This window comes from Malaclemys terrapin, chromosome 15 (assembly GCF_027887155.1).
Source record: "Malaclemys terrapin pileata isolate rMalTer1 chromosome 15, rMalTer1.hap1, whole genome shotgun sequence".
NCBI lineage: Eukaryota > Metazoa > Chordata > Testudines > Emydidae > Malaclemys > Malaclemys terrapin.
The window spans coordinates 21,279,234-22,371,790 of NC_071519.1; the positions used below are offsets into that span (position 1 = coordinate 21,279,234).

The 1,092,557-nt window shown below is 44.0% G+C and overlaps 8 protein-coding genes across 26 annotated transcripts; 5 read left to right on the top strand and 3 right to left on the bottom strand.

Annotated features, from left to right (window-relative positions):
• The first annotated feature begins 8,549 nt into the window (after nucleotides 1-8,549).
• On the top strand, nucleotides 8,550-123,127 carry FLI1 (Fli-1 proto-oncogene, ETS transcription factor). 4 transcript variants are annotated; one of them, XM_054005435.1, is made up of 10 exons: nucleotides 8,550-8,734; nucleotides 10,844-10,952; nucleotides 68,972-69,183; nucleotides 80,373-80,527; nucleotides 84,427-84,630; nucleotides 95,186-95,254; nucleotides 116,325-116,390; nucleotides 117,680-117,742; nucleotides 119,050-119,097; nucleotides 120,497-123,127. In XM_054005435.1, exons 2-10 carry the CDS (start codon nucleotides 10,887-10,889, stop codon nucleotides 121,024-121,026), a joined length of 1,413 nt encoding a protein of 470 aa, XP_053861410.1. In that variant the 5' UTR covers nucleotides 8,550-8,734; nucleotides 10,844-10,886; the 3' UTR covers nucleotides 121,027-123,127. The 4 variants fall into 4 exon arrangements, with proteins under 4 accessions (XP_053861410.1, XP_053861411.1, XP_053861413.1 ...); XM_054005436.1 differs by having other exon boundaries at nucleotides 10,844-10,925; XM_054005438.1 differs by lacking the exons at nucleotides 8,550-8,734; nucleotides 10,844-10,952 and adding an exon at nucleotides 20,883-21,189.
• KCNJ1 (potassium inwardly rectifying channel subfamily J member 1) lies at nucleotides 117,790-163,307 on the bottom strand. 6 transcript variants are annotated; one of them, XR_008441711.1, is made up of 4 exons: nucleotides 163,195-163,307; nucleotides 119,903-120,053; nucleotides 119,285-119,389; nucleotides 117,790-118,609 (listed from the first exon to the last, which is right to left on the bottom strand). XR_008441711.1 is itself a non-coding variant. In XM_054005439.1 (3 exons), exon 2 carries the CDS (start codon nucleotides 137,930-137,932, stop codon nucleotides 136,814-136,816), a length of 1,119 nt encoding a protein of 372 aa, XP_053861414.1. In that variant the 5' UTR covers nucleotides 137,933-137,953; nucleotides 163,195-163,307; the 3' UTR covers nucleotides 117,790-118,609; nucleotides 136,401-136,813. The 6 variants fall into 6 exon arrangements, 3 of the variants coding, with proteins under 3 accessions (XP_053861414.1, XP_053861415.1, XP_053861416.1); XR_008441709.1 differs by lacking the exon at nucleotides 163,195-163,307 and adding an exon at nucleotides 122,684-122,772; XR_008441710.1 differs by lacking the exons at nucleotides 119,285-119,389; nucleotides 163,195-163,307 and adding an exon at nucleotides 122,684-122,772.
• A 24,065-nt stretch (nucleotides 163,308-187,372) lies between these two features.
• KCNJ5 (potassium inwardly rectifying channel subfamily J member 5) lies at nucleotides 187,373-266,287 on the top strand. 2 transcript variants are annotated; one of them, XM_054049500.1, is made up of 3 exons: nucleotides 187,373-187,796; nucleotides 197,568-198,514; nucleotides 266,210-266,287. In XM_054049500.1, the coding sequence occupies exons 2-3, from the start codon at nucleotides 197,575-197,577 to the stop codon at nucleotides 266,212-266,214; spliced, it is 945 nt and encodes a 314-aa protein (XP_053905475.1). In that variant the 5' UTR covers nucleotides 187,373-187,796; nucleotides 197,568-197,574; the 3' UTR covers nucleotides 266,215-266,287. The 2 variants fall into 2 exon arrangements, with proteins under 2 accessions (XP_053905475.1, XP_053905474.1); XM_054049499.1 differs by lacking the exon at nucleotides 266,210-266,287 and adding an exon at nucleotides 217,344-218,579.
• Nucleotides 266,288-304,004: 37,717 nt separating this feature from the next.
• ARHGAP32 (Rho GTPase activating protein 32) lies at nucleotides 304,005-779,364 on the bottom strand. 5 transcript variants are annotated; one of them, XM_054049530.1, is made up of 23 exons: nucleotides 779,298-779,364; nucleotides 525,080-525,188; nucleotides 496,291-496,382; nucleotides 495,148-495,189; nucleotides 494,681-494,765; nucleotides 439,118-439,204; nucleotides 409,856-409,993; nucleotides 407,086-407,178; nucleotides 399,104-399,226; nucleotides 397,027-397,104; nucleotides 385,395-385,476; nucleotides 346,287-346,436; nucleotides 331,125-331,227; nucleotides 329,373-329,517; nucleotides 328,499-328,581; nucleotides 325,297-325,404; nucleotides 323,743-323,888; nucleotides 319,602-319,803; nucleotides 318,753-318,898; nucleotides 316,941-317,015; nucleotides 314,875-315,714; nucleotides 313,237-314,213; nucleotides 304,005-311,943 (listed from the first exon to the last, which is right to left on the bottom strand). In XM_054049530.1, the coding sequence occupies exons 2-23, from the start codon at nucleotides 525,185-525,187 to the stop codon at nucleotides 309,685-309,687; spliced, it is 6,162 nt and encodes a 2,053-aa protein (XP_053905505.1). In that variant the 5' UTR covers nucleotide 525,188; nucleotides 779,298-779,364; the 3' UTR covers nucleotides 304,005-309,684. The 5 variants fall into 5 exon arrangements, with proteins under 5 accessions (XP_053905505.1, XP_053905504.1, XP_053905506.1 ...); XM_054049529.1 differs by lacking the exon at nucleotides 779,298-779,364 and adding an exon at nucleotides 610,002-610,108; XM_054049531.1 differs by lacking the exons at nucleotides 495,148-495,189; nucleotides 779,298-779,364 and adding an exon at nucleotides 610,002-610,108.
• BARX2 (BARX homeobox 2) lies at nucleotides 775,662-825,216 on the top strand. Its single transcript, XM_054049535.1, has 4 exons — nucleotides 775,662-776,160; nucleotides 817,935-818,232; nucleotides 822,523-822,607; nucleotides 823,957-825,216. The coding sequence occupies exons 1-4, from the start codon at nucleotides 775,974-775,976 to the stop codon at nucleotides 824,206-824,208; spliced, it is 822 nt and encodes a 273-aa protein (XP_053905510.1). The 5' UTR covers nucleotides 775,662-775,973; the 3' UTR covers nucleotides 824,209-825,216.
• Nucleotides 825,217-938,271: 113,055 nt separating this feature from the next.
• On the top strand, nucleotides 938,272-965,537 carry LOC128823259 (transmembrane protein 45B-like). 3 transcript variants are annotated; one of them, XM_054005457.1, is made up of 6 exons: nucleotides 938,272-938,319; nucleotides 956,818-957,020; nucleotides 957,872-958,084; nucleotides 960,546-960,730; nucleotides 961,958-962,103; nucleotides 964,680-965,537. In XM_054005457.1, exons 2-6 carry the CDS (start codon nucleotides 956,837-956,839, stop codon nucleotides 964,795-964,797), a joined length of 846 nt encoding a protein of 281 aa, XP_053861432.1. In that variant the 5' UTR covers nucleotides 938,272-938,319; nucleotides 956,818-956,836; the 3' UTR covers nucleotides 964,798-965,537. The 3 variants fall into 3 exon arrangements, with proteins under 3 accessions (XP_053861432.1, XP_053861434.1, XP_053861435.1); XM_054005459.1 differs by having other exon boundaries at nucleotides 938,297-938,304; XM_054005460.1 differs by lacking the exon at nucleotides 938,272-938,319 and adding an exon at nucleotides 953,693-953,742.
• Nucleotides 965,538-974,756: 9,219 nt separating this feature from the next.
• Nucleotides 974,757-985,228, top strand: LOC128823410 (transmembrane protein 45B-like). Its single transcript, XM_054005663.1, has 6 exons — nucleotides 974,757-974,828; nucleotides 980,256-980,468; nucleotides 980,851-981,063; nucleotides 982,423-982,607; nucleotides 984,133-984,278; nucleotides 984,939-985,228. Exons 2-6 carry the CDS (start codon nucleotides 980,285-980,287, stop codon nucleotides 985,066-985,068), a joined length of 858 nt encoding a protein of 285 aa, XP_053861638.1. The 5' UTR covers nucleotides 974,757-974,828; nucleotides 980,256-980,284; the 3' UTR covers nucleotides 985,069-985,228.
• A 22,297-nt stretch (nucleotides 985,229-1,007,525) lies between these two features.
• Nucleotides 1,007,526-1,078,343, bottom strand: APLP2 (amyloid beta precursor like protein 2). 4 transcript variants are annotated; one of them, XM_054005755.1, is made up of 18 exons: nucleotides 1,078,219-1,078,343; nucleotides 1,037,215-1,037,388; nucleotides 1,035,993-1,036,122; nucleotides 1,031,404-1,031,516; nucleotides 1,028,386-1,028,567; nucleotides 1,027,475-1,027,686; nucleotides 1,025,494-1,025,661; nucleotides 1,023,248-1,023,378; nucleotides 1,022,732-1,022,806; nucleotides 1,021,295-1,021,453; nucleotides 1,020,759-1,020,887; nucleotides 1,017,830-1,017,929; nucleotides 1,014,968-1,015,141; nucleotides 1,014,272-1,014,307; nucleotides 1,011,480-1,011,562; nucleotides 1,010,472-1,010,546; nucleotides 1,009,872-1,010,027; nucleotides 1,007,526-1,009,070 (listed from the first exon to the last, which is right to left on the bottom strand). In XM_054005755.1, the coding sequence occupies exons 1-18, from the start codon at nucleotides 1,078,306-1,078,308 to the stop codon at nucleotides 1,008,969-1,008,971; spliced, it is 2,289 nt and encodes a 762-aa protein (XP_053861730.1). In that variant the 5' UTR covers nucleotides 1,078,309-1,078,343; the 3' UTR covers nucleotides 1,007,526-1,008,968. The 4 variants fall into 4 exon arrangements, with proteins under 4 accessions (XP_053861730.1, XP_053861732.1, XP_053861731.1 ...); XM_054005757.1 differs by lacking the exon at nucleotides 1,025,494-1,025,661; XM_054005756.1 differs by lacking the exon at nucleotides 1,014,272-1,014,307.
• Nucleotides 1,078,344-1,092,557: the final 14,214 nt, after the last annotated feature.

Consider the following 1,092,557-nt stretch of genomic DNA (forward strand, 5'->3'; position numbering starts at 1 on the left):
TGGGGACCGCTTGGTTAGCAACCCAGCCACAGGTCGATCCTGCCTCTATCTTGTCAGCTAGAACCAGAAGTTCTTTTGATGTTGATGTATGAGGCAACGCCTCCCAGAACAAGGCACTGCTTGTACATTATGATAAGAGAAGTGTTCCCCATGCTCAACTCCTCGTTCCCACATAGATGCATGCTGTTTCTCCTCCCATAGCTCTCCACCCCAATGACTCTCCTTTCTTCCTGGCTTCTGCCTCTAAGTTTCTCCCAGTCTGCTATTTTTGATTAATTCACTCTCTAAAAGCACTGCTTGCAGCTTGCATGAAAGACGCTATACAAAATATGGGCATTTCTGTACATTCCCATTAAAGCCAGTTGGAGTTTTGAAGGTACATGGAAAGAAAGATTGGACCGTAAAGTTTTACCATGTTGATTATGTTACATGGTATCCAACTTCCACCAAGGGACATGCTCCAGACGTTGCATTTCTGTAATATCAACTTGATTGCGCAAACTGGGGACTAGCTCTTGTTCACAACAAAGTCAATAGCAAAAGTTCTATTGACTTCAATAGCATCAGGAGGTTAATTGATAAAAATGCATAGTACTTTTCATCCACAGATCTCCAATTGCTTTAGACCACAGTTGCCTCATGCCCTGGGTCGTTATCAGATCCATAGTAGTCTGTATATCTCCAAAATATCTTGGTTCATCAAAGATCAAAGGAAATTTGCGAGGTCCAGAGAGAAGCATTCTGGGGGTTGTTCTTGTATGTCTTTGCTTTGGGTGTGATCCTGCTCCTGTGAAAATCAATGGGAACTTTGCCATTGACTTCAGTAGGAGCAGAATTGTGCTCTTAGAGTTAGGCTTTGTCTACATTAAAAAGTTTTGCTGCTTTAGCTGCACTAGTATAGTTAGAGTGGCAACAACCTCCCACCACCTCCTATCCCCAGTGTGGACACAGTTATACTGGTATAAAAGGTGTAGATCTTCAAATGTATTTAGGCGCCTAACTCCCAGATCCACCGGGGTAGCTTAGGCTGGGTCTACACTACCCGCCTGAATCGGCGGGTAGAAATCGACCTCTCGGGGATCGATTTATCGCGTCCCAATCGATCCCCTAATCGACGCTCTTACTCCACCAGCGGAGGTGGGAGTAAGCGCCATCGACGGGAAGCCGCAGAGGTCGATTTTGCCGCCGTCCCTACAGCGGGGTAAGTCGGCTGCGATACGTCGAATTCAGCTACGCTAGTCGCGTAGCTGAATTTGCGTACCTTAAATCGACCCCCCCCCCCCTGTAGTGTAGATGTAGCCTTATTCTTGTTCAGGAAGTGAAATCAGCTTTATACTGGTATAACTGTCTCCACTCTAAGGCTTATGCCAGTATAACTATATCGGTAAAAAAATCACACCATTGACTGGCATAGCATACTAGTAAAACATTTCTAGTGTAAATCAGGCCTGAGATCCTGCCTTGACTTACGCCTCCTTGACTTCAGTGGGGTACCTTGGAGTGTGATTCAGGGCAGAAATCATCTCCTAATTTCTTAGAAAGAGGTTCACACTGAGGTTTAGCTATGAAAACACCACCTCCTCTTTCAAACTGATCAGCTGTGTAGGGACATAACAAGATAACAGAAGCACATAGTTTACAAGGGCTTGTTGCAGTGGGACCTTCATCAAACTTCCTCCATCAATCTCCATTAATTCTTCTTTTCATATATCCCAGTTTGGTCTCTGAAACAACCTTCTTCCTCTTTTCTCCTCCCCCTCCAGATCCCCCCAGCACACGTTTCCTTTTCCTTGCGCAAACAATTTCAGATTGAAAAGTGAATTCTCAGGACAGGCTGAAAAAAGACAATGTACCTCCTACTCCTTATCTCCTGCTATCTGCTGCAGCCTGCATTCACAGCAAGCTGCCAGCCTAGATTGGGTTTACAGGAGATTTCAAGTGTTTATGGGTTGCAGGAGAGAGAGAGGATGGGAAATCTGCTAAGCAAGATAAGTCCAGGAAATAGAGCTAGTGACTGGAGCAGAGTCAACAAGTTGAGTTAGCAACCGGACCCCCCCTTGATACCCAAGGATGTGTGACTCAGTGTCACGACTTCAGTTCCCACAACACACAGGAGCACTTAACAGGGATTAACTTGTAATTCCACAACAAGGTTTCGTGCGTGTGGCGGGGACGGCAGCTGGTCAGTTTACATATTTCTATCTGTACAGTTTAGGACCAAGATTTTCAAAATTAGGAGCCCCGACGTAGTCGCCTAAATCCATATTTAGGCTCTTAAATGAGCAGCCGGATTTTCAAAAAGTGCTGAGCACTCACTGCCTTCAGCACAAGCTGCGGAGTCTGTCTACCGTCTGCGCCAGCATTTTACATTGCGTTGATTAAGATTGTAAGCTCATTCGGGCTGGGGCAGTCTCCTACTCTTCGTTTGTACAGCCCCAGGCCTAGCTGATCCCAGGATGATGATAAAAAAATGTGTTTACTAAAACACTAAAAAACCCCACCTTTTATTCTGGTCTAAAGAGAGCCCCTTATTCTAACTACTAATTCCACTACAACCCCTAGTGTGTGTGCAATTATAACAGTATAAAGATATATACTGATGTCGCTTTTTCTCCTTCCCATATGGGAATAGCTATCCCAGCATAAATCACCTTTATATTGATGTAACTGCAGCCACATTAGAGGGATTTGTACCAGTTAAAGCCATTCAGCATTTGTGCGTAGAGAAGGCCTGGGTTATAATAACTCTTAAAGGAAAAGCCCTACATTGGACTCTTTTACAATATTGCTCTGAATTTCCTTTTATTTCATGGCTCATTTAATTTGAAAAGAAATCTTCTCCATGGAGATGCGGGATGGAAAACAAATGTCCATCTCAAACCTCTTGGAGGCAAGTCAGACTCCTGCCTTTGCCAGGTGTTTGTTTGTTTTTTTTTTTTAATTCACCTCATTTTTCATTCATTCATCTATTTATGTTGCTCTTCAGTGGAGCTGGCTTAGTTCTATCTATGTTAGGATTTTATACTGCCACGCATCGCTGTAGTACCCTGAGCGCCTGCCATGCAAAATCAATAAACAAAAAGCAATAGCCAGTGTTCCTAGTGGGCTTCATGGCCCTTCTCCAATCTCAAAGTAAAAACTCTGCTTGCAGGAGGGTTTTGATTTTTAGGTTGTATTAATTTCCTCTTTCTTTATTGACTGTGGCTGGTTGGCCTTTATTGGGTAGAATGGGTGTCATTCTAATGATGGAAAGATTTTTTGAAGGTTTTGCAGCATTTCCTGAAGATGCTCAGACTCTAGTTTCACCTTACTACTTCTAGAGTTTTGTTCCCCTCGACCAAGGACGCTTTACCCCAGCTCTGACACCCTTTGTCCTGGGCTTAGTGATCTGCCTTGTCCCAGAGGAGCACAGCTTTGATGGGGGTTCATAGATCCAAACTAGGTCTTTCGTGGAGCTGGGGCTCAAACCATGAATTGCCTTGAAAATTAGGACACAAGCCTTAAACTGGCATTGGAAGCTGACTGGGAGCCAGTGAAGGGATTTGAACACAAGCCTGATGTGCTCAAGGCAGCCCAAACCATAGAGAAGGTGGTTCGCTGCATTCTGTGCCAGCTGGAACCTATGCATCAGCTCCACATTGAACTTCAGACACCAGGAACTACAATAATCTAGCCTGGCGGTGACGAATGCATGGATCACGTCCTCGTCCAAAAAGAAGGGATAAGCAAGCTGGAATCCCAAAAGTTTCCAAGTGATTATAGAGCTGAAAAATAAATACCAGCAACTGTATTATCAGCTGTTTCTTCATTTTTCTACTCTAGTTTAAAAGATTCAACCATTCAAGTGTTGGGGCTCATCCAAAAATAATTGTAGGTGGCTTAAGTATTAGGAATCACTTATGTCTGGGGTACTGGACAGTGAGCCATGAGACCTGGGTTTTGCTCCTGCTTTTGCTGCTGACCTAGTGTATGAGCTTGGTTAAGTCTGAGTGGTGTGACTCAGTTTCCCCATCTACAAATCAGGAGTGTTGACATTGACCTTCCATTGTAAAATACTTCAAGGCCCATTGATTAAAATCACTATAAATTAGTGTTTGGGGGGCAAAGACTGTCTTTTTGTTCTGGATTTGCATAGCACAATGGAGTCTTGGTCCATAATTACAGCTCCTAAGTGCTACCGGAAATAAATAATAAAATGACAGTAACAAGAAGCAGAGCTGGTCAAAACTCACAATTTCCAACAGTAATCTACTGTTACTCAGTAGACCGCACAATGGACTGGAAGTCAAGTAACGTGGATTGTATTCCCTTCTCTGCCACTGACCTGCTATGTGACCTTGGGGAAAATCACTTGACCTTACTGTGCTTATGTTTTCCTTTCATCCACTTGTCTATTTAGATGATAAACTATTCAGGGCATTTATACAATGCCTAGCCCTCATCTTGACTGTGACCTCTAGGAGGTACTGTTATATACATAATTAATAATACAAAAGAACTAAATAGTATTATTTATTATTTATTTTTAAGTGACAAGTCCCATGCCATGCTTGATGACTGGCCTTCATAAACAGAAAGACAATATTCTACCACCTATAAATCATTCCTGCAAACTATTCTGCAAATAATGAAGACAAAGGAAGGAAATCAGGATGGTTTTATGAATGATTCATGAATAGATAAAAGAGAGACTAGCTTCACAACAAATATTATTCAGGAAGAATAATCTGAGAAGCTCTGCTCTTCAGTTAAATACCTTAAACCCAAGAAACAGGCAAGGATTCCTGTTTGCTTCCTTCCCCCACCCCCACCCCTCTTTCCCCCTCCAACAGATCCATTCTGCATCTGGGGGATGTAGGAAATTTCAACTGCATAACTAATTATTTTTTTCTTAAATAATAATATAAAATACAAATAATTAATATTGTGAGGGAAATATTTTTTCAGCCACCTATCTTGGGAGACCAGTTGAAACAAGAAAAAAAAATGAAATTTCCGCATAATGGAAATCGTGAGTTTTGACCAGCTCTGCTTCTTGTTACTGTCATTTTATTATTTATTGCAGGTAGCACTTAGGAGCTGTAATTATGGACCAAGACTCCATTGTGCTATGCAAATCCAGAACAAAAAGACAGTCTTTGCCCCCCAAATCTCCCCATTATAGTATCCAAGAATCTTCCAGAAGTGACATTGAGCAACCAGTCCCAACATCTGTCCCATGAGGTTCATCCTTTCTCCCTTGCTCCCCCTAGGGGGAAATTGTGTGAGATTTTTTTTTAATATATCAGTGATAGTTACATTGTGCTCTGCTTGTACTAGGAAAACAAGGTCTCAGGAGTATACTTTGCAGTGGAAGGTGGGATTGTGCTTAGTTCCTGGAGGAGTTCACTTTAGTCTTGGACTGGCCCCCAAGAAAGCTCTCTCTCCTGATCAGACAAACTTTACCCTTGTGGTGGACAATTCTATTTTGCCACTGGAAAGGAGCTGTCAGTCATCCTGGAGCTTTTGGATGATCTTTTAGGTATCCTGACCCTAGGCTGTTCATTAAGTGCCTTGAAGATTAGAACTCAGACCTTGAAAATCATGAGAATTGGTTTTCTTCTTAGGTGTAGAAAGGATGATGTCCTGTTAAAAGTGATCGTGTTTTCCTCTTAGGAAAAGAAACCAAAGAACTGAAGGGGTGTGGGAGGGAGGGGGGTTACTTGGCCAGTACTGGGCACCTTTTCACTTTCCATATTTCCCCCTTATTTTTAATTAACATGTTGGGGAATTTTAAAACCCAATAAACGGTTACTTCTAAAATCCAGAACGCAGGGCTTGCTTATTTCAGGTTTGATGTAACCTTTTATAGCACCAGCTCCATCCTTAAACAGTTAATCTTATAGTGACCTATTAAAATAAAATGAATTGTGTTATAATTCATCCTAAAGCAACCCCAGGGTTGGTGTATCAGGTAACTCCTGCCTTTGCAGCCCTCATGACGTTTTTAATCAAGTTCAGCTGTAATTGCTGGACTATACACATGCCTCTTTTAATACTCTTCCTACATTTGGGACTAGCGAGTCTGTTTTCTCTTAACGTAGCTAATAAATAGAAAACATGAAAAGAGCCCATTTTGCAGGACTCTGAGCTTTTCTACCGTTCGGTCTAGCAACTGTCCAGCAGGGTTATCAGAATCAAACATTTGTCCGGTTTTTTGGTTTTTGTTTTGTTTTAATAAAATGTATTTGTGAATTTTCAGTTGTTGCTTGTGTTGCTAGGACCTTGTTTTTAATACGTTGGACACAGTCAGCAACAACCTCCACCAAGGCAGTCTGAAAGAGAGAGAGAGAGAGAGAGTGTGTGTGTGTGTGTGTGTGTGTGTGTGTAAAATAGAGATGGAGATTTCATAGGCATCTTTAAGAGCTCGCTGCCTGTGATGAATGTTGAAATGTTGTTTACGTACAAGTCACCTACAGTTTGTGGATGAGAAGTTGAAATGACATGCCTGTGTTGAAGCTATTTGTGTAAACAAAACTTCTGTAACTTTCTCTGCTTAGGGGTGAATTTTCTTTTTGTTTCTGAGGCTGCAGCTGTTTCCCATTTCCCAGCAATTTTCATCTGGACTAGTAAAGCTCCCAAGACGACTTCAACTAGCCACATGGGTATCTGGACTCACTGTGGGGTTTGATTACAGGGACTAACGAACAGCTCTCTATATTAGGGAATCTCTCCCCAATCCCCCAATTCCTTTGCAGCCTGACCCTTTGTTAGCTCTAGCCATTAAAATTATTTCACTGCTCCTTATTGGGTGTATGTTAGACAGGTTCGAGTCTGCATTCGGATAGGGGTGAGGATTTGGACACATTTGCTGAAAAGAAAAACCTGGGAAAGGAAAATCGAAGGTTCAGCTATATTTAGATAATTTCTTAGCCAAAAAAATAATAATCCTAGGAAGAGAAATATTAGCCCCGTGGGTTTTCTCTTCAGTATGTGTGTTTTGTGTCAAACATGTGTTGAAAACGCAGTAACAACATTTGTGTAAAAAAATGGCTTTGAAATGCGGTCTGAATGAATCACTACTTTTCTTGTTTCTTTATTTATTAGTGTATGTGTGTGTGTGAGAGAGAAAGATGTCTGCACACACAATCATCAGGACATTGAATAACATCTTCATCTTAAATTCTGTTGCCCATGATTTTATAAATCCGTTTAACAGAATTGAAATACCGATGCCTTTCTTTTTAAATCCGAGCACTGGAGTTTAAAACCAGAAAGAGGTTCTTTTCTCCTGAACAGTTTGGGAAGGAGCTTCTGTCACCTCTTTCAGATTCCTCCCAGCACAGTTATCTTTTGAGATCTTCCTCTTGAAACCCACGACATTTACCTTGCATAGGAAACTGGCTCTTAATAACAAATCCAAAGAATTTCTATATTAAAAAGTGACTCTTGCTAGGTGCCCCGTCCCTTGATACAAGTCTGCGGGGTTGTTTTCCTTAGGAATTGTCAGGAATGCTAAACGCCTTGTCTGCCAAAGTAAATTGTACTCGGAGCTACGGGCACAACTCCTCGGGCTGCCCTTTCACCCCTTCACTTTATATGTTCCTCTTATTAAGGAGAAAAATGTTTCAATATGTTGGAATTTGGGGTAAAGCTGGGAAAGGGAGAAACGGAGCCGAGTGGGGAAGGACATTTTCCAAATACTTTTGGTAACCCCGAGAAGGGTTACATTAAAAAGCGTGTCTGTCTCACTGAACTTCATATGTGTTCCTACCTCAGATCAGAGCAAATGATCTACTGGTGCAACTCCACTGATTTCATACCATTACAGCAGCCGATACATTTGGCTCTGTAGAGTTCAGAGAAGATCTATTTTTTCCTCCCTGTTTGTTTGTTTGTTTGTTTGTTTTGCTGGTTGAGAGACTGTTTTTAGTAAATAGCTAGCTAAGAAAATCGTGGAGGTTTTGACTGGCAAAGAGAATCAAAGTGTTCACATTCTTGATCCTGTGCGGGGAACAGCTCTTTCAAGTCCCCTTTCCGTGTGTGTGTGTGTGTGTGTGAGAAAGAGAGAGAGAGAGAGAGAGAGAGAATTTGTTTTGTCATATTTTCAGACCCGTGTCAGTGGGAAATAGGTGACCTGCTTTGCAAGGTAGGCTCCGTTTGTTTGTTTATTTATTTAAAACCAAGGCACGATTATTTAAAAACGGATATTTGAAACTTCCTTGGTTAAAAAGGGGGCTTAATGTAGTCCTTGAGCTCCACTCAGCGTTCCTTTTTGGCTTGACTCCTCAGCAATATTTTCCTTTTAAAAACGAGGATTTTTTTTTTAAAGTTCCTTAAAGTTGCTGGCAGGACAAGGGAGAGTCTTTGGGGGATGGGGGGGGGCTGTGACAGAGGCGAGGATGTCACATTAGGATGATTAACCAGAGGCAGCAGCTGAAATATTGATAAGGGGAAAACGGAAATCAAATGTCAAGTTGCGGCGGGGAGGGGGCTGGGGATAGGAGAGAGAAGAAGAAAAGCGCTGGCTCGAGCGCAGCGCATTACAGAAGCCCCCTGAGGATATGCAGACTGTCTGGATGTACTAGGGAAATTTAACTTCAGTGCTGCTTGGGATCCCAGCAGGTTTAATCTCTCCTTTGCCACACAGCCGCAGCGGGGTTACAGTACAGACCTGGTGGGGATTTTATTTTTGGTCTCAACCTGGATCTTTACAAACTGCTCTCCCACGGGTTGAGGGGAAAGGGTATAAAAGGTGAGTCCTTTGGAAACAAACAAGAGCAGTTAACACAAAAGACCCTTTTAGACTGTGGATGCTGCTGGCAGGGTGAATCATAGAATATCAGGGTTGGAAGGGACCTCAAGAGGTCATCTAGACCTCTACTGGGGAATAATCTATTGGGGAATAATCCAGAGTTGCCTTTTAAGGTTGAACCTGAATATGCAGATGTGTTTATTGATTTGAAACATGCCTAATTATGCACGGGGAGCAAATGAGGGGGCTGATTCAGCGGGAGGGATAAAAGGGGGGGAGGGAAATTGAGTATGATGAATCCCTGACCCCAGCAAATTTAATGCCCAAGGAACATTACCTTGTCCCCTCAACTCATAAGAGGGTTGGAGGATCTCCCTCTCCCGCCCCCCTTGTTGCAAGTTCAGAAGCAAAAGAAACTGGAGCGTGTTAGGGAGGAAGGAGAGAAAAATAAATTGTGCTTATCAGAAACACATTGTCGATTCTATAATCAGTTGCCCTTCTCTGCCAGCTGGCCACGCAACAAATGCTTTAAAAATCAATAAAAAGGGGGGGGGGGTCACGTGCAGATACAGGACAATTTATTTGCCAGGTTGGGATTTTTTTTTTTTTTTAATCAACAGATGTTTTCGAGCAGTTCAACCGCGGAGGCTGTGCGGGTATAGAGGTGTTCTCCCGGAATTGCAAACGCGGATCGGTGAATGAAACGCTGGGTGCTGCGTGACTAGCTCATTACCGTGGGGTGCTAACTGTGGGCTGGAGGTGCATTTAGAGGGGCATTCCCTGGCGGGTAGCATTGTAGCTAAACAGATCGTGGAGCAAAAACCCAGTTACGTTTCAGTTGGGTGGCATAATTTCTTGTATGCGTTCTGCACAGCGCAGTTGGGCGTGTAAACACACCTACAATAAACTACGAAGTTATAACCCTCCAGCTCAACAGCCCCACAAAGGGATTTATTAGCTATTTGTAGCAAAACTACTCTTGCATACTTTGAACGTTGCCATGTAACCTTGATCTTGATGTTTTTTTAATCCAAATTCTGAAGAAAAATCTGCCTCTGATAAATTTTCCTCGGGAAAATCCGAGCGTCATAATAGCAACAATGCGAGTGGGAAGTAAAGGGTTTTTTAGAGTTTTTTTTTCTTCTTTTAACGATGGATTTATTACAGTTGGTGGGCATTTTATAGCACTGCTCGGGGGGAATAAAGAGTTTCCTCTAATCTAGGGAAAGCGTGTATGGATGTGTGGAGAGAGATTTTAATTTGATTGCAAATTTCATTTGATCACTGAAGTTTGTTGTTGTTCTCTTGAATGGAAACTCGACTTTCTCCAGCCATCACATTTCACGATCCTTCCATTGTTAATCTCTGAATTGTGCAGTCCTGACCTTAGAAAAACTGTTCGTGATGAGATCATTGTGTTACAAACCTGAGACTTCAGAGAGAGAGAGAGAGAGAGACATAGTCTGCTTTGGTACAAGTTCTGAAGTACAGCTAAATTTGACAATGTTACAGCACCATCCCAAATGGGAGAATTGCAACTGACAATCCTGTACAGTTTTGTTGCCATTTAGGATTATATTTTCGTTCGCTATTTTTAAAATTATCATTATTGTTTTGCAATAAAACTTTTGGCAAAACTATGATTTGTGGGAAAGGTTTCTTTACATTGGCGCGTTAATGACCCACAGTGGTTCTAATGAGTAAAGAAATACAACTGCATTCACTCATGTAACCAAGAGAAACCCCTAGGTTCAAGTCAATAGGGTTAACTAGTCTCAACATGAAAACATGGGTATTTCTGCTAGCTTTTAATTGCTGATTAAGAAATTCACTTAATCAAACGTCAAACTCTCCCTCCCCCAAGTCAAAACTGGACAGGGTTCTTTTCTGTAAAGCCTGCAGTTAAAAGGCAGATATTCAATCTTGGTTATTAGTTTACACTTCCTTGTTTTGGTAGCAGTTTTCCTATTTACCTTCTTTTAAAAAAAGAAACATTCAAATACTTGATCATAACATTTGAAATGTTTATTACTGGTTTTAATTTTCAAAACAAAACTATTGTTTGTTTGCTGGTCTTCATTTTTACTTTTTTTTCCCCCTTATTTTCAGGTCAATTTTAGGACCTTTTAAAATAGCTATTAAACATATAAGGATGTTTCAGACAGTACCAGACACTTCGTCTTACGTCAAGGTAAGACATGACAGCATCTTTAAACAGGTAATGTCAAAAATTACAGTCCTCGAACATTCAAGATCATTTATATCTGTTTAAGAGCCTGATCCAGCACTCATTGAAGTTAATGGAAAAACTGCCATGGACTTTAGTCGGAGTTAGTTTAATCCTAAATGATCACACTTACACTTAGATTCGTCTTTTGAGCTCTGTATATCTATCAGTGACCAATAACATATTATGGTGGCCTCTTCTTTTTATATTATAACCAATATTATCCTGAGGTGTCCTGAATTACAGTATAGATGCTAGATGTTAAGCGATGTGATAGTGATGATGTTCTAGCAATAGTTTACCATAATGGTTTCTTATATTGGTTTCCAATTTTCTGCATTCCTGGCTACTATCTAATCTTCAACCAAAACTAAATTTCATTTTAAAATGCCTTTACCTCTCTGCTGTGCAAACCACTGAACTCCATGTACAAAAAATGATTGCCTAGATCTGGAAAGTGCTACGTTTCGTCAAAATGAGTTTAAAGACAAAGCAAAATGGAATTAACTGAATAATAAGCGTCTCTTTCAATTGTTGAGGTAAATAGATTGCTGGACCAGATAGTGGTGTATAATATTAGAGCTTGCTTCACATTGTTCCTGATGGTTTTCCTATACAACCTACCCAGATTATTTAGCAGGTACATAGATTCACCTGGTAACACCAGACAGTGGCTAATGCCACATATTACCAATTCTTGCCCTCCAAATATGTGTCTGATTGTTAAATTGGAGAAAGCAAAGTGTGGGTCTTAGCTTGTATTGTGATGAGTTGTTATTGCCTCTATTTCTATTTCTACCAATCCCAAAGCAAATTCCAAGGAAAAGGTGGCAGATTCTTGTCCCTTTATAGTGCCATTGAGCACTATATTATATTTGACATCATATACTTTTTTTTTTCCACAACAGTTCCCAAGAATGTAAATAAACCAAGCCCAAGACATCTGGGTTACACGTTTAAGGCAAACCCTGCATGCCACAGCACTTAAGGAAAATCTAAAACACAAGACTCTTGTCTCCCAGACTCATGGAATACAAGAGGGTGTTAACTAGAGCTGGGTGAATTGTTTGTAATGAAAAATGTATTATATTAATTTTGCCTCCTTTTCTCTTTGTTAAAAGTCCACGAGCAGATTGTGATTTTCATGTGCATAAGCCATTATTTTAAATGATTCTCTGAATAATTTCTGCATGTAATCCCTAGCTTGTAGCTTGTTTTGCGAACGCTTGGTTGGGAGTATTCAAAACTCCCATTTTGTGGTGTGACGTGTGGCATTGTTTCTGTTTCCTAGTGGGATGAGTGTAAATCTCAGGGTCAGGTTTTTAAGCAAAAACTTGTGCTGGAAATATTCAGAATTCCATGTTCAGTGAATATTCTACAAAGCACACTTAAAATTCAGTGTTTTCATGAGCACTGCTACTGGTACATGTTGTTCATTATATTCAGTGGGGTCTGGATCAGAGCTTAGAATGCTAGAAACTTAGTTGGAAGTGACCTTAAAAGAGACGCAAATACCATCAGAGCAAAAACTCAAATGACTACTCCTGTAAATGTGCGTGCAGTCTATACCCGGCAGTCGAGTCAACTAACTTAATCTTTAGCACGCCAGTAGGCAGGAAGAGGTGAACCCACTTTGTCATCCCATAGAAAGGTATTCTGGCAAGTTTGCCTTTCATTGTAAGAAGTGATCCTGCTGCCACAGCCTATGGAATAGCTGAAGCCTACTGAATTAGGTTTGAGGCCTAAACTGTTAGTATTCGTATGGAATGGAATTGGTCAACACAGAACTGCATCAAATTAGCTGTAATGGTGGGTAAGCTTTACTCAGGCAAAGCTCCCATTGACCTGAGAGGGTGTTTTTCCTGGGGGGGAGCTTTCCAACCAGGCCTATGTTCCTAGTTTCAATTGAACAGAGATAAACAGTTCATAGGATGTTAAACTCACGCTGCAACATTTCATCATCATCTGCCATTTATTTTGGGGCAGGGACCCTGTCTGCTGGTATTTGTCTCTAAAGCTTCGTGCGCACTGATGTCGTTGGGGAAATAACTTGTTTTCGGACATAAAAAACCAACAGGGGTTTGAGTAAAGTCTCTTAAGAGCCTGATCCAAAACCAGCTGAAGTCAGTGGGAAGATTTCTGATTGCTTTGGATCAGGCAATTCGATGTCAGTGGTGCAATCACATACGCAGAGGTTTGATTTTATTCACGAGTAGTTGCACTGTGGTCAATGGGGCTGCTCACGTGCTTAAAGTTAAGAACACGCTTAAGTGTTTGGAAGATCAGGGCCTTAATCATTAAATATAAAACAGATAGGGTGAAATCCTGGCCCTGCTGAAGTCAATGGTAAAACTCCCATTGACTTCAATGGGGCCAGGATGACACCCATAGAATAGGTGCCTTGTAGAAAACATTCACCTGAAGTGTAGGCACCATGGCCTAGTGGCTAGAGCACTGGCCTAGGCTTTAGGAGACTTGGGTTCTGTCTCTGGCTCACTCACTGATCTCCTGGGTAGGCTTGAGCAAGTCACTTCACCTCTGTTTGCTTTGGTGTTCTCGGCTGTAAAATGGGCATAATGGTATGGGGCATTTTGAGATCTACCGATGAAAAGTCCCATATAAGAGCCAGGTATTACTATTCGATAGTGATCTATTGTGTCCTGCTCCCCCAAACAGCCTTTTGACGCTGGCCTGGGGGCATGAGGAGGTTCTGAGTTTTAATTCCTTCTTCTGGGAAGCCACTGGGCATTTTTTGCCTCTCGTTTAATCTCTCTGGAAAATGGAGACTATATTTATTTGCCTACCTCTCAGAAAAGGTTGGGAGACTTATTTTAATAAATGGGCCAAACCCCAATTGCCCATTGGTCGCTGGGGCTACTTGTGTGGAGGAGAAAAGTAGGACTGGATTTTTTATAAAGCTCCTTGACTAACAGTGTCATATCTATAAGCATTATGTCAAGACTTTATCCCTTAACTCATGAAGATAAATGTCTTGTCTTTAAATGTCTCCACTGGTATAAATGAGAAGGGGCTGCTGGCAGGGTGTTCTCTGAAAGGGTCCCATGGTAATGGAATTTGCTTTCCTCACCCAAATTATTTTAAATATGATGAGCTTTCCTGGGCTACATTGCAAAGCTCATCTTTTCCCTCAAGCATTTGAAATGGGGAAGGGGGAGTATTGTAAGGGTGGGGAATTGTTGGAGGGGGAAGGGCATCTGAGTTTTTAAATTGCCTGGTTCACTGATAGTGGGTTATATTGAATCATACTGCTGAATTTCGGATAGTTCTGTGATGTATTTTTAAGTTGCATCAACAACACCTAGACCACATGGATGGGTTCCTTTTTTTCTGCATTTACATAAACCTAGTACATAATTATAACAATTTTAGATAGTTATTTATGTAATCTGAATACATGACTAATTATTTATATCTGAGCATGTGAACAAACCATCCTGATGTGCCTTCACATGACAAAGTAGTAGGCAAACATAATTATTATAAACTAATTATAGGTCCCTATTGTTTTCTTCAATATAATGATATGAATGTATATATGTCCCTTATGCCATTACTGTACTTGCTGATCTACAAGGGCTGAATAATCTGCAGAGTACATCAGTGTGCGCTAATCTCATCTAAACATAAGTACTTGACTTTAGAGAATGAAACGTGTAATGTAAATTGGAAAATTAAATTTAAAAAGAGAGCACAGGAATGAGAACTGAGTCTTAACTGTCTGGGTATGGAAAGTATTAAGGCTATAAGCAAAGCAATATGACCTCTGAATACTGATTTTCCCAGTTCTTACCATTGCACTCTAGCTTTGCTGAATTATAGTAGCATTTACTCCCTTTCTGCACTGTCTGCGCTAGAGGCAGTGCACCGATGGTTTTTGATTGCCATATTCTGTCGTGCCTCTCCTCCTCTCTTTCAATAAGGATCCAAACCACAATTTCCCCTCTCTCTAAGGCAAGGCCTAAACTTGGTCGGGTCATGCAGAATCACACAGGTGGCCAACAGACCCTGCAAAATTGGAGATAAGTGAGGTTGGGGGGACGAGTGACGGGGCCTTGTCGGAAGTTCCCACTCACAGGTGCTGCCTAGATGGGCCTGATGCAGGAATCATAGGGTGAAGTGCTATGTTAGGAGGTCAGACCAGATGATTACAATGGTCCCTTCTGGGGACCATTAATGTATAAGTCATTATGAGGGAGTGGGGTGATAGGTACAGTTTTCTCCTTCTTCTCACCCTTCAAATTCTGATGTTTCAGAATGGCAGAAGAAATGATGCAGCTCCACTCTAGGTCCCCCTCCAATATTTTGTAGGGGTTGTGTTCCCGCATTTAAATGATGAGCTCCACATTTTGGGGGTATTTTCTTGCTCGTTTCAGGGCACAGAGGAGAAATCCACATGCCCACGATTAATAAAAGTGCCTATTTCACATTTAGCACTTTTCCTCAGTAGATCTCAAAGCAGTTCACAATCTTTTAATGTATTTATCCTCACAATATCCATGGAAGGAAGGAAGCATTGTTATCCCCATTTTACAGATAGGAAACTGAGGCACAGCGAGACTAAGTGACTTGCCCAAGGTCACACAGGAAGTCGGTGGCAGAGCAGGGAACTGAACCTAGGTCTTCCACAGCCTAAGCCAGTGCTCTAACCATATCCATTTCAGCTTATTGTAAGCAAAACCCTTTGGTCTTCTGATATTTGAACTCCTGGACTTGGTAATACTTTTGTGTTTCAACTGGGCATAGCAAACTGCTCTGTCACCCACCACTAATAGTACCTGATGCAGTCACATAGCACAGTCAAATTTCAGACCAGTCCACATCTTGCTGCCCAAGAAGTAGCTTCCACAATCTATTTGAAAGCCTTTTGTTACAAAACAATCAAGTTGCATTCTCAAGCAATGATAGCTCTGGCGCTTCCTTGGCGAGCACTTTAAACCTTCTCCAGCTCTGGACTGTGCGGCCACACACTTACGAAATTTGAACAAAGCCACCATGCATATTCCACTGTAGACATTTGCACACGAAAAGGGGCTCAGATTTTAAGTAAGCCAGAAAAGGGAATTCACTCCAGTCTGAATGAGATGGGGAGGAAAGAACCATAGTTTAAGTGCAGGAGTTCTTGCCTTTTAAAAAAAAAAAATTAATGATTTTTATACTGACATAATGTTTGTGGTGTTATACAAAGAAGCATATTCATAGAAGCAAAATAGTCTGGGTGGATGGAAACAATATTTGGTTTGTTCTTGGTTTCACCCTGCCTGGAGGGTTTACAAGAAACCCAAAGAGAGAATTTTGATGGCCAAAACACTGACATTTTAATTGGAGAGGAAAATATTAAGGCTATTGACAAACACTGACATTGACATGTTATCATTTCCTGCTCCACAGTAGTAGCCAAAGACTATTGCTGGAACAGACTGCGAGACAAATAATCATTTAAAAACGTTTGGGAAAGGAAACTTTCTGGGGAAATCATGCCAAACTAACCTGGTGAGGAAAAATATTGTAGTTAGTGAATTCATTGTAAAAAAAAAAAAAAAAAATCTGGGTGGCTTGACAGACAATAGAATGTTTCGTACAGGTGTTCAGTGAGAAGAATGCTGGAAATATAATTGTGTAGAGCAAAGAGAAATTGCAGCATCTTGCATCTTAAGAACTGATATCGAACCTTAGTAGCATGGAGAGGAGGCATGCAAAGACTTCGTAGACTGAAGTATTTCAATCCATGCAGCACTGTTCCCACTCAGTCCACTTTCTAGTACTTTATCCATTGCTGCATCGTTTTGGTTTTTCTTTTTTCTTTTAAACTACTGGTTTCCAACAGAAGTTGTCAATTTCCACCAACTACACTCAGGAGGACTGGAGCAGGTATCCTCTAGGAAAGCTGCGAATTGCAAAAGATTTGTAGCCATGAATATGTTTGAACTTTGTTTAAAACATTCCAGTCGAGTGCATGAACATGGGAGCTGGAAAGGAACTCCTATGTCATCCACATACTTACTATTGATTAATACAAGAGCATACCAAATCTTTCTTTTTTTTTATGCTCATATCTTGAGGCAGCAACATGGCTAAGTGTTATACTCCAGCGGGGTCTTGATTAATGTGTTATGACAACTTAGTGCTGAAGGATTTAATTCTTGTTTGCACCTACCTTTTATTTTGGAACATTTAGACTTTAAAAATACGCCCCTCTCACCCCTACCCTATTCATGTGAATCTTGGCTTGTTCTTCAACCCGACAAAATGCAGACGTTGGGTGAAAAAGAATTTACATTGTTTCTTTCATGTTTTACCTTAAAGGTGTAATTTGAATTTAAACAGGGGAGGGGAGAAATATTGTTTATCCTGGAAGCGTAGTATACTGAGCCCCTTTTTAAAATAAAACAGGCTTTAGGGCTCAGGGGACAAGCTTTTATATTCAAAGACTCTTGCTTTTCCAGACACCAGAATCCAAGTAACCAAGCCCCCCTCTGTAAGTCACCACCTCTTCTGACCTTCTAAAGACTGGGGGGGGGGGAAACCCACCCCTCTCTCTTTCTCTGAATATGCATTTTGTATTCTAGCCCCCTCTGCATCCTCCCAACCACTGTGTCAAAAAAAGTGGATGTTAAAGGGGGCGGGGGAATGCTTTAAATCTTTTCTTCAAATCTCCAAATATCTGAAGTCTGAGGAACAAATTCAAAGCAGGCACGGACGCCCGAAGAGAAGTTAGAGAGAAATATTCTGTTCCATTCAAGCGCATCAAGGGTCTAGCTGAAGTCTGTTTGGCTAAGGTCAGACGAGACTGAGTTCTCCAATAAAAATAAATCTCAAATTAATTATGGCCTCAAGCGAGGGGCCAGACTTTTGAGCTGGTGCGCTGCAGTCTGTGTTTTTGGCCTTCAGTATTTTTGTTTTTTTCGTGCTTAACTTTTCAATAATTGTGGGGTGGTTTGGTTGGCGGGGAGAGGAGGCAAGGGAAGGGGACTGGATTATTGGGACATGGATCTCAAATAAAACCATCCAGGACAGTTTAACCACCTTTCTGCACAATTGTGTGCTAGCTTCAAAGCTACCCTGTATCTTCTCCACACAACTTCCAAGACACTAGATTTTAGTTAAGGGTTTATTAGCATCACACACTTTTTTTTTTTTTTTTTTTTTTTTTAGGACTTGTGTTTCCAAATATTCGTTCCTATTCAGCAAGAGCTATGGGTCCTGGGACCCGATCCTGAACTCCACTGCTCTGTTACATGGGTGGAAATCTGGAGGGATTCCAAAGTAGTCAGATTTTACCCTTGTAGCTGAGAGCAGAATTTTGGCCCCTGGGTTCGAATGGGAGTCTTGCCTGGGGATCGGGCCCTAGGCTTGGCTTTCCTTCTTTGCTTTGTAAGAAAGTGGATGTTAAAAACACTTCGCCTTTTAATTCTGCAGTGAAGTTAGTGTCACATCGCAACCCAACCCTAAAACTCCCATTGAAGTCGACGGGACCTTTTTCTCTAGGTAGGATTGCAGCAGGATCAAGCCCCACTCTCCCTCCCCTCCCCCTCTTCTGCTGATTCAGATCTAGGACTTATTTTTAAGAGGAACTTTTAACACAATCTGTGGGAAATGGGCCGCTTTCTAGGTACAGAGTCAAAGGGGGCTGACTGACCAGTTGCTAACCGATTTCTTTCATTTGCTACAAAATGACGAAAGAGCTCAAAATCTTGCATTCTTAACCAGAACACAAGGTGATACTGTCTGATTACAACAGGCAACAAGATAGATTCATGCAAGTTAATACCCTACACGCTTTCAAACCCGCCGCTCAGGCCCAAATATGCTGCAATCGTTAGTTCACCTTTGAAGAAAAAGTAGATGTAAAAAAAATATACAAAGTTTGAAGTTGTGGCCAAAATATTTCTGCATAAATCAAAGACAAAAACACAAATACACATTTGCGGGTATCTCCCCATGCGAAAGACTGGCATTGGACTATAACGTGCCGTTAACTCCTTTGATGTTGGATATTTTAGGCTAAATATCATGGGCCAAATTCCAGCCTGGTGTATACCCCCATTGATTTCAGTAGGGTTACACTCAGGGATGAGTATCCACCTCCTATGTGTGTGAGGCCGAACGCTGTGTGATTCAATTAAAGGATAAAGGGGGGAAAATGCCAGGAGATTATGAGCAACATTTAACTCAATACTTTAGACTAGAATTTCGTTTCTTTCATAAGTGTATTGAGAGAGAGGAGAGAGTGCGAGCAAATCGTTTAACCTGCCTGAATGCAAACATTTGAAATCTGTTAAAGTAAAAACTATTGTAGGTGCCAAGATCAAATAATTTCCCAGTTGTCAGTAACTTGAGTTAAAAAATCAGAATTGTTTTCTCTCTATAATTATGCACCAAAAAGTCGAGCATCAGATTAAACGTTACACACATTTGCCAGAATTGTACACAAGCATTTCACTTTGAAATAACTTTTGCCTTTCTCTGGGCATTCAACTATTAAACGTTAAGGATATCACATCCTTTATTATTATTATTTTATTCATTATTTGGGATTTCTTTCCCCTTGCACCGATTCTATCAAACTGTTAAATCCGAGTCGGTGCACATCAATTGGGATGATCCAGAATTTGGCAAACCACGTTTATGAATATCCCAGCCTTTTTCAAAAGTTTGAGATAAGTTCAGGAGGTGGGGGTTAGAGAAAGTCAGGAAGCAAAACGTCTTTTGTTGCATTATTATGGGAAAATAATAGTGTGTTCAACTTGTCTGGTTTAATGTTTTACAGGTTCGCTTATTTAGTCTCTTGGGACTTTTCACCAAACTTTTTTTTTTTAAGACCAAACAGAAGGGAAATGGGGGGTGGGGGGTAGGAGGGGGAGTGGATGACAAAACAGTGTATATAAATTATAGATCCAATCTATCAGGCAGCCCTAATATGCTTCAATTTGACTCATTTTCTTTAAGTCACTTCTAAGGAAATAGCTGTGGTATCATATTTCAGTTTTTTTGCAGTTAAATGCTGAGGTATTGAGAACCAAAACACATCTCTAAAGTGTGTGTGTGTGTGTGTGTGAGAGAGAGAGAGAGAGAGAGAGAGAGAGAGTACTGTCTATATTCTTACAGAAATTGGGATCCAAAATGATTTTTAAAGTGTGCATGAGTTTATTTACTATATCTTGTCACATTGGAAATGGCGCTATCACCAGGACTCTGTGTTCGTAAATTTCCGATTGTTTTTAATATATTTTGTACATTTCAGATGATTTTTTTCACTGCAGTTCCGAAGAATCATCCTCTCTCTCCAGCCTTTAGCCCATCAAAGAGAGGAGTCCATAGTTCAGTTTAAAGACCCAAGCGCCTTTTCCTTGGTCGTTGGGTGACATAGACTCTTTCTAGCGCCCTTTAGGGGATATAAATCCTCTGTCAGACCGTACCCCCACCGTTACTGTTTGGAGGTTGGTATTAATGTTGCCCAGAAAGGAAATAATTTGGGCTTTGGGAGGATGCGTTTCATTCTTCTCCTTAACCTCTTGCTTTTCTGGAGCTAGCGGCTCCCATGTGGTGATACTGAAGGGGAAGTGGAGGAAAGAGGTTTTGGTGTTTAATTTGAGGGCGGTGGGGGGGGGGGGAATGAAATGGGGAATGAGGGAAGCAAAGGGTTAACCGTGATTTCTTTTAATTGAACTCCAGTTCTTGTGGCCCTAGGCACAGGGGGACCTGACCTCGCTAGCTGTATCCAGATGTGCTGCTCTCAGGGGACACCACTGCAGACCCCTGGATTGTAAAGCAGACGGGAGGGGGGGTAGGAGGGGAGAGGGAAGGCGGTCGGTCGGTCCCCTCTCCTGCCGACCCCCCCCCCTTTCCCCTCCTGGCTGGAGACGGCCACAGTCGCTAGCAAACAGCAAGCCAAAAAGCTCCAGGTCTGATCACGTTCAGTCCCCCTGTCTCTGCCTCTGCACTGAAAATTGTAGCTGAATTGATGAGGCTAATTTCGCGGGGGGTTAGAGGGAGGGGCAAGAGGGGTCTGCCGTGCTGCCAGCTTTGCACTTGGAGAAATAAAGTATTAATAAGGCGCCTCGGCTGCAGCCGACTAGAAACACGAGGGTCATTTTGTTATTTTGGGGGGTGCACATTAATGTGGATAGAGGTGTGACTTTTTTCCCCCTGTGGTTGGATTAAAAATCAGGGGGGAAGCAAAAGACTGGACGCAACTGCACTGGATAAGGTAACCAACTCCATAAAGGGAAAATTATGTTGAAAGGACTCACAGGAGTGTCCTACCTTGAAATGGATTTCTTGGTTCCATCTCCCTGAATTACTGTCTTTATCTTTCGGATTCTCCTGGGGCTACAGCAGCTTGCATTGCAGAAGTGGGGAATAAAAAGATGCCAGACATGTTGCATGATCCTGTTGCTAGATGGTTTTGCTTGGTTTTTTTTGGAGGGGAGAGGGGCTAGAAAGGAGTGTGTGTCTCTTTTACCTTGATTGTTTAGAGAGCTTTTCAAAAGCTTGGTTTGTTTGTTTGGATGTACTATTTAGAAGAGGAAATAAATGGCCTTTTCTTTGGGATCAATGCTCTCTCTCTAGTTGGATGAAATGTTGCATCTGTTGTCATCTACTTTTTAGTTCCCGAAGAAGGATTGAGGAGTGTGTCCCCCCCCCCCCCCAAATTTGCCACAGCCGGGAGGTAGAGGGGGACTTGGGACAGGTCTGGAATTTTATTTGTTGTTATTATTTTTGTCACTTTCCGGTTAGTAAACTAGTGACCCGTGGCTTTTTCGCCGGAGATAGCGGGGCAAATTGACTGGGGCCCTGATCCGAAGCCTATTGCAATGAAATGGGCAGTCTCCCTTTGACTCCACGAGGCTTTGGGCCAGACCCTGAGGGTCAATAAATATTTCAAATGTTAATACTGATGGGGAAAAATTAAATGGCTTTAAATATAGATATAGTCGAATAATTGAATCCATCTTACCGTAATGCACTATTTTAAATGCCCCCCCCCCCTTTTAAAGCTCAGTATACTTACTTCGACGTAGTGGAAGCATTCACGGGACTTTTTCTTTTAAAGGGGTGAGAAAGCAATGCAAAAAAAAGTTTTCTAAAAATAATGTTCCTTTCAAAACTACAGGGAACTCCTAGTTCCTTTGCTTGGAAAGGCACCAAAATTGTATCTGAATGGAAGAAGGCACTTGACATGCTTAAATTGAATGGAGTTGCCTGCCCTGAATTATGCTCACCGCTATTTTCTGGTTATAGCTAGCATCTAATCTAGCCTCCCTCCCTCGGGCCAAACTCACTGGGATCCTTGCCTGAGTAAGGACTGCAGGAGGGGGATAGCAGCGTGTTCTAAATAGACCATTTTAATCGGTAATCTTTTCCTGTGTGCCCCAGTCTGAATTATATTTATGGTCGTCCCTCCCTTCCCCCCCCCCTTAATTTTGCCTTTGACTGGAAAAAGCATTAATAAAAAAATCTGTGGGAAGAGATGGAAATTCAGTGACTCAGGCTACTTGGCTTCAGCCACACACACACACACACACACACACACACACACGCACACAAACAAAAGTACATGTTAAACTAAACTTTATGATGACACTCAGTGCGTGGTAATGCAGCCTGTGCTGCGAAGCGGAGCTCAACTGGGCTAGCAAACAGGAGCTACCCCCAAAGAAACCGCTATTGTTCTGCCCCGCTCTTATCTGAATGGAGCAAATATCCTGGATGTAAAATACAGATATATTTTAATCGAGAAGGCAGGACCAGCGGGGAGACAGAATGTTTCCTCCTCAAGTGACTTCACTTCCCAAAATTAGCAGAAAAAAAAGTTTCATCCGGTTAACTGTCTCTTTTTCGCTCCACTGCACCAACCAAAAGTAAAAAAGAGCGAGCGAGCGAAGGAAAGGAAAGTAAAATCATTGGAAGGGGGGAAGAAAAGCCAGCGCGAAAGGAAGGAAGATAAGAACTTCAGGGGGTTTCGGTTCCAGGCTAAACCGGGTCAATGTGTGGAATATTGGTGGAATCGGCTGGAGATTATTCTCGATGGACGGAACTATTAAAGTAAGAGGAATATCGGGGGTCGAGGGGGGAGATCAGAGGGGGCGGTTGTGTGGGGAGGAGACAGCCCCCACTCCAGGATGGTGTGGGGGAGGGCTGCGTTTTGGAGCAGTGTGCGTTTGGGGGAGGGACGGGGGAAGGAGGGGGGAGTTTGATCTTGTTCAAGCATTGATCCCAGGAAGAGTGGCCCGTTTCTCCTCTTTCAGCCAGCCTCCCCCTTTCACGCTTTCCTTGTCTATCCCCTTCCTAGGGCTGCGGGAGGTCGCGGTTGGGAGGGTATTGGTCGGCCAGCGCGCAGCGGGTGTCCCCCGGCCACAATGCGCACGGCTGGGGCAAGGCGTGGAGGCGGCGGGGTGTGTGTACGTGGGTGGGTGTGGGTGTATCTGACTTGCGATCCGTTTATTTCGGGGCATTTGCTCCGGCTGGGAAAGGCGGGCTCCCCCCTGGGCGCGGAGGGGGCTGTCAGATCGCTGCAGGAAAAAGCCCACGCCTGCAGGAAGGGGCTGGGTGTGCGTGGCCCCCGGGTAGCTGGCGATGTGGCTGAGCGATGCGGAGCCAGCCCCGCGCTCTCGGGAGGAGGTCTCAGTCCCTGCTTGGCCTGCCTGCTGGTTTGAGAAGCGAGCCACCCTTGCGCCGCCAGAAGCAATGACAGTTTTCTCCCCAGCGCCACTTGCGCACCAATGGAAGAGACGCACCCGGTTTTTGCGCTCAGTTGGGTTGAATTTTGGATTGAGAAGCGCCGGGGGCAGGAGGACAGAAAAGCGCGTCTTATTTTTAGCACAAACTAAAAGTACCAGGGGCTGGCGCAGGGGATCGGCTCCCAGGCTCGCCCCAGATGTGCTCCCCCCCATGGTTAGATGTCAACAGGTTCTGATTTCCTCACTTTTTGCCAGGTCTGGTTGAAACGCCGCGCTCCGAAGGTGGCCGGCGGTCTATTTCCCTAGCCGTTCTAGTCGAGGGTGGGTGTAACAGAAACCGTTCTCTCTCGTGGCAAAAAGACCACCACCAAAATCTTCCTGTGCTTTCCTAAGCCATGGGCATTGCAATATGCGGTGGAAGGTCAGTCCTTACTCCCTTGTGAGACAGGATCAGGCCCACACATAGCAGCTATTATTGCAAGCAGAGTTGCATCCTGCCCCCCAGCTCTGCTGCAAAGGGACTTGTGCAAATTTGTGATCCTCTGTCGGACCGTTTTTTTTTAATTTCGCTCTGCAGCGCAGAAGCAGTTGCAGCAGACTCGACTTGAAGCGAGAGACGCTGTGGGTGTGTTTGGGTTGGAGGATTTCGAAAGATGCCTATCGCATGGGTGGGGTGTTGATCTCTGAGGTCTGAATTTTTTGCTGACCTGGGCGAAAAGAAGCTGCAAACTGGCAGGAACTGAAACTTCTCCAGTAGGTTGCAGATTGGAACAAGTGCAAAGTTTGGAAGAGTCCCCCTACAACCGGGGTTCTCAATCTTTTTCTTTCTGAGCCTATCACATGCTATAAAAACTCCACGCCCGTCCGTGCCCAAACAACTGTTTTTCTGTATATAAAAGCCAGGGCCGGCGTTAGGGGGTAGCAAGCAGGACACGTGCCTGGGCCCCACACCATAGGGGGCCCCACAAACCTGAGTTGCTCTGGCTTTGGCATCAGCCCCTGGTGGCAGGGCTCGGGGCCAGGGCTTCAGCCCCATACTTTGTCTTTCTGCCCTGGGCCCCAGCAAGTCTAATGCTTGCCCTGCTTGGCAGACCCCCTGAAACCAGCTCAGAGCACCCCCCTGGGCCCTAGACACCTGGTTGAGAACCACTGCCTGAAAGGAAGGGGTGGGGGAAGGACAGAGATGAAAGGGAGTAGGGAGGAAAAGAGGAATGATGGGTGGAGGCGGAGGACTGAAAGTCAAAATACTGGAGATATGACCGGAGTAGTCCAACTCTTTTCTCCTCAATCCTACAGAGAGGACAGCCGCAGTCAGTGTCTCTCTATGGAAGATATGTACGTGGTTCCCATCGCCTCACTACCTTTGCATCTCATAGCATCCCTGTGAGGCAGAGAGGCGTTATTTTTATTCCCAGGTTACAGCTGTGGTACTGACATTCACTGACTTGCTCAAGTCACCCTGGGAATCTGCATGAGAACAGGCACCTGGATGAAGGTCTCCTAAGTCCTAGGCTCTGTTCTAACCACTGGACCGGTCTCAGGGTCTTCTATTATAACCGATGGCCTATTTCCTTCCAATCTGAAACCAGCAATACCCTGTTTAAAGAAGCCCTATTGTTTGAACTAAGATATTAGGATTCAAGAGTTCTGCCCCCAGTCATTGCCTGGCCTGCCTTCCTGTGCCTCACTTACCCTGTCAGGGCAATGGGAGAGGGAGGATGTGGTTTGCTTAGGTTGCTGTAACATAGCATGCCTGGAATGTCATGCACAGAACAACCCCAGGATCAGTTGAGTGCAGGAGAGCTTTAAACACCACCTACTGTCCTGCCTTGTGTATTATTCCTGTACCCCAGCATCTGGCCCAATGGCTTTAATAATGTGTGTATGGGGTGTAGGTGGGTCTTTATAAATGTTTATCTCTTCAAAAACCCAATCCATTATTAGGCGGGCAAACCCAAACATATACCACATTCTCCAGCGAATCATATTAGTGTCTAACTCTGGAAAGGATTTTGGAGAGGCTGGTATGAAAGATGATATCCAGAATAACACTATGTCTTGTACTGAGTGGGCAGTCAAACACGCCAGAGGATGAAGCCGTGTAAATCTTTTATCTTAATTGACTTCAGTTGTGTTCGCATTCTGTAAATGGCAACGGCAGAAGATGGCTGGGAGAAAATGAATCGGGTGTACTCTCTCCAGCTTGTTCCAACTAAGTAAACCAGTTTTAATTCACGCCTTTAGTTATTTCAATGCAAATTTGCATGCACACAGTCTTATTTTGGATTAAGAGTGTCCTATTTTGGTTTAGCTGAAGTTGATTTTTTTTATCACCTTACATTAAATTAAAATAGGAACGTTTTTCTTCTGAAATGCGTCCCACACAAACTTCCACCAAAATAACTAAAGATGAGAATTAAAACCAAATTAGCTGTTTCTCTTCTAGTTAGTGTGTAGACAAGACATGAGTGTGTTCTTCTGTCATGCACAGGGGTGTACGTTCACCTGGCAAAGGCCTGTTGTTACTAAAAAGCACGTTTGGGTGACTGTCACTCCCCTGCTGCAAAAAACTCAGTTTGCCGCAATTTAGCAAACATAGGAAAGACTTAGACCATTTAAAGGGAATACGGTAAAAAGCCCATATCACTCAAAAGGGCAATGACAACTGTCTGCCTCTTTTTCTCCCCTATACAAATGTGTGTGGCTCGTGTGTTGGTGCTGCTGTAGCCAAGGGTGTGGTGGGATTTCTATTGCAATCACTGGTTCACACTCGCTCTGAAACCTGGCCCACAGGGCCTCAGACCAGGAACGTGTTTCCTTTTGAAAAACTTGGTTTAAAAGTCTGTCTGGCTATTTTAAAACTCCCTGGCTCTAACCTTTTCTGGCAAGAAGACTTTTGACTCCAAGTGCAAAAGCGTTAATTTGCAGGTGGAGAAAATAGCTGACACACACACCCGCATTCATCACTCAGGGTGTCTTTCTGTGTGATCATTAAAAAACAGCTTGGACTTCAAACACATGACATTTGCAAGACATATGTTCTTAGACCCCTGATCCTGCAGTCCTTATTCAGGTGAAACATCTGCTTGAACTGCATTGTAGACTTTCAATGGATGATCAAAAAAGTTATTAAAGAAAGTTATTAAAAGTTATTTAAAAAGTTAAACGTTATTACAGAATATTATTAGTAGCCCCTTCCTACACAGGGATATTTTAGCACTATGATTTATTTTACTGGGTCATGACTTGATCAATGGAATTTCAATTGAAAAATGAAAAAAAAAATTCTACCTGAGTAAGGACTGCAGGATCATGCCTCAAACCGGTGCACTCTCCACTCCAGGTATTTAAACAAAGGTTTTGATTCTGCTCCCATGGAAGCCAAAGGAAATTTTTATCAATGACTTCAGTGGGTTGGGTGCCAGAGCAGGCCCCAGATAATTAGCACCTAAAATATTCAGATTAGAAAAGTTGAGCATGTCTATTAATAAACCCTGGGGAGGGATGGTGAAGGTTACTGCAGTAAGGATAATATTCCCCTTGGCGTGTTGGCCACTCTGCACTCCCTGGGCACCAGGGAGGAGGGTCTCCATGACAGCCATGCTGCTCTGAAGAGGAGGCAGTGAAGAGGCTGGCAGGGGAAGGGTAGAATCAGGGTTCACAGGAAGTCAGTGGCTCAGGCCCCCTGCACTAGCAGCTCTAGGATTGTGCTCATTGTTGCAGCCTGTAGGCTGGCTTGTCTGGAGTGGGAGGCTGGGCTGTGGCACATTTCCCTTCCTCATTCCCAGCTTTTAACCGCTATGCAACCCAACCGCTTAGGCTTTAGGCCGGCGGGGTTTCACCCTGAGGTGCTGCACTGCTGTGGCGTTCACGCTAAGAGGAAGTGGCCACTTTGCTTGGTAACTGGCACTTCTTGAGGGTTCCTCCTTTTATTTATTTATTTAAAATGTTCCGATACTCTTGCTAGGAAGGGGGAAGAGACAGACAAGGGCTCCTAATCCTCCTGTGCAACATGCGCGTTTAAGGAGCAACCCAGAGGCGAGTCAGCAAATCAGAGTAGTATTGATTCATTATAATGTGACAGGGACCAAAAGCAACAAGAAAAGAGCCAGGGGGAAGGTTACATTTCCGGGAGAGATTTGAAATGGCATGACAAGCTGATGAGATACTGACCCTTGTGGCAGTTAGACAGAAGCCATAATTTAATGCATTATCGTCTCCTCTTGCGATCCTTATGCCAGGCCTCCCCTTGATTTGAATTCATGTCTTCTCTTCAGGATCAGGCCTTGAGTGTATACAATACAACTTTATGTCATGGAGCATCTTGATACAAATCTCCACTTATAATGTTAGTGGGTAAAGTAAAGTACTTCTATAAGTCCACAAGGTTGACTCGCAGTTGTAAAATAAATGTATGTCATTTTGCTCAGGCTTATGTGACCAGGTAATGAAAGACCCTATGTCCAATCTCACGTGAGCAGGAGCTGGAGAGTTAAAGTACCCACGGGAGACTTAACCTTAGATTTCCAGACATTTGTGGTTTTGTTCGACACCTAACATTGCAGTAGCATAGTGCTAGTATTTGTGTGTGTGAGCATGTGAATGTGAGTCTGTGCCTGCTTCTATGACATGGGCCTGATTTATAAATTTAGTTCCACAAACCAGATCTGAATCCAAATGTCCCAAAAATGTGGAGGGCTGTTGTGATCCATTATTCTGGCTATACCTTGTGTCTCTGTTTGTATGTGTGTGTGTGTATATATATAGGGGGTGAGGATAGGGATATAGAACATTGGCATGAACAAAGACCTAAATTTGGGTGTGCATACTGGGTCCTGATGTGTGTGCATGGATGCTGTTTGAGGGAATTGGGTGGTAGGGATTTCCTAGTGTGCAAATATTGACTGACCCAAAACTGTGGGTACAAATGTACATGCTGTTTTTTGAAAATACGGCTTAGAATAGCAACATGCAAATGAACCGTTTCCAGAACTGGCAGAAAGTGACATTAGATTGCGGGCCTGGTTCTCTGCTACCCTGCACCTTGTGTCATTATTGACACAGGTGCAATGGGAGTGCAAAGTCAACGTGAATTTTTACCATTCTGATTTAAGAGTGTTTCACGCTCATTTGTGCACTAGTATAAATGACAACATGAGGTAGAGAGCAATGAAGAGTCTGGCATGCAATGTTCAAAATATCAATGCCTTTAAAATGGTGATGCAACAACAGCCTATTTTCTCTCTTCCCCTCTTTACCCGTGGCCACATAATTACTGATGTGCATCTGCCCAGCCAGTAACAGCAGTTGAAAAACCTGCCTCTTGCATGGAAGCAACAAGGACTTAACCCCAAGAGGATTTTCCTTCAGCTCGGGCACAAGGGCTTAAACAGACAGAATATCCCCGTCATAGGTTATTGGAGAGGCGTCCTGATTGTCTTCTTGTTCCGTAAGTGGCCACTAGCCTTGTAATCAGTGGGGATGTTGATACAGTCATGAGATCAGGCCCATAAAATATCCAGTTAAATGAAACACTGTATTTGAATATACAGAGTTCAACTAAGCCAAAACATTTAAATGCAAGGGTCCAAAGTTAGGCACCTAAGTGCATCTAAATAAGCAGTCTGGTTTGCAAAGGTACTGACTGAATGTCTACTGCTCCCACTGATCTCAGTGAATGCCCAGCTCCTCTGAAAATCAGGACCTTACTTAGGTGCCTGAATATGGTTTTACATGCCTAACTTCAGACCCTCACATAGGAACAGTCTGGTTGGGATTTGCAAAGCCAGCTAGGGGACTTAGCTGCACAACTCCCAGTGAAATGAATAGGAGTGGCACGGCTAAATCCACCTCATCCTCTTTTAAAATCGCAGCCTCTGCCTTTATCTCAGTAATGGTATCGAACACACTTCCAATCACCTGTCACATGGGAAGAGGGAAGGAGTTTTATTTACAGCGCGGTAAGGAAATAGCGCTTGCCCCCCCCCCTGGATACCAAGCTTTCTGTCCTTTCCTGCTTCATTCTTCCTAAACTTCAGCTCAGCAATCCAGCAGAACACACCGTTCTGTGAAAAACATAATGCACAACATTAGGCCAACTGGTTTACATACACAGGCCTTGATCATGCACTGAGATCTACCATGTGGGGAAGTGGGGCCAATTAGAGGGGGCTAAGAGGGAGGGTGTTCTTTGACCTTTGAGCAAGGTTTTCACACTTTCTCAAAGCTCAGTAGGCCATGGAGCCGAGGGGGAAGAGGGGACAGTAGTCCTGAGTAGTAGTAGTTTTTAAGTTGTAGTCCTGGGCTGCCAGAGCCATGTGGAGTATCACTCTGGCTGCGTGATCACAGTGCCTCTGAAATTTGACGTGGCTGTCCCCCCGTCCATATGGAGGGGCAGCTGGGCCAAATGCAGTTGTGACATGGCACATGGGAAGTCTGTTCCTGTATAACAGAGCACAGAGGAGTGCATCAAAAACTTGACTGTTGACGGCACCATTCATGCACTCAGTGGGTAAGAGAGAAGGGAGACCCCCCCCCTGGCTGAGCGAGACCTGGGGTTCCTGCGGGGGAGAAAGGACACAAGACGAGCAGGGCTGGAACGGGGTCTCTGCCACAGGAGGGGGACTGGAATTAGCCCCCCAAGAAATATCTGACTTGGTGCCAAGGATGTGGAGTCCAACTGACATCATGATCAGGACCATAAAGAATGGCTAGATCCCCAATCAAATTTGAAGCTGGATCTCCAGGAATCAGATCTAAATACAATGATCCCCAGCCTGTCAATCACGCAGATGCAGTAAGAATAATGGAACGGACAGGAGATCCTTTTGTTAGTCATTTGCTGTTTTCTCACCCAGCAAAAACGGCCCTTCTTCGCCAACGCTGGTTTTGATTTGCAAAGGGAAGGAGGGAAATTAGCAAAAGTACAGTATTCTAAGCTAACTGATGAGCAAAAATAGGATACCCAAGTGGGGGATGTGGGTCTCGGTGTAAGGTGTGGTGAGAAGTGGAAACTGATTTCATTTGCATTGAAAAGAGGATTAATTCTTATTGAAGCCAGTTTGTAGTAGATTTTTTTATATATGTATAAAAAGAAGCAAAGCAAGGGGTTAACAAAAAGTGAACTGGTCAGTTTTTACAGCAAGAAACACAGTTTGGCTCTCTGGTTTCTTCTGAATAGCTCTTCTTGTTGTTCCAAGCTTGATTGACTTATAACTGCATCTGAACCTACTTCACATCAGTTCCTTTTATCAGCCCAAGTGAGACTTCCTGTGCTCCACAGTCTGGTTTCCTGATGTATTTCCTTTTTCCTTTTAACAGAACAAAGGAAACTATAACTCCTCAGCTGCTCCTGTTCCAAATCTCCTCGGGATTTCACATAACATTAACACTGAACATTCATCTTTTTCTCCGCCTGCACTCTGAGCCATCTTGCCCAGTGTGCTAGAGCCCTCTTCATATTTAATAGTGTTTTGCATCACTGACAATTATCAGTTTGCGATTGAAATGCAGCCACCTCTGGGCAGCAGCGAGGCAGACAAACCACTATAACATCAGGATGGAGAAGGGATATTTTGGCCAAGGATTCCTTATTCTATCGAATAGAGAGATGGGGTCTGTCCAGGGAAAGCAGGCAGGCAATCAGTTGTGAAGGTGTCATAAAAAAACATACACAAAGTAGATGGCATGTAACTCAGTTTATCAACCTTGGAAGCATGAAGATATCTGTTGGTATTTGAACCTGTAGCTAGATATTTTAGCCATGGTACCAATTTCCAGCTGCTGGCAGAAATGTCCCCTGAATGGCCATACACATGCTGGGTAAAGCAGCGTAACTGTGTGCACATGCTCTGACTGGCAATGCCTCTATTCCTAGCAGGAATGAGCTGATGCTAAAAAGTACTTTGCAAACTCAGATTTTCTCCCTTGCCTCTTATTTTCCATTCTTCTAACTTGCTGCTATTTAACTCTGTGATAATATTCCAATCCTGCAAAGGACTTAAGGATACAGTGTGTGCGTGACAGGTGCTATGCAAAGGCAAGGTCATTTTGTACTGCACGTAGCCTGCCCCTCTGTCATCTATGGGTAAGAACTACTTTTCCCAAGATGCTGCAACCCCTTACTGCAATATGTATTGTTCTGCTGAGCTATGCTGGGTATTTTGTGTTTGTGAACCTCACAAATGGGCTCTAGCAGGCTTGTCCTTATAATAATCCTACGTTCATGGCGATTTGAGCCTGACATGCCATTATAAAGAGACACAACATGAGACACTGCTCATCCGCAATTCTCACTGGGGTCGATATGATTTTGTGTGTGCTCTGAGTCCAGCAAGATCAGGCCCTTTAGCGCTCAGACATTTAGAAGAGATGTGAGAGGAAACCGTGCTGGAATGGCAGCTTTCTGTTGCAGAACCAGAAAGCTCTGTGTGTGTAAGAAAGAGAAATAGAAGCAGTCAAGCAGAGACCGGCCTTTTCAAAAGCAAGGATAGTTGTGGTCCAGCTCCATTTATTCCAAACCACTAAAGTTCAGCAGGGCTTAGAAAAAAGGTCCCACTTTCATCCTATCTCTGTCACAGAGCAAACTAGGGTGATTTTGCTTTGGGTCTTGCGAAAGCAATCAAGCCTTCAAAAAGGGGTGATTCAGATCCCGGGGTCATGTTATCCAAACCACCAAAATTTAGAGGACAGGAGAATGTGGAACTGGATAAAAAGGTCCTTGGTCTTGCCTTGTTTCTAATGTGTGGGTTTTTAATGTATGTGGTGCGTGATTTTTACATGGGAGGGCGGCGATGAGCAATGGTAAAAATAGATTGAAACAGAAGGGAGTACTCTCACCACACCAGCTAAGGAGAAGAGAGCAGTGAGGGATAGGGTAATCAGACATCCCAATATTAGGGGCTTTGTCTTATACAGGCAACAGCCCCCCAAAAAACACTTGTCCCAGTTTTTCTCAATTGCCATCTGGTGATCCTAGTGAAAGACCATTGCTTCCCCAGTCAGAGAGAGGAGGGGGAGCTGTGGTACTTTAACCCCTGGGGAGGGGTGAATAACATTGCCTCCCCCCAACCCTGAACCCCAGATCAAACCTACTCAACCCCTGCTCATTGCTAGAACCAAATATGAACCAAACCTGTTGCAGGTTCCAGAGTGTTTGGTTGAGTTTTTCTCCCATTATGTGTTATTTCATAGAAAATGAGCATTTTCTGTCTTTAAAAAAAAAAAAAAATTTGGACCAGCCAAGATAATTTCATAAAGGTAGGTTAGCATTTCTATTACATCCTGCATATTTTTAATATAGTCACTGTAGAGCTGTATTCACTTCTGTGAAACCGTATTGGTTGCGTTGCAGTTTAGTTTCTAGGATCTGCTTAGAATTGAAACCCGAAGTTATTAGTCATACCAATAATTGATAAGACTATCGTTGCCCCTAGAGGCCTCAACCAAGATCAGGGCCCCATTGTGCTACTCGTACACACAGCAAAAAAAAGTGTCCTGGAGACTTAACAATTTAAATAGACAAGGAAGACAAAGGGTGGGAGAGAAAACAGGGTCAGGAGGTGATTTGTCCCAGGTCACTGTCAAAGCTGGGAATAGAACTCAGGTGTCTTGAAACCCACACCAGTACCCCACTCATTAAAATATCGCAGTAAGGTATCACCCTGTAGATTTTAAGCCAATCTTCCACTGTAGGATTAATGGTCGAAGGTCCCATTGAGGCTCCCCCAGTCTTGAAGCACCCCGTAGCACAGTTGTGAAAGGATGGCTTACCACTAGCCCTTTGACTAGGCTTACCACTAGCCCAGTGAAAAATCGCTCGGTCAGAAATTAGAGTGAAATATGCACAGCACCGGAAAGCACCTTGATTTCTGTCTGTAAATTGCTCCTGAAAGACTGAGACTCCTCGTGAGTAGTAAAACTTTAAACGGGTGCATGTGCCTTTGAGGCGTGCTAAGAATCTAGCATGAGCTCTGTGTATTGTTGTGAGTCACGGTGCTACAGATTCGGAGCACTGCAGGGAGAAGTGCTCAGATAAGTTGGGACGACATTGGGGGCCTGAACTTTTGCTCCCACTGGCAAAATTCATGCATGTGATCCTATCCTCGCTGGGCTCACTCAAGCTTCAAGTTAAGCAGGGGTTTAAGTGCTTTGCTGGATCAGGGCCAGAGTGCTCAGCATTTTATAGGAATGTGGCTCAAGTACCACGGGGAAGGATCCACGAAGGTGCTAAATCCTGTTTTTAGGAACCACGCTGAGTCACAAAATTCTCACTTGGCTGCTGCCGAACCCTGTAGGGCCCTAAACTCACTTGGCTCCTAATTTTTTTCCTCACTGTTGGTGCCCGGGTGCCTGTCTGAGCACGTGCACTACTGCCTCATGATCGGCGTCTGGGCGTCTGTCTCCTGCCTAAGCCCCTGAGCGATTCACAAACAGGGAAAGACAGGTGTTTGGCTGCCTAGGTCGCGTACGGGCCCTGATCCGGTAGGTGACCTCTGAGCATGCCTACTAGATTGGGCCCCTCAGACAAGTTCACACAAAACAGCCAGGGAGAACCTTCTTTATACTATTTAGCATTGTGGATCGGATACTAATCCAGCATTTCAAGGCCTACACCCCTTTGTAGATCCCAGCCCATGTATCTGAGTGCCGGGCACGTGACTGAATTTACCCTCATAACACCTCCCTGAAGAGAAGAACCATCCTCCCTGTTTTACAGATGGGGAGCCGAGGCACCGAGAAATTACGTCTCTTGTCAGTATCACACAAGAAGTCTGTGTCAGAGCCAGAAATGGAACCCAGGTCTCCTGAATCCCAGTCCAGTGCCTTAACTACCAGACAACCATGTGTGTGAATTTGTTCTCAATGTTTTAGCTCAGTGATTGTTAAATCCTCATGGTACCAAGATCAAAGCTGAACTCTGAGACATCTATTGCAAATTACCTGCAATGGTATATGGCCCAAGCTTCAGTTCGCAACAGTCTAGCAGGAGATCAAGTCTGTGTGTTTGTTCTGACTTTCTATATTGTATACACTATTTCGCCTGTACCTTTGTGCTTCCCTGATTATTACACAGAGATAAATTAACATAGGGAGCTATGGGCAGAAATAAACTGGATGGTCTGAAGATCTGACTGTTATAACGGTTGCATCATAATCAAAACATTTTCCGCTGAGTGCTCTATGTGCCGATTCCTAGAAATGCTACAGGGTTAATTACCCACACTTGTTCTTTTCATTCCTTTGATACTTTTTATTTCTGCTAAATGACATGGTGTAATTTAAAAACCAACACTGGGGCACATTGAAATCACAATAGCACGTGGCTCGTCTTAAGTATCAAACAGGGGACGAATGGGAGTCTTTCAGTTGACTTCAGTTGGCTTTGAAACAGGCCATAAATGTGGCAGTTGGAACTGAGGTCTGCATGCAGTGATGCTGCATGTTAGTTGCACAATAAGAACAGAATACCACGGGCTAATTTGATTGAAACCATGTGGCTGCATCACAGGGTTTCCTTCAGAAACAATATAATTTCTGGCTCATAAAATGGCCAACATGAAAATGGTATAATAACGAAAATGAAATATTGAAAATGGATTTTTTTAAACCAGATTTTGTGTGTGTGTGTGTGTGTGCGCGCGTGCCTGTGACCTTCACCTGGTTCTGTTAGTGACTCAAAGTTGTGGTTGTCTAACATCTAGTGGGTGTCTGTGTTATATTTTATTTATTCTGTATTATTATTAATTATTATTATTTGTGATTATTTATTTATATATTACTGGATCAGGGCCCAGTTGTGCTAGGCACTTAGCAAAGGAGCAATAAAGAATTGGTGATCTTGGTTCCTAGGAGCCAGATATCCACCTTATAAACCCACCACCTCAGTTGTTACTAGATGCTGTCTCAGCCAAGGACTGACCATCTGATCTTGCACGACTGAACTCAATGGGAACTTTTCCATTGGGTCCATTGAGCGCAAGGTCTGACTCTAAAAGTGCAATGGGGACTGGACTCTCCTCCCTAGAGATGAACCCCTTAAGACTGTACAGGGTTTCTCTGTATAGGGTCTCTCTCTTGGGATATAAAACATAACACCAACATAAAAATGGCAGCTCCAGGCCTATACTCGTCTGCCGGGAAGGAGCTAGCGAGTTCTCTGGATTAAATCTCAGGGGACAGGTCGTTTCTCTATGCCGTGCGTCTGTATTAAAGATGAGGTTGGTCTCTGCCTGCTTTGCAGAGCTCTGCAGGACACTCTCAGTCCAGCCTAGATGTAATGGGAAATCTGTGTGTACGTCCCTAGCATTTGTATAGGAATGGGGCAAGGTCATTAGTCACTGGGTGGAATTCTACCCTCTTACGGGTACAGAGTAAATCCAGTGAAGTCCATAAGCCTAATCTTGCTCCCACTGAAACCAATGGAGTTGCTCTGGATTTAGGCCAGGGCATCTGAGAGAAGAATTTACCTCTCTTTAATGGAGGTGACGAGAGGTTACAAAACTGCTCTTCTGAGTGCTTGTGTGTGATCTTTACTTCAGGAAGGAGTTCTTGTGGTCATTTATTATTATTGTTCTGTATTATTTGTGTTACGCTGGTATCTTGAGGCCTCAACCTAGACCAGGGCCTGCCTGTGCCAGACACTGTACATGCACACAGTAAAAGACAGTCCCTGCCCCAAATTGCTTACAGGCTAAATAGACAAGTTAAGGCACTAGACTGGGAGTCGGGAGATTCATTTCTCTGTGCCGCAGTTGCTGTCTGCAAAATTAGGCTAACAACACTCCCTTTGTTCAGCTTTAGTCTTGTCTATTGCAATTGGATGCTCAGTGGGGGCAGGGACTGTCTCTCGTTATGTGTATTTACAGCACCTAGCACAAAGGGGCCCTGCTCTCTACACGCGTAGCTAGATTTTTCAGATTCATTATGTTCCGGATCTTGTGCTGCCCTGTGCATAGTCCTGCTGAGTGCGTCTGTGCTGCTGCTCAACAGATTCGTGTGCAGAGCGCACCCATCGCTACAATTTCAGCTAAACCTAAATATCAGCTGGGGTTTTTTACACGTTTTTTATACATGTAGTGGCTGCTGTTAGTTTAAAACAGTATCTCTTCTGCAGTCACACCCCTGCACCAATCCTCCTCTCTCTCTCTCCCACTGATTTCTTTACCTCTCCTCTCTTGCTTCAGTTGTGAGTTTTCTTGCTTTCTTTCTTGCTTTCTTTTAATGAGCTGCTCCAGGGCTGGTAGTTTCAGAACTAGCAGCTGCAGACATACAAAAAAAGTAAAATAAACCCAAACCACAGAAACCCTATCTTGTGCAACACACTTTGCTCACCGAACCCTACTCCATGCCAGTCTAAGAGTAATGGGTGGGGGAAAGAGGCTGGCTGACATGCCAAGCAAAGGTGCCCAGAGATTTGTGACTGGGGCTGGCTGTTTATGGCAGCAAAGCATTGTAACACATGTGTCACAGGGATCAGCACAACGAGACACAGAGGGAGTGGGAGGAGACCAGGCAGGAAACCCCTCCACCTCCTACAGGAACAGGATGGGTCCTGTGGGGAGCAGTTCATTGCACCAGCTGAGTGCTCTCCCAGCACCTCACATGCTGTCCAGACCGTTCTCTACGAGCGTACTACCATGTGCTCTATCCAGGAACAGGTTAGATTTATCTTCTGCTGTCAAGCTCTGAGGCTAGCCCCCACCCTGCCTCCAACCCTCCCAGCCCCTCATTTGAGATTTCATTCTCCCTTCTCCCTCATTCACATGCTATCTGAGGTGCTTATATGACTCCCATCCCCACAGCAGCTAAGCGTCTCCCAGTCTTTAAAGTATGTGTCCTCACAACCCCTCTGTGAGGCAGGGCAGTGCTATTATCCCCATTTTATAGATGGGCAACTGAACAGGGATGCTAAGTGGCTTGCTCAAAGGCACATGGGAGGTATGTGGCAGAGCAGGAAATTCAATCTGGGTTTCCCAAGTCCTGCGAGTGCCCTAACCAGGACTCTTTCTCTAGCTCCCTCTTTCGCCCGTCCATCTTCCCCTTAACGCCCTTCTCTATACCACAGGCCAGAAATTCAGAGGGTATAAATCAGCACTGCTTCATCCAAGGGCCACATCCTCAGCCACACCACTTTACACCAACCGAGGATCTGGCCCTATCAGCTAATCCAAGAGACACGCACTCCGTAATGAAAGACCCACTCATACTCACCCCCTGCTCCCCTTTGCCCCATACGGGTCCCCAGAGTACCACAACCCATTCCAGTGCACACCTCGCACCCCCCATAAACACACACATTCCTACTTCTAAACATGGACATCTCCAAACACTGTACCACCAACATCAAAGCACAGTCAGCCGCATGCCCCTTCTTCGCCTGTTGAAGAGCCAATGCAGCGCAGATGAATCTAACTGGTTCAAGAACACTCAGGAGACTCAGGTGGGTTATTTCCCCCTCACTACCTCCACATGTGGATCATCCCTGAACAGCAGAATGACCCAGCAGGGAGAGACAGCTGATTGGGCCTCTGATGCCCTTTCTGACAGTAGACACTTGTTCAGGGTGTCCCTCGTGGAATGACATTGCTGGGAGGGGATACGGCCCTGACTGAGTGAAGCACTTAACCACATGCTTAAGCCCCATTGATTTGTGATGGGACTTACGCACATGCATTAACATCTTGCTGAACTGGGATGGACTTAAGCAAGTGGTTATATTGGTGCACCTGGTTAAGTGCTTTGCTGAATTAAGGCCATTCAGAGTACCCAAGGCTGCATGGAGTACTTGAGACAACATAGAACATGGAGGCACAGGGTATATAAAATACCTGATGATTTATGCTCTAGCATGTGGTTACAGACAGCATCTGAGTGTTAGGGAGTACCTGTGACTGTGTTGTGTACCCGAGATAATACTGGGCACAATACCTGGGAGTACCTATCGTGCTTATCTATATAAAGATCAATGGATATATACCTTGTGAATAGATACAAAGTGTCTGTGAATGGACAAAGCTACCGTGGATTCCAGGAGCATGGTTCTTCTCTCATTTATTCCGGTGTAAATCAGGGTTGGAATCAATGGGGCCACACAGATGCAGGTGACAGGTAGATCAGTCCCAAGCAGTATTTGTAGGTAAAAAGCCTTGTCTGACTTACACTGTTATTACACCTCCTCTGTCACTCCATTGACTTCATCAGAGTTACTCCTGAGTCACACGAGTGTCAGAGCAGAATCAGGCTCATGCCATGGCTAGACTGACTATTGCCGTTGATTTCTAGAGTGCCACAGGTGTGGGTAGTGATTCAAAAGCAATTTTAGAAGCTGGGTCTTTGTTCCAAGTCACTTACGTCCAAGTCCGCCTCCCTTAACAATAGCATTGCTCTCCCAATGTGCAACATCCTGTGATTATAGGTAGAGCATGTGGCTATGCAGATGATGCAGTTTAGGGTGGTTGCTTGCTGGCCAGCTCACTCCTAGAATAGGGTCATTGTTCCAGAATAGGAACCCTGAGCCAGAGCTGCCATAAAGAAGATGTCAAGGAGTTAGAGCCAACTGTTGGTTCTACTTTGGAGAAGACAACTGGTCTTGTGGTGAAGGAACTAGACTGGGACTCAGGAGATTCATAGAGTTTAAAGCTAGAAGGGAACATTAGATCATCTAGTCTGACCTCCTGTATAACACAGACCCTTACATTTCATCCAGTTACTCCTGTAAGTTGTGTTTGACTAAAGTGTGTCAGGTTAGAAGAATATTGAGTGATCTGGCTTCGATTCTTGACTCACTTCCTGTGTGACCTGGGTCAACACCCTTAATCTCTCTCTATCTCCATTTCCCATCTGTCAAATGGGGGTAATAATTCTTCCTTTGCCTTGTCTATTTAGATTGTAAGCTCTCTGGGAGTAGGGACTGTCTTTTACAATGTGTTTGTACACGCCTAGCACAATGGGGACTCTAGGCAACAGTGGAATATGAAAAGTAAAAGTAATAACTTTAGTCAATGGGAGTTTTGCCTTTGACTTCAAGGGGTCCAGGAATTTGGCCCTGAATTCTGACCTCTTGGCCACAGTTTTTGCGATTTGGCCAATTGCTTGGGGTTATCACAATTAGAGCTGGTAAACATAGATAGATAGATAGATAGATATGAATTTCAGAATTTTAACACGAAACTGGACAAAACGTTCTGCCACATTTTTAGCAGAAAATATTTTCCATGCTTTTGAGCAGCTCAAACCATCAAATGCTATCATATAAATAAAGTGAAGATATAAAGGGGTGGGTAGTTTAGAAGATATTGAATACTGATATTGATATTGATACTGAATCAAGCGCATGTGTCCCTGCGTTTTGATTGGTGGAATGTGCAGCCGGTGACTGTAGATTTGAAGGGAAGAGAATGTGGGTTAATGGCCAGAACAGGACCCTGGGAGTCGCATCTACTGGGCTCTATTCCTGGCTCTGTCATTGACTTGCTGTGTGACCTTGGGCGAATCACTTCATCACTCTAACCTACCTCACAGGGAGTGTTGTGAGAACTGACAAATGTTTGCAAAGAGCTTGGATTAAAATGCTATCCATGTTTAAAGTGTTAATATAGGAAATCCCTCTGAATCTAAGATCAAACCAGCTGGATGTAAGAGGAGGAGAACATGGAAGGAAGCGTGCAAAGGAAGGAAATACATTTATTCTAATACCCAAAATTTGCTTGACACTTTCAAATTACAGAGGACACGTTTCCTGCTGTGAAGGAAATTTAGAATCTAGAATTTTGTTCATTCTAAAGTAATAGAATGAACAAAAAATCGCATGGAGTATTGTCTTGAATTAGTGTCATTCTTATTTGTTTAGCATGTAGCTGGGAACTATTATGATTTCTAGGGCACTGCTGGAGGGAAGTTGCCATTGTGTGTTCAGTGGTGTAGGCGTATGTTATAGAGGAGACACACACTGCATGCTCTCTCATGGAGATTTGACTTTTGTTCTCTCTTTCTTTTTTTCTTTCTTGTTCTCTTAATCCACCATTGAGAGGTCATGCCAGCCAAGGGCTGCTGTATGGAAAAAAATAGCACTGTACAATGCTTTGTAAGACACAACCAAGCCCCTGCTCTGATGATCTCATGAAAAGAATCTGATGTGTTTTCAATGCAGGATATGTGCAGTGCTTTGGTGGAGAGGTACCAAGGGCACATGCACCCATTCTGCCTGACTCTCACTGCTTGCTAACTGACTTGCCCTCTGAACACCATCATTGTGTTATCCCAGTCTGCGGAGACAGGTGCAAATCTGCTCCCGGATCACATTTATATACGTGGCAAGTGAATTTTCATTACAGGCTGGAACAACAGGGAAAGGCTCTTGTCTCTCAACCCTCTATAGAACTGGGAGCCTCTTTGGCATGCTCCTGACAGGCTCTGTAAGCAGGGGCAGAGAGCCCATTTTGCCAACGACAAGTGGTTTCCAGTGAGGGGGGGTTGCATCACCAGTTTGTCTCATTAGACTGTCATTTAGGCAGTGCCGTTTGCTGCAAACTCATTGTTAGTGCACCTTTTGACTGTGTTTTCTCCCACTCCTTGTTTTCTGTTTCCTGAGCAACCTTGGGGCCTTGCCCTGATTCATTGAACTCCAAGCGGGTCGTGTCAGTCACTGCAGCATGGACACTGGAGGATCTGATCCGGCTAGGAAATGCAGGGCCCTATCACTAGTGCTAATCAGCTGCACTTCTACGGTTCCTTTTGCCCAAAGACGTCAGAACTTTCCTGATATTAATTCAGACGCACAGCACCCCTGGGAGGTAGGTGGGATGGGCAAATGGAGGCACTGAGAGGGAAAGGCCTGATCTTCAGACATGTTGAGTACCCACAGCTCTTAACAAAGTCAATGGGGCACTGGTGCTGAGCACTTCTGTAAAACGGGCCTTTAAGTGACTTGGCCAAGGTCACACAGTAAATTAGTGCTAGAGCTGAGAAATGAACCCAGGAATCCCATTTTCTGGCTATAACCACATGGCAGGAAAGAGAAAGGTTCCAACAGCCAGGGAGGAATTTGGAATGGGTTTTCAGAAGCAATAAAAAATCCAAGGATTGCCATAGTGAGTGACTGAAAATAAGAGCTAGAACCTAAGCTGGTGTAATCTAACTTCAGTGCAGTTGTGCCAGTGAAGGAACCTGGATTTACCCCAACAAAGGATCTGGCCCAAGGATTCTTCCTAGGGATCTTAGCTGGATAATTCTTTGTGCAGGCTGGTTGAACCGCTGAGAGTGAAGCCCCGATGTCGATAAGGAGGTGTTGGAGCAAGTGAAAGTGCATAAAGGGCTGTGACTTGAGGAAGACAGAGCAGCAAACTGGATATTGAGGAGGAAGAGGGAGACTGAAGGCCCAAAAGCATTATGTGCACTAAGTACAAGCTTGTTTCTTCTCTATAGGAAAAGGCACAATGGACATGAGTGAAGATAAGTCAGTGGGAAAAACCAAGCAGGGGAAATCTGCAAAAAGTACTGGTGCAGTTTTGAACTGCATCTGCATTTATGCTCTCAGGTCAGAGGGCGGTGCTCATCATACCCTCTACGGGACTCTGATGTGAAGGCGCATGGCATATTGCATTCAGTTCCGGACACCACATGGTTCAGAGAAGAGCAGTGAAAAGGACAAGGAGGGCTGGATAAATTGACCTCTGTGGAAGGATTGAAAGTGGAAGAAGTGCTGAATGGGGAGGCAGCCATGTTGCAATATTGGTGTTTTTCTGAACCCCCTGATTTAATTCTAACCACTGAAGAATCTCAGGATTCATTTTTAGAAAGGAAGTTTCTAGTCCTCATGCTTGCCGAGGGAAGCTGGAAAATGTGGCCCCTAAAGGCTAAAAAGCCACAAGTTAAATAAAATAAAATTTTAAATGAAAAGCATGTTAAGTACAAAGACCCCAAGATTATTATTATAAAAATCTCATGATTATTAAACTGTTCTCCTGCCATCTGGGGGGTCTGATTTGTCATCTTTCAATGCTTTAGGCAGTCAGGACTGAATTAGTGACTACGGGGGCATATAAACATTGAAAGATGTTACAAGGGTATAAACACCAAGGATGGAGAGCAAGTGTTTCCAGGGGTAGAACTAGGCCTGAGAGGCTAAAAGGAAATAAAGGGTATCCTGACATTTAGGTAGTGCAATAGTCTTCTAAAGGTAGTGGAGGGTGTCCCATCACTTGCAAACTAAACCTGACATAACCCAAGAAAGATTTTTGTAGAGGGCAATCCTTCATTGCCTGGGGAGATTCAGTCAAATTGGTCTTTCTTCTATCTCTAAATTTCTATTCTTCGTTCCCCCACACAAATGATAATCAGTGGAGGTTGGGCTGCTTTATTAATTCATGCTTCAGAACGACAATAGGACACCTGGACTAGCACCTGTCAGAATATGATGCAAATAAGCCCAGTGAATCTAGACTTGATCAATGCTACCATAATGAAGCCCTAATAGAACTGCTAAGGATTTGAATGGCATTCATACAAATGGGCCATGCTCAGATATTGACTCAATTGCATTAATTAATGCAGCACAGAAAGAAAGAAAGAAAGAAAGAAAGAAAGAAAGAAACATTGCTCACATACATAAAGATCTCCTAATGCTTTGTTGTTGCTGTTTTGTTTTTTAAATGGACAAAAAGGGAGCTTATTATATTTGCAAACAAAGAAATGATGGGATGCTCTGATTTATAGATAGGAGGGAAATTCAGGACCATTGTTGAACGCTTAAGTTACAGCAGGATTTCCTTCTGTGTGTTCAGAGAAAAGGTTAAAATTTGTTAATAACAGTCACAAGTTGTAAGCAGCTCCAGCATCATGTGATTGATTTTCTGATTGCTTTAAAATGAGGTTTACAGAAACTGCGTCGCGTACATAATGATATGAACTGTCGAACAGTTTTGTAAAGACAAGGCAAAGATGACTGAAGATAACATAAACTGGTCTGACAATGAAGTAATATCTGCTTCTTTGCTTCCTGAGTCACAATAGGTTTCTTTTTAAACAATTATTTTATCTTTACTTCTGTATTGCTGGCTGAATTTGAACTGGCCTACGTAGGTGAGGTTTATCTGCCAGCGAGTTTGGGATTTTTTTATGCTGCCTGGATATTAACTTGTTATATTATGTACCTCACCTCTCCTGTGTTGTTTCTATAATACTTTTATGCCAAGTTGGGAGATGTGTGTGGATTAGCAAAAGTCTATTTCACTTTCCCATTCAGTGTAGAGATGGCAAGGATGAGAGAGCAGTAGGCAGACAGTTGTATTAAACACCTCACCTTGTTAACAGGTTCTGGTCTTGGTGAGAAAGGGTGTAAGTATATTCTGCTGACTCACCAAAGCAGCAGATATAAGAGAGATGGGAGTGGCTCTTTGAGCAGAGAGGATCCAAGACGTGGGCTGAGCAGTCCAGAGGGAGGAACTGTAGGATTTGCCATAGCTAGACAGATGGCTTGAGTTGAGCTTTGTTATCTTACTGATTTCTTTGTTGGCAGTGCTGAAATCCAGGAAGGGGGTGAGTTTTTGACTCTGTGCAGTGTGTGGTTTTTAGAGCAGACAGGGAATGACGTAGAGACCCATTGGATTTTTTTTTAATTTTTTTTTTGAGTGACCATTTGTAACAGATATGGGGCAGACTCTCCTTTCTCACTCAGTTCCACACCCGTAAATCTGGTGTTACTTCAGACTTACACTGGTAGGGCTGAAGGGAGACTGGCTCATCACATCTGTCTTTGGAAAGCATCAAATAAACCCTTCTAAAAGGGGGAGGGGGAAGATGGACAGGAATGTACAAGCCAGCCGGGAGTACCAGGGGTAAAACACATGCAAATCTCCAGCTGACACAAGCTGTGTCCTCTCCCATGAAAAAGTTCATAATAATCTCTGCAGAACATCACTTCAGGATAAACACAATAATGCTATAAATACTTGTACCCATTTCCTGTTGTTTGTATTGCAGCTTGCGCAGGGCTTTGAGTCTGGGTGAGGGTGTGACCGTGAGCCACATAATGACACACATACTAACCATCCACTCTGCTCCTCCTGCTATTTGCAGCATGGGCTGGAATAATGGCATGTTAAAAAAAAAATGGATTCTTTGCCATTTGGATTGAGGTTCATTCAACAAAACAGGAAATAAATCTTTAATGAACGGAGAGGTATTTATTTACTTATTTCTAATGTAACAGGTTTAGGGCAGCAATCCTGCCGGTGCTTACACAGGTGAGTAGTTCCATTGACTTCAGTGGGATGACTCATGTGAGTAAAGTCACTCATCATAGATTATTTAGCCTCCAAATTTAGTTTTACTTTTGACTTTAATATACACCTCTACCTCGATATAACGCGACTCGATAGAACATGAATTCAGATATAACGCGGTAAAGCAGCGCTCCGGGGGGAGGAGGAGCTGCGCACTCCAGCGGATCAAAGCAAGTTTGATATAACGCGGTTTCACCTATAACGCGGTAAGATTTTTTGGCTCCCAAGGACAGCGTTATATCGGGGTAGAGGTGTATAATGAAGATTGAACAAAACTTAATAGTGGGAGGCTGATTTGTTTGTTCCGTTTTTTTAAAATACTGCTCTGGGAGAAAAAAGGGACTCATTTTCCTGAGCTGTTTGCAACTGAAATTCAATTCATTTTTGTTGAGTGGATTTCCTTCCTTTGAGCCAGAAGTGAAAGTGACCAGAAATAATAGTGATATTGAGCAATCTAGTTTTTATCATCCAAGTTCCAGTGGAATGCAAAGAAAACAGATAACTCTATTGCCAGAATCACAAGATTATTTTAATAATCTCATGATTTTTAAGACAATCAGTTGGGGGTTCTTTTTATTTGCCTTCTGTTTTTTTTTTTTAACTTTAGGGTGTACTTAGATCATGTTTTCAAGCTTTTTTCCACAACCATGAGGTCTAGAAATTTACTTTTATTATTATTTTTAAATGAAATCTACACTCACATTATCACATGATTCCAGGAACTGAGGCTTCACGAGAAACACCAAATACCACAAAACTCATGATAAAATCATGAGAGTTAGCAGCACTCAGGTTAATCTCAAACTCTTTGATGTTAAAGATCTAAGATGTTGTTAGTAACAAAGGGTCGCTTTGCAAACATGTAAGATAGCAAGGTCACAGTTTGCAATTTAAGACTTGATCCTGCAAAGATTTACCCCTCGACTTCAGTGCGGCTACTTGCATGCCTGAAGTTAAACACATGTGTTAAGTGTTTGCAGGGTTGGACCAAAAACAGTGTTTTGTGCTGAACAGGAGAAAATTAGAGGCTGGATAATGAATATTTGCCTACTTGAAGAATGGCAGAGATTTGTAGGTCCCTGTTCGGCAAAGAATTGAAGGGTGTGCTCAGTTTTAAATGTGGAACCAATCCCATCTCTATTCAGCAAAACAGTTAAGCACAATGCTTACATGCTTTGCTGAATCAGGGCCTTGAAAAACAGCTATTTCACTCTATGGGAAAAACTCTTAAATAACAGAACGTTGCCAAGATAGCATGAAGCAGCTGTGTTCTGTAATCTAATTCCTATCCTATCAGTAATTATTATTGCTTCCAAATTGTGTGTGAATAGAAACTGTCCCTTCTATGAAATTAACCAGCTCCTTTTAGCCAATCCATTCACTGATGTAATCTGACTATGCCTAACAGGAGTGGGTTTGGTATGTTAGTTTTGTGTGAAACTAACAAGGAGGGAGATGAGAATCAAGGAGGGAGATGAGAATAACAGGCACAGACCAAAAAACCCCCGATGGATGAAAAAGAAAAGCTTCAGCTAGGGATCTGTGTTTCTGTTCCTAAGTATTCAATATTCAGTAGCATGCGATATTTATACTAACCAAGTTAATCCAGAGAGGGATTTTCAAAGGCATAAAAGGCAGTTCAGGCAGGAGTGCCTAATTCCCATTTATGCCTCCTCCAAATGCAATGCATTTGCTACAGTGTGGTCCAGTAGTTAAGACCTTCAGTTGGGATTGGAGAGACATGGGCTCTAACCCCTGCCTTGCTGAATGATATTAGGCAAGCCATGTGAATGCTGTGCACTTTACTTTCCTTATCTGTAAAAACTGGGATAATGATACTGACCTCCTTTGTAAAGGGCTTTGAGAGCTATGAGTAGAGAGCCCTATATAAATGCTAAGTATTAATATGTGAAATCAAGGAAGTGAAGCCTTTTGATGTGCCCAGTCCAGAGGAACAGTCACAATTCCTTTAATTGCATCAGAATTGCTTTCTTGGCTATGAATTCTGATGTCCCAGGTACTACATTATGGCAGCTGTGAATGACTCACATGGAAGGAGGGGCTGGGTATTGAGGGCAAAGAGTCTGATAGCGTGAAGATATCATGATATGCAACCATGATGGGAGTGGGTACTCCACAAATGCATAGGGGCTGATCCTGCTACGCTGGAAACTAATAGGAGATCTGCCCCTTCTGGCAAGAGAGAGTGATTTAAAGGTTGATGGCGTGTGGCAGAGGAGCGAAGGGCTTAAAGGATATATTTATGGGCTTATTGCGTTAGGACTGTGAGAATCCTTGGATCTTGTAGATTCAGATTTGGGCTTATTACTGTTTATTTGTGCTGCAGCAGCTCCTAAACGCACCGGTCAAGGACTGAGGGCCCCTTGTGCTAGGCGCTGTACAAACACAGCACAAAAAGAGAGTCCCTACCCCGAAGAGCTGACAATCTAAGCCCGAGAGTGGAGACAAGAGGTGAATACAACAACCGCATACGGGGAGGGTGGAGCACAAGGAAACAGCGCGATGAGTATCTGAGGAATGCGATGAGCAGTGCACACATTTTAAACTGCTCTCGAGTTCTAGCCTTTTTAATGACATTTATGTAGAGAAAAGAACATGAGGCCCAGCTCATTTATATAGAGAGTGTTGGGGCAGAGGGGAAGGAGGGAGCACTTCCTTCCTCCACCCTTTGACTGTCTTGTCTAGGTAGGTTGCGGAAGGGACTGTCTCTTAGGCCTTGTCTATACTATAAAATTGTCAACCTGACTTACATCAGCATACAGCTGCCACAGTAATTACATTGCTGTGTGTGTCTACACCTTCTTCCTTGTGTCAGCGATGCACGTCCTTACCAGGAGCACTTGTACTGATTGTACTATCAGTGTGGGGCATTGTGGGATGGCTCCTGAAAGCCAGGAACAGTCGACATAAGCAACGCAATGTCTACACTGACACTGCGTCGACCTAACTACATCGACCTTCACTCTACACTGCTCATGGAGATGGTGTTATTAAGTCTGCGGAGCAGGGCAGTTACGTCAGTGGGAATGAAATTTCAGTGTAGATACTTCCATAGTTAGGTTGAAGTAAGCTGCCTTGCACTGATCTAACTCTGTAGTGTAGACAGGCCTTACTATGTGTTTGCACAGGGCCTAACAAAATGGGGCCCTGAACTCAGTAGAATCTCTAGGTGCTGCAGTAATATAGAATTAGCCTTCCCTATCTTCTTGGGCGGATCTACAGCAAAGTTCATTTTCCAGTATCTTCTCTGACTCCTGGCTGTATTCTGGGAACTGCAGCGGCTGCTGCTATAACACCTGCTGTGAGTTCTTTGCCTCCTGTGCTGTCTTGAATAATAATAATCCCTAGCTCTTATCTAGCACTTTTCATTCATAGATCTCAAAGCACTTTACAAAGGAGATCAGTACCATTATCCCCATTTTACAGATGGGGCAACTGAGGCACTGGGCAATGCACATTGGAAAAACATAATCCCAACTATACATATAAAATGATGGGGTCTAAATTAGCTGTTCCACTCAAGAAAGAGATCTTGGAGCCTTTGTGGATAGTTCTCTGACAACAGCCACTCAGTGTGCAGTGGCAGTCAAAAAAGCTAGCAGAATGTTAGAAACTATTAGGAAAGGGATAGATAATAAGACTGAAGATATTATAATACAACTATATGAATCCAGGGTACGCCCACACCTTGAGTAATACATGGAGTTCTGGTCATCCCATCTCAAAAAAGATATATTAGAAATGGAAAAGATACAGAGAAGGGAAACAAAAAATAATTAAGTGTATGGAACAGCTTCTGTATGAGAAGAAATTAAAAAGACTGGGACTTTTCAGCCTGGAAAAGAGATGACTAAGAGGTGATATAATAGAGGTCTATAAAATCGTGACTGGTAGGGAGAAAGTGAATAAGTAAGAGTTGTTTATTCCTTCTCATAACACAAGAACCCAGGGTCACCCAATTAAATTAATAGGCAGCAGGTTTAAAACAAACAAAAGAAAGTACTTCTTCACACAGTGCACGGTCAACCTGTGGAACTCCTTGCCAGGGGATGTTGTGAAGGCCAAAACTATAACAGGGTTAAAAAAAAAACTAGATAAGTCTATGGAGGATAGGTTCATCAATGGCTATTAGCCAGGATGGGCAGGGATGCAAAATCATGCTATGGGTGTCCCTAGCCTCTCTTTGCCAGAAGCTGGGAATGGCCAACAGGGGAGGATCACTTACTAATTGCCCTGTTCTGTTCATTCCCTCTGAAGTACCTGGCACTTGCCACTGTCAGCACACAGGATACTGGGCTAGATAGATCACTGGTGTGACCCGGTATGACTGTTCTTATGTGCTTAGGAAGTGACTGACCCAAGGTCACCCTGCAGCAGGCTGGGATTAGAACCCAGGTCTCCTGAGTCCCAGCCCAGTGGTCTAGCCAGCCTCGATAGTAACAATAATAATTATTATAATACTCACATTCCTTACTCAGTTTCAGCAGCATTCTTGGTGCCTTGCAAACCCACAAGGAATTTTCAGATGCAGACAAAACACTTGAGACACCCAGAGGCTGTTTTGAGCCGGTTCCAAAGTACTGTGGGGTTGGCCATGGCAAGGTCCATTTCACGGGGATTTGGAGGACAAGGGTGGAGTGTAGGGGCTGCTGTTATTCAGGTTGGCAGGCGCATTGACGCTGAACTGTATTGTTGGCCAGCTGGCTAGACACTGATCAGTGGAATCATTTTCCTCTAATTCAGACTAGTCTCTGACTGGTACCCAATGGAGCAGATTGCAGCCAGCTTTCTCCTCTCGAGGTTTCTTTTTGTTCTCTTGGGGGACCTGGGCAAATGCTTTGAACAGCCACTGAACTGCTGCTGTGTTTAAGAGCCGGTCTGCTGACTCTTCCCAGTAATCCGGCAGCATAGCTGCTCAGACAGCCTACTATAGACCAGCTGTGCTCGCTAGGTTGCCCGGAGACTGGCTCTGCTGTAGGCCTCGATTCCTGACACTCCGGTCCCTACCTGGGATAATAGCACTGTCCTATTACCCCGGGGGTATTGAAAGGATAAATCCATTAAAGCTGGTGAGGCACTGCAACACTATGGCAATGGGGTAGATTATTACTAAGCGCCTAATGCAGAGCACATGACAGCCAAAAGAAAGTCTCCCCTTGACTTTGTTGGGCCTGGAATCAACCTTAACTGCAACTAGTTGAAAACTGCAATTTGCTACCATTATAATGTTCACACGCAAAACCCGATATTTCGGCAAAGAATTGGAACACAGGTAAAATGTCACCATTTCCAGGAGCACCGTGCATAGTTATGCAGTGACGTTCCATCTAGGGAGGAGGAAAAGGGGGGAGTTCAGCCATTTAAAAAAAATGTGTATAATCCGGAGAGGAATCCAAGCATTTTCACAGAAAAAACATTTCCTGGTGGCACAATTCTAGCGTTCTGATGATGGCCAAACTGCCTTTCATTATCTCCCGAAACTCTTGACAAGACGCTGTTGCTGGTTTGCGACCATGAAAATGGTGACACTGTGTTTCCTAGAGGTGAAAGATGCTCCTAATCTCACTGGCAAATTAGAGCCCGATACTTGTAGTCCTTGCATGGGTGACGCTCCCGCTTTCTTCAAGGTCCAGCTGAAACAGAAGTTCTGAGCTTAATGAAAAAATTATTGGGTGATGTTCTCTGGCCTGTTCTATGTGGGGGATCAGACAAGATGATCACAATGGTCCCTTCTGGCCTTGGAATCTACGAATGGGAGTCAGGCAGGCACAAGGAGTGCCGGATCAGAGCCATCTTCCTCTCTTATGACCCGACCCTGCTACTATTAAAGTCAATAGGGATTGAGGCTGAGATTTTCAAAGGTGCCTAAGAGAGTTAGGCACCCAAGTCCAATGGGATTTAGACACCTGGTTATTTTCTGCTGCTTTAAAATCCCAGCCAAACCAATACACATTTTCTCTAGCCTCAAATGTGACTTAATAGTTACTTACCAGGAATTCCCACTTTAGCAAAGGCAAGGTGAATATAGCTGCTTCTCTTTAAGGGTGGCTTGGCTCAGTCAGAATTAGGAGGGGGCCTGTTTTATTGGCCGGTAAAGCTGATTGATTTATTAGAGCAGAAATCTCTTGCTAGCTCCCAACACAGGTTATTCTCCAAGTGCAAACTCTATTTCACTGCACGCACACACAACACGGCCACAGTGCCCATGTTATGAATAGGCCCCTTTGTTAGCCTGCGAATCGACAAGACAGACTGTTTAGTTCATGTCTGCGCATTAGCGAAGGAGGACGGGGGTCTGTGAGACAGATGTGGCCTTTAATTGCATGGAACTATTAGAAGATCGTTAAGCTGTTTTTGACAGCTTTCCCTCTTGCTGAGGGAGCAGAGCGCTGTTCCAGAAGAGGTGTGGGGAGCAGTCCTGTCCTGCCTGCCCTGTAAAAAGGACCCCATATTAGACTATCATCCCGCTATGGAATAAAACAAAGGGTTTAGCTAACAGCCCTGCTTTCCTACCACAGCCGCAGAGCTGATGCTGCATCTGAGAAAGAAACCTCCTCAAATTGCATCTGAGAAAGGGCTTTTCAACACTGCTTGGGGGACTAGCCATGTCACAGATAAGATGGGGCATATCAGCTCTGCTGAGAACATGGAGCTGCACCAACTGGCCTGCTTCTTATTTGTATTAGCATGGTCTGAGTCCATGAACCTCTTCAGCAAATACTTGAGGAGAGGAAAACTGAGGTGCAATAGCCCTCAGAAAACTTCACAAGCCGCTGCCATCAGAGACAGCCCTCCTTTCTAGAGGCAGACCAGACATTGGTCGGAACAGGACTCCTGGGTTCTATTTTCAGTTTTGCTACAGACCTACTTGGTGACCTTTGACAAGACACTTTGCCAATGTGCCTCAGTCCCCCGCTCTGTGAAATAGGGATAACAATGCTTAGCCACATTTGTAAGGTGCTTTGAGATCCTCAGATGAAAGACGCTATAAAAGAGCAAAGTATTGCTGACATATTTTCTTTGCTCCTCTGGATCTTAGAGACTGTTCCTCTGGATCTTAGAGACATCCTCATGAAAACAAGGATCCTGGCTGCTTACACCTTAGCAGTTATCAAATTGATCAAACAACACATCCCTGGAGTTAAGTACCACACATGGGATCTTCAGTAGTTCTCAGTGTTGGCCACCTGAGTCAACAGGAGTTTTGCTACTGACTTCACTGAGAGCAGTTAGGCCAACGTTGAGTCCACCATCATCATCTTCATTTCATAGTTTTGTAGAGTTCAAGGGCGCAAGGAACCATCCAGTCTGACCTCCTCTATATCACAGTCCATTAAACATTACCCAGATACCCCTGTATTGAGCCAAAAGGCTTCAGTTAGACCAAAGCATTTCACTCCTCCTCCTCTTCTTCTCCAGATGCCAGTCCTGAGACACGGCGGTTAAGTGCCTTACCGTAGGTCTTGACTGCAAGATGCAATTGTAGCAAGCTAGCTCTGCTAGCTCACATCTAGCTAGCATGGGTAACGACAGCCACAAAGACATGGCAGCACAGGCTAGCAACCCAAGTATGTACTCAGGGTCCCTGGTAGGCTTGTACTCTGGTTGCTAGCCCAAGCACAAGCCTTTACTGCTGGGTTTTCACGGCGGTCATTAGCTAGATTCAAGCTAGCACAGGTGTGCCCGTCTATCTTACGTTCACACCTTCATCTCGCGATCCAGACATACCTTAAAGCCATAAATGTGAGTCAGTGTCAGCACGGGGATTTGAGCCCAGATGCTCCTGGCTCCTTGTCCTTACTTGTGCTCAGCTCTCTCGTGCTTTGCCCATAGTGAAAGGTTTGGAAGTGCTTGCCATGAGCTCATTTAAGATCTCTGGTACTCAGGCCTGCATCACTGTAGATTGGAGGGGTGGAAAAATCCATTGACTATTGCTTGTGTGGAAAACTAGCCATGAGAGAGGATTTTTTTTTGTTTTTGAGATGTGCAATGCAGCAATGAGATGCCATCTATCTGAGCCTCAAATCGGGGCTTTTCTCGGTACAGGGCCGATAAAGCCAACAGGCTCACACATATCACTGTCAACGGTAGCTGATAAGAGGTTTTTTGCAAGTCCGTTGCCCAGCATCCAACCAAAATAGAATTTGGTTTTATCAAGCAGCCATGCTTGAGGATAACGCTTTGCATTTCTGTGACCTGTTTCTGCCAAGGATCTCAGAGTGCCTCACAATTGTTAAGGATCAGAGCACCCTTGGGAGGAGTGCATAGCACGTACAGGGAAACTGACTCATGGAGACATTAAATGACTTGGCTAGGGTGATGCAGTTGGAAATAGAACCCAGGTCTGCTGATTCCCAACCCCCCTGCTCTAACAGTTGGACAGTGGGTGATAGTGGATAGCGGGGGAGAAGCAGATGTGCTATATCTTGATTTTAGTGAGGCATTTAACAGTCGCACAGAACATTCTCATAGCCAAACTAGGGAAATGTGGTCTAGATGGGGTAATTACTAGAAAGCGGGTGCAAAACTGGTTGAAAGATCATACTCAAACAGTAGTTATCAATGGTTCGTTGTCAGACTGGGAGGACGTATCTAGTGGTGTCTCATAGGGGTCAAGCTTTGGTCCGGTGCTATTCAATATTTTCCTTTATGACTTGGCTAATGGAGTGGAGAGTATGCTTAGAAAATTTACAGAGGACGCCAAGCTAGGAGGGGTTACAACCCGTTTGGAGAACAGGATTAGAATTCAAAATGACCTTGACAAATCGGAGAATTGATCTGAAATCAAGAGGATGAAATTCAATAAAGACAAGTGCAAAGTACTTCACTTAGGAAGGAAAAATCAAATGCACAGCTACAAAATGGGGAATAACTGGCTAGGTGGTCATACTGCTGAAAAGGATCTGGGGATTATAGTGGATGACAATTTGAACATGAGTCAACAATGTGATGCAGCTGAGAAAAATGCTAATATTATTCTGGAGTGTATTAACAGCAGTGTGGCATGTAAGATATAACAGGTAATTGTCCTGCTCTACTTGGGCCTGGTGAGGCCTCAGCTGGAGTACTGTGTCCAGTTCTGGGTGCCACGCTTTAAGGAAGATGTGGACAAATTGGAGAAAGTGCAGAGGAGAACAACAAACATGATAAACGGTTTAGCAAACCTGATCTATGAGGAAAGGTTAAAAACTGGGCGTGTTTAGTCTTGAGAAAATTAGACTGAGGAGGGACCGTCACTGGAGGTTTTTAAGAACAGTCTGGACCAGGGGTGGCCAACTGAGAAGGAGCCTGAGAAGGAGCCAGAATTTCCCAATGTACATTGCCAAAGAGCCACAGTAATATGTCAGCAGCCCCCCATCAGCTCCCCACCCCGCTCCCAGCGCCTCCCACCCACCGGCAGCCCTGCCAGTCAGTGCCTCTCCCTCCCTCCCCGCACCTCCCAATCAGCTGTTTCGTGGTGTGCAGGAAGCTCTGGGGGGAGGAGCGAGGGCACGGCAGGCTCAGGGGAGGGGGAAGGATGACGTGGAGTGGGGAGAGGGCCTGTGGCAGAGCCAGGGGTTGAGCAGTGAGCACCCCCTGGCCCATGGGAAAGTTAGCACCTGTAGCTCCAGCCCCAGAGTTGGTGCCTATACAAGGAGCCGCATATTAACTTCTGAAGAGCCACATGTGGCTCTGAAGCCACAGGTTGGCCACCCCTGGTCTGGACAGACATTTGTCAGGGATGGTCTAGGTTTACTTGATCTTGTCTCAGTGCAGGAGTCTGGACTAGATGACTTCTCGTGATCCCTTCCAGCCCTACATGTCTAGGATATTCTTCAACTGACTTCAGAAGATTTACAGCAGAGGTGGATTTGGCCCTATATTCCCAGTCAGTGAGGTCTTGCCTACACGACAAACGTTTTGCCAGTATAACCTCCACTAGTCTATAGATGGTGCTTATGCCGACAGGAGGAGTTTTTCTGTCATCCCACTAACATCACCTCCCTGCATGACGCTAAGGGCTTGTCCACACTGGTGCAACTTAAGTCACGCAGGGAGATGGAAAAGCCACCCCCTAAGTGATGTAAGTTACACCGATCTAAGCGCCAGTGTGGACAGCACTCTGTCAGTGGGAGATGCTCTCCTGCCAAGATAGCTACTGCTGCTAGGGGAACTCTCTCTTGTCGGCCTAGAGCATCTGCACTAGCAGTACTACAGCTGTCATGACTCTACTCTACTCTAGCATAGACTAGCCCTGGTTCTGCCAACAGGAGCACTCTTCTGTCAGCATAGCTGCAGCTACAGGGGAAGTTTTGACGCAGAGCTAGAGTGTGTTTTTTTCACACCACTGGCCGACGTGTAAACCTGGCCACAGTTAAGGGCTCTAACAACACTTATGTATTTACCAGGTGCTCATAGACAGCTCTGGATGTTAGAAGCTGTTTTATTGACACAGTGTTTGTCAGGATATGAGGTTTTGTCCTTCCTGGAGGTGCCATGGGAATCTCTGGGCACTCACTAGGAAGTAAGTTAGTCACTTCTATCAATCCCCTTTTGTATTGCAGTGTTGGCTTTGGGTCATAACCCAAGTCTTAGTGTGGGATTTGAACCCCCTAACCTTCTGTCCCACAGAAACCATGCAGCACACTAAGCCATGTTGGTACCTGCCTGTGGCTTGCAGATTAGAACAGTAATGGCTCTTTGTAGAGAAATTAGATCCATCAAAAATCCCTGGGAACTTTCAGTGGTTTAAGCTAGGTTTTCCTGTTCAAATCTCTCAATTGAGATTGACAAAAAAAATATCTTGGTATAATCCTGCCGAGCTGTTTTGCTTGGAATGCCCTGAGCAAGCTTGCTCACAAAATCGCTGCTTTTCCTATAGGCGTATGCAGAGACAAGCTCATCAGTGGAGCCACAGGGGCTGAGGCAAGCGTGCAAGGAAAACACAGGTGAATGCCATCCCAGTTGGGCAGTCACTTTCAGTTGCGCTGCCAAGCTGAGGAGACCAGTTGCGAACTAGACAAGGAGCCAGCCGAGGCCGGGCACACGGCAGAGGGCATCAATGCAAGGCTTTCATAAACTCCCCTGATGGGCAGCGCTGACATCAGCCCTTGCCTTCCCTCCTGGAGGAAGGAATGTCCAGCTTTGGCTGCCACGATCAGTGGGTGAGGGCTAGAAAAGGAGAGGCTGGTGAGAACGCAGAGGAGCCTGAAGTGTGGAAAACAGGCCATGTTAGCTCACCGGTTTTATTGTTTGTGTCATTGTGGCACCTAGAAAATGTTCCATTGTCAACTGCGCTGCTGGTGGCAGCGACCGTTTTGGATCCTCTGTTGACTCCATGAATGGAGAGCACTGGTTCAAGTCGGAGAGGATCATTTGCCAATTGTTAAAGGACATTAGAATTAGACACAGCAATGCAGTTCTACGGGTGTTGAGCAAGAGACAGCCCTGGCGCTGTGGAACTCACAGTCTAAACAGACAAGACCAACAAAGGGTGGAGGGAGGAAGGAAGGATTGTTATCCCCATTTTACAGATGGGCAAGTGTGTCACAAAGAGATTGAGTAACTCACCCAAGGTCATACAGGAAGTCAGTGGCAGAGCTGGGAAGGGAATGCAGAGCCCGGCCCAGTGCCATCAGTACAAGACCATCCTTTCTCTGAGTCTGTGCAGGAAGCCCACATTCACATGTGCAGATGGGCTCTAGGGGGTGTGAAAACTAGTAGTTGTGCATCTAAGTGCCCTTTGGCACATCCAGTTTTAGACATCCACCTATCTATCTGAGATACTTACCTGACCTCACCACCGTGGTATCTGAGCACTTCACAGTACTTAACAGATTTATCCACACAGCATCCCTGCGAGGCAGGGCAGTGCTATTGTCCTATTTTACAGACGGGGAACTGAGGCACAGAGAGGCTAAGGGCAGGTCTACACTAACCCCCCAATTCGAACTAAGGTACGCAACTTCAGCTACGTGAATAACGTAGCTGAAGTTCGAAGTACCTTCGTTTGAACTTACCTCGGTCCAGACGCAGCAGGCAGGCTCCCCCGTCGACTTCGCGTACTCCTCTCGCCGAACTGGAGTACCGCAGTCAACGGCGAGCACTTCCGGGTTCGACTTATCTCGTCCAGACAAGACACGATAAGTCGAACCCAGAAGTTCGATTTGCTTGCCGCCGAACTACCGGGTAGTGTAGACCTACTCTAAGTGACATACTCAAGGTCACACAGGATGTCTGTGGAAGAGCAGGGACTTTTGCAAATTACTGTCCATGTGTAAATATCAGAGAGGAGCAAAAATGATCATGAACCAGAGACTAAGCACGAAAGAGAAATGAGAGAAAAGAATGAAAGCACGAATAAGAGCCGAAGAATGAGGGAGAATGAAGAAGAGCAGATAAAGGGCAACAAATAAAGAAAGCAGCAAGATCATAATGAAAGCAGGGAATGTAGAATGATGGAGTGATTGAGGAAGAGCAAGTGAGAGACAGAGAAAGCAGGAGCAAAATGTTACACAATCCAGAAAACAGTCTTCATCTACGGGATCAATGTGACAGACCATGGGGGTCAGGTGATGTTATCGGGTCATGGGTCAGTGAGCTCACCATTCACATGCTAGCATATACATCTGATATTTTGCTTTTGTGAGCCCTTTCCATGCTGATCTAGTATCTGAGCTCTTTTCTACACACACACTTGCACCTAGTTTAGTTAAATCGGATTAGTTTCCCTGGTGCAAACTCCGGTGTCGATATCCCTACATTGGTTTAGAAGTGACTTGCAGTGATTGAGCTCAAGTTGTAAAGGAATTGCCCCATGCACGTTTGTGTGTGGATAAACCCTTGCACAGGGTGCATGGGTGTGCGAACAGATATAGTGGTTGCTGCCCAGCCCTTCCCAGGCACACTAGTTCTGCACGTTTCCAGCAGGAATAGGAAGGTAGGGCTGTGGAAGTCAGCACATTGTGTTGCTAACTGGGCCCATTGGCTGGCTGGTCCCTTTGCCAGCTGAGATACTTTGTCAAGGTTAGGGCTGGAATTTTAAAGTGGTCCAAGGGAGTGAGGCACCCAATTCCCATCAAACATGAATGGGCACCTAACTCCTTTAAGCTCTGTTGAAATCCCAGCCTTAGGGGTTTTCTATCCCATTGAGGAAGTGTTCCTGGTTAGAAGGCAGGTGAGGCCTGTGTAGCAGACATCATTTGAACTTGCACTTGCAGGCCTTAAGATTGCATTTCAGTTTACTGCAGCTGATGAATATACCAAGCTGAATAATGTGCAGCATGGATCTACGGGACAGCACATACCCACAAGCCTTGAACAAGCCCCATTTTCCCCTATTTCCATGCTTTGCATTACGTAACTTGAGAATAAGCACTAGCAACCATCGTGCCAGGTCCTCGTGGTTCTTCTTCCATTGCTGGGTCTAATGCTAACAGCTGTTAACGATGGGCAACTGATCCTTTCTGACTTAAACCACCGCTCTCCATGCATGGAGTCAACAGATGATCCCAAGCGACTGCTATCACCAGCAATGCAACACTGGCAGGTGTAGCCTTTGCTGCTTGGGTGTCCCTTGACTTCCCATCTCATCCAAAGAGAGACGCTGGCTAGGGATGGGTCTGGATTGAAAGGCTGGATCCAAACACACGCTGAATGTCATAGGTACTCAAAATCTGAACGTTGATCTGCATCCAAATGTCACACATGGGCCAAGCCATAACTTTAAAGGCAAAAAGCCCAAACTCTTAGATGTGTGAAATCCCAAACCAGTTCTGGCCTTGGAGCGATCTGTTGAACCTACCTTGACCTGAATAGGTCCTGGGTTTAACAGCTGTCTTCTCTAAGACACCTTCTGTTTGCCATAAAGGGATAGGATCTGAAAATCTGACTAGTGACTTGTGCTGTATATGGCTGATTGCATGCCTTTTCTTTCCTTTACATTTCTAATCACTCCTCACGTAGGTAGAGTTCAGCAATTCTCAGAGTTGCTGCCACCTGTTTCTGGAGGAGACACACACTGTGCTCTCTCCTGGAGACTTTACTTTGATTCTTTCATGCCATTGTTTTTCCTTAGTCTGGAATAAGTCATCTGGGGTTGAACGTGCACATTTTGTTTTTTGTGGATGGAAACATAACAGCACCCGGAGAACATTTCCTAATGGGCTTCCTGCAATTGTGATGGGAACGGTGTCAGAGAACAAAACAGGATACAATCACAGTGTTTGTGAATGTAACTGGGACAATGGTATCACAGCGAAATGATGAATGGATGTGATGGGTCAGAGCTTCAGTTTGGAGAAGCCCCCCTCATTTTAATGCTTCTCTGAACTACACAAACCTCTTGGGTCTGAAAAACTGTGCTTGAAATCTTATGAGAACAGACATATATGCCAGATTTCTGAAACTTTGGCTCTTAGCAACTAAGGTGAGAGTTGTGATGTTCAGAGCTATCCAATGGCTATGATTTTGTTTTTTAACCATTGTGCCTTTAAACTTCCGCTAAAGTGGCCTGCTACAATCAGGTCGTTCGTGTCCTTTTCTGATGCAGCATGTTATAGAGGACACACACACACACACACATTGCCACTGTGCTCTCTCACGACAACTTTCCTTTCCCTCTGCCCCCGTCTAAAAAAAATAATTTAGACTGGAAGTATCACAGAAAACAAAATGAGCGCATGCTAGGAAATACGATAGATCGATCGATAGCCTCTGTTTCTAGTCTGGCTGAAAATATCACCAGAGATGCTTTATACTTCCAGTCCAGATAAAAATGTGGAAGCTGCCACAAAAGAATGAAATGATGAATTTGAAAGTTAACTGAATTTATATGAACCAAAGTTTCAGTTTGCATTGAGAGTAGGGTGACCAGATGTCCCGATTTTATAGGGACAATCCCGATTTTGGGGGCTTTTTCTTATATAGGCTCCTATTACCCCCCACCCCCAATTTTTTACACTTGCTATCTGGTCACCCTAATTGAGAGGGATAGTTTGAGTTGCTTCTTAGCTTCTCCAGATGGAGTTTTCCTTTCCTAGGCTTGGTCTACACTACCCCCCCTAATTCGAACTAAGGTACGCAACTTCAGCTACGTGAATAACGTAGCTGAAGTCGAAGTACCTTAGTTCGAACTTACCTTGGTCCACACGCGGCAGGCAGGCTCCCCCGTCGACTCCGCGGTACTCCTCTCGCCGAGCTGGAGTACCGCAGTCGACGGCAAGCACTTCCGGGTTCGACTTATCGTGTCCAGACTAGACGCGATAAGTCGAACCCAGAACTTCGATTTCCAGCCGTCGAACTAGCTGGTAAGTGTAGCCAAGGCCCTAGTCACTGAACAAACAGAAGTTTTAGAACTGGGAATGGATGATAATTCTGTGCTGAACGTTGGTTCATGGTGCAGGCCGCTGATCTGAATTTTGGAATGGAAAGCAAGCTCTGCTTCTAAAGAGGGCATAAGAGTAGACAGAGGGTGTTTCAGGGCAAAGCAGAGGTCGCTTCAAGTTTTGTGTGGAGGAACATCTTACTTCAGGAGAGACCTTTAGGTCTGCTAGGAAACCATCAGGCAGTCCTCTAAGAGTCTTCAGCAGAACAGCCCGTAAAAATGCTAAAATAATATTTACCGAAGTGTGTGTGTGCATATTCATATCCATGAGCCTCTGTTGACTAATACAGATGCTTAAAGGAAATCATACAATTATTTCACAAGAGTATGAAAAAAATAACCCAAAAGGAAGGTCCATGTACACCTCTAGGGTAGAGGGTGAGTGAGTTCCCAGGGACAGAGGGCCAATTCAGTGGTGTAAATTAAGTAATGTAAATTGGTCAGTGAAATGTGTGTGTAGGTAGAGTAACTTGCACTAATTTGGCAGCACAGGACAGTTCCATTTGGATTAGCCTTCAAGGGTGAATCCTGGCACTGTTCCAGTCAATGGCAAAACTACTAATGACTTCAACGGGGCCAGGGTTTCACCCCAAATGTTCAGCATACAATGGTTAACCCACAACATTTTACGTCAGAGCAACCATGGATCATGGATTTAAAAGAGCCCAGGCGTATAGTAACAGCACAGATGGATTCTGTGTAGCAACTGATAATGGTTATTCAATGGTTAATAGCATATCTAGACAGCTCAGAAGTTTAAGTTCTCTTAGAATTTAGAACAGCTGTTGTAGGAGAGGTCAGCTTCCAAGTTATCAGTGTGCAGTATGGAGCCCTGATTTGAGAATTCAGGATAGTATTTAAGCACGTGCCTAACTTAAGTCCCCTAAGCATGTGTTTAAATTAAACATGTGCGTAAGTGGTGTCCTGAACTGGGAGGGGCTAAGTGCATCTTTGAGGGTTTGTTTGCATCAGGGCCTTAGTGGATGTGGAGCTATGATGAATTCAGACCTCTCTTCCAACGTGTCTCATCTTAGAGCTGGGGTGGAGTGTGAAATGATGAACTTCAAAAACTATCCAATCTAAAAAAAGGAACACTTTTTTTTTTTTTTTTTGGGTGCAAAACTGATTGTGAAAAAATGTCCCCATTATCTTATCAGCTCTAGTGTGAGCCTTAATTTCAGGATATTCTTGCTGTTAAGAATCCTCTGGGTTTTGTATCAATCTTTTGCCCTCTTTGCTTTTCATCCTTGCACAAATTACCAGGTTCACCTTTCTTTGGGCTGTAAAGAAATGAGTCTTGTTTTGGGATTATCGCAGGGTAAGCACTGTCATTTCAAGAGTACCTCTCATAATGGAAAGTAAAACTAAAGGCAGTGTGATCTAGTGGCTTGAGCATGAGCCTGGTGCTGGGAATTCCTGAGCTGTATTCCTGGCTGTGTCCTTGCCTAGCTATGTGACTTGGAGCAAGTCACTGAATCTCCCTGTTCCTGCTTTTCTCCATCTCTATAGCGGAGAATAATGGACCTGATCTTCAGAGGGGCTCAACACCGACAAGTCTCGCCTACAAGAAATCAATGGCAGGTGGGAGCTTCAGGTGTCCTGCACCTTTGAAAGTTGGGCCAAAAAATACTTGCCCACCTCCCGAGCATTTTAAAAATATCTTCTATTTTGGATGCTGTTTAATTTAAAATGACAATTGAGCTAATCTAATTTCAGTGGGCCAGGAAATCAGTTACTGCTTATCTGTTGTATAAGCATCTTAAAAAGATCACTCTACAAAGCCAAAGCAAATGAGCCAAGGGAAATATCCATAAAAATAGAAACCTTCAGCTGTCGATCCCAAAGTGTTGTATAAAGGGGAGAAAGCATTATTAGCTCCCATGTGTAGATGAAGAAACTAAGGCACAGAGCCCCTGAGACACTTGAGCCAGATTGCAAACTCCTCACTCTACCAGTGAGCAGTTCCTCCCTGGAGAAGTGCCAGGCTTCATTGTGACTGCTCGAGTGAGTAACTTCTCCCCAGGGCAAGTATGGGGCTCACAGTCAGGCACTTGGTAAATAGACAGTGGGCAGCAAGTCAATGGTAGAGCCCAGAATAGACCCTGTGTGCCTGATTCTCCATTGCCCTGCACTTTGTGCAGTGTGAGTGTAAAGCGGGGACAGATGATGGCCTAGATACATAGGGTAGGGCCTGAGCTACTGAAGTCATGTAATAATATCACAATGTCAGCTTTCATTTAAAAACAATGTTCCTAGCCCTCATGCATGCAAAGAAAAGCTTGGAAGAATGAACCAAGCTGCCTGAGTCTGCAGAGGGCCTGAAACAATAGCTCCAAGAGGCGTGAACTGCCCCATTTGTCTCACTTCTGAAACCTGCTGCCATCCCCAAGGAGGGCCAGGGCCAGATAACGCAGGGCCAGATCAATGGGATCGGGGGTGGGGACTCGGAGGTATCAAATGATGTGCTTAGGGCTGTGGATTGTCTTAATTCTGCCCTGGTGTAAAGTGCTACCAAATCAGACCTGCTTCACACCCACTTTACATGCACGGTGCAGAGCAACGGAGAATCGAACCTCCAATGACTCCCAGATTGGGGCTCTCATTACTGCATCACTATGACTGTTTTCTTCTAGCTCCAGTCAAGCAAAGTCTCCACTAAATAGACATGCCTTAAAGGGGGCTCTGAAGGTCCAAAAGTTAGGAGTGTGGTTGTACCAATAAAACACCCAGGATTGCCATTTTCCAGGAGGGGTTATGTGGGTTCCCTGCATAGCGCATGCAGAGGTGGAGTAGTGTGGACAAAGCCAAAGAAAGCCCATCATCTGGTTTTGGTTCCAAAAAGCTTCCAGCCCTTCAGTGAATCGCCCAAACCTCCTGCTTCTGCCCACCTGGGCAGAAAATACTTTGTAACCTTAGGTTTGGTTTTAAAAATAGATAAGACTTTTTGGGGGCGGGGGAGTGGGGAGGCTGGTATGATTTTGGACCCCATTAAGGCTCAGAAGTATTTGGACCTTTGGTTTTGGTTTGGTGCGTTATAAAGATCGGGGCATTTGAGATCTGAAACTAAGCTTTGATCTGAGACACTGTCAACATTCAGAGGTGTCCAGATCCTGGAGATTGCTATTTGTATTGAAGGGATCCCATTGTGCTAGGCACATACATACACTGTGAGCGACAGCCTCTGCCCCAAAGATATCATCATCTGACTAGACCAGACAAACAGTGGGCGGGAAGACAGAGGCATGGAGGGGAAAAGTGACTGGCCAAAGGTCACACAGCAGGTCAATGGCAGAGTTGAGAATAGCATACAGCTTTCCTGACTCCCAGCTCAGTGTCCTGTCCACTAGCCCCCACTTCCTCAAGTTTCACTAAGGGGTTATCTCTACTGCATTTTAAACCAACCTTGGTCTCCATCCCTCATAAGCCTGATGCTATTTCACTTTCACCAGCATAAGTATTGGCAGCAAAAATGCTGATTCATAAAACTGCAATTCCAGAAACCGTTATTTATATTTAAGGAATAGATTTTTTGTGTCATTTGCTGTGGGCACCTCATTTTTGGCTCCTTTGCATCCCACATTTGGGCCCGGGCAGGTGGAGGGGGACGGGTCTGTAATATGCCCTTTGCAAAGAAGTTCAGGAGTGATCCCTAATACCGCAAAGAAAGAGAAAGGAAAACATTTGATTGCAATTCCCCTGCTCTGGAGAGCGAAGAAATCTTTCTGTGCATTGCGCGGTGGTTTGTGTGCAGCATTTTTCTCTCTGATGAAGTCAGCCTTTGTGGCAGGAGGATGAACCTTTGATCGTTCACAACGCCCTTTAAATGTGGTTATGGTCAGAAAAGTGACTGTACAGAGCACAGAGTCAATATTCAGTGCAGGTGCATCACTGAGGCCTGGAGAGAGCCTTCATTGTAGACATATACAGGGGGTGAGACCACTGATTACTGTCACATCACGATCTCTGGTTCTCATGGCAGTCAGAGCTCAGCCAAAACCAGGAAACCCTGACCATCTTGTGAACTTTCCTTGCCCTCGAGCTCTGGGTCACGCTGGGAGACGAAGCTGCTGAATTTGGGGGAGGGGGTTTTGTCCAAGCTGAACCTCTTAAGGTTTGAGCTGATTCTGCCAAGAGCCTGTCCCAACGTGAGCTCTTTCAGTGCAAATGGCTTATTGCTAGCCAGGCACCATCACTGCTTTGGGGGCCTCAAATGCAAGGATGTGTAGTTGGACAGGTCGATCTTAGAACTTTCGGATGACCGCCCAGCTGAGCCCTGGGCAGTTGGGGCCTGTCTTCACTGAAAACTTAACTCACATCCTGCCTTTAGCCCCTGCCCCTCTCTTGTCTACACACACAACCCTCTCTCTGAATTTGGTGGTGCTTCAAACCAGGCTAGCTGGCCTGGCTGGGGGCTGACCTCAGGTGCTTTCACTCAGGCTGGAACCTGGCCACTTTGCAGGGAAGACACAGGCTAAATCATTCGAGTGCTGATAGCCCTCCAATGCCTTCCCACAGTTCTCCCCATGTACCCCAAAAGACAGACAAGTTCTCCCACGATTCACTGGGAAAGAATAATACTAATTCTTGTAGCACAAAGAACTACGGGTGGTACCCACCTAACAAAGCACATCTCCCTTTCAATGGGAGAAGCTCTCCTTTACTTTCTCTCTGACTTAGTGTCATGGGTGCACAATTGCTGCTGTGGTTCACCCCAGAAGCAGCTGCGTTTCAGCAGCTGAAGAATGGTTACTATCACAACAATGCTCTGTATTAATCAGCCACCCAAGACACCAACATAAATGTCTTGTCAAGGAGAGGTACATTCAAGGTGGAGAATACAGCATGGGTGAATTTGGGGGTATTTGAAAGAGATGGCTTAAAACAGGTTGCTGCGTATTGGAGCCATCCTGTTCTCTCTGTAATCCATAAAACAGACATAGGCATGCAGCCAACTTTTCAAAAGTGGCCATTCCAAATTTTTGGAAGCCCAACCTGAGACGATTTTCAGAGATGCTGAACACCAGCAGCTCCACTGACTCCAGCTGAAGTTCTGTGTGCTCTGCAATTCGTAAAACCAAGCCCAGCATGTCTCCCACTGGAGACCCCCAAAATGGAAGCACCTACATTTTTGAAAACCTTGGCCTTCATCCATAATGTACTGTTGGATCCACAGGATCAAAGTCACAGGTCAAATCCTGATATTTTCACTCAGTCTCAGGCAAAACTCTCATATAAAGTCACTAGACATTTTGTCTGAGAAAGGACTGTTGGATTTTGCCTCCTAGGAACGCAAGGTAATAATCATCTGACATTTCTGCAACTCCATTCATTCTTCAGGATCCAAAGGTGTTTTGCCAACTCTATGAAGGATCACTTCAGTAGAAGGAGCAGCAATAGACTTTCCTCTGGGGCTGCTGTATGGTTCATGGGATACCTTGAGAAGGCAGGGACTGGTTTTTGCAGGGAACTGAGCATGTCTGTGGTGTGCCCCGAGCTGCTGTAGATGGGACTGGCTGCATTATGCCAGGAATGTGATAAAAAACTGGAAAAGCTGAAGCCAGCGTATTCCCAGAGGCACTATAATGTAATATATATGCCCAAGTAATAAACACAAGACCCCTGTCTCGGACTCAGTCTGGCCATTCAAGGACAAAGCTCAGGAGGCGACAGCATAGGGCGGAACTCTGATCAGCGGCGGCTTCTTTAGTAAGGTTGTGTTAGCACCCTTAACACCCCACAAGGGTTTCCCAATTACCCAGCTACCCCAGACTCCATGTAACTCTAGATTCCAATAGGATGCAACATTTACCTGCTGGTGTCCTTCCTTAGAGGTTTTTAAGGCCCGGCTTGACAAAGCCCTGGCTGGGATGATTTAGTTGGGAATTGGTCCTGCTTTGAGCAGGGGGTTGGACTAGATGACCTCCTGAGGTCCTTTCCAACCCTGATAATCTATGATTCTATAATTCTATGATCAGAGCTGTTGATCTCTTCATTAACCAGAGCTGAAGCCAGACTCTTCTCAATCAGGTTAGGCCCCTAGGAATGGAATGTAGCCACAGGTTTATAGCTAGAGGAGTCATTTAGGGACTGATCCAGAGGGAATGAGCTAAACATCAGCCTTCCCTGACCTTGGACTATAGGTTTAGATCCAGCAGGGCCAGCTGTATTCTTCCAAGGAAGTGGAACTGAGTTCCAGGTATTGGGTTTGTCTGATGCGACTTTTAAAAGAGGAGTTACTGCAGTCTGTCCATGGAAGTTAAAGATCCCCTGGCATTGGCCACCCCTCTGTATTTATGCGGAGTCTTAGATGCATGGAAATGCCACAGCAAGGTCTGGCCGGGGGATGGGGGGAGACATGCCTCTTAGCTCTCCTCCTACACATCTAGCCATATTTGTTTGGTGTTTGCATGTATTACAGGTCCCCAGCTGTGTCTGAGCAGAGGCTGGAGCTGTATCTGTGGAAGCTTGCATATTAGCAGCTTGTAATTTTAGCTCTGGAGGTCTCTGGTTCAGTGCCCAGTCTGGCAGCCAAAATGGCAGCTGTCACATATACCTTTGTTCTCCTCTGTGCCGTGCAAGTAACTGAGGGGAAAGTAGGGTCCTTAGGCTACGTGCATTTAATCAGTAAAGTGTCTAACATCTGGAGGAAGCTACTGTATGAGTGCAAGAGCATCGTTATGGATATCTGTGGTAATGAACTCTGATCAGTCCTGTGCACAGCTCCCTGTACAGGAGAGTCGTTTCTTCATTCACAGAATGTGCTGCACTTAGGAAACAAATCTCCCCAGCTGGTATTATCTACGATGGCGGGAAATGTGTACTTGCCCCATTATTTAGTCCTACCCAAATCAACGCATCAGTCCATGCCCGAGCTGAGCTCAACGGGACCTTTCCTTAGCCGGATAAATAGGGCTGGGCACAAATTTTGCATCACAATGTTTTTTTCAACAGAAAATTGAGTTTCCAACCAAATGGAAATTTTCACGGGACGTGTCTGCTTTCCTCAAATTTACAATTTTTTTGCCAGAAAACGGAACCCCTCCTTCCAAACTGAATATTTGGGGGAGGGGGTGTTGGCCAAAAACCAGAGTCAGGTTTTTTTATGAAAAATCAAAAATTTCTGCTGAAAATTGCCAAAAAAAATTTCCCTGATTGTGTCCACAAGGGGAAAATAATTAATTTTCCAACCAGCTCCATTGCCAAGTGTACTTGGTACAGGGCGCAGAATCCCACCAACAGAGATCCCCTTTGACTGATCTGTTTAAGGTTCACCTACAGCCTCCTGCCATAAAGGGAAACCCCCAGAGTTTTGTGTTGAGATGCGCCTAGGAGGCCAATGAAGGCTACTTCCTGCCTTTGTCATTTCAGAATCCCTGTCTGACACACCCTGGCTTCAGCAAAGCAGATACTAGACCTGTAACCACATCCTTGCTGCCGATGAAAAGGCCTACTCTTTGCTTTAAGAAGAAGACATTGGCAGTGTCACTGGTTTTATTAAGCCTTTGCAAGATCTCGAGGGGATGGGAATGGGGATTTCCAGTGTTCGTAATGGACTAGCAACGTCCACAGATGCATCTGCCTGAATCCCTCACACTAATCAGGGTTTGAGGTTGGCCAGGGCTGAATTCCCAAATCTTGCTGGGGAGATTTCTGGCAAAAATCTGACCAGTCCTGATGAGAGTATTTTCTAGGGGTATCTTCAATCCCCCAAGGGATTTGTACGATCAGTGGGCGAAGGAGGACTGTATGAAGATACAATCCTGGTTTGAAGTGGTTTCCATCATATACTGGGTTTACAGTTTGGGTCGATGACTCTCAGCATCCCAGCTGATCATGCTGGCGGTATTACCTCATTGTTTTCTTGTATTCCCCCACTCATATATATAACTCTTTGTTGTCTCTTGTCTTATACTTCGATAGTAAGCCACTTGGGGCAGGGACTGTCTTTTTGTTCTGTGTTTGTACAGTGTCTGGCGTAATGGATTCCTTGTCCAGGCTGGGGCTCTTATGTGCTACAGAAACACCAATTATAAACAGTAATAAGGACAACAACAGTAGAAGCCACTTGCAAAATTATTAGGGCAAATACTTCTTGATTTCAAGGGGACTTTAAGCACATGCTTAAAGTAAAGCACATGCTTAAGGGCCAAAAAGGCTTATCCATCTTTGCTAAGTGCTTTGAGATCTGCAGCTGGAAAAGTATTGGCTCATTAGCTTGTGCTATAGCAGCTTATGCTTTTAGCTCTGAATGTCCCCATTTCAACTGTCAGCCAAGCTAGCAGCCTTCACACATGCGCAGCTAACTTAGCTACATGAAGAGCATGCAGACCTTGTCAGATGCGCTTTGGATGAGGCAGGCAGTGAAGAGAGTACTGTACCCAGCTCCCTCAGTTAACTGTACCCAGTTAACCTCAGCTCCTGCCCTCCTCAGACACAGAGTAACCAGAAAAAGAACCCACCGGTTTTGCATAAGGGTTAATGGACCCCAAAGAATTGGATTCAATCTGCGATGCTGGCAGATGTCATTTTCAGGCAGGGCTTGGCAGCTGTGGGGCTCTCGCAGCTGCAGGCCAACTCAAAGGGAGAATGTGAGCGGAGTCGCTGGTTTAGTCATGACGCCAGGCTCTTGTTTCTTCTCTTCAGGAGGCCCTTTCGGTGGTGAGTGACGACCAGTCCCTCTTCGACTCCACGTACAGCGCTGCCGCTCACCTCCCCAAGGCGGACATGACGGCCTCAGGGAACCCCGACTACGGCCAGCCTCACAAAATCAACCCTTTACCTCCCCAGCAGGAGTGGATCAATCAGACGGTCCGGGTCAATGTCAAGAGGGAATATGATCATATGAATGGATCCAGGTAAGGAAGGGCGTGCATCTGCCCATCTGATATGTTCCTATATCAGGGAAACCTTGCTCACAAAAGTGATCTGCTATACGTTACCCATATACCTGTGTACATACAAACCCATCCCTTCACTTAGGGGCAGATCCTGGTCCCACTGGAATCAAAGGGAGTTTTGTCCTGGCCTTGAATGGGGTCAGGATATGGATGTTGCAATTTTGAAACTTGCATCGCCATAGCTATTGTCAGGGCTGGGATTTGAGTCCTCCAAGGACAGACCTTGTGCTGCAGGCACTGATGTAGACGGCACACTCCAGTGGCCTCCCAAGGGGCTCAGAGGCATTGAACAGTTGGTCATGCAATAGTAGGCCAGTACTGAATCCAGCTGTGCTGCTGGAGATAGTGTTGGCCAGGACCGGCTCCAGGCACCAGTGGAGGAGGCACATGCCTGGGGTGGCACGTGCTAAGGGGCAGCATTCCGTCCATTCTTGGGGCAGCACAGTCCTGACGGCTTTTTTTTTTTTTTGGCTTCGGCAGTTCGGGCGGTTGTCCGAGTAGCTTTTTTTGTTGTTGGTTTTTTTTTTGTTTGGGGTGGCAAAAATGGTAAAGACGGCCCAGGTGTTGGCAATACAGTAGGTAGCGCTCTCCCCTCTGTCTACACTCAATGTCTCAAGGGGCCATGCTGCGACTGGAGGTGCCGTCCTTCAGATAAGATTTAATACTGAGGTTCTGGTCGTAGGTGACTTTCCACCAGGTACAATGGAACAAAAGCCATAAATCCCGTGTCTTGCGGAATATCACAACATTGAAATCCCACCATTGAAAAAGAGAGCCTGGGCATTCGCCGTGCCCCATGATGATAATGATCAAGAAGTCACAGGAATGAAGTGCTGGCCGGGATGGTTATAGAGCTGTGTGGGCTAGCAACCATAAGTGCCCCTCCACCTTGCCCACACTCCAGCCAGTCCAGTCAGAGCTGGGTGGGAAGTGGTTTTCCCATCCCAGGAGAATTTTAGAGATATTTTGAAAAAATTTCCTGTCCCAAATTGGGACAAAACATTGAAATCTCGCAAAATGTTTACAAACTGAAAATCTGGGAGGGAAAAACCAATCAAATTGTGTCAATCAAAATGTTTCCTTTTGCTCATTTCAATTTAAAACCTTGGTTTCTAAGAAGAGCCTTACAATGAACTGCATTTGAAACAGGAAGCCCTGCAGCCTACCACTTTAAATCTCTGGGGAGAAGCAACGTAGTTAAAGATCTGGTACTGCAGTATATGTGGGGTTTGCCCTGTAAGTGTACAGAAGAGATATGTTTGCAGCGTTGTTGTAGCCATGTTGGTCCCAGGATATGAGAGAGACAAGATAGGTGAAATAATATCTTGTATTGGACCAACTTCTGTTGGTGGAAAGGACAAGGTTTCAAGATTCAGAGAGTTTTTCACCAGTCCTGAGGAAGAGCTCTGTGAAGCTCAAAATCTTGTCCCTTCCGCCAACAGAAGTTGGTCTAATACAAGATATTATTTCACCTGCCTTGCCTTTAGAGAAGATGGAGAATGGATATAAAAAATAATAGCTGTGTGTCATCGCTAATCTTTGTCCACGATCTGCTGAGGTTTGAGTTTGATCCCATGCTGGTTTGACCCTGGTATAATTCCATTGATATTGATGGCGGGGGGGGGAGAGGGGAAGGGAGGGTCATCCCACCAGTTTTGCACCAATGTTTATGAATACAGAATGGGGGCCCCAAGTGCAGAGTAGAAATAGAATAGCAGGTGTGTTCTGGGGAATCTCATCCTCCCAGAGAAATGAAAGCAATAGAATGGATCCGGCAAATGCAAGCAGGTTAGCATTATCTTACCACTGTAGCCTAAAATATAATTTATAATATACTGTTCCTCCTTTTGACTGGCCAAAAAATTTGGGGTCTAGTAGGTTGTCCCAGTTAGGAGGAGGAATTGGTAATAGTCAGGTATTTCTTTGATGCAGTGTACACCTATCAATCTCAATGAGGTTTTATCTCAACACATAACAAGATTCACACAGCTCATAACAAAACAGTGGCAGTGTGGAGAATGCAACTGGCATAAAAACATGTCTTCATGTGGGATGAAGATTTGTGCACTACGCTGGACAGAAGGTTTGACTGTTTTAGTTCACTGATTGATTCTGAGATGGCTTAGATGGTGACTTGGACTACATGACACACAGGGGCATAAGGAGGGGTGAGAACCCCTTTATACCTCTCCATGGGGTACCCAAATCTTAGGCATGGTGTCCCTCTTTACCACTGTATTTTTCTATGTGGCGCTTAGCAAAATTTTGGAGGCCCACTGAACAAATAAAAATATACTGCTACTGGGCTACATATAAGCTTAATATATGCACAACATTCACATATGTCTTATATCTGCTGCAAGCGTATGTGCTGTGTGGGTACACTATGCACAGATATACTCAGATAACATGTTTTGTGCATTTATATTGCATTTATCTGGGAATCAAACATTCTGGGTTTTATTTCTGACTCCTCCTTGCTTTGGGATCCCGCGATATGCTCCAATTTCCTTATCTGTAAAATAGGGACAATCCTACAGCCTTATTACGCCAGCTTGATTCATTAGTGACTATAAAGTGTTTTGATACGTGCAGAAAAGGCAACCAGAAGTGAAAAGTGTGGTTATTCACACAATAGGAGAAACAAGAGAAACTATTTTATACACGGGATTTGCTTCACTAGTTTCCCAGAAGCAGAAGCTCCTCGGGCTTCTCGAAAATTGGCCAACTACATCCCAATCTGAAGAAACAGAAAGGATTGTTTTGGGCGTCCCTAACTAAACCAATGCAAGAAGCACTGAGATCGAGGCTGAAACGGCTCCAAGCCTTGCCCTGATGATAACCTGTTAGCCTGAGAGCTCACATGCACCCAGGAGATTGGAGGCCCAATCCTCTACTAGATGGAAGATCCACATACCTCCTACTCACAGCTGAGATTTGCCCTGTCCCCCAGTCTCCATCACAGCTCATTGTCATGGCTTGCCATTCCAGTCGCCCCATTCCTCCGCCCATAAGCCGCCTGCCAAAACTGACACACCATCTGAGCAGTGAACGCCAGCCTCAATACAGATGAACTCGAACTGTGGACTGAATAATAAAACCTTCCTCCCACCCCTCTGTCGCTGTCTTTTTCTCTCTTGTTTTTCAAGTGCACCCTCTTACCAGGCTCCAGCTGCCTTGTTAAAGAGAGCAGCCTTTATTCTGTGCTTCACCTGTGCTTGACGCAATAGCATTTGCTGCTTGATGGGAGAATGGCTTGTATTCTCTAGGGAGTTATTAAGCTATATGATTCCTGACAGTGGAGGAAGCTGGATGGGGGTAAGTGACCATGTCCAGCTTTTCTTTTCTTTTCTTTTCTTTTCTTTTCTTTTCTTTTCTTTTCTTGTCTTTTCTTTTCTTTTCTTGTCTTTTCTTGTCTTTTCTTTTCTTAGCAGACTTTTCTTTTCTAACTAGAGACAGGCCCGACTGCTGAGGTTTAAGGAAATGAGTTGCAGGTTGGATGGGAACAGGGGTCTCTGAAGATCAGGGATCTATGGGAAGGGTGTCTGCATGTCTGTCTTCCTGATCTGTTCTCCCATCAGATATAATACAACCTCAGCCTGCAAACACCATTGCAAGTTGAACCAGCTTTTCAGTGCAAGTCATATCTTTCCAGTTCATTCCCAGTCAGGGGCTGGAGATGCTTCCTATACATTTGGCATCCATGTAATCGCATATATTGCACATTCAATCAGTGGCAGCTCAAGACCTATATTCTTGGCGAGACACTGGGCACTGCAGGATTTGGGAAATGGATTCTTTGGGAAAGTTTCAAGCTAAATTTTCAAATCTGGGTGCAATTTATGTAGCCACAAAATATGTGCTTGCCGTCGGAGATAGCTGGCAAGTCTCCACTGGCATAGTCATATTCTGCAGTGGTTAATATGTCTGAATGTGGAGCAGTTAAAGCCCAACATGGAAAATGTAACATTCTTCAGCCTCTTAGACCACCTTACACATCAGGGAGGGAGGATGAACTTGTGGTTAAAGCGTTGACTTGTCACTCAAGAAATGTGGGTTCCAGCTCTAGTTCTTCCACAGATTTAATACGTAAATCATTTAATTAGAACCGGTCAGAATTTTTTTGGTGAAACTAAAATGTTTCTCAGGTCCAGCACAGAATCTCACTGCGGTGGAGAGGAAGAAAGAGACCCAACCCCAAATAGTCATTAGCTAAGTGTTTAGGGTACTGGCATGGGAAATCCATATTCAAGTGCCTTCTCTGCCTGCTTCAGAGCTGGGATTTCAATCTGGGTCTCCCACACCCCATGCAAGTGCCCTACCTCTGGCTAGCCTGGAAAAAAATGTCTAAAGGTCTCTGTTTCATTCTGCTGCAGAATGAAAACAAGTTTGAAACCTTGATATTATTTTGCAAAACAGAATTCTTGTTCTCCAGCCAACCCTCCATTAAATCCCTCTGTGCATTGTTCTAACATGCCTTGTTCTAGAATCAGTTCCCCCCACCTGTAACTAGGGGAGACAATCTTTCTTTTCTCCCCCTCTTTGTCTCTTTGGTCTGTTTTGATTGTAAGCAAGTTGGGAAAGAGGTGATCTCTTCCTATGTATTTGTACAGCACAAAGGACCCCGATTTCAGTTGGGGCCTGTGGAAACTGCCAGAATACAAAAATACCCGGTTAATTTTTTTCCAAAATGTTGGAGTTTTTTTGACAAACGTATTCATTGAAATGTTGAATTTCAATGAAGGAAAACCAGGATGAGTGTTTTGCAGAAATTTTGCATGAAACATGCATCCTGTTTTTCAATCAGCTGCTCCAAATTTCAATGAAGAAGTTTGAAGTTCATTGAGAAAAAAAATGGGAGGATTTGATCACAAAAATTATCACCAAAAAATCCCAGTTTTTTAAACCAGCTCTAAATATAAATAATAACCCATAACACAAAAATCCCAAACCTCTGCTGTCTTTAGTGATTTATCATGAATTATATCACTGTAACCAAGATCAGAGGGTGGCCTTTCAAACATGTGAGTTCTGAATTTCATGACAATAGTATAAATTTAATCACATAAATAAAGTGGGGTAAAATGTCCAAGTGCTTGGTATGTGCATGTGTGTGGAGGAATTTAGCTGTGTAATTCCCACTGATGTTAATGAGTTTTGCTTGGCTAACAATCAAATCAATGCTTTGAAAACATCCCCTGAAATATTAAAATATCATTAAGGTTCAGGCAGCTCATTTTATGGCATAATAAATGTTGCCACAAAATTGTCTCTAAGTAAAACAAAAGGACTCCCTGAACTTATTACACTTTTCCTGTTTTCTCTTTGCTGAAGTGTATATGAATAGCATCGTTTCCCTTTAACTAGAATGTGAGCCATCTAGGGGAGCTCACTGTGTTCTGTTTTAGAAGCCTAGCAGAGCAGCTCTGTGTATATGTAACTCGTCCTTGCATGTTGGGTATGGTCAGTAAACACTGTTATTGGGACCCCATTGTGCCCATGTGGTTTCTTCATACTACTTTATTGTTGCTGTGTAAAAACGCGAAAGACACAACCCTGCACCATTTCTTTTCTATTGCCCATTTTCTATCTATCCTGATGCACCTTTTCCGCTGTTCCTCACACAATGTAGGCCATTTTCCAAAAGTGAGTCTCTTCTTAGGGTATTTCAGTCCATCATATAAACCAGAGATTGGCCTGAATTCTATCACTAGATCCAAATCACAAGGAACTTTGGATCTGAACTTGATAGGTTTGACCCATCAACCATCTGATCTGATGGATCAGAACCAGAGTATTGCTGGTATCTGCTCCCACTTCCCTTCTTCAACTATAGGGAAATTCAAATCTAATTCTAACTGTAAATGTTAGTGCTCAGACCAGCTCTAGTTTAAATGAGGATTTAAACACATAAGTTGCCTGTTTACAGAGTATGTTTGGGAGGGAGGGATAGCTCAGTGGTTTGAGCATTGGTTTGCTAAACCCAGGGTTGTGAGCTCAATCCTTGAGAGGGCCATTTAGGGATCTGGGGCAAAAATCTGTCTGGGGATTGGTCCTGCTTTGAGCAGGGGGTTGGACTAGATTACCTCCTGAGGTCCCTTCCAATCCTGATATTTTATGATTCTCTGGGGCTTTAGAGATTTGGATTTGATTCCCACCTGTGCCACAGACTCATTGCGGTGACTTTGGCCAAGTCACTTAATCATGGTATGACTCAGTTTTTGATCCTAGAAGGAGGATAATTCTTCTGTCCTGCTCAGGAGTGCTATGAGAATAAATATTCTTGAGGCTCTTGGATTTGGAGATTATATAACGAGATGTGCTCATTTGACTCGCTACATTCAGGATTAATACAATCTAAATGAGGGGCCTGTGTTTGAGAATTGGTTTGTGCTTTTCCTATCATTCTGTTTCTCGATAAGAATTGGGGGTTTGTCAATATTCATGCCCTTGTGTCTAACATCACTCTTCTTTCATCTCTGTACTCTCCCTCTCTCTCTGGTCCCTTCTTGTTCATCCTTTGCCCCTTCTCTATACATCTTCGTATTCTGATTATTGTATTTGCATTATTGTAGTGGCCAGATGCACCAATTATGATCCAGGCACTTTACAAACATAAAGAGGGTCTACAAGTCCAAGAGAGAATGAGAAGGGGGCAAGGAGAGTGTAATGTAGTGGGAAGATCCCCTTCAGATTCCAGACAGAACTTCTGAACAATTGGAGAAGAGACCATAATCCCAAACATTCCCTCCAGGGCAGGACTTGGGGAGCCCCAGTCAGTGATGTTTAAGAACATAAGAATGGCCATACTGGGTCAGACCAAAGGTCCATCAAGCCCAGTATCCTGTCTTCTGACAGTGGCCAAAGCCAGGTGCATCAGAGGGAATGAACAGAACAGGTAATCATCAAGTGATCCAAAGTGATATTTAGATGCCCATTCAGTGTGAAGGTGTTAGTTACATTAATACCAAGTCAGCACATCCATTTAAGGATGTCCCAGTAATCTGTGCCACTACAGGAGGGGAAGGAGAAGGAAAGATGAGTAACAGGGAGGAGAGGGGAGAAGAGACAAAAGGACATAGTGTGGGGAGAGGAATAAAAAAGAAGATGAAAGAAGTAGGAACAGGAGAGAAGGGAGAAGAGATAAGAGGGGAGAGGAAAGGAAGAGAAAAAAGTGGAAATCTCCTGCTGAGTGAGTTTCCAAAATCACTGGAATCCCTTATGTTGCTAATTCAAACTCAAGCTCAGGGTGATTCCTAGACAGAGGCCCTGGTACAGTGGTTGCTTTGTTTCCACATATCTGGAGCTCTGGGTGAGGTTGCACAGAGTAGTTCTTTGTCAATGCCAGGCTAGCTGCTTGTCTGCTTTGGCGAGGCCAACCTAACCCTTCCCAAAACACTGAGCTCCCGATGTCCTCTTGGAAGGAGCAGAAATCGAACATTGCTGTCGGGATGAAGGGTGTTGGGATCCGCACAGCCCCATGCTCTTTGGGTTCCCTCCTTCCATAGTGAGTGTCCATAAAAGAAATCCGACAAATGGGCCTCGCTCCACTGACCTCAGCAGACCGATGCTGAGCTACACCTGTTCATTCCGGATTGTGTAGCCACTGGAAAACTTGAAGCCCCGCACTCCGGGAATAACCAAGGAGCAACCCAGCGTCTGAAATAGAATCGCATAAACAATTCTGAATTATGAACACATTGATAAAAAAAATCTAAGTCTGCTCATGGGTAATTAATGAACGAAGGATGGGGCTGTGGTCGGTGAATAAACTATTCACTGTGAACGGCTCTCCCGCTTCTCTCCTGCACTGTAGTTGTTATTTTACTGCATTCCTCTTTGTATAGCCTGCAGCTACACCACCTTCTGCTGGGATCCTTTCAAATTCCCTGTCCTAGAAAAGGCCAGGCTGGGACTATACTTGGAGGGAGACCTTCACGGGAAATCCAGGTGTTGCAAATGCGATTTGGTTGGGGAGCGCTGGGGTCAATCATTGAGCTAATGTCCAGCCTGGTGTTCGGGGGTACTGTGCAGCAAGTGGTGATTAAAGTAAGGTCCTGCCCACTTATAATCATTAAAGCATTCATGGCATTTTTCTCAAAAGATGGGTTGTTTATATTCTCCTGCCAAATACCAGTTTGGGAAAATGCATAGCTTCTACCAACAATGCCCCCCAGTGCTGGACTTTTGGCTGGGGAAGAAGTCTGTGCTTGCCAGGTGCAAAATCATAATGAAAATGCTTTGGAGCCATCTTACAACATTGTCATCATTATTAATGGGTACACTGGTATACACACCATTGCCATGCATGGTATGTTGCAGAGAGACTAAAGAAACCCTCCCTTCTCTATGGAGCTTATAGCATAAGTAGGAGTGTTGGTTTACTCTATTAAAAAGCATCTGGGTGTGTTTATATCTAATGCGGATTGGATTCTGAGAGAGATATTCACAGGAGCAAATCTGGGAGAGAGAGATATGAACACACACATATGTATATGTTATTGCCCTATTATCTGCAAGAGAAAAGCTCAAGTCAGAGTAATGTTTTCCAAGGGAAATGCAGTACAGAACAGTGGGGTTTGGGTCAGTCCATAGGGATACTGGCCAACCAGACTGCACTGTGATGGATGCAGTGTAAGAAGTAAGGTAGATCCCAGGGGTGAAATCCTGACTCTGCTGAAATCAATGAGAGTCAGGATTTCACCTCCTCAAATCGGGGAGTGCAAAGATCTGGGGGTTTGGATCAGACCCATCAAATGGGCCATTAAAGTCTGAGCTGAAAGGTCCAGTTGCTGAGAGAAGTGGAACCCTCTCAACAACCATTGAAGCCGATGGGAGTGGAGGCTTCCAGGCAGCTCCTAGAGACCATCAGCGCTGTACAGGATTGAGTCCTAAAGCTCAAGCATGGATGCTGTTATTTCCCCTAGTCTCCTCCAAACAGGACCGTTCTTGCTCCCAGTACATGGAGCATTTAACACCTGACACCGAGCATTTCTGCAGCGAGTGGGAAGTGCTTGGACCCTCTGAAAAGCCTGACATCCCAGCAGTTGCTCAAACTCTGCTCCGGCTGCCATGGGACATTAAACCTTCAGCAGTTTGCTTCTCCGAAGGTGGATTTTGGTTCTCTGCCTGGAAAAACAGTAGGCGAAATAGTAAAACCTTAAACTCAAACATGTGTAAGTTATACATCTTATTTCCATTTTCAAGCCACATTCCCCCAGCAAGACATGAGGAAAAAATTACCATCTGCCTTAGACTCTCTCAGTGGAGTATTTATCTCCCAGCCACGATCACTGAACTTCAGTAATTCCCCCACCGTCTGTTAGATTCAGAAACAAACTCATTTACTGTTCTATATTGGAAAATCTTCCCAACTAGCTCCCAGGATGGGATGAATGCACTGGCATGTTCTTTACCCTGCAGTGAGTAGCTTTCTCCCAAAGCACTTCTTTGCTTGTTTCTTTGCACTATTGGCAAAGAGGCAGGGTGGTCATGTAGCTAAGGGCTGGTCTACACTGGGGCAGGGATCGATCTAAGATACACAACTTCAGCTACGTGAATAGCATAGCCGAAGTTGAAGTATCTTAGATCGATTTACCTCGGATTCTCACGGCACGGGATCGACGGCCGCAGCTCCCCCGTCGACTCCGTTACCGCCTCTCGCTCTGGTGGAGTTCCGGAGTCAATGGGGAGCACGTTCGGGGATCGATTTATCGCATCTAGACCAGACATGATAACTGGACGGGGATCCAGGTTCAACCCTTGCTTCAGCCACACACTGAAGCCCAGATTTCTAAAGGTATTTAAGCATTGCTGTGCTCAGCATTTCAAACCCTTGCTGATTTAGGAGCCTCCGTCTCATTCTCAATAGTGATTTAGGCAACCCTAAAAGTCATTGACGGTCAGAGGGATTTTGGCTCCAAAGTGCCTAAATTCTTTTTGAAAATGAGACTTATGTTCATAAATCAGGTAGGCACTGCAACCCTGAGCACCACAGAGCCTTAAATACCTTTAAAAATGTGGGCCTTAATCTCACTGTGCCTCAGTTCCCCATCTGTAAACTGATGGCAACTCCCTCTTCTCTATTTACATGGTGAACTTGTCAGCCAGGGACTGCCTTTTACTGCAGATATGTGGTGGCTGCTATCCCTGACACACCAAGAATTAAACTGGGGAATCTACAGTATGAGCTACTGCAGCGCTGTAATGGACAGATATCCTCTGCGGATCAGCACAGAAGGGGACCTGCAGCACCCATTCCCCAGTGGGTTACATGGACAGCACCTAGCACAATGAGGCCCGACACTGCAATAATATAAATGATCATTATCACATTTTTATTATCTTCCTGGGAGCATTCTGTAGCTCCATATTTCCAGTGTGGACATTCTGTGGCCTTTAATAACGAAATGGGGAGGGAGTGCTGTATTTCTTATTGTTTATATTGCAGTAGTGCTTACAGGTACTAGTCAAAGGTTAAAGCCTTGCGCTAGGTGCTGGACCGACACACAGTAAAAAAAACAGCCCCAAACCAACCAAACCAACAACAGTCAGTTCTTGTCTCCCACGAGTTGACCATCTAGGTTATGACACCGCACAACTGGTGGGTGAGACGAACCAATTGGAGGCTTCTAACACCAGGTCACATCTGGTCTATTGCAGAGGCTAATGCGATATCAAGCAATGCAGGCTGTCTCCAGTAGGGGTAATGCAATATGGCATTGGCTGGAGATCACTGATTCACATGAAGGGAGGAGGGGAAGACTTTCATAGGGAGGCAGCGTGGCCAGTGGCTAGAGGACTGGGAGTCCGGGCTATTGGGATCGCAACTTTGCCACTGACTTATTATGCGATCTTGAGCAAGGCACTTGGAGCTTGATTTTTCAAAGGTGCTAAGCATCTGCAGTTGCCACTGACGTCAGCTGGAATTTGGGGTGCTCACCTGTGTGCATGAGTTTATCCTTCTGTTTAATAGATTAATAGAGTAATAATTAACATGCTCCTCCTGTGAGGTTTCTGGTGTGTAGATTACCTGGGACTGTCACATGACAGGCGATACAGAAGTACCCTCTAGACACTCCCCCTGTTTCTGACCTACAACTGGCTCTCCTTCTACTCCACCCTAACCCTAACCTTTCCCGTTTCAGGGAGTCGCCGGTAGACTGCAGCGTTAACAAATGCAGCAAACTGGTGGGTGCGGGGACGGAGTCCAACCCGATGAGTTACAGCACCTACATGGATGAAAAGAATGGCCCTCCCCCAAACATGACCACCAATGAGAGGAGAGTCATCGTCCCAGCAGGTACCATCAGCATCACAATATTTGTGTTCTAAATTCTTTCTGCCACTGTCCATCTTTGATTTGACAGGGAGGGTGGGGGAGAGTTATCTGTTCTCTGCTGAGTTCTCTGTATTAATAGCCATATAAAGCTAAGCAAAAATCAGGCTTTCCATCCTGTGAGGAACTCCAGTATTTTGTTTCTGTGTCTTTAACCAATGTGATTCCCACGATGCACCACACAGCTTAGTCAGAGGGGAAACTATGGTGCATCATGGGTGATGTAGTCTGGCCAGGGTGCCCAGCTCATAAAATTGAATGGGGACCTGAAATACTGATCTAAATGTCCCATGAGGCTCCATAGCACCATAGGCAGATACACTTTATTGTAGAGCTGAATAAAAATGAAATCGTTTGCTTTGATATTTCCAATGAAAAATCAGAAAATTTCAGTATTTTTCTATCAAAAAACTATTTTGTTGGAAAATTCCCAAGCAGCTGTATGGCCTTATACAATATCTAACCGTACCTATCCAAATGTAACAGGGCACATGAAATCCATTCAGATGATCAGGGATTTGGGAATCACTGCTGTGGGGAACGTGCAGAATTTACGCTTGGAAGGTGAGGGCGTCTTTCCCCTATAAAGTTTGGAAACTCTCTGTGTATAAGCACTTTAGCATAGGAACTTCCCTATGAAGGAAACTGTATGAGCGAAGTTCTCACCCCATTGACGTCACTGGCAAAACTTCCATTGACTTCAGTGGGACCAGGATTCCCCCTATGTTCTGAAGGATGCAGCTAATGAACTATTCATAGATTCCAAGGCGAAAAAGGACCATTGTGATCATCTAGTCTGACCTCCTGTGTAACACAAGCCACAGGACTTCTCTGAGTTAGTTGCTGTTTGAACCAGAGAAAATCCAATCTTAATTTTAAAATGGCCTGTGATGGAGAATCCATCACAATCTTTAGTCAATTGTTCCAATGGTTAATTATCCTCACTGATAAAAAAAATTGCATCTTGTTTCTAGTCTGAATTTGTCTAGCTTCAATTTCCAGCCTCTGGATCTTGTTATACCTTTTCCTGCTAGTCTGAAGAGCCTATTATCAATTTTTTGTTCCCCATGCATGTACTGATAAACAGTGATCAAGTCATCCCTTAACCTTCTCTTTGTTAAGCTAAACAGATTGAGCTACTGGAGTCTATCACTGTAAGGCATGTTCCCCAATTCTTTACGCATTCTCGTGGCTCTTCTCGGAACTCTCTCCAATTTATCGGCAGAAAGAGGTGTATTTGTCGAATTTAGCTCTGGTTTCAGTTCATGAACTGATCGTGAACAGATGACAATTCCAATGCATTTGTTTACCATTTGGAATAAGGACAAGATGTTTGAACTGAATGCAGTAAGAGAGGGGAAGCCAATAAAAGATTGACCCCTGTACTCAAGGTCCCGTTTAAGCCCAGTTAAGGCCCCTGCATGGGGTGAATTTTACCCTCAGAAAGGCGAATGACCTAAGTAGAATGATGGAAAGGGACATGTTTTCAGCATCAACATTGACTGGAGGGCAGAGAAGGCTGTAGTAGCTGAGAAGGGAGAATTATAGAGCCCATCACCATGCTATTTGTGCATTACATAAAGGTGAACAAAGGCCTTAGCAGTGAGGATGAAATGGAAAGGAAGGATTTTAGAAGCATTAGAGGAAGAGGTAGTTTAATGTCGTCTCCTCCTTTGGGAAGGACAGTGAAAGTGGGGATTTGTCACTTTCAGGCCTCCACAAATCAAAACCAAGAGACCCTTGGGAAAACAGCAGGCCTTTGTCAATCAGGAATAAACTAGATGGCTAGTTAATCATTGGCTCAGATCTCCATTTGGAAAAGACTTGGCCCAATTCATCCAAGAAGTGCATTTGGAAGCGCTTAGTACAATCCGGAGTTAATATTTATAGCGCACTGTAGTGGAGAGAGGCAAGAATACTATTACCTAAGAGCTGACACAGCAATGATAGTAAACTCTAGCTAATGTGCTATGAAGGCAGTTTTTCAGGGACTTTTTGACATTAAAGTTTGATGTGTTTAATAGGGACAGAAAGACCAGAATGGGTGATGTATGACCCAAAGGAACTCTCCAGAATCTTCTCCCAACATTGTTAATGAACATGCCTGAGATTTAGAAAAATGTTTCAGGGATTCTGTCAGGTCAACCTGGGCCCTAAATGTTGGGATCTTACAAAACTAACTAACTAAACATTCCCCTTCAATATTTACAACCGAAAGGCCAACTTTCTCCAGAACTTGAAAGTGAAATGGCAAGAAACTGGATGGAAACAGAAGTGCAGCTGATCAGGGTATTTTCATTGCCTAAACTCAGAGGAAATGCAAAAAGTAAATTAACAGTGAAGGATAGTAACTTATATGGTTAAAATTCAATTTTAAAAAGCTCAGGTGCTATTAGGAAGTAGGTAAGTAAATCTCACTATGTATTTTTAGTATTTTCTGGAGTGATTTTCCATTGCCATTTCACTCTGGTATGAAGCAGCCCTGAAACCCAGCAGATGCAGCCACTAGATGATGCCCTCTGTATACAGAGATGCTTGGGTGGCATGGGCTGCCAGCCAATCCCATCCCCCAAGCTATGCTAAACACCCAGTCATGATTTGTGCCCCACATCTCTGGATATTCTAGTGTGAAGGGACCAGAAATTGAAGTAGCAGGAAACTGTGATGCTGGATACTTCCAGTCTCATCAAAAACAGGAATTGCCAGCTGAGACATGGTCATGCAATCAAGTTCTAGTCTATAGCCTAACTCTGCCAAAGTTCTTGAGTATTTGAATAGAGTCCCTCATAGAGAGAGGTGCCAGATGTAAAGACAGGCCCAGATCCAAAATTCCAGGGTGATAGGACCCAGAGTCTGGGCACAGACCACTCCCTAAATTCAAGTAATTTTGCAAGAGAACCTAATTTGTGGCTCAAATTTCCAGATGAGGGAACATGAGAAAAACAGCACAGGAAGGATCTGACAGTGGAGATAGGCTCTGAAAATGATTCTGTATAAACGGTATCAAGACTTGGCATACTTAATTCTCTCTGGGACTTTCTGATCCAACCCATCATCTTAAAACTCAAAGGATGATTTCCATTTGTAACTGCCGGTGCAGCGAACTCTCAACATGGGTGCTGACACCTCCAGCTGAATGCCATCCATCTCTTCCATCGTTGCCGTTAATAACAATTCTGCAACTGGACCTTCGTTGACAATTGACAACGATGCACGAGACAGTATAGAATCCAGCTCACCCTCCAATAGCTATGTCGCTTTTGCAAGGCTAATGGGGTTGAAAACTTGTGTTTGTCAGCTGAGTCAGCAAACGTGACTCAGAGATACATGGTTAACAGAGCTGTTAAGGCCAAGAATTTTTTAGACTCCCTTTGCTGACCATAATAACCACCCTTCTCAAAGTTTAAAAGGCCATCTGTTAGGAGTTTGTAATGCACTCAGGACAGGCTGGGTGACTTCCATATCCCTGCTATAGCGGTGCAGCTTAAAGGCACCTAACAGTGTGACAAGTACATCTCTTCAAAGGGATGAGCTTTTTATTCAAAGAGGTGAGTCATACATCAGCTATTACAAAGGTGGCCGGGGAGATAGTGCATCTGAGTGCAAACCAAGTGAGTTGGATGCTACTCCTGGCTCTGCTATTGATTCATTATCTCACTAGGGGTGAGTCCCTTGCTGCCCTGTACCTCAATTTCCCCATGTGTAAACCAGAGTTAATTATACTTTCCCACCTTTGAGATGTGTAGATGAAATGTGCTCTATTACTAATATTATTAATGGGCTAACTGACTGATAGCATGACATTCCTGTGACAGGCTGTCCCTTTGGGCCTGGTATTTACCAGCTGTCTCTTCTTCTGCCAGATCCCACCTTGTGGACCCAGGAACACGTGCGCCAGTGGCTGGAGTGGGCTATAAAGGAGTATGGATTAATGGAGATTGACACATCCCTCTTCCAGAACATGGACGGAAAGGAACTGTGCAAAATGAACAAAGAAGATTTCCTCCGAGCCACCTCCCTTTACAACACAGAAGTTCTGTTGTCTCACCTCAGTTACCTCAGGGAAAGTAAGTACCACTCTGATGCTGGTGCAATGTTTACTTGCAGGGGGGTGAGGGGGAGGGAAACAGGCTGTGGTGAGTTTTGAACATCTCACGCTGCACTTGGATGATAAACAGAGGGGAAGAGGAAGAGAGAGGAGAAAGGGAAAGAGAGAGAGAGAGGAAGAGGAGGAACAAAAGGGAGTGAAAGGCAAATCAAAACTCACCTCATGAAATATTGTTTGACGCCAACCAAAATTAGCCTGTGAAATCCTCTGCCTCAAGGTATCATTGAGGGGAAGAACTTAGTAGGAGTCAACAAAGACCTGCATATTTATATAGATAATAGGAACATCCATGGCTATATGGTTAAAAAAAATACAGACTCTCTTCAGTGACTAAGCCAACTACTAAGTGATGGAGTTATGGGGAGATTATTCCATAATTTTCCATTTTGGAGTTCTTGCACTTTCCTCCAAAGAAACTGGGGTGCACCACCATCAGAGCCAGGATATTGAACGGCTCTGAGCCAGGATGGCAAGTCCTGTGTTCCTCTGGATCCGGCGGGGAATTTGTTGAAGGAGGAGAAAATATGAGAGAGACATTCACTGACTATGGATGCTCAAAAGCCAGCATGGTGTGAATAACCTTGTGTTCAAAGGTAGCAGGATTTTGTTAAACCTCTTTGGTCCTGTCCCCCACAGCACCGCCCTACCCTGGGAGGGCCTGCTCTTCTTTTAATAGCCCATTTTGCTTTAGTAAGCTCCTGCAGTGGGCTTCCAAACAGGGATATTGAATAGCCTCATGGACTACTCTTTGAAAGGAGCTATAGCATTACCCCGTGAGGGAGGGTGATCCAGTGTTGAGCCCAGTAGTTTGGGACTTGGGAGACCTTGGTTCAAGTCCCTCCTCTGCCACAGATTTCTCATAGGATCCTAGGCAAATCCCTTAGCACTCTCTGCTTGTAAAATAGGGATAATAACACTTCCCTTTGTAAGGCTGTTAGACCCCAGTTGTTGGCGGGTGGGATCAAACCTGGGACCTCTGAAGCTAAATGCATGAGCTAAAAGCCATGTGGCTGTTAGCTAAGGCAGTAGAGCAGACTCACTAATCTGTTTCTAAGGGTACATCTACACTACAGGGGGGAGTCGATTTAAGATACGCAAATTCAGCTACGTGAATAGCGTAGCTGAATTCAACGTATCGCAGCCGACTTACCCCGCTGTGAGGACGGCGGCAAAATCAACTTCTGCAGCTTCCTGTCGACGGCGCTTACTCCCACCTCCGCTGGTGGAGTAAGAGCGTCGATTCGGGGATCGATTGTCGCGTCCCCACGGGACGCGATAAATCGATCCCCGAGAGGTCGATTTCTACCCGCCGATTCAGGCGGGTAGTGTAGACCTAGCCTAAGTGGCCTTAGGGCCACTTGATGGGACAGAGCACCAAACCTAGGAGATGTGTGGGTTACACCTGCATCCTGGAAGTGTCGTGAGGATAAATACACTGTGAGGAGCTCAGATGTGATGATAAGAGAAGCTTTATAAGTAGATAGATCCTACATGACTCCAGCTCATCCATTTTCTTTTCTATCCACTGCATTTGCATTCCTTTTTTCTGCCCCTGACTTCATCCTTCCGGGGCTCAGAGGGTTATGACTTCAAGTGGAACAGTTTTCATGGGGTTGTAAAAACTGAGGTGGAAAACTGATCAGGAACAGTGTGCTGCACAGCAAGGTGTGGGAGACCAACAAGTGTGTATTTTCTTACAAACTGATGGTGTATAACTCTTATAATCTACAAAGAGCTGGAGATGTCTCCCGTCTGGCCAGTGCAGCAACACAGTTAGGCAATGCAGTCAGATATGTAGGATGGAATTTTCAAAAGCATTTGGCATTGGTCTAACTCTGCTCCCATAACAATGGGAGTTTTACCGCTGACGGGAGAGGAGCACAGTTAAACCAGTGCAAACCCCACCCATATTTTGTAAGAGGAGCTAAGATGAGCTGAATGAATAATTTACAACAAATAACTGAACTGATGGATTTGAACTCGCCAGCACCCCCACCGCCCGTAGCTGGATGATCACAAAATAATCAGATTTATCCCAAATTGTTTGCAAATTTTTTCAGGATATGGTTGTTGGTCCACATAACATTCCAAGGGTGAATGTCACAAATGAATATACAAATCACTCTGACACTTACATAACAAATTTGCACCTATTTAACTAAAGGGAGTGATTTTTCCATGTGCTCCCCCATCTGTCTGTATCCATCTGTTGTCTCATGTTTTATACTTCGATTGTAATCTCCTGGGGGCAGGGACTGTCTTTTTGTTCTGTGTTTGTACAGCGCCTAGCACAATGGTGTGCTGGTCCATGGCTAGGGCTCCTTGCCGCTAGGAAAATAGAAAAATGATGATTTAAAACCGATTTGACTGAAATTGGCCCCACTTCTGGATGTAGACAAGGCCTGACTCAAGGGAGCAGTGCGAATTGCACATTTTGCAAGCAGATAAATGATTTTCAATTCTGGTCGGGTGACTATTTGCATGAAACGTTCCCTTTTTTTTGAGCATTGGGAAAGCTTGAGCCTTCGCAGGAAGTGACCGTGAAAAAGTCATGCATGCTTCTAAATCACCAATTGTTGCTGAGTTTGAGCAGATAAATAGGAAAAAATCTTTCCTCTATTTCCCCAGCTCCAATCAGGAACCCTCTCCCACCTCTATCCATAGGTAAAGGGCACGCATAGGAGATGGGCCAGTGGAAAGCTGTGGACATCTTTTCCATGCTCTTTTGCTGTTTACAGGCTATGTTGGGCCAAGTTAAGCCCTGTATAAATAGGTGCAACTCTCAATTATTTTAGCAGGAGTTGCAGTCTTTTTACACCAAAGCTATAGTGTAAAACAATAGTTGTGTGTATAGAACTGCAGTACCAGAAGTGTGTGCATCTAACAGACCTTCCTTAGTTTGGGGTTTGAACCCAAAATTTGGGCCAAATTCTGAGAGGTTTCCAAGCTTTCTGGAGAGACTGGCTGAATCAGGGCTTGTGGGTTGAAAGCACACGTTTCATTACTGCCACCTGCTCTGTGGATAAATAGAAGATTCCATTCCCCAGAGATAGCAGCCTGGCACCTTGCAAGGGCATGAAGTTAACTTTATAATAAATATACTTGTCCCATCCTTGGTACATAGCGGCTCTTTGGGTCTAAGAAGATTGCAGGTGATAGATAGATAGTTAGGTGTGTGTGCACACACACACCCTTACAGTTGTGTGTACCCTTTACATATATATATATATGCAATCTCCGTAGACCCAAAGAGCCACTATGCAGCAAGGATGGGACAGGTATTAGACTGCAGAACAGTGTCTTTGACATTCTGTCAAAGTGTCTTGCTGTCTCATTACAACCGAAACAGAAGACACTTTTATCAAGAGAAGCTGCTTCAATCAGTACTAAGAAGCAGCTGCCCTTAATGATTTTGAAAATAAAATAAAAAGAATAGGCTATTCTAACTATTCTATTATGACATGATAGCCGTAGTGATGTGTATTATGAAATCCCCAGACCCAAACACCCCAAACTAGGGAAGAGTTGGATCCATCTCTGAGCTGCACAGTTAGCACCTATTTCTGTAATGGACTGAGCCATGTGATGCCCTCCTATTACAGGCATGCTACGCGAGAGAGTGAAAATAATATAAACGGGGGGATCCCACATACACTAAAATTCCAGACAACATTTTGGAATTCCAAAACAAACATTTTTTGAGACTGACGTTTTTAGGAAATCCTGCTTCAAAGGCAATTTAAAAAATATTTGTTTTCGTTCCAGTTGGGGACAAAACCAAATGGTCAATTCCAACCTCTACGACTAAATTTCCCATTTAGCATTGGGCAAATCACTTCATCGCTCTGGGCCTCAGTTTTCCCAACTGTAAAATGGAGATAAGACCTTTCTGCCTCCTTTGGTCTGTCTTGTCTATTTAAATGGCAGTCACGTTGGGGCTGTCTGTCTCTCATTAGGTGTTTTTATAGTGCCTACCACAATGGGGCCATGACCTCTGCTGCAGCCTTTAAGGCACTAACCATAATACAAATGAATAACAATCATAAAATATAATGTCCCAGCAGAAGAATAGACTAGATGAGCTCATCCCAATTAAACCAGTGCAAAGCTGAGTGACTCCATTGGAGACAGAGTAGTCAGTAACTCCAGATTTACACAGGTATAACTCAGAGTAGACTCTAGCCCCAAGACTCCAGTCCATCTCTGGCTTTTGCACTCATACATTTTACCCAGTTCAGACCCATTGGCTTCTTTAGCCTTAGTTGGGCGGCTCTGCCAAACCCATGCAAGCATTGACCTTAAAGCAAGCTCCTGTGTGAGCGTAGGTCAGGCAGCCTTCTGAAGAGAATTCCTTTCCACGCAGCAGTTCCTCTGTCTGTCTAATGACAGTCTGGTTTCTGGATTGCTGGGTAACTCCCTGGTGGAGTAATGCCTTCGAAGGGAGTTTATTGTTTTTCCAGACTGATTTCCAGCGGATGTTTAGTGCTGAGCCTCTGAGCTCAGTGCCATGGGGAGATGGTCTTTTATTTTCCTTTTGTGGCCTTGTTTGTTTCGAAGACATCCAGCTGCATTACTGGGGGGGAGGGCAGAGGATACATGGTGGCAACAAAGTACAGGAGACTCCTGAGGAGTTGGAAGTCTATAGGCTAAAATATATCCCCCATTTGTGGGTGAAGGGGGTTATCTATTTATCACATTTACATGGCTCCCATCACCGTAGTATCTGACCCCTCACAATCTTTACTGCATTTATCCTCAGAACACTCTTGTGAGGCAGGGCAGTTTTATTATCCCCATTTTACAGATAGGACACTGAGGCACAGAGAAACTAAGTGACTTGCCCAAGGTCACACAGGAAGTCTTTGGTGAAGCAGGAAATTGAACCCAGGCCTAGGTTGTGCCCTAACCACTGGACCATCCTGCCTCTCTACAGAGTTTCATAGTTATCTCCCTCTTCCCCTCTCCCCCCACTCCTCCCCCAGTGATCCCGGCAGAAATGAGCCACTGCTCCTAAGCCAAGTCCAACAGGCGAGTTTTGTCCAATCTGTCTCATCTACGGTGTCCCTCCTCGGAGGGCACTGAAGTTGGTTTGTAGTGACGGGGGACCCCAAGGTTTAGGTGTTCTGTTCAGAGAGGCAGTCAAAGCTAATCCGAAATCTCTGAACATCTTTGGCAGAAATGGGCTGAGCCCTTTGTCATAAGCTTCCTGGCAAGGTTTCCATTGGTTCCTGTTCCCCTCTGGCTTGATGCAGCGTGGTATGTTGGCACTGCTGCTCCCAGTCCTGGACCGAACCAGAAAGCACCAAGGGGAGCAAAAAAAAGAAGGAAAAATCAATCGGTAACATTCATCAGACTTCAACGAAGGCTCCGTTTGGGCCTGGCATGAAGGTTCCAATCAACTCTTAAGACAAGCTGGCCTGAACTAACCCAGATCCCAACACCCCCAAACTTGGGGAGAGTTTGGATCCTAAAATGGACGGAACCAAACCCTTGTATCCAAACACCCCCAGATCTCTAGGAACTAACATACCCAGTTCCCAGCTTTGCAGCATAGGCCCATCTCCAGTTATTATGACGGAACTGGCTCGTCTTTTCCTATTTGTCTGAGCCTACCCAAACTTTCACTGCTTTTCCCAGGGCATACACCATTCGTTCCCCCGTAGAGATACTCTTTCCTTAAGCTTGCCTTGCAGCCTCTTGACTGGAAAGATAAAGTTTAGGCCAAACCTATCACCATCCCCAACCCTTTCCCACTCCCCATTCCCCCCCCTTCAGTCTCCAGCCTGGACTGACCACTGTGCTGGTATCTTTCTCAAACACAGTCTGCTTGGTGAAGCCTCAATACTCAGCCAGCCAGCTGTGGGAAGCAAGATTTGGATGTCTTTGTGATATGTTTGGGATGAACTTCAAACGAACGGTCGCCTCCCATCCTTTCCTTCTGCAGTCACTGGGGCAGGTCATGTGTGGTGTGTGCAAAAGAAAAGAGGCTGGAAAAAACAACAACAATCAGACTGGATTTAGGGGTAGTAGCAGAGGAGAAGTTTGTGGTTTTGACCCCATATTGAGGCCAAACAAAACTCCTGCTCCAAAGACAGTAGAACCCTGATCCTCCCGAGCGATCTGGAGACACCCAGAACCTTCGTAAAATCAGGGGGTTGCATCATTAGGGGAATGGGTACAACCCACTCTTGGGTGGGGGGATGCAAAGGCATTTCAGGTTCAGTCGTGTTTGAGCCAGGCTGCTCCAGCGGCTGCGACTCAGCAGAATTTTCTGCCCTTTAAGCAGGGATGGATTTGTGGATAAAAATCTCTCTCTCATACTCTCTCCATCTCCTCTTATGAAAAGAATACAGCTGTAAACCCACCCCTCCCACACACACCAAACGCTATGCAGTTCCTCCTGCACGACGGAGCATTTGAGGACAACCGCTGTAATACCCTACGCCTTCATTGCTAAGGCTCTGTCTTGGGGGCAAACCCTGATGTCTTTACACAGTAGCAATTCTGCCCAAACTCCCGTTGACTTGGGTAGGTGCTGACAAGGGTGAAAACGGAGCTCTCAGTCACAGTGTGAGTTTTGCTCAAGGATGAATGAAGTCAGGGCTGCGGGGGCTGGCCCTTTCTCTCTCCATCTGCCTCTCTCTGTCCAGGTCTCTGTGTCACTGGCTTGCTCTCTCTTTCTTCCTCCTTCATCTAAACCCCTAATAGGAACCACATTTCCTTTTCTGTGGCATTCCCACCAGAAACCTCAGACCGTTGGGCAAAGGTGAGAACTTTTAGCAATTAAACTGAGGGAGGTTCCTTCCCTTCCAGCAGTTCAGCCTGCATTTTTGAGCATCAAGTAACTGTAGGTTGCTCTTACAAGCTCACTCAGTTCTATTCCCTCCCCGCCCACCTCCTCTGCTCCGCCAGTCTGCTCGACCAGGCATTTGCAGCCTGTTTAGTCATAGAAAGCTGTGTTTCTGAATCGGCCAGCACTTCCCCGTCTGGCTGAGGCAAGCCGTGTGGTGTTTTGCAGTCAGGATCTAGTTTAAATAAGCCTGCAAATGAAAGAGGGGTGGAGATGTCGGGCCGGTCCCTCCTGAGTGTTATGAAACAAATACTTGAACCACAAACCAACTCATATGAATATGAACAAAGTGGCCAAAGCAATTGCATGCCTTCAACAGTAGCAAGAGGACATCGGTCTAATTTCTCTTGGTATATATACTACACCCTCCATTGTGGCATCTGGACACCACATAGGAGACGCCCGGTACCAAGCTGCTTCCTTCCCCTTCCCCCACTTGTCCCAACTTGCCAAATTGTCCATCCACCACTCTTTAAAAGTTCCACTGTGCTATGCTTCATCCATCAGCTCAGGGTGGAGGGGACTACGTTTTACAGCTACCCCAAGGCTGCCTTTCAACACCTCCACACTGCATTCAGACGCTGGCTTGCACAAGGCTATAGTTTGGTTTGTGTTTGAGGTGCCGGGAATGCAGTGCTCATCTGGGCCAGCGTCGCTGGTGCTGCTGGTGTTTGGAGCCTACATCCTACCTAGCAGGAAGGCAAGACTCGCGACAAATGCCAGGGGGTAATGCTGGCAAGGGTCTGGCCAGGAGCGCCGCCAGCTTTTTTGCCGCCCTAGACGGCGGAAGGTTCCGCCCCCAAAATACTGACGACGACCGGGGCGGCCAAAGATCCGGCCGCCGCAGTCGCCGCCCCCCAAATGTTAGCGCCCTAGGTGACCGCCTAGGTCACCTAATGGGTTGTGCCGGCCCTGGGTCTGGCTGGTGTGAGTAGGAGGGAGGGAGGTGCTGCTTATACAGGGCTCAGTATTTAGACCCTGCTCAATCAGTGATAGAGAGGTGCACACCGATCCCAGACCCCTGCCAGAGTGTTTGCCACTCTCCAGGTACAGCCAAGTTCTAAATACATAGGACCAGGTCTCCCAGAATAAGGGGGTTCAAATCATTCATGAGCAGTGGAGAGGGTCGCCGTGGTCACAGCTGGTCCATCCACAGCAGGGCAGGATTGCTCCCTGCACTAGGTCACGTCATCAGCCCTCAGTGAGAGAGGTCCCAGTCCCATTAAGAATGTGGCCCCCCCCACACGCATACCCTCCTGAGTGGAGGCTCCTTCAGAGAGTTGCATTGAAAAGTCACCCCAGAAGCACATGATGGGTAAATACCTGTAACAAGACGACCGTGAAATGCATATTACACGCCTGCCTTCAAGCGCTCCCACTGTGTCCATAGGAGTTCACGGGGGAGGGATCAGTGCTTAATTTGTGCCAGAACTAGCCAGGGCTGAGCGCTGGCACCTCTAGGTGTGGCAGTTCATAGCCCTGGTACCTCTGGGCTTGCCACATCAGTATGAATGTAAAAAACTTGCTTTAGTTTCGGCACCTCTTTCATTACAAATGAAGCACTGGATGGGAAAGAGGGCCAATCCCCACCGGGGAGCCCCACATGTAGCCAACTTAAAGCATAAATCCTTCCCTCTGTGACGTGTTCTTTACCGTGGTACTTAATGCACTTCTATCTCAAATACATTTGCTTAGAGAAGGGACTGAGCAAAAAACCTGGGATCTGCACCAAAAACCCAGATCCAAACCCCTTGGAACACTGGGACCCAGATGTGCACCCTGGAAACGTTCAGATCCCACCTTCACAGCTCATGTCCATCTCCAATCTCGATGTGTGAAACAAGAAATGTTTCACAGCCAGAGATGGGGGCAATCTGGTTTGGATAAAATAAGAGCTCCCTCCCCCTCCTTTATGACTATAGTAGCTTCTAGAGGCGTTGTTGGCCTAAGTGCTGTACAACCACATCTCTAATAATACCTAACTCTTAGATAGCACTTTTTAATCGATGGATGAGGAAACTGAGGCATAGAGCAATGAAGCAAAGTGACTTAGCCAAGCTCATCCTGCATGCCTCTGGCAAAGCTGGGGCTAGAACCCCAGTATTTTGCAACACCACCTCCCGCACAGTAAGCCAATGTGACATTTGCAGGGGCATCAGTTTCAGGGCTGTTTTTCGTGTTTCTGCTGGAGGGAAGTGGGAGTCAAGAGCAGGACACGGAACAGGCATTCAGGACACCACCTGACACTGACTTGCTTTGTGACCTTGGGCAGATCACTTAGGGTATGTCTTAGGGTATGTCATCGGCGGGTAGCAATCGATCCAGCGGGGATTGATTTATCGCATCTAGTCTAGACGCAATAAATCGACTCCCGAGCGCTCTCCCGTCAACTCCTGTACTCCAACTCGGCGAGAGGCACAGGCGGAGTTGACGGGGGAGCAGCAGCAGTTGACTCACCGCGGTGAAGACACCATGGTAAGTCAATCTAAGTACGTCGACTTCAGGTACGTTATTCACGTAGCTGAAGTTGCGTAACTTAGATCGATCCCCCCCTCCCTCCCCGCCCCAGTGTAGACCAGGGCTTAGACTCTCCATGCCTTCGTTTTGCCATCCGCAGAATGCCTAGAATACCGCTGCCGTGCACAGCGGCACTGAGAGGGTTAACTGACTGATGCATGCGAACTACTTAGAGATCCAGGCATAGCAGGTGCTGTAGGAAGTGCAAAGCAGGGATGGGTGGAACAGTCCAGATAAATGAAGAAGTGGCTGAACCTTCAGCTGAGTCGGAAGGAACTGAAATCCTGACCCGTTAGTGAGGTTACCAAACTGCCTATTCACTTTTCCACCCGTTATTGTTGCCTGCCGGCTCCAGCCAGGCCCGGTAACAGCAACACCAGAGAGATGCTGCTACCGAGCCATCCCTAGACACTCTCTCTAACTTACAGAGGGGGGCGACTTATCCCAGGTCACATGTTAGGGCCTGGTCTACACTTCAGGTCAAGTCGACATAGCCACGTTGCTCAGGACTGTAAAAAGACCACCCCCCGGGAAGCCAGAGCTATGTGGAGGGAAGAATGCTTCTGTCTGTCACGCCTGTCGCTCGGGGAGGTGGGATTCTTATACCCATGGAACCCCACCCCCTCTGTCTACACGAAGGGGTCATGCCGACAGAACTACAGCAACGTCCTCAGTGTAGACATACCCCAGCGTCAGGAAGCCCTGCCTAGCAGCCTCCTACTCCACCCACTAGATACAGTCCCAAACCAGAGCTGATAAGGGACCAGACAATTCGCTGTGGATGGTGATTCAGGCGCTTTCTTAGGAATAGATTTTGCACAAGCGTTCAGGGCCAGATTTTCAAGGCTCAATGCCCTCAGCCCAGGCCAGATTTCCCAGAGAACTCACCTCCCATTGAGACACCTCACTAATGGGTCAGATCCTCAGCCAAGTTCAGCATGCAGCAGCCCCTACTGTGACGTTTCCAGCCAGGGGTTCAGGAGAGCTCAGCACCCCTCGTGCAACCAACATACTGAGCTCTTGGAAAATCTGGCCCCTAGTTCCGGGTGATGACATCTTCCCATCCCTCCCACCCCTTGGCTCTCCTCTGCCCTCCTGAAAATACACTGAATTCACATCACTGTAACCCCCTCTGTTTGCCTTCCAGGTAGCTCATTGCTGGTCTACAACACTCCAACCCACACAGAGCCCTCCTCACGACTCGCAGCCAAAGAAGGTCAGTCTGCTTTTTTTCTCTCCCGCCCCCTTTCTTTTCTCTCTCTCCCACACTCTTCCCCTTCCTCTTTCTCCAGCTCACCATCTCTTCCCTCCTCTCCCTCTTTTAAATCCCAAAAGGGATTCAGCTCAGAGCAGAGAGGATCTAAACAAACTGGTTGCTTATGTGCATTTCCCGGCATAGGGACTGAGAGGCTCTGGGCCCAGATTCCCCTATGAATCCTTCCAGGGCACCGAGGTTTGCCTCCTTGCAGTTAGACGATTCAGGCTTTCATCCTCCATGACTCACAGATATCCCAAGATGTACCCTCAAGAGATATATTGCCACACAGCCTCCCCCAGTGGCTGCATGTTAACCCTCTATGGAGGCATGCAGCCACCCGGGGGAGATTGCTGCTGGTTGAATAACCGTCTAGACCTATGGGAAGCCTGCAGCAGGGGGCGGCTGCGTTTGCAGTTCTGATCCCAGATCCTGTGTTGAGTTCGCTATAGCTGTAGGGGAAACTTACCAGCTGCTTTTCCCCCAGCATGGCTTAGTGGGACTTTGCGTTACTCTACTCTCTATTCTGTAGTGGTTCAGTGTAAGCTTCACAATTTGCTGTAAATCCACTCCACAGAGGTGTGACACCCACCCCCCAACTCACAATCCCTCCCTCATAGAGCTTCCACAACCTACATTATGCCATTCTATTTCCCCTAGAAAACACTCAATCTAAATCCCAGCTTCACCCAGCGTTTACAGGCCTAACCCCCTCCACCTACACAAAAACAAGCACAACATGTTTCAAAACCCTGGAGCATGCACCAAGAACGGCGAGTTTGGCTTCAGAAGAATCCTGTGGTTTGAGTAATAAATAATCTGTCTTCCTCTGTTCCTGGAATATTTCTGATTGTGTTAAAAACAGAGTCCACTGTTTTATGCCCATTGCATGAAAAGATGAGTTTCCATGCACACAGATTGCTGGTAACATCCCAGTTTGCAGACACACCTATGCTGAAATGCAAACCACCGCTTCGCCAGCCAGCCCCATTGCATAAGACTGCGTGATTGTCATTTTCACATGTGTTTGTTAGTGAGTCAATGAACTGATTACACAGTTGCTGTTCTTTGCATGAACAGGTTTTAAACCTTGCTTTTTGCATGTTGCAGGCATTAGGTCAGTAGTTCTCACTCTGCCCTCTGGTGAACTGAACTCTGGTCCCAGTGTGATGCTCAAGGTGCTGTGTTGCAATAAGCCCTAGAACCAGAATCCTAAGCACCTATGATCACAGTGTTTTTCACATGAACCCTGATCAAACGCCAATTCTGGGGTCAGGAAGAAACTTGTTTGCACCTTTCTCTGAAGCAGCCGATCTTGGCTACTAGCAGGATACTGGGCTAGATAGGCCTCGAGTCTGATGCATGAATTCCCTCTGCAGTATTTCAGTTGCATACTGTAGCTGGGACTTAGCCAGCCTAGCATCACATCCATCCTTTGCCTTGGTTTCTCCTTCTTGGGTTCCCAAATAACTTCACATAGGCTTTCACATGTCAAGTGTGGGGCCTGGTTTATTAACCTTAATTTCAATAGGATACACAAAATCTTCCACCCAGCTTTCTAGCTGGCTCACAACCCCAGGTGCCATGTTCTAAGCCTTGTCCCAGCTCAGGCTTTTCTCCAGCAACCTTGCTCCCCACACAGCCTTCCACACTGCCCATTTGCACGTCTCTGCCTGAAGCTAAAGAGATTGTCTTACCAACTGATCTCAGGTTGCCCTTATATTCCCCAGTCAGCCTGGGTCTCAGTCACATGCTCCCATCATATGACTCCTGGCCTTAGAGTGACCAGACAGCAAATGTGAAAAATCGGGACGAGTTGGGGGGTAATAGGAATCTATACAAGAAAAAGACCCAAAAATCAGGACATCTGGTCACCCTACCTGGACTCCTTCCCTTCACATGAAGAAATAGGGTATTCCCAGTACAGGAAAGTTTGAAACCCAACCCTCTTTGGGCTCTCATTTAAATGCCTAAATGGGAGTTGAGCTTTTCTGAAAACCTGGCCCCAATTGTGGGTGCTGAGACCTTCTGAAAATTCAGGTCTGACTGTATATCTTCCATGCAAGTGACCAGGTATTAGTTAAATCTTGGTATTTAACCGAAGGGTTGGAATCTGCTTATCATTTCTTTCCTTAACAGTCTTATTTCTCTGCATTGTATGTAGGGCCCTCTTTGAAACATGCAAGTAATGTTTGTCCTTTAAAGATTTCAGCCTGTGCTCACACACACAGAGGCACAGTTTTCAGTGAAGCCAAAGGAATTTTTTGGTTTAACAGTGTTGTACTTCCCATCCTATCAGAAGCCATTTGTATTTGTAGCCATGAGCCTGGCATGCAGGATAGCCAATGAACCAGAAGGGGGTGCTCACAGCACGGGACTCTGTTATTTACAAGCCCTCTTCTGTGGAGACATTGATGCAGAAAAGAAAAAGAGGGGGGAAAAATCCACCTCACCAATTAGAAACCGGAGAATCCAGGTGATAAGAGTTTGGAGAGGATTTACATTTCAGGCCCGGAAACGTCCACATTGCATCTCAAGAAGTAAAATTTTCAAAGATTGAAAAATGTTTGCAGTGTGTAAATAGACATGTTTGGACAAAAGAGCATCTGGGGGAGACTGGAGGACTCAGGGTAGTCACGTTATTAATTATTTGTGCTATGGTAGCTTGTCGAGGCCCCAGCCAGGTTTGGGGCCGCATTGTGCGGTACAGACATATAGTCCCTGCCTCAAGGAGCTTACGATTAAAATAGACAGGAGAAAGGGGGAAAGTCCAAGCTCATGCAGCAGGACAGGATTAGAATCCAGGGCAAGTGCCCTTCTTTGACAGGTACTTATCTGTCCCCTATTACTGGGGTATCCACATACCTCTCTGTCTTCAATGTATTTATAGCTTCATGTCCCTGTGAGCTAGGGCAGTGCTGTTATCTCCATGGTACAGAGGGGAAGCTCAGGCTAATATATTTGCTCCTGGGCATAGTAGGAGACAGGACCAAGCACAGAGGGTTTCCTCTATCCCAATCAAATGGCCTGATTACTGGTCCATCCTACTTCTCTAGCTAGTACCCATGCTGCTAGACCATGCTGCAGACTATTGTAGTATTGCCAAGCCTAAGCATGCAAAGATCTTGAGATGGGGCTTAAAAACCATGAGAGTTAACAAATAATATATTTTGGGTTCTTTTTATTTGCCGTCTAGTTTTTGAGGCTTTAGGATACAACCTAATCATGTTTTCAAGCTGTTCTCTGCAACTCTGAGGGCTAGAAACGTACGTTTTTTTTTAAAAAAAATGAAAGCAGAGATTCTCATTGTGTCACTTGACTCCAAGATCTGGGGCCTGAATAAAAATAAACAAATATTGGACAACTCACAAGAGGTGACACCACTGGTATTGGCAATCCATATTTAATTATGTAAATTACCCATATCCACATGGGGAACTGAGGCACAGAGAGGTCAAGTGACTTTCTCAAGGTCTCACAGTGAGCTACTGTCTGAACTGGAAGTAGAACCCAGGAATCCTAGCTCCCTGTCCCATACTTGGTAACCATGTGACACTTCTTCCCAGGGCCCAGAAATAGAACCCAGGAGTCCTGTCTCCTTTTCTCCTACTGTAAGTGCTAGTAACGGTGTCCTGACTTCCAGTCCTCTGCCCTGCCCACTAGGGGTGTGCCGCTACCCATGCTACCGTGGCTACATGGCTATTTATACTTGCATGAACTCGCTGAGAGCTAGCACACGTGTACGCAAGCAGGGGAATCACACCCCTAGCTCATCAGGCGGACGTAGCCCAAGATCACAAATTTAAAGAGCGGCTGCGTGTGATGTCTGAAGATGCTCCATTTGACTAGATACGCTCTCTGAGTCAGTACTTCAGCACAGGCCTCTTTCCGAGTGCACCACCGTGCATTTAACCTCAAACATCTGCCCTGGTCCCTAGTTTCAGAGAGAGATGGATTAATGTTGCTGGTTACAGGTGCTGCTTTTGTCCCAAATATAGCCATCCACTTGAGCTGCCTATCCCCTGGTGCCCCCTCCTCTTTGCTGTCTCTGTATGAGCCAGTCGTCAGTTGATAAAACATGGCACATTACAGAGACAAAGCCAACCAGGCCTTTCTCCCACTCTCTTTCTACTCTAATAGTCATCTATTTAAAAATAATAAAAGCGTGGCTCGGTCCTGTTTGAATAAGAAAACACATAAGCACCCACTTGCCCACTATCCCCCCATAAACACAAACAGACACACACACATCCAGGGCGGTGCTCTTTCTGTCTGAGGCCAGGTGGTGTTGCTAAAAATAAAAGCAAGAGAGCGGGGATTCGGGCGTGTTTGTTAAAGGGAGACCCTCCATGTAAAAATCACACTTCTCGCTGACTTCTTTTTTTGCCTACTATCATTGCAAGTCACACTTAAGATCACAGAAAAGGAAGGAGATTAGAGGGAAAAATGAAGGGTGGGAGTTTCCATTTTCCCCACCCCCAGTTTGTTCCTTGAGTGCATTTGACGGAGCTTCTAGTATTGTCAGTTTCACCGTAGTCCGTTTCCCCTGTTATTTGTGTGGCTCTTTCAGCGAGTACCAAGGAAGGTAAAAACATTCTTGTTTAGTAGGAAAATGTGGCAGCAAAGCCATAGATATTAGCAGTTTTAGTACCTGACACTACTTTTATTACGTACTACAGCTGTACCAAGAGGCCTCAGCTGAGCTTTGGGCCCCATTGCATTGGTGCTGTGCTGTCGCATAATATGAAACAGTCGCAGTCCCAAAGAGTTTGCAATCTAAACAGAGAAGTCAAGACTCTGGGAATTATGATGTCTGCATTTTACAGATGGGGACCTGAAGCACCAAGAGGTTAAGTAATTGGCCCAAGGTCACACAAGAAATCTGTGGCAGAGATCAGAATTGAGCCCAAGTTGCCTATGCTTCAGGCTGTTTCTCAAATACAAGGCCTTTCTTTCTTCCTTTTAGCTCACTTTTTAAAATACCGGTATACTAGATTTCAAGTTGGCACTTCCTTTGGCTGGGAAATGCTCAGGTTAAAAATCATCCATTATTTTTCATGAAAATGTGTTTTTCCTTCCATGTTTAACATCTCAAACGATTAAACATGAAAGAATTGATTTAAAATCTAATTTATGCTCTACCATTTAAGCTGTTCATTTATTTTCTGTCTTTCTCTTCTCTTTGAAAATGAAACAGACTTAGTCAGTTTCTTCTAGTCACTTTCACTTTGCAGCACAAGGCCCCAATGATTTGGATAGAGACCTTGCAGGGGAATGATTGTTTGGCTTTGTTCCTACTGAATTTAAGTAATAAATAATCATCATCACAGAAGAATTTTGACTGGCCTTAGTTCTTTGTAAATCTTGTTTTTACGAAATCTGAACCAGGGTCCAGTTGTGGGCTTTACTGTTGTTTCTTTGTGATTATTAAATTAAGAATGTATTTATTTGTTCAAAAGCTAGGATGGAATGATAAATCCTGAAGGCTGCATTGGTTTTCATTGGGTAACGTCCTCATGTTGTCGAATGAGCAATCAGTGGACACATCTGCCTCCCCTTTGTCTGTCTGTCCTTGCTTCCTTTCTTTCAATCATTATTATAGCTGTTTGTATTCCATAGTGCCTAGAGACCCCCACCTAATATCAGGGCCCCATTGTGCTAGGTGCAGTTCAGACACACAATAAGAGACCCCAATAGACAAGACAGACAAAGGGCAGTAGCTAGAAGGGGAAACAGAAGTACAGAGAGAGATGAAGCAACACACACACAACAGGGTGGTGCAGAGAACTTGGTATGGAACCAAGATTACCTGTGTCCCAGCCCATTACTTGCTTCACTGGACCACACTGCTTCTGTGTCTGTCATAGCATCATAGAAGTGGGCTGTAGTCCACGAAAGCTTATGCTCTAATAAATTTGTTAGTCTCTAAGGTGCCACAAGTACTCCTGTTCTTCTTTTTGCGGATACAGACTAACACGGCTGCTACTCAGAAAAGACCCTGTTAGCTTCTCTGATCAACTCACTATATATTTCTTTGTGTGCTCTCTAGGAACGCACATGGATAATGCAAAGGATCTATTTATTCAAGGTCAAATGCAAACCACATATCTGATGCATATTCTTACACAATATAATACAAAATATATTCAATCCTTGTATCACGTGTCTGGGACCATTGCCCTATTGACGGTCTGGGCATCCTTTTTAAGGGCTACCTATCACTAAAGCAAACCCTTTGAAGAAGGGCTTTAGTCATTAACTAGCAAACAAAAATAGTCAATTTTCCATCAGGCGAAATGGACTAGTTGCAGATTTCCTCTGCCTTAGATCCCTCTCCTAGAAAGCACTTAAGCCTCTGTTTAAGCACATGCTTAAAGTTAAGTACATGCATAAGTGCCTTTCAGAATCGGAGTTTCACATCGCTCAACTTTGTACTGTACTGCAAACGTGGAAGGCAGGTGCTCATGGCATATTCATTTTCTACTCTGATTATTTAGGCTCTGCTTGCACGCAGCTGCGGGTAGACAGACCCTGCTAGCTCTGCTCAGGCTAGCATGCTAAAAATAACAGTGTGGCCACACTGGCATGGGCAACGACCCAGGCTAGCCACCTGAGCACAAACCTGCCTAACCCCCTGGGTACACACTTGTGCGGCTAGCCTCAGCCACTGCTATTTATAGCTCACTAGCTCAAGCAGAGCTAACACGTGTCTGTCTGCCCAGCTGCTGCGTAGACATACCCTTAGGGTCTTAAAGGACTCTGAACATTGAGTTTCTTTGCTCCTGAACCTCGTAAACTCTCAGATGTGCAGTATTTAGCATCATCGGTACAAATTGTCTTCAGCTGCCTTTGAGAAAGAAATTGCTCTAATGAGAATCATCAGGCTTTTTTGGCTGCAGAACAATTTTCTGGTAAATGAAATGAGGTTACTCTCCTGGCTAAATGGAGTGGTTTGGGCCCATCTAGTGCTTTTCAGTGGAGGGAAAGTCTGTTTCTTTTTCCATGACTTGGCTGTCTGGAGTGCTGGGTAGGATCGTGTAGATATCTGAGACACAAGAGAAGAATCTGGGCGCGCATTAATCCATGGAGAATCGAAACGACTTGGTAGCTCAGAAACTCACACCTTACAATACGGTACCATTCAAATAGGGGTCTGCAGGGAAATGCAAAGCTTATGCATATATAAGTATGATTTAATCCCTAAGGGCTTAGCCCTGCAAAGTGCCCAACATCTGGCCCTGATCCAGCAAAGCACTTTAAATGGGTGCTTAATTTTAAGCATATACATATTCGCCCCCGAGGCCAATGGGACTGTGCTTAAATATACGGGGGAGCCTAAGAACAGTGCTGCAGTGGGACAGAGTGCTCAGCCCCTGGCAGGATTGAGCCCTTTCTTACCAAACATGCAGAAGCACTTTGTGTGGACGTGCGAGATTCCGTGTGTGTGCGCGTGAGTAGTGTGTGTCTCGTGCGTGCTAGTGCACATGTGTGTTAAGATTTGCTCGTAGGAACTAGGGTGGGTGTTTGTGGAGTACAGAGGTGATGCATGGGGGGACGTGGGGGGAACGTGCCCCCCAGATTTCTGCCAGGGTTTATATGTCCTATCCTGAACCCCATTGCATATCACCAGAACCTTTAAACTGTGCCCACTCCTCCATCAACAATTATGTGTTGGTTTGCTTGTAGAGAGCTGTGGATGTGAAGGTTTGGGTGGAAGCGGCCTGTTTGTGTATTTGCAGGGTGTGGCGGATTTTGACGCGGATTGTGTGTGTGTTTTCAAAATCTGGAGGTCTTTCCCCTTCTCCCTCACTGTCTGCCCCAGGCCAGCTTCATTCTCTTTCCTTCCACGCTTCTCCCCAACCTACTGCAATATAATTGAGTCCTAATGATGGCCAACATTTTCAAATCTGGGTGCCTAAAGTAAGGCTCCTAAATCCATCCATCCAAGTAACCATTACCCTTCCTTTTCTCCCAGCAAAAAGAGCTATTATTGTTTGCCCCGTGTGCAATCTTATCATCTAGCTGCTACTGAAGAAGGTTAGAGGGAAAGCAGATAAGACATGAACTGGAATTTCAAAGGATTAAATACCTTCTAGTCAGGTGCCTGAATATGGATTTAGGAACCAAGCTTTAGGCACCCAGCCTAGAAAATTAGAGCTAATGTGTGTCTGCTTGAGTTATGTACATCTTTGTGTGTGTATGCAGAGTAGGGTTGTGCGTTTGTGTGAGCATGGTTTGCTTGCATGGCGTTCATGGTTGCATGGATGGGGTTATGAGGTAGGCATGGCTGCACATGTGCAGCAAAAGGCCATTTCATTCCATCAGGTAAGAGCTAGGGCTTGACGGAAATCGGGAGACTGAAAATCCCCGAAATGTGCAGACATTTTGAAAACATTTTCATTTTTCAATTTTCTAAAAAAACTTGATTTCGAAAAATGTAGGGACTTCATTAACTGAGCATTTTTGGTGTGAAGATTTTCAAAATTTCAGGTTTTTTTCTTTTTTTTCAGTTTTGCAGCCAGAAAGCGGGGTGGAGAGGAATAAAAGAAAAAAATGGGAGACTGGAAAAATAGCTTTTTTATTTTCAGTTTTCATTAAAAAATTGCTAAATTAAAAAAAACCCTGAAAATTCTCTGCTAATGTTTGTGTTCATAAACAAAGCCATTTTTTGACTAAGAAAAAGTTTTCATGTGAAAAGTATTAGCCAGCTCAAGCGACCAGAGGTTCTTTTTTTTTATGTTGGTAACACTCCTTGTTTGTGTGGAAGGTTTTTGGACCACTTCAACTTTTATCCATATCAGAGAATGTGCAGTGATAGCTCTGCGCCCTTTTAATTGTCTCTGAGTGTGACGATTTTTGTTGATGCTGTTTGTTCTCCTGCTGATGAAATACTCCTAATCCATTTTTAGTTCCATTGCACAGGAAAAGAGGAAGGTTGGTGGTTGGGTTTTGTTTTGGGGTTGTTGTTGTTGTTGTTTGTGTATGTGTGTGTGTGTGTGTGTGTGGGCGTGCTTATTATGATGATGATTCTGTGGCCAAATGGGGATTTAGGATTCCAGGAGAGACGGTAGCTAGCTCTCTTGGTTTCTTTTCTTTTTTTTTTAATTGTTTTCCTTTGAAATTCCAGAGTTAGTGTTTTGTCTCCTTTCTCCCTGACCCTCTTCGGAGGCAGCCGTGTGTTTTTTCACCAAAAATACTTGAAACAAAGAATCGTTGTCTGTAAACCGTAGCAGGCAGGAAACCCAACTCACAGGGGATCGCTCTGAGCCAGCGCTGTCCCAGAGCTAGACTCCAGTTCTCTGAATTCAACCTGACAGCTTGTCTGGAGCACTTTCTAAGTAACCATTATCCTTCCTTTTCTCCCAGCAAAAAGAGCTATTATTTTTTTTGCCTTGGGTGCGCTGTGTGCTATGTTATCGCACATGTGTGTGTGGGTTACACATTTGCTGGGATGTGGTCACTCCCCCCAAAAGCTCTTGGAATCACTCAGGCTGTTTCCCAAGACAAGAGTAAATTTGTTTCTTGATAATGAGGCGAATGGGCAAATACTGTAAAAACAGCAGTGTGTGTGTGTGTGTGTGTGTGTGTGTGTGTGTGTCCTCCTTCCTTTTCTCTTATGTGAGTGTCTGTCTGCTTTCTCTGTGGAGGTGTTTGTGCATGTCTTTGCAGAATAAATATTTGTGGGTGTCTCTGTTTCTCTGTGTATTTCTTTGTATTTGTGACTGTGTATGTTTGGGGGAGTGTGTCTGTTTACTACTGTGTGTGTCTGTGCCTACACCTGTACGAGTGTGTGCACGTGAGTGCTGGTCTGTGTGTCTGTGCTAGATGTGTATATGGGTGTGTGAGTGTGGGTGTGTTTGTGTGCATACACACATCAATATGTCTTGTGTGTACATACAAACTTACAAAGGCAGTTTTTCTTACAAACCTGAGTTTGGGAGAGATTGTCTTGATAGATATTTTGGCTTCCACTTCCACTCTGCTCGGTTCTTTGGCCGAGGTCCAAGCAACAAGCAAAACATTTCTCGGTGCTTGCTCCTTTTCTTTGTAATGTGTCATAAGCTGTGTGTAGGGTGGTGGCAAATCCAGACAGGAATCAAGAAGTTCCACTGCTCTAAGGCTCTGGGATGTTTTTCTAGGCAAGCTCTCACAATGGGGGCTGTCGCCTATGGCCCCCAAAAATCACAGAGCAATTTTGATTCCTGCAGGCAGGGCCATTGCTCTGAAGAAGAGAGCGAAACCAAGGCTCAAGGTTTTCTAGCTGAGAGAGGTTTTAGTTACATGTCACCTCCAGCGGAATCAGCTTCTGCAAGGGAGGAGATCAGAGAGGAATACAAAGGAGTGACCCACTTCAGAAGAAATCAGAAGAAATCAGAACTGCCCCCCAAGCATTTGCCCATTGCCAGAACCTGAACAGAACCTTGCTGAAGGTGTTGAACCATGAGAACCAGGGCCTGTGATCTGGAAACTTCTCTTAGTTGTCCAAAGAAAGCCTCGTCTACCTAATCCTCCTGATCTGGTGGTCTATAGCAGACGCCCACCTTCACCCTTGTTGCTCTTACCTCTAAACTTAACCCAAAGGCTCTCAACAGGCTTTTCTCCAGTTTCATATTGGAGCTCTGAGCAATCATACCGCTCTCTTACATACAGTGCAACTCCTCCACCTTTTCTACCCCACCTGTCCTTCCTGAACGGTTTATATCCATCTATGACAGTGCTCTAGTCAAGTGAATTACCCCACCAAATCTCTGTTATTCCAATCACATCATATTCCTTGACTGTGCCAGGACTTCCATTTCTTCCTGCTTGTTTCCAAGGTTTCTTGCGTTCGTGTACAAGCACCTAAGATAACTAGCCAATTGCCCTACTTTCTCAGTATGAATCAGGAGGCCTCCCCTGTTGAACCCTCCTCATTGTGTTTCCTCCTCATTGTGTTTCCTCCTGGTATCCCACTTCCCCACTTACCTCTGGGCTTAGGTCACCATCCCCAAGCAAACCTAGTTTAAAGCCCTCCTCACTAGGTTAGCAAGCCTGCCTACGAAGATGCTCTTCCCTCTCTTCATTAAGTGGATCTCATCTCTTCCTAGCAATCCTTCTTCCTGGAACAACGTCCCATGGTCGAAGAATCCAAAGCCCAGTCTCCAACACCACCTGCGTAACCATGCATTTACCTCCACAATTCGATGGTCCCTACCTGGGCCTCTTCCTTCAACAGGGAGGATGGCGAGAACACAACTTGCGCCTCAAACTCCTTTATCCTTCTTCCCAGAGCCATGTAGTCTGCAGTGACCCATTCAAGGTCATTCTTGGCAGTATCATTGGTGCCCACGTGGAGAAGTAAAAAGGGGTAGTGGTTGATGGCTTGATCAGTCTCCCCTAGTTGTACTGAGATGCTAAGGAGAGAGGCAGGATGGCCCAGTGGTTAGGGTGGTAGCCTTGGACTCAGCAGATCTGAGTCCTGTGTGTCCTTGGGCAAGCTGCTCTGTGCCTCAATGCCTCAATTCCTCATCTGTACAATGGGAATACTAGCACTTATGGGGTGCTGTGGGGATAAATATGTTAAAAGATAGTCAGTTGCTCAGAAACTATGATAACGGGTCAAGCAAGTACCTAAAATAGACAGGTTATAGAATTATTTTTTAGTGAACTAGCTGCTGCCCCTACTGGATAGAATCAGAACTACTCAACTGTGTGCCTGAGCCCCTATACTACTTGGTGATTCACCTTTAGAACAAGTGGTACGGGGCTGTGCTTTTGAAGCAGGGAACTCTGAGTTCTGTCCCTGTTGCCACAGTGAAGAGTTTTGAGTAGCCTGGGCAGGATAGTGACAGAGGATGTGGGTTTGGTATAGCATAAGCGCTAAGTATTTATTATTACTGTTGTTGATGATGATGATAATGCCATTATAAGGTACTGTTAATTTAAATGTAAGGTGTGCAGGTGTTTAGAGACAGGCAGTACTATAAATAAAATGTTTCACAGAAAGTCATAGTGCAGTGATTAGTTATTGAAAAATATAACACCATTAAATAATACAGAATAATACAAAGGGTTACAGATACTAAGTGCCAGATTTTTAAAGTTTCAGCACCCACAATTGGGATGCCCATGTGGCTCCCATCTAGGCACCTAAATAAAGGCCAGATTTGCAAATGAGCCCACCAGTCAATGTGCACTCAGCATGCTGAACTCTTTTGAATACACAGCTCTCTTTAATTCAGCTGCAGCGTAGCAAAGGAGAGGAATAAAGGGGGGTAGGTGGGGACCAACGGCATGTTTCAGCAGAGATTGTAAATGAGCTGGAGCGACACGAGGAGGGTGTTCAAGACACAGGGCACTGCGGAGGAGAAGGCTCTTGCACCAGTACTGCAGTGGCGAGGAAGTGAGGAGGCAGGAATGCATACCTCTCTGCTAAGGGCTGGATAGCTCCCAAGTATTGGTAGAGTGGATCCAAGGGAATGATGGGATTCCATGGGGAAAACCTCACCTGTAGACTAGAAGCTCTTCACTTCCTCCCCCACAAGCATGATCTAAGCATGTGAGTCTAAGGGGAGCTCAGCATGGTGCTACTTTAACAGTTGGCAGCATAGGTTTCATGTGGCATGGGTTGAGAGCATGTGGCACGCAGCCTTAGGGACATGCAGTGCTTGGGCAGAGTCCACAACCAGTTACATTTACTGCCATCATTTAAAATGGTGCATCTGACATTTCAGAGTGGGGGTTGAGGTGCCTTTGGTTTCCCTCGCCGCTCCAGAAACCTACTGTCTACGATTCCTCATTCAAAAGGGTTGCAAAAATACACACACATGCCCCGGGCGTAAACACCAGGGGATTACATGCCACAGAGTGTCGGGACTGGGAACTCCAGGACTTGGCCTGCAGTTCCCTGCAACTCTAGTTTTAACTTGCTCCCATGTGCACCCTCTGCTCCCAGGTACCAGAATCATGCCAGCCCCAGCCGCCCTTCTCTCATTAGGAGTGAAGCAGTGAGGTTTCGTGCTCTCTGCTCTCTCTTTCAGCTTCTTTTCTGTGGTCATTCAGATGAATCACACAAGCCTGCATCCCACAAAGGATGCCTGACCCTGCTTTTCCATTTAGAGCCAATCATCTAAATTCCAGCCACCCAGCCAGGAGCTGTCTCCCTACTGAGGCCGAAGGACCCACTGCAAAAAACAATGCGTGTTCCACTCAAAGAATCCCACAGGCCGTTTCAAGTTCTCAGCCCTCTTCTCCTTCCATTGATTTGCATCTGAGGGGTTTGTGAGGCTGGGTACAGGCCGGGCCTGGGTGTTCCAGGACCCTATTGGAAATCAGATGTGCAAGATCCACCCCATTGTGGCCTGCTCTGTAGGCAGGTTGGGTGAGAGTGTGGGGGAATGCTGGATTCCTAGTGCCTTAGATGCCTCAGTTTCTCCATCTGTAAAATGGGGATAATTTCACTGGCCTGCTTTGTAAAGCTCCACAGATGAAAAGTGCTGTGTAAGAGTGAGGTGTTGTTATGCTGTAGCTGTATAAATAGGATAGACTAAGCCAAAAGCCACCAATAGACAGGGCTGGTAATGGAGGCAGTGTGGTCTAGTGGCTAGGCCAATGGGCTAGGACTCAGGAGACTTGTACTCTAGTCTTGGTTCTGACCCTGCCCAAGTGGCTTTTATCTCTGTTTCTGCTCCTAGCCTTTGTCTAGCTGGTCTGTTTAAAGTGCAAGTTCTTTGGGGCCGGGATTGTCTGTTACTAGGTGTTTGTACAGAACCTGGTACATTGGGGCCGTTTGGTGCTACTGTGATTACATGCTAAGCAGGTGCTCCTTGGGAACACGCTGAGTGGGAAGGAGCCCTGTCTCAGAAGCTAGCTGCTGCCAGTGATAAATGGGGTGTGGTTCTGCTGTTTAACAGGGCTCATGCATGTGCCATGATTCCAGGGACTTAGCCTGGCTGTGCTAACCCACCAAGAAGCAGACTGCAAGGTTGTGCAAAGCAGCTTGATCCTGCAAGGTGCTGAGTGCCTTCTGGGAGCACCCTCAACCCTCACGGCAAGGCCCACACGTGCAGGACGGTGAGAAACGTTCCGGTGCCTCCTGGGGCTGTTTCTCTAATCTCCTCCAAATGCTCCGTGCACAGCAAGGGAAGGTTAGCAAGGGAGGCATGTTGGGAATGGGATTAGCTGTTTGGACGCCGCAGCATTAAACAATACTATGAAATTCCAGGACCCCGAACCACTTGGGCACCCGAGGCAGAGCCCCATTGACCCGTACGTTAATCCAGTCCTGACGCTGCCAACCTGTTTGGCATCAGAGGGCCACAGTTCAGACCCATCATTTCACAATGGGGCTTCTTGCCTAGCATCCCAGGTCCAGAATAGAGCGGTTGGGCTGTGCTTGGCTGGGAGACCTCTGGTCCTGCCACAGGTGGAGTCATGGACTGGTAGGTGCTGCTCTCCTCTGCTGAGTCAGTATGGCCCCAGAGTGCTGTGCTGCTGCATTCCCAAGAAGACACACAGACAGATATTTTCTAGAGTGTCTTGGCGCCTCTCACCTGTGGATTTCACTGGGAGTTAGGCACCTAGGCGCCCTTGGAAAAAAACTGGCACCTATCTGCATCTTAGGCACCTAAATCCCTTTAAAAACCTGACCTCGAGCCCCCTGGGATCCAGCTGGCAGGAAGGTGCCCTAGAAAGATGAGATCGTTATCACAAGCCACTGCACATGTGACCCAACCAGCGCTGCGTCCGGCAAAATCAAAAGGCCTTGCAGAAAGAGGCCCGCTGCCCGTGCTTCCCCCCGAGTGTTTGTGAGAGCGACGCTGACGAGCAAGTCTGCTCCCCTGACTCTGGTTCGATGGAGTAAGCTCCTAAGAAGGCAGTGGGATACAGGAGCTGTCAGCACTCACTGAGCAGCTGGGGAAGCCAAGGGACTGTGAGCTCCATTGTTCAGTGGGAACGCTGGCCCGCCACGGCACCCTCAGCCTTTCCGATTTGAAAAACATCACTTTTTCCTTTTTAAAGCTTGCTTTTTTTTTTCTGGGGGATTTATTGTCCAATCTCTAATATCCTGAACAGGGACTTCCTGATACCATGTTCTCTCAGTTGGCAGGCAGACTTCAGGGGCTGATGGGAGTACAGCAGGGGATCCTGAGCTGTTAACATTTGATCAGGGATTTTTTTTTCCTCTGGGGAGGGAAAGGAGCATCTGTGAACCCCACCCCTGTGCCAGAAGCTCTGCACAGGATAACTCTGTTGGGCACTAAGGGCATGACCTTGCATCAGTTAAGCCAGTTGGAAGTTTGTTGTTGACTTCGGAGTGCGCAGGATCTGAAGCTCTGAGATCTGGGAGGGGAGAAGGGTCAGAGGAGGTGGGCACTAGGTCCTGCTTCAACTGTGCTCTCATCCTAGAAACCACTACCAGAGCTCACCTCCCTGGCACAGCAGGGCAGCAGACTTAGGGCCTGAGCCTGGCCTCCTTGACTTCAACCGGAGGATGAGCCAGGCCTTCCCACTGCTTATTGTGGGCCTTAAGGGCTTGATTCACCACTCTGTTATTTCACTTTTACATCAGCGTAGCTCCATGGAAATCATTGGTCTTCACACTTGGAGTAACCTAGCAAGGAATCAGGAATTCCATCGGGGCCCTATCCTACCAAGTCCTGTGTGCTATTGGCTTCCTCTTCAGTCAGGAAGGAGGTTCATGGGGAGGCAGTTAGGGTGAAAGGTTGGAACAGAGGGCTGAGAACCAACTTCAGGATTCTGATTCTACCACTGTGTGACTTTGGGTAAGTCATGTCACCCAGTTCCTCAGTTTACCCTCACATATAATAGCACCTGGGGAGGTGCATTTACAAATGTGAATAAATAAAATGACACTAATGATGCCTCACCTCCTTCCAAGGCATGTTGCGAGCATGAAGGTTTGCAAAGCTGTTAGATCCTCAGTTGAAAGGTGCTATGAAAGTGCAAAGTGTTATTAATATCCTGTACCTTGCCTCTAATAGAGTCTGCATTCATTCTGGGGAATTTCTGGATATAAACCAGACAGCTGCAGAATGACATTTCTTGAAAACATCTATGATTTATTTTGTGCTCTTTAATTCCATTTTGTATTGAATACACGTTTGTCACAGGGCTGCTGTTCAAATGGGCCTTTTAAGTCTAAAACAGACCTAGGGCAGGCGTAATTTACTTCAGCAGGCGTAAACTGGCCTAGGTTAGCTGAAGTCAATTGCTGATTTACACCAGAAGAGGACCTGGCCTCATATTTTTAAATTGAAACTCTGTAGCTTGGAGCATTTGAGTGTGAAAATTGAGCCACTTTACGACAGATAACGACTCTTTGCATAACTAACCGTCTGGCCAGAGTTCTGTAGAATCTCTTCGAGCCACTGGGCGTCAGATCCTGGGAACAATATTGTTTTTGCAGAAACCCGAGTCTCTGGATGGGTTCCCTGGCTCTGCCTTTTCCATTTTGTTTTAAACACGTTCAGCTTTAGAGTCTGGGACTAGAAGCTGGCCGGGCTGCTGTGGTTCGTTCACATTGCAAAACTTTTTGAGAAGGAAAAAAAAAACGTTGGCAGATTTGATTGTTTTGTTTTTTGAGAGAGGTGGAAACTTGCACTGCTTGAGAGAGAGCACAAGTGAGCTGTTTTCCACAGCAAAACCTGCATGACTGGCTGTTGTGCTGAAACTCTCTCACCCCTTGTGCCACACAATGGAGGAACTATTTATTAACCTTATTCAACCCCCTTCCCAATAGCATTGAAGGGGCTTATGGAGTATTAATCCTCACAACCCACCCCGAGAGGCAGAGAAGTATCTTATCCCCATTTTGTAGATGGGGAACCGAGACAAAGGGAGATTAAGTAATTTGCCCAAGATCACACAGGAGGAGAAAGGGGGGAATTGAACTGGGTTTTCTGACCACTACTGTAATCATAACACCACCCTTGCACTCCCAAAATCAGCTGCCTTGAAAAAAGGGTGCAAAGAAACCAGCACAGGGAGCTTTAAAATGATTAATGACTTTAACGTCATTCTGGGCAATCTCCGCCCAAGAGCAGATCCTGAGCAGGTGTAAATCAACCTCATTCGGTAGAAGTCAATGCAGCTACGCCAATTTACACCTGCTGAGAATCTGGCCCTCTGTGTCTTGATCCAGTATTTTTGATCGCAAGAGTGAGCACGGATTTGCAGTTAAAGTGTTGGAATGGTAAGCAGGAGATGTGGTCTACACTCTGGATCTACGTGACCATGGGCAGGTCACATTCATAGAATCATGGAATATTAGGGTTGGAAGAGACCTCCGGAGGTCATCTAATCCAACCCCCTGCTCAAAGCAGGACCAAGTCCCAACTAAATCATCCATTGCTGCTCCATACCTCAGTTTCCCCATCTGTAGAATGTGGCTAATCATCCAGGCCACCGCTATGGAGTGCCTGGGATCTTTAGATGCAAAATGTTCTACTGTTATCTTTTCTTTTTTGTTGTGTTGATTCACTGTGGATCAGCCAGTCATGTCTGTGCATTGGCAAGGTTCCGCTTTCGGCCCCTAACCCAATCTAGAAATGATGCTGTAGCTCATGGGATCTGAAGGTGGCAAGTTGCGAGCTGAACCAGAAAAGTTGAAAGAAACTTAAAACTTCTCTGGACGCATCTCATAAACACCCCCCTTCCTTCTTTAACTGGAGCTGGGCCCACCCACTGCAATGCCACTCTGCCGTCTTCCTGTCGCAGTTTTAGTGGGGCTCCCGGGCCTTAGCTTGTTGGCAAATGAGGCCAAAAGCTTAGAGTTAATATGCAGTTTTATATACCTGCCAAGGATTATCAAAGGGGAGGAATGAAAGTCACTGGCTGGCTGCCAAGGATGGGGAAGAAGAAGCCATTTGGTTACAAGGGGAATGGGCTACAATTTAAGCCTTATCTATTGTGCTCTGATTTCAACCACTACCATACTGACACTGGTGCAAGCCCCTAGTGTAGACAGCACAAGGTGCAATTTCCACCAATGGTTTCAAGCAGGGGAAAACTCCACTGGTACATATATAGCAGCTTTGCTTGTTTACCCCAATGGCTCTTAGCCGGGTAGAAAGGTTCACTTGGCAAAATGCAGCTGGGAACCAGTCCCCAGCACTGCCGCTGGCAGAACAAGAAACCCAGACTGGCCTCTGTCCTTGAGAGATGTCTTGTCGGATTCTTAATGCACAGTGGGTTGTTTTTAAGTCTGACCTATTTGCAGCAGGGATTGTGGTTTCTATTACAAACAACAGTAAAATAAAAATAAAAACGGACAAATTAAATGAGCTCCTTTCCCCCCTTTTCTCTCTCTTCCCTTTGCTCTCCTCCACGCTCCCTCTTTCTGTTTTTCTTTTCATGCCAATAACTAATTTAAAAAACTGAAGAGGCTTTTGCAGAGCCAGATGGACTGGCGAGTGCACGTGGATTTTTCCACAAGGAGATTCGCTCCGGTCTCCTTGCTCTTCTCCAGCCCCAAACGATGAGACTGGACAAGGGCATGAGCAGCGCCACCTCCTGGCTCTTATTCACTCGAGGGGTTGCGGAAGCAGTTGGGGGGCAGCAGTTCCTCTGTTGAAGTGCTTTCTGATGAGGATGATGGTTATTTTTAATGTTGCGGGTTAGCGTGGTTTTTATGGTTTCTTTGTTGTCCACAAGGAGACTTTGGAATCCTTTTTGGTTTAAAGCCCTGGCTTGATTCATGTTGAATAACCTAATGGCTCGTCCCTTCACTACCTCTAAGTCTGGTCCTTGAGTGGTTTTTCTGTCCAGCCACTCCAGGACAAGAGTGAGAAGATGGGCTGGGGAAAACGTGGATTGTGAACTGTTCAGCAATAACAATAAAAAAAACTAGAGATTAAAATGCAGGATTCCGATGACACATCTTTGCCCCAAGCCAATCCTCACCCACCAGTGTTGCTTGTTGTGAAATCAGAGCCCATTGTTTTTCCCCCTTTCTCTAACACAGTGCTTTGCCGCACCCTTCCAGGGCCCCTTCAATGTCCTTGGAAGGTTTCCTGCAGCTTCCGAATCAGTCATGGGCCAGATCCTCACTTGATGTCAATCGGCATGGAGCTTCGCTGATTGACACCTTCTGTGGATCTGGACCCATAACTCAAGGCTGCCCATGATCCACAGTGGTCAGAGACAGAAAAAACTTGCTGTGGTCACCATTCAGTGTTAGCAAGGTTCTTTCTTCTAAGTGTGAGGAAATAACTGTGGCATCTCAGATACTCCATGCAATCATAAGTGCTGGGAAATGTTGACATTTTAATGGCAGCTACTCTACCAAGTCATCTTGTACATCTCCCTGCAGAAACCTAGATTTTCCAGGGCTTTACCCAGGTCAGCTGTTAAAGTGCATGGGCTTCCACCCTTCCCCTTAGGAGCCCAGTACAGCTCCCCATCAGGATGTTTTTCATGATCTCCATTGTGAACTTTCCTTTCCGTCCAACCTCTCCTAAACCATGAACAGTTCCTCTGTTTCCTGGATATTTACCAGTTCTTAAGGCAGGCTCCTTGGGATCCATGTACAGTAACCAGATGTCCGATTTCATAGGGACAGTCCCTATATTTGGGGCTTTTTCTTATATAGGTGCCAATTACCCCCCACCCTCAGTCCTGATTTTTCATGCTTGCTTTCTGGTCACCCTAGATTAGGGTTACCATATCTAATAAATAAAAAAAGAGGACCCTCCACGGGCCCTGGCCCCGCCCATTTCCCCGCCCCAACTCCACCCCTTCCGCACCCTAACTCTGCCCCCTCCTCCCTCCCACTCCCAGCCACGGGGAAAGGGCTGCCCGAGCGCTACTGGCTTCATGGTTTGCTGGGCAGCCCCCAGACCCTGCACCCCCGGCCGGCGCTTCCCCAGCACAGCTGGAGCCCGGGAGGGGAAGCGCCCAGCCAGGGGCGCAGGGTCTGGAGGCTGCCCGGCAAACCGTGAAGCCGGTAGCGCTTGGGCTTCAGGCAGCCCCCTTGCCTCCGGACCCTGCGCCCCCAGCCAGGCACTTCCCCTCCCGGGCTCTGGCGGCGCAGGGCCCGGAGGCATGGGGGCTGCCCGAAGCCGGTAGCGCTCGGGCAGCCCGGCTCTTAAACAGAGCCAAAGAGTCAGGAGAGGAGCAAAACCGCCATTTTCCCGGACATGTTCGGCTTTTTGGCAATTCCCCCCGGACAGGGGTTTGAGTGCCGAAAAGCCGGACATGTCCGGGAAAAAGAGGACGTATGGTAACCCTAGCCCCCTAGAGCCATACCACACAATCACAGGGCAGGCAGAAGAAGCAGCGAGGCAGAAGTACAGGCGGCTGTGCAAGGCACACCTGATTGCCCTCGCGATGGGCCAGGAGGATGAGCAAGGGCTCTGGAGTGGAAAGAAAGCACAGATATTTGGGAGTATTGGGGGCAGCTGAGAGGCAGATTCTGACTAGACAGAAATTCAAATTTTGTTGGGTTCAGTTTACATTTAGCCTCAGTCCACCCCATCTATTCCCATGGGACCAGATGGTGCCTGACACTAGCACGGGTGTACAAAACGGGATGGAGGGCACTAAGCGCTTTTGTTTTCCTCTCTGCCCTCCATTGCCAACTTGTGCCCCCCGCAGGAGTCAAGCACAGGCCCGGTCCATACTACCACCACCTGTGCAGGGAGGAGATGGAGGCCCAGGCCTCACCCCTGCTCCCACCCTCTGCCAGCCACCCCTTGCACAATGTCTTTCGAAGCTCCACCTGTCCCATGCCATGTCTTATTATTTAACATTCATATTGTGGCAGTGCCTACAGGTCAGAGAGGTCAGAGTCCCATTGTGCCAGGCACTGTGCAGACAGATCAAAAATGACAGGCCCTGCCCCAAGGCCCTTGCACTATAATGGACAATACATAACAGGTGGCTGAAACACATATGTAGGCCAGGGCATGGAGACAAAGAAACTAAAGCGTGTGTGAAATTTCCTAAGCAATAATCACAACTAGCCACCTGTCTAGCCTTCCTGGCGCAGTCTGAACTCAACTCCTCCTTCCCTCTTGTCGTTTGTCATTAGATCCTTCCTATGATGCGGTCAGGAGAGCCGGATGGGGCAATAACATGAACTCCAGCCTCACCAAAAGTAAGTAGCCATCATGGGGTGGCAAATTCTGATGCAGAGGATCGAAACATGGTCATGAGTTGGGCAAGGTTTGGTTTGCTTGTTGTACAGGCATCAGAATGAGTGAGGATCCAGGCCCTATTAACTTCCAGTCTCTTGTGAGACTTAATTCATTGGAGCCATCCTTACGTTGGGCCAGATTCGGATACAAATAATCATGATGAATAACGCCGTACTCCAATACCTTACTACCGCTCAAAGGAGAAAGGTGCCACTCACCATGAGAAAGAATAGCAAATACTGGCCCTTAATATTTGTAAAGCACATTGAAGTCATCATATGGATGATCCTATAGACATGCACATTATTCTAGTTGTTAATTATTTTCATAATTCATATAATTTTGCAATACTACAGGGTGGGGCCGGATTTCCTGCTGCCCCCAAATGGTAAGTTTATGCCCTGAAGGAGGTGGATTGCTAGCCCATGCGATTTTTATCTTAGCTAGTATAACTGGCTGTCACTGGGGCATATTCTGCTCTTCTTTCACTGGTGTCACATGTCCTGGGGCCACAAGTTGTCCCTGAGCAAGATCCCTCAGCTGGGGTAAGGCTGGCAGAATTTGGCCCTAAATCAGTACTTTCTGTTTAGGAGCTTTATGGAAAATGCTCACTCAGAATGGTAAGACCATCCTTTGTTTTATAGCCTTATCTCTGTTATCAGTGAGGATCTGAATGTGTGGAACAGATGCTAGGGCTAAGGTTGAACTGATTTGTAGTGCTGGTCGGGAATTATTTGACCAAACTTTTTTTTTCTTCTTCAGAAAATGTTGATTTTCCAAAACCAAAATTGTTCATGGGAAAGGCTCATTTGGCGAATTTCCCGTTTCAAAAAAAATTCCAGAAAAAAGTTGAGAAATCGTTGACATCCCATTTTGCCCTTTTCGAAACAAAAAATTCCATTTTTCAATTTGAAGCAACCGTTGGTTTCAAAATCTAGGTTAACTGAGAGTAAAAAAGAATTTCAAAAGGTCAAAATGATCAAAATGAAGCATTTAATTCGACCTGATTCAAAATTATTTAAAATGTTTCCATTGATGAAAATTGTGATTTTGACTTTTCATCCCTGTTCATCAGGGTAATAAATATGTATGAAAATTCAACAATTCCCATATGACCACAAAACTGTTTCCTGCCGATCTCCACTGGCTTGGTCATGTTCATGTATACACTGTATCCATCTTGTTCCCTATTTGTTCCCTCTCCTCTGCTTGCAGTACATCTAAGATCTCACTTTTCCTGTTATTACAGGTCCCCCGGTTGCAGGGACTCAAACTGTGAATAAGAATACAGAACAGCAACGGCCCCAACCAGGTAAATGTGTCCAGTGTGTGCTCGGCTGTATCCCATAAACTTCATTTCCCAACCTGGTATTGTACTGTTTCAAGCAAGGACAGTCTTAGGCACAAGTTAAGAGGGCTCAAACACTTATAATACTCAGTCAACTCTGTTCATCCACCAACAAGGCTTATCCAAAACCCTTTTCTTTTGGCTGCTTATTGATGCCCCTCCCCCCATTTAAAAGAGATGTCCCTGTATCAGCTTTGTCATGTGCAGTGTCCAAAATCCTTAGTGTCAGCTGCTTTGGTATCTCCTTTGACATCCCACAGCAGGCAGTGTAAAGGATTCTGAAACAGCTAGTCAACGGAGCTGCTTCTGCCACTGTGGTGAAGGGTCTACGGGCTGGATTCTAACCTCCCTTACACCAATATAAATTGGGAGCATCTCCAACAAAGTCGACAGAGGTACACCACTATCAAAGCACCGTAAATAAGAGAATCAAGTCCAATCAGGCTTCAAGCAGTGATACGTCTTGCTTGGGTTTCCCAACGGGTTGGGTTTCCCAACTAAATGACGCCCTCTCAGTGTTCTGCACAGCTTCTTTGTAGCTTTCTTTGTTAGGGTGTAAAGTCAGCCATGAGCCAATACCAAAGTCCAAGGGACAATGAAGGGAAGTAAAGAGATTACAGCAGTGGGGCCCCAGGAAAAGGGGGGAGATTCATTCCTAATAAACACATGATGGAATTTCTAAAAAGCATTCAGCAGGAGCCTCATTCTGCTTCCGTTAGCATCTGCGGTAAAACACCCATTGACTTTAGTCAGAGCTGAGTTGGACCAATCTTCCATTGACTTCATTGGGAGCAGAGCTGAGCCAATATGGAGTGTTTTTGAAAATCCCACCTGCACACAAGAAGAGGAAATAATCAGCTCAACTAGAAAATGAAGCACATTTAAGCAAGTGGCCCAACTGCTCACATTAAAACAAATTTATTTGCTCTGATCCAGTCGTGTTGTGCCAGCCTGATGCTATGTTTTCATGCAGCCAACTGCTGTAGCTGGTGCTGTGGCATGTGTCCAGTGGGGATTTTGATCTTAAAAAGTGGGATACTCTATGAAAACAGTGCAGCAGCCACTAGGTTATTAAATCCTCCCTAAGTAATGTGCATCTGTTCATTAAACAACATAAGAGGCCAATGGGACTGATTTGTGGGAGGGGAGTGGCAATGTAAAAAAGGAAGGAAAATGGATATCTGGATTATTCTGGTTAAGAAAAATAGAGAAATGCTTTGTTTCTTTTTGTGCAGCAGAGTAAAGAAAAGATTTCTTGTCTCTTTGTTTAGATCCCTATCAAATTCTGGGACCCACCAGCAGCCGCTTAGCCAACCCAGGTGAGTTCAGTTTGGGACACCAGACCACTATCTTAAAAGCAAATTCCAACTCCTGTTTAAAGGGCCAACTCTCTCATGAGCCACTATTCCAGACTCGGCTGGAATCATAGCTTTTGTCCCTCTGCTGCTTGTGTAGAGTATATGGGCCATTGGATTGAATAGGAGTGGATCCCACATCTGTCCTTACCACTGTCCTCTGTGCTGGTCATGGCAGCTGGTGTGGAGAATTTCTTCATGATCCCCTACATGGCTGTACTATTGGTAGCTTCCATGTGCAGTCCCCACCATGGGCCTTAAATACAGTAGTAAGAAGGATCTTGAGTGACTGTCTTCCCCAGGAGTGACATTTCACTATTATAAGGCCAGGGTGGACAAATGATATAGTAAAAGGACTATGCAAGAGTAAAACTGGGTGGATAGGGCCAAATAGTCTTTGTTTGAATACAAACAATTAAGTAACTTCTTCGGTATTGGACACCGCATGAAGTTGCTCAACACAAGCATTCTACCCTTCTCCCTCAAAGCAGCTAACCAGATTTGAACCCAGGAACTTTAATACTACGCCACAGAGTAGAAGTCCTAAATTGCTTAAGCTCTTAGCTAGCTTCTGTGGACACCATTTGCAGGCTTGCTATGTTTACACAATGACTCCCTAATCAAGTCATCTACAGACCTCTGGTAATAGGAGCAAGATCATGAGCATCTCTTGCTTGAGCTAACAGACAAGGTCGATTAGCATCAAGGCTGTTGCAATCTCGTAAACCTCTTTACATGGCCCAGCCACAAGAGGGGGACAAAGACCCACCTTGGCATTAATGTGGGTTACATTTGCACAAGCACGTGTTCTGTTCGCAGAGGGAGAAGGTGTTGAATGCTCATGCGAAAACGGATTCTCATGAGCCTCCTTACAGGAAGTGTTAGTACGGCCATCTTGAAATAGTCAGGAGTCATCCAGTCTGAGAGAAGAAATAATACTGTGATTTAGGTGATCAGCCACAAGGCTGCACATGGCAAATTATGAACTGCAGGTATTTGCAGCAATAGTTATGAAAATAGTGAGCAAAGCAAGGTCGAAATACGCTAATGTCAGCTATTCAGTGAATAATTCTGAATAATGACCATGTTCATAAAAAGCCCATTTATGAATGCTTTGTAGATTTGTCGATTTTAATGCCAGAGGGGACCATTCTGATCAGCTAGTCTGACCTCAAACAGAAGAAGAGGCTGAGTGACTTGTTTTCTGGGAATAGGTGGGCTGGCCCTCCACAAGAGTTTGTAAGGCTTGAAGGAAACTTTCCCATCAAAGATTGAGATAGTCCCTCTGTTTCCTGTCTTTGTCTTTTCGTTTAAGCAGGAAATGGAATGTCATTTCCTTTTCTCTTTGGCTCGCTTCATGCAGGGAGTGGGCAGATCCAGCTGTGGCAGTTCCTCCTTGAGTTGCTGTCGGACAGTTCCAATGCCAACTGCATCACGTGGGAGGGGACCAATGGGGAGTTCAAGATGACAGACCCTGACGAGGTGGCCAGGCGCTGGGGAGAGCGCAAGAGCAAGCCCAACATGAATTACGACAAGCTGAGCCGAGCCCTTCGATACTACTACGATAAGAACATTATGACCAAAGTGCACGGCAAAAGGTATGCCTACAAATTTGACTTTCACGGCATTGCCCAGGCTCTCCAGCCTCATCCAACTGAGTCTTCAATGTACAAGTATCCATCAGATCTTTCCTATATGCCTTCTTACCATGCCCACCAACAGAAGGTGAACTTTGTGCCCCCCCATGCTTCCTCCATGCCTGTCACATCATCCAGTTTCTTCGGAGCAGCAGCATCCTATTGGACCTCCCCTACGGGCAGCATCTACCCAAACCCCAATGTCCCGCGTCATCCCAACACTCATGTACCATCGCACTTGGGCAGCTACTACTAGATGTTTTTACCTTCAGTGGTCTTTATCAATCTGGTTGGATGCTCTCTTTACTTCTGGGATTTTTTGGACCTTTTTTGGATATTTTGTGGGCCATTGTTGCGGGGGGAATTAAAAACTGGATATTAGTTATTCTTGGATCAAACCTTCTCTCTTTTTTTTTTTTTTTTTTTTTGTAATTTTGCCTCTTCTATCTTGAAATGAGAGATGGATACCTCTGCAGGCCAGTACTCTGTGTTTTTATTTTGGTTCTAAGTCTTATGTCCTCTGTAGGAATTGTCCATGAAGATTGCTCACCACAACCTGGAATGATTATCAGCATTTGAATTTTTACGAGACAAAAGAAAAAAAATTAGCAGTCCGAAGGCTCTTAACAAGACATATATCCAGCCGTGGGTCTTAGAAGAATGCTATGTTTGTTTAACAGAGACTTAGGACTGCATGTGTGTTTTTGGCAGGAGGGTTTCTGATTTCGGGGAGGGGATGGAAGAGTCAGATATTATGTTGTGAGGATCTGGGGCAGCAGAGGATGGCAACTGGAATCTTAGCTTTAATTAAGGCCAATGAGATTTTTCACCCAACTGGAAATTTTATATATATAAAGAAGTAAAGGGCATTGAAGGAACCTTTCTAGAGTGTGCAACTTGTGTTGGACTGTATATTAACTCCAGAAACATCTGAGACCAGAACAAAAGAAAGTAACCTAACATCAAGCACAGACATTCCTTGAGAGCAAAAATGAAATAAACGACAGCAGATCCTAGAGAGCTCTGCCAAAGCTTTCGGGATCGCTAAGCGCTACCGATTCGCGAACGCTGTGCGTTTGTCAGACTGTCATTCTAAGGGTCAGCTAATCAGAAGGCTACTTACTGTATAAGTTATGCAGAGTTATTTTTTCCCTATATCTCACAATATTAAAAGAAAGATGAAATAAAACGAGTTGACCTCAGTCACAAATGCAGGTTATTTTTACTACCAGATCAGTTGTTTGTGGGTTTTTATGTTGTTGTTTGTCTTGTTTGGTTTTTTTTAAATGTAATTTGTACATCTTTTCAATCTGTACATTTGGGCTGTAGCTTTGTACTTTTTGCGAAAAAAATTAAAATGAAAAAAAGATACACATAAAGTATCTGGTGGGAATAGAGCCCTGATTCCACAACCGGATCCAGGCAGATTTCTTTCCTATACTAGTGTGCAACACATCTGAGCTCATTGGGAGTGTCTAAAGCACATTTTTTGTGCTCCTGTTTTAGCTTGAGTTCGTTGACGCTAATTAACTCAAGTCAGCCAACATGTTTGTATTCAAGCTAGTTGAAAAAAAGGATCAACATTTTCCAAATTTTTCACGACAATTTTCCATCAAAACTGAGTTTTTCAAACATTTTGATAATTCTATAAAGCTGGATGAAAATCAGCAAACATTCCTCCCCCCCCCACAAAAAAATTTGAAAAGGTTTTGCAGAACATTTTTATCAAACATTTGAAAAATTTCAACTACCTCTAATTTGTGAAGCTAGTCTTGATGATCCAGGAATGTTTATTTCAGGACAGAAATATGAAGGTCTTGGAACAAATGTTTATAGAGGTCTTAGATTGGTACTTACAAGCTTATTAGCTAATTTGGAATTAATTGACAATCATTTAACAGGAGCAAAAATACCTTGTGTAGACATAACCTCTGAATGTCTGTGTCAGTGCAAGGTTTAGTCCACGTGTATTTGCTTGCAGAATTGGGACCTTAAAACAGAACATTATAGTTTGGTCATAACTTTAAACAGAAGCACTGATGCCATTATTTAACAAAAGAGGAAAACAAGATCAAGCTAATCAGTTTAGGTCTTAGTGCTTTTGGAATGTTTATAGGTAACATTACTGCAATAATCGCAAAAAAAAAAAAAAAATATTAAAAAAATTTCCCCATGGAAATGGGCTTTTGCTACTATATATATGCAATGTATTTTTGGATATTAAAATATATATAATTTTGCAAGTAATCTTTGTGGGTTTTTTTAAAAAAATGTATTAAATGTTACGCTGACAACTGTTGTATGAGGATTATGATGTAAAAAAATGTGAGAAAATAAATGGCTGTTTTCTTCTCTAAGACATCATATTGTTACACTTTTTTCCCCAACCTCACAGCAAAACCATGAACTTCCAGGCTAAACGATATTTATTTTAGATGCAGAGAAAGAAACTAAGAGCAAAGTAAATAATACTTTGCCTTTGTATTCCACTATTCATCAATAGATTTCAAAGCGCTTGACAAAGGAGGCAAGTATCATTCATTATCCCCATTTTACAAATAGGGAAACTGAGGTACAGGGAAGTGCAGTGACTTGCCCAATGTTACCCAGCAGGCAAGCAGAAGAACCCAGGTGTCCTGAGTTCTAGACCAGTGCTTCCATCACTAGAACACACTTCTCTAATGGCTACCCTATTGGTTTAGACTATGCCTACTCCTTGTGTTACAGTCATTATTGAGGGTATAGACTTACCTCTGATTGTCCAACCTTTGGGGTTTTTTAACAAATTATTAATGGAGACTCTCCATGTATTTTCCCCCCTCCACACACAAATCATCACAAACAAGTTTCCAGTCCAATAATCTTCATGTGCTTGATTAATGAAGATTCACTCTGAACAGTGACTCTAAAAATGGCATCTTCTTACCCAACAGATCTGTTCCCTGGGTGTATTCTACTGGACCTTCTGATTTTAGTTTCAAACATAAGTGTTTCCTTGTTTAACTGTTTGTTAAACACAGCTATGATAGAGCGAGCTGTGTTCTATTCCAACTGTGCCCCACCAATAGAACTGCTGAGTAGTTTCCAGAGGCAGGCATGTGCTTTCACAGGTGTCAGTGATGGCAAAATGTGAAGACCATGAGTTTGCACACATGTCGTTTGGAGCAGAATCGCAGAGCAGTAAGGGTATACGGGTGTCACCGAGAGCAAAATTTGCCCTGCAGAATCCTTGGCCAAAATGTTCAAAAGTGAGTCGTGACTTGGGGAACACCAGTTTTTATCTTAAACCTTCTGAAATGGAGGTGTCTCAAGTTGGCCACTGCAAAATGGAACCACTTCAGATCATTGGTCAGTTCCAAACTCTTGGAATTGATAACTAGAGATGCCATACAAGCCACTAGTGGCTCACCTTGACTCCCAGGCTGAATTTGCAGGATTGAAGTTCTGAGGGAAAACCCATTTTTTTAACGTGGAAACAGAGCATGTTTGCACTGGGAGTGATTGAGAGAATATAAACATGGAGCCTAATGGTACTAATTCTACAGTTGCTTTTCTGAGGAGAACAGAGCAGATGGGAGCTGAGGTACAGCAGGATTATGTCAGAAAGTTTTATAAAAAGAATGGTTTACAACTCGTGAATATGAGTTTTTTGTGTGGACAGGGCAGCAGGGAAATGATTTGCTCTGTATTAATGTTCAGAATTCAAAGCTAATTGGTGAAATCACATCTACACCGAGTCCCATGGGAGTTTTGCCATTGACTGCAACAGAGCCAGGATTTTTATCCACTGGGTCTATTTGGCTACCGAAAGTAGCTAGGCTCAAGTAGTGTTAAGAGTCTGACTTCAGTGGACATATAAAGCCCTGTGGCTCTCTGCTGACAGCTGTTGGTGAGCAAGGGACCAAGTGGGCCAGGCCTCATTTGCATTTCAGTTACATGACTGTTTGGGACATTCTGGCATGTAGAGTTTGGAGGCAATAAAATACTATTGTCCCAGTTGGGAAATGAAGGAGAAAAGGTCTGTACCATATAGGCTGGGGGTGAAGGGTCACCTAGTAATGAGGCACAGTTGGGTAAGGAAGCTTAGGCAGCAATGGGGAGAGATGGATGACATTCTAATTTTTGTGAGGAGTTTATTTCTGCCGGGAAGGACTTTGCAAAGGGTCCCATATCCTGCTGATGACTCATTAAACGGCTGCATTAGGACAGTTTCAAGGCAGTGAACTGAAGCAATTTTGTGGCAGGCGGAGGTGGGTAGGGCAGAACACCCAGAGAGCTGCCGTTTACCTCAGGGACTCTGATGGGGGCCTCCCTACTCAGCAATCAGAGCCCAAATCATTTCAGCTGGGTCAGAAGGTCTGGAGCAGCCCAGAGCACCAAACTGCCAGGGTCCTTGGACTCCAGCAACCCCCCGGACAACAGACGGTGAGTGGGGAGGTGGGGCAGAGGGAAGTGGCCGGAGCGTGGTCGGTCGCCACTCACAATGGCAAGAGGAGGGCTAGGTTGGGATTATCGTTAAGACACCCTAGGGGAGAGGGAGTTTTACCTCATAGAAAATGTTAATTAATTAATTGCTGGCTTTCCCAAGTGCATTCTGTCATCCCTTCTAATAAGTTCTCTTTGTTGTAAACCCCAGGAGTCAGTGCTTATGAGTGGGGAAGTATTGCCTATCAAGGGTGCCCAGGGTGGTTTATATAGTTACCCAGGTTTCTGGGCAGGGGATCGAGCTGGTATTATTTACATTTTCCAAAGGAACCCCTAGAAAATTGAACCTGGGCTCTTTTGCTGCTGACAGCACCTGGCAGAAGGGTTCCATACAAGACCTGGAAACTGACTTTTTACCTCCCCCTTTTTGCCTAGGTATTAAGACATATAAGACAGTGGTTCTCAACCAGGCGTACCCCTGGGAGTATGCAGGGGTCTTCCAGGGGGTACATCAGCTCATCTAGATATTTGCCTAGTTTTACAACAGGCAACATAAAAAGCACTAGCAAAGTCAGCACAAACTAAAATTTTGCATAGACAATGACTTGTTTATACTTCTCTATATACTCTACACTGAAATGTAAGTACAATATTTATATTCCAATTGATTTATTTTATAATTATGTGGTAAAATTGAGAAAGGAAGCAATTTGTCAGTAACAGTGCGCTGTGACACTTTTATATTTTTATGTCTGATTTTGTAAGCAAGTAGATTTTAAGTGAGGTGGAACTTGGGGGTACGCAAGATAAATCAGACTCCTGAAAGGGGTACAGTAGTCTGGAAAGATGGAGAACTACTGATATAAGATATGCAGGATCAGACATTGTTACATGGGACTGGGGTCATTACAAGAGCTGCCTTACTTTTCATTTGAGATGTGCCTGAGTATTTTGGAACCAAATCTTGAGGTGAAAGACATTAAATTTCAGGTGTCTAGGAGTACACCAGTCTCTGATCCTCATGCTTCAAAACATAAACAGATTAACAGATGTGGAAAGGAAGAAACCTGCTTTGGTAGCATGTTCTCTGTGTAGGTCTGTGAACGGCACACATTCCTCTGCAGTCTACAACATTGACCACCAGTGGAGATTGGATACTAGACCTAGTGTCAAATCTTTATGGGCTTAAGAGATCCATTTCAGCCGTGACATTGAATTTCCTGACAGCTGTGACAGACTTTTAATCTTATTTAAATGCAGAGGAATTTTCCTGTCTTAACACCTTTTTGTTTTTACATTAGTAAGTAATAGAAGGGAAAGGAAATAATAAATGTCTATCATACCCTTGACCAGCAAAGGGCTCTGAGACCCCTTCAGGCTTGCGGCCTCTCAATGGAACATTGACTGCATGGGAAATATGCAGTTCTGGAGTTCCTTTTTTGCAAACTTTTACCCTGAAGCTGGACCATTATCTGATGAACCTTCCCATCAATTTTTATATTCAAGTGGGGCTGTTGCTGTGACCATACCAAGGTTTGCACCAAAACCACGGATGCAGCCTTCTGCTGTTGACCAGAAGACGAGAGTTGGTCAATCCAAGAAGATCAACTAAAGGAGCTGGTTTTGTGGCATTATTATCGTAGGATTGCTTATGAGCACAGGGTTGTGTGTGACAATTTGTTGCACTGAAAAAGCATTTTTAATAGCGTTGGTTGGGAATTTTTCAACCGAATGTTTTTCTATTTGAAAATGTTTCGTCAAAGCAGAAACTTTTTGTGGAAATAAATCGGCCTTGATGGCACAGGATGCACTTTCCAGTCAAAAATGGAGTAAAACCTGGCCTAGTGGTTTGGACCATTCATCTGGTAAGTGCTCTGGCCACTGGCTCTGCTGGTCTCTTTCTCTGCTTTTTCACAAATTTTTTTGAAAGGTCTCTGCTTTGAAACCTTTGTCATAATTTTTCCCCAAATGAAATTCTGGTTTCCAGCCAGCCCTAATTGTGAATGGCCTACATGGAATGAATTTGGTAGGCCTCAGCCCAGTTACCAGCAGGTGAGCTCCTACATCACCTGAGGCATTGCCACATTTGACATTAATTGGAACCATCGCTGCTGTTTGGATAAATCCAGGGCTGTCAAGCTGGCACCTTTAGCTAGCACTAAACCCACTAGAGAAAAATCAAATAGAAATGACCTTCTCTTCACTGATTTCCTCTTGTTACTTCACCTCCCTCTCTCTGTTCATGCTGTGCTGTTCCATGCCTTCCTACCAGCTGTTTGTCACAGCCTCAAGCCTAGTGAATTGGCTGCATTTAAACATCCTTGACAAGGCGCTACATGGCTGGCCTGAAGAACAGTAGATTATAGGTGGTGTTGATGCCAACCAGGTGTGTTTGAGACAGGGCGTCCGCTTGAAAGCAATGTAAATATTTGCCAGCAGAAAAGATGAGCCGAGTCTCTTATTGGATGGGGTTGGTGGGAGTGGGGGCAGGTTTCTAAGACCTGCTTTATGCCTCTGCCCATTATGTACATGGGAAGAAAACAGGAGGTTAGGAGACAGGCATGTGGCATAACCGAGACAGCTAAGCTGATGGGGAGGCAGAGCGCAATGGATGGAGCCCCATGTTTCTTAAATTAAAATGCAGATGCAGGGAGAGGAGGAGGACACTCTCAGGCAGTTGTGGTGCAAAGCCATATCACCCCAGGGGGCCACGACTGCTTCTCCAGGAGCTGCTGCAGATTTGTTATTTTCTTTGGCTTTTCATTAACTTTCTTCCCCTACCACTCCCCGCAGAGCTGCAGGGCCCTGCGCTGGCTCCCCTTTCCGTCTTCCTGCGGCTGCAGAGAACGGCATGCAGGACAGCAGAGCCTCTTCTGCTGCAGTAAGTGTCTAGCCTTCTGGCTGTGGAGGAAAAACTAGAAGAGGCAAACCCTGAAGGCTCAAACCCCACCAGACCCACCCTCTCCCCCCTCCCCCCCCCCCACACACATTTGTTATTTGGTAGAATATCATGATGGGGCGGGGGGGGCTGAACTTGATGTTTAAATGCTTAAGGTTGGCAATACTAGAGCTGGCTGTGTGCACGGGGCCACATTCTGATCTGAGCAGTGTTGGTGTAAAGCTGGAATAATGCTCTCAAAGCCAGCAGTGCAACACCTGAGAAAATGGCACTGCCTTTGGCCCTAAGAGTCTGCCCTGCATCCACAATGGGTTTACAGCTACCTGTCGACTTATCTGGTCCCCATCACTCTGGTACCTGAAGTGGCTACAGCAGAGATCGCCATAACAACCTCTGGTGAGCTTTAAATGCCATATCTAGATTAATCATCCTCTACTGGGATAGGGTGTCATGCTTCACAGGGCCGGGGGGGGGGGGGTCAGACTGGAAGCAGCATCTCCTCGGCTAGCACGCCAGGTAAATGCAGGACTTGGTTTCCTGGTGCCCTATGTATGCAGCCCAGCTGTGCTACAGGGTTTTGAGTTGCCTGGCCTCTCAAGTGACGCATGTGTTCAGTCACTCTCTGGTACCCATGTCCACTTCTTGCCCGGGCTGTGGGGCCAAGTCTGGAGCTGCTTCTCTCTCCTCTCAGCCATGGGGGATGATGCGGCACCTTTTCTGCCAGACACCAGGTAGCTTGTCCGCCACGCTGGATCCTGGCTGGGGAAGAGCAGAGACAGCAGCAGCGCTGGGGACAAAAAATGAGAGAGGCCCACCCCTCCTCGCCCCTCCCACAGCAATACCCCAGCTACCTGGCAGCTCCTGCCCAGACACCCCCAGCTTCTTCCCACCCTCAGCTCCCCCGTACACAGCCCCCAGTGAGCTACCTCCCAATGAGCACCCTGTAGTACCCATCCACCCCTCCTATCCCAGCACCCTCTAGCACCCACCCCTCCTATCCCAGCACCCTCCCATCTCCCCTGATACCCCAGCACCCTCTAGCATCCACCCACCTACCCCAGGTATCCCAGATACCCTAGCACTCTCTAGCACTGGCTCACTCACTTCTATGCTGACCATAAGCTGAAGTGTATGATTATATGCAAATTCTCTGCAAACAAGCTCCTTATCTAATGCACATAGCATGTCACGCAAGGCACTGCACTTCTTGGCAGCTGCAATGCTGAGCCGCAAGGAGTCAGTTTGTGATGCCAGGTTATCTACTATATATTCTCTTTCTTCTGTAGAAATATGGGGAAACTGTGGGCTTGAGTCTGCTTTCACTTGCACTGGTGTAATTCAGGAGTAAACCCAGGGAGGGGGGATGAGATTACAATGGCGCACGAGTGTTTGTATCTTTTTGTGTCAGTTTCCGCAGCTAGTCAGCACACCAGAGTCAGGCTCGGACGGTGCATCAAATCCATGCTAGCACTATGGGGGCCTCAATTTGGCTTGAGCGTTTGGGCACTACTGCAATATTGATACATGGCAATAATCACACCTAGCTGGTGTTTGGTGCTTTTCTTCAATCGCTCTCTGAGTGCTTTACAAAGGTGGTTCGTATCAGCTGGGGAAACTGAGGTACCAAGCGGTCATAGATATCAATGCTCTTCATAAGGTGAGTAAGCAGCTTTATTGCTCTTCTACAGCTAGGGAAACTGAGGCATGGATGGTATCACCTAGTATCACCTGGGGAAACTGAGGCACCACACAGGGTTGGGACTTGCCCAAGGCCAAAAAACAATTTATCGTAGGAGCTGGGAACAGATCAGAGGCTTCCCCACACCCACTTCACTCCCCTGCTCTAGCCATTTCACTCCCCTGCCAGTTTGAAACTCCCTGAAGGCTGCTTAGAGGCAGTTGCAGCTATGTGTTTAGCAGCGCCCCACTTACACGGCACCTCTGCATTTGCCTCAATGATTTAAGCCGCAACGCCTCTGTGACGGAGCTAAATATATCCAGCCTGCCTGGCTCATGCCAGAAAAGAGTCACTAAATGCATTCAACTTTATGTAGTAAAATAAGGAGCAGTCCCAATAAATTCTTGCTTAGCGCTTTACGCACTGCTGTGTCCATGCTGCTAGGTTTGTCTGAGTTTAGGGCTACTGTCCACTTAGGAACTGGCTTTGTTATGTGAAGGTGACGGGTGCCACCTCCTGGCCACTGGGAATATAACACAATTGAACAGCTCCCTTCATTCCGCTAGCATCGCTTTGCGGCCTCACAGGCCCCCTGCCTGTCTCAGAGACTCATAGGGTCATAGACCTAAAGGTCAGAAGAGACCATTATGATCATCTAGTCTGACCTCCTGCACATTGCAGGCCACAGAACCTCCCCCGCCCACTGTAATAGGCCCCTAATCTCTGGCTGAGTTACTGAAGTCCTCAAATCATGGTTTAAAGACTTCAAGTTACAGAGAATCCACCATTTACACTAGTTTAAACCTGCAAGTAACCCAGGCTCCACACTGCAGAGGAAGGAGAAAAGCCCCCAGGGTATCTGCCAATCTGACCCAGATGAAAATTCCTTCCCGACCCCAAATATGGTGATCAGTTAGACCCTGAGCATGTGGGCAAGACCCGTCAGGCAGATACTTGGGAAAGAATTCTCTGTAGTAACTCAGAGCCCTCCCCACTTAGTGTCCAGTCTCCAGCACTGGGGATTTTTGCTACTGGCAGTGGCCAATTGAACTGCAAGTGGTCATAAAGATATCCGGTACTTTCCGTAAGATATGGGGTGCTAATGCAGTCGGATGTAATAACAGAATAATGCAGTCAATTTGCCTGTGAAATGCAGAGCATGTGTGGGATGTATGGACGCAGAGAAGCAGAGGCTTGAGTGGGCTGTTGAACTTTGTGAGGGGAGGTTTGAGACAGGAAGTAAAGTTGTTTAATTTCCAGCCTCTCCTGATTTGCCCTGCTTGGATCCATTGAGCGGGGAGGGTTCGCTGCTCTCTCCCGTGCAGCAGAGAATTTATTCCAAATTCAAACTTCCCCAGGCCAGATGCCTCCACCTCAGCAGCGATAGCTTGGCCCCTGGGAATGTTTCGCAGAGTCTTGCTGCAACATTCTCGCTCTTGGCACAGCATTGTCCAGTGAAATCTCTGCATTGTTAGGAGCAACTCAGTGCCAGCAGTTGTCCTGGCATTGAGGGTCCCTAGAGTGAAGTAGCAGGGGGCATAAGGTGGAGACTTGTCACCTCAGGACTGAGGAGGAACATTTGCAGAAGAGGCGAGGGGTGTATAGAGGAGGAAAACCATCAGGGCACCTGGTCAGAAGTAGCCAGCCTAGGCCTGCTAGTGTGTGTGGGGGGAGAGGGGGTGCTGGGGGAAGGGAGGAGGAGACGGCAAGTGGTCAGAGACCATCACAACTGGACAGTGGAGCTGAACCAGTGCTAGCAACAGTGAGAAAATGTTGGCAAAGTAGTAAGTCCGATAGCCTCGCTGTGCCTCAGTTTTCTCCTCTGTGGGATGGGGATAATGCTTTTTCCCTACCTCACTGGTCAGGAGAAGTGGCGTTGTGAAGATCCATTTATGTCTGTAAAGGGCTTTAGAGAAGTGTAAGGACCACGGCAATGAAAGCACTGACTGAAAAGAGACAGAGCTTTGTTTTCCAACACTGGGTCAGGGGGCTCCATCTGCTCTGCGAGATTACATTTATTTTTGTCCTCTTAACTGAACTTTCTTTTAATGGCAATGGAATGACAGGCCCTGAAATGGATTTCCTATGGACTCCATCCCAAGTGGCATTGTACCCAGCGTGTCTCCCGATAACCTTTCTTCCCTGCCCTGGGACTTTATCTGCCGCGTGACAAACACCCTCACTGGACAGAAAGAGGAAATTCCACTCATTGTTCTGCCGCTGCTGGGGTCTGACTAACACACTCTATCTTCTGCCTGCTGCACCACTGTCAGGCCGGGATTGGCAGGCGTTTCCTGTGGTGACAATCAGCGGGGGCTTCGTGGAAGGAATGTGTTTCATTCCAAGACTCTTGGTTAGCTCCCAGCATGAGCCAGCTCAAAGGAACAAATACAGGCTTGCCATTGCATTTTGGCCATGTTGCCATTGACCTGAGAATTATCCCTCTCTGATTCTCCTCTCTGTTGTCCCAGCTCATGGGTTCTAGGGTTCATGGGGTGGGGTGGGGTGGGGGGAGAAGGGTTCAAGAGACCCTTTCCCATGTTATCAAGTGGGAGAGGAATTCTCACTAGATGGGAAGGGCTCCTGATGATGGAAAAGGTTGAGAACTATTGTCCTAGCTAATTAATGTATACTAGCATTATTACTTCTCATGGTATAGCAGGGCCATCTTGGAGCCATATAGGTAAGAGCTCATGAGCTAATAAAAATATTCTTATGGACACCCATACCACCCAGACAGTGAGGTGTAGGGAATCAGGCATCAGACTGGGAGTCAGAAGACCTGGGTACTATTCTTGGCTCTGCCCATGACCCTGGCCAAGTGGCTTTGCCCCAGTTTCCCCATCTGTAAAATTGGGGTTGAGCCTTCTTTTGTGAAGTACTTTGAGATTTGCAGCTGCAAGGCGCTGGGTAGCATTTCTTCCGCCCGAGGCTCTCGAAGCACTCTGCAAATTGCAGAGCCTCATGTGCCGTGTGAGTTAGGGCATGTGAGCCCCATTGCTCAGAAGAGAAAAGTGAGGCACAGAAAGGTAAAGTGCCTCGCCCTATGTCAAGGCCAGGAACAAGCCCACATCTCTTGCCTGCCAATCCAGTGCTCCAACCACTGCACAAGCCTTCCTCTCATGCATCTCTAAGCAGGTTAAGGATGGTTAAGTAGGAAAGTGGTAAAAAGAAAAGGTAAAATACCTCACAATGGGCTAAATTCTGATTTATCCTTCATGAATGCTCTGGTGGATTGGAAGGGGCAGGGACATGGTCTCACACCCAGTGCATCTGTGCTGGACTCAGGAAGAACTCCGAGCCCAAGAGGAGGTGGCTAGTGAGCCTTTAACTTGTCTTCTCTTGTCCATTTCAATCCCTTTTTCTTTCGGTTTCTTTTCTCTCTAGTCTGTTGTTTTTTTTTAACCCAACTTTTATTTCCTTCCTTTGGCTGATCAACAACTATAGGGGGGAGTCATAACCACCCAAAGATAGCTGAAGGGTACCAAGGCCAAGGGTGGTCCTTTGTCCTGCGGGAAACTATCCTGACACTGAGATCTGTTCCCTTTTTACAATTATGATGATTCAGAGGAGCCCCAGTCGTGGCCAGGACCCCATTGTGCTAGGCACTGTACAAACATAGAGCAAAAAGACGGTCCCTGCCCCCAAAGAGCTTGTGGGATAGACTTCTAAGGGCAGTGAGGGGAGCCCCATCCCTCCAGAGATCTTTCAAAGGGATCTGAAGAACATGCAGTAAGGAGCCAGCCAGACTTGGTGTTGGAGTGGAACTAGATGGGACCTACTGGACTGTTTCCATTCCTAAGGCCCCAAACCAGCAATGGGATTCTCTCTATTTACATTACTGGGAGTTGTCTTAGGCTCGGGAGTTTCAGTGGCTCTGTGTCAGCCTTTGTAGAATTCTTACCTTTGTTCAAGGGGAAACAGAATCTTCTTAGTTTTAATTCTGAAGGCAGCCTGGTGCTTGTCTACTGCTGGGACAGCAGTAGAGCTCCTCCCTCCTTGGGCCTAGGCTGTATTCCTCTCAGGGGATCCCATGCAAGTGGTAGCAGTATGGGAAGCTTGTAGATGCTAGACTAGGCTACATCTAGGGAAAGGACATGAGTGACAGGATGGGCCAGTGTTTAGGGGCTGAGAGACCTGGGTTCAAGTTCTTGCTCTGCCAAAGATTTCCTGTGTGAGCTTGAGTATATCACTTAGCATCTCTGGGCTTCAGTTCCTCATGTGTAAAAAGGGGATAACAATACTTTCCTACCTCCCAGAGATGTGGAGAGGCTGAAGGTTGCGAGGTACTCAGATACAGGGTGGTGGGTGTCATATGAGTACCTAAGACAGATAGAGGAAGCTTCACCATTACAACACTGACACGAAGCTAGACCATCCCAACAGTGACATTTATGAGGTTGAAAAACTGAACCAACACCAAGCTATTGGGCAATTAGTACTATGCAGGTGCTAAAGGAGGCTGACTCAGGAAGCAGGCTAGACAGACTCAGGCAGGGGACAAACTCAGCATGCCGTCTTCTATGACATTTTATTTTAATAACTTACAATGTGCTCATCACTGTTGCATCTGGATGCACAACATTAAAACAAACATCTCTTTGTATCCACCTGCACTAAGAAGCAATGCTAACCCTTCTGCCCACAAGAAAAGAAATACTGTACATAGCAGGGGTGGGTGGAGGTGAGGAGAATGTACAATGAAGGGTTGGTCACTCTTCATACTTAGGACTGACTAATCTTCAAATGCTTTACAGGCATTAACTAATTGTTCCTCACAACACCCCTGGGAGATAGGTGAGTGCTGTCATCCCATATTATTGGTGGAGACCCCAAAGTGTGCGTTAAAGTGATTTGCTCAAAGCCAAAGAAAGGGTTGCTATGAGAAATGGGATTGGGACATGAGAGTTCCTGGCTCCCTGTCCTATACCCAGATCTCTACACTACACCCCATCCCACTCATTCTCAAAATAACTCTCAGTATGATTCTTGTAATTTTGCCTGCTTAATTCTCCTTTTCAGTTCGAACTGTTCAGATCTGTCAGCATTTAGAAGGGGGTGAAGTAATACCTTTCATTGGACCAACTTCTGTTGGTGAAAGAGACAAGAAGTTGGTCCAGTAAAAAATATTACCTCGCCCATCTTGTCTCTCTAATATCTTGGGACCAATGCAGCTACAACAACACTTCAAACAGCATTTAGAATGTCATTTGCATCATAACCATGTTCAACATGGACTTGTGTTGATTAAACTGATGGGGAAAAGCCCCAGGATCACCCACTTCTCTTTGGTCCATCATTTGGACACTCAACAGTAGAACTCAGTTGAAAAAATGGGAAGAGCATGGTGAAAAATTCACAAAATGTTGGCTGAAACTTCCCATTGGTGTTTCAAACTTCACTGAAAAATCAAAATTAGAAAAATATTGACCAGCTATGCTCAATATACTTTGCACGCCTGATTGTTACTGATTGAAAGCTCAGTGTCTCATGCATGTGAATGTTTTGCTTGCATAAATAAGATGTATGATTTATGGCTTAATCCAAAGCCCATTGAAGTCAATGGGAATCTTTCAGTTGACTTTATTTATTTATTTATTTATTAATTATTCAATTGGTTTCGGCCTTTAGAAAATTCAATTTTGAGTGTCTCTACATCCTCATTGCTAGTGTTGTAGGCAAAGACCTATCGCGCTTCAGATAATTATATATTTTATTTTTTGTTTTGTATTTTTAAAGTACCTTTTTTCTTGAAAGGATACATCTAAAGCTGGTCAAAAAATGTACAATGGGACACTTTTCCATGAGAAAATGCTGATTCCAAGGAATCAACATGTTATCCATGAACATGTCAATTCCATCAAACCATTTTTCCTGCCAGCCCTGTCTCCCCCAGCTCCCAGATTGCCTGGACAGAGCCTCATGGGGCCACCTGACCTGCCACGCAGTCAGCTTTCTGGGAAGTCCTATGAGAGTGAATCCGTCAGCTGGGAGCAAGGCAAATAATTCTGTTTTGGTTCTCCCAAAATGGAATTTTTCAGACTTTTTCCTCCTACAAAAAAAATTAAATTTTTTGACATTTTGTTCTGATTTGGGACAAAAAATATTCTTCCACAAAATCAGAATATTTCATGGGAAGGAAATTCAATTTTCTCGCCAGCTCTAAATACATCATCATGACCCAAACTTTGCCTTTGCTTCTAGCTTTCCAAGAAGATAGAATGTACTAAGGCTTCACTACAATAGATTAACAAGAGTTGAACAGAGAAAGAAAGAAGAGATCCTGGGGTCAAATTTTCAAAAGAACTTAAGTGACTTAGGAACCTGTGTCCCATTTTCAAAAGTGACTTAGGCTACTAGGAGAAAATCAGTGAGATGTAGGCTCTATGGCCCAGATCTTCAGAAGTATTTAGGCACCTAACTCTCATTTATTTCAATTATGAAAATGGAGTTTAGGCTCCTATGTCACTTAGGATATGTCTACACAGCAGCTGGTGTAATTACCAGGTTGGGTAGATAGATGTACATGCATTAGTTCTGCTTGAATAATCCCACCTGCCGTAGTACGTAACTAGGGAGTCAGGTGGGATTGTAGATGTACCTTTAGGCGCTTTTGACGATTTTTTACCTGTTATCTCTTCTTTTCACATTTCATCCAAGAACCACTCCTCTTCAGCATATCTGGAGCCCTCCCCATGTCTCTTCTTTTAAGGCATGTTGTCAGACTTGCTTATGGCTCAAATGCATCTGGGAACTTCATTGAGTGAGTCGGACATTCCAATTTAGCAGCTTAAATGAACATCCCATAGGTATAAAAAATATACATTCTATGAAAATATATATATATAGTGCAGTTAAATAGCCTCCCAGAGATCACTAGTGTGGTAGTCTGATTTGATTTAATTCTTTTGAGAAATCAGGAGCTATTTTCATGTCAAAACAGCCCTATTTGTTTTTCTTCTGCGCTACTAGGTTATTGGGCATCTCCGTATTGAGTTTGTGTTACGACAAAAAATGCCCCAGTCCCATGAGCATACAGAGCTACATTTTTGTGTCGCTGGTTTCATTGACTTCTGATAGGATGAAGCCAGGGTTGTCGTAACCTCTCTTTGCCTTGGCTTTAGCATCCTTCTCATTGTAGAGGCAAAAGGCACAGTGAGGAGTCTCTACTTCCACAGTCTTGCTGAAGTTGTGGAAGTCTACTCTATACTTCCCTTCCTTGGTCTTGGACACGATGGGAGCAAAGCGGTAGCCCCAGAGTACCTCCTCTGGGATATAGGATGTCCTGACCTGACAGGTAGCACTAGTGGCTTCCACTGTGCCATCTAAAAATACCACTAGCTCAAAATCCTGCTGGAGGATGGTTTCCACTGACATGCGGAAGAACGGGCTGGTCCGATCAATGACGTGGTAAATAGTTAAGGGGGAGATGAAGAAGAGGTTCTCATTGCCAGCATCCACCACAAAGTCTATGTTGACCTGGTCCAAGATGATAGTCTCTCCTTCTGGAGTGATGGTCGTCTTCAGAAGCTTCCCATAGATGTGGCTCCCAATCAGTAGACTCTTCCTAAGGTTGGCCACCCGGATAAGGAGGCACAGCTTGCCGCCTCGTTTGCTAATGACAGCATTCTTGCTGAAGGTAATGGTCTTGGCCCGTTTCTTGGACCTCGAAATCTTGGCCAAGATAGCACCGCACATGAAAGAGTTGATGATGACCCCAAGAATAGACTGGAAGATCAGCAGAAAAATGGCAGTGGCACACTGCTCTGTGACACACCGGAAGCCATAGCCAATGGTAACCTGGGTTTCCAGGGAGAACAGGAAAGCAGAGGTCAAGCCGTTTATGTTCTCCACACATGGGGTGTGGTTTATCGAAGGACTGAATTCAGGAAGATCTTTATGTATATATGCCACAACGTACCAAAGGAGACCAAATAGGAACCAACTGCCTAAAAATGCTGAGATGAAGATGGTCATCTTGTATCTCCATCTTAGGTCCAGGATGGTGGTCCATATATCAACCAAGAAGACAAACCGTGACTGTTCTTCCACGTTCCCAAACTCTATGTTACACCTTCCATCTTTAGATACCAGCCTTGCTCTTCGGCGACTGCGTTCCGTCAGATGGCTGGCAAAGCGCTTCCGGAAGTATTTGAACATTCCCTCTATCGACAAAGTAGTCTGGACAAAGAACAACATTTTATAAACATTATGGCAGGTGATGGTTTTATTTACAGTTGGAGAGAGAGAGGAATGACTCCTGTACAAGACTTAAGATGCTGACTTGCTTATGAAAAGTTATGACATTAGCACATTGGCCTTTGGCCATTTGGGAAGGATTCCAATTCATATATAAGGAAACAAATGTGTTCTTGCCCCAAGGAGCATTCCAGTGAAAAATAATAATAGCAGTTTGCTCAATAAGCTTTGCAAACATGAACGAATTCAATCTCACAACCCCCTATGAAGCAGCTGAGTATTAGTATTCCCACTCTCAGATGAAAAAACGTGAGGCACAGAGAAGTTAGATGATTTTTCCAAGGTCATACAATGGTCATAATTTTCAAAAGTGACTAGTGAGTTTAGGTGCACAATTCAAGACACCTTAAAGGGGCCTGGTTTTTAGAAACTGCAAAGTTTAGATATGGGGATTTTCATTCAGCTGCTAAAAAGATAGAGGGGCCAATCTTAGGAATTTATATCTTTATGTATCAGCATTAGAAGAAGAGGGAATGCGAAATAGATAATGAACATTGTGAGGGTAGGGGGAAAGATGGAGAAGGACCTATACTAGCAATGTGAGATCTGAATGTCCATTTAGTCACTGTTAATATGCCCATTGCTCTGCTACCTGAGTTCAAATCTCAGATCCAGCTTCAGGTTTTAAACTCTCCCACAGTCCAATTTGTGTTTTGGTTCAGGCCCATTAATAAGAAATGACAAAACTGGAAGGGAAGGGGAGTTTTCTGCCTTCCCAAGAGGTACTGCTAAAAATAAAAAGCCAGATTCTGGCCTCCTTCCTCTGTCTTCTTGCTCATTTGGTTCCCTGTGACTGGCAAACACTAATAAGAGGGACATGAAATATGAGAGTCACTGATGGGAAAATAGTAGAGATGGCTTCAAACTGCAAAATTTGGGTCTGGGTTTGGAACCTCTCCAGAACTAGATGTGGAGTTTTGATTCAGCCCATTACAGAGCTAGGGACTAGCTGCAAAATCCATATGCAGATCTGGGTTCAGATTTTGAATCGCCCCAAAATTCAAGGATGTTCTGATTCAGGGAGTTGATTTGGCTTGTGACAAAAAGACTTATTTGATCCACTAGCCAGTCTCCCTGCAAATGTGAGATGTAGTTCCCCAGAGAGGACATATTAGACTAACAGGCCACACTAACCCATCATGGGAGTGTACAGTATGTACATGTACTCGGCCTTTGTTGGACCACATTCTTCTCACATGGCCAAGTTTCATTTCATGCTCTAATCATGTAACCTGAGGCCAAAGAGTTTCAGCCTAAAAACAACTAAAATAAATTAAAATAAAAAGTGAGGCCCTGAGGGAAATGCTCTCGCTGGTGATTCACTGGCTGTTCCGAGTTTAACTTTACTGCATCTTTTGAGGACATTGGGTCCCCAACTGTGTAGAGATGTGTGTATTTCAGAGGGCTGGAGCTTGCATGACTGACCGTCTGTTTTAGAGATACCCAGCCCTGGAATAGTAGGAATGGTGCAGATCAGACTCTGGACTGAGGGGCATTTGGCAGAGCCCAGGGCTGGAACCACTGCATGGTGAAGCAAGTCAGGATGGGTGTGCTTAGGTAGAGCTTGTGTTCCATATTGTTCTACAGCCCTCACCATCACTGGCATCAAATCAGACCCCCAACAGAAAATGACATTAAACCCTCCCCCCAAAAAACCACTGGAGTCTGAGATGTTGTGATGGGGGGAGATACCCACACTAGCCCTGCAAGAGCCAAATTGGGCCAGGTGGGCCCAATCAGCTAATTAGGCTGCAAATTAGGGAGCTTTTGGCTGGACGCAGCTATTAGAGAAGAGGCTCACCTGTGCAGAAACAGGCAGGGCCTGTAACGTGGGCTACAGACTAGACAGCTGCTGCTGAGTGAGGGCAGTTGCTTCCTGGGACGAGGGAGGAGTGCTTCGGAAGACTGCAGGAAGGCAGGCAGCAGTCAGTCCCTGGGAAAAAGGTTCTTGGAGCTGGGACACCCAGAGAGAGAAGGGGAGCTGGGTGTGGTAGGCAGCAGTCCAGGGAAGGAGCAGTGAGGGCTGGGAGAGGAAAGCCCAGAACTGCTGAGTTGAGCATCCCTGGACTAGAACGCGGAGCAGAGGGCAGGCCCAGGTTCCCCTACCAGCCACTGAGGGCAGCAAATGGACTGACTGCCTAGGACTGCTGATGGACTGAACCCTGGACGGTGGAATGCTGAGTGACCTGGCTGGCAGGCTGAGTCACAAAGGAAACACTGAAGGTCCTGGAGCAAGAGGAGCTACAGACCTGAGTTGGAGTGATGGCGTCCAAATTGTGGACAGAAGCATTGACCTCAGGAACTAATCCCCAGAGTGACCAGGAGGAGGCACCAGACTAGAGGTGAGTGGAGCACCCCGTGACAGATGTCTGCACCTCTGATCTCTGTCTGGGGACAAAACAGCTAAGGTCACATTTCGGCTCCTTAGCACTCAGTCTTGTTCTTTTTGAACTCAGAGGGAATTTCATCATTGGCTGGATTGTGGTCTGCAAGTCTGGCTCTGTAATGTCACCTACATGTACACACACCTACACCCATGTTATTTGTGCTCCTATTAGGAATAATCAGGGTGGGGTCATGCAGACCTGCCAACAGGGGAGGCATAGGGGGCAATTGCCCAGGCACCTGGGTGATTTAAAAGGGCCTGGGGCCTCCACCACCATCAGTGCAGTGGGACTAAGGCAAGCTTCCTGCCCGCCCTTGTTCCGCACCGCTCCTGGAAGTGGCCAGCCAGTTCCTGCAGATCCTGGGGATGGGGCCTCCACATGCTGCCCCTGCTCCGAGTGCTGACTCTGCAGCATCTATTGGCTGGGAACTGTGGCCAATGGGAGCTGCGGGGGTGGTGCCTGCAGGCAGCAGTGCGTGGAGACCCCCGGGCCTCCCACCTAGGAGCTGCTGCCAGAGGGGTGTGCCGGTCACTTTCGGGAGCTGCCCGAGGTAAGTGCTGCCCCCTCTTCCCATTCCTGCACCCCCAACCCCCAGCCTAGAGCCTGCATCCCACACCCAAACTCCCTCCCAGAGCCTGACCCCACACTCTCTCCCGCATCCCATCCCCCTGCCCCAGCCTAGAGCCTGCACCCTGCACCCAAACTCTCTTCCAGAGCCTGCACCCTGCACCTCCTCCAGCACCCCAACCCCCTCCCCCAGCCTAGATCCTGCACCCCCTCCCACACCCAAACTCCCTCCCAGAGCCTGCACCCCACACTCCCTCCCGCACCCCAACCCCCTGTTGCAGCCTGGTGAAAGTGAGTGAGGGTGGAGGAGAGCAAGCAATGTAGGGAGGGGGGATAGAGTGAGCAGGGGGCGGGGCCCGGAAAGAGGCGAGACAGAGGTGTGGTCTCAGGGAAGGGGCACGGCAGGGGCGGGGCAAAGGTCATTGAGTTTGTACGATTAGACAGTTGGCAACCCTACCGGGTGGGCATGTGAAAGCCCTGGCCATGCCACAAGAGCGCGCCCAGCAGTGCAGCCGGCAGCTCGCTGGGCACCAGCCAGTGCAGGCACAGCACCGCCCAAATGTCAGGCGGACCGCATCCGCGTGGGCATGGCTTGTGCGTGCGTGGGGGCCCATTGACTGTTCTGCCCTGGGGCCCGGAATTGCTGGGGGGCAGACCTGAGGTCATGAGTGGCTTTTCCTGGGCCTTCTGCCAGCTAGAATATGGGTGCACTTAACACTGCTTTGGCAGCGTATTTTGGGGCATTTCCTCCAGGAGCCATAATTTGGCCTTTTTATATATACCTGGGTTTGCAAACTCCCATAAAATGGGCTACATGTTAATAAATTGTCTCATGGACACTGCCCCTCCCATTTCACATCATCACTCAACAACCCTGGGACAACTAAAGCAATTGATTCTGTAGGAAAGAAAGTTGTTAATGTATTTTTAGTTTATTTTAATGAGAGCTAGCAGCTGGAAACACCCTAAATTATGGCTCTTGGGGGAAATACCCCAAAATATGCTGCCAAAGATGATGAATTATAATTCTGTGACCTAGCATTGGTATGCATGATGTAGCTGCCGCTACCAATACATAGTGATAAAGAAAGGCTGCAGAAAGGAGAAGGGTGGACTAGTGGTTAGCGAACTAGTGGTTAGGGAACCAAGTAGACCCAGGTTCAATTCACTGTTCTGCCATAGACTTCCTATGTGTCCTTAGGCAAGTCACTTAGTGTGTGACTGGAGCTCAGGGAGACATATCCAAACTGGCTTTAATCTAGCTAGCTCAGGAACTGGAGTACTGTGCCTATCAGTATGGGTTAAACAAGCCTACCTGGAACCCTGGGTAATTACTCAAATTAAAGCTAGCTGGGATATGTCTACATGAGATGCAATAACTAGCCCTGCCCCCCAACCCCCGATTGCAATTTAGCAACCCTTAGTCGCTTTGTGCCTCAGTTCCCCATCTGTGAAATGGGGATGCTAGCACTTCCCTATCTCACAGAAGTGTGAGGGAGGTTAAATACATCAGAGTGTGAGGTGCTCAGATAGTACGGTGAGGAGGGTAAAGAAAGTGCCTTAGACTAAACAACAGTAAATGGAAAAATACATTAAAGAAAATCAAAAATGGAAAAAATGCAAATCAATTCCATCTTGCAAAGCTGTCAGCAAAAGGCATCCTCTGCAGCCGAGTTCATATCCCTAGCCCCTGAAGATGGACGTGCCGCTGTGTCTCACATGGCTGCATTCTTTCTATGGATGCCCCCCTATTCCTGTTAAAACAGGAACAGAACTAAAGTAGCTTTTTTACTGTTTGAAACTTCTGCTGCTGAATTAATTGGCCGGGGAAGGTACCAAAGCAGGTTAAATTTTAAACAGACTTCAACTGGGGAAGAGGAAACAAGGTCACTTTCCAAGCTGTCCTCCAGTTTTATTTCCCTTGGATGCTTTTAATGCGTTCATGTTAAAATACAGCTTGAACAAAAAGAAAAGGTTCCTGTGCAATGGGCCATTCCTGGTAGTTTCCCAATAAATAAGTCTTTTTTTTTTTTGCTGCTCTTCTTCTGCCCAGAAACATGTGCCTTGAAATCTCATTACTATCCCCCATCTCTGGCTCTTGTTTGTGAGAACACTGCGCCGTGGCATTGTGATTGCAGGTGTCCACTAATCAGCACTTACTGGGTTTGCAAAATGGCCTGGTATTACTCACTGTTCAAGGTCTGTTTTACACACACACACACATACTTTATATGGGTGAGCCATAGCAGATACCCACCTGCTACCACTCCTAGCTAAAGGATGTAGTCCTTTAACTGAGGTGATAGAAGTCTGTATTGAAGGTCCTGAATTTAGATCCTACAGTCAGACCACACGGGGGGATGTTACATAAATAGCCACCAAAGAACATATAAAGGGCAAGATCCTGCTTCTATTGAAACCAGTGGGAATTTGACCAGTGAACAGGATCTGGCCCTCAATTCAACAGAATGAGCATGTAAGAAGTAATGAGTAACCTCATCAGACTATATTCTCTGTTTTAGAATCAAAGCCTGGAAAATAAATCCCAAAATTCCTTTGCCTGAATCCGTTATGGGAATGTGTACGATTTTAGGACTGTTTTACAAATCTAGCTCAAGCAATCCCAAGTAGCTCAAACAGCCTGAAGAATTACACCCTTGTCTAAGAAAGGTCACAAAGGAATTCACCCTTCAACAAACCTTTTCACTCCCACACACAATTTGCGTGCACTGATTTGCTTCAGCAAGAGCTAATGTTCCCTTCTCTATAAGTACATTGCAAGTATATGTCATAGTTCATCTAGAGAAGCTTATGTAAAGCATGTTGTATAATATACAGGGTTCTCAAGGTCCCTTTGGTTTAAATCAGCAACTAGTAACCCAAGTCTGTCTTAGCTAATATTTACCAGGGTATATTTACTGCTTGGGCAGATCATGTGGAAATATTGCCGTCTTTCTATTCATTGCATGGGAAGTCCTTGTTGCTCTAATCAGTGAAGTTTCTGTCTGTTCCCAGAACATAAAATGCCTGTAGAAGGTGCACTGCATCACCTGGCCTCTTAAACAATGGGGTATTTAAAAAATATAAACCCCATCACCCTATGTAGACCTCTCAGATAGTTAGCGCCCAAGGAATCAGAAAGCTCCACAGTGTTGCTCTGGTTTCATGTTACACTTGATCAGTGTAATAAGCAGAAACCTTTATATTTCTATGAATTAAGGTTCCTGATCTCGGGATTAATTGCCAATCTCTTCCCCCATCCCTCCCTCCCTCCCTCCATCTAGGATCTCTGACAAATGCCCGGAATGGTATGGCTTTCTTCCAACCCTCTGTTGCTATTACAGATACTTCTTCCACCCCCCCCTTCTTTTCCCTGAAGTCCTGCCCACTCACAAGCAGGTAACTGTCTACATACCAGCTGGAGTTCTTCAGTGCGCCCAGAAATGTTACTGAATGTTCCTCCCCTTGTTTGTTTGTTTTTTTAATTGTTGTTGTTGATTTCAGGGTGGCTGGCACTTTAATTGTTTTCTGGGTAAGTCCTTCGTACAGCGTTGCGTGCAGAGCATGCTAATCCAAGGAAACGGCTTTAATCTGACCCACGTGCAGCAATTTAGCAGAATCATGACTGAAGACAAGGGAAAAGATTTGGGGGCTGGTAAGTTTAGTTCAGATCTTAGAAGGAAAACATGTAGCCCTTTAAACACCTTTGGATGGGTCCTACTACCACCCAGTCTCGCATTGGGTAGTACCATACCCCCTGGTTTCAACTTCATCCAGAGAAATGTATTATTCCATGTGAGAAAGGGTGGCAAAATCTAGCCATTGGGGTGGGGGGAGAATCTAAAATGGACAACAAAACTTACTAAAGTATCAGAAGGGTAGCCGTGTTAGTCTGAATCTGTAAAAAGCAACAGAGGGACCTGTGGCGCCTTTAAGACTAACAGAAGTATTGGGAGCATAAGCTTTCGTGGGTAAGAACCTCACTTCTTCAGATGCAAGAAGGGGGTAAGAACCTCACTTCTTGCATCTGAAGAAGTGAGGTTCTTACCCACGAAAGCTTATGCTCCCAATACTTCTGTTAGTCTTAAAGGTGCTACAGGACTCTCTATTGCTTTTTACAAAACTCGCTGAGGTTCTTGGCAAAACATACCTTTGTGAGGGGCTCCAATGAAGTTCTAGGAAGCTTAGGGAGAATAAGGGGGATACAGAGTTAAGGGATTATTCTTTGCAGCCTTGGTCTTATCTTTCCAAAAACATTTTTTTTCGCCCCCTTCTGTCTATTTTTCCTTTGCTGAACATGCTCTGAAGAAACTATGCCAAATACCCATGTCCTAATTCCTTCCAAAATCCTTTTTATTAAAAAATGCTTATGAGATTCAGAAGCAGAGCAGGTTGTGCATTGTCCCCCAGTTGCCATTGCCAGGGAGTAAATGCTAGATGGCTGTGAGACCCTTGGAAGGTGCGACATGTTTTCTCTTGGCTCGCTGTCCAGGGAAGCCTAGGAATTTGCCTGTTGCAGCAGGTTAACTGTTAAAACATCTTCCCCACTCCACCTGCCGCTTAGATCACAAGTTTTACAAGCATGTCAGGGCTGCCAGAGTGAGGTGGCCCTGTGCTGAAACAAATACAAGTACAGTAAGAATATAAATCATGCCTAAAATAGCCTGTTGGGCTACATCCATAGTGGTAACTTCAAACAAAAACCTGCAACCTGGACCTTCTACGCCCCCAGCCCCAAACTTTGTTGGGGTGTGATACCATCCCAGCTCCGGATATGAATTCTCCAACTGACTCTTAGCTCTGTGCTGGACTTAAATCCCAGATTCAAAGTCCTCTGCTGTACTTTTGGGTGCATCTGAATTTCAGATCAGGATTTGAGTTTTCAGGCTTGGGAACCTAGTTAGCATTAGTGTCGCAGCTTAATCAAGGGTTGAAATGGAGCAGGAAGTGGGGGGATTATAGCTTAAAATACAGTATTACAGAGGGGCTCCTCTTGCTAAATCTTTCCTGTCTGACTTGTGTGCCCCGGGGTTGGCTGAGGTGCCACCAATCAGGTCCTGGAAGTCCCATAGATAGCTGGTGTCTGGCCCCCGCAGCAGGGCTTGAATGGACCTTGGGATGGTTCGTGTGTGTGGCCCTGTAGTTGAATGGCACAGGCTGGACTGCAGTGCCACTGCAGATGGATTAGGGATGACCTTGGCAGTGTGGGCTGGAAAGTCCTGTGGATGGTATGTGTCCACACAGAGGCACTTGAGTGACCCTCTGGATGGATGATGTATGTGCCAGGTAGGGACACTGAGAATGGTGTATGTGCAGAGGAACCCGAGAGACTCCATGGACGAATGGTCTAGGCCAGCACCAAAGAGGACCACATGGCCGCCAGAAAGGATAGTGCATGCCCATAGCATTGGGGCCCAATTGAGCCTGTGAGAGGAAGCTGAACACTCATGGCAGGGAGCTCATGTCGCACTCAGGAATTGGGGTGTGAGGAGCTCCCTGTCCATATGAGACTCAGTTGAGCCCTACATGGATAGATGGAGCATGTCTTGAAAACTTGCAAATGTTGGAAAAGCTGCTGTCTCCTGTTCCAGCCATGCTCCCCGCCATGCCCGAAGGACCCAGCAGAAAGCTTGCTGGAGTGCCAGCTCAGCAGCAGCATCACCATTAAGCATTTGTTCATGACCGTGACTCCCAACGCCATCGGTGCAGTGGCATTACCTCCTTAATGTTGAGAGAGATGCTAGTTCTCAATGGGATCCATCAGCTCAGCCTGCTAAGCCAGGAGTCCTGGCCCAATTCCAGTTTGGGTGATTACATTCTGCCAGCCTAAATTCCCTTGTGGTTTCAGCTGGACGCAGCAATGCTCTTTATTCCCTGCCTTGCCCTCGCTCTGTCATGGAGTGTTGCTGTGAGCTGTTAAAGAGCTGCCCCTTTCCATTCCAGTGATGCTGCACTTCTGTGGTGGGTGAAGTGATTCCTACACATAGCTTTCATATTGGTTTGTAAAGCATCCTCCTGGATGAAATATCCACTAAAAATATAAACCATTTTCTTTATCGCAGGCATCTTCCATCTCTAACTACTAGAAATCCATGATCCCATCATCTGTGGGAGTTCAATGGTAAGAACAGAGGACCGGAAGCCAGGGCACCTGGTTTCTAGTCTCAGTTTTGCCACTGACTTATTGTGTGCCCTGAGGCAAGCCACTTAAACTATCTGTGCCTCAGTTTCTTCTTCTGTAAAACAGGGATTAAAATACTTTCACAACACCCCATGTGAAGTAGGAGGCTGGGCTGACTGATATTTGTAAAGTACTTTGAGAGCCAGGGATGAAAGTCTATATTAAAATACAATGCCTTCATCCTCATTCAAGCAGACATTACTGTAAATTCATGCATGTACCTTTTTGGGAAAGGGTTTTTAAAAAGAAGCACAGTTTTTGAGGTTCCAAGCTTTCTTCTTACATTATTTTTATTACTACACTGACACCTACACGCCTCATTGTACTTGGCCCTGAACAAACATATGGTAAGAGACAGTCAGTGCCCCACAGATCTCACAATCTAAATAGATGAAACAACGGATGGGAGAAATATATTATCTTTATTTTATGGAGAGGGAACTGAAGCTCACAGAGGTGAAATGATTTGCCCAAGGTCATACAGAGAGTGTGTGGCAAAGCTTGGAACCTAGGTGTCCTGCGTCCCAGCCTAGTACTTACTAGACCATCATTCCTTGCTATTTACATACATAACTTTAAAAACATCATGCTGGTTTGCTTCCCTGATTTCTCTCCTGCTGAGTAACATGAGGATATGAGCAATATGAGGATTTGCAATTCATAATATGCCCAGTGTGTATTGGTTGAGGAGACAGGCTTTGGCAGGGAAAATTTGCAGCCTAATTAAAGGAATAATTCATTCACAAGAAAGCTGCCAAATGGATACATGCAAACAAATGCCCTAGTAATGGAGATTCCAGCTAGGAATGCTTATGCAGAGCCTCAGATTAAAATGCATAGATGCAGATGTATGTATAAATGGTCTACGGCAGTAAGACTATCACAGTTATTAGTAATGAATATTCTTGCTGTGAATCCTGCAGCACAAAGTAAATGCAATCACTGCCTTCATTAGAAGTGGCAGCTTAATGACTGGAACCAAATGGACAGAATTTGACACTTCTCATAGCTGCAGACAACTCCCGAGCTGGAGGCAATTTATAGATGGTGGCATTCCTTTCTCCTCTGTGTCCCACAGGGAAAAGAGAGATCTGTGTGGGCTCCTAGAGATGGCTGGTCCTTTATCATCTCCTTATGGCTCTGTCTAGACAATCATTTGCTAGTATTCTTCAGTAAGGATGGTGTCATTGCCGATAAAGGGGTTTCTATTGTTTGTTATTACACATGAGGCTAAATTAATTCCCTGGCCACACTGAAGCCCATCTGAGTTGCTGTGTCCCTTATCAGTTTAGAAACATAAAGGAACCAATAAAAGAGGCTACACTGAAACAAATGTTCTCAAAGTGTGAGATACAATGAACAGAGTGCTTCAGTTTAATTGACTAGATTTTATTTTTTCTAGTGGTGCTGCAGCCTGAGGTGATTGATTATGCACTCCCCTACTGTACTGAAGTGTCTCCTCTGGGGTTGGCTGAAAATTTTCCATCTAAACTTTCTTAACATAATTTTTTTTAACCAAACACTTTTTTCACAAAGTACCTGCTTTATATGGGAAATTTCAAATCTTCATTAAAAAAAACAAATGCCTGAAAACAAAATATTTTAGCCAAAAAAATTTTTGATTCCGCTATCCTACCATGATGCCTCCTGGGAGTTGTAGTTTGATTTCTTCACGTCCCCATTCTCCTCTATGATCTGGGTTCCCCAGCCAGATTACACCTCCCCATGATGAACCTGGCCAGAGACTCCCATAGTGGGAGACTGTGGTGCATCATGGGTGATGTAGTCCGGCAAGGAGCCTAGCTTATAGAGAATGTGAATGTGAGGCACCTGAACTACAACTCCCAGGAGGCACCATGGCAGCATTTCCAAATCAAAATATTTCAGTTTTTGACTTTTTGCTGAAAAGTCACTTTTCCATGGAAAACATCAATATTTTTTTCCTTTTCATAGACCTCGTCTGTGTGTGTGTGGGGGGGGGGGACACACCTTTTCTAACCATCTCTAGTCTCTTCATCTCCATGGTGCTAGGAAAAGGCACCACAGCCAAGATGAAGAGATGGGGGGGAAAGACTCTGAAATTGGAGGACTCTCCCCTGTGTAACTGAGCGCAGAAGTCACAAATAACCCAAGAACTCAGTGAGAATTGGGGATGGAGGGGGATGGGCTGGCACAGCCCACATAAAATGCTAATGATTAAAGTCAGGAGGGAAATGCACAAAGTGCAGGTCACATGAGTCTGGTGCGTCTCCCTTTTTATTTATTTTTACTTCTCTGAAGTATTAAGAGTGAATCATTAATCCAAAATTTGGTACTGCAGAACTGACCAAAGTCACGTCTCAGTGGCTGGCTCAGTGCACTGAGGGTATATCTACACAGCAATTAAACACCCTGGCTGGCCTATGTCAGCTGACTTGGGCTGGTGGGACTTAGGCTACAGAGCTGTAAATTGCAACATAGACATTCGAGACCCCACGAGGCAGGAGGGTTCCAGTCAGAGCCCAAGTTCCAGAGCCCGGGGTCCAGCCCGAACTTCTACAGGGCAATTTTACAGCCCCGCAGCCTGAGTCCGCCAAGTCTGAGTCAGCTGACACAGACCAGCCACGGCTGTTTAATTGCTCCATACACATACCCTGAGAGGGCTTCCTACAGAAACTGTTTCCTACAGAAACAGGGCTGAGAGGCAGCTGGCCTGACACAGCTAGAAAACAGCCACTGCCGGAGACCATTGCTTCTTTGAGTATAGTGACATGGTTGAGGTTGTTTCAGCATCAAATCTCAAGGTACCCCCATGTTCAGGGCTACTGTGCATAGAAAAGCTTAGAGTCGCGTAGAACCTCTCATCCCAAAGTGTGTTTTGAACCTAAACTGGTACAGTTACTCCATCCAATGCTGAGAAGCACCCAGCTCTGGGGTGGGGGTACAGAGCATTGGTTTAAAAGTGTGGCTCTGTTATCGCTGCTCTGTAGGGGTGTGCAAGACAGTGCAGGAAGTCCCTAGCATACCATATACTCAAAGCAACCATAACATTGCTCTCTGCACTGCCAGGTTGCAAAGAGGATGGTAGTGGAGAGGCTACTATTGCCATAGATAGGCAGACTTCTCCAGGAACCACCAGGACAGCTCTTTGAGCCTAGCCAATTCTACACCCAATACAGAGGTGTAAGAAGTGTCACTGCTCAGCACTCGCTTGCTAGTCTAGTGCCTCCCTTCGCACGACTTTGGAACTGCAGGTATCTTCCCCCTTCTTCCCTGGCCACACAAGCATACACCATGTGCTTCAGCAAATCACACAGGCATGATCTGGCTCCCGACACTCTTTAAATCCCTGAGTTCTGTCATAGTCCATCTGTCTGAGACTGAGGAAGCAGAGAGAGCCCAGCTTGCATTCTGCTGCATTGCAAATAGCTCTTCTGAAAGCTGCTGCAATATTCTAGCTGTGCAGGTCTGTGCTTGGGCTGTATTGCTACGACAACTGAATATTTACAACGGTAGCTCTTTCTGACATGAATTAGCCACTGTGCTACTGGCCCCCTCTTGGGGATCCTTTCCATGCTCGCATGAGGGGTAGCCCTGGGTTGGAAACTCAACAGATGACATTCTCCAGTCGGAATCAGTATTAAGGAAGTACCTTCATGGGGTTTTAAGGGCCATATCCTGCTGCAGTCACCCTCTTTTTGTTAAATTGTAAATCCACCGTCCTGATCTTCTGTGGTTAGCAAAGATCATGTGGCACTGTCCTCAAGTGTAGAGGAATTAGCACTGCAGTCCTAGCTAGTGTGATGAAGGGGAAATTGTTCTGTGGATAGCGCTCTAGCCTAAGACTTGAATGATAGGGGGTCTGTTCTCTGCTGTGCTATTGACTTCCTCTGTGACCTTGAGCAGGAGTCTCTGCCTCAGTTCCCCACCTGTAAAATGGGTGATACCAGCACTGCCTACCTCATAGGAGTGTTGTGAGGAAAAGCACATTAAAGATGGTGACTACGTGCTCAGACACTGGCATATAAGTACCTTAGTAGTTGTATTCAGCTTTCTATAATTTACCCTGCAGTTTCAACTGGATATATCTTTCTTCTTCACTTCCTGTCCTAAACTGCTACCAGAAGCAATGGCCTGGGAGGCGGTAACTATTGTGTTATAATCCCGACCCTACCATTCACTTGCTCCGTGGCCTTGGGATAATCCCATCACTTTTCTGTCTCAAGTTCCCCCTCTCTCGAATGGGAATAATAATAATTTAGCTGTCTCACAGTGATACTGCAAGGGGTACTGATGTCTGTATAGTGCTTTTGATGCAACATATTGTTTTATTACTAAGTGGTATGTGTACTGTTGTTCATTGTTAACCAGTCGCCATGTTTCACCTCCATGGCATGAGCTCTATACCCAGCTATTTAGAGTGGGTTGGGATCCTTCAGAGCAAAGATGCTCTATAAATATAAGCAATTCTTATTTTTCCATACACAAAGGGCAGTCATTTATACCTTTATTTTGTATTAAGAGAGCAAAAAAACTCTGACCTTGAGGGCACTATGTGAATGTATGTCTCCAGAGCCAGTCTATGCCACTGAGCTAGGCATAAAATGGCTGCCTGTCTCTGACTCTTTGGGTCAGGTCTGTCTTTTTGTTCTGGGTTCGTACAACACCTTGCACAAGGGAGTCATGGCCAATGACTGTGGCTCCTAGGTATGATGTTAATACAATTTAATAATAATAGTCCTTAGAGTTTTAAAGGCACAGTACACAGAAACCCACATTAATTACATAGCTAAATACAGCACAATTTCTGATCTTCAGCTGTAATATTTCAATTGTTTCTGAGTCCCCTTTGTGTTGATTTCTGATATCCTCATCAGAGTTCCCACAAAATGAATCGGCAGAGTTCTTTTCTTAATAGCTCTTCCTATTAGCTACTTCACTTTTTGTATCTTCCCCTCCCCTCCCCCCCATCCACTGACTCTCTACTGATGCTTTTGAACATACAATGGGTTGCCATCAAGTTCTTCCTTTGGTTCTTGAAACTGCGTTAGCCCAGGAACATGGCTTCCCATGGGGCAGAAACCTCAGCAGCTGGGCCGGATTTACACTTTACGCACCCTTAAACACAGCATCTTCAGCGTCCCTCCCCTCGTCTACAGCTGACCTTCGTGTTGCACACAGTTTTAGAGAAGTAAGGTGCCCCTAGAACGCTGGCGCCCCTAGACACGTACCTACTGTGCCTAATTGAAAATCCAGCCCTGCTCACAGACTATCCCTCTCATGATCTCCTTCTGAAGAACTTGGTCTTTCCCATTTGATGTACATTTAGAATTGTGCTGGCCAATTTCCAGCACGTCTCCATTGCTGACATTTCCATCCAGTACCACTCTCAGAGAGCTGATTTTTTTTTTAATTGACCTTTCCCCATCCCTTCCCCACTCCCCCCAAAAAAATCCCACAAGCACCAAAGTAGTTTTCATTTTTAACTTAATTCTATTCTTTTCAATTCCTTGGTCACATGATTTGTAAGTCACTGACCATGATCAAGTCAGAGTAGGTTAAAGCTGGTACCCGAATGAGTGTGAGTATCTAGGGAAAGAGTTATGGCCTCTAGTTATTTCTTGCTGAAAGTTTAAAGGTGACTAGGTCAGTGGTTCAAGCATCAACTGCTCTTGTAAATAACAGTAACTTAATCCACCTCATTCTTGAAAGGTGGTTATACAAAAACATACAGATGCTCATATATACACACACATACACACTTTTCATTTGCAGATACTCTAGGTCCTTTCTCTTCTATACAAATTCTTCCTCTTTAGGTCTCACTTTAGCATATGTCTGGGGCTTGAGAGATTATGTACTATCTCATAGCCTCTGTGGAATGTTCCCTGGTTTTGCTAAGGTCCCAAAGACTGACCATCCCTTTTGGCAAGAGAAGCTCAGGTTGTAACAGTGCAAAGCTTATTTCACCTTTAAATTCGGTAATTTTCCATCCCTCAAACATGCACATTCGTAAGCCCACAATATGCCATGCAAAGATAAAGCCTGTCAGCTGCCTGTCAACAAATCTCTGTGCTTCTTTCCTCTGCTAAATTGGCCTGCAACCGCGCCTCTACACGACCTGCAGCTTAGGCTTGTATTTGTACAATTCCACCTTGACCACTTAGTCAACTGAGATGCAACAGTAAGAGCATCGCGGGCCAGAAGGTTGGAAGATTTCTTTTCATGTTCCAGCCAGGGGTGGCTCCAGGCACCAGCGCAGCAAGCGCGTGCCTGGGGCAGCAAGCCGCGGGGGGCGGCCTGCCAGTCGCTGAGAGGGCGGCAGTCAGGCGGCCTTTGGCAGCATGCCTGTGGGAGGCCCGCCAGTCCCGTGGTTTTGGCAGTAATTTGGCGGTGGGTACGCCAAAGCCGTGGGACCGGCAGATCACCCGCAGCAACGCTGCCAAATCCGTGTGACCGCGGGCCGCCCACAGGCGTGCCGCCGAAGGCCGCCTGAATGCCATGCTTGGGGCGGCAAAAAACGTAGAGCCGCCCCTGGTTCCAGCGCCCCACCTGCAAGTGTATGTAGGGAGTCTTGGAGCAACCCACTCAGCTGTTGGCATTACAATCCAAAGCAGAGCAGTCTTTATCCTTGTCCTGCTTCCAGGACCCCTGATTTGTCATACTCAGTTATTGCCTGTACGCTCTATACTTGTCTTCCCTTATTCTTTGTCTTCTGAATTCTGCTTCACCACCAATTGTGGGAATCACTGTTTTAATCCACATCATGCCAAGGAGAATAGTGGCTGGCACTGCTATAGTACCTTTCATAAGGGGCAGGTAGCATGGTTAGCCGTGCTTCCCAGGACTGCTAAGTCCAGGCCAGAACATGTGGAGACCCTGTGTTGTGACAGTAGAGCCTGATTTCCAAAGTGTAGACTTCTGACTTCAACTGGGGTGATAAGTACTCCGCACTTCTGCAAACGCCATCCTCTTCTGCGGCCCAGGCTGGTATAGTCAGGCTGTGAGCCAAAGGGTCCATCTATATCCTGCAGCCTCATTAAAGAATCCCCTTGCTATTTGTTACAACAAAATCCTGTTTCTCCTCTACAATAAAGGACAGGATGGGGTACTAAACTATTAATGAATTAAGCCTCACAATAGGCCCATGTCTGTCTAATCTGTCGTCCTGGCCTTCTATAATTTGACCCCTCCTCCAGGAAGCAAATGTCTTTATTACAGGAAATCAATATTTATTCACTGGAATTCACCCCTCTTGGAATCCAGGGTGTCCCTGCTTATATGTCTGGTGTCTGTTTCTTAAGGGCTTTCAGGTACACCTGCCCAACTCCCTTTGAAGACTAGTGGAGTGCTATGTGCAGATCTAAATGCAGAACTTGGCCCTCTGTTCTTGAAATGCGTGTTAAATTTTCACCAGCAGAGCCACTTCCATTCCAGTCCTTCAGACACCTTTTGTATTACTAATTATTTGTCTCAGGGTAATTGACTTGCAAGACATTCCTGGCTTTCAATTTGCATTGAGTGAATTATTGACCTGTCACCTGGGTCAGCGATGTGAAGAGGCATATGAACAAGCTGAATGCAAAAAAGATGCTTTGCATTCCCCATAGCAGATGTAGCTATTAGTGCATTGTGCAGCAACGTTAAGTGCTTGCTCAATTTTAATTTAAAAATATATGGCCAAATTCATCCTTGGTGTAACCTTGCTGTAGACCACTGAGTTTTACCAGGCATGGATTTGCCCCTGTAGGCTGCTTTAAAATCTCTCCCATGCTAAGTCCTGATATGCTCATTTCCAGAATTTTTACAGCTGACTTGAAATCAAACCCATTAGAAAATCAAACCTAAATAACTGGACCTATTATCAAGGTGAGCAAGCAATACCCAGCACAGCTTTTTTCTTTGCTATTCCATAACAAACAAAAAACTTACTGAGCATGGTCTGTCTCAACACATACACAAAAACATCTTCCTCTAGCAAGAAGGCATCTTCCTGTAGGCCTTGGGGAACAACAAAGTCTAACAATAAAGCATTGCCTTGGGAGTCACATGATCTGAAGTCAATTGCTGACTCTGCCACAGACTTTCTGTGTGACCTTGAGCAAGTCACTTCTCTTTTCTGTGCCTCAGTTTCCCAATCTGTAATATGGCAATAATTACATCAGGGGAGTTAGGAGGATATGTTCATTACTGCTTATAAAAGGCTCAGAGATCCTCACATGGAAGGTTGCTGTGGAGAGGCAAAATACTATTGGTCTGGGAACTGCCATAGTTCTAGTGGCGCTCAGACACTATGAAAATACCTAGACAGAAAGACCCTTGTCTAAAATCTCAACACAAACTTGTACAGTCCCCAGAGGGAAGAAAATCTGCTGTGTCCCTAACTAATATCTTAACACCCAGCAAAACAAATACAGATGAGAATACACAATGGTTTGGGGGGAAAGGGATTGTAGAGCTGCACTAATAGTAAGTTGAGTTGCAGATAGTTTCACAAATAAAAGGGTTGAATTAGATTCAGTATGATCACATTATATTTATCATTCATATTACTGAGATCAGGGCCTAGCTGCATATTTAGGCACCTAAATCCCTTTTAAAAAGTGGCCTGTAGAGATCAAGCCCCTAAGTCCCAGTTTCAAATGAAACTTCGGCATTTAAGAGTCTAAATCAGTGGGACTTAGGCATCTAAGTCTCTTACTTGCTTTTGAACATATTACCGTAAAAGACTTGTCCAAGTTCACACACAATTCAAGTCTGTGGCAGAACCAGGAAATGAATCCAGATTTTCTGGGTCCCAGTCAAATATCTTAAGCACAAGATCCTCTATCTCCCATATTTGTTCTTTGCAAGCATTTGAATGACCACCCAGTAGCTTTGAAAATGTCCATGAATCTCAAAAGTTGCACAAATGATAATTTATCTGAAAATTCATATTGTTCTTCTGTTTGGGGGTGGGGGGGACCCTTCAGTCATCTGATCAGGGAGCAGAAACAATAGCATGTGAGCAATCAATTCTATAACATACAAATAGCAAATCCAAGAGCCACTCAGGGTCTGAACATTCACTGTCCAGATTCAACAAGGAGTCTGGTGGCACCTTAAAGACTAACAGATCTGTTAGTCTTTAAGGTGCCACCAGACTCCTTGTTGTTTTTGTAGATACAGACTAACACGGCTACCCCCTGATACTTGACTGTCCAGATTGTTTGTTCTGAATAACAAATTACTTTTGAAGACCAGGATGGGCTCATGGGCAGCTGTGCTAACCAGAAAAGGGGCTATATTTTGAAATGAATAATATTTATACTGGTGAGCACAGGCTGTTTTGTGGACAGCATGGAGCCACAATACAGAAATCATTAGGGACATGCTTGTTCCACACCTTCCCTGAGACAGGGGGTGGCACACACAATGTTCTCTCATGGGGGGAGTGGGGGAGGGGGGGCTTTGCTTTGTTGTTCCTTTGTTTCTCATCACATAAGGAAACCTAAAACTAAGCACCTTCTACAAGCTGCCGAGTTCCCTCCACTCCTATTGGAGTCAAGAGTCCTGAAGCTGCACACAGCATTCTGCAGGGGGCACTCAACATCTTGCAGGTTCAGGTGCAAGGTGCTGTTCAGTTAGGGAGTTCTTTTACGACCTCAAAAGGTGATCAGCTCGCAGACAGATCCATAGGCTCCATCACACTTAGTCTTGTGGGCTGCCCTGTTGCCCCAGAATATCAGGACTTACCAGCGTATTTGTGGGAGTGACTACCTGGTTTACACAGAGGGCAGCTCCATCAGGCGTCTTGGTTTTCAAGAAATATGAGCATGAACTCCCAGGGCTATGGTAAATTGCATCTCTCCTCAAACGGTCAAGGACAAACGACAGATCTGGATGGAGCTGGAAACTGGCAAGTAACTTAATCAGGGGAAATGAAGCATGAGAGCCTCTTTCCTCCCGCCTACCTCGTTCTCCCCCCCTCAGCGGGGTCTGAAGGCCAGGGACGGTCATCTGGTTAGTCCATGCAAGTCAAAGCTCAATAAGCACCTTGCAAGTTTCTGAAAACAAGGTTAGCCTGTTGCTGGTAGGAATGCAGGGTTTGCACTTAAATACTAGAGGCTGGACTAAGTGAATTGATGCCAAGATAAATACTGCTGAGATGTAGAACACCAGGGAGTGAGGGGGAGGAGGCAGTGGTCCAGATAAATTGTAGTATCTAGGGATGATTTCCATGGTAGTTAGATGATAAGTGCCTTGGGGTAGGGCTGTCTGTAAAGCTCTGTGCACTATCAATAATAATTCTAATGGGGCAGGAGCTGCATCTTTCTGCAAGTGCAGAAGGCCCCATTAGCAGTGTAAGAAGCATGGTAAAGGGCAGGATCTGGGAGCCCATGAACAGAGATTTCAAACGCCTTGCATCCCTGGAGCACCTGCACATGCATCACAATGAGAGGATGCTTTGGGAGGCCGGAGCAGAACATGTGGTCAACCACCTGCTTGGAGAGAGGACAAACCCCAAAGGAGCTATTTGACACGTCCATCTCTCTCACCATCACAGAACTTCTCTGCTTCCTGCTGAATTTGTTGAGCGTGCTGTGCATGAAGTGGCTGCAGACTTGATCACAATGGTAAAAACTAGTAGATATTCACTTGAACTAGAATCCCCGCATCTGAGCCAGCTTGAAAATTTTGTAATTCAGGTCTTGTCTAGGCTGAAAGACTCTATGGTGAATGAAGAACCAGTGAAATAACATTAACAAAAAACCCAAGAGTGAAAATTTGAGCTACTGAGAAAGGAAGTGATCTTTAGACTCGCGCTGGGGCTGATTCACAACCGTTACCCCAATTTTAACCAGTATATCTCTTGAAACCAGCGGAGTGACACCTGTATTAAACTGGGATAATGAAGCAGTGAACCAGCTCTTTGCTGACATCTCATTAACTTCAGTCACTAATTCATATTTTTGGAGAAAAGAAGCCTTTGTTAAAGAATCCAGGCTCCAACCCATTCAATTAAGGTGTGGGAGCTCACAATAAACTTCCCCGATACCCCCAGAAAGTCCTCCAGAGAGACCAATCTTGATATGCCTGATAATTCTAAGGTACAAACCAAGCAGGAAACAGAAACATTTAGGTAAATAAAAACATCTTTGGCTAGAAAAGAGCACACATTCAGAGTAAAAAAAAAAAAAAAAAAACTTTGTAGCTCACCCTACAAGCTGTCATGTAATCAGTCAGACCTGTCCCTGACCCAATACATGTTAGTTACCTTGTCTGTTTCTTTTCTATGGATGTTTACATGCAGGATAACAATAGCTGATAAACATCCAGGTGCTACAAAGATAATAATCAATCAAAGCTTGTGGATAGCATCAACCACAAAACAGAAAAGCTTTGCTCTTGGGTGCCTATTATTTTTATTGTTTACATTTCATAAGCACACGAGATGCTTCTGTCAATGAGGAATTCTCCCCTGCCACTCTTACCTCTATATCAGTGATACTCAGACCTCAGTGGGTCAGGAGCCAAATTAGCGATCAACATTACCCAAAAGAGCCACCGTAGTGTGAACTCATTGTTTCATTTATTATTTTATATGTATGTATAGCTTTGTTCTCCCCTCTTTAAAGCCAACGCCATTATCTAGATGAGGGGTCGGCAACGTTTGGCACGCAGCTCGCCAGGATAAGCACCCTGGTGGGCTGGGCCAGTTTATTTACCTGCTGACGCGGCAGGTTCGGCCGATCGCGGCCCCCACTGGCCGCGGTGCGCCGTCCCGAGCCAACGGGGGCGGTGGGAAGCGGCGCAGGCGAGGGATGTGCTGGCTGTGGCTTCCCGCCACCCCCATTGGCCCGGGACGGCGAACCGCGGCCAGTGGGGGCCACGATCAGCCGAACCTGCCGCGTCAGCAGGTAAATAAACTGGCCTGGCCCGCCAGGGTGCTTACCCTGGTGAGCCGCGTGCCAAACGTTGCTGACCCCTGATCTAGATCCTGCAGAAGGCAGGCTTCTATCTCATCTGTGTTAGGGAATTCTATAGGACTCATTATCGAAGTATTAAAAGAAAGGAGGTAAATTAGAGCTGCACAGTGAGGCCCATCATGGACTTAATGGAGTTTCCAGCCTCCCTGGCTGCAAGAGATTCTTCTCTGAGGTATTTACTATGTTTCATATCTAAGACCCTTCAGCTGCAGTGGAAAATGCTTCCATTTTAGGTTCATCTAACTCAATGGTTCTCAACCTTTTCCATAGTGTGACCCTCTTTCCCATACCTAGACCCCCTTCCCATCTAGCCAGGATCTAGTTCCTCCCAAAATAAATACAGTCAAAGCAGGGTGGTCATGACCCTAATACCTGTTCATGACCCCTCTAGAGTTCATGACTCCTAAGCTGAAAGCCCCTGATGTGGTCTCCTCAATAGCACATTCAAAACCCTCTTATCTGTGATGCTTTGTCTTCTGCTCCATGCCATTTGTCTTGGGTTTTGTTCATGGCATAGTCTAGGAGGAGAAATGAAGCCATCTTGATGGGTCACAGGTGGAGATGTGGTTGCTGATGTAGCTAGGTCCTGACCCATTGACGGCTCTGAAGATCAGGACCAGGGCCTTGAATCGGCAAAGTAAGAAGGGTAGAATCCATTAGAGGATGCAAGGCACACGTACTATAAGCTGCAGCAATACAGTCTGGAAGTGGCAAATATATGGATTGTTGTAGCTAGGTCTTCGTTCAGGAGGAAGGGGCAAAACCTCATAGGCAGCTGCAGGCTTTGCTCACCACTATCACATCTTGATCATCCAGGGTTAGTTACAGCTCTGGAAGGATCCTGACACTCTGCCCTTGTTTGCCTAAAGTCTCGTCTAGTCCTTCAAAACTGTTGCCAGAGCGAGGAATCAAACCTAGATCTCCTGAGTTTCAATCCAGTGCTTCATCACAAGGTTTGACTGCTCCATTTATCTTCTTTGCCCAGCCCCATCACTGGGAATTCTTTCATATTTCTCCTTATGCTTGGAACAGACTCTCATCACACGTGCTCCGTCTCCTCTGGAAAAATATTCCTAAAGACTTACCTATTCCCCAAAGAACATGAGCTCCAAAGACCACACTGCACTCTGGGGCTGATCTTGTCACCGCTGAAGTCAGCTCGTCTGTAATAATGTTGTTACAGGTGCAACAAACAAACTTCAGCCATTTAGATTTGTTGGGGACTCAGGTGTTGCCCTCTGCGGTGGAGGTAGATAATTGATCCAATGGGATATGGAAGGTTCTCACCCAGACTAGCAGCAAAATTCTTGGATGTCCAGAGAAGGAAGGGAATTTTGGAAGTAGGCTGGAATCCAACACAAGAAAATTCTTGGCTGTCCAGAGAAGGAAGAGAATTTTGGAAGTAGGCTGGACTCCAACACAAGTAAATCCTTGGAATGGGATTGTTGCCTGCTGGTATCTTACCGCACTCTACACTAGTGTTGAAATATTTTATACTGTGAAGCTCTCTGTCCAGTGCCTGGGACAGAAACTGGAAAAATGGGATCACCGCACCAGCAACAGCCCAGATGGTGTCTCTTTCTGGGAATTCCGGAGGGGTGTTGCAGGGGCCAGATTTTCAGCTGATATAAATCAACATCGTTCCAATGTCCACATACATATACACCAGCTGGGGACCTGGATGAAGAGCTTTACAAATCACTCAGCCATTCCAAAGCTGTGATCTGTCCGATCTTGCACAAGAGCAGGAAAAACTCTTTGTTAAGAACAAAAGAGGGACATGCACGCCCAGTCCAAAGCAAACCCCTTCTGGCAGTTCTGAGCTTCTTATCAGAAATAAAAGACACCCCCATGAGCAACGATTATGAAATCCATTCAAAGAGTATCCACTAGCCCCCATCCTCTCCCTTTTCTCATTCAAATTCTGAGCCAGGCTTAGGTTAAAAATGTATATTTGTTTTTACAAGGCAACGTTCCAGGGACTTTCAAGATTCTTTCAAAGCATTTCAGAACAAGATTTTTATCTGGCTACTGTTGCTTTCTGACTTCTTTTAATCAAAATTGGTTTTAGATAAAATCTTATCAGACGCAACAGTAATAATTGGCTCTTGTACAGAGCATTTCATTCATCTGCCTCAATGCAATGTACAAAGCAAAATCAGTGTCATCAGCCCCTTTTTAAAGATGGGGAAACCAAGGCATGGAGCAGCAAAATGGCTTAATCAGAGCCACACAGCAGGTCAGTGTTAGAGAAAGGAATGATATCCAGGTCTCCCAGTCCAATACTCTGCGAAGGCATCATTCTCATTTAAAACAAGGTTCCTTTGCATCACTCTAGACTAAATGTGACAGGTTTCAGAGTGGTAACTGTGTTATAATTTACCTTCCCTTCAAGACCCTCTTTACACTGCAGAGTGGTGTAAAGGGACCTTTGTGGAAATGAGAATCAGGCCCTAAGTGGTTTTTTTTTTTTTTTTTATAATAAACTGAACCTTGTCTCTCACTCTTTTATGGTTTTGTGATATTTAGGCACAACCAAACACTGTGTGTGATGACCACAAACTATGTCACTTGGATTTCATGGGTCATTTTGTATTTGTTCAGGATAGAAATTAAAAAGAAAACAGTTGTGTTCATTAGCAAGTAAGTGCTTTGAGAGAAGGTTTGGTCATTGGGAATAGAAGAGGTTTCATAAGAGAGACGTGGTACAGAGGATAAAGCAACATGGTATTAGCAAACACAAGCTTTCCGAACTGGTTTTTTTTGTAAGTCTGTATAAAAATATTATACAAGATCTTTAACATGGCTAGAAATTGGTAGCTTGACAATTAGTGTCTCTTGGGATTCTGGTGATATTGCAAATTAGGAGTCAGTTAGGAGTTTCAAAGGACGCCTATTACCTTTGCAGAGTTTTCAAGTTGTCACTTGGTTATTTTCTAACAGAACTTTTAGTAGAAGGGATGTTTTATTCTTTCTCTGGTGGAATGTCACCATACAAAGAAAGATCCTTTGGTTTCTTTCCATCTTCCAGTAAGAACTCTGCCCTTTTATGTTGCTTTTCATCAAAGGCTCTCAAGGAATGTTACAAATATTTCATTAAAGGGTCACCTTAAACTGGAATTTTAAAAAAATATTTTTTTTAAATTACCAGCTTCTGACAAAGCACTCTTTAAACAGGATGTCCTGCTTTCTAAATTCATTTTTAACATGTATAGATATTTTTCTGCCTCCCTGCTGATATTTATAAAGCTCCTTTCAGCTGTGGAAAAGTAACTGACTCTATCCAGGGATCAAAGAAACTGACTATACACAAGGTGCTGTCATAGGCACAAAATGGAACAAGTAGAGAATTAAAGGGTTTTCTTCAATTTCTTTCAGTTTTAGTAATTCATCTATATTACATACCCAACCACTCTAGTATCTGAGCACCTCAGTCTCTAATGTATTTATCCTCACTGCACCCTGTCAGGTAAAGCAGTGTCATTATTCCCATTGTACAGATGGAGAACTAAGGCATGGAGAGCCTAAGTGACTTGCCCAAAATCACACCGGAAGTCTGTGGCAGAACAGGAAATTGTAGCCAGGTCTCCCAAATCTCAGGCTAGTGCCCTGACTAGTGGATCATCCTGCCTCTCTAATCTTAGTAATTTTAGATGTTTACATGTAACTAAAATAGGTGCAAAATGTTCGTGTTGATAGCACCTTGTTAAGCCCTGCAGCACCACTGTGTTTTATACCTATTTCACAGATGTGTAAACTGAGGCAGAGGGAGCTTTAGTGAATTGCTAAAGTCCCAGAGCAAGTCAGCAGGCAAACCAAGACTGGAACCCAGATGTTCTGACTCCAGGTCTCCTGTTTCAGTCATTAGGCTGCACTTTGACCTTAAGGAGGTGGGAGGACATAAGGCACAAAGGATGCAGTCCGCACGTTGCACTTAGGGTGCATCTGGATGGTACACTATGGCTAATTGTACCCATACATGAACCTAGAAATGGCTGGGCAAGCCCCTCTGGAACTGAGGTGGGTAAAGATTCATCTCCATCAGCTTTCAAGAAGACAACCTGGAATTTCACCCCTTACCTTGTTTGCTAAGCAGTAAGAATGGCCACAGAAGAGCGAAAAGGCTGCCCTGCTTCTTGCACAGTGTGTAACTCGCAATATCCCTGGAGCTGTAGGTTTCTTCAGTGCTTTGGTCCTGCAGGTCCTGTATCAGATGGAAGAGAGCTCAAGGTCTCCTTTGGTATTTATGTGTCACTGTGTCAGCTCAAACTGGTTGACAGCTCATCTATATGCAGTGGCACATTAAGGCTGTGCTTTACTTTATAAACTCTGCTAGAAAGGCACAGCAGTGGTGGCTAAATGGTTTAGATATAGCAGAGGTGTCGAGCTGGCAAAGCTAACTAAAGGAACCTGTGCAGAAGGACCTCTGAGGGCTGAAAGAAGGTGCAAGCCACCCCCTGCAAGCCTCCCTCCCCTGCACCCTCAGGATAATCACAGTGGAAATTGCTCCGCACTTGTTAGAATCAAGTGACCTATGTTACTTATGGGCTCAGCACGTTAAGGAATAGCCAGGGATCTCCTGACACCTGCCTCTTTTCTGGGCAGGGCTGCTCGCACTCTGCATGGTTCATATCATCTGCTCTATGGGGTAATGGGGACATCTCTGTCCTCCCCTCCTGATCCCTGACTAGGACTTGGGGACAAACAAAGGAGATGCCATCCCCAGCACATCCTTACATTGAGCCCAGTGCATCCTGGGAGAGGACTCTGGGAGTTTGATTATTGCTGGGCGATTGCTGTCATTGCCATGCGGGGCAGACATAGTCACTGGAGCTCATAGTAATGTACCTCTCCAGTGTTCGTTGCTTTGGTTTAAGGAGCTCCCAATCCCCTTGGTCCTAACATGGATTAAAGGAACTGAAATACTCTCAGGGGTTGGCAGCTGACCAAGCCTTGCAGACTCAGTTGTAATTTCTGGTTAGACAGCAATCTGATCTCCAAGAAGAAGCTTCCCATCTGAACACCCAGGTTACCCATCATTCATGGGTCTATGGAACTCAGAGCTTCAAGCAAACTGAGAGAGACAGTCAAGCATCGCCTCCTGCAAGGTCTGGATAGTCATGCTGGAGAAGATATTTCCCCTCTTGTTAGGACTCTTTGATGGAGTGGCAGTGCGGCATCCGTGGTTGGTGGCTATTTCCCAGCGGCTGGTGTACAACAGCATAATGGAACTACAGATTTGAAGGGCCAAATCCTACTCCTGTTGAAGCCAATGGGAGTTCTGCCACTCGCTTTAGTGAAAGAAGCATCTGCCCCAAACTGTTCTGAAGAGGGAAGAGCACCAATATAAAGGCTTACCCATTCTTATTGGTCATCCCCTTGTCTTACTGGCTCAGTCATTAATAATCGATCTAATAACACTTTTATGCAGCACTTTTCAACTTCAACACATGCTAATCCATCAGCTACTCCTCCCAACACCCCTCTGAGGCAGGTAAATAAATTCTCAGGCAGGGGTCCAAGTAGGGCTCTCTCTGCTCCCCGGTTTCTTTCAATAGGTGGGTCTCCTTGAGTGCTAGTGCTCCAGAAAGGTGCTGCCACCATGGCCCTGTAAAGAGGCATCTGGATGGATTTCTCAAGGAAAGCCCAGTCTACCCAATGCAAAAGGAAAGCCAAATACTCTGGGATATTGTTCAGAGTAGTTAGCCCAATAGAAAATACATGTGGAGGAAGCTGCCATTACCTCTGTGTGGAAGGCTTCCAGGAATCAGAGGGTTGTGTAAGATAAAGCTGCAACGTACCTTGCATGTTCAGTCTCCCATGGTGTTGAATGTCTCTCAGAGAACAAACCACAGTGAGTACCCTTCTTTCAGTTGGTCATCTCCCCTCTCCGTGCTGTTCCTGGCACAAGCTTTGCAGCTGAGCTCCAAAATAAAAGATGCTCCCCATAAACACAGAAACTAAAAAAAGAGCAAAAGAGGCCTCCTGAGTGGTCTTTTCAGCAACCCTATCAACTACCAGCTGTCTCATGGTCCCATCTAGCTCACAGTAGCTGTGGTGAAAGCTCCTTTCTCATGGGCCCATAAGCTTAATACCCTCAGTCAATAGCCTGTTCGGTTGGCCCAATTGTTTCTTCTGCCCCATTGACTGGCATTCCAGCACCATCAAGCAAGGTGGTGGAGTCATCTGCAGTTTGTCATGTGCTTTCCCACAGGCTAGATAGCCAATAGGTGCACATGACACATTTCAAGCCATGTGATTTCACTGCTGGGGCCACCTGATTAATTCTTAAAGGAAGAAAATTGCAAGTGAAGTGTAATACCAACAAAAGGTGCCTGGTTGACAGCCCCTGAGACCAGAGCCCTCTGTTTCTCCATAGAATAGCGTGGAAAGCCTCAACTCCAAACTTGCTTCCTTTCAACAAAGAATCTGAGGACTGACCATGTCTGGCCACTAAACTCTTCTCTCATCCTAAAATCCCTCAGTGCCTGACTCATCCCGATATCGCTCTCCAAGTCGGAGGTTGAGGCATAGTAGGATAAGAGGACAGTGTAGAGGCTGTATCTGATCAGTCCTTGGCCTCTCTTCAGATGAGGAGCCAATTAATGCCAGTTATAGTGGCGTTAACTTTTCAATGTGGACGCCTGTCAACTGGGAACTAGACTAAGATCCACCAGTAGATTTCATATGTGCCACCCACTCAACCATAAGTAGCAGAGGCTGGAAGGATAATTGATAGGGTGTTGGTGGCTCATCAATCAGGGACAATCCCATGAAGGGGAATTTGGAAGTCCCAAAATGAGAAGAACATAGTCATGCATAGACCATCCTTCTCTGGTGTCTAGCTGTCTTTAGGGTATGCATTCATGTAGTGCTCTGCAAATTCTTCCTGATACCTCTCAGGGCAGAGACTTGCAGACAAGAAGAACATTGCTGTGTGGGGGAGGTTTCCTGTAACCGGATAGCCCAATACTTCCCCCATGGCAAGCCCTCAGGGTAATATACCTGCAGTGAAAATGCCACATTGAGAAGAAGTTGTCTGTTGTGTGACTCAGACAGCAGGGGAAACAAAGCCGAATTCTCACTGGAAGGAGTAAAGCTCATTACTTTAGTCGATTTTAGCAGCTTTGGCCAGATCAGTGACCAAGGATTGTTACAAAGTGAGAGGGGCAGGAAAGGTGACTGCCAGAGTTGCTTGGTTCACCAGAAAATGTAGGGCACTGGTGGGCCATGCCAAGAGCAGTTCCTCCTTCCACTCACTGTAAGCTGGGTGGATTAATGAATAATACTTGGCTACCCGTGATCCAGCCCCTACAGGGTGATGGAGCAATGAATCTGAATTAGAGCAGTGAGCAGCACAGCTGATTGCGACCTGTGGTAGGACCTGGGAGCGGAGTGAATTGGCAAAGAGTCTGTGGCAGAACAGGGAAATGGAACCCAGGAGTCCTGAATCCCCTTCTCCTGTTCTAATTATCAGACAACACAGCCCTCATTCTGTGGGTTAATATAAGCATACAATAGAAGGCAAGAGGAAGGGGAAAGTACGATACTTCCTCTGTAGCCTTTCATTGGCAGCAAGTGGGATTTTCTTGTATTGACAGCTGTGGACACATCAGCCGCACAGCCCTGCTACTTTCCCAGTTCAGTCCTAAGCAAAGCAGTACAGACTCTGGGTTGCAGGTGTTCCATTTGTCCAAGGCTGCCACGCCTAGGGCTGATATTACAAACCCACAGAGTTTAGATCTGACTCCAGCCTTCTCCAAGGTAGGTGTTTGGATCCGTGGTTTTGGTTTGATAGCTGAAGAAATGAGCCAACCATGACATTTGGGGATGTTTAGACTGTACAGTCCAAATCTCCAGCTAGTGTAACTCGACACAGCTCCACTTTACCCCAACTGAAGTTCTGGCATTAGGTTTTGATATGGGTTCATCTCTGGTCAAGTCAGGCTTCCGTAAGAGACATAGGAGTTCACATCCTTCATTTCTTTTTGAAGGGCTTAAAGTCAGCAATGAGTTACAGCCCAGTGACTATGCATATTAATTGGGTACAAGTACAAAGCATCTGTTCCTTACAGTACATACCATCCCATAACAAACCTCCGGAGCTGAGACAGATTAAAATGACACCAAGCCCCCAAAGAAGGGCGTGTTTCATCTCAGACGCTGCATTTTCCTCCTTCCCCTCTGCTGCCTTCCCATATACCCACACACAGACAAAGAGGAATCGATTTTGACAGCTAGCAGAAGTTTAAGTCATAGTAGATGGTATAAGAATGATCTAAACTTGGTAATATTCAGCAGTAAGTGTCAGTAAGTTCTATGGCCTGTGTTATGCAGGAGATCAGACCAGATGATCACAATGGTCCCCATCTGGCTTTATAAAGCTACAGATGAATCTGTTCCTGGCTCTATCACTGAACTTGATCAAGTCACGTTAACGCTCTGTGCCTCAGTTTCCCCATCTGTAAACTTGAGATCATAACCCACTTTTTCAAAGTCCTTGCAGAGCTGGGGATGAAAAACTCCACCTAAGTTCAGTGCAAAGTATTATTCGTCTCACTGCAGCCATCTGTCATTTTACAATTCTTTCAAAGCAGCTGACAATAGGCTGGATTGTCATGGTTGTCCATCTGAAAGTTCTGAATGGATCAAATTCGGGACGGGGCCTTTTGAATCAGGGGTTCACCTCCCTGCGAATGCCCCCAAGTGTGTCTGTTTTTGTCTTCAAGGCCTCTCTTTTCAGCTGAGCCCACTGTTGACCATTTTGACCTTCCCTTTTCACCAGCTCTTACTTTGGGGATTCATTCCATTCTCTGCCTATTGTCCTGCTAGCTTTCGTAGAGCGGCTGCATCTTCTGTGCTATTAGACCCAGAGTTTGGAGAGGTGGAGAGTTATTAGCAGTATTATTAGCATTTCCTATTAGCAGTATTATTTTTACTTTGGACAACATCCCAGTTGCCTAGAAACAGCATTAATAAAGCAGAATCCTTCCCCAGGGTAGATTGCTAAATTATGCTTCTCACAGGGCCTTTCATCTGAGGATCTCAAAGTACTTTCTCACCATTAATAAATGAAACTCCTTCGTGCCCCAAGGAGGTGGGGGAATGTCATTATCCTTGTTTTGCAGGGAGATGCAGAAGGCCAAAGAAAGGTGAAAGGCTTGGGTTGAAATCCCACCCCTGCTCTCCCATGCGATTTGTGGGGGAGCTGAAAACCATGTTATCAGTGTCTTGCCCAGTATCACTTGGGGCCCTATCCAACTCCCACTGAAGCCAATGGAAAGCCCCCCCTCACCCCCCACCCCGGCTTGTCATGGGCTTGATTGAGCCCAAGGTGAGCTGCAGGTTGAGCAAATCTAATTATTTCTCGGTGGTGAGAATGTGGTACCAGAGTAGGGTGACCATGTAGCAAGTGTGAAAAATTGGGATGGGATGGGGTGGGGGATAATAGGCACCTATATAAGACACAGCTCCTGAATATCGGGAGTGTCCCTATAAAATTGGGACATCTGGTCACCCTATACCAGAGGTAGCACAGCCAGCCTACAATTAGGGGTGCACTGCTGCTGAATGGCTAAGAATTCCATATCTCCTATTCTGTTACCTTCTCTACCCTGCTCCTCAGCCCACCTATGTGTGCCCATCCAGATGTTCTGCTTTGCCTTTTAGATTGTAAGCTCTCTCAGAAAGCAGCTGTCATTGATTATACATTGGTATAGCACACAGAACAATGGGGCCTGACCTTCTTGTGGCATTTAGGCAGTATTTTAATATAAATGTTAAATCATAATAATATTAATAATAAGTAATTCATTGAATAATAGACTTTAAGTGGTAGCTTTGCCATAAATTCCAAGGGCAGCAGGACTCATTGAAAATTAGTCTTGTTAATTAATAAATGGAATTAGTTACACTTTAAAAAGACGTCATATTTTTGTGTGATGTTACTGGCATCAAATAAAGCCTTGATTTGAAATATCCCATTATTTTCCTAGCTGAGAGTTGCAGCTATTTCTGATACATGCTGCATAGTAACTTGTGTGTTTAACAGAGGGTTCTGCAAAAATCACGGGAAGTGGCCAGTTTGGTATCTTTTGTATCAGCCTTATTTCTGAAGGTCACAGACATTAGAAATGACCACTCAAAGAATTATTGTGTTACAGCTGAGTGAGCATGTGAAAAAGAGCTGGTAGGGAAGGCAGTAAGAACAGGTTGGATGGCTGGTACGACCACATTTGGTAATAAAAAATCAGCCAGAGAGAAATACCAGCTTTTGTACAACAACCTTTCATCAGCACTGGAGAAAAAATGGAAGACTTGATGTGGCTTCATGGACATTAGACCCTGTAAATTTGTTATAAAAAGAGAGTGGTTAATGAATAGAACTGGCTGGAAAAGGGAAATCCCTTTCTACAAAAAAAAAAAAAAAAAGAGAGAGCATGTTTTTGAGGGGAAAAAATTCCCTCCAAACTGGGATGAAAAGTCACAAGTGTGAACTTTTAGCAGGAAGGGGTTTCAAGGAAAATCCCATCTTGGGAGAACTGAAATGGAATTTTTCAGCTTCCCAGCTGCCTGCAGGCTGAAAGTGAACTTGACAAGAGCCTTCAACCCCATCTGCCAGAGATGCTCTCAGCCTCCCTGCCTCACCTCCAGCTGCAGAAACCAGAGAGGCAGAGCGGCTCCCTGCCTGGGAGCTGGAGAGGCAGGAGGGTGCTCAGCCTCTCTGGCCCCGGAGCTGTGGGGAGGTGGAGAGACTGGGCACCTGGGATCTCTGTCTGTCGGGCACTGGAGCTGTAGGGGAGGCTGAGAGCCAGGGAGGCAGAGAATATGGGCCCTTAGCCTTGGTAGCCCTCCTGGCAGGTTTTTGTCAATTTCCCTTTCTGTCTGAAGGACAAGAGCTGAGACCTTTTACCCACCTGCTATGTGACCTGGGACAAGTCAATATGCCTCTGTCACCCCTCTCATCCCTTGTCTACTTAAATTGTAATCTTTGGGCCAGGAGGTGTCCCTTACTATATGTTTGTGCTGTGCCTAATACAAAGGGCCCTGACTTCACTGGGGCTTCAGCATGCATAACTACCATGCTGAATTGGGGCCTGAGTGCTGACTGCCATGAGACAGATGGCCATTCTCATCTCATGTGGCAGGGAGTTCCACAGTCCACATCAGACTCCTGTGAAAGTTCTGTTTCACATACTCACAGGTGTCTTTCCATGGCACCAGCAGAATGGAACTGCCACCGTGAGGAAGGAGTGATCATCCTCAAAAACAGACAATCTTGTGGACAATATATGCCAGAATATACTTACTCATTGCAGCAGTACATGCTATTGTAGAATGAGGTAAATGCACAGCATCAGATCCTGCATCAGATTTGTTTCTACATACATCCAAAGTCTGCTCCATGCACAGAACTATGTAAAATATCCATATGTGATACATGGGCAAATATCCTTTTTCAATAAGGCTTCTAGCTAGTGCTTCATCTCCCGCCCCCCCCCCTTTTTTTTTTTAAGCCTCCCCTCTAAAACACTGGAATAAGATGTGTGTCTTTGTTTTGGGAGGTGGTCAGGATAGCATGAAATCAGCATGGCACCCACGCCCCCTCTGCTGGTTAAAGCAGGGACCACTCGAGGTAATTGTTTGCCAGCACTATAGGGGTGGGGGGAAATTAAAAACAAAAAGTTGAAATCCTCCACCTAAGAGATTTGCATTTTCACAACTTGTCCTGTCTTATGACCAGAAAACACCCCCAAACTTCCTGGTTTTGGTTTGAAATTAGGAAGAGTTTCTCAAGTCAAAAATGTGAAATTCAAAATTTCCTTTTGTGCCCAAATCCTTTACCCCTGCCAACATGCAGAATTGGATAGGCTGAGTGCTTTTAATAGGAGGGAAGACATTTTGGGGTAATTAAATGGCCCAAAACAAAGAAATGCAACAAAAAAGTGTCCTTTTTGCAATAGACTGTTACATACATTAGCTATTAATGCATAACTGTTCCTGATACTGTATCCCTGATAATGTCACAGCTAACCTGGTGGCTGAACTTTGTGATTTTGTCCTCACCCACAACTATTTCACATTTGGGGACAATATATACCTTCAAGTCAGCGGCACTGCTATGGGTACCCGCATGGCCCCACAATATGCCAACATTTTTATGGCTGACTTAGAACAACGCTTCCTTAGCTCTCGTCCCCTAACGCCCCTACTCTACTTGCGCTACATTGATGACATCTTCATCATCTGGACCCATGGAAAAGAAGCCCTTGAGGAATTTCACCATGATTTCAATAATTTCCATCCCACCATCAACCTCAGCCTAGATCAATCCACACAAGCGGTCCATTTCCTGGACACTACTGTGCTAATAAGCGATGGTCACATCAATACCACCCTATACCGGAAACCTACTGACCGCTACACTTACCTACATGCCTCCAGCTTCCATCCAGGACACACCACACGATCCATTGTCTACAGCCAAGCTCTAAGATATAACTGCATTTGCTCCAATCCCTCGGATAGAGACAAGCACCTACAAGATCTCTATCAAGCGTTCTTAAAACTACAATACCCACCTGCTGAAGTGAAAAAACAGATTGACAGAGCCAGACGAGTACCCAGAAGTCACCTCCTACAAGACAGGCCCAACAAAGAAAATAACAGAACACCACTAGCTGTCACCTTCAGCCCCCAACTAAAACCTCTCCAGCGCATCATCAGAGATCTACAACCTATCCTGAAAGATGATCCTTTACTCTCACAGATCTTGGGAGACAGACCTGTCCTCGCTTACAGACAACCCCCCAACCTAAAGCAAATACTCACCAGCAACCACACATCACTGAACAAAACCACTAACCCAGGAACCTATCCTTGTAACAAACCCCGATGCCAACTCTGTCCACATATCTATTCAAGTGACATCATCATAGGACCTAATCACATCAGCCATACCATCAGGGGCTCGTTCACCTGCACATCTACCAATGTGATCTATGCCATCATGTGCCAGCAATGCCCCTCTGCCATGTACATTGGCCAAACCGGACAGTCTCTACGCAAAAGAATTAATGGACACAAATCTGACATCAGGAATCAAAATACTCAAAAACCAGTGGGAGAACACTTTAACCTGTCTGGTCATTCAGTGACAGACCTGCGGGTGGCTATATTACAACAGAAAAACTTCAAAAACAGACTCCAAAGAGAGACTGCAGAGCTAGAATTGATATGCAAACTAGACACAATCAACTCCGGTTTGAATAAGGACTGGGAATGGCTGAGCCATTACAAACGTTGACTATCTCCCCTTGTAAGTACTCTCACACTTCTTATCACACTGTCTGTACTCGGCTAGCTTGATTATCACTTCAAAAGTTTTTTTTTTTTTTTCTCTTAATTAATTGGCCTCTCAGAGTTGGTAAGACAACTCCCACCTGTTTATGCTCTCTGTATGTGTGTATATATATCTCCTCATTATATGTTCCATTCTATATGCATCCGAAGAAGTGGGCTGTAGTCCACGAAAGCTTATGCTCTAATAAATTTGTTAGTCTCTAAGGTGCCACAAGTACTCCTGTTCTTCTTTTTGCAGATACAGACTAACACGGCTGTTACTCTGAAAATTGAGAAGATAGTAAGACATGGCCAAAAGTTAAAGCACACGTAATGAAAGCTTGTGTGACGCCCACCATCTTTGGCTGACATGCTGGGGAGTGAACCAGGGACCTCCCTATCTAAAAGTGTGAACTGCAACAGCTTGACCTGAAGAGTCAGTTTCTATAGCACTGTCAGACTTATTGGCTCTAGTTTGGGATCCATGTGGCACTTGTCCCACACACTTACCAGTGGGTTACATTTGCTCCTTGGGCTCTGATTTAAAGCTTTAAGAATGGGAGGTGGATGCGGTTCAAACACTGATCTCTGTTACACCAGTGTAAATCTGGGGTGACTCCACTGGGTTCAGTAGAGTAATCCCTGATTGAAAATGGTTTAAATGAGATGGGAATCTGGCCCAAGTATACAAAGGAATTTTCTTGGCTCAGATGGGTGAGTCACTGATATATAATCATACATCATAGCCATTCTGGTAGTACAACAATTCAGTTTCAATAGCTGTATTGGCGTGACAAGGTATATGAGAGGTGTCAGAGTGAATGCATCAGTTTCCTGTGTGTAGGCCTGTGTTCATTCTGCAAGGTTTCAATGGTATTTTTAGTGTGGAAAGATCGTACCCTGGGGCAGTTTAAGTGCTGAGACGACACAGCTCAACCGTCTCTCTAGATGTGGTGACATACAGAATCTTGGGGACTAGGGGGGGACACATCAGCAAAGACATATTGTCTCTTGGCCAATTTTTTGCCCATTCTGCTTCTTTTAAACTTCCATGTTCAGAACAGGTGAGAGTTATGCTAGCCCCCAAAAGGATAGAGGTGGGCTAAGCCAAGAGCAGAACAGCTTTGAACTAAGCAAGTGCTGGACAAGCTTCCCCAGTGACTCCTTGCCTATAACACCATCTAGGGGATTTATTGCTCCAAGCTCCATGCTCCTTCCGTTAGATGCTGCTGCACATCCAAATAAGTGCTTATTGGCACCATTGCACGGCACATCGCACATGCAAAGCTGGTTTTTCTGAACATAGCAAGTGCCTGCCCAAATTTTGCAGTGATCACTTAGGTGCTGACCTATTTAAAAAAATGCTCCCAAAAGGCAAATCTTTCTCCTGCCACTTCCCCACAATTGATTCCTCCTCAGCCATTTTGAAAGCTTCAGGATTCCCTGGGGAAGCTTGTACACTACCCAGCTGGTATATTAATAGGATGTCACCATTAAGCATCCTCCTGGTTATTGGCTCCTGGAGACAGTCCCTCCAGCCAGCTGCCCACAATCCAAATGACCTCTGCTCAAACAGTTATGTTAAAGGAATTGTCTGGACTGAGTTTCTGAGGCTGCAGAGTTCTCTACTGCACGGGGATGTTCTGAAGATAGATACATTAAAGATTGTGCAGTGTTCTGATACTACAGTGATGGAGGTTGTATACAGAACTGGATGCATTTTGGGGGACGGGGGGGCAAATAGAAATTTAGCTGAACATTTATTTTTGGGAGTTCCAAAACTATTCATGAATTTCGATCAAATGTGACAAATAGTTTTAAACAGAAAAACCTGAACCATCAAGAAGTCTCAACGTTTCATTTTTGCTTTTCATTTCAAAACAGCATTTTGTTTTCAAATTTGGCCAATTTAAACACACTCACGGCCCCCAAAAGGGGGTGAAAACAGGGCCGGCTCCAGGATTTTTGCCGCCCCAAGCAGCAAAAAGAAAAAAAGTGGTGGGGGGGAAAGCCGCGATCGCAATCTGCTCTACCGCTGCCGCTTCAGTCTTCGGCAGCAATTGGGCGGCGGGTCCTTCGCTCCCAGAGGGAGTGAGGGACCTGCCGCCGAATTGCCGCAGAAGAGCCGGACATGCAGCCCCTCCCCGTTGGCCGCCCCAAGCACCTGCTTGCTGGGCTGGTGCCTGGAGCCAGCCCTGGGTGAAAAACACCTGAAAATTTTTCAAATCAAAATGAAACACTCAGGGGGAAAAAACCATGATGACTTGACTGAAACATTTTGGTTCACTAGAAACGTATCGAAAACCCCCAACATTTGTTTTGAGTTGACCTGAAACATTTCAGCTGATTCGAAACCCCCTTTTTTTTTGTTTGTTTTTTGATTCAATGAAAAAAAATTGTTTGGGTTTGAATCAAAATGGATTTTTTCCCCAGATTTTTCGATTCAGCTGCCGAATTCAAAGTCAGTTATTCACTCAGCTCTAGCCAGATAAATCACTTAGATACACTGAAAGAACTTGAGCTCTTTGGTCCCAAAGCACAGAACTTGACCATTTGAGCAAAAAGGAGTTACTCCCTTAGCAGGCAGTAACAGTAGGAGGCTGTCATCCTCTGTGTACCAGTAGAGGCAGATGCAAAGCACGACTTTACAAACATATTACACAAGCAATACACTATTGGCAGCTCAGCCCCATAGCAAATGTCTGACTAATTCCATCCTGTGCAGATAGGCAATGAAAATAAGTGGTGGGGAAAGCCCCTTTGCTCCCAGAGTATTGGGAATGTGGAGGAGGTAGAAATGGGAAGGCTAGAACCCACAGGTTGTTTTGTCCTTATTGCCTGAGCCAGACAATGACTGTAATTTTACATTTATGAATTCATATTGGGGGATTGCTGGATAGGTCTGTAACTGCCTTCAGGATTACTCTGTATGAGGGACAGGGAGAACATTCCCAGTGTTATTGGATGGCATCTCACTGCAGACTGAACAGAGGGAAAACATTCCGAGTGCAGCTATGACATATCTATGTGTGGGAGGAGAGGCTTTCAAGCTGCAGTCTTCCTCTGCCGAGACTGTTACAAGGTCAGCTGGTGCTGCAGATGCAAATATGCCGAGAACAAGATGTACAGATGTGCTGGGAGGCAGGGACCCAGGCATGCTGGCATCATCAACAGACCTGGATCCTGGCCAAGGTAGACAGCAATGAAGACACAGCGAGGTTCATAGATCTGTGCAGCAAAGCACATTTTTATCAGAATTCACACTACGTGCATCATTTGACATTTTGGAGTCCTGGCTTCAGCAGACTGAATTTTATTTGGAGGGAGGGAAGACTCTTCTTATTAACGTGCTACGTCTTCCCACAGCAATGATCAGAGGCTATTGTAGGCCTAGTGAATCGACTACTGGCCTAGACATCAGGAAACCTAAATTGTATTCCTGTCTCTGTCACTGATCTTCTGTGTGACCTTGGGCAAATCATTTCATGTCTCTGTGCCTGTTTGCCACACACACCCTTTATCTGCCTAGAGCAATATGAATATGCTACTATTAATAAATAATACATCTTACAATGGTTATTTGCATCATATGCCAACATGAATGGGAGCGTTATATATAGTTAGATTAAGTTTAGAGTTGGTTTTACTGTTGTTACAGAATATCATAGTATTTTTCTCCTTTTAATAAAAGCTAAATTATGTTGGAGCCATGAAAATTCCTAATATTTCATTGCCTCTAATTCCCTCCGTCATGCCTATATCAGCCCACTTATCCTTCCAGCAGAGGAGTTTTGGATGCCTTTCTTTCCATATAGAAGGTGTCTGTATTAAATTTATCTTTAGAATGGATTACCATCTCCAAGGGCTAGATCCAGGTATAGGCACTAGAGACCTGTGATTAGGGGCCCAGCTCTTGGTGTCACGTGATGAGGGCAGGATTTCAGAAGTGAGTTTCTTCCATGTGGGTGCAGAGAAAAGCTTGAAAGTATGATCCAAATCCCTGACCAGCTCTACTAAGTGTCTTGTGCTAGAATATAAAGGAAGTGGGCCCAATTCTGGGTTCCCATCTGTTTACTTTACACTGCTATGGTGGTACAAAAGATGGCTTAGCTGCCCACCTGGGAACCTGGATGCAGCCATATCAAATTCTTGAGCAGTTATACCCGATTTCTTCAGGACGGCACTGGGTCTGGAACAGGGTGGCTTGCCCCATGGACTGGAGAGCCTGGGGCTAAGCCAACCCTGATTACAAAATGAGCCCAACCTGAGATTAATCAGGTGATTCCAATATAGAAAGAGCAGAAAGCCCCAGAAGGAGGGGGGGGGGGAGTAATGTTGGTAGGTGCTGCAGGGGATAAGAAGGTGTTGGAATTAGCTGAGGAAAAGCCAAGAAGCAGGACAGAGTGAAGAATGCTCTCCAGGCAGGGAAACCAGGGGTGAGAACCTATCCAAACAGGGAGAGACTGGAAAGACTTATGGAGAAGAACAAATTCTGGTGAAGGAAATCCTAGGAAGCAGAAAGACAGTCCCTCAGGGAGGTGGGGCTGTGCCAGGAAGAAACTGGGTTGAAGGCTGTGTGAGTTTGTAGTCTATGTTTGAAAGATTGTGTTATTTTGGATCACTGGGGGGAGGGAGAGATAGAGACTGAACTAGGGTTGGCATCTGGAGGGCCAGTATGAACCTGAGATGTAAATAAATGGGTCCCCTTGTGGGGGTGGTTTGAGTTACCTTTGAAGTGTGAGATCTTAAAGGAGCCCTGAAAAGGGGGGAAATGAGTGGGGGTGCTGTAGAGTGATCTCTGGCCATGAGAGGGGGCTCAGGAGTGGGCTGCCCATGTTACAGGGTCTTACGGTCTATGGTCTGGCTCCTCTATAGACTGCTCGGCTCTCCTGAGTGAGATGGGCAGTCTCCCTGGTGTAGTGTGTTCACTGCTGAGCACTAAAGAGGTTGACCTAGGGCTTTGCCAGGGATGGGAACACTGATTTCAGGAGTAGGGGAGTAACTCCCTCCTACTCCTTAAATGCCTGCTCATTTCTGGAGCTGAGCTTTTTCTATGTTTCTAAGCGGTTTGCTATCCTTTCATTGTTACTGACAGTTTCAGCAGCATCTGCTTCTAGCCAGGACCAGAAATGACTGTGCTGGAAAAGTCTGTTCTCAAGTCATCAATAAGTCACCCACAAGCAGCAACATAACCAAAATCTCAGATGAGAATCTGCTAACCTGGGAGGTTTGGAGAGAAGAGAGTTGTGCTCCTTTTGAGGTTGCTCTGGTACTTGATTATATTGAGGTGAGAATGCTCAGTGATGGGTACCTTCCATCCTAAGGATTCCAGCCATCCGAACCTTTTGGGAACTGAGCAAACCCTATCTCAAACCTCTTGAGGTTCTCGGATCAGTAGTTCCAGCTGCCTGTTTTTTGGAGTCCCATGCTCTATTCAGTCTACCATCCTGCAGTTAGGATGGTCAGTTCCCAGATCTTTTTGTGGGGTCTGAGAAGGAACTCCACAAAGGCTTACCCTTTAGGAGATGGGAGCCCCTATTAGAAGTCAGCTGGTGCTTCTAATTTCATAAATGAACGTGCTTAAGGTCCTCCCTAGTCCTCCATGTGCAGTTGGTGTGATCTTTCAGGTGCTTTTTCACTGTAGGATGTCTGTAGGGATGTGGTGTGATTTTTGGGGGTGGATCTGAACTACACTGCTGCTGGTAAATAGAAGGCGACTGAACCACGGTTGCAAAATGAAACCTATCCTTGACAGCTAGCATTAGCCTGCCCAGTGATTCAAGGAGCCAAGCTAACATTTGAATGCTCTGCTATCTTTATCTCCAGGGATGTATTAGGAGATGGATAAGTTCCACTCGCAAGCAACAGTTTCTGAGTCGTAGCAGAGGCTGTCATGTGCCAAAGGCCAGGTACATGGTAATGTTAATGTCTGTTGCATTTGGTAACCTCCCATCTATAAAGAACTGGCTTAGAGTCAATCTCTTCCTGAGGTGCATTCACAGCTCCTGTCAACTTTGGTACGGGGAGGGAGGGAGACACACAGGCACACACACACGTGCTAAGGGCAGAAATCATCCCTGACTCTTCAGAAACCTCAAGTGCCCTAGGAGATCACCGGTTCCTGTAGTAAAAGACAGAACTTCACTATGGGAATACATTGCATTTTGTTCCCGGGTAGCATTCCTCTTTTCCAGTTGTACATGGCTGTCACTGAGGCAGAAATTTGCCCTATGCTAGTGCAAGCTGTATGCACCACGTAAATCCCATAAACGTGGAAGGGTGCATAGGCTTGTGCATGGGGTGGAAGTCACACAGACTGATCTAGCCCATATGGTGTTCAAAATGGTGTCCTCTACCTCTTCCACTCACACTCTGTCTCTGGGACTCCAGAGAGCAGCACGATGTAGCATTCAATACACAGACCTATCAGCCAGCACTTCTGAGTCCCAATCCCAACCCTGCAATGGTCTTTCCTCTTTAGCCCTGGTCACATCACTTAGTCTGTCTGACTCTATTTCCCCATCTGCAGAAAGGGAAGGCTAAGCACCTTGCATAAATACTACAGTATTAATCAAAATTGAGTGAGTGTAGATTGTAGTTATACCACTACTTCACAAGTGTTGCAAAAATTAATGCTTGTATACTGGTAAGTACTGTTAATCTTTTAAGGTGAAATTCACCTGTGTGCAGAGGACCATCACAAGGTCTATATGCCACTTGAACCCTCATGTTAGGGACCTGGTGCCTTTCTGGAAAATATGCTTTAGTCAAACATAAGTTATAGGGCTATTAGGAATAACTGGATGAAATTCTCTGGCCTGTATTACACAGAAGGTCACACTAAGTGATCTATTGGTGCCTTCTGGCCTTAAAACCAGGGACTTCAGTGGTGCTTAATCTTTGTGCTGGGTGAATTTCACCCCAAATCAATATGTATTCAGTGGGCACTACTGCCTCATTGGTGAGGGAAACATAGTTTCCTCAACGTCCCCCTCCCTCCACCCCCCAAATGCAATTCCTTTTGACAGTTATTTATTTGAACTATGTATGAATGTCTTAGCTGGAAACATTCATCAGTCTATGGTACTTTTGAAATATTAATGTATTTTTATTGTGTATTTTATTTCTTCTTTACAGTCATTTATGTGCTGCTGCTGGGCCAGGGGATTCTTTCATGCATTTATAAATGTTAAATTTTGCTGCATGGCCTGGAAATACATTCTTGAAATGGTTCCCTTAAGTCCGAAGTTGCTTGAAAAAACTGCTGGGAATGTTCCCAATCAGGGCCAGCTCTGGCTTTTTGGCCGCCCCAAGCGCACGCCAAAAAAAAAAAAAAAAAACCTTTGGCGCGGCCGGAGCGCGGGTGCAGGGGACCGGCTGAGGGGGAGGGAGCGGGCGGGAGAGAGAGATAAACCTTGAACAGCAACAAAGTCTGTGGCACCTTATAGACTAACAGACGTATTGGAGCATAAGCTTTTGTGGGTGAATACCCACTTCGTCAGACGCATGTCTGACATCAGATGTGCATCTGACAAAGTGGGTATTCACCCATGAAAGCTTACGCTCCAATACGTCTGTTAGTCTATAAGGTGCCACAGGACTTTGTCGCTTTTTACAGCTCTAGCCTAACATGGCTACCCCTCTGATACTTGAAACCATAAACAGTGTAAAATGGGGCTTACTAATGTACATTGTATGTAGCACCTGATGGCCTAAGGAAGGATGGTCCTGTGGCTAGGGCAGTAACTGGGCTTTAAGACGGCTGGGTTCAGTTCCCCGCTCTACTACAAACTCTGTGACCTTGGTTAGGCCCAGATCTTCAAAAATATTTAGGTGCCCAACTCCCACTGAAAACATCTACATCCCTTTGATCTGGGCCTTAGTCTGTCTGTACCGGAATTTTCCATCTGTAAAATGGCAGTAAGAGCACTGTCTATCTCACAAGGGCATTGTGAGGATAACTACATTACAGACTGGAAGGCACTCTACATGCTACAAGAATTAGGTCCATATATATACCTTCATATAGACAGGACAGAGAGGTGGAACCCATCTTATAGGAAGTGGCTAAAGAGCTGGAATTGGTTGGATCCGAGGAGCAAGTCAAGGAGGAGAACCCAGGGTGAGCTGGAAGGTGAAAGTTTATGCAAATAAAGTACCCAGATGAAAGAACCAACAAACTTACTCTTGTCAGTGATTGCTTTGAATCCTGGCAACCTAGGGAGGAAATTCAATCTATTTTCATAAAGTTGTTCACATTATTGCACTGCTGCTAATGCGTTTTTGTCTTTGTGCTCATAAACATTGATAGCTAGACAGCCCTAGAGACCAAAGTCATGGCTTATCCATAGAACGTGTTCTACGCAAACAGTGCAAGCGTACACACCCACACAATGTGCCTCAGCCCTGGGCCATAGGGACACCACTACGGCTGCGAGGGGAGCTCACGCTCCATTCGCTTCTCTGCTGAGTCAGCAAAACGAGGGTCTAAGAGGTGTTGAGCATGAGGGGGGTTGAGTTAGGAATTGGACTGAAACTAACACACTTGTGAGTGACCAAACCATTAAAAAATATCAAGTTTAGATCATTGTTGTTTGGCCTGGATTCATACCAGACAACGGTCCTGTATATCTTTAGGAAGAACTGTCTATTTCCCTAGGTTAACATTAGCTTCTCATTACCATATCAAAGGCAGTGCAGGCAGACTCCTCCACTTGTTCCTTAGCAGAGGTGGGTGGAACACTGGGAGTTCTGATTCTCAGGGATTGCTACAGAAACTTTTTTCTTTCCCTGGTCTGCTCACGTTCCTGTCTTCCGAGTTTCACTTGGAGTTTGAGGATGGAAGGAGTCCCAAAGCACGGAGCAACCTTGAGCCAAAGAAGTTGACTGCTACTTAGTTTTCAGTCACTTAGCTGAGATTCCTGTGAGCTTCATTGAAACCTCAGTCTCATTCAAGTGCATTGAGGGAGATGGGAGTTGGAAATGATGCTTTAAGAGTCCAGTGCTGATTCTTCTGACCCTTTTCTACCCCCCCCCACCCAATATGATGCCAGGTTAATGGCTGACAAATGGGGAGTGACATCCATAGTTCCTGGAGACCAAATTACATAACAAATTAAAATGCCCCCTGAAGGCACCAGTACTCTCCTATCCCTGTGCTAGATGTGAAGCCGCAGACAGATGCAGCTGACTCAGAGCAAGCTATAGATCCTGTCATTGGTGCCCATGAAAGAGACAGATTTGAACAATATCCCTTATGGGTAATAAGACAGTCTATCCTCATCAAGGGGGATGTGTGATTGAGCCTTGGGAGAGGGGGGGTATATTGCCCATCTCCACGAAGGCTCATAAAAATTTGGCCACAGCATTTGAATTCTACAGGAATCAGAATAAACCAAAACTGGTGTTTGTGATTGATTTTTGGAGACTTTTATTTTTTATTTTTATTTCCTCAGAGCTATTTACTTTTACCAAAACAATGCTAAGGGTTGTTCTGTAATGCTATTTTCACCTTCCAGCAACTAAAAGTTCCATGATCTTCCACAATTTCAGCCCTATAAATGGCTCCCTGAGGCCTTTACAAAATGAAACACACACATTGGCATTGGGGTGCACACCTAATAAAGCTGAGAGATGAGATCGATCCCGTATTTGGCACAACCCCATTGCTATCACTTATTTAATAGAATGTAGCCTCGGGCAGCCAAAATACCCAGAGAAAGGGTCAGATTCTGGTCTCTTGCTGGTGTAAATTGGGAGTGACTCCATTGAAATCAGTGGAAAACTCCCCGAATTTACACCAATGTAAGTGAGCAGAGAATCAAGCCCAAAGAATCCAAACTTTGTTCATATGTTCCCACATCCAGTGGTTAAAGTAGAGAAATGGACTCTGAAAGGCCATTAATGTGGATTGAAACAGGACACCTAGCTCTGATTGTATAAGACAATGGGGTGGGTGGAATTGTGGGGCAATGTGACTTCCCCAAGCCAGGGATTAAAGCAGGAGCTGTGCTAGTCCATGCTCCCATTCATTTTAACTTCTATCTCCTCCCCCCGCCCCCCATGCCCCGCAACCCACCCCATCACTATTTGTGGGCAAAGATGAGTATCAACACCACATAGCACCAGCAGATGGCGCTGCCTGTTAATCACTAGAGCTTCAGTCTCTGGACAGGGAAAAGGTGGGAACCAGCTCGAAAGATGGAAGGTTTTTATTTTAACTGTCTGAAAAGCAGTCACACGTCGCTCATGCAAAACAGTGTGAATTAGGCTGGCTGGTCGGAGTCCAGTTGTAGGTGGGAAGGGACCCTCGTCCCAGAAAGAGCTCTATCATTGGTCCGCTTGTCGGCATTTTCAGTAGAGAGCCCGAGGACTGGATGGGCCATCGAGCCTGCATCCCACTCTCACCCTTAAAGGGGGTCCCTTCAGTTCGGAGTTGAGGTGTGTTGGTGGGGGATGTAATGGGGCAAGCACGTCTTCATGCTGCACATGCCCTCTTGGCTCTGTGGATATAAAGGACCCCGCGCTCCACAGCAGTCAGTCTGGCAGCTTTCCCTAGCACGAAAAGTCATTTCAAATTTTATTGAAAGGTTTTTTAGAAAGAAGCAGAGCTGATGCCTGTGTGAAGGTGACACCATCCTCAGTGCTGTGCTGGAAACAGCTCCCGGAGCCATGTCCTGGTCCCAAAAGAGGCAGAGCCAGCGCTCCATCCCCGCTAGGAACTTGCTCTCCGAGAACATAAACAACTCCTGCCACAGAACAAAAGGGGAGGCACTGCAAAGGTAAGTGATTTTATTTTACATAAAATCTCATAGGATTAAGAATGTGGGGTCAGCTGGATACAGACATATCCTGTCTGTGAGATTTCTGGTGTGAGATCTTGCTTCACCTGTATCAAGACTTCAGGAGGTTCCCGCTCCTTTGATATGCTGTCTGTGACATTCCGCCTACCGCAGAGGAGTTGCCTCTTTCTGCAGCATATCTAGCCAGGGTGGGCTGGCCTCTATCATCAAAAGTCAAGGGTCACACATGCATAATGCAAACTATTCAGTGTTAATGCAAGGAATGTGCAAAGGTTGTCTTTAATGAACATTGATCCCTGCATATACAACACTTGCATTCTTCCTGATATGTGGGGGAGGGGTTGCTCTACTCGGGGCCTGTTGGTGGGAAAGCTCTGTCTTCTGCACCCATGGCTTTCTTACTCCCAGGGCTGATGGTTCCAATTCAATGTAGCTGCCATGGAGAGGGTGGGGAGGTTATGATCATGCAGGACAATGCTCAGGTACTAGAACTTGAACCGGTCTGATGGAGGGATTTTGAAGGTAAAGGTTGATACCTTGAATTCAGCCATGTATTGAATGGTAAGTCAGTGCGGAGAGCGGAGCGCTGGGCAGATGGGTTCTCCATGGCCTGTGTTGCTGCATGGATGGGTTACTGCGTTCTGCACTAATTGTAATAAAAGTGGGCAGCCTTTACAGAGCATTTCGGCAACGAGCCATGGCAATTCGCACACTTGCCACCTCCAGGCGGCAGTCTGAATCAGACAGGAGGGGGCAGTGTCCTCTTGCTAGCTGTAGATGGGAAAAAGACATTTCATAGCTGTGGTATTTTATATATCCAGAAGCTGTGGACCATGTTAATAATCTGAAGGCAGATGCCCTCAAAGGAGGCCGACATTTACAGAGGTGAATGCCCAAAAGTATCCGCTCCACCCTAACTCATCCAATTCCCATTTGCTTTAAGCCTCTCCTAAACTGAACTGTGTGATTAGGTCTCCCCACGAATCATTTCCCAGTTGTTCCTCAAATACCTGGACCCACTTCTTCTTATCCAGTTTTTGATGTCTCCCAAACATGTCTAATTAATAGGTATCATTAGATACCATCTAATGTAGGTATCATTGCTCAGCATTTTTTCCAATAGGCTAAGTTTGACTTTAAATGCGATAATCAGATCATTTAGGCCCCAAACAAAGGTTTCTGTAAGCTAATAACCTCATACTTCATGCATCCCGTTTTTGATGGCATCATAAGGAAAGACATGGACCTAGATGGTAAAAGGAGGTCTTGCTGTGAAGAACATGCCCAGCAGATGTTAAATCTCAGAAGGGACAACACTGATCTCTTGTTTTCTGACAGGTGGGATTTCTAACTTCTAGCCTAATAATAACCGGAGATTTTTCATTAACAGTGCTTTTAAAAACTCTCTGGAAACAGCTTTGTTATTGGTGGTGCATGGATTTAAAGAGTCCTCCGCAAGTGTTTGCATCCCAGACATCACAGCACTGGCCTAGTGCATGAATGCCAAGAAGTGCAACTGACTAGTCTCATTGTCTAAGCAGTGTGAAATGCAAAAAGTAACATTCTTTCACTTTTACTGGTCCTAAAACATTGGTAATGAGGCTGGTAAGGAAGTGAGTTTAAGTACATGATTTTGAAACCCGAGTGACCCTCTGATCCTCGTTTACTGAGTTTTATTTAAAGCTGCAAGTATTTCCTATTGATTAGTGTGGCCAACACTTTTTGAAGTTTCAAAACTGATACTATTCCAGACTGGCTGTGGGTTGAATAAGAAGGGGTTTATGCATTGCACACTAGAGTGGGATTTTCCATTTTGCAAGAAATTCCAAAACTTCCCCCCAAAAAATCGGTCTGAAACAGAACACAAACAAATATTGAAATTTCCCACAAACTGAAATTCTGGGGGGGAAATCATTTTGGATCAATCAAACTGTTCCATTTTGGTAAAACTGAAATGTTTCATTTCAACTTTGACTTTTTATGTTATTTTATATAAAATACAAAATTTTAAGCAATTGAAACCAAAGGTTGTTTCAAAACAGAAAATGGGAACATTACATTCCAGGATTTTTCCAAATGAAATGTTGTCAAAATCAACATACTTCTGCAAAATGTTCTGCTTTTAATGAATTGGCATTTTCTAAAGGAAAAATGTTTGTTGGAAAATGTCCGACCAAGGCCAAATTCAGGATTGATTTATAAATAAAGGCACCCGCCCTTCCACTGTTTGTTTCTCTTAGACCACTTACCAGCTGCTACCAATGTGTAACGGAGTTTCAACTGGTATAACTTACATACAAGATATAAGAAGGTGTAAATGAAAGTAGGGTGGGGGTTCTTACCTTGACCATCTTATACGTTCCCTGGGCCTTTAGCACGTGCCTCATGCCAGCTTAGACTTCTATGCAACTCCCTTTGACTCATACCCACTTGCTAATGTGTAGCTTACAACTCAGTACATGTCTGAACTTGGCCGACTGCATCTGAGTGTCAGGGAAAGTCTATCTAGCTCCATCCTGAGCTCCCTGTAGACTGACTTATACTCACTTGTGAATTTGGCCCTTAGTCCCTGCAGGTCCCTGCTAGAAAACCAGAGATCAGGATTTCCTTTCAGAGGTAATATCTCCTGGGCATGTTCTTCACATCAAGACCACCTAGGCCCACATCTTTCCTTATGATGCCATTGAACCTGGGATTAATGCACATGACATTTACACTTTGGATGAGGGAGCACTTTTTTCTGGTGCCCGCTAACGTTTGGCAGCAACAAAGAGGAGTTAAATAGCACAAGGGAAATGTATCCATGTGGACTGGGAGACTGAGAGCCAGTTGCCCGGCAGCTAAGCTCTGACAAGCAGCAGTAGCACACGCCCACACAAAATTCTCACTGCTGGCCAAACCAACAAACAATGGCCAAGGTTTGGGAGGTTTGCAAACAGAGCAAAATGCTTTTCCATCCTGCCTCAACAATTTTGCAAGGAAAAAAAAGGGAAGTTGGGCATGGGGCGGAAGGGAGCAGCGCAACTTTTATTCATTGCTGCAAACGTGATGACATGATCTGACTTTCCACTGGAGAAAATTCCTGGTTTTGCTCAGGGGAGTTTGCAAGTTTGGTGCGAAAGCAGCAGGAGGGATGCTGCCAGGCACGGCAGAGGTGTGTCAGCAGGGCTATGTGGGGATAGAATGACTGGAATAACAGTGAGTGCAGACGCTCAGGCGCGAGATGCATTGAGAGAGACGCATGTGAGCCCAGGACTAAAAAACGAAGTGGGGTTCTGGGGCTAGGATTGAGGAGCACAATGGGGAAGCTTGTGCTGGCGTGACTTGTTCTGTGGCTAACCTTCAGTCTCCAGGCCTCAGTCAAACACCTGCAACTGGCATGACATTTGCTTGCCAGAAGATAAAATCTCCTATTAAACCTAGTGGGACTGCTCGTGATATTCTCAGATGAAGGCTATACAAATCAAAGCCAAGAAAGCAAGCAGGCCAGGGGGAGCATGGGGAACGTGCCTCTTGATCCAGCTGGACCAGAGGGAACCCCCGCTGCAGGGCGAGTCTTTGCGCAACAATCTGATAGTTGACGTGCAAAAGCCAAGCTCCAGATAAATCACTCTCTCCCTGTCTCCTCCCTCTTTCCACTCCTTGATCCATCCCAGAAGAGAAACCCACTGTGCTTTTCACAGCACTGATGAACACACACGAGTTCTCTGAAAGCTCTGCAGCGCTCCAGCTACTGCATTTCCCCTTCCCTTCCCTTTTAAGATCTGCCTTTGTTTGCATGATTTAAAAAAAAAATACCAGCACAACAGAGGAGGGCACAGGAAACGGGGGAGCTCAGAACCTTGCAGACAGACAGGGGTGCTGCATATGCATTGGGTCGCAGACACGCACAGAATTAGCAGGGCGAGCAAAGACCATGCAGTTGATAGGGGAGCACAATATCCTTTGCATTTTGCCAAGGAAATGAAGGAGCCTCTTATTTCCCCCAACCCCTCCCCAGACTGGCCTATTGTGTGCAAAGACGTGGCCCAAACCCCTCCCTCGCCTCGCTGCTTTCACTCTCAGCCACCTTTCCCTTTCCTGTTCATTCAGAACAGATGATGCTCCTGATCACATGTGCACAGCTCTTCTCCCTCCTCCCTTCCCCGGCCCTTTAAGTAGCTTTATTACTCGGAGAATTCATTTGTACTACACACAGCCAGAGAGAGAGAGCAGGCAAAGGGAGGGAGATTTAACAGGCAAAAGTAGCACCATGGTCTGGGGAACCATGGCATCTCTGTCAGAGCCAGCAAAGGCCTGGGATGGCTAGGGGCAGAGGATGTGTGCACTTAAATCCACAGCACAACATAAATGTTCTGTAATACCAGGCAGGAGGCGGTAGGGTGGGAAGAGCCTGGGATAAGAAGACCCCAATGCTTTGGTGATGGCATGGACCGGACGCCCTTCCAGCGACTGTTTTTACCTTCCTCCCAGTTCTGTCTCCACTGGATCCCCCAAAAGCATAAGGGAGCAAGACTGATGCAGAGCCATTGTTAGCAAGTAAGTTACCCTATTGTTTATTTGCTTCCCATCTCTCTCTCTCTCTCTCTCTCTCTCTCTCTTCTCTGGCTGCTGCCCAGAAGGCAGGAGGACTTCAGTGGACCGGTTCCTCGGTCAGCCAAGCATAAGGATGCTCTACCCAGCCGCGTGAGGGAGACAGTGGGTAAATAGGTGCTGTCTAACTGCCAGGGGACTATTGGGAAAGATGGGAGCCGGATTCTGATCTGGGACACGCCATTGTCACTTTGAGAAGAGTGTTGTGAGGGTAAATTGTGAGGCACCCCCATACTATGTTAATCGGCATTGTATAAGGACCAGAGAGAGAGGAGCTGCCCAGCCCTGGAGCCAATGGAGCGACTCTGGGTTTGCACCTGGGGTTAAAGGTTAAACTGTAAATTTAGGGCATTTACTGTTTCATTTGGGGTTCAAAGAGCAGCTGGAGTTTAGCTTCTGCTTTGTTGTTGTTGTTATTAATGCGAATCTTTGAAGTGCATGAGGCTGCTTAGTGCCTGGGGAATCCCAGTTGGTTCTGTGGACATATGTGGCCATGCCGCATATCAGGGTGGCCTATTTGTCAGCTGTCTGAGGTGATTGCCCAAGGCACTCTGACTCCCCCGGCTTGGCAGTTTTCCAGCATGCTGGACTGACTTAATGTCCTAACTTTTATTCAATCTATTTTTCACTCCTTGGTGAACTGTGTGTCATGAGCCTCCTGGGAACCGGCAAAGCTCTAACACTTCTGAGCCAGTTCCCAGCAGAATCATGTCTTAGGGCTAATCACAGGACTGACTGATCAGCAGTCGGAGCCAGCTTGATTTGTTTGGGGTTGACCCAGGGTGGAACGTCAGGGACCAGGGTCTGAGCTGGCCTTTACTGGGTTGGTTAATTAGTATTATTATTCAATATTTGTATTACTGGAGCTCCTAGGGGCCCTGGTTATAAACCAGGACCCCACTGTGCTAGGTGCTGTACATACACAGAACAAAAGGGTGGTCCTTCCCCTAAAGAGCTGACAATCTGGCTTCCCAGCTCTGAAATCCTGCTAGCAAACAGAGCCTGCGCCCTAGATAAGGAAATTATTTTGTGCTAGGACTGTAGTGGAACAAGCTTGAGGGTGGGGAGAAGTGAAATTGGACCTTCGCACTAGCTCTCCACCGTGAATTGGCCAGTCCAGACAGCTAGAGAGGATCTAAGTAAGTTTTGTGTCATTCAGATAAGCGTGTCTAGAAGTGGGGCAGGCTGTCTAACTTCTTGGGCTCAATTCTCCTCCCCCTCGCTCTGAATTCCATCAGTGATCCCAGGCTCAGAAGTCTTCCAGCCCAGTTGCGCAGCCCCGGGATCTTTGAAGAGTCCAGAGAAGCAGGCAGGATTCTAAGTGCTGATCCAAGCCAAATCTCTGAACCTTTTAACGTTAGAGATAGCCCTTTCCTGTTGGTCTAAAGAGCCGCCCAGACGTTTGCAGTAAAATCTGGGTTCCATCTGCACCTTGACACTTAACCAGTTATGTAACCTTGGGCAGGTCACTTCACCTGTCTGTACCTCAGTTTCCCCCTCTGTGAAATGGGGTTAACAGTACCATCCTATCTCACTGGGTGGCGGGGGGGGGGTTGCTTAGCCAGTTCATCTTTGAAATCCTCAGAAGGAAGATGCTGTAGAAGTGCTAAGCAGTGGTCATATTATCGTCCGTTTTCCAAGCAGGAACAGGATTATACAGTGACTCTTGATTACTGTTGGGGATGGGAGAATTGAATAATATATGTGCTCAACAGCAGAAGTATTTGTGCCTGGGTTTCCCCATAGCCTGGGTAGGGGAACGCCTTAACCCGGTTCTCTCTTGGGGCATCCAGAGAACATGAACTGCCAGTAACCGGATGATGGTCAGTAAGTCACGATGAGCTGGGAGATGGGGCATTGGCAGCCCCCCAAAGACATCAGAAGGGCAACAGGCATTCCCAGAAGTAGATAGTGGGACAAGTGTATGGGAAGCGGAGCTGCTTCAGGGAGAGCCCAGTCCTGGGGAGAGCCGCTTCCTTGGAATAACGCTGGATCAAATAGGCTTATTTTCAGGTTTGGTTTCAGGTTTGGTTTATATCATCAACTGAATATTAGCGAGTCAGTTAAGGATCTCTGAACATCAGCGTATGCCTGCATCCCTCATCATACTATGTTTTATTCACACTCCCCACTTAGTTATTTTGTACTAATTACATTCCCCCATCCACCCCTTCCAATATTTACACTCCCACTAAGCCAGTCATTATACCAGGCAATATATGCTCCCTGGTCTTTATATTATGGTAACTACATGCTCGCCGGTCATTATTTTATATAAAACAGCACTTGCTCTGTTAATTCACAGGCTGCTTGCAGGGTCATTAGAACAGCTCATAAAGCATTTCCCAGTCTCTATCTTTTGTGAAAAATACAATTGTTTTGTTTTTCATTAAAATGTTAGCTCCTTTGCTGTATTTTTATTAGACTAACCTCAGTATATTTGTAATACACCCACAAGTTTGTATTTTACATATGATTTTTCATGCTTTAATTCCTGCTGGAAAAATGCATTCACAGCCCCCTCCTACTCTCCACAAAGCTGGCATAAATAGAAATAAAATAACAGGTTTTATTTTTTTAGTTTATTCCATTTTTCAAAAAGCTAGCAGTAAAAACAGAATTTTTAACCCCTAGCAATCAAAATAAGATGTCAATTTGTTCTGTCTCATAGAAGGACAACGGTCAGAGTCTCTGCTGGTGTGAATGGGCTTGACTCCATTAAATCTGATGGAGCTGCAATTGTTTACACCAGCTGTGGATTTGGCCCCTAGTCTAATTAGGCAGAGGCCATTATTGGTGTAAAATTTTCTGAAGCAGTTCTGGTGAAAAAGCCCTATCTAATTTAGTGGGTATGAGATGCTGTAGAAAGCTCTGTAGAAATTACTCTAAAAATCTATAGGATTTCATAGAGAATGATTACAAGTTTCGCTGAGCAACTGAAGTTGTCTATAGTAGGAGTATCACTCAATTAAATTGTATATAGGATAGTTCAGAAAACCTTTCTGCCATTGAATCACTGTTTGGTCTTGGGCCAGGTATTCTGTGCCTCCGTTTTAGCCATCTGGGACGTTGGTTCAGTACTGACTTAAAAGTAAGCGTCACCTATTCAACAATCAACACCACTTCCCATGGCAACGTGGGCAACTTTCCATGACCACATGCACTTGGAATTCCCTTGCTCTCCCCTACCGATACCAATCAGTCCTGACCCTGCTTGCAGGTGAGAGCTAAGGGGCTCTTTGCAGAAGATGGTGTGAATACAGATCATTAGCTAGAGCTGTATTTATACAACTCTGAAATCCATTGGGCATTCTGTATGAAGATAATATATGATCAGCTGAAGTTATGTGATCAATTGTTCTTCATGTTCACTGAAGGTAGGACAAAGAGTTATGGGCTTAATCTGCAGCAAAGGAGATTTAGGTTAGATATTAGAGAAAACTTTCTAACTCTCAGGGTAGTTAAGCTCTGGAATAGGCTTCCAAGGGAGGTTGTAGAATCCGCATCACTGGAGGTTTCTAAGAACAGGTTGGACAAACACCCGTCAAGGATGGTCTAGGTTTACGTGGTCCTGACTCAGCGCAGGAGGGAGGTCCCTTCTCCATGGGGTACAGGAGATGTTGCCTTTCTTTTTCAAAACAATTTTCAGCCATACAAGAAACCGTGAGGCTTTTATTCAGTGGAAGGAAAGGAGAGAGGGCCAGTGTTCAAGACACTATCCTCAAATTTGGGAGTTCTGGGTTCAAGTCCTTGCTCTGACACAGGCCTCCTGTGTGACTTTGGGCAAGTCCTTTAGCCTCTCTGTGCCTCAGTTCCCCCTCTGTCAAATGGGATGTATAGCATTTCCCAGCCTCACAGGGGTATTGGGAGGATAAATGCATTGAAATGGCGAGGTGCTCAAACACTATGGCAACGGGGCCATATTGGAACCTGACTGAGGACAAAAGAGTTCTGGAATATTAACATGCTGATCATCCAGGGTTTGGCGGAGGGCTAGACAGGCAGGAAGCATACTGACAAAGAAGTGTAACTACCCATAAACCTCGTCTCTCCCCTTATTCTGCCAACTTTCTGCCCAGAGAAATTTTCTTACTACCCATTTTCTGAAAGACCGAACAGCCTGTGTTACAATATTCCTAAGCATAACAAACTCTGAGCAGACAAGCAGTCATCAACCTGGCTCTGTAACAAGCAGCAAAGCCATCTCACTTCCTTTGGTAGCTGCCCAACTAATCATCAATCAGCCCCCTTTTGTTTCCGTGGGTAGGTATCTCCTGCAGCCCCAGAGGGATTTTATTGTAAGTTGGCACTCAGTTTTGTCAATGTGTTAGAAAAGTGATCCTTCCAAGCTAATGAAAACTCAGAGGAAATGAAAGGAACCTTGATACTTTGGTGCTGAGTGAGATTACACTTTAAAAAGGAATTATTGGGCGGGAGAAGAGAGAGAGACAAGGTAATTCAGCGTCTATGCTTTGAACCGCATGTTTATCGCTGAAGTGCTGTCAGTTTCCCTCCTATATAGTTTTTCTTACATGTTTTGCCTTGTCTATTAATAACAACAGAGTAGCTCTTACACAGTATTTTTCATCCATAGATCTCAAAGCACTTTACAAAGGAAGCAGGTCTCATTAGCTCCATTTTACAGATAGGGAAATGGAAGCATAGGGAAAAGAATTGATTTACTCAAAGTCGGTTGGGTTGGTCTGTTTCTCCCATGTACTTTCACTTAGGTTCTACAGACAGATTCACCCTCATGAAGAACAGGCAATAAATGAAATAAGTGAATGGAAAGCTACCTTCTTTCAGGGAAATAAAGATCCATTTGGCAATAATCATCTCTCTAGCATGCATCCACTACCCAATAGATTTGCAAGGGCCAGCCCTCCCTAATGGCATTCCTCCATTCCACCCTGGCTTCTGCTCAGTTTGCCTTCTCTGAACTCTTCTGTTTCAATTCATTTGCCTGCAAATCTATCTGTTATCTGTTCCTGGTGATAGGGATCCACCTCTATGGGCCTCCTTCAGTCAGGTACTTTACTTTGATTGCTGTGATGTAACAAGAAGGGACTCTGCATCTCAGATTGAGGGCTATGGCTGCATTCGATGTGGCAGAGGGACAGCAAAAGAACAGCTCTTTCAGCAATAATCATTCCATCAGAGTGTTTATCCAGCAGTCTATTACTGTACCTGACTGACTGCCTGTCCCTCTGCCCTGGCCTCTCTCTCAGACTCCATTCCTGTATTGTTATTGTGCAGCCTGGCTTCTACGGCTTTGAAGTGATCGAATTTAGAATGAGGCATAGTGCAGACAGGTGCAGCATCCACACAGCTCTGCTGGTGCACCACAGTCCTGACCTGCAGAACCCCTTGATATTCCAGTCCGGGGCTCCACGCAGCTCTGCTAATGCACGTCAATCCAAACTTGCAGAACCAGCCCTCTGCTCCCATGCAACTACCAGTGCGTCTCAGTCCTGATCTACATTGCAGCTCCCCAGCCCACTATTCCAAACCCCTCTGGAACAGAGATTGGCAGTTCTGCTCCCTAAGGGGTGGTAGTTTTATAAATATAAACGTCTTATGGTTAGTGCACAGACGGTTCACATGGCTGTGGAAGGTTTTGAACGATATGTTTCTGTTAAGGAAAAACCAATTTGACTTACCATTGTAATAAGGTGACAAAAAGGGATTTGTTTAGATTTTCTTTCTGTTTTTATGATTCTCTGGATTCTCACACAATACATTGCCAGATTATTATTATTATTATTTATTATATTATACAAACAATTCCCACAGTGCCTAAAGGCATCAGCCATGATTAAGATCCCACCATGCTAGCACTGTACAAACACCTGTTAAGGAACAGTCCCAAAGGGTTATGAGTCCGACTGCCAAGACAGAAGAAAGGGTGGAAGAAAGGAAGAGGTATAATCCCCACTTTATAAAGAGGGAACTAAGGCACAAAGAGATTAAGTGATTTAACCAAGGTCACGTATGAAGCCTCTAGCAGAGGTAAAAATTGAACCTAGCTCTCCTGAGTCCTGTCTCTTTTTGCCTTAACCATAAGGCCATCCTTCCCCTCCAAGAAAAATGTTAAACCTGTCCCTATTGAAGTTAATGATGAAATCCCCATTGCCATTAATGAAATCTGGATTTGACATAAATTCTTCACAAGAAAAAAAAATTAACCCTGCTAAGAAAACAGAAGTCCGCTCTTGACTTTTTGGGGGTGTTTGTTTCGGGGGGAGGAGGTACAAGAGGTACATCGACTCTGTATGGAAGCAGCCATGGGAAAATGATGCCCTCTGAAGTTCATCTAAAAGCCATCTCGTTCTATTTCAGCAAACCTAAGATCCTTTCCCTTAGTGCCCCCTCCTCTCCTCAAGTCTGGCATCTGCACAAAAGCTGAGCGATACCGAGAAGCCTGATAAAAGGCCTCTTTGCCGAACTGATAATGCACCGACTCTCATCTCCTTTTGCAGCAGCTCCGGCAGCCTGTCTAAAAGGAGTATGTGGCTTTGTACAAAAGTGACATTTTTATTACCCTGGCCTTGTTTAACCAAGGACAGTAAATGCCAGTGAAACATAGTGGTACCTGTGACTGACCATCAGAGGCAGTTCCAATCTCTGAATCTACTGCTAGAGAGAGAGCAGTGCTTCACAAACTGAAGGCTAATTCTCCCTTGCCTGCTTGCACTCAATTACCATTAACCAGGGGGGATGTGTGTGCATGGGGAGGGTAGTTATGTCTGTGGAATAAAGGAGGAATTCAAACTTATATCTGTACTGTTCTCCCTTTTTACTATATGTTATGTTGACAAATGGGCGATTTCAAACCTCTGTGGTCAGGGGAGGTTCCCTACAAGACTTACAATGATATTTGCCTAGTTTTATAAATAGAAGTAGTGTTAATCCCCCATTTTACAGATGGGAACTGAGCCTCTGAGAGGGGAAGCAATTTGCTCAAGGTTACAAGTCGGTCATGGACAGAGCCAGGAATAGAACCCAGGTTGGTCTCTTGATTCCTAACCCTGTGCTCTAACTGCTAGATCATGCTTCCTCCTTTAAGAAGAGGAATTAATCTCCTACATGAAGAGGACTGTGATCGATTACTTGTATCACTCAGCTAGAAGAGACTTAAACTGCACCAGAGGAAATGAAGGTTAAATATTAGGACAAATTCTAATTACAGTGAAATGGGCAGTACAGTTCACCTGCAACAGGCAACACTTCTGCTTTGAGGGCTCTCTTTTAAGTATCCCCAAGATTTCCCGAACAATTTCACTTGACCTGTAGTTAAAGACCAGCTGTCCTAGCAACCAATTTTTGCCAGTCCCCTGAGTGCTTTTGCTTATGGCAGGTTTCAATGTCCTTTCATTAACAGCTAGTCTCTCCAGGCTGTTTTGCACGAGACAGGGTTGCAGGGATTTTTGATTTCTGGCCAGATTTTGATCTTTTCCTGTCTTGCATTGTATAGAATCTGATCGCTCATATCTGTGTCTTGGGCTATGCCGTGCTCTTTTTCAGTGTCACTGACAGCAGAATTTCACTTCCCATACCCTTAACAACTAAAACTATTGTCTTTAGTACAGTTTCTTTTTTGACTGAAATCATGCACAAATTTGCCTACAAAGTGGATACTTTTTTTTTCCTTTCCACACCCCTCAAGCAACCAGAACCTGTTTTGGTTTTTAGGTTTCAATAATTAGGGTTTTAGATTAATAAAAAAAAGGGGGGCAAGCAAAGAAAGAATAAAGGGAAAGTCTCTATCCAGTGTGTTTTTTCTGCACCTATCTCCACTGCACTGAACCACTGTTTCTATGCAGATTCTCCACTGACGTGCACCTGCCACTGGCATTTACAAAGGGTGGGTAAACGGACCCTGCCATTCTGACACCCACACTGGGCACAGATGTCAATGGACACGCATTATGCAAGGCGGCAGAGAATCAGACCTGACATTGCAAGAGAGTTAAAGGGGCAGTACACAGAAAACATTAGGCTAATAGCTACATAGCTCACTCTGCCACCAGTCATCACCAGGCAGGCTCTGCAATGCTGGGTATTCTGATGCTTCAGTGCTGGGAGGGGCAGGAGAGTTTGGTAAATGATGGCAGAGGAGAAGTTAGGTCCAGCAGCCCACTGGCTATAGCTGCAGTAACGGTATTTTTCTTCTCCCCCTTTGCAGAGGGGGACACCTGGTGGCAGTAACATCTCCCTTTCATGTGCTTCCTTCTCCCGTATAGGAAAAACTCTGCTGAGGGAGCCAACTTGCCATCACTGGGACTAGAACCCAGGTCTTCTAGACTCTCAATCTCTTACTCCAACTACAAAGGCAGGTTGTTATCTTGGCTCAGGTAACTGGTCAATCACTGGCACCCATGCTGTAGTGAACCAGTAGACGTGGCTCCATCAATAAACTCTGGCTGCTTTTTGGAAATGCTGCTTTTGGTTGATTTATGTAGCTTTGATACAAGGGGTAAGAGAAATTCCCTGCTGGGAATTGCAGAACTGGCTGCAATACAGTGGAAGCAGAAATTCGCTGCCTCGTTTATTTGTCTTTCGGCTTCCTTCCCACCCACCCTTAATACTTTTTTATATTGAAAAACTGAAACCACTTTGCTCAGCCTTAAGCTTTGTCTTTCCCAAGACACTCTTAATTGTATCTCTGTACCTCTTCCCATTCGCAGATGCATAAGAAGATTAAAGATAGAACTGTAATAGATTTGGTTAGGTTTTAATAAGATTTGCTAAGGACACTGCAGAGAGCGCATATCATGGAGAATGTTGCTACTCTTTCTCTTTGATATACTGAAGGCTTCTTAGGCAGCTCTGCACAGGAAACTCTTTCTCTTCCCTGAGTTTGAAGATGGAATTCTTGATTTTCAGTAGAAGAAATAGTTTCCATTAAAGAAAGCAATATCTACTTTATCATTTTAATGTTCGGTGAAGATGATTTTACATTGTTACCTGACAGGAGTGTCGGGCGCTCATATCATCATCTGTTTATAATTAGTCAAGAAAAGATTTTGACAAAGACCATGGGCCTTTTAGAAGAGATCTAAGAAACTAAATTTTCAAAAGTGACTAGTGATTTTGGGTACCTAACTTGAGTTGCCTTCAAGGGCGTCTGATTTGCCGAAGGTTGGTGTTCGGCACTTTCTGTAAACCAACCCCTTCAAGGTCTCTTAAGTTGAGCCCCAAAAATTGAGGCACCAGAAATCATGAGTCCCTTTGGAAAATGTCCAAATTGTCTTCACTTCTCATCCCTCCCTGCCTTGTATAAAAGAAGCCTAAAGAGCTTTCATTTAAAAAAAAAAAAAAAAGTATTGACCCAAATCCGTAACAAGGTAAGTGCAAACTTACTACCAAGGGAAAGGGGCCATTCAAAGCAAGTAGTTCACCACTCCTGCTTCACTCCATTAGCATTCTCTATAAATGAGGTAATGATAAAGGTGTTAAATAATTACTTCTCATTATTTAACCTTAAAAGAGGCATCAAAAATAATACCAGAAGAAGGGAATGGCCCTACCAAAAAGCTCTTCTCATGCAGGATGCACTTGTGCCCAGCATTCTATGATTAGGAGACAAAGCTTTTCAATATGGTGTCGATGTTGCACAGTGTGCTATCACCCCTTTGTGTAATCTGACAGCAGCACTGGTTTGGCAAAGCTATTTTCCCGATGTCTTAAATGTTGTTTCCTTTTACCCTGCCCTAGCCCAACTATGGCTGGAGATTCTAGGATCTTCATGAACCAGGACATGGAAATTGGAGTCACACCCATGGATCCCAAGAAGTTTCCCAGACAGCCGCGGGACTATGTCCCTATCGCCACTGACCGAACCCGTCTCCTGGCAGCAGAAATCAAGAAGCCGCGCCAGCGTTACATGGAGAAGAGTGGCAAATGCAATGTGCACCATGGAAATGTCCATGAAACCTACCGGTACCTTAGCGACCTCTTCACTACTCTGGTGGACCTCAAGTGGCGCTTTAACCTCCTTGTCTTTACCATGGTTTATACGGTCACATGGTTGTTTTTTGGGTTCATTTGGTGGCTTATTGCCTACATCCGGGGAGATCTGGACCATCTCGAAGATGAGAACTGGATCCCCTGTGTTGAAAATCTCAGTGGATTTGTCTCCGCGTTTCTGTTTTCCATTGAGACCGAGACCACAATTGGGTACGGCTACAGGGTTATCACTGAAAAGTGCCCCGAGGGCATCATACTGCTCCTGATTCAGGCTATTCTAGGCTCCATTGTCAATGCGTTCATGGTAGGGTGCATGTTTGTCAAAATCAGCCAACCAAAGAAAAGGGCCGAGACCCTCATGTTTTCCAACAATGCAGTGATTTCTATCAGGGATGAGAAGCTCTGTCTAATGTTCCGGGTCGGGGACCTGCGGAATTCCCACATTGTTGAGGCTTCCATTAGAGCCAAGTTGATCAAGTCCAAACAGACCAAAGAAGGGGAGTTTATTCCCTTGAACCAAACGGACATCAACGTGGGCTTTGATACGGGGGACGACAGGCTATTCCTGGTTTCACCACTCATCATCTCACATGAAATCAACGAGAAGAGCCCCTTCTGGGAGATGTCCCGTGCCCAGCTGGAGAAGGAGGAGTTTGAAATCGTGGTCATCTTGGAAGGAATGGTCGAAGCAACAGGTAAGCTTTGCCAAAAATAACCAGCACAGAGCAAAAAGACAATGCAGCTGGCATTAAAATGTCAACATTTGCCAATGACACCTTGGCTAAGAATATGGTCTTTGTCCCCCGCTCCTCCTAGGGGCTGGTCCATATAAGTGAGATGAGTCTTATACAGCTTCTAAATACAAGAGGGGGTTCTGTGTGACATCACACTAAGCATGGGAGGGGGACCCAGTTTGGGGAGAAGTAAGAATGCCCATGTACTTTGTCCACAACTCAAAGCAAACCTGGACTTTCAATGTTCCAAAGTGTTTGGCTAAAAGGCCATCTCTGGCTCCCACCCAGAGGGAGCTAAAGGGGAGCTTCTGTGGCCCTCTACCAACACTCTCTTCTTAACTGTGTAGTACGTATGGTGGTCTAGTAGTTAGGGTGATGGGCTGGTTTTTAAGAGACCTGAGTTTGATTCCTGATATTCTTTTGCTGGAAGCCATTAGCCAGAAGCTGGAGATGGATCACTTGATGATTACCTTTTCTGTTCATTCCCTCTGGGGCACCTGACATTGGCCAGTGTTGGAAGACAGGATCCTGGGCTGCGTGGACCTTTGATCTAACCAGTATGGCTGTTTTTATGTTTTAGCTCCAATAGTTGTGACTGAGGCATTTAGTTCTGTAAGTCCTGGGTTCAACCCCAACTGTTGTCATAGTTCTATCCTGTATTTAAAATAGGCTATGATTGAGCTATTTTAGATCTCTATTGTTACTGTTCAGTGATGATCCCTCTGCCGTCAGTCACCACTCTGATGGAGGATGAGAAGGGCAGATATTTGTTACACTTTACATTTTCACCAGCTGGGTTAAACTAAACGTTTCAGAAGCATAGCAGCTTTCTTGTGTGTGTCAAGCATAATCATTAGGTGTGTTGGAACAACAGGTGCAGAGCTGGAGTTAAATGGGGATTATTATGTTCTAGTCTGGAATAGTCTCCCAAGGGAACTGGTGGGAGGTTTGTTGCCTAGGTCATTTTAAACCGGACTGAGCAAAGCACAGGGGTATACGCTGTAGGAAACTATCAACTCTCCACTAGCTAGAAGTGACCTAATTAGAGAGGGGGCCCAACAGTCACAGGGTCCTGATTTTGAATACTCCCATGTTCAGCCTGTTTTGGATCTGAGGGTTTGGTTGGGGACCTCATCTTTTGACTATGGGTCTTTTTCCATCTCTTGTGTCTAATAATCTATTTAAAACCAAGAATTCTGGTAGAATCTCTATATACCAAGTACTGGTTGCGATATAGGACAGAACTGGCCAAAAACTGGATTGAGGGTCAGTAGTCTAAAATGGCACTCGTAATGAATATTAATTTGTATTTACTTTATTTGCATGTATGTAGTATATCCCATGATACATTATAGGTACATGATAAAAGACACTTGATTTCTTCACAAACCTCTTTACAATTATACGGAAAATACATCTCAATGAGGATCAGAGAGAGAATATGTACAGATCATTTCCCCCCTATGACAGTACAACCACCTCTAGGTGGAATGTAGCAGCCATTAAACAGCACAGAACAGCACCATGTAACAGATAGGATGGGAGAGATATGGCTGGCTGAGCTTTCTTTCCACGCCAAAGCCTCATTGCACATGGATGTGTGGTGCCAAATCTGCAGCTAAAAGCAGTGCTGACTTTCTCAAGGTGAGTTTGAAGAGGGTGCAGAGAGACAGAAAACAGACAAGGGTTATGCATTGTCATCGGGTGTCACCCAGTGTCAATCAATTGAGTGCCAGTGTCCTCCCAGGGATAGGTGTTCCCGGACAGTTCTTCCCAAAACTGGAATGCAAAAGTATTTGTAGCACAACATGAAATTATTCGGTGTCTTTAAATCCCTGTCTCACTTTCCAGCAAGTATGAGAAGGCAGATGCATAAGGGAGTCCTTTTAGATCAGAGGGGCTGGAAACAGTCTGAACTCCCTGGAACACAAGAAGTGACTACTTTTTGGCTACTGTAACATCTGTTCCTGATGATTCCCTATGCAACACTAAATATACATGCACCCATTTTCTAGGGCAAATTGTTTGTGGAGTGCTCTGTGTAAGGTGGAAAGAGTGTCTCTCTCACCAACAGAAGTGGGTCCGGTAAAAGATGTCATTTCACCCACCTTGTCTCTCTAACATCCTGGGGCCGACACAGCTACAATACTGCATACAAGTTGTCTCCATGTCATTTTCTTCCTACCTCACCTTAATAGCTGGCATCACGCTAAGCATGGAAGGGGGACCCAGTATGGGGAGAAGAACTCCCGTGTGCTTTGTCAAAGCAAACTTGGACTTTCAACATTCTGAAGTGTTTGGCTAAAGGCCCATCTTCATCTCCCACCCAGAGGGAGCTGGAGGAGAGCATCTGGGGCCCTCTACCCAACACTCTCTTCTTAACGGTGTGTTTGGCACCGTGACCTAGTAGTTAGGGTAGTGAACTGGGTTTTAAGAGACCTGGGTTTGATTCTTGGCATACTTCTGCTGGAGGCCCCTGGGTCTCTATTTCTGGCTAGTCTGCTGACTCTCGGTGTAACCTTTGGTCCATAAAGTAACCTTTCTGAGACCCAGTATCAGATGGGGAAAATGCCTGCCTACCCCACCCCAGGGGTGCTCTGAGTATTAAAGTGCTGGGTGAGTTGTGAAGGGCAGGGCAGGTCTTTCAATGCTCCCTGGAATAGGGTAGGGGTATCTGCAGCCATGTCTGTCCTCAGGGTAGCCTGTAAGGGGCACTACCCAGCCAGCAGCATGGGGCGTTAGGAATTAAGTCCCAACTGGGGAATTCAGAGTTGGCTCAGTGAGGCTGGGAAGCAGAGATGCACCTGAGCCTTGGTAAGTTCAGGGCCTTAGAGTGTGGTTGGGCTAATATCAGGAGAGATGAAGGCATTGTTATCTAGAAGCAAGGACCAAGCCTTCTGGAGGCAGAAGAGCCACCGTTAGTATTGTGCATTTATAGGAAGATCAGCCTTTTGGTGTTTAAGGGGTTAAGCCACAGGAGAGGACTGAGGCTGGTGACTGGGATGAGTTTGGGGGGAAGGGTTAGCCCTGTACAGATGGACTCTGAAATGCCAGAGAGGGCTTTTTAACTTAATCTGAGTCCCCTGCAAAGTTTCTCTCCCTGCCCCAGTGTTACTATCATGCCTTACTGGTGGTGCTTGAATGGGCTGCAGTTATTCCTGATTCTTAAAACAACCTTCACCATACCACTTGGTGCTTTAGCTTCCAAGTTTAAGGGGGCTAGGGCTGGAAAACCTAACTTCTATGAAATTCGCCCCTCCCTCCCTGGTGGCATTCAAGAGCCACTTCTGCGGCCCCCAGAGATACCTGTTAGCATAATTGTGTCAGGAATACGCAAATGGACAAATAAGCAGGTTTTTAACCAATCAAACGCTAATTAAATATGACTACATTGTGCCTTGACCCTGCCAAATCTCTGAGCACAGACAGTCCCAGAGATGGGAGAGCACTGGCTGCCTATTTCAGAGTGTGCTTTAGCACAGATGCAAGCAACCCGCTGGTGAAAATTGGCAGAGCTACGTGGGGTTCACTGGAGCTGGTCCAAGAGTTCCAACCGTCCCACTCAATCAGCTGCAAACGGGTTTGATTACTTCCCGTTTATGGCTATCATGCCGTTCGCCTCCAGGGGGCTCCATAATTCCCTAGAACCGGGGTTCTCAACCCTTGGGTCAGGACCCAACATTGGGTCACCAGAATGTTTCAAGGGGGCATGTGGCAGCTTCTATCCCATGGGGCTGGCTGGGTTCGCCTCCCTGCTCCACGCACTGCAATCTCTTGGGTCCCAGCACCACTCAAGTTTGGCCCAGCCGTCAAAATGATGGGAGCCCGGGTAGGCCAAATTTGAGTGAGTGGCTCTGCAACATCATCAGCCAGGTCACAGCTCCACTCACACAAATTTGGTCCAATCAGGCTGCCGGGGACAAACCTGAGCAGTGGTGCAGCCACGGAGATTGCACCGCATGGATCGGAGAGCCTAGTCCGCCCCGCAGCATAGGAGCTGCAGGAGCCCCTTTGTGGGGTGAGTGCCGGGCAGGATGCAAGCCCCCGCTCTCCCCACACACACACAGGGGACAGGACCTGACCAAAACCACACCAGGGTTTCCAACCTCAGACTATTTGCTGGGTCGCGCTATAAACATTTACAAATGGGTCCTGAGCCCCAAAAAGGTTGAGAATCACTGGCCTAGAAGGTTTTACTCCAAGAACTCACAGCAAGAGTCACCTACCGGGGCAGACTTTGCTGCAACAGGGCCTAGAGGAAGACGATCCCTCAAACCGCTGGATCCCAGACCATCCCTGGCTTTCAAATTATCAGCCACACCTCAAAAGCAAACAGGACACCAGGACAAAGACAAGCACAGGTGGTGCCCCCAGCTTCTTTCCTTGGTCTTCGGGTGGGTAGCGGCCCTCAGCAATAGCTGCAGCTTCCAAGCAGAGTTTGAGGGTAGTCCTGAATCGATTACATGGCAGCAGTGTAACCTATTTGCAATGCATGCAAGGGCTAATGTAGCATTACTAGGGTGTATTCTTTTACCCGCGGTATATTGTAGAGATAAGCCAATATGCAGATCTGGATGCGAATATTACCAAAGCTCATGAGAATTGGAATGGCAGATTCTGCTTAGAGACCATATCTAGTGTATTGGGCTGTAGTGTCATGTGTTGGTCGTGTGTCTCATTGGTGTAAGAGTGCCGTAGAATAACACTATGTTATAGCTACTTGCAATCCGGGCCCAATTTTCCACTCATTTACAGCAGTGTAAAACAAAAGTCAAATCAAGTGCCTTGCCTAGGCACTCTTGCACATTATAAAAAATAACAGCATTTCAGGGTGTTATAGAGGACAGCGATTGATAATGGAATTTTATTTGGTAGTCCTGGGTTGGCTGATATCAAAGAGAGCCCTGCATTGCAGTTGGAGGTTAATACCTAGAAGTACCTCAGTGGCCCAAGGCCCATTTCACCATCACAAATTAGCACCATCAAGTCCTGGTTGAATAGATACCCTGTGGCTTTAGTCTGTACTTCCTCTGACAAAAAGCTCAGCCACTGCTAATGATGTGCAAAAGGAAGTCATTACCAGTAACAACCTCAAAATGAAAAGCATGGCAGAGGAATTGGATTGCTTTACAAATGGACTCCTCTCCCAGTGGGATTGCCCAGACCTGGGTGTAATGACATTAAGGAGCTTGGAGCTATGGAAATTAATTACTCCTATCTCAGGAGACAGTGGCGTATCTGCTGTTAAACCCAAAAGATGGAGCTGGAAGAGCCCTTCCCGCTGGGTCTAGGGCTGGGCGGACGTCAGAGTGCGCCAAGGTTTGACTAAAGCATTCAGAATCCAGGTGGCTTTCTGTATGGCTCATGCATAGCGTGGTGGGGAGACATCTCACCAGAACAGGGTGTCCTGAAATAATGCAGTGTGTATCTCTAGTTTGGAGCTTTTGCTAAGACTGCCCAGAAATGAGCATATGCTCAAATAAATTTGTTAGTCTCTAAGGTGCCACAAGTACTCCTGTTCTTTTTGCCCAGGAATGGTCATCCTTGTGATTTTTGTGAGATGAACTCCTGTTATTAGGAACTGAATGAAGGTCCTCAATTTAGAATATTGCATAGACAAATGAACAATACTTGGTCCCTGTTAATGTAACTGGATACCTTTTTTTTTTTTTTTTTTTTGCTGGCTATGTGTATTATTCCCTGATTTACTGCTTTTGCTTGACATGGGTGGCATTCTAAGCTAGTGCAGTGACAAAGTTAGTCCTGTTACAGCTGACTGCTAGGTACAATATTTATACAGGTGGCCTGATATTTGGAGATGAGGCTAGAACCTGTCAGTGGTAGATAGGTTGATGTTGTAGAGACCAGACCTAATGAAATGAACGCTGCAGACAGGCATATTAATAATTGGTTTACTTTTGGTTTACATGGAAGCTTATTGAATACAAAATTGCTCCAGTTAGACTAGATGGGAAGAGCTGCTAGTCCTCATTTCTACGGTCACATTTCAGAGACCTATAAAAATGGCACCCCGGTGGCGCTCAATGGTTATTGTTTCTCAATCACTGCAGAGCAATTCGCTCCGTTTACAAGGAGCAAAAAACATGGGTTGGGATTTTTAAAAAACTAAGGAATTTAGAGACACGGCTCCTACTGAAAGTCACTGGGAGTAGAGGATCAAATTTTAAAGGTATTTAGATGCCTGAAGAAGCAGGTAAAGACCCAGTAGGATTTTCAAAAGCACCTAGGCACCTAACTCCTATTGATTTCAGTGGGAGATAGGCACTTTTGAAAATCCCACTGGGCACCTATCTGCATTTTCAAAAAAAGAACGGGAGTACTTGTGGCACCTTAAAGACTAACAAATTTATTGTAGCATAAGCTTTCATGGGCTACAGCCCACTTCATTAGATGCAAGCCCACAAAAGCTTATGCTCAAATAAATGTATTAGTCTCTAAGGTGTCACAAGTACTCCTGTTCTTTTTGCGGATACAGACTAACACGGCTGCTACTCTGAAACCTATCTGCATCTTCAGCACCTAAATACTTCTGAGGATCTGGGCCTGAGTATGTACCACCCTGAGCCCGCTTTTAAAATCCCACCCCATTATTTCTAACTGTCAGTGCTACCAATTCAATCTGGGATCCGAGAGCAATGCTGGGTTCTTTCCTTCTCACACATGGCTGTCCGCACTAGAAGTGCAGCAGGCCAAATTGTGCCCTTGTTATGACCTGTGTTATCCTATTAGCCTGCAGGAAGAGGGCACAGATGTAGCTAATTAGAACTAAACCATTGTATTGATGATGCAGAAGAAGGAATAGACTGCAGCTCACTCTCCCAGAACTGGGTTGGTTCTGCATTGGCTGGCATGGGTACAAATTAGTGGAAACTCACGTTAGTCCCTGCAAGAGAGACATAGTGGTTGAGGTAATATCTTTTATTGGACCAACGTCTCTTGGTGAAAGAGACAAGCTTTCCAGCTGCAACGAGCTCTTCTTCAGATCATTGCAGTCACCAACATATGTGAATATACACCTACCGGGTGAGGAAGAAGGTAATATTGGTTTAGTCATTTTTTCAAAGCACGTCAGGACTGATTTTCAAAGATATTAGGTGCCTAAGATGCCCATTGGCACTTAATGGGGTTTTCAAAAACCCGAAGCAGGTTAGGCACTGAAAGCCATTGAAAGTCAATGAAACTTAGGTGCCTATATTTATGAGATAATTTTGAAAATCCCAGTAGGTGCCTAGCTGAATTTTTAAGATCCTAAATACCTTTGACAATCAGGCCCTTCAAGCCTGACCACTGTACCATATAAATGGCTAGAGGCATAAGCACATAACTAGAACTGGTCAAAAAATAGTGAATATTTGTTCATTAACATTTTGTGGGGAAAATGTTTATTGCAATTTCCAAAAGTTTCAACCAGCTGTAGGGGAAAAAATTAACCACTAATTCCCGCTCACACTCCAGTTTTCATCCCTGCCCCATTTCCATCAGACACACTCCCTTGCTGTAGCATTAGTATCTAAAGCAGCATCATGTAGAAACAATAGATCAGTTTGTGTGCCTTGGCACTACGCTTTGAAAACACTAGAGAAAGGCTCAGTTCCTGGGCAGACCTGTGCTGATTATTCCCTGAGTGAAATGACTATAGCAGGGGCTAAATCAATACAGGTGACAAGCATTCCGGCATCCAGTGCTGCTTTTATGGGCATCTTGAAAGCCACAGAATCACTTACAGTACCAGCTTAATGAATTGGGCACAGCAATGACTTTAGGGAATTAATTCTCCCTTGCCTTATCTTAAAGGTATACTCGTAAAGATTGGTTGGTCCAAATTTGACTTGCAAGAGAAGAAAATGGGAAGGAATCTGTAAAGTTCATGCAATTTTACTTTCAATGCTCTTTCTTTCTTTCTTTCTCTCTTCCCCACCCCATGGCAACAAAAATCCAAAGCTGGTAGCCCCAGTCCACTGACCGAATTAGGCTGGCCTGTTGTGAGCCATAAACATGGATGTGCCACTGACCTCTTCATTGCTTAATAGAAGAGAGAGAGTATGAAGCAATGCTGCCAGAGACTAAAAAGCAGTCGAAAGCCAATCCCCCACGTGCACTCAGATTCATCTGAGTTGTGAGATGAACGACTTGGCTGATTCAATTAGAGAACATTAGAGAGCCCAGCTTTTTCCCCTTAAGCCATCATTCCCTATGATGAAGGAGTCTGCGTATCTTATAAGTCTTTCTGGATGTGTCTTGCTTCCCTCACATCTTTTATCCTCCTCTCCTCCTTCGCTGACAATTAACCAAAGATTGGTTTATCAATATAGCTACCTTGCAAACCTCATTCTGTGCCTACCGTCTTCTTCTTCTTAGCGTATGCGCAATGTGCCTCAGGTGACTCGTGACCAGGATTCATCTCCGAATTTGGTCCACTGGTTGGATCATTAGCTTCCGCAGTCCAGGTACTGACGGGGAACGCTGATCCATGCCCCCTTGCCTACCAGTGCTGTTGCCTTAATGTGATGCTAGGTGATCACTGGGCATTCAGGAGCCATCAAGTCATCTTATTTCACCACTGGTGTTCACTGGTTTTCTTTGACTCCCACCCCCTCACATTAAATAGACAGTTGGAGATAATAGAGCTGACTTGTTAATCCAGTGACCCAATACAGTATTAGCACACGGTTTCAAAAGGACAGAACTTTACTTAAACATAGTTGGAAGGAAGATGGTCTAATGGTTAGAGCATTTGGCTGTGAGTCGGGACTCCTGGGTTTTATTCCTCATGCTGTCACTGTATGTCCTTGGGCAAATCACACCCTTTCTGCATCCCAGTTCATCCATTTTCAAAAAGGATAGAATAATATTCCCCTCCTGCCAAGGTAGAACAGTGTGAAATAATCACAATGAAGCTTGAAAGTTGAGGGATTTGCATTTCAGTCTGATGTCCTGAAAGTAATCAAACTTTGCATGCAAAACACAGTAAAATTAGCGCTAGCTTGTTGGTTGGTTTTGCTTATCCAAAGGATCGTTTTCATTCTTAAAAATGTACATCAGTAAAAAGGGCATTATAGTACCTTCCTCTCACAAAGGGGGTATTGTGATGTAAACTGATTCATATTTGTAAATGTCTTTGCTATCCCTGGCTTCGAGGTGCGGAAATGAAGTAGAACTAGATTACCACCGATCTGCCCTGAAAAGAGTGCTCTTGCTCAACTATTTTAGGTGCTTGTTAAGGGCTTTCCCTTCGCCCTTCCCCTGGTCCTTGTAACACAGGCAGAAAGCAGAAGACTGGAAGTCCTAAGTGCAGGCAATGCGATGTTTATTCGGGTTAGTTTCAAGCAAGCATATCCATAGCTCTGACACCGCAGAGCCTTTCTTCCCAGTGTCCCAGGTTCCCCCTCCTTAGCAGGCATAATTATACCTGTAGTGTCTGCTCTTGGTCCCACCCCTTACAATTTATGGCCATGTTCCGTTTTGGAAGGTCATGAGTCAGGGGGCTTCAGTACCACCTCTTTTGTATCCCATGGGAGGGGTAAGGAGTGAGGTTGTGCTTCAGTCAGGGACAGGCATTTCTTTGGCTTTTAGTGTTTTGTATACCTCCCCCATCCCCTCGCCCCTGCTGACTGGTTGCTTGACCTTAGCTCGAGATAGGAGTCAAGGCAGTCGTATATTATTAAACTTCCACCAAACCCAGCAAAACTTTAGCTCTATCTCTTATCTTTTCTCACTAACAAACCCATCTGGCTGGGCAGAAGCAACACACAGTGTCTTTGTTCTTTGTTCACACATATTAGTAAGAATATAAAAATATTAAACGTTAAATGGGCAAACAAGACCCAAAATTCTCTCAGGCAAATATACAGGCCTGACTACTACATTATAATCACTAACGTGCCTAACGGTTCTTATATGGCTCCCTTTACCATAGAATCTGAGCATCTCCCCATCTTTAAAATACATCCAATACCACTGGGAGGTTGGACAGTAAGGTACCTAAATAAATTTTGACAATCTGGGCCTATGTGATTTACAAGGTCACAGAAGTGACATCTGTGACAGAGCAGAGGATTAAACCCAGGTCTCTCACCTAACCCCTGACCCATCCTTGCTCTCTCACAGAGCAACACATTTCAGTGCAATTGAAATTTCAGTCCATTTGTTCCTCTGACAAATCCAAGGATCTGATCTTTGAGGCGATATGTCAACCTTGTACCACCGCTTCCTGAAACATAACAAGGCAAGAAATGATTGATTAAATGATATAGTAGAGCATCAGTAATTTAATAAAGTGAAGTCATAATATAAAGAAGTGAATGTGATCTCTCTCTCTGTCTCTCTCTCTCTTTTTAGTTTGCCAAGTTTGCTATCTCTGTAAACTTTTTTGCATATTCAATTTCAGGTATCTAAAAGGGTGTCATAAGAAGGAGGGAGAAAACTTGTTCACCTTAGCCTCTAAGGATAGAACAAGAAGCAATGGGCTTAAACTGCAACAAGGGAGGTCTAGGTTGGACATTAGGAAAAAGTTCCTAACTGTCAGGGTGGTTAAACACTGGAATAAATTGCCTAGGGAGGTTGTGGAATCTCCATCTCTGGAGATATTTAAGAGTAGGTTAGATAAATGTTTATCAGGGATGGTCTAGACAGTATTTGGTCCTGCCATGCGGGCAGGGGACTGGACTCTATGACCTCTCGAGGTCCCTTCCAGTCCTAGAATCTATGAATCTATGAATTTCATTGCCTACATTAGACCCTTACCTCTTTTGACTTTCCAACACCCAAGAGCATTCCCATGCCTGGAGAGCATTCAGAAAAATTAAAATTTCAGTCTTCCCCTCTGGCATGAAAATCAAAGCAAATCAAGTACAGATGTGTCCTCCTCCAAAGAAGATGTGCAGAAATAATTGGGGGACCATGCTCCCACCTTCTAATATTCCTTTTGAAGTCAGAGGAACAATATTGGTTTTGTCATAGGCCAGGGTGTTCCTTGGACTAATTAGTGTCAATGGCCCAGCACTTTCTACAACCATTTGAGCGATACTTCAGCCTCTTTGATGCTAATTTAAGGACGTGTATTGCTTAATTAGAATAATAGGATTTTAAATATTGAGAACTATTCTCTGTCACACTAGCTAGTCATCAGAGTCCATTTCCACATCATCTTCTCTCTCTCCATGCTTTGTCCATTCCCACTGTAGGTGAAATTCACCCCTGAGGACTTAAATGGCTCATTGGCCTTGGGCTAGTCCTCTGAACAGGGGTGAATTTCACTGTCCATATGTGTAAAAAGACTTTGTCATTAATTTGCTGTACAGGAAAAAGAGAGTAATGGACAGAGCTGGGAAATTTATTCAGTATGTGTGTGGGGGGAGGAGGGGGTTACCAGTAACACCTGGGTCTTCATTGTGAAAAGAGCCCATCTAGCATCACAAGCATAGAATTAGCATCCACATAATGTCAGATAACAGCTTAGAGCTCAGTGTGATGCTCTGTACCTCGGGGGAGCACCCAGCACCCCCATGTTCATCCTTGTAGAATGATTGTGTGGTTTCCAATGCAAAGTTTGTCATGTTGGGTGTCTTTGGAAGGCTCATGATCTACTGAGCATTGTGGTTACAGTAAGGTTATAGCTTATAATTTCATGTATGTAGTTATGAGGCTGAAAATTTATCCTCGTGGCTTAAAATAAGCCCAGACAAAAACTCTCCAAGAGCTGAGAGGAAGTTCACACCTCATCAGGGCATGTATGGGACAAACCCAGTCCAGCCTCACAGGAACAAAGGACGCTGGCCTAGGCAGCAACAAAAGAATCTGTTGGACTCTCGAAGGAGTCACCCCCCTTCCTTTGGTCAGATGAGGTAATGCTCACCTGACTCTGAAGTGGGGGGGCAAAGCCAAGAGGGAAGAAAGAACATGATAAAAGGGAGAGACGTTTGCCATGCTCTTCCTCTCTCTTCCACCTACATCTACAGACACCACATCAAGCGATTGAAGCACTGATCAAAGGGGAAAGCCTGGCTGAAGAGCAACCAGCCAGCCTGTGGTGAGAAGCATCTAAGTTTGTAAGGGCATTGAAAGTGTTAAGATCAGCTTAGAATGCATTTTGCTTTTATTTCATTTGACCAAATCCAACTTGTTATGCTTTGACTTATAATCACTTAAAATCTATTTTTATAGTTAATAAATCTGTTTGTTTATTCTATCTGAAGCAGTGCGTTTGGTTTGAAGTGTGTCAGAGGCTCCCCTTGGGATAACAAGCCTGATACATATCAATTTCTTTGTTAAATTGACAAACTCAGATAAGCTTGCAGTGTCCAGCAGGCATAACTGGGCACTGCAAGATGGACGTTTCGAGGGTTGTATCTGGGACCGGAGATATTGGCTAGTGTCATTCGGTTGCACAATCCAAGGAGCAGCTGACATGCCAGAGGCTGTGCGTGAACAGCCCAGGAGTGGGGGTTCTCACAGCAGAGCAGGGTAAGGCTGGCTCCCAGAGTCAAGGATTGGAGTGACCTAGCAGATCACCGGTCCAGATAACACCAGAGGGGAACATCACATTCAGCTCTATGGCATTTAAATAAAAAAAGTTAATTTTATGCTGGTGAAAAATTTTGGCTTGACAGCCCTAGAGGCTGGATGTTTATATCCACCGAGCAGGTCTAGCCAGGTGGCAGTAGTGAAATCTTTCCCTACCACCATCCTGTTGATGTGCTTCAAATTAAACTTCTTAATCTAGGGTACTACTAGTTAATTCTCCATGATCCGTTCAATACTTGTCCTCTGTAATGAAATAGCCAACAAGGTTGCTATCTGCGATGGTATGTTTGATACAGGCATCTATGTCCTCCAACAACTAGACTAAGACCATCAACTAATCTGTAGCCAACCTAATGCCCATGAGATAGCAGCAACATTGGCTGTTGCTGAATGGAGCTGGATTTGAACTGTGACCTAATAATTATATAAAAACCTGTCACTCATGAGCAATCTCCTGCAGAATTTTTCTTTTCTTAGCAATGTAACAGAGCCAGAGGCTTCTATTTTAGCTGCATAATCAGTGACATTGCAATCAGTGAAAGGTTCTGAAATCTGCAGCCCCCATTGAGTACCTAGTGGGAAAAAACAGACTTCTTTCTGAGGGGGCCATCAAGATTCCCTTTCTTCTCTGAATATTAACATTCTCCCTTCTTTGAAATAGTGTGAGCAGCTTGATTCTGACTGATTTTGATGTCAAGAAAGTGTCTTCTTGGTGCAGTTCCCTGACACCTATTTTACACACCAATTGCTTCTCCGTGACTTTCCCTGCTTTTGAATGTAATGAAAGAAACCTGTCTTTATTCATTTATTGGAAACCAGAAATCCAGCAGTTTATAAAACAAAGCATGTATGGCTGCCCCATGTAGGAACATTCTCGACCTCTGACATTAATACTCTGAAGTCGGACTCTAGCCCAATTGACTAAAACTTCACCTCTGAAGATTGCGGGACAGTGCACTTAAAAATTTAAACCTCTATGAAAGTTTTATTACAGAACTTGAAACTGAGGAATACTCTTCTGGCTTCTAGCTTTGCTAAAAGCCTGAGATAGAGCACAACCTCTTTGTAAAGATGATGCATCTGGGCCTCATTTTATGCAAAATTTATTCAGGTTTCAACTTAGTTTCAATTTTATTTGCACTGAACCTCAAGCTGGTGACTGCAGAGAGGCGAAAGGTAGCTTACATCTGAGAAGCCTGAAATTTGAGGTTTTCCCATTTCGTTTCAAATTGTCTAAAATTGATTGATTTTGCGGTTAAAATTAAGCATACATTTTTTCATTTTAAAATAGGACAATTTGTGAACCATTTCCATGGAAAATATGGTCATATGTTCCAGAAAGATAAATAAAATTAGAAAGTATTTTTTTCTGAAACTTATTCAAGATGAAAATGGATTTTCCCACATTTTGAATCTTTCATGCATTTGATCAAAGCATTTTTTTCATTAAAGTTTTCTCATTGAAATTAAATTTCTGGGTCACAAAATGCCCAAAAACAAAATAAAAAAGGGCAAAAAAAATTACTCTCTCAAAGCTTTACTAGAAATGTCTTAAATCCAAATGTTCATAATTACCCTCCATTTTGAGAACAAGGGCTAGGAAACTATGTCAGCACCAATGGCCTTCTGGGATTTCCCACCCAAGGAATTCTGGAAGTTTGACACCTCCCACAATTCCTCTGCATGCTCAAAAGGCCTTTTGAAATCTCCCAAGAGGCAGTGCTTCAAGCAACTGTACTGGGGGCTATGGCGTATCTACTTAGAAAGCAGTGATACTTTAGAGGTGACGTACAACAATGGCAAAACGGCTGTGGTCCTTGTCTAAGCTGAACACAGTGCATTGTGGGTAATCATGCCAGTGAAGGTTTAGGTCTTTATTACAGATAAGGCCCATGAAGTGAAACTGTTGATTTCTGTTAATAACCACTGCCGAATTGGAAAGAGACTGGTCCAGCGAGGTACACTGCCCATTGCAGAGTTGGATTCTGAATGTTCAGCACGCACAGGGCCGAGGACGCATTGTGTGAGAGCGGAAAGCAGCTGCACCCCATTCTCTTAATGAAAATAAGGCTTATTGTTTTCAGCACCTTCACTGTCATCTTCTTTTAGCTAGAGGCAATAATTAGCTAGGGCCATTACAGACACATTAATTAGCCAGGCTGGAGAGCAGCACTTAAGGGAACATGCAGCCCTGACAATGCTATTGTTTGCTGTGTGGTGTAGAGGTTGCCAGGCAGTCTGTCCCCATGAAATTAAATTCCGATGCACATGTGCGAAAAAAAAAGAATATCTGGTTAAGATTATGGAGTGATTGCAAGTTGTCTTATTGTGCTGGCTCTGTGCACCCCTAGGGTTACAAAAAGCAGATTCTGCAGGAAGCCAGCAGTATGCAGTCCTTGGTGGATGAAACGTTTCCATTGTTCCTGTCTTAACTGAATACTTATAGCAGGAGATAACTGTGATTGTTTCTGTGGAACTCGGGATCAGGGTGAGGTATTCCCCAGGTAAAGGAGCTATTCCAAGGCAGAAGTTTCTTTTACATGTCTGAGGCTGACACTTTCTGGTAGTAAGAGGGGACTCCCTTCTGATCTGATCATAAGCAAACTAGGGAAATGTGGTCTAGATGAAATTACTATAAGGTGGGTGCACAACTGGTTAAAAGATCATATTCAAAGAGTAGTTATCAATGGTCAAACTGGGAAGACGTATCAAGTGGTGTCCCACAGAGGTCAGTCCTGGGTCTGGTACTATTCAATATTTTCATTAATGACTTGGATAATGGAATGGAGAGTATGCTTATAAAATCTGTAGATGACACCAAGGGACAAGCACTTTGGAGGACAGGATTAGAATTTAAAACAACCTTGAAAAATCATAGATTTGGTCTGAATTCAACAAGATGAAATTCAGTAAAGACAAGTACAAAGTACTACACTTAGGAAGGAAAAAGCAAATGCACAACAAAATGGGGAATAATTGGCTAGGTGGTCGTACTGCTAAAAAGGATCTGGGGGTTATAGTGGATCACAAATTGCATATAAATCAACAATGTGATGCAGTTGCAAAAAAGGCTAATATTCTGGGTTCTAATAAGGGGGGAGGGATAGCTCAGTGGTTTGAGCATTGGCCTGCTAAACCCAGGGTTGTGAGTTCAATCAGTGAGGGGGCCATTTAGGGAACTGGGGCAAAAATCTGTTGGATGATTTAATTGGGGATTCGTCCTGTTTTAAGCAGGGGGTTAGACTAGATGATCTCCTGAGGTCCCTTCCAACCCTGATGTTCTATGATTCTAACAGAGTGTTGAATGTAAGACACAGGAGGTAATTGTCCTACTTTACTTGGCACTGGTGAGGACTCAGCTGGAGTACTGTGTCCAATTCTGGGCACCACACTTTAGGAAAGATGGGGACAAATTGGAGAGAGTCCACAGAAGAGCAACAAAAATGATCAAAGGTTTAGAAAACCTGACTTATGAGGCAAGGTTAAAAAATCTGGGCATGGTTAGCCTTGAGAAAAGAACATTGTGGGGGATCTAAGAACAGTCTTTAAATACAGTGAGGGCTGTTATGGAGAACAGTTGATCATTGTCCTCCCTATGTCCATTGAAGATAGGACAAGAAGTAATGGGCTTAATCTGCAGCACAGGTGATTTAGGTTAGATATTAGCAAAATCTTTTGAACTATAAGGGTAGCTAAGGTCTGGAATAGGCTTCCAAGGAAGGCTATGGCATCCCCATCCTTGGAAGATTTTAAGAACAGGTTGGACAAACACCTGCCAGGGATAGTCTAGGCTTACTTTGTCCAAGCTTAGCACAGGGGGCTGGCCTAGATGACCTCTTGAGATCCTTTGAGCCCTACATTTCTATGATTCAAAGAGCTCTGAGATTTTATTATAGCACACAGTGCTCAGCAGTGGGAAAGCCATGCTAGGAGATGGCTCATCCACTAATAGTGCCTAATCCTGCGAGGGACAAAATGCCCTTTTCTCCCAGTACCATTTCCGGGCATTTGGAGCCCAGCGGAAGCATTTAAGTACTTTAGCAGATTCTAGTTATGTCCGAGGAGGAGCATTGTTCATTTTAGATCCAATTTCAGCCCTCTAAGGCCCAGATTCTCAAGGGTATTTAGGTACCTAACTCCCATTGGAATCAAAATCCAGCATAAGGTGCTAGATATGCAAAAGGTACCTTTGAGCCAGTCCTGACATCTCAAATATGTACCACCAGGTTTTAAAATGGCTCTCAACAAAACCACTCACCAAGGGATAAGGAGGGTAGGTAGAAGCTAGTGTTATTTGATGGTGGGTGGGGACGGGGGAGCGACCCACATCTCTTGGAGAAAAGCATGTGAGTATTCAGCAGCATGACAGGACCTGAGAGCTACATAAGTCTTCTGCTGTTGAAAGCCAACCTGGCATAAGGGAATGAATGTCAAGCACTGTCTATCCTTGATGGCGCAGTGCGGTAGCATCTATGTCTTGGCACTCGCTGGCTTGCCCATAAGAAGCTTGTTACTAGAGATCTGCTGACTGTTTTGTATAAAGCAAGGGTGGCCCTGTTCCTGAATGGTTGCCCAGATCTCAAACAGACCCTCTCCTCAAAGCTCAGAACAGTTGGGATAACTTTCCTCCTCCCTTATTTTATTTTTCACAGCAGCCTCTGCACTTCCTGGTTCCTGCCAGTCCAGGAAGCAGAAGTGCCAGAATACTGTGACTAACACTGTACTTGTTGTTCCTGCCTGGAAGCAAGTAATTCTGGAAATCTCCTTGCAAAGAATTGTGTGAGAAATTTCCAGCCCTATTTTGCAGCCCAATCCATGGATGAAGGGAAAGAAAACCAACGGAGAATACCCACAAATAATACACTACGGATGGGGTCCTGATGGACAGGCACAGCTCAGTCATGTTAATGTGAATTCCACAGGCGCCTCCAAAGGAGAAGGACCCTTGAGGCTGTGAGAGGAGAGAATGATAGCCAAGGCTGTTCTCAGCTCTGGGAGAAGAGGTACCTTATGTCTTCCCACACCTGAGCTCGACAGGATGGGGACATTTCCTAACCCAATTTGTTTGTCCCCTGTTGTGCCCAGGTGTTAGAGGACATATGGTATATTTCTCCCTGAACCATAAATGCCCCGGCACTAACATTTTCCCCCATCACAGCTTTCATCTTATGGTAATGTCCTTTGGGTTGTGAGAATGAGATCGGGGAGCGTGGGCTTGGAATTGAATTGAATAGATGTTTTGATCTCATTCCAGGCAGGCACTAATGAGAGTGTCGGGAAGTCAAACTTTCCACATCTCCCTGGAATGAATTCCAGAAGCATGACCCGGGTAATCCAAACAAAAAGCAAATATTTGGGACAGAATTCAGCCTTGCAATAGGCAGGTGATTTCATTTATTCCAAGACTGAATTTTTGCCCTTGAAAGGGTTTTCTTCAGACTTCCTCAAAATATACAAATATGTAAAATAAGCACTCGTCCTTGGGCTGAGAACAAGCTTGACAAATTGCAGTCTCATTCAGTGGAAATCCTCCCATTGTCTTCGGTGGGCTTTGGTTCAGGCTCCTATAGCTAGCTCTGGGCACCCAGTGCCTAGCACACGCAGGTGCCATAGTGGAATGGCAGAGCAGGTGTTGCTGCAGGTGAGCTGAGTTTGATCAGGGAGAACTAGAATTGCTGGGGAGGGTGTAGGTCTCTGAGGGACTTCAACAGAGCAGTCGGGGGAACCAAAGTTAGATTAACAAGGTGCTGCATAAGCCAGGTCTGATGTGTTTTGGCAGAGCCGGGGGGAGTTCAGGGCTGGAATAGCGGGAACACTGCAGGTCAGGTATGAGGTGTATTTGCGGGGATGGCGCAATCCTAGCACTGGACTAGCCAGAAGGTCAAGACTGACCTGCATCAGCAGAGCAGTGAGGGGAGACAGGAATCTAGCACCGGGCCATGCCGGAACCACTCTGACCTATACTTAGTGCCATCAAACCTCATCCCCCTGTAAGACCCAGGTTCAGGATTGCAAACATCCCAGCTGTCTGCAGAAGCTGCAATGGGGCCGTTCAGTTCCCTATGTTTGAATACTCAACTTTTTGTGCTACAGCCTGTTCTGAGGCTCATTAAGAGAAGACCTTTTCCATGACCCAGAACCAGCAGGTATGGAAATCCACCAAGGCACTTGTAAATAGTAGCAGGATAGCGTGGGCACGCAATAGAGCTTTGCATTTAATATGCCTTTGTCTCCTCTCCTGACGCAGGGATGACTTGCCAGGCCCGGAGCTCCTACATGGACACGGAGGTGCTATGGGGACACCGCTTCACTCCCGTCCTCACCCTTGAGAAAGACTTTTACGAAGTCGACTACAACAGCTTCCACTGCACCTACGAAACCAACACCCCCACGTGCTGTGCCAAGGAGCTGGCCCAGTCTTTCCAAGAGGGCCGGCTCCTCCGCCACCTCTCCAGCGCCACCCTCCTGAGCGGGGGTGGGGAAGCAGAGACAGCAAAAGAGGAACAGGAGGTGGAAGAGGAAGGAAGGGAGGTGGCTGGGCTGAATGGAGCCAATGGAACAGCAGGAGAGGTGAAGGCAGATATGTCTGTATAACACGTGGATCTGTACTGGACAATAGACAATACATATGCTCCTACTGGAGAAACAGTGGGATCCAGTGGTTAGGGTACTAGCCTGGCAGTCAAGAGACATGGGTTTTATTCCCAGGTCTGCTACCCACCTTTGGGTGGCCTTGGACAAGTCACTCCGTAGCCCTGTGCCTCAGTTTCTCCCATCTGTAAAACCAGGGTAATGGTACTTTATCCACATTTGCAAAGCATTTTGAGGTCTATGGACAAGACATGCTAGATAAGAGGTGTTATTACTGTTGAAGTTCCCTCACAGATTGCTCTGGAAGAGACTCCTTGGTTGGTCAAAATTATTTCCCTTTCAGGGGATATTTAAAAAGAGAAAACATAAAACAACCTAACAATCTCCCATCTCAGTAAGAAGAATGTAGTTTCGTACCTTCACTTAATTTACAAGTCAATGCATTGTAGACATTATTACTGCTAAATTAAAAGAGAGGAAAGAAAAATCCCCTCCTGTTTCCAGCTTCCTAGTGATTGCACATGGTGTTTTAGAATTTTCCTCTTGAACTGTGTCCACCATGATTCATTTCCGACAGGCTGAAACACCTAACAGTTGGATGGCGGGTCTCTCTTCTGAGATAAATCAGGCATTTCCCACTCTGGCTTTGTGTTGTGGCCTCTTTATCACATGCATCCTACTGGTCAGGCTTTCCTCCCAGACTGGTACAATGCCATCTCAGGTGTAATTGTTTTGGACAGCCATGCTGCTCAGTGCATTGCTTGTCATCATGGGATGTTTAGATCTTGCCCATGATAATGGTGTTTGGACCTGTGTCTCCCAGGTTCAAACCCCAATTTCCTCCATGGCAATGAGTTCCAGGTCCCTCTGTAATGTCTGGTCTATTTAGAGGATAAAAGTGTACTACTGCTACCAGTTAAGATGTATTCCTTTTGCTTATCGATTTCAATGGAGATATTCCAGATGTACACAACTGTAACAGAATAGAATCTGGCCACATGTTGCTTCTGCGAGTAAATGGGGTGGGGAGGAGGAAACTCAGGGCTATCTACACAGCTCCATGGTTTAAACAAAAGGGGTGTGAATTGTAGCATACATTCTCATGCTATGCTGTAACTCCCCTGCATGGATGCTGTGGGCACAGACTAACAGGTAGCTCGTTCCCAGTAACTTAGTCCTGTTTAAAGATGGCGACATTAAGGCAAATTAGGTATCTTTTAGTTCACACCCGCAGTGTCCACACAGGGGAGTTACAGCATGCGATTGCATGCACAAGTCACACACACACACACACACCCATAGTCCAAACTGCTGGGTCATGTAGGCATAACCTTAATCTGTATTTCTGTGCCCACCTGGCATTGATTCTGGGTTTATATGTAATCACTGGGTGAAATTCAGCTCTTGCAGAAGCAGCTTCGATAGAACTGAAATCATTGGGATTGCATCCACTTACAACAGCTCTGAATTTGGTCCCCGAGGCTTTAGAAATTAAACACATGCACACACACAAATCTGTGTTACATAATCTCTGGGGTGATTACCAGAAAGTTGAACATCAAGTGGATCCAGTTAGGGGCGGAGAGGTGCCAAAGGTGACCTTGTTATTCTGCTTCACTGTATGCAACGTTCTCTGCTTTTCTTTAAAACAAATGTTTCAATGCTGTTTTTCCTTATGGTTTCTTTAGACGATGGAAATTTGCTGTCACGTAAGTACAGCCATGTAGTGAAGCCAGTGTAAACACGTGGGCCCTGATTCTCAATGGTATTTAAGGCTTACAATGGAAATTAGGAGCCTAAACACCTTTGAGAATCTGGGTCATGAGTTGAAATCCTGGCTTCACCTAAGTCAATGGCAAAACCCCTGTTGACTTCAAGGGGGTCAGGACATCTCCCTTAGTGTAGACACACTGCACTGGTTCAGAATGGGGCTCACATGAGTGTGATTTACCCCAGTAAGCTGCATAGTTTATCACAGGTTCAATGTGTCCACATTAGGTGGCTTCACCAGTTTAACTACATTCAGGTATTTCCACTGATACAAAGAGGTACTTCCCTCAGATAAAGATCCCTAACTGGACAATCGGAGCCAGTGTCCTAGCACTCGTAGGCCATACTACCCCAGGGTGTTCACGAAGGACTCTTTGGTAACATCTCAGTGGGCTCACCATTGACCTACCAGTTACATCTCCCAGTATATTGGGAATGCTTTGTCTTGGAGATCACTTATTCCCCAGTTAAAGAGCTCCTGAAGACCCTGGGAGTTCTTGGTCATGACTACTGTAGGAGCAGGGTTGGGCTCTAGTTCCACGAAGCAGGACAGAAAAAGACTAAACCCAGGAGGGGACGGGAAAGCTGCCTACATCTAAGAAATAATTATCTATGAAAATTGTTTTCCAGGAGCCTTCAGTCCATGGCTCAAGTGCGCTCCTGATGTCAGGGAGAATAATGGAAAGTGAAACCAGAGCTGATCTTTGCAAGGCAGAGGTAATTTCAGACCTTCGCAGAGGAGCAGTTAAGCTCTGCATGATGAACTGACCTGTCCAGTTTAATTCAGCATTCAAGTCCTGGGAAGCTGGGGCTTCCCGTGTGATTATAGGGACAGGGAGCTGTAAAGATTGTACTGGGGTTTGATCCTGAGGCCTCAGCTCAAGCCAATTGCTGTTCTATACCCTCCTGAGATAAACTGGCCAATTCATAAGGGGCCCGTCCCAGGCAACATGGAGCTTATTCTTCTACACTGGGATGAGGACCATCACTTGGTCCCCTGTGCCATATACGAGACCTTCTGTTTCCCTGGGGCCCGGGTTTGGTTCTCCCTGCCCAAACTCATGAGCTCAGTGAGCTTTTCCCAGATAGTACAATGGTCTACCACTGATTCCCCTCCCATTTGTCCCTCGTCAAGTCCAGGGGTCCCCTCATTCTCCTCCCATACAGCAGCTCGTAAGGAGAGAGCCCGGTGGATTCCTGGGGCTCAGTGCCCTGGAAAACTGCTTTTGAAAATAGTGTCAAACCTGCAAATCGTGCATCGTATGCTGTTAGGATTCTTCCTAAAATCAAGCACTCCACACCGTCGACCACAAAGGGCTGGTCTGCGCTTAAAATGTAGATTAACAAAGCTATGTCTGTGCCAGCCTAACCCTGGTGTAGAATAAGCTACGGCAGCAGAAGAATACTTCCATCAACCTAGCTACTGTCACCTGGAGAAGTGGATTCCTACAGTGATGGGAAAACCGCTTCTGGCGGTGTAGGAAGTGTCTATACTATGGCTCTACAGCAGCATGCTGTGGCACCATAGCCTTGCCCTTGTAGCGTCCATAGTGTAGACAAGCCCTGAAGCTGGTTAAATGTAGCATTGTGCCCAATGATGGCATAACTCTACCTCAGAATGCATTGGCCTTTCGGCATGTCTGATGACACAAGCATCTTAATTTCCCCGCTATTCAGCAGGGTCCTTAGATGATTGATTTGCATAGTCCTACTCATGGGTTTCAAATTAAGCACATGTTTAAGTACCTTGCTGAACTGGTGCCCCAAGCCTCATCAGTGTGATTTCTGCTATTAGAGCGCTTCATTGATTCCTATACTGGAAAAAAATACCATTCTGTGGTTTTCTGTGTACTTTTAATATGTTCCGTTAAGCTGATGAGATATTTAAGAACTACTAAGACAATAGATTTATAATAGACCTATCTAAAGCAGGCCAAACTTTCACACTTGAACACAAGAGAAATAACTACATCTATCTATCTAACCCCATGCACCCCATCTATCAATCTATCTATCCCCATACACTCCATCCATCTATCTAATCTATTTATCTGTCTAGGAACTAAAGTAGCCCTTGTCAATGTAGTATCTGCGAAGCACTCCCTTATGATAGTGTAATTCCATTGACTTGAAAGGAGTTATTCCAGAATTGCAGTCATTGCAGAGAGAGCAGAATATGAACTGGGTTTGTTTAGTTTGGAAAAGAGAAGACTGAGAGGGGACATGATAGCAGTTTTCAGGTATCTAAAAGGGTGTCATAAGGAGGAGGGAGAGAACTTGTTCACCTTAGCCTCTAAGGATAGAACCAGAAACAATGGGTTTAAACTGCAGCAAGGGAGGTCTAGGTTGGACATTAGGAAAAAGTTCCTAACTGTCAGGGTGGTTAAACACTGGAACAAATTGCCTAGGGAGGTTGTGGAATCTCCGTCTCTGGAGATATTTAAGAGTAGGTTAGATAAATGTCTATCAGGGATGGTCTAGACAGTATTTGGTCCTGCCATGCGGGCAGGGGACTGGACTCGATGACCTCTCGAGGTCCCTTCCAGCCCTATAATCTATGAATCTATGAATCTATTGACATCACTGAGACTTTACACTGAACTCTTTGGAGCGGGGACTGTCTCTCACTATGTGTTTGTACAGCACCTAGCGCAACAGGGTCCTGGTCTCATTTGAGACCTCTAGGTGCTGCCTTAATTCAAACAATGAATGATAATAATAATACTAATTTGAGCAAGAATTGTAAGATCAGGTCCTAATTGTAGTAGAAGAAATATTATCAACACCCTCTTGTTGGCCTCAAACCAGCTTTGTGTATATTTTGGCATGTTCAATAATGTGCGCAAATGAAACCATCCTCTTCCGAATGCTCTCCCATCCTTTGCTATTTAAGAGTCAAGTTCTGCTCTGTTACACTAGTACAAATCTGGAGTGACCCACTGTGCTTCATTGGAGCCACTCCAGATTTACCTGGGCCTGGCATAACCTAGAGCAGAACTCGGCCTTGACTTTATATAACAAAATACCAGTGGCCAATTCTCCTCTAGCTTACATCAGTCGAAGTGTACTGGAGTTATTCCTGATTTTGTCATCATGCACGAGATCAGACTCAGGGTCCTCTATATTTGTCAGCCTTTCACTGGCCTTGAAATGGGAACTGCAACCACTTTTATAAATGGATTGAAAGCTCGTCTAGTTTCTCTGTAACTTAATTAAATATCCTCTCCATCATCTGCCAAACTGCTGCTTAATACGTTCTGGCAACAATCCTCCCTCCCATGAATTGTAGCAGATATGGCTGGCAATGCAGGAAGGCTTATCATGTGATATTAATTACTTGAGCATAAATAACATTCTCCCTTATCTCAGCTTCATAATTCAGTGTTTCTGATGGAAATAAATTCATAATAATAAATGAGAGATAACAGCAAGGGGGTAGATCTGGGTCTAAAATGAATGACAGCTCTTGCAATGGCTGGAAACTGAAGCTAGACAAATTCAAATTAGAAATTACAAGATTTACAAAGGGATCTCACAAAACTGGGTGATTGGGCAACAAAATGGCAGATGAAATTCAACCTTGATAAATGCAAAGTAACACAAATTGGAAAACATAATCCCAGCTATACATATAAAATGATGGGTCTAAATTAGCTGTTGCCACTCAAGAAAGAGATCTTGGAGTCATTGGGGATAGTTCTCTGAAAACTTCCATTCAATGTACAGAGACAGTCAAAAACGCTAACAGAATGTTGCAAATCATTAAGAAAGGGATAGATAATAAGACAGAAAACATCACATTGCCTCTATATAAATCCATGATATGCCCACATCTTGAATACTGCGTGCAGACTTGGTCTCCCCACCTCAAAAAAGATATATTGGAATTGGAAAAGGTACAAGAAAAATTATTAGGGATATGGAACGGCTTCCATGTGAGAAGAGATAAGTAAGACTGGGACTTCTCAGCTTGGAAAAGAGATGACTATAGAGGTCTATAAAATCATGACTGGCGTGGAGAAAGTAAATAAGGAAGTGTCATTTATTCTTTCTCATAACTCAAGAACTAGGAGTCACCAAATTAAATTAACAGCAGGGTGTTGTGAAGCCTATAACAGGGTTCAATAAAGAACGAGATAAGTTCATGGAGGATAGGTCCATCAATGGCTATTAGCTAGGATGGGCAGGGATGCAAAGCCATGCTCTGAAGTGTCCCGAGCCTCTGTTGGCCAGAAGCTGGGAATGGACAACAAGGGATGGATCACTTGATGATTACCTGTTCTGTTTATTCCCTCTGAAGCACATGTCATTGGCCACTGTTGGAAGACAGGATACTGGGCTAGATGGACCTTTGGTCTGACCCAGTATGACCATTCTTATGTTAAATAAGGTGTAAATTTTAACAGTGCGGACGATTAACCACTGGACCAAACTACCAAAGGAAGTGATGGATTCTCCAACTCTTGAAGTCTTCAAATCACGACTGGATGCCTTTCTAGATGATATCCTTTAGTCAAACACAAGTAACTAGGCTCAATACTGGGGTAACTGGATGAAGGTCTCTGGCCTGTGTTATATAGGACAGAATAGATGAGCTATTATCTCTTCTGGCTATACAATCTATGAGTCTGAAAGAGGAACAGATGGGGGAGGGGGACAATGGCCAGGTCTACTTTTTTCTAAGTATATCTTAGCAGCAGAGGCATTAGAGAAAAATAGAAGGGTTTAAAAAATCCTGCACTGGGGAAAAAACAGTGGACAAAGGATTTTAAAATGACTTTGCTTGAGAAAAACAAGAGAAACCCCCCTCCACAAACCAAACCAAGCTGAACAAGGAAGACTTCACAGTAAGCAATTCTCTCTTTGTATCTCCTCTCACAGCTCATTAATTCCCCAGCATTAGCAAGGTGTTTCCTGAATATCCAGCCACAACAAGAAAAATGCAGGCGGACTAAAAAATGAAGCAAAAGCACACATTAAAAATGCCTTTGTCTGATCCAAAACTATTGTAATGATCACATAATGGAAACAAACAATTGAAATTAAATTTGTTTAGAATGGGGGGCCTGTGCTGGTGCATGCTATGTGTATGTGGGGCTTGGGCTGTTTGTGTGAATGAGTATTGAGTAAGTCCTTGATTGTGGAGATTTGTGTATTGGGGTGGGAATTGATACGTACCATGTGGTGTATTTAGGTGAATAGGTTTCCATGTTGGTATGGATGTGGTTGTGTACGCCTTGTGTTTGTGTGTGTGTGGTTACTGGTGTGTATTGGTGTGTGCATAGGGCTCATGTAAGTAGTGTATGTGGCTATTTTTCAGCAAGGGGTGTAAATACAGCATTTTTGTGGGGGATATTCAGGATATGTGTGTTAGTGTGAGTGCATTCAGTTATGTAATTTTGTTTGTGTGTTGGTATGTTTCCAAGGTAGCAATAATTGCAGTGTTTGTTGTGTGTTTTTGCAGTGTGTGTAGGGTGTACGCAATTAGGAGTGCATATAGGAGTGAGGTGTTTGTGTTTATTGTAGTGTGTTATGTGATATTTTTGAGTGCATGTGGTACGTGATGCGTGTGTATGTGTGTGTATTGATGAATATGGGTTTGCAAGACAGAAGTAGATCCATATTTAAAAGTTAATTACAACAAAGCTTGGGTCCATTATTCTTTGTTTCCATGATTTATTAACAAGTCCATTTTTTTGTTTGTTTTTTTTTGTTTTTTATTTTTTGGAAGCACCAGGGAAATTGGTGATATGTGCAGAAACCGTGCTTCTGGGGAGAAGGTCCTCATTTATCTTCACAATCTTTTAAAATGCTCAATAAACCAAGGGTCTCCTTGGGGTGAACTACAGGGAAAGAAGAGAACAGAAGTAGCCAATGGCAGGGGTCCCTTTAAAGTCCTTTGGAATGGGGATGTTTTACCCTATGTTACAAAATAATTTAGTTTAGTTCATGCCTCTGTCTTCACTAGGTGAAATCAATCATCCAAAGTTTGGATCCTACCCGGCAACCTTTCCCTGTGTGATCCCTGGGAGTAGATCCAAGGAAATCTTCAGAGCAAGGGCTGTGAGATCAGCTCCTGTAGTTATACTTGATAAGCAATTTTCCGTTATCACATGACAACTGTATACGCGAAGGGAATGGTGATGAAGGGGCCTGTCTTGCCCTCAATCACAGGAGCCTGTTGTTGCAGAAGTGGCATGGTTCTACGCACCAGTGATGAGAACACAGGGTTGAATTTGGGGCTTCCTGCCTAGAACTGGGGGCAAAGGATGTCGGCTGAAGGGTCTTTGCGCCTGTGGAGGAAGGGTAGTGGGCTCTCAGAGGCTACTCCAGCCTCTAAGATAGTTTTCACAGAACATCTCAGGGACTTGTCCCTAAATAGCTTAATTCCTGCATTTTAAATGACACTGAAGATAATACATTACATTTTCACCTCTGTAAACCTGGATTCCAAAGTGGACTAAAGGTGTAAATAAAATCAGCTCCTAAACCTCGCCCTACAAAACCCAAACCCATTTGGCATCATTATTAGTTCCACACAGACAATTCTTCTTTGGAGATGAGCAGGGTTGGAACATCAAGAGGATGCTAAAGAGTGGGAGCTGAGAATGACCCGCAGAGCTGTGTGGAGAGCACCCAGGACTGGACTGCAGAGTCCTGCAGATCAAAACGGAGGTGCACTGCTACAGACTAGGGACCAAGTAGTTAGGTAGGAATTCTGCAGAAAAGGACCTAGGAGTTACAGTGGACAAGAAGTTGGATATGAGTCAACAATGTGCCCTTGTTGCCAAGAAGGCTAATGGCATTTTGGGCTGTATAAGTAGGGGCATTACCAGCAGATCGAGGGACATGATCATTCCCCTTTATTCAGCATTGGTGAGGCCTCATCTTGAGTACTGTGTCCAGTTTTGGGCCCCACACTACAAGAGGGATGTGGAAAAATTGGAAAGAGTCCAGCGGAGGGCAACAAAATTGATTAGGGGGCTGGAGCACATGACTTATGAGGAGAGGCTGAGGGAACTGGGATTGTTTAGTCTGCAAAAGAGAAGAGTGAAGGGGGATTTGATAGCTGCTTTCAACTACCTGAAAGGGGGTTCCAAAGAGGATGGAGCTAGACCAGTGGTTCCCAAACTTGTTCCACTGCTTGTGCAGGGAAAGCCCCTGGCGGGCCGGGTTGTTTACCTGCCGCGTCCACAGGTTCGGCCGATTACGGCTCCCAGTGACCGCGGTTCGCTGCTCCACGCCAATGGGAGCTGCTGGAAGCGGCAGCCAGTACATCCCTTGGCTCGCGCCGCTTCCAGCAGCTCCCATTGGCCTGCAGCAGCAAACCACAGCCACTGGGAGCCGCGATCTGCTGAACCTGCGGACGCGGCAGGTAAACAACCCGGTCCGGCCCACCAGGGGCTTTCCCTGCACAAGCGGCGGAACAAGTTTGGGAACCACTAATCTAGACTGTTCTCAGTGGTACCAGATGACAGTACAAGGAGTAATGGTCTCAAGTTGCAGTGGGGGAGGTTTAGGTTGGATATTAGGAAAAACTTTTTCACAAGGAGGGTGGTGAAGCACTGGAATGGGTTACCTAGGGAGGTGGTGGAATCTCCTTCCTTGGAGGTTTTTAAGGCCAGGCTTGACAAAGCCCTGGCTGGGATGATTTAGTTGGGGATTGGTCCTGCTTTGAGCAGGGGGTTGGACTAGATGACCTCCAGAGGTCCCTTCCAACCCTGATATTTTATGAAGAGTGGAGCAGGAGGAGATGCTACAGGGCCGGGGAAAGGTGCATGGATGGAGCTCTGTGAGTACGTGTGTTACGAGAGTAGAAGACAAGAGGGGCATGAATCTTGAGGGAGATTAATATTCAATATCTTGGATCAAATTTTAATACACACCTATGTTGAAAACAGGGACATGCACCTTAGATACTTCCCTAAAAGGCACCTACAACCCAGAAATGCTTGCACACCCCAAAGCTCTGCATTGGCATTTGCCAAGCAGCTAATTATTCATGGACATACCAAGCTACCCGCATTGTAGGTGCAACTACCACGTTTTTGCACACAAATGACTCAAATTACAAAGTGTATTTATGTATGCAGTGGTGGTGTAGCCCTGGTGGTCCCGGAAGAGCTCTGTGTAAGCCTGAAAGCTTGTCTCTCTCACCAACAAAAATTGGTCGTCTCTCTAAAGTTTATTTAGAAGTGTAAAAGTTTGGCCTGCTTTAGATAGGTCTATTATAAATCTGTTGTTTCAGTAGTTCTTATATATCTCATCAGCTTAATGGAACCTATTAAAAGTAAACAGAAAACCACAGAATGGTATTTTTTATACCATTCGATAGATTGGATAGATATAGATGGTGTGTTTGGGGGTAGATTAGAATAGATAATGATGGTAATCAGGGCAAATAAGGTTACTCCAAATGAATATACACTGATGTAACTGAGTGCAGAATTTGGCCCAATGGGACGACTCGTGTGAGTAAAAACTATGGACCAAATCCTGAGCTCTTTTACACCAGTATAAACCAGTAAGAATGAGGCCTTATTCATGTGAGGAGAGGAGTGTACAATTATGCTGTTCTATTCACATGCTATTTGAATGTCAGCCCACCTTTGGGCCCTGGCAAAAGGGAATGTCAGGGCCATCTCTGCACATAAAGGTACACATGAGATGGTCATTTGCTAATGCCCAGGTTACTCGTCAGTCTAACTAACCCCTGGAACGACAGGACTAGCTCAGTAGACACAGCAGATGGATAGCCACATTAGCGCTTCTGACAGTGATTGGGGGCAGGTGCAGCCACTCAGCAGAAAGCTGAGCCTTTACATTAGCGCTACGCAAACACGCAGAGAAATAGCAGGGAAGAAACAGCCTCGCCTGAGCCACTGGTAAAGTAGCACAGAACTAAATAAACAAGTTTCCATTTGCCAAGAGAAATGGCAAAGTTCAGAAGCTCCTGAATGAAGCTGTATAGAGTGCATCCAAAACAGTGGCCCAAGGAGCAAGGATGGGGTCATGAGCAAGAGACAGCACAATTGCTAGCGGTTCATGGAGTATCTATTGAATGTAATTGAATCTCATTTAACGTTGAAAAGGAAGAATTGTAACACAGGGCGAATCCAAACCTAAACTGCTCCATTCTTCGGCTCCCTAATTTTTTATTGAAATACATATAAAGCGCCTACCCATTGTGAAACCCACACTGGAATATTAAATGGCCTGATGCTTTTTTTCGGTCATGCTGGTCCCAGTGCAATTCCGTTGATTTCATTGACATTAGTCCAGATTCACCCCTGGAGTGCAGTGGTGCTAAATCAGATCCTCTGGGAGAAATCCTGGCCTCATTGAGCTCAATGGGAGTTTTGCCATGGACATCAATTGCGGCCAAGATTCCATCTTGTATTGGCCAAGGAGCACCTTCCTCTGTTAAAAACATTGTTCCTTTCAGATGTTTGTAGGGTTTGTTTTTATGTCGTCTGTCAGCTTACCCAGCTCTGTCGATTCACCTCAATCCTGAGCTGCAACATGCTCTGTTCTTCCAGTCTTGGCTCCACACACACAGCTCTACCAGTGCTCCTCAATCCTGACCTACTGCACCCACTGCTATGCTGGTCCTGCTCCCCTTGCACCCGTAATAACTCTGCCAATGCTCCTCATGATTGACCTGCCGCATCGTCTGATATTCCAGTCTTGGGTCCCCAGACAGCTCTGCCAACACACCTCGCTCTGACCTGTAGCATCTCCAGCAGTTTCTCCCCAGGAGAATATTAACCAGCTCAAATGATGTGGTGTTTTAGTAACATGCGCAAATAGGCCCAAATCCTCAAAAGTATTCAGACTCCTAACTTCCAGTGATTTCAACGAGAGAAGGCGGGTGAGGTGATATCTTTCGTTGGACCAAGAGACAAGCTTTCGAGCTTACACAGAGCTCTTCAGAAGTTAGGAGCCTAAATACCTTTGAGGCTCTGGACCATAGCCATTAGGCTAAGAAACCACCAAACTCATTGTGTTTGTGGCCTAAGGCATTTTGAGGTTCTGGTCACAAATGAGAGGCACTAATAACTTATTCAAAAATTTGCTCACATTTGCTTGTCTTAGTCCACAAGTTGCCACTTTGATTTAGATTTTGCATACTTAAACTGTTACAGAACCCTGGGCTAATGAAACATTCCACAAATTTCTGTTCTTACTCCAGTGGAAACCGTTCGAAACCAAATACTTTAGTCCTGCTGCTTTTGCAACCCAAACATCGCAGCATGGATGGAGCTAGTACATGAGAAATGACTGGAGAGCAAAACTGATTGGTCATTTTCATTGCCTCAAGGCAAGAGAAATGCACCATGGGAAAGCACTTCACTGGAACTGCTCATTGAGTAAGGTACTATTTAGCATGTGTCAAGATGGCAAAATGAGACTAAATATTGAGGTAATAGTGGCAGTTGAATGACAGTGAAAATCACAAGAATAGAAACAAATATGAGAAATATTAAATAACAATAGCCCCTCCCTGTGCTCATCTCTCACTGTTCTTCATCATTTGTCCATCATTTTTATGCAAACAAGTGAGCAATGCAATCACTACTGAATTCACGCCCCATCTGCCTCCCTCACGCACAGCATCTGAGCTCAGCTGTTTCTGTTCCTCCCAGAATAGAAAGAGGAGAGATAGATGCCAGGCACAGACAGGGAGATTCTTTTCCTGATGGAAGGAAGCAAATAGAACCTCATTTGGGTTCTGTTCTCCCCAGAATGTGACATCTTTTCATTACCAGACAGGCCACATAGTTCAAGCAGTGATTAGCACAGGAAGGAAGTGGGAACTCAGAGATCATGATTCAGGCAGGAGCAATTCCCCAAATGCCGCATGAAACAGTAGCAGAAAGAAGTGCATGTGATTGTATTGTGGCATATTTAATTTCACAATCTTTAATTTTATTGATTCATAATTGTCTCTTTGTTACCCTGTGCTCTTCCTGTCTGTCTGCCTTACCGACCTGTGATCTGCCATCTTACAGTTAGGTTGTAAGCTCTTTGGGGCAGGGACTGTCTCTTTGTTATGCCTTTGTACAGCACTCAGCACAGTGGGGCTCAGGTGTCCAGGTGCTACTGCAATATAAATAATAAACATTTAGACTAATGATGAATTTGATGTGGTGGTTTGACTGAATAGCTAGCTTAGCACAGGGTGCTACAGCTGATTACATGTAGTGGCAAGGGTTGCTGTGTGGCTCAGTGGCTAGGCCAGCAGCTGGAGAGCTGGGTTCTGTTCCTGGCTCTGCCACTGACCTATTGTGTGACCTTGGGCAAGTTACTTTCTCTCTGTGTGCCTCTATTTCTCTTCCTTTCTGTTCACTATCATGTCTACTTAGGCTCTGAGTCAGGAGAATACATGAGCATATGTTTAACTTTAAGTCTTCCTGGCCATTGACTGTAAGCTCTTTGAGGTAGGATGTGTCCCTTATTAGGTGTTTGTACAGCACCTAGCAAAATGGGACACTGTCCCAGACTGTAAGCTAGCCCTTTAAGGGCATCTGGGCTGAGCCTCACCTGTGACTGGTTTACCTCTCCAAGCAGGACTGTCCTGTGATAAGGGAGCCTGTGGTTAAGAACCTTGCCTGCTGGGAGATAGAAGGGCAGCCTGGAGGCAGTCAGGAGAGAGATGCAAAGGAGAACAGGCCTGGGTGTGAGTGTTTTAGTAGAGAGCGGGTGCTCAGCCAGGAAGAGGCCCCTGGAAGGAAAGGTTATGAGGTGCACAGGCTGACTGTTTAGAGTTGCAGGGCTGGTGACCTGTAGTGCAGGGTAGATGTAGATTCCCCTATGCTAGGACTGTAGGGGGTAGGGGAGCCATGGCTGTGAACAAGGAAAGAAGGGGTTAAGTCAGTGCTAGTAAAACATTGAAGCTCCTTCATAAGAGCACCACAGCAACCCACAAATGACTGCTGAGAGGAGAAACTGAGGCTGGGAAGAGGCTTGAGGCCAGACTGGGTAAGTCTCTGCTACAGGCACCGATTTCAAGTGCGACTTCTAGAAGTGACAAGAGTGCAGATACTTAATAGGGGAGGTGCAAAGCCACATGGGTGGATATTAATGCAGGGCACAGAAAACATTCTGCTAGCACCACAGCTGTGTGCACCGTGCACACCTTGTATATTGCTGTACTCGACAGCTTCAACACTTCAGATGCAGGCTAGTTGGCAGACTAGTGAAGTGAGACAATAACAACAGTCCACCTGTTCTGATGAGACTACCCACAAATATCTGAAAAGGAGAAACAAAAAATTGAGACCAGAGATGTGTATGTAACAATAGATGCATAAAAATGGTGAGCAAACAATGGTGCAGAACTAGGGATGAAAACGGACCAGGGCAGTAACTCATTAACATTTATCAATTTCATATTGCTGTAATATTTCTTGTAACTTACAGTGCTAATGGAAGCATGGAAAACTACTTCAGAAATCTCCATATGGAGAAAGAGGCACTTGAGGTTAAGACCCTGGACTAGGACTTGGGGATAATTTGGGTTCAATTTCCAGTTCTGCTACAATTCTATGTGACCTTGGGCAAGTCATTTAATCTTTGGGCTTCAAGTCACCTCTAAACGAGAGTACAGGCTTGTTACACAATGTGTTAGTCTGCACCAATGGGGGTGTAAGTTTTAGTCCACACTAAATAGTCTATGTGGACCCTGCTGGTATGTACTGAAAGTTCCCTATTGTGTATTACACTAATTACAGTATTATATTAATATGCACACAAGCAGGGTCCACATGGCCCAGTTAGCGGGAACCACACTGGTGCAGACTTAAACTTAAACCCTGCCGATGTGGACTAGTGCACTGTGCAGAGAAGCCCCAATATTTCAAGTCTCCCCCACTTTCTTTGTCATGTCTGTTTGACTGTAAATTTTGGGGGGAAGGGACTGTCTCTTACAATGTGTTTGTCCAGGGCCTAATGCAATGGGCTCCTGATCTCAGCTGTAGCTGCTAGGTGCTACAGTAATTCTAATAATATTCAGATTACTTGAGAACCAAGCAAGCGCTTCTGGCTAAATATCTTGAATATGAACCAAAACTCTGACCCAAACATTCTTATACTGGGGAAATCCAGATCTAGATTAGAACTTTATGGAGTAAGCCCCTCTCTCTTTAATTAGGCTTCCTCTGCCCTTGTCTCTCAGTTCACTTTCTCCAGAGACAATTTGTACTAGCATGACTCAGCAGCAATTCTGCATCTTCATGCAGGGTTCAAGCCCACAACAAGCTGACTCAGAAGAACCTTATATGGGATCCTAGAGTTTGCCAGCATTGCTTTTATTGTTGATGCACAGTAATGTGGGTGATCATAAGCCTCCTCCCTCCCTCCTATTTAACTTTTGAAAGGGCAAGTGTGGGTCAAGGTGGAAGTGGGTTCTTCTTCGAGTGATTGCTCATGTGTATTCCACAGTAGGTGTGTGTGCTTGCCACATGCAACGGTACCGGAAGTTTTTCCCATATTTGGTAACAATGGAAAACCAGCAAAACGGGGGTGGGGGGGAATCGTTCCCATTTCAATCCTCTGCTCCATTTTGGAGGTAGGAAGTACCCATGTGAACCATAAACAGAGCTCCATCAGAAAATACCCTATCATCCCTTAGCCTCATTGAGCCCTAACATATACGCACAGAGCAAACAATGACTACTTAAATCATTGGCTAGTGACTATCATGTGTCTGAATGGTTCAGCTCCTCTTTAGTTTGTTGTTATGCTAATAAAACGAACACACCTAAAAAGGCTAATTGTGTCATGGAACAAAATGTCTCTAGGCTGTTTGTGGTCACTGAAGGGACTGTTATTGCATCCATGGTCACTTTGGCAATATTAGCATAATTTGCATTTCCTATTAAATCAAAATAGAGAAGATTCCATCATTTCCAGGAAAGTCTTGTAAAAAGGAATTCAAGGCAACGCCTTCTTTATATCCTTGGGACCCTTGAGTTGATATATGATCATGTCTACCTGTTCTGACCAGTGCACATTGTTCAACATGCCTGTAGATAAATGTGGTGGACAACTAAGCCAGTTGCAAAGACCAAAGTGTAGTGCCTTGACTAAGGTCACATATCAAGTCAGTTGAACTGAAACACAGAGTTCTGACTCAGTCCAACATGACTTCCACAGACACACCCCAGCCATGGTGCTGCCCTGTATTTATATCAGCCTAAATCAACCCCTCTTTTCAATTTTTGCACCGTCATAGGATTCAGAGGAGCTGAGGCATGCCTCAACTCAAGATTCTGAAATAGGCCGGGGCACCAACTTCTTGTCAGGGAAAGATTTATCTGTTTTAGATCTTTCAGGACCACGGACAGTAATTTTCACAACTCAAGCCATCCTTCTGCCCCCTTACTTTACAGCAGGGGTATCAAACCTTTCCAACCGGAGAGATTAGTATATTATTTCAAAAAGGTCAAGGAGCCACAAACCAAACTAGTAATCCAACCAGGGAGCACAAAGGAGGTAGAAATCACCTGCAAATGATTCCCTCAGGGTAAGGACATCCCCAGTAGATCTGTAACTGGCTCCTGCCCCTTATGCTCTGTAGTGTTAGCTCCTTCCATAAGGCTTGCAATCTGTTCCCACCTACGTGGTGAATGATCTCTGGTCCTATGGACATTTTCCTCATCAGCAACAGGATAGCCCAGGGGATGTTCCTCTTCCTCGTACAACCTGTCTCCCTTGACAGAAAGAAGGAAATTGTATCTCCTCTCACTTACAACAGTTCCACAGCAACACAACTCCATTAACTTCAACAGAGTCACTCCTGGCTTATACCACTACATGTGAGAGAAGTATTGAGTTTTTGCTGTGTAATTAACGCTGCCATCTGTCACTGACTAATGTGCCAAGAGACTTCAGTGAGAGTTCCATTTGCTTAAGCTAGGCTGAATTTGGCCCTAAGTCAGCTCAAACCAATTTTTATCCTCATAGGTGTGTGTAAACCAAGGTTATATGGAGTGACTCACGCTCTTGGGTGGTTAGTGTAAGACCCCCTTACAGCAGGGCCTGGATTTTCAGAGGCTAGTTGCTAAGCTCTTTGTGAAAATCAAGCCCTTTCCAGATGTATCGGGGTAGGCACCCAAAAATGGAGGCACATGAAGTAACTAGTCACTCTTGGAAATCTCAGGTGTAGAAAGCTAATAAATGGTGTGCATCCTAATAAGGAATCCTCAGGGGTGATGATCAATTCAATTCCCACTGACTTTATAGGGAGTAATTAGCCATACCACAAAAGCACCCAAAATGTACTAGGTGCGCTACAGACATATAGAAAGGCATGGTCCCTACCCTGAAGAGCTTATGGTCTAAAAAAGGGAACTTCACACCGCTCTGGATTTGGCTGTTTAATATAGGTCAAGAGCCTCCGCTAGTGTAAACTGGCATATAATGGAGCTACACTGATTTAATCAACTGAGGTTCTAGTCATCAATTATATCTGCCTTTTCCAAATACCCCCAGTTAAAATTTCTCTGTCACCAGTAAGTGGGTGAATATTTGAAACACTGGAATTTTGCAAGGACAGAAATTCCAATTTTCGATCCACTCCAGTCACTGCTAGTTTACATTGGATGGAACATCAGATCTGCTCCACATTTGAGAGCATTAAAATGTTTTTAAGGAATACTACCATACAAATGACGATTTTGGTCTAACAGCTACTTTTGGCCATGCAAAATTAAAAGCACTCGCTACGCATTTTTCATAACTTAAAAAAACCACACAATCAAGCTGCACTTTTATAAAGTGGTTTTGAAATGGAAAGGTTTAGGTGTCATCTGTGATGTATTTTCACCCTTATTTTTGTTGGGGCAAAGTGGGTAGACAGTAGTTCTGCATATATTTAATATGCAAATGTAAGACTGGGTTAGAGAGAGAGCATTTACGGATTCTTATCTGTTCATAATATCTTCATTGTGTTTGTGGCTTTCTAAGACAGACACCACATTAATTCTTTGAGGCAGATGCTACAGTATATTTGTGTAATATAATATCTCATGCATGTACTAAAGCAAACTTTTCCCTTTTTCAAATGAGGCGAGCCCCCAATCTTAATAAATATTTTATTATAAAAAACCTGTGTAGGGAATGAGTTAATTGTCTTTCCCTTTCACCAGCTGCAAACTGCCACATGCAATGTGTGGGACAAACTCTCCAGGAAAGAGGAACAAAATGAAAATGTTTCCCCTGTGGGTTTCCCTTTTTAGACTTGACGGGACTGTGAAATTCACAGGACACAGCTCATTAAAACCAAGCTGCCAATCTGTGACCTCTTGACTAGGAAGATAAGATCAATGCAAAAACTCAGCAGTTTTGATTGTTAGATAATTCAACTACAGATCAGAAGAATTTGCAGATCAGGCTGTTAACCCAATAGATACCCAGGCATATTGCTCTCTATAAAATGGGTCTTGAGGAAAAAGAAAGCGAACTGCCCATGCAAGTGTCTAGTGCTACCTCCTCTTGGCTGGTATTCAGCCAATGGTTAATAAAAAATACATAACAGAAGTCAAAGACACACTCCTCTTGTTATACTGGAGACCCAGCATTGCTGAGTGGGTGGGAGAATGAGAGAAATTGGCCCTCAGCTCTGAGCCTTCCAACACACCTGAGTGGAATGGATACTCAACAAGGATGAAATTCACCCACATGACCAGTGCAGGCCTGGACATCATTTGAATTCCACAGCAATTCTGAAACTAGGACTTTAGAGGGACTGAAGTGGAGCACAGGTCTTGTGCTAGCTGCTCTGCCTGGAGTAAATGTCGCTCTACAATTACCTACCTTGGGCCAGATCCTTAACTGGTGTAAATCAGTGTAGCTCTACTAACTTTGGTGTAAATCAACATAGCTCCACCAGCCATGGGTCTGGTTTCTACAGAAAACAATGCTATATCAATACTGAATACAGACATACTTTCCAAAGCTGGTAGCCCTATTTGTCCTTGATGTACCTCCATGGAAAGTCACTGTGGGCTTCACCAAGGATGAGTTTTGGCCTTTGGATTTTAATATAAGACTATTTAGAATCTGTTTCAATGGAAAATTGGGGTTTGGGCAAAATAAATAATATTTTTTTTGCAGAGTTTGGCTTCTGCAAAAAAATTGGACTTTTTGTTGTTAAAGCTGAACAACCAAAATGCTTTCAGGTTTCAGCTGAACCCCCCCCCACAAAAATCATTCATAAATGCTGCCAAAATGCCTCCTGGAAGTTGTAGTTCAGATGTCTTATGCTCCATCCTCTTTTTATGGGCCAGGTTCTTGAGTCAGACTACATCTCCCATGGTGCATTACAGCCAGAGATACCCCTGATACCTCACAGTGGCTCACCAAAGGAGATCGCATGTAGTCCACCCAAGGAACCCAGTTGATTGAGAAGAGCAAGGGCATGAGGCACCTGAACTGCAATTCCCATGAAGCATCCTGATAGCACTTCAGAATCCAAATATTTCCTTTTGACTTTTTCCACCAAAATAAAAAATTTTCCAAGCAGCTTTAATCTTTTGTTTACTGAGTTCAATGAAGGGTCTAATTCACTCAGACTGAAATCCACCCCTGTACAGGGCCATCAAAAAAGTGATTTCTTCGGATTTATAAATTATATTTGAGGTCTTACGTGGTGCAAAGGACCATCTAACAATGGCTGAATTTCACCCTTTATGCACAAAAGACAGAAAGTTTCATTCCCATTCTCAGCTCTCCCATTGTTCTCACTTTGGATATGCACTTTGTAACCATTCCCTCTCCTGCAAGGAAAGACGAGCTTTAAGGAAGACTGCAATCTGGAATTCCATCCATCTGCTGACCGTGTCCATTGAGAGCTCCCTGCTTTGAAGGAGTGAATTAAGCCTTGCTCGTGGAAAATTAGCTGCAGAGCGAGATTTCTCAGCTGGTGTAAATCAGCCATAGTGCTCTTGAAGTCAATTGCCAGCTAAGAATCAAGCCCACAATGTGATAGGGAGCAACATCAGGATCTGCGCTTGCACCCATCAAATTTGCAAAACTCATGTTGACTTAAGTGGGAGTTATGGCCTGTTTGCAGATTCAGTCTCTGATGTGTAGAAGCCAGAGGTGTTGTAGCCCCGTTCTGGGTTGAATAAGGTAGAAGAAGGGCTGAATAGCATTAGCTTCTCTGCAATATTCGCCTTCTCCAGATGATTTTCCAGGGACTCTCTCCAGGGTGCAATTCCCATGCTCCCAGAACCCAGAGAAGAAAGAGTGTGGCAAAGATTCATGTTACTGCTTGAAACAGAAGCTTCCTTGGTAAATATGTTCAGTCCCTAATGTGAGCCTCCAATCCCAATCTCGGATGGTCTTTTTAAATTAACGAACCTGCATCTTAATTCTAAGCCCGCCGAAGATTAAATTATTCAGTGTCAGTTCTTTAAGGTGGATGTCCTGAAGAAATACCATGAAAATTGTAGCCCAGTTGGAAATGTGCAACAAAATAACCTCTTTGAATTGAGCGTTCTGTAGCTCCACCCAGTTCCACACGTTTGTGACATCAGTTAAAAAAAGAAAAGGAAAGATGGCCATAGCGCTTAGACCAATGTCATTCTGCACCAGGCAGAACAGAATCCAAATACAAAATAAAGAGCAAGAAATAAGCACCATACTGCTAGCCTATCAATGCTTTGGCTTTACTGTGCGTAAACCAAATAGAGCCAGATACTGGGGACGGAACCCAGGGGTGATGATTTTCAGAAACGACCAGTGATTTTGTGTGTCTCCATTTTGGGGTGCCCCATACGAGGCCTGAGTTTCAGAGAGTGCAGAGGCAGCTGCTGAAATCCAGGGTCCTTTAAGATATCCCAAGTTGGGCCTTGAAAATCACGGCCCAAGTCTCTCAGCTCCCAGGTCTAGGAACAGGCTTCACCTGACACACTAGAGTAGAGCTGTGCAGACACATCTACAGAAATTCCCACATCAGCCGTGGCATTGGTTGCCAGGCAGACGTTCTGAGATTGTGAATAGGAGGGCAGGTGCCCATGTGGAAAAGTGACACTTGTCACACACACAGGGTACAGGCACAGGGGCGCTGGAACAATTTGTATAGGGTGGGGGGTGCTGAGCGCCACTGAACCAAACTGTAAACTCTGTATATGATGCCAATCCCTTCAAGGTGTCTCCCCGTTTTAGCTCCAGCACCTAAGAACAGACAGAGGATCTTCAAAAATCAAATGACAGACCAAAAAAATGCAACATAATCTTTAAAAATCTCAGGATTTGGGAGCCAATCTTGTGATGATGGTGTCTAACTCATGGTTTTTGCTTTTAACTTTTGGGGTTGGCAACACTGTCAGGAAAATATTTGTCACTACTCTAATAAGATGGACAGCTGCAAACCAATAGGAGGAGGCAGTGCCATGCGTCCAGCCACTCGTCCATGGGCCACCAGCGAGCATCCGGTAGTGAATGGTCAGTTTGGAAACCACTACATTTGCCCGTCCACCCAGGCAAGTTGCTTAAATCTCTTTATATATCTCATCCCCTATGGCCTGGTCAACACTTAGAAGTTTTGCCATCATAGTTTCAGGACTATGTCAGTTAGGAGACTGGGAAAAAATCACACCCCTAATAGACATAGCTGTGTTATCAAAAGCCGTGGAATAGACATAGTTATCCTTTTGTCAGCATACCTCATATTTTTGGGGTGGGGACATCTGGTATAAGCTGTACCAGCAAAGGCACTCTTTTGCTTATACAAGCTGCGTCTCCACTCTAGGCTTGTTTGCTGGTATAGCTACACCAGCAAATCTTTTCTATTGTAGACAAGGCCTGTCTGTCAAACCGGAGCAATGATGTTTGAAAATATATGGGATTCAAGCTGTCTGCAGCACAAGTTGGAAGGTCAGTATTTTCCCCAGTGTGTAGTTTGGTAACTGAGGCAGAGAGAAATTGAACAGTTTACATGAAGAGATTTGTGGTCTGGAGCTAGGTCTGATCTATACTAGGTCTGATCTAGTAAGGCATTTGATACGGTCTCGCATGATATTCTTATCGATAAACTAGGCAAATACAAATTAGATGGGGCTACTATAAGGTGGGTGCATAACTGGCTGGATAACCGTACTCAGAGAGTTGTTATTAATGGTTCCCAATCCTGCTGGAAAGGCGTAACGAGTGGGGTACCGCAGGGGTCTGTTCTGGGACCGGCTCTGTTCAATATCTTCATCAACGACTTAGATATTGGCATAGAAAGTACGCTTATTAAGTTTGCGGATGATACCAAACTGGGAGGGATTGCAACTACTTTGGAGGACAGGGTCATAATTCAAAATGATCTGCACAAATTGGAGAAATGGTCTGAGTTAAACAGGATGAAGTTTAACAAAGACAAATGCAAAGTGCTCCACTTAGGAAGGAAAAATCAATTTCACACATACAGAATGGGAAAAGACTGTCTAGGAAGGAGTACGGCAGAAAGGGATCTAGGGGTTATAGTGGACCACAAGCTAAATATGAGTCAACAGTGTGATGCTGTTGCAAAAAAAGCAAACATGATTCTGGGATGCATTAACAGGTGTGTTGTGAGCAAGACACGAGAAGTCATTCTTCCGCTCTACTCTGCTCTGGTTAGGCCTCAGCTGGAGTATTGTGTCCAGTTCTGGGCGCCGCATTTTAAAAAAGATGTGGAGAAATTGGAAAGGGTCCAGAGGAGAGCAACAAGAATGATTAAAGGTCTTGAGAACATGACCTATGAAGGAAGGCTGAAAGAACTGGGTTTGTTTAGTTTGGAAAAGAGAAGACTGAGAGGGGACATGATAGCAGTTTTCAGGTATCTAAAAGGGTGTCATAAGGAGGAGGGAGAGAACTTGTTCACCTTAGCCTCTAAGGATAGAACCAGAAACAATGGGTTTAAACTGCAGCAAGGGAGGTCTAGGTTGGACATTAGGAAAAAGTTCCTAACTGTCAGGGTGGTTAAACACTGGAACAAATTGCCTAGGGAGGTTGTGGAATCTCCGTCTCTGGAGATATTTAAGAGTAGGTTAGATAAATGTCTATCAGGGATGGTCTAGACAGTATTTGGTCCTGCCATGCGGGCAGGGGACTGGACTCGATGACCTCTCGAGGTCCCTTCCAGTCCTATAATCTATGAATCTATGAATCTATACAACCAGAATGAGAATCTGACCCTGACTTGCCATATGAGCTTGGGCAAGTCATGTTGTCTATACCTCAGTCTCCCCATCTGTAGAATGGAGACACTGATACTAACTCATGTTTGTAACATTCTGTAGAATCATACAGGCAGGGGGCGCTCTGAGGACAGAACACAGCAATTCCTGGTTCCCAGCTCTGCACGCCTCTGTGCCATGTGGTTTTTGAGGGAAATGAGCTGTGACTTCCATCTTTCACAGGCTTTTCAAAATTCACAAGTGTGAATCTTCAGGCCAAAAAAGTGACATTGATTTTCCTTTCTTCCCATCCTTGCTCCCCCCAGGCTTCACTGAATAACATTCAGTTCTTTGGAAGTTCACAAAAATTTGCCATTTGAAAACAGATTTCAAGGCCATAAAAAGCACACGAAACAAATTGTCAAAAAAGTCGCATTCACTTTTTGGGGGGAACGGGGGCAATTAAACTGGTGATTTGTTTTGTTTATTAAAAACATTGGTCTGAATTCACTCCTTGTCTAAACCTTATTGATTTTAGGGGGGGGGAGATTTTCCCTGATCCAAACCCACTGAATTCAGTGCAGTGGCTGCTCCCGATGTAATCCTACTGACTTCAATTGTTACACCAAAGGTTTATTTCTCTTCTCCTTATGCTGTCTGACCCCTGTTTATCCAGAATAGTGTGGTGTTTGAGATTGGAAAAGGGTTTCTTTAGGGGGCACAGGTTCCGATTACAACAGGCGTAGTGAATCAAGGGATTTATCTAAATCATTGTCACCTCACATCAATTAATTTAATATCTGCTAATCTATGTGAGAACAGAGAACTGGCTCTTATACATTTTTTTAGTCTTTTTATCAGTAATTTGGGTAAGTGAGCTTCACGCTATCATAAGTAATGCTATCTGACAGGAGGCTTCCAGTCGCACTCTGCCTCCTAGGAAAGAACTTTTTTTGACTATGAGGTCCAAATGAAGTGCAAAATTCCAGAAGATGGAGCGAGTGAGGGCTGGGAAAGGAGATGTTTATTCTCAGGAAGTGCTAAATCCCATCCGAAATGGCCCCAGCAAAGCATTTGTACATGTTGTTCCAAAATGCAAGCATCCAAATGCCTTTCAAGATCACAGTATCTAGGATATAGATTGGCCAACTTCTTCTTGGCATGTTTCATCGCAGGAACAGTGTCTGGGGTTTATTTTCCATGTGGGACTATTAATAACCAGTGTGAAGCGGGAGAGGAAAGCGAACTGTTGACGTTCATTGTAACTGTCCGTAAACACTAGGATCTGGGTAAAGTCAGCACCTAGGTTTCCATGTCAAATGTCTCCATTGGAGCTAGAGGCTTCCAAGGTCGGCTGGAGATGTGACCCACCTCCTGCCCATGTGGGTTCTGGTGTAAATGCTGGTGGTTCCAAGAATGACCTGGGCCTGATCCAAAGCCTATTGAAACCATAAGATCAGCCATACTGGGTCAGACCAATGGTCCATCTAGCCCAGTATCCTGTCCTCTGGCAATGGCCAATGCCACATGCCTCAGAGGGAATGAACAGAACAGGCAATCATCAAGCAATCAATGGGCTTTGTGTTTCAGACCAAAGGCCACTGAGATGGGTTCCTGGGGAAATACTTTCAGGTCTGCTGTCAGGTCCAGTAACCTCACGTTGGTCATCTGTATTCAAAGCCTTAGCAATTATTGCTGGGGGGCGGTAACACAAACTCATTGTTCCCTGCAACAATCCTAACTAACTCTGTTCTCAGGATAGTTTAGCACAGTTTGGTGCTTCCTGATGCACAGACAACAGGAAAGGTGTGTCCCTCAGCCGCCTGTCTTCAGCTGATCCGATAGTGCAAGGGGAAGGCTCTTGTGGTTCAGGAACTGAATTAGGATTGCATTCCCATAGGTGCTCTGAGTGTAAAGATAGATCGCTTTATATAAGTAGGTAGAGCAGAGGCTCACATTGGCAATGTTCTGGAAGCAGGAAGTATCCACCGGTAGTTGAATGAAAGAGAGCACTTTGCAGGAAACAAGCAGCATGCTCTAAATCAAAAGAACGGGGCCTTGTGCTTACACAGTTCTCTTCTCAACTGGCTTTACCCCCACACGTTTGGGGCTGGGGAGAGACAAAGCAGAAACCAAACAGCAATTGTGAAGAATTGGGGAACTGGACTGTATTCCTCTGCCTGTCAATGGCAGAATGGATGGGGGCCATCTGGTTTCCCCTCCATAGGCCCAAGTGCTGACAGCATCCCTGTTTTCCCCTCTTCCTATCAGAGCATGTGGTTGTCTAAATTAGGAATCCTTTCACACCTATCTTAGAAGCCATTGAGAGGTGTTAAGAGTAAATTACGTGTGAACAATATATGAAGTGGGCACGCAAACCAGGCCCGAGGTGTTAATCACGTGCTTAGTAAAAATAGAAGGCACCAGGAGGTGATTGCAGGGCTGGCAGGGAGAGGTGCCTTCTATTGGTGTCTGACATGGGTTGGGTTTGCTTTACATTAACACATCTCTTTGGTGTTCTGACCTTTCAGGGAAGTCTCCTGGCTAAATTACATGGCTCCTGTCAATCATAAGGGACACCGTCAAGCACCCATTCCCATTGGAATGGGCTCTAGTACCTTTGAAAGGATTGCTTGCTACTTCCCCTCACCCCAGCCGGATTTCCCCTTCTGCACCTGAAACAAAACATGAATTCAACCACTTCCAATCTTTGGGGAAGTCTAGATCCCCCTCCAAACCTCAGGTAGTCTTAAGTTCAATAAAGGATGGAACAGGAGGGAGTCGTCGTGCCATATTTGCCGTAGCTGTGGGGAGGAGTGTCCATTGCTGTGCAGCGACTGTGCGTGTCGCCGGTGTTGCACGACAGCCAGCTTCATTTGCGCAATGTTAGTACCGCACTGTTCTGGACAGCATAATGGATCCAAATAAGAAGAGCAAATCCAAACACCCTCAGCCTCTGGGGAAATTCAGATCTCAGGCTGGGCTCTGCGGAGTAGGCGTATCCCTCCACTGAAGTACAGAGGCTGTGGATCTTAGTCTGTATTAAGATATGAAACTTCTCAGACAACTCTGAGGGAAGAGTCTCTTCTAGTGCTTTCAGCAGCCGGTCACTGGGATCAGCACTCCTGGGGCCTGAAGGGAGTGTTACGTAAGCCAAGGGGGGCAGAGTCAGCTGCCAGGACAGTTCGAATGAATCCCAAGCACTCAAATCAGCAGCAGAGATTCTCCCACTCTTCATAAGCTGGGAGGGGAAGGATAATTCCCCACCCAACCCTTAATAGCACTGTCTAGCTACTCTGGAGAGCCCCATCCTTGACCCTCTATCTCTCTGACCTACCCTTATATCTGCCTTCTTGTTAGTCACCTGCTCACTCCCAGTTTTAAGGGGCCCAAGGGCTGTAACAAGCACATTGGGCCACACATACCTGCTTCAAGACTCAATGCTGTGTTACAGCTGTCTAGTAGCTACAGCAGAGGACTGAGACTTGGGGTTCCAGGGTCCATTCCCAGCTGGGGGAGGGTGTTGTAGAGACATTAGAACTGCAATAGGGACTTTCACATTTTATAGCTGGCTCTGCCACTGCTTGTGTGACCTTGGTCATGTCACTGAACCTCATGGTGCCTGCTATCTCAGGTGTGAAATGAGGCTGATTCGTACCTATGACCTCCATCACCACAGTGTTTGAGCCGCTCCTATGCACTAAGGCATTTCCCCTCCGAATATCCCTATGAGGCAGGGCAGTGCTGTCATCCCAGTTTTACAGATGCGGGATGGAGGTACAAAGAGATCAAACCATTTACCCTTGAGCACATGGGATATCTGTGATTTAGTGGCAGAGCAAGGAATTGCCTCTATCACAAGGCCATTCAGCCTTCCACGGGGTGCTGTGAGGCTTCATTAATGTTTACGAAAAGCTTTGAGACCCTCAGCTGGATCCGTGAAGTGTTGTTATGCTATAAAGTGAAGCTGGCACATTTGGATTTCCAGACCGATCCGGGAAATTGCCATATTTCGTTGGCACGGCTTAACGGGGATGAGTAACAAAAACTGGCTTCAAACTGGATGTGTTTCTTATAGTGCTCCCGGTGGGATCTGAGAGGACAGGCCGTCTCTTGCATTTTTTTCCAGCCTCAGAGCATGTACAGACTGAGAACAATGGACCCAAATAGCCTCCGCTGCTCATAGAAAGGGTCTGCGGGAGCTGGGGCAGTGGGATTGTGTTTTAATACAGTGTTATCACAAATTAAGATCTCTTGATTCTATACAAGACAACAAAGAGAGTGCTGCCCCCAGTCTGTCACCTCCTGTGCTTAATGGAATTAGAATGTCCTGTAAGAGTGCATGAAAAATCCCCAAATTCTGCTTATCCCATAAACATGTTACTAGCACGATACAGCTCCACTCCTCTTGCCTTTGATGTGAGGTAGATTTTATTAGGGCCCAAGTGACTGATAGGAGCAACTGTTAGCTGTTGAGTACCTAGCAACAATACAAGGCATTATCCATCCTCCCTTGGCAACGCTGGGATTGTATTGCGAGCATTTGTGTTCCATGTGGTTGGAAAGTGGAAGGGATTTTGTAGGTGGATTATTTACAATTCAAGCATTTTGTTGGGTAAGAAATAAATTGCTGCATGGGTTTAGTCTGAGCATTCTTATTACATAACCACAATACATTGTGTTTCTATAGCACCTTCAGTCCAAAGATCTCAAAGCATTCACAATCCATGGTGATCACCACAGCACGAACAGGTAATGGTTTACAAGGCATGTTGCAGTTCTTTGCTGTGTCCCTGCATGATGTCTCACTGAATTGGATGGCAGTTCAGATGTGGGCACTCTAGTTGGAGAGCATAGTAGAGATGTCTGCGCTGCACTGGCTGTGTTGCAATAGAAGAGCGTTAGAATTACCGAGACAGATACTCAACTGATGTATATCAGTGTAGCTACATTGAGTTCAATCTGAGGACCTGGCCCACATCTCAGTCAATCAGATATTGTGCAAGCCCTAACCTTTCCTCTTTGCACCTGCAGAGGGTCAGGGAGGAAAGTGAATTGCCAGCATCAACAAATCAAATGCACACGGTATATCTCATTTATGCGTATGTAACATTCTACTGAATGGGCAACAGAAGGGGGAGTTAAAAAAGACAGTGAGTCAAACATGGTTCCCATTGCAATTCAATGGCAGTTTTGCCATGGGCTTCAATGGGCTCCGGATTTGGCCCACTGGGAACAAACACTGAGAGTGAAACATCAGACACCCTGTGGCTATAGATGCACTTAAATTTTTTAAAAGCATTAGTAGTGCTTCTAAATTTAGAATGCTGCACTTCTGTTTCGTTAAAAATTTGATTTTTATTCCAGCTAGACTCCACAGAATCTGTCCCCACAAAAAGAACCATGCTCTGTTCTGTGGGCTGCACAATGCAGCCAAATCTCTTTTTTTTTAAATTTGACCTTATCTAACCTGGAGGTGCTCCAGACAATGTCTCTGGCATCTGTTCAAGCATAGAAACTTGAACCTCCAAAGACTCCCAGATGCAAACAGACATGCTTTAGTTCAAACGTGAATTAAATCAGGGAAGTCTTATATGGCCTGTGTTATACAGGAAATCAGACTGGATGCTCACAGAAGTCACTTCTGGCCTTATAATGTATGAATTATTATCGTACATGTTTTACAGATGGGGAAACTGAGGCACAGAAGTTGAATGACTAGATCGAGGCCACACAGCAAATCATTAGCAGAGCTAGGAATGAAAACCAGGAGTCCTGATTTTTGGTGGTGCTCACCCCTTTCTCTAACCATGAAACAGTGTTGCCTCCATGACCCCAAACTCTCTGGAGCCTCTTTCTAATGGATCATATGCTGAATGAGACCCAGCAGAGCTTCCTAGCTTTGTATTGTACTTGCCATTCAGCTGTTATGGGAGAATGCTTTAAAAAATGACTCCATCTAGAAATTTTTAAGTAGTTTAAGTTTCAAGTAGTATAGTTTAAGCAAGCTGTACAACCACTTTGACATAGTCATCTTTTAAAGGCTCTGAGTGTATCCTTCCTGTTGCTTATTGTGCTTAGAAGGGGATGAATATTGTTAGATGATGGGCGCATTTGTAGATTTCCAGGACCGTGGGCAGTAACTCTTACAAATGATTGCAATATGATGGACCATGCATGCACACATACAGACATAGCTGGCTCCAGGCACCAGCGTAGCAAGCAGGTGCCTGGGGCTGCCAATGAAGAGGGGGGTGGCACATCTGGCCGTTCAGCGGCAATTCAGCGGAGGGGCTATCACTCCCTCTCGGAGCAAAGGACCTGCCGCTGATCACGATCGCGGCTTTTTTTTTTTTGCTGCTTGGGGCGGCAAAAACGCTAGAGTTGGCCCTGCATACAAACACCGCAGTCTTTAGTGGGAATCAATGACCTTCAGCACCAAATACACAAGCCCCTTGACCTTCAGCTGAAGGAGTAACTCCTTTAGTGGTAAGTAGCTGGCTGCATTAGTAAAGGAGCCAGACACTAGGGGGAAATTTGATCCAACATTTTATGCCACTATATAGTATACGCGGGGATATGATTTTGTCCTGGAGAAATTGTGAATTTGAATAAACTCTGTGAAATGTTGGAAGTGGTTGTAAAAATGCATTTGGTTAGGCCCCCATACCGAGTGGGATTGCTACCTGGTGCATAGAGATGCAGAACCATTCAGGTTTAGCTGTCTGTCCCTTTATAGACGAAGACGGAGGGGGAGACATAGCAAACCTGAGTGGTGCTGCAACCACATGTGCCGGGTTGTAATGCCTGGAGCTGGGAGACAGGCTCATGGTCAGTAGGACACCCCAGTCTCCAACCCTCACAACCCACTCTGACCCTCATTTTTCAGCATCCCCACTTTACTCCTGTGTATGTTGCGGTAGTGAGAACTATATTATTTGGTGCAGGAGCACCGCCAGCTTTTCTGCCGCCCTAGGCGGTGGAAGGTCCCACCCCGAAATGCCACTCCCCACAGAGGTGGCGAAAGGTCCTACCGCCAAAATACCGCCACAGTCGCCGCCTCCCAAATTGTAGTGCCCTAGGCGACCGCCTAGGTCGCCTAATGGGTTGCACCGGCCCTGATTTGGTGACTTTCCTTGACTTCTCTTTTTTTTCCCCACACCTCTGTGGTGAAATTTACTAAAAATGTTCATGACAAAATGGTCTTAATTATTCTCCCAAAAAAATCTGTAAAATTTTTTTACAATCTTAGGGCAAATGTATGCCCTTTTGTGCAGGAACTTGGCTCCGGGGGAAACTACATGGACCTCTAAGGGAAGAGTTTAGCCCTTTCAGACTTCTAAGAGCCCAACAGGTCTTTCTCTAAAACACTTTCTAAAAATCCATTCCTCAGTTAAAACTTTGTTGAGTTTCAGTTCAGAGCACACTCAAGCAGGCAGTGGTATTGTCCACATTAATAGGCCCAGGTGCAGTATATTTTATATTGCTTTGTTTTCCCTTATTTTTCCTTTAAGCATCAACAGCGTTGTCAGAACCACAGGAACTCATGGGATCATGAGAACGGCCAGACTGGGTCAGACCAATGGTCCATCTACCCCAGGATCCTGTCTTCTGACAGTGGCCTGTGCCAGGCGCTCCAGAGGGAATGAACAGAACAGGTAATCGTCAAGTGATCCATCTGCTGTCATCTAATCCCAGATTTTGGCAGTCAGAGTTTAGGGACACCCGGAGCATGGGGTTTCATCCCTAACCATCTTGGCTAATAGTCATTGATGGACCTATCCTCCATGAACTTACCTAATTCTTTTTTGAACCCCGTTATACTTTTGGCCTTCGTGGCCTGCCCTGGCAAGTTCCCCAGGTTGACCGTGTGTTCTATGAAGAAATGCTTCCTCTTGTTTGTTTTAAACCTGCTGCCTATTAATTTCATTGTGTGACCCCTGCTTCTTGTGTTATGTGAAGAGGTAAACAACACTTCCTTATTCACTTTCTCCACACCAGTCATGATTTTATGGACCTCTATGATATCCCCCCTTAGTCATCTCTTTTCCAAGTTGAACAGTCCCGATCTTTTAATCTCTCCTCATATGGAAGCTGTTCCATCCCTCTAATAATTTGTGTTGCCCTTCTTTATACTTTCTCCAATTCTAATACATCGTTTTGAGATGGGGTGATCAGAACTGCACACAGTATTAAAGGTGTGGGCATACCATTGATTTATATTGGCATTATAATATTTTCTGTCTTATTAGCTATCCCTTTCCTAATGGTCCCTAACATTCTCTTGGTTTTTTTGACTGCTGCTGCACACTGAGCGGATGTTTTTAGAGACCTATCAACAGTGACTCCAAGATCTCTTTCTTGAGTGATAACAGCTAATTTAGACCCCATCATTTTGTATGTATAGTTGGAATTACGTAGTTTTCCAATGTGCATTACTTTGCACTTATCAACATTGAATTTCATCTGCCATTTTGTTGCCCAGTCACCCAGTTTTGTGAGATCCCTCTGTAACTCTTTGCAGTCAGCTTTGGACTTAACCAGCTTGAGTAATTTTGTAGCGTCTGCAAACTTTGCCATTTCACGAGTTATCCTCTTTCCCCGATCATTTATGAATATGTTGAACAGCAGTGGTCCCAGTTCAGATCCTTGGGGGACTCCACTATTTACCTCTCTCCATTCTGAAAACTGACCATTTATTCCTACCTTTTGTTTCCTATCTTTTAACCTGTTACTAATCCATGAGGGAACCTTCTCGCTTATCCCATGACGGCTTACTTTGCTGAAGAGCCTTTGGTGTGGGACATTGTCAAAGGCTTTCTGAAAATCCAAGTACACGATACCCACTGGATCACCCTTGTCCACATGTTCGTGAATCCCGTCAATGAATTCTAATAGATTGGTAAGGCATGATTTCCCTTTACAAAAAGATCTGTGCATCTGACTTCATATTTTCCATGAAAATGAAAGTCGGAGATAGCTAACAAAAGGCACTACCAGGTCCCCAGTGTGAGAGCCTAGAGATGGGCTGAGATGCTCTGAAAAACCAGAATAACAACAGCCTTCTCTCTAATATACAGCAGCAGCATTCCAGCAGTCCTTTAACAGAGCACTCCTGGGTTAGCCAGTCCTGTTCTCTCCAAGGACTCTCTCAAGTTCCTCAAACTCGTTGCATTGGACTTCATAGAGCTTTCTTCTGGCTCTTTACTTCAGTGGTAACTGCAGCGGCTGGAGAGATGTCTGGAATGTATCTGCCATAGGGAGAGCTGACTAGTGGTGAGAGCCTAGAAATCATGATTCCTGGGACCTAATACCTGCTCAGAGTGATCTTGAGCAAGTCACTTTGGCTGAGACTTTCAAATGTGCCCGCTCATTTCGAGTGCTCAACGTGAGACATCTCAGGACTCTGCAGAGATGCTTAGCACCTGCAGATGCTCCCACTGAGTGGACACTTTGATGTTGTGCCTCTCTGTGCCTCAACTGAGCCGTCTGTACAACAGGGACAAGGATACTTCCCTCCCAGGATGGGGCTTCATTAACGCTTATGAACTGCCCTGAGCCCCTCCGCAGAGACAGCAGTGGAACGCTGTTACTAGTTAGATCTTTCCCTGTACAGAGAGAAATCTCCCTGCCAGCGCATGACTCTCTCCTTTGACATTTTTTTCACCGCCAGTCATGTCCCCCTCAGCTCCGCAGCTTTTCCCAAGCGGACTGGCCTCGCCCGCCTCTTCCCTCACAGTCCAAGCAGGGAGGTAGAGCTGGTATTTAGATGTCAAGCTGAGCAATCCAAAGCCGCGCCACCACCCAGAGATTGACCATCTCCCCTGTGGATTCTCTAGTCAAGTCTCAGCATGCTGCAGTGCTCGGAAAGAACCTCTCTGGATATTATACTGTACTGTGTGTATGGCTTTGAGGTGCTTTTCTGTCCTTCCAAAATCTTTCTCCCTTTGATTTATGGATCATTGAGACCATCTTTAATTATCTTCCTTGTACAGATGCCTGAAGCTAAATTCACTAGAAGGAGCTATGCTGATACAGCATGTGCCCTTCCTAAGCTTTGCATGGCAATCTGGAGTATGGAGTGACCATTAATACACAGTGTGAATGGCTTGGCTACTCAGGCAATGGGTTCAGATCTGCACGCACCCAGGTGTCTATAGGCTTTCTCTTTTGCACCTAAATGTAAAGGCAGAAGAGATCTATTTTGCAAGGGTGTGGTTAGACTCAAAAAATTTCCACTCAAGGTAACAGCTGTGGAAGTGGTGCCCAAAGGCATTTTCAGTGCCAGGAAATAATGGTTGCTCTGTTGTTATCTTTAATACTAATTTTCAAAGATTAATAGCACTGACCAAAACCAGACAGAGTTCAGACAGGGCCTTCCACCCCCTCCACTGTGCCCATGTGCAGTAATGAACCTGCAACCCCTCTTTGCTGTTTGGAGCTTAGTGAGCACACAACTCTCCAAATGCACTGCAGCCCTTAGCTATTGCATCTTAGAGTCTCCACTCCATCATGGCCAACACACTTCAGAGTCCACACCAGCACCTTGGAGAGTTTGTCCCCTGGATACTGAGTTATGCAGAGATTTATGGGGCTTCATGGGATTCCTAAACGTATTCACTTGTTATGCACATAATGCTGAAAGCTAATCTCTGTGCCCCAGGCTGCTCCGCAGATGGCATAAAGTTCCTTGGGTCTGAAGGGCCGTCTGCAGAATCCTAGCCAGTCTGAGGAGTTGAAAATCAGACTGCACGGGCTGATCATGGATCCAGAAGTGAGAGGGTCATATCTAGCTTGTTCCCCTGGAACCACTCCCTATTGTACATTGCACCATCACTGAGTAAATCCCCTTGTAACTCAGTTAGCACAAGGGAGCTCCTAGTGGCTTGTGCATGGGCCACAGGTAGATAGAGGTCAGAGCTGCAGGACACACCTTTAATGTGGGAGAGATAGCTGAGAGATATAGTAATGAGCCTCTAGGCTAGGGGAACTTAAACACTAGAGAGGGAGATCAGCACTTCCCAAACTGACAGAGCAGCACATTGCAAGGACAATTGTACAGTCAGCATCCAGCTGACAAAACAAAAGGCTCCAGGAAAGTGCTGATGAAAACTTAAATGCTAGGAGACGCAGCTCTTAAGAAATTTCTAAACATGCAAGTTTGTTGTTAAAGAAGACATACAGTAGCTCAGTGGTGAACCAGGAATTTACATTGTGTTACACCAGTTAAATAATTGCAGGGAAATCTTGGTCAGACTGCTGACTGTGATACACCAGTACCTGCAAATGCCCCAGGAATGGGGTTCCTAGGAGTCTTTGTTCATTAGCAATTATGTTGTCGGTGTCCAGAAATGAGCACAGCCAGCACTGCAGAGTTAAACCACCGGCAATCACTCAGAAGATGGTCATGTTCACAATATTCAAAGTAGGAAGGGCCTAAACTGGAAATCTGATACCAAAGGGCTTTAGATCTGGATCCACATCTGATGTTTGCAACTTGGCCCTTTTTCCATTACTGCATGAACTAGAGCACCAGGTCCCAATTCCCACTAACTTGGGGAAGTTTGGATTTTGATCAGACCAGTTGCTGAGTACCCTCAACACCCATGTGGCTGCTCTGACTTGGACTAAGACTCAGGAGACCTGGGTTCTAATCCCAGCTTTGTCCCTGGATTTTTGCACAACTTTGGCCAGGTCACTTCATCGCTGTGCCTCAGGTTCCCTATCTGTAAAATGGAGCTAATGATATTGACCTCCTGTGTAAAGCACTTTGAGCTCTATGCATAACAAGTGTTCTGTAAGACCAAGTGTTATTACAGTGATGGGTGTATTAGGAATATCCACAATGGATCATTTGGAAGAATAGATTAGATCCAATTTGAGGTCATCAGCCATCATTAAAAATGAAAATTCTGTGTAATGCATTCAGTGAACCTGCTCATAGAAATGCCACATTCTGTCATAAGCGACAGATCCAGACTAACACGGTTACCCCTCTGATACTTGACATTCTGTCATGTTGCCCATTTCGTCTGGGGCCCTATCTGACACTGACCAACAGCAGGGGCTTCAGAGAGAATTGTAGAAACCCAATACTGGACAATTATGGAATAACCTGTACATAGGCAAAGCTTCTTCCTAATTCCAGGCACTTAACTGTTGGCTCATCTCCTCCAGGAGGAGGATTTAAGCCTCATATATATATATATAATTTTCTAATGTGAATATGGTTGTTCATATTCATATAAATATATAAATATCAAATCCTTTTTTAAAATTCTTCACTTCATTAATATCATGCGGCAGTGAGTTACGTAGATTAACACTTTCTGCCTTTGCCATCAGGCTTGCGTTTGCTAGTTCAGCTCTGATTGGGTAGACATGATGGCCACCATCTTGGCTGACAGGCCAGGGATGGACCCGGGAATGTCCAGAGCTAAAAGCATGACCTGTTACACCTCAATCTAACAAGCCAAGGCTAGCTGTGGTAGACTCATATCTTCTGTGGATTGGCACAGAGTGGGCTGTGTAATACATGTTCACAGGACAAGAAAACCATCTAGCCCTAAATATAACATACCAGCTACATCTCAGAAGTGCCAATGTTCCAGAGACCACAGGCATCTCCAAGAATCTTACCTATTGTAAGGAGTTATGGGAAACAGAACAGAAGGCTATTTAATGAAGTAAGTGGTTGTGAATGGGGGATGGGGATTCTGGCCCACTGGGATTCAGGGGAGAAGCCACCCTGCCCAAGACTGTCACAGGCAATAGCCCTAATACCCCTCTATAGAACTGCTTGAATTTTTTGTTAATGAATAATTTTTCCCTTTTCCAAAATAGATTCAAATTTTTCAATGTTTTTCAACCAAAGCCAAACATGAAAAAAATTGGCAAAAACCTCCCTTTTCTTTTCAAAGGGGAAAATCTGAGGGGCGGGGGGGAATGGAAGATTTTCAAGACCACAAATTCTCAATACAAGTTTTTGTGAGGAAAAAAAATCAAGTAAACAAAAGCTCCCTTTTGAGAGCCACAGACCAGAAATGAATTTGTAGCATTGTTGTTGCCCTGTTGGTCCCAGAATATTAGAGAGACAAAGTGGGTGAGGTAATACCTTTTATTAGACCAACTTCTGTAGGTGAAAGAACTCTGTGTAAGCTCAAAAGCTTGTCTCTTTTACCAATAGAAGTTGGTAAAAAATATTACCTTACCCACCTACTTTCTCTAGAAATTAATTTGAAATTTTCTCACAAAACCACCACACTAATTCTCAACTAGCTTCCACCCAACCCCCAGGAATGTACTCAGGGCCAATAAGGGGTTAAGAAGTAGTGAGGGCTGGCTGGTGGCCCTCATCCCCCTCTGCCAAGTAACCCAGCTGGAGAGAATTAACCCTTGATTGCTGCTGAGGGAACAGAGTTACTCAGAGCTCACCAGTGAGCCTCTAGAAGCCAGGTGGAAGTTATAGCCCTGGTTGGGTGATTTCTAATGTCCATTTGCAATGAAGGGAGCAGCTAGTCAGGGACTAAAGGACTTTGAGGTGAGTTTCTTGCTTGTTGAGTTGAAAACTGAGTGAGTTTGAAGTTACCCTGTGCAGAAAAGGACCATTCTTTCAGGCTTAGCTGAAGTCTTGTGTACTGTGTTTACACAGCAGTGGTAGTCACTTTTTTGCCAGGGTGCTTGGTTTACCACACCCTGGGCTCTCTCTGCCCCTTGTCTAGTCTGCCTGTCATACTGAGTTCCCCATAGCTGTATGCCCCCCCCCCCCTTTTTTTTTACAGAGATGATTGGCTTCCCTTTGGAAAGGACAGAGCAAGAGGAAAAGCCTCTGTGTTTCTAGAAAGCAAAGATGGCCTCAAGGAAGACCGTGACCTTCTCTTGGAGGTAAGGGGGATGGAAAGGGCTGAAATGTTGCCTTTGCAGGCTGTCTGCAAAGAGAGAGACCCCTCCTAAGCGGGAGGCCAAAACCAGACTTTGGAGCACCAAATAGCAGCCCCCTACCCTAGTTGTACTGTAGGAAGTGGTTGTATCCCCTAGCCTGATGCATACAACCACTAGGTGTTGGTTACATTGTCATGGTGCATTTCTAGAACTGTTGATTGTTCTAGAGCCAAACATGTCCTTTCCAGCTAGGGGGCTCTTGTTCTTCACCTTAATCTAAAGCAAATGCATGCTCTACTCTGGCTCATAAGTCCCTCTGAGATCCCTTCCTAAACCCCCTCACCATGCTATTCCCCCAGCAGAGGAACCTTACATTTAAAGGTGCAGTACACAGAAAACAAAATATTTGTATATCCACAAGCTATGGTTCTTGTTAATAATATTAACTCATCAGGAGTGTGGTACCACCTAAAGGCACCCCTCTCTAGTAGACTGTTAAGCTCTATGGGGCAAGGAATGTGTGTGTGTGTGTGTGTGTGTGTGTGTGTACGCGTGCAGACCCTAGCCCAGCAGTGCCCCCCTACCCTCCAAGTCCCTGACTAGGCCCACTGTCACACAAGAAATAGCACTTAGAATCAGGGCCTCATTGTGCTAGGTGCTGTACAGATAAATGGTACAAGACAATCCCTGCCTCCTAATGGGCTGAGAGACCTAACTGCAGTGAGATTCATTCGTACAGACTCTTGCACTTGTGACCTCTACACAGGCCCAGCTCATTGCAGTAGCTGGTCTGATTGCAGGATGGGGGTTCACATGGACAAGGCAAACAAACAATAAGAGGATGGCAGTGCTGTTGTACCCATTTTGCAGATGGGGAAATTGAGGCACTGAGAGATTGAATGACTTGCCCAAATCCCTATGTAATCCCAGGTCTTGCAAATTTCAGCATAGCTGTGCAACATGAATTGGGTACTGGAGCAGCAAAGTTTTGGTGTGATGTGCTGGGTGGTAAAAGGGGTCCTTGATCATATGCCAGTGCAATTGAGAAGAGCCCCACCCCCTTCATACTGAGGCTACAGAACTTAAAGGGGGCTGATGTGGGAGGTGGGGTGGTGCAGCGAGAGGCAGGTGATGGTAAGAGTGAGGCAGAGAGGGGTGTGTTCTTGTCTCTTTCCTTCTGTGCACCTCAGTGCCTGGCAGGGTGGGAGCTGGATGTTTCTGTGGGTATGTCTACACTGCATTGTAGACATACATGGGCTTGTGGACTTGGTGTTTCCAAGGCTGTGCTTGAGCATCTATGCTGCGTTGTAAGCCTGGGTTTGCAATTGCCGGACCCAGGTCTCACAGCTGTGCTAATCCATCCATATTGCACTTTGCAGGCCTGACTAGGGCTGCATCCACACTGCAAAATGCCAAGGCTTGGACCTGAGTCACAGCAGGACTAAGGCTCAGATCCACCCTCCTGGGCAGGTCCTAGGGCCCGGGTCCTGAGTTGCTTGCAGACCTGAATCAGACAAATTGCGTTTAGACAGTAGGGGTTTGGGGCTCAAACCTGAGTCTGGGCCCAGGTTTACAATGCAGTGTAGATTATTGAGGGGAGCCCCAACTCCTTCGTACTCAGGTTACAGAACTTAGAGGGGGCTGGTGGGGAGATTGTGACAGGGCAGCGAGAGGCAGGTGACGGACCGAGTATGGAAGGGTCTGTCTACACTGTGATCAGAGATGCCTCTGCAACACATGTAGACATACCTGAGCTAGTTTTGATCTAGCTCAAATAACAATAGCAGTGAGGCCAGGCAGCACAGGCTAGCCACTTGAGTACAAACCCAGGGTCCCAGGAAGTGATGTACAATCCGTGCTGCCATGGCTTCACTGATATTGTTATTTGAGCTAGCTAGCCCGGATACACTTCCTGCAGTCACACCTCTGACCGCAGTGTAAACAGACCCTTTGTCTGCAGCAGAGCCAGGCTTGTGATCACTGGCACTGCCATCCCAATGCCCCTGAGTCCCATCTCCCTGAAGAGCAGGATTCTTATGTTTTTCTTGCAGCACCTTCTGCAGGTGAGAATTCAGCAGTGAGTCTTGCCCATCCAACTGCCTCCTCCTCACCTAGATGCTGACCACAGTCACTTTCTCCACTTCTCTTGCCTGCTGATAGCATTGAATGCTAATACTGCCTTTCATATGGCTAAAAGCCCTCACATGGTGAATTTCCAGCCTGGCTAGATCATTAATCTTCTCACTTTCTTGGTATTTGCAGAATCGGGAGGGGGATGTGTATCTTTAAACCACATGTAGCATTAGCAAAACACAAACGCCTCTGGTTCATTGCACACGCTCCACTCACCAAATCCAGGCAGTGAGAACAAATACTTCTCCTTGCACTCAAGGAAATGACTTTAGACACCGCTGCAAATTACTATTTGTTTAATGCTGGAGGAAAATGGACTAAAGCCATAGTAATTCCAGGTGCAGAGTCAGCACCCTGGGATTAGCTCTTTCCGAAGGTTAAATCAATAGTGATGTGTGTTTCCTTTCAGCACAGAAAAGGAAAGGTAGGGGACGGTCAACATGGGGAGGGAAGGACAGCTGTGGTAGGGGGAGGAGGGGAAAGGTTGAGTGGGATGTACAGGTGGGTTTAGGCAGCTGGGGGGAAGGGGCTCATAGGGAGAAGTCTCATTGGGAGGACTTGTGGGGAAAGGTATGGTGGCAATGTGATTCGGAGGAAGACGTAGTCTCTAGTGGCAACACATGATTGGAAGAAGCAGATGGATGGTCCTGGGGACACACGCATTACTTTCGTGGATTCAGTTGGCCAGATTCTGCTGCAGTAAAAATCAACAGGGACAAGAGACAGGCCCTGAGAGTGAGGAAATCCCTGCTTATTGAGGACATGTGGCCTGGCCCGAGGAAGATGACATGCCATCCGAAATGCAGTTGATCTGGAGGCTGTTGCTATTCCTGTTGATTTCAATGGTAACAGAAGCTAGAGTGACCAGACAGCAAATGTGAAAATCGTGACGGGGGTGGGGAGTAATAAGAACCTGTGTAAGAAAAAGACCCAAAAATTGGGACTGTCCCTATAAAATCAGGACATCTGGTCACCCTAGCGGAAGCAGTGCCCCAGTTATGCAGTGATGATCTTAATGGCCTGAGTCATGACAGCAGCTATCAATGCTGTTTGCTAACAGCTAGTGTGCGGTTAAAACGTTGCTAAGGGTAGTTGAGAACTGGGGAAGGCAAATTCTTCTATCTGACTTAGGGAACGGGGGGGAACATCAGATTGCAGCTCTCTTCGTTCTGGCATGCAGGGATGTTTTAGTGGAGGTGATTGTTAGCAGAGCTGACCCAAACTGGGTCACCAACCAGTGATTTGTGCTGTACCACAAAGTGGCTTCTAACTAGGTCAAACACAGACTTTTTGAAAGTGCCAGAAATACATCTTCACCAGACGGAGAGGAATAGCTGTTTTGATGGGTCAGTAACTCTGCTACATATGAGGGCCAAGGCTTTCAAAACCCAATGATGATTTTTGGATGCCTCTGTTCTTGAAGGCCCAACCTGAGACACCTAAGAGGGGCCAGATTTTGGGGAAGTGCTGAGCACCTGGCCTCTGAAAATCAGGCTCCTTAAAAATGTCTCAAACCCAGGCACCCAAAATCACTAGTCACTGTCAAAAACCCTGGTCTTGATCCTCCCCAACCTGAATTCTTTGAAACTTTCAGCATCTCCCCCACATATCAGCAAAGAGTTAACAGCAGAGCCAGGTCTGTTACAAGGATTAGTATTACTCCATCTGAAATAGCCTTACAAAATAGATTACAGTACATTATAAAGGACCTTGTGGTCATTAATGTGAATTGAGTTCCTACTGTATGAAGATTGATTTCCTGCGTCAGCCGTCTATTGGGTGAATAATGCATGTGAAGATGCATATGCTCTAGGCATCAGCCTGTTTATCAGAATAAACTGTAAAAATGCTCAAAAAGAGACTTAAAGATCCTTTAACAGGAATTTGTAGGAGTAACCTCAATTTTTTTTGCAGATGGTGAGATACACACAAGCAGAGATTAATTAAAATGGGGTCCCTGGCCATGGCCATGTTAAAGTACAGGCACAATAAGCTCAAGTGTAGGGCTCCTGGAGTCATATGACAATCTCAGCTCTCATCTTAAATATGTTACGTGTGCACAAACTGAGTTAAAAGATCATTATTCAAGTTGCAAAGGTCAGTCATTCAAAAGAGAGTAAATGCCAACATTAAAGTTGTGTGCGCAACCTTATTTTGCTCCCTTTGTGGGCAAGCGGTCTAGAATCAGAGAAATGTAGGGCTGGAGGGGATCTTGAGAAGACTGAAGTAAAATAGGCATTAAATACTTCAGTCTTCCTGATGTCATGTGCTGTGAGTTCTAGACTTTTGTTAATCTTTCTCTTGGTCTGAATGTATGTAAGGAATCTCTCCTTATTGCCTTTTCTGTCCCTTGCGAGGTGTAACTCATTTTGTGCCTTAGCCTTTTTCATTTTGTCCCTACGTGTTTCTGCTATTCTTTTGTTCGCATCCTTAGCAATTTGTCCATGTTTCCACTTTTTATAGGATTCCTTTTTGATCTTCAGGTCATCAGAAAGCTCCTAGTACAGCCACATTGGACTCTTCCTATTCTTCCTGTCTTCCCTTTGCATCGGGATAGTTTGCTGTTGCAACTTTTAATATTGTCTTTCTGAGAATCTGCCAGCTGTCCTGAATTCTTTTCCCTTAGATTTTCTTCCCATGGGACCTTTCCTACCAGTTCTCTGAGCTCTGTTAGTCTGCTTTTTTGAAGTCCATTGTCTTTATTTTGCTGTTCTCACTCCTTCCTTTCCTTAGAATCCCAAAATCTATTATTCCATGATCACTTTCACCCAGATTGATGCAAATCTGAAGGTTGAAGGCAAATTCCTCCTTGTTAGAACCAGAACTGAAACAAAACATTGTCCCTGATACATTCCAAGAACTTATTGGACATTTTTGTGGTTTTTGCCATGTTACAGCTATGCTTTGTCTTGAGATGATTTTTAATTACAGGGTCTCGTATAATCTTTACCACAGGCCTCCTGCCTTATTCAGTGTGCAGGATGGACAGTGCTGACTTAATGAGCAGCCATTCAATATTTTGTTTTCTTCTCGTTGTTCAAGGTATGGCCACACGTTTTATTGACTGTGCACTAAATTCAAACCGTGCCCTAAAAACAGTTCTTAATTTCCTCACTAACTTTTCTACAATGCCCAGCACTGTAGTATTCGAGTACTTCTCAAATCTTAATGAATTTATTTTCACAAAATCCCTGTGGAGTGAGCAGAAATTCGATCATGTCACATCATTTGGTCCCCCCCGACTACAGAAAGGAGGTGGACAAATTGGAGAGAGTCCAGCAGAGGGCAATGAAAATGATTAAGGGGCTGGGGCACATGACTTACGAGGAGAGGCTGGGAACTGGGGTTATTTAGCAGCCTTCAACTACCTGAAGGGGGGTTCCAAAGAGGATGGAGCTCGGCTGTTCTCAGTGGTGGCAGATGACAGAACAAGGAGAATGATCTCAAGTTGCAGTGGGGGAGATCTGGGTTGGATATTAGGAAACATTGTTTCACTAGGAGGGTGGTGAAGCACTGGAATGTGTTACCTAGGGAAGTGGTGGAATCTCCATCCTTAGAGGTTTTTAGGGCCCAGCTTGACAAAGCCCTGGCTGGGATGATTTAGTTGGTGTTGCTCCTGCTTTGAGCAGGGGGTTGGACTAGATGACCTCCTCAGGTCTCTTCCAACCCTGATCTTCTATGATTCTATGATTATCTTGATACCTACATGGATCATCAGCTGGGCTGGAACCTTCTAGCGCTACTGCTCCTTGAGCTGTTGGAGTAATTGATAACAATAGCAACTTGTCATCCTCGATGTGGACCAGGACTCAAGGGGGTTGGGACAAATTGCCCATTGGTTTCCCAGATATTTGCTGGGGAAATCCTCAGAACACACCACCTGTAATAAACAAGGAATGTTGCTGACGACAGAGGAAGGTGAGACTGAAGAAACATGGGTGCCATTACAGGCTCGAAAGGACAAAGTGGTCCCCAACACTTCTGCCTGTTCCCTGCCGCATCCTCTCCAACCTAGTTCTGTATCTTCCCCACTCCAAGTTCCTCATCCCAATACCATGGTCAGGGCCGGCTCCAGGCACCAGCTGAGCAAGCTGGTGCTTGGGGCGGCAGCTTGTAGGAGACGGCATTCCGCCCAATCCTAGGGCAGCACGGCTGCTTTTTGGGGGGGGGGGGATTGTTGTTGTTCCGCTCCGGCTGCCCTGCAGGGGGTGGAGGACGGGAGCGCCCTGCAGCAAGCCCGGCAGGGCAGCCCGCATCCTTCCCTCCCAGCCGACCGGAGTGGTGCGGAGCCCTCCCGGCAGGGGGCATGGTGGGAGGGGCTGCGTGGCAGCGTCCTGCTGAAGCCCTGGCCGCCCCCTTCTTTCTCTCCCCTCACTCCCTCTTCCTTCCCCTCCCCCCGCTAGCCGGGGCACATCTGCAGGGCAGGGAGTCCCCCTGCACCCTGGCTCCGGCCGCGCCGCAGGTTGGTTTTTTTGCTTTGCTGTTCTGGCCGCCGCAGGGTTTTTTTAATTTTAATTTTTATTTTTATTTTTTTGCTTGGGGTAGCCAGAAAGCCAGAGCTGGCCCTGACCATGGTCCTCATCTAGCTAGCCCCTGTCTCCATGCCTCCAGCTTCTCATACCAGTTTTAGGGCTTGTCCACAGGGGGAGTTATTCCAGAATAGTGATTCCTGATTAACTCCATCTATGGACATACTTATTCTAGAATAAGTATGCCTTATTCCAAAATTAGTCTAATCCACTTTGGGAGTGGATTAAGATAATTCAAAATAAGGCACTCTTATTTCAGAATAAAAGTGTCTACATGTGGAGTTAATCAGGGATAGTTAAGGCTATGATTTTTGTCACGGAGGTCATGAATCCGTGCATTTCAGAGACTGCCGTGACTTCAGCCCTGGGGCAGCGGGGCTGGAGCTGTCAGCTGGAGACCCACAGATCCTGGCCCCTGCAGGTGGCAGGGGGCCCTCTGGCGCAACTCAGCTGCCATGGGGGGCATGGGGCCCCAGAGCCGCAGCAGTGATAGGTGCTGGAGCCTTCTCCCTCCTCATTTTGTCACAGATATTTTTAGTAAAAGTCACCGATACATCACAGGCGTCTGTGAATTTTTCTTTATTACCCATCACCTGTCCATGACGTCTACTAAAAATATCTGTTACAAAATCTTAGCTTTAGAGATAGTTAATTCACTTTAAATTCACATACTACCTTATTCCAGATTGATTTTGCATGTGTAGACAAGCCCCTAGCCTTCATTTCAGATCTTCCTGTCTCAGTCCAAAGCTCCTTATCCAGTTAGTCACAGCTTCCCCCTTCCAGGCCACTCCTCTGATCTCTCTCTCTCTCTCCTTCCCATCCAGCCTATAGTTGCACCCCCTGCCCCCATTGCTCCATCTCACAGGCTTCTAGTTTCCCTCCCTGAGCTCCTCAGCCAATCTCAATACCCCACCCTAGCTCCTTGTCCCAGTGTCCTTGTCCAGACAGTCCCAGCACCCTTACTGGCACTCTGGTTTCTCAGCTGATCTCACTGTCTCTGTCTCTCCTATCCATGCACACAGCATTGTTTTCCCGGGGTCCTTGCCCAGCCAATCCCTCTCCCCCTCAACCCCCACCAGCCTTTAGTTCTGCTTCCCCCAAAACTCCTCGCAGTCTTCTACTCTGCTTTACTTCCCCCCCACACACACACACTTAAATCAGGCACCTCTGTGCCACCTCAGCAGAGTGGGGAGGAGACAACCATAATAATATATATATACCCCTACCCGCCCTGCCTATAATATGTGTCTCTTCCACCATGGGGAGGTGAAGAAATAAAAGTGCAATTGGTGCAGCAGTGTCTGCCTGAACCAGTATCTCCAGAAGTATGAACAACCCCATTGATTCCTGAAATCTGCTTCTCTGGGATGCCCACACTAACAGCACCCCAACAGAGCCCTGTAGTGGGCATGGGGGGAGGGGCAGCCCACACACACACACTCACTCCTATGCTCAGGTGGGTGGAGGTTGAATCTTCTGTCCTCTGAGACAGCGCTGTACACAGGGAGCAGAGCTCCAGGAAGGCCCAGCCTGCCCCGTCAAGGAGTGGTGCCACGTCCCTCACCAACACCGCTGATGGTTCTTTTGTAGCTGGTCACTGCCAAGCTGAGGAAGGTTGGAGCCCCACGGTGCAGGAGTGGAGCCGTAGGGGAGAATGTCGAGCGAGCCTGGGGCCCAGAATGCTTTGCTCCAGCTCTGGCTGGTGGCCTTCCCAAAGGACTGTACTCCTGCTCCCCAAGCCGCAGGGTCCAGCAAGTCTCATTTGGCTTTCTGAGCTGCCTGTAAAAGGGCTAGGCTAGTCAGAGCAAAGGCCTTTAAAGAAGCCTGGGTGTACAGCATATTGGTGCTGTCTTCGCCATGCTCGGAGAGCAGAAGATGACAGTGGTTTGGAAGCTATTCAAATTTATGCCCTAATCCTGTGTTGGGATCAGCAGCTGCAAAATCCCACTGGCTCTTTGCACAGGTGCAGAGGCCCACACAAGCCAATCCTGATGCAGGATTCAGGCCTAAAGGAGCCGGCTGATAGTGCCACCTCTTCGTTGCCCAGCCCTAGGGGAGAGAGTACATCTTCAGCCAATTGAGGAGTCTGGTACCAGAGTTCAGGGTCAGGGTTGAACTGTAGGGGTGGGGCGGGGGGTTCCCGAGGAGCCTTCCAGAGCATCTCCACTGTTAACCAAACAAGGCTCCCATAAAAGTTCATTAGCTGTAGCTATAAATTAATAATCCCTGCTGCGACTGTTGTGTAACAAGATGGCAATCCTGACTGTATGTGTAAATAATTCATGCTATTAAATTCGTTACATCCAGCACTCGTTTACCCGCTGTGACTACAAATATTCCTCTCTCTCTCCATAGACAGCATATGTTATCCACCAGGCACAGAAACTTAGTGGTCATCATGAAGAGCCTGTACCACTCGATGTGGGGGTGGGTGGGTGGGTTTGGGGAAAACAATGTGGAGCTGACTCGAGTGTTTCTATTAATCAAATGTCCAGAAATGAAATGGCGTCTACATTCCTTCATGTACACATAGGTTTGGCAGAATTCAGCATTTATCTTTTAGGATGTCAATGGATAATACTGATTAAAAATAAACTTCCGTTTTTATCCACTTTTAATTTTTTTACAGTTGTGGGAAATTATGGGCGAGTCAGACAATTATTGTCTAATGACAGTAGACATTGATTCCAGAAAGTTAACGGTTTATAACAATTAAAGCACAAACTGTCAGCATCACATGGCAAAATATACAAAGTAAATATCCTTAAATCAGACTCTACATTCTCAAGCAGCACATTTTTTGCCTCTCTGTAAATTTTAATTATGATGATGGTGTGATAAATGAAGGGAGGGGGGTAGCTCCCTTTTATGGACACCCAGCCAGCTAGCTATAAAATCCCTTTTAGTAGCTGTTCTCTAATCGCTCTGCCTGTAAAGCGTAGATAGGTAAAAGAAAGTGAGTGGGCACCTGGCCAAAAGAGCCAATGGGAAGGCTAGAACTTTTAAAAATTGAAACAAAGACCCCTTTGTCGGTCTGTCTGGTGGTTCTCCCGGGGAGAGGCTGACAAGGCAGAGCTATGCTGTAAGAAGCTTGGGGCCAGGTATGAAAAATCCTCGGTATCACAGCTAGAAACTACTCATTTGAAACCCCAGATATGTAAGTAGATCAGGAAATGTCTAGGAAGACGCAATTAGGTTTATTTCTTTATGGCTTGTGGACTCCTCTGTGCTAACCCCGGGTGCTTTGTTTTGCTTATAACCTTTAAGCTGAACCTCAAGAAAGCTATTCTTGGTGCTTAATCCTTGTAGGTGCTCTTTTAAAATATAACAATAGCCTGAGTTCCCAGATGTATTTTTTTCTTTTTTATTAATAAAATTTACCTTTTTAAAAAACAGAATTGGATTTTTTTGTGTCAAGAGGTTTGTGTACATTGTTTAATTAGCTGGTGGCAACAGCTTATTTCCCTTTTCTTTTTTTTTCTTTCTCCACTCTTCCCCGGATGGGGGTTGAAAGGGCTTGAGGGAACCCCACAGGAAGGAATTCCCAAGTGCACCTTCCTGGGCTCTCAAAAGAGTTCTGCATTTGGGTGGTGGCAGCATCTACCAATCCAAGGTCAGAGAAAAGCTTGGGAATTTAATACCAGCTTGGAGTGGCCAGTATTAATTTTTAGAATCCTTGCGGGCCCGCACCTTCTGCACTCGAAGTGCCAGAGTGAGGAATTACCCTTGACAGATGGAAATATTTTTTCATCAGTTTGAGGACACAGTGAAAATGATACTTACCAATTTAAAATCTCGAATCCTTCCAAGCCTGTGTAGACAGAGGCACAATCCAAAAAGTCTGAATCTGACTTCAGAGTCTGACTTCCTCAGTGTATCTTACAAGGTGCTCAGCCATGTGAGTTTGTTTTGGACTCACCTCTGACATGAATTGAACTATGCTTTTAAAAATGTAGCCCCCACATTGATCTTCTCACCAGCCATCTGCTAGCCAGAGGGCTTTGGAGGAGAATGCTGAACCATAGGTATGAGACCAACCCATTTATCTGATAGCTAGCAGTGCAGGGCTATGCCTCTGGAAACTGGTTCTGCTGACTGTTCACCCACGCAATAGGGTTGTAGTAAACTCCAGGGCCCACTGCAAGATCTGTGTGGTTCTTCCCCCCTCCCCCCCCAAAAAGGAGAGAATAGCAAGGGAGAGTCACTACTTGGAAATAAATTACCAGTAGGGAGGCCTGGACAGTGGGTGAGAGTGGGTTTAAAAGTGGGATGGCCTTTGTTTGGAAAGCGAAAGTTCTGGGTTCTTTCCAAGCTTTGCTGCAGACTCACTATAAGATCTTGGGCAAATCATTTCACCTCTCAGTGCCTCAGTTTCCTTGTCTGTAATATGGGGCTAGTACTTCTCTACCTCATTGAGGGATAGAGAGTTTTAATAAACGCCTGTAAAGTGCTCAGATATTTGGAGAGCAGGGACTATGATTTTGTGCTTCTAATTACTTGCCAATAACTGAGCTTGAAACAGGGAATCTAGGTATTTAAGCCAGCACAAAAGAGAAACGCTACTAATTCAGAGATGGACCAAAATTCTCTCTTGAAATACATGTACACAGGTAGCATATTTAACTATGTAAATGGTCGAGCAACATCTTGTCTACTGCACCTTTAAATCTCAAAAGATTTTGCTATCTGTGGAATAGGGAGCCATTTTGTGTTCAGTTGAATGCAGAATGCTGGAGGCGCACACACTGTGCTCCCACCTAGACACTTTGCTCCTGTTCTATTTTGTTGTTGTTGGACTAAAATAAAGGTAACTGTTACTGAGAGCATTTTATACTTTGTGCATAGAAAAAAAACAACATTTGGATGCAACTTCTGAAGTGTTTAAGTATATTGTGGAATGCAGATGGCTTGATTACTGCACTCCCAATGTTTCTAACATTTCTATATTGCTGTATTAATAAGGCATAAGATGATTGCAAGGTTCACAAATGTGCTTGTCACTCATTGGGACTCGTAATCTTGTAATTAACTGAAGTTTTAAATTAATTTTACAGCGTGATCTCTATCAGCTTTGTCATCTGGACTGCCCAGGCATGATCATCCAGAACAAGACTCAAACAGAACCATTTGGGGACCCTATTGAGTCATCTTACATCCCTTTCCTACACGCTAATAACTTCTTTGGTGTCCTGCCAGTAAGTACTGTATACACTTGCACATATTCCCACATAACCTATAAAAAAAATTAGTCAGTTAAAGTTAGTAAGTTATTTATTTGCACATGGAAGTATTAATTGATTGGAAGTTGGTGGCGCATTTTCATTTAGGAAATACATGGGGATTTTTGTCCATGACAAACTTCTAAGGAAGTGATGCAATTCCTTAAGCTCTTTCATTTCAAGCCATATTAAACAAAACCCAACACTCTGTCACTTTAATGTATGAATAACTTGTATGATAAGTTTTAGACTAAGTTCTTCAAAGGTTTGCCTAGTAAACAACTGTCTCTTTTAGTACATTGGGGATCATTGGTGGGGAGGAAAGGCCTGTTGCTGATGGGTTTATAGGGGTGTTTTTAATGTGCTTGCATGCAAAGGAACTGTGTAAGAAGAGGTGGCTTATTGATCATCTGAGCTGGAAGAAGGGATGAGATGTGCATGTTAATTTGATGAGCTAATGAGTATTGGGACCCCCTCGATCAGGCAGGTTGGGGAGAAAAATGGCTCTCGGCTTTCCTATAAACCAGAAAGAGCTACTGTGGTATGCAGGCTTCCTTAGTCAGAGATTTGCCTTTTTGGGATGCTGAAAGAGAGAGGCTCCGGCCAGCCTGAGAGAGTGAATGTTGTTTTAATCTATCAGGTGTCTTCATCTTGTTTAATCAAACTGACTCTAAGCCTGGATCCTATCCAGCTATGTCTGTCTATTCTGGTTAACCTTGATGTTGGGACGTGCACCTGACCTATGCCCAACACAGCTGGCTTTTGTTTAAGATAACTGGAAACAGAGAGGTCTGACTGTTGTGGTGTTCACGGGAGGAGGGGTGCCTTGGCAAACAGCTGCCTGAACTCTGACCTCAGAGGAGGGAGGCCAAGCCAGGAGGGGAGTAGCAGTTGGAGGAGGTCAGCCAAAGGCAAAAAATAAGTTGCTATCTCCCCAAAGATGCACATGGCTCATTCCTGGGTTTAGTTACACTGAGCATGGTTTGCTGAGACAGATCACCAACAGGTAATTGGTAATTAAATCTTGTACATGGCCAGTCTCTCTGGCTCCCTCCTTGTTTGGAGTGTCAAAGATTTTTGTTTGTTTTTAATGTGGCCTGCTATCTTACTCTAGCTTTTCCACATAATACACAGTCTAATGAAACATGAAGTATTATGCTCTCTCCAAACCTATGTAAATGGTTCAATTAACATCAGATTTTTACCGAGCATGTCAAGATTGGAGACCTCTCATAAGAAAGAGAAATGCAATCTAATCCAAGGGTATAGGTCTCTCAGATATGGCCAAGCCAAGAGATGAGGAATGAGCTTAAAATGACCAAATCAGCTGATACAGATGGAAAAAATATTACTACCCTCCCGCCCCCTGCCTCCCAAAAACCCTTCACAATTAAAATTCCTCCCACAACTTGAAATTCTATGGCAACATTACAATGTCATAACCAGCTGTGTATCTTTTGAAAGATTAAAAGACATAAAGTGAAAAGTAAGGAAAAAAAACAGTGATGCAGAATCATATGGGGGTGGGAGTACACTTAATTGAGGTTGACGGGGGGGAGGAGGGGAAACATCCCCTAAATCAAAACTCCAAATACATCTGTGGCCTCTTGCCATGGGAGTTTCATAGACTGGTTGCATCACATTCCAAGAAATGTGATCTTTTAAAAATAATAATAAAGAAACTGTAAATGAGGACTTCTGGCAGAATGACAATACAGTCCCAGCAGTAAACAAGCTAGTTAAGATGACAAAATAGGTCATTAAAGTAAATAGTATAAACTGAGTCTCAGCCATGGCTAGGAATCCTTATTATGATAGAGGATATTAAGATGACAAAGGAGGTTGTGGGGAACTCACTAGTGACAAGTTTATCTGTGGCACAGGAGTGGTACATCTCTGTTTACAAGGAAAATAAATTACTGGAACTGCTAAAGTGCTAAATCCATTCTATTTAGCTGAGAATTAACAGAAGGTGTTTTATAAGCATATTAAAGATTATAAACTGCCACCTCGCTAAGCAGCGTGCACAGTGCCTCTTCGCTTAGTGTGAGGTCTTCTGTGGTTTGATTCAACTGGGTTTTGTGACTTTGGATTTATAGGAAATGGTTCTCTCACTCTTCCACATCTACAGACTGTTGCTTGAGAGCACCCCTCCACTTTCCAGCCCTGAACTTTTGCTTTCCTCTGAGCAATTACACTGTTTGGCTACAGGAAACATCAATATTAGGGTAAGAACAGAGCATGTGCAACAAAACTAAGCTTAAAAGTTTGAACAAATATTTGTGGAAAGATAACTTGACTACCAGAGGTGCTCTAACTACAGCTGGTTAGAAAGCAGGACTTAGTTGTGATTAAAAACTTCATGGAATTTTCATCCTTATATTGTTGCTGTTTTGAAGTTGCAAATTGCTCATCAACTCCGGTTGAGTTTATGGATGAGAATGCTCCCGTACGACTCCATCCTCCAATGTTCTGAGCTCCTCCCCTTCCATTTATCTTAACAGGAGATGAGTAGCTCAGTGCATCAAAGGATATCCAGACTGGGAACAGCACATTGTCAGTAAATGATGGAGAATCTCCATGGGCAGTGAACTTTGAAATCTCACGTTAAACCTGATTTCAAAGTGATGTTTGTCCAATTGGGAAACACAAACGCCATGTGAGCTGTGTCTCCAATCAAAACTAGCCAGTGCACCTTAGATGTTTGTTTACTTACAACCAACTGCTTGTGAACAGTCTACGGAGCGAGAACGTGTTCAGCAAGTAACTGCATAATGAACACATTCAGGGGATTTGGAAGCTGTTCATGGATGACTCCTGAATGGAAAAAGAGGCACAATTGTCATCCGAGTTATTCGCTTGACTCTAACAGGGACAGTATTAAAGAGACAAAATGAGGCCGTTCCCTATTTGTAGCATGTTACATTTATTAGGACTGACTTTCCTGTGACAACTTGCTGTCCCTGATGCTCTAATCTCATCTGCCCAGTTTGCTTTTTCCAGTTTGGGTCTATCCCTTTATGTTTGTTCCCTTCTCTAATTTTGGTGTCATCCACAAATCTGATTGTGGTTGAATTTATACACAAGAAACCTTACACAGTGAAGGTGTAAAGCAGCTCCATGAGGTGCAGTAGGGCGTTGGTCTACTAATGACCTTAGGTGGCTAAACAACCTGCAAGAAACCCTATGAGTTGTGGACAAAGATACAAATAGCAGAAAATATCAGTGGTGGAAGATGTGCCGATGCTGCATCATAATGCCAAGCAACTCTGCACACCCCCTGCAAGCTGTCACTATGAGACAGTTTTAGAACCTGATACAAAGCCCATTGATATCAATGGGAGGTCCCCCACCACCACTCATCAACTTCAATGGGCTTTTCATTGTACATTACTACTCAGTGTGATGGAGTCCAGCAATGGGAGTTGTCCAAGGTGCTGAAGGACAATGTTGACTCCTTAAGCCTCATTGGCTTTGCTGTGCTCTCATCAGAATTACTAATTCATACCCTTGTATCACAGTGCACTTGAGGAATCTTGTACTCTTTAGATTCCTGTAGGGGATGCTGGCTTTTTGTCTGATATAAAACAAGGCTTTGGTAAGAGAAGCAGTGTTCTCTAGTGGATAGGGCATTGGACTGGGAATCTACAGCCCTGGGTTCTATCCCCAGCTCTGCCACTGGCCTGTGGGGGACCTTGGGCAAATCACTACCCCACTTTGTGCCTCAGTTTCCCCAGCTGTACAGTGGAGATATTTGCTTACCTTGTGTAAAGTTATCATTATCTTACAGAACCTTACTAGTGGTATATACGAATTAAGTTCAGTGTCTGGGTTCACCCCATTATAAAAGAGCCACTTCCAAAATTTAGATCCAGGTTTGGATTTCATCTCACCCCCTAGTTTTAGGGTGTTTTGGAGCCAGGATTTTAGTTTGAGCCCACCTCTAATAAAGCTAAAATAACTATTAAAGTAGCGTCCAAAGACTCCGACCAAGGTCAGGCCCTTTTGTGCTGGGCACTGTACAAACACATAGTAAGAGGTACTCCATTCCCCAAGGAGCTTAAAATCTGTCTAGACAAGACAGACAACAAGTGAGGAGGGAAATGGAGGTATGAAGAGGTGAGATGACTCACCCAAGGTTGCATACCAAGTCACCGGTAGTGCACAAGAGAGCATAACAACTTGCTATAGCTGCCAGCTAGTGGACGTACAAAACAGGTCAGTGTTATGGTGTGAAAGATCCTTGTTTCAAATCCTGCTGATGACCCATGATAAGAATCATGACACAAAGGGATCCTCATATGTTAGTATCACAAAAAGAGACCAGTATTTGAGGGCCAAATGCTGTGGTGTAAATCTGGATAAATGCCAATGGAAACCACTGACTTAACAGAGAGCACAGTTTGCCTCTGTCTGTTATGCAGTGATGCATATTTTTTCCATTTGACTTGCAAAGGAGATGTTCCCTTAAAAGCATTTTTATCTCCCTTCTCTCCAACACTGGCTCATTCCGTTCCTCACTGCACGCCCTTTAAAGATGGAGCAGAAAGGGAAACCATGTAATTATTTCCTCTGCACAGCAAATGCAGACTTCGTTCTAACTTATCATGGCAGGGAAATATTGATTTGCATGAATTGTTAAACAGAAGGTGTATTGAAGTCTCTCTTGAGGCTGAGAGTGGTGATACAGCTGTGTGAAGGAGAGCAAGCTGGGAGCGCTAAGAACTATTCAAGGCTTTTTTTTTTCCCCTTACAAACGTGACTTTTATTAGACACACAATGTGAAGTGTATTTTTGGAGATTACTTTGTTTCTTTCAATCATGGACTCCATGGACTAAAATTTTTCAAGGCTTTTGTTACATTTGGAGAAATACTGTGGGTTGGATTGAGGAATCTGTATATATTTTTAAAAAGGCACAAAAATCATGAAGGGCAGGAGATCTGTAACCAGGGTGAGGGGTGGTTAATAAGGTCTCTAAGAATGATGTTCACCCATGGAAAGCCCCTAATGCATTGATTCTGCTGCATAGGGAGGAGGGAAGATGCAGGGGCTATTTGCCATCCTATATGTAGCAGGAAGGTGGAATCCATGCCAGCAGCATATGGGCTACACCTTTGCATTGAGAAACAGTGGGGTAGCCACTGAATCTGTGTTGCACAGCTCAGGCCTACTAAAACCCATGCAGTGAGTTGCATGAGAGTTGCAATTACTGTTCTAGCTCAGGAACTATAGTAGAGGCAGCAGAGCTGTCCTGTGCCCTGTGTGTAGCATCTTCCCTTATGGGGGAGCTGGGATGGGGATGTCATTTACAAGTGAAATTCACACAATTCTCCCCATAGAAATTCTTTCACTAAACTTCATTCAGGGCAGATGTGCCTGCATTTACCTACCTTAAAACTGAAGATTTGCCATAGATCAGCACAGCAGTGCAACTGGTTCAGCCTACTGTCTGATGCGTCAGAGCAGGATCAAAAAATAATCTCTCTAATGCATCTAGCTGACTGGCCCACGCACATGGGGTCTGCTCCTGCTCTATTGAAGTCACTAGGACCTGCAAGTGCTCAGTTCTTCTGAAAATCAGGCTCCAAGCCCAGATGCTCAAAAGTAGCGAAGTGAAATCAATGGGAGTTAGCCACCAAAATACCTTTTGAGAAGCTGGGCCCAAAAACTTAAGTGGAGCTTCAGTGGCGGGAGAGTCCAGTGAGAGGGGCAGGCTAACAGGGAGCAGAACACGCCAGTTCTCGGGCTTCTAATCCTGTTTGGCAGATCTCTGCCGTTTGGGTGAAGTCTGAAGTGACTGATGTGAAGCCGTCTTGAGGTTTGTCTCTTATTAAGTAGCGTCACCTGGAGCTCCAGAACAAGTACTGTCACATTAGAGTCACAATTAAAAGGCACTAATTCCTGTTTCTGACAAAAGCCCTACTTCCTCCTTCCACTTTTTTAATAATCCTATGGGGCTATAATGAACAACCCAAAAGGTATGCAGCCCTGCACTGGGGCAGTCACCTTCCTGGGTTAGATAGGTGCATTATTGGCCCAATGAGAAAATGTTTCAGAGCAGAGTCATTCTCTATATTGAGCCAAAGTTTTTCCCGTTAGAATCCGCACACTGGGGCAGCTATCACTAAAACGTGTTCTGATCTTACTCCCAACCCGGGTAAATCCGGTGGCCCTTGTTGATGCAACAGGGTTTCTCCAGCATTATGCATGTGTCACCAAACTCAGAATCTGGCAGGGTATAATTCAACGCACAGCAGAGAACTCAAACTGAATTAACTGTGCCAATCTGAGTGCCGACGTTAAACAAGCCAGGACGTGTCTGTTGCAGTGCATGACCCCACACACTGCTAAACACTGGCTGAGCTTAGTGAATAGAGAGGGATGGTTTTTATGTCTGTGAACTGGAGTCCTTCAGTGGGTTCAACACTGAAGTCATGATCCCTCTGAGCCACGGTCTGCTCCCTCTTGTCCTGGCGTAAAGCAAGAGTGACTCCTTTACGGTCCGTGAACCTCCTCTGGATTCTCACTGGTGTAGCTGAGCTGGAATCTGGCTCCCCAGTATTCCAGCCTGCAGCTGGACTGGTCATTCTTTTATTCCCCTGCCACACTGGGGGATGCAGGGAACAGCATCTCCTCTTCACAGGCTATTCTAGCATTGGTGATGGAGGCACAATACACTTCCCGTCAGCTCCAATTAGTTTCCTTGGTTACTGATTTCCAGTAACTCACCTGTGCGCTCCTGGCCTCTGTGAGAACATTCTCTCGGTCTCTCTACGCACACACACACACACACACACACACACACACGCAACAGCCTTGTAGCGTCAGCTTATCCGCAAGCTACTTTAAAAAAAAAAAAAGCTTTTAACTAAGTGTCAGCATCTGATGCTAGACAAAGCCCGTGGAGGTTGGGGAAGCTTGAAGCGTATCAAACTTCAGAGGCTGCATAATTTGCTTAATTATTAAAAAGAAGCAGGGAGTGAAGACTAAAGGCTCAATTTTTATTCTCTCCACGCCCTGAGTTGCTAAATGCCCACAATCCAAACTGAAGTCAGGGAGCGTTGAACGCCTCTGAAAATCAGGCTAAGTGGACAGAGCTGGTTTTTGAGTCTCTCTATTTTGAGCAGGGCGGAGGGGTTATAGGTCCTAGTAGAATGGTGATGAGTCGCATAGCGTACGGCCAGCAAAACTGGTGAAATTATACGTTTTGAGAGGAGCTGAGTTTGGATTTGGTTTTTCTTTCCTTTTAATTAAATTTTCCTGGTAATGAGACTTCTGCAAAAGTGGAATCAAGTTTTCATCTAAGGGCTAGATACTTTGTCCTCCCTTCCTCTGGATGTTTCACTTCTTTTTTTAAAAAAATAGCTTCACTAGAGAATTCACATCAGAAGAGTCCATTGAGGCCCCCTGGCTGCGATGAATGGGCACAGGGCCAGGTGCCCAAGGTCTTGAATTCTATTCTTAGTTCTTAGTTCTGCTCCTGATTGGCCCTAATAATACTTTGCACTAAAGCCTGGCTTTTGAAAGGAGCCCCAAAGGAGTTAGACATAGAATAGCCAATGGGAACTGGGTACCAAACTCCCTTTGATTTCTTTGATCCTTAAACATCATATTATATTGGAATTGGAAAAGGTTCAGAAAAGTGCAACAAAAATTATTAGGGCTATGGAATGGCTTCCGTATGAGGAGAGATTAATAAGACTGGGACTTTTCAGCTTGGAAAAGAGACAACTAAGGGGGGGATATGATAGAGGTCTATAAAACCATGACTGGTGTGGAGAAAGTAAATAATGAAGTCTTATTCACTCCTCCTCATAACACACAAACTAGGGGTCACCAAATGAAATTAATAGGCAGCAGGTTTAAAACAAACAAAAGGAAGTATTTCTTCATGCAACACACAGTCAACCTGTGGAACTCCTTGCCAGAGGATGTTGTGAAGGCCAAGACTATAACAGGGTTCAAAAAAGAGCTAGATAAATTCATGGAGGAGAGGTCCATCAATGGCTATTAGCCAAGATGGGCAGGAATGGTATCCCTGGTCTCTATTTGCCAAAAGCTGGGAGTGGGTGACAGGAAATGGATCTCTATGGAACATAGACCAATGTTCACTATGGACTAATTCCTACCAGCGTTTTCTGGGAGTTGCCACGTGTGGATTGGCAGGCTTCTGAAAGTGGAAGCCTGACATCTGCTGAGAGGACTATTATACCCTTAGAACAATGCAGTACAGAATAGCTGACAGCTCCCTGTTCAGATCCCAGACCTCCCCCTGCCTTTTACTATGGTCTTGTCCTTGGAGGTACCTATGCTGGGAAATGCTTTGCTTTCTGCAGGAAGAAGCATGTACTCAGTTGCGCCACTGTCTAACTCCATCTTTCTTTGCTGCCCCCTTTCTGCTCTGTCACGCTCTTGTTTTTGTTTTTCATTCCTTTACATCTGCTTAGATTAGCAATGCATAAAACTAGGCCAGAGTTGTATGTAAGTGGGTGGCGAGAACAATCTTTCTGCTGTTGAAGGACAGATCCCCTTTGTTACCAGATCTCTGCCTGAAATGGAAATGGGTGGGAAGCAGGCAAGATGGGAGTTAACTGACCCCTTGGCACCAGACTTCTAGATCTGGTGATCTAGATTTAAAATGGGCTGCAGGCAGCATGAGTTCTCAACCTATTGGCTACTTGTCCACCTTGCCGAACTGCAACATAGTCCTGTGTCTGCCCATTCAGGAGGAAGTGGCAATGTATTTTGCTACCACAATACTAGACTGAACTGAATGAATACTTAAGACACATTTTCCATGAATGTTAATTCATAAAATTGTTGAATTTACTGCTAGGAATGTTCAATGCATTTTAAGCAAACATTGGAGAAAACTCACTGGAAAACAACGTTTGGGGGAAACTTTGGATCGTCTAACAGGGTGTATTTCCTCCCCCGAAACCTGATTCTAAGTTATGCTCCTTCAGTAATAGCCCAAAAATACAATTCAAGTAATATAAATCCCACATTAACCAGTGCAGCTTGAATAATTGATTTTACTCAGGAGCAATTTGTCATGAGTAAACTTGGAGATCAATAACTAATTATCTGTAGAAAATATTCTGCAAATTTTTCATTATGAATAAACTCAAGAATAGTATAAATTGCTCCAGACCATCAGTGAGCTGGAAAAGGTTAAATTAATTAATCCACTAACTCTGATACTAATAGACACAACTCTCTCTTTACTGCGTGAAGTTCCTGATGCAACTATTCTTAGACTAAGATCATGTCTGCATTAGAAAATGCTGGTTTAATTAAATCAATTCAAAAATCGATCTAGTTCATCCAGTACAAATTCCTGATATAGATGCATTTACACTGGTTTCATGCTTGCTTATAAACTGGTTGCAGTGTATCTACATTAGGGGTTCGCACAAGTTGAGCTAGATCAATTAAAAAAATAATCCGCTCTAGTTAAACTGATGCATTCTTCTGGTAAAAACACAAGTTTCTATCTAAAAATGTCTCTATCAGTGAGGTTAAGGTCTAATCAGATTCTTTATTTTTAATCTTAAACTATTGTTAGTATTTGTGGTGCCATTAAAAAGAGCGGAGGGGGGAACACATTTGTCCCAGGTGTAAATCTATTGGCTTCACCGGGGATAAATTTTACTCAAGGGGAGAACAAAATCATGCATCCTGATCAAATTGCAATACTTCAGCCAACTTCCTGCTAATTAGACTAAATTCATCTTGTTTAAACCGGCTCCAAAAAAAGGATCTTTCCAAATAACATGTTTCCTAGTATGTTATACGTTTGCTATAGTCCCCACAAGGGACTCTCATTGACAACAGCCCTGGTGAAATAAGCACATGCATGTGATGTGAATGCAGGCTTGTGGGGAGAGGATGTTTAATGGATGAACCAGGATCCTTTTATTTTGGAGTCACTCTCCCGTCAGTCCGGTTGCAGGTGATAATCTATCACAGTGCAAGCCGTCTGTCTAGTCATGTATGAAACCTTCCCTTTTTCATTCATTGCCTTGCTAACAAGGCCGTGTCCTATTCAGCTTGTTCCCTTTCAAATGTCAGCCAGTAACTCAATCCAGGCAGCTCACACCTGTGATGCTGATAAAACGGTTCTCTTGTTAGGCACTCTCCAGTATTTTGGCCTTGTCAGCGGCCTCTGTGGAGGAAATTAAAGCCCCCTGATCCCCTCTCCTCTGCTCCTAACTACTTTGCCCGTGTAGCCGAGCCTAGCCAAAATGGCTCTGGAAGAGAGAGAGCCGAGAGCCCAAATGCGGCATCACTGCTGGCTCTGAGCAGCAAATCTGGGGCAATTGTTTTGTCAGCTGGATGCTTCTGCTGCTTCAGTTCACCTCAAAGAACTGAAAGCGAATCATCACCACCTGATCACGGGGGGAGCTAAAATCAGCCCTGAACTAGCCTGATCCTGCTACTCTCTGGCTGTGTCAAGGCAAAGTGGCTTTCTCTGTGCTTCTGTCAGAGGCTGCTCCGAGGGCTAATCCAATAAACAGGCGGTTCTGGCACAATGTCTCCACCTGGGGAGCACGTTAGTCCAGGAGAATGAGGAAGGGCAATCCGGGGTGATCCAGTGATCACACTCGGAACTCGTGCTGTACTAAACTCGGTGACCTTGGGCAACTCCTTTAACCTTTCCATAGTCAGCTGCAAGATGGGGATATGTAGCCAGCTCCCTGGGAAATGCTCGTTTGCCTGAGATCTGCTGATAATGTGCCTTCCTCCCATAGCATGTCAATGTGATTGTAAATGAGTTTCTTTACCATCTCTAGCCTGATTGTTTCCTCGTGCGCATCGGAGGGTTTGTGGCTGTGGGACAGTCCCTGTTCCTTGGACATCCAAATGAACGTGCCAAGTAGTGTGCCATGTTGCCCCTTACTGGTGGTTAGCTTGGAACTGAACAGGTGGAGATACCCATCGGGAAATGTGATGCTGCGGGGGCCCCCTATCTCCTCTCCCTCGCCATATCACTATCTAGATGTGGCAGCAGAGGTGATAACTGGGGGTGGGAAGTGCACCCTCTCTCTGGGAGGTCACTGGTTCTGTTCCCAGGCTATGTCAGAGAGCAGAAGTTGCTGTTCAGTAGGCCTATGACAAACACATTCTGGAGATCTCTGTACTGTGCCCATGTCATAAAAATTGCCACCATCACTGGCACTAGCTCTGCTCTTGTTACCAGTCTTGACAAAGAGGCCCAAGGACTGAAAAGCTATTGAGAGTGAGCCATGGTCTAACCCCATTAGTTGGTCACGCCAGATCAGGGCTGCACTATGTTTGCAGAGCACAATGTGGGGGAAGCTCACACTGATGGGGCCCAGGCTGATCTGTGGGTCTGGAGCCTCTTATCAGCAGGGAATCAACACACCCCTTCAATAGCGAGAGACTGGAAGCAGCAAACTGAGTCCAATGGCTCCTTTTTGAATGGACTTTAATTATATGGCAGGGTAGTGATAGGCCTCATCTTGTGGGTTTCCCTCAATATCACACTGGCAACGAAGGCTGAAGATGCCTGTGAGTCTAAATAAGAAAGGAGAATGTAAAACCACTTTTCCCTGGCTGTTGGAATTGATCTGCAAAGGGATTTATTAAATGCAGCATTTGTGAGAGCTGTTTTTTAAAAGAAGATATTTAGCCCACTTGCTTTACTCAAAGGGAATATTTGTGTTTAGGCTTGTGCATCCAGTGTGCCTTCTCTGGTGGCTAGTAAGAGGTAATAAGATCACAATTATTCTTTTGAGGTCATGGTTTAGTCCAGGAAAGGAGAGACGAATTAGGTGTCCCATGCTAGGAGATTCCCTATGCATCTACCAGACGGGGGAAGAGAAGAGATGGAGGACAGGAAATAAGTCAGTTCAGCCTGCTTATGGAGCTAGAGCAATAACTGCAGTTGTGTATCCCCACTCTATCACTGAATTGTTTTCTTCCTAACTAGGAGTCAGATTCTATTCTATTCATGTTCTTAAAACAATGCCCATCCCTGACTTATGTGAGCCCTGGGGCCTTGACAATTTGTCCCTTATATGGACTGCTGTTCTGGGCTCCTTTTTGTAGAACATCCCCACTCCACCTGAAATGACCAGTGGCTTAATGCTAGAGCTGGCCAAAAGTGGTGGAGTTTTATTTTTTTAACCTTAACTGCAGGAAATTAATGCACCTGTTATGAAAGGAGAGAGGAAAGTGGAGGGTTGGGCTGGAAGTATGCTTTAATGCTCCTTCCCTGGACTACTGTGGCCATGACTCCAGAATCTGCTGATTTAGAGTCAAATACTCCCTTTTAAGCACCATAAGTGGCCAGAAATGTGCAGAGTCCTTTTAAAAAACATCTGCTGAGAAGCATCACAACGGCAGTTTCTGGGAACTGGACAATCTCTGAAATCTGCACCTTATTCAGTGTCTAAATGGGAACAAAGCTGTTGAGAATTTGGTCCCAGTTGTGGGTGCCGAGCACTCCTTCGCCACCGCCCCAAAACATCTAGCTCTGAGCTCTTGTGAAGATTTGGCTCCTCAGCGTGCAGGGACCAATGCATTCAGCAAGGTCACCCATTGGATTGGCAAGAACATACTGGAAAGGACCCACCTATTCAGTAACCACTCCTCAACTGGAAAGCACTGGGGGGGCCCACAATATTGGGTATCTTTACACTAGACTCTTCTGATTTCCAATTACCTGAGTCCTAGGATAAGCCACAAAACTTTGTAGCCTGCAATAGACATTAGGGTGTGTCCAGACTAGCCTTTACTAAAGCATTAATTACTTTGAATTAATTGGCAATCCTTTAACTATAGCCAGCTCCCCCCACACACATTTTTTTGCCAGTCTAGCAATGTTGGTTAGGGGTTTGGGGGGGTGTGTGTGACATTTTTATATGGACAAAAATCGCTAGTGTAGACAAAGTTATACTGGCATGAAAGTGCTTTTGCCAGGATAGCTTATTTTGTTTGGAGAATCAGTATAAACTATATTGGCTTTTTGCAAGTATGAGCTATGCCTGTATCAGAAGGGTTTGCTGGTATAGCTATAGTGAGAAATCTCTCTCTAGTTTAGACCTGGGGTAGGGGTAAAAAGACTTGTGTGTAGACATACCCTTTGGGGGAAGGGCAAGTAACTGCTCCCATCCTCCCCCATTAAACACCTGATGTCCACCCTTGGGGAAAGGGAACTGTGGAATGTTGTAACCCATAGGCGTGCAGGAGGGAGAGAGAGTTCAGTGGTTTGAGCATTGGCCTGCTAAACCCAGGGTTGTGAGTTCAATCCTTGTGGGGGCCACTTGGGGATCTGGGGCAAAATCAGTAGTTGGTCCTGCTAGTGAAGGCAGGGGGCTGGACTCGATGACCTTTCAAGGTCCCTTCCAGTTCTAGGAGATGGGATATCGCCATTAATTATAGGGTTTTTGGTTTTTACAGGTCCTGCTCTGTGCCAATCCACAGAGGATATGAGTCATTACAGACCTCATCCACAGAGCTGTGGTGGCTTAGTTCACGTTTTTAGCTCTGGACATCCCTGATTCAGTCCCTGGTGTATTGGCCAAGCTGTTTCCCATCACATTACATCCCCCTGAGAATACTTGGTGTTCTAACCACAGAGCCCAGTTGCCTAGGGCTGGCTAGGGCCTGGCTGATCTGGCAGGGTCCCTTGTCAATGGGGAGGAACTCTGCTGAAGTCGAAGGAGCAATGCTAGTATGATATCCGAACTGGGATCCAGCTCTAAAGCGTGCACCTACGCTGCAGCTGGGAGCCAGCCTCCCAGCCCGGGTAGACCGACTAGCACTATCAGGCTAAAAACAGCAGTGTGGATGTTGTGACTCAGGCTGGAGCTTGGGCTCTCACGCCTGTAGGGGTCAGGTGGGATTGGGAGCCTGAATTCCAGCCAGAGCAGAGCCATCCACACTGCTGTTTTTAGCACACTAGCTCGAGACCCGCTAGCATGTGGCTTGCTCCCAGCTGTGGTGCAGATGTGCCCAAAGGGACCCGCAGAGCCTGTGTTCTGCCTTTCCTTTCTCCTCCGCTGCGCCTCTGGCAGGTCTTCTCTTCACTCCCCTTACCCCTGCTCGGAGACCGGCTCCCGCTGCTCAGCTCACTATTTCAAAGGGAGGAAGGATCCCGTATTGTTGTTCTTTCCCTGGGGACTGAATGTCTGTTTCCATCAACACTGGGTAGTCTGGCTTGACTTTCCTAACACCTCTCCAGGAGCCTGATTGGCATGCGCTAGACAGCGAGGGCGGCAGAGACAAGTTTTGTAACGAGTTTCATTTCTATTCCTAATTCCGCTGCACTACCCCCCCTCCCCCAAGAGGCAGAAACAAGGGCTGCCTCTGAATGTTCCCAGGTAGGCGAGTTTCATGCACAGCCTTTGCTTCCACTGGTACCTGCTGCCAGTGGCTTTGATTTCTCAGCGCTCCTTGTCCGATGAAAGGAAGATGCAGCGATTGATGGCTGCTGTCAGCTTTGGAGCCAGCAGGAAAGAACACCCAGAGGTTCTGAGTGTTCGTTGGAGTCCCTGGGGGCAAAAAAAAAAATAATTTTTCTCTCTGCTCCTTTGAACCCCCTCCCCCATCTCTTTTGTTTCGCTTATGTAATCCAAGCTGCGGTAAAGTGATACCCAGTCCCAGGGTGCTTTCTCCCCATCCCTGCTGGGGGTAACAATGAAACCTGTTTCTCCAGGTTTAATCTGCTCACTTCAACTGTTTAACCCTCCCAGAAGAAAACCACAACTCAACCAGGCAGGCAGCCTGTTGCCTTTCTTAGGCCTTGGGATTGGTATAGAGGTAACCCCAGACTGCAGCAAACACGCTGCCACGCACAGACCTGGCTGAAGGGGGTCACTTAGCCATGCCAGTTTGTTACATTGACAGGGAGACTGCCAGTGAAGGGCTACGGAGATTGAGACAGGGACGTGTCCCAGCCACACAGTCTACTTGTGTTCAGTCCCTGTGATGCTAGACCAGGCTTGCTGTGGGGGATCAGAGGAAGGACGTGGGAGCCTTTTGTCTCTGTGGTGCTAGGAGGAGAGGTAATGCAGTCCTACCCTGCTGTCTCTTAAGTGGCTTCATAATTCGGAGTTTGCAAGGACTGGTGTTGACTCACAATGAGCTGGTCAAGAGCGTGCCAGGCAGGAAGCTCACAGAAGGCCCAAGGAAAAACAGCTGCAAAGCTGCCTGCCCTAGCAACCTGCGTCATTAACATTCGGTGGTAGGTGGGGGAGGGATTGGAGTGGATTTGGCCACAGCGGCCAGGCAAAGAGAGGCCTGAAAGGCTGCAGAAAGACACGGCAGGCTTGTTCCTTGTTTCTCCTCCTCCTACCTCTCCATGAGGAACCAGAGCGACGTTGCACTGGTACTCTGGGAAGGATCCGTAATTGATTTCATTGTACAGAAAACATTTGCTGCCGATTTCATCCTTGAAAGACCAGAGTAGATAATGTAATTGGATCCAGCCAAAATCATGGATAGTACAGTGTAGTGGTGAGAGCAGGAGGTCTGGGAGTCAGGACACCTGGGTTCTGTTCCTAGTGTGGTCCCTGACTCACTGTGTGGCTATGGGCCAGATTTCTTCATGTTCGTTTGCTTGCTCACCTGGGCCGAGCTGCTCAACACTTGGGCTTTCAATCGCCTATTTAAGTCACACACGTTTAATGCTCTGCTGTCCATATACGTGGCACAATTTCTCGGCACCTCATATAAGTCTGTTTGTAAAGGGAAGTGGGGCTGCCTCGTTCTTTGGTTATCGCTAGAAGAGAACATTTTAATGAGGCTTATTCTATGTGGATGTATATGGGAGAAGACAAAAGCAGCATGTGACCAACTTTAGTTACATCACTTCATAATAACAACTGTCTTCTATCAAGTGCTTTTCATCAGTAGATATCAAAGTGCTTTACAAAGGAGGGCAGTATCATTATCCCTATTTTACAAGTGGGGAAACTGAGGCACAGGGAGGGAGCGTGACTTGCTCAAGATTCCCCCAGCAGGCCTGTTGCACGGCCTGGAACAGAACCCACATCTTTGGAGTCACAGTCCAGGGCTCTGTCCACTGCATCGATGCACAACCCTCTCACAGATGAGGGGGAAACTCCGAGACCTCCTTGCTGAAATAACGGCAGAACATCCTTGCAAGGAATGGAGCGCCTCATGACTGTGCTACTTGTGAGGGCTGCTCAGAAATAGCATTTTCCCTTCGGAATTTTTCACAAACTATTTTTTTTTTCCTTTGAAAGCTTTTGCTGATACTTTTTAATGAACATTTTCCATTTCAAATGAAGAATTGGGAAGTTTTGGGAGCCGTGTGGGGAGAGGGAGACAATAAGGGGTTGGGAAACAATCACAGCACTTTCTGTATTGAATCAAAATGCAATCGTTTTTGTTTTGATGCAAAATTTCCAATAGGAAAACGTTCTGCTAAAATGTTCATATTGTTCCATTTAAAAAAAAATAAATCTTGCAGACCAAAAGTCTTAAACTGACAATTTCTCAGGTGCAGCGCAGTTCAGCTAGATCTGTTTAACTGTCTCAATGCGTTTTAGCATAAATATTGTATGTCTGGAGCAAAATGAAACTCCAGGGCATGCATGGTATGAGTGAGTATGTGTTCTTGGTAACTGTATGCAAATTTAGCTCTCTGTTCCCCTCTAGTGGTTGCTAAACGTAAGAGGTTTAAGTCTTCTAAGGTTTCCAGTTAAAGGAGTTAGTCCTTTCTGCCATTTGAGGTATGCTAATGTAGCTCTGAAGGTCCCAGGTTCAAATCCCAGAGTCCGTTCCATAGTCAGGTTTTGTCTGTTAAATACTGTGGAACTACAGAGTAACTGGAGGTTCTTGTAGACTTGAGCATTTCACATCCACGTCCAAGAGTAAATTACCATAGCAGCTGGGGGTCTGTAATGCAGAATTACCCAACTCTGGCATATGGCTTACTCTAGGCACTGTACTGTCAAGACTTGGCTCTGAAATCCAGGTCCTAAGCACATTTTATCTCTGTGGTTTGCAGTGTGAACTTGGGGAAACTGAGGCACAAACATGAACTGATTTGTCCATCTGTAAAATGGGTATAATACCTACTCTTGGGGCTGTTACGAGGTTTCATCAATAAGATGTTGGTGTAGTGCTTTGAAATTTGATGCTGTAGGCGTGCTCTTATAAAGTATAAAGGCAAGCATTATTGTGAGAGATGCACATCCGGCATCAGCAACTCATAAGAGGAGCTGCTTCTAGTGACTTGCATGGAAACCAGGCCCACTGAGAGAAATTTGGGGCTCTGGTACATCATGTTTGCTGGGTCCCCACCTCCTCCAAATTTATTTACACAGACGTTGTAAGTCCCCATTCTCCCACAAGCTCTGGGCCCCTAGTACAATTGTCCACCCCCCTTTTCCTCCTCTTGGTCCTGGACACAATACAGAGAGAGTTTAACATTGTGTAAAAGAAAAGTTGCATTAACTGAGCAGGCTTTCATGCGCATCTCCTCTCTCTGGTTGGCAGTTGTGAGTTTTTTTCAAGGGCTTTGGGCTCCAAATGAATGCAGGGAGCTCTAATTATGTGCCCTCATTATTCTCACTGTAGCTGTAAATAAATAGGGACCATTTACGCTTGGTCAGGGGACTCTCACATTTGAGCCAAAGGTTACCCAGCACAGTCTCTGGACTTTTGAACATAAAAATCAAATAGTTGTTTCCAAAACTGCCTGGCTGCTTCGGTACAAACTGTGCCTTAAAGGAGCTTTCTTATGCAGTGTCTGCTTAATCTTGACAGGAACTCTTCTATCTGTGATAGACTTTGGGGTACACAGCAGCTAACAGGGAAGGCCTTGGAGAGGGGCGAAGTGGAAGAGGTGTCAGTGGAAATGCAAGGAGTAGATTGGAAGGATGATTCAGTGGTGAAGACAGTTGTCTAGGACTTGGGGGACATGAGTTTGAGTCCCTGCTCCACCACAGACTCCCTGTGTGACCATGGCCAAGTTGCTTGATGGCTCTGTGCCTCAGTTTCCCATCTGTACAATGGGATAATAGCACTGCCGTATCTTACAGGGGGGTTGCGAGGGTAAATCTGCTAAAGATCAATATGCTCAGGTACTCTGCTAATGGGGGGGCCATAAAAGTGTCTAAGCTAGATCTCAGTGCTACTCTAATAAAAATAACAGCTCCTAGAACAACCAGTCTCTGCGACTGAGATACAATAGAGGTGGAGAAACATCACTCTTGTTCTGACCTTCAGCTCTTATGCAGGAGCAGTAAATCCTCCCCCCACCCCAGGGCCAAACTCTCTTCAGCTTGGTGAGACTCTTCAAACCTGCCAGTTGAGTTTTAGCTGCATGGTTCCAATTACTTTCCACACACCCTAGCTACCAGGACATGCTCATCTTTCCTGCGGTGCCCTGACGAGTCAGTCTAGGGGACATGTAAGCAGGCTGGCTGCGTTGTCAGCTCCAGCTCTATGAAGCTGGATTCCCCCGGGATGATGGTGCGACTCCATGCTTGCGGCTGACAATGGCAGAAAGTTGATCACCCCAGCGATGGGGCACGTTACAGAAGCGCTGGCATGGAGACGATTTTTGGAACTTTAATTACACTTACCAGTTTGGGAGTGCAGCTCTTGTAACTGCATATGATTAAAAAGAGAAGGGCCAGGGGAAAGTGAAGTAGAGAATGGAGAGCTGAGCGAGAGCGAGAAAAAACGGTTACTTACCTTCTGTAACTGTTGTTCTTCGAGATGTGTTGTTCACGTTCATTACACATTAGGTGTGCGTGCGTTGCGTGCACAGACGTCGGAAACTTTTCCCCTCAGCAGCTCCCGTCGGGCCGGCAGGGTCCCCCCTCCCGCCAGAGTGGCGCCCCGCTCTAGAGTATATATATCCCTGCAGGCCCGACCCTCCCTCGGTTCCTTCTCGCCGGTGACTCCGACAGAGGGGAAGGAGGGTAGGAAGTGTAATGGACGTGAACAACACATCTCGAAGAACAACAGTTACAGAAGGTAGGTAACCGTTTTTTCTTCTTCGAGTGATTGTTAAGGTATATTACACATTAGGTGAATCACAAGCTTACCATTGGAGGAGGGTAGGAGTCAAGGAACAATTGACTGAAGCACGGCCCTGCTGACCACCGCGTCCTCTCTGGTCTGATGATGGATTGCGTAGTGGGCTGTGAACATATGCACCGACCACCAGGTCGCCGCTTTACAGATTTCCTGGAGTGGAACCTGCGCCAAGAAAGCCGCCGAGAATGCTTGGGCCCTAGTTGAGTGAGCCCTGATCTCCGGGGCTGGTACGTTGGCGAGCTCATAGCATGTGCGTATGCAAAGCACAATCCATGCTGACAAGCGTTACGTCGAGATAGGCTGGCCTCTCATTCTCTCCGCAATGGCAATGAACAGTTGCGTCAACTTGCGGAATGTCCTGGTCCATTCGAGATAGAATGCCAAGGCCCTACGGACATTGAGGGTATGCAGGCTGTGGTGGCTTGGGTCCGTATGGGGCTTAGGGAAAAACACCGGTAAACAAATGTCCTGCCCCATATGAAATTGCGTGACCGCGTTAGGAAGGAATTTGGGGTGCGGCCTCAGTTGCACCTTATCCTTATAAAAAAAACTGTATAAGGGGGTTCCAAAGTGAGGGCTCTCAATTCCGATACCCTCCTAGCCGATGTGATGGCCACTAGAAACGCTACCTTCAATGAGAGGTGCATGAGGGAGCAAGAGGCTAGGGGTTCAAAGGGTGGCCCCATGAGTTTAGTTAGGACCAGGTTAAGATTCCATGCAGGGACCGGCGGGCGTGAGTAGGGAAACCCCCTCTCCAGCCCCTTGAGGAATCTGACTACTGTGGGGTTGGAGAACACCGAAACCCCCAACTCTCCGGGGTGGAACGCCGAAATGGCGGCCAGATGCACTTTAATTGAGGCAGGGGCGAGCCCTTGATGCTTGAGGTGCAGCAAGTAGTCCAGTACTGATGGGACGGAGGCCTGCAGAGGCTGTATGTGATGAGGCTCACATCAGTGGGAGAACCTCTTCCATTTGGCAAGGTAGGTCACTCTTGTGGAGGGCTTCCTACTACCAAGAAGAATTTGCTGGACCTGGTGGGAGCACCTGTGTTCCGTATCGTTTAGCCAGAGAGATACCACGCCGTGAGATGTAGCGACGGTAGGTTTGGGTGGAGTAGGCGACCCCAGTCCTGCATGATGAGGTCGCGATGGAGGGGGAGGGCGATCGGGGTGGTCACGGACAGTTCCAGCAGGGTCGTGAACCAATGCTGGCATGGCCACGCCGGGGCAATGAGGATGACTGTCGCCTTGTCCCTGGGGTTGCAGGGTGGCGAAAGGGACCCCTTCGCAAACCTGCTGCTGATTGAGCCAGTGGGAGAGGTCTCTCCAGTCCTAAGAGGGAAAGGGTTTTACTCCAGATATTTCCCCATTCCCAAAGCAAAAGGGGGCCAGACACCTAAAACAAAGGAGCTTAACTATTACTAAAGAACTGATAACTGCTAAGAAGAACACTAACTATTAATGCTAAGGGACACTCTCAAGCGAGAGACAGAGTTGTTCCAACGCCGTCACGGAGGGTAAGAAGGAACTGAGGGAGGCTCGGGCCTGCAGGGATATATATATATATATGCTAGAGCGGGGTGCTGCTCTGGCGGGAGGGGGGGACCCTGCCGGCCCGACAGGAGCCGCTGAGGGAAAAAGTTTCAGACGTTCATGCACGCGACGCGCGCACACCTAATGTGTAATGGACGTGAACAATCACTCGAAGAAGAATGTAAAGAACTCAGCTGCCCTGGAGACTTAGGAAATTTATTTGCTAGTCCTCGTGACTCCCAGCCAGATTCGTCACTTCTCGTGCATCAGTGACATTTCCTGGACTTTGTGTTCAGGGTGGCTCAGAGCTAACCGCTTCCTAACCTTGATTTAAATTGCAAATAGATGCTATGTTCTGGAGAATCATTTCACCAAGGTGCAGTATTAACCTGAGGAATTTCCACCATTCTTCCATGTCATTAACATGCAGGCAGGAGGCACTCACAGAGCTGTGCATTCTGCTTTGCTCTGTTACAGAGGCATTGCAAATGGCTTCTTGCCAGCTATTTTACGTCAGCTCTTACCAGCAGTGGATTGGCTGGGTGGCCACCACACTGGAGGCTTTCGGAGCTTTTGTTTTCCTGAAGCCTTAGATGATTGAAACGCTCCCTTCTAGTTCTGAGCTCCCATATATCACAGCCCATAGAATCTCACCCCGTGACCCCTGCATCACACCTGTAACTTGTAGTTGAGTTAGAGTGTATCTTTTAGGAAGACCTCGATCTTGATTTAAAGATTTTAAGTGACGAAGAATTCCCTGCATCTCTAGGTAAATTGTTCCACTGGCTAATTACCCTCACTGTCTTGGGGAAAAAAATGTGCCTTTATTTCTAGTCTGAATTTGTCTAACTTCAACTTCCAGCCATTGGATTCCATTCTGCCTTTGTCTGTGACATTACAGAAACCTCCGCCTGTGTGGATAACTGTCGAACGTGATCCGATCACCTCCTGACCTTCTCTAGAACAAACTCAAACGATTGAACTTCTTTAGCCTCATGCTGTAAGGCAGGTGTTCCAGACTGATTCTTGTCACGGTCTTCTGATCCCTTTCCATATTTTCAGCATCCTTTTTATTAAAGGGTGCCCACTGGAAGGGGACAGGGTATTCCAGAAATGGTCTCGCTAATGACGTATACGGAGATGATACCTACTTTCCCAGTGTCTTGCAAGCCAGTCCTTGTGCTTCAATGTTATTTCTGTGCAGGGAAGATGCTGTGTGTCACTGCTAGAAAAGGATAAACACATTGTAAACAAGTACTGCACACCTTACCCCATGGAAAGTGGTTGTTTATTACTAAATATATCTGATGGGGGGACACCCACTTTAGTTTCTTCCTGGCACCAGTTTGGACGTGCCCCCTTCCATCCCCACCCCCAAACCCTCATTCGTCCTACTGGAATCAGAACACCTGTAAGGACTGATGGTCGAATTTGTGCAGTGACTGCACTGAGGATGGAGTAATGCCGAAATAACCTCCGAATCTGTCACCTATGCATTGAACTGGGATTTATCATATGAGTAAGTGCTACTCAGCATGAGGACCGGTGCCAAAATCAGGCCCCTAAATAACTCCCTGTGGTATAGCCTCAGCAAGCAGACCAGTGACTGGTTGACACTTATTCTGGGTCCACCAGGCTGTTGTTCCTGCTTGGCAGGTGAACATTTATGCCATGCTGCCAATCCAGACTAGCACATCTGTGATGGCTGCCATCTTGCCCCCCATCCCGGAGATTGAATCAGGGACCTCCAGAGCTAAAAGCACAATCACCAACAGCTTAAGCTAAAGAGCTAAGCCGCTGGAGTTGTATGTCTCATCTCTTCTGTGGCTTGGCCCAGAGGGGGACCTGTAACAGACACTGCCCAATGGGTGGCACGTTGCATGGGGAACCGTTAGCCCGCATGGAGTTGGGTCCAAGTACTTGGGGAAGCACATGTTATGGGGAAGGCTGGCTAAGCATGGGGATGTGTATGTACCAGGGAGAGAGAAGTATCTAATAGGTGAGAGCAGGAAAGAAGTGAAGAGCAAAAGAAGCTGGTGTGCAAGTGTTTCCCTAAAGCACAAGTGCCTGCTGCGTTCTATAGTTAGGAAAGGCCTTTCTTTATTTACAGCATCCATTTCCATACAGGGAACTGTTGGAATCGTTCTAGGGATGCTGCCCACTTGTGCATGGGAGACATCTGAAGATGCAGCATCAGTCTGAATCGTGGGCCACATCTTCAGCTGGCAGGAGATGGTGCAGCTGCATTGTGTTCAGTGGAGCTATGTAGATTTACAGCCAGCAGAGAATCTGGCCCTGGGTTTTGGCGGATGGCTGTGTTTTAAAGCCAAACTGCCAGATCATTGACACACATTCCTGCCTGGCTGATTTCCACTTATACCTCAGGAAAGCTAATAGCAGCTCCTTCTAGCAGCACTCCCCCATGGCGTCTATCAGTCAGGCATACAGCTGCTGCTGGCATCTGGGTGCCCGGAGCTCTCCTCCCAGAAGCATTTAATGGCCCAGAACACGAACACTAGTCTCAACTGTGCCAGGGGCCGAGCACCCTCTTCCCCCGCCTGGAGCCAACTGGAATGCCAAGGGCTAGAGTCACAATGAACCTTAGCAGTGATGCCGAGGGTGGCCAGGCCTAACTTTTAGGTGCCTAGAAATTCACAGAGCCTGAGTTCAGTGCTTGGGCTCCCTGTATAGCGATGGGGAGAGGCAGGTGCCTGAGGCTGCAATTCACAAAAGCCAGCATGCAAGGCAGCTCCTCGCCTCAAGTAGCTAATGGCAGATTCCCAGCTCAGGGCTGTCCTCCTCTCTGGGAGATAGGAACCTAAATCCAGGCTGCAGAGAGGTGCCTTCCTCTGCTTGGGATTCTTTGCTGCAAACCCTCTCTGGGCATTAGGTGTGTCTGCCATTTGTGGCAGGGGAGGGGCTGTCACCCACCTTGTAACTTTTAGCCCAGTGGTCATAACACTTGCCTGGGATATGGGGAAACACACCCCAGTTCAAGCCCCTCCTCCACGTGATGGGGAGAAGGAATCTCAACTGGGCTCTGCCATCTCTCAAATGAGTGCCCTAAACACCAGGCTATGAGACAGTCTGATGTGGGGATCCCTCCATCTTTCCTGTTGAAGCTGCTCCACTGTGGATTGTTTTTTAAAGCCATTGGCACAGGGTGACTGGAGCCTAGATCTCCCACCTGCCAGGCAAGTGCTCTAACCACTGGGCAGCACCCCCTCCTCTGGCCATTTTGGGTAATCTGGTCTATAGGGGCCGATCCGGTAGGCGAGGTCTGAACATGCTTACCGGATTGGGCCCTGCAAGTGAGTTAGGCAGAAAAGCATCTCTCTTACGCCAGTTCATGCATCGCTCTGGGACTTAAGAATCCAGATGCCTGGTGTGGGGGTGCAGCACAGGTGCAAAGAGGCAGGACCATAGGCACCTGAGCAAAAACGTAGGCACTGAGTGATTTTAAGTACCCATTGGTTCAGCAGAAGCTGATGGGGGTTTTATGAATCTACATGCCAACTGATTCTGGGATTTAGATTCTGAAGTCTTTGTCGATCCTGCCCAGAGAGCCTCCTAGAAGATGCTGAGTGCCCCCCAGCTAAAAGCGTCAATCGTGCAGCAAACTTAAGCTTTTCATGGCTTCCGGTAAACAAAACCCCAACCAGATTTAGACAGACCGATGCAGCACGATGGTTGAGGAAGGAAGGATGTTCTCGTGACTACGGCATAGGCCTGGGAGTTGGGAGATCTGAATCGGACACAGTTTTAACAGTGGGGGTTGTTTATCTTTTGGTAATTGGTTCCAATAGGTAAGATAAATTCTCAGTCCCTTGACTTCAGTGGGACTAGTTGCAAGCTTAAAGTTAGGCCCATGTGAATCAGGGCCTGAATCAGGATTGCACATCTTTCCAAAAAAGATGCGCTAGTTCAGACACAAGTTGTTGGGCTCAGCCTGGGGGACATGGGGAAAGTCAGCCTAGACTACAGGTAGAAGTTTCCAAAAGTGTTGAAGTCCCCTTGAAAATGGGATTTAGGCTCTTAAATTGCTTAGAACCAAATTTACAAAGGGATTTAGGTGCCTAAAGATGCAGATCAGTGACTAGTGGAACTTTCAAAAGAGCCTAAGCATGTTAGGCATGTTGGAAAAACGAATAGGTGCCTCTCTGCATCTTTGAGCACTCAAGTCCCTTTGCACACCTGCCCCGAGGCATTTCTGAAAATTCTTCCCCTCCGTGATCACAACAGTCCCTTCTGATCTTAAAATCTACAAGATGGGGGTCCAATTCCTAGCCTTCTCACAGATTTCCTGCGGGGACCTTTGGCAAGTCACTTAATTTCCCTTTTGTTTCTTCATCTGTGAAATGGGGCCAAGGATGCTTCCTTACCTCTCAGGAGTGTTGAGAGAATAAATTCTTTAGTGTTTGTGAGGGACCTGGATACTACAGTGATGAGGGCTTTGTAAATAACTAGATCTAGCAAGGCAGCATGATACCAGGGGGAGGAATAGCTCAGTGGTTTGAGCATTGCCCTGCTAAACCCAGGGTTGTGAGTTCAATCCTTGAGGTGGCCACTTAGGGATCTGGGGCAAAATCAGTACTTGGTCCTGCTAGTGAAGGCAGGGGGCTGGACTTCTATGACCTTTCAGGGTCCCTTCCAGTTCTAGGAGATAGGTATATCTCCATATATTATACTTGCACAGATGCCACTGTTTTATAGATAATATAAAATCTGTATTTATCTTTAATTACCGGTATATCTCTGAAAATTTGTCGTAACAGAGCAAATGACTTTATAATGGTGGCCACTGTGTGTTTAAATGGTAGTTTTGTTATTTTAAATCTCTTCTAATGGTGTAACAGCAAGGAGAGCTCTGTCTCACACTTTATTAATCCTTAATCATGCTCTTTAATATTCAGCTGATGCACTACTGCCTCTTATTTAAGAGCTAGATTTAACAGAAATGCTAGTGGGTGTGTTAGCATGGAAGTGAAAAGCTAATCGTAGTCTCCTGATGAAGACCAGGGTTTAATTTAAACAGATGCATGGCTGACGCAGGAGGGCACTAAAAGATCTAGCAGACCCATGCTTTGCAGATTGGTTCCTTTCTTCTCAAGCTGGGTTCTTGTACTGAATTTCATTGCTGTAGGTTAGATCACCTTCCAGTCAAGCAGTAAGTGACACAATTAGCACTTTCACTTTCTCATTCGTTTGGTTCACACAAACACACCCCGCCAAATGGACAATTATATGAGGCAGTGGGTTTTGTTAATTTTAGGTTTGCTGTGCTGTGTATTCGTTACTGAAATTGAAGATACGAACCTTACACTTGCAATGCAAAGTGGTGATGCTGGAGGTGGTTCTTAGTTCCTGGGGAAATTGGTTCCACAGCCTTGGACCAGCCCTGAGAGAAAAGCCTGTCTCTTGAACAGGCCAGTTTTATCCTTGTGGCAGGCAATTCCGCTGTGCCTAAGGAGCGGAGTTCTCAATCAGAGGGCTCGTCCTGGAACGTAAGGCAGCCGTTGAGGTATCCAGATCCCAGAATATTGAGGAGCTTAAATAAGGATGGAGATCTTGGAGCCAGCAGAGGACAGCGTTAATGTGCTCATGGTAGTCTCTGTTCCTGAATAAAGGCACTATTTCAGAGATCAGCTAAAATGTTGGTACTTTGCTGCTACAGAGAAATGGGGGGGGGGAGGAGGGAGGGTTGTGTGTGAAATAATTTTCATTGTACAGCTTTCAGAAAGTGGAGAGGCTTTTGTTTATAGACTTCAAGGTCAGAAGGATCATGTCCGACCTCCTGCACATCACACACCCTCACCCATGTGCTTGAAAATCTTAGTGAAATCGCCAATTATTTTTTCATTTTCAGTTTCCCTTTTTGCATTTTGCCACTGAAACGGGAGAGAGGGAAAAGGAGATGAAAGTAAAAATCAAACCATGGAACATAAGAATGGCCATAAATGGGTCAGACCAATGGTCCATCTAGCCCAGTATCCAGTCTTCTGAGTGGCTGGTGCCAAGTGCTTCAGAGGGAAGGAACCAAACAGGGCAATCACAGAGTGATCCATCCCGTCGTCCACTCCCAGCTTCTGGAAGTTTGTTTCAGGGGTTTGTTGATAATAGGGAAATTAGTATAGAAAAGAAGAACTTGATAAGTTTCTGGAGGATAGGTTCATCAATGGCTATTAGCCAAGATGGTCAGGGATGCAAACCCATGGTCTGGGTGGCCTTAAGCCTCCAGCAAAGCCCAGGGTGGGATGATTTAGTTGGGGATTGGTCCTGCTTTGAGCAGGGGATTGAACTAGATGACCTCCTGAGGTCTCTTCCAACCCTAATATTCTATGATTCTAACTGCCAGAAGCCGAGAGTGGACAATAGGGGATGGATCACTCAGTGATTGCCCTGTTCGGTTCATTCCCCCTGAAGCACCTGGCACCAGCCAGTCAGAAGGCCAGGTACTGGGCTAGATGGACCATTGATCTGACCCAGTTATTACCATTCTTATGTTCCTAATTTCCCTCAAAATGAATTTTCCTCAAGATTTTTCATTTTCTAAAAAAGACCATTTTGTGCTGGGGGGGGGGGGGGGGAAACTTCTCTTTTGAGAGAAGCTCAAATCAGCCCCTTCCTTCCAGGGCCGGCTCTGGCTTTTTTGCTGACCGGGCACTCCGCCCTCCTCCCAGCACCATGGGCTGGAATGGTGATGTGGAGGGTCTGGCTGGAGTCAGGGGACAGAGAGACTTGGCTGGGGCGGCGCATGACTACCATGATGGGGTGAGAGGCTGAAGAACCTCACTGGAGTGAGAGAAGATAGGAGCCCAAATGATTGGAAAACAGAGTATACGATTCACATAAAGTAGAATAAAAAATAGAAAAAATAATACATTTATAAAAAGTGCAAAATAATTTTAAAATTTAGTAATGAATAAAATACAAAAATATTAACAGACTTAAAAGTAAAATAATAAAAACTGAAAAATAAAAATTGTAAAATACATAAAAACCATAAAAGGAAATAAAATTAAATGAAACTTGTGTATATATAAAAACAACAATAAAATCAAAAAGGAAATACAAGTAAAATATATTAAAAAGGTAAAAATATAACTATTAAGAAAAAACACACACACAAGAAAGAAAAAAGAAGTACAATTGTAAAACCGAGGGCGAGAGTCCATGGGGCTTGTGCTCCTATATCATAGGTGAGGAGCTCTGGTGTGTGCCCCCGTATCCCGCTTTCTGCCCCCCACGTGGACAGGGCTAGACAGCAGTCTCACTCCGGCTATGCGGCCACCCCAGCCTGGGAGTGAGGGGTGGCGCCCTCCCGGGCTTCCGGACCCACAGACAAAGCCCGGGGGGAACCACTCCCATTTATACTTGCTGGACACAAGTGTGTTGTACAGGAGGCTAAAGCGACCCCCCTGTTATACACTGAGCAATGAGGGCTCCCTCCGTGTGGGGCAGAGGCGAGACCCTGTGCTCCAGGGACGAGGTAGCTGGTGGACAGACCCCGCCGGAGCGGGGAATGTCGGCAGGCGCCACTCTGCCTTGGACGGAGTCATCTCCACTTGAGCAAGCGAGACTCCCCGCAACCGCCAGGCACCTCTTCCGTCAGTGGACGGTGACCCTGACTCCGAGAGAGACCCCCGGGAGAGCGAGAGAGAGACGGGGTGTCCCTCGGCTGGGCCCCCTGGGGCGAGATTCAGCCCAGCAGCAGCGGGGTACACAAGGTATTAGGTGGAGAGGGGAAGGAGAGAGAGAGACAGGCTGGAGGCCTCCGGGCTCTGCTCCCCTCTCTGCACCAGCCTGAGTGGGGGGCCTCAGGGCTTTTCCCAGCGTGTACCCAGCTCACACAACCTTGTGACACAGGTCTGGGCCAAGCCTTCAGAATGAGGGGAGAGAAAAGGGCAACGCTGCCTCTGCCCAGGCTGTGCAGGGAATCACCCCGCCCTTCTGGAACTACCTCTGGGGACCCAGCTGGGATTGTAGTGCATTGAGACTTCCAGAGCCTGGCCCAGTTGCGGTCACACCATGAGGGAGAACAGAAACACCTGCCTTTAAAATTCAACTGTATCTGGGGTGACTCCACCGTTATTTCAAGTTCCCACATAGAGGACACTGCTGCGGGGGGGTGAGCTCGAGGGGGTATTTCGGGGTGCTGGAGGGGTGGGTGTGTGTGTGTGTGTGTGTGTGTGTGTACTGGGAGATGGTATTTGGGAGGTGCTGGACAGAGTATTTGGGGTATCAGAGCAGGGGCGCCTCTTGGGACCGGGGGACCTCCCGCAGGCATGCCGCCGAAGGCAGCCTGACTGCCACCCTCAGGGCGACCGGCAGGCCGCACCTCGAGGCTTGCCGCCCCAGGCAGGCGCTTGCTGCGCTGGTGCCTGGAGCTGCCCGTGTCTAAAACAACCTAGTTGTGCTAATAACTGAAAATGCAATGCTGCTACTGGGGGGTGTCCTGGAACAAAGGTGTGAAGCGGATCTGTAGAGAAAGGCGCACAGCAGTGGCTGATATAAGCTGTTTAGGACACGGGACAGGTGCTGCATCCATTCTGAAAAGCCTGGCCGAAGCTAGCACTGGGCAAGATGAAGTGAGAGGGTCTCTGGAGAGACTGATAGCCAGATGCTATGAAATAATGCTTGGCAGTAGAGAGGGGCTCAAGGTGCAGTGCTCAAGTCCAGGGCTGTCTGTCTCTGGAGTATGGCTCAGTCCAGGGTGGAGATGAGGGACCAGCGGTGGACATCTGGACTTGGATCTGAACTTTGCTTGAGTCGAGCTGCTCCCGCCAGGTGTAGGCTGGGGCTACTCTGCAGCTAGCAGATGGATGGGTGAAGAGATGTATGTAACTCAATTGCTGCTCTGCATAGCAGAGAAAAAAGTACCTTGGCTAAGGGATACAGCTCCCAGAAAAACACCTGAATTGTGCTCCGAGGCCTGATTCAGTTCACAGTGTGCGCTTGACTTGGCTACATCAGCAGCTGCCTCTCTGCTCCCGTGATACTGTGGCAGTTGCAATCAGCTGAGGCACGGGCACTAGCAGCCTGCTAGGTTTGAGCAAACGGGTCTGGGGGGCTAGTTGGCAGGATAGTCAGTGAATGGATCCTTTGTCTCCGGAACTCACTCCACCCTTCGGCTGGATTGAGTCAGAGTTTGCTGAATTTCAGACTGTTGCTTTTCTAACTACCCAGCCTTCTGGAGAGAGGGGACAGTTTAGCCCCGCTTGGGTGGAAGGAGGAGTGACCAATTTTTGGCGTGTATCACTTTAAATGCCTCATACATGTTTCCCAGCATCTGTGATGGCCACATTGTATGGATCTAAATAAATAACTACTGTGGGTAGATAAGGAATAATAGAGAGCTTCTCTGAAATAATGAATCCCTTACTAAATGCTGCGGGACAATAGCCAGATAAGCAGACTGCGGATGAATGGGGAGATAAGGCTGGTTGGTGAAAGAATGAATCGCTAGATTGTTAGAGTAACACTCTTTGGCTATAGATTGAGGTGCAGAGAAGCTAAAACTAGACGAGAATCCCTTAATTTCATCCCTCTGTGGTAACCATGCACCTGAATTGACCCTAGGAGGTGTGATACACACCGGCTTGAGTGAATGCCTCACTGACTGGCTAGGAGGAAAAGTCATAGAATATCAGCGTTGGAAGGGACCTCAGGAGGTCATCTAGTCCAACCCCCTGCTCAAAGCAGGACCAATCCCCAACCAAATCATCCCAAGCAGGGCTTTGTCAAGCCTGACCTTAAAAACATCTAACTCCATTAGGCAGAAGCCAACAACAAGCAGGATGAGGGAACGTGGAGAATCAATCACATGGTGTTGCCTGTGGAGGGGCAGGTGAAATGTTCCCCTACCAGGCAACGGCTATATCTTGTTGCTTACGGAAGAACTCTAGAATAGGACCTCCTGGGTCATCAACTCTAGCCCCTGCTATCACAGGCAACCCCGTCATATAATCCTATTCCTAAATGCCCTGGGCTAAGAGAGCGCATGGAATAAATGCTGCCCCATCGGTGCCACTTCATGCCACTTTGCCAAACTGTACATCCACCTGCTCTGATGGATGCATTCTTCTCTGCACATCCTTTCTCTAGGGACAGAGAGAAAATGCTGGTTGGGAAGTTTTGGACAAAGTATTTTTTCTTTTTTGTCAAAAGTGTGTTTGTCAAAGCCAAAACGGAACGGTAAAGGGTCAGTTCTGATGAGCTTCCTGTTTTAAAAGGAGTTTGGATTTTTTTTCCCCTCCAAATGGGGCATTTCAACATTTTTCAAATTGAAAGTTCCATTTCTCATTTTGAAACAAGTTTTTGGTCTGAAATGTAAGTTAATTTATAGCAAAATACATAAACAAATACACACACAGGTCAAAATTGAAATGAAAAATTTCAATTAACCCAATCTGCATTTTTTGGTTCATGAAAATGTTTTGAGATTGTTTATACAATTTATCAAGAACAGGATGAATAATCTGTTGCTTGACCATGCTTTGGTTTGTTATGAAATATACTCAAGAGACCACGTAACCAAAGTCAGACAGGTTTGTTGCTATGAGTATAGGAAAAAGGTTCGATCTGATACCAGTCTCCGCAAAGCGTGGTTACGTTCATCTTATGCAGAAGGTGTGCCCCCAAAGTTACACCTCTAAAGCTCTCTTTTTATACCTTACTTGTTTACAAGTACAATGTACTGTATATCTCATATGAAACTACATTTAACCAATCAGCTTTCTATCTTGTTTTTCTGGTGTCTTTGTTCTGAACACATGCAATCCAAATACCAAGGAGCATGAAGGCATCTTCTGGGTTTGTACTAGGGTAAAACAATCATATTGTTTGTCCTTTTCCTTTGGGACACTCCAGTCCTGGCCTGTGAGAATAACTCTCTGCCTGTTGCCATGGTAAAATACTCATATGTCCTGATCCTGACAGCTTTCCTTTCTACCTAAGCCGAAATTTACTTCAGCTTATGCAAGGTATTCTGGGATACTTAGCATAAGGGCATGAGACTATAGTAAAGGAATAGGCCAAGTTGGGCAATATAACTGCTATAATATATGTGCTTAATGCATGCCAATATTTATGGTGAGGATAATACATATTATTAATATGATCTATAATAATATCAACGCTAGCCAGCATATATGATCAACGCTGTTTTGTGATCAGAAAATTTTTTGAAATCTCTCTGATTTTATATATAATCGGATAGCTCTGTCCTCCTCGGGAGGCTGGCAGAGGGCCTGGCTCAGGATTAAGGTGAAGGAGGGAAGCGGATTCAGGTAGCGAGTTTTCTAGGCTTGTTGCTCAGAGACACCTGGGATGATATGCTTTGAGAGCCTGTTGCATTCGCATACATTTGACCCACCTGGGACCTCTCTGCTGCAAACCTAAGGTGCTCAGCTTGGTAATGAGTAATAACGGGACATTCAATCCAATCCCAGTAATGAGAGGGGGAAAACACTAGCGAGGCTCCGTGTCTCCCTGTCTCTTCCAGTGCAGGACCATTCTCTGCAGTATATTATCTAGCGCTAACATCCAGTGCAGATTCCTTCTGCATTCCCAAATGCTCTTGCATTTTTTTTTTTTGCCTTCCTCTCACCACCACAGCTTTCTCCAGTGCCCGTGCTGACATGCACGTGTATTAGTGACCCAGTGGCAACTGGGTCTTTTTAAAGCCGAAGGAAACAAGCTGGCACCGTGGCTTCCTTGGTTTAGCTTTTGGGGGATGACTCTAGTAACTATCTCTGTTTTAAGGATACGGGTCAAAAAGTTTGAAGTGGACCCTTTTTTTAATCGGCTCTGTTTCTGGGTGCCCTGCTTGGCCTCTGGGGGCTGCTTTTATTTTAAAGAGATGCTGAGCGCTCACAATTCCTGTTGGAGTCAGTGGGAGTTGCAGGAGCTCAACGCTTTTGAAAATCAGGCGCCTCGCGCTGAACCCTTAGATAACAGAGCAATCGGAATCAAAGGCTACTTCTGAGGATCTTTTGGCCTAGACGCTCAATCTCTTGCTGCAGGAGAAATCCGGTTTCAACTGAACAAATATGATTCAACAGCGCTACCTGGTGGATAGGAGTTCCCGGTCTCCAAGTATCACCCTTGTTTAAATGACTTGCCAGATTCTCAGTCATTTCTAAAATCCTCATGTGTCCCCTTTTCTGCCTGGATTTCCATTGTCCTGAAAGGTGGGCACCAGCTGAGGAGGGGCTGTCACAAAGAAGGTTTTGTTTTGTAATAGGGCAAGTAAAACATACTTATTTCTCCAAAACGAGGTACAAAGCTCAGACCTGCCCAAGGCATGGCCTGTTCTAACGTGCAATAAATCAGCACAATTGCCAAGCTACATGTTATCGCTGGGCGGGAATGGACTATCTTGTTAAAGAAACATCGCTGTCTAAAGGGAAAGTGGGGCATTGTGGAAGCAGCTTTAAATGCACCTGGTGCCAGAGCTATAGAGCCGGGGTGTGTGTGCGGGGGGGGACGGCACTTGGAAAAGAGAGCATCTCTGGGAGGATGCACCGTGGAGCAATGCTGACAGATCTCCATGCCTTCCCTTGCCACTGAAACAGAGCCTATTGGGATGTATTTAAATTATGGGGCCTGACTCCCTGGCAATAAATCTGCCATGCAGAAAGCTGGTGCCAGGCTCCCCCTACTACCTAGTAAAATGGTGGGGGGTGAGGGGTGGCTAGCAAAAGCTCCAAAGGTGGGTGGCTGCGGACTGGAAAGGAAGCACAAGGAGGTGCTAATCTAGGTCCTATGCAGTGATTATACCCCTGTCCCCCACCAGTAGGAACTCCATCGCCTTGGGGGGCATCAAGGCCCTTGCCCGCGGAGGGATGGAAAATGTACAACTCTGGTGCTTGCTGTAGAGAATCCAGTCCATTATGGCCCCAAGCCAGACACCTCCAAATTTTTCTGCTTGTGGATTTAGGTGTCCAGTGCAACTAAGTGGGAGAAACCCAATCCAGGTCTCCTCTGAGGGATCTTGCTGGTCCGTCTTAGCAGCTGCTCCGTGTTTCCTTTCACTCGGAGAGCTTCATTCTGCAGAGACTGCCGCTCAGTCATTTCTAAACTGTTGGCGTCAGGAAAGGCTGAACTAACATTGCAAGTGCCTGTAGCAGGGAATCCTGTTAAACCTTCCTCCTCTGTCTCCTCCCTTACGGCACCCTTAGGGCTTGATGGGTTGAGGGCTCATATGGGGTGTCCCGTGTCATGTACAACAAAAGCCCAGTGATGTGTACAGGGATCACGTGACTTGGAGGTCTTTTCTATTTTTCTGCCATGAGTCTTTGCTATCCTCAGTCCATATAGAAACGGAGTGAACGGTTGTCATCACCCACACGTGGCTCCAGTCATCCAAAGCTAGAGCTCCCTCCACAGTGCTGACCACTGCCAAAGGAAAACACAAGGGCCTTGTACTAGGTGGGCATAAAGGCCCGGCTGAGTTAGCCCTCCCCTTTGTAGTTGTGTTGACCCAGTTGAACAGCTTTCAGATCATTTGTGCTGGTTGGGATCACTTGTACTCTCCCACCCTGGTTACAAAATGACCAGACCAAATGTTAGTTGTGTCCATTGGTACTGAAGGGGTTTGGGGGGGGGGGGGTGTCAGTCAAGTTAAGAAGACTTGATTGAGCTAACTTGATTGAGACACGTTTTTCATCTCTATAGATAGACCTGCAGAGTTTGCAGCCTTTGATGGCGAGGCCTGGAGTTAAGGGGCCAAAACCCTGCCGGGTGGTATCCGTTTTTAATAATGCCTAGAAGATCCTTACTCATATTTTATTGAAGCTTTGGTTTCCTTGCCTTGTGGCCTGAAATGCCCTTGGTGCCATCTTGTACAATGGCACCTTACTGGGCTGGGATGATGAAGGGCTCATTAATATTTGGATGCAGCCCATGTGTTTGTGTGACTGACTGCGACTGACCGTTTTTCAGGATGAAATTGTAACCACCTTTTTGTAGAAGTAGCTTTGGGGCGTTTGGAATCCGAAATTAAAATTTCATTGATGAGTAGCCCCTCCTGCCAGCTGTGCTGGTGCCCTCCCAATGCTATTTTTAACATGCTAGCTTGCTCAAAGCTGGCATGTAACCAGTCACCCTGGCTGCTAGGTTGTTTTCCTCTTCCCAGTCTTCCACTCCATCTTTGCCAGTGTTTTTTACTAACCCATCTAGTATGATGTCCATTATATGCACAAGATAGCAGTGTTTCTAACCACTAGACACTGTTTTCATGCAGCTCCCCTAACATAAATAATTAGTTTGACTCCCCTTTTTGCTGCATTCAGGGTGGAATAACGCTGGCGTTCAGGAAATGGGGCTGTAGAAGATGTGAGCCATGGAAGCCCAGAATCTCTTAGTGCAGTAAAGGCTCCATTCACACAGGGGACGTCAGTGGGTTGGAACGCTAAGCCCTGCCACCCAGTTGAATTCACAGCCTTGATGGCCACTCCGGCTCCCCAAGCCGTGGAGAGTTGGACACCTTGGGAAGGGATTCACAGAAGCCAGCAAGCTGACTGGGGAGCTGCCTAGGCTAGCCAATACGATGTGCCTAACTCTGGAGGCGCCTACCTCTGCTTGGGATTATCAACCGTGATCCCTCTTCTGGTGTTAGGCAGACAGCCTATTACAGCCAGTAGCCCAGGGGTTGGGGCACTCATCTGGGATGCGGGAGACCTGGCTTCAAGTCCCTGCTCCAAATCTGGCAGAGCAGGGATTCAAACTTGGGTCTCCCCCATCCCAGGGGAGCGCTGAGACACAGGCCAGATCGGTTGTGTGTGCGGGTTAGGCGTGCTCAGAGCACGCCTACTGTGTTGGGCTCTGCAGGCGAGAGACCTAGGGGAGTGTTGAGTTTGAGAATCCGGCTGGAGCTTAGGCGGCCAGCAGTTGGGCCGTGTCAGGACTTGGGTGACTTTGCACATGCCCACTGGCGGAATCCTCGCTCTCCAGAGCTAGGTGGGAGCGGAGCAGTTTTGTGAACGTCAGTGGCAACTAGATATGGGACCTGGGCACCTCCGTCCCTTTGTGGCTCTAAACCCTTCCAGACGACCCTTTCCGTGTCTGATTTGTCTTGTACCCCAAGTTTCACCTCACTTAAAAACTACTTGCTTACAAAATCAGACACAAAAATACAAGTGTCCTAGCGCACTATTACTGACTTTCTCATTTTGAGTGTTGCATTATTGAACATGTAGCTACGTGCATTCTGGCAGGGAGCGAGCTGTCTTCTGGCCCCTTACCAATTCTCGCTCGTCCATTCAGTACATGCTCCACGCCCAGCAAGACACTGTATGTAGGTGTAATTCATAGATTTAATGCCATTCAGGACCATTGTCTGTAGCCTGACCTGCACAATGCAGGCATTATGGAAGTTATTTGCTGAGTGAGTGCTTCCTTTTGTCTGATTCCAGTTGTGGCAATGTCAGGGGGTGAGCAGAGATAAACGCGATGTGCTCCCTCACACAAAATACATAGCTGTGTAAGGGGACAGGGTGGTGATCTCAATTTTCTAGACTGAAATGAATTATGGTATTTTAAATGGCAACTTTCCTGCTGATCCTCCACCCCCTTCCAACATCATGGATGGATTGTAGTCCTCAGAATGTGTATGCTAAGCATCGTGTTCTCGCTATATCCTCAATGAGAAAGGAAGGTGCTGAGATTGCAAGGCCCCTTGCAGAATTGGGCCCAGAAGACAAAAATCTTCCTATGCAAGTGACTCCAATAGTGAGATATAGAGAAACAGCATGTGGCTGAAGGATGAGTTGACAAACAGACTTGGCTAATGTAAACTCTTCCAGGGGTAGGGTTTCTGTGTGTTTGCCCAGTGCCTAGGTGCTTGGTCCTGATCCAGATTTGAGGCCTCTGGGCTCTACCAAAATTCAAATAATAAACAGGGTAAGTTTTCCAATGAGCCTCTTTTAAAAAGTTGTACAATAAGAATCATCTTGCAAAATTTTAATGTGCACATTCATGCGGCGGGTGGGGGGAATCTCTCACTCACCAATCACCATGGCTGAGTAGATGGTGCCTAGGCTAGTAGTAAGTTTGCAAAGCTGCTTAGACTCCAGGCTGGAACATCCAGTGTTGGCTGAATGGCAGTGGGATAGAAGGATACATGATACTGGGAGAGTCTGCTCTTTCCACAGCTAAAACCCCAAAGTAACTCCACTCACACACACCAGGGCTTCCTCTGAAGTCACTGGGTTTATGATGGATTTACACCACAATACTAACCCATTGATGTTCACTAGCCTGTGAGATTATTAGGCGATATAATTATTATTAGTGTTAGTGCACAATGACTCATGGGATTGTGGGAGACTGAAGCCAGAGGCAGGTATGGGCAGGCTCACAAAGGTTGTCTCCGGCTTAACAGTTTGTCTGTTAGATCTTTGTGCTGTTTAATCACCGTTCTTGGGCTGCGTGCAATGAGATCTTTGTCTACACTGCATGCTAAACCCAAGCTCTGACTCAGGTTTGAGCCTAAGCCCCTCCCCCCTTCCGTCCACACACAAATATCGGTCTGATGCGGATCAGCAAGCACTCAGGACCCAAGTCCTAGGACCATCCGAGGGCTTGGGTCGGAGCCTGAGTACTGCTGTGACAGGTCCAAACCCTGTCATTTTGCAGTGTGGAACAGGTCCAACAGTGGACCTGAGTCAGGTGGTCTGTGTAGTGTAGAATGCATACTAAGCCCATGTCCCACAGACCCAGGTTTACAATGCAGTGTAGACATACCCTAAACACTGTGACTTATGAGAGAGGAGCAGCAGCATTAAAACCTCTCAAACAGATGGGAAATGGTCATAAAGCAGCCCTTTGAAATTCCTTATCTTGCAAGGAGGGAGAGCGTCTCTGCATAAAGAGGCTGTGTTATCCAATGGCATTCAGTCTGTAGGGCAGCTTTAATACATCAACCCTGTGTGGTTACTTTGAAGAGCGGGAGATGTGACTTCTCAGCGGGTGGGTGGGCGGATAGGCTGGTGGTACCAGTTCAAATAGTTAAACTATGTTAATGGCAGAAAAAGATGACTGAAGGGGAAAAATCTGATGCTGTTTAATGCATTTTGTTAATACCTGTAAATACAGTAGTACTCCGAATCCCTAGTCATAGGGTACAGCTAGTTCCTGTACAAACACAGAACAAAAAGACAGTTCCTGCCCACAAGAGTTCACTTGTGTCCCCCCCCCCCCACACACACACACACCTGTTTTAATGGCCAAACCCAACTTTGGAATCCCACTGTTGTTAGCAAACTGCCACCTGCCTTTTGTGCTATTCCTCCAGCATTGCTCCTTGCCTAGTGATTCTGGATGAGAAGAAAAGGAGACTAGGAAAGCCAAGGTTGGTTTATTTTTTCTTTTCAGAACAGTTATGCCACAGGTGTAACTGAACAGATAAGCGCTGGGACAGACTGACAGGCAGCAATTTGCAATAGGCTTGGCACATAAATACAGCACTCAGCACCTCTCTCGTCTTTCGAGGTACCTGGCCCCAAAACCTCATGGCTCTAAATGAGTTTTTCCATGGCCTAGTTCTTTTCAGTATATTATTAATTAACCTGGCCGAGGCACAAACACACACGAATGCAAAGGAGGCGGCTTTAACCAGGCTCGATTAATGCTGTTGAGTTGTACATTTGAATGTGAGCTCAGTGGGACTGCTGACTTTGTTTTTTAAATACCACAAGACACCTCAGTCTGGATCATTGCATTACAGTACAAATAAAAACAGAAAACAAAACCACATCCGCATCATACAAAGTGGGAAGAAAATGAGAATCTAAGTATTTACAGAGCAGGGCAGGGAAAACCACAAAAATATTTACATAAAAATACATGAGCTTGTCAGCATATACATTTTACACCAGTTCACAAAAAAAAAAAAAAAAAAAAAACCAAAACAAAAAATCCAAACATGAAAATAAGACACTCTATAAATTAAAGTGAAGGGAACGCTGAAGGTAATCCTAAGGCTTTCTGGGATTTCTCTCTCGTGTGGCTTAGAGCAAAAAGGGTCACATTTTTACAGCAGGAAAATGAACTGCAAAAATCACTGTTTGTGTTGGTTTTTGCAAGAATGGTTGCACACACTGGGGTTACTGTGTACACCTCTTTAAACTACACCATGTCTGTGGCATCAGACTTCTGTAGCACATGGTTCTGGAAGAGTGTCACAGGCCCTTCAAAAAATAAATGGTCAATGCAATTTTTCATTCAGATTTTCTAGCACATTACACACTGTTTCAGTCGATGCTTTGTCTACATACCAATGAGATGAATGGCAGACTACACACAAGGGTCTGTCCCTTTTATAGCTAAAGGGAACAATACATTTTTCAAGTTTATTTTGGTTTTGTGTAGCAATTTGCTACACCTGTGCAATCCTCACTGATATCCCCTCCCCCCCAAGTGATAAGCACAAGCCTATTACCTCTGTAAAGACCTGTAGGCACAAAGTTTTTACTGTCATATGCATATAAGTTTAAACCTGATCAGACGTTTTAAAATCAGAACCGAAGTAGATGTGACAAGGCCCACGCCTTGGTTGCGATCTCAACATCTGTAGTCATTGAGAGCTTTCTTTACGGGCCACATTCTGCTCTGAGTTGCAGGTGCAAATCCAGAGCAGATCTCTGCACCACTCCCAGAGCAGAATTGGGCCCAAACTCTCTCACATGGTAATGAGAAATTAAGCTGAAAACTCAGCAAGTGGCAATAAAGAGGCAGGCAGGCAGTGATACGGGTATAGGAAACTTGCCAAGTCTGCTATTGCTCATGTATTCTTACTGAGGTTATACTTAGGGTACATCTACACTACAGGGGGGAGTCGATTTAAGATACGCAAATTCAGCTACGTGAATAGCATAGCTGAATTCGACGTATCGCAGCTGACTTACCCTGCTGTGAGGACGGTGGCAAAATCGACTTCTGCGGCTTTCTGTCGGCGGCGCTTACTCCCACCTCCGCTGGTGGAGTAAGAGCCCTGATTTGGGGATTGATTGTCGTGTCCCGACGGGACGCGATAAATCGATCCCGGAGAGGTCGATTTCTACCCGCCGATTCAGGCGGGTAGTGTAGACCTAGCCTTAGACAATAAGTTACTACAGATGAGCAGAACCTGGCACATAGTTGGTACATTATCATCCTAATTTTTTTCCCCAGCAGGGGTCTCCCCTTGCTATCCCATTCACTGATGGGACTACATGCCATGTTGTGCATCATACCCAACTACTACTTGGCCCAGGGCCACCTGAGACTCTAGAACTCATCTCTATTGTTCTTGAATGACCTGGGGCAATTCCCACCCCCTCTGCAGTGGTCCCCATTCCTGAAGAATGGACACTGTTGGGTGTATAATCTAATGAATGGTGTGGGACTATTTCTCTAAGGGCCATCAAGTTCCAAAATTTAACCACAGTATAAGAGCAGAACTGCATAGTTCACTATATGGCTTTGTTAAGGGAAAAAGAAGGTTCAAAATATTAGCAGTGGAGTGCCTGTGAAGGGTTCATGTTCCTTGCTTGCTGCTCTAGTCTCACCCCTTCATTAGGGCACTTGCCCTAACCCTGGAGTAGAGTTATCAGTTGGGCTCTTACAGGGCTGCTGGCCCTCCAATCAAATGTTGTAAGGCTGGGAATGGGAGGAAACTACGGATAAACTTGTTCCCAAGTACATTAAAGGGAAGAGGCTGAATGAATGTCTCATGCTGGAACAAAACAGAAAGATCCCTGATCTTTAAGAGGGCTGTTATCAGAGAGATGTGAAGCCATTAATCCGTTTGTCTACACAGGGAGTTACTCTGAATTGACTATTTCCTGACTAACTCCATGCGTGGATGCTCTTATTCCAGGATAAGAACACCTGAGTTAGTTTAATCCAGGGATTAATCTGATTTGGAATAAAGCACTCTTATTCTGGTATATGAGCATCCATCCATGGAGGTGAATCAGGAATAGCTGGTCTGCTCTAAAGTCACACCCTACCTTATTCCAGACTAATTTTCATGTTTAGACAAGGCCCTAATGATGGGGTCGGTTGTTCACTTATGGGGCCATTCCTGTATGGTGCTGAGGGACCTTGACTTCCACGGAAACCAATGATGGTAGGGTGCTGTGCAGACTGTCATGCGTGAACAATGGAGCAGGCTGAGATCCCAGGCTCTGTCTCTTGCTGCTACTGCTCGTAAGGAGTGGAAATAGTTGGGAGATGGTGCTTACGCCCTATAGGAGCAGGCCAGTTTCAAGGTAGGCAACAAGTGCAGGCAAAGGAGCAGAGATGTTCAGTGTTTGAGGGAGCTCAGTTCAGCTGTCTCATAGGGAGGATTCTTTGGGTAACTTAAGGCCAATACAGAGAGGTTGGAAGGAGAATTAAGGCGTTAATGGAGGGGGAGAGAGAGAGGTTTGACAGGCTGTCCTGGTCACCTCAATCTTGAATAGCCTGAACCAATGAGTTTGTTCCTGCCCCAAATCCAGAACAAGGGAGGCTGACACTCTGGAGCAGCAGAGGGGAGATGAAGTGCTAAGTTATGTTTAGAAACTAGTATTGGGACTTGACTGAGTACTGCAGCTAGACACCCCTGGACAGATTGTATCAGGAAAGCCAGATTTACTAGCAGAATTGGCTAGTAGCCCAGAGAGAATGGCTGGTCCACTAAGTGGCTCTGTGTTTTCAGCTAACAGCCCTTTCATGCTTTATCCTTTCACATACCCCCCCCTCCCCCCAAAAAAGAAAAACACCCTCTAGTTAGTCACAAGGTGAATGATATTGAGGTAACCTAGATCACAGTGCTTTTTTCCTGACTGCTAAATTTATTTCCATAACATTTAGGAAAAACTCTCTATATTAAACATTCTTCTTAAAACAATACATTGCACAATAAAATCAGACCATAGGCTATCCTAGTTAAAACAGACCCAGAAAAGGCTATGAGATTAAAAGAACCAAACTGCTAATGACTAGGTACCTATTAGAAGTGTGTTGTTCCCTTGTGAGCACTGACAGGTTTTTATTATTACTTTAAAAGCCAAAAATAGCAATGAATAAAACACTTGTTCTAGGAGGCTCTGACATAAGTTACTTTAATAATCTTAGCTATACTAGCTCCAGGACTTTCAGCTAAGAGAACTTCTCAGATGCTTTCTTTAAATAAACCCTCTGAATTTCAAAACAGGTAGAGAAGTTGTGTGATCCAACAGTACAGGAAAGGTCCCCGTAGCATGGGTGAATTCTGAATATTTTAAATGCTAAATGACAAGTATTTTCTAGGAAGCCCTGTCTCATAAAATGTATGTGCTTTAAGGTGGGGTTAAAATGGCTGTGAATCCAGAGAGGCTGCAGATGAAACGCTGTCTTGTTTCTATGAAGTAGGGAAAGCATTTTAAATAGGCAGGGCAACACCAGGAGTGTGTTATAAAGAGGTGCATTGTCCCATCCCTTCACCCTGCCCCAATGCCTGAATCCTGGTGTGAACGACACTTGCAATAAGGGAGGCAATGCTATTTCATAGCGCCCACAACACGTAACTGCTCTGTACTTACAGCAACTCACTGTGGGTGAGGCAGTACTAAAAAGAGGGCCTCATCCTGTAGGCTGAATATGAAAGTCAACAGGAGTTTTCCTGAAGTAAGGACTGAGTTATTTAGCCCAGAGCAACTCCATGGTCATGCAGCTAAGTTGGTGATTATGCAAGTTGCTCCCAGCAGGGAACCTGTGCTCTAGTTTATAAGCTGGACACAATCATCTAGTGACATTGTAAATAGATGGTAGTGTCAGGCCAGCTAGGACGTGCAATTAAATAGCTGGTTCTGTGGGTAGCCTGTAAGTAAAGAGGAATTAGCATGAAATATGTATGCTGCTCAATCACCTGTGCCCAAGAGTGTGCGTGGCAGGGGGGAGGGTGGGTTTTTTACTTTCAAAGGTAGAAGTGCTGCCCTGGCTCGCTTTGCTTTCAAAACTCGTCTCCATTTATAGTATCAGAATGAGGGTGAATGGTGGAGTTTCAGTAAATATCCCTTCTCTAGCTAGAAGCTGCTTGTTCAATGAGCCTTTAAAAACCAGACTCTGTTCTGTAACAGCTCTGTGACCTGGCTTGGGGCCAATCTCACTCCCACTCCTACTTCAGTGGGAACTGGATTAGGCCCAGTTACCCCTCCACAATTTTCAAGGGGATGCAGAGCACCAATGATCTAGGAGGAAACAAACACTTTGAAGCTGTCCTTTCCCCCCAGCTTGCAGTGTGCTACTGATTCAATCTGAAAGGGTCAGGACAGAGATTTCCCCACAGCATCTCATTCAAAGGGTAAAACCTATCCATGCAACTCCTCTGATGTTGGGAGTGACTGGATATGCTTGGGAGACACCAAGAGAAGAGCTGCATGCAACCACCAACCTATGTCAAATCAGGGGAAGGAAACCCCCTTTTCCCTTCCCCTCCCCACCATGCCTCTTTCAGATCTGCTCTGGGTCCTGGCTCATCTTTCCACATGCCAACACAGCCTGCGTGCTCATTCCAACCTCTCAAACGACATGAAAGAAAACTATACACCTAGGACAAACATTGAGTGGTGAGCTGGTGGCAGGGTTGAGAGTGGGTTTGCTTTGCTCATGGGGGTGGGGTTTTTTTGTTTGTTTTTTTTTGTTTTAAATTTTGTCATTGAAAAAATAAAACAGTCCACTGTCCAGCAGAGGCTGATTAGGCTCTATCCCTCCTTCCCCCAGCTCACTCGGCATGGATCTCTGTTTCCGGCCTCTGCAAACACAGCTCTGAAGGGAGGAAGGCCCCTTGGCCTAATGCTGTGGCATATGTCCTACTGTGTGAATGGGGAAAGCCAGGGGGCATGAACGCCCCTCCTCCAAGGTAGCCCCCTCTTTGGTGCTGAGGCATGGTATGGTAATCCTCCAAATTATCGTACTGGGACACCACTGTCAGACTGCTTTGGCGTTTGCCAAGGGTTTGGTATGGGTACAGGAGGCCGGGGTCCCTGTCCATGCTCTCCGGATGCCGGAGTCTGAGGCTGTGGCTCCGTTCTGGCTTGGGAGGCGGCGCCATGGGTTGGACGTGGTGCTCCTCCTCTTTATTATAGCAGTCTCTGGTGTGTTTCTCGGCAGGGGCTATTTGCCTGGCTCGAGGCCTTTCCAAGTCCGGCCGGTCCTCTGCCAGCTTCACCTCCTTGTGGTTAGGTCGCAGGGCCTCCTGTCCGGCTGTGACGTACTTCCCACCCGAGTGCTGGAAACCAACGGGCTCCATGGGTTCCTGGCCACCCTTGGGCCTGTAGTCTGGGTAAGGGGGCCCATTTTTGGATTCCGAAGGCTGCCGATGGCTTGCTTCCTGCTGCAGGTGTCCCCTGTGCTCTGTAGCGTTGCAGCCCGGCTCATGCAGCTTTCGACTCCTGATGCTGCTCTGCTTCTGGGGGAGGGAAGGCTTCTCTGACTGCCCGTTCCCATAGGCCCCATGGTAATGGGTCCTGTCCGGCTCCGGCTCGGAGCGCTGCAGATAGTAACGCTCGTCCCCTTCGGGGGTGGCTGCCTTGGTTGGATACCTCCCTTCTTTCCCTTCGGCTACAGTCAGGAGACCAGTTTTCCCAGGATCCGATTTGCTGCGGAGGTGGATGATGTCCAGCCCCCCCAGCTCCTCCTGCAGCAGAGGACTCACGTTGTCGTACTGGGACATCACGGGCCCTTTCACTTTCTGGCGTGAGCGGCTCTCCCGGCGGATGGACTGCAGGCGGTATTTCTCCATGTCCTCCAGGTCCCATGACATGTATGTGTGCTTGATGTCCGGGGCTGGGGGCACATCTCTGCTGATAAAGCTGTGCTCTTTTCCCGCCAGGTGGCTCATCAGGCCTCCCCGAGGATAGGCAGGCAGGCCGGGATAGCGGTACAGATTCTTATTTTGCAGCCTGGAGGTGTAAGATGCAAAGTCTCGGCTAGGAAGGGGGTGGAAATGCTTAAGCCGCATCGTGCTGTAGGGGTCCAGGTCATAAAACCCCCCGTCTGCTGCTGTGGGGTAATAAGAGGAGCCAGATGAGCTGGAATAAGGGCTATACCTGTAATGCACGCGCCCATTCTCGAAGTAAGGCTGCAGCTGAGTGACGTGATAATCTGAGTGGGGCTGGCATGGCTTATACTGATAAAGGGGCCGCGGGCAGTACACGGGCTCGTCATCGGGAGGCACCTCTGTCCGCGAAATGGGGACGGAGCGGATGGTGGAAGGGGTGGAAACGTGCAGTGACTGCACCCGGCGGATGGTGGGGTAGGGCGGAGGCTCCTCCGCATACCCTGTGCTCCGCAGGGTGGTAGGGCTCATGGAGGACGCGTACTCCACGCGGTTGCGAGGCTTGGAATGATGGGCTGACGTGTTCTTCCCTTGGCTGGCATAGGCGGTGTAGCGGGGGCCCATGGAAGTGGGCGTTTCCGACCTGGAGGCATAAGCTTGGTGCTGGTCGGATTTGCCGTGGTAGGAGAGATGCGGCGGGACGCTCTCTGGCCTGTACTGATGGACGGACGCTGGCTTGTGGTGCAGATAGTTCTCTGACATGGGCGGCTCAGGGATGCTCTCTGGCTTGGGATGGGGCAGATATGCAGACTGCAGAGAGGCGTGCTTGGGCGGTGGCGGTGGGGGCAAAGCCTCCTCCACAGATGATGGCAGAATGGAGGAAGCCAGGAAGGAATGGTAAGTGGAGGTATTCACTGCATCCATACTGTTGGAGTGCATGGCTGCAGCTATCTTACTCTCCAGCGTTCTCACGGGCGGGATGGGGGGCGCAAAGCCATAGGAGGAGTGTGTGGGGACCGATTCCGAACGCAGGTGCAAAGAGGGAGCCCTGACGTTCTCTCGGGACTTTTCCAAATGGCCCTGGTGGGACGCAGAGGTGGACGAGGTACATCGGATAGCGGAGCTACTTTCAGTGACAAAAACTGGAGCAGGCTCCGCTAGTCGAGGCTCAGGCGGCTTCTCTGGAGGCGGTGCTCCTCGTACCTAGTATGGAGAAACCACATAGAGGTTAGTGTGTGAGCATCCCTCACCCTCCACTGCAGAGTCTCTATACTGGCTACCCATATAATTAGCTCTACAGAATGTATCCCGCTCCCCTACAATATAGACTGGGCTGCTGTTCAGTCTGTGCAGAGCTGTTTGTTTGTTTGAACACGGGGGCAATGTTGTCTTTTGAGAGAGATTTTAGTGATCTTTGGGACATGCTACAATTTGCACCTGTTTTCCCCAGGCTTAATGGGGACTAGTGGATGGGCTGGGAAGTACTGAGATTGTTCATTTATTTCTGTGACCATAAACTGTGGGGAGAAGACCGTCGTCAGTCTGTGGTCTCTAAAGACCAAGTGGCCAAAACGTTTTGTACAGATGGCTTTTATAAAGGTATGTATTTTAGCACAGACAAACCTTGTTTTGAATATATATACACCTGAGTTAACGCATAACAGTACTGTACAAATAAATATTTAACTTCCTCTGAATTAACAATGCTATTCCTTAGTCTGTCTCTGACAATTATTAGATTCCAGGTGTGTGTGAATGCAGTTGCTCTGTTGGCAAGGCTCAAGTTGGTAGCATGTAAGGTTGTGATGTCTAAAGCCATTTGAGCCTACATCCAAATCCCAGGATTCAGGGCTGTTACTGAACTGTGCCAATAACTGGCGAAGGGGAGAGCCCAGCACTGTTAAAAATACCATCCTTAAGAAGAGACATGAAATTAAAAGTTTTTTTCGGGTCGCTTCTGCTGGAGTTTCAGAGCACGTCTGAAATAGAGTAAGGGATGGCTTAGGGAATGCCAGTTAAGACACTAATCTCAAAGGCGTGGTCTTGTATTCAAAGCTATGTCTAAATTACTCATTGCACACAGTCCAGTATCTAGCCCACTTTTCTAAATCACTATGCTACCAGGACCCAAGTCATTGTTTGCAAAACAATGTGGGAAGATAAGAATAATGGTATGTTGGCATCACTGATTCCCTTAAAACTAGTGTAGGAGGGAGTGTACTGGGGTAGGTATTCCCCGGAAAGTATCAATGAACATACTGGAAAGCACTATCAGAGTGGGTGTATTTATTATACATACACTAATAATTCCTGGGAATCTGTCCCACTCCTTTGTATTTAGGTCATCTGGAGCTGAAAGTATGTCTCACTTGCTCCTCCGTGGATACAGCCCATAATTTCTGTCTCTCAAAATTCCATCCCTACTATTATTACACATAGATGCTGCATGTACAAATATAGATACAAGGGGCAGGGGTATACGCGCGCATCACTTACCTGGTTGGAACTACTTGATCCTTTGGTGGCTACGGCTGGAACCTGTCCCATGGCTGGCTGATGGTCTGCTTGTCTCTGAGATGGTGCTAGGGAATTGGTCATAAGAATGCGCTGAGCAGCCGTGACAATAACATCTGCCTGAGCGGTGGGTTCAGAGGCCGTGTGCTGACCTGCTGTTCCATGACTCATCTCAGTTGCTGGTGTCTGGGTAGTTGTCATGTATGTCATTGTAGCCATGGCGGTTTTCTCCCTGGCAGCTACAGGAGGAGGCTGGAGTTTGTCATCAGCTGTGCTGGCAGGGACATGAAGCTTCTCCACAGGGATGTGATACTTATCCATAGATATGCAAGTATGGAGGTGTGGCTTGTCTATAGGCACATCTGTTGTGGATGGTTCCCGGCTAAGCAAAGCACCTGTAAGGAGAGGGGTGTGCTCCCAATCCCCAGGGCCACCTGAATGGGAGGGGAAGTGGTCCTCGTCCCCCACTGTTCCAGTATGGAAGTTGGAGTGGTTCCAGTCCACCTTTGTGCCACTATGCAGGTCCCCAGGCATGCCAGTATGCAGATGGGGCTGGTCCCTGTTTCCAGGTGTACTACGGTGTAGATGACTGCGGTCCCCAGGTGTCCTAGTGAGGTCCTGGTCTACAGGTGCCCCACTCTGGAGTTGATCCCCAGGTGCCCCACTCTGGAAGTGGATTTGGTTCTCAGGAACATCCGTATACAGATGGAGCTTGTCTGGAGCAGCCCCAGCAGAGAGGTGGACCTTTTCTATAGCTATACCAATGTCAGTCTCTCTGTAATTTGTACAGTCAGAATGAGCATCTCCTGGCTTCTTCTGGGACTGAGTAGATGCTTGCTGTGCGGACTCAGCTAATGCTAAGGCCAGCATGCGTGCTGCGTTTTTCGGAGGAGGAGGAGGGATAAGAGACACAGAACTGACAGGAACAGGATCCTGGGGGGAGTCGAGGGCAACTGCTCCTAATGGGGGGAAAATTGAGAGAGAGAGATTTGTTACTCTAAGGATAGTGACCTAATCCTATAGACCATTATAAAAATAGATGCTTTTCACAGTAGCATTTCCTTGATGTGAAATACTTTATCTTCTGTCCCACATGCAAATGTTGCTGAATTGTACAGCTGTTCAGCAGGAAAACCACACCAAGAGATTGTCTAAAGGTTCCTCTTGCATTTCTAGAGAGGTAGGAAGTAGGTAAGGCAGAGAACGAGACCCCCTTATAACCAATTTAGACCACATGCTTTGGGGCTGAAAAAAAGACCCTTCTTCAAGTGTTGGCAGGTGGTTTTTTTTTCATTGAGTGTCTTAGGTGGTCAATTCACTTGTTAACTGATACGTAAGGGTACGCTATAGAGTTTCATTTTATGATAGGATGAAAAAAAAAAAAAAGACAAGGGGGGCACATAAGGTATTGTGGAAAGTATCCAAGAATTCTGTGATGGAGGGAAAAGACAGAGAGGTTTCTACTGAGACCTTAGCAACCTGCATCCCCCTGCAAGATACTCCCTCTGATTTAGGATCGGAATCGAGGCGTATTCCCCTCTCCTAAAAGGCACGAAGAGAAGTTTCTGGGAGCAGGTCCCTTTAGAACTTAAAGAAAGAATGGAGGAAAACGCACTGTACCTGGCTGAGTGTGTCCAGAAGGTACAGTCTTATTCTGGCTGCTTGGCATGGGTTGCTCCCCTTCTTCTTGCAACTCTGGCTTGGCAGCAGTCACCTGGGTCTGGGCCTCTTGGTGGCATCCCTCACCTGCTGCCATCTCGCTGGCTTTCAGGGGCAAAGACATCCTCTGGGTTGGGGACCTGTTTGTGGCTTCGTTGACGCTTTTGCTCCAGTTTGGAGAAGCCGCATTCCCCGCAGCACTAGGCATCCCTTCGCATGCTTGTCTGGGCAGCGTCAAAGAGACTGGCTCTGATATAGTCACCAGCGGAGACTTGATTGGCTTTCGGCCCGTCTTAGGTGAGAAGGAGTGGGTTTTGGATTCTTTCTCCTCAGTTGGGCTCAGGTCCAGAGTAAAGAAGGGACTCATTTTCTCTTGGAAGGGGGACACTGGTTCAGAGCTTGTGGCACTGCCAGGGGTCTGACTCTGGCTACCAGACTCCAAATCCTTCTTAGCTACGCTTGGCTTGTCCCTGTTAAAACCCATAGACTCCAACAGAGAGATGCTGCTAGCCAGGCACTCGGACTCTGCCTTGGGTGGACTGCACTGAAAAGACATAGGGTCAAAATCCAGGCTAGCTACTCCAATATCCGGTGGGCTCAGGTCAACATCTTCTGCTGACCTAGGAGAGATGAGGGCAGGAACATGAATCAGCCCCTCGTCCCCATCGCTCTCATTGTCATGGGGCAGGTTATCATAAGAATTGCAGCGGTTCATGGTCCCCAGGAGCTCCCCATTGAAGGAAGCAGACAGTGCATCGCTACTGGACCTGGGTCTTCTAGGCCGGAACAGTTTAGATTCACCTAGCAACAAGGACATGGATAAGCATTAATAGGGCACTAGATAAATGTTCATTAAAAACTGCATGAGGCCATGACTTACGAGCTGTTTTTGTTGATTTAGTTTAAAACTCTGCACAATAGGACACTGATCTCAGCTGTGGTCTCTTGGCACTAAAGTAATACAAATAATAATAAACCAGTGTAGGCTAACTTGGGTTAAAGGGAGTGTGGGAAACTAATGTAGATGTACTTGAAACCATTTACTAGGCTAAAACAGTTGATAAAACTATTTAAGTTTAGTTTGCCTGGATGATGTAGGCTCAATCAAATGGTTTTTAGACCAAAACAGGGTTTTAGAAAACCGTTCCAAAACTAGTTAATAAATGCAGTCGAAGTCCCAATATGGTCTAGTCACGAAAGTGAAATGTTAAACGTAAGCAGATCTGATACAAACACGGTCTTAATAAAAGCAGGTTTTACTTTTTGATCCTAGAAGGAAAACAACATGTAGTAAAGATCTCTGAAGTGCACTGCATCGGCCCATGGTACCACATGAATGCACAAGTAAATGTAGTCCATTAAGCATTTCTGCATACCTTTATTTAGTCATCTAATCAAGAAAGCTATATGGTCTATAGCTATGAAGGAGCCGAGGCACCGCCACAATTAAGCTTACATTGAGCACTGCACGTCAGTAACTTTAGCAAAAATCTCTGAAGCATATGAATACATTTGGCAATAGAAAAGTTAACCTGACTGACTTTGACACCATGTGTCAACTAGGTTCCATGAAACATCACAGAGTCATGTAAAAATCTGCTTTGTAACATTTAGTTCTAAAGCAAGAACAACTCCTATTGACCTCAGTCACACTGGATTGACACTATTACTTTGTTGGTACTTGACTGCTTATGAGTTACATGCACTAACAAAGGTAGACACACTGAAATATGAACACAGGGTGACCCTGTTTGGCAACAGATGCACGGATTCCAAGGCCAGAAGGGACCATTGTGATCATCTCATCTAACCTCCTGTCTAGCACAGGCCACAGAGATTCTCCAAAATAATACGATGTTTCGTGGAAGACTGGGCAGTTGCTCGCTAAAACTGATTTTACAAGAGAAGTCATAGGACTTAGTCATGGACACCACCATCTACTTTATGAAGTGCTGTAACATTCACAGGTCTATAGAAATGTCACACTCCCTTTTACACTTTGTGAGCCAGTTGTTTTTCTATCTTACCATCAACAGCATGCAGGGAAGTGAGAGACTCTTCACTTTTAGCTGAGCGCAGGGTCCCACTATCTCCTCTCCCACCTACAGAACCAAACATAAAAGAAGCATTTTTATAATCTGCCACGTGCTCATGGCGTGAAGATAGAGGGGTTTCTGCCAGCCGTACCACTCGCTCCAATCTAAGCAGCTTTTCTACTCTCCTACGTGCTCGCACAAAAGCTGCAGTCACAACTGTATGCTCTTTGTATCCCATACCACAATTTATACTATTGAGCATTTCTACAGTGTCTTCCATCAAAAAGGAGCTTTACACACACAAGTGAATTAACAGAGGTGCCAAAGGTTAGGTGGTGGTAATATTCTCCCCTAGAAAGGGAGAAACTGACAACGAACTGTTAATCTCTGCAGAGGGATGGGTTGGGAAGCAAACTGGCCATAGGTCCCCAGCCCTGATGCCTTTTGGGGGAGAGGGTGCAGGCTCATTTGAATCTGAAGAATGGGTAAGGAGCCCCATAAGATGATGCCCCTTGATTGGGCAATGGCAATGTATCCCACTGATCCATCGGTGTAATTCAGAGTAGTCTGAAGACTGCTCTAACTTTCACCATCTACCAGTGGCTCCAAGGGCCATTACAGTAGCTGAGGATCACTGGAAGCTCTCAGCCCCTGTACTCTAGCAGCTGGAGAGAGGCATGGTAACCTCTATGTAGGCAAAGGATGCTCCTCTACCTGCTGTATCAGTTTGTGGTGATAGCATAATGCAAAGCAGCCAAAGACTGGGAAGAACGCGGGCTGCATATTTTGTGGGCACAGAATAAGCATTATCTTTGAAGTACTGGGGAAGTCTGTGGATACTTCTGAAACCACTGCCATGAAATATACAAGGTTTCCCTAATATGGCCAAGTTGGGACTTTCATCCCCTCTCTCTAATTTCATTTTATACTAAGGAAAATTTGCAAATCATTCAAAGTTACTGAAAACTATAAGGTGGTATTTTAAGAGAAGCTGGAGAGAGATACTAGACGGATATACATAAAAGGGGGTTGTGGGTAAGGGAGAGGCACATCTCTATCTACATCATATTACACACAGTCTGAGTCTAAATGCTTGTCTATATGTGGAAGTTTATGGGCATTACTATAGTAGTATAAACTCCCTTTTTTACTATGGAATGAGGGCCCTTTTCCAGGTTAGTTTATACTGCTCCCCAAGAGAGACAAGCTAAACCAGAAAAACACACTTAGGCTACGTCTACACTACCCGCTAGAAATTGATCTCTCGGGGATCGAATTATCGCTTCTCGTCGGGATGTGACATTTGATCCCCGAATCGATGCTTGTACTCCACCAGGGGAGGTAGGAGTAAGCGCTGTCGACGGGGGAGCCGTGGAGGTCGATTTGTCGCCGACCTCACAGCGGGGTAAGTCGGCTCCGATACGTCGAATTCAGCTACGCTCTTCGCGTAGCTGAATTTGCGTATCTTAAATCTACCTCCTCCCCCCTGTAGTGAGGACGTAGCCTTATTGTGGAATAAGAGTTATACCTGTTTAGTAATGTCAGTAAACTTTCCCAAGAACACTGAGTTGTCAGTCCTGAATCCGTTGGGTTGCTTTTGTAACAATGACACCCCTGGATAAGGTCTGGATCTAAAAGCATGAACCTCTACTGCCTCAGTTAAAGAACTCAGGCTGTAGCGGGCCATAATCCATGAATAGAGGTTTGAATCTAAGCACTGGAGGGGAACAGAGAAGCATACTAAGTGTGGGTTACTTTCCCAGCAGCAGCCTGTTTGCTAGGAACAAAGGGAACCCTACTCACCTGCCAGCGCTATGGCTTTCATTTCAGAGGGCTCACTTGGATTGCGCTGCAGTTTCCGCTTGGAGACAGAAGAGGATTTTCCCAGGTTGAAGAAGGAGCGCCAACTGCCAACAGGGGATTTCTTCATCTTGTTGGGCGGTCTTTTTCTGGAGCAAGAAAGCAGAAGGGGGTTTGCATTCAGGATGCGTTGCCAGTCACGAAGTCTTACCAACCAGACCTGATTCTTTCTGCTCCTGGCCTGCTGGCTTTGGCAGAGAACCTGGTGCTGAAACAAGGCTGAGAAAACTAGACATGTATATTTCAGCAGCAGAGAATATTTGTGCTTCTCTACCTGGAAAGGTCCAGTCCCAGAACTTGTGGGGTCAATTCTATTTAACAAAACTGAGCTCCTGTATAAAGGACATTGGTTTCCTTTCTGTAGCAGGGCAGTTGGAATGCTGTTCAGGTCTGGCGCCTTAAAAATTCCAAGTCTGAACCAAGAATGCCTCTTATTTTATACGCAAATGTACCTGTTCCCTTAAGGGATTTGAGAGAATTTGATTTGCATTATAAAAACTACTTGACCCCCACACCGCATCTCCTAAGTCTCCAAGCACACGTGCATGAATCTGTGGTGGGACAGAGGGAGTCATATGGCCAGCTCAAGGCATACAACAAACATATGGCTCAATTTACACCTCAGATGTCTCTGCATGTGTCCTGCTGCACCCTCATGGATACAGAACAACCCCATCCCCACTGGGGGTGGGAGGCGGACTATGTATTGCAAGCAAGGCTTGCTGAGGTCAAATGGCTGTAATCGTTAAAAGCCTGCTGAAACACACAGTGATGGAAAGTAAAAGACTCTACCTTTCAGATGGAAAGTCTATGACGGTGTGGAATTTCCCCTGTAATGCAGCAGGGCCTTCTCCCACTTCAATGTATTTACTGTCTGCCACTATAGGGGAGTTGATCTGGGCTTGTGTCCTTGCTTGTGCCTCCTCCAGGGTGAGCAGCTTAGTTGAGGGCGAGGACACGAGCAGTGATTTGGGGCGTGATAAGGAAGTGTGACCTGCAAATGAAAACCAGAGTCAAGGAAGAGAATCAGAGAGGAGCAGTAGGAAAAATAAGGCCCATGGATAGATTATAGCATTTCCTGAGCCCTTGGAAACCCAAGAAAAGGCCAACATAGCTTCTATTAGTTCTGCCATAATGGGTGTGTGTGTGTGTAACAGTGGAATTAATAATTGGCAAAGTCTTATAGGATGTCATTGGGAGGGAGAAAACCATGAGGATTCTGTATCAATTACTCTAGAAGCCTACAGGACTTGATCTCCATTCTAGAGGTGTTTGCTTTTAACCATCTCTGAATTCTAGGGCTAGAATATTTTCAGTTCTCCTATAGGCTGGTACAAAACCCTGTACAGAAAGGGGTCTGTTTTCTTTCTAATTGCTGGTTTTACTTGCACTCACCAACCTTGGTTCTAGCTCAGAGTATGGGGGGTAATGGTTAGTTCTAAACATTTTAAATAGGAGTGATTTAAGTCATACATACTAGTTGCAAGCATATTTGTAACATTTTAAATAGCTCCCAACAAATACTAGGACAGAGCGTAATAAACTAGGAGCTGGACTGTTTTATGGCTGTAGTTGTTTTTCCCCTTTTTCTTTATTGCTACTTAAATAAAGTTTTGGGTTTTGTTTCTTTAAAGTGAGTTAAACACTTTTTTTTTTTTAAATAAGATAAAATTACTTCCCAGGACTACAACCCTGTATGTCAACTTTCCTTGCAGAGGAACCTGTTACAACAGAGCTAGTTGATAGAGTGGTTTAGTAAATCATATGCAACCCTGTTACGATAGCCCTCCTGCGCTTATGAGTATGAATTTTGCCAATGTTAACACGATTAGCCCTTGCCAGCTTACTGAACACCACAACCCTGCATAAAATGTGCATGGAGGCCCTTGTCTGCACTGCTCTTTGAGACATGTTTAAAAGTTATTCTGTGCTGAACAGTGGCCCAATCCCCACACTGGCTTGGAAAAATGGTATAGAAAACATGTCCTAGCTCAGGCTGATCAGCAGTGGTCACTCAAATCATGTTAGAAACAGTCTTCAGTATCACCTAAAGAGATTCTTGCCTGCATATTTATACCTGCCTGGAAATTTCTACCACAAGCTTATGCTCCAATACTTCTGTGGCACCTTATAGACTAGGGGTAGGCAACCTATGGCACGTGTGCCAAAGGCGGCACGCGCGCTGATTTTCAGTGGCACTCACACTCCCCGGGTGCTGGCCACCAGTCCAGGGGACTCTGCATTTTAATTTAATTTTAAATGAAGCTTCTTAAACATTTTAAAAACCTTATTTCCTTTACACACAACAATAGTTTAGTTATATATTATAGACTTCTAGAAAGAGACCTTCTAAAAACGTTAAAATGTATTATTGGCACGCGAAACCTTAAATTAGAGTGAGTAAATGAAGACTCGGCACACTGCTTCTGAAAGTCTATAACAGGGGTCGGCAACCTAACAGGACTCAGTCTGGATCTATAAAAAGCGACAAACACGGCTACCCCTCTGATACTTGACACCTAAAGAGATGCACACTCGAAGCACTAGTAATGTGTACACTTCCATCAGGAGGTGTGACTGCAGCTTGTGTATACACACTCAAGCTAGATCCTGGGTACATACTGGAGCTGGCTTGAGTAACGGTACTAGTGATGCCTCAGCAGCATAGCCGGCAACACAGACTGTACAACCCCACCCAGGACACAGTGTATGTCCTCAAGCTGCCATCTTGTATGGCTGCACTGGTACCATTGTTCAAGCTAGCTAGATCAAACCTAGCTCAGATATGTCTACATGTGCTGTAATCATACCTGCCGAGTGCAGTGCAGACAGCCCCTTACAGGATGCTACATGCTGTCTCACTCCTGTAAAATGTTCCCTGAGCTTTGCTACTACCATATGACAAGCCCCAGCATCTTGCTCACCATTGAGACACATCGCTGAGAGCAACCAACAAATCAAAACAGAGACTGGTTTGCTAATTGGTAAATTAAACACAGACCATTTTGAACTCAGGTAAACATGCTGAGAACTTGAGCCAAATAATTGTCTCCCCCTGGAAGAAAACAGCCTGGACCAGGTATAATTAACACTGAAAGATCAGCTAGAATCATGGTGGAAATATGCATGTATCGCTCAACTAGGGCTCTTATCGTAACAGCTGAGCAAACCCCTCACTCCTACTGCTTTATACTTGCCTCTTGGGTGGAAAGCTGGACTGACAGCAAATCTACTATGCCGAAGACAAGGAGGCCCTAACACGGAAATGGAAAGCATCAAATACACTGGCAAACAGCTTAACTCTGCCCATAGTTAGTGACAACTGCATTGAAAAAGCCCATTTTGTACTAAGGATGAGCTACATTAAATCAGCTACTTGATATTTTAATATCTATTAGATACATGTATGTTCAACCCCCATGATGAATTACTAACAAATGGAGTCAAATTCCTCCCTGGTGTAACTCTACTGACTTCATTGGGGAGATAGCAGGCATTTGCAAGAAATGAGAATTTTAGTTTTGAACTGTGACCATTTTCTGCACCAAGAAAAGCCTTCACAGACTGGACTCATTGTGTTTTGGTGTATCACACAGAGTGAATGCAGAACTCATCTGTCCAAGTGGAGCTATACCTTTAAGGAATCAATACTGGATTATCATCTCTGCTGAACTGTAACTTTGTCTAAAATCTGTGTGGAGCGGTTAGCAGTTATGATACATTTTACAGGCTAAACAAATTAGTAATGCTTTAATCATTCCAATGCCCTGTACAATATGGTTCAGTTCATTGCTAGGCCCTCCAACCTCATTGGGTTCCTCGTAGCCTCACCCCATAGGTCAGTGGTTCTCAACCTTTCCAGGCAACTTACTGTGCTCCTTTCAGGAGTCTGATTTGAGCCCCGAGTGGGTAGGGCTTGGGCTTCCACATGTGTCTTAAGCTTCAGGAGGGGCCCTGCCTGCCACCCTCTAAGGCCAGCCCTGCACTTGAGACCCTCCTAAACCCATCCCACAACCCCCCATGTTGAGAAACATTGATAGTATATAGAGCAGTATAAACAAGTCATTGTATGAAATAATAGTTTGTACTGACTTCACTAGCGCTTTTTAGGTAGCCTGTTGTAAAACCAGGCAAATATCTGGATGAGTTGATGTACCCCTGTTTGAGAACCACTGCCAAAGGTGGGAACTGGCCACTAGTTACAAGAATATGGGTAGAGTTGTGTGGCTAACACGTCAGAGCCACGCTAATGAATGCCTGCAGGCTCCATGGAAAATGGACCCTTTAATGTCTAAGATTTAAAATGTTTCTTATCAAAAGTGGGGCCCAAAATTTCACATGTGGGTGTCTAAAGTTAGGCACCTACTAAAGTGGCCCCATTATTAGAGGTGCTGAGCATCACCTCTTCCCACTAGGGTCAGCGGGAGCGGTGGCTACTCCGTATGTCAGCGTGCCACACTTTCAGCACGTAAGCTTGAAAATGCTGGCCTTGATGGCAGGAGTATGTACCATACTGCACAAGCCTGTGTTGCAAAGACAACTTGAAGGGAGGAGCATGCAGGAGTGAAAACTTGGTAATAAAGCCCCTGAAAGATTATCACAGACCTTCCACCAGGGAAAAGCTACAACTGTGCCAAGACAGAGAAACATGCGTGAATCACAGGAATAAAGAGCAGTAATTGTTGATGTCAAATTATTAGGCTCAATTCTACAGAGCACCGTTGATTCCTATTGATGTCAATGGGAGAGGAAGGTTGTCAAGACCCCCAAAACTCAGGCCACATCTATCAACTTTAGGCACCCATCCCTGAAAATGTTGGCCTTTTGTTTTTACTGTAAACACTATTCCAAATTTCTACTGGAGAGGCTAGAGTTTTTCCTAAAATCTTCCCCTAATTTTGCTACAATTAAACCCCTCAAAGAATGTACATACCTGCCCCGTCTCGTATGACTGAGCTGAGTTTGGAGCTGAAGAGGACATCAACGTGATTCAGGATAAATTCCACCACCACGGACTGGATTCGGACCTCCATGAAGGCAGCTGTTCCACTGAAACAGGCAGACTCTATCTGTTTGGATCTAAGGAAATGCATGGTGGATTAAACTTCAATGTAAATTCACCATTTACCATGGGTACGGGCTCATTGAGCATACCGACTTGCACTGCTGCGACCAGGTATATACCACCACTTAGGGCAGGTTCCATAAGGGATCCAGATAGCGCTTTAAGGACCAGATTCTCTGCTGGTGTAACTCCCTTTGTTTTCAAAGAGCTGGAGAAATCATCACGCTGAATTTGGTGCTGTGATGACTTCAGTCTAGATCTGACTCGATGTCAATGGCAACAGTGTCCCCCTAGCGGAGGGAGGAGCAGCTGTTGCAGGCCCAGACTGAGGTGAGTGATAGAGCTGCATGTCGAAGGCTTGCCTGTTTTGTCCCTTTCCCTCCATGTGCACTTGAAGTTGACAATGCAATTACATGAACAAGCTCACTGTAGCCTTTTAAATAAACTTTTCCCCATGAGCTAAGAAAATCTCCAACTAGCCCACCAACATTCAAAAGTAGCCTTAACCAAGAGAAAATCGCCAGGCAGAAGAAACTGGCTCACACACGTTAACTGCCCATGAGGGACTCTCTGACTCAGATATCTCAGGATGGTAATTGGATAGTCCAGAAACTAGCACAATAAAACAAGGGGGGGGGGGGGAGTTGGTTGTTTCGTGTTTTAAGTAAGGTTTTGAAATTAGTGATGGCATTGTAAGATTGTCCCTCTGGAATCTCCCATGTCAAAGTTTATCCAAGGGTCTGGCAAGATCATTTACATATGTCTGAAACCTACTAGAGGTGCTGGGGGCGCTGCTTCACCTCCTGGCTTGAAGTGGTTTCCATCATATATAGGGTTTACAGTTTGGCTCAATGGCTCTCAGCACCCCTGAAACCTACTAGTATATATATCACATCCCAGTGCAGCAGTCTGTCTAGTTTAATGTCAGTGGTGCCACAGAATGGAACCAGTTTTCCTGCATGACCAAAGGAGACAGTATCCACGTCTAACCGAGGGAGAGGAAAAAAATGACATTGGAGGGAAAAAGTAGGCCTGATTCTCCATTCATTTACACTACTGCAAATAAGGAGTAATTCTGTCAAAATCAGTGGAGTTACAATGGTGAAACAGGCCCAGTGGGCCCACAAGGCCAGCTGCTGTAGTTCCACCGACGTCAATGAGAATGATGCTAGTAGAAGACCTGGCCCAACATGTCCAGTCTCAAAGCACTTTCTCCGGAAAATCTCCCACTGAAAAACCCATAGCAGTTGTGCCTGAATAAGAATTGAAGAATCAAAACCATAGGGGTTTTTCTGGGTGTTGACATTTAGCATCCTCTTGGGAACATAGCATGAAATAACCTCAGCATGCAGTGTTTACTTGGCAGAACAGGTTTGAAGCGTGTTTCAGATGTAAAGGTGAGAGAAAATCCAAGAGAAGTACCTTAGTAGGTTTGGCGCCCAGACAATTGCTAAGTTCTTGGTATGCATGTTTGTGATGGAGCAGTAATCTGCTAGATGAGCCAAGTGCCTCATTAGGAACTCCAGTGTCCTGAAAAATGAGAACGAGATGCAAAAATCTGTTAACCGATAGGCAAACATTCAACCCCCATTAGCAAGCCTTGCTGCAATTGGCCGCACAGAAAAACACAATGAATTAATTGGTATTTGCTTGGAAGCAAAAGGAGGAATGATGTGCCCTAAGCAAGACAAAAACGTTGCCTCAGGCAGATAATTACAGCAGGGTCTCCTGACTGTCAAATTGAAGAAACATATGCACTTCTTAGATTTAACAGAACACAAGGGCGGGCAAAAACTTGATGTAGGCAAAAATACCTGCAACTTCACTAGCTTAACAGGCTAGAGAACCAGCTAGTCACGCTGGAGTTCGTTACTTGGCTGCTCTACCACAATGTTGTGCAACAGAAATAAAACATTTGCTCAGGCAGAGCCTGGGTCTGATAACTTCTTGGGCATGCTGCAAAACCTATCTCAGGCTTTTGGGAAGGGGTTTATTTTATTCTCTCTGTGTAAGGTAGACGATGCTTTTATTTAGGAACCCGAGTAGCATTTAGTGGGAGGCTGCTTTGAAAATCCCAGCTTTAAGCACCAAGATAGGATGATCTCTGTTAAATTTTGTACTGTGTATTTCAGTTTATGGGATGGACACCTGCAGATATATATTTATACATCTAAATAAGATACAAGCTTGGAAAGTTTCACCCTGTATTTACACACTCAGAGACCATTACTTTTCAGCAGCACAGATGGCAAGCACCCTTGGGAATTTTCAGGAACTAAGTGTTTTTATTACAGCCAGCAGTGGGGGTCAGTGCTCCATGGTGCTGGTGTGGAGCACTAAGGGTACAAGAGAACCTGCTCTCACACTAACACAAGTGCTGATGTGCAGCCCCCAAGTCAAGTCTGCTCAATCACTTAGTAATAGCACAATAAACTTTAAGAGGTGAGTTGAGTGCAGGATCTCAAGTCTCCCCAGACCTGTCCTGTCTTCATTTCTTCCCTGCCTGGTTTCTCTTTGCACACGTGCCCTGTGCAAAGACATGTAGGGATAAAGCCTTATGCTAAAATATCTGCATTTACTGGCGATGAAATGGACAAAACCCCACGAGACTTGCACTGCCCTTCCATAGCCTGTGCTGCCAAGCCCTACCATCAGCAGCCTGGAAACTCTTGCTTGGCCGACGATTATTAGAAGAATAAAAATGCTCTTTTCTTCCAAAAAGGCTGCACAGCCAAGCCTCAGGAATGTTTAGGAGGAAACCTCAAGTGAACCACCATCTCTGCCAGTCACCACTAGGGGGAACACTTGCAGCAGAGTTATCTCCTGTGAAATGTGACTGCTCTCACTCCCTCCTTATCTCTCACCTGGGTTTTTATCCTTTCCTAGCCCCCTCTCTGTTCTGAGAACAAGGCTGATACATCAGAATCAGACATTAGGGCAGAGAGTGATTACAGAAGCATCACCGGTCACAGCTTAAATAAGTGAGGCGGGGCTGGGAAAGACAACAACATGCTTTAGATTGATGGGGATTTCCTAAATGGGGCTTTTCATGGGAGATTTTAACTACAGAGCTACTCTGTCCTCCCAGTGCAGATGGGATCGGGTGGCGATACGAAAGCCCAGGCACTGAGATGGATCAAAGGAAGAACCTCACATCCAACCCACTCTGAATTTCAGTGTGAGAGCAGGGAGAGGAAAGCTCAGAGTTGAATCTAGCCAAATTTGCCCTTAAGGCTCCGATCCAGAGTCAGACCCAGAAGAAGAGGGGCTGCTTCCTGGTTCAGCTGCCCACGATATTTTGGTGCCATCAAATCTGAACCTTCCACTTTGGCCATTCCTAGACCTAACTGGCCAGGGTAAATGGGCACAGAACAGGAGCAAGACTGGAAGCTGAGGTATCCCCAGCCCCCTGCCATGAATGACAGGAGGCGGCTGGGGCACATGAAGGTAAACGGGAAACAGGCACAGAATAGGAAAAAACCCTGTGAATTAAGGCCTAAAGGGGTACAAGGTTGTCCCACAATGGTGTAAGTAGTTAGGGTCACCCTTGAGACCGCTTTATGGCACACTGACATCACAGCAACCATCAGAAAGGCCATGCTGCCCACCCTGCCAACAGGACAGAACAACTTGCCCCTGTAAAACAGGCATGGTCCAGCCAGTTACTGCACACTCCAGTGTGGGGATAGTCTACGGTATAACTGAGGGCATTTGAGGCCACACTGGGGAGAGTCCCAGGGGGAAAGGAGAGGGGTTGGGGGGGCTGCAGCATGGCATGGCAGTTCACTAGGACAAAAAAAAAGAGGTTCAGATTCTTATGCTGCTTTTCCGACTGCCAAATTCCCAAATGCTCCCTCCCTTTCCGTCATGCACGTGGGAGAGCAGTTCCTCTCTGCTGTCAGCAGAACGACTTCCCTGTCAACCCTGCTAGTTAAACACATGTACTGCCACAGCTGAACTCCGTGCAACTTAGATTAGTGTCTCTGCCGTGCTTCCTTTTTCACATTATTTCAGATGCTGCATCTTCATCTGTGTCACCAGATGAACTGGGCAAACCCCTGACAAAGTTCTGATTCTCCTGCTACTTGCTTCATTCCTCTCCCTCTTACTTCAACCTACGGTTTTTGTCCTCATTAAAAATATCCTGGGCAAAGTCTCACCGCCCACCTCCTCTCTCCATAATGAAATCGGACTACTTGGCTGTGATGGGCTCTGTATTCATCCCCTCCTGGCATGCTGTATAGAGTAAGGCAGATAAGATGTATGTACAGTATGTGTCGTTACTGATCTAATTAAAATATAAGTCAATGTTATGCAGTCAGCAATCCTTCCAAGTGTGCTCAACTATGCAGGAAGAATGCGGCCATCTTAGGTGGGGAAAATCAGAAAGCACACAATAATATCAGCCTTCCCTTCATAAGTGATGATTGTATAACGGCCAAACAAGTGACACCATCGTGCTGCAGCGTAAGTCCCAATATTTAGCATAATGTGATTTCAGTTTAGTCTGCATTGGTGACCTTCGTCCTGGACAGGCTGAGGATGGAAAGCTAGGGCCCTGGTGCACTGTCAGAGCAGAAAAAAGAATGAAAGCGTGAGGTGGGGTAAAGCTACACACACTAACCTGTAGTGCGGTGGGGGTAGTTGCTGGATGACATCATGAATTTTAACCAATCGCTCTTCATCTGTAGCAGCAGACACAGCATCCTGGAACAAAACAACAAATTAAGGTGCGAACATTGGGCGTTTGATAATGCAAATGAAACAGTTTGGATGGCGCGCAGTTTGCTGGCATTTAGATTTGTAGGATTTACCTTCCCACCGAAGCCTTTAGGCTGCCCCCTTCACCATGGTATCTGTGTGCTGAGGAGGTGGGCCTGTGTACAACTAACATTAAAGGCAAAATTCAATGAAGCTGGCCCGGGAGCTGTAAGTTGCACCTTGATGGCACAGAGTGACTTTGTGCTGCAGCGAGGGTGACATTCATCCCAAAGGAGGACAGCAACAGATGTTACCAGTGCCCTCCCTTGTTGGCTGCGCCATCTGTAGTTTCTGCTGGGTACTCCTCAAATGCTATGGGGATTCACACAATCATTCATGCCTCCCTCCTGGTGCTGCAAGTCTAGAGCAAAGTATTGTGCCCTGCCACAACTGCACGCGGATCCCAGTAAGGGAACAGCACAGGGCACTGTGAGCCTGGAGTGCAGGACGCAAGCACAGCAGTGTGTGGCTGCTAGTTTGGGTTCAGCAGCAGGGTTGTTAGAATAGCATGCCCAAACGGTATCTGCCCTAAGCTAATGCTTTTGAGAGCCCGGTTTTCACAGGTAACCCTTTTTAAACATAAAGGGAAAGAAAGATCTTCAGCAGGATCCATTTGAGAATCTTATATGGCCCCCGTTACCAGGCTTTACAAAACAGGTGGCTCTGTCATTCCTGTTGATCAAACCCACAATGACGTTGCCCAATCCGTGGAAACCAAGGTATCGGCTTGTACTTACTGAGAACTTCTCGTACAGCTGATATGTGAGCAGGGGGTTGGGGAGCTCGCGGAAGTAGAGCTTACAGAGGGAGCCCACACAGTGGATATCTTGAATGTAAACATCTTTAGTCAAGTCGGGGATCTGCTCCGAGTCAAACTCGTGGCTAGAGATGAGAAAGGCAGATGTGGGGGAGGGGTGGCAGTGGAGGAAAACCAAAAACAAATCAGAGTCAAAGGAACACAAGAGCATGCTTCACAGAAGAAATAAATGACTTAGAGCCAAAGCCACAAGAGTCACGCTTGTGCTGTTGCAAACTCACGTTTTTCCAAAATGGGATGGTTTCTTACGAGGCATCATCGGTTGCGTTTACATCTGACTGGCTAGCCCAGAAATCAGATTTCCCGTAACAAGGCAGACGCCCTTGTATTGTAAAGTGTCTATTCTCAACACTGTTGCAGGCCATTTACATCTCTAACCCCAGTGATTGTGACTGAGAGCTGCCTAGGTAAAATTCGCCGTGGGCCAAAATGAAAACTTTACCCCCTTTAAATTTCAAAGGCCTGGAAACTGAAATTATAAGCAACATTGAACATCAGGGCCTATCAACAGCTGCTGTACATCAAAACTACTGTGTGCAGAAATTCCTTGGAGGCAAGCTACAGAGCCCAGCAAGAATGAACAGAGCCAGGAACCACATGAAGAAAACCCGTGTGCATTCCCTTGGTTTTCACAGAGAGAGGAAAAGAGAGAGAGAAACCCAAAGCACAAATGTTTATGAAATAAAAGCTGCACTTAGAGGGCCAGGGCTGGCAAGCCTTGCTTCCCACTAGAATATGTGCATGGAAATTCCTGTTTCCAATTAGCCAGGGACTAGCCGTAGTGAATCAGGCCACTGGGAGGGGTGAGTGGAGGATGGCTGTTGCTGATGCTCACTTCTCCATGAGATGTAAATTGAACTGCTGATCCCCTACGCAGAACAAGACACTCCGAACACGGAGGTATTCAGGAATAGTTATTTCAGAATAGCTGTTGCTGAATAACTCCAGGTGTAGATAAGCTCTTTGGGGAAGGAGCAGGGAGAATTTTAAGAGATTATTTAAAAATGAAGTGGGATGGAGTGAGGTGAAGGCAAAGGAGAATGAGTTCCTCCAGCTAGCAACCTCCACTGCAAGGGTGCGGGGTTCCTTGCCCATCTGAGATGTGCTGATGATATTCTAGAAAGACAGGCAATGTCTAAGCATTGCCAAGGCCTTGTCTATTGGGAAACCTGCCCTGGTATAAACTAAGGTGGGAGTTTAAACTGATATAGTTACAATTAATGCAAACCCATGAGGACCCACTTATTTCAGACTAAGAGTGGCCTTTTTTTAAAGTTTAATTTAAGTCAACTGGAAACAGGTTTAAGCTAAATCAAAATATTCTGCCCTTAAACCGAAGTAAGGACCTACACACAGGGTGTTTGCACCAGTTTAATAAACTGGTTTAAAAAGGTGATTTAAGTTAAACCAGTCACACTTTGTCACATAGACAAAGTTTGTCATTTCACTTCAGAACCTCTGTGAAAAAGAGAGAGGTGGGATTTTAAATGTTCCAGAGCTTCAGCATGCTGTTCATGAAGCAGGCGCGAGCACTGGGGAGCTGCTGTGATGGTACCTCCCCATCTGTTCTCCGAGACACCCACGGGCCTGTCATCACTGAACTCTAGGATTCTGAAACCAGAGCATTTAAATGAGCATGTGCTGGGATTCATCGAATATAATGCAATCATACCGTAGCTTCTGGATATTTGACGCAATTCCTGACAGGCGGTATATTCCATCCACAATGCCGTGTTTCTCAATGAATTCGGTGCAGCTCTTGAGGACCTGGGGGACTAAAAAGAAAAAAGGGCTAGTGTTTAGTTGACCATGTTACTGAGGGCCTGTGATCATGTCAGATCTCATAAGCTAAGCACAGATGGGCTGCTTCCCTAGTTGCTACTTGGATGGGAAACCAAGGAGGTGTAGGAAATAACTGCTGGTAACTGGTAGCAGGCATGCTTTCCTTAAAGTGAGTATTGAAGCATGGTGTTAGGGGGAACTGTGTTGCAGGAGATGCCATTTCTCAGCTGAGATACAAAACAGGTTCTCACCAACTGTGGTTATGGAAGATCTACACTTACAAACAAGCCATGGTGTTAACGCCACTATCCTGGCCAATCTGAAATTGAGCAATTTCATTCTGTCCAGCCAAATTTCTTCCTGCAGCTTCAATTCAGTATGAAATTCTCCTCACCTACGTGGTTTAAACTGTTATGCTGTTAAAGAAATTAAAGAAATACCATGTTCTACCCCAGGGTTACCTGCATTTTTATGATTAGTAATTTGATCTCTGTACGTGCAGGGCACTGATGCATTTGAGCATCCCAGGATTTAGAAAGCTACATGACACAATGAACCCACTGAAACCGCAGTGCAAAACTGGGTACAAAGGAAGACACAGATAAGGCTGGACTGAAAGTAAGACCCAGTGATCAGGGTTACAGTAACATTCAGGGCACTTCACCAACCAGTTCTCTCCAGATGGCTTCCCAATACAACTGAACTTCCACCGTGTGATCTAGCTATCCATCCCGCTGGATTTAAGGGAGGAGCAATTTCCCCTTTAACAGGGAAATGAGACTTGATATGATCCCAGACAGGAAATTAGGATCAGACCCATCTAAGCATCATCAAATCCTCATGGGAAAACTCAGATTTTTGTGGATTCCTCAGCAGGAGACGTTCTTGCCACAGCTCCTACAATGATCTAGATTTATTCTTACACAAGATGCCAACTCTTATCAATTTGCCATGTGACACAGATTGTGAATAGGTCATGTGGCAAATTCCCTTATATTAAGTAATATATACCAACTGCCAGGAACACCTGAACTTAGATGCCCTATTCCTCCTCCCCACCCCCCATCCACTCTACTGCTGTTCTGCTTCACATCAGGCACAGAAGCAGATGAACAACCTGGGCAAGGAAAGGAGCAGACATTTTCGGTGGCTCCCTAGAAATAAACAGATGCATCTCAGACTAATGTACCATGAAACATAGGACAGTCTGCAATTTGGTGTTTTACCTTCTATATTCACAGTATCTCAAGCTGCTTTCCAGAGACTGTTGGGCAAATGGAGCCCCTTCTACCCCATAGAGCCTTGGAAATAAAATCCTTCTTTACAGAGCAAGGCATTGACCAGAACTGGTTACCTCCTGCTCAAACCTGTAAGTGCCTTGGGATCTTCACCTTCCGCTGAAGGGCAACCTAGAGGAGTGGTTCTCAACCTTTCCAGTCTCCCTTTCAGGAAGCTCATTTGTCTTGTGTACCCTCAAGTTTCACCTCATTTAAAAACTATTTGCTTACAAAATCAGACAAAAATACTAAAGAGTCCCAGCTCGCTGTTACTGAACAATTGCTTCCTTTCTCATTTTTACCATATAACTATAAAATAAATCAATTGGAATATAAATATTGTTCTTACATATCAGTATATAGAGCAGTATAAACAAGTCATGGTCTGTATGAAATTTTAGTTTGTGCTGACTTTGCTAGTGCTTTTCATGTAGCCTGTTGTAAAGCTAGGCAAATCTCTAGATGAGTTGATATAACCCCTGGAAGAGCTCCACGTACCCCTAGGGATACACGTACCCCTGGCTGAAAACCCTGACCTAGAATACCGGCCCGAGCTGCCTAACCAAAATCCGGTGTCACAGAGAACAAACTTGGCATGTTTCCATGGCTTTGCGCTCCTGGGGTTCCTCTAGCTGTATAAACAGACAGCATGGGGAGTACGGTATGTAAGTCATAATTAGACTGCAGGAGCAGCCTGTTCTGACACTTTGGGTTGTTGTTTTTTTTTCCTTCCTTGACTTGATGCAAAGAGTGGGATATAATCCTAGCAATACATTTACTGTACTGGCTTATTCACCATACCAAGAGATTGGATCGTGCTATTAGAGTCAGCATGGGGCAAAAACACAAAATCAAAGTACCATGGGCCCAGCCACATCAGAAATTCCACTGGATCAGGCTAGGTGTTCGTCTCCTGACCTGGCTACCGCATTGATCCATCCTGTAGCAGAGATGGGACACTGAACATCTACTGAACTGTGCTAAAGCTCTGGATGCAGCATGGCTTGGAGATGTGGTTAAAAACACGTGGTTAATTAGGTCCCCTGACATAACTGTAGTTAAAAAGAGTCTTTTGCTGGCAGGATAGGGTGACCAGATGTCCCGATTTTATAGGGACAGTCCTGATATTTGGGGCTTTTTCTTATATAGGCGCTTATTAGCCCCCACCCTCTGTCCCGGTTTTTCACACTTGCTATCTGGTCACCCTATGGCAGGATGACCTTAGTTTGGTATTAAAAAAAAAAAAAGGGGGGGGGGCGCCCCACAGGAAGATTACATGAGCGTTTTTAATTTTTCCCCTCCAACCCCCATCTTTCCTCAGTCCCTGGTAGCTGCATGTTTCTGGTACCAACAAGAAATATGAAATTGCAGTAAAAACAGCCAAAGCTAATACTAAAGCTGCCTACCAAAAATCTGACAATAGAGTGGCAGTTGGTGTCCTGAGACTACTCCCTATCACGATGACTAGTACTGTCTCATTGAGTGCTTGGGCTCCTGTTGTCTGCATCTGTCTCTTGCCTTATACTTATTGTGAGCACTTTGGGGCAGGGACCATCTGTTTGTACAGCACCTAGTACACCATGAGGCCCTGATCCATGACAGGAGCTCCCAGGCGTCACCATAATTCAAATAAATAATAACAAAAGCTTAACAACGTGCACTGTTTTTATTCCCTTTCTGGGCAATATCATGTCCAACCTCCGGACACCAGATAATCCCCCTTCAGGGAAACAACTCAAAGAAACAACCACCTCACCTGCACTTCAGGATGATAGAGTTAATTGATAATTGCTGCATTTAAACATCCACATCCTGTGAGGCCCTGAGCAACTTGTGGATCGCCTGCTCCCGGATCAGGCATCCCATTCCCACCTCTCCCTCCCTTTGCCGGCCCCAAGTGACTGACATTCCAGGCACTGAACCGGAGAAGCCTGGGAATGTGGAAGCATTACCAAAGGAGACCCCAGTATGTTTTATCACTGGGGTGACTCAAGGAATTTTTCAGCTCATTCTTCAGCATCTCCCAGTGGGTTTGAGAGTTTTACAGCATCTCTCCTTGGGCTTTTATTTTCTTTACTCATGGACTAAAAGGGTTAATTCTTCCCCTCAGGATGAAGTGAAAGTTTTATAGCTCTCATTTTCAAGGGTGTTTTAATTCATCTTGAAATCAGACTCTTTACAGTCCTCTAACCTCGCTTTGTTTTCCCCTTTTAATCTTTCATAACCTTAGCCGCTGTCTTTTTGGTTGTTGTTGGATGTTGTTTTTTGTGTGCGTTACTGGAATCTGAATTATTTGTTCAACCTGGGGAATGAGACCTCCCACCGAGTTCCCCTGCAGCAATGTCATTTTTACAGTATTTCAGCAATCAGGTCAACTACTGCACAAGCCAGGGCCTTTTGGCTGGTTAACGGACCATATCGCCTAGAACTGCAGCTGCTCAGCTGAATTCCCCTAGAGCGAATGACTGTAAAAAGTTAAATGATCATTCGAACAGGAACAATGAATATAAATTGAACTGTTGTACATACTGTAGCTAACCTTCTAAACAAACGCTGTCAAACTATGGCTGTCATTAAGTTCCAATATTGTCGAAGAAGCTTAGCAAAAAGCAATTAAATGAAGGAGCAAGACGGTAAGGCAGTGAGATGGGAAGATAACAACTAATAATTGTTCTCCGTTAGGAACCCACATACCATTGGTAGACACATCCCCAACAGCTGATGAAATACTACAGCTATTTTTACTCCCACTTCCCTCTCCATCTTATTTTGGATGTCATAGGGTAAGTCTACACTGCAATTAAGACACCCAAAGGTAGCCCGTGCCAGCTGACTCACCTCTAACTACAGCTTACTGAAGGTACTTTGTGTGCTTTTCATTGAAGCTGACTGAAATTTTTGGAAGATACGGAATTTTTAAAAATCGTCAAAAAACACAAACTCACTCTCACAAAATTGTTACCATTTTGCAACCAGCTCTGCTTTTCAGCTGTTTATCCATTTTAGTTTCAGTAGCCTATTTTTCCTTCTTTAAACCTGCCCTCCCAGCTGTCCTGCCCACATAAAGGCACAATTGCATGGGGATGCACTTCTATATAAAGGTGAGATTTGAAAGTGTGAATTACTCCCTTTTTATTACCCCATCCATGCCAAGCCAGAAAGTGGCCTGCAGGTGACGTTTTATAAGCATGCAGTCCCATTCCACCCTCTACTCTTACATACTCAGATAACTTTACTCATCTCCTCCCGCAGTTCACTCCTAAATCCTGAGCCTAACATCCTCCCTTGAGCTACCAAACTTTAAAAATAAAAGATCAAGCCACAAACATGGACTTCCTTCAAGATGCTGTAGGGTTTGCATGAAATGACCCACGTTAAAAATACACATATTACTAAAGAACGAAGATAAAGTCTAAGTCAACTAGACTACTTCCTGGCAATATATCTCTCTTATCTGACAGAGTGACTTTTGTACTGTAGGTCTTAAGGTAATGGCAAAGAGGGTTATAAAATAGAAATGAGACAGCTACAAGAGCAGAGAGAGACCTTGTGGTGCCTAGGAATGGAATCCGCTTTCTACAACGAAATCTGCTTAAGGCTGGATGGTCTTGTTGCTCCACTAAGGAAAGCACTTAACCACACATGCTTAAGCCCCACTGACATTTATGGGACTTAAGCATGTGCTGTATGTGCTTACCTGAAGCCTCAGGCTCTGTCTACACTAGACAGTCGTACCACTAACTGTACAGTAATCAGTGCACCCTTCCCCAGCCTTGAGTATGGATGCCGTTATAAAGTCGTTTTGTACAGGAAGGGGAATAACTGTACTAGTATAAGGCACCTTTATACTGGTGTAAATGTGTCCACACTAGGGCTTTTATCGGTACAACTATTTTAATTTTTTTTTTTTTTAAACACCCCTTTAACAGCAATAGTTATACCAGTAAAACTTTCAAGTGCAGACCAGGTCTTAGTGTTCCATGGACAGGTCCCTAAAACTTACTGCACGAAAAAAAATTAATTAAAGAGAACTAAAATACCATTCTTGACATCTAAACAGAGGAGAAGACATACGAGCTGTTGCTGTACAGCATGAAATATTTCTTCCCATGTTTTATTCTCCTCGTGGCACTGGTATTTCAAAATGCAAATTAATTACCAAGCCCCTTGTGTCCTCTGCGTAGGTGAGGCATAAGGAATTTCTCTTATCAAGGTTGTTACTTTCAGCCGCTCCAAAGGAGGCAGGCTGGAAAGGAGTGGAGGGAGTTTTCCTTTTAGTAATTTTAATAGCTTATGTGTCCTTCTCAATTCCCTCTTCATACAGCTCAGAAGATCCCCTCTCAAAGAGCAGTAAAGCCACAGCGGGGCCTCGTCACAATGCTAAGCTGAGCCAAAAGGAGCATGGGATTCATTGGTTTGAAAGAGGGCAAGGACACAAGTGCCCATTGACTATGGAAACTGGACCGAAATAACTCAAAACCGTTGACCTTCAAAGATACCAACGCTCACCTTTTTAGTGGTGCCCTTGGAGAGATGAGTGCGCCTGTGCAAGGTGGGGTCCCCACCAATCTTCTGCTGTATGGGTTAGCTGGTTATTGCTATCATAGGGTGGAGTTTGCTGCTGGATTCAGCTTCTAGGTTATGATTTCTGTGTCAAGGGCACATAGGGACAGATTTCCAAAGTGATACAGGTGCCCAGAGATGCAGCTAGGCACCTAGTGGGATTTACAAAGGTGCTTAAGTGAATCAGGTGCCTAACTCACATTGACTTTCCATGGGAGTTAGGCTCCTAACTTGCTAAAATGCGCTTTCACAGTCCTATCAATCTAAGGAAGCAAATATATATATAAATACATAAAAATAGGCCACACAAAATATGTATTATTATTCCCTTTTTGAAGATTGGGAAAGCGAAGCAGAGATGTTAAGTAACCTGCCCAAAGGTCACAGAGGAAGTATAAGAGATGGGATTAGAGCTCAGGTGTGCATTGTTCCCAGTCCTTTGTTCAGACCACAAGATCACACCTATGTTTCACTAAACTCTGTCTCTCTCTCTGATCTCCCTTTATAATATCATTACAGATCATCCCCAAATGACTGCAAGCTGCAACAAATGTGATTTTAGATTTGCATATATCTGATGTCAACCAGCAGGTTCCAGGATATAAAATACCAGGCCACACATTGAAATCAGCAGTAAAATCTAGCCAAACAGAACAGCAATATAAACAAAGGGGCTGGAAGGCATTAGAACCCACAAGAGAAAAAAGCTGAAGTGGGCTGTAAAACTATTCCAAACAGCCTCACCAAATGACTGCCCCATAATGCACCTTTTACAAGTCACTTCCTCCAGTTTACAAAGTGTATGTGGAATTGTGATAAATACCATTTCAAACAGATTTACACAAAACTGTATAAGACGACAACATTTCTGTAGTGTGCCAGATAATACTGACAGGAAATGAGTATTAAGGGTCATAAGAGACAGATGGAATAAGTCTGGTCTGATAAATGCATGGTGCAAGTCACAGAGAATAAATGTGTCAGTCGCCCTGTGTCCTGGTTAATGACTTCTCAGTCTCAGAAAACCCACTTGAAAGCATCCAGGGCAAAACTTTTCTTTGTGTTAAAAAAAAAAATAAATAAAATAAAATAAAAAAAAAAATTGCTGCTTAAACAAATCCATTGATATTGGTTGCTAAGAGTCAAACCTGAAGTGTTTTGGAACTAAACTCCAGGATTTTTACACTTTCACATGATTAGTGTTATTTACTATTTGTATTACAGTGGCACCCAATGTGCTGGATGCTCTGCAAGCATAACAAAGACAGTTTCTGTAGCGAAGACCTTGCAATCTAAATGCATTCATCTTTAAAATGGCAGTTTCATAGAAAAATCTCCAGACTGAAAACAATTAGCCATAAAGGTCAGTTTGTGAGTAAAGATTACACTTGGGCCTCTGTAACATTTCAAAGATACACTGGGCAGGTGAATTTCACAGACTGTTCATATTTTTAACATATTTATGCAATTTTTAAAAAGAGAAAGAAAACAGAAGCAAGACACATTTGTGGTTTTACATAGCTTTCTATTTTTTGAATTAATTTTTGCCTTATTGCTTATTTGCAGTTTTCCGCATTGTTTTCTTATTCTCTAATAAAAGCAAGAAGAGGCAGCGTAAACAGGGCCAATGCAGGTCGTAAATGTTAGGACCTCAAGAAAGGACTAAACCAGACTTAAAGTAGGATTAGATTATTCTAACCCCTAAAAGCAAGGCCCCGAATTGTGGTTATCCTCAAGTTGGCCAAGATTCAAGGGCAGCCAGCCAGACATCTATTGTAATTAAAAATTAACAACAAAATCAAGGGACTAATGAAATGAATGTGAAGAACCGAAGAGATGACATATAGGTTGCAAGGTCTGAGCTAAAGGAAAAATGAGACTGGAGCTCGTTTTACTCTGCCCACACAGAGCATCCCAGCTGAAATGTTGCCTCAGATGATCCTTTCTTGTTCTAACCTGTTTTAAAATAATTATAATAATTAATGGCGATATCCCATCTCCTAGAACTGGAAGGAACCTTGAAAGGTCATCGAGTCCAGCCCCCTGCCTTCACCTGCAGGACCAAGTACTGATTTTGCCCTAGATCCCTAAGTGGCCCTATCAAGGATTGAACTCTCAACCCTGGGTTTAGCAGGGCAATGCTCAAACCACTGAGCTATCCCTCCCCTTTTACTAACCATATTCTTCCCGTTTGGAAGCCTGCAACAATTTATCACTGAAAATATTATATAAACAATGGGGATCTGGCGAATCATAAGGAAGCTGGGATCCCTGGTGATGATAAACCACCAACGGCACTAGAACAGGCGGTGATGTCATCAGAAACTCCAAGGAGGCAGGATTGTCTTGGTTTAAAAGCCTTCCCTTGGAAGTGAGTGGAGTTGAGAAGGCTTAGAACATGGCAGGCTAAGGACCCTGTCTCCTACAGAGGTTCAGGCTGAAACTTTCAAGACCATATAGGGGATTTGGATATCCAGTTCCTGCTAAAATTAAATCCCCCTACGTGATTTTGAAAACTGCAGTCTCAATTTTTAAACCCTATACATTTCCCTCTCAAAAACGGTTTCAAATAGAAGGAAGACAAAAAAAATAAATAAAAAAATCAACTGCATCAATATATATTCTCCCTGTTTCAGGGATGGTACATTTTGCAGCAGTAAGGTCGAGGAGAGGTTACTCACCTTGTGCAGTGACTGGAGTTCTTTGATGTGTGTGCTCCACTTCAGGTGCGCATGCGCCTTGCACCATTGATTGCAGATTTTTGGTAGCTGCGTCCGTTCAGCCCATGCCCTACACATCCTCCTGCCCCGCACTGAAGCTATATAGGGCTGTGTGAGCAAACCATCCTCAGTTCCTTCTCTGCCGCAAAGTCCCACAGAGAAACTCTGAAGCAGTGGGGAAGGAAGGTGGGTAGTGCGGCACCATCTTGAAGAACTCCAGTTACTGCACAAGGTGAGAAACCGCTCCGCCTTCTTCTTCGAGTCGTGTCCCTGTTGGTGCTCCACTTCCAGTGACTCCCTAGCAGTATCCCCTTAACAAAGTGGGCGGTTCAGAACAGAGTCCAGCATTGAAGAGAGGGCTGTGTTGCCTATTGCAGCATCTGATTTAGCCGCGTGAACCAAAGTGTAATGGCTAGAAAACGTATGTACCATGTACCAAGGTTCATGTTGCAGCTCTGCAGATTTCTGCAACTGGAATGTCCTTGACTGGGCTTCAGACGTAGACTGTGACCTAGTAAAACGTGCAGCCACTCGTAGGGGAGGTTAAGAACTTACCTGGGAGGTAAGAACCCAAAATGATTATCTGGTTGGATATGCACCAATTCCAAAGCTTCATTTTTGCAGTGCAGTGCAAGGGGGAACACACTCCTCCCTGATGACTGATATAATACGTACAAGCTATGTTGTCCCTCATGAACTTGATTTACTTGTTTTTGATTAGGGGAAGAAAGTGGAGGTCAGCATTTATGACTGCCCTCAGTTCTAGCAGACTGATATGCAAGCGTTGTTCTTGTTGTGACCATTTGCCTTGGGCTGCATGAGAGCCCAAATGTGCTCTCCATCCCAAGAGAGAAGTGTCCACTGTTATCATGACTTATAGGGGTATTCTGGATGAACAGGATTCCTGCACAAACCCAGGAAGTCCTTTCACTAAATGAGTGACTGACAGTAGGACCCAGCTGAGTACAGAAACCTGTTTGTTGGGCACATAAACTATCCTTGGCCATACCTGGAGACATCGATAACCTGACCTTCTGTGTTACAAAAATGCAAGTTGTCATCTTTGGTGCAGACATGGCCTTTCTGGGACTTGAGGACTGAGCAGCATTCTTTGGGAAATGTTCTTTAGAGCGAGAAACCCGGCAGAAGGGAGATAAGCCTTGACCGTCATTGAATTCAGAAACTCACCCTGACTACTGGTTGGCTGAGACTCTTGACCATACCATCAAAACTGGTGTTTGGAAGATACTGGCGGCTGGGATAAAGCAGTCAAGGTAGTCGTCTTCTTTTTCTAAAAATCCCAACCACTTAGCTGGCAGTTCAGATGGTCTACAGAAGGTAGAAAATTGAGTAGGACGGAATCTTTGTGAAGATGAAGAACTGCTGAATTTCCTTTTATTTGCAGGCATATATATATATCCCCAAGGATCTAAGTGTAGCCCAAAAGTCCTTTAAGGCATGAAGTGAGTCGTCTGCACAGAGCTTGTGGCCATTAAATGGTAAGGCCTCAATGGTTGATTGAACCTCCTGGGGGAAACTAGACAGCTGAAGCCAGGAAGCTCATCTCATTGCCATTGTGGCAGAAATAGACCTGGCTGCAGGGTCAGCCACATCAAGTGAAGCCTGCAAAGATGCCTTCGTCAAGAGCTGACCTCCTGTATTATGACACTAAACTGATCTCGATGTTCCTGTGGTAAATGGCCAATAAAAGCATTATTAAACTTCTCATAATTCAGGTAGTCATATTTTGACATCAGTGCCCAATGATTCGTAATCCTGAACTGTAACTGTTGCTGAAGAGTAACCAAAAAGGTCCAGTTACTTCTGGTCCTTGTTATATGGGGTAGCTTTATGAATATGCCATCTCTGCCTTTTATTAACTGCATCCACAACCAGAGAATTTGGTGCCAGGTGTGAAAACAAAAACTCAATCTCTGTCTGGTACATAGTATTTTTTTTATTGGAACACTGGCATGTAGGGGGTCCCGCTGCTGGAGTTTGCCACATGGTCTTGGCTGGCTCAACAAGCGCATCATTAATTGGCAGTGCTAACTGTGCTGAAGCAGAAGCATGCAATATGTCCACGATGGGAAGCCCAGACTTCCTTCAGAGGAATCTGAAGCATGTCCACGACCTACTTCTCCAGAGTCTAGAACTGCCAAAGGTCATCACCTAATGATGGCAATACTGCCTTATCAGGCTATGAAGAAGCAATATTCTCTATTACAAAGATTATATTTTTATTTCTCTCCCTCCCCCTGCAATTTGCCCAAATAGTGTGCAATGTAACCTGCTGGCCCAAACCCAATTATACAAGAACAACAAATTGCAGCCATATACCAAATGGATAAAGTCAACAACAACCAACTACTGACCCCACCCAACTGCAACAGACGCTCACTACACAGACACCTCCCTTAAAAAGAAGTCAGAGTAAATAGATGGATTATGCCCTGAAGGGTGACAGACACAGGTTCTGTCATGCCAACAAGAAAAACTGGCAGACTCAAGAGCTCTCTTTTGAGAACTCTGTGCCCTAAATCTAGGGATATCTGCTAAAGCATCGTTGCTGGTCTCAAATGTAGAGATGGTGGACAGACAGGTATTCTTCCAGTGTACATGGAAGTGTACATTCTTCCTGTGCACATGGGACCACAAGTTTGTGAGTAGATAACTCTGGTCATTCCACAGCTGGTCTGTTGTCCTACGACTTGTCTAATAATAAGATGTTTAACTCTTCTTACACAGCACTTCTTCGTTCTAGATCTCAAACCAATTTACTAAAGAAGGTAAATATAATTGGAGATAGAGGAAACTGAGGCAGAGAAATGAAAAGACTTGCCAAAGGTTATAGCAGACCTGGGAATAGAACCCAGGTCTTCTGACCCCCAGTCCAGTCCAGTGCCCTATCCACTGAACCACATTTCCACCCTTTTCTTTGCCTCATTTAGATTGTAAACTCTTTGTGGCAGGTAATGGGTTTCACCTGTTTGCAAACTCCTTTATAAACTGATGCTGCTATATAAATGTTTTATACCACCACTACCCTATACCAGTTGTATTCTAGACTTTCATTAATAAAAACACAGCCATCTGCACTGGCTATGGTCAATATATACCAAGGTTTACCGTTTAATATTAAAGCTTAAAACACTAAGTACACACACCATCAAGATGTGACCTTCCCTAAATCAAGTAATCTATTGCAACCTTCATCTTCCTTACCCTTTGCTCCTCTTTGTCTGTCTGTTACTCTCACTCATCATTCCATGTCAAAAAACGAAGGCCCAGTGCTGCAAATACTTACACTTAATCATGTAAGCAGTCTCACTGGATTCAAAGGAACTACTTACATGAGGAAAGTAACTCAAGTGTTTGCAGGATCGGGACAGCAGATTGCCAATTTAACTTTTCCTTCTACTACAAAGCATTTAGCACATTTCTGGGTGTTGTAAAGAAAATAGGACCCACCTATACAAAGGGCAGCCTGCAGCATCTCAGAGGCATGGGATTGGAACTGCTCAGATTGTTCCAAGATAAATTCTTGAAAGGCAAGACCTCGTCAGCTGAGCAGCAGGGACTCTACAATTCTCAACATGCAGAGCACAACAGCAGCTCAGTTCTGCACTCCTGGAGAGCATGTGAATGTGCTGTAGCCTGTTTTGAAGATATTTTGTCCTAAAACTTTTTGCTTAAGCCATGCAGACACTTTTGGGTAACGAAAATGATATTTTTTTGTGTGTGAATTGAGACATTATCAAATGCTTTCTGGATGTAAACAAGTCCCTTGCCATCTCATCAGCTAAAACCCACACACGTATGAAGTACTGCAGGGTAGCAGCTACTCTGAAAACATTTTTGAGCTATTGTCTGATCTCACAGATGAAAGGATATTACTGTGTCCACGCTCTTACCCATCTAGGTTCTCATCACAATTCCCCTTTAAGCAGATCAACCAGTTCTGCTTAGCAATTTGCTCTGAGACCGAGCTATCTAGCGCTTCAGAACGAGGGGTACTTAAAATGCTGTCTGTGCGTATGCATAGTTTGATTCACCAGAACACAAAAATGTCTCTGCAAAACTAATCCCTAGAATTACCTCATTTGGAATACGGGTCAGGGAGCTGAATCACACAGAAAAAAACCCCAACCCTGCTGTGAGAAATGGAGATGTGCCCCTGTTAGCAACATCCCGATTGGATCTGCTTTGCTCCAGGGAGTTGTGAAAGAGTTACTAAGTCCAGGCTGAAAAGAACTGGAAACTGCATAGATGAAGAGACCTCCCGAACGCAGCACAGCCATAATCATGGAGGATTGTGCCGTGGGTTTTTTTTTTTTTTTTTTTTTTTCCAAAAACCTGGGGGCAGGTCTTGAGATGGTGTCAATTCTCACAGATGAGCCATCACTGGAGCTCTTACAATTTACTCCAGCTGAGGATCTGCCCCTTGTCTCTTATGAATCTTAATAAATCATCTTCAGTCTTGCCCAACTCAAGTGAACAAGAGGGGACTTCGGGGATTAAACAGAATTCCTGCTTTGCCCAGTCGCGACTCACGCTCTCTGCACGCCTTTTGATCGCCTTGATTTCTCCCACTTGGAGATAAAATAAAGTATTCTACAGCAACAAGGTGGCGTAAACTAGCTATCCTGGATCCATTTCTTAAATGGGACATTAGTACAGTTTCTGCTTCCAAACCATCCAGTTTCTGGCTCTCTCAGACTTTTCCAGACCCAGTTATAACGACCTTCACTGGCTCCAATTAACAAACCAATGAGCTTTGGCACAGTCCTGATTTCACAAGTACAATTTGATGCTGTCCACCAAAACTGGCAGTAAAAACTGACAGAGACAAGATTAAACTCTGCTGTTCCCCAAATGGAATCATTTAAGGCAACACATAGCTTGCCCTCCACCAGCCTCTACCCTTCAAGCCATCTGTACGAGCAAAGAGTCTAAAGTACAACTGGAGTAAATTCAGCAGAGAAACCCCCCTTCACTGCCCCCTTGTCCTTCAGCCTCAAGGCAAAAGCCATAAGACATGGCAGTATGGACTTTGACATACGAGGTCAACCACTTGCCCAGATTCACAATCTATTTGGTTAGGCAAGAGGAAAAATATGAAGGAAACAAAAACAGAGAGCTGGAAATGATGCTGTATCCCTTGCTACCTTCCTGATGCCCTCAACTGCTTTGGGTACTCTGGCTGCTCCGCTACATACTGGTCTGCTGCTTTCCTAAACAGCCATCACCAGAAGGGACTGTGTATGTGAACGACTTCTGACTAGTGCTGAACTGTGAAAGAATCCGTTTGAGTAGCTCCCCCTCTCTGGCTTGGTCATCAGCAGTTCTGGTGCCTCCCTGATTCACCAGCCTCTGATCAGAGGTGTCACTGTGAGATGAGAGAGCAGATCATATCAAACAAACCTATCCTAAGAAGAGAAATAGTAGGTGGGGCTTTTTCCTGGACTGGACACCCCTTCCCTGACACTTTGATTTAGTAGCTGTTGGGGAGACAAGGGAAGGGGAGGAGCAATGGGCTTGTTATGGACTTGAGAGAAGCAAAATTCTAAAGTCAAAAGTAAAATCCAACTAGATCCTGTACACTGTGTATTTTATGGGACTGGGGGAAAGGCAGATGGAAAGACCCCCAGTTGCAGACTGAGCTGGAATCATGTAAAGATAATGGATAGGAATAGGAAATTAGAACACCACAGGCATTAGAAATCAGATACACTGTAATGCCACTTATTCTTTCCAAGTCTGTTTCCTAATCCTCTCTACCATTTGCCTACAGGGATTCTGACTTGTATAAAAAACAATCTGTTTGTGGTTACCCTTCCCCATCCTCTGTTTACTTGTCTGTCTCTCCGTAGGCTGCAAGCTTCTTGTGGCAAGGACTGTCCTTGCTGGAAAGTGTCTAGCACATCAGGGACATTGCCATGAACAAATACATTGCAATAACTGGGAGCCTAGTTTTAGCTTGTTCATAACAATGTAACTCCACTGACTCCAGGTTCACCTCATGTTCACAGGCACGAAAAGAGAATCAGGTCCCATGGATTCAGAGGCTGTAAGGTCAGAACTGATTGTTACATCATCAAGTCTGACCTCCTGTAACACAGGCCATGGATCTTCATCCCCCTACTCCTGTGTTGAGCCCAATACTTTACGTTCAACTAAAGTGTATTTTCCATAAAGGCTTAATGTGAAGACTTCAAGAGTAGAAGAATCTATCGCTCCCCTCGCCAGTGTGTCCCAATGGCTATTTATCCTCAGTTAAAAAAGGGCACCTTATTTCTAATTTGATTTTGTCAGACTTCAACTTCCAGCCATTGGCTCTTGTTCTGCCATTAGCTGCTATATTTAACAGTCCTTGGGAACTGAACAGGTATTTTCTCCCCGTGAAGATACTAAACCACCATGATAAAAATCACCCTTTAAACAAGGCCCAAGCATCAGTATGAATGAGGAACTCAGGAGTTTCTCTCTTACCATCATGGCCGGAGTTGAGGAGATGCTCTCCCAGGTCGCAGCCGAACACCCTCTCTTTCAGGATCCCGCGTTGCTTCAGTTTCTGTTTCGTTGGGCGCGACTTCATGAATGTTCGTAGGAAAGTGATGAGCTTGCCGTGTTTTTTTGACACTGCACAATAAAACAAACCAATCCCCTCGTTTAGGTTCGGGTAACCAGGCAAGACAACACATAATACATCCTACTGAGAGCATGACGCTCAGAGTAACATCAATACAGATTATTCACACAAGCATATGCACTCAATTCCAAAGTTTAAAAAAAAGGGCTCTGATTTTATTTTTGGCCAGTACAGGAATAAAAGGCTGACTTTGAGCACTCCAGTTACAGTTGAAGATTGGACCCTAAGTATTATCTGTAAACTAAATTTCTTCCAGCTCCTTGGGAGGTAGGTGAATTTCATGGAAAAGAAAACTGAAGAACCAGAGTTCGAGTGATTTGCCCCCCAAGGCCACAAAGTTGAGTCTGTGGCAGAGACAAGAACAGAACCCAAGAGTGCTGACTCTCAACCTCCTGCTCAATTCCTCTAAATTATGCTGCTTCTCTTGAGCTCTGTATCAAGTTGGGAAAATAAGTCAGTTTATTAAGACCCTCCAATTCCACTAAGAAGTGAAATCTGCAATCAGTGCCATGGAGGTTTATATGGGTTACTGCCTTTCTAAGGGTGGACACAAAATAGCCTGCATGTCAATGGGAGGGCAGATCTGGCATACATTTGAGTCAGGAAGCAAGACAATGCTCTGCAATGACAGCCTCCCTTCCCGCGGCTCCCTCCGAAAGCAATGAGGTAGCACAAAAGAGCCTTCCTGGCTTTCCTGACAAAAGTACCTTTATAGACATGATTTAAAAGCAATTTAGCTTGAACAGAGGAGTTCCATTAAAAAAAACCAAAAGGCATAAAAGGACTTGCTTTGTCATTGAGCCTTTACAGCTTCAGGAAGTTGTAAAGGTCCCTACAGCACTGCGCTGCAATGTTAGCAATTAGCCTCCTAGTGTTCCTGTGACTCAATGAGGCAGCCAAACCTATATTTTATTGGCATTAAAACAGTTACTACAGCCATGAAAATTCAGCAGAGTAACGTCATCTTGAACAAAGCGAGGCAACACGAGCCTCGGTTTCTGCTTGCTCAGAATGACAAAGGTACATTTCTTCGCAGTGCCATTACTGCTGGGTGATATCGCACTCAAGCTTGAAATTTCTTGCACCGCTTTGGGCTCAGGACTTCCCAGAACGGCAGGATGTGCTTCACCTGGACAGGTGGGTTCTTTTACAGTCACTTCCAACTAGCTGCCTTGAAAAAATTCTCATCCCAGAACAAAAGAACCCCTGGCACAGGACATTACATTTTAACCCCTTTAAATAGCTGCATATTTTCCCTTTTTTTCACTGAATTCTGAAGTATTCCCTCTACTTTTCAATGCAAATCTTTATTTTTAAGGGTTGGGCTTAGGGCTTTGCATCAGGCCTCTTCCTCTAAGCTAGACTCATTCAATGGCAAAATTCAGCCTTTTTATTATCAAGCATCAACTTTAAAAAAAAAAAAAAAAAAAATCACATTTCTGTCTGAAATTCTTTTCGGCCTTGCGCTGGTTAAAATTACACCCATGATTAAGGATATATAAAAAATATTAGGGAAAATACATTTTTCTCTGTGTCTTTTTCCCAGTTTAATTACTTAGGTTCCGATTTTTGAAGATATTTCGGCACTGCTGCACTCAGCATTGCAACATCAGCTGATTTGGGAGCCTAAATGTCATTTTCTAAAAGGATGTAGGTACTTAGGAGACCAAATCGTATGGAAAGTTGACGGGATTTAGGCTCCTAAGTACCTAAATCGTTTTTGAAAACAATATTTACTGTCCTAAATCAGTCACTGTAACGCTGAACATAACACCTGAACACCTTTCAAAATCTGGGCCCAAATGCATACGACAACATTTCACGTCAGTTTCACTGTTTCATAGGTATAGTGAATGAGGCTCAGCATAGGTGCAAGAATCTCTGCTAGCGATCGCATAACAGACTCCGCGCCTGGTCAGTCATTTTCCTTTCGTTTATGTCGGTTTCTCCACCCACCAACAAGGGAGAAAAACCAGTTGTAAAATGTGATTGTAAAACCACAAAAACCGGTTAGGGGACTCAGGGGCAGGAATAAAACCTGAAGCTACTTTAACTTAATTTTAAAAACTCGTCAGACTTAAAGCTGGGCCTGCGTGTGGGAGCAGCTCTTTCAACACTCTGCAGCATTGTATCCAAATGATCTAACTTTTTACAGCGGGATTTATAAAAACCAAAGTCACAGCGGGTCCCAAAGTACATCAAGCTTTTGTCACTACTAGGCCGGCAGGCTGCTGATGCAATGTTGTTTGCTGGCTGGGAGACAGTAAACACTGCCTTTAGCCTTGGGTGTCTACTATACTGGCAAAGCAGCAACAGAAGTAAAGGAGGCAAGGGAGTTTTCCTTCCTGTCTCTCTCTCTAAAACCTTGCAAGCCTTTTTAAGACGGATGAACCCAGTTACCTGTGAGAGTAGTTTATACAGCTCCCGTGTCACACTTAGCATTACACAATAATAAAGGTAATTAAGGCAGGTGTTATGAGGGATACCACGTTATCAATAAAATTCTACCTATGGCATAAGGGATCCAATAGAGGTAACTCTACTCTCCAGAGAATGCCCACTCAGCCTCATCACACCCTGATCCTTCCTGTGTTCTCAGATCTTTGGACCAGGAAAAAGGGGGAAGAGCAGAATTTAGGGTGCCCTTGACGCTCTGGCTCCTTGGTGAGAGCGCTGCATTCTGTGAAACACTGGTGCTCACATGCAAAGATCAGCAAGGGGTTAGGGAAGGAATGCTGGTCTACCGTGCTTCACTCCCTCTCTAGCTGGAGACTTGGGGGGTATTGTCTACACTGCAGCTGGAAAGGTGCAATAGTGCAATAAAAACAGCAACATGGTTGTGACGGCATAGGGGGCAGGTTGGGCTAGTCACCCAAGGACAAACCTGCCTGACCCCAGGGTACATACTCACGTGGTCAGCCCAAGCCACCACCTGCGCCCCCGTGGCCACACTGCTATTTTAAGCACACTAGCTTGAGCAGAGCTAGTGCGTGTCTGTCTACCTGCACTGGGAAGCACGTGCTTTTGGATGTTATGCCAGCTACAAGCAGAAACTCTCAAAGATGCACTATACACATGCAAGGTGCATTAAGTTTAGTTTCCTGGGGGACTTTAAAGGCACGGCAGCAAAACACTAGTAGAGCTGAATATGCCGTTTCTTAAATCTCCAACAAAACCAGCAGCTTCACCTTCCACAGTTAAAAATGAATGATTTAATAGCGACCTGAAGCACCAAGAGGGCCTTAAACTGTGATTTTGGTTCCATGCCAGTTTATTTTTTAATTTAAGGAATAAATTAACATACCCTGCTAACACAGAAGCCCAGGATTAGGATAGATTTGTATTCAGTCCTTCTCGGTTACCAACCACAGAGTATTTGAGCCTCTCTATGACTTTACGGAGCACCATCAGTATGCTAGGCATTGTGCAGCAGAGAGACAGACATGGTCCCAACCCTCACGGGAGCAGGTGATAAAACTTTTGGGCCATACGTCTATTTCTCACTCAGCTGCACAGATGGTGAAACCTGCAGGGTGAGCGTTCGAAAAGTTCTGGCCTAACTCTGCTCCCACTGCAGTTAGCCCCACCGACTGCAATTGGAGCTGACATAGGACAATGCTGAGTGCTTCAGAAAGTCCCACATGCAAATTGCAGCCACCAAAGAGCTATATTTCTTGGTCTTGTAGCAGCTGGTTGAATCACAGCTGTGTAAATTGAGATGTAGGCAAAGGCGTGGTCTACATCTCTAAACTGATCGATTGAGCTAGATCGATTTTCTCTGAGCTGAGAAATATGTCACACCCTGAGTACTGTAGCTAGGTCAGCCTAGTTCCCTGTGTAGACAGGGCTAGGTCAATGGAAAAATTTTTCCATCGACCTAGCTACCAACTCTCAGAAAGCTAGATTCCGCCAGCGTAGGAACAGTTTACACTACAGAGGCAAAACTGCAGTGCCGTAGCTTTAGTATAGACGTACCCCTTAGAATCACAGGCACCTAACACCCATTGACTGTCAACAGAACTCGGGTGCCTAATTCCCTGAGGCCCCTTTGAAAATCCTAGCTATAAGTAACAAATATAGGAAACTCTTCTAAAAACTTTTGCTACAGTTTGGCAAATAATGTAAAAAAATACCGTAAATATTTTTATTTGAATCGTTTTACAAACTGGGTATATAATTGTGAATGAGTAGCCCATCCTGGTGTTCTGGGTGAATAACAAAACCATCAAATAATGTATTAAAAATATTGAGAAATTATATACAACTGCATCATCTCTACAGATTACCCTGGTCACTGGGAAAGGTGACAGCACTTGGCAGGTGTCTGCTAGCACAGGTTTCGCCACAATCATTAAAATGTTCTAAATGTACTGTATATATTTACATGGTTTAAGGAAATATGTCATCTTGGGTATTTAAAGTGTTACAGGCTTAACCCACAAGCAAAAAAGCAGATTGGGTTTCTTTATCAAAATAAATGTCAGGTGTTTTTAAGCCACTCGGTCAGCATAGGCTAAAATAATTGCTTGTTTTCTGCCCCATTAAATAGACATAAATATGTTCCCATGTTACGCCTGTTTGGCAATCCAAGGAGCTACCAACACCTGAACAAGTTAGATACTAGATATTCAATTATCAACAGCCTGTTATAATGTTTACATGGTTCTTTTCTATCCTTCAGTTAAACACAATTTCCTCTGCTGATCTCATTTGAATCGCCACTAGACAAGAATGTTTCTTGGATTAAAATGACTTGATACTTTTTACATATACAAGGATGACTCACTGCTCAGAGAAATCAGACTTCCTCTGGACAAAAATTATGAAAAAAAAAACCCCAACCAGTCATGTGATTAGAACACAGGGTTTATACCAAATATAATCCCAGCCTTCCCTCAAACCTCCGGTGTGGCCTTGGGTCAGTAACTTAGCCTTTCTATACCTCAGTTTCCCCATTTTAAAATGAGGATATTAATACTTTTTGTACCTCTCACAGAGGTTAGGAGAAATAAATTACTATATGTAAGGTGCTCAGACAGCACACTGAGGAGTGCCACAGAAATAAACATATTGCATAAAACTAGTATCGCTTGTCCAAATTATATGCAGCTTGTACAGCTGCTTACACCTGGTCACAAGCTGACAAGCAGAGATAAGGAACATTCTAGATATTTCTTCATATCACTTCAACTTAAGAGCTAATAACCATTAAAGAAATCATCTGCCAGCATATTAGTGCTTTCCTGGAAGGGGTAGGCCAGGCCTTTCCTCTGACTGGCAGGTCCAGTTCTGCCTCCCGGCCAGCAGAAACAGAAGTAAATCCACTGCTTGATATGGGAAAACTGAGAGAAGAAGAAACTTAACACCTGGCCAACGTTTAAAAGTTTTGCTGGCATAGCTATGTCAGTTACGAGTAGATCTGGGCAAAATTTTTAGGACAAATAGTTTATGCTACAAAAAACGCAGTTTCAGTTGACCTAAAACTATTTGTGAATTTGACATCAATATGAACATAAAAATGGCCATGCTGAGCCACACCAATGGTCCATCTAGCCCAGTATCCTGTCTTCAGACACTGGCCTGTGCCAGATGCTTCAGAGGGAATGAACAGAACAGGGCAATTATCGAATCATCCATCCTGTCGTCCAGTCCAAGCTTCTAGCAGTCAGAGGCTCAGGGACACCTAGAGCATGAGACTGCGTCCCTGACCATCCTGGCTACTAGCCATTGATGGACCTAGTCTCCATGAACTTACATAATACTTTTTTGAACCCACTTATACTTTTGGCCTTCACAACATCCTCTGGCAAGGAGTTCCACAGGTTGACTGTGCATTGTGTGAAGAAGTACTTCCTTTTGTTTGTTTTAAACCTGCTGCCTATTCATTTCATTGGGTGATCTGATTTCTGGTTCATGTGTTATATAAAGGAGTAAATGAAAGAACTCTCCACAGTAACTCCAAGATCTGTTTCTTGAATGGCACCAGCTAATTTACACCTCTATCGTTTTCTATGTATAGTTGGGATTATGTGTTCCAGTGTTCATTGCCATGCAGTTATCAACACTGAATTTGCCATTTTGTTGCCCAGTCACCCAGTTTTGTGAGATCCCTCTGTAACTCTTCGCAGTCAGCTGTGGATTCAACGGTCTTGAATAATTTTGTATTGTCTGCAAACTTTGCCACCTCACTGTGTACCCCCTTTTCCAGATCATTTATTAATATGTTCAACAGAACTGATCCCAGTACAGATCCTTGGGAGACTCCGCTATTTATCTCTCTCCACTCTGAAAACTGGTCATTTATTCCTACCCTTTTTTTCCTATCTTTTATCCAGTTACTGATCCACAAGGGGGTTCTTGCCTCTTATCTCATGACTGCTTACTTTGCTTAAGAGCCTTTGGTGCGGGACCTTGTCAAAGATTTCAGGAAAAGTCCAAGTACACTATATCCACTGAATCACCCTTGCCACATGCTTGTTGACATCTTCAAAGAATCTCAATGGATTGGTGAGGCATGATTATATCAACAGTACATTAAACCCATTTGAGGTATGGGTACATTAAAAATGGTGGTGATATTGGGGCTATAGCTCCCATTGGATACCTTACGTTCTTATGTTAATTAAATATTTACAAAACGGCCAGAGGGGGAAGGGGAAGAGGAGAGAGAGGAGACAATGGAGGCAGTAGTGCCGCTGCTGCTGTTGGCGGTCCCCTACCACCATTTTAGCCAAGTGGTTAGGACACTCACCTGGGATATGGGAGACCCAGATTCAAATCTCTGCTCTGAAACGGACATGAAATGGACTTTTTCTACTCACCAAAAATTATGAAAAATGTTGTATTTTGTTCAACCCTAACTGATTTTTTTCTTCAAATTTTCAGAACTGCAAATGATTCAAAAAACCAATTATTTGCTCATGGAGCATGAAAAAAAGAAAGTCACACCCCTAACAGACTTAGCAATGCTAGCAAAGGCCCTAGACTAGATGCAATTATACAGGCTAAAAACTGCTTTTGATGATATAGCTTATTTCATTCAGCGAACTGGTATAAGCTACACAGGCTTTGCCAGCATAAACTATGCAAGGAGGGTTTGTTGGTATATACAGCACCCAATTCACCAGCCACACAAATTGACGGTACCCAAATGTGGTGATGGTAAGATTATAAAGCCAGTGCTCACATGTTCACGGTTTGTCTAACTGCAATCCAATTACATTTAGCAAGAATAAGTTCAAGAATGCAAATATCTGTCTTAATATTTATCACTAATAAGTATGTGTATAATTAGGGATAGATTTAAAACAAAATAGACAGACTGTTCTTCCCAAGACTCCTGACGGCAGCATGATCTCTAATGCAGGATTAGTAAACTTTGACTCTGCAAGAGAAAATCTGACACCATATATGCTGACCCACATTTTCAGCACTTGGCAGTGCGTTCGCTTCTCCTATTAACAGTGATTTTACACACTACGGAACACAGCTGTCCCCTGCTGCGAGGAGAATGTTGTGTTAAGGTCAAAAACTAGAACATGCATAGCATGCATAGAACATGGTTTAAAATATCTATCAAACTACAAACTCCAGTAGCAAAAAATCAAAAAAAGGAGGGAGTGCGGAAGATGCCTTAAAAAAGCACATTCAGGTCCAGCTAGATATCACATACCAGGGAGAAAATCCATTCTCTGAAAGAAGATAGTTTACACCAGGTCAGGCTAAAGGGATATTTGTCAGGGCTATTGGCCCTCAAAATAAGACTGATTCTACTCTCAAACTAGACTTTACTGTGGAGGGAGGAGAAGTAGCACCACGCTCTTGTGGCTAAAGAACAGGAAGTCAGGAGCTGTGAGGTCTATTCCTAGCTCGTCTATTCCAAGACTCACTGTGTTCCTGCAAACACTTATGGTTGTGCTTAACCTTACGTGCCGAGTCCCATTTACTTCAATTGACGCCAAAGACTCCCACCGACTTCAATGGTCTTTAGTTAGGCTCCTTGAGACACTGGGTAAATTACTCAACCCTGCTTTGTGCATCAGTTTCCCCATCTGTAAAATGGATGTAAGACCTCTTTTCCTTAAGAACCAAACATTTCCACTTACCACTGAGCACAGTGCTTACTACTCTGAGTAGTGCCACGGACTTCAAGTGGAAGTGAATACAATACAAATAAATCCAATGGCTCTACTCACATTAGTGAGCACTGCTCGGTCTGAAGCATTTGCAGGATCACTTCCCTATATATTCTTCAAATGCCATAGATACAGGAGCCTACAAAAATACTCCTCCATCTCCAATTACAAAATCTTCACCAGTTTTACTTATTGCTCAGTAAAAACACATTGTGCATTGCTTGCTGCTCCAGCACTTCTCCAGGGCTGGGCCGACACCTGCTAAGGCAGGACCTTGTGGTTGGAGAAGTTGCTACATATCTTAACGATTGTTCATTGTAGTGTCATTAAATAAAATAAATAAAAATCATTCATCGTGGTGAAAGAAAGATGAAAAAAATCAGTAGGGAATAAATATTTTCCACGCTGTTAAGTGGGCACTGTCCACAGGAAGAGTAAATGAGGTCATTACAAATGATAAATGGCATGACTGCTCTTATTTATAAGTCGCTGTTAGACTTCTTCGGATGCCGAGTCTATGTGCAATTACCTCAGCAAAACTACAGCTCTCCTTGGCCATATCCTTATCGCCTCAGCCTTTGGCTGGGATGTAAGTGTCAGGGTATTATTTGGGGGTGAAGCTCCAGCATGAGCACAGAAAATCCTCTCCATGGCCATCAACTCCTCACTTAGTCAACACCAGACTTTTCAGAGAACATGAGCAACTTCCCCGATATTAAGGTCGCATTGTTCCCCTATCAGAGTCAAAATTGTGAATCAGCAAACTAATGTTTTATCTGTCCAGCAGCAGTTACCTCTCTCCACATCTTTCTTTTGCTATATGCTAACATACACACACCGATACATATAGACATACACGCACGCTTCATTTTCATAAGGACTGAGCATCCATAATTCCCACTGACTTCTGCACCAGCTCAGCAGCACCTCTGGAAATCAGGCCCATATTCTATTATTAACTTAACCCAAGAGTGCTGTTGAAAACTGACAGATCTATTTATACTGGGCAAAGATGCTGGTTTAGATGCTTCCTATTTACTTTGTATATTGAGATGCTGCAGAACTGGTTGAGGATTTGTAACAGGATGGGAAGAGTGTCCTCAAGGTTAGTGAGTCAGAAAAGTGGGTCACCTGCATAGAAGGGCAATCTGTACTTGGAAAAGGAAGCTGCGATATCTCACGTGCCAGAGACACATCTGATCTTCACGGCTAGGGGTTCTAAACTAAGGTTCAAAGGAAGGGAAGAAGGTGGGTGTAGGGGTAGCTTAAAATGTGCCCCTTCCAACAGAAGTGTGGGCAAAAAGGATTAGGTCATTAAATCCTACTCTACTTTTATATATCTGTGAATATAAACTGGTGCTGACAAACAGGACCCTGTTTACTTATATGGCAGCATCACAGGGTTTTACCTAGCTAGGACAAAGTCCCTACCTTGAAGGACTTGCAATCCAAATAAACAGGGCAGCAGTTCAAATGCAAGAAGGCATCAGTGGGGAGATCAGCACAGGGAAGCTTTGCCAGAGGAGAGGGATTTAAAGAGAGGTTATGGAGGGCAATTAGCACACAGTGGCTGCTAAGGATGATTTGGAAGAGGGCAAAAGACAAAGGAGGGATGGAGACAAAAGGACTAGAGCAGTGGTCCCCAACCTTTTCCGGGTGGCGGGCACCGGATGACGAGCCACCGAGGATCGTGGCCAGTGGACAAGCATCCACCGAAATGCTGCCGAGAAGAGGCAACATCAAGAGGCGTCACCACTGAAATGCCGCTGCATTTTCGGCGGCATTTCGACGGATGCTTGTCCACCGGCCAGTACGCGGGTGCACGTAGATGCTCCGCGGGCACCACATTGGGGACCACTGGACTAGAGAAAGACGACAGCAGAGCAGGTGATTTCTGCAGATGTCTAATTTTTGCCTCTCCCAGCCCTGCTGCACTTTGTTAAATCCCTTCTCATTGTAGTGGAGTTTAATTCAGTCCTTTTGCTTTTATCTGTTAGCTTGGAGACTAATGATCCATCTGAAGCGTTCTGAGCCTCTGATAAACGTATGATTAGCACAGCTGAATGCCCGATCCATCCATCAGGGAGACAGTGTTGGTCTATCCCCAGTGTTCACCTTGGGAGGGCATCAGTGTTTGATTTAATATGCCCTGGCATGCACTATATCAATACACAAAGTTATTTGCACTGAAGAGGCACAGCACAGTAAACAGTGCTTAATCGATACACAGATCACAAACTATTTGGGGAGATATTATGAAGGCATATATTGGGACAACACCAAATGTGCTCCACTGAGCCTTGTCACCACTACTATTGTTCTGCAAATCTCCCACCAAAACACCTCCATGGTGAGAGAGCCAATGTCAACCAGGTACTGCGGTTTTAAACATTGTGTCATCTATACCTGTTCATAGATATTAAGGCCAGAGGGGACAATTAGATTATCTAGTCTAGAGATTCTCAAACTGGGGGGTGGGCCACCTGGGGGGGGGGAGGAGATATATTCTGGGAGGGGGCAAGAGAAGCTTTGGGGGAGGGGGAACTGTGCACATTTTACCCACAGCAACGAATAACTAGCAAAGCTGATTCCTCTAGACATATCAGGTCCTCAGATAACACTGAATTTTGACAGATTTCTGTTAAGCGTGGATAGCATTACACAAAATCATTGCCATCTGTACATTAATGCGTTTGCTACGACGTGTTGTGCACGTTTCACTGTAAGCATCGACAACAATCGCAGTTTGGCTTTTGCTCTTATTACAATGGATCACTGGCTCTGTTTGAATCAATTCTTGTTTTTAATATTTAGTGAGAGTTGCAGGTTGATTTTTTTTTTAAATGGTATATGTACTTGTGTGGCGGGAGGGAAGGGAGAGCCCTTAAATTACTACAGAAACAAAGAAGGGGTGTGATCAAATAAGTGTGAGAACCGCTGATCTAGTCTGATCTCCTGTATAACATAGGCCACAGCATTTAATCCACTCACCCCGTATTGAGTCAAACAACATGTATCTGACTAAAGCACATTTTGTCTTGATTTGAAGACTTCAAGAGCAGGTCTACACGATACGGTAGTATAAACGGCTGAGCCATGTCTACCACTGTTGCATCCATTGTGGCTACTACCAGTGGAATTGCACAAATGGTAATGTAACAGCAGGAGATTTGCCAAAAAACCCACTAGTGTAGACACAGACATCCTGGACTGGCACAGAAGCACTGCTCAGGACCGCCAGGTGCGAGATTCACATTCAATTCCCAGTCTAGAGCTTTCACTAGCCAGTCCAATGAGGACGGTAGGTCTGATTCTGATTTCAGTTAAATGAGCATAAATCTGGAGTGACTCCAGTCAAGGTGCTCTTGCTTTACACTGTAACCCATTCAGATCTTGGTGGTGGGAAGAGAGGAGGAGAACAGTTAGCTGGATCAATGGCAAAGCTGATTAAAGAGGTGTTTGACAGGCTTTGGTGGGAGCCCAATCCTGAACTGGAAAGATGACTGCGGAGGGACCCTGACTACTCTGGCAGGATGGACTACATGCGACCCACCTGGAAGGGGGAGAAGTCTGATGTCAGAACCCAGTACGTGTGCTCTCAAAAGACACAGCATAGCTGTTACAACAGACTTTTCGGTGACTCTGTGGAATGGTGCGATACTGTTCATGAGACTGTGCCTTCCCTCAGAGCAAGCGGAGTTAACACTCGTCTCCTGCCCTCTTCACCAGGCATCATGCCTCCATTATTACCAGCCAGAGAGCTGCTATTTCCCTGCTCGGAGGTCCACGGTAACCAGCCTTGGAACTCGAGACACTGCAGTCAAGGGCCTGTTGTTTTTTCCATTCTCTACCAGCATGCTTCGAGGTGACTATAAATAAGCCATAATCACTTTACTCAAGTCGGGCATATCTGACCTAAGAGACACTGAGCTCCCATTGACTTCAACAGGGAGGGCTTGAGCTTGCATGGCTAGACTGAGCCTCCGACAGTGTTGCTGTCTACACCACTATTTTTAGTGAGCTAATGCAAACCCTGCTAGCAGGAGGCTGTCTACCTAGGCTGGGAGGCTGGCTCCCAGCTACAGTGTAGACACAAAGGCACCTGAAGTGGTCTTAAAGCTGATGCAAATTACTTCTATGCTCACTTTACAGTGCCAGAGTGGAATAAAAGGCCCCGAGAGTACCTGAGAATCAGGCCCAGTATGTTTGTGACTAGCAACAGGTTCAATTTGGTTTATAAATCCTAGGAATGCATTACATGGTATAGTTGTTTCACATGGTTTCTGCTTTCCTTTATCTTACCAATACACAGGTTTAATTTCAAAAGGGACTGTTCTTACTATGTTTGTCTTGTGTCTATAACAGTGGAGCCCTGACTTAACTGGGGGCATCAGGGCACTGCAGTCAGAAATCACAACCTCCTGCAGGCCATTTAGTCCTTAAAATGCACTAGAGCCGGGGTGCCCAAACTACAGCCCAGGAGAGCATTTCATAAGGCCTGGGGCCTGCTTCAGCACAATATACTAACAGCCAACTCATTAGCGTTTTGTTGTCATGTTGACATCATTTTAGTTTAGTTATGTATTCTGTACTGTTTTTTCCCCTGTTTTCTGTCATTCTGATACACATTCTATGCACTGATCTCCTCTTTGTTCGTTTTTAAATAGACAATGCTGTACATCACAACCTATCTAAATACATACGGAACAGAATCGGTTTGGCCCTCACATGGTTGTGCTTAGGGTTATGTGGCCGTCCTGTATAATAAGGTTGGGCACACTGGACTAGAACCTCATTGAGATATTGTGAATAAATAAAAACAGACAAGCGATTGCCTGCTATGCACACGCTAACTGCTTTCAATGAGGATTTTCTTTTTAGAGAGTACATTCACTGCCCATGAGCTTCAGCACACACTGGACTAGTATTTTTGAATATGCAGTCAGTGATCTGTAGCAGTGGCTCTCAACCTTTCCAGTCTACTGTACCCCTTTCAGGAGTCTGATTTGTCTTCTGTCTTTAAGTCTCACCTCACTTAAAAAGTACTTGCTGACAAAACCAGACATAAATGTACAAGTGTCCCAGCGCGCTATTACTGAAAAATTGCTGACTCTCTCATTTTTACCATATAACTATAAAATAAATCAATTGGAATATAAATATTATACTTACATTTCAGTGTATAGTATATACATCAGTATAAACAATTCACTATCTGTGTGAAATTTTAGTTTGTACTGACTTCACTAGTGCTTTTTATATAGCCTGATGTAAAACTAGGCAAATACCAAAAGGCAAGTTGATGTACCCCATGGAAGACCTCTGTGTATCCCCAAAGGTACGTGAACCCCTGGTTGAGAACCACTGATCTGTAGGCTGAAGGATAGGCGATCCCTAAAACGATTTGCCTGTCTCAAGTTGAAGTTAAAAGGAAAAGAGGAATAAAAGGTGAAACTGATATGCAGAACCTATAGAAATTCAAATTTTAGACACTCCCATCTGTCTTATGGCTTTTTTGCATTCAGGTGTAGCTGCACATTTGGTAGGAGCTGCAATCTAAACAATACGCACAAGGAGGAAAATTGAGGATGGCATGGGAGTTTACGTGTCCTGAAATTTCTTCTCTCCTAGGGTTTTAGTGAGAGCTTTCATGAGTGTAGGAAATGTGATTCCTGTATCCAGGACTGCTCTAGTGCTTTGCAATGCCCTACGTCTGTGTATAATAAAATTCTGTTGACCATTAGAGAGCCAGTAAGGGTAAATGCTTAAAAAGGACCCAGGAACAGATATGCGCAGAAGAGAAAACAGAGTTACAACAATGAACAGAAGCGGTGCGTGTATGTGTGCATGCGTACGCATGTGTGCTTTAATAAAATATTTTGTTGGCATGACAAGTGAGCTCCAGAGCCAAGCAATCTGCCCCAGGGCACGGATCCCAGGGGAGCCTATTTCTCTTACAATAAAAACAAGTTTGTCGAGATACAGCAGGTACAGCACAGACAACCAAGTGTCACTACCTATTCCTGAGTAACAGGTATTTTTCATCTAGCAGAGGAGAGTAAAGAGATAGTCAGGAAAGATACGGCTGCTGCAGCTGAAATAAGGCACCTGGGCGCTCTCTAGTTCCTGAATCCTGGCTGGCCAGTTCCTGCCACAATACTGTACATCCCAGTGCCTTGAAAACATTACAAAGCAAACTGGTATTTACAGAGTAAAATGACTCAAATGCCCGGAGTATTTTTAACTCACACCTATGCCAATCAGACTCTCATTCCTGATGCTCCATTGTTAAAAAGCTTCTTTCAAACACTGTGCTGCTAGATGGTAAATACTAATACTACCAATATAACAACAACAAGCAAGCAACTAAGCAACAAGTAGTGAAGGTAACCAAAAAAAACCCTGCAAGTCTTAGACAAGAGAGACACCAGAGCAAGGCAAAAAGCACCTCTTACCTTGTACTTGCTGCAGGCCAGAAAATCAGTATCTCAGCAGTGGCAGGCTAACTCCACAAAACTCATTAACAAAGCAATGGAGTTTCTTAATCAGCTCAGCTCTCTAGTCCAGCCACCGAGGATTAGATCCAGACAGAGTGAAAGGTCATTTTCCAGTGCACCGTGCCTCCAGTTCAAATATCCGCCACACTTGTATCCCCTCGAAGCTCAATTTTCCCACCTCTCTTCTCCCAGGCTCCCAGTCCAGCTTCTCAAGTTGTGGCTTTTGTCTCCTGATCAGCAAAACCTCTGATTCTGAGGCTCACACACACACTGTCTCAGACAGTACAGCTGTGCTTTGTGATTGAAACTCCACAAGAGGCCCCTCCCAAAGCTCCCACTTGTGAAACAAGCTACACTAGTCTAGCTCCTCCCTTTTACTCAGGTGACTGCTTATTACTCAGACAACAGCCCCAAATGGTTGAATTTCTAGTTTACCTCCTCCTGGATCTGGTTTCCCTTCACTTGCTGCTTTTCATTTATTCCAACAGGCCCAGGTTTGTAAGGCACAAGGAGTGGCCTGTTGACAGGACAATATGTTTGGCTCCAGAGATAAGAAAAGTGATTGAATCAACAGAAAGGGAGGGCAATAAAAAGCTGACTCATGCATTCACACAGAGGAATTCTAGTCCTGCAGGGTGTAATAGTGTAGTAAGACTCTCACTCCACGTGGTCTTGGGTGGAAAATCTAATCTAAATAAACTAATCCCCTTTCCTCCCTAAACTGTAAACGGCACAGGGCAGGGATTTCATCCTCTATTCGTCTCTAAAGTGTTAGGCATACCTCGGGTGCTTATTTATAAATAAATAATAACAATATGAGTCAGGAAAATAATCTCCCCGTTCCTTTCTCATTTGTGGGCGCACACATACACACTTTGGGTATGTCAGTGTCTCACACACCCTGGATGTCAGTGTCTCTCTCTCACACATACTTACACACACTTGCTTCCTGAATGTCAGTGTCATGTCCTATGTTACTCTAGCAATGGAGAAAGTCCACTGGAACATAAAAATTGCTGCACTGTATCAGAATCCTGCTTTCAACAGGGGCCAGTACCAGCTCCCTCAGAGGATGGGGCAAGGCTCTTTACAGCCATGGAGGCAGCTATAGAATAACCTGCCCAGAGGGGAAGTTTCTTTCTAATCCTAGGTACTTCCTACATGGATGAAGCTCATAAAGCAAGATGGCTTGTGAGTTGGGAAAGGGGTAGGTTTTTTTTTTTTTAATTAAACTTTCCCTTTACAAAGAAACCCTGCAAGTTGTCTGAAAAAGCAACAGAGAACAGCCGTTCACAAAAGGTTGCAAACACCAAGTAAAAACACACCTCTGTCTACTTTAACCAGTTAATTAATCAAATTAAACAGAGAGAAGCAAGGTTTAAACTAGTTTAAGTGGGTCTACATTCGGTGTTTGCACAAGTGTAACTAGACCGATTTTAAATCAATTTAGTTACTGGTGCAACTTTTCTAATATAGACAAGCCCTATGGATGATCTGGTTTTGTTAATCCAATTAGCAGGGAACCCAAGGTTTCTGCTCTGCAGTTAGTCAGCTGTTTGGATCTACTGGGCAGAAGAGGAAACAGATAAGGCCAACTCTTTGACATCAATACCACAATTTTTTAACCCACTGAACAGCATTTAGGTAGCAGGTTAAAACCCGAGCTGGTTGAAAAATTTACCTGTCGGTGTAGGTAGTGTCTACACTGAAGCTACGGAGGCATTGCTGCAACGGTATAGCTGTGCCACTGTATGTAGACCAGGGATCAGCAACCTTTAGCACATGGTTCACCAGGGTAAGCCTCCAGGCAGGCCGGGCTGTTTTGTTTACCTGCCGCATACGCAGGTTCGGCTGATCGTGGCTCTCACTGACCACGGTTCGCTGCTCCAGGCCAATGGGCGGCGAGGTTATTACTTGGGGGGTCGTGAGCTGTCAGCCTCCATCCCCAAACCCCGCTTCGCCTCCAGCATTTATAATAGTGTTAAATATAAAGAAGTGTTCTTAATTTATAAAGGAGAGTCACCCTCTGAGGCTTGCTGTGTGAAAGGGGTCACCAGTACAAAAGTTTGAGAACCACTGCCCTAGCCCATCTGAAGATCAGAGAATGGTGGTCTAGGGAGTAGGCTGCCCAAAAAGGAGTCATGGTTGGCCCTTGCCACTCCCAACCCAAGGAGGGGCCGTGCCACAGGCAGCCCCATTTGAGATGTGCCCAGATCCCTGGATTTCCTTAATATGGTCCTGGCCACATCCACCAATCTCAGTTATCGAGTCAGATCCAAGAACTCTAAATTCTTCACACCGCTGCTCTGGATGATTTATAGCAGGGGTTCTCAAACTGGGGGTCGCGACCCCTCAGGGGGCTGTGAGGTTATTACATGGGTGGGTCGCGAGCTGTCAACCTCCACCCCAAACCCCGCTTTGCCTCCACCATTTATAATGGTGTTATAAATTAAAAACACTTTTTATATATTTAAGGCGGGGGGGGAGGGGTTGCACTCAAAGACTTGCTATGTGAAAGGGGTCACCAGTACAAAAAGTTTGAGAGCCACTGATTTATAGTAACTCACACCTCTGGAAAATTCAATCAAATTAGCTGAAGGTGTGAATTTAAAGTGGATTAGTTAAACTTCATTAAATGTCTGTGGACACTCTCATTCAGAGCTTGTCTATACAGGCCTGGTCTACACTTAAGAATTTATACCAGCATAGTTATATTGGTCAGGGATGGGAAAAAACAAACAAACACCCAACCACCCCACATCTCCTAGTGATACAGCTATGTCAAACCCCCCACCCCTCCAAAAACAACCCAAACCCCCAGTGTAGACACTGCTACATGGACAGAAAAGTGCGTCTGCTGATGTAGCTAATGTCATTCAGGGAGGTGGTATTCCTACAATGGCAGAAAAATTCCTGCTGGGGTATTAAAAAGTGGTCTTAATTCAGTTCCGAATTTTACTTCTGAATAAGAATATCCACATAGGGATTTAATGTAGTTTAACTAATCCACTTTAAATTTGCAACTTTAGTTAATTGGAATTAATTTTCCTGAGAGTCCCCATGTAGACAAAGTAGGCAGCTTCCCTGAAGTGGGAGCCACAAAATCTGTGTTTTATTTCCAATTCCAGTTTCCCCATCTGTAAAATGGGGGCTAATATAAACCTTTGTGCTTTGAGATCTACAGATGAAAACTGATCTATAAGTGCCAAGGCCATTATGTATTACAAGAATTCCAATGAAGTCAATGGGACGACTCATAGTGGGTCACCTTTAGTCTTCGCACTCTATTATTTTAAGAGTAACACACTACAGTAAAAAATTTGATTTGATTACTATTATTGTGTATAATCAGTCTGTTCCTGAACGTACCCAACTTATGCAGGGATGTCACACAATGCAATGTCTAACATCACAGTAAGTGAGGTCACAAACTGACAGGTAGAATCTGTGGATAAATTAAGCAAACTGGAGGCCAGAGGGATTAAAGAGGAATCTGCTTCAGTTTACACAGGCATCTTGGCAAACAGTAGGGCTGGGTGAGCAACTCACAATGAATAATTTGTTCAACACATTTTGTTTCTTTTACTGTTCACAGATGGTCCTCAAGCAACTCACAATTTTCTTGAATGTATTTGTTCAAAATCATTCACCAAGTCAAGCCTACTGATAATGCTTGTTCTCAGTTTGATATTCATAATTTGAGCGGTTTTGGTTGGAAGCAGATTACAATATCACATTTCTTTTCCCTGCCTGGATGTGTTTAACTCGCAGAATGAGGCTTCCTGTGTGTATATTTATGATGCTGACTTTAAAATTCTCTTTCTGCAAATACTGTCTAATATTCACTTATAATTAACATGTACGTTCCTGCTACCAAATTAATTTGCTAAAACATTCGTAGAAACCGCATACAAAATAAATTCAGTTAAAAATTCAGATCAGCAAGGCTAAGACAGGATATACAGAAACACAGAGCAGTTATATCAGTCACACAAGTATTCAGGAAAACATACTTGGCTGGGCCTCAACTCCACTCATCCCCTTTAACTATGATGCACTGAAACAAAACATTACTCACAGCTTGCCTTAGGCAAGAATTCTGCAAGGCTGAATTAATTAAACATTCCATGTTGCACAGTTTGATTTAAAAGCAAAGCTGCTGGTTACAAGTACTCCTACCTTCCCGATAATTGGAATGAGAATGCAAGGGTCCTGTCACAAACAACATTAACTCCTTTCCTAATTTACAATGGTGGTCTTATTAGCTGGAGATTATCACTCTGATGATGATCGCGGTGCTTGAGGAAAGATTTTACTATGTGTTTTACAATGTGTGCTTTAAAGGAGGAGCCATCAGCCCTGAGGAAACATGGACTACATGACAAAAACAGGGTTCCATGCCACAGGCAATGCTGCACAAAATGTTCACACTGCAAGGAAGTCTAAATTCTCGCACCTCTGAAATGAGCACCGCATGGCATAGGCTTTTTATTACGTTTAACGTGGGCACAATTGGGTTGATTTCATCTTCCACAATTTTTCCAAGGCTTATATTTTTCCTCTGACAATTTATTGTGCATAAATCAAAATACCTGATGGTGGTACAAATGAACTACTTGCATGAAATGAAACCATAAGAATAAAATTCATATTCTGCTATATCTACAAAAGGCAAGGGATATCCATCACAAATGTAAAATATGTATAAATGAGAGGTAAATCAGACCCTATTATCTTCTTACTTCAGATAGAGGGTGACGTATCAGGAAGGCAGTGTAGTCTAGTGGCTAGGACAGGGGACTGGAAGCTAGGAGACCCAGGTTGGAATTCTGACCTCGCTGAAGCCAGTGACAAAACTAATATCAACTTCAATGGTGCCCGGATTTCATCGCACGAGTTCATCATGACCAAGGTGCTGCATGGCCTTAGACAAGTAACTTTGCCTCTTTCCCATGCTATAACTTTTGTCCATCTTGTCTATTTAGATTATAAACGCTTCAGGACGGGGACGGTCTCCCCTTAGTTATGTCTACACAGCAACTGGCATAGTGCTGCCCAGCGCAGGCAGGCAGACGTGTGCTAGCTCTGCTTGAGCTAGTGTTTTTAAAACAGGAGTATAGTGTGACAGCACGGGAGTAGCTGTCCGAATACGGTCCTGGGTACATACTCCGGCAGCAAGCCCCAGCCACCCGCCACTTGTGCTGCCAAGGCCACACCACTATCTTCAGTATGTTCACTCAAGCAGAGCTAGCGTGTCTGTCTACATGCATTGGAAAGTGCCCTCCCAGCTGCTGTGTAGACATAACCATATATAGTGCCTAGCACAATGGGCCCCGATATTGCAAGACTAATATGCAAATACAAAACAACAAATTAAAGAAGATAAGACCTAATCCAAACCTTGCCGACGTTACAACTGACTTGAACAGGTTTCTGATCAGGCCCATACATTGTACAGTTTAGTCTGAACTCTGTCCTTTGTTTTCCTGAGGCTACTTCTGAGCTATCTGCAGAGGTGCCTTGATTAATCTGTCAGGGGTTCATTCTCATATGACTGGGCTAATGTTAACAGTACTCATGTGGCTAAAAAAATCCTATCCATTCACCTTGTAACTTTCTCCATCTTCCAAACTGGCAAATTCAACCATGGAAGGAAGGCACCTTATTTTGCGGTGTCATTTCACGTTCAGCCACACTTATCCTGTAATCAAGTCCTCTGAAAAAGCCTGTTTATAAGCTAATTTGGGAGACATTAACATTACAGTTGAAAGCTGGCTGGGAGGCAGAGAAGCAAAACATCACACTACTAAGGAAAAGGCAGGCTTGGGAACAAAAATCAGGATTCCCACTCTCAGGGCCCCTGCAGCAGATCTGCCATAAAGATGTCTGGGTGCCGTATAGTATCTTGGGATTGATGGGAGCGCCTCACTCTTATGTTCTCCCTCTGTGGTCGGAGCCATAAAGTGGAATAGCCTGCCTTGCATGCCCAGGGTTATAAGAAATGAATCAGTGCATGTGTGTTTCACTGACCAAGGTAAAAGTAGTTTGGAAAGATATATGGCCAAGGTGGATCAAGCAGACAGCTGAAGACTTTTATCTGCCTTTTCCTGAACACAGCAAGTTCCTGAGAGACTGATTCAAAGAATTAAATGAAAAGATTCACACTGTAGTTATAGGATTAAATCCTGAAAAAGAATGAGCGTGAGGTTGACACAGGCCTTAAATAAAACCCTGCAAATGAAGCTTCAAATCAGCAGAGCCTTCTGAATTAATCACAAGCGCAAGTTGATTCACAAGCTAATGAAGCAGGCCCTGAAAGCCAGAGCAATGTCCAAACTATATCTTGCAGCAAGTTTAAACTCATTGGAAAAGAGAGGAAAACCCTGCCTCAGCAGTAACTGAGCCTTCTATAGAAACAATTAGATCGGTCATTGACTAGGAGACCTTGTGAAGTATTCTAAACTATGCCTTCCTCTGTGATAATTTACGGATTTTCCCCAAATGTATGCAATGGCACATACAAACCAAGAAACAATTAACTGCTCTAAGAACGCCTCAAAGATTATTAACTACCACGTGGTTTAGCTGACACGATGTCCCCTTTTTGACCCTGCTGTTTAAGTCTCTTTTCACTTTCCCTGGAGATGTAGCAACATTAATGTTAAACCAACAGAGCACAAGAGCTGCAGGCATGTACATTTAGAGCCCAAGTGCCACCCCCTGCTGACAGATAGGCTAAGCAGATATTCTGCTGCCTGTGTGAATTTTCATGGGGCCATGAAATTCAAGGTATGCACCAGCACGACCCTTGATAAATCCACATGCAAAAGCATGAACAGATTGGAGGTATGTGCCACGCATCTGTGGTTAAATCTGCCTGAAAGTATTTCTGCTCCACAGACTGACTCCCATGGTAATTTACAGGTGCACAATGCTATAATGAAAGAATAGGAAAAGCAGAGAAGGGCAATCTGCCCTTTGCCTAATGTAATACTTGGGGATTGAAAGCTCAAACTGACTGCTATACGGTTCAGGTCTTACTTTGACACAAATGGTGAGAAAAACAAATCCAGTTTAAAAGACCATCTTGAAAACTGGAACAGAGAGCAGGCAGAGTGAAAAAGAAAATAGTGTGTGAAAAGAAGGCACGTTTTATTATTACTACTTTGGTGCTTGCAAAGAGCACTGCTTATGGCCCAGTTCTACCACCTTGCTCATGTTACCTTACTCCGCAAGTAATTGGAAGAGATACATGTCCAGGACCTAATCACTGGAGCTTTCAAAAATGGAGGCCTGGTTAATGCAGCGTATACCAAAATGTACACTTCCAAAGAGAAAAACCCATTTACACACAAGAACCTGGTAATAATTTTCCATAACACCTTGGAAACCCTACAAAAATATGATGTTGTTTAGATTACAAATAATATTTATTTGACCGCAAATATTACCCATGACTCCATGGAGTTTGTGTCTAAGAAACACTACCATGAATGCCTAAGAGCCTTTTCAGCACTGCCAACATTTATACTTGCTTCTTTTTACTCCTGCAGGAAAATAGCTACACTATTAAAGGATTAGAAAGGAGGAAAAAATGCACCGACATTCTAACGCTATGTATTCTTAGGAATTTATTTGAAATGCTTTAAATTATTGCTTGTCGCTCACTTGCTAAACCAGTCAGTGATTTACAGACTTTATTTGTGTGCACGTACAGAGTATTTTTAGATCTACCAGCAAAAACTAAATTCAAAACTGAGTTAAATTCAGAAATATATGCTCAGAGCCCCAGACTCTTAGCTGTATGTGGAGGGAGTATTCAGCACATACAGTTTTACAGCTTTCTAAACTTCTTTTCATGCTCCCTGAAAATCCACTGCTCTTCCTCGTTTGCTAGAGACCTCCTCTAAACCATTATCAATAGACACCAAAAGCCTCTTAACTGCTGACACTCTTGGTATCTATGCTTAAATAATTGCCCTTTTCAGCAGGAGATGAACAGGGGCATTCAGGGCAAATTTCACAACTTCATGTCGAGTTCAGCTGTGCAGTTTTAATCCTGGGTCTGCCACTGACTCACTGCCTGTCTCTGGGAAAGTCCTATGCTCTTGTCTGCTTCCTCGCATGGAGCAGAGCAGAGATGGGCCTGGGTGCTGGTGAGGTGGGAGGAAACTACTCCATGGCATGCTCCTATGTCGCTGCAGGGTGCAGGCACTGCAGAATTGGGCTGAGGCTGGATGACTGATATCCTGCTGGACTCTCCTCTCAAAGGAGGACAGTAGGGAGTAAGGCAGGTGACTGCTGGAAGAGAAAGGGTGGTCTCATGGTTAAGACAGTTGAGTTCTGCCCTGGAGAACTGGATTCTATCCCACAGAGTTCCTGCGTGATACTAGTCAAGTCACTTAAACCAAACTTTTCACAGGCTGTCACTAATTGCGTGTTCCTCATTTGCTGAGTGCCCAACTTGAGATCCTTGGCATCTGTCTGACACGCAGAAGTGCTGAGCACTCACAGCTGAATCTGAAGTCAATGGGAGCGGTGCTTTAAACATATCAAGTGCTCTCCAATGTTAGAGTGCACTGAAATGTCAGGGCCTAGACGTCTCAAATTGGGCACCCAAAATGAGTGGGTATTTTTGACCATAATCTCTTTGTGCCTTGGTTTCCCATTTGTGAAAGAGGGATAATAATACCCCCTTCACCTCATGGGGCGGGGCTGAGCTGCAGTAATTTAGGAATACTGTATGCTGACCTAGCTATTGGGATGTTTATTGTATGGTGTAGGATGTTTACTGTAGGAATGTGTTGGTTTAGGTCAACAGCAAGCTGTTGGGAAAACAAACAGGAAGCATAACAGCTTGAGACAGTCACTCCTCTGCCAACACTTGGTGAGAATGTCTCCTGCATTGTCCCTGGAGATGTTCTACCTCTGTCCCCTGCTGAGCTCACTGGACTCGTCTGTCAAGGGTGTTGAGGGTCCAAACTTGTGAACAAGGACCATGATTAGATTTAACCAGACAAGCAGGGGAAAGCCAGTAAAGTGAGACAGACTCCCAGAACTAGGTTGCAGGGTGACTGGGAAAGTCAGGCCTGACTAGGATCTTTACCAAGGATAGGCAAAATATTAATTGATAGACCTTTGGTTGTTTTAAAACCCTTTTTCTTCTACTATGCTTTTTTCCTGCCGTTAAGATTAAACAGTACCTTGGGTTTTAGAAGGCTGTCTGAAAACTGTATTCACCATGTGTCACAGAACCCCAAAGGGAAGAACTGCAGATGCCAAACCCAGTAAGATCTGCTTTGAAAACCATGGTCAATCCCATGTGCCTGGTCTAAGAGTGAAAGAATCATGTGCTTTCACCCCAGGAGAGGTATACGGTCCAAGGCCTAACACCGAAGGGGGTGCACTCAGAGAGACCAAAGAGGGAACAGAAGGGCAGCTAGCCCTGGAGCCAGGATATAGCAGCGTTGTGAAAATAAATTCATTAGTGCTTGTGATGAATGCCATGGACATGCCCGTGACAAAATTATTAACTCTGGCCTGGTCTACACGGCTGGTGGGGGGAGGGGGGAACTGATCTAAGTTACGCAACTTCAGCTATGTGAATAGCGTAGCTGAAGTTGACGTACTTAGATCGACTTACCGTGGTGTCTTCACCGCGGTCAGTTGACTGCTGCCGCTCCCCCGTCGACTCCGCCTGTGCCTCTCACGGAGGTGGAGTACAGGAGTCGACAGGAGAGCGCTCAGGGGTCAATTTATCGCGTCTAGACTAGACGCGATAAATCGACCCCCACTGGATCGATCGCTGCCCGCCAATCTGGTGGGTAGTGTAGACATACCCTCTGTCTTCAGAGGAGGGTTTGAGTAATATGCAGTAAATAAGGCCTGGGGTAACACACTGAACAATCAAGAGGAAAAAAATATATTGAATAACTGCTCATTAAATGAGCATCATCCATTCTGTGCACTGAATTTGGCAGGGGTCATGTGGAAAAAACAGCATGTGATCACGTCATTAAAGACTGTATCATAATATAAAAAGAGGGGGAGAATCTTAATGCGGGGGGTTGGGGGGCGGTGTTCGTGTTCAAGACTTTTACTCACATATTAAGAATTTGAGCCAGATCATCTGCCTGGAAACTGTGCACAGAGACTTCTGCCCTTTTTGGGTGGGGCTGAGCCATCCATGTGGCGCTGTCTCTCTGTAGGCAAAGGGCAGGCAGGCTTCGGCTAAAAGGTGGGACCGGGAGGGAGGCTAAATGTCTCTCCCGCAAAGCCTGAAGAAAGCGAGTCAACCTCTGTGCTAGGAGTGCCCCTTTCTGGGTTCCAACAGAACTGTGCCATCAGGAAGCCAGAGGGAGGCCAGAAGCCAGAGGGATGGGTGCATAGAGGGTCTCTATGCAGAACCCTCCCCGACCCAGCTGATAACCTGTCACCCTCATCTCTGGGTATCTGTGTTTTCTGGTAACAGAACTGTATTTTCCTCACCCACCCTCAACCCTGCTCATTCCATGAAGGTGAACGGGCAAACCTCACAGTGCCTGATGGAACTAACTGGACATAACTCCATGAAGAAATGGTGATGTCTGTTCCTGGCATTGACGCACTCCTTCCAGTGGAAAATCCCACAGGAGGATGAGGAAATATGGCCTTTTGATTGCACACATTGCTTGACTTCCTATGTTCTGAAGCTGATTTGGGTGGTTGGGTGGAGGGTGGAGCTCAACAGCAGCTATAGACATATTATGACAGATCATCCTGGATCCCAGCTTCCTGATGAAACACACACACTTCATTTGTTGCATTAAATGTCCTACCAGGTCACCTCAAACTCTGAGATACTTGTCCTTTAAAACAGCACTTTTCACTGGCTCCATGTCTGCAAAGAGCTTGAGATTTCCATCTAGACTGTGGCTGATATATAGATGGAGGACATGCACTGAGGGGATTTATCGCTCCTGTAAATCCTCTGAGAAGCTCTTTGAATTGCATATAAAGCACAGTGAGTAATTTCATGGCAGGCGGTTTCTAGAGATTTGTGGGGAGGGGTGCGAAAATGTCCTTTTGACAGTGTTTTCAAGGAACAGACATTGGATGTTTCCCACACCCAATTTATAACACTTCTTATACATTGTTACAGCACACAGACTAGTTTGCAGAGGATACTTCAGATCTTCTACAATAAACATTTATGAGAGCGTCTAATGTCCACAGTTTATTAATATTTGTTCCTAGAATATTAAAAATTGAAGTTCTGGGAAACCACCCTTCCAAGTTCACACAGTCTGCTACAGGTTTTAGGGTTTAGAATTCAATGCAGAGCAGGTGAATCTTGCATATAGCAGCACCCCATTATTTCAGCACACTGCTCTGGTCTCCCCACTTTTTTATTTATTTATTTACTGCAGCATGAAAGGGGGAAATGGAACTGGACAAGAGGCATAGAGTGAAAGAGAAACATGGGTGCTGTTAAATGATGTCTGAGAGGAAAATGTTACTGCTATTTTTGTAACCCTGAACATGAATTTAAAGAGCAAAAAAGGCAGTCCGTGTTTTCAATGAGATACCATATCCCACTCCTCTGTTATGGTCCTGGGCAGCCACTTAAAGACATTATTACTATCCCCCAAGAAATCCCAATCGTCTAATGATAGGAAGTCATTGGAACTCCTCTTGGGAAGCATTATGCCTGGAGTCCACAATAAACGTCCTGAAACTTCCCAAACAGTAAAACTAAGGAAGACTTGCCTTAGTTCTGCTGATATTTCTCAGGTACAAAATAGCAGCAAAATAATACTGAGAAAGAACTGGAGGGAGGAAAAAAAAAAAAAAACATCCAGCCCTTCTTTATGCATTATAAGGAAGCAAAAGAGGGCAAAAGCCCAATGAAAAAAAATTCCTTTGCTGCTGACCTTTGAAGTGAGAAGATAAAAGTACCCAGGAGGATTTCAGCGGAGGTAGGTAGCGTCGAGGCAGGGGCATACACGGGCAATGCTGAGGAGGTGGCAATAGGGAGACGTGCAGTTATGAGAGACAATGAAAATAATACTCGGCCCTTCTGAAGCACTTTCCATCAAAGCACTGTACAAACTTTAAGCTCATTAATTAGCCCTCATATGTGGGAAAGAAAGAAGCAGGATGCTAATATTGTGGACAGTGCAGGCAAAAGGAAGATCTGAAGAGTATTTGGAAGTATTGGTGACTCACTTATTAGAGTAACATCAATGGCAATATCCATTAACATTAATGACACCCATGGAAACACAATCAGCATACTAAACAGGGACTGCGTGTGAATAACGTATAGTGCGGACAGGAGTACACTTCAGTTCCAATTCAAGGGGGTAGAGTAAAGTGCTTCAAAGAAATATATGGTGACAAGACGTGATCCACAGCCCTGAGTTCTGTGGGACCAGGACTCATTGCACAAGATATTAAATTAATCCATTGTCACCGCACAGCATCGACCCAGCATGCCGCTAACTGTACTTCATGGCTCTTGGTCACTTCATTTCTTTATTAAGTTCAGCTTACAAAGATTTTTTTTTTTTTAAGTGCATCCAAGGAATTCAGGAGCACAAAATCCCACGATTTCCAAGAACACCAGTGTTCCTAAATCCTTTAGGCAATTTGGGAAAATCCCACTTGTAATATCCCCCCCTCCTTTTTTTTAAAACTATTTAAGATGAATTTAGTGCTGGTGGAAAGACGCTGTGCTGACAGCTCTGAAGAATGAAATCCTCTGTTCACCAGCAGAATGGGCACAGGAGAAGTGCAAGCTTCCCTGTGCACTGACCCTTGATAACGTCTGAGCCCTCCCTCGGAGGGACAACTTCTGCTGCCCTCATGGTTGCTTTGTGCACGCATTCCATCCTCGATCTCTCTCTGCTGAGAACGCCAACAAGGGCGACATTACCACACACCTCCCTTCGGCTGTAGCTTTGTATAAAATTATGTTAAAGACAGATCTCCAGATATTCATTCATAAAAACAAGAAATTAAAATGTGTGTTAGTGAGTCATTCGCAGTAACTGCCGAATGAATAGCTAGAGCACGCTGGGTCTATCCATGGCACACTATAGTCCCTCAGCTCCCTTAGAGTGCTTTTATTTTATCTACTGTTTCTCCTGAGAGGCTGTTGCAATGTAGTCATGACAACGACAACACAGCGGTTCTGAGCGATCACTATAACGGTGCACTCACCATGGCCCTTTAAGCTGCTGCAAAACTACAGCATTTAAACCACATTTCTTCTCTTTCTTATCTGAGCACGCTCTCCTCTGTGGTGCACGAACAAGACGGTTTTGGTACCATGTATTTTTACACGCGCCATAAAAGGAACCGTGTTTTAGATTCAGAGTTTATGCAGATGAGGAGATTTCTGAGCTCACCCCTGATGCAAATGAATAACGTCAATGTTGCCATGTTAAAAGAATCCAATCCTACTGTTCCACTGACTTCAATGAGAAAACTTGCATGAAGAAGGATTTTCAGGCTCAGGCTCTTTGCTTTTCCAGACTTCAGACAGAAATAAAAATCAACATAATCTATTTCAACTATACCTAGCTTCTGTAACCAAACCTAAGGTGTTAGTACATAGCCACTGCTATCACGTACAGTGTTAGACTTTGGGTTAGGACACTGAGAAGCTAATTGTCCATAACGGCTCTACCTGAGCTCAGCTGGGACTGGTTCAGAGCCTCTGTAACACATGCAGAACCTGGCTTTACATTAGCCATCTCCAAATCTGCATGCAATTGGGAGGAAAAGGGGTGCAGAGAGGGACAAGGCAAGAGAAAGGATAAACATGGTTAATTTCAAAAAAGCTAACGGAACAAACTCTAGGAGACTAACAATTTCATTGGCAGAGAGAGTATTAATAGAATGAACACGTCAAAAGCCTGGGTTCTGATCTGATGTGCTCTGAGGCATAGATTCTGTAGGTCACATCATACATTCTACACATTTATGAGGGCAAAACTAGATATAGGCAGACTACCCACAAGCCTATCCTTTGATAAGAACTGGGGTAGCTGCAACCACATGGAAATACGATTGTTGTCAGCAGGTTTCTAACACTGGTGTATAAGGATTCTTCTCCTCCCTACCCCGGAGAAAACTGCTGCAGATAGCTCAGTAGGGAGTTTACAGCATGGTTTGATAATGGCAGTGCTAGAACCTTGCTAGCACCAGTGGTGTTTAAACGTGGCTGTAGCTTGCACAGTCCCGGTGTCAGGTGTAGTCAGGACCCTAAAGATATAGGCCTCATTTTCAGAGGTGCTCAGCTCCCGCTGAAGTCAACGGGAGCCATGGGAGCTCAGCAAATCTTAAAATTAGGCTCATGCTCTATAAACCTTTCCTCCTAGCTGAGCATGCATCTCCTTCTAACTCTAAAGAAAGCTACATGAGCAGAAAAACAAAGAAGAGAGATACCCACCCCCTAACACTGGCAAAGTCTGGGGGGAGGAGGGAAACTTCTCTTAAAAAATAAAACACACACAAAGTCTTCCTAAATTAGTAGAAACAGGAGATGTATAACTGGGGCCCTTTGATGTAGGGAAATATTACAAACAAGAACCACCAGTGTAGAGCACAGACGAACACTTAAGCATGTCAATGAAGTCTCACGTGGGATGTACTGGTGTTCCATGCACTATGGCAGCCAAATTTCTAATCTATTTGCTTCAATCGTATTACTCAGAAAGGGACATGGCTGCCAAAAGAAATTAATTTCACATGAAAAACAAGCAAAACCACTAATAAGCTTTATACCTTTGAGCAGAAATATTATACTTGATTGAGTGTTTGAACTCTTCCCTCTAACAAAATGGTTTTAAAGCAGAGTGAGTCTGAGTGTTGACCTTTCAGATTGCATTAAGTAACCAGAGATGTAGCCATTCTTTTTTTCATGTTACAAAGGGGGAAAAAAACACGTCAGCTGAGGTTAACTGCTGCTGAACCCTAGAAAGAATGGCATTTCTGGAGGGATCAAGGTTTACTTCTTTCCCACAAAGTTTTTCTGTACAAGAAGAAACAAAGAAGATTCTTCCTCTCTCTGTTTTTTCCACACATCCAAAAAACTCAAAACCAAAACCCCTCTTGGCTCTCACTAGTACTCACTATCCTCACTGCAAAATGTATTTACACTGTATGTCAATAATATGGCCTCTTATGTCAATCAACTTTACCCTCATTCTTGGAGTCTCTGCCCCGATATCAATACCCTGGGGCTCTTTGCTGAAAGTTGGGATGACAAAGAAAACAGCTCCTTTATGATTACTGACATTGCTGGCAATATTGAAAGAAGGAAAGCCTTCCCCTATTGCATGGCCCTATCAGAGACAACCATATACTACTCTGTTACTCTCCTTTGCGGCCTCACAAGTGGCCAGTATCCTTCTGCCAAGTCTGTAACCCCCACTGCTTCACTGGGGGCATTCAGCAAAGCAGCTCCTCATAACAGACAGAACGAGTGCTGTCAAATGACACCCTTCCTTCCATCCAGAGATGTCTCTGCTATGGTTCCCAAATCCCTGCTGATCCACATAGGAGGATACTGGAAATAGGAACCACATTCCCATTCCCCACCATGCAGTGCAAAGCGCCATCTTTAGACCAATTTGCTGGGGAAGGGTGGGGCAGGGAGATGGGGACTTTTTAAATAACCAATATGTTTAAAAGTTTATTATTTGAATCATGGAAACCCAAGAATAAAAAAGCATCTTATGGTGGGGGATGTACAAGGGAGGCTCAACACATATCAGGCTTCCACCTTTAAGAACTTAAATCTCTGACAAGGGGGTATAATTTTACTGATATTGGACTAATTATTATTTGTGTTGCACCAGCGTCTAGAGGCCCCAACCAAAATCAGGGCCCCGCTGTACTAGGCACCAAAAGAATGCTGCCACCAGGTCCTCTCACAGAGTCATTCTGGGGCTGGGGAGTGCCCGGTACTAATAAAATTATCTACCCACTTTTAAGAAAATCAGCTTAATTATTTTTCTCCTGCAGATTGTTTTAAAATATATAATGCGCTGTCCAAGCTATATTTAGTTTTCTTCCATCTCCCAACTCTTTAGCCCATCTTTCTTCCAGTTGACACCCTCATTTTGTCTGCATGGGGGTTACAAAGGTGTTTTCTTCATCTTTGATCATGGTTTTAATGCCATTTAGTGACCCTAGCATCTTTGGCAGAAGAGGGTTAGAATTATCATTGTCTTGGTTTCCCAGTTGCATTTGTTTTATGTTTAAAGATCTTAAAGGAACATAAGAACGGCCGTACTGGGTCAGACCAAAGGTCCATCCAGCCCAGTGTCCTGTCTGCCGACAGTGGCTAATGTCAGGTACCCCAGAGGGAGTGAACCTAACAGGTTGTGATCAAGTGATCTCTCTCCTGCCATCCATCTCCATCCTCTGACAAACAGAGGCTAGAGACACCATTCCTTTCCCATCCTGGCTAATAGCCATTAGTGGACTTAACCTCCATGAATCTATCTAGTTCTCTGTTATAGTCCTAGCCTTCACAACCTCGTCAGGCAACAGGCTGACCGTGCGCTGTGTGAAGAACTTCCTTTTATTTGTTTTAAACCTGCTGCCCATTAATTTCATTTGGTGGCCCCTAGTTCTTATATTATGGAACAAGTAAATAACTTTTCCTTATTCACTTTCTCCACACCCCTCATGATTTTATATTCCTCTATCATATTCCCTCCCTTCATCTCCACATTGCAATACAGTCTGTCTTTGGCTTCCTTGAACATCCCTCAAAGCATCGCAGCTACTGACTGGCATGTATGCAAAAAGAAGAGAGAAAGAGAAAAAAAGAGGAATAAATGAAAACGTACAAGGGGGGAAGTAGCTCCAAGACGCTGGACGGGCTCCGTGGGCAGGGGATACTGGGAAGGTACAATTGAAAAAAGAAAGAAAGAAATGGTTAAAACATGCACCCATTCAAAACGGGTCAATTTCAATTCAAGCGTGGCTAGACTGCATGTAGTGCCATTTCCTCGCAAACCCACATATGGATGTACATTAATATGGACCTAATCAATCCTGCAAGGTGCTGGAAACCTTCCGAGAGGTGCCGAGTGCCCTAAACCCCACTAAAGTCAACAGGAGTTCAAGGGCCTCAGCACCTAATATGGGGCCTGATTTGAGCCTATTTTTTAACTTTTATCCCATCCCTGCTGAGCAACACACTTGGACACATGATTTAGTCTCATTATTTCAATGGGATGTAAGCATGTGTTTAAGGTCATACATGTGCTCATGTGCTTTGTTGAATCAGAGCCATGTATGGGAGCTGTATCATCTCTATAAAGATGGACAATTCCAACCAGGAAAGAAATCATCTTCGGAGTTTGCAATATGACATTTACAAAAATAATATACTTCTCTACCTGACTGGGTCCCCTTTTACATTTTATTTTGCTTCATTTCCAATGGCGCTAAAGCAAAAAGCTGCTTTAACTTACTTCTCAGTCTGTGCATTATGGCCCGCAAAGACGTGAAGGAAAATGCAGGGCTTTGACAACAGGGTTACTCTATTAACTCACTGCAGAATAGCGAGAGGAGCCTATTTGATGTGTCAGCCCCAAGGGCTGGTTTGTTTTTATAATTAATTTTAAAAACCAAATGCCAGTAAGAATCCAGGAGTAATTTCGCACCAGATTAGATCACTTTAAATCTGGGTCTTAAACAAGTTGACTATGTCCTTTAAAGTCTTATTATGAGCACACAGCCTGAAGGGCTGACTGACAGGTGGTGCCCATAACAACTGAGACATGCACATGGAAGATGCTTTGGGGGAAAAAAAATCAATTTATTTAACAAGAAGATGCACATGTAGAAGCGGGTCCCCCCAGTCCTGCAAGGTGTTGACCACCTGCAGCACCTATTAAATTCAAGGGGAGCTGAGACTACACAACATCTTGTAGAACTGGTCTCTAAGTTGGTCGATATTACGAGAACATTTTCAGGCTACTACACAGAGAACTACATGTATCAGCCCCAGGCACATTAGTGCATTTGGGTCCTTGCCAGCAGCACACTGAAAGTTTAGCCTCAAGCTGGCTCACTGAAATTCCAATTCAATTTCGATTTAACAGGAAAGTTATACATTAAAAACTCAATAATTCATTATTTTTAAATCATGGTTGAGGATTAACCAAAATGGTTCTACATTTAATTATACACGTTTTAACAATCCATTTGTATTGTCTGGAGTAACTGCCAGCTAGAATCTATTTCCAATGAGCATTAACCAATGTTAACTGGTCTGCTTGAATACAGGACCTGCATTACTGAACCTGTGCTGTTTGCTCCCTTCACCGGCATATTCCAGTACATCTTAAACAAAACACTTTGTCCTTGTCTCCAAAGTTTACACCAATCTTATTTTAATGCAGGTTCAACTTCTTCAGCATTTGTTTTGTTAGCAACCATCTCTTAAACAAGTGGTGCAACTCAGTTTTACATCTTTGCATTTAACATGACAGATTCATTTCCAATACCGCAGACCTGGATTTTAAACACCTCTGAAGTTCAGGGGGTTATTTGAATCTGGAGTTTTGATTCATCTTCATTATGATGTTAAAAATATTTATTTGTCATTAACAACTTGTAACACATGCATTACAATATTAGCTAATCCACATTAAGGCGTAACACCATATAAATATATTATAAATAATTATAATACATTTTTTATATATGGTGTTAAGCCTTAATGAGGATTTGCTAGTATATATGTGCATATAGATAGCAGATAAGTAAATGTACCCATTAAATCTAAACAAAATGAATTCCTTGGTCATAAACAAGGCTGCTATTTGGGTTAGTGGTGGCACAGCCCCAGGTGGAGTTTTCACAAGTTCAGAGTTTTGAAAGAGTAATGAGTGAGAGGGAGATGTTCTGCACCAACCCACCCCTTCTCCATTACACTCAGAACTTCATGCCGTCAACTGCTTATGTTTATGCTTTGCTTTCATATTGGCACTAATCTCTCCCCATTTAAGAGGTGACAATGTTCAAACACCTTCCAACAAACTGTCAAGCTAAAGTACTTCTGAGACAAGATTTGGTAAGCAAGGCTTGATGCAGGATGAGACACGCAGTAACAAGTTAGATGTTAACAAGCAAGACATACAGTGAGTTTATGCATGAGGATAAGCATGATACCCTTTTTAAAATGACATTTAACTACCATAGCTGATATCCAAAGGTTAATGACCAAAGACGACACATAAGAGATGATGCCTAAAATCATTCTAATGAAAAACTGACGAACTGAGATGATATGAACAAATGCACATCCTGTTCCCAGACAACACCTACCAGAGACGAACAGTACTGGATGAGAGGAGGAAGTAACACTTGAAAGGCACTTCCAAACATTCCACTTAGAGGAAAAACACTGATTGTTTTCCCTCAGCTAAGCAGCAGGCTGAAAGTTCAAAAGGCTCACATCTCACCAGGAAGAATAATAATATCTAAAATTTGTGTCTCATCTGTCATCTCCAAGTGTCCCAAAACTATTTAAAAACCATACAGACATGAACTACTTCCATCTACAGTATCATTCAAGTTCAGTCACTTCTGGGGTGGGACATACTAGCTGTCAAACAGTGCACACCAATACTACATAATCATTTGGGGCAGGAAGTGAAGATTAGAATTCCACTACCAAATGAAATGGAATTGAAGAAGGTGGATTGGTGTTTCAAACAAATCGGAATTTGGCCAGTGCTAACACTCTTTCTATGTTCTATGAAGTTTTTAATAAACAGAGACACGTCATCGGTTGTGGGCCTCAACTGAAAGAGGAAGGTGCCTTGCACGGAGCTAGGCAAAATATTTTGGCAAATAGTTTAGTCGCTGAAAAATGAAGTTTCAGTCGACCCAAAATTATTCGTAAATTTGTGTCGAGTTTAATCCTACTTGAAATATTTTCTGACTTTTGGCTCGCTGAAATTTTCAAAAAATTCCATTATTAGTTTGCCCATAAAGGAATGTTTTTGATTTTTCAGAATTGCCAATGAACCAAAAAATCCATTATTTTCCCAGCTCTACTTTTGTGGTATTGGGCTCACTAGAAATAATCTGGGGCACAGGTCAATGCAAATTCAAAAGGGAAAAATCTACTCAAAGAATAGCTCTCACTGATTCCTGAAGCACCTAGCTTTTCTATGTACTGCCCCATGGAGATACTGATTGAGTCTTCTCCAGATAAGCTTGTGAGGTCTCACTGGATCATGACTCGAGACACTATGTTTGCAGAATAAATACTGAAATACACTTGAAATTAAAGCTTGGTATTTATAAGCCTGATGTAGGTGATAAAGATCATGGTTATAAAGAGCCAATTCATTCCAAGCAATATAGGAATCCAGTTTAACTATCATAAATTGGGCTGTTTATTTTGAATTAATAAGATATAGGTCTACACATACAGCTACACACAACTACGAATTCTGTATTAAAGCAGAATTGAAAAGGATTTAAAGTGTTACACTGGGCTTTCATTTCACAAATGATGCCATCAGTAAGTTCAGAAATGCTAGTTTTAATTACAAGCTTTACTGTCAAATATATCTTAAAGCAAACTCATGGCAAGAAGCATTTTTTCTTTTCTTAGGCCTTTGAATATCAGGATAACTGGATAAAATGGATACAATTTTCACTTAAATCCAGGTTTCCTGTTATTCTTTAGACAGTTATTCAGCTCACATCTCTGGTGTTAGCAAACACCTCTATAATTAAAGAAACATTATTCCTCAATGCAACCTGTACCTAGTCCCACCTCTCCTCTTTAGCCTCCTACATCTCATTTTCATTTGAATCTCACTCATTAATTGTACTTCATTTAAGCCCAACCTAGTATTTTATGGGTCTATTAAAGTGTTACTCCCAACACTTCTGCAAATCAAGGTCTCAGTCATTATGAATGATAATAAATAGCAGGGCAGGAAATTCTTTGCTTTACATCTGCTTTTCATTAGATTACTTAATTCAGCAAAATCTATGAGAAATTAAACAACACAATCAGTTCTATGTTTGTAAATTCCTTCATGGCAAACAACTCAATGCTGCAGATACAAAACATCCTGAATGTTTCACACACAACATTCTGATTAAGGAAACAAAGGTCACATTTTGCTAAATATGCCTTACTGAGTCCAAATCTAAAACCTTAGGTTGATTCTGGTTGGAATACACTGCTGCGGTAAAGTAAGGAAAATGGCTCCAACCAATTCCGGTTGGAAAAACATCTCGCTGTTCCCTGGTAACACTAAAATATAGATAATTAAAAAGATATCTGATGTGAATTTTAATGTGTTCAGAGACTGCTCTGGAAGCCTGAGTCACGCATTATATTCACAGAACACACACAACACAGGTAGGGGAAATACAGATTTCTCCACACTGTCCCACCAACACAACTTTAACCATGTTGTGGAGGGACCGCTTCTAAAACTGAATGAATAGTTCAGTCTCCAGGCCTTGTCTTTTCAGCTGAGATTTCCAGGAGGTGCTGAGCAGATGTTAATTTGGGGACCACTTTAGCAAAGCACCTAAGCACATTCTTAAATCAATCCCTTTTCAACAAGGCAGTTAAGCATGTGCAGAAGTGCTGACTGAACTGGGACTCTGATGTATTGCTTTGTGATGCTGGATATAAGGCTATAGAGTAAATTTTCAAAAGCATTTAAGTGATTTAGGAAGGAGCCTAAATCCAATTTTCAAAAGGGACTTGGCTACTTAGGAGCCTAAGGCCCAGATTTTTTAAGGTATTTAGGAGTTGCTGCACTCAGTATTGCAAAACCTAACTGATTTAGAAGCCTAAATCTCATTTTCAAAAGGGACTTAGACACATAGGAGCCAAAATACCAGCGATTGTCAATGGGATTTTGGCTCCTAGGTGCCTATTGAAAATGAGGCTTAGCTTCCTAAATCAGTTAGGCGTCCCAACGCTGAGCACAGCAATGCCTCAATATCTTTAAAAATCTGGGCCTACATCTCACTGAAAGTCAATGGCACTTAGGCTCTTTTGAAAATGTTACTCATAGGCACTAGTTTGGCCTGTCCTATCTAAGCAGCTTTTCTATATTAGGACATTTCTTAGAAGAACCTAAAAAACTGACCACGGTTAAAAATATGTTTGAATTCTCCAGATATGTAGGCCGCTGTGCCGCCTACTATACATGTAAATACCTCTCTCCATTCCCAAACCAGGTTGCTTACAATGGGACAGATGGTAAATCAAGATTCTATTTTTAATGTGCAGGTTCTGTTGAATGTAGGATTAAGATACGGCTTTGGTTTTTTTCTTGATAGCCTTAAGTAAATGCTGAATCCTTGGGGCCTACTGTATTTATGGGGCAACTATTAAGGAAGGTTAACACTGAGACCTAATAATCCTTTCATGTACTAACTGCAACAGAGCTCGCGCTTTTTATACTGAATCTAAAACAAATGTTTTCTTTGATTGTGAAAAAAACCACACCTCTCTAGTGTGCTGTTAAAGCCAAATAGGATATATTAATCTATGCTGCTTCATTCTCTCTCATTAAGGCTTAGTAAGAAACTACTCAACAGCGATTCATGACATTTAATTTAATTGCCTGAGCCATATTTAATGATAAACACTAGTGACTGTGATTGTTTTCCTCGGCCCAGCTTATATTAGGGTCTAAAGTTACCTTTGTCTACATGTTCGGACTGATAAAAACACGGTTGGAGAAGTGAATGACTGCAGTACTTACAGATCAAGTTCAAGCTTTGAGAAAGCATACTGGATTTACTAAGTGCACACCTGCTGCAATGACTTGACTTGCTAATGAGCTGTGCAACAGAGAAGCTAACACAAGTGCATTCCCACGTTCCTGGAGAGGATGAAGGCAGGGCAGGGGGACTGGGGCAACAGTGGAAAATATTCTTTTCGAATGTTCAGCCATTCAAAGCATGCAGATTGATGCACTGCATAGATACCTTAGCATTCATGACTCTATTGGTGAGCCACAAGCCCTGAGCACTAAAACAGAAGTTGCCAAAAGGAATTTCACTCAATCCCTGGAACCACAATTTTTTAAAAAAGTGTCGTCAGATTGGCACTCTTGGCAGATAAAACGCATCATTAAGGTGGGTGTTCTCCCAGGCATTCCCCAGAAAAGGGGGAAACCCTTCATTCCCTATCGCTCAATTATCCTAGAGGGATTTCTTGCTGCTGTGCTGCATCATTTTAACGCAGTCAAAGCAGTGATTTCAAGAGGTTTCCCCCTTGACACAGAGACAGCAGTTAGGGTGACCTTTTAAAACAGGATTTTTAAAGAAAACAGAGCAAAGAACAATCTCAGTATCATTAGGATGTGCAGAAATACATGGGGTCTGATTGTGCATGTACAAGCACCAGTCAGTGGAGTTAGCCCTGAACTAGACCAGTGGAACTGAGAGCAGAATCAGGTCTAACATCTTTTTCTCCATTTAATTTTTCCTTGATCAATGCATTCCCGCAATAATGGTTCTGCACTTTATACAACACCTGGTTATCCAGAAAAGATGTGGGATGAGAAAGGTGGGTTTGGGTTTTGGATTTGCAGATCCAGAATCAGGAGTGATTAGGATCTGAGACCTATTGTATCTAAGGGCTTGTCTATATAGGGGCTATCAGGAAAATGAATCCAAATTAACTAACAGTGTGAATTTAAAGTGGATTAGTTAAACTGCATTAAATTGCTGTGTAGATGATTTTATTCAGAATGTGAAAGTGGCCTCAATTCTGTTTAATTTAAGTGAATTAAGCTAAACCAAATTAAGGGCACTTTAATTCTAAATAAGAGTACCCATACATGGATTTAATGAGGTTTAACTAATCCACTTAAAAAGTCAAGTTTTGCTGAGTGTCCCTGTGTAGACAAGATCTTACTCCACCCCCAGGTCCCACTGTATCTATCACCCCCATTGTATCAAAGTGGACATAATAGTTTTTGGCTCATCCCTACATTCCATAGCAAAAAAAAAAAAAATGTACTACACTCTGACAAAGGCATCAAAAGCAGGATTGATGAAGGGAGCGTACTCAGAGGTTGTGGAAGGGACCCCAAAACCTTGGAAGTCTAAATATTTCAAAACACACATGCATTGCACATTGATATTAGCTAACGAAACAAAGAGAATGCAAGACGCCCAACACAGTGTAACATATGGGTGATGCAATGAAACACAGATCATGAGAAGTGTAAAAGAAGCGATAAAATGTGGAGCATGGAGGAGAGGACTTCCATAAAACGTTTTGAATAACTGCACACACACATACCTGGTTTTGGCACAGAGTTGGTCATAGATTGAGGAACTTTGTCGTTAATTAACTCAACACACTCGCTCGGAAAGAATCCCACCTGTATGACAAGAAAAACAGAAACAGGGTATGAACGCAAAATATTTAAGATAGTATAGTTAAAGCTGTGTATACTGCCAATTACTGTGTGTGAGAAGCCATGTGCTAGTTACCTTTTCTTTTTTAAGCCTGTTTGTATACTACTTCACAACTGTATGAAACATACACATGGATTAGTATAACTATGATTTTTCAAAAATGATGTAACCAGAAAGTCTATGAGCCAAGTAATTAGTGTTGTGCAATACACTAAACTTTGTTATAAATATGAAAGCTTTTTCCACAGAACATAAATATTTCAGCTTGCAACAAACTATGCATTTGGGCATACAGATGAGATGGCTTGCAGGCTCAAGTGAAATTTGAGGGGTGCAAAGCCGTTTTCTAGTCTACACCGGGGTTAATTTCAAACACTGTGCGTACTATGAAAGATATATCACTCAGCTGAATTCAAAATGTTAGCAATACTGATGTCTTTTCCACTGCCAATATATTACACTCACATATATCTTCTATTTTTATTGCTTTTCTTAAAATGAATTTAAATGCAGACTAATATATTTGTGCATTTTTCTCTCGCAGTTGCTTTCACAATGCCCTGTTACAGAAACAATGCAGCTTCCAGCTCAGGGAGCACATTAGGGAATGAACAATGCAGCACTGTTTACTTTCAGAGTCTCTACAGCAAACACCAAGATAGTTATATCACTGCTTCTAGACATCTCAGAACACACTCCACACAGCTGTTTCTTTCCAGAGAAAACACGGCACATGCTCAGGACATCTCCATCTTGCCAGGTTAACAACAAACGTTACTAACTGCCATTTAAAGGAGAGAATTTTTAGCTGCACTTGTATTGACAAGTTCCTGAATTCATTTTGCTGGTACCAGTTCTAAAGACTTATATTCTGTAACTGAGTCACCTTTTCTTCCCAGCTTCTCAAGAGATCATTCTTCCAGGGTCACAATCAACCCCTTATGCCTTGCTCTGACCCACTTTAAATCTGCTTCCTTGCCTTCCATACAAAGTTTTCATGATTTTGTATAAATAAGTGAGTTCAGTCCAAGAGTTAATCTCAACAGATGCAGCAGGGCACTGTTAGAGCATGATCCAGGATTAAAGGATTTGGCAATGTACTAAAATTAATAGCGGGGATGATATATACTTAGATAAATGCAAGGTCATCTAAAGGTAAAGATTGCTGCACATCTTAAATCAAGCAGGGAGAGGTTGGGTTATCCTGACACAATCATAAATAATGTTTCTATTACCCCTGTAATTATACTTCAGCCTTAGTTTCTATGCCAGACCCATGGTATCTCATGATGCCAACACGGGAAGACACATGAGGCTCTTAAGCATCTTTATGGGGAAACTGTTCACACCTTAGTGAATCTAAGCAAACAGGAGGCATTACTGCTCTAACAGCAGCTATCAAACAAAATGAAAACTTTTCTTTTTCATGGGCTAAGGATAGGTTCAATCTCATCCGATGAATGCGCGTCCCTTTAAAATTTACACAATGATGGGCCAGCAAGCTGCAATTTTAAAACAGCATTGCTAATTTGGGTTTCGTTATAATGATTTACTGGCTTATTGACAAGTTAATGTCTTTGGTTTCACATATGCTGTTTGCCAGATAATTACATTAGTGACTGAGGTGGAGTGGAGAGAAAAGCCCTTCACTAATATAACATCAGGAAGTCCAGGAAGAGTTTAATGTACTTACTCTGTTCCCATTGCCATCTCTAGTTAGTATTGCATTTGCTTCTTGACAGACAGAAGAGTGTACATTTCCTTCTCTCTCCCTCTCTGGGCTTCCCAACACTTCTTTTAAAAAACTGTATTTAAGCCAAGATAAACTATATAAAACACCTTTCCAGGTAATAGAATTCAAGAGGATGATGTTACTTTGCACAGTGTCAAACAGGGACTTCAAGTCTGACAACCTAATAAACCCCACCCTCTATTTTCTATTCGCATCAAAAGCATCATCACCCATTATCTAATGCAGAGAGTCATCGTCCCCCACTAGCATATGCCAAACACCACATCACAACAGTAGACTCTTAAGCAGGATGCAGAGAAGCACCACTTATTGCACAGATTCCTACCGTGGCTTAAAGGCAATCTTCGATTTTATTTTCTATCACATTTCAAGGCCATAACGCAAGCTGAATTTAGGAGCCTTCACACCACGCATGAAATTTGCTTGAAAAAACAATGCTGGGATAAGCCCTTAGACTAATGACCTGCTGCAGGTTTTGCTGTACTTCAACACCTACATGAAAAAAATATACACTTATCTTGCTTCTCAGAGTCTCAGTTTACTCCTCTGTAAGACCCTGATTCAGGAAATCAAGGCAGGTACGTAAGTGCATGCTTATAGTTAAGCGTGTGCCTAAGCGATTTCCTCAAATGGGTGTAATGATTCTTTGCAGCCAAGGTCTGACATTTAATTAATGCTTGCAAAGCATTCAGTGAAAGGGTCTACAAAAGGATAAAGAAATTATTATTAAGACATTCCAGAGTGTTGCCATATTTCCTTGTATCACAGGAGACTTTGGGAGACATAAGACTGTGTCTTCAGCCACTCTACCATACAGATATAGGGCAGTATTACATTGCCTGGATGTATCTTATTGCTATTATAAAAATGAACCATTACAAAAAAAATTGAGTAACAAAAACTCACAAAGAGTTTGTTGGCTACAATATTTATCACCACCACCACCAACGCCCAAGTCGAATCAGCCTTTTGGAAATGTTGCTTTATAATGTATAATCATCCTACTTTACCTTGTCACAGTGCCATGGCTGGAACATAATCTGCCCCTTAAGGGAAGTACTGCCTGCAGGTCAGTCCAGCTTGCCTCCTGGTCTGGCTTTTTAAGTGTTGTAAGGTCTGATTATAGATACAAGGACCTGGTAAATACTGGGAGAGAGGAAACAGTCCCGGGAGCAAGCAGGGTTTGAAAGGAAACCCTGGTATTGCTTCTTTAAAGGCCTGGGGCAAGGTTCCCCTCTCTCCCAACTGGCCATGAGTTGGGACAAGGGGACGAGTGTAAATGCTGCCTCCTCCTTCACGCAGGGCAGATGCCTGCAGACACTGAAGGGAGTGAGAGAAGGCTTCTGCAGTGTCATAGAATCATAGAATATCAGGGTTGGAAGAGACCTCAAGAGGTCATCTAGTCCAACCCCCAGCTCAAAGCAGGACCAACCCCAACTCAGGTGTCCTGAGTCACCAGCCTGAGGACTAAGTGGAGCCAGCTGAGGGATAACAACTGCTTCAATTACCCAGCTGCAGGAGGTGGGCAGGAGCTCCTGCTGTAAGGAGAAGACACAGGAATAGAGGTAAATTGCAACCCAGCTCCAGGAGGAGAGTTGGGGACTCCTGGTAAGGGAGAGGGACAAGAACTGCTTGAACTACCCAAGTTCCAAGAGGAGGGCTGGGCTCCTGCCATAAAGACAGCCATAACGACTGCGAAGATAACCCTGAAGTGATTGGGAATAGAGGTTACAGGGCAGGCTCCAGAAAGCCTTTATTTGGGACTTTTGGCTATGGAACCTTTTGTATGAGGTTTCGTAATAAACAAGCCCCAAGGAGAATATTATTAAGTCAAGCATCAAGAGTGCCTGAAGCAGAGTTACGCACTTCCTGAGAAGGGAAACTGAGACATGGAGTACATGCAGCACCACACTAATTCAGCAGGGGGCACTACAGGGCAGGCACAACCTACAACAGATATACAACAGACAATATGGACCAATTTTCTAACAGAATTACGGACATAAATCTGCGTAGTAAATACTCCAGACACTGACTACTGGCATAAGTCAGAGTTAGCAGCACGAGGACTCAGATTTTTCCCCTCTAGAGTTTTCTTTGTGCTTCATGGTGCTCAGCCCTGCATGGCTGCAAGACAGACAGAAGAGGATACAAAGAATCTCCTCACTGACAGAAGGGCAAGGCACAGTCCCACCCTTGATACTACTGGCATGCAAGGATCAAGGGACTCTAATGCCAACAGCATTGCAAGAAAACGCAGAGCTACGTGAGGGAATGGCCAACACACACACACACACACACACACTTTTGTCACATACTTACAGGTAAAGTACAGCCCTTCCACTCAGCAAAGCAGCAGAACTGCTCATAGTGTAGGAAACTTGTTGTTTCCAGGAATAAACTCAGATACAATTTTGTCTAAGATGTTATTGCAATTGGCACCTCAGATCCTGCAGATGGAGGTGGCCGTCTGGCTGAGAAATGTCGTCACTAGAGATGCATCCAGCGGGCTCTTTCACACAGCCTGTGTCACGAGTGACGTCTCTCTCCCGCCAGATGGTTGCCTCCAGCACTGGGTTCCCAAAGCAACAAACGGAAGCTAGAATTCAATTTTTCCTTTAAAGACTTGAGCACAGGTTTGCAAACTCAGTTCACATAAACGTGCTTTGCTCTCTCGCATTCAAACATTTTATTTTACTCGGAAAACTTCTACATTGCAAAATTATGCACAAAGAAAAACACTCTCAACTAATAGTCTGTTTCACTATCCTGACCAATCTAAGGCAGATCTATGGGTCTTTGGGGAGAATGCTATACATTCTTGAAATCCCAAACAGGATTAGGATTTAAATCAGCAAATTTTAACTGTGCTCCGTACAGAATACAGGTTAGAGGGGACATTTGAAAGGCCAAGGGTTCATGGGTCTGTCTTTCAACAGAGATCTTATCAAGAATGGCAAAATGTGCCATTGCATCTCAAAAGCGGCAAAGAGAAATGATTGTTTCCAGGGTTTGAGGACTGTGGGGAGGGAGTAGAAGACTGAAAGAACAGAGGATGAAGGGAAGGAAGGAAAACACCACACTGAAGAGATTGAGGAGGGTGACACTTAATGAGGAGAAGATTGTGTTTGGGGAATAATCTTATAGTGAATGTCGTGGGATTCATTAAGGACACGTGAACATAAAGATCAGTGAAAATGTCATTAAAAACTCCACTTTACATAATTTTCTGTCTTAAAAGCAAACACTACGTGATCGCCTTGTTCCACGGGTGGAGGTGGGTTGCATCACAGACACTACAGCATCTTTGCCATCTAATCAGGAAAGATGTTGCTACAATGGAAGTGCAGACATTTGGAGACTTTTTTTTTTAAAGTCATGTGTTCCTTATGGATCCATTTCACTGGAGTGGAGTGAAAACCAGAAAGATGAGTTCCCAAACATGTTCCTAAATCTGACCCGTGATTCAATCCAACCACGTTTGTATTCTTTCATATTTGCTTTTACATAAACATCTGTGCGACTAGTTTTCTTCACATGAATGACAAGGGGGAAAGGTTTATTATGTGGAAGGGACTTGGATGTTTGTGTGCGAATGAGTATATACCGTCTGGAAGGCTCCCCTTGGACAAATATATGCAGTTACTCAGTGGGAATGTAAAAATTCACTGTGAAATCTGACAGTTTGCAATGAATAATCCAGTCAGCCTGGTCTTTGGCTACTCTGCTCTTCTTACCCTGTCTTGTTACACCCAGGCCTGGAAAGTGGTTCTAACAAGAGTCCATTTGCTAGATGGGGGCTTCTAAGCTCTAAGACAATCTTCTCCACAACTGCCCCATGGCAGCTCAGTCTGGGATTGATGTGACACTGTATTTAGGTATAATTCTGGCACTAATGAAACATGACATCCCTTGTCAAACATGAAAATTCATCGACAGTATAAGCTTTCAGGATGGGGACTAGGGAGTGGAAGGAATTAGCCACCTCAAGTGAAGTAATAAAAACTTGACACTTGCCTTCTGATATTCAGGGGGAGCATGTGGAATCAGCTCCCTCACTCCTGAAATTACTCCTAACTGCCTGTGATCTTATTTCTGATCTTATCTTCATCCTGTGACTGTTGACTCTTCCGCCAGACATGACGTAACTTTGCAGACGTTATCAGCACGCAAATGCACACACTGTCAATCTGGACTTTCCCTTTAAAAATTTCCAGACATGGTGCAACGTAGCTGATCTTTCTGTGCACGTGAATCGTGAGCTAGTTTCTTCCAGATTCCTTAATGTGTGAGCGGAATGTTTAACACAGAAGTAGTGGTACAAGACATGCAGGAGCGATGCAATGCTCAGATGGAGGAAAGAGAAATTTAACACATCAGATGACTCTGCCTGTTATTGATCATCATTCAAGTGCAACTGACTCATGCTACCCTTGAAATTTCATCTTAGTCTGCTTCGCTTCCTCATCATCTCTGTCTCGTCCAGGTTCTCTTATCCTCAAGACAACTAAATTTTAGAGTCTTTCCCATTTTATAATTATTCTTCTTCCTTCCCCTTCCTGATGTGTTCACAGGTCATTTCTGCAGCTTCTTAGTTCCATAATCCCTTTCCTTACCTACACAACACCTTCCTTTTCCCCAGAATCTTTAAACCAACTCCTCTGTATTCACTTTAGATTTCTCATTTTGTCCTGGTACAAATGACTAGCAGAAGGACAAGAAAAACTATTGTAATAAGAAAAACCCTTATAGCCTAGAGAGAGAGAGAACAATCAAGGGAAACAAGATTAATTCAGTAAAGATAGACAACATGTTTATGCAACTAAACAAGAGTGCAACCTTACATACAGCCACAGTAATAAAGAAAACCCCAGAAAGGAGTCAGAGCTTGATCTGCCAGGGGCTAAACAACAGGGCCTGATCCAATAAAGCATTTAAGCACATGCTTAACTTAGCCGGATCGGCGGGTAGTAATCCATCTATCGGGGATCGATATATCGTGTCTCATCTAGACACGATATATCGATCTCCAAACGCGCTCCCGTCGACTCCGGAACTCCACCAGGGCAAGCGGCGGTAGTGGAGTCGACAGGGGAGCTGCGGCCGTCAATCCCGTGCCATGAGGACCCGAGGTAAGTCAAAATAAGATATGTCAACTTCAGCTACGCTATTCCCGTAGCTGAAGTTGCGCATCTTACATTGCCCCCTCCCCACCCAGTGTAGACCAGCCCTTAAAGTACATGAGTAGTCTCATTGGGCTGGACTAGGTTCTTGTTACTTACTACTCTATAGAAACAAGCCCAATGTTTAGTCCCTATCCAGTGTGCGTTCACTGCAATAGGATCAGCCAGGAAGACCACCCTCTTTAGAGTCAGCGTAAAGACTCCTTCAAAAAAAACTGCCCGTCTCTGGAACATGTAATGGGTTTAGCTATTTTGAAAATCAAAGCCATCGAGTATATCGCAGGAGAAGACTGAAGGTGGCTGGCTCCTTAGTTTAGTCACCATCCACCATCATGTGGATGAGGGGAAAGCGGTGGACGTGTTATTCCTTGACTTTAGCAAAGCTTTTGATACGGTCTTCCACAGTATTCTTGCCGGCAAGTTAAAGAAGTATGGGCTGGATGAATGGGCTATAAGGTGGATAGAAAGCTGGCTAGATCATTGGGCTCAACGGGTAGTGATCAATGGCTCCGTGTCTAGTTGGCAGCCGGTATCAAGCGGAGTGCCCCAAGGGTCGGTCCTGGGCCGGTTTTGTTCAATATCTTCATTAATGATCTGGAGGATGGCATGGACTGCACCCGCAGCAAATTTGCAGATGACACTAAACTGGGAGGAGTGGTAGATACGCTGGAGGGTAGGGATAGGATACAGAGGGACGTAGACAAATTAGAGGATTGGGCCAAATGAAATCTGACGAGGTTCAATAAGGACAAGTGCAGAGTCCTGCACTTAGGACGGCAGAATCCCATGCACTGCTACAGACTAGGGACCGAATGGCTAGGAAGCAATTCTGCAGAAAAGGACCTAGGGGTTACAGTGGACGAGAAGCTGGATATGAGTCGACAGCATGCCCTTGTTGCCAAGAAGGCTAACGACATTTTGGGCTGTATAAGTAAGGGCATTGCCAGCAGATCGAGGGAAGTGATCATTCCCCTCTAGTCGACATTGGTGAGGCCTCATCTGGAGTACTGTGTCCAGTTTTGGGCCCCACACTACAAGAAGGATGTGGAAAAATTGGAAAGAGTCCAATGGAGGGCAACAAACATGATTAGAGGGCTGGAGCACATGACTTCTGAGGAGAGACTGAGGGAACTGGGATTGTTTAGTCTGCAGAAGAGAAGAATGAGAGTGAATTTGATAGCTGCTTTCAACTACCTGAAAGGGGGTTCCAAAGAGGATGGATCTAGACTGTTCTCAGTGGTAGCAGATGACAGAACAAGGAGTAATGGTCTCAAGTTGCAGTGGGGGAGGTCTAGGTTGGATATTAGGAAAAACTTTTTCACTAGGAGGGTGGTGAAACACTGGAATGGGTTACCTAGGGAGGTGGTGGAATCTCCTTCCTTAGAGGTTTTTAAGGTCAGGCTAGACAAAGCCCTGGCTGGGACGATTTAGTTGGGGATTGGTCCTGCTTTGAGCAGGGGTTGGACTAGATGACCTCCTGAGGTCCCTTCCAACCCTGATATTCTATGATTCTATGATCCTTTTGACTCTGGGATCAAAGACAGCTACCACCAGTTCTAATGGTAATTTGCTTAAAAATATTTCTGAAAAAACAAAGAAAAGAGATTTAAAGTGAAACCCAGTTTGCAAATCTTAGTTTGAAATAAACAATCAATCACGATGTATTTCATACAGTTTGTAAAATTAGAGAGACATCTCTGAAAAAGTGTGATTACCCTACAGGGAACAGAATCATAATGAACTGGCAAGAGCCAACGGATCTCCGTTGATTTATTTGCATAATTAAAATGACTTGGACACAGATTAGCATTATTTTCACCAGAGTTTTTAATTTGAAACGGGAAACTGAAAGTGTTTGCTTATCTGTAAATATGGGAAAGGTTACATGGTTTAAACATAGCTTCTACAAGTGCCAGTTTTGCTTTGCTACACTCTTTTGTAGCATGTTACAACAATACTCTTCACCGATCATAACACACCTCTAGGCCTACAATATCAACAGCAGGATAAGATTTTTTTCCCCTCTGTTTTCCCTGTAGTGGGCAGCAGTGTCAAAAAGCTGTGCTAATTCAATAAACTATTTTTTCCTACACTCATACCAATAGGTCTTACACACTTAAAAAGAAATATCCTTTTCTTTGTACAGCGATAGGATTTGTGACCATTTATTTCAGATGGTGTTTGATGGAAATGAAAGATCTCTATCAGCACATTGCAAAGAGATTAGACTAAAGCCTGCTTGGTCCTACAGAAAACTGCATCCTTCAGTAAACCGGTTTCACGGCTGTGAGCAAGCTACTGAGCATGTGTAACAGCTGCTGCATTTGCCTGCCTAATAATTCCACTGTCCGTGTCTAATTCACTGCGTCGTGAAGAGCTCTGGGATATGTTGAGGACAGAAGGTGCAATTAAAATCCTAATTCTATCAACCTTAACTATAATGCTATATTTCTGCAGCTGTTGGGATCTGCTATTCGTGTCTGTGAACTGACTGCATGTGCGCACAGATGAAGCCATTCTCATGGGTTTACTCCGCAGTATATCTTTTTACCTGTGTGCTACATAAGAATCCATATGATTTATTCCGATTTTGGCAGGGATGGGGGTAGAGAGGAGTGGAAGGGAGCCCTGAGCTGCAAACAGATGTCTCTGACTCATGACTCATTTAAGCCTTTCATAACCAATACTGTTTGCATATGGTCACAATTGTAACTGGCTTGGGGGGGGGGGGGGGGGGGGAGAGAGAGAGAGAGAGAAGGTGGTAGATTCCAGGACCTTTCATGGGGATACAGTGCTTATCTCCTGAGTCAGCTTGATGTCAGATGTTTGAACTCTTGGGTACAGCTAATGGGAACTTTTGCTGATTCTCCCTGAGATTACATGAGGTGTGTCCTGTTCATTCCTATGAGAGGGTTTACACTAGAGTCTCTCTCTCTGGGACAGTGTGAACTAGAAAGGCCTTGCAGGGAAAACCCAATGAAGTGCCCAGCTTGGGGAGAAATCTTATGCTGGTGTTTACATTTTGTTGTTATTTAAGTTAACAATAAATGCAAACCTCAGGAAGGGGGTAAGTTTTGACCCTATTCAGTGTGTGTGCCTTCTGTTCAGAGCAAAGGGGGAACTGCACCAGTTTACAATGTGAAACAACTGCAAGATGGAGGACTCACCTTTTTAAAATGAAGCTTTCAGGATGAAACTCAAAGGAAGGCGGCACAAAAAGATGGAAAGTAAGTTCTCTTCCCCTTCGAAGTCTCTCCTTTTTCATACACTATAGTCTTAATTTCATATTGTGCAAGTCCACACTGGAGTGTTGTGCCAGCATTTGGAAAGCAAGGGCTGGAGTTCTGCTGTAAGGTTGGAATTTTCAAGGGAGTCTAAGGCCTGGTCTACACCTAAATGGTAGATCAACCTAGCGATGTCACTCAGGAGTGTGAAAAACTCACAGCCCTGAGAGATGTGGTTAAGCCAACCTAAGCCCTGGTATAGACAGTGCTAGGTCAGTGGAAGTATTATTCTATTGACCTAGCTACTGCCTCTTGGAGAGCTGGATTTATGATAGTGATGGAAGAACCCCTTCCATCTCGGTAGTGAGCATCTACACTACAGCACTGCAGCTGTGCCGCTGTAGTGTTTCTCATGTAGACATACCCTAAGAGTGTTAGTCACCCAACTCCCATTCAGTTTCAAGAGGGTTTGGATGCCTGACTCCCGGGGAGTTTGAAAATTCAACCTAAATCTCTTCTACAAACCAAGAGGCTCTACCGTCAACAAAGAGAGTAACTATGCACACAATTCTCAGCGTCACATAGATCAGAAAAATCAGCCATCTGGCCCCATCCACTTGCTTGGAAACAATTCATCCTCAAAGTAACAAAACAATAAGCATCACTTCTGTAGCATGTTTCATCAACTTTACAAAGGCAGACAAGATTAAATCATTACCTCCGTTACAGACACAGAAACCGGGGCACTGATTGGTTGAGTGACTTGCCCACTGTTACACAGAGCTAGGGCAAGGACCCACGTCTCCTGACTCCCAGTCCCATGCTTTATCCACTGGATCACTCTGAATCCTGTAGGACACCCTGCATTGCTTTTCCGAGTCTAGATTTAATTGGTCCAAATGATGGGAAAATACAAGGCAACATGTGAGGACTCAATCAGGATTCCCCCGGCGCTGGCGGAGTAGTTCCAATTGTCTTTGAAAGGCTGCAATGTAGACTCCCCACCAATGACAGACCAGCTCTGCCAGACAGTGTGGAGAGACTATGGGGTCATGGTTCCATCCTTATCTTGGACCCTTTCGAGAAACTGGCACCACTACTCCTATGGAACAATCCCTCCGTTCCCAGCTGGACTGTTCTTAGCCCCTGCTCACTATGGGGAAGTCACCTTTCACCTTACCTTCCCCACTCAGGGAGCCAACACAGGGACACACTGTGTAGCCCTGTCAAAAGTCATGGGCATTAGCAATACCAGCAGCATTGGCAGTTCCGTGTAAATCCTACAGGCACCAAAGAATAGATTCTCAAACCTCCATTCATGTTGCTCTCTCAGAACTAATACCTGGTGCATACCTGAAATCCATGTTTGCCCCTCCACCATGTGGTCAGCTCCTTTGGCGGCATGTCAATAACGGACACAATGTCTCCCACCTGGAAAAGAATTGCAACATTAATACCACCCCCAATGTAGCTGGAGACAGACAGGGCACTGCTAAAATAACTGCACATTCTTCTGCACTGCATGAAATCCTAAAGCCATTATCTGCCTAGAGGTATCTACACTTGTATAATCTACCGCTGAAGTATGAGACTTAATGCATTATAAATCCTACAAGATGCACCCTTTTAATGTATTCATAAGAAGCTGTTTAAAAGTAGCCAATGGGTGCAGGCGTGTTCTGATTAAACAGTGCAGTGTGCACTGGGGTAAATAAGCCCCGAAACACGAAATCCCTTGGGAAATGTTCTCACACAGCTGAACTTATTTTCCCCCTTGTACTCTATGTGCTTGCATCTCTCACTGCTGCCGTCCCCTCATGCCCAAAGTCAAAAACTGCACTCAGTTCTCCTGACCTGACAAAGACATTCTCCTCTGAATCAGGAAGCTAACAAAGTAATAAGGCAATGTGATGTTACTGCAGCAGGATGGGAAGAGACCAAAGGGGACAAGGTGGCCGAGGAGGCTTTCTGAAGCTTTTCTCATTCCTTTGGGACCCGTTCTCGAAAAGAACGAACACAAAACCAGAGAAAGGGTTGGCACTGATGCTTCAGTGGCTGCAAATGACACTGGCAGAACTCATTCTAGATGCTTATACTAGTGTGGTGGGAGGGTGACTTGTGTCCCGCAGCATGTGATACTTTTTTCTGAAACTGAGTAAATTCTGCACTGGATATTATAATAAATGATAACGTAGCTCCCATATAGTGTTTTTCATCACTAGATCTCAAAATGCTTCACAAAGAGATAAGCATCATTACTCCTATTTTACAGGTGGGGAAACTGAAGCGCAGAGCGGTGAAGTGACTTGCCCAAGGTCACCCAGTAAGTTAATGGCAGAGCTGGGAACAGAATTTGGGTCTCCTGAGTCCCTACCCAGTGCTCTATCCACGAGGCAACACTACCTCCCCAGAAACTAGAGAAGCCAGAAATTAGCCAGATTTCTTTACTATTCAGAAACAAACAAACAAAAAAAAAAAAGGCTGGCTCGGGAATTAGCTTTTTTAAAATGTTTATTAGACAATAAAAATCTTTTTAATATCACAAGGGAGCATGATCTCCTGGTTTAGGGGTCAGAACACAACACTGGGAGACTGGAGATCTGTAGTCTAATCCCAGCTCTACATTGCTCACTGTGTGAACTTGGCCAAGCTGCAAGTGTGCTGTGCCTCAGTTTCCCATCTGCAAAAGGAGACTAGTAACAAAAACTTACCTTCCTCAATAGCTGTTGCCAAGCTAAATTATTGGCTTGTACAGGGCTTTGAGACTGATAAACAGAATGTGCCATGTTAGGGAAAACCATTTTACAGCTATTATTAATATTGAAACACTGCCAAATAGTCTATGCCCTAAATTGTATATACTGTAACTTAAGAGGGATACAGTCTATTTAACTTACATCTTCTTCACTCTATGTTTGTTTATAGCAGTGAGTGCTGAGTAGTGAATCTGAATACATCCCCCAACACCCCTTAAATATCCGTATTACCTGCAAAGTGGCACAACTAAAGCTGTAATCAGAGAAACACCTTGGGGGAGGGACTGTGTTGCCCTTTATATTTGTGTGCAATGCTCCAAACATCACAATAGTGCATACAAGCAAACTGTCACAGCATACTTGCACAGCTCAACGGGCAGCAGAGCCAATGGAGAGAGAGATTTTCAAGCAATCAACACCTACAATCAGGGCTCAATTTTCAGAAAGGCTCAGCACCCAGCAGCCCCACTGGGACACGTCTGGCTGGATTTTCAAAGAGTGCAGAGCCCAACATACACCCAACATGCCAAGCTCTTTTGAAACCCTGTCCCCTTATTTTGCGTTCACTCCCTCTGTCTCTCACACACACACACGCACACACACACAGAGCGTACCAGATGCATTTCCTCTTCTACATTTGACAATGAGGAATGTATGTTCCTCTAATTATTTACCTCAAAGGACAGTTCATCTGCTGCCTGAGCAATGTATCTCTTAATAACGTGGGCAGCCGCAATGGCAGGCACGTTAATGGATGATTCTTCGTGGACTAGCAGGTGATTCCCCTTGTTATCAATCTGCAACAAAGAGCATGGTAGATTGTGAGGCAGCTGAGGACATGTGGCTCTGCGAATACATTTGACTGGTGCTCATGCGTGGCAGGGATTTCAAGCTGATTCACAAAGACAGCACAGCTTAGGGGCCCCCTGAAGAGAACAGCATGGATGGACAATGTAGGGCACAGAATACATAGAAATGAAGAGGAAGGACAGTTAATAAATTAAGTTTCAGAAGGTCACATCGCCCCTTCTCATCCATTCATTGTTGAGGATGCAGTCTTTGTGCATTTTCGTATAGAACACTAACATGGCAATGAATGTGTATGCCTCCCCCCACTCTGTCATGGCATTGTATTCGTTTTCTTCGAGTACTTAAAAAAATAACGGAATGATGATAAAAATGCTTTACAAGCAGGGAATTTAATGACAGCAGGGACAATGAGGATGACAAAGCTACAGAGAAAATATAAAATCTAGTCTACTCCTCTGCCAGTTTCTATAATGTCTGAACTTCCAGTAAGAAATCATGGTTCCACTGGATTTTTTCCCCTCTGCTACATTTCCCAGTCAGTTTTTAAAACTCAGATTATTGTCCCCATCTGGAAAGCCAGCTGAAAGGCAATTTGGAAAGGTCGTTCAGGAGAAAAAACGGTTACTTACCTTCTGTAACGGTTGTTCTTCGAGATGTGTTGTTCACGTCCATTACACATTAGGTGTGCGCGCGTTGCGTGCACGGACGTCGGAAACTTTTTCCCTCAGCAGCTCCCGTCGGGCCGGCAGGGTCCCTCCTCCCGCCGGAGTGGCGCCCCGCTCTAGAGTATATATATCCCTGCAGGCCCGACCCTCCCTCGGTTCCTTCTTGCCGGTAACTCCGACAGAAGGGAAGGAGAGTGGGAAGTGTAATGGACGTGAACAACACATCTCGAAGAACAACAGTTACAGAAGGTAAGTAACTGTTTTTTCTTCTTCGAGTGATTGTTCAGGTCCATTACACATTAGGTGACTCACAAGCTTACCATTGGAGGAGGGTAGGAGTCAAGGAACAATTGATTGAAGCACAGTCCTGCCGACCACCACGTCCTGTCTGGTCTGATGATGGATCGCGTAGTGGGCTGTGAACGTATGCACCGACGACCAGGTGGCCGCTTTACAGATTTCCTGGAGTGGAACCTGTGCCAAGAAAGCCGCTGAGGACGCTTGGGCCCTAGTCGAGTGAGCCCGGATCTCAGGGGCTGGTATGTTGGCGAGCTCATAGCACGTGCGTATGCAAAGCACAAGCCATGCTGACAAGCGCTGCGTCGAGATAGGCTGGCCTCTCATTCGCTCCGCAATGGCAATAAACAGTTGAGTTGATTTGCGGAATGGCCTGGTCCATTCTAGATAAAATGCCAAGGCCCTACGGACATTGAGGGTATGCAGGCTGCGGTGGCTTGGGTCTGTAAGGGGCTTAGGGAAGAACAACGGTAAATAAATGTCCTGGCCCATATGAAAATGTGTGACCACCTTTGGAAGGAATTTAGGGTGAGGCCTCAGTTGCACCTTATCCTTATAAAAAACTGTATAAGGAGGTTCCGAAGCGAGGGCTCTCAATTCTGATACCCTCCTGGCCGATGTGATGGCCACGAGAAACGCTACCTTCCATGAGAGGTGCATGAGGGAGCAAGAGGCTAGGGGTTCAAAGGGTGGCCCCATGAGTTTAGTTAGGACCAGGTTGAGATTCCACGCAGGGACCGGCGGGTGCGAACAGGGAAACACCCTCTCCAGTCCCTTGAGGAATCGGGCCACTATGGGGTTGGAGAACACCGAAACTCCCAACTCCGCAGGATGGAATGCCGATATGGCAGCCAGATGCACTTTAATTGAGGCAGGGACGAGCCCTTGATGCCTGAGGTGCAGCAAGTAGTCCAGAATTGATGGGACTGAGGCCCGCAGAGGCTGTATGTGATGAGGCTCACACCAGTGGGAGAACCTCTTTCATTTGGCAAGGTAGGTCGCTCTTGTGGAGGACTTCCTACTACCAAGGAGAATTTGCTGGACCTGGTGGGAGCACCTGTGCTCCGTATCATTTAGCCAGAGAGATACCACGCCATGAGATGTAGCGACGGTAGGTTCAGGTGGAGTAGGTGACCCTGGTCCTGTGTGATGAGGTTGCGATGGAGGGGGAGGGCAATCGGGGCAGTTATGGACAGTTCCAGCAGGGTCGTGAACCAATGCTGGTGTGGCCACGTCGGGGCGATGAGGATGACTGCCGCCTTGTCCCTGCGAGTCTTGAGGAGGACCTTGTGGATGAGCGGGAATGGTGGGAAGGCATACCTCAGGCTCCCGCCCCACGGAATCGCGAAGGCATCTGCCAACAAGCCCGGGCTGAGGTTCTGGAATGAACAAAACTGAGGGCATTGGCTGTTGCCCTTGGTGACGAAGAGATCTACCAGGGGAAACCCCCACCTCTGGAAGACTGAATGCAGGACGTCCTGTCTCAATGTCCATTTGTGCATGTGGTAGGACCGGCTGAGGCGGTGTGCTAACCCGTTTTGGACCCCTGGGAGATATGTTGCGATTAGGTGGACTGAATGGGCTATACAGAAGTCCCATAGGAGGAGCGCCTCATCACAGAGGGGAGAGGATCGGGATCCGCCCTGCTTGTTTATGTAGAACATGGCGGTAGTGTTGTCCATCAGAACTGACACGCTGTGGCCTTCTATGGTAGCGTGAAAGGTCTGGCAGGCGAGGCGAACTGCCCTTAACTCCTTCAGATTGATGTGAAGCAACTTTTCTTCCCTGGACCATAAGCCCTGGGTCCGCAGGTCCCCTAGGTGTGCCCCCCAGCCCAGGTCCAAGGGATCTGTTACTAACATCAGAGTGGGTTGCGGGGCAGCGAAGGGGACCCCCTCGCAAACCTGCTGCTGATCGAGCCACCAGTGGAGGGAGTTCGACACCTGAGCTGGGATGGTTACTACCAGGTCTAAGGGGTCTCTGTTGGGGCGATACGTTTGGGCCAGCCACAACTGTAATGGCCTGAATCTTAGGCGGGCATGTCTGACTACATGTGTGCAGGCCGCCATGTGCCCCAAGAGTTGCATACAGCACCTGGCCATGGTCGTGGGGAATTGTTGGATGGAGCTTACGACCCTTTGACTGGCCAAGAACCGTGACACTGGAAGACTTGCCCGTGCCGCCACCGAGTCCAGGACTGCTCCTATGAAGTCCAGTCTCTGCATGGGATCAGTGAGGACTTGGGCACATTGACCAGTAGACCGAGCTTGCAGAACACCTGTAGTGCCAGCGTCACGTGGGAGCGGACCTCGGCCTCCGACCTGCCCGCGAGGAGCCAGTCGTCCAAGTACAGGTACATGCGCATCTTTCTCTTCCAAAGAAAAGCTGCCACCACGGACATGCATTTTGTGAATACTCGCGGGGCCGTTGCCAGGCTGAAGGGCAGGACCGTAAATTGAAAATGGCGTTGGTTGATGGTGAAGCGCAGGAACCGCCGGTGGGCCGGGCGGATGGTGATGTGAAAATACGCATCTTTCATATCGAGGGCAGTGTACCAATCCCCCGGATCCAGGGATGGGATAATAGCTCCAAGGGAGACCATACGGAAACATGTTTTGACCAAAAATTTGTTTAGTCCGCGTAGGTCCAAAATGAGACGGAGGCCCCCTTTTGCTTTGGGAATCAGGAAATATCTGGAGTAGAATCCTTTCCCCGTTAGGTCCGGAGGAACCTCTTCCACTGCTCCTACTGTGAGGAGGGTCCGCACCTCCTGCATGAGGAGTTGCTTGTGAGAGGGGTCCCTGAAGAGGGACGGGGAAGGGGGGTGGGAGGGAGGGGGCGAGGAGAACTGAAGGGTGTAGCCCGCCTCCACCGTGGGCAGGACCCAGTGGTCCGATGTTATATGTGACCAAGCACAGTAAAAACAGGACAGGCAGTCCCTGAAACATAGAGGTGGATCCGGAATAGAGCTTGGTACGCTGCCCTCGATCGCAGCTTCAAAACCCTGGCTTATTTCCCGGCTGCGGCTTGCCTTGGCCATGATTTTGGCCCTGGTTAGGCATATTGTTAGGTCTACGCCTGTTATCCCTGCCGCGTCTGCAGTACGGTTCCTGTCGAGGACAAGGGTGGTACTGTCTCTGCGGTGGTTGGGGCTTGAAGGGTTTCCTCTGTGTCACCGGGGTATGCATTCCCAACGACTTGAGGGTTGCTCAAGAGTCTTTGAGGCTATGTAGTCTGGCATCCGTCTGGTCCGAAAACAAGCCTGACCCCTCGAACGGAAGGTCTTGGAGGGTGTTTTGCACCTCTGGGGGAAGGCCGGAAGCCTGTAACCATGCCGAGCGTCTCATTACTACCCCTGACGCGACTGTCCTAGCAGCTGCGTCCGCAGAGTCAAGGGAGGCCTGTAGGGAGGTTTTGGCTACTGCCTTCCCTTCATCCACTATAGCCGTAAACTCGGGTTCTGAGCCCTAAGGCAGGGATTCCTTAAACTTGGAGACTGATGCCCAAGAAATTAAAGTTGTGTCTGTTCAGAATCGCTTGCTGGTTAGCGATCCTCAACTGGAGGCCCCCCGACGAGTAGACCTTTCTCCCAAATAAGTCCAAGTGTTTTGTCTCCTTGGCTTTGGGGGCCGGGGCATGTTGGCCATGTCGCTCTCGTTTGTTGACCGCAGAGACGACCAGCGAACAGGGTGTTGGGTGAGAGAAGAGGAAGTCAAACCCTTTAGATGGGGTGAAATATTTCCTCTCCATGCCTTTCGCAGTTGGTGCACTGGAGGCCGGTGTTTGCCATACTGTTTTGTAGTTGGACTGGACCATTTTTATGAGTGGGAGCGCAATCCTGGAGGGGCCCTCTGGGCTTAGGATGTCGACCATGGGGTCCTCCTGCTCCACCGTCTCCTCCGCCTGCAACCCCAGATTCAGGGCTACTCGGCGGAGCAGTTCCTGGTGTGCCCAATGGTCAATCGGGGGAGGGCCAGACACTTGTGCCCGCCACGGCTTCGTCTGGTGAGGAGGAAGAGGTCAGGGCCTTTTGCGCGTCTTCATCTTCCTGCAACTCCTCACCGACTGGGCGCTCCTCTGGGGCCCGTTCTATGATGTGGGTCTGAGATGGTACCGGGCTCGGTGCCAAGTCCGCTCTTTCTCGCTCCGGTGGTCTGGAGACCGTGGCCTCCTTGCGAGAGGGTGGGCGCCACTGTGGAGAGTGGGACCAGTGTCCCGAGGGCCCAGATCTCGAGGTCCTGGACGAGGGGCCTTGTTGGTGGTAGGCCCAAGGGGTCCAGAATGGCCATTGTCCTGGCTGGCCCCATTGTGGATGCCAAGCGGCTTCGCGGTCCCTACTGGCCTGTGCCCTGTGGGCATATCCGCTGTACCGGCCCGAGTCTGCCTCCGAAACCACGGACGGCGATCTGGAAGGCCACGGCGGTGCCGTGGGACGGTGCCACTCCGAGTTCGGAGAGTAGTGCCTTCGTGACCGGGAGTAGCGTCTTGCCGACCTGGACCTGGATCAGTACCGGTGACCACGGGACCGGGAACGACTACGGGTGGTCGGTCTCGGGGATCGTGTAACTGACACGTCCCGGTGCCTACTCGAGTAGGGCTGCTGGGTCGGTTCCAGGTGCTTATTGGGGCCCGACGGCTGTGCGGCTCTCTGCGCGGAGGGAAGCCGGGAGTCCACCGAGGTGGAGCTCGACTGGGACCGGCGCCGTGAACGGTGCCGAGATGGCGATCGTGATGGGTGCACCATTGCCGGCTTGCCTCTGGATGGCAGTCTTGGTGGATCGTCTTTAGTTTGGAGGGGGCCCTCAGCGGACAATTCAATGAGGTCCTTTGCTGCCTCAAATGTGTCCAGGGTGGAGGGCTGTTCCAAAAGCTCCTCCATCCCTTTCTCCTCACTCGACGCGCCTATCCCGGGGCTCGACGGGCCTTTCGGCACCGGAGCCACTGTCACCGGGATCTGTGCCGGGGCCGCAACGGCCTTAGGCGCACTCGAGGTCTTCACGGATGCTACCCTCTTATGCGGGGAGCGTCCTTGGGCCTTGGGTTGGCCCTTCAATTTTGCCGGCGAAGACGACCGATGCCGGAGGTCTTCTCGTTGATTCGGTGCCGTGGGCTTAGGGTGCTCCGCCGGCGCCGGATCACGGACCGATGCCGGGGCACTCCGCACCGAGGTTGACGGTGCCGTCGAAGTGGAGGGCTGTAATGCCGTCTCCATGAGCAGCTGCTTAAGGCGAAAGTCTCTCTCTTTCTTAGTCCTGGGCTTGAAAGCCTTACAGATCTTGCAGCACTCTTTTTGGTGTGCTTCCCCCAGGCAACGGAGACACGAGTCGTGTGGATCGCTTAATGGCATAGGCTTGCGGCATGTGGCACAAGCCTTGAAGCCTTGGGCGTGCGGCATGCCCCGCCGCCCAGGGCCGGTGCCGACCAAACATCTTATACAAAGAAGTTTGAGTATTTCTAAAGAACTGATAACTGCTAAGCTTAACACTAGCTACTAAAGAACTGATAACTGTAAAGATAACACTAACTACTATGCTAAGGGACACTCTCAGAGGAGAGACAAAGTTGTTCCAATGTCGCCACGACGGTAAGAAGGAACTGAGGGAGGGTCGGGCCTGCAGGGATATATATACTCTAGAACGGGGCGCCGCTCTGGCGGGAGGGGGGACCCTGACGGCCTGACGGGAGCCACTGAGGGAAAAAGTTTCCGACGTCCGTGCACGCGGCGCGCGCACACCTAATGTGTAATGGACGTGAACAATCACTCGAAGAAGAACTTAAGTTTTATTAGAGCACTTTCACTAGTGCACATAATTGCTGACTTGTAACCTTAATTTCCAGTAAATTCTCCAGTTTCATTCACCTCTAAAAGTCGCTGACCATTTCTCCTTTTGGGCTGAAAATCTGCCACACCTCATCTTAACCTAAAAGATTTTCTTTTCTTTTCTTTTTTTTGACGAATTTGAGAAGAGTCCACGCACCCAAATTACAAACATTTAAAATTTAGCTACATGAACATGCTAGCTGGTACATTTCTCAAGATTTGTGATGTCTAACAACAGTTCTTCCTGTGTCCTGTGTGACACAGTAATGTCACCAGGGAAGATCGACATACACCCCTACTCAGCCTGACTGTTGACAAAAGGGAGCAGGGGTCTTGATCGCTTAATCCCATTCCTTCTTCCTCCCTCCACCCACTAAGGCTGGTGGTTTAAGTACTAGTGCTTGAGGTGGCACAAAACAATTAACAGAGAAAGCAGTGCTACAGTTGTAATTCATAGTATATAAACAGGACCGCTGAGAGCACACAACATAAGCTCTGTTGAGCCATTTAACAGCAAAGATGGCAAAACGGAGTAGATAATGTTGGCTGTTTCGATGCAGTGGTCTTTAAAAAATAGAGAGCCAAAAATAGCAAAGAAGGTATCAACATCCGCAGCTTTTAAAGAGCAATACATACCCACTGAAATGAGTGCAGGAAGAGGTGTGTGCCATCTAGTGCAGCCTATGACCTGCAGTCTCAGTCCACTGCTGACCTTGGCTTATCTAGGTAGCACATTGACCCAATTGCTGTATCATCTGAGTTGCTACCTTCTATTACTTTGTAATCAAACAATGTAAGACTTTCATGTCTTTCAGCTGACAAAATCCAAATAGGAGGGAAAAAATCCCGGATCCTTAACATGGGGTCTGATTCTCCCCTGCCTTGTGTAGTCCTCACCACTTGTGCAAAGTGGGTGTCAAATGTTACAGGGATGTGATTCCACAAAGTTGGACTACACAGCTTCTCTCCACTCACTTTGCACAGGTATAAGGACTACGCAAGAGGCAGGCTGCGGAGAACAGGGCGGTTGACATGAAAAGCAGTGCTGTGCACTGCACCCTACCTCCATCCATGTGAGGGCAGGCCCACAGTTGATCTTGTTGCCTGCGATGGCTGAGAGCCGGGACAGGTAAGCCATCAGCATCTGGGTGACAAGCTGCAGAGGAAAAGAAAGAACAAGTATAATTATTTGGCTGATATACAAAAGCGGAGCCCCTTTCTCCAAGCTGGCATAGTTGTTGGCAAATTAACTGGAGAGGGAGGTATGAGCAGTTTGCACTGATACTGATTTAGTTCCTAATACAATGGGATTCTAAGGTTTGGAGAAGGAGAGAAATCAGTGCAAATATTGTTCCAGGGATTACACATTTCTATATATGTAAGATGAGAAAGTTTTCTCAGTGAAGGCTAATTGCCAACACCAAAATATTTTAAGCCCTGAAGTCCTCTGTTTGCTATGCATTTCACATCCAAACAGATTATTTCAATTATGACAATCCAACACATCTGAGAACCATTGAGTAAAACAAAACAGAGGCTGCCATTTCCCCACAGATGTAAAGTGCTTTGGAACGTGGCAAGCCAGAGTGGTGAAACATTCATTTTTCAAATAATAAATGAGGGCTTAAAAAACATCCTTAGTACTGGCCCTTACGACGATGTAAAACGACTTTCACCAAAGACGACCTAGTTGGGTCACTTTGATCTAAGCTATGGAGATAGTATTAAGAAATTCCATGACAGCCTGGAGTCTCCAAGACCAAATAAAACACTGTTGACCCAAAACATCTGTTTTAGCTGTTTAATTTGAAATAAAAATAAACCAGAAAGAGTGAGAGACATCACACACTTGCAAAACCACATTCCAAGGTGTGGCAGTATGTTAGATGTCACAGCATCTCCTGTGCACATAGATACTTTGTATCCAACATCATGCTATACAACCTACAACAGGTATGTTGGAAAGACAATGGTCCAAACAAATCTCAAAACCTGGATCCCACTTAAGCTAATGTCAACACTCCATCAGTGTCAATGGGTCCACAATTTGGCTTCGTATCGCCACGCTGTCAGATAACAGTCCTGGATCTTGCTGGCTGCACCCAATGGACCTTTCTAAGCCTTCATGGAGCCCCAACAAAGTCAAAAGGGCTCTATGGGGGAGCAGGGGTCTAACCCCTATGGAGCATTTTGCAGGACTATTAATCACAAATAGTAGATCCTCAAATCCTTCCTCAGGCCAGGCTCTTACTGACTCCAAATTGCTGCCAAGAGTATTTTTATAGACTGGTCTTTAAATATGTAGTTTCTGAGCCCTTTTTAAAGTAATTTCCACAATATTTTACATGAGGCAAGCTTGCAACAGGCAGAGTGTAATTCCCACCTCCTCTCCCCAATGGCTACATTAACCTCCCAATGCTGGGAATTACTTTAAAAAAATGTACAAATTCCACTGCCAGCAACTGATGCAGAAAATAATGAGTCTTGAAAGGTCAGCGGAGCCAATGCCTACATGATGAGAATGCCACAAAATTAACCTTGGAGCATATTATTCTACTTATTTATTGTTTAATTGCTCCATTCCCATGTCACATTTAGGAGATTATTATTTTTACGCTGTCTTCAGCAATATCTTGCATCCAAGACAAAACCAACCAACCAGTGTAGGTTCCCTGATGAGATATTGGGTGAAATCCTAGACTCACTGAACGCAGTGTCAAAAACTCACCACTGACTCCAATGGAGCAATGATTTCACCCATTGTCCCTCCTTTCTCCACACTCTTCCCATTTGGTTTTAAAGGAGTATAGATCCAGATTTAGAGATAAAATAGATTTTGCTATGTATGCCTGAAATGGCTTTAAGCTTTCTTATTTCCCCCTTTTTCAGTCACAGGGCTTATGGGCAGGCAATATTGGCCTCTTGACACTGATAGTCAGGATTTTTCAGCACTCATGTCTTTGCAATGGGACATGTGCTTGCAGCCATCAGGCCTAAGGGAAAAGTGACCTGTGAAATGAAGCAATAGGCATTGTCCATCACTGTAATGCATACTCTTCACACAGACACTGAGGTTTAACAGAGATGTTTGGTTATGCTTGTTTGATTTAAATAACCTCCTGCAAACGACACATATTATTTTCCCCTCCCAATCTTCCAAAGTGATGCATTGCTTCCTCCAAGCAGATGATTTTGGACACAAACAAACACTTGAAATGATAAACAAAGATTGAGTATGAGGTTGGAAATGATCTGCTTTGACAAAAGGCCAGGGTAAAAGTATTCTAACCAACCAGATTTTAGTTCCAAGGAGTTTTTACAGGTAACTAGCACATTTTTTTTATATATATAAAACCCAAAGCAATTTGTGGTTTATAGATATAAATTTACTATCCCAAATACTATTTCCTCCTTTAAAACGTTACAGCGCTTTAACCACTCAATATTCCTAGCAAATCATCACTGTTGAAGTTAAGTCAGCAAATATTCATGTCATTGAAAATGTTTTCAAACATACAGTAAAATTCTGATCTAAGTAATTGACAGTACAGCATAGATTAAAAGTCCGATTTTCCTTTCTTTGCATTCTCCATAACCATTCTGCATTTAGCAATGCAGTCATTTATACTAATTTGCAAAGCACTTTCCTTTGTTAAGGTGAGGAGGAATGTGCTGTTCCAATTACTTTTCTAATCAACTCCCAAAATCTAATTCAGAATCCAAAAACTTCTGCTTTTTAAAAGCTGTGAAGAAAACCCAAACCATCCTCTGTTCATTTGTAGTAGTTCTGAGTCTGATCAGAGCTTTCTCTGCTAACGGGGTTCACATTTTACCTCTGGACTGTCCTTCAGGGCATCGGAGCGGGGTAGCTCTGAGAGCTGAGAGAAACGCCGATCATAGATACACAGGTGGAGATGTTTATCGAGGACTCTGAAATCTTCATAACTCCGTTTCACAATCCAGCTCTTGCCCTGCATAGAGAGAGAAAAGCACCACATCAGACCACTTTGATCAGGGGCATAAAATGACACTCCTAGCAGAAGCAAAGGGAGGCACTGCTTTCTTTGCTGCTAGTCTTCCCTTATGTAATACGTGGGTGTAAATAAAGGGTGCCCAGTTATTTTTATTTTAAGCTTTAGCATGGAACAGTTTAAAACCAGAGTGAAACAAGTTCACCCCTGGTATTATGCCTCCAACTTCAGTGTACACAAAATCTACGCCAATGGGAGGGGTTCTCTCATTGGTGTAGGTAATCCACCTCCCCGAGAGGCAGTAGCTAGGTCGACAGAAGAATTCTTATGTCGACCTAGCCTAGGGGTTCTCAAACTGGGGGTCAGGACCCCTCAGGGGGTCACAAGGTTATTACATGGGGGGGTCGCGAGCTGTCAGCCTCCACCCCAAACCCCGCTTTGCCTCCAGCATTTTCAATGGTGTTAAATATATAAACAAGTGTTTTTCATTTATAAGGGGGGAGGGGTCACACTCAGAGGCTTGCTATTTGAAAGGGGTCACCAGTAAAAAAGTTTGAGAATCACTGACCTAGCCTGTCTACACAGGGTCTTAGGGTCAGTTTAATTATGCTGGTCAAGGGTGTGGATTTTTCACTCTCCTGACTGACGTAGTTAAACCAACCTAATTTTCTAGTGTAGATCAGGCCAGTAATGTTATACCAGAGCTAAATTTGCTTTATTAACTCTAAAAGACCTACATAAAACCCGTTTGTTCCCTCTGCCTACCTAACAAGGTTTTCATACTGTGCCCACCTGCCAGGGGATGTGACTATGTGCCAGTGAAAATGTAAATTACAAGAAGCTGTTAAAAGTGTTAGAGCTTAGTGGTTGCAGTGGGGCTCTGCAGAGACCCAAAAGTCCACCAGCACAGGTCTGATGGCAGGATTGGGGCCTGTACTATTTGTGGCAGAGTTTACGGGACAAAGCCTCAGCTGAAATCAGTGCAGCTAAGATAATTTACGTGAGCTGCGCATCTGTCCCTAAGTATATCATTTTCCCAGTTAAAAACATTGACAAAATGCATTTCATAACCATGCAATAAATTGCGTAACTACAGTTCCAAGGGTTAAGTTTTCATTCTGCTGCATCCAGAGACAAGGAAGCAAAATGCTACCATAGCAACAAGGTGTAATTTACTTTTGTGAAACCTTTAATACACAAGTCCCATATTCCAAGTGCTTCATGGGCTATTACAATCAATAACAACTGCTGCACTAATACAGAAGTTTACAGCTTCAAAGCACTTTATGAACCATAATTAATCCGCTCAACACTCTTCTGAGGGAGGTAAGGTGATGTTACCTCCAGTTTACAGACTGGAAAACTGAAGCGGGAACTAAGGACCAACCGAACCCTCACGATGTCCCGTTCCATGTGCAAGGCACACTTCTTTGACCTGCCTTTTCCAATACAAACAAAAAGCAGCATGGAGATGTTTTTTAAAAAAATCCCTACAAAACAAAAACTACACTGAGCACGTAATTCTCCCCCTGGGGAGATGAGGAGAAAAAACAACTAACATATGGCAGATGTTATTCCCATCACTTAATGCATGACTGGAAAGTACTCACATACTACAGTGATGAAGGCAGTATAAAAATTCCAGAAGAATAGAATCACAGAGTGGATAAGTGAATTACTCAGGGTCACCACCAGGCTCTTATATAGTGCTTTTCATCAGCAGATCTCAAAGCGCTTTATTTCACATAATGAGGTAGTGCAGTGCTATTATCCCCATTGCGCAGATGGGGGATAGAGGTACAGAGAGGTTAAGTAACTTAGCCAAGGTCATACTGGAAGCTTGTGACAGAGCAGGGAATCAAACCCAGGTCTCCCAAGACCTAGACTAGTATCCTAAACACTGAACCAGCAAGCCCATGGGAAAGAGCCAGGGATTAAAATTGGAGAAAGATGCATAAGAACAGTCAATACACACAATGACAGGATATATGGTACAGTGGGTGAAGTGGGATTTGAGACTCAACCACCACCAAAGAAAATCAGAACTTGTCACCTTATTTATTTATGTTTTAAAATCAAAGAGGTACATTTATAGATCTGCTGGAATTAAGTGTCCAAAATATTGCCAATGGGCCAAAGACTGCCCATGGAGATCTAGATTCCAGACTGTGGCTTCCTTCCCCTGTAGCCCAAAAGGGGCCGCCAACGCAGAATACAGACAACTTCATACGAGCAGCCTTTTGCTGAGACCAAGACAGAGGACCGCCTGCAAGGATCTGCAGTCTTCACAGATCCAGGAGCTCTCTATTAAAGATTAAGCTGGGTAAAACAAAATGAAAAATCAATAAAAGAAACCGAATACTTACTAGTATCATGCCCACCACTTCAAAGTTTCTTTCTCAAATAAGACAAACATTTTTACATTTATGGCTGTGTTTTATCTCAGCCAAAGTAAGTGACCTAAGGAAACCTTATTGCCTCAAAACAGCCCATCCTATCCTGACTATTCTTAAGATGGTCTCACATGCTAGCTGAGGATAAATGTCCACTCTGAAACCCGGGATTTGCCTAATTTTTTCAGTATCATAATTTGCTATTTTTAGCTGTTACATCCAAATTTTATTTGCCAAATTTTATTTGCAGGTATCACTTTTATGGCAGTTAATACAGAGAGGTTCTACAGAAGCCATAAATCCAGCCCCTTAATCTCATCCATAGCACTAGCTATTTTCTGTCTAAATCATTTATGACATTCAAAGCTCCAGACAACCAGTATCGTACTAAAACTCCACTTCCATACCACAAGCATCACTCAGTATTTCAGAAGCCCAAAGAGGTGGCTCTTTATCTCTCAAAGCAAGTTAACAACATGACCCTCAGTGAGCAATGTCTGGTCAACCCGTACCAAAAAAATCAAGAAATTGTTGCACTGTTGTAGTTTGTTTCTGCCAGCTGCATTTTAACAGGACATGCCCATAAAGTCCTGAAGGCTACTTGTTCAAAGGACAAGAAGTCATCCCAACATGCCTCACCCCTTGATTATTACTGTGTCATTAATGACAATGCAGGAATTGGGTTTGTTTAGTTTGGAAAAGAGAAGACTGAGAGGGGACATGATAGCAGTTTTCAGGTATCTAAAAGGGTGTCATAAGGAGGAGAGAGAAAACTTGTTCACCTTAGCCTCTAAGGATAGAACAAGAAGCAATGGGCTTAAACTGCAGCAAGGGAGGTCTAGGTTGGACATTAGGAAAAAGTTCCTAACTGTCAGGGTGGTTAAACACTGGAATAAATTGCCTAGGGAGGTTGTGGAATCTCCATCTCTGGAGATATTTAAGAGTAGGTTAGATAAATGTCTATCAGGGATGGTCTAGACAGTATTTGGTCCTGCCATGCGGGCAGGGGACTGGACTCGATGACCTCTCGAGGTCCCTTCCAGTCCTAGAATCTATGAATCTATATGCCTCCCTGATATCTTATCCTTAAATACTGGCCTGCTGCAGGTATGCAGTGTCTCTCAGTCGTAATTAAGATTAAAAGACATGAATTTACAAGACAGGAATTGCTGGGGTCAGCAAACACTACTGTACTGAGCAGTAGTGTGCGCTGAATTGGAAGAGAACAAATGAAGAGAACAATTTTTTTTTTTTAAATGGAACAGATTCTACATCCTGAGAGCAACTAGGCTACTGATAGTTACTAAATTTAACAGATTAATGTATGGATGGATTCTACACTCACTGGACTCTCTCTAACCTCAACCTCCATCAGAACAATGGGCACCCCCCTTTGACAGAACAAGGGTGACTCGGATGTGTAAATACAGAAAGGTTTGTCAGGGTAGTGCTTCACAAACCGTTGCCTCGAAAACCCTGTTCCAATGCAGTAAGAGCAAATATATCCTTAAACTCTAAGGCTTTGAGCCTGCAAAAACTTACACATGTTAATTTTACATATGTGAGTAGCTGCAATGAATAATTCTTTGCAGGATTGAGGCCTAAATAGTTAATGTTTAAGAAAAAAAAAGTACAGAGGCATGTTTCTTTAGGATGCAGTTTAATTTCACAGGCAGGAAATCTTTGCAGCTGGCTAGCAAGGAACTGGACACCATTTAGGGAGGCTGTGTGCCATTACCGCATCTGATCACATCTCCAGTGGGTGGTCAATTCAAATTAAATCAGCTTCCTGGACCATTTTCCCAGGATAAAACAAGTAGTAAGGTATCTGACTTAAGCTCCCAGGCAGACTTCTAGAGTTACAGGACAATTGTGAACCAGTGATACATTCATCACATCAAAAATAGCATCATACTCTTCGATACTGACAACAACAACAAAAGAAGTTGTATGTTTTATTCCACTTTGCTTCCAAAGTGCCAGAAGGGTGTGCAGAAGTAAATTGTTTTATTCAGCGATTTATTGAAACCATAGAAACGAGAAACAGAAAATAACTATTAACGCAGCCTGACGGTGCCGACTTCATGTTTGCCAGTGCAGGTTTTATAGCAAAGCTAAGCAACGTGCTGCTAAAACACATTGAAAAGTAAGAGTGACATCTTTTCATTGTAGCTGGTCTCCCTAAATGGCTCCTCAATGTCCATTCCTACTCACCTGCTAGTTTCCCCATCGTCTGCTTTTGTTTGTTTCTCGTTTTTCACTTTGATGTCTGGCTGACCCGGATTCAGAAAAGCTGCTTTGGTCAGAACATTTAGGCATACGGTTAACTTTAAACACATGCTTGAATCCTACTGAAGTTAAGGGGACATAGGCATGTGCTTAAGTATTTTCCTGGATCAGGGCCTGTGTCTGCGAATCCAGGAACTGTTCACTTCCAAGGAGTCATGCCTGTTCAGAAATCACAACCTCGCCCTTCCCCACTCACTGCTGTGTGAGATTTATAATACTCTCTGCTCCGAGGGCAGGGTAAAATTTCAGGGCATTGCAATGAAGCTTATTTCTCACACTTTAGCTCAGTGAGAAAAAACGTCATGCTAAACATGATTATAGATTACTGAACGGACTCTTTAATATCCACTGTGCCAGAGACTTGAACCTTCCATTAGTGAGACCACTATGCTGTATGAAGTTCATAAGGTGCTATTCGTGCTGTACATTTAGAGGGACAGATTCATAGCCATCGCCCCTCAAACCAATACTTTTAGCTCCTCGTCTCAATGGCATAAGAGGGATGACAGGTGGCCACAGCCAGAAAGGGTTGTGCATATTCTCATAACCCCGATTCATTTGGTGATATTTCCTCTAAGATGTCAACACACAGTAACAACTTTCTTTTTTATTTTCAAGTTAAGAGCACACAATGCTTGAGGGGGCCTTACATTAGTGATGGAACTACACTGCTGTGCCTTCCTGTTATTGTTTGTCTGGGGAAAAAAGCAAATGAGCTTTTTCTCTCTCATATTTGTAAGCCATTTCACTTCCACCCCACAGTAAAGCAGCACTTCAAACCATATGGCTGGTCTCCTCTCCATTGAGGGTCTGATCACTTCTGAGAGCAGCTCTCAGAAGCCTGAGGACAGCTAAATACAGGAAGAGTTTTAGTGCTGGCTTAGCTGTCTTCACTTAGACTCTGGCAAGCAGCAGCACTCCCCCATTTACAGTCTGAATGGTCTATAATCAGTTGTGCTTTTGGTGAAGTGAACCACCAAGAAAAAACAGGTTGCCCCATTCTCCAGATATGTGAAATATACTGCCAAAAACAAAAGCACCGCCTTTCCACCAGGATTGTTATTTGGGGAAAGGTCCCGTTCGCAACAAACAATAACACTAATTACACTTGGAACTTTTATAATTTCTTCAAACTTATAAACACAAAACACGGAGATGCCCAACCATTAAAACAGAGACTGGGACCCACCTCCCCCCTATTTATGACCACATGTCAAATCATGTGCTTCCAGGTATGGCAGTCGGGATGGGACTCTCTAGTCCCACCAATAAAACGCCAAACTAACCAGACAGGTTGCTACTGAGCCCCAGGATATGTTGTCCCAGAGATTGGACATGCGCTCTTCATAGCGTCTCCGTGAATTTTTTTTGTTTTGTTTTTATAGATGGGGAGATTGTTCTTTTCAGGTTCAGATTCTCAGGCATCCAGAATTCCTGATAGAAATCATGAAATTACATGGGCACCCTATATATAATGTCCGTCAACATGGAGACAGAGATAGGAAAACGAGAAAAAAGTAACTGCTAAAAGACAGTTGGCTCTGACCCTAGAGTAAGAAAACTGAATAGTAAGGAGCTGGAAAGATGCCAGAATTCAACTGGAGGGTTTTACTCTGCCACAGGGATGATTGACAGCTGTCTGGGTTTTAGGGTCTGGATGTTAATCCACCACGACCCTTCCTCCCTTTATTGCAAATCACAGTGGAAAATGGCTTAGAAAATTAGTCAAAACACAGAACAAACCCGATAAAATCCACTACTTATAGTTTATTCAGGAAGTGTTTCCATCTGGTGCTATAGGTGGCTTTATCAAGGTTTAAGTCTGTGTACTGAAATCTCTCAGATGATTTCACACTTTCTAATCTAATACTACAACTTTCCGGAAATTGAACGTAACTGTAAAACTAACACAAAGTGAGTGGAGTTTGACTGAGGCAGATGAAGTAGCTTATCAGTAAAGTCTATCCTCTGCTCAGAATGGAATATGAAGAGGAGCTTGCTCTCAATTTTGTGTGTGTTAAATTATGTGGCAAGCCATCCCATGAATTCAGAAAACAGGTAGACTATTGCTTAATCTAGCATGATTGGCTGGGCATGTTTCCAATGTGCTGCAAAGATGGAGGAGTAAAGTTCCACTATCAATCTCTGTTTCCCATGTAGGACTTGCCTACACAGGAATTCCAAAGTGAGTTACGCTAAAGCGAACGAAGGCCATTTTACTTCTGAATGAGACCGTCTACACAGGGGCGGGGGCGCGCTGATGTGCTTTATCTGATGTATTTTAAATTCACACCTTTAATTAATGTAGCTTAACTTTCCTGAGGGCCGGTCTATACTACAAAGTTAGGTCGGCTTAACTACATTGCTCAGGACTACGAAAAATGTCATGCCTTGTGTGATGTCATTAAGCTGGCCTAAGCCCCAGTGTACAGAATGCTAGGTTGATGGAAGAATTCTCGGAGAGGTGGACTTAGTACAGTGACAGAAGAACCCCTCCCATCGCTGTACGAAGTGTCTACACTACAGCAACAGCTGTGTTTCTAGTCTAGACATACCCTCAGTGTTCCCATGTAGACATGCCCTTAGTATCTGCAGCAGCCCCTGAAGGACAGTTTAGAAATAACATGAATGGCCTCTAGAGATTCCCATGCGGATACTGGGAGACTGTGGATGAATGATGGGGAGAGAAACCAATGGGCTTTAAAAAGGATTGAATGATGACAAACCTCAGGACTCCATTTGGAGTAGCGCAGGATGGACCAGGGAAGGAAGCTATGGCAAGTCAGAGAAGGGGAATGCTCACATTACCCAGGCTGTCAGACATGGAAGGGACATAAGAAAGACCAACATATTTGTTTGGTGCATCCTGAGCGGCCTTATTACATTATTAAATCTTTAACATATGAACAACACAGCAAAGTTAATTAATTATAAACAGGCAAATGTGAAGATTTTCATACGAACCACTAACTTCACTTGGACTCGCTCTCCCAAAACACCTCCTCTATTTCTCCTCCGGCCCCTCACAAACCCACTTCCATGCACCACTTGATTCCAAATGGGATCAGAAGCAGATACATTGAGAAGATACTTGGATGACTAGGCTCCCACTCTTTCTGGCCCAAATTAAAGCAACAGAAATCTACTGAGGACTGTTCTCTTCTGAGTTCCAACCCATTCTGGAGAAAAACAGGGTCAGACAAGCAGATAGGATGAGTATGCAGAGTTAGGTGTGCTAATCTGAAATGAGCAACTGAACCTTTTGAATGTTCCCTCATCACTCAAAGGAATAAGCTTTACAAGAAATATCCAGCCACCAGGCAAATGTTCTGTCTAGTGTTTTCTGGGGGCAATTATTTTGCGGAGCTGCAAAGGAACAGGAGCATATAAACAGTGGAACATACAAACAATGCATAGCATCTGAAGCTCTGATGCTCAAATGTCTTCTGAATAAGCCTGTTTCGGGAAAGGCAGAGACCTAAAGCTCTTGCAATTTGAAATGAGATTTACATCTCTCAATGCTTTAATAAAACTCCCTTCCCTCCTTATGACTTGTAATTTAAACACTCCAATACCAATAATCTCCTTAGTGAAATTATATGGTAAGAGCAATGGGTCAGAGAGACATGGGGGAGAAAGGGAAGAGAGAAAGCTGTGGCAGGAGACTGCATTTCTACACATCAGAAAATAAATTCAGAACCCCATGTGAGCTTGAACCGCACAGAAAATGCTTCAAAGCCACCAACAAGACTGACTGCTAAGTAATGGGAATGAAAACCCTACCCATCTAAAGGTATCAAGGCAGTGAATAAATGGATATCTACTTCTAGATTACTACACACACATTTTTATTACATATATTTAAACAGAATAATGCATTTACCCTGTCTTTTCTCCTGGACGTGTAAGATACTACAGGAGTAAAGCACTTTTCATAACGTGCTTTACAAAGGTGAAGTAAGCACCATTACCAGCTATTTGACAAATGGGTAACTTTGAAAGTGACTTGCCCAAGGTGACCCACAGAGACAGCGGCAGAGCTGGAAATGGTACTCAGGTTTCTTGATTCTCACTTCCATGTCTCATCCACTAAACCAAGCTGTCTCCCTTTTAAAAAAAACAAACAAACAACCCACAAGACTGAAGCACATTATTTACTAAAACTAATTTCCAGGGAGAAAATCTACTAAAAATCGTTTTTTGAAAGCTCAACTTTTGTTTCAAAAAATCAGTTACAGTTGCTAGCTTTATGCGCTGCGATCACTTATCACATCATTTACAAAAAACAGTCACTTAAATGCATGGAAATGATTAGACATGATATATTTGGACACTGCTCACATCACAAACACAACTTATTCCTGTCAAATACAAATAAGTGCACATTTCATTATAAGAGAATGGGAAACAAGGATTTTTAAAATGTTTGCCAGACATTACCACCATTATCCCTCTAGCTTGATTTCCCAAAGATATTTCACAAGTTAAGGGTATAAATAAAAAATAAATTAGGCTGAAATAAACACCATGTGCTGTCATCACAGTCTGAAGTCAGTGAGCACCTGCCTCTATCTGCATTTGGGAAGCATGAACAGCAAGAATAAGCATTTGTGCAGCTACTGTCCTCCCCTTCCTCAAAATCCACTCATTTTCCTTGTTGTTGTCTTTCTGTTTTGGCCACTCAGAGACCCCTAATCCCGCATATTCTGCCTGAGTGAATCCTAATGGGTCAATGGGGTACGAGGAAGATTCAGGGGTTCACCTGTGCAGCACACCTTGCAGAAACAGAGCTCTAGGACTGGATGGTAAACTTGTCACACAGCAGTGGGCGTGTCCTCTAAAGAAAGGCCCTGTGTAGCTTGAAAGCGGTCTCTCTCACCAGCAAACATTGGTCCAATAAAAGATACTTCTCCCATCTTGTCTGCCATTTTTTGACCACATACAAATAAATAAATCTGCCGAAGCACCCATATTAATTTATGAGAGATGCTGCAGAGAATGGACACTTCCTAGGGCATTTTAAAGGCCAGAAAGCATCACCAACAGCCCTTTCCAAGCTGTACATGATAAGAAGTCAAGAAAAGAGGCAGTGGGGTAGGACATTAAATACAGCGCACATATCAGAAGAAATCCAGGAAGGTTTGCAGAAGTTTTGTAACCAGGGCAGTAGCCAAGTTGGAAAAATAGCTGCTTTTTTGGCAACCGCACACATTGGTTTTTAAGAAGAAACAGATTGAGTAGTGGCACCAAGACCTAAAAGATGGAACATTTAAGGTATGATATTTTTAACGACTAACTCCACAAATGGGGACTTTTTAAAGGTGAGCCACAAAGCTTAAATAAAATAAATAAAAATAAAATGTCTTAAGACCACAAATCAACACAAAATGTCTGTTTAAAAAACAAACATAAGAAAAACAATTTATTTTCCCCTTATCTATGACTGGGCTCTCTCACTTGTACTTTTCAGATTTGTGATCCTGTTTTTACCCCTCTATGTTCTGTTAATTGGATCTTTCAGGGGGGCAGGGGAGTCAAAGGAAAGGGAGAGAACATATTTCAAGACCCAAGTGGTTTGTCCTTGCACAAGTTCTTTGAGGTTTAAGATGCCATTATATTTGTGCTAGCTGATTCCCTATTTAGATTTTTATGTTTTCATTAAATGTTTCTTAGGTCCCTATCGACAGGCACCGGTACTGAATGAGGAGACCAGGGTTCTATCCCTGGCTTTGCTACTGACAAGCTATAGAGTTCTCTGTGCTCCAGCTATCTCACCTTAACATGGGAGTAGAACACTACACTTCCTCCCCATGGTGAGGTAAGAATTAATTCATTTCCTTTCAGAGGGCTTATTCTGAAACCAGCTAGCTTCTTTACCACTGCGAACATCCCAGCAGCCCTGCAGCAGCCCATTTGAGGGACATTCTTCCTCCAATGCTTCTCGGTGGCCAGATTCATGCTACTTTTCTCCTCCTCTCTTTCTCAGCTGACGCCAAGTTACATCTAAACACCCTGTGACTGCCCCACAACTTCCCTGTGCTTTTCTAAAACAGGTAAGTTCCTATCCAATAAGTTATGGGGAATGGATGGAATGCAATAATGACAATCACACCAGTATTCTTCCCTTTCCTCATTCAAGGACAAGCATGTTCTTCTCAAGGTCCGACTGCATTAATAAAGTCACTACTTCCATAATAATTGTCTTTGTGGATTTGATTCAGATTAGCCAAATTGTGATGTCCAAGGGGGATTTCTTGGTTATATAGTATAAATAGACACTTTAGAGTAACCCCCACGCTAGGTTGCTGCAAGACTATCTGGAAGGCTGTTTCCCAAAGTACAAATGTTGACATCTCCCTGAAAGAAAACTGGTTACACTGTTTAAGGCTCTCGTTGACCTGCCAGCCAGGGTAGAAGAAAGTGAAAGCTGCCAAGAGTAACATGTCCTCTGTACAATGGTGAAACACTCCTAGGTCAGCACAGTTGCTAGGATATACAACTCTTCCTGATTTCCATGGAACAGTCCCAGCTCGGATGGTTCTATCCTGCAACCTTGTCCTGGAAGCTGTTGGCCACCAATCCACTTTGGGGCCAGCACATCTTCATTTCATCAACTGCACTTTGGTGCACATCATGATGCAAGAACTCCCTCGAGAAGTCAAAAGGAAGAAGGTAGAGACCCCACTGCACGCAATCCAAGAATACAGCGTTACCTGCTACTCGCAGTAACATTTCAGTCTGCGTGGTTCTTCAATACTAATCGCAACACAATAGTGGCCACCTGTTTTATCAGCCAAAAAAAAATTACAGCTCCATTTATTGCAACTCTCAGGCTATCTGGTGTTTTTCTTAAAGCCCCAGCTCCTGGAATCAGGCAGTTACATGAAAATCTCAGCTTTCATTAAAAAAAAAATGAAATTTAAGGTCTTAGCCCTCATGGTTATGGATAAAAAGCTAAAAAACATGACCCCTAACAGTTCAAAGAACAGAAGACATATAAAAAGAATGAATTTTTAATTATATACATATTTTACCTGCAATCTCATGCATATCAACACACTTTAAATATCTTAAGGACCACTATGGCTTTGTCTACATGGGAAAAATTGAACAGTATCAGCTGTTCTGGTATATTTTAGCTATTCTGGAATAACTATCCTGTGTGGACACTTTATTCCAGAATAAAAGTGATTTTATTCCAGATTAGGTACTCAGCTACATAACCGCAGTAAATATTCTTGAATAACGTCACTTCCTTCAGAATAGAATGTCCATATGGAAAACTAGTAATTCAGGATTAGCTATTGCAGAATAGGTATTCAAGAACAGCTATGTGGGTCAATTTCCCCATGTAGACATGCCCTATAATGCTGTTCTTTCAGATACATTCTTGTTAAAGCCATCCATAGATGATAAACAGCAAGACAGCTAAGAAAAGCAGGAACACCCACCAGAAACCTCTTCTCATTTTGGATTTCCACCAAAACCAAGTCTTGGAACAGCTGTACTACAAGAAAAATTGTAGAGAAGCTGTTGTGCCGTGATCCATTTACACTTGTTTAATTATGGGGCAGAAATCGATGTCTCTTTAGAACACTTAAAACCAACTGTTCTTTTCAATTTGTGGTTGAGACCAGCCTTGCCCTACAAGTACCACACTACAATCAGAAGCCTTGCCAAAAGGCATCACTCACAGAAAGAAATCATAATCACTAGCCCGTCCTTTCACTTTTGCTCCAGATATAAATGGAAGACATTTGGATACAAGAAGATTGATCTCTCTAATTCAAAGTTTTCTCTGCTGGCACAATGTCCAAGGAACATGACATTGACAAGCTACCATATAACTGTCAAAGCCTTTATTGCTTCAACAAAAAAAAACACTTCCAAGATTTTGCATTTTATTCTGAGAAATTTATTCTTTATTTATTCTTGCTCATCTTCCCTTCTTGACCAGCACTGTGTCTGGGTATTCCTTCAGCCCTTCTGGCAGGTTTCCATCCACAGAACGATGCACACAGTGCACATTAATCAGAAGGGGTCGTGTGCGCCTCATTGATCTCCATCCTTGGACACTTGGACAGCAGCTTAGACCAATGCAAATCTTATGAACTGGTCAGCTTCTATCTTGGGTATCATCCCTTCCGAGATACAAATGCCACCATCCTCACTAATCCATTGGATAACTTCTACACTAGGATTGAAAGCTAAAACTGTATGAGCTCACAGCATTGCTGGCCTGTATCTTTGTTTGGTAAGCCAAAATGACAGCTTTAAAAGTGTACCTAATTTTGTATCTACTGAAAATATTTGCTGTAGTACAGGCAGTTCCATGAAACTGTATTTATTGCTGCAGTTTGAATCAATAAATACTCAAGCACTCATTTATACGCCATTCAAACCAAAACCAAGTGGAACTACGATCCTGTCATTATATATGAGCTGTGCAAAAGCCAAGAATAGCAGGAGGCAACATTGTCCCCTTTGCTTCACCAATGTATATTTAAATGGGAAATGATCAAAGGAAGCCATGAACGGAAAAGTTAACTGCAAGAGATTGGGAACCAAAAAAATGAAAGAGGGGAAAGTTCTGCAAGTGGACAAGTTTACAAACAGGAGGACAACGGTTGCTCAGTGGCTGGGATGGAAGCAAGGGACAACAGACACTAGCAATTGGGCACTGAGCCCTAAGAAGCCCAGATAACACTAACACAAACACATACACACCAGTATATTGTTCTAATAATTGATGTGGAGGAGAGTGGGTACAGGAAACCATTAGTACATCTCCAATAACACAGGCCAGTACAACATTGCCAGTGGATTCAATGCATCCTATCGTAGGAGATATGAGAGGAGCAATAATTTCAGGACTCCTGCTTCACAGGATGTCAGTTTCTAAAAATGTATTTGCGTTGTAACCGGTGAAAGAGCGTCATCGGTGTCACTACCTGATCTCTTCATACCAGCCAATTTCATATGTAGCGCGTAGGCACTGTGCAAAACCATCAGCTGACATATCAGGGTAGGCTTCAGAATAAATGGTAGCTCAGAACCATAAGAGAAAATCCTCTGTACTCCCTTGAACTGTTACTTCTACTACTCTAAATTCATAGATTGCAAGGCCATAAAGGACCACTGGGATCATCCAGTCTGACCTCCTGCATAGCACAAGCCAGAGAACTTCCCCCAAAACAATTCCTAGATCAGATTTTTTAGAAAAACATCCTATCTTGATTTAAAATTGGTCAGTGATGGAGAATCCCTTACAATCCTTGGTAAATTGTTCCAATAGTTAATTACTTTCTCAGTTAAAAATGTAGGCCTTCTTTTCAGCCTGAATTTGTCTAGCTTCAACTTCCAGCCACTGGATCATAAAACTTTCTCTGCTACTACGAAATATTTGTTCCCCATGTAGATACTTATAAACTGTAATCAAGTCACCCCTTAACTTCTCTTCGTTAAGTTAAACAGATGGAGTTCTTTGAGTCTATCATGATAAGGCTGTTTTCCAATCCTTTAATCATTCTCATGGCTCTTCTCTAAACCCTCTACAATTTATCAATATCCTTCTTGAACTGTGGGCACCAGAACTGGACATGGTATTCCAGCAGCAGTCGCACAAGTGTCAAATATAACATTAAAATAATCTCTCTACTCCTACTTGAGATTCCCCTATTTATGCATCCCAGGATCTCATTGGCTCTTTTGGCCGCAGTGTCATATTGGGAGCTCATGTTCAGCTGATTATCCACCAACAAGCCCAAATCTTTTTCAGAATCACTACTTCCCAGGATAGAGTCCCCCATCCTGCAAGTATGATCTACATTCTTAGCTCCTTGATGTATACATTTGCCTGCATTAAAATGCATTGTTTGCTTGTGCCTAGTTTACAAAGCAATCCAGATCACACTGAATCAGTGACCTCTCCTCTGCTTTATTTACTACTCTCTCAATTTTTGTGCCATTTGCAAATTTTACCAGTGACGATTTTATGTCTTCTTCCAGGTCATTGATAAAAATGTTAAATAGCACAGGACCAAGAATCGATCAATGCGGGAATCCATTGGAAAAACACCCACTTAATGACAATTCCCCTTTCACAACTACATTTTGAGACCTTAGCCAGTTTGTAATCTATTTAATGTGTGTCATGTTAATTTTACATTGTTCTAGTTTTTTTTTAAATCAAAATGTTGTGCAGTACCAAATCAAACACCTTAGAGCAGTGGTCCCCAATCTTTTCCATCTGGCGGGCGCCGGACGACAAGCCACCGAGGACCGCGGACGAGCATCCGCCGAAATGCCGCCGACAAGCGGCAACGTCAATAGACGTCACCGCCAAAATGCCGCCGACAAGCAGCGTCATCCAGAGGCGTCACCGCTGAAATGCCGCCGAAAATCAGCGGCATTTCAGCAGCGACCCCTCTGGATGACGCTGCTTCTTGGTGACATTTCGGTGGATGTTTGTTCGCTGGCCAGTACGCAGGCACACACAGATGCCCCGGCAGGCGCCATGGCGCCCAAGGGCACCGCGTTGGGGACCCCTGACTTAGAGACATCTTAAGTCTATTACATCAACACTATTATCTTTTTATCAACAAAACTTGTAAACTTATCAAAAAAAGATCTCAAGTCAGTTTGACAGGATTTGTTTTCTATAAAAACATGTTTATTTACAATTACAATGTTACCTTTCTTTAATTCTTTATTAATCAAATTCATATCAGCCATTACCTTGCCAGGGATCCATGTCAAGCTAACAGACTTATAACTGCCTGAGTGATCCTGTTTACCCTTTTTTTAAAATTGGCACAACATTAGCTTTCTTCCAGTCTTCTGGATCTTCCCCAGTGCTCCAAGCCTTATGGAAAATCAACATTAATGGTCCAGCCTGCTCATCAGCCAGTTCTTTTAAAACTCTTGGATGCAAGTTATCTGGATCTGCTCATTTAAAGATGTCTAACTTTAGTAGCTGCTGTTTAACATCACCTAGAGTGTTATTATGTCCATATGAGGAGACAATATAATCTGTTCCCCCCTCCCCAATACAGACCATAAACATTTATTGAACATTTTGCTTTCTCTGTATTAATATTAATAATTCTACCATTTCCATCTAGTAATGGACCAACACTATTGTCCGGATTCTTTTTGTTCCTAATGTATTTTAAAAACTCATTCTTATTATCCTTAACTCTGCTGCCCACAGATTACTCCTTGTGTCCCTTTGCTTCCTTTATCAATTTTCTACATTTCCTAGCTGCTGATTTATATTCATTATTATCAACTTTTGCTTCCTCCCATTTTTATATGTATTATATAGTTGCCTTCACATTCCTACTAAACCAGTTTTTTTTAAAACCAGTGCAGCTTTCTTCCTTGAGTGTGGCTTTTTGGGCATCTAGTAAGGTGTTCTTAAATAATTCCCAATCACATTTTTCTGATTAAGTTCTTCCTGCCAGCTGATCTGGCTCATAACTGTTTTCAACTTTGTGAAATTGGCCCTACTACAGCACTCTGTGTCTGTGTGTGTGTGTATGTATTTTACTGGTCTGGACTTAATTCTACTTGCACATTATAAATGTGATCAAGTCATGATCACTTGCATCTAAGCTACCATTAACTTTTAGTTCTGTGATTATTCCCTCTTCATGTGTTAAGACAAAGTCTAATAAAGAATTCCCCCGTGTTGGCTGCAACACTTTTTGAGTTAGGAAATTGTCATCTATAAAATTTAGTAATTCCAGAGATATTTTGTACTGGCAGCAGGAGACCTCCACCATATGTCACTCACATTATCTCACAGCTTTTTTCCTAGACATTATGATCTAGATAATACTGAGTCCTACCTCAGTGCACATTTCTATGATTCTAGATAGGTGCATAGGGATGAGGTTGGTTGTCTTGTTCCCTAGTGTGTTATGGTGGTCGTTAGCAGGCACCAATACTCCATCATGTGCTTTATCTGTTAGGACATTGATCCATTAGCCTAGGATACTATTGGTGAACTTATACCTGAGTCCCCTGGTTAAATGGGAAGGTTGGGAGCAGGGTCTCTATCTAAAAGCAAAAGGGTGTGACACCCCACTGTTAATCCTGTTTAATGTGGCTGTTACTGCAATGAAATCACAGGCATTACACCCATATGAAACTGAAGTGAAGATATGTTAATTCCATTGTCTCTAGTGATCATTATTTAGAGATTAATGAATGTACTTAACCTGTCCTAAACAACATCAGCACAGCTACAGAGTAATAGACATTACAGATGATTAGATATGCCACTTGCCTTCTCTGTGGGCAAGAATCTGCGGTTCTTGGAAGTGTCTTAGCAAACCTCTGTTCTCTATTAATATCTCATCCCTTTCCCTTAACAGGTGAGATTTTATATTTAAAAAGCATGGAACAACCACTAACTTTGCAAAGACATCAACTCATAGTGCTTTGGCATCATCTTAACTTCCAGTAAACCCCAAAAAAGCGGTTTTCAATATACTTGCCAGCTTCGTAAGTTCTGTATTAAGCTCAATTACTACTGTCACTTTGGTTTTATTTATTGTGTATTGGGAGCTGAAAGCGTGGAGTACACCAGGGACCTACCTTATAGAGTTCATGAGCTAAGACCAACAACAGACAACCATTCAGACACAGTACTTTAGGTGATGGATCAGTACAGTGCGGGGAAGGATTTTATTTGCTTTACATTAATGGAATAGAGACAGTGGATAGGGAATGAGTGCTGGGGCAGCAAACCTGGAAAAGACCGATCCAGCAACCCAACCCCATCGAGCTGGGGAAGGGGGAAGAAGCATTAATGAAAAAAAGCACTTCGCCTTTAAGAGGTGCGTTAAAACTGAGAGACTTCAGCAGCAATAAATGCATTTGATGAGGAACTGGAAGGAGAGGTTGGATATATCCTCAACCTATGAGGACCAAGGGCTAGGTTTTCAAAGGTCTTTAGGCACCTGAAGGATGTAGATAGGTGACCAATGGGATTTTTAAAAACACCTAACCAGCTTAGGCACTTCTGAAAATCTCACTAGGCACCTATCTACATGTTTAGGTGCCTAAAAAACATTACAAATCTGGCCCCCATATTCCTGATGATTACAGAGGGGGAAAGATGCAAAGGGGATGGTTTTTGACCAGCACAATGGAACCGCCCCACTCCTGAGGCCTTTTGGGCACTGCCGTCATCAGCATTTACTAGGCATAACTACAGGTCTGAATGAAGCAAAGGGGAAGGGGACATGAGGAAGAGATGACTAGAGTGGGGTGAAATTTTTCAGACAAACAGTTCAGTGATAAAAAAATGCAGTTTCGGTAGACACAAAAACATTAGCAAATTTGAGACAAATACTTTCAGCCACTCACAACATGGCCAGAGGAGGAGACGGTGTTGTTGTCATCACCCCCATAAGAGTTGGCGGTAGATCATTGACCTGGGTTGTCGGAAGCCGGTTACTGAATCCCTGTCCTGGAACAGGCCTGAAACAGCCTGTTTGGAAGCACTGAAAAGTTTCAGGTTCAATTCAACCCAAATCAATTTTCATTTTTCAGAATTGCCACCTAAACAAAAAAAAAAACAAAAAAAACCCAACCAGCGGGTATTTTCCCACCTCTAGAGATGACAATGGGGATCTAGCCCAAAGCAGAGCACTGCGAAGAACTGAAGGTGAAAGCTGTGTCCACTCTGGACTTTCTTCCTTAAAATCCCATGCCTTTGTTACTCCCCATGCAACTCCTGCTGTGGACAACAGGACTAGATGACACGAAGGGTAAAACACCTGTGGTACATTGTCTACATTAATGCTCCTACCCTTGCTACCACCAAAGTAACTGGACCAACTGGGAACTAGGGGAAGAGACCAGCACAGACAAGGCTGAAATGGAATGCAAGAGGCATCCAGCCAAAGTATCAAATTCCTCATCAATTCCATGGAGGAATCACTTTCAGCCTATATACTGCTCTTCAAATTTATCTCCTCCAACAGCAGCCATATTTCCATTCACAAAGCCCTCAACCTCAGCTCACATGCAATGTTCACATGCTTCCCACTTCTCTTTCACTTAGCGCACTTCCAGTCAACAAACTACACATCTAATCCACTCCACATGCCACAGTGAAGGCACAGAAGGATTTGCACTGTGCAGTAGCTGAACTGTGATTCCTAGAAAACACTCGAAGTCCATGTCTATGCCACTGCAGCTGTGACGCTGTAGTGTAGACACTTCCTACATCAATGGAGGGGGGTTTTCAATCCAGGTATGTAATCCACCTTTCTGAGAGTAGAAGCTAGGTTGATGGAAGAATTCTTCGGTCAACCTAGCTGCATCTACATTGGGGGTTAAGCCAGCCTAGCTAAATTGCAGGGGTGCAATTTTTTTCACAGCTCTGAACGATGTACATAGGTTAATCTAATTTTTAGGTATAGACTAGACCTAAGACTAAAACAGAAAAATGAGATACTAGAACAATTCAAGGAGTGCTTTGCTATGAGAACAAAATGCGGTCTGCCTTTCAGATGATTGTTGAAGGCAGTGATACTCAGATTGCAGCTCGAGAGTCACAAGTGGCTCTTTAATGCGTCTACATGCAGCACATGATTTTAAAACACTGTGCGATTTAATTATTAACCAATCTGCACTGTAAAACCACTTCCTTATACAAAAGAACAGAACAGAGCACATGTCTCAGTGTCTCTAACAATTGTGGATTCTTATGAACAATCCCTTAGTGAACCTGTAAGAACAAAGCAAGGTTCATTCAGTATAAACCTGCAATACTTGTGAAAATTAATAATGGTTGGTAGTTCAGGTCCAAAATTTATCCCTCTTCTAAAATTGCTGTGATCTCATAAAGGATATTCTGTAAATTCTATCTTTAAAGGCATGCACCCCAACCAAAAACAACTGCCTACAAAACCCAACTGTGATTGATTTTATGGGCCTGGTCTAAAAACAGTGAGTAATTATATCAAACACATTCTTGGAGCTGGGCTTATCCCTAATGACACTGTTGATAATGTCAATTCACCAAAGAGGTAACAAAACCAGAGTAATTATAAGATTCTTCTGCACTGGCCACAGGCTGAGGAGGAGTTTGGTGGGTAGAGGACAGTGTTGGCCAAATGCAAAAGGTCAAAAGCTATAATAATAAAAGAAACTGCATTGTCTAGTTTCTAAGTGGAGTTTACTACAACACAAGAAAAAATAAGTAACAATAGATTCTGACAGCACTTAACCAAGCAGGGTTATCACAATCAAATATATGCTGATCACGATGACAGACTCTTGGTATTCTTCTTTCACATCTGCTACAAGTATCACCTGGTTCACAATGTTTTTTTTATCCACTGATCATTAATCTAAAATAAACAGTCTTACAGATAGGAACAACTGCAAGTTTTTAAAAAAAATAAAAATAAAGGGGGTGGGGGAGAGAGAGGAGCATCTTTATAAATCAGAGTTGCTTGGGAATTGTCACCACAAATTGGATATGCTGACATTTTAAGACAGTGAATGGTTTATTAAAATGATCTTAAAAAGTTAGCAGCAGAAAATCCTTTGCAAAGAATAAGAGAGAGAGATGACAAATGCACCCAGTAGCAGATTCAGTGCTTGGTTGTTATCACTAACAAATGGAACCAGCAAAGCATGGCTCATGACATTTCTAGCGTGAGTAAGATGTTCCCTTCTGTAAATATATATTCCAACTCCCTCTTCCCACAAGGCACCTTGGATAGGGAGTCCAGGCGGTTCATCACACTCAGATCCCATTTTTTCTGTCTCTCTCTTTACACTCTCCTTAAAGCAAGCTATTGCCCCCACTCTGCTGCCTCTGGGATTCGGGATGGAATTCCCTTTGGAATCAAATCCACTCTATAAGGACATATTGAATCTGGATTGAATCTGACAACACAGAGAGCCACCACTGGCATAAACGTGCATAACTGCCTTTCTCTACCATATCAGGAGTCTTATTCATTCAAATAAAACTCACACTGAAGTGCATCGGTTGCCTTGCACAATGCAAAGGAACGGGACTAAATACCACTACAGCACTACAGCTTCCAGCACACTACAGAACACAGCATGCAGCTCACTCACTGCCAATGTGAAGTCTACAGCCTGGTCTACACTAGAAAATTAAGTCATCTTAACTATATCGCTCAAGGGTGAGAAAAATCCACACACCTGAGTGGTGTAGTTAAGCCAACCCAACCCCCAGTGTAGACAATACTAGGTCAATGGAAAAATTCTTCTGTCGACCTACCTATTGCTTCTCAGGAAGGTGGACTACCTATATGGATGGGAGAACTCCTGTTGGTGGAGGTATGGAGCCTTCTCACTTTGGTGTTAGTCTTGAAATTTTACCTGCTCTGCAAAAAGGAGAGACTCTTTTCTCAGGAACTGTGTTATTCACTGGAACCCACCCTGCAGGGCAGGTGGAATGTGAATGCTCCAGAACTGCATAGGTAAAGGGCTATTATAGTGAATCTGCAATTAAAGGGACACCATCAATTTGAGCGCTAGTCATTTAAAAAAAAAGATCAATAGGTGCTTCTCCTGCCTCTGATTTCTCCTGCGATTTTCTGTGCTGTCACAACCCCATTTTCATATTCTAAAAGATTTTTCCCTCTACGGTTGCTATGTAAGGCCCCAGTTCAGTAAAGCACTTAAGTATGCACGTAAGCACATCCCAATTCAGCGAAGCATCTAAGCAAAGGCTTAGATATGAGCCTTTCACAGCAGGGCCTGAAAGACGCACCCGAAACAAAGAAAAGCAACTGACAGGGGAAAACCATGAAAACGACTATACACAAAGTGATGTCAAATGCACAAAATAAACAAACTAAAAAAAATGGACATAAATCTGTTTTCTTGCCCATTTCAATTATAATAATCATAGCTGCTTCTTGTAACGATCGTAGGAAATAATTTCAGACACTAGAGCAGTGGTTTTCAAACTGGGGTTCACATACTCCTAGGGGCCGGCCAGCTCTCATCAGGGGGCATGCAAAAAAACCCCTGTAATGGCAGACAACACATTTTATTTAGTAAGACTTAGTCATAAAATACTTATGATTAGATTGCCATCTCAGATGGGCTTAGATTACATTATTTGGAGAGGGATATGCACTCTAAAAAGCTTGAAAACCACTGCACTAGAGTGATGTTTGGAGTTGAAAGTGTCCCTTCAAAGTTATGACAATTTCTATTTCACAACCTGACTATTTTTTCACCAGCTTTTATAAAACGGGCTACTTTAAATCTGAAATGCTGTTTGTTTAACCTTAAACTAGAATAGGTTTGGTTTTGTATCTGAATAATCAGCTGGGCCATTTTTGAGGTAGAAGATTTTAAATTATATCGATCGCTTGGAAATTATTCTAACTCATAAGTCAAATAGATTTTGGCCTACAGATTTCAAATCTGCTTTACAGCCCAACAAAAAACAACAGATAGGATTCGTTCAGCCCCCTAATTTTTGTTTATTTCTCAGGGTACATTATAATCCGCATTAAAAGTTTTGCACAACTTGTACATTCTCTGCTTACCCCCTATGGAGCTTAAAAAGTTTTCAAGTACACTTCTACCCCGATATAACACAAATTTGGATATAACATGGTAAAGCAGTGCTCCAGGGAGGCGGGGCTGCGCACTCCGGCGAATCAAAGCAAGTTCGATATAAGTTCACCTATAACGCGATAAGATTTTTTGGCTCCCGAGGACAGCGTTATATCGAGGTAGAGGTGTATAGTCCATAGACTTTGAAGGCACACAGGTACAGCCTGTCCATTCCAGAAGCCTCAGCCACTTCCTGTGGTCATTTAAAACTCTGTGCTTATCACTACGGTTTGCCACTCCAGTACTGTCTACAGAGTTTGCAAGGTTCACAGGCACATCATCCCTTTGAGGATTTTATACAAGTCTGTTTCCTAAAAGAAAGTCACCACTGTTATCTTTAGAGAGAGACTCTCCTTCTCTAGTAAAATGCATGTTAAATATTGTCAGTATTTTTAAAAGGTGGAAACCTAAATTAGCTTTGGTGGAAGGAAAACTAGACTTTACTTGCTTTTGATGCAGCATCCACTCTTCCCCAAGAAGGCTTCCTCAGATCTCAAGCATTTGTATGTTGCTCTAAGGGCTTCTATCTACCCCCTTCCTTTCTCAAAGAGAGAGAGAGAGAATGTGTATGTGTGTTTAACAACAGTGATCCTGTTACCACAGTAACTGGATGCCCTGAAAATACCAACCATTTATCTAGCAACATTTTTAAATGGTGCAATCTTACCCAAAATCACCTTTCTTGGGCTGAACTTTTTAAATAAAATTGTAATAAGTATCTCTACATTCAACTCTTTTGCTTCAGAGCTATTAATCTGGCTTAATTTGTATAGCCCCTAAGATGGAAACAAAAATAAAGAGATATTCTGAACATCAGCGAAAGAGAGTATTTTGTATACTGACAAACAGAAACCTTTCCCCAAAAAATCATTTAGAAAAACCCTTATTTTATCTGGGAAATAATTCTCTTACACTCATAAAATGATATTTTCGGATGGGAAAGGGGGGAATAGAATTTCCTAAGTGCAACTGGTGGGTGAGAGTCTGCCAAGCACAGCTGAGTTTGAGCCAGCCACTTTAAAGCTCTTGTGTTCAAAAGCTTTTGTTTGGTAATCAGTTGGAGAGTGAAATGACAAAATAAATGTCTTTTCAACAAGCCATACAAAAAACACAAACTGTATCCGTGTACTGTGCCCATCTTGGACTGCACAAGTGCTACAATACAAACCAGAGTGAGCTTTTGCTGCCCATTTATCTGAGAGCTTTAATCTGTAGTTGCTGAGATAGCAGATTTCTCTCTCACTTTCTACCACATTATTCACATTTGCAACAAAATACTTATAAACATTTCAGAGCTCTTATATTTATGTGGATTCAGACCAAACTAAACAATTGTGTTTCAGGACCTGACTTTTAAACATTATGACTGGTTCTTGTTTAGTGGGCATTTTAAAAGATTTTTGTAAGCTGCTGTAACTAGCTCAACATCAATGCTAGTAGCAAATCCAAGGTACGACCAAGAGAAATCTGTTTCATAATTTTTTTCCCCTTTCAATGTTTTGGCCTGACATGGACATATCCTGCCACAATATCTCCCCACAGTACTACCATTCTGTACACTATTTTATACGTCTCGTTAAACTACACCAACATTAACACAGGGTCAAATTCTTTCTGACCCCTAGTATCCCAGGTGACTGAATGGAACCCTACCTTAGACATCAGGAGAGTACGTGAAAAGTTAGGGTGTTCAGTATCTCCCCAGCAGGAATAATACTCAGCTCTGCTGATCTTTCCATCTCTTTCACTGAATCCAGATGCTGTAAGTTTCTCTGCTGTCTAAGGGCTTGCGTACACTGCCCCACAATTCGGACTATGGGGCCCTGAATAGGAGCACGCACCAAAGTACTAAGCTGTAATTCCCCCGCAAGGATACCATGGGAGCAAACTAAAAGGGTCCTAGTGCGCATTAATGTAATGCTTTTCGAACAGAACTATGTTAATGCGAACTTTTAGATTGCACCTGCAGCATCCACATGGGGGAGTTACAGCGCAGCCCCAAACAGTGGGGCCGTATAGACAGAGTCTAACTGTTTGAAAGATGGGAGCGTGGACTAAAGCAAGAGAACTGAAATTGAGTCTGCATAAGGAGAAAGTCAGGTGGGTTGGGAGGAATTATTTGGAGGAACGGGTGAGTGGTTATATCTCATCACTTAGTGCCATGGTCCCGGTGATGTCAGTTTAGTTCGCAGAAACACTTTAGTGGGAGATTCAGGGGCACAGAACTTCTCAGCAGGTGGCCCATGGTTCACAGCCTTGGGGTTCGCTGCAGCTTCTGGATTCATCAGGAGGCTCAGGGATGGCTGGCTGAGAGGTGGTGACTCCTTCTGTCCAATGTGCAACTGCCCACAGTGATCCACCTCCTCGTCATTTAGGTGCCAAATTTCGGAAATGCGCTCTCCTTAGGCTACCCTTGAAAAGCACCCGGGAGCTTCAGCAGAAACAGCAGCCTTCCTCCTTGGCGTGTCATTATGGGCATAGAGCAACAGAGGCATTATGGGCATATAACATCAGCGTCATGCACGCTGTACTAGATTCATAGATTCATAGATTCATAGATTCTAGGACTGGAAGGGACCTCGAGAGGTCATCGAGTCCAGTCCCCTGCCCGCATGGCAGGACCAAATACTGCCTAGACCATCCCTAGTAGACATTTATCTAACCTACCCTTAAATATCTCCAGAGACGGAGATTCCACAACCTCCCTAGGCAATTTGTTCCAGTGTTTAACCACCCTGACAGTTAGGAACTTTTTCCTAATGTCCAATCTAGACCTCCCTTGCTGCAGTTTAAACCCATTGTTTCTGGTTCTATCCTTAGAGGCTAAGGTGAACAAGTTCTCTCCCTCCTCCTTATGACACCCTTTTATATACCTGAAAACTGCTATCATGTCCCCTCTCAGTCTTCTCTTTTCCAAACTAAACAAACCCAATTCTTTCAGCCTTCCTTCATAGGTCATGTTCTCAAGACCTTTAATCATTCTTGTTGCTCTTCTTTGGACCCTTTCCAGTTTCTCCACATCTTTTTTAAAATGCGGCGCCCAGAACTGGACACAATACTCCAGCTGAGGCCTAACCAGAGCAGAGTAGAGCGGAAGAATGACTTCTCGTGTCTTGCTCACAACACACCTGTTAATGCATCCCAGAATCATGTTTGCTTTTTTTGCAACAGCATCACACTGTTGACTCATATTTAGCTTGTGGTCCACTATAACCCCTAGATCCCTTTCTGCCGTACTCCTTCCTAGACAGTCTTTTCCCATTCTGTATGTGTGAAATTGATTTTTCCTTCCTAAGTGGAGCACTTTGCATTTGTCTTTGTTAAACTTCATCCTGTTTAACTCAGACCATTTCTCCAATTTGTCCAGATCATTTTGAATTATGACCCTGTCCTCCAAAGTAGTTGCAATCCCTCCCAGTTTGGTATCATCCGCAAACTTAATAAGCGTACTTTCTATGCCAATATCTAAGTCGTTGATGAAGATATTGAACAGAGCCGGTCCCAAAACAGACCCCTGCGGTACCCCACTCGTTACGCCTTTCCAGCAGGATTGGGAACCATTAATAACAACTCTCTGAGTACGATTATCCAGCCAGTTATGCACCCACCTTATAGTAGCCCCATCTAATTTGTATTTGCCTAGTTTATCGATAAGAATATCATGCGAGACCGTATCAAATGCCTTACTAAAGTCTAGGTATACCACATCCACCGCTTCACCCTTATCCACAAGGCTCGTTATCCTATCAAAGAAAGCTATCAGATTGGTTTGACATGATTTGTTCTTCACAAATCCATGCTGGCTATTCCCTATCACCTTACCACCTTCCAAGTGTTGGCAGACGATTTCCTTAATTACTTGCTCCATTATCTTCCCTGGCACAGAAGTTAAACTAACTGGTCTGTAGTTACCTGGGTTGTTTTTAGTTCCCTTTTTATAGATGGGCACTATATTTGCCCTTTTCCAGTCTTCTGGAATCTCTCCCGTCTCCCATGACTTTCCAAAGATAATAGCTAGAGGCTCAGATACCTCCTCTATTAGCTCCTTGAGTATTCTAGGATGCATTTCATCAGGCCCGGGTGACTTGCAGGCATCTAACTTTTCTAAGTGATTTTTAACTTGTTATTTTTTTATTTTATCCGCTAAACCTACCCCCTTCCCATTAGCATTCACTATGTTAGGCATTCCTTCAGACTTCTCGGTGAAGACCGAAACAAAGAAGTCATTAAGCATCTCTGCCATTTCCAAGTTTCCTGTTACTGTTTCTCCCTCTTCACTAAGCAGTGGGCCTACCCTGTCTTTGGTCTTCCTCTTGCTTCTAATGTATTGATAAAAAGTCTTCTTGTTTCCTTTTATTCCCGTAGCTAGTTTGAGCTCATTTTGTGCCTTTGCCTTTCTAATCTTGCCCCTGCATTCCTGTGTTGTTTGCCTATATTCATCCTTTGTAATCTGTCCTAGTTTCCATTTTTTATATGACTCCTTTTTATTTTTTAGATCGTGCAAGATCTCGTGGTTAAGCCAAGGTGGTCTTTTGCCACATTTTCTATCTTTCCTAACCAGCGGAATAGCTTGCTTTTGGGCCCTTAATAGTGTCCCTTTGAAAAACTGCCAACTCTCCTCAGTTGTTTTTCCCCTCAGTCTTGATTCCCATGGGACCTTACCTATCAGCTCTCTGAGCTTCCCAAAATCTGCCTTCCTGAAATCCATTGTCTCTATTTTGCTGTTCTCCCTTCTACCCTTCCTTAGAATTGCAAAGTCTATGATTTCATGATCACTTTCACCCAGGCTGCCTTCTACTTTCACATTCTCAACGAGTTCCTCCCTATTTGTTAAAATCAAGTCTAGAACAGCTTCCCCCCTAGTAGCTTTTTCAACCTTCTGAAATAAAAAGTTGTCTCCAATGCAGTCCAAGAATTTGTTGGATAGTCTGTTCCCCGCTGTGTTATTTTCCCAACATATATCCGGATAGTTGAAGTCCCCCATCACCACCAAATCTTGAGCTTTGGATGATTTTGTTAGTTGCTTGAAAAAAGCCTCATCCACCTCTTCCACCTGGTTAGGTGGCCTGTAGTAGACGCCTAGCATGACATCTCCCTTGTTTTTTGCCCCTTTAAGCCTAACCCAGAGACTCTCAACACTTCCGTCTCCTATGTCCATCTCTACCTCTGTCCAAGTGTGTACATTTTTAATATATAAGGCAACACCTCCTCCCTTTTTCCCCTGTCTATCCTTCCTGAGCTAGCTACTGGTCCATTTCTTGGTATGATCTCAGGTGTTGGCTATCACCTAGCAGGGCCCAAAGCTGTACTCTTCAGGACCACAGGCAGCACATTCACAGACGAAAACCTCTGTATACTGAAGTGGAACGTTCTGGTGGCCCACTTGAGAGGGTGAGCTTTAGGGAAGGATATCAGGCTTATCTGCTGAATCAGGCTCCTTAACTGAGTTAGCTACTGGGCTAATAATGCTTGATGTCTTCAAACACTTTCGAGGTGCATATGTGCTATGGCCCGAGGTGCAAGGTAATAGAAATGCCCTATATTTTAAATTAAGGCTAGGTTTTTCAAAGAGACCTATGGGAGTTAGGCACCCAAAACTTACTGAAGTTCAACTCCTCTAGGCCCTTTGGAAAACCTCAGCCTAAGTCCTTAGATTGTTAAACACAATCCAGTTGGCTGAGACCTGGGCGTGTAACATCAAGTAGATTTGTAGTCTTGCCTTGTTAGCAATTTCATTGCTCTTTTAATCTATCATCTAGTCTCCAGCTGGCAACAACAGGGTGATATGGTATCTGTGAGATGCCCACAAAGTAAAAGCAGTTTTAAAAGCTACTCATCTGTGAAATTTCAGCCCCTTCCCTCACTCCCAAAGGCATTCGTACTATTTTGTGCAAAGATAATTTGAAAAATGGACTTCCAACTTTGTGGGAAAACATCCCCCTCCCACATAACACAATTAAGATAAGCTGTGACCTACTGTCAATAGGCCTACAACTTACACTTACCCCTAGTCTTCAGGAACCTGACAGTAGAGATTATAGAGATTCAAAATGAGAGGGAGAAACTGCAGCTATCCCGATGCCCACTACTGAGTCAACAAACTGTGTGCTTAAAAAGGGCCAACTTGGGTGATGTTAGGGGGAAATGCTAGACACAAGGTAGAAAAATAACCAGTACCTTCCGGCACTACATCCACTGTAATTTACTTCCACCCAAAGTGCAATAGGTCTCCCCATAAGTATCAATTCCAGTCAATATAATAAAATCGTTTGCACTATTTGCACCTGAGGATATACAAGAATGGGGAAGAGCCCCTAACCCTATGGTCACAGAAGGGGAACCCGGGGTACAAAGAGATGAATTTACCTGTCTCAGGCACGTAAGATACCGCAGCAATAGGTGCCGTATAAGAACTAGAACCTCAATCTCCTGATTCGCAGTTACAAGTTTTTATCAACGGAATATACTGTCCTCCGTGTTCACACTCATACGCTTCTTCTATTTATTCATATTTTGTGTGTACACCTAACGTATGCACACGTCCCTAATACGTATGCACATATATGCATATACTCTAAGCGTGCATGCAGATACAAGCCCATCTCTCTGTTTCAAGCTCAGTATTTCTTTTCTTAAAAATTATCCACCTGCTGCACAACACAAAGCATCCGTTTGGGGCCTACGTCAATGAAGAGGTAAAAAAAATGCACACCAAAGTAGCACATCAAAAATATTATGAGGCCATGTTATTTAACATAATGCAATAGTTATGCAATGTAAGGGGGGGGGAAAAAAACATGACATTTACCTGACAAGAGATTTGCACAAGGTAGACCAGTTCCTTGGATTCACAGCCGTTCCTTGTTACTTCATTCTGTTCCTCCGGGAGTGAAAGCTACACCAAGGAGCAGGGAAGGGGGAGGGTAGGAGAGAAAGAGAGACAGAGACCAGGTCAGTGAGCAGGGATAAGCCAGGCATGTAATAATGCCTGAAGCACCACATTCACGTCAACTTGCTCCGAGACATGCTGGGTATCAGGAACCAGGATTGTGCTTGTCTGACTGGAGTTGCAAGACTGAAAATATTCAGTATTCACCAGATATACAGACCTTGCAAAACACAATTTGATTTTGTATCTCAGCTGACAGGTTTTTAAATATACGGTGCACCAGTCAAACAATTGTCAGCAAGCACAGAGTGAGAGCCCAGGATTAAATCTCTAGAAGTCTGTAAAACTAAATGTCCGCTGGAAATATCCCCATAAATATTCATGCATCAGATACCAGTGATCTTTTTTCTAACTAACCACTTTATTCTATTTTTATTTTATATGCTGGGGCAGGCATTAGATAATAAAATATGTCTCCAGATTTCAACATTATCAAGTAATTTACCACAACAGAGTGCTTTACAGCATCATTCATCAAATACAAAGATCCATTAAGCACAATATTACCAGGAGCTTTTTCAAAGCAGTGTGCAGAAATTTAACCATATCATTCCTGTTCATGTAACAGAAGGTGGAATATCTAAATCTCAGGCCTTGTCCGCGCTTAAAAGCTTTGCTGGTATAGCTCTACAAGTAAACCCTCCAAGTATTGATGCAGTTTATATGGGCAAAAAAGTCCTTCCTATACCAGTTCCCCAAGAAAAATAAGCTATATTGGTACAAAAACGTTATTTGCAGGTATAATGGGGTCTACACTAGAGCTTTTATCACCATAATTATATTGTCCCCTCCCCTGTAAAAATCACAACATAGCTATGCCAGCAAAATTCTTTTCCACTCTGAAAATTACCCCAAGGTTCTGACTTAACACCATGAAAGGAACTAGATTTGCATGGCACCGCACTACATTCCATCTAATTTAACTCACCCAATCTTAAGTATGGCAAGGACTGTGGTCCCCCATCTGGGATCCTCAGACACACTAGCCAAGGCCAATGTCTCCTGAGTGATTAGGTGGAGGAGATGCAATACTTCGGCTCCACACAGGAGCAAGCTATGGAGCAGCCACCTTACCCGCCTGAATTCCCCATCCAGTAGTTTTAAGTCAAAATCTTAGTGTTCTGGATTTTTGGTTTGGGTGAGGGTTTTTTTAGCCCTTATGAATCTCAGAAGGGACATTTGCATGGACAAAGCTGGGAAGTGAGGTGCTGAAGTTCTCTCCACTATTGGCTTCGCTGGCAGTTCCCAATCCACTGCTCTCTAAAACGTAAGCAGGAGGCTCCAATAGAAATAGCGTGTAGTAGTGCCTTGCAGTATGAAAATGCCGTCAGCTGATCTGAGATGCTCTATCAGCTTCCCATGGCAAACGGACGGTCTCTCAGCTTCCTCATTATGGGCTGAATTCTGTTGCGACATGAGCTACCATACAATTCCGAGTACAATCTGACTGTACAGCACGGAATATGGCCTTATAATCTGATCTTCACTTAACATTCTCGCACTTCCAATCAACACTGCAATAAGCCCCTCTCTGCAGACATCTCTACTCAACCCTCTCCTCTTGACTCCATCAGTTCCCTTTGTGCTCATCTCCAAAGCCTGCTAGCCTGGGAGTTGGAAAATAACAAAAACCCTTTGGTATTTAAACTCCTGATGAAATCAATAAGAGCTTGTGATTGAAAATCAAAGACTTCTCACTGGAGACTCTTAATAGGAATAATGAAAAAGAAAGAAAATCATAAGATGCATGTTTGGTAATTAATTTTTACGTATAATCATTCTGCCTGAAAACACTATGCACTTACACCAAGATACACCTCTACCCCGATATAACGCGACCCGATGTAACACGAATTCGGATGTAACGTGGTAAAGCAGTGCTCCAGGGGGGCGGGGCTACGTGCTCCGGCGGATCAAAGCAAGTTCGATATAATGCAGTTTCACCTATAACGCAGTAAGATTTTTTGGCTCCCGAGGACAACGTTATATCGGGGTAGAGGTGTACAGTGAACATTTTCCTTCAAGAATGTTATAAGGTGGGCAAGCATTTTACCCTATTTGCCTATTTTACAGATGGGAACACTGAGGCAAGGAATGTACCCAGTGTCATGCAGTGAGTCATCAGCAGACCCAGGAATAGAACCTTAGGAGGTTTACATTGACCAATAGACCAGCTTGCTCCAAATATCTCCTGCGCATTTGTCCAAATTAGTCACTGCCAATAAAAGGTCATTTTTAAATCTTAATGAAAGTGAGGGGAGAGGAGAAATAGCAGTATATTTTACTGGTTTTGATATCCCATAATAAAGATGGCTTAAATATTTGTTGAGAAACTAAAAGTTTAAAATTGTACCCAAACAATTTAAGACTATCCACAGTTGCCGGCCAATTACTTGAGACATCCAAAATATACCCCTTGAAAAATATGGTTTATAAAAGAATCACAGAGCTTCAGAAAAACCAATATTACCGCCTCTGAAAGGGGCATTGAACCTAATGAAATAGCTCATCCTCTCACACACACATGCACACGCTTTCCAGGAAGAGAGGCCCATCCTCATAATCTTGCTGGCTCATAGGGTGGTAATTAAGTTGAACAGTGGAGGCATTAGTTATACTTGCCAGAAGAATTATTTGCTTCCTCTTTCAAGCAAAAATAAATTCAGCTTTAAAAAAAATTTAATGAATGGCTTGAAGAGAAAAATCTTTAAAATGAACTTTGCTTGCTGGGAAATTTGCACATAATTGATCCATCTATAATATTTCAAAATTAGTCAGGAGCAAAACTAATCCAGGCAAAAACTGAAAGAGACAAAAGTGAAAAAGAGAAGATCAAGCAAACGAGTGGCCTATCAGTTCACAGCAGCAGATGAAGTCTTGGTTCTCCCCATAACCAAGCTCCCTTTGCATCTTTAGATAAGGCAGCCGCAGAACATATTAAACAAAATCCACAAAATGGGCCAAGAAATTAAACAAATTCTACATCTTCCTTGACTAGACATAACGTCCTGAATTTTTACTACTCTTCTGTTGGCTACGTACATTATAGTAGGCAACAAAAAGGTGTCTTGGGCCAAGAAACACCTTAGGCTTTGGACCATTTATTTTATACTCAAGGTATTAAATACAGAGTTCATCTCACACGTGTTCCTTGCACAGGGCAAATTTTCTGCTGCTCTTAAGCAGTCTAGCCTGTTTAGCAAATGAAAAGTTTCCATTAAGGGATTATTTGTATCAGAAACAAAGAGGGCCCCCCCCCAGTATTTGTGCCTGACCGATGGGGTGAATAGACAATTTAGGAAAACAACCTGCCTAAAATGAGGGACATGTAAAAGATCTCGCATTGCAGCTGCTCTTCCTGTTGCTGGAAAGTCACATCAAGGCAAAGAATCTTCAGAGAGTTCCTGAAGGTGAAGACAATTCTGCTCTTGGTGTCAACTCCATCCTCATTTATTGTCTCACTTCCTTTGCTCTCCAACCCTAGCTCCTAAAAAACGCTTTGAGTTTCTCCCCCTCTCTCAGCCTCACACCCTCTTCCCTGCTACTGCTTAATACTTGGACTAATCTCCCTCCTGTCCTCTAGACAACCTCCAGCTATAAATCCTCCTGCAAAGCACACTTTTCCTTCCAGCAGGATAGATGGAACTATAAAACTTCAAGAGTATTCAAACGGTTCTGTCCCTGTCTGAAAGAGGTTGTTCAGCACTGGATATGCCCAGCTGCCTGTTAATATGATTGAATATCACGATGAAGTTATTTAGTTCTGCATTTGTGCCCAGGTTTTTTCCCCACTAACATTTTATTTTGCAGCCAAAATTTAACATTTGAAGTACTGCAACATACAGAGTACACCTGAATGGTAACAGCAAAAACAAAAACACACAATTAAGGGAAAACTAAAGAGTTTGAAATACTTTCCACATTTGTAAAATACTTGGGTTCTCCAGTCCGGTTAAAAAAGAGGGTTTCTTTTTCTTGGAGAAATTCCCCCCCTCCCCCATTCTTTGGTCCACATTTAAGTGTGATGAGAAAGGAGGTGCAAATTAGTCTTGCTTAGACACACATACACTCATTCTGCCAAAGTAGAAGGGAAGCTCATGCCTTCCCTACATCAAGAAAGTAGATACTAAGCTATATCAGTATAAGCTCCACTTTGAGGGGTTTGCGCCAGTGTAACTATTGGTGCAGTTACATCACTGTCCATATTCTGAATGTAGATAAGACCTCACTTGGCACGTCTTCCTGCCCCCTGGTAGTCAAATTAAGTTGGGGATTACTTAAGGATACCTTTTCTTTCTGCTCCTTAGAGTGTAAGTTACAACCATTTAGACTGTCATACACTGGCACCTGCAGAATAAGGTGGGTGGGAGTCACAGGGGAAAATGTATCTAACTCACAGCTTCCTTTCACGTCACCTCTGAATTTGGCCCTTTATCTACTGAACTTCTCTTCCGGTCTATTAATTAAGGGCTTGCTGAATTGCTGATGCCCCTGTAGTAAACAGGCAAGGGATTATCTAAGAACACTTTGTTTAGCAATAGTATCCAGCCTCCAAGGAGAGCAAGCATGTCATCTAGATACCATTCCTAGTGCCATTAGAACAATGAGCCAGTGTTGAGGTTTCTGAAAACAAGCTACCCAGCTGTTTTTATATGTTCTGTGGTAATAGAGCAAAGTATGCTCAGAATATTGCATTAGGCTGCATACTGTTAGCAACTAGCAGATTATTTCTGCTCTTTAATACCTGATATGACATGATGTGACATGACGGGTCATTCCCTAGTAATTTTCTTTCTAATTGTGTCTCTAATGAGAAGTGAAAATTTAAATGTACCATATTCCCTTGCATATAGGCGAACTCCCTAATTTTGGTTTATAAAAACTCACAAAATGAATGCCTGGCATAGGAACTAGCCATGCTCCTCTCTGTGCAGCCAATCCCGCATCCCTAGGTAAAAGAAAAGGAGTTGGAGTTGCAGAAGAACCTGTTGATAAGAGGTAAGGAAAATAAGTTGCTTCTGAAACAGCTTCTTCATGTAAAACCCTACCCCACACCTCATTGCCAAAAAAAATCTGGAAATTATGGCAGAAATGTCTCAGTCCATATAGATGATTGAACAGGAAGTTGTTACAGTGTGTTTCATTATGTTTACATGTTACTATACCTTTCTCTGCAGCAAAACATTCCAGTAGTATGAACAATATTTTGTATACTCCCTTTTCCTAGGCTGGACAATTTCCCCCCCCCTCTATAAATAGTGTTACTAAATGTTATATTAGCTTTAACTCTGTCCTATTTAGGAGCTTTTCACTCCAAGTGTCTCTTGGAGACACACCAGTCTAAAGAGAACATGTTCATAAAGAACATAACATAAGAATGGCCATTCTGGGTAAGACCAATGGTCCATCCAGTCCAGTATGCTGTCTTCCGACAGTGACCAGAGCCAGATGCTTCAGAGGGAATGAACAGAACAGGGCAATTTATCGAATAATCATCCCTGTCACCCAATCCCTCCTTCTGGCAGTCAGAAGTTTAGGGTCACCAGAGCATGGGGTTGTGTCCCTGACCATCTTGACAAATAGCCATTGATGGACCTATCTTCCATGAACCTTATCTAATTCTTTCTTTTGAACCCAGTTATATTTGTGGCTTTGACAACATCCACTGGCAATGAGTTCCACAGGTTGACTATGTGTAGTGTGAAGAAATACTGCCTTATGTTGTATTAAACCTGCTGCCTATTAATTCCACTGGCTCATCTGCTATGTCAAGGGGGCAAATAACACTTCCTTATTCACTTTCTCTATACCATTTATGGTTTTATAGACCTGTCATATCCCCCTTAGTTGTCTCTTTTCCAAGCTGAACAGTCCCAGTGTTTTTCCTCTCTCCGCCTATGGAAGCTATTCCATACCCTTTATCATATTTGTTGCTCTTCTCTGTATTTTTTTCCAATTCCAATATACCTTTTTTGAGATGGGGCGATCAGAATTGCACGCAATATTCTTATGGGCCTGATCCAAAGCCCACTGAACTCAAAGGAAAGCCTCCCACTGACCTTGGTGGATTTTGGACCAGGTCCTATGGGCTGAACTGACTGACCCCAACCTGGGCAAATTGTTTTATTTTTCTTAGAAAAGAAGCCAGAGACAGACAGTGCTACAAGAAAAGGGTACTCTCCTCCCCACCCAGGCCCCAGACTTCAGCTCAATCATCTGAGCAGGCATTGAACGGAAACAGCAGTCTCCAACAATTTACAGGTAGTTTAACATTTTTCGTATCACTTGAAGTGCTCACTTTTCACCTTCAAAACCACAGTCTGGAGCTTCCTGAAAATAACAATTATGTAGTGGTATATTTATGTTGGGGAGATGTGTGCTCAGCTAACATAAGTAGATATGATTGACTTCATTAATCTTTTTGATTAGACAGCATAATCTTTTCAATGGCAGCATTTTATAATGAGACATGCTAAGATTATGAGGTCATGAGAGAAAAAAGTTAAGAGCTGCAGATAAAAGGGGCAAAATGTTTAAATAGATGCCAAAACTGTAAAGAAAACACTTGAGAAGACTGAACTGCAGAACATGGTACTCACTTAATTACAGACAGTGAAATGGATAACAATAGCAATGGAATTCTAAGAGAATGCTACAAGAACACATTTTTTCATTTTAAAGATGGCCTTAGGAATAAATTATGCACTGACAAGTTTCTGAGCACCCATTCTGCATTATGGGACATGCCAATGAAGGATGGAAGAGTGCAAACATCCTATAGACCGGTGTTAGGTTTCTGTTTGCTTCAGCTGTAGTTTGTCAGAGAGCTGGCATTCATTTTTCCTCTGCCTTCAAATCCACACGTCACCCTGTACAGCTGACTGTAGTAAGTATCACAGTTCCTAATAGAACAATCCACTGAACAATAGCTAACTATAATAAACTGAATAGCAGCAAAGAGTTCCAAAACTAGAAGACCAGCCAAAGCAACAAGCGTGATCTCACTGCATCAATCCACTTAATAGGAATAGTTCCACCCTTGGTATCTTGAAAGGCAACACTAAATTATATATCCCGATTACATATATTTTGCAGAAAAAAAAACAATGGTTGCCAGCCAAGACTTTATTGATCATTCATACAGACAAGGCTAGAAGGGGAAAAATTAAAAAAAAAAAAAAACGTTCTACTTCAATGGCCCCTTCATTGTCTGGGATAAAACAGCTCATCTCTAGTAAGCTAGCAGCTAAACAGAGTGATTACATGAGTCTCCTGAAGAGAAGAATTTATTGGCTTTCTGGATTTCTCTTCTAGAAATAGATTAAAAAAAAACAGGAGTTCATACCTAACAACACGGTCTAGAAGTGTGATTTTAAATTATGTATTTTAACACTATAAACAATTTACAACAGAGAGAGAGAGAGAGAGAGAGAGAGAGAGAGAGATTCTAAATTATGTTAAGTATCAGGGGGTAGCCATGTTAGTCTGCATCTACAAAAACAACAAGGAGTCTGGTGGCACCTTAAAGACTAACAGATTTATTTGGGCATAAGCTTTCGTGAGTAAAAACCTCACTTCTTCAGCTGCATAGCCATGCATCTAAATTATGTTGCTTTTCTTGCAATGGGACAAAAAAGAAGTCATTTGCCCCCTCTGAAGAGACCTGGAAAGTTTCATCCTGGTAGCTCTTCATGAGTAAGTTGTTGTACCGATCTGTGGCACATCAGCATTTGGACTAAATCGGATGGCATTTTAAAGCCTCATTCATTTATCTGGAACTCTGCAATCACAAACCCTGGCTGAGAAGCTGGCTGTATGCAAGGCACACAGGACCTGCCACATTTCACAGTGCTGACCACACCATCTAACTGTCATGATTAAATAATATTTTGTGCCAAAATTAGGAAACAAGGGTTGGTTCATCTGTGTGTTAAATTTGTTCATTCCAACTTCTTTATAAAGCCAGGAATATTCTTTGCTCATCTTGGTCGGAAGCGCGCGCGCACACACACACACACACACACTCTATACCAGCAAGCATATAATACATGACCATTGGCATAGCGTCTTCATGGAAAACAGAGCTTATTAAGGAAAAGATTTCAAGAGCTTTGCCAAAGAAACCATATGTAATTTGTAAACGATTGCCTTCATTTCCATGACATAAATCCTTCTGCATGCAGCGGTCAACGAAGCTTTGCCTAGTGAGCAAGGTTTACCTGCATTTTACTCAAAAACACGTCCAGGTTACCTTTAAGTAATCATAATTAGGCTGGAAAGAGAACGATTCGAGGTACAATAAGCTGTTGAAAGGACGCTTGACCCCAAAAGCCTACCCCAGACCCAAATCCACTTCCATCGAAATTAACCGAAGCAAGATCAAACCTCCAGAACCCCACATTCACCTGTCCCATCACAGAAAGGTGTTTTGAATACATCGAACTACTTGCCAAGCCCCATCATGTAGTGGGGGCAACACAACTACACTGACTCAGGACTAGCCCTGGGAAGATCTGACCCTCAGCACAGTCACTGTGTGAGCTCTCACAAGACCTTAGAATATCTTTATGACCATGTGCAATGGAGTTTATGGAACATTTCACGGTAAATCTCTCAAGCCAATGTCTGTTGTAACTGTGCAATGATTGTGAAGCAGAGAAGCCTGTATCTTAGAGATACTATTGTATTTGGGGCCTGGTGAATGGCTCCTTTACTCCTTTACTGTGAGATCCACTCACAGAACCTTTGCAGGGAAAAGTTCTGGTGCTGATGACCTGGGCCACAGGGGGTTGACTTTTGTATCATTCAGTAGAATATGTACTCAAGATCACAGATCTGCTACCAACCCATGCTGTCAAATCCATTTTCTGCATTTCAGGACAAGATATTGACAGAACATGCCCTTGTCCCTGACCCTCCACATTAAGTGCATCAAATTGACACATTGCTGAATATACTGTTCTGTTTCTCATAATACTGGGTTTGATCTACATACTATACAATATTCTGGGCACCCACCCTCACAAAATGTGCCAGGAACATTTAGCAGGCAAGGAACAAATTACACTCACCCACCCAGATCGTAATTGTCCAAAGAAGTTGCTCTCGGCAAAAGAGGGGACAAGCCTAAAAGCAATGTAGCACTGGCTTTCATCTAACTTTAACTACCTGTATTACTAGACGACCAATGGATGTACACAAGGGGATAGGCATTGATATTTCCTGGCAACGTGAGATAATGGTTTCTTTTGAGATGGCCCTTCCAAAAGGCAAAGGCAAGTGGCCCATGAGAGAGCTCCCAATTGGTGACCTCTCACCTGTGCTAGGACAATGGGAAGGGTACAGGGAAATTGGGGAAGGCATCATTAGGGAATGGCTGAGCCACACAGAAGAACAAAAGCAAAGGAAAGTGGAGGATGTAGAAGTTCATATTACAAAGGGGCAGCCTACCTCCAATCTATGCAGACACATACCCAGGGTGTCTTCACTGCAGAGTTAGGCTGGGCTCTTTCCAGGGGTTTGTTCCTAAAGTCCCTCTCTTGTCCATACGCAAAACCCTTTGACCCGAGTGAAGTGATGCTTTCAATCAGGGCCAGTTTCCAAAGAGGACTTCGGGCTAAATCGCTTGAGAACTGATAGTCCCCTCCAATGCCTTCCCACCATTCTTCCTTCCATGCACCCCATGTGCCCAGAGAACAGACAAATTCTACCACAAGTCACTGAGAAAGAATACAGCAGCTCAGCTTGCTGAAGCACAAGGAACTACGGGATGTCCCAGTGACACACATGGGGGAGTGCAGCACCAGTGAGGACACGGTGATTAGGATATGACTTTGCAGTGAGGCTGCTCACGCCAGGGCTATTCCAACCCCAGAAACGATCACCCAAGTTAACTGCAAGGCAGACATACCCCTAAGGAGGTCTAATATATGTCTGGTCAAGTACTGCAATGCATTTATCACGAATAATACATCAATTCCCCCTCTCAACAACAGCAATCAATCCAAATACAATCACGCTGCATCTCAGAAACTTGGCCGTTAGTCACTGCTGTGCAAAACGTAGAATTATCAAGTCAGAAGAGATGGGGAGAATGCTTAAGAACCATGAGCTGTCTCTTGCCAGGAGTTATAAGTCAGTGGAAAGGTTGATACTTTTCCTGGCTAAGAGTGTGTCATTGTTCCAAGGAAATCTGGTAACCTTTTTATATTTTTCCAAAATGGAATTTAAGGTTACTCCCTGGCAAAGGCGGCCAGACACACGCAGCTGAAATTGCAGCTGCTCGTGCTCAGCTATACAAAAAGCTCATTAAACGTCTAAACCACGATTACATTTGATAATTGTTCTGACAATATTTGGCACTCGTTTTTTTCTTTTTAAACCACCACACTTTTAATGCCTCCTTGAAGTCAGTCCTCTCATTAATTTATGATGTTTGTGCAACTTAGCGAATCAGACGAGCGAAACCACAGTACAAATGCCACCTTTATCCACTGCTGTGGAATGTACGTATTGGGTGAAAATTACATCTGATGGCCAAAAGCAAGAAATATGAAGCTAATTTTTCTTGCAAACTATTTCTATCCCTAGTTAAATAAGTATCCAGGGCCAAATCCTGTCACCCAGAGCGTATTTACTCAGACAAAACTCAAGGGGAGTCTGGCTAGAGTTGGCCTGAGAAAGCACTACAAGATATAACCTCTTCTCATGTATTTCCACTGTTGAAGAATAAGAATCACTCTCACTTTAGATTATGTTGCTTAGTTATACACCATGTCCTAAAAGCTTCTTTACAGTTAAAAGGGAAACTAATTATTTATGTAATATTGCAAAACCTTGTAGGGTGCGGAGTGCCCTCAACTTCCATTCACATCAATTGGAGTGAGGGCATTTGGCGCTAGGGCTGGCCAAAACCAAGAATTTCATTCAGCGAAAACTGAAACTCTGTTTTCATTCTGAGAGAGAGAAAGAGACAGACAGATACCCAGGCACCCACCTGATTAGGACATTCACCTGGGGTGTGGAAATCCCAGATGCAAATCCCTACTCTGTGTGATTCATTCAAGGCAAGTGCCCTACCCATGAAGCTATATAGTCAGACTCTCTCAATTCCATCGTGGACTTGAGAATTATTCCCCCAAAAAGTTATGTTGAAACCAATATATTTCTGCAAAAAGATTTGGTTTCAACAAATCAGCATTTTCCAGTGAAATGACATTTAGCTGAAGGACTCCCAACCAGAACTACCTGGCACTTCTCAATATCAAGCCCTTAAAAATTAATTGAAACAAAGCTTTAATGCTACACAGACATGAAGGCAAATGTACTCTTTCAATTTATTAGAAACGTTATATTCAGCAGGTGACACTAGAAACAGGAGCTATTCCCTCCTTTTTCAAATTCCAAGTTACTCAAGGACAACAGACAGTAATTTCACTATCTCCTAAATTACTCCAGTGACTCGGACACTATTTAATCTCAAATGAGTGCATTGAGTTGATTACTTGCATCTATTTTTCTTATAAATGATGCTCATCCTAAAAGTGGGTTTTGGTAGATTTGCCATTGCTATTTTATTATATGCACAGTTTTGGCTGGGAAAGCCTTTTTTGTACTGGGGAAATCTTTCCAAGAAATGACACAAACTTATTTATTTTTCAGAATTTCATCTTTCTAATTTTGTTATTTTCACTCCCACACAGCCCTTTATGTCCTGGCATGGGAACACAGGGTGGCACAGTTATTAAAAAAAATCCAATCTCATGTGCATGAGGCTAATGTGCATCTACGACAGGATACACACTGGCACATACTGGAAGAAGAAAATGGAATTATACAGATGAGGACAGAATGTTTTAACTTTAAGAACCCTTCATTGCTGGTGATGATGCATGAGTTGGAAATAACTCATCTTGACTCGCAGTTCCCAGGTTGAGTTATCGGTGCTGGCAGCTTTATAACATTACTTGTAAACTGAGCGTGTTTGATCTCAAAGTTATTAAGAGACAAACACAGAGCCCCACAAAGTGATTTTATAGCTTCCCTTCTCAAAACAGACCTGTACTAAGTTGCAGACTCTTTGCATGGTTTAGTGGTTCGTTCATTTTAAATGTGTGAGAGGAATGAATTTCAGACACAGGCACTTATATATGCACGTTTCTAATTATATAGCTGCAGTCAATCAGGATCTGGTCTATATTAAACATCAAAACCTTTTTAAAGTTTGAAAGCAGAATGTTTTCATGAAGTTAATACAGCTGACATTTCAAAACAAGCCTTCCACGGGGCTGTGCCCAGACCATTGCATTGGGCATTTGCTGATTGGCTGAGAGTACATAACACCATGCAGTGCTCCATGAGCTGCATTTGCCACTTGTGGGTTTTCTGGGTGGAATATATTGGTATTACTTTTCTTTAAAACCCTAAATGGTTTGGCTACTGGAGAAGCCAACTCCCTCTCCCCAGGCCAGGCTACAGCACTTGTGATCAGCAAAGATGCTGGAGCTGAAGCCTACTCGGTATCAGAGAGAAGGTGGATGTCAGTAGGGCATTCTCTATAAGGGGCACTGGCTGTATTTTGCTTCTTACCTTGGGATGCTAAAACTTGGATTTGTTAGCATTCCAGGTTTGCAGAATTCCTTTTCTCTAGGGAATTTGGGAAGAGGTGGAGAAGAAGAGGCTGTCATTATTTGCTTTTGGTGGGGGTGCTTTTTATGAATGTATTTTTGGTGTTTTTCTGGAAACGGACCTCCTGGAGTCTTATGATTACATGAAAATCTGAGTTCGCTGCCTTTTTTAAGAAAGTTAGTTTCCACTCCCAATGTTTCAGAGAAAAGCCTGGAAATATGACATGAGTGTTAAAGGTTCAAATAACAAACCATGGGATGCATGATTCATCATTGTTTCATGTGTGAGGTCGGCAATATCATGACCACTTTTCCATGGGAGAGCTATTCACTATGATTTGGGTGATCGTCAGGCAAATCAAGCAAGAGTGCCCAGATCTTAAGATGGGCCCACCTTTGGGGATATTCATAAATCATAAACAAATAAAAACAGAGATATAGAGAGAATAAGTATTTTTGGAGGGGTGAGGTAGAATTTTAAAATAAATGCACACAAATTCCTGGGCATCTTTATATTTAATCATATTCCCATTTAATAATATAAGTGCCATATAAGACATGTGGTGATACAGGAAACACCCCTCAATTTGCTGAATATACATCAGCCGGGGGGAGGGATAACTCAGTGGGTTTGAGCATTGGCCTGCTAAACCCAGGGTTGTGAGTTCAATCCTTGAGGGGGCTATTTAGGGAACTGAGGTAAAAATCTGTCTGGGGATTGGTCCTGCTTTGAGCAGGGGGTTGGACTAGATGACCTGCTGAGGTCCCTTCCAACCCTGATATTCTATGATGCTATGATTTCTCAACACTAAGGCTCAATCTACACTTGGAAAGCTTTGCTGGTACAACTGTGCTGGCATAGTTTACAAGCCAAACGCTCGTAGCATGGACATTGCTTATACCAGCAAAACTGCTTTTGCCAGCATACCTTATTCCACCATCCCCAAATGAAATAAACACTGGTTTTGCTGGTATAATCTAACGTTTGCCAATACAGCTCTGTCGGTGACAAATCAGACCTCATCACGCCCCTGACTGACACAGCCATGCTGGCAAGTTTGTGACCTGACCTTTAGATGTCAGGTAGGCATCTGACATCCAAACACACTGTCACTACTACGGCATGCTGTTAATTACATAAGCATTTTATTCTGCCAAGAAAACGGAACATTCCAATTTCACGAACAAGGGAGGGGTGTGTGATGTCTTATTTTGCAGCCACAGTATTTTCATGAGAGGGTGTCTGAGCGCTGACACCCCTTGAAAGACCACAGGTCATTTCTCCTGGATGAAAGCAGTGCTCCCGGCTTACCCATGAAGCAAAGAAAGCAATAAGAGTAAAGCAGCCAAAAGGAAATTAAAATGATCTTGAGGAACAAGGGTAATCTATTTCAAATCATTTCCCATAAAACAATCATCACATAAATGAAATATTTCCTTAATAAAAGCACTTGCAAGGACACGTTAAACTTTCAGGGATATATGATCTCATTACTTTTATAGGAGTGACAAAGATTTAGATACATGCACTGCCACACTTCCTGAAAAAGATACCTCAGGGTAGGTTAGGCCCCAAAGATGGGGGCACATTGTTTTGTTTTTAAATAAGAGTTTCAAAACCATACATTGGAGCACTTTTAATGGAAAGTGCCCTTTAAATGAAATGAGTAAACTATTGGTACATTTCTTAAAGGCCAAGGCTCACTGAGTCAAGTGATGATGTGAGAATTTCAGCTTTCAAAATGTGAAAACATGACACAAGTGCACCCTCTGGAACCAGAAGCAGAATAAAAAAGAACCCAAAACTATTATTAATTAATAAAAACCCTCATGATTTTTAAGCCAAGTTCACGATTTTTTTGCAGACTTACCTCATGATTTTGGAACTTTTGGGGTTAGCAACACTGCAGACAATGCAACCTTGCATGAGAACTAAGTGAGAGTAAAAGCAGCTAGATCAGCCAAGTCTATTGGCACTATTCCCACTGCTGAGCAAAGTGCAAACACACCCCAGAAAGGATTACAAGGAGCTTCAGTGTTTAAAGTTCTATCAGTTTCTCTGATCTGAAGGCAGGTGTTTTTTTCCTTATTGTGTGATTTGCACCATAGTGTCCCTTTAACACAAAGATAACTGGGGATTTTTTCATTTGTGGTGCTACAAGTGGAAGCCTCAGTTGTCACTCAGCCCTATGTGGACAGGCAGAGAAGTAAAGGGCCTTTCCCCACCCTTGCGTGATCCGGCTGGATCACAAATCCAGGTGGAATGGAGAAGGGGAAGAGCAGGCTTCAGGGAAAGCCGGTGCAAAGTGTGTGCACTGGGGGAGGATGATGGGGGATGGACAGTAAGCTGCATTCTGGAAAAGTTGCAGTAACTTACTATTCCTCCCTGCCCCAGGGCAACGGGTAATTCTCAGAGAGCCACAATTCCTTCCGGGGCACCTTCTGGGCCAGTGCACGTATCTGTGCCCTCTTACTCAGAGTTCTACCTAGCACCGAATTAGCTGTATAGAGCATGATTTTTAAAAGCCTCATTCTTGAGAAGCCCAGGAAGCAAAAACTGATCCTGTTGAACTACTTATTTATTGGCTATGAAATGAAAAATTGCTCTTAACCCTCTGGAAAGCTTAATGTCCATCGTAGGTTTCTCTATGGGTCCTGTAGCATAGCATCTAAGCCCTGAATTAGATGCCCTGGCATTACTCAGTATCACCTGTATCTTGAGAACCTTAAGATGTTAATTAATGAGTATTAAAGTTTGGAGTGTATATGCACTCCCTCTCACTCTACTCCAAGGATTGTTTCTAGGGGGAGAAAGGGGAAGGAAAGGATTAGTGTAGGGAGGGGGAAAAAAGACTGCTAACATTTAAATCAATTAAAAAACGCAAACGCTCTAATAAATCCAGTTTTATCAATAAAAACACCTTCTGTGTGTTATTAGCAACAACTAAGAGCAGAAGTACATCAATATAAAATGCAGCAAATGTAGTTCCTGTAATTAATACTAGTGAATGTACTACAATGTAAAAACAAAATAATAATAATTAAAAAAATCATTCAGATTTATTGGACAGGGTGGGAAATTAAAAAAAAACACAAAGCTGTTTTTAAAGATAAACCCTTTATACAGCAGTAACTTTGTTATTCACATTGACTTTCTCAGTGTATAAACCCTGCCAACAGGCCAAAGGTTAATATGGGGGAGGAAGAAAAAGGGAGAGGGAAATCTGATCATTTTTCTTCATCCTTGGATTTAATGCTATAAAGAGATTTTCTCAAAAGCTCTTTCAGCTAGATCTGAAAATTCAACATAGAGAACGCTGCCTGTTAAGCTGTAGTCTCTTTCATTCGCTTTATTTTCCTGTTAACATTTGGTGCCAAGCTAAATGCATTTCCCCACTAGTTGTAGATCTAGATTTTAAGATTTTGCAACAGTGAAAGAAAAATAAACAATAAAGATCCTTTGTACAATGTGTAAGATTGCTGAAAGTCCGCATTCTACTTACCCCTGCTACAATGATCTATTCTTTCCATGGATGGGATCCCTAGCCAAGGCCTAGCAGTTCCAGGTCTCTCCTTAGTTTCCCAGCAGCTAACTGAAAAAACCTTCCAGGCATCAGCTCCAAAATACAAGAACTCCAGCCTAGCAAAAATCAAATTAAACTCCCCACATTCAGCTCACTTGCTCTCCCCTTTTCCTGCCGCTGCTCCTTCAGATGATCGTGCCTATGAATAGCGTTTAAGATCTCCCTCTGTAGCCCTGTTAGCTGTTTCCACACTGCCCATTTCATGCTCAATTTGCACTGCAGAAAAATCAGTGGTGTTCCTTTCCCTCTCTCCCGCTCTCTCATTGGAAAGGTCCCACAAGACAAGCGGTGGAGCTTAACAAGAGCCAAGAGAAACAGAGAGGGAGGGAATGCGTGCGGGGATTGTGTTCGGAGTAGGCATAAAGTCTGCTGCTACAGCTCAAAAGGCAAAAAAAGTGACAGCAAACTGCCGTCACATGAGCACTGTTTAACTCCAGCTGATTTCTGATCCTTCTTTCATTTCTACTGATATCTAACAGCCCGGACTTACAACCCCATGAAATTTCACTAAAGTCAATGGTGCTGCACAGAGTACAAGTCAGAACAGAATCTACCCTCTAATGTTTACAATATTACAGCTCTGTTCACTACACAGATTATTAAAGAAAATGAACAGCATTCAAGTGATAGAACATCTGCTTTCGAAAACCAAGGAGCAGCCAGAACTGCCCCATTCAAATAATTACCCAAATGTGTTTATATTAAGATGTCAGTTCGTTCAAAGGGTCTGTATTATGACCATGGGGGGGAGGAGAGGGAGAGAGATACCTAAGTGCTTGGAAATCAAATTATACAGAGTTTTATTCACGACTGGGACTGTATCATTCAGAACCTGCTGGCAGATAAAATTATTATAAGGGAATCATTTCCTTCCGCTGGCCCACAGTTTTGGTCTCCGTTTTAAAGTGTACATTATAAGTTAATTGTTTAAAGAACCACTAGCTCTACACAGCTATTGCTGCAATCTCATGGCATTGCTGGTGGTCCAGGATATCAGGAGAGAGTAAATGAGCTCTTTGATACTCTCTTATCAGCATTTCCATTCAGCGAGCGGCAGCACGGCATTACCTATTTATTACCCCATGAAAGGGACGGAAATGCAGCTAGCTCTTCCAACACCTGCTACTGTGGCAATTATAAATTCCCAGGTTAAAATACAATCACCTGATCACCTTTCCTGACACAACTTCGTTCCTTTATTTCAACACTCTAATCAAGCAGCATCCCGGACAAATTAGATTTTGACTCTTCCACTTCAATCCAAAATAATCTCTGGTGTTCTGTGATATCTATAAAAGGGTGAAATCAGCACTCAGATTACAGTGTCTTCCTTCATTATCATCCATGAGTAGGGCCCTACCAAATTCACGGTCCATTTTGGTCAATTTCACAGTCATAGGATTTTAAAAATAGTAAATTTCATGATTTCAGCTATTTAAATCTCAAATGTCACGGTGTTGTAATTGTAGGGATCCTGACTCAAAAGGGAGTTGGGGGGGGGGGGCAGCAATAGGGTGGGGGTGTTGCAGTACTGCTACCCTTACTTCTGCACTGCTGCTGGTGGCAGTGCTGCCTTCAGAGCTGGACTGCTGGAGAGCAGTGGCTGCTGGTTGGGAGCCCAGCTCTGAAGACAGAGCCCCTGCCAGCAGCAGCGCAGAAGTAAGGATGCCATGGTATGGTATTGCCACTCTTACTTCTGCACTGCTGCCTGCAGAACTGAGCCCTCAGTCAACAGCTGCCACTCTCCAACCACCCAGCTCTGCAGGCAGGAGCGCAGAAGTAATGGTGGCAAGGTATGGTATTGCCACCCGTGCTTCTGTGCTGCTGCTGGCGGGGTGCTGCCTTTAGAGCTGAGCGTGCCCCTGGCCAACAGCCGCTGCTCTCCGGCCACCCAACTCTGAAGGCAGCACAGAACTAAGGGTGGCAGTACCGTGACCCCCCCTAAAATAACTTTATGATCCTCCCTGCAACTCCCTTTTGAGTCAGGACCCCCAGTTTGAGAAACGCTGGTCTCCCCCATGAAATCTGTAAAGCATAGGGTAAAAGCACGCAAAAGACCAGATTTCACGGACCACGACATATTTTTCCTGGCCGTGAATTTGGTAGGGCCCTATACATGAGCTACTGCAAGGTTCTTCTGATGGTGTAATTCTTCTGTCTTGTGTCTGATTAGCTGAGTTTGTTGTTTTTTTTAATATGTCGTGGCAGAGTTGAGTTCTGGAATAAAGCTGAGTTGGCCTCTTCCCAATTTGCTTACATAGTTAAATTTAACTCTTAATAAAATGCCACCTCACTGTTTACCCCCTTTTCCAGATCATTTCTGAACACGTTGAACAGCACGGGTCCCAGCACAGATCCTTGGGGGACCCTGCTACTTACTTCTTTCCATTGTGAAAACTGACCATTTATTCCCACCCTTTGCTTCCTATTTTTTAACCAATTAGTGATCCATGAGAGGACATTCCCTCTTATCCCATGACTGCTTACTTTCCCAAAGAGCCTTTGGTGCGGGACCTTGTTAAAGGCTTTCTGAAAGTCCAAGGACCCTACATCAACTAGATAATCCTTGTCCACATGCTTACTGACTCCGTCCGAGAATTGTAATAGATTGGCGAGACATGATTTTCCCTTTACAAAAGCCGTGTTGACTCTCCCCCAACATACTGTATTGATCTGTGTCTCTGATAATTCTGTTCTTTACTGTAGTTACTGAAGTTAGGCTTAGTGACCTATAATTGCCAGAATCAACTCTGGAACCTTTTTTAAACATCAGTATCACATTAGCTATCTGCCAATCATCTGATACGGAGGCTGATTTAAGCGATAGATTACATACAAAAGTTAGTTCTGAAATTTCATATTTTAGTTCCTTCAGAATTCTTTGAATACCATCTGGTCCTAGTGACTTATTACTGTTTAATTTATCAATTTGTTCCAAAACCTCCTCTGTTGACACCTCAGTTTGGGACATTCCTCAGATTTGTCACCTAAACAGAATGTTTCAGGTGTAGGAATGTCCCCCACACCCTCTGCAGTGAAGACCGATGCAAAGAATTAATTTAGTTCTCCACAATGGCCTTGTCTTCCTTAGCACCTTGATCGTCCAATGGCCTAACTGTTTGGCAGGCTTCCTGTTTGTGATGTACTTTTAAAAAAATGCTATTAGTTTTTAATGTCTTTTGCTAGTTAGACTTCAAATTCTTTTTTGACCTGCCTAATTATATTTTTTACACTTGACTTGCCAGAGTTTATGCTCCTTTCTATTTCTGACTTCAAATTTTGAAAGTAACCTTTTTGCCTCTAACTGCCTCTTTTAGCTGTTTAGCCATTGTGGCAATTTTTTTGTCCTCTTGCTGTTTATTAATTATTATTAATTATTATTATTATTATTATTATGTAGGGTATACACTTAGTTTGAGCCTCTATTATGGTGTTTTTAATAGTCACCACACAGCTTGCAAGCATCTGACTCTTGTGATTGTTCCTTTAATTTCCATTTAACTAGATTTCTCATTCTTATGTAGTTCCCCTTTTTTGAAGTTATATGCTACTGTGGTGGGTTTCTTAGGTATCACACACAGAGAGATGTAAAATTTAATTACATTATACTATATTCACCTCTTGGACCAATTCCCATGATTCACTTAGGACTAAATCAAGAAATATGCATCTTTGCTGTATCACAAAAAAGTCAGGCCTTAGGGCTCTTAACGCTATGGACTATGAATTTCAAATAAACTCTCTCCTTTCACACAATTTGTATCCATTTCCTAGCTACGTTGAGCGTGCGCCAATAATCCAAACTGAACCTATAAGCAGCACCTTCACCCAATCCTTGGCCACCTGATTTTCCTGCCCCTGTGGTACATGTACTTTTGCATCCACTACAGTCACATGAGCAGCCTATTCAATCTATTTCACTTCCTTTGTGCTGTTTTTCGGAGTTCACATTCCTTTACTTCCCGCTGAACTCCTCGGTCTAATACCGTGTGACTCAGAGCTGCCATTTCAGCACAAACCCCCTCCCCATCAAAGCATTGCAGAATATCCCTCTAAAATGCTACCATTTTCAGACCTGAAATTACAAGTCAGAACAGCCACTATTGCCTTAACCATTTCTACACCTATAATGTGAATTCATTTTTCTTTTGTTCCCTCTGTCCACACTAATTAACTCAATTTATATTTGAACGGTAACTTGCTTTTTTAAAGCAATTTTACAACTGTTTAATCATATACATTTTCCCTACCCCCTTGCTCTAAGAGAGTGTCCAACTCCCATGGGAATCCTGCCTCCCACACACAGAGATGCGGTTGTGTCCTACATGGAACATTAAAACTGACCTTGCGGTCAAAGTCATCGTTATATTTTCCAACCCCAGCTTACCAGCAGTGTCCGTGAGCATTTCCTGCACTCTCTGAAGTTACTGGATAAAAAAAACAAAAAAACTTCCATACTAACCTGATCAATTTTCTATAATCAAGAAATGCAAACTAATTGTTGTGATTACGGCTAATTCTGGGGTGGAAAACAAAGCTGAAATGCTTCATTGCAAAGACAATCCATCAGAGACCTCACTGTTCTCAAGCACGTATAGTATGTTACTCTCTTACTGTACCTCTTCTCCAAAGACCATCTGTTTCTTTACAAAAACATAATAAAAAGCAACACTTTCTTCACTAGCTAAGCTTTTTTTTTCCTTTAGAAGTTTCTCTTTGTTTTACCAGACACCAAAATACTCCAGTGAATTCCTGTCTATACAAATGCTCGATGTGAGCTAGGAACCAGTGAAATTTATCGCGTCTGTAGACTGAAAAACAAAAAGGCAAACAGTACATGAAGCTGAGTAACAAATAACTCAGGGTTGTTGTTTTACTACAAGGAGAAATTAGGAAGGGAAGAATCTTTCCCACCAAAAATGTGTCTTTCAGGCCATTATTTTATACCGGGGAACTTCTCAGAAGTTACTATTCGAAATAAACTAACAAGCAATGACAGCATGCCAAGTTGGCACACGCTACAGGACAGTTCCCCCACATACTCAACGAAACAGTCTGACTAGTGGGTGCTGTCACCATGCCAAGCAAATATACATGAGAGAATAAAGCTGTTGCCTTGAAATTTTAAGTGATTACAGCATGAGCCATCTTGCTAGCAGTCTTATTTTTGTGCAAGAAATGGTATTATTCAATAAGCACTGGACTTCTAATTCCTGGTCTCTCTCCATCCTCTTCCTCCATCATGAAGCGGATTCTCAATTCCCCTATGTGGCTCACTCCAGTGCATCTGGTCCTCCCTGATAAAATTTAAAAGTAATTCCTCATGCAGAACTGATGTCTCTTATAATGATTTGTAGACCGGACTCTCAACTGCAAGGGGAGATTGTGGCAGAAAGTAGTGAAGAGAAATCTCTCTGGTCAGAGTGGAAATATGAATGCTATGACAACCAGTGCTCTGAGTTAATCAGTAAAACTGAAAAAAGAAAAGAATAAATACCTGACCATATCACCCATTCACCTCTATTCCTATAACTAATGCCACACATTTTTCCCTCTAGCTGGGGGGGAGGGGGCGGCGCCATGGAACCTTTTCCCAATTAGGCAAACAACATGACTCTCATATACTAGTCTGATTATACCCTGCAGGTACAAGCAGCCATCAGTAAACAGTTACTGTACACACCCATGCACACAGTAAGATCTGATTCTCATTTGCACTTAGGCCCCTTTACACTGCCAGAGTGGTATAAAGAGGCCTTAGGGCAAATGAGAACCAGGCCCCAAGGGATCTCAGACTCTAAAGTAGTTTCTTACGTAAAGAATAGAAAATAACTACAGGATCTCAAGTACCGTAGTGTGGTAGATGCTGGGTATTTAATGGTGAGCACTGTAACAAACTGTATCTCGGGTTTTTATACATCCCTTTAGGAGTCGGAGGCTCTCCTCCCTTCAACACCTCCCACCCTCTTTCTCTCTTACACACACATTTATCCTGGTTTGAACACACACAGAAAGCCCCATGTCACAGCCATGACTAGGAGGATCTCTTTTTTCCATCAATCACAACCCACACCTTAACAGATTAGCACGCAAAACCCTTCTGCTCCCAACCATGCACTAAGCACATGGTCTCTGCAGCCAGAATTACCACATACTGGAGCTCGACAGGAATGTGATGCAGTGATGACAGTGTAGCAAAATATGATCACCAAGTGATGTGATGACATTTTGCAGCTCTAAACCTGAATCAGGAGACTATTAAAAACACACGATGCAGGATGCAGCAAGACTAGCGCAATCTCAGCATTATGTTGACAGGGGCACTACCCCCAGCACTCCTACCCTTGACTAAGGCCTATCAATTCTGTAAGAACTCACTGCCTCTACACAGAAAGTAGTGTTGATAGCAATGGAATCTTCAGGTGGTTGTTTAATATTCTGTAGCACAGTTGATTTGTATTACCATACACATATTAACATATAAATATAGATTAATGTCAGTGCACGTTTCAGGAATCTCTAGGCACCCCTTCTTTTCTAAGTACCTATATGACACTCATCATCACAGTACCTGAGTTGCTCACATTCATAGAATCATAGAAGATTAGGGTTGGAAGAGACCTCAGGAGGTCATCTAGTCCAACCCCCTGCTCAAAGCAGGACCAACACCAACTAAATCATCCCAGCAGGGCTTTGTCAAGCTGGGCCCTAAAAACCTCTAAGGATCGAGATTCCACCACCTCCCTAGGTAACCCATTTCAGAGCTTCACCACCCTCCTAGTGAAAAAATGTTTCCTAATATCCAAACTAGACCTCCCGCACTGCAACTTGAGACCATTGCTCCTTGTTCTGTCATCTGCCACCACTGAGAACAGCCGAGATCCATCCTCTTTGGAACCCCCCTTTAGGTAGCTGAAGGCTGCTATCAAATCCCCCCTCACTCTTCTCTTCTGCAGTCTAAACAAGCCCAGTTCCCTCAGCCTCTCCTCATAAATCATGTGTCTCAGCCCCCTGATCATTTTCGTTGCCCTCTGCTGGACTCTCTCCGATTTGTCCACATCCTTTCTGTAGTGGGGGGCCCAAAACTGGACACAATACTCCAGATGTGGCCTCACCATGCCCAATAGAGGGGAATAATCACTTGCCTCGATCTGCTGGCAATGCAGCCCAATATGCCATTAGCCTTCTTGGCAACAAGGGCACACTGCAGAGTCATATCCAGCTTCTCATCCACTGTAATCCCCAGGTCCTTTTCTGCAGAACTGCTGCTTAGCCAGTCGGTCCCCAGCCTGTAGTGGTGCATGGAATTCTTTCATCCTAAGTGCAGGACTCAGCACTTGTCCTTGTTGAACCTCATTAGATTTCTTTTAGCCCAATCCGTCTAGGGTCACTCTGGACCCTATCCCTACCTTCCAGCGTATCTACCTCTCCCCCCAGCTTGGTGTCATCTGCAAACTTGCTGAGGGTGCAATCCATACCATCATCCAGACCATTAATAAAGGTGTTGAACAAAACCGGCCCCAGGACCGACCCCATGGGCACTCCTCTTGATACTGGCTGCTAACTAGACATCAAGCCGTTGATCACTACCTGTTGAGCCCGACGATCTAGCCAGCTTTCTATCCTCCTTATAGGCCATTCATCCAATCCATACTTTTTAACTTGCGGGCAAGAATACTGTGGGAGACTGTATCAAAAGCTTCGCTAAAGTCAAATTATATCACGTCCACTGCTTTCCCCATATCCACAGAGCCAGTTATCTCATCATAGAAAGCAATCAGGTTGGTGAGGCATGACTTGCCCTTGGTGAATCCATGTTGACTGTTCCTGATCACCTTCCTCTCCTCCAAGTGCTTCAAAATGGATTCCTTGAGGACCTGCTCCATGATTTTTCCAGGGACTGAGGTGAGGCTGACTAGTCTGTAGTTCCTCAGGTTGTCCATCTTTGCTTTTTTGAAGATGGGCACTATATTTCATTATTGGATTTTATCCTCACAATGCCACAGGATGGCAGGGAGGTACTATCTCCATTTTACAGATGAGAAACTGAGGTACGGGGTAGATTAAGTGTCCAAGGTCACATAGGAAGTTTGTGGCTGAGTCAAGAATTGAACCCAAAGCTTCTGAATCCAAATCCAGCATGTAATACTACATATGCTGTGACAAAACTGTAGCCACCTAGGACAGTGGTTTTCAACCTGTAGTGGGTGAGACTCTCCATTAGCTCTTTGGAGTACAGAGCTTTCAACACACATTTGGGCATTCCTGATTACACCCAGGGGAGGCCAGTGGTACACAAACACATTAGATAGTTCAACCCAGTACATATAGCCAAGCAGGTCTATTATCTTACTAACACCATCTCCCATTTGTTAGACTTTAGCTGACCATTTAATTTAATCAACTAAAACTAAACCAACATTCTTAATGTGCTTTTCATCTTGGCATCTACTGACAAGACCGTTTAATTAAAAATAATAGCAAGCTGATTGATTTCCCTCCCCTACACACACGCAAAAAGAAAAATTGAATTATATCAGATGCTTGTTAATGCAGGGCTGGAACAGACACTCATATTCTGGATTGCTGTGATGGAAAGCCTTACTAACACATAGCATGGTGGAGGATTCTGGCATTCTGATACCACGTGTCAACCAAGCTCATAGGTGGCCCCAGGACACTTTTTGCTAAGATGGATGGCTAATGCTCACGTTCTGAAGAGAAAACCACCAGCTGTGTGCTACACAAACTCCACTGACTGCAGATTTGGAAGAGGATGAATGTCTTGACTGCAGAGGAAAGAGACCAGATGCGCGCGCGTGCGCACACACACACGCATGCACGCACACACTTTTTTGGCAAACCAACAGTCTTAAGAGAACTGTATGTTTTCATAATCCTGGCAGCACTCAGAGTCGGTGATGGGTATGATATAGATTAGAAACTAGATTGAATAGGTGGAAGTCCTTTGGGTATTTCATAAAGAGTTTTGACAGGTTAAATAAACCAATGTTCCTCAAAACATGGTTCTTGGACCACTGGTGATATGTCGAGAGTGGGCTGGTCACGTGATGCTAGTTCCTTCTCTTTGTTGTCAGCTGCTACACTGCATTAAAGACCGCTGAAAATGTATTCACTGCTTTCCTAATGATACTCTTCCACGTAAGTAAATTGCCATAGGCACGGTAGGTGATCACAAAGAAGGAGGCTTGCAGGGGCGTGGTATTCTTTGAAGTCAATAATGTCAACTTATATGTCTCTCTCTAGGAAATTATGAAACTTCTGAAAGAGAGAAATCCAATGGGGAGAGGGAGGGGAAAGTATTCTATCACAGAGAGATTAGACAAGGGATTGAATTGATGGATCTATGGTTCTACTACAGAGAGAGAACAAATGCTAGACCGTGAAGGAAGTTGTTGAACTTCAAAGTTAGGGTTACACTTAAAAGAAATCCAAATATGTTAAGGTAAGAAATGCATTAGTCACTCATTCAACCTTAACTCTGCCCTGCACTGATGTCAATCAATAACCACAGGATTAAGATTAAGGGATTGTAAGTGTCTGAGGTCTGAAAAAATAAATCAAAAATAAATTTAAATTGATTTATAAAAACATATTGGATTTTTTCCGCTGTATTTTGCTCCCTACATAGCATCCCTACAGGGCAGAGATAAGGTTGTTTGGGTGCCTTAACTGTGCATTTCTTACCTTAAGCTGTTCAGTTTTATTTTAAGTGTACCTGTGATGGTCCCCAGGAGTATTCAGGGTTGTTGAGGCACCTCGCCTACCATCTGCCCTTAGTGTGAGAAAGTCTTGTCTGTGCCTGCTGTCGATCAGCTCCCTGACTCCACCAGCCTCTGGCAACATAAAAGCTGCCTTCCAGGCGTCCGCAGACCTCGTTCTCTCTGTACAGGTTAGCGATAGGCACACACCAAGCCCCAAGAGTGCCTCTGCACTGGCCAGCCCATTTCACTGAACGCTCACAGAACTCACAGACTCAGTATGCCCAAAGGAACAGCACACACCAGTTTACCAATTTTAACTCAAGATTACCACTCTACTTAACACACAGCACTTAGATAGAGTGATAGTGAAAACAAGAACAAGTTCATTTTCAAAGAAGAGAGATTCAAATGGTAGAAAGTAAGAATACTGGAAGCAAATGGTTACATGTAAAAAACAAACTCATAACACACTTGTTAGAGCCTAAACTTAACTCACAAGACATTCCTTGTCTCCTACAGGATAGTTTACCCCAAGTCCTTTCCCCAGCATTTTCAGACAGGTTGGCTGAGATCCCCCTTTCATAAGATCAAGCCCACTAGCGGCTTGTCCTCACAGACTGGGAGGGTGGTTCATCTGCACCCCAGCTGTACCAGATTAGATCTTTTGATCTTCGCCTGAAAAGCAGGATTCCCTCCTCTGCTGTTTGTCTCTTCTTGTTAATTTTCTTCTGAAGGCTCCACAAACTCTTCATTAGCATTTGACTCAGAATGCTAACAGACGCCTATAGTGAGACACACACTACACAATGGTTTACCATGATGACAAGTGTCTCCCACCTCCGTCTCGAGACACGTTACCTTTGAGCGTCCTACATTTAACTATACAGCCTAGAGAACACAATTTTCAGCTTTTAGACATAACTCCTTACATATTTTCTGTAAATACATCTCACAATGATGATGATGACCAGTGTGACACGTTTGCAGTAGAGACCTTACATGACATGACCCTTTTTGGTGAACTCAGGGCACCCCTGTTATCCTGTGTATCCCTGGTTCCTCTGACAGTTGGCATCAAGAAGTCCTTGGGTCACACTAACCTTAACTCTTGGGGCAGGGACAGTGTTTTCTGTGTCTTGCATTTCGTGGGCATCACTGCGACAAAATGAATAAATGAACAACAGGTCACGTGGCTAGACCTGTTTTGGGGCCAGGGAAAGCTGTCCATGGGCTTAATGGATAGATCCACCCAATAGACCTGCTTCTACACCAAAAAGCAAACAGTTTCCCATGATTTTACTAGAGGGTGCTATTTTCACAGGCAGCGTTCCAGATGATTGGCTTACTCTGATGCAGGGAGTTGTCTGTAAGTCTAAAGAGACACTTTGGAGAAACATTTTTATTGCTTATATTACACACCTATAATCACTGAAATATATTTCCCATTGTCATATGACTGATAGAAGCCTACCTCTAATAAACTATAAGCTTTTGTTTTTTATGAACCTGGCACAGAAGATGCTTTTGACACTTCCAGCCTGCATCTTTCCATTGTGAGGGTCTTACAGGACTGATGCAAAAAGCTTCCTCCCCTACCCTTCCCCCAACTAAGAGCCTTTCCTAGGTCAATCACCTTCCTCATCACTATGGAGACCAATTTTCAAGCAGCACCAACAGAATCCATAAATCTCCCACTTGAGTCCACAGGCTACTAACATTTGCACTGAAGTCTTCAGGAACACAAACTACATCAGCTTTGTGAGCTACCACGAAAACTCGCCAGAAATTGATATAAATGCACTTCTGCAAGGAATCTTCCATTACTTATATAATATCAGCAACATAACAAGGGGACTTCTTTTTTAAATGGTTTAATGGGCTGAGGCAGTTAATTGGAAACTTTTCCAGCTATATAACAAACAGTGTTTCCGACACATATTTCCATAAAATTCTGATGCCTACCATTGAAGAAAAACTAGCAGCCAAAAATCCCAGTCTGCCTCCAAAGGAAACAACCTTTAGTCACTAGTTAATTGACCCTGGTGAATGTAATACCAGACATGTGGAAATAGGCACTTTGATATATGAAGTACACATGCCTGCTCTTGAGTGTTATTTGTTTCACCACAGACTATGCTCAAAAAGGGAAAAGAAAATATTTTCCATGTTACTGTTCAAAGGGAAACTAAATGTAATGATGGGTTTCCATAGCATCATTTGGTGTCTTCAGTGTTCTGATAGGATTCTGGGATCTTTGCTTCAGGGTTTTATCCTGCTCTTGGCTACATTTTAGAAGAAGAGCTATTGCCCTTGAACACTTCTGCACAATAGCAGATTTTTCAAGATTCGCAACAATGCCTGAATCACCTTAAAGACCAAAACTGCACCCTAAGTTTGTATCCTGTATTTTTGGTAGGGGCTGCAAATGATTAATGCAGATGTCAATAAAGGCCTCTGGTGTTATAACTCGCTAGCTCCATTTCACATACTATTAAGTCTGATTTACCAATTAACAGAAAATAAAATGAGATTATTCAGAAATTAATCTTCTCTTGCAGTGATTCTCAGACTTTGGTCCAAGTTCTAGTTAGGGAGCTGTGGTGCCCCTTCTGCTGATGTGCAGAATCAAAAAAATCAGATTGAAATACCTCCAAATTCTGGGAGGTTTGGGATCCGAACCCAGATATGGATTACAGGTAGGTTTTATCTTTATGATGAACCCAATCAGATACAAGCATCCTCAAGGTAGAGGGTGGAGAGTTTGGAAATCCAGATACTAATTTTGTAGATTACGCCAATATAAATATATTCCCAATCTCAGCATTGGCTGTCTTGCTGGAATAATAATTTCAGGCGTATCTATTTATACAGTTCTAGGAAAGGGCACCAAACGGCATTGCTGCCTAAAATCATCTTGATTGGATAAAAATCATTTTACGTATCAAATTTTATCTAACGTAGGCAATGAACAACCATATAAGGATGCAAAATCCTCCAATGAGCAGGAGAAAAAGCTTACCCACGTTGAGTAAGTTGCCACTTCACCCACAAAAGAGCACAACATATTCTTAAATCTAGTTCAGAGAGGGAGTTTTGGAAACTGGGAGATCAGGACCCAAATTAGAGACTCCTTAACACAGCCTACCAAAGAGATATGTAAGACACTAAATTGAAAACAGCTACCAACCAGACGCTAAGGAGAAATACATGATGGCAGTTCAGCTTCTAGTCTCTTCATAGATTTGAACACTAGATGGTGCTGTGCTACAGAGCACAGCCCCGGAATATTAGATGACTTGTTTTCTATGCAAACTCATCTAACATTTTGCACCAGAAGTTTATCTCCTTGCTCGTGTATGCTTATTTCTTAGCAAAAGGGGTGCGGAGTACAATTGAGCAAATATTTACAGTGTCATGACAATGGAGACAGAGCTATGAAAGGAACCAGTCACTTGGTGGTTTGGGGGCAAAAACAAAGACACAAATTAAGAGCTAGATTCCCCACCCCCACCCCAAGTGGTTTCACCACAAAGAAAGCATCCTTTTTTTCAGCCTCTGTCTTTCTCTGGACAAGACAGGGTACTTATTTTAGTTGTTGCCAATTTATTTGTATGAATGCAATAGTCTAGCCATCACACAAAAGTGATCATTTTTAAAGTTACTCCAGCATTACAAACTATTTGCATATAACAGCCACTTAAGTGGGCCAAGAATGAGACGGCTTTATTTTTTCTGGCAATCTCTTTAAAAAAAGGGGCATATTTTATATGCCAAAAAAATACAATCAGTAATTGTTTACCCTCATTGAGAAACTCCACATTCAAAAAAAGAAAGCCAGTAAATACTAACTATTTACAGCACCATAAGATATATACATTCTCCTTGGGCATACAGCATGTTATAAAACGGCTGACTTTCCAGGAAAGTGGATTAAAATCACTGAGTTCAAGTATGACTGCCTTTTCTTTTAAACTCCAGGAGCCATTATTCTGTGGCAGGCCAAGGACATTTTTAGTCTCAGCCCAGTTTTCCATTTGCTGGAAACAAGCATATAATCACTATGAGAAAACTGACCCGTCTTGTCATTCTAGGTTATGAGTCTCTCTTCTTCCCCATTTTCTTAAATCAATATTAACTTTTCTCACACTGACAAGACTTGAAGTCATTGGAAAATACCTATTTCCATTTGGCATTATAGATCTGAAATCTCAGGCAAAGCACATTGGTGGGTGGGCAACATACATACAACCGTTTTGGTGAGAAGAAGAAAACCTATAGACCTGGTCTACACTATAGACCTATATCTCAGGGAGGTGGATTAACTACGCCAACGGGAGAACTCTCTCCTATCGGAATAGGAGCATGTTCACTTAAGAGCTGCGTTGGTACAGCGTTTTAAGTGTAGACCTGCCCTGAGAGATCTTAATCTGTCAAATGTATTCACTCATCCTAGGCTCATTACCAGGATCCCCTATGCACCATCTTCCTCCTTGCCCATGGTTTACACAAGACTTTCTGATCTACACTAGGAAGAAATTCATTGTTATTAAGGCCTTGTCTACTCTGGCAAGTTTATGTGCAGTAAACCAGCTTTCTGCGTTGTAACTTCTGAGGTGTACACACTGCCAAGCCACATAAAGCGTAGAAACTGCACAGTTGCAACGCTGTAAAAAACCCACCCCGACGAGAGGCGTGCAGCGCCACGGTGCCAGTGTAGACACCCTGGTCGATTACAGGGCTGTGACTGGCCTCCAGGAGGTGTCCCACAATGCCTGTTCTCACCTCTCTGGTCATCGGTCTGAACTCCACTGCCCTGCCCCCAGGTGACCATCATCCCCACCCCGTAAATTCCTTGGGAATTTTGAAAGTCCCCTTCCTGTTTGCTCGGTGACGCATGCAGTAGTCTCAGCGCATCTTTCCAGGTGACCATGCCAGCTCCACGCACCAGGCAATCCCCCGCTTGGAGCAATGCCGAGCTGCTGGACCTCATCAGCATTTGGGGAGAGGAGAATGTCCAGCCCCAGCTGTGCTCCAGCCATAGGAATTATGATACCTACGGACAGATTTCATGATGCATGACAGAAAGGGGCCATGACTGGGACACATTGCAGTGCAGGGTCAAAGTGAAGGAGCTGCACAACACCTACCACAAGGCGCAGGAGGTAAACCGCCACTCCGATGTTGCGCCCGTGAGCTACCGGTTCTACAAAGAGCTGGACGCGATACTTGATGGCAACTCTATCTCCACTGCAAAGTCCACTGTGGATACTTCGGTGGCTCGTGTGCCAGTCGAGAGTGGACCGAGCCAGGAGGAGGAAATCTTGGATGAGGATGTGGAAGGACCCAGAGGCAGAGGATGACTTGGAGGTCAGAGATGCATGCAGCCAAGAGCTCTTCTCTACCCCGGAGGAGGCTAGCCAATCACAGCTGTCAGTTCTTGGCGAAGCGCAAACAGGAGAGGAAGCCCCCGGTAAGTGGCTTTGATTTTGGGAATCGCTGAAGTGAGTTGTTGGGGGCAGGAGGGTTGCAGAAAGCAGGCTTGTGTCTGTGTGATGCACGTGCCACCACATGCCTAGTCTGAGTGGCGGAACAGGGTGTTGATTGACTCCCTCACTTCATGGGAATCTGCCTCAGAGATCTCCAGGAAACTCTCATGGAGATACTGGGCAATCCGCTGTCGCAGGCTCTTTGGTAGAGCTGCTTTGTTTCTTGCCCCGTTAAGGGTAACTTTCCCACGCCACTCTACCATCACTGGGGCGGGGGGTGGAGGGAGGGAGAGAGAAAAGAGAACCATTGCTGCACACAGGGGAGCCACATAAGGGCCAGGGCGGAAGTCGCAGTCTTGGAGAAGACCCTCCCTTGATTCCCTGCTCACCCTCAGCAGTGAGATATTTTCCATAATGAACACAGCCTGTGGAAAATGTGGGGACAGGAATGATTATAAGCCCACACACACACACACACACACACACACACACAGTGCTGGCTCTCCCCAGTACGGTCCTGGAACATTTATTTCCCCTGCCCCTGCGGCTACTCATCATTTTGGGGGGCTTGTGGCTCATGTGTACTTGCCTGGGGTCAGCCAGTTAGTGATAGATATGTGAATAGTGGCTGTGTTTTAAATCACTGAATCAGTGATCTGTGTGTTGCAAACAATACTGCTTCTGTAAAATGTTGCATTTTGGCTTCACAGAGGTGACCTTGGGAGCCCAGCCTCCCTCTTCGTTATCGGTGGCTGAACGGCTGCGCAGAATTAGAAAGCGGCCACAAAGATCTAAGGAGGACTTTCTGAGTGAGGTCATGATGCGCTCCGCGGCCGAAAAACAAGAATTGAAGGCGTGGCGGGACAGCGTGAAGAGGGACCAAAAGGAGAACGAAGCCACGGAGAGGCTCTTAAACGTTATGGAGCGCCAAGCCTAGAAAGTGGGCCTGTGTTGTCCCTTCCTTCTCCCTACTCCCTGGCCGTTGTGCCACTTACACCTGCCAGGGTAGGGCTGAATTGCAATTCTACCCTAAAATGTGACTATGTGAAAATGGCATAAGAGCCCATATTTCCTGTGTCTCCCCCCCCCCACACACACACACACTTCTAGCACTACATATTTGCCCTGTGGTCTGAATGTCCAGCTAGGCTATCACGATCAAAGAATCTGCAGGGCAAACTGTGCCCTGTTCTGCTCCCCATCGCCACCAAGACCTGTTTGCTTACAGGTAGAGGTGTGACTGAAAGAATCCGACAACAGTGGGATTGCACAAGTGGAATGAAATATCAAAATACTCACACTTCATCGGTATACAGGACTTGACATGCTGACAGCACTGCACCATCATTATTACCTAATGAATCCTCATATCACCCCTGTGAGCTGGGCACCAATTTTAAAGTTGGGAATACTGAGACAGAAGTCAAGTGACTTGCCCAAGGCCATTCAGTGAGTCAGTGGGAGAACTGAGAGCCTCCTCAATTCTAGCTCTGTGTTCCTCCTGCCATGCCACATGCCTTCAGGGCCTCATCAAAACCAATGAAATCAATGGAAAGATTCCCAATGAGTTTAATGGGCTTTGGATGAGAGCCCTAATGGACAATGTTACCAAAAACTTGTCCCTGAACTTTGCATCCCACTGACCCTTATCCAGTGCCACCTCTTGTTGATATCACTACCAGCCCAGACAGATTGTGAGAACCTTTCTTCCTGTTTTTGTTTTTTTTTTTTTAAACACACCCCTGTAATAGAGATGTGTGTGTCAGGCACCAAGAGACCTTGAAAACTATTAATATGGCTCTAGTCTTCTTCACAACCAGAAAGAAATTAGGTCAAGTAAAAGACTGAAAGCAATCTCAGGGCTCTCTCTGCCAGGGGTCTCTGGAGAGCACAACTAGCTCTATCTCATTGCTTTTATGAGAAGAGAGAACACACGTGAAAATGTTCAGAGAAGAGCAGAGCACAAAGCCCCCGCTCAAACTCCAAGCTTAGAGACAATACAACATGCACCTGGAGAAATTCTGTCTCCCCTACCCCTTTCTTTTTAAACCATTAAACAAGATTTCCAACAGCTTACCCAAATGTTTCCTGCACTGGTTATCTCAGCCATTAATACCAGAGTTATAACATTTACATAGGAAACACAAAGATGATTCATCATCCTTAATCGGTAGATTTGGGACACAGACAATCCATCCATCAGCACAGTGCATCGCTAGACAAAATAAAGCCATAAGGAAACTCAGCCTCATGTCCAAGCAAGACACTCTCTTCTCGTTTGTAACGTATGCTGGGGACACACAACAGGAAGCAGAAAATAGCAGGGTTTGTGCTGAACAAACTTCTTGCTATAGCTGTGGTATTTCATAAGAGCCTCTTACTGATAATACTTACACACATGAGTAACCCGACTTAAGTCAACGGGCAAAGTCACTTACATGTGTAAATGTCAGATCAGACCCTAATGGTGTGGCATTTATGGTTTTTTAGGTAGCTCATTATTCACGGGCTACAAAGGGTTTGGTTTAAAAAATATCTTGTATTAATGCTGACAGATAAAAATGAATGAAATGAAATGAAATTCACAGATAAAAATGTCACTTATTTTCAAGTACTTTTCCTTTTTTGTGTGTGTCAACTTATGTTTTTCAACTAAACATACTGAGGTATTAATGGACTGTTTATGAATTTTGATTGCTACAGCACTTAAATTATAAACAGAAGATGGAATATATTATACCACCAAGAAGTAACCATGTTATGTCTGGCTACAACCCACTTCCCTCATCATCCAATTTGCTACCTACCACTTGTCACCCTCACTCATTGTGCCATGCCTAATATTAGGCCCTGAACATGTATTTAGATTGGCTAGCTCAGACCCACTGCATCCATATGAAGCCCCACTGAAGCTTTTAAAATGGAACTGATTTTCAAATGTGCTTATATAGGGCTGATTGAAAGTTTTCCAACAAAACCATTCCCCCCCCCCCCCCATAAAGTGTGTCTGCTTTCTATGGGAAATGTTTGTTTAATTTTGAAAAACAGAATGCCCCAAACCAAATTATTTCGGTATTTGAATTTCCACTGAAGAATTAAAATTTCCTGCAGAAAGTCCCTCTCATTTTTATGAGCTCCAGTCCCATCCGCGTATGACTATAACCGGAATTGGGGTATTTAGTACCTCTGAAGATGAAGCCCTCACTCTTTAAAAATCAAGTATTCGTTTACAATGCAAGTTAGACATTTATGCTAGTTTTAGGATGAAGACAAATCAGCTGACATGGCACTTAAAAAGTCTCCCAGTTGCAGCACACTTTTCCCCCCCCTCCACTATATTTCTATAAGAGATTTTACATTATGTCATAATTACATCGTTACACAACGCAATTAGATGTTCTAGTGAGGCCTTTGTGTATTTATGATAAACACATCCGATGACATTTACAGCACTTCTATCATTTGAAGAAATTAGCCTCAAGTTATTACAGAACACATTGTGTGGTTATAGTTATGCCTATTAGCACATTTACAGTAATTATGGTAATGCTGCACCGTAATTGTTTATTAAAAAGGAATAAGAGAGAGAAAGAGAGAAAGGAAGAAAGTAAAGGCTAAGTTCTGTTCGTATCAATTTGGAGTAACTATCAATTTTAATAGGGTCACTCTGGACTTATACTGCTGCAGCTGGCGCTAGAATTTATCTTGGAAATTACAAAAGATAGAGATGCTGAAAGTCCTGGTACCAGGACGCCTCCTGAGTTCTATTCCAGCCAAGCCACTACTGGACACTGAGTTGAGTGATTTGCTTGTCTTGCTTAGCCAACCCAGGGAGGAAACTCAGTTAAAAAAAATAAAAAGGACTTTGCTGAAAACTATATGTTCTATTTGAGCCTAACTATCTTGTGTTCTTAAATTGTGAATGTCTGATACTTTGGTCCAGACTGGAAACAAACAGATTGGAAACAACAGAGGGAGTATGGGTGGCATAATATGGAATGGCCCTTACGATACAGTGTGGCCAATCCTGATGGTTTTATCACAAGTCTCACAGCATGTGATAGTTTGTTTGTTTTTTTTAGAGCCCCAGCTCTACATGTCATGTGATTGCACAAGAATCTCAGCTTTCGTTAAAAAATTATAATCTAGCTCTCATGGTTGCAAAGAAAAGCTTGAAAACATAACACAAGATATCCTAAGGCAGTGCTTTTCAAACTTTTTTTCTGGGGACCCAGTTGGAGAAAACTTTTGATGCCTATGACCCAAAGGAGCTGGGAATGAGGGGTTTGCGGTATGGGAAGGGCTATGGGCTGGGGCTGAGGGTTGGAGTGCAGGGGTGAGGGCTGTGGGGTGGGTCCAGGAATGAGGGGTGCAGGAGGGGGTCAGGGCTCTGGGATGGGGCCGGGGATGCGGGGTTTGGAGTGCAGGAAGGGGTTGCAGGTTTGGGGGGGCTCAGGGCTGGGGCAGGGGGTTGGGGAAAGGACTTACCTCTGGCAACTCCCGGTCAGCGGCACAGCCGAGGTGCAGAGGCAGGCTTCCCACCTGTCCTGGCACCGCGGACCGCGCTGCGCCCCGGAAGCAGCCAGCAGCAGGTCCAGCTCCTAGGCAGAGGTGTGCAAGCAGCTTCGCGCCACTCTCACCCACAGGCACCACCCACCCCCCGAGTTCCCATTGGCCGGGAACTAGTGTGCGGAGCTGGTGCTCAGGGCAGGGGCAGCGCGCGGAGCCCCGTGGCACCCCTGCCTAGAAGCCAGACTGCTGCTGGCCGCTTCCAGGACGCTTCTGCGACCCACAGTTTGAAAAACACTGCCCTAAGGCAGGGGTTCTCAAACTTCATTGCACCGCAACCCACTTCTGACAACAAAAATTACTACAGGACCCCAGGAGTGGGGACCAAAGCCTGAGCCTGCCCAAGCCGCACCACCCCGGGTGAAGGGGGCCAAAGCCCCATAGCCCCAGGCCAGAGGGCCAAAGCCAAAGCCCAAGGGCTTCAGCCCCAGGCAGGGGGCCTGTAACCTGAGCCCCGCCACCCAGGACTGAAGCCCTCTGGCTTGGGCTTTGGTCCCGGGCCCCAAGTCTAAACCAGTCCTGGCAACCCAATTAAAACAGGGTCGCGCCCTACTTTGGGGTTCCGACCCACAGTTTGAGAACTGCTGCCCTAAAGGAAACCAGTAGGCAATTAAAAATAAAAAATATGAATGTATCTTTTTTTAAAAATCCCATGATTTTTAAGCTAGTCTCATGATTTATTTACTTATTTTGAGGCCTGACTCAGGATTCTTGAACATATGGGATTGTCAATACTGGAACTAGGCTCTCTATATCTGGGAACTCCAAAGCATTCTCTTAAATATTAACTAACTGCATTGCCTTGTGTCTAGGCATGGACACTGAATTTTGAGAAAAAGCTCCTCTGTAAAGGATAAAGAGGTTAAAAGAAGGGCTCCTGTTGGCTTTGGACCAGAATGTGAAGCCTTCACTCATCCTGGGGAACTCTGATTATGCAAACAGCCCCACTGACTTCAGTTGGATTATCTGTGTGGGTAAATGCTTGCTAGAACATAAGAACGACCATACTGGGTCACACCAAAGGTCCATCCAGCCCAGTATCTTCCGACAATGGCCAATGCCAAGTGCTTCACAGGGAATGCATGGAATAGGTAATCATCAAGTGATGCATGCTCTGTTGCCCATTCCCAGCTTCTAGCAAACGGAGACTAGGGACACCATCCCTGCCCATACTGGGTAATAGCCTCCATGAACTTCATCCTCCATGAACTTATCTAGTTCCTTTTTTAACCCTGTTATAATCTTGGCCTTGGGTGAATGAGGACTCCACAATATGGCACTTTGTTAGGTGCACACAGGGCTGAGAAGCTCTGCTAGGTCCCTGTAGACAGCTGCAGACCTGCTAACACACACAAGGGATCCAAAGGGCAGTAGAGAAAACTGCCCGATACTGCATTATTTGAGAAATAGCATGTGATCATGTAAATATTGTATCATGATGCACGAGGGGGGCATGCGACCTAAACTTTGACATTTCCTGTCACTGGAGAGCATAAACTCTTGGTTAACATGGGTGTTTTTCTATGGGTTTATGTAAATACACATTACATACTCAGACACAAATGCCAACAAGAAATCATGACATTGTAATCCCTAGGAAACAAGGGCACGCACACGTCACCCCATTACTTGCCTTGCCACAGACTATTTATCTCACATGGCAAAAGCGCTATATATATATAGCTCTGAAATTCAAGAAGGGGGAAAAAATAAACAGTTTTGCAGATATAAACAGCAAAAAGGAAAAGGATAAATTCTGTATGAGACACAGTGAAGGACATGCTGGAAAAAGGAAAACCCTAAGAAACCACAGTATTGAGGAAATCTTTGCCAAGGAAAAAGCATAATATATTGGATTATGTGTGGAAATAGTCAACTGATAAACTGTCTTTGAAAAGCAAGCATCCCTTTGACCCATTCTCTTTAATCTAAGTGTCAAACCCATAAATGGCTGGCTTCAAAGCAAGAATTTAAATAGCTACAAAAAGGACGATCTGTGGTTATAAAAGGTTATGCTCTGATCAGAAGCTCCATTTTGATTTTTGCTCTTGGAAATTCCACTAAGACACGCAAAGGCAGAAGAATAAAATATTCAGTTCCAATCTTTTCTACTTCATGTTTAATGTTCAGAGATGTCACTTCATTAAGGTACCAGGCAGTGCAGGGAAAGAGGACTTTGTATTACAACACACAGGTCAGGGTGAATATGTAGGTCTCGGTCCTACAGGCTTTACACGAGCAGTGTCAATGTATTGCAGAATTGAGCTTTCTACAAAAAAGGTTTTTGGTATATTCCTGCCTCTATGTAGCATGATCTCCAGAAACTTATAAGAATCTTTGTAATATGTCACACTTGCTCTTCCAGAAGTCAGTGGGAGTATGTCTTGAGTAAAAACTGAATGTCCTACATGATATCTCCAAAGTGATTAAACTGTTACATATGTAAAAGGTTTGTGTGTGGATGGATGGATGGATGGATGGATATCTTGTAAGGCACACAGAGGACCAGACTCTGCTCTCAGTGATAGCAGTGTAAAACTCAAGTTATATCACTGAAGTCAATGGAATTACTCTAAATTTACACTGGTTTCACAGTGCTGAATTTGGCCCAATTCCTCTCCATGCAGGTAAAAGGAAGCTCAGAAACAAACCACATCTAAACCATGATCACATTCTCTTATACTTCTCTCCCTTGCATGTGACATGCATCTTAACTAAACTGCAAGCTCTTTGAGGCAGGGACTACCTTTTACTTATAAATATGTGCAGATCCTAGCACAAAGGCGGCCTGAGCTTGACTGGGGCCTCAGATGTTACCATAATAACGAATAAATAATAGTACTGCCGTGGAGAAAAATGCTGCTTGAGAACTTCTTGGAGTCTGATTTAAGGCTGCTTACACAGCACATGATCTTGACGATTTGTGTTTTAACAGTCATAAAGCTTACCTTTTTTAATCTCAATGTCTACTGTCATTGAATAACTATTGTCTGATCCCCTCCCATAATTTCCCACGACTGTGACAATTTAAAATAAAAATAAATAAATAAATGTTTAAAACTGATAATTTTGCACAACCATGAAAAATTAGCTCATAAAAATAGGAAAAAAATGCTTAAAATTAAACATCTATGTTATCCATCAAAATTATAAAAAAAAAAAATATCAAATTCTGCCAAGCCTATTTATGTACCATTTTTATAGGCTGAGATTTTCAAAGCCATCTAGGGGACATGGATGGCCAGTTCCCATTAATTTCAGGTACTTAATAAATCTCAGCCAGAAAGTATACACAAACGCACATCCATCTGTGTGGCAGACATAAAAAAACTACACTCCTATGTGTAGGCCAGACTATATTCAGCCACTGACCTGTGTGTATTCAAATATTATAGAAATCTCTTAAGCCAATTTATGACTGTTGTACATCAGAGAGTGAGCATATCAGGAGACACCGTGTAAGCATTCTATGAAGTCTACTGCTACAGCCCTAATGCGTTGAATTCAAAGTCATGTTATGTTGACATTGGAGTTTAAAATACTATTACTACTATAACTTATGCTGACAGAAACTGTTCCATCTTGAACATGCTCCAAGCAATTCACAAGCTACACACAGTGTGAATCCTACATTGAGGACCACCTACAACAGCCCTTCCCCCAGCACATCTTAAGCAGCCACTTTGAAGTCTCCCCAGCTTTCCAGGAGAATTTTGTTCAATTTTTTTAGTTAAAACGCAACAAGCCAACAAGATCTGGCTCATCCCTTTAGATGGTTGTTTAAAAGTAAGCTATAAGAAAAAATAAAAATTTGCCTGGATTGATCCCTTTTTAGTACTTTATGGTGTATAAAGAAGCCTGTTAAAGATAGGGTGTGTGTGTGTGTGTGTGTGTGTGTGTGCGCTCAGTTTTTTAAAAAAAATATATTTTCCTTATCTCTCTATTTTAAATCACCATAGAAATTCAGATCTTTGGATGACTGAAGAAATAGCATCTTTATGACAAACGCCACAGAAGTGAAACCTGATTGAGAGAGGAAAGTGATATTTATTCGACTGTTTAAAACATTTTTGGAGGGAGGGGGTTAACTAACACAGCTGAGAATAACTTGGGTGAAAGAATGTCGTTATTAAAGATTCAGCAGTACTGCCCCTTCAAGTAAGGGATGAGAAGGCTCGCAATCCACATCTGAGACCTCCAATGAGTCCTTCCGCAAAACCCGGTAGAAAAACCAGACTTGACATTTCACATAAGAACTAAAACACTCCAAAACACCACCTTTCATATACATCAGAGAGAAGCAAGAAAGGGCACAAACACCACTTCATATACCTTTGAGATAACTAATTTCACTGTAGGCAGGAATCACTTCACCTACCCTCAAATGGCAGCCACCTCTGTGACATTTCACAAAAGCTGTCTAACTACTCACAGCAACACTAACCAGTTTAGGATGGGTAACCGAGCAGAATACGGTATCAGTTGAATTTAAAAAAAGAGAATTTAGCTACCCAAATCGGAACTGGAGCAGCAGATCTTAACACCTGCAGGAAGAGATATGAGAGAATATCTAAGACAATACACTAAGGCTCCTGGCACACCACTCTGGGTAAAGAAGCCTTAAAGTGGGTGAAAACGTAATTTACTGTAAAGGAGCCAGAATGTAAATTAGAGTCAGGTCCAGGATCTTCAACGAACACATTGATTGGGGTCTCTGATTTATATCATCTGTCCAAAAGAAACTGGCCAAGATTTCCAAAAGTGACCTGTGATTTTGAGGGCCCAACTTGAGATACCTTACAGTGGCCTGATCTTCAGAGGGTTGTGCTCCGCACATTCTGAAAATCAGACCTCTTTAAGGGTGTCACAAGTTGGCAATCCAATATCACTAGACACTTTTGAAAACCTTGGCCATTACGTCCAGCTGCAACATGCTCGGGCATCGGTTGAGCATTAACTCAGAGGGAAGATCATCACCTATGGAAATTAACAGCATCAGACCCTGTGGTACCCAATTCAAGTAATGACCAAGTCCAACCCTGCTTCGCCTGTGACATTTGACAAGATCACACCCACAGGTGGTAAGGCTTTGGATGCAGTGTAGGTAGACTACTAATTAGCAGGCTTCAAAACCAGCCTTAATTAGAGGCCGCTATCATTTTTTGGCCTCTCTGGGCTAGAACTGGAATTATGGATAATTAATCTTAAAAATATCACAGTTCTCATGATGAGTTTCCAGCAGCACAGCAGGCAGTGAAGGACATGGCATCATTTTGGAGAAGAAAGGACTTTTTTTTCCCCCCGTTATAAAAAGAATGAAGCACTAAGGGACCTGATTTTAATTTAACAATTCCTGTTAATAAAAGAGTTTCTATAGGACTTACTCATGAGTAAGGCTACGATTTTCTCATGGATATTTTTAGTACAAATCAGGGACAGGTCATGGGCAATAAACAAAAAGTCACGGAAGCCGTGACCTGTCCCTGACTTTTACTAAAAACATCCCTGACAAAATGGGGAGGGAGGACCTGGCAAACTGCTGCCCCTCTCTCCCCCCCCCCCCCGCCCCGCAGTGGCTGGGAGCTGCAGGGACCCCATTGCCCAGTGGCTGGGAGGGGTCCCCCACCACCCTGCCAGGCTGGGAGCTGCAGGAGGACGGGGGGATGTCCCTGCCAGCATCCGAGTCTGGGGAGCTGCGAGGGCCCCCTTGCCCCCCGCTGCTGAGCAGCTCTGGGGTCCCTCTGCTGTTGCCGGCAGCTGAGAGCTGTGGGGGGGAGCTGACTGCTCACAACGGTAGGGGAGCTGCAGGGGGGCCCCTCAACCCGCAGCCACTGAGCTGCTCCGATGTGCCTCTGAAGCCGCTGGCAGCAACGGCTGGGAGCTGTGGGTGCCCCAGCTGCTCGCAGCGCCTGCCAGCACCAGCAGCTGGGCAACTCAGGGGTCGCCGGCGGCAGCAAGTCAGTTGCAGGGATCCCGCTGCTCACAGAGAATGGGCTGCCGTGGGGTCCCCAATGTCACGGAGGTCTCTGGAAGTCATGGATTCCGTGACTTCCACGACCTCCGAGACATAATTTTGCCTTACTCATGAGTTTGCAAGCCTGACTTAACTTCCAATCATGTAGCTCTAGAAAAAAGCCTAGAAATCAGGTGAAAAAAATTTTGCTTGGGACACATACTTTAAAGTTACCAGACTGGGTCTTTCCCACAGATGCCAAGTTGAGACTCAAGTCTTCTATTTTTTTCTAGTCAATACAGGTTCTTATACCGTGCTCATTACCATGATATCTGAGCACATTAAGCAATCTGATTAACATCTGTCAGGGACTAAGATTATGGAACAATAGGGGGGGGGGGAGATATTTTATTCTTTAAAGATGATCTGCACAATATTTTTCTGTCCTTTTTTGCTTCTTTTTGATTCACTAAGAAGGATCCACCGCTCTTTTTGTTGTTGTTTTTAAGAAGTTAGGTTTTATTTTTCTCCCCCCCCCCCTTTTTTTTTTTTTTTTGGAAGCTTCAAAATATCAGGAACATCAAGCCTGACCCTTCCAGGGTTTTACTGGAGGAGTTGGGGGCCTCAGATCTGGTGGAAGAGCTCGTTCACCACTTAACTGAAGGGGTTGGGGTGCTGAGTCTTTAACAAAGATGTCCTTTCTGCCAAACGTTTCTTAGATGTTTCAGTTAAAAGGGCGCGAAGAAAAAGAAAAGAGTTCAAAATAGCCTGATCAAAAATCCCCTCATCTCTCAAGTGCTCAGTATTCAGCCTGTTGCCTCCTGCGATATGGAGTTCCACGCTGAACAAGACCTGAATTTCTTACATAAAAACAAGCAGAAAGAGCAAAACAGGACAACTCCTTTTTTTTTCCCTACTTTCCAGGTCACCTTTAAACATGGAAGGCACTCAAATCACAGTGACAGATGCAGTGTAAATACCTAGAGAAAAACAAACACATTCCTTCCAGTGCCGCTACATTGTACGTGCCTCGGTGGAGAAGAGGGTGGCAGCATATCACTCATTCAGTCGGAAAAAAGAAAAAAAGAACTAGCCTACTGGCTTAAGAACTTTTATTTTGATTTCCAGTCCTGGTTTCTAAACTCCCCGAGTTCGGAGATGCAGAAGCAACGCGCTCAGGGAAGAGGGAATGCTTTGCCCTGACCAGCAGAAACCATCTGTGTCTGATTAAAGAACTGCACCCAACGGGCACTAAAGGAAGCTCCATTCAGTCCCGCTTAGCTGGAATTAACAGGAAAGCAGCCACATGGCTGCTGACTCAGGGTATACAGGGGAAGGGGTTTTGCAAGAGCTCAAAACGGGATGCAAAGACTCCACAGCAGGAGAAGTAAAAACCAAGGGGCAGACAAAAACTAGTATGGGGTGTATTCAAAGCATTAGTTACAGCTCTAATAATATGGTGAAAATGCATATGCATTAATAATTCGAAGTGAGTGCAGTAGCACCAGGGGTCACTATAAACTGGTCAAAAATCTGTGACATTAAATCCAATTTCAAACCACAAAACAAGACAGACAGCTGGCAGCTCATGAAGCAGATGCTGCTGCTACCTGCACTCCTCTTCCTTGCCCGCATCCTATGGTCCCCATGGCTCCTTTATCAGAGCGCCCCATCCTGATAAAACACTCAGCTCTTTTACCTAAACCTTTCTGACCCCCAGGTTTCAGCTCCCTAATGCTCACTCCTCAAGCTGTCCCGGTAATTAGTTATTACTGGGCTCACCACATACAAAAGTCATATACTGTCGGCCAGCAAGTCCAATATAAAGTCCTATTTTCAGGGTAATCAGATCCTCAAACTGTAAAACTAATTTTGTTGTTGTTTTTTTAAACCCACTCCAAGCTGAAATTTGATAAATAAGAACTTAGCCCACAATCATTTTTAAGTCAGCTTGTAAAAGTTTGACCCTTTTGAAGTTTCATATTTGCAATAAAAAAGGCAGTATTAAAGCCCTACACTCAACAGCTATGCAGATGTGGTGAATGTAACAGCAAGTTGGGAGGATTTTTATTAATATCTAAACACAAACTGGCATGACAGGACCATAAAGACTGCCTGAAAATGAGGTTTTCTGATAGATCATCTGCTTTATAACCACATTAATGAGCTTTATCATTCACCCAATAAAGTTAATTTTAAGGCAGGCACATGGATATGAACATATATATTTTGAAGCATATGCCATTTTGTATTTTTATTTCAATAGCTCATTACTCATGGGGTTGGTTGGTGATTCATTAGGTAACATTCTTCCTTCTGAATTATTACTGGCATCACTCCTCAGTATGGTGATGCAGAAGTTTACTCTATTGCTGAAGTCTTTGAATGAGGCTTAAAAAAAACCCCTATGTCCTGACCACTGAGAATCAACAGAAACCTTTTGGTGCTTTTCAGAAGGATATGCACGTTAGCCTGAATTTGATGTGGTCAGGCACCAAGGTTCTTACTCAGCCTATCAAATCAGGTTCTGTAAAAGTCATCTGGGAAACTGAAGAACTTTCAAGGGAACTGTCAGTCTGTCAGCGTGGTAAGATGGTAGATCTTGTGTGTTGAAAACATATATACCACATTGATAGGTCATTAGCTGTTTATTAAAGTTCTGTTAATTGGGTGGAGGGGCAGAGAAAAAAACCCCAAGAAGCTTGCTTATCAGGAGCAAGGGATGTGTTATGTGGGCTTTAGTGGAGTTAGAAATTAGAGAGGAGTAATGCTTTAGTAGAGGATAGCCTGAAGATGGAGAGTCCTGCAGAGGTAGCATTACACATTTCAGTTTAAATATTACATCAAAATGAGCCACAGAGCCAAGTCCTGAGTGCGTTGATAAACTGTACTTCTAGCCAGTGTGTAATGGGAGCATTCAGCTTCAAATGTCTTTAGCGCCATGAATGCAACCTGAATTAAGTAGTTGATGGTATAATGGCCAGGAGTAAAGGGAGAAGTAAGAGTGAGCAAGGGAGAGCGATAATTGATACTTGTGGAATCTATAACAGAGATCAAAGCTGCCTCTCAATACTTAAGTCCCTCAGGCTTTTATGGTCACAGCCTTCACGCAGGAACAACCCGGAAACAGGAGACTTCGCATCCTATGCACACTGCCACATCGGGGAACAAAGCAGATCATATTTAAAACAAAGAAAACATCAAAGTCTGCAGACTTGCAAGAATGCCTCTGGCATATAGCTCCATGGTCATGTGTGTGTCATTTTAAATCTAGAAAAGGGCCCAAATCAAAAACCCATATATCAACACCCAGGAACCCTGAGAAGTTCTGTACAGTTCCTTATCTCTAAGAGCTAAAACAAAACCCTGGAGCTCAACTCTGAAGATCTTACAACAACCTCTCTGACATGTGAAGCTGTCAAGACGGCAATTCATAGCTGCGCCATTGAGAGAGATTCCCCCATGGCTATAGCCCTACCAAACTCACAATCCATTTTGGTCAATTTCACGGTCATAGGATTTAAAAAATCATAAATTTCATGATTTCAGCTATTTAAATCTGAAATTTAATGGTGTTACAATTGTAGGGGTCCTGACTCAAAAAGGAGTTGGGGGTGGGGGGGTCGCAAGGTTATTGTAGAGGGGGTTGCAGTACTGCTATCCTGACTTGTGCGCTGCTGCTGGCGGGTCGTTACCTTCGGAGCTGGGTGGCTGGAGAGTGGTGGCTACTGGCCAGAAGCCCAGCTCTGAAGGCAGAGCCACCGCCTGCAGCAGTGCAGATGTAAGGATGCCATGGTATGGTATTGCCACCCTTACTTCTGCGCTGCTGACAGCAGAGCTGAGCCCTCAGTCAGCAGTCGCCGCTTTCTGGCCACCCAGCTCTGAAGGCAGCAGTGCAGAAGTAAAGGGTGGCATGGTATGGTATTGTATAATACTGTATATCTGTATAGTATAGGGTAAAAGCACACAAAAGACGAGATTTCACAGGGGGAAAACTAGATTTCATGGTCCGTGAAGTGTTTTTCATGGCCGTGTATTTGGTAGGGCCCTACCCATGGCATACATGCAAACATTTTAATGTACAATATATAAATACAGCCTTTTAGTCTCATGTGCCTCTTTCTCCATATTTCCTTGCTGTATGGTGCAGATTATCAATATGTGTGCACAAAGAGCAGCTCTCTTCTTGGTATTCAAAAGGCCCTCCGATCCACAATCCAATGTTTGATTGACACATCAAAGAAAATGGATTATGACATTATTGAGTGGGGGGGGAAACTGCTGACTTTTAAAAGTGAAAACAACCTAGAAAGTAGATCACACTGCTATAGCTAGTCAATAATTTCCCCAGAGTTCCATCTATGGAATCTGGCCATCCTTATTTACATGAATAACCCTTAACCAGCAAGTAGTCCCAATGAAGTGAATGCAGTTACTCATATTAACAAAATTGGCAGGATTAGGCCATTTGTTATCTAGATGTCTTGAGCAAGAAGTGCACTATAAGGTACCTACATACCACTGAAAATCTAAAGCTAATTAAAAGGAGCATTAACTGGCTGGCCCCTAAGCTGCCAACTGTGTCGTTAAAACCAGAATTTCTGGCACATAAGCAAAACTAAATAAACTGTCTTTTATGCAAGCAGGTAAAGTAAACACACAATGCAAATGTTCCAAATGATGTTTGAGTTAACAGCTAATACGTCCACCAGCATGTCAAACCTCCACTGGCGAATAAAAATATTACCTGCTACTATAAAAGCCAGGGATCACATCTATAGAAAGTTTGTTAGACATTAAAAACATATCAGCTTGGCATATTTTTAAAACAGCATAAAGTGTCACTCAATGTATTTTTAATGTTCTTCTTAAAAGAGTGACTTATTGTTTATAAAAATGTAAAAGTTTAATTGCCTCTCAAACTATGTAACATTATGAAATAAGGATTACTTTTCTGGAGTATGTGAGTTCTTTATAAATATTTTTAAATATATTTTAATTATACATTTTTCTGTTTTTCCAGGTCATTAACCTTTAGCAAAGAACAATTTTCCAACACTTCTATACTCCAGTTGCTAATTAAAACTTTTTATTATATATATATATATATATATATATATATATATATATATATATATATATATATATATATATATATATATTTCTGTGACATGCCGCTAACGATGATTTATGATGATGGTAAATATTGTAGGTCATTGCCAAAGTTAATCGCTGGGCTAGTTCCAGCATTAGTTGTTCTTAAGATTTACTCAGGTCATTGAATAGCCACTGCATGCTGAAAAAAACCAGAACTGCTCAAGTGAGTTCCACACACCTTTGGTGGTCAAAGAAAAGAAGTCATACACATCTTGCAGGCCAAAATTTTCAAACTTGGCTGCCAAAAGTTAGGCACCTAAATAAAAATTACCTCATTTGCAAAGAATCATAGGGTTGGAAGGGACCGCAGGAGGTCATCTAGTCCAACCCCCTGCTCAAAGAAGGACCAATCCCCAGACAGATTTTTCCCCCAGATCCCTAAATGGCCCCCTCAAGGATTGAACTCACAACGCTGGGTTTAGCAGGCCAATGCTCAAACCACTGAGCTATCTGGGTTATACTGCATCATGATTCAATTTAAACTTAAAGACAATTTGAGCTGAAGTGAAGGGGATATTTGGGATCAGATATAGGCATTTAATCCCAAGTGAAGGTAACAGAGAGAACCTCTCCTGTGAGAGATAATTCAGTAGCCACATACAACATTCGATTTAGTATTGGTAGAAAACTGAATTCCTCTTTTATAAAGAGAAAGATAAACAGGTTTGGCATCACTTTGGTTCCAGGACCTGTCAGTCTGGGAGGAGGTGCTGTATACAGTACATTTAAAAAGAGAAGGCTAGGCAGCTGGAAACACACTCAGGTTTCAAAAGAAAACCCAGAACAGAATAAAATTGGTCATTCACATACACTTCAGTACTATATCTTCAACTGCAGAACAGAAACACCCTTTACTTCTTTTAAAGATGGCCACATTCTGCTCTGAATTACTCTAGTGCAACACCGTGAGATCAGCTCCACCCCACTGGAGAATCTGACCCACATATTCCATTTAACCCTATTTCTAGCAATAGGATTTACACATGCACAACAACAGAAGGGACTTGATTGTCTCCTGCAGTTGGAAAGATATCATTGTAAAAGGCTATATAAAAAATGTTAATTTATCCAGCTCCACTTGGGCCTTCAGCAGGATTTGAACCTAACAGCTTCAGAGTTAAAAGTATGAGCCACTATGGCTTGACCTAAAGGACTAACTCTTCCAGAAGCTAGAGATTCTGTGAACCTCTTATGTGGACAAACCACTAGAGAGGGACAAAGATCCTAACATGTCAATTTGCTTTGCTTCCCAGAAGAATAAGTACAGGTACTAGCAACAATTTTATTGTATTATGGAGAGACGTCAATCATTGCACAGTTACGATTTAAATTACCCTTCTTTCATAAATAAGTTTCAGTTTGATTTTTCCCCAATTTGCTGGAAGAAAACCAATCTGGCCGAAATTTCACAGGTGTGCTCTTACTCCAGCGTAGACTTTTTCTGAGGTGTTTGTGGCAAATTGCATAAGTCATGTGGGAAATACAAGGATCCAAAACCTGAGGTGAACTTACTACTTGAATATTTTCCTAACTTTTTTGGCATCAGAAGCTTGGCCTAGAAATCCATTTAAAAAAAATAATCTGTTGATGTTGGCAAGAGCTGGTGCCAATTTTGGGAGAGTCACTGGCAGAATTATTTAGTTATTAGAAGCACTTCCATATTCACTCTGAGCTCTGCTGTTCTTCATTTCCTAGGCTGTCAAAGAAGACCTTGCAAAGTCTCCAATGGCCTCCACTGAGAAGGGAAGAACAACAGAGAAGAAAACATATGGAAGGGACAGGAGACTCTGGTCTGGAAGAACCAGAATAGAGCACCCACAGAGAGGATGGGAGGCAAGGTGAGGGGGGAAGGTGGTGTCTAGTCTGGGGAGAGGAAATCCCTTTTTGCAGTTGGAAGGCAGGCCGGCAAGTAGCAGGGCTCATCCACGCACAGCCTGCAAACTCTACGGGGATTCTTGCTGCTCAGCCTCTGAAACATTTTTTTAAAAACCTAAAGCAAATTCCTGGGCTTACTGTCTCCTGTGGGCAATGATATAGGACAGAATTATGGTTGTTTGAGTGATTTCTACTGTGCATGTCCCCTTTTCTTTTTATGGAAGGGAAGGAAGAGAGAGGCTGTTTTGTGCTTGTGAGGTTAACAGTGAATTTCAAGCCTAACATTTGTGCTTCCTTTTGAATCTTTCACACGCTCTTTGGAGATTTCCCCCCCCCCTTAGATAACAAATATATAGTTAGAAGCTTTTTTTCCCCCTTGAACATTATTTAAAAACAAAAAACAAAGAAAACCCCTTAACAACAGGCTTTGCTCACGAAAGGCACAAAGAGAACCAAGCTGATCTCTACAAGGGTCTGCTTCCTAAGAAACACACCAGGAAAAGACGCTTACAGGCTCCAACTACAGCCACAACAGAAACGTGGCGTGTCTTCTTGACTGCAAAGTCTCAGCTTGCCGAAGGCATTTTGCAGCAAAACTGCTCAATTTATAATGGGGATTCCTAGCAGCTGCTGCCTAGACTGGAGGAAGTGATTCTGAGTTCAAGTACTTCCTCTACCACTGATCATACACTTATAATACACTTATACCACTTGCAATGCCAGGGGTTGATGGATGAGAGAGAGTGGGCCTTCCATGAGCAGCAATCCCCAGACAGCTATCCCTTTTGGGGTTTTAGTCAGTCAGTCATTGTGCTGGTACATAAATATTCACACAGAACATATGGCCTGAAGGGGTAATCTGTCAAATGATAGGGCGCCTGAGGAAAGAGAATGATCATAACCCTTTATTCCATCCCACTAGACTCCGGAAAGAACAAAAAATGTGACCAACTAACCATTATGCTGCTCAGCTGTTCATATTGCAGTTCTAATGCACACTCAACCAAAGAGCATGAAAAATCAAGAATAAAATTGAATTTTATTTCTAACAAGAATTAAAGCTACCTCCAGTGCCCATTATCTCTCCCTCTCTCTGTTTTATGAAAATATACTATATTGATAGACTTACCTTTCTTAGTATTACTGTATCCACCCTAGGAGGACTGTGTCGCACTATGCTATTAATTGTTTAAAACTATACAGTTGTGTGTGTAGTCAAGCTTTAGGTTTTACTCGGGGTCAATGAGTCCTAAGTCGCTTTTAGAAATGGATTTTGGATGCTCTTTTGGAGGAGTGGAGTTGGTACAGTTTTAGATAAAGTGATGCAGGAATGTGGAGTGGTTGTGAACAGAACAAGTGACAGGATAATTTTGGTTAAGTCAGCTCTTGTAAATGGCCACCCCCTAAATGTTCTACTACTCGTGTACCTTTAAAATTGAATGTGTACTAAAGTGTTTTAGTACACACACAATGATTTCTAAATGATTTGCCCAAGGTCACACAGTCAGTCAGTGGAAGGACTAAGAACAATACCCAGGTCTTCTGACTCCCAGCTCAGTGCTTTCCACTACTGCCTAATACTATAAACAATGTTGGCTAGGAGACCTGCTAGTCTTTTCACCATGTGCCATCAATTGAATTTTGAGGGGCTGTGGACATGTGCAAGGGACCATATCACAATTAACAGATAGGGAGCAAGAAGGATGGAAAGGGAAGAGGAGCTAAGCAGGGGAGGGGGAAGATTACAGACCAGTCTAATGACACTGAGTCAGCACATTCCAACTGCCACATAATTATGGTTTAAAAAAAAAACGTTTGGTGTAGAAGGTATGTTCTGCAGATAGGGCTGCATTACATACGTCGTCCCTCCTCCCCCTACCAAAACCAGTCAGACTTCTGAAAGCTCACCCGTTGTTAGATTTTAAAAAATTGATCATGCAGAGCCTGACCTTTCAGCATATAATTAAAAATTCAATGATGCAGACCTGAAGTATAAATGAAATACTAAATATAATTTATTTCCTCAATATACCAGTAAATTCTTTACAATGTTGAGATCAACAAAGCGCATCCTATTACTAAAGTTTTGATTCCAACTGGGTGTGTCAATAAATTCCATTAGTTGCCTGGTGAGCTAACATTTTGCCTTACAGAAAGATTTGTGGGCTGTTGTTTTTTATGATAGCACTAGTCTTTGTGAAAGGATTTTTCCACCGCTCATTTCAGTGCCTCAAATCAAGACAGAATATGCATTTGCTGCATGGCTTCAATGCGAAAAAAAATATAAATGTTAGTAAGCAAGGTAATGCTTCAGAGGCTCTTTATTCATTTACTGCTGACTAATGGACCCTCCTGTTCTTCAGTGGATTGGTTGGATGACAATAGTTAACATTCATATAGTACTTCATGTTTTCAAAGCTCTGTACAAACCTTAACAAATTAAGCTTCAGTACATCCACATGAGGTATGGAAGTGTTATCCCTATTTATACATGGGGAAACTGAGGCACAGAGAGGTTAAATTAACTTTCTCGAGGCCAGAGTAAGCAAGTAGTCGAATCAGGATTAGAACTCAGAAGTTTCTTGGACCCAGGGCTGTGCTCAGTCCATTAATCCATGCAGTCTTTGGGACACAACATGCTAATCCAGCCACAGAGGAACATGCATAAATAAACCATGTGTAAAAGCTATCAGGCCACCTCTTGCAATGACAGAACAGAGCTGGTGTGTTTGTACAGTGTCAGCACAATGGGACCTGGTCTATGAGTACCATGGTAAGGCAACTCATCCAACAACAAGATCCCCCTGTATCTTTGGGTCTTGGTGTCATAGAACTCTCTGAGCTGGGGCACGGGCTGGACATATAAATAATAAATGGGTTTATGGATTGTATAACACTTTATAATAAACTAAAGTAGCTTGTTCTCCAGTAACAATGAGCTGTAGCACCTTGTTTGGATTTAGTGACTACATGAATGATCAGCTCTACTGCCCTCTGGTGACTCAGTCCTCAGAAGAATTCATCGTCGTTTGTATAATAAATTTCACTTGGTTTGTGTTCTATGGAAAGTAGCAAGAAAAGTTTTTTAAAACCCTTTTCCGGCTATGATTTAGAGAACTTCCTTAGGTACTGTGGCATCCAACACCCATTAATTTCATTGGGGGGCTGAACATTTAAATCCCTAAAACCCAGTGGATATATCCAGTGCCACATGAATGCTGACCAGCACCACCCAGGCAATCAATGTTTAACACTATTGCCAGATACAGCTCTGCCAAAGCACCTCATCACTGAGATGCAACAGCCCAGATATATCACTCCTGGGTCTCTCTTAACAGGAAAATCATGCTGAAATTAGCATGGTTTTGTTAATCCAGCACTATGGTAAGAAGAGAGCAAATCCATTTTCACTCATCTCATGAGACTGATAGAGGAGCGTCTCTCTAGAAGTGAATCGCCAAGCTGTCAAGTCCCATTGCTCCACCAAACCCCATCACAGATGACATAAACATTAAAAATCAATTTGAAAGCTGGCCAAACTGTTATTGGACACCTTTATATAATTACTGATGTCGCCATAAAAATACTGCCTGTCTACTATGCAAATTTTTAAGAGTGAATAGTTCTTCAAAGGAAATTACACCCACTAGCCCTTCAGATTAAAGTTAGTAATTCGCTATTAGGTGTCAAACTATCATTTAAAAGTATGTCATTCCAGCCTACTCCTATTGTCTAGTCTACTTCAATTTATTAGCACAAATGCACCACTTAAGATGTGTGAGCTCTATCCAACGCTATTCTCTATAGCAGGGAACTATATACATGCTGTACCAACGGTTTTAATTTGTTTTTCTTCTTTGGCTTTTTAATACTCAGCCTTCTGCTACCAAGGAAGCATCATAATGCCCCTAATCTTTCATAGCTAGAGACCCGGGCTCAAATGTGGTTTAGTTCACAAGAGCAATGAATCTCAACCTGTGCCTGAATGTGTTTTTGCTCACATTACAAAAATCACTGCACAACTTGACTCCACTAGTAGTCACTGTTCAGCAGAAACGAGGAATTAAGAGGAATAGGGCAGGTAATTAGGGCCCCCATTCAGCGAAGCATTGAACCACATACTTAACATTAAGCATACGAGTAGTCCCATTGTTAAGTTAAGCATGTACTTAACTGTTTCCTGAATAAGAACCTAGGGGGAAAATGTTCACAAGTTCCTACGTTATGGGAGCCAAAGTCCCATTTTCAAAAATAACGTAGGCACTTAGGAGCCTACGGTCTACACAGGGATACAAAAATTCATCCAAATCAACTAAAGGTATGAATTTAAAGTGGATTAATTAAACTGCATTTAGTCCCTTTGTGGACATTCTGATTCATAATTAAAGTGACCTCAAATCAGTTTACTTCAATTCACTTCCAAAGTGAATTAAAATAAACAAAATTAAGGCCACTTTAATTCTAAATCAAAACATCCACACAGGTATTTAATTCCGTTTATCTAATCCACTTTAAATTCACACCTTTAGTGAATTCAGATTAACATTTCTAAACTCCACATGTAGACAAGCCCTAAGTCTCGTTTTTGAAAATTTTATACCAGATCAGGATTCGGGTTCATTGGAAGAACAACGTGAAGAAAATTTGTACTGAACACATCTATCTCACTTCACACTGTGATAGCATCTCCCTGTCATCAGTCTTGTAACAGTGCCTGCAGCATTAGGAAAAGTCAACATATACTTAAACCACAAATGCAATTCAATCATTTGTCTTCAAAATATTTTAAGCAAAAATAACATGCAATAAGATGCAATTTCACTCGAGTACATGCATTATGCATTGTGAAGACTGAGTACTCATTATCTTTGAATGACAAAAGAGAAAAGAAAATTCTCAGAGGAATGCACAATGCGCTAAAATATAGATCTGTAGATGGAGAGAGATGTACTCAGCACCTACTCCATTATAAAACCTTTTTTTTTATAATAATTAAAAGATTAATAGTGTCACTTCTGAAAAAATAAAAGGAGACATAGGTAGGACTGCAGAGATAGCCACACTTTTCCAGAAGTACAATGCAGTACAAGGACTGGATCCTGCTCCTGCTGGCATATTTCCCACTGATCAATGAGAATAGAGATGGAGTACCCATATAGCATGGAGAGTGGGTATGGTCGAGGGGAGAGGGCACTGGTATGGAATTCAGAAGTTATGGGTTCTATCCTTGATTCACCACTGTCCCCATGTAACCATGGGCAAGTCACTTCACCTCTCTGCCTGTTTCCTCTCACACTCTTCGCCTGTTTTTTCTGTTAGCTCTAATGTGTGCGTATACAGTGTGTAGCACAATGGGGCTCTGAACTCAGCTGGGGCCTCAAGGTGCTAATAACAACAATAAATCCTGAACATTGTTGACTTATTTTTATACAAGTCATCTCCTGCAAGACTGTTTCACTTTGTCCCGCCAACCAATGATACTGGGACAATCCTGTGACCTGACTGCCTTTGAGAAATCAAATCCCACATGGGACTCGACTGCTGTCACACTCCTTAGCAGTCAGAACATTCCACAGCGGTGGCTCAGAAGATGCACGTAAGCAGAACCACAACTCTCAACGTAAGTCGTTAAATTACTCTAAATGAAAGAAAATAACATCAAAGGGATGTGGCCTGGGGATTCTACCCTCCCTCCAACTATAAGGCTGCTTCTCTGGCTGGCACATGCTGAAGGCATTAATGATGTTTTCTGTCTCTGAAGGCAGAGGAGAAGGCTTGTACCATTTATGAGCCTCTGATAGTGCTTCTTGGTCCAGGACAAGTCTCGGGTACAGTTCAATAGAGGGAGGTTCTGCCTGGAGGGAACTACAGATTCACACAGGAAGGTAAACGGGCATCGCAAACGGACTGCAACTCAACCTGACTGGCAGCCCCTTGTTGTATTCTGCCTTAAGGAGGGCAGAGCTGCTGGAATATAATACCCGGGCCTAGGGTCATGTGAACAGAATAGGGAAACCTGAACTCAAATCTGTTCTTACAACATATACTAGATCTACATTAATATGCACACACAAGCTTATTCTCATACATACATATGTACACACACACACAAAGAAAAACACCCTCATTATTAAATCAGTTGTCTGTAAACACTCAAGTTCTGTGCCAATTGCAGTCTTTACAGACACTGCCATGAACTCACCCAGGTGCAATATATACTATCGTTTACTTCAAGGGAGTGCACAAATGTAACTGAGGGCATAAACTGGCCCGGTTTATCAAACCAGTTCCCAAAAAGGGACCCTTTCTGCTCCAACTTCTTATTGCCAGACACTCTAACAAACAAAGCAAACCTATCTGGAGCTCTATGAAGTGCTTTGCTCAGCTTAGTTAGCTAGTCAGACAAGCACAACCCAATTTTGTACGTAAAAGAAATCTGAAACTTACCTGTATGTTGCCAAAGTCCACATTCTCATAATGGAAATGTGCACACTCTGCCATCTTCGGGAAGTGGCCCTTGGTAAAGGATAACCTGAAGTACATCAAGAGCAACCCATAAGTTGCACATCACTGAAACAACTGTCAGAATCGCGTGTCATGATGAAATGCAGCTAGACCATCTACATTTAAGCGCCTGACCGAGACAATCCATCATCCTGAAGCTAAGGGAACATACAGTGCTGCTTATTTTGATGCACAAAAGCGGTGAGGAAAGGGATTTGGTGAGGGAGGTAATCTAAACTGCGAAGTGACATTTATCATTGTCTTTTTAGGGAAACACGTGCATTCCATCACCACCAAGGCCAGTGTTTATAGGGAAGGATGCAGGGACAAGCTGTTCCACCTGTACTTGCATTGGGGAAATTAATCTGTAAACAGCCTGACACAAGAGACATATGAAAGTCAAACTTTACCTGTGAAAGGCATCACAGCCCATCAGTTCCGGGTTGATGGATCTGAGGGTGCAGAACAAATGCTATTTATCCTTTGGCTTTTTAAAATTCAGCGGTGAGGCATAATCATCTCCAAACATCCCCAACTACAGCAATGGCTGACAGGGAGATGCTCTGGTTCGGCAACAGGATCTTCCTTCTGCTGAAGCTGCTGCAGACTCCTATAGATACTTCTGGTCGTGAGCCAATGAGATTGTCTTTATCTGGCTCACTCTTCCCACGGGAATATAAGTGGGAAGTGAGATACAGCATCTAGCCGCTCAGCAATAGAACAAAGCCATTTTCCCTAACAGCATCAGAGCATGATCGCTCTGAACGCACAGACCAATGCTGGTAGCTCTGGACCTTCTGCCTGCACGCTAAATAGGGATGGGCCGAGTCATTTTTGCCTAATTTGGACCCCATTCACAGATCATTGGTTTGAATTCTGCTGAGGGAAGGCAAATGAGCATAAAGAGGGAACAGAACAAGGGCAGAGAGAAAAAAACAGTTCAATGGAAAAAGTAGCGTGAAAACAGCAGTGGGCAGGTACAGTGGAAAAAAAGAAACTGAAAAACAGAGCAGGGACACAGAGAAAAATTCTAATGAAAAAAATAAAGGTCATCCACTTGTCCCAGTTTAGCTTTTCTTCTGTGTCAGGAGTATAGGGGAAGTATTACACTTATACCTTGTACAGGCTTTCCTTTAGCTTTTTTTTTTTTTTTTTTTTTTTTTTATAATGAATCATCTTTGGGGGGGAACCCCTCAGTTTAAATTACAGCAAGAGTGAGATTCAAAATTCAAACTAGCTTTGCAACCCTTCTCCCCAAAAGTAAGTGTGAAAGGTTTACAAAACCTCCACCTCTATAAGCTTCATCCATCCCAAGCTTTAATATTTAGAGCATGCTGACCGGCAGTTTTGCTTTTCACAGGCAGCAGGTCCACGCTGCTCTGATAAGGAGACTACCAGAAATCCTTTAGTGCTTACAGCCTGACTTCTGGATGCATTGGGGCTCTACTGCACTGTGACAGTGTTGAGCACAGCTAGAATCACAGAAGTTAGAGCACAGAGGACAGAAAAGCTACAGAATTAACTCACAAACAAAATAAACCCATTGCTCTTACTTTTTCACATTCTTCACTTTCATGCTCGCTGTGCTGCCGCACGTCCGAAGAGGCAGCTCCCCTGGAATCTCAGGGATATCTGCACCTCTCGCCTACCAAAAAAGAAGAAAAAAGGAGGAAAGAGAAACGTTAGATTTGATCGAACACTACACTTTGGTGCCTCCAACACTAGATAAATACATGCACTGTCTGTGCAATTCTCACATATGTATACAAGATATACTTTAGTAACTTGCCGCACAGAAATACTGAATCCAGGGATTCCAACCTAAAATATGGTTAGCTGCTTACATACAATAAAACCTTGCTAATTCTCACTAATTACTGGGAGAGCCAATGCATTATAGACCCAAAGAATAAGAGGCAAAAAAACAAGATTTTCAAAACTAGCAGCCTAACTTTAGGCTTCCAAGCCCACATTTAGGCTCCTAATTAAGCATCTTGACTTCCAACACCGCTGAAGCTGCTGGGTACCCAGCACTGTTGAAAATCAGGATAGCTACTTATGTGCCTAAATATGGAAGAATTTTTTGAAATATTTAAAAAATCTGGGCCTAAGCAAACAAACATAATTTAAAAACAACAACCCGTGAATCAATAATAAAAGACACAATGAAAAGGCATCACAAAATTTACATCTGTGTTATTTTGTGGGTGGCAGAAGCTTTCAATTTGTGTGGTGGTTTAACATTCATAGTCTTCTATCCATACCCATTCCAGACCCTTAATTTTCCTACTCTGTCATCTAATGGCGTTTCAGTCCTGAAAAGAAAGAGTGAAATGTTCATGTAATATTTTGCTCCACTCATGCGGATAAATGTGAGTTGTATCTGTGCCATTCAGTTCTCATCTTAGCCTCCCTCAAAAAATGTTTATGTTATTTAAGACCTAAGTTACCTTGTAAGTTCTCGATATATCATATAGCTTACACTGGAATAATTAAGAGCTTCCTGAGTATATACATATAGGAATTAAAATCATTTTGTTTTAACTGAGCTGTTTTCCATAATGGTTGGCCAATTTTACATGATTTCTAATACCATTAAATGATCTTTTATACCCCAGACAGATCAAAAGGTATGTTTGTGGGTGGGATTTCTATTTAATTTATATTTCAGTAAGATACAAATGTACAGCACTGAGGCACAAAGTTGTTCACCTGGGGAAGAATTTCACCTTTATGTGCTGTGGCTTTGATTATTTGAAATATCTCAGGATCAAAAACATTTAACCCACAGACCTGGTGCTCAGAAAGTCCTCCATAAGGATGTTCATTGGTCCAGAAATTTACATAGGAAACAGGGCTGTGACATTCATTTTGCTATTTGCAATAACTGTCCATACATTTTTAAATAGATTTTCTTCATATTTTAGTGCTAGATGCTAGACAGACATTAAGGAGTTCCAATGAGGTCAGGAAAAACTGGAATTATTTTTAGTGTTACCTGAGAACCAAATTCTCTTTCAACCTTACATTCCAGTTTTCTTCTCTTGTTCTTTTTACATTTAACAGATAAAAATAAAATTAAAACATGTATCTGTCTATATCATTCTGTGTATTACTGTTTCATATTAACCTTTTTATTCTCACTATAGGGAAGCCTGTTTATGTACCAAGCCATGGGCAAATGGGTTACTGCAGCTTTAATTATACCTGTGTGTATATTTTTGTCCCCCTGTGATAGTTCTTGTATGCATTGCAATCTATCAAGAAGATAAATTCCCATCTTGGCTATTTAATAGAGATGGGTCCCTTTCTCAAAATCCAGATTGACTGGAAATATGCCATAATTCAGGAGGTTTGGCATCCACGGCTTTGGTGTAGCCCTAAGCCCTATCACTAGCTTTTAAAGCTTTAAAAATTATTTTTACTGCAGAAAAATCAATGAAGTGGCATAGACATACCCAGCACCTTACAGCCCATTTAACATGTCCCTGCCCTGAGCAGCTTCCCATATAAATAAGGATGTAACAGCATGATGGATGGCAATATACAATGCTAGGACTGGGGTTACAACAGCAAAAGGTCATAAGAAGCCCAATTTTCCTCCTCACTTGCAGCAGGCTAAATTGGGAGTATCTCCACTGAAGGCCATGAAAAAAATATATGTTTAAGTGTGAGGAGAATCAGGCCTGAGTGGTGCTCATTGTTACATACAGAATTTGCTATATAAGAGAGGTACAATGGTCCACAGGTTAGGGCTCTGCTAGAGACTTCCTGTGTGACCTTGGACAAATCACTTAGCCTCTCTGTGCCTCAGCTTTCCATCTGTAAAATGGAGATAATAGCAATGCCTTACTTCAGAGGTGTTATGAAGATAAACGCATTAAATACTGTGAGGCACTACAGTGATGAGGTCTATATAAGTACAAGCCAGTGAGAGTGTTTCAATTTATTTACATGGGTTTTAGGTTGGGCCCATAATGGGAGGGGGAGGGAACCAATTATGTCCAAGTCAGCAGAGAGGGCAAGGACAAAGCAATGATCCTTGGTCTTGGCTGGGAGCAGCTCATTAGTCACCATGGCAAGAGCAGTGGAGAAAGCACAGTGCAGAATGCAGAGGTCAGATACAGTATTTCCTGCTTCACATACAAAACTATACAACGGGAGTGGTGTCCAAAACAATGGATGGCATAGAGATGGTAATGCGGGCACTTCAATTTACCTTCTCTCATAAGGCAAGAATAATGGGGACGCTGAGTGAAACCCATTCACCAATGTTGGGAGTAGATGGACCAGTGCTCTGCTCCGGAATGCCATTCTTATGTTCCTAAACAAGTCCGCAGAGAGGTCTCTGACCAGAGCAGAACAGCTGCCAGAAGTTTAATAGAGAGTGTACACTGTGATTTACAAACATGGAAAAAGACATGGCCTTTGCCCCAAAAAGACCATTATAATTCAAGGTAACAGCACACTATATGGTATACGAAACTTGCAATGATCATACATGCATTTCAGAGGTACTCACCACTGAAACATATAGATGCCAAGACTCAGTTTCAGACAAATCTACACAATAATATTGGTGTTGCCATTACAGATCAGGTTAGGGGCCTACCCTTGCACAGTACCCTGCAGCTACCATTCACCAACACCGGAAGCTTCAGAGAAAAGCAAGCAACCTCCATGAAGCACCTTGTTAAATTGTGCAGTACCATAAATGGGATGTGGGATAGGGGATCCTTCTTGTCTCCTTCAAGCAACCAATCTTTTCTGACCGGGGGGATAAAATCTGATCGCCTCTGCAAACAGCTGAAAAATGATTACTCAGAAGTATCCACCATCCATTACTTGGTTCCTTTTTTAAATAAGAGGTCTATGCAAAAAAGGATAAGGACTTTAAGCAACAGGGGTGAAATCCCTGAGGGCTTATGTAGGATTTAAGTAGTGTACAGGTTCTCTGCACAGAGTCAAATTCCACTCTAGTTGCATTAAGCACTGCCCTGAAAAGCGAAGAGTTACTGCAATTAAGAATGACGCCTCCTCCACCTTTGGGCACTATTGATTTAAACTGGAGCTGAGAACATTCAGCCCTTCTCATAATTGGGCTTTTGATAGCCTAAGCAATATTTTAACACCATTGTCTCACACAGAGTCTATGTGTAAAACATCCAGTACATGTCGCCGAAAAACAAGTACAATATTTAATTCCTTAAATAAAGTGATCCCTGACCTATCTGCATTGATAGACAATTAATTTGGTCAATAGCATTAATAAAACACTTGAGGGTCTCATTGTGAATTCCAGTGTTAAGAAGACAGCCAATGCAATATATGTTATACCGCTTTTACATAATACACTAACTACAGCAATAAATGTGCCACTCCTGTGAGCATTTTTTAGGCAGAGCCTGGAATATATTGCCTGCCTTGATTTCCATGAAAAAGAACTTTTGTGGGACGAAAAATAATTTTCCATCTCCCATTTGCAGTAGAAGCTGGTGCCATGAGAAACCAGGTAAGTGAAACTGACAGGAAAAGATGTGCTCAGAGCCAAATAACAGCAGTAGATAAAGATCACCCTATGTCGGACTCAAAGCAGAGTAGGCAAAGCGCACAGCACAGAACACTTCAGAGCCAGCATTTATCTTTGGAAAACTCATCTTGCTCTCTCCCTTCCCAACTGAATTATGTCCAAATCATACTGGAAAAAGATCCATGCCTCTCTCTAGCCCATCGGTGTTTATTCATTTAGATGGTCCACAATGAGATACAATATTTTTTTTTTCAGTGTTAAAAATCAAGGGTTTGCTGCAGAAAAGCAATCCAGTGGGCTCACAGAGAAATCTTAAATCAGGAAGCATTAGTGGGATGATGGTTCTCATCCATGTCAGAAGTCACTACTGGAAGTACTGCCAGAAAAAAGAAAGTTTGGTTGATGGAAGAAGAAAAATGGAGATAAATAATAACACATACTTACTGCAATTATATAACTGTGTGCCTCACAAATAAATGCAATTACTTGCCATCCCAAACATGCACACATTGAAGTTCCCATTATCAGTTTACACTTGTTTTGCTCTGAAACCTTTCATGAATATCGTCATCCTAAATTATTTTTCTCTCCAAATATAAACAAAATCCACTACAAAGGAATTTGTCATCTTTTGTGCTCCTTGTCACAGTAATTTGTTTTTAAATATCATTTTGAAACAGCTGAATTCTTTACATTTGAAAATTAGCTAGCGACCCGCTGCAGCTGCTACTTTTCATTTCTTATTTTTTATGCATCGGTGTCCTGTGGAAAACTAGTAACTGCATAATAAATCTGCTTATGCAAATTATTTACTGCAATTCTCATGGCTAAACGTCAGTGCTGTTTCAATCTGCATTGGTCCAAAACAAGGTAAACAAGTTAGGGCCTGAGCCAAAGCCCACTCTATTGACTTCTATGGGTTCTGAAGCAAGCCTTTCCATGGAAAGAGAGTGGTTTTAACTAGAGGCAATCAGGAATTTTCCAACAAACATTTTTCCATTAGGTCGAGGATGGAATTTCTGGTCAAAACCAGAGAGACCCTGCCTTACTGCCAATAGCCCAAGCAGTTGGAGCGCTTGGCTACTATGTGGACAGGCCAGGTGCAAGCCCCTGCTCTGCCTGCCTCTCTCTCTGGCCCACTGAATAGTTAATTATTTATATACAACGGGAGAGATTGAGGGAGCAACTACAACTTGGGGGTTAGGGAACTTCCCTCACATGGGATAAAGCAGGCAAAGGAAGGATTTGAACCTGAGGTCCGCCTATTCCAAGCAAGTGCCCTAACCCCTTAGTTGTTGGGCAGTTGGGAGGGAGAATGGAACGTGCATCTCTCCCCTGCCCCACTCCCCCAACAATTTTTGAGGTCTGTTTCATCCTGATGCAGAACAAAAGCTAACACTGAAATTTTTCACAAAATGGAATTCTCGTTTTAACCAATAACATTTTCTAAGTTAAACCCAGAACTAAAATATTCACGTGGCATAAGACATTGTTCATACACTCAAAACCCATGCATTCACCATAAACAACTAGGCCAATATTTTCAAACTTTGGGTGCCTTAAGTTAGGCACTTAAGGCCATATTTAGGCACAGAGATGCTTCTGAAAAGGCTAACCTATGTGATTTAGATGCCTAAGTCCCACTAGAAGTCAATGAGACTTAAACACTTAGGTGAACTGGAAAATGTTACTGCTAAATTCAGTGGGCACCGTGGGGTCACAGCACCTGTAATATTCACTTCCTGAGTTGCCTCATTTTCAGCACCCAGGTTTGAAATGTCTGGCCTTGATATCTGCAGTCGTTATTTAGTGTAGCTGAAGTCAAATTTAAATGACACAAAACCTTTCAGGCATAAATAATTTAAATCCAACAAGTTCACAGCATACCAGAGCATGAAAGGGTTCTCGCTCGAAATAAACCCGACTAGGTTTATCAGAAAACGTTCCTTTCAAGCACAGAAGACAAGACGCCCGATTTGCTAATGCAAGTAAAATTAGAGAACAGTCCGATAAAAGCATTGCAGTATTTGTAACAGTTAACAAGGTGGCACAAAGGGAGTCAAAGCCTCCCCAGCATATGGGAGTGCCCAGCATGGACAGAAGCGGCTCCTCCATCTCCCTCCCTGCAGACCCTGGCACAGGCGCATGTTGCAGGTGTGGAAGGGCAGGGCAAGCGGAAAGGTTGGAGCGCAAAGCACTCCAGGAATCCTCAGCTGCTGTATTGGTGCCTAGGGCAGATTGTCTCCAGGCCACTCTGGGGCTTAGCAGAGAATCAGGGAGCCGTAACGGGTTTCCTGAGATTTGCTCAGCAGAGAATCAGGGAGCCGTAACCAGTTTCCTGAGATTTGCTCCTCCCACACGCCGCGTTCTGCCATGCACGGTGTAAATAAATAAATTATAAATAAAATAAATTAATAGAGATATCCCATCTCCTAGAACTAGAAGGGACCTTGAAAGGTCATCGAGTTCAGCCCCCTGCCTTCACTAGCAGGACCAAGTACTGATTTTGCCCCAGATCCCTAAGTGGCCCCCTCAAGTATTGAACTCACAACCGTGGGTTTAGCAAGCCAATGCTCAAACCACTGAACTATCCCTCCCACAACCTCAAGGTGGAATTGTGACGTGGGTTCTTCAAAGAGAATTGTAAATATTACCTTTCAATGTTAGTCTACGTTGACAACCAAGTAACCGTGCCATCTTGTTATCAGAATATTTGTCCCCACTTTCCCTTTTACAGTCTGAACTTGCAGTGTCAAGTCTGAATCCTGCAAACTACACATATTCTTAGTCCCACTGAGTTCCATGGAGCTACTCCTACCTGTGCAGAGCTCACTGCAAGCCCTATGTACCACTCTGAGCTGATCCTCTGCGCAGGAATGAAGGTTACCCCTACAGAATGGATACTAGGCAGCCACGTACAAGCTTCATAGAATCATAGAATATCAGGGTTGGAAGGGACCTCAGGAGGTCATCTAGTCCAACCCCCTGCTCAAAGCAGGACCAACCCCAACTAAATCATCCCAGCCAGGGCTTTGTCAAGCCAGGCCTTAAAAACCTCTAAGGAAGGAGATTCCACCACCTCCCTAGGTAACCCATTCCAGTGCTTCACCACCCTCCTAGTGAAAAAGTTTTTCCTAATATCCAACCTAAACCTCCCCAACTGCAACTTGAGACCATTACTCCTTGTTCTGTCATAAGCTACCACTGAGAACATCCTCTGTGGAACCCCCTTTCAGGTAGTTGAAAGCAGCTATCAAATCCCCCCTCATTCTTCTCTTCTGCAGACTAAACAATCCCAATTCCCTCAGCCTCTCCTCAGAAGTCATGTGCTCCAGCCCCCTAATCATTTTTGTTGCCCTCCGCTGGACTCTTTCCAATTTTTCCACATCCTTCTTGTAGTGTGGGTCCCAAAACTGGACACAGTACTCCAGATGAGGCCTCACCAATGCCGAATAGAGGGGAACGATCACGTCCCTCGATCTGCTGGCAATGCCTCTACTTATACAGCCCAAAATGCCGTTAGCCTTCTTGGCAACAAGGGCATGGTGTTGACTCATATCCAGCTTATCGTCCACTGTAACCCCTAGGTCCTTTTCTTCCTCCCTCCCCAGTCAATATGTATCAAATCTGGTTTGGAGGGAGCTGACTGCCTCTATGGGTGTGAAGGGTGGTCCAGCTGCTGGGTTCTTTCAATCCTTGGCATCTTTGCTAAAAGTTAGAGCTAGTCAAAAATATCAATTGCTTTTGGTGGGGATTTTTGAAAGAATTTTCCCACTTAATTTCCTGCAAAATATGTGCGTTTTTTTTTTTTTTTTAATAAATTTTTTTGCTTTTACCTTTTCATTAAAAACACGGATGAAGATGAAAAATTTCATTTTGGTCAAAAAGCCATTTTTCATCAAAAAAAGGATTTTGATGAGAAAATTCTGCCCGGCTCTACTGAAAGGACTAAAAAGGGGGCCTGTCACTGTGGACCATGATGGGGTTTCTTTCTGAAGCAGACACTTGTCCACATAGAACTCAATGGCAACTCAGCATCCTTTAGAAGGTAATAAATACAAACCAAAGCTGGCTTGGTACCAGTGCCATACGGAGCATTTACAGTGATTGCCACTTTTCATCTTCAAAAAATGTTCTACAAATATCCACCGATCCCTCAGAGGTAAAAGACTAGTACCTACTCCCTAGGAAAAGATTCTAACCTATTCCCTAGCCTTGAAACCACACAGCCTCCTTGAAAACAAAGTTCTTGTTACCCCTCCTTCAAATGATACCAAAAACATCCTGATCACAATACATGAAATAAAATAAAAGCACCCCGTTAAAAATCCAACGTTAGCAATAACAAACTTGTTATGTATTTAGTAAAAAAAGGGGGTTAACTCCAACAGAAATTGCTGGCCCAATCTTGCAGCTTTTACTTGCAAGCGCAACACCCTTGAAGGTAAATGAGGGCTGCAGAATTGGGCCCTTTGTTTAAACTGGAAAGAGTATAGAAACTGGACAAAATTATTGCATATGTTACTGAAGTGTCTTGCATACAATAGCACCATTTGATGTGAATACAAGTATTTGGGAGTTCTCAGCTGACACTGTTTAAATTGCTGTATGTATGTGGTTTTAGGAGCAATTTTTGCATATGCAGTTAAATATCATAGTAGGCTCATTTTAATACTTTCAGAGTGACGTTTTCAAGATTGCCTATGAGATTTGTACACCCAATTAAAATTAATAGGCAATTCAAATCCTTTAGGCAGGTTGAAATTCTCAGCTTGAAAACAAAATCTAATTTGTACATTATTCGATTAACAGCTTCCAAAAGGGGGGAACACATGGATTTCCAACTTGAGTTTGTTTGCAAAACTTTATCGGATTTAGATGCTATTCATGGCCTGATCAGCAGAGTGCAGCAGTTGCACACTGAAGAATCACCTACGGCTATGCAGAACTGCTAACCAAGGGCTCTCTTCTGGTACAAGAGCATAATTGTGTAATCTTGTGCACCCTCACACAGAAAAGAATGGGGCCCCACACTGCAGTTAGAAAGGATTAAATACATTTCACATTCCAGATACAGCAAGTAGGGATTGAAGGTCCTGATATACACTTTAATTACAGCAACTCATGCCACTCTGTGCAGAGAAATAGCTGTGAGAACTTAGTGCAGGTCACAAAGGCGTTTTCAGGAATGAATAAAGGATTGTGAACTCTGTCAAATTGTTACCAAAAAAGGAGTTACTATACAAAAAAAAAAAAAAATCAGTATTATTAAATCTTCTCCTTGTTCCTCACCCAATGCAGAGTTCTTTGATCCCCACTGCACAAAGGCATGAAAAGGTCTAGTTATGTCACTCTGGGAAGCCGTATGTTTCTTGTGTTTTTTAAAGCAAAGCAAGAAATTCTTGTCAGTTTAATTGGAGGATGTGTAGTCTCGCTGATTAAGACACAAGACTGGCAATTTTGGGAGACATGTGATCTGTTCTCAGCTCTGTCACAGAATTATTACATCATCTTGGGCAAGCCACGAAAATAGCGTAGCTGAAGTCGACATACTAAGAGCTACTTACCGCAGTGTCTTCGCTGCGGTAGGTTAACTGCTGCCACTCCCCCGTCGACTCCACCTACGCTTCTTGCTCCAGTAGAGTACTGGAGTCGACGGAAGAGCGCTCGGCGGTCGATTTAAATCGACCCCCGCTGGATCGATCGCTCCTGAGGTAAGTGTAGACATGCCCTTAGAGACCCCACAAGGATGTTATAGGGTCACAGTCACTGAAGTCTCTTGAAGTACTTTTGAGATTCTTGGATAGGATGACCAGAGAGAGAGAGAGAGAGAGAGAGTGAGAGAGAGAGAGAGAGAGTGTGTGTGTGTGTGTGTAAAAAATAGACACCTATGTATGACAAAGCCCCAAATACCAGGACTGTCTCTATAAAATCGGGACATCTGGTCACTCTATTCTTGGATGAAAGGCACTGGAGAAATGCAAATATTACTACACCTCTACCTCGATATAACACTGTCCTCGGGAGCCAAAAAAATCTTACTGCGTTATATCAAACTTGCTTTGATCCACCGGAGTGTGCAGCTGCGCCCGCCTGGAGCACTGCTTTACCGCGTTATATCCGAAGTCATGTTATATCGGGTCACGTTATATCGAGATAAACCCACCTCTATTTGTGGACAGCTATCCCTACAATGGGACAACCCTTTTGTTCAAGAGAATAAAGAGAGCAATTCAGCTGCCTGTGCCTCTTCTAAAGCTCGTAATGGATGAGAGAAATATGATAGAAAAGAGCTAGTGAAAGAAGGGGCGGTGCCTGCTGTCAGTACAGTGCATCAACTCTGAACGTTGTCAATTCCAGCACTCAGAAACCAAGATTAAAAAAAAAAAGATTTTGATTTGTATTATTTTTGGAGTTTAGAATGTTCAACTGCATTTTTCACATTCTTTGTCACTGTGGTTGAATTTTTTTAGGCAATAATCATTGCATGGTATAATTTACAGTGAATTATTCTCTTTCAAGGACTACACAGGATGCATTTTCCCATTCCTGGCATCTCCTCTCCAAAGATAGACTTTTAAATACTAGCAGGAAAATTTTAAGGGATGCTTCTATCTTCAGAGTAGCAGTGGTATCTTGGAGGAGGAGCTGGGTCATCCATTTATCGGCCTCATGTACCTCTACAGGTTATGAAAAACGTAGCTCATCCTCACTCAGGGTTATTCATCTCTCACTCTTCAGTTGGAGTTTGCAGTGTATATTGATCTGCCCTGCATATATGTCATTAAAAGCAAGGATCCAGCACTCTGGGCCTAAGGATAGTATGTAATCCAAGTCCTGGAAACGGAGCCTGTCGTGCAGAGTGACACGTGCTGCAGCACCTCCGAACACACCCTGCACGGTATGTGAAATTCATCCTTGTACAGAGGGCCAACATAAGACTTACACAACATTTAAGTCCCACTTAGTGGGACTCAAATGGTGCATAGGCTTTCTGCTGGCCTTCTGCATGGGGGTAAATTTCATCTGTACTGTGGGGGTTCTTCCCAGCAAGAAGTCCCACACTTGCATTTCCGGTTTGTTTTTTTAAAGAGACACAACAGATGCACCAAGCCAAATGACTGGTTAGCTCCTAAGGACATGAGCATGATAATACCTGGGAGCCTTAAGGTTGGATTTGACACTGCTCTGGAGAGGCTACAGTGAGAACCCCTTATTACCATTCACGAAGAGCTCAACACAAGGAGCTGCATACAGTACACTGCCCTACTTAACAGTATATTAGCTAAGGAATGTACTTTAAGGAACAAAAACCTCACATACAATATGCGTGGGAAAGGCAGCCAGGGTTAAAGTCTTCTGTACAGCTTACAGAATGTATCTGAGAACAAACCACAGGGAACAGAACATCCAATGAACATCACGCCTTGATTTCAGTTACTTGCTTAAAAAAACAAAACAAAAAACAATCAACGCTGTTAAGAGGCACAATTTCTATAGTCTATTGATTTACTTCAGTTTAAATACAAAAGAACAAGGGAGGCTTTGGGTTGTTGTGCTGAAATACAATTTCTTTTACATGGAAAAAGAATCAAAATTACTGGGCTGAAGTCAGCTCGGAACAAGTAGGTGCAACTTTAGTGGATGTCCCTTTTGGCCATATTCAATGATGATGTAAATGACAATGAGTAAGATGGTCATAAATGGTGTGTCTCCAAACATTGTGATTTGGATACGGAGTAGGGGGAGAGAAGGGGCAGAAGTGGGGAAGGCAGAAGGAAAAGCAATTAATTTATACTCGACCCGGTCATATGCTTCTGCCACTGAGAGCAAAACTGGGCCCAGATTTTGACTTCCATGGGAGTTGCAGGCACTAAGTAGATTCTGAATGCACAACTGTGTAAGATCCACTTCTTTTGCACACCTGAATGTCACAGCAATGTAAGTTATATACACACACCAATAACATGCCATTAACCATCCACAAGGTTCTGAACAGCAGAAGTTAAACTGACCAGAGTTTAATTAACTTAGCTTTCCCAACGGCAGTAAAAATAAGAGCAGCAACAGAGGCTGTAGTGGTGTCAGCAGAATCAGGAAGGCAACTAGCAACATTTTGTTCATTTGTTTGTTTAAATGAAAACTGGGATTCTCCAGAAACTGATGGCTTAGCCTTTTAATCCTCCAAGGAAATTCTCCTTCTCTCCTGCAGCTACTAGATGGGAAGAGTTTTATATCATGTACCTTTTTGACCATGCATCTCCCGCATGTTTAGACTACAGCACCAAGAGGCTGAGATAAAACCAGGCTAGCCCTAAAATGTACATACCTGTAATACAGTATATCATATCCAGTTTCAGTAACCAATAGTACTCAGCTGACCTCATATAAACAAAAGGAAAAATGCTGTATGACAAACTAGAATTAATAGTTACAATTGTTCTCTAACTATGCCAAATAGTCCCTTTAGATGCTTTCAAGCAGAGCAGTAATTTCTTGTTTGCAGTTTAGGCCACATACCAGAACAAGAGGAAACACAGAACCAAAAGTTCCCCTTCTCTCTAGCTCTCAGCTTGTTGGAAGCAGAATGATCAAGATAATTGTAAAAAGAACAGGAGTACTTGTGGCACCTTAGAGACTAACAAATTTATTAGAGCATAAGCTTTCGTGGGCTACTGCAGTAGCCCACGAAAGCTTATGCTCTAATAAATTTGTTAGTCTCTAAGGTGCCACAAGTACTCCTGTTCTTTTTGCGGATACAGACTAACACGGCTGCTACTCTGAAACCTGTCAAGATAATTGTGAGGATGCATGGCCAGTTTGTAGTATGAGTGTCTGAGAGAGATGACTGTATTGGGATAGGACAAAATCTTAGGACCAAATCTGTTCTGAGGTATACTGATATAACATTAGAGTAACTCCATTTAAACCACTGGAATTACTCCAGATTTGCCCTGGCATAATTTTAAGTAAAATTTGACTCATACGCCCTAACTCTGATCTCACTTATACCAGTGTAAACCAGATTTAACTCTTCTCCTGATACACCAATACAAGATCAGAATGAGGTCTTCAGGCTGAGATTTTCAGAAGTGCTCAGCACTTTGAAATTAGTGGGATTTTTACCATTGAGTCCAACAGCAGCAGCATTAGGCAAACATCAAGCCCTTTCGAAAATCCCACACTTTATATATGAAGGCAACTGGTTTGATTTCCACTTGGGAAGTGACCAAGTGGAAAGCCAAAAGTAAAGGTAAAGGGGCAGGGCTGGAATTTTAAGGGAATCCTGAGCATACCATGAGATGGTCCCCCTGCGGCCACACACACACACACACACACACACACACACACAGTCCTCTGGTGGGAGATATTGCTAGGCTCCCCTAGAGCATGGGTTCTTGAGAGTTAGCACTCCACTCAGATGCAAGGGGCAGTTCACACCTCACCAAGCTATTATTTCAGAACACCTCCAGACATGTCTTAATCCAGACCTGGGTAAAGGAACTAAATGAGACACATTTTGGTCTGCAGGGTGACTCTGATCAAGCAGCTTAAAAACCCCGATGAATGGAAAAGCCTGGCAGCAAGGTCCATGCCAACTGTGTTACTAAAACTCTATGACCAACACAAAGAAATTAGGGCTATTACATGAAAGTTATCTCCGGGATTGTGCTCAAAATCCTCCACAACTACATTATCTGTACAAACACCTACCAAGACAGCTTACCCACTTTACAATATGTACCACTATGCAAAATTACACCACCACCACAATGACTGGCAAAAACCTAGCAAGGGAGTGTTAAACTGAATGTACTGGACAACAGTTCAATCTAAAGATCTCCATAACTTTCAGTGGCTAATTAATTGCTTTACAATTGACCGTTGTTGAATCATGCCAGAGAATGAATTCTTCCCACTAAGAGTGGTTTATTGATTTTTTTTTTTGTTTGTTTTTTTTTGGGGTAAATGCTGCAAACCTATTAACAGTGATTCAGAAACTGCTCTCAGCCTCTCTCTGCACTCTCTGGATGTATTTCAAGTGCTAAATAGAATATTCAAGCTTGAAGCCATTACAAAATACTGAACTTCCCCACCACAGTTGAATTGCAATTAAGATCCATCCCTAGGTTTGGAAAATAAAGAAGAGAAAGTTAAACATCAGCTTTTCATGATTTGTCAAAGGACGTTGATTTTTAAAAAGGTTCCTTATAAAGAAGTCAATTTCTTCAACTCCCACATAGATTTTTTTTTTCCTTCTAAGCAATCTAGTGCTGGTGAAAACTGATTGACACCCCTAGAAATCTAGAGTCTCACCTAGCAAGGAAGCACAGCTTCTTAGAAATTGCAACATTACCCACACTGCAGCATTACAAGGTGCCTAAAGAGGGACCATTTCCAAAGGTGAAAAGATAGTTCATTCTCCAATGTTAATTCCCTCCTTTGCACCTTGAATCATGACAGATGTGTCCCAACTCAGGTGATATTATCTGTTGCTGTTGTTGTCACCAGTAAGAAACTGGGCTGAGACACAGAGAGAAACCATGAGATGCTCAATATACAACAGAGACCTATGAAAGGCTCTGTATTTTAATGCAAAGATTCTAACACACAAACATCATAAAGACAAGGCGGTTGAGGTAGTATCTTTTACTGGACCAACTTTTGTTGGTGAGAGTTGGTCCAATAAAAGATATTATGTCACCCATCTTGTCTCTCTAATACTCTGGACTGACAAGGCTACAACTACACTGCATACACAACCATCATGAAATTCAGAGCTGCAGTTCCCACACTACTCACAACTTGGCCCTCCTTGCCAAATTACAGTTAATATGGAAATTATGCATGCCGTTTAGTACAGCAGTATATGTACAGTACCATATGCATAGGCACATTTTGCATAATGCACATTAAAACACTTTTATGCCTTTGTACACAACGTGGCAGAGGATTATCGGTGCTGTGGCAACCTTAGCTTTGAATTATAAGAGTGCATTCAAAATTTCAGCTGCAGTACCATCATTTGTTTATTTATTTGCCTCTTTAAAACTAAAAGGGAAGAGTTGCTGGTGCTGTTATGCAAACACATGACCCAACTATCTCACACAGCAAGAGACTGCATTTACTGCAGTGCACGGTTGTTCATTCCATTCCAAGACAGACGCTGGTGCACCATGGGCTTACGTAGCACATGCCCATGAGGGCAAAAGACCTTGAATGGCCAGCCTAAACCCAGCTTTGCTTATTTCTAGGTGCAAAGATCCACACAATTGACAAAAGATAGGTGATCAGCACATTAGTAATAAACAGATGAGAAAGAAAAAGACATCTGAAAAAGAAAAACATTTCTGGCAGAACTTTGATACTGTTACCTTTAAACCTTTAAATGTAACTGCTACATTCCCTAATCACAGAAGCCTTCCTTTATGCCCTCCCTTTCAAAGCATTTCACATTAACAGCCATCTCCAAGACAAATTCTTCTTAACAACAATCCTGCCAGTGTCAGCAGGACAAACCTTAAATTAACAAATTACTTCCAGGCTGAATGGAAATTCCTTATTAATTGCTGAGCTCTGGGCTTGAAAGCAATCTGAGGGCATGTGTGAAGGTAGGCAGCTCCTCTGGGTACACAAGTTGGAAAAGTCGGAGTGCTTTCAAACAATATGATGTGTAGGGTAAATCCAGAACTCTTCACTACCTTGCATACCACTACATACTAAGGATGCAAGGGAATCCTGGATGACTGGTAAGTTTTCCTCTTGGTGTCAAATTGCACTGCAAGATGGGTTTGCTCTCTTTTCAGTGTGTATAAAGAACAAACAATATTAGTTCTCCAGCTCTGCAAATTAAAATAAAATGATTGTTATAAATTAATGCCTACTGCCCAAGATACAGTTTCCATTCTTGGATAATTGAATCCTTTTAATTGGCAAACTCCAGTGGAAGCCAATGTGCCAATTAAGTGATTGTCCCAATTATCAGAGACTCCCAGGGATGCTCCATGCTGGGCGAAAGTCATTTTTATTTCATGGACTGTTTTAAAACTAAGCAAAGTACTATGCACAGAGAAATAAAGCCTTTTCAAACGCGCAGAGAAGGGAAAGTACATATTTTCAAACCTGTGGGGCAGCGCACACCCCCCCCTCTGCGGTACTAATGCCCCAAGACCCCCCCCTCCCTGCAGCTGAAGCCCAGAGTCCTGCCTCCTCACAGGGCAAAAGCCCCTAGCTCAACTACCCCATCACCCTGCCGCAAGCAGAAGCCCCAAGCTCCCCCTCCCAGCCCAGCAGCTGAAGCCTGTAGCCCCAAGTACACCCTCGCAACCCTGCTGGGCCCTGGAGCTTTTTCACATATTTGGGGAGTGGGGGGGATGAGAGATGTGGGAGGCTCTGGAAAATTCTCTATGAGAATTTTTGCCCTGCTGACACCTATTGCAAATGAAGCTAGATGAGGCTGATTGAAGCTCCTTACCCCTTTTCCGGCCAGTGCAGAGTTTATATACCCCACCGCACCAGTATATTACATACACATGTGCTTTCTCTATTCTAGATGAAAGTCTTATTGGACAAAAGCGCCGGAGTGATCTCCTTTTAGTGGCTAGCCCCCGGGATAGCACTACAGAGACCCTAACCTCAACCTGCATGTGAAATATCCACAAAGAAATGGGTTATCTTTATTTTGAGAACAAGGCTCTCAGAGTTTACTTACATCATTTGCTTTCAAAAACATCTGATAATACTTAATACTAACAAATTGTTCTAATGCTCTAAACACATAGCCAAAACAAACAACATCCCCACTGACAAAATCCAACACAGAAACTCTTTCATCCTCGTAGGGTTGCCAACTTTCTAATCCCACAAAACCAAACACCCTAGCCCTGCGCCTTCTCTGGGGCCCCACCCCCTTCCCCAAGGCCCTGCCCCCCCCGCTCACTACATTCCCCCTCCCTCAGTGGCTCACTCTCCCCCACCCTCACCCATTTTCACTGGGCTGGGGCAAGGGGTTGGGGTACGGGAGTGGGTGAGGGCTCTAACTGGGGGTGTGGGCTCTGGCATGGGGCCAGAAATGAGGGGTTATGGGTGCAGAAGGGGGCTCCAGGCCAGGGCAGGGGACTGGGGTGCAGGAGGGGGTGAGGGCTCCGGCTGGGGGTGCGGGCTCTGGGGTGGAGCTAGGGAAGAGGGATTTGTAGTGTAGGAGGGGGCTCCAGGCTGGGGGCTGCGGCACGGGTTTGGGGTGCAGGAGGAGGTGAGGGCTTCATCTGGGGGTGCAGGCTCTGGGGATGAGGGGTTTGCGGTGCAGGAAGGGGCTCTGGGTTTGAGGTGCTCAGGGTTGGGGCAGGGGGTTGGGGCGCGGGGTTACCTCCGGCGGCTCCCGAACAGCAGTGCAGCAGGGGGCTAAGGCAGGCTTCCTGCCTGTCCTGGCACCGCGGACCGCGCTGCGCCTCAGAAGCAGCCATCAGGTCCAGCTCCTAGGCAGAGGTGCGGCTGGCGGCTCAGAGTGCTGCACTCGTCTGCAGGCACTTCCTCTCCCCCCCAGCTCCCAGCCAATGGGAGTGTGGAGCCGGTGCTCGGGCAGTGCACAGAGCCTCGTGGTCCCCCTGCCTAGGAGCTGGACCTGATGGCCACTTCCAGGGCACAGCGCAGTGCCAGCCAGGACAGGTAGGGACTAGCCTGCCTGAGCACTGCAGCAACGCCGACGGGACTTTTAAGAGCCGGTCGGCGGTGCTGACAGGAGCCACTAAGGTCCCTTTTCGACTGGGTGTTCTGGTCGAAAACCAGACACCTGGTCACCCTATTGCTACGTTTCATTCAGCTGGGCTCTCATATTTACCCGGCAGGACTTCAAACTCATTGTGGAGTGACCATGAAAGGCTGCAAACCAGCCAAACCTGCAACCCAAAACATTTACCTTTCTATTCAAACATGAAGATTGACAACTGCTTTTTGAGATCTATAGTAGAACCTCAGAGTTAAGAACACCTCCAGAATGGAGGTTGTTTGCAACCCTAAATTATTCGTATCTCTGAACAAAACATTCTGGTTGGTTTTTTTTTCAAAAGTTTGCTACTGAGGGAAGGGAAGGCTACTGGGAAGGGAGGGATAGCTCAGTGGTTTGAGCATTAGCCTGCTAAACCCAGGGTTGAGAGTTCAATCCTTGAGGGGGCCACTTAGGGATCTGGGGCAAAAACAGTACTTGGTCCTGCTAGTGAAGGCAGGGGGCTGGACTCAATGACCTTTCAAGGTCCCTTCCAGTTCTAGGAGATAGGATATCTCCATTAATTTATTTTATTTTTATAACTGACTTAAAACAGCTTTGAAACTTTACTATGAAGAAGCATACTGCTGCTTTCCCTTTTTATTAATAGTTTACGTTTGACACAGTACTGTACTGTATTAGATTTTTTTTTCTTTCTTTCTTTTTTTGCTGCTGCCTGATTGCATACTTCAGGTTCCAAATAAGGTGTGTGATTGACTGGTCAGTTTGTAACTCTTATGTTTGTAACTCAGATTCTACTGTATTTTGAAAGATAGAGGAAACAATTTCCAATGAAAGATGGTGCAAGTATCTGGGGTGCTCCAAATTAACTTATATTTATGGTGAAAGGTGCCTTAAAAATAGACAGTTCCTGCTCTTTTTGGTGTTCACAGCATCTCAAGCCACCACCTCTTCGCAATCTACAAACACTTACAGAGACCATTCGTTATTTATTATGCATTAGTCCAGCGCTTTGAAAACATAAAGCTCTCTATAAGTGGTTATTATTACTTTCTAGCAGGGAAGGGGGGGATGGGAAACCACTGTGGTCATCTTAGTGTAAAGAAATACATGAATTATTCCAAGAGAAAAGAATGCATGCACAAACGCAAACAGCACAGTCCGACACACTAATAGGTGAGCACTGCAGACCCATTTTGACAGCACCTTCCAAGCCCTTGGTATTGCTGCCAGGGTCAGCATTTGCTTACCTGGGCAAAATGCATAATTTGCTTACAATGACAAAGTCCTGTATCTGTCATGGGGATCTGTGCCAGCTATTTACCTCTGAGAATCAGTACTTCTCCCAAGGAACAGCCATCCATTAGCACCTCCATTATCTGTGGGCTAAACCAAGAAACAGCAAAACCTGTTTGTGACCTCTGAGGATACTAACCAAAAATAAATCTTAATTTATGAAAGTATGAGCTTCTCATGCATAAAATAAGGAACCAGCTATTGGAGGAGTCAGCAAACCGAATGGCTGATAGAAATGCAGTGAAAGAACCATAGAAACGAAGAGTTGGAAGCAACCCCAAGAGGTCATATATTCCACCCCCTGCCCCCGCCCCCATGCCGAGTAAACCTAGAAGTAAACCTAGTAAACCAAGTAAACCTAGAAGACCATCCCTGATAGGTGTTTGTCTAACCTGTTCTTAAAACCTTCTAATGATAGGGATTCCAAAACCTCCCTTAGTAATCTGATCCAGTGCTTACCTATCCTTATAGGTAGAGCGTTTTTCTTAATATCAAACCTAAATGTCCCTTGTTGCAAAGGAAGCTGATTACTTCTTGTCCTACCCTCAGTGTCACAGAGAGCAATCAATCACTGTCCTTTTTAGCATATTTGAAGACATACCAGGTCTCCCCCCAGCATCACTTTTCTAGACTAAACATGCCCAATTCTTTCAACCTTTCCTCCTAAGACATGTTTTCTAAAAAAAGAAAGAGCAAATGGGAAAATCCCAGGCTTAATATTACCTGAACGCTAAAGTCTAAACAGATGACAAATCTACAGTTCAGGACATCTAAATCAAACACTAACCCCTCTCTCTCTTTACTTCTACCATTAAGATGAAATTGGGGAGGATCGTTGGAAAAGGGAATTTATACACCGAACAGAGTAAATATGAGTAATTGAAACTGCTTCTACCTGTCTACAATTTATTCAGGTGATCATCAGATTGAAATTACATCATGAATACAAATCAAAGACTTCACACTTCAGCTTCAGTTGCCTCCTATGTCTGTTCCAGGTTGCATCACACCTGGCAGTGCAATAAAGCGGGAAATGTTAGAGCCAAATTTTCATCTTCATCCTTTTCAAACACTATTTGTTACAGACACTTGAATCTGTGGCTGTCCAGGAGGACAGGTTCTAACGAGTGAATCGGTGGTGAATGCAGTAAGGGTCGTAATGGTTTTAAGAGAAAATGCTTGAGGCTCTGATCCTGCAAGTTGTTCCAGGTGGGTGGACTCCTGTTCCCCTATGTGGAGCCTACGTGGTGTGCTCAAGGGAACGATGAAACCCAACCCACTGATGTAATTAGTAAAGTTAACTTTTAATTTTCTAATTGAGCCAACTCCACCTCTGGAAAAACACGACAACGAAAACTTCAACCACATCCATTTCCTTAGGCTCAGGCCTTGTGACTTGGGCCCCTGGAAACGTCCTGCGAGCAGCTGAAAGCATACAGTGCCTTTTTTGAATTTCACCCCTGGAGGCCCAACATTTTCGACCCAATTCTCCTGAGTGTTTAGCTGCAGGACACACATTGTGACAAGATTATTGGCTGCCTGGCCTGAAGTCACTCTGTTTCTCCACCTTCCCACAATTGACATCCGTATGCTCCTTCCCTTCCTGCAAGGTATGTGCTCTTGAAGCTCTCCTGCAGGGATAAGAAGTAGAGGAAATGGAGAGCATCTGGGGTGTTTGTCAGGGGAAGGTGCTTACTCAAGAATCAGTGCGGGGGAGAGACTGGGGAGGGGAGGGTGTTCTTGGTGACATTAGGCAGACAATCCCTACAGAATTTACAGGCTATTTCTACAGGATTTTTAATCATTTCTTGTAGCATCACAGTGGCCTGAACTCACAACTACTTGCTAATTCATATTTCCATTCAAATGGCTAATCATTCAGTTTCATCATTAGAAAATGATAGTTATTCCCTATCTCAGAGAGCTGTACATACAAAAGAGACACTAAAACAACAAAAGAGTCAGAATCAACATTTTCTGGAAATTCACCATTCTCAGATGGAGCACAAGTTAAACAGGCTATATATTTAAAAAAAAAGTCTTCACCTGTCTTATTACCTCGAGCGCTGACGTCAACTGACAAGCTTTTATTGACTTTAATCGATAGAATCATGTCCCTAGGCTGCTAAAAATAATTGTATATAAACTCTTCACTGTTTATGGTTCCCATTTATACTTTTTTTTAAAAACGATTCCCTTCATCTCTTTCCTTACAAACACAATTCTTAAATAGAAAATAAAACAAAACAAAAAAAAAATTCCAACACCTAGATAGCACCTCAAAGAAGTTATAAACTGGGAAACAGATTGGATTTAAAAATAGATCTACTGATAGAAGAAACAGTGAATTAACAACATGCCAGATAAATTTCACTACTCAATCATTTGCCAGCTGTTGGATCCCCTCCATTGCCTAGTTAGGCCCCAATCCAAAGCACTTAAGCCCATGTATAACTAAGCACACGAATAGTCCCATGGAAGTCAATAGGACTACCTGATGTGAGTACATTTATTCATGTGCATAAGAGTTTACAGAATTAGTTCCTTAGATTGTAGGTTTTCAGTGCAAGGGCTTATCTGCACCTTTGTCTGAAGAGCCCACTGTGCTTTTAGTCTCTGTATAAAACCAGAATAATTTTTACTTTCACTCAGCTTGTACAACGGAAAAAAAAAAAGCTGGGCTTTTCATCAGTTTCATGTTTTGATTCTCATGCCCAATGCTGCAATGTTTGCAAAGGTTGGAGGGAGGTGTTTAAGTGCAAAGGCAACTTTTTTATTTTTATTTATTTTTAATTTTGAGAAATCAGGCTTTACGACACTTTTCTTTTTAAAACAGGTCAGTCTGCCTCCACCATATCCAGGAAGCAATCGCCGTTTCTAAAACCTAATGCAAACACATTCTGCAATCTTACTGAACCACATGCTGATCTTCTTGACACTCTGTGCAACCCTGCTGAAATCAATGATGTTACAGACATGTGACGGAGGGAAGAATTTAATCCATTTTGTTTTCTTAAATGTGAATTTTATTTAAAAAAAGTACAAATCTGCAGCTTACCCACGAAGACAAGACTTGGTTTTAGTTTTGGGGAGTAGTCATAATCAGATGCTGGATTTTTTGTGACGAGTCTAAGAAAGGCCTCAGTTTTAATGCTTAGAAAATCGGTTCTTCTGCGTCTTCACTCCTAGCAAGAAATAACTCATGTTTGGGTTGGGGGAGAGACAAGGAGGACTCCAACAATGTCACATGGCCACTCAGGGAGTTCACCCATGTTGTGCAAGGTTGGACGAAGAGCATTTCATGAGAGTATTCCACTAACAGATATTGGACGTACAGATAATCTGTCATCTGTCACTTCCACACACTGAGAAAAACACAACTGGAGGCTGACCTATGTGATATGAACAGTCACCATCACTCACAGTGCAACAAAATTTGTCATGCCAGTTTTGCCATCACGCCAAACAAGACTGACGTGGCTCACTGCATCGCACTGGCGGCTGGGGACCCATTAGTGACAAATAGGCCTTTCAGAGAGATAAAGTCAAACCCTATAAAAATGTTTCTATGACCACTGCTATACTGGAAGAAATGCCATTGAAATACAAAACAATGATTTCAAGTGAAACTTCCCAGCAAACGCCAGGAAATGAGCACTGACATCTTTATTAGTAGGAAAATATGTAGTTCTTTCAGAAAGGCTGAATGAATCAAACACAGCTTAAAATGGGGAAAATAACTTTGCACCTATGCAAAACTGAGGAACACACACTAAAATTCAGTTCACATTAATACAGTTGTGACATAACATGCATCTTTTATACATTACTCTCTTTACTAATGTACATTAATCCTAAACCTTTCCTGTGTTAAAAAACAAAACAAAACACAAAACAGCAGTTACAAACATAGAACAGCAGACCCATATATTTGCAGTCTGCAATGATGGTTGTATTCTCTCACCCAGAAGGAATCCTCTAGTCTGGGGACTGACTGTTAGACCAGCCATGTCCCACAAAAGCTACAGCAGCAGATGAAAATTTCAGGGGTTTGGTGCACAAAATGCTTTCCCTAAGCCCTTCCCACGCTCTTTATGTTTCTGTGTCACATTAAAATTGCTCTTTGCAGGAGCTTTGCTATGAGCTGAAGGACCTGGACTGCTGACGTAGGTTTTTGTTAGCAGGCCTCACTTGCTCTTCTGTCCTGCTCCCTCCTTCCCATCCTCACTAGTGCAACTGGAACACCGGGCCTATTTAACTCAACAAAGAGCATTTCTATTGACTTCAATGGGCCCTGGCTGGGACCCATGGAGACCGCCTGATCTTATAACCTGCTTTGACTGGGAAATGGGGGTGTCCAGCACCTTTGAAGAGCCGCCTCAGTATGTCAAACGATCTGGCCTCAGATGCTATGACATGGTCTATACTCTCCCTAATAGCTGATGCTTGTGGAAGTATTAAGACAGCCACTTGACAGATTTCACCAGTTTCTAATCACTGCTTCAGTAAAGGGCCTGACAGGATTTTCATTCCAGCTCAGATGTCTAATTCAAGACCATATTGTAATCTGAATGGTAAGTAGGGGCCTGATTTTTATTTCACACCTGAAGTAAGTCATGTGTAATTCCACTGAAGGTATCAAAGTGATGCGAGATCAGAATCAGGCTGGTGTCTTATCAAGGCAGCTCAGAACAGTATGTGGAAGATGCAAGTTAATATGCACTCAATATTTATGTTAACAGATCTAGCATAGGTAGGAATCCCAGGTGTATTAAGAATGACCAAACTATTGCAACATCAAGCATATAAATTAGATGAGAGATGCTATCGCGAATCTAGGGAAAATTCACCTGTCCCAATAAGGAATTAGTGTCTGAACTTTCATACAGATATCCAGAATTTCTACATTATATGGTAAGGCTAAAAGCTCCATGCTAAAGACTGCTGCAATATGATGGCCAGCCATTATGGTCTAATGAGTAGGTAATGCACTCTGAGCTGGAAGGATTCAGTTGCTAGACAAAGAGAGGATGTGATCACCTCAATCAGATTCATTGAGCTGGCAGTGAGGGAATCGTCAGGTAGTGAATAATGGTACATTCCAGGCAGGCAGCAGCGTGCCATTAAAAATCAGCTCGTGTGCCATCTTTGGCACGCGTGCCATAGGTTGCCGACCCCTGGTCTAGTGCTATTGGTTCATGAAAATCTACCTCTCCTGCTTATCATAAAGCCACCTCAGGACAAATAATCCCTACTGGTTTCTATTTCCAGACCGTATGGGTAGTTGAGTGCACTGCAAATTTAGGCAAAATGCAGCCTGCCGGATGGAGAAATAAATGGGTTTTGCAGAGCATGGTTTCCAAGAATACAAGAGTGATATCATCATCTGGATGCTAGACATTAATGCAGCCTTGCAAAATGGAAATGAAAGTTTACCAACTCAGGTGCAAAAATCTTTTCAACAATCCTGTCACAGGATGAGGATAATGAAAAACAAAATCCTAATGATATTTTACTCACCTAGCAAATAAAAATTAACTGCTTAAGGCGAAGTCCTTTGCAAAGGAAGTCAGTATCGTTATCCTCGTTTTATAAGTGGGGAAACTAAGGCACAGAGAGGTGACATAAAAGACCGGCTTTGTCCGTTCCATATTAAAATTAAATGTGTCTAGTCTTCAAGCCTTTGCAACATGTATCAAGAGGACAGAACACCCACTGCATGCTGAGGAAAAAATCACCCCAACATTTAAAATGCATAGATGCTACCAAAACACAGATTACTAGACAGTCAAGCTGTAAGGACTATCCATGAGTAAAATTGAGGCCAAGACAACAACCATGATGCAAATAACAGGGTATCAAGCTTGAAAAAGTGAATCTTTTAGTCCACTGTAAATCAGTGATAGGAAAAAAAACCGTCACAAAAGTATGCCAGCAAGCTTGCTTTGCTTCCTACACGTGGATATTTTCTGCCCAAATCTCCCCTCCCCCCCCCCCCCCCCCCGAAAAAACAACCTTTCCATCTCAGTGAATGGAACATTATACAACTCTTTGGCGTTATTAATCTTACCATACAGATAACTTGGCCTCAAGCAAGTCCTCCAGAAGTCACCCTGTTATGGCATCCCAGGAATATCATAAACATTCAAGATGACAAGTATGCTACAGTACCAAAGGCACGGATTGAACACAGTAATGGTAATGGGTCAACGTAAACTCTGGTTGAAACTCAACTGAAGTCAACAGAATTCAACAGCCATCAATTTAGCCCAAATAAATACATGCATATTTAAAGCTTCTATAGCACCTTCTACATCACAAAGCACTTTACAAATACCTAAGGGTGGACATACTCTGAAAAGTAACTAAATGCATGAGGTTGCATTTATCACCCATCAATGATTTAGAGAATAAATCTGCTCAATTTACTAGTAAAAGTAACTGAAGAAAAGGCAGTGTGTTTTTCTAGGATTCTGAAATTCAAAGTGTGTGTGTGCATGTGCATACATGTGTGTTTTCTGGCTTGTGATTCATTCAGCAGGAGTAAAAGCTTTGTAGGCCAAACACCTGTGCATCGCAAGTAAAGACCCACCAATGCTGAATGAACTGGAGATCTGCAGTCCTGAGACACATCTAGAGGTTACAAGCAATGGGTCGTCCAACCTGTGATATACACAAGACTACCAAGCTCTCGGGTCTTAGGAAGCACTCAGAAGCAGGGTGCTAGCTAAGGACACAAGCATGTACTGCTTGCTGAACAAGATGGATTGGGAGCAGACCTTGTTCTCATGCCTGCAGTATCAAAGGTGTACCTATGCAGCTATCTGCTAAGTTACAGTGAAGAAGCAGTATGAGGTACAGACAAGAAAAAGAGACACACACAGGAAGAACAATCCAGGAGGGAATGACTGGAGACAGGTAGAATTAAAGGATGGATGAGAGGTAAAGAGTCACAAACAGACAAAACGATATAGGAAAACAGGGGGCACAAACACTGGTGAACCCAAAACATTTTTGTTTTTGCTTGAAAATAAACTTTGGAACAAAATATCATCATATTAAGTGTGCATGGTGCTCTCTTTGTTTGTTTCCCCATCTGTAAAATGAAGATACAACCCCACTATGAGGCAGATGGTAACTCATTATCTACATACACTTGCTTTCTGCACATTTTCTGAACGTTATATAAAAGAACAGTCAACGCAAAAATTTACCACCACCAGATATCAAATCACCTTTCATGCTTTAGTGATCCATGTAGGTATACCTTCTTCCAATTCTTCTAGCAAATATGATTTTGAATTCAAAATGTCCTGCTTGATTATTCTGTCTGTCTGATTCTTATATGGCTTCATAAAGCAGCACTGTGTTTCACCTGAATGGAGTCTCAACAAGGCTTGTTGGCTCTGAAACTAAGTGATGTTGAAAAGAATGCTTTCTCACTGTCGGGCACAGAATGAATCCGGGGTATCCAGTGTCCTTGCTTTAAAGGTCATTTGGAAAGGTGTTGTGGTATAAATACTGTTGCCTATGTGACAGGGTTATAACTTATGGATTGGACAATTCTATTGTTATTCAGATCTTCTGTAGGGAGTCTGATGACTTTACCTTGCCACAAAGACAGACCAAGAAAACCTCAAGAAATCTTTTCAGGTGACAAAAGGTCCTAGTTTTTAAGAAGAGCCAACTGGATTTAGAGTCCTGACCTTCGTTGGGTTGTTGGCCTGGAACATATAATGGATATATCTGCAAGACCTCCACAGAAGTAACTGAAAGCATGTTTCCAATGCAGTGTTACCAGTCAAAGTATTCACCCCTCCCTGTCAGTGCATTAAGATTCCTTACGTGGAAAAATACCCTGAAAGGTCATTGTTTGAATGTCCTGGTCACTGAAATACTGGAAAAGCCAAGGACACCCACCCCAGTATGGCGGGGGAGGAGTTAATACAGTTCTAAGCCCACTCTTCCTTTCAAAGTGTGGGATTTAGATACACACTCCCTCTGCAATAATGCAAATTCCCCCCAGCCCCTAGACAGCATGGCATGCTATCTCAGCAGGGACAACTAGAAGCTCTAATAGCATTAGATATGTACTGCTGGTAGAGCTTATTGGATGTCAGAACTGCTGCTATCATCTAATGCAGGGGTAGGCAACCTATGGCACACGTGCCGAAGGCAGCACGCAAGCTGATTTTCAGTGGCACTCACACTGCCCGGGTCCTGGCCACCAGCCCGGGGGGCTCTGCATTTTAATTTAATTTTAAATGAAGCTTCTTAAACATTTTAAAAACCTTATTTACTTTACATACAACAATAGTTTAGTTATATATTATAGACTTATAGAAAGAGACCTTTTAAAAACGTTAAAATGTATTACTGGCATGCGAAACCTTAAATCAGAGTGAATAAATGAAGACTCGGCACGCTACTTCTGAAAGGTTGCCGACCCCTGATCTAATGCTGGAAGTGTGCTGAGGGGGGAGGAGCATGCAGAGGGAGGGCAAGGAGAGAGAATGAGGTCAGACACAGTAGGAAGAGAAGAGAAAAATTAGAAGACAAAGAATATTTATCCTGCCAGCAATAGCATCTCCTATCGGTTCCAGACAAAAAGCACTGACTCCTCCAGAAAAGCCAATTCAGGCATCAGGAAGGTACATAAGTGACACGGTTGAGTCAGAATCATCTGACCAAAAGGTAAGAAAGTGATTGGGGCACGATGCTTACTTTTAAAATATTGACCCGCCTATCTTTGCCATTGTTGGTAAAGAGTCCCACCTTGACACTCATGCAAAATGAGCCCTGCAAATCCAAAGGGGACACAACAAAAGCACAAAATATTTATTGATCACAAGTGAAGATGGTGAATTTTTTACTACCAGGTGTTTACTTGGAAGGGCGTTGCACCCAGCTCTTCTAAAGCAGGGGATTAAAAACCCATCCCACACACAGAGAATCAATATCCCACTCACTGGAATAGAATTTTTCCACCAGACTAGTCGGTTAATAAGGCAATTTGGTTCAGATTACAAATTATAAAATGAACACACACTACAAGCTTCAGCTAGCCCTACGCTAACAGAAGTCAGGCCATGGTGCTGTGATGTAAGATCACTTAACGAGGTCACCAAGTAAGGAAGCCCGCTGAAGTTGCTAATAGAGTAACAGCCTGATTCCCAAAGCTGAGCAACCCCAGCTCCCACTAGAGTCAACCTGAGCTCAAGGTTCTCAGCTCATTTGAAAAATCAGGCCACAACTGTCTAATGGCCCGACTCGGTGCTCGCTTTCCTTTGGCTTCACTGAGCATGGAAACATGCACGAGCTGGTTACTTTTCTACTCTTCTATTCACTGTGGGGGTTTAGTTTTCAAGCCAATGTTTTATTTACGTAGACACAGCCAACATATTGCTAATTTTCTCTGTACAACGCTGTGGGCTTTAAAGAGCAAGTTTTTACTAGATGTTCCCCTCAGACTGGAGATAGATGCTGAAAAAGAGGTTAATGCAGATTGAAAATCATTGTGACATTATGGACCATTTAATTGATTATTAGGCCTGCTTAGGGGCATGTATTAATAGGACAGAACCTCCGTGCGTGCGTTTCTCTCCCATCAGTGAATTGCAAGCGGAAGGAATGCATCCCAGTATTCTTCAGACTACTGTGTAATCAGCATAATGATTTGAAATAGAAGAACATAACGTCAAAATCTATAACTATAAAAGAACCAATGGGCAGCTCATTGTAACACTGATCAGGACAGAAAGCAAGGCATATATAAAATATAACAATGCTTTACCATAGCACTGAGAGTCTCTTCCCAATCCGGCCTCTCTCGGGGATGAATGCTTCTCTGAAGCTCTGGAACAAAGTCATCCTCTTCTGTATGTACAGAGGACTTCATCATTCTAGAGAGAAAGACAGACATGCTTGTTTCTTGCTTACAAATTCCTAGCAAAGCTTACTTATGGCTTCACATCAGTGCTGCATGTATGAAATACTCTCACACATCAAAATGCAAAGGGTTTTAAATATCTGGTATTCATGGGTTTTTGTGTTTCTTCCTGAGAATACCAGCAGCTCAAGAACATAATCTAGTTTGGAAATTTGCATTCCTAAACCAACTTTAAATTATTGGTTTATTGTGATTATTTGTAAGCCTTCATCCTAATCACTGGACACTTGAAAAAACTTTTAAAAAAAATCAAACAAAAAATTAAAATTTTCTAACACATTCAGCAGATTCAGTGAATTCAACAGACTGGCCAGACAACCAAAATGAACCACATGAATAACAATATCTGTCAATCACTTCTATTACTATCTCCTGCCCCACTTTCCCCCCAAATGCTTGAGGGGAAAAACGAGGCCCTTGAAGCATGCCAGCAAGGTCAGTACATCAAGACTCTGATAGAATTCAGCAACTCCACAGTTGGGAAAAGGTCTTTAATCAGCTATTGTAGCTTTGGGATTTGAGCAGACCCACCACAAAGAACTACCTTGTTAATGTCATCTGCTGTAAATCAACTTGTTGCAAGAGATTTTTAATTGCTTCTAAACATTTATTAAAAAGTGGAGAACAAATCAGTTCAAATCTGGCCCTGGACACATAGCGCAAGGTCTGGGTCATCAGTTGTTGCAGTGTTTGTCCTTACCCTGTGTGGTGCAGAGTACCCTTGACTCACACTCATTTCAGTAGTATTTGACGGGTGCTCAGCACCTAACTCTCTCAGGCCAAACATTTCTGCAGATAAAGAGGATCTCATTTTCAATCACCTTACACAGTTTATTTGTATTCCAACACAGAGACTATTATGGACTTGGCTGGGAGCTCAAATCTTCTAAAAAAAAGTATTTACCAAAGCTTCCCAGTTCACCTTTAAGGCATCTCTATCGTTATGAACTGAGTCAAGCAGGCCATATAAACGACACTTTGCAGGGGACAGCGGCAAAGATCTAAAGAATCCTGCTGAGTCTAGTGTGATCCATCCCAGTTTCATTAGCAACATGCACAATTCCAAGCTAATCTTTATTAATAGGGTGCCATATATTTATTTATTTAGGCAAACCATTTCATTAATCAGCACTGCATATACATGAACCCAAAGGAAGGAAAGGTGAGCCAAATGTTAGCTACGATGAATCATCCAGTTTGACTAAAGGAATAAATATATTGGAAGTCTTTACATAGCATTGCTATGCACTTTGCAATTCTTTAAAATGTTGCTAAGCAAGCATTAAGCAAGATTTGCTAGTGATATTCCACCTTTTTTCCTGAACTGATCACCAATCTTAATTGCTAGCTTCCTACAGTAAAAACGTAAACTATAAAGCTGTAAAAGGCATATATATATGTATGTAGTTGAAAACGTGAAGCACTCCATAAGTAGTGATTTTGCAATGCAGATCAATTAAACAGAGAATGCAAATAAGTAAAACATTTTAGTTACACTTCCATTAAAAAGATAAAAATAGTCAAATAAATGTATGGTTTCAGAGCAGCAGCTGTGTTAGTCTGTATCCACAAAAAGAACAGGAGTACTTGTGGCACCTTAGAGACTAACAAATTTATTAGAGCATAAGCTTTCATGGGCTACTGCCCACTTCTTCGCTATGCATCCGAAGAAGTGGGCAGTAGCCCACGAAAGCTTATGCTCTAATAAATTTGTTAGTCTCTAAGGTGCCACAAGTACTCCTGTTCTTTTTGCAAATAAATGTATGATATCAATAGCCAGATTCAATAATTGCAATCTACTTTTATAATCTAATTCTATAGTTGCTATGGCCCAGGCACTTGGGCAAACCAGTTTTTGATTCATCTAACAAAGGAAACCCATTGTATAGGAGCTTTGCATAAATACACAGCACTGTGCCATGTACATGGACATATTCCATTGCCCTGCACCTTAGGTACCCATTACAGACAGTTGACAAGAAGGTGTGAGTAACACACCTTACCACTCTCTTACCACTTCCAAAGTTATTTTTTCCTCCCTTGGTATCCTACTGTTAATTGATTTATCTCGTTAGACTGACCTCACACTTGGTAAAGCAACCCCCATCCTTTCATGTATTTATACCTGCTCCTGTATTTTTCAAGTTTCAGAGTAACAGCCGTGTTAGTCTGTATCCGCAAAAAGAAGAACAGGAGTACTTGTGGCACCTTAGAGACTAACAAATTTATTAGAGCATAAGCTTTCGTGGACTACAGCCCACTTCTTCGGATGCACTGCATGCATCCGATGAATTGGGTTGTAGCCCACAAAAGCTAATGCCCAAATAAATTTGTTAGTCTCTAAGGTGCCACAAGGACTCCTCATTGTTTTTGCCCCATACAGTGTTATTCTAAAAATAAGCCTGCAAATCGGCAATCACACTTTCCTGCAAGTTTCCCAGGAGCTCTCCCACAACCTTCATTATGTCCCATGACAAACTGGAACAGCTCCACAGGAGCCATTCCTGTTTATTAGGCAGCCAGTATCATTTTTTAAAACTGCCTGATTGTGCATACAAACCAGAGACTCCCTGCCCAGCGATAAATCCTTCCCAGCCCCTTCCCACTAAGAATTTGAAATACATCTAATGTATTTACCAAAAAAGCTGTTCTGGCCTCTCATAGCTCATGAAGGGGTAAGAGTGGTTATGGCTTCCCAATTATACATTTTAAACAAACAACTGATTTTGGTATTTGTCAGAGTTGTCCTCCAGGACACCTCAAGATTCAAGCAAGTAAGTAGCAGGCAATTAGGCCAAACACAATTACCCCTGGAAATCAAAAGAGTTAGTTTCTCAGAAAACTATACACATTTTATATCTTCCCATAAACCACTTTCCTTATATTCAGTATTTTAACAAAAACTGCTTTGAAGTCACATCTCTGAGGCAGAGGCTGACTGAAGATCGAAAATGCTATGTGTAAGGGATGATAGGTCTGACTCCTACTTTCTCATGCCGCATGGCTTTTTCCTCCCCCCCAAATCTGGCCTGGATTAAGCAGAATAGTTCCTATATCTCTTCCCTCCCCCATCCCACTAAGCAGCACAAAGGAGAGAAAAAGCCGTGGTCAGAGGAGGAGGGCACTACTCCAGATACTCTCCCTGCATAGCTACCTCCGGAGTCTGCGTAAAACCCTCACATATCCACATGGAGAAAGGGAAGATGGCATGCGAGTTGGGAGGAGCAGGGGAAAATTACCCTAAACATGTCTATGGACTGAAGTCTGCATAGAGAAGAATTAATTTTTCCTCATCCTGCCTCAGCTCATCCTCCACACTTTCAAATGGCGTTTTGCCATTGACTTCCAGAGTAGCAGACTGTGGCCTCTCCAAGAGTCCTCCCACGGGGGTTATAGAGCACACGCAATAGTCACATGCCAATTTCGATTCAGCTGGGAGCCTGTCACGCTACTATTGAAGGAGATAAAGGGAGCATAAGGGAAAAATGTATCATGGCATATATGTAAGCCCCTTCATTTTTAGTTTAAAGCAATTTTTACCCCAAAATTCCCAGGTTATACAAAAAGTATTATTCATTTTTTTCTGATTTTCACCCTACTTTTGTATCATTCAAATATATTAAAAATAACTTGCTTTATTAGGAAAACACAATGCATTGCAGGAGATGCATGTATTACGATAATACATTAGTCTGTGTGTATATGCAAAGCTGCCTGTTGAAATAAGGCTATGTATTAGTCTAGAAGACACACACAATAAACAAACAGACACATCTGAACGTATTGATGAATCTCACACCCATCACGTACACATTTCAAGCTGTTAGCAGATAACGGTTTAAAGATTTGACACACTATACTGGGAAGAAAATTAAAATCTGTATCGGAATACATTTCAGAACACAAGGAAGTATTCGAAAGTTTAAAAAAACAAAAACAGGAGAAAAGGATGAAGTGCAAATAGTGCGGCCCAATTATTAAACATAAATATTTATAGGCTAATAGTTCGAAGTCTAGAACAGTAAACATTCTATTCAAATGAAAAGTTTTTTTGGGGGGACTAGAGATGTACTGTTTTCTTAAACTCAGAGGTGGCATTGTGTTTTGAGTTCTGTTTTAATACTGCAGCAAGCCACACTGATGAGCGGAATTCAAAGCATTAATTTACTGAACACTTTTTTCCCCCCGTCTTTCCATCCACCAAAATAACCCCCGATATTTACCCAGAAAAACTATTAATAGTTTTTTGCACTGATTTTCACCTGTTTTTGTTGCTGTGGTAAAAAACACTGATAATTCTGGGAAAAATTAAATAAAATAAAAACTGAAAACAAAGGGCCCTGCATATATGACAGGGGGGCTACATAGCTGGGGAAGGTTTCCTAGTGGTCCACAGACCCCATAACATTTTCTGGCCCCATCCCACTTGCACTGGTCCCATGAAACAAGGATTTTTTTTTTTTTAAGGGCATGTTTACACATTGGCATAATAAAATCACCTCCACGAACGGCAGAAGCTATGTCGGCAAGAGAGCTTCTCCTACAGACATAGTGCTGTGCACATAGAATAACAGAAGATTAGGGTTGGAAGAGACCTCAGGTGGTCATCTAGTCCAATCCCCTGCTCAAAGCAGGACCAACACCAACTAAATCATCCCAGCCAGGGCTTTGTCAAGCCGGGCCTTAAAAACCTCTAAGGCCTGGTCCACACTAACCCCCCACTTTGGACTAAGGTACGCAAATTCAGCTACGTTAATAACGTAGCTGAATTCGAAGTACCTTAGTCCGAACTTACCGCAGGTCCAGACGCGGCAGGCAGGCTCCCCCATCGATGCCGCGTACTCCTCTCGCTGAGCTGGAGTACAGGCGTCGACGGCAAGCACTTCTGGGATCGATCCGGGATCGATTTATCGCGTCTAGACAAGACGCGATAAATCCATCCCAGAAGATCGATCGATTACAACCGGACCAGGTAGTAAGTAGAGACGTACCCTAAGGATGGAGATTCGACCACCTCCCTGGGTAACCCATTCCAGTGCTTCATCACCCTCCTAGTGAAATAATGTTTCCTAATGTCCAACCTAGACCTCCCCCACTGAAACTTGAGATCATTGCTGCTTGGTTCTGTCATCTGCCACCACTGAGAACAGCCAAGATCCATCCTCTTTGGAACCCCCCTTCAGGTAGTTGGAAGGCTGCTATCAAATCCTGCCTCACTCTTCTCTTCCGCAGACCAAATAAGCCCAGTACCCTCAATCTCGCCTCATAAGTCATGCACCCCAGCCCCCAATCATTTTCGTTGCCCTCCACTGGACTCCCTCCAATTTGTCCACATCCTTTCTGTAGTGGGGGGCCCAAAACTGGACGCAGTACTCCAGATGTGGCCTCACCATGCCCAATAGAGGGGAATAATCACTTGCCTCGATCTGCTGGCAATGCAGCCCAATATGCCATTAGCCTTCTTGGCAACAAGGGCCCACTGCTGACTCATATCCAGCTTCTCGTCCACTCTAATCCCCAGGTCCTTTTCTGCAGAACTGTCGCTTAGCCTGTCGGTCCCCAGCCTGTAGCAGTACATGGGATTCTTCTGTCCTAAGTCCAGGACTCTGCACTTGTCCTTGTTGAACCTCATCAGATTTCTTTTGGCCCAATCCTCTAATTTGTCTAGGTTACTCTTGACCCCATCCTACCCTCCAGCGTATCTACCTCTCCCCCCAGCTTAGAGTCATCCACAAACTTGCTGAGGGTGCAATCCATTCCATCATCCAAATCATTAATGAAGATGTTGAACAAAACTGGCCCCAGGACTGACCCCTGGGGCACTCCGCTTGATACCGGCTGCCAACTAAACATCGAGACGTTGATCGCTACCAGTTGAGCTTGATGATCTAGTCAGCTTTCTATCCACCTTATAGTCCATTCATCCATGGCATTTACCCATAATGAAAACAAATACCTTTTCTATTTAAAATGGCATTTCTTAGTCTCTTTAGTATCTCTGAATGCCCTTCAAATGCAATCTGGCATCATTACATTAATAAAAAAAGTTCTGTCTGTGTAGGAGGCTATTAAGAAATCTCTTCAGATGAATGAACCCTTCTTCATTGTAAATTGAGAATCAAATGTACTGGAACAAATATTTACAGGACATTTTTCTAAATTCACAGCTTGCATTTGCACCTATTTCTGGTAACCTTCAAGATTTCTGGTAGCATGAGTTTATCAATTTCAAATTACAGCTGGATACATTTCATGTCACATTAACACCAGTATGAGGAAAACATCGTGATGCCCTTTTCGGGATCCTCAAATCTAATTTGCTTGTCCCGTCAAGTACTGCATTTCCATTTCTCCCAATGAGGAATTAAACACTCCAATTTAACAGCTGAAATATTCTCCTGGCAGGGTTCACTTACTATGCTGCATGACCAAGGGTTAGATGGTACTGCAGCACACACATCTACGCAGCAACATGTTATCGTCATGGGATCTTCTTTACATTGACCAAGTTTTCTGTTTAAGTATTCTCCTTTTCATGATTGCATCTGAAGGTCTTGGGCTCCCCCAGTGGCGTAGCCTGGTGGAGGGAACAGGGGGAGAAATTAAAAAAAAAAAAAAAAAAAAGACGCCACCCACTATGGCGCTTTTACTCACCTGGCGGCGCTCCGGGTCTTCGGCGGCGGGCCCTTCACTCGCTGCCGGTGTCGGCAGCACTGAAGGTCTCGCCGCCAAAATCCCGCCGAAGACCTGGAGCGAGTGAAGGTCCCGCCGCCGAAGTGCCACTGAAGATCCAGAGCGCTGCCGGGTGAATAAAATAAAAGCACTGCAGCGGGTGGCGCTTTTTTTTTAAAAAAATTGCTCCCCCGGGTGAGTACAAAGGTGCCAGGAAATTGACAAGGCGCCACTTGTGCTCAGTGGGGGAGCGGCCGCTCCCCTCCTAGCTACGCTACTGGGCTCCCCTACAGATGTTGCCTGGATCAAAACATGAACTGAAACAGTACTGGTGAGAGTCTTGTCACTCCGTTACTCTAAGGCCTGGTCTAGACACAATTTTTCTACCAATGTAACTATATCATCAGTTTGGGGTGCGATTGTTTACAGACACAGTTATGTCAGTACAAGCCCTACCGGAGATGCAGTTATACCAGTATAAAGATGTCTTACACCAAAACAGCTATACTATATAAAGCATCTTTATACTGATATAACTGCATCCACACTAGCTGGTATTGTACTACATTAAGTACACCAGCATAGTTAGAGACCTACAACCTTCTAATGTAGACAAGGCCTTACTTTTCTGAAAATGGGTAACAATCACCATGTTTCACTGGCTCCTGCTCTTGCTCAGAATGCACATGAGAATTTAAAGGGATTTGCCTTAGTAAGTGTAAGGCCTTGTCTACACTTGTCGACAAAACAGTGGATGCGTATATACTGCGATGCAACTTTGACGGCAAAAATGCCCTGTTTTGGCAACAAAATATAACCACCCCGACGAAAGACAAGACTATTTGCGCAAAATTTTAGTTGACAAATTGCCAGTGTAGACACCATACTTGATTTTATCACTTTAATTGGCCTCCACAAGGTGTCCCACAATGCCCATCATGACCACTCTGGCCAGCAGTTTGAACTCCACTGCCCTGCAGCCAGATGAACAATCTGTTCCTCCCACTTAAAAGCCAGGGGAATTTTTGAAATTCCATTTCTTGTTTGCTTGGCCGGTAGAGGTCTCATCACATCTTCCCAGGTGAACCATGGCAGGTTATCGCAGCAAACGCTCTCCCGCTTGGACCACTGTGGATCTGCTCAGTATATGGGGAAAGGAGGTTGTGCAGTCACAGCTGCACTTGAGCCGTAGGAATTGGGATACCTACAGGGAGATTTCTCGAAGTTTGTGTGAAAAGGGCTATGATTGGGACATGCTGCAGTGCAGAGCGAAGATAAAGGAGCTGAGGCAGGCATACCATAAGGCAAGGGAGGCAAATAGGCGCTCTGGTGCTGCAACTAAGACCTGCCAGTTCTATCTGGATGCTATCCTCGGTGGCAACCCCACCTCCACCGTCAAGAGCCCCGTGGATACTTTGGCGGGCCTGGAGGCAGCGGAAAGAGGACCTAACCCGGAGGATGAAGTCATTGATGAAGAGGTGGAGTTAGACGACGAAGTGAAGCTCCCGGTGGGGTCGCCCAGTGGGGCAGGCAGCCAGGAACTGTTCACCACTCCAGAGATGTTTAGCCAGTCTCAACAGTTGCTCTCTGGTGAGCAAGAAGCAGGAGAGGAGATGCCTGGCAAGTGGCTGTGGTTTGTGTAATATGGAGGTGGGTTCAGGGAACAGAAATGTACAGGGCTGGCTATGTTTCTGTGTGCTGAGCATTTCTCTGTGTAGCTAATCGGTACGGCAGAACAGGGTGTTGACGCACGCCGAGATCTCACGGGAATCCTCCAGAGAGATCTGGAGGAAAGACGGAGCAAAGACGACTTGCTCTGGGAGATACTGCAATTCCCCTATGCAGAGAAAAGGCAACGCCAGGAGTGGAGGGAAGCTGAAAGGCAGGACAGAAAAGAAAATCAGGAGTTTGTTAAGGATGCTACTGAGCAAATGATTAAAGTCATGGAGGAGCAAAATACAGATGCTGGAAGTCCTTAATAATGCTGCAGACTGAGCAGATGTGTGCTCACCCTCTCCTGCAGAACATTCAGAACTCTTTTCCATGCCCCCACTTCCCCCAACTCTGCCTACACAGTGCTTTCTCCTTTCCGGGACTTCTCGGTTTCCCCTTCACTCCACCTCCTCGGACAACTTTCAAAATGATAGCTGGGCGGGCATGCGTGCACACACACACACACACACACACACCACACACAGAGATGGAGAGAGAGTGTGTGTGTGTGTGCTTTCTTGTGCAATAAAAGCGAAGTTTTGGAATGGTAACACATTTCTGTTTCCAAGAAATTGAGATAGCAGACACTACCAATCCATATACAGGCAATTTAATCATTTGCTCACTGGAATGTAAGGCCCCAAATGTCACCACTGCTTCCTAGGAAAACTACATGTAATGTAACATTGCAGCACCAATCAGAGATATAAATTACTGCTTCTCATTTTCAAAGTGTCGCTTCAAAGCCTCCCTGCTTCGAATTGCCCCCTCTGGGGCCCTCTGATAGCCCTAATATCTGGCTGCTCAAAATCAGCAACCAAGCAGCCTACCTCAACACTCCACCCCGAGCAAACCTTTCACTCTTAGCTTCACAAAGATTATGCAACATACAGCACGTGGCTATGACCACGGGAATATTATCCTCATTGAGGTTTAACCTGCCATAAAGACATCGCCAATGAGCCTTTAAGTTGCCAAAGGCACATTCCACTGTCATCCAGCACCCACTCAACCTGTTGTTAAACCGCTCCTTACTGCTTTCCAGGTTTCCTGTACAAGGTTTCATGAGCCACGACTGTAAGGAGTACGCCAGAACTCCCAGGATCACTATGGGCATTTCAATATCCCCCACTGTAATTTTCTGGTCTGGAAAGGAAGTCCCCGCTTGTAGCTTTCTATACAGGCTGGTGTTCCTGAAGATGCGTGCGTCATGTACCTTCCCGGACCACCCTGTGTTGATGTCAGTGAAACGCCTAGACTGATCCACAAGCGCCTGCAACACCATGGAGAAGTACCCCTTCCTACTGATGTACTCCGTCACAAGGTGGTCTGGTGCCAAAATTGGAATGTGTGTGTCATCTATCGCCCCTCCACAGTTAGGGAAACCCATTTCTGCAAAGCCATCCACTTTTTCATGCACATTTCCCAGAGTCATGGTCCTTCGTAGCAGGATGTGATAAATAGCCTTGCACACGTGCATTAACGCAGCCCCAACTGTCAACTTCCCAACTCGAAACTGATTCAGTCTGTAGTCACCAGCTTCCACACAGTGATTGCCACACACTTGTCTACTGATAGAGCAGCTCTCATTCTGGTATCCTTGCACTGCAGTGCTGGGGCGAGCTCTGCACACAGTTCCAGGAAGGTGGCTTTCCACAGCTGAAAGTTCTGTAGCCACTGCTCGTCATCCCACACCTGCATGACAATATGATCCCACCATTCAGTGCTTGTTTCCTGAGCCCAAAAGTGATGGTCCACCCTCTGAAGCTGTTCTGCGAATGCCAAAAGCAATCTAAAGTTTCTCATATCCGTATCACATTGCATGTCAGGCAATTGGAAGTCTTCTTCAGTTAGGAACTTTGCAATTAACTGCACTGCCATCCGCGATGTCTTCATGACAGTTCAGAGCATAGGAGAGCAGTGCCGGATCCATCCCTTCTCACAAAGATGCTGGGGTGCGCAGCAAAGAAGGGCCACTGAAAAATGCCACAAAGGAAAGCCGGAAGCCCATGGAATGCTGGGACAGAAAGCAATGCATCACGGGACATTGAGCCTGGTCCCAAGATGCGCCACGATCCGCTCCACCTTCCCACAAGACCTAGCGGCAGAAGGTGTCAAGCTGGACTGTCGGATGAGTACCCACAGTGCACTGCTCACACGGTCGATGCTAGTGCCCCAAGTGTGGACGCGCTCTGCTGACAGAGGGAGTGACTGTGAACATGTAATACCAATTTTTATAATAGCGCTTTTTGAGTGTCGACAAAACACTAGTGTAGACAAGGCCTTATTTACTTAATACTTGAGGCCAGATCCTCAGCCAGTAAACATCAGCTTAGTTCCACTGATTTCAACAGAGCTATGACAATTTACACCCGCCGAGGATCTAACTCTTAGAATTTTACAAGCCAATAAGCACTTACATACCATGAGAACAGATGCTCTAACGAACAGATAGGCAAGACAGAAACTGCATCAGGGTTTGCTGTATTCCTTTTACTTCCTACAGGAAATACTGCAAACATTACTTCCACTGGGTGGCAAATCATCATGCATCTTAAATGCCCCCCATTTTGAGGGGGTCCTAGGCCCTACCTACATTGCACACAAATAAGGTGTCTCTTCACTCCTGTTGTTGAAAATTATTTACATCAGAAACAAAGATTCATGAAACTGGGGTTACAGAGTCATTTAAACTAGTGGTAGAAATCCCACAGCATTTTAAGTCTCCTAATAGAATAGCTACACACTGGTCTTTGTCACACATGTGGGTTGAGACGTATCATAATCGTGGGCATGGACTACTGCATGCTGACAACATTCAGATTGATGGCACTCCTTTCCCAGGGAGATGACATATTGCCTCCTAGGTGTTTGATGGTTTGGAAGCTCTGTGCTACCATAGAAGCATTATGCATTTGGAAAGTTAGGCTCCTCACATCAGACAGTTAATTGTCTGTTTGACAGATACTCATTCTTTGGTGGCTATATTTTTTTTTTAATTAAATGCCATGCCTGAACTTTGGGTTATGCTCCCCCAAGGAGAGGCATTTCAGCCATCCATGCTGTTTTCCCCTCCGGTGACTTTTCTCTCTGACCTCAATCTAGGGGGTGAGGATTGCTGATAACTGATTTATCATTGTATTTAGTATTTATAGAGCACCATTGTTGTGCCTGGGACTTCTCGTCCTAATGAGAAAGCATGGCCCCCAGCACTGGGAAATTTATGATCCAAGTGGATTTACAGCTCTACTGATAGTGATGTTTCTTGAGATGTTATTACTACCCAAGGAATCCTCCTTTAATAAGGTCTCTGCCAATACAAATTGATGTTGAAGACCAGTAGCCTTCAAATGTTACTCAATAGGAATTGGAACTGGCATTGTTCAAGTGCAACAAGGAGTCTGGTGGCACCTTAAAGACTAACAGGTTTATTTGGGCATAATCTTTCGTGGGTAAAAACCTCACTTCTTCGGATGCATTGTTCAAGTGGACAGTATAGTAGGCCTAGACAGTATATTCTTGATCAGGGTGCTAAGAAGCATGGTGTGTTAAGGAATTTGCTTTGCACTGCTTGCTGGAAACATATTTTCACTTCCTTCTGATTGCTCTCCCTTGCTCACTGGAGATTGTCCATCCACATAATAAATGCAGAATGTAATTTAGTACAGTTGACTGACGCTGTTAAAGAGAGGCCTAAAACAGAATAGCACAGGTGTTGCAGATTAGGAGGAAGGTAAACTGGCAGAGCAGGGATCCAGGGCTAAAATAGCAGTGGGTCCTGCAAGACAGGAGTGAGGTGCATTGGCAGAGTTGTGAGGCATCCCAGAACTGGCATTAACAGGGCATTGTGCGGGTCACAGCTGAGGGGTGAGTTTATTTCAGCAATCAGGACTGCACTACAGGTGAGCCATCGGCCTACGGCTTTGCAGCAATCCAAACCTGAAGGTTAGTTCAGTTCAGGAGGCCAAATGTGCCAGTTTAAAAATAACTGGGCAGTTGGCCAAATTCTCCCCAAAAAGCCATCAGGCTTTTTCCCCTATCTTAAGGACCCCAGTTGGCTCTGATTTGCACTGGAGCGTCATCCCTCTTCAACTTGTGCCTGATCCAACTCACGTTGAAGCCAGGAGTTCTCCAAATCCTTGAGCACACCAGACAGCACAAGAGTGGGATTTGCAATACCACCATACGCTGAGTGCACAATTCAGCAGGGGAGGTGCTACAAGAGCTTACTGGATGAGCTGTTGGGGTTTACAATCCTTTAAGATAGGGATCAAGGAAGACCATGGTGACTGTTGAGAGAAGGAGGCTGCAAAGCCACTGCCAAGGAAGGAAGGTATGAGTGGACATCTACCACCACAACCAGCCAGAAACACCAGGTGCCGTTCTCAGCTCCCAAACCTTCCAATAATCTTCAACACCAGAGGATAGTAGTAATTAAGGCATCTTGGTTTCCCCAACTTAAAAGCTTTAAAATCTGGTCACCCTAACCTAGAGGGGCTGTCTGATCTTGTACTACAGCTACAGAAGTCATTAAGATGAGGGTAACATAACAATGCTTTGTTAACACACTACCACTGTGGGTCACTGCAAACAGGCAGCACAAGAATCTCACACAGCACATTCTTTCTAATGACTGGTACTCCCTTTCCATAGCCAAACCTATCAGGGCAAAATAAAAGAACTGTGGAGTCTCTACAAACACCATCGCCTCCTACAAGTTCAGGACCAAGAACAGAACTGTATGGAGGGGATTAACAAGCAGACTGACAGCACAAAAATTAAAAGCAATGAAACCAGATGAATTTAGCACTTCCCAGTGCTTTGCAAATGTTAACTGATTAATCCTTCTATCACTTATGCGGGGAAAGTAAGTATTATTTCCATTGTACAGATGGAAAAATTAAGGCACTCACAGATACAGTGACCTACGCAAGGCTACACAGGGAGTTAGTGCCAGAGACACAATCACAACTCAAGAGCTCCTGGCTTCCAGACCTTTGCTCAGACCATACCTTTCATTCTCCTGATCACAAGAGTCAAACTATAACATGGGCAGCAAACAAAACATATTTGGAGTATTGGGTAAATGAGCAATGATACAGTAACATCAGGGTCCTGGGCTGGCTGACCAACATGGCGGGTGAAACTAAAAATTATGGAGATGTTAATGCAAAGTACACTGGAACCCCGCTATAACGCGCCCCGCGATAACACGAATTCGTTTATAACACGGGGCGAGACTGGCCCCGGCGGCTGCAGCAGGAGCAGGGCGTTTGGGGTTCACGCCCCAGCGGCTGCAGCAGGCGCGACTCTCCCTGCAGCCCCGGCGTGCCTCTGTCCCCGGCAGGGCCGGCTCCAGCCCGCGTCCTTCCCTCCCCGCCGACCAATGTAGGGGGTGGCAGCGCACAGGAGGGGAGTGCCCTGCTGGGAGCAGGCTGCAGAGTGGCGCAGAGCCCTCCTGGCAGTCGGCGCAGCAGGCCAGCGGCGGTCGTCTTCAGGGGCCCTGCTCCCCTGGCCAGAGCGCCAGCCGGAGCGCAGCAGCCCGCGGCCCCCCAACCCCGGCTGCAGCGCGGCAGCCCCGCAGCCCCGCTCTCCCGGCCAGAGAGCGGCCAGCCCCGCAGCCCCCCATGTCCCAGCCGGCAATCCCAAGTGCCGCCCCAGGAATCGGGCCCCGCCGGCAAGAGGGGCCGAGTGGCCAGCGCCCCAGCTGAAGGAAGCCCTGGTCGCCCCCCTTCTCTCTCTCTCTCCCCCGGCTCCCTCCCTCCCCCTAGCCAGGGCACGGAAGCTGGACACAAGCACAGTGGAACCCCACTATAACGTGACCCCGCATTTACCACGATTGAATTTTTTGGACCCCAATGATCGCGTTATAGCGGGGTTCCACTGTATACAGTATACAGTGAAAAGAAATCTCTTTATGTCAAATGCTTATAACTTATCTCCAAGAAGAGGAAAATTGGAAAAGAGGAAACTGGAAAACTAGAACTACAGCATGATTTGTGTGACGCTGGTGCAATTCTCAAAGCAGCTAAACAGAAAACTAGAAAGTACTCAACCTATCTTTATTCCAGACCCAAGACCCCAGGGGAAAAACAGGCACTAATTGGGGAAAGACACATGTTTCTTCAAGCAAACACACCTGAGTCGCCTCTGCCCCAAAAAACTAAGACTAGTACAGTGAGTCTACTGGGAATAATCATGCATTTTGGAAAGCAGAACCAACACAATAGCTCCTGAAAAAGTGAAACAAGAGATGGGAATTGAAGGCTCAGACTACTGACCTGGGAGACTAATTCGTTTCAAGTGTTTTAAATCAGCATTGTCAACACCTTACTGATTACATTATGTCTGTCTGCATTATGTGAAATAGAATGTTGAAGTCTGTCTCGAGGAATCGTGCAAGCTGGAGATGGAAAAGACCTAGTAGGTCAGCTAATCCATCTCCCTGCCAATGCAGAATTGTTCTAATGCGTCCCCCAGTCTAGATAGAACAAAGAAACAGATGTATTGTATTTCATCTTCAAAATATAAATGGAGAAACTGGCATACCAAATTGTTTCAGTTGTATTTTTGTTTTATTTAATTTGGTTGTTTTTATGCTCTACTTGCAAACTATAACCCCAGCTCTTGTACACAAATTCATTTCTTTAGAAAGCCACTTTTTGTTATAAAGTAATGAAAGCTAACCAAAAAAAGGTACTGCCATGAGCCAAATATCAGGGATCAGAAATCAAAACATAATGGTACAAACCACCGTGTGCATCATTTTTGCCCTCTGTCAAATAGGGATATTGATACTTCCACACTTTTGTAGCCTTAGGGTACGTCTATACTTACCTCTGGGTCCGGCGGTAAGCAATCGATCTTCTGGGTTCGATTTATCGCGTCTTGTCTAGATGCGATAAATCGATCCTGGATCGATCCCGGAAGTGCTCGCCGTCGACGCCGGTACTCCTGCTCCGCGAGAGGAGTACGCGGAGTCGACGGGGGAGCCTGCCTGCCGCATCTGGACCCGCGGTAAGTTCGAACTAAGGTACTTCGACTTCAGCTACATTATTTACGTAGTTGAAATTGCGCATCTTAGTTCGAAGTGGGGGGTTAGTGTGGACCAGGCCTTAGATGAACACAAGGGGGAGGGATAGCTCAGTGGTTTGAGCATTGGCCTGCTAAACCCAGGGTTGGGAGTTCAATCCTTGAGGGGGCCATTTAGGGATCTGGGGCAAAAATCTGTCTGGGGATTGGTCCTGCTTTGAGCAGCGGTTGGACTAGATGACCTCCTGAGATTCTATGATTATTTCTATCATAACCGTCTTGCGTCTGATGAAGTGGGCATTCACCCGCAAAAAACTTATGCTCCAATACTTCTGTTAGTCTTAAAGGTGCCACAGGACCCTATGTTGCTTCTATCATTACTACTACCACCATGTACTGGAAAACAGAAATTTGTTGTACTTCTAGAATTTTTTCACAAATAAATATTTTAAGATAAGAGCCATAGTAATATCATGAAAAAAAAACTTCTGAAATTTCCAGCACTCAGATCTTCCATATACGCCAATTCTAAAATTCAAAACAGTAAACTGTGTATACTCAGGAAATCAACAATGAGTTGGAGATCACCCATTTGTGGGGATATTATGAATGAAAGGGCAAGGCTTCTTTTTATTTAGTTAGTTTTAACGATTGTATATCTAAGGCTATGGCTACACTATGAGCTCTCCTGCTGACAAAAAACTTCCACCCCCCACGAACGGCAGCAGCTTTTCTCCTGCCGACAAAGCGCTGTTCACACCGCACTTTTCATCAGTAAAACTTGTGTTGTTGGGGGGGGGGGGGGGGGGAGACAACAGTTTTGCGGACAAAGTACCAGTGTAGACAAACCCTAAGTGAAAGTTTCAAGGACAAGGCTTTAAGCACATTTTTATTTTTTGGTTGTGTAATCAAAAACAATCAATCATTCTCACTTCATATGCATCACCACCTGTTAAAGGGAAGAGATTCCCTACAAACAGATTGTCATAAGAAAACATCTCTTTCCTGTAGAAGGAAAAGTGTGCCTTATTTTTCCAGGATTCGCTTTTCATTTGGGACGTTAAAACCTTAGAAAAGAGCAGCTGTTAAAAAGAAAAACGAGAAGCTTTAAATAAACCCTTTTAAAGACTAGTAATGGCACTCTAATTAATTTTAGAAAATGCCACGGTGAATAGGTCATTCCTACCATTGTTAATATACCCCTTACTGACTGCACTTAGTAAGCTAGCAGTACTGCAGCATTTAATCAACATATTGTTTTCTTGCCCTCTGAAACCATGATCATTCTCTCTTTAGTCCCTGGACAAGCTTTCAATACAGGCTGTGATGCGACCAACCTAGTTAAATGTTCTGCCGAGTTTCAGTTGAACTTTGAGACTCAAAAGTATCAATCAATTTGCCTAAAGTGTTTATTAATTTGCATGAATATTTAAAAGGCCGTTTCTATGCTTCCATTAAAGAAAAACTGCACTGGAAGTCTAGCTCACTCAGAGTTCAGTAGCTATGGGCAACGTCTATCGTTCAATGGATTGTATTTTAGCAAAAAGCACTGCTAAGGTTGTACAGCAGCAAAATGTCATCGTTGTAATGGTCTTACATATTTTCCCAGGTATACGTGCACTCCCTCGCCACACACACACACACACACACACACTTACTTATTCCACTGAATCCCTTGTGACCCCTACTTGACAAAAAACGAAAAACGAAACACACATTCCAATGCTGGATGGCACGTCATACGTTTTCAGTTGTAAATACACTTGGACTGGCTGTCAAGGTGATTCACTTTGTTCAGTCAGCTAAAACAGCTCTGCCAGAAGAACCTTGATACCACTGATCAGGTTGCAAGTGCCTTCAAGGTGTCAAACGGCCAATTTTCAAGAGATGCCTTTCTAGTCCACGAGGCAAAAAAACCCAACAGACAATAAAAATAAAAACAAAGCCACCACTCCTAATTTTATAGTTGAATGTAATCTTGTAATCTTAATCCCAAAACAACAGATTCACTTCACCATCTAAAATAGGCTATGACTACACCAGCACTTTTGTCGGTCAGGCATGTGGAAAAACACACCTCTGAGCGACATCCGTTTCGCCAACAAAAGCACCAGTGTGGACAGTGCTATGTTGGCGGGAGACGCTCTCCCACCGACATAGCTACCGCTGCTCGTTAGGAGTGGTTTAACTGTGTCAGTGGGAGAGCCCTCTCCCGTCGGCATAGAGCGGCTACATGGGAGACCTTACAGCAGGTGTAGCTGCAGCAGTACAGCTGTGCCCCAGTAAGGTCTGTACTGCAGACATAGCTATAATCAATTCATCATCATGCTATGAAAGAGCCAGGGTGGCCGAGATTCAATAGAGCTATCCATTGTGGATTCTACTCTTCACCACTCCTAGCTTTGACAGCTTTGTTTACTGTTTTTAATCTCTCACGCTGTTGGTTCTGTTAGGCCTTAATTCAACAGTACTTCCCTCTTCAGCAAAGCACTGACATTTGCACGTAAATGCTTTGCTGAACTCTGATTAGTTTAAGTCAGAGAGAAAATGAATGTACCAAGTGACGCTCGCTAGTGCATTTCACGGTGCGTGTTGAAAGTAGTGCAAAAGGTACAACTGCACTAATGGTGAAAAATAAAATAGATATTTACAATTCAGTTTTAATGATCTAAGGTCTTATGGAGTAATAAAGGTCAAGATTTTTTTTTTTAATATAAGTTGTCACCGCACAATGTTCCCTTAGAACGTCCAAAGCACAAATCATCATTCTGGCCCCAATCCACTTACATACTTGCTTAACTTTACTACCATGAGTAGACCCACTGAAATCATCCATGTTTGCAGGACGGGAGCCCAACATAATAAAAGGTCAATTTTTTGTGTGAGGCGCCTCTAAATTTGGGATGGGCTCACACTAAAACCGCACAACTGAGCGCAGCATCTGAGCATTGGGATTCGGAACAAGGAAAGAGTGTCTGTTTGTTAAGGCACTAGGCTGGGACTCAGGAAATCTGAGGTAAGTATTGAGCTATGGTAATTTGCACCAGCTGAAGAGCTGCCTCTTGGTTTTAATTCTTGCCTCTGGCACAGACTTTCCGAACGGCTTTGGACAAGTCAATTAATCTATCCTGTGCCTTAGTTCCCCTTCTATAAAATGAGGTTATTATTACTCTCTTCCCTACCCCTTGTCTTGTTTATTGACACTGTAAACTCTGAAGGGGAGGGACTCTCTCTTACTATGTGTCCACAACATTTAGCACAAAGGTGTTCTGATCTCTGTTGGGGCCTTCAGGTGCTACCTTCATCACAATAAAAAGAATCTGAATCCAAACTGCCTTAAATTTGGGGAAATTCAGCTTTGGACCAAAGTGTGTTCAAATGGCAAACTCTGACCTGAACTGGGCTACAGGAAATTAATTCAGGCCCATCTCTACTTTGAAATGTTTACAAAACATTTGATGGCAACGCAAAGCTATGACAACAGATTTCGTCTTCCCAAAAGTGAACTGGGAAAAGATGCTTTCAACACACTGAATAACCAAATACAATCCGTTACAATTAGCCTTGCGTGCCGTACAGTGACAATTACTGTTCCTAACATGAGACAACACATGTTCAGTCAGCTAGCCAGTTTAGCAGAAAAAGCCTCTCTCCAGCTGAATCAAATCATAGAATATCAGGGTTGGAAGGGACCTCAGGAGGTCATCTAGTCCAACCCCCTGCTCAAAGCAGGACCAATCCCCAACTAAATCATGTAAAAAAATGTTATTGTTACTTTCATTCATTCATTCATACAGGGTCAATTGTTTAACTGAGCATATCTTTATGCAGATAAGCTCCCATCTACACTACAAAAATAGCCATGTGTAGACTAGTCTGTGTATCATGGTTATAAGCCATGTTGTAGCCATGTCAGTCCCAGAATAGAGAGAGACAATGTGGGCGAGGTAATATCTTTTACTGGACCAACTTCTATTGTTGAGAGAGACAAGCTTTCGAGCTACACAGAGTTCTTCTTCAGGTTTGGGAAAGGTATTCCTAGAGTCACAGCTAAATACAAAGTCGAACAGATATTTTAGCTTAAGTAGTTAGCACATATTCTAAGGGACCATTCGAGGTGAAGTGGCCTGTTAATACCCCCGCAGTCATAGGACAAAAAAGTGTGTTAGTGAATGAACTTACACAGGAAAATGATAAAAGTCAAAATCACCATATCACCTGTGGGTGAATGCTTTTCACAAAGAGATCACTCCATATCTTACCTCTCTGTCCTCATCCTCAAAAGAAATATGCACAACACTTTCAAATGATGAGTCTGGGAGCTTAAATGCATAACTTTGCTAGACACTAAAAATCATGTCTTAATAAAGAAACTGGACTTATTGCTTATTATAACAATCTGTAACCCACTAACCACCCTTTTTGTCCTAGGACTACAGGGGTGTTAATGGACCATTTCACCTTGAATGGCCCCTTAGACTGTGTGTTAATTACTTATGCTAAACTATCTGTTTGACCTTCTATTTAACTGTGAGTACCTCTCTCAGACCTGAGGAACAGCACTGTGTAGCTCGAAAGTTTGTCTCTCTCACCAACAGAAGTTAGTTCAATAAAAGATATTACCTCACCCACCTTGTCTCTCTATCAGGGTTATGGCTAACAATGCCATTTTTTTGTGCCTGGAGATGGTGAGGGAAAAAAACAAACGTGACAATCATGCTAGGCTGCCTATTCACTAGCAAATTTACAGCCCGTCATCAACCCATTGCAACAACTGGTGGAACCAACGTTGAAGGCTATAGCACAGAAAGACCTCCGGCATTTTTACCACCATGTGGTCTGTCTATGCAGTAGCATCCTGGACGGCATGGTGGTTTAAAATTCGGTTGTTCACGGGCATCCTATTTACACCTGCACTCCCACCCTTGCCACCATTATTGCAGCACAGCATGTTGTTATAGAGCAGTGGTTCTCAAACTTTTGTACTCGTGACCCCTTTCTCATAGCAAGCCTATGAGTGTGACCCCCCTTATAAATTAAAAACTCATTTTTATATATTTAACACCATTATAAATGCTGGAAGAAAAGCAGGGTTTGGGGTGGAGGCTGACAGCTCACGACCCCCCATGTAATAACCTCACAACCCCGAGGGGTCCCGACCCCCAGTTTGAGAACCCCAATTATAGAGCATAAAAGGCTAGCAAAGGTGCCACCTTAGAGAACCACGTTTTAGCCCTGGTACATACCCAGGTTAAACCATGATTATGACATTCTCCCCTCGCTGCCCCACTCCCATCCACAAAAGGTCCAAGAAAACTGCATTAGCGCCCTCAACATGGTGTCTCAATCTCTGCTTTAAAAGAATACATTAAAGGAAGCAGAGTCTGGAAGACGCTGGCGAAACAGAAGGTGGTATCTTTGGGATTTTCTCACACTGTATGGTGCTCATTCCTGGATGGGATATGTGCCAGTTCAGTGGTGGTAGAAATCACTTTCACGAACACTGAAATAAAACTGCTGTCAGCTTGGGCTTAATGCACAAAGCTAGAAGAAGGTGGCATATCGAACAATCACAGCTTCCGTGACAGCCGCCATAATTCCTCTAGGCTGTCTCTTAAAGCAAGAGGTCACTGATACCAGTGCACACTAGGCAATCTGCAAAAGAGACCTCTCTCGAAGATCACTTTGCACAGGGAAGGAAGCTAGCTCAGACATTCTTTTTTAAAGCTTTCATTTAAATGTAGGGCAGCTTCGACTGAAATAATGCCCATAAGAAGTTAGTTAATATTCTAATATATAAAGTTAAAAAAAAACACTAGTAATTCTCTCCAGGTTTCCTTGTTCTATATGGATTGACTTTAAAGTAAGGGCCTTGAGAGTTTGTGTGTAGGTGCCTTTTTGTACTTAAAATCCAGGGGAAGGCTTAGCATCCATACGTGGACCTAAATTTTCAAAGAACTCAACTTCCATTTAGGCCCCTCAGCTACTGTGGCCAGATTTTTTAAAAATCTCAGCTCTTATTGAGAGCAACAGCAGCTGCCATGTGCTGAGCCCTTGGAAATACCCCTGCTTAGTTAAGGTGCCTAACCAGGCACTGTTAAGCACTCGGTTGTTTTGAAAATTTGCCACTACATAATTAAGCAAAAAAAAAAAAAGAAAGAGCTCTGTCTGTGTCTAAGGGTCTGGCGGTAAGCAATCGATCTTCTGGGATCGATTTATCGCGTCTTGTCTAGACACGATAAATCGATCCCGGAAGTGCTCGCCATCGACGCCGGTACTCCAGCTCGGCGAGAGGAGTACGCGGCATCGACAGGGGAGCCTGCCTGCCGCGTCTGGACCCACGGTAAGTTCGAACTAAGGTACTTCGAATTCAGCTACGTTATTAACATAGCTGAATTTGCGTACCTTAGTTCGAAGTGGGGGGTTAGTGTGGACCAGGCCTTACTTAGAATGCTTTGGGGGGGGCAGGAACTGTCTGTATTTGGGGACTTTTGTGCGATGCTGGACGTTGCTGAGGTTTAAACCATTTGAGGACATCAGTAGCTCAGCCAGAGGTGAGGGGTCTATTACAGGCATGGGTAGGTGAGGTGCTGTGGCCTGCAACGTGCAGGAGATGATGATAATGGTCCCTTCTGGCCTTAAAGTCTATACGAGTCTAGAGAAGCTTAAAGCAGCAGAATTTTGCGACTCTGCTGCTGGATAAGGAAAACACTATCTGGCCCGCTCCACATCTGGAAATTATTACTAAAGCTCCGCACTGTTCAAGTATCATGCACACACATTGACCTTGACCAACTAAATGAAGAAAAAGTGTTAACTTGTGTCTACCCCAGGTAAAATGGCGTGGAAATGTTGGAGTCAGCGAAAACGTGTTAGCTAATTCCAACCGAACCTCAATATTTTAACCGAACAAGGACAAAGCCATAGTGTAAGGACTGGCGTACTTCAGGAAAATTTGTACCAATGCAGCTGCACTGGTGAAATCCCCTAACAAAACCATGCTGACCCAGTTCAAAACATGCCGCCCCAGTGTGATTACTGGTGCTACTCCTATGTTACATCAATACAAAATAATAGCTATACCACTACAAATATTCCAGTATCAACAGCCCCTCAGAGAATCAAAGAGCAATTACTTTGTCCTGCTGGAATCATTTTTGATTGTTAAATCTATTTGAAAAGAAAAACACACAAAAGAAACTCTGATCCTCTTGTCTAATATTCTCAAGGGTACAGCTGCAACCACTACTATCCAATCATTTCACCTTCAACACCCACACACGCATTTGTATTACAAAGCATTCAAGCTGGCATGCATGTCTGCTATGAATGGATCCCTGCTGCTATGTTTCCGGAGACAAATAGGAGAAGAACAATTAGCAAAGGCTCCAATCTAATGTAGATTTTGGGGGGTGGGGGGTCCTGGGGAGACAAAGGGATAGTTACATCATAAAATAAAATTTTACTTTAAAGACCATTTGGAGGATTTTGGGGGACTTGGTTTGTTGCACTCTAAGCCAGAGCATTGGTAGTGGCGGTGGCAGCTTTGCTTTTTGTTTGGAGGTGGAGGGAGGAAAAGCAAAATCACTTTTTCCCCCATGAAATTAACTTAGCTTCAACATGAAGTTGTTGCCTTTTTGTCTGAGCATTCTAGGTCTTCCAAAATGGATAAGGGTGCTACCTTGTCATAAGTCTTTTACTATTACTATCATTTACTACTATTACTACATTTGTATAGTATTCATTTTGTGATAGGAATTTTATTAACAGGTATAAACATAAAAGTCCTGCCAAAGGGCTCGCAATCTAAAGCACGCTTTGAAATTCAAAAATCCTTTCTTGACCCATATTCCTTTTACTGTTATGTCTTGTACACATTAATGTGGCATTGAGAGGCCCAAACTGAGATTGGATCCCAACTGTGCTAAGCACTGCCCTTACACGTGGTAGGAGATTGTAAGCTCTTTAAGGCAAGGACTAGCTAAATAGACAAGACATACAAAAGATGAGAGGAGGAAATATTTATCCTCCGTTTTACTGATAGGGAACTGAAGTAGAGAAAGATCAAGTGACTTGTCCAAGATCAGAAAGGACGTCTGTAGCAGAGGCAGGAATTGAACCCAGATCTCCTTAGTCTCTGTCAGAGCCTTATCCACAAAGAGCATTCTTGATTTTCAAGAAGCATTTGCCAAATAATCAATATTATATATATATTTTATATAGCAAGTAGCTGAGAACCAGATTTTCGCCTTTGCCTTACCAAGGCCCCAAACAAACTGCGCTACAGACTTGCCTTTTTTCAGTTAACCACGTCCATGGCTGTTTCATGAAGAAATCTATGTGAACATCGTGAAATATCTTCCATACATCCCAAGGACACTCATCTAGCTCTGTGGCCATCTGATGCCTGCTAACCGCCAAAGACCATGAAGCATCTCTATATTGTTTGATTCGCTCCAAGAAAAAAAGCTACACATTTGAGATGAAGGTGTGTGGGATTTGAGGGATTTTTTTTTTTTTAAGTGTACTGGGAATAGTTCGGACATTCCAGAAAAGTGTGACCAAAACCAAAAGCTTTTTAAATCACACCATGAAAAAAATTAATCAGGAATTTTCACCCATCATTAAACAAAAGTGTTAAACAGAGTGCTTTAAACCATTAAAAAGCAACAGAGGGTCCTGTGGCACCTTTAAGACTAACAGAAGTATTGGGAGCATAAGCTTTCGTGGGTAAGAACCTCACTTCTTCAGATGCAAAATACTTAAACCATTAAGTTCTTCTGCAAGCCCTATAATTTTAAATCACAGGCAGGCAAAGAAAGTGTCCCTGAATTACTTGCCAAACCCCAACTTGGTTTTAAGAAAAAAAGGTGAACTGCATATTCACAAACTATGCAAGAGTGACGGTAAGAACAATAGGATGCTCACCTTGACAAGCATTCATGGGGAAAAAGGTATAAAAGATGTTTAATTACCTATGTAGGTGGCAGTGGTGGAATGTATGAAAAAGCTCCAGCAAAATGGTTTTGCATTTCCTTCTCCCCCAAGAGAATACATTTGCATTAATAAGCTACTTCTGCATGGGGAATGCCAGAAAAAATAATTTTAAAATGATTACAGGAATAATAACTTACTGAGAACAGGCCACAGTCTGCCACCATTGCATGCCCCACTCAACCCAAATAAATACAGATACCAGAGATCATCCAAGGGGATTGGCTATGCAGAGACATTTGCAACCAGTGCAATTATATTACACGTATAAGGGAACAGAAAAGGTGCATGATGCAAACTGATTAAAGATTCCAGGAAACCAACCGTAGAAATAAGTGAAGGGTGGTGGAATGACTCAGCAGGAAGAAAGCCAGCTGCAGACAGCGTGGTCTTTTCCCCAACCAACAGTATTTATCACAAGAAAGTAAAATAAATTAAGATAAACAGAAATAGTTCCCAGCTTGGGATTCAACCCAGCCCTATGGACTCCTGCGTGAGCAGCTGGACTTTCTGGCTCCCAAGCAGCCATTCTTACTGACCTTCTCTGAATACCTGAGCAAATAAACAGAGGAAACGGAGCTGGAGTTAAGCTCTTGTTCACCAGTGCTTCTGCACTGCGTTTACAAGGCATTTTTCTACACAGAGAAAGCTTTGACTGAGGAATAACGGGCTAGGAAGATACAGCAGCTGAAGCTGCAACCACGAAAGCTATTTGAGAGCAGTTAGATGAGTGCACAGAGGAGACATGCACTAGTGCAGAGGAGCTGGCACAAATCAGGGCACAGGCCAGCAACTGGGTGGGGTTGGAGCAGAACAAGGATGCAGTAGTCTCCGTTCTCCAAGGGCATCAAGCCAGAGAGGGGGTGTTGTCAGGGAAGCAAAATAACCAGCCAATTCCTCGTATTCCTGCTGAAGCCTTCTCCAATGGGGGTCCTCTGTTGAGAAACAGGCCCAAACTAAAGCTTCCCTTCCTTCTGCATTTTCCCAATGGACAGAATTGGTGGAAATGCTCCCTGCACTCCCCCGGTGGTGTAATCCTCGAGGCTCAGCAATCCTGGCCGGTAGACCCCACGGTAACTTGACCTAAGGTATGCCGAACCCAGCTACGTTATTCACCTGGCTGGAGTTGCGTAATGTAGGTTGATTTACCGCGGTAGTGTAGACAGGGGGAGCAAAGGGGGGGAATGCTGCACAAGAAGAGATTAAATGACTTAACCCTCCCCTTCCCCCCGCCGAGTCAGAGTCTGGAATAGAAGGAACCCAGGAGTCCTTTCCTTATTACCATTAAAGAACACTCCTTTCTCTCACATAGAGCAGTCTCCTTTTCATAAGATTTGACCAATAACTCCTCTCTTTCAACTTCATGCTGATAATCTGATTGCACACAAGAGCAGCACTGACGTAATGCAGAGGTGCAAATTTTCCCTTAGGTGGCAGCCTGCAAAAAATAATGAAAGGCGAGAGGGAAAGGTTGTTGCAAACAGAGAGCTGTCTGAAGAGTAGCATATAGCAATTCAACTGTTTTCCCACAATGACTAAGTGAAGCTAATATTTCTGTCCAATCCAGAGGCTGGAATATTTCACTGCAAACTGTTAATTGTCCCATGTCACATTGTCGGTCATAAAATGCCTTTATGAACAAAGTATAAAAACAGCTGAGTGATCTGGCAAAGGGCATAAAATAAGAATTTTACGGCACAAATCTGTTTTTTTTATTTTATTTTGTTTTTTAAAACCTAAAAAGGGTCAGAGGAGCTGTAATGGCTTAACCTGAAAAGGTTAAAAAAAAAATAAAAAGCTGTGCTTATTCAACTCCACCAAAAATAAGAGCTTAAAAAAGAAAAGTTAAAAAGATAGTGAAATGAAGTGATAGAAAGTGGAAATATAACGCACGATAGACAGCACTTGCAAAAGATTTCTGCTAAGAATAATGCTTACAAAGCAGCCAAACAGCCAACAAAATCTCCTGGAAAGTGAGTCAACTGCCACTCATTCCCTGAATTGTTCGCCCCATTACCATAATGCTATGAAAAGAAAGCTCATCCTGTCAGCAGATCTCAAGCCAGTCAAAGGAAAAACTCTAGTGTAATAGAAAAGAGATTCTAAACACTAAATCTGATTACAAAAGAGAGGAAAACCGCTCTAGAGAAAAATGAAGAGCCTGAAATAGAACCAAAAAAAAATTAATAACCAAAGGGGAGGGCATCAGGCTGACAGAGGAAATTCAAGACCCATTAGAAATCAATGTAATTATTTCAAGCCCTGTTTACACTAAGGCACTAGGAACCTTTGAAAATTTTACCCAAGTGACTGAGGGGTGGTCTACACTGGGGGGGGTCGATGTAAGATACGCAAACTTCAGCTACGCTATGTCAAAGTATCCTATTCAACTTACCCTGCTGTGAGGACAGCGGCAAATCGACCGCTGCGGCTTCCCCATCGACGCGCTTACTCCTCCTGACGAGGTGGAGTACATGCATCGATTCAGGGATCGATTTATCACGTTTAGATGAGACACGATAAATCGATCCCCGAGAGATCGATTTCTACCCACCGATCCAGGCAGGTGGTGAAGACGTGCCCTTAGAAGACTAAGTTGCCAAGAGATGTTGTGAAGTCCTAAGCTATAACAGGGTACAAAAAAGAACTAGATAAGCTAATGGAGTATAGATCCATCAATGGCTATTAGCCAAGATGGTCAGGGATGCATCCCTATGCTCTGGGTGTCCCTAGCCTCTGGCTCCCAGAAGCTGGAGTAGACGAGGGGATGGATCACTCAATGATTGCCTGTTCTGGGGCACCTGGCATTGGCCACTGTTGGACATGATACTGGACTAGATGGGACTATTGGTCTGACCAGGTATGGCCATTCTTATGTTAAGTCCCCATTTTCAAAAAGAATTGAGGCATTTAAGACCTAGCTTTCACTGAAAGTCAATGGAACTTACATTTCTATATGTCTGAGTCCCTTTTGAAAGTTATACCCATAGTCTAAACATTTCTCATAGTGAAGATTGTTATTCTACTCCTCTGTGTTAGCATTATTGGGACCTCCTACGTACCTGTGAATCAGTATTTTTTAACACTGAGCAGCGTTAAAGGCACAGAGTATATCAAGTGACTTTGTGCTTAAAACGGTGCAGGTAACCAGTGACTTATCTAAACTCGTGCTAGCAAGATGTTAGCAAGGGTGGGAAACATTTAGAAAATTTCCCTAATGTAGACATGGTCTCAAAGTTGTAGTTTTTAAGGTAAATTTTAACTCACTGGTTGTTTTATTTGTTTGGTTTGGGGTGTGTTTTTTTGTTTGGTTGGTTTTTTAACGGTTATCGTAATATCTTGTTTGAAAGTTATCTTTGAAAAAGAAACCACTCTGAAATGGCTGATTTCCAAAGGATTCTAATGAGTCTTGAATATTCTCACTTTCCCCATGCATCAGGAAACAGGGTCTCTTGCAGGGAAATACAAAGCTGGACCACTCAGGTGACATCTCCCCCACTGCAAACTGCCACCCTGAGATACTGCAAACACCACTGAATGGAGCTACTGGTACCGTAGACCAGATTGTTTCATTGGGGACCTTCCTGTGCAGCTCTGTCCCAGCATGCAAAGAAGAGGAACATACCACCATTCCCAAATCATCCCCCATACAGAACACTCAGGGGGAAGGGCGTGCTAGGGTTCACATGGGCAAGTGGCTGTATCTATTTATGCACACCCTCTTTCTATGTTATGGACTCTCCTTCCCTTTAGAGGGCCTGGGGACAGCTATGCACAGAGAAAGCTCAGGCTGCGTGGCCCAGTTAAGCAGATAGCCTAGGCCTCCAGCAAATTGGATCTCCCCAAAAGGCACTTCAGCCTGGTGAAAAATTATTGGGTGAGATTCTTCAGGCTGTGTTATTGCAGGAGGTCAGACCAGACAACCATAATGCCTCCCTTTGGCCTTAAAATCTAGCAACCTATCATCCGGGACTGTATCTCTGACTGTCTGACAGAGATCTCCCCCTCCCCACCCTGTTCACTCCTATGCACATACACACACAGAATAACCTGTTAGAAAGTCAGTGACAGAATCCCATTGAGAGAGGATGAGTCTGTCATCCTCAACTCTTTCTGAATAGTACTTACCTGCATGAATATTTCCCGTGATTTTAATTCACAGAATAAGGTGCTCTCAGCCTAAGCAGAGGTGACAGAATTTAAACATGAGTTTCCTATCTCCTATCTGGGTCTTTCCACCCAAAAGAACAATCTGTCCCCATGACAAGTATGTAAAAAAAAAAAAAAAAAACCTGTTTTGAAAACTCAAGTTTAACAGTTCAGTTCTTATTTAAAAAATATTGAGCCATCTACTGCAGCTTTCCTTTAAGGCCAAATGGAACATGAATGAAGATGCTATTACTCTGTTCTTATCTAATCTCTGCAATTTATCATGTTAATCAGATAATTATCCACAGATTCTTACATTAAATGCAAGCTTTAGTGACAAGTTTTGCAAGAGAACTCTCAGCGTTAATTAGCGTGAATTTCCTAGGATTCTCAAGGCTAATTTTAAAAGCTTTTCGAGCAAAATTTAAAAAGGCCTCCAACTTCATTAACAACACCCTGTTCCGCTTTACTTTTCTCTTTAAGGAATAAGTGAACAACACCATCCTGCACTTTTATGTCATCTGCAGCCGTCTCATTACCAAATTATGAAAACCCTATAGGGGAGAGCAAGTTTAGTCAAGAAGCACATTTTCTTTTCTTGGCATAATATCTTGCCTCCTAGTTGGACAAAGATTGATACTGCCTTCCATTACCATTACAGTGTATAATTAGTACTTTCTACCCGGTCTTGTTTTATAATAAATATAGAAGCCTCTGGATATGCTAATTAAAATGATATCATTTTATTTTTCTACTGAGCACAGTAAGTTCTACTGTAAGGAAATACAAAGTATTACTAAGAAAGAAGCAAGATCAACCGAACAAAGCATGGGAGTGGTGCTCAAAATTATCAGCTCTGCAACGAACTCACCATGTTACTTTGGTCAAGTGACTCAGGCCAAGTCACTTGGCCAAAGTTTTCACAAGTGTCTTCCATTTTGACTGCTTCAGATTTGGGCCACAGGTGTCTAAAAATAGACATTTAAAAACTAGGGCACCCAAAATGAGTGGACAATTGTGAAAATACTGGCCTAAACCAATATGTACCTCAGTACCCTCATCGGTAAAGTAAGGATATTGCTACTTGCCTACTGGTGCACAGGGATCTTGGGAAGTTCAATTTATTACTATTTGTAAGCCACTTTTAGGATGGAAGGTGCTAATGTATTATTTTTATTACAGACTCAGACTTTAAGGCCAGAAGGGACCACCATGATGATCTAGTCTACACTATGCATCTAGTCAAGCCACATTACCTCGCTCACCCACTGCGCTCTTACAGGGACAGAGTCCTAATTGAATATAAAAAATAGGTCTGTTAGGTTCCGAGGCTCATTACAATTCCATCAAGGGCCCTTTGCCACACTAATTTTTCTACTCTATGCAATTTAGGTTTATATACGGCATCCAGCATTGTACAATCTGAGCCACAACCCTGAACTAGGGTTCCTTTGAAATAGCCATAGAGCAGAGAGTCTCTGTGTTCCAAAAAAGCTTGGTCCCAAGACCAGTAGGTGCTCGGATACGATAATAATAGTGAGCATGGAAGTAGATACATTTGATTGATAGGACAGTTAGAGCTGTATATGTTCTGGTGCAGGGTATATACCAGATTAAAAAAATAAATGTCCTAAACAACGTTTACCTGCTTCCTTCAGGATTAGTACCATAAATGAATGTTCCAAGTAAGCATTATGTTTAGATCTTTATGGAATATATATTGTATATTAAACCCACTATTGCCAAGTGACTCTTCTACGTGTACAATAAATAACTGGCAGATAATTCTGGTGGCCATCTAATTAACCCCCTATTACAACAGCACTGAGGAGGACACAGAAAATGATTTATAAAACCCATATTTCCTGTTCTGTTCTACACATTTACACTACACACATCACCATGGCATCTACATATCAGCACCTTCGCAACAGCGCTGAGAGACAGAGGAAAAAATAAAATAGATTAAACAGACATTTCCCCAAGGGTGCACTTGTCACACATCCCAACTCTTGCATTCAAGCTCCTTGTATGTGATCTGGGGGCACATTATTACAGCTCAAGGGCTTTCTGACCCTCAGCGAATCGCGAAGCAGCACATTCCTGCACCTGCCCATAATATTGGTTCCCCCTAGTGCTGACCGTTAATGAGGCACGCACTTCAGGAGTATTTATATGCTATTTCAACAGTTCTCGTATCGGGACCCTGCCGCTACTTTGCTCCCATCTATCTGAAACTCCCCACCCTCATTTAGCAGTATGGGACGGGCAGGATGTTTGCAACCCCTTCAACTTCTGTTCATAGTGATACCAGGGTGCCTAAATTAATCCAATCTCTCTGCAAATGAAAGTCTAGCGCATGCACCTGGGTTGTTGCTCAACATGGTTGAGCAGTCTCCTCATTGGTTTTCTTCAACTTTGCATTTCAACATTACTTATTTTATACAAGTGTGTATTGGGTCAATAAAAATCCTGCGACTTTAAACACACCTTGGTGCAGCGTGCACTACTGTTTAACTCAGGCTCCAAAGAATGAATAGGTGAATGAACAAACCCATAATTTCCAAAGGATTTTGTTTTAACCAGCCAGGTCCAGCCAGCAACATCTGTTCATTATTTGCAATATTCCTAGTCTTTCTTGTCAGGAAGGTGGCTGGTCTGGTTGTTGTGTGGATTCCATCAGTAATTCAGCATCAGGGTAAACTGCCAAAGAAGTTCTTTCCATAAACCCCAAATATGCAATGCCATTTTGTGAAATTCTGCCTGTAGATGCATAAACATTTTCTTCCATTAACTAGGAGTTTGCAGTTTCCTACGGCTTGTCTACACAGGGAAGTTATGTGAAATAGGCAAAGGTGTGACTTTAAAGTGCAATAGGTATTCTGCACTAGCTCTTCATATGGACACGCTTACTTCACACTAAGAGAGACTTTTTGCACTTAATCTCCTTCCAAAAGTGGCATAAGAGTGTCCACACAGGGAGCTCCTGAGGGATAACTAGAGACATGGCGGGTGAAGTAATATCTTTTGTTGGGCCAACTTCTGTTGGTGAGAGATACACGTTTCAAGCTTACACACAGCTCTTCTTTGGATCGGCACTAGCTATTTCGGGCTATTTCCATATGTAGACAACCCCTCAGTATGACTTTCAGCTTCTGGAGATTTCAGTCTATGGTAACGCATTTTCTAGCGCAATGCCAGAACAACATGTGTATGTGTGAGAAAGAAAAGAAAAATGGGATGATCTTGTATTCCCTTGTGGGCCATAGGAGACTCTTCAGAAACTTCATTTTATAAAGAAAAACAACTTGATTAAAAAAACAAACCATATTTTAATTTCAAAGTTTGTGTAAACATCTGCTGGTGTTCAACAAAATATTTTTAATCACAATTGGTATTTGTAATCGATCCCATATCCAATGTCAATATTTTGTTAGCTGTAATCTGATATGTAATCTAATTTGCACAGCCTAGAGCACTAGCCCAAGAAACATCTTGTCTTCCACTGGCTACTATAGAGAAAAAGAATATTTTAGATATATATAAATAAAAACTGGAACAAGCTTGTTAATCTTATTTGTTGTGTCCCAAGGGGTGGATTTCATTATTTTATTGTGAGTCCCACAATATTTGGCATTCTTCTAAAAGCCTCAGCTCCTGGAAAAGAGAGAGAGAGTCCCAAATGCACCCTAAAGACTCAAAAACCAGAAGACAAATAAAAAATAATAATATAATGATTTTTGGATCCTAACTTTTTTTTTTTTTAAATGCCTGAGATCATCAATATTATAGACGAAAAGTGACCTTGGGAGACCCTCATTTACTTCAGATGAGACTGCTGGTCTTTTGGGGCATTGTGCACAGACAAAGTCCTTAGTCTCAGTTGGGAAGCCCCAAGAGGATATTTGCCTTCCCAGTCAACGTGTACATGCTACAGATGGGATTTTTCAAAAGCATTCACCACTGACCTAATTGCTCCCATTGGAGTTGATGGAAAAACCCCACATAGCCACCAAATCAGCTGCCTTCCTAAAAGGAATGTTTAGGCAACTACAGAATGGGGAAACTCTCACTGACTTCCATGGGAGCTAAAGTAGGCTAATACTGAGTGCCAACACTTCTGCATACCCAGGTTGGGAATTACAACTGGAGAGAAATATGGAGAGTCCAGAATTAAAGAGCTGGACTGTATCCCTTTAAAATCGTCCGTTGAATAGTCTCTGACTCATGAGAATTAGTCTAGCCATGTTAATAACATTTAATGATGCCATTTTTTGGCCTTACCCAGACCCTTCTACTGAGGATCCCAAAGCATTTTACACAGCTATCTGACAGGCTCTGTAAGTATTATCCTCATTTTACTCACAGCATGGGATTGTGAATCAGCATAAAATCATGAATTATCTCCTCCCTCCCCCCAAATGAAGGGAAGCTGGTATCACATTTAATTTAATCATTTTAGCACGTGCCGGGATCAGTGTCAGCACATACAGGAAGGAAACTAAGACCTCCAGGAAGTCAAAAACAAACACACAAAATTCAAGGAAAATTAAATGAAAAGCACCTAAGCTTTGAGTGTATACCACAATTTAGATGTAAATCTCAAATCAATATCAACCTTTTAAAATTATTCCCCTGCACAGGCATGCCAAGACAAATACATTATCTGAAGTACTTGTACTATTTTAACTGAACAAAACTCAAAATTCCACTTCCCCTTCCACAAAAGTGAGAGAGAAAACAAGTCAATCGCGTGGGTATTGTCTCTTTCAATTCACTCATATTTTGTGTGTATATATATATGCCCTTAAAAAGGTATTGTATGTATGCATGCGTCTGACATCTTTTCATCAGTTTTAAGAGAGGCCTGTTTCCCTTTCACGAGGCTGCATCTCATTCATCTGTGCAACACTTGTACATGAAAAGAGGGCCAAGGTCTGGGCAACAGCCACGAAAGCAGATGTCAGGAAAATAAAAACTGTAAAACACATCATTATTTACCACCATTATATTACAGTTCTTTCCCCCCTCCAATCTGATCCCTGATGGCAGTTTGGTAGTATTACTTTTCAGGACACCCTACTCATTAACCCCAATTTATGGAGAACCAAAGCTGCTAAGATAAACAGTAGAAAGACAAATAAGCAGATCGTTCAACTAGGCTTAGCAACAGCCTCCATTGACACAAAAAGTAACAGCTAATTGAAAATGAATGGAAGCAGTTTGTTGTAAATATGTACCACGGTATCTTTCAAGACATGCTAAGCATGAAGAATCAAACCACAGGAAAACAAAATATTGATTTATCAGGCCAATTTCGATCTCAGGCTTTTATGAAACACCTGGCAATTTAGCATCACGGATAAAAATCATTTTAGAACCTAAGCGTATTTGTGACCTAGTTAGTACCGACTGAAGGAAGCAAAAAATATTTAAGATGCATGCAAGTGGAATTTCCCAACGTAACCTCATGTCCTGTCTTAAAAAGCGGTTGCTAACGAAATTAATTAAGATTGCGATTATATAGTACCTTTCATCTGCAATCATTGAACAGAAAAATCACTAAGACATGACAAACCCTTCATAGCAGTGCTAGTCAACTTCTGCCTGCTGGATGGTAGGAATCAACTTAGGGTAACTGATCAATAGTGGGCCACAGACTTTGGTGGAATTGGAATCACCATTAATGTCTAAAAACAGATTCTCCCACTGCTGGATTCAAATAATCTCCATCTGTTTCAACTTCAGAGATTCAGGGTATGTTTTCCCACTTAGGTGCTTTTTGGACCCACATGTTGCTTCACAGAAAAATTCAATTTTGCACAAAACAAGCCCAGAACTGACCAAAAAAAGGACAAACTGGAGTCATGCCAGTTTCTACCTGTGTAAAACCTCCACTGAAAACTGCCTTGCAGTGCACCAGATGATCAGAGTGGACTGCAGCGACAACACGTACTTTGACGTGACCCAGAACGTGGTGCCAGATTTGAAGGGCAGCTGCCTTCCAGCTGGCATGGCTATATATATTTTCTTTCATGCAGAACAGGCAGCCAAAAGGTTCTCAAGCTACTCCATTGCCACTGTTTTGGGGGGGATTATAATTATTATTATTTTCCATCATTTAGTTATTTGTTTTTGTTTGTTTGTTCTAAGTGTGGTTAGCGATACATTCCCAAACTAAACCCTATGGCATGTTGACTCATCTGAAAATAATTCAGATAATAATTATCTTTGCACCAAAACCCCCTTGCCAAAAAATAAGCCCACAATGGAACACTCACACTCAAGAAACTGAGTTTTATATCCCTTGAAGGGAATTTTAAAAACCATCATGGTAGCTGACGGGCCTGGCGTTTTAGAATTCCACCTGTCCTGCCAGGTCAAAATTTCAGATATTGAAACCTAAAGATGATCTGGTTTTTAAGAGGCGCCCAGCACACAGAATACCTATTGAAGTTAGTGGAGTGACACTGGATTAAGTGTATATGGGGTGTAATGGAGATCCAAATCTGGTCAAATATATAGGAAGGATGGTTTTGCAATTAAGGCACAGGACTGGGGCTCAGGATATCTGGGTACAGTTCCCAGTTCTGCCACAAACTTCCTCTATGATCCTGGGCAAGTTACAATCTCTCTGTGCTTCAGTTACTCCTCTGCAAAATGGAGATATTGATACTTCCTTTCTCTCACTCAGTGACTTGTCTATTTGGACTGTAAGTTCTTCAGGGCAGGAACTATATCTCACTACACATATCTAACCCAATGACATCAGTCGGTGCCTTTAGGTGTGACCATAAGACAAATAACAATTTGTAACAGAAAACAGCCATTTTGCTTAACTTGCAGAGTTCTGAGTATGTATTTCATACTGAAATAAAATCCATATACAAGAAAAAAATTATTAATGTTTTAATTGTAAAAAATATTTTAGTATACAATTACTAAGTGCAGTTCCAAATAATGGATTAAAACTTGGCAACAAAGCTAAGTTGCCTGCAAACAGAACTTTTCATCTATGTAAGTTTAAAATCAGTGACCACGAGAGATGAGAGAGTCCGTCAAATTTGGGGTGCGGGAGAGTAAAGAGGGATTTCATTCTGTATTGAAAAATGGAACACTGAAGAAATTAAACTTCAGATTTTTAAATTCTAGTCCTATGCAGAAATAACTTGATTCTATCTTTAAAATGACTTGAGTGAAATTTCTAGGTAGCAAGGCCAACAGAAAAGATTGTTAAAGGGATAACAACCAAGGTCAGTCTGTGGATGTCTGATGCAGTAAACTCAGCTGCAGTCGGGGCTTGTCTAGAGCTCTTCAGGAACAAGCTATTCCTGAATAAATCCATGTGTAGACACTCTTATTCCAAAATAACAGCGCCTTGTTCCTGTTAAGCTTAACCACTAATTTAACTTTCAAAGGGGTTACACTTAACAAGAACAAGGCACCTTCACTGCAGAATAATAGTGTCCATACATGGAGTTATTTGAAATGATTCCCACTAAGGTCTGGTCTACATTAGCAAATTAGCCTGGTATAACTACTTCACTCTCACGGGTGTGAAAAATCCACACCATTGAACGATGTGGTTAAACCAACCTAATCCTCCCATTGACCTACCTACCACCTCTTGGGGAGGTGGATTACCTACACCAACGGCAGAAACTCTCCTGTCAGCGTAGATAGCGTCTACGCTGAAGCGCTACAGCGTTTTAAGTGTAGACAAGCCCTAAGTACAAGTCTCCCTATCCACTATCCATGAAGCATGAGCTTCACCCAGCTACCAGGTGCCACTTAAGACATGGCTAACTGCCATTTTCCCAAAAGGAAATACCCCACTGGGGAATTGAGGGAAACTAATTAAAAAGCAGAACATCAGCACCTTAAATAAAGCAGGCTGGGAGCTAATGACAGGCATACAAATAGGTCTGACAAAGAAATGTTCAGAATTTCTCCAAATATGTACCGTAGTAATGTCTCAAAGAAGCTACCAGGAACTGGTTCAAGAAACCATGGGAACACACAACATTGCCTCACCGTGACCACTGAACAGGGTACAGCATTCATTTCAAAAATTACATACGGCTTTTTTTTTTTTTAAATACAGCCTCCAGTTTGCACCCACAATCCATCGATCATGGATGTATTTTATAAGCAAAGGAAAATATAATTTAGACATCTACCTATACTCACTAATCAGGCTGATAGCTCTGGTACTTGAGACATTTTGCAGACACACTCAATTTAGCAGGCCAGGTCTACACTATGGGCAGCACAGTTATGCCACTGTAACCCAGTAGACACAGACTACAGCGACTGAAGGGGTTTCTCCATTGCTGTGGGAACTCCACTTCCCCAAGCCATAGTAGTTTGGCCCACGGAAGCCTTCTTCCCTCTGCCTAACTGCATCTACATTGGGGACTATGTCGGCACAGCTACAACACGCAGGGGGGTGGATTTTTCAATTCCCCAAGCACTGTAACTACGTTGAACTAACTTAAGTGTAGACCAACCTCACTACTCAGAAGACACAAAAGAGAAGGGCGGGGAGGCAGCCACCAAGCAGCCCAGGGATAACACCAGCTGTCCTCTACCACATCTATCTGCTAGAAAAGGAAAAGTGCTGGTATTTCTACCAAGATGCTAACCCCGGACCCTGCTTGGGGGGCTCCAATCTATTGTGTCTGGCTATTCTACACTAAAACTTAGATTGATCTAGCTACACCCCTCAGGGCTGTGAAATATTTCATAGAATCATAGAAAATTAGGGTTAGAAAAGACCTCAGGAGGTCATCGATTCCAGTCCAACCTACTGCTCAAAGCAGGACCAAAACCAACTAAATCATCCCAGCCAGGGCTTTGTCAAGCCAGGCCTTAAAAACCTCTAAGGATGGAGATTCCACCACCTCCCTAGGTAACCCATTCCAGTGCTTCACCACCCTCCTAGTGAAATAGTGTTTCCTAATATCCAACCTAGACCTCCCCCACTGCAACTTGAGACCATTGCTGCTTGGTTCTGTCATCTGTCACCACTGAGAACAGCCGAGATCCATCTCTTTGGAACCCCCCTTCAGGTAGTTCGAAGGCTGCTATCAAATCCCCCCTCTCTCTTCTCTTCCGCAGACTAAATAAGCCCAGGTCCCTCAGCCTCTCCTCATAAGTCATGTGCCCCAGCCCCCTGATTGCGTTGCCCTCTGCTGGACTCTCTCCAATTTGTCCACATTCTTTCCGTAGTGGGGGCCCAAAACTGGAAGCAGTATTCCAGATGTGGCCTCACCAATGCCGAATAATAGAGGGGAATAATCACTTCCCTCGATCTGCTGGCAATGCTCCTACTAATGCAGCCCAATATGCCGTTAGCTTTTTTGGCAACAAGGGCACACTGCTGACTCATATCCAGATTCTCATCCACTGTAATCCCCAGGTCCTTTTCTGCAGAACTGCTGCTTAGCCAGTCGGTCCCCAGACTGTAACGGTGCATGGAATTCTTCTGTCCTAAGTGCAGGACTCTGCACTTGTCCTTGTTGAATCTCATCAGATTTCTTTTGGTCCAATCCTCCAATTTGTCTAGGTCACTCTGGACCCTATCCCCCACCCTCCAGCGTATCTACCTCTCCCCCAAGTTTAGTGTCATCTGTGAACTTGCTGAGGATGCAATCCATCCCATCATTCAGTTTAATAAAGATTTTGAATAAAACCAGCCCCAGGACCGACCCCTGGGGTACTCCACTTGATACCAGCTACCAACTAGACATCAAGCCGTTGATCACTACCCATTGAGCCTGACAATCTAGCCAGCTTTCTATCCACCTTATAGTCCATTCATCCAATCCATACTTTTTTAACTTGCTGGCAAGAATACTGTGGAAGACCATATCATATCTTGACTTTAGCAAAGCTTTTATCACTTTCCCCATATCTATAGAGCCAGTTATGTCATCATAGAAGGCAACCAGGTTGGTCAGGCATGACTTGCCCTTGGTGAATCCATGTTGACTGTTCCTCATCACCTTCCTCGCCTCCAAGTGCTTCAAAATGGTTTCCTTGAGGACCTGCTCCATGATTTTTCCAGGGACTGAGGTGAGGATGACCGGTTTGTAGTTCCCCAGGTGGTTCTTCTTCCCTTTTTTAAAGATGGGCACTATATTTGCCTTTTTCCAATCGTCCGGGACCTCCCCCCAATCGCCACGAGTTTTCAAAGATAATGGCCAATGGCTCTGCAATCACATAAGCTCATGACTCCCTTCATTTATCAGGTAAAGTTTTCCCACTCATTACTGATGAATGAAGTTTTTTAAGCCAAGAAAATATAAAAGTTAGATGCTGGGGTAAGCCCCTTTAAAAAAAAAAAAAAAAAAGGCGCCCACAGTATGTAGTAAATAAACTTCTACACAAAGTTGTGAACACCAGTAATTCCCCTCCTTATTTTTTACCTTCGATACCATATGCATTTCCTCCTTTGAAAAACCACTTCTTCAATTCTTCACAATTGAAGAAATGCCACCAGAAATTGAAACAATTTTGTGTGTTAGTGGTTTTTTTTAATTGCTTCAGGGCTCAAATCTCATCCGCTACATTCCAGTCCTGAGCAAGGTTTTTAGCACTAATTTATAAGCCCTTGGGAGGGGAGGGGGTTGAAAAATCACTGACTGTTCAGCAGCATTGTGAGTAGGAAAATTACTGTATAATAAATAATGAAAAAAAGGAAACATGTTGCTGGAGTCCATTAGTATGTCACATTCAGTTTACGAAAACAAGCTGCACCCAGAGATTCAGATCAAATGGACAATCACGAAACAGAGCTGGCTCCATCACAGAGCGGTATATTCCAGCGCGGTTAGACACTGCACTGAATTCACTTGCTAAGAGAAACTAAACCGCTAATGTTTTATGTGTGAGAACGCGAGCGAGAGCGCTCAGAGTCCATCTAAGCCATCATCTTATCTCAGCAAAAGCAAAGGAAGATTTGAGATCACCCAGGTAAAATTGCCTCCAGCTTGAATTGTCTTAATTAAAAAACAAAATGCGATGTGAAACAATCAGCATGCTGCCGTAAAGAGGGCTTTTTCGTTTTTTAATGTTATGACAAGTGTCATGTTAAAAGGTTTAATTTCCTTCTCTAAATTTGATTAGCCAGAGATTTTAATCCTCCAGGGAGTATTCAACTGAACCTACAGTACTTGTAAATGCATATAATCCAACAAGCAGTAATGCACACTCATCTTCAGAATGCTTCACGAGTTTACCCAACCATGCTGCTTAATAAAAGGGAATTCTTCAGAACAAGAGTGCTCTCTATCAGCAGAGCAGGACTACGCAATTCTCTATCCTGGTATGTCAAAGTGGAAACCAAGATGATAATACAACACAGATCATGCAACTACATGCTATTCTGGGCCCAACTGGCTGAATGGAGATCTTACTCTGCTGGAAGTTCTGCTGCCAACCAGGACAACCACCTCCCTCTATTTAGTGCCTTCTGCCCTCAGCCTTCTGAAAGGACACAGTATTACAGATCAAATACAGGGCAAGTGTCTGCTTAAAAGAAAAGCTGCAGTGGTGTCTCTGAGCAATGCCATTTTACTGCTCCTTCCCAACAAGAAAGGCAAATGACACAGACTGGACGGGAAAGAGGATGAGGAAAGAAAGCAGTACACAGAAAGATACGTCTTCGATCGGTTCTCAGCTACCTTTCAGGATAGCCAGCCCCATTATATAATTTTAAAACCAGTGCTCCTGTCCTAAAAAAAAAAAAAAAGAAGTGTTGGAACACACTTCCGGTAAGTGACTATACCAGAACACTGTTGTGGATCCCAAAAAAGTGCCGAAACAGCATCCCAGCACAACTCGAGGCCTGTTTAAAAGGCACAAAGAAAAGTAATGAACTGGACTTAACTGCAACCAAACTCTAAACTGTGATGTTCACTGGAGAAGCCGAGTTTAGACTTTTTACCCTTCTCCCACATCCCAGCTCTTGCCATGCTCTGTTACTTCTGCCTATATCTATTACCAGTAAGATGTGTCCTTTCCGCTCTGTCCCAGCAGCTCAATCCTCTGCACGGGCCTTGGTAATTTCTCACCTTCATTATTGTGACGTCCTCCTTTTCTAGCTCACCCTTGCCTACTTCTTCCTGCTTCTCACTAACCTGCTCGACACCCCAGTCACCTTACTTTCCAATAGCTCCTTCACCACCTCCTTGCACCTCTGATCTTGCTGCCTCCTATTTACCCTTCTGCTCCTTACATTCCTCCTAGTCCTCTCTCCTTACATCTCTCTTCCACTCTCAGTTCTGAACCTTCCCTGCGCACTACATTTGAGGCAGCCTCTCACTTCCTGTAAGCCAAGTGGTCTCCCTCTCTCCTTCAACTATTAAAGTTGGTTGACAATTTTCTTTGGAAAAGTTTTTGCAACAGAAAATTTCTATTTTCTTAACATGGTATTATCAGCAGGAAACAACCACTTGAGATTATTTTGGCAGGTACTTGTTGAAAACTGAAACATTGTCAAAGTTTTGGGGTTTTGGCACCCAAAAAATGATGTTTTAACCAGTAAGGTGAAAATTTTCAGGAAAACCAAAATTTTAGCTTGATTGGCCAAAACAAAATGTTTGTTGCCAAAAATTAGGGGAATAGTTATTATTTTTTTTATTTTCAACAACTGAAGAATTCTGTTTTTAGCTTCCCAACCAAAACAATGTAAAAACATCATTTTCACTGGAATTCTTGTTTTTGTCAAATTTTTCATGGAGGAAAAGTTAATGTCCCAAACAGCTCTATTATATATATATACATTTTTAAACTCCACCTCTATTAGGAATCCATCCTGTCCTGCTCTCCTTCACAATAGTTTACACACACACACACACACACACACACACACACACACCACATTACCTGAATTTCTTTCCCACATCAGGTTTTGTCTGTATCAGATTATAAACCATTCAGGGTAGAGTTCTAATCTGTGTTTGTAATGCACTGTATACTACATAAATCAATAATAATAATAGTTATAGATACCAAAATTAATGGATAGTAGACAAGGCTCGCCAGGCAGCCACTCCTATTTACAATGCAGGAACAAGAGGGCCTTTGATATTTGAACAATCAATTTAAAACAGCTGAAGGGCAATAGTTTAGTACAAACCTATAATTAACCCATGGAACTCACTACTGCAGGATATTGAAGCAAATGGTTTAGTAAGATTTAAAACAAGGATTACGGACCTATGAATAAGAATAGCATCTGCTCTCACTAGCATGTGGCGCTCTGCGGCTGCGGCTCTGACGCCCAGGGCGTGAACCCCCTGAGCCCAGGCCTGCTGCGGGGACCCAGTTGGTGCAATCCTGTGGGCAGCCCCGGAATGGGGGCAGCAGGCCGCAGCCCCCCCGTCCCGCTCAGGTCCCGCAGGGGAACAAACGGGGCTGGGCTGCCGATGCCTCCGCCCCGGGGCTGCTGCGGGATTGCAGCACCAGCTGGGCAGCCAGCCCAGACGCGACTGGCCAGGGGCTGGGCGCAGCGTGCATGCTCCTGGGTCCCCGCAACAGGCCTGGGCTCGGGGGGTTCAGGCCCGGGCGCCAGAGCCGCAGCCACCAAACGCCATGGCCGCTTCCTCCCCCCGCAGCAGTAGGAGCTGCAGCAGCGGCTGCTCCCGAGTCTAGCTGCCCAGGTGGGGAGAACGAACAGCCGCCGCCTGGCCCCGCAGGCCGCCCCCCTACTCTCCCTCCAGGTACCGCCCGAGTCCTGCCTGCTCGAGGCCAGGCCGGACTCACACTCACCCGGGCCCTGCGCTCCCCCTGTGTCTCCCGGGCCTCCCTCCAGCGCTTGCGGAGGGAGGAGGAATGGTGGGGGGGGTTAGCTTTTTGTTTTTTTGTTTTGCTCTGCCGCCTTCCCCCCCCCCTCTGGTCACCCTGGGGGCGGAGTTGGGGCGGGGCCGGGGGCCCGTGGAGTGTCCTCTTTTCGCAGGATTGAAATATGGTAACCCTACACATATATAACATGAAATGCCAAAGACTGGCATTAGTGTGAGGTGTTGCAAGTCAGAAATAAAGCATACTGCTTTGTTGCAAGAGAGTAACTTGGGCAATCACTGCCTGCACTACGTCTGGCCTGTCTTTTAATAGCTGTTCCACTCTCACCAGCACCAAGTTTACACCCAAAAGAAAGAAAATATTCAAAACGATTTCTAGGTCTGGACCCAATCCTGCAGGTCTGACTCGTGCAAGGAGGAGGGTTTTGGGTTTTTTTGGCCAAGTAAGGCCAGGGAGGATTAGGCCTTGAGTTTGCACTATTTAGCATCGCATCTCTGTACCAATGATCAGAATTCCCTGACAAACACTACAGCAAAACAAGATGTCAGTGTCGGGAGCACAGGATGGGCAGAGCAAAAAGTTAAAAATATTCCCATAAATCCTTTCAAATTGAATCCTGACCAAAAATCAATGCAGATTTTTACCTATGCTCTGAAAAGCAGGATACTGAGGGGCCAAGAACGCTAATTCCATCATATCTTGGACTATTTGCACAACAGAGGGGAAAAAAGGCTAGCACTCCTGGAATTAAAACAGATTTGACCTATAGACAACCCTGAAATTTGGAATCCATTTAGATGAATGCTGCACATTCTCTAGAAGGAAAAACAGTTCTCCAGCAAATAACCACATTCTTAAGCAATGGAAACAGTATATTGTAACATAACACTGTTATCTGCTTGCAAACAATGGCCGCCTCATTTAGTACACAAACCTATGCACCCAACATGTGCATTTCCTAAGGAATTCACACCAAACAAGAAAATCCCATGACATTCCTATTCACAAAGCCCTGCACATTGGCGTGGGCACAGCAACCTGGAATATGTAAAGTACTGCATATTTATTATTGCATGGCCAGTGGAAATTAGGAAGTGTGTGGGTTCTAGTATTTTTATCTCAGGTATTTGTGTTTAGGTTTTTGCCAGGCTTTTCTATTTAAGTGAATAAGGGAGCCTATAAGGGGGCCAATGTTATACAACATCCAATCATCTCATGGTATTTCAGTTCCTGGATGGTTCAAATACTGTATGGAGACCACATTAACAGTTCCCTTAGGGCAAAAACAAAAACAAACAAACAAAAAAAAACCTTTGAGAAAACAAATTCAAAGAAATCTGGGTTTATTTGCGTTCCTTTGCAACACTAGTAGGAATTATCCACCGCACCCCTACGGCTGTGTAAACAAAAGTGGGTGGAGTCAGCATAAAATAGCTAGAAACTTAATTTATATGCATCAGACATTGAAATAGGAGAGTCAGTCTTCTGCTTCCTGGAGCTATGTTCGTAAATAACTTTTGGTTTTGCAAAACAATCTGCAAACCAGGTAGGAGGTGACAGCCGTGCCAGAGAAGGCAAGTTTTAAATTAAACTGCCTTTCCACCCCTCTTTCTCCGCAAGAAAATATTTTTGTGCTCTTAGCCCAGAAGTACAAAAGCCCAATTGGACTGGAACAGCTATAGGCTTATTTCATATCAGCCACTGTATAAAGCCAAGGGTGAAGGAGAAGATTTGCCCTGAAGATAATCAGCACTGCCTCATTCCACAAGAATTTTAACTACATGATAACCTGGACCTCCAAAGCTGGTTTCCATACAGTGGCAATGGCAGTTAGTTAACCACGAAAAGCATTAAAAGTACACGGAGAACACCAACGACTTATTGCTCTTTTAATGCAGCCATGGTAAGGATTATGTATTTTATCCTATTTAAGATAGCATCACACAAAACATTTCATTTTTAGATTAAATAAATGCAAGTTTCAATGACACTAATACTTACATTTGATACCAATTTTACTGGAAAAAGCTTCACAAGAGACTATCATATAAAGGGTGAGGTATGAAGAAATACCAAATTATTATACCCGACTACTTTTTATATGCTAGTATAATCTATAATAAAATCTGACTGCAGGACATAATTTACCCTTCTTCCATACCAATATCCTATAACTTAAAATCTGTATAGTCTTAAATTTAGGCTCTCCCTCTATATTTTTAAAGGAACTTGCATTATTTAAGTGATAATGACATGCTTGATTTTTTTAAAACACACTGTCATGCTCTAATTTTTTATTAGACATTCATTGCTGGCTAAGACAGCGTGAAACGATTCTGTTCCTTGCAGCAGCTAAGGTATCAGCTTAATATTCTTTTTATGAGATGACGGTTAAAAAAAAAAAAAAAAAAAAAAAGCTTCTTTCAGGAGCATATCTCTTTCGGTGATTTATTGATAGTACTGACCTTTTGGATTCATCAAGATTGCTTCCAGTTCCTAGCGTCCCTGCAATGGAAGCAGCTGTCTAGATAGTGGTAAAAGCAGCAGCAGCTCTAGTCCCTCCCTCCATGTTGCGCGCACGCACACACACACACACACACACACCACACACACACACTCACTCTGCAGGAGCAGCTGGCTGGCTAAAGGCAGTGAGAGGAGAACGTGGAGGAGGCAGAAAGAAAGGGCTAAAAACTGAGGTTGTTTCCCCACCTGACCCCCCCCTCCCCTTCGTTAATGATACAGCACACACAGACTGCTCTCCACCTCAGAAAGGCTCAGAAATGTCAGCTGGGTGCAAGCACCTCCCAAAACATCAGAGGGAAAAATCAGCAATGAGAAATACGAAGCAGCTTGCAAGCCCGGATTCCCATTCTTTCTTCGCTCACTAATACCAATTCATGTTTTCCTGAGGCTAATACAGACATTTCCAGCTGTAACCCTTTCCAAGCTGAAGCAGGAAGGCGAACAGGCAGTTTCTGTGCCATGTAGCACCCAGGCAGGGATATGCTTACCTGGGTTGGACATTCTGATTCCCAAATAATTTTAATAACTTTGCAGAAAATGGCCAACTAGGACTAAAAGTTATAAAATTTGGGTTTTATTCCCAGCTCTGCCACACACTGACATAACTTCTCTGCCATTCTGTTTTGGGGATATTTACTTGCTTCCCAGGGGCGACTCTGAAACTTCATTCATTGACACTGGTAAAGCACTTTGATGTCCTAAATTTAAGTAACTCTGGACAAGTACAGTTTTGTTACATTTATTAATTTAACACTGAACCACGAAGTAGGAAGCAAGCATGAGTTTAATTTAGAGCTTAACTTGCAAATCCACTCAAAAGAGTGGGGACAGACCATTGTCTACGGGAAAGTGATCTTCTAAAAGGTGATTAAATATACATGAGAGGCAGCATGGTCTATTTATTGACTAGGACTGAGGACAGATCTATTTATTGAATAGGACTGAGGATAGCTCTTCAGTACAAACTTATATTGGTATAACTATGTCTCTCAAGGGTGTGAAAACTCCACACCCCTGAGTGAAGCAGTTATAGCCCCCCGGGTAGACAGCGCTATGTTGACGGGAGAGCTTCTCCTGTCAACAAAGCTTCCACCTCTCGCAGGGGTGGATTAACTACGCGGACAGGAGAAGCTCTCCCATCAGCATAGTAGCGTCTTCACTAAAGCACTAAGCAGTGCGGCTTTTTCAGTGTACCCCTGCCCTGAGACTTTGGAGATTTGGGATGTAATCCTGGCTTTGTCATTAACTTCCTGTGTGATCTTGGTCAAGTTGTTTAATCTTTCCCCAGTGGTACAAAGTGCAGATTGATTCCTATCTTTGTAAAATGCTGTGAATTCCTTGTATTATTACTATCATCGTCTGAGACCCTGGGTCAAAACTGCAAGCTATTACTCTAACGAATATTCAGTGTTTACACTGGACCATCTGGTTGCTGTTGCAATGAGGAGCAAACGTTGATTGTGCCAGGGGCTGTACACACCACATACAAAGATGTGTCCTCTTCCAAGCAAAGTTTACAATCTAAGGGCTACATTCTGCCTCTCTTACTCATGCCAATTAACACTTGGTGAATAGCCCCATTGAGTTCAATGGGATTACTCACAGTGTACAGTGTTACTCAATGTGAACAGTGGTGACAGAAACTGGCCTTAAGGAAGGCGTTTACAACATACGTCAGGTGAGCAAAGCCACCAGAGTACTCAGAGGGCATAATCTCCCATGATATCTGAATTATAACACCTGCATGCACCAGAATATTGCATTTGCATAGAGAATGAGATCCAATCATATAGCACCCAGCTCTTTCCATGTTGCAAAACACTTGATTAAGCCTAAAAATTGCTCTCCACGATGGTCCAACAGAATAAAAATCAGGCAACTTTTCTAAATCCTACTGTTGCTTTGAAAACTCTACCAGAATATGCCCCAGAGTCTTCTTGACCTTCATCTAGAGGAGGTAACGTGATTTTACTTGGCAATATTTTATCACAGAGGTGCCCCAAAGGTCACTGGACTCCATGACAGTCCTAGGAAGTTTAGAAAGATGAGGGATTTACAGACCAAACAAACAAAAAAACAGCTATCCCCTCCATGGGTTAAAAGCCCTCCAAACATCCCTGTGGGAGCCTACCCATTCCTGGGCTATGCAATTTAGAAAATGTGAAAAATGTATTTCTACTATGCCATTTTTTAAAGAAATGCCTGAGAAGGTACTCCAGATAAAACGGGAGTTTGACCATTGCCTTCAATGGAGCCAGGATTTCACCCTCTATATTTTTTTCATCCTTTCATAGACAGCTACAATTCATAAAAAGACAAGAAGATAACCTAACACTACAGGTGTCTCTTAAATTATTAGCCTGAAACCAAAGAAACTACAGCATCCCCAGTATGTTTCAAAGGCTTCTTGGAATCTCACCGATTTAAATACAGGTAAATCTTCAAAGTCAACTACAGGGCGACATGGAAGGAGATCACATCTTGCAATGAAGAGCCTGCACGTAGTGTGAGCCAAATAATGAATATGGCTAGAACACTCATAAGCAGGCACCTCTGAATCCTTATGCTGCTAGCAGCTACTTCCTTGGACACTTCTGAGCCCTTTCTTGTAAGTTGTATTACCTTTTTGTTGCCACATCACACCAAAATGTAGAGAACCTCAAAAGGTCTTTAACCAGAGTTAAATAAATAGCAGTCAGTCATAAGAAAGTATTAATGATTCCCCCCTCCATTACAAGCTAGTCAAAGTCACCCTCACCAGATCCAGTGTCAGAAAAAATAAATTCAGGGTTGCTTCCATGTACTGGGGGTGGCACTGGTGCTCATCATCCATCTAGGCATTTTGATACACCTGCCATCATGGAACTTGGGAGCCAAGTGAAACTACTGTGTAAGAAGAGTAATTATTTAGCATCTAAGAACCCTAACCCCACAAAGACAAGTAACTATACTCACATGAGCAGTCCTCACAATTTTTTATTTTTTTTTATTGGGGGGGGGGGGGGGGGCAGGTCCGAGTCCTTCCATTCTAGGCTCTTGGGGGAAGGAAATAAGTCTTATTTATGAATCTGATGGCTTGAAAATTCTTATTACTGATCATAGATCTGATCACAGAGTATAGTCCCACTGCAACCATTGCAACAGGACTATTAGTGGAAATAAACATTACACTCAGTTGTAAGAATTAGCAAGATTGACTGATGTTTGCTAAGTGTTGTGTAAATGAATAGCAATATATTTATTTAATAATCCCAATACCTAAGCATGATCTCCTTAAGTATTAGTTCAGTAGGTTGCAGGAAGAATGGAGGCTAGTACATTGGCAAGGTTTGGCAGAGGTGAACAGCCACAGGGGAAAACAATGAAACAGGTTAGACCTGTTCAGTGCTTAGAGAGCCTGATTATTGTTCTTAGGGCCCTTTGTTCCAGAGTCTGACCAATACGAATGTATTTTTGCTCACCAAAGCAAGTATGCACAAGTGGGATAGGCTAATCAGAGATGTGATGTAAATGAAAATAAAGAGTCCTAGATTAGGGGGCTACACACTTTGTTACTTCATTGCACACACCAGGGGCTCCTTGTATACCCCACATGCTCCCTCTGTGTGCCCCCTACCATCCCCTTCTATTTCAGGGACTCTCTGCAAACCCCCGCCCCCAACAACACCCTCAAGCTAGGGGTGCTGTGTGCCCCACCGTCCTTCACCATTATTATTTATCTTCATTCTGTCCGGGAGATAAGTCATTCAGTGTGTCAACATGTTAAAGTCCATTGGGAGGATGGGCAGAGATGAAATGGGGGTATTGTTACACTGGAAAGTATTACTGTACTTGGTGCCATCAGCCAGTTCTTTGATCTACAGACAATTGCAGAGGTGCTTGAAGGGGGTTCTGTCCGTGTGGCCCCACTTGCCCCTTTCTAGTATTCCAATTTCCCCCCAAATGAATAGGATTCTTCCCACTGAGTCCTAGAGCATTCCCTGAAATTTTGAAATGGATGTGATGTAGTGTTTAGAAGTTATTGCATTACATCCAAGCAGAGAAATGCCTCACCAAGCTCAGCTGAAGATGTAAGATAAATGGTTTCCTAGACTGTATGGGATGAGAGAAGGTGATGAGTGATCTCCTTTGGGGTGTGGCGGAGGAGGCAGATTTCAAGTTTTCAAAAATGGATTCTTTTAGAAATGATTAAATATTCTAATGCACTTCAGAACGTTCACACAAATCCCATCTGTTGCTTAGCTACCTCTTAGGTCCTTAATATACACTCCTCACCTACTTATCAGTATTCACAAAGCTAGGATCCTCGGGCAGCTTGTAGTTATTGTAATGTACATGTCGGTACTGCAAAAAGAGGGGGAAAGTTCTTTGTTTCTATGATGGTTTCACCTACAGACCTCTGATGAGATCAGGACTCCATTGTGCTAAGCACTGTGCAAACCCTTAAGAAGAGTTTTTGCCCCAAAGTACTTGCAACCTAATTAGACAAGATGGACAAAGACTGGGAGGGGGAAAAGGCATACAACAAAGGTGAAGAGATTTGCCCAGAGTCATACAGCAAGTCGTGATAGAGCCAGAAATGGAATCCAAGTCTCTAGGTCAGCGTTTCCCAAACAGTGGGTCCTGGGAAGGTTGTAGATGGGTCACAGGCCCAGTGCAGAGTGGGGGATGGTTGGAGAGCAAGCCCACACAGGACTCATTCCACAGTGGCAGTTCCTGTCCCACAGGGCTGGGCCCAGCTCCCCTTTCTGGCCACTGCAATCAACTGCACAGGGTCACAGTGCCATGGAGGTTTAGCCTGGCCACCCCTCCATCATAGAGGGAGCAAGCCAAGCCAGGCCAAACCTGGGTGGCACTGTGATCCCACACACTAGGTCGCAACATCACTCCCTCACACTTGGCCCAGCCATTCCCCTGAGAGGGGTATCTGAGACAAACCCAAATGGCACTGCAATCCCACGTGCCAGGTTTCAATGCCCAGATTGGGGAGTCAGACTCAGCGCCACAGGACAGAAGCCACCACTGCAGGATTAGTGTGGGATGGGGTCGCTCTCCAACACCCCATCTTCTGGGGCCTCCCCTCCACCCTGGGTTCCAGTGCCAGATTGGAGGATGCTGCTGGGAGTGGCCGGTGCCCCTTCACTGGGGCAAGGAGAAGGGCTCTTGCCTATGATTTTTACAACACCCCCCACCTCCAAAAAAAATTTGGACCCTGTGTGGATTGCAAAAAAAAGGTAAAATGCAGTTTCAGTATCCTTACTGAAAAGTTTGGGATCCACTGTCCTAGGTCACAGTCTAGCCCCCTATCAGTCAGAGTACAATGAGAAGAAGGTGAAAATATCTGTTGAGATTCAGTAAACAAGTACACTGGAAGCTAGAAGAATCATAGAATCATAGAATATCAGAGTTGGAAGGGACCTCAAGAGGTCATCTAGTCAAACCCCCTGCTCAAAGCAGGACCAATTCCCAGAGAACTCTTCTGCACCTCAAAGTAGCTGCAGAACAGGGTTTTTTGGTAAAGGATTACAGAAGAACTCATATCAGTGAAACTAAACCCACCTTGTCAAACCAGCTACAATTTCCAATTCAAAGCTGATGAATAACAATACCACCAAGCAAAGAAAACTAATGTGTATTTTATTAAGTGATAAGTTATAACAGCCAGCAAGTGCTCAGATACACCTCTACCTCGATATACCGCTGTCCTCGGGAGCCAAAAAATCTTACCGCGTTATAGGTGAAACCACGTTATATCGAACTTGCTTTGATCCGCCAGAGTGCACAGCCCCGTCCCCCCGGAGCACTGCTTTACCGCGTTATATCAGAATTCATGTTATATCAGGGTAGAGGTGTAACTTTGTCCACACTACATTGTTATTAGAATTCCCCACTGTTGCTACCATAGGTTAAAGTCCCCGATGACAGTGTTGCTACTACAGACAAGATGTCAGTGACTGCTAGTGTTTTAGGCACCATATTGTTAACGCCTGCTCTTCACAAGGTTAGAGGCCATTGCTTAAAATGTCAGCCAAAGCCAATCTATACCAGCATTTGCATCATTACATTTTAAAATCAGCAGGTCCAGATAACCTGAATTTTAGAGTTTTAAAAGAGCTGTTCAAGGAACATTCTGGACCATTCATGTTGATTTTCAATAACACTGGGAAGACTGGGGAAGTTCCAGAAGACTGGAAGAAAGCTAATTTGTGCCAATATTTTAAGAGGGGAAATGGGTTGATCTGGTAATTATAGGCCTGTGACCCTGACATCGATCCCAGGCAAAACAACAGAATGGCCAGTATGGGACTGACTCATTAATAAAGAATTCAAGAAGGGGAATAACAATAAATACAGATTTATGGAAAATAAATTCTGTCAAACTAACTTCATATATTTTTCTGATAAGATTACAAATTTGGTCGTTACAGGCAATAGTGTTGATGTAATATATTTAGACTTCTATAAGGCATTTGACGTAATACCATGCAACACTTTGATTGGGAAAACAGAAACAAATTAACATGGGAGACATTAAATAACTTGAAAACAAGCTAGCTGACAGGTCTCAAAACAGAACTGTAAAGGGGAATCATCATCAAACGGGTGTGATTTTATTGAGGTTCCACAGAGATCGGTTCCTGGTCTATAACATGCAGCACTTTTATCGATGTCCTAGAGTAGAAAACAAAATCATCATTGATAAAGTTTGCAGATGACACAAAGCGTAGGGGTCTGGCCAATAATGAAGAGGACAGGTCATTGATAGAGCATTCTACTGGTAACTGGGCACAAGCAAACAATACGTGTTTTAATATGGCCAAATATAAAGTTATACATCTAGGAACAAACAATGCAAGCCATAGTTACAGGGTGAAGGGGACTCTATCCTGAAAAGTGGTGAACCAGAAAAAGACTTGGGAGTCATAGTGGCTAATCAGCTGAACATGAGCTCCCAGTGTGATTCTGTGGCCAAAAGAGCTAATGTGATCCTTGGATGTATGAACAAGGAATATCAAGTTGGAACAGGGAGATTATATTATTTTTGCATCTGGCACTGGTACAACCACTATAAGAATTCTGTGCCCAGTTCCGCTGTCCACAGTTCAAGAAGGATATTGATAAGTTGGAAATGATTCAGAGAAGAGCCACAAATAATTAAAGGATTGGAAAACATGCCTCATAATGATAGACTCCAGGATCTCAAGCTGTTTAACTTAACCAAGAGAAGAGTAAGAGGTGATGTGACCATGGTCTACAACTACCTACTTGAGGAAAAAACATTTGACGATAAACGGCTTTTCAATCTACCAAATAAAGGTATAACAAAATCTAATGGCTGGAAGTTGACACTAGACAAATTCAGACTAGAAATATTATTATATTATTTTTAATTGAGGGTAAGTAACTATTGGAACAATTTACCAAGACTTGCAGTGGATTCTCCATCACTGGCAATTTTTAAATCAAGACCGGATGTTCTTCTAAAATTTAGGCTCTAGTTCCAACAGGAGTTAATTCAGGGAAATCCTATGGCCTATGTTATGCAGGATGCCAGACTAGATTATCACAATGGTCTCTTCTGGCTTTATAATCTCTGAATCTCTCACTAGTAGAGTTGAAACTGTGGTGGCAGCAGCCACAGAACTTTTAGCAAACATATCCTTGCAAAGACACCGCCAGGGGCTCTTGCCAACTAATTTGAGCACACACATTGAAAGAGATTCCAATTACATGTTAGTCTGAAATACCTTAATGGTAGCATCTGGCCACTGAACATACAAGATTATACCTTAACATACCTTTTCATGCTAGGAGGACATCAGAGTATGACAACTATTTGTTTTCACATATCTGTCTTTTTGGCTCCATCTGAACTGCTCACACAACAAGCCACCAATTATGAAGAGACATTATTGGTTATACTCATCAATACAATGCCTAAGACTGGTCTGCAAAACATCTGTGGGAAAGCCAGGTGCAAATTCCAATTCCAAGATGGTCCTGAATTCTGTCTGCCTTTATATATTCGTGAAGCTAAACTACATTCTGCACTGGTGCAACTATCCCCATTGCAATGGGTAATTTTTCCAGTGCAGACAAAACCTTGGCTGCAGGCCAACTGTGTTTCACCTACATTTGTGCTGAAATAATTACCATGGTGGCAAAACAATGCTAAGCTTTTTGCCTATGGAGGCTTCAAGGAAGTATCCCAAATTGTGATTTGTTGAGAGGCAGCAGGAAGCAGTGGCTACAGCACTGGAGGGTGACTCAGGACACTTGGCTTTTATTTTTAACTGCCACAAATCTGCTGGGTGACTCTGGGAGAGTCACTTGACACTTTATGTACCACAGTTTCCCCATCCCTAAAACAAATATTGACTTCCTTTGTCACGCACTTTAAGATCTATGGATGGAAAGCACCATAAGACTAAGTATTAGTATTAACTCTAACCACACCACTGTGGAGAGATAGCTCAGTGGTTTGAGCATTGGCCTGCTTAAACCCAGGGTTGTGAGTTCAATCCTTGAGGGGCCCACTTAGGGATCTGGGGCAAAATCAAAATTGGTCCTGCTAGTGAAGGCAGGGGGCTGGACTCGATGACCTTTCAAGGTCCCTTCCGGTTCTAGGAGATGGGATATCGCTACATTCAAAAGGCATATTTGGACTGTATTATGTGAAACTCAAGAAAGGATCAGAATTATGTAATTAACTGCAGGCTGTGACTTGCTGTTAAAATTAGCAACGGATTGGGAAACCATTCATCTTTTAATCCTGAGGGGGAGAAAGCATCAAATTTAAGAACTCATCTCCAACCCAGAAAGCGATTTGCTGACACAGTCACACTCATACCCAACTTCTGGGTTTGTATCTCCCAAGAATGATAGCTCCCCGAGTTCCATATTGATTCATCTTTCTACCACTTCAATAACTGTTGAGGGGAGGACTGCACCTGTGCTCCTATTACACACAGAATTCATTCTTAAAAACAGCACCTGTCATCTTCATGATTATCAACCCTGAATAGCATTTGTCATCTTTGCCAATACAGCCACTCTCCTTCGATAACTTCCATAAGTTTAAATCTTGCTACATTTAAAAAGATACAAACCCAGAGCTAGTCTGCCAGATTTTAAATTTAACCTCAAGCAATCACTGAGGTTATCTAGGCAACAAATGAGCAGAATGCTGAAAGACAAGCTTCCTGCTTTGCTCTTTGCATAATTTTTCATGAAATTAAAAATGGATTGTAATTAATAATTTATGCCTGGCAAGATAATGTCAGACTGCTTTTGATACCAAACGCAAACCAAAGTTAATGGGAAAATATATCAATTTTCAGAGTAGAATTTTAAAAAATGTTTTAAGTAGAGCTTTCTCTGATTCCACATTCCAACTTCGATTTTAGCTTTGCCATAACTTAGATAATTTTTTCACATCTTAGCTCATAGAGCCGAGAAGCAGTTTCAGGAAACATGACAATAAATTGGCCAGCTAAAATAGATGTAAGCTAAATATTTCAAAGAAAATCTACTTAGTCGTCTAGAACATCAAAGGAAATTTCACTGCCAACTGGTGACAGAGGTACAAAATACCTCTCTTATGAGAGTACATAACAGCACATTTTACCTATTTTGAACCATGCTAAAAGCACATAGTCATTCATGGTCTGTTCAGTCTCGCATGCCCCTAACACATGACAATGGAAGGATTTCAGCTACTCGCATTACAGGGAGAGAAAAAAGTTATCCTCTGACAAGCTACGCTGAAATTCTGATTGACACAGACTGAGTCCAATCACCTCACTTCGTTAGGATGCCAGCCACTCCTTTGGATGATTACATTTTAGCCCCACCCTTCAACAATTCACCTAAGCCACACCCCCAGCCCAAAGACAATGGAAATGCTGAGCAAGTAGCAGCATAAAGCTTTCAGCCCCCTTCAAAAGAGGGTTTCTGGATCTTCTCCCATCTTGGCATATAAGAAGAACGTTGCCCAGAACATCCAGCTTTTGCCATCATCACTGACCTCAGCAATTAATCACCTTCAAAAGCCATTTCCACTCTCTATTTTTACTCCACCAAGACAAGTATCCCCTCGGTAGATCTCTTGGTATAGTCTCCATCACCTCTATGATACAATAAACATACTTACTGGCGCCTACTATTGTCTCACAGATTTGTTAAAAAAAAACAAAAGAAACAGTTAATAAATCTAAATAAAAGAGTAGGAAAATAAACCCACCAACCCTTCTCAACACTTAGGACCAGAATATGCTTAACCCTGCTTGGGTGCAGGATGGAGCAATGAATGTGTAACCCAGGATAGCAGGAGGCTCCCCATCACCTTTGCGCTCGTTGGTGACTGAAAAGAAGTCAGTGGTAATTGAGGACACTCAGCCCCTTTGTGAGGATGAGGCCCAGAAAGGACAACAGAGTTCACAAATCTAGCTGGTGCTAGCGGGTTCTCACAACAACATTTTTAGTGGCCTCACAGTGCGGCCGCCAACTCTTGCTGGTGGCTGCTCTGACATTTTTCCTAAAATGCTTAATTAACTTTAGGAAAATAAATAAATATGCACATACACACGTCCAAATCGTTGTAATTTATTTATGTAGTTTTTTTGTCTGGTTGGTTGGTTGGTTTTGTTGTTTTTTTTCCCAGACTCAATATAAAAATAATATACAGTTGCTCTCTATTCTCTACTGGACCTAAACAGAACAGAAACACCAATAAGGTGTTTTGCACAGTCTTGTCTTTTTTCTTGTAGTTTCTTTTGCTTTTTTTGGTTGCGTTTTTAAAAAAAAAAAAACTTGCTAGCTGCTAAGTCTGCTGTGAAAAGTGGTATTAACAAACATACAAATATCACTTTTCACAGCAGACTTACTCAGCACCGGCAAGCCAGAGGACAAATTAAGCCCTGGATGGGGAGGTAGGTATGGAGGCAGCCAGGGGCAATAGGGCACTGGGGGAGGCAGCGGAGGCCAGGAGTGATGGAGGAATGGAGGGGGTGGGGTGGAGCCTGAAACCCCGTGGCTGGAGCCTGCCAACCGCCACCCCGAAGTCCAACCATACCATCCCTGGGAAGGATGGGAACTCACACCTGCTGCCTGCTCCTCCAGAGGGAGGCAGGGCCCAACCAATGCTGGTGGCCCTACGGAAGGGTCTGCGCTTTGTGCCTCCCCCCCACAATCACCGCCCAGGAGGCTGTGGCCACAAGAAAAGCCCCTAGTGGCCACATGCGGCCGCATTTGAGAAAGGCTGTGCTAGACACACAAATGCCTCTCCCGCAGGTGGGCAGAGTAAGTGTTGGGTCACACATCTCACTTCTAACTCCCCTGGAGGTTGGATCCCTCTCAGCCAGACAGCACATGCTTAACCCCTTACAAAGGGTTGTAGCAACAGCTGCAGTCCTGGAGGCATCATGCTTGCCTGAGGCATATAGCCTGTGGGAGCTTCCACTGGCACGCCTGGCCTCTGCAGCACCACAAAGTTGAAAGCAGCTGTGCAGCCACAATCTAGCCGCAAGTGAAAGTGTTTTAAAAGAAAAAAAAAAAAAAACATGTTAAAAATCGTACTTCCCAAAAATATCACAAGCTAAAACAACAAACATCCAGTTTAGCTGGACTAAAACCAGCACATGGAAATAGCGTTAGCAGGTAGCCAGTTCGGTTACCAATCCCGCACCAGGCATTTGACTTGAATCGTTAAAGGAAAAGTACAATCTTTCCTGCCACAAGCACCACTGGGGCCTTGGAGAAACAGCTACTGTTAACATTTTGCTGCTGAAACATTATTCCAGGGCAAAGAGACCAAGCCTTGTAAAGCAGACACTAACTAGATGACTAATTTCATTATTTCCACACTACTTTTCTCTCCCAGCAACGCAGTCTGAATGAGCGGCCGTTTGGTGCAGGTCTATACTTGTGTGTTTTGTAATGCTGTGTTCAAGGAGCGTCTATGGTATCCACCTGCTTAGGACTATAAAATGTCTCAGCCACCTGCCCTCTAGGGAACTGAAGACTAGGATTCATGTTTCTTTATCCTCCATAACAGGGAGCAAAAACAGGGTGTATGTTTGAAACACATTTGCCTCATACAAGTCTCTCTAATTAGCACAATGAGAATTCTGTGTTATCATGGTAAAAATGCAGCTTTACTTCAGATCTAAACACCAAGGAATCTGATTACCAGAAACGGATCTTCAGCTTTAAAAATGTGGAGTATTTTGTTCCTTACACTGGCTTTTCTTCAAGATCCAGGCTTGAGAATCCCACTCACTGTGAGCAAGAAAAAGAATTAAGATCCACTAGAGGGCTGAGAGAAGCAGACAACCCTTTCCTAGAAAGGACAGTGAGATATGGAAGCAGAGACCCCAAAGTGCTGCTAGTTTTCTCTCTCTCTTTCTCTCTCTCTAGAAAGAAGGGAGAGCCAGGGTTGGGCAGCAGCCACCTCCCCCCAGCCCTGGGGAGCAGGTGGTGAAGAAGAGAGGTGGGAGGAGGGGAAGGCTGTCTGGCAGCTGCTGTGGCAGGAAAGAGCTGTCCTCCAAAGAATGAAGTCCAAGGGGAAGGGAGAGCAGAACTGGTTTCTCTGTGTGCCAATGTAAATTAAATGTGTGGCTTTCAGGGCGGGAGGGAAACATGGCAGTGTTGGTATTGTGCAGGTAACTTTTCTAATCTCCATTTTATACCATTAATGGCCAAAAAAGGGCACCAATGGCCTAATTCAATCTTCGACCAATATTTGTGCGTAGAGGTTGGGGAACGGATGGGGGTGGGGAGAAAGCTGGAAGGAGGTGGCAGAGGGAAGTCTAGAACTTGGGCCAACGTTAGCACTGGGGTGGGGTGGGGTGGAGTTGAGTTGAGTCTGGAACCAGAGAGGGAGCTGAGCAGTAGGAAGTGGTATAGGAAGGTAACTGAGACCAGGGGAAAGGAGGGCTGGACTCAGCAGGCCCTCTGCTCTGTCTCACAACTCTGCATGCCCTCCTAGAGAGAGCTCTTCTGCCACTATGGTTTCAGAAGCATTGTGCATTCTGGCATGTAAATAGAAGGGAACTGCACACTGTAATTTCAGTGGCACTGAAGAACACCTAATAGAGCCCATGCTGTGCCATTCTATTCTATACAGGCTCTCATATTAGTTCTCACCAGTAGTACATTAAGTAACATGACTAACATCTGTCATGTATGGTTTAATCTCTCGCATCCTCTCCCCAGAAGGAGAATTCTATGTGCGCTGTAAGGGGGTTGTTTGGGTAGGGTTTTTCAGGGAAAGTTTTTTGTTTTGTTTTTGTTAATGTACACGCTGCTTTGTGTTTATACCAGCGAAGGAAGGTTGGAGAAGTGCCCCTTGGAGTGGAAGATGGTCATGTTTCTGATGATCCTTAGTTCTTGTGGGAGTTTATTCCAGAATCTTGCACCAGCTCCCAAGAAGGTTCTGTCTCCTGCACGGACGAGCTTTACCCTTAGATTACCAAGTTCCATTGTGCCAGAGGTGTGGAGCTGTCAACCAGGGTTCTCACCCTGGAGGTGAGATCATTTATATGTGCTTGGTCCAGATCATTGAGCGCTCTGAAGAAAAGGACTGAAACCTTCAATTTGACTTGATAGTCTACAGGAAGCCTGTGTAGAGTGGAGGACAAGTGTGATTCATTTGCTGCAGCTCGTGTTGCTGAGGAGACACTACAGCGTTCTGTACCAAGTGGAGTTTCCTAAGGACAAAGAGCTGTATTGCTGTAGTCCAGATGGGAGATGACAAAGGCATATATAACTGAGGCCAGATCAGCATCCGCCAGGATGAGATTGAGTTTTCTGGCCACCTGAAGATAGTAGAAAGCATTACTCATAGACAGACACTGCTGTGAGAGAGCTTCATGTTAGCGAGGAATCCAGGGACATTCTTAAAATTACAGACTCAACTAACGTACGTGAGTATGTAACCTTCAGCCAAAAGGAGAGTGCACCATGGATGCAAACTCTTCAATGTGATTTTCTCGGCCCATCAGAATTACCTCTGTCCTGCACAGGTCCAGCTTCACCCAGTTGTTCTTCATCCGTGAGCTGATCTTGTCCAAGCACTGGGGAATCTTGGCAGTAGTGGTACGTGGTGAAGAATAGGTAGAGCTGTGTGTCATCTGCAGACTGCTGGCACTGGAGTCCATGTTGTCTAACCAATTCACCTAGTGGCTGCATTTAGATGTTGAATAGGATCAGAGAAATAATTGCTTCTGGTGGGACATCACCAGTGAGGGATTTAGTGGCAATGGAGCAGTTCCCTATCACTCTTTGGGAGCCTCCCTCCAGGGTAGGGCTCAAACCATTTTTAGTGCATTCCCCTGGACTTCTCCCATCTCTCGCATTTGGGACAGCAATATCCCATGATAAGGCAGCTCCCATGTGGTTATAATGCAACATTCACCCAGATATTCAGGTGTTTGAGGGTTGGTTGGTTGGTTTTTTAGTTTTAGTTTTTTCTAGCACACAAACACCAGAAAAATGCAGTTATTCTTCAAACATTAACCAACTATGACTCCAATATTTGACCCACTGAAATAAATTTTAGCCATTAAAGAGATCCCAGAGATTAAACATCAATTTAAAAAGAAAAAAAAAGGACAAAAGACCCTGCCCTGAAGAACTTATACAAACTAAGGCCCTGAGCCTGCAATCGGATCTGTGACGGTGGACCCTTGTGCCTGCGTGATGCATCACTTATTTCAGTGGGATTCTGTATGGATCCAATTGCAAGATGAGCACCTAAATCTTCACCTACAAAAGAAAACAAAACCCCACCCTGCTGCAGTATCTACCTATGTGGAGTTCAAAAATCTCATCTTCAGCCACTTCAATTGACACAAACCGGGCAGCCCATTTGATCTTCATTTTGCCTTTCTGTTCACATCTTCCTTCTCTTTGCTATACCTCACTGGATTCCTACCCAACTGCACTTCCTTTTTAAAATTCTCACTCTTTCATTTCATGCCATAATTCTTACTACTCTCTACTTTCCTGTTTATACCTTTCATCATCTCACTATTATTTTACTGTTCCTTCCCATTCCTAAATATCTACTTCTCTCTGTCTCTCCCCGAGCCTCAAATTCTTCTTTCCATCTCTACGATGTACTTCATCATTTCAAAACTTCTGTTTTCCTCTCCCAAACACTGCTACTCCTAGTGAAGCAAATCTCTCGTCTTTTTTGTTGCAAAATTGGTATCTTGTTCTCAGTTGGGAGCACCAGTTTGCCAACTTGTTGGCTGTATCTTTGCTTTTAGACTGTATCTTTCTGTTCCCCTTAGCTAGTGCTTTGAATCAAAGGCACTTTATAGACAAATAAAATGTAAATCTACTCCCATTGAAAGTTAAGTCAAGTAGCCAAAGTCCTTATTAATGCAAAACTGTCTTCCTTACCATCACACACTCTTGCCCAGAATGCTTCAGATAAAGCACAAACAGCTATTACAAAAGATTTAACAGATGGTTCCCTGAGATTTTTTTAAAAGATTCTGGGGATTCTGTTCTATAAGCAAAGCACATCACTGTGAATCCTGCAAAGTCACTTGTGCACCAGCACAGTAGTTCATTTTATGAGATACTGCATGTGCCAATGCACCATGGGCACAACCAAGACCTAGAAAAGCAATTGCAACATGAAACATATTCTTTAAATGCTGGTTTAAATACAGAGATGACAACCAGGGCTCAAGCAGGTATCAAATATAACCAGGGGCCTTCCCCAAAAAGGACTAGACTCTCTCCAATTTGTCCACATCCCTTTTGTAGTGGGGGGACCAAAACTGGACACAATACTCCAGGTGTCACCAGTGCCAAAGCATTGATAATCCCTCTCAAAAATACCACACACACACCCCTCTGGGTTTAAGTAAACAGGACAGACAAGGGGACAAACTCACAGGTGTTTTGGTACCCAGGAAACCAGAAAAATATTAACACAAAGGGTGGTGAAATCTGAGTGAGCATATTTCAATGAGTGTATATATGTATTACCCACACACTCCCCAGATAGTGTACAGATACATGGATTTATAAAAATAGAATGCATAATTTCAGTTGTGAGTCTTATGACAATATAAATAAGGTTTTATTGAGACTCATAAATCCTATTTTCCAGAGTTTATGAAAAACGCATTAAACATTTGCTCAGGGCTGTAATTCCATATACAAAATCTTATTTCAGGAGCATTATTTTTAGACATTTTTCAGTTTGTGCAAGAAAGGCTCATTAAAAATCCAGTTTTTCCAAGAAAAAAATGTACTGGCTTTGCATTGCTTTTCGCACTCTCTTCCAAAACATCTTTAAGAAATGTGATTTAGTAATTAAATAATCCATAGTATGGCTTAGTCACTGTATTTTTGAAAGTAAAATTAAAGTTAGCTACAATATTGTTTCCCACAAATTTGCATACAGAGATCAGGACTCCCAACAGGTGGTGAATGGGCTCTGAACCCATTCAACCACATCTTCTACCTTTAGTCCCAGCCTCCCTCACCTATGGCCCACCGTCCTTTGTTCTGACAGAGGGTAGCAGCAGTATCCACAGCTTATCAAAGCTACTCATGAGCTGGAAGAAGTGGGTCACTAGAAAGTAACACGTGATCCCCTACTCCCAATGGTAAGAGCACTGCTACTACAGAACTCCTATGTGGGGAGCATGGAACATTACTGAGTCCTGTGTAGATCCCCCTGCCGATTAGGGACATGCTCTCCCCATAAAACCCTGTGTTGACTTGTGGGGATTTTCATGATGGAAAACTTCGCCAGTTAGATCATTGGATAATTAAATGGAACTCAGGGAATTGTTCCTACTGACTGCAAATTCTAGATTTAAAACCATACCAACTCCTGTATTTGATTATAGACACACGAATTCTATTAACACCCTCAAACACAAAAAGGTACTGATCCCAATCCAAATATAGCACAGACCCTCACTAGTTCACACTTCACAAACCCCTACCCAAAATGGATTTTAGGGCTTCCTGAAGGCCATTCAGATTCTGCTCGCGTGTCAGGAGAAGCGCCACGGTGGATTCTTCGTGTACTGGCATTTTTATGGGGAAGAGACAGTCAGTATCTGAGCTCATAGACTCATAGAATACCAGGGTTGGAAGGGACCTCAGGAGGTCATCTAGTCCAAGCCCCTGCTCAAAGCAGGGCCAATCCCCAGACATATGATTCTATGGCTTGTGAGATATGATTCTATCTCACAAGCCATGAGATAGGCCTCCCAACACACATCTGAACTGAACATTATCCCTATTTTGTAGATGGGGAAACAGTCTCAGAGAAGTAAAATGTCTTGTTCAAGATCACGCAGTGAGTCTGTGGCAGAGCTGGGAACAGAACCCAGCAGTTCTGACTCCTAAGCCCCACACCTTAACCACAAGCCCATCCTTCCTCCCAAACCAATACAGCAACGTATGACCTTACACGAAAGAGATATGAAGCGAAAACACAATTACATGTAATAGGGCACTGAGCACAAGGTGAAACACTCCCAACCAGAAAGGGGGGGGGGGGGGGGAGAGAAAACACACCCACTCCAAAAAAAAACGAACATCGGTGACTTTCTAAAGTAAGGCTGACAGTCTTACTGATATATTCCAAGACCACAAGGGACCACTGTGATCATCTAGTCTCACCTCCTGTATAAGCCAAACCAAAGAACTTACCAGAAATGATTCCTAGAGCAGATCTTTGTGAAACACATCTAATTGTGATCTAAAAATTGTCAGTGCTGGAGAATCCACCATGACCCTTGGTAAGTTGTTCCAATGGTTAGTTACTCCAGCTGTTAAAAATATACATCATTTCCACTAGTGGTGCCAATGCCTTGTGCCTCCCTCTATTAAGATTTCTTTATCAGCCTTAATTCTGTATTTGTGACTTTTCCCACTGGCGTGCAAGTTTTAATTTTAATATGTACGTACACCAATTTCATATGCATTTGTTTTAAAAAACCTCTTCTGTAACTGTAATCGCCATCACTCAGTAAACATGTCTTCCCAGATGATGAATCCATGTAGCCGATAGCAGACATCAGCTGATGATATCTCAATATTCCTTTATGTTGGAGTGGGTGGTTAAAAAAGGAAATTTACCTTATTCACATACAGTACATAACAGCCATGAAGCAGCAGACGATGATCAACTCACTTTTACCTGGGAATGTGCCTGAAATTTAAATCCTAGCTAATGGCTTCAATTTCAAAGCTGAAGAGTAATCCCCGCTCCCACTGAAAATCTAGACCATAAGCATGTAAATACCTGTATGTTTGTGATTATATATTTCTAGCAACTGAGAGAAGTGGAGAAATGTATAACCATGTACCTAGCTCCCCAGTCTGAACTCTGAGAAGCCTATGTTAATATGCATTGTGGATTGGAAGGGATTTCCAGCAAGGCTCCAGATGGTAGCACTGACCAAGACAAATTCCCAGATGTGTAGAGTAAGGCTGGCTCAAACAACAACAATTATTTTCTCTGAAAAATATTGGAATGAAACAAACAAACACAAAAAAAATCAGATGTTTTGACAAAACTTTTCAAAGCAAAACATTTTCATCTGGAGTAGAATCAAATAGAATCAGAAGCATCTACCTCCCCCAAATGAAGTGTTTCTCTTTTTTCTAGGGGGAAAAATGGGGAAGAGAGGAGAAAGGGAGGAAAAAACAAAAACTTAAAATTTTTCATTTCAATTCCATGGGACTGAAATAGAAATTAATTTTTCGTTTTGTCAAAAATCTGAACATCTCACACCAAAAAATTATTTAAAAAGGCAAAAAAAAAGCTATTTGATGAAAAACTTCCATCAGCCCTAGTGTGGAGAGAGGACAAGAGTACCCCCAACAAGAACAGGTGCATATTATATCAGACAATTTAAAAGGAAGTCAGCAGTGAGGTCTGGAAGTTAAATGTCAAGCATTTTTTTCAAGGCCCAAGGTCTAGAATACACAACACACAATGGGTGCTGAGGGGGGTAAAAAATATTACAAGTATTTAAGAAATCAAAGAACTGACACTAGAAAAATTAACTCAGCATGCCATGAAATCTGTTAATAGGCTGCCTCCAAAATAGTTCAGTTAATGGCCACAGAAACTCAACATCTCGTAGCACTGGGTCTTTAGATTTCAAGGCCCTACTGATCCTTCAACTCCTGAACCTTCATCACTGAAAAGACAGCAAAGATCTAACAGATAAAGTCGAAACAGCCCCCACAAGACCAATAGGTTGTTTCCTGATTAAATTTAATCAGTTTAATGGGCATGAAAGATGTAAAATCAGCAATTAAGAAGCAAATCTATCCACCCTCTTTCATCCCTACAAGGTACTATTTACAAACATGCAGAAATCCATAGGTAACATTAAACACAAACTTGGAAAATGTATTTACCACATTTCACTAGTAATTGGAACTAATTGAGGATTTCACAGCTACTGAAAGAACGAGCCTTTGCTTCATGCCCTGATTTCTGCTACACATTTTTTTTTTTTTTTTTTATTAGCACAACTCTTTAGAATACAAATTGCTAACCCAATCTAATTGCGGATATTGAGTTAAAGATAAAATGGGATATTTTTCATTTTTGACCTTTTTGTTGTTCCCAGAGCAAGCAAGAGACAATGTTAAGAAGAGACCTTTGTAGGGTAAGGATTACACATATAACAGAGAGGTTCTATTGCTGTCTAACACATTGTAGCATTCTTTACTCCATCATGAAAGAAAATGGGACAGCAGTATGAAACACGTCTTTGAAATCAAAGACTTGAGAACACTGCAGGAATGTGTGTTACCATTGGAAAAAAAAGTTATATTAGACTGTAGACAAATGCCATAAAAAAAATAAAAATAAAAAAAAAATGGACCAGCACTATTTGTTTATACCCCTGTAATATGCTGGGGGGGGGGGTCTCCCTAAAGCCAACTCCCTGGTTAAACTGACCTCTCTCTTGGCCAGGGCCGGCTCTAGGCACCAGCAAAACAAGCTGGTGCTTGGGGCGGTACATTTTTAGGGGCGGCATGGCCGGCGCCAGAATGCTGCCCCTAAAAATGTGCCCCGGCCGCCCTAGCTCACCTCCACTGCTGCTGCCGCTCGCGCTTGAGAGCCTGGGAGGGAGGGGGAGATCCTGAGCGGCCGCAGCGCGCGAAACAGCTGATTCGCGCGCCGCTGCTCACCCTCCCTCCCAGGCTTGAGAGCCTGGGGGGAGGAGGCAGGGCTGGGGATTTGGGGAAGGGGCAGAGTTGAGGTAGGGCCGGGGGGTGGGGTAAGAAAAAAACAGGGGGGGGGGAGGAGCGGCCAAAATTGATTTTGCTTAGGGCGGCAAAAATCCTAGAGCCGGCCCTGCTCTTGGCTTAGGCTACCTTTCATTATCGGCCTGAATTCTACTGTTGGCATGATTCAAGCCATTTCCAAATGCATCATGAATCAAAGAGAAGTGGTACAACCTGATGCAATGTTGCGGTGTCTTGGCAAGAACTATGCCTGCCTAAATTCAAGCTTTTAGCTTAAGACCCCAGCTATTTGGGGTGTAGGGAAAGGGATTTCTCAGGCTCTTCTGACTGCCTAAAAATATCAGGTCTTTCATCTATTCCATGGCCATGAGTTGAGTCCTACCTTCAACTAGATTAACTTAAACCCGGATATATGTATTTTCCTAATTACAAACATTATTTGCATCATGGTAGTGCCTAGCAATCCAAACCAGTATCAAAGCCCCCCTGTGCGAGGCACTGGAGAAACACATTAAGTAGGGTGACCACATGTCCTGATTTTATAGGGGCAGTCCCAATATTCGGGGCTTTTTCTTATATAGGTGCCTATTACCCCTCACCCGCCCCCCCCAACCCTGTCCCGATTTTTCACGCTTGCTATCTAGTCACCCTAAAATTAAGTGACAAACCCTGCCCAAACAAATTTACAAACTGCCTAGACAACACAAGACAAAGGGACACAAGATACAGAGGGATGGAGAATGAATTGACTTGTCCAAGGTCATACATCAAGTTATTGTTAAAGTTGGGAATAGTACCCAGCTCTCCTGATACCCACCCCAGTCCTCTATACACCGGATTACGTTGCTGCAAAACCATTTCTTTTTTTTCTTTTTTTTAATGGCAGAAAAACTCATTGGTGGCAGAGAGAAATACAGACTTTCCAGTCTCTCCCACTGTAAGTAGATATGTACAGTAACAAAAAGATTCTCTCTTTTTGGCCTTACGAAGTAAAATAATTGAGCCCTATAGAAAACTCACTCTGTTTTCTGAAAATTAATACAAAACAAATCAGAAACACGCAGATATTTTTCACCACCAATGGAAGAATGTTTGCATCCAACTTGAACTAAGAATCACTTAACATTATGTAAATGTAATAGGACAGAATCATTAGCATCATCAGAGACACACTCAGCTGAGAAATAGGTGATCTTTGAAGTCCAAGTCGTGGTTGAAGACAAAGCAACCCTGTCCAAGAGTTCCATACATAATTAATGCAAATATTAACTGGAGCATAGGTAAACTATATGAAAATGAGAATCAAAAGGGCCCTAGAATACAGACCTCCAAAAACAGATACACTATTCACATCAACCACAAGGACACAGAACTAATACCCAGCTGTCTCTGCAAATGCATTTCAAATCATGATCTCTGTTAAAGGAGAAGGATTTGACATTAAGTTAACTACACTAAGGGCTCAATTATGACTCAGAGCTGGAGTCATGCTTGAGAGGTGAGGCGGTTGAACTGCAAAGTATCTGAAAGTGGATCCCATGGGGATCCAAGCAGGCATGTCTCCAGGGGGCCTGGGCTGAGTATGCACAACAGCAGCAGTTAATACAAATTTTCAGCAGGTGGCACACATTTCCACCCCCACCCCCAGTCCAGCCCGCCTGCTACTTGCCAACATGCAGCGGGGTAAGACCATGACCAAACCACCACCCTAAGCCAGACATGTGCCCTCTCGAGTCTGGTGGCAGGTGTAACTTACTCACAGAAAGTGATAAGCAATTTCTATCTACCTGGGTGCGTGCAATCCATCCCCATTTCATCTGCCCATCTCTGCGACTGCCTTTCAGAGAGTGACAAGCTTGTAGTGCTGCCCACCGCATCTCCCATTGGTGTGGAATATTACTGGTTTTCCTTCCTCAGCAGCACATCAAATAATTTCAGGATTCTCTTTATCCAACCAGCAGCTGATGGGATCGTCAACAGAGTTGAGAAACAGCATCACTAGGAAGGCAGTGAAAACCTACAATTGTTCAGGATGTTACCAGTCAGAGAAGGGGCTGTTGCCCCAAGTCCTGGGCAGAGAAGATAGTGGAATGGGCACACAATCCAGAAGAGAACATTTTCTTTTCCCCTGATTTATGAATATAGGGATTCTGTTTTTGCATTATCCCTACTTCCTGCAAAAAACAAACACTTTGATGATTGGGAACAACTTTTATCACTTCCACACATACTATGCAGCAGGGCAAGTACAATTACACCTCTACCCCGATATAACGCGATCCGATAGAACACGAATTCGGATATAACGCAGTAAAGCAGCACTCCGGGGGGGGGGGGGGGGGGGCGGCTGCGCACTCCGGCGGATCAATGCAAGTTCGATATAACATGGTTTCACCTATAATGCGGTAAGATTTTTTGGCTCCCGAGGACAGCGTTATATCGGGGTAGAGGTGTATTTATTTGTATGACAGAAGCCTTGAGAAGCCTCAATTGAGAGTGGGGCCCCTCTGCTAGGTACTCTACAAACACACAGGGTGTGTCTATGAGCTAGGGTTTGGACATAACTTAGCCTTACATTATACCATACCTTTTTAAAGTCTAGAATGGTATTTAGTTTTCTACTGTACTTGCCAAGCATTTATGGCTGCACAAAAGAGATACATCCCTGTGTATGCACTTAGCCTGATGCAGCTATCCTGCGCACGTGCCCTGGACACAAACAAGCATTTACTTCACAGAAGTGCTGTTTCTCATTGACAGAGGTGAATATTGCTCCTGTCCACAGCAGGATGATTTTTTCCAAGGAGAAGAATGTGACAGGTTTTATTTTTAAGAGGTCTGAAGACTTGCATTTTTAATGTCTAGCTGTAAAAATATGATTCACCATGTTCCCAAGTCTAATTCTATAAAAAGAAATAAGAGCATCAGACTACTAGGTGACAATTGCTACGTACTAGGTAGGTGAATCATGCCCCTGGCACACAGAAAGTTGTAATTTTATGGAAAGACGTGATCGTAATAATATTTACCAAATGTACATTATTTTTCAAAAGAGAACTTACACTTGTCAACACGAAAACATGAAAAGAATTTAGAAGTTCCTCTTGGATTATATATGCATCAACAGCTCAAAGTAAAAACAAAACCCTAAATCCTAAGACCTGAATTTATGGACTGACATTTGCTGCCTTAAACCAATGAAAAAATACTTTTTGGGCAATAAGAACTTAAGAGACGGAGAAGCCACATTTCTCCTTTCATACGTGGTCTAAGGAACTGAGCACAATCATTATTTATTTGTATTACAAAAGCCTTCACAGGTCCCAACTGAGACTGAGGTTTCACTGCGTTGGGTACTGTACAAACACATGGGTAGAGCCCCGAAAATCTGCGGATATCCGTGGACCATGTTTGCGGACCACAGATAGATGCGGATCCAAATTTTATATCTAGAGGCCTGCAAATCTGCGGAGATCCACAGATCATGTTTATGGATCATGGATCGGATGCGGGGGAAATTTTTTGTATCTGCGCAGGGCTCTATACACAGGCTACGTCTACGAGGTACGGGAGTGACTCCTAGCTTGCACAGATATACTTGCACTAGCTCGATGAGAGCTAGCAGAAGTATAACTGGTAGCACAGCACAGGCAGAGGCAGTGCCAGCACAGACACACGCGTCTGACGAAGTGGGCATTCACCCATGAAAGCTTATGCGCCAATACATCTGTTAGTCTTAAAGGTGCCACAGGACTCGCTGTTGCATAATTCTTGATGTCAGATTTGTGTCCATTTATTTTTTTGCTTAGAGACTGTCCTGTTTGGCCAATGTACATGGCAGAGGGGCATTGCTGGCACATGATGGTATATATCACATTGGTAGATGTGCTGGTGAACGAGCCCCTGATGGTGTGGCTGATGTGGTTAGGTTCTATGATGGTGTCCCTTGAATAGATATGCGGACAGAGTTGGCACCGGGGTTTGTTGCAAGGTTTGGTTCCTGAGTTAGTGTTTTTGTTGTGTGGTGTGTAGCTGCTGGTGAGTATTTGCTTCAGGTTGGGGGGCTGTCTGTAAGCAAGGACTGGCCTGTCTCCCAAGGTCTGTGAGAGTGAGGGATCGTCCTTCAGGATAGGTTGTAGATCCTTGATGATGTGCTGGAGAGGTTTTAGTTGGGGGCTGTAGGTGACGGCTAGTGGCGTTCTGTTACTTTCTTTGTTGGGCCTATCCTGTAGTAGGTGACTTCTGGGTACCCTTCTGGCTCTATCTGTTTCTTCGCTTCACCAGGTGGGTATTGTAGTTTTAAGAACGCTTGATAGAGATCCTGTAGGTGTTTGTCTGAGGGATTGGAGCAAATGTGGTTGTATCTTAGAGCTTGGCTATAGACAATCGATTGTATGATGTGGTCTGGATGAAAGTTGGAGGCATGTAGGTAAGTAAAGCAGTCAGTAGGTTTCTGGTATAGGGTGGTGTTTATGTGACCATTATTATGTTTATGTAACCATAGTTATCCTCTTACTTTAAACAGTACAATAGGCAGATAACTGTGTGTTCAAGATACAAAGACTTGGTCACTGCTAGCAAATGGTTTAACAATTTATCAATCAGAGGAGTGTTATGAAGCTTGTTTTTACAGTGCTTTGAACACAACCCTGTAGTATACAATTACTAAATAGATTCATACGCCAATCAGAGAACAAACAATGAACAACTCCCTGGTGATGAGTCCTTTGGAAATATTAGGTGGGGTTAAACACACTAGTTAGCTGGAGTTTCCTGATAATTTCACCCTGCTGAGCACTGCATACTTTTTATTAAGAGTACACAAACACGCACACAGTGTCAGACACGAAACATCAGTAATTGTCAGACTGTCTGTCATAGGAGCATGTGCACTTTTGAAGTTAATGTTTAACAAAGTTAGATCTGGATGGGCATCCTACTGACCGCAGGTTGTGCAGGAACATGCCAGACACATTTTAGTGCATTTCATATTATTCATCACTTGTGGAAGACCATCAATTTATAAAACACAATGACACTACCTTGCAAGCCAACTCTTACGGAGGGAGAGAGGGTTTACCATCTATTGCCCTGGATTATTTCAAAAACCAAGGTAGTCAAAAGTAAAGAAAGTTCAAGCACTGCTTTTTACAGTGCATTCTTCACTTATTTCACCAGTCAGACCCACACCCAACTCCAGTTAACAGGACTCTGAATTTCACTCTGAGCCCTGTTAGAAGAACAGCTTCTGCTCAAGAATTTGTTTTAAATGTCTAACCAAAGCTTTGCACAAGGAAGCCTGGGGTTGGTTGGTTTGTTTTTTAATTAAATCAAGATCAAGAGACCATTCCACAATCTTAAATTGACAGAGAAACGCTTAATTAAAAACATGTTTTTTACAGTTCAAAAAGGAAAATTCATGGCTAATTTAATTCAAATTCTGTTAGTGCTAAATATCCAGTGTTTGAGTGCTAGTAAACTGTGTATCCAATTACCAACTGTATTGTTCAAGGGAATGCATCTAAATGTCCATTTCATTTTTATCTTCATTTAACTCCTTTGTGAATGGAGAAATGACAATGTTCAAAGTAACCATTACTTACAAAAAATACATTTTAAAACAACGTAAAAAGCTATTACTACCATGTAGTTTTAACCAAGATTTAAAGAAAATATTCACTGTTCACACTACTTGTCTTCATTATTCTAGTCTCTTTTTCTTCCAACACTGTGACTAGAGTACCCTATCATATGAGAACAAGGAAAAACCCAAACCTGGACTTAACAGGAAGTAGGCTTTAGAAAAATCTGTGTCTGGACATAGCACTGCCCTTTCCCAGATGATTTTCTGCTACTGATGGAGAGGAGTCCAAGCTATTAGTATCCTTTTAGCAAAGCACGCTGGGAGTGGGAGGAGTCTGGGATCATATAAATACAGGCTCTTATTCAATCAGTGTGAGGCAAGGCAGTGCCAGGAAAAGGTATGCTAGAAGAGGCAACATCAGAGGAAGAAGGTACTAGAACTTGTGGACTTTAGACACACAGGCCAGCGTTTTGCCTACTTAAAGAGAATTTAGGAACCTCAGAAGGAACAGATTCCAAGCATGCTGAGCACAATAACTTGGGGCATGGGGAAATGCCAGGTGAGTCTATCCAAGTAATAAATACCTATCACATTTTTGCCCGCCCGCCCCCCCCCGGTCACTCCCCCACCAGGTCCATGGCTTACCTGATGACAAGCCCCTTATCATTTGCTAAGGATACCAAACTACTATTTTTAAATAGTACGTCTATTTCACTTAAAATCTAGGTTTCATGTAAGCAAAGTTTCCATTATTTTCAACAAGTTGTCTACCCCAGTAAGGGTTAAATACAAACTTCAGGATCTGGTGCAATAGGAGAGTCACTATAGTAGTCCTGGGAAGAACAGGATTAGAGTCGGGATACTGACTGAACAGTGGTCTGTTGCAGTATGCTTATTTCTCAACAAATAACACAAACACAGCTTTGATGAATTATGGAGTGATGGCAGTCATAGTTAAGACTGCAACAGTTTCCATTCTAAAGCCAATTTTATTTTCTCTTTCCCAGCCCTCAAAGAAAACTATAAAACAGATCAGTTTCAAAACTGGTAGGTTAGGCCTGGGGCCAAAGTAGAATTTTTCTGCAAAATTTAATATGCAGTAGCTTAAGGCTTTGAACAGATACGTTTTGAAGAACACGGATTCCATTGTCTGATGTGAAATGGAGGAACCAATGCAGGTAAAGTTAGAGCGAGAAAATTCTTAATTAGAAGATGTTGCATGTTCTGAAGGTCAAGTGGAAATCTTTTGAGGCGGAATCTTCTTCTTCCGTTCTGAACTGCCACATGAGGAACGAAGTAAACTAGTTCCAAATATTCTTAGCAAGATATACACCTATGTTGCCTAATTTGGTAGATGTTTCTGACCTCTCTAACAGTAGAACTTGTCTACAATGATGTCAACCTCAAGCAGCTTCCCACGGTCAATAAAATGAATGCCCTCCACTTCAGAGATTGAAAGATGGTTCCCTTACTTCTGGGCCAGTACAGGTTTTTGTTCAGGTTTTGGAATCGCCGTGCAAAACCTAATATAAGGTTCAATAAGTCTAGACCAAATTACTTTTACAAGCTATCCTTTCTTCCCAGATTGTGGTGACAGGGTGGGTTTCAAGCTTGGGGGGAAATGAACTACACATACATGTTAGACCAGCACGTAAGGGCACTTTCAGACCTACAATGAGAAGTGCCACATAATTACTAGGTATTAGAGCTAGTCAGAAAACCTTATTCCCCTATCAAATTTTCCAGGTAATTTTAATAATCAGATAGGAAATTCATGATGAAACCTACAAAAACTGTGCTGGTTAGCATGTATATGTGCACCTCTTACTTCTATGGGATGGAATCAAAATTGTTCAACTTGTGTCACAGACCCTATACAGCTAACAGTTCAGAGATTCTCCTTTAGCTCAAGTGGCCTGAATCTGAGCTCTAGTCCTGATGTCAGTATGAAGTTATGAATAGTCATGGTATGGGTCTTCATGACAACTGAAGTGCAAGGTAGCCACAGATTTGTTACAATATTAAAATCTTTGAAGACTCACCTACTAATTGATTCAGTACCTAATTTGTCAATTTTAAAAGATAGTACTTTAAGTGTCCTGTTAGAGGAGCTATTGGAAAAACAACTGGAACACAGTCCTAAAGCCATGAAGGAGAAATTGTCTCAAGACTTACTGCTGGCTTTGCCACCTGCTGTGTTCAAAGCAAACAAGAAAAAAATGCTCAGTGAAATTTGCCTCTGTGCAGAGGGCCAACACAAGTACAAAGCACCACTAATACTGCCAAACGGGGCTTAACTGGGATGAAAATGGTGCATGTGCCTTGTGCTGGCCCTCCGCCCATGAGTTAATTTCATTCGTGAATAAGATACAGTATACTGGGAGGAAATACCCTGAGTCTGTCACATTTTCACCCAAAAAAGAGTTAACCTACTCAGTATTGCCACCCCCAGCATTTAAAAATCCCGAGAAAAGCCTCAAACAATCATTAGATTACCTTAAATCATTTTTTTAAATAATAAATTTTCTCATGGTCCAAGAATATTAGAGAGACAAGGTGGGTGAGGTAATATCTTTTGTTGGACCAACTTAAGTTTTTGTAAATTGGTCCAATAAAAATACTACCTTATCCACATGGGCTAATACATTGACTTTTTTCTTTTTGGTCTTCTGGTTGTGAGCCATTAGGATGCAAATATGTAATGTTTTCAAGCCTGGAACTAAGGGCTAGATTTTTTAAAAATATAAACTGAGCTTGTCACCTAATCACATGAATCCAGCAGCTGGGGCTTAGAGAGGGGAAAAATCAAATATCATGAGGCTTGTGCTAAAATCGCGAGATTCAGCAGAAAAGACAACAAGCTGGACAATTTTTTAAGTCACTGCGTTTGGTTTCTATTCCTTTGTAAGGTTTGTTTTTTCTCCCTTTAAAAAAAAAAAAGAAGAAGAAGAAGCAGCTACCATTGAAATAGAGGTGCCCTGTAATATTTAAAAACAAACCGCAGTCAGCAAGGGTGTCAACCCAAATTCTGTCATCACTGACTCAATAAAAAGTTGAATTGCTCTAGTGGCTTCATAACTGAAACATCCACTGTCTGCAAGATTGGCCAAGTCTACTTTCATTTTCACACAATCCAGAAGCGCAGGTTTGACATATCAAACAATGTCAGATTTGTTTAGTAACAACTCGGCACATATTAATAAAAAAAAGTTGGAGGAGATTCGGACTAAAGTGGTTGCTGTGGAGAACGGCTTAAAAAGCTTGTGTTTTTGACAGCAGGGGGCTGGGAGAAAACAGACAGAAAGCTGCCTTAATATGGTTGTATTCTAATTAAGGCCATTAAAGAACTGCTAATATAGGGACATCCAGTTTAAAAGCCAGAAAATAAGTTAAGATTTTGATATGGGTTAAAGGAAATATTCCTGAAAATGTGCAGCAAGTTAATAATTTTGACGCTCCTCAGAAATTCGAGGGAGAGCTCTCCTTCAGCAACACCCCACAGTTTGTGTGCAGTGTGCAACTAGCACACGCAACTCTTGACATAACAATCACTTTTTTTTAAATGAGCAAAATGAGTCAAGTTTTCATTTCACCTAGATTGCAACCATGTTGTTTGGCACTGGAAATTATGAATGGCTATTAAAAATAGGATGACGAATACAGACTTGAAATACGTGTTTTATCCTGTCAAACTGAAAGTCTGCTGAAGACAATAGACGCCTTCGTTCTTCCACAAATGCTATTAGTAGAGCATCTTATGATGGAGGACTGAAATAACTTCAGAAGGCTGACAAGGTGGGAGAGGTAATATCTTTTGTTGGACCAACTTCTATTGGTGCGAGAGACAAGCGTTCGAGCTTACAAGGAGCTCTTCTTCAGGTCTGGGAAGAAGAGTTCTGTCTGAGCTGGAAAGCTTGTCTCACTCACCAACAAGAAGTTGGTCCAATATAAGAGATTACCTCATCCACCTTGTCTCTCTAATATCCTGGGACTAACATGGCTATAACACTGCATACATTCAGAAGACTGACACACACTAGAGTTTTTGTTTTAACCTCACCCTCCCCAATCAACTCTGATTAGCTCTAACCTCTTCTCTTCCCTCTGTATTACTGCCACTGAACTTTCTAAATTGATCCTTTGCACAATCCGAGTGACTATTGTCTAAGAATTGCAAAGTATTTTGCAAACATTATTTAAGGCTCACACATTCCCCAGTAAGGTAAGTATTGCAATAAACTAGCTATTATGTATGTGCACCATCATCTCCTACTGGATGGCATGAAAATTGCTCAACGATAGCAGAGGCCCTGGAGTCTCAAAGGAGGAAAATCTGAGTGCTATCACCACTACAACCACAAGTGGCCAAAACGTGCAACATGGTGACAGCTGTGAAACCTTGGGTGTCTGCAGGATTATTATAGAATCATTACCCCCATTTTACAGATGGGGGAAGAGAGAAGTAACTTGCAGAAGGTCATAGAAGCAAGTCAATACAAAGGGCTTGGCTACACTTGCAGCTGTACAGCGCTGTGAGGTAAACCTGTCTTCGTACAGCTGAGTAGGGAAAGCGCTGCAGTCTGTCCACACTGACAGCTGACAGCGCAGTGGCGTGGCCACACTTGCAACATTTGCAGCTGTGTTGGGAGCGGTGCATTATGGGCAGCTATCCCAGCATTCATGTGTCTGCAACATGCTTTTCAAAACGGGGGGGATGGAGTGTGACAAGGAGTGTGGGGGGGAGAGAGTGAGTGTTTTTTGGAGCGTGTCAGCACTCTATTTTGCAAGTTCCGAACTCCCGGCCCCCTGCTCATTCATTCACTCAAAGCAAACAGCAAACTGTTTGCTTTTTCTCTGTGGTACGAGCTTTGAAACCGGCACTTCCGCATTCCTGCAGCCGGTCACAACAATGGAGAGGATTGGCCACTTGACAAGGTGATCAGTACAGCGCTGCAGGTTGATTCCTGCTACACACTCACAGGGGAGAGTCGTAGCCACTCCACTCTATCTCTTATGCTTCTCAGGGAGGTGGAGTAACTGCAGCGCTGTACCCAGGGAGATACAGCGCTGTACGTGCCTTGCCAGTGTAGCCGGTCAGTGAGTTACAGCGCTGTAACTCACAAGTGTAGCCAAGGCCAAAGAGATGAAGTAAGTTGCCTAAGGTCACACAGCAAGTCAGGGATGGGATCTCCTGACTCCCTGTCCCCAACACTAGCCAGTAGGCTCCATCCCTTCATGCTGGATATTACTGCTATTCCTCTCCTATTTATATAATTGCTGTTACACACATCTTTCCATTGTGATTGGGATTATTTTATTGGAAGGCAGGTACATCTTCATATTTCTGGGCTATTCATGTAATGCAAGTTGACAAGTCATAACAGAAAAAATGAGGAAGGGGGCTTAATTATGCACCTGGGTGTTTTCCTTGGTCATCCACGGAGAGCTTAGTGTTGGTCTTAAGAAGGATAAATAAAAAAAAATGTAATGATTATTCCCCTTTGCTCATAATAATCTTCATGAGAATTAGGGAAGCATCTATGATAAGCAAAGTTAGGTGATTGAGAACCAGACTGAAATGTGCAATATGCTACCAATCAGAGAAGCGACTAATATATCCTGCAACTGCACAACAAGAAACATCAAGTTCAAGGACACTCACTGATGCCCAATCATCCCCATTGCTTCCATGTCAGGGACCCAGATGAGGCATATTTCTTCCGGAAGATGTTGAGAAGGATGATGAACTGACTCTGCTATTCCCTTCTCCCTGGAACCTCATGGAATCTCTAAGAGCAATGCAGAAGCTCCACACCACACACCACCATCTCCACACCACACACCACCATCTCCACACCACACACCACCATCTCCAGAGCAGGCGGCTCTCTGCATCTACATTAGTTTATCCTGAGTTACACGTACAGAGCCATTTAGAGGCACTGTGTATACAGGCACAACATTGGTGGCCATTGACAGGACTGCTCCGTCAGGAAACCAAAAGAAATCTGATGAGGTTCAACCAGGACAAGTGCAGAGTCCTGCATTCAGGATGAAAGAATGCCATGCACTGCTACAGGCTGGGGACTCACTGGCTAAACGGCAGTTCTGCAGAAAAGGACCTGGGGATTACAGTGGATGAGAAGCTGGATATGAGTCAACAGTGTGTCCTTGTTGCCAAGAAGGCTAATAGCATATTTGGCTGCATTACTAGGAGCACTGCCAGCAGATCCAGGGAAGTGATTATTCCCCTCTATTCGGCACTCGTGAGGCCACACCTGGAGTATTGCGTCCAGTTTTGGGGCCTCCACAACAGAAAGGATGTGGACAGATTGGAGAGAGTCCAGCAGAGGGCAACGAAAATGATCAGGGGGCTGGGGCACATGACGAGGAGAGGCTGAGGGAACAGGGCTTGTTTAGTCTGCAGAAGAGAAGAGTGAGGGGGGGATTTGACAACAGCCTTCAACTACCTGAAGGGGGGTTCCAAAGAGGATGGAGCTCGGCTGCTCTCAGTGGTGGCAGATGACAGAACAAGGAGCAATGGTCTCAAGTTGCAGTGGGGGAGGTCTAGATATTAGGAAAAACTATTTCACTAGGAGGGTAGAGAAGCACTAGAATAGGTTATCTACGGAGGTGGTGGAATCTCCATCCTTAGAGGTTTTTAAGGCCCGGCTTGACAAATCCCTGGCTGGGATGATTTAGTTGATGTTGGTCCTGTTTTGAGCATGGGGTTGGACTAGATGACCTCCTAAAGTCTCTTCCAATCCTAATGTATGATTATATGATTTTTTATTGTTTAAAATAGAAATATTATTTGTGACAGGTGAGCCTGAACAGCTTATAATTCTTGAGACATCAATTTTCTGCCTAACCTTGAGTTTTAAATTTGGGATAAAACTTCACTGAAGAAAGTTTATGGAAGAGGTTTTCTATTTTTGAACAATATTTTTCATTTCATCCAATGATCTCATAAAAATGGAAGTTTTTAATTATCCCTAGCAATTAATCTTACTTCTGCTAATTTTAGAAAGTGCCTTAAGCACTAAGTTTCAACATACTGAGGAGGCAGCTTGATATGTCACAGAGAAATCATAGATGCAGTTATTGATCTAATACTTACGAAGACAGAATCTGGTTTTCTGAATACACAGGAAAAAAGGCTTCTATGGTTAAAAAAATTACATGAACAAAAAGACAATGTGGTGAAAACTTTCCTGGCAAACTAAGCAGAAGGGAACTTATAAGTTATTGCTACCACGAAAGCACTGCTATTCATGTGCTAGAGTTCCTCATTTTTATGTTGACCTTGAAAGCATAAGAACAGAAGAACTGCTACACTGGGTCAGACCAATGGTCCATCTAGCCTAGTATCCTATCTTCCAACAGTGGCCAATAACAGATGCTTCAGAGGGAATGAACAGAGCAGAGCAATTATCAAGTGATCCATCCCCTGTCATCCAGTCCCAGCATCTCACAGTCAGAGGCTTAGGGACACCCAGAGCATGGCAAAAACTCTATTTGATGTAGGAAAAGTCTACGCTTTCCTGGGCCTGTGTCTGTTAAGCATAAGTGTAAAATACTGGAAAACTGAAAAGCAGGCCCTTATGAAAAAGTCCTATAGAATTTAATAGAATAGGATCACCTTTCTAAATATTTTCCCAACTACTCTAAGGTTATACACACACACTCAGCACATGCTTGTTGCTGACTGTGACCATCCCAGATAGGGAGTTACAGTAGCAAAACTTTTAAAGCACATAAAGGTTATAGGGTAAGAGATGACAACCCCTCGCTGGTCCGGATTGCACCCCTGAACTCGACAGAAACCCCAGGCCTGAATTGCAGAGGTGTTCAGCACCCATACCTATCATTGATGTCACTGCAAGATGCAGGAGCTCAGCACCTTTCCAGAGGCACTTGCCATGCCAAAGAATCAAGCCTCCAAACTTTAAGGCAGAAATGGACTAATGGCAGCAGCACCAGATACTCTCAAGGTATTTGCTATCTTGGCAATACTCCAGGTACTAAATTATCCATCACTGTCATGTTCTACATATACAAGCAAATGCTTCAAAACAGGAGGGAACCAGGAGAGGGTCCCTCAGACATTATCCCACAATCCCCCATCCACTGACACTCTTGTGGGTTAACAACTGTATTACTTATAATTTTGAATGAATCTTCGCTACCGGGATAAATGGGGACATGGCAGGGACCCTTGGCAGCATCTTTAAAGGACAGACATTTACAACAAGGAACCTTTTTCCCCTTCCAAAGCATTTTTTCCTCTTCTCTGCAACAGCACAACTCAGATTATCCTATGTTCTCAGAAATACTATTTATACATAGGTGTGTGACTCACCTCACGACTGCTTATAAATTTCTGCTCTTCTGCCTTCGTTATGGAGAACGAGGGAGCTACATGTATTTTTTGTAATGATCACATGCACCTCAGCTTGTGCGGTATTATCCTGTCTGGAATGCAGAGTTAATTCAAAAGGAAGCTGTAAGGGGGAAACACACAGGAAACGAAACAATAGCAAAGATAAGACACCTGGGGTCAACAGTTTCAAGGGAGTTGACATTACAGTAACTAAGCTATCAATTGGGAAGACGTTTCCTTCCAGGCTAATGGTTTACTCTTCCCAAAGCTAAGCCTAGGATCAAAGGAGGATACTAAACCATTACAGGGCCCTGGGGCCTAGAAAAGGAAAGGGACTAAGTTGCCAGGAAGTGTCAATGGGAACTGACAAGGAGAGAGAGTCTGCAGAAGGACACTTTCCTTCTCCAGATCCAGAGTTGGAGACAGCTGGCTTAGATGAAAATTATTATTACTGTAGCGCTTAGGAGCCCTAGACTATGAACCAGGACCTCACTGGACCAGACACCAAACACAGAATAAAAAGTTGGTCGCTGCCCCAAAGAGCTTACAATCTCAGTATCTGACAAGAGACAACAGCTGGACGCAGACAATATTATTGCTCAGCATCACAGGCTGTGGTCCACACACACCAGCAGTCTAACCGCTGTCCAGTTTTTTGTAGGCATCATAGCAAAGGAGTATTGAGGAAGGATCTGGAGGAGTAGAAAGAGGCAATTTTGCAGCCGTTTACAGGGAGCCCCTCCCAAGTGTGAGAGGCAGCATGAGAAACCGCACGAAAGTGCTTGTTTGAAAACTTAAGAAGTGGACAATGGAGGTTGGCCTCATGGGCCAATCAGAGGTGAGGGCTGAGAGCTCAAAAGCAAATAAGAAATGATAGATATAGTGGGGATTGACGGTGAAGGGCCTTGAAAGCGAATATAAGCAGTTTATGTTTGATGCAACAGAGAAGGGGGAGCCAGTGGAGGGACGCAAAGAGAGGGTTGACACAGTCAAGGCAACAGGCTAGGAAATTGATCTTTGCAGCAGCATTCTGAATGGATTTGAGTGGAGTAAGATTGCATTTGTCAAGGCAGGAAAGAAGAATGTTGCAGTAATCAAGATGTGAGATATCAAAGCTTTCAAGGAAAGATTACGAATTAGATAAAGGGAAATATGCATACTGACTTCATGGTTTTTACCCCTCTGTTCTATAGGCTTTGTATCTTTGGATGAGTGAATAAATAATGCTTTGTTCTGAAGAGGTTGTTGCGTCACTTTAATCAGCTCACTGGTCACAGGTCCCCCAAATGAAAGGGCTCTTTGCATGTCTGATGAAGATGCACAGCAACTTTACATTCAGGTGGTTAAGCCAGAGAATTGCATCTGGAGTAGCGGAGTGTATTGCTGTGGTGCCTCCTTCGTATTTCTGAATCGGGCACTGAGTTGTTATATGATGCATGGTCCATTCTGGGTGACCACAGTCGCACACTGGAGACTCTCTAATTTTCCATTTGTGCAGCAAGTATCTGCATCTGCCATGGTTTGTGTGGATGCGGCTTAGGGTTGCCCAAGAGCTTCGCAGAAGATTGAAGCCTTGGATCTTCTGTGTCGGGTCTTTCACAAGGTGTTTGTTTGTGACTTCTTGCCATTGGAAATAGCGCATTGTAAGACTCCCAGCTATCTAAGAAGGATGTTCAATTAGCACTTCAGGATCATTGGGGGAGGGAGAGAAACCACTGGATCTGCTAACCTCTCATCCTGACTCATCTTTTTACTGACACATGCATAGTCCGGGTGCAGTGTATGGAAATAAGAAAATCCAAGTCCTGATCTGCAGTGCAGCAATTTCAGAGGAATCACCCACAGTCAGACAAGCAGAATAGTTACTTTTTTTTTTAAACTGTAGTCACACTGTTTTTTAAGTGATGCTGTTTTTGTACTGAAGACATTCTTTTAAAAGAAAAATATGCCAGAGAGGCAGTGCAGTTTGGCTTGAGACTTGGGTAGACACATCCCGAGAGACCTCCCTTCTAAAGTCTGGAAAACATAGCGGCTAATCTACTTTGGTACTCCGTGGACTGTGAAAGATACAAGTATTTTGCAGATGGTGATCCTGACAGGAACAATGATTAAGAAACACCTCCAGATTCAGTCTTCCTGGCGTACTTAAAGGTAAAAGCCAAGAACTAAGCTCCCCTGCCTCCCCACTTTGCTTCTTTCATAGATCCCTTCCAGCAGCCCTCTCGCTTGTGCACCTGGAATCCCAGTCTCTCCACCTCTCAACACAGCTTAGCATGGGAAAAGGTTTCTCCGTGTCCCCATCCAAGGGCTGCAGTGAACCCAGGCCAGCACTGCCTTTGCGTCTCATCAACTCCTTCACCACAACAGGCGCCCATAAGCTCTGCAGCAAGACGTGGATTTTATTTCCGCTCCCCTCAATGCAGCAAATGGATACCAAGAAGCTTCCCTTAGTGGAAGTGGAATTGCAGTCAGGGCTCGAGGGACGTATGCTTGTGTCAGTGGAGTTCCCAACATGAATAAGAACTTGGGCTGAAGCTGGGAACCTAAGAAGGGTTGGGCAATCTAACTTGGTTTGCAGTGGCTGAAGGTAAATATACTTAATTGTTTTCTCTTTATCCTACTGAGAATTTCCCCATAACTATTTATCATCTCGGGAAGGAAATGGGGAGAAATAACTAACCTAGTGAACTAATAATCAGTTTCACTGCACACACAAGACGATACTTTTCTTATGTGTTCAGTGAGGCCTTAACCATTCCATTTAATTACTAATTATAACAGAGGTCAAGTCATGCCAAGTTTTGCTAAGCAAACATTATTTTATTCAAGTCACATTTTTCTTTTGGGTTCAATTAATGATCTGTCTCTGTGTGGGCATCTTATTCATTCTTACGCCCCCTCAAACGGCAAATAAATGCAGTTCTTAATCTGTACTTTATCTGAATCTCTACATCATTCACTGTGAGAACTATAATAAATGTGTGCAGAGCGGTAACTAGGGTCAAGATTTCTCTTCATTCTCATAATACACCTCTACCCTGATATAACGCGACCCGATATAACATGAATTCGGATATAAGGTGGTAAATCAGCGCTGGGGGGGGTGGGGGGAGACTGCGCACTCCGGTGGATCAAAGCAAGTTCAATATAACGCTGCTTCACCTATAACGCAGTAAGATGTTTTGGTTCCCCGAGGACAGCGTTATATTGGGGTAGAGGTATATCATATTCTGTCATTTACAGACTTGAAAGTTGTTTAAGCAACTGAGTTTCTTCTCTCTTTATCCAACCTTTCCATTTGCCATTTCCTGAACTTTGCAAGCAGTTACACCTAGGGAAAAGTTTTTAATCACTTAAGATTCTTAAGCAAAAAAGAGGCTTGGGTGAATCACCGGGGATGAAATAAGAACCAATCTAATCCTACACCTAAAACATGAACCCAATGTCAAAACTCCTCCCTGAGGTCCTGATTCAGAAAAGTTTCCCTGTTCAGGAAGAACATGTAACTTGAGTATTTTCTAAACGTGCTTTCATGAATGGGTGCCTGACACTGGAAACCCAAGTAAAAACTGCTGCTCCACACACTTTCTTCCTCCTCACCAGAAGACTATGCCCAATACTGACACAAATAGAGCTTCTCACAGCGATCCACACTCTGACCTCCAACTTGCATTACTGCCATGTCCTATAACTGGGAACACACACACACACACACACACACCCCTCTGAAGTGTGTCCTTGTTCAGAATGCAGTAGTCTGCTTGCTCAGCAACACTGCCTGGCAAGCAGATCTTCCCTGTAGTCCTCAAACAGCTAGCTACTTTGACATCAAATGATGTAGTACACAGCCATAAAGACAACTGGATATGGAAACAAGAATAAGCACTGTACACAGAACAGAATAGAAGCAAAGTCACCACATATCCCTTGCTGATGACATTCCTCTGTGGGAAACACTGGTGAGAGGAGGAAGAGGAACAATTGTTTCCAATTCACCAGGATAGGCAGTGCCCAAGGCCCAGGGGTGCACTTTCTTTCTCAGAGACCCAAACAAAACACAAGGAGGACTGATCCAGCCCAGTGATTTCACATAAGCTGCCTGCAATGCTTCTATAAGCATCACTTTGGACTCCCTTTATCTGCTGCAAAATTCATTTAACTAAAGCTTGCCCTGTACTTGTTCGGATGGCTCACATACCGCCCTGGTCAAAATGCCCTTGTTGCACTTGGTTTCAACAGTCAAACCCCGTGAAAGAAAACTGACTCTGCCTTTCTTCCCTTAAACAATCATTTTATTTTGCTGCTGCCTAATTAGATGATGCTGACTAATCCTCTCCATTACTCACAGTGAAAGGAGCCCGGCAGGGGTGTTAAGATTTGGCTTTAAAAGTCATGAATTATTTCTTTTTTACAAGCAACACTTCTCTTGAACCAGTTGTCTCATCAGGTGCTCACTTCCAGAATTGTGTTCTCAATAAAACATGGGGTCAGTTCTCTGTGACCTACAAACAGCTGGAAGAATGGCAGAAGAAATTCAAAGCACAAAAAGGGGGCTCAAATCTTATCACAAAGGCAGTCCCATTGACATCTCTGGGATTGCTCATAACAGAAATGACTTGTAGGATTAGAACCTTGATTTATTTATTTGAAACCAAACATGGAATACTTAAAGCCCCCAATCCTGCAAAGAAATTTAAGCATGTGAGTATTCACATATCAAGCGCAGTGGGACTATTCATGATATTAAAGTTAAGCACATGCCTAAGTCTTTGCAGGTTTGGGACTTCAATTTGTGTAATCTCAGACCTAGGAGGATTCTTATTAGTTACAGTCCTCAGCATCATTAGGAATTCTAATTTAAAATGCAGTACCTTGCACCATATAGTTTCCCCAAGGGTCTCCTGAAATCATGGCTGACAGATATGGAGGTAAAAAGGACACTTTAAGCAAACCAAATTTAGGAAGCCCCTCTCTCCACTGATCTCCACTCAGGCTTTAAGAGAACCACATCGTAATATAAACTAGCTGATAATGTAAATTGTTTCCAGCAAGGAAAGGAATACAACTGCCCGATCCCTCCCTTCTCTCCAAGTCTAGTACTTGAAGAGCTGAGCAATTTGATGGCAAAATCTCCCCACTGGAAGCAGAAGAAGACACCAAATGTAATAAATGCCAGATTTTCTGTGGTTTTGAAACTGTATGAACTGAATCTGGGAGGAACAAAGCAAGTAAGTGCGCAAGTACAATCATTTTATTTTAATTTTTGTTATGCAAGTAAAATATTCTTTCATTATTTTCATTCGTCACTGCAAAGGGTGGATGGCACATTTTCCTAACAGCTTTGCTAGGCTTGACTAGAAGAGACACCTGTAACCTTTCGCTGTGCAGGACGCTGGTGGACAATGTTTCCTAAAATTATTGAAAGAAAAGCTGAGTTGTTTGTTTTTAATTTTAAAACTAGAGTATCCTTAGAGACTTCCTATACAAATCAGAAAGCGTATGATCCAATTAATCCTCTGTTCTTACCATTCTCTAAGACTCAGGTACATTTTCAATGAGCACAACTGAATGAAATTCAACTTAGTACAGACAGAACGCACAAACCCCTATGTTTTATTTAAACCCCACATGAAGGCATAAATTAGGCTTACTTGGTATGCAGGGCCTTATGCAGCAGCAGGATGAATTTCACCACTTGTGAACAGTTTCCTTCAGGGTTATAGAGTGTTACACCGTGAGTTCTGCAGCTACAGGATTGGAACAGACTTCTTAGGAAAGGAGGGCTTTCTTAAACTGCGGCTTTACTCTAAAAAAAAAAAAACAACTGTGTACAAATGGCACCTTCTGACTCAGAGCTGTTCCCTAGGGTCAGATCTGCACACTTTAGTGACAAAAACAAGCCTGTGCGGCTTTATTAGTGCTGCATCTTGGGCATCATCAACAGAACTGTTTATGACGTTTCAATCAATTACAAATGGACAAAATCCACCAAGAGCCACAGGGGCTGCACTAGAGTCACTGAAGACCGATTTTGAGGAGAGCCGGGTTCCCTGAAACCGGCCTGCAGAATCTTTATTGCTGTTGATGTTGTACCAATCGGAAAGAACACATCTTGGCTCTCAAGGCCCTCGCTGAATCTGCAGGGCTGCCAACTGTGGAGGGGAAGGTGTGGGGAAGAAACCAAACTTGGTTTTACTTGGAGCATATTTACGCTGAGCACATTTGATGTGGAAATCAACAAGATACATTCAACACAGAAACCCACCAGGCCATTTTCAGAGTCATTTCCAGATGTCCTGACTCTTTTTTTTTTTTTTTTTTTTTGGGGGGGGGGGGCAAAAGTGGGCATTTGTCCCATTTGCTCTTGCCAACTGATTGGCAAGAGCAAATGGAACAAATGCCCAGTTTTGCCAAAAAAGGGGTGTGACAGCCCTAGCGGGGCGCAAAGGAACTCGGGGGTGGGGGGGAGAGCCCAAGCACAGGAGGGAGAGCTCGGGACTGTGGCTCGGGCTGGGCCAGCCCCAGATGGGCAGGCCGCAGGGAGGTCTTGGGCCCGGGGGGAGATAGGGGCCTCAGGCCAGTCCTGTGTGAGTGGGCAACTGGGGGGCTCAGGCCGGTCCCACATGTGGGGGAGAGAGGGGGGCCTCTGGATGGCCCTGTGTGAACAGGGGGCACTTGGGCTGGACCCACGCGTCGGGGGAGGAAGGGGGACCTTGGGCCAGCCCCATGTGGGCAGGAGGCAGGAAGGGCTTGGGCCACGTGCGGGGGGAAAGGGGGATCTCGGGCCAGCCCTGTGCGGTGTCCCGTTTTCCCTTTGAGAAAATATGGTCATCCTATACCTACTGCAGTATTATTCCAAAAAATGCAGAGAGGTACATATGCATACTTCTGTATAACACTAAATCCCCAAGTAGTTTGCATATGGGGATTTATATATAGGTAGGTACACGGTACGTGATGCAGAATTGCCTGGGGAAGCAGGCAGGCATTATTTACTCCGCATATACATACAAGCGATATGTGGCTAGATATAGAACTAGATTTAGCTCAAGCTCATAAGCGTTTGCCTTTGTTTCTTGTGCAACAGAAGTGGTTCGTTGGCCACAGATGAATGTTCCCAAAAATAGCATCTGGAATCATATTTTTCAGAAAATACAAAGATTACTCTGGTGTAATGAATACTATGAAATACAACAAAAGTACATAACTGACTGTCCATCTGCCTGAAGAACCCTATGCCCCACTAGAAGATGTGAATCCTGCTGAGAGAGGATCACCAGGGTTCTGCTGACTCAATCTCTGTCTAAATTCTGGAAAAGGGGGTTCCCCCCATGGTATGCTGTCTGAACTCCAAGAGGGAGACAGCGCAAATCACTATCAAAAACCTCAGTTTGCTTGAGGAGCTTAAGTCTCAAATATACAGAGATCATTCAGTCTAGAACATTTAAACATGGCTCTTGGTTTCGATATGGAAATTAGCCAATGTGCCATCCACTGAGACTCGGCCCACCACAACACACAAGAACAATATGCATAAAGAAAAGCATCAGCGCCTGGCTTGGAAGAACAGCACCCTAGGGAGGCTGAAACACCGCAGAATATCTTGCAAACCCATCCAAGCAAATCAAATAATTTTCTGTGTGTTTTATTTGATAAGACGTGACCTATTTTAGGTTTCACTCCAGTATGATTATAATTAATAGTAATTTGTACAGATTTCAATTTAATACATGAATTAACTCATCCAGAACGGAAAGCTGGGTGATTTCTTGAGCTTTTTTCCCATTCAACTAAGAAGCTTTTTTATCGTTATTGATGTTTTTAAGTTGAAATACTAAAGAAAAAAAAACCCCTACAAAAGCTCCCCTCCTCTCTCTGAGCTCCAAATCGTGGATCACAGCTTTAAAGGGACTTTCATGCTGGGGCAAATCTTAAACAAAAATAAGATTTTTCAGCCTTGAGACATATTTCCATTAAGGGAAATACAGATATGTGTTTTAATAATTGTTTTCTTTGACACGACCTAGCTTTTCCCTTAGCTTAATGCTACAGCAAAGTGATCGTTCAGAATTTATTTTGCTTTTTAATTTGTAATTAACTCTTCAGTTGACAGCATTATATTAAAAATGCAAAATTATATAGCCACTGCATTAAAAATTAAAAGAAAAAATATTTTATTTTCTTCAGTTACTATATATGAACACCAGCGATGGGCTAGCAGATTACACAACGAACCAGGAGACAGACTTGGGCTGTGTTCCTGGCTCTGCCACTGATTCGCCTATGTGAACTCGGCCAAGTCACTTAGGCTTGGATGCACAAAAGGCGTTAAGGACGGTGATGCTCTGTGTCACCAGGCCTAACTTTTAGGTACTTAGAAAATCACTGCAACCCACAAAGCCTGAGTTTGCCACCCAAGCTCCTATATAAAGAATGGGGAGAGACAGGCACCTTAGACCATGACCCACAAAAGCCAGCATGGTAAACAGGAAGCTATCTAAACTAGCCAATGGGAGACGCCAACAACTGGGGTGTGTACTAAGCCCCACCTGTCTCTCGAAGATAGTGAAATGCAGACTGCAGGGAGGTTACGCACCAATGCCATTTTAGCCACAAACCTTGGGGCGAGGGGGTCCCTCATAACTTTTAGCCCATAGAACAGGGTACTCATCTGGGATGTGGGAGATCCCCAATTCAAGTCCCTCTTCCACCCGAGGGGGAGAAACTATTTGAACTGGGATCTGCCAACAATCAGAGGAGTACATGAACCACTGGGATAGGGAATATTCCAATGTTGGGGTGCCCTCAATTTCTCGTTGAAGCTACTGCTCTGTGGATAAATAATTGAGTGATTGGGGGAGGTGGACTGGATCTGCTTCAGAAGCCACATAAGTAATGACAGACTTTTGCCATGTGTGTCCCATGAACAATACTGTAAAGTCTGGATGCGACTGGAGCAAAAACGACTTCAACAGATAGCAAGTCTGAAAAGGTTTAGTTCGCAGACTGGAGAGGCAAAAATAAATAAAAGACTGGAGAAAAAGAGAGAGCACAAGCAATAGCTGTGACACTACACTAAAAGAAGAGAGATAGCAGAAGCAACAAGAAACCATCCTGACCTGACAACCTCAGACAAAAGAAATTCCAAGTTGTTAGCAGTATTAGTAGCAGTTCCTGATGTCCAGGAAACAAAAGATAGGACTCAGGAAGGTCCTGAAGAGGACTAACAACCACCAACACACTCTCAAACAGCGCTTCCCAACTCTGGGGTTGGGTTCAGGGTTGAAGGACATGACTAGTTTAAGAGAGGCTTCAGGTGAGAAACCGCGTAGAGCAAAAACAGCTGCATGACCCCTTACCCCACGTCTCACCCATCTTCCTCCTACTACCTCTCCCCAGACAGGGCCGGCTCCAGGCAGCAGCACAGCAAGCAGGTGCTTGGGGCAGCCAACGCAAAGGGGCAGCATGTCTGGGTCTTTGGCGGAAAGTCCCTCGGTCCCTCTCGGAGGGAAGGACCTGCCGCCGAATTGCCGGTGATAAAAGTCAGATCTCTCCCTCTCCTGGAAGAAGCCACTGTGTTGTTCCAAAATGGAATTTCCAATACACATTCTGATCTGCAATTTTTGTTGTTGTTCTGGTAGGGACTATTTTAGATTCTGTCTGATTTACAACTTGAGATTATAAATCCTAAGGGTTAATCTTGCCCCTACTGGAAAGTGGGATTTGTGTTTCTGCTAATTCCCACCCCCGCCCTTCACCCCAAAACCAAAAGGCTAGTTTTAAGATTTTGTTAGAAATGTAGATTGCCACTTGACAAGAATCACTGGTAAAACAGAGGACGGTTTTGGCATACTAGTAGCTTCTCCTTTAGAATAAAAGCACAGAATAAAGATAGTAATGATTAAAAAGCAGCCATGACATTGAATCCTACAGTGTCATGCACAGTGTTGACTTTCAGACGATTGAACAGGATTCTGTGGTTTTTACTGAAGTGTAGCTACCCACTTCTTATCTGGATTGAGGAAAACCAAAACAATTTTATCTTGCTAGCCCTTTATACATTCGCAACTCTTAAAAATAAGAACAACCAAATTGCCCCTTCATTGAAACCAGATCTTCTTCATCAGTGCATTTTTCTATATTATGTACTTCTGCATGTCATACGGCTGCTGAGATAATTCAGATTTTAGACAGCAACCATGTGAAAAATAGAAGTGCCACTAATGTTTAAACATGAAGTAGATCACCAGAAAGGCTCCCTTCCTAGACACCACAGAAAAATGATATGTTCTTATAAAATGAAGCAGATATTTGGTTTTTAACTATTCTCATTTTTCAGATTTTGCCTAAGCCACACTAACCACGTCGCTGAGTTTGCGGCTAAACGATGCAAAACAAATTCACCTTCACAAACATCCTTTTAGGAAATAATGAAAGTAAGGTACACAGTTCCTCTTAAAAGTAACAATGACAGTATATTTGCAGAATCATTTCTTCTCTTTAACTCCTCCATATGAAAGCTTAAAACTGAAATCTATTTTATTCATCAAACATATTCACCAGGCCCTCAAGTATAAGCACACACTGGTTTGTTATTAAAGAATGTTCTGAATGCTGGCCTGCTATCTTTTTGAGAAATCAAAATACTGAAGCATTTAGCTTTATAGGAAGGAATAAAAAACAGATGGACTTTGCAAACTGATACAAAACGTTAGGACTTAAATTTTATTAGAGAATATTTAAAAATAAACACGGTACAAACGATTCAAGGAGTCAGTTGTCAGTTATTGGGGGGATCATACAGAGTATGGGGGGATGTTTGGTATATTGGGGTTGACAGCACACATAGTAAATACGAACTGTAGAGTCCCCAATTGGGGGGGGAGGGCGGTGGGCGAAATAAAGACAGTTAATAATCAGTGAGGGTCAATCATTCACACATGGGGCACAAATAGTCATGGGCACAAGTAGGTGGGTTGGATGGTGGAGATGGGGCGACCCTCACGGGGTGGGATCCAGGGGAAAGAAGCCCTGCAGGGTGGGGGGGGTTGATAGGTCCCATCCCCCTTGCGGGCGGGTGAGGTCTCCCCGGCTCACTCCTTGGTATTGACGGTGGCCGGTGAGGTTGGGTGGGTTCAGGGCTCAAGAGATGAGGCCCATTGGGGGGTGGGGGGTAGATAGGCCACTTCCCTCTTGCCGGTGGGCAGGGTCCCCTTGGCACACACTCGTTATCGGCGGTGGTCGATGGGGTTGGGTGGGTTCAGGGCTGGGGCGAGGGGGAAGTATGGGTCCCCTCCCCCTTCCAAGTGGGCAAGGTCTCCCTGGAAGCGGTCGGTGGGGCTGGGTGGGAAGGGGCCCAGGGGGTAGGGTCTCCGACCCCTTGTCGGTGGGCGAGGACTCGCTGGCTCGCCCTTGGCATTGGCGGCGGCCAGTGAGGTTGGTGGGCGGATTCGGGGTTCAGGCCCAGTGGGGGGCGGGGGGGTGGTAGGTCCCTTGTGGGTGGGCGAGGTCTCCCTGGCTCGCTCCCGGAGTTGGTGGTGGCTGGTAAGTTTGGGTGGGTCCGGGACTCGGGGGATAGGGCCCAGCGGGGGGAGGAGGGGAGTTAGTGAGTCTCTTCTCCCTTGCAGGTGGGTGAGGTCTAAACGGCTCGCTCTTGGTATTGGCGGTGGCCGGTGATGTGTTCCGTGTAAATGTCCCGGGACCAACGGATAGTGTCTGAGACCATCAGGCGTCTCATGAGCCGTGCATAGTGACGGCCCACTCCACAGATCCTCAGCACTCTCTCATTGCATGGGTCCCAGGCGCCCAGGGCCCCGACAAGCAGGGCATCGGTGTGTACCTCATATCCCTTTGACCGCAGGGTGTCAGCCAGGGGGGCATATTTTTCAAGCTTGCGGGCTCGGGCTTCACGGAAAGCTGGGGTCCTGTTCTCGAAGGGGATCGTGATATCGACCATGATGACCTTTTTCCGGACCTCGTCCGTGATGACGATGTCTGGGCGCAGCAGGCTGTCGGTACCAGGGACGGTGCGATTAACGGCGACTTCCCCCAGGCGTGGGTCGATGGCCTTCACCAGGCGATCCTGGACGGCGTTGTGCCGCAGCTGCCAGGCTCTGGCATGGGGCTTGCAGCTGCATAGGACGTGGGGTAGGGTTTCGGTCACGTACCCGCACTTCCTGCAGCGCTTGTCCCGGTTCCCGTGGCGGACGGCTCCGTTGAGGGGGACGCAGTTCAGCCGGGCTCGGTGTATGAAGCGCCAATCGGCGAACCGGGTGAAGCTGCCCGTGGGGAGGAAGTGGTTGCTCGAGTCCCACTTGCTGGTCACCTCGAAGGCCTTACCCTGGTCAGGTTTTTTCTTCAGGGTGTCTATGTAGAGCGCGTGGACGGCGGCCTTTAGGGATCTCTCGAGCATGCCTCTGGCTCCGGGGGTGATGACAGTGCTGTCCTCCGACTCGGTCCGCGGTATCAGTATTCCCAGTTCCCGGCGTTCCTCGTTCCACACCCAGCGACAGCCCAGGCGTTTACCCAGTCGGCGAGTGGCATTGCGGGCACGGGACCACAGCGAGGCGATATCACCTCCTACTAAATCTGGACGAGATACTGCAAATGCTACTGAGCACAGTGCCTCCTACCATGACTGGTCCCATTGAAGTAACAGCATCACTTTCAATCAGCATGAAGATTTCAGCCATTTTAGCTTAAAACATGCAGTATACTATGCAATTCAAGAAGAAAAGGTTCTGAAAATTTCCCAACTTGTGTGAATAAGCGAGATTTTAAAACATGAAATGCACCTATACTGAAAATTTACAATGACATGTAAGTTTTGAATTGCTAGGAGTCTTTCACTTTAACTAAACTTTGTATTACAATTTTACCTAGGGTTTTAAAAAAAGAGATCTTTTTAGTTTAAGAATATCTTTCTCCAAACTAAAATGTTTATATCTTATTGTTATTTTTATATTATATAAAAATAAACCATGCATGTAACGTCTCATACGTTGTTCATGCTACACTAATTGTTTCTGTCTGAGATATGGGGCTGCTGGCTGTGGGATACGCTGATTTTCCCTACCTTCTCTTTCCCTTCTCCTCTCCACCCTCCTAAAGTAGCATTGCCAAATATGGAGCAGGAGCAGGTAAGCACCCTGGCGGGCCGGGCCAGGCCAGTTTATTTACCTGCTGACGCGGCAGGTTCGGCCGATCGCGGCCCCCACTGGTCGCGGTTCGCCGTCCCGGGCCAATCGGGGTGGTGGGAAGCCGCGGCCAGCACATCCTTCGCCTGCGCCGTTTCCCGCCACCCCCATTGGCCGGGACAGTGAACCGCGGCCAGCGGGGGCCGCTATCGGCCGAACCTGCCACGTCAGCAGGTAAATAAACTGGCCCGGCCTGCCAGAGTCCTTACCCTGACGAGCCGTGTTCCAAACCTTGCCGAACCCTGATCTGTAATGAATGTTAAATCATCTCTAAAAGGCATCCCATGATGAAAACCTGGCCCCACTGAAGTCACTGGAACCAGGATTTTACTCCAGTTCCTAGAAATTGAGCAGCTTTTTCAAAGCTTCACAGCAAAGAAGATTCCTTGTGCCATTTCCTCTTGGCCCAAAGATTTCACTCAAAACCAGGACAAAAACCCACATGAAAACCTTGGGCCTAGAAAGTTAAAATAAAATTTTGCCCCAGATTTAGTCATTTGTTAAATTTGCCCAGTATCAAACAGAGCAATTATTGGTATTTATGTAACAGCCTGCAGTCACCCAGGGTTCCTCATAATTTAGTGTAATGATTCAAGAAATGCTTTTAGCAACTCACATGCTAGCCAAGTAGCAGTTAATCTTGGGATCAGATTTCGAGGTACAGTAGAGTAACCCCACCAATTCTCACCCCCACTGGTCCCTGGCTCAAATCCGGCTAAAGGAAACTTCATTGTATTTACCCATGAATATGTTCTCTTTAGCAATATTTAGGACGATCACAATAAAATTCCAAGAACCATTACTGAAAAATTAAAAACAACCAGAGGCTAACACCCACTTAAAAAAGCCTTTTATTGTTAGTAATCCACAGAGTCATCTCTGCCAAGCTGTCTTGGGTTCTCCAATACCTGACTCAGGACCTGCTGTTGCTCCTGAACAAGGGGCTCCAAATAGGGTGACCAGATGTCCCAATTTTATAGGGACAGTCCTGATATTTGGGGCTTTGTCTTATATACATGCCTATTACTCCCCACACCCGTCCTGATTTTTCACACTTGCTGTCCGGTCACCTAGCTCCAAACTCACTTATACATTCCACCTCCACTTCTTCAGGGTATCCTTTACTGTATGCTTTGGGAGGACAAAGGACCACCGGATGCACTCTACTGACCAGTTACATAGTTCAAGAAAGTGGGAGGGGGAAACAAAACCATGTCCTTACTTGCGGATTTGTTTTCTTCAGCATAATTCACCTGCATAAGTTGTGACTTGAAAAGATGTTCTCTTTTTACATGGAGACTCACGCAGCAGCACTAATCCAAGTCCAGTGCATCCCAGCCCTTGTACTCCCATTTAATCCCCTCACATTTGACTACAAGGAAAAAGCTTTCACAGTTCAGCAAAAGGAAAAAGCTAGAGAGGAGGAAAATTAGGGTTGATTTCTTAGCAAATTACTTATCTCCTTGCAACTTAATTTTCCTATCTGTAAAATAGGGATACCTATCCACCTTTAAAGGGTTTGGAGAGCTATGTATGAAACACTTTTAAAGTGGTAAGTACTATTAACATTAACCAGTCTTAGCCACCAGGAGCCTATTGCACCAATTCCACAAAGGCTACATTGTCTTGTTTGCTTGTGACTTCAATTCAAGTTGTTAGTATTAATTGTGAAAGCCCTGTATTCTCTGGGTCTTAAGAGATCACCTTTCTCCCCCTATAAGCCATCATAACAGACCTAAAGGGGAAGCATTGTCCCGTAGTTAGCATGCTAGCCTGGAACTTTGGAGAACTTGGTTCAATTCCCTCATCCACCAGATTTCCTCTGGGACCTTAAATGCTCACTGTGTGCTTCTGCTCCTCATCTGTACAATGGGGACAATGGCAGTTCTCTATTGCACAGGGGTGTTGTGAGGATAAGCATATTAAAACTTGTGAGATTCTCTTTTACTCCAGTAACAGGGACCAAATCAGAGGTGGGCAAACTTTTTGGTCCGAGGACCACATTGGGGTTGCAAAACGGTATGGAGGGCCGGGTATGGAAGACTGTGCCTCCCCAAACAGCCTGGCCCCTGCCCCCTATCTGACCTCTCCCCCACTTCCCACCCCCTGACTACCCCACTGAGAACCCCCGACCCATCCAACCCCCCTGCTTCTTGTCCCCTAATCGCCCCCTCCCGGGACCCCACCCCCTATCCAACCTCCCCTGCTCCCTATCCCCTGACTGCCCTGGCCCCTATCCACACCCCTGCCCCGACAGGCCCCCGGGACTCCCACACTTATCCAACCCCCCTTCCCCCCGTTCCCCATCCCCTGACACACACACACACACACACACACCCCGAACCGCCGCCCCATCCAACTGCCCCCTGCTCTCCGTGTCCCAGGAACCCCTGCCCCTTATCCAACACCCCAGCCCCCTTACCATGCCACTCAGAGCATGTCTGGCCGCTGTGCTGCCTAGCCGGAACCAGACACGCTGCCGCACTGCCCTGCAGGAGCACGCAGCCCCGCTGCTCAGAGCGCTGCCAGCGCAGCTGCGGGGGAGGGGGAACAGCAGGGGAGGGGCCGGGGGCTAGCATCCCCAGCCGGGAGCTCAAGGACCAGGCAGGATGGTCCTGTGGGCCGGATGTGGCCCGCGGGCCATAGTTTGCCCACCTCTGGACCAGATAAATACCTTAGACAGATGTAGCCAGAGTGACTCTGCTGATCTGTGTCTGGGTTTGAAAGGCTGGGGACTGGAGGCAACTCATCCTCACTTCTGGAATTTTCTACCCCAATGTTCATCTTTCTACCCAACTGAGAAGTTCACCTCTGTGCAGAGGACCAACAAAAGGCATGGGCATCACTCAAGTCCTTCAATACGTACCAGATGGAGCTGAAGGTGAGAATCTAAGCTTCAGGCTAATAAAAAAAGCCCAACAATGTTCAACTTAATCACCAGAGCCTAAACCCATAAAGCAATGCTTTCCCACTGAAGAATAGATGTGTTCTCTTTAAGCTGTGAACAGCTGAATCAAGAGGACTCCGAGTCCAGCAGCCGAGGCACAAAAACAACTTCCCAGAAATTCTCCGCATACAAGTTCTTTCCAGAACATCTGTTATGTTCTCTCAGATGGTTAACAAGGAACAAACCAATTCAACCTATGCCTCATGATACTGTCCTTCAGCCTAATTGTAAAATCTACCAAGTGTTCTCATCAGCCCATCTCTGTCCCCTACCCTATAATGTTTTATGCAGTTAAACTGATTTGCTTACTTTTTGCAAGACATGTTAATCAGATATCTCTAAGGTTTGCAGGAAAGAAGTAGAATCACCCCAATTGTATCTTTTGTTTACTTATCTTTACACTTACTTTCAGAGTAAAAATGATGATTAGTTTTGCTCTCATCTGCAGTGTTTAAAGCCAGCATTAACAAGCCCAAGTAGAAACATGCAAAAACACTCATTGTGCGGCCCCTTCTCTCCAAGTCAAAATAGTGTTCAGCTCAGACCTTATCCCTTAGAAATGTCCCCTTTGGCAAGTACAAATCCATTTCATGAGTAGGCTTGTTAAATATTCTCACACCCCCTCGAGGACACAAGTAAAATCCACTATATCAACTCTGTGCTTCTATTATGGTGCCCGAGTCAATAACTAACCCACAGCAATCCATGTCTAGAATACGTCTTCAATAGGAGCTGACCACTGCAGCTATGATGGACAGGATTTTCAACTGGGTAGTAGATGCACAGTAGCAAACTTACTTTAAGTGCAGTCAAAATTCCTAAATAGACCAATTCCCTCTTTTCTATGCTTACTCCCAAACTGAAGCAGGCAGTTAAAATCCACCATTCACAAAATACAACAACCAAAAAAAGCTGAGCTTCAGTTCATTTGCAAATTTGACACCATCAGCTCAGGATTAAACAAAGACTGTGAATGGCTAGCCAACTACAAAAGCAGTTCCTCCTCCCCTGGTGTTCACACCGGAACTGCTAGAAGAGGGCCTCATCCTCCCTGATTGAACGAACCTTGTTATCTCTAGACTGATTCTTGCCTGCATATTTATACCTGCCTCTGGAAATTTCCACACGTATCTGACGAAGTGGGTATTCACCCACTAAAGCTTATGCTCCAATACGTCTGTTAGTCTATAAGGTGCCACAGGACTCTCTGTGCTGCCCATAGGCTAATGAGCTGCCCATATGAATCATGGAAATTATATTCATTTACCTCCGCTAATAAATACCAAAAAACCTCCCAAACGTCCAGAACCCCCACACTGAAATGTTTGCTTAGAAATATACGAATAAGTTGCCCTTCCATGGCTCCCTCAATCCAAGGACCTGGAAGCATTTTGCAATACTGCTGTGAAGTTGGAATAGGTTATTGTCCCCACTTTACAGATGGGGAAACTAAGGCAGAAAGAAAGCTGCAAGACAGTGGACAATGCCAGATGCTTCAGAGGGAATGAACAAACGATCATCAAGGGATCCATCCTCTGTCGTCCACTCGCAGCTTCTGGAAATCAGAGGCTAGGGACACCCGGAGCAAAAGGTTGCATCCCTGACCATCTTGGCTAATACCCATTGATAGATAAATTCATGGAGGACAGGCCTAATTCTTTTTTGAACCCAGTTTTATTTTTGGCCATCACGACATCCCCTGGGAACGAGTTGCACAGGTTGACTGTGAGTTGTGTGAAGTACTTCCTTTTGTTTTAAACCTTCTGCCTATTAATCTCATTGGGTGACCCCTGGTTCTTGTATTCTGAGAAGGAGTAAATAACACTTCCTTATTCACTTTCTCCACACGAGTCACGATTTTATAGGCCTCTATCGTATCCCCTCTTAGTCATCTCTTTTCCAAGCAGAAAAGTTCCAGTCTTTTTAATCTCTCCTCCTACAGAAGCTGTTCCATACCCTTAGTCATTTTTGTTGGCCTTCTCTGTACTTTTTCCAATCCCAATATATCATTTTTGAGATAAAGCGACCACAACTCCACACAGTCTTCAAGGTATGGGATATTATGGATTTATATAGTGGCCTTATGATATTTTCTGTCTTCTTGTCTATCCCGTTCCTAATGGCTCCTAACATTCTGTTAGCTTTTTTGACAGCTGCTACACAAGGGCAGAAGGCCCTCTCCTCACTCTAGCACACTTGTGCTGGGTCAAGCATTGTTTGGCCCTAAGCAATTCTGCCAAGGTCACACATTGAGTCTGTGGCAGAGCCGGGACTAGAATTCAAACCTCCTGACTCCCAGTTCTGCATATTAACCACAAGATTTTCCCTTCCTTATCATTGATGGAAAGGAGGACTTCAGTAGAAAAGCAGCACAATCGGTTTAAGTCTATAAAGTCTCTTTATCGTGAAAGTTAACCTTACAAATGTAGATTCTGTACAAAAAATAACTGCATTCAAAAATATAAAACAGTGTAAACCTTCAAGCTTACGAGTCCACTCAGTCCTACTTCTTGTTCAGCCAGTCACTCAGACAAACAAGTTCGTTTACATTTTCAGGAGATAATGGTGCCCGCTTCTTGTTTACAATGTCACCTGAAAGTGAGAACAGACGTTTGCATGGACTGTCGTAGCCGGCATTACAAGCTATTTATGTGGCAGATGTGCTCTAGATTCATATGTGCCTTCATCTTCAACCACCATTCCAGAGGACATGCGTCCATGCTGATGACGGGTTCTGCTCAATAATGATCCAAAGCAGTGCAGACCGACGTTCACTTTCACCATGCGAGTCAGATGTCACCAGCAGAAGGTTGCTTTTCTTTTTTGATGGTTCGGGCTCCGTAGTTTCCACATTAGAGTGTTGCCCTTTCAAGACGTCTGAAAGCATGCTCCACACCTCGCCCCTCTCAGATTTTGGAAGGCACTTCAGATTCTTAAACCTTGGGTCGAGTGCTGCAGCTATCTTTAGAAATCTCACATTGGTACCTTCTTAAAACGAACAACATGGGCTTGGTCATCATCCAAGACAGCTATAATATGAAATACATGGCAGAATGTGGGCAAAACAGAGCAGGAGACATACATACTATTCTCCCTCAAGGAGTTCAGTCAAAATTTAATTAACGTATTACTTTTTTAACTAGAATCATCAGCATGGAAGCATGTCCTCTAGAATGGTAGCCAAAGCATGAAGAGGCATACAAATGTTTAGCATATCTGGCACGTAAATACCTTGCATTGCCAGCTCCAAAAGTGCCATGCAAACGCCTGTTCTCAGTTTCAGTTGACGTTGTAAACAAGAAGCGGTCAGCATTATCTCCCGTAAATGTAAACAAACTTGTTTGTCTTAGCGATTGGCTGAATAAGAAGTAGTACTGAGTGGACTTGTAGGCTCTATAGTTCTACATTGTTTTGTTTTTCAGTGCTATTATTTAACAAAATAACAAAAAAACATTTATAAGTTCACTTTCACAATAAAGAGACTGCATTATGGTACTTGAATGAGGAATTGAAAAATACTATTTCTTCTGTTTATTACAAATATTTTCACTGTAAAAATGATAAAAATAATAATATAAAGTGAGCACTGTACACTTCGTATTCCGTGTTGCAATTGAAATCAATATATTTGAAAATGTAGAAAAACATCCAAAAACAGTTGTTAAATTTCAGTTGGTATTCTATTGTTTAACAGTGCAATTAAAACTGTGATTAATCGCAATTAATTTTTTTAATCACTTGAAGCCCTAATATGAATTAGCAATTTCTCACCTGGACTGATGATACAAGCAGGCTTGCAGATTCTCAAGGCACAAGCAGCAGTTGCTTTGCAGCTTGGGCTCCCCACCCCTGTTCCAAGTCCTTTTCCTTAGGAGCTTCTCTTAGGTATTGAGTTATGGGATAGTGAAGAACAACAGATAATGTCATTCCCTGTGTTCTATAGCTTTAGCATATGGCAGAACCCTTTGTTCCAAAAACATTTCCCAGCCCAGTCTGTGGAAAAACACTGGTACCCAAAATGGAGACCAGAGACATGTGGTCTGCTCAGATGCCCACACAGTCTCAGAGCAGCCATTACTTACCGAAACGTCCACAGGAAGGTTAAGCTATTCCACAGCCTATGGTCTTTGTTGATGAGCTATTAGCACTGTTTGGCTTCTTCACTGTTGTACCGAAAAGGCTGGCTGTGGGTGTTTTGCAGAGTAAGCCCATTTGAAATACAGATCCATAGTCAATATTCATAACTTCAGATACAAAAAAGATACATGCATACAAATAGGATAATCATATTCAGCCAATCATAACTTTTCCAATGACGCCTTACAGGACCCATTTTGTACAAAATGCATAGTAATCGTGCCATAATCATATCAATAATATTACTATCACAAATATGGGGAGTCACAAAGATCCTCATGCCCTCTTGTGTGAATGCAAAGCCCCCCACTGAAGTCAGCAGGGATCCACTCATGTGAATCTCATTTCAGGCCCTGATCTTGCCATGAGATCCTCATGCAAGGATCCGTGGCAACCATGGTAAGTCCCACTGAATTCCCCAATGTGGAGTGCCTAGCTGGATCAGGGTCCTATATAGGTCAGAGGGGACATTGTATGAGTGGCATAAGAAATTCTTCTCCTTTGCATTAACTACATCCATAAAGGTACCCACTCCTGACAGCCTGGAAAGCAAGAGGCTTTCAATAACTTATAGCCTGAGAGGGAAAAGGAATTATAGATTCAGAGGTTGGCATTAATCTTGGTTATTAGATATTCACTCCAACACGAACACCTATTATTTTACTAAGGAGGAAAAAATGGTGAAAAAACTAATATTTACAGGAGAGGGGGCAAAACCCACATAGAATAACTCATGCTGGAGAGGAAGTGCACTTTGGAGAGAAAGATGCTTTTGAAAATGCACAAAAACTATGCAGTTTTCATTTTCCACTCTCTCCCACACCTAATCTCTCACTTGTGAATGTTGTAAGTGTGCCAGCATCAGCATATAATGAGGCAATTGTGTTCTGGAATAAAATTTGTTCTTTTATTTCTTTAGGGGGAAAAAAAAAGGGGGGGGGGAGAAAAGCACAGCAAGGTTTGGCCCAAGAGAGACCTTCCAATAGAGCATTTTTGATGCAATGCATAACAAATTTCTTGTTTCTCCACACATTCTCAGTATCGCTCCAGCTGTGTAGTAAATATACCCGTGTCGAGTCTATTGCCCAGCTGAACCTCTGATGTCAATGCTCCATTTATACACAGTTGGAACATGGGCTTAAAAGTATTATTTCTCAAAAGTGATATTACACCACTGGTTTGGAGCACAGGACAGCACTAAAAAACCTGTTACAAATGTCCACGGGATAAACAACTTCAGCAGCAACAATCTCAAATTCAAATATCAAAACGTCTTGAGTGACAGGATGTCACTGAAAACACTGATCAATGGAGCAGCTACTCCAAAAGTTTACATGCAGTCATGAATTTACAGCACTTCTGGCAAAAAGAAGAAATTTCACCTCTAAAAACTGAGGATTTCATATGAGATGAGTGTATTAAAATCCCAGTTCTCACTAAGACTACTAGAAAATAGTAATATATTAAGTTATGGGGTGGCAGGAAGGCATGTACATCTGGTGCCCATAACCAGAGACCGTATTTACAGTGTAATGCTCTTCCCACATTCTCCATTCTGTCCATCCCACAAGCTCTCCATCAACGAAACACACTGAAAAATGCAACACTGTTTTCCTCCCCAGACAACCCACACAGCTTGCTAGTTTGGGCAGGTATCTAGGGGGCAAAGGAAGAGGTAGGATGAAGAAAAGACATTCCTGATTATGGTTCTTTACTGTTCATCAAGGCTCTGAGCTAGCGCATACCTGCTTCAAGGACAAGTGAAATGAGTCATCTAGACAATTCTGTGAATTTTATTGGGCAGTGTGAAATAACTAAGAACAAGTACTTTTTATATAGATATACAGCCAGGTGGTCCTCATCTCATTATACACAAGCAGGTGACAGCTGGAACAACTTATCAAATTTCACATGCAAATTGACAAATATACCTCTCAAAGCTGCCACAATGCTGGAGGAGCATGGGTCTGAGGTGGTTAATATTCAAGGGTCTCATTACAAATTTTTCAAAAGGACCAGATTTCAAATAACTACCTTCTTTTCAATGAACCTAGGAACATGCTTTGCAAAGCAGAAGAAAACACAAGCTGTTTCTCTGGGAGAGAGTCTGGAGAGAAATCAAATAATAAATCAACATCCCCCTCCAAAGAAAACAAAAATACACGATTCAGAGTAGCAGCCGTGTTAGTCTGTATCCGCAAAAAGAACAGGAGTACTTGTGGCACCCTAGAGACTAACAAATTTATTAGAGCGTAAGCTTTCGTGGACTACAGCCCACTTCTTCGGATGCATATAGCATACACGAGCTGCTTTCAGTCTTCTTCTTTGTGCTGAATTTAAACATTTTTAATGAAGACTAAAATCACAGTTATTTATTATTTGATGAGATCCATCAGTGTACTTGGCATGGAATAAATACATGGTCCCCCTCCCAAGGGCTCAGTTCTGCTATTATTAGTGAAACTGAGTAGTATCTGACTCCGAGAGTGAAGGCTCCATTGATTTCATGAGACCACTCATAGAGTAAAGTACAACTCAACATGAATGATGACTGCAGGATCAGGCTATAAGTGAGATAAATTATGCAGTCCTGGAGTGTAATATGCTACTTGATCAGAAGAAGGTACAATCTGAAAACCAAGCCTTTTCCTGTTTTGCTTTGTTAAATCGTCAAATACAGAATACCAAGTACAAATGAGGAAGTGACAGCAATGAAACACAACATAGTCTAGAGGTTAAAGCATGGCACTGGGAGACAGGAGAAGTCTGGATTCTGCCAACAGGTTGTGGTGTGAATTTGAGCAAGTTACATAACCTCTTTACACCTCTGTTAAAACAAAATAACCCCTTAGAGGAGGGCTGTAACAGAGCAGAGTTGTACAATATAATCCCCTAACGTTTATAAAGCACTTAGAGATTCTCAGAGAGAAGGCATTATAGAAGAATTATGGGAATATTATGATGTGTGCTAATCTCTTAACGTTCAGATTCTCCTCTCCAGGTTTACACTTGAAACAAAAAGCAGATTGGGACGGCTATCATTTATTGGACTTCTCCTGCATTATTTACAGCCAAATCCTGGTTCCACTGAAGTTCATCACAAAAAACTTTCAATGACTTCAATGGGACAAGGATTTGGTCTTTAGCGAACCAATACTATTTACTATCCTAGTTTGGCACCTATAATAAGCCAGTCCCATAAGACAGCTCACTCTACCCTTCATTCACCACGAATCATAGTTAAAATGGGGTGTCAAATATATAGATCAATAAAGGCTTCAATACAGCTGCATTTATTCTACTTTTTTTTTTTTAATTGTAACACTTAGTGTTTTAAGCACTGATTATCCCTTTAAAAAAAAAAAGAGCCCTATCTATACATGCAGCACTGCAGTGGCAATGGACGAAAGTTCTCCCATCGGCATAAAAAACCCATCTCCACGAGCAGCAGAAGCAATGTTGGCAGGAGAAACTCTCCCACCAATAGCGCTGTGCATACAAGTGCTTATGTCAGTGTAACATCTGTCGCACGGGGGATGGTTTATTCCCACCCCTCAGCGACATAAGTTATGACAACACAGGTTGTAGTGCAGACATAGACCTAGAGAAACTATTTGTTCCAATGGACAGAGCACTGCACTAAGTCCCCAGGAGACCTGAGATCTATTCCCAGCCCTGCAAATGATCTGCTGTGTGACCTCAGGCAGGTCACTTAATATTTCTGTGCCTCTGTTTCTCTTGTCTACTTAGACTGTTCCTGCCCCATAGAATTTGCAATCTCCTTCTATCTGTCTGTACAGTGCTAAGCACAATGGATCCTCAATGGGGGTCTTTACCATAATAAAAATAATAGAGCTCAAAGGGGCGTTACCATATAAAGAAAATAAGCCAATTTAAAAAAAAAAAAAAAAGTTAGAACTCCTTCCAGGTTCTATGGTTACCCCCGAGCTTCCCTGCCAATCACATTTGCTTTTTATTTAATTAATTAATTTGTTCTCTTCCCTGTTGCTTGTGGAAAAAAAAAACACAAAAACAAACAGGCAAAACTGACTATGTAAAAGAAATCGTGAAAATGACTATGCACAAAGTGCTGTCAAATGCACAGAGCAGAAAAAACAAACAATACAGGAAAATTCTTATGCGTTCTTGTAAAAGTTAAAGAAAGCTCAGGGACTGTGATTTTAAAACTGGTATGTCCTTTTAAAAACTTATAACAAAAAGGAGTTCACTGTAAGTATTAATTAGTGCAAAACAGTGATTTTATATTGAATGGTAAAGCACATTTGCTTCGAGATATCCTTATAGGAAACTCGTATCAATGGAAAGTTTTAATCTCCCGGAGGTTTTCTTTCAAAGCTTTTTAAGTAAGTAGTTCTGTCTTAATTCCATCTTACCCCCACAGCCCCTGAAAGCCTGAAAACACGACAATGTAATTCTTCAACCTCAGTGACAGCAGCTGAAAATAGAGCAGATAAACCACAAATTCCCTTCCTGATGAATGTGATCTAAAAGCAATTTATTGACGCTAGAGACTTTACTTTTCAGAGCCTCCCTGACCTCTTCCTTTCCTCCTCCTCCTTCCCTAGCAAAAGCCATCCATCAAATCCACAGAATAAAACTCAAGGAGACCTGTTGACAGTTTGCTCAAGCTAATGAATTTAGGGCTCGGTCCTGTTCCCATTCAAATTGACAGAAAAGCTCCCATTGATGTAGCATGAAGTTCTTAGAGCCTGATCCAAATCCCATTGAAGTCAATGGAGAAATTCCTATAAACTTCAATAAGATTCGGATCAGGTCTTTAATGCAAATTTAGAACCTCATTCTGCAAACCCTTATCATTCAGTGAGTATTCCTTATGCAAGTAGGGATTACCCATGTGAATCAGCATTTGCAGGATTGGCCCTTAGACTGCATGAATATATGCTGTGAATGCATCCCTTACTTTCAGCATTAAAGTAATTTAAAAAAAGACGTACCCAAACCATTGAAGTTTTCACAAATTACTGTATATATGTTTAGAAAATTAAAATATACAGCATCTCCCAAGTATCTATAAGATAATTAAGCATAAAGAATTCTGAATTTATTATATGAATAAGTGTTAAACATTCTTCCTCACGGGGAGGAATACATTTCCCTCATTTTATCTCTTCCACACAATCATACAATCTTGCTTTTTATTATTGCAAATTGTTAGCTGACATATTAACTCAAGAATCTGAGATTGTAGAAAGTGTTTACAATTTTAAAAAATTAAACAATATTTTAAACTTACTGCAGTATTGTTCTTGTGCCCCTCAATATGTAAGACTTACCACCAACTTGTATCCTTCACATGAGCCTTGATATTGCTATACAAGCTTGCAGCCTACTTATTGGTGGGTGAGCAAAGTAGAGTACCCAGAATAATGACACTGGCATAAATTCAGTTAAACAACAAAACCACATCCATGTGTTATCAAAAGAAGGTAAAAAGGCAGCTGTCCTCCTGCTGCCAGTTTTGTTGTTACAGTCTCTCTCTCACACACATATGAAGCTAGGGAGACCAGATGTCCTGATTTTATAGGGACAGTCCTGATTTTCTGGGGCTTTGTCTTATATAGGTGCTTATTACCCCCCCACCCCCATCCCTATTTTTCACACTTGCTGTCTGGTCACCCTACACGAAGCACACAACACAACACAACACACCACACACACAACCCTACCTAAATATCCTTTCAGAATTAGTTCCAGAGATGGATGTCCTTTCCCCATAAATGGAACCACAAACCTTTTAGGGGTTCTGTAGATGGGCCAAACAACAATCAGCCAGCCAGCCAGCCAGGTAACCCGGTTACACTACCACAGAATGAAGCCTGGAGGAGCAGATTTTTAAAAGGGACCCTCTACTCCAGCCTCATTTTGCTGAGGGTGCAAATCACACCTTGAGCAATCTCAGCATTTCAATTGCATACGTGTGTCCAGAGTCAAGTTCTTGGCCATTCAAGTGTTAAGATTCATACTTTCAATTGCTGACACACAAAAACAGTGGAATCGTGGGTACAAACAGCATTTGCAAAAAGGGTGGATGCGCTTTAAAAATATGGCCTGCAATTATCACATGCCAGTGTCCTACGTAACACCGCATGCAAACGTACAGCACGTGGAACTGTTCTAAAGTTACAAAAGTAACTAAAGTCAAATTATTCAATTTCAAAATTCCAGTTGGATGGTTTTATCATTTATTTTCTTAATTAATCTTTCAATTGCAATAGAAAAAATATTCCCTTGCAACACTTTCTGCACAATACTGTATTTCCTATCTCCTAGAACTGGAAGGAACCTTGAAAGGTCATTGAGTCCAGCCCCCTGCCTTCACTAGCAGGACCAAGTACTGATTTTGCCCCAGCTCCCTAAGTAGCCCCCTCAAGGATTGAACTCATAACCCTGGGTTTAGCAGGCCAATGCTCAAACCACTGAGCTATCCCTCCCCAATACAACACTGCATTGGCTGGTAATCAAACCCAGGTAAACTGCTTGGAAGCCAGCTATGCTCACCACTATATCACCGCTGCTCAGAAACATGGAGGAAATAGATGGTTTTAACATCCTAGTTTTAAAATGATGGAAATAAAATGGGAGCACCAGAGGGGAGGGACATAAGCTATTCAAATTATCTCAAAAAACACTACTTCGTTGATTCATCCTATTGAAAGAATCAGAAGTTATTCCATTTGCATAGACACCCACATTCAAGCCATGATTCACCAGGATTTCTGGCTGCCAGCCAGTGCTGCAGTTCTAGTTACTATGACAATGTCAATATCTCAGTGGTCTACAATCTTACCCAGCAAGGTAGATATTCAAAAATAAATAAATAAACCAACCTGCCCACCCACCCCAGGGGAGGTCCATGTAAAAGAAATTCAAGGAAATGGTTTATCAAAAAAACTTGATGGAAAATGAAAAACCGAGGAAAAAATTACAAGAACACAATCAATTTTTTTTAGAGCAGACCTTTTTTTAACACCTGACCTCCTTGAATGTCTCTTCACCAACCTGACAAACATTAATTCTGCACACTATCAGAAAGGACCACCTTTTATAAATGCATCTGATGCAAAAGAAAGGTTGCTTTTCCTGTCTGAACATCTGTTTGCTGCTATACCTGGATACAAAGCAGATCCATATAAAACCTGACCTAGCTACTAATCTTTGCTACAGTTTAAAATGGCTTCCAAATAGAGAATCCTCTTCACCACAAGAGGAAAATGCAGACACTCTGCTCACTCAGATAAAAATATATAAGTAAATAATGTCCTATTCTGGGTTTTTGTTTTTTTTTTTTTTTTTTTTTTAAATCTCATGATTTTGGGGGGCCTGACTCATGATTTTGATCACTTGTGGTTGACAACTGAACTTAATCCAACAAGCTAAGACCCTGATCCTGCAAAGAGAAGCATGTGAGCAGGTGACCTCAACAGGCTTTTGGTGAGGTGCAGGGGTCTGTCTGTAGTGTTCTCTTTGCAGAACTGGGTTCTAACTTTATACACCAAGGACCCAATCTTGCAGACACTTCCAGCTGTGCATAGTGCTTGTAGGACACTAGGCCCTAACTCTGGACTGCAGGAGTTACTGTCACTCATCAGTCCGTTTTTATCTTGTAGTAACATACAACTTGCGGCTGTGCAGATCGTTAATTTTTTTTCTTGTCCTAGCACACTTTTAGTCTGTGATTGGACACAGCATGCCAACAGAAAGATTAACAGATTAAAATGCTGTTTAGGATTTGTTAGTACATCTTCTCTGCAAAATGTGTTCAACTATTCTAACGCAAACCAATCCTATCAGTCTAGTTTTGTGAATACAGATTTATCTTCATGGCCTTGGAATTGTTAGAAAAGAAACAACTCTTCAGGAGCCTTCATTTCCACGTTGCCTGAAGCTTTCAAAATTTGAAATTAAGTTCCATTAAGACAGTGACCAACTCTCAGTTACTATAAATGATTATTTATTTGCAGAATAATTTTTTCAGGATAGTTTCTTGTTTTGTCATTTCTGTTGATTAAAAGAGACTCCGCAAGTTGATCACTCACTGGTACCGTACAAACCTTAACCAGTGTCACCCAACCACTCCTCACCTCCACCTCATTTTTTCAATTGCTTATGAGCAAGTTAAAAATATTAACCTCAAAAGATTCTCTGCTTTTGTTTCTGGACAGACTGATTTTACTTAGTTCCAGCTTGTTGACTCCATGGATAACTATTCTTTTGTATAACAACGCACCTTAATGTTGCAAAATCATCTGTTACACATCTCCATGATGAAGTCTACTGTATGCTCCTAACTCCCCACCTGATTCAAACTTTTTTATACAATAAGCACCTTGCTAAAACATGCATAGCCCATAGCTTGTGGAATCAATCCTATATAGGGATGGGTTTTGTCACAAGAAAAAGTAGGGAAATCTTTTTTAAAAAATTCTGTGCATCCCAGTTTGAACAAACCAGTGCTGGATAGCTACACTACTGAGCATAGGTTTGCTGATGTGTAGAGAAAAGAAAGATTGATCTCACTCTTAAAGCACTGGACTAAGACTTAGAAGATCAGAGTTCAATTCCTAGCTCTGCGACACACTTCCTTAGACAAGATACACTGTCTCTCTGTGCCTGGCAGGTTCATCATGGGCTGCTCGTGCTCCAACTTTGCGGAAGTCAGTTCTTTCCACCTCATATTCGGTGGCGGAGTACTGCGCCCCAGTTTGGAGTCGATCGTCACACACCAAACTGGTGGATACGCAGTTACATGCCTCCATGCAGATCATCTCCAGCACCCTGCGTTCGACTCCACTCCCGTGGCTTCCAGTTCTGAGTAATATTGCTCCATCTCATATCAGATGAGATGTTGCCACTGTAAGTTACTGGAGAAAGTACGTGCCAACTCAAGCCTGCCGCTGCACAAAGACCTCTTTAAACCACCAGCTGCACGTTTGCCGTCATGTCACCCATTATGGTCTCATCCGCCACGCCAGGATGTTCGGGCGGAAACACTCTGGCGAGAGGAATGGAGATCTCTTATAATCTTCACCCAGTCCCTCTTCGCCAACCCCATAATTTGCCCACCTGGTTTTGACCTGCCCCTTCGCCAACGTTCCCTATTGAACAGGTTCCGGACCGGGCAAGGTCTCTGTGCAGCCAACCAGTATCGCTGGGGCCTTTCTGACAGCCCTTTGTGCAGCTGTGGCACAACACAGACGATGACACATATTGTCGAGGAATGCCTGCTGACTAGGTTCAGCGGTGGCCTACAAGAACTGCATCACACCACTGAAGATGCCATCACTTGGCTAGACGACCATGCACACGCTAAATACAATCTGTGCCTCGTTTTCCTATCTGTAAACTGGGAGTGGTAATACTTCCCAGTTTCTCAAGACACTGAGAATAAATTCATTAATGTTTCCAAGGTGATCAGACACTACATGATGATGGATGCTATGTAAGTTACCCAGCTAGATAGTAGTGTGATGGTGCACATCTGGGTTCCAAACGGTGTTTGGAAACACTGTTGCCAATTTCTCAGGGTGGGAAACCCCAATATCTATGAGACAACCATAAGGGAATCCCAAAGGTAAGATCTACAGAAATAATAAAAGCAGTTGGAGCAGGCAGTGAGGTTTGGCTCAAGATCCTGAAACAAACTAGTTTGCTGAGCACCGGCTTGCTGCATGGACCACACTACCCCATGCTACAAATTCCATGGTACACTTTGCTGAACACCCATGTGAAATGGGAGTTGTTACATTGTGAAAGAGGAGTATATCAAAACGTACTATGGAACTTCTTAGTGCGCAGCAACAGGGTCCACACAGTGAATTTGGCGCTCAACAAGCTAGTGCACTGTAGAGTCACACCCTGGCTTGCCATGCACTAACTAGCTGTGTAGACAAGCCCCCAGTGAAGCAGTAGTGGGCTAGGCTTGGGAAAGATTCCTTTCCCCAGAGACCAGCAACTCACATCCCTTTATGAAGATCAAAAAAGAAACACTGATACACTCATTTTAAATGCTTACTGGATGTAATAATTCCGCAAACCATGACCAAATTTAATATTAGAAGAAATAAACACCCTGATGCTTAATAATCCGCTTAACCAAACTGATGGAAATACAGCCCTAACACTTGGATCCTTGGCAGCTCACACGTTACTAGACTTTAAAGCCTTTATCGAGCCAAGCACTTAAGCACATGCTTAACTTTAAGCATGCAAGTAGTCCACGGATGCCAAAGGGGCTACCACATGTTTAAAGTGTTTTGCTGGAGAAGATTCTAAAAGTGTATTTTTAACAATTACATTAATCTTCCTTTCTCCTCCCTCCAGTGCATACAAACCCTGGAATAATTTCTCTCAAATGAAAATTGATTGTTGCAGTATGTTTATAAAGGGGTCCCTTACCTGTCTTTTTCTGGTATTACAAAAATCTTCCCCTAGCTGTTGGGGAAGACACCAAGAACCACTATGGCTTGCATAATGTACTATTTTTCTCACCACACTATTATTTTGTTAAGGAAATTGTTCAAGGGGCTGTGGGTGCTTGGGGACAGGAGAAGCAAGACTGTAATTGCAACAGCGGGGCAGGGCACCCTGATAAATACACATATAAAATCCAAACCCTGAAAATTGATGGTGCAGGTTGTTTTCAGTGACAGTAACCATCACTTAGAACAGGGGTGGGCAAACTTTTTGGCCCGAGGGCCACATCTGGGTATGGAAATTGTATGGCGGGCCATGAATGCGCACAAAATTGGGGGTTGGGATGCAGGAGGGGGTGAGGGCTCCAGCTGGGGGTACTGGCTCTGGGATGGGGTTGAGGGGTTTGGGGGTGCAGGAGGGTGCTCTGGGATGGCACCGAGGGGTTCAAGGGCAGAAGGGGTATCAGGGCTGGGGCAGGGTGTTGAGGCACGGGAGGGGATCAGGGGTGCAGCCTCTGGATGGTGCTTACCTCAAGCAACTCCCAGAAGCAGCGGCATGTCCCCCATCCAGCTCCTACGTGGAGGCACGGCCAGACAGCTCTGCGTGTTGTCCTGTCCACAGGTGCTGCCCCTGTACTGGCCGCCGTTCCCGGCTGGAGCGCCGGAGCAGGGCAAGCCCCAGACCCCGCTCCCCGGAGGGAGCTCGAGGGCCAGATTAAAACGTCTGGCGGGCCGGATGCGGCCCCCAGGCCATAGTTTTCCCACCCCTGATTTAGAAAAATGGCTCCGCAGCACTTTATTTGTGTCATTTTCCCCTTTCTACACAAGACTAAAGTCACACAGTAGTAGAGCTGGGAAAAGAACTCAGGACTCATGCCTCCCAAGTCACCTGTGCTAATCACTAGACAATGCTGCCTGTCCAAACAAGGACAGAGCCACATTAGCTTCAGCTCCATTAGAAGTCCAGAAGTAGGCAAGAGAAACAGGTTTGCCACATACATAAAAGTTAAGGTGACATCTACCTGGGTACAGACTGCCAGTACCTGGCCTATGCACCACTTAAGTACTGCTGCACTGGGATGAATTTCACCCAAAGTGAGCAAAGAAAGAAATGTTTTTCAGGGAAGTATTACAGAAAAAGTGAAAACAAAATATGAGACATTAAATATTTAAGAAAGAGAATAGAAACAGATGTCAGCTCATAGGCTTCTGTTTTATATCACATTGAGGTTATCTGAGCTTTGCATTTAACAAGTTGACAGCCTCTAGATGTATTGTATATTGGATTCATTTGATCAGCCTTTTAAAAAAATCTTTTTCCGGAGGCAGGTTAGAGCTTATCTCCTTTCCTTTTTTTCCCCCTTTTTAACTCCACTTGTTTTATAATTGACAGATGTTAAATATTGCCTGTTCTACAATGACTATTGAATTTTTTTAAACACTTACATTCCCATACATTATCATCATCATGTTCCCATCAGGGTAGCGATGAAGCTCCTGCACTCCTATCTGTTTCTGGTAAGACTTGCAATGGTTCCCCAGCTGTGCCCCATACCTTTAGCCATAATTCCAAGCCTGGCAGAATTTTGAGAATGTAATCTCGCTTTCCCGTTGATTAGAGTGCGATGCTGCAACACACACAACTAGGGCTCACCCCCATGAGTGGTGCCACTGGCTTCATGGGTATTACTCATAGCAGTAAATCCTGTATTTGGTAGTAATCAAATATAGGATTGAGCCATGCTAATGAAGAGTCTTACAGAAGTGAAGAAAGATGAAGTCATCACTAGGATCTTACATAAATCAGGAATTTGAACAAAATAAAGACAGAGATCACGATAAAAGGCTGACAAAACACAAACAGGTCTTTTAAAGGTAACAAGTACATGCTATGCATAAGATTTGTTAATACTTTTATGGAAAGTCCTTGTAAATTAATAATGACAAAATATTTTTGTTAAAGAAAATCACTCTGAAGACGTAGAGAAATTAATACAGAACAACATGTCCACAGAACTTTCTACCACCCTATGCAATTCTATAGCAGTGAGATAATTATCCATTAAATTCTACAGGACTTTCCCATAAGGACCAAAACACCTGTACTGGAAAAACAGAGCTCTACCCAACTCTAATGCAACAACTTTCCAGGACAAAAAGCCCATTACTTATTTTTCTCTTCACATTTCAGAGATTGAAAATGTCACTGATCCAAGGAGTGAGACATGATATTCCCCCCCGGATCACAGCTGTAGTAGGAAGAGAGCCTGAAATAAAAGCCTGCGTATCAGAGGTCTGGTATGAGGCAGGACCTGCTCGAGAATCTGGCAAGAACGGGGCTGATATTGCAAAAACACATATTCCTAAGAAGTGCTAACAACCATATCCCGATATCGAGTGGTAACAAAACATCCCGATATCAAGGATGGTTCAGAAACATTCCCTGAGGATAACAGGAACACACTGACCCCTCCTAGAAGATAAAGTCAGGATGACAGTACGTAATAAAGATGGTTTGATCAAACCAACATGTACAAGGTAATGGGTAATAACTAGCCATGTCAGGGGGAAGTAACTATGTCAGAGGCAGTACTAACTTGTTTGTATCGGGATATAAAGATACATCTCAGAGGGAATGTCTTTGTCTAGCCTAGGGAGGAACGGAAAGTCCTGCCGTTGACTCAGCTGGTCCACTGCTACGGGCACACATTAGTGGTCCAGCAGAGTCTCTGGGATACTAGTACTGTTCTTCGTCGACAAACATGGTCGGATGCCTTCGTCCTTTAACAGATCTTGTGGTTATTGAGCGGTTTGCTCGAGGACTGCCATGCCAGCTGTCTGCGCTAGGCTGGGGCGGCACACAGAGGGAACACACACACGCAGCCAACATCTATCAACATCTAACCACAACAGCCAATCAAAGTACTAGCAGTACAACAGACCAGAGATATTTTCAAGGTCCAGTATCTTGTGAAACACCAGATTTAAGTATGAACATCTCATGGTACTAGAAATCTAACAATCTTGTTAATTTTATTAACTAGTATCTCACTAGGTAGAGTTAGGGATTAATGCTTTACATCATTTGAAATCTGGGATTCCAGGTTTTCAGATACAAAGCACTGATTTCTAGCAGCGCCCACGACAGTGATAGCTACAGTTATGTCAAAATCTAAGTAGTGGGAGAAGAACCAAAATAGTAATCAATATAGTGTGATTTTATGGCACCATATCCCACTATCTGCCAAGGTTAGAAACACTTTGGTGGACCTGTTCAAATACCTGCAAGACCAGTAACCTTTTCAAGGTCAGTGCCAGTGTTCAGAAGTTTAGATCCCAATGTTTTCATATCTTATAGCAGCAATAATGAGCATGGGGGATGAAGCATTTCCAGGCAACTAGTAAGTCCTAACTCCATCCAGCCTGTAGTTATTTGCCGGGAATTAAGGTCTTCCCAGATGGTCATTATTATTCTTGTAGGCCCAGTGTATGTGCCAGAGCGTGTTCCATTTGATTTATATATGGTTTGCTCAGGGAAAATTCTTGTGCCTCATTTAGTGTACATGCTTCAGGAAGAACACCTTGCCTTACTACTTGTAAGTAGATAGCTCCTGCCTGAGAAACAGAAGTCCAAAAATAAATGGGATAAAGAGGGTGCATTCCTAGTGGTACTAAAAAAAAAAAAAATCATACATTTAAGGCCTTACAACAAGCCCACCTGAGCACTGGGAATCAGCAATCTCATTAAGGTTGCTTAAAAGATGTCGGAACTGTACCACTCTGCTAAAGTTTCTCAAGAGTCAGCCTTACAGATTCTCTTAAAAAAGAATTTGCGAACACGTTCAGACAGAAAATTATTTTTCCCTATGTTCATCAAGCCTAATCTTTGTATGACCTTCAAGGCCTGTTGTCATATGCTTGTTTCAAGCAATCTCCAGGTAAAGGGAAATGCCTTTGTATGCAGACAATAAACAATGTTTGTACTCTAGTATACAAAATTGCTTCTCTATAGCTTTCATCTTCTAATATTTAAGGTCAGTGACATCAAAGAACCTAAAATAACTCTATTCTCATTCTATAGAAAACAAATGGTTATTAAAGGCACTGGGTTGTCCACCCACATTTCATACAGTTTGAATAGATTGTAAGTATTACTTAGTTCTGATTTTGGCAAACCCCTTTGGAAATGCCAGAAAAGAATATCTATTTAACTCTTTTGGGGCAGAGTTTCAGAAGAGCCCAGCAGCTGGAACTCCAAGTGAAGTCATGGGGGCCTGTGGGTGCTCAGCACCTTTGAAAAATCAGTTGACAGGGTCACAAATTCAACAGAAACCAAAAGAGAATCGTATTATACCTCATTTTGAGCTTGTACCTCTTGCTTCTCTCAACTCTTAGATGATCAAGAAACTGCAGACTGTCTCCCTCCCATCTCAAAGACAAGACCAAGCCTCCCTCTCCAAATACAGCCTCTTTCATCACACCCACATTCCTGTCTTCAAATGGCTGATTCATTCTCCCTGCCAGATCACTCATTCCCACATGCACCAACCTGCACTGCTGACCTGGCCTCACCTCAAGTGCTGGCGTCTAGCCTAAGAAAGAACTGCTAGAGAGGCAGGTCACACCAGAGATGCCAGCGCAGAGCATAGGACCTGACCATGTACCACTCAGACACATCCAAATTCTAATACTGACACCCCATAGGAACAGGGTTGGGGACAGAGGGTTTCTGGTAGTTGGGAGAGTCAGGAGTTACCTCTCAACTCCCAGAAAACTCCTCTGATCACCAGTATAGCACCTATCAGTGGAAGTTCACCCTCCCCCCCAACCCCGCCCAAAAAATCACTAGTAAACAGCTACTTCTCTAGAGGTTAAAGTGGCAAGAATGAACTCACAACAGTGGCCGATGTAAGAGTCACGGGTATAATTCTTCTGTTAAGATATTTACTCCAAAGCAGAGTCAAATGAAAAATGCTGCAAAGCAGGAAATTAATGTTTTCTAGTCCAAAACATTACTACTAACACTCTAATTACATCCTACACACTAGAGGAAGCATGGTTTAATGAACAGAGCACAGGACTGTGAGTTAAGGTTCCTTGGTTCTATTCCTGATTGACACCAGGCAAGTCACCGTAGGCCAGTTTTACTGAGCATCCACAACTCCCATTGACTTCCATTGGCATTTTAGATGTTCGGCACTTCTGGAAGCAGGGCCCTTAACCTCCTTGTGCCTTTGTTTCCCTATCTCCATACTGGACACAATAACAATTTCCTACAGTATCTCAGAGCAGAGTTATGTGACTTAATATCTGTACAGCACAGAGGTCACTGGATAAAAGATGGATGCACTCCGTAAGTGAGCTGTCTTGCGATCTTTCTGTAAACCTTCTGCTTCTGCCTCCCATCCACTCGTTGTGCCTCAAATTAGCACGTAAATGCCTCAAAGTAGGGACCATGGCCACACTCCTGCATTGCAATTCACACAGATGGGACCCCTGCACTCATGCCCAGCCCAACATGACAAGAGAGCAGTCTGCTTCCACAGAACAAAATGCGGGACCAATGCCCATGTGTTTTTATTTGCACCTAATTTAATTTTAGGCACTGTATACAAAATAATTCTTCTGTTATTGTTTAGTTTTGGAAACACTCACAAAGGGCACACACCATAATCAGCAAGCATCATAAACAAGCAATCCGCTTTTATTCCCATGTTTATTTCTCTGTTTGGTGTGCACTAGAGAACCGATAAGATCAAGAAACTTGTTTCTCCGCTAATTAACCACCCTACTGGAAGTGTAATTTATGTATTGTTAATAATTTATGGATAACTCCCATTTTTCTGCCATCAACCTCCATTATATTTAAGCTTCTGCCCAATAGCTTCTGGCTATTTCATACATCTTCTCTTCCTTCCCTTTTTTCCCATAAGTTCCCAGACTGTGGTTTTGATGGTGATTCCCAGACAGCTGGCTGGTCACATGGTGCTGCCACTTCATCTGTTTCCAGATATTAAATTGCATAAAAAGCTGCTAAGAAAAAGCATCCAGTACTTTCCTAACATTGCTTTTGTATGTCAAACAACTACTAATGCAACGGCCACTGGATATTATGTGAGAGAAAATTCAATCAGAGGGCAGTGTGTCCACAAGAAAGTTTCTATTAAAAAGTGGCCCACCTTTGTTAAAAGCTAAAGAATCACTGATAAGCCCTTTCTAAACTATCCTTCTCAGGAACACCATGCAAGAGCAAATTCCACACATTAATTATGCCTGCCTGACACAAAATGTTATTTCCCTATCCATTCAAGTTTTGTTACCTTATTTACTTTACATACAACAATAGTTTAGTTATATAGGATAGACTTATAGAAAGAGACCTTCTAAAAACGTTAAAGTGTATGACTGGCACGCAAAACCTTAAATCAGAGTGAATAAATGAAGACTCGGCACACCACTTCTGAAAGGTTGCCGACCCCTGATCTATCCTATCCAAATTAAGTGGCCCTAGTGTCAAACTGGAGAGGGAAGCCACAATGCCAACGTCTTAAGCCAGTGCTGAATATGTGGATCTCAGTGATCTTTACTAAGCATTAATTCAACTTTACAGAAGGGGGAAACTGAGGCACAGGGCAGTCACACAGAATTCCAGTGGCAGGTAAAGTAGTAGAACCTTGACTCATGGGCTGATGCCCGCACCACTGGACCACAGTGCCTTCCTAGTCTTTTTATTACCTCACTCCTAACTTGTTCAATATGAAGAGGTACCAGAAGCACATCTCGGTCTTATGGTGCAGGAAATTCTGATTAGGTAACTGGAACCCCTAAGGAATCAGACTGCTGACAAGTTCAGTAATCGATGGTTCACTGCCTATTACGATAAAGTGTTTTAAGAATTCAGGCTTCCAGGGGCCATTAAGCTTCCGCTTCACTAAACTGCTTAGGAAAGAAAGTACAAGAGATAAATAGATTCTATACCATGCTAAATTAAGGGCAGCTGTTATGTTCCAGCTTTCTGACAGCTTTGATTCCCCCCCTCCTCTTTTCCCTTAAAAGTTATGTGCATAGATGACAAACATTAACTAGCATCCATTTTTCATAAGTTTTGGTAGAAAAGGATTTTTCATTCCTGAGCCAGCAGGGACCAGAAGGACTAAAGTTTCAAGAGAGTGCCTCTCATCAACCAGGAGAGGCCCCTCTGGCTGATTAAGGAGCAGGTTTCACAGGTTCCAAAGAAAATTACTTCTGATAGAAGATAGTGGCTATGCGACAGGCCCTCCGGGGATCAGGTGTGGGAGGAGAGGGTAAAACCTGGGGAATTAAAGAGAATCTCAGTGCTTCAAGAAGGACACAGAGCGGCTCATTAACAGAGATGGGTATTTTAATTTTGCTATAGTAGCACAAATAACTGTAAGCCATTGCAGACACATGAAATGTGGTTTTTGAGGTTTGATTTCAGAAGTGGGTCAACATGGAGTTATGCATCCTGTGACTTCTGACAACTCAGAAGTGGCGGATACAAGCTTCATTAGAGGATATCTTGCCTTTTAAATCATCTATAGCGGTCTGCCCTCCAGAGACTCTTGGGGAGGCAAGCTGGCCTTCGTCGTTCAAGATTATTGACTACTTATAGCTAGATATAAAAAGGGCCTCCTCTCCACCTAGTGATCCCCACTGAGCTATTCAAGAGCCTTCAGCAATTGGCTACAGAATATCCTTCAGTAAAAAGCACTTCCCAGTGCTGCAACTTTCTCGCTCAGGGGTGTGAAAAAACACACCCCTGAGCACTGCAAGTTTCAGCGCTGTAATGTGCCAGTGTAGACAGTGCACCAGGTACCAGTGCACCAGGTAGCTACGCCCCTCGTGGAGATGGTATTTTTACGCTTTAACATTGCCAGTGAAGACGGGCCCTTAGGCATACACAGCATACAAGGCTGCATAGGGCTGAAAAAGTGGGGCATCCCTGGGTCTTAGTTTCAGAGTAACAGCCGTGTTAGTCTGTATCCGCAAAAAGAAGAACAGGAGTACTTGTGGCACCTTAGAGACTAACAAATTTATTAGAGCATAAGCTTTCGTGGACTACAGCCCACTTCTTCGGATGTCTTAGTGTCCACCCTCCCACCTCTTCCTATCCCTGTTCTAATCTGACCCTTCCTGCAGGAAGCTGACTGCTGCAGCCTGGTGAGTCTTCCTCCAGGGGGGATCTAGTCCTTAAAAGTGAAAAAGCCTCCAGTTGGCCAGACCTATTAGCACAATATTGAAACTGTTAAAGAGCCATTCAAGTGGTAAGGAAGCCACTTAACAGGCATTTGCCAACCCCCCTCCCCCGTAATAGACTGTCAGTTTCTGAATTTACTGACCAAAACAGTTGTGCATTACTGTTAAGGGTATAACAGTGCATTACTGTAATATTTACTCAGAACATGTTAGTCTACAGGACCTTAGTTTAAAATCTGCTTTAAAAATATTTCATTAGTGTATTGCTGAAGATTATAAAATTGCATCTCTAAAAAACCCTTGCATAGATTTTTAGATGCACAATCTGCACATCTTTAGCCTTAAATGCTTGGATCTTCAGACATAGTTTTTTAAATAAATCCTCCAAAAGACCACCCTTATCTAAAATACCCAGGCAAGCCTGGGCTGCCATTGGGCATAGGGGCACCAGTTTAATAATACTGCATAGGGCCTCATAAATCCTAAGGACAACCCTGGTGGGCTTAGTACTCTCCTCACAAAAGTCCTTTAAATCATCAGCTTCATTTTCAGACCAAGAGATGCTACAGGCCACATCCAGAGTGGAATGTCTCCTATCAACTTCAATGGGCTTCTGATCTAAGAGAACAGCTGAGATGTTAAAGAGGTTAGACTTATCCACACTAATTTTGCCTTCATGCTTAAATTTCATTCCTGAGAGGGTTACCAGGCTTCATTTAAATCAAAGGCAGACAGTCAGCTTGATCCTATGATGTCAAAAGGCCCCTCAACATTCAGTGAAGTTAGTGGGTGTTGAGTCCTTCCTCCAAAGGACTAGGTCCAAAAGTTGCTACATCTTCTATAAAGTGAATAGTCTTGAATTAACCTTCTTCCCCATCCATATAATTAAAGCACCATTACTTAGTGTGGTATTCTAGGCATCCTTTAAAAAAATATTAGTTGATTTCTTTAGGTTGTATTTTAATGTGGAGAATTCTGCAAGTTAAACAAAAACATTTTTGTTTCAAATCCACAAAGCAACTGAATGTCAGTTAAAATTAATTCCACACTGGAAGGAAAAGAAAAGAAAAAACACTTCTGATCCTGAAGGATGGAGTGGAAAAGAAAAATTCTGAAAGAAAGCAGAAACAAAAATAATTTCAACTCTTTAACTCTGTTTGCCAACAATGCTCAAGGTCATCTTCTTAATAATGCTTGTAGAAAAAGATCATTCTGTCTTGATGAGGCAACTAATATCACCTAGGGCTTTCACGGCACTGTTCATATTTAAAGTAGCTTACAAATATGAATAAATCTTCTCAGCACCCCTATAAAGTAGGAAAGTATTCCCATGCCCATTTTACAGATGGGAAAATTGAAGCACAGAAAGTTTAAGTAATTTGCCCCAGGCTACAATGGTCCTGAGTTCAAATTGCTAGCCCACACCTAGTGTAATACAGAGTCATTCTCCAAAACAAAGGACCCAATCCTGCAAAATGCTGAGCATAAAGGGGTTTGATCCTCCTAAGATTGGCTCAACATCTGTCATGACTAGTTTGCCATAAACAAAAAACCTAAACCTGCCAGCACCTTCAACTCCCACTGAAGTCAGGCACTTGGCAGGATCAGGCTCAAAATGAGCAGAAATCTAGCACCAAAAAGAATGCAACAGAATTAGAGAATCAAATATGGCAAACAAGAAAGGCCACAAAGTTTAAGTTTTAGGAGTGCAACAAGAACGGTTTAAGTTTTTCCATTTCTCTTCCTCATTGAAATTACTGTCACAGGAATGGCTTCGTGTGGTGCCGATCTTTACCCCCCCCTTGCAGCTTTTGTCAAAGAAATGCATCAATGGAATCGAAATGCCCAGCACAGTCTGTGAAAAACAACAGCATACTGTACATAGGACATTTTGAAAAGAAGGAAGTATGAGCCCTTAAAGCTGGAAGGCATTTCTTAACCGATCGCACTTTGCCATCATGCCGAGACAGCATTCTTTGGAAAAATTAATCATTTATATTTTGATTCCCTCTACAAAGGTTACAGAGACTTATAGGAGAGACTGGGATCAGCCACAGAATTAGATTACAGGACACTGAATAGGTCCCAGTATTGAATACAGTTTACTATGATCTTTCCCTGACACACAACGAGGGTTAGAACCCTAGAGTTTTATTTTCATGATAAAAAGATCAATCCAATGTTTTGACTATCTACATAAGATGATATTGCTCAATTACATAACACTTCTAGACTGGATCATATTGGCTAACTAAACCACTAATTAAAACCATCTGAACATATCATGGAACATCATGCTTTAATAGAAACTGAGAACAGACTGAAAAAACCACAAGGAGACAGTCAGGATTATTTGAATTGACTATAGTCAGAATCATTTAGCCCCCAAGTCATACAAACAACTAGGTATGTACATATAACTTCACTTCCATGAACAGTCTCAATTGATTGTAATGGGACTATTCACATGAGTAAAATTACACGTGCTAAGTGTTTCCAGGTTCAAAGCCTTACATGTTAAAATCCTGAGGACAAGGGCTGTCACTTCTTTTTGAAAAATATCACATACATACAAAAATACCACAAATAATGTATAATATTAATACATAATAATCATAGGACTATAAGGGAGCCCAAGAGGTCTTCTAGTCCAGTCCCCTGCACTCATATCTACAACATCCCTGACAGGTGTTTTTCTAACCTGCTCTTAAAAATCCCCAATGACAGAGACTCCACAAGTCCCTAGGCAATTTATTCCAGTGCTTAGCTATTCTGACAGTTAGGAAGCTTTTCCTAATGTCCAACCTAAATCACCCTTGCTGCAATTTAAGTCCGTTGTTTCTTGTCCTATCTTCAGAGGTTAAAGAGAACAATTTTTCTCCCTCCTCCTTGTAACAATCTTTTATGTACTTGAAAACAGCTATCATGTCCCACCTCAGTCTTCTCTTCTCCAGACTAAACAAACCCAATTTTTTCAATCTTCCCACACAGGACATGTTTTCTAGACCTTTAATAATTTTTGTTGCTCATCTCTGGACTTTCTCAAATTTGTCCACATCTTTCCTGAAATGTGGCACCCAGAACAGGACACAATACTCCATCTGAAGCCTAATCGGTGGAGTAGAGTGGAAGAATTACTTCTTGTGCCCTGCTTACAACACTCACAAGGATGGTGTTCGCTTTCCCCCCCCCCCAATAGTGTTACACTGTTGACTCATTTATTTTGTGATCCACTAACACCCCCAAATCCCTGTCCACAGTACTCCTTTCTAGGCAGTCATTTCCAATTACGTAGGTATACAACTGATTGTTCCTTCCTAAGTGGAGTACTTTGCATTTGTGCTTATTGAATTTCATCCTATTTATTTCAGACCATTTCTCCAGTTTGTCCAGATAATTTTGAATTTTAATCCTATCCTCCAAAGCACTTGCAACCCTCCCAGCTTGGTATCATCTGCAAACTTTATGTGTACTCTCTATGCCATTATCTAACTCACTGATGAAGATATTGAACTAAACCAAACCCAGAACTGATCCCCCTGTGGGATCCCACTTGATATGCCCTTCCATAATGCACAATCATTAGTAATTCTGACATTCAAGAGTCTAGTTTCAAGGGTGAAAATCAAATGGCAATAAGGATTTGTTTAATGAGCTGAATCTTTCATTTCAATTAATGTAGTCAGAGGGAAACCTTTTAACGTCTTAGGCTAAATGTACATGCAGTGATCTTCAATATTCTGTCATCTGTAAACAAACACTGGATACCAGGAACTAATAGGAACACTATCAGACCATAATACTGGAAGAACCACATCAAAGTCCTTCCAGAAGTAGCCAGCATTGCCAATTCTTCTGCAGAAGCTCATCAACTGTTCTGGAGCACTCTGTTGCTTCAGGGCACCCTCTTGATAGTGCTACTCAAGGCTCTTACGCAGGGGTTTTCAAACTGGGGGTCGGAACCCCTCAGGGGGTCATGAGGTAATTACATGGAGGATCACGAGCTGTCAGCCTCCACCCCAAACCCCATTTTGCTTCGAGCATTTATAAAGGTGTTAAATATAGAAAAAAGTGTTTTTAATGTATAAGGGCAGGGGGAGGGACGGGGTGTCGCACTCAGAGGCTTGCTATGTGAAAGGGGTCACCAGTACAAAAGTTTGAGAAACACTGCTCTTACAGGAACCTGTGTACCCAAACAAAGAAATCAATTTCCTGATGCAAGGTATGGGTCTGCTGTGCAAAGAGTCACCAATTTCAGCTTCCTGTATGATTCTGGAGCTTTGGGAGCGAAAAAGGAGCCCTTCCACCATGAAATCATCAGTGTGGAGCAGAATCTGGAGTTTCACACGTTTACTGGGCCTGCAAGTTGAGTGCTCCGCTTGTATCATTTTAATGGGGAATGGACGTGAAGATAGCTCTTTTCGAAAATACCTGCCATTTTGTACCATTTAGATTATTCCAGAGGCAAAAATATCTTCAAGAAGCATTTTTCTTTTTCTCTATCTCACTCCTGCCTTAGGCCATGTCTACACTAGCAAGCTTGCAGCTGCACTGCTGTACAATCACTCATGTAGTCACTCTATGCTGATGGGAGACAGCTCTCCTGTCGATATAATAAAACCAACTCAACAAGTGGCGATGGCTATGTTGGCGGGAGAGCTGTGCACACGAGCGCTTATTCTGGCAAAATTTATGTTGGGGGGGGGGGGGGCGTGTTTTTTCACCAACACAAGTTTTGCTGATATAAGTGGTAGTGTAGACATGGCCTTAGATCAGGAACAGATTGTGATCATCATCAGCTGGATGTCAAAATGAATAGATAAATACCAAAAATAATCTGTAGGGATCAATCCCATTCAAATCAACAGGATCAATATTTGGCTTAGGTGTGGGTGAATGGTTTGAGGGTTCAGAAATATCTTCAGAAGTATTTTTCTTCTATAAACCACAGAGAGGAAGTCATCCATTACAGGATTGGTTTAGTGATACCCAGAAAAGGGATCATTCCATCACAGGTGGGAAAATCATTCTAAACTCTTTCAATTCAGAGGCAAAATTTTAACAAGGGGCTCTCACCTCCATTGACAATGCTACACTAGCGTATTAGATCCAGGAAGCAAAGATGCCTATGAATAGACCTGTGTCTTTATACAGCTGTAGCCCATGAAAGCTTATGCTCTAATCAATTTGTTAGTCTCTAAGGTGCCACAAGTACTCCTGTTCTTTTTGCGGATACAGACTAACACGGCTGCTACTCTGAAACCAGTCTTTATACAGAGTGAAATACAGATGGGAAAACAATCATAAAGGAAGTAAACTAAATTAGAGGATGTAATAATCTAAGAGGTTAATTTATACCGCAGATTATTTTTAAATACATCATTTAACATGACTAAAACCCTTTAACAATGACAAATATTTATTCTGATTCCTGAAATAAACCAAAAGTGTTTTAGGCTAACAAAAGACATTGATCTACGGAGAATGGCTGAGGGTGCAGACTAAATAAATGCACACCAAAATATGGAAGCTGACATGCATCTTTAGTTTATGTACTTTATTTTTAAACTTCTTCCAAATTTGAAGAGTGCGTGAAACAATATTTTTAGGGCAGGTCCCTCTCTCCTGCATGCCTGCCCCTTTTATTTATTTATTGCATACAGATCTTTATACCACACTCATCACGGTAGTATCTGAACGCCTTTTATTAGTGCGTTAAGCAACAAGACCACACATCTGTCACGTTATTTGTTCTCTCATCTACTAACACTCATTCCCATCATAACCTAGCAATCTCCTACAGACATATTCCCAATTACAGGCAGGAAGAACAATGACCGAGTCATTCCAAGGACTGAATTATGCAGTTTCATTTTATCTAATTATAAAAAAAAATGAGAAAAGCTATGGCAGAGATGAACGCAATAAATCGCTGTCCCTTTGCTTTCAGAGTGACAGGACATCAGGATTCCCTTTTAGAGTAAACACGGAGACAGTGACATTCACTACTTTTATAAATTGTGTAGACAATGAGCAATTTCAGCAGTTTCTCTAAATGTGTTCATTTCTTCCTCTCTCCACAATCAACACACCAGTCAAGGCTCTAATTACTTCCCCCACTATCTTCCCCAACTCCAGTTTTCCCCTCTTGCACCTCTCTCATTCACTCCATCCAAAATGCAACTAACAAGATCTTCCTTTTTTACATCTCTGACCAACTCTTCCTCTCACTTGAAATCACCAATCTCCTCTTCCACCAAAAGGTCAATGTCCTTTTTTCTCACCCTCCCAGGCTCTCTGTAAAACTCTCCTCTCATCTTCATTAACCCCTCATCTCCGCCTAAAGCCCTCCAGCTCGCTGCACTCCACCCTCGTTTCACTCTGTTCTCTCTGCCCCCAACCCACCTCCCCATTTCACTTGTGATTTTGGTCGAGAGTTTCAAAAGTTCCCATGTCACTAAGGGTATGGCTACACTGCAAAAAAGACCTGCAACAGCAAGTCAAAAAGCCTGAGTCAAGTGATTTGTGCTCCTGAGGTTAATGCTACAGGGCTAAAAATAGCTGTGCTTGTGTTTGAGCTCAAGCCCGGGGTTTGAAACCTGGTGAGGGGGTGGCTCTGGGAAAGTGTCTCACTTTTGAGGAACCTCTGATTTATGGTATGTCAGGGCTGCAGTCTGTCATGCTCTCCACTCCTAACATAGCCTAAATCTGATTCAACACGTTTATTAGTAAGGAAATACGGAAATCCTCCCTACCCAGGTCTTCACTGGTGATTTATTTCCCAGAATCACTGGTGGGTTTGTGAACTCTTTCCCCTCAGCCAGATTCACAGCTACGCTCTGCATCTGTGCTGTTAAGCGTTAGTATGCAAACGCAGTGTCTTCTCTCATCTGTTACCATAGCAGCCATGAAGTAGCATAACATGCTAGTAACAAAAGACTTTTATAGGTAGAAGAGTAGGAGCTGTCGACAACAATGACCTCAACCTCACAGTGATGGATATCCAGATCAACAGCAATGAAATTCTGATTTTCAGCGGGTGCACTACAAAAAAATGTTTTTTTCCCTTTGCAAAAAAAATTCTTAGGATTAACCAAACGCAGCTTCTCTCAAACCAAATTCAGCAGCATCTCTCGTTGATTGTTTGGTTGTTGATTGTGAATTTCAGCTTTGCAAAAGGAAACTTAACACATATACTATGCTTTTCAAAGCAGATGGGCTCTTCTGCAGAGTGATATACAAGTTATACTTAAAATGCTACTGGTGCTCGAGAAAGTCTTTTCTTTAAAACGATTACAAAGCCATTACAAACGTTGACTATCTCCCCTTGTAAGTACTCTCACACTTCTTATCACACTGTCTGTACTCGGCTAGCTTGATTATCACTTCAAAAGTTTTTTTTCTTTTTCTCTTAATTAATTGGCCTCTCAGAGTTAGTAAGACAACTCCCACCTGTTTATGCTCTCTGTATGTGTGTATATATATCTCCTCATTATATGTTCCATTCTATATGCATCCGAAGAAGTGGGCTGTAGTCCACGAAAGCTTATGCTCTAATAAATTTGTTAGTCTCTAAGGTGCCACAAGTACTCCTGTTCTTCTCTTTTCTTTAAGCTCTACTAGCTACCAACATTTCCTCTGCCTTGTGTGTGACCAATTTCATTCTCCTCTCCCCCACCGCAAGTGTTCAAGGTTTATAAATTACTCTGTGAAAGAATGTGAATTTCTGTAGCAAAAATAAGAAAATCCACTTAATTTTTAAATTAGAGGATTCAGAAAATGTGTAAATCTGGGGAGGAGTACCAATTTTAAGTGCAGAGGGCAGTCAAATGAAAAGTTCACATTTTTCTGTAAACAGTTCAGAGGGCCAAAAAAATGGGTCAAAATATGCACCATGGGATGTTAAGATTATACAATTCCAACTCAATCTGAATATTGTTCATTTTCTGCTAGATAACTGAAAAAAGACTTCCTACAGTCAATAGGAGCATTACAGTCAGAGACTGAAGAGTGAAAAGCCATAGTTCAACCATATACTTCATAAAGTGAAAGAAAGGGGGAAAGCAAACTAGAGAACTTTGTTCTTAAAAAGCAAGGCTGATTAGAATTTTGGGACAGAAGTTTCTGATCACTATGTACCATATGCAAATGAATGCCCCAATTAAGAATTGGTTATTTTAAGCAAAAATTACTGAAGTTAAATAAGTGGATTTACAGATTCTGAAAGTTTAATGTCTACAATAAAATAATGTTTACAATGAGGATGGAGCAGGTTTATGCGATGCTGCCAGCATTGGAGGCTATCCTGGGCCACAGATCTGCGCATTCCTTAGCCACGGGGCCTGTGATTGCTGAGCCTTTCATTTCCCCTTTGTTATTTACTATCACTCCCGCGTTGTCTTCAAAATAAAGGAACACCCCGTCTTTTCTCCGGTACGATTTCCGCTGCCGAATTACCACTGCCGGGTGCACCTTCTTCCTGAGCTCTGGCTTGCCCTTCTTGACAGTAGCCATGACCATGTCGCCTACACCAGCAGCTGGCAGCCTGTTCAGGCGCCCCTTAATCCCCTTCACGGAGATGATGTACAGGTTCTTGGCACCTGTGTTATCTGCACAGTTAATCACAGCTCCCACGGGAAGACCGAGGGAAATACGGAATAAAATAATGGCGGCTCCTGGAGTGTATTTATACACCAATTTAAACAAACATATTCTGTCTTTGGAGGCAAGGATCCTATATTATCTTCCTTCTGTTCTGCATGTTATTTACACACCAAACTAGGCTGAATACCACTTAAGTGGTAGATCTCACAGTGCTTTGCAAAGACAGATAAACATTTTTATTTCCATTTTATAGCAGGATAAAATAAGCCAAAAGTAGTTAATTAATTTGCCCGGGCTCAGACTGAGTTACTGGGCAGAACTATGAATAGACTCTCATCTGCAGATATCCAGTCTTGTTTCCTATTCACAGCCCCATATGCTGTATGTATCTCACCTACCTGTATTCAAGTCTAGCAGTTATCCTAAAAAAGGAAGTCCTAAGGCATTATTACTTTTTAAACTGAACTCATTATTAACCTCCTTCTGATCTTACTGATGATATATTTTAGAAGTTAGTTCAAACTTGAAATGAATATTCAGAGTTGTCCAAAAGGCAACATTTTCAACCCTACGACTCATCAGGAATAAAACAATCAAATCCCAGTGGCTGTTAAAATGATTAATAACTCCACCTGAAATGTTCAACATGCCTCTAGGAGAGAATATTCCTAGTTCAGCACTAGAAAAATTCCCCTTTTATAACTTCACTTCTACATTAGTAGAAAAAATGTCACATGTTCTCCTTAACTTAAAAATTCTCCATTTATTTCAATTTCTAAACAAACAAAAAGCACCTTTTCAAGTCTGCATGCCTATAAAAGATTACAAATTCATCAGAATCTTCACATTATGCAGAATGTATAACTATGCATGCACTAAATAGCCACATGGTATTCTTTATGGTGAAAGTCTTCGGTAGTGATCTTTGCATCATCAGAGTAAAGGGCTATATTCTATCCAGAAATACACAGTACCAGAGCCTCAGCTGGTGTTAACTGGTATAGCTCTACTAAAGTCCACAGAGCTACAATTATTTACACCAGGTGGGCTCTGGCCCATGAACTCTGCCCTCACTGGTTTGGTTATTTCTGCAGGCTGAGAACAGAATTGTGCCTCCACATCCTTTTCCATAATTCTCACCAAATTCAATAACTGACATCAATGCTGTTTGGCTTGCTGTGTTTAGCAAGCAGAAAGAGACAAATGCCTCAAAACTGCAGTTTAGTATCTGAAAGCTACAAATTCCTAACGTTCTAATGTGGAGGCATCCGTTTCCTTCGGGTCTTCTTTCTACTCCAACATTATTGAATATATGCTCAGGGAAACAAGATAGCTTACCAATTCTTCTTCTGCAATCTTTTGATCACAATACATCCCATTCTTGCTACGTTTGTCTTTGGCCTGAGGACAGACGTAGCCACTGGGGAGCAGTAAAGGAAGAAAGATGAAGATAGCCATCACCCAATTACAGAAACTGGATTGTAGATACAAAAGACGCTAACACCTGCATCATTGTTAAATCTGCCCGTGCACGCATACCCTGATAGTACAGAGCATTACAGGCAGCCACACTGAATCACAACCGCTACAAAACTGGGAATAAAGTACATGCAGCACTTGCTACATTCCTTCCAACGAGGTACAGTTAACGGTTGTTGATAATCTCAGCGCATTATACATACCTCCTGTTGCTTAATTATGCTATTTCTCAACACTATAGCTAATGACACAGTGGAGGAAGGAAATATAAAGAAACTCCATCTTAAAGACAGGCATAAAATCAGTGATAAAGCATCACGTCACGCAAAGCACTTTCATTCTACTGCCCATGTACTGCTGGTAGTAATAACTTCAACGTTCAATCAATATGCCATTCTTCAACGATTAGAAATTACAGGCAGGCTTCACCAGTGCTGTGGAAAAAGCCTTTTTAAATATTAACATTTTACTAATATCATAAAATAAATATTACAATAATATTTATCACGTTACATTTGAGGATCTCAAAACCCTTTGCAGATATTAACTAAATGAGCCTCACAACCTCACCCGCTTACCACCTTGCCTGATTGACAGATGAGAATACTAAGGCACAGAGGAGTTAAGTAACTTTCCTAAGGCCACAAAGCAAGTCAATGGCCGGGTCGGAAATATAACCCTTATTATCTGACCTCCAAGTCAATACTTTCATAAGCAAAACTTTCCTTATTTAGGAGTAAGTACAGATTTGTTGAGGCATATTTTGTGGAAGCAGATTTTTAAGTCACAAAGCAGTATCATTTCCTCCTGCATTAAAAGGCCAAAAGTAAGCAGATTTCAGAGAATGATTACAAGGAAGGTATAAAAAATATGCATGGCTATAGCTCATCAGTATTTATTAAAACCCTAACAATGCGCTCACTACTATACAAGACACAAAATACAGGGAGTCTTTCCCAAAGACCTTACATTCTAACAAACAAGATAGAGTAGATAAACCAATCACACTGGAAAAGTCAAAGTATAGAATGGCTGGATTACTTTATTATTATTTGTGACTGTGATTTATCTTTTTGTGGGTGCTGTGGAGGGAAGGAATCATATGAAGGAATCTGAAATAAGAAAGGAGGTTGGCAGGCTGGAGTAGGGAGGGCATTTGATGCAGAAAGGATGGTGTGGAAGATGGCACCGAGGGGCTGATTCCCCAGCCTTGCAAAGTGGATTTAAAAACACCAACCTTGCCATGAACAGAGAAATCTGATTTGGTAGCATTTTACACCTACTTTGCACAGGTGTAAAAGACTCTCATATGCCTTGCACTTTAGGTAATCAGGCACAATGTCTGTTGTGGAAGAGAGACCATTTTGCAGCATATACGATTAAGGGACGTATGTAAAACTGGGATACATGGCTCTCTTGCAGCTTCACAAAAGCCAAGGATTTGTTTATTTTTTGCATCCCCTTAAAATTTGAAGCTGTATTGGTCAACGGAGCATCAGTAAAACAAAGTAAGTCTATGTTAAGATTAACTAGTTTTTCTTAAGCCTCTTACATGTACCACATACAGATAATAGAGTGACAGGTTTCAGTGTGGTAGCCATGTCACTACAAAAACTAATTTCCCCATACTAATTTCCCCCTACTGTTACTCACACCTTCTTGTCAATTGTTAGAAATGGGCCACCCTGTTTACATTGGTCTCATTACCACTTCAAAAGTGATTTTTTCCTCCCTTGGTATTCTACTGTTGAGATTAGCCCACTTCCACTTTAACTGAATTGTCTCGATAGCACTGACCCCCCACTTGGTAAGGCAACTCCCATCTTTTCATGTACTGTGTATATACCTGAACATAAGAATGGCCATACTGGGTCAGACCAAAGGTCCATCCAGCCCAGTATCCGGTCTACCGACAGTGGCCAATGCCAGGTGCCCCAGAGAGAGTGAACCTAACAGGTAATGATCAAGTGATCTCTCTCCAGCTGTCCATCTCCACCCTCTGACAAACAGAGGCTAGGGACACCATTCCTTAACCATCCTAGCTAATAGCCATTAATGGACTTAACCTCCATGAATTTATCTAGTTCTCTTTTAAATCCTGTTATAGTCCTAGTAATCACAACCTCCTCAGGCAAAGCGTTCCACCTGCCTACATCTGATGAAGTGGGTTTTAGCCCACGAAAGCTTATGCCCAAGTGAAACTTCTGAAATGCACAGAGAAATAAAATCAAACCAGATGGTGACTATGATGTATAATCTAGTCACTCCTTTTAGCAGAAGGGGGAACCCTCCACAACACTCCATTTCCCCAACCCCTGCCCTTTTTAACTCCCACCAACACCACTCTTCTGATTTCAAGGGCCTATAATAATTTAGACCAGCTAAGGATCTCACTAAGGACTCCAAGCTGCACCTCCATTCATCCACAGTGGACCATATGCTGCTCCCTCTGCAGCTTGCCAACGCTGTCGTCTGAGCATTAGTTGAATCAAGAGCAACCCAATCCAGAGATGGAATGTGCTGCCTCTACAGCACCCCTCCAGCTCAGGGTATAAAGTATGGACCAGGACCCCCATAACTCAGCATGTTGCCCTGGCACTGAACCACAACTACCAGTATATCAAAGGCTAGGCCAAAAAGTATAATCTTTGAAGATAATCCATTACATATATTGCTATTGGATACTTACTTCTGTTCGTCCTGATGCTTCCCGCCATTTCCACTGGTGAAGGAGAACAGAAGTAGTATAACTGTGGTGAGGGTCACAAAAGGGAGAGAACATCAATTCCACCTGAGGTTCCCCATGTGCCTTTGAGCCCACACAGAGGTTCTTTTCTGCAACTCTGCGTGGTCAGTACCCCTTGCTAGAATATAGGCCTGTTTGTTAGCCTGACACATAATTTTGAGTTTGATTTTTGATACTCTTATATCCTTACCAATGCGTGTGAACAAAGAACAAAGACACTGTATTGCTTCTGCCTGCCAGATGGGTTTGTTAGTATAATGAGAAAAGATAAAGGAATAGAGCTTGCAGTGGGGTGAACACCCACTCCAGCCCTGAAGGGATTGGAAAAGCCCTGCAGAGGGCTGGGGAAAGGAGCAAAACCCAGGCTGACTGGCAAAGTCACACCCCAAACTGAGCAACTAGGCCTTATAAGGCGGCCAGGGCAGCCAGAGGCTGAGGAGTCTCTCTCTGCACTCAGAGAGAGAAGGGCCTGGCTGCAGGGAGCTGAGATCGAGTACCTGGGTGGAGCAGGGCTGGGAAGCTCCAGCCTGTAAAGCCCCAGGCTGCAGCCTAGTCTAAGGCCAATTGGGTACTGGGGTTGCAGATGGCAGCCCACGGGTAGGCCGAGGCAGCAGGTCCAACCCCCCCTTGCCTGTGATGAGTGGCTTATACTGCTGTCTGCTCCAGGGAGTGGGGGCTAGTTGGTGACTGGCAGTAGCCCACGACTGAGGCAAGGTGGGAATAGTGGGTGGGGGTTCCCCTGAGAGGGGGAGACCCAGTTAAAGGGGCACTGGGGTCCTGGGAGGGACAGGGGGGCCAGTAGCAGTAAGGCAGATCACCAGCCTGAAGAGGGCACTCCAGGCTGGAAATCGAGCTAATTCCCTGAGAGACCAGCAGGAGGTACTACAGGGTTGAGTCCGACCTTTACAGAGCTCAAGTGATGCTGGATATTGTGGGAGTATAATATACGAGCGTACACTTGAACAGTCCTGCCTCAACTCCTCTCCCAAGAAAAGGTCAAGCAACCAGTCAGGAGGGGTGAGAGGGATACGGGGGGTGGGGGGGGAGAGGTATAAGAAACACTAAAACCCAAAGAAATGCCTGTCCCTGACCGAAGCACAACCTTACTCCCTACCCCTCCTATGGGATACAAAAGAGGTGGTACCAATGCCCCCAGACTCACAGCCCTCCAAAACAGAACATGACCATAAATTGTAAGGGGTGGGACCAAGGGCGTGCACTACGGGTAAAATTATGCCTGCTAAAGAAGAGGAAATGGGGACTCTGGGTAAAGGCTCTGCAGCATCAGAGCTACGGATATGCTTGCTTGAAACTAACCCCAATAAACATCGCATTGCCTGCACTTCGGATTTCTGCTTTCTGTCTTTGTGACAAGAAACATGGGAGGGGGTGAAGGGAAAACCCCCTAACACTGATAACAGGAATGGCACTGGTAAACAGCTGCTCCCCGAAACACACCACAGACTCATGAGCAGCACTAATTCCTACTCTGAGTACAGACCGCAGTGGGAGCTGAGGAGAGCATATTCCCTACAGAAAGACATGCTGTTAGGGGAGAAAGGAGTAAGTTAAACACTGTTCCAGTGACATCAACTGCATTCTGTTTTCTTTAAAAATAAGCATGAGCGTGCCATCACATTTAACTTCTGCAATTTAAACTTATCGGAATCAGAACAGTGCCAAAACAGATAAATTAATAATTACATTCCGCCTTCCTACATTCCCTCTGGTGCTTCAGCTGGAGCATACACGCAGCATTGCTGTGCACTATTCAACAGCTGCCATGTTCCACCACAGAGGGGGGATGCACTTCCTTGATGAACCAAGTGATCTTTGCATCTGCATAATTGTTTGTTAAGCATAATGGTTTGTTAAAGGACCCCTAAAATGTTTTAGGGGTCCTTTAACATAACAGGCACTATCTAAGTCATGCCTGACCAAACTGATTGCTTTCTATGATGAGTTAACTGGCTCTGTGGATATGGGGAAAGCGGTGGACATGACATACCTTGCCTTTAGCAAAGCTTTTGATATGGTCTCCCACAGCATTCTTGCCAGCAAGTTAAAGAAGTATGGATTGGACGAATGGACGATAAGGTGGATAGAAAGCTGGCTAGATTGTTGAGCTCAACGGGTAGTGATCAACGGCTCGATGTCTAGTTGGCAGCTGGTATCAAGCAGAGTGCCCCAGGAGTCGGTTTTGTTCAACATCTTCATTAATGATCTGGATGATGGGATGGATTGCACCCTCAGCAAGTTCACAGATGACACTAAGCTGGGGCGAGAGGTAGATACACTGCAGGGTAGAGATAGGGTCCAGAGTGACCTAAACAAATTGGAGGATTTGGCCAAAAGAAATTTGATGAGGTTCAACCAGGACAAGTGCAGAATCCTGCACTTAGGATGGAAGAATCCCATGCACTGCTACAGGCTGGGGACCAACTGTCTAAGCAGCAGTTCTGAGGAAAAGGACCTGGGGATTACAGTGGACGAGAAGCTGGATAGGAGTCAACAGTGTACCCTTGTTGCCAAGAAGACTAATGGCATATTTCGCTGCATTAGTAGGAGCACTGCCAGCAGATCGAGGGAAGTGATTATTCCACTCTATTCGACACTGGTGAGGCCACATCTGGAGTACTGAGTCCAGTTTTGGGATCCCCTCTATATAAGGGATGTGGACAAATTGGAGATAGTTCAGCGGAGGGCAACGAAAATAATTAGGGGGCTGGAGCACATGACTTATGAGAAGAGGCTGAGGGAACTGGGGTTATTTAGTCTGCAGAAGAGAAGAATGAGGGGAGATTTGAGACCAACCTTCAACTACCTGAAGGGGGGTTCCAAAGAGGACGGAGCTCGGCTGTTCTCAGTGGTGGCAGATGACAAAACAAGGAGCAATGGTCTCAAGTTGCAGTGGGGGAGGTCTAGGTTGGATATTAGGAAAAATTATTTCACTAGGAGGGTGGTGAAGCACTGGAATGGGTTACCTGGGGTGGGTATGTCCCGGGGGGGAGAGAATCTCCATCCTCAGAGGTTTTTAAGGCCTGGCTTGACAAAGCCTTGACTAGGATGATTTAGTTGGGGTTGGTCCTGCTTTGAGCAGGGGGTTGAACTAGATGGCCTCCTGAGGTCTCTTCCCACCCTAATCTTCTATGATTCTATGCCTCAGGTATTTTTACTATAGTAAAAAAAACTTAATTTTTAACTTGGTATAAAAGTTAAATACATATCTGCTCAGAGAGATATTTAATAACTGCTCTTTGCATTTCAGTACAGAGCATAAGTTGCAGCCTTTTTGCATACTATTATCTCTAAAAACAAAATACAATGGGAATGCACGCAGATATATGGATGTAGGTGCCTACATTCAGGCTCCACTCCCAAGTTTGAACATTTGAGCCATTACCTCAGAAATCATGATAACAATGCCTACAAAGGGTTAAAAATTTCAGCCTTTATGCTGCATACAGGAACTTACTCACACAAAAGCAGATCAGATACCACATTTTATTTCCAAGTGTCCTGCTCCGACAATCCCCCTGCTTCTAATAGGATTACTCATGCGGTTTCAGTTACAGTATGCATCAGTGCACTGAACTAGATTAATATTAATAGGCAATGGAACTCAGAACATTGTTACATTGGAGTAATGTTCCAAGCTCTCCTCAACAGAAAATGTTGAAGTCTATATTCAAGTGTAATAATTAAAATGGTTCAGCATAGCAGAAAACTGAACTTTATGCCAACATGTACCCAGAGTTCTAATAAATGCAACAGATATTTCAAAGAGCTAAAATATTTATTCTTAGCATTCAGTCCAACAAGTTTCTTTCCTGTCATCAAACATTAAGCTCATCACCTGGTGATCGTTTGATGCTAATGGAAATGAATAGACCTTATTGTGTTAAATTATTCATAGGCCAATATTAAAGGGTTTTAAAATATTGGGCTCTGTACATGATGACTGGCAATTATCAATTCATTTACAGCACCATTAAGTTCCAATTCTTCAGTGAGAGAAAAATACATTTCAGGACACATTTTATCCTTCTTTATTTAAAAAAAAAAAAAAAAAAAAAAAGATTTCAGCCTTTCCATATGCAAAAATTTAGACAATGATCCTTCGTTCTTTCAGACTCATTCTTTTTGAGAATTTGTAGTTCGTTACCAGGCAAAATATGCCATCACTGCACTAATTCATACTCTTACTTTCCCCATAGTTTTGAGGCAAAATGTTTTTCACCCAAAAGATATTTGTTTGATGGTTTTGTTTGTTTTTAAGATCATGTCATTGTAAGTACAACAAAGAATTGTACTTTGTACTTGAAACCAAAAAATTTCTATTCTAGAGTAAGCCAAGGGGAAGGGACTTGGGAGACAGACTGTCAACAATTTTGCTCTAGGGAGCAATTTTCTAAACATTATTTTATACATAAAATTAAGTACTGCTTTTTAATTAAATATCAAAGTTTCAGTGAAGGGTCAATACCAACTTCTGGATAACATTTGGCAGATAACTCAAAACAAAAATGATGCTATTCAGTTAAACAAAATAAACTTAAACATAGGTCTAGGAAGAGGTAGAGGTGGGAAAGATTTTGTTAATCTGGAAATGTATTTTTGCAAGGGAAATTCCCACATTTTATTTGTACTTTGTTTGTGGCAACTGCTTTGTTTGTGGCAACTACCATTACAATTCTCATAATTTATTTTAACCATTTAGCAAATCTGAAGAAGATCAAGTCCAAAAAGATTACTCCACTTCAACATTCATTCCTATTTGATTTCACCTAAAAAATATAATAAATTAAAATATACCTACCTCATCACAGTAAAAGCAGTTCTCAGTTTCCCTAAAGGAACTTAGTTCTGCTTAACTGAGTTGGAAAGGGAAGTGAAGGACTTCACATATTTTATGAAGTCATCTTTAAACTGATTCTTCTGAGTGTATGTATGTTACAGCAAAGTTTTATTAGCATAACACTGAACTGACAAGATAGTCAGAAAGTGTTTGTAAGGTTTTGCTCCACTAGAAGAGAAAATGAAAATGCTTCTGTATCCATGAGAACTATGGTAGCATCTTTCTTACATAACTGGAATATTTTTCAAGGACCAGAAAGCCTCCACAGGTCTAATGACTGTCAGGAGTTTCACATCCTCCCACTCAAGTGGGTCATGTGGCCTGAGGGACTGCAAAATTTAAGTTGCTTGCAAAATAATGTAATGGTGTTCCACTTTTAGAACAACTAAGAACTACAGTATATTATAATTATAGGATGCATCTGCAGGGAGCCTGCAGGGATCTGCAGGGTTTGGTACTATTCAATATTTTCATTGGATAATGGAGCAGAGGGTGTGATTATAACATTTGCGGACGACACAAACCTCGGAGAGAGATGCAAGCACTTTGGGGGACAGGATTAGAATTCTAAAGTACCTTGATAAACTGGTGAATTGGTCTGATATCAACAAGATGAAATTCAATAAAGGTAAATGCAAAGTATTAAACCGGGGGCTATAGGGAATCACAAATTAAATATGAGTCAACTGTGTGATGCAACTGCAGAAAGGGCTAGGATCATTTTGGGGGGTATTAAAAGGAGTGTTACTTGCAAAACATGGGAGGTAATTGGTAAGAGGGAAGGTTCTCTCATGGATTGGTAACTGGTTAAAAGATAGGAAAAGGGTAGTAATAAATGGTCAGTTTTCAGAATGGAGAGAGGTAAACAGTGATGCCCCCAGGAGTCTGTTCTGGGCCCAGTTCTATTTAACATATTCATAAATGATCTGGAAAAACGGGTAAACAATGAGGTGGCAAAATTTGCAGATGATACAAACTACTCAAGATGGGTAAGTCCCAGGCAGCCTGCGAAGAGCTACAAAAGGATCTCACAAAACTGGGTGACTGGGCAACAAAATGGCAGATGAAATTTAATGTTGATAAATGCCATGCACATTGGAAAATGTAATGCACATTGGAAAACATAATCCTAACTATACATATACAATGATGGGGTCTAAATTAGCAGTTACACTCAAGAAAGAGATCTTGGAGTCATTGTGGATAGTTCTCTGAAATCATCCACTCAATATGCCGCGGGAGTCAAAAAAGCAAACAGAATGTTGGGAATCATCAAGAAAGGGATAGATAATAAGACAGAAAATATCATATTGCCTCTATATAAATCCTTTGTATGCCCAGACCTTTAATACTGCGTGCAGATGTGGTCGCCCCATCTCAAAAAAGATATATTGGAATTGGAAAAGGTTCAGAAAAGGGCAACAAAAATGATTAGGGGTATAGAACGGCTTCTGTATGAGGAGAGATTAATAAGACTGGGACTTTTCAGCTTGGAAAAGAGGCGACTAAGGGGGGATATGATAGAGGTCTATAAAATCATGAGTGGTATAGAGAAAGTAAATAAGGAAGTGTTATTTACTCCTTCTCATAATACAAGAACAAGGGGCCACCAAATGAAATTAATAGGTAGCAGGTTTAAAACAAACACAAGAAAGTATTTTTTCACGCAATGCACTGTCAACCTCTGGAACTCCTTGCCAGAGGGTGTTGTGAAGGCCAGTACTATAACGGGGTTCAAAAGGGAACTAGATGGACCTATCTTCCATGAATCCATCAATGGCTATTAGGGCAGGAATGGTGTCCCTAGTTTCTGTTTGCCAGAAGCTGGGATTGGGTGACAGGACATAGATCACTTGATGATAACCTGTCTGTCTGTTCATTCCCTTTGGGGCACCTGCCATTGGCCACTGTCAGAGGACAGGATACTGGGCTTAATGGACCCTTAGTCTGACCAGTATGGCCGTTCCTAGGTTCTTATCCGCTCTACTCGGCACTGGGTGAGGCGTCAGCTGGAGTACTGCATCCAGCTTTGGGTGCCACACTTTAGGAATGATGTGGACAAGTTGGAGAGAGTCCAGAGGAGAGCAAAACAAATAATAATAAAAGGTTTAGAAACCCTGACCTACAAACGTTAAAAGAACTGGGCACTTTTAGTATAGACAAAAGATGACCGGGGGGGTGGGAAGGAGCCTGCTAACAGTCTTCAAATATGTTAAAGGCTGTTATAAACAGTGATCAATTGTCCTCCATATCCACCGAAGGTGGGACAAAAAGTAATGGGCTTAATCTGCAACATGGAAAATTTAGGATACATATTAGGAAAAACTATCCTTACAGTTAGAAAGTTAAGTACTGGAACAGTTTACACCAAAGGAGGTTACGGAACACCATCATTCAAGGTATTTAAGAACAGGTTAGACAATCACCTGTCAGGAATGGATTAGGTATACTTGGTCTTGTCTCAGAGAAGGGGGGAGAGGGAGTGGACTGGATGACCTCTCAAGGTCCTTTCCAGCCTTGCATTTTTATTATTCCATGATTTTATTTACACTCCAGAATAGGTTTCCACTGTGCCAGTGTGATCAAATTCATAATTCACCTGCTTTCCCACAACAGTATTGATATTTCATAGCACTTTGCCATTATTTTAAAAGATGCTTGACTTGGCTGGAATGCTTTATTAATGCTGTTTCTGTACACCAACCTAATTAGATAAAGCCCTTCAAAGACCAGCACTTACTAGGATGATTTGATTAGGTTGTCAATCGTGACAATGCCTCCAGTATCTTTTGAAGCTTTTAAGAGGCAGAAAGCTTGCCATACAGAGATTATAAGAATGGAAAACCTGAGCTGTACAATTCAGCTAATGCACACAACTATTTTATTTCTAAACCTCTAGGCCCTATTTCCCAAGACACACGTGTATGATCGTTTGTATATTTTGATGTATTAATGATTAAAACTAAAGCACAGAAGAGCATGGGTGTATGGCTGTTTGTTTCTTGGGGTTTTCTTTTAAACCAACATTTATGGTGAGTACTGGAGATCAAGGCAGAAAAAGCAACTGTACTCAGTAAACCAAAAAGGGAAAGTTACTATTAATCCTAACACACCAATATTTGCAGCTGGAGAAGGCATGTGATCAAAACCTTTGTCAAATATAAAGGGAAGGGTAACAACCTTTATGTATGCAGTAACATAAAATCCCTCCTGGCCACAGGTACAAAATCACTTACCTGTAAGGGGTTAATCAGTTCAATTAACCTAGTTGGCACCTGACCGGAAGGACCAATGGGGAAAGAAGATGCTTTCAAATCTGGGGAGGGAAGGTTTTGTTTATGCTCTCTTTGTTGGTTCCCTCTCCGGACAAAGAGACAGACCAAGCAGATAAACCAGCTCCTAAAAAGATACTGAAATTATACATCTAAAATTACAGAAATTGTAAGTAATAGCAAGGAAATGTGTTAGATTTGTTTTAGCTTGTGAATTTTCCCTATGCTAAGAGGAAGATTTATTCCTGTTTTTGTAACTTTGAAGTTGAGCCTAGAGGGGAAACCTCTGTGTTTTAAATCTTTTCATTATCCTGTAAAATTACCTTCCATCCTGATTTTACAGAGGTGCTTCTTTTACTTTTTTCTTTATAATAAAGTTCTTCTTTTAAGAACCTGATTGATTTTAGTGCCCTAAAGATAAAGGGTCTGGTCTGTACTTTTATTAAAGGTTGGTATATTATTCTCAAGCCTCCCCAGGAAAGGGGGTGAAGGGACTTGGGGGAATATTTTGGGGAAACAGGAACTCCAAATGATCCTTTTCCTGAATCTTTGGCTAAATCACTTGGTGATGGCAGCAATACCATCCAAGGACAAGGAAAGGATTTGTGCCTTGGGGAAGTTTATAACCTAAGCTAGTAGAAATAAGTTTAGGGGGGTCTTTCATGCAGGTCCTCACATCTGTACCCTAGAGTTCAGAGTGGGGAGGGAACCCTGACAACCTTAAACTCCCTTCTCCACCTCAAAAGTGAAGCCATTTCACTCTCACTGACAGAAGGTGAGAGGGAGCCAGCGAGGAAAGGAAATACTTTACAAACAACAATTTGAGCTTCTTTTCTGTCAGCACGTTATGGTCTACTGAAATCAACAGAAATCAACTTCAATGGGAGCAGGATTGGTGGGCCTTAAGTGTTATAACAACTTTGAAGGTTCCCTGGTGAACATATGTTTTTTTCTCTAATGCTAAAGACAGTTATTTTTGTTACTAAGGTGATCATACACTTCATTTTTAGTTAACATACCTTATAAAACTACGAGACCATTACTGGAATATTTTGCTATATCCCCATCACTGACTCTTGGTGAAACATTTTATGAAAAATAAAAGGCAATCATCCAAAATAGTGGGGCAGGGTCCTCAACAGGCAGAAATGGTCGTAACACCACTGGCTCCAACGGAGCTGTGATAGTTTACAGCAGCTGAGTCAAAGCATTTTACCGCTAGAACCTTTAATGGGAGATTTTGGATAAAAATTATGAATGACCGAAAAATGTTCAATGTAGAAAACTGGCTATTACGAGCCAAATCCTACTCACCTATCCTTATGAGAGGAATCCTATTGACTTCAAATGAGCCAAACACCTCAGAACTTGGCCCTAAAAGTACAATATTCTAGCTCTATTATCTGTTTCCATTTGTACTTGCCAAATGCATGGAGCCCATTCAAAACAGCATTACACATCATGTATGCCTGTTCTCAAAGGAATTCACAGAGACAAGTACGCTCTTTTGCAATTCAATAAACCCCTTTTCTCACGCTCAAGTGGTGACCTCTTCTTAAATACACAAGCCTCTGAAGAGAAGATGCAGCCAAAACCCTGGGATTTTCAACTCCGATAATCTACATTTAAAGGGACACAGTCAAACTCTATAGGCCTCAAAAAAACTGCCCTTAAAAATATTGAGAATTTCTCCCATACACCCTTAGGCTTTAGTGTAATTTAAAAATAAAGACAGACCAACAATGCTGGATCTACAGCCACCAAAACAAAATTTCAGTGCCTATACTTGGAGTCTGTGTGTACACACAGTGCTACACAACCACATTTGGGAATTGTGCTACGTGCCCTTCCAATCGTATGCCAAGTGGCTTGACCATTTCATCACCTTCAACATCACAGGGCAGTACATCTCCAGCAAACTCATGGGATTTAAGTGTTAGGAGGAGAGCTCTAATCTATATAGGAAGAGATGTTCTGAGGCGGGGAAAAAGATGTTTGAGGACGTAGGTGGTAATCACCATTCTATATTGCAAAAGCAGACAGGCAGAAGGAAACCTTGAGTGTATAAATAAAAGACGGGCAGAGGTAAGGAGAAACTCTGGTACTACAAGAGGGGCAGAAGCAAGGGCTCTCCAGCCTGTGTATACAGGTCGGGTGGCAAAGGAGGGGACAGAAGGTCGAATCAACGGAGGCAACTAAAGTAAGAATTTCCTGACTTGTTTTGTACCTGAATTCTTTGTGTTAACTTAGCATTAACAATGTAAATTGTCTGGCTGTGAGAATTCCTTTGTTTCCCTTCCCCGGCCACGCCCCCCCAAATTATACTAATTTTTTCTGAAGTGATTGTTTACCTCAATAGATAAACACTTTGGTATGTAGTTGTTTAAGCTTATGGATAAGTGCTCTGGATATGGATGAAGAGGAAGTTCAAGACTCAGGTTTTCCTTTTTAAATTAAAAAGTATCTGATTCATTATATTATAAAATAAGCATGGAGAAAGTCCCATTTATTCCCATCCCACATATTACAGCACAGAAATCCAAGGAGACTGACTCATGGATGCTGTGATACTACAGAGTCAGGTGGTCTTGTCACCTGATACTGAACATTACCTGGAATTTCCTATAACTTTCCACTGGAAGGGAAGGGGGGGTCAAGTTTGGGAAACAAAGGATTGCCGCCTTACGTAAATCCTATTTAAGGGTAGGGAGGAAGGCAAAGAGGGCTCCCCCTCTCCACGGCTGTCTGACCAAGAAGAAAGACTGCTAAAGTCACCTGAAAGGAAGGCAAGGGGAAGTCCACACTGAGACAGGGGTCCAGTCTGAAAGGAAATCTAACTGGAACCCTGAACCACAGAAACTTTACAACCTTCCTAAAACAACATTTAGGGTGAGAATTTACATTTTGTAACCTGTTTCTTGTGTATATTGAGCTTAGCTTGCGTATGTTGTTTTATTTGGTCAGTAATCTGCTTTGTTCTGTCTGTTATTTAGGTTTGTACCCGACCCCTTAAAGGAAGTGGACACCAGAGTGTTGGAGAAAGCCCCTAAGGCTGAAGCTTCCCAGAGCGGATCGCTGTCTCTCTGTGCAGCTGCGTGTGGTCCTGCCGGTGTGTTTGGCTGGAAGAGGTTTGTGAGCCTAGTCCAGCAAGGCCCAGGGACCCAGGCTGGCAGAATAGGCTGACTCGGCAGCATCCCAGCACATCAGGTGGCACTCCAAAGGGACCAAACCCGGCACAGTCACCAGTGACCTACAATGTAATCCCACCAGAGCGTATAGAGTGCAGGCCAATGCAGAACTGCCCCGACACGGCAGATGAGATTGCCTCCTGAAAAGAAAGGGGTCACAAAATACTGCTGGTTCATGCATAGAATTTTACAGAATTGACTATGCTTCTAGTAAATTACCTATATCATTTACTTTTAATTTAATGAAACCCAATTAAGAAACAAACGATCTATCACAAGGGTTTCAGTGAACCATCCAGATAACTGCAGTTAAGAGATCTGATGCCAAATGACAATACATGGATTCACACTGTAGAGGAAAAGATAATGAATACTCAGCACTGCACTTCAGTGGACATTTTGTTTGTTCAGTCTAGTCAACAGAAGCCAGAGTCTTTTTGCCATGCACCTTTTGTAGCCGTTTACACCAACGCAAAGTAAGCACAAAACAGGTGCAAAATGCTACAAATTCAGACAGCGAATATGATTGGAGGTCTCTGCCTGTAATGGGGGCACTTCCCAGCCAGCTTAGACTCAAAGCAGGAGCCAGGAACAGGCTTTCAGACCCCCCCTGGGGTGGTTTTTGCGGGTTTCTCGGTAACCTTGTTTTGACAGAGAACAAGGAGCCTAATGCTGACACAGCACGGGAAAGTCTACACTGCAATAAAAAATCCTCAGCACCAAGTTTCAGAGCCCAGGTCAGCTGTCTCAGGCTCGCAGAGCTCGGACTGTGGGGTTATGAAATTGCAGTGTAGATGTTCAGACTCGGGTTGGAGCACAGGGTCTGAGACCCTCTCCCACTCATGGGGTCTCAGAGCCCAGGTTCCAGTCTGAACCCAAATGTTTACACTTCAATTTTATAGCCCCGCAGCCCGAGTCAGCTGACCAGGCCAGCCTCGGCTATGCCACAGGTCTTTTACTGCAGTATAGATGTGCTCTAAGGACCAGCTATTCCCTCCCCCTGAAGTGGACTTAATTGGGAGATGGGTGTTCAATGGCTTAATTAGGCCGAGGGGTAACGAAAGCAATCAATTCCAGGAGGATGAGGAGATCTTCCCCTCTCACTCTCTGGAGAGGGGACTAAGGAAAAAGTTGATGTCCACTTATATGTTGCTGCACAAGGCTGTCCAGATGAACTGGTGGAGCGGACCTAATAAACAACACACTAGTGTTTACAAACCTGGAAAGCGTCCAGCTTATTTGTGGTGGTCCAAAGGGCAGAGAAAGTAGCCCTGTTGAACTTGTCTACTGACCACTTACCCATAGCTCTCACCATACCCCTTCTTCACCACAGCATCCATCCTCCTCCCCCCACTCCTCACGGCTCTCCACCCCAATCTCCGCCCTTCTCTCACCAGCACAAATCTAGGTTCCAAGTCTGCATCCTCCTCTTCACCTCTGGTGATGTTTACCCCACCCATGGCCCACCCTCTCCCTTTCCACACCTGCACCCACTCACCTCCATGTCTCTTATGTCACTATTTCTAAACTGAGGCACATCACCCACCTTCCCCTCCCCCTCCCCTTTTCCTGAAATGCTCCCAGCTATACACAACCTCTTCACACTTGCCTCTTCTCCCTCCTGGCTCTCACAGGGTATGTCTACACTGCACACTAAACTGAAGTTTGAGCCCAAGCCCCACTTCCGTCCACACACAAATCAGTCTGACTTGGATCAGCAAGCACCGCGGGGGGGAAGGGGGGGGTGTCAGTGCCCAAGTCCCACTGACCCAGACCAAAACCCTGTCATTTTGTAGTATGGATGCAGGTCAAGTTGCAGACCCAATTCAGGAGGTCTGCATAGTGCAGTATGGATACTTTAGCAAGGTCCAGCACCTGTAAACCCAGGTTTACAATATGTCAAGGATGCCCAAGTGCAGGCTTGGAACCACCGAATCCACAAGCCCAGGTCTCACAGCAATGCAGTGTAGACTCACCAAGAGAGACACTTCCTCTGCAGCTGCCTCTCCTATGGAGGTCTCTCCTTCTCTCACGCTCTCCGTCCTGAATTATACTATGGTGGAGGTGTGTTCCTGTTTCTGCTGCTTCCAGCTCCTGCTCCCTCTTCCCAGTCTTTCCCCTCTTGTAAACAGCATTGCATCTGCCTCTTCTCTATTCCCCTTCCCATCTTGGGGTCATGTACTACCCACCAACACCTACCCGATAGCCTTCCTCTACAATTTTGACTCCTGGTTCTCGCTCTCTCTTCCTCTCATCACAGCCACACACACACGCATCTTGCCCTGATCATCTCCATTCAGGATGCTGATGCAGAGATCATTTTCCTAGCATTTGTGTGACACCTCCCGCCTTTTGACTCCCTCCACTGGCTCCCCTTTCTCAAATCGCATCAAGCATAAGCTACTTCTCTTCCCTTTCAAAACCCTTCATGATCTATCCCAGGGGTAGGCAACCTGCGGCACACAAGCTGATTTTTAGTGGCACTCACACTGCCAGGGTCCTGGCCACCGGTCCGGGGGGTTCTGCATTTTAAATTAATTTTAAATGAAGCTTCTTAAACATTTTAAAAACCTTATTTGCTTTACATACAACAATAGTTTAGTCATATAGTATAGACTTATAGAAAGAGACCTTCTAAAAACATTAAAATGTATTACTGGCACACGAAACCTTAAATTAGAGTGAATAAATGAAAACTCGGCACACCACTTCTGAAAGGTTGTTGACCCCTGATCTATCCCCACCCTCTCTCTCTCAGTTGCTATCAGGATGTTAACGTCCGCTCATGAAGCCAGCTTTCCTCACCCACTGGTTAAATTTTCAAACAAGAATCTTCTTGCTTTCTCCCGTGGCTGTCTCCCACACTTGGGAGCAGCTCCCATAAATAGCCACAAAGCTACCTCATTACTCTGCTTTGAATCTCTCTGTCATAACTATAAAGGGAAGGGTAATAGCTGTCCTGTGTACAGTACTATAAATCCCTCCTGGCCAGAGACTCCAAAATCCTTTTCCCTGTAAAGGGTTAAGAAGCTCAGGTAACCTGGCTGGCATCTGACCTAAAGGACCAATAAGGGGACAAGATACTTTCAAATCTTGGGGGGGGAAGGCTTTTGTTTGTGTTCTTTGTTTTGGGACGGTGTTCGTTCTCCGGGAATGAGAGGGACCAGACATCAATCCAGGTTCTCCACATCTTTCTAAACAAGCCTTTCCTATTTCAAACTTGTAAGTAAATAGCCAGGCAAGGCGTGTTAGTTTTCCTTTGTTTTTCTCAACTTGTAAATGTACCTTTTACTAGAGTGTTTCTCTTTGTTTGCTGTACTTTGAACCTGAGACTAGAGGGGAGTCCTCTGAGCTCTTTAAGTTTGATTACCCTGTAAGGTTGATTTCCATACTGATTTTACAGAGATGATTTTTACCTTTTTCTTTAATTAAAAACCTTCTTTTTAAGAACCTGATTGATTTTTTCCTTGTTTTAGATCCAAAGGGGTTTTGGATCTTGATTCACCAGGAGTTGGTGGGAGGAAGGAGGGGAATGGTTAATTTCCCCTTGTTTTAAATCCAAGGGGTTGGATTTGTTTTCACCAGGGATTTGGTGAAGGTTTTTCAAGGTTTCCCAGGGAGGGAATCCATTGAAAATGGTGGCAGCCGAACCAGAGCTAAGCTGGTAATTAAGCTTAGAAGTTTTTATGCAGGCCCCTACATTTGTACCCTAAAGTTCAAAGTGGGGATCTCAGTCCTGACATGGTGGCAGCGGTGGGATCATTTTAAACCCAAAAGCCAGTGATTTTTTTTTTCCTTCTAGCTGCTTGGAAAGCCGAGCTGGAAGTAGATAGATGCATATCTTATCTCTCCTTGCCTGAAGGCAGAGGTGTTAAGTTTTTTTTACAGGTCCTTTGTTAAGAGAAGGGTTCAATTAGCAAATGACTGGTAAAAGGTATTTACAAGCTGAATTGTTTTTTTTTTCTTTTTACATCCTCTGGAGTAGCTAGTTAGAAAGTTACTGTTAACTCTGCAGCAGCCAGAGCTGAGAGCTTCCCAGTTTGTCAACTGCAAAGGGGGTTACCCAGCACAAGAAAACAGGAAAATGACTACCAAAGAAGTAGCTAACAAAATAGAACTGGCCAAACTAGAAGCAGAAGAAAATGAAAGAAAACATCAGAGACTGCTTCAATTAACAAAACTCGAGACAGAGCAGAGAGAAAGAGAAGAAAAAGCCAAAAAGGAGGCCCATGAAAGAGAGATGGAGCTGGAAAAAGCCAAAGAGGAGGCTCACAAGAGAACTATGGAGCTGAAAGAGAAAGAGATGGAGGAGAGAGAAAAAGAAAGGAAGCATGAACTGGAAGTAGCAAAGGCTAAGCAGGATGCACCAGCCAATGCTAACAACCCCCCTCCAGGTACCACTTCCCATCCCAGAAAATTCCCCATCTACAAGGCAGGCGATGATACTGAGGCCTTCTTAGAAAATTTTGAAAGGGCCTGCCTTGGATACAGCATCACTGCAGACCAGTACATGGTAGAGCTGAGGCCGCAGCTCAGTGGACCCTTAGCAGAGGTGGCGGCTGAAATGCCTAAGGAACACATGAACAGTTATGAACTTTTTAAAAACAAGGCCAGACTCAGAATGGGGCTAACACCCGAGCATGCCCGTCGGCGGTTCAGAGCCCTAAAGTGGAAACCGGATGTGTCATTTACCCGTCATGCCTACCACATTGACAAAAATTGTGATGCCTGGGTATCAGGAGCAAATGTTAAATCTCTGGAAGATCTGCTTTCCCTAGTAAAAATGGAGCAGTTTTTAGAGGGTGTTCCTGAGGAAATAGAAAGGTACATCCTAGATAGGAAGCCCAAAACTGTAACTGAGGCGGGGGAGATTGGAGCCCAATGGGTGGAGGTGGCAGAAAAGAAAAAAACTAGTAGCAGTTGGAGCGAATATCAGAAGGGGCAAGCCGAAACAAAACCTTACCACCGGGGACAACCCAAGGCCCCACCCACATCCCAAGGGAAACCCCAGACGCCTTCTCACCCCACCACACCAGTCTCCACCAACCAACCTCGTCCCGGTGATACCTTAGCAAGGCGATGTTTTAAATGTAATGAACTGGGACATATAAAGGCTCACTGCCCCAAGAACCCCAACCGATTACAGTTCATTACACCCCAATCACACCAAAGATCCCCAAACCCAGATGCCTCTCTCATACCCTCGGAGCGAAGGGAAACCTTGAGAGTGGGCAGAAGGAAGGTTACCGCTTGGAGGGACACTGGGGCTCAAGTGTCAACTATCCACCAATCCCTAGTGGACCCCAAACTCATCAACCCAGAGGCTACAGTGACAATTCAACCCTTCGTGTCACAATCTGTAACCTTGCCTACAGCCACGTTGCATGTCCAGTACAAGGGCTGGTCAGGAATGTGGACTTTTGCAGTCTATGACAATTATCCCATTCCCATGCTGCTGGGGGAAGATTTGGCCAACCATGTGAAGGTAGCCAAGAGGGTGGGAATAGTCACCCGCAGCCAGGCTAAGCAAGCTTTCACCCCCATCCCTGTTCCTGAGCCGTCCACCAAGGCCCCGTCTGTGTTACCGGAGACCCAGACAAAGGTGGTGGAACTGGATCCTCTGCCAACGACTGCAACAGCCGTAGTGGATCCAATCCCAGAGACCCAGCCAAAGCCAGTCCCAGAACCGGAACTGGCAACGCAACCAGCACCAGAACCATTGCCAGCCCTGAGTCCAGCGCTTGCAAACCCGTCTACAACTCCAATGCCAGAGGGCACCAGCGAGCCTGAACTGGCAGAAGCAGCAGATAACCCTACCCAAGAGGCTCAGCCAGAGCCTGAGTTACCACATAGTGCACCAGCGGACAGCGGTTCACAGTCAATGGAAACAGCCCCAGCACCTGCCTCACTTCCAGAGGGACCAAGCCCCAGTCCACAGTCCAAGGAGGAACTGATGTCTCCAGCATCAAGGGAACAGTTCCAGGCCGAGCAGGAAGCAGATGACAGCCTTCAGAAAGCTTGGGCGGCGGCGCGGAGCACCCCACCGCCTCTCAGCTCTTCTAACCGATCCCGGTTTGTTGTAAAACAAGGACTTTTATACAAGGAGACTCTTTCTGGTGGGCACCAGGAAGACTGGCATCCTCAAAGGCAGTTGGTAGTTCCCACTAAGTATCGGGTAAAGCTCTTGAGCTTAGCCCATGATCATCCCAGTGGCCATTCTGGGGTGAACAGAACCAAAGACCGGTTGGGGAAGTCCTTCCACTGGGAGGGAATGGGCAAGGACGTTGCTAATTATGTCCGGTCTTGTGAGGTGTGCCAACGAGTGGGAAAACCCCAAGACCAGGTTAAAGCCCCTCTCCAGCCACTACCCATAATTGAGGTCCCATTTCAGCGTGTAGCTGTGGATATTCTGGGTCCTTTCCCAAAGAAGACACCCAGAGGAAAGCAGTACGTACTGACTTTCATGGATTTTGCTACCCGATGGCCGGAAGCAGTACCCTTAAGCAACACCAGGGCTAAAGGTGTGTGCCAGGCATTAACAGACATTTTTGCCAGGGTAGGTTGGCCCTCCGACATCCTTACAGATTCGGGAACTAACTTCCTGGCAGGAACCATGGAAAACCTGTGGGAAGCTCATGGGGTGAATCACTTGGTTGCCACCCCTTACCACCATGAAACCAATGGCCTGGTGGAGAGGTTTAATGGAACTTTGGGGGCCATGATACGTAAATTTGTAAATGAACACTCCAATGATTGGGACCTAGTGTTGCAGCAGTTGCTTTTTGCCTACAGGGCTGTACCACATCCCAGTTTAGGGTTTTCACCATTTGAACTTGTGTATGGCCGTGAGGTTAAGGGGCCATTACAGTTGGTGAAGCAGCAATGGGAGGGGTTTACGCCTTCTCCAGGAACAAACATTCTAGACTTTGTAAGCAACCTACAAAACACCCTCCGACATTCTTTGGCCCTTGCTAAAGAAAACCTAAAGGATGCTCAGGAAGAGCAAAAGGCCTGGTATGATAAACATTCCAGAGAACGGTCCTTCAAAGTAGGAGACCAAGTCATGGTCTTAAAGGCAATCCAGGCCCATAAAATGGAAGCGTCGTGGGAAGGACCATTCACGGTCCAGGAGCGCCTAGGAGCTGTTAACTATCTCATAACCTCCCCCACCTCCAACATAAAGCCTAAAGTATACCATGTTAATTCTCTTAAGCCCTTTTATTCCAGAGAATTAAACGTTTGCCAGTTTACAGCCCAGGAAACAGATGACGCGGAGTGGCCTGAAGGTGTCTACTACGAAGGAAAAAAGGATGGTGGCGTGGAAGAGGTGAACCTCTCCATGACCCTTGGACGTCTGCAGCGACAGCAGATCAAGGAGCTGTGCACAAGCTTTGCACCAATTTTCTCAGCCACTCCAGGATGGACCGAACGGGCATACCACTCCATTGACACAGGTAATGCTCACCCTATTAGAACCCCACCCTACCGGGAGTCACCTCATGCCAAAACTGCTATACAAAGGGAGATCCAGGACATGCTACAGATGGGTATAATCCGCCCCTCTAAGAGTGCATGGGCATCTCCAGTGGTTCTAGTTCCCAAACCAGATGGGGAAATACGCTTTTGCGTGGACTACCGTAAGCTAAATGCTGTAACTCGTCCTGACAACTATCCAATGCCACGCACAGATGAGCTATTGGAGAAATTGGGACATGCCCAATTCATCTCTACTTTAGACTTAACCAAGGGGTACTGGCAAGTACCACTAGATGAACCCGCTAAGGAAAGGTCAGCCTTCGTCACCCAGGCAGGGGTGTATGAATTCAATGTACTCCCTTTCGGGTTGCGAAATGCACCCGCCACCTTCCAAAGACTTGTAGATGGTCTCCTAGCGGGATTGGGAGAATCTGCAGTTGCCTACCTCGATGATGTGGCCATTTTTTCTGATTCATGGGCAGAGCACATGGAGCACCTGGAAAAAGTTTTTGAGCGCATCCAGCAGGCAGGACTAACTGTTAAGGCTAAAAAGTGTCAAATAGGCCAAAACAGAGTGACTTACCTGGGGCACCAGGTGGGTCAAGGAACTATAAATCCCATACAGGCCAAAGTGGATGCTATCCAAAAGTGGCCGGTTCCAAAGTCTAAGAAACAGGTCCAATCCTTCTTAGGCTTGGCTGGATATTATAGGCGATTTGTACCCCACTACAGCCAAATCGCCGCCCCGCTGACAGACCTAACCAGAAAGAAACAGCCAAATGCAGTTCAGTGGACTAATGAGTGTCAAAAGGCCTTTAACCAGCTTAAGGCAACACTCATGTCTGACCCTGTGCTAAGGGCCCCAGACTTTGACAAACCGTTCCAAGTAACCACAGATGCGTCCGAGCGAGGCGTGGGAGCAGTTTTAATGCAGGAAGGACCGGATCAAGAATTCCATCCTGTCGTATTTCTCAGTAAGAAACTGTCTGAGAGGGAAAGCCATTGGTCAATCAGCGAAAAGAAATGCTATGCCATTGTGTATGCGCTGGAAAAGCTACGCCCATATGTTTGGGGACGGCGTTTCCAACTACAAACAGACCATGCTGCGCTACAGTGGCTTCATACCGCCAAGGGAAATAACAAAAAACTTCTTCGGTGGAGTTTAGCTCTCCAAGATTTTGATTTTGAAATACAACACATTTCGGGAGCTTCTAACAAAGTGGCTGATGCACTCTCCCGGGAAAGTTTCCCAAAGTTAACTGGTTAACAATTGTTTTTGGAATGAAACATATTGTTAGTTTTTATATAATCAGTAGTATGTCTAAAGGTACATGTGTCTTATTAACTCTGTTTTCTCCTAGAACTCCAGGAAGAAATCACAGCCAGTGTGGAACCGAACATCCAACACTATCTGTGATTTGGGGGGCGTGTCATAACTATAAAGGGAAGGGTAATAGCTGTCCTGTGTACAGTACTATAAATCCCTCCTGGCCAGAGACTCCAAAATCCTTTTCCCTGTAAAGGGTTAAGAAGCTCAGGTAACCTGGCTGGCATCTGACCTAAAGGACCAATAAGGGGACAAGATACTTTCAAATCTTGGGGGGGGAAGGCTTTTGTTTGTGTTCTTTGTTTTGGGACGGTGTTCGTTCTCCGGGAATGAGAGGGACCAGACATCAATCCAGGTTCTCCACATCTTTCTAAACAAGCCTCTCCTATTTCAAACTTGTAAGTAAATAGCCAGGCAAGGCGTGTTAGTTTTCCTTTGTTTTTCTCAACTTGTAAATGTACCTTTTACTAGAGTGTTTCTCTTTGTTTGCTGTACTTTGAACCTGAGACTAGAGGGGAGTCCTCTGAGCTCTTTAAGTTTGATTACCCTGTAAGGTTGATTTCCATACTGATTTTACAGAGATGATTTTTACCTTTTTCTTTAATTAAAAACCTTCTTTTTAAGAACCTGATTGATTTTTTCCTTGTTTTAGATCCAAAGGGGTTTTGGATCTTGATTCACCAGGAGTTGGTGGGAGGAAGGAGGGGAATGGTTAATTTCCCCTTGTTTTAAATCCAAGGGGTTGGATTTGTTTTCACCAGGGATTTGGTGAAGGTTTTTCAAGGTTTCCCAGGGAGGGAATCCATTGAAAATGGTGGCAGCCGAACCAGAGCTAAGCTGGTAATTAAGCTTAGAAGTTTTTATGCAGGCCCCTACATTTGTACCCTAAAGTTCAAAGTGGGGATCTCAGTCCTGACACTCTCCTTAGCCATGATTCCTACAAAACAAGTGACAAGCTAGGCTGCTGGCATGGTGAGACCATTGCCGATCATGCTGACCAATACCATCTCATTGTTTTCTCATACTCCCCCATCTGTCTGTATCCATCTGTTGTCTCTCCTCTTATACTTACATTATACACTAAGTTAGGGCCAGAGGTCTTTCTGTTGTGCATATGTCGTGCTGTGTGTATGTATGTTCTGTTTCAGTATCTAGCACAATAGCGTCCTGGACCTTGACTGGTGCTTCCTAGGTACTATGGTAATACAAATAATAGAAGACTCAGGTGCAGTACATGCAACAAACAAGAACTCCAGTAATTTGTAACCATTGATTTTAAAAATTACACATTGATACGTGAATATTGTGGTGTCCCACACAGCATATAGGAGACAGAAGTCAGCATGACTTATGAATGAATATCGAGGTTATTATTCTTCACTGAGGCTGCTGGATACAGACAGATCTTGTGGTTCTCTCTGGCTCTCTAGTTCCCAGACTAGCTAAACAAAGGTTGTGCTGCCAAACACGATCTCCCTTGTCCTGGCCTGGACAATAAAGTCTTGGAAGAGACTACTCACTAAATATAAATAAATATGTATATATGGACTATAAACATTCTTTGATAAGACTGCCCATTAGTAACAGCTATTGAGTTACAGGATCAGATTTATAAGCAATGCTTTGATTACAAGGGTTTTTTCTTTTCTTAACTGCCATTGACTTAAGTACAGCTTGTTTTCCCATTGAGCTGTTTTTCAAAGTCAAGAAATGTACAAATTATACCAAAGTGCAGGCTTAAAGTGTTCACAACGAACTTGAATGGAGACTGGAGAAAAACACACCAGCCTGTCGTCAGAGGTACGTTTATCACAAACAACTTTACAATGACAGGTATCAGAGTAGCAGCCGTGTTAGTCTGTATCCGCAAAAAGAACAGGAGTACTTGTGGCACCTTAGAGACTAAGGTCTCTAAGGCTTGGTCTACACTACCCCCCCTAATTCGAACTAAGGTACGCAACTTCAGCTACGTGAATAACGTAGCTGAAGTCGAAGTACCTTAGTTCGAACTTACCTTGGTCCACACGCGGCAGGCAGGCTCCCCCGTCGACTCCGCGGTACTCCTCTCGCCGAGCTGGAGTACCGCAGTCGACGGCAAGCACTTCCGGGTTCGACTTATCGCGTCCAGACTAGACGCGATAAGTCGAACCCAGAACTTCGATTTCCAGCCGTCGAACTAGCTGGTAAGTGTAGCCAAGGCCTTAAGGTGCCACAAGTAACTTTACAATGAGTATGCACAGGGTTTGAAGAGGCTATTTGGAGCTTAAACCCCATCACAGTCATGAAAAAATTCATTGAGTTATAGCACCAAACAATCCCTTATTATTTAGAGGTGATGGGTCTGAATCAATCTTTTTTGCCATCTAACAGAGAGTCCTGCTGTCATCTTGCTTTCTACTTATATTAAGTTATATGGGAAACGTTTAAGAATGAATCATTCAGTGGCTAAATATAGCCTGCTACAGAACATTGCCTGACCTCACCTTTTAAAAGGCAAGACCCTACGTCTAATCAAGGAAGTAGTATATATTTTCAACCCCTGCGCCTGTCCACCCCCACAAAAATGTCAATCTCATCTAAACCTTCATCCACCCTCAGGCTAACCTGAAACCGAGTAAACCAAACATATAACGGAATTGTATTTTCCTAGGAATTCCAAATATCTTCATCATCAAGGATAACCTTATCTTTGCACAGTCCATAGTAGGTAGCACATAATGGGAGTAAATTATTTTATCGTAAAGACTTCACTGTGATGGTTTTATTTTCCATCCTATTATTTCATGTTCTACCATATTCACTCTACTAAAGGCCAAGCAACATGCCATCACATGAAAGCTCTCTTTTCAAATACCATTAAACATATATGAAAACAATGGCCCAAAATGGAATGGTCATTTTGCAGAAATATACCATGCAATTATAAAGAAAAATATACAAGAAGGTATTTTCCTAATTCATTAATTGCAGCCAAGCATTTGCAAACTGTCAACTCATCTTAAAGTAAGCTCTCAGCACCTTCTGAGAATCAGGCCCCTTCAAAATGTCTTGAGTTAGGTGCCCCAAATTACTCCTCACTTCTGAAAAATATTAATCTTCGTGATTATTTTCATTATTTTTCTCCCAAACTTTTGAGGAAAGCAGCTGATCTTCCATTCTGATCTTCAGTGTGGAAACTAGCAAAACATCACGGCTACTACTGTTGCTGTTTTAGGGCTTGATCCTGCGAGGTGAAACATTAATGCTTGTTAAGTGCAGGGGTCCCTCAACTCTTCCACACCAAGGGGAGCTAAGGGTGCGCAGCACTTTTAGAGGACTTCTATCCAAGATCCAAATTCCATTCCTATTCAGATCAGTGGAAATAATCCTAGTTTCACTGTGGATTGGTCAGTTTCTAGGGGAGCAACAGTAGCTCCCACCAATAGGTTACTACAACTGAGCTGGCCTATTAAAAACCAGAATAAGAGTGTAAGGAAGATTAGAGAAGAATGCTCCAGTGGCCAAGGCAGTAGCTTAGGACTCAACAGATTTGGGTTCAATTCTCTGTTGTGAAACAGACACCCCTGTGTGACCTTGGGCCAGACACAGCCTCCATGTGCATCAGTTCCTCATCTGTAAAATGGAGACAACAGTATTTCCCTATCTCACAGGAGCTTGTGAGGATAAATACATTAAAGATTGCGAGGTGCTCTGATACTACAGTAATGGGAGCCATATAAGTATGATAGATAGATATAGATAGATAATGATGCAGAGATATTGTGGTCTAACAGCTGGAACACTGGACTAGGACTTGGAAGACCTGGACTCTGGGTCCATCTCTGCTACTGGACCGCTGGGTGACTTTGGATAAGTCACTTCCCCTCTCTATGCCTCAGTTTCCACATCTGTAAAATCAGGTGGTGATACTGGCCTCCTTTATAAAGTGCTTTGAAATCTGCTGATGAAAATGCTAGCGGGTGGTGGTGATGATGATGAAATGTAGCTCATAATTAACCCCCTTCGTTTTCAGTTTAAACCAACAAAAAATTCCCGGGTTTTACAAAAAGTACTGTATTTTTTTCTGATATTCATCCTACTTTTGTATCATTCAAATATACAAAACAAAACAAAAACTTGTTTTATTGGGATAATACAATACATTGCAGGAGATGCATGTATTACGATAATACATTAGTCTGTGTGTATATACAAAGCAGCATGTTGAAGTAAGGCTATGTATTAGTCTAAAAGATACACACAATGACAGGCAGCACGCAAGCTCTGAAGTGCGTGCGCACCTGAATATATTGATAAATCTCACACCCACCATGTACACACTTCAAGCTGTTAGCAGATAACGGTTTAAAGATCTGACACACTAAAATGGGAAGAAAATGAAAATCTGTATCAGAATACATTTCTGAACACAAGGAAGTATTCAAAAGTTTTAAAAAAACAAAATCGGGATAAAAGGATGAAGTTGAGTGTATGCGCTGCAAATGGTATGGCCCAATTATGAAATGTAAATATTTACAGGCTAATAGCTCTAAGTCTAGAACAGTAAACTGTTTATTCAAATAAAAAGTTTTATTTGGTGACTAGGGATGTATTGTTTTCTTAAACTCAAAGGTGGCATTGTGTTTTGAGTTCTGTTCTAGTTCTAGTCGCGTGATGTCTGTTTTTTTCCTTAAAGCCCAGCTCCTAGAATCTTGTGATTACATAATAATCTAAGTTAAATTAAAAAGTTTTAGCTCTCAGGTTTGTGGAGAAAAGCTTGAAATCATGACTCAAGGACACCCTAAGGCTCAAAAAACAGAAGGTAAATAAAAATAATGAAATGTTTATTTTATTTATTTATTCGTTTTAAATCTCATGGAACACTTTGCAATGCTGAGATTACTATGATGTTTAGGCTAGATCCTATACTACCACTCAGATACTATGATGACTGGCGTGAGAGAATGGCAGAGAGAGAATTACAGTAACACTGACTTTCAATGGCTGGACAAACTTTTTTGTTCTTCTCTTCAACATTAAAAAGCTTAGTGGAGAGATGCACGGCAGACTGCTACTGACTTAAACACTAATTAGGCTCTCAAGGATGCAGAAGAATATCCTTCTTGCATATCTGCTGAAGAAGCCAATAATGAAGCTGTTCATTTTATCAGGAGCCTGCAAAGAAACAACAATAAGAGCATCTGACCTATGCTGCTTTTCTCTGCCGATCAGATCTATTCCCTCCCCCTCACTAGTTATTTCTGGGTCTCCAATAGAAACCTATATGCTCTCAGAGACCATGGGTTTGTTACATAGTGATAATGTTGAATATCAACTGCAGCAGAAGGCAACCAAGCAACAACTGTACACCACGTTGAACTCATTAAAAGAAAGATTTTCTATAAAAACCCTGCTGTTGGAAATGAATGCCAGTCAACCAAATACCCAACATGTGTGGCAAGACTGATCAAATCAAAATGGAGGGGGAAGGATTCATAATAATAGCTTGTTTTTAAAATGCATTTGTATGACTGTCACAATGTGATGCTTTGCAAAGGGTACATCACATAATGGAATTAGACATGGAGTATACATTCAATTCTTTTTGTTAACCAGAAATCTGCCTGCCCTACTATAGATTTCAATTTGAAAAAAAATTCTTCTCTAGGGAAAAAAAAATTAATTCCCATAAACACAGAAAAAATTAAAGGGTCATTCAGAGCAATAAAAATACATTCTTGCAGGAAGCATTTTTTTTTTAATTATTATAACAGTTTAACTTTCAAGGATGGAAATTATTTCCTCCAAAAGAGTCAATTCAGAAAATCAGTGCCACAAAACAATTAACATTACAAATATCCTCTACAAGCAAACAGCACTGAAAATTAATCATTTGCCTTCATATGCAAATACCCTGTGCACTCAGCAATTGGAATCCCCCCAGGAGTAATAGAATTTTAGCTACTTTCACCCTGAAGGAAATAGTCGATATACTTCTCACCAATGTTAGATTCAGTCACTGACCTTATCTAGTTCCATTTTATGAAGCAATAAATAAAGCATATTAGCAAAATGTTATCAGACACTGTCTGTAAGAAGATCAGTGAGTCACACTGGTAGAAATGCTTGAATAATATCTTATTATAACCTACTGGCCATGCTTCATGTCTATTCCCATTCATTCTGATACAAGAAATACAAGAGGATGCACCAACAATTTAGTTTGTGTGAGATAAAAGGTACTCCAGATATTATTTGTATCCAGTAGCATCTTGGAGCCCCAGACTATGCCCCCACTGTCTGAGGTGCTTTACAAAGAACAGAAAGGTGGATGGTGGCTCAACGAGCTTACAGTCTAAGTACAATACTCCTGTTTCAATCTTTGAAGGAAACTGGGTGGCCAGTTTTTGCAGTGACAAGCAACAAGACCACTAAGTTGAAAGTTAACCAAAAATGCATACGCAGCCATGCAGTGGTTCCCACAAGAAAAACTCACTTTAAAACCAAATCTAGAACAAAGTAAAACAAAACAAAATAAACTTTTATGAGCTCCTAAAAACTTAAACACATTTCTCCTTTAAGTGCTTTTTTCACATATTTATTTAATCTTTACACTTTCAGCAACAGATCATCATCGTGAAAACAGGAATTATGTTTCTAAGGTTGAGAAATTATATTTCAGCAATCACATCACATGTTACGCGCTTCCTCTCTTGCCTTTTACACACTGATTTCAGAGGAGCCAAAATATTTAAGATTCTGCATGGGTGACTATCATATTTGAGGTTCGTTCAGCCCTTTCAAGCCCACAATGTTTCCCCCCAGATCCTGTCTAAGATGCTATGTTATGTCACTCTAATGCAATTTTGCACTACTGCCCTGAATAACAAGCGAATTTTCTTTTTACCAATATAATGATATAAAATTAAATTTGTCAGTGTGGGTATTAATCTATATTACACCTATTAACTAGAGATTGGCCCAAGCCAACAAGTTCAGGTCTGGCCTTCAAATATTTGTGAGTGCTTGGATCCAGGGTTTCCCTTCAGCCCATTCCACAATTGACTAGTCCAAGCCAGGACTTCGGGAAACCCCGTATGGTGATACTGGGTAGCTGATTCTGTCTGGGTGTGGGAGCAAGCAAGCCAGGACCACAGAGCCTGTCTGTGTCCAGCAGCCTCAGTAAGAATCCCACTGATATTTATTACAATTCCTGTCTCTTCTCTGTTGGAAGACTCTCTACAGGCCTATTCTGAATTAGCCATGGAATTGGATCTAGATCCAGATTTCTTTCAACTTGAGTGATCCATCAGGGAGTTGGGTTCAGAACCATCTCTATGCAAATCATCCCACAATTTAAATTCTCTTTTCTACAACTGACATTAATTAGAAACTGTTTTAAAGCAAGAACCAATTATTCTCTTACAATAGCGTTGTTTTTTTTTTAAAGCAGCTTTTACAATACTCTTTTTACAGTCCTGAAGACACATATGTCTCTGACTCAACCTCTGTTGGCAGCAGGTCTGGGGGCAACACAGGGCTTGAGGCAGAAACTGAAAGAGGAACTGTATTTAGTCCATCAGGGCTAGAGAACCAACGTTGTCAAGACAAGCCAAAAGCAGCAAAACTAAAAATGGAGGAGGAATCCCCAACAGAGAGGTAAACAGGAGAGAAACGCTAACCTACCAATTGTCCTGTTGCATTTGGCAAACGTAATATTTTTTTCTCTCTCTGCCAGGATTTGAAACCATCCTTGCTCCCTTTTATTTTCTTGATTGTACACATCCTCAATGATTGCTGCCTGCTAATGAATAAGTCCTATAAAATTTAACAGAGAATGTGCATCTTTGTATCGGATTTTTAAACCAACCCAAAAGTATTCTGTAGCAGGCATATAATTCTCTATGAAATCCTATATGCAGTACTCAAACATTCTATAGGAAGGAGACTGTTCCTCTATTAAATTCTATAGGTTCTCACAGTAATTTTTACAGAATCCTATTTAATTTCTATACACATCTGTTTCACCCCCATTAAGTGCTATGGGATATTTCTATCAAGGTCTCCTTAAGGAATCTGTTAAGTCTTGGAGATAACACCACTTAGGACTTTTTAATCCAAGGATCTCTGAGTGCTGCGACACATGCATGCGCACACACACAAAATAATAAATAAGCTTTAACATTTTTTTGAGGTTGTAGGTACTATGGTCTCATTTTACACAGGGGGAAACTGACTCAACGAGCTAACTTGCCCAAGGTCTTAGAACGTGGAGCAAACAATCAGACTGCTCAGTTTCTGCTGTAGCAGTTAACGAGCAAATACCTTTCAGTGGAAAACAAACTTTACAAAAAACTAGATATTTAGGGTCAGATTGTGCCTTTTTCTAACTCAGCCAAGCAGAAGAGTAAGCCCTCCCCCTTTACCTTCCTTCTTGGCCAAGATAACATCGATCTCAGCTTTGGCCCTATCCCTACCCTCATTGTCTACAGGGTAGCTAACCAGGGGCTTGGGGGGGGGTGACAAGAGGAGAGAGAGGAGGAAAGTAAATTGCACCCTTCAAAGGGCAACAATTTCCTCCACAGCAAGAATGGAAAAGCCTGAGGAACTATGACTCTCTGAATCACAATTTCCTCTTCCGAGATGCTCCTAGGGCATCACAGTTACGCCCTTCCCCTCACTTATGGCTAAGTCTATTCTCACCCTTAGAAACTGAGGTGGGGCGAGCTGGGGAGGGGAATTCCTAACAGAAATGTAATATTAAAGATAGAACAAATGTAGGCCTACCCTACCAGCCTGTACTATTTTAAAGTAGTACGTCATTGAAAATTAACATCTCTTTCTGAGGATTTTTTATTTTAAATCCCATTGTATGCAGGTTATTCAGAAGTAAGGTATCAGCAGTCATAGAAACAATTTGTTTTCTAAAAAGGCAGAAAGAGATGGAGTTGTAAGTGCTTCCATTTTCACGCAGGATTGTGATTCTCAGGAAGAGGCAGGGTAGCCAGGAAACAACCTGGCCCACCCGCAGCTACAAGAAAGTTGGAATTTTATAAGAAGTCAATAGAGAATTTAAGCTTCAACCTCACAGACAAGATTTGGGAGGGGGGTTGGAAAACCCAGAGCGTTTCTTTACAGCTACATTTATGTAGAAACTGCTGTTACCAGGTATCCCTTCGAGACAGGGACTGTCTTGCTGTTATGATTATACAATACACAGCACACCGAGACTGGAACCTCTAGGCGTTAGTGATTTTCAACCTGGGGTCCACAGACCACTTCTAAGCTATCCAAAGGGGTATTGTGGTCTAACGGCTGGAGCACTGGACTAGGACTTGGAAGACCCTATTGTCATTATGTAAAGTGTGGGTGCTTTTCCAGTGAGGTGCAACAAGAGGGGCAAAGCAAAATAAAATAAAATGCGCAAATCTATGTCTAATCAAACTAAATACAGATAATCTCACCCTCAGAGATGCTTCAGTAAGTTTTTTCTCAGACTGGACACCTTCCAGGCCTGGGCACAATTCTTTCCCCTGGTACAGCTCTTGTTGCAGCTCAGGTGATAGCTAGGGGATTCTTCATGATGGCTCCTCTCCCCTTTGTGTTCTCTTCCATCCCTTTATATATCTTTTGCATAAGGCGGGAACCCTTTGTCCCTCTGGGTTTCCACCCCCCACTCACTGGAAAAGCACCAGGTTAAAGATGGATTCCAGTTCAGGTGACATGATCACATGTCACTGCAAGACTTCATTACTCACTTGCCAGCACACACATATACAGGAAGACTCACAGGTAAATACAGCTATCTGCAGACAATGGTCCTGGTTAATGGGAGTCATCAAGATTCCAAGCCATCATTAATGGCCCACACTTTACATAATGACAATAGGCCCTCAGAGTTATGTTTTATATTTCTAGTTTTAGATACAAGAGTGGTACATTTCTACAAATAGGATGATCACACTCAGTAGATTATAAACTTTGTAATGATACCTAACAAGAGACGTTTTGCATGAAGCATATGCCAGTTACATTATATTCACTTATCATATTTTTATAAAACCATATAGACTGCACAACGTCACAAATTCCATTGAAGTTAACAGAGAATCAGGCACAATACCTCCTGTGCAATTACTTGGTTGTTTTGCATGCAAAAACAGCCTGCACATTTTCCATGTAGAACAATGTGCCCCAAAAATTAAAACAGTGGGATTAAATCAATGGGCAAATAGTTCATTTACTCTGGTACTGTGCAAACTATTCCAGACAATCTGTTTGAAATTCTTTTTTCAAACAGGCAGGATAGTTTAAAAAGCAGTAAATGAAATTACTGCAAAAGTCTATTGCCCCAACATTTTAATGCACGTAACTTTTAGAATGGCATTTTACAAACACTGAACGTGCCTTCTGAACATTTTTATGTAAATAAGTCTTTTGCATACTCATAGCTTATTGTCTTACTTCTCAAGGCGATAGCAGAATATTATTTCTCAAAATTAATCAAATAAACGCCATTTATTTTGCTGGAGATGATATTGGTATTAGAAACAAATGCAAGGTTAGGTAGAACACAAGTGCATTTTGTTTTCAAACACAGCAAAATGTTACCATATGGCAATTTACCTAAATTGAGTTGATTCTTTAATCTAGCAGGAACTGCCACCAGAAGATGGAAACTAAGAAATATAACCAGTTTTTCTATCAGTTTCACCCAGGTTTCTTCACCAGCATGTATTGAAAAAACAAAAACAAACAAACAGTAGTACTGAAACCTGAAGTAAGAGGTCAGTTTTAAGAAAATATTTTCCACACAATTTTTCCTAAGCACCAAAATTTCAATCTACATCAGCCCTTTCAACAAAAAAATAAATCCTCACAGATTTGCATCTTCAGCAGCACATTTCCTTTTTTAAAAAACTATTTTCATATGGAGTGCAGCTTAATTTTTCTCTGTATATACAAAAATGCTTGTACACATCTTTTTTCTATTTACCTAATTTTACAGTAAGATTGGTGAAGTTAGCAGATGAAACTCAGTTTTATCTGTCAGTTTAAATGTGAAGTTCCTCAGCAGATTTGCCTCCACATTTATTCACGTTTTCTGCTCATTTCTCTCCACAGTAACCTTTGGAGCTATTTAAAGCAACAATCATTTTGAAGAGATCTCACATCTCTCATACATCAAAGGAGGTGAAACCCTCATCTGTTCTGTCAACACTTCCTCCAGAGGATGGACATCAAAAATGAATCAAGCTCTATTAATGCAACTTCACAGAGATTTAGTTCCAGAACCCATTTATTTCATCTCCTGATTCTACATTAAGGGAGGGGGGAAAAGAAAAAAAAGGAGTCTGTTTATAACATACACGCACACACACAGCATGAAAACGCAGCTCACCAACCAGCTTTGAAGGTCATTTTCACTACATTAGAAAAGACCAAAATGTTGTATTGTAACCTTTATGTTCTAATAAGGAGATTTCTGGAAGATAAAAGGTTTCCAGAAAAAGAATCAGGTGGAGGGAGGAAAAATGTTTAACTCTAAATATTTTAGACAAACCACAAAGGGTAAGCATCAGAATATTCTCAGTTTCACATGGCACCTTCTCTCTGTCACATCATACACATTAATCCTCCTTTAAATTAAGGGAGTCAGTGCATGCTTTCATAAAACGTATCTGACCTGGAACAGTAATCCATAAAGACCTAGGAGGGTTAGCAACCATGCTGGTCACCTGGGAGAAAGCCTCATCTTTGGTTGGAATTCACCCCTGCACAGAGGGCAAGCACAAAGTCTATGTACCATTTTTATCACACAGAAGTGATGAAAATATGGCGTCAGTTGGACTCAAAGTGGCAAATAAGGCTTGTGCTGGTCCTCAACAGAGGGGTGAATTTCCCCTCCTGAGCTATATTGCACCTTCAGTTTAAAACAGGAGAGGATTCTAGCAAGGCCATCTGTGGGAAGGTCCCTCCACCGTGGAGCTCCATGTCCCCCTTAACTAACTTTCTGGACATATTACAAATACCATCTTTGTCCTCTAGCATTTGGGGAGGGAGCAGGTTGGGGATTGTGGGGGTGGCTATGGAGATTACTATAGTGGAAAATATTGTGAAGCATGTGCACTGTTTATTTTAATCATAGTAGCAGGTATGTTTGGGGGGTTGACAGTGATCAAAGTGCCCCAAAAATGTTGGGAGTGTGTGATTAAGTACACAAATAAAACTAATTGAGACATTTCATAATATTACAATTTCTCTGAATCTGATCAAAGTCAAAGGTGTCGCTTGGCAACTATACAACAGAACAAAATTATAGTGAGAGTGGGCAAACAAACCCTAGAAAAACACTACACGTAACGGGATTCACAACATAACCCCATTTAGACATACAACTTTAAATACGCAAGACCAAAAGACAGTCCTGCTACTATCATTATTGTGAACAAGGGTGAGGAATGATTCTTGGCATAGACTTGGGTTTAGATTTTAAGACACAGTCTATGGCAGGGGTCGGCAACCGTTCAGAAGTGGTGTGCCGAGTCTTCATTTATTCACTCTAATTTAAGGTTTCGCGTGCCAGTAATACATTTTAACATTTTTAGAAGGTCTCTTTCTATAAGTCTATAATACATAACTAAACTATTGTTGTATGTAAAGTAAATAAGGTTTTTAAAATGTTTAAGAAGCTTCATTTAAAATTAAATTAAAATGCAGAGCCTCCCGGACTGGTGACCAGGACCCGGGCAGTATGAGTGCCACTGAAAATCAGCTCGCGTGCCGCCTTTGGCATGTGTTCCATAGGTTGCCTACGCCTGGTCTATGGAATTAAGATACATCTTACATAAGTTTTAATGGAAAATTTTTAACATTTTCTATTTTCTTGGACAATGTGTGTCTAAACCCCCCTAGACTGCTTTGAAAATCTCAACCTGACATAAAATATTAAACCCAAACTTAAGGACCCTTAGCTCAAGGGAACAATATGCCAAATCAGTGCCTTAAATAAGCAAGGTCTCTTTTGTATAATGTCCTGGCCATGAGGTCAGCAGGGTGAAAAATGAGTCCACATTCCGAGATCAAAACCAGAATGCCTTCTGCCACTTCAGACAGCAGCTGCTGTTAAGCAGACTTGGTTGAAATACATAAAAAAAAACCATCATAAACAATGTTCCATTGTGACATGAAAACCTATGGTGGCTAAATTCAAGAGAGCTTTCACTACTTGCAAAGCTGTCCCTGAACCAATAGTAACCCATTTCAAAATTAGGAATTTTAGCACTAATACTAGGAAACTAATGGCAGTGTCAGGTGGCTGGCAGAGATGCTGGAGATGAGATGCTCACTCACATGTTGACTTGACAACCCTCATCAAGTAATGTGACTTCCTGGGAGCATAGCACACGAGGGGGGAAAACAAAGGCCTTGAATATAATATTCATCTTTGCTGTTTTTCAATATGTGGCACTGATGAAGTGCTAGAGTTTAGAAACAGATGAAGAAATGCCCTAAAGATGGGGTCAAAAGGTGGACTAATACACTCATCTGTTAGAGCCCCCATAACCTTCCTGACCCTCTCACATTTTCCGTCTCAGTGCTCCTGCTCTGTCACACTAAATTTCCTTATGCTTTATCAAAATGACTGTGTCTGCCCCTAGGAGGGAGGGTGAAAAACACAGGCTCCCATTTGTTTAAACTTTATTTTCTAATTCCTTAAAGTGACATCCTCCTTAACTGTGTGGGTCTCCTTGACACCTGTGAAACAAGTATGCATTTGTTTGTGTTTTGGCAGGGGAAGCTGAAATCACCCACTAATCTAGGTGTCAGGAGAGACCTGGTTCTGAGGTTTTGCTTGAATGTCTTTAAAACCGTATAAAAGTCTCAGCTGCTGTCACCCATGGTTGTTTCCATATCTGACAGTGTCCTTGATTCAAACTCTCTCTCCTTATTCCAAGAAGGATTTTAATACATGCAGATTTGTGAATAAATTACAAATCTCTATGATTTCTCAGTTTTGCACCCTCTGATCTTTACCCAGGTCTATAAAATATTACACATTTTTCAATTATTTTCTTCATTCCCCTTCCTCTCAGTAAGAGAAAAAGTCTGCAGTCTATTATTTGTATCACAGTAGCATCCAGAGGCTCAGGGCCACATGCTAAGCACTGTACACACATAATTGATGGCACTTATATTGCCCCCATTACTATAGTAAAAAGAACAGGAGTACTTGTGGCACCTTAGAGACTAACAAATTTATTAGAGCATAAGCTTTCGTGGACTACAGCCCACTTCTTCGGATGCTACTCTGAAACCAGATTACTGTAGTAAGTACCTTACACTTTTTTTTAAATACACTGATCCTCACAACACCCCTGTGATTTTCAAACCCCAGTGGTTTTCAAACTTTTTTTCTGGGGATCCAGTTGAAGAAAATTATTGATGCCCGCAACCCAACGGAGCTGGGAATGAGGGGTTTCGGGTGTGGAAGGGGCTCAGGGCTCGGGCGGAGGGTTGTGGTACAGGGTTGAGGACTGCTGGGTGGGACCAGGAATGAAGGGGTTCAGGGTGTGGGAGGGGGCTCTGGGCACAAGAGGGGGGCTCCGGGCTGGGGCAGGGGGTTGGGATGCAGGAGGGGATCAGGGCTCTGGGCTGGGAGTGCAGGTTCTGGAGTGGGGCCGGGGATGAGAGATTTGGGGAGGGCGCTCAGGGCTGGGGCAGGGGGTTGGGGTGCAGGAGGGGGTCAGGGCTCCGGGATGGGGCCTGGGATGAGGGGTTTGGGGTTGGGGTGTGGACTTACCTCTTGCGGCTCCTGGTCAGCGGCACAGCCGAGGTGCAGAGAAACGCTTCCCACCTGTCCTGGCACCGCAGACCGCACTGCGCCCCAGAAGCAGCCAACAACAGGTCTGGCTCCTAGGTAAAGGCGCGCAAGCAGCTCCACACGGCTCTCGCCCGCAGGCACCACCCCCCACGGCTGGTGCTCGGGGCGGCAGCAGCGCACGGGAGCATAGAAACCGGAACCACTGCTGCATAGAAACCGGAACCACTGCTGGCTGCTTCCAGGGCGCAGTGCGGTGTCGGAACAGGTAGGCACTAGCCTGCTTAGCAGGGCAGCACCGCCAACGGGACTTTTAAAGTCCCAGACAGTGGTGCTGACCAGAGCGACCCAGTGCCTTACGTGTCACGGCCCAATACTGAGTCATGACCCTAACTTTGTTACTTAGACCAGTGTTTTTCAAAGTTTGTTCTCTGGTAAAACCCCCAAAGCCAACAGAAGTTCCACCTGAGGAAGATCTGCAAGACTTGGCTTTAAATATCTAAGTCATTTAATTCATAGTTCCATCAGCTCAGTTTTATTTTATTTTCCCACCTTCTCCTCGCCTGTACATTGTGACTGGCTTCATTTTGGAATGTGGGCTAGATCTGGGTGCCTCTGGGTGTGTATCTGACTTATTATTCGTACTGCGATAGAGTCCTCATTACGAACCATGGTCCCATTGTGCCAGGTTCTGTACAAACAGCACAAGAAGAAAATCCCTGACTCAAAGAGCTTACAACCTGAGTAAAAGACAAGAAACAACAAAGCCCATTCTCCAGGCATTTCTTACTGTTTCCCTTAAAAGTCAGGTAACACCTCCATTTCCCTCTACTATATTCTGAGGGGTGGGTGGGGACCCTTTACCAATTCATCTTGGATTCATCTACTGCCACCATTCTGTTAAAACACGAGGGTTTTTTTAATCTATTACTTTAAACTAGGCTACCATCATTTTGTTCAATGAAATGAACAAGATAAAATAGAAAAGATGAACACTTATTCTTGTCTCTTAAAACGAAGCACTCGTTAGAAGTCTGGTCAGCCAACTACAGGGAGCCAATGAGCTAGATATAAAAGTAAGGGGGCCAATCCTGATCTCCCAGCAGTTTTATACCAGCATGTATTCAACACACTTCAATGGGTTTGCTCCCAATTTACACTACGGTAAGCGACAGCAGAATCAGACTAAATAGCTAGACCCTCCTAGGCAATTTCTTAAGCTGTTCAGGTGCTGCTAGTCTCCCCTTGGTACAGAAGGATTATAGTATCCATTAGAGCAATGTGACTTCCAAAGTAAGACCCTAACTTAGTAGGGTGAAATCCAGCTTTCATTCTCACCCGTCAGATGTTTTCTGACTCTACCAGTGGGACCGTACTAGAGTTGAAATTGTATTCTCACAGCAGTTTCCTTGTTATCCTCCCAATGCCACAACTCAACAACTGTGATATATGCTCTGTACCAAGCGTAGCCCAATGAACCTTCCCCCAAGAATGGGGAACTGCAATGCCCGTTTCTGAGCAGTATGTCAGATGGGGGCATATCACACCAGTGCTCTACAGACTGCACTGGTTCCCAGTTTGTTTCAAGGTGCAATCCCATTAAAACCCTTATGGCAGGTATCCTGGAGATCCTCAAGATCCACCTCTACATACTCTGACCTGAGAGTTGAGATCAGACTAAACGGCAGAGCTGACTGTCACAAGATGTGTAATTAATGAGGCTAAAGGCAGTGTTCTCAGCAGGAGGCCAAGGGTCTCTCCTCTGGAATTCACTTCCTCCCCTTGGTCTGAATGAGCCAGACTTAGCTGATCCTCTAGGCATATTAAAAGGTGCATCTATTTCATCAAGCTTTTTTCTGAGGAAGGTGGGTTTCAGTTGGGTAAGATTTTAACCAGGCCAGGAAGGTCATTATATCATCATGATGCCATAAACCCATGATACACCCACACCTTAAATACTGTGTGCAGTTCTGGTTGCCCCATCTCAAAAAAAGATATATTAGAATTGGAAAAAAGCACAGAGAAGGGCAACAAAAATTATTAGGAGTACAGAACAACTTCCATATGAGGAGAGATTAAAAGAGACACACTTAAGGGGGTATATTCTAGAGCTTTATAAAATTGTGAAGAAAGTGAATGAAGAAGTGTTATTTACCACTCACATATCACAAGAACTAGGGATCAACCCAATGAAATGAATAGGCAGCCAGTTTAAAATAAACAAAAGGAAGTATTTCTTCACACAACGCACAGTCAACCTGTGGAACTCACTGTAAGTAGATGTTGTGAGGCCAAAAGTATAACTGGGTTCAAAAAAGAATTAGATAAGTTCGCAAAAAGAAGAACAGGAGTACTTGTGGCACCTTAGAGACTAACAAATTTATTAGAGCATAAGCTTTCGTGGACTACAGAAACTGCTTCTGTAGTATATATGTATAGTATATATATGCATCCGAAGAAGTGGGCTGTAGTCCACAAAAGCTTATGCTCTAATAAATTTGTTAGTCTCTAAGGTGCCACAAGTACTCCTGTTCTTTCTTCTGTAGTTGGAAAGCCATTCAGTCTTTGTTTAATCCTGATCTGATGGTGTCAAATTTGCAAACGAACTGGAGCTCAGCAGTTTCTCAAAGAAAAGACTGTGAATGGCTTTCCAACTACAGGAGCAGTTTCTCCTCTCTTGGTGTTCACACCTCAACTGCTAGCAGAGCACCTCACCCTCCCTGATTGAACTAACCTCGTTATCTCCATACTGATTTATACCTGCCTCTGGAAATTTCCATTACTTGCATCTGAAGAAGTGAGGTTCTTACCCACGAAAGCTTATGCTCCCAATATTTCTGTTAGTCTTAAAGGTGCCACAGGACCCTCTGTTGCTTTTTACAGATTCAGACTAACACGGCTACCCCTCTGATACAAGACAATTGCCCTGTTCTGTTCATTCCCTCTGACGCATCTGGCCCTAGCCACTGTTTGAAGACAGGACACTGGGCTAGATGGCCCATTGGTCTGACCCAGGGGCCGTTCTTATGTTGTTTTAGTGTCAGTCTTTGACAGGAGTAATATTTGATCTTTTTTGTTGTTGTTGTTTTGATGCTTTTAAATGTTGTGATTGTTCATGTGTCTAGGGAATAATAAGAAAAGCAAACATAATCACCAATCTACCCCAACACAGGCTTGTATAGATAATCTTCCCAGCCCATATTTACAATTGGTGTGAAAATAAAAGACAGTCAGACGTAGGACCTTGAAGGAAGCAGTTAAAGATAAGGAAAGCATTACGCTGCCCTAAAATAGCTTCTAGCCACTCTTAAGAATCTAGGACCCTTAAACCACCATAAGGTATCTGAAATACCAACAAAATGGACCACAAGCAGGTCAGACAAACACAAAAGTAAATGTAAAAAGATTTGGCCAGGATGTTGATGGAATATATCAGCTACTGCTCACATGCAGACATTCAGGTAGACAAATATACACTCCTCCTGGACAGGTGAGGAAGGGAGGCAACGGTATGTGAGGGGGGCAAAGAAGAGGTTTGGAGAGTGACCCTCCTCACACTCACCCTGCAATGGCAGCTCCTGTCCCACAGGGTTGGCCCCGGCTCCCCATTCTGGACATTGCAATCTGGCACGTCAGATTGGGCACCACTCAGACTTGGCCTGGCCACCCCTCCAACACGACAGAACGACGGCCAGGCTCAACCTGAGTGGTGCTGCAACACCAAACGCCGGGTCATGATGCCCAGAGAAGGGAGCCAGGCCCAGCCACCCCACGGAACAGGAGTGCTCTCTATGGGGTGAGTAAAGGGCAGACTTGCTCTACACCCCAACCCTCCCCTGTGCCTCTTCTCTGCAGCGGGCTTGGATTAGGGTTGCAATGCCAGGTCAGAGAGTGCATATACTTCATGATGAGTTGCAAAAAGGAGGGGGAGGGGGAGATAAAATTCAGTTGGTGGGTCACCTTAGTAAAAAGTTTGCCATATATCACAGAATTTAGCCCATGTTGATGGGCATACGCTCCTAACAAGTGAAACACTTTTCATAAGGTGTCCTGCTGCAACTATGTAGTGTTCCTACACATTCGTTGAGGTGTGTGAGAGTGAGAGTGAGAGGAATTAAATTATGAACAAATTTTAAAAACTACAGTAAAGCCAAATAGGAGGAGTAGCCAACACAGAAGGGGAGCGCCAAGCTGCAACGTGTCTTGGCAAGCAGGCAACAGCCCTAATAAAGGCATGGACATTAGGATTCAGTCCTAAAAAGGATGTATGATTTTGGATGCAAGGAAGGGAAGAACAGCACCACTGCACCTAACCAAACATCCAACACCCCACAGCACTAGCAAGAGATTATTTTGTCTTCTTAATACTCTCATTATATTATTTCATGGAAACGTACGCAACAACTGCCACAGAGAAGATGTAAGATCAGGAATGGGAGGTTATTTGTTAAGCACCAACATGCTTGGGACTGTAAATCACATAAAATGAGGACTCACTGCAGGAGAGCACTTGAGCATGCACACAAGTGAGTGTGTGAGCAATCCAATTAATGCCCTGGGCAACTTAGTCCTTAATACTCTCATGCTAAAGTTATGTAAGGACTCAAGTGCTTTGCTGGATCAGAGCCTAACCAAAGAAACCTGAAGAACAAGAACTTGGAACAAGAGCATCTGTATTTCAAGAAGTGGTCTAGAACCTGAAAAGCTTGAGAACAAGTGCAGTAACATATTTAGCTTTAGGACTGTGGAGCATGTGATTTAAATAATGTTAAAGAGTTCTAGTGATCATTTAACATTACTAGCTTAACCATTTGGTCCAGATTCTCAGCTTCAGAAATAACGTGAAGCTAATTTCCAAACTCCAGAGAGTTACAGAGATAACCAGATCTAAACTGTTAGCATATTTAAAGCAACCGGCTATTGCTTGTCCCACAGATCATTCTGGACAATATCCCACCACATGGGAGGTAGCTGAGGGCTACTTCAGCTGAACCAGCCTTCACAGAGCTGGATGCAGGCCTTCCCCTCATGCATCTAACCAGCTACAAGGTGGATACGGCGATATGGACTCTAATGGGACTCCCAAATCTTTGACCCCTCTCCCTGTGTTGTGAATTTGCACTTGGTCTGAGTTGTCCATAGCTACAGAAGAAAAAGGCAACATTTGCCCCAAAATTAAATGTTCATCCCTTAACCTTTAAAAATAAGACAGGCTGGCTGAATTTAGTATATGTAACCCTCTGGAATAAAAGAGCAATTCCACTGCATTGGCATTTTGAATGGTCATTGCACAGACCTTTCAAATTTCACCTTAAAACCTAGTTACTGTCTAGTCTTTTGTACAGCAGATAAAAATTGGCGTACTATCCAGCAAGTTTAAAACAAGAACAAGAGCATTTTGAAATATATTTGTTTGCTTCACTTTATACACACACACACACACACACACACACATACATCAAATGCATATTTCCTAATTTCAAAAAAGCTTTTGGGTAGGAGTGTGACGTATCAGTAATATCTTTAATATATAAAGTGAATTAAAACCTACATCTAATGAGACACTCACCGCAGGGTCACGTAGGTCTAGGCTTGTGAAGTCCGAGTACAGAACAAATGAAGTTTCTCACCTAGCAACACGAAGAAATACATTTTCAGAAAGCAGGCAGCACTTTGGCAGGTGCAAATGTCACCAGCAAAAGTTTGTACGTACATTTTTGCACCCACTCAGGGTATGACTACACTGCAATTAGACACCTACGGCTGGCCCATGCCAGCTGACTCAGGTTTGTGGGGCTCAGCTTAAGGGGCTGTTTAACTGTAGTGTAGACTTCCCAGCTCGGGCTGGAGTGCAGGGTCCCAGAGCTTGGACTACAGCCCAAGCCCAGAAGTCTACACCACAGTTAAACAGCCCTGCAGTCCAAGCCCAAGTCAGTGTCATGGGACTGCTATAGGTGTCTAATTGCCATGTAGACATACCCCAAATGAGTTGCACAAACCTGAATACTGCCATCATAGATGTGGAAAGATGTAAAAGTAGTCAGACTTATGCTCACAATTCATTTTTCCAATGAGTTATTCCCAAACACGTTTGTGGGCTATGAATCTCAATAAAGCAATATAAAACAATGAAAAAAAATCAGCTAGTTCAGAACCTTTGAACATCATCGCTACATCTCACAGATGGGAACATCATTTGCCTCCTGTACCCAAAACAAATGGTCAAATTAGCATCTTGTCCTTAAGTCAAGCTAAGCCAAATGAAACTGCATTTCATTTATAACCAAAGGGGAAAAAAACACAAAGTGCCACAGAGAGACTTGCATAGCCCACGTGTACCAAATGATCAGCTGCTCTGGAATGACGACAAGGTGAAGGCCTCTTTACCACTTCACCTAAGTAATGCTGGCAGCATCATGCGGTTAGCCAAGTCTCTCCACAAGGACAAGGCCACCAAGGTTAAACATAACAGGCATTTCTGGCATCTGTGAAAGGCTTTTGTCCAACATGTTGACACTGCAGTTTATATATAAGAAGTGGTTATTAAAACAGGTTCACAATTTAACAGAGCGAGAGCTGAAGTAGATGTCCTGCTTGCCAACTTTCTACCTTGGAGACCTAGTACCCAATTCAGTCCTTGCCTAAACAGATGCAACTTCTAGCAGAAGTTTGCACATCCTTACACCAAGGCTGGAATTGCCCCTGGAATTAGTTTCAAGATACAGGTGAGAGCACGGACTAAAGTGAGTTTTGTATATCTATTGCTATTAAATACTTTTGAGTGTCCCAGAGTGTGTTGGGATGCATGTCTAGTTCCAGCCTTTAAAGAATATTACACACTTTGATCTTGGCCTGCTGGGGCAGAGCTTGCGCGGAGAAGCAGAAAATATTTCTGCAGCACATCCATAGTATTTCTGAGCCTAGCCAGTGCTTTCAGTCCCTCACTTTCAGGAACAACAAACCACCCAATGATATTACACAATACTACTTCTCTTCCTTTTGCTTGTGAAAAATGCCCTTGTTTAAGAAGCTCAAACTGTTTTCTTCCAGGTTTCAGAGTAGCAGCCGTGTTAGTCTGTATCCGCAAAAAGAACAGGAGTACTTGTGGCACCTTAGAGACTAACAAATTTATTAGAGCATAAGCTTTCGTGGGCTACAGCCCACTTCTTAGTCTCTAAGGTGCCACAAGTACTCCTGTTCTTTTTGTTTTCTTCCAGACACCGACAGCACAAAGTTATTTACAATGATTGCTGCCTTTAAATACCATTCACTGATGATTCATCTCTCCAGATGGACTGAACAATCTTATTTTTATTCTGTTATTCCTACTTCATATTCCCCAAGCAGACTGCAGGTCCCCACATCTCTGTTCTACAGTGCAAATTAACAGCTGATTACCTAGAAGCAACTCTAAAAATTGAGCAGCTGTATCATTTCTTGCTCTCCCTGTTATTTCAACTGGATATTACACTAACAAGTATTCGTTAAACTGAACTGCAAGGCACTTCATGTCTCCAACTGCACATTAAATAATACAACAACATATAATGTAATGCAGGTTATTCAGATTCCAAGCCATTGGAATGCTCCATGCATGCATTTGCTAATCAGGTAATCCAACTGCTGTGGCCCCGGTTTTCAGAACTGCATGAAATGTTGTGCACGCACATACACATACACACACACACACACACACACACACAGAGCTATGCACAAGAGTAACTTCACTCTGTGTATACATGAGTGCTAAACATATATGCGAGTCACATACCTACTTTTGCGCGCACGTTTTCTTAAGAATTTGGAGCTCTATTTCTTCTCAAGTTAAATGAGAGATTTCAGTGAATGAACTAGTCACAGCACTAGCTGCTAGGAACTTCTGAGCAACCATCCCAGCAAAAACCTGCAACTTGGTCTTTGGCAAATCGGTGTTATAGGTTTCCTCATCTACAAAATGGGGATAATATTTAGCTACCACACTTGTGGTGGCTATAAGGTAAGAAAGGACATGTGCAAGGATGCATAAATTAATCCTCGGCGCTCCATAAAGCTATGAATTTACTAACCGCAATTTTTAAGTTAACAATACCCCATCAATATTTCTATACCCATCTAGGGTTGTTACCTGTCCAGGTTTTTCCAGGGTAGACCCTTTTTGGAGGTAGCTGTCCTGGGAAATTCATAAGGATGCTTAACACACACTGCTAGCTATCCAGTTTTATGGACTCAGGATCATCCCACATGTCCCCTTTTTTGTACCTCAGAGGTGATAAATCTAAACACATGCCTCAAGATGAATTTTAAAATTCTCCAAGAAACGCAAGCACTATTTTTTGTTTTGTTTTTGTTTCTTTTCCAGGGTAAGCTTTCCTTATCAGATAGCGAGGCTCTGAGTCAGCAAAGCCCTTCAGCCCATACTTAAAGTACACACACAGTCCCACTGAAGTCAAAAGGGATTATTCATATGCTAAAATTTAAATATGGACTGAAGTGCTTTAGTAAAATGAGGATCTGAATTCTTATTCTGGATTCTTCCATGGCCACTCTAAGAGGCTCTTTTTCTCTTTACCGCAATTTAAAAAACCTTGTTCAAAAAGGAAATCTAACTATCAATATTGGTTTTGCATAGACAATCTTCAATTAGCAGACCTGGTTTAGTTACAAGAGGCAGACATTGTTAGTATGGAACGGGGAAACAAAGATCACTCTTATTTTGGACCTACTTATTTTCCTCCCTACCTCACCTGCCAGAACTTAGCTGATCTACATGTCAAAACGTATCAGAAGCTTCCATTGTTAGAATCTAAGTGGAAAAATAACTCATCAATACATTTTGCTAGTATTCACCTCCTTCCCAGCAAGTAATTACCACAGTATTTTAGAAGATTTTTAAAATCAGAAATACTACCCTGGTTAAACTATATCTCTTTTCCTAAAACCTCCAATCAGTCACTGGAGAACTGTACCCTGACAATATCGCTCCAAGAATATGTGAGGTTAAAAGCATCAAAACAAAACGTACTCCACACAAAGCACAATACACATAACACACAAAGCCCTCCAGATATCCCTACCATCATCATGTTTACCTGACCTTATTTAAATAAATAGAGACAAACAACTGTACAAAGGAATCAAGCTCCCTAGCGTCTCAGAACTGAAATGTAATAATGCACAAAATAAATAAGATAGAAATGTTAGTCTATATACATATTGCTCTCATAGGCCCCAATCCATCCAGGTGCTGAGCACTTCATCGGACACACTGGATACCCTCAACTTCCTCACAGGAAGTAATTGAAATCTAATAGGCTCATGGCCAAAAAGTAATCCAATGACCTGAGCTCCTACTTGCCACAACTCAAGGTTCTTCAATGATCTGTGTGACATTTTCTTATTAAAGCAGATACCAGATTGTGAACTTTTATACTTTTTAGAACGCTTTCAGGAGAAAAATGTGTTATATTTAGCAGCCATACGGTCTCCCTCCTCCACACACGTGGTTTCTAGCAATAAGAGCTGACATTAATTTTTAAACCAGAGGCCTGCAATTTTTCATTTCCACTTTAATTCTTAAAATTTAACTGTGCTTAAAAAAAATGAAACTTGGTGTTTAATGGGAGCAGGGAACGCATTAGACAAAAGTGGGTGAGGCAATGAAAAAGCTTCCTTCTGGGCTGGGTGAAGATGTTCTGAAAGATGCAAAACAGTAACCTCAGACAACCCATTGGAATAAGGTAACATTTACCACACACAAAGTTAACCAAGAATCCTAAGGACCTTTTTTTTTTTTTAAATGTAGTTCATGTGGCAGATGTTCATATGGCTCATGGCACTCTCAGCTGAAGTACCGCCTTTGAAATTTATTCCCCACTGCAGTCCAGATGGATTTGCAAAATTTCAGGGCAAAATGCAGGAACCTTTTATTTCGCTTAGCATATTGTCAGTTGTTCTTATCTGATACGCGTCCAATTTATTTTGTTTGCTTGTTTCATTCAGGTTTTGATTTGACCTGTTTTGTACTTGTCAAGCAGGTTTTCTGGTCAAATATATACTAGTTAAAGTTTCTGTTTTCAAGCCACTTCCTGCTGGGTACATGGAGTTTTAATTTTTTTTTAAACTTCAAGCACCTGCTTCTTGGGTTTATCAAGAAGGTGGCTTCTGGAATTGACCCTCTTGTCTTGGTATGTCAGGGTCTGGAAATAGCTTTCTGGACATGCTGTAAAATCCAGTCCCTTCCTCTGGCATTTGTAGAGGTCAGTTGATAAGACAGAATCTTGGATCCTTGGTTATCATTTGGTGAGTTGTTTTTTATGTCACACTGGGTCAGATCAATAGATCCCTGCACAAATATAAAATTTGTATCTGCATCTGATCTGTGATCCGGAAAAATGGTCCACAGATTTGCAGGCCTATACAGATCAACAGTCCACCTAATCCAGTACAGTCCAGTACACCAATGCTGACCATTACCAAGTACTTTAGAAGAAGGTTCAAGAAATAGCCAATTATTGGATAACCTGCTCCCAGGGAAAGTCTCCTCAAAATCCCAATAATTAGAGGTTGACTTATGCTCTAAAACAAGAGACTTTATATCCCTTCTACAACTGTTTAAATAATTTCTTATAGCAACTCTGGATGTTCTTGTGAACCATGGAATTGCCTAATCCTTTTTTTTTTTTTTTAATCCTGCTAAAGGAGGACAGGCATGGTGAGACAATTATCATGCAAATCCATGGATGTTAAATACTTTCTCCAAATTACCATTCAAAGTTCTGTCCACACCTTCGCGGAGCAACGGGTCTGAAAATTCCCAACAACTTGTGCCCATGAACTAAACGCAATTCACTCCTTCTGAAGCAATAACAGGAACCAGTGCTTGTAATGCTGATCTGTTGTTTAAAATATTTCTGCCTGCCACTCCTGTTCTTTTGTCAGATTTCTGGAGCATGGCGAGGATACAATTAAAAGTCTCTTGGTGACTGGCTCAAATTCCAAAAAATACCCAACTGATGACGTCCAGGGCCAATCTAGCTGCAGTTGCCTGGGCACCACACCCCTGTGAACTAATGCAGTCAGATGGAGCTACCCTCTCAGGTAACCATGCAGGAATGGGCAGGGGACCCCAGAACCAGCACAGTGCCTCCATTCAGACAGCTCTGGCCTTCTGCAGATGTCAAGAGCCATGGATTCTGGAGCAGAACTGCTCTCCATCCCTCAAAGGCTAAAGGGGGTAATCCTACCCCTCCTCCCGATGTCTGAACGATCCAGGAAAAATCAAATATTTCTTCTGAAGAAGGTGGATAGATTATACACACATGCGTACGTGTACACATGCAAATATAGACCAAGAACTACAAGTGAGCAATCAAAAATAAAAAACACACAGTACATTAGTTCAAGGCCTGTCTTTCTAGGAGTTCCTTACTCAAACCCCATACTCTTGCGCACTTAGGGGGATGTTCTCTCTCTGCAAGACTATGCGATAAAAGAAACTCCTATTGCCCCAACATACCCATACTACCCTGAAACCTGTATGACATACTTTACCTTTGTGTAGTCTACAAATTATCTCTTACAGCCAGACAAGATACTGCTTCCACTTGCTGGAGACAGGACACAGCCAATGAGCCAGCCAGCCCTTGTTATAGAAAGGTAGTGATGTAATCAGAACACTGATTATTCCTGTTTCCCCTTGCTGGTTATGAGTGATAACCCTATTAGAGAAAATAAAATAGCTAAGAAATTAGCATGAACTAAATATGCAAGGGGAAAAAAAAGTTTCCATGACCAGGACTTGAGCAAAAAAAAAAAAAAAAAAAAAAAAAAATCATGCAAAAAAATAAAGTGGGAATATTAGGAATGTATCCACAGTCTTCAAAACTTCTTTTAAAGCAGACAAAAGGGTAGCCATTTGTTTTGCTTTCCCTCCCCCTCCCCCAACAGAAGCAACTATTTTATAGGACAGTGTTTTTATATGTCAATATCAAAACAAAATGTGGTTGGTACTGACTCTGTATGAAAACCAAGAATTGTCTCCAGTTAACAGATTTTTTTTTCTTAATATAAGATCATTAAACAGTGCTATAGAAAGTTGCGGGAAAAGCAGATCTCTGGTCTCCTGGCAGCTTTTCCCATTCTTGAACAATCCTCCTTCAGATGCACAGCCACAGAGGTTCAAAGGTCACTGGAGCCTTTGTACTCAATTCTATGGCAGTTACAAACAAACTTTTGTTCCTTTTTCTTCAATGAAAGAAGCTGCGGCAGTTACGACGACCGAACTTTACATCTGAGGCTTGCATGTGCATCATTCAACTGAAGGACTCTGGAATCTTATTTACACTTCAGCAATAAATCATCAGAATACGCTACAAAATAAAATCAATTCTTGTTTATTGAGTCAACTGCAAGAACACATAATACTCTTCTACAGGAACATAAATGTGAAGGAAGAATTGTAGATTCTTTTTTAAGAAATGCTTAATATCATGGTGTTTGAGAGATGCTGTTTTTCCGGAACACATTTTTTAAATTATTGCTCACTCATTCATATTTTTATACCATAAATCTCATTTGATTTAGAGTAAAAAAAATAAAGTGCTAAGCTCTCGTAGTGACTTTTTAAATAGCGTATTTGCAATATTAAAGAAAAATGCAACGGCTTTAAAACATAAGCAGTATACATACACACACACACATTCTAGAAAAGAAAATGTATATAAATAATGTAACTCAAAACAATATATTTTTTTTTAATTTTATGTCCGAGTCTGGAAGGATAGCAACCATACTTGCAAGTTACTGCAAGCAGTTGCTCAACTATAATCACACTTCCTCAATTCCAGATATGGAAGTTTTAACAATATTTTGAAATACAGTCAGTCATTTCAATTGCAATTTTTAAAGGGGCTTTTTATTTATTTTTTTTTTTTTAAAGGAAACAAACAAGTTTACTCTAGAAACTGAGTGTAATCGATTTAAAAAAAAAAATTCCTTTCTTTTAAGGAAAAGAAAAAGCTTCCGGAATTTAAAATATATATATATATATTCAGACTACACTTTTAAAGAGACTAGCAGATGTGAGTCAACTCTCTAGACATGCATCTCCCAAGAACTACAACACAAAAGATATCAAAGCAATTTAAAAAATAAATCATACCTCGGAGCTAGAGCTTATAGATTAGCTATTGTGAAATCAAAGGAAGGCATTCATAATCAAAACAGAGTAAAAGGGTAAAGCCCAGCAAACATTCAAGGGTTCTACCAACAAGTAAATAAACCCTTTCTGAAAACTGCCTTAAGTACATTTTTCTCACTGCAACCCTGCTTCCATTCCCACTTTAGTTAAGAAAAAACACCTCCCAAGAACTTCAATAGGACACGATCAAGTCATATTTTGACTGAGGCTATATCTGCGCTATAGAATTCTGTTGGCATAGGAATGTCGGTCAAGGGTGTGAAGAGATGTGATCTTTGACCAACATAGATGTGCCAGCAAAAGCACCCAGTATAGATGCAGTTATACCAGCAAAATGAAACATTTGCCAGTATAGTTTGTTTCATTGGAGGGGAGAGGAGGGGAAACGTAGAATAAGAAAGAATAAGTTGTGCTGGTATAAACCGAGACTACACTAGGAACGGGCAAAGTCCCCTAGTGGCCTACAGCAGTCGTTTGTTTGTTTTTCAGCATCAGGTTGATGTGAGCAATATTTATACTTACATAACTAGACATACATCTCACTTCCAGGAAACACTAAGGGTCAGGATTTTCATTTATTAGATAAGCACCGAGTGGGATTTTTAAAAGCAATTAGGCACCCAACTCCTGTTGACAATAACATGAATTAGGCACTTTGACACTTCCGAAAATCCCACTGGGAAACTAACTGCCCCTTAGGTGACTAAATAAAACTTTGAAAATCTGGTCCTAACTTCACCAAAGTCTCTTCCCAGTGAGTTTTTCCTAAGTTAAATAAGTTCCTTCCCCTCCCCTCACAGACCTGCCTTCTATATCCATACTGTTTTCTCCTCCTACCTGCTTTATCTGTATTTTTTTCTCTCTTCTCCTCCCCTTGTGCGAGGAGGTCAGTCTGCAATGCGACAGCTCCCCTTGCAAGAATCAAGCCAGTTCCCTCTCTAAAATCCTGCTGCCTGTCTTGTTTTCACACTGGCGCCAAAAGACATCAAACTACTTCTCTAACACTAAGTGCTGTGTCTATTTTTCCAGTGTGCTCCCATGTGACTGTGACATGGCACAGTGACTGAAGAATTCATCTGATCATTTTCAGATAACATTGTTAGCAAAATAAATTAGAGAAAACTGCTTCTTGATTAGCAGCAAGGACTAAGGCTATGTCTACCCAGCTTATGGTCGGAATAACTTATGTTGCTCAGGGGTGCGAATAAACCACCACCACCCCGATATATGCACTGGTGTGGACAGCGCTATGTCGGCAGGAGAGCTGCCCCCGCTAATATAGCTACTGCCGCTCAGGAGGTGGTTTTATTATGCCAACGGAAGAGAGCTCTCTCCCATTGGCACAGAGCGTCCTCACCAGACAAGCTGCAGCGCTGTATGCGTAGACAAGCCTTAAGTATCTTGCTTAAGTGAGCCCCAGAAATCTTTACAATCCAATGGAAAAGTTAACTTTAAAACTTAGACATTTGTTTAGCAAGTGATCGATATAACTCCAATTTTGAGCTACACAGAAGATTAAACACTGTCTTCCTCAGGAGGTAATATTAAAACTGCTCGTAACAAATTAATACCACTAAGGGTAACTTTTAACAAGACTGATTTATTATTATATACTAATTGGCAAATCTAAGTAAACACATAGCATAGCATTTTTCTTCCATATATCTCAAAGCACTTTACAAAAAAGTAGATACAGATCATTATCTGCCTTCTTTATAGATGAGGAAACTGCGTTAGACAGAGGCAAAGTGATTTTGCCTAACGTCTCTTAGTGGCAGAACCTGAAACGGAATTCAGAGCTCTTTGACGTGACACAAGATCCATAATCTTCCAGTTTCTATCATTACTGTAACAGCTACAAAAGAATGATCATTTTAATTGTTTTAATGTTACCGTAACAGAGAAGCTGCAAGGACAATATACTGAGCAACACAGCAGTTCATTGATCGGTAATGTATGTTGAAATATTGTTTCAGTTAGCCATCTTACCACAAACCGCCAACAATAAGATGAACTGCTCAGAAGCCACAGCCTATACAGCCACAAAAGCCAGACAGGAATACAAATGTGGGTTTTTAAAATAAGCTAAAGCAATAACATTATTATTATTCACCTACAAAAGCCACAGGGATAGTTTCTGATCTCAATTTCACCACTGCAAATACATAGCTACTTCACACACACACACACACACACACACACACACCCCTGTATAACTGAAATGAGAATCTTGCCAACAATAGTAAATTTTCAGTGAGCATGTAATACCTATACCTATGGTTAATATGTGAATATTCAAAATAATATCAATTCTATCCCATTCATTAACCTCTTGGTAGTCACTGCTGTGCTTAAATTAACAAACTAGATACACGAATAAGCACACAAGTACAGTATATGTGGAGAATTTATTGGGTTGATTAGTGTTTATCAGCTTAAACAATCAGTAGCTAATTAACAGTGCATTTCATGACTAGGTAATAATTTTTCTTCCTGGAGAAAATCAGATTGGAAAAAGTCAACACAAGCTTAAACATGATTATCTTCTTGTCCACCATTGGTGAAGTAAATCCAATTTGATAACTAGCTGAAAGAGCAGTTTGTATTTACTTCACGCTCACTTCTCAAGGGTCAAACATTACAACACAAGATGTACATGAATATGATTTGATGGTCTAGTAAAGTACACATGGATCCCAGCAGCAAAGAAAGCAAATTAAATAAAACTCAAAAAGGTCTAGTAATAGTCCCACAAACCACCATCCACTGGTGGTTTGTGGGACTACTAACTGCCATTGCAGTAAATTATGTGTCTTCTGGAACAACAATGGGAATGCTATGGATATACTAAAGATGTTGTACTGGAGGTCAGTGGTGTGCAGAGACAAACAACTAGTCTCCAATCTGGTAACCTAATCCATGGGTGCGGATCTCTGCGCTCACGTAGGCACCAACTCACAAGGGGCTTACACCATGTATAAAAGTGTGTGTAACATGCGAAACTTAAAGCTTTAATATGTAAAACTCAAGACTTTTCTATTAACAAGTTTCAATTTTAAAATTGAAATTTTATCTCTTGGAAATAAAAATTCTACTCAAACTTTATATTCGTTTTTTTGACACACACAAGAGCTTTTTCATCTATATCTCTTAAAGTGCTTTACAAAGCTGGGTAAATAGCATTATCCCAATTTTCAGATAGAGAATCTGACGCAGGATGCGGCAGTAACACAAGTAGTTATTGGCAGAGGTAGGAATAAACTCCAGGTCTCCCGACTAGCAGTGCAGTGCCCATGAACTGAACAATGCTAGCTCCCCTCTGCCTTCCTACTCCTCCACTTATGAGTATTTAAAATTGATTTTTTTCCTCCACAATAATTAAGTCATTTTACTGGTTCTGTCTAATACATCCAGAACAATCAAAAGACACACCTATTTGTTTTCACCTCTCTCCGTTACCTACTTTAAAAACATTTAAATGTTAATATGACAAATGAATAGTTTCAATCAACTAGAGCTTTGGGTTAGCATATAGTTACTGATGCAGAGTTCAAGTTCTTACTTAGGTCATGTGGGGAAAATATGAATTTGGTGGAATTCATCCCAGCCCTCACCCCATTCAAGCCCATCATAAAGATACCAAATAAGCAATATAACGTTATGACTGCCTCAGCTCACTAAAGTCCCATGACTGGAATAGCAGGGAGTACTGAGAGTCAGGAATGAGGTACATGAGTACAGCTGTGTGAGGAAGCTTATAAAGTACATGTCCACATTATCCCTGGCTGAAGCCACACAGTGATAGTCCCACATAAGCCACTCAAGTTTTTAAAAGAAAAATTTACTAATGTCTCTTTAAACCTTCCACCATTTTATACCTTTCCATTACTCAGCAGTGTGCTGGCAGACCTTGAATCATCTTAAATTCTCATAACTAACAACCAAGAGCAATAGCTCTTACAAACCTCACGAACACTGGAGATGGAAAGAAACTATTACACGCTGATATGCTGCCAATATTTTAGCAGGCATCTGCAATTAAAATAATCCCCCCATTCACAATGAAACCAGCACCCTCGAGGCACTTATTTGATGAGGATTGGACAGCCTGGGGAATCTAGTCCTATTTTTCTCCTTTAAACAAAATCTCTCTCATGACCATAACAAAGCAAGAAGGGAGCATCACCTAGCAAACATATTTTTGGAAACATTATACCTTGGTTCCTGAAAGATACAATGAATATACTGAAAGCATAGCGCAGTGTTCAACTTGCATATTTTGAAATGGACGTGAAAGTCATGAGGATCCTCTCTCATGATACGTTTTGACATTTGCTGCAATCTGGTGCACTCAAATGGCAAAATATTTGCTTCTCAAATATGTTTGTGCTATATGAACACCAGGGATAACAGCCAACGAAGGACTGTTCCCTATTAGTGCTTTATCTTTGAAAACTCATGGCGATCAGGGAAGGTCCCGAATGACTGGAAAAAGGATACTGTAGTGCCCATCTTTTAAAAAGGGAAGGAGGAGGATCCAGGGAACTACAGGCCAGTCAGCCTCACCTCAATTCCTGGAAAAATCATGGAGCAGGTCCTCAAGGAATCAATTCTGAAGCACTTAGAGCAGAGGAAAGTGATCAGGAGCAGTCAGCATGGATTCACCAAGGGCAAGTCATGCCTGACTAACCTAACTGCCTTCTATGATGAGATAACTGGCTCTGTGGATGAGGGGAAAGCAGTGGATGTGTTATTCCTTGACTTTAGCAAAGCTTTTGATATGGTCTGCCACAGTATTCTTGTCACCAAGTTAAAGAAGTATGGGCTGGATGAATGGACTAGAACGTGGACAGAAAGCTGGCTAGATCGTCGGGCTCAACAGGTAGTGATCAATGGCTCCATGTCTAGTTGGCAGCCGGTTTCAAGCGGAGTACCCCAAGGGTCACTCCTGGGGCCGGTTTTGTTCAATATCTTCATTAATGATCTGGAGGATGGCGTGGACTGCACTCTCAGCAAGTTTTCAGATGACACTAAACTGGGAGGAGTAGTAGATACGCTGGAGGGTAGGGATAAGATACAGAGGGACCTAGACAAATTAGAGAATTGGGCCAAAAGAAACCTGATGAGGTTCAACAAGGACAAGTGCAGAGTCCTGCACTTAGGACGGAAGAATCCCATTCACTGTTACAGACTAGGGACCGAATGGCTAGGTAGCAGTTCTGCAGAAAAGGACCTATGGGTTACAGTGGACGAGAAGCTGGATATGAGTCAACAGTGTGCCCTTGTTGCCAAGAAGGCTAACGGCATTTTGAGCTGTATAAGTAGGGGTATTGCCAGCAGACTGAGGGACGTGATCGTTCCCCTCTATTCAACATTGGTGAGGCCTCATCTGGAGTACTGTGTCCAGTTTTGGGCCCCACACTACAAGAAGGATGTGGAAAAATTGGAAAGAGTCCAGCAGAGGGCAACAAAAATGATTAGGGGGCTGGAGCACATGACTTATGAGGAGAGGCTGAGGGAACTGGGATCGTTTAGTCTGCAGAAGAGAAGAATGAGGGGGGATTTGATAGCTGCTTTCAACTACCTGAAAAGGGGTTCCAAAGAAGATGGATCTAGACTGTTCCCAGTGGTACCAGATGACAGAACAAGGAGTAATGGTCTCAAGTTGCAGTGGGAGAGATTTAGGTTGGATATTAGGAAAAACTTTTTCACTAGGAGGGTGGTGAAGCACTGGAATGGGTTACCTAGGGAGGTGGTGGAATCTCCTTCCTTAGAGGTTTTTAAGGTCAGGCTTGACAAAGCCCTGGCTGGGATGATTTAGTTGGGAATTGGTCCTGCTCTGAGCAGGGGGTTGGACTAGATGACCTCCTAAGGTCCCTTCCAACCCTGATATTCTATGATTTATCCAAGCAAAGACGCAAGACGTCCCAAGCAAAGAGATTCCACCACTTTCCTCAGGAGTCTATTCCACAACCTAATTGCTGTCACAGTCAGGGCGTTTCTTCCCCAGATGTTCAATGACAATTGTATTTATGCCAACTTCCCATCAGAGGAAGGCTCAAATCTAAAATCCAGGAAGGATAGTGACAGTTTATGGCCATTGTCAGGTGACATATTAAACTGCAATGTCTTGTTAACAACATGCATAAAGGTCAAGGTTAGTGACCATTTGGATTAAGATAGATGCCCTAGCGACAATTGTGCAGATCAGTCTCAAATTTCACTGGCAACTTCAGACACTTGACCAGCAACTTTATTTTGGGCACACAGTTTTCAGATCAAGACAGCATGCTGCAATATTGAACTGCAAATGAATTCAGTGAAACTAATTTGCTTCTGTCAATGCAGCAATATTCCAGTACATTATGTACACCTATTCCAGTACATTATGTACACCACACTGTTTTAATTATGTAATTGCCCCCCAAACACTAGGTCTTACACAATGCATACTGCAAGACTGTCCCTCTATTTTTCTCCTTTTATCTTCCCAATCATTAAATACCCTCAAAGGAATAAATTTTGATTCTTCCAGATGATTACAATATGTTCAAACATTCTAAAACCATCGAATAGACAAGAGTAGATTGTGATATAGCATAAAGTGGCCTTAGAAAATGGTCATGAAAATTTAGCAGCCCAGACTCAAAATCTACTTGCTTGCTTCTTACTACAATGAGTACAATAATAATTTTAAAAAAAGTAGGATATTTTACTCGCTAGTCAAAATAAATTGCCTAGGGTGAGCAAGCACATATTTGCAAAACTGGAATAAAAAGACATCTCTGTGGAAGGAAATAAATTGTATGTTACTAAATAAGCATGTTACGAGGCCTGTGTCTATCCTAAGAAAATGGATGCATTTATCTCATGCTCAATCCTCAAGTACATTACCATGATTTGAACATTTTGAATAGGCATTGTTACAACAGCCTTGGAAGCCCAAGCTCAGGAGCCTGCATCAGTGAAAGAAGAATGTTCTCACCACACTGGAAAATACAGTAGTATTTTTAACTTTCTTCTTTAAAAATTCAACAGTTATATAACTAAAGAGAACTTTCTACTTGCCATTTCTTCTTTCCACTTAATAGCACTCCCAGCATACACAATATTAGCCATTACAGTAAACTGGGCTCCTATCCCCAGTTAAGGCCTCATGAGTCTCTGTCCAAAGTGCTGTTTTGTTGCACTGGCTCAGATGGAAAGGAGGGGGGAAGAAATGGGGGAGGAAGAAAAATTATTGTAGTCTATCAGTATCAGCACATGTGTTCAGTTTGACGCAACAGAGCAGGAAATCCTCAAAGCGGAGGGAGATAGGACTTTAAGTCTGGGTAAGTGCCAAAGCCACCGAAAGAATCAGAAGACGCTGACAGCCTTGAAAATGCTCAGTAGAGGTCTCAACAGCAATTAAACTCCCGATTTTCTTTATGCTCAGACAGAAGCAATTGCCTGACTCCAGAGTTTAAAGTGCTCAACACCTTCGATGACTGAGCCCTAAATTTCTATTTTTTCCCTCAAATACTGTAAGTCAGTAGAAGTGCTTCAAATTCAATATGAAAGCTAAGGAATGTCTACTGATTTAACACACACACACACACACTCACTCTCTTTCTCTCTCTTAAAAACGTTTGTGTGTGAACAGTGTGATGCCCATTTAGTGCACTTCCCTATCGTGTATTTTTCATAGCACAGATCTTGACTATAAAACGCCCTAATAATCCAAGAAAGCTTGTGGATGTTCAATGCAGCTGAAAAGAACTAAAAAGGCTCTCAGAAGAAACCAATTTAAAAATATCACAAAGGACACTTTAAACAATAAAAAAGGAAGAGCGATGTAGAAACGCTACATACTAGCTGCGTGCTAGCCATAGAGTACAAGGCTGTCTTTCCAATGTTTAAAAAGCATTACAATTAAACACATGCACTTTGAAATCCCAATTATCCCTTTCTTAACAAATAAACGCCTGGGGCTTATAATTCTAATGCATCCTAGAGAGCCTGCTCCTCTTCTTACTGAGTAGCACGGGATGGGAACTAAATAGAAAGAATTAAAAGGAGTGGAACATAAATACAAAACAAACTTTGTTTTTTGTTTTTGTTTTGTTTTTTACAAACTGAAGAGAGTATACAACGCACTCGCTGTGCTTGAACACTCAGATTTCTTTATAAATAATAAAAGAAATACTGACATTACCCAGAGTCAATAGGGCAAACACTTGGGGAAAACAAAAAACAAAAAAAACAAGCTAGAATTCAATGAAAACTTATCCCTGAGTCATGGCAAAGCGCACTGATTCACTGCAGAAGAATCACGCGGAAGCCCTAGTACAGGGAAGTCACTTTTTTCTTACCTTCAAAGAATAAATTCTAGCATGAGAATGGCAGATTGCAGGTTGCCAGTGCAGGGACTTTCCTTCTACTCCGCAGTAAACTAGGACTGCTCAGTGCACACTAATGAGCAAGGCAGGGAAACAATTTAGGGACTCCTGCCCCTTTCCTCACTACAACCAGCACTGTGCTACATATGCGGGTTGCCTGCGATACACTGGAACAATTCAGGAGGTCTATTCGCTCTTACATAAACCCGGGCTGCCTGGCACATGATCCGCGGGGCTACGAGTCCGGGACTCCTACCCCTTTTCCCACTACAACCGGCACTGTTCCCACTAGGCACATTTCTCGCGATGCACTGGAACAATCCAGCACGTCCATTCATCCTGGTATAAACTAGGGCTGCCTGGTGCCTACTGCATGGGGGTGCCGAGGGATACAATGCAGAAACTCCTGTCCCGTCGCTCGCTAACGGGCATCATGGCACTATGCACGCTGGAGGCGCTGCCGCCGGAGCCATTCAGGCGGGTATAAAGTAGATGTGCTGGCGGGAGCAAGACAAGGGCTCCCAGCCCCGGACCGGGCTATGCACGCTGCACGGGAGCCGTTTCAGGGCTTCCCCGCGCCCGGGCACAGAGCCGGTCTGCACGCGGCGTGGTGCACAGCTGGGCACCCCTCCCCCCACGCCCCGGGAACCAGGACCGGCGCCTCGCGCACGCCGCCCGGGAGCCGCACAGCCATGCACCGGCCCCGCCCGCTGCACGGGGCCCGGCCCCGCTCCTGTCCGCTTACCTCGCCCCGCCGCGGCGCCCGGGCCGCGCTCCGCCCGCCTAGCGGCCGGGCCTGGCCGGGCCCCCGGCGCGCCGCATCCTCCCGCCCCGGCCAGGCGGGCTCCGCGCGGGCTGGACCCCTGACGGGGGGAGCAGGCGGGGGACGAGCCGGGCTGGCGGCTCTGCCGGAGGGACCGTCCGGGCTGCGAGCGGCGCAGGGGCAGGGGCCGGGCTGCGCTGCGCCAGGGGAGGGGGCCCATGCGCACTCCGGGCCGGGAGCCCCGCCCAGCCCTCGCGGGAGGCGCAGGGGGCCGGGCACTGCGGAGAGGGGGGATCTCTGGGGGCTGTATGGGGAGCGGGGCACTGGGGGTGGGGTGCTGTGTAGGCACTGGGAGGGGGCTGGGGTGTTGGGGGGCTGTATGGGAGGGGCTGGGCACTATGGGGTGGGAATTGGGGGGGCTGTATGGGAGGGGCTGCGCACTATGGGGTGGGAATTGGGGGGGCTGTATGGGAGGGGCTGCGCACTATGGGGTGGGAGTTGGAGGGGCTGTATGGCAGGGGCTGGGCACTATGGGGTGGGAATTGGGGGGGCTGTATGGGAGGGGCTGCGCACTATGGGGTGGGAATTGGGGGGGCTGTATGGGAGGGGCTGCGCACTATGGGGTGGGAGTTGGAGGGGCTGTATGGCAGGGGCTGGGCACTATGGGGTGGGAATTGGGGGGGCTGTATGGCAGGGGCTGGGCACTATGGGGTGGGAGTTGTGGGGGCTGTATGGGAGGCACTGCACACTATGGGGTGGGAGTTGGGGGTCTATATGGGGAGCTGGGCACTGGGAAGGTGGGGGGCTGTATGGGAGGGTCTGGGCACTGGGAGTGGGAGGCTGTATGGGCACTGGGAGGGGGCTGGGCACATGGGTGTTGGGGGGCTGTATGGGAGGAGCTGGGCACTATGGGGTGGGAGTTGGGGGGGCTATATGGGGAGCTGGGCACTGGGAAGGTGGGGGGCTGTATGGGAGGGTCTGGGCACTGGGAGTGGGAGGCTGTATGGGCACGGGGAGGGGGCTGGGCACTGGGTGTTGGGGGTCTGTATGGGAGGAGCTGGGCACTGGGGGGTATATGGGAGGGGCTGGGCAGCTGGGGCTGTTTGTTTTTGTGAGGCTTGGGCTGGGCAACAGGGTGTGGTTTGGGGGTGGAGGTGCTGGGGGTCAGCCCCAGGGTTTGAGTGAGGTTGGGAGTGGACAACAATGGGTGCTTTTGTGCATGAGAGTGCTGCTTAACTGGGCCGCTAAGACATGTAAAGAGAAGACTGCTTATCATGATGACCCAAGTTGTCTCATTGTTTCCCCCATGTGTTTAAATCCATGTTCTCTTATACTTAAAGTGTAAGCCTCTTGGGACAGAGACTGTCTGTTTGCTCTCTGTTTGTACAGCACCTAGCACTACAGTAATACACATTATAAACTGGTATCTGTTATTGGTGTACGAGTGCCTGGGCTGCTGCTGTTTTGAATACACAAGAGAGGAAGAGATGATCTCCCTTAGCTCATGAGGAAGAGAAATAAAAGACAGGTTTGCAAAAGAGTTTGACACATTGATTCCTGAACACTTTGGAAACTCTTACCCCTTTATGGCTGCTAAACATCTGAAAATCCGGCACTATGGGATGTTTTGGGATTTGCTTGTTTTTGTTCGTTTGTTTTGCTGTCAAAGATGCAGTGTACTGTTCCCCCTATCACAAAGGGGCTGATTCAGATATTACAACTGGTGTAAATCCATAAAGTATATGAAGTTACACCAGTATAAAACTTGTATAAGTGAGATCAGAAAGTAGGTCCATCATTTGGCAGTTGTTTTCTCTGAATTATGGGCCATTAATCCCTACTTTTACTACTTACACCAGGGTTACAATGAAACTTTGAAGTAAAATGTCTTCCACCTAATTATCAAAGAAATCTAGCCATAAAGCCCAGGGTCAGCCTAGTCATAAAGGTCAGCCTGATTTAATATTAAACAAATGCATTCATTCCTCCTCTCTGCCCCAGATATCTTCCAGCTCAATGAAAAATTAATGGGAGGCAAGTATTTTATTAAAACAAAATTCCTGGAGTGTTGCAGTAAAGATTTACGTTCACAATCTTGCCACCTCTTCATTTTGTATTGATCTTTAAGCGTTGGGGGCCAGAATTTTAAAAAGGATTTAGGTGCCTTGTGGGATTTTTGTAGGTGCTTTTGAAAATTCTTCTAGGCACTTACATACCTTTAAAATTCTGGTCCTTGGTGCATATTTACAGCCAAAGAGCACTATGGTAGACCACTCATCTCTAGTAGTGGCCCAAAAGCAGGGGCCTATTGTGAATAGTACCTTGGCACACAGTACCTTGCACTGGACAGTCCTTATAGAAGCTGTGGTAAATATTTTGCCTTTAAGTACATACAGAGGTGAAGTGGGGGATGGAAGTTTGTTCAATTTGAATTGCAAGAATGCAGGTTAAATAGCTATGCTTGGCAGGATTTGATTTAAATTAGTTACCAGTAAACTTCAATGTCACCTCACACAGAAATCAACCCCAAAAAATCCATCAATAACAGTCAGCAAACACAGCCTCTCCCACACCTAGCGCCTGTAGGGATCTGGTGTCACTGGCCTGATGGGCATGCAGGGAGCCTTCTGCAGCCATGCTGTCATGGCCCCGCTTACTTACTCATAGTTGGGAGTGCAGGAGCTGTTTAACAGCAGAATGGCCTCCCCTGCAGCCAGAGGCTTGTCCTCCTCCTCCTTGTGTCCCTGGACAAAGGGGTCGGGGGGGCGCCTCTGCTCTGCATCTCCAGGACCGCAGCCTTCCCCACATCTTGCGCCTGCAGGGAGACAATATCACTGGCCCCATATGGCCAGGCATGGACCCCTTTTCAGCTCCACTGTCACAGCCCTGCTCACTCCCTGGTGAGGAGTGCAAGGGCTGTCCCTGGCAAGGAGTCATTCATCAGCAGAATGACCTTCCCCATGGCTGGGGACTCTTTCTCCTCCTTGCAGTCCAGACCAGAAGTCTCTGCTTCGCCAGGCCAGGACCACAGCCTCCCCCGTAGGTTGCTTCTGGTTGTTCGAGCCCCTTGACCCAGCAGGGGCAGCTCCTTGTAGTCCTACTGTCAGCGTTGCCCTAACCCTAACCTCAACGCTAACCATAACCCCTTCTTAATTTCCTACAACTGTGAAAATTAAAATGGTTACGAATAAAAATAAATGTTTAAAAATAAAAATCAATATTAATGGTCAAAATTACAAAAAAAAAATTAAATCAAATTCTGCCAAGTTATAAATAGCCCAGGGAATGCTGTTTTATGGACCATTGAGAGAATATTCCCAGGTTGGATTTTATACTGTCTTGTTTTTTGTTTTTCTCAGTGTTGAAATTTAGCATTCTCTTGCCTGTGCCTCTTGACAATGGGACAGTTTAAGAATATATATGGCCAGCTATCTAATACTATGGTGGGATAAACTATGCCCCGGTTTCCCAACATATTGGGGAGGTGGGAATATGAAGGATTAGTGGAGTGCTTGCAGATGGCCCTTGGCTGCTCTGTGGAGTCAGCTTTAATTTAAAAGAAAGGGGTTGGAGGGATAGCTCAGTGGCTTGAGCATTGGCCTGCTAAACTCAGCATTGTGAGTTCAATCCTTAAAGGGGCCATTTAGGGATCTGGGGCAAAAATCTGTCTGGGGATTGGTCCTGCTTTGAGCAGGGGGTTGGACTAGATAACCTCCTGAGGTCCCTTCCAACCCTGAGATTCTATGAAAAGCATGTCTTCAGCCTTTATGCTTGCAAAGACAACTTTCAAAACATGACATCAGTGTAAATGGCTATCTGAGTTTACATAGAGCCTGAAACAATAGCTCTGAGATGCCCATGGCAATATTTTAAATGGGTTAAAGTGCTCATCAAAGAAGAGGAAATATGTTATGAAGACCTACATTAGAGTTTCCCAAAGTGTGTGGCATGGGGATGGGGATGTGCAAGCAAAGGACTAGCTGAGATGGGGTGCCACAGATATAAAAATTAAGAGGGCAGGGTTGCAAGGGGAGGTGTGATTGGTTTCCTTTTCCTGAATGGAAGCTCCGCTTTCAAAAGTTTGGGACAGTGGTTTGTGCTAGGGTCTGTTACTGTGGTGATCCTGTTGACTCTAACCCACTAAGTAGACTGAGGTCAAGCCTACTTGGATAGGTCATCTCCAATGAAAACTTGGGGCTCTGTAAGAAGTGGTTGTGTTGATTCAAGAAAGGCCTTTCCCTCAGTACTGCTTCAATGCCTAACAGGCTGCACAGGAATACTGTGCTACTGGAGGTGGTGTATTTTGGAAGAGCTATAAAACCAAGATCCTAACATTTCATAGCTACAGAAGATGCCATGGGTATTTTTTAATAAGAGAAGGGGTATTGGTGCCCTGGTTGAATTCCCAATTAACTACATTCCACCCACCTAAAGTTGCTCTTGGATTTTATGAGCATGAGGTTGTTCCCCACGTCCTGCCAAAAGCTGAGCTGTTAACACCTGTTCTGTTCCACCCAGTAGGCAGGTGTGAATTAAGCTCATCAATGTAATCTGGACTGTTGATTAGATTAATGTTTTTATACATCCAGTCAAATAATAACACACCAAATATTAACTATCGCAGGTTCTCCAGCATTCAATGGGTTCCCATGGCCATCATGAAAATGTCACATCTGAAATGGCCATCCCCGCTAATATAAATTCAGATAAACATCATTAGGATCCTTCAAATGGTCTCTAATGTTTGTAACTGGAGTACAGACACCTCAGGACCCAGAAGACCAACAAAAGTGTTGCTTGGTTCCAAAATGCAGTGGCCAGCCTGAACCCCTGAAAGTTTTCAATTGGACTTCCACTATAGCCTACGGGAAAGTCAAAGTCTAAACTGTTTCCAATTTTATAACCCTAAGTCTGGACGTAATGAGTCTGTGCAGAGAGGAATGCATTTCCGTGGTGTATGAGGTGATTCCTGTTTATCCATTACCTACTTCAAGTGCTTTGAAGAAGGGTGCTGCAAACTTACATTGCTAATATTGTGACCACCCCAATAATCCATGCAGCCCTGTACTTCTGTTCATTAGACAGCATCAACATTAGCGTAGTCTCAAGAGTTTTCTCATGTGCAGACTCTGTCATATTCCTCATGTCTTTAGAATGAATAACTCAGTGATGTCGCCAGATGCTTTTGCTGCTGCTCCCAATCAGAATATTTTTCATTATGTCTGCATAACTGAAAACAAATGGTGAGACGACACATGGGAAAGTGGCCTGAGAAAACTGGAGATCAAAGAAAGGTCTTGGCTCAATGGACTCTATATCCTGAGAGTTCCTCCTGCATTTCCTCTTTTTAGCTCCCTCCCACAAAACTGCATATTGTGGCTTGCACTGTCTTTATTTTTTAAAAAGTCTGAAGCAATTTTGCTTTTTCCAAACAGTGGGAGTGGGGGGGGAGGGGGCGGAAATCCCTTGTTCCGACCTAAAGAGTTGCTTTGGTTAGTGTTCATTATGTCCTTCTGTGTGGTCATTTGTCCAACAGCTGAAAGGGGCCGTGGCTATGCCTGGGAATGCTGGCAGGCTGAGTGGAAAAAAGAGTGCAAAGTCCTTGCACCTAGCTCTCTCAGTGGAAAGGACTGACATGAACTGCTTCACCCCTTGCCAATCACAGCTTCTTGCTGTGCTGTCTAGAGGGCTTGTCTACCCTTTACAATCCAAACCTAAAGGTCACTCAGTGTTGTTCACCTCAACAGCATATTGGTTTCAGAGAGATCTTTGTCCAAAGGCAGGACAAAGTGCCACTTCCATTATTCTGACAGATCTGAATGTCTGCTGTCTTTCCAGTACCTTGGAGAAAGATGATCCATAATTATATTATCATGAGTGAGAATTCGGTCCCCTTGTCACAAGAGACCTCTTTGAGGATAATATGGCTTGTCACAGACCCAGTTTTGCCCCAATATTCATCAGCTACAAGGTTTTTCTTTCCCATTAAGAAGCAAGATTATGGAAAGGGAAGAAGTGATCTTACCTGGGTAGAACGGATGTTATTTTTCTACCGGCAGTGTTGACAGGAAGAAGGGAGGTCACACATTGCTGGGAGAAATTGTGGAAAGTCGTAACTTATGTTGTTGGCTGGCTAAGAGCGACCTAAGCTATACTCTTAGAAGAAGCTGTCTTGGTTGTGTCTTAAAAACGTTTTATGTTGAATGTGCCAAATAGTTCTGTTTCACACTCTTTCCCGCTCTTCTCCTTCTGAATAATTGTTATTGAGCATGAGATGATGGATATAACTGAATTACATGAGGGGAAAAAACACTTCATTGGGAGATTCTTTCCCCATTACTTAATATAAGAGGATGGTGCAATCACTGTCAAGAATTACTGAATACAGTTTACAAAATAAAAGTCAAACCATAACAAAGAAAACAGGTGAAAGAGAAAAAGAAAAGGAATGAGAGAGGGGAAGGGAAGAATGGGGGAAATGGGCTACTACTCTATAATATTCATCTCAGAATCTCAGAGCACTTCATAGACAAGAGATGGATGAGCAAGTATTAGTCCCATTTAGTAGAGAGAGATTGATTTTATAATTATCCATAGTATTGGGAGAAAGGAGACATTACCCTTTGCTAGAGGCTACTTATGTGACCCCAGGCAAGTCACTTCACTTCTCTGTTTTTCAGTTTCACAGGTTTAAGACAGTACTCAAACTGTTGGGGAGCTTAGTTCAATTAATATTTGTTCAAAGTGCCTTGAAATCCTTAAATGGAAAGTGCTTTAGAAGTACAAAGTGGATTGAAACCTGAAGTGAACACCCCTAGTAAGGTGACCTACAGTCTTAAGAGACTGCTCCAAGTAATTTAACGTTCATTATAATCATTTATTTTTGTGTCAAAGAGGTAGTTGAAGGAATGTATACAACTGAGAAGCCAATTAGGTATACAAAATCTACATCGAGTTATACAAGTAAATGATGCAAGCAGGAAATAGCACAGGGCTATTAATAGACTATTATTCCCATAGTAGGAGGAAAGCAAGCCAATACTCAGTGAAATAAATCAATTTGTAAGCAGTTCGCAGGGGCCAGTTAACAGACAGAACTTGGTACTGCATCATTATAACTAGACACTTAAGATGTTAGGGGAGGATATGTCATATTTCCCTGGATGGCCAGAATTGTTTTATGTTGTTTTAGTTCAGGGCTGAGATATATCTTGCTTTTATGTGGACTGCAAAACTACAAAGGGATCCTAGAGTTTATCTACACATAATTTTTTTTTTTTAATTAAACCAATGCAAGTTTGCACACAAACACGGTTATTTCAATTTGGATGGTTTACTGCATTTACATAAACCAAAACAAACCACTCGTTAACAGAAATAAGAGTGTGTACAAACAAACTTGCATTGATTTAGCTAGGTCAGTTGAAAAACACACCTTTAGTTCAACCCGTAATAGACAAGCCCCTAGATATCAAGGATGAAATCCTGACCCCATTGAAGTCAATGTGAGGGTTGCCATTGACTTCAATGGCACCAGTATTTCATCCCAGGCCTAGATAGTACAATTATGAGAGGTCTAGGTATGTTCTAAGAATAAAAAACACAAGTCGTGAGATCGGAATGTTTGTTTGGGGCATAGCTTGTTATTTAAACTGTTTCCAGTGTAAGTAAAAAATATTTATATTGGTTTTGTTTCTTTTTTAAACTAAATCTAAATTTTGCGCTGTTTGCCCTTTTTACTAGCTTACTTGTATCATGTACTGAACATTTTGTGTTCAAAAACTTCAGCTATTACTAATTAGAGATATTACAGATATGGATGACATTTTTCAAAAGAAACCCAGATTTTTAAAGGTATCACACCTAAAGATGCAGATAGGCATCTAGTGGGATTTCAAAAGCACCTAGGTGCCTCACTCCCATGGGATAAATCTTAAATACCTTTAAATATCTGGCCCGTAAGAGCCTAAGTCGCAATGAGATTTGGCTCCTAATTCACTTAGTCCCTCTAAAATTTGTTACACGTACTCCTATGAGATTAAGAGGTACCCAGAGACAGAACAATTACTGCACTAAACAAACCCATAGTCTGCTTTCAGTGATGACAGCACCCTACATTTCTCACCATCAATCGCAGATAACGCAGTCCTTACCAGAAACAACTATTTGCTATACTGTATTTCTAGTAGTGGAGCCCCATCTCAATTAAGCAGAATTCAGGAGTGTACTCATGGAGAATGCCATAACATATTGCTGTTGCACAATATAATCAGGTACTACAAGTGATGAACAGGTGGGTTGTTAATAACAGACTCATCAGACTGGAAGCTGTGCCATGCCATGTTGTTGGCAAACTGCAGTCCCGTAGACAAATTGCAGTCCTTACAGACACAGATTGATGGAAACTGTGTCTCCAGGGATAGTTCAATATTTTAAAGCAATACTATGACATTCTGAAGGTCCTGAAATGTGTATTACCTTAAATATCATGGGCAATATTCTGCTCTCCTTTATGTAAGTGTGCATCTAGAATAACCCCATTAATTTAAGTGGGCTTACAAAGAAATAAATCCAGAGTAATTTATAGCAGAGTTCGATGATAAATGATCTAAGGGAACAGTTCCTAAAAAGCCATAGTCTAAAAATGATTTGTGCAAAATGTCCAGCAAATACTGAATATATTTGCCACCAATTGGACTAATTTGGGATGATTCATAACCCCTTCCAAAATAAAAAAAAAAGTCAGAATAACTAATTGAAAGAAAAATTGGATGAATGTATTACCTCTACTAAGAAAACTGTGTCACTGCTGTTTAGTTATAAAAGACAATTGAGAAGTTTGTAAGGGTGACCACGGAATGAAGGGATATTGAGTCCCTGATTCTGCAAACACATATTTTTACACAGGTGTACTCAGGTGTTTATTGTACATGAGCAGTCCCTGGGACTACACACAGGTATAAAGTTAAGCACATGGGTAAATATATGTAGGATGAAGGCCTAACGTTTTGTTTCGCTCAGTCTCCTTAAACAACCAAACCCATCCCAATTAGAACTCAGCCTACTGAATAGAATTCTTCCCGTTTTTCAGGCTTATTTTTCTTCCCAATCACATGCAAACATGATGCCACACTTGGAATAGATTAACTTTGACTGCTTTTATGGTCACATAAATGCTCCTGAAGCTATACTGGCATAAAGCATCTATGGAATCAAGTGACTAGTTGGGTTAATCACATGGATGTTCCTCGGAGAAAGTGAACTTCAAGCAAGCACACTCAGGCACTTTGATCTAGGAGGGCAGTTTAAATGGAGGTTCTATGGGAACTATTCATTTTTTTAGTAGTGCTCTTTTTAGATTGTTCTCTCTGAATTTCCTTTAGGCTCCCAGGGCCAGGCTTGCAATTTGTGTGGCTCTAATCTGAGCCAAGCTCCCCAGCTGCCAAAGACAGGTTTGTACGATCAACTGTTCAAGCATTCACCAGGAGCAGCATAGGTGGAGAGTTGCCTCAATCTTTGGTCTGATTACCAAGGGGTGTGTTTAGGCCAGCCAATGACTTATCTGTCAGCAGGGCCCTTGACGATGTAGGCCCCTGAGCAGTTCCTTTGAGTTTAAGGTCAATCTTGTGACTTGTCTTACATTAAACAAGCGCTCAAGGCCAAAGTAATGTAATAGACATTTCTGTATTTGCTGTATGCAAAGCTGGCTCTAGGTTTTGGGAGTCCCTGCATGCATTAGGACATCGGGGCACCATGAAGATGTCCATATCCTTCATAGCACAGCCATGTATGGGCTGAGGTTAGGGTGACCAGATGTCCCAATTGTATAGAGTCAGTCCCGATATTTGGGGCTTTTTCTTATATAGGCTCCTATTACCCTCCACCCCATCCCGATTTTTCACACTTGCTGTGTGATCACCCTAGCTGAGGTACCTGAGCAATTCAAGGATGCTTGTCATTAGGACATGTGGGTTTTAACAACTGAGGGAAGGACATCTATCATTGGGGAAGGCAGAAGGGTTTACACAGTGAGAAGGAAAGTAGAGAAGATTTAGGTAAATACAAAGGTGTGTCTCCCAACGTTCATCTTTAAAGGTAGAGGGTGGGATGGACCATCTAGGGTGCAAGGTCTTGGATGTGTGAGGGGAGGGGTCACCCAAAAGCATGTCTCTCTGTACTGCTATACACTTGGCACTTGCCTAAGGCTGGCCATGATTGCAGGGAGCCCATTGCAAGCGCTGAATAGTCATTTAACTGGAAATTAATTTCCAAGGCACTATAAGGTGCAGTTCAGAGGCAGGGGGACCAGATTCTGCTTTGACTTCATCCTGGTCTCCAGTAGTTAGAGATTTTGAAAGGGATACAAAATCTCATGCTTCAGGCTTATAAATCAATCTCTAACTAGTGGAAACCAGAATGAAGCTGCATGAAAACAAAAAAAGCAGATGATGCTGGAGAGGGTGGGAGGGACGCTGGGGTGGGAGACTGAGTGCTGGGGGTAATGGTGGGAGTCTGGAACTGCTAGAGGCAGTCTGGGAGTGCTGGACAGTTATCTGTGGAACTGCTGGGGATACCGCGCTAGGTGGCTGAGCGGGAAGCTGGGGATCTCAAAGGGATGTTAGGTCGGGGGCTGGAGTAAGATTGCCACCTGTCCGGAGTTTCCCAGGATCGTCCCTTTTTGAGGTAGCTGTCCTGGGAAACCTGTAAGGGTGCTCAGAGCACACTGCCAGCTGTCCAGTTGAATGGGCCCAGGATGTTATTTGTACCTCAGAGGTGGTAGTCCTAGTGTGGAGAGAGCTGTCTGGGGTGCAAAACTGGGGGTTGCGTGGACCTGGAGAGGTGGGTGGGAGCATGGGGCCGGGTAGCTGGCTCGCTGAAGGGAAGCTGGAGTTGCCTGGAACCATTATCGGCCTCTCCATCTCTCCCTGCTAGCCCCAGCCATCTGCTCCCCCTTTTGGCCACACCTTCTACCCTATGATGGAGGTGCAGTGACAGGGGAGACCGAGATGCCATGTGGCAGCCTGCAGAGCAGGTGCCACGCTGACTTCTGGTGGCCACCAGCGGCAATTGCAACCTATCCTTGGCACCCAGTTGGATGTGTGACTTTTTAACTGGACTGCATGAGTGTAATGTGTGATGCCAGACACTTAACAGCTCCATACCTTCTGTCCTGTGCAACATACATCACAGCCAATTTTTTCCCTTACAGTACAATAGAAAACAAATAATTATGAGTTGAAAACAAAGAGACAGATGAGGCAGCAGTAGTGGGATTGGGGCTACACAGTCAGATGGGGACTCGGTACAGCAGCAAGCAGCAGAAAGATCAGAGCAGGATCCAGGGAGGAGGAGGAGCAGCTGCACAGTATATCTGTGGCACTCCCTAAATTAAAATGACTCCAGGGACTGGGGGCAGGACATCGGTGAGTCATGTGACTCCAATTTGGCAGCAACATTTTGATGGATGCCCACTAGAACCTGATCACCATGAGGCAACCTTTACACTGTTTTATTATTCCATGAAATTGATCTTGCATGGAAGAAGAGTAGAACAGGGTTTACTTTTCAAGCTCTTGTTAAATTTCTTCCTTGTTAGCTAATGGGCTGTGAAATGTGGAGGCAGGAAAAACCTGATAGCAGCTGGTGGTAACTAGAGATGAGTAGTTTAGATCTGAACTTCCCAAAAGTTCAAGGGTGTTTGATCTTGCATATTGGAAGTCAGCGGGCTTACTCTGCCACTATATGGGTGTATCTGAGAGGAGACTTTGCCCTATTGTTTACTTATATCAGAGCTGAAGGATGTGAAGTCAATGAATATCAGAGATAGTAGATAATTAATCAGTGGAACTCACTGCCACAATATATTGCATCCCAGAGCTTAACAAGATACAGAAATCACTGGACATTTATATAGAGAATGAAAACATCCACAGTTATATAATAGGATCAAATTATTATTATTAGAAGGGCTATTTAAACCTCATGCTTTGGGGCATAAGTCAACCATTAATTGATGGGGTAAGGAGGAAACTTCCCCTATGGGTGGTTAGTTCATAATTGTTCATTATGAAGTTTCTTGTATCTTCCATTAAGTCAGCTGGTTCTAGCCACAGTCATGGACAGCATGCTGGATTAAATGGACCACTAGTCTGATCTGTTATAACAATTCCTATTTAAAATTCCTGGTGTATTTCACGAGTGCAAATGGGTTTGGTAGCCATGTCCCATAATGAGTACTTGTCCACATTACAAAAATAATGATGACAAAACAAAGGCCTTCTATAGCTTTTTTCTTATTGGTGGGGGTGGAAGGAGGGAGACAAATTCTTACATATTATGAATTAATTGATTCTAATTCCCAAAATAACGGATAGTTCTTCTGTATAAACTCTCAACAAAATATTCATCTGGGACAAAATATCTACCCAGTGGGAGCTTCCCATTAACCTGAATTAGATTGTGGGATTTTCTTTGCTTAATTTTATAAAAGATGCTATATAAAAATGTATTTAATAATCATATACATATAGAAAAATATTTAAATTAGCATCACTCACTTTAAGCCCCTGAGGCTTAATACAGACTGAAGATAAACTCTAACAAACTTTCTCAGTCCTATAAAGCTTAATACAGACAGACTATGGTATTGTAAAGCTGAAAATTGTAGGAAAGCTCAAAGCTTAACACTTATCTTGACAGAAATAAAGTTAAATGCTTACTACTGTATTTTTTAAACCCTGTAAATCTTAATACAGACTGTTACTGCACTTAGGATCAATTTATAGTCACTCTGAAGTCTATGGCAAAACTTCTGTTGATTTCAACGGCCCACAGGTTTTGGCCCACAGCTTTTTTTTAAGCCCTCTGTAGATATTATTTCACGTTAAGCACTGCATATAGAACTTAAGTCTGTAGATAGAAATGAGGCTCAAAGCGTTAAACTGCAAACTTTAATACAAACTGTAGCTAGGCAATAGATAGAAAGGAGGCTCAAGGTTTATACTTTGGACTTAGTGGCAAACACTCGAAATAGGCCCCATAGCAAGTATTGCTAGTGAGGACTGAAGTGCTTTGGCAGAGCTCTGTTCGTGGCCAAAGATTGGAACAGAGATGCATTTAGAGAGAGGTGTATGTGTGTAAGGGGAGGAGGGATTGGAGTGTGTCCAGAGGAAGACTGGCCTGGGAGGAGGTGAGCAGGATTGGAATAGCAGGTGTTACACTTCAGAATGGATATGGATCTGGAAAGCTGCACAGAACCCAGTACTGGAATATTAGATTTGCTTGCAAATAAAGCAGGGCTATTGCTGAAATGTGTCAGAGTCCTTTCCTTCTGCATTAGCTACGCCAAAGGCTCTGAATGGATGAGGGGCAACTCTGCTCAGCGGAGACACTGATCTACGTCACACAATGCTAGGCAGATAAAATGGTACAAAGAATGGGTGAATAGAAAAGCCAGCAATAAATATGAATTTGAAATGAGGCAAATTGAAGAGCAGCAGGTTCTTCAGGACAGGATACCCCTATCCAATTTGCCTGATCACCACTGCTCTGCACATAGCCATTTGGTCTTTATTGTGTATCTGCTATGGTATGTTTCAGCTTTTTGTTACTACAGGACATAATATACAAGAGGACAGACTAGCAGCAAGACAAGAGTTAGTGACTGGGACATGGGCTGTCATGTCTAGTGGTTAGAGCAGGCATCAGTAGTCAGGAATTGGAGCCCAGGGTCAAAGCCAGAGTCTCAGGGCATGTCTACGTTGCAATGTAAGCCCAGAGTTAGTAGCACTTGAGTTAGCAGACCCTGGGTTTGTTAACCAAGGGCTTGAGCATCTACTCATTTGTAACCCAGGTTAGGAATTGTTGAGCCCTGGGTCCCAAACTGAGGCTCCAGCATCTACACGGCATTATGTGGGGCCAAGTACAACCACCTGCATCCCAGACTTCCTAGTGCTCTCCCAAAGAGAGGCTGCTGTAGCCCTTTGTTCCTAGTGCAGTGTGGGAAAACTTGACTGTCCAGAGAACAAGGAAAGTCAGCCTATAGGATAGTGGGATACTTTTGGTGGACTCCCAAAGCACGAGCCCAGTAGAGGTCAGATGCCAGAGCCCAGGGTATGTCTACATTGCAGTCAAACATCTGTGGCTGGCCTGAGTCAGCTGATGCAGGCACGTGGGGCTTGGGCTGTGGGGCTCTCCCTGCTTATGGGGTCCCAGAGCTATACCGCAATTTTACCGCCCCACACCCTGAGTCCAAGTAATCTGACCCGGGCCAGCTGGGGTATTTAATTGCAGCGTACACATACCCAGTGCATTCCTGGGGGCCAGACAGCCCCACATAGCCCTCAGAGCAGAGCAGTGTGACGCCCGGCACAATCTTACTTTACAGTACCAATCTGACTACATTGCTGGATCTAAGTACAAAACAGTTGTGGACGAGAGAATCCCCAGATCCCAGAGGGTCAGAGGCAGAGCCCTTGCTCCTCTTCTTCAGTAGCCCCCCCAGCACACTCGCCCTTCCTTAAAGACAATGGGGTAAATTGCTCTCTGTGCAGTGAATCCACAGTCAACGATCTTACAGGCTTAACAGGTGCCCAATGCACAGGTGTCACGCACAGTGGCATTATCGAGTGACAAAAGAGTCTTGGGGGAAGGTAACACTGTACTAGGAGATCATTATGCTAAAAGGAGACTAGGCTATGATGGGAAAGCAGCTAAGGGGAAGGATCTGTGTATGTTCTGTAAATGTGCTACACGCACACCAGTCTCTGCAGACAGATGCTGAACTAAAAATAAACCAAGGAGTCTGCAAGCAGTTTCTTCCTACTCTCCCTTCACATGGCCCTCTTCCTTTGTCGTCCAGCCCATGAGGAATCAGACAGAGCCCCTGCTGTCTGGCAGTCTGCTCTGGAATTAGCTTGGTTTGCACTGTACATTTTTGTCCCCCACTGTCGCCCTCTGCAGCCACTCTATCCAATGCCAAGCAGAATGTCACATCTAAAAATTAAGGATGTCTCTGTCTGACTGAATCAGTCTTTATTATTGCATCAGGCAGATGTAGGACTTAGATTTCCAGCAAACATTTATTAGATTGTGTATCAACTTGGGATGGCTAATCTTTTTTATCAGCAAATTATTACGTCTCATGGAATCTATTAAACATATAAGCTCAGTGAAGAGGAGCTTTTATCTCATTTATTCTAGGGACTTTTTATCTTTTCATTATCGTGTTTTGTTAACTTAGTCCCTCTGACAGCTGCAAGATTAACAGCTCCAGAGAAAGAAACTTCACTTGTATCCACAGAACACCTACCGCCTGAGCAGCAGGAGGGATCATGAGGAAGGAGGACATTCAGTCTCCATGGGCCGTTCAGCCCTCCGCTTTTTTCTGAAACGGCTAACAAGGCTGCAAACAGTGCTAGCTGTAGTGGTGGTTTTTACGATGTGGATATCTGGACTAAGACCCAGCAAACTCATTCCATATAAGCCACCACATAGCCATCAGAAAGAGCGTATCTTTCCATCACTGTTCAGCTGAATTAAAATGGACAACCTAGAGGTGAAAGGATCTACCAAAACCAGGCTGCAAGAGTGCAGGAGAAATACCTGGTCTCTGACACATAAAGGTTTACACATAATACCAACTCAGCTTTCCCATTCGCTCTCTTGCACAATTTTTGTTTTACAGGTATTGAGGGGAAAGGCTGCAAGAGTAGACTTAGGGAGGAAGGATGATCAAGCAGTTAGACAGCTAGCCCTGACTAAGGGAGAGAGAGGTTCAATTCCTGCTCTGCTCCAGCCATTCTCTGGGTGTCAATGAAGGGTTAAAAGAACAATTATTTTGATGCAAGGATGGTTCTCTCTTTAAATTAGTTTCTCCGTTTATGTAATACACCTTGGTTTATTGCACAGGAAATGTGTTTGTTTCTGAGTTCTCCAGCTGTTATGGGGCCTGCCGTTTATTGCAATTTACCTCTAAGTACATGGTACATCTATTTTTCTAACTGCTTTATGTACTTGTACCAGATACGGAGGCCTCTGATTTGTACAATCCCTTTGCCTGTTTGGCTCAGAACAATTTGTTCGGTGAACACACTGGGTCTGTTTCTCCTGACACCCTAATACGAGGGTAAATCCAGAGTCCGTCTACTGAAGTAAATGGAGTTTGACATATGTTGTTGTTTGGAGGAGAATCAGGTTCACTGATTCCTTTAAAAATATTGTCCGAGATTCCACAGTACTTTTCACAGCTCATGAGAGTGCTGGACCCAGTGGCTTGACCCATTTCTAGCCTAAGTTATTACACTCTGGCCTATGCTAATTTCCACTGTATTTACAATTCATTGGCTCTCCTTTATTAGCACTGTAATCATCACACACCACACTCTACTAGAAGGTGCCTGTCTCCTTTCGGGTCTGCAGAACTGGACTGGATGGACCAAGGTCGGGATAGCTTACAGTGGAAGCTGGCAACTTCTAGAAATAGGCCAGCAAAACAGTTATGTAATGAGATAACTTGCAGCATCAGGTAAAAAAAAAGTGTGTCTCTGATTCAGAACAGGGTATGCAAAGCCTGTGAGATGGCTGAAACTCCCTTGAGCAATTGGAGCTGAGATCACCATGTCTTTCTGCCTTTGTTGGGCCAGAAATCAGGTAGGAAGGCCTTTCTTGCCTGAAATAGCTACTTCTACTTCTGTCCTCTGCAGAAGAGCAGAGTTGCTACAGAAATGAAAAACAATTGAGGGGAAACACTGACATTTTTTCCTGCTGAAGCCCAGATAATGTTCTTTTATCTATCTAAAGTACTTACATGGCCCCCATTACAGTGGTATCTGACTGTGTCACAATCTTTCGTGTATTTCTCCTCACAACACCCTTGGGAAGCCGGGAAAATATACTATCCCCATTTTACAGATGAGGAACTGAGTCTTAGAGCGGTTAAGGGTGGGATTCACAAGGGGGACTTAGGCTGAGCACTGCAGTGCCTAACTTTTAGGTGCCCTGCCAGCAAGTGGAATTCACAACCAAGTCAGACACCCAGGCTCCCCACACAATAGCCACCTAAGCTAGCCAGGAGGCAATGGTGAGGGGAGGGGTGTTGGCCTAAGCCTCACCCATCAAAGGGAGTAAGGATACGTCTACACTACAAAACCCCGTGGCAGAGAGTCCCAGAGCCCAGGTCAACTCACTCCGGCTTGCACTTCAGGGCTAGAAATAGCAGCGAAGACATTCCTGCTTGGGCTGGAGTCCAGGCTCTGAAACCTGGTGAAGGGGGTGAGGTCTGCAACCCAAGTGAGAACATCTGCACACAGGGGGGCTGGAACAATTTTTATAGTGGTGCTGAAGGCGGAAACCATGTATTTGGGTTGTTATTACTACTTCAGGCATATGTGGGCATAGCTGGTTTTTTTGCATTGTAGACAAACCTTTTGGCATCCAACTCTGGGCCAGAGGGAGGTGCCTCGTTCCACTCAGGATTCACAGCCCTGGACCCTCTCTTGGAAGTAGGCACCTAAGCCAAGTCAGTGCTTTCTCAAGAAAAAGCTAGGTGCTACCTCCCTCACCATGCAATGGGCTAGTGTTCTCACCCAGGCTACTCAAGATCTGGGTTTGAATCCCTACTCTGCCTAACATAGTGCAAGGTTCGAACCCAGGCCTCCTACCTTCAAGGAAAGTGTCTTAACTGCTGGGGTATTCTGGAGTGGATCTCTTTGCCTCTCCTGTTAAAGCTGTTCCACTTCATAGAAGTGAATAGTCATGGGGCCAGAGAGAGACTCTAGAACTCAGGGGTCAGGGTAGTCACTGCGGATGTGTGAGTGCCAGTCCTTGCTCTGATTATAGTTAATTTATACAAAATGGAACAATTTCAAAAGGACAGACAGCAAGAAACCAACCCCAGAATATCCCAAAACCCAGTGATCTGGGTTTGAATTCCTACTCCCCATCAGACTGAGTGGGGATTAGAACCAGTGGTACTACATCTGTGGCGAGTGCTCAAACCACTACGATATAGGTCATCAGGGAACCACCTTGTCCCCTGGCTGTGTTTTGTGCAGGGCCCAGCCTGGTAGACATTTGTCTAAGGCAGCCTCTGAGCCGGTTGACTGGATCAGGCCCCGCAGGTGAGGATAGGCAGGGATTGTGAAGCCTGATGGGGCTTAGGCATGAGTTAGGCACCGAGCTGCTCAGTGGTGTCGGGACTGGCCATGTGCACAGCTGCCTCACCGGCAGAAACGTATGCTCTTCGCGGACTTTACCAGGAGAAACTTGGGCAACTACAGAGTTAGGTGGTAGCTGAGCAGGGGTTTTGTGAATGCCACTAGCACCTAAATGTTGGATTTAAGTATCTGCGTCCCCATCCCCGCAAGTGATTTTACCAAGGTCTCCTGTGGGAGAACAGGGGCATGAAGCCTGGCCTCCCAAGCCTTCAGCTAGTGCCCTAACTGGACCCCCTTCTTGTCCATCTAAAGCTCTGGAAGGTGTTCTGAGTGGGTTCTAGTTTCTCTGAGATGGTCCATCTGCCCCTATTTACAATCCCCCAAGTGGTTTCTTTCTAGCTTGAGCCCTGGAAATTTTTTACTCTCCAAATTCTTTTTTTGCTGAAAGGAATAATATAATAAACCTCTAGCGGTATTACTTGTGGTTTGCAGGTCTCTGGCAGAAGCTGGTGGTTCAAGTACTTCGACAAATGCTAGTTTGGGGAGCATCATCCAGGGACTGATTAAGATCAGTGGCTGGGCCTATCAAAGAGAAGGAATCCCATCAGCGTGAGATCTCCACAGTTCACTGCATGGCAAGAATCAAAGCATTTCCTGGTTTGCCTGAGGATTTTATGGTTTTTTTTTTAACATCATTGTATTGATTTTCTTTCAAATGCAAAAAAAAAAAAAAAAAGGAAAAAAATACAGATATATCAAAAAGAATTAAGAAGCGCAGCGGGCTACAGAGGCTGGAAGTAGGTCAGACGCATCACAGAATTTAAAAAAATCATTATGATTAACAGAGATTGAGGAAGGCAAGAACAAATAGCACCAAAGGGATCCAATTTATCAAGCCACTTAAGCAAAAGACTTTCTAATTGAGCGGGGTCACCACACCCATCCAGCAAATGGAGAAAGGTGGCTCTCCCCTGTTGCAAACTGATTTCTTAATCTGCCTTTGCTCTATTGTAACATGACCACCCTTGTAGAAACCTTCATGCCGTCCCCTGTGATTGTCACCATTGCTGAGGAAAAGCCAATGCCCCAGAAACATTTTTTTTCTATTTGAGCTGTTCCTGTTTTGTGGTCTATTCCCAATTCTTTTAAATAATAATATAACAACATTCCTGTGAGATTGCAAGTAGGGACTGAACCCTCAACTTCTGAAGCCTGCAACACTAGCCCTTAACCTAAAAGATTAACTTCATTAGCAGAGAGCAAAAGCAGGAGGCTATCCTCTTTATTACGGAAGGGACCATGCACATATTTTACTGGTGAATTACAATCATGGTTACTATTTTTACATTGCAGCCAACCTGGAGGTTGCAATTCAAGGATCACTGCCCCAATTGTGCTAGACACTGTATACACACAATAAAAAGATGACCCTGCCCATTTTTATATATAAATATAAAATTTTACACTTATATAGTGCCCTTCCTTTACATTGGCAGGTGGCTGTAATTATCCACATTTATTACCCCATTATTTTCCTCTAGCATGAGGTTAATGTTAATGAGGGATGGGGAGGTTAAAAGAACTGATTTTTCTTTTGCTGAAAGGATATAAAATCCTAGTGTTGTTACTGTTCCCAGAGAAAATCAGGTCCTAAGTGACATGTCCAGTGAGTGAGTCTGAATAGATCATATTATAGGCCTTGATACCGCACTCTAGCCACTGGATAACACTGCTACCCATATATCCTGTACATCTCCATGAGACTTAATATGGCCAGACAAAGACCCTATTGGTAGCTGCAGGAAATTCTTTTAATCTGCAAGAGTTCTATCTCCTAACAAGAGAGGCACTTTTCACACACAGAGTATATATCTAAGCGCTGTAATAATTCTCCCATTACCTGCAGATTTTTGGACCATTGCTGCACAATACGGCAGTACTCCTTTGTTGTGGCAGCATGGCTGCATTCCCCACGACTTCACAACCCGCTGAGCAATGCCAATATGTTTCCCCCCCTTAGTCTGGGTCCTGCAATCCTCCTCTAGACAGCAACTGGAATCTCTGAATCCTTTGGCAGAGCTCTGCTGTATCAAGTGTTTCTTAACATGAGCAAGCTGTCTGATAAACTGAAACAAGATGTGGCTGTCTCTTAACAGTGGGTTAAGTGCTGGCTGAGTGGCCTTCTAAATGACTGGGCTCTGGTGCCAGAGACTGCAGAATGGTCTGCAGCCCTATGCCAAGCCCCCACAGAAGTGCTGACTGGGGCAGTTGGTGAGGCATGTAGCAGGCGTGGCATATTGAAAACCTTTAATTAACAACACATTTTGTGCCACTCATTTGTTTTATGTTCAGGAGGGATTTGTATATGAAGCGTGTTAAAGCCTTCAAGCACTGGTTGCCCTTGCAGCTAAAGTTACTGCTGATGGGTTCCGGGCCTTCTGATCCCAGGAGGCAAGATTCCTTTCTGCTGCCTTCGCAGTGACGGATCCAGCGCAGTACAAGCCCAGATGAGTGTCAGTGCTTTTTCTGCGGGCTCTCTGCAGCTCTTGCTGTGCTGGTGACATTCCCTGGAGGTCCAAGCATTGACAGACCTCTTTCTACTCTCCTGGGTTCAAGGCTGTGCTTTAAGCTAATGTGGACAGGTGTGTCATATTAGATCAGACACGAGGTCCCCTTAGTCCAGTGTTCTGTCTCTCACTGGCCAACACCAAAGGCATCAGCAGAAGATGTAAGAAGTCTGCAGTGGGTAGATGTGATTTAATCTGCATCCAACATTAGGTCGCCTCCTTATATGCAATAGAGATCGGCTTAAAACCTGAAGCATAAGGTTTTATATCCCTGCCAGAAGTTTTATTATTATTAATTGTAACAACTCTGGAGATTATTTATAGCCACACAAATGTCCAATCCCTTTTCGAAGCTTGGAGGCAGATCTTCAGCGGGTGACGATCAGCACAGTGCTATTGGAGTCAATGGAGCGATGTCAGTTTACACCCATTGAGGATTTGCCCCCAGGTTTAAATATTACTGCAAGTTGCTGAGTGTTTGATATGCAACTACCTGGAAAACCTCTAGATCTGCAGCCATCTGCAGAAGTGGTCCAGTGCCCTGCACTATCATTGGAGAGACATTGCAAACTCTAGCATTTTGCACAGTTACTGTAGAATACTCCAGTAGTGTTTGGAAAGGGTAGTTGCTTCTTGCTTGGTATTTGATGCGAGGTGTGCATATGGGATTGGAAGGGTAGGAGGTAAGAGGGCAGGTAGGGAGGGGGACTGTGCATCCACTCCCCATCAACTCTATACTACAGCAATAATCTTTTCATTAAATAGTGACAAGAAACAAAATTAGTGTTTAGTTCTGTTGACTGGATGTTAGGATTCAATTCCTGGCTCTGCCACTGACATAGTGCATGAGCTTGGGCACATCACTTTCCTGCTAGGTGCCTCAGTTTCCCTGTTTGCAAAATAAGGCTAATGATACTGACCTACCACTGGGGGTGTTGTAAGGCTTAATTAACGTCTATGACCAACTCTGAGATGCTCACATGAAAGCTACTGTGTGAATGGAGAGTCTTGACATTATTATTATTGTTCTACCTTTAAACTGTCAAACTGTTTAAATCTGCATGGCTGCCTTAAGCAGCATGTGCAGATGAAAGATCTGTAAAGGAACAGATTCTCTTTCTGTACCTTGGTCTTGGAATAAAATGTCAGGGGAAAACCAGGGAACTGTTATTGCTAGAGAGAGGTATAAAGGGCTACGAAAGAAACTAATGCAGCACTAGAAAGAGGAGAGATAAGAGACAACCAGTCAAACAGATCAATGGAAAATCTAAGGACCACCAAAATGATCCCTTAAACCAGGCCATTAAAAAGAAATTCTAATAATAAACATTTCACATCAAGGGGCCTTCCCTTTACAGTTGTATGACAAGGGCAGTCATCTGCCTAACAGCAGAACTCCCCTAGGTCTAATACATTAATAACACTTTACAAGTCACATTGGTGCTTTTCACCTGAAGATCTCAAAGCTCTTTACAGACCTCAGTTTAAACCTCACAGCATCCCCTGTGAGGCTGGCAAATGTTACTACATCCATTTTAGAACAGCAATAGACTGGGGGCACAGAAGGGCTAAGTGCTACACAGAGTGTAGACCCTGAGTTTCTAGGCTCCTAATCCCATGGCAAAAGCAGAGGGGTGGTTAAAGGAGTACCCTTCTCACCTAGCATTGCCCTGCGGTTGAGAATGGCTGATTATACAGGCTACATGTGCTGGAATACCTTGGCACAGCAGGGTGAATTAAAGACCAGGATACACTGCCAACCTTCACATTATTCTTGGTTCCTCTTGGTTTATGTTACACTCAAAGGAAACTTTATAATAATGTTATTTGCAGGAATTGGGGCTCTCTAGCACCCTCTCTATCCATTTTTTCCATCCTACTCTCCCCATCCTTCAAGTTGCCGCATCCTAGATGCCTCAAACAAGATCAAAGACTCATAGTGCTAAGCATATAACAAGAGACCACTTCTGCCCCAAATCGTTTACAAGCTGAATAGACAAGGCAGACAAAGGGTATGAGGGAAAACAGAGGCACAGGGAAGTGAAATGACTTTCCCAAGGTTACACAGCAGGTGAGTTGCAGAGTCAGGAATAGACCCCAGCTCTCCTAAGCTCCAGTCCAGCTCCTCACCCACTGAAGCTGTTCCAAGATCTCAGCTCCTCCTCTTCTCCCATTCCCTTGCAGCTGCTGAGCAAAACACCTCCATGGTATTCCCAGCCACACAGTAGCCCAGGACATGAGAGAGAACTGCTGGGGCCAAACTCTGTCTTGCCCAAGGCATTACCTCTAAAATCCAGGCTGATGACTTTTATTTTGTTATTCCTGGTAATAAAGAAATGGGAATGTTTTTCAACAACCATAACACCCCCACCCCCCCAAAAAAAAGATTTCCATCAAGACTATGATGGTTCTAATATCCACATGACACAGAAAAGATTAAATTGCACAATTCCCAATGGAATTCTTTGGATTCATGGTTCCTTCGGGCCCCAAGAAACAACAATGTTTTGTGTCTCTGGTGTTGGCTGCCCAATTTGAGACATCTTGATGGAGCCTGAATTTCAGAGGTAGAGGCTAAGTATCTTCTGGAAATCAAGTCTTTTTAAGATGCCTCAAATTGGGCACCCAAAATGGTTAGTCTCTTTTGAAACACTTGGCCAACAGATCCTGAAACTTCATGCTCTGAACTTTCAAACTATGGCCTGATCTACACTGAAGAATGAGGTGGACATAGCTATGATTTGCAGGGGTGTGAAAAATTCGCATCCTTGAATGGTGTACCTATGCTGACCTAACCCCCAGTGTAGATGCAGCTAAGTCAACAGAAAAATGCATCTGTCAACCTAGTTACCATTCCTTGGGGAGGTGGCGTTGCTACAGCAACAGAAAGACCCCTTCTGTCGCTGCAGGACGTGTCTATGATCCAGTGTTACAGCGGGACTGCTGTAGCGCCTGTAGACGTGGCCTAAGTAGTGTCAGTATGGATCAGAACAAGGATGGGAGATCTCGTCCACACCTAAAAATTAGACAGATGTAGCTACATCACTGAGGTCTATGAAAAAATTGTGTGCCCTGTAGTTTGACCTACTCTCACTGTAGAGCTGCAGGACGGTAGTTATGCTGCTGTAGTATAGACATGCTGCAGAAAGTCGTGCTGGGGATACAAGAGATGGCATTTTACTCTTTACAGCAGGGGGAGCCAATTATTTTTGTCAAGATCCAAATTTCTTGGCCCAGGTTAAGTTAAGGTCCAGACTCCAGAGAAAAGAAAATAATAGTAAGTTAATAAATAGATTTCAGGCTCCATTCAGAAGCATCTGGCGGTGCGGATTTGGCGTGCAGTTTGCTTATTGATTACTCCTGCTCTACAGCAATACTGAACCAGTGAACCCTGCAAGATGCTAGAGGGCGCTGTGCTCCTGGAGACGCTCTCTTTAGGATGATGTTATAAAAAGGCCCTGCCTATTGAAGATCTTTTTCTCAAGAGTAAGGATGGTTGCCCAGGGATCCTGGCCCATTCCCAGTTGAGTTACTTTCATTTTCATAGAATCGTAGGACAGGAAGGGACCTTGAGCGGTCATCTAGTCCAGTCCCCTGCACCCAAGGCAGGACTAAGTATTACGTTGACCATCCCTGACAGGTGTTTGTCCAATCTGCTCTTAAAAATCTCCAATGATGGAGATTCCACAACCTCCCTACATCCCCCCCGACCTCATGCAATTTTAATCCAGAATTTAGGACTCTTCTGCCATTGCTGCCCTAAACTGTTGTCACTGTGCAAACTGCTGTTAAATACCTGCTGCATTTTGATGCTGGGAAAATTAATCCTCAATGTAGATGTCTTACTTACCCCAGTGAGCCATTGGGAAGGTTAATTAACTGTTGTTTATTAAGTGCTTTGTGACTCTTAGATTAAAGATGCTACATATGTGCAAAGTAGTATTATTAGTTACTAACAGAAACACTCCCAGCCAGCTGCCTTGCGAGGGTGGAGATGTTGTCATTTCATTACAGAACATGATATGCAGGGTGCATGGTCTAACTGGATCACTAACATATTTCAGGCTGCAAGCCAAGCGTATAAGTACATACACTGTGTGTGTGTTATGTATGTTTTATTAGCCAAATTTTGTCCATGTAATTCCACTGATTTCAGCTGGAACAGGAAAGTCTTAGACCTAATATAATGCAATTAGAGTCTGATTCTGCAAGGCAGATGATTCTTTAATTCCTATAAAGTAAATGGGAGTTGGAGGTTCTCAGGCCCAGATCCTCACAGGCATTTAGGTACCCAATACCTATTGATTGCAGTAGAAGTTAGGCACCTAAATACCACTGAGGATCTGGGCCTGAGGGCTCAGCACCTTGCAGGATTGATCCATTGAAGTCAATGGGAAGACACCTATTGTCTTCGGGGAGGGTTGGATCAGGGCCCTTCTGCCCATGTGCAGCATTTGTGTTTCCATCACCTTCACTACCAAGCAATATTCTTGCACTGGTGTCCCAGCCCAAGCCTTGCCCGTGTTAATGGGCATTACAGCCCTGCATCTCAGTACCTGCAACGTTTCCCCCGGGCACTGGTTTTTGTCCTGGTACCTAGGAGGGCTGATATTTTTTTCTACCCAGACACTTCACCAAGTCACAAAACGTAGTAACTTTATACATCAAAATGTGACGTAGTAAATTATTCCTGAGTTTGTTTTCTAAACATCTTATAGCTCCATCTGCAGCCAATGCGTCTTCTCTCTCTCTCTCTCTGATGCTTTTTAGGAGGAAAAGCACTTACTGATGTTATTTGGAGACTCTTCTTCCTTCTCTCATCCCTTTGTTTTTTCTCCTAAGAATCAGCAAGGTGCCCCATTCAGAGGTTTGATGCTCTGCGATCACTCTCTCTGGCCCCACGCCTGCTTCGTCTTGGTCAACAACATCCAGCAGCCCTGGCGTGGACTTTACCCATGGGCTTTGGGAATCTCTCAGAGAGGAAGGAACAAACTCAGCCTGTCCACTCATGCAAAATTCTGCTGGCAAGCCAACAAAACATGATCAGGGATGTAACAGGCTCTCTTCTCCGCCCTTCAGACCACCACAGAGTGGATGCTTCAGAGTTTTATAAGCACCACTGTGTTATTTATTGGGCCCCCTCCAACAGTTCACCAGCACAGCCTTTTGCAACAATATACAGTTGGAAGCAATCTTACCCCTTAGCCCACTCTCCAGAGAAGAAAAAAGCAAGTTCGGTCCCTTAACTGTTCCCAGCTGACAGGTTGATTGTTCTCATTCATTAGCGCATCAGCCTCCTGCCTAATTAAGCCATTGGGCACCCATCTCCCAATCAAACCCATACCCTTAGTGACCACAGCACTGGGTCAGCTCTAGACTCTCTAGCTCATAAGTAGTGACTCACTCCTCCCTACTGGATACAGCACTTTAGGGCTGGAACCATTTTTTGTTCTGTATTTGGACGGTGCCGACACAATGGAATCGTGGTCCATGACTGGGGCTCCAAGATGCTACGACAACACAAATAAACCAATGACGATAATACCTCGAACTTCCTTTAGCAAATAGGATGAGACTTTATAAGTCAGTGAGTTTATACCCTCACAATGCATCTTGGGAACTATCAGTTGTCATCAGCGAAGGGAACAGGCATTTACTCACAGCTGCGAAAACGTGACTGGGTGGAGGAGTTAAGGCAAGTCAGATTCAGAAGGCCATACAATCTGAAGAGGTCTGCAGGATGAGACTTTGCTGATGCTCTGGCAGAGGGAGAAGATTTGTTTCTTTGCTTCTGTCACTGTCACAGCCTAGGAATGTAAAAACATCCCGTGCTGCAATAAATCTGATTCAGAGCAAGTCTTCCACCATGAATGCTCCAACTACCTCACTTGCCGCTTCATCAGCCTTTGATCATCTGTCACCCCTGGTAACCTGGTAGGATGAGACAAGGGGTGTGTGTGTGTGTGGCTAGGCTCCAATCTTAGTGGATAAAAGATTGTTAGATGCTTCTGTTAAACTATTCTGGGCAGAATGTTTCAACGCCTAATCCCTCTAGGGCACCTGGAATCCAATCAGATACAGCAGCGAGGACTTCTGTTCTCACAAGAGCAAGGAAGGGCTTGACTGGCGGAAGGGATATTATCATAGCAAAGAGCAGTGTTTCACACTTCCAGCCCCACGCCAAAGACTATTATTCCTATTATGACAGTGCCTAGAGACCCAACCAAGACTGTAGCTCCATTGTGCTAGGCACTGTACAAATGCATGTGACAATCCTTGTCCTGAAAAGCTTACAGTCTAAATAGACAAAAGGAAGTGTCATTATTCCCATTTTACAGATAGGGAATTGAGACACGGTGCGGTTAAGTGACTTGCCCAAGGTCTCAGAGGAAGCTTGTGGCAGAGCTAGGAATTAAACCCAGATCTCCTGAGTCTTCATCCAGCACCTTAACCATAAAATCATCCTTCTTTCCCACTATCAGCCACTCTGGGCTCACTGGATCCTGAAACCACCTTGGACAGACCCGTAAGGGTGCTGAAGATCATGATATCCCGAGTGAATGCAGGAGGAGTCTAGTCTTTGACAAGGAGTCTAGTGGTAGTCACTCAGTCACACTGCTCCCTGTCTCTAGCTCCCCGGGACTCTCCCCAGCCTGCTCAGCATGTTCTCAAATGAGTGAAAAACAGATCTACGGATTCAAATCAAGACATCATTCAAAAGAACAGAAAAAACACCTCTCTCTGGAGACAGAGTGTCAAGGCCCCAGAACCGGCTGTGCTCTTTCATTCAGTGCCCAGAGACAGGGATGTAGCCACAAGAATCTTCTCAATTGTCAAGACTAAGCTCCTTCCAAAAGGATGAATAAAAAGGGGAAATAATTTTTAAATGGCAATGCAAAAAAATTGATCGGAGGGGAGAAAAAGATCTCAAATATCTTCAATTCTCCATAAAGGACACCTGCCTTAATATCTCCCTCCCGCACACTGTGCCAATACCGCAATCTTCCCTGGGGCCCCACATACCCTGATATCTTTCCATTCACACAGACTCACAAGGCAACAGCTCCCGTGACAAGGCACCCATTCTGGTATCTCCAGTCCCCCCTGATTTCCCATCCATCTACCCTCCCAACACGCCACCAAGCTTGTCAGTTTACCTTCCCAGCAGTGTCTCCCCTGCCACCCACACATCTCTCTGACACAACCATGCCCCACTTCCCTCACATACTCCATCAGTGTGGTCATCCTCACCCCTCAAAATGCTGTCTCATTCTCGCTTTCCCCTACCATTCCCACACTCACCAGCATTCCCCTCCTTCCACTCACGCCCCCGCTGGCATAAACCCACAGCTACAGAGGTTTTTTCTGTGGCCCAGCATCCACAAAACCTAATGCCATTCGTTACGGTTACAGGCAAACTATGCTTTAGACCCCTTTCAATCCCTCTTTAGAGCAGTCTGCAGGGTCAGGCCTGGCTTTCTGCACCCCTCTCAAAGGGGTTCAACTCCATGGTCCAACCTCTCTTGGACTTGATCTTTGGGTGGCAACTCCTGTTTCCTAGCCACGTTAACACAACAGGCCCAATTATGCTTGGCACCTATAAACCCATTTCCTCCAGGGACCTGTGACCAATGGCTGATTTAAGTGACTCAAAAAACAGCTTATTCAAAACAAAGCACTATTTATTCAGCTAAAGGTACACAGGATGCACAGTAGAGGGTAAAAACAATATAGGTCTATGTGCATATTTTGTCTTCCCTAAACCTTAATCTTTCCCTGCATGCTTTGGTAAGATCTATTCACCCCAGTTACCTTCATCTCTGGGCTGGGAGATGCAGCCCACACTGCTCCCGCATGATCCTTTGTCTCTCTCAGTTAGACATGCATCTACAGCCGTTACTAACAACCCACTCATTCTGTCTAGGGCGGCTAGCATCTTTAAGGTTTTAGCATTCCTTCTGATCTTAGGTTCAGCCTAGGCAGAATAAATTTCACCAGCCTGCTTGGAATCAGGCCAGGGGTGTTCCCCAATTGATAGCTTGCCTCATTGTTTCCCCCAAGGACTGTTGGCATTCTCTGTGATAGTACCTTATCTTTGCTTGCCACTGTTTCATTCCCTGTTGGTTTCCCTCTTGCAGATTCTTTTAATCTAACTCCATGCAGCCAGACCAGGGCCGGCTCAACCCATTAGGCGACCTAGGCGGTCGCCTAGGGCACTACAATTGGGGGGTGGCGACCGCGGCGGTATTTCAGCTGCGGGACCTTCTGCCGCCTCTGTGGGGGGCGGCATTTTGGGGCGGGACTTTCCGCCGCCTAGGGCGGCAGAAAAGCTGGCGGTGCTCCTAAGCCAGACAGGATAATATCTCACAAGTAAACTGAGGTGCACATGATGTTTATAAAAATACAGAGATTTCTTTCATTCTCCATGCAGTGCAACAGAACAAAGTGTCTCCCCAACTTCCATTCAATTACTCCTCCTCCCCTGCCCCACTTCAGGGTTGCAGCATACCCATTAGAACATTTCCTTGTCTTAAGGCTTAGCAGTTACTCTGTTCTTACACTTGGGTTTTGGTGAGGTACATATGGGACAAAGACAGCCCTTTCAGAAGTGGTGTGCCGAATCTTCATTTATTCACTCTAATTTAAGGTTTCACGTGCCAGTAATACATTTTAACGTTTTTAGATCTCTTTCTATAAGTCTATAATATATAACTAAACTATCGTTGTATGTAAAGTAAATAAGGTTTTTAAAATGTTTAAGAAGCTTCATTTAAAATTAAATTAAAATGCAGAGCCCCCCGGACCGGTGGCCAGGACCCGGGCCATGTGAGTGCCACTGATAATCAGCTCACATGCTGTACCATAGGTTGCCTACCCCTGCCCTATATCCTGGAGCTGTGCCTCAGGGCCCAAGGAAGCAGAGAACAGTCACAGTGCAGTGCACTCTGGCTCAGTCCTGACCTGTTTCCCCTACGCTGGGGGCTGGGAACAAGTTCTGTTGAGAGCCCTCACATCAACTCTACACTAGCCTGAAAGGCAGGTGCCCTGCACATGGGGTTAAAGTTAATGGAGCTACACTGGTTTACTCCAGCTGGGCTCTGGGACCATCAGTGCAATGGGAAATATCACTTTTTCATCACCGGATTGTTTTGTGATTTTTAACTACGCATTTTCCTTTGTGTTAACCTAGTTTTCTCTCTCTCACACACACACTCTGCACAACCATTTAATTTTTAATTGAGGGCACTATGCTCTTGAGCAGATAAAAGACTAAATCTTAATGGAGGAGAATGTGTCAAAGGAAAACAAAACAGTGCTGTGCTTTCTGCCAGCTGGACTGGGGCACTAGGTAATCCTGATTTTGCCTTTGCTGCTGCCTAAAGCACTGTGGGATCAAGTCTCTTTATGCATGGCTGGCTGATGGGAAAAAAAAAGAACTCTCATCTCTCTTGCCTCTGGTGTGAACTTGTCTGCTGTGGATTCTACTTGAATAGGTAGAAAGAATCCATATTCGACATATCATGCCTGCAGACCAAACCACAAAGATAGCCTTGAATGAGAGAGAGAGACAGCCAAAATGAGAAAGAAAAGCTCGCCTGCTTTAGCATTCTTTAACACTTCCTACTTCTCAGTTGCTTGGAGAATTGATGCTTCCAAAGGACCTGGTTATGCAGAATGTTAGCAGGAAGAGAGGCCATTAGCACATCTAGCCCTCTGATTAATTGAATAATAGTTCTTTGAATGGATTTAATGATTTTCATCAAAGTTCTCAAAGCTCTGCAAAGGTGAGGTCACCATATTATTCCCCCACACACACTTAAATAGATGGGGAAAACTAAAGCAAAAAGGGGTGACATGTTTTGCCCAAGGTTATGTGTTGACTGAGTTATGGGTGGTACTCCATGTCCTGATTCCCACAGCTTCAGCCACTAGACCATAGTATACCAGGGTTGGAAGGGACCTTAGGAGGGTATCTAGTCCAATCACCTGCTCAACACCAATCCCCAGACAGCTTTTTGCCCCAAATCCCTAAATAGCCCCTTCAAGGATTGAACTCACAATCCTGGATTTAGAGTAGCAGCCGTGTTAGTCTGTATCCGCAAAAAGAACAGGAGTACTTGTGGCACCTTAGAGACTAACAAATTTATTAGAGCATAAGCTTTCATGGACTACAGCCCACTTCTTTGGATGCATATAGAGTGGAATAAATATTGAGGAGATATATATACACACATACAGAGAACATAAACTGGTGGGAGTTGTCTTACCAACTCTGAGAGGCCAATGGCTAATGCTCAAACCACTGAGCTAACCCTCCCCCATCCTAGAACCCCTCTCCATTCTCTCCCCCTGATATGCAGGCTCTATCTTATTTGACTCTACAAACAAGTCACTAGTTTTTACAGCTGGTAAAAAACAACAACACATTTCCACCCTATGGAGAATTCTAATATGTCAAAATGTATTTTGTCCCAAATTGGGCAGAAAAGTTGAAAGAGCAAAATCTTTTGCCAAACTCAAAGTTCTGAAAATATTTGATTTGAAACATTTCAGTGTTTCCGATCAAAATGAAACATTCTCATAAGAACGGCCATACTGGGTCAGACCAAAGGTCCATTTAGGCCAATATCCTGTCTTCCGACAGTGGCCAATGCCAGGTGCTTAAGAGGGAATGAACAGAACAGGTAATCATCTCCTGTCATCCATTCCCAGCTTCTAGCAAACAGAGGCTAGGGACACCATCCCTGCCCATCCTGGCTAATAGCCATTGATGGACTTATCCAGTTCTTTTATGAACCCTGTTATAGTCTTGCCTTTCACAACATCCTCTGGCAAAGAGTTCCACAGATTGACTGTGTGTTGTGTGAAGAAATACTTCCTTTTGTTTGTTTTAAACCTGCTGCTTATTAATTTCATTTGGTTCTTGTGCTATGAGAAGGAGTAAATAACACTTCCTTATTTACTTTCGCCACATCAGTCATGATTTTATAGCTTTCAATCATATCCCCCCTTAGTCGTCTCTTTTCCAAGCTGAAAACTCCCAGTTTTATTAATCTCTCCTCATATGGAAACTGTTCCATACCCTTAATCATTTTTGTTGTCCTTTTCTGTACCTTTTCCAATTCCAATATATGTTTTATGAGATGGGGAGACCACATCCGCACACAGTATTCAAGATGTGAGCGTACCATGAATTTATATAGAGGCAATATGATATTTTCTATCTTATTATCTATCCCTTTCTTTATGATTCCCAACAATCTGTTTGCTTTCTTGACTGCCGCTGCACATTGAGTGGATGTAGGGTGACCAGATCAGAGATATAAAATATTGGGATGCGGGGGGGCCGGGGCATCCAGCTCCAGGATCCAGGCGCCGCCACCACCCCCATCCCTCCCGGCTTGCGCCACCATGTAGCTGCAAGCCTGGGAGGGAGGAGGAATGCCGCGTGGTTGGGGAAGAGGCGGGGCCGGGGGGGGGGATTTGGGGAGGGAGCCAATGGGGGAAGAAGGGGGCAGAGCCGGGGGGGGGTGAGAGTCCCTCCGGGAGGGCAAAATTTCTTGTTTGGGGGGACAAAGAAGCAAATATCGGGACAGTCCCGATAAAATTGGGACATCTGGTCACCCTAAGTGGATGTTTTCAGAGAACTATCCACAATGACTTCAAGATCTCTTTCTTGAGTGGTAACAGCTAATTTAGACCCCATCATTTTATATGTATAGTTGGGATTATGTTTTCCAATGTGCATTACTTTGCATTTATCAACACTGAATTTCATCTGTCATTTTGTTGCCCAATCACCCAGTTTTGTGAGACCCCTTTGTAACTCTTCTCAGTCTGCATTGAATTTAACTATCTTGAGTAGTTTTGTATCATCTGCAAATTTTGCCACTTCATTGTTTACCCCTTTTTCCAGATCATTTATGAATATGTTGAATAGTACTGGTCCCAGTACAGACCCGTTGGGGACACCACTATTCACCACACTCCTTTCTGAAAACTGACTATTTATTCCTACCCTTTGTTTCCTATCTTTTAACCAGTTACCAATCCATGAGAGGACTTTCCCTCTTATCCCATGACATCTTACTTGGCTTAAGAGCCTTTGGTGAGGGACCTTGTCAAAGGTTTTCTGAAGATCACCCTTGTCCACATGCTTGTTGACTCCCTCAAAGAATTATAGTAGATTGGTGAGACATGATTTCCCTTTACAAAAACCATATTCTCATATTTCCAAACCAAAATGTTTTGTTTCAAGTCAATGTGATTAATCTATGTCTGCTTGAGCAGCCATGGTACCTTATGGGAACTGTAGTTCAAATATCTTAGGTCTCATTCTTTGCTATGGGCCAGGCTCTCTGGCCAGACTACATTTCCCATGAGGCACTACATCAGTTCAGCAAGGTGAACAAATTTGCCCATGGAAAATTTTGATTGTTTGGAAACTGCATTTTCTGTTCACATGGACACCCACCCACCCCTCAACAGAAAATTCCCACCAATTCAGCTCTGCTAGTTTTCTACTAAGGGGCCTTTCAGATGAATGAGCTATTGGCTACTCTGCCGGGGAATTAAAGAACCCAAAAGGTACTTTGCATAAGCATATAGGGTTATCTTGTTGCCACCCAGAATTGTCCTCCCCACCCCATGTTGTGCATTGTGCTGTGCACTAGGTACCCTCCACACCAGAAGTGGCTGCATTTTGCTAGTAATATATGTATAGAGTTTGAAAATCACTTTGAGATACTTTAGGATGAAAATTTCTATAGAAATATAAGAGGATGTCACAAATCCACGGCCACTCACAACACCACAGTTGTCACACATGTCGGCTGCTATTTCACGACAGCAGCATGGATAGAACTCAGATTCTCCTGCAGCAGAAGCCCCAGGCCCCTACAATCTGAGCAAAAAACAAAATCTCCATTATTATTTATGATAGAACTAGCAATAAAGATTGTGGGACCCACAGTTTATTGGATGGCATCAAAATTGAGGGCAGTAGTGCATGCGTACACAATGGCTTTTATAGATCTTGATCTTTTCAAGAGGAGAATGTCCCAAATGAACCGGGCAGAGAGGTGACAGGGCTAGTCGCCAAAGGCAAAGCAAATAGAAAAACCAATATTTCTGATCGTGGCAAAAACTGCACCCCAGTGGCTGTGCCAGAAAGTGATTTATCACACTCAGCTCACTATCCGTGTTGCAATACCATCCCTCAGGGATGGCTGCTTGGAGGTGTTGGTATTGGGGCTGGCAAACGCCTTGGCTGACTCTGGTCCCATGAAGGGCTCTGCACTTCAGGGCTCCAGAAGCTTTGCAGAGAAATGTAGAACTTTCAGACCATGAGACCATGCTACAGGGAGCGAGAGCCCGGGAGAAAAATACACAAAACAAGAGAGAGAGACAAAGACAATCTTCTGTTTTTTCCGCCCCCTGCTCTTGTGTTGGCTCAGCTACTGCTGAGACCATGAAGACAACTCATAATCTGCATTTCCTTTTCCTCTTCCTCTGGGAATGGATAGCCATGTCGAATTGACCCTGTTCTCCTTCTCCCCCTCCCATTTCCTTTCCCAAAGGGGTCTCTCTAGCATACACAGCCATCTGGCTGTTTGTTGCAGCGTGAGCTGAGTTCTAAGAGGCATCCTTTGGAATCCAGTCCAGTTCACACGTTTTCTCCTCTTTTCTGCATCTCTGAATTTCTTTTCCTGGGCTGCTGCTGTCCTCAGTGCCCTCCTTCACCTTCAATCCAAGGCACTTTCCCATCCCTGCTGACCTCCCCAGACTTTGCCATGCCTGTGCTTTCCTTATTGTGTTGTGCTCAGGGTCTGGTGGGTCCTGTTTGCAAGGCAAACACTAAAATCATCCACCACTACGATGGCCACCTGAGCACGGGCGTCAGCCTCTCTGGCTCTTACCCCATCCACCCTGGGTCAAAACCCTGACCTGAGAGGCACTGCTGGAAGCAGAAGGGGAAGATGCAAACGGTTCCAGAGGAAGTTCAGCCTTGAAGGCATGTGTCAGGGTAGTGAACAAGAGCCCCATGCCCCCTGGTTGTGCCCAGAGGAAAGCACGCAACAGAAAAATCTGCTTAACTCTTTCATTTCCAGGAGCAAGCACGGGAATGAAAGGGACAGAACAGGGGGAGATAAACGTAAATGTCCTCCAGGCAGAGCTGGCCCCCTGGATGGTCAAAAGAAGCAGCTACCTAAAGTACCAAGGAAGCAGGAGGATCCCCCAGGTGGAAATCCCTCCGGAGCGTGTTTGTCTTTCCTTTCTTCTCAAGGATGGTTCAGATGATGTTAACCCTACAGCTGTGGGGAGGTGATTCCACATCCTGGTGGATGTCCCCACCCGCCAGGGAACAGACTGACGTGCTAGGATGAAGGTTCCAGTGATGCTTGGTGTGGGGCTGTTTGGCTTGAGAGCACAGTGGAATATCACTCCACCCCCTGAGGAATCCAGACATTTCCCTTATGGTTACAGCTTCCATTCTTCCTCCTGTTTAAATGGAAATCTCACCCCAGCTGCTTGCTTGTACTTGAGGCTGGCAAGGTTGGAAAGAGCACATGTACCACTGCCATGTCTGAGCAGCAGCGTGTAGGGTCAGAGTGCAAGGAGCTGGGCAGGAGGCGAGCGAATGGCTGATGACAGATTTTCAGCAGCAAAGGACAGGGCAGAAGGACCCATCATAGTTAGATACATGCTGTTTTCCTTGACATCTTGTAGCTGCTGCTTTAAGTGATCCCAGCTGTGTTCTGGGGCGCAGAAGAAGAAGAAAGAGAAGAACCCATGTATCCCCAATGCACATAGAGGTAAGAGACCGTTTTCAGGCTCTTTGCACAGGTACTATGGTGTAGAATGGTTTGGAAGAGTCATCTGAGGGAAGGAATCAGAAGGAGACCCCATTGACTGGAAGGCATGAGATGCATTGTCCTAGGGATGGGGATTCCACAACCACACTCCCAAGAGGAGTTGACGGGTGGTGGTGGTTGGGGACTCCCTCCTAAGGGGGACGGAGTCATCCATCTACCGTCCAGATCAGGAAATTGAAGTGTGCTGCTTGCCTGGAGCTAGAATTCAGGATGTGACGGAGTGTCTGACGAGACTGATCAAGCCCTCAGACTGCTACCCCTTCCTACTTCTCCACATGGGCACCAATGATACTGCCAAGAATGACCTTGAGAGGGTCACTGCAGACTATGTGGCTCTGGGACGAAGGATAAAGGAATTTGAGGCGCAAGTCGTGTTCTCGTCCATCCTCCCTGTTGAAGGAAAAGGCCCAGGTAGGGACCATCGAATTGTGGAGGTAAATGAGTGGTTGCGCAGGTGGTGTCAGAGAGAGGGCTTTGGATTCTTCAACCATGGGATGTTGTTCCAGGAAGAAGGATTGCTAGGAAGAGATGGGATCTACCTAACAAAGAGAGGGAAGAGCATCTTTGCAGGCAGGTTTGCTAACCTAGTGAGGAGGGCTTTAAACTAGGTTTGCCGGGGGATGGTGACTAATCCCAGAGGTACGTGGGGAAGTGGGATACCAGGAGGAAACACAATGAGGAGGGTGCAACAGGGGAGGCCTCCTGATTCATACTGAGAAAGTAGGGCAATTGGCTAGTTATCTTAGGTGCATGTACACGAATGCAAGAAGCCTGGGAAACAATCAGGAAGAATTGGAAGTCCTGGCACAGTCAAAGAACTATGATGTGATTGGAATAACAGAGACTTGGTGGGGTAGCTCACATGACTGGGGCTTAGAGCAGCATCTCGGGTTTATAGATTTTTGAGGCCAGGAAAGACTGTTATGACCATTTTGTCTGACCTCCTGCCTAACAGAGGCTGGAGAATTCCACCTCATGATTCCTACATCACGGCCAACATCTCTCTTCAATACCCACCTTTTATCAGCAACTCCCTATATGCCAAACACTGAAGGCAACGCCAAAGGTATGTAGGTGCTTGACTTCCATTGATTTCAACAGGAGCCTAAATACCTTTGAGGATCTGGGTCGTACCTTTGAGGAACCGGGCCAGAATTTGGCCCTGATTCCCTATCAACCATATAAAAAAAAATGTGTCACATCCTCTCTCTTGCGCCTTTTTAATTAGTATTATTGAATTGCTTTACAGCCCACCAATATTATGATGTGACTGAGGCATGAAGAGGTAGCAGAATGGCAGGGATGGAATTGAAAGAAAAAGGACAATGGGTTACAGCAATAAGGCTACATGGTTGTTTCAGTAACGGAAGGTGCCTAGTCTATTGGCTCACTTCTCGTGGTAGAAGTTTTTTCTGAAGGAGAGATTTAATGAAGGTAGTGGGCTTGGGGGCCTACTTGAGAAGGCCTTTGGAAACGGAAACCACAAAGCAATGTGGGCTAGAGAGCTGAATATGAACTGGGGGCTCAAGAGAGCCCGAATTTTAATCCTGATTCTTCTGCTGATTTCCTGTGTGCTCTTGGACAAGTCACTTCTCCTCTCAGTTTCCCCGTCTGTAAAATGGGAATAAATAATGCTTGAAGTGGTTCAGCAAGAGATGCATGTTTACAGGTGCTGGAAGGGAAAGTTGATGGCAGAACACGAGGCAAAACAAGATGATCTTGGATGGATGATGCTGTATCCTGCATGGACCAGGAGGACAATTCATTCAGAAAGAGATTAGCAGAGGATCCCACAGAATGGGCTACCATGGTTACAAACCTCCCATAATGGAGATGCCACCTAAGAAGAAGAATGCTTATCTAGCTACTTCCTGGGATGTATTTTTAAGGATTAATTAGTTACGTTCTGTATGGTGCTTTGAACATATAAAGCATTATCAAACTGCCAAGTATTATTAGGAGGCACCTTTTGTGTCTAAGCACTTCCAGCTTAAGATCTGTCTCTACTTCAAACCATTTGCAGAGTACTTAGCATGCTTTTGAGAAATACAAAATAGCAAATAATGGAGGAAAAATAAGAGGAGGAGGAGGAAAGGAATCAGAGTGGCATCAATCATGTGCATCCTATCTATCTCCATCATCATCACATCTGAGCATTTTGCATGACATGAGCTAGCCAATATACTGAACTAAAAAAAGAAAAAAGCTATTCGCATTGAACTGTGTGACTCTTGACAGAGTTACCACTAATGTCATGATTCCAGCACCCAACAATTAGCTATTCACTGGACAGTGGCAGAAGGCACAGGGGCTGGTGGAGTAAGGGAGAAATGCAGGGGAAAAGAAGGAGAATCTGTAAACTCCTTGAGGCAAGGGCTGTCTTTTACTGCATGGTTGTTCAGTGCCCGGCACAACTGGGCTCTGGTCCTGGTTGGATGCTACCCTAATTCAAATAAATAAGAATACTAAGGTGACAGAGGAAAGATGATGAAGAAAAAGAGGATCTAGGTGCAACAGTGGTTATGCCCTTCATGATACAAATCTCCAGCTAACAGCTTTATAGATTAGAGATTGGGCTTATCCTACAGCTTTAGGAGATATTTTGGCAGCTTGTTTACCCAGTTAGGAAGCTTTTTGCAATGCATCCTTGGTCTGAAATGACGCCTTTACTCATTTTGCAGTAATAAAGGCTTCTGCGGGCTACCAGCTTCTAAAAGCTCCCCCATTGATACACTGCCATCTGGTGGACTCTTCCTTGAAAAATGGATTTCACAGTCAGTGTTCTCTGCAGCTGGAAGGTCACCTGCGTGCTGTGTTTGATCTGTGTTCCCACTAGCCCATGTAATGGCACTGAACCCTGCAGAGGACACAGGCTTCCCTGAATTAGCCTCAGAGGGTTGAGACATGGGATGGTCAGCTGGAAGCTCCAAACGGGGTTTCAAGTGTTGTTTTTTTAAAGTACGTTTTTAGAGCTGGTCCAAACATTCCCCATTTTGATTTTTCCAAGAAAAAAAGGGATGAATTCTTTGTGAGAAATGCGGTAAAAAAATTCACCACATTTTCCGACCAGATCTAGTAAATTTTCAAGAAATCAGTGGACAAGTCATTAAGAAGGGCAGAAGTAGGGATCTAGTGCCAAGCAGTCCTACGCAATTAGCACCCAGAAGCTGAAGAGAGACCAATTCAAATGAGAAACAAGGCACACATTTCACAGACAGGGTGATTAAGCCCTGTAACCAATTAGAAAGGGAAGTGGTAGATTCTCCATCTCTTGACGTTTTCAAATGAAGTTTGGGTGCCTTGCTGGAAGATATGCTTTTGTCTAACACAAACACAGGGTTAATTGGATAAAATTCTATGGCCCATGTTGTAGAGGAGGTCAGGCTAAAGGATTGAATGGTCCCTTTCTGGCCTTAAACCCCCCCCCCCCAAACGAACCTATGACTTGATTGCTACTGCTTGGCAGGCCGGTTGTGTGCTGTAGCAATTAAACCAGGGGATTTGGATTCAGGAGTCTTGAGTTGTGTTCCTGAGTCCCTGGGATGAAGTCTGGCATAGTAAGACGGATGACTGGGAAGCCTTGTCCTACACACAGGAGTTGCACTGCTCTAAATCAAATTGTTTTAAAAATGTATTTAGTTAAACTGGTGCAAGCCTATTTGTGGAAACACATATCAGCGTGAAACTGGTTTTACTGGTTTAGCTTTTGCCTGTACAGTCACTGACACAAGCTAACTTGAGACAAGCCGGGTTTAAATAAAATTAAGAGTCCACACAGGGTTTTGAACTGGGTTAACTAGAACGGCTTAGAAGCACACCTTGACTGCAATTTTGTGTGTGTGGGAACCATCACTGAGTCAGGATTTCTAGGTTCTATTCCTAGCTCTGCCAAGAGCACCAATGCTACAATAGGGTGGCGAGGCTTTATTAAAGTTAGCAAAGTGCTTTGAGGTCCTCCAATGAACGATGCAATAGGTGAGCAGCAAAGTGTGAGTACAAGGTCATCGCCGCTTTAGAAACCTGGGAGTTCCTTGGCTGGCTCTCCACAGGTGTTGTACAGGCAGGGAAAGATGCTTCTTCCCTTCCTGGTGGGGATCATAACAGCAGTTACAGCCCTTGGGTAGTGCTCCCTGAGACTCAAGCCCAGACTCAGATGTGTCATGGCCAGCTGAGGAAGTAAGTGCATGCCGAACCTAAGGGCTGGCATCAAGGCTGGGCCCACTCCCCTGCAGCTCTAGGAGGCATTGAGTGTAACTGGGCCTTAGGGCACATGGAAGAGACCCCGTGAGCCTTGTTATGACCAGTGGCACCTTGAGAACAGGGAGCTGTTGTCAGAGCACACATGAAGCCTGTCAGCTACAGGAAGCCCACTACAAAAACTTCAGCCTCTTAGGTAGGGGTAGCAGACAGAAGAGATCCAGCGTCAGGGACGTTGCTCTCCATAGTAGCTATAAAGAGCTATCTAGTGGGTGAAGGACACTTCCCAGCCCTACCCTTACCCCCTCCTAGGTTAGGGAGCGCAGAAGTGTGTTGTTAAGGCCTTTTGTATTACTGTGAGCCTTTCACACCTTCTGTTATTTAATGAAACCTTCCCCAAGTGAAAGGATGTGGACATCGACTTAAGGATTTGGGGTTTATTTGGACTGGTCTGACTGGGGAATCTGCCCATTGGCTTAGAGAGAGTAAAATGAGAAATTCTTCAAATGGAACAAAGCTCTCACCTTATCATCAGGGGAAAAGGAGGGTTGTGCGATGAGGGCACTAGACTTTGACTCAGGATACCAGGGTTTTGTTTCCAGCTCTGTCCCAAAAATGACTGTGCAGCCTTGGGAAAGTCACATCACTTCTTTTATGCCTCAGTTTCCCAATCAGTAACATGATGCAGCCCCACTTCCCTAGGGTGTTGTGAGAATAAATCCATCTGTGTTTGTGGAATGCTCGGAGACCGTGATGATGGGAAAGCCAATAAGCAAACATAAGATAGCAAACAACAAATATGCAAACATAAGCCACTACCTGGCAATTCCATCATGCAGGTTTTAGTGACTCATGGTCTCTTGTGGTGGAAAGTGTCACCACAAATCCTGATGCAATAATAGCTTTGTATTGCATTATGTATCCATTACACAGACGTACATGCACACCTCAGTGCAACAGAGAGATAAAGAAGCTTTATGTTCTGCACATGCACAATATGCAGCCTTCAGACTCTTAACTTAGCAGAGACTTCGTTTTTTTCTCCCTAACCTGGCAGTAAAGCAATTGCTTCTCCTGTATATCAGTAATTAGCTGTTATGGCAGCCTGTGGGTACTATGGTGATGGGTGCTCTAGAAACACCTTAGACTAGATAGATAGGTATGCATAGTGATAGATTTGCTCAGCCAGATGCTAACTTGCTAGTTACCAAATGCAGTCCACTTTGAGTTATATGAATACACAAAAAGATGATAACATGTGACAGAAAAGCCATCACAGCACATCCCCTCAGGGCCTTGCAATGCAGCTGCCTTGGTTTTCCCACATGGTCTTCAGTCCACTTCAGCTGTAGCCGTAGCTTAACCTCTCTAGCCAAGCCATTTCAGAGAATTCAACCCCTTCCAGGGTAACAGAGTCCCTGAATGCCAGCAGGGCTGGCTCTAACTTTTTGGCTGCCCCAAGCAGCAAAAAAAGCGCCGCCCCGCCGAGCCCCTCCGCCAAGTGCCGCGCTGCCGGAGCCCGCCTCCCCCCGGCAAGCGCCGCGCCACCGGAACCCCCCCTCGAGCGCCGCCCCCCGCGCCGCCCCCCCACCGTGCGCCGCACCGCCGGAGCGCCCCCCCCCCCCCGTGGAATGCCGCGCCGCGCTGCCCTCCGTCACCCCAAGATTAGCTGCCCCTTACCAGGTGCCGCCCCAAGCATGTGCTTGGTTGCCTGGTGCCTGGAGCCGGCCCTGAATGCCAGTCCAACAGAAACTGGAAACCAAAGAATCTTCAGAAAGAACAGGAGTACTTGTGGCACCTTAGAGACTAACAAATTTATTTGAGCATAAGCTTTCGTGGGCTACAGCCCACGTCATCGGATGCATAGAATGGGACATATAGTAAGGAGATATATATATAGACACATACAGAGAACATGAAAAAGTGGGAGTTGCCCTACCAACTCTAAGGGTACATCTACACTACAGGGGGGAGTCAATTTAAGATACGCAAATTCAGCTACGTGAATAGCGTAGCTGAATTCGACGTATCGCAGCCGACTTACCCCGTTGTGAGGACGGCGGCAAAATCAACTTCTGCGGCTTTCTGTCGGCGGCACTTACTCCCACCTCCGCTGGTGGAGTAAGAGCGCCGATTCGGGGATCGATTGTCGCGTCCCGACGGGACGCGATAAATCGATCCCCGAGAGGTTGATTTCTACCCACCGATTCAGGCAGGTAGTATAGACCTAGCCTTAGAGGCTAATTAATTAAGATGAGCAATTATCAGCAAGAGAAAAAAACAACAACTTTTGTGGTGATAATGACAAGGAGGTGTGAAGATACTTAACATGGGGAAATAGATTCAATGTGTGTAATGGCTCAGCCATTCCCAGTCTCTATTCAAGCCTAAATTGATGGTATCCAGTTTGCATATTAATTCAGGTTCAGCAGTTTCTCGGAGTCTGTTTTTGAAGCTTTTCTGTTGCAAGATTGCCACCTTTAAGTCTGTTACTGAGTGACCAGCGAGCTGGGCTCAGCTTTCAGCCCACTTCTTTGCAGACAGGCGCCCAGCGGCAACACCCTACCGTAACCCCTAAGAGGTTCCTAGACTCCAGTCAAGCCAATAGCCTTGGCCAAGCCCACCTTCCTAGAAAGGGGCTCTGGCAGGCTGCAGTCTTCAGACAGCTCCTAGCCCTCATCCAGGCTTCTTACCCCACAGAGCCACAATCTGTCTATTCACCATCCCACCGGTGGGCTTTCCTCCTCCCAAGTCCACCTCCCAGGCCTACTAACCAGCCTAGGTGTAGCAGAGCGGGGCTTGCTCTTTAACCCCTTCCATTCCGGGATGGGGTTTCTATACCCTTCCCAGAAGGGTGTTTAAAAATAACTTTCTTTTTGCTTTTCATGCTTAATTATAGACATATGTCAATATAGGAAAACAGCCGGAGCAGAGGACTGGGAACCAGGACTCTTGGGTCTCGAACCTGCTCTGCTACGATCTTGCGGGGTGACATTAGGAAACTGGGCACAATAATGAGCTGAAAGTCTATTTGACACAGTCATGAAGACATTGTTAACTAGTACTTTGGTCTGATCCTAATGAGGCAGGGTAAACTTCAACTGATTTCCACGGGTGCTTTGGTGCATAGTAGGAGCCGGATCAGGCATTTGTAAAGACAGGAACCTGATCCTGGAAAAGCCCGACGGGACGCCATTCACAGTTATGCTTAGAAATGTCCTAGGAATGCATGGGGAAGGAGGAGCGTACAGTATGCATTAGACCCTGACAGAATGGTATGCAGCTCTGTCAGAAGTGGCCAGATGGCACTGTCTTTTGTTTCCCAGTGATTTTGATTTGCTAAGGTCATCTTTTCCATGACTGCAGTAACGGATCCGTCACTCTGCCAGGCCGCAGAAGAGCTGGGGAGGTGTGGGAGGGGAACATCTGACTTAAATCTTCTCCGCAGGACTCTTTCAGCCTTCACTGTGCCTCTGAGCCCCATTTCTTGATGCAGGTGTAAGGTCAGCTCGTCCAGCTCTCATACTGTCCATAAGCCTGGTGGGGAGAGAGACAGTTTTGTCCCTAATACATAGGACTGGGGATCATGAAGTCTGGGCTCTATCCCGGCTCTGCCACTGACCTGTTGTGTGATGCTGGGCAAGTCACTTCCCTTCTTGGGGCCTCCGTTTGCCCTGCTATAGAAGGCTTCTCTGCCTATTGAGGCTGCTGTGAACTTTGAAGCTCTTTGAGATCCTTGGATGAGGTTCATAGCATCACTGTGACTGTGATTATTTTAATACTTTATCTAGGTGAAATACTCCTGACCACGAAGTTACTGGATAAACTTAGCCCTTTGAGCAATTTGTGAATTATCTGTGAACAGATTTTGATTTTCCACGGTTAGCGTGTAATGCAAAATGGCTCGATGAATACATTGGCCCAGATTTTCTGGTCTGGCTCAGACATGCTCGGCTCAGGGCCAGAGAAAGAGAGGGGCAAAGGTGGCATTATTCTGGCTTAAGCCTGCAGAGGTCTGCCAGCCTACATCAAAAACAAAATGACTAGTTTAAAAAATAGAGCTGCAGGTTGAAAGTTCTGCCAGCAGATAGAGCTGTGGTTCCATCCTCCAGAGACAGTGCGCACAGCTGATGAGAGATGCACTAAGAGTTCTTCTTTTTAAGAGAACTACTGAAGGCTTCTAGCAGGCTAATTCCTCCCCCTCTTTCTCCTGAGGCAGTCGCTTTGAAGGATCCCTGCTTCGTTGTCGCACAGGGTCCTCACCGCATGCCGGTGGTAGATGGGAATGTAGAGTGATTATTTCACAGGATCAGAATTGCCATCCCCAAATGGTCAAAAATCATGTGTCAAACCCAAAGAAATAATGAAATTGACTTAAAAAATATGAGATTTTAAAAAATAACTTTTGGGTTCTTTTTGTCTCTTGGTGTTGTAGCCTTCACCTTTTCAAGCTTTTCTCTGCAATCATGAGGGCTAGAAACTTACTTAAAATATGAAATCTGAGACACACATGTAATCACCGACTCCAGAAGCTGGAGACTTGTGATGAAACCGCAAGAGTTGGCAACACGGCTGGACTCAAATGCATGTTTAGCCACTCGTGCTGATGAAGAAATTACTGGATGAGGTTCTCTGGCCTGTGTTGAGCAGGAAGTCAGACTAGATGATCACAATGATCCCTTCTGGCCTTAACATCTAGGAATCTATTAATCTGATCCTGGGTGTGTGTGTTGACAGTGGGGATGCAGATATTGATTCTTAAATGCACCAGTGGAGTCAGAAGGAATAAGCCTGACTCACTTCCAAGCCTCAATCCATGGAAATTGGGAGTAACCCCATTCAAGCCACTGGAATTACACTGGTGTGTGTGTATGGGGAATCAACCCTATGTTAATTTCCCTTCCACTTTTGTCCTTATTAAATTTAGCAGCCATTGGGCCAGCTTTGGATTCATTTCCACATGGGCCACCCTGGAGTGAGCCCAACAATTTCAACAAGGTTACTCCAGATTTACATACACAGAATTTAGGCCACTGATTCCCCTGCCTTCCTGGCTTGTCCTACAGAAACCAATGTTTCTGTTATTGTTGTTTATTTATTGTATCGCGCTAGGTCCGAGGAGCCTCCATATGGACCAGCACCTCAGTGTTGTAGGCTCTGTGTTAACACAGAACAAAAAAAATGGTCTCTGCCCCCAAGAGCTTACCCTTGTTCTGTAACTAGAGATGTTTGGGAATACGATGCTTTCCTTTCCTTGCTGCTTGGAGACCTTTATTGCCGCAGAGCTGAATATTGGCATAGAGGGATATCCTGTTCAGGAAGGACAGGCAGGATAAAAAGGGAGGACGTGTTGCATTATACATCAAGATTATATACACTTGTTCTGAAGAACAGAAGAGGTGGGAGGAAGAGCAGTGTCTGGATGCCACAGTTTAAGGCCTTGGCTACACTTACCAGGTAGTTCGACGGCTGGAAATCGAAGTTCTGGGTTCGACTTATCGCGTCTAGTCTGGACGCGATAAGTCGAACCCGGAAGTGCTCGCCGTCGACTGCGGTACTCCAGCTCGGCGAGAGGAGTACCGCGGAGTCGACGGGGGAGCCTGCCTGCCGCGTGTGGACCAAGGTAAGTTCGAACTAAGGTACTTCGACTTCAGCTACGTTATTCACGTAGCTGAAGTTGCGTACCTTAGTTCGAATTGGGGGGGGGTAGTGTAGACCAAGCCTAAGAAAGATATGGAGAGAGTCCAGAGAAGAGCAACAGAAAACCTGACTTACGACGAAAGGTTAAAAAAACTAGGCATGTTTAGTCTTGAGCAGAGAAGACTGAGTGGGGACCTGGTAACAGGCTTCAAATATGTTAAGGGCTGTTATAAAGAGAACGGTGATGCCACTGAAGCAAGGACAAGAAGTAAAGGGCTTAATCTGCAGTGAGGGAGATTTAGGTTAGATATTAGGAAAAACTTTCTAACTCGAAGGGTAGTTAAGCTCTGGAACAGGCTTCCAAGGGAGGTTGTGGAATCCCCGTCACTGGAGGTTTTTAAAAACAGAATTGGACAAACACCTTTCAGGGATAGGGTAGGTTTATTAGGTCCTGACTCAGTGCAGGGGGCTGGACTTCATGACTTCTTGAGGTCCCTTCCAGCCCGACATTGCTTTGATTTTATGATTTCAGAGTCAATTGTTTTTAATAATAATTAATATTTCAAGTAGCAGTAGTAATACCAATAATTATTTACAGTGATGCCCTAAGGTCTCATTCAAGATTGGGGCCTCATGATGCTAGGGACTATACGGACATAGATAGAGACCGTCTCCAAGGGCAAAATTCTCCAACCTGAGCCCCAGCGCAGATCTCTGCTTCATCTTCTCCCATTGTCCCATGCAGCAGAATCACTGTGAGGCTTTGGAGAAGTCACAGTGGGTCAAATCCTTCTGTCCTTCCTTCCTTAAGCAAATATCCCAGCGAAGGCCATGGTGGAGGAATTTGCAATGACTGAGTAGTCATTGCCAGATCGAGCCCTCAGCTTGGCTAGACCAAAATGCCATTATTACTACATAAGAATCCCTACAATCCCATAACTTCTGGCTGAGCTAGAGTATCTCCTTTAGGTACGCCTGAGGGACTGTGTGGAGAACTGGGTTTGAGGAGGCTTTGAAGGAGGAAATGGAGGTGGGGTGTGTGTCCGGGCTTGGAGGGCAGCATGGGAGTACGTTTTCAGGTGCTTGTGGGAGAAGGGAAGCAGAACAGGCAGAACGTAGGGCCTGAGTTGGGGGAAGGGACAAGAAACAGGGTGTGGCTCCAGGGGCAAACCTGGGCAGAGCCACGCAGCTGAGAGGGAGGAATTTGAAATGTGGGTGCAAACTGCCCTTGCAAGCTTTGTGCAGGCAAAAGAAGCAATTGCGCAAGCAAACTGGGAACTCATGGAGATTCACTAATATTTGTACAGTGTTTTGGGATCCACGGAGCAAACGTGCTAGGGAAGAGCACGGCAATGCACATAATAAATCATATTTGTATTTTGGCAATTGGCAGCACCTGGAGGCTGAGCTGAGACCGGGGCCCCCATGTGCTGAGTTTCTGGCTCTTTTCTGCAGGAACAGGGCTTCTCCTACTTCCTCGCTATCCTTTCGCTCCACCTACGCAACCTCAAAGCTGCCCCGTCAGAGAGGCCTCAGCCAATATTGGGGCACCACGGTGCTGAGTGCAGTGCATACAGATAATCAGAGACAACTTCTGCCCCCATATGATCTAAACAGACAAAGGGATGTAGGGGAAACAAATGCACAGAGACGTAAAGACTTGCCTGGGGTCACACCGCAGGCCCTCTGCAGAGCCAGGGTCCCTGCATCCCAGCTCAGTTGTAGGCCCATTAGACCACATTTCTTCTCAAAGCCCACGTCTGACTATTCATTACCAATTCTCACAGGCCTGTTCAATGCAGTGACTTGGCTTTGTTCTTTCTCTGTCTGTGTCCTCCTCTCTTCTCCCCTGCACCTTTCCTTTCAATCTTAATCCGTAACACAAAGGTTTTGCCCCTTGGTTTGCTGGTGTGGGGCAGGCGGGATCAGAGCAGTGGAGAGACTCATCACCTTAAATGTAATGGAAATATCTGCTAATGAATGAGCCCTCGTTACAAGGAAATGCTTAATTGACAGTGGCCACCGGATAACAGGGTTTAATTAATAAATCTGGGTGGCGTCTCCTAAATCACAGGAAGGGATTACAGGGGTTAATGTGTCTGTCTGATGGACTTTTATGGAAGAGTTTTGCTGCCTGTCTTTAACCTGCTGGTCTCCCACCCTGACACTTGTGAAGGGGAGAGTCAATTGGTTAGAAAAACACAGCGGACCTGTCTGAATGTTTGAACTGAGGTTCACTGGCATCTGGGAAGGGGGGATTGGACCAAGGGGATAGTTGTTTCCCTGACGCTCCATCCAGCAACTGGGTTTCTGTTCTAACCGCTCACACATCACCAAGCATTCCACAAACAGTCCTCTCTCAAACTTAACATTTTCATTATGGGCTCGTTAGCTTCTCGGCGTTGCTCCTAGCAACGGCCACACCGATGCTAGTGATGCTTTTGCTTTGGGAGCAATTCATTAATAGACAAGGGCCAGATCCTCAGTTGGTATAAATCGACATAGACCCATTGACATCAATGGAGCTAGGCTGATTTATACTAGCTGAGAATCTGGCTCTGTGTTTAATTGCAAACTGTTCTCTAGTGTGCTTGGCGAGCCGGAGCCAGATTCACCGAGGACAGGTTTCCATTGCTCAGATTTGCAAGCTGCTTGGATGTTAGGTCCTTTCTTCTTCACATCGCCCCTTTCCCAGGGTTCTTGGTACAGTATGAGCAGCTAAGGAAAGCCCAAGGACTGCTTGCCTGAGTGTCTGTTTGAATGAGTATCTGATCACAGCCTCTTTTCTATATGCCCCAGAGGTAACTACACCAGAGACCTGATTCTCCACCACCTTACATTCTGGGGCAACATTCATACCTGTGCAAAATGGGGCTATATTCAAGCTCTTTGGGTCAGGACCAGTTTTTTGCTTGGCGTTTGTGCAGCTCCTAGCACAATGATGTCCTGGTTCATACTTGGGGCTCCTAGGTGCTACCGCGATACAAAAAAATAATAATCATACTGAACCTGAAAGACAGCATTTCCCATCCACCTTGCAGATAATTGAGTCAATGGTTTTCAAGTTCTCAGGGTCCCTTTAAAAGAGGAACAGACAGCAGGAGCATTTGTGCTTCTAATACAAGGAGGTTTCATATGCCCAGGTGTATCAGTATAAGGACCAAACCCTCAGCTAGTATAAATTGGCATAGCTCCATTGGACCTAACCCAATTTACACCAGCTGAGGATCTGGCCCGTGTATTTATGTTTTCGCACTGAAACAAAATGACAGCCGGGCTTTCAGCATGAAAATGAAAACATTAATCCAGTTTTAAGGAGTGCCTCTCTTCAAACAATCTCCCCTATGACCACGAGAGAAACATTTGTATATACAAACAAGAATATTATGCGGCAATGTGGCATTACCAGTTCTGCTGAAAAACAATTAGGCATATAAAACCCCACAGTCATCTTCTTGCCTTTCCGGAACAGCCGTTTGTGGTTCACCACCATAGCTTTAATAAATCCATATCCTGGCTATTTTGTGCTTTTTGGTTTGATCTGAGAACCTTTTAGCCTGGTTGTTGTGTGTAAATTAGGGTGACCAGATGTCCCAGTATTCGGGGTTTTGTCTTATATATGCAACTATCCCCCACAACATCCCGGGAACAAAAGTGTTCTGATTTTTCACACTTGCTATCTTGTCACGCTAGTGTAAATCGCTGTTAAAACTTAGACGTGGATAAATTCTTCCCCACAGAGACACTGTCATAAATCCAGAGCGAGTCCACAGAAGTCCATGGAGCTAATCTGGTGTTTATACTGGTTCTGCTGACAGCAGAATTTAGCCAAACAAATCTAGTTAGCTCTAATGGTGCTCAGGCTTCAGTCTGTTATGGACCATAGGCCAGCTCCTCAGGTGATCTAAATCGATGTCGTTTCGTTGAAACCAATGGTACTAGACCAATTTACACCAGATGAAGATTTGGTCCCAGATCCTAATCCTGATCTTCTTAAAGTCAATGGGAGTTTTCCACTAACTTCAGTGGAAACAGCAGCTGGCTGTGTCATCATTTACACCTGTGTGAAGTGGGTGGCAAACACAGACTGGTGGTAGCATGTTACACCACTTTGCAAATGATGACACAAGGTGCAATGTAGAAAAGAATCTTGCCTCATAACTTAAACAAACAAACATCCTAATTTATGTTACCCTTATTCAAAATCAATGACCTCTTATGGACCATCTTCCCACCCATCCCCAATCTTGCACTTTCCCTGCAGTAACTACACATTTGTAAAGTGTATGTTCTGTCCTGCTCTAGTCCACGGAGGGGATAAAAGCTTACTACTGCTGTCAACTAATAGTTCCTTCTTTGGCTGAAACAAGAGCAGTCTGAGCTTTAGGGCTGAAAGGTCTGGATTCAAACCCTGCTGATTGCCGGAGGGACGGGGGGTTGAGGAAGTTGTTACACTTCTTATCAACACACTATTATCAACACAATATTGAGCTGGAAATAAATTTGCTTTAGCATGATGAGTTTGCCTGCTCTGTTCCCCCACCCCGCCCTACCCACATACAACACCCTGGTTGGCTTCTTGGGTGTTTCTTTCCACCTTCCAGGTGCTGGTCTTTCCTTTCATTAGGACTGAATTGCTCTGATCTGCCCTAGTCACTTTGCAATCTGCTTCTGTTCTCTTGTGCATTTGTGCCTACTTCCTGGTTTTGGTGTTGTGTGCAAATTTGATTGCCCTTGGATTTCTCCATGAGGAAAGAAAGACATGAAGCAAATGGGCAATGTAAAGAGAGGGACTGGCAGAGGTGGCGGTAGTGGAGGCTTAAAGACTATTGGGTCAGAAGAGCCGCTGGGAACCCTTTGAGATCCCTGTAGTAGGCTATGACTAATAGGAAGCGTCATTCCTTGGAGAGAGAGAGATTCTTCTCTATTTGACAGAAGTGACTCCTTGTACCACCTAGAAATGGTAGAATCCCTGTCCCAAAGCTAGCGGAGAAGTATTGTATTTATCTACTGGCAGGGCAAAGAAGAGTGCTGAAGAGCAAAGCAAAGAGATGGAAATGCCAGATTTTAGCCCTTGGGTTGGTGATGCTCCTTGCAATGACAGGACCTTAAGTTCTCTCTCGTTCTTTCTGCCTCCCTTCCAGCACAGAATAGTATGTTGTCACTTTGCTCCACTTCTTTCCTAGATCAGATCGTAAGCTCTTTTGGGTAGGGATCATTTTTCCTTGTGTTTGTACAGCACCTAGCACGACAGGGTCCTAGTCCACGACTGCAGCTCCTAGGTGCCACTGCTATACAAATAGTTGTTAGTCATAATAGTTAATATCCTCAAATTCCTTTACAGCATTAAAAAAATACAATGATGGATTAAGCACAGATTGTAGCTATTGTGAGCTCTTGTATGGCCTGTCAGCCTCTTTGGGACAGGAACTGTCCTAGCTCAGTTGGGCCCAATCCCTGATCAGTGCCTCCAGGGGCATAAGTAAGGAGTAAGGGAGAATTCTGCTTCCCCTCCTTGCTAAAAGTAGGATGGCATTCCCTCTCCTATCCCTGCATACCCTTAGGCCCCCTTCCTCCTTGGCTGAAAGCGTCCCTTCCTGTTTCAATTTGCTTTAACCCCTGGACACCACTGTGCTAGAAATATTAGCAAATTTAGGAATCGGTAGCAGAGAGGGAGAGGAATGGAAGAGACTCAAGCAAAGGCGGAGAGGCATGTGCTCAGATGGGATTTGAAATTACTGGCAGACTAGGCAGGTGTAGGGAGTGTTGGCTGTCAGGAGCTGCTCTCGCCCCAGCGATGGGGAGACTGTGAGAAGGAAGGAAGGACGGGGAGGCTGGGGCTGCATGAGAGGATAGGAGAAAGAGACGAAGATGGAGCAGGTGAATGGAGGGTTTCGAAAGCAAAGAGTAACTGCTGATACCTGTTGCAGATAGGGCCATTTATACCATTTGAGCTAACCCCTGCTGGAAATTGGTTGCTGGCTCCTGTTGGCTGGAATCGGGGCTAATCCCCAGCCGAGGCATGCCTGAGACCCATGGTGGCAGTAAGAAAGGATGTTGCAGTGGCCCAGGCATGAAGAGATGGAAGCCGAAATGAGGCTTTTATAAGAGATGGTGCGGGGGCAGCATAGCCACGGTCCAGCGGTAGCCGCAGGCAGGTCTGCAGACACAGGAGAGGTGGAGGAAAAGTTCAGGGTCAAGGGTAATGCCAAGGTTATGGACAGTGGAGCCCCATGGGAAGTCCAAGTCAAGGAGACAGGGGAGTTATGTTTGAGGATACTCCTTAAGCACATGGGGCTTGGAATTGCCTACCAGTTGTTTAGTGTAACACACCACCCCTTAGCTCAATATAACACAATGAAAGCTCCTGGGCTTAACCAATGGCACCAGGGCTCAAACTAGGGTCTTAACAGCTACATGTATTTTAATGTCCTAATTATGTTCAGTGGCAATTGAGTTATGTCTGACCTCTCACTGTACCTCATTGATACTGAATGTTCTTTCTGGGAAGGCGGGGTTATCCCCACATGGTGCAGGACTAGACTTTGCATGCAAACATTTTTCACTAAATGAAACAGGACTGAGCCATAGCGGCCAGAGTTAAAAAGATTTCCAGATTCCTACATTATGCCTTGGGTCCTAGTAAGCAATAGCATGCCATTTAAAGTCAGGAGCCATAGATTTTTCTCCCCCACCTGACCCTTCTCTTCCCCTATCAGATGCACCCCCTTCACCAGCAGCCTGACCTCCCCTGGACCATAAGTCGCTACACCCAGCCCTTCCAAGGAGCTTCATGCCTCAAGGGAAAGTCTACCATCCCTCCCCCACCCTGCTCCTTATCTCTCCCTCTAATGTCCTGGGACCAACCCGGCTACAACAACATTGATATAAAATAAACACACAACCGGCTCCTTCATGTACAGCAGAACCTGGATTTCACCAAGCTTCCGAACGACCAGGTTTACGAAGCATTTTTCCCAGACAGAAAAACAAAATCACGCAGTGCAAGTGATGCTGATGAAGAACAAGCTGATATCCCTTCATGTTCCACTGCCCTCAGTGCACTGCAAATTGCTTTGCAGTGGTTTGAAGGACAAGTAGTAAATGATGCAGTGCTCCGTACTACGACTTTCCCTCCACCCCGCCTGTCATTTTGGGATGTTTTGATTTTATGAACTCTTCAGTCCCCAGTTAGTTTGTAAAATAGGACTTCTACTGTAATACCTCCTGAGTGCTGGAGACCTAGAGTTTGTACAATAACTTCTGCTGTGCTTTATTATTTATCTAATCCCAGGGCCGGACTCTCCCCTCTCTCACACTGGTGTAAATCAGGAGTAACTCCAGCGAAGTGGGTGGATTGCACCAATGTGAGACTTGTGTAAGTGAGCTGAGAAGCCAGACCTAGGCTTTTATGCTGCACCGTGGTATCTAAGCTCCTTACAGAAATCGATCTCCTATGCCCGGTCTGCACAGAAGGTGGTCCCTGTGCTGTCAGTGTGGGCTATGTGGCATGCTCAGTGTATCTTGGGGTGGCTGATGGACTCTCAGGTGGAATGGTTGCACTGAGATACATTCTGGGCTCAGATCTGGGGCCTGCAAAACTATAGGGCCTAGGAATGAAGGAGCCTGTCTAGAAACCGGTTATAAAGATTGACGCTTGATGGCATCAGTAAGTCCCTCTGGGCTTCTTGCAGGCTGAGAGCGTGGCAGATTGTCAATTCCTTAAAGTTCCTGAAACACCATCCACTCCAGTATGAATAGACTCCTTGTGGAAAGCCCATACGATTGCAATGTTTTGCAGGTGTTTCTATGGTGACTGAGACATACTCTTGGTCTATTGGTTTGGATTTTTTTCCCCTTCTCCCCATTCAGGTAAATCATCCCAAGAAAAAAAGAAAAACCAGGCAGAAAAACCATGTGGACCATGGATGCAGCATCAGTTACTGAATGTCAAAGGATTCCTGTTCCTCACTGCAAAGGAATTGAAAGCATCATCTTTTTAAGCTACCACCTATCTTGGCAGAGATCCACCCAGAGCCAGGCAAAAATAATTGGTCTTGAGCACAGCTAGCCAGATGTGGAACCCTGATCAGTTTTAGGCCAGGGCACAGGTTAAAGGCCAAACCAGGGCTAGGGTTTGGGGTCCCCCGGTGCCAAAATCAGATAAGCTGTTCTCAAGACATTTCAGCCCCAAACCGTGAGGATCTAATGCTATCAGGTGGTTTCTACTACATCATCATCAAATATGCATAGACTGCTGAGGACCATTGTGCTGGCCAGTGTGACCACGGTTGATGTCATCACCCCAGGGATGTTCCCTACGGGCGGCACCCGGTAGGGTCGAGGCAGGCACCCCTTTGCGCATTGATGGAGAGTTTGAGAGCATGGTGTGCCAGGTTTGTCCATCTTGTGACATGGCTAAAAAAAGTCCAAGGCTACTTTGGAATATAATGAGCATCTGAAGGAAAGCCACTACCTTGAGCTCAAATCTCTCCAGAACAGCTGTTTGGATGAGATTTTCATCACCTTGTCCACATTGAAATGAACTCCTGGAGGCTTTGAATCTGACCTGGGACCAAAACCCCTAAGAGCACAGCAGGAGGGGATGTGTTGGCCATGATATTTTGGAAATGGTACATGAAATCCAGGGTGAATGGAGGAGTGCACTAGTGGGCAGTGTTCTTTTTGTGCAAAAGTCCCTGATACACCAAGCCCCTTTGAGATCCAAAGACTTTTGCTTAATAGTCACATTACACAGATGGGGTGGAACTCTATCCAGAGGTCTGCTCAAGACTAAATTTAAAGCCTGACTTGAAGCCCAACTAGCCCACGGCCGACCCCACCCCACCCTGTGCCCAAGAGTGTCACATCGTTTTCAGACCTGACCCAAACCCAACACTCCTTCCCAGATCTGCGTCAGCAGCACTGCCGCTGCCTCATCCTTGGGGCTCAGCTTGGTAGGGGCTTCCTACACCCTGCACCTCATGCCCATGATCTGTCTCAGGCCAGTGCCTGCCTGGGGGGGTGGGGACAGCGGTAGCTGCGCGCCTCGCTCCTGCTAGCTGCCGCCACCTCGCCGAGGAGGGTGCTGTGGAGTGAGAGACGCTGCGACTTGTAGGCACGCTCATCCCGCAGCACACACAGAGCAGCCAAGCGGGAGCTGGGCACACAGCCACCATCTCACTGACCCCATCGGCAGTAGGAGGCGATCAGAGCCTACCCGACCAGAGCCCAAGAGCGTTGGGTGGTTGCCAGACCCGACCCAACCTGACACTTGTAGTAGGGTCCCATCAGGCTCGGGTTGGGTTGCAAGGCTCTAGCCCGAATACCTGCACAAAACATGAGCGAACGGCCTCTGAGAGGAGGTTCTCTGCCGGGTTGAGAGGATGGAATCCTCACCACCCAGATATAGAGCCTCCCCGGAGCTCCCGCGGCTCTTAGACCTCTTGCTCAGTGGATCCACATCGTTGTGGAGAAACTGGCCATGCTCCTGACCCTTCCCAAGCCCCCTGGCTCCTGGCCCTCTCCACCCCCCTGCATGCTGGCACGAGACAGTCACCACAGAGCAGGGTTCTATGCTATAGCAGGGCCCTCCCTCAATGGGATGGCAGTGGAATCACAGTCATCATCTTTAAGATCTACCATCATCCCTTTTCCAGGCTACAGGATCTGGCCCGGCCCATGATACTGTAGGACACTGCAATGAGGGATGCAGTAGAAAGGGCTGGGCAGAGTTGCTACTGCTTGTGCTCACCGGCTTTGCTAACTCCAGTAAGGCTGCGGTTTCCAGTTCATCTTTCACAGATTAGCACAGTCCCTGGACTAAACTGGCTGCAGAAAGTTATTGTTCAAAATTGCACAGAAGGCCCCTGAACTCTCTCAAACATATTACACTCTCTGAGTCTCTCGAAATCTAGCCACAGCCAGAGTGAGAGTCTGTGGCCTAAGTTTCCAGCTAGCCTGATTTCAGATGCACCATCCTTCTACACCTCCTCCCACTCCCCGTCCCAAACAAACTTTCCAGTGTTTCAAATGGAAGCTTATTTGGATGATTACCCAGGGCAGAATGCAATGGCTCAGTGCTTGCGCTGCCCCAACTCCCATTGGCTTCCCTAGGATTTGGGTTCACATGGTACACAGGAATGGGCCTGAAGGCTGCAGCATAGTCATGAGACGGGCTTGAGATAATGACAGCTACTTAAAGGGAGTGGTTAGATAAACCGAGGCTTAAGTTATTTTCTTCACTTTCATTGCGGTGAAATTGGAGCTGGGGAGAACTCTGGGGTTCTGTTTCCTGGTCTGCCACAGTCTTTGGCCAAGTCACTTAACCTTTCTGTGATTCGGGTTAATTTTCTAGAACTTGTGGATAATAATACTTACTTACCTGACAGTTGTGAGGAGAAGCTTAATTACATGCTGTTCCCAAAAGCCATTAATATCCTTCAGTTTAAGGCACTAATATAATTACAAAGTATTCATTATTATTATTGTTATTAGAGCTCATGACAGATTTCTTTATAGATGTGTCGCTGGTTTCTACTTTGTGATATGATGGGAAGAAAACCTCCAGAATGAGAGCCTGATTCTAATCTCACACTCATTTAATTCCACTCTGCATTTCCAGTGGTGTCACATCAGAATCAGGCCCTGAATGTGTAAACTGGGCGGGATCACCCTAACAGCACCATGCTCTTAGGCTACATCTACACTACGGGGGGGGTGTCGATTTAAGATACGCAAATTCAGCTACGCGAATAGCGTAGCTGAATTCGACATATCGCAGCCGACTTACCCTGCTGTAGGGACGGCAGCAAAATCGACCTCTGCGGCTTCCTGTCGACGGCGCTTACTCCCACCTCCGCTGGTGGAGTAAGAGCGTCGATTCGGGGATCGATTGTCGCGTCCCAACGGGACGCGATAAATCGATCCCCGAGAGGTCGATTTCTACCCGCCGATTCAGGCGGGTAGTGTAGACCTAGCCTTACACAGAGCTCTTCATGCGCAGATCTCAAGGCACTTTACAAAGGAAGTTCAAAGCACTGGCCACATTCCACACATGGAGAAACTGAGGCACAGACAGGGGGAATGACTTGCCCAAGGTCACATGCAGACCCCAGGTCTCTTGGCTCATAGTGCAGTGCCCTGGACTATGCTGCCTCCAAGTAGGGATGTGTAAACTGCATAATCTTGTTCTTCCTGCAATCGGCTTGTATCTCCAATTTAACTGACCTATTTTTATAATAGGCCAATTTGGGCCAACTGTAATGTGATCAATTCTGCATGGTTTAATTCCTTTCCAGGTAGCACAAAGCCCATTCCTGTAGGAACACAGACACACTAACTTAACAGCTTCCCTTGTTTTAAGGCCCGCTCCCATTGAAATCAAAGGGAGTTTTGCCTTTGGCTTCAGCAGTGGCCAGATTGGATCCCTCAGAGTGCAAATGCTCTCCTGAACTGCATTATTTCGTACTCCACAAGCTTAGCGGTGGGTGTGCCCTGCCATTATATAGGGCACCAAGGAACACACCAAACCGGATAGAATAAATCCGTACCAGTCATGGGGCAGGATCACTGGCAGAATTGGAGATGTTTAGAGAGATGTTTATGGGGTGGTGCAGATTTTCCGATGGGTGTTGTATCGATACCATGTACACCTGAGTATATGCCAAGAAATGTAGGCCTCCTTTTGGCAGGTAAACATTTGGGGTGTTTTTTTCTTGCAACTGCTATGAGCCCAGAATCAGGACTGGGGAAGCTGGGATGTACAGGAAGAAAACTGTACCAGCTTGGATGGCCAAACATAGAAATAGGACTTGACCTGCAGAATAGCCACAACTGGCACTTTGCACCAGTCTTAGGACAGCGAGGAAAGCAGAAATTGTGAAGAACGTCATGTAAGGCAAATCCTCCTTCTAATCTCTCTGGGCACAGTGTGAGGTGGAGTGAGTGAAGCCAACAGATGTGCTAAATCAACAGCATTCATAGCCAGGTGCTAGTGCCGCGATTTCCAGTGGTTTGCCTGCCCAGCCGTCTGCCCCACCAATCATACACTGAGATCACCTTCTTCCTCCTTCTCCTTTTCTCTCTATTCCTCATCCAGGTTTTAATGAGAATACTGAAAATAGAGCATCCCTGAAATCATAATCCTGCAAACTGATATGTCTGTCACTTTTCCCCCCAAAGGAGTTGAACTGGAAATAGAGGGAAAGAAATCCAGAGACTTAAAAAATAGCAGCACGGGGTCTTCTGAAAGGCGCCCTTGGAACAGCAAAGAGTGCAGGGCAAGAAGCGATGTGTTTTAAGGCTCAGGATCGGGGTAGTCAATGGGCGGACCGGGGGCCAAATCCGGACTGCCAGATGCTTTTGAATGGACCCCAAAATCTTTTTATTTACTTATTGTTATCGTTATTGTTATTTTTTAATTATTATTTTCTCTGGAATCTGGCCCTTGACTAGACCGTGCCCAAGAAATTTGGACTTTGCCAAAAATAATTGACTACCCCAGCTCAGGTACTTTTGAGGAGAACCAGACAGGTGGCAAAATGGTATTTGCCTTTCAGATTGTTCTCTCTGTGTGTGGATTTTGTGCTGGTGAAGGGAGCTAATTTGACGGGTCCTTTGGGACTGAATTCTCCTCACTAGCCATGGCGGGGGCAGGGAGAAAGCAACCTTTTCCCCTGTGCTGCTATATCCACGTTAGCAAATAGGAGAAGTCCTAGAGTAGACAGGATGCAGCATCTAACCCTTCTCAGAGCTCCTGTGCACTGTCTAAAATGAATACTTCCAGTAGTGCTGGAGTTACTTAACTTTCTCAGGGCCCGCACCGCCTGCAGTCATTCACAGCTGTGCAAAGCCAGTGCATTCTGACTAGGTGGCATTTGTAAAATCCACCTGTAAAATGGGGCTAAGAATTCTGACCTACTTTGCCAACTGCTGTGAGATCTACTTGGTATTATTATTTGATGCCTGCTCTGCACTGGTGTAAATGAAGGTGCAGGGCAACAGTGTGTCAGGTCACCGGTGTTGTCCAAAAAGTCCTATGACTGGATTGAGGTCAGACAACAAGCTGGCACCAGAGCTGGAAACAGAACCCACGTCTCCTGCAGCCTGAAGCACAAGGCCACTCATCCTCTCTCCATTGAAAGCCTCTTTCCGGGGCTGGGTGACTGTTATTTGCACGATTTGCTTGTGTTCCCCTGTCACAGGGATGAGTTCTCTTGTCTTCATCATGAAAGATCCTAAACTGACAAACGTGCTTAGATTCTTGCCTATTTCTTCCCTGATTCTGATTCTGTCCTTGCAGAAACAAAATTCATCGGAGACAATGGACTGCAGGATCAAGTCCCTGGATTTTTATACACACACACACACGCTCTCCCCCTTGAGTAAAAGGGCACATGCAGAAGTCCCAACCAGTTACTGTTATATACCTCAGGCTGATCTGCCCTTTGTAGAGTACAGGTATCCCTCCTCCTCCTCCCCCCAAATTACAGCCAATTCCCCCCCTCTCTCACACACATACCATGGCATGCATTTCACCTTCCTTTTCCTCCCCATCCATCCCCACTCATCCCATTTCTTGGGAGTGAAGCAATCATAGGGGAGAAGGAGTTACCAGACAGGCAGCCCTGCTTCGGGAGACGCTTGGTGGCTCCAACAGCTGTGCGGGATTTGAGTCTCTTTGGCAGATGTTTGGTTTTCCAGCCACTTCATTAATGTTGGAAACAAAACCCCTGATTATTCCTGACCAAAGCACTCCTTTTATGATTGACAGCCAGCGTGTGTTTCATACCACATAACCCATCTTATTGCTCTAGCTTTTTTTTTCTTTTCTTTTTTTAAAATTCTCATTATTAACAAAGTTCTTTTGGACACTTCAGAAAACTGATCCCATCTGCCAATTCAGCTCTCCCTGGGATCTAGCCGGGGAGTTTGCGGCTCCTGGAGTGGCTGATGAGAACCTGGTAAAGACCGAAGTGTCAGCTCCGATGCAGGAGTGAAATAAACCAGACAATAAAGGACCCAAGTCCTTAGGGCTACACTACAGCGGGGGTCGACCTAAGATATGCAACTTCAGCTAGCATAGCTGAAGTTGCGTATTTTAGGTCGACTTACCTGGCTGTGAGGACGCGGCAAGTCGACCGCTGCCGCGCCGCCGTCGACTCCGCTGCCGCCTCTTGCCGCGGTGGAGTTCCCGAGTCGACGGCAGAGCGATCAGGGATCGAGTTTATCGCGTCTTCAGTAGACGCGATAAGTCGATCCCCAATAGATCGACAGCGCCACTGAAATAGATTTCTGCTTTGCAGCTTGTCAATTTCATGAAAGGCTGTTTCACTCCCAGCATCTGTCCTGCACCCTAAAATTAGCAGAAGTCATAGATTTATCTGCTGTGTCTTGTCAGCTTCCCTTAAAGCTATTTCACTCCAGCAACTGCACTCTGAAATGCCAGGGGAAATTGCCCATCTCCAGCTACTAGCCACAAACAGAGAAGGCGCAGCAAACGCAAGGAAGCATAATGACCCTATTTCCTTTCATATATTGTGGGGTTTTTCCGTTTCAGGATTCAAACCCTGACTTCTTTAGGACTTTATTTATTTACTTATGACCAGCAAACGTTCGCTATTTATTATGACACTTTGAGTTATCGTTAGATATTTTATTTCTTTGAAATAATAATTATTCGTGTTATCTGTTGCATTGAAAGTGTAGTTTTTAAAATCTGTTTGTTTTCGAATTAAAAACTGGATATTGCTATGATTACTATAAAATAATCTAATCCCTCGAGATATTTTTGGGGTGGTTTAGCAATGTAAACAGTTCTTCAATTTAAAAATAAAAATAATTAAGAGCATTCGGGCACATTTTTATTTGAACTCATCCCTTACCATTTTAATTCAATTCCTGTTTACTGTAATCACCTTAATTTCTCAGCTGCAGAAAGAATGAACAAAGTATATTCCAAGTGTAGTAAATAAAATACTATTTATTTTAAATATTGATGCGTTCCTAATTACTTTTAATGAACAAAGATTATTGGTGTTCTCTCTCTGATTTATAAAAATTGCTGATTGGGGTTTTTAAAAACAGGTATCTGTACATTTTAAAAATTTCTCTATATTTGAAGAAAACATCAAAATTAGATCGTCTGTTTCCCTGAGCTTGCTATTCCAATTTTTGACAGTGCTTAGAAAGGATATCCATATTATTTTTATGGTTCTCAAAATAGACCGTAAAACCAAACAATATTTGCAATAGAAAAAGAAATATTGATCAAACGGAAGACAATTTTAACAGGATTCCAATATATGTTTTATAATGGAACCACAGCAAACAAAAAGTTACCCGAACAAACTCCATGCTAAAGACTCTGAATAGATTGTTTTTTCTCTTTCAAAACACAATACTTTCCATACAAACAAACACGAAATCTATAATTTTTCAACTTTCTAAAAATTAAAATATATGGTGTGTTATCTTATAGGTCAACGTTACTTTGAAAATAAAAAAGTGAGCAATACAGTTTTGCAGAATATATTAATGTATTTATGACATCTAATAATAAATCTGTACTTAGAAACATTCAGTATATAGCTACTTTCTTAATTAATTTAACAATTGTTTGCATCATATAGTAGATTCACGCAATTTAGTTAATGAGGGACAGACCAGAATCAACAAACAATTGATGTCAAAAGTAATTCAAATAATTCTTGTGCTGAAAAAATCCTGTTCAAAACGAGGCGTGGGATCATTTCTAACAGCAATACAAATCCCTATCTCAAGAACGATTCTTCCTGCAAATCGGGAAGAAATTGACACAGTATGAACATAAACCAGAGAAATAAAAATCGAGCGAAGTCATCAGGAAAGGTTTGGCTTCTGCATAGCGCAGGAAAATTGCACGAAAGCCCAGAGGCATTTGAAGTTAAACAACAAAGAAAAATTAATAATCTTTAGAAGTAAACGAATTGACACATGATTGCTTAAAAGGAGACGAGAAAATGAGGAGCAGCACTTAAGAACAATTATGGAACATTAAGAAATAATAATTTCTGCAAAACACTTGCAAGCAATGAAAGTGACACTATTTGCCAAGAATCTCTTTCCATTTTTAATCTGAGTTTTATTACTCTGGAGCGAGGTGTTCAGTACTACTCGGTAGGGGGAAAAACCGCATTTCCAAACACCACCAAGTTATCTAATAAACAGCTGAGAGAAAATGGCCGGGCAGAAACTCATCTGAAAACAACCCAAGAGCGACTAATGCTGCATTAGTGAAGAAAGTGGTTACAATACAGTACACCTATAGTGCTCTCTGTATAATACTCCAAGCCCTTGGCCGCAAACACAGCAAATTCCTTAATTGTTTAGCCATTATAAAAGCTCCATTAGCTTCTGAACACGTAATTACCTCCTATTTTTCCTCCCTTTACACGAACTGTCGGTAAAGAAATACTCATTTGTGGGTTGGTGTGTGCACAAGTACATACCCACAAACGAGTGTTTCTTACAGACAGTTCGTGCAAAGGGAGGAAAATAGGTAATTAATTGTCCTGAAGCTAAGCAAGCTTCTCTCTGCAACACATTTCAGAGCGCTGGTGTGTATTTGCTCTCTCTGTACAATTGTTCCAAAGTGCTTAATAACTTCCTGATGGGCCACATTGCTACTTGAATTTTCAAGCCTTAAACTAATTACAGGGGGGTGGGGGGAGAGAGAGAGAAAAAGTCACCCTGGAAGCTTTCCAGCATTGGAAGGCAAAGCCGAATTAAAAACACACCCCGGTCGCTTAAAATAGAGCGCGCGCGCCCGTGCGCCCGGGATCCTCCCAGCCGCGAGCAGGGGGAAGCAGGGAGCGCAGGGGATGAGCACAAGAGAAGCCGGAGGCTGCCCTGATTGACAGCTGAAGTGTCCTAAAAAGGGCTCGGCGAGATGCTTATCGGGAGGTTTATATAGCAGCCGAGCGAGCGCACGCTGGAGAGCGCTCATTCACCCCGGCAAGCCGCGGAGACCACGCCTGGGGTGGGGGGCCACCCTTTGGCAGCCCCGCTCCGCTCCCTGGGACCCTCCCCACGCCCCTTAGGAAGAGAGAGTTCCTTTCTCCGGCGTCCCAAAGCCCGGGCCGCTCTTCGGGGAAGGGGGCTTCCACCATGCACTGCTATGGCGAGCTGAGGCTCGCCTCCCCCGGGCAGCTCAAGGCAGCCAGGAGGCGCTACAAGACTTTCATGATCGATGAGATCCTATCCAAGGAGACCTGCGATTACTTTGAGAAACTTTCCCTTTACTCTGTCTGCCCTTCTCTCATCGTCAGACCCAAACCTCTGCACTCCTGTACTGGTAAGAGCTTGAATTTTCTCATCTTCCCTCCCCACCCATTCCCCTTCTGCATCTACCTCCCAGGAAGGCTGGATCTGTGTGTGTGTGTGTGTGTGTGTGTCTGACCCTGGCACCAAGCTCCCTGAGATTTTGCAGTGCCCAGCCACCACAAGGGAAGGGATTTTTTGTCTCTGCAAAAACCCTGGGTGCTAGGGTTTCGCCTGGGATTGGAACAAGCAAGTGTGTGGTGGGGAGCTGAGAGTGCACAGAAAAGATTTGCAAGCAAAGCCCTTTTTAATGTGTGGTGGCTGTCAGAGGCAATAAAGTAGCTCGATTTCCCAGTGTGGACTCTGCAGGCGCAACGACATATTTGTAGCGGTGAACTAAGGAAAACCCTTTCCCCTAAACGCTCTCCTCTCTGGCCAAAACATTCACAAACTCCTCAGCCAGTCGATGCATCTTTCCTCTACGCTCTGCATTTTTCTGTGGTTTGCTAAATATCCAGTGACACCCTATTTACCTCCCTCTGCAACAGATCCATCTTCTGCTCTCTCTGGAACATCCACAAATAAATGGTTGGGGGGAAAATATCCAGAACATATATACCCCCTACTAGATGGATTAAAGCCTTGATCAAGACTCAGAGAAGTCACTTATAAAATTGTCAGTGACATCAGTGGGAACACGAATAAATAATAATAATAAAATAATAATAATAATAGCCCTAGTAATAATAGTTCCACTGTTGTTCAATGGCCTGATCTTGCATTATTTGGATACCCAAATCTCCCATTAGCTTTGGAAGAAGTTAGGACGTACCAAATGGGAAAACGGAAAACATTCTGTTCATGTTACAAACACAGGGCTAGATCCTACGTACAGATTTGCACCAGTAGACTCCCGCACAGCTGTGGAGCCCACTCACTTCAACTGACGGATGCCTTCAGTGGAAGTGATTTGCAGAATCAGAGCCATATGTGCTTTTGCAAACAAATTAGTCTGATGCAGTTTGTTAGGCGTGCACCCAAAATAAATGTCACTCTTCTGATACATTACAGGCAGAAAAGTTTTCTCCTCGCAAAGACACTATGAACTTTGCAAGACCGCTAAGCAGTTAGAGGGCTCAGCAGACTTTTATTCTCCCCAAAACTCTGTGTCCTCCCCACACACTTTTAGTAGAAACATTTTATAACTTTGGAGAACCTAATGATAAAACTGATAATTAAAAAAAAATCCAAGTTATTTCAAAAAATGTTTCTAAAGGACCAATTCCTGGTAATGCTGGTGCTAAAAATGCATGGAATGTTCTGAACCTGAAAATACAAGAAGTCTCTGCTGAAATCAGTGGGGAGTGCTGCCTACAGATTGATCCCCCACAGTTTGGCCCCCCGATTCCTCTGGGAGTAAATGAAGAGGAACCTCACTGATCTTAATGAAATTATACCGGTGTAAAACTTGATTTAAGTGACATCAGTCTGACCCATAGATTTTTAAATTTTTTTAAAAATAGGGACTTATTTAGTTCTTGCAAGATCTACAGCTCTCCCTGCCTCAATACCCCAATTTGCAAATATTACTAATTAAATAGAAAGATGCTGGAGGCCAATACCGTAGCAATTTGCAAATATTACTAATTAAATAGAAAGATGCTGGAGGCCAATACGGTAGCAAACCTCAATTTTACCTGCTTTTGGAGAGAGGGTGGTTATAGTGCAGTTCTTATTCATAAATTTCCTCATATTGATTCCTGCTTGGTTTTTAACCAACCACTGACATACTTCTGGTGGAAGGGATAGTTATTAATCAAGATCCCACCGGCAAGGGATTTTTTGCAGCTAATCCTCTGCTACAGTTTAGCCAGTGAATCTCTGTCCATAGCGAAAGTGGAATGAAAGTCCCCAATGGCTCCAATGCACAGCAGAGTGCAGGCTGCAAATCCTTACGGAGGGCCAGTCCTGCTCACGTTGGAGTCAATGGCAAAACACCCGTTAACTCCAGTCATGCAGGAATCGGACCAGACTAACCTTCCACTCCAGAGTAAAGATTTTTCTCTTTTCACTGTAGGACAATTCTATTTTACATAGAGGGGAAGTACCATAAAAGAAAACAGGCTACCAAAAATCCCCCAAGACTTTCAGAGGAGCAATAACCCAAACATCCAGTAATTTACAGGGCTGTAAAAATAGTTCAGCATTATAAAACAATTCTTAGCTGCTTATCTGGGGTAAGCGCTTCTGATTTAGTTTTGATGGGTGAATAAACTGTCATTAGCTGTTTCATTATCATCAAGCCTGTGGGAAGGTTGAGTGTATTTTTATGGGTGATTCCATGCCAGCTATGGAAAACGCTGGTTTTGCAAGGCTGAGATAATAATTCATAGTCAAATGAACTGACACAGCAGTCGTGGATGATGCTATCATGACACATATGTTCTAATTATTTAAACCCTGTTACTTTCTGTGTTTAGTAGTTCATTGAATTTCCCCTAGGGATTCTGCTAATAGCCCCAAATCCATCTGACCTATGCCATGACTGGGTTGATTGAAGATTCTGGTTTCTACTGGAATATGCTTCATAAAGTTGCATTGGTTGAGAAGCACTGGGAGGGATTTGCTGGTGGGATTAAACCCATAAGAGAAGTGGCTACAATAGTCCACACTTTCAAACTGTAAGCCACCGGTGGATTTATAGCTACAGTTAAAAATTTAGGTCATGTGAATCCTTTTATTATAAGTGAGGAAATTCTGTCATTGGCCAAGAAATGGAGTTAAACACATAAATATAAATAAAGATGAAAGATTAAAAAAACACATAAAGCAAATCAAATAATCACCTACTGTCCAGATCAAACATTTCAAAAGAAAAGGTAGCACTGTGGCATTTACCCTACTGCTTGGCTGTCTTTTTACGTTTTGATGCATTTACTCTCCAAGCTGGCTAAGGGAGATAGGCCTTTAACATTTGTTTGAGGGCCCCTCTTGGGTTGATGATAAAAAATGTCATGTCTAAAGCAGCGCAGGTATCCAACATTGCCCCTTTCTGATCGGAAGAGAGATCTTAGAAGCACTGGAAACCAAAGAAAAAACATTTTTCTTTTGCCTACGGTCAAGAGTTAAATATTTAACATGTGCAGTGAAATCAGCACAGAATGAACTTACCCTGCAGAGTGTGCCAGAGAAGCAGAATGAAAGTTCTGAATCGTTTCAACGTATCCGAAGTTCTGGTTGAGGGGATGTTCACACCTCTGAACCTAAGCCCGTTGAAGTCAATGGAAAGACTCCTGTTGGGCTTGGATCATACCCAGAGTAAAATTGGGAGGGAGAGGGGGGAATAACTTCACTATAAAAGAGACCCATTATGGTATACTTACATTTACTGTAGAAGTGTAAACGCCTGACATTTGTTGACAAAAAGCAACAAGAAGGCCCTGCAAGTATATAACTTAGCACAAAATAGTTAGCCAGGTTCAACATATGTGGTGGTTAAGATTCACCATAATCAAATGCCAAAAATTATATATTCTTAATAAAGAGGAATATTTTTCAGATGGTTGTTAATAGCTCTCTGATGCTAGCTTCTTGGACTCTGATATCTTGGACAGTAAGAATATCTCTGTTCATTCATTTAATGGCCTTTGCATGTTATGTAGCAACTAACTAACTAACCTGACTTATTAATTGTTGTAGTTCTATTATTTAAAGTTTTCTATTTTGGGGGTTTTGTTATTGTATGATTTGAAGGTCAGAGAAGCCTTCAGATATTATTTCCAACGGAGTAGGAATCTATTATCAAAATGCCTAATATTTAAAAATATAAGTAAACAAAAATATGCTTGAATGAGCCTGTATTAATTCTATCCTGTTTATTGGCTTTTTTTTTTTTAATCTTGACTTCAATCATTAAACCTGACACCCGGTTAGCTCTTGGGGTAATGTATACTGTAAGTGTTTGGAAATCAAAGATGTTTCAGTTTCTAGGGCCAAACTGTAACTGCATCGTCTTTTCCTGGAACTGGTCCCTTCAAAATAAGTTGGATCCTTTGAAAAATAAAAGCCAGGGCACTGGATACTTAAAAACAAAACGTTATCCCTGGAGTCCCTGATGTTAAATAGTAATAAAAACAAATAGTATTTGCTCTACGCAGCCTCTAAACTATTTATATTCACAGGGTTGTTGGATAGAAAAGAACCCAAGAGCTTTGGGTCGGGGCTCTGTTTCAGTTCATCAAAGCTGACATTCTTTGGGCATTCATTGTGTTTGCCTATTCTGCGTATTCCATCTCCCACAACATCTGTACTGTTGCTCATCAGAACTTGAGTAAAATGCCCCAGTGACTTAGAAGCTTGGTTTACACAAGTTTTTGTATCAGGATAACTATTTCAGTTAGGGGTATGCTTTTATTTTATTTTTTTAATTGAAGTAATTACACTAATACCACCCCTAGCGTGGACGCAGTTATATTGGTAACAAAGTGCCTTTCACTGGTATAGATTATTTGCCTTCCCGTATGGGAATGCTATACTAGTATAAGCACTTTTATAACCGCATCCATGGAAGTTGTACCATTTTAGCTATATCAGAATAGTTAAAGTGCTACAACTTTTGTGTATAGACAAGGCCCTAAATCCACTTCGGCCCTTTTGAAAATGTTAATCCTCTTCTAGTTATCCTCCTTGATAGATACCAATGGGACAGCATGCCTCCAAAGGTGACTTTCCTAGCTTTATTCTGCTCCCACTGAAATGATACTTTCCATTGATTTCAGTAGAGACATGACTCAGTTCTATATATATATATATTTTTTACCTGAGACTTGAGAAATATGATTCTCTAATGTAAAATCTATTGAAGACTGGAATAGTTGTTTGACATCTTTCCCCAAGGGAGAGAGGGAGAGGCCCAGGTTAAAGCTTTTTGGACTACTGTTTTCTTTTCTCTCTTTTTTTTGCTATGTGGATTAAACTACAGGGCATCTATAAATGTTGGATCCTATGGGAAGTTGTGGGCTTATGCAGCAAAGCGTGAACTTTGATATACCTGAACTTCTGTCAGGCGTGTCAACTTTTAGGAAAACACACGGAGAAAGTAGATTTCTTATGTCTTAAAGCAGCTCATCTTTAGACCAATGACTGCAGAGCAATATGAAATTCCATGTGGTCTGGGTTGAAAAAGCCTAGGAATGGACAAGCTAACTCCACTTTGAATTTGATCTGGGACACTATTTAAAATCCGGGTGGAAATCATTTGTGTTGGGCTAATGTTTAGCCAGACCTTTTCCTTTTAATTGAAGGGATACTGTTACGGAGTTCCTGGGGGAGAGCAGGGAACTGTGGGAAAGGAAAGGGGAATGGATACAGCATGTGTATCAAAGTGTGGAGAAAAATGAGATCCCCTTCCACCCAAAGCCTATTATCTGAAACATAACAGCTGTATTAATCCTGTTAAGTAAAACAAATGTAAAGTTGTGGGTAATACCTTCTACCAGACTAATTTACACCTGAGTACACCAAAGCTCCTGTCAGTCATGCATCTTCAGCTGGGATTGAATTGCCATCACAGGAGTATAACACAACTCTATCTGCCCAGAACTAAAAACCAGAGAGAGAGGCCAAAATCATCCTTTTTGTTAATACAGCCCCAAAGCAACAGCAGGCGCAGACTTCATCAGATTCTATCAAGTTCAACATCTATAAAAGATTCTGCGAATAGAAACTGATATTGTAGTCCCCTTCGCCTACATATTTGTACAGTGATGCAAACAAGAAAACAAGTCTCTCTTTTTAAAAAACATGGCATCTGTCAGTTTCAGTTACAAAGACCAATAAAATCCTATTGATTGATGTCAAACAGTAAAGACAAAATGCAAAAGACATCAGTAACCCTGGAAAAAATATGCATAATTATTTCTCAAGTATAAATTTCCAGATCACTCTGGATCCTTTATTAAGATGTTCCTAAATATTCCTAATAATAGTAAGGTACTTGAAGAAATACTTTACAATGTAGGGAGACTGTATGATACATGCATGTTAATATGCAGTGAAATACATGGGCATATCCAAACCTTTTACTAGACTTTGCCATAAGATTCTCCTCCAAACCATCCATGCACACATTGTTTTGCCTTTCAGTCATGAAGTTTGAGCTTTGTCAGAATCTCAAAAGACAAACTTCTTCCTGTTTAGCATAAATCAAAGCTTGGCAGGAAAAATTATCGATGCAATTATTATGCCAAAGAAAAGTCAGACCCTGTAATGTAAATTGGCATAACTCTGTTGACTTCAGTGGAGTTGTGTCAATCTGTAATGACTGAAGATTAGTCCCTACCAATAATTTTAAAGAGCTTGGCGTGCTTCAGGATGCCTAGACTTTGTCCTGGATGTTCTGTATATCTGCAGCAGAAAAAATAATTTATAAAGTGGCAAATGCTAAAATATGACGCATGAAAGAAAATTATGAGTTGGCTAATGATAACAATAATTAAATATTTAGAGAAGGGCCTGAGCCAATGTCTTGGACCTGAATACACTCAGGCCTTTGACAGTATCTGAGATTCAAAGCTGGATCGGGGGTCCGAATATTACAAATGACCCTTCTCTTTCTACTGAAACCGAACAGAAAATCCTAGATCTGAAAAACTCCAGCATTACAAAGGAGCCCTGTACTATATCACTTTTGTGCCACTGTGTGAAAAATAAGCACAGATATAAGTAAGCCAAGATTTTCATTTGGACACCTTTGCTTAAAAACTTGACCGAGTACTGCCTGAGCTCACCCAAGGTTATTTTTAGTGCATTACCTAAGAGTCATATACCAGTAGGGTGACCAGATGTCCTGATATTAGGGGATTTGTCTTATATATGCAACTATACCTTCCCCTCCCACCCCCCCAAAAGTGCCCCACGTTTCACACTTGCTATCTGGTCACCCTGTGTACCAGAGATTTTTAAATAGAACATCCCACTGGAGTCAATGGAGCACTCTGTTTGAAAACTGATGTGGCACATAGTATTTTATTAATTATTATTGGTGGTGGTGGTGTTTTGTGGGCTTCTGTAAAATGCAGGCACCATAGAATGAACATTTTGAAAGTTTTGAGTTCAGGAAGGACACGGCCTTGGGCCATGGTAGGGGTTAATTTAGGGGACTTGGCCGGTAGAGAAGGGTTCTGGACTCTGTGACGACTTTCAAATGCCTTTGTGTCTTTTGTCTTCATTGAAAAATGTAGAAGTGAGGTATGGTTTATGCTATTGCATGCAATATACAGTAAAAATCTGAGGTGTGGAATGGGCCCTTGACAATTAGCAGCTAGACACTGCAGAGAGATTACTAGGTGTATTCATTGTACATGTTTATTAACCAGTGCTGATGCGTGTCGAGAGCGGGGCCACACTCTGCTCATGGTTACTACTGTGCAGCCTCCTTGATTTCTATACATTTGGATACAAGCATTGGGTTCTACTCAGAGGGGCTGCATGGGTGTGATTGACAGCAGAATCTGTCCCACAAAGGGAGTGGACCCTGATTTCCTTGCACATCCCCAATCATTCCCTGATTTCCATGAGAGTCTGGGGTGCACTCAGGGTCAGGCCATGGGTCTTCAGAGTGTATAAAAAACAACCTTCCCATCAACGTGAAAACATGAAGAGTCCCTCCAGCTGGGTTGTGTGGAAGCTGGTAGCATATACACGTGTAGGGAGGTACTGGTTTCACTAAGGGCTGTCGATCCTTATCTGTTTTAACCTGAATTAGCTAGAAAACAGGTCGTAGGGCCTGATTCTCCTAACATGTACACCAGAGGAAAGCAGGTGTAAATTGATGGAATACACTACAATAACGTGGTGTAAGGGAGAGCAGGATTAGGTCCCATGGAAATGACCTCAACCAATATCTGTTCAGCATCGATACAGATGACTGTTCCTCGTTTGCTTTGCTTTTAGTTTCCAGGCCTGATAGGAATGTTTTCGTAGAACCACGTGCTTCATCGTTCACACATATTGTCTGAGTGTGAAGAATGTGTTTCAGAGCAGGTTTAAATATAGCACATTATCCCGAGGTCTTGTAAGTGTTTGCATCCAGGAAAACACCGGAGGTGGATTCCTGTTGTGTATTTCTCCCTCCGGACGGCTTTTATTCTGAGTGTGGTTCAGTTTCTAGCAACCGAGCAGGGTCTAGCTGAGAAGCTTCTTGTGGGTCGATGTGAAATTGACTAAAAAGTTTCATTTTAGTGGAATCTTTGAAAAATTCGAGCATTACAATCTGGGCTCACACAGTAAATATTTAATATTTAATATTTCTTCTTCCTTTAATTTTACTGTCCATTTTTATTTATTAACTGAATCCTTTCCACTATCCCTCATGCACAGAATGTAGCTCTAAGGAACACTGGGTAATCAATAACACCCTATGGTGGGGAGGGCCATTTAAGTACTTAGATGGATATTGAGTTTAATATGGTATAGACCAGGGGGCTCACAAAGGGTTTGACTCTGCTCTCAGTTTCCCTTGTGTAAATCAGGAGCAACTCCAGTGAAGTCGGTGAAGTTATACCAGTATAAGTTGTAGCAGCAGGAGGGCCAAGCTGTTTATTTTTGAAGAAATATAGTTGCTTCCTTGTGAAGATTCCCCTCTCCCTCCAACATGAGAGGACAATTCTGAATCTTGCTAAGTTATCTACCCCAAATGATTTTCTTTTAGACCATAACAACATTTATTCTATATGTATCTCCGCATAGCTATATGGTGTATGTATATCTCTACCCCGATATAACGTGACACAATATAACACAAATTCGGATATAAAGCAGCGCTCCGGGTGGGGGGGGGGGCTGCGCACTCCGGCGGATCAAAGGAAGTTCGATATAACACGGTTTCACCTATAACACGGTAAGATTTTTTGGCTCCCGAGGACAGCGTTATATCGAGGTAGAGGTGTATATATATTGCAATAAGGGAATTTTCTCTCAGTGACGTCAATGGCAGTCAATGACAGCAGGATCGTGTCCATTATTAGAGATGGCTGGGAATGATTTGTTTTTTCTCCTATGGAAAAATATTGATTGAAAAAAATGTTTTTGTCAACTTTTCTTTGAAATGTTATGGGTCTAAAAACCACAATCCGCAAACAAACAAAAAAGGCTTATTTTTGGGTTTCAAGGTTTTTTTTATGAAAGCCCATTTTGGGGGGAAAAAATGGACATTTTCTGCAAAACTTTTGTTTAGTTGAAAAAGAAACACTTTTTCACAAAAAAAGTTTTGATGGAAAAATTTCAAATGTTTTTATCTCTGAGGCTTGTAAAACACCCTAACAATAACTTTGTGTGTGTGTGTGGGTGTGTGAATGTGGGTGTGTGGATTCTAGTTTGCAGACCCTTACCGCATTAGTATTCTTTACTCATGTAATTAGTTGACTGATTTTAATGGTACTGCTCACCCAAGTAAAAACTTGAATTATCAGCTCCTACATTTGTGGGGTATTTCATGTAGTGTTGTTACACTATTTACTGATTTATTTCAAAATAAGAGATAGCTTTCAATATAAACCTAGTCCAAGTACAGTACTTCACTCCCACTGCTGTTTTGGAGGAGAAGCCCTGCATTTTAGGGATCCATATATTAATAGAACATTTATATTCCAGATTACGCATGGCAAAAACAATACGTTACTCAGGGCCATATCCTCAGATGATGCAAATCCTGTGATTTCAGTGGATTCATCCAAAAAATCCTGATCAGCTTTAATTCTCACTATTAAAGCAGATGAGGGAACAGGATTCTATTTCTTTAGGCATACAGGAGCCTATTCCCTATATACTACACATATATAATAAAACCTCTTGTAAGTAAACACACAAGGATGGGGTGGCTTAAGAGAGGTGTTCTGCAAGGCAAAGAAATGTACATATGTTTGTGGTTACTTAGGAGATCTTTTAAGACTAATAAGGTTGTTCCCTGGATAGGATTCACTGTACTAACGTACATATATGGAAGAGCTTAAAATGTAGCCACAAAGCTGTATTGAAATATATTAGGAAGATTGTATGTTGGGGTTTGCCCTTATTCACAAGCAATAAAAGATGTGAAAAATCTCATTGAAACCTATAATAATAATGAATAATCTAGGACATATTCTCCTGTTTTATTGCCGAGCGTTTCCATGAATATTTTACAAATACACCTGCCTTTATCCTTCCATTTGTTTTTGTTCAAAACTCCCATTTGATCTCAACACTTGCAATACTTTTTATTTTCTGAAGACTGAAGGCTGGAATAGTTGATATTTGAAATATTCTATAAAGCAGGAGGGTGATAGAAGGGACTGTAGATCATTGCAGACTGATGTCCATTTTAGTTGCTTTTCACTAGTAGATTTGTTTTAGATCACTCGATAACAGTGAAGCTGGCAGTGTTGATGTAGCTGCCTTGGTCCCAGCATATTAGAGAGATAAGGTGGGTGAGGTAATAATATCTTTTATTGGACCAACTTCTGTTGGTGAGAGACACAAGTTTTGGAGTTTACACAGACCTGAAGAAGAGCTCTGTGCAAACTCAACAGCTTGCCTGACGCACCAAAAAGAAGCTGGTCCAGTAAAAGATATTGTCTCGCCCACCTGCTCTCTCTAATAGCGAATCTGGCCGTTGACTAGTAGGGGACGGTGTTAGAATTGGAATAGTTGTTTTTGCTTTGTGGGAATACATTATAGAACAATAATAAATGATGGAACAGGGTTTGGGGATGAGAGTGAAGCACAATTGATGGATTGTTTTATTTAGAATGACTTAGAGCTCAATTTCACTCCTACTGAAGTCAATTAAATAGGAGTTGGATCAGTGCCTCAATGAGTCAATTTGAATCATGCTTTTATTGTAAGCACTTAAGTCACATTATAAGGTAGTTTAGTACCTATATTTAAATCATGTTACAACAAAAGTTTTTATGAAGACTCAGACTGATAGATTTATTTTTTTAAATTTTCATGGACCCATTTTGTTGTTGTTTGGATTTAGACATCTCTTACAGTGCTTGAAACCCAAATGTTGCAGCATTTGGCTGTTGTTAAACAATGCTATAACAAGTAACATTATAACTATGTTTCTATCTATCAAAGCCTATATAGTTGAAAATCACATGAGAAGAAGCAAGTGAAATTGATTAGAGAGTAACTTAGAAAGGGCCCAACCCTGCACACCTACTCGCATGTGACTTTACTCATGTAAGGCCATTGAGTTAAAGGGACTACTCATGTGAGCAAAGATATGTTTAAGCATTTGCAGATCAGGTTCCAGCATGATAAGGATTATATTTTGTTTCCGTTGTCTGAGCTGAGTCAAGCACAAAGTACAAAAGGTACACAACATACATGATAAAAAATGAGGTAGGCTTGTAAATTCTTTCAGGTTTAATAATATAGGTTTAATTGGTTCTACCTTGGGATGGGGGAATAGACTAGATAACCTTTCAAGGTTCCTTCAAACCCTACATTTCTACGATTCTTGTAAGGAGTTATCAGCAACAAAGGTCAGGGCATTTGCTTTGTAAATTATGACTTTTAACCCTGACTTTGTCTCTATTTCATGTTATGTGCCTTTAAGTAGGAGAGAGAGTTCTTGATTTTTTTTTAAAAATCCCAAATATTGATCCTTTTTATATTCAGCGCTGCCCAAAATTTCTCCTAATACAATTATTTTCTGCAGAATTCAAAGGTATGTTCCCAAATGTGTTTATTTATAGCATTTGAATGCTGACAAGTCTAGTGTCTCCATGCTTGTGTTTGTTCTGAGGGACAGAGTGTGCTCACGGGGTTGTGGTTCCTAGTGCTTTCTCCGTCGATCTGTCAAAAACTTTGGATGTTGTGGATCGTGACTGTATAAGTGGGAACGAGTAGGGCTCATTCTTATCTATCTGAGTGGACTAGCATTGGCCTGCTAAACCCAGGGTTGTGAGTTCAATCCTTGAGGGGGCCACTTAGGGATCTGGGGCAAAAACAGTACTTGGTCCTGCTAGTGAAGGCAGGGGGCTGGATTCGATGACCTTTCAAGGTCCCTTCCAGTTCTAGGAGATAGGATATCTCCATATATTTTATATTTGTCCCCATAGACAGGAGACCTTTTACTCTATGCCAAACATTGAAAGGAATTCTGCAGGGTTTGGTGTTGGGTCCTGTTTTATTGTCACGCTTTGTAAACAGCTGTGTCAAAATGAAAGATGAAGGGCCTGATTCCCATTCCCTCTAAGGTCGCTTTACATTGCTCCGGCTGTGTAAAAGGGTCTTAAAGTGGATGGAAATTCCAGACCAGTGCAAAGGAGCCTTAGTATAAATTAGACTCTGGTCCAGAACGTTTCTAATGGCTGTGTTCACCGTCAGGGCCGGCTCCAGGGTTTTGGCCGCCCCAAGCAGCCAAACAAACAAACAAACAAAAAGCCGCGATGGCGATCTGCGGCGGCAATTTGGCGGGAGGTCCTTCGCTCCGAGCAGGAGTGAGGGACCGTCCGCCGAATTGCCGCCGAATAGCTGGACGTGCCGCCCCTCTCCGAAGTGGCCGCCCCAAGCACCTGCTTGGTAAGCTGGTGCCTGGAGCCGGCCCTGTTCACCGTGTACTACTGCCCCTTAGGAGCAGGTGCGAATGACAAGCAGCAACTAGATTTTGATAATATTTTGCAAACATTCCCGGATATTCCCCTTTCCTTTCATAAAAAGGAACAAACTCAATGGCTAAAGGGATTAATTACGGCCTGATTTTCAGAAACACTGAGCCACCAACAACTCCTAGCACATTTAGCGGGAGCTCAGCATCTCTGAAGATCAGACCCTCTAACTCTGTAGTCATTGTGGCCTTTCACTCATTTTAAAATACAACAAAGGATATGAGTGGAAAATGCTGACGAAGTGGATTGAGGTTCTTTTAGGACCATCTCAGGTCTTTTCTTTTCTTTTTAAATCAGACTTTCCACTGAAATAAATGGGAAGCTGCTTATAAATTGAGAGCCCAGGTAGCACAATAGCCTTTAAGTTCTGTAACATTGTTTAGCCAGGTAAATTGGCTGTATTATAGATTTGGCTATTTAGGAAACTGCTTCATATGCGATATCACATATCTTCTTCTTTTGCTCTAGCAAATTGTCAAGTTGTGATTTCATCTTTCCTTTTACACCTGCATTCTGTTTTCAGTGCAGTTCCATAAGGGACAAGCCCACTTAAGTGGTCTCAAGTGTTTTACAAAACACTCATTTTAGTTTTATAAAAACATGCATAACAGTGCAAAAAAGACACACCCCTGTCTCCCTTTTTCAAGAAGAATGGGAATTCCACACCACTTGGAGAGTTAATGCAGTGATAAGTGCTTTTCATGTTACACAGTCCAACTTAAAAAATATTTTGCATTTTAATTATCTATACATACACTAAGTCACTACACTGGAAGCCGTCTATAGCATATGATAGCCATGTGGTAAAGCAACTATGGCTTTGTACCACGTGTAAGCAGACCTGGGTTCTATTTCTGTAATAGATCTCTATGTGTTCTTTGGCTCAGTTTCCCCCTCTGTAATGTGGGCATGGTTAAACTTATCCTTGGTTTGTAAAATGCTTTGAGATCTGCTGATTAAAAGTAATATATCAGGGGTTCTCAAACTGGGGGTAGGGGCCCCTCAGGGGGTTGCGAGGTTATTACATGGGGGGGTTGCAAGCTGTCAGCCTCCATCGCGGACCCCACTTTGCATCCAGCATTTATGATGGTGTTAAATATATTAAAAAGTGTTTTTAATTTATAAGGGGGGTTGCACTCAGAGGTTTGCTATGTGAAAGGGATCACCAGTAAAAAAGTTTGAGAACCACTGTAATATATAAAACTGAATGTTATTATGTATTCATACATACCGAACTTGTAGATATGACTGGTGTTAACTCACTGGTGATGTTAACCTTGATGCCAGGTTAAAAAGTAGATAAATATAATGTTTTATCTGTTCACTCTCTCTCTCTTTCTCTCTCTCTCACTCACACACACACACAAGTAATGGAACCTTCTTATGGTGAATTCACATACAGAAAAAGTCCATTGACAGTGGTGAACCATGAAAGCCCCAGAATGTTTCCATGCATCGCAATGTACCAGTTGTAATTTGAATTACACAAAACCTCTGCTTAGAGGGAAGTTGTTCTATGAAAAAACTGACATTGCTGTAAGAGGCTTAACTTGTGTCGTTTTTATAGATGGAAAAACCTGCGGCTGAATAGCTTCTCTTGGCACTGAATTATTCTGTTTATTTTCTTATTTAGTTAAAACAATACCAGAAGAAGCCTAGAGTTCATTTTTGGCTTCTGGTGTGTAGGACAGTTTAAGGTGCAATGTGTTTTAAATATATTTCAGGGAAGGATGGTCCAGAGGTTAGGGCATTTGCTTAGGATATGAGCAATCCAGGTTCCATTCTCTGCTCTGCTGTGGTCTTCCTATGTGACCTGGGGCATGTCACTCAGCCTCCAGGTCTCCATTTCTTATCTGTGGATGCTTCCCTAACTCAGGGGGTATTGTCAGGATAAATACATTAAAAAATGTGAAGTGTTTTGAGATCTACTGATGAAAAGTACTATAAGAAATAAGCATGATTATTTAGTTATTCTTAACCCATCGCAGATCATTCACCTCTAACAACTGGTACCAAAATTGGAAACGCATGTCCATCTTATGATCAGCTGAGGCCATATCTACATTACGGGGACTATACCAGCATAGCTACAGTACCTACATGGAGGGAAGGAATTCCCCCATCAGTGAAGTAACACCATCTCCCCGTGTGACGGTAGCTAGGCTGACAGAAGCATTCTTCCATCAACCTAGCTGCATCTGCACTGGGGGCTGGGTCAGTGTAGCTACATTGCTCAGGGTGCTCTGAGTGAGGCAGCTATGTAGACGTAAATCTTAAGTGCAGACCAGGCCTTAATTTATGTGTCTAGAGAGTTACTACTCCAGTTAGAGCTGGAGCATTTTGTGCTTTGAGACTAGATTCAAAAATGCATAATGATTGCTCTGTCTCCTCATTCGTTTACTTAATCTATTTTTGCTCTACACAAGCATTCTCCATCCAAGCTTCTTGCACCTTACAACAATAAGTCAATCAAAATAAAGACTTAGTTAGCACAGATGTTCCAAGGGCCAATTTAACTCTTTGGATGCTGCAGAGTGTGCACCCAAATTCTTCTTGACTCAACCCTCCCCCCCCGCCATTACTCACTGAAGTCAATGGGAGTTTTGGGTGGGTAAGGAGAGAAGGAATTATGCCAGATATATGTATACAGAAAGGTCCTGCTAAGCTGGCAGCTTGGAACGTGCCGCTCTTGTGAATGGAGATAAGCGAACTTCACGCAGTTTTGAGAACTATGTAAGAGAGAGCGGAAGGTTTGGAGCTCTGAATTTTCCTCAATTCTGCCACTAACTCAGTGTGATCTTCAGCAAATTACTTCCTTCACCATGCTTCAGTTTCCCCGTCAGTAAAACGAGACCAGCACTTACCCACCTTTATAAAGGATTGTGAAGTGAAGTGCTAGAGAAATACAAAGTGTTATTACAGTCTGGGTTTGCAACATTAGTTCAAGCTAATGTCACCATTTTCTTCACAAAGGTGATTCAACTAAACTAACTAATTTAATAGCCGGAGAGGCACCTGTGCCATGTAGAAGGGATAGACCAGCCCTCTCCAAAAGTTATGCTGAAACACGCAGGAGCCTACCGACAGTATGTACACTGTATTTATTCTTTCACTGAGTTTCTCATTCCTCATCTCCGGTCCTTTTTTCCTGTTAACCTTTCATTTGCTTTTCACTCTGTCCACTCTCTGCTACATATTACAAGATATCTTTTTGCTGCATTTTCTCTCTTTCTGATCCTTTTTTTCAGTCTCTCTCCTAAGTGGAACATTAACCTGATGACATTTGAGTTCAAGTCAAACTTTCGAACCCATGAAGTCGAGTGGATTTGGAATTAGGCAAAACCAGTTTGCCCATCCCTCATTGTAAAAGGGTTAATCCTCTAAACTATTGAGAGAGAAGGGCAGGGAATTATGAAAGGATCCCCTGTTTTATAAGCGTTTATATTACCAGTGGTTGGATACTAGTAATAAGTAGGTTGCTCCTATGATTAATGATTGCTTTTCAACATGTTGACAATGGGTGATATGGTTAATTGCTGCAAAAGCCATTTAAGGGTACAGGCTTCTTATCACAACTGTGCTGGAAATTAGATGTTAATATCACACAGAGTTATTTGTTTCCTGTGTAAATAATTTAATTAAAGGTAATCTTCTAAAGAGGAGGACATAATTGATCATGTGCCCTGTTTTCCTTCCTTACATTGTCTTAGGACCTGCAAGAATTTATTTTTTAATGTAGGTTTGTTTTTATATTAGAAATTCAGCTTGTATCCATCCCAGACATCTATATGGACCACTGAAGAACTAGTAAGATTATGACATCATGAATGAAATTTGATTTAGAAGAGAAATCATTTGAGGTCAGGCTCTTTAAAGTTTTTTGCTTGTTTTATTTTTTTTCTAACACCATTTTAGGGAAGAGCTGGAACCAAAATCATTAGGAGTGTTTTATTTTGATTTAATTTAAATTGATCTTTTGCTGACTTGAGAAATAGGACACTCTTAATCTGAAATAGGTGTATACACCCATAAATTTGCACTGAAATAATTGAGGGTGTGAATTAAAACTGATTTAGTTAGTTCAATTCCAACTTGGGTGTAGACAAGCTTTGAGAGACCTGGGAGGCAAGACTGCTTTTTAAGAGTTTTATATCCTCATACCTTCAACGAATGACTGTGAGAGCTCCCAGAACACGTTTGAATCTTTGGGTAAAATCCTGGCCTCATTGCATCAATGGCAAAGCTTCCAGGATTTCCCCCATCTATATTTAATGTTGCACCAACTTAACTAAAGATATATTTTTTAAACTAGGGCTGTCGATTAATCGCAGTTAACTCACGCGCTTAACGCAAAAAAATTAATTGCGATTAAAAAAAATTAATCGTGATTAATTGCAGTTTTCATTGCACTGTTAAGCATACCAATTTAAATTTATTAAATAATTTTGGATTTTTTCTACATTTTCAAATATATTGAGTTCAATTACAACACAGAATACAAAGTGTACAGTGCTCACTTTATATTATTACTAATTACACATAATTGCATGCTAAAAATGATAAACAAACGAAATAGTATTTTTTCAATTCACCTCCTACAAGTACTGTAGTGCAATCTCTTTATCATGAAAATGCAACCTACAAATGTAGATTTTTTTTTTGTTACATAACTGCACTCAAAAACAAAACAATGTAAAAATTTAAAGCCTGCAAGTCAACTCAGTCCTACTTCTTGTTCAGCCAATCGTGAAGACAAACAAGTTTGTTTACATTTACGGGACATAATGCTGCCCGCTTCTTATTTACAATGTTACCTGAAAGTGAGAACAGGCATTTGCATGGCACTTTTGTAGCCAGCACTGCAAGGTATTTATATACCAGATATGCTAAACATTCGTATGCCTCTTCATGCTTCAGCCTCCATTCCAGAAGATATGCTTCCATGCTGTTGACACTCTTTAAAAAAATAATGTGTTAATTACATTTGTGATTGAACTCCTTGGGTGAGAATTGTATGTCTCCTGCTCTGTTTTACCCACATTCTGCCATATATTTAATGTTATAGAAGTCTCGGATGATGACCCAGCACATGTTGTTTGTTTTAAGAACACTTTTACTGCAGCTTTGACAAAACGCAAGGAACCAATGTGAAATTTCTAAAGATAGTTACAGTACTCGACCCAAGGTTTAAGACTCTGAAGTGCCTTCTAAAATCTGAGAGGGAATAAGTGTGGAGCATGCTTTCAGAAGTCTTAAAAGAACAACACTCTGATGTGGAAACTACAGAACGTAAACCACCAAAAAAGAAAATCAACCTTCTTCTGGTGGCATCTGTCTCAGAGGATGAAAATGAACATGTGTCGGGCTGCACTGGTTTGGATTGTTATCTAGCAGAACCTATCATCAGCATGGACGCATGTCCTCTGGAATAGTGGTTGAAGCATGAAGGGAAATATGAATCTTTAGTGCATCTGGCATGTAAATATCTTGCAACCCTGGTTACAACAGTGCCATGCGAACACCTGTTCTCATTTGCAGGTGACATTGTGATCAAGAAGCGGGCAGCATTATCTCCAGCAAATGTAAACAAACTTGTTTGTCTGAGCGATTGGCTGAACAAGAAACAGGACTGAGTGGACTTGTAGGCTCTAAAGTTTTACATTGTTTTATTTTTTAGTGCTGGTTTTTTTTAGATAATTCTACATTTGTAAATTCAAGTTTCATGGTAAAGAGATTGCACTACAGAACTTGTATTAGGTGAATTGAAAAATGTTATTTCTTTTGTTTTTTACAGTGCAAATATTTGTAATAAAAATAAATATAAATTGAGCACTGTACACTTTCTATTCTGTGTTGTGACTGAAATAAATATATTTGAAAATGTAGAAAACATCCAAAAACATTTAAATAAAAGGTATTCCGTTGTTGTTTAACGGTGCGATTAATTGCGTGATTAATTGCGATTAATTTTTTAAATTGCGAGATTAATCACAATTAATTTTTTTAATCGCTTGACAGCCCTATTTTAAACTGATTTAGTTATACCAGTGGAAAAACCCTGTGTGGACACTCTTAAATCAATTTGAGCCTCCACATGAGCACTTTGCACAGTTTTAACTAAACTGATTTAAAAACTGGTTTTTAGCTAAACTGGTGCATCAAACCATTAGCTTCCCGAAATCCCCTAGGAAAGATACGGCAGGAGGACTAGACATATTATGGCTGATATTTCTAGAGGGAATTAAGATGTAAGAGCCCCCAAACCAGCAGCAACAAATCCACATTTCAGACCAACTTTGTGCATCACAAAGAACCCATAACAAGGTCACAATTTACTATCTTGGTATTTTTTCCATGTGCAGGTTGACTTCCAGGGCCTAATTCTCCTTTCATTTGTGCCAGTATATATAAGAAGCAGCCCCATTAATGGAGTTACAATGGTGCAAAACTGGTGTAAATGAAAGGGTAATCAGCTCCTCTGTAGGCAGAACCTGCCTCTCAATGGAGCCTGATCTGAAACCCATTGACGTCAACAGAAATAATCCCATTGACTTCAGTGGGGTCTGGATCAGGCTCTGAATGAAATGCCTGGTTATCATAAAAAAACCACGAGGAAAGTACTCCTCACTGTCAGGGCCGGCTCCAGCGTTTTTGCTGCCCCAAGCGGAGAAAAAAAAAGAAAAAAAAGCCGCAATCGGCGGCACTTCGGCAGCAGGTCCTTCCCTCCGAGAGGGACCGAGGGACCTGCCGCTGAATTGCCGCCGAAGACCTAGACGTGCTGCCCCTTTGCGTTGGCTGCCCGAAGCACCTGCTTGCTGCGCTGGTGCCTGGAGCCGGCCCTGCTCACTGTTTTTGCTGATACAGACTAACATGGCTACAACTCTGAAACCTGATTATCATAGACATGCAAAGGGCAAGCCAAGAAAACCTGGAAATTCCACATCATTTGCTGTCAAACTGAGAGGATGCATCTAGTGGGGTTCCCCCACAGAGGCGGCGGAAGGTCCCGCCGCCGAAATACTGCCGCGGTCGCCGCCCGCCAAATTGTAGTGCCCTATGCGACCGCCTAGGTCACCTAATGGGTTGCGCCAGCCCTGGGTTCCACAGGGATGTGTCCTGGGTCAGGTACTATTCCATATTTTCATTATTGACTTGGATAATGGAGTGGAGGTTATGCTTCTAAAATCTGGGGATGACACTAAGGTGGGAGGGGTTGCAAGCACTTTGGAGGACAGGATTAGAATTCTAAGGGACCTTGATAAATTGGAGAATTGGTCTGAAATCAACAAGATGAAATTCAATAAAGACAAGTGCAAAGTATTTCACTTAGGAAAGACAAATCAAATGCACAACTACAAAATGGGGAATAACTGGCTAGGTGGCAGTACAGCTGGAAAGGATTTCAGTCCTGGGGGTTATAGTAGATCACAAATTGAATGAGCCAACACTGTGGTGCAGTTGCAAAAAAAAATGCTAATATCATTTTGGGGCATATTAGAAGGAATGACAAATGTAAGACATGGGTGGTAATTGTCCTGCTCTATTTGGCACTGGTGAGGCCTCAGCTGGAGTACTGAGTCCAATTCTGGGTGCCACACTTTAGAAAAGATGTGGATCAAATTGGAGAGTCCAAAGGAGAGCAATAAAAACGATAAAAGGTTTAGAAAACCTAACCTATGAGGAAAGGTTAAAAAACTGGGCATGTTTAGTCTTGAGAAAAGAAGACTGAGGGGGGAACCTGATAAGTCTTCAACTATGTTGAGGGCTGTTATGAAGAGGATGGTGATCAGTTGTTCCCTGTGTCCACTGAAATTAGAACAAGAAATAAGGGGCTTAATCTGCAGCAAGGGAGATTTAAGTTAGAAAGTTTTTCCTAATATCTAACTAGAAGGGTAGTTAAGCTCTAGAATAAACTTCCAAGGAGGGTTGTGGAATCCCCATCACTAATGGTTTTTAAGAACAGGTTAAACAATCATCTGACAAGGATGGCCTATAGATATAATTAGTCTTGCAGCAATGCAGGGGATAGACTAGATGACCTCTCGAGGTCCCTTCTAACCCTATATTTTTATACTTCTGTGATTATTGTCTAATAACATATTAGCTGTTCTCAAGACATAACAATAAACCCTGAGGAGTTGTCTGACCTGGTCAGTGATTGGAATTACAGGTGGGTCATATCACCTGTTAAACTGAATCTTTGAAAGCACAGTAAAGGCTCCGGCAATGCAATGGAACTCCCAATTTTCAGAGTGCAGCAGGAAACTGACAGAACACCAGATCTTTCAGAGTTCCATCCAGCCCTGAGAAATCTGTTTGAGACGTGTCAAAATATTTACATTGGATTTATGCCTTTAAATAATGATCATGCCATAGAATATGGGAGGGGTGGTTGATGCTTGGTTAAGTATGCTGCTTTCTTTCTCAATTTGAAAATTATAGATATGCACAAAGTGTTATTTTGGTTTGAAAATTGCGCACGGCGTAAGTGCCTATTATTGGAGGTGGGAAACCCATAAAGCACTGTCAGTTGTGCAATAGCAGCATACACAGATTGCTTGATTATTAGCATATATATTAATGGGACACTAAGGAATTTCATAATCATATGACACAAGAGAATTCTCAATGTGGTGTTCATGCAATTTACTTATGCGGAAATAGGCTTAGCAAACTGTGGGATAAGAATATCTTCCATTAGTGCCTTCCATTTGAGGATCTCACAGGATTTTTACAAGCACCCTTGTGTAGTAGGTACCATCCTTATTTTACACATGGAGAATGCAGAGGCACAGGGAGGTTAAGTGTCTTGGGTGAGGTCACACAGGAAAATCTGTGGCAGAGCCAGGAATCCCATCAGGTCTCACTCTTTCCAAACTCGTATCTGAACTACCAGACCATCCTTGTCTATCATGGGGCTTCTCAGAACCAGAGTAAACCATATAGCTACAGTAATATGCTGTTTTCTATTTCTTTCTTGCTGATATGCTTTGTCATTAATAATTAGTTCTCTACAGAGCCATAGATTTACCTACTGCTTCACAGAACAGCACAATATTAAATTCCACCGTGATTGATGCCTCAGAAAAAAACTTTAGATAAGTAGATATACAGATGAAAACTAGAAATGGGCAAAAAATGGATGCTTGAATCCAAACCCCTTCAATTGTTGAGGTGGGGAAGAGTCTCAAGTTTGGATACAAAACTGCAAGGAACTTATTTTCTAGTTCCAGTATTGATGCAGATGTGACTGAAACATCAATCCAACATGGCATGAATCTGGTGAGATCAGCCCACAGTATGAGTTTGCAGGACTTCAGCACCATAGATGCCAAATTCAAACCCTAGAGCTAATTAGGACTGAAATCTACCCCAAATCTCATCTGGATCTGGATAGGGATATGAACACTATGTCCCCTTCAATTAAAATAGGAAAAAAGTACTGCATCAAACTCTAACATGAGTGGTGGGTCATGTTCTCTGGAAGTCCTAGATTTCTAAGGCTCACTGACTGGAATTTCTGGCTTATACATGCTTGAATCCCTCTAACACAATGTTTCTCAACAACTGATCCGTGGACTGGTGCCAGACCCTGAGATTTCCCTGATACAGTTTAGGAAGGTAGCAAGCTGGTCCCTGGTATCAAAAAGATTGAGAAACACTGCCTAACAGACCTGTGATGTATGCAGCTCTGTAACTGAAAGGAGAGATTGTCGTAGTGTTTTCTGACTCATGCAGCATGGCATATTTCTATAGTGCGTTCCAAACATCAAAACTGACATTTTCAAAAGGGGCCACTAATTTGGGGTCTTTTAATTTCTGGGACACCTTTACGGCTGATATTTCAGAGAGGCTGAGCCACAATGGGAACTGCAGCTACTCAGCCATTTTTGAAAATATTGACCTAACAGTTATATCCAAATGAGCATAGTGCTTGTAAGAGTCTGCACCAACTTAAAAGAAAGATTCCCTAATATCACTAGTCAGGACCCCAGGGCGTCTCCTCAAAGGACTGGTGATTTTCTGTTGTTTGTTGGTTTTTTTGCCGCCTTCTGCATCATATTTTATACCTTTTCCTTCTGCACCCTTGAGAATGGTGATGCTCCATCTGTCCTGACTTGCATTTGCAATGTTTTTCCCCCAAGAGAGCATTTCAGTGGAGAATTCTGGGCAGTGGGAGCTGAACATGTTCCCTTTTTGGGGAAAGGAAAGTAAAATATTTTGGGCCAAATGCTACCCTTTAGGATGTGCACATGGCCATGATGTAGGAGGGAGTGGGTGGGTCATGTGCAACTGAGGGCAGAATCTGGCCCTTTAAGTGGGAAATCTAGACTTATGGGGAGCAAACTCCATTCTCAATTACATCCGGAGTAATCCTTTGACTTCTATATGGCACCAAGGTGGCTGTATCTCCTCTAACCTTGGATCGATGGAGTGCATGGTAGCTCATGAGGACTCCTGCATCACACTTCTATTTCAACATAACCTCGCTGGGAATCCTCTAACCTCAGCCATGGATCAATCCCCTCTGCCTCTGAGAAAGCCTTCAAACTGAAAACAAGCCTCATCCCTATTGCCTAAGCCTCATCCCTTAGGGAAGAAACATGCCAGTCCTGGCCTCCAATGCTTGGAATCCTGCCATCGCCTCATTTTCACAAGAGAGACCAAAGCTGTCACATGGTAACATTCTGGGCAGCATTAAGGATGTAGTACATGTTGTTCAAATGCAGATGGCAGGAGGGCTTGTTCCAAGTGAGCACTCTCAAAGTGGCCATTGCTCCTGGCATAGGTCCATCTGCATAGGGAGGACCTTGTTCTAATCTCCCATCAGTTTCGACACAGAAGTAACTCCATCAGCTTCAACAGAGCTGCTACCCCTAGTTTCCAAGGTGTGCCTGAGATTAGAATTAGGCCCAGAGGATGCAAACCCATGTCTATTTTTTACTATAGTAGACGTGCCTGGCCTTATTCTGCTCTCACACCAGAAGGCTTGAAATCAATGGGGTGAAATCAATGGATCCGTCAGATCCTCAGCTAGTATAAGTCAGCGTAGTGCTGACTTCAATGGATCAACACCAGGTTCCACCAGCCAAGGCTCTGGCCCACAACGTGTTTATACCAGAGCAAAATTTGTGTCAGTGTGATCAGCCTTGGTGTGTTTGTCTATTTATACGGTAGCTAATTATTTTGCCTATTGCTTAACTGACATTTCCCTTCTGCAGATTAACTCTGTCGCAGCTTCTTCTATTATCCTCATACCGGCATCTATCTGCCTTGTTTTGGGGATAAAGGAAATATTCAGTAGCGTGGTTTGCAGGTCTGCAGAATGAATGCAGCATGTCCTTTCCTTTGCTTCTGGGCCACGGCGCGGGCCAGCGAAATGGATGTGTTGGGACAAGCAGAATGAGAAATTCTGCCTGCAGATTGCAGGTATAACAGTCCTGGGTGTCCTGCCTCATATGGGACACTCCCATTTCAGTGTTAGAGTCAGGGCAGGAGGAAGGGTCAGTGATAGTGCAACATGCTAGCTAAGACCCCGATTCGGAAAGACTTATGCACAAGCCTAATTTTGTGCATTGTGAATGGTCCCATTGAAGTCAATGGAACTACTTACACTGTGTATAAGAATGGCCAGACTGGGTCAGACCAACAGTCCATCTAGCCCAGGATCCTGTCTTCCGACAGTGGCTGGTACCAGACACTTCAGAGGAAATGAACAGAACAGGGCGATTGTCTAGTGATCCATCCCCTGTCATCCCATCCCAGTTTCTGGCAATCAGACATACGTTTTTCAGGATCAGGGCCTAAGTGTGTCATCTGCCCTTTACTGGCTGGTCTACACAGAGGATAAGAGCCTGCTAGTGCTACAAACAAAGTTACCCCCTTTCACTGAAATGGTACAGGCCTGTGTTTTGGTGCTAAAATTGTCATCAGTGCTAGAAGCCATGTTGCAGCAGTAGATTTTGATGAATTCGATATTAATAAATTTTAGCCATCTGAAAAATGAGAAGAACAGGAGTACTTGTGGCACCTTAGGTGCCACAAGTACTCCTGTTCTTCTTTTTGCGGATACAGACTAACACGGCTGCTACTCTGAAACCTGAAAAATGAGATTGTTTTATATGTCTTAAGTCTATTTTGTTGGTGTACGATCAAAATGAGAAGAACAGGAGTACTTGTGGCACCTTAGAGACTAACACGTACATGTGTGTACTACTGCTCTTATTGGATGAAATGAAAACGGCTCATCCATATGTCATAGGTCTTATACTGCTGATGGCCAGGGGAGAGTCTCTTTTCATTCAAATGGCAGAGGCCTGAGGGTTTGAAGCTTTCTGGGTAGTCATGGACGTGTTACAGTAGGCTTGAATCTATTTGTTCTGAACACATCACATAACATTTAAAGGAAATGCAAAACTGACAACATCATCATCATCAACAACAAATGTCAGGACTGGATGAAATCCCGGAGCTAATGGAGTCTGGCCCCAGTCTACACTCCACGTGGCTATGGATTCCAACATGCATGCTCTGGACTTCTTTGAATAACACTGCTGTTGGCAGTATGAGTATCTTTATCCCTGCTGTATGTTGTTCTTTCATTACCCAGCCACAAGGGATTTGTCTCTCTTCTAATTGACAAACACAAAGGATGGGAAGGTTGGACAAAACTCGCTCATGTATCATTTGCATCCTTCTAAATTGCATTGTGTGTGCAGCTGTTCAGTCAAATCGCCCACCAAGTTTATTTTTGTCCCAGAGAGGAAACAGAGACGCGTGTTCTCTCTATTAGGGCAGATCGGAGATCAAAGAATCATACATGCAGCTCAGGAGACACCTTTGCTAGGAGGTTTTGGGTTGGAGTGAGATTATAACAGGCAAAGTTTTAACCAAAACTCAGCACATCTCTAGCAGATTTACACTGGCACCTGTTGAAATGTTCCTTTCATTTAGTTCACAGAAAGTGGGGCGTCTTCCAAGAAAGCAAGAATTAAAAACTGGTCACTGGCCCAGGAGATAAAAGCATTTTCCACAAGGCCTGACAAGCCAATATTAAACGGATCTCTGTTTAGCGATAATTAAACTCTATTTCTTCCCTTGTGTCACTCACCAATTTGGTTTATGCCTCTGAAGCAGGAAGAGGCAGTGACATTTATGGCCAGCTTTTTGTTGGCACGAAAGACAAGGGTGGGCTTGTGAAACCTGAAGAGTGCTTTTGTGTGCGCTGCTAGTCAGCTGTCCAAAGTTAGTGTTTGCTTATGGCTGTTGTGATAACAATTAACAGAACAGGAAATAAAGGACTGATTGATTTATGCACACACAGCATGATGCATGTAATTTAGACACAAACAATGCCATACAAAGTGGGAGTTGACCTGCCTTTCAAACGTGTTTCTAGGGGCACTTCAGGGTGTTGCTTTTCAACCAGTAAAACCCCTACCAGGCTACTTTCCGCCACACTTAGGGACAATGGGCCCGTGCAAGGGAGAACTCACCACAGGATGTGCTCCCCTTGCAGCTGGGCACGGCCTAGCAGTCTCTCCTCCTCTAGCACCTTCTGTTGATGATCGCTCCTGCCCTGCAGCAGTCTGCTTCTTCTTGTGACTCAGCCCTCCAGCCTGAATCCCACCTCTCTCAGGGTAACAAAGTCCAGGCAAATAACTGTCCCAATCCTTATGTCCGGTCTTCAGCCCTCAACTCTGGGGTCACTGTACCTCTTCTCTCAGGACTTTCAACTGCCCTTCATCCCCTTCTTAGGGCCTCCCACTACACTTGGTTCCAGTCTAGGGACCCTATAAACCAGCAGCCCAGGCCTGCTCCATCAGACTGTGTGCTGCTACCACCCTACCAGAGACTGTCAGTGGGCCTCTCCCACAACCCCTCGAAGTTTCCCCCTTCTTTCAGGGCCATGACTCACAGACTCTTCCCTGAAATCCCCCAATAACCCCCAAAACCCAAAGTATAAACGTAACCCAACGTCTGCCCTCCCCAGGTTTGACCTTTCAAGCCTCTGAAGTTCCCCTTGCTCTGTTCCCCAGTTGAACGCCTCACAGGGCTCTCTCCCTAGGAGTCCAGATCCTGCCCTTTTATCAGGGATCCTCGTCACTGGAGGTTGTTCTACTTCCCATGGCTGTTCCATGTCTCTCCTGGCCTCTTGCCAGACTCTGCTACTCAAGAGAGGGTCCCCGAGGCTTCTTCTATGACCCTGCTGCTCTCTCAAACGCCCGGAAAGGGACTGTAGCAGCCTTTCCCTCTGTCCCTGCAGCCTCTTTCTAATCTGTGCTTCCTTTCATTATAGTCACTGCCCAGCTCCATCTTTAATTAGGCCGGGCTCACTCAGCTGGGTTAATTGGCCACTCAGGCCAACCGTAACCCTTTCAGATCTAGTATGGAAAGATTACAGGGCCATCGTTATGTCAGAATAAAAGAGCCTCACCAACTCAAGCTAAATCAAAGGGGGCGCTTTATTGCAAACTAAAAACATCCGCACACAGACTTGCACTGAAGTAACAAAAGGTGCTCATTCAAACCCTTATTATGGTGCAAGTGTGCATGTCTGTAGACCAGTCTCTGTTCTGACGGCCTTACGCAGGTGCACTGGCAGATCCCTGAGTCTGAACGGAGCTCAGTGGAACCTGTCACTGTTGTATATGAATGCCTCACGATCGTTCTAATGGGGAAGCATTATCCCCATTGTACAGAGGGACAGAAAGATTAAGTGACTTGCCCAACATCACCCAGGCAGTCTGTGGCAGAGCAGGATGATTGATCCTGGGTTTCCAAAATCTTCCTCAATGCCCTGAGGTTTCTTTTCATCTGACTGTCATCTGTGTAAGACAGATGGTTGCTGTGGGCTAATCTTGAGTACACTGAGAGCTGGATCTCCTCCATGCAATATTCCCTTCCTCACCCCCAATAAACAAGACTAGATGCTGTTTGCAAATCATTTCCCCGATTATAAGCATTTGGTTCTTTAATCTTTTGGCTACTTTGATTTACTAAACTCGGTCCATAAAACTCTGAAACCTAGAGCAGGATTTTATCTTGGTAATGGAGGAAATAGTTGGCCAGAATATTTACCATGACTTAGTTCAAGAGAATGATCTTTAAATTGAAGTTAACTTGCTGGAGCCAAAAGGTACCTCGATTCAGACATATAGAGCCCTGCAAATCTGTGGATATCCACGGACCATGTTTGCAGATCGGGGATCGGATGTGAATACAAATTTTGTATCTCTGCAGTGCTTGACAGACGCAGTAAATGGACTGATGGCTTGTATCCCAGTAACTTTCCTGTGTTGTCCAAATGCTGTGGTTTACAGAGATGTGCTTCCTCTGGGACTGACATACCCTGGCCTTAAAACTCTCTCAGAGTCCAAACACGAAAGGTCTGGAATAGGAGCTCAAAGACCCTCTGCTCATTTGGAACTGGTTCCAAATGACATGGCTCCAGGCCCATTCTTCTTTCTAGGGGACATAAGGGGTGACCCTCTTAGGGTTGTGAGCACCCCCCCGATTCCCAGTGAAGTCAATAGGATTTGAAAGTGCCATGTGCCAATTGTAAAGAATCCCAGAAAGAGTCGCTTTCTTCTAACACTGATCAAGAGACTTTATTAGGATAAAGAAAATTGTGTCACCTTTAAAATTATTCTGCTTCTCTCTCTCTGTGTGTGTCATTGCTTCTGCCTAGAACCTTTCCCTCACCTGTGCTGCCTTCTGCTACAGATTTAAAGAAACAGCACACACCTCCTCTAAGATGGTGCTCATCACCTTTCAGGATTGGACCCATACACAGCTATGGAGTAGAGATTATCATAAAGGGGCATATCCTTCCAAGACAGAGATTGTGGCTTGACTATATGAAGCAGGGTAGATTAATTAGGAAAGCAGTGGATATTTTCCTTAGAAATGGTTAGTCCAGAGTCACTTGTGCTGTGACATTTGCTACACGGGATTTCTTGAGAACCAACCTGATGGTTTTCTTAAAAGCTACTTTGAAAAAAACATCCACCTTTATTTATAAATTTCCTTCTCCAGTGACGGTAGAACAGGCTCTGGAACGCTCTCCAACTTGACAGGGAGCTTGGGATAGAAGATGCTATACATAACAATAACAATTCACCTATAGTGCTTTTTCTATCCTTAGACTTCAAAACACTTTAAAAAGTGTGGCTAAGCACTATCATCCTCTGAGATTAGGAAACTGAGGCACAGAGTAGTTAAATGAGTTACCCAAGGTCAATGGCAGAGGTGGGTCTTCTGACACCCTCCATCCCCCATTCAGTGCCCCACCCATACTGCTTCCTGAATAGCACAGAAGTACAAAGCATTATTATTATTATAGGCAAGAGTTAGTGGCATCCTTCAGGGCTCTGCATTCAAGACCTTTATGGATTTTGGATTGTGTATATTAAAGTAGAGTTAGACGCAGGGGGATGAGCTATCTAATGCAGGGTTTTATACCGAGTTACCTTTGCTGCAGTCACCTAGCTGAGCGCTTGCTCTGGGAGTTTCTTAGACTTGTCTCATGTTCTGGGCTAATTAGTTAATGTCTGTGCAGCTCCTTGAAGATGTAAAAAGCATGGCATAAATATTAAATGTAATTATAAGCAAGTAAGTATTAATTATCCTTCTGGTTAGATTTTGTTAAGGCCTCCAAAGACCTTGAGGCATGGGTGCCTCAATACATTCACACTTATTAATTAGTATTATTATGTAACCATTATACAGAAACATTGAGTTGATAAGTTGCTAATGAGGATGGGCCTGAATCAAAGCCCTGGCTCTCATCAGCTCCAAACTTTGGGGAAATTTCATGTGCGGGTCAACTCCTAAATTGGGCCAAACCCTCCAGAACTTTGGGAACGTTCAGCTATGGAACTGGATCTGAATTTGTCACTAAGTCCTATGCCTGGTAGATAAATATATATGCAGTTGATTTTTATGGGTTTATTTATTTGCATTTAATTTCTGTGAAGCACATTGAAGAAGAGTGCTGTTTAATTGCGAGGTATTATTATACTAACAACAACAATTAATATTTACACAGATTAGGATAGTTAGACTTCTGCTTGCAATTGATTCCAGGTGCAGAGTTGACACAAAATTGAAATCTGCTTTTAAAATCTGTGACCTTTACCTCTTACTTAGTCAACTACTTTCAGCTCTTTAGACTCTACAGTGACATTTACTGTAGGAAGCCCTAAGATAGCTTAGGGGTTTGGGGGAGAGGGATAGCTCAGTGGTTTGAGCATTGGCCTGCTAAACCCAGCTGTGTGAGTTTACTCCTTGAGGGGGCCATTTGGGGATTTAGTTGGGGATTGGTCCTGCTTTGAGCAGGGGGTTGGACTAGATGACCTCCTGAGGTCCTTTCCAACCCTGATATTCTATGATTCTATAATAGCTGGATACCAGTATATCCACACTTTCCCTTCCCTGGCTCCTTCCTCAATAGCTTCAGAATATGTGGCAACTTGCAATTTATGAGAAATGAACAATAACAGCCATGAATATTGTCAAGGCAACACACTGCAGAGCTGGGCCCTAATTCTCTTGTGTTGTCATTTACTCCAGTGCAAAGTGGATGTAAAATACCACCAATTCCAATCTGTTAGCATTTTTAGACCCTACATTGGAGGTGTGTAAAGCACTACACAAGGTGCAGGGCAACAGAGAATAGGGCTCTTGGTCAGAAAATCGCAACAACAGCTGAAAATGGGCATTTTAAAGAGAGTTTCCACAAATGTTTGTTTTCTTCCCATTCTCCTCCAGCTCAGGACACACGGGGTGAAATCCTGGCTCCGTTGAAGCCAATGGGGACATTGCCATTGATTTCAATGGGAATCAGGATTTTTCCCAAGGGAGAGAAACCACTTGTTACTGAGAAGCCCTTTGATACTTGATTGGATTGCACTGAGCTTTGGCAACACTTGTCTTCCTTGTCACGCTAGTAGAGCTCAGTGGACTGAAACTGAAACCGTATAGGGTGCAAGCTGTACCTGTGAACTCCAATGGCGAGCTGTTGGACTGTGCACCCAGCGAGGAACCTTGATGAAAATGATTCTCTGGCACCAGCGGGAATGAGCCTACGCTTTTATTTGAGCACTAACTGCTGCACGTTTCCCTCCAGCCTCCATGAGACTGATGATTCCCATGGCGCTGTGACCTTTGGCTGAGTCTTGGGGCTATTTTTGGAAACTTTCGGAATGTTCCAGGAGTGCCCTTCACCGCTGCACATGTGCTGAATCTTAGCTACAGCAGGCCTTTGGGTGCAACCAAAAAACAGAGAGCCAATTAAAAATCCTGGCTGTGAGACCTCTCTGCTCATCCGAGTGACTGTGCTCCCATGTACCGATCCCGAGGAGTATAGGAATTGCAACCAGGTGCAGGCCTGGAATAAAGTAAACTCATCTTCAGAACCCGTGTTTAATACATAATAACTAGAGAAGGGCCTGAGCTGCAAAGCTGAGATCTGGTTCCAAGGCCTAGGTCAGAGGATTCGGATCCAGAGTTTCAGTTCAGTCCATTATACAGATGGGGGTCAGCTGAAAAATGCAGGTCTGGATCAAAATCTGAACTGTTCCTAAGTTCTGGGTTATTCAGATCTCAAACCTTGGTCACTCATCATTAGTAGTCACTGTTTCATGGCTGACTTCTAAACCAAGTAACTGTACACCCAGCAAGTGTGATTTACCCATTGTTACCCGACATGTGCCCTGTCTTCACTAGATTTTGTTTGGCCCTGTAATTCCTAACAGGTGCAGCTCCACTGGCAGAAACTGTACTGTACTGGTCATGAGACACACACAGACTCAGGTACGTTTACCATTGTATCATCTAATCCTATTAGGTGAAACAATGGTAACAACAGCTGCACCCTCTCTACACCACAGATGCAACCGCTGGAGTGAATTCATCCCTGATGTAAATCCACTCAGGCTCATGGTTTGAAACTAGGGGTAGACTTGGCTCTTTGTTTCTATGCTGCATTGTGCACTGTTTGGGCCAGATCCTCAGCTGGTCCAATTACTTCAGTGGACCTACACTGACTTACCCCAGCTGAGAATCTGGCCCCGTATCTTCAGTTATTGTAACCTCCTGGTTCATACTGATGAATATGTTGAGGGATCTGGTTAGCCCCAGAAAAGCTTTAGTATCTTAATTATTCCTCACGTTAGTTGGAATCTCTGTGTGTAACATTGTTGCTGTTATTCAAAAACCCGATGGGAACCCTTTAACTCTGCCTGGTTTGGGCACAAATATCTACTTGCCGAAACTAAGAGGGAAAGATATGGCATCCTGGGGAAAACTTAAAATAATTACTGAAGGTTTTTGGACGCAGCAGCAGCTGCTGCTGTCTGATCAAGCATCTGAGAGTCTGTTCTTAACATGATAGAAACCTTAAGGAAATTATCCCTAGAAGATAGCCCATGTGGCACAGGAATAATACCTACCATCAGCAGGTTTGGTCAATGGTAGTAACTGCCTGAAGGCCTGATCCTCCTCTCAGGCCATGTATACACTATGAGTTATGACAGTGTAGATATGCTGCTGTAGTGTGGCTGCTTCCTGTATTGACAGAAGGAGTTTTTCCATTGCTGTAGGTAATCCATCTCCAGCAAAAGCTTTGCGAAAGTCAAGGTATATCACATCCACCGCTTTCCCCATATCCACAGAGCCAATTATCTCATCATAGAAGGCAATCAGGTTCGTCAGGCATGACTTGCCCTTGGTGAATCCATGTTGACTGTTCCTCATCACCTTCCTCTCCTCCAAGTGCTTCAAAATGGATTCCTTGAGGACCTGCTCCATGATTTTTCCAGGGACTGAGGGAAGGCTGACCAGTCTGTAGTTCCCCGGATTCTCCTTTTTCCCTTTTTTAAAGATGGGCACTATATTTGCCTTTTTCCAATCGTCTGGGACCTCCCCATGTCGCCACGAAATTTCAAAGATAATGGCCAATGGCTCTGCAATCACATCAGCCAACTCCCTCAGCACCCTCGGATGTATTGCATCCGGCCCCATGGAATCCAGTATTGCTAATCTAAAGGTTCAAAAAGCACAAACCTGGACCCCCCTCAAATAATGAAATTGGTCTTAAAAATCAAGAGATATTTTAAAAAGAAATTATACATGCTGGGTTCTTTTTATTTGCCCTTTGAATTTTGAGACTTTCGGGTGCACTTGGGTCACTTTTTCTAACTTTTCTCTGCAACCATAAGAGTTCAAATCATACTTTTTAAAAAACTGAAAGCTGAGATTCCCATGCAGTCCCACAACTCCAGGAGCCGGGGCCTACAACGCCAAATATCCTGAGACTTGTGATAAAATTGTGTGAACTGGCAAAACTGGGAATATCCATTGCAATGCATGGCTGTACAGGCAACCTAACAGAAGTCTGCGTGGCAGGTGTTTCTTTGCTTAGCGTTATGAATCAGGAAGAGGTGCCTATCTGAGCAACTCTGACAATCACCTAAAATATACTAATCCCCAAAGGAACAGACAGCATCTCCATATCCTAGAATAACAACTAAATAACCAGCAACACAGCCATAAACCAAATCCCCCTATAGATCACCCCCAACAGTACCTACTTCTTGAGCAGCACTTCCAAAATGATGAGCATTCTGCCATGCCCTGAAGATTGGCAGATACATGCTATTGCAGACCACAGTGGGGAATATGTCCCAAAGAAAAGGGGCCTGACAAAGAATGCTCTCTGGGGGAAGCCCCTTCACAATTATACTGAGTGGGGGACCCAGTTCTTGTGTCCCTGCTAATCTGTTGTGGCAGTATGGCACAGTGAGAGAGGTGCTGCTGCAGGTAGGAAGGTCTGAAGACATGTAGAGCTTTCTAGTTCAATACCAATGGCTTACCCTGTGCCCCAAAATGTGTAGGCAGCCAGTGCAGATCTTGGAGCACCAGTTGCCTATGCTCCCAGCAAGAAATTCTGCAGCCTGCTGTGTTCTGCACTAACTTTAACTTCCAAATGGATTTTTCACCTCAATGCCTCCTTCTGTGATGGGAGTGTTCTGTGTCTATATATATACATGGAAATAGGTCATTAATAGACAAGGTCCTAATAGATGGTGCTCAAGAATCTGTAGCATATTTTGAGGCTAGGAACTGTCCAGAGATTTTTAAAAAGTATACATAATACATTTTGGGATCTTTTTATTTGCCTTCCATTGCCAGAGCATTTAGGGTACAGGTTTTCAAGCGTTTCTCTGCCACCACAAGGGCTGGAACCAAAGCTGAAATTCCAAGGTAGTAACCAAACTCCAACAGTGGGAGCTCCAGCTTGAAGAAAAACAGCACATATAGTGAGACTTGCGATAAGATTGCATGAATTGGCAACGCTGCTCTTCACATTCAGACCCCTCTTAAACACATGCTTCTCCCATCCTCCTTACCGTGAACGAAGCTTATTTGTGTGTATGTGTATTGACTTGTTTGGTGCAACAGGTGATCTTGGACAGAGAGCCAGACAACAGGCAACATATATATTATTGTCATTCCCCTTTCTCCTTGCCTTTGAATATGTGTCTGTGCGTAGATTGTGACCCGCTCTGAACAACATCTTTCTCCAGCATTTGGAAGTCGCCTGGCAAATATTGGATGCTGCCCTGATTACATAATAAATAATTTATTATAGAGTGTGCTGGTCCTAATATGAGAACTTAGGTTTCCTTGTACATTTGAATATGGGTCATGAAGGAGAGGGCCTATAAAAATGTAACGTAAGAGCTGATAAGACAGAATATAGGAAATGTCCTCCTGGGGAAGTGGGGCATCGTGTGCCTGCCAAAGCCTTGGGCTGCTGTGGCACACCACAAGAGGGGAGAATGCACAGAAGGGTTCTCTGCGTGGATTGAAAGAAAAGAGGCGTCTATGGATAATTCTGCAGCCAGCACCAGTGTGGCTGGAGTAGGGAGGGATACATGACTGCTCCCCATGCCAACAAGGCTGAAGGGAGGTGTTACCACTGCTGCCCTCCATCTTGATTTCTGCTGGGTGGAAAGGGGGTGCTTTAGTTTATGTCTGTGGCTCCATAGAAGGCCTGTTGACAGAGGCTGCTAAGGGGGGTGGTGAAGCAGCATGTCCTATGCTACCTTGATCATACTACCTCCCTCCCCAGTACTGACCAGTTCTTGCACAGCACTAGCCCCCGCAGTGCAAGAGAGAAACTGCTGTGACAGCCTATCCTCCTGGGGGTTTGTTCTCCAAGGACCCTGCACTAAGGTTTGCACCAGCGTTTTGGCTGCTGGAGCAAACCGGGGTTAGTTCTCCTGTTGGGCCAGATCCTCACCTCCCACTTCAACAGAGCTTCACTAATTTACACCAGCTGAGGGTCTGGTCTGTGAATAACAAATGCTCTTGGGGTGAAATTCACCTTTATGCAGAGAGCAGGCCCAAGGACTATGTACCACCTAGAGCTCACTTAAAGGCCAGATTCTCAGCTGGTGTAAAATGACTTGGATGCTGATGTGCATGAGCTGAGGATCTGGCCTGAGGTGGGACTTAACTAGACCATAGGCTTTGTGCTGGTCTTCTGCCCCAGGGTGAATTTCACCCACTGCCTGTTTGCTCCAGCGCTAACAGCCTCAGTGGGATTTTCAGACGCACTCAGCGTTGGCGTAATCCTGCTCCTATTGAAGCCAGGGGTAAAACTCCTATTGATTTCAGTCGGAGCAGAATTAGGCAACCCCTGAGCGAATATGCAAATGATTTCTCTTTCCTTATTTCTAAGCAGGGCTGGTCCAAAAAATTACCAGCAATTTTTGAACAGAAAATTGGATTTTTGATGAAACAGAAATTTTTGTGGGAAGTATTGGCTTTCTTAGAACATTTTCAATATTTTTGTCAGAAAAATGAAAAATTTCAGCCAAAATTTTTGGTTGCTGCAAACTGATTTCGTTGTTGTTCTCTTTTCAGTTTTTTGATGAAAATTCCCCATTTTCTGCTCAGCTCCATATTTAAGGTTTCTTTTCTTCTCTTCGAGGCTAGATCTTTTCTTCCTTCAGGCCGCTTGCACTTTCACCGCAGTCTGAAGCTGATGTTTCATTTGGAAAATGAACTAAACTCCTTTTTGGTTTCCTTTTGTTTTGACACTTAGGACTGGGCAGATTTATAGACTTTCCTGTGTCGTAAGTTCATTTTCTTCTTTTATTTACCTTTTGCTGCAGCGTGTTCCGAGTGAGATCTTATTCTGCCTCCGAGCTGAGCTGACCTGCCAAGGGGAGCTGATCCATAAATCTTTTCTTCCTTCTTCTTTCTTTCCAAAACAGAATTAGCTGACTTTGCCCAGGAGGAGAAACTGTTCTGCCATTGCCGGCAGCCAAACAGTGCAATTAATTAGTGCTTTCCCTTTTCTCCCCTAGTTTGTATTTGTCTGTGTCAAAGGTATGCAGCATAGATCGCACAGAGCCCAGAGGTACAGGGGAGAAGAAAAAAAAAAAGATTTGTCTGAAGTATTTAATTTTCATGAAACTTTTGAAATGTGATCCAGTGGGGGTTGTGGTGTATATATTTATCATGTCCAATGGTCATAAGGAGTTTAATCAAAACCTTCCAACAGATGGTTGGAGCTGACTTCAGGTCGGTCTGATGAAAAGCAAGTGTTTTCAGTTCCTGTTAGTACATTTGGGCTCAGAAACGGCTCAGGGGAACCTGATTCTCCACTGGCTTGTACCTTGTGTTCACATCTGTGGGAAGTGGATGTAACACACCGCCACAGGGATCTGAGTTATGCCTGAGAAATGAGCCTGCTTTGACTGGTAAAAATTCTCATTCTGGATTAAATCCTTTTGGGGAAATGGAATGATTTTCCTGCTGTTTTCTTGGTGTTCATGATGAAAAAAAATCCTTTTGAATTCTGAGTCTTTTTGTATTTTGTTATGAATATTTTACATGCCTCTAACTAGGAACCAGGACTCCTGGGTTCTATGCCCTGCCGCGGAGGTAGTATGTGGCCTTGAGCAAGTCAGTTAACCTCACTCTGGCTCATTTATTCACCAGTAAAGTGGACATAGTAATATTCATTCATCTCATAGGGGCACTGTGAGGCTTGACTGATTTCTTTTAAAAACACTTGGAGATACTCAGACTAAATGTACTATAGAAATTCAAAGTATTATTATTATATGACAGCCCGTGGACAAATCAGCCTTAACATCTGGTCACTTCAGAGACAGATACAACCGGACAGTCCAACCGTTGCTGGTGTTGGGTACAGTGATATGGAGAAATCTATAGTCTGTATCCAACTGAAACTGTTCAGTAAGACAGAGCTACCGAATGGAAAAACAGCTGTCTCAGCTCCTTTACGTTTGAGACCGAGCAAGTCATGACAGCACTGAGCAGACGGAGACATTTGCCAATATTTAATTTGTTGTAGATTAAGAAATTGCTTCATTTCCACAATTACTGTGTCTGTCTAGAGAAGGATCCAAACACTTTTGAACTCTGCGATGTTCAGAATCTATATTTGGATCCAAACTTAGGGGTGTTTGAAATCCAGAACTGTTTGGATTTGAATTGTGCAAATGGCATCTAGATACCATAGTGACTGAAACCTTATCAATGGTATATCTAGATAGAACAGGAAGGGCTTTGCATCCAAACACCCCCAACCTTTGAGGCACCTAGATTCAGATCAGTTTGTATCCTAGCTTTTTACTTTATGATCTAGAGCCTAGATTCTTCAGTGATCAATGCTCTATAAATTTACCTAGTTAGACAGACCCATGGGGCCTCCTCAACACCTCACTTATACCTGTATGGCTGGGATTTTGGGAGTTGGGTGCCTAACTCCCTTAGGCTCCTTTGAAAGTCTCAACCATGTCACTCTGCTGGCTACAATACCACTACTCCTGATGTAAACCAGTGAAAAAGGAGACCGAGGCTCATAGACTTTGACCTATTTTTGTAACTGTAACCTTCCCCCAGACAGTGTCAGTAGTCTCAGATCCCAAGTATCTTTCTGAGTGCTCTCCTGGCTGTATCTCTCAACCATCCTGCATGGCAAATTCTCCTTATTCCTTCAGAACTAGGGATGAGAAATCTGAGAAGCCTTGTCAGGTGCTGGAGTGAAGATGAGGCATCTTCACTGAATTATAGAAATGTAGGGCTGGAAGGGACCTCAAGAAGTCATCTAGCCCATCCAGGGAAAGAAAGAAGCTTAAACATGAAGCTTTCATTGGGGCAGAGACCATCTTTTTGTGCTGTGTTTGTACAGCACCTAGCATAATGGGTTCCTGGTGTATGAATAGGACCCCTAGATGCTATGGAAATACAAATAAAAATGATTATTTACTATTATTCTTAATAATGGTCAATTAAAGAGATGCTGTTACAATTGTTTGGCCCAATATTTGACCTACATTTTTTTAATATTCCTAAATAATAAATGAATAGAAAATAGTTAGAGCCAACAGCTCTAACAAGCTGTTTACTGCCTAGCACTCGTGAGCAGTCTGACAATAGCAAATCCTTATTTGCGACCCAGCACTCCTGGGTAACAGACCAGATTTTGCAAAGTAAGTAAGTAAGTGCTCCCATATAGAGACCAAGATAAATAGGCGCTGAGCTCTTTTGAAAATCTGGCGAGAGGTGTCACAACAGGATCTGCTGGGTGCTGAGCACTTTGGAAAATATGTCCCTTATTTAGGGGTTTAAATGGGAGTTAAGCGCTTTGAAATATGGTCCCACTTGAGGGGATTGAGTACTTGAAAATCTGGACCCATGCTCTAGTGAAATCTGGTCCCTTGTGCTTCCCAGCATTCATCAGCTGTCATACAATAACCAACCATTGTGTCTTACCCTGCATAATAAACATACATGTATAGGCCAGTGATCATGGTACAAGGAAGGAGATTCCCTTTTCCCCTTTACATATTCCTCTTACCTAAGTAGCTTTCGGCAGTCTAAAGAACAATCCCTGACGTCTGAGTTTTTCCTAGTTCTGGGAGCTGTTCTAGCCCTCCCACTGTGCAGCCCCATGTACCACCCTTAACACAAATTGGAAAGCAAATATCACTGATTGCTCTGCTATAAAATACCCTTTGCTAAGCTCCCTACAGGCCAGCCCCTTGTAAAAATGCTTCCCTCTCAAGGTTTCAATCAGCTGGAGCCTTTCAGAAGTTTCTGAGCTTGGGTGATTTATTGCTCTTTAACAATCTTGCTTCCCTGCTACACTGGAAACACGCAGGGCTGTAAGGGAGAAAGAATCAATTAGATGTCTGGTTGTGGCCAAAAGCCACCTATGTGCAAGAATAGGAATGGCATTTCGGGGCTCTGAGAAAAGGTTTGGAGTGTGAGCCCTGCAGCAGCGCAGGGAGATCTTTGGCTCTATACCAGGGTTGGGAAGCTGTTAACCAAGACCTCCTGATATTGGAGTAGGAGATAGAGTGGGCCATATCCATTCCTGTGTTGGCACAAGGGATGGTGCTTGCCCTCTCCCTATCCTGGGCCTGCTGGGGGCTGTTAGGGGCCCTTGAGGGCTGCCCTATTATAGCCCAGCTACTATGGCCCCCACGGATCATAGCAGCAGGACAAAGCATAGGACTGCCACCCAGCCACTCCGCCAACATGTCTTTGGTCCCACCCAGTGTCATCGCCTGTGCCAGGGCTTCCTGCCAGGCAGGGCAGGGGTAAAATTGGCCCCATGGTTCCTGCAGAGGGCCTCCTGCATTGGGGGTATTCTCCTAGTGGAGGGCCTTGCACCTTGTTTGCCCTGGTGTAGCTGGCACAAAGGAGGCTGCAGGCTGGGGGCAAGAACATCGCCATTCATAATCCACAGTGGCAGAGAAAGAAATGGCAGTGGCCAACTGGCAAGATGGTTCCCATGCAGTGGGAGAGGTTCTGCCCTCAGTTATTCCCATGCAACCCAGCTGGTGTCAATGAGGCTGTGGAAGTATCAGTGAAGGCAGAATTTAAGACACCAGGAACTGTAAAGTGAAGGGTTGAGTTCTCCCTAAACTTACCGTCTTTGTACAGCCATTGGTGGGCAAATCAGGGCAGAATTTGGCCCAGCAAGCTGGTAGATTTGTAAATCACCATTGTCACGAGGTGCCAAAGGATCCATAGAAACAAAACATCACTGTTTTTTCCCTCCTATTACACCAGTTAATGGTTGTTTGTAAATTCTTGCCTTGTCTTTTCTTGGATTTCAGGTCTTGTTTTTGTTTCAAATTGATTAAAGTTTTGATGTGGAGGGAAAAATAGTGGTAGAGATCACAGCAATCAGCTGGGTTTTGTAGATTGCTGCAGCTACTGGAGAGGTTTGGCTAGCACTGCAATCATTTAGTCAGATCTGACTAAATTCAACCATCATTCTTAGAACGGCCCTTTTTAAAGACTTCACCATGATTATGTAATTTTTGATTATCGAGCTGCTAAGTGCTGGCTTATTCTTTGGCTTGCTCTGCGCTACTCACCATGGGGAGTGTGACTGATTACGTCTAACACCCCTGTCCTCTAGCTCCGAGGACAATAATAGAATCTAATTCTGGTTGCATGAACAATGAGATTCTGAAAGGATAATTTATCCAGAAAGAGAGAAACTCACAGGCTTTTAACAGCATTTGTAACGTGATTGCTCATTCTCTGAGCCAGATGGTCAACCCCTTACTCTCAATGGTGAAAAGTTGCTCATAGAAGTAGTCCCAATGAGGTCCACAGAACTGCGTGTGTAAACAGGTGCTCATCAGTAGATGTAAGAGGTTCACAATCTGGCCCAATGATGGTACTCAGACCTGGCCTTTCTAGAGTACCATTTGTCTAAAGCTCTCAAAGCACTTTACAAACATTAATGCATTAAACCTTAACTCTCTAGGTAAATCTTAACTCTGAGATAAGGATTATTTTCCAGTGTTACAGATGGGGAAACAAGCACAGAAAAGTGATGTGACTTGCCCAAGATCACGCAGCAAGTCAGCTGTAAAGCAGTGAATAGAATCCAGGAGTCCTGACCCTACATTTCTTGTTCCTATCGCACCACAATGAAACATACATCCCCCACAAATTGGTTCAGTTTCACTATACAAAAGTGTCAGAGGATGCCTGATTTACAGGGTTTAGGAACTGGGATGCTGCTGAAGTAGACTCACGCCTGGGTTGGGAAGCCTGGATCGGAATCAGAACTTCCACTAGCGTTTGGGCATGTTTGGATTTGATGTTCCAGAATGGCCCCCTAGCCACAAAGATTGGTGCTCGAGCCAGAGCTGAACTTCTGCCTAGTTCTGAGGGTTAGTACAGCCCTGATGGTCCAGTCTGGGCCAATTTCTAGGGATTCATTCAGCGTCAACAGAGAAGGAGAGTTCCACTGGCTAAATGACTGACGGGCATAAAGTTTGGTTTGATTTCATCTCTCAGTGAAACTAGATGGTAAAGTGAACCATCTCTACTGCATATATCACTCAGGACTAGAACTGAGCAAACAATTGTTTTTTTGGTTTGGTGGCTGAACCTAACAATCCAAAAAAATCATCATTTTGGGTTGACCCCAAACCATATTTTGTTTGTTTTTGTTAAGTTTAGTTTTTGGATTTTTTTAAAACCTTTTTATTTAAATAGATCTAATTACATTTAGAAATGAAATCTTGTTTTGAAATGAAAAATCAAAATGTTTCATTTTTGAAAGTGTCTAAATGAAACATTTCAGACGTAAAAAAAAAAACCCTCGTTGTTTTGGCCAAAACTATTTGCCCTGTTTGATCTGAATTTGCAAATAGTTTTGGGTCATCCCCAAACTGCATTTTTGGGGGCTAATAAACTCCTCATCTGGAACTACACAGCTCTACTTATGACAGAATTGATTAGTTATTAGTTGTATTACAGTAGCACCTAGAGAAGGCAATTAGGCAAACAAACAGTAGAAGACACTCTTTGCCTCAAGGATCTTACTATGTGAATAGATAAGACAGACAAAGCGGGGGTGGGAGTGGGGGGTGGAAGGGGCAAGGTGGGGGGGGGGGGAAGGAAATAGAAGCCCAAAGAGGAGAAGTGACTTGCTAAAAAAGGTCACACAGAAGGTTAGTAGCAGAGCCAGGAATGAAAACCAGGTCTCCTGACTCCCAGTCCAGGGCACTATCCGCTGGACAATACTGTCACTGAACTGTACTTCTCTTCTGTGCTTCTTCCCTCCTAGGGTCCCCATCTCTGAGGGCATATCCTCTCATCTCCGTCATCACCCGGCAGCCCTCTGTGGTCCCTCACCTCGGCCCTGCAGCTCCCAGCTCCCGAGCGTTGTCACCCCACTCCTCCTTGGGAGCCACCAGTGCGGAGACACAAGCCAGCGAAACCCATGCCAGCAGCGAGTCGGAAGGGGAGCAGCCCACCCTGCGGTTGAAAAAGCCTCGCCGAAGCCGGACCATCTTCACGGAACTTCAGCTGATGGGGCTGGAGAAGAAATTCCAAAAGCAGAAGTATCTGTCCACGCCAGACAGGTCAGAGGAACGGGATGGGGGTGTGACTGGAGGTGAGGCTGGGAAAGTGGCTCCGGGGCCATGACCCTTAGGGTAGAATCCTGCCACGGTGAGTTGCAGACTCAGTCTCATGCTACAGCACTAAAAGTATCTGTGTTGGTATTCAGACTGGAGCCTGAGCTCTAGGAATGGGAGTAGGCTTCAGAACCGGAGCCCGAATGTCTACACAGCTATTTTTCGTGCTGTAGTGCAAGCCTGAGTCTGTAAACCTGGGCTCTGAGACATGCTAGTGCGGGCCCCTGCTTCCTGTGTAGGCGTACCCTATGAGACCTAGCCATCTACAGGGGATTCACATACGTGACACTCAGAAAACCAGAGGTAAGGTTGATAAAACTCTGAGCTCACAGAGGAGAATATAGGGCCCAGTGCAGCCTTGAGCACTATGAGTGAAACCATAGAATCAGAGAACTGGAAGGGACCCCGAGAGGTCATCTAATCCAGTCTCCTGCACTCATGGCAGGACTAAGTATTATCTAGACCATTCCTGACAGGTGTTTGTCCAACCTGCTCTTGACCCTAGTGCAAAATGCACGTGTGACTCCCTTAAAGAAACATGATCTCCATTTACTCACTGCTTCATCAGGTACCTTTAACATTGTCTTTAAATACTAAATACTGTCCCTGAACTACAGTCGCTTTTCCAAGGCGAGGGGACAGCAGGCACCCTGGAAACTATATCTGGCTCCTCCCTAGTTTACTTCTATTAATTTCAAATGCATCAGGGCACAGTCATGCCTGGCAAGGGCTGGTTGGAGGGCACTTTGGCCGTGCATAGCAAGGGCTTTCTGCCATGGCATTGCCTATCACTACTACTTTAAAAGACACAGGACCAAAATGTTTTTTAAAAATGGAAAAAGCTGAGGTAGCAGAAGGGCTGCTCAGCTGTTGCGGTGCTGAGTGCTCTGCAGTTGAATTGTGATGTCTTCGGGTCCGAGAAAGATGACTCTGCCATTGGTGGAGGACTTGGGCAGAAGACCAGATTTGATTTCAAGGGTAACTTTTCCCAGGATCAAAGGTGACCTGAACAGAACGAATGAATGGAAACCACATACTGCGAGTATTGTATAAAGAGAGGGCTCGATACATGTGCATAGCAGCATGCATCTCTGCAGAGAGATACATGCAAGGAATAGAGAGCAAAGCTTTTTCCCCTGCTACACCCTTTGAATGGGTGCAGCATGTTTTCCCTCTCCCATGCTGGCTCAGTTCCACTGGCTAGTGCAGGTATGGGTGTGGGTGTGTAGGCAGAAACCCGCCCATCACCCAGCCCCTCTAGAGAAGCTAGTTCCACTATGAGCACTAGACTGGAGCAGTCTTTGCCCTCGGGGAACATAGAGGACTGTGACTGTGACTAGCCCATAAACAAAGAGGTGCAATGAGGAGCTGGGTTTGTTGTGCAACAGCCTCACTGCGGCCGCCAGTAGGGAAGGTCACAATCTCTCCCTGAGTGTCTCTCAACCAAGACTGTTGATGTTTATATTTAGAGCTGGTTGAGATTTTTATACCTTACAATTTTCCCTTTGGAAAATATGGTTTTGGTGAAACTGAAATTTTCCATGGGGAAATTTCAATTAAATGTTCTGATTTCTGACTGGAAAACGTAACCCCCAAATATTCATTTTGAAATCAGGGTATTTTGTTTTCCAAAAACTAAAACAAAAATGACATAAAAATGGCCATACTGGGTCAGACCAAAGGTTCATCTAGCCCAGTATCCTGTCTTCTGACAGTGGCCAATGCCAGGTGCCCCAGAGGGAGTGAACAGAACAGGTAATCATCAAGTGATCCATCCCCTGTTGCCCATTCCCTGCTTCTGGCAAACAGAGGCCAGGGACACCATCCCTGCCCATCCTGGCTAATAGCCATTGATGGACCTATCCTCCATTAATTTATCTAGTTATTTTTTTAACCCTGTTGTAGTTTTGGCCTTCACAACATCCTCTGGCAAAGAGCTCCACAGGTTGACTGTGTGTTATGTGAAGAAACCCTTCCTTTTGTTTGTTTTAAACCTGCTGCCTATTAATTTCATTTGGTGACACCTAAAATGGTGACATTTTAAGCTGAATGAAATTTTTTGTTTCATTTTGAATCAATGTATGTCTAAATGACATTTTCGTTTTCACTTAAAATGTAGTTTCACTTCAGGTTTGGGAAATAAAACATTTCAGCTGTTCATTTTCAGTTTTTGGATTGGGGGAGTTTTACCCATTTCTCTCTTTTTTTTTAAAAAGGGGGCAAAGATAAAAAAAAGCATGTGAAAGTGAGGAAAAACCCACTTTTCACATTTTTAACTGTTTTCCAAAATTTTCATGCACTTTCTCACTATTTTCCAATTTGTTTTCAGTTGGAAAAAAGTGTGAAATTTGTTTTCATTCCCATTTCACATACTTTTTACTCCACCCCCCAATTTTCCCAATGGAAAAAAGGTAGAAAAGGTAATAAAAAAAAGGGGAGGGGGGGAGAGGGGAGAAAGAGAGAGGAAAAGTCCTGAAAATCCAGAAACCGAAACAGAAAATTGAAAAATTTCAGCATCCAAAAAATGAAGCAAAATGACATTTGAATGAAACAAAAATTTCCATTTTCTTTAGCCATTGGGAAACGAAATGAAAGTTTTTTGGCTTTGTACATGACCGAGACTCATGAGCAATCTCCGCTCCCCTAGCTCTTCCTTTCTCTCTCTCTATTTGTTTCTTTGGTTTCCTAGGCAATGCCAGTTATGCTAATGCATATTGAGAGAGGTTGTAAAGGTTACAGGTAATCTAGGTGTGACAAGACACAGGCTTCCTGGCAGGAGTTTGTCAAGCAGACATATTTCCCATGGGAGCTCATGAGCTGGTAACGCAGTGGCAAGGACATGGATTGAGATTTGCACTCACTCTTGTGTCCTTTGACATTGAGGAGCATGGGGAGCGATTTAGTTGCATGGCTAATTAGAAGCAAAGGATTGCAGATGGGATAATGTCTGGAACCTGTGGGCTTGATTCTGTTCTCCCAAACTTATCCATGTAGCTCCTTTGACTTCAATACTCCAGCTATTTAGTACAGTGAGTGGTATGAGATGGAAAATCAGCCCCTTTAACTGCAAAGGGGACCCAAAGTGGGGAAAGCATGTGTGAGTTTGTTTGTTAGGGTATTTGAATATAGGTGTGTGTGACTGTCCCCACTATATATCTAGTTGGATCACAACTTTTGTTATGAAAAACTCAGCTTTGGAAAGCGTTTCAGGGACATACAACGTGTTGTTTCAGGGACTACAAAAAGGTCCACAGAAAGTTCACGGGACCTAAAATGCATTTAGATGCAACTCCATGTTTGCACCTGAGTTTTGCATGGCTTCACATTGTTGCAGAACATTTGCCCAGCTCTACTTAGAATTTCTGAATCACACAAGGCCAAATTCATCGCGAATGCAGCTCCACTGCACCACTAGGTCTAGATTCATTCTCACTTGAGTGACAAATAAAGGAATTTCATCAGGGATGAATTTGGCCCAGGATCTCCAGATCTCAGGCTTTGTAATAGTTATAAAGGAACCTCTATAGATTTGGAGGTTTGGCCCGGATAAGTTAGGATAAGCATCTGTGCTGCCTACTGTAGGTCCCTGGAAGGCCCAACACACACAAATGTATTTATAGGCATTTCTAGAGCTCTCATCACTGTAATATCAGCAAATTAATAAATTCAGACACACAACACCTTTGTGAGGTTAGAAAGCATCCTTATCTCCAGTCTATAGATAGGGAAAGTGAAGCACAATAAAGACACGGCCAAAATTTTCAAAAGTGGTCTCTGATTTTGGGTGTCAATTCTTGGGTGCTGTCTTGAGAGACCCAAGGCCTGATTTTCAGAGGTGCTGGATATCAGGGCCAAGTTGTCTCCAGCTGGACGACTGAACTTTTGTCCTCATTCACTTGTCCAACAAAACACATAGGAAGAGATGGAAACAGACCAGCTATCCTATCTCCCTGTTCCGCACCATAACCACAAGACCATTCTTGCTTCCTCCACAAGACCATACTTCTTTAGATGCTAAATTTGGATCATGACTGTTTACACTGATTTTTAATTCTCCTCTGAACTGGAGAGAAAAGACAAGATAGAGGAAGCCGATAGCTATCTTTTTCTGGAATTTACGTCCCTGTATGTGAGCCCCCCATTGGCTTTCTGCAGGATACAATCAGGTATTGTCTACTGCAGTGCATCTGGACTCTACATTTCCTTTGTCAAGTCTCTGTATCTCTTGTCTTCTAGGCTGGACCTTGCCCAATCACTGGGGCTGACTCAGCTCCAGGTGAAGACTTGGTACCAGAACCGCAGGATGAAGTGGAAGAAAATGGTAAGAGATCAATAGGTTCCTAGCAAGGCCTCCAATCTAATGTCAGAGAGACGGATCCTGAGCTGGAGTAAATCTGGGTGTACATTTGGATGTCTTTGGCATAAATTCTGCCAATGACGCTATGCTGATTTATACCAGCTGAGGATCTGGTCCAGAATTTTAATGTTCAGATTGTTACTGATAACTGGTTGCCCGAAAGGCTCACATGGCTGAATGTACGTTGGGTGAGACTGGCCATGGACAGCAATGTGGATTCAAAGCAAAGGGATGAAAGGGGGAGGAGCAGAAATTTCTCCCTTTTCATTTTTTGGCAACCCTGGGATCTTTATTGCTAGTGGCAATTGGGGACCACAAAGAGACTTCAACTCAATGAAGCTAAGTCCAGCTCTGATAGGCGATGTCCCTGCTTCTATCTTTTAAAGCTGTCTTTATCTCTGACCCTGCCTCCATCTTTTCCTGTACACCTGCTCCTGCTTCCCATGGTGTGCCCACATTTCTCTCCTGACTTTTCCCTTCATCTCCTTCATGCACTCCCAACTTCAAGCCTTTTTACATGCAGTTTCTCAGTTAGTGTATACCAAGCCTCCTCCCTGTCCTTCAAAAAAACATCTACTTGTCCAATACATCACTCCAGCTACAATAATGACAATACTCTGTGTCTGTCCTGTATTGTATTAGAGGAAAGGAAGGGCAGGAGCAGTCAGGTCCCATTAGTTCCATTCTGGTTCTATCACTGACTCACTGCATGATCTTAGCTAAGTTGCCGCCTCTTTTGCCCCAGTTCCCCTGTGTGCAAAATGGAGATAATAGAGGTGACAGAGCTATTTTGCTGACTTATCCTGGTAGGAAGACCAGATGGGTCTCATTAGTTCCAAAGCAGGAGTAAAAAGGATTGAGTCTCTAAGAGACAAGGGAGCTGACAGGAGGAGAAAAACTCACTTTGGAAACTCAGGCTAAGGTTTGATTGTTCCTCCTTAAGCTAAGAATGAAAAGAAAATCTCAGTAAGGGAGCTGAATTTTGGACAAGCCTGTGCGTGTGCTGTGTTGAGCCCTCCCCAGCCCAGTGAAAATGAGCGAATGGACCCTACATAAAGTCTGAGATATTAGTGTCTGCTGGATTTGTACTTGCCTCCATTTAAATTAATTAAGCCCCATTTAAGTCCCACAAGGCCTACGCATCACTTAAGTTCCACTTGAGTCTGGAGTACGAGGTAAGGGTGCCTAAACCGTGGGCCAGCTCTTTGAACAGGGATAGATTTTATCCTAATGTTAAAAGTACCATCAGGAACTTGGATGGCAGACAGTAGTGCAATTCAGAATGGTCCAAACACTTATTATCTTTGTTCCAGGTACTGAAAGGTGGGCAGGAAGCTCCGACAAAGCCCAAAGGCCGCCCGAAGAAAAACTCCATTCCCTCTTCAGAAGAGATCGAGGCAGAGGAAAAGATGAACAGCCAAGTTCAGAGGCAGATGCTGGAGACATCTCAGGCCCCAGAAGAGCCTGAATTGACAGAGGAGAAGCCTGAAGTCTCCTTGGAGACGGGAAAGTCTCCGGAGCACACATTGGAGCCCTCCCCGGAGGAGACGACGCCCTCGAGTTAAAAGAGGAAAAACAGAAGAAAAAAAAAACAGAAAAAGGAAAGAGAAAAAAAACAAATTAAAAAAAAAAAACCCAAAACAAAAAGACCTTGTGTATAAGTCAGGAGCTTGTGCACTTTGTGTCATTGGGAATCAACCAGCGTGGGCTACCGTGGAACAAAGAAACCCAATGCATATGGTGACAGTCTTTCCCTTCCCAACAACAAGTCCTTCCTGCAGATAACAAAGGGGCCTGAGTACTTTAGAGCTATCTTCCAGAAGAAACTGTGTGTCTAGAAACCTGAGATAGCCTGGAGAATCAGGAAAAGCCTCAGGGCTCCTTTCATGCCGCGGAAGGTGGGTGTGTAGTGATATGACCATCTTGGAGGGTTCGGTGTTTCGCTTGACCTTATCTTTGCCTTTTAAGGTAGATATGGACAGAGTATTTAGTCCGGCCTCAAGGCAATGACTGCCAGGAAAAGGGGAACTTTTACAGCACGATTTCTCATTTAACCAGCACTTATTTCTATTAGCCATGGGCCCAAGTGAAACAGTTTTTTGGAGGATGCACAGACCCAGGGTTTTGGTTCGTCCCATTATAAAGATAGGTGCAAGATTCAGACCCAGGTCAAGGTTCAGATTTCAGATCTTCCTGGGAGGTTTGAGGTGATCAGATCTGGGATGTGGAGAAATCCTTTATAAAGATAACGGCCATTGGGTAAAATCTAGATTGAGATCACGGTTTGGATTTCAAGCTCCTCCAGAACTGAGATTTTTGCTTCAGGCCCATTTCTAATTATTGTAGGGTTTGTATTTTTTCCCCCCAAGAAGCATTTAAATGTTTTCAGGGTTAGGGGAGAGCAATGGATTTAAGAAGTGGCTGAAGAAAGTTCGCATTTGTTTTTAAGACTTGTGTGCCAAGAATAGCTATGCATCATGTTTCCTAAAGTCTTGTTGAGGGTGCATTTTGCCCGAAGGCTGCAAGAGATGTATTAAAATAACCTTTATTTTTTAATTAAAAATTAAATATATAAATAAGACTCCGTGTCATTTCTCTTTCAAATCCTAGACAGAGGATTTCTTCTGTGCATCACATTAGCACGGGCAGCGTCAGCACGGCTACGCTGTGCTGAGTATGTACACACTGGTTTGTATTCGGCCTGGCTAAGCTGCGCTGATGCTGATGCCACCTGTGCGATGGTGCCTATGCTACTATATATACTTACAATAGCTCTCAGTGAGCTAGGGTGCGTGTGTACATGAGCTGGGAATCACATCCCCAGCTTGTAGTGGAGATATAGCCTTAGTGTTGGGGGCCCATCTAAGTTAGAACAGCCTCTCCGGGTGGCCCAATACGGACACATCCTTCCTCCCCTCAGCCCTGCCTCCTATGACAGGGCTCACAAGGTGGTCCTCGGGGAGTGAGGGGGAAGCTTTGCAGCTGTCTTCAAGTTCCTGTGCTGGGGGGATCCTCCACCAGACAGATATGACACTTAGGGCCCCTTTACACCTCTCCTTCCCTTTTATATGGCAGAAAAGGATGAGGATCTTACTTTTAATCTCCTAACCTGTAACCTTGTGTCTTAATCACAGATATCCTTCCTACTTTTGGGGATGTGCTCAAATTTTTGAACAGGTGCCCATTCCACAGCGTCACCAAACACTCTGAGATGCAAAATAAAAGGAATGAGTCTGAGGGTGGAAGGCCAGAAGTCTGGTATCTGTCCCATCAGCTAGAATGTAGGCACAATATGTCGTGATGGATCCCTGGAAGTTAAATCGAGACTGGGTGTTTTTCCAATCATATGCTCGAGTTCAACCACAACTAAAGACTCGTTCTGGTGTTCTTACTACATGGAAGTCCTATGACATGTGTTATGCAGGAGGTCAGACTAGATTATCACACTGGTCCCTTCTGGCCTTGAAAATCTAGTAGTCATAGCATCAACATTTTCTAAAAGAAGTTTATTCAGATGTCTCAAATCCAATTGTTTTCTGTGAGGACTAGAATTAGGAGCATAATTTGCTGTGAATAGTTTACCTGATGAATTTCACCTTACTATTTGCAAAGTGTCTGTAAATGTCTAGCAATTGGTCAAGTTTATTTGGATTTCAAAATCTTTTGCTTAATTATTTTTGATGTGCAAATCATTTCTGGAACTGATAAAAACAACTTCACAAAAATGTCAGTTATTTCCATTTTGCAAGGTTGGAAATAGAACAATTTTTCATTTTTTCAAAACTTTACAAAAATTATTTTGGAAAATGCTGAGTTTCCAAAATTTTGAAATTTCATTGTCCATCTTTTTTTTTTTTTGCCATTGACTGCCATGCAATGAAAAAATGTTCAAGGCATTTTGTTTTTAAAAATTTCCTTTCCCCAGTCTAACGTCTCAAAGGTGAGGATGTTTTTAAATATTACAGTGGAGAAAGGGAAATTGAAATAAAGAAAAAATGACACCCTCAAGAAAAAAAAAGAGAGGGACAAAAATAGGAAGTTTCAAAAAATATTCAGTTTTCAAAATCTACAACAAAACTAAAACTTCAATTTAAAAAAAACAAAAATTGAAATTTCCTACTGAAAAATTAAGAGTGTTGAAAATGACATTCCCTGCACCCTTCTAAATTGTTTTTGACAAAACCTAATTTTTCAGGAGGAAAATCTTAATCCAGCTCTAATCACTGTGAATTATTTGCTGTGAGTATTCAATATTCAATTGCATTGGTTATTTTTAAATGGATCCATAAGTCACTCAGAAAGTTTGTTCTTTTGGATGAGTATCATTCTTTGCATCTAGCTTTCCAGTGTGATTTATATTTACGAGTTCAACGTTTACTCTACAAATATTTGGATATTCACTTAAAATCAGTCGCTTCCACTATCCTTCCTGCCAGCAAACTCAACCTCTAGAAAGTTCACAGAAAAACTCAAATCAAAAGAGGGAGAACATTGTCAAAGCCAGTAGTTTATCAACTTTAAACTACTTTTCCCTAAATTACTTACAGTATTAGCTCAACTGGTACAAACCCCATGAAAATTGGTGGGAGTCTTTCCATTGATTTCAATGGGCTTCGATCAGACCCTAAATCCGTGGGAAGATCTGTATTTTATGTGCACCTAGAGGAATAACATACAACAATTCTGATGTGATGAGGCAGAGAAGTCCCATTCAGAGATTGGCAGGCCAGAAATTAACCCTCTCCTTCTGGCTAGCTCACTTAGCTGCACCCAGCAGAAGTTGGCAGGGTAGCAGAGCTGGGCCAGCTGTGTGGAGATAATTGATCTTCCAGCACCTTAAAAGAACAGAGTGCTGTAGTGAGGTAAGGGCAGAATATGGTAGTGGGAGTCAAGAAGTGGTGGGATGAGGAGGTGGTTTGTTCGCCTTCTCTTCACTTAAACGTGACTGAACTGAGCCACATGCTTCACTTTTGTTTTGAATTGGGCTGAAGAAGGCTTCAGCTTATGCCTTTACTTGGGCCGAGAGAAGCCTGTTAATGTTCAGCCCTTAAAAAGGCAGCATCGGCTTTACATTCACTGTTCTGTTCTACAAGAAAGCCCACCCCTGACTGCAGTGAGCTCTCAAGCCCTCTGGAAATCAGGCCACGCCTTTTCTTGCTGGAATGTGGAGTTAGGTGCCTAAAATCAGGCATTGATATTTGGAAGTGCTGTTCTACGGTGGGTGATATCTGCAGTCTCGGTCCAGAAAGTGTTAAACTGTGTCATGCCGGGGGGGAGTAGGGGGGAGACAAGTGTCTGCCTGCCTGGGCTGGGAGGAAGACTCTCTCTAGGAATGGAAGTCTAGGCTCGGAGAAGTTTAGGAGGGTGTGGATCTGGAATTTGGATAGATCTGGGTTTAGCCTCCCTTAAACCATGCCTGGATGGTCCAGAACTGTTGGGGCAATGCAAAATGTAGAATTAAAAGTACATGCTGTCCGCCAACAACAGACACCTCTACAGTCCCATCAGTCGGAGAGACCTCCATCTTCCCCCCATCTGCCTTAGTACCAGTTGCTTTCTACTTCTGCAACTGCATTTCACCAGTTCTTCGGGGCACTGAAATGGTGCCTCCTGCTGAGCACTTAGTAACTCTGCTTTTGGAGACAAATAGTCAAAGATCCCACCTTCATCAACACCCAGTATGAGAGGCAGTGTGGCCTACCGGATAGAGCATTGGACTGGCACTCAGGAGAGGTGGGCTCTATTCCTCATTCTGTCAGTGGCCTGCTGGGTAACAATGGTTAAGTCATTTCACCTCTCTGTACCTCAGTATCCCCATGTGCAAAATGGGGATAAGATAGCTTCCTTGAAAAGCGCTTTGAGATCTACTGATGAAAAGTGCTAGATAGGTGGTATAATTATTATTACAAATTTAATGTGCTAGTTGGACATGTCTCTCTGGCCACTGTGTTTCAGTCAGCTCCTCGGGCAGCTCCTGTCTCCTGCATTAATGATTGCATCATACTTTGTTTTGCAGCAGCATTCCGAAAACACCTTGCGGTCGAGCCTATTCTGAAGGTGCAGGCTGCAGTACTTGGCCCTGGAATACCAGTTAGTTCTGGAGAAAGCCAGGAGGCTTGTCATGTGGACGCCTCCAACAAGCCTGCACACAGATTAGTTGGATGCTTCATCTTTTATCATTAGAACAGCAACAAGAGGCTTTCCAAGCTTCCGCCTGCCCATCCCAGGTTCCCCCTGCAGACAGATCCATCACTAGAATTCTGAAAGGCAACTTTTCCCATCACTGGGGTCCCCTCTTCTGTCACTTACAGGGGTTCAAAGAGTCTGCTGCAGGGGTGGAGTACATTTCAAATGGGGCCTGATCAGAGATATTTGACCAGGGAGCAGAACACTGCCAATGTTCAGGGGTGTTCAGATTTTAGTTCCAATACAAACTACGAACCATGCTGTGATGCTGGCATCAGAAATCCCCACAGGGATGTAAGGTCTTCACATCTGGGGCTCTGGCTGGGGTTCTCTTCTATATTATTGGAGCCACCTATTCAAAGCCAATCCTGCAAGGCACTGAGCTCTTCCTGCAAAACACTGAGTTCCCTCAGGTCCCAGTCTGGATGATCAGGCCCTAAAACTCCCCTTTACGGAAAACATATAAATGCATATTTAGCTGCTAATTTAACTTTGTCAAACTGAGTTTTTGTGTGTTTGGTTTTTTTTGTTACATCTTTCTCTCCTCTTTTCCCTCCTTCGCACTCTTTTCTGGGGGCAAAATGGGGAAAAAAAGGAAAACAAAGTTGGAATAGAGAAAAAAAAAGAGGGCCAATATTAACTGAGCAGAATAAAATCTGAAAAAAGTCAGCTTTATTTTAAAAAAATCCAAAGCTTTTTGTTTTTCCATTTCCCATTCTTTTTTGTCCAAAAAAACAAACAAACCCCGAACAGTTTTTTTTTTCTAAATGTGAAAAGTCAAGAGAAAAACAAGCTCTTCTGTGAAATGGAGGATTTCGATGGCTTTACCTTATGTGCAACTATTTTCACTCAGATTTATATAGTTCTGCTGGATGGCATAGAGATCTCAGCACCAGCATATATATATGCTTGTATTTTGTAAAGCTCTTTGGGCAGAAAGAATCATGGCCAAGATTTTTAGAAGTGACTAGTGATTTTGAACATCTCAATTATTTTGGATGTTCAGCTTGAGGTATCTGAAATGGGCCTGAGGCCTGCTCTATATTACAAAGTTAGGTTAGTGTAAGTCACCTTGCATCATCCTATTTGTACTTGTGTTTATGCTCAAATTTGTCTCCGGCTGATATGAGTGTCCCATTATAGTGATGCAGAAAAGATACTTCCCGATTTTTAGAAAGGGCTGAGCACCCACCCTCCAAAAATCTGGCCCCTCTAAGTTGTCTCAGATTGGGGACTGAAACACAAGAGGCACCCAAAAAAAATCACAAGTCACTTCTGAAAATGTAGGCCTATATAAAGTAAAGTGAAGATACTCTGATCTAGATCAGGTTGAGGTTAGGATTCAGAGTTTGGGTTCAAAGCTGAATCAAGACTATGGGTGGGTACAACCCTGCCAAACATCTCATAGAATCAAATGTCAGAGGTAGAAGGACCCACCCCACTTTAGAACACCCACTCCATCATCCTGCCAATGCAGGATCGCTCCCTGCCGAACATGCTTGCCCAGTCTCCTGTCTCCCTCTTGTCCCAAAATATTTCCCTCCCTTTCCCCTCATGCTTTCCCCTCTCTGCCACACCATGTTCCATTGCACTCCCTCAGTGTGCCTCCTACCCCTCCACATTTCCCTGCACTCTCCTCAGCCTGCCTCGTGCTGTCTACATTTCTTGGACTTCCTATACTTTTCTGTTGCATTCCCCCTCCTTGCTGATCCAACAGCTCCATTCCTGGCATCTCCACATTATCCTGCCCCTTGTCTGACTCTCTCACAGGGTGTTTAAGGGGCCACTATCTTCCTTGAAGGCAACTTGGCGTTAGCCCTATTGGAAGGGCTGGATGGAGGTGGTATCCATTTTTTTGCCCAGGACAGCCTCAAGTTCAAAGGGACATGGCAGCCATCTTACTAAGGGAAGAGTCCCATTGGCAGCAATGGGAAATAGCAGCCATTTTGGATAAGGGCAAAATGTGATGAGATTAAAAGGCATAAACCAGAAATTAATTAGAACACCTCAGACTTTGAAAGAGAGTTGGCATCACTATATATTTACACCATAGTCTAGTAGAAGTGTAAGTTCAGGGGGGGCAGGTTTCAATGTGGAGATTTGAAACCTAACCTAGGGTGTTTTAGGGCATCTCCAGAAGACACTTCTTACTAAACCAACAGGAATCCCTCTTTCCTCTCAAGCAGGTGCCCGCTATGAGCAGGAATGGTATCCCAAGCCCCCTGCCACACTGCTACTGCAACATGCTTATCTGAATCATCGTAACAATAATCCGGTAGCATAGCAGTCCTTGCCTCAAAGGAGGCCTCCTGCAGCTGCTGTGATCTGTCCATGCCAAGATAGAAAGGTATGCTGCTAGGTTGTTGCCAATCGAACAAAGTGAGCTAATCCCCGTCCAGTCTGTTCCAGCACATCCATTATCTGCTGGAAACACTGATTATTTTTTTGTCAAACAACCTAGGGCAGGAGGAGGGTGAGTTGCTCCATAAATACTAGGGAGCGACTCCCAACCTCAGGTGGTCCGGGGCTGACTCAGCTTTGGTTTTGCTTCCTGTGGTTAGCAAGAATGTTTAAAAAAATTCATTAAACAAAGGAGTTTCCTAGAGAAGAAGGCTAGTGGGAATGCCAGAGTGCAGGCACTGGCAGCAGGAACCTTTGGGTGAATGCTTCCCATAGGTCCATAAAGTAAAAGAAACCAACACACCAGAGACAAAATAGCACCCCTACTTTCCAGGTCTACTAAAGTCCTTCCCAAACATTAGTAACACCCATGTCCAGTAGGAAGAGTAGTGATGAGCTCATGCCCATTTATCCTCTCATAGCTGTCAACACCATGTTACATGCACTGGGAACTTCATGGCGGCACCGACAGAACTGTCATCTTCCCATTCCAAAAGTGCAGGCCCCGGACATTTGAGCAAAAGGAAAAATCTTCAAGAGCAGTCTAAGGCCTGTGACACACAGATGAGCAATTCTGAGTCAGTGGATATGCACCTGTACCCCACATGCTTTAGGCTGCAGTATTTGACTTTGTTTCTCCAGGGGAGAGGGAGAGAGACAGTGGGGAGGAAACATGGATGTTAGCTGGATATTGTGTCTCTCTGCACATGTGCAGAGAGTAGCCTGCGGGGCAACTCAGCCAGGAGGGCCCAGCAACTTCCAGAACAGGAATTAAAGACAGGCAGCCCCGTGGACTCATCAGCTGATCAAAACAGGACCAAGAGATGTGCCTGCTGTGACGGCTGGATCCCACTCCCTGCCTGTGGTGTTTAGATGCTGCATGTGATTATTAGAACTGGGAGCACTGGCTGTTGGGAGTCTGAAAGGACAGGAAGGAGCGGGGAGGAGTTGAGGAGGCTGAATGAGAGTTAGAGAGTGTGCAACTACAGCTTGGTAAAGAGATTTCCACTGTAAATAAAGTTCTGTTGAAGTTTGTTAATACCTTGCCTGGGTGATACAACACTGCCTCACTTTGGATACAGGTCAGCGTTCTTCCAGGTTTATTTACTAGGGGAGCTCTCCATTGGGATAATGTTTGGTCCACCATGGAGTATTTTATGGACCTATAGGAAGAGCTGGGGGAGAAGCATTGGTCTCCTCTAGAGGCAACAGAACCTGTGGAACTCATATTGAGCTATCACCTAAGGGCTCTAAAGTGGGATTCTGCCTCAGAGAGAGAGAGAGCGAATGGGGCAGCACTTAATGAAGGGAGGATTTGTGAACTCTTGTTTGACTTAGCTGAGTTTATGGGGGAAAAGATGGTGTCCTACAGCATGAGAGCCTTATAGAGATCCAGAAGTGGACCTTTGATATGCTCATCCCAATCCGTGTACCTCTTTGGATACAGGCAGAGATTCTGTTTCACCAGCAATTGTGAGGACTAGTCAGCTATTGACCCCAGGGCTGGAATGCTGCTCGCTGTGGAGATGCCCAGCCTAATTGTTTGCTGATGGGGTTCTGGGGTGTGTGAAAGGACTGAGGAGTCCAGGTGATACATCCTAGGTACTATGGTCTGGCCATAAAGACTGAGCAGTCACCTCTGAGAGAAGATCAGAGGGGACGTGTGTGCTGAAGCATAGAAAATGTGATGCTGAAACCTTATATTTGAATGTTTGTAACAGAAACAAAAGGGGGAACATCTGCACGAGGAATACCAGAGATTGACTGGTTTTGCGGCTTTTGTTGAAAAGTTATTCATAGTATTCCAAATGCTGTTTACAATATTTTATATTATTTACAGTATATTTTGAGTGCACAACGTGTTTGTTTTACTGAGGAAGTGTATGGCATCTCTCTTTGAAATTGTCTGGAGGCTCTTAACATCTATTTGTCAGGGGTTTACATACAATAGTCCTGAGGTTTAACTCCGTGTAATGTTTTCTGAACAGGTGCAGGAGGAAGGGGAGTGGATTGTTATACAAAATGTTGCCTGAGCATCCCCATCACACACAGCCAATTCATTGTAATAGTATCCTCATTAACAAATGGAGGCCTGGAGAGGTGAAGTGACTTGCCTACCATCACACAGCAAGTTAGTAGAACTAGGGATAGAACCTAGGAGCAGTGGGGCCTCATTCATCCTCCAGGATTGTCCTGGAGTCTCCAGGAATAAAAGATTAATCTTTAACTAAAGATTATGTCGTGTGATGAAACCTCCAGAAAACCTCTAGGAATATGTCCAGCTAAAATTGGCAACCCTATATCATTGTTGACCTGTGGCCCCTTTGTGCAGATAGGCTGATACAAACGGGCTGGTCTGTAGGCCTAGGCCACTGCTTGGAATTCCCCTGGTGCAGTGGGATCTCTATGCCCAGCAAAGAGAGGACCCACTCAGCTCCACCCGCAGTCCCAAGCAAGGAGCATTCTGGGGTATTGTGAGCTGGGGCAGGGTTTGGCTAGGGTAGACCTGTGCCTTGGAGATTCTGCACCTCTCCAAAGTCTCAGAGTGGCCTTTGCAGCAGGTGCACAAGTGAGGGCAGCCCTAACGGAGCCCAGGCCCAGAACACAAAGACGGTCCTTACTCCAAGGAACCTACAATCTGAGTAGCCCAAGGATAAGCCTGGCTCCTTGTACCCTTCTCAATCCCCAAGACCATTCTGCCTGCTGAACCCCAGGAATGTCAAATCTGGTCTAGTAAGAGGACTCACTGAAGAGCTCAGTGGGGACTTTCTTAACCTCTAATGGAGGGGGGAGTATTAGTCATAGAGCTTAAGGCAGGCAGGGACCACCAGGTCATCTAGTCTGACCTCCTATATCGCACAGGCCACCAATATCCTACCAATATTACTGTTCATCAGTTTGGTCTCTTTCCTTTTTGCGAGTATATTAGTGAGGTGTTCTAAGCAACCGGGGGGGGGGACGGGACGGACCAAAAATGTTTGGTATTTGGATGCTTAGAGGCCTGGCTGAGTTTAGATAGACTATCTTCAAATCTCATAAGAGCAAGTTTTCTTGTGGGATTACCTGGTACATTCTGGTTCCACATTCAGTCAGAAAAAGACCAAGAACAGACTTTCTTGTGGAATTATTGTTGTTTCTGGTTCCAGATTAAGCTAAATCCAAGGAACGTAAAGCAGTGCAAGAATCACAATAGAAATCGAATGCTTTTCCAAACTTGGAAAAGAAAGTTTTGGTTCATATAACTGGTGATGGCTCAAGTCTGTTTTTACTCAGTTAGTTAGTCCAGCCCTGTTTAAATATGAAAGGGGTTGAATATTCTAATCTTAGCTCTTTCCCATGACAGCCAGAAGTGGAGTGATGGGTCAGCTGGCCCTTCCAGAAATGTGATTTACATTATTACCCATGAGATACTTTCTAACAAAGTGTAATATAATGACAATACTGTAGTGTCTCTTGCAGTAGAAAAACATCCCATCTTGACTTAAAAAATTGTCAGTGATAGAAAATCCACCATGACCCTTGATAAATTGTTCCAATGGTTAATTACTGTTGCCATTAAAAATCTATGCTTTATTTCCAATCTGAATTTGTCTAGCTTCAACTTCCAGCCATTGCATTGGGTTATATGTTTCTCTGCCTGACTGAAGAGGCCATTATTAAGTATTTGTTTCCCATGTAGACAATTATAAACTGCAATAAAGTCACCCCTTACCCTTCTCTTTGTCTAGATAAATAGATTGAGTTCCTTGAGTCTATTACTAGAAGTCACGTTTTCTAATCTCTAATCATTCTCCTGGCTCTTCTCTGAACCCTCTCCAAGTTATCAATATTCTTCAAAGGCATCTAGAGCTCTGGATGGTTTGAATACTCTTTTAGACTGAAATCTAATTAACTAATTAAAACCCTTGTTTTTCAAGGTAAAATTAAGATATTAAAAAAAAAATCCTAACCAGAACTGGTTGAGAAATGAAAACCAATTCACACACAAAAAATTCAAAATTTCAAAGATGTTATTAAGAGTTTGAAAGGAACCCATGTTTTGCTTTTTCAAAATGTATCATGAGTTAAAAAAAAATCGCCCAATTTTTATTGAAAGCATTATGGAAAGAGTTTTCCAAATGAGTTATTGAACATTTTTTTTTACCAAACCCCCAGCTTTTAGGGTTTTTATAATGTTTTCAACAGTGATTTTCTTTCTGAAAAAGCTATGGAAAAGAGTGTTTTTATTTATTTATTTAACAAAAATAAAAGGAAAACATTCCAAATGTCAACAAATTTTTACAAAAAAAATAATAATAATCGTTTTTTAAAAGGGTCATTTTTCAACAAAGAAAACTTTTGCTTGAAAAATTGCAATTAGTTCTATTCCTAACTATGGTCCCAATCCTGCAATTGGATCTGTGCAGCTGGCGTCTGGCACTCGTGCAGAGCACCATTTATATTAAGATGGCTTTTAATAAACAAAAACACCCCAATCAACTGAAAACCTCATCTGTGTGTGTGACAGGTGCTGTCTCAATGTTTAATCCTTTGTATCAAAACAAGCTTATTAGTCTAACAGAAACAATTCTCTCCCTCCTGCAAAGGAGATGCCCTGTCGTGAGTTCTCCAAATATTTGCTTAATTCGCCTCAACATTTTAAAACTAAAACATAATATTTGCCCCTCTGGAACATATCAGGGGCTCTCTGTATCCATTGCCCCACCATACCATGGCCCTACTTCTCCCGTTGTGGAAGGGTGGACTCACCACTCGTGTACCCTTCGCGGCGGGACATGGTGTGGCAGCTCTTTGCTGTCTGGTGTCCCCTGCCGACAGTCGCTCAGTTCTCTGGCGGCCTGCCTCTTCTTGCAACTCAGCCCCTCGGCCAGGTCACGTTTTAGTTCCACAAAACTTCCGGGTAACTGAGAGGCCAACAAACAAGAGTTCAGTGAATAATTCCAAGACCTTTTGTCAGGGCTATGGCTGCTGACTTGAGGCCCAGTGGTTCTTACATTATTCTCTCTGGACTCTGAATTGTGCTTGTCCTCTCAGGTCAGGGGGCCTCATGCCACCGTCCCCAGTGGCTAGTTGGGAAACCCAGGCTTTCCCGCCCCACGGATTCCAGTTCAGAGACCCTAGGATGAGCTGCCAAGGTCTGTTCAGTCAGACACCTTACCGCTGCCTCCTTAACATTAGCCTTTCTTCAGGCCTTTTTCCGAGCCCCTTCCCGGGCTCTTTTTAATGAGCAACACCGCCGGGATTTCTCCCCACAGATCTGGTTCCTGCCTTTGTGTCAGCGTTAATCACAGTAGCTTGCTCCAGTCATATGTCTGCCAGGGATCTTCACTTTCTAGTGCCCTGATAGTGACTGCAAAGTTCTTCCCTCTGTCCTGCAGCCCCTCCAATCTCAATCTGAACACCCCTTAGGCTTTGCCATCACTACCTCTGGAGTTCACTGCCTCCAGCTTCCTCCCGCCTGAGGACAACCAGCCTCTAGCCCCAAGCTGAGGGTAGCCTCCCCTGAGGTTAAAAAAAAGACAGGACATGCAAGATGGTCCTGGGCCTATAAGCTTGGACAGCTGGCTGTGTGTTCTGAGCACCTTACAGATTTCCTTGGACAGCTACCTCAGAAAAGGGATGATCCTGGGAAAGCCTGGACCAGGGTGGCAACCCTACTCCAAGCTTCATTGCCTCCGGCCTCCTCTGGTTCTAGCTCCAGACCACTCTCAGCCCTGCTACCTCTCACACGGGTCTCCTCACAGGCCTCCTCAAGCAGCTTTCCCCCTGCCCTGTGCTTCTTCCTTCATGAAGACCCAGTTTCACCCCAGATGGGTTTGATCACCAATTATGCCTGGCACCCCTCCAGGTGCTACCCAGTGGCCTAATTAGACTCAGGCCCCTGTTAACCATGGTTACCTAGAATGGGGTTTATATACCCTACCACACACCCTCATGCCAGGGCTCTATGTTCCCCCATTCCTACCTTTCTCCCCATTCTCCCATATCAGGGCCCCCCATTTTCCCCATTAGGGTTTCTGAATGCCCCTCTTTCCCCCATGGAAGGGGTCTGTGTGGCCTCCCATTTCACTCATGCCCTCCATTTCCCCCTTTCCTTGCATGGCCAGGGCTCTGTGTGCCCCATTCCTCTAATTCCCTCTTTTCCTCCATGCACCCAATTCCCCCCCAAACCAGATTCCCCCATTCTTCCTCCTGCCAAGGATTCTGTGTCAACCATTTCCTGGTGTTTCTCCCATTCCAGGGTGTTTATGTGCCCCTCCATTCCTTCTCCCATCATACCAGCTTCCCCTATTCTCCCACGCCCCATGCCAGGTGACCTGTATGCACCCCCATTCTACTCATGGGCCCCACTCTTCACCCTACCATTCTTATTTCTTTTCTTTCAGTCAGACACATAAGTCATTCATGAGGGCAACATTTTTAATCTGTATTGGAGGAAGAGCAGAACTGAAATGTGGGGGAGGGAGGTATTGTTATGCTTGAAACTTTTAATGGCTGCCATCCTCTTGTTCTTTGATCTATAGACAGCAACCAGATGCCAGGGGATCCATGTGTCCCTCATTTCCCCCTCCCAGTTCCAATTTTAACCAAAATCAATATGGTTCTGTCCACTGATGCCTAGAACATTCCCTGAAATTTTGGAATTGATGGGGTGTGGCATTCAACCAGTATTGCATTGCAGACAGATAGGCAGAGAAATGCCATTGAGTTGAGTGTAAAAACCTCATGTCACTTGGCAAATTAGCCTGTGAAACTTAACGCCACATGATATTGTTGGCGTCCAGGATTTAATAGGATTCAGCAGTGGATCAGATATTCATAAGAACAACGGGAGGATCCATGGTTACATCAGACAGGATGAAAAATGCTCTCCTGAGCATTAGGAAGAGATCTTGGTTGGCTACTGGGACAGAGACATAAGGATCCATCATTATGTTATACCAACAGCAAGCCAGCACTGCACAAGCTCCAACTCTGTGAATGTGGTTTTGGCAATTCAACGGGGTTGTTTGTGATTCTTCAGGACACAAGGAAGTACAAAGTGTGTTATGCCCCACTTATCTCAGTAACCTTCCAAGCAGCTGCCTCTAATCCTTAATGAACAAAATATGAACTTGCAAGCATGACTGCAATCCACAAACAGATACCTTGGGCCAATTCTGAGCTCAGTTACATCATTGCAAATCAGACACAATGGCAATGGGTAGCCAGACAAGAACCCAGCTAGAGAGAGAACTATTGGAGCAATGGAGTTACAATGTACATAAATGTACACAAATATAACTGACAGCAAAATTCCAAGTATCAACCCAACCCTTTCCCTTTCGAGCATCCCAAGGTCAGCCAAGATGGGACAGGAAGTTGGAGTAATTCTGCAGAACACTACTGCAATCAGTTTAAATGACAATCTCCTTGTATACCTACCAATGATTTTTTTTTTTTAGCTCTCTGGCTTTGTTAATTTTTTTCCTCTTCCACTCTGTTTATTTTTGTCGCAGATTTATTAGGCGCACAGATAAGTGCCATTTAGCTTTGCAGAACTGTCATCACCAGCACTTTATGAATGGGATCATTCACTGACAAACTATTTAAACACTAAAAGGGGGGAGGGAAATTTACTGCCACAGGTCAACGAGGAGGCCAAGATCAACCGAAACTCGGCGTATTTCTCCTTGAATATAGGAATGTGAGGAGGATGCTGAGAGTTTGCTTTAATTTATCCTCACACATCAAATGTAATGTCACTTTGTCTGCTGTGATATTCTGTCTAGAGTGCATGCTAGAGTGCTGTCTAGTTTTTAGTTGCTAGCAAGCATGGGATCTGAAAATATCAATAGATAGGGAATCATGCATCTGCTAATAAGGGCTGTGAAAAATAATAATACATGGAGCTATCTCATAGAACTGGAAGGTCATCAAGTCCAGCCCCCTACCTTCACTAGCAGGACCAAGTACTGATTTTGCCCTAGATCCCTAAGTGGCTCCCTCAAGGATTGAGCTCACAAAACCCTGGGTTCAGCAGGCCAATGCTCAAACCACTGAGCTATCCCTCCTCCTCAAATAAAGTATGAGGCCTGGATCCCCATTCATCCCACTGCTGCTGCCACCAACAATCAGTTCAAGGCTGTGAAGTTGTTTGAAAATGACACAAAGTCTGGTCAGTAAGGCAATAAACCTGCCTGCAGGAGTTCTGAGTTCAGGTCTTATGTCTGCCCCAGCCTTTATATTTTATCTTGCACAGATCATTTAATCTCTTTGTGCCACAGTTCCTCACCTATCAAAAAGGGATAATAATATTTCCTTTCTCCCATTTATTGTCTAGTTGGATTGTGAGCTTTTTGGGGGAAGTGACTGTCTCAACTACTTTTGTACAGTGCCAAGCACATTGGGGCCCAGTGTTGGTTGGGCCTCTGGGCATTACCATGATACTTCTACTAATAATTTCCATAAAATGTCCTAGAATGATGATCTGATGTGGCTGTTCTGGAGATGTGTTAACAGAAGTCCTGTATGTTCTCCATGGAGATAAAACACTTGCATTAGAGCAGAAGTTTATCCCAGTTTCTTTGGCCACCATTTCTCCTCCTTGGCTGTTGTGCAAGGGGTCAGAAACATAGGAATTAAGATACTGGATCAACGCAGTGATCCTTCTTGCCCAGTATCCGGTCCCCAATAGTGGTCAGCCCCAGCTGCTTCAGAAGAAGACGCAAGAAGGAAGTTATGGGGTAACTTTAGGGAAAGTTTCCTTCTAATCCCCAATATTTATAGGTTGGCTTATGTCCTTAAGCATGAGAGTTTGTATGCCTTCCAAAACTCTTGGGTTTTGTTTTAATACTTACTATTATAACCTGGAATGTTCTTGTCATCCACAGATGTCCAATCCTTTTTATGAATCCCGGTAAACTCTTGTCTTCAATAATATCTTGTGGTTGTGAGTTCCATAGGCTAATTAAGCATTGTGTGAAATAGTATTTCCTTTTATTCATTTTAAATTTTCTCCCTTTCAACTTGTTCTTGTATTATAAGAAGAGGATGAGGAGAAGATCCTGATATACCATCCATTATTCTGTATACTTTTATCTTGTCCTGTTTTATTCATCTCCTCTCTTAGGTAATCCCAATCTTTGCAATCTCTCTTCCTAGGAGAGCTTTTCCAGGCCTTGAATGATTTCTGTTGTCTATTTCTGCTATATACTGTTTGAGATGGTGTGACCAGGAGTGAACACAATATTCCAGAGAAGGTATATTGTTAATTTACATAATGGTGTTATAATTCAGCACCCGGATACCCCAGAGGTAGCAGCATTTTAACAATGGGATATACATACCAGCTGAGATTTTCATGGGAATTGGGTGAGCAAATCTCTTAGACAGTTTTGAAACTCTCCATTATAATTTGTAAAGTACTTTGGGACCCCATAGGATGAAAACAGCTGTAGAAATGTAACATTTCATGCCGGAAGCCCATTTCAAACAGACTTGGCAGAGCCCTCGGGAACAGTCTGTAAGAAACAACGCTGAATTGGACAAGTGGTGAGTAAAGGAGGTGGCCTAAGATTTCCCATCTCTAACTTCTATGATACTATGACCCTATGAATTCCACTGCTTTTTTTCCCTAGTGAAAGTTTTCTCTTTACCTGATCCTGGGATATTGCCAGGCTTACAGCTCATTATACAGGGGGATCAAGTTGTATTGTAAAGTTGACAAAAATAACAATTTTATTTTTTTATTCTCCCCCAGCAGTTCCAAATCACCATGCAAAGCCTCTTGACTAATATGATCAGATTTAGAGTTAATCCTTGCCTGCTTGGTATATTTGCATGTAGGTATTTGAGAGATTTAAATGGACACCATTAGCTCCCATGGGGTCTCATTTCATAACATACCTTAGAAACACAATCTGATGGAGGAAGATAAGAGACAACGGTTTCTCAGTAGTAATCAGCTTTAATTCTGCTCCCCTTACAGTGTGAAATCAGTGAAAACAAGGCCTCCATGCCCTTGGCTCACAAAGTGCTTTACAGACATTAAGTTGCACAGTATCCTCGTGAGGTAGGTGAAACATCCATTTTACAGCTGGAGAAACTGAGGCACAGACAGATTAAGCAATTTACCTAAGATCACTGAGAAAGTCAGTGGTAGAGCTTGGCATAGAACCCAGGAGCTCTGACTCCCAGTTTCGTGCTCTGATCACTTGACAGCATTCTGTTAGGATAGAAGCAAATTTTAAAAAAATAGTTCAGGTGCTCATATTAAACTTACATTAATTTGATTGAAAGTCTTTGGCATGGGAACCAGGCTAGAAATCCCACCAGCTCAGCCTCCTCATAAGTTTTCCTGAATGTCTATGGTTTTGATGTGAGTGGAAGTATTATAACAACCTTTCTCGTAGTATTTTACCACCTGCAAATCCAGGCAAAATCAGCAGGTGCAGAGGAGAGTGAAATTTAGAGATTGGGAACAAGCTGCAGAATTCAGATCTGGATCTGGATTTTGAATGTGCAACAGTTTGAGGGTAGTTGGAGTTTGTGGTTTTGGCTCAACCTACTGTAAAGGTAACATTTTCAAAGGAACCTAAGTCACTTGGGCCCAGATACTCAAAAGTATTTAGGTACCTAACTCCCACTGACTTCTCTTTAATGAGAATTAGGCACCTAAAGATCTTTGAGATCTGGATCTTAGCAGACTAAGTACCATTGAAAGTCTTTGTTACTTGGGCTCCTAAGTCACTTAGGTTCTTTTGAAAATGTTACCCCAGGGCCATTCATGAGATTTGGATATGGATTCTGGGTTTGATTTCAAAGTCACCCGCCCTGGATGTTTGCGGGTGCTTGGATTCAAGCACATTTCCAGGGTACCAAACTCTTTTGGGCTCAGACTTACTCACTGTTTTAACCTCAGTTAACACAGGACAGACCCTCCCACTACTGTTTTATTGGACTGGTTCACTAGCACCACAAGAGTGTGGCCCAAAGACTATTGAAGTCAATGGGTGTTTTTCTGTTGACTACAGTGGCTTTTTCCTGTGTGAACTGGCACTGGAATCTGGTGGTCCCAGCAGAGAATGACTGTATAATCGCAAGTGCTCATTACTGAGTAGTACACACCGGTGTATCAATGAGCCACGCACAACAGAGCTCACTCCTCTTGCATGGAAGCTGCATTTTGGTGCGGTCACACCAATATGAAGTTCGGGGCAAAGCCATTGTTCAAGGTCATCGTTATCAACACACTGGCAATAGAATTAGCCAATGAGCAGAACTGCAAATTGTGATTGGAGGCACGCTGTGTGTGTGAGTGTGTGTGTGAGAGAAAGACTAACTTGTCCCTCACCAGAAACAGAGGCTGTGACGGTCCCTGGAACAAGATGACAATAGTTTTACCAGGCGAGCCAAAGGAAGGCTTTCTATTTCCTGAACCCCAGATTCATCCTTGGTGTAACTCCACTGAGACTACCCCAGGGATGAATTTGGCCCTGAGTCAGTAGAAGCCATGCTCTGGTTTCTTAGCTGGAAGTTGCTTCAATTTACATGCTAGCTGGCTCTATCCCCAGCATCTTCCTCTGGTTTTGGTTGCTAGATGCAGCTCTTTTTCTATCTGATTTTTTATTGTTTTTATGGTATGTAAAAAATGAGGCTTGCCAGAATTGACAGTTTTGCTTTAAGTGGCAAGTAAAGAAACCATGTGACCTTTATATTCCCTTAATGCATTAAGACAGACAGATTTTATCGTCATTTTGTTTGTAGATGTACACCCTTAGGCTGAGATCTCATCAGAGCTTATAAACTAGAGTTCAGGTGGGTAGTGCTTGGGTGGGAAACCTCCAAAGAAAAGCCCAGAAGTGCTGCACAAGGCGGTGTCTGTGAAAGTGGGTGGCATTCCTCCCTTTGAGCCAGACTGAATCAATGCCCTGGAATGTTAAGGGGTGCTGTGCTGCCTTTTGGGTGGGATCTGAAGCCAAAGTCCTGAGTGTTCACAGTAGTTAATGATCTCATGGCACTTTTAGCACACGTAGGTATGTTTCTCTGGGTCAAATTCTAACTCCCATTCATTCTGCCTATCTAAATTCCACCTGCAGCTTAGAATGGAAGTGGTATTCTTCACTTCTTGCCCCAAACAGGGCCGGCTCCAAGGTTTTTGCCGCCTCAAGCGGTGCAAAAAAACAAAAAAAACCGCGATCGCGCTCTGCGACGGCAATTCGGCGGGAGGTCCTTCGCTTCGAGCGGGAGTGAGGGACCGTCCGCCGAATTACTGCTGAATAGCTGGACGTGCCGCCCCCCTCCGGAGTGGCCGCCCCAAGCACCTGCTTGGTAAGCTGGTGCCTGGAGCCGGCCCTGGCCCCAAAATACTGTGCAATTTAGGAACAGAGAAATTGCCAGATGTAAGAAACTTCACAGTAGGAAGATGTGGAATAAATTCCCTCCTTGAAGGCTTCAGCCTAACATCTAGTAGTTGGCTTAATTCAAAAGCATAAGGTTTTGTATATCTTATACACACACACACAAAAATCTTAGCATTAACTATAACAACCCTGGATATTCTTGTTTTCCCTGTAAATGTCCAGTTACTCTTTGGATCTTGCTAAATTTTTGGCATCCTGTGGCAATGAGTTCCACAGTCTATTACTTCTACTTGGCCCAAATGTGTTGCTTCTTTGTTGCTGTGTTCTACCCTGGAGATTTCTTCATTTCAAATATGATCCTTGTGTGGATAGCTTCTTGAGAGCCTTTGGATGCTATAGATGCCTCTCTTACACAGGTGTAATACCATTGTAACTCCTGATTGAGACCTCTGTAAGTGACAGCAGACTCAGACCCTAAATGCTGTCAGATTGCTGCAGTGATTATTATGAATAAGGTTCTAATTTTATCCTGGCTTTTGCAAGAGCTACAGATTGGCACAATAACAGACTGCATATTAAAAATAGAAGAGGCTGTTAAGGAGATTGTTAATAGTCCTGTTATGTTCAGTTCCATTTTTTAGAAAAATGAGGGGAAGAGGAGAGAAATCTATGTTTGCCTAATGAATTATTAATAATAAATCATTGCTACTGTTATTATTCCATTTGGCAAACACAGAAATATTCCCCCTTCCCTCATTGGGTTTCTGAATGGAGCTGAAATGAATATGGCTGTGTCTGTATAACAACTTCTATTTATAGGGCACAATCCCTTCTTGTGTCAAAATAACTTTATTTGTGCACCAGTGGCATTCTCAATGGCGTTAATTAACTTTTGGTACAGAGACAGAAGAGGCAACAAAAAACTAATTTTGGCAAGATCTGGAGAAGTAATGTCTGGGGCTTTTTAAAATTTAATTTAATTTTTTTAATTCTGTGCTATGGAGGAAGAAATAGAAATATTTTTTTTAAATGATTTTAAACCCCAGATGACTTGTTCAGAGTGGAAGAGTAATGAGTGCATGTCTTCAGACTAGAAATAAGGCCCAGTTTTTTTTTAACAGAGAGGGTAATTTAACACTGGAACATTTTACCAAGAACTGTGGTACGTTCTCCATTACTAGCAATTTTAAAAATCAAAGATGGGATGCTTTTCTAAAAGATAGGCTGTAGTTCAAATAGGAATTAATTATGATGAGCAGGAGGTCAGACTAGATGATCACAATGGTCCCTTCTGGCTTTATAATCTATGAAAATCAAATAATGCTCTTGGGAACACAGTGACCCGTTAATTTGAGGTGCTAGGACTTTGCCTACAATCCCTGGAGCTGACAAATCCTTTACACTGAGTTTGGTTGGAAGATAGGATGTCTTTAGCATCACACAGCAGGGAGAAAATGTTTAAGTGCTTGACTAGAGATTGCCAGTCCAGCTCTGCTCAGCGTGGCCCTGGCATGCCACACGTAAAAGTTCTCAGCTGGCAGCATTCGGAATTGCTGCAATGCAGTGTTAGTCTTAATCTGGCCTTGGCAATATGTGCATGCAGTTACCCAGCATGCCTTGCCAACAAATTTGTTTTATAAATAGAGGTAGCAGAATGCAAAAATTAAAGTGAGGAGGATTTAAGGTCCTTTACATGGTGTCATCGTGCATGAATTTGTAGTGCATGAGGCATGGATAACATTCAACTTCAGAGCGCTGTCTAATCAGAGATCCCAATACCAATCTTTCTCCTGTATTTCTGCTCCTTCATATCCTTCTGTCTCTATTAGCAGGCGTTCGATAATAAGATGAATTTTTTGGGAAAGAAGTTGAGAGATGAAGAGAGAGAGCGAGAGCGCACACACACACTATTCTACTTCCATAGCATCGTTTGGAATAATAGAAAATGATGCATCAATTTATCTAGTGATCAAAACAAAACTATTCCATACAGTATGTTTTCTGATGTTTTGTCTAGTCTACTTTTAAAATGATCGATCTTTGCGTCTAGTTTCTAAGCATTTCTAGTGAACGCATCACGTCACTGTTATACTGAGATGCCACATATCCAGTTAGAATACAATGAGGAGTATCGTTTGCTGGCTAATTCTCAGGTGACTTTCACTTCCTGCAGTCCCCTGCCTTGTTCTCTATTAATATTATTATTTATTCTTTGTACTACTGTTGCACGTAGGAGCCCTATTCATGGATCGGGATTCTATTCTCCTAGGCACTGTACAAATGCAGACCCTTCCAAATTCTAGAACAAATGAGGCAGTGATGCTACCGACAGCTTCATTCATCACACAACACTGATTCATTCCTTAAACACCTGTGCACTGAATGAGGCAGGTGTCCTGTGGGGAAAAGATAGTCTGTATAGTTAAAGACTGGGGACCAGATTTTTAAAGGTATTTAGGTGCCTAACTCCCATTGATTTTGTTCACCCAGTGTAAAACCCCATGTGGGCATTCACACCAATTTAAACCTGATTTATTTTGATTTAGCTGAGCTCAATCATTTGACTATTTAAGCTTAACCAACAAAAAAACCAGAATCAGAGTTCCAGGATGAAATTCTGTGGGCTGCACCATGCAGGAGGAAAGACTAGATGATCCTAATGGTGTCTTCTGGCCTTAAAATTAATTACATAGATTGAAGAATGTCCGCACAGGTGTTGCACTGTTTAACGAAATCAGATATTAGTTAAACCAGTGCAACTTTTGTGTGATGACAAGCTCTTAGACTGCAAAAGGCTGTTTCTAAATTACACAATGCCCAATGTGGCTGTGAAAAGTGGGGATCTCGTTAATGTACATGAGAATCAGGTCCTAAGAACCTTGGCCCAGGGACTGCCTTTATATCCCACCTTGCACAGCACACCGTTGGTGCTTAACATATACATAATTATTATGGAGGTGCGAGTCACAGCTTCATAGTTAAGGTTAAGTTCCATTTTGCACGTAAAGCAAGGATTCAACCTCTTTGTTGTGTATGAAAAGTACAGCATATCCTCCCCAAACGTACAGCACTCACTCATAGAATGCACACTGAGCTTCCTTAGATCTAATGAGTAACCCCATTCATTCATTTATGAGTTAAATCGATTTAAAAGATACGCGGCATGCTCTCCAAAGGCATCACATAAAGACGACAATAATAATCGGATGCAACCTTTGTAGGATTTCTTTCATCCTGAAAGTGCTTTACAAGTAACTTAACTTTAAATATTATTTTATTTTAGTTATTATTTGAATAGCAATTATAGATATTTTGATTGAATTCAACCTCTTTGTGTTGATACCAACTCCAGGGACACTATCCCCAGTGCAGTGCAGTCTTATCTTACATGTGCAGTATTATCTGCACAGTGCAGTGTTGCTACCTGCCTAGCATGAAAAATAAGGACAAAGAGGACGGTGATACAGTGCAAACCACTCCAGGAAACACTTGTTCTGTCGAGCACCTGACAGAGATTTTTTCTCACTTTAAAAAAGTGGTGGGGGTGAAAAGCAAACAGCCATCACTCTTCTCACCTGTCCTACTCGATAATTTGAAATTTTCTCTCAGGTAAAACAGCTGGGTTCAAATGACGGTCACATACACAGCATTATCCACCGCAAAGTATATATTAGGGTCCTATGTTCAGCTGGTGTCAATCAGCATGGATCCATTTAAACTGGCTGAGAATCTTGCCCTAAGTGATCCAAGGTTCACAGACAATATGGAGTCTTTCCCCTTTAGAACACAGGGCGAGATCTGCAGTCTTTGGAAGGCTACTTGGTGTTGGTCCAGCTCCTGTGAAGCAGCTCCTATGTCTCTCCCTTTTTGGCCTCCAGAGCCAGCGGTCTGACCAGGAGAAAGGGAGGTGTTGCCAGGGAGGCCTTTATGACCATCCTGGCTGCTGGAGGCTGTGGGCAGCTGGCATAATTTAGAGCAACCTGAGATCTGTTCTAAACTATGTCAGGGACCTGGCCAGCCCCAAGATCTGGATGGGGATGCACAAAGGTAGCTTATCTTGGGCACAGCTGGGGATCTATCCCACATTTTACAAATGGTTCCTGTTACTACTGTTTCCAGCGGGATTTCCCTGGCCAGAGGGCACCAGGCCTAGCTGTTTTCAATCGTATTTTTAAAAGTTTTCCAGAGTAGGTAGGGCATTAGAGCTAATTGATTTCTGTCAGGTGCTATCAATCTTAAGGACTTACCTGGCCCCTATTACTGTTGTACCAGAGCACCTCACAATCTTTAATGCTGTGAAAAAACAGCTCTACCGCCCTGTTCCTTGAGCACTGCTACCCACGGATTTTCTCCCTGGACGCCCCTTTTCAGAACAGTTGATCTCAGGTTCCCACTGCTTTCCTTCCCAGGGGAACAGAGAGACTTGGAGAGCAGGACTGCCACAGTGCCAGGGAGCAGGCAGGGAGAGCCCCATGTCCATTCTCTCTGCCCCTTGCTTGACGGGCTCTTAGCCACTTCCCCTCACTGGCTCTCTCCTCTTCTCTAAACCTAGATGCCCTGTTTTAAAGCTCTGGCTCTGCTCCCTGTTAAAGGGCCAGTGTTAGCCTGTGACAGAAGGGTGGCTGGGGGGTCGACATGCAGTAAAAGACAGACCCTGCCATAAAGGACTTACAAACTAAATGGTGTGGTACGTCTGCCACCTTTTGATAGGGAACATTGTGTGTCCCTCTGTGCTGACTCGTATGGAGGGTGGGAGCAAGCAGGCACTGGGGAGTCATGGGAGCCTTTGATTACACGTAGACACGTGGGAAAGCCAAACCAGACTCTTAACCAGTGCAGCAACTTGTTCCATAAACTCTGGAGGGGAGAGAGGACAGAGGAATGGCTCAGCCATTACCATGGGCTGGTTCACACCAGCCCTGATCAGACCTGGCAGTCGCAACCCAAGCCTCTCCCATCTGCTGTCTATCAGGCCACACAAAAAGGGAAGAGAAAGAAAGGAAAAGGTGGAGACCACATGTACAAATTAATTGATGCTCTCCAGGCTCCTTCCTCTTGGTAATATTAAACCTTTAATCCCAGGGATTAAACACCCTGGTGTTTTATTTGTCCCTGTAAAACAAGTGAGGAAAGGAGTCAGGAAAACCATTACATCCAAATCCTTCCCCTCTGGGCTAGAGATGCAAGCCAAAGGCGGCCTTTAACACAAGCGGTTAGATTCTGCTGAGGTTGGATAACACTCAACCCACGTTATAGTGTAGCACCCTGTTGCCGCATACAAAGAGACATAACTGTGGTCAGCACGGATTGAACTGGGACCCTTCAACAGCAAAGCCATAAGCTCCTGCCACTTGTGCTCAATGAGAACTCTGGCAGCTCTTGGTAAATGGCAGCTACAGTCTCCCTGGGTACGTCTACACAGCCCATGGCAGCACGCCGCCAAGACAGACCCAGGCTGGTGACGCTCACGCCAGCAATCTGAAGTAGCTGTGTAGGCAGCACTCTGAAGTTGTGGCTCGGGCTGGAGCTTAGGCTCTGAAACCCACCCCCCTTCTAGGCTTCAGAGCCCGAGTTCCAGCCTGAGATGTGACTTCAAAGCCCTGCCTACACAACTATCGTTAGAGCACGAGTGCCCTGCTAATCCAAGTCTGTTGACCCAGGCTGCCACGGGCTGTGTGAATATTGTAGACACTGAGGCCAGCCACTACTAGAAGAAATGCTTACAATCACCAAGACAGTGTATTAAAACATTACCCTAGAGCCAGGATTCTCCTAATGTATAGGCCACCTCTTTGTGCACCCACCTGATTTCACTGGGAGATTGAGTCCAGAAATGCAAGACTGGACCCTGTGAATGCTCAGGTGCAGTATTATCTCGTGGATAAAGCAGACGACAGAAATGACTGTGCTCTGGAGACAGGTCACCCTGCAACCTTGGGCAGGTCATTTCTCTTCTGTTCATAGAGTCATAGAAATGTAGGGCTGGAAGGGACCATGAGAGGTCATCAAATCTAGCCCTCTGCACTGAAGCAGGACCACCTAAATCTAGACTATCCCTGATAGCCAGTGATAGGGGTTCACAACCTCCCTTGGAAACCAGTTCCAGAGCTGAATTATCCTTATAGTTGGAAAGTTTTCCCTAATATCTAACCTAAATCCCCCTCGGTGCAGCTGCCATTACTTCTTGCCCTAACTTCAGTGGACATGGAGAACTACTGATCACCGTCCTCTTTGTAGCAGCCCTTAACATATTTGGGGACTATTATCAGGTCCCCCCTCGGTCTTCTTTTTTCTCAAAACCAAACATGCCTGTTTTTTTAACCTTTCCTCGTAAGTCAGGTTTTCTAAATCTTTTATCACTTTTGTTTCTCTCCTCTGCACTCTCTACAATTTATCCACATCTTTCCTAAAGTGTGGTGCCCAGAATTGGACACAGTACTCCAGCTGAGGCCTCACCACAGCTGAGTGGAGAGGGACAATGACTTCCCATGTCTTACATTCAACTCTCTTGTTAATATGCCCCAGAATGATATTAGCCTTTTTCTCAACTGGATCACATCATTGGCTCATATTCAATTTGTGATCCTCTCTGACCCCTACATCCGTTTCTGCAGTATGACTAGCCAGTCATTTGTTCCATTGAAGTCAATGAAGCTATGCCGATTTACACAGAAGATGTGGCTCATACAGTTTCATTTCCAACAAATATACAATTTTCCAAATATATTTTCCAAGTCTACAGCCCCAAACAGGAATTTAACCCCCCCGTTATCCTCCACACACACCAGGTCCCAGTGATATCCTGCTCTGCTTTGTTGCACTGATAGCTGTCTCTCTATAAGCAGGTGAGTGAGCACTTGCAGCATTTGATTCCCAGACATTGACCAGTACATATTACTGCTTCTTGGCTGCCTATGAGTCTGGAAAACCATGATGAAGGGAAGGATATGGGATTTCTTCATCTAACCTACTTCCTCTGCTCAAGGAGCAAATCTGAGGAGGAGAAGAGAAAGAGGCCAGAGAAAGGAGGTTGTTTTTGGATATTGGGATAGAGCATAATGGGGAGATAGTAGATGGCTGCAGCAAGAAGGATGTAAGGTAAGGAGAGAGGTAGGGAGGAGAGGAGAAAGGTGGTGAAGGTTTGGAAAGGCACAGCTGGAAAGTGGTGGAGGGAAGAAAACCAAAATAAGGACGGTGGTGGTTGTTGAAGGAGGGGAGAGAAACAAATGCCTGTGTGTGGTTGTGCCTTTGCCTGCCATTCAGAGCCAGAAAAAGCAATGATGTTTCCCCAATTATGAGTCTGGCTTGCACCTGGCAACATTGTTATACAACGCTACCGTTCCTTTAGTCCCAATTCTGCTCCCCTGCCACCACTGCCTACGGCTTCCAACTCTTAAATTCCCTGCACTGGAATTCATGTAAAATTAGGCCAGAATTGTAGGGTGTAGAGGTTCCCTCCTTAACATATCAGCTGCTCATCAGAGGGGCTGCAAAGCTACTTACTCTTCTCATCCAACTTTCCACACGGAGGACTGAAATTTGTTTCCTTTGCAGAGATTATTGCTGCTACCTGCCCGGGGGGAACACTCTCTTCCTTGAACTCTCAGGTTAGGCCACATTGTGCCTGGGGGGGTTTCCTTGCAGAGAGGTTCTGTCAAAGAGATGACACAAGAATTTGTTAAGAAACGAATATGTTCCCTCCCTCCCCCATGTTACTTCTCCCCTGCCAGGGTTCAAAGGCACCCAGGCTCGGGAAGCTCTAGTGAAATCGGAGGAACTCTTTGTGTTAGGGTGCATCTACATGGCAAATAAAGGTGTGATTGTAGTGTAGGTAGGTTCCAGCTAGGCCTCCCAGGGCTACTGCCACAGAGCTTGGGGTCTAGCAACACCCAGAGCCTCGTAAGCAGCCTGAAGAAATCTGCCTGAGTTTCAACAAACATTTGGCTTGAGTGCAAACCATTTGGCTTGAGTTAATCAGCATTTTTCAGTGAAAATAAGTGTTGTTGGAAAATTTCCAACCAGCCTTAGTCCCACTGACCTTAAATGAAACTTAAGCTCCTAACGCCCAGATCCTCAAAGGTATTTAGATACCTAACTTCCACTGATTCTCCTTTTGACCCAACTGACTAGCCAAAAATTTGGGGTCTTGTAGGAGAAATTGGTGACAGTCAGGTATTTCTTTGATGCAGTTTTCTTTATTTACAAAGAATGTACAAAGTCCTGTTTCCCTGAACACGAAGACTCAAACAGCAGGAGAGTTTCTTCATTTGGTGTCCCGAGCTTGCCTTTCCAAGCAGCTCTCTGTACCCAAAAAGCTTTTTCTCTTAGCTTTCTCTAAGGGTCACATTGCAAGCTTTCTGTTACTGTCTGCTTGGCTTTCTCTTTCTGCTTCAGCTTATGCTGGGTGTCTCTCTCCCTTTCACACACACATAGACCAAGACAATTCCATCAACTGAAGCCCAAGCACCTGCATCTGAAACCCCTTGGGCCACATGGTTCAGCTGTTCCATGTGCCTATATTTTGGGTGTTTGAGCTACCTGATTACAATAGGCCTAAATCCATATTAAAAATGGGGCTTGGGCTTCTAAGTCCTTTGGATGCTTTTGAAGATTTAACTTTAAGTGATGTGACCAAGGATATATAGGAAATCTGTGGCTGAGTGGGGCGTTGCCCCTAGATTTCCTGCATATTAAGTTAATGCCCTAACCACTGGACCATACTCACTCATCTAGAGGAAGGATAAGAGCTCTGCCTGTGAGAATAAGCCCCCTTCCAAGAGTCTGCTTCTTCTGATAGTGTCTCTCTGACATGTATGGAGCAAACCATTCATTTTTGTCTGGCAGCTAATGATACATTAGGGTGACGATTTATGGCTCGGCAGTTAGTGTTTTGCTGGTAGATGTGTAAGGCTCTTTAAATATTGCCCGGGGTAGAAATCCATAAAGATGAGGGAGGAGTCTCTGTGCAGCTAGCACAAAAGGTGTTTTGTTTTTCTGAACAGAAACATCAGCTTATGAAGCTGCCTTTTTTTTCTCTCTGTCTCCCTTTCCCCCTTTCTTTGGCATAGGGTGCGCAAATAACTAGACACATTACTAAACGAATGCTTCTCTCCTCCAGGTTTACACGTAAGCAGCAGCTGCTGCCTGCAGTAGCCTCAAGCCATCGATGCCAGAGTGACTGCAGATACTCAAGTGAAGGACGGCGGAACTGAGGGCAGAAGTAGATTTCCCAGAGTGCTCTGCGGAGAAATGTGTCAAGTGCTTGCAACATGCTGGCAAAGCAAGTGGCATGTCCCCTCTGAGTGGTTGGTCCCCCTGGAGGATAGTAGTCTACTACTACTGACTGCTAATGGAGTTGCTCCAGTGGTAGCAGTCTGTGTTGCTGATACTGGAAGTCCCAAGCCCAAACCCTCCTGATGTCCTATGCAGTTAAGGGTGTTACTTGTGCAGGGTTCAGAAGTACATTTCAGGGCCTCTCTAGAGAATTTCAAACCATTGCCTCCCTTCTTTCATCTCTGCTTTCAACTCTACTTTCTGCCTGTCCCTACTCTTTTCATCCCTTCTTCTCCCCCAGTCTCTTTCCAGGACTCAACCCCCCAGATCCATACAGTTCTGCTAATGCCCTCCATATCACCCCTCCTCAAATCCCTTCACAAGCTCCACATATTGTGGGCAACCTCCCTGTCTTTACATTTAAGCTCTGCCCAGCTCCACAACTGCCACATCTCTGCGGTCAGGTCATTCTACAAACCCGCTTCTCGCTATCTTGTCTCCTCGCTGATCCCTTTGTCTCTTTCTGTCACTTTTTGCCTTTTTCCACGATATCCTTAAATGGGTGCCGAGCACCCTGCCTTTATTATTAGTTATATCGTGTAAGTGTCCAGCATGTGCTCAACCTTTTCCAAACTCAGAGGAAGCCACCACAAAGAGCTGCAAGCCATTGCCTTCCCAGCATCTTTCCCCACCCTTTCCTCTTCAGTTTCTCCCTGCACCTGTCTCTCTTGCCCATCATGAACAAATGCATGTATTTACTTAGATTAAGAACCATGGTGAAGAGGGAACCTATCCATAGGCTCTAGGTGCCCTTGACATAACTTAAAAATGAATCACAAAAATAAGCTGGTTGGAAAATATTTTCTCCTTTCCCCCTCCCGCAAAGAGTTAAACTTTTTTATCAAAAATCCAAAAACTTTGCAGCCAAAACACAGAAAAACCTACCAAGGAAAGCAGAGTCTTCCTGTGAAAACCTTTACTGACTTCAAAAACCCAATTTTCGGTCAAAGCAGTTTCAATGGAAAATTTTCCACCAGCCCTAATCACAGATAATTCCCTAAGTGCAGGAGTGCAGTTTATTATAATCCCCATTGGTTAGCCACGCAATTACAAACTCATCTCCCCCCGGCACCCACCTCCCATCCTGTGCATGCCACATTTTCAAATGCCTGTGGGGGAAAAGGATGAATTTTGCAAATAAACATAAACTATCCAGCTCAGAAAGAAGTACCACGTGAGAGCCCTCATACTCATTCTGTTTTGGAAAAACACTTGAACACAACTGCTTAGAAGCACTAAGCAGAGCGGTTCTGTGCTGATGTCTGACACACACAAGCATTGGGAAGACTGGGAGGGGGGTGAGGTGTAGTATTGACTGGAGTCGTGTCCCTGCATGCCAGTGGGAAATCTCTGTCCCTATCTTTTGCCAAGGAAAGGAAATGCTGGATTCTCAAGGCCTCATCTCCTGAGAGATTGGCAGCAGCTGGGAAAGAGACTCAAACATTAAACCGGTCCTGTGGGAGAAGTGAGCAACCCGGGTTAATTTATTTTGCTTTCCTATTGGCGGTGCCAATACAGCACCCCAGTGAGGGTCTCAGCTAAGAATATATGCCAAGCAGACTGCCCTTTCTGTCTCATGTTATGCAGGAGGTCAAAAATCTAAGGGTGAAATCCTGGCCCTATTGAAGTCAATGGGTGTTTGCAGGCTATAGTGGAGCTTCATCAAAGGCCTGGTCTACACTACAAAGTTATGTCGATGTAAGCCACCTTGAGTCGACATAGCTGTGCATGTGTCTACAGTTAAATTTGTCTCTCACCGATGTAAGTATCCGGTTACAGCGACATAGTAACACCACCTCCGCAAGCGGCGTTGCATCATGGTCAATCTACTGAGGTCAACACAGCACGAATGTAGTCACTGCGTTAGCTATGTCGACTCTAACAGTCCTCCAGAGGCTTTCCCACAATCCCTGACACTGACCATTCTGGTCACGATTGTGAATCCCACCACCCAGGTGTCACAGGTACTGGGCAGGCTGCCCCTCTTTAAAGCCCTGCAAATGTTTGAAATGCCTTTTCCTGGTTGGCCAGCTTGGTGCGCACACCTAGCAGCTCTCCACTGTTGGACGCAACTGCCCAGCTAACTGGGCCGGCTACATACTCCAGACATGCTCCGGCTTGGAGTAGACAGGAGATACTGGGTTTCCTGGGCCTTTGATAAAAATGGTTAATTTTTGTCAAAAATTTTGAAGAAAATTTTGATTTTTTTGGCAAACTATCAAACACTGAAATATTTCAGCCTGAAACCAAAATATTTCAATTCAAAATGGTGCTGTTCCATCTCCTGAGAGTTGTATTTTGGGTGCCTTATGCTCCCATTCTGCTGCATGGGCTGGGGTCTCTGGCCTTCATGTTAAACTAATTTCGCATCATACAGCACTTTCTCCTCTCTTGAGGAGGCAAGAGGGTGTGTCATAGAAGTCCCAGGCCGTGGTGAATTCTGGGAGATGTAGTCCAGTCAGAGAGCCTGGCTCATAGAGGAGAATGGACGCATAAGGGGCCAGAAATACAACTTCTGTGGGGCACTGCAGAGCAATATTGAAAAAAAAATATTTTTGATTTTGGATTAGATATTCTGAGCATTGAAGCAATGAAAGTTTCCCCCAACACAGGCACTTTTATGAAAAATTTTTTCGTCAAAACCCACTTTTCCACAGAACAACAGTTTTGACAGAAAATTTTCGATCTGGCCCTACTGTTGCTCATCTCTATAAAAACATGGCAGTATGGTATAGTAGTGTTCAAATCTCACAGTTTGCAATCCTATTACCTTTTTAGGTCCACTTCTGTAGAACACTGTTTTATTATTTTTATTATTATTAATTAGTTGTATCATGGTAGCACCTAGATACCTCGGTGAAGATTAATAGATTTTTTTATGGCCACAATCCAACGTCTCGCATAGAATTTCATCCAGTGATTTCTATGTCAAAAGACCAGAGCCCCACTGTGCTAGCTTCTAGGAACTGTACAAACACATACTGTCCCAAAGAGTTTCCAATTTAAATAGATGAGACAAAGGATGGGAGAAGAAACAGAGGCATCAGAAGGAAAATTCACTGATCTAAGGTCACACTGCAGGACAAGGAATGGCACTGGGCTCTCTTGAATCCCTATCTAGTGGGCTACCCACTAGAACATGCTGTCTCTTTTGATTTTTTTTTTTTAAGTGCAAGGCCAGCTCCTGCCTCAAAGGAAATGAGTGTCTGTAGTAATGTGAGCATCAATTTCATCTCTAGATTCTCCCATATCAAGCCCCACATTCCAAGCCTGTGTTCATCAGAGGCCGGACCTGAGCCAAAAAAAAAGGGCTGCTTTCCCTTAGGCATGGAAAGCTTGATCAGAACTCTGGCCCTGCCCATACTTGGATGCTTCATAAAAATAATAATATTTTAATAAAAGATCTGTCACTCAAATATTTCAGGATTATTAAAAAAAAAAAAAAGAATAATTAGAACCCCTGAGCCAAAAGGAATAATGTGAAAAAAATGGAGTGGGTGAGAGACCCCAAACTTTAGCTGAGAATCAGAATCCTTCTGGGAATTTGATGATTTCCTTGATAGAATTCAAGAAGGCTTTATGATTCATACATTAATTATATCCTGCAGTGGCAACTGCGGAGTGAATGAGGCACACATGGATTTTCAATTGAGATGTTAAAACTCTCTCTCGCCTCACCCCATCCCCCATCAGGACCAGCACAAGACACTTCAGGATCGGGTTTGAACACTGGGAGGGGTTCCAGGAATGAGCCAAACAACTTGAAATGGAGCTGATGATTATATATAGCCAAGCCTTACTTGGACAAGGCTTCCATTGACTGCAATGGGAAATTCAGTGCTGCCAGCTCTTGAGATTTTTATTTTGGGCCTCACACTATTTTTTCATAAAGCCCCAGCTCCTGGAATCATGTGATTATATAAGACTCTCAGTATTCATGTAACAATAAAAAATAGGCCGCTTCTGGTCCTTGAAGTGGCAGGAAAAAGGTTGAAAATGTGACCCCCTAAAGGCTCAGAAAATCAGAAGGAAATCAAAAGAACCCAACATGTATTATTTTTAAATATCTCATGATTTTTCAGCCAATCTCATTATTTGCATCAGTGAAACATGATTTTTTACTGCTTGCGGCTGACAGTACTAGAAATTTCATGCCAGTAAGGATGGCGGGATTTATAACCCGGTCCTTACGTTGGTCACTTTCTCTTATCCTCCCAAAAGAGATGTTGTCACCTTGAGTTAGTAGAAATTTACTAATTTTTTTAATCAATTTTCTGATAGAGCTCCCTCTGCAGAGTACGTCCCGGCTTCATATTTTAAAATTCCTTAAAAAAAGTAACCTTAACAAAACATTTTCCTGGTGATATTTACAAGGATCTTTTCAGCATAGGGGAAACTGGCAACTCAGCATATCGTTCTCCTCTCTTGGCTGGAACTAGTATGATACAAACAGTCGACAAAGATCATTTTATATGTAGCTATATCTATAACCCAGTAATTAATCAACATATAAAACTGCACGTTGTTGGGTATTACTGTGCCATGAGCATATTTCACAGTCACTCGATAATATACTCTGTATGGTATCCAAACTAAATACAAAGTTGGGTGGGGCTTCCTTTTTCACCCCTTTGATTGTTCCTTTGGCATCCCAAGCTTGGAAATGAAAAACGCGTTCGCTTGAGCAATGTTCTCCACATAAGTAATAGGACACTGGGATGGTCCCGGGGGCAGTTTTCCACCAGGTGGGGAAGAGGGTTGTATCTCGGCCAAGCTAGCCGTCCCTCAGACAAGCACACAGGACATGATGCTTTAGTCACTTATTTATTTTTATTCTTGCGATTTAAAACAATAAATCACTGATGTGGTTGCCAGTCTCTCGTACTTTGTATTCCAATTAAAATACCACTGCTGACTCGGGACTTTGATTTTCTGTTGCTCTGGCCCTTGGTGCAGACTTTTACAGTGGTGCAAAGTGAGTGTGAAACACGATGGGTTTGAATCTCATTTACACATTAATGCAGTATAAGGAGGCCTTAACGTGAGAGTTAATTAAAGCTACACTCACATGAAGGCCCCTTTATGCCACTAGAGTGGTGTAAAGGGGCCGTATCATAAATGAGAATTAAGCCGGTGTGTCCTCATTTATATACTGCAAAGAGGATATAAAATGGTTGTACTTCACACTCATTTTTCACAGGTTTAAGTGACAATACACTGTGCAAGGCAGGGAAGAATTAGCCCCATGTTGCAGGGCAACAGTCAATCCAGTTTATAGTATATAAAAGCAGAATTGTGCCCTAATTAATTAGAATTTTTATGGCAAAGACAGCATTTATCATGGATTATCCTGAAAAGCAGAAACATGAAAATGTAATTAACAAGTAACATACTTTTTTGAGCTGGTGAAAAACAGAAAAATAATTTTGTGAAATATTTTGAAATTTCCAAGTTTTAGCTGGGTTTGAAATAGATTTTTTTTTTCCAAAAAATGTTCTGACTTTTTCCATTTAAAAATTTTGAAATGTCAAAATTTCATTTCCCTCTCTCTCTCCCTCCCCCTCCCTCCCACTGAATGCAATAACAGGAATACTGTCCAGGATTATTTTAAATCCTTTTTTCCCTACACTGTAACTTTTCAAAACTTACTCAACTTTTGAAAAGTGAGTGAGTGAAAAAGGGAAAAAGGAAGAAGTGTACATCTCACCCCATCCCCCTGCAGGGAGACATCTTTAATTTTATTTCATTCAAAAAGGGAAATGGGGAACAAACAAAAATTTGAAATTTCTAAAATTGTTCATTTTTTCAAAATCCAAACCAAAATGAAAATTTCAAAGCAAAAATTCTCTTTAGTTTCTTTTCAAAAATTGCCACTGAAAAATGGAAATATCTCATCAAAGACATTTTCCTGTGAAAAAACTGGCTTCTGATGAAATCCCATTTTTGGTGGGAAAATGTTTGGGTTGCAAATATTAATGATGTTGAACCTCTTGAATGATTTGTGGTTCAAGTTGTTTTCTATTTGATTGTAACCAGTATTATTATTTAACATTTATATTGCAGTAGCTCCTAACAACCCCAACCAGACTGGCGTCCATCGTGCTCAGCAGTGCAGAGATAATAATAAATAAATAAATAACCAATCCCATACCTAGAAAGAACTCCCTGAGATAATGAGGAACTGCATAGATTCCACCCCCTTGAAAAAAAACAAACAAAATACTCTCAGATTCTCCTGCCATAATGTAAGACTTGTCTACACTTAGAAGTTTACCAATAAAAATTCCAGAATAATTATTCTCGAATAGTTAATTTGCTATAAACCCCCATGTGGAGTCAGTTATTTTGGGATAGCTATCCCAGTAAATTTCCAAGTATAGCCAAGCCCAGGTGGCGACACACACACACACACACACACACACACACACACACACACACACACACACACACACACACATTCTTCTTCTACAGTATCTTCCATTTGAATATCTCTAATTACTTTACAAACACTTCACAACTCCCTCTGAGAGGTATATAAATGTTATTTATCTCCATTTTACTGATAAATAAACTGAGGTACAAGGAGGTAAAGTAGCTCAAGATCACATGGCAAGTCAGGCTGGGAGAAGAAGAACCCAGGAGTCCCAAGGGGAGCAAGATAATGTATTTTATAGGACCAACTTCTTTTTAGCGAGAGCCACTGGCTGGAAAGCTTGTCTCTCTCACCAGCAGAAGTTTGTCCCTATAAAAGATATTACCTCGCGCACCTCATCTCTCCAATATCCTGGGACCAACATGGCTATAACTACACTGCATACAAACCAGGAGCCCCCGTCACGTGTTCCAGCCACAGCTCTGAACTTCCTGTCTCTTTCTCTCTCTTGCACAGCACACCCAGCTCCTCCTCAGGAGAAAGCTGTAGTCAAAGCTACTAATCTGATCTCAGGCTGTACAAACTTCATTGACATTGAATTGCACATCCCTTTGGAGTGTTTCTCTCTCTCTCTCTCTCTCTCTCTCTCTCACACACACACTGTTGCTTGATCCGCCTGGCTTGCTTTGCCTAATTGAAACCTCAGCGTTTTGTTGTAGAGCCTGTTGCTATAAACACTCTGGCAATTTGCATAAGTATGTGACATTCTAAAAGTTCCTGAAAGATTTTATCTAGTTGATTTTGGCTCCAAGCCCCATATTCATATAGAAATGTCAGGTAGAAAGACAATGTGTGTGTATATTTTCAACTTCCTAAAGTCCATCAAAGTGGAAAGGGAGTGGGTTTACTTAACCTAAACAGTTGGAGACAAAGTAACACAGAACAAACCTTTTCTTGTCTTTTCTAAATGTTTTTGGGTTGTGCTCACTGTATGGGCAGTCAGGGAAATATTAAACAATCCCTTCTATCTTTGGGTTATTTGGACAATTTTTTAAATATTAATTCATCTATAAAAACTCTTAAGCTGTCAAAGCTAAAGAATTGTGCAACATAACATTACAGTTATATAAACACAGTTGCTCTGGAAATATTTTTGTTCAAAATGCACATTTGTCATCTTAGTTGTAAAAGCCTTTTTTTTTTTTTTTTTTTTTTTTTTAGAAACAAGGAGCGAAAAATATCACATGAACTCCTGGCTCCATTGAAGTCAATGGGAGTTTTGTGCACTTAGCACTTAAGTTTTCTAAATAGAGCCTACATGGGATGTAATCAGGGCCAGTGCTACCATTAAGGCAAACTAGGCAGTTGCCTAGGGCGCCAAGATTTGGGGGCGCCAAAAAGCGGTGCCCCCAATTTTTTTTTACAGCGTTCCTGGGCTGGGCTGCCGGTGGTGCGCTGACACGTGCGGCTCAGACTCCCTCTCCCAGTGCAGCGACCGCTCCACTTCTCCTGCCTCCCAGGCTTGCGGCGCCAATCAGCTGTTTGGCGCCGCAAGCCTGGGAGGGGAGGAGAATTAGAACAGGGGCGGCGTGCTCGGGGAGGAGGCGGAGCAGAGGTGAGCTGGGGTGGGGAGCTGCCACACGGCTCCCCGGGGAGGGAGAGCTGCTGCGGGGGGAGGGGCGCCTCAGGGCGGGGGGTGGTGGGGAGCTGCCGCAGGGCTGGGGCGGGGTGGGGGAGGGGGAGTTGCAAGGTGGAAGTTTCGCCTAGGGCGCAAAACTTCCTTGCACCAGCCCTGGATGTAATGGTGCCTGGTCTTTGTGCTGGTGCCTCTATACAGGGGTGAATATCACTGTATAATCAGTGGGGAAATAGAGAACTCGGTGGTTCAGCTGATTAATAAAAGAATCTAAAGTCTTTTCTCTCTAGGCAGCCATTTTGCAAGGAATCCCCTGTTCCAGTGTCTTTTGTGGATAGACATCTATTCCCTCCATCATGTTTGGGGTTGTTTGAATATCAGTTCAGTTTCCTAGATGCTTGCAAGAGGTGTGTTTTTTACAAAAGTCCCAATTCAACAAAGCACTTAAGTATGTGCCTAACTTTAAGCATGTGAGCAGTCCACTGAAGTTCTGGACTGCTCCTATAATTAAAGTTTCATGTGGTTTAGTGTCCTGTCAATTAAGGGCCTAACTAACGAATTCATTAGATCTTCATCAAAAAAAGCACAAGGTTCATTAATAAAGAACACTCTATAAACAGTTGTTACATTACACTTTACCCCATATCAGATCAGAGTATTATCTTTTTTAGATTTACGTGCCAGAAATGCTCAGTTTATTTCCCACTAGCCATTTCCCCCCAACACCCATCAGATGTACCAAGGCCACAGCATATTAATTGATTTAAAAACAGTTAGTACCTACCAGGCAGAGGTGATCAATCAGGATTGCAAAGTAATTAATTGGAACTTATAAATCATATGTGAACTAAGCATTTTAATTAATGCTTTTAATTATGGGTGTAAAATAATAGTTCAGGTTTAGATCAAATATACAAGTTGGATGACATATCAGATTGTGGCTAATAAAATATCAACAGCAGTTACAACTCTAGCAACCAGGAACCATTGAGATCTAAACATTTTTGTTGCACATAAACAGATGGCTATTTTTGAAATACGGTATATAATGTTATTGCAAGGGGATTAAGACTCGTCATTATATCTTCATTGCTGTTGTAATAGTGGATTAATTAACTGGCAAGCAGAGTTATCTCCCATGAATTCACCACATGCTCAAATGTGCAGATGGATAATGATGGATTTGATTTGACTCAATAGGCCCAATTCTCTGCTCCTCTGGTGTCATTTACACCAGAGTGTGAAGTGGGTGTGAAATGTTCACATCAGAATGGCTGTGTTTAACATTCACTTTGCCTGCACTTTGCACTGGTGCAAATGACACAAGCTGCAGGGCACTGAAGAATCAGACCCAGAATGTGTGTTTCGCAAAGATATGACCAAACCACCATGTTTTCAAAGGTGTTCAGTTGCCTAAAGAGGCAGATAGGGACCTAGTGGGGTTTTCAAAAATGCCTAGGCACTTAACTCCCAAATCCTTATCTGGATCACAAATTTTGCTACTTATCCTGAAGGTAGCAGGTACATGTTGTTTGTTTGAGATATTTATCTTTTGAGGCATTTCATTGCAGGCATGGAAAAGTATGAGGTGTGCTTGGTATTCCCACCCCCACGTAGGTAGGCAGGAAGTGGATGGAAAGGGGAAGGGAGTGGGTGGAGTGATGGCTCCATCTCCCCAGGGTGCCAGACAGCACAACTGACCCAGAATGAGGAGCAGTAACCTACTACTGCAAAAGGCCCTTACATGGATCAAGTTGTTGAAGACACTCTAGCCCTTTAAGTCTCAGGTCTGGTCTACACATAAATGTTAGGTTGCCATAGCTATGGCACTCAGGGGTGTGAAAAATCCACATCTCTGAGAGTTGTAGCTAGGCTGATCTAATCCCCAGTGTAGGTGCAGCTAAGTCAATGGAAGAATGCTGCTGTCGACCTACCTACCATTGCTTGGGGAGGTGAAGTTCCTACAGTGATGGAAAAGCCCCTTTTGTTGAAGCCTCTACACTATGGCACTACAGTGGCATAGCTATGGGGCCATAGCTGTGCCACTGTAGTGCCTTAGTGTAGACATGGCCTGTGACACACCAGAACGCTGTGGCACTGGGCTAGCTTTCCACATACCACTTTGTCAATGCATATCAATGCTGAGCCCGAGAACTCTGCTATTTTACACGGGGCCATTCTCTTTATCTCTCTCTCCGAAGAGCACTAGAAAGCAGTTATTAGCTGTGACAGACTGACAGTTTCCTGAATGAATGTGATTCAGTTAAGCTGAACCTTACTGAACTAGGTTTAATACTTTTGGGAGCCCGTAGTATTAAAAATGCAATTGTGTATCTGTTACTGTAGAATGATATGTACCTTCTCTAGAAGGAGGGAGATGCTAATGTAATTCCTCTGTTATCAACCCTTTGAAGCCACCCCCAGAGACCTGCATGTGTAACTAGTTCAAACTGGAATCTCCAGGGACCAGCAGACAAAGAAAGGAATTTTCAATTAAGTAATCTGGTTTTAAACTGGCTCAAGGCCTTCTTCCTATTCCAGCAACCAGACAGAATCCCTGGCCCATGGGGGGGCCCCAATTCCTAAGGTAGGGTTGGAAGAACTGGACCTCCTGAGGCTCAATAATACTGGATGCTTGTTAGGAGCTGAAGATGTGATGAATTTGTGACGACAAAGGAAATCCCTTGGGTGGGGATTGAAGGAAGGACTGCTCCTGCCAGAGCCCATATTGGAGTTGGAGTGAACCCTGGTAAGCTTATTAGCATGTATGTGTGTTTTTAATGGTTTTTAATATGTTTTCTCTGTAGTGCTTTTACTTTAAGAATAAAATAGTCTGGCATAAAAAAGAGTGGTATGGTACTTTATAACTGTACCAATTACATCGGTTAACTGTCTCTGAAGAGAAAGCAAGCAGGTATTCTTGGGCAGCCTGTCTCTGCCAGGAATAACACAGTGAAAGCAGGGAATTGGGCAGCCTAGAAATACCCCACAAAGAAGGGAGTGAGATGCCAAGAAAGGAAATGGCTGGCAAGCCAGAAGCCTGTAAGTGGATGAACTTGCTGGATCATTGATGGGAAATATAGGTACCTTAACCACATGGAAACGGTCAAGTTTCCCAAGAATTAAAATGGTCTAGAAACCAGTTTATAATCTCTTAACATCGAGCTCCCATTCAGCCAGTGTCACAAGTGATAGAACTTTTCATCAAGATGGCTACCACTAGCATGAGTTTCATAAATGTCTGTGAATTTTAGTCAAGAGCTTACATTAGAAATGCAACTAAAAATTTGGTTGGGTCTTAAGTGTTGCTCACCTCAAGTGAAACTCTACCCAGTGCAGAGGGTCCAGCACAAGGTCCATGGACTTCTTTAATCCCATTTAAACCTTCAAAACAGGGCTTAATTGGTGGCTAGGCCTTATGGGACTTAAATGGCACCTAGATGTTTTGCTGTCCCTCTGCCTGGAGGTGTTTTCACTTCCTGTGAACACCCAGGATGTTACACTGAGTAATATGTACTGATTTAAACCAGACTCCTTAGTTCAAGATGGCCAAGATGATGAGATGTACGTTTGGCTCTCCGTCTTTGAGTGACACATCCCAAATCCTGAACCCCCTTCTCAGGCTTCTGCCCAGCATCAGTAAATCTCCCCCGCCCCTCCTGAAAGAGAGCCTCTGGGGTGGATTAATGAATGCAAAACATTCCCTTAGCAAGTGGGTGTTCAGGGAGGCAAACAGCCACAACTATCTAACCTCATTTGTTTTCTGATTGCTGCATGGAGTAGTGAGAAAAGAATATGTTCCAGACTCCACAAAGGGATGAACAGAAGAAGTAGCTCTTGTTCCATCTGGGATTTTTAGAATTGGTTGATATTTTTTCAATGACAAATTTTTCTCATCAAAAAATGGCATTTTTAAACAACAACCACCACTACTCTTTGTAACCAATTGTCAAATATTTTAGGTTTGCACAAAAAAAAGTGCCTTTCTTTCCACCTCAATCTCCCCAAAATGTTTGATAACATGGTAGAAATTTTTCATTGACAGAAAACATGGGTGTCGGTAAACAAAATATGCTGATATCATTTATAATCCTTTATAAAGCGCTTTGCAATCTATGAATAAAAAGCTATTTGACGCCTAGGTATCATTATTACAAAAAGCTGGTCAAACATTTTCTGACGGAACCATACATTTTGTGGGAATGTGTTGATTCCATGGGAGCTGTCAATGGAAAACAGGCAGGCAAGTTTCACAGCTCCCTGGCCACATGGCTGCTTGGCCAGCTGCCCAGCTCCCTGACTCCCCAACTGGCCAGTGGGTGGGCAGGCAGCTTGTTAGCTGTATATTATATTTTATTATAGTAAAAATGAAATGTTTTGATTTTATCAAAACAAAACAATAGGGGCAAAACAAAATGTTGCCTGGATGTTTTCCAAGAAAAATTTTGGTATATCCCCCGTAACAGCAATTCTGGGTTCTGACCAGCTCTCTGGTTATGACTCAGCATGACTATGGCCAATTTTTGTCTCTTAGGTAAGTGGCTAATTCAGGAAAGCAATTAATCATGTTTAAATCCATCCCAGTTCAGGACAGCGCTTAAGTACATGCTTAAGTGTTCTTGGCTTTTACAGGAACTAAGTACATGCTTACAATTAAGCATGTGCTTAAACACTGTCCTGAATAGAGCAGCTTTCTTGTCCCAAGGCTTTTAAGACAGGAATGGAAGCTCCTAAGTTGGCAGTCAGTTATTATGTATCCAGACACTTATTATATACTATTTAAATACTAATTAACTGTAATTTATTAACGATTAAACCGTCCCTAAAAGGCATCTCTTTACTCACGTATCTATTACACCACTGCTAAGACATTGTAAATACATTTCCAGCTAGCACAGCTCCCAGTTGGAGGAAGCTTAACTTCATACTGAATTTTCTCCTTGCAAATTTAATTCTTTAAAATTCTTGCAAATGTATTTATCTAGATTTATGGTAATGCTAGAAAAAGACCCCTATCTATTCACTGATCTAGATGCCCTAAAACACACACACCTTACATACAGTAGGATACTTTAAGCTAGCCCACCTCCGGTGAGCTAAGCAATTTAAAAAACTCAAATTCAGCTCCCACTCCAGCAAGCCTCCAGCTTTGCCATTCCATCCTCACCCCTACTTTTCAAATGCTGAAGTACCCTGAAGCTCATGTGAAGGAGCAGGTTCCAAAGCAGCAAGTCCTTGAAAGATAATGTCCTGCAAGCAATCCCCTCTTGATCATACCAACAGGACTCCACCTTGGGTGCTTCTATTGAGCTCAGTTTCAAGGGGGTGGCATGAGGAAGCAGGTGTTATCTCCAGTAGGAAGATCCTGAGCCATTTAAGGCTTTTTGGTCAGTACAATTTGCCCTCCACTCAGATACATATGAGCTGCCAGACCAGGACTCGATGACCTTTCAAGGTCCCTTCCAGTTCTAGGAGATGGGATATCTCCATCAATTTATTTATTTATTTATTTATTTAAAATCAGATAAGACACACACACACCCGTGCTTGTATTTTGATAGCAATAGAAGTTTGATTGCACCTTTGAACAGTTCCTTGTGAAGCTTCTCATCCTTCCCTTTTCCCTTGCATTGTTCTCTTTAGGTGTAATCCTTAATCTGTGTCCCATTAATAATGGTTCCTACAGGATTCTCCAGCATTATTCCTCACTGTTAGACCTTAATACAAAATGCACAAGACATTTGTTTGATAGAGTTTATGGAGCGGGCTGACAACTTGACCACAGTTAGGCGGCTGGTGTGCTGAGACCACTGCCTCTCATGTTAATATTGTCTCACAGTTTTCTTGTGCTTCCATCAATCTGTCTGTCTCCATCTATTGTCTTTTGTTTTATACTTAGATTATAAACTCTTTGAGGCAGGGAACGTCTTTTTTCCACAGCACCGAGCACAATGCGGTCCTGATCTATGACTAGGGCTCATAGGTGGTAGTGCAATACAAATAATTAATAATAATAATGAGGTATGCATCTTATAACAATGGAGGGATGGACAGGAGGTGGTGTGTGTGTCTGGCTGGTCGAGTTCCTGTTTGGAGTGATTACTGAATGCCACTGGGATTTTATTTTATTGTGTTATTAATTGTGTTAGGGCACCTAGAGCTGTGGATAGATATCTTTTTATTATTTTAAATCCAAACAAAGAGAAACAAAACTATTATTATTTGCATTAAAATAGCAAATATGTGAGGGAGATTCCCAAACCTGAGCCATTCTTTTTAGGTGACAAGTATGAGGAATGTCACAGATCAAGGTGTCAATAGAGGAGGTTTTGGAACAAATTGATAAATTAAAAAGTAATAAGTCACCAGGACCAGATGGTATTCAACCAAGAGTTCTGAAGGAACTCAGATATGAAATTGCAGAATTACTAACTGTGTTATCTACCCTATCGCTTAAATCCACCTCTGTACCAGATGACTGGAGTATAGCTAACATAACACCATTTAAAAAAAAGGCGCCAATGGCAATTGTGGCAATTACAGGCCAGTAAGCCTAATTCAGCACCAGGCAAATTGGTTGACACTATAGTAAAGAACAGAATTATCAGACACACAGATGAGCACAATATGTTGGGGAAGAGTCAACACAGCTCTTGTAAAGAGAAATCATGTCTCACCATTCTATTAGAATTCTTCGAGGGGGTCAACAAACATGTGGACATGGGTGAATCAGTGGATATAGTGTACTTAGATTTTCAGAAAGCCTTTGACAAAGTCCCTCACCAAAGGCTCTTAAGCAAAGTAATCTGTCATAGGATAAGAGGGGAGGTTCTCTCATGGATTAGTAACTTATTAAAAGATAGGAACAAAGGTTAGGAATAAATGGTCAGTTTTCACAGTGGAGAGTAGTAAATAGTGGGGTCCCCCAAAGATCTGTATTGGGACCTATTCTGTTCAACATAATCTTAAATCATATGGAAAAGGGATAAACAGTGAGGTGGGAAAGTTTGCAGACATTACAAAATTGCTAAAGGTAATTAAGTCCAAAGCAGACTGCAAAGAGTTACAAAGGGATCTCACAAAACTGCGTGACTGGGAAAGAAAATGTGCAGATGAAATGCAATGTTGATATATGCAAAGTAATGCACACTGGAAAAAATGATCCCACTTATGCAAAATGATGGGGACTAAATTAGCTGTTATCATTCAAGAAAGAGATCTTGGCGTCATTGTGGCTAGTTCTCTGAAAACATCCACTCAGTGTGCACCGGCATCGAAGAAGCCAACAGAATGTTAGAACTATTAGGAAAGGGAAAGATAAGGAGACAGAAAATATCATAATGCCACTATATAAATCCATGGTACGCCCACACTTGAATATTGCATGCAGTTCAGGTTGCCCCATCTCAAAAAAGATATAGTAGAATAGGAAAAAGTACAGAAAAGGGCAACAAAAAATATTAGGGGTATGGAACAGATTCCATATGTCGAGAGATTAAAATGACTGTGACTGTTTAGCTCGGAAAAAAGACGACTGACGGGGGGATATGATAGAGGTCTATAAAATCATGAATGGTGTAAAGAAAGTAAATAAGGAAGTATGATTTACCCCTTCACATAACACAAAAACATGGGGTTATCCAATGAAATTAATAGGCAGCAGGTTTAAAACAAACATAAGGAAGTTCTTCCTCATACAACGCAGTCAAACTGTGGAACTCATTGCCAAGGGGATGTTGTGAAGGCCAAAAGTTTAAATGGGTTTAAAAAACGAATTAGATAAATTAATGGAAGATCGATATTAGCCAAGATAGTCAGGGATGTGGCCCCATGCTCTGGGTGTTCCTAAACCTCTGACTGCTAGAAGCTGGGACTGCAAGACAGGGGAAGGATCACTCAATAATTGACCTTTTTGTTCATTCCCGCTGAAACATCTGTTGGAAAACAGGATGCTGGGCTAGATGGACCATTGTCGACCCACTGACCATTGGTCACTCTTATGTTCTTATGTTGGAACAGATTGAGAAACAAAATACTAACAAATCAGCAGAAACTGATAGCATACGCCTGTCAAGAACTGGGACATGGGCAGTCAGGCCTAATGGTTGGAGTAGAAGCCAGGCTTAGTGGTCAGAACAGATGTCAGTTAGCCAGAGCCAGGAACTGAAGCCAAGGGTCAGAGCTGGACTGGACTGGAGTGAGGTTGGGAGAGAGGCAGGCACAGGAGTGATTGCAGCTGTGGGCATGTGTGTGTTGAGCAGTCAGAGCTCAGCTGTTGCCATTGGGTTTAAGAGCCGGCTTGCTACTTCCTCATTCAATCATGTGGAGTGTCAATCGGGCAGCCTTGCTGTGGCTCAGCTGTGCTCATAGGCTCCCAGAGACAGGACAGGCGCAGCTGCAAGTCCTCATTCCTGACAACACGCAAGAGTTGGGAAGGCACTTAAGAATGACGTGGCGGAGCTACTGACAAAAATATGTAGTCTGTCATTAATGTCCACTACCATACCAGGACTGCTTATGTTGCACCCATCTTTAGATGGGGCACTGCTCTGATCCAGTATGGCAATTCGCATTATTTGTATTAGAATGCTACTTAGGATCTTCAGCCAAGATCAGGGACGGATTGTGCTATGCACAGTGCACACATATAGTAAGAGACAGTCCCCGCCCTGAGGAGTTTACAATCTAAATAGACAAGATGTTATCATTGTCCCTAGTTTACAAACGGAGAACTAAGAACATAAGAATGGCCATACTGGGTCAGACCAAAGGTTCATCTAGCCCAGTATCCTGTCTACCGACAGTGGCCAATGCCAGGTGCTTCAGAGGGAATGAACAGAACACGTAATCATCAAGTGATCCATCACCTGTTGCCCATTCCCTGCTTCTGGCAAAGAGAGGCTAGGGACACTATCCCTGCCCATCCTGGCTAATAGCCATTGATGGACCTATCCTCCATGAACTTATCTAGTTCTTTTTTGAACCCTGTTGTAGTTTTGGCCTTCACAACATCCTCTGGCAAAGAGTTCTATAGGTTGACTGTGCGTTGTGTGAAGAAATACTTCCTTTTGTCTGTTTTAACTTTGCTGTCTATTAGTTTCATTTGGTGACCCCTAGTTCTTGTGCTATGAGAAGAAATAAATAACACTTCTTTATTTACTTTCTTCACATCGGTCATGTGAATAGACCTCTATCATATCCCCCCTTCGTCATCTCTTTTCCAAGCTGAACAGTCCCAGTCTTAATCTTTCCTCGTAAGGCACAGAGACATTATGTCACATGCCCAAGGACACAGAGTGAGTCTATGGGGTATGTTGCAATCACACCTCCGATGCAATGTAGCTATTAATCCAGCTCTCCTTAATCTCAGTTAAATGCTTTAACCACTTTGGTTAGGCCAGTCAGAGTTGGGAGCCGGACTCCCATTTGTGCTTCTGAAATTCTCCCCTTTCCTCTCTGTAATCCATAGGAAGTTCCTAGGAGATTGGTCCACTCTGCCCTGCTCCACCTCGACAATACGCTTACATGGGAACCTGAAAGTGTTGCCAGGAAAGGTGAATTCTTTACAATCGCCTTTTGCAATCACAAAGCTGCCCTGTGTGAGATTCGCTGGATAGATGGAAACCTCCTGAAGGAGGGGAGGTTAAATCATTTTTTATCAAAGAGCTGTTTTGTCAGTCAGTCTAGAGCAGCCTAACCACCGTGGAGATTGTTTTGACAGCACGGACAGATTGGACTCGTAGAAATACCAACATCAATATATTTCCCCGTACTCCCTTTTGATTTATTTATTTATTTTTTCATTCTGGTTCTTCAGAGCTGCTCCACTGTTCCTCTTGCCTCGGGGCAGATAGGAACACTTAAGCATTGTGTGGTTTCCAAGATGACTGTCAGGGCCCCATTGGGATTAATGTTATTTGGCTGGAAGGGAAAATGGCTTCAAAAAAAGCAAATAAATATTTTCTCCCTCACCTGTTATAACTCTGTTTTGTTTCTTAATAGGTTGTTCGGAGCGAAGGCTGTTGCTTGCTTACTGCTCGTCTTGCCTGGGGCAGTTTAAACATTGGCCTCATTTTGTGGTTATTCTTTCAGCCTCGACTGCAGGCGCTGGGTGAGGAAAAGGTGAACATTCCACTGGGCTTTGATAAGGCTTTGGGGGGAGAGGGAGGATACGTGCATCCTGTATCTGAATGGAGCTTGTCTTCTGGGTTCATTACCCACCTTGATTTATGACTCTGGGGTACGATGCTATCATTAGGGTAGGTCAGTCCATTGACATTTTGGATACAGTATGAGAGTTGGGGCAGTGGGTAAGAGTTAATGTACTTGCAGCCCGTCCACTCGCTCAGGCGGCATTGCCAACACTAAGCATTCAAAAATCATGAGTTTGGCTTAAAAATAATGCGATTTTAAAAATAAATTTGGGCTCTTTTTGTTTGCCCCCTGGTGCTTGAGTCTTTAGGTGTCACATTCTCAGACTTTTATCTGCACTCATGAGGGCTAGAAACTTTTTTTAAATGAAAGCTGAGATTCTCACATTTTCATTGTTTCCTTGTGCTCCTCCATCTGTCTGTCTCTTGTTTTATAGGTCAATTGTAAGCTATTTGGAGCAGGAACCCATCTTTTTGTTCTGTGTTTGTACAGTGCCTAGCACAATGGGGTCCTGGGTCCATGACTGAGGCTCTTAGGTACTACTGCAATAGAAATAACAATAATCACGTGACTCCAGGAGCTGGGACTTTAAGGAAAACACTAAATATCACAAGACTTGTGACAAAATCATGAGAGTTGAAAACACAGCTACCAGGAAATGTGGTGGGGTGACTATGAGTCTCCTTGACACTGCACTCCAGAGCCTCATGCTGAGTTCTCATCTCTCTTGTTTTGTATTTGCATCTCTTTCATCTCCCCTCTTTTTTTCCTCTGGTCACTTCCTTTCTTTCTTACTCATCTTCTCTGTTTCCTTTACTTCCACTGCTCCTTTGCTTCTACATGCAGATGGAGCCACACAATGAAATAGAGAAAAACTAGTCAGTTTTACTCTGCTCCATGAGTACAGCAGGGATGTCAAACCTACTGCAACTTGTAAGTTTCACTTTGCTGCTCCAGCAGGAGAGGTAAGGAGCCAGAGGCTCTTTAGGTGTCAGGACAGAAGGCTTTGTATCTAGCATGTTTGTTGGCAGTTACCAACCCCTGCCTCAAATACTCAGCCACTGTCTTGGATATATAATGACCGGATCAGCAGGGTTTGAATGGTCAGCACTGCAGTACAGACTTCTCCCACTTGAACCAAAAGAATAACTCCCTGACTAGCAGCAATAGTAGACTGTTATCCTCAAGTAGCTCAGCCACCAGAGGGGGACACGAGCCACACTTTGCCAGCATGTTACACCTAGTTGGCACTTTTTGACTTATTCACTCTGCTACAGGGCGGCACAAGGCATCTCACACTATTAAATTGCTCTTCTCCAGAACTATGTAATTTACACCCCATGGTTAAATTATGCTACTGCATGGTTATAAAAAATCACCACTCCACACTGTGCTGTGGATTTTTGTGCACTGCCAGTGAAAAAAAGAAAAGCTGGGACAAATCCAACCTTGGTACAACACCACTGAGTGAAGTGATTACTACTCACTTATTCTTGCTGCCCAATCCCACTTCCCTCCAGGCCGATGTGCTGAAACATCACCTGCAGCATGGAAAGTTCTGAAAGGCCTAGACTAAAAACTGGCAGAAATAGCAGCTTTAATCTTAATTACCTTCCTTCTCATCCATTTGAATGGGATCCTTATCACTGTTCACATAGCGCTCCGTATTTAATTATATTTGGAGATAATCCTTCATGCACCAAGTGCATTATTAAGTAACTTCTGAGATAAATAGTTACTGGAGTTCCCATTATGATTAGATGGTGACAACCAAGCTCTTTCTCTCTATCCCTTCCCTGGGTAATCCATGCCAAATGCAGAGAAATCAAGTAGGTGAGTCACAGGGCCAATGTGGGATGTTGCCTTTGGAGGCAAAGTTAAATATAAAAATGAGAGTTTATGGTGAAAGCTATAGATGGCAATTAAGATCGTCACAAGGTGAGTGCTGTCAGTCCCAGGGGATTGCTGTGTGTGTATTGGTGAACAGCATGCATGGATGCATTGGGCTTGATCGGAGGGAAATTTGTTTAACCCTCTAGTGAGTGTATGTCACATGGTCCCCTCTGTGCCAAATTCACAGAGGATCCAAGTCTGTTAGAGCTCCTCCTACAGAGCTTGAGCAGCTCATGTGCTTAGTTCTGGTTTAATCCCTGGTGTGTTGTCCAAAACAGTGGCTTTCACATTTGCAACCATCGCACATTGGGATGTGGTGACGTAACATCCCTGAACGGTGTGGTCTCACCGTCTGTTAGCCCAATTTGGCAGCTGAGAGGAGGACACATTGGTTCCCTATGATCGTCCTGGAGGAACCTGTGTTCTGTAAGCATGTCTCCAGTATGCACAGGGGAGGAGGGGGGCATGGCTGCTTGCCTTCTGGTGGCAGAGAAGGGTCTGGGCTTTGATCACATGGCTGTAGAGCTCCAAGGAACAGAGTCAAGTATTCCAAAAGAAATATATCTGCAGCTTATCTGGGGAAGGGTAGAGACTCAGCCCCCACATGTCCTTTTCTGTTCTAGAGGAAGAAACAATGACTGTAGGCAGTTGGGACCTGATTTAGAAAGGGATTTAGGCACAGGGTTTTTTTCAAGAGCACCTACTCAAATTAGGTGTCAATCTCGGTTAAGACAGAGGTAGTGCCTGTATGATTTTGAAAAATCCACTGGGCTCTCTGATCTGCATCTTTAGGCACCTAAATACCTTTAAAAATCTCGCTCTTGATGCCTGGAGCTGAAGAAACAGATGGGGGAAGAGAGTAGAAGGAACTGCTGCCAAGTGCAGCTCTAAGATTCCTCTCTTCACACAGTCCTTAGAAGTACAATGGAGACCTGGGCCCAGCATTTCTGAAACAACAAGGCTTTTATACCTGGCTAAACTGAGAATCTACCATGAGGATAAATAATATGGCCCCATTCCAGAGAACCCACTCACATGAGTAGTTTCACTTGTGTGAAAAGGGACCTGATTCTCTGTGATGCTGCATTTACGCCAATGCAAAGTCTGCATAAAATGCTACTAGATCAAAATTGCATGTGACACCCACATTGCACACATGTCAATGACTAACCAGGTGCAGGACAATGGAGAGTCATGCCCAAGGAGTTTTGTCAAAGTGAGGTGTGTGGAATTAGGGTCTTACCTTGTAAGTACAAAGCAGTTTACTCATAGTATTTAGTAGGAGCGCCACCTCTCTCTGGTTTAAACTGCTTGCTGAAATGCCTCGTACATGGTTAAATTTGCAATGTTTAGTTTGTGTGGGATTATCGGTGTTGTATATACAGATGCACTGCCATTAATCTTACTTGGGATTATTTATTTGTTCACAAGTTTCTTGATTTGTAAGGTTTACTCTAGGCTTTCGGGATCATTTGAAAGTGTTAAAAAAGAGCTATGGAGTCTACTAACAAAAATACTGGATTAAATTAATCCACAGTGTAACTCCATTGATTTAAGGGAGTTATACGAGGAATGAATTGGACCCAGTATATTTTGGATATTGTGCTATAAATTTCTTGTTTGCAAGTTAAGATATGAAAAAAATGCAGGTTGAGATTTTCAAAGTGGTTTTTTTTAGACAAAACTCCTGTCAATCATGATTGAAGATGTGTCTAAATCCCTTGGACTGCTTTAAAAAGCTATGTTTCTATGTTGATAAACAACTGTTCCCAGATGTTTTGGATCTTTTGAAGAGTTCAGATTGGACTATTGCCTTCAGAGCTGGCAGGTTAGTATATGTAAATAGTTTATTTGCCAAAATTTTTCTCTCAGTGCTCCAGCAAATTATTGACAAATAATTTTCTACTTGACCTACTCCATCAATGATCAAACCCTATTGGTCATATTTATATGTTATTTGTGCCTGTTTCTATCATTGGATGAATAATCTACTTGTCAGTAATCTCCCCCATTATTCAGTCAGCTGCTACAGTGGTGAGCTGGAATCTCCATCTCAATGGGAGTTGGGTGCCTATATCCTTTAGGCTTTTTTTTTTTTTGGAAAATCCCAGCTGCAAACTCTGGAAGCCGCTGGAAAAGAAGCAGCGTTTGGATCACCTGGTGAAGCTGCAATGAGCTGGGTGTCTCGCATGCATCAGAATGAAAATCAAAAACAAATGAGCACCAAGGCCTGAAACAGACTGAGCAGGGATGAGGTGGGTGTGGGAGTGGTTAAGAGCAAGGCATGGGGTCTTTCCTGATCAATATTCCCTCTTCATTTCCTACATTTGAACAATATACGCCGATAGATAGAGGCCACCAAAGTGCTTTATGAAAGCTCTCCTAGTCCAGTGTATTTCAATTTACTGAAGTGTGTCCCTATTTTCTACTGAGATGTCCATGTTTATTGCTTTCAAAGGCTGACAGGCTTTCCAAGTAAGAATTTAGGTAGACAGAATGTGATTACCCACACTGGCATTTGGACAGAATACCCCTATTCTCCCCATTCACCACAAATAGCCAGGTTATGAACAGGAACCCATGGGAAAGAGGGTACCTTTTGCAGCCTAGCATGCTAGGACGGATGGCTCAAGACTGACTCAGAGGGAAGAGCACCACCCACACCACTTCCTGTAGTACCTTGTATTTTCCTTGGAGGCTTCCCACCTGAGTACTAGCCCAGCCCAACCTTGCTTCGTGTATGAGAGCTGACAAGATCACAGCCCCGGAGGGGGTTTGGCTATACACTGTATCATTGCTACAATATAATGGGGCAAGGGATTATGGGGATTATTCCTAATGCTGCACAGGCAAATGCAGTTGGTAAATGTAATTGAGAGGGTGGCTTTAGAGTCAATAAAAATGTATTAACCAATAGATGGGTCATATTTCACCTCTTTCAAAACATTCTTTAAGCGCTTACCAGAAAAACAAATTTCATTGTGCAATCTGAATTACCTTGCATGCGATTTGCTGTCTCAATTTTTTCCCTTGAGATACAATGGAAACAGATTTCTTTTTCTTTTGACACACTGAAAAGATTACAATTACCTCCCCACTGGTGTGTGTGTGTGTGTGTAAAGTGATAGTCTACAACTCCAAGTGTGTAATTGCTAATAGATCTCACAAGGAACTCTTTCATCCACCACCCAAGCTTTCCTGGCTCTAGAAATCTTTAGTCAGAGCTGGTTACAGGAACTCTTAACCTTACCCTTGCAATATACATTATCAAGTTAATTACATAGGGACAGATCCTTAGCTGGTATACTTGAGTGTATCTCCATTGAAATCAACGGAGCTATACTGATATACACCGGCTGAGGATCAGGCCCTGAAGAGTTTGTAGGGCCAGATATTCAGCAGAGCATTAATTAAGCTCTCATTTTTGTACTTGCAAATAGAACATGTAGGGGCCCCTTTTGAGTCAGAGTTGTGCTGCACAGGTCCAGTGCTCAGTGTTTGCAGATCCCAGGACCAAGACTTTAACCACTGACTATTTGATTCGGGGGTGAAATCAGGTACTTAGAGATGGACATGACAAAACTGCAGCGTAAAATAAATGCATGTGCAGACTACAAGCACAAACCTCCAAGAGGCATAAACGGCACCTTTAATCTTATCTCTGAAAACCGCTGCCACCCTAAGGAGGCATGCAGCCGGCGTCTGAGGATGGTGCTGTTGGAGCCCCATATGGCATGTGCCAAGGGCCCTGGATCGCCTTAATCTCTAGATTGTGGGTGTGTGCGAGCACGTTATGTATAATTGGCTTTTGGAGGTACCTCAGTAGGGAACATTCTTTTAGACTTTGATTATTTTAGTAAGCTTCCTTTCCATCTCTCCATTTCATTTTTCCAGCTGCCACACATCACAGATCTACCTGTAAGGAGAGATCTTCCTCTCTATCTAAGCAGAGCTTTCTAGGGAGGTATCCTAGGCACAAGCAACACTCTCGCCTGTCAGGGCTTTCTGAGAGCTCAATCATCACCCCCTGCTAATGAAAGAGCTGTGAGCTGAAGGAGCATTCTGGGTATTACTGGCATGCAAATCAGCAGGCTAAGCACCTCTCTTTGCTTCAGACAGAACAACAATAGCACAGTTGTGAAAGAGCATACTGGGTAATGAGCTGTAAAGCGAAGAGAGTCGGCGTGTTCATTTGGGTGCCAATAATAACTTCTATTTAATAATACCTTGCACTTCAATGGTGACTCTCCAAGTGCTTTGCAAACATTAATTAATCAAAGTCTCAGAGCATCCCTGTGATTTAGGGAGGCGAATATTTTTATGGAGAGCCTTACATCCCGAAGTCTGACAAAGTCATGTTTGTTAAGCACGATGAAAATGAAAAGCTCGCTGTAAACAGACGGTATTAGTATATGCCCAGAAAGGTGTTTTGTATGAAAATGAAGGACATTCACTGAGGAACTCACATTTAGATTTGATTCCAGACTCCGCCACGGACTTCCTATCTCGCCTTGGGGAAATCACATAATCTCTCTGTGTCTCGGTTTCCCATCTGTAAAGTGAGCATAGTAATAAGAACACTTCTTTTCTCCCATTCTATATTGTCCATTTAGACTTGTAAATTCATCAGGGCAGGGATCATCCTTACTATGTATATATACAGAGCCTAGCACAATGGGGCTCTGATCGCTTAGGTGCTGCTGCATATAAATATTAGTAACAATTTAGCACAGGACATGACAATATTATACAGAAGCTGCAGGTAGGGGAAAATTAGGGAGGCGAGATTTAATTACCCAGACTAGAATTTGGTGAGGACATCAGGGTTGGGCTTGTCCTCCTACTCTTGCAAAAAAACAAGGCCATGGGATCTTTAATTGTCGACTAGCAGCCTCAACTGGGTTTTGATATATTGCCCAGTGGATAGCATCTCCAACAGCAGATTGCTCTCTAACACCTAATTGGGAAACTACATCTTTCTGGCTTGGGGAGAAAATTGCCATCTGCTCTCTGCCCAGCCCCATGACCTGCAGCATGTACGTTTTTCTTGGAGGGCTCTCATCCAAGTACTGACCTAGGACAGTAAGACTTTGGGATGGAGTGTTGTCTAGTGGTTAGAGGAGGGGAGTGGGAATCAGGATTCAATTACTAGCTCTGCCACTGAGTCAGTGTGTGGTCTTGATCAACACACTTGTCTTCTGTCTGCCTCAATTTCCCCATCACCAAGAGGGGAGGATGATCTTGATCCACCATGGTGAAGCACCTGGACATCTTCTGCTGAAAGTATTCTCTGTATCTGCACACCCTTCACTGTTATATCTGAGCACAAATCTGACCTGGTCAGAGCAAAAAATATGGCTGCAGCCTTCCATTCCCCAGATCCAGCCGGGATGTTAGTGTCTCGGGATATAAGGGAGTTCATGTGGCTTCACCCAGTCCTTTCTGCATGCCAGTTAAAATATCTATAGAGATTGCAATCTACCTTATGGCCCCAGTGGAACTAGGGATGCAGATAGCACCCATGGTCTATTCAGGCTTTCCTCTATTGATAAATGCTGGATTGTGCATGCTATATTAGGAAGAATCAATGTTTTGCTTTTGATCTGGAATCATCCTCAGGGAAAATACAGCCCAAATCCCTGGTTTGCCTGGCTGCTCCCCTGTTCCTACAGTTTTGCAGCAGCAAAGAGCATTAGGAGTCCATGCATCCCCAAAGCTGTCAAGGGAACAATTGGACGAAAAAGCAAACCTCGTATCATCACTTTGCTGAGACCATCCCAGGGCTGACAGGTCTGACCTGGAGGCTTTAACAAGGCAACGAAGCAAAATAGACCCTCATATGTGACGTTTAGTGGGCCACAGAACATAGCATGACAGCTCTTCTAGTTTCAGAGTAGCAGCCGTGTTAGTCTGTATCCGCAAAAAGAAGAACAGGAGTACTTGTGGCACCTTAGATCTTCTAGTGCTTTTCCTGGAACATCTTTGCTTTGGGGCTTGGAATTCACTTTGGCCTAGCTCCTCAACAGTATTTAAACACCTAACTCCTATTGATTTCAATGGGACTTAGGTGCCTAAATATATTTGAGGGTCTGGGTCTTTGTGGCAAACAATACACACTGCCAGTGGTTCTTTAATTATTTTCTTAGGAAAAATGGTTTGGAAGGAGAATTGCAAAGGAACCAAAACCAGTTTCTTACCCCTGGATCTAATGTACATCCTGGGGAAAGGTAACGTTTTTGAAAGCACCTAACTCACTTGGGGGCCCGAGTCCCATTTTCAAAAGTGACTTAGGCCTTCAGGAGCCCAAGGCCCATTGAAAGTTGATGGGACTTAGGCACTTTTGAAAAAGTTACCCTAAATAACTATTCCTTTCCACATTGTTTGAAGAAATCAAACTGCGCGTGGCTGGAGTGATGACAGCTGAGTGCAAACAAACAGAAAATCACTCATCATGCTAGAAGGGTAAAGAGTGCTATGTGCATAAACAATGCAGCACACTAGAGCAGGGGCCAGTTCTCCATTGCTCTACAGCCTCTTCTGCTGGCAGTATAAAGGGCTACTGAAGAATCCCCTTTGGTGGAGGGAGATTTTCTAGGTGACACAGAGCCAGTGTAAGGACCCCAGCAGCCCTGGCATAATGTTGGGCTAAAGGTACACAGCCAGACGGCTGCTGTGCTCTGATTATTCATGGCTGCGGGAACAGCCCTTTGGGGTTTGTTGCCCTGAGAGTATGTTAGAGTCACCACAATTCTGATACTACTTTTTAAAATTTGCTTAGCTTTTTCTTTGCTCTCTAGCTGCTCCAGGGTCTGAGGAATAATATATTGCAATAATACACTGGACTTACATAGCAGTTTTCATCCAAGGTTTTACAGAAGCGTCTTTGAACAACATTTAATTAAATTGGCCACACACCATCCCTCAAAAGTAGGAAGTCGTAACAAACTGATTTTGCGGTCGCGCATACTAAGGTGAAGCAGCTCACACTGTGAATCAGTGAAGGAACTGGGAGTGGAGCCCAGGAGCCTTGGTGCCCTGTCATCCACTCTGACCTTGAAACACAATTCTTCCTGCACACTGGTTGTTGGCTTTTTGACCCTCAGAGTGGAAAGATGCTAAAGAAGTTATTATGGATCCATACAAGATGAGTTAGCTTCCAAGAAAGTTTCTAACACTGAGAACCACCAGTCTGGCTTGGATAATCTGATCAAATTTACAATAGACTTCCAAGTGTTTTTTTTTTTCTTTTAAATGCTCTCATTTAGAAGGAATTGCTCACCATAAATTACATCTAAAAAAAAATTAGGCCGGTGTTTCGTATTGTTTACAACAAGCACTTCAGGCTTATGGATGTTCCCCGTTGATTTATAATGTTTAATATTCTCCCCAATTCAAGATTTCCATAAATCAAGCAGAGATGTCAACTTTGTGTCAACATTTCACTCCGTCCGCAAGCCACAGACAAGTTGGAACAACGGATATTATAGAGGTTGATATTTTTTTCCCCCTTCCCTTGCCTTCTTTCCCACTTTGATGAAACAATATGAAGGCGAGGCTGGCACTTGTCAGTTATTTCTGAGTCACATTTCATTAGGTCTTTTTCACACACTCTGAAGAACAGGGTTCGAGGCAACACAGTCCAAACAACGCATGTTCCCGCATGTGCACTTCTGGGTTAGCGCAACAGCTGCCATGGAATTGTACTTGGAGGCTGAGCAGGTGTCTGAAGTTATTGGGCCAAGACATGACGCAGTTTCTCGTCAGATCTTATTCTGGCAAAATTCTCATCTTCTTCATTGTGCCTGAGTAAGAACATAGGATACAGTTTCAAAAGCACCAAGGGGTGGCTTTTCTAAAGAATTTAAGTGCCTAACTGGTTGATTTCAATGGAAGTTAGGTGCCTAAAAACTTTTGATGACGTGGGCCTTCAGACACTAAGTCCCATAGACTTTCAGTGATATTTAGACTGCTACATGCCTATGTCACTTCTGAAGATCTTACCCATAGTAAAACAGAGTGTAGATTTTGCACAGTAATATTGGAGAGTGCCGTATGCATGCTTGATGCTTTACAGATATAGCTAGGAAGGTAAGTTCTCTGCCCCAAAGACCTAACAGTAGAGATACCATAGGATTTAAAACAAAAATGCAAGAGTTTGGAAGGGCTATAAACCTTCTTGCATCAAGGGAAAAGCCAACCTCTTGCACTCTTTATTGAGACCAATCTCCCATTCCGAGCTGGGAGTTCTCTGCATTGCTTATGGGTTAACTAGCATGTGTCTTCCTCTGACCCAAAGGACCTGCCCCAAGACCAAAAGTCACAAGCTCTGTGCTGAAACCAAAACAAAGTATGAAAATTCATCCTGAAAAGTCTCAGCCTTCCCTGGGATTTTTGCTTTTGAAGAAGGGCTGCAGAATCAGAGCCCCAGCTTTAACCCAGCTTTGACACTAGGGTGGGGCAGATTACCTGAAATCCTAGACTAAGCCCCATATGAAAATGAGTTTGTTAGTTTCTGCCATGTCCCTAGGGATATTTATCCCTATAGCCCAACTCCTTTTCCTTCCTGCTACCCTCCAAACATGCACACACTAATCAGGACTAGAATAGCAGGAAGGCTGCATGCTAAAACTAAAGTGCACTGGCAGACATAGGTGTGTGTCTGTGGGGAAAATATCTTGCATAATGACTCTAGGCAGCCTGGCACTTTCATAAGCTTACCCAATTTTAATAACAAAACTCAGTAAATATATTTCTAATGACCAGATGCCTCTAATTAACAATGCTGAAAAAGAGATGTCTCTCTTACGAGCTTATACAGCAGGCCGTTGCATAACCTCACTCATTACACAGATTCCAGTTGATTAGTAAAAGAAAACATTTAACAAATGCAGACTCGGATATACATCTGCTGTTACATAATGGTAATAAGCAATTGACATTCAAGCAGCTATAAGGTATTTATGGGCTCCATGTAAAAGAGTCCCCCTGTTTTTCCAAGGCAAAAGGAGATCTTTCAAAAGGTAATACATAAAATAGACTCTGGGTGCTTTAACAAGAAGCCTGATGAGTCCTCTGGATTAGCTGTGATTAGTCTGTTGCTAGTGGCAGGGAGGTTTGGCGGCTGGCCATTTATTCACCTAGAAAACGTAGAGCTAATTGGAAAAGCACCTGTGAGGAGGTGTAGCTCACCACCTGCATTTTAGTGAAATAAAATAAGCCTACATAACTGACAACATTACATACTGATGTTATGAAATCACCTCCAGGCATTTTTTTTTTATTTTTTGTGTGTGTGTGTGCAAACTTTTATGAATCAAACTTTTGTTTCGCTCTCCTCCCTTGGAAACCCCAGGATTGTGCTTCAGTATCAAAGGCCACGCATCTCTCTGCAGGAGAGACTCTGGGAGCCTAGTCCTGCCTCAGATGGGAGGTGGGGAGAAGAGATTGCTGCCCATCTGCCTGTTCTCACCAGCCAGCAAGCTTCTTGAGGGTTACCTGCATGCTTCGGGGGCCTAATCCAATGCTCCTGTTATTCGATGGAAGCCTTTCCATTGACTTCACTGGGCTTTGGATCAGTCCAGGGGTGAGCAAGCAGTCATGGTTGCAAAGTTATTTGCTAGCCCAAGCAAACTGGAGCACCCAAAAACTTCAGTGGACTTCACTTGGAATTGTGGCTGCTCTGTGCCTCTCACTTAGTAGCCACATCTGAAAATATGGGCCATCCAGTCCCTGCCCCGAGGAGTTCCTGATCTAATCTGGAAGGGGATGCAGCAAGCGAATGAGACAAACAATAGCAGGATTTACACCAGCTGAGAATCTGATTGAATTGTTTGCCATATCACTTTCTCTCCCAGTAAGCCACCTGCCCCTCCATAAGTATGAGTCCCCTTCCTCTACCTCTTAGCTGCCTCTTGTGCACTCCACCCTGGGAGCCCCACTGCCCCTGCCCTGCTCCCTCCCTGCTACAGCTGTCTCCGTTTTTCCACTTGAAAATCTGGTCACCCCATGCAGGCGACAGTCAATGACCCCAATCAAATTGCTTACCTTGCCCTGTGGCCTTTGTAGCAGTGCTTTGGCTTCAGGGGCAAAGACAGAGAGCAACATGTTTCTGAGGTAGAAATGTATATAACCATGCATGATTTCTTATGCCATTGCAAAGGCACAGAAAACCTGTAAGCCATTGCAGGCAAAGTGCACAGCTGTTACTTCAGCCATTCTTCCCACAATCCCTCTGAGCTGCCTGGAGATGTGGAGTCCCAGCACTCAAACCTCTGTGCTAATCTAGATTTATCCATCTGAACCTAATTGCCACCTTGTAGTTCCTCCCTCTCAATCATTTGCACTTATGTAACTCTTTCATCTGAAGATCTCAAAGTGGTTTATAAGCTCCTGGGAAGAAGGCAACCAAGGTTCCCAATTTTACAGATGGGGAAACGGAGGCACAGAGAGATTAAATTATCTGCCCAGAGTCATGGAGTGAGTAAGCAGCAGAACTGGGAATAAAATCAAGGGGCCAAATTCATCCCCGGTATAACATTAATTACTTGAATTTTGTCCACATTGCAAAACATGTCATTTTTAGCCTCTATTTTTTTGTGCAGACAAATATAAGGCCATTTTAAAAGGTGAAAAAAAAATAGTACTTGCAGTTTAAATAAGAGGGTGAAGGATGCATGGTTATTTGTAATATGTATTGTTTATTAATTATTATTATTATTATTCTGAAAAGTGCTATTGGCTGCCCTCAAGAGGGTTTTGGATCCACCGACCTTGTTACGGCCAATGGCTAGGCCAAGCACTCTCTTTCAGGCTCAATGGAAGGTGCAAGTTTCTTTATGCAGTAGAACAGCTGCAGACTGAGGCTATTGCCAAAGGCACTGGATTGCATGGCCAGGCCTGAGCAGAGCTAACCCAAACACAGGGGCTAAGCTAGGTACTGGAGGCAGAAAGCCTGGAGGAGCAATTGTGAGAATGACCCGGAAAGGAAGCAGACCTTGCTTCTTGGGCACAGAGCTTGCTAAAAGGACAGACTCGGGGATTTCTGAGCAAGGAAACCTCCTGTTTGTTTCTCCTGTGCTCAGGGAAACAGGAGTTTGCATACATGGTTTTGCAAACGCACAAGGTTATCCCAGGACATACTGGACTCGTATAATTGATTTCTCATCCTAATGGAAGGAACCCTGCAAGACCCTGAATACTGACTAACTGCATGGACCAAAGGGGTAACACTACTATTGTTATTTATGGCAGTGGCACACTATGGCCAAGATCCTTAGAGGTATTTAGCCACCTAATGGGAGTTAGGCACCTAAATACCTTTGAGGATCTGGGCCTACGCCGTGCTAAGTTCTCTCCAAACAGTCCAAAGGATAGACTGTGCTCCCAATAAGTCATCATCCAAGGAGGCTCTTGCAGGGAAAATTAAAATGTTTTGCCTAGGGGCAAGTATAGGAAGTCAGAGCTGCACAGTTGGAACACACAGAAGATAGAGGGTGGCTGGACTCAGGGGATTTGGTTCAGCTCATTGTGGAGCCAGCCGGCTTTGATTGATGCAGATCAATCTCCCCAGATGGAAACATTGCAAAAGCTGGATCTGGAACTAGATTCCCCTGAAGTTCAGGAGATTTTGTATCCAAGGGTTTGGTTCTGGTCCATCTGTAGGGAACACAGCTGTGATTTCCTGCTGGGTGGAATGTCATCCTCCCCTGCTACCCCCACCAGAAAAGAAAATCACCAGCAGGAGATGGTGAAAATCCCCTGAATTCACCAGGCCTTATGGGAACCTGAAGACTTGCCACATGCTGTATGTAGCCCTGATGGGCACTGGGCCCTCCTGGGGTTGAAACCTGCTCAGTCGAGTCTCCTGGAGACGTGCCCAGGCCTGCTGCTCATATCTGCTTCACTTTACCCAATCACTGGCACCCCAGCTGCCTGCTGTGTTTGAGGGCAGGCTGTTTGTCTAGCCATGCCAGTTGCATTGATTGTTCTCCTGGGGACCAGGCTGGAAACCAAGTCACACAGTGCTGCTGCTGTAAACATGAACGTTTGCATTGGCCAATGTTCTCTCTCTCTTATCTGTGCTGTTTAGCGATCCTGCAAGCCCCTCTTGCAAGAGGCAGTGGGATGGGGCAGATGCAGAGGTGATGGGCAGGGTGGCCTATGGGAATATATAGGCTGGGACTAGATTTTGACCTCAGTTTTGCTAGTGTAAATCTGGAGTGCCGCCATTGGGCCAGACCCTACTTGGAGGTGTGGTCATTTTGCACTGGCACCCTGAAACCTGCATAGCCAACCTCCAGTGGCACAGATTTAGGGCAGGAGCCTTTGCCACCCTTCTCTGCTGCCGCTGAAGGGGGTATGGAAAGGGAAAGGGGAAAGCGTGTGGCTGTGGAGGTAGCCTGGCTGCTGCAATCAGTTTCTTGGGGTTATTGGCAGCTGACGTAACTTAAAGCTACCTTACCACAGGGCACCGATCCTGCATGCAACAGGCTCAGGACCGGGGGAGGCAAATGTGAGTGTTACGCTACCCTCCTGCCCCCCGCCCCCGGTCCTCCTCCCAAGCTGGCTCAATAGCTGAGTCTGCAGCAAGACACGCTGGGACAAGGACACCAACAGGAGTACGGCCCAGGGGATGTTAGCTTAGTAATGCCCACTGACAGGCCAACATTGTTAACCATTCCCCTATCGGCAGTCGAGCCAGAACTACCCAGCTAACGCACTCATCCAGCATGGCTGGGTCACCGTAGCCCTGCTATGCCCTGATACCTCCAGCTGCAACGGAGAGTAAAGGAACAAAGGCTGCAAGATCTAGACACTCTCTTGCCTATTCAGAGAAGTGAGAGGCTTGGTGCTGTCTGCAACCCTAGGAGCTAGATGTTGCTGCAGACATCAGCCAAAAAGAATAACTCTTCCTATTGATCACTTGTCAAGGCACAACTGGAAACTGTTCCGATGCAAAGGAAAGACAGGAAGAATAGTAAGAGGCCAATATTGGTCCAGCAGAAGCTCTTTAATTACCGGAAAATCAAAAAAGAATCCTACAAAAAGTGGAGACATGGATAAATTGCTAAGGAGGAGTGCAAAAGAACAGCACAAGGGTGTAGGGACAAAATCAGAAATGCTATGGTACATCATGAGTTACCGCTAGCAAGGGGCACAAAAATCAATAAGAGGTTCTTCAAATACATTAAGAGCAAGAGAAAGAAGGAGGAAAGTGTAGGTCCTCTACTTAGCAGGGAAAGAGAGCTACTAACTGATGACATCAAGACGCCTGAGATGTTTAATGCTTATTTTGCTTGTCTTCACTAAAAAGGTTAATGGTGACCAGATAACACAATTAATATTAACAACAAGGGGGAAAAGAACACAAGCCAAAATAGGGAAAGAACAGGATATTTAGAATATTTAGATAATGTAGATGTATTCAAGTTGGAAAGACCTGATTAAATTCATCCTAGGGTACTTAAGGAACCAGCTGAAGCAATCTTGGAACTGGAACCATTAACAATGACCTTTGAGAACTCATGGAGGATCCGTGAGGTCCCAAAGGACTACAGAAGGGCAACCATAGTACCTATTTTTAAAAAGGGGAACAAAGAGGACCCTGGGAATTATAGACCACTCAGACTAACTTTGATACCTGGAAAGATACCAGAACAAATTAGTAAACAATCAATTTGTAAGCACCTAGATGATAACCTTATTATCAAAAATAGCCAGCCTGGATCTGTCAACAACAAATCATACCAAACCAACCTAATTTCCTTCTTTGATTGGGTTACTGGCCTGGTGGTTGGGGGGAAGTGGGGTAAGTAGTAGATGTTATATATCTTGATTTTAGTAAGGCTTTTGCTGCATTCCCACATGATATTCTCATATGCAAACTAGGGATATGTGGTTTACTATAGTATAAAATGGGTCCATAATTGGTTGTAAAACTATACTCAAAGATTAGTTATTAATAGGTTCACTGTCAAACTGAGAGGATGTATCCAATGGCATCCCTCAGGGGTCAGTCCTGGGTCCAGTACTATTTAATATTTTCATTAATGACATGAATGATGGAGTGGAGATGATGCTTATCAAATCTGCGGATGACGGCAAGCTGGGAGGGGTTACAATCACTTTGGAGGACAGGAGTAGAATTCAAATCAGCCTTGACAATTGAGAGAGTCGGTCTGAAATCAACAAGATGAAATTCAATAAAAAGTGCAAAGTACTACACTTAGGAAGGAAAGATCAAATGCACAAATACTTAATGGACTAGATCGTAGTACTGCTGAAAAGGACCTGGGGGTTAGAGTTGATCACAAATTGGATATGAGTCAACAGTATGATGCAGCTGGGAAAAGGGGCTAATATCATTCTGGGGTGTTTAACAGGAATGTCGTAGGTAAGACACGGGAGGTCATTGTCCTGCTCTACTCAGCACTGGCAAGGTCTCAGCTGGAGTCCTGTGTCCAGCTCTGGGCACCACACTTTAGGAAAAATATGGATAAATTGAAGAGCGTCCAGAGGAGAGCAACAAAAATGATAAAAAGTTTAGAAATCCTGATCTCTGAGGAAAGGCTAAAAAAAATCTGGGCATGTTTAACTGTGAGAAAAGAAGACTCGGGGAAGGGGGGAATCTGACAACAGTCTTCAAATACGTTAAGAGCTGTTATAAAGAGGACAGTGATCAGTTGTTCTCCATGCCCACTGACGGTAGGACAAGAAGTAATGGGCTTAATCTGTAGTAAGGGAGTTTTCGGTTAGATATTAGGAAAAACTTTCTAACCATAAGGGTAATTAAGCTCTAGAATAGGATTCTAAGGGAGGTTGTGGAATTCCCATCATTGGATGTTTTAAAGAACAGGTTGCACAAACACCTGTAAGGAATGGTCTACCTTTATTTGGTCCTCTCTCAGCACAGGGGGCTGGACTTGTTGACTTCTTGAGGTCCTTTCCAGCCCTATGATCAGTGTTCAAATTGCTTTGCAGACACTGTCTAAAGATAATTAATCCTCACAACCCCTTGGGAAGTAGGCAAGAAATCATCATTATCCCATTTGCAGATGTTGGAATTGAGACCAGTTTTCTGCCTCCCTGTGTTGACGTCTTGAAAACCGGTCAGACCAAAGATGTGAAGACAGCCTGGTAGGAGGAAGAGCCATCCCCCACATCCACATGGACATCCCATCTGGAAGTCATGCAGCCACAAGCAGTGTCTGGACATGTCCTGCTGCTACTCCTCTGCATAGTCACTGGGGAATCCTCCCGCTGGAGCCATGCTGCCCAGAGGCGGGAGAGGGGGGAACTGGAGCAGCAGCACAGAGGGCCACTCAAATCTCTGTTTATGTGGGGCTTTTCCTTCAGGAAAAAAAACCTATGTGAGAGCATGATTTGGACTCAAGAGAACTGCTCAGAGCTCCAGGGGGAGGTGGCTCTGAGCTGATGTGAAAACCCAAGGCTGCCTCTCAGACCTGTGTGCAACTCACCACACCACACCTCTCTCCTAGTGGTGATGTCTCCCTGATTACTGGGAGAGTCTTGCAGGAAAGCCCAAGTCTTGATGATCAAGAAAGTCGCTTTCCACTTAATGGAACGTGCCTGCTCTCTTTCAGAGACGGGGCCAAGCTGCAAAATCCAGTTCCAAACCTAAACTCCCCCAAAGTGCAGCTGCTCCCAGGGGCAGCTCTACACAGAATTCATTAAAGTTCCCAGCGACCTGTGCCAACAAGGGCTGGGGCCACTGAATAGCTTGAGATGGACTTTTGGGATACAGACTCTTCAGACATTAGAAAGTCCTAGCTAAAGATTAGAGATGAAACCAAACCAAAACTCCAGACCCCAGAATCTTGGATCAAGCTCACAGCTGGCCCTGTTTCTGAGTTGAACCTGAACTGGAAACCCAGATCCAAACCCTACCCTGAGCTTGGGGAAGCTGGGATTTGGATCAGAATCTGTATCCAAATCTCACAACTCAGGTCCCTTTCTAGTCAAGCTACCAGTCTCCAACCTCTCCAGGCCCCTCTCAACCCATGCAAGATTAACAGTTTTGCCATTTTCAGGCAAAACTGGGTGAAAATCAGCTGTTTTGACCGAGTTTCCCTTTAAGATATTAGGTTTCATCCCAAACTCACAGCAAAACTTGTGGAAGGGAGGGCAAAGGGCCATGAGCCCATGAACACTGAAATCAGAGGAAAGGTTCATGCATGCAACCCGCTGGTGCTTCTTGTCCTGCAATAATCAGGACACCCAAATAGTTCATGTCTCCTCTTTGGTGTGCATCAGTGTGGGCCAGAATCTGTTACACCAATGTAAGAGTGTGACCCAAGAACCAGCTTGCAAAAGGGCACAGAAGGGGTGCATAAAGGTTATAGGTTATAGGTATCTTCTCAGTCTGACATGTGCATTGGATATGATAGAGGTATATAAAATCATGAGTGGTGTGGAGAAAGTGAATAAGGAAAAGTTATTTACTTGTTCCCATAATATAAGAACTAGGAGCCACCAAATGAAATTAATGGGCAGCAGGTTTAAAACAAATAAAAGGAAGTTCTTCTTCACACAGCGCACAGTCAACCTGTGGAACTCCTTGCCTGAGGAGGTTGTGATTACTAGGACTATAACAGGGTTTAAAAGAGAACTAGATAAATTCATGAAGGTTAAGTCCATTAATGGCTATTAGCCAGGATGGGTAAGGAATGGTGTTCCTAGCCTCTGTTTGTCAGAGGGTGGAGATGGATGGCAGGAGAGAGATCACTTGATCATTGCCTGTTAGGTTCACTCCCTCTGGGGCACCTGGCATTGGCCACTGTCGGTAGACAGGACACTGGGCTGGATGGACCTTTGGTCTGACCCAGTCTGGCCGTTCTTATGTTCATATGTTCTAGTGCACCGAAGAGGGTCATGTGAGGTCATACTGATCCTCGTAATCATTGCAAAATGTATGTACAGATGGTTTTTAAGGGGTTGTGTATAAGTACTGAAAACATGTTTATAGTCTGACACCAACCAAAGAGGAAAATAGGTTTTCTTCCAGATAGGAAGTAAGATGTGTATCTTTCTGATGAAACGTAAACTAAGCTTTGTAAGCCAACACAGGAAAGGAGCACACAGGAAAAAACAAGCCATGGGGGTTAGCCTGGCTTATGCAAAGACAATGAACTTTGGGGGAGTATGTATATAGGAGGCAAAGGAGACACCCTCTTATCCAGCTCCTAGGAAGTAAACAGAAAGTAAACATTCATGAAAACGGGAGCTCAACAAGGCTTGGTTGAAATCCTGCAAAGGGTATTTGGGGTACGTTAAACTTTAGACAGAAGGTTAGCCTGTTAAGTGCAGTCTCTAAAAATCGTGTTATCATTTTTGTTTCGTATGTAAGCCTTTTGTGTCCATTATCCTTTCTCGCTAACTCTTGAATCGTGAAACTTTGTTAATAAACATATTGTTTGCATTATAAAGATAACTCAGTGCTGTGGTGTTCTACAAGGAGCCAGTCCTGAGTCAAATCGTTCGATCTGGTGTGTAGGCCGTTCCTTTGGGGATATCAGACCTGGTATTTCTGTGAGCGTTCAGACACCACCGGGGGAACGCTTCAAAGAGGCTCGACTGTTGTTAAACTTCAAGGCAAAGGAAGGGCTGGCATAGCCCAGAGGAGTTTGTTTGGGTGGCTAAGAGGCTGGTGGGGGCAGGGAGCTGACACCCAGTTCAGCACCAGCAAGTCTCTCTGTCAGTGGAGTAACAAGGTGACTCACAGTCCTGAGGCCCCCCCCCACAAGAACTGTTAAAAATGGCCTGACCCCAAACCACCAGAAGTCCTTGGGAGTATCTCAATGGGCAGTGGTTTAGATGCTAAGAGTTGGATTTGCGAAATCACATAGGGTAGGCACTCCCGATGGGAGTTAGGTGCCAAAACCCCACTATAAAACTCTACAATGACTGTCTCCGCTGCTCTTCCTTGAGATTTCTGCTCAGACCTTCAGATGATGTAAATCAGCAGAGCTCATTTGGCTTTCATGGGGTTACAGTGATTTACAGCCCTTACTGCAGTTGTGCCTGAGATCAGAATCTGGCCCTGTGGCTCAGACGCTAAACCGAATCCACAACTTTACAGAGACTGATTTGTTTTTCCTGCCACCCCTACGTACTTTTTCCTCTGATTCTATTTTAATGAACCTCTGCACGAGGAACACTAGCAAAGCTGGAGCTCGGATTACCAGAGTTACCATCCCACTGCGTACTGAGTGATATGTACTTTCTCCCCCACTTTTTTGCAGAGGCAGCAGTTCAATAAATAATTAATGTTTCTTAACACTTTGGCTATTTCTCCTGTTGTAAAAAATTAATTGGTTTTTTCCATCATCCATTTCATTGTAACCTGAAGGTATTTGGCCCAACATTCTTGCCCCTGCTTAAACATGCTTTTCCTAATCTTTCTCATGCCCATGGTGCAAAACCTGGGGTATGAACAAATCCAAGACCTTGCAGGCACCTCCAGGAAGATTTAGTAATAATAACACTTTGTTCTTATATAGCACACATCCGTTTGGGTATAATTAAGCCTCCACACTCCCTGGTGAGGTAAACATTATCATCGTTAGTATGCAGACTGGTAAACAGAGTCACCGCAAGGTTAAATGACTTGCCCAAAAGACCACACAGCAAGTCAGTAGCAGAGCTGGAAAGGTAAGGCGACCGGTCAGCTGGGCCACACTGCCTCTCTTATTGCCTTTGAACACGAGCCAGAGGATTCAAGTGACAAACAGGAAGGGTTGGTGTGTTGAACTCCACCCTCAGGGAGGTACCTCATGGTTAATTAACTGTGATTTATCTATTGTCCCCATACTATTCTTGGAAGTCTCTCAGTTATTGACACATTCGTCACTAGAATGTCAACCCTTATGTAACACCAAGCATGACTGCAGATTTAACCATGGAAGAAAGGATCGAGACAATCTAAAGTCATTCATGCAACCCCAAATGAGCCTTTCAGTTTGAAGCTCTCTTTTGGTTCACTGGCAGGGGTATGTTTCAAACAAAAGCTATTCCAGAATTACCTGTCTATGGTCACTCCCATTCCTACGCTGACTTTGTTCAACACAGCCATGAACCTTTCAGGCCAGTCAGCAATGACAGAGACCATTCTGTTGTGTGAATCCAACTGGAAATGGGAATATGTCAAAGCCCCCCATGGAAATTTGAGTGCACTGCAGTAGGGTCCGTGCATCGAAAGATAGTGTCACACCCTGGCTTGCTGCACACTAATGTCTTGAGTAGACAAGCCCCAAGGTGGCAAGTTAGATGTCAGTACCAGAGACAGGAGCTGCATTTGCTATCTTTGTGGTTCCTTTCTCTCCCGTGTTGTGTGTTTGTCTGGTTTTGTCTTCAGGGAAAAGAGTTTGGACTTGAACAACAACAGATCCAGCCCACTCACTCACTTTTTCCTCTTTCTCCTCACAAAAAGGACAGTTAATATCATCTTTAATACCTTCTGAATGGTGTCACACAGAGGATTTTCCTTAGAAAAACTCCCTAAAGGAAAAGGGAACAAGGGCTATTGTTAAAATAAAAGCTTTGCTTAAGAATTTATATTTCAAATTGCTGGAAGGCGAAGCTAAACCTTTTTTAACAGTGAGGGCAATTTAACCACTTGAACAACTTAGCAAGTGTTGTGGTGGATTCTCCATCACTGGCAACTTATAAATCAAGACTGGATGCTTCTATAAACTCTGTTCTAGTTCAAAAGGAATTATTTGGGGGAAGTTCTCTGGCTTGTGTTAAACAGGAGGTCAGACTAGATGATCACAATGGTCCCTTCGGGCCTTGAAATCTATGAAAAGCTTTAACTGTTTTTCCTTTCCTTTTAATGGCATGTTTGCCATGTGGATAGGCAGGCTGAGGTCTCTATACTCAAAACTCTGAACCCTGTTGAATTGTTCAGTGTTATACAGGGTCATTGCAGAAGGGTTGACTCATCATCGCTGGCGCGCCCCCTTGTGGCTGGATGTGGCCTAGCTGCTCCTTTATTTCTAGTGCCCCTTCCTGATGGCAAAAAAAATGAGGCGTTCTTGTGGCACCTTAGAGACTAACAAATGTATTTGGGCGTAAGCTTTCGTGGGCTAGAGCCCACTTCATCAGATGTATGAAGTAAAAAATACAGGAGCAGGTATAAATACATGAAAGGATGGGGGTGCATGTATATATACCTGCTAAAGCACCACCTATAACCAGCAACCCCAGTCTGCTCTGTCAGACTCCTTGCAGCTGCCTCCCGGACCTTGGACTTCTTGCTTCTGTCAGCAGGCCACTCCAACAGCCTCTCTAAGTTCACCCTTTCTGAGGTCGAGGACCCTCTCCCCTGGAATCCCTCAATAAAACCCAAACCAAAAGTATAAACTTAACCCAACTTCTTCCCTTCTTGGGATTGTCCTCTCATCCCTCTTGAGGTTCTGTTACACAGTTCCTCCTTTAAACACCTTCTAGGGCTCTGCTCCTGGAAGCCCAGATCCTGCCTTTTTATCAGGACTCCTCACCACCAAAATTTACTCCACCCCAGTGGCTGCTCCAGATCTTTCCAGGCCTTTTCCCAGACTTCTCTATTCAAGGGAGGATCCCAGGGCCAACTCCCTGCCTCCCACCCAGGTTCCTCCTCAACCCTGCCAGACTCTCCACTCCCTAGTACCCAGAGAGTAACTGCAGAGTTCGTCTAATCTCTACGTCCCTCAATAATCACCACCCAGCTCCTTCCCCAGCTGGGCTTCATTTTTAATTAAGCCTGGTCCATCATCCAGGTGCAGCCAGATAGCATAATCAGCCTCTCAGGCCCACTTTAACCTTTTCATGGCTTGTTTGGGGATACACACCCTATTGTAGTCATGTTAACATCTTTGATTCTCTGGGCAAATTAATTCCATTAAATTTCACACCGCAGCACCACGAGCACAATCTTTTTCTTCCTTGTTTCTTCTCTTTAGGCCACATCCTAATCTCCTTGGAGTCAGCAACAGGACCAGGAGTTGGTCCTACTAAAAGATGCTTCCTTCTTGCATTCCAGAATCTCTTCATTCTGTCTCCAGGCTCCACTCCGTGGGATGATGTCCCAACTGATCTTCTTCGCTTCTCCTTGTGGCTCACCCCAATGGCCTCAAGACGGGAGGTCCTGATACTCCCCACTAGCCAATAAATCATCCTTCCTCAATCCCTTTCCATGTGCAAAGCTTGGAGGGAGAGCTTGCTACCCATGCTCCCCTTCCTAAATAAAACATGCTGGGCATGTTGTTGACGGCATTGACATTGCATTGCTGCTTGTAGTAGAGTCAATAGCTGTGCATTCACATACATACTGTGAATGAAAGAGTTAACCCAGGGAGAGGTGTGAGCCAGATCAGCCTACAGTAGCCAGCAAGTACAAGCATTTTCTTAATGTGCGGCTTTGTTTAATTACTTCTGATGAAGGCTTCAGCATGAGCCATCCCTGCAGATCAAACTTCTGGAGAAAATTCCTTTCCTTTGATTTGTAATCTGCTACCACCCCTACCAGGCACTCCTGTACAAACAGCTCTACAAGCTATACATTCAAATGGAAAGCATGGGCTCGCCTGGCCCAGCTAGATTCTGAGCCGAAGGGTTGTAACAGGGGAGGCCGGGAGGTTAGGATGTAAAGTATCATATTCTAAATTACCCTCTGCACATGTCAGGGCCAAACTCCCATTGACATTGACAGAAACAGGATCACGTCTCTAAAAAAGTCACATTTTCTTCTAACTTACGATCTCTCCTCACTTGGGTAATCGCGTATTCAGCTGGATTCTCCCACTGTTTCCCTGCCAGGGAGCTTCATCTTCAAGGTATTTATACTGTGTCTATCACCATGGTATCAGAACAGGAGCTTACCTGCTGTGCCACTCGATGCATCTCTAAGGCAGAAGTTCCTCCTCAGGATACAGCACTAATCTGCTTAAATGGAGGTTTGAGCTGTCTCTGCCTCTGAAGTGACTGCAGTGGTCCCGCATTAGGACCCTAACGGGCCCCTAGATTTTCCAGAGCCCTATCTCACTCGGTATGCATGCCAGGACCAATCTAGCTTCCTCCTCAACTAGCACCTGGCTCTCCTATCGCCCATCATGCAGATTGAACACTTAATGCATGATTATGGACACTGTCTCCCAGGCTGTGCCAACCCCTGTCCCCTTGCTCTGCTTCCTTCTGTGAATGTTTCAGGTGCTGCCAGCTGGGTAATAACATGGTCCTGCCTCAGCTCAGGGGGCTGGACTTGATGACCTCTTGAGATCCCTTCCAGTTTTAAATTGCTTTGAGTCTATGAAAGGACTCCATGGCTGTAAAACTAAACGGGCTCTTTATTAAGAGAATTACAAGATGCCGCCACTGCAGCCGGCATTCTAGCCATGTGCACACAGACTGACTTCCTGGTGATGCCTCCAAACGCCCCCCTCCTGCAACTTGGGCTCCTCCCTCCAAGTTCCGGGCGGGTTGTTACAGTGAACCCCCTGCATTATTAGTAGGAATTTTTATTTTATGTCTATGGTGCCAGAGGTGTGCTTGGCACTGCAGAAAGAGATCAGACATGGTCCCTGTCCTACATCATGAATCTGCTAGGGAGAGCTGGAGTTTCCCCTCTCCATTCAGAAGAGGCACAAAGCAGGTAGGGCCAGACAGCATCTGACATTGCTAAGCAGCCCCAAACTCAGACAGAACCATGTGATAGGAAGAGAGGATAGCACTCTGACTAGTGAGTTGTAAGTGATGTGAGAGTTCTGGTAGGGCCTTATTGGGTAGCAAAGGTTATGTAGGTTTACAGCCTTGAGAACAACAAAACATAGACCTAAAAGAGGGCAACAAAACCCATGAATGTGAAGACACCCCTTTAATTCAGGGTTTATTAATAGACTAATATATACATTCATATATTCATGGAGTTTAAGGCCTGAAGGGACCGTTATGATCATCTAGTCCGACCTCCATAACGCAGGCCAGATAATTGCACCCTGTGATTTCTGCATTAAGCTCCTGGTTGAATAAGAGCATACCTTTTAGAAAGAGATGTCCAATCTGGATGTAAAGATTTCAAGTGACGGAGAATGCACCACATCCCTCAGTAAGATGTTGCAATGATTAATCACTTTCTCTGTTAAAAATGTGCACCTGATTTCTAGTCTGAATTTGTGTAGCTTCATTGAATATTAAGGTGCTAGGAGCTCAATCCTGTATTGTTAATTAAAGCCAACAGGACTCTACATTGATGCAACCAATGCTAGCATTACCCAGTGTAGGATAGGGCCCTATAACATTATCTCACTGGCCTTTAGAGCCTCATTGCAATGCAAACTTCACAGTGGTGTCCTGGTAATTGTCTATTGCAAATGAATATGCAGCAGAAGTGAGAGGACAGCGCAAAACATTGCATTACTCATTGGACTTTGCTTTGTGAATTTTTCTTCAATTATTAATTATTATTATTATTGAAGAGCATCCATTTAATTAAAATTCCACTAATGAACCCCCCTCCCCTTTTTCCATGAGGGCTCTGGACTTCACAGTCATTCATAGAATCATAGAATATCACTGTTGGAAGGGACCTCAGGAGGTCATCTAGTCCAACCAGGAGCGGCGCCAGGGTTTTTGGCGCCCTAGGCAGGGGTCCGTCCACGCTCCCGGTTGTCGTCGTCAATTCTGCGGTGGGGGAGGGGAGGTCCTTCTGCGCTCCCGGCCTTCGGGGCACTTTGACGGCAGATCCCGGAGCGAGTGAAGGACCCGTCGCAGAATTGCCGCCAAAGACCCGGAGCGCGGAAGGACCCCCCGCCGCCGAATTGCCGCCAAGGGCGGCAAAATGCCACCTCCCCAAATCCTGGCGCCCTAGGAGACCTCCTAGATCGCCTAAATGGAAGCGCCGGCCCTGAGTCCAACCCCCTGCTCAAAGCAGGACCAATCCCCAACTAAATCGTCCCAGCCAGGGCTTTGTCGAGCCGGGCCTTAAAAACCTCTAAGGAAGGAGATTCCACCACCTCCCTAGGGAACCCATTCCAGTGCTTCACCAACCTCCTAGTGAAATAGTGTTTCCTAATATCCAACCTAAACCTCCCCCACTGCAACTTGAGACCATAACTCCTTGTTCTGTCACCTGCTACCACTGAGAACAGCCGAGATCCATCCTCTTTGGAACCCCCTTGCAGGTAGTTGAAAGCAGCTATCAAATCCCCCTTCCCCTTCTTCTCTTCTGCAGACTAAAAGGATTGAAGAGGATGAACCGATTTGAGAACTACCATTTGTTTTTCTCATGAATAAAGAGCCATCCATGGAAAGAAACCCCAAAGTACCATCAAAATCTCCCTTTCTGCTCTTTACTCAAAACGAAATGGATTGTGAAACACCCTTTGGAATGGCACACACAAATGACACAGCCACAGGGCAGCCAGCTTGGTGGATGAGTGCCAAATGACATTATGTCATGGATTTTTTTTTCTCTCCCAAATTCGCCCCGGCTCTTTTCTAGCAATTATCAAAAGTCACTTTTATCGAGAGAATGTCTGTAGAGCAGGCAGACAGCACAATTCCCAGATTTACTTCAGTTGGCTCAGCTCCTCTTTTGATTGTGGAGCTTTCGTTTTATTTATTTATTTTCCATTAAGGTGGAACAGTTCTAAACATGGGCACCCAGAGACACCTTTTTACACACTCCAGTGTAAACCAGGAGTAATGCCGTTGAATACAGTGGGTCTGATACTCCGCTCACTCTGGTTTAAACCAGGAGTGACTCCACTGAAGTCAGTAAGGTTCCCAGGAATGGCCCTTGCTGTTTGCTGACCAAAGCAGAAAACATTTTTGTCTCCCCGCCCCCCACCCCCAAAACCAGGCAGCCGATCAGTGGAGCAAAAATAGCCAGCCAATCGGAGCACAGAAAGGGGATGGGAGGAGCAGTGCAGTGATATGGTACCCCTGGTAGATGATGCCCAGGGCAACCACCCTGCTTGCCTGCCTCGAGAAGGTCCACCAGTGCAAACTGCTCTAAAGGAGAGGAGAATAGAGCCTTGGATTTGTATAGGTTTTGGCTTTAGTGTTGTCTCTGTCATTTCTGACTTGTTTTCTATTGACATTATGCAAGCTGAATAGTAAGAGGGATGAACCTTTTATTTTCTTAATTCAGTAATGACATGGCATTAAAAGCAAGTGCCCAATAAACAGTAACAGCAGCAAAATATCTGTGTGTAACTAACAATACAACCTGGAAACTTACATAGTGCATTACACGTAAGGGGTGACATTCTGCTTTCTTGTATGCCAGTGCAGATTCAGGGTAATGCCGCTGACTCCACACTGAACACTGCACTATTTGGCCCAATAACTAACCTTCTAGGGAGGTAGAATTTCTGCCTCATTTTCCCCATCTGTAAAACACGGAGAGAGAGGTGAAGTCAGGAATGGAACCAAAGAGTGTCCAGTGGAACTAGGGGTGCTGGGGGTGCGTCGGCATCACCCCCTGGCTTGAAGTGGGTTCTATTATATCCAGGGTTTACAGTTTGGTTCAATGACTCTTAGCACCCCCACTATACAAATTGTTCCAGCACCCCTGGACCTCATCTTCTTACTGTCTGCCAAGTGTCCCACACACAATTGGCACTGTGTAAATAACAAAAAGGTGGCCCTTTTCATGAAACTCATTTGCTCTGTGTCTGTTATTTACGTCGTTAGATTTCAAATCTTTGTCCAAATTCAAGTAAAGTGTTACCGGCAGAATAAGGATACACAGAACCCAGGCTTCCTGGCTCTGAATCCCTGCTCTGTCCACTAGGCAGCATTTCTGAAAGATCCTGGAAGTTCTCAAACTACCAAGCAACCCTCCTTTAAGGATTAATATATGGAAAACAGAGATGCTTATTCATTAGGAGCTTGATCTTACTGGCATTGAAGTCAATGGGGCAGCTGCCCCTGACATCAGTGCCGTAGGATCACTCATTTAGACCCTGACGTAGCAAATTACTTAGGGTTTAACTACACTTGAAAGCTAATTTGGATTAAGGGAGGGTGTGAATTAAATGCGCAAGAATTATTCTGGAATAACTTCCTGAGTGGAAACAACAAGGAGTCTGGTGGCACCTTAAAGACTGAGGCTTGGTCTACACTACCCCCCCCAATTCGAACTAAGGTACGCAACTTCAGCTACGTGAATAACGTAGCTGAAGTCGAAGTACCTTAGTTCGAACTTACCTTGGTCCACACGCGGCAGGCAGGCTCCCCCGTCGACTCCGCGGTACTCCTCTCGCCGAGCTGGAGTACCGCAGTCGACGGCGAGCACTTCCGGGTTCGACTTATCGCGTCCAGACTAGACGCGATAAGTCGAACCCAGAACTTCGATTTCCAGCCGTCGAACTACCTGGTAAGTGTAGCCAAGGCCTAACAGATTTATTTGGGCATAAGCTTTCGTGAGTAAAAACCTCACTTCTTCGTCTTTAAGGTGCCACCAGACTCCTTGTTGTTTTTGTAGATACAGACTAACACGGCTACCCCCTGATTCCTGAGTGGACACACTTACTCCTGAATGAGTACGTCCACACATGGAGTTGTTCAGAATACGTAGACAAGCCCTAGGCACATGCTTAACCCTCACTGAAGTCAACGGGACTTAATGGGCTTACATGCTTTGCTGAATTGGCCTTAGCTTGTCTTATCGAGGAAGCAAACAGAAATCTAAAACTGAGTACTGGTGATATTGAAAGAGGCAAAGAACAACAGAGGTTAGTAAAGCAAAAGGATTATAATGTGTAAATGATCTTGAAACACTTTCATTAGAATTCTCTGCAACCTGCCACAGGAAAAATAGCCAGCAGTTTAAACTGTGCAGTGTTCTCTGCTTAGTGACTGCATCTAAATTCCATTAAGGGTAGCAGCTATTATACAAAACAAAGAGACGTATACCTACTCCTAAGTGTCCTCAATTCACAAAATCCTCTCATTTAAATTTAAATAATGTAATTATTGCTTGTTGGATAATATCACAGGAGTATCTCACCCATTAACTATAGATACATATCTAAGATTCTCTCTCTCTCTGGTGACCAGATTTCATTCTGGCCTTCCAGTATTTCACACGCAGATCATTTGCACATGTAATATTTGCTCATTATCATTTGTACATAAGCTGTTGTGTGATCCTCATCTTGCTCAACATAGGAAAATGAACCAAGAACTAGAAGCACAAGCCTTTACCGTAAAGACCGAATCTCTGTAGCAGGAGGCTGTAATACTCACATCCTCTGTGGTTTGATACGTACACACTGACTAGTGGGTTACATACCATGTTGCATACATATAGAGGCCATGCTAACCGTTGACAACATATAAGGGAGAGCCCTGTATATATTAGCTAAGGGCAATCACTCCAGAGACTTGATTTGCTGAGAGATTGTGGGATTTTTTTTTTATGCATTTGCAAGATTTTTAAATTCTTTAGAGTTTCATCATCTGCTGCTTGTGGAGCTATTTGCAGGTATTTGGGCTTCCTGGGCCCAATCCTGCCAATCAGACGATAAACCCAGAAGAACCAGAAGAACAGGAAGTTGCATGACAGCTAATCCCAAGTGAGCGTGTTTTACCAAGGTTCTGAATGCTCCGTTTTATAAGATGCCTGCACCATCAAAGGCCCGAGTGCAGGTTCTCTAAATAACAGTTCCCACAAAGAAGAGGCCATTGATTTGCTAAGTCTAGGTAAGGTGGCTTTATAGACTTTCAGGATGTTGACTCTGATTTAGCGATTCTAAGTAAATAACTTACAAAACTTAGGGTAATAAATAAGAAGGCTCAAATGAGCCAGGCTTGGAGGCTTGAAGAGCATGGAAAAGCTCTCCATCAGAGATCAGACACATGATTCAGAGGAGTATTACATTACCAATTCATGCATAGAAGCTCAGGAGGGTAATGATCTCACATTCATGTAAGATCTCAAAGCCCTCAACAAGCTTTATGCCCAGGAATCACTTTATCCATCACCAAAGGGTAGCCACCTCTGGGGTGAAATGCATCAACAGCCCAACACTTCACAGCAATACTGCACAAAAGGATTGCACACAGAGAGTGTAGACTCTTGCCTAATTGAAAGTGCAAGCGGATTTTAGGTAGACAAAATATACCCTATGTCTACACTTGGAGCTGCGGGCGTGATTCTCAGCTCGTCTACGCATACTTGTGCAAGCGCTCATCAAACTAGTGCTCTAAAAAGAATAGTTGCTGGGGTAGCACAGGCAGCAGTGAGCAGCAGGGTACGTCTATACTTACCTCCGGGTCCGGCGGTAAGCAATCGATCTTCTGGGATCGATCCCGGAAGTGCTTGCCGTCGACGCCGGTACTCCTGCTCCGCAAGAGGCGTACGCGGAGTCGATGGAGGATCCTGCCTGCCGTGTCTGGACCCGCGGTAAGTTCGAACTAAGGTACTTCGACTTCAGCTACATTATTCACGTAGCTGAGGTTGCGTATCTTAGTTCGAAGTGGGGGATTAGTGTGGACCAGGCTGCAGCATGGATTAGCTACTCTGAGTACATGCCCACAAGGTCTGGGTGGGTTTGTGCTCACAGCCTGGCTAGTCCATGCCTCCACTCACCACTCCTCAGGAACGCTACTATTTTTAGCACACTGGTTCAATGACAGCTAGCATGAGTATGTCTATGCAAGCTGGGAATCACACCCTGTGCGCCAAGTGTAGACATGTCCGTAAATTGCTTGAGAAGTGCAAAAGAGTTTTCATTATAATGTTCAGTTGTCTGATCAAAACACACAATATCATCAATTTTTGCATCTTTTGATGCCAAAATGAAGCCCATTCACAACATTTTGTGGACACAGATTTGCACAAAATGAACCTGAAAAAAAATAACAATGAGAGAATAGCCACAATTTTAACAGTCCTGTTGTGCACTTTGAAGCCGTTAGTTGATTCATTTTACCCTAGTCCAGTCAGCTTCAGTGCTTCAATTTGATCTTTAGACTTTATTTTTTAACGCCCCCCCCCCACTATTGATTTCAATGGGAATTAGGCACCTATCTCACTTAGGCACTTTGAAAATCCCACTAGATGCCTATCTGCGTCTTTAGGCAGCTAGACTCAGATCTTCAAAGTTATTTGGTTGCCTAGCTCCCATTGATTGTGAATCGATGGCAATTAGTCACCTAAATGCTTTGAAAATCTGGTCCCAATTCCCTTTGACTTTCAAAGAAAGTTAGGCTCTTAAGGCCCTAAATCACATTTGAAAATGGAACTTAAACTCCTAAATCACTTAGACTCTTTTGAAAATTTTACCTTAGGGGGCTTGCCTAAGATCAGATAAGAAGTCATTAGCGGGGCCAGGAATTGAACCCAAATCTCCCCAGTCCGAGTCTACCATTTTAGGCAGGGATTTTCCAATAGGCCTAAGTGAGTTAGGCACCCAATGGCCATTGACTTTAACCATGCCTAAATCCCATTAAGATTCCTATGAAAATCCTAGTTATAACCACAAAACCCTATTGGTTTCAATGCTATTAAATTCGATGGGACTTTTCCATAAGGGATTGGCTGCATGCTTTAGGGTGACCAGATGTCCTGACTTTATAGGGACAGTCCCGATATTCAGCGCTTTTTGTTATATAGGTGCCTATTACCCCCCACCCCCATCCCGATTTTTCACACTTGCTATCTGGTCACCCTAGCATGCTTTGATATTTGAAACCAGTAGCTCCTAAGAAACACGGTGAAATGGGAAAATGGGACTACCTTAAGTGGCAGAGACCAGCATGTGGGTGGGGGAAAACCTTTGGGCTCTGACTGCTAATCAAATAGTCTGGAATATGAATTATACCATAACACAGAATTTAAAAAAAAATAATTTTAACACACAAAATATTAAGTCATTCATATTCTCCTCAATTAATTTATCTGTCATCAGTAGACTCATAAACTATTTGACTCAGTGACAGCTTGAAAGGAGAGCATGCCAACTTTTCCTGCAGGTGTGCATCTGGGTAGACGAGAGGAGCATTAGTACGTGCAGCAAGGGAGGTAAAAGAGAGACTCACAGAGGTTGTGAAATTGGAGATGGGAGTGAGAGGTTTGGCCAAGGGGGCGGGAACAATTTTTTATAGTGGGGGAGCTGATGATGGAAACCATGTATTTGTTGTTTGTTATTACTGCTTCTAGCCAGAGGGTGTGTGGCAGCACCCCCAGCACCCCTAGTTCCAGCACCACTAGGTTTGGCAAAGAAAGACTAGCCACCGTTTGTAATTCTTCAAGATGGGAGGAAATGTTTCAGAAGGTCGGGGCTGTCACAAATGCCGGCTATCCCAGTCATGAGTCAGGTAGCCTTCCCAGACCTATGCTGATAAATGGCTCCAATTCAGCACACCGTCCCTATTCAGCAGAGCATATCTTTAATTTAAACATGCGCTCCTTAAGTCCCATTGAGCTCAAGTGCTTAAGTGCTGTGCTGAAAGTCCTGGAGTCTGAAAGTCCACTGACACTCACAATTACGACCCCAGACTGAGTCCATCTAATGGCCATGAGCCACTGGGCCTTGGAGCTCAGAATATTTGGAAACTGACCTGGGTAAAGACAGATCTGTTAAGTCCTTTTAAAGGTTAAAGGGGGTTATAAAAACCAGACTGAATTACAAGCAAACTCCTTGTCTCCTATTATGTCAGCCTGGCCAGGTATCAGAATAATCCAAGAATGTTAAGAAGTCTTATTAGATATCAGCTGTTTCCTTTGTTCTTTCCTCTCAGCCCACGCTGTGCAGCCTCAGATTGGGTATCAGATGCTCTTCCAAAGGGGAATGGGAGGAGTGCTGCCTGGAGAAACAGATGCTAGGATTTGGGTTGGACTTTCATGGGAATGAATCAAGCACAGCGAACAAACTGGGTGTGAAGCAGTTCCACTAAGTGCAGGGGACCAAATTAATTTCTGATGTAACTTCACTGGAGTCAATCGATTTACAGCAGGAATGAATTTAGGCCAGCAAGCAGCATTTTGGGCCTAATTCGTAGATGACCTGTGGCCCATTTGCACTTGTGTATCCCAGAATTGCCCAGTGGCTTAGGATGCTACTTTGGGGGACTTGAGTTCATTCCCTGTTTTGCCACAGACTTCCTATGTATCCTTGGGCAAGTCATTTAGTTTCTCTGTGCCTCAGTTCCCCATCTGTACAATGGGGACTACAGCACTTCCCTACCTCATAGGGGTGCTGTCAGAGTAAATGAAGTAGAGATTGTGATGGGGGCCATATAATAACAACATGGAACTCTTAAAAATGAGGAGGTTAGCATGATTATCCCCATTTCACAGATGGGGAAAACTGAGACACTGGGAGAGAAGTGACTTGCCCAAGATCACCCTGCACCAGAGCCAGGAACAGAACCCAGCTTTCCTGAGTGGGAGGCTAGTGCCCTTAACCACTAGCTATACTACCTCAATCTAGGTACTATACATAGTAGCTGGTGCAAAGGGACTGTGTGATAGTGGCATGTTCCCCTCCCCCCCAAGCCCCCAGAAGGAGGCCTTCCTCAAAGGTGCAGAGCCAGCTGTGCACCCCAACAAGAGCCCTTGGAGCAGGGGTCATCAGAGGGCATGCTGGGATGTGGAAGGTGTGGTTAGGATGTTCCTAACCCCGGGCTCTTCCACAGCTGTCAGAAGGCCCATGAGGAGTTTGGGCAGCTGGGCACAAGCTAGGGTAACCCTCAGGGACAGAGCCTGATTTAAGGACTGAAGGGAGATGAGTGGAGGTGCTTTCTCTTTGCCTTCTGTGGGTCCCTGCCCCACAGGGGAAATTCACAGAGGGGGCATGCAACCAGTCAGAACTGCTGTTTGGAGACCTGCCCTGACCTCTTTCCCTTGAGATCCTTGCAGCCGACAACACCTTTGATCTTCCCTATCTGCACTGGAGAACCTCCCACCCTCTTCCCCTGGCCAGGGTGTTTTCCACAAAGCGTCTGCAAGAAAAATTGCTCACTCTTCCCCTGTTGATTTAAGAAAGCCTCCTCTTAAAGCCTGGGAGCCCATTCTGGCCGCAAGACTCAAATGCTTTGACTCTTTTGGGCTCATTAAGGAACAGACAAAACTCTGGCTGGGTTGCTTACCCCAGACAGAATTTAGCTTGACAAAGCATATTACCAGGGAAGCATATTACCAGGGAAATTTCAAAGCGGGGCTCACTGCTGCTTTAAATGAAAAAAAAAAAATTTTTTTTTGGCTCACATAATCCAGCTGTTTCCATTAGGGAGTGAGACAAAAGTACGTCAACTTGGCAGGGAGAATCAAGTGGGTCTTTCTGAGCCTGAAATTCACATGTTATGGGCTACAATTTCCAGCTTAAAAGAACCTGGCTCATTGTTCAGCATTATCCCTCTCATAAAATCCCTCCAGGGCTTGTGGGCCTGCAACGTCTTTGGAGGTATTTGGATTTCACTCCAAAGGATGGTTTCCTGCAGCGGAGGGGAATAGCAGCCACTGGGTTTCGGTCATCTTGGACATGATTTTCAAACATACTAAGCACCCACCCAGATGAAGAGCGTGGGAGCTGTGGGTAGTTATGAGGCCCACCGAAAAGAAGGAATGAAAAGGTTGTGTCAGGCTACCTTCCCCTCCCCACAGCTCTATTTTTGATCCAAGTGCAGGGATGGAAGCACTGAGAATCCGGCCCAAAGTATCTAGGAGATTAGAGGAAATTCATTTGCTATGTCACTTGTTAGGACATTTGATTTCAAGGGACTGATTCTCCTCTCACTTCAGTGTTAGTTAGAAGTAATTCCACTGAAATCAGGGAGAGGAAAACCAAATCCCCAAAATGTAGATGACTGATCTGTGCCGGCAGGTTCTAGAACAAGCATCTAACCCAACAGGCCAAAGCTGTCTCTGCTGTAATTCTATTTAAATAGATCCCAGCCTGGAAGTGCTGCAAGGGCCGACCCCCATTGCATGGGATTCCGTGTCCGGGACAGATCTCAGTACAGAGACACTGACTGCCACTGTATACACACTGCCCACATCACACTCGTGCAGATTGAGGTGGGACAAATCCCCGTCTACTTTCATTACAGCACCAGAGCAGACTCCAGAATTACTACTGCAGTGCAGCCTAGTGGTTCTGCAGCAGTACACACCAAAATGGTGTCGAGCTGTTGCAGTGGTACAGATCCCGGTGTATTGCTAGGGTAAAGGTCCCAGAGCAGTATTTATGCACTGATATACGTCTCAGTATAATTCACCCCAGGAGATAAAAGGGCCAGGGATTATAGTGGTTAGGTCTCAGGCCTTATCTTCAAAGCGCTCACTGGCTTGGCCCCAGGATACGTAAAAGATATTCTAAATCTCCAGGACAAAGACCGTGGACAACAGCTACAAGGTCAGATGAACTAAGGACCATCACAAACCTCACTATTTCCAAGCCAAGTGCAAGGTGCATTTCTTTGACTTTGCCTTCTCTAACAACTCATAACAGGTATATTTGTATTTATTAAAAAACCCAAAGGCACACATTACTGAAACAAGACACACCTCTGCACATGCTTCTCCCTCTGGGGAGAGGATGACAGAACAAATGACACATGACAGAGATATAGTCCCACTGCCTTATGCACAACCAGCAGGCGCTCAGATACGCCACTGATGAGCGCAGTTCAAAAGCCTCTATAGAGTAGAATAAAATACAATGGTCAGGAGGCATGGGTGCCTCCCTGTTTGAAGTGAAGCACATTTCTCTCAACCCCTTTGGTCCATTCTTTTCCCCGAGTTCTCCCCCAGCACAGCAAGAAGGGAATAGAGGGCTTGGAGACAGAAATATTTAAGAGACTTTGAGCCACTAGGTGTGCGGGGTCAGAGGGACAGGGGTTAGAATTCCAATGTTTCCTATCCAAGGGATTCACACCCTGGTTGGTGCATTCCAGGAATGAGAGGCAGGCCGGCATATGTCTCTAAGTCAATGCTCAGAAGGTCTTGGCCCAGGGCTGGGACACTTGAGACGACACGGAAGTTCAATGGAGCAAGAAGACGTAGCACCAGGAACCCTAAGGGAGATCATTAATATATGACAGCAGCTCACACAAGGTTTTAGGTAACTCTATCCCCCTCCCATGCCCTTGTGCATACACAGCTCAGGAGTCTCTGTTTTGTTCTTATTGCCCATTGGGTTCGGCAGATCCCAAAGGGCAGAAAGTAAAGGGCTGGACCATCATGCTATCGTTGGGTTGTAACATTCAAAACCTGCCCCTTTCCCAGGACAAGCTGACTCATGGAAACGAGATCTGAGGAATGTCTAGCCCTTACTGTGCCAGCTCAGCATTGTTCCCTATGGGTCTGTCTACACTGCAGCTAGGTGCAAGCCTCCCAGGCTGGGTAGTGCACTAAAAATATTCACATGGATGTTGCAGCTTGGGCTGGAGCTCAGGCTGTCAAGCCTGCCCAACCCGCTAGGCTTGAGACCTCCAACCTCCACCGTGAGCCGCAATGTCCACCTTGCTATTTTTAATGTGTTATCTTGAGCCCTACTAGTGCTAGTCTGTCTCCTGGGGCCTGCTGAACTGAGATCAGTGGTGCTGCAGTGAAGATCATCGAAACCACTAGCAAAAGGGGTGTAGGCACTGTTAGATCAAGGCAGTGAAAGGCAGGTTCTCGGCACAGAAAGGTGAGCAAAGCAATCACGGGCACAGAGGCAGAAAGAAGCAGGGAAGTGATCCAAGCTTCAAGGGCACTGCCAGATGGGCAAGAGCAGATAATCAGGTCTTATTCTCAAAGCCTCACGATAATGAAAACCAAAAACTGTGGCCTGGCTCCATTCCCATCCGCTTTTGGAAAGCGAATAAAGGGTAGAGGGGAAAGCAGCAACCATAGCTAAGGCTTGGGTGCCAGAACCAGGAGAGAAAGGGAAGCAAAAGATACAAACAAATAAAGTGTAGGGCCTGGTCCTGTGAGGCATGCTCAACTCCCACTGAAGCTAAGTGAAAGTGGAGGGCACTCTGCAATGTACATGTGTAGGCTTTTGATGATCTGCCTTAGTCCATGCAGGGAGCTATCACTCCAACATGTATTTAATTATGGATGCGTTTGTTTATTGTAGGTTTGTTACATACATCATTTGCCCCCCTAATTTCGGGTTTTTTAGTTAATTTGTTATTGGTGAAAAGTGCCAACTCGACAGTCCTGGATATTGAAGTCCTCTATAAACAGACATAGTAGGGGCGGGGCAGGGCAGACCTCCTGCATGTCATGATATATGGGATCGCAGTCCTCTTTAAACAGAAAACAGTGATAACTATGGACAGCCAGCAGGCTTCCACAGCTTGAGCTCCATCTTTGTCTTCCTTGTTTACCAGGGACCACATCCTGTCTGGAATGCTGTACAGCACACAGAGACATCTAATGGCTGAATAACATACTGCAAGTTGTTAAAAATTTAATTTAATTTAACATACTGCAAGTTGTTAAAATTTAATTTAAAAGTAAAATATATTACACTGCATATCATCCTGTCGATGTACCTTATTGATGACCTGAATCAACCACTTTTATAGGAGAGAATGGCAATCAGTCTCTGTGGCCAGTTTAATTCTTGGCCTCTTGACTGAAAGTGCCAGTAAGGTGAGAGTCACTTAGCACCAGTGGAGATGATGCATTTTATGACTAATTAACTTTTTCATTGGTCACAGATGGACTTGAACCAACACACCTGGAGACACTTCTAAACTTTGCAGCAAGTTCATACCAAATCCCTGATGCAAGGAGCTTACATTTTAACTGTGACCTTAATATCTGTCTACAGGGAACCACCAATTCATCTGGTAGTGGATCTGGCCTAGCAGCATGTCCCATGCAGGTTGGCAAGTGAATTCTATTTTTTTCAAGTCCTGTGTGGTTCCCCGTGCAAAGCCCATTTGCTGTCTCTTTGTGCTGGGGTATCTTTGTGTATGTGTTCCACACACTGACTGCACAAATGCTCAAGCAAAGGGCAGTGCTCTTCTATAATCAACTGTAATGTTTCATTTTGTGCCTAAACTGAATAAATGAAAGCTAGGAGGGGAGGGGGGAAACGAGCGCAGGACAGATAAAAGGAATTTCACTTTACAAATATGTAAATGTCTCAAACGTGCCATTGGCATGTTGCAGCAGACAGCTTAAGCCGAGAGAAAATTCTTTGGCAGTGACATCAATTCAACAGTAAGTAATGCATTTTCTAGAGCTGAGGTTCGATTTAAGGTCTCTCTCCATTGAGTGGAATGATTGAACGGTATATTAAAACATCAGCAAATTAAGCTCCTTTTGCTAAGGTCCTGTCTGTTTATAATTTGAAAGTTTCTTTTATTTTGCCTTTAACCGCTGGTTCCTTCCCATATCCACAAGTCTGATAGAACCCACTGGTTTAAAGTTTAATCCCTAGCTCTCATTGGAATAGCCACCACTTGTGCTTTAGAAAATGAGTTAGGGCCCAGTCCTATTAGGGCATTTAGGCACAGATTCTCAAAAGGTATGAAGGTGACTAACTTTCACTGATTTCAATGGGAGTTAGACAGCTACCTTTGAGGATCTAGGCCTAAATGGCTCCTGCAAAGCGCTGAGCACCCACAGCTTCCATATTGGGAGGCAATTGGCACCTTACAGGATCGGGGTCTTATATTTAGATATTTGGATCAAGCAGAAGTCTCATCTGGACTGGATTCCAGAGCATTAAATTAAGAAAAGGACAGTTTAGTCTACGTATCTCTGTGAGCTTCCTACAATGAGAGATATTAGGAAGAGGAGTGGAGGCAGCCCCATCACGCGGCACATTTAAAACTAGCCCGGACAATAAGGCACAATCCAAGACTAGCTGGGGTAGGTGACTAGTTGTCTAAAAGTAGAGTAAATGAGATAATTAACTCTGTCTCTCCAAATTGAAATAAGGGGGCAGATTCTCAGCTGGTGTAGATTTTCATAGCTCCATTGAACACAGTGCAGCTATGATAATTTATGCCACATGAAGATCTGTCCCATGATAGCTAAGTGCCACAAGAAATTGGAAGACTCCAAAATAAGAATCCTGAAGAAGAGCTCTGCATAGCTAGAAAATGTCTCTCTCTCACCAACAGAATATGGTCCAATAAAAGATATTACCTCCCCCACCTTGTGTGTCTAATGCCCTGTGGGTCTCAGGGCTACACCACCACTGTAGATCCAGAATAGATAGCATCTCCTCAGGTTCCTGGAATTACATCTCAATCTGAACACCACTAATCAGATCTCTTTCAGCAAGAATTTCCACACCCTGGGTCCCACTTCTGAGAACACTCTGCCCCAGCACCTAATAGTCTATGAAGTACAGCTGATGAGGACACCAGAGACAGCGAGGTCCCAGTCTTGTAAATGCTTTGTAGACTAGAACCAAGACTCAGAATTTCATTCTGAAGTGAATAGGGAGGCAGCAGAGTTCACAACCTGTGGGTGTGATATGTTTACATTGACCTTTGCTCTGCTGCAGGCTGCACCAGCTTCAACCATCCCATGGCAAATGAAGTCAGTCCCAGACAGAGTGAGTTGCAATGTCTCACCTGGAGAAGGCTAAAACATAGATCACCATGGCCGGGCCTCATCCTGGAAGAAAGGGCTTAGATTCCTAGCCAGCTGAAGATGGAAGAAGGCAATCCATTTACTTAATCCTGCATTACGAGGGGCAAGGTGTGTGGGGTTTGGATCAGATGACCGTTGGAGTCCTTTCCAGCCCTACATTTTTGTGAGTGCACATCTCTGTGGCAATCTGCCTGTCCATTAGTATTTTAACTAACTGACAGAAATCAGACATGGTTTCTGAAGGTCAGAAGCACATTAGCTTGAGCTGGGTGATCCCATTTGGTTGAAATAAGGATGGGAGGAATGGACCTGAACTTTTCTGCAAATCTTAAAGCAAACAGAATGTTTTCTTTAAAGACGGATAAATGTTTGGATTCCAAATGTTTGTGAAGAGCGAAGAAGACACAGTTTAAGCCGGATGGAAAGTAAATTATGGTTTGCTTCTCTGTGCATGTTTTTAACCTTGACAGATGGGCTGAAATGTTTTTTTCATGTGAGTTCCAGAAGGGAGAAGTTATAGAAGCTGCTGGAGAATTTATGGCTCCCGGTCTTCAACTCCTTGCTGTGAAGTGTAGTTATAAATAAAGTTTAAGTTGGCATTTCTGAACCACTTCCTGCTGCTCGAGGGTGTAGATTTGGTGAAAAGCGATGTCAGAAAATCTCATCCCCTGCCCAAAGTCAGAGCTGATGGGCTTTTGGAGATAGGGCTGGGTGGGAGCTGGAGGGATGGAGTCATCCCCTATCATGGATCCAAGCTGCAAAGTAGCTGATTAGTTGCTAGAGAAGTTTCCAGGCAATAATTTGAGCATTGGCCTGCTAAACCCAGGGTTGTGAGTTCAATCCTTGAGGGGGCCACTTAGGGATCTGGGGCAAAATCAGTACTTGGTCCTGCTAGTGAAGGCAGGGGGCTCGATGACCTTTTGAGGTCCCTTCCAGCTCTATGAGATAGGTATAAATTGTGATTTTTTGGCGGGCAGACTCCTTAACCATGCACCTCCCCTGAGCAACCATTAAAATGCCCTCCTATGTTGCCATGAGTCACCACAATACACTGTAGCACATGGTCTTTCCATGGCTTTCCTAAACCGTTGTCAATCAGTACCACAGTGGTTCTCCTGCTGCTTCTGGGGCCTTGTGTGTCCTGGCACACTAAGACTAGAGATGCAAGGTTTCAGACTAAGTGAAAGCATTGTAGCAAATTACAAGCAGATGAAATTTAGGGGTTCTTTAGAGACACTGGATTATTCCAGGGGGTTGTTAACAGCAATATAGGTCCTCTAGTTCCTTGATTCTATTCCAGGCTCTTAAAGCACAGGGATTATGAGTAATTCCCAATTTAAGGGCGTCCAATGGCTTAGTGGTCTCAGTCCATTTCGCAGTGGTTCGGTGTACTCATCACAAAACCCAACCCTAAAACTGGCACCATGGTGGTCCATCTCAGTGGAGAGGTCAAGGACTGACATGACTCTTCTAGACATGGTCCCTCCCATTCAGGATTGAGACATCAATAGGGCAGTGTGTAGAGAAAACTTCCATTGCTGCTACCCAAACTGTCACCTGTTCTATAGATAAACAGAGGACTCCTATCTTCAGAGATATCTACCCAGAATCTTTAATCAGCACTACATCTACCCACACGCAACAGAATTTAGGAGGGTTGGTTCTATCTCTGGATTCTCGTTTCTCAGTCTCACCTACAGCACCCCTGCAAGGAACCAATCTAGGGGTGTAAGTATCTTAGCTATGGTTGTTTATGCTCTTTTGCCAACAGGAAAAGAAAGCTTTTGGTGGCTGTAATGTCAAGGATGTCACATTTGCATGCTGTGCCAGATCATCGCTTGACAAACGGGGTAACCAAGGAACAGAGAAACAGTATTCACCAAGTTCACACAGGTGACCCAGGAATAAAACCCAGGTCTCTGGACTCCTAGCCCAATGCCTTATTCACTAAAACCAGGCCACCTCCCAGAAAATCAAAGCCCAAGAAATGGAATTGCCAAAAAATTGTACAATAATACTGCTTGGATTAGATAAAATTCAAATAAGCTCCAGAAGAAAACTCTTTTTAGAAATCAACTACCTCTAAATAACTCAGCTCCCCTAACTCAAACCATTTTTCTGCCTTATTCTTGAGCTAGTTAAAATTCTTATCAGTGTTTTATAGAATCATTTCAAAAGGAGAGGGAAAAAAGTTACTTAAAAAGAAAGTCAAAGGCTCCAACATATGTTCTTGGCTGGTAGAATTCAAGATGAGGGTTTTAAACCTCCCGTGAGAGTTCCCTTTCACAGCTCTCCCCTAATCCTCTGGAAATCGCCTGTTCTCTACAGCTGTTGGTTATCCAGATAAACTATTTGTTCAATTATTCTTGGCCTAGATGGCGCGGCCTACCTCAAAGGCTCTCGGCTTCATAGCTCGGCCTACTTCAATAGCCCCAGCCTCTCACAGAACAGCCTAGAGGAGACTGGGGCCTGTTTGAAGCCCACTGTGTTCCTTACAAGACTCCCCCCCCCATCGCCCCCAAGGCTTTTAATCTCTACCAGGATAGCACTGAGGTGTCTGAAGCTCCCTTGTGGTGGAGGGCTGGGGCGGGAGGGAACCGTTGTGGTGTCGGAGTGCCTGGGTGATAAAATAATTACAAATGAAAGAGAGATTAGCAGAAGCTGTTGGGACAAATGCTTCCAAAATGGTTTCTGAAGTGCTGGCGGTTCCTTCTAACAGGAGAAGTCAGCTGCAGCTGCTGTCTCCATAGCAATCCAAAGAAATACAGGCCCCACTGGGAGCCTGTTATGAAAATGTGAGACCCGACAAACAGCTACTCAGGGGGAAGAGATGACAGACCGGGTCAGCTTTGCATCATATAAATGGACTGGTAATTAACACAATTTTTTTTCACATTTGTCTTTCCCCCACAACTTGGCTTTTGCAGAAACATTAAAACCCGACTAATAAATGGCTTACAGCTGTTGAAAGATGAATCCTGCCTGGCTTTGGCTCCAGGGATCACTGGGTTGATCTTCCAAGGGTCCCAGTGTCAAGCTCTTCTCAGACAGACACCACCTTTCCCTAGCTACAATTTCCCTGATGGGCTGCCATCATTTCTCCCCACTTAGGCCTCACTGTGTTTCCAAAGGCCCCCCATTCTGCAAAAGTGCAAGGATAATGCCTGGACGATAGAGATGGCAGGACTGTACATAGAACATGCAAAAATGTCCTTGATTATGCATAGCCCTTGCATGAAACCCTGAACGAGTTGATCCTTGCATCACATATGCATGTTCCTTTCATTTTTGCCAGTATGAGTCTCAAGTCTTTGCATTAAGCTCAGGCTTGTGGCTCCGTACTGACGGTGAGGAGTCAGTCTTGGTTCATGACTTTAAAAAGCTCGAGCTGAAATGTTACAAGCAAATAAAAAAAATGCCTCCCCTGTTTATTTATAGCTATGAGGTAAACAATTACTGGGTGTTGTGAAAGGTGACAATCCCCAGCTCCGGTCAGGCTGTCCAGGGCAGCATATTTTATTGAAGTTGAGGGTTAAATATAGTGCCTAATGTTTTTTGGATTACTCTGAGGCATAAGAAATACATGGGCGAGTGGTGGTCTCCTGTGCTGGTTGAATTAGGGGCTAGTCCACAGAGATGGGATGCATTTGGGATGTGGGTAGAAAGCTGCCAGGCTGGGATATGCTGCTGGCAATAAGTGGGAGGCTAAACAGATGCAATATGTGGAACAACTGCAGCCTAGGTGGAGTGAAGTGGTGGCTCAGAGAGAAAGTGTGAGCAATGTAATCATAGAGATGCAGGGTTGGAAGGGACCTCAAGAGGTTATCTCATCCATCCTGCCCATTCTGAGGCATCACCAAGTATGCCTAGAGCATCCCTGACAGGTGTTTGTCTAACCAGTTCCTTAAAACTTCCAAGGATGGGGATTCCACAAACTCCCTAGCTAACATGTTCCAGTTGAAAGATTTTCCTAATATCCAATCTAAATCTCCCTCGCTGCAATGAGTGGACCTCCGACGGTTCAGCGAGCGAGTCCAGAAAAGTACCCAACATTTCAGATTTTTGTTGTTATTTATTTTGTATTATGGTAGCCCATAGGGCCCCATGTCTTGGATCAGGGCCCCACTGTGCTAGGTGCCGAGCAAATACAGAACTAAAAGATGGTCCCTGCCCCAAAGAGATCTGTCCTGGGGTCTATATACCCCTTGCTGGCTCGGCGGCCAAAGGACTAACAAAGCAGCTGCCTGGATGCTCAGCCAGAGTTGATTGGCAACCCCACAGCAGCGGTAAGGATAAAATGGGTGCAAGGTAGGAGTGGGGACAGCTGTCAGAGAGACTGAGGGGCTGCAGGTTGAGGATTCCTCCAGCAGGCTGGTGAAAAGCTGCCAAGCCAACCAACCCAGCAAAGGAGGGGGAAAGGAGAAGAAGCTGGGGAGACTATAGAGATGTAGGAAGTAGCTCAAGGAATAGCAAGGGATGGAGAAAGACTGGTTCTGGATGCCCAAACAAGAGCCCTGAGCTGGAACCCAGTCTCATTGGGTGGACCTGAGGTTCCCTACCTACTCCAGCCAATGGGCTCTTAGCGAGGACTCTCATTAATCCTGGAGAACTCGGGCTGATTAGCCCCTAAAGCTTCCCCATTACCCTAGAAGAGACAGACTATTGAGGACCAGACCAGGGGGGAGGCGGAGTCTGTCCTTGACATGGACTTGGCAAAGCAGAATTGGGTATGATGTCATAAGGGAGGACAGAACCAGGCTGGTATAACTTACTGCCCCACCACAAGAGGATGCTAAAAGATAAGGAGCCTTTATTACAAGATCACAGTCCAAGACAAGAGACAACAGGTGCATACAACAGACAGAGATAACACAAGAATATGACACAGAACCGGTCTGACTGTCTAACTCAGGGGTAGGCAACTTATGGCACGCATGCTGCCTTCGGCACGCGAGCTGATTTTCAGTGGCACTCACACTGCCCGGGTCCTGGCCACCAGTCTGGGGGGCTCTGCATTTTAATTTAATTTTAAATGAAGCTTCTTAAATGTTTTAAAAACCTTATTTACTTTACATACAACAATAGTTTAGTTATATATTATAGACTTATAGAAAGAGACCTTCTAAAAACGTTAAAATGTATGCATTTTATGCATCCGAAGAAGTGGGCTGTAGTCCACGAAAGCTTATGCTCTAATAAATTTGTTAGTCTCTAAGGTGCCACAAGTACTCCTGTTCTTCTTTTTGCGGATACAGACTAACACGGCTGTTACTCTGAAACTTGTTAAAATGTATGATTGGCACGCGAAACCTTAAATTAGAGTGAATAAATGAAGACTTGGCACACCATTTCTGAAAGGTTGCCGACCCCTGGTCTAACCCATAAAATGCTCAGTCACCTTGCTACCCGGCCTAACCCTCATTGGAAGTGTCAAGAGAACAGGCTCTCTCATGAGATTTCCTTCCAGTATGTCCTGCTCCCTGTTGAGACAGACGCAGCACAAACAGCCTCTCCTGATCTTCTGAGTCTGATGCCCAAGAGCAGCTGTTGGTGCAGAGGCAAGCAGAGGAAAAATAAATTATCCAAACCTTTTCAAATTTGGGGCGGGGGAGGAGTAGGATGCGAAACGTTCTGGGGGAGAGGGGCTGGAGGAGGGGGGTTGGCTTGAATTTTGGAAGATCTTTGGATTATTCTTAACTTGTCTTATTTGGTTAATCTTTTCTCTAATTACTAGCTGAAAAGAGGACATTTTCAGAAGGCAGGTCAGCAGATGCAACGTGAAGATACAAAGTATTGGATACCCAAACTATGTGAGAATAAAGATGGGCTAAAGTTCAGATCCAACCCCTCCTGTCCAAATGTCTGGGAGCGTTTCAGATCTGGATCTGAACTTTGAGGCACTCGCCTGCAGTTCTGCCCCTGCTTTGTGTGAGAAGACATCTCCCGTAGAGACAGAGTCCCATGCTGCAATGATACACGCGAGTTGGGTTGTCCTGTGTGCATGACCTTTCTGACTGCAGAACCGTTAAGGTTACTTTTCACAGCAAGGCAATGGGAAACAGGCCCCTATCCCAGTCCCTTAAACCCTGCCCCTAAGAGAGACCCTGATCCCTGACTGATTCCAAGTCTCCATGCAGCATTTTCAAAATACCCATGGACACGGTTTATGAAGCCAGGTGAACAAAGTCTATAGATGGTACAGTAGCCACACTGCAGATCCCATTTCACTGCCTCCCGCAGGGCCCGATAGCCTATTTGAAGCATCCCCCGCCACCTCCTCTCCTATCCCACTTTCCAACACGCCCTGCTCCTCTGTGTGCATTTAAAATAAAGCAAAACTCACTCATGCCAAGTTTGTGGCATTTGCTGATGGGAGAGCAGGAATCAGATCAGACAGAGTCAGTTGACGCCACTCTGTCGCATGCTGGGGATAGCTCCCAGGCTTGCTGTGCAGGGCTCCACCTGGCAAGCTGAGTTACTGAGCACTCAACTCTTTGTGACCTCTGCAAAGCACAAAAATATTCAGAGAACCTCTCGCTTGTAAGTAATTGGAAGATCACTTTGTCTTTAGCAGGCATGTATATCCCCACCTTCCACGCCAAAGACACACATATTCCAAAGCTCCTGATGACCACCTCCTAGTCAAGTACCCTGCCTTGGGCTTTGCTTACTTTCTGTTCCCCAGGCGGAATCCAGTGATACTTAGAATTGGAGGAAAAACCCTGAAAAGGGAAGGTGGGAGGGGAAGGAAAACCAATGCGTTTCTCTTTAGGCAAAAGACTGAAGGAATTATAGCTGAGATTATCAGAGATGCCTAAAGGATTTTGAGGCCCACTAAATGAATGGGAATCAGGCCTCTAAATCGCCCATAAGGCTTTGACAATATCAGCCTACAGACATAAAGGGGTTTTTTATTTATAGTATACGCCATGTTCCTGGAAAGATGCATAACCGTGAAAGACAAGGGCTCATATTCCCATCTCACTTCCACCAGTGTAACTCTACTAGGTAACATTTTCAAAGGTGCTTAAATGACTTACATGCTTTTGAAAATTTTACCCCCTGACTTCACTCGTGGTGCTATGGATTCACACCAGGCGTAGCAGAGAGCAGAATCTGGCCCATTGTTATTAAAAACCATTGCTAAAATTGATTTGAAGATGCCCCCATTTCAGGCAACTATCTACACATGCTCATCCCCATTTCAGCCCTCTCTGAGTTGTGTCCATGTGAATCCAGAGTAAACCCCACTGACTGGCAAAGTTTTCAAAAGTGCCTGTGTGACTGAAGGCTTGTCTACATGGGACATTACTATGCAGCAAGCTGGTGTGTTGTAGATTCACACGCAGGCTTCCCGTGCACTAACATCCCATATAGACCAGCCTTTAGAAGCCAAGTCCCATTTTCCAGAAGTGACTGAGGCACTTCAGTCTAATTCGCATTGCAAGTCAATATTTGCGTGCAGCTGCACGAACACCTGACTAGGGTTGTGCAGTAACAGACTGCACTAGGATCAAGGAAGATGACCAGCCCAGCTACAGAAATGTTGCTCATGGCCATTCCTGAAGAGAAGGCCCTTCAGCCATGGTTGCTTGGGGAGGAGGTAGGGTTAAACCATGGGAGGGACAGAGCTTCTGGCTCTCTGTGGCCCTGAAGTACCCTCACTGCTTTGTCTAGGATCAGCCAGGGAAGTCATAGATTCAGCCAGATGTTTTAAGGTCAGAAAGCACCATTAGCTCATCCACTCTGTCCTTCTGTATAACACAGGCCAGAGAATTTCCTCTCTGTTTTGAGCCCAATAACATGTGTTTCGCTAAAGCATCTTCCAGAAAGGCATCCACTCTTAATTTAAAGTCATCTGGTCCTAGGTAGAGCTGGTCAAAAAATGGTAAGTATATGTAATGAAGAGTTCATTAGTTTCATTAATTCTTGGATGTTAGAGACCACCTAGTAGATCCCTGGCCAATGCAGGACTTTTCCTCCCCTCTCACATCTGCTTCACCTGCAAATCTGACCGTCATGATGCAGCAAAATGGTGGCTTGAGGCAATGTGCTGCTAACTTGATAAAGGGGCTTTGGTCTTTCTCTCCAGTTAAACTCTTACCATGAAAGCTAGCGAAGTGAAACTCTGTGGGTTCACTTTCTCTTTTCTCTTACATGTCCAGGGTATCTTGACAGGAGGAGGTGGAGGTCAGAGCCCAAGTGAACATGTCTGTAGGGGGCTCCCATGGGCTGAGTGAGACTTTCCTAAGGATGTCTCCTTCCAATGATGTCCTGTCCCCTTACAATAAGTCCCTCCCCTACCTACATTCACACTACAGTGCGGGGTCTTCACTGCTTTGAGCTACCCTAAACAGGGGCTCCAAGGCATGCAGTGTTGTCTAGTGGATGGATCACTGCTCAGGAAGTCTGGGTTCTATTCCCAGCTCTGACACTGACTTCCTGGGTGAATTTGGGCAGGTCATTTCATCTCTTTGTTCCTCTTTGTCTATTTAGAGTTGAAGTTCTTTGGGATAGGGGCTCTCTTTTACTATCTGTACAATGCCTAGCACCATGAGGCTCTGATCTGAGTTGGCACTATTGTTATACAAATAATTAATTAATTATAATAATCATAATCAGATCCCTTGGGGGACTATACCACTGCCTAACAGATCTCCTCATTAGGAAACCTGCTCTGATGACTGGCCTACAATTCCCTGTGCATAACTTCATCCCATTACTCCTCATTAACCCTGGCTCCTTCCTTGGTGTTTATACACTCCAAATAGTTGTAGATGGTTTTGATACTCTATCTCCCTTACAGACATTGTTTAGCTAAATTCATCCCCCTGTGTTAATCCACTGAAGTCAATGAAGTTACTCCAGTGATTAATTTGTCCCAGTAGGGCCAAAGCCCGCTCTTACACCCTGTGCAATTCCATTGATGTCAAATCAGCCAATTTCTCAGTTACACACGTGAATCTGGAATCAGGGCAGTTGCTTTGGACTTAAATCAGTGTCACTGAGAATAGAATTTGTCCATATTGAATTAAACAATGTTGCAGCTTGACTCATTCACTGCTTTCCTTCATTTTTGCTATGGAATTTTTGTTTTCTATCAGCCAGCTTCTATAGCAATGCAAGCAGTCTAGTTCCTTCTTGCATAGTTCCACGCTTCCCTATCAAAGCAGTCTCTCTGCACTAGGTTCTCACTTGCTCCAAGGGTATCTCACCAGGTTAATTGTTCTGCCTTGTACTCTCAATGATCTACCTTTTCTCTTGGTTCCCTGACTTCTACCTTCACGTCTATCTGCCACTCAGACAGAGATGATCCATTGCATTGTAGTTTGGAAACCTTTAATAACTCCTCTGCGGCCATCTTCTCTGCTAGTCTTGACCAAAGAAGTTTGTGGCTTCATTTCAACTTCCTTCAGTTAAATGTCTTTAAGAGAGTCTATAGGGCAAAAGGACTCTGATCAAGAACAATTGTCTCCTTCCTTACCACCAACTTTTCTTCTGCTTTCTGTAGTTGAGAGTCATCCTTGACTCTCAGCTTTCCTTCCCCTCTCATATCTACTTCACCTGCAAATCTGCCCATTGTAATGCAACAAAATGGTAGCTTGAGGCAATGTGCTGCTAACTTGATAAAGGGGCTTTGGTCTTTCTCTCCAGTTAAACTCTTCCCATGAAAGCTAGTAAAGTGAAACTCTGTGGGTTCACTTTCTCTTTCCTCTTACATGTCCAGGTCATCTTGACAGGAGGAGATGATCAGAGCCCAAGAGAACATGTCTGTAGGGGGCTCCCATGGGCTGAGTGAGACTTTCCTAAGGATGTCTCCTTCCAGTGGTGTCCTGTCCCCTTCCAATGAGTCCCTCCCCTAGCTACATTCACACTCCTGATGCTGTGCTGACATCCTGTAGAGCTCAGACCCATGGTAGTAACACTTAGCTGCTGGATACAATTCAAGTTCACTGCACTAGTGGCCTGGATGAGTCTACTCTAGCAAAGGAGGGTGAGATCTTTTAAAGTCCACCCAGAAGGTGGAAAAGACATTGTCTAAAAAGATATACAGCTTGCTGGACTTTCAGCAAATGACAGCCACATGTGGAAACTGTAGGGAAGTGTGAATGGGCTCTGTAAAGCCATTGAACCAGTGGAAAAATTAATACTGCTACTACGTATTGTTACTACAATCACAGGTGATCACACTGGATTAATATTGGAGAGGACAATAAGAATTTGGAAAAGACTAAATTTAACAAAACTAAGAATTTGATGGTTCCCTGAACTTAAGGGGCCAGATACTCCCTAGACTGGGTTCTGGATTTGTCTTCTAGAAATTTTCCTCCTTTAACACAAGCATTTTTGGGGGGTGAGGGAAAGGGATATTTTCCCTTGGGGGCAGCCAGCCAGTGCTCCAGGGCTGGGAGCGGCCACCCGGCACATTAGATCTGGGAGCACTGCAGCCTCCCCCAACACCTAGGTCACTGGCTACCCATGATTTTGAAATGTTCTTCACAGGGAAAGTTCCCCATACAGAGCCCCCACTTTCTTCCTGTGCACTTCCCATGTCCTTGTTTAGCCTTTTAATCCCAACAAGAGTTTCTTTCTCTTGCTATTTGCGGTGCTCCTGTGAGCCTGACCCAGTCAAGCTGTCACTTCTCACCAACATGTCATCGCCTACCATCATGACTGCAGAATCTGCAACGGGTTGGCTGAGATCTGGCTATTGATTGGTGCTAATGAATGAGAAGCACAGAGGGTGGCTTTGAGCAAGGCAGTCTTGCTAGGGATGAGTGGATGAGGAGAAAAAGGGCCTTCAGCAGTAAACCAGGGTATGTGGCACTTAAAAGTGAGAGCAGGGGGCTTTAACCAGCTGGTGGGCAAACCTCAGAGAGTTGGTGTGACGAACTGGGACTGTTCTTAATGGGGTCTTTGAATGCTGAGTGGGGAGTGTTGGCTGGGAAGGCAGGGGAGTGTAGCTAGGATGGTCTGCATTGGGGGATGGGAGACTGGCCGTGAGGGAGAATACCTGAGCATGTAACATGAGAACCCAGGAAGGGGTTAGAGCCAGGTGACACCTTGGCCCGGGAAACTGAACAAAGGCTGGGTGAGGAGACGCTGGGGAGAGAGTTTTCAGGGCTGGCTGGTGGAAGGGCTGGGAGGCAGATGGGGCTCTGACCCCCTAAGGGGGCTGTGGTGCCCTGGTACCCCAAGATGGACCTATCTGAGGGGGCTCCTGTTGTCTGTGCCTGCAAGACCTGTCTTGGACTGTGTTCCTGTCGTCTAAATAAACCTTCTGCTTTACTAGCTGGCTGAGAGTCATGGTGAATCGCAGGATGCTGGGGGTGCCGGACCTTGTGTCCCCCCCACACTCCGTGACAGTTGGCTAAACATCCAAAACAGGCTTTGGGGGGGCACACTTCTGCTAAGTCCTTGTTCAAGCCAGCATGTGAATGTAACCAGATCAGCCTACGCTTGTGGTATTTGTTTAGAGTCCTGGTGAAAACCAGTTTGTGCGAGAAGGAAAACATGCATAGCAAAGCCCTCAGAAAGCAAAGGTTTGAGTTCAGTTTGTTTTTACAGAGCTTCGGCTTGGCTTTTGTTTCATCCAACAGGGTTTGCAAATTCCCTACAAGAAGGATGGCCATGTGGTAGGCTAGCCCTGAAGGAGCTCTCTAAAACCAGAGACATAAGACAGTGTCTAACACAGCTAACTTTGCTTCTCCATTCTGCTCCAAAAGTGGCTGCTTTTCAGTGGTGGGTGTGGAGTGAGGCGGATGCTTCCTGTATGCATAATGGATGGAGCGCTCTGGAATCTTTCAGCCTGAAGGGGGCTGTTGTAGTAGGATAAGATGCCCGATTCCAGCTGTTCTCAGTGTGTATATTAGTGAAGGAAGCCAGAAATGCTTCTTATTTCTACTGCTTGCCCTACCTGGTTATAGTACCATCAAGTGCCAACTGAAAGGTCCCGCTTCCCAACCCCCCACAGGGCAAATGGGTTTTAGACACGCACATGGAAGGAAAGGAATGCAGGAACAAGTTCAAAAAGCTACAGCCAGCATCCTGGCTGGTATTAGGGATCAGCCCCTCGGTCTGCGGCCCAAGGAGCAGCTGTCAGCTTTTTGCTGGTGAAGATTAACACCCTCCTTTATTGAGATTTCACCCTGGGAGGAGTTTTCGGTCACTGCAGTACAGAGCGACTTGTGTTTCCTCAGTCGCCAAAGGGATGATCTTACTGGGAAAGATCAAATGCACCAGCCAGCTGGAGCTAAAGGCCAGGAAGCGCTGTCCTGGCAAGGGGTCCAGGAGATATAGAGCAGGTAGATGCAGCAGATGTTTGTCCTGAAAACTCACCAGCTTCAAGTCCAGGATCTCATGACTGGGCTCAGAATTAGATTTTAATCCATAAAGGAGAAAATCCAGCTTTACTCTCCATGGCTGCAGAAGGTCCCTATACAGAGGAACCTCTGCTGTTCTGCCGCTTGAGGAGTCAGGGAGGGCTAGCGGGAGCCACTTGGGAAGTGTAAAGCTGACCTCTGCAGGGCACAGGAGTGCCGGGTGTGAATTTGCATCCTAAGGAGGAAGGATTCCTCTCCAAAGTACCCAAACCAGCTCCTCAGGCCGGGCAGAAGGGACTGGATTGGCCCTTGAACATAGGTAATGGTTGAGTTCTCCATCCCAGTAGGATCCAGCGAACACTGGTGCTGTTTAAGGATCAGATCTTACAGAGAAGGAAGCATTTTAAAAAACCACCTCTTAATGGCTAATAGTCTGTAGCAGCAGCTCTAGCAGAGACATGCTTGTGCTATCTCTGTGCTTGCTAAGTCTCAGAAATGAGACATTAAACATTACGATTATTAGGGGTGAACTGAGCCTACTGAGCTGTTCTCTTCTCCTTCCAATCAAAGCTAAGACTCAGGGCCTGATCCTGCCCTGCGTACCTCTGCAAAGTGAAGTGAAGTGCTGCCAGGCTGACATTCAACATCCTCTTTGCACAGCGGTGACAGTGACCACATGATGTGCCCATCTGTGGAGATGCATGCAGGCCTCCAGTGACCTCTCTTCAGCCTGACCCAGGAGAGAATAATGCTTATGGATGCGTGAGGAAAGGTTGGTGAAACACAACTACTGCCTGTCACGGGGCACACGGGGCACACTCACCACTTGCAGCAACTCCTGCTGGCCATCTTGGGAATTAGTTCTACTTGACTGGGTGTTTTCCCCCATCTTGTCTCACTCTGCTGTCCTGCTCAGTCTTGGAGCTGCAGTTTTCTCTTCATGGCTTGGCCCTCTGGCCAGGTCACTAAAGTCCTCCCTTACTGGGGAATTTACTGTCTTTCCAGACCTGCTGTCCACTCCTGTGCCTTTCCTACTCCCCAGTGGTTGGTAGGGGAACCCAGGCCCATCCTCTACACTGGGTTCCAGCCCAGGGACCCTATAATAAGCAGCCACAGTCCTACCCCTTGCTGCTGGCTCCCTGAGCTTCTTCTTACATTGCTGGCGGCTCCCAGCCTCTCTGGGTTTGCCAACCTCCAACTCCCTCCACTAGGGTGACTAGACAGCAAGTGTGAAAAATCGGGACAGGGGGTGGGAGATAATAGGAGCCTATATAAGAAAAAGCCCCAAATATCGGAACTGTCCCTATAAAATCGGGACATCTGGTCACCCTACCCTCCATCCAGGGAGCGACTGCAGCCTACTTCCCTGCAGTCTTTCCCAGCAACAGCCCCTGCCAGTTCCTGCACAGGTGAGCCTGTTTCCAATCAGTGACCTCCTAGTAGCCTCAGGCTCCCCTGCTTGCAGCCTAATTAGTTGATTGGGCCCACCTGGCCTAACTCAGCTGTGGCAGGGTTAGTGTGCGGAACACACCCCATCACACTGCCCTGGAATTTATTGGCCTGAAGTAAAATCCTGGCCCCCACTGAAGTCACTGGGAGCTTTGTCATTGACTTCAATGGGACCAGGATATCACTCTGTCTCCAATGTACAATTAACTAGGGGCATTAGCGTTATTTTTTCCCCTTCTTCTTCTGACGCAGCAGGTGTTAGCCACTGTTGGGTCGGAATGAAGGACAAGAGGAAGCAGTTCTCTCATGCTGTACATGGCAGGGCCACAGGACAAGACGTGATAGTCCCAAAGGGTCAAATGAGGGAACTGGTCCTACATACTCTGAACTGGCCAGATAAGAAGACGTCACCCATCCAGCACTGGTCAATTCACTCTCTGACCTGCCACACTCCTTCTCAGACATACAAGGGAGCCTGAAATGTCAGGAAAAAAACAAGTTAAGCTATTGGAAAATTTTTGAATGTTAAATATTTTTCAACATTTTTTATTCTTCAAGATGATTTTAGTGACAATTTTATTGAGCTTTTCCTCCCCAAATCACTGTCAACAATTTTTTTATTTACCAGAAACTGGGTTTTCGGTAAACAAAAAAATTCAGGATTTTTATCCCCAAAGCAAAGGGTCCATTTCAGTGTATGTTTAGAATCTGCTGTAAGATTAGTAAATTACGTGGGGTCAAATTCTACTCTTAGATCCTTACAACTCCATTGTCTTTGTTGGGGTTGCATGAGTCTAATTGAGAGCATAGCTTGTTTTATCACATGTACCTAGCACCTTGCAACCCAAGGATACCAAGTCACTTTACAGCGGTGGCCCTATCTTATAACATATAACCTGTAAACAGAGTGCTATGTCCTTGCAAGAATAGTGGTCTGCCCACTTGCTAAATGTTTCAAGACCAGGGTACAAAACTGCCTGCCCATCCACCAATGAAATGCAGCCAACCAGGGGCTGGATAATGGCTATTCAAGGCCAACCTTACAACAAGGTTTTTAAGAGGCAATTAAGAATAACACATTCCCATTGAAATGCAGGCTCCGGGCAGTAGGAGAGAAGAGCAGAATTAAGCTGAGTGATGTGCCCGGTAACCTGGCTGGGTTGAGAGCTGTGCCGAAAGCAGATTTGCTCATCTCTTTTCGGGCATTTCCCTGCCTTCTCAGCCTGGCTGCTCCCCCTTCCCCAGCCGCCAGCTCCTCAGCTTTTGGGAATTGTGATGCTCTCTGTCAGGACCCTTTACAGAGTCTTGCACACTGAATCTCGTCCTGTGCTCTTCATGGCTTGCTCCCCCTGGCCTGCCTCCCCTCGCTCGCCCGGCTGGGGGGCACCTCCACCCCTCGCTCTGTGCGTCCACTTCCACCTTCTCCACCTTCAAAGCAGCTCAGTTGACAGCAGCATGTCTGCCCTTCTATTAAATAATTTAAGGGGTGGGAGACTATCATGTGATAAGACATTAGCCCTCCTGTTAATCAGCAGCCCCTCCCCCCCCGGCCGCCTTCTCCTCCATCATCCTCCAGCGGGTTCCTAACAGCTGCTTCCTAAATCTCCCGAGCCCCAGGAATTGTTCTTGAAACAATACGTCAAAACACCATTAGCGTGTAGGCTCCCTCTCCCCCCAACCCTCATGCCGCCCCCTCCTCCCAGCTCTCCTGGCCAGGACAGGCTGGCGCTGAGGCACTTTGAAGCTTCCATTTGCGTCGGGCTCGGACAGCTGGGCCTGGCTTGAATCCCCTTGGCCCTTCGGGCTAAGCCGGCATTTTAAAATAGTCCCCCTTTGCAGTGGTGACAACTGCACAATTATTTTAGACACTGTTTACGGACCCGCTGGGTAACCCAAGCTCTCGGACAATGCAATGGCATGGCAGGCAGGGTCAGTAGCGAGGACGGGTTACTGTTTCTCAGCGTAATCAGCAAGCCTCTTATTTCATATAGGGGCAGCGATGGATGCTGTGGAAATAGAGTCAGTTATAGCCCTTAAGAAGCCACTAAGTCTAAAGAATATAAAGGCACAGTGCTCTGTTTGCCCACCACCCTCTTTTTAAAGGCCTAGTGCTCCCTACCCTGACACACAGCATCTCTCTTTATGCAACTTAAAAAACACGTAATTCACTGTTTAAATTCCATCAACGTGCAAAGCTCAGGCAGTGCCCAGAGACATGTGTGCTGACTGGAAAATAAACAAATAATATAAATTTTGGGCCCAGTTGAATAGGCAAAACTCCCATTGACTTGGTGGTGGACAGGGCTGGTGCAACCCATTAGGCCACCTAGGCAGTTACCTAGGGCACTAACATTTGGGGGGCCGTGACCGCGGCGGCCGGATCTTCGGCCGCCCCGGTTGTCGGCCGGTATTTCGTGGGCGGGACCTTCCGCCACCTAGGGCGGCAAAAAAGCTGGCGGCGCTCCTGGTGGTGGATTGGATCTGGGTTTTGTTAAGTTGCTGCATCCTGGCTCTTTGGAGCCTGTGCAGAGGCTGATGCTGAAAAGTTTGCATCTGAATCATAATTTCCATCAGAGGACAGTCTGGTTGAGTCCTTCACAGAGCCCATGCTGCTAAATCTGGCCGTAGCATAAATTTCTCCAAAGGAAAGTTTGGATCTGATGTTCTGGTTCTGGCTTATCCGTATCAGGCACCTGAATATCCCAGCATTCAAGGAAATGCACATGATGTTCGGGTGTATTTAGACCATGGGCATTTTCATTCTTACACATATAGAAGAATTAGAACTTCATGTAGAAGCCTTTGTTTAAAAAAAAGAGCATTGTATGTGAGAAATAGGAAGAAGGAAGCATATATAATAAACCATATAGCTGTGGGGAGTGAGCTGGTATTTGTTTAAGAAGAGGGACGCCCTAATGGTATCACAGAAGCAGGTGGTCAGGTGTTTTACAGAGGATGTTGCTCCCTACTAGAAGCCAAAGGCCTAAATTGGATAGAACTCTGCTACATCTTACTTTGTGGATAGATGTCATTGTTCATCTTGCCAGTCCCTGGCTGGATAATGATATGCTGATGTCCAGCAAACAGCAACCCCTCTCTCTGTGCCACCAGTAATGCAGCATATGCAATCCTGCATTACAGCAGGTTAAAAGCTGTTAATATTTCCAAAGGCCCTGCTGCTGCAAGCACTAATGTGGTGTGTGGCACAAGGTGTAACCGTGTTGCCTTCAACACAAGTGTGAGCAGAATCTATATGTAGGCACGGTGAAGGTTAAGTGCTATGTGAATGCTTCCAGCACTGAGGAGTCATAAGTCTTGAGCAGAGCTGGTTGGAACATTTTCAACCAAATTGCTTGATGCTGAAGCTGACGCATATTTTGTGGAGATGTATCAGCTTTGATGAACTTTTCACCGGGAAGGTTTCTGGCGGAGAGACATTCTCTCACACTCTATAGCCCACTGGACAGAGATGTGGGGAATCCAGCTGCAAGTCTCTGCCCTGCTGGGTTCAGTGATCTGGGATGAAAAACACTGCTCTGAATCAGGCAGAGCACAGATTTGCAGCTGTGTCCCCCACATCCCACGCCAGTGCCCTAACCACCAGGCTACACAGACACAGAAGCCTCCCTACATCAAACAGAGCAGGCGTTGAGCTGAAAACAGACATTTCGACACAACTCCATTTTTATGACAACATTCCAAAGGTTTTGGTTTCATTCCAATGCGGAACACAAACAAAATTTCAAAATCTCAAAAGTTGGCACAAAACAGAACTGAGGTCCTCTGGTTAGGCTTGTCTCAAGCCTCCTGCTCATCGGTTCCCTTACTCTCACAAGCATGGGGAAGAAAATGAATGGGACATGGGCAAATAATGGATCTTTCTAAAGAGACATGCTTACGCCTGATACTCACTGAGCTCATGCGGTACTTACTTGCCTCCCATGCATACCGCTTGCCCGCTCTGCCAAGCAGAAGTGATGGGGAGCTCTCACGCATACACATTCCGACTCCCTTGCTCAGCACTTTATAACCTCACTTTTGTATGTGCAACCCTCCCCCGTGGTGACGGGCAGCAGCTAGTTTAAATATAACCTCGTCCAACATGTGTGAACGAAAGAGGTTTGGAACCGGTGGAATCGTCATTATCCATCCTAATTCAATAGCAGGTGACCTTTCCCCAGAACATGGAGAGAGCAGGATAAACCCATTGCGAATGCAGTAATATGATGGTCTAACGCAGGGAGCTGTGCAGATTGTGTATGTGTGGGTGGCGGGTGCGGGGAGTCAGTTTCTCTTCTGGAAGGTGAATGAGGAATGTTTATTCACTGTCACTCCTGAATGCACCTCAGAGGCCACATCATAGCTTCTCTTTTCGTCCCTCAGTCACCTTAGGTACCAGCCAGGTGCTCCTCTTTCTTCCAGCTCCAGGCCCACCATGCCACGTTCTATGGGGAGAACATGAGGGTAGGAATTTTGCCCATGTCTCCTGGTCATCTTTAGGGGGAAATGCCCCAGCTCCTTCATAACAGTAAACCCTGTGCCTCTGACATCAGCAAGATCAGCTCAAAATGCTTCCTAGGTGTCTCCTTGTAATCCTGGCAGCCTTGCTCAGGTGGGAAACTGACTGACTGGCCGCTTCTGGAGCTGGGCTGGGACAGGAGACTGGGAAGCAGGAATCTTGACATGAATCCCAACTTGGTTGCAGACTCACTGTGTGATGCTGGGTAAATTGCTTCCTCGCCTTGTGCCTCAGTTTCCCTCTTAGTAAAATGGGGACAGTAATGACCACATCCCAGGCTATTGCAAGGTGGAGTGAGGGCAGCAGGTGGGGAGGAAAGTACTGTTTCTAAAACTCCCTGGGATGAAAGGCAGCTGTAAGTGAATAGTGTTCAAGAAGAGACATATTGCTCACAACTTCAGTAGGAAAAATTATCTGAAAGGGGCTTTTCATAGGAATAACTGGCCAGATTCCGAGCTCAGACCAGTGGTAAACCCAGAGTAGCTAAGATCAGGCTCTAGCCCCAATATCGGTCTATTCCCCAGCCCCAATATTCACATCACCAGCACCAGCCCATTGTGATGTTGATAGCTTACTTTGATGTCACAGACGGGTAGGGTATTTTTGTAACCCCACAGCACCATCTAGTGTTCGTAACTTGGCACTAACATAGCTAAATTCACTTTCAATCCCACCAACCCACACATGCTCTCCTCCGAACACAGACTGCAAATATACCCTCAGCTCAAATCGGTGTGTTAAAGTGCTCTGAAGAGCTGAACGATGACTACACAGCTGGCTTTGGGAGCAACAACCCAAGGCAGATGAAATAAGCTGCTTTTTCTTACCCCTTCTAGGAGGGTGGTGAAGCACTGGAATAGGTTCCCTAGGGAGGTGGTGGAATCTCCTTCCTTAGAGGTTTTTAAGGTCGGGCTTGACAAAGCCCTGGCTGGGGTGATTTAGTTGGGGATTGGTCCTGCTTTGAGCAGGGGCTTGGACTAGATGACCTCCTGAGGTCCCTTCCAATCCTGATATTCTACAGAGGGATAGCTCAGTGGTTTGAGCAAGGGCCTGCTAAACCCAGGGTTATAAGCTTAATCGTTAAGGGGGCCATTTAGGGATCTGGGGCAAAAAATTGGTCCTGCTAGTGAAGGCAGGGGCCTGAACTTGATGACCTTTCAAGGTCCCTTCCAGTTCTATAGGATAGGTATAGGGGTCTGCTGTGCCACAGCCCTAGAATAGCATGTTCACTTATTTGTTGGCATCATCTTGCCCCACATGATAAGAAGGGGTGGGAGTTCAGATTAGATTCCACCAAGAGGGAATGAAGATACTAACTGGCAATAGGAAGCTAGGAAGACAGGGAAAGCATCTGAAAGCAAGAGAGAGAGAGAAAATCCACATCCACATCACCCCCCAAAATAACAAAAGACTTCAGGAGAGGGGCACATGAAAAACTTACAACTTTCCCTTCTTACAGCCACTTTCATTCCAGGAAGGGTTAGGAACTAAATTTGTAATACAGGTTGTTTATGAAGGGTCACATCCTTTGGGATCAGCAAACTTCCAGACAAACTTTGCCTTCTTTGTAAGCCAAGGTCCTGCCAAATTGCAAGAACCAGAACGTATAATGGGATTATGAAACAGACATTCCTCTTCCTTGCCACAGAGCTGTGCCCTGGCTCCACTCATTGCTTTGCCGAGAACCGGGACCGACTCTAGGCACCAGCAAACCAAGCACATGCTTGGGGTGGCACAATTCCAGGGGCAGCATTCCGGGTGGGGTTTTTTTGCTTTGGCAGTTGTGCTTTTGTTTTTTGCTTGGGGCGACAAAACACCTAGAGCCGGCCCTGCCGAGAACCACTGCTGAGAGTGTAGGGGTGGGAATGCCGGCCTGTAGGAAAGGGCAGGGAGACCCAAAACCACAACCCAGGGGGGTTTGTCCTTCCTAGCTTTCGAACCCAAGCTCATTTATCCAGCAAAAGGATTGGAACTTTTCCATTTGGTACCCAGTAATAAATAAATAAATACAATTAAAACAAAGCACTTTGCCCTGTGATAGAACCTTCTAGCGGGGAGTATTTAGCTACCTCCTAGGGGCTGTGAAGTTTGACTGATGTTTAGGGACTGAGTTACTCAGCTGGAAAGTGCAGCAAGCTTACAAAGTAGTATCTCATTAGCATAGTCACGCCTATGCAAGTAACGTACCACCTACCACTTCTCTGTACCCAGCAAGATTACCTCTTCCAATGAGGCCTCGATCTTACTGGGGACTTAGGTGGTAGGACAATACAAATACCCACTAATCAGACTCACAGAAGAATCTCATTGCTTAACATGCATATTTATACACCTCTACCTCGATATAATGTGACCCGATATAACACGAATTCAGATATAATGCGGTAAAGCAGTGCTCCGGGGGGGTGGGGCTGCGCACTCCGGTGCATCAAAGCAAGTTCAATATAACGCGGTTTCACCTATAATGTGGTAAGATTTTTTGGCTCCCGAGAACAGCATTATATCGAGGTAGAGGTGTAGCAAGTGACTAGGTAAACTCACAACCCTCATTCGAGCTGTGCAAAGGAAAAAATCACCAGCAAAATAAAAAACATTTTAACCCAATTTGCAAAAAGCAAATGACTGAGTGTTTTCGTGTTTAAATGTTCACTTGGGTAGAAGGCTGTTTTCCTCCCCCCTCTGCTCCCTAGTAGAAAGATAACGCAAGGCCCAGATCATAAAGAAACACACTCCTCTTCCTTTTGGGGGGGACTAATATAGACCCCAGAAGGGCAAGCATTGAGCCCAGCCCTGGTAGCCAAGAGGGATCCTCAACCCTGCTCCAGTCTTTCTACACAATGTAAAAGGGGCAGAGTGACATAAAGAGACGTTAAAAGCCCTGTATCCAGCCGGGATAGGATTCTCCCAGTCCAGGCACCCTGCAGGACAGCCATAAGACTGGCTCCCAAGGGCCTCTCACTAGGGCCTCTACAGGGGGTGTATGTTGCAAAGATTCCAGGCAGTGCTGCAGCCCATAGGGCAGGCCAAGGAGGCTTGTGTAATTTAAGACTGAGCTGTCTAAATAGGCTACACAGGTGGCTTAAAGCCATCTTATGCCCCCATGGTCTGGGCGTTCTGGGCGTCACCTCTGCCAGGGTACGTCTACACTGCCATTTAAAACCCAGTTTTACAGACTCAGGCTCATGCAACAGTGCTAGAATCAGCAGTGTAGATGTTGGGGCTTGGGCTGCAGCATAGGCTCTGAAACTCACTCCCCAGGCTTCAGTGCCCAGTGTCTACATTACTGTTTTTAGTGCCATAGCATAACCCCAAGTCTGTAGACCCAGGCTCTGAGACTCTTTGTGTGGGTTTTTAAATCACAGTTGTCGACATAGAGTCAAAGGCCCAGCACAGAATCTCACCTCTGGTTTCTATCAGGTCCAAGTAGCATTGCCTTCTCCCAGCATCCAAATATCCTGGGTCAGGCTCCCCACCCAGATTCATGGGATTGGCTTAAAAATCTTGAGATTTTAAAAGGAATTCACATTTGGAGTGCTCTTTATTTGCCTGTTGTGGTTATGAGGCGTTAGGTTTGCATGTTTTCAAAGCTTTTCTCTGCAACAGCTAGAAGCTTATGTTTTTGTTTTTGTTTTTTTTTAAAGAGAGAAAGAAAGAAAAGAGAGATTCTTGCAGTCACCTTACTCCAGGAACTGGGATTTTTAAAAAAGGCACCAAATATTGGGAGACTCAGTCTAAGACAGTCGGAACTGGCACCACCACAAGACTCTGAAGAAAATTGTTTTCCTTTCCTATTTAGCTTGCGTGATTTTCCCATGAGACAAATACAAAGCTTCAGATGAAGTATCTAGACTGCAAGATCTTTATGCGTGAGACCATCTTTTTGTTCTGTATTTGTACAGCACTTAGCACAAAGGGGTCCTGAGCCATGAGTGGGAATTGTAGGCGCTCCCACAATACAAATAATAGCAAAACTGGAACTCTGCAATGCTCTAACCTATACATAGAGAATTCTAAGCCTCATATCCCTGATACTTAGTATAAGACTCTAACATCAGTAGACACGAGCCATGAGCAGCTGTGAACAGAGAAATCTAGATACTAGCCACTGAGCAGGTTTAATTTAACTTTCTGTTGGAGATAAGAGCCCTGAATGAGACAGTGACTTTGATATGCCCTCTCGCTTTGGATTTTTAATTGGTCTATCAAAAATATTAATGGACCATCTGGAAACATTGTAAACACTTTTACAGATTGATACAGAGCAGAGTATGTTTAAAATGAATTCTCTGCCCAACTGCTCTTCAACAAAGCTTGGCTTTGCAGACCTCGCAAAGATGCTTGAGGATTTTCAGGCCACCCCATCAGTCACTTAAGGTTCTTAGTCTCATCCATAGAGACCTTGGGAGGCCCGAGATCTTGGGAACTGTCTTGTAGAGTCAGAATGTCATTTTTCAACTGTACTCATCCTAAAGGAAAGGACAAGGTTTCCACAGCACTGGGAGAAAATGGATGTCATTTTGGTTCCCACTGGTTAAAATATAGTAAAGAATTTTTGTGAAAAGTTTTAAAGTTGGTTTTGTTCCATGGGGAGCAGGGGTGTTTGTTTATTTAAAACACTTCAAGATATTTCAATAAAATATTTGACATTTGGGGTTTAATTCCCCCCTTATTTTTTGTTCCCTTCTCCCTCTTTTTCCATTTTACCACTAACAAAGGTGAAAAGCTGCAAACAAAAATATTTCCTTTTTTCGTTTTGTTGAAGGATAGAAAAATTTGGGAGAAGAGAGAAAATTCTTTTTAAAAAGGCCTTTTTAACCAACTGGCACCCGTCCTCCACATATACATCTTCATTTGAGAATTTCAGTCAGCTCTAATTTTGATTTATCTACCCGAAATCTGGGTCTTGTCTAAACTTGACTTTTACACAGCATCTAAGGCCTCTTGGGGAAAACTGGAGACAATCCTGCTATTCTGTTTCTCTGATTACCATGTTGTTTAGTACTAAGGACACGTTTGAAATTGGAATTTTTATCCTTCAAGAGTTCATCCGCTTGGCTGCCCTCAGATATCACTGTAGTCATATCACCCCTGCTTGCTAAGCAAAGGAATTTTTATGTCACAGAAATCTAACTTTGGAACAGGCAGATAGTAACAAAAAGAAATGTAATGCAGAGTTGCATAAAAACAGGATTAAAGAAGTGACTGGAAATAGAGAATCAAGTGTGTCTGGTTCAAAGTTTCCCCATAGCGTGACAACTACACTTTAAAATATGTTTGCAGTCCAGAATACAATAGATACTTTCTTGCTCAACAGAACTGCTCATTGTATCTATCAACTTCACTGCACAAAACAATGCCTGTTAGCACTGCAGTTTCAAAGCAGCCATGGGTGGGCGAGTTGCATTCTATTCTGCCTCCACCCTCAACACTAATATCTTCTAAGTCCTATTTGCAGAATCCTTATAGCTGCTGGTGAAGTAAGTTCTTTCCCTAGAGTGTGTCAAATTCAAGGCCTTTCTTCCTATCTTCAAGACATTCAATGGTGTGGACCCAGGACAGCTGGAAAGTCATGTAAAACTCTGGAAATGGTCAAGAACTCAGCTCCTCTGGTTCAATAGAACTATTTATTGCAAAGAAGAATTTTTTGTGCAGGAGGCAAAGGCATTTTGGAAACCAATTCCAGACTGTGGAACAAATCAACAGGAACAAAGAACTACCACAAACCCCACCATCTTCCATTCTAAGGGTAATAGGAACATCTTTGGCTAAGCCTTCACTGATAAAACCACACAGCACACAGAAGTGTATATATTCCTGTTAGATACACACACAATTTTCTTCTTGTGGAGAGGAAGAGACAGAGGAAAACCACTACACAACAGCTGTTAAGTCACATTATTTAGTGCACTGTTGAAGGCAATCACATACCATGATGATGAACACAGTTAGATGAATCAGAATAGAACTGGAGAACACACAGCCTGACTTTCATAAGGGCCAGCTCTAGGGTTTTTGCCGCCCCAAGCAAAAACAATTTTGGCTGCCCCACCCCCCCCCCCCGTTTTTTTCTTACCCCACCCCCGGCCCCGCCTCAACTCCGCCCCTTCCCCAAATCCCCAGCCCTGCCTCCTCCCCCCAGGCTCTCAAGCCTGGGAGGGAGGGAGGGGGAGAAGGGGTGCGCCACGGCCACTCAAGGTCTCCCCGTCCCTCCCAGGCTCTCAAACCTGGGCGGGAGGGTGAGCAGCGGCGCGTGAATCAGCTGTTTCGCGAGCTGTGGCGTGCCAGCGGCAGCAGCGGAGGTGAGCAAGGGCGGCCGGGGCACATTTTTAGGGGCGGCATGGCCGGCGCCAGAATGCCGCCCCTAGAAATGTGCTGCCCCAAGCACTAGCTTGTTTTGCTGGTGCCTAGAGCCAGCCCTGTTTGCTATAATGCCCCGTAGCTGCCAGGTTTTGACTTATAAATTGCAGCTTTGTCTGAAGAGTAATTAAGAGAGAGAATGTGGAACTTCCACCAATATTTGACAGTTTTGGTCTTGAACTCCATTAATAGCTACAGGACTTTCCAAAAGCATTAGCACATTCTTCCTTCATGTTACTTGCTATATTAAATAAAATGTTTGGACTTTTCAATTTGCTTCAGCTGTGATCACCACCACTTTGTGTCTGCTTTCTGCAAATATTTTAGTTTCCCAGCAGCCATGTTTGTGGAAACAGGAGATTTTAAATACACAAAGCAGAATATTCATCGCACGTAAATTGTGAATTCACCATCACAAGCATTTGCATCAGAAACTTGACTCTAAGTCAGGGAACAGAAACATACCATAAGACCTATATGTCCAATCAAAGAAGCCTGAATTTTAAACACCCACAGTGAACTGTTAGCAAATAAGCTACAGAATTCAAGTTACTTACAGAAGTGCTTTGATGCATAATTTGGAACAACATATGTAGGGGAATCCAGATTTGTTCATACACAATTTGCAAATAGAGGCAACCAGTTCAACTAAATTATTTCGTTTTGTATTTCTTTTCCATGTCCTCTCTCACCATTTGTTTTAAACTCACTTGTGTCTTTTCTTCAACTTAGATTTTAAGTTCTACTGTCTCTCACTGTATGTTTATATAGGGATTTACATAAAGGGGCTCTGATCCTGATCAAAGCTTCTGTGCATTACTGTAGTGCAACTAACAAATGACTTATTCTGAATTGTTCACCCAGCTCTTGCAAGGACTCAAGTGAAGGCATCAGGAGACCACTGGGACATTACAGGTCACTTGACAGGAGAAACTGCATGTATGTGAGCAACAATTAAGAGAGAAGATATTCCTGCCACTTAGCCTTTCTTTAAGTAAAATTTGGATTGCCCCACTTGGATAAAGCCTGCTTGTTTTGCCCACAATACCACTCAACGTCATGGCAGCTGTCTAAATGAGACATTTGTATACACTGATACAATATGCATGAAACTCGTGCAGAAAGCTTCCCCTGCTGGTTTGAATGGTACCTATGTGTCAGAGTAGAAACAGCCAATGGGCTCGCAGCTCACATTTTACAATGTCACCTGGGTCAACAGTGTAAGATACCAAAAAGGAAGCTATTACATTTTAATAAACTCCTTCCTTCTTCTTGAAAAAGACCTGTGCGTGGGAAGGTGCCAGGCCTGTACTGAACTGAAAGTTCATTTATGGAATGACACAGAAATATTTAAATTCCCTTACTGCATCTAAATGATAACGTCTACTTCCTTGCTACAAATTCCCTGAGGCAGGGAGGTTTGCTAGCAGTGGTGCAGTATCTGCACATTGATATGTGAAAGTGAATTACAGCAATGTCTGCCAGCACAAGGGTTTTCAAGTACCACTGTTACAAATAGGGATAATACTACTTCCCTTTCTCCCAAGGGTGTTGTGAGGGTTAATTATTTAACCTTTGTAAAGCACTTTGAGAGCCTGGAATGAAAGACTTTGTAAGTACACCATATTATTATGAATGAACTCTGTTTTCTAGGATAGCTGGCCATTTATCTTTAACATAGTCTATATGATCTTTCCAAAGTAACTTAGTGTCAAATATTACCTGCTAGGAATTTAAACCCTTTTAGCTATATCTGTTTGTTCGCCACACAGATACAGTTTACATTCCTTTGTAGCTTTCCTTTTAGTAAAGATCAGTCTTTGGTTTTATCAATGGAGAACTTGAAACCCGAGGCATTTCCACAGTTTGAAGTCTCCAGTAATGCTTTGTTTATTCTCTTTTGTGTCACCTCAATATTCCTGCTCCTAATCCATAAAGCACAATCATCTGCAAATAGAGTGACACCTACGCCATTTTGGAAGATCATTTATCATAATGTTAAAGAAGGTCAGGCTGTTAACCCTTCCCTATGGTGTACCATTTTTAATATTACTTTAATACAACTTTCCCAAGTCTGACATACACAGACCTTTTACTCAAAAATTCTCTCATCCATCCATCCATCCTTCCTTTTATCCCTATTGTACCTATGCTTTCTTTATTGCACACCAAAGTGTTCACTGCTGTTCTGTACTCAGAATGATAGTGGTTTACATTCACTTTTGACTGGTGTAGATTTTTACACAAGTACTGGACAATTGTGAATCTGATTCAGTTCTCAAAGCTAAGGACCTCAAGGTAACCCATGTAGGAGCCTGGTAATTCAATCATTTGAACTATAAGAAAAGAAAATAGAGATTTAGGGTGAAATCCTGGGCCCATTGAAGTTAATAGCAAAACTCTCATTGAATTCAACTGTCCCAAGATTTCACCCTTATTTGTTTAGAAAAAAATGCCATTTTTTATTTAAAGAACGTGTCACAAAACCACAGACTCACGTGGTAACTGAAAAGTAACAAAGCCTTGGAAGAAAATTAGATTGAAAATTAGAATGTCCAAGATATTAATGATTTAAAATACATGGCTGAACTTTCAAAAGTTCAGGACCTCCCACTCTCCTTGCAATGGGATGCCTTGGAGCTCAGAATCATTGAACATCAGGATCTTTAAAGTGCTTTATAAGGTAATAAAGCCAGGGTTTATTTCCACCCTCTCTTCTGTATTTTGTTTTAAGTAAAAGGAATGTGACAGAAACTATATGACCATCACACAAAACTTGTGACCAGGGACTGGCCAGGCTGCATCCAGACATAGAAAACAAAGTGCAAATCAGCGGCACAGGAAGAGGAAATACACAGGGGAGAATGTTCGAAGTAAGTGTAAATATTAAGAAATTGGGAGTAAAGGAAAATTCTCCCAGAATGTGAAATTAACCAGAAAGCCAGGGAGGCTCCAACCACAGCACTAATTAAAAGCGGGGGAAGCCATTGACTAGAAGGGGTTTCTTTTTTTCCTCCCCAGAGGTTTGGGCTAGGGAGAATGGGGCGGAGCCACAGTTCCCTCCCTCACCTGTGCCTGCTTGCTCTGCGTCAGCCGCTCACCTGTATCCAGAGAGCGACAGGTGCGCTTGGGACTGGAGCAGCAGTAAGTGGTCAGCAGGTAAAGTTCTTCTGCGGGTGAGCGGACTGAGAAGGGGAGCGTTAGGTACCTGCAGGTTTTATGCTTCGTGTCTAGAGGCTGCCCCCTGGATCAGGCTACCGGGGGCTGCAGAATGAAGAAAGGGGGCCCCTTGGGCTGGGAATTTTCTCCATGTTTAGAGGAGCGGAGCCGAGCCCCTCTCTCTTATTCCCCCACCCATGAGGGCTGCGCTCCGTTCTCTTAGCAGCCTGGGGTAGGTAGGAGTTCCGGGCTACAGTTCCGTGAGCAGGAGGCTGTGTATCACGGTGATGTGAGAAGGCTTTGCTAAGATGAGTCTCATGTCACTGCCCTTCCCTTCCTCCTAAAGTCATCGCTTTCCCTCTGGAGGCCAGGGGGTTCCCTCCCCTTGGATCCACCCCAATGTCCCAGTCTCCAGCACAAGTCCCCTCCATCCTCCTTGGGTTTCAGAAAGCAGCAAATAAAAGAGTAGGCACGATAAGGCTGAGTCCTGGGGTGTGGTTGCTCTGATAATGAGACTGCCTGTGTGCGTGAGCCCTGCACTTCCTTCCTTTACATACCGATGTCACAGAGGGGTCCCTGGGCTGGGGAGTGTTTGGTTTGCTTTTGCTCTCGCTAACCTGGGGAGGTGGAAAGGGGACCACACCGTGTATGTAGTGGTAGCAAACTGACCAGGGAGCCTAGTAGTTAAAGATCTAGGAGCCTAGCAGCCAGGAGGGGCTCCAATAACTTACAAGAAGGAAACCTCTAAACAAGGTTAGTCAGCTGCACTAAGGTACATCAGGCGAATGGCAATTGGAAGCAGGGGAGGAAAAGATCAACTCTCAATGATATTACAAGTAAAATGATACTTTCTGTCCTTGGCCACTTGGTCCTTGGATCTTGCTCTGTCACTGGGCTAATGTAGCTTTATGAGTCTCTTTCTTTAATTCGGATTCTTCTGCTCTGACTTCAACCAAACTAATGAGACGGAGCCTTTTCTTCTAAAACCTAGAAGAAAATCTAGATGCGATCCATATGTCGTTGAGCTGGTGGCCTGAAATGCATTAGCCTTCAGGCGTGCTCTCTGTAGCATTGTCCAGAAATGTGCTTTATTTTTTTACAGTGAGTGAAAAATAAACAAATACTTCTGGAGCAAAGAACAGCAGAAAGATCAGAGTCCAGAAATAACTCTTATCAAAACTTGATACTAGTGACAGACTTGCTTCAGCAAAAATTCTAATAGGAGCAATAAGGAAGGGGAAAAAGTCATCCCTGTCATCTAGTAAAATTGATAGCATAAGGTTCAACATCTGATACAGAGTACAACCCTAACTATGCACTGATCTCAAATGCTTATGGAAGAAAATTGCTAACCGCTTAAATTTCTAGGGTAGCATCTATGAGCAGGCTGCATGAGTGCACCCCTTTCCCCCCAAAAGTGACTTTCGGGCATTTTAGGTGTCGATTATATAACTATTTTTTGATTCATTTGGTCTTTTTTTAACGGAAGACTGGAAATTTTCAGAAGCAACTGTAGAATGAAGGAAAGTTGCTCCACCGGTCTTGCAGATCAGCCTAATTAGTTTAAGTAATAACATAACTGTTCAAAACCATCACAGTTCTCCCTGGGTGCAGCTGGAGGAAAGGGATATAAGAAAACCTGTGATTAATAGATGGAATTCTGCAAAGGAGAATTTTAGCCTGAATAGAGATCACTAACAAACGGGCAAATCGATTCCCAAGGAGAGAGGTTGAAGTGCTTATATGATTATAGGTGCATGTGAGACTGCAGACAAATAGGGCATCGTCCTGACAATCTAAATTTGATATTGCACAAGGAGGATTTGAAGACAGGTAATAGGTGAATGGGGCAAGAGAAGGAAACAAGTTTAGGAAAAACTTAAGTTTGTGTGAATAGACTTCTCCACACCTCTCTTGTTGGTTCCTTTTATAAAGAGAACAAATAGATAAGAGTTTGGGGGAGGTATTCTCACCATTTGCCTCTGTCTTCTCCCCCACATATTGTCCCACTGCATGAAGGTCCATTGGAAGCACCTTTCCACCCTCCCCTCTAGAGCACCCAGGGATTTCCCTACACACACACCCAGTGGTGGTGTAACCCCCCCCCCGAATTTCCCCAACTCCCCCCACTCTCCCAGTGGTCAACTAGTTACATGCAGTGTTGACAATTTAGTCATTGGTTGTGAATTTGAATTGAAACATTGATACACACTTTAAAAGCAGATACAGTGTATGATAAAATACTTGTATCTGAAAAAGTACAATAGGTTTGAAAAGTATGAACAAAGACTAGCTTCTTCACACAGCTATTGTTTTTTCTGACAATGTTGGCACGTTCATTTCGGCAATGTTGGCCAGCCTTGTAATTTTAAATTATCATTTGTAAGCAAGGTCTGAATGAGCTCTCCCCTGACAGCAAGTAATGAGCCAGGGTAGCAGGGAAGGCTTCAGGATCAGACTGTATTTACATGAACACACCTACTCTGCCTAGGTATCCAGCAGACAGAGCTGTGCTGCCCAAGTATTGAATGTGGGGGTCACGAAATGTTGTTATCCTTATTGTATAAGTGAAGGGCAGCAGAACTGTACTTAGCCTGTCCTGATTGAGGGGGGTCACCCTCGCTGCTTAATTTTTGCCAGGGCTCAGCCCTGGTACCTCTAGGTGTGTCATTTCATAGCCCCGGGCTTGCCACATCAGTTATCAAAGTAAAAACCTTGCCTGAGTCCCGGCACCTCTTTCATTACAAATTAAGCACTGGTCACCCTCAAGTGAACTGCACTCGCAAAGCAAGAGGTTTGGCTGGTAGAGAGGGGGGTGAAGTACAAACTTTGCTGCGAGAAAAGTGTAACTCGAAACTCTCCTCTACATACTGCAGAGGCCATCTACTCCAAATAACGTTAGCATGGGCTACAGAATCTTCAAAAGACATTTCAAAAGCTATACATTTTAATGTATTAATTATACTCTGGATGAAAAAGAGTCCAAAAGGACTGAACATCTTGGAAAATATAGAAGATACACTGGGACTGAAGTTCAAATTAGTCCAATCTGGGAAAACCCGTTGGCTTTTTCGTGAGTGATCCTTGGCTCTTGTCTTAACATTACTGCAACCCTTGTTATTGGCTTTGGAAAGTATCTACCAAGATGGGATGGATCTAAGTAGTGAGGCTGGTGGACTACTTTTGCTACTAAGTTCAGAGAACACCGTCACCATTTTCTCTCTTGCAAGTCAACTCTTGAAACCACTTGGGTCATTAAACAATGCCATCCAGGCATCTGCTACAATAGTAGTAGATCTCTGTCCCGCAATGGAAACTACACTTGGATCAATCAGAGAGAGATCCATTGAAAACATACTGGAAGAAGCAAAGACTTCAATTCAGAAGTTGACTAATTAGGGCACTTATACTGACTCCTTAAATGAAGAGGACAAGAAGTGTTTAAGTCAGCTGGAAAAATAAAGTACACAGACTTGATTCTTGCATCTCTACAACACCAACTTCTGGATGCTATCAACCTCTACGTAGCTTTTACAGATGCCTGTCTTATAAAACACCAACAGTTGAGTGGAGTGAGGCACTGCCTGCAATGGGGCTGCCATGTGATCAGGACAGAATAGAGAATTTAAACACAGAATGAAATATCATGCAATGAACAAATGAAGATTTAACTTCAACTTCTTCTTTATCATTACTAGTGGTTCAACCCAATATTTGTGCTATGTTTTCTGGGATTGGAATTTATCTCTTTTTACTCCCAGTCACAACACCTACAGTTGTGTGTTCTTTTTCCTCGTTGACTAGAATTTAGTGTTCTGAAAGAAGTTGCCTTCTGTGTGATCATAACCATATCATGAAGGACCGGACCCATGAGAAACCACCAAAAATGAATGCACTGCATTCAAGAAGTTCATTAACAGAGTTGTGCAAAATTACAACAAGAAACTAAGACAAATGTAGATATAGTGCTTCACAGTAGGCTTGTGTAGCCAACTTTAATTTGTCATTTTAAAAACATGAATTAAATCTAATAAAATGGTCACGAACCATTTTTCAGTTTTAACTATGGTGCCTTACAGCCCACCTGCACCCTAATGGTCTCACACCTCATCAGCCCTCACTACTCCCCCTAATTTCAATTCCTGGGGGAAACACTGAGAGCGTCCCAGCCTATGAGGTTGCACTGTACTCTGACAAAGAGAAACCAGACACTCGGTGAGAACATCTGGAGTATAGGAAACAGATGGGGAAGGAAGGCCTCTTCTACGTCAGCTGCCCTAGTGTTGCCACTCCCTGATGGCTGTGGGGAAGAGGAGCACTATCCTTCAGGGGCTAAAAGTAGGGAATAATACTGCACTGGCCACTGGGGGCTTGCAAAAAATGAAACAAGTGAGCCTGCCATGTGTAGCTGCCTCTTATAAAGCAGAGGCCAAACCGAGTTGGTTTGTGAGCTAGGTCCTTTTGTTGGAAGCTGCTATCTTTGCTCAAGAAGTTTAGCTTTCATCTAACTTTTCAAATGCCATCTAGGAGTAACCCATACAGTAATGTCTTCCAGAGCCTGCAGACAGCCTGGAACAAGCCCCAAGAAGTGTGAAATGCTTCCACCCATACCAAGGGGTTATTAGCTCTGAGGACTGATGAGAATGTCCTTGTCCACATTAATTACTTCACTGTAGCTCAAAGCATGCAAAAAATCAGTAGGATGATCCCATTACTAAGATCTGTGGTGAGTGGTATCTCACCATCACCTTCCAGTGGATGCAACTTAGTTTATGGATGGAGCTTGGGGGAAAGTGACACTATTCTTTTCCAGTTGACTGGTCATCCAGTGAGCTGTTCATAAACACATGAACAAAAAATAACCCCTAGAACCGGCATAGGTTATTGACCATTATTCCTATAGAATGGCTGTTGACTCATCATAGAGTTTAAGGCCAAAAGGGACCACCAGTTCATCTAGTCTGACCTCCTGTATATCACAGACCACCAACACCACCCAGCACCTGCACATTAAACCCAACCACTGAAACTAGGCCGAAGTATTACAGCCCCCAGAAGCCTAAACTATTATGTGCCACAGGCAGAGAGTAGGAGGAGCCGAGGCGCACCAGTGCCCAAGGTCATTAAGTGTGTACCCAGATGATCCTGGCAAGTGACCTATACCCACATGCTGAAGAGGAAGGCTTTTTAAAAAACAAAACAAACCTCTGCCAATCTGACCTGGGAGAAAATTCCTTCCCAACCCCACATATGGTGATCAGTTAGACCCCAAGCATGTAGGCAAGAACAAACCAGCCAACCACCTGAGAGGGAGAATGCCTGGTGCCACCTCTGTCTCATCTCCAGCTGTTGCTATTCCTGATGCTTCAGAGGAAGGAGGGTTTGTTTTTTTGTTTTTTGTTTTTAAATCCCAGAATACAGTGTGGAGAGGGAATCTCTTCCTGACCTCTGCAGCTGGCTGGCTGAAACCATGAACCATGAGCTTTTAGGAACATAAGACAAAAATGGGAAGTGAACCCCAGGGCTGTTGAGCCCTGCCCCCCTACCATCACATGCAATTGCACTCAAATTTGTCCAGCATGTAAATAATAAAAATGTACTCAGTGCTGGGGGCAGAAAAAGGGCAAGCAGATCTCATATAAAAGGGATTTAGTTCTTTTTCTGTTAAACTGCTGGCAATTAATCACCGGCAATAGAGGTCACTGTCATCTGCATGGCTTCAAAGGATGCACCTACAGAAATTCAAACTTTCGTTTTTATTTCTCATCTTTCCCACCTACCTTCTAACAAGTTTTCAGATAAAGAATTGAGAGTCTCTTGGAACTCATACCCTCTCCCCTAATAAAGCATTTGCCTGAGGGTAATGAAATTGTGAGAGAATGGGAGGCTTTGTTGAGCTTTGAGTCCTCCTAATAGATCAAAGGCTCTTTAGTTAAACACTCCAGATGTATTTCAGAACTAGAACCAGGAGTGTATAGTGTTGATTTGGGGGGCCATTATTCTATAAAGACTGAGCAAAATGTAAATATAAATAGAGAAACCTTGAGGACCCCACAGGATCTGACCAGATAAGTGAACTGGTTTATTTGTCCAATTACACTGCCAGATTCATTAGTAACCAGTCTAATTACTAGACTTGCATCCGATGAAGTGGGTATTCACCCACAAAAGCTCATGCTCCAATACGTCTGTTAGTCTATAAGGTGACACAGGACTCTTTGCTGCTTTTACAGATCCAGACTAACATGGCTACCCCTCTGATACCCAAGTCTAATTACTGTACGTTTGGAACAAAGGTGAACAACGCAGTATTGCTATACACATTCAGGTGAGCAGGAGGTGAAATAGTCTATTAACACCTAGGTTTGGCTGGCTTTACTTTAGAAGCTGAATCAAACTGGGTGTTTGTTGCAAGAGACGCACTTGCACCAAGAGTGGCAGGACTGACACAAATCCTGTCTGAGACTTTCCTGCGGCTTTTGCTAGTGAAATGTATGAGTGAGCTAAGTTCATGTTGAGATTGGAAGACTCCCTGTAATTCACTTGAATTAAGGGGCCAGCAATTCTTTTAAGACTCTGAGGCTTGGTCTACACTACCCCCCCTAATTCGAACTAAGGGACGCAACTTCAGCTACGTGAATAACGTAGCTGAAGTCGAAGTACCTTAGTTCGAACTTACCTTGGTCCACACGCGGCAGGCAGGCTCCCCCGTCGACTCCGCGGTACTCCTCTCGCCGAGCTGGAGTACCGCAGTCGACGGCGAGCACTTCCGGGTTCGACTTATCGCGTCCAGACTAGACGCGATAAGTCGAACCCAGAACTTCGATTGCCAGCCGTCGAACTAGCTGGTAAGTGTAGCCAAGGCCTAACAATGATCCTTCTAACACCATGTACACACGCAAGAGCCATAGGCACTGTTCTCAAACCCCACATGGTATCATCATCACCCGTGTAGTTCTTCTGTAGTGCATGGTCCGTGTGTGAACCTACGTGCATGATTTGCGTAGTCTGAGTGAGGTGGGAGGGTGCAGAATGGGTGTCTGTGAGCAATTTGCTACAGTGGCATACTGGACTTCAGACTTTCACTGTACACCACCAGAAACCAGACAGATTGTGCAAGATGAAGTGTTATTGACAGGCTAAAAGAAACCGATTGAGGGAGGATATGTGCACTGGTCCAGTAAAGCAGATGAGACCCTTGGAAAGCTCCAGAGGCTCCAAACCTGGCCATGAAGAGGTCCTCTGAGGCAGTTCTGGTGAAGTGGAAGAAGCAGGAGAGACGCCTAATGACCCTGGGGAAAGCTGAAGCTGCTGCATGACAGCAGCAGCAGAGGCAGTGTTGGGTGGGAGAAGGGTCTGCAGTTCACTAAATGGCAGGAGAAGGGTCGGGGGAGACAAAAGATGAGATGTTTGCCTGGGTGATCTATCTTGAGATGGGAGGAGTGTTCCAAAGTGAGCAGGAATGTGGAGTGAAATGGAAGGCGGAGGGCCAGAGGGATCAAGGTGGCGGAAGAGGGGAGTTAAAGGAGATGGGCAGAATTGGGGCAATTGGCTCTGGTGGTGGCAGAGGAGGGGGTGGATGTAGGACTGAGTAGCAGGGTGATAAGGTGGGAGATGGGGAAGGGCAGAGAAGGTGGAACTAGGGCAACCAGACAGCAAATGTGAAAAATTGGGACGGGGTGGGGAGCTAATAGGAGCCTATATAAGAGAAAGACCCAAAAATTGGGACTGTCCCTATAAAATCGGGACATCTGGTCACCCTAAGTGGAACTGGTGGTGGGAATAAGAGAGAGGGAGGGTGGCTGGAGGAGGGGCAGAAGAGGTGCATTCAGAAGCAGGGGTGAGCAGCAGCTGGCTATGTCCAGACACTGCTAATTCCTTGGGAGAACAGGGAATTGGCAACAGCCCAAGAAACAAACTGAGCTGTGAAAGTGATCCAAATAGAAGCCCCGGGTCAATGATTAAGGCGACTAATAGCGTGATACTGTAATAAACAGGCAATAGTGCAAAGTACAGTAATTAAAGTGAGTGGAGAATCAGGTATGCTATGGAACAAGCAGGTGAACTGAGTAATGGAGTAAGCAGGAAATCGAGTAAGGGCAAGGCAATTTCTGAAAAAGCAGCCTCTAATTGTGGGTGCCCAAGTGGAGATGCCTTGGACCTGTTTCTCGGGAGATACTGAGCACCCACAACTCCATCTGAAGTCATTGGGCTCTTTTCGCTTATGTCTAATGTGGTAGTGCCAAGGACCCCAGACACGGATTAGGGCTCTGTTGTACTTGGGACTTTACAAACAAATAACTCAGACCGTGGAGCACTAGGATTTATACAATAGGCAAACGGTGAATGAAGAGAAAGGGGACAAAGTAACCGTAGAGACAAGTGCATTCAGGCATGTTTGTATTCCCAGTAGTTACATAGTTCAGACAGGTTATTGTGCCCTATTCCCTGCTCCAGCGTAAAGGCTCTGCACAGAAATGCTTGAGACAGCCTATTGCTCTTTTGTGCTCACCTGAGTCTCTATTGACATTGGCACACAAACATTGCAAGCAGTTCTGCGCTGTGCAGGATGGGTCAGGACACATCATTCTATTAGTCTCAGGGTGGGTCAGTCACATGGGGAAACATTAGTCCTCTCTTGGTGTGCTTAAAAATACATTGAAGATCATTTTCTACTCTCCCACAAATGCATTTTGATTGTGGAACGGGTTGTGCACAGTGTGTTCAACAGGGCAAAGGGTGTGGCCTTAACTTACCATGCCCTGATGAGTCTATGCATCTATTAATTATGAAGTGTCTATTACATAAAACGGTTGGATTGTACCAATACTGCTGGTAAAGGATTCTCTGTTTGGCTCATTAAACACAAAAGGCAAATGTGCTCATTTGCCAATAATCTCTCCCCTTCAGCCATGGAGTGAGGCGGAGGCTTTCATTACTTGTAACAGCTGGCCACAACATTGCTGTCAAATATGCTAGAAAATAGTATTTTATTGTATGGGCTAGTTCCATTCTAGGAGTAAATATCCTCATATAAGAGCTACTTGCAGGGATAGCAATATATCTTTACTGGTAGCTCCTATCTCGTGATTTTGTAGGAATGGAGCCCAGGACCTCAGCAATGGAAGCAAAGTCCTCTACCTCTTCAGCTGAAGTAACTGTACAATAAACAGTCAGAAAACTAGAGGAAGCACTGAACAATGATCATAACACTCAAGGCTTGTCTACATGAGAAAGTGACACTGGTTTAACTGAAGGTGATAATTTAAACCAGTGCAAGACTCTGTGTCAATGCTTTTAGTTTGGTTTAAGGGTGGCTTATTTTGCTTTATGTTGAGTTGATTGGAGACACGTTTAAGTTAAACTGAAATAAGCGTCCACATGGGGGTTTGCACTGGTTTTGTGGTATTAAGGGCTGGGCCTTTAAGAGCTTAGCTTTCCAGAAAGATAATTTAGACAGGGTGCTGTGAAGCTCTTGTTTACCTCAGTTGGAGTACTGAGTCTAATTCTGGGTGCCACACTTTAGAAAAGATGTGAACAAATTGGAGAGAGTCCAGAGAAGAGCAGCAAAAATGATAAAAGGTTTAGAAAACCTGACCTATGAGAAAAGATTTTAAAAAACTGGGCATGTTTAGTCCTAAGAAGACTGAGGGAGGACCTGATAAGTCTTCAAATATGTTAAGGGCTGTTAAGAAGAAGATGGTGATCAATTGTTCTCCATGTCTGTTGTAGATAGGACAAGAAATAATGGACTTATCGAAGGAGATTTAGGAAAATCTTTTTAACTATAAGGGTAGGTAAAGCTCTGGAATAGGCTTCCAAGGGAGGTCATGGAATCTCCATGACTGGAAATTTTTAAGAACAGGTTGGTCTAGATTTACTTGGTCCTGTCTCGGAGTGGGGGGCTGGACTTGATGATCTCTTGAGGTCCCTTCCAGCCCTACGTTGCCATGATTGTATGCACAGCCTGTTGGAACCAGACACGGAATAAAGAAGAGCTCCTGGAAGCACCTTAAGCACTGAACACCACAGGTTTAACTAAATTTAATTTAAAAACCAATTTAAACTAAGCCAGTGCAACTTTGCCATTTAAACAAAGTCTCAGCCAATCAAAGCCCTACAGTGATGCAACCATTTTAAAATCTTAGGCCCAGACATCCCCTACATGATGGGAAACCCACCTGGGACCAGAATCTTTAGAAGGACATTGTGAATTTTTGGCCTGTGTGGGTTGGTTGGTGTTTGTATTACCATAGCACCTAAGAGCCTCAGTCATGAACCAGGATGCCATTGTGCCAGGTGCTGTATAAACACAGAACAAAAAGATGATCCCTGCCCCTCTTGAGTAGTGGAGTGGAAAGGGCCCTAAAATGTGAGGACCTTGAGTCTTCTGCTGGTGCTTAGAGCTCTCTGCACAGAGGGTCTGTGCTTCTGCACTGCCTCCCAGGCCCCACCACCCAGCTCCATAGCACCACAGCTCTGACGGAGCCAGGCTGCTGGGAACTTTCCAGTCAGTGCCTTGGTGAGCGCCAACCTAATATTGATGGTATTTTGTGTGAAATCTCTGTGGAGTTGGTGAGCTGAGGGGATGGGGATGGCAAGTTGCAAGGTCAAGATCCAGCTCTGCAGTTCAGCCCCATCTTACACCTGCTATTTAAATAAACTAATTCAAAGTAGCAAGATATATGGCTGCTGCTTACTATTAAATGTAAGTCTGTTTTAGAGAGAGAGACCAATAAACAGAAGAGAAACATTTGGGTGCACTGAGTTTCAGCTTCACCTATTAATTAAAAAAGCCTAATTGATCATCCTGGCACAACTGACCAGTAATTATGGCAGATGGTCTTCCTGACATATGCTCAAGGCTACATCAAATAGCTAACAGTTTCTTCACCTTGTTAAGCAAACTAGCAAAAGGCAAACAGGAACATACTGTGTTTAATTGCTACAATTCTCCTAGGAAACCAATTCCCTGACTAACCTAAGTAACGGATGTGCGTGTGCTCTGTGACTAAGTGAAACACTGGGACTCTCAACCTGCTGTTCTCTGTATTAACAGGTGACAAGTTCATTCTGTGATATTGAAACTGTGGTGCTATATAACACAGCATACAGCATGGTCATACATTAAGTGTCACCCAAGATCTGTAACTGTATTATCCTTCCTGTCACTCTGTATAAACTAAGGGATCTGTTTTACACCTTTCTTTTTTTTCATCCCTAAATCCTACTGTACTTCATCCTGTCTTCTGAAATCCTCTTTCCCTCTCTGTTCTTATAACCCCAACCCTTGTCCATCTCTTGCTTTGACTGCAGCAACTGTCTCTTCTCTGGACTCTCCACATCCCATCTTGTGCCCACTGGAGTCTATCCAAAATGCTGCTGTCAAAATCATCTCTCTCCCCACTCCGCCCCCTCCCCCCCAGATGCTCAGACTGCTGGTGTCTCTCTGCATCTCTTCACTATCTTCCACTCATGCAGCAAGTTCAGACTTGTCTTTCCCTTAAAGAGCAGTCACCTTCCTATTCACAACTTTGCTCTCCTTCTTCTTCTGTTCCTAACCAACCTCTTATAAAAGTGCTTGCTTAGATGGAGCTGTAACTGTGGCTTATATACTGGTCGTTGCGTTTGGAGAGAAAGCAAAGAGCAGATGCTGGCCTGGTTAGGCAGTCTGGCTTGCTGGGGATATCACAGTGCCAATCCAGGGAGCTGTGCAGTCTTAAAATCCCTTATCAGGAGTCAGTGAGACTCAGGTCTCTGCCCCAGAGAGATGACGGCTGGGAGCCGGAAACTTTAAGCGGGAAGCCTTGAGGGACAGTGGAGGGGGAATACTGAGGCATTTGCCCTGAAACTGTGACAGAAGAGAGATACAAGGAGGGGGGAAATGAGTAACAGGTTTGGGATTATAAGTGACAGATGGGCTTCATGAGCTGGTCTGGGTTGTATGGAGGACCCAGGGTGACAGTTTTGAAAGATAGTAACCAGGCCAAAGAAGAACTGATCTGTACCTTTTGGAAGGTTTAATTTAAACATGTAACGTCTCCTCTGTGCTGCCTAGTTCCACTCATCAAGGACTAAGATTCAAAAGCTCAGAATAACATGAGGCCATTCTTGCAAGGGATCAGTCCAGCCTTGTTAATTCCCTTGGATCCGCTGAGGCTCTGAACCGTTTTGAAGTTCACCCGTCAGCAGGAGGAGTTGGTAGCCACTGCCTTTTTATACGAAGGACCCAGCTCTGTATCTTCCCCACAGGCCCTCTCTGCTCAGGATGCTGTTTTTTGTAACAGAAAAGTTGCTGGCCCTGTACTCCCATTGGCATCTGGCAGATCTTCATGGCTCTTTGTGGCCACTGATTATTCCAGAGAGCCAATAAAAGCAGGTATGTCAGATGGCCTCACTGCCGTGCTGAGGTCAGTGCCAAACGCCTCCAGGGCAGGCTGTGGGTAGTTGTGAAATGAGCCCCTCCCATGTAGTATTCACCTTTCTGCTCCCACCCTGGATGGAGCCATAGGGAAGGAACACTGGATTAAGCTCACACCCTGCTTGCACCATAGCTGGCATTTCTCAGAGCTCCATCATTGTCACATCTGTCTGCCGTTGTGTAACATCTGTTCCTTCCATGCAAAGACCCGCTCTGTCCCCTCAGTTTAGATAATTTACTTAACAGAAGTCCTAGGTGGTTTATTTCCAGTAGTAAATCGTTGCGGTCAATCTGCAGCTTGTACATTAGAAGACCCAAGGAAACCAATGAGTCTTGCAATGTACCTGGAAGGATGCAAGATTCAGGCTCAACTTGCTCTCTGGTGTCAGCAACTTCAACAGTTTTGGGGCCTTTGCTGAGAGTTAATTGGAGCCCAGGCTCCATCAGCTGGACTACTGCATTGAACTAAGTGGCCATGGTGGGGTGTGACTAGACAGAGACATTCCCTGACACAGCCAGGTCTTTCGAACCAATTTAGAGCTCTATAGATAAGGGCAAAAGCTTGAAATGGACCTGGAATTGGACCAGCAACCAACATAAAGCATGGAGCACTGAAGACATGAACTCAGGTCTCTGTTTAGATTGCTGGTGGACTGCTCCGTTGCAACCTTTCCAGAAATTGCTCACCAGTTCCAGAGTACGTGTAAGGTCATTCGTGCAGCACGGGGCTAGCCTTGTCTGTCAGCCACCCACCCAGTGGATCATTTCCCAATGTTCCTTCCTTCTCCCACCCTCCTAGCTAGGTCTGCGCCACTCCTTCCGATCAGCTTTTGCTCTGCCTGAGACACATAGGAAGCAGAGCCAGACCCTGTCAAGTATTGATGCAAAACCTGAGATGTCTTGCTCTTGTAATTGACCTATGTCGAGGGAAGGAGAAAGGGGAAATATAGCGAAGCGTGGGTCAGAAAGAAGAAGCAATTAACGACGCAAATTCACTTTGGAAAGACCCCATCGTAGGCAGGAGAGAGCCCAATGGCAGTCAAATGGCTACGACCGCTGCAGTGCCTTCCCCAAACTATTCACTGTTGCCTTGCCCTGTTAAAGTTGGCATATTCTTCCCCAGAGGTGGCTACACTTCTCTGGTAGGCAAAGTGATCGCCCTGCAAGGATACAGACTTATCTTTTTGTGAAGAACTTTGGGCATCTTTACCATAAAACATACCATAGAAATGTAAGTTAGTCAAGTTGTGTAGAACCAGGGAGAGTCCATTCACTGATATCTGAGCTTTCTTCACTGTCCAAGTCCTGCCACATGCACACTGGGCTGTGGGGTACAGTATATTAATAACCAATTCTTTTATAGCACTTTTCACCCACAGAGGGAGGTATCTTTGCCCCCTTGTAACAGATGGGGAAAGTGAGGCCCAGAGTGACTTGCCTTTAGTCATCCAGCAGATCTGGGAATAGAACTCAGGTCCTCCAAGTCCCAGTATAGTGCTCTAACTACTAGGCAAACCTGCCTTCCAAGCTTCTGGGCTTTAGGGGTTCATTTCTCATTCATTGTTTGTGACTTTTTAGGTAAATCGTGGTGATCTGTAAAACTCGGCATCCAAAGCTGGCCCCTTCCAATATTTTGTGTACCCAGAGAGCATGTGGGCTCTATAAGCCCTTCAAAAGAACAATTTACAAAACTGCAACAATGGGAAAACACTGGCCAGTGTGTATTAACACGTCTCCTCTTCTCCCCCCCTTCCCCCCTCCCCCCCCCCAAAAAAAACTATTCATAAACTTTGGCAGCAGCAGTCGTGTTAGTCTGTATCTGAGCTTTTGTTGACTTTGAATCTAAAATCAGAGGAAACTCTGAATAAAAGGAACCAAAGGACAGTGGGAGCACAACACCGGCTGGTGAAGGTGGGTCAGATTTCAGCAAGAAGTAGATGTTTGGCCAGCCTTCATGGCATTGGAGTGTCAAAGGTACCAGGCATTCTCAGATGATTTCACTAGTACTTGGGGCAACACTGCAATGGGTCAGTGTGTTTGGCTGTTAACTGAAAGGGTGGTGGTTTGAGCCCACCAAGGGACAGTAGTGACCTTGTGCACTAAGAGGGACATTTCACTGTTGGCTAACTGCTTTCATCCCTGCAGCCAAAACAGGGTTTCCTGTGTGAAATCAAAGCTCTGTTTTGTTACATAGGTTTAACAAAATCAGAGGCTAAGTACAAATAAAAGTGATTTTCCCACTTTCTTGAACAGCTTCCAAATTCTCATCAGTAAAACCAATGAGAGGATATTAATTGCCTCACGGAATGGTCTTTGGTCTCCTTTGCCAATGGTGAGGTCACAAATGGGCAGGGATGGCAGAAAGAATCTCAGTTCCTTCGGCAGCTAAGACTCTCTTATCTAATATATGCTGGTATATTGACTACCCCTTCTGGGCAGTAGTCTATATACAGAGAGATCTAACTAGAACAGTTCACAGGCAGGGAGAAAATTCTGTGTCAAATTGGGATTTGTTAAATTAGCAAATTTTTTTTATTTATGATACACAGAGCTGTCGACACTCAAATTATTTTCTTGCCTAAGTATTAAGAGCTGGTGACAAATACAAATGGTATGAGGATACTGCTGAATTTAGACAGCATTGGCTAGAGTTACAGTGATATATATATATATATTGTTATAAAACTTGTTTGAACTTTTTTTTTCAGTTCATCCCATCTTTCTTCATAGATTTGTTGTTACTCTAATGTAGATCGTAAATCATTTCAGTTCTCTTAATCCTTTTATTCTGCTCAACCACATTTCTATAGTTGGTATCTGTTTTTTCAGCTCTATTCATTAAATAAGTATATTGGCTGCAGTCAGACTCTGAACAGGAATATACCTATGTTTAATTTCAGCAAATCAGTTCCATTTTCCCCTAAAACCATAATAAAATATTTGGTGGATGGATCCCTGAAACCGGTCCTGCATCAATTTTCTAGCAGAAAGGAACATTTCAGGTTGGAACAGGATTTTTTTATTTATTTTTAAACAATTACTTTCAAATATGTAGTAGAGTAACAAAGGCGGAGATGCTTATATGGCCCCCATTGCCACGGTGCCAGTGTTTATTGTATTTATCTTCACATCACCCCATTCAGGTAGTGGGAGGTACTATTATCCCCATTTTACAGATCGAGAGCTGAAGCACAGAGAAATTGTGTGACCTTGGGTGAGTCACGTAAGTCTGTGGCAGAGCAGATATGCCACACTGGTCTTCTGAGTCACAAGCTACTGCCTTTACCTCTGAACTATGCTCCCTCTCTATGTAGCTGTGTAATTTATTATGTCATTACTTGGGTTATCAAAGTAAAGGTATGCTTGCTCAGTTCCTCATCCTCCTCCCTGCCTCTTGTTGGGGAAACTTAGGCTAGGTCTACACTACCTGCCTGAATCGGCGGGTAGAAATCGACCTCTCGGGGATCGATTTATCGCGTCCCATTGGGACGCGACAATCGATCCCCCTAATCGACGCTCTTACTCCACCAGCGGAGGTGGGAGTAAGCGCCGTCGACAGGAAGGTCGATTTTGCCGCGGTCCTCACAGTGGGGTAAGTCGGCTGCGATATGTCGAATTCAGCTACGCTATTCACGTAGCTGAATTTGCGTATCTTAAATCGACTCCCCCCTGTAGTGTAGATGTAGCCTCAGTATTTGCTATTTGGCTTTGTTCTAATTCTACATAGGTAGACACTACCCCCGCAAATGGGAGGAGTTCTCCCATTGGTGTAGGTAATCCACCTCCCTGAGAGGCAGAAGCTAGGTTGATGGAAAAATTCTTATGTCGACCTAGTGCTGTCTACACTGGGTGGTTAGGTGGTCTTAACTACATTGCTCAAGGGTCTGGATTTTTCACATTGCAGCGTGTCTGGTGAAGATGCTCCATGCCGATGGGAGAAAGCTCTCCCATCGGCATAATAAAAGCACCTCCATGAGAGAGACTCTCCCGCCAACATAGCGCTGTCCACACTCGCGATAATGTTGCTTGGGGTGTGTGTGGTTTATTCACACCTCTGCGTGACATAAGTTAGGCTAATGTTTGCTGTAGTATAGACATAGCCCTAGTGATTTAGAGTCATCCTGGTCAAGCAGATCATGTTGTACTAAAGGAAACAAACACCTCAAGAGAATGCATGTCTGAATACAACCGCTATGAGAGCCCAATGAAACCATGCATCTGGAAGCTTACTAAGAGCCACCGAAAGGTTAACAGAGACCTGTCTACACTGGGGGGGATCGATTTAAGTTACACAACTTCAACTACATGAATAACGTACCTGAAGTCGACGTACTTAGATGGACTTACTGTGGTGTCTTCACCACGGTAAGTCGACTGCTGCCGCTCCCCCGTCGACTCTGCCTGTGCCTCTCGCCTAGCTGGAGTACAGGAGTCGACGGGAGAGCGCTCGGGGGTCTATTTATTGGGTCTAGACTAGACGCGATAAATCGACCCCCGCTGGATCGCTCGCTGCCCGTCGATCCGGCGGGTAGTGAAGACCTACTCAAAGAATGCCATGGATGTAGCATTTCAGTCAAGCAATAATTGCCTGCAGCCATACAAAGAACCATGTGTGCAGCACATGAGAGCATAGAAGCTGAAATATCTAGAGCCATGTAAACTATGCTATGGCCTGGAGGAAGCAATGGTAGCTGGCACCCAGTTAATTTCTCTTGTTGAAGATTTGAGCTTTGCGAAAGAGATTATTTCTTTAAATTAAAAATCTCAGGGATGGTAGTTCACACACCATGAAAATCATCAGTGTTTGGTCTTAAACAAATTCTGTTTGTAATGGCCTCCTTCCCTGGCTCATATTGCACAGTGAACCAGTGGCTTCTGTATTTAGATTTATTTTCTTGCCAGGGTTGGGAAGAACTTGCACCACAAAAGTGACCCTGCGTTTCTACTCTGAATAAGTCTTTCATGTAGCTGCCCTGCCTGCTCTGTTCTATTTGGTTATTTGCAAAAACCACAAACTGGATCAGAGGCAGTGGGTTTGGATGAATATGTTGTCCAGAAAGGTTTATTGGCAATGAATGTGTTGTCATTCTTTTCTTACCCCTGCGCATTTCCCCTTTGAAGCTTTTGCAAATCTGCCACAGTAGCCTACTAATTTGGCCACTCCATCCGAGAGCTTCGTCCTTGCCTGCAACCATCCTTCAAAATTGGCTTCAAGAACTAATGTCAAGTTCAAACACAGACCGGCGAAATGATGAGAGGCTTCTCTTGTCCTTAAGGCACAATACAGTGGGGAGTGACATCGTTGCCTGCCAGGCAGTTTGGATGTGCTGTGGATTCCCATGGCTACCAACAAGATAGCTTGTTTCAACTTCTTGCATGCTTTGTCCTCTTGCAGTGATGCACGTGCTCCATCACCCGCACAGGTGCACATACACCACAAAGATCAGAAGCTTGTCTGGAACTGTACAGTGCTTTGCAGTCCACAATTATTCAGAGCTCACAAGTCCAATATACCTGGTGGCGCCTCTAGATAGCTTCATGTTAATCTCCGCCCATGCTACATGTATAGAAGGTTTATTCTAACTGTTTTGTTTTTTATGCTTCCTCCGAAGGGATAGTCCGTTTCAAAGGGGATTCTTTTCCTCTTGGTTCCAGAGTCACAGGGCCCGAAATTCCTCTGCAAATTGCTCTGCATCACTGACCAGGATATACAGTGTGTGATCGGTATCTTGGTAAAGATTAGACTCGTTCTGGTAGCTGAGCCAGAGGGAGGCACTCTTCTTTGGTAGGGGCACTGCTGGCAGGGCATGGGGTTACTGTTTAGTGACTGTGCTTGAACGGGAATTTGCTTAACATATCTGCCATGCCACTGCCTCTTAAAACGACAATGTGAAAAGCAAATATTTGGGTTGTAAAATGATCTTGAAATAAATGTGAAAAACACTGTTTTTGTTCTCTTCACAGAGCTCTCTTCCTGAGCTAGCCGTGGTCATGCCCTGTGGGCAAGGCTTATTTGCATCGTTGGGGAGATTGTAAAAGCCCTTTTCTCAATGGCCTTTTATTTCCTTGCCTTTTAGCACCAGCAGGTGGACCGTGATGGCAAATTTCAAAGGTCATGCTCTCCCAGGCAGCTTCTTCCTGCTCTTTGGCCTCTGGTGGTCTGTGAAATACCCCCTGAGGTACTTCAACGAGAAGGGGAATAAAAAGTCCCATAGAAACCACAGTTACCAACGCTTGGATGTCATTGAAGGAGCAGCCAAAATCATCTTTGCCATGATAGGTAAGGATTAGAACACAGAGCATCTCCAACCACCCAAGACTATTCACCATGCTACAATTATTGTCTTACTGTAGAAACTCTGACCTTTTCACCCACCCTACAGCCCCTTAATTTCATCAAAAGTAAGGGTAAAAATGATCCTACATTTACAATATATAAACATGGTCCAATGAACTGCACACCACCAAGTGTCTCCAATGGGTGACATGAAGCATAAGAACATAAGCACAGCCATGCTGGGTCACAACAAAAGTCCATCTAGCCCAGTATCCTGTCTTCTGACAGTGGCCAATGCCAGGTGCCCCAGAACAGGTAATCATCAAATGATCCATCCCCTCTTGCCCATTACCAGCTTCTGGCAAACAGAGGCAAATTCTACCAAGCCTTTTTCATTCTCTCCAAATCTGTTCCTCATAGACATTGCCAGACTGGATCAGACTACGGGTCCATCTTGTCCAGTGTCCTGTCTCTAACAGTAGCCAGAACCAGATGCGCCAGAGAATAGTGCAAGAACTCTGCATTAGGCAGATGTGGAATAATATGACCTCAAGATAGGTCTCACCTTGGTCTCTAACAGAGATTAGTTTAAGCTGTAAAGCACAAACTTTAATCTCCCTTCCAAAAATGTTATTGTCACTAATTTATGATAACTGGATATCCATATAAATATCCATTTCCTTTTTGAATCTTGTTACATTCTTGTTTTTAGTGATTTCCTGAGGCAGAGAGTTCCACAGTCTAATCACTCATTGTGTGAAAAAGTATTTCCTTTTCTTGGTTTTGGATTTCCCTCTTTTTAATTTCCTCCCTTAAAAGAAAGGACATGTACCCCTCTATTTGTCTCTGTCCAGGGATGCTGGCTGAGCAGTTTGTCCCCGATGGCCCCCACTTGTATCTCTACAGTGGTGAGGAACGCAGCTGGGTGAAGTTGATGAACTGGCAGCACACGACCATGTACCTGTTCTATGGACTCTCAGGCGTGGTGGATGTGCTCACTTACTCCCCGCTCAAGTTGCCCCTGGGAATGGATCGCCTCATGCTGTCTGTGGCTGTGTTTGTTGAAGGTTAGTAGCCTGGTGACAAATGGCTAGGGCTGAGATTCCCAAAGCTGCTCAGAGGATTTCGACAGATACCTGTTGAACCTAATGGGAGTTGGGGATATAGATGTACAAGACAGCTTTGAAAGGCTACCACTAGGAGGATAACTAGATTGTAAAACCTGCTAATGTGCTGAGGAAAAACAGTTAAGAGACTGGAGAAACTACACAAAATAATCACTGGAATAAACTCTGTTAATTGGATTCTGAAATGGCTGGAAACCTCTCCAGATGTTGCTGGAAGCAGCTGGATTCAGGGAGAAAGTTTGGGGATATCATAGATACGAAACACAGGAAGTATCATGAAAGAAGGATTAATGGTGAGTTGCTGAGAGACAATGGATCTTGCCAAGTTCTGAACTTCAGCAAAGTTGGGGTGCATTGGGGCATGGGGTATTACTTAAGGTCCACCTCTAGTGAGACGTGAAGGCCAGCCACAACATCTAAATCAGAGGAGGCCTCAATCTGGCTTTACTGTACCAGAACTTTTTTCTGCAGTGAAAGGGATTTCTTTGTGTCTCTGACTATGAGGAGGTTTGAAGACCATACGAGATTTCAGGTTTCCTCGCTGAATTCACGTCAGATGGAAGTAGATAGAGTTGAAGACTGAAACCGTTAAGTGGCTATAGAGCTGGGATCAGGATGTGTCACACTATTATCACAACAGGGAGCGGGCCAGTCACTTCTTGCACTATCACGAGAGCGAGGGCCTGTCTGATGCCCAGCAATGAACATCAGGCAGGTGAGCTCTTTGTGTGGAGATAAGGGAGTATAATGTAACTGACACAGATAAAAGCTAAAGATCCTGCCATTATTTCCAGAGCAACTGCGTCATAATTACTAACAGGCTTTAAAACCATGCGATACTTGCCGTAGGCTGGCATGGATTCCTCAGATGACAATGGCTTTGTGGTATGAAGCAGCCGGCTGAGGTCCCTTGTTACCATAAACATCTGGTAGATGCTACTCTTGCCTCACATCTATAGAGCTTTGTCCTTGTGTCATGTGTACCCCCAGAGAGCAATTAATTCCACTGTAGGCAGCATCGGTCTTGCCTGCTTTCATCTCACCTGTCAAATCCAAGTGGCCTATGCACTGGCTTCAAATCAACACATCGTGAATACCATTCTCTGTTCTGATCATCTTGGACATGCAGAGCCAGGATTTCAGGCTTCACTTAACTTGAACAGGGCAAGCCAATGGCCACGTGCAAATGGAGCTCCTGTTGGTAGTGAATCCACTGTGTCTAGGAACATCTCGAGATTCTCTTCCTCCGCCTATTCCCATGACTTTAAAGAATGCAGAACAGAGATTGCGGGGGAGGGAGGGTATAGATATCAATGATTGACGCTGAAATGATTGTTTGCAAAGGCTTAGGATTTAAAAGGACACTGTCCATGCTAATCTCCATTTGCAAGCTCCTGGAGGAAATAGTGAAGGTTAAACTAATGAAGTACAGTAGATAGCAAAAACTCAGTAGTGATGGGAGCAGGGCCGGCTTTAGGCCAATTCCACCAATTCCCCCGAATCGGGCCCCGCGCCTAAGAGGGCCCCGCGCTGAGTGGGGGGCAAGTGGCAGAGAATCCCTTCCCTGGCTAGAGGCGCCTTTTTAATTTTTATTCACCCGACGGCGCTCTGTGTCTTTGGCAGCAGGTCCTTCAGTGCCACCGAAGACCCGTAGCGAGTGAAGGACCCGCCGCCAAAGACTAGGAGCGCGGCCCAGTGAGTACAAGCCCCATGTGTTTTTTTTATGTTTTTTTTGTTAAGTCAACCCTGCCGGGGCCCCATCGAAACTATTTGAATCGGGCCCCGCACTTCCTAAAGCCGGCCCTGGATGGGAGTTCACCTAGCACCTTCAAACAGGGATTGCTGCACCATCCTCTTTTCCTTTGCTTCAGTCATCCGTACACTATGCTCAAAGGCTTTGAGCCAACTTCTTGTTGCCTTGACATACAGGCTATAATTGGGAATATTGGCCTGATGGGGTTCCATGACAGCTTGGCTCAGTTAATATGTCAAGATTTCATTTTGCCTGCCAGTCCCATAAACTCACGTGTGTGCCCATGCACATGTGTGCAGTGGGAGCGGGGGGACAGAGGGCTTTGCTGCAGAGATCTGCAGCTGAAACCTATTAGTTTTGCTGGTGATGTGTGAGCTAGATCCTATCACAGGATGGGGACCTGGAAGACCTGGGTTCTATTTCCAGTCTGCCACCGCTCTCCTGGGTGACCTTGGGCAAATTGCTTCACCTCCATGTGCTTCAGTTTCCCCATCTGTAAATTGGAGATAATGGAATGGTGCTGGCCTCCTTTTGCCAAGCACTTCGAGATTTATTTATTTATTTATTTTTTTGGATGAAAACTGCAATGCAAAATCTATACGTTCCTTACTAACGATGCTGCTCTGAATTTGGTATGAATTTCGACAGGTTTTCTCTTTTATTATCACGTCCTTCACCGCCCCATGCTAGATAAGCACATCCACTCCCTGCTGCTCATCGCCGTGTTCGGTGGGGCCTTCGGCACCCTGCTGGAAGTCTTCCTCCGTGACAACATTGTCTTGGAGCTCTTCAGGGCTAGCCTTGCCATCCTGCAGGGAACCTGGTTCTGGCAGGTCAGTTCTGGTTCAACACCTTCAGCTTTGTTCTAGGACTAGGCATTGGGGATGGGGAAATGTGGTGTGGGGGAGGGATGTACATCACTGTACATACAAATCAGTTGTCATTAAAGGATTATCTTTCAGGGTTTACTTGGTAAATGCTTCAAAACCCATTTATGAACAATTGGCCTGGAAACCTACTAGTCCTGGGTCCTTTACTATGACCATTGATCATGAAATACCTGATTTTCTTTGTTCACTTGTTCTTTTTAAATAAAGAGAGAGAGAGAGAAATTATTTGCTGTGATCAAGACTTTTTGCCATGCTCTTCTAGTAGGGTGACCAGATGTCCCGATTTTATAGGAACAGTCCCAATTTTGGGGTCTTTTTCTTACATTGGCTCCTATTATCCTCCACCCTCTGTCCCGATTTTTCACACTTGCTGTCTGGTCACCCTATCTCCTAGCCATGTACTATAGATATTGTTCCTTCATGTTTTTTGCACATCGTGGGGCCCCACAATATTCCCTTTAGTTTAGTGGGAAGAAATAATCCACATACAGTTCTAGAACGGTTAAGTAACTGCCGTGTGGTATGCTAATGAATTTCAAATGCATGTTATGGAAACTCCCCTAAGGATGGTTCAGCATCAACAGTACCAAAGGGTTGAATATGTATCTGTAGAACTAAATGGAACACAAGATAATTGGTCATGTTCTCTTTCTTCATGTGTAACTGCTCCCTTCACATTGATTCAGGATAGGGAACCGCCTTCCTAATAGAATCAAATCTAAAACAAATGTTTGCCAAGCAGTTCTAATAAGCTGGTTAATTGATAAGGATGGTGATTTGATAGTGAGCCCACAGACTTCTGCTTCCCAGTGCGGCGTTTATTGCTGAGCACCTTGGGCACCTTAACTTATCTTCACAATTCTCCTCAGAAATCAGGGAGTATTATCATCCCCATTATGCTGATGGGGAAACTGAGGAACAATGATTTTAAGTGAGTTGCCCAAGGTCACATAGCAAGTTTGTGGCTAAGATGGGACTTGAACTCAGGTGTTCTGAGCCCCAATCTGAGCTTGAACCACAAGTCTTGTGCATGAGTGGGGGTCAGGCCACACCATTAGTGAGTGAAGCATTGTAATAATGAGGGTGAAGTAAAGCGATGTTAAAGGTTGGAGGGTCAGGCATCCACCTCTTTTTTTCCTCAAAGGTAACAAATCGTTTTATTCTAACCAGATTGGGTTTGTGCTGTTCCCACCCCGGGGAGGCCCAGCCTGGAATGAGGATGACCATGACAATATCATGTTTGTCACCATGTGCTTCTTCTGGCACTACGCGGCTGCTCTTCTCATCATGATTGCCAACTACATGCTCACTTACTGGTATGTTAGTGGTGGGAGGGAAGGGGAGACGATTGGAGCATGATGCATAATGACTCATATCATGACCTGCAGTACAAAGTCATGGTTGAGTTACTGGTGTCAAACGGCTTTAAATTTCAGGGCACGCTGAATGGCGTATCCCTCATTTGCCAAATGTACAGATTCAAAGCAATGTCAGCAAGCCTATACAGTTGCTTCTTGAAGTCCTAACCTTTTTATTTCTTTGCACTGCATGCTGGCTGGCAATTGAAAGTGAAGGTTTAATTTTAAAAAAATGTACAAAAGAATCAACAGTCAAAATATTGCTGGAAATATGTAGCACTTCGAATGAAATCGACATTGCAAGGCCAAGGATTTCAAAGCACTTTAAAACAGCAACGAATTTAGATTCACAGCACCTTTGTCTAGAAGGCAGACCAAAATAGTGCCAACCCCAAATATTAAAAAATGTAAAAAGTACTTAGACTCCAGAAAATCATGAGATTAACTTAAAAAATCTCATTATTTAATAAATAAATAAATAAATAAATAAATGGGGGGTTCTTTTTAAGGCTTCCAGGTTTCTGAGCTCTACTGGTACAACAGGGTCAGCTTTCCATGCTACCAGGAGGGCTATCCATCTGTCTTAAATATTTGTATGGCCCCAGCACTGCAATACTTGAGCGAGTAGGGAAGTACTTTCATTTCCATTTTACAGATGGGGAACTGATGCACAGAGAAACTTGAGTTGTCCAAAGTGTCACAGTCTAGAAACTTTTTAAAAAAATAAATAAAAGACGGGAATCTCATATATTCACTCCAGCAGTTGGGCTTAAAGAAAAACATGAATGATCACAAGACTTGTGATAAAATCATGAGAGTTGACAACACTGCGAAACAGCCACAAGAGATTAAGGGGTATATATATATATATTTTTCAGCCTAGCTGAGACGTGTCTTCCCTTTTTGCAGCTGATATTTGCAGCTATATTTTTATTCCTACAAAATAGGTTTGGGGCTAGATTTGTAAAGTTATATTGGTGCCTAAAGCTGCAGACAGGTGTCTAAGTGTCTTTGAAAATCCTGTTAGGTGCCTATCAGCATCTGTAGGCCCCTAAATACCTTTAAAATATGCCCATGTGAACTATCTAACCCTCAGATTTGTGCCTGCACTCGAATACTTGGATACCCGGGATACTCTGATTTGGGTCCGCAGTTCAATACTGGGAGCACAAAAGTGATTGTTTAAACTGAGTACAACTTGTGCCTGCGACAGGAGGAACATCTTCCTGAAAACTTACCCCTAAATGAGGTGTCCGCTGTCACAATCAGCATCTGTGGCTGAGCTCTGTAATAGAAACATGGTCTCCTGACTTCCAGCCCGGGAACATTCTTCCTCCCACGTCTCACCATACACGCAGAGAAATATTTAACTCTATCACAGATGACGTGACCATATCCCATCTGTACTTATGTGTAGAATATGGTATCCCGCTAATGGCTGCACCAAGCTAACACAGCCACACGGGACAAGCCCATTTGTCTGAGCATCTTGCACTTGCACAGCCAGCCTTGCAGTGGCTACATTAAATGCAGTGTTTGGGATATGCAACTGTGATGCTCCCCGGGGGTATCCAGGGCTGTGTGGCACCTCGCCACCACTTGCCCTTAGCATGAGGCAGCCTTGTCAGTTCCCTGAAACCATCAGCCTCTGACAGCATAAGCACTGCCACCCAGATGTTGCTCTCTCTGTACAGGTTTGCGATAGGCACATGACAACCCTTTTTCAGGGAATGGCCCAAGGATCTGCTACAGAATTACTGCTAGTCCAGCCCCATGCGATGCCTGTAATCCCGCTGCAGCCCCTGGATAGTTAGCATTAGGAGACTGATCGATTTCAAGGCAAGAATGGACTATCGTGATCACCTGGTCTGCCCCCCTATATAACACAGGCGACAGAACTACCCAAAATAATGCCTAGGGCACTCTGTGTGTGGGGGTCTTCCTTTGGAGGCCACTCTCCAGGAGTATCAAACAAGGAGCTTGCTAGGGTGAGCGGTGAAATCTGTCTATACAGCACTTGGTGGGGGTGTCATTCCAGGATAGATGGGGAGGGATCTCTTCCTCTTGGGCACAGGGTAAGGCGCTTCTTATAGAGAGGCGACACACCTTATACAGCCCCCATCTCCTTATATGGGGCCTCATATCATAGTGCATCACACAGGGGGCTGGGGTCTTTCTGGAGGTTGTGAGGCTCAGTGCCAGAAAGTCTCTTCTGGCTGGTGGGGTCCCTTTCGACAGGGAATGGATTCGGGAAAGGGGGGTTGCTGCTCACCGGTGTTCATACAGCTCAGCCAGGCTTTGCCTTCATTCCTCCTCAACGCCTGTTTCGTGGGTCACAGCACGTGGGAAAACCTGATGCAGGGGAGAGTAGAGAAATTATTCAACATCACAGAATAATACAAACCACTGCAACCCATGCAAGCAAATTCTTACCCATGTATGTAATCCTGCCACCCTAAGATTAGTGGCCTGCAGGGCAGCACTGGTGGGTGGTGGTTTCAGTAACCATGACTATTATTGTTTGTGTGTTACAGCTGCATCCAAAGATGTAAGAGAGACACTGGAGAAATAGATATTGGACTTGGGGTTCGGAAGCAGAAAAGTGACACAAGCTCCCATGTTGCCCTCTTAAATGGATCGGATGAGGAATGACGACAGTGCACCTTGGCTGATATCTCTTACTTCCTAAAGATTATGAGAATCAATTTTTTTTTAATCTGAGCAATATTTATATTGGAATATCAAGAAGGAAGATCCTGTAATTTTACTGCTGAACAGTATGGACAGACTCAAGATGTGATCTCTGCTCTCCTTCGGTAAATTCCCTGAAGCCCTTTGGATCTGAAATGGGTGCATAATATCCTACTTCTGAGCGATTTCTTTAATGGCAAAATCAAATGCAGAAATTCAAATGTCAGGACAGTTTGGCTTATGGGATCTCAGGTCTATGTTGTCTCCATAGTTATGGAGCAGAGCCTGCCAGTCATATTTTCTGAGTGAATTGAGGGCTGACCTGTGATAGTCGAAGTTGGAGAAACCTGCCGACTGGGCTTCAATAACTCTAGTTTCAGAGTAGCAGCCGTGTTAGTCTGTATCCGCAAAAAGAACAGGAGTACTTGTGGCACCTTAGAGACTAACAAATTTATTAGAGCATAAGTTTTCATGGGCTACTGCCCACTTCTTCGGATGCTAGTGACACCTTGTGGAGTGAAGGATTCGGAAGGGTCGCCCCAAGCAGGAAGAGCAGAGGCCAGTGCCAAGAATGTGCAATGTCATTGTTCAACTGTATGCTATTGAAATTTTGTACGACGTCTATCAACTTAAGTCTTTTTATATTTTTGAGGCAAGCCTTACAAAGACTGAAAATGATAAGAAATAAAAATCCTACTTCACCAGGTGTCCATAATTCATCAATTTATAATCTGAGTATTGCACAGCAGGTACTAAACATTACCTTCCTACTCTTTGGCATGTCTATCTTCAGATTTTGTACTGCTGCCTATCACCAGAGTATAGAAAAGCCTCCCAGGTAAAGTAGATTGGAATAACAAGGTCCCTAATGGATACCCCAGAGTCTAAGGCAATCTGAATGCAACTTCCGGTTTTTGATAGATGTAAACCATACTCCTGAAGGTTGGATAAGACAAATATGTGTGTCCCATCTCCAGTGTTGCACAGGCTGATTTAGAGTCTAGCTGTCCTGCCCAATGAAGGTTGCTTTTGGGACATGTTCCTCCTTCTCCTGCTTCTTAAATCCCATTCCTGATCTCAAGCAATGATTGATTGTGCAGGTTTTTTGTTTTGTTTTTTAAGGTGCCATAGAATCCCCTGAAAGGGCTGCTGAGCCAGGTCCCACTGCAGATATGGAGCTATCCAACCCAGTGCTGTAATATCCACTCTGCTTGTGCCAGCCTGCTGGGTGGGGGTGCTGTGAAATCAGCTGTCTTCTGGGTTGCTGAGCACTGAGTCCCTGTGGGTCTGTTCAGGCATTGCTGGGAAATCAGCTCTGTGATGCTGCTGGTCGGCTCTGACCCAGTTCAGCAAATTTACAGGTCACAGGCTCTCCAGGTAGGGAATCCAGAGTAAAACCGAACCCTTGGACAGAGTCCCTGCTTGCTGAGATAGTGATCCTAGTCTCGAGGAAAAGGGTTCTGCCACCCTTCCTTGTTGAACTTGAGTTTTGTCGCCAAAACCAAAGTCCACTACCCATAAGGTCAGAGTGACCTGCTCCTGCCGAGGTATATACCGCACAATGCTTGTGTCCTTTAAGGAATACAGCAATAACCTTTTATTTATAAAATCAAAACATAAGTTCCAACCACAGAAACAAAACTCAGGTGGAATTATGGGTAAGTAACATTATAATTAATGTAAATAATGATGGCTTTTCCCCTTCTCAAGAGGGAGCAGAGTTTCATCCCTCTGAATCTTCAGGCCCTGAGGCTTATACAATTTTATTATTGGGGCATTTGTCTCTCTTATAATCTGACTTTTCTGTCACCTACCTGTGTGCCTCCCTCTAGCTCTGAGAGAATGAGGAGTCCCTTTCTGGGCTGCCATAGGGATAGGCAGAGAGTCATTTTCCCTGTGAGTAGGATACTGTAATGAACTTTCAGTTGTTGCCTATACCAGCAGCTGCTATGTGTCTGGTCCCTTCTGACACAACAATGAGAAATGTCTGCCAAGGGCATTAAGAGAACTTGCTGACCAAGCTCTATTCTTTCTTCAACCTGCCTTTGCCAGATAATTAGATCCAGAGAGACACTGGAAATGCCACTCCCTAGTTCAGATAGGAATGGTCTGACACTGGTTGTGGGGAGGCTGAGGGAGAATTAAAAAAAAAAAAATTTGCATTGCAAACATCCAAAGTTCAGATCCTTATATCCTTGGATAAGAATGATGCTCTGCCCTCACAGACTACAGTGTGTTTTAATAACTGCTAGGAGTAGAATGGGAATTGATTTTGGTTTTGTCCTGGCTTAACTGAACACCTATTCATTTTACAATAGGTTCAAATTATATCTATCTGTGGATATATGTTTATGCACCCAGGGAAGGCATGGTTTGCATGTGAATGTCCTATTGAGCTTGTGTGTGCATGGTGAGAAGACTTTTTCATGCTGTCTAAAGAGTCTAGAATTGCTAATTAACAATGTTGCAAAAACTCACAGCATACCTTTACCTGAATGCTAGCTTTCCTACTCTCTTATTTTTTCTTGCTTCCACTGAACAGCTTTATTTTGCATTCCTGAATACTAGGAGAAGCATGAATGAATTGATGATGTGTAAAGAATCAAGAGACAGCATCTCCTCCCAATTAATCCAGTTGACAAGAGCCTTAACTGTAATCTGCAAGGATTTGAACTATTTTATACAATAGGCATTTTGTAGAAACCATTCTCCCCCCCTCCCCTGCCCTCCCCCCCAAATAATGTGTTTGGAATGTTTTACCTAAATAAGCTGCATCATTCCTTCCCCCTTACAATGATACAAAACTTGCTGTGAGCATCTTTCAGAATTTTGTTTCTTCTCTGTAAGCTTAGGGGACTCACATAGGTAAGCCAATATCCAAACAGGGACAAGCTGAATTACCTAAATTGCAAAGGGGTGAAAATAAGCGTAACTGAACAATAAATAGAACTGAGGTGACACCGCAGAGGGTTTCTGCTTATTTAAAAAAATGTAAAAATTAAATGACCAGATGGTGGCAGCAGAGGTTGGAAGAGAAGGTGATTTTAGATGATAGTCACCTTGCATCTCTCCTCCCCCTACTTCTCCCAAAAGAAATGATTGAAATCTATTTTCATAAGCTAGGATCAAGATCAAAATTGATCTTGGTTTTTGAAACATTCATTGGATTTGCTCCGCTCTTTGTGAGAGCTCCTTAAAGTGAGAATGGTCTTTCTCCATTTCTTCAGGGCCATACATGCTGCTGTCGATCAAATAAATTGCTTTTTCTGTCACTCCTGTCACTCCCTATTCTCATCCAGCATCTTTTTTTATCCCTTATCACAATCTGGTCACAATTGTAGCAAAGCGCTTCTTTTTCCTCGGCTGTTCCTACCATCTGGAATAACTTCTCTTCTGCCTCATTGACTCCCCAGTTCTAAAAATGTCTTAAGATTCATCAGTATAATGCTTGTTAATTTGTTTTCTCTGTGTGAAGCATATTTATTCCAAAGTATCCTCACATCTAGTGACTGGGAGAGGGGGAGGGAAGAATTAGCAATGGAAGAAAGAAAATATGCAATCCCATTCTATTGCCCGTTAGACAGCCTCTCAAAAGGGGAGTGGGAAATTTTATTTCAACTATGGGCCCACGTTGAGATAATCTAGTATATTGAAAAGACCCTCTCAACTTCTGCTCAGCACAAAAAGCCAAAACAATGAGCAAAGATGCTTTTCTTCCCGCCCCCCCCTCACTCCCCTTCTCTGGACACCCAGAAGCAGCTAACTGATTCAGCCAGACCCCTGTGGTTGCAAAATGCAATCAATAAGGTTTTTTTAAAAAGATTGAGTTCCCTGCCCCCACCCCATCTCAATTAAAGGGGCTAATATTTTCTCTCTTTAAACTATTTCCATGTCTGTTGAAGTCACCTTTGTCTTATCTGGACAGATCGCTTTCTTTCAAGCCCCATCCTCTACACAATTATTGACAAAGCTGAGTGACCCTCACACTGCATGAATCCAATGACCTGGAAACGTAGAGATGAATGTCCTAGCATACAATAATGTACCTCACTGGTAATCATGTGTTACAGATCCCACTCTGTGCCCAGTCTGCAGAAAGGGAGAGCCTTGGCTCTTTAGCTCAAGTTGTAGCAGTTCATGTTTTTAGCTCTGGTTCAATCCCTGGTGTTTAGGCCAAGTTGGCAGCAATCACAATAACACTCAAGCCCAAACCATCTGTCTCACAATTTCCCCTAGTCTTTGTATACACTGGAAATGGGGGGTGGGGAGGTAGCACTTTCCTCTTGATGGGAAGTTTTAGGAAAAAACAAAACCACTCACTGGACTCCGTCTAGCCTAGCCTGCAGAGACTCCACTTGCCCCTGAAGACATGTTGTCATTGTGAAAGGTAGCTAATGGGCCTGAAGAAACCAGCACAGATGTTTTGATCTGTCAGAAGATAATCAACCACTGACTAGTGCAGGTCCAATTCTGGACTGTACTACACGCAGATCCAATTCTGGACTGTAGCGGATCAAGGAAATCTGAGGACTCCAAAATGAAGCAGACCTGACATCACTAAAGCCTTCTCTGTCTTCTCCAAAAAAGGTAAGATTAAAGACAAGGAGATCACTGGCAAAAATGTCCACATCAAGAGATGTTTCCCGGAGCATGAGTCTGATTGTTCATGCTGTTACATTGCCTTATCAAAGGGGAGGTTTTGATGGTCTCTCTTAATGATAAACCTCACCAAAGCATGGATCCAAATCGCAATCCAGAACCTTAATCTCCCTAATTGCATTCAGAACCTCAGAAGCTGACATTGGTCAAAAGCCAAGGAGACGCATTCCTACAGGTGTTTCCCCTGCCACAAGTCTGCTATTGGAGAAAAGAACTAATATTGAACAAATCAAAACAACTTTATCCAGCCTGCTTTGTTTATACCATTCCCAAAACATGACTAAATAGTGAACTAACTGGTTTCCACAGCTTAAATGCTAACATCAGCCACTTACTTTGAAATCTTATGCTCAACTATTTGTTTACAATTGTTTTAAAATATACTAAGACACAAACCCACATTTTTAATTATACTTTCAAGCATTTAAACTAGCCACATTTTATGTCTGCTTTCTTATTCCTGAGGCCTGCATGGTTAAGCTGATGTGAGCTGCCTTGTCTCGACCTAGCTGTGAAAGTATCTTCACTTAAATTTGGCTCCTGCCGATGTAAGTGCCTCTCTGCGCTGATTTAGTGACCCCACCTTCCCAAGCAGCATAAAGTCACAATCAAAGTTATTAGGTTGATGTAATGTCAGTGTAAACACTGTTATTTACATTGACTGTTACTGGCTTTCAGGAGCTGCCCCTAGAATGCCCCCACACTGACAATACAATCGATACAAGAGCTCCTGGTGAGGACACACATGACCGACACAAGGAGCCAAGTGTGCGCACGCACAAGCGATTTAATAACGGCGGTAGCTGTATACCGACGTAAGTCAAGTTGGCATAATTTTGTAGTGTAGACATGGCCTGATTTCCTTCTCTGAAGGGAATATCTATGTAGCTAATTTATCCTCCACAGAAGGCAGACACAGACTTTAATACATCTGATAACATCTTTTCCCCGCTCCCCCCACTTTTAGACTCCTGTAGACTTACTTTGGGGTTGCTGCAAGATCACATTCCAGAGCAGTGGCTGGTGTTGCTACTATGGGTGCCTGTTGCGGACGTGAGTAATCTGATAATATAGGGCAGGAGGATGTTGTTGATCATTCTTAAGATAATATCAGTTACATTAAGTCTGACTCACTTTTTCAATCTTAACAGTATTAACCTAAAAAAAAAGACAATTAAGTTAGAAACCTGCTGTTGCTCCAAACTGCAACAAGTATAATATTACTACAGAATGTCCATGCAGGACTCATTTCATGTCCTCAACTAAAGATAGGCTCCACCAACGCCTACCTCCACTGCCTCTTTTACGCAAGATTGAAATCAAAGCGTAGGAAGCAGAACAAGTCCTGCCCACGCTTATACTACTTGTTTCACCAATTATATTGCCTGTTTGAGAGGCAATAATAATACTTCACACTTCTCTAGCATCCTTCCATCTCCAGAACTCAAGCCATTTAATTATCCTTTAATTAAGCCTTTAATTAAATCAGCCTCCCAATTCCCCTGTGAAGTAGGCAAACATTATCACAATTTTTTTTCATTAACTTCAAGTATGGTCATCTCACAAAGGTAGGATGGGGAGGAGAATTGAGCTCAGCATAAAACTTCAGTGGATTTGCGCCCGCTCACAACAGTGGTGAATTCAGCCGCTGGCTTCTCTATTCCCAGTTCTGTTACTGACCAGTCTAGGACCCGGGACATGTGCATTAATATCTCCAGGCGCAATATAGTGGCAGTATTGTCCACCTCATGTTACCAAGCTGTTGTCAAAACTTCACTTTGGTTTTTATAATAAAAACATCCTTTTTTTAAAAAAAATGGAGCCATTTCATACACCTTGCCCCAGCCTGGGTAAGTCCTTCAGTCAGGTCCCGTTCCCACAAAGGAAAGTGGAAACTCGGCCACTTCCTGTCTTTACAGCTGATTGAAACACACCACTGCAGAGTCACCCTTTTATGGAAACCTATCCCAGCATGCTTTGCTCATCACTGGCCCTTTACATTTGGCAGAGAAAAGCACCTTATGCCTGAAAGTGTCAATTTGGTAGCTGGCTGCTGCTTATTGCATCTTCTTTCCTTCCAGCTGTTAGGTCTTCCACTTACATTTCCCTGGTAGTGGCTCAACGTCAATTTTACCACCTGTGAAATGGGGTTAGGTCCCACCTGTTTTCCAGGGAGGGAAGGTTGAGGCTTAATTAATTTTAATGTTTTTAAATGGGCATGAGATTGACAGCTGGAAAGCACTAAGGAAGTGAGACAGGACCGGGACTCTTCAATTTAGCAGAGAAATGTATATCACAGTCCAATGGTTGGAAGTTGAAGCTAGACACATTCAGGTTGGAAATAAGGTGTAAATTTTTAACAGTGAGGGCAATTCAGTACTGGGGCAACCTATTAAGGACCATAGGGGATGTGCTATCACTTGCAAATTTTTTAGGCAAAATTGGTTTGTTGTTTTTTTCCTAAAAGTTCTGCTCTAGGAATGATTCTGGGGCAGTTCTCTGGCCTGTGTCATACAGGAGGTTAGACCAGATGATCACAGTTGTCCCTTCTGGCCTTGGAATCTGAGTCCATTCATCGTGACCTCCCTTTGTAAAAATGCTTTGAGATCACTGTTGAAAAAGCGCTGTGTAAGTGCTAGGTCATATTAGCTATAGAAGGGGGGAGGGATAGCTCAGTGGTTTGAGCATTGGCCTGCTAAACCCAGGGTTGTGAGTTCAATCCTTCAGGGGGCCACTTAGGGATCTGGGGCAAAATCAGTACTTGGTCCTGCTAGTGAAGGCAGGGGGCTGGACTCGACCTTTCAAGTTCTAGGAGACAGCATATCTCCATTAATTTAAGGGGAAATTGAGGCTATGTGACTTGCTTAGTGTCACTAAGTGTAAAGCAGGGGCAGGAATAGAGCTCTCCCCAGGCAGTCTCTCTGTCACCACCAGTAGTACCATACCTGGCATGGTGTCGCTGATAGCAACGTTGATCGGTGAGGAGTGAGCAGCTACCCTGTTTGTGGTGTTCAGGTCCCTAGGCAGGGTCAGGCACCTCTGAGGGGAAACTGGCAGGCTCCTCGTGCCAAATAGCAGGGCTGGGAGAGGATCCCTTTCCCCATGAGCCTCTTGACACCCAAGTCTCCAAGTTGTATGTTCTCTATGCTGGGGATGCCAGGCTAGCTCTCTCTCAGGATCTTAAAGGCTAAGCCTGGGTGAAACCATGTGCAGGGGGGTGGGATGGGTTTTTGTTTTTTCTTCAGGCTTCTTGTTAAATTCCCCCTTGCTTTCACCTGCCTCACTCTGCCATGCTGGGTTTCTCTCCAGCTCAAGCTAAAAGAGCTGGCCGGCCTTGCTTGTACAGAGAATTCATGGTGGCCTGAACTGTCCCCCTCATGTCTTTTCCTCACAGCTGGGAATAGAGAGAGACTGGAAGATGTGGAGCTTCCCTCTATGTGAGGCGAGGACCTTTTTCCACTGCTGCTGTTTGCCTGAGACACCCGCCACTGCTTCCGCCTTTCCTCTTGGGTAGGATAATTGCCTCAGCGGTGTTTGCTGTCCTCTCCACCCAGCTCGACAGCTCAAAGTCTCTCCTTCCCAGCCCTCCACTCGCACCCCTTCTAGCCTCACCAACTGGGTTTCCTTGACTATTCCCAGATGGCCTCCGCTGATGCTAGTCCCTATCAACGGTCATGAAAGCAGAGGTGAATGCTTTCCATCTCCCAGCTGTGTTGCTTAGCAACTGGGGTGCTGACAGTGTTAGTATCCCTGTACACTGGTGCGGCGGTGAAGTGACAGAGGCTACCGCTTCCTTGGCTGTCCTCACAGAGGCTACCGCTACCTTGGCTGGCCTCACCGGCGTTGTTTGCAGTGGTGGTGTAGCCGTGTGAGACCCAGGATATTAGAGACACAAGGTGGGTGAGGTAACAACTTCTACTGGACCAACTTCTGTGAAATCACTTTGTTACACTCACCTTTTCTGCCATCACCAACCCCGTCTTCCCACTCCCCTCGAGAATAGGCACCTGTGGTAAACACAGACCTCTAATAATTGAACAAGCACTTGTGAGAGAAAGGTGCTTCCTCAGAACCTGACATTTATTGCTCTCATTCCAAAGCTATCTGAGGTAACAGCCATTGGTAGGAGGTGGCCTAGTGTTAGTTGTGAAGTATTGCTTTGGGTATTTTACATTGGGTGGGAGGCTTTCCTGGCTGTCCGTACTTGGGTTGCACTGAAAAATGCACTAATGCATGGCATGCGGGTGCAGTGCACTTCATCAACCAGCTCATTTGTAAGCCTCCTGGTCTCTGGTTAGATCTTACTGATGGTCCTAAACAAAAGCATGAGAAGCATATCACCACGCTGGTTTGTATTAAAACACCATAGAGGGGTGTGATGCTCTGTAAGTAGATAATAAGACAAGGTTTTTGCCCTGAGGTGCTTACAACCTTTCTACATGCAGCCTATAAAGACTTCGTGGGGTTGGAAAAGAGCTTATAGGAGCACTTTGTATTTACTTGTGATCTCTGCAATTGTTTAAGTAGCTATATTAACTTGTCGTCTTTTATTTAATGCGGGTATGATGACACTGAGCAGCTGCCCAGTGGAGGGTTAGTGGCGGAATGTTAGATGAAAGAAGTGAGTGCTTCTAGATAGATTAAGAGGTCTTTATAATTGAATCTTCATAGAAATGAATGAGTGTTTTGTTTATGGTGGAGGGAAATTTCACAAGTCCTCAGCTTCAACTTATGAAACCCCTGGCCTGAATTCTCAGTTATATTAACTCCTACCCCCACCCCCTTGCACACCCTGGCAGTTGCACCTGCTTCACACTGTCAAAGCCATGTGATGGGGCATTAATGTAACTGAGAATTCAGGCCCGAAAAGTTTTACGAGCTTCCAACTTGTAACTCTATTGAGTTCTCCCATCCTGTTGAACTGCAACAAACTTGACTAGTCAGGATACTGACCAGGCTTTCTTCAGTCATCAAAACCTGAACATGATGTAACCTGAGTAAGCCTGTTTATCACAAGAATAAAAATTAGCGTTGGGTTTGTTTAATTTCATGGTGAAATCCTAGAAGAACATTAATTTTCCTTAGGAAATACAGCAGCAAACAGGTGTCAATCACTGTGAAAACTGGTTGACTCAGACCTTTTCTGATCTGGTTTGAAGACATTTAGGGTGGAGCATCTGGATTAAGAGTCACCTCCCTGCTCTACTCCTCCCCTTATCTGGGACTTCCATTTCACTTCTCCTTACTGTTGCTGCTCACATCTGGAGTGTGAGTGGGAACAGGTGCACCTCACCTCTGCAGCAGGAAGGAAGCAGGCAGTGCAGACAGCACAGGTAAATTCCTCCTCCTCCTCTTCCTCCCTCCCATGGGGAGATGCTGAATGGTCTGTGTGTGAACCTGGCTTTCTGAGCTTTCTAAGATCTAGGGAGCTGGAAGGAAGGGTTATCTAGATGCAAGGGGAACAGGCTGGGAATATGTTTCATGCTGTTGGAAGGGGCCTGGATGAAGAGATGCTGGGGAGGTGTTTTTGAGTTCCCATGGTTAACCCCTCTCCCTTCCCCCCCCCCCCAAAGAAGAGTCACCTTTTGAGGACTGCCTGGCTTTTAAACTTTGTGATCTTTAGTGAAAAGGATCTTCCTGCAATTGGAGGATGTTGGAGGGCTATGCTGAGCTGAAGGTCCCTCCTTCCTCAGGGATCCCCTCCACCATCCTAACCACTGGGCGAGGTCAGCTAGCAGCTCAACAGCCAGAAAGCCGATGCTTCCAGGTGTGTGTGCATGGCATCAAGTATCAGGGGGTAGCCTTGTTAGTCTGTATCTACAAAAACAACAAGGAGTCTGGTGGCACCTTAAAGACTAACAGATTTATTTGGGCATAAGTGCATGGCAGTCAGCCAGCTCACAAGCTCTTTTCTCCTCTTGGCAAATTATCTGCAAGCAGGCTCTGATTGTTTGTTTTTATGAATGTATGTGAATTATTTACCACAAGTGCTGTAATTGGTCACCAAAAATCACATGGTATTGCTGCCTCCCGATTGGCTGACTGGAATCCTTGTAAGCAGAGAGCAGGCACTTGTGGCACAACTAGTCATGGGTACATGCACATTCAGCTATTCGCAGGGATAACAGCCGGGTCCCCTCCTCCCATGCAGATGAAACCCAGTTCTTGGGAAAGGGGATGTGAACCTTGCCAAATTGAAAAGGGATTTGCAATGCCCTGTGAATGTTCATGTGAATGCCCCCAAAGAGCTAACCGTATAATTTTACATATGACACACAATGTGTTTAATAGACTCTCTGCTTTCAGATTCCCTCTCTAAAAGTCACTTCCTTTGTCTTAGCTTCTGCCACTTATCTCCCCTCTGGTGCAATCCATTTCCTCTCTGACCCCTAATTATATTTGGGGAAACAACAAATGCAAAACAAACACCTACAGTGTACATGTCCTGCCAGAAGGAAAATACAGTCTTCCCTTGGCACTGATTGACCTTTTTTCTCCTCCCTTCTCTGGGTGTTTTCCCCTTTCCTGTCTAATTTGGAATCTAAGCTCTTTGAGATGGAGACTTTGTCTTCCTATTTCTATGCAAAACATCTTGTTCACTTATGGCATACGTAGATTGTTCAGTGCACAGAGTTGTTAAAACATGGCAATCTTCAATAACACCCCAATCCTCTGCATGCAAGATAGAGTAGTCAGTCTGAATTAGATTGAGTGGCTTAAAATGTTCCTTTCAGTGTCCATTAATTCACACTTACTATTTTAAATTTTATTTTGCCTTTCTGGCTGCCCATTAAGGTTTTTAAATTCATTTTGTCATTCTTCACAATCCTTCGCCAACCTAAATATTTCACAGCAGCTTTTGCTCCCTCCCCATTAACTCTGTATGCCAGGTTACTGATAAATATGTCTACCGGGCTAGATCATCAGCTGGCGTAAATTAACACAGCTCCATTTGGGTTAATGGAGCTATGATGATTTATGCCAGCTGGACCACAGAATACAATTAGTTCTAGTATTGATTTCCAAGAAACCCTACTATTAACGTCTGTCCATGATGAGAAATATATGGGTATTCCTGTGTCATGTCAATGGGGACTTTTTTAGGTGTTACTTTAAGCTGAGACCCATCATAACTCGTACATAGGCGTCCGAAGTAAGAATGAAAGGTAGACCCAGGTGGTATAAAGGGTAATGCTTTTATCTGAGCAAATAGGAGTAAAGATAAGCCCAAACCAGAACACTTATTTGAACCAACTCCACTTGGAGAAAATGAGACCAGAGCCAATCTATCCTGACCTGGGTTTTGCAAAACACAAACCCAACCTTTTGAGGCTTTGTAAAGACTTCCAGTACCTGTCTATACCACACCCTATCCTTATTTTGAATTGCACACCTAACTACTCCCTAGCATGGGAGGACTTAAAAAATGTGCCAAGGTGTTTGTCTGTCTAGATTCTGACAGCCCATGTGCTCAGGACTCTACAAACATTCCATAATGATAATCACTGCCCCAAGGGGTTCCCAGTATAAACTGGACACTAACATAGGAAAAGTTAAATATCATTGGAGTACCGTGGTGGATTATTATTAATCTTAGTGGAAGGAGAGTGTCGAAGATCTGACGAAAGAGAGGAAGGTTTGTGTGGCACAAAAGGGGTTGTGTTTTCCAGTGCAAGAATGACCCAGAAGAATGCATGAAGAAGAATGGAAGGGTACCAAAAGGCAAAAGGAAGGTTTAAGTAGCTGGAGGGTACTAAGAGGAAATGACTGTTTCCGGAGAATATTTATTTAAAGCCCAGAATGCGAATTGTAGCAAGCATTTGAATGATAACTCCTTGTGCATTCCTGTGCTCGCTGTGCTCGCTTCTTGGACCTCTTGCTAGATCTTGAGTGCCAGTTAATATTCCTCAAAGTGTACATTTTCCCAGAGCATGGCCAGAAATGCTCATTGGATCTCAACGTCTTCTGTTTTGATTTTTGTTTGTTTTTGTTTTATTTCAACCGGTTCCTACCTCCTGGCCTCTCTGATTCCAACACAGAAAACAATGCCCTCAGACATTAACCGTCTCCTTGTTTCTGAAGATTCAATCTCTAACTCTGGTGTCAATGCATCTCACATGCATGATGTGAGAATCATGCATGAACATGCCAATGTAGTCATTGTTACATTTTCCATACATGCTCTGTGATCCTTGCATTTTTGTACCTGGGACTCTAGGCTGTTCCCCAAAACCTGGGATGTCTGGTCACCTTAACTTTATAGGAATCTCATTTGTTTATCTCGGTTGTTCAGTATTCAAGTTTTAATGAAGCCAAAGTTCTCTGGAGTGATTAAGAAATCACATCCAACCTAGCTGGCTGGACTCACACCCTATTAATTACTTTGCTTGAAGGGAGTTAATGTTCCTAAAAATCTTACGTACTTGCTTTTTGCCAGCAATAACTTTGCTACTTTCCCATTAAAAATCATCTGGCTGCCGTGCTCGTCTGTAAGATATTAGCAATAGAATGGTCTAGATAATTAGTCCTGCCACGAGTGCAGGGGACTGGACTGGACTAGAAAGGCAAAGGCACAAAATGAGCTCAAACTAGCTACGGGAATAAAAGGAAACAAGAAGACTTTTTATCAATACATTAGAAGCAAGAGGAAGACCAAAGACAGGGTAGGCCCACTGCTTAGTGAAGAGGGAGAAACAGTAACAGGAAACTTGGAAATGGCAGAGATGCTTAATGACTTCTTTGTTTCGGTCTTCACCGAGAAGTCTGAAGGAATGCCTAACATAGTGAATGCTAATGGGAAGGGGGTAGGTTTAGCGGATAAAATAAAAAAAGAACAAGTTAAACATCACTTAGAAAAGTTAGATGCCTGCAAGTCACCCGGGCCTGATGAAATGCATCCTAGAATACTCAAGGAGCTAATAGAGGAGGTATCTGAGCCTCTAGCTATTATCTTTGGAAAGTCATGGGAGACATTCCAGAAGACTGGAAAAGGGCAAATATAGTGCCCATCTATAAAAAGGGAAATAAAAACAACCCAGGTAACTACAGACCAGTTAGTTTAACTTCTGTGCCAGGGAAGATAATGGAGCAAGTAATTAAGGAAATCATCTGCCAACACTTGGAAGGTGGTAAGGTGATAGGGAATAGCCAGCATGGATTTGTGAAGAACAAATCATGTCAAACCAATCTGATAGCTTTCTTTGATAGGATAACGAGCCTTGTGGATAAGGGTGAAGCGGTGGATGTGGTATACCTAGACTTTAGTAAGGCATTTGATACGGTCTCGCATGATATTCTTATCGATAAACTAGGCAAATACAAATTAGATGGGGCTACTATAAGGTGGGTGCATAACTGGCTGGATAATCGTACTCAGAGAGTTGTTGTTAATGGTTCCCAATCCTGCTGGAAAGGCGTAACGAGTGGGGTACCGCAGGGGTCTGTTTTGGGACCGGCTCTGTTCAATATCTTCATCAACGACTTAGATATTGGCATAGAAAGTACGCTTATTAAGTTTGCGGATGATACCAAACTGGGAGGGATTGCAACTACTTTGGATGACAGGGTCATAATTCAAAATGATCTGGACAAATTGGAGAAATGGTCTGAGTTAAACAGGATGAAGTTTAACAAAGACAAATGCAAAGTGCTCCACTTAGGAAGGAAAAATCAATTTCACACATACAGAATGGGAAAAGACTGTCTAGGAAGGAGTACGGCAGAAAGGGATCTAGGGGTTATAGTGGACCACAAGCTAAATATGAGTCAACAGTGTGATGCTGTTGCAAAAAAAGCAAACATGATTCTGGGATGCATTAACAGGTGTGTTGTGAGCAAGACACGAGAAGTCATTCTTCCGCTCTACTCTGCTCTGGTTAGGCCTCAGCTGGAGTATTGTGTCCAGTTCTGGGCGCCGCATTTTAAAAAAGATGTGGAGAAACTGGAAAGGGTCCAAAGAAGAGCAACAAGAATGATTAAAGGTCTTGAGAACATGACCTATGAAGGAAGGCTGAAAGAATTGGGTTTGTTTAGTTTGGAAAAGAGAAGACTGAGAGGGGACATGATAGCAGTTTTCAGGTATATAAAAGGGTGTCATAAGGAGGAGGGAGAGAACTTGTTCACCTTAGCCTCTAAGGATAGAACCAGAAACAATGGGTTTAAACTGCAGCAAGGGAGGTCTAGATTGGACATTAGGAAAAAGTTCCTAACTGTCAGGGTGGTTAAACACTGGAACAAATTGCCTAGGGAGGTTGTGGAATCTCCGTCTCTGGAGATATTTAAGAGTAGGTTAGATAAATGTCTATTAGGGATGGTCTAGGCAGTATTTGGTCCTGCCATGAGGGCAGGGGACTGGACTCGATGACCTCTCGAGGTCCCTTCCAGTCCTAGAATCTATGAATCTATGAATCTAGATGACCTCTTGAGGGCTCTTCCAGTTCTATGATTCCCATAGCATTAAAAAGCCCCTGCCATGGGCAATCCAGTTATTATGTAAATCCTTCCCTCTTCTCCTCCAGTGGTATCATGGCTCTTTCTGTATTTCTTTTCCAGTTGCTGTTGATTACCACTCTGTTGTTATAAGGACAGAGATGTGCCTTGGGATTTCACAGGAAGCCAAGTGCCTTGGTGTGACAACATTGCAGACTCCAGGACACAGTGTCTAGAGAGGCAAGGCTCCTCTGCGTCATCCTGTTGTCAAGGTGATCGATGACAGGGCGACTTTGAACATTTTTTTTTTTTTTTTTTTTTTTATCCTTCAGGCCCAGGTATCCAGCAAGTTGGCTCAGTGATGTCAAGCTTCAAAGGCAATGCCCTTAGGGGCACTTTCTTCCTGGTCTTCGGGCTCGGTTGGTCTGTGAAATACCCGCTGAAATACCTGAGCCGGACGCTGAATGCAGACAGTCAGGCAAGTCGCTGGATCCAGAAACTGGATATCCTCGAAGGGGCAGCCAAAGCTTTCCTTGCTGTAGCAGGTAAGGACGGACTATTAGTCACTACTACTTTCCCCAGCAGCCCAATGGCCCATGAAAAACCTGCCATTATCATGCTGCGAGTAGTCTCTCATCAGAGACTCTGTGGACTTACCCTGTGGCAGAAAATGTATGATTCTGTTTTCAGACGCCTTCATTTTAGCATTTTATATAGAAGTCTTACAACATCCTCAAAAACAGCCAGGCAAACCCTACACCACCATACAAGCATGCTTTATGAATGGCATACCAGAAAGTGTCTCCAATGGATGATCCTAAACAAACTCCATTGGGACTTCTCATTCTCTCCAGCCTGGATGATATTCTGCTTCCTATCCTCATTTAGAAGGAAAAAACATGATCTGTATTTGCCTCTATTGTCTAGGGATGCTGGCTGAGCAGTTCGTCCCCGACGGCCCCCACATGGGTCTCTACAGTGGAGAGACCTACAGCTGGGAGAAGCTGACTAACTGGCAGTACACGACCATGTACCTCTTTTATGGCCTCTCGGGCATTGTGGATGTTCTCTCCTATTCCCCGCTCAAGCTGTCTCTGGGACTGGATCGCCTCTTGCTGTCTGTGGCTATGTTTACTGAAGGTGAGTAGTAAGTAATGATAAAATGGCTGAACTGTTTGGCTGACTGAACTTTCAAATGACAGAAACTTGGTTGAGAGAACATAGCTGGAGATCTAATAAACTGCTTCACCAATCACTGGGTCACATTTTGATGGGATTGGATATGAAACTGTGGCTGGTCCCCAGGTTCATGTGAAAAGTCTCAGAGCCTCAATTGAAGCTCTCAATGCACGTGGCCCAAGGTTTGAACCTGCAATTAAACCTGGCCAGTTCGGTGAGGTTTTGTGTTCTTGTTGTTGTGAGCATTTTGCCCAATTCTAATTACACACATCCAGCAGGGCAATGAAACAGTCCCAAGGCCTTTTGTTTTTGGTGGTGCAACATCCCAACTCGGCCATGTTGTGTGGACATCAAAGGCAGCAATAGCAATAGCAATAGTCCACTACATGACAGCTAAAGAGGGGAAACAAACTTTGTCTAATAACCAGAAAGGCAGAACCAGCTTTGGAGGCATGGGAAACAGGCGTGCATAGGGCATTGCCTGAAGTGATGAGTTGAGTATTTGGAGGCTATGCATAATTTACATCCACTAGATGGCAGTAGTGGTTTAGGGACAGGAAGCTCCTTCCCCTCTCCCATGGACCTGTGTGATTATGGGGAAGGAGGTTGGTTGTCTTTTAGGACCTGATCTAGGGTGACCAGATGTCCCGATTTTTACAGGGACAGTCCTGATTTTTGGGTCTTTTTCTTATATAGGCTACTATTAACCCCACCCCCGTCCCGATTTTTCACACTTGCTGTCTGGTCACCCTAACCTGATCCTTCTCGTGGGGTGACTTATGGTGGTCTGTAGTGACCAAAATGGAGCTTCTTTTCCTTGGCTTGATCCTTGGCCGGGAAGAAAGTTCAGTATTAAGCTCATTGTTATGCTCCGAGATGTGGACTGACTCTTATTGCTGCTGCTTGTTTTGGAGTGGGAGTGGGTACTGCAGGCACACCCGTCTGATGCCCTATGGGGCAGACACTATAATCTAGGGCAAAAGAAGCTTTAAGCTCTGCCTTGCTGGAGGAAGCAGATAAAGTCTTGGGGTGCAATTTTTTTAAGCTTGGTACTATGGGGTATAATGTGTTATCCTCCTTGCCGCTCTCCATGACTGAAGATTATCAGAGTGGGGAGCTCTCACCTGATTTGTCCCATAAAATTCAAATATCCATCTTTGCCTAATGGGCAGGTAGTTGCACATGCACAAAGCAGGAAAAAAATGTATCTATCTATTCCATTAAATGCAATCCACGCTTGCTATGGTCACTGATGAATCCTCTTCACTCACGGTCTTGATACATTTTAATTATTATGTAATGTGGTTTGATTTTTGGCAGGTTTCCTGTTCTGTTTCCATGACTACAATAATACTGCTCTGGATCAGCACCTCCACTCCTTGCTGCTCATCGCTATATTTGGTGGAGCCCTTTGCGCCCTGATGGAAGTGTTCCTGCGGGATCACACCATCCTGGAGTTCTTCAGAACCAGTTTCTTCATCCTCCAGGGATCTTGGTTCTGGCAGGTCAGTTGTTCTGATTTGATACTTTCAGCTGAACTATAGGTTTGGTGGGGACATGGAAAGAAGAGAAGGCAGTGCTGTTACTGTTTGTATTGTGATGGCACCTAGGAGCCCCAATCATGGAGCAGGACCCCATTCTGTTAGGTGCTGTACCAACACAGAACAAAAAGACAGCCCCTGCCCCAAAGAGCTAACATTACTCATTATAGACCAATGGTTAGTATCCTTTAATTATTGGTGATCTTGTCGGGTGTTTTTTAGTAAATACCATGTAACTATATAGCTGTTCATTCTTCCAGATAATTTGGTAATGACACATTGGGCCAAATTCTCTTACCTTCAGTGGATTTACACCATGGGAGAATTTTGCCCATTGGGTCCTTAAATCACTTAGCTCCTACTTTGGGAAGGAGCGTCCATCTGTGTTTGTACTGCTAAGCAGCTCTTGTAGCATAATGGTATGTTGCTCACCCAGTTTCACTGTATGGGGAAAGGACATGGTAAGACCAATAAAAACTTCTTTAAGGTATTGAAGTCATTGTCAAAAAGGATTTAATCTCTGGATTCTATAGATTGGTCTGAATATTTCACCACATAAGTCATAGGTTTCATGCTCTTATTTTGCACCGCAGCTACTATATGGAGACTTGAGTATATATGCAATATTGACCACTCCAAGTATTACAAAATCTTTAATTGGGGGCCCCCCAAAATCAGGAGTAGAAAACTCACCAAATATTGTGAGACTTGCAATATAATTGTGAAAGTTGGCAACACAGTACAATATATGTACCTCAGGCCATGTCAAAAACCCATGAGCTGTAAGACCTGAATTAATTTTTACAGTAGACAGGCCACCGGACGGAAGGTCAGGAGCCCAGTTCCTCACCAGCTCTGCCTGGGATGCACTGTACTAGCTTGGGCAAGTCACTTTGCCGCTCATTGCCTCAGTTTCTCTACCTGTCAAATAGGCGTAGCATTCACCTTTCTTTAAAGGCTTTGTTTGTTAATGAGTCAGAGACAGAATCATGTTGCCTGACTCCAGAGCCTTTGTTTTAACCACTCTATAGAGAGATTTCCTAGACAAGAAATATTATAATCTTCTTGTGTCCAGCACCTTGGACTAGACAAATTCTAGTGCTCAGGAGAAGGGTTTGGGGGAGGGGAGAGCAGAAGGAACAGGCTAGGTCGAGGTTTGCCCCGTGTCAGTCCTTCTGTTCAGAATTGTAAAGGTGAACCTATTCATTCCTGGCCTCCGAAGAGTTTATAGAGACCGTCGTATCATTAACAAATCCCCCTGTTTAAAAAGTTTGTCAAGCCAAGAGGTTGTTGCAAGCAGGGGGAATTGGTGAGGACTGTGGTTTGATAGTGAGCCAAGAGCATTCTGCTTCTAGTCAATGGGTGGATTTGTCCATTTCTCGACTAAATGCTGAGGCTGCCATAATAATTAAAAAGTGCAGAGATGTGCTAGAGGGGCTGATACCCATCTTTCGCTGTAAAATGGCTAATCTTTTCTTCTTCTAACCAGATCGGGTTTGTGCTGTCCCCACCATGGGGAGGGCCAGGCTGGGACCAGACTGACCGTGGAAACTTCAAGTTCCTCACCATGTGCTTCTTCTGGCATTACGCAGCTGCTCTTCTCGTCACAGCAGCCAACTCTGTTTTTTCTTATTGGTATGTGGTGGGGCGGGGCAGCGGCATGCCAGGACTAGACAACAATTTGCGTCTACTTTACAGTAATTAGTCATCATTTGTCAGCGGCAGATAGTTTGTGCAATAATTAGAGCTACTTCAATAGCACTGCAGTGCTATGCTGAGCAACCTGTTCACATGTTGCTGTGTGCACAGAATTCAGATTAGTACCAATGGGAGTGACATGCATGTATCAAGTGTAGAAGAGAATCAAAACAAATAAGCACCGCTGCTGTTCTATGGGTAACAACCTGTTTTTATGGTGGGTGCTTCAATAATAACTTAATTACTGTTGTTGCCCCAAAATATTTAATTGATTCTCTCATTGTTGACACAGGTAGCAGTGGGCTTTTAGGGAACAAACAGTCTGACTAGTTGAATATACCAGCTTAACATAACCAGACTGAAAGCATATGCCTAAATTAAAAGTCCTTATGCGACAAATGACGGTGAAGGATCTCATGTTACATAGAGTTGAACAGTTTTTGGTGTAACAAAGATAGCAGGGTTCCCAGACCATTTGAATTTGTGTAAAGTCACTAGGAGACAGGCTTGTTTGCCATAATCAGTTACTAAGCTAGATCAGTGTTTTATCATCAGGCCAGTGTGCACATTAATATTTTTATTTTCCTTTTAATGCAGGTACAGAAAGGCATGTCAAGCAAACTTTGGAAATATTGATGTCGAACTCGACTGTGGGTTTTGTTTACGGAAAGCCAACCAAAGCCCTGAACCTGTCCTCCTCCCAGAGGACGGGTTGGATGAAAAGTGAGGACTGGGCTGATTTCTCTGCTTTCCTGAGGATTGTTCCCTCGTTTAAAGCTCTTAACATGAGATTTTTATTTGCCATTTTAAATAAAGTTGAGACTTTGTAATGGAGTATCTAAGGTGGGAGGAAAGTGTGCACAATGTCCCATTATGCAATATGTACAGAATTAAGAATTTTCTCTTTCCAGCCCCCCATCACTGCAGATTCCCTTACACCCTTGAGAGCTGAAATGTGTGCTGATTTTTTTTTCCTTTTTAAGTTATTTTTAAAAGTAATATTGTACATATTGGGTGTAGACATTCAAATGTTACGACACTACATGAGCAAGTTGGCATTTGGAGTCTCATATCTATGTGGTTGGCTAAGCTATTTGTACCTCCTTCAGTTTCCAAATTGAAGTGAGATTTAGCATTGAACTGTAGAGTTGGAAACCCTAGGCTGGCATTTCATGAACTACCCTGAAATGGGTTTGAGCAAAACCCCTGGGTTACAGCTAGAGTACTGAGAGAGAGACAGGAAGGTCATTCTCTTGCGTGTGTTAATACGATATATTTCATTATTTTTGTGTACAGTATAATTTAATTATATAATTTTCAAGTATATGGGTCTACAAATAAAAATAGTATTTTAAAAAGGCATGTTTACGCACATCTCTTGAGCTAATGCACCAAGAAGGAAAAAAACTGGTGTAAAAAAATTATTTTTTCCATCCTAAACATTTCTGAAATTTAGCTCACCACTTCTCCCCACCCCCGGCCACTCTAAATATCAGTGGAAATGTCCAGGCTGGAAGCTCTTGCTATGGAGTAGTCTCCTAAAGGAAGTGATGGAGGTTTCATCCAAAAAAGGAGAAGTGCCACTCATGCTGGAGAATCCCTGAAAATTGTGCTATAGGGCTCATTCTTGCAAAAGCTCGGGCGCATGAACTAGATGCGCTGGGGCTAGGTAGGCCTTTTCTGCCTCTGCTTTCCATGATTCTGTACACTTTGGAGTGGGAACAGAGAGAAGAGAAAATGAACCAAGAAAGAAGGTAAAATGGCCATTGTGCCCAAGCATTGCACAAACAGAGATTCATTTAGGAGGTGCTTATCCGCCAGCCTATCCAGACTGCTAATTAATGTATTGGGGTGGGATGGGGATTTGTTAGAGGCATGCAACCCTCCTTGTGGCTATGGATACAGGCAGCATCTCCATGTTCCTACTACAAGACCTTTCTGCAGCTTTCAACACCGTAGATCACAAAGAGCTGCTGACCTGCTTACCATGCATGGCACAAGCCTCTTGAAGTCATACCACAGAAAAGAGTGAAACTCTGCAATGCAAGCTGCATATGTTCTACTCCCCTTCCCTGAAGGCAGGCCTCTCCACCCACCACAACTGGACAAAGTGATGCAAAGCCCCAGGGTCTCACTCAACACATGAGTTTGTTAGATGAGTTGACCTGCTTCCCTCTCTGGAAGATAATGTATCACTTCATTCTAACCAAATTGGGTTTCTGCTGTACCGACCTTGGGGAGGGCCAGCCTGGGACCGGACTGACCATGGAAACATCATGTTCATCACTATGTGCTTCAGCTGGCACTATGTGGGTGCTCTCCTCCTCATTGCCACAAACTATGCCATTGTTTACTAGTATGTGGTGAGATTAGGCCAGGGGAGAATTGTTGAATGTGGGTATATTACAGAAACCAGCCAGGATTTGTACCTATTGTGGCTCACTGACACACAGCTCTCTAAATTCCATTAGACCGGTACAGTGAGAGGTTTAACTTTGATGTGTCGACAAAACTCCTATTGATGCCAATAGCTTTAAGATGCACAGAGACACAGGACAGCAGACCCCTGCCGTTCCATATCTTTGCTTGATGCAAGGCAATAAAATATGTAGACTTGGACGTTATTTGACTGGCAGCTGCTTATTGAAAGGCTGAGGGCAATCTGAAAAGGCAAGCCAGGAGATTCAAAACTTGCAAGAAGAGCAGGGAATAGCATTGAAATACTCAACCAATTCACTGCTGCCAAAAGCATACATCCCAGTTGTTGTCTTCTCTAGGTCATCCAGTCAAACCAATGAAATGCTGGGTACATGCCAGGTTGGTCTCAGCAGCATGACTATTTGCATACAAGCATAACTACCGGGCAAGCCATTCTTCACTGAAGTGGTTTAACTAAAAGTCAAAGCTTTTGTACTATGATCATTTTGGGTAAATGGAGGCCAAGAGCCCCATTTTTGGTATCCTCTAACAAATATGCTGGGACTCCAAAAAACTACTTATGCATGCAGGAGGTAAACATATCAGAGTTGTTAGGCTCCTTTTAATTGCATCTGTATCAATGCATGATTGTTGCAGCTGCCTTAAGAAGTGGAAGAGAAACATTGGAGACCCAGAGATTGAGACTGAAAAAATGAAGTCAGACACATGCGTTTACTCTGCCAGCCTCAATGGATCAGATGAAAAGGGAGGATGATGGTTCCCAGCTGGTGGTTCTTTCCTAAAGATCCTGAGGAATTTTAAAAGGAAATTGTGGGTATTTTTTTTCAGTAAACACGTTATACTGGTGCTTCAGTGGGTGTAACCTGGTAGATAAAGCACTGGACTGGCAATTGGGACCTGGATTCTATTCCTATCTCAGCCATAGTTCTGAGCTTGGGCAAGTCTCTTCACCTTTTTGTACCTCAGTTCCCCCATCTGTAAAATAGGGATAATGATACTGCCCTACTTTATAAAGTATATAATATAAGAGCTGGAAAATATTTATTTATTTTATTTTATTATATAAGAGGTGAGTGGTATTTTTTTTTCTAGCGTAAGCATAGTCTCAAGATGTGGAAACACCTTCTTTCCCCTATTAGCTCTATTAAAATCCTTCAGAACATGCATGCACCCATACTTTGTTTCAGTGATGTTTACATTCACACTGAACCACAGAGCTGAGAGGACAAGGGTCTGCAGACCAATGCTGCCCCTTTGCCAAGTAGTAGAAAATTTGGGGACTTTGATGTGGGTAGTTTTCCCCTTGGAAGAGAAACTAGTGAGACAGACTCAGGTGTATTTTCTAGTGTGGTTTTTATTTGTACAAATGAATTGTACAAAAAGTCCTGTTAACCTTGAACATAGATGAACAAATCTGCACTCTGGCAGTTCCACATACAGAAACCACTGATTCTAATGTTATGGTCAAGGAACAGTTCCCTCCTCTCTTAGCCTTGCTCTCTTTATTTAGTCATCGCTCAAGCCTGTCTCAGAAGATTTCCCCGACCGCCCCCCCCAATCCCTATTTCAGATCCCTCTGGCCTACATTTACTGCTGCAAGGTAGCTTTGATGTCTACAAGCACCTCAGCTTCTTTTCCCATCTCTTTTTCAATAGAAATACCAATGCACTTTCTGTCCTTGAAAATTGTCTCCTTACTCCCGACTATAGCTGAGTGGAAAAATTGATTTTTTTTTTTTTTTTTGCTGAGCTGAAGAAAGTACTGTTTAGTTTCTAACTGAAAAGTGAAGGTTTTTCGTTTTCTTGCCAAATGGAGAAAACAAAAACAAACAAACAAAATTGTTTAGTCAAATGAAATGTTTTGAACGTAAATTCAAAACGCCATTTCATTTAAGTCATTTAAAAACTGGAGACCCTTTTTCTTTTTTTCCAGATTTTTTTTTCCAACCAAAACTATGTGCCAAATTTGACCTAAATTCACAGATAATTTTGGTGCCCTGAAAAATGCATTTTTTGGGGCAAATTTAGTACGCACTGAAATTTTTTTGCCTTTCTCTACTCCTGATATTGGTGCTGCTGTTTAAGAGGTAGCTGATTTGGGGGCTTTCAGATGCATCTGTAGCATTTCTCGCTGCATCTTGACATATTAGGCCACTTGGGTGCCTAAATATGCAATTCCGTGTCTAACTTGAAGCATCTGTGTGTGAAAATTTTGGCCAGTATTCAGCATGAATTTAAGCCCCTCTTATGCAGAGATACACATGCTTGGACTAGGACCGGGCTGTCGCCAGCACGTGAGTGATTTCAGCAAGATTCTTCTCTGTGGCTTCCCCCTTTCCCCCTCCAGGGGAGGTTGTGTCCAGAGAAGTAACATTTTTAGGGAATGCAGGTGTCTTAAAATTTCTACATCATGCAAGGTTTTGGCCCTGCTGTGCCCTTGATCTTTGTGTGACCACTGAATATAAATACTTTAATTTCCGAGGCTGTAATTCCACTGATATAGTTTGTCATCCTCACAATAAAACCATAGCGCATCCTTGCCAACCCAGGCAGGAGTGTTCTTAATTTAACTTGTTTCCTTCTCCCTTGTGCGGGGCAGGAAAAGGCAAGATTATGTGAGGCTCAAGAAGGGGCAGGGGAGTGAGTCAACTGTGAAGTAGCCAGAAATCAATACTCTTTAATAGCCAAAGAATAGTGGCATGATCCATAACAAAACAGAGTGAGGGGGATACAGGTAGGAGAGTGGGTTGCTTAGAGATTGTTTAGCATGAAATCTGTCACCTCTAGAATCCTGAGTCATGTTCAAACAAGTTTGGCCTCATTCCAGTCTATAGTGAGCGGTGGTTGAGTATATAACAAAACCTGGCACAACTGGCAGTCTCTGTCTATCTAGCAGATGTATATGTCACCCATCACCAAAATATCTGGATTTATTTGGATGGATTTACCCTCACAGCATCAATTTGAGGTAGTTTCCCATTATACAGACAGGAAAACTGAGGCTCAGAGAGGTTGCCCAAGGTCACATAGGAAGTCTGTGGGAGTGCCAGGAGTTGAATTTGTATCTATTATTCATTTGCGTTATGGCAGTGCCTAGAGGCCCCAGTCATGGATCAGAACCGTACTGTGCTAGACTCTGTACAAATTCTGTGTAAGCTCTTCCCCCCCCCCCCCAATCCAATTCCATAGATACATAGCCGTCCTTTCTGTGCGTTTTGAAAAGGCCCGTGGCTAGAGTAGCAAATTATAACTAAGAAGCATTCTCGCCCCAAAACTGGAATTGTAGGATTTTGCTGCAGTTTAAGATGGCAGGGTGTTAGCAGAGCTGGGGTGGGAGGGAAGCTTACACAGTATCTGGCTGCACTATGACTGGCTTTTGCCACTGCTATTTGTCCTTCGCATTCAGAAGCATCAGCTCAAACAATAAAACAACAGAGGGGATTTTTTTGAGGTGGACCATGGCAAAATCTGAAACTGGGGCCTCCTACCCTTCCAAAAAATGACCACTGAGGTGGGGTGGGGGCTGGGTTGGAAAGCGAGTCTGCTCTGCACTCACCTCACAGTGGCAGCTCCTGTCCTGTGGGACTAGGGCCTGCTCTTCGCTGCAGGCATTTATGATCTGATCCATGGAATTGCAGTTTGGGGGCCTCTCAAATGAGGGTCCTGGGGCAAAAAGTGCTCCCTTTGCCCCTCCCCTGGGCAGCCCTGCAAACAGTGACTGATGACACTAAATAAGATTTCTTAATGCATTTTTAAAGTCGCTCTAACCTTGAAAACGTTCTCCCTTCCAACATGTCTAAATCATTGTTTGCCTCTCTTGTTAAGGAATGCTAGGTGAGATGTTTGTACCCGATGGTCCTTACTTACATCTCTACGATAAGGAGGCCCACAAATGGGTGATGCTAACCACCTGGCAGCACACAACCATGTACCTGTTCTTCGGGATCTCCGGCATAGTGGATGTGCTCCCTTATTTCCAGCTGTGGGTACCCCGGGGGGCTGGATCGCTTCATGGTCTCCATGGCGCTCTTTATTGAAGGTTAGTAACAACACTGAAAAAAGGCTGAGCTGTTTGCATGTTAGCTGGGCTATCAAATACCTGGCACAGTGATGAGAAAACAAGTCAATAGAAGGGGATCTTAGTATCCAATTCGCTGAGTGTCTGACTAATTCTTTGCGGGGGATGGAGGAGATCTGTGGTAATGGTAAGTTTGCAGATATCACTCAGCTGAAGCTCTGTGTAAGCTTGAAAGCTTGTCTCGCCCACCAACAGAAGTTGGTCCAATAAAATATATTACCTCATCCACCTTGTCTCTCATAACCATATAGGCATGCGGGTAGTATCTGACTCCTAGCACACTGTGATTGTCCATGTGTTGTCAGGGACAGAGGCAAAAGCCTCTCAGGTTCCTACCTTAAGGTAATAATTATACCATAATTATCGGGGGCAACATCCTATTTAATTAAAGTGTTTCTTTAAGATACTCATCATCGGGGCGAGCACAAGGAAGGGCAAGCAGGAGCACGGGCAGCTAAAATCTTGCATATTTTTAGATAATGCCTATGGAAAATATCATCATCTCTATTTTACAGGGGAGGGAAACAAAGGGTGGGGGGTATAAAAATTCTTGCTTCAAAATCACTGTGGGCTAGTGGATTAGGTATGGTCCTGTGGTCAGCAGACCTGTGTTGTTATGAAATTGTTCTTCCAGTTCCGTACAATGAGGGAATCCTACCTTAAAAATGTGAGTTTACGGAAGAGCTCCTATCTCACTAATAGCTGCTCTGTAAGAGGGGCTGGGCTTTCAGGTTTGGTAACTTTAAATCAAAGCAGCATCCGTGATATTTTTCCAACGGAGTAAAGGTTCTCTTCCTGTAACAGAGTATATGCCCTTACTGACACTTGGATTCAGCAAGGGATTTCCCCAGCCCTGGGAGTGGCTCGAGAGACATGCGAAGAAAGTCCGTGATGTGCACTCTTGAAGTTTGGGTCAATGAAACAGATTCAAATAATATGCTTTGTCTACTACATTAACCCCCAAATCTGCCATCATTAGAATATGCCTGATCTTTTTCTGTGTCAACCTTGCTAATGTGTAGGTAATGCTTCCCCTTCTGCATTTTTCCTACATTTCAGCTTAGATTGCCACAACTACTAACTTTTATTCTCTCTCATTCTTTGCCCGAGAGCAGGATGCACTGTTTTAGGCAACTCCACATCATCTGTGCGCTCTCTCAAATAAGGCGCAGGCTTCTGGCTTGATTTATTTATTTTTTTCAATTATGATCAAAGCAATGAACGACAGACACACAGAAAGAGGTATTGATCAATTACTTTTTCCTGAAGCATAGGCAGGCCATGGTGGATTTCTCCTATGAGTCTCCAACTATATCCTTACACTCTAACATATTTATACCTTTGCACATTAACTAACCATCTAACTAAGAGTAAGCATTGTGTCTTACATAACCTATACAATATGCATGCACAGGCTTCAGTTTACATAACTTTTGCTGTCCATGCTATTTTTATGTCCCTTTTCCAATTGCTCTATTTACTCTAATCGTACCACTTAATGCAAGTATGCAAAATACTCCGCTCACTGCTTTCCTGAGACCTTTTGCCATTCCTGCTGCACTCTATGTATTCCCAAGGAGGCTAAAAGCTTAGGTCAGTTTCTTGGTCCAGATGGTTTGATTGCTGCTGGCTGGAGGTTCCTCGGGGTGGAATGCTGTGCTGGTCCATCACTTTGCAAGGTGGCCATTAGGAAAGTACTCAGAGTGTCTCCTTACTGGAGTTGAAGGTGTAATTTTCAGCTTGGGTAGATATATCCATACTAGCTCTGATCAAGCAAGCATGCTAAAAATAGTGTAGCCATGGCTTCATAGGCAGCAAGAAGGGCTAGCCGCTCTGAGTGCATACCTAGGGTCTCGGAGAGGACTATAATCAGATGGCTAAGCAGTCCCGCTGCCCATGGAGTCACAGCTACACTGCTGTTTTTAGTGTGCCAGCTCGCTCAGATGTTAACACATGGGTATGTCTATCTGAGCTGGAAATCACACCTACATCTCCGGTGTAGCCATACCCTTAGGAGCAGAGGAACAGGTTACCTCTAAAGGAGAGCTGTTGGTAGAACTAAGTTAACCTCTGCTCCCGTTTTATAACCTTACGAGTGGGGTGAGGAGGATGCAAACCTTGCCAAGTGGGATGCTTAGAGGTGTTGCCTGAAGCCTGACACACCAGCCCTGCCAGATTTATCTGGAATGACACTAACCCAGTGGAGACATTTTGTTGTGGGTGGGGAGACACCATGGTACGCAGTGTGTGTGTGGAGGGGAGTCTCAATCCCCCCCCCCAATAAATTAAAATGACCAGGGTCACTGAAGTATGTCTACACTGCAGCAGGCAGCGAGCGTCCCTGCCTGGATACACACATTGTGCTAGTGGGGCTTGAGCTAGGGCCATGACTAGAGCAGCGTGGATGTTGCCGGTGCAAGCCGGAGCTTGGGCTCGCAAGCTAATAGGAGTCTGTCTCCCTGGGTTGGGAGGCTCGCTCCCAGCTGCGGTGTAGACATTCCCTGCGGGGCTCACTTTCACCTTTTTAAGCCCTGTATTACCAAAGTGGCTGCTCCCAGATTATGATAGACCCCCCACTTTTTTCAGATCTCTTTCAGCACTGGACTCACACTCCCCCCAAAGCTCCACAGAAGCTGTTAGCAGTGCGATTGTACAACATGCCAATACAGATAATCAGCCTTCACGGCAGTATCTGGGCACCTCCCACTTGAAATATAATAAAGTCCCTAGTGCACTCCTCCTCTGGCTCTGAATAGTGCTCTCCCCAAACACCCTCTCCAAAGTGGCCGCCCCAAGCACCTGCTTGGTAAGCTGGTGCCTGGAGCCGGCCCTGGCTGGGATGCCTCTGCTCAGAGCTAGGGCGGGGAGGTGAACAGCTGATCCAGCACCAGAAAGCTGCCTCCTGCCCAGGGCCGGCTCTGGCTTTTTGTCCGCCCCAAGCAAAAAAAAAAAAAAAAAACACCTGCGGCGCGGCCGGAGCACGGTTGCAGGGGGACTGGCCGGGGGGCAGGAGAGGGGGAGGGAGTGGGCGGGAGAGAGAGAGAGAGAGAGAGAAGGGGGCGGCCAGGGCTACAGCAGGGGCGCTGCCACGTGATCCCTCCCTCTGCGCTGCCGCCTGCCGCGAGGGCTCCGCTCCGGTTGGCGGGGTGGGAAGGAAGAGGACTGCCCCGCAGGGCGCTCTGGTTCTCCACGCCACCGCCCCCTACAGGGCGGCCGGAGCGGAACAAGAACAAGAACAACAACAACAACAACAACAAAACGGCCGTGCCGCCCTAGGCTTGGGCAGAATGCCGCCTCCAACAATCTGCTCCTGCCTGCCCAGTAGGAGGGAATAGAGTGGCCCTAGGAGCAGCAAGTTTCAACTTCAGTGGCCTCCCCTGTGCCTAGCTGATCTGCTAAAGAGCCAGCCAGTGATGAGGGGTGGATAAAGCAGCCTCAGATTCCCTTCTGCCTCCCTTCCTCCTCCCAGGTGTGGGCTGAAGGTTGGGGGAAGAGTAGGGGGCACAATTTCCTCCTCCCCAACTGAAAATGGAGTTAAAATGACATCCATGCACTAGCCAGATGAAATACCATGGATCTTCTGTGACCCAAAACCACAATAATCTGTCAAATTTTAAAATAGTCATTACAGATTGGCATCACCTTTCCTAGAACTGGAACAGACACCGTGACCCTCCCTGGAATGACTCCATTCAAGTTGGTACATTTCATTCAGTGTAATTAAATGACTCATTTTTTAGAAAATTATCTCACCCACTCCAAAAGCCACACAACTTCCCACACTTTGTGCCAAATCCTGAAGTCCTTCCTCAGTTTTTACTGAGTTCTTATCCGGGTCAAGTTCCTACTGAAGGAAAATGAAGTTTTGTTGATGTAAAGACTTCAGAATTTGACCCATTATAGTTATAAGAATCACTTCACACACCAGTGAAACAAATTTGCCTCTGGGCTGAAATAGAGCAGCTGTTACATAGTGCAGAATAGATCCAACCACATGGGTTCTTTTGTTGATATTGTGGGGACAGGGGTAGTTCTCTTTCTTTCCCCTCCCCCCACCAGAAATCAAGGGGGAAATCTCAGAAGAGCACCCCTCTGATGTAACTACATTAATCAGATCTATCTAACTCAAAGATGCTCTACAGATATGTAAAGTAGCCTCGTCCATGGAGAGTTCCAAATCCCCCCAATCACAGAATGATGACAAGTAAACTTCATTAATTGCAGCCCGAGTTCATTCTTATGTTACTGCTGTTCAGTCTCCTTGATACCTGTGATGTCATAATCCTGCTCAGTTCTCCACTCTTCCATGGAGTGTCGATGGAAAGACAGGGTAGATGTCACAAGCTGAGCTGGGCCTGTAAGAGCAACCTCTGTTCAGCCAGAGAGGGGCTCCTGGGAGAGCAGAGTCAGTGATCCGTTAAAGAGCCAGAGACCTGGGCCTGGCCTGAGTGTAACCCACCAAACTTGGATTACACCCGTACCCGTAATAATTCCATTTTATTGCAGGGACAGGGAGCAGGTTCAGTCTGTTCTGACAGCGGAACTCCCACCTGTGGATAACAACACAAATATGCAAATTGGGACAGATGGAGATACCGGTACCCTGAGTTGCTCCGATTTGGAGGAAAGACATCACAGTGTAGTAAAGCTGCTCGGACTAAACAAAAAATTCCTTGCGTTGCTAAGAAGACAATTTGTGGGTTAACTAACACGCCTCATAAATCTAAACATGCTCTTATCATTACAGCAATTCAGCACATATTAGTACAAGAAAAATAGTATACAACATACAGATTTCTTCAGTACTGAAAGGTGCATGGGCCACTAATCCTATGCATTTAAAGCATGCGTTGTTTATTTGGCATTTATGTCCTCACACCCTCCTGAGCTGAGCAAGCAGCAAGCACCCTGTTCTTTGAATAGGCTGGGATCCTTCTCCTGGCAGTTATCTGCTTGCTGCAGGTAGTCAAAGCAGGCCTGCGAACATCAGCCCTCAGGGCAGAGATCTTCACCGCCCCTCCCATATGGCTGTCTCCCTCTGGGGCTGGCTGAACTGGCGGAACAGGTTGGCACCCCCTTTTTTTTAAATTTGGGAGTGGAATTGGCCATCCGCCCCTGGAGATGCCCTACTGAGCATGTGTGACCCAAAGCATCCCTACAGTGTAGAGGGTCACAGCCTTAGCTATGAAGGCCCCAGTGACAACTATCATACAGACAAAAAAAAAATTATTAGAGAGTGAACAGTGTCGTGAAAATTGGATCCAGATTTCAACTTCCCCACAACTGGAGGGATGTTGAGGCCCAGGGATGGAATTCCCTCCTGTTCAGCATGGCCGTTGAGAGAAATTGTTGACCTAGGCGAAGGGGGTGTGATATCCATGCCAAGTTTTCTCCATCCTCAAAAACAACTTTTAAAAAAAAAAAAAATCAACAAATACACAAATCAAACTTTGAATGAAATAAGGTTACAAATGGATCCTCCACTGCATTCTTTTCACTTATAGAATGCTCTTCCCCAGAGATTCTCAAAGAAATAAAAAATTATTAAAGTTAATGTTAAAAAGTTATATAGTACACAGGTTAAGAAAAGCATGTCTATATATCTGGGTATAGTACTTAGATTATCCACAAATACAAAGTTTGTTTTAAAAGCCATAAGATACATATTGTGCATAATCAGCAATAACCCAAATATAGGTGAATAAATTTAACAATACAGTTTAGGTATTAGCATCCAAGTATTCAGGTACTTATGAAAAGTTGTACAGTGAGTTGGCTGTAGAAAGCCAATAAAGGAATGAGTGGAAGACTGTCCCTCAGTAATTGAGAATTTAGGGTAGGTTGCCCATTTAGAAAATTCAATCCCTGGGGAAAGTATTTCAGTTATTTTCCCGACTGCACTTCTCATCGGCACTCCAGCTCCTGCCAATGTCCAGTCATGAGTTCTATGTAAAACTAGACTTTCAAAATATATCCTGAATCATCACCCACTGCATCATAGACCTGATCTAACGCACTCCGAAATCAATGGAAAGACTCACGTGGTTTTCAGTGGACATTAGCTGTCTGTGCTTATAGATTTGTCTGACAACTTATCCTGTAAAGACCTTGGGGGCAGGGGCATTCTTTTCTCCATGTTTTTCTTGGCACATTCTCCATTCAGAAGCCTGACTCAGTCTCCTAACTAGTGTTTCCCTGGCAGCATCAACAAATGTTGAGACATTTTCCACCCAAAAGCATATCTTTAAGATCTTTGATCGGAACTCTGTCAGGATCACTTACCAATGAGAAAAAGCTAATAAAAGTGTCCAACAAACCACCTGCTGCAGAATTGGGTTGTGCCTCAACACATTTCTAATTATTCCGAAATGCACAGCTTATCTTATTACTAAACAAGCTTCCAAATCTCTTTAGCCAAAGTAGGTCAGAACAAAAATAATTCTTTCCATTAGACTCCTCCTTTTCTGGCATTACATGTGAGGATTAGAGGATCTTCCCAGTGTCTTCCTGCACCCGCATCCGAAGGGACATCTTTAATTATCTCTGCTGCTGATGCTCACATCTGGAAGAGCAGCAGGAAGGCAACACCTGGGTCTCTACATTGGAGAAAAAGTGCCCAGAGTGGCAAAGGCAGCAGTGGTAAATCTCTTCCCATATAAAAGGGACTCTAAGTCCTGGGTTGGTTCTGAAAGCCCTGGAAGGGAATGGGAAGGGCCAGGGAGTTGGCACTAATCGCTAAGGAGGACATGCTAGAGACTTTCTGAAGAACCAGGTTTGTTTGACAGGACTGTTTGCCCTTAGACTGGATCTGGAGTGAAGGGCCTGGGTGAGGAGACATCCCTGGGGAAGTCCATTTAATTAGGCCAGTGATTCCTATGCAGAGTCACCGGATTTCAAAATTCACTCTCATGCACATAGCCCTCAGCCAAAGGGTGTGGGGTTTGAGGTCAAGAGGTTCTGTAAGAGGGGGTACATAGAAACATGAGGCTTTAGCTCTACTCCCATGCTTTTCTTCCTAGCATTAACTGCTGCAACGCTGGATATGCTGGTTATCCATATAAGTACTCAAGAGGAGTTCTCAGAGACTGGGGTGAGGGGACTGACCACCCCACACATACACCCCATTCACGCACCGGGTGCTTTTCTTGCCATCCAAACAGCGTAGCTGAGGCAGGCAGCCTCTTCCAGCCTTACGTGATGGGCACAGAGACTACCCAGGCTCTCTCTGGATGGTTTTGATCAGATGTATTTATTGGTTATGCTGTCCAGACCCCTCCCATCCTTTCCCTTTTGGTGGACAGAAGAAGAATTGAAAGGACAAAAATTGACTTGCCAAAACAATGCTGCCTACAGCAAACCCTGACTTTGGGCCCGTGTTTCCGCCTGGTTAAAAATGGCAACAGAGCAATAAACTGAAGAGAAAACAGCTAACAAGGAGTCCGGTGGCACCTTAAAGACTAACAGATTTATTTGGGCATAAGCTTTCATGGGTAAAAAACCCACTTCTTCAGATGCAGCTAATGATGTTAATCACATTAGAAAATCAGACACTGTCATTTGAGTATTGTCTTCTCCCACAACTGTCCCATAGAGAGCCATAAAGCTATTTATGATCTGTATTACTATAGCATTTAGGAGCCTCAGTTATGGAGCAGGTCCTCATTGTGCTAGGCGCTGTACAAACACAGAACAAAAAGATGGTTCCTTTCTCACCCTAAATGACATGATGGATTTCCTTAGAAGACACCCTACCTGAGTCCTTATCCTTTGCACTGCCACAAGCAATGGGCATGTTTCCATCCAGTGTTTATCTCTTTGCTGATTCTGGTAAGAGTCATGGGAACATCATAAAGGAGAACATTAATTACAGAGCTCACAAGAACATATTCCCATTGTCCTTTCACAATGTCTATCACCCTAGTGATGCTGCCCCGCCTATTCTTAAAGGATTTGTTTTCAAAGGGCAGAATTCAACTCATTCAGGTATTTTCCTTTCTTTTTCTCTGAAGGTTTTATCTGTCAGAAGCCAAACGTTGGAAATCAAGAAATTAATTAAGGCTTCTGAACACTAGACCTGGGTAACATTTTTTTGACTAGATGGTTTTTTGGTCCCTTCTCCCGCCCCCCTCCCCCCCCAAAAAAAAACAACAAAGAAAACAAACAGAGAGCATTTTTGTCAAATTTATCAACTCAAAATGATTTTTCCCCCCAAGTTCATTTTGATTAATTTCAAAACGTTTTGATTAACTTGAAACAAACAGAAAACGCTCAAAATTCTGTTCAAATCTACTTGAAACGATTTAGTTGATTCAAAATGAAATGTTTCAAGTTTTTTGATTTGACAAAAAATAGAAAAAAAACCCTGGTTTTGGTTCAAATTTCCCTGGATTTTTATTTTCCCCTGGATTCTCAGGGTCAATCAAAGAAAAATCCATTATTTCCTCAGCGCTACTGTACATGGAGCTATTGAAATGCCTGTTTTTGCCTTTTAGGTCCAGGTTTCCAGTGAGCTGGCTTCGTGATGGGAATTTTTGGAGGCCACGCCCTTCCTGACACTTTCATCCTTATGCTTGGATTCTAGTGGTCTCTGAACTATCCTCTGAAGAGACTGAATAAAAACTGCTGCACAAACAGGTGTTACCAGAGTCTGGAGTTTCTTGAAACCGCTGGCAAACTTATTTTCTCTTTTGTGGGTAAGTTTCTTAAATTCTTGCCTGCTGTCAGTAAGCGAATTCATGTTAATCTAACATAATGTTTATTACCAAAAACATGCTGAGACGAAGCAATATAAAGAACTGACCCATAACGCCCAATAGTTTACCAGGAGAGGACACCTGTGCATGTATTAGTATTATAGAGGGACAATTAGTACACCGGACCCTCACTAGAACGTGAGATTTGGGATCCATGCGCGGTACCGCATTAACGCAGGGACCGTGTTAAAATGAATTGCAATTAAAGTAATTAAATTTGGGATCCATGGCCACAAATGCATTATATGCGAATTTGCGCTATATAGATGCACATTCTAGCGAGGGTCCGGTGTATCTCCATTCTTTAATGTTGCGGTCAAGGTTCCATTAAATGTCTTATTTACATCTTCCCTTATGACTTGCCATAGCAAAAAATGCGTTGGGCCTCAGAGTTCATAATGCCTCTCAGGCTATATGCAAAATTTTGTTTCTGAAAGCATGAAGAAAACTGTTTAAACAGTGTTAGGTATAAAGGTGCTTTAAAATATTGGATTCAAGGTGTCCAATATGGTTCTGGATCCCTATATCTTAAAAATGGCTTGTTGTTAACTCTTCAAACTCCCCAAGCATGACCTGCTTAAAAAAAAATGCCGTACATTGGGTATTTTAATTCTATTGATATTTTGTGTATATGCGTAAAATATAGCGTAATATTTTCAAAAGCATCTAACCGACAGGAGCATGGAGTTTCGGCTCCTCAGTGCCTAAGTCATCTCTGAAAATGGGACTTAGGCTGCTAAGTCATTTAGGTTCTGTTGAAAATGTTACCCATAATAATAATAATATACATTTTCAAAGTGAGTAGCCATTGTTGGTGCCTCCGTTTTTAGGTGCCCAACTTAAGACATGGCCAAAATTTTCAAAGAGGCCCGTCAGTCCATATTTACAGTGTAATTTTCAAAGGCTCCTAAAGTGATTTATGGAGCACAAATCCCATTGACAGCAAAAAAAAGTTTCAATGGGATTTGTGTGCACTATAGGAACATGGTCCATATTTGGGCTGAGTGAACTATGGTTTTAAATTGACTTTGGCTATGATCTTGAGAAATAGGCCCAAAGCATGTGACCAAAAGAAATGGACTCACGGGAAAGCAGGATTGTGTGTGTTAAACTTTGTAGTGACCCTTTGCAATACCAGTGTTATCTTATTTAAGGTTTGGGAAATAAAAAACATGGTTAATTGGCAGGGCCGGCGCAACCCATTAGATGACCTAGGCGGTTGCCTAGGGCACTACAATTTGGGGGGCGGTAACTGCGGCGGTATTTCGGTGGTGGGACCTTCCGCCGCCTCTGTGGGGGGTGGCATTTCGGGGCAGGACCTTCCACCGCCTAGCGCAGCAGAGAAGCTGGTGGTGCTCCTGTTAATTGGGCAGCAGATGCAGTAAATTATTGGTTAGAAATGCTTAGTCCAGTAGCTGGAAAAAATATGGCAACGTGAGAAAAGGGGAAAACCTTGAAGACAGCAGAGTGCGGCCCTAAAACTGCTTCAGCTGACTTTAGCTCCAGTCCAATAACGACATCATTTGTTCATTAAAGTGTATAAACAAAGCAAAGCGTTCTAGGGGTTCTTTGGCAGAGCTTTTCCTTACTCCTCTGGAATCATGCCATGATGGGAAAGTGTCTCCAGACCTGATGCAGTTAGGAGTATCTGGCCAATGCTTATAACTGTATTGTTCCTGGGATATATAGTATACGGGTGTATATGCTTATGTTGATATTTTGGATGTAACAAACACCAACATTAATAGAGGAATGCTTGTGTGAAAACTGAGTCATGGTAAATCTTAGGTGCATGTTGAGAATAATTTTCCTAAGTCACTCAGGCGGGTCCAAAAATCATCCTATTAAGTGCCTAAATATGGATTCAAAATGCCTCTTAAAGGGGCCTGATCTTTCAGACGGCTCATTGTTTTCTGAAAACTGGGCCCCATTCATCTCACCTGAAAACAGAGGCACCCAAAATCACTAATCTCTTTTGAAAATGTAGAATATGGATAACATTTTTCAAAAGGGTCCCTAAGTGATTTAGGAGCCTAAATCCCAACAAAGTTCAAGGGAACTTATATTTATATGGAATGTAGGAACTTAAGAATTTAAAACACGTTTATTAGCATCCTTTGCCAATGCTGATGAATTCTGTGACCGATGCTGGCATGTAAAGTATCCTAAATATTAATACTTGCAAGACAGATGGGGAATTACCATATTATAAAGATTGACACCATCCACAGCAAGAAACCTCTTCATTCTCTTTCCAACCCAACCCTGGAAGTGCCTTGAAACACTACCTATGGTGCACGCATTTGAGCTAATGGATATTAATCCTCCATCATCCAGTCCTGGCATGGAGTTGGCAAGGCTCTGCCCTTAGTTTGCCTCTCTCCCTAGCCATTCTGGCTGAGCGGTTTGTCCCCACTGGCCCCCATTTGCATCTGTACACTGGGAAGGAGCGTACCTGGCTTCCCATGAACACCTGGCAGTATTTGACTATGTACCTCTCCTTCCTATTCCCAGGCGAGGTGGACATGCTCACCTGTTTCCATCTCAAGTAGCCCCCTGGGACTGGATCGCTTTGTATTCTCCCAGGCTATGTTCGTTGAAGGTTAGCAACCCAGTGAATCGCTATGGGGTTTTTACATAGAGGGGAAACATTCAAACCACGTGGCTGGAGGTGCAGTAAAGAATGTGGTGGTGGTGGTGATGCTTTTCTTAGCATGTAGGATGGGTTACCCCTTTCCCTACAATTCAAGTAGAATATCTATAGGGTGGCACCCATCCCTTCTATGATTTGTTCCATCAGACTTGAACATGTGGCATGCTCATTTACCTTCTCTGAGGAGCAGTTTGCACATGCATGCAATGGGGGGGGGGGTGGAGGGGGGGGACTCAGCTAGACCATTATGGTAGCCCAACCTCCATGCACACTTGGAGACCAGTCCATGATGATTCACCAGCTGAGTGACATTAATATCATTTGAACAATGGGGTTTGAATTTTGACATGGTTCCTGTTCCACTTTCACATCCGTAACTGCTCTGCCCTGCAGCAGCACGTCCACTTGCTGTTGATTGTTGCCCTGTGCGACGATGCCCTCAGCCTTCATCTGGAAACGTTCATCCCACACCACCCCCATCCTGCAGCTCTTCAGCACCCATGCTCTCCTCACCCGGGATCCTAGTTCTGGCAGGTCAGTCATTCTGTTCCCATGGCTGTGACCCTGTTGAGCTCTCTGGGGGGAGATGGAGGACATGACAGGATAAAAGTATATCAAATAATGAATGGTAGATAAGTCCCCTCTTTGTCAGTCAGTCTTCACACTGGGTAATCCCCATGGCAACAGGAGGCAGGCTGGTCTTAGGAAGAACTCTCCCTGTATTCTCTGCCTCCAGGCTGGGCATGGGGCAGACTGCAGGTTTCCCTTCGGAGAAGCACTTTCACTGGGGCTTTTAAAGATTTGTCTCTGTTTCTTCATTGAGGTCAAGGATTTTCTCCTCAAAATGGCTACACTCACAAAAATATTGATGTTTGGCTCTCGGAGCAGGTTGGAAAGATAGCACCTGCCCTGGCCTCTCCTCTCAGAAATGCCACAGTAAAGGGCATTGCTCGTCCCCAACACACGCGCCTGCCGAGATCCTAGGGCAAAGGCCAAGCTCCCAGCTGGCCTGTGGGCAAAGTCCAGACCCAGAGAAATGAGCAGGCCATGTGGGAGCTCCCCTCACTTAGACCAAGCCAGAATCAGTGATGTAGAACCAGTGGTTGATCAGAACATTCCCAGACATTAGTTCCCTTATTCCCACAACTTGCAGAGCCAGGGCCAAAAGGGTGGGCAGTCCCCCCTGCTCCCCACACTAATCCAGGTGCCCTTTAGGCCAGTGTATGTCATCTTTTTAAGCCTATTGTTCAGTTGAAAAATAGGCACCAATGACGACTCCTCCCTCTGCCCAGTTCCCCTACATTACAAAACCTGGCTCCACTACTCCGCAGAACTTTCAGGACTGTTTCACTGATGTCTCCTGAATCTTGGGGAAGGCAAGATCCTCCCGGACAACCAGGAGGAAGGACTTCCTGCTTCCAGCCACCCCTTCCACAAGCTGTCCTACCTGCAAAGCCTCCGCTGCCCGGAAAGGTGCTAGCTCAATCAATTACATAAAAACTAGAGCTGGTCAGAAAATTTCCAATGTTTTTTCACACCCCCCCCCCAAAAAAACACAAAAAAACAACAAAAAAGCCATTTTGTAGGAAAGGGTCAATTGAGATGAATTGTTCGACTTAAGGCTTGAGTTGAAAAATTCAATTGTGAAAAAATTGTGGTTCAAAATGACTTGAAATTTAAACTAATTATAACAAAAAAAATTTAAAATGGTCAAAGTTTAAACAAAACTTTGACTCAAGCTGAATTTTGGGGATTCTCAGTTGGCAAAAGTTTGACTTTTCATCCTAATTCAGGTCAAGAAAATGGATATAAAAGTCACAGGATTGGAAAACTAGTAAAAACAAACATCCCCCCCCACCATTTCATTCATACATTTCAGAGAACCATATTTCAAGTGCTCAGATACCATGTTCAGTATGGTATAAATTGCCATGGTAAAGTACTTTGACACTCCAATTGCCCTATTAGGTGTAGTCTTTTTTTTTTTAAAGTAATTATTTCTAAATACCAAATTCTTGATTGTGCTGTGATAGGTGGGTCTTGGATATGTTCTGATTCTGCTATATTTGATTAACAGAGCAAGCTCATGGTGAATGCCATCTTCTACCTTGCTGGGTCTCATGGGTGTTCTACGCTCACTCCTAGCCACCACCAAGACTGGTGTTCGATAGGACAAAAGTTCTCTTCCATCTGTAGTCCTTGCTCCTACAGTGGGGAGTGTAAAGTTGTTGTTCTGTGTTTTGTGCTGTCTAGTTCTCAAGATGGAGCTTTCACAACTGCCCTGGGGAGATTAGGCCATGGCCTACATTTCCTTAAGAGATCATACTGAGGATAATTTATGCTTGGGTCAGTTGGGGATGGCTTACCAATCATCTTAAAAGAAAAAAAAATAAATATTAGCTTTGACCCTGCACTGAAACCAATCATAAGCAATTTGTTTTGAGTATGTGACACCTATAACAGACCTGAATTCAAGTCTGATGCATAATATTTTATAACCTGTTAGAGGTGACACCTAAGCCCTAACTTTGGATCCAGATGTTAACACCCATCATTTGGGGGGTGTTTCAGATCATTATAGTGAAGGTCCAGCTGTCAAACAAGGCTTGGATGAGGAGCTACAATGTCATTTAAAGTGAAACTCACCATTTAAATGAGTTGTGACAAGCCAACAGAAGGAGTTTTTTAGGACAGCATCTGCTCTTTTCTACAGACTCTGAATAATTCATCCACAACATGGCACTTCTGGGTGACTAGCCCCTCTTTAAGGCTGCCAGATAAACACTCATATTACCCCATATATTTTAACCTTTACATCATCTCTTCTCCCCTCATCCTGACTCCCACTAAAAGCTATTGAAGCTGGTGTGCTCAGATCCGAGTCCAAGAAAGATTAACTCTTAAAATCCTGTCTTGGAACCAGATGTGGGAATGGCAATGACTCTACAAGCCATTTTAGCATGATGCAGGAGAGGCAGAGTTCATGCATGAGGTCACAATTCAGAGAGGGAAGGGTGAAGGCAGCAACATACAAAACTCAAGGAAAGCTGAGAACCCTGGAGGCCATTCATTTAAACATATATTGGAAGGGAGATGCTTGCAGAACATGCCCGTCACGTTCTTAAAACGGAGAAGGGCTGCTCTATAGATTTAAAGGCACTTTTACTTTGTTGTTCTTAGCATTCTGAAGACATTTAAAAGGTGCCAAGTCAAAGGCTTGACACCAAGACAGGAGGTTTAATGGTTTGTCAGTCTTTGTATCCCAGAATGAATTAACAGAGTGGATGCTACAGCTCCCTTCACTTCTACACAATAGCCTTGACAACTCTCGTATACAATAGAGCCTGCTGACATGGATTTAAACCAAACATTAGAACTAAGCTCTCCCAGGGTGGAGGTTAGAGCTAGATCATAGTATTATAAAAATCCACAATTGTATCTACTGCCACTACCCACTAGAGGGGTGAGTGGAGGGCTGAGCAGTCAGAATAGCATGGCCAGCTTGCTTTAGAAGACAGTTACCTTTTCTGTAACTGGTGTCCTTTGAGATGTGGTGCTCATGTCTATTTCATATTTGGTGTGTGCGCTTGCGCCATGCACCGTGTCGGAAGTTTTTCCCCTTAGCAGTATCTGTAGGGGGACTGGCTCTGGCACCCGCTGGAGTGGTGCCGCTGGCTCCCCCCACCCTCAGGTCCTTCTTGCCGGAAACTCCGACAGTGGGGAAGGAGGCTGAACCCCCATGGATTCCAGGAGTACCAGGCTGCCGGCCATTGGCCCAGAGGCCACAGGGTCAGTTGCGGTGCAGATGAGGTCAACGGTATCACTGGTGCTGGGGCCTGTCCTGCTACAGGGGACTCCTGATCAGCACCAGAGTCGTAAGCAGAATGGACACTGCAGTGACCATGACCGGCTGGCCCAGCGGCCCTCCTCCTCACAGTGCTGGCCGCTGTGCCTCGACGCCAACCTGTCCAATCAGGATGAGTTTCTCCTGCGGGACCCTGGGGATCTTCAGCGTTTGGCCAATCTGCGGCAGTAGACCGGCGATCTATGCCTCACACACTGCTTGACCTGTACTGACCAGTCATCAGTAAAATCTCCCCGATCAAGGGGATTTGTGTCTCAGTGATGGGTGCCAGCGGGCAGGTGACTGGTGACCCTGTTCCACTGATTGGTCACAGGACTGGTGCCGAGGCATTGGAGACATGACCTCTTGGGCTGCTTGGCCAGGGCGGGGAAGGGGAATCAGTGCCAGCTCGTGGACTGCACCAGCAGGGCGTTCTGTACTGATGCTGCGCTGCTCAGGGCCAAGTCAGACCTCTGCTCCAGTGCTGGAGTCAGCGCAGACTCCATCGGGAGTGCCCAGAGAGGGATGTCTCTCCTTTTTCATTCTGGGTTTGAGCAACTTACAGATGCTACACTTGTAGCTTGTGTGTCCTTCTAGCCACCTTAAACAGCTAACAGCAGCCTAGGGACATGGCCTGAGTCCCATCCGGGACCAACTAACACTAAGGGTAAATACTAAACTATTTTACAAAGAAATGTTCATGAGACAAACTGAACTAAGCGAAAGCTATCCAAAGCAGCAGAAGTTCCAGCACCAGTGGCAAGAAGGAACTGAGGGTGGGGAGGAGCTGGTGGCGCCCCTTATTCTGTGCCATGCGGGCGCCACTCGCTAGGGCACCAGAGCCAGTCCCCTACAGATGCTACTAAGGAAAAAAACTTCCAGCACCAGTGCATGTGGCAAGCACACTAACCAAACATGGAATGGACACGAGCAAGCACTCGAAGAAGAAGAGTAGTTCTGGCACTTCTGAGGGAGCATGCCAGCATGAGCCTGTACCCAGGGAATGAATTTGGCATTTCAGAACTAGTTAACTTGGAATGCATTTTGGAAACCAATCTGAACATGAACAGCAGCCATGGCTCAGACATTGGAGCAGTTGGTTTGTTAGACAGCTGCAGCCTGAAGATACACAGCTAGAGAGTAGTCCTCACTGTTGGTTTACATCGCTTTTGTCCCCTTCCCTCCACAAAGGTTAGCAGGGGCCAAGTGTGCGGTGGATGCTCTTTGTAGTGGAGGGGCAGGGGGAGAATACTTCCCCCTCAATAGCAGTGAGCAGCAGTCCTTTCCTTCAAGGACTAACTATGACCCGGAGCTGTAGGTGTGCAAAAAAAGGGAAAAACTCCCCTGGGCTTTGACAAGGGCAAGGAGGGAAAAGACAAAAGATCCTGAATGCCCATGAATAAAGAAAGGAATTGATCTGGAAGTTAAAGTGTTTATTGATGTGTTTAAACTTTGTACATTCCCCACAGACCACATTAAGGAGTTTGCAGGTTAAGTTAAATCTGTGCATAGTGGGAAGAGACACGGAAGGGGGGGGGGGGGGGGGGGAAAACAAAGTCACAGGAAAATAGAAAAAATACACCACAGGTTACCAGAACCTCCAGATTTAAAAAAAGCCATGAGCATTAACATCAACTATACAAGCATTACAAAGACATGATGGTGAATGGAACAACACCCCACTGCTCTCCTCATGGTCTATGCATCCAGTTTTTTGTAAAATAGACAGTATCCATTTCCTCTCTCTTCCCCCCACCCACCCCTAACTTAAAGTAAAATCCCACGTTATTCAGCTCCCCAGATGCTTGATTATTGCAAAGCTTGGGCATTCTCTGAGCATGCACACAACTCCAGAACAGCCCAGCCTCATCAGAAAGAGATGCAGAGCTCCAAAACCTCAATTTAGAGACTACTTACCATGTGGTAGGGGGGGAGGGTGGACTGGAGAAAGTTACAAAGTAGTAGCAACAGGGCACTGCTAATGCCAGATGGGCACTGAAGGAGGCTGGTTAGAGGATCAGAAGGAGGGATTTAAATTCAATATCAAAGACTTCCAACTGTACAGCAAGACTGAATTCAGAAGATAAGGGGAATGTGCAGACTCCAGAACAACCATGTTCTAACATTCCACTAGAATGGCTATAAACAAAGATGCTAGAAGCCTTTTAACTCCTTGCCTCCAGGGAGTCTAGATTCCTAGAAACCACACCGCTATGCCGCAGAAGTGCACAGATCACTGGCAGGCAGCAGGGGATTTTTATAAAGCTGTTCGTTAACAATCTTTTTGCATTGCACCCTTAGTTATGTTCTCACAGCTCCTAACCCTATTTAATCTCTTTGCAACTTCTGGCAAAATTCACTTAAAAAAAAAAGGGAATACTGCTTTATATATAAAAGCCAAAATGACCAAAGAGCCACACGTGTCTCATTTATACAATGTGGCTGGTACAAATGACCTTCAATATACAAGTGGTCTATCGGAAATAAAAATCAACATTTCCCATTTATATATATATATAGTGCTTGTATCAGACGACAAAAACAGAACCGGGGATTTCAGATTAATTTTTTAAAAAAGAAAAACTACATCTCAGTCAAATATCTGCAATAGATCCATTTTTCCCATTTAAGAAGATTTATATATCATATATTGTTATATTATCATTTCTTCACCCATTTAAAAGAATGGAAATTGCAACTCTACAGTAGTAATTATAGTCTTAATGATCCAGGAGTTCTGAATGTAAGATGAAGTCCTCTTGAAGCAACTGTTGGTCAGTAGTCGATCCAAAACGCTGGACCATTTTGGCCCTCCCTGCCCTGCCCCTTTGCTGGTCAGGGCTGCTGCATTTTCAGATCCTTTAAATCTGCATCTGCTCCAGGTATTTGTAAGTTGGGTTCTCATAGCCATGGTTCTGCATCTTGTTCAGATGCCGCTCCTCTGGGGTAAGCATTGGGTCAACCTTAAAGAGACCAGACAGTTACCAAAGTCAATGGAGTCCCCACAGCAATTTGCAGGTCTAACTTCTTTGCAACTATGGCTGTTGGGAAGGTGCTAGAACTATAGGTGGCAAGATGTAACAAATGCCATCAGCCACGGGAAGCAGCTTGTTTATTATTCCCTGACAAGTGGTGCAGTAGCTGAAAAATTCAGTTTTCATTGTTTCAGAAGCAGCTGCCCAGCTACCAAGGCCTTCTCTTGCCTGTCCTCTGCTCCAGACTGAGCACTGGACAGAGAAGGCTGTTTCTTTAGGTCACTTAAACGGCATGTTACAAATATGATTCTCATGCCCATGTGAGACAGATCCAAATTTTGCACGCTGGGGACAGAGGTAAAGCAGCCCATCTGCCACCAGGTTAAGTCACCATTACAGCTAGGATAAAATCGAGTTGCTGCTGCTTCCCAGCTCCATGCACTGTAACAGTTGCTACATTGTGTGGAGGGTGAATTACTATAGATCAGACCTGTTTAGTCCCTGGCTCAAGATTTAGACTTGAAAGCTCATTTAATGCCAAATCCCATCTTCAGCCAGACAAGAACATGGAGTTGAATTCTTGGTGATGAGTGAATACAACTGTTAATTGGCAGATCCCAACATGACACTAATGAAAAAGATACCTGCAGGCTAAGACATAAGCCACAACCCTGTAGGTGCGGAGATGCTTAAATCGGAGGCTATTGCCCACAAGGGTGTGAGCATCACAAGCGAACGCAATGCTAACAGTTCCCCTGCTCAGCTAGTAGAGCAGAAGCGGTGTCTCACCTCCACAATCCCATGGCTGATGCTCCCGTACTGCCTCTTCCTTAGCATCACCAAACTGATGACTATGACTGTGGCTATGGCAACTGCAATCACCAAGAGACCGATGAGGGCGCTGCTGCTCAAACTGAAGTCCTCACGAAGGGAACTCTCATTATCCTGCAGAGAAAGAGGAGGGGGTGGGAAAGGAGAGACTTAAATGCCACCCTAGGAAGTAGCCACCAATAAGGTCTTAAACCATCTGTGATATGGAGACATGAGTGATTATGCTTGGCAGCCTGAATATTTAACATCTCCCTGCCTGGTAAAAAGGGAATCTAACTCAAACGGTTTCCCACAAGATGCTGACCCACGCTGCTTATGGGTCCCACAAGGCATTTTTAAACAAGTCAGTGTCATCCTCTTTATTGGTAGCTACTTAGAACTGTAGTTCTAGGGAATAAATCAGAGCAATGCCACTCCCTGCAAGGTGTCAGCAGGGTTCCGCCATTCCCAAAACTTTAGCGACGTCTCAGAGTAAGTGGAGACACAAACACCAGACGTTGAAATTGATTTTGGGATTCGCTAACGGCTATTCCCTTTTTTGGGTGGCCACATACATACCGGCTCATCCACCAGTCCACCGACTCGCTCTGCATTGAAAATCATTTCCTTCACATCAAGGGTTTCATCAATTACCTGAAAACAGTCACGAAGGCATTTTATACAAGGAGCCAGGAACAACAGGCACAGGATCGCACGGTTGGAGAAGAGACCTTTTCTGCACAATGCAGCAGAGTGCTTCTGCTGGGTCAACAGCCACTCAACTCTGCTATCCCCACCATCTTCTCACCCTCTCATAAGAAAGGGATAGCCATCAGCCATTTATAGTCACTGTGCTGGTGCCACAACATGCAGGAATAGTTACCTGAGGCCAAGCTGAGAATATCTCAAGGACCTTTGTTCAACTGCAGGCATTTGCTTTGGGCACATCAGCTGTGTTATATAAATCTATCCTCCTGGCTTTAAAATGAATTTAGAAGTCAAACCCCAGTGTTGATTTTACCCAGGTGGCTGCAACTAGAATTCAACTCATTCATTCCACTGAAGATAGAACCAATCCTACCAGTAAACAGTGTATCTACTGTGTCCCTGTAACTGTCTTTCAGTTTTAATGTACAGCAAAGCCTGTTAAACCACTGAAAAGGGTCACCAAAACCATCACCTGCTTAGTAGATGTGGTCTTATAGTAGAGGTGGAGCAGAACAGCACTCAGTACATTTGATGTGGTCTTAAGACAGGCGGCTGCCTAACAAAGGTGGGTCTTCAGCAGGTTTCATTGTCTATCGAAGAGCTCTGGTTTCTATCTAGGGAAGCCATTTCTAAACCAGACACTTCAAGTCATTCTACAACTGGGGATCTGGATCTCCCCCTTCCCTTGTCCTCCCACACTTGCAACACTAAACAGTATTAGGAAACTATGTTAGTCAGAAAACCGCAACTCCCCTGCACCATATGGATAATGAATACACTGACATTCCGTGAGCAGGAAAAAGGCGTGGAAATAAGCCACTAATGTTAATTAGTCTTCAAGTCAGGTTGTGCTTTAGAAAATACAGGCAGAGGGCTTACCACATTCTCATCCACTTTGTTCTTGCTGTTAATCACTTTCTCTTCAGCCCCGATCAGTCCATCCAGATCAGCTATGCCAGAACCTACGCCAAAAATGTTAAGTATTAAGTTAGATGTAGGCAGACGTCACTCAGACCTTAGTGGCAACTAGGAAAGATTGCCTACTCTCCGCAGGGCTGTTGCTGCTAGTGAGATTCAGAGCACAGGCTGCCAATTACTAGCCCTTCTTCATGCTATGTTTCGGGGGGGGGAGGGGGAGCAGCTCGTGCTAAGCTACAGTGAAACGATTTGGGGGTTTCCTGCTTGATGACGACAAATGCGGTGGGTGTGACTAGAGCGGGGAGGATGCACAAAAAGGTGTTGGAGTGTAAAACCACAACTATTCTGCTATAAAAAAAAATTGTTATGGTAACAAAGAAAGGGAGTGGAAGAGAACATCGCTGACCATCATGACTCCAGGAAGGCAGAACACACTCTCCTCTCCATGAACAGTGCACAGGGAGCACTTTACACAACAGCATGGTCAGCACCATCTCTGTCAAGATCAAGCACATCAGCAAGTGCCTCAGGAACAGGAGTCGCAAGGTCACCCAGCACAGCTCTGTAATGAGCTGTTGTCCCGTCACTGGCACAGGCCCAAAAGCGATCAATCCCAGAGAAAGGGAGGAGAAAATGATAAGCTAAGTCCTTGTATCAGAATATCACTCATCCATGACTGGGCTGAAATCTAGTGTGGGCTGCAAAGGAGGAGATCATCAATTAACAACAGGCTGCTCTGCATAAACAGTTTGATCTGGAGCTTTTATAAATAGATCAGATCAACAACAGAAAAGGCTGATGCAACACAACCTAGATCTACAGTTAACAACCTGGGAGATGGCGAGCATCAAATATCGGGGCATGCCAAACAAGTGTCCTTCACAACACCTATGACAAACCAAAGGGGACAATGGGGCTGCAAGCCAAACTCAGCTGAGCCTCCAGTTTCAGAGAGAGGCATGTGGGGAAAATATTACATACAGCACTTAATACTTCTAATTAGCTGAACGCACCTCTCTGCAATTGCTGAGCTTGCAGCCTGGCTAATGCATTATATTCGCTGCTGGAGTTGTTGCAAGTTCTCAGAGGGGGAGGAAAGGAGAGTTGGCTCCAGGGCAAGCATTCACCGTGACAGCTTTTATTGCCTGAAAATGCCAAGGAAACTAATGCCTCACTCCAGCAAGGAGCGGCTGGGGTTTTATTGCATCCCTTTCCCCAGATGCTTCTTTGGAGACATTCAGATTCTAGGCACAGCGACAGTCGCCTGTCACTTCCCAGGGCTGCACACGTGGGTCATGTTGCTGTGAAAGTCAATGGTTTAGAGTTTCTGGAGAGACTAACCACAAGTCTTTCTAGAGAAGCATCTGGTCAACCCTGGCCTGTGGCTGCTCTGCCCAATTCTAAGGAGCCAACATAGCAGACCCTAAGCTGGGAATTCTAGTGCTGTGCCCTGTTAAATAGCCCCACCTTCTTAGAGCTCAGAGATGCAGCTGGTTAGATTATATACATCCCTGGGAAACAGCAGCTTTTTATGGAATATCCTGAAAGAGGGAGAATGTAGGCCCTGATCCTCTGCCACTGAAGTCAGGGGGAGCTTTGCTATTTACTTAAACGGGAAAAGATTGGCCTGTTCTTCGCTTCTTGAAATCCATGTGAAAGTACCATGTCCACAGTCAGTCAGCTGCCAATTGTTCCAGACCACGAATGGAGCTCACTTCGGTTGCAGTTAAATAAATATTCAAAAATGAACCGAGTTGCAGCCCATCCAGCCTTTGGACTACAACAGTAACTTGTGTGTTTACTAAAAACAATTAAAAAAAAAAAGTTCTCCCCTGTGGAAATTTTGCAGCAAATTTAGAATCAAAAGCAAGTTGAAGCAAACGGAATCACTTCCAGCATGCTACATGAGCACAATTAAATAGCAAAGGTCTTCATACACAAACTTTACTACAAGACTTGCCTTCTCCTAGAGAAAGCACACACAGACTAGTAGACAAGCCACGTCGGATTCTATAGTATTTAACCAATTAAAGCAATTGGTTTAGTGTCAGTTCTCCACCCCCCTTACAGCCCAGTCAATCTCCCTTCAGCCAGAGTCCTTTGCTACACAAATTAAGCAAGAGCTAGCAATGTTGGTACACCTATAAGCAGAAATAGATGAACAGTGAGAACTAGCACAGTACAAAGAAATTCTAGATGTTAAAAACGGAAGATGCAAAGGATACTATAAAGCAGAGTGGATGAATGAATCATTTGCCTGCATGGTACTAGGTCCCACGAGATACATGCCCTGTTGGGTATTGTTTGAGTGCCAGAGTGATTCCTCACTCCTGTCTTAGTGCTGTCACCAGATAGGAGGGACACTACAGTACACGAAACAGAGTCTGTATTTGGATTTACCTTCCGTGCAGTCAAATTTCTTTGAACCAGTGCTAAACATTTCTCAAAATAAGATGGTGTAAACTGCTACACAATTCCCATGGGCACTGCTAAACCTAAATTGCTTTGGGGGGGCAAAGTAACTAATTATGCATTCCTAGAATCCCTGCGATAGGCTGGCAAAAGGTCACTGATGCAGTCAAACTAACCTGTTTGTTTAGCAAAACAGGGCATGGCTAAGTCAGCCCTGGTCATCTACACAGAGAGAAGGAAGGTGAAAAGAAGGTGAGATGGTGAAACTAAAAATGAAGCTACCAAACACTGTAAAGGTAGGGGAGTGATGGGAGACACTGAGGGAGCAGCTTAGAACCAACCTTTTTTCATTGGATGGTACAAATCCGGCTGAGGATCTAGCAGGAGGGAAAACAAAAACAAAAATAGCAGAAAAAGGAGATTAAGAGAGAAAGGAAAAAAGGCTTGTGCGTGATTTCTGACGGATCCTGGATAAAGCTTTTATTTTACAGCTTTGTTACAGCTTAGTCTGTTCAAGCATTTTAAAAAAATATTAAAAAAGCCACACAAATGCCAGCTGTCAACACCCTTTGATTAAAAAGAATCCCCCATAGCTCTGCAGCAGTTTTTGGCAACACAGTTCAATGTTACACTGGAGCATTTTGGTTAGAGAAAGAATTCCAGAATCAAGCAAAAAAGCAAAAATTAGCACACCCTGCAAAGGGAAATTAATAGAACTCCGGAAATGGCCAACAGCATCGGAATGAAGGACAAACTAAGATGGCTATTAGGGATTGCAGATTACTAGCTGCACTGGCGCTGTCCCAGAGCATCTTCTGATGAGATGGACAGCTTAGGACCCTGCTTAGGTTTTACATCATACAGGCAGCTTTGACAGTAGTGCTCTCATGCGTAATTCTGCATTTCTGGGGCAATTGCTTCAGCCCTGAAGGTTCACAGGGGGATAGAGCACACTGTATTGCATGGGCTCTGATGTCAGTTTAAGCTGAACGTGTTCAGGTTCCCTAAAACCAATGCACAATTTTGGCTCTACGTACCTTCATGTCCAGGCAAGGCTGGGAAGGTCTTCACCTGGAATGGACGGAAGGGTTTGCCCTCCTGGAGGGGTATCTCTTCGCTTTCCTCAGAGCTGACTCGGACATCCACCTGGGACTCTGAGATGGAGGATGTGAACTGGTCCATATCAGCACGCTGCTCCTGAAGCAGTTCATCTGTAAGGGTGAACAAGCAGCCAGGGAGAGGAGTAAGAGGAGGAAGAAACTGTTTCCTATACTGCATGCAGTTGCTAGAACTCCTCATTGCTTCAGAGAACAACGTTTGCTCCTCTCAGAATTCAGTGGTGCTAGCTGGTAGTCTTTTATAGGGACTGTGACACACAGAGATCCTAGTTTGCAGAGGCTGCAGCATGAATGTCTGCAATGGGAAACTAAGTTGAACCAACCTGAATACTTCCTAGCCTCTCTCAAAGAATGTTTGAATCATCTTCTGTATGGCCAGGGTTTTAGAAAGGCAATAGCTGCCTCCTTGCCCTATAGAAAACTCCTGCTATTTTGGTAATGTGCTGTGTAGCAGCAGCGTGCAGCTGGTCCTTAAGGAAGCTACAACGCACCAGAACTAGGATTATAACTCAGCCAGCTAATGTTTGTTCTTTAGACCATGCCAATTTGTGTCCCTTTGTTTCCACACCTTGCATTGCTTAAGATTAGAATTCTCCCACAAGGTCTACCTAGATTTTCATATGAGTACCCATCAGTGTAGTAGCCGAGTGCTTATGGAAGAGTGGTAGACTTTGAATAAAAGGGATCGAGTACAGATAGACTGAGTCAGCTGGGGGGAAAGGAGGGGTGCATGATCCTTTAAATGTAGTTATGGGGCAGTGAGGGAAGCTGGTTTTCCTGTGGGTTGTCAGACTTAAGACTTGTGTCAACTCTGAAGGAGGATCACCATCCTGAGCTATCAATAAAGACACTGGCTAGAGGCGGTGGCACAATCTGAACCAAGAGACGTTTGAGCTAAGGAGTGTATGGTGGGGGTAAATGAGAGAGAGTCTGACACTCCGATATAGGGCAGGGATCTCCTTTTTACCCAGGGGCAGGGAAGAAAGGAGACTTGAGAGTTATTGCAAAATTTTTGTAGACTTCTAGCTTCACAGTTTAAAGCCAAAAGGGACCTTTACAACAGCTGGTCTCCTATATAGCATAAGCCAGAGAATTTTTACCATTCAATGCCTGCATCAGCCAGATCACTTGTGGTTGAACTAGAGAATAGACTCATAACTGGAAGGGACCTCGACAGGTCATCTAGTCCAGTCCCCTGCACTCATGGCAGGAGTAAGTATTATCTAGACCATCCCTGACAGGTGTTTGGTGATTTTTAAGAGCAAGTTGGACAACGATGGAGATTCCACAATCTCCCTGGGCAAGTTATTCCAGTGCTTAAACCACCCTGACAGTTAGGAAGTTTTTCCTAATGTCCAACTTAAACCACCCTTGCTACAATTTAAGCCCATTGCTTTTTGTCCTATCCTCAGAGGTTAAGATCAATTGCTCTCCCTCCCCCTTGTAACAACCTTTTATGTACTTGAACTATTATGTCCCCTCTCAGTGGTCTTCTCCAGACTAAACAAACCCAAATTTTTTCCATCTTCCCTCATAGGTCGTGTTTTCTAGACCTTTAATCATTTTTGTTGCTCTTCTCTGGACTTCCTCCAATTTGTCCACATCTTTCCTGAAAATGTGGTGCCCAGAACAGGACACAATACTCCAGTTGAGGCCTAATCAGCGTGGAGTAGAGTGGAAGAATTACTTCTTGTGTCTTGCTTACAATACTCCTGCTAATACATCCCTGAATGATGTTTGCTTTTTTTGCAACAGCGTTACACTGTTGATTCGTATTTAGCTTGTGATCCACTATGACCCCCAGATCTCTTTCCGCAGTACTCCTTCCTAGGCAGTCACTTCCCAGTTTATATGTGTGCAACTGATTGTTCCTTCCTAATTGCAGTACTTTGCATTTGTCCTTATTGAATTTCAGACCATTTCTCCAGTTTGTCCAGATCATTTTGAATTTTAATTCTAACCTCCAAAGCACTTGCCACCCCACCCAGCTTGGTATAGTCCACCAACTTTAGAAGGGTACTCTCTATGCCATTATCTAAATCATTGATGCAGATATTGAACAGAACTGGACCCAGAACCTATCCCTGCAGGACCCAACACATTATGACCTTCCAGCATTTGTGAACCACTCTCTGGGAATGATTTTCCAACCAGTTATGCACCCACCTTATAGTACCTCCATCTAGGTTGTATTTCCCTAGTTTATGAGAAGGTCATGCGAGACAGTATCAAAAGCCTTACTAAAGTCAAGATATACCACATCTACTGCTTCCCCCCCCCCAACCACAAGGCTTTTTACCCTGTCAAAGAAAGCTATTAGGTTGGTTTGACATGATTTGTTCCTGACAAATCCATGCTGACTGTTACTTATCACCTTATTATCTGCTAGGAGTTTGCAAATTGATTGCTTAATTATTTCCTCCATTATCTTTCCAGGTACAGAAGTTAAACTGACTGGTCTGTAATCCCCTGGGTTGTCCTTATTTTCCTTTTTATAGATGGGCACTATATTTGCCCTTTTCCAGTCTTCTGGAATGTCTCCCGTCTTCCATGACTTTTCAAAGATAGTTGCTAATGACTCAGGTATCTCCTCAGTCAGCTCCTTGAGTATTCTAGGAGGCACTTCATCAGGCCCTGGTGATTTGAATCTCTTAGACAATGATCTTTCTGGGGCACACTTTGCCCTAAGAAATGTGGGCTTGGTATTGTGGGGGGGGGGGGGGGGAAGGAGGGAGGAAGGGCTGTCCTAATGTATCAACACCAGCATAGAGATATACTAACCGATCTCATCCTGGATTTCTTCAGCCACATACGGTACCTTGTAGAGCAGAGATAGGCTTTGATTCATCCTCTCCTCAATCACGTGGAGGTGTGTCATCACCTGACAACACAAAAGGGCCAATTTAAGAGCCATTGAAGGTAATACATCTGTAGTATCATTATCTTACAGAAACAATACCACACCGAATTTGCCCTAAGAGATCAGACAGTCCACTGGTCCATCAAGTCAGATATCCCAACTGTGGCACTGGCTTATACCATGCTTCACAGGAAGGCAGCCTCCACATAAAGCAACAAACAAGCCATATGCACATTGCTGTAGGAAGTGGGATTCCTCCCTGGCCTCTGCTGCAATCAGTTTTTCTCCAGAAGCATACCAACTGATGCTTCTGATATACATTAACTATGGTCAATATTAAATATTGTTTCTTATAACTGCAGACAATAAAGTTAATTGAAAACCCTGCCTCTCTTTGGCAGTGGAGACCTCTAAGTGTGCTAAGGTGTATAGGGAAGAGCCTCTGTTCCAACAGACTGCACCTGAGTGCAGAGCCAAAGGATGGCGAGAACGTTTGCAAGCCAAACAAAAAGCATGGTTTTGGCAATACAATACTGAGTCTACACACAGCTTCTGGGTAGAACAGGGTCTTGGTCATGCTGCTGCTTTACAAGTCACGAAACTGCCATGGTTTAAACTTTCTTCTAGTGCAATTCTGAGCTCCCCTCATCACCCACATAGTAGATCGATCTATTAGTAAGTGTAAGTTCAGAGACAGCACATGTTGCTCAATAAGCCCAATTTTCAAACAAGGACATGGGGCATTTTATGCACTTCTCAACCCAATACACAGGCCTATATGCAGCAGTTCACTGCCATCATTTGAAAATTGGGTCACATTGTACATCGCCTCAATTCATCCCATTAGCTCATGTTAAATTTAACAGTAACTCCAAACTTCACCTACAGAGGGTGCTACATGATCAGGGATCATGTGGACTAGAGAAACCATTAATATGGACTGCCAAATGTTGAAGAAAATTAATGAGTTGAATGGACCTGCTTTTATAGTCTGAAGTGAATCTGACCTTTAAAAACTAGGATGAAAGCAATTTAATTTTACATGTGGCCACCTGTCAATCAAGCAAATCGACTGAGAAGCTTAAAGTGCATTGAAAAGTAAAGCGAATTGAAATTGAACTGTACCACCCACATTCCTCACATGTCAATTTGTTGACACTGAAGCCTTCAGAATGAATTAAGGGCTGTTTAGGTCTTAGCTTAAGCTTACAGTTCACATACCCCACTGTGGGGCTTTGGCAGCACAAGAACAAAGGAGTCAGGGGGCGTGTATTTGATATACTGGACTGTCTCCGACAAGGGTACTGGATATTCTTCATTAGGAGACAGCTCCCAGTCCCTGAGTATTTATTTTAGAACCCTGTCTAATGTGTGTAAATCAGGGGTGGGCAAACTTTTGGCCCGAGGGCCACATTGGGGTTGCAAAACTGCATGGCTGTGCCTCCCCAAACAGCCTGGCCCCTGCCCCCAACCCAACCAAGCCCCCGCTCCTTGTCCTGACACCCCCCCTACTCCCCCCCAAGAATCCCACGCCTATCCAATTGCCCCGGCTCCCCATCCCCTAACCACCACCCCCCATCCAACCACCCCCTGCTCCCTGCTCCCTGACTGCCCCCCAGAACCCGCTGCCCCTTATCAACTCCCCCCCCCATCCCCTTATCATGCTGCTCAGAGCGGCAGGAGCTCTCAGCCGCGTGGCCGGCTGGAGCCAGCCACACCACTAAGAGTGCAGGTGGTGCATCGTGCTGAAGCGCGGGGGGGGGGGGGGGGGGAGAGAAGGAGAGAGAAGAAACACAGCAAGGGAGAGGCTGGGGACTAGCCTCCCCGGCTGGGAGCTCAGGGGCCAGGCAGGATGGGCCCACAGGCCGGAGTTTGCCCACCTCTGGTTTAAATCAACAGAGAGGGAACAGTTTGAGGCAGAAAGATCTAAAGACAAAAGTTCAGGCTGATTTGAATTGCTGGTGATGGACTCTGAAGTTCATGAAACCAGATAAGGGATAAGCCCCAGTCCTAGTCTCACTCCCAAAGCCCATGCTTCTCTCTGAAATGTTGCCTTGCATTATTACAAATAAAACCTCAGGTTACTATTAGAGACACTAATGAAAGATACTGGTGTTTCTTTATTTTGTGCCTTTGACAGCGTACTGCATAGTCAGTATCGCCGTCTCCCCAATGCAGTCTGTTCCCTTTCGTTTGTGTGGGCATTTCACACAGCATCAGAGGAACAGCAGCATGGGCCAGTGGCTAGGGCACAGGACTGGGGCTCATGAGGCCTGGGTTCCATTTTCAGTTCCATCCTGAACCTCTGGCACATCAGTTTCTCTCTCTGTGCCTGTTTCTCCTCCCCCACCTTGTCTCGTCTAAGCATATGTAAACTTTTTGGAGCAGGGACAGTCTTACTATATGCATGTACAGGAACTAGCACAATACGGTTCTGATCTTGGTTGGGCCTTCAGCATTACTCTAACAAATTTTTGAATGTAAAACCACAGAAGTTGCTAAGGGATGAAGGGCAGATATTGTACAAACTACTTAACAGTTGAACTGGCCAGATGTTGTGGATAATGGATGGCTAAACTGTAGACTATTCCAGGGTCCTGTTCAGATAGTAAGTATTTAACATTCGGGTAGGTGCTAAAGAAAGCTGTAAGGACAGCATCTTTAGCACCAGCCAGCATGCATTCAAAATGGGAAATAGAGTTCCTCTTCAGTGCACAAAGATGTTAAGCTACTAAGGTATTCATGCTAATTGGCTAACTAGCTGGAGATGGAATAGCTTCTGTGAAAGGCTTTTCTAGAGAGAGTCTCCAAGAATAACAATGTTCCCTTGACTGAAACATTCTTTTGTACCTGAGATTTCATCTGTGCAGCCTTTTCTGGGTCAACTGCCAGGACATGCTGATAATGGCGGACAGTGTGCAGACGGTCCTTGTTCTCGGCACGGACGTAACGCTTCAGGGCTTGAAGGATGCGGTGGGGCTGCAGAATTTAAGAGTTAAAATTCTATTGGTGGCACAAAACAGGATTCCCATCCAACAATTACACTGAAATATATATCTAAAATTATCTACTCTGTTTTAGTACTGGACAGAACATCTATTCTAATCTCTCAGCTAATCTCCTTTTACGGTAAGCGTATTGGATACAAACAGCTATGCCTGAAGTACAACTGCAGAGAGAACTAAGTGCAGTTTTCTAGACAGTAAGCAGAGCACTTCATGAGTTTAGATGCTCTGCTGATAGGTCTTTGGTACCATGATTTGGCACAGCTTCTTAAGAGTCTGCTTTCACAGCATGCTAACCCATGCCCCCACGTTCCAGTCTTCCCCACCTCAGCCCATGTGGTCACTGTTCACGTCACTCTCAAATGCTCCCACACAACTCACTCGTGGTGGGTCAGCTTGCAGGGCAGCCAAGTAGTTCTCCAAGGCAATCCGACGGCGGTCATTCAACATAGCTTCCACTCGAGCCAGGTGAGTCTCCACAAGCTGCTGCTTCTCGCTGGCTGCCTCTTTCTCTAGAGATTTAACCATTGCCTGGAAGTGCTGGAAAGGAGAGAAACAGAGCTGGTGTAAGTTTGCTACAGCACTGTAGCAACAGAGAGGAATGAACCTAGCAAGGACGCCTACTCTAATTCCTTAGTGTACTGAGATGGTCCCATCCCACACTCCCTGCCCAAGGCATCTAACAGTAAGGCGAGAAGGACACAGAATACTGATTTTGACTTCAAATGTGCTGTTTAAAATGATAGTCCTTATGCCTTTCAAATGTACTTCACAAACAGTTTAAATTGTTTGTGGAGAAGGCAGGGGTCTTGCAGCTAGAGCATCCGGTCTGGAATCAGATGATCTGGATCATATTTCAGCTCTAGTACAGACCTGACAATTTAAGAATCCACCTATTCCTCATTTGTATAAAATGGGGATACCACCACTTCCTTCCCTTGTAGAGCTATTAATTTAATTTTATGAAAGGCACCAGATCTAGCATCTGTCCACCTATAGGTACTCGAAGTATTAGAGAGTGAGCTCCCTGGCAGTAGTAAACCATTGTCAACGCTATGCATATTAACACCATGATGGACCAGAGTAGAAACACTGTGTTAAGTTTCGGTATGCGCCATTAGAAACCAAGAAATAAACTATTTCCCAAACTAGGAATAAAATTGGTAGAGAGAAGATACAAAACCATGTGAACAGCCCACACTAGAGAAAGAGGCCTTAGCCGACTAAGAGAAAACAAAACAGCTGTCCTTAGCCTAGTGCGAGTTTACGACAGCCAACTGTTGGAAGATTCTACACCCATCACAAACCCTAGGTCTCCACTGAGATTTCGTTCTCGCAAAGCTGGAGTTCAGCAGTTTGCAAGGAAGCTATTTATTTTCAGCCTCATGGGTTTTCACTAGATCTGCACAAATAGGAAACCTGTGTCCACAGAGAATGTCAGAGCCAGACTGAATAGGGCTGTGGGTTCGTTTGCAAGCACAGCTGAGCAAAAACACACACAGGAGGTTTAGAGATCTCTTTTGGCAGGGCTGCTGACATGCTTGATGGTCCTGCTACTTTCCTGCTAGTGGGGGGGGGGGGGGGGAGAAACTGGTAGTACATAGAACCATTTCCAGTTTTCAGACCAAAAGATGCAATTGAGTCAAGTCTCCCTCTACTAGATGTTCACCCGACTAAGGGAAGGACTGCTTTTCACTAACTGTGCTTTTGGCTTTGAACACTGACAAGCTATCTAGCTTACTCAGGTGAGGATAGATGCCAGGCACTGAACCTCTGGGAACAGAATCAGCTCTCCCTTTTAGAGGTCTCAATTCTTACCTGAATGAGAGTTTGCCTCTCCGCCTTAGGAAGATTCTTGGATTCATATTCTGCTTCCTCCCATTCCTTTTTCACCTAAGCAGGCAGAGGGGAGAACAGTTCAGCAAGGCACAGAAACTTATTTCATGTATGTATTTCTGGACTAGCTTGTTTTCACATGCACACATGGTGAGATTAATACCTAGCAATGCTGTACTAGAATCAGAGGCCTAACAAGACTGCTGCATCAGAACACCCATAATCACTGACAGATGTTTCTAACCAACCCAGGGTCTAATCTTAGCATTTAACCCCAAAAGGGCAGCCAGTGTGTTACTCCTGCTGACTTCTGTCACAACACCTAGGAGGTGAATGTAAAAAAAAAAAAAAACCCCAGCCACAAAGCTGCGCGTTCATATTGCAAAAGCAACACGGAAGGTACTGGTCAAGGAAAGTCTGGCTAGCCACTGATCTGTAGAGTAGAAGACAGGCAGCAATCGTGCAGCTCAGATGAACGAGATGACGTGAGACACTCACCCGGTCCATGCGGTTGTGGTGTCGCACTTCCAGCTGCTCCTTTGCTTTTTGGAAGCGGGCGTGCTCGTTATCATCGGCTGGGGTTTCAAAATACACATCCACATCATCAGTGGGTACAGGAGTAGGGGGAACTGGAAAGAGAAAGTGAGCGGCTCAGACAATTTCTACAGTCCTGGGTTAGCCTATTGTGATAATGGTTGCAAGGGGTGGGGAGGGAGAGGCACCTTCACACCTGCAGAGTTCACCCTCTGTCAAACAGTGTTGAACCACTACCTACCAGGACTTTATTTTGGTATCACTAAATTGCCAATTTGCTGCACAACATCAGTAAGTTACAACATTCCAAACACACACACACACACACACACACACACACACAGTAATGCACTGGGGCCACCAGCATCTGTCCAGTCTTCACGTTAATTCTGAGGCAAGTGTTACCCAGCAACAGAGCTACGCTAGGACTGCAGAACACAGAACATTCTCTTCCTTGCCACGCCAGTTTGTCTCTGCCTGAATATGACATTTTCTGCATTTGCTGCTCACTGACAAACAGGCTCAATAGCATCCGCAAACTCCATGATCACAACAGGGAATCCCCCACAGAAATATTAAAGGAGCAACCCATTCCCATGGAGCAAGGGCTTTTACACCTCAATCCTACTTGCCCTATCAGATGCACCAAGCAGGACTAACGGACAATGGAATGAGACAAGACAGCAACAGGAGGAGGTTCAGCAAGAGGACTTCAACTTGTCCAATCAACTGGAAAGCAAGGAAGTCTCCCGTCTTCTGAAAGCATTCAAATTTGGCAAGAGGAGCAATTACATGGAGGATCCGGATATGAAGTCATACACCACAAAGCCCTTCCCAAATGGACCATGCCAAGCATGGTAGCTACTGCATATTCAGTCACACACAACCTTGATATTAGAGCCTGTGGGGTGAAATGGGGGTGTGGAGAGGGTGAAGGACAGGAACACTGGGTTAGCCCTTATTTATTTTTAAGTGGGACACAACAAACTGGCCTGCCTTAAAATACAGGCAGGCAGGACCCCTGCTTAACATCTAATAAGAGATTGCAAACCTCAAAACAGCACAGGCCTCATTTCAGCCTGCACTTTAGCATCAGCATTGGATAGGAGATTTAGTCCCAGTGTGCACCTGAATCCACAACCTCCCAGTCCAATGGGGACAATTATTAGGTGAAATGTTGGCAAGACTGTTAGGCATTATTTCTGCGTGTAAGTGTCATGGCCAGATACATGTTGTATCCTGGGCCTGCTCATAGCATCGCTGAAATGGAGACCTCAAATTTCCATCCCCAAATCCCTCTGGGACAGGACAAACTTTTGTACAAAAAAGCTCCTGACAGCCGCAGCTTTTATTTCACCACTTCAGTCAGATCAGCCCAATCTAATGCACTTGCATGAAACTCATTTTGTAAACAGGATTATGGCTGTATAGACAGACTGCCAAGCCCCAGATAACACAAAAAGCCTTTCAAAGGGCTTTCACAGCAGCTGAAGTGGAAGTGCTGGAGTTCAACAATAAGATTAATAAGGAGGTTAAAATGTTTTTGGTAGTTTTATCATCTGCCATAAAAGCCAGCAGAAACTGATGCCAACAACCTCAAGCTATCAAAGACAAGGATTAAATTGCTTTTCATATTTCTAATGGAGCAGAAGGTGGGAACCAAAATTCTGGATTACTTTAGTGAGGATTTTCCAAAGTGCACCAGTAAGAAAAACTTCCTACCAGAAGAATTCTGACTAACAGTCTACATTGCCGGAGTGATTGAACGAACAGATACATGATACTCTGACTGGGGAAGGCAAGAAGTTGCTACCAGCTGGGTGAATGAACAAATGGAGGAGTTTTATAACAAGAATAGAGATTAAAGAAGTTTCCCAGTCCCTGCTACAAATCTAGAAGAGGATAATTGAGCGCTGTGTTCATTAAGTTTGCAGGCCAAGTGTGGGCTTAGGTTGGAGAGACAGACAGTACATGTTGAGAAGCCAGTTTTCCCTTGCTGCAGGAAGGAATTTTAACCTAAAAAAAACTAGAGAAGCACAGAGACAAGAGGAGACTGCTGCAAAAGGACAGACAGAACTGCTGCAAACACCAGAACCAACAGGACGGGCTACACATGTATCCTCACTTGACTTAGGCAAGGAGGAGGAAACACCAAATGCCAGACAGGACAGTGGCTTGCTGCAAAAGGGCCAGTGGCAGGCAGGACTTACTCATCTTTTTACACACAGCCATACAATATTCCTCTGACTCAAAATTGTTCCTGTTGCCTCCGCAGCCTCCATATATAAAGCGAATGCATTTTCTCTTGTATAGGTCGAAGTACCAACGAGGCATCACAGCCCGGCAGGGACCTGTCATCGCCTCCTGGGAGCAGACAGCTGTGTGGAGACGGGTTAGAACATCAGCTAGTGAGGAGTACAGGCTTTGCTAAGCGATTTAAAAGTCACTGCTGGCTCTAGGTGAGAAATTCTGCTGTGGCACTGCTCCTTGCCTCACTCTACAACATGCTTTTTGGGGGGCACTTTTGAAAGTGCCTCTCAGTGTTCTGCTGAGGCTACCAGAGCAGTGCTGCTACTGCTGCTGTTTTAGAGCACGAGCAATGCACAGTCTGGAACACTGGAGCAATTGGCCCAACACGGAGCCTTCATCTGCAAGAGCTATTCTCTTTAAACCAAATAGGTGGAGCCGAGCATTGAATTGGGCTACAGATACATTTCAGAGGTTGTGGGGCCTTCCCCCATGCGCCCCAATGACAGAGCTTCCACTGTTTAAAATGGTTAAGATTTGATGGAAGGAAAGCCTTTCAGTGCTGCATGAGATATTCGACAGGGAAGACATATTCCACTGCAGTTTGTTTGGATGGAAGCTTGAATTCAGAGCGGCACAGGTATAAAAGCAAGCGGAAAACGCAGGCAATACACATGGAACAGGTCATTGGAGGATAGCAGCAGCTGGATTTTAGAGTTTTAAAAAGCCTGGGGACTAAGCAGGAGAATTCAAGACAACTATTGCAGCTACAGCATTTTACACAGAAATGGACATCTCTGCAGTAAGCAGTCAGCACAAGTGGCTCTGTTTAGATGCAGGATTGCAGATCTGTTGTATAGGTTAGTAACAATTTAGCCATTCTGAAGAGGACTGGACTACAGTTACAGCAGGCCTCCTCGTTTCTTTGAAGCACTGTAGAGGGAAATAAATTGGGCGTCCCTGGAACAGACACCTCTCAGAAGCTAGCCAGCTACACAGGTCACCCTGTTCCAAGTCTATTTGAACATCGGCAGATGTCCGATAACCCCACATATACAACCGAAGTACTGTTCCGGTGAAATTATCTGCAGCACACTGGCACGTTACCAGCAAGAGTTTTACCCGCAAGACACGAACTGCTAGCAGTGACTCAGTCATCTGTAGTTAATTGAATTTCACTCTTGCCCCCCCGCCCCCCTCTGCAGATAGACACTCAAAATATAAGAATTTACAGCATGGAATCACAACACAGTTGGCAGATGCTCCTGACAAGAGCTACTGCAAATATTTAGATAAAGAGGTGCGGTTGGTTGGACTGAGTTCAGTTTCCCTAAGGAAGAGAAGGATTTTAGGCAGAGCTCGGTTGTTTAAAATAGAGCAGGAAAGGAAACAACTACTGGAAACATTTTGTTCAAGGTAAAGGGGCCAGATTCTGAGCTGATGTAAATCAGTGTAGCTCCATTATACTCAAAGTTTACATCAGATGAGACCCTGGCCCAACAGTTTTAGTTTTCTCTAACATGGATTCCAGAAGAGACAAATCAAAGCTGGCCACTCAAACCTAGGGAGATATTCCAGTCAGCTTAGTGCCCCAAGATGGTCTATAGTCTCTCCCAAAATTAGGCTATGCAAGTACTGTTTCCTGACTCAACACTGCACCTGGGTAGAAATACTTGTTCTATGTGCCAGCCACTGGGCTTTTTGCCAACAAGACTACCATTAACTGGCAACATATGGGCCATGCTCTAGAGAGTTAGTGTCACCTTCAATCTTTGAAACATAACCATCAGCTTTTCTTTGATGACCTATTTGGCAATTAAGGCCTCCGCGGTGGAATCTGTTGGATGGATTGAAAGCACTATCACCGATGCAGAGGTAACAAGATCAACTGGACAGCCAGCCTGAGGGAGCCAGGAGTCATGTACGCTGTGGAGTATGACTTACCTTTCATATCACTAATTATTTCCTTTTCAGAAAGAGACCTGTCATTGCTGGACTCAGTAGGGGTCTCTTCATTGTAATCATCTACTTTATAGTTATCATAATAGTAATCCCGATCTTCCACCACTTCCTCCTCTTCCTCATCCTCTTCCTCCTCATCCTCCTCCACAGCTGTGCCTGTGAAGTCTTCCACATCTGGCTCTGTTGGGAACTCGCTAGAGGGATACAATTAAAAGGGAAAGTTCATGCTAATCACTTTGCAGCCAACCTTTGATGTACAAGAATAATGATTCTCTTTTCATTTATCTTAGAAGCACGAGAGGTGGGAGTATAAATGTACCGACCGTTGTTCACCCAATCAGCTGCAGCTACAGATGTTCTCATTACAAATACACCTAGTAGAGCCATAGCTTTTCAGCCACTAGCTCGAAGGGATTTAAAAAAAAAAAACAAAAAAAAAAAAACACACGACATCCTCCAATTAGCCTTCCTTACCTAAACTAAAGGCTACAGCATTTGGAGCCAAGCATCTGGTAGAGCAGCCAGCCATTTTTGAGTGGCTATGGATGGAGGTGCTCCACTCATTTCAGAGAAGTGCCGTGAATTCATTTTTCCTCCTGTGAACTGCAAGACCTCTCTACTGCCATAATATTTCCCGTCCTCTGAATCCAGGAACAGAACAAGTTTTCTTTGCCATCCCCGCCCATGAGGGAATCACTGCTAGTAACAACGAGCCAGTGGCCCCATCGTTACTTGTATTACCGTAGCGCCTAGTGGCCCTAGTCACAGACCGGAACCCATTGTGCTAGGCGCTGTACAAACAGAACAAAAGGTTTGTTCCTTCCCTGAGGGACTTACAATCTACGTAACCAAAGACATTAACCCAGACTCTACAAAGTGATCAGAAGCTCTACCTTTTATAAAGGTCGTAGTCATCATCTTCATCCTCATCTTCATCCTCTTCCTCTTTGGAAAGAGCTTCATCCACAATTTTTGTCTGAGGGCAGCATACGTACTCTGTGCCATGGAACTGGTCCACCCCACAGGGAAGCAGCATGCCGTAACTGTGCAGGATCATCCCCTCTGTCAAACAAGCCTGAGAGGGAAGCCGGGGTGAAGTTAAAAAGTTGCATCTTAAAGCAGCACATTTATTGCTCCCCCCTCATGCTGGAGGTGTAAATAGCCATTACCACTCAGGCAGTGCCAGTGGGAATTCCAATGGTGGAAACTGCATTGCAGACAGGCCTCAGGCATTTTTATTCTTTTTGCATCTAACCCTGTACAACGGCAGAAAAATGGGCAAGAAATTTCATGGCATAGACAAAGCTTTGGAAATGTCTGAGACTTGCACCATAGAATATTCCTTGCTGTTGATCATCCAAAGCACTTAGAGTCATTGGGCCTAAAAATTGACCCTAATTGTGAGCTCAGTTGGGGGAACAGTGAGTACAAACATTTATGAAGTTTTCTAATCACATAAATGCTGATGGGAAAAGGGGCAAAGGAGGACAAAGACCTACATAAAGGTTTCCTGATACAATTCAAGGACTGCGTTTACCAGGCATGATCTTAACAAGAGAAGTGTGAGACCAGAAATCAATGAATCAAAGTTCAGTATGTTGGATGTTAGGCAGCATTGTTGGACAATACAATGAAGGGATAGGTTACTAAGCTTGTCACTCCATTTTGGGGTCCTCAGAAAGACTTGGGGGTGGGAAGCTGGCTACCAGAACACTGCTGATTGGAGAAAAGGAAGGAGCAAGCTCCACCATGATGGTTGCCACCCCCCGTGTCTCCTGGGACCCCGGGATCCAGCATGACCCCTTTCTGTACCTTCATCATTCTGAGCCTTCGAGATGTCCCAACTAGACCAGGCCAGAGAAAGACCTAACCACCACCACCTCCTCCTCCAGCTCCACAACCCCAAATACCATCTGGGAAGTCAGACACTGTCCCACCATGGCTCACCCGGATATGGCCTTTTCCTTCCCCCACTTTATTTCTTCTTTCCCCTCTCTCTCTCTCCCCCCCTCCTTTTGTTTTCTGTCTAATAAGAGCCTGGTTTAGCTGGCCAATACTGTATATTACTGCTAAGTCTGACCAGAGATGCACCTGAAAGCGGTTCCCTAAGCAGCCTAATGCTGGTACAAGTTTGCCGTGTCTCAGAGTGGCTAATAAGACCAGCCAGTGCCTGTTTATTTCTGGCAATAAGGTGTTCAATTATGGGTAAATAACCCGGCTCTAGGATAAATGACAGACTCGCTGTTGGGGCTTTTGTGTTTTGCAGAGTCCAGGTCAACTGACTCAGGCTTGCGCTATGGGCTAGAAACAGCAGAGCAGATGTTCCCACTTGGACTGGAGCCCAGGCTCAGACACACCTCTCACTGGGTTTCAGAGCCCAGGCTCCAGCCTAAGCAGGGACATAGACACTATTTTTAGCCCCATGGTGCAAGCCCAAGTCAGCTGACCTGGGCCCTGAGACTTGCTTCCGTGTTTTTCTGTTTGTTTTTGTAGTGCAGACGTACCCTTAGTGGCAAAGAATAGAAACAGTTTCGTGTCAGGGAGGCAGCACTTCAGAGCTAGAGCTGGGTTTTCCCTCCTTTTTTTGCTGACCATTTCATTACTCATTCTAAAGAGAAAAGTTAAAAGCATAAAAATGGACTAATTTATTTTAACATGCTGCGTCTGAAAATTGGACAATTCAGTATAAAGCCAAATATGAACAGCATGCAGACGCTTCAATTGCACGTTTATTTGAAACTGCACATGTACATGGTTTCATGGCCTGACCAATGAGTGAAATAACGAAAGCTTTATTGTGTACATTGGAGCTCTTTTGTATTTCTTTTATCCATACTTCGGAAAGCAAAGGGAATGATCCAAGCTAGTAATCTGGATGAAGCTGTCAACTACATGTTGAAGGCAAATGATTCAACTTGCTGGGAACAACCACTTAGAAGTTGGCACGATGGCCCTCAATTAATAGGTGGTCTACTGGTACAGATTTCTTAAAATAGCTTTGTTTTCTGAAAGCTTTGAAAAAATGGGAATAATCTTTACTGCTCCAAAGCGGATACAATACAGAGCACGTACTCATATGAGAGACTAATTAAACCACTTGGTCTTCGTGAAGAGAAGATTGAAATGTAAATCTAGATATTGCCACCCATTCATCACCAGCTGAGTGTGCACAGAATTTACATAACTCTTGCCAAATCAAATCAGCCAGAGAGAAAGATGGACCAGGGCTGCCCAGAGGATTCAGAGGGCCTGGGGCAAAGCAATTTCGGGGGCCCCTTCCATAAAAAAAGTTGCAATACTATATTCTCATGGGGGCCCCTGTGGGGCCCGGGGCAAATTGCCCCACTTGTTCTCCGCTCCCCCCTCGGACAGCCCTGAGACGGACTCTATTCATTCTGGGAAAGTGGGACATGCCTGTAAAGTGGAGACTTGTACAGGAGCTAGTCTGTCACACACTACTCCAAAAAGGGTACTCAATTCCAAGCGCCAACCACCATATTGTAAAATCTGACCTTCCATTTAAGGAAATGGAGTGCTACATCTATGAAAAGGTCTCCCCACCACTCTGGGCCTCATCCCTGGGAGGAAGGATAGTTCAGTAGTTAGGGTGCTAGACTGGGAGACCAGAGTTCAATTCCCAGTTCTGCCACAGACCAGGATTGTGAACTTGGGCAAGTGACTTGACGTGTAGGAGCCTACATCTCACTGAAAGCCAAGGAGATGGAGGTTCTTAAGTTCTGAAAGTTTTAACAGAGTACCTACATTCCAGATCCATAAAGTGAGGATAATGGCACTTTCCTACCTCACAGGAGCTGCTGTGAGGAGAACATTGTGATTGTTAAGATGCAACAATAAAGGAGACCAAGTTCATCTGTATCTGGATCTAGTGACAGTCATGTTAATCCTGTTACCTCTTTGGCCACAGTGTGCCAGTGCTGATGACTTTCACACACATCCATCCGTTCCTTGTGGAAGAATCTGCACTTCTCTGGAACCAGCAGGACATCACTTACAAACTCACCCACTGGAAAACAAGAAGTTTCTATCAAATAACAGTTCTTGTCCTGTCAGATCAGTTTGAAGGTCAAACATGTAAGAGATGACTAGCATTAAAATTTTCAACAATGCACTTCATTACTGACCCCATTGAGAATCTTTATGTTGCTATACAAATCTTAATGACTCAGTTTAGACTAACAGGCACCTTTGGAGACCTGCTCTAATACAGAGCCTTTAGTTCTATTCTTGGAGCTCAGAACAAAAAGTAGGAGAAGCTGAACAACGAAATATGCTAGCCAAAACCTGCAGGTTAAGCTGAGTGCAAGTTTATAAAGGATGTCAATGAACAGTTGCTCATGAAATCTGCAGAGAATTGTGAACAAGTTTCTCACAAAGGAAGGATTGCCTAAATTATGTTCTTTAAACAATTTTAATGATCAACCAATTCCTAAACTGGCTAGTGTGTCACATGGAAGAAGCTATTCCTAGTTGCCAAAAGCTTCAGTAGTCTGGCTATTTGCTGCCATGAGCATTTTCCAGGACTATAGGGTTCCCTAGCCATTTTCTGCTTATGCAAGACGAGATGACAGCTAACTCACTCCATTGTGTCAGCTTTGTTGAGGCAGTTTCAGAGTTTAGATTAAAATCCATGTTCTGGGTACCATGCATTTGGAACTAGACTCAGGGCAACTCAGCCCTAGCTATAACTGTTTCCCAATTTATATACTCCAGCCAAAATGCTAAGAGTAGGAAAATAAAAGCCCTGAAGCCCACACAACTGGGTAAAGCTCAGGGCAAACTGATTATGTTGTGTTCTGACATACACCTAACCACCAACTCTGTATTTTTGTATTTGGCAAAACCTTAGCTACAGACTTCCAACTTGGAACAGTTTGCTCTGTGGTATTTTTTGTAACTTCTGCATTAGCAGGGATTAAAGCAAGTTAAACCTAAACAACCATTACAATTTGAGTTAATAACCATCAAATGCCAGACTAGATGCAGTATAACCACCACTTTCTAGATCATTAGGCAGAAATTTTGCCTTGGCAGACCTTATGACTGGGAAGGTTTAACATTATAGGCTCAAGTTGAGATAGTCTAATGGATTTAGATGCATCTTCCAGTAATTTTACTCAAAGACATGCCCAAATCTCCTAGTCTGTTTAGAAGAAAAAAACACCACACCCACCCACCCACCTTAAAACCCACGTGTCTGGGAGCAACAAACCCATGTGAAATAAAATGAACACCCACACACGAGACTTGTAGTCTAACAAAAATGGCTGCATTAGCTCATGTCTGACATTTACAGGATGGTCAAAAACTTTACACAGTATATGCTTTGACTAGTTTAAAAACTGAACTCAAGTACATCAATTCCAAGGGGAAGAGTCTTTCAACTTGATCTAGAGAGTTGAAATATCTGGCCAAGTAACCTTGAATTTGTCCTTTGCAAAAGGAATCTTGACGGTTGGGTGTGCACAAATTTGCAGCAATCCCATACCGATCATCGGCACCGACTTTCTAATGTGGCCGGGGGTACTTCCTCCTGGCTCTGCCCCAGGCCTCACCCCTCCTCCACCTCTTCCAAGGCCCCACTCCTGCCCTGCCTCTTCCCACCCATGCTCCTCCTGTCTCCCCGATGCCTCCTGCATACTGTGAAACAGAGGGTGGGAGGCAGAGGTGCTGATAGGGGGGCTGCCAGTGGGTGCTAAGCACCCACCATTTTTTTTCTGTGGGTGCTCCAGGGGAGCACCCACAGAGTCAGCACCTATGCTACTCATAATACCAAAGACTTCGGAACCTTAAGAGAAACATTTCTTCTGCACATGGATGTGTGCAAGTCAAAACACTCAGCCTATGAAGTAGGTTATCTGAAAACAGGTGCAAAGTAATAAAGGCCACATCCATTCTTCAGTTTCTCAAACTAGAGAGAGGCATTGGTCTCCATCTCCTGCCATCCCTTATAAGTTTAAAGTTATCTCCTCTACTGAAGGATGGACACAATTTAAGAACAGAACACATCCACAGTCTGTTATGGAATATTTGCCCCAGTGCTTATAAAGCGCTCCCTTTTCAGGGTACATCTCCACTAGAATAAGAGACCTGCAGCATGGCCATGGATAGCCCAGGTCAGCTGGTTTAGGCCCATGGGGCTCAGGCTGCAGAGTTAAAAATTGCTGGGTAGACATTAGGGCCTGAGCTGGAGCTCAGGCTCTGGGACACTCTCCCCTCACGGGGTTCCAGAGCCCAGGCTCTAACCTGAGCTCAAATGTCTACATAGCAATTCCACAACTCCACAGCCCTAGCACAGCAAGCTCAAGTCGGCTGACAAGGGCCAGCTGCTTAACTGCTGTGTAGAGGTACCCTCAGAGATCAGAGCCACCCAGGTCAGGCATTTCCCTGCTAACAGCTTCACCAGAACTGCCGGCAGTTTGCCTTTTCACACAGTCCTCCACCCATCATCCTATTGTTATGTTTATTTTACAGTTTAGTGACCATGCTAAGAGGGTCTCATCCCAATCTCTTCAACTAAAAAACCTCATCTACAGTGCGCAAAAGGTTAAACTTCACCTGGTAGTGAGATCCTATCTGAAGATGGACAGGGGATTAGTGCAGCATGGAAGAGAGAAGCAACAAATGGAACACAGAAGTATTTTGTACATGAGAACAATAGGTACTTTGATTGGAGTCAAATCAGACCTTCGTTCCCAGGGCACAGATATTTGTTTACAAGTGATTTTAGAAATCTACCCTAACAATGAAGGTGTGTTTTATCTGAACAAACACCCCATCACTTGAAACTGGGAAAACAAAAATAAGAAAGTTGCCCTACATGCTGGGCCTTCATTTTCAAAAGAACGGCCATACTAGGTCAGGCCAAAGGTCCTTCTAGCCCAGTACTCTGCCTTTTGACAGGGACCAGTGCCAAATGCTTCAGAGGGAATGAACAGAACAGGGCAATTGAGTGACCCATCCCCCGCTGTCTAGTCCCAGTTTCTGGCAGTTGGAGATTTAGGGACACCCAGAGCATGGGATTACATCCCTGACCTTCTTGGCTAATAGCCATTGATTGACCTGTCCTCCAAAGCTTGACAGTCTTTACGTGTTCTACTTTAAACTATGATGTTTACTTGCATGTCAGCACTTCTCCAAAACTGTCCTAATTGTCTACAGACTCCAGAGTGGGCAAGATGCTGGCTAGGTATGTTTATGAGAGAGGGAATATTACACAGCAGATTTAAAACAGGTCAAATGTTGGGCACAGTCCTATAGTACAGGCATCTTAAAAACCTTGGCTCTTAGTTGAAGGTCAGTCTTGCCTTGGAAGGATTGCCTTGTGTCTTATGGAGTAGGCCAGCCATCAGGAGACCTGGCTTTCATTCTCACCTCTGTGAGAGGCACCCAGAGTAACTGTGGACAGGCCATTTATCCTCTGTACCTCAGTTTCCCCATGTGTAAAGTAAAGATAACATATTTAGTAGCAAAACACCCCTGAGAGGATGGTATTAGTGTTTGTGAAGTGCTTTGAGATCCTCTTATGAAAGATGTTACAGAGAAAGGCAAAACAACTCTGTAATCCTGTGGATCTACTTTACCTAGCTAGACTCTAGCTGCATTCAGTCCTCAAATGGATGCAAAAATCCTTTGAAGCACTTTAGGAGGAGAAACTGATTCTCAGAGCAATTCCTATGAAGCCCTCCTGCAACTGGAACAGTGTTCGATGAGATAGGATAGAATTCTGTTGCAAGCAGCTGAGCAAGTCTGCTTCAGTAAAGAACAGACAAGAAATTGGACCAAGCTCAGTCTGCTGGTAACTCTTGGGGTGGGCAGAATGTGCTTATGGGAGTAGGGACAAGTCACAGGTCAAAAGCCTCGGCTGCAAAAAAGCTAGACATCTTGCCTGATCGATAGATTCAGTAATAAGTACAATTTAATCAATCATGTCCCGTCTAGTGGTCAATTGCAGTTAAAACAGAAGACATTTTGGGATTTCAGTCATAAGAAAGAGGAACCATTTGAAACAGCTAGATATAAATAGCCTAAAAAAATAGAGATGTCTTGCCAAGACCAAAGCAGGGAATACGAACACACCTGAGTGTTTGAGTCTCCAAGGAACAAAATATTAAAGCTTCACAGAAATAGGATCAAAGTATTAAAGCCCAGCGTTTGTGATACTCTAATACAATAGCCTTTGGGTTTTATGCCACAGGCTTAAAGGTGGGGATGGGGGGAGGAGATTCCTTTTCCATGCCAGTCAGTATTACAACAGAGTTATCAAGCTGTTGATCTGGTGAAAAGTGCATAGAATTTCATCTTATAAAATAAGGGTTTTTAGAGAAACCTAGACACAAAAGTGGGGATCTGATGTGAAAACCCTTTAGAAGGTCTGTTTCTTCTCTGAGCAAACCAGATAGTGACCTCTGATACCTAAGGGAAAAGATGTTTGAACAAGTTATTTCCCTCATTAGAGGCCTGCTCCACATTAAGTACTTACCCAGACACTTGTAGGGCACAACAATGTGGGTGTGGCCCTTGCACTGCTTCTTGCCTTTCTTACACCAGTTGTCAATGCTGACTGGTTGGTTGGCTTCTACCACATTTGTAATCTGAAGCTCTGGATAGATCTGTTCAAAAAACCCATATGCTAAAAACACAGACCGAGATACATGCACACTAAAACACTGGTAAAAAACACAAAGCAACATAATACAAGTACTCTCTGAATAAGGAATACTGAAGGGGGGGGAGGGGAGGAGAAGAGACATGAAACCAACTGGTTCTCTAAACTAAACTAAAGCAAGCTCATTCACCTTAATTGGGTTAAGGAAACCTAAGGTGTAGAATGTATTAATAGTTTTGCTATGTCTTGCTGAAGTTCTCCACAAGTCTAGACACTGGCTTATATTTAGTTAGTGCTACGTAAACAAGATGCAATACTAGTTATATCAGACTTGTAAAATAGTCATGAAAGTTTGCTAGCCCAGCCGCAATCTGTTCTACCACCTACATCATGCTACCCAAAATAAATAAAGCAAATAACTTGTAATTTTTTTATTTATCAGCATTCCTCATCTCAGATGAGGGGATAAATAGATTTTGCAAGGCTGGGTTTCTAGAGCATATTGGCGAGGGAACGGGAGTTTGTCAAAAGAAATAAAAAGTTTTCAAACAAACACTGTCAACATTTTCATAAAGACGTTTTCCTAATATTTAGCAGCTTTGTGTTGGCCTGAATGTAATGCCAATGATAACAAGACTGAACTTCAAATATTTAGAGTCGATATGAAACGCGGTCTTGGAATCCTGACAGCGGTTACACTATTTTGCACATATTCTGATTTAAGTGTACATGTTGGTTTTGGTCATAAAGCTTAAGGCAAGAATGCTCAAAGGAGCCCAATGGAATTAGGCACCCAAGTCCCATTGAATTTTAATGAGACTTAGCAGCTACCTAGCTCACTTCAGCTCCTTTGAAAACCCCAGTCTAAGTCGATACCAGATAGTCTGAGGAAAGGATCAACAGAACTTTTTTGGTCTTCAATTGTACACTGAAGTTCAAATTATAGAAACAGTGTGCCACATAGTGGCAAAATAAGTCTTCCGTTTGAGCTTTCACCCAGCAAGCATACTAGGTGGGGAACTCAAGCGGTTTACCAGAAGATTCATTATTATCTGGAAAGCAGTTAAAGCTCAGCTCCAGAGCAGAATCTCCTCACCTCCTCACAGTATTGTAGAATTTCTTCCTTTCTTCCAAAGCAGCTCTTGGTCCCAGAAGTATCAGGCTCCCATTTCCCAGTCTGGATATTCACATGCATATTGAGCTTCCCACAGAACATGGCAATCTGAGGCTCCGCCACTGCAAATCCTGTTCCAGCATTGGCTGCAAGCGCCTGTGAAGAGACAGATGAAGATACGTTTATTCATATGAAGCGGTCAGTTTCATGTGCTTCGGAGAACTAGAATGGTTTTAATCCCCTTTAAAAGGGGTACAAAGTTTTCTTCTCTAAAGCCTTGCCACCCTTCCTCTATCATTCCACAGCATTAGATAGTTTACTAGAGACCAGTACAAGTCATTTGCAGACTCCAGAACACACTTTGGGGCACAGACTTCTGCAGAGATTCAAGCGCTCACCTCCAAACACCAACACAGAGGAAAAGCGACGTTAACAGTTAACATGAGAAAGTCCTTGGCTAGAAGTACCCAACAAGGGCCCTTGAAACCCACCCAACAGCAACACCATTCCTGTGTAACCCAACAGAAAGACTGCCCCCAGCTCAGGCCTGCTCAGAGTTTTAAACAGGCTGTTGCTGAGAAATGAAATGGGGGAGGGGGGGGGGGGGTTGAGACTCAGAATCAGTGTTTTTTTGAAGTTGGAAAGAGTCAGCCCCCATAAATACATGGTACAAGAGCCAAGGAGCTGCTAATGAACTCTACAAAGCCTGCCATCCCCTCCCTCCTTTAGTGCATTCCTATGGATATTTGTATTGGCACAACCTTGATGCAAAATTCCATCGTCCACTCCATCCACCACCAACTGAGATTGGAGTCAGACGATAGAAACTTGCAGCACATGCCAGTACAGACCCATCTTCTGGGCACACAGCAAATGTATCAGGGAAAGGGAAAGGGAAAGGGAGGCTGCTGCTTCTGAAATCTTGCTAGCTGACCAAGAGGTGGGGATTAGGTGGACTCATCATGCAACTGAGGCTGGAGTTATACTGGAAATTCAACATCCTGCTTATTTTTTTTAATAGTCCTTGTAAAGCGATGAGGCTAAGGCAGGTGGACCAAAATCCACTCACAATTCTAAAGCAATTCAAGCATTGAACATGGCGAATTGTTATAAATGTTTCAGACAAGGGAACTAGCAGCAATTAGAGAAGGAGCATTATTGTCTCAGGGCTCCTTTTCCTTAGCAGACATTGAGGCTTTAGGCCACTAACCTTCCCTGCCTGTTTAACCTTCGGAACACACACACACACTCTACTGTTCACACTCCATTGCCTACAGGTCCCTATTAACCTATGTCAACAAGAGTAAATTTAAAGCAGGCAATTGAACGATCAAGTGAAGAATTCAACTGAATCAAGCTGCAGGCAGCCACCAGTTGCTATATATTAAATTAGAGAAACTAACCTGCATAATGACTAGTCACACACACTCCCCTTCTGAATCACTACCAGAGAAGATTTTGCAACACACCTTGAGGCAAGGATTGTACAGCAATGAGCATACTGTTGGCATTTAGGAGATAAAGTCAACTCAATATTTACACATTTTTCCTGATATCACCACAAGAATTTACAATTACCTCGGGAGAGTTAGGCTGTCCTCAAGTAGACAGATAAGGGACTGGCTGCTATTTACTCAAACCACTTACCCAACTGGGGTAGAACTTCACTGCACAGTTAACCCCAGCTTTTTTCTGGGTTTTAGCCCAACAAGCCACCCTCCCTACATCCATGCAAATAAACCTGACTTGGTTTGGAGGTGCTTTAAGCCCACACTAGCTTATACAGCTGGGATATAGGTTAAAAGTGGGGCTTTGATTTAACTGTCTGGAACCTAACCACTTACCAGCAAGGATGCAAGCCAGAAAAAGAAAAAACAAACACTCAAGTGCCGATAGTTCTATGTTCTTCCTATAATTCCCCCCCCCCCCCAGAGGACAGTCAAATTATTCCACAACTGATAGGGAAAGAACCCTGGAGATCTCTGGGCATGTCTACACTAAACTATTGCCAACACAAGGTACATTACTATAAAAAACTGCCACAGTTAGTATATTACTTGTGCATGTGCATACTTCGCTCCTTGCATCAACGCTGTGTGTATTCACCAGGAGTGAATCTTTTGATGTGCAGTGCACCCTGGGTACCATGCAACTCTCCACCATCCAAAACAGTCTTTTGGGAAGTTCTGGCAATGCATGGTAGGGAAGAAACAAATCATGCAGGAGTGATTGAGAGTGCGGGGTCAAATTCCCATCATGCAATTTTCTCCAGCCCATAATGCCATCTCTATCCCATAATTTTCACACCTATTTTCAAAATCCCACAAACCCGCTCAGAACCTGTCACTATCCACCATCTCTGACAGAAGCAGGGAGCCTGCACAGCTCTGCACCATTATCATGAGCATTGCGTGTCTGGGCCTCCGGTACTCCCAGATACATAAGAAAAGCTGCAGGGAACATCGTTTCCTGGAGGTCAGATTGCTGTGGGACATAGCAAGAAACAATTCAAGATTGTTGGTGGGGTTCAAGGAGCAGCTGCAAACAGTGGGGCACCGCTTCTGGGCAGGAGAAACAGGCACTGAGTGGTGGAAGTCGTATTGTAATGCATGCTTGGGATGATGAGCAGTGGCTGCCAAACTTCCGGGTGTGCAAGCCACATCCCTTGATCTGTATGCTGAGCTCATCCCAGCGCTCCAGCACGTGGACATCAGACTAAGAGCTGCACTGACAGCGGAGAAATGATCGCTTTGTGGAAACTTGCAACACTATTGCTACCAGCCAGACGGAAGTCATTCTGGAGTTGAAAAATCCACTGTGGGGGCTACTGTCATGCAAGTGTGCAGGGTCATTAATCAGTGCCCGCTATTCAGGATTGTGACTCAGCAATATGCAAGGTGTAAGGAATGGATTTGCAGCCATGGGTTCCCAAACTGCAGTGGGGAGATGGTTGGCATCCACATCCCTATTTTGATACCACACCACCTTGCCAGAGTACATCAACAGAAAGGGCTATTTTAGTATGGTTATGCAAGCGATGGGGGATCACTGGGGATGCTTCAACATCAATGTTGGCTGGTCAGGGAAGGTGCGTGATGCTCACATCTTTAAGAGCATAGGACTGTTCATAAAGCTACAAACACGAATATTCTTTCCTCACTGCAGATTACCACTGGCGACGTTGAAATGCCAAGAGTGATCCTGGGGGACCCAGCTTACCTCTTGCTCATATGCAGTACCGTACACCATTCACCTCAACAGCAGCAAGGAAAGATTTAGCTACTGGTTCAGCAGGTGCGGAATGACAGTTCAATCTACCAAAAGCACATTCAAGGGACACTGCTGTTTACTCACAAGATTGGATCTCAGTGAAAAAAAATATCTTAATGGCTATAGCTGCCTGCTGTGTCCTGCATAGTATCCGTGATCCACAGGGGGAAGAAATGTCAATGGGATAGAAGGAGGGGGTGGAGCAGCTGTCTGCTGAGTTTTAACAGTCAGATACAAGGGCTATCAGAAGAGCTCAGTGTGGAGCTCTACAGCTCAGAGAGGCTTTGAAAGAGCACTTTAACAGCAAGCCACAGTAATGCCTTGTGATATACTGTGCTCCTGCAATTTGGGGGCCTGATACAAATTGTGTGGTGCTTCGTGAGCATCTACGAATGTAACGCTAACAAGGCACCTATTAATTTTGTTGTGCCTGCCATACATTTATGTTCATTACACCGTCACTGATCCTATGAGTTTATCAAAGTGTATAATCAATTAAGTGGGTGCTTTCAAGATGGCTAGCCATGTTGCAGCATATCTAGAGACACGATCAACTGTTGGCCTCCCTGGCCTCCTGATCTGCCACAGTTTCTTTACTTTCATACGGCACTGCAGCTGATCCCTGTCATACCCCCTCTATGAGCAGATGGCAAGGGGGATGCAGTAGATGCCCATGTTTCTACAGCTGGGCTTGCACAGTCTATTCTCCCCACTGGCCCAGGAGATCTAATATCTGTCTACTCCAAGCCAGAGTGTGTCTGGATCGTGTAGCTAGGAAATTGGTTGGACAGTTGTGCACAGCAATGGAAAGCTATTAGGTGTGCTCCCCAAGCTGGACAATCAGAAAAAAGCATTTCAAAACTTGGCGAGGCTTTAAGAAGGAGGGAGTCTTCTGGTCCCCATTACTCCTGGGCAGCAGAGTTCATAATTGCAACCAGAGCAGTCAGTGTCAAGCATTTTGGGACAGCTGCTGGAGGACTGTTGAGGTTGACACAGTGTGAATGGAGAAGTTATTAACTATGTCGACCCTAATAGATCAATCATGGCTCAACACCTTTGAGAAAGGTGGTGTTATTATGCCAGCGTAATGGAGAGCTTACATCAGTGGATACAAGTTTAAGTGTAGACACATGCACGACTAGGTCAATGCAAGGCAGCTTATTCAACCTAACTTTGTAGTTTAGACCAGGCCTCAGCACAAAAACCCCATGGGATTTACCCCCAAACACACAAGGGCAAATGCAGAAACACTGAAGACACAGTAATTGAGGCAGGCCTTTGCAGTGGGGCTGCTCGCACCTGAGCTAAGCGACAATCACACAGATTAATTTAGCAGCATAGCACAGACACGGGTCTGTGGGACCAGCGTCTCTGGACTCCATGTTTAGAAGTTTGTGCTTCAGCATCTACACTACAGACTAACATGGACGCCAAGTTTTGGCTAAGATCTTTTCAGAAGACGAGATGATTGGAGATGGGAGGGACCACTCAATACAAACCCTGTTAATATCCATATTCCAGGAACTGAACACTGCTAACACAAAACCATTTCAGATCTTGCTATAGCTCAACATGAGCCCTGTCCAGCGATCTCTAAAAACGGTTTTAAGTCTGTAATTTACATGCTGGTAACTGATAAGCATCCATTTGGTCAACAAATCAAGCTGGCACAAATGAATTGCTGTTTAAAGCAGATCTTATTTGCCATCTCACACAAGAGACCACACATCCAAAAATTAATTAAATATGGGGGGGGGGGGGGAGAAGAGAGCACGCAAATTTATAGCTTAGCCACCGTCTCAAAAGAAAGGAGACGGTTTAAGTGACTTGGTTGTGTTTCTTTCATGGCAGGCTGAGATGGAGCAAGGCCCCAAGAATGACCCCTCCCTCGCCCATCTTGTCCACTTAGAGTATGTCTACACTGCAATAAAACACTCCCAGCTGGCCTGTGTCAGGCTACTCAGGCTCTCCGGGATCAGGCTGTGGGGGCTATAAAATTGTAAGGTAGATGTCTGGGCCTCTTATAGTTAACTTATGGTCCTGTGCTGTGGCAGATGGCAAATAAGATCTGCTCTACATAATGCACTGGTTTGTTCCAGCTTCTTTTGTGGACAGAATAGATGCTTGTCAGTTCCCTGAGACCAGATGTCTACACTTGCAATTTTACAACCCCAAAGCTCAAGCCCTGTAAGCTTGAGTCAGCTGACCTGGGTCAGCCATAGGTGTTTTATTGCAGTGTTGATATCCCTAGAGGAGGCAGTAGTTGAGAGAAGCTTCAATTGCTATTCTTCTACCCTGGTGTCACATTCCAGAGTACCAAGTAACCACCCTAGAAGATGCAACCTCCTCCAGAGCGACAGGGGCCTGGCAATACCTGCAAGGCACTCCACAGGGGCAGTCACACTGATTTGTTGACAGGGCCAGCAGCGGTGGCAGATTAGCCAATGGGCGGGGCCACAGCCAATTGGGGCCCCCAGAAAAATGGGCGCTCTGCCCCCAGCAGACAAGCGCTAGGTGGGGCACGCCCAGGCCCAGCGCCCCCACCCTGTTCCCCAGCAGAAGCACCAGGAAGGGCGGGGCACACCCCAGCACCTGGCTGCAGCCTGGGACTGGAGGAGCTCTGGCTCCCTGCTGCGGCCCTGGGGGACAGCTTCTCTGGTCTTGGAAGCTCAGTGAGGGGGAAGGGAAGGCAGAAAGGAGCAAACAGGGACTGCAGGGGGGGCGCGGGACTCTGTGTGTGTGTTGGGAGGAAAACAGGGCCCCACAAAACTTTAATCTGCCTCTGGCCAGTAGTGTATATGCAATTAGGTACTTAACAGATTTCTCTCACATCCCGGTGGGGAGTAGGTAGGTATGAAGTGCAAGCCTAGGAATGACTACTTTGCCAAAGGACACACCTAGGCAGGACAGAAGTTGGCCTAGGAAAGTCAGCCTTCTCTGGGAACAAAGCTCCAGTCTAGCTTGCTTATCAGATTACTGCTAAAAAGATGCAGGACTGCAAGATATCCGTTTTTATACTGCACCCATCACTGCAATGCCTGAGCATCTATCTTTCCAGGAAAAGAGACAGCACTACATAACCTTCAGTTGCCTGGACTCAAGATCAACTCCTCTTCCATGGTTATCCCTGAAGGGCCCCCCCTTGTGGGTACCAGAGAGTGGCTGTTTCATCTCATTGTATGAAGCATTTGAACACAATGGCCAAAAAACCCCAAACCACCACACATCACTCAAAAAACGGAATATCAGAGTGCTGAGTTCAAAGACCAGCATGGGAGTTTCTGCTACTACTACACAAACTCTGGAAAGTCCTGGCCTTCCTTACTATGGTAGCATCCTCCTTCCATCTAAACCATGGCATTTGCACACTTAGATGTAGCCTCTCCTCTGGGCTCTTTTATTGTACAACATACATGGTCAAACAAAACAGAGCCATGAACTGATCCTCGCTCCCGTCATACCTGTGAGTTAGAGATCATCTCTGTTTTAGAGAGGTGAAGGCTGGCAATTTCAAGACAAGTGTAAAGGGAGCTAAGTATCCAAATCCCATTGAATGGACAAAAAAACAGTTGTAATGACTTACTAGATCCCAACTACATACCCAGGAAAACCAAGACGAACAAAAGATTGCAAAAGGAGAGAATGGCTTATCTTATGGGAATACACCAATTAGGTTCCCCAGCTGACAAGACCATTGTAAACCAGTGAATGAGGAATTCAATAATGAGGCTATAAAGTGAAGAGAGTGTCCCTTAGCCATACAAAAAGAGAAGTTTGATACAGGCTCTAAGCTTCTTTGGGGCTGAAAAGGGAGATGTGGCAGAAGTCCAAGGCAGCTGTATGATGGTTCCTACACATCTCTCCTCTCCCTGGCACCATCATTGCTATACATTTGTATGAACAGACAGGCTTGGCTACAAAATTCCCTAAGTATGAATCCCCTATCTGCCCAGGCAAAGGTCAATCTGCTCATGGGGCTAGCCTGTCAGATCCCATCAGTTCCACAGCGGCGTATTGTAGGATAAACCAATTAGCAGGGGAAAATACTATTTAGTCAGTCAACTTACGACATGATTGGTTCCTCTCGCACACAGTTCTGGCGAATTACAAAAATCTAAAATACAACTAGCAGATCTAGTCCATGCCCCCGACGTATCATGTTTATCACAAGCAACCAATGATGTATAGGACCCCGCTTACAGTTAAGACTCTCCCAGCTTATGTCTTAGACACCATAATATGCAACAAGAAGCACTGCCTTCTGGTTTATAAGCTCATTACGTGACCCCCACCTGCTCCCATCCTGGCTCTAATGCTTTCTGTAGTGCACAAGACTTACTGTGTTGCAGGATCTGAAATTTATGTTTGGCTTTCCACAGGTGCCTAATTAAAGCTTATCATTTGGTGACATGCTAGCCAACAGATGCATGCTAGTCATCTATTTGTGAATTGTTGTATTGCCTACAGAAATTTGAGATGGAGTGTGTCTCGTATGTTATGTAGCACCAGAACAGAATGTAGTATTTGAGTTATGCATGGACTATGTATGTTTGAAGGAACTGGAAGTCATACGGATCAGTATCAGGGCATTGTATTTGAAAGAGGGATCCTCAGAACAAGTATACCAAATGTGAGTAGACACCTGTGTGTGAGGGGATGCCCTGATACCACCTTGATAGGCAGAAAGATGTGGGAGGCTAAATCCAGCCACACAAACTTCTGTATGAATATACACCTTGTTCAAATACAGACATCTACAAAATCAAGACCACGCTGCCTCTGAACACTGATGCTATGCATTTATATTTGCTATCTTTCCAGCTTACCACGTTGGTACTATGGCAAAGATATCTTTCCTCCTCAGATTGTTTAAATAGCTTGCTTATCAGTGGAGTGCTGTTACCATAGTTACTTGGAATATTCTAAACCTTAATTCGCAGCCAAATAAACTAGTGTAGTCACTTGCTCAAGAAGTTGATTGCATCACTTTTAATCACATGAAAGCCTTTCATGGATTGCACAGCTGCTCCAATAAGTTAATGAACTTGTATGGTACATAAAAGTTGTCTTCAACCCCAGGCAGAATCTCTGGCTCCCATCTCTAAATCTTATCCACAATCAGCCACCCTCCACTCCCAGCAATCGCAGAGATTTAACTATTTTCACATTTGTATCTTGTCCTACTTGTGATGAGAGAACATACTATGTACTGAACGTACACATTTGAAAGCACTAACAAAACTGAGCAAAAATAAAATGAAACCATTTCCACACTGATATTTGGCCTCAGATACATAGTTTTACAACAATCCACTAAGCAGTGAGCTCTCCATTTCATGGATGTTTTGAAGACAGTCTGAAGGGAGTTCAGCTAGGTTATAAGGCCAGGTGGCTTCCTGGGATCTATTTTACAAAAGAGGGGCATGTGGGAGAGATGGAGCTGAGAGGAGGAATTTCTTCCCTAACCATGTGCTTTGGCACACGTGCAGGAGAATTACCAGTTCCACACTGCAGAGTGGACAGCAAGTTGAAGACACTCATTTTTCTCATGGGTTTTGTTCCCCTCTGTAAAATGGCAACATCAATTTTTATTAGCTTTGGTCCCAACTGGGTAGACCTTTTAGAGGCATTTGAGATGACTCTGGGAGAGGGAAGTGGTATAGCTATTCAACTGTAGGACTTCAGCCACAGAAAGGATCATTACAAAGTAGGCGGCCAACCTTCAAAATGAAGAGGCAACCAGGCACGCTGGAGATGGGCCAGTCTTGCACATCCCTTTTAAAAAAAAATAATAATAATAATTAATGCTGTTCTCCCATTAGCAAGATAGGATAAACATCCTTAACAGGAGCCTTAACCCCATGTTATTTGGGGTGTTTGTATAATAGCTATGAAGACACCCTCATCTTACTCTAGGTTACTAAAGGACTTATGGGAAGTTAGTTGTTACTGCACGTGCAGCGTGGCTGAGAGCCCTAAGTACAACCTTTTGGTGTTCAGAGGGAAGAGTTTGACAGACTTTTTTGAAGCTGATCATCCTGTTCTTTAAAGGGACAATTCTAATCAATCTTCAAATAGCATTATTAATTTAATTCAATTGAGGCTTACAATATACCACTGAGACCTAAATGGTGATTTCAGAGCTGGCGCAGCCAGATTTCACTGTTAAGATTCACAGGCAACACACCGGCAGGAAGGGAAAGATTTTACAGATTGAAGTTAGCCTTGCCAATAGTGCTTAGCTACAGGAAGCTATTTTGATTGACAGGGCCAGAAAATGGTGGGCGAAGCAACCGCTTAGGGAAAGAACTCCAGGTGGGCCTGATGCCCATTTCAGCTAGCTCTAACTTGCGCATTTTTTTTTTTTAAATATAAATACCCTCACTGGATCAATTCCAGCCTCTAACAGCAAATGCAACACCAGAGCTCCAATATGCACCACTCCACTTGGTGCAGACAACTACCGAGTCCTCTCTCCAACTGTACCACGTGCAAAATGGGGTACTAAGTTCCAATTTCAGACACCACTCAAAGACTGCAATATCTAGTAATGCGTTTACAGAGTCGAGCGGAGATGACAGGACTCCCCTTGAAAGCTTTTCCTTTACTCATCTGAGCCTATTTTGCATGTAGGGTCTCCAGTGGATCAAAGTTCCATTGGTTTGAAGTCACTTGCCTAGGTAGTAGTAATTCAGTGTCAGACTGGACTGATCCTACTAGCTAAACAACGCAGTAAGGTGCTATTTGCACTAGCATTTGCACAGATATGCACATTTAAGGGAAGTAAACAGGAAGTGCACAGCTATATTTTGGTACAGAATCCATTTTCCTGGGGCTTGGCAGATATTGAGTTTCATGGCAATAAAGCATGGAGTTGGTTAGCTGTTCAACTTGGGACTAATGAGGTTCTAAACTCACCATGGATATCGCTTCTGTGGTAACATTGCCTCTGTTGGTAGCGTGCAACAGGCCCAAAGCATGATGCTTCAGGGGCTATTACATAATGCTATTATGGTCAGCCCTTTAGCAGACTAGTAAAAGCCAATTTATATGCACATAGGCTACTGGGAAATCCTTCATTCTCCAGACACCTCCTGATTTCTGAGAAGTCCAAGTGTAATTAAAATAATACACTGGTTTTAACAAAAAAACTGGTAAAATCCCACACTTGCAAAACTGTAGTTTGGATCCCAAACCAGGGGACTCAACATGTGGAATGTAAACCTCTGTTCTTGTCAGTTCTGAAGGAGCTCTCAGCCATTTCAGAAACTGGTCTGGTTTACACTTAATTTAGGTTGACAGCTCTGTCAGTCAGGGGTGTAAAAAAATCCATACCTGGGACTGACACAGCTTTGCCAACCTAGTCTCCAGTGTAACAGCAGCTATTGTCATTTGGGGAGACGGCGTTCAGACGGAAAATCCCTTTTGTTAGTGTAGGCAGCATATAAACTACAGGATTATGCTAGCATAGCTACAGCGACACAGCTATGATGGCATAGTGTCTGTAGTGCAGGGTCTCAAACACGCGGCCCACCCCCCCGGCCTACCTCCAGGCCAGGGGTGGGCAAACTACACCTGCGGAATTGCCCTCCTCGAGCACCGCGCCGCTCCTTGAAGCGGCTGACATCACATCCCTGAGGCCAGGGGGGAGAGCAGAGGGCTCCGTGTGTTGCCCTGGTTTCCAGGCACTGCCGCCCCCGCAGCTCCCATTGGCCGGGAACAGGGAACCGCGACCAATGGAAGCTTCGGAGGAGGTACCTGGAGGAGTGGCAAGTAGCGTGCAGAGCCCTGCGGCCAGCCGCAGGGAAATGATTCTAGCTGCTTCCCGGAGCGGAGCAGGTAGGGAAGCAGGCAGCCTGCCCTGGCCCCTGTATGTGCCGCTGCCACCCCGGAGCCGCTTTAGGTAAGCGGCTCCGGGCCAGAGCCCGAAGCCCTCCTGCACCCTGCCCCCCAACCCTCTTCCCTGAGCCCCCTGCTGCATCCCATGCCCCTTCTGCACCCCCAACCCCTTTCCCTGAGCCCCCTGCCTGAACCCCAACCCTCTGCCACACACCGCACTCCCTCCTGCACCCCAAACCCCTGCCCTGAGCCCCCTGACCTCCTGCCGCACCCCTCACCGCTTCTGCACCCCAACTTGCTGCCCTGAGCCCTCTGTCGCACCCTGCACACCTCCTGCACTCCCTGCCCTGAGCCCCCTGCACCTCAATTCCCTGCCCTGAGCACCCATCACACCCCTCCTGCACTCTCTAGGGGCAGGGAGGGGGCGGAGTCAGGTGGGGACTTTGGGGAAGGGATTGGAATGGGGGCAGAGCCTCATGGAAGGGAAGGGGTGGAGTGGGGGCGGGGCCTGGGGCAGCAAGGGGTGTGTGTGTCAGTGATGCAGCCCTCAGGCCAATGAACTAGTGGCCCTCCTGGTCATTTGAGTTTGAGACCCCTGCTGTAGTGTAAATATGCCCTCAATTCAGATAATTGTGTCAGTGGGAACTACAAGCTGGTTTCTGTCCCAATTCTTCAGCAGGCTTCAACTTTTTTTGGGGGGGGGGGGGCGGCAAGTGGGGAACACAGAAAGTATTAAAATTATCGTTTACTTTTCTAATGTAGAACTCTATGGGCAGATCAGGGGCTTTTTTCCCCCCAATCAAGATAGAAGAGTAGCTAGGTTTCCCCTTTGTGAAAGGAAAGTCATTATGCCTTGTTTGTTGAAACAGGAAGTGAGAGTTCCTCTACCAGCAGCACAATTTCTGCAGAAAGTCAAATTGGACTCCATTCTGAATTTTCAAAGATTAATGTTACAGGTGATTGTCCAACCGTCATCTGACAGATTAGTAAGCAGGTCCCAGACTATATTCCCACAAAACCAGAGCAAAAAGGAGAATCACAGGAGCTTGGATTCATTTTTCCTCAAACAAGATTTATTGATGCAGCATACGGCTTTCAAAGAGGTAATCTGGAGCATTTGTTATTGAAAATTGTTGGTTCTTGATTACACTTTTCAAACAGCACTTGGATTCAAGTTCAGTGTCAAGATATTAAAGTTACAACAAGTGTTACATTCTGTATTTGCAGTGTGCCCCAATTGGAAGTCAGACCTATTGTCAGGTCTATTATATAGGGGACAAGATCTGCATGCATAGGCAAATAAAGTTTATTTTACAATTATTACTTGAACCAGAAAGTTGGAAAATGATTTAAATTTCCAATTAATTTTTAATGCAACAGTAAGCTGCCGTACTTTGAGACCGTTTAGCATTTGAATGAATAAGGTGACAAATTTAGCTTTATGAAGATTTTAGTACCAATAAGAAAAACTGATTTCACAACAGAAACCTCCAATTTGGTATGCCAGAGTAGTCCACTGGTCCATCCAGCCCAATATTTCCACACAGCTGATTTTGCAGTTCTGTACATAGAGGAAAGATTTGTTCCTAGTTCAGGATGATCAGCTGACACCCCAAGGCAAAAGATGCAGTTACCCCATATCTTAGAACTGAACTACACTACTGTTCAAATTTATCCATCCCTTTTAAGGATACAGTGAGAAGGACAACTAAAGTATGCTACGTTTGTGTCAAGTTTACCTATTAACTGGGCAACACACTCACTCTCTCTCATTATACGAGCACAGATTTTGCCATATTGGATCAGACCACTTGAGATTTTTCTAGTAAACGGAAGTTACTCAAACTCCAGCCTCTAATATTTGTATACTACTAAGAAAAGCCCTGGCCACAAATTATGAGTAGGGTCATACAATATCAGGGTTGGAAGGAACCTCAGGAAGTCATCTAGTCCAACCCCCTGCTCAAAGCAGGACCAATCCCCAAATTCTCTACCAAATTCACAGCCATGAAAACGCATCACAGACCACGAATCTCCTCCCCCTATGAAATCTGGTCTTGTGTGCTTTTACCCTATACTATACAGATTTCATGCGGGGGGGGGAAGGGGGGGAGTCCTAACCCCAAAGCGAAGTGTGGGTGGGGGGGGTGTCGTAAGGTTATTTTAGGGGGTCACAGTATTGCCACCCTTACTTCTGTACTGCCTTCAAAGGTGGGTGGCTGGAAAGCAGTGGCTGTTGGCCAGGTGCCCAGCCCTGAAGACAGCACCCCACCAGCAGCAGTACAGAAGTAAAGGTGGCAATACCGTACCATACCACCCGTACTTCTGCGCTGCTGCCTTCAGAGCTGGATGGCTAGAAAGCAGTGGCTGCTGACTGAGGGCCCAGTTCTGCAGGCAGCAGCACAGAAGTAAGGGTGGCAATACCATACTATGTCATCCTCACTTCTGCGCTACTGCTGGCGGCAGCTCTGCCTTCAGAGCTGGGCTCCCGGCCAGCAGCCACCGCTCTCCAGCTGCCCAGTGCTGAAGGCAGCACCGCTGCCCGCAGCAGTGCAGAAGTAAGGGTAGCAGTACTGCAACCCCCTCTACAATAGCCTCTTGCAACTCCCCACCCAACTCCTTTTTGGGTCAACTACAACACCGTGAAATTTCAGACTTAAATAGCTAACATCAAATTTTCAATTTTTAAAATCCTATGATTGTGAAATTGACCAAAATGGACCACAAATTGGTAGGGCCCTAATTAGGAGGGCTTGAGCGGCCACAGATCATATACAGACGAATGGTTATTGAGGGTACTCAGCTCTTCAGAAGGAAGTGTATTTGCTGGATTGGCTTGTATGTCAACAGACTGGGTTTCCTGCAGGGAATGGCAGCATTGAGGCACCAGAACCCAATTACTGTTATGGTGATACAAAACAGCATCAGGTATTAAGAGTTTTGAAATTTCAGCTTGCATGTGATACATCTTCATTTCGCTTCAGGGTACTGGAATCCATCACTGCTGTTTCTCTTTAATTATTAAGCTAGAGCATAAGCCCCAGGCAGTAATATTGCTGATACGTCCGTGTACACTCAACGCAGCTTGACTCATACTTCCGAGTACGCAGCACAATGCGGGGATTTCTCCACCACGTTGCTGCATAGATCTGGTGCAATAATTGGGGCTAGAAATTTTTTTTTTTTTTTTTAAACAGGTGAGCACACAAGGTAAAAGTGAGTGAAAGTTTATAAAGTGTCACAATAACCTACAAGAGAAGTGTTGATGGAAAAAAACTGCAAAAGGGAGACAGCGAATTAGTACAAACAAAAAGGACTACAGATATCATTCAAGGGCTATGTTAATAAGTAATTTCATGCCTGATAAACAGGACAGTGAGAGATTAAAAACTGTCAGAAACTAGGCCTAACTAGTGGATAAAATAATGATAGGATGGGCTATTCCACCCATCACTCCCTCAGAGAAAGGTTGGCTACTGGAGCAAGCTTCAGCATCATGACCACGACTTCCATCATTCCCCTGGGACCTTCTTCATCCTAATCCTAAAAGAGTGTCCTGACCAGACCATGCCAGAAAGAGGAAGCCAGAGGACATTGCCCACCTCTACTGACTCCAGCTAAATCCCAACCACTACCTGGGACGTGAGACAGTCTAGCCACTATGTATTCTTTTCCTTCCCCGTCTTATTTCTTCTTTCCTCTCTCCCATTTTTTCCTTAAGAGTTTGGCTTGGCCAGACAAGACTGCTTATTATGCAACACTGCTGTCAGCCTGTGACTAGAGAAGCAGTTAAAAGCAATGCCCTAAAACAGCTGGAGGCTGGTACAAGTTTGCCAGGTCTCAGAGTGACTGGCAAGTCTGTATTGGGCCTGTGTTTTCCCAGCAATGTTGCTGCAAGTGAAAGTCAGCATCACAGAGAAGCTGCATTTTCTATCTTTACTGTTCTTTTCTCTTCCTTGTGTTTGTCTAATGTTTTCTAAAAGATGAAACCGCTCCAGTCCATCTCAATTAACTTCTCTTTTCCCTAGAAAGGACAGTTAGCACCATCTCCGATACCATTTAAAACAATGTCAAACAAGAACGTGCTTCCTTCTAAAACTTTTCTCCGGCCAAAGGGAAAGTGAATAAGGACTGCTGTTAAAGTGAAAGCCTTATAGAAAACTTGACATTTAAAATGATTGGTTTTTCCTTCTTCTCTGTATGTTTAATAAAACATACGGATTTGTAATGGTGTGTTTGCCATGGTACTCAGCAGGCCCAGCTCTCTGTTTACCACTGTGATGCTCTCCACCCTGGTGCCAACTCAGGACAGGGCCGCAGGTTAATTCACTCCTATGCCAACAGAAATCAAAAGGAGTGTCAAAAGGTATTGTAGCATAATCAGACCAATTCACTTGTGTGTTAGTTTAGTTCAAATGAAAATGTTAGTGCCATTGTCTTCACTTATGTATAACCTATTGACTGCTACTGCATTACATTACATATATCCCTGTAATTAGTTAACCCTAGATCAAAAGTGTATGTTAGTGTTAAGATGAGAATGTTCTTGATGTGTAAGCTTCATGGAAACTAACGAAGGGTGGTTGTTTACTACTATATTATCTTTTATATTGTGTATATCCCGGTAATTAAATTGCCCATCAAACGTGACTGGAGACTTGGAAAAGTAAAAAGAAGAAGAGTGCTAACTTCAAAGCTAGGGCCATTGTGTTTGACAATGGAAATTCACTGGCCCACGTGGGTGACGTCTGTTCAGACTGTTGTCTGGAGGAGTAACTAAAGTACTGATTCAAAAGGGATCCTTTATCTGATTGGACTCTTACAGGGAAGGTATCAAACAAACGCAAAGTGGAAATCCCCAGAAACATCTGGGTTCCCAGAAGAGACTTTTGGGAAACAGATTACTACTTCTCTGCTATAATTTTGGACTTGCAAACTTTGACTCACCTGTTAATCTTTTTTACCTGCTTTAACCTCTCAATAACTCATTCATTTTTCTTAGCTAATAAATCTTTAGTTAGTTTACTAGAGAACTAACTGTCAGCATTATCTTTGGTGTGAGATCCAAAGTACCAATTGATCTGGATAAGTGACTGATCCTTTGGGATTGGAGAAACCTGATGGTGTGAATTTTGGTTTTAATATCCTTTTATCACAAATCTCAGTTTGTCTGAGTGGCAGTCTGAGACTCCATGATAAGACTGGTATAGTGATCCAGGAATTAACATTTGTTACTGGCTTGGTGAAATATAATACAATATACCACCAGTTTGGGGTGTCTGACCTTGTTTTCTGACAGTCTGCCTGGAGATTGGCTCACAATCTTTCCTGGCAGCATGGCAACACCCCAAACCTTGTTTAAAACTAACGTTGGACAGTGACCGGGTTATGTTAACATCTTTGACTCTATTCCATCAAAATACAAGTTACCCTATATTAAGTAAGCCACAAATCCCACAAACAAACCAAACTATAAATGTATTTTCTATTCTAGTCTGGAGTCCAACAAGGGAGTTGTCACAACTGCAGCCCTTCCTCTGGTGATGCAATATCCATGTATTGGGAGGATACAAGACGAACTCATTTAAATCCATTGGGGAATAGTAGCAGTTCCTTTGAAGCAAAGATGAAATTCACTGCTTAGCAGAATTGAAAAAGGTTTTTTTGGGGGGAGAGGGGGCTAAGAAAGACATCTTTAAAGCTCATGTATTCATCTCTTTTTATACCAAATATTTTACCCCCTTCCTTGGTAGTACCAACATATCAGCTGTTTGTACATGGATTAATCTGTTTTTTGGCACACAGTTACAAGTGGCATGTTTCTGTTTCATATGGGTGATATGGCTGGAGTGCACGTGGTTCCCTGATCTCCAGAGGAGGCTGGTCCTTGTTGAGATTAAACACAAAAACTGGACAGATGCCTCTACTGGGTACAGCTTCAACTGTTTCAGTCCAATCTGAGGCTTTAATCTGAAGCTTTTAGGGAAAAAACAGAACCCCTGGGTTCATGATGTAGGATTGAACCCTTCCAGGGCACAAAGTATACAGCAGGGTCCAGAAGAGCCTTCAAGCGTTCACATGGCTGTAAAATGCAATTGCATTTAACGTCGCCTGTGAAATGATGGTTTAGGGCAGGCTAGCATTCAGGAAGCCAACATTTTAATGGGAAAGTTGTAGAAAGCAGAGGGATTTTATACTTGACTGTGTGAATAGAATGCTTGAAATTCACCAATTTTAGTGGGATTTATAACTTCATGTTAACAGAGAACTTGTTTTGTGCTTCAAATTGTGTTTCGTGCTTTGTTTTTCCAAGCTGCTCTTCCGGCCTTTATTTAGCAGGCTTCGTGGCTGGAACCAAGGAAGACTAATGCCTGACGCAGCAGGCAGTAAATCTACAGACTAGCAGCTCATCCTAGCTTTATTGCTTTATTTTTTTTTTTAAATTGCTGATAATTACAATAATGCACATGGGCAGGGGTCCAAGACAGGAAGAATTACTGTCCGCAGGCAGATCTGGTGTGAGCTGATAATACTGGACTGTGTTTGCTTGTGAATTTAGATGGCAGCAAAGTAGTCTTTGGCTTACTTTAACTTGCTGGAAGAGGTAGAGATTTTCACCTGCTTTTGTGATGGGGAATACAGTACAAACAGCTAACTGGAACTGAATGCAGGAACTGCAGCCGAAACTAAAATTCCCTCTCAGCTTTGTTATCAATATACAGGCTTGATATAGTGTTTGAAGACACTAACACTTTATATTTTCATATGCTGCAGATACAGTGCATAATATATGAGGAGTCCTCAGGACTTGGTACATTCTTTGCTGGTTCTGCATCCTGCTTGGCCTTTCTAGAGAGGCAGAGATTTGTTAGCCTATGACCTTTCACTCTTGAGAGTGTGTTAATTGGAGGCTGTGGAAAACTCTTTCCCCACCTACTCTAGTTTATTATGCTCCATAAACTAAGCATTCATGAGTCATTGGGCAGATCATCTGCCCATCAGACATTTGCACTCTGGAACTGCAAAGTGCAGATAGGCAAATTGGTACTGTAAACAGAGTAAATTAGCCTCAGCCAGTGCCGACTGAGGCACACCATGGTTCAGCATCGCCTTCACTGCATGCTGAAGGTTGCATAACAAAGTTCCTTCAGCATCCTCTACAATTCCCCTAGAGATGCCGAGTCCAGATCAACTGAACTGGAACATTCCCTGAACAAATATTGCCCAACTCAGAACTGCTGTCTAACTAGAGTCAGTGGCAAATATTGCAGGCTTTCAGAGCTGAAGGGTAACCAGGAGGACACTGAAGATTACATCAGATCTACCCTAAAGGACACAATGTGAGAAGAGTGCTGTGTGGAGAGGTAGCAAACACTATTCCAACCCTGGGAGATCCTATGCAACTTACTGAAAGCCACCAACTTTCTCACTCATAACTGCTGAAGTTCTCTTCATATTGTATTGCCACAATACAAGCAAGTAGTGAACAATCTCCCTTTTTAAATAACCTTACTGGCTTGTTCTGTTGAAATGCTTTTTACCTACAGGAAAGGTAAGTCAGATGCAGCATGTACATAAAGAGGACCTACTTTACTGCTGAACTACAGTAAAAATTCAAGTGACCTGCCCAAGGTCACAACCAATGGCTCTGCCTGGATTAGTTCCCAGCCCCTCATTTCACCAATCTGTGTAATTAGTCTATCTTGTACAGTAAGGATAATTATTGCTTTCCCACGGGAATTCTCTGATCCAGAGAAGCCAACGAGATCTTATTCTGAACTGTGCACTTACTTGAAGAAAATAGATTACATTTATTTTATAAACCAAAGCCTTATTAAAGCAGAAATCAGAGACTACTCCGAGAAAAGGGCAGGGGATGCTCAAACCTTTTAGCAGTATCCCTTTTCTTCTGTAACACACTACAGAAGAAGATGGACATCATAGAATTATCTTAACCATCACTTGATGTATACCTTATCTTGAAAAGGAAAGTGATCTAGAGCAGTTTTAGATCCCTGGACACCCATCTTACTCAGTGACTACAGATGCCCCATGAAATCTAGAAGGTCTGGGGTGCACAACCGACTTAATGCCATCTTATTACATTTAGCAAGTGTGTTCTGGAGTAAAGCAGCTTCGGAAAGGTGAAGCCATTTGCTTTTCCATTACTAACCAAGCTGAAAGTTAACATGACTTACGATTTCCTTAGTGTACAGGCTTCGCTAATATCAGCACAACTCTGGGAATAGCATTAGTGGCTGCTAAACCACCTGCTGAAGCTCTTTTACGGATTAAGTGATATTCACTAGCTTAAAATGTCTCTGCTAGATAAGGCTGCATGTGAATGTCTTTACTGGTGCATACTTACCCCCCCCAGTTCTAAAATAGAGCTCTCTACCACCTCAGAAACAGATAAAACAAACAATATATAAATCTTATTCCAAAGCAAAACTATGCCCCAAAACCCCACACACCAATACAAACCTCAAAAAGTATTTGGGTGAGAGTCTTCACACCTTTTACTAGTAAATGTAACTGGGATATCAATATAAACCAACAAGAGACTTTGGTAACATACAGATTTGTTCAAGTCATCTCATAAGACTGAAAGGGGATATTGTTTTACCAATTCTAACGTAATGACTGCCCCTCTGAACAGTCAGTCCAAAATACTGTTTATTTTAGAGAGCTAATGAGCATGGTAGGTGCTTTACAGAAAACACAAAGTAACAGGTCCATACTTCAAAATGCTAAAAGTCTAAATGATTGTCTTTACAGACAAGTGAGGGGATATATATGACAGAAAGCGGAGTGGCTGGAAGGACGGGGTTTACCAGTGTATGAACTTGTGGTTACTCAGTTTAGCCACATGTCTTATCAGTTCAAGTATTGTGGGTTGGGTGGGGCCGCAGACAAGTTTTTTCCTCTACAAAGATTTAAAGAAGGCAAGCATGAAACTGAAGAGCTTTTTAGGGTGTGTTCTGTACCTTCTTCCAAGCAGCAAGACAGAGGTTTAGAGAGGAAGGACGGTAGGATCCCGTTCAGCACACCGATTCCAACCATTTGGAAGTTCAAACTAACCTCCCATGAAGAACTTATTCGGTACTTAGGCTGGATAGCTGTGTGCACACTACAACTGTTTCAGAACTTGTCAATATGCATTTGACATCCTGAAGTTCTGCAACTAGTTTAAGATGGAAGGCCAGATGAAGCATCAATTTTCCTCCAGTGTGCAGAGATGCCTCAGTATATTAGAACGTTGCTTCCAGGGCATGTTGCTTCCAAACCCTCTCCCAAAATTGTCAACTTTCTTAGACAGGTTTTTAAACAAGCTAATCATTGCAATAAACATTCAATTCCTTTAGAAGTGAAAACCCCTTGAAATACCCAAACCTAAAGTATCAGAACGTCAAGATATCAAAACAGGCAGTAATAGGTTTCTAAAGCATCAGCTTTTCATACTATGTTAATGATTCTCCTGAATGTAGAACGGCCCATTGGTTAAGAACAGGGATACTCGATTCTTTGCTCCCAGCCCTTAGGCTCTGCCAAGCGTGTGCTTGATCCAAACTAAAATTAAACATGTTACCAAAAAGGATTGAAAAGCAAGGCTGTCTTCTCATCTCCAAACTGCTGCTGCATTTATACTGCAATCTTTAAAATGCTATTAAAAGCATAGGTTAATTGTATAAATTACAGGCCTATGAAAATAGCTAGCAGCTGGTAGATGTCTCCGAGAGTGATCGTCTTTTATAGCTCTTATTCTCTACCGAGTTTGGAGATGGCGCTAATTAGAATTAAATCTAAATGCAGAATCCCACCCCTGCTATTTATTCCAGCCAGTGTAATAATCTTGATGTAAACTGTCATTTTAGACAGCACCTCATGTTGCTATTTACACCGAAAACCCTTTGACTTCAGGCACCTTGAGTAGATGCTATGGTGATAAGTGCTTTAGAAATGCATGCATCTGCTATTTCTAGGTTGCCATAATAAATGATTCATGCCTGAATTTACTAAGCCACAGCAAGATTTTTATTTCTCATTGTGAAACACAGGGCTTGGGGGGAAACTCACTTGACCTATTCCAGTAACAAATCAGGAGAGACTTTCCCTTGTAAGTTGAGGATCTGGGGCCAGCAGCTTCATTCAAAACTAGTCTTTCAATAAAAAAGGTCCCTAACACTTAGGTTCATATTTGTAATGTCACCGTAGCAACCTACTCAGTGCTGCCTTCCCAAATCCTCAGACAAGTCCAGTGCCTTTGTTGCTGCTCAAAGTTTTGGCAATCTGCAACAGAGCAAAAACAGCTATTTTGAACACACTAGGCAGCAGTGAAGCAGGCACATGATCTCCTTCCACTGTCATTCAGAAGACCTATGAGCAAGGGAGGAGGATTCAAGGTTGAAGATGGTCTTATGGGGATGGGGAGTAAAAATTTTATTCTTCTCCTACCAAGCAGGAACCACAGGCCAGGGAAGCAGAAAGGCCAACATTCCTTATTTAAGTATTCAGGAAGTATGGCGTGGGAGAATTGGAAGGGTCAATGTTTGTCATTCTTTCCAGTAACTAAAGTGGTGCAATGTTTGATGTTTCAGATGTCTAGAAGCCAGAATTTAGTGTGAAAGAAATAATCAGCAGAGACCAAGTACAGCACCGGAAATGGAATCCAAGCACTTCCTCCCTCCCTCCCCTCAGACAGGCTTCTAACCTGGGCCTTTCCCCTGGACAGTATGCCCATTCCCTTCCATCTTTGCATCAGCCTCTAGGTGTCTGGTAAGATTTTCAAGCCCAGATTTAAAGCAGTTTCTGAAATGCTTCTGCACCCTCAGAGACCCCCCAAAGGTGCTCAAGGAATGTCATTTCTGCCATCCTCAATCGACTGGATACGTTCCTCTTAATCAGATAAGCATTACTGCTATTATAATAGGAGACACTGTGGTATCTCAGACACTAGAGACAAACATGATGCTTCTACCACACGAAAATGGATGGCTACAGGAGTGAAACCAAGAGGTTCACACAAATGTGAAGCACTACCACTAGAGTGGTTTCAGATGTGCTTAGAAATGTATAAGTCACGACTGTTTGCTTTTCCCCCTGAATGGAGACAGATCTACTAAATGTCATCTTGGTGCAAAAATGCACTGCTGCAGTTTGACTTGCATAGTGTGATTCAATCGTCTGTCCAAGCTCAGGAGAGGGAGTAGACGAATGCTGAACTAAGGCTTGCTTTCTAACTGAACACTGAGCTGAGCTGCAATCATGTTTTAAACACTCAGTAAGAATGACATCTTTTACTTGGCCGGTCCTATGTCAATAGGAAAGATGCAGATATGTTTTGCACAAGTGTTCAAGACCCTCCGTCTCTTGAGCCACTTGGGAGATAGTCCAGTGTTTGTAGCCAATATTGCCTCCCCATCACTGGACAACTAAATTCCCAAAGAACTGTAATTGCATTGTGCTTTAAAAGTTATTCAGCACAGAAACACTATTTAGTTGTGTGCCAGTTAAACTGAGGAGGAGGGATAGCTCAGTGGTTTGAGCATTGGCCTGCTAAACCTGAGAGTTGTGAGTTTAATCCTTGAGGGGGTCATTTAGGGATCTGGGGCAAAAATCTGTCTGGGGAGTGGTGCTGCTTTGAGCAGGGGGTTGGACTAGACAGCCTCCTGAGATCCCTTCCAACCCTGATATTCTATGATTCTAAGATCAGCAGGAGGTGATCCATTAACTTTTTTAGTGAATAAATAGCTTCAAGGCAGATTATTCCCCATCAGACTCTGTGTGTGTGTGTGTGTGTGTGTAAATTACTTATATTTTCATCTAATTTGGAAGTGTTCATTAGCATTTTTCCAGAGCTGTGAAATCCAATTGGCTGCCTTTCATCTGTCACAATCTTACCGCACAATAATGTGCCTCTTAAGGCAAGTAAGTGTGTGCATGGAGCATGGGAGGAGAGAAAAGTGACAGTAAGGCTTCTTTTGACACAGGTTACCAGCTAGTATTACTCTGTAAAGGTTTAGTATAGAATCAGTAATGTAGGGCTGGAAGGAACCTCAAGATGTGTACTAGTCCAGCCCCTCACGCTGAGGCAGGACCATGTATACCTATACCATTGCTAACAGATGTTTGCCTAACTTGTTCTTAGAAGTTCCCAATGATGGGGGAAATTCCACAACCTCCCTTGGTAATCTATTCCAGTATTTAACTATCCAGTCTAGTATGTTGACTGGCATTTGCTGGTGAAAAACCATGTGTTCAGACCTAGTTAAACTAGAATTAAAACCATTATGTTCTCAGGCTGTAAGCTCTTGGAGGTAAGGATTTCATCTTTGCATGTGTACATACAATGTCTAGTTTGGAGCCTCTGGCCTTGCTGTAATATAAACACTAAGTGATCTACTAATTGAAGAGAGAACTAAAAACCATAATGCCCTACTAGTTAGTCACTAAGGGTACGTCCAGACTAACCGCTGTATCGGTAGGTAGCGATTGATTTATCAGGGATCGATATATCGCGTCTCATTAAGACGCGATACATCGATCCCCGAACGTGCTCCCCATCTACTCCAGAACTCCACTGGAGGGAGCGGCAGTAGCGGAGTCGACAGGGGAGCCGCGGCCACCGATCCCGCGCCATGAGGACCCAAGGTAAATCGATCCAAAATACTTCGACTTCAGCTACGCTATTCATGTAGCTGAAGTTGCATATTTTAGATCGATTCCTCCCCCCCAGTGTAAACAGATAAGACAAAATTATTTAGTCACACACCACAATAACTGAAGTCTCTCCCACCCTCTCCATTTTTGTTGAGAAAAGGAAATTTACAACAGCTTTAGGTTGCTCAAACTTTCACTAAGCAATCATGACTAATTTAGCAACAACTTGCTTCTGAAACACAAATTTGCCTGTGTTTTTATTCAGTTATTAAAATGCCATGTTGGGGTTAGACCAGCCCTCTGAAATTTTTGTTGATTGCGGTGAATAGTTTCTCTAAATAGAGATCTGCAGCTCCTTTTAGAACAACAGTTTAATGCTATTAGAAAATTAAGTAATTTACAGCATATAGTAAAAGGGATTGGATCCTAGCCAGCTTAACTGGTTTTACTAGGTCTAAAAAGTCAAATTAGCTGCACTGGGTTTAGCAAGTGCTCTCGTAATTATTGCAGCACTACTGACTGAAGTGTAAATCTGATCTAAGTAAATTTTACTTTTGCCCTTTGTACATGCACATCTGCTTTTTAAATGTACTGGGGTTTTATAGCTCTTGAGTTTATTGAACTAGGTTGGACTGTGGTATTGCCAAATGAAATCAAAACTAAATCAGAACTGCCTTTAATCTTTGTCAAAGAGCTGTCTAACAGTTATCAACTCTTGCATTCAGCTTCTTGTTTCAAGAAGGAAAAACAATATGTACAGATGCACAATTGCCTTGAAGTTTCTTTGAAGGATTTCCCCCCCCCTTTAACTGCTGAAGTTTTATAGTAGTTTAATACTAGGTTGGTGGTGGAAGTGGTTAGTTACTTCAGCTGTTTATGGCTGATAGTCTAAGTCTTTGGTAAAGGGCTTTTAATAAACGAAGCTTCGTAAAGCCCTTAAAGCTTTAGAGTTTGACCATTATTGGTCTGAAGTTTTTAGTATAAAGCAGGAAGTCAGCTAGTTTTTGCAAAGAGTGGGTGAAGTAATGCAAACATGAGCAATTTCCAAGACTGTATGCAATAGCTTGTTTGAGGTTAATCCAGAGTGACCTCTAGAACCAGGTCCAAAGTATCTAAACCCCAAAGAACTTTGATCCCTAGATAGAACTTCCTTTTGAAGTTGCTTAGCTGCTTTTAAACGTGGTCTTATGGGAGCACACAAGGCTCAAGTGCCCGCAAGCCACAGGAACACAAGTCTAAAGATGAAGAGACTTATGGAGTTTATTCACTGTTTTGAATGAAAAGCTTGTGGGTAACTGCTGCAGAGAGAGTTTTGTGGAATCATCTTCTCCTAAAAAAGGCAAACACTGGGTGTGGTTTTCCGGTGTAGATTTTTCTGGTGCTCAGATGCTTCTTGCTAGAGGTAATGTGGGCATGAGGTTGCTGGGAAAACAATTGGGGCACTTGTAAGAAGTGTGCATCTGAACGAGTTTGCCTTTATCAAGAAGCGGCAAAACAAGCTGGGTGCTAGACAACTGAACAAGCTTTAACTTCCTTGCATTTAAAAAACCCAGATGACGACACCAGAAGTGCTGACTTAACACACAAATCCCATCAATACTGTGCTGATTTGAGGGCAGATTGATTCTATAGGTCATTTCAGCCTGTGGGTAGGAAACCGGTGAGCAATTTCAGAGATTTTTTCGAAGTCCAAGCATGGAAACATTGCATAAGTCAATTTCCCATTATGGCCCCAGGGTAGGCTTTTTTGATTAGCTGACTCTAGACATGGTCCACTGAGGCCTTTTATGTTTCAGACACATTCATGAATGTGTATGCGTCTCAACCATAGGGATTAATCTCACTGAAATCAAGTGAAATACTGCAGTGGATTAGCCCTGTGAAACATAATATTCTTTTCACGGGCAACTGATCTGCCACTTGAGATGTATCCACACTCTGAACATGCAGAAGCCCACAAGATAGGAGAACACATCACACTGGTGCCCTGCATGCTCCAATAGCCTTCTGTTTAACAGGTCAAAAGCAAGGTCCTATGCCCGATATTTAAGGCCCTTAATAGACATAGTTCAGCTACTTTTGAGTAGTTCCATTCATGGCCCAAAACTGATGTGCTCAATAGGGACACAGATTTACATTTGATTGAACTTCACTATACGGCACTGGAGGCAGGGAATGTTCAGCAGAGGACCCAAGATTATAGAAATCCATAACAGATGTTAGACTGAGTCCATACCCAACTATCCTAAGATCACCATGTAAACATGCTGACCTCGCCACACAAAGGAGAATCAAATTACAAAGTAGCATGGAGATGGAGAGGAAAGTAATTTAAACTAATCAAGTAACAGCTGCTGAATTAATAGGCAGAAGAGAACAGGGTCCTTCAGAGGCTAAAATACAGTGCAATTCTAGACAGGATCTGGAGTCTAGATACCAGTGTTTCACCCAACAGAACTATCGGTACACTCAAGCTTTCTATAAAAATCAGCTACCTTATGTGTAGGAGGTTTTTTGTTTGGTTTTAAACCAGAGAAAATTCTGACCCAGGTCTCCTACATCCTGAATTGCTAGCAGTTTTGAGGTTATACAGCTCCCTATCCATACCCCATCCCCACAACTTGTGGGGAGGCTGGAAGCTCCTTCAAGTAGTCAAAATAAGATCTCTAGCCAAAGGGAATGGTCAAGTAGCCTGAAGATCAATACCTACAGTCTGGAACCACAAGTCCAAGTCATAGCCAGGTCAATTCAGCCCTTCGTCTTTCCCTCATTTTTACTTTGTTCAGGTGTTTTGGAGGTGACCTTAGTGTCCACACACAGCACACAACCCTCCACTTCAAAATATCTGCTTAGAGTAGGAGTTGGTCCCAATGGACCCTGAACAAGAGCTTTTCCTCCCACAACTGTTGCGCGGTGTGCTCTGCATCAGTTGATCGTATTTCGGTGGTGTGGATAGCTTTGAAGTCATTTAGGATTCTTTAGGATGAAAGATGCTCTATACATACATACATTTTTCTAACTTAAATTTCCCAGTAGACTGAATATACTGTAGTAGTGCAGTCTCTAGGTATTTCCTTATTTCATGCATGCCATATTGTGTGATTTGCCTCTTAATGAGTCTTAATAAATGCTATTTTTATCCTCTTTGCATCACGTACAAGAATGTATTCAGCAATGAGAGGGGCACATTATTGGAGGGATGTCACTCTAACCTTATTAATGACAAAAATATTTTCCCAAAGCACACAAATCCTCACCTCATTCCAAAGCAACTGTCACAAGGCAAACCTCTGAAAAAGCGTGAAATACTCCAATACAGTAAAAGCACTAAGTACTTATAACACTGAGCTACCAGCCCACTAAATAAGTTTTAGACACCCATCAAAAGTCAAGGGCCCAAATTCAGGAGTTCGGGAGGAAAGGGGAGTTCAGGAAGGAAGTCAGCCCACAGGCAAATCAATACCTACAAGTTCAAGTTGTAGCTATGAAAGTGATTACACAAGGCTTTCCTAAGTGCCTAGAGTCCATGGGTGGTCAAACCTTAGCTACAAACAGCTACATGCATTAAACTTGTGTCACAGTGACTATACAGTTAGCTCCAGCTATGTGCTCACTGTTATGTGATCAAGTAAGATTTAATAATCACAAGTCTACTATTGCACCTAATAGCAGAAAAACATGAATAAAATAAAGCCACTTTTTTTTAAAATGGGAGTGTAACTGCAAGAGATCGCTCAACATTACAGGCAAGGTGAAAAATCCAGCTGCAGTCAGGACACCAGGCCTACCAAAAGTAAAAGCCATTAAGTCGCTTTGTAACAACTGGTCTTCCACTACCTCTGTTTACTGAAATAGATGCAGTCCAAGGGCCAAAGATTTAGGGGTGTTTTCAGAAAGTCTCTCTTTAAAGCAAGTGATTTAGTTTCTGTTTGCATTCTCTCTCTGCTAATGAAAATCATGTTCCCCAAATCTGAATTCCAGTGCCCTGGATGTTAATTATACAAACACTGCAAGCAATATACACACACACCAGTTTGTGCTGTGTGGGATGTGCATTAATGTAATGTCCTGTACTTATCTGAAATAAGAAAGTGAATTAACATGATGCAACTGCCATATGGAAGGTATTTGGGGGGATGGGGGAGGGTTTGAGCTGCTCAGGGCCTATTCTGTTTCTCAACCTGAGAAAAAGATGTTCTGAGGCAAGACAGATGTTTAAGGGAACTTTGTAAAGACATAACTAATCTAAAGTTAATGCACATGAGAAAATAGCACTAATGAAGCCAAGCACCGCAGATAGCGGCTGCTCAGAAGAATCCAAGTGTAAAATTATTACTTATTGACTTGAGTATATTCTGAGCTATGGAGTACAATCAGCTATGTATAATGGAAGAGCTTGATCAACGCTAGAACACGTAGCCAAGGACTGGAGGCCCTAAGCAAACTGTAGGCTGAGATTTAGAAAGCCAGAACTCTGTAAGGTCGGATACGGCTCTCTCTGGGCTGGAGCCATACAGGATGCTATACTGCATCAGGACTATGCTCCAACAGCACATCCATCTCCTGCCTTTGCTATTGGTAGACTGTGTCCCAGAAAGTGGCTGTCACCCTAAACAGAAGAGTCACCTACCGACTAGCTTTGGTGCTGAGCAAGAATTGACGCAATTTGAACAAAGCAACGGGGATCAGTGTGTGGGGGAAGGGGTGGGCGACGACAAGTCACACTAGCAGCAGCTAAAAGGTTAGAATAAATTTACCTCTAGGTACAGATTGGCAGTAGGAGAGGGTCATTCATCCACACAGCCACCAAGGTACAAACACAATGCCCGTAACTTTCAGGGCTTGAAAAGCTGAACACCTACTAAGACAGAGATTAACACAAAAGGTTGAGGCCCTCATTGTCCGGGGCAATGCCCTGGTAAGAAGCCCCGCTGCTAATTCCAAGCAGGGTGCTGTTGCTGGATCACTCCCATCTGTCATATGCTATGGCAAGGAGGTGATATACATGCAGAGGGCCTCCTCCAAATCCCTCTTGCTGCTGGAAAGGAGAAGCAGTCATCCACACATACCATTCATTGCTTCCTCTTACTACCACTTGCCTTACTTCCATTGCAACATCGGAGTTTGATGCTCTATGCCCTTCCCCTCAACTCCATTCTGAGTTTTCTTTCACAGGATCTGCATCCCCCAAGCAGTAGTAAAGTGAAATGGATGTGATTTTGGTCAGTTTTGCTGATGCCTGTGGGGTTCAGATTTGAAATAATGAAATTGACCAGAGTCTTAGTCTCTCTTGCTACCCTATCCATCTAGAGTGCTGCACATTTTGTTCTTAAGGCAATGAGGATCTTGGGGACATGGATATCTTCCAGGAGCAGGTTCCACAGTGACGGGTCATCTTCTGAGACAACAGCCTCCACTACATGCTAGCGGTTGACAGTGCCATTACTGGAGGCTAGAACTCCATTTGCAGACTCAGGAAGACAGCACTGGGAAGACATATGTGAGATCATCTTCACAACGAGGGCTAGGAACTCATTACTTTTAAATAAAAGCTTAAAGCCACCAGTTTCTACAGAACTGAAGTCTCTCTAATCTCAACGGAATGCTTTTCTACTCACCACTATTGACACAAAATGCAGCTTGTTAGCAGCCAGTGCAGACTGAGATGGCCCTTAATTATTCCTGTTATTATTTACATGGGGGGGGGGGGGGTGTCAACAGCAGCCTGCTCCATTCCAGAGCCAATTTTTTTATGAATCGCATCCTCAATGCAGCACCTTCCCATTTCCCTTCTACTGGAGGGAAGCAACATATAGGTAAGCATGTGTGGGAAAAGACTTGCCAGACCCCACATTCAAGATCTTATTTTTTGGCTGAGTTTGTTGCATGAGCTAATGTGCTTAATTTAGATCCTGACATGGTTTCATGCTCTTCAGTTTCCCAACGTATATGTGATCTTGCTGTGAATGAGGAACCAGACATCAAATTCAATTTCTTTAGCAGGAATTGATAAATTATGCAAAGAAAACCTCATGTTCAAGTGCCGATATATTCACTAGGTGCTCAAACTGTAGGTTTGTATCAACATTTTGCATTTAATCTTTTGAATGGAATATTTTAATCTGCCCTTCTATTTCAGGCCACAATTACTGAAAGACTGACTGCTAACACTAGTAACCAGCTTGCAATCAACCTCCAGTTATAGTCAGTTACATTAATTTGTGCAGATTCATTTGCCAAGAAAGTAGTTCTAAAGCGATCTTTTCCCATTCACATTGGTGCTAATAAATCCAGATAAAAAGCTTATTCTTTAATTCAGATCTGGCAACAAAGCATGCAGAGTCCAAAACCAAAACACAATTTGGTGATTAAGGGCTTTCCTAGATGCAGCCATACATCAAAGCAGAGACTAGCTACTGTTGCAAAATATGCAATTCAAATCTGCTTGAAATCTCAGATGAATGCATAATGTTCATTGTAACAGATGGTATCTTCAAGGTTTCTCTTTTTGCTGCTGTCACTTCACACTATGCAGTGACAATTAGTGGGATTCATCCACTAGAGAGCTGAAACAGAAATGGGACAAAGCTGTTGGCAGGGAGCTGGATCTAAAAAATAATGCAAGAGAACATAAGGAAGAGGCTAAAGATTATTTTAAAATGCACAAATCTGGCTTTTTTGATTTAGGCATCAAGGCTCAGAATTTAATGTAGGGCAGATCCTGAAAAATGTTTTACCTCTAACTCACCTCAATGTGACAGTAAGTATTTTCTGAATGGTGTAGCGAAAACTGTTACAGAACACGGTTTTATAGGTTTCATGCCCTAGCTATACTTGTGATAAAGTATCAAGTTAAATACCAGCAATGTAGTAGCTATGTAGGTATTAATGTGCTCAGTAAGTAACTTCTTGAGTATCAGATCTTGCTCTATTGTGCAATACAGTAACTGAAGGAAAAGGGAGGCCCAATCAGTAAGTCTGAAATAGAAGTGGTCACTGTTTTTGGTGGGAGGGAGAGAGAGGGGGACTAGAGATATTCTGACTTAATCAGAGGTTTGGTATAAAAACTTCCTTGTACAGCTGTCCCCCTTCCCCTATCCTGCCTAAGCTACAGGCCAGTGAGGTGTCACTAACTGGCTGACCCTAGGCAAGCGCACATGAGCCACAAATCTATTTGCAAGCAACTGGCCATCTTGTGGTATGTGAGTAGTGGCTGTGTTTTAGAAGCACTGAATCAGTGATCTCTCTGTTGCAAACAACACTGCTTCTGTAAAACGTTGCAGAGGTGACCTTGGGAGCCCAGCCTCCCTCTGTGTTATCGCCGGCTGAACGGCTGCGCAGAATTAGAAAGTGGCCACGAAGAACTAAGGAGGACTTTCCACGTCATGTCATGCATGCTGTGCTCCACGGCCGAAAAACAATTGAAGGAGTGGCAGGACAGCGAGAAGAGGGACCAAAAGGAGAACGCGACGTGCCAGAATGAAGCCACGGAGCGGCTCTTAAATGTTATAGAGCGTCAAGTGGACACGCTCCAGGCGCTACTAGCACTGCAAACCGAGCAGCTTTCATCCTTCCCTTCACAAATACTATGGAGCATACAGCATGCAGCTATGAGTATAGAAATATCGTCATTGGCCAAGTCCAGCCTCCCTTATAGGCAGCGCCAGCAGACCTTTTAAACGTCCACAAGCACACTCAACAGTCATTCTGTACTTGCTTCGCCGGTTGTTGAACCACTCCTTGCTGCTCTCAAGGTGCCCAGTGTATGGCTTCATAAGCCACGGCATTAAGGAGTAGGGAGGGTTCCCCCAGTATCACAATGGGCATTTTGACTTCCCCTACTGTGATCTTCTGGGAAGAAGGTCCCTGCTTGCAGCGTCTTGAACAGGCCAGTGTTCACAAAGATGCATGTGTCATGCACCTTTCCAGACCGGCCTGAGAACCATACAGAAATACCCCTGCCAATTAACGTACTCAGTGGCTAGGTGGTCTGGTGCCAGAATTGGAATGTGTATGCCATCTATCGCCCCTCTCCAGTTAGGGAAGCCCATTTGTGCAAAGCCATCCACAATGTCATGCACATTGCCCAGAGTCACGGTCTTTTGGAGCAGGATGCGATTAATGGCCCTGCACACTTCCATCAATTCGAGTCCAATGGTCAACTCCAACTGGTTAGCGACAGATTGGGAGCAGTCTGGAGTTGCCAGCTTCCACAGTGTAATCACCACGCGCTTCGCCAATGGCGCAGCAGCTCTGATTCTCATGTCCTTGCGCCACAGGGCTGGGTTGAGCTCATGGCTTTCCTCATCCAGAAGTTTTGCAGTCACTGCTCGTCATCCTAGACAAGCATCACCATGTGATCCCACCACTCGGTGCTTGTTTCCCGAGCCCCAAAGCAGCGTTCCACAGTGGTCAGCACCTCCGTGAATGCCACAAGCAATCTCCGGTCATAGCTACTATGTGTGGCAAGATCAACGTCGAACTGCTCTTGCCTTTGTAGTTTAAGGAATAACTCCACTGCCACTAGCAACAGAGCGAGCAGCATATTGGTCAACAGTGCAGGATCCATTCCTGCAGACCGAAGAAGCAGAGCAGAGAATACAGTACACAAACTGTTGAAAAATGGCACCAAATGTGGATGGAAGCACAGGGACTGCTGGGATGTGAAGCAATGCATCACGGGGCATTGAGACAGGACCCAGGATGCCCCGTGGCCCCCTCCCCAGAACTCTTAGTGGCAGAAGAGGAAGAGATGCTCTGTGGGACAGCTGCTCAGAGTGCACTGCTCTGAATACTGCTGCAAGTGGGAACATGCTAACGCACAGGCAGCTGACAGTGTGAACACACAACAGTCGTTTCCCTTCAGCACTCCGAGTGGCACTATAACTGCAGGCACTGTAACTCTGCCAGTGCACACATGCCCTTAGCATTGTAACTGGGCACAGACGAACCCTAAAGCTCCTGTCAGCAAGGATCTACCAGAATCCCAGAGGTCAGCAGGAATAAGTTAGAAAGTGAAGGTGTCTCATAAGTGTCCACTTATTCACTAGTAAGGCTAAGATTGTGTCAGTTTTTTAGTAAAAAAGTCATGGATAGGTCACGGGCAATAAACAAAAATTCACAGAAGCCATGACCTGTCTGTGACATCCGCTGCTGTGGCTCCATAGTTCCCCCTCCGCCCACTGCATCTGGAAGCTGTGGGGTGATCATTTCACCCAAAGAGAAAATGAGACATTCTGTGACTTCCATGATATAAATGTAGCTTTATTCATAAGAAATAAACACTCCCCGCCCCCCTCCTATTTTTTTATTGCTACTGTGGCATTGCATTTTATTTAATCAGATTATTTTTTCAATCCCTTATTTCCAGTCATTAATACACAGGGCAGGGAGTTGTATTGAACTGCCTTTCTACAATCACTTTTCAATCTAGAACCAAACAAGGAAGAGACCATCTGACCACAAGTTATGAAATGCAGAGTTACCAAATATTTTGTACACTTCTCCTGTTTTATGCTCAGTTCATCTACTCCAGACCTGCCCTCCATGAGCTAACAAAAATCTTATCACATCACTTGTTTAACACTGAATGACTAACATGCTGTAGTAGCAGTTTGTAGATAATTTCCTATCCAGTCTTTGAACCTTTGCAAGTTTTACGAGTTGTTCAAACAGGCTTACTTTGCTTTCATTTTTCATCTATATGTTAGTTTTGGAGACTGCTGCAAAATCTAAGACTACAACTGTGAATATTTCTTTTTTCATGCTCCCACCCAAAAGAGGTTATTTCAAAACTTTCTGATTTCTAATAGAAGAGGATTTTAAGGAAAATTTGTATTCAAACTGTAAGGCAGTTATACTTGTAGTCAACACAACCAGTTCCTGGTAGCTGAACAAAAAAAATTCTAAGTAGTCTATTTTTGCTACTTTGCCAGCAGAGATGAGGGAGGGATAGCTCAGTGCTTTGAGCATTGGCCTGCTAAACCCAGGGTTGTGAGTTCAATCCTTGAGGGGGCCATTTAGGGATCTGTAGCAAAAAAAAAAAAAAAATTGGTCCTGCTAGTGAAGGCAGGGGACTGGACTTGATGACCTTTCAAGGTCCCTTCCAGTTCTATGAGATAGGTATATCTCCATATATTGTATTATCTGATCTCACTCCTGGGATGGGCAAAAGAAATTCACCTTCAGGTACTATGCTTGGCTTCTGTCTTACAGGCAACATGTAGGAGTAGGTTCAACCACAAGAGAAGTTGCAAGGTCACTTGCCTTCCTCAAGGCAAGTAAGTTAGAGTCGCACAATGCTGTTGGATTTCCTGTATTAATCACCAGAGATGAAAAGGGAAGTATGTTGCCCCAGTGTTCAGGTGCTGTATTTCATAACATTTTAACTTTTGCACCCAAGTATAAACAAGCAGCATACAGATGAGTAAACCAAAAGGGAGAGAACTCCTGTTTGAGTTACTTTAGCTTAAATAAAAATATTTTACCACTGATAACCGCATGAAAATTGATTGCAAGTAAATGTGCTCGACTGGCAAATGGTGCAACTATGCCTTTTTACACAGAAAGCATATACAGGTCCGCCTCTCCAAATGGGTGTTCATTTTCAGGCATTACAGTGGACCTTTTAGATCTGTTTAGTTGGAGAAAAAATAAAGTGCTGTTAAACAGCTTAATTGCACAAGTTTCTGATCAGGTTGATACCCGATTACATAAAACCCTCTACTCTAGAGTATTTTTTGCCGCTACCGAAGTTAATTTAGCTTCATTTGCAGAACCATTAGTATTTTGGTCACCCAGCTAAAGTCAAAACTTAACACTTCCTTTTGGAATGCAATTCTGAAGGTCTGAGTTCTTTGAACTCAAACATTAGCTCAACTAGCTAAGCTGCCATTTTGTAGCAGCTACAGGAAGCTAGACAATGAAGTTAAAATGACTTCAGCCTAGTTTCTTTTGAAAAAAAGATTTTCACAGTGTACCTGTGTGAGGTTGGACTACAGCTGAAGCACTTGAATAGTTAGGTATATAAACCATATTCATTCAGTAGGAAAATAGCCTATTATGCAGTCCCATGGCAGACACTACTTAGGTCTCACAACAGGAATTAGTCGTTTAGGGCCTGATCCTACACACAAACACTTACTGCATAAGTAATGATACTTACAAACTTAAATGTTTAGAGGGTATCAAGCACTTAGGTTTCATGTTACACTTGCATGGAGCAGTAAATTAAATGATATTTTTAAAGCTTGTAGGAGTGGCAATGTGCGATCAACTGAAATTTAAAAAAAAAAGGGTAGAATACCAGAAAACTGTCTGACAGATCCAGATTCTCTTGGAAGTAATGAAAACCCTTTCACTTAAGACAGAGGCACAGTAGATATCCCACTAGAAAACAAATCAAGGAGAGACTGACTGAGCTTAAAATCTTTTCTACCTCTAACAGCTTGGTTAGTCATAAAAAGTATTTTTGAAATTTGTTAGGGTTAAAGTCCATTAAGACATTTTATTTGGAGTTCACCTCTACCTTTGTGAGAAAGTACAAATCTCTTTAAAACACCCCTTATATCCTAGTTTAGACAAGCCCTAACTCAATGAAGAACATTCAGGTCCCTTGCACTGTAGGAAGAACTGCAAGTGTCTGTCCCACTACAAGCCCCCTTTAGTCCATTATTAAAGGGACACTTGGAATGGACACCTTCTTGCGTCTTCCCCCCCTTACTATTTGATAACAATCCCTGTCAGTGAAAATAATTATTTCTCATTTTCAGTTTTACTTCATGATTTTTACTTTTAGCTATTTTCCCTGACTAACTGGGACTTTCATAGCAATGGGGAAATTCTTTTTGAAAAGAAACCTGACTGCAAAAATCAAGACAATTAACAGGGAGACTCTGGGGGGAGAGAGCAGGGGGGGAGACAACCCCCCAAAAAAACTTTCAAGATTACACTGAGCTCTTCCTCTCCTGAAAACAAGCTCAGTGTAAGCTCAAAAGCTTGTCTCTCCCTCCTCCTCCCCCCCCACAACAGAAGTTGGTCCAAGAAAAGATATTACCTCACCCACCCTGTCCCTCTCGTATCCTGGGAGAGAGACTAACATGGCTACCCCACAACTAGATATCAAGTTGACAGTATCCCTCCAAGATAATCCAATTATAACATTCATGCTTTGCCGACAATCAATTTGTCACTACTGGCTGATAAATGAGTGATCACATACATACACGGAAATTCAACAACAACATGTATTTCAGGAAGAAACAACTCAGGATCCTTCAGCTACAGAACTAGGTGTGAAACTACCAGAATAATGTATAGAACACTACAGGTGTCTGAAGCATCCCAACTATGAGCCATATATCATTGTAGATTAAATGCCATGCTTTCTTCTCGAGAGTATTAATTAAAATCTTTAGTAAAAGTGAGTTTTCCCTCACAAATGAAGACTGAAGGCAAACAGGCCAAAGACTACTTTAGTGTTCAGAGTGTTTAGTAGTTAGTGATGAGGTTAGTTTAAAGTGTTGCAATCTAGCATTAGAGTTAATGGCTCAGTTTTTGTATAATTGATGTGAAACTGCAAAGTGTTATGCTCGTTTTGCATTTGCAAGTTACATGAATCTAGGATCAAAGTCTGAACCTTTAATAAAACATTTGTTGAAAATGCTGCAGGCAAAATAAGTTCTGCCTGTAAGATACTTAGCCCATAAACCTTATACAGAACTCTGCATATAGATTACATTAGACAGGTTTACAAGAGTAAAAGATTAAGATACTAAACTTTCCTTGGACTACTGGGTGTTGAGGGGGACAAAAGGGCAATATATAGCAATAGATGCTTTGGCCCTATTACTTCTATGTTTAGGGGTAAGGAATTAAGCATTACTATTACAATATGTATTTTTAAAAAGTGAATAAATCCATCTCCTACAAGATTACACATCAAATGTGTAAAGACAAGGATTAATTTTTTTTTCTTTTTACACAAACAGGAAATAATGTTTCAAAACAACTACAGGCAAGCAACCCCTACACCTTAAATTCCAGGAAAGCTGAAAACATTCTCCAAATAATGGGGTTTACCTCTCTCCATCATTATAACTTGCAATAAGAACAGCAGCACCTCCCGGTACTACCTTATGCATGTTTTCTATTTGTCTTTCTTCCTTGCATCTAAATACATATCAGAAGGACCTTACCTCTAAGACTTGAGAAAGTCTTTAGATATGCTCATCTTGTTTACATATGGAGACTGTGATAAAATGCAGCATGAAACTTAACTACAAAGCTAGCTTGCTTCCAGTTCTAACAATGCGGCTATTAAATTTTGGGAACTGAAATTTTACAGAACTGATTTCTTGGAACTGTAATGTGGGAGTGGTAATTTCCCCAAGTGGTCATCTGCTGAGTCAAAAGAACAAGTCACTGAGGCTGGCAGCAATGGTACAAGACATCTATATTTGAAAATGCCCAAGTGTATCAAAAAAATAATGACATTGACTAAACAATTATGCCTCAAGGTGATCTGGTTTATACCTCACCCAAAACCCTAGTTGTTATTCAAGATTGGCATGGCCCATAGATAAGCATTCACAATAGCTATATAAAAAGGCCATTACAAAATAAATCTCATTTTTAAAATCTTGTTACGTTTGTATTACTTCAGACTCAATTACATAAAAGGTCAAGTGAATAAAGCAGAAACTTAATGTCTTTAAAGGGCTTGAGAATAGAAATGAAGGAGTTGATAGTTGGAATAAAGATTAAGTTACAATGATTTTTAAGCTTGACATCCAGTGTCTTTTTGAAGCTCTCCTAGCCAACTTCGCAAACAAGAGGCAGGAAGCATAAGTTCAAATAATTTAAGTCATCTGAACACACACCACTATGCAAGAGAAACCACCACCATTAGATAGTTGCCACAATCAATGGACCAGCTCTTCTGTTGTGTGTTCATATTCCAATTTATTTGGAAGGGACCTTGTCCAAACTACATCTTTCATCAACACATGACAGGGCTCAGGGGAGAAAGTCTGACTGTCACCAATGACAGGTCTTTGCAGAATGCACTGTCCAACATGAAGTTTCATGTACAGATATTTCACACACACACTGAAATAAGGAAAGGAAAAACAAGTTGTTTGCAGATTACTGGACATACATAAGACAAGCATCTGAGATATTGAAGTGATAGAAAATCCACCTAATGGGAACATGCCAAAGCAAAGCACACACAGTCATGCATTTTCCTACTGCAAGTAACAAGTGTATAATTTAAAATTATCAAAACCATGATATTCTGCAAATTCTAGGAAATGACCTGGCACCCATACTACAGCATTGAACACAATATAAAAATGTAGATTGGTGGTGAACTCAACTCACAACAGTTTTAATTCTTGTCTACACTAACATTTCACAGCTGCAATTCTCCACAGGTAATCACAACAGTAGAGGCTGGAGTATCAAATGGATTCAAACTGAGTTGTTTAACCGTACTGAGAGCAGGTTTAAACAACAGTGGTAAATACGCATAAGCTACAGCCTCCACCCTTCATACCACACTAATCTCATGTCCTAATTTTTCTAGTGTAAACAAAGCCTTGAAATAAAATTAAAGCTATTTTTGCTTTCAAACAAAGCAGTTGGCACACCCCACATGTAGTGCAAGCTCATAAGCAAATCTTTCACAAGGGATGTGTATAAGCAGCTGAACTTGTCTAGGATATGACAGAGGAAGTGGCCTACAAAGTTGGCAGAGGTTTTAACAGGTGCAGGAGATTAATCCAACTCTCTCAGAGAAATACTAAAGGCTCTTCACTGGCAAGTCAGTGCCAAGTAATCTGATCTGGGCTTTAGCTAGAATTCCTCAGGCCCAGCCTTAGTTATCTCCCTGGCAAAACACCACCAAGGCAGATTTTTCAGGATCATGTCCTGTCATCAGCTTACCACCAGGATACATCAGACCTGTAGTAATTTTTGACAGAGAACCATAACACATGCAAAATAAACAGGTGAAATGCCATTCTCTAAGTGATAGTTGCACAGGAAGGGGGGGGGAATCACTGACTATATTAGTTCAACAGAACATTTATGAGGAACATTTAAAGAAATGTTCTTGCTAGTTGGTAATGACAGAAATCTCGGGGCTTCAGATTTTAGTTCAGTGCTGCTGTAGCCGTTCTGCTTAATCAAAGCTGCTACAGTCTTACAGAAAACTAAGGTGTCAAATCAGGCCATTCATAAATATCCACAACATGTCTGTCCCGCTCTAAAACACTATCAATGCAAGATGGATGTAGCAATTTAATGTATGTATTATGAAATTAGAACCTTTGTATTGGATGATCAGCATGTGCTTAACTACCTATTGTGAGAGTTCACCCTGGTAGACAGATTATGTTGAAAACGGAGTCCTAAACTACCGTGAGATCTTCCTATCTGCCATGTCCTGTAACTAGTTAGCTTAGAGAAGTTTGTTGTTTAAGGACTTCAAGGAAGGGAGCCTTAACACTTTTTTATTTTGTTTTATTATTCCCAATTTGGGGAAAAAAAGACATTTAAATATTTCCTAGTCATCAGATGCAAACCCACTGCACTTGGATAAAGCTTTAATCTAAAAGACAATACAATGGATATTTTAAAATTGAAGATTTATTCAGAATCTATTAAGAGGATAATGAAGCCTTGGCCAAATGGATGCATTTAACTGAATCTTTTCCCTATGAAGTTGCCCTCTAATAGCCTAAGCTTCTAGACGAATCTGAGAAACTCACATTTCTTGTTACCCTGCCAAGAATGCAGAGGTCAGTTCTCATGGGGGGGGGGGGGGGCGGGGTGTTAGACGAAAAAGGTACCACAGAGGGATTCAGCTAGTTAACCCTGAAATCTGAAACTAGACAGGAAAGGACATTCCCAGCCTAATGCTGCAGCATTATTGTTGACACAAAATGAAAATAAGAATTTGTTTCCTCCTATCCCAGGACAGATTTGCATAAACCTGTCCAACTCAAGACCACTGCATCAGTTCTTTCGACGCAGGGAAAAAAAACAAAACAAAACAAAAAAACCACGCTTTATATATTCCAGGAATCCTAAATTATCTTCACAGGCAAAAGGAAATTCCGCTACACTTATCCTTTCAGATCAGAAATTGCTGTTGCTGCTTTAGAAACAACATGTTAAGATGGCGAAATGTCCTCTTTCTACAGAACTGATACCACCTTTCCTGAACCATCTCCTATCTAGATCTGCTGGCCAATGAATATTTCATCGCTTTCTGTTACAAAAGTGCTGCCCTTGGATAGCATTCGATTCTTTTGGTACATGTAAGAAACACAAGGACACTGATGACACCTTTTCCTTAAGCTCAATTTGCAGACCACTGAATTAGGAAAGCAATTATACCCAGTTGATACTGGACAGCTATAACAAATGGGCAAACACAAGCCAAACATGCCCGCTGGCATGCCAGCATTTCTATGCTATGGCCCGAGACACTAGGGCATTACAAACGTAACACAATCCAGGCGAACAAAATTATCAGAAATAAATCAGGCTGCGAGACTTGCCAGTTCAAGTTCAGCTCCTATATGTGAAGAACGTGACACCAGCTACACCCCGCCGCCCCCCGCCCCCAGAGGACTTTAATCACCAAAAGGGCGATGGGGTAACTTCCTTTTCCAGTCCCGTTTTACCCTGATTTGTTATCCCCGAGCTGGGCATTGGTGGGTGGGGTGCGGGCAAAGTCACCCAAAGCTCTAGATCCTGAATCAAGAGGGAAAATAGGCTGCAAAGCGAGTAACAGTGTTTGATCCCAGAGAGCAAGGCTCTTTCCCCCTCGGAAGGGCCCCCCAGTGGGAAAGTGGGGGTCTCTCCTCCCCCCCACGGAAATGCCCCCCCCCGTCGGAAAGTGGGGGTCCCTCCTCCCCCCCCCTCGGAAATGCCCCCCCCGTCGGAAAGTGGGGGTCTCTCCTCCCCCCCACGGAAATGGCCCCCCCCCGGTCGGAAAGTGGGGTCAGAACAGATAACCTGAGGGGGCCAGACGAGGGGCTGGCGATTCCCCCTTCCCACCCCGCCCTCGGTGCCTTTCACGCGGCCTCTGCGGCGGCTCCGCGGAGGCCGGGCGCCGCCACTGCGCCAAGGCGGGAGGGGGCTCTGCGGCGGGAGCCCCCCCGGCCCAGCCACGCAGAAACCCCCACCGCTCCCTGCGGGCCGTACCTCGATGTAACCGGCCAGCGTGGCCGCGGGGCCGGTGAGCGCCAGCAACGGGATCAGCAGCAGCAACGCCAGCTCCCCGCTCGCCACCATCCTGCCCGTCTCCGCCGCCGCCCCGCAGCTTCTGCGGCCTTAACGCCCCGAGCCCGGCGACAGCGGGAGCCGCCTCACAAAGCCACGCCCACGCCAATCACAGAGAGCGGAGTCACGAAACCACGCCCCTATCCCAGCTCCGGCCAATCACAGCGACGTACAGACGACACGGCCGCGCCCCAGCTCCAGCCGCTACGAGAGCAAGACCCTGCGAGGGAGGGAGCCACGCCCATCACTCCGAGTCTCCGCCAATCAGAGCAAGGGCGACAGGGGAGCATCCGTGCAGCACCCGCGCCCCCAAGTGCCAGCCAATCACGGGAAGTGGCCCCAGGCTGCCAGCACCTGCCACCATGCACTGCCACCCAGGTGTGGGCTGGGCTTGGGGCTGGAAAAGGGGCGGGGATTCTGCGGGTGGGAGAATGGCTCCACTCATCTCTGACTCCTAGGCCCAAACCCAATGTCTGGTGAGCAGCCGCTTTCCTAAGCCCTGCAAGAAATTGCCACCTTAAGACCCACCATAGGACCATGCAATGAAAGAGAGCATCAGAGGGGCAGAGTTAAGGCTGGGTGGGCAGCCTTTCTGGCCTCAGAATGCTTTGGCAGCCTTAGTTATCTGTTTTCAACGTTTTTGGATTGGATTTCTTAGGGTTTTTTAAAATGAAGAACAAAAAGATATAACAAAAAGCGTAAAAAAGAGCCCCTCTCTCTCTAAGAGACAGAAGGAAGCTGGGCTGGTTTGCAAATAAAAGAACCAAACAGCAATCCCACAATCTATTTATTAATTAGTAAATTTCATAAAATGGAACAATTGGTCTGAATTACTGCAATGCCCCTGTAAGGAAGTAGAGGGCCACAAAATCCATTCAGACTCTTTTAGACCATGTTATTTATTTTTAGAGACAACATGTTGCATAACTCAGAAGTGTTTGCTACAACACAGCATGTTAACATACAACTACCGGTGTAAAAACTGAAGTGTTCTTAAATATAAAAAACCCCTAAATAAATCAAAATAAAGTTTAAACATAAATCTTTCGCTAACCTTTTTTGCAGGGGATTACTAAATGAAAATAACAAAGGTTAAAATCTTCTTAACTTTGATGGGCCAAATCATCTGGCTGTGGTCCCCAGACTGCCATTACCCATCCCTGCTCTATACAGTTTTACATTAACTGCAGGTTTGGAATGCTATGCTCTGCAATTACAGATTCAAATCCCAGTATGGTCAATTCAGCTCTTCATGATTTTGAGAGAAAAAAATTGAATAGTAATAGTAACAGGATTGCAGTAAAGCCATACTCCAAATCCGAGCTCCATCGTGTTAGGTACTGTATAAACAAAATGAAAGCACTAAGCTTCAAATCCTCAAAACTGTTTAGGCAGTTTCAACGTCCATTGAAATCAATGAGAGTTAGGTGCCTAAATACCATGGAAGATTTGGGTCTAACTGTGAGTGGAAAAGATTACAATATAATAAACTGCTTTTGGGTTTGTTTGTTTTTGTTTTTAAGGGAATAATATCTACATTAAAGATCTCAGAGCAATTTTTGTAAAATAATATGTTTGCCCCTCGGATGTCACCTACCCCCACTTTTGTGTAGTATGCTGTAGTCCCTTTATTTTTTTGTACTTCACCCAGGAAATGGTTTGATTGCAAATGACAAAAGAGCACAATGTCAACTCAAAAATAATCAGTGTAAACAGACATATTTCTCTACCTATGCCACTTAAGACATCTTAGATTATTAAAACTGAACAAATTTTAAAAATCCTATTTACTTGTCACATTTGTAGCACTTTTTTAATTTTTGCTTTTCTCAGTTTAGAAAAAAAGGCAATGAAATCAATTGTATTGCTGTTGATCATTTCACTTTTAGAGCTTCTGTGCTGTTATGTTTGAATTGTGGCATTTCAGGAAATGTTTAAAATCAATTGTAGCAAATCTGAGTTGACATGTGATTCCACTATGTATATAATTTGTAAAACACTTGAGTCCTTCAGAAAGAAAAACACTGTATCGATGTAAACCATTTATTAGTTATTTATTATTTGTTGTTTGGCTTTCACAATGATGTAGAAGATAGTCAAACAAAATGTAGTGGGTGAAATCCTGATCCCATTGAAGTCAATGGCTAGGCATTAATGTCAATTGGGCCAAGATTTCACCCCCAAAATCTAAAAGATGCCACTTCCTAAAACAGAAATAGTTTCTGTAATATAATTAAAAAATAGATATAATTTAATATACATCAGAATAACTTCAGAAGCAATTTCTACATTTGAAAGAATAAACATTATTTAAAACATGTATAAAAACCCATCAGAATTATTTCATGGAATAAATTAAGGAAGCATCTGCTACAATTTACACAGTTTATTCTCCATAATTTTCATAGCCGGATGTGCAAGAGTGCTTACACCGAAAAACAAAGCAAACAGAAAAATCCCAAGATTTTCGGACAATTAGATAAAATTACAAACCCTTTATATTCTTTAACTTTTACATTCTTCACACACAATCACAAGTGATTTTTTTTTTCTGAAATGGATGCAAGGAAGATTGCTGAAGTGTTGTAAATGGGGACAATCTGTAATATAGATCAATAAGCAGCCCAGTTTTAATTAAAATGGCCAGCTGGTCCACTAGTCACTTATTACAGTCTCATTTTTTTACAGTACTTGAAAAACCTTTAAATCTCTTTTACTGCAGTCCTCTGGCATCTGTAATCTTCTTTTAAACTTACCCAAACCCAGCAGGAATATTAATTGACTCCTTTAAAATAATACATTTTAATGTATATACATTTTTAATGTACAATAAGGGTGTACTTGATTCAATTGAATATATTTTGAGTTAAATTTTTCTCTTTTACAAGGTTATCATTAAGATATTTTTCATTCTCCCCAGCTCCACAAGAACACGTTGTTTATATATCTTTGGGTACAGCCTCTCATAGCAAAGATATCTTGAAGTGCTATATAAATTAATGAGCTAGTAATAGTTAGCATTTATGTTTATATAGCACTTTATGAGCATTAATTAATCCTCACAACTCCCCTTTGAGGTAAGTAATTTTGCAGATGATGAAAAGAAGGCAAGGAGAAATTCAGGTGTCAATTTTCAAGTGTCCACTAATTTTGGGTCCCCAACTTGGGACCTGTTAGGGCTCGATTTTCAGAGCTGCTGCAGAGATTGAAGTCAACCGGAGCGTGGGTACTCAGCACCTTTGAAAATCACCCTGCAGGTGTCTCCCGTTGGGCATCCAAAGGCTGAGGCGCCTAAAATTGGTGGACCCTTTTGAAAATTTAGGCTTAAGTGATTTGTGCAGGTCACATGGGGTCAGTATCAGAGGTCAGAATAGAACTCAGGTATCCCTACTTCCCAGGCCCATGTTCTGTCCATTGGATCATCCACATTGCTGCTCCAAAATTACAGCAGTGTAGCAGCTGTACACATAAAGACGGCAGCATCTGTGCATCCTGTAGCACACAGGATTATTTTGCTAGCTATTATCTCCTACTAATCCAGCCAGCCGTATCAAATAATATCTTTATCTTTCTGAATTAATCCATTTCATTCTTATATTTTATCAGTATTAATTCCTATGAATTTAGGATGTGTTGAGGCATATGATATGTGTTTCCTAATAATTATACATAGAATAAGTTTTGCTGAAATGCAAGAAGCCTACCGGCCTGTATCCAGTAAGATTCGCTAAATAGCTAAAAGTATAATCAGTTAAGAGTAAGTCAGCATAAAAGCTGGTAACCTTTCGCACAGATAGAAATGGTCCCTGAACTTTGGGGAACCAAAGGGAGCAACTATACACAACACTGAGCAGGTTTATCCGGCATCTGCAACCAGTTGGTAACTGCAGGGTATACACAAACCTGGAAGTTGCCAAGAGAGCCTAGGGTGGCAGTTTTTGGAGTGAGATAATCCTTATTAATATATAGAGAGTAAGTGTCATAATCCACTAACCTATAGGATAAGGTACCCATAAATTTCTTAGGGTACGGAAATAAGATTTGGGTATAGTAGGTTGGGCATGAATTACATAGTGTCAGGATCCTATGAAATACCTTGTAAGAAGGGGGCTTTTAGCTCTTTCTTTTCTTTGTTCTCCTATATTCTATAGACCAGTGGTTCTCAAACTTTTGTACTGGTGACCCTTTTCACATAGCAAGCCTCTGAATGCGACCCCCCCCCCTAAATTAAAATCATGTTTTTATATATTTAACACCATTATAAATCCTGGAGGCAAAGCGGGGTTTGGGGTGGAGGCTGACAGCTTGTGACCTCCCACATAATAACCTCGCGACCCCCTGAGGAATCCTGACCCCCAGTTTGAGAACCCCTGCTATAGACTATCACACTATCAGCTCAGCTTGTGTAGTACAGTATAACTACTCAACTTTCCTAAATATTGGGGAAGCCAGCACCATCATGTTATCGGGCATGCCAGGAGTATGGCCGGTCCTTCACCTCTTATTACCGGGTCCTTAAGGAAGGGCGTGAGTATGTTAGGTTAAGGTACTTATAATAGGAATGTTACCACCAGGAGTTTTGGAATTCTTTTACTGTTTTGCAGTTATAAGTTTCATAGAATTTATTATTCTTTTGTTAATCTCAATAAAGTTTTTATCAGTTTGGTATTGTCCTCAGTGTAAGTGTTTTTGCCAAACACCCTGAGAGTCCTCTCCTGATATAGAACTCTCTGAGTTCTTGGACCCTGTCATCTGAATTGGACAAGAACCTATAAATCTTCTGGTCGGATGTGGTCAGTGGCAAGCCATAACAACTAACCCATAAAATTCAGGTCAACAACCCGATTGTAACTCACCCACAGTCTTATACATCTGGAATATGGTTATTGAAAGAGGCACTCCTAGCTAGGACACTGAGGTTATCCTACCCTTCTGGAAAGCACCTTAGTTCTATAACTTCCACCAGGACGGTCACCAGAGAGGAGCAAAAGGGACTGTATTTTAGCTTCTTACCTCTTCTAGTACATACAGCATCCGCCTACCACTAAGCTGCAGTGTTAGTAATGGGTATCAGATGAAGTCCTGGCGTGGGACTTGAACTCCCAATCCTCTAACTCAGAAACCAGAGTAGCCAGATAGCCATACTGTCACATTTACACAGGGAAACAAAAGATAAGTAAAATTGTGGGGCTTCTCACCCATGACATATTTCCCATTAAAACAGATACAACAACAAAATGTGTTGTAACAGGCAAATCTTGCTTTTCACGGGCAGGCACAGAGGGCTCCAGAAGCAACAGAAGTAGTGCAGTTCTGCTGCAGAGGGACTAGATTTAAGGGATATATAGTCTTGTTGCAGAGCCAAGGTGTGTAGGACTTTTTCACATTTCCAGGACATGAGTAGTTCAGGGAAGGAGCAGCAGCAGGGCCAACGGATCTGCTACTGTAACGATCCATCAGCCACTGCCTCTTGCGGAATGGGTGGGGAGGGGAGATAAGTGGTGGGTCTAGAAAGGGGCATAATAGTGTTTTCCATTTGACTATTTGTCTAACGCTCGCCACAGAGGATTAATTTCCCTTCAGCAGCTGTAGAATGAATCTCTTTGCACAAAGCCTAGCTAGAAGGGGGAGACTATTAGCCCAAAATGCATTAAAAAGTGTAGCATTGTGGTTTGACAGTAGGTATGATAAACTGATATTTCAGTATCACAAGACCAGATATCCATCTGGCAGCCTAATTAAAAAGGAATGGAATGTAACATTTTGCAAATGACGTGTGGTGCAAAAAACTGTGTTTGGAACACCTAGGAGAGAAGGAATTTTTAAAATAAAGCTTTTGCTTAAAAAAACACCCAACTGAAGTAGTTTGGGGACAATTTCCAAATCGCTTGTGATAAAATTAATAGGTGCTCTCTATAAAAATAGTCTGATGACATTATCATCTTCTGGGGTTACTTTGCTAAAGCTCAGTTAGGTGCAGATTTCTATGATTGTCTTTGTTGAGTTTATCAAGAAATTAAGTGTGAAGAGGATGATTATTTAAAGCTCAGTATTCCAGTGCTCTCAGCAAGCCCAGAATTCAAGGAGGGGCCGTTGCTATCACCACATGCAAAATGTCCCATTGGGAAGGTTGTTTACTTTATAAAGTCAAAGTTGTGAAATGGGCGGGGAAGTGGGTAAAAACAGGAAGTGAAAGGGAGTTCTGTGGAAAGTAGATGAGTGATGCGGCATGAGAGTCCGGCAAACTGTTTGTTGTACTGACAAGCATATGACTGTATGGTAAGAACAAGGGCTGAGAGGCAAGACACTTAAGTTCTAATTCTTGGCCCTGTCACTGTGTGACCTTGAGATAATCACTCAAATTCTACTTCATTTTGCCCATTAATAATATGGAGATAATATTTGTCTACCTCAAAGGAGTGAGTGAAGCTTTAATTAATGTTTCCAAGCCTCCGATGAAAGGTTCTCTATAAGTGAAAATATTAATTATTATCTATGTTATTGCCTACAGTTTCTAAAGAGTTCTTAACTCCACTTTGTTTTAGTCTAGTCATGATAGTAGCAGAAACTCTCTGTAGATCAGAGGGGAGATTCTGTGCTGTACATGGGGTACACCACAGAACTCATAGCCCATGGACCGGTGGGGGAAAGCCACCTTTGTGCCCTGCTCCAGGGGTCAGAGTGATCTCCATTGTAATGCAGACAGCCTTGGGGGCTGGGCTGCCTATAGTACCTACCGACAGCACTGTCACTCAGAATCAAAGCACTGCTATGTGCTGTGGCCCAACCCTGACACACCCCTCCTATCCCCAGCACAGTCACCTACACCAGGCCTTTGCCGGGGTGGGGAAGCAGGGTTGGAAAACAGCCTGCAATTGTCTTGCTTGATTAGTTTCTATGCCGGGGAATTTTCTCCAATTGGATCCAGGGCTTTTAGAATCCCCTTTTTTGCTGCTCTGGCCATTTTACCCAGTGTACTTGTGCCAGAGCAGCAGCTCTCACGCTGTGTCTTTGATCAGCTTCTTTTTTAAATGAAAAATCCTTGTGTGTTTGTGTTTCTCCTGTAAATAATGTTCCAGTGGAACCTTTTCTGTTATTTACAACTTGTGAGTCTGCACAGCTGTTTAAAAGGAAAGAGGCGACTCCTGGCTGAAAAGATCTGCCCCCAAGGCATGTTAAGTCAATTGGTAAGGAAGGAGAACAGAAGAGGTTGAGGGGGCCTGTGGTTTGTTCCAGTAGAGAGCTGTGCCAAGAGCATTTGTCAGAATCAAACTCATCGTTGCAGAATGAGTCTATGAGAATCAGAAAGCCCTTGAATATTCCCTCTGCTCCCCTCAACTCTGCAATTGAAAGGTTGTAATTGAACTAGCCTTCAAGCAGTAGTATTATATGGGGATTTTAATTAAAATCTTGATGGAAGATTTAAATGGGATTATGTCATTTGTAATAGTGGTGAATGATAGTTTCATACAAGCTAGAAATTGCAGAGGTAGAACTGAGCCAAGTCTGGAGCTAAAATACTACCCGAACAAGGAAAATTTGCAGGTGTAAAGATGCTTTCAGCTGTCAGTCCTCTAAGAAGCTTTGCAAAGACACCATGTAAAAATAATTTGATTGCAATTTCCTCCATTATTGTACATAACATTCTTCCAACGAAAGCAACTACAGTAGACGTTAGGATGAGTGAAAAGCCTTTTGCCTTTCCCCTTTGGTCGCATCCAGGCTTCAAAAACAACAGAGTTCATGACACAGCTGATCCAATTACAAGAAACATTGCCAAGTTGTGTCCACACACAGCAGCTTTTTTCAAAACGCAACTAACAGTCAAATGGATGCATCTGTGCACACCTATTCTGCTGCCTGTATTTGTGTCAGAGCGTTGCTGGAAAATCTGGGCAGCTATCCCATATTGCCTCAGCAGCGGATAGAGTATTTGGAGGACATGAAAGCAGAGCAGCAGCATGTGGGGTAACGCACTCTGGGAGGAAGAAGGACTGGCCAAACTGGTTATACAGGCACACAGTGGGGGTCCCTACCCTGTGGCAATACAACCTTACAACTTGCTTTCAGAAGAAACCATGTGCCATCCTAACCATCTGACAAGGGTCAAATACACTTAGGTCCAGATTTTTAAAGGTATGTAGTTGTTGCTGTGCTCAGCATTGCAATGCCTAACTGATTTAGAAGCCTAAATCTCATTTTCAAAAGGGATTTAGGCCCTTAGAAGCCAAAATTCCACTGACAGTAGATGGGATTTAGATTAAGTACCTAAATCACTGTTGAAAATGAGATTTAGGCTACTAAATCAGTTAGGCAAATTTGGGCCTTAGCTACTACAATTTATTATTAACTATTTTGTACATGGGCAGCAGCCACATCTAGGGTCAACCAGGCAACTAACTGGTTATTACAAGGCTGGTGAAGAGACGTAGTGTAGACACAGCCTTTACAAGTCAGCTAGGCCCAGATGCTCAAAGGTATTTAGGCACCTATCTCCCATTTTAAATCACTGGTAGTTAGGTGCCTAAATGCCTTTGAGGATCTGGGCCCTACAGCTTGGTCCAAAGTCTATCTACCCAATAGCCTTTGGGTGAGAGTACTTATCTGAAAAACAGTAGATTCCAGTAGAAAGTCATCACCCATACTTGACATTGGTCCCTTGAATTTGGCAATGGAACTTGCTCAGAAAAGGTCCAAGACTCATAGAGAGTCAGAACTCAAACTTGCCCTCGAGAAGATGACATTCGAAGTCACAAAGACAATACACGGGACAAGAGGTGCAAAGACTTCATTGGTAAGGACAGCACTGAAGGAAGCTTTGCTGAGGAAGTGGGTTTTAAACTCTGGTTGAAGGAGAGGGCTCCTGGTGTATGGGGAACAAGAGGCTGCTCCAAGGACAGAGGAGCGGTATGAAGGATGATGAGGCCTTAAAAACCAGGGGAAATGGTGCAATTCTGACAAAGTAAAAATGACAAGAACTGTTAAGAAGAAGCCTAGGGAATGAGGGGGGATGTGGGACAAAACACGAATAAATGTATATCGTAAGTGGGGTGGAGTTCTGCTCAGAAGACAAGGATAAAGACATGAAAGATGATGCTGCAGGCAAGAGGGAAGCCAATGCAGGGATCTGAGGACGGGAAGTAATGTGGCAGAACGGTGAGAGATTGCTGTATTTGTGGGTAGTGGCAACTCCTTCTGTCCCTCCACACATACCTATTTTAACAGGGTGGTCTGCCCTTTTCCATGCCAGGAGTCTGGGAACAGCCAGCCCTGTTTGAGTATCAAACCCAGCTGGGAAAGGGTCAGGTATAAAGGGCTGAGAGAGCTCAGCTGAGAGGTACTGTGCAGGATGGAGATGGGCTCCTGCAGCAGACTCTAAAGTAGGGGGACTGATGGGAAGGGTATGTCTTCCTATTAGCCCTGAGAGAGGCAAGGGGAAAAGCCTCTGGAAGATGTAGCCCAGGATGGGCAGAGGAACTGCTTCGTTTTAATATCACCTGTTTTGTATTGGCGTTAATAAACCGTGCCCTGTGGGGAGGGCCTGAAAGAGACTTGGGTGTGGCACTGAGTTTCCCATTAGTTTGGTGATGCAGCCCACTGACCTGCAAATCTTTAAGGGGCATGGAATCTATCTTGGGGGACCCCTAACATTTGAAGAGTTCTACTGCTCTATATTCTGCACATAAACATGTACCGTTAATCTGGCTTTCACATAATGATGTTGGGCAGGCATTTTAATTAAACAATTTTTTTGTAAGATTTACATTGTGGCTTATGTTATGTGTTATAGTGATGGATTCTAGTCAGATCCTGTCTCACATACTAGCACAGACTCTTACAAAGAGACCACCATGTTCTTCTGATCCTTTCGTAAGAAGACTCCAGAATACATTAAAAAAGGGAAAAGTTGTACAAGGATTCTCCATTTGGACTACCTAAATCACACTGAATTAGAGCCGGAGCGGCATGCTCAGGGAGGAGGCGGAGCAGAGGTGGGCGGGGGTGCACGGCTCCGGGGGGGGGGGGGGGGAGGGATTAATTTCTCCTCATTTGGAAGCTGTTCCATACCCCAAATAATTTTTGTTGCCCTCCTCTAATTCTAACATATCTTTTCTGAGATGGGGTGACCAGAACTGCACACAGTATTCCAGGTGTGGGCGTACCGTAGATTTATATAGTAGCATTGTGATATTTATTTATCCCAGATCAGAAGTTGGCCCAAATATTCTCTAGAAATGTAAAATATTACAGTTGGATTGTTAATAATGATTTCACACATGATGGGAAGGTGAGCACTGATGTAGAATAGTTATTTTATGGGAGAGATTTGAACATTATTAATCTACATTTATTTGCCTTCTGCAGTAAAAGAAACTTGAAAATGAAAATAAAAAATGGCTTTTACTACTTACAAGCGAAGGCAGTGATCTGATTCATAACTGAGTTGTTTATTCAGTATTAACTCACAGATTAGAACTGAAATCACCTTAACAAATGACATGGCAAATGAGCAACATGGAATGTGAAAAACCTCAGAACTTGTCCTGTTTGTAAAGATGTCAGATCATCTGCAGCACAATAAAAACAGAAGGGTTTTTTTCCACACTACCTTTTTTGGAAAAAAAAAATCAGGTGTGATTCAGTGCATATTCAGTCAGACATTATGGAACTAACTTGTGCTAACAAGCTCTTTTACAGCACACTGAGGTTGCCCCTTCATTCTTCTTCATCATTGTTTGTGTGGTTCATAAGCAGCAGGGCGTGTTAAGTGTAATATGACACACAGGAAAAGAGGAAAAGTAATTTTTAAAAGTCCAGCAGATATTACATCATGACACTGTAATGCTTTGTCTGTTAACAGGTCGTCTTCTCTGCATCAGTTGCACCAATACCTGATACTTAGGGCTACTTTTTCTCTGTTTTTAGACCAATGTACCTCCATCATTGGAATTACTCCTGGTTTACACTGGTTTGAAATCTGAATCAGTGACTGCATCTCTGACTGTCCCATTTTGATAGTCATCCTCAAGCTGTTTTTCCTATTAAAAAAATCATTAAATTGGCAGCCTTGATGGGAGTACAAAGCTTCTCAATTTAAATTCATTCATACTGTAGCCATATTAATACTTATTACTTCTCACAATTCCTCTCATGGGGAATCTGCAATGTTAAGTGATTTGCACAAGATATACCATGAGTTAGTTGCAATGCAAAAAGCAGAACTCAGAAGTCCTGGCTTTCAGTCCTTTGTGCTAGCACCCATATCACATTTCTGGCAGGAGCCAAGCAGTTTTATACTGATTTAGGCCCCAGCCTTGCAACTTGATCACTAGCATAGAGCCCCAATTAATATATACAGTCACTTCCTACACAGCCTTGTCGCTAAAAGTCAGCGTGTGTAAACGCTCTTCGTCGGTATTTTGTTGGCACTTTTGCCGATAAAATATTTCCAGCTCCGCTTGCAGCGTTAGCTTTGTGACAAAGCCATGTTCACACTGCCACTTGCGTCGGCAAAACTTTTGTCTTTCGCGGGGGGCTTTTTTAAGTACCCGTGAAAGACAAAAGTTTTGGTGACAACTTCCCAGTGTAGGCACATACCCTGAGAGATCTGACCAGGAAATGGATCCTGTTGTCTCCAGGGGAAGAAGTGATTCGCCTGCAGCTTACGTCCACTAACTTAGAGTCTTAGAAAGAAATCAGATGACTTAGTTTCTTTCCTGAAGTATTCTGGTGTCTCAGAAGAGAGGTTGTCCCCATGGAGATCTCTGCTTCTCCAAAGCCCAACTCACTTCTCCTAAAGTTTGCTTCTTATTATTGCACCTGCCTTGAAATGAACTGAATTTAAAATGTATCTGGTTTGGGTGGCTGGGTTCTTTGCTGAAGTGTTATTTTACAACTTCTTATTACAGTGTTCCTCAGTGCATAAGAAGAGATAGAGCAGCCCCATGCCTCCAACATTATCAATTCACTTGAGATTGGGGGCCCTGTTTTCTCAGCAGTAGAGGAATACCATTGCACAAAGACAGGCTATGTGGGAGCTCGCATTTTTAACACTGATATCAATAAGACCTGCAGTTTTAAAACAGACTTACAAGGATTATTCTGATTCTAAATTTTCCTCACTTGTCTCAGTCATTTGTTTGAATCCCTAAGGACTACGCTGAGATGTAGCTATCTGGTAAGTTATATAAAGGACATCTTAAGTAGAGCCCTATTGGGGTTTGGTTTTTCCCTTTAAAATGCAAATAGCTGGTAGTTAATTCCCCATTTGGGAATCTAACAGCTGACTTTAAAATATGCAGCTATGATAGAAAAACATATTTCAGACAGCCCTGTAGTGTGGATAAAGAAACATTGTTGCATGAGTACAGATTCTTCTAGTTAGTCAGAGATCTTTATTCATCTGCATTTTAAGCACCTTTACCAACAGGTGGCAGTATATTGAAACACATAATTACTCATAACTCATTATTGCTTTTGGCCAAATTCTGCACCAACATACACCTTGGTGCAACCTCACGGAAGTGTATATGAAGGTGAAATTTGACCCTGTTGTCTACTCTGTAAAATACTGTAAAAATTATGCATCAGCACATTTAAATATATTAGTGCAATGATCTTGTATCTGATTTTGCAGTGAAGCCTGAACTGGGTTTGTCTAATGCACCGTGCATCCCCTATTCCCAGTCAGATTATTCCTGCCAGGAGTGGGAATAATTGACATGGAATGCAGGCTGAATGCGTCTGAGTCAGGGCATATACATGCTAAAATCTGCGGATCCTGCCCTCCTAACTCTTGCTGAGGGCCCCCCACAACATACTCTTTGCAGGTTTCTGGGGTTCCAGAACCAGGACATGACACTTGCACCCTGTACCTTCTGGCTGTGGCTTTTCAGGCATATGCATACAGAGAAGGATTCAGCCCATAATGGTGAATTTGAGAAGTCATAATAAGTAAGTAAGAAAGTAAATCCATTTATCTATTAGCTGAATATCACTGACATCAAAGCAGAATTTTTGGAAGCCTTCATGATCCATCGCTAACTTTGAGCCCTCAGCAGTTGACTTCCCAGTGATCTGTCACAAACCATCCATCCATCTCCTCGCAAGTCGTCCCTTGGCTATGTCTACACTAGCATTTTTGTTGGCATAACTTATATTGTTCGGGGTGTGAAAAAAGCACCCCTCTGAGTGAATAAGTTACACCAACAAAAGCGCTGGTGTGGACAGCACTATGTCGGCAGGAGACACTCTCTTGCCAACATAGCTACCGCCGCTTGTTGGGGGTGGTTTAATTATGTCGACATCGGCAAAGAGCGGCTACATGGGAGATCTTACAGCGGCGCAACTGCATCAGTACAACTGTGCTGCTCTAAGGTCACTAGCGTAGACATGGCATAATGACCAAGTTAGTTTATTTTTTGTATAAACGGCTTCTCTTCATTCAAGTTTGTTCCAGTCTGAAATTTCTTCTTTAAATACAGATGAAGAAAACAGACGTGCACACTAAACTGTCCTACTTACTGTGTCTCAAATATTTGCCTATGGGGTTTTCAATAATTATATAATTCATTGGTTAGTAATGCATAGTCACACAACCTCACCTTCTGTGTGGCAGAGGGTTCTTTTATTGCAAATCAATCAAGCAGCCAGATGTTGAAAAATCTAATAAAAGAGCATGAAGCAATAATAATTTCAAGGTGAATAAAGCCATTTAGTGTATGTTAAAGGACTGCTGTAAAGTTGTTTAGGCCTAAATTATGCTATTGATATGCTTTTACCATGGAGGAGTTTTTTTATTTCAATGAAAAAAGCATTTTGTTGAGGTATTAAATTTCCCTGCAGTGTATGCCAGTTAGACATTGTAGCACAAAGTGCCCGAGAATCGGAAAATAAATTAACTAGAAACAAAACCAAACCTCACACTGATTTTCATTTTCAAAGCTATGTAAAATGTAAGCAGCAAAACAAAACCCCAAAGGGTGAAAAATAAATCAGATTTTTAAAAAAATCTTTCAGTTTAAATAATCATGAATTATTAGTAACAATGGTAAAAGCATTTTGAAATACATATATACGAACCTGAGTGAAAGTGGAACCTGGGCTCTAACCCACTCACCCCCGCCGTGCCAGCTAGCCTGGATTGAAGGCATCAGCAAACTCTAGTGAGAGGTTTGCGTGTCTAGATGGGAGGGATGCTTAGGGGCAACATCCGGGCTAAGTCTGCATTGAAGACATACTCTCTGTGATATTTTCCAATA

Coding starts and splice junctions, on each gene's coding strand:
- FLI1 (XM_054005435.1), top strand. CDS start 10,887: ATGTTTCAGACAGTACCAGACACTTCGTCTTACGTCAAGGTAAGACAT. Junction 10,953..68,971: donor ATGACAGCATCTTTAAACAG/GTAATGTCAAAA, acceptor TCTTCTCTTCAG/GAGGCCCTTTCGGTGGTGAG. Junction 117,743..119,049: donor ACAGCAACGGCCCCAACCAG/GTAAATGTGTCC, acceptor CTCTTTGTTTAG/ATCCCTATCAAATTCTGGGA.
- KCNJ1 (XM_054005439.1), bottom strand. CDS start 137,932: ATGTTCAAATACTTCCGGAAGCGCTTTGCCAGCCATCTGACGGAACGC.
- KCNJ5 (XM_054049499.1), top strand. CDS start 197,575: ATGGCTGGAGATTCTAGGATCTTCATGAACCAGGACATGGAAATTGGA. Junction 198,515..217,343: donor AGGAATGGTCGAAGCAACAG/GTAAGCTTTGCC, acceptor CTCCTGACGCAG/GGATGACTTGCCAGGCCCGG.
- ARHGAP32 (XM_054049530.1), bottom strand. CDS start 525,187: ATGATGAAGTCCTCTGTACATACAGAAGAGGATGACTTTGTTCCAGAG. Junction 385,477..397,026: donor GGGGCAAACATGGATTTCAG/GTATGCACCAGG, acceptor CTTGTCATACAG/GTGGGATTCTTTCCGAGCGA. Junction 315,715..316,940: donor TTCCCTGCATGCTGTTGATG/GTAAGATAGAAA, acceptor CCTTGTTGCTAG/GTGAATCTAAACTGTTCCGG.
- BARX2 (XM_054049535.1), top strand. CDS start 775,974: ATGCACTGCTATGGCGAGCTGAGGCTCGCCTCCCCCGGGCAGCTCAAG. Junction 818,233..822,522: donor TATCTGTCCACGCCAGACAG/GTCAGAGGAACG, acceptor CTTGTCTTCTAG/GCTGGACCTTGCCCAATCAC. Junction 822,608..823,956: donor GGATGAAGTGGAAGAAAATG/GTAAGAGATCAA, acceptor TCTTTGTTCCAG/GTACTGAAAGGTGGGCAGGA.
- LOC128823259 (XM_054005457.1), top strand. CDS start 956,837: ATGGCAAATTTCAAAGGTCATGCTCTCCCAGGCAGCTTCTTCCTGCTC. Junction 958,085..960,545: donor TGTGGCTGTGTTTGTTGAAG/GTTAGTAGCCTG, acceptor GAATTTCGACAG/GTTTTCTCTTTTATTATCAC. Junction 962,104..964,679: donor AACTACATGCTCACTTACTG/GTATGTTAGTGG, acceptor TGTGTGTTACAG/CTGCATCCAAAGATGTAAGA.
- LOC128823410 (XM_054005663.1), top strand. CDS start 980,285: ATGTCAAGCTTCAAAGGCAATGCCCTTAGGGGCACTTTCTTCCTGGTC. Junction 981,064..982,422: donor TGTGGCTATGTTTACTGAAG/GTGAGTAGTAAG, acceptor GATTTTTGGCAG/GTTTCCTGTTCTGTTTCCAT. Junction 982,608..984,132: donor AGGGATCTTGGTTCTGGCAG/GTCAGTTGTTCT, acceptor TCTTCTAACCAG/ATCGGGTTTGTGCTGTCCCC.
- APLP2 (XM_054005755.1), bottom strand. CDS start 1,078,308: ATGGTGGCGAGCGGGGAGCTGGCGTTGCTGCTGCTGATCCCGTTGCTG. Junction 1,022,807..1,023,247: donor ACCACAACCGCATGGACCGG/GTGAGTGTCTCA, acceptor CTGCCTGCTTAG/GTGAAAAAGGAATGGGAGGA. Junction 1,014,308..1,014,967: donor AGCCTTGCCTGGACATGAAG/GTACGTAGAGCC, acceptor CCCTCCTGCTAG/ATCCTCAGCCGGATTTGTAC.